The sequence below is a fragment of the Carassius gibelio genome, chromosome B24 (assembly GCF_023724105.1).
Source record: "Carassius gibelio isolate Cgi1373 ecotype wild population from Czech Republic chromosome B24, carGib1.2-hapl.c, whole genome shotgun sequence".
NCBI classification, from domain to species: Eukaryota; Metazoa; Chordata; class Actinopteri; order Cypriniformes; family Cyprinidae; genus Carassius; species Carassius gibelio.
In genome coordinates, this window is record NC_068419.1 from 11,002,896 (window position 1) to 12,072,394 (window position 1,069,499).

Below are 1,069,499 nucleotides of genomic sequence, written 5' to 3' on the forward strand. Positions count from 1 at the left end.
ATATCACAATTCTGACTTTATTTCTCAGAATCGAGGGATATAAACTCAGAATTCAGAGAAAAAAGTCAGTATTGTGAGATATAAACACGATTGTGAGGTATAAACAATTCTCACAATTCTGAGTTTATTATCTCACAATTCTGTTTTTTGTTTTCCTCAATTGCGACTTGTCTCACGAGTCACAATCCTTACTTTTTTTGTGCAAGTGCGAATTATTTATATTTCGCAGTTCAGATTTTTTTCTCTGAATTTGAAAATTTGCGTCTTACAATTCTGCTTTTTTCCCCCACCATTAAAAAAATGCAACTTATTTCCCTTTTACCACAATTGCGACTTTTTATCGGATAATCCTGACTTTTATTTTCTCGCAATTGCAAAATTTGTTCTCACAATTAAGACTTTTCTTCTCAGCATTGCAAGTTTATCTCACAATTGCAAGTTTCTATCTTACCGTTGGAAATTATAATCTTGCAATTGTGAATCTCACAATTTGGGCGTTTTTCTCAGAATTGTGAGTGTATCCCTCCCATTTCTGAGTTCATATCTTGCAAATCCAAATTGCAAGGGGAAAAGTTGAAATTGGGAGATATAAACTAATTGTGAGGAAAAAAATTCAGAATTGGGGCGTAAAAAGTTGCAGTTACCTACTTTTAAAAAAAAATACTTGTATTCTGTGGCGGAAATGGGCTTGCGAATGATTGTCCTGGTTTAAACTCTTGTTGTTCAACTCACAAAACACTAATGATAAAATAACACTGAAGCCAAATAAATGTGGTGAAATAAAATGGAATGCAGCTAATTCCAGCTCCCTTTTCCAAAGTGAAAACCGATGGGGCTGAATAGACCAGAGCGTTCATTGTGTGTTTTCGAGCTGGATCCTATCACGTACTAACACTGTCCTTAAATTACAGGCTGTGTGTGTTATTTTAAGTAATACTCTGTACGGTCTCAGTCAGACTGACTCTAAATAAACAGAACTTGGGCAGACAGTTTGGATCACAAATCATGTTCTAGGAATATTCATAGTGGCAATGAGTGAGTTATGTGGTTATGTGCTGAGACTAATGATCCAGCCTGCTTTATTTCTGGAATACTGAGTATGGAGGAGTGCGAGTATGTGTGTGCAGTGCATTCTTGCCTTACACCGATGAATCCTCTGCCATCTTAATATTTAACTATAATTTAATATATATTGTTTCTATTGAACACACAGGTGAGATCAAGGATTCCTCAGGTTGTAAATGAAAACATGGGTCAAGTACGACAAGTTGGTGGAAAGCGAAGTTAAATTTAGCCAGCACATTTCTTTCAGATTGGAGTGTTTCTGCTGTTAGGCTGTGTAAGGAATTAATATTTAATATCCATCTTCAGGATTTGTTTCTAGTTTAAAGAAGGCATGTAAAACTATCACCCATTTATGGATCAGTTATGACACTGCATAAAAAAAGAGTCTTGTAAAACACTGTAATTCTTTAAAAGATAAAAAAATATTACAATGTTTTATAAGTAATTTAAATATTATTCAATATTTTTAAAACTTTAAAAACTCTGCTAAGTCAGAGTTTAGTCTTTCATTCAGGTTTCATACAGAAATGTCTTTATTTATTGCTGTAAATATGTAATGCAGAGAGACATATATGCCAAGCCTCTTCTGGAGATGGGGCGGGAATATGCAGCTCATTTGCATTTAAAGCGATACACTCCAAAACAGCTCTTTTTTTTAGACACACCCCAAAGATTACATTTTCCAGCTGTTATAACAAATGATCTGTTGGGTAATTGGGGATGAAACTTTACAGACACATTTTTGGGACTCCCAAGAACAATATTACATCTTGTAAAAAGGGGCATTATAGGTGCCCTTTAAAATAGGTTTGAAAACTTGAAAAAATAATTTTTACTTAATACCTCACTATACGTTTATCCATAAATGTAAATCACAGAAAATTTTATTAAATATTTTTTACTATGTAAACTAGCATGATTATATTAATTAACAATTGTATCCTTTTTATCATCTTGATATGTCAAAAACTTCACTGAAAGTGTTGTGTGCTGAAGAAAATTTTTGGGATTTTTTGCCCCCACATTTGGAGTAATTGGGGAATTTTTGTCAATTTTAGTGTCCCTGGTTAGTTTCTGTTTCTGCTAGTGGATCATCTGCTGACTTTTCACCCAGAATTTGAGCTATACGTCAGTCTGAATTCAAGTTATGATGAAACTGAAAACAGTTTCACCACTCACACAAAAAATATTTCTTAAGTTGCTCAAATAAATCACAAAGGAAAAGCAGTCAGCCACTTCGAACACACTTGCTTACCTAATGCCCCAATGAGCATTTAAGTAAATGCTTTACTATTTACAACAGTTAAACTATGTCCTGCTTGTTCACTGCTTTAGGGCATTCATATAGAAATAATTTTTAGTATGTTGCAAAATATTCCGTTCTTCGTGCTCTAAGAAACCATTGACAACATCTTGTGGAGGAAGTTGAAAATATCCCGATGTGTCCCGGCCCTCAAAGAAGACATGCATGTTTCCAGATGTAAACAGCAATGTGACTTCTTGTGATTGAATCACCCTAGATGTTTACTAGGTGTAAACATGGCCTTCCAGATTTTAATCACATCTCTTTCAATTATTCCCATGTTAGCGTGTCCCTTTGCCCGTGGTATTCAAATGAATATGTTTGGGATGAGTGTAGCTGCTTGGCACAAACCACCCACACAGGCCGACAAAACTGGATCCATATTTATGATCTCAGTGTCTTTCTTTTTAATAGAGACGAGGGCAAACATGACACGAATCCTCCTCACTTCGAGCCATTGCGTTACATTTCTATGAATTAGCATTTTTATTAATCCAGAATCACTCACTTGAATGGGAATTGTCGCTCGCAGATTAGTGCTGTTTTCTCAGAGGCTTTTTTTGTGGCAATCTATCTTTGCGCCACAGAACCCATAAATTCTCACTAAAGAGGGAACACAAACACATGCAGGAGGGGAATGTGGCGAGGGAGTCAGGCGTTTAATCCTCCGTCATTATCTAGCTGCCCTGCGAACAGCCATCTGCCTGAGCGCGTAGCTTCTACGCCGACGGTTACGAGGGGCGAGGACGCACCCTGACCACATTGCCTAAATTAGCACATCTTGTATGTGCAGTGGAAAACTGCCCGTTGTTCTAATTTACCAGCCGACTCTCATATCTCATCATCTCGCGGTCAGGAAAGAGAAAGAGCGGGAGAAAGTGAGCGAGAGAGAGGTCAGCGGAAAAATAAAACTCCCCCTCTGTACAGCTGCAAGGTGCCAGTAAAAACACATAGTCAGGGTTGGGAAACGACGATTAAAATGATGAGTCATCTTTGATATCAAACATGTGGTTAAGGGAGATGGAAAATAGCAGGTTCCCGTCTCTCGTGGAATGCAGCCAACGTCGGGTTAATCAATGGGTCTAATTACTGAAATGAAAATACAGGATTGGCCTCCGCAACAGAACAGCTGCGTCTGTGGAGAACGATACCTCAAAGAAATCTATTGTCATGTGAAGTGGCTTCAGGGAATTCTGGGAAGTGTGATAGTCTCAGTTCTCTTCCAAAACAAAGGGAATACACATCTACTTTGTAAAAATAAAGGTTGCTTATTGGATGTTGTGGTTCCGTAAAGAGCCATGGAACCTTTCCATTACACAAAAAAAGGTCTTAATAGTGGAATAAAAGTTGTAATTGCAAATTTTTACTCTCGCAATTCAGATGTTTTTCTCGCAATGATAATTTTTTTTTTGAATTGTGAAGTTTTTTTCTTGCAATTCAATTTATATCTCATAATTCTGTCTTCATATAAATCCGATTCCAAAAATGTTGGGGCACTGTACAAATTGTGAATGAAAACAATGCAATGATGTGGAAGTTTAAAATTTAAATATTTTATTCAGAATACAACATAGATGACATATCAAATGTATAAACTGAGAAAATGTATAATTTTAAGGGAAAAATAAGTTGATTTTAAATTTCATGGCATCAACACATCTCTAAAAAGTTGGGACAAGGCCATGTTTACCACCGTGTGACATCCCCTCTTCTTTTTATAACAGTCTGCAAACGTCTGGGGACTGAGGAAACAACTTGCTCAAGTTTAGGAATAGGAATGTTGTCCCATTCTTGTCTAATACAGGCTTCTAGTTGCTCAACTGTTTTAAGTCTTCTTTGTCCCATCTTCCTCTTTATGATGCGCCAAATGTTTTCTATGGGTGTAAGATCTGAACTGCAAACTGGCCATTTCAGTTCCTGGATCCTTCTTTTTTTGCAGCCATGATGTTGTAATTGATGCAGTATGTGGTCTGTCATTGTCATTTTGAAAAAGGCAAGGTCTTCCCTGAAGAGACAACGTCTGGATGGGAGCATATGTTATTCTAGAACCTGGATATACCTTTCAGCATTGAAGGTGCCTTTCCAGATGTGTAAGCTGCCCATGCCACACATACTCATGTAACCCCATACCATCATAGATGCAGGCTTCTGAACTGAGCACTGTTAACAACTTGGGTTGTCCTTGTCCTCTTTAGTCCGGATGACATGGCATCCCAGTTTTCCAAAAACTTCAAATTTTGATTCGTCTGACCCAAACAGTTTTCCACTTTGCCACAGTTCATTTTAAATGAGCCTTGGCCCAGAGAAAACACCCGCGCTTCTGGATAATGTTTAGATATGGCTTCTTTTTTGACCTATAGAGTTTTAACCAGCAACGGCGAATGGCACGGTGGATTGTGTTCACCGACAATGTTTTCTGGAAGTATTCCTGAGCCCATGTTGTGATATTGGTTTTCCCATGGTTTTCAGGCCTTGACCCTTTCACACAGAGATTGTTCCAGATTCTCTCAATCTTTCGATGGCATTATGCACTGTAGATGATGATAACTTCAAACTCTGCAATTTTTCTCTGAGAAACTCCTTTCTGATTTTGCTCCACTATTTTTGGCCACAGCATTGGGGGAATTGGTGATCATCCGCCCATCTTGACTTCTGAGAGACACTGCCACTCTGAGAGGCTCTTTTATACCCAATCATGTTGCCAGTTGACCTAATAAGTTGCAAATTGGTCCTCCAGCTGTTCTTTATATGTGCATTTACCTTTTCCGGCATCTTATTGGAACCTGTCCCAACTTTTTTGGAATGTGTTAACCTTCATGAAATCCAAAATGAGCCAATATTTGGCATGACATTTTAAAATGTCTCACTTTCAATATTTGGTATGTTATCTATATTCTATTGTGAATAAAATATAAGTTCATGAGATTTGTAAATAATTCCATTCCTTTTTTATTCAAAATTTGTACAGTGTCCCAACATTTTTGGAATCGGGTTTGTATATCGTAGTTCTGACCTTTTTTTCCTCAGAATTCTCAGTTGCATTGCTGTGTATGCAGCTCTCAGATTTCATCAAAAATATCTTAATTTATATGCCAAAGATGAATTAAGTTCTTATGGGTTTGGAACAACATGAGGGTGAGAATTAATGACAGAATTTTCATTTTTGTGTTAACTATCACTATAACTTATTTTCTTTATTTTTGTAACATGGCTTTCACAAAACCTCTCTTTGGGACCTTTTTTTTTAGTGTAAGGAAACTTGAAAACATTGAGTTATGTTCCTGTAGTTTATTACAGAGGCTGGTCTGATAGACCTTGATGCAAAACAGCAAAACAGGGCCAGAAGAAAGGACTAATCGAGATAATCCACTCCGCATCTGTTGGGGATACATTAATGAAATGAAAAGAAAAAATGTTATTTGCTTACGGCTTACTTAAGAGACATCCATCAAGATTTCGAAGGAGCACAAAGCTTTCTTTTTGTCGAATTCAGCTTACATTGCATGTGTAGACATGAAGGCAATCATTTCCACAACATTTACATGCAAATTACTGTGTGAAATACATCAGGAGCGAAGTGGTTGTACTTTTCCATTATGGAATGAGTGGCTTTTTGTTATAAGTGAAGGATTCACACCTCTCAGGTGTCAGATGTTTTTTTTTTTTTTTTTTTTAACAGCATTACAATTCATCACTGATTGCTACTTCAATGGCAAATGAATACACTTTTATAACATAAATGACTCTATTTAAATCAGTTTAATTATGAATGCTTCTGATTGTATGAATACAAACTTCACTAAATTTGCTATGAATTATCTTTAAAACAAGAAAAAAATGTTTGCCAATTGCTTATAAGTATTACATTTGTCAGAAATGTTTTAGTGAAGTGTAGATATTTGGAAAACAGTGTTTGGCAGCATAAATAGTTTTTACACATTTATATAAAACTACTTTTGTGCAGGATGTATTGCAAAACAAACAAACATGCAAATAGCCAATCAAGTGTGTTTGAAGATTTATTATTGTAAAATTAAGTACAAATCACCGCCTAGTGTCTGATCTCACTCCGTGTGTATGAGCTGTTTAGGATGCATGTGTGTGTCTGTAATCTGTGTATTGTTTCCATGATTAACAGCCTCTGATGGGTTGATTAATCACCGCCGATGGATGGGAAGCTTCCAGAGGCAGTGCTTCATCAAGATGACACAGCAATACATCCTCACACCCATTAGTGACCTGGCATAGACACTCAGAATACACGCACACACACACACACACACACACACACACACACACACACACACACACACACACAACACAACCCAGGCCTGTTTACAACGTTACTCTGCCATTCACTCAGTCTCTGCCAATCAAAAGGCCCATTTGTCCTATCTGAGTGTGTTTTAATCAGACTAAATGATGGTCTCTCCACATATTTTAGCATGGCACTTTAAGAAACTGTGTGTGAAATGGTGTTTTTCTAGCATTTCTAGCATGTTTTGAGAAGATACTGTTTCTGTTCATAATGAGATTCCAGTGTGCGAATGGGAATACGGATAAATGATAATCCCAGTTCACATAATCTGGGTTCAGCGATAAACATGTTTATCATGCACAGGAACAATAGAGAGACATCAGCCTCCCCATCTTGTTTATGTCACTGATGGGTTTTGTTTGTTGTTTATCTAATGAATTTATCCCAGTGTTATGATACTTTCTTTAAAATCGGCATAATTTCTCTTTTAATTGTTATTTATACCAAATGCTGTCACTGCATTGACTGTAATGATATTAAATGATTGATCACAGCAACTGTATGAATGCTTGATGTGATAACATTTTCTTCCTTAACATTATATTTAATTCATGAATTATATATAAATTAATTCAAGATTATATATAAAAACATATTTGAAGGAATACACTATTAATTAGATGTGTGTGTGTGTATATATATATATATATATATATATATATATATATATATATATATATATATATATATAAAATATTTTATATGCTGAATATAAATTTATGCAGTATTACAGTATACACTGTATATTAAAATATAATATAATATAATAATAAATATCAAATCATAATCATAATAATACATATGCATATGTGTAAAAACAATAATACATTCAAATAATAATAGCCATCCTTTATATTTCATTAATTGATTTCAGTAATGTTTATAATATGTGTCATTATTTTATTAGAAAAAAAGTATTTTTTCTAATAAAATAATGATAAATATTATAGAAATATTATACAAATATATATATATAAATAATGTTAATATATATATAAATATAAATGTTATATATAAATATAAATGTTTAAATATTGAAAACATATTTTGTTGTTTGTTTTTAATAATGTTACAACAAATAAGAAAGTGTGATATTAACATTTCTGAATCACAACATACCATTTACAATCTTAGGAATTTATTGGCAGTCTAAAATAGGAACTTCATCATATGTTTGGCCGGAAGTCTTTCCATTCCTGGTTCCTGAGTGGTACACAGAAAGCTTGTGTGTTCAGCGTAATGAGTGCAGGAGGTGTGGTTGAAGGGGACCTGTATAGACACGTGACTCTCCACTCTAGAGACACTGTCACCTTGATGCTTCACAAATATTGCTCATTACAGGAGGCTTTATGTGCTGAAGAAGCCATTGACCCGCTGCACCATACGCTTTCCTCTTTCTCTGCTCTCCACTCCTCTATAAATTAGCATTAGAGAGCTGGAAGAGAGTGACAGGAAGTTGAGGTGAAATGTAGTTTAGTTTCCATCTGCATGGTTATGAATAATATAATATAATATAATATAATATAATATAATATAATATAATATAATATAATATAATATATGAAACAGTGAAGACAAAAAAGGTGTTTTAAAATGGAGTTTTTTTTTTAAACATACACTTTTATACTTACATATAAATTGTAACCTGTAAATTAATAGTGTTGTCTTGTAAACTATGCTCCAATAATCTGTTTTATGCAAAACAGTTCATGAGTTGCGAGTTATGTTGTTGTCTTAAAGGATATCGTAAGATTTCATGAGATGTAAAAAGGAGTTATGTTTCTATGATATAGGAGGTATGCAAATTGACAAGCATTCACTAACATTCAGAGCAGTGCTGGGAATCTGTATCCAGCTTTAGCAGTTTAGGTAAACAACCCTCATGTGAATAAGCCAACAATTCCAATGCTCTCATCAGGTTGGATTGCCAGCTATTTGCCATTCTCCACCTCAGTGCAAGAGGATTAAAAGAACATTGCAGCTTTTCCAAATAGTGGTATTTACAGTACATTTGGTCTGTAAGGCATTCATGAAATGCTTTAACATGCTGTTCACCCACATGACTTCAGTAAATAAATGATTGTGGGAATGAATGTGTATGTGTGTTTGCTTGTGTGTGAGAGAGGAGAGATTCAGAGACACTGGGGTCCAATTGGGAATGTCTCTCTGTGTGTGTGTGTGTATGTGTGAGCGGGACTGAATGAGGATCTTTTATATTTTTGTGCTTTGTGTGTTTAACTCAGAGTATGTGTGTGTGCATGAATGATAGGTGGTACTTTCTATAAATACAACAGAGTTTCATTATTATTATTATTATTTTTTTTTTTTACAATGCATGGGTAACACTTTAGTATAGGGTCCAATTCATACTAATAACTACTTGCTTATTAGCATGTCTATTATTAACAATTTGGCTGTTTATTAGTGCTTATAAAGTACGTATAATGCATGACATCCATAATCCTACCCAATACCCTAAACTTAACAACTACCTTATAAACTATTAATAAGCAGCAAATAAGGGGTTAATTAAGGCAAAAGTCATAGTTAATGGTTAGTTAATATTGAGAATTGGACCCTCAAAAAAAGTGTGACCAATGCATGTTCTTGTTTTAAGACCTATTAGATCTGTTACATAAAGTATTATCTAATATAAAACTTACTTAGCATGAAAAGTGACTAGTTTTAACCACAGGAAGTCTCTCCCCTCATTCAACAGTGATTTCGACCTGTTCCACCTCAGAAGTCTTGACCTTCTCAACTGTATGTCACAATTAAAGTTACATAATGTTGACATGATATGTTGAGCTGACATTGTTCATCGCATTGCAATCAAAAACTTTTAAATGAGTAATCAAATTGAATGATTAAATGCTATTATACATTTCATTCTATTGGTGGTATTATAAAGTAATTTGTGTTAACAAAATAAGTGTGTGTACTTTTATTAATAAAACAATATCATATAATAAATCCGTAATCTTGTTTAAGTGTGTTTTGCGGTGGTAACCCAAAACAACATTGATTTAGGCCTATATTTTGATTTAGGCCTATATTCTATACAAAATATTTCCTGCAGAAGAAAGTCATATCAACACTATCTCGGTGCAAGATTGGTATGTATTTTAAGAGGTGGCTAAATTGTACAAATTCGTATGACCTCACTTTTTTTTATGTTTTATCTAGACCCCAGTGATGGGTACAGATTTAGGGACGGGATTGGAGGTATGTCATTCATACAGATTGGGGAATTTGTAAAATATGTAAGTTTTAGAAAAACTCGTAGAACTTTGACATCATACTAATTCGCATGAATTCGCCACCTCATAAAATATATGCAAATTGCCATGAGATCGGGTTGGTCCCCAAAGTTTGGGTGAATAAATGAGAGAATTTTCATTTTCTGCCCATTTTTTTTCTAAGTTTGGAGATTATTTTCTAGCCTATTTGTGGAAAGTGCAGTCTATTCTGCATGTCTGCATGTTAGAAGGGCTAAATGTGTGTGCACATGCCTCTTCTGTGTGTGGGGTCCTAGATGTAGGTGGTGTGTTGCATAAGGGCAGAGAAAGAGAAAGAGCGAGCGAGAGTGAGAGAAACCTGCTCCAGTGATTAATGGGGGTCTTCTGTGAGACGCAGCCAGGCGCCGAACACAATCACGGCCCCAGACTGACGCTCCAACAGACTTGTCCTTCACATGGGAAAGAGAGGGGCCCGCTCCTCCCTCCCGCTCACCACCCAGCCTAGCTACTTCCTCTCCTGCACCTCCCTTCATATTGTTCACCAGGAAGGGAGAGGGAGACAGAAAAAGTAAGTGTCAGCACAACAGCCAGTGTGTATGTGTGTGTGTTGAAGCTGGCAGTAAAGCAGGCAGTGTGAGGCCTGCTGGTTCTGCTCTCAGTCAGGGTTGTGCCTCCTTTTCTGTGCTGTTAAACAGGGTTTTCAAACACACTTTAACCTGGGTGCACTTTCAATGGGGCCTTTGTGGAAGCGGATGTGTGGACACTAGCCCTCGGCAAACAGGACGACTCGGTTCCTTTCTCAAGCTCTGAGGGCAAAGCTGGTCTGAGTGTGTGTGAGCATTTTGGCTGTGAAAATGGGATTAGTTGTTTAAGTTTCTTCACTTGTGTACTTACATTTTTATGGGATCTTCCCTCTGGATATGTTTAATCTCGCTTTGGAGTTGAAAACTGTTAACCGCTAATGATAGATTCGCCCTGTTGGGGGCGATCCCTTATTTTGAAATCAGCCCCTCGAATTAAAGCACACCCTTAACCATACGATATGAATGATAGCGGGAAACGGAGAAGGGGGTGGGCATTCAAATGCCTCCCGAGTCGGCCTTTTGTTAACTTTAAACGACTGTGGATCCATTTAGTTAACCCAGCACAGCCCGGGGGCACATTTCATTATTGGGGCTCTCTCAGGGTCCCTAATTGGGAAACGCTGTTGTTGCGGCGGCACCTGCGGTTGGCCCGCACGTTGTTGTAGCCTTGGTAACAACACAGTGTTGAGGTCCTGCCAAACTCAGCCCTTCTTCTCGTTCTTACACACACAAACACTTATACACATTCCCCAAAGTCCCTGTAAAGAAAGAATATAAGGCACACCGAAACCAGCATGTAGTGTTCAGAGTTGCTGAGTTCTGTGTTTGTGGTCAAGTATGAATCTGGGGCAACTTGTCATGCTGGTACTGCATTGAATATTTCGCAATATAGGTTAATTTTTTAAGGTCAGTTCTGCATAGGCAAATGCCTTGGTTTTTAAAATGATGGTTGTTCCTGTTATCATCGAGTTGTTTTAGTCAATTAAAAACATATGCAATGATGAGTTTGCACAGCAACGTGACGTGAGCGCGCTAATAGCCTAAAGTTTGCAGCAAAAATTACCGTGACTGTGTTGGGCGAAAATAGTAAGTAGATATTTGAATTATTTACTAATAAACTAGTGTTTTATGTGTCAGTGTCGCAATGAAGTTAATGATCCTGACTCGCCATCTCATCATTGGATGTGCAAATCAAAATGAAATGAATATTTATGGATCACATAATAATGAGTATTTGTTTTGGATTTGAATTATATTGTTTTGTAGCTATTTAAAGCTTTCTATACAGGTACATGTCAATAAATTAGAATGTCATGGAAAAGTTCATTTATTTCAGTAATTCAACTCAAATTGTGAAACTTGTGTATTAAATCAATTCAATGCACACAGACTGATGTAGTGTAAGTCTTTGGTTCTTTAAAACTAAAATTTTGATATGCTTTAAGTATTTTATATATATATATATAAATATAAATGTGTGTGTGTATATATATATATATATATATATATATATATATATATATATATATATATATATATATATATATAAATATAAATAAATATAAATGTGTGTGTGTGTGTGTGTGTATATATATATATATATATATATATATATATATATATATATATATATATATATATATATACACACACACACACATATATAATTTTTTTGCCATGTCATAATTACAACATTGTATGACATAGTCTCATATGATGCTTTTAAGTTTCTTCATATTGTTAGTATCTGATAACACTAAATCAGTAAAAGAATAAAAATCGCACTATGAAAGATCTCCATGATTAGCCTGTTTTTGCACTGTTTTTCCCTGCTTGAGCCCTTTTGTCCAATGAATGGATGACCTTAGCACATGTGTGGTTTTGTTTACTGTTTCTGGTCCTCTTGCAAAAAAGGACTGTGTGAAAGAGTGAACTGCACCAAAAAAATAAAAATAAATAAATAAATTTGTATTTGGTCCAGACCGAAGCAAGTGGACTAGCAGACTTTCCTGGTGTGAATACACCCTGACTAACCAATTTGCTTAAGTGAATCAAATACATACAATGAAATTGTGTTGTCCAATTCCAAAACAAATGACCTGCTCTTGTGAACCTGTTGTAATAAATCAAAAAGAAGTTCTAGTGAATTAAAAAATAGTTGGCAACTGATGTTGTCCAAATCCCAAAATTTTAGGAACCAGTATTAGTGAATCAAAAACATCAAGTACATCCTGTGTTGTTCAATTCCCCAATGAATGACTCTTATGAACCAGTTCTAGTGAATCAAAAACATACAGCACAGCCAGTGTTGTTTAATTTCTGAACAAGTTACTCTTATGTACAAGTTTGTTTACGTGAATTGAACAGATACAGCACAAACACTTTAGCCTTATACCTAAACAAACTAATCTAATGGTGCTTTTCCACTGCATGGTATGAGCTCGGTACGGTTCACTTTTGGGGGGTTTTCCACTGGGTACAGTACATGGTACCGGTACTTTTTTTAAGTACCACCTCAGTCGAGGTTCAAAGTGAACCGTATCGTTACCAAATCATGACGTGTAAACTCTGCTGATCACAGATTGGCTGGAGAGAATCATCACAACCTGCGTCACTGAACTTTCGACACAAACACAAAAGAACCGCTAGAAGGATTGAATACAACTGCTTTGAATGAACGCTCCTTGTTTTAGGAACCAAAACTTTTTACGTAAGTACAGACGTTCCTCTGTCGATAGCAAAAGAGCGGATTCAGCGAGAGCTTGATGGGAGTCACGGCAGTAGAAGCGTCGCAACTATAACGACATGTGAATAATCCCACCCAGTCTAAAGTGATACTAAACTGCAGTGGAAACGCAAACCGAGCAGAGTCGAGCCGTGTCGTACCGGACTGAGCCTTGCCGAGCCGAGTCGTACCACGCAGTGGAAAAGCGCCAAAATAAACTGGTTCTTTCTGGTAATTCAAACATAAAGTTCACTGCTATTGCGACACATAACTGTGTAGTTACTGACAAGTTGTATATATTGCATTGTTTAACAAAACATACACATCACACCTTTTATCAATAGGTCATCAAAATAATAATTGAAATGTCTTTTACGTTTACGTTTTTTGCTTGTTATATATTGTTATTCAATATTTAGACCATAGCAGGCCTCAGGCCCTCAGTTATATTTATGCCTCTATAAACACACCATTTGCAATTATTGCTTAAAATGAATTATTATTGATATGATCTCATTAATTTGCCAGTGGAATTCGATTTCTTGCTTAAAAGTACTATAAGAATTTGTCCAGGGAACTATAAAGAATCCAGAATCATTAAGAGAACCAGAATCAGGTGTATTCATTTAATCCATTTCTGTTTAAAAGCTATTCACAGTCAGTCGTTTTACATTTAGCCTCGTTTCACGTTTTTTTCTTGGTCAGTACTTTACAGCTAAATCTGATCTACTAAGTATCTGCTCAAATATTTTTCTCATCTATCCAAGTACAAAGATGGTAAGAGAAAATGGTCATCAAAATGTTACTTACTAATATAATCACACACAAAAATTCCTGCCCTAGCAGGTTGTGCTTCATGTCATTTGTGTCATTTGTGTTAGTCATTTGTGTTTGTCACACCAGTTGTGCTAAATACTTCTCATTTCAAAAAAAAAAAAAAAAAAATCCTACTAATATTCCTGTTGAACAGCTTCTGTGTATGGATAAATCGGTGGCAGTGTTTCCCAGTTATTATGGGTAGTTCTATTTAAAGGAAGAAACATACTTTGCAAGCATGTCAGTTCAGTAATAAGGAAGTACTCTGCTTTAACGGGAAACTTTACAGTGTGTTTGGTTTCCTTTTCTCAGAGTGTGTGACGTCTTAAAGGGGTTTCCGTCACTGTCTGTTATCTCCGCCTATTTAGGTGGAAACTGATATTTAGCCATGGGAAAGTTATTTGGAAAAAACCTTCTGTGTGAAGTGAGGAACACACAGACCTGTTTATGAGAAAGAGGAAAAGAAAAACTAATATGAACTTGAACTCAAAAAGTTACAGACACTCAACAGATTTCATATGGTGTATATACGATCAGATCAGCAGATTAGAAACAATATTAAAGTCACAAAAATGCACAGACTTCACTATGTTTTTGCTAGTGATATCCGAGTGCATGCAAAACAATCTCTAATCAACAGTCTCCCCTTGTTATTGTGGGGGTTTTCATGTGCAAATATGCATGCAGAGGGATTGTCGTTCACTTATCAGCCTTGTAAAAACTTGCTGTTGAACTGACAGCTGACTTCTCCGCACTGAAGCCACAGCAGTGCTCAAGGAAAGCACGTGTGCTGCATGTAAACACTTCAATAAGGAAGTGCTGCAGTGCTGCTGACATGACCTGATGTACACTCGACGCTGTATTGACTTCTGCTGGCTTATCTGTGGTGCTCTAAAAGATATGGCCATTGCACAGGAGCTTCAGCAAGGTGTTTTGGAAATGCTGTGAAAATAAGCAATAAAGTCAATATACTGTACTATCTATTTTATGAATCATTTATTTATTTATCTGTTTTTACTTTTGTAACAATGTACAATCTTAATTGTCACATTGATCATTGATGTGTCATTGTTGACTAAAATAACATAAAATCTTATTGACCCCAGCTAGACTTTTGAACAATAGTGTACATTATTGAATGGGAATTTACATTTTGTACCAAATATTGCTTGTCCAATGTAAACTAAAGTGCATAAAGGTTTTACGTAATCATAATAATAAATAAAAAATAATAAATAAAAAAATCACTTTAAAAATTGCTAGTAAGTTTCACAAATATTTAGATATTTACTAATAAAACATTGAATGTAGTTTAACATTTTGAAATTGAAAGTCTGAAATATTATTGTTTCTTTCCCAAACATACTATAAATCTATAAAGGACCAGGAATGTAACTTAAAATTTAAATGTAGAATCAATTTAGCAATTTAATAATTCAAACACAAAAATGTATATAAATAAATAACTTTTTAAACGGACAAATTAATAGACATTTAAAGTTGTTTATTTAATTCTTTTGTTTTGAAATAGTTAAAACAATAAAAACATAATTTTTAAATGACAGATTTAATAGACAAATTTAGAACTGTTTATTTAATTCATGTTTTGAAATGTAGATTAATTAAACAATAAAAGGTACAGTAATAAATCATTTTCATTGTTGCTTTTGCAAATGCTTTTCTTTGCCGTTTTGCCAAATACTTTTCTTTATCCATTTGTCAATCGGGTTACAAAATGCAACTTTATTTACAATTTAAAATTATTTTTTTTACAGTGTGCATTTGCATATTGCTTGAATCCTCACACATTGCATTTGCATATATCAAAATAAACAAGGTTGCTAATCTGGAACATCTGATCAGATTTTAAAAAGTTTCATTTTAATTCCAAATGTGTGAGAGCAATTGCATGAGTGTTAATTAAAAAATGCATGAACGTTAATCTCGCAAACACTGTAACTATCTATAAAAGTCTGTCGGCGTGTTACAAGAACAGAGATCATCTGACCACACACTGAGAGATAGGCCTCTGTTCTGTTGTTTCTGCTGAGATGTTGAACACTGATGAATGATCAGCGAGGAGATCACACTCCGTCGTGAAACTACAAAGATCTTTAACGCTGGTGGGGGGTTGGTCAGAGTCAGCCACTGTCTGGGATCTACGGCCATTTTAATCCACCTGTCACTCATCATTAACCTTTGCAGCTTTAAATTCATGACCCTCCGTTCACTTTTTACCGTGTTCTTGTTCAGAGATGGTATGAAAGAGGTTTGTCTGAAGCATTAAGCTATGAGAAATTAACCTGTTATTTGGTCCCTAATAATTCAAATTAACTTGTTCTCTGTTATTTGTATCCCTAGATCCACAGCTTGTTACATCACATAACCTGGATCAAATTTACAAGAGTCTACAGTACACCAAATAAAAATAAAATAAAGACATTTCAAATTCAATTGTAAATTCCACAAATCAATCAGCAAGTAAAACATTAAATTAAACATGGGATTTTGAAGAAGAATGACTGAAACAGTATTTTCTTATAAAATGTGCTCCATTAATCTTTGTTAAATTTACTTTACTCTCTCTCTCTCTCTCTCTCTCTCTCTCTCTCTCTCTCTCGCTCTCTGTGTATTGATAAATACTTAGTCTATAACAAACTGTAAATCAATGTGAACAATATTGAATAAAATCCCTCCGGGACAGACTCGTGAAGGCATTCGTTTACAGCCTTGCAATGTTGCTAAGTAAACAAAACCAGTTGAGTCTTCTCTTTTTCTCTCTTTTTTTTTCACCCCTCCTCAGCTGCCAAAGACATGCACAGAGAGTCTGTGGAGAAAAACACACACACACACACACACTGAGGGCAGGGTCAGTATAATGAGTGTTTGTTGGAACTGAAAGGAACTATTGGAAACGGTGAGTGTCTAGTCATGGTGCGGATGCGACCGAGAAAATACCAGCACAAGAGCATATTTTAAAAGTATTCCATATTTATATATAAGGACCCAATTATTTAACTCTTTCATATCTGAGTTTTAAGGAAAGTTCTAACGTGAAAGAAAAAACAAACAGTTCTTTGTCTTTTTACCCCGTGACAGAGTTCCGGAGGGAACATAGGCTTCACGTTTCGGAGCTCGTCTTCAGAGAGAGAGAGGGGTGGAAAACAAGTAAACTCTCCTTTAATGGGCATCTGATGATGTCATATCACTGGCTGGATCCGTCTGTCTCTGAGTGAGGCAGAAGCTCTGGAGTAATTGGTTGGCGGTGAGTTGGGGGAAGGGTGTCTCCGCTCTCCTCCGCCTGCAGATTAACCCCTGTGTCTAACTCAGTTTTGGATTCTCTGTCTTTTAATCTCCAATTTATATGCTTAATTATTCAGAAGGGGCACAAGTTAGTGCTTCTGTACAGAATGTTTTGTGCGTTTTGTGACACTGCTGCTGTGACCCATCCAATAGTGTGCAACAGTCAGGTTCCAGAAGTTATAACTTCATACATTTTCTCCATGGGGAGATCGATTTTGACAATGACTTACAAATATTTTAAGACAGCGCTATTGCGAGTTTGTTAATCAGTTGAAAATGCTTTTGATGAAGCCATCTGTTGAAATCATTTTTTAACAGTGGAATGTTCTGTGAAAACTACATTACCCACGATGCTGTCTCCCTACCTTCTCTGAATAATTAAATATTTGACTAGGCCTATATGTGACCATGGACAACAAAAACCTTAAACCTTAACCTAAAGTCTTAAGGGTAAATCTTTTTTTAAATGAAGATTTACACATCATCTGAAAGTTGAATAAATAAGCTTTCCATTGATGTATGGGTTTGTAAGGTCAAAATTTGGCCGGGGTATAACTCTTTGAAAATCTGTAATCTGTGGGTGCAAGCAAATCAGAATACTGGGAAACCTGCCTTTAAAGTTGTCCAGATGAAGTTCATAGCAATGCATATTACTAATCGTAAATTAAGTTAAGATATATTTACATTAGGAAATTTACTAAATATCTGGAACGTGATCTTTACTTAATATACTAATGATTTTTGGCATAAAAGCAAATTTTGGTTACTGGTATATAATTTTTTTTTAAACTTCAGTTATGTCATTTACATAAAATTTAAGTTCCCTCACTAAACAGTGCCATTGAGTACAAAGTCTTGTACCTTTGTCTTTTTGTATGATCTTCAAATACTTGCTTAAAATAAAAGTTTGTAGTGTTGTGATTCACCTTGTAGCTGGTTGGCTTGGCTCAAACGATTTAACACTTTTTTTTATAATCACTGTATGAAAAATGAATGTAAAAAAGCTTGCGTAACAAGTTCTGCTGAAAAAGTGGGTGGGTAATAATGCATTCTGTTTCCGATCAGGGTTGGAATTTTCTGAAAATTCTAAAAAATGTACCTTAAAAATTCTGTGTGTATTTGCTTAGTTTTATTCTGCTGTCAGCACACATCGTTCTGTAATACTCAAAAGTTGTTGCTACTCTATAATCAGGAGCGGTAAGAATACAGGACAACTGTAAGGCAATAATTGGGTTCCCAGTGAATAGCGGATCCAGAAGTGTCAGCACTTGTCTCATCCACAGGTGACCAGCTGCCCAGCTTTGTCTGGTCTCACTCCTTAGGGACAGCTGAGGCCATCAATCTGTTCCCAAAAACCCTGTACTTCACCCTGACTCCTGTGAGCACCCCTCTCTTTCTCAATACGCACTGGAAGGCTTTGTCCTGGGGACCTATCACTGGTTTCCCCTAATTAATTTGACAACTCTTGTGAGGGTGTTTATTTCTGCTTACTTCCAAAAGCATTTTCTGAGATATTAAACAATTAAACAAACTTAAATGGATAGTACACCCAGAAAAAGTAATTGAATTTTTTTAAATTATACTTTTTTGTGTGTGTGTGTGTGTGTGTGTGTGTGTTATTTTTCTTTATTCTGTGAAACAGAAAATGTGAATTTTTATCCTGAGTATCCTCAATTAAAAACAAATGAAGCTGGGGTAGTCAAGTTTAATTTAATTTAATTTTATTTTATTTTAAGATGAAGAGTTCCCAGTATATTATTCAAAAAAATATTTAACCTTTTAAAAAACATTTTTTATTTTATTTCTATTTATTGGAAATGTAGAGCTCCCAGTATGTTATTCAAAACATATTTAACATTTTAAAGATTTGTTTTATTTATTTTAGTTTCCAGTATGTTATTCAAAATGTTAATTAAACTTTTTTTTTTTTTCATGTTTGGGATGGACACTTTTCATGAATTCAGCTTGTGAGGTTTGGAATAACATGAGAACGACTATATATTTACAGAATTGTAATTTCTGGGTGAACTTTCCCTATAAAACCTGAATGTGAATGTGCACACTCCAGTGTGCACTTGTTTTGTAATGTATGCACTGAGGTATATGAGCCCGGCTCAGTAATGTGTGAATCAGTTCATGGGAGGTGCTGCTAAGAACACGTGCAGCAATGGCTTTTTTTCTCCCTGCAGATGGTAAGCATTGAGGGCCATTATTGTTCTCGATGTGGGGCGTCCTCTGCGGTAAAGTCTCTGGCACACTTTTAAAGACATAGTGGGTAATATATGCAGGCCTGAGCCAGTGGCCCTGGCAAAACCATTCCCCTCCCCCCCCCGAGGCTTCTTTTCTTGGAAGAGCAGACAAACATTTGTGAGTATCAGTCTTCATCCCTTGAACTTTTTTTTTCCACTTTGGGAATTTGTGATTAGTTCTTTCATAACCTTTTATCAGTATTATTGCATGTAACAGTGATGCCTTTCTTTGGAAGCAAACTGTGTTTCTGTTTCTCTTTTTAACAGGTTTTGTCAACTAAAGACCACAGTGACACAGCAAGAGTCAGCCAATATCTTCAACACTAACAGATATTCGTGGTTTTGCTGGCAGGAGTTTAGTAGAGATGTGACAAAGTACCAAAAGGCTGACTATCTAGATATGCTTGAACGGTGTCTAAAAGCATGTAGGCGACAGCCAAGTTAATCAGGAAGAGACGATCTACAGGACATTCCAGCTTTGTTGTCTCAACACGTGCACTAGGTAAACCAACACTGATGAATCATGCCAAAAATCAGAAGTAAACACCTATTAGCAACATGAACACAGAAGCAATCAGCAACATTAACTATAAAGGTGCTCAAGAGTAGTGATTTGTACAGCTTAGTCGAACAGTTTAGTTTGTGTATTGCAACAACAGCATGCCATGTGATTCTCAGCATGCCATCAGACCTGCCTATTTGTTTTGGGCTGGAGAATAATAATGTGCTTTACAGGACCCCGAGGACCGAAGCCCCTTAAAATGAGGTCTGTGATCCTGTGTTCGATTAATACACTCAGTACACAAAAACTAGCTGTCTCCACCCAAACATTTTACACCTGTGTTGATACTGGCAGCACTCCCTTTTCTCTAGAAATTGAAAGTTTGCTCCTCCTAAACACGTCTGGGCTGTACACCATACTGATAAATACTGCATTAGTGGAGTTCTGTGTCATGCAGGCGTGCGCGGTTAATGATGACACAGCTGTGACACTTCGGAGATGGTTTAGATAGGAGGGGACGTGATGTTCAGTCATACCTTAAAATGACTGTGATTCACCCTGAGCTTGCCTTCGGCCCCACTCTAACCTTTTTAATAAACGTTTACAAATGTAATCAAATTACTTATTCATTATATGTTTGAAAGTTTGCGTCTATGTAGCACGTCTGCCACAACCTGACCAATGAATAAGGCAATAGTTTTACAAGTTTTACTACTGAATGATGCAAACGTGTAACAGGATTTACTACTAAATGATGCAAAGGATTTATGACTCATTAATTCAGTGGAGGCTGACTCAGGAAATTATGAATAACAACCACACAGACAACATCAAACTCCATATATTTAATTTATTAAGTCAGTCACAATATCATGTGAGAAAAGTAAAAGAAAAACCCTAAGAGTATCTAGGGTGACCATGATTTCACTAAGGTAAACATGTTCCTGGATCAACATCCCTGTTGATCCTTGAACAAAATTCCATTTAACCAATCAGAATTGAGGGATAACTTTTCAGGAAATATCTGCTTTAGGCTTACGATCAGGGTTAAGTGCTTCTACACCCTTTGATAATAAACTATCATTTCACACTGATTTTAGGAATAAATTATGGGTAGGGTTAGGTTCAGGGGTAGCTATTGGGTTAAGTCTATATTTTTGGACAGTAATGTTGATCCCGGATCAACAAAAGATGTTGATCCAGGAACATGTCTTGGCAAAATCACGGTGACCGAGTATCTAGAATAAATCATACATTCCAATTAAATTAATTATTTATATATTTTTACCATATAGCAAACGTTACTATGTGTGTGTGTATAAATGTATACACACACACACACACACATATACATTATATATATATATATATATATATATATATATATATATATATATATATATATATATATATATATGCTATTATGATTTTATTTATTTGTTTACATAACATATACATAGTATACAATATATATTTTGAAAATATTTACATAAATATATATATGCTATTATGATTTTATTTGTTTACATAACATATACATAGTATACAATATATATTTTGAAAATATTTACATATATAAATATTTTTCTTAAATATACGTGCATGTATGTGTATTTATATACACACAATAAATATACACAATACACACGTTATGTAAACGTATATTTAGATGCGAATAATCACGATTCGTATTATGTTATTTACTATGATTACTACAGTATTTAGCTACAGGAACTATGCTTACAGTAAAAAAGAAAAATAATCAGAGTAATGAAACATTTACTATTTCCCATAACCGCCGGTTATTGTTATTTTATCAATCATGTTACTATAGTGATTTTGTGTCAGGATGCGAGCGCGCCAGGAGGAGTGTCGCTCCGCGCGGAAGGCAGGAAGCGGCGCGTGGGCAGAGTCACCGCTTGCGTCACACGCCGGGAGGGAGTTTTCCACTGACGAAAAGACTGTGCTGCTCAGCCGTCTGCTTCAGACAAGAGGAACAGCTTCAGCTGCTGCTTCAGTACGTCGAGCGCACAATAGCCACACGGACAGAACGGGATCTCTATACGGATAAACGCGCTTTCGTATCACTTGGATTATTACCGCTTCTTCTTTTCCTCTATTGTGATATACTAATGCTGATCGGACACGTTATTGGTGAGTAGCGGAGGTCCGCGCTGTTTAACGCTGCACTTGTAATGTGTCTAACGTTAATAGGCAAACCTCGGGGCTGGAGTCCAGCCAGATACTTTCAATGTTCTTTTGTCGGCCAGTGTAAACAGACAAAATGTGCTGTGTAACTATTTCAAATAGCGAAAGAGAGGATATTGTTACATGCTGCCGTGACAAAAAAAACTATCTGAAGTTTACATTATTCGCCATTGTTTCGGGTTTTCAATGTATACTCACATTTTGTTTCACTACTAATAAATCCTTAAACGGTTTATTATTTGAACCCGCATTCATAAGAGTATTGTATTGTTCAGAGTAAATATAAGCGTTTTCTCTGTCAAACACTTTAAATGATTGCGGTCGCTTGGTTTGATTAAAAAATCACTCTCGTAAGCAGCTGTTTTCCAGCGTGGTGGACCGTATGTGTGTGTATCCGATAAGCCGTAATTGCTGGTTTGGATGTGTATTATGTGTCGAGTGCATTCCTCGTTCACGTTTATAGTGCTGGTGTGTCTTCTGAAGCGCGAGCGACTCCTTAAGGTGCCACACCGCATCATTTCAATAGTCTGCCTGCAGATCTGCGCTCAGCCTCACATGCACTGCCAGTCCTCAGTGACGTCACTGTGGGTGCACGCGAGGATGAATGCAGGTCTGAGGGAAACCTTACTTGATCCGAGCCCAGCTTCACTTGGTTGAGTTTAAAGATTGGCAATATAAATTCATACTCAAATATGCTTATCTGTACGTACACATGTAAAGGATTCGTTTACATCCACGTTTTCTTGCTTTAAAACCAAACATTTCTGATTCTTATGATTGTAACAGTTTAGATGATGATTGCTGTGATTGACATCAGTCAGTCACTAGTAACGTTAATATCATCACAAGAGATTATTCAACAATTACTGACACGTTGTGCGCAGCGTGATTGGCGTAACTGAAGTGAAAATGTAAGCTAATGGTCTCGATTCACACTCGATTGTTACATATTTACTGGTTTCCATTCTGAGGTAATTCACAGTCCCCGTCTGTAGCCCAAGCAGATTGAATGTTTGAGAGTGGAAGTTTTTGTATTCACTTACAAGCTTGTATGTAAACTTTAGTGTCTTGTCAAAATACCAGCTCGGCAGCACTTGTTATTGAGATGATCGTTGCGTATTTGTGGAGGTTTCGAAAGTTTGAGTGTGTTTATGTTGCGCGTGCTTCAGTGTGAGCGAGCGCAGATTCGTGTCTCTCGTGCGACCTCACTTGGATAGTTTGTGGGAATAGTTAATATTGCTTATCGAATTTTTGTTTACATACTTCGCCTTCATGCTTATGTTTAGTCATAAACCAACATAAGTATTTTATTGTTTCTTGTCTTTTCAGATGTTTATTCCTCGAGCCCTGTTTTGCAGTGAGATTTGTTTCCTACAAAACGATGTTGTTAACGATGTTTATGCAAAAATGTTGTTTTGAGCTGGAGTACACGTTAAACTTATCAAATAGGACCCATAAAAGTTTTATGTACTTGTGGGCTGACGAGGCGTGAACTTGCACGTGTACCACGGTGATTGAAATCAGTCAACTGGTTTCCTTCCCTCCCTCCTTTTTTTACGTTTTCACATGTGTTTATATAAAGCAGTCATACCTTTTATAACTGATATGATGTCAACATCATTAGTGTACATCACTTGTCATCTCTTTATTAAGCTCTCACCCACAGACTGGGTTTTCCTCTTAGAGATATTTCAGTGTGTGGCATTTGTGCAGTTGTATTGGGGGAGGTGGAGGTCCTGATGTCTCTAAAACAAGAGAAACAGAGGGGTCCCATCTGTTTTGTCACTCTCTAGAATTCCTCCCAACTTGTGAGGTACCAGTGAGCGCCCCAGACATGAGCTGCTGACCCCTGAGCTCCCCCACCCTTGACACACAGAAATACTCTCCCCTGGGAGTCTTAAGAGACTGGTAAAGATGGCTAGTATTTGTTTTGCCACCATTAAGTTATTCAGAACAAACTCATGCTGATGACTTCTCAAGGAAGCTACAATTTGTGCACTCTGTTGGACGTTTGCATTTAGGATATTGATGCAAATTGTTCCGTGTGTGATGGAACAATTTGCTTTCAGTTTAGGCAGTTTCCTGAGCGATCATATTTTCCACTCGTTGACTTAAAATAAGAGGAATGATTCACTCAAAACTGCGAAATCATTTTCCGAGGGTGTTTTAGTATCTTTTTTTATGCCACTTAAAGTTCAAATAAAAGGTTTACATTATTATTTTTAGATGCCACAGACCCCAAATATGATAGTACTGTTAGATGTGTGAAGTAACTTATTTTAACCATTTTAATCAGTTTAATTTAATCTTATTTTCATCATATATATGGACCCTCTAGCACTCCATTTTCCCCCGGCTCCAGTTGAAAACCAGTAAAGTCAGAGTTATTGTCTGTCTTCGATACTACATTTCACTTTGAATGTGGATAAAGTAAACTTGTACTCCGTAGCAGTACATGTGGTGTTTAAAGATCTTTGTCTGTGTATTTCTAATTTGAAATGGCATGATGAATAGAGTCCATACAGCTGTATGACACAAATCTTCATCTCCACCCTAATAATGTAATTTGTGATGACTCGTGACGCCTCATAAGGTGTTTTTATAGATTTTTCTGTCTGAGGTGGTTCCTCTGGGGCAATAACGGTCTGGACTACACAGACACATCTGGGATAGATAGACTATTACAGAATGTGTCGCCGTTGCCAGGGGAGAATTCCTGTGGGCTGGAGACATCGCATTATTTATTTGTTTAAAGTTCTCGCCGGCTACCCTCCTCCCACATCAGTGTGCGCTCCTATTTGGGATGAATGTGTACTCTGCATGGGTTGCGGTTCAGGAACAGAATGTCTCTGGCGTAGCTGAACATCTAGAGTGATGATCTGCACAACACACGACTCCCTCCTCCCCCTGACTACAGTTCTTAAGGGCTGACCAGCAGGGGGAGAGTGGAGCTGTGGAACCTGGATTTGATTCCACTTATCTCGCAAGGGTTTTGACACCATCTTTCGCAGCCTGTTATCATAGGTGCACTTTTTTTTAGATGAGGTACATGCTGCGGATTATCATTTGGATGGAAGCCGTGAGCTGGAGGGGCAAAGTCAACACTCTTGCACAAGATCAGGACGGGATTCCACTGTTTGCTGCTTTTTGAAAGCAGGACATCGAGAGTGGACAGTTTGCATTAAACTGCAATGAGCCTGCCGACAACGGATCCGGTTTCAGAAGTCTGCTGCTTTTGTGGCCATTCTTGCGCTTTGTGCACAAGATTTATTTCCGCCTGCCTTAGTGACTGCTTTAAGAATACCTCATCAGTGCACTGCCTTTATTGGAATGGCAGCCCTGCATAATTTATGCTCTAGTGTGAACGTTTCACCTGCTCAGAGCTTCTTGGATACCTCGCCAGTGACAGCTTCTGTCTGGATGTGAAATCCAGACCTGCTTTGTAGCAGATTTATGTGTTTTGACTGCTCACTTTTTTTTGTTTGTGAGATTCTCGCTCATATTTCTAGTAGCTGCTATTGTTGGAGTGCAACAGGACAAGCTCCAGATTGACCTCCAGCTGAGCCCCCCGCATCCCCCCTCTCTCGTTCCTGGGATTAGCTCGTCGTTATTGTTTCTGCCCGTTAGGCAAGATTAACAAATCAATGTGTCAGGTAGGCTGCAGTCAAGAGACAATGACCCACTTCTAACACCCAGGTTTCTCCCTCTCTCTCTCCCCCCTCTGTCTCTGTGCTGTCCTCCCCCTCTCTCCTCACTGTCCAGATCCTTAATTAAAACTCCTCTGCTTGCTAGGCATGCAGTCCTCAGGGATTCTTTCTTTGTTAAATGAAGGTAAACTCAATTGAGAACGAGCAGCGGAAATCATGTGCAGGTAGTTTCTTGTACAAAGCGTGAGCGGATTGTTTCTTGAAACGTGACGGTAGGAAAAGGCGCAATGCAATTTACTAGTCAAATGAGCAGATTATGATGAGTCTTCTCCTCTTGGGTGGCCAAAGTCAAGTGTCAAGTTCTCTCTCGTCACCTTGCCGTTTATATAAAAAGATTTTCCCGTGGGCTTGTCTGTGCAGAATGCTGCTTGTTTTCACGTAAGGGTTCACGCTCACCAAGCTGGCTCTGTACGCATGCAAATCAAGACAGATCTGGACACATACTGTTTGCAACAAAAATAGATAATGTCCTTCGCCTGTACTGCTGTTTTCAAGCTAGTCAGCTGTTTGCTGTGTGTTTTGTCCTGAGCATGGCAGAAACTATTGTGTAACTTTCCAACTATATTTCCTCTTGTCAGGGTTGCTTTCGACTGGTGATGCATGAGCAGATAAGTTTGACTTGTAGAAGATATTTTCAGGTTCAGACGGAGATAAAGACTCCCATTTTGCTTTTTGGCAGTGAAATTTGGCACAACACAGACGTGCCTTCAATGTCTGGCACATTTGTGACTGCAGCGCTGATGTGTGAAACACACATGCACAGGGATAGAAGTTCTGCTTGCAAACAAGGCAACTTGAGTGAAAAGGAAGTCTACACACTCTTGTCTAAAGATTAGAGATGAACAATATGAATTGCCTATTATGGGCAACAACTAAAAATCACACATGAAAATATATAAATATAATATAAATTCCAAAAAGTATAATTTTGTTAAAAAAAAAGGCTACATAAGGCATCTCAATTATGCCGGTCACGACAGTCTGTCTCTTTTTTTTTTCCCCTCAAAGTGGCTTTCTTGCTGGGAAAGCAGTGAAAACTCTCATCCCTAAATCAAACGGTTTCCTCCTTTCCCATTTACTTCCTTCCTTCCATTCTGCATGTTTCAGCAGGAACGTGTCTAAGCTGTGGAGTGCATCGAAAGGCTGAGCCTGAGGTGAACTAGCTTACTGTGGTTTAGAGAAACAAATGAGTCCGCAGCCGACAGTATCAAATGATGGCTTCATGTAAACGCCACTGTGCTGCACCGGCTCTGACCCTTAAAAGCTGGTGGGCACCAGCTAGACTCTTCCTGCCAATAGATTGATTGCTTTTATTGCCCAATAAGCAACCTCTCCAGAGGAGCAGCGACAAATGCAGTCTTACATAAACATGTTTACTGTGCCAAGCTGTACACACATTTACTACAGAGTCTCATAAATTGCATTTAGCAGCTGTGTAAAGTGTAATTGGCGCTACCAGTTTTTTTTTTTGAGTGGGGTAACCTAAATTTTCCCTCCTTGCTAATGTGGCTATGTAATCAACCCCCATCCTAATCAATGTATTTGTCTAAGCGATTGGATTTAGAAGTGGGTGAAGGGTCTGGTAATTGTTGACTTGCACCAGAGGGACGTGATTGATTGCTTCCTGTTTTCCTCACTGCTCAGAGGCAGCATAAAGCGCGGTCAGCTGCTTGTTTGGAGAGTAATGCTCGTAGCCTGCATTTGAAAACCTCACTGGACGTTTAGCTGCTATTAGGACAATAACAGCACTACATTGAACGATAACATCTAGGCACTACTTGCAATATCGGTACCATTTCCATAGCAAAACAAATTAGCTGATGGACAAAGGCAGATTGCATGAAAGTACAACATTCATTTTTGCCCTTTTAGCACTCTTGTAATGCTTTTCTGTGTTTACTTGTTACCCACAGATCACCAAACGATAGCGCCATGAGCGGGGTTCTCAAGAGGAAGTATGAGGATGTGGAGGAGGACCCGTGCTACTCTTCTTCCTCCCCTTCCTCTCTCTCCTCCTCTGCCTACTCGGAGTGGGACTCAGATGGGGAGAGCTGCTACTCCGACACCCTGGATTCAACCCCCAGCAATCCCAGCTCCCCAGCAACATCCTTAAACAGTGAGTTTTCCTGCTTAAATTACTAATTTATTCTCTGATTAAGGTTAAGAAGTGGTTCTTATTTAAAGGAAATGCAGTAGTTCACATAAAAGATGTAGAAGAGTTTATTCACCGTAACAGATTTGAAGAAATGTATCATTAAATCATTTGCTCACCAATGAGAGTCCAAATAGCTGATACAATTATCACAATCCACAAGTAATCAACTCTAGTCAATCAATTTAAGTCTTGAAGCAGAAAAGAAAAAGAAGCTGTGTTTATGTAAGAAAAAGTTTGGACTCATTCTGACGGCACCCATTCAGTGCAGAGGATCCAATGGTGAGCATTTGATGTAATGATGTAAATTCTTCAAATCTGTTTTGATGAAGAAACATACTAATTTACATTATGGATGGCCTGAGGGTGAGTAAATTTTCAGCAAATGTTCATTTTTAGGTGAGCTATTCCTTAAACATGGAATGGTCAACCTCCCATTTCCATTGTTATTTCTCATGCTTAAGGTTCTAAGGCTTATCTTAACCAGGTGTGCTACCTGATAAGGTGATATTGAGATACGGGAGGCTGCAAGAATAATTGCGTGGATGCAACTAATTACACAGGATGTTTTGATGCATGCCCCATTCACGAGGTCACCTCCTCCAGGCCCTTCATCCAGGTTGTTGGGGTGAGTCAGGGTAGGGAAAGCAAACAGTTGTGAGTTTCCCAGGATGGCAGGGCAGGGAGCCAGCAAGTGTACCATGTGACGGAGACAGAATGAACGCAGATCTTTGTCTGAGCACTGGGCATGAACCCAGCACAGGTGCTGAGAAAGGCAGAGGGGCGCGGAGCAGGAAGGCAAGGATGAAGAGGAAAGGAAACGATACGGCTGTCTGCTTGAGTTTATGAAGCAAAGTCAGAGAATGGAGCATTGTCAGGGTAGACGGCATATTTAATTTGAGGGGAATGAGAATAAAGCTAAGTTACAGACATATGGTACCATTCTAAAGCTTGTGGTCAGTAAGTGTTTTTGTGAGGTTTTGTCAGGATTCTTTGATATTAGAAAGTAAAAATAGAAAGTTCAATCATTTATTTGAAATAGAAGTCTTCATGAAGGTCTGTCTTTACCCTTTAGATCAATTTAATACATCCTTGCTGACTCAAATAATTTGACCCAAACTTTTGAACAGTAGTGTACAGTCTGCTCAGTAGCTTGCACGTCTAATATTCACAAACCATGTTTTGTGGAGTTTTTTTGGATGTATTTTCAGTGTTGCACAATGATTGGCACCAACACACTCAAAAGTACAAACTACTGAACATGTTTTTTGTCTGTCCCTCATTGACATGAAAACATGCCTCAACCCTGACTAAGAACCATATAGTTTCATTTTCTGATCATATTAGATGAAAAAAAAAAAGTCACCGGACTTTCTGCGTAACTTGTTTACTCTTACTCACCAATACCAACTTGATAATACATAAAGCTGCTTTGATCTTTAAGCAATTACATGGTGTTGTATTTCTGAGATGATCTTGTCTATATATGAGGGCATATGAGATTTTCCATCATAACCCCCTGCCCCCATTAGATGAGCAAAACATATTTGCACAAGCTTCTAGACTGGAAAACGAGCAAGGATGAGTTCCCACTATTGCAAGTCTAATATAAACCAGCTGCAGGACAGTAAGATCAATCTCCTTCATTCCTTCAGATAACAATCGGTGGGCTTGTGGCCCTGAGGGAGAAGTGCTTCTCTCTCTCTGAGGCCAACAGTTGGACATCAAGTATTCCTGCACAGAGGACAAGGAGTTTGAGTAAAAAGAAAATGGTTTTCTTGTTTCAAGAAGAGAATTTCTCCCTTTGAGATGCTTTAACCACCGACATTGACTGATTCATTTGGTGAATGCAGTTTTGGCTGTTGTTGGAATAATTTGCAAGGAATGTGCAGACAGATGGCCCGTCTTGTATAAAGTTATGAGGTTATTAAATGGCAACTGCCTTGAGTGCCCTCACCACTTCCAAAAGCCTCAAACTTCCAGATCCTCCAGTCGCTGGCTTGTGATTTTGGATGCTTTACTCTCCCGGCAGAGTTCAGCGCCAAGGGGAAATTCCTGGGTGGATTGTTTGTCAGACACGAGTGAAAAGGAATGCAGTTGTCTTTGCATATGACTGGATTAGACCGAAAACTATTAGCTGAACTATTTGCACATCTGTTCTGATGTTGAGCGGTGGAATAGTGTGCTTGTTTTACTATGACTGAATGGCACTGAGCTGATTTGCTGTGTGTAGCCTGCTATCTAGTGGCAGTTTAGTACATTTGCAACAATAACGTTAATGTGATCTTGATGTCTACACAAGAGACTCAGCCACTCCAAGTCTTCCCATTAGGCTTGGCAAACTTCCTACTCAAATACTCCCCAATGAGATACTAGGAACAGAACTTTCTTTCCCCACCTCACCTCACCCCACCTCTCTCTTTTCTCTTTCTCAGACATATGCTCTTAATTTTCCATTAAGAAATTCCAAGCATGAATTCCAGTGAATGTATTCCCCCACTGTTTTCCACTTAATGTTTTCTTTTCAAGTCCACCACAAGCCTGAACGTCTTTATATTCATCCTCTCGTTCTTTCTCTCTCTCTTTCCTCAGCCACATCTATCCTGAAGAAGGCCAAGCGCTCGCGGCGAGGCAATGTGCAGTTTGACCAGGTTACGGTCTTCTTCTTTCCTCGCTGTCAGGGCTTCACCAGCGTGCCCAGCCGGGGAGGTTGCACCCTCGGCATGGTGCAGAGGCACAGTGCCCAGCGCCGCTACTCAATAGCGGAGTTTGCCATAGCACAGCGCCACCTACGGCGAGAGAAAATCAAAAACCGATTGAAGGAGGAAAAACTGGAAGCTCTTAAGCTGAAGGTATTTTTGAGTTTCATTTTCTCAAATTGTTGTCGAACATGAGATGTTTTAAAGTCGTAATCATGTAAATATCCTTTTTCTGTGTGCAGCTTACCAAAAATGGTACCCAGGAGTGCGAAGAGGCTGACAGGTTGACTATCGATGACATCCCAGAGGATGAAATCGACCTCAGCGGAGTAAACTTGGATGACGGCTCCTTCTTGCATCCCTACCCCTCCAAGAGAAGATACGCCATCCTCAAAGCCGCTGGTGTGAAAAAGATCGATAAAGATGAGAAGCGTCAACTGCATGACTTGCGGACGTCGCGAGAAGACTGCGGATGCGACTGCCAGGGCTTCTGCGAGCCGGAGACCTGCAGCTGTAGTTTGGCTGGGATCAAATGTCAGGTGAGCGATTCAGTCCCGACAGACTTCCTTTTAGACAACATGTGTATCTATGTATATGTTACATTTTTCAGTAAGGATGCATTAAAATGATTTAAAGTGACAGTAAAGTCATTTATTTTATGCTGCTGAAAACTCACAGAACTAAAGGACACTTTAATATATAAACAGTAATAATGCACAATATTAATTACTGTATTATATTTATGTGATCAAAAAAATGCAGCCTTGGTGAGCATGATACTACATTCAAAAAAGTAAAAGTAAAAAAAAAAAATTAAAATGGTAGTGTAAATTATCAAACTTTAATGCACAAAAAAAGGTAAATTATATGCAACAAAAACCTTTTTTACACTTATTAAATATTCTTTTAAATTTTATCTTAAAATACTATTAAAATCAAGTAAAATTAGCTGAAGTTAAATACGTGTCTTTAAAAAGTATATTATAATTGTAAGTTCAAATAGTTAAAGTGCCACATGTAATTGTATTCTTATACTGAATTCTAAATGCACTTTCTTCATATATTAATGTAATGTTTCATGGCTTTGCAGATGGACCATTCATCCTTCCCATGTGGCTGCACTAAAGACGGCTGTGGGAACATGGCAGGCCGCATCGAGTTCAACTCCAGCCGAGTTCAGACCCACTACATCCACACCATCATGAAGCTAGAGCTGGAGAAGCGTTTGGAAGAGCACACCCCTGAGAGCAAAACCCCCTCTGAAGATCTCCCAGACTGCAGTTCTCCAATCCACCCAGCAGAGAGCAGCACCACACCAGACAGACCCACGTTTCACTTCAACTCAGAGCTAGTAGCCGTGGGAGAGAACAGCTGTAGCAGCGACATGACCGATTCGTCTAGTTCTTCAGGCCAGAGCGACGACTCCGAGTCCGCCGGAAACGCTCGAAGCGAGCAATCGCCGCTAGACGTCGACGAAAACGGACTTACGAGAATCCTAAGCTTTAGCGACACGGACAGTGAGGACTGTACTGTCAGGGAGCGCAACAACAACAACAACTGCGACTACCAGCAGAAAAAGAGTGAGTCCACGGGCTATGGCATCTTCAGCGCGACAGACGACAAGTTCAGCACATCACAAACGGACAACAGCCGCATGGCCATGTCTGAGCTCCTAGACGAGAACGCTAATCAAGCAAACGCTCTATTCAACAACTGCTCCGCCCCCCCCACACCCTCGCCCTCCATCGATCACTCGGCCAGCTACATGGACCTGAGCCTCTCATCCGAATCAGACCTGGAGTTCTTCGACGGCTTTCCTTGTCTTGGGCCGAGCTCGTTGTACAACTCCTTAAAGGAGTACGAACACGCGGACAACTTCTTTCAGTTCCAGTCGCCCACTTACCCCAGCCTCCCGCAGGCCGCCGACCCGGGCACATGTCTCCTGGAGTCTCTGATTGGCTTGTCGGATTCGGTCCCAGAACCTCCGGCGACCTTCACGGACAATCAGATGCTTGAAGATGCCATGAAGCTTTCAGTGATGGAGTCCGTTAAAGTCTAACGGGGGCTCTTCTGTACTAATGAACTAGGGGATTGTAAATGAATGCTATATGTTTTGTTTTTCTCTACTTTATGAATGGAGGCCCTCCATCCCAGGGTATCAATATTTGCATTATCTGCCTTTATGATGTTAGCAAAGCATTAAGTTATTATAACAATCTTTATATTCAATATTGCCATTGCTGTGGCAGCTAACATTTCAGTTCAGAAACAAGCCTGGCCGACTGATTTTTGGATATTTGTACATAAGAACTTCTCACCTGCATCGGTGGTATTATCAACATTTACCATTACTATTAATATTGCTAAGGTTATTTATATGAATCCAGAAGGGGCACCAATGGGAGTCATAATGCTGATTATGTATCTCAGGGACTTTTTCTAGCTTTCAGAAGCAATGCATTTTGACCATCGCTGTTATTTGGCATTTTTTCCCCAGAGAATTTCCACCAAAACAAACAGTACTTATTTTGCAAAGCTAGAGGAAGACTCCTGTTTCACAAAACGGGTCCTTGGGATTTTTAAACGGTACACAAACCAGCCCCCCCCCCCCCGAGGCTCCTCAGTTAGCACTTTATCTGTGAAAAAATGAACCAATCAGAGCGCAGATGGGTCAATGTCACGTCGCCCCCGTCGCCTCTGAATCTGAGATTGTTTTCATGCCATTTTTTTTGGTGTTGGATCATCAGCACAAGGTGAAGAAAAATGAACGGTTTCCTTTTAATTTATTCTACATGCCGCAGATATCGCGTAATGCAACCGTGATATCTGTTGACCATTATTTCGAATTGCTTTTATTTATTCGTACCGATCTATTTATTTTTTTGCTTTCTCCGAATGCCAGCTGACATGATCTGAGCCACACTGTGCTCTTGAGAAGTGGAAATAATGCAGCTTGTTTCCGTTTCTCACCTACATAAACCTGTGTGAAGCGCGTCTTTGTTTCAGCTGTGGAGGAAAGGGGCACCAGCTGCAAAGTATTTAATAATCTATTACTATGAAGTAACACTTTTGGTTAAGTTATTTCACGTTTAGCATTTCAGCATTAGAGCTTAATTTATTCATGGTTCGGGCAATAAAGAGAACGAACGGTGTGCTTAACAAAAGAAAAGTTGAGTCTTTGTGCCTGTTAACACGAGGAACCGCTTGAAATGATGCTGTTTAACCTACCTATTGATTCAAAATAATCCAGTGACGTTGCCTATGATATAGAGAATTAACATTTTGTAACTATGTAGATTTGAGAGAATTCTAATCTGTTTATTGACAAATTATTTTATTAAGGAATCCACGTTGTTCTTCAAATATCGAAACATTTGTAATATATTAACAGAGCTAAATCTTGAAAAATGTATTCTGGCCAGGCATAAAGTGGGGGTTTACTTGCGATGTAACTACCTAAACAAATTTACCGAGATTGGGTGAACACAACTGACAACATGAACTGTGGGGAGAAATGAAGTAGTTTCAAAAACGTTTTGTTGAAATAACCTGCATATATTATGCAAATTTGTGTTGCCCGTATTCACAGTGAAGAAGTTTGTATGCTTCTGAATGAGTTTTGAGGAAATGAATCGATGTATATATCTGACCATCCAGACTTCAGCTGTCGGTGCAGAGATATTTGACTCGATAGGAGCATTTGCATGCAACACCCGTTCATTTGTCTCAGTACTACATGTGTTTAGAGCAAAAAATGCACAATCAGAAATGTATTTGCTTCATTTTTGCCTTCATGTGCTGTTCTTGAAGCGGTCATTGAGTGCAGCTTCTTATTCCCTTGTAAAGATGCATCACCTCATCACCATGAAATGGAAATGATTGGTATTTATTAGTCATGATTGATGTATGTTTTGATCTCTGATGCTTATCAAAGTGTTTCTTACTTCTGCCTTTTGTTGTATATATTTCTGCTTCAACGAAACTAAAGACAAAACCAAGCTGTTCTTTTATATTTTCACGCTTAACAGTTTAAAGCTGTTCATTTCATTCAAGTCATTTGACAGTAGTTTGTCCCTTCAAAATAAAAGTTAAGCTTTTTCTTATATCTGCCATTGTTTGTCTTGTTCTTTTGTGTATGCGAGTGCATGTTTGTAAATCAAAAATATGACCACTGAGTCCTACTATCATACAAATATATATATTTAAAATAATTATTAGAAGTTACCTTAAAGGCCAGTCTTTGAATCAACGCCAAATTTGCTTGGAAGCCATAAACATTCTAACACTCCTGATGTTTTCTTGCCATTAGAAATGTTCTGTTTGTAGTCTTCTATTGTCTACAGCAGCACCACCTACAGTGAGACCAGTTTCTGAAAAAAAGTGATTCCTTATAAAATACAAAAAATCTAAAATTGCAAACTATACAAATACACCGCTTTGTCATAAAAAACAACCAAATGGTTTAATTCTTTAGTGAAATTCAAAACATCTTCACACATGATACATTGCCACTTCTTTTTAAACGTTTTTATTTCAATAAATACATGTATTGATGAACCAAGACCGAATTCACATGTGTCCAAGAGTACTGAAGCTAGACCAACGTAGCTGTCCTTTAAACTGCTCTGAAAACACAGACTCCAACACATCTGACATCAGATGTGAGCTGATCTTAAAAAGGAATAACTTAAGAGTTCAAGGTGCATATGAGTCAAATAAGGGCACAAAATATATATATTTTAATAATAATAATAAAAAAAGAAGTGTTAACTGAAACCTGTGTGAGTGGTCAAATGTAACACTCCATGCTGTTCTGTTGCCCTGCCAACAATTTTTTTTTATCAGCTCACATTGTAGGTCAAACTAATGGGGAGCTGCTGATTATTGTAAAAAGGTCCGACTTTCACCACGGTAGAGCTTATAGTTCACAAACATGGAAAAAAAGGGCTTGATTTTACTTCTTGCACCCTTATTTTTAAATCATTCTAATACTGCAATCAGCATCTCAAATACCTCTTCAACATCATCTTCTATGAAAAACACTGACAATAAGAGTTCTGGAAAAAGTATTTGTGGTCTCGAATTTTGTTTCGCAAATTGTGATCATAATACAGTACAGCTTACAAAATAATTTGGAAGTGGAGATATGGAATTAATACAGAATGGTCTCCATTTTTTTCATTGATTAAACTGGGTTTTATTGTTTACATGCTAAGTATCTAGTTACCAAGAAAGTCTCTCATTTATCATAACCGAACCAAATATACCTATGTAAATCACATTGCTAATAAATGTTGCGAATTCTGTACTGTACCGATCAAAAGTAACTGGACTACGTCTAATGAACTGCCAAACTGGCTTTATAAACCCATCACACAGTACTGAAAATCTGAGGTTTGCATATTATTAGGCAGAAGTTTCATTGTACATAGTTGCTGCATAAGAATAGAGCCAGTGCTTGAGGATCAGGCTGTAGCCGAAGCACATGCTCATAAACAGCTCCAAAAACCAAAGTGGAGAATGCACTCTCATTATGCTATGGCTTTACAAATGCTGGCGCTAAAGCAGCTCAGACATGCTCAGGTACTTGGACGCAGCAGCAGCAGCGGTCGACTGAATCCTGAATCTTCCTCATTCGAATCTGATTTGAATCGCTGTGTTCACACTACACACAAATCCGATTTCGTTTTTAATCAGTCTTTTAGGAATGACATTTTTGTGACCGAACCTCTGATGAAATCTGATGTGTATGATGCCATGAGACTTTCTCATCCAACAACTGAGTGTAAGGGGCTGTTCACACAAAGCATGGACACTAATATTGTTATGCAACCCTCTACACCAAAAAAGCACCACCCCCAGTCCAGTACTGTTTAGTTAAAATGACTAATATGCATTTAAACATGGTTATCAAGTTTATTTCTAATTACTGAGGCTCTATTTAATAATACTTGAGTATTATAATATTGACTGACTGATTAAGAGTGTACTTTCAGATATTTAAAAAACAGTACCATTTTACAAACATTTATATATGTGTGTGTGTGTGTATATGTATGTGTCTGTCTGTCGAGTAAACTAAAAAAATGTACTAGCCAATAGCGATTCAATTGCCAAGGTGTCCATAGAGGGTTGTATTAACTTCATAGTTATCATTCTTGGAGTGAACAAGAGGACAACAATTTTAGCCTTGGTTCATATCATTCATGACATCTCTTAAGCTTTAGATCAAATGAGACATTTAGGAAGCCATACTGTCTGAAAGCTCTGTCTTTGAAGTGATGCCATAGAAGATCTATTTTGGCTTCCCGAACGAACCTCCTGAAGGACATTTTTTAGAAACTAAAGAAACTTTTTTTCGCTTTGAAAGAACAACGGAAAGCATCCGTGGATGTTAAAGGTTCATGGAATCACAGATGCCAATAAAGAACTATTTTTAGAGTGTATACAAGGAAAGAGATAGAAATATTGACTGGTTTGTCAGATTTTACCATTTAGACTGAGAAAAAAAATCAGATTTCACACCAGATATGGATATGATTAGGATTTGTTTGTAAACAACAGATTTCATGCGTTTTCTGTTGTTCACACTTACAAAAACCAAAACCGGTTTGAATACGGATTTGCCAAAAAATCCTTCGAATTGATCGGACTTCCTCAAGACCTGATACTGGACCACTGGACAAACATCTCATCCAACAATATGCATCTGAACACATATCGCCATTTGACAGTCAATCACTGAACAGACAGAATGATTATGAAGATGAAGAACGAGAAGACAAGGCTTCAAAGTCCTTCTCCAAATGCGTTTTATCAGTCCACCCAGTGCTCAGACCTCACTGCTGATGGGGCAATCTCAGGCACTGAATTTACATACATCTGTCTGGAGGAGGCTGAATGTTCTCGTACAGCTCCTTGAATACCATCCGAATCACACTGACGCCTTCAAACTAACCAGAAGGGAGTCGTTAACACCATTTCGAAGAGAATTCTTCACAGATTTGTTCAGAAAGACCATGTGAGATGTGAATTATGATCATACAGTAGCAAGCGACTGCCTGGAGGCTTTACTGTGGTACTGCGTTGCATAGTACTGATATCCATTTGTGCTTGTGTTACGTCTTTGATATAATAATCTTGGAATCCAAGATTGGATACAGAGAAATGTCCTCTCTGTTTCTCATCTAGCACCATGAGATGTCTTCCATACGCTTCGACAGCAAACACTACACAATGAGTGTTTGCTGTGAGTTTGTACAGGTGACATTGAGATCGGTGAGCGCAGCAAGCCCCTGAAAGCCACACGGAGCACGACAGGCGCACGTCGCACGCTGTCTTGTCATGGAGGAGGACCCCTGACAGGAAGGCACGTGGAGGCAGATGTCAGGGCTCACGTTCCTCAAATGTGCATTTCCTAAAGCGAGCGGGCAGGTGGGGTTATTGCTTTGAGAGTGTTTCCGGGGCAGCTGTGGCTGCAGTGTCCGCGGTTGAGCAGGGGCTGGTCGGGGGGCTCGGGACGGGGTGTGAAAATGGGGCAGGAGCGGGTACGAGCGTGGCTCTTGTGGCCTCCTGCGTGACAGATGAGCTCGCTGACGGTGCCCAGAGGAGGCAGACGCCGCTGCCGGTGCTCCAGACGATCCTCTTTGTATTTAATTGAATACCAGGTGAGGAAAATGAACACAAAGCCCACAAACTTGAGGCTGGCGGCCAGGCCGAAGTACACGAAGCGGAAGGAAGTGACATCGTACTCCCAGCACGAGCCGTGAATGCCGCAGTCCTGCTGCCAGAGCATGCAGGTGGTGTCAATCACCGCACCAAAGTAGATTGGTGTGGGGATGTAGGCTGCAGACATGGAAAAAGAGAAGAATTGTGGTAAAAGGAAGATTGAATTGTTAACTTCCCATTTGCAGTCACTTTTTAGTTCTGTAAGCTTGAAATTTGATGCTGCATTTGTTTCTGTCATTTTATCTAACGCAAATGTATGATGATGTAGTTTACGTTTAAGAACACAAGGTGGTGCTATATGAAAAGCTCTGCTGCAGCGTTAAACAAGGCTGATGGCTTTCATAAAGTACACTTTTAAAGCTTTGCATTCTTTAAGTAAATCAAGCATTTATGACTTACCCAGAGTTCTTAGTAGCACAAACTGCATTCCTAAAGCAAACGGTCGTTCTTGCTCTTCTACTGACCTACAAAAGAAAATTACTTTATTGTATTCTTTAATACCATCTGCTACTAATTGCATGAATTGTCACATAAATAAATTATGATACACTACCATTTAAAAGATTTAAAGAATTTAATTATTTTTGAATAAATGCTGTTTAAAAAAAAATAAAAAAAGCTTCCTATGCATCAAATAAGCCTGAAAAAAGTACAGTTTGCACAAACATACAGTATTGTTCAAAATAATAGCAGTACAATGTGACTAACCAGAATAATCAAGGTTTTTCGTATATTTTTTTATTGCTACGTGGCAAACAAGTTACCAGTAGGTTCAGTAGATTCTCAGAAAACAAATGAGACCCAGCATTCATGATATGCACGCTCTTAAGGCTGTGCAATTGGGCAATTAGTTGAATTAGTTGAAAGGGGTGTGTTCAAAAAAATAGCAGTGTGGCATTCAATCACTGAGGTCATCAATTTTGTGAAGAAACAGGTGTGAATCAGGTGGCCCCTATTTAAGGATGAAGCCAACACTTGTTGAACATGCATTTGAAAGCTGAGGAAATGGGTCGTTCAAGACATTGTTCAGAAGAACAGCGTACTTTGATTAAAAAGTTGATTAGAGAGGGGAAAACCTATAAAGAGGTGCAAAAAATGATAGGCTGTTCAGCTAAAATGATCTCCAATGCCTTAAAATGGAGAGCAAAACCAGAGAGACGTGGAAGAAAACGGAAGACAACCATCAAAATGGATAGAAGAATAACCAGAATGGCAAAGGCTCAGCCAATGATCACCTCCAGGATGATCAAAGACAGTCTGGAGTTACCTGTAAGTACTGTGACAGTTAGAAGACGTCTGTGTGAAGCTAATCTATTTTCAAGAATCCCCCGCAAAGTCCCTCTGTTAAAAAAAAGGCATGTGCAGAAGAGGTTACAATTTGCCAAAGAACACATCAACTGGCCTAAAGAGAAATGGAGGAACATTTTGTGGACTGATGAGAGTAAAATTGTTCTTTTTGGGTCCAAGGGCCACAGGCAGTTTGTGAGACGACCCCCAAACTCTGAATTCAAGCCACAGTACACAGTGAAGACATGGAGGTGCAAGCATCATGATATGGGCATGTTTCTCCTACTATGGTGTTGGGCCTATTTATCGCATACCAGGGAACATGGATCAGTTTGCATATGTTAAAATACTTGAAGAGGTCATGTTGCCCTATGCTGAAGAGGACATGCCCTTGAAATGGTTGTTTCAACAAGACAATGACCCAAAACACACTAGTAAACGGGCAAAGTCTTGGTTCCAAACCAACAAAATTAATGTTATGGAGTGGCCAGCCCAATCTCCAGACCTTAATCCAATTGAGAACTTGTGGGGTGATATCAAAAATGCTGTTTCTGAAGCAAAACCAAGAAATGTGAATTAATTGTGGAATGTTGTTAAAGAATCATGGAGTGGAATAACAGCTGAGAGGTGCCACAAGTTGGTTGACTCCATGCCACACAGATGTCAAGCAGTTTTAAAAAACTGTGGTCGTACAACTAAATATTAGTTTAGTGATTCACAGGATTGCTAAATCCCAGAAAAAAAAATGTTTGTACAAAATAGTTTTGAGTTTGTACAGTCAAAGGTAGACACTGCTATTTTTTTGAACACACCCCTTTCAACTAATTGCCCAATTGCACAGCCTTAAGAGCGTGCATATCATGAATGCTGGGTCTTGTTTGTTTTCTGACAATCTACTGAACCTACTGGTAACTTGTTTGCCACGTAGCAATAAAAAATATACTAAAAACCTTGATTATTCTGGTTAGTCACATTGTACTGCTATTATTTTGAACAAAACTGTATTAAGCTGCTGTTGTCTACGATGAAAATTAGATGTTTCTTGAGCAGCAAATCATCATTTTAGACATTTAAGACTCGGGAATGGCTGCTGAAAATTCAGCTAGCAAAGGAATACATTACATTTTAAAATATATTACAATAGAAAACAGCTATTTTAATTTTTTATAATGTTTCAAAATATTCTTAACTATCAAATAAATGCAGCCTTGCTGAGCATAAGGGACTTTTTTCAAAAATGAAGTCATACTTATCCCAAACGTGCTAAACCTGCACTAATGATTAATGTTTTAAATATATAAAAAAATCACCTTTAACGTCATCATAAAAGATCAGAAACTTCAGTTACTGTTTCCTACCTGAGAGTGACGATAATGGCAGAGGGCTGTGCACAGGCTGTGATCAGCGTAACGATGAAGAGGAAGATGAGGAAGGGGATGAGCGTGTTGCAGGTGCGATCACACTTCCCTGACACAGCGAAGCCGTTCTCGTTCAGATAGGTCTTCACTATGACCAGCTGGAGCTGGTTCCCTTGGCCGCTGGCGGCCGGAGTGATGACCTGCCTGCTCTGCACACACGCACAGTCTGTGTAGTTTCTGATCTGCATTCAAAAAAATACACAGGGACATTACCACAGATATTCAAAGAGTTAAAAGACAATGTTGCAATGCAATTCTGTGATTCCGAAAAATATTCATATTAAATTACATTCATTCATTCATTCATTCAACTCGAAACTAATAATAATACTAATACATTTTTAATAATAATAGATTTTAAACAAACCTTTAAAAAATATAATAATAGTTTTGTAATAAATGTATAATTAATAATAAGAATTAGGGATGCAAAGTGTATGCTCTGACCCAAAAGTGACAAAACATGCTGACACCAATTAGCTTTCTCATCCGCTTTTTTTTTTTTTTTGAATAAAATGGACACTGTCAGTGACTCAGATCAATATGCAAAGATACTGAGATTAGATGTTTACATGTATAAATAGATGTAGCTTTAAGAATAAGATTTAAAATCAGTGTTTAGCATTGGGTAGGTCTTGATTTGAAATGATCTGTGCTGTCTGAAATATTTGGAGCATCTTCAGAATGACATGCAGTGTGACTCACCCCGGTGCTGTCATTGCCCACAGTGCTGCATCCTGCCAGGCAGGGGTTGAAATATGTGATGCCATCTGAGCCACAAACAGGAGCATACTCGTTGATCCGACAGCCACAATTCACATTACAGCCTCCCGTCAGGTTTCTGTGGGTCAGAGTGAGGGTCGGCCTGAAGAAAAAACACAGAGGGCGAACAGTTTGAGAATAAAACGCATCGCATCAGCTGCTGTAGGCAATATTTGGAATATTTCAAATGCATTAAACATGACCTGACATATAACATTTTCTGAGAAATCACACTTGTTTGTGTGACAGGCTCTGTACTTATGCATTGGCTAATGTGAGAACCCGTTAGCCAATAAGAAAATTCATGAATGCATATTATATATATATATATATATATATATATATATATATATATATATATATATATATATATATATATATATATAAAACAAAAAAAAAAACAATATTACTGGGCCATATATACTTGCAAACACACATACATATTTAATTTATTTATTTAGAATTTATTTAATTAGTATATAAATGAATTTATAGTGAATTATATTGAATTTAATTCATTAAAAATTTGTAAATATTTATTTTTAGTTCTTTAATGTTCAGCCAACAAGCAATGATCATTTAAATCTCAGATGTTTATAATTATTCTAATACATAATGCTGAATAAATGAGAGTAGCTCATAAAAATAATCTAAAATATATATTTTAAGATATAATATATTAAAAATAATATTAGGTGATTGAAGATGTTGGCTAATATACTGATCGGTTTCATTTTTGTAGAAGATTTTGGCCATTAGTTTATCAATATCTAGAATTGTTACTAGACTCTTTTATATAAAAGGTTTATTACGTTATGTATAAAAGCAGCTCCAAAATGAATATTAACTATATGATCTCAGACTTTTAGACTGCCATCTATGGACTATGTTTAAACAGCAACCACTGTAAGTAGTACAGAACAGTACACTAAGATTTATTGATTAATTGTCATTTGACTATATAAAAACTAAAATGACTTTCAAAGCCAAATCTTTTCAAATCTCCTGAAGAAGATAAAAGAGTAAGACGAAAACCGGCAGACAGTAAAATAAATGAAAAGACACTGTATAAACAGTTATTTTAATGCCGTGGGAACGGCAGGCGAATTCAAACAGAGCTCTTTCCCACATTAAACACAGAGCACTCAGCACCAGTTCTGGTTGACTTTACATTATCCTCTCAGATCTGCAGCAGAATGAGGGGATGAATCCAGCATAACAGCCAACAAGACGGACAGAAACAGCAGCGATCGCAATCCAGTCTTTAAACACTAAATGAGACAGATCCCTCTGCTCTAAAACTATACACCATAACAGTCCGTTCTCATTCTTCTAGGACATGAAGAGATAACATGGTGCATAGGTTCCATAGAAGAAAATAGGACATCCAGATTTGCAATGACATGAGTAAATAATGACAGAATTGAACCGGTGGACAAACTGTTCCTTTAAGCTTCAGTCAACAAAAGCAGTTTTCTCATCAAGGTCACCCGAGCTGAAACAGCTGTGGTTAGGAAATGAATAAATAATAAATAAGAGCTTCTAAATGTGCACGTGTCTCCTGTAGCCATAAAATAATACTGTTATAGTACATACAGGATGAGAGAGGCTAACCTTGAGAAATACAGAAACAGTTCGGATGGATGTCAGATGTAAGCGTTGACTCAATACTTCTACATCTGTGTCTGACAGGGGAGCACTGTCTGTTAAAAGGGCCTCACACTTTAGTGTCAAGTCTTCCACAAACATGCAGTCTCGCTGGTCAAGGCTGTGCAAACTCCCATACTGCAGACGTCAGCACAAGAAACTTTGTAGAGAAGCATTGTAAGGTGGACGAAAGGACATAGATAATGAACTTTAAAGCCTGATTTGTGCATTAATTGTGCATACTCAATAGGTACAGAGACATTTAAGAAGGACAAAGTTAAAGCTGCAAGCAAAAAACCACAAAATCAGACACGTCTTTTCAGACCATACGTACAGACATATGTAAGGGGGCATTGAAATGCAGCATGACGCAAGAAACAGTCCTTCCACCTGCTGTTCAACATATGCTTCTTATGTCGTTCGTAGTATTTTAGTGTTTATACAACCCCAGTATAACTGAAACCTCAAAACATAAATAGCACATCCCAAATCACATCAGCTCTTACACTGAAAGGTTTTAATGCCTGGTAATTCACTTACCCTGTGGTGTAAGGGATATTGATCCCGCCCAGGTTTATACTCTCACAGCCCACGATGAAGAGCGTGGAGAAGCACAGAAGAGACACCCCGCTGCAGATCATGGCCAGCTTGGCCGACTCACGAGCTCCAAGCTTCAGTTTCTTAATGATGTAGCCACCTAGTACAATGCCCACCCCTGCGCTGGGCACGATAATGACACCTAAAAGAAACGAAGGATCAGAGATCAGTCAGAATATTCATCCTGAAAGCCATTTATCATAATAAACATCAGACTTTAATGCAATGTGTATCCATGATGTATATATCCGAGGTTACTCTACTTAGAATATTAGATGTGAAACAGAAACTGTAGAGCCAGTATTACAAAATCTAACATTAAAAAGGATATAAATCACTCGCTTTTCTAAAGAAACACTGTCCGACACCAGCAGGTAAAGTTACAGCGATATTAGTCTCCTCTGAGCCCATTGAGTTTTAACAGACTCCCAAAGTGTGAGTTTGGTGGGGGGTAATTAAGAATGAATGGGGAAAATCATGTGAGAGGAGGCAATGCCTCCATCCTGATATGATTGGATATAAATGGCTATGATCAGCTGTGATTGGTTCATTTGTTAAATGCCGTCTATTGTGTTTGTGCAACATTCTGCGTTCGTGAATTAAAAATATAATGACATTAATGTGAAGACTAATTAAAAAAGTAAGTAAACAACTCACACACTTGGGCTGCGTTCACACTGCGAGCTCACTGGATAGCTGCTCAATTATGATTTGTTCTCAGATCTGATTTTTTAGTATACATTGTTTACACGGTTTACATTGTTGTTTTAAATGTGGATTATCATATCAGATTTCCAGTGTGAACCGATCATGGTTCTGAACTGAGCCGCATGCACAAAAGAACGATATGAAAATGTGGATTTGGCAACACTTGCACAGCGCGTCATCATACAGAAGTAAACACGGAGGATATAAAGTAAGCGATTATGAGTTTATTTATAGTCTGATCTGCTGCAGATGCCAGCGAAATTATGCACAGGCAATATGAAAAAATAAAGACAAGTGACAAAAGAAAGCAGAGTTTTGAAACTTTTATGAGCCCTCATATTTTGCTTGTAGAGTTGTCACTGTAATACACACGAGTTCTGACACATCTCACTTCCACTGAATACCTTTCGCTGCTGTCTTGATAACTTTGGGTATGTAAAATCGATGAAGTGTCTCCGGTCAGCAGGGAATTATAACGAATTTCGATCTAGAGTGACGTAAAAGCTGCATGAAATCTGTCATGACCGTTTAAGCCTCGTTCACACCAAGAACGATAACTATAAAGATAACTATAAAGATAACGTTATTAGCGTCCACACTAGCGAACGATATCGTCTGTTTATTCTGAGCGCATGTGCGTCTACCGCTTTAAATCCTCGAGCTCGTTATAGCAGGGTGGATTTTGATTTGATGTGAATGTTTGTATCGTTCATCAGCTGGAAAAAAATCTGAAAATGATTCCAACGATACCGTTTCTCTATGCCTTTATTGTTATAGTTGTAGTGTGGACTCTTTAATATTCTTTATTATTCTTTATTATTCTTTAATATTTAGAACGATTTTTAGAACTATATCTTTATCGTTATCTTTATAGTTATCGTGCTTGGTGTGAATGGGGCTTTGCATTGCAAAACATCTGACATGGATCAGATTTAGTACCACATATTGATCTGAGTCACACGTGAGCAAAAAAAAAAAAAAACCATTTCAGATTTGGCCCACATTTGCCTGTGTGTGTGTGTGTGTGTGTGTGTGTATGATAGATAGATAGTAAACAAAAATTTAATTCAAAAAAATTATAGAAGAAAAATGTGACAATGCAGCTTAAGGAAAGGAATGTCCATATATTTCTATGGGTGGAAGTTAACACAAAACCTGAAGAATTTGTGAACATCCTGAACATAGATCATAGGACCATCATGAAAAAGAAAAAACATCTGTTCATGTCACAACTGTTTGGCTGTAGATTTTAGAGTCTAAAGACTGAAGCAAAAGGAAGAATAATAGTAAAAAATGACCAAGGACAAACGTTTATGTAGTGATCAAGTGACTAAGAACCACAGATAGACATCAGAAGCTAGCAGAATAACAGTGAGCAGGGACAGAAATGTGCATGAGACAGAGCAGTGTGGCACACGTGCTGGCATCACAGCTTGGGCTTTGAAAGTCAAAGCTGACTGCTGGCAGTCCGAGGTCACTGTAAATCCATTGGGTGCGGAAGGCAAGCACATGGCTGCTTTCAGCATGGTCAAGAGTGAGTGCTTTGTAAAAACTAATTTATAACACGTAGGAAAAGCTGGGTTGGAAACAAATATCACACAATAATCTCATAACACAATCTAAACAGAAATAAAAAAATAAAAAAAACTCAGTCCCTTTTTGATTCAGTCATGGTAACCTCTCTAAAGGATTTTTTTTTTTTTTTTTTGCGAGCTAAACCAAGGAGGTCTACTGTATATCCATTAGCATTCTCATTCATCTCAATGACAGTTGTGTGGTTGGTGCAATATACTATTCTACTGCAAAATGTACCCATTTTATTGGCTGAGACAGCTCTTTTAAGTGTACTTTATTCAGCAGTCCTTGAGTAGAAATGAGAAAATAGTCAATTTATCGCTTTTAGCAATGATTTCCATGGTGAATTCTTTTTTACATCTTTTAAATGATGTAAAACCTACACCTTTTTGAACATGACATCACATGACATATAATAAAATTTAATTGAAATTGAAATTATATTCCCTTACACTTATAAGCATACACACACACACGCACACACACGCACACACACGCGCGCACACACACACACACACGCACACACACGTGCCTCATTAGTTTATTGCAATAATAAATTATAGAAATCCACTTTTTAACATAATCAGATATTAGTTATATATGTTCCTTAGCTAACAGTTAAACCAACTAGCTCAGCATTGTGTTAACTGACAAAAATAAGGCACTGGTAAAATAAAAAAAAATAAAAAAATTAGCTTCTTGGAAAAAAGCATATCAGAATACACATCTAATTTTGAATGGTCGTCAATTGAGATCTAATCTAATCTACTACCAGGGGTTATCTGGACTATAATAACCAGACAAACGTTTACTTCTTGTGCTAAACCAGCAAGGCTGTCTTAGCCAGCCTACTTCACCAGTTAGACTAGTATGGGATTAGATCTCTGCCACAATTCTGCACGCGAAAAAAAATATTGTGAGTTTTGTGGAGAAAATGTTTGTCTCACTAAAAATAGAGTATTTTCAGCACATGAAATCAATTTTGCATTTAAAAAAGGTTTTTGGATTTGCGGAGACCTTGTCTTCAGACCTTGTTCTTCAAACAGTGGTACAAAAGGATGTGATGCTAGTTCTTCAAGATTCACTACTTATGTGTCTATAAAGATCATACATATATAAAAAAATAAGTATTTTACTACACTTCATTATGTGACTCTTATTAAGTAGGGGTCATTTTAAGGATTCTACACTTAACCTTAGTCTCTGAGAACCTGACATCTTGTACTTCTGGAGACTCCAGGTAGGTTCTAGTTCTGGAAAATGGCTAAATGACTAAATGTTTCCTGGTGATTTCACACGTAATTCTTCACCTTAAAGGGGGGGTGAAATGCTATTTCATGCATAATGAGTTTTTTTACACTGTTAAAGAGTTGGATTCCCATGCTAAACATGAACAAAGTTTCAAAAATTAAGTTGTACGTTTGAAGGAGTATTTGTGTTCCAAAAATACTCCTTCCGGTTTGTCACAAGTTTCGGAAAGTTTTTTTCAGTATGGCTCTGTGTGACGTTAGATGGAGCGGAATTTCCTTATATGGGTCCTAGGGCACGTCTGCCGGAAGAGCGCGCGCTCCCGTATAGCAGAGCAGAGAGAGGATGAGCACAGACAATCAATGATCAGAGCGAGAGCGTCGCGAAATGTCACAAAAGGAGTGTGTTTTTGGTTGCCAGGGCAAGACAACCCTGCACAGATTACCAAAGAAAAAACAGCATTAAGGGACCAGTGGATGGAGTTTGTTTTTACAGAGCATCAACGGAGTTGTGCAAGTGTTTGTGTTTGTTCCCTGCATTTCGAAGATGCTTGTTTTACAAACAAGGCCCAGTTTGACGACGGATTTGCGTATCGTTTATTTCTTAAGGATGATGCAATCCCAACGAAAAAGGGTCACGATCGTGTGTTGGAACCGCAGGCAGTGAGTAAAACTGCTTAAAATATCTCTGCCTCCTTGTTAGTGTGTCCCCTTCCATGCCAGAGACCCGGGTTCGAGCCCCGCTCGGAGCGAGTTGTTGCTGCTGCTGCTCTCATTCAGTTTCAGCCTCGGGATCTGATTCTGGATCATAAATAAACGGCTGAATCTGACTGTTAGCCATGGTTTGTTTTGGATGATGTTTTTTTCCTCAAGGTAATGTCACAGCTTCCAGACGCTCTCAACGCAAAAGCCTACTGGCGCTCGTGATTCTTTAGCTCCGCCCACACGTCACGCCTCCAGTCGGTCGTGTTTTTCCGGGAAAAATCGGTACAGACTGTCTTTCTCTTATGAATATAATAAAACTAAAGACTTTTTGGAGTTATGAAGGAAGCAGTACTACTCTATAGGTACTCAAGATTAACAGGATATTGAGTGAAAACGAGCATTTCACCCCCCCTTTAATATTTCTCATAGGCATTTAATAATTTTAGACTTTCAGTAATTTTTCACTTTCAGCCTTCATGAATAATTATATATAAATTATAAATGATTAAATACAAGATTAATAGTAGTTATTAAGATTGATGTTGTTTGAGATTGGTAAAATGTTCTTGGAAAAAAATATGATCAGAATACACATTTAATTTTGAATGGTCGTCAATTGAGATCTAATCTAATCTACTACCAGGGGCTATCTGAGGGTGGGCATCAGGTGAGCAAGCTAGTGAAACATTGCACATGCAAAAGAGAAGATTTGCACGAATCCAAAAACTAGATTTTTTTGCACTCAAAATACTTTCTTCTTTGCAAGACAAACATTTTCTCCACAAAACGTGCGTGTGCTAACAGTCCCTTTCACACGCAGAATTGTGGCAGAGATCTAATCCCATAGACTAGCACCAAACTAGCATAAACTAGCCAGGAAATCCATGGCAGTAGACTTCAAGCTGATTACACCTAACTTCATTACACTTCATCAAATGCTCACACACCCACACGTGGATAAACACACATACCCTTCCAACCTGACAAGGTGGTAAGAATGCCTGTTCGTGAGACAGCCACGGCTGTGTGAAGCCAACACTGTGTTCCTCTGGGCTATATTTAGCCAGAAGTGCGTCAGGAACACCTCCCTGTCATGAAAGGAGAAGGAGAAACAAGCACTATTCACACAAACTCTCAGTGTGTCTAGAAGGAGAGTAGAGAAAGTCTCCTTGAGAGGATGTCCTGGGAGATTCGGCCCCGGCTGCATGCACAGCTGGCAGAGAGCTGCGTCTGTGTTGAGGAGGAGGGCAGCATGGGACATACAATGATTCCTGTAGGCCACAAGCTGGAGCAAAGCAGGGTGTTAATGACCACAGCCCACTGACAGATCTTTCTCGCACACCCTCTCTCTTTCTCTCTCTTTCTCGCTGTCATTAGTGCTGTCTGAAGTCACATGGACTTGAAGACACAGTGAGATGCATGGGAATAAAAATAGTCAAGAAATCCACAAAGACACACTTTGTTATTAAGCCTCTGTTTCGCTGTTAATAAACAGACAGTTCTAACTCTTGAGGGGTCATATGATGCAATTTCAAGTTTTCCTTTCTCTTTGGAGTGTTACAAGCTGTTCGTGCATAGATAAGATCCCTTAAGTTCCAAAGACTAAAGTCTCAAACCCAAAGAGATATTCTTTAAAAAAGTTCAGGCTCATCCATGCCCCCTTAAAACGCCTCGTTTAAACATGCCTGCACGTCTATGTCATTATGTGGGAAGATTTGCATAACACCGGACAAATATTCATGCAAAGAAATGAGGAGTAACTTTGATTCTCGCTGTAGTATTGTTGCTGCCGCTGCTGCCATGTCATGGAGACACTGTGTTTCATTGTGAAAGTGAAACAACTACTGTCCAAATGAGGGCAAGATTAGAAAGTGTTTGCAACGTATTTAATGGAGGACTGTTTTCTGAACCTACAATGCCTGGTGTTCTGACTCAAAGCCTGTAAGTACATTTTCATATTTAAAGTCACATGCTCTAGGCATTCTGCCAATCACAACACACTGGATAGCTGGCCAATCAGAGCACACCTCGCTATTCAGAACGATGAGCTTTGTAAAATTCTACACGTTTTAGAAAGGCGGGGCATAGAGGAGCAACAATAATGTACATTATGTGGAAAATTATGTTTTTTTTTACCTTAAAACCACATGAACACACTGCATTACACCATATAATGTTCTTTTTAGCAACGTCAAATGACCACTTTAATTATGATTAAATGAGTCTCGTTTAATGGCACAATAAAATATAGACACACACCTGTGATGCACATTCTACAATACTGCGTTACTGTGTTGCAAATGACTTACACTTAGACAAATGTTATTTGGCCAAACAGTTTTTTTTGTCTTTTTCTGATGGTTAATATTAATTAAATAAAGTAAAATAAAATGGTAATAATAATTTAAAAGTTATTCAAAGTTAATTCAAAAGATTTGGTACTCACCCTACCATAGTGTGTGTATATATATATATATAGATGTATATACAGATAGAATAGATTTATGCTTTCATTTTGAATAGAAATCTTATACAGCATTACAGTATGTCGATCCAAAACGATGATTGTGCATTAACAGCTGTCAATCATGTCAGTACACAAAAAACAGTATGAACTTATTTACACAGTGCATTTTTAATTTTGGTTGCGCATGCGCACCTGTGTACCGTTTATGTTCACCCCTGATAATAACAGTAGATTCATTAAATAACATTAATATTTTTTATTAATTTATACATTAATAATTTGACAGCACTATTTATAATATTTATAATTATTATAATAATGGTGATTAATCACATCCAAAATAAAAGTTTTTGTTTACATAATGGGAGTTTTTACTGTGTGTATTTATTATGTATATACAAATACAAACATATGCATGAATATATTTAAGGAAAATATACTGTTTATATATTAAATATATTTATATATAATATAAAATATTATAATATTAATATACAAATGTATATGCATGTAAATATTTTCTAAATATATACTGTATGTGAATATATATATATATACGTAATAAATAAACACAGTACACATACATATAGTATATAAACAAAAACTTATTTTTTGGTGCGATTAATCACAATTACTAATTTGACAGCACTTACAATAAATATAAACTATAGAATTTTTAAAACAAACAAACAAATAAACACTTAAAAAAATAAATTGTGACTATTGCTTTATTTTAGAAACTCAGCACAAATAAAAAAATTCATTTTTTAAAGCTGATACTTATAGCTCTAAATCAGACTGGATGAGCCATAGTAAAATAGTTGATATACACACTTCTGTGATCACACATTAACTTATTAACCATTAACAGTCTACACTTAGGTTAATTAAATGTATTTTGATTAACATCGTACACAGTTTTTAATGCCTCTATAGGAACAACATGGACATTCTTATAGGTGACCTAGGAACACTGTTGAAGACATTGTTGAGCTGTGATTTACAACTGAATTAATTTGTAGGAAAGCTGGGAAATAAATGTAGATCTGAGGCTTTCTGGCCTCAGTTTTCTGTTTTACGGTATACCATCTGTCTTTTGTCCATCTCTAGTTTATTGCAACTGCAGTCGTATAGGCTAAAGGAAATCTTGGCAGCCGTTACTGAAGAAACAGCACAAAAACGACAAACTGCTCGCATCTCTTGATGTGTAAAACATTCAGGCCTGTGTGAACGCTCTGACTTCAGCAAGGTTTAAATCAGAGAACATTTTACTCGTTTCTATTTGAAGGAGAGACCTTATGCATGAGGGTTATATGCTGATAGCCAAAAAGTTGTTTTCCTGTTATACTCTAAGAACACACAAGCACAGTTAAAAGAGTCCGCATAGCAACCATAGCATTAATTTGTGTCTCTCCCTGTATCCTGGCAACAAGCTTAGGGGCAACAATAATAACTCTTAACCAGAACCCTGCTAGTTCATACACAGACACTAATCACTGAGACGCCACTTTATTATTATTGCTCATATTTGGAAAAGCCATTATTATTAATGTGCATATTTAAACAAAGACTACTTAGCAAGTAAACGTAAAAATTCCCAAACCCCAAAAATTTACAAAAACATTTAATTAATTGCATTTAAATATTCTACAGAGCCCTAAAATCACCTGTACGACAAAGGTTGACATTATTAATATTAATAAGTGCATTCAAAACGATTAATCGTGATTAATCGCATCCAATGTATTTGTCTGTGTTTACAAAATGTGTGTGTACTGTATACATACAAAATACACACACACATACAGGAAATATTTACATAATTCTAATATATTTATTTTTACATATATATTTTAACATGATTTATATTATACATAAGTATGTATTACATATATAAATATATACATGCATGTGTGTGCATTTATTTATACATATAAATATACACAGTGCACACATATAAACAGATTTTTATTTATGGATGTGATTAATTGCGATTGATCGATTTGACAGTAATAATATTAATATAAAGGTTATAAAGAGATGGATTATTTTCACATTTTAAGTTTCAATTATTTTGAGGGTTGATGTAGCTGAGCAACAATTACATTTTAATGGTATCTTGAGACTCATATAAAGTTAGCATATACAGCTTTATATAGTAGCTATCAAATATGAGCGGTGAAAAAAATATCACGCATGCCTTCACACTTCACTTTTAACACATGTTCTGTAATGTGAGGAAAAGAGTGCGAACCATGTGCAATGTGTGATATGACTAAACAAGAAATCATGTGTAAAAAGGTGTTAAGGAGAAATAAATTAATGTAACATTTACTGTTATGATGTAAACATGTACCTGTGTATATGCTGGCGCTGGAGGCAGGGATTCCAAACTGAGACTCAATGAACTTGGGGATAAAAGTGATAAAAGCAGTGACAATGGCACTCTCGGCCGTGTAGGACAGACTCACGAACAGGAATGTCATGTTGCTGAGGATCCTTATGGCAGCCTTGGGGAGGTCTGTACAATAAGAGAAAAAAAAAACCTGCATCAGCAACTGCAAATACTAATAACCGTTAAAAGGCCTACATAAAAATTCAGTAATATTTTATTTAAATAAATAGAGAAAAATTAAATACTAAAAACTATGATATAAGCCATTACAACATTAAAATATGCAGTATAATAAATAGATATTCATATTGTCGTTTGCTAAAAAATTCATTTAAAAGTTCAATTATTAGTACTTTTAAATACTAATTTTAAGTGAGTGTTAGATGATCGTATGTCTTTACAAGACATTTTTTATAAAGACATTTTGTAAGAATATAAAAATATTTATTTTCTGTTTAGTCCTTGCTTAATAGAAGGGTTAAAAAATGTGATGTATTGTGCCACTATGATTGCTTAGATCAATAAAAATTCAAGATGCATTTTTAACCATACCAGTGCCATATAAAAGGGAATGCAAAAAACTAAAATCAGTTTGAATGCTACAAATAAACTTTAAAATATTCAGTAAGATAAATGGATATTAATTTTGTCTTTTGCTAAAAATTACATTAGACACAAATTAATAGTGCTTTTAAATACATTCAAGTGAGCGATGATAGAAAAGGTAATCTAAATCTCAAAATAAAGAAAATAAGCATTAATGTATAATATTAGTAGATATATATTCAATACCAAAAGAGATAAAAAAAATAAATAAAAAAAACTATAATATAGGCCAATAACCAGCATAGTACCAATAAACAGTGCATCAAAAAATAGATTTTTTAAAAATAAATAACAGAATAATAAAAATTATAAAATGAAATAAACTTAATTTCATGCTAATTTGTCTTCAAGATGTGCTTGTGGTGACAGACGCGACCCGCTTTCTTTTCCCCATTATAAGGTCTCAAACCAGTCGTAATCCATACTAACAGATGTTTGCTGTTCTAATAGGGTAAAGATAGCTAAACCTAAACATGGTGTCTCCACAGCTCTACTGGATTCATCGCTTAATCTATTTAAATCCCATAAGTTTTAGCCAATTGCTTCATGGCCAACAAAGCTGCCTCTTTTAATTAGCAGGTTAACGCTGTTGCGATGTTTCCATGGTAAATGAACTATGATCAAACTTTAATTTGCTCCTGAAGGTTGAACTCTCATACCATCTATGGGAACTATGGGACTGACAGGAGAGATATAGAAGCCAGCCAGATTAGAAGCTTTACCCACTTATGAATAAAACAGCTTGTCTCTCTCTACATCGAAGTCTCAGAAACTACTCTAGCCTACTGTAAGGCATTGTAGAACAGTTGAAATGTGGAAAGCCTAGTTATGCAAACACATGCAGGCTGGGGGGAATGGAAGTAGGTTACAGTGGGTTTATAGAACAAGGCTTGTCTTGATTGTAGTCACTTGTGTATATTTGTCAAAGCGGGACAAAAGTCTCTCCAGGCAAATAATAATTGCCACTTATCTGGATACAGTTTAGACACAGTGTGATGAGAATAGCAATGAGATTTATACCACTCAATTGACACTGTTCTATTTTGAAGTCATAATATATATTTAATTTTAGGTTTTAATATATTTAATTTAAGTAAATAATTCTTTTGATGGCAATATTCAGCAGCCATTTCTCCAGTCTTCATTGTCACATGATCATTTAGAGCTCTAGAGAGATGTTGATTTGGTGCTCACAAAATACTTCTTATTATTATCAATTTTGAAATGTTTTGTAAAAACTGTTATACTTTTTTAAATATCTTTACATGGAAGTAAAAACAAAAAAAAAACAAACAAAAAAAAACAACAACATTAATTTAAAGTGGCCCTGCTATAGGTAATGAAAGGTTCATATTTTGGTTTTGGTAGACCCCAACAACAGGCTAACATGCGTGTAAGGTGTAAGGTTACCTTATTCCTCAACGAATCCCAAAAGTTTTGCTCAACAATTTGTTTTTCCAAACCCCTCCTTTAGGTGATGCTAATCTGCGGCGATTGGTCTCGTTATCATTTCATTATGCCTAATGCCTAATAAAGCAGCGTTTATAAGCACAGTGCTGCCTTTTGTACAGCGTTACTGGGGAAACCACAATTTGTACCGCTCCAAAAGCCGCACCTAGTGGCAAAGAATGAATTTGCATTTTCATTCAGACCAACGGGAAAAGACCCAACAAGTGGGCGAGCGAACGTCAACATAAAACAACTTGGGATTCATTTAAAAAATGACTGATTTCAATGATTCAGAGTCAACTATTTCTTTTGAGAGAATAATTTTATACACAGTACACTTTCAGATTTAAAACTTTGCTGGATGTTGACTTTATATTCACTTTATATTTATTATTATTTTAAACATTCATCTTATTTAATTACTTGCTTTATTTTTTGTTGTAAAGCAGAAACTTCAACTCTCAGATAAAGTGTCAGCGGTATTTCCTCAACTTCCTAGAAGCAGAGTAACTGCAGTTTGGTAATAAACAGGACCTTATTAGTGATGATGGGGGCAGAATTGTCTTTAATGCTCTTCCCAGATGAATAATGAAAAGCAGCTTCTGCTAGTTTACGCAGTGTCCATTTATAACTTTTTAAGCTTGATCATCAATCTACAGTTTTTATAGCAGCATTTGAAAATCTCCTGACAGAAGTGGCCAGCATCGGTGTTATTAAATAAGAGCGGGACAAACCCTAATGGTCAAAGGTCTCGGCTGATAACTGAAAGACTGCAGGTTCACATCCTGTCCCGAGAAGGACACTAAACCCCACAGGACTGTCTTTATAATAACTGTACTCTAAGATGTTTAACGAAAGCATTTGCTTTAAATCACACAATCACCCCTTAAACGATCAATCTGCAGTGAAGGAGTTTTACAATAAGGTTTTCAATATTATGACTGAAATGCTGATGATTTCTCAGAATGTGTTGAGGACAGAAATAACCATGTCTTCAAGGTGTACATGCACGGTTTCTGTAGTGTGTATTATCACATGACCTTTATCAGATACACACCTTTGATGTCCTTCCCAAAGCCCATAGAGGATGCCACAGTCTGGCCTTTGCTGTTGGATTTCTCTTTCAGGACGTCATCATCATTAGAGGTGCTGTCTACCCCATGCTTTTTCTTCTTCTTTTTGTGACGAGGGGGCAGCTTTTTAGGGAAAGCGAACATGGGGAAAATGACCAACAGCATGGCGAAAGCACAGAGCAGGAAGCCACTCCACCTAAGAACAGAGAAACATGGATTAATGATAATTAGGCTTTTGTTTGATCTTTACAGAACAAACACAATGAATCAGATCAATTTTTTGCAAAGTGTGCTCAAAAAGTGGTCAAATTTAATTTACACCATTCTTTTAATGGCCGGAATTAATATATGAATTAAAACCTCCAGCTTTATTCTTAGAAAAATGTGCTCAGAAAGTAGTTCAAATAAAATGTATGTTTGCTTTTAAAGGCTGAAATGATTTATTTTATTTTATTTTTTTAATTTGGATCTCCAGTTTTACATGCAGTAAAATGTGGTAAAAACTGAATTAGTTATTCTTTCAAATTCTGGAATGAAATAAATTCACTAAAATGGGCATTTCCAGTGTTATTTTTGGTTAAATGTTTTTAGAAATTGGTAAATTCTATCAAAGGCTGGAAAGAAATGAATGAACTGATATGGAGATTTCCATTTTTTAGTAAAATGTACTCAAAAAGTGGTAAAAGTATATGTTATTCTTTCATAGACTGGAATGAAGTTACACACACTCTGATGCAGAACTGATCTTACCAGTTACCCACAAAGCGTGGATCACTTTGCTCAATGTTGATGTTGGTTTTGGGATCCACGTAGAAGCCGATCAGAACGCCTCCAAGCAGGTACCCTGCAGCTGGCCCCAGAGCCCCCATCACATACATAATAGCTGAAAGACACAAACAACCACACATTACAAACCACGCTCTGTACACCACGTCATCATTTTATTTTTTCATTTCACAGGACGTCTGATTAAAGCTGTTCCTGTTCTTTCCACTTTCAGTGCCACTCTTGACTCACATTGAGATGATGAAGAGCATGGAGAGCTAAATCATTAACAGTGCGTCATGCTTCCACTTAGTTAAAGAACATCATGTATTAGTAGCAGTTTTCTAACTGCCTTGCAGCTCTGTTTATACACCAGATATGACATTATATGGAGGACACAGAACATTAGTTAGAAAACAGATAAGAGAAATGTAGTCGATTTTTTTTAGTTAATCAACAACATGCAGCATGACCAGTGTAGTCTGATTCCCATAAAACAATGACTTTTCCAAGATTATTTTTAGCAAATCAAAAATATACTGCATGACCTGTGCAGTCTGATTGTGGAACAATGACACTTATGAGTTCTTATGAAATATAAAAAACTAAATACAGAACCACCAGTGCATTCCAGCAGAAAGTTTTCTGAAAAATTACTCATATGAGCTAGTTATTTTTTTTATGAATTTAGAGAAACGGCATGCAGTTTGAACGTTTAATAAATGACACATTATAAGCTGGTTATTTTTATTAAATAAAAAACATTCAAGATGACCAATATAATCTAACTGACTCCCAAATAAAAAAAACTGCAATTTTTGTCATCAGTGTCAATATCACAAAAAGCTAATGCTACTCAACCTCTTTGAATACAAATAAATAGTCAGTGATTAAATAAAAATAAGAAATAAATTACAAGCAATAGGACAACAACAACAAAAAACTACGGTTGAACAAATAAATAAGAAATGCTACATTGTATAATCAAATGCGATAGATGAGAAGTCCAAAAACTCCACCAGTTGACAAATTTCTACCGGTATATCACCGGTATAAGTGTGACCAACATAAACCAACTGACTCCTTGGGTTGCTTTTAGTTAGTTTATGCACATTATGTTTGTCAATAGTATTTTATAAAAATAACTTAATGGATGTTTAGTATTGTTACCAAGTATATGGTAGACCTCAAGAAACTAAAGCGTATAATATGAGTTTTGTCCGAACACATTAGTGACTTTATTTAATACTGCAACAAGATTAGCCAACAGTTTTGGAGATTTCAGCCTTTATCCATTTAAGTAGATACAAGATGTACTCGCATGACTGGAAATAGCCTGGAGGTGACACCATAAATGACTGCAGAGTGCACTGACTATAGCTTTAAAAGGGACTTTAGCGGCATTTGTTAATCCTCGACATGGACAGGTGCATATGCAAGGCTCGATTCCTTTTGTGTTGTTGCTTTTGAGGCTGGAGGGATGTGTGTACTGTTGGGAGATCATTATCCCTACAGTCATCTGTTTGCGTCTGTTCACAGAAAGCAGCATTGGACTCTTTCCGCCTCCACATGGCCCAAGCGGCTGCCAAACTGGTTCTGATCCAGCCAGAAGCTCACACAGAACCGAGGCAGGTGCAGCAACAAAACTAGGCCTAATCTCTAATCTGTCTCAGGACGGGGAAAGGTTTGGCCAAAGGCCTGCCGGGTTATATAACACAAGTACAAACATGTTGAGGGAGACAGATAAGTCACTTTTTATTTGATGTAAACAGGACTATGTTGGCTTAGACTCTTGTCTCCTGTCCTTACGTGAGACCTCTAAAGCTAGACCTGAGAGAATGAGCCAAATCTAACACACACACACACACTTGCACATTACAGGCAGAGCGGCATGACATTGGGGAAAGATATTTCACACTCTGAACCATATTTAGCAATGGGTGATGATCATACAGTGAAATAGGAGAGGCCGATTTTTGCTTGATTACATATTATGCTGCTTTTAAGTCTTCCTGGGAAATTCGTACTTATGAGTTTGGACACTATACCATTACAGTGTGAGATGATTCTGGTTGGAATAAAATAAATGTATTGGTTAATTTCTTCTCTTTTTTTGTGATGTGCTGAAACTAAAATCTGTCCAATACTGATAAAACTGGCAATGCCTGCTTTTATTAAGCTATACTACATTAAAAAAGAAAATCAAAACACACTAAAACTAAATAAATAAGGAAAATAAGTACATATAAAATCACAATTAAACTCCACTGAAGAACCTTTTTGTGTCTAAATGGTTCCATAAAAAACCTTTAACCTTTGAAGAACCTTTCTGTTTCACAAAAGTTTCTTTGTGGCAAAAGAAGGTTCTTCAAATTATGGAAAGGTAAGAAAGAGTTTGTTTTTAAAAGATCCTTTGACTGAATGGTTCTTTGTGGAACCAAAAATGGTTCTTCTTTGGCATCGCTGTATAGAACCTTTTAAGCGCTTTTATTTTTTAAGAGTGTAGGACTGCTGCACAATTTGTGAAAAGAATCTTATTGTGATTTTTCCTGATATTGTGATTTAATATAATTCCAAATTAAAGTTTTAGGTTTGCTGCACCTGTTCAGACTGCAAAATAATTTCATTTTACACTGCATCTATAAAACTGCAGTACTAACATTTATATTACAATACAATTTCTTAATTTTCAAACATTAAACCAACAATCTGCAACATACAGTGATGAAGATGCACATAAGATTTGTAAGTGATGCTTTAGTTACATATTTAACGTTTTCATGATGCCACAGATAATTATGGGAATTATTTGTCACGCAGGCCTGTCACTTCATAAATGAGAAGTATATTCATGCAAAGTTCACTGCTAATCTTCAACAACAATGCACAGTATGTTTGGGGGTCATTCGATTTATTGCTAAGGCATTTTTATTTTTAATTATTTGCATTTTCTGAAGTTTTAAGACACTACAATCCAACACCTGGTGCAGATTCTGCATCATGTCCTTGTTTCACAGTCCTGTTTGATAAAACCTCGCAAACATCTGCATTGCAAAAATGTAGACATGATACAATATGTATTTTAGAGAATTTAATGGCCGGATTTGCTGTTAGTTTAGTCAATGTATGGTGCTTGTAATATGATTGCTTTTAGTCACAAACCCTTTCATTCTGCCTTTAGCCTTCAACAAATACACAAGAAATCAGTTTAAAAAGCAAGCTGTGTCATTGTGAAGCACTTACAAGCTAATGTGTCACAGCCGAGAAATAGCATGGCAGAGAGTCTGAAACATGTCTCCCATAATTCTTTTGTGCATTTCAAAGCGTGAGCAGAGGAAAATAACGCTGCAAGCTTTTCCCGTAATGCTATTCATTTATACACATGGGTGGCTTTCTTTGCAAACTCTGGAACACTGGGGTCTCAATTAGTTTTTACTTCTCAAATATTCAATCAGCCTTATCTATGGCCTAATTAAATAACATGTTCTTCTAAAATACCCCTGGAGACTATGGGAGAAGGGAGAAATTACTCCTAAAAGCACAAAAGCTGGTGATAAATGCTCTTATCAGCCCAAAGCAGAAATGTCCAGCACACAGAACCAAACAGCAGCTGGCCAACATCTAACAAATAGAGAGAGGAAACAGCAATCAGTCTGATACAGAGGACTAAACTTCACTAGTCTGAAGCAGTCAATTTATTAATCATGAATTCATTAATAATTAAAGCCATGTTATTAGTGCTTCTGTGGTACCAGGCTTCCAATTTGACTGCACAGCACAAGCAGATAGAAATTTACTATAAAGGATGTGAAACCAGAGTGGCATGTCATTACATTAATGCTTCAATACTAATCCACTTTAACAATGAGAAATGCTCACACTGAGCACATAATAAGTATTGGGAAAGACTGGCATAAATCCTCTAAAGTCTCACTTAATGAAGTGAAATCTCTATTTCAATGTAAAGTAATTGAGAAGCAACAAATTATGTTTCATTTTATCTCCTTACTGAACAGAAGGAACAGGAAACAGCTGATGTCTCTGGATGAACAAAGGTTGAATCATTTTTTTTTTTCTGGGTAAAACGTGGTAATGAAATACCAGACATAGCCTTGATATAAAGACGAAAATGTGTGATGCATTTTTATTGCATAAAAAAAAAACAAAAAAAAAACAGGCATGCCAGTTTATCAGTAAGTGTTGGGTCGAGACTTTGAGGTGAGTCAGTTTTGAAATCTTTGGCATGGCAAACATCACTGAAAGAGATTATGCTTGCTGTGAGTGAATGAAAGCCTGTTTTAGCCTTAATGTAGAAACTGCTAAATAAAGTTTAAAATAAGGAATAAAGTTGCATTGTGAAATATAAAGTCCAATTGTGAGATATATATATATAAACATTTGTGATAAGCTATAATAAGATATAAAATGACATTGCAAAGTAAAGTTTGTGAGAAATACTGTAGCTGCACTGTGAGATATAGTTGCAATTATGTGGAAAAAGTTGCATTAAAGATATAAGACATTACAAGATATAAAATGACATGACAAAATATAAAGTCACATTGTAAAATACTCTCATTTACAAGAAATAAAGGCAAATAGTGAGATATGGTCCAACTTTGAGATATAAAGTCCCACTGTTTAGATGCAATTACATGAAAAAGTTGTGATAGTATATATATATTATTATAAGATATAAAACTGAATTGCGAAATAAACACATAGTAAAATATGACATCACATTTACAAAAAAATTAAGCAATTTTGTGATGTATAGCGTCGCTGGTAGATAAGTCACATTTTGCAATATAAAAACTGGGAATGACCCAAAAAAATGGGTCTAACTGCAATAAAGTATTGGCACGATCTTCGGCCCATGATTTAAAATGTGTTTTTTTTTTCCCAAAATTTGTAAATTTTTCATTGGTTACAGAACAACTGCATTTCTAACCCTATCCATATGCTTAAACTTCATTTGAACTTTTCCTTATCTTTAAAATCTGGTCAGTTAATGAATATTATTCATATTAAAACCAAAAAGGTTCTCACTTTCATAATGCTAGTCCACGTTGTTTATTCTTTATCCAATAATCATTATGACAGACTTTCACAAAACAGCTTTTGAGCACACAAAGCCAATCCATAATCATTAATATATGTAACGGATATGCAGATCATCGATTCATGTGTTTAATTCAGACTTTCCAAATGAAACTCTTTTTGCACCAAGTGCCTGGCGCCAGCCTGGCTGGACTTAAATTATTTACGATGCCCATGCGAGCTTCAAAGAAGAAATGAAAATCCCCAACCACATTCCAACACTGGAGACAAAGGAAACCTTTCGTATAAGTTCCTTACTTTCATTTTATTATTAATATGTATTTTAAATATGTTTATGGATTGCATAAAATGGTTAATCCTTGTTATGTGAAGAGTATAAGTGCTAAGCTTATACTTTAGGAAATGTCTTTCCTCACTTTAACCTTCTCAAAGAGAGCCATGTTTCTGCAACCCCCACTTTTGCAGGTCGTAAAAGTTTACGACCACACAGGACAGGAGAGAAGCCAAATCACTGGCTTCTTTTGAACAATGCATTCTATGGAATGTATTCATTAACTTTCTGTTTTATGTTTTATACATGTATTACGTATTCCCTTTTGGTACATTTAGATGTTTCCCAAACATCTGCAGTGTTATCATGTGTTAATCAAATCTTTAAATTGAATGTAACTTCATGTTTTGATAACATATACCTATTATGTTTAGTCTTGTTCTGATCGTCATGTTCTGACAAACCCATTTATCTAGAACAAAGTAATGAAAAATGTATTTAATCTGAATTACAAACTTGCTAGAATAATCCCTGGAATTTGGACAATCCCTAGATCACCAGGAGTGGTTGTCTTCACAGAGACAAAGGAACTTTTCCCTCCGTTTCAGGTCGCGGACTTTCATTGGCTGTTTACGCGAAAAAGGGGCGTGAACCATTTCAAGCCATAAGAACGACCGAACAAGGTCCGCCCGCTCTCTTCTTCTTCTTCCTCTTCTTCTCGTTCTTGGTTCTCGGACACGCTGCTCTCCAACGTTGCTTCCGCGCGGCCTTTAGGCCGCGCTCATAGCGCAAACCCCCTCAGCACAGGGGCTGAGAGAAAAAGCCATTTTAATGGCTCCTTTAGAAGCTTTCGTTTCGTTCGTTTCTTTTCTTTTCTTTACTAAGTTTATTCAACTATTCGCCTCTCCACGCAAGGGAGACGAATTCTGGAACATTGTTTGGTGAACCTTTCAAATACCGCGCGAGGACAGAACAAAGGACCACGTGCTCCACGCTCACGCAAAGATCCAGCGAAGCGTGCACGCGCGTCACATGGCCTCCGGCACACGCCACGCACATTTGGACATTTTTGCAAGTATCACTTTCTCTATGGAGATTTAAATGCTGCTTTAAATTGTTGCTATGATCTGATTTGTTGTTGGCTTCTAAAAGTTACTGACTATGATTTTCATACCTGAGCTCCTTATGTGATCTCATTCTCTCTCTCTCTCTCTCTCTCTCTTTTATTTGGATTCGTTATGTCTTGTATAAAGCTTACTGTTTGTATTGTCGTACGCATATTTACTCTGTGTGATTTGTAGTTTGATGTATTACTAGTTTAATTATTAAAAACCCATATACTGACGATTGGCTTGGACTCCACCCCACTCACATTACAAGTCCCTGAGATGTCTGATCTATAGCTACAAGCTCTAAATTTAGAAACTAAATTTATCATAAGGATAGGATAATGTTTTCATGGCCAGAGAATATTTTTCCTTGAATTATAATAAGTGATAACTTTATTGGAAATTGATAGTCAATTTGGTTTGCTGGTCAAACCACTGTTTGATTCGCAGTAATTTACAGTAAGGCATATCACAACAATTGATATGAAGAATGGAATATGGACATATTAATGAGCAAATTACAATGCCCTGTAATTATTTATTGATATAGGCAAATTGAGCTATTTTTCATAATCAATCAAATTTAATGTAACTGTCATCTGAGATCTAAATTAATCATATTCCTGATTAATTATTCAAATTCCCTATATATCATTTGAGTTAATTATTCTGTAAGACTCATTGTTGTTACATTATGGTGGAGGATGCTGGCAATTCAAACTTCGTTTTGTGAGCAATCAATCTATGTATATGGTTTTTAATAATTTCTGCACGTGCGCTATGAAATTATGTAATGTTACTTGTGAGATAAGTCGCAAGACGCGAACTCACTCAACTGACTGAGGCAAAAAGCTGGTCAGTCAGCACGCTAGATATTTGTAGAAACTTAACAGTATAGTCACTGTTATTTTTAATGAAAGTAAACTGCAGTATAATGTTAAAAGTATCCTCTTAAGAAAGACCAAAATCTTTTCACAGTGAGAACATTTTAATATGAATAATTAAAAGATAAAGAAATCTTTTATTAGTTGCAACATGTAAATCTGAACATGAGCGATGTTCCTCTGATTCAGTTAAAAAGGCCTTGCTTATTAAATATCGTTATTGAATTCGTGGTAAACCACAGTAATATTCAAAAATATAAACGATAAAAACTCCTGGTCTAAAATTGGCTTAGCTACCTGATTTTTAAACCTAAAACATTTAAATCATAAGTGCTATTTTGATAAATGTTTATTGGAGTCAACAGTTGGAAAAGTCCTGTTTTTATTACAGTTGTGTTTTGGAAGTGAACGGATCCTTCTTCAACCTATGTTAATATAGCACCTCAGAGATTAAAACTTTGTTTGTTACTTGTGATTTTTGATGCAGAAGATCAGCCTGACAAACGATCAGATAATTTCTAAGTCATATTGAAATTGTAATTCCTCTATCTAAACACCAGGAGGAACGCGTGGGTTAGAAATTTCAGGGTACGCCCTGCTTTCTGATTCCAGCTTGCATGAGTGCAAAGCTGCCATCCTGTGGCCATTTCAGATAATGCGCTCTGATTGCTAATTTATAATCCCTTGTGATGTATTTGAATTAGATGTCTAAATTCTCGTTAAGTATTTGCATTTACAGCTTTGCTCGTGCGAATATTATTACAGGGAAACAAAAGAAGGTTCCCTGCCTTTGACTATTTACATTTACTTTGAGTTTAGTTCAAACATGATTTGAATTAAAATGTAATTGTTTAATAGTGGAAATCTAGATGTGTCAGGTCAACCACTGATTGACCCACTTAGAAGGTAAGCCATCTAGTGGCAGTCTCCTGTTAAATCGACTAACAGACCTCTGTCTTTTCCATTCTGTTTTGAAATTGCATGTCCACTTTTACCCCTTTTGATTAATCTCACCCTGTTTGATTAATTTCATGATCATTAATGATAACTTACAAGCTATCAATGGTTATTATAGGATTTTATTCAGATGTTCCTTTTAATTCTTACATGCTTATTTTAAATTTTGATTTAAACCAGTTTTGAATTTTTAATTTGAATTAAGTTTTCTGCTCAGCAGGTTAAAGACAGAGAAGCAGTACTTCCCCCCCCCCCCCCCCCCTTGTGGTGAAAACCAGCTACTCCTTCTCCCTTGTTTCATTCCTGTCTTTTAATTTGATGTTTATTATTTTTCTTCTCTCTTTTGACTTAGGTTATTTTGATAATTACCATTATTATCAAAATTCTTTTGTTTTGTTTTATTATTATTAGGTAAAGCTGTTACCTCTCCTCTCTACATATGTAGTTACTCAATTGATGTTAAACAAACCAAACCTTAATTAACTTTAAGTCTCCTTTGTTCATCCTTTGTGTATTTGATTGTAAGAACTCCCTCGGTGATTGGTTCGTCATCTCAGGTTTCCAGTGAGCAAGGCTACCCGACCGGTGTTACCGATACTGGCTGCGAGTGAAACTCGGTTCCTCTTGTCTCAAGAGACATCAGCAATTTTGGCACTCCAAAGGTTGTGCTAAAAGCCACAAGCCATTCGAGACGGCGCCACGCCAGAGTAACGGAGGACCGGGGACACTGCGGTTCAGTGTTTGGGGAGCACCGGGGAGGTTGACCAAGCCACTGGTTCCCACCTGAATGACTTCAATCCAACCAGGTGAACCAAAAGTGATAAAACCTATCCACTTATTATAAGCCACAGAATATTAGATATTCCCCCGGATATATTTTAAGTGTTCTGACCCTTTTGCTTCTTTAAGCCACACCATATTTCTAGGTTTCCTACCCAGATAGCCCACTCACCTGTTGGCCCTATCTTAAAACCTAGCAGTAGGCTTAGGCCTCCTTATTCCCACTAACACATTGTGTTTCTATTGTTTTCATCTCATTTCAAGTGTTGTGCTTCACTTTGATCTTTTTCTACCCTCTGTTCTGTTGTGATTTGTTTCTTTCATTTCACATAGAGACAGTAACCTGGGAGCCACCAACGAAGTTAAATAGTAGAGCGACCACCAGCAGCCGGTGTCATCACACAACCCGCTAGGCTACTGCCTGTCAAATCTCCATTTCAGGTCCTTCGTTGACCCAAGTTAATTGGCTACTTAACTGTCTGACTGTTTGCATCAGTCAGCCCCAAAATTCTCATAAACGGCACAGCCCGTATGAATATAGCTCGTTAAACGTAGAACAAACTTGCATTGGTCTTTTTGTGTGTGTGTGCTGTGCTTCTCTCGCCGACAGAGAATCAGGATGTTCCAGGCATCCAGTCCAGCAGTCCACGGGGGCCACCTCTCGACATGGTTGAAAGCAGTGACGACCCCCTTCCTGCCCAAGGACGCCAGTAACCTGCAGCACCCAGAGCAACTAGACACCGAGCTAGATGAACTGATGGCACGCGATCCAAACCAAAGCGACTACTACAGAGAACTCGCCAGGATCTTCGGAAGCCTAGTTCACATTCTCGTCGCCCAGGCACGGCTCAGTGAACGGAGCAACATCGCGGAGGAGGCCTGGAAGGACCAGGCCCCAACCCAGAGTCATCTTGATCAGCTCCTCCTCGAGACCCAGAACCAGCGCGAGAAAGAGGACGACACAGATCCAGAGCTACAGAAAGGAGTTGAAAGACTTCACAATGCCCTGCAAGATCTTCGCCTCGACACAGATCAAAGAGAACAGCTGGAGAGAGAAGCCAGAAAAGACCTCAACAAAAAACTCCAGCAAGGTGACGCTCTCCTAAAAAGAGCAGAGACTGAACTGAAAGAAAGAGACTATAAAACCTGGGCCTGCAAAACACACTTGCAAGCGGCCCGAGCTAAATTCAACAAGCTTACTCTGCAGAGAGATGACCTCCAAGATGAACTTGACACTGTTCACACAGAACTGAGACAATCTCACAGATTACAGAGTGGCTGGATCGGAGAAACGCACACCACAAAATTTCTCCCGGGCCGCCACTCCAACCCTTTCAGCCAAGAACCCAGAGCTGGAAAAGGGGGTGTAATCTCCCTTCTAAGGAAATCACCAGCCAGCTTGCAAGAACATCTGTCAACAACGGAGGGAAGAGAACCCTTCCAGAGAACGCATGTCACCAAACCCTGCACTGCTCACAGAGAACTTCACAAGCTAGCCAGAAGCATCTCTACATTCATTCCAGATCCTGCAGGAGGACATGATGTTCATGCTTCTTTACAAGCCATTGACTTTCATTTGCAAACTGTCGCCAACGTGACAGATGTGAACACATTGTACCTGTTAAAAATCACGGCCAGCCGTGATGTGCATTGCTTTCTGGATCGTCAACCAGAGACTGTCAAAGCGTACTACCAGCAACTGCTACAGACTTTGATTCTTGAATTCTCTGATCCAAACTCAGACCATGGGCTCCTTATTGCTATGGACCTCAAACAGGGCCGATTTGAAAACCCACAGACTTTCTGTAGTCAGCTACGAAACACCCACTTCGGAGCATGCAACGAACCAGGTATGGAACAGGATTTCAACTTAAAAACTCTGTTCCTCCCAAACCTACATGCCAGTTGGAGTTTTCATCTCAGAGTCCCAGCGTGTCCACGTAACAGGACTACACAAGAGTTACGGAACTTAGCCCACAAAGCTTGCACCAAGCAAAAGACTATTTGTGAAAAGACTGTGAAAAATCCCAACGTCTCTGTCTCTGAGCACTGCTTGGAGCTAACCTTAGATGGCACCCTACCACACCACAGTCACAGACATTTTTACAGAGAGTCAATACCGCTCCAAGCCAGCAGAGGGCAACACAATCGTAATGGTGCTCATCCAATGCACCAGAGCGAGCGATTCCTACCAACCAGGACACAAAGCCCCAACATCCGGCAGTGGAACCACTCTCGACTCGACACTGGTAAGCTCAGTCCGTCATCTACAGACCACAGAGCTAACTGTTACAGCACAAAGTGACAACAACACCCAAGCTCCACAGTCAACAGCTGCACACCCTGAACGAGACAGCACAGGTCCTCACACCAGGTACCACAAACACAAGTTACCAGAAAATGCTGTTTTGACTACCTGCCTTCGCAGCGAGCTACACAAGACCGGTCCTCACCAACCACCGATCGTCACACCTGCCCTGATGCCAACATTCCTGGGCAGCCTTGTCAAAAAGGGGGTGGGCCGAAAAGGAGTCAACAGGGAAGACCTGATCGACACAGGATTAAACCTGACGGTGATCTCATCTTACCTTTTCAAAAGACTCCAATTTGAAGCTAAGAGACAAGATCGAACTCTTACACCTCAAACTTATGAACTGAATGTACAGGTGTACAGACAGGATGACATCCAGTTTGAACAGGTTGTTTCCATTCACCTGACATTCGTTCCGATGAGTCTAATACATCCCATGTATGTCCCACCAATGAACACTCATACATTGCTCATCGACAAAGACCTGCTAGAACACTTTGACCCTTTTCTGAACTTCAAACAGCTAAAAGACTTTGCTCAAGTGCGAGAACCTCTTTCTCTCCAGCCACACAGGTTGCTAGAGCCAGACTGTCAGGTCGCAGAGGTCACGGGAACTCCCACAGAGCCAGACGGTCAGGTCACAGAGGTCACGGGAACCCCAGCAGCCAGCCATGAGTACAATGCCCTAACGACAGGCTCAAGTTCATGCCTCTGTACCTTAGTCAACAAACAGGGTACGGTGGTACCAGCTTACACCAAAGGGGTCGCTGTTCGGCTCAACCTGCAATGTGATCAAACCTTACACCACACGCTGGGTTTCTTCCAATCCTCACCTGAATGTGTGGAACTCGGACTCACACTTGCAAACAACAAGCATGTCAAACACCAACACCTGTTCCAGCAAGGTGATAACATCACAAAAACACACAATGTGATCGTGTACTGGAAGAAGGTAAAAGGACACTCGAAGCTACCAAGTCTAGACAAGGACTTTAAAGATCACACTAACACCCTTGCCAAAACTGGCACACTAAACAACATTCTGTGGTCACTCCCAACCCACCCACCCACATTCAAGGTTGAAGTGATTACACACAGCACAAGAACTTTACTAGCTAAACTGCCTACCTCAGAATCGCTTACGCAGGCTCCGTTGTCTACACAGACCAACATAGCGGACATGCGGGCTTCTGAAACCTTGATAATGACTTTGCTTTACCACCTCTTAGACCCCTCCATCCACCCTGGCAACCAGTCTACTGTCACTGGCAACCAAAGCCCCAGACCACTACATGATACACAAACCATGCTGCGTGCACAGAACAATATTGTGGGTCGTGCACCGTCTGACATCACAATGCCAGGGCTTGTAATGCCACGGAGCAAAAGGGGGATAATGCCAATATATTTCCATGACGCAGCATGTGCTGCACCACGCAGCACCAGAGCCACTGACAAAACACTGAAGCAAGCATCATGCCAGCAGCAAGATGTGGCAAAACATGGGCGAGGGCGAGCTAAACCCAGTCGCCGCCCACGAAGCAAAGAGACTGTCCTGTCCAACCAAAGACAGCCCTCGTTTGTTTCTTTCTCCCCTTTCTCTCTCTCTCTCCCTATTATCTGTACCAGGATGCTGCTGTGGTTTGCCGTGCCGTGCTGTCAGCCAAAGAGAGGACAGCTGCCACCGAGAAAACCGCTGAGACTCCTGACTACCGATGACAGGGCACACTACCCCAGCACTGTAACCGAATACAGCTGTACAAGGTTCCGATGGAGAGAGGACTCCCTCACTCACACTGAGGCCGATGTCAAACACCTGTTCAGCCAACATGAGAAAGTGACGGTTACACAAATGGAGTTAGGTGGACACCACCACCGCTCCAAACAGTTCCCGGGAGCTTTGCTTAGAGCCGCTGCTGCCGCCAGAATGTTTAACATTGTTATGTCCAGTGTCAATGCAGCGAACCAGACTGTAAACTCCTTGAAACCACTGTTTACTGTCTTCCAGAAGGACTTTACCTAGACTCAGCTGTTTACAGCATTAACAACAGACATGCTGTGGGAGGTTAGCTCCTCCAATGACAGCCTAACCACGGGTAAAACCCCACCGTACATGATACCTTTAAGCCTTGTGTTAACTGTGCTGTCTTACGCCATCACCATGCCAGCTGACCTGCTACAAATACACCTGGCCAACTCTCTGAATAGCGCCTTCCTACGGCACGTAAACCCCAAACAGAGAGAAGTGAACGTGCTCCTGAACCAACTCATCAGCGAGTCAAACCAAGTCTACAGACCTAAAGACATTGTCAGTGTCAGGATGTGGAAGAGCAACACCCACACCAAAACACACATTCCAAATGTGGTGGCCTACCACGACAGTGACACACAGCTGTACCTGGCCCCAAACATGCACATGTGTACCTTAACCAAAGACATTCATTATCTCTGCCTTAGCAAACCCTTCCTCAGACACAACTCTGAAGGAATCTGCGAGCTACAACCCTGGGTCAGCGATACGCGCTGCCCTGCCGAAGCCAAGCCTCGTACACAAGTCACAGAAACGCAAGCAGAGATTGTGGGTAACAGATGGCTCGTCAACACTCCTGTGCGCTCAGCTACGCTGACCTACGACCAGCATGACACCGCCACCCGTGCCAACCTGCTGGACCAAGTACTGAAAGGTACCACCCAACACATTGACATTACTCCTGTCGACACAGCCCTCCAAGCACTGTCTCGACAGCCCATTCTGAACCAGTCATCTGCGGTCCTAGCCTGGACTGCTGCCGACACTGCACGGGGCATCTCCACTGTCAGTGGTCCCGCCCTGACTCTTGGCGTGACCTTCATCCTATACAGGATACTCAACGAGATGCAAACCTATACAGCCAAACTCACGACAACTGTGGCTGGAGGTCTCCGATGGAATCCCCGGAAAAGGGACGCAAAGTCAAAGACAATACCGAACCTCACCAAGCTGAATCCTCAGCTTCAGGAACCACCTGTCATCATGACCCACCTGCTGCATGACCATCACGATTCACTTGTCATCTGCCCATCCTGATGATTGCCGTCCGTTGATGTCCACACAGGGACTTCATCTGACGGAAGGGGGATGTGTAACGGATATGCAGATCATCGATTCATGTGTTTAATTCAGACTTTCCAAATGAAACTCTTTTTGCACCAAGTGCCTGGCCTGGCGCCAGCCTGGCTGGACTTAAATTATTTACGATGCCCATGCGAGCTTCAAAGAAGAAATGAAAATCCCCAACCACATTCCAACACTGGAGACAAAGGAAACCTTTCGTATAAGTTCCTTACTTTCATTTTATTATTAATATGTATTTTAAATATGTTTATGGATTGCATAAAATGGTTAATCCTTGTTATGTGAAGAGTATAAGTGCTAAGCTTATACTTTAGGAAATGTCTTTCCTCACTTTAACCTTCTCAAAGAGAGCCATGTTTCTGCAACCCCCACTTTTGCAGGTCGTAAAAGTTTACGACCACACAGGACAGGAGAGAAGCCAAATCACTGGCTTCTTTTGAACAATGCATTCTATGGAATGTATTCATTAACTTTCTGTTTTATGTTTTATACATGTATTACGTATTCCCTTTTGGTACATTTAGATGTTTCCCAAACATCTGCAGTGTTATCATGTGTTAATCAAATCTTTAAATTGAATGTAACTTCATGTTTTGATAACATATACCTATTATGTTTAGTCTTGTTCTGATCGTCATGTTCTGACAAACCCATTTATCTAGAACAAAGTAATGAAAAATGTATTTAATCTGAATTACAAACTTGCTAGAATAATCCCTGGAATTTGGACAATCCCTAGATCACCAGGAGTGGTTGTCTTCACAGAGACAAAGGAACTTTTCCCTCCGTTTCAGGTCGCGGACTTTCATTGGCTGTTTACGCGAAAAAGGGGCGTGAACCATTTCAAGCCATAAGAACGACCGAACAAGGTCCGCCCGCTCTCTTCTTCTTCTTCCTCTTCTTCTCGTTCTTGGTTCTCGGACACGCTGCTCTCCAACGTTGCTTCCGCGCGGCCTTTAGGCCGCGCTCATAGCGCAAACCCCCTCAGCACAGGGGCTGAGAGAAAAAGCCATTTTAATGGCTCCTTTAGAAGCTTTCGTTTCGTTCGTTTCTTTTCTTTTCTTTACTAAGTTTATTCAACTATTCGCCTCTCCACGCAAGGGAGACGAATTCTGGAACATTGTTTGGTGAACCTTTCAAATACCGCGCGAGGACAGAACAAAGGACCACGTGCTCCACGCTCACGCAAAGATCCAGCGAAGCGTGCACGCGCGTCACATGGCCTCCGGCACACGCCACGCACATTTGGACATTTTTGCAAGTATCACTTTCTCTATGGAGATTTAAATGCTGCTTTAAATTGTTGCTATGATCTGATTTGTTGTTGGCTTCTAAAAGTTACTGACTATGATTTTCATACCTGAGCTCCTTATGTGATCTCATTCTCTCTCTCTCTCTCTCTCTCTCTCTCTCTCTCTCTCTCTCTCTCTCTCTCTCTTTTATTTGGATTCGTTATGTCTTGTATAAAGCTTACTGTTTGTATTGTCGTACGCATATTTACTCTGTGTGATTTGTAGTTTGATGTATTACTAGTTTAATTATTAAAAACCCATATACTGACGATTGGCTTGGACTCCACCCCACTCACATTACAAGTCCCTGAGATGTCTGATCTATAGCTACAAGCTCTAAATTTAGAAACTAAATTTATCATAAGGATAGGATAATGTTTTCATGGCCAGAGAATATTTTTCCTTGAATTATAATAAGTGATAACTTTATTGGAAATTGATAGTCAATTTGGTTTGCTGGTCAAACCACTGTTTGATTCGCAGTAATTTACAGTAAGGCATATCACAACAATTGATATGAAGAATGGAATATGGACATATTAATGAGTAAATTACAATGCCCTGTAATTATTTATTGATATAGGCAAATTGAGCTATTTTTCATAATCAATCAAATTTAATGTAACTGTCATCTGAGATCTAAATTAATCATATTCCTGATTAATTATTCAAATTCCCTATATATCATTTGAGTTAATTATTCTGTAAGACTCATTGTTGTTACATATAAGTGTAACACAAATTGATCACCTCAGTAGTCAACAATCATATACCGTCAGTAAGTCAGTATATTGTTGATCATTACTCTGTAACATAACTAAAAGGGTTTACCTCAAGCTTCACACAGGTAAACATGCACATATTTCATTCCCGATTGTGTACCGGCTTTGTTCGGCTTGATTGATCATGCTAAAAGTGTTACGCTTGAACAGAGGGTGAAGGAGGGTCACTTAATTGGAGATCCTTCAAGGTTGCCTGTTGCCTGGCAGAAACCCAGGGTAGATTTTGCCTCTGCCCAATGTGTGGTTTCTCTATGCAATACCGTACTGTCGTTATCAATGTCAATAACTGATGTCACAAGAGCACGCTCCACAAATTTCAAATGAACCTTTGCGATGAAACTTTCACAACAGATCTTCTCAGCAGATATAATGCAGTTAGTCACTTAAGGCAAATGCAATGTTTAAAACACATCCCTTGCAAAAAAAGATAAAATCTCAAAGGATCAAATCAGGTTAAAAGTAAACTGAAAAAAACTCCTTAGCTGCAGGAGTGTTAGCTGAAGGACATTTATGCTGCAGCTGTGCATCAGCAGAACCACGCATACACAACCACACATCAATGTCACTCAAGGACATAGCCTTCTCCTGGGTGGCATTGGGTTTTCCTCAAAAATAATTAGTGCGGGAAATATTTAACTAAATATGAGATAAAATAATGAAATACAGGACAAAAGTCAAATGAGAGAAGACAGTGCCTCACATTAATGAAACTGGATGGCATAATTAAGAAGTAAACTTACATTTTAAAGTAAATTTAAATTTTAAATTTAAGAAGTAAAAAACTCAATTTTGATCGCATCACAATTAAAATTAACTTGAATGTGATCGGTGAGACAATTTTTTTAAATTAAAGATGCATCTTCTGTTACCATTAGCACACTTGAAGATTTTTACAAAGGATTTACATTCACTTATTTCACTTTAATGGTAATGAAAATAACCTATTAATTGCCAATGAAGTTAAATAAATGAACCTACATATAGGAGCCTTATAAAAGTTAGGGATGCACGATATTGGATTTTTGCCTATATCCGATATGCCGATACATTTCAACTCATTTTAGCCAATAGCCGATGCAGATATATATTGCTTTTTATTTGGAAACAACAAGTCTCTCCTGTGCAGAAATTATAAAAAAAAAGTTTTTAATTTTGATAAGACCAACAGCACCCCCCTATGTAAATAAAATGCCTTACCAGACAACCACCTGTTGACATGATCACACCGAACTAGGGTGACTACCTGCTAATAAGCCCAAGGGGGGGACAAGGGGTATGTTTCTGAGGGACAATGTGGGACACTGCCTTGCGCGGTGGTGCCCCCACCCCATCGGCAGACTCACTGATAGTGGTTTACCCATTTCTAGCACATACCACCTTACATGGTATATTAATAATACCCTATTCCCCTAAACATGTGTAATTGCTGATGTATGCTCATGACAGAATTGACACCCCCATAACCCCCCCCCCAGTGATTTAATGGTAAAGATACCAGTTAGGGGTGCTCCGATCACGATCGGCCGATCGTTATGCGCATCTCGTCAGTAAAGCCGGTTTTCTAATCAGCGGTTAATTCCATCAGGTGCGTGATTTCACATAGAGCAGCTGTTACTACACAAAGCCGTTGTTAACTGAGAAGATGTGCAAATCATGTTAATTTTCTGCGTTATTGGCGCATCTTCTCAGTTAACAACGGCTTTGTGTAGTAACAGCTGCTCTATGTGAAATCACGCACCTGATGGAATTAACCGCTGATTAGAGAACTGGCTTTACTGACGAGATGCGCATTAACGATCGGCCGATCGTGATCGGAGCACCCCTAATACCAGTTATTTAATGGTGATTTAGTATAACTGTATAATCTCAAAAATGCACTCTCAAAAAATGTGTAATGCTGAACAACCAAACGTTTTATTAAGATAAATTATTATGTACATTAGTATTTACACTAACAAAAAATACTCTGCCACAAGGAGTTAAGGTAACTTACAGGCCAATTGACATTCAGTTACTTGCTAACGTAGTATTCTATCATCCTGAGTAATACTATCACCAGTTAATACTATATTCCACAGTAGAATATGCATTTGAAAGCCTGGTCAGTCACTACTGCTAGTTTATTTTTGTGGCTAGCTAGTTATTTTGCCTACTTACACTCTGACTCTGCTTTATGAAAAAGCTTCTTATGTCCCCTTTCTTCTTCTTGGGTGGCATCTACAAAGTACAAAAATGGGCAAAAAAACCAAAAAACCTGAAATATTAAAATGTTTTTACTCTGGCCTTTGTATGTGGCAGAGAGACAGCCCTTGTAACTTACCGTTGGTGTCGTCAACATGCGCGCGCACAGAAACCACTCGCTGCTAGTGCAAGCACAAAAGTAGTCCCGGTCCGCGCGTGTAGCCTGTCAGATACCCCGCTGCCAGTCAAATTACGGCGTTTCTTGTACTGTCGTCGACCTGGCCGATAGAACTGATCCAAATAGCAGTGCAAAGATCCAAATAGCAGTTCAAAGGAGCTTGCTAAATATTGGTGGGGACAAATTTGTCATCTCAAAACATTGATAGGGATTAGTACCTAGCGTCCCCCCCTAAACCTACGCCCATGCTGTAAATGTCTCGTCTGTTTCGGGAGGTGCACGCACACTCAGCGGAGGCTCGCACCTGTTTTTCTCAGATTTTGACAAATCTTCGCGATCGACTTAAAATGCTTCCAAGATCGACTTGTTGACCGCGATCGACGGGTTGGTGACTCCAGATATAGATGAGCGACCAACTTTTTTTGAGCAAGCATTGATTATGCGTGACACAGTCTCAATTTGCGCATGCGCTATGCGGGACGGGTGGTCACCCTACACCGAACACAAGATCATGTAGTTGCATTCTCAAATTAAATGCAGGGATCCAAAACAGTGTATCTAATTATAATTCAGCCAAAAGTTTGCTTCAAGAATGACCACACTGCTAATGTGATATACCGTAATCGCTAGCACATCCTGAATGCGTTTGAGTTAAAGGGATAATTCACCCAAAAAAGTTTATTCTGTCATTTATTACTCACCCACACGTCGTTTTAAACCCGTAAGACCTATGTTCATCTTCGGAACACAAATTAAGATATTTCTTAATTCTGAGAGCTCTCTGACCCTCCATAGACAGCAATGTAATTACCATGATCAAAGTCCAGAAATGGAGCAAGGAGATCGGTAAAATAATCCAAGTGATATCAGCCATAATATAATGAAGCTACGAGAATACTTTTTGCATTGCATTTTGCATGTCAGTAATGCCATTTACTTTGTTTTCCCATTTATTGACTGACAAGTCTCATGTCCCCATATTGGGAGAAACCAGAAGTACAGAAGTGTTGTGTAAGCAAAATTAATTACAAAAGTGAAATGCAAACTCATAATATGATGCAAACCTGCAATAATTAAATATTTTAAATAACACAAATGTATCCAATCCCATTTTATTAACTAACGTGTTTGCTGCTGACCTTTGATGATCCAGCTCAACCATACTAATAAGCAAAAATTACTTTAGATAAACTACCAATTAAGCTTCACTGTTTTATTTTTTTTATTACTGCTGAAGAGTGTTGAACCTGAATGGCTTTTATATTCTTATATTGACTTATATTAACTTCTTACATTAAAAACAATCAAGCCCTTCTCATGTGTAAAAAGTAACGCGAAAGTAACACAAAAGTAATGTAACACATTACTTTCCATAAAAAGTAACTAAGTAACATAATTAGTTACTTTTTTATGGAGTAATATTGTATACGCAATATTGTAAGGCCTTTAAATTGAAAACAATATTTCAGAATATTAATATTTTTGAAAATAAACAGCCTATATTAATATATCTTTTATTATCTATTATTAAACAATTGCTAAATATTTTAAAATAACAAGTTACTTTAAATTGAACAAATATTTCACAATATTAATATTTTGCTTCAATTTTTGATGAATAAATGCAGCCTATATTAATACATCTATTATTTTATATTATTGAATACTGTAATAGAAGTGTGGTTCTTATGTTCCAAAATAGGAGCAAATTAGTTAAGATGCTTGAAAAACAGACTTTGTTGTTTATCCAAAAGGGATCAATTATGAAATCTTGTTTAAATATTATAAAAGGATATTAAACACATTGAATAAGCTGCTTAGTTAGTTAATTTAATCAGCACGAGAAGTAATTTTAAGAAGTAAAGCTACTAAAACATTACAAATTTACAGCAACTGGTGTTTAATTGTGCACTCCAGTAAGCTACAAACTAAACATGTATAGGCTATGATATAAAGGTCAAACTAGAACCAAAATATGCAAGCACAGAACACTTTAACATAGAATAACTATTAAATAAGTGATGTTATTTTCTGCTAAGCATTAGATAAACTTGCACTGGGAATTCTGAAAGACTGAATTGGGCTCTTTAATAAGTCCTTCATAAAAAAAAAAAAGAGTCAAAGAAAAATGAACAGGACAGGGCATCTAGCCAAAAAGGTTTCACTCACACAGAGCGACTGAGCACTTTATTTGCTGAACCGGTGGGTCTCTCCAGGGGTTCTGCTGCACATTGCTGACTCCCTTTAAGGTTTCTGCTGATACTGATGCAAACGCGTGGAACACCGACTGATGCTGACAGCAACATTCACTACAAATCTGAAACACTACTGCTGATGATCCAAGTTCCAAACTAAAGACCGCAGCAGGAATTGCCTTCATTAAAAATGCTTCCATCGTTGACAGGAGTTCCACAACTGTAACTTTTTTAAATTACATTTTTGCTATGTAAAACAAAAAGCTTTTAGGCAAATTAACAAAATGATAATATCTAGTTAATTTTTTTTGCACAGTGAAGTTTAGGTAGTTTCTATTCATAAGACGTGTTTAAAGGGTTGCACAGTGTAGCCAATCACAGACTCAGTAATTGATTTCTGGAAAGCTATGGTCAATCAGTGATTAAGTTAGAACCGTTTCACCGCAGTGCTGAAATTGCGTGCGCACAAATAGTCTCATTTTAACATACAAAGTGTAGAAACTGTGAAAAATTTACATTAGGAACACACAGTCTATGGTTATAACAGTACAGTCTATGGTTCCAACAGAGCTTTATGAGATTGCAATTAACTGAGATGTCAGCTTTTAGTAATAATAAAGGAAGCACCCTGCTCGCATTCTGCCATGCCGAACCATGCATACAGCAGCCCATGCTTGCTTTCCTGTTAAAAATAACAGTGGTTTTTGAATGTTGATTACTAAATAAGAAATATTTTATCGGGAGTGTTTATGCTGGGATGTTGTGGAGTTTAGGAGATGTTAAAGAACCATTTCATGTATATGTCTTCGACGTATTGAAAAAAAAATTATGTACTGTAGATTACTTTTGTGCAGGCTTTTGCCGGCGAGAGCGGGACACAACATGATCGTCGCGGGTGGGAGCAGGACAAGATAAGATATATTTCTGCGGGAGCAGGACAGAATCTTGCAGGACTGAAAAATCCATCCCGCACAGGTCTCTATTTGAGAGTATCTGCATGATTTTGAGCTTCAAAATATAAAAGCGTCATGAAAGTATCGTAAAAGTGGTTCATACGTTCTCAACAATAAAATGTAGGAATGGGATTTCTATTAAAGTAAAAAGAGCAAAGTTGGTCTCTTCTCTAAAAAAAACAAACTTCTGAGTATCTTCCCACTATAAAGAAAGTCTTCATGTGCTTTTCTCCAGCTGAAGATATCCCTAATTAAGCTTTCAAGAGGCTGCAATCTCACTCCTACATCCTGAGGTGGTGCTAAAACTGCTGACCTGCTCCTCATGGACCTGACCTCCTGTTCCATAGACTAATTGCCACTTTAATGGTATTTGCCCACTTTGGTTTTACTGGCTGCCAAAAAGTGCACTTGGGACAAATTTCATGTCAGGTAAGATAGAACTTCAAAGCAAGAGTAAAACTTTTTTGTGTTTTGAATGACTTGTTACCTACTAATATAACCAAATATAAACTGATTTTAAACTGATTATAAACTTTCAGTGGAAGAAAATTATTCTTTTTATAAATATGTATTTAAAATGTATTATTAGATGTATTATAAAATGTATGCATTTATTTATTATAAATATTTAGTGGTTAATTTTAAATATTTAATATTTAATTGTAATTTATTTTCCAAAATACAACAATCAATATTTAGCAGGTCAGTAGAAGCACAAACACACAAAATTATTTTCATGATATTGTTTTCGGTTGCAAAAAACAAAAACAAAAAAAGTTAAGGTGAACTATTCCTTTAATTTCCCTTAAAACAAATTACAGTAGGAATATAATTGGACCAGGTCTTTATGACAGTGATATATGGAGAAACAGCATCCATCATGACTGATATACAAACTCACACTGGGAATTTTTTTTTCCACCACAGTAACAATACTGTTTTTTTTTTTTTTTTTTTTGAGACACATTTAGGCACTTGTGTTTCTAAAATTATACAAAAAAATTAAATAAGTATACACAGGGGAAGGGGATGCACAACCTTAAATCTGTTTTTTTTTTTGAATTATGTAAGCACATACCTAAAAACTGAGCTAAACTTTCAAGAAATGTCAAATATATTGCATCAACAGATCTGATGTTTCATCACATACTCTACCAGCACCTGAGAAGGGGGATGGCTGACGGTCAACACAGTCCCAGCCCAAAACGGCTCGACACACACTCTGCAAATACCACCTCCATGTGAGCTGCTGATCAACGGCACACTCCACTCATTAAAGGGCTATTTAAAAACAAAACATGATAATGAACAGCATAAAATAAATAGCATAAAATATTAACAAACAAACAACTAACTAAACAAGCAAACTAAACTTTGTTTTTTTATTTGGTAAATTGATGCCTTAACATTGCCGCCTCCATCAGCAAGGACAGCACATGTGTGCCATACACTATGTCATCCCTATGAGAGCGTAATATGCTGACAGGCATTTCCTCACTATTTTATTAAACTCAGGGTCACAATCACAGGTACAGTAGGTGGAGTGAAGACGTGCACCGGCCATCAGACTGCAAGTCTGCGTTTTCCTCCTCGTGCTGGATTACAAACTGGCTTTGCACTGATTGCATGAGCTTTAGAAATGCCTTTGCCATGACCCAGTATTCTGGGTAAGTGACAGATGATCCCTCGGCACATTCTTTCTAAAAGAGCCATCTGGCTCGTGCGCAGTGTATTTATCTGCATAGTGGTCACAAACAAAGAGGGCCCTATGGGGGAAGGGGCAATGAGACGGGTACCCACTCTTTTGTGTGTTTCTGGTGTCAAAGAATGAACACACATACACCTGCAGCTTTTCCATCTCAAAGTCAATGAAAGGTTGGTGTTGCTGGGGTCAGTGGATATTCAGGTCTTAGCTCTGACATCTGTGAATGCATCTGGGGCTATCACTCAATGTAATAAATATACATTGTAACAATGCATGTTCATATAAGCCCTTTTATAAAATAAATTTAGTAGTAGATTAAAAATAAAATAAAATCAACTAACCCTAAACTTTGCCTTAGACTCAAACCAAGTAAAATGTGCTGTAACTGTATTGTTGTAGGGTTTGGGCAATATGACCAAAATATTATATCACGATTAATATTATTGAAGAGTAACTTTATTTCACGGTAACAATATATAAAGATATGATTATGTTCGCTTTATATAAGGTCTTCATGAGATCAAAATGTTCGGTCCCACAGAACAAATAAATCAAGCTCAGTGAAGAGAAGTAAACAGTCAGCGATTAAAAGAAAAAGAAAGAAGAAACTGATTACAAGCAATAGGGCAAAAAACTACAGTACAACAAATAAATAAAAAATGCTAGATGCATTGTATAAAGTAATCAAATGTATAAAACACTGCATATTCTTCACTTTATAAACTAAATCTATATTTCTTCTTACAAAAGGGATTTAGTCAAGAGCAGTGAGAGATTTTCTCTCTTTTGTTGTTTGATTAATATGCATGACAGACAGCAGGAATATTAGACTGCTGTCACTTTAAGAGCTGCCTGGATCCAATAAACTGTTACACGTGCATCGTCTTTCTCAGCTGTTTGCTTTCACTAAACACCTAAATTACTGTGTTTACAAGGATTAGGGGTGCATGAAATATATCGGCCGATGATTAATGTGCAATTAGTCAGTAGAGCCGGTTATCTAATAGGGTTGACACGGTGAAGAATATTTCCCACCGGTTAATCGACGTGTGACAACACCGGTAATACAGGTATCATATATTTTTTTGGGCTGCGGCTCGAAGTCGGCTTTCTCCTCCTCGTTGTTGCGGCTTAAAACCGATAACAACGTCAACACCGTCTATCGTGGCAAGCCTATTATCTAATCAGTGGTAAATACCATCAGGTGCGTGATTTCACATAGAGCAGCTGTTACTACACAGAGCCATTGTTAACTGACAAGCTGCGCAAATATACGTTCATTATTCAGCTTGGATCTGCGCAGCTTGTCAGTTAACTACGGCTAACTGACTATATGTGAAAACCAGCCATGTGAGGAACACAACCCAGAAGAATTCCTCTGTTCTTGGGCCATCGGTGTCTGGACAGTCAGATCCACAAACATTCATCCATGCATAGGATCACTAAGCAAGCCCTATAATAAATCAATCCTCCAGTCTACAGAAACACATCCATATCTACTGAGCAGCAGATGTTACATCTACATTCAGATGCTGCTCTGAACTGGGACAAGGTCTTCAAAATGAGATTAGCATAAGAATTAAGAATTTGGGCTAATTAAAATAATACAACTGTGACTAGCGAGTCAAAAGCTTGTGTTGTTACATGGGAAACTGGCACACAGAAAATATGACTCAGCACACATGGAATAGACAAATGACCTTTCATGCTGCATTTCTGACATTGTTTCTAAATACCAAATACTTGGATTTAGAATTTCAACCTATGAGTCCGAGCACAGGCATATTTTATGAATAAATAACTTGTTAAGTATCTCTGAGAAGGTCTTTTTCCATAGCTTCAGTGCTGGGACTGAGACGTGGCAAATATCCTGAGGGAAGGTCATTAGATAAGACAAAGTCACATTTAAAATCCTAGACGGGCCAAAGAGTGATTAAGGGTTATAAGCCATGGCAATTGCACTGAGAGGCTGCAAATCATCACCTTACCATGTATTTATAGCAAAACAACAGGATTTTGTGAAAAAATGGACATGGCATGAGGTTTTGCATAACCTCTTTCTCCTCTCATCGAGGTTTAATATGGGTCCAACCGCATATCGTGCCATTTCAACAAGCAGCAACAAAATATCTTTTGAGAACAGGGTCAGCGATGACAATAGGTGTCTTTCAGACCAATGTTGTTATGGATATATTTACATGTCAACAGTACACACAAAGCTAGGAGCAAATGTACTTCTTAAAGAGATCACCCAAAATATGAAACCATATGAATTTCTTTCTTCAGTGGAATGCAAACGGAAACGTTTTTTCTGTACCAAAGAACATCCCGTCAGGATCACTCAAGCATCAAGAATCAAACAATGAACACTTTTTGAAGTGTTAAGCAACTGCTTGGCTCATCTTTAGATAAGCTTAAGACAATTAGTGTACCTAGAATGCTGTAATCTCAAAATGCTTAGAGGTAAACACTCCTATTTGCAGATCAACGAAAGACTACCAGGACACTACCTATACAACCAAAGATGAAACTTAGACGACTCAACAAGCTGAAATAACTACTTGTCCTATTCTCTTGTACTTTTAACAGCCAATTTTAATTTCAAATGCAGTAACTATCTCAGGGTCCAAGCAATGAATAAAGTGATCTGTAATAAATTAGCTCAATCTGCTGTCATTTAGTGACAATCCCAGATCTGAAATTAGGATTAATTTGGAGAACAAGATTTTTGCTCAAATTGACATGCATTGTTCGCAACCCCTGTGGACAGGCACTAATTTCGATTAACGTCATAAGTGCTTTAATCCCATTTCAAACTCTATGTGACATCTGTCAGAGCCAATCTGCTGGCTCACAGTCACATAGATGTAATGGCCCCATTTGTAATGTTCAAGCCATATAAAATGGTAACGTAAAATCATTATGTCATTCAAGTCATTTGATACGAACACAAAAACATACTTTATTTACATAGCCCAGATATTTAAACTAGGATACTTGGAGTTTTTGAGCAGCAGCAATACTATAAAATGCACCCCAAAACAAGCAAGCAAGTTTCAGAACACACAAAAACTGGGTATCCAATTTTTATGTGACCTTTAACAATCCCAACACCGAACACTGCAATTCACTCGCTTGGAAACAGCCGGTATTAGAATCTACTGCTGCAGAAAATCAATTTTGTATATACTGAAACAGAAGACTTTCTAATTATACATTTCATTCCCAATGACGTGATGCATACACAAGGACGATGACGTGTTTAAATGTGGGGGGAAGTGTGGGACAGTGACAGAGGGTGGTAAAAAGCTCTATGGCTATCTGCTGAGTAAATCTAATGTGGCCGAGTTTGGAAGTGTCTGTTCTGTAAGTCAGTAGCGTGACATGGGTGCCAATGTTCTGTGAGGCCACACAACAGCAAAAGCACAGCCCTGGGAACATGATCGCACATAATGGATGGAGCATGTGGAGGAAAATATTAAACTCAAAAGCAAGAGAGCTGTGATGTATTTAGCTCAGTGTGTGTTGTTGGAAACGTTAAGCACACAAAGAGGAAAAACTGCAATGTCTAACAATTAAAACTGAAAGTTTTTCTTAAACTTTGGGCAATTTTACATACCAGGAGGATTTGTTTTTAATATTAAGAGATTTTTAATTTTAATTTCTTTCTTAAATGAATATAAGACAAGACAAGAGTCTTAGGAAATATAATTTATTTTTGCTACACTGTACAACATGATTTTCACAAACAGGTAATACAATATCAGTTTTTCTACTTAAAAAAGGTTTACATTAATATGTAATTTGTCATTTCTTAGTGGTTATTTCTGAAATTTACTAGCAATTTCTGATTTTACATTTTTCCAAGTAAATCCTACATAATTTTTTTTTCATGTAACCTTAAAAACGTTATTTTTAATGTCAGTTTATAGATTAAAGTGTTTTACTCGTCTCAGGATTTAATGATAGTCCAGTTAAATTCTTCAAAAAAATATAAATTATTGATGATAATCCAAACAAATATTGAAGTAATATATCCATTTCGATATATATTGAGTAAAAATTATTTATATTAGGGCTGCATGATAAATCGTATGTGATTGTCATGCGCATTTTGTCAGTTAAGCCGGTTCTGTGGTTAGTAATCACCATCAGGTGCTTTCAGATGGAGAGGCATTTAATACACAAAACCGTAGTTCAATGAAAAGCTACGAAATATCGCATTCATAATCACAGATGAATCGCCTTGGATTATGAACGCAATACTGCATAGCTTGTCATTAATCTACGGCTTTGAAAACACACAACATGCTTTAAAGGAGCCAATCACAGCAGTGAGCATTTACTTTGGTTCCTGCAAGAGATAATGCCCCTTGAAGAGAGAGAAAATGAGGATGGAAAATGATATATATTTTTAAATAAATATTGGACATGTTGGTGTAAAATGCTGAAAATTTGTATTGCTTTAAGGAAAACAAATGTCCAGTTATGTATATAGACCACTGGACAGTGTTGGTTAACAAATCAAAATAGAGAGAGTATGAAAAGTATGTTTAACAGCAGTTATTTCCTAAAAACCCACTGGGTCAAAAGTGTCTGTAGTTGAAGTAACACCCATTAAAGTCAAAGTCTCTCTCCTTCTCACATACGCACACACAAAAAGCAGCAGCTGTGACCCCTTTTAAATTTAACAAAAGCAGGCTGACAGGGTAGGTGTGTTTACACAGGGCATCCTGATATTGTCCACACCAATTTTGCACAGCCGCCATCCATCTCGCAGTATTCCTCAATTACTACCACAAATAAAACTCTTCATCTGACAGGGAGCCATAAATACATTATGATCAATTATCTCTGACAAAACGTGCAACAGCCAAAAAAGGAATAATGCAGGCCCTTAGTTATTACAGTGTCAGAGCTTAAAGTAACACAGCTGCTACTGAAGTATTATTACTTCATTCTGCATTTGGCAATAAACTACATTAGACACACACACACTCAAGCACACAGGAACAATCCAATAACTGACCCCCTTGGTTGACTGCAATATGCCATTCTAAGAAAATCATTGGCCTGTAAAAGAGAAACACCTGGGCACCCACTTCATTAATGTATTGCTACCTTAAAGGAAATTGCACTCTGCCAATTGGGGGCCAAAGTCCTGTCCATTAAAAGGATAGCTCAACCATAATATTTCAATTCTGTCATTTTTTATGACAGAATTGTGATATCATTCCAAACCTTTATGCATTATTTCTTATTTGGAGATTGATTAAAAAATATATATATATTATATATGAATATATTGTTATAGAGTGTCATGCTATTGTTTAGTGTCAACCACTCGATTGAATACTTTTGACGTTGGTGACAAATTGCTTATGTTCTTCTCAGTGGTTGATATATATATATATATATAACTGTGACGAGTGGGGCGGGGCCGAGGGATGTGGGAATGAGCGAGGCCGGTGGAGTCATTGGGAAATGAGCGACACCTGCGACCCACCACCGGTCTCGAGTCCCACGGAGGAGATGGAAGGATATAAAACTGGAGCGACGACAGTGAAGGACGAGAGAGGACCAGGCCTGGGCTTTAAGTTGTATTTCCTTTTTATTTGTGCGCATCAGTCGTCCGTGAGGGGCTGATACGCTGTTTTGTGTTTATTTTTGAATTATTAAATTAAATTATATTGATTGTCCGCCGGTTCCCGCCTCCTTCTTCCCGATGATTAGGAAGTTTTATTATTACAGGAACCTTATTCCTCCACTTTTTATATCACAATTCAGACTTTTTTTTCTCGCAAGTGCAAGTTCAAGTCTAGCAATTCAGATTTTTTCCCCCTCAGAACTATGAGATTTAAACTCACAACTGCAAATTTTGAATATCATGGAAAAAATTTGAATATTATGGAAAAGTGCTTTAGTTTTTGTCATTTAATAATAATAAAAAACTTTCTTATATTCTAGATTCAATGCACACAACCTGAAATATTTCAAATTTTTTATTTTTATTTTTCTTATTCTGATGGTTATGACTTACAGCTTAGTGAAAAAAAATTCATTATCTCAAAAAGATAAGAATATTTTCTCAAATATCAAATTATTTACAAAACAGAAATGTTCAAGATCTCCAAAGCAGGTTTAATTATGCACTCAATACTTGGTTGGGTCTCCTTTTCATGAATTACTGCTTCAATGTGGTGTGGCCTGGAGGCGATCAGTGTTATTGAAGCCCAGGTTGCTTTGATAGCGGCCTTCAGTTCCTCTGTATTGTTTGTCAGATGTTACTCATCTTCCTCTTCACAATACCCCATAGATTCTATGTGAGGTTCAGGTGAGGTCAATTGGATGGCCAATCAAGCACAGTAATATCATGGTCAGCAAACCACTTGGAAGTGGTTTTGGCACTGTGTGCAGGTGCGTAAGTCCTGTTGCAAAATGAAATCAGCATCTCCATAAAGCTTGTCAGCAGATGGAAGCATAAGGTGCTCCAAAATCTCTTGGTAGATGGCTGCATTGACTTTGGACTTGATAAAACACAATGGACAAATACCAGCAAAGGCCGCGGCACCCCAAATCATCACTGACTTCATAAACTTCACACTGGACTTCAAGCTGCTTGGATTCTGTGCCCTTTTCTTGAAGTCGTATAAGCATGGTGACTCTTGATGCGCTGAATCCGGTTTCAGTCCACTCCCTGTGAAGTTTTCCCAAGTTCTTGAATCTGCTTTTCCTGACAATCTTCCCAAGGCTGTGGTCATCCCTGTTGCTTGTGCACCTTCTCCTCCCATACTTTTCCTTCCAGTCAATTTTCCATGAATATATTTTGGTACAGCACTCTGTGAACAGCCAGCCCTTTTCAGCAATGACCTTCTGTGGCTTACCCTTCTTGTGGAGGGTGTTGATGATTGTCTTGTGGACAAGTCAGTAGTCTTTCCCATAATTGTGGTTGCATGTTCTAAACATGCCCAAGAGGTACCAAGTATTTATACTTGGTTAATCAAACTAAGTTAATCAAGCTCAAAATGTTTTGAGATACTGAATCCCTCCCCCAAGCTGTAAGTCATAACCAGCAGAATTAAAACCAAAAACTCTTGAAATATTTCATTTTGTGTGCAATGAATCTAGAATATAGGCAAGTTTTTTATTTTTTATTAAATTATAAAAAAAAGGGAGATTTTGGAGATGTACCTGTACCGTCAGTATTGTGGGATATAAACTCACAATTTTGAGAGGAAATTCACAACATTATAGTTGAGTTTATATACTGTAAAATCAAATTGAGAAAAGCCTTTTTTATACAAAAAAATAAAATAATAATAATACAAAGAAGCAATTAAAGAAAAAAGTTCTTTCTAATTCACAATTGTGAGTTTATATCATGCAATTCTAAGAAAAGTCAGTTGGTAGAAGTCACTCTAAAAAGTCAGTATTGTGAGATACAAACAAGCAATACTGATAAAAAAAAGTTAGAATTTAAAGTTTATATCTTTCAATTCTGACTTTATATCTTTCAATTCTGACTTTATAATTCAGAGTAACTCAAAGAGTTTGTATCAGGCAATTCTCAGAATTGTGAGATGTAAACACAATTGCGAGAAAAATGTCAGAATTGTAAGAAATACTTGCAATTACCTTTTTTATTTTTTTTATTCAGTGGTGGAAATTAGCTTTCTTATATATTGACTTGAATGTTTTTAATAGATTTTTTAGGCCATGTTTTAATTATCTGTTTCAGCTAATTATTATTTTTTGTTTGTTTTTTGTTTAAGTCTTTAAGTAGAGGTTCGAGATCCTATTCTCAGTCATTCTTCATGTAAGTGTCACTTACAACTAGGGGTGCACTTACAACTAAGAAGATGCGCAAATCCACGTTCATTTTCAGCGTTTATTAGCGCATCTTCTCAGTTAACAACGGCTCTGTGTAGTAACAGCTGCTCTATGTGAAATCAGGCACCTGAGGGAATTTACCGCTGATTAGAGAACCGACGAGATGCGCATTACAATCGGCTGATCGTGATCGGAGCATCCCTACTTAGAAACTGAACAGGGGCCAGTTTAAGTATGCAAAAGTGTGTCAGAAAGAGGAAACACTGGACAACGGACTTTGGTTTACATGAGCTCATTAAAATCAATCTGCCTGAGGGATTTGGGGGTATGTAAATGTTTTCATAATGTAGACTCCCTGTCTGTGGCCCACAACTAACTCAGACACCATAGTAAAAGAAAGCAAATGAATGGATGCAGAGAAAAGAGAATAAGCATGTTTGGCAGTGACAAACCCTGTCTGAACCACCTGTGAAGAGCACACAGGGAAGTATAACAGCCCTACATGACGCTAACAGAATGTGTGCACAGCTCAAACAAGTGCTGAGGACGAAGCAAACATTCCACTCTACTTCCTCTCAAACGTATGGGAGATTTCAATTTGTCTTTTCTTGCCCCAAGTGCTTTACACAAATTGTGATGGGGTTTGAATTAATTGGAACAGGGAGATGCCAGAAAAAAAGTAGGCAAAATTCTGACACAATAAATTGTTCGTTTTAGGATTCATATTATTTTTAGCTGCATGTTAGTTGAAGTCTGTTCAAGACTCCAGTTAATGGAATCATGGCATAAAAACCTTTAAAAACAACTGCATTATTACCATCTTAAACCATTTAATGCTTCATCCAAGATAAGGAAAGATACTACAGTACAAGAAAAAAAAAGAAGCAGCTCTGTTTATACTCCTTTTTAAGAATTCAAAATAAAAAATGTTTTCCTATCCATGAAGTTTCAAGGGAAAAGAAAAACCTCAGGCTTTCATACTGTAGAGAAGCCAGTTGTTTTGTGTCTCTAGCTCTCAGTCAGAGCTCACTGAACTGGCTTCAGGTGTAAGCGGTGATCAATACATTGACTTAAAGACTGCAGCAAATGTACTTTATAATAGGGCTCTTTATTCCAAAGCCTGTGTGTGCATGTTCACTGAAGCATTATCACCCTTCACAAAGACCCCTCCCTGTTTCTGGATCAGTGCTGTGCTTCTTTAAAAGATACTGTCTGAGAGTGTGTACAGCTGGGGGTTACAGTCAAACGGGTGTTGCCCCAGACAGAGGGTACATCACTGCCCCACTTACTCACCAAGCTGTAGATAAAGGGGTCTTCCTACAATTTAGTTCCAATCAATCATACAACTAAAGCAGCTTTGTTTTGTCAAAACCTGTCCTTGTGCACACTCCCAGCAAGCTTCATATCTTCATAGTTACCATGGTTATGACTTAACATGTTGATAATAGCATGATGCTGATTAAAACCATAACAAAAAGATTATTTAACACTGATATCACCTTTTTTTAATATGGAATGGTTTCTTCAACAAAAGTCTCTTTGAATACAAGTGAACCCAAAGAGGCTTCATACAAATTCATCAGCATGCTCAATCACAGGGCTGAAAAAAAAAAAGGATTTGGAAATATATGACAGAGGAACAAACAAGGGTCACGTGATCACGTATTATACCCCCCTCAACATGCAATGACCTCTGGTGCTGCTCCAGGATTAACATTTATAATACGATAACATTTAAATTTATAACATTTACATGATATAATATAACATACATACATACATACATAAACATACATACATACATATATATCATTATTGTACATTTATTTATATTTAAAAAGTCAAATATTCAAAAAGTTGGTGTATTTATTAAATTAAATTACAAAATAAAAAACTAGTGTTTATGTTTAATATTTATACACAAAATAAATTGTATATATTAATTTATAAATTGATATTGTACATGTAAAATGTAATAAATTATTTATATTGCTAATCATAACTAAATATTAACTTATATTTAAATAATTAAAAAATATGTTATTTCATATACATTCCTTTATATATATATTTTTTTATAAATATAAAATGTAATAGTTAACATAAAATAAATAATAGAAAAAATCTATATTTAAAAATATTAAGAATATAATTATGACACTGTTAACTGTGATTTTATGAATTAAAGGTCATCCTTTACTCAACAAATGTAAAAACAGAAGCACAAAATTAAATGGATAGTGATGAAAACTACAAAGAAGTTTCTTACCAAGGTAGAGGGAAGCGTTCTCCTTTTTCACGTTATCATCCAGGTACGTTGGTCCCAGCGTGTAGATAGGAGTGGATCCCATGCCCACCAGGACCTGGGCGCAGATGAACAGGGCCACATATATGGAGTGATCGTTGCCCTCTTGGTCCCTTGGACAGGACGACACATCCAAAGCGTCCCTTCTGCTCCCATTCCCATTCGAGCACAGGCCCTTGTTCCCCATGGAAGAATTTACCTCTTGGATTTGATAGGGTGGAGAGATGAAATGCGGAAGGGAGAACAGAGCTGCTCCCACGGCGATGAACACCCCTCCTACTGCCAACCAGCGCGGCCTTTGGCCTCGACCCCCAAAATAACTGATGAAGACCACCACCAGAAGACTTCCAATGTCAAAGCAACTAACCAGCAGTCCTGATTCTGAACTTCTAAGGCTGTACCTCTTCTCTATCGTGGTGATGACACTACTAAGGTAGCCCGAGACCATCAAAGACTGGATGAACGTCAGATAACACATACAGAACAGAAAACACCTAGAGTCTGACAGAATCACCCTCACGTACTTCCTCACAGGAAAGCGGATGAATCTTATCAATGAAAAGCCAATTTTTTTGCCACCTGCTCGGTTGGATTCAGTTCGCATAGAGCTGCTCAGACCCACCATACTGGACATGGAAGGGGAGAAATCTGTCCTGGTGGGTGAATCCAGTTCACTCGAGTCACCTTTCTGTTGCAGCTCATTGAACGGCAAGCGAAGTTCGGTATTTACTAAAGTCTGTGTCGTACTGACCAGCCTCGGTTCCAACGGCTCATTAACGGTAGGACAGTCTCCGTTAAGAACAGGCAGGCTTTTGGATTTGTAGTAACCTCCTGGATCTCCATATTGTCCCCGGTATTCACAGACTTCCAGAGATTCTGATTTATCACTCCTGGTCTCATCATTATATGATGAAGTCATTTTGGCTTCGTGGAGTCAATGCAAGTAGAACTAAGACTATAAAATTCAATTTAAAGTTAACAAGAGTTATTCTACAGCTTAAAGAGGACTAGATTTCCAAACAGGATCCTTCTGTATAGCGGTCCAAGAGATATTTTTCTTATTCCTCATCATAAGAAGTTATAATGTGTTCATATCATATGCATTTGACATATTATATAACAGTTCACCTGTTGTAGCTGCCTACAGTATAGCAGCTAAAAGTTCAATTCATGTCATTTGAATATACATAGAATGAAATGAGCTCTGGTCATGGTGCTGAAATGATTTTTGGTAGTTGAGTGATTCAGAATCCTAAAGACAATGGAAATAAAGGCAAACTAATATTAATATTTGTTTACTAAATGAGCAAGAAGCAATACAAACAGCAGATACTGTAATTTTTTAAGTTTAATCGAGCTGTTGTCTGTAGATTAGTGGTCGAGCAAGACAAAGACTAACAGTAAACGTGCGCCGCACCACTGATAAAACACTGTTAGCAAAAGTAAAAACCGTGTCAACCTGCTCGAATTATTTATTTGTCTAATACAACTAACCCCCCACCTAACGTTTACGAAGTCACGACTTTATACTTGAGTGAACATATATAACGTTACTGTCAGTCCAAGTAGTGAGCATTTCCTTTGAATTCTTTCACAAAACATCGTTTACTGTTAGACTCTAATCTCTAATTAAAATAAAGAGACGTAGAAAAAATATTAATAATGAACTGAATGAAGAGTGGTATACTTACAAGGGCAGATACGGACAGAGGTAGTGAGTTGTTGTCCTCGACACGGAGAATGAGTGAATGAGACTGCGGATTGATTAAATGGATGACGTAGCCTGTGCATGCTGGGAAATGTAGTCTTATATCCATTTGTTAAGCATATTTTACCTTTCATTTTAAAACACGTCAGAAATCCTTAATTCATGATGTTCCAATGTTCAGAAAAAGTAAACTTTAACATGCCCCAATAGCTGTGTAATGGAAGTTGCCATTATTATAATTAACTTTAAATTTTTAAAACATGTGAGAAATTGTCCACTTGTTGCAGCTAGCTAAAATATGATTAAAAACAAATTTAACAACTAAAACAAATCGAATAAGTTTGAGGATGTATTTACATTTGGAAACTGATTTCTTCAGAATTCTTTTAATAGAAACATCAAAAGAAAAGAACTCGAAATCTTCCGGTCATTTTTAATTCATGTGTTTATTAATTCAAAATGTTTGACCTTATATGCATGCAGCCAATAAATGTAGACTTTCTGTGAAAAGATAAAGGTGTTAAATGTTTGAAATTTCCAAATATACATCCTAACAATAATAACAAAATAGCTTCTTCATAATGACAACTAAGCTATCACATAAAAAAAAGACTGAATACAAAGGATAATAATAAAGACAAACCCAATCTTTACGGTCTTCCTCAGGGGTCACTCTCACCCAGGTGTCCAACCAACCTTTGACCCATGTATCACTTTTTTAGTGTCAGTCAGCACCCTACTCCATGAAAAAGTCTTAGAATGTGTGCGTGGCAGTGTTTGTCCAGCTTATGAGGTTTCCAATGAAAGTTTGAGAGAAGGATGTTGATTATCTTTAAATCAAATGGTTACAGGCACAAAAATAGCATCTCACATCACTGTTGCACAGTTCTTCCATAGATGCTGAAAGTTTTTGCTTTGAGTCATGTCTCAGTCTTACTTTCCCACATCCCTCTGGAGCTATACTCAAACCGGTGACAGCAACACCGCCTGGTGGTCACATGCGTCTATTACATCTCATTTTTTAGAAGACTGCAAATATGTTGCAACCATAGCTAAGTCAATCAACATTTCATTATATTTCTTCATTATAGTCTTCTGATCTATTTTATATAATCTCAGAATATTTTAATGTGATTTCTTTTAATCATCGGTAGGTTAATTAAATAATATTATTTGTATAACAACAAGATTATATATATATATATATATATATATATATATATATATATATATAATGTGTAGTCAATACATTTAATTGCATTATGTATTAAAACTAAGCCATCCTACACATGTAGCAAAATGGTACTTTGGTACCTGACCACAGTTCCAGTTTTCCTTAAAAGTAAATAAAAACTGGTTTCTGCTGCCTTTCTGGAGAGCAAACATTAGAAAAATGAATGGCATCGGTAGAGTCATGCCAAGACAGCCTGCTCAGGACTTCTTGGCAGAATGTTACTAATGGCATACACCTTTTACTCAATTAGCTTATTTTCATATCCTTGAAGGTAGAATCACATCTTCTACACCCAAACGAAAATAGATATGAACTTTAACTGTAAAAATATTTGATTGGCAGTAGATTATAAAAGCTCTACAACTTTTATTTGCAGTGTAACATCAGTTTCATTAAAAAAAAAAAAAAAATTGTACTTGCCAATCCATCAATGAAAGGTTATATAGGAACAAGGTAGGTGAAACAAATGTTTGGCAGATTTTTATTTAAAAACAGCTTCTTGGCTTTCCAGAAGCCACAATTGTTTCAACACCACTGGTTAAAATATAGTGTAATATTTGCAAATTTGGCAGGTCATCTCGTATTCAAACAATTTTTACTTCAAAAATTAATTTAGACATCACAATTCTAAAAGACAGGACAAAAATGGTCAGAAAACTCTATTTCTTCTTTTGTTCACAAAATAAAACAAGCTACTTTAAAGTAATTTCTTTTTGTAGGTTAGTGAAAATATTAGAGTCATCCATTATTAAAGCACTTACGGTGAATGCCCTTCTTACATAATATGGACTGAACGCAGCTGAACTATACAACATTGTGAGAGAACCATTTCACCAACAAGTCAAACCAGTGAACCCACAATCCAAGTGTATAAAAGATGTTCAAGCAGTATTTTAAAGAGTAAACAGTGAACCGTATCTAACAAGCTGAAGTAAACATTGAAGAAAACACCAACGATATTCATTAACGAAAGCGAATCCAACAAATAATGACATGTGTTGGGTGTCAACATGGAGTCGTTTACGTCTAAAGAAACTACAGAAGTCGACAAATATGAAAAAAGTGCATCAAATATCTGGGGAAACAATCTGCATGTGGTTAATCAACGTTATCTCATTACCAATTTGCACGTATTTTATGAGGTTGCGAATTCGAAAGTACCTCACTTTTATGATTTTGTACGATTTGTATAGTGATTGGGTTTAGGGTTGGGGTTAGGTGTAGGTAATTCGTACAAATTCATACGAATTGTGCAAGTCGTAAAATGCGTAGGATTTAGCAAAAATCGTATGAACTTGTATGAGTGAGGTCATACGAATTAGGGACCTCATAAAATACGCAATGTGACTGTTTCACCATTTTAACTTATTTTTTAATAAAAAATGTATTTGATGGTGTTTTATGATAGAGATTTAAAACCAAACCCAACATTTAAGATGCATCCGATACTTTACCTCTACATTTATATATATATATATATATATATATATATATATATATATATATATATATATATATATATATATATTTGTTTTTTGTTTTTTTACAAAAAACATAACACTGATTTCTAATAAATGGCACCTGTAAAAAATAAAATAATTCACTGGATTATACAGAAGAGCAGTCCATGCTCCATGGGGCTTGTGTCTCTGAGTTGGCTGGCTTCACATTGCATGGCAGTCTTTTCTCAAAGGGGATGGTCCCGAGGCGCTACCCTCCGAGTCCTGAACCTCCCTGGGCTTGTGGGTAAAAGGTCTGACACTTCCATTCCACTTCTCCTGTAGGGTGTCACTGTGGGCTGGGGGTGTTTCCCCAGCAGGCTCTGGGGGTCTTGCTGGCTGGGATGAAAGGGGAAGGTAACCCTGGGCCTGAAAAATGTCCTCCTCCTCTTCCTGCAGGTGGAGATCCAGAATTTTAGAGCTGTGCAACAGAAAGTCATGGTGGGTCTCCAGTTCAGTGACGCCGTTGCCGCTAAAGGTCATTCTTTCACTCTCCAACTCGTTTTCCAGCTGTTGAACCCAGGTGTCTCCCCTGGGAAGCACACTTTGGTTAGTTGGGCGGCCTTCTGGGAGTTCATTAAGAGATTTTAAATGACTCTTATGAAGAGTTTTTGGGGTCAGACCTCTCAAGGGACCTTCGGTGAAAGGAACTGGGGGCGGTTCCTCTCGGATTGGGAATCCAGCACCGCTGGCCTCCTCCGGGCCCCCGGAGCCCAGCTCAGCCAGGGGGTCAAGCTTATCGGTTTGATTGAGTGTCTTTAAATTTCTCAGCAGTGCAAACATACTATCTACATCCTTCCAAAAGTTCATCCAGTCATCCAGGTCGGGACTGTAGTGTTGTCTGTGTTCGTACAGACTCTCATTCACGCTGTACAAATCTGCCAGTCCATGCCAGTCGATGTCCTCTGTGAAATTGGGCAGCTTAACCTTTGTGGACGTCCCAGGTTGGCTGTGTTCTGGGAAACGGGAGAGGGGGAAGAGAGAGAAATCAGTAAGTGTTGATGATTGCCGCGCAGATAAGCATTTTCTTTGGAACGAGTCTAAAACATGCAGTTATTCCCGGCCTACTTGTGCCGAGGGGTCTTAAATTAGTGCCCCACACACCACTGCAGTGCTTTTTTAAGCCTTAGACCAATAGAAAAGCTCTATTCTGAAGCAGTAAAGCAGTATGAATGCAGATCAAGGCAACGGATGTCCTCCAAACGGACATCCAAAACCAATATATCATAAATAAAGAGTGCGCAGACAGACTGAAAATCTGTGCAATGAGGTTCAAACCAAAATGAAACATCCAACAAGACTGAAAAGATGGAAAATCCTGGAACCAAGAAATGAGCAACCCAAAAAAAAAAAATATATGAGGCTGTAAGTGTGGGCGAGAGGTAGAAAATAAAAACAATTGCAAAAACAAAAGCGTTAAAGGAGGGCGAGAGAATGAAATGTGCATTCCCAGAGCGGGTCAGGCAGTAACTGATGACCTAGGAGACACGGGCCGCACTGAACCAGAACTGCCTCTTAACTCGGGGTCGATGGAGATCTGGTGTGCAGTTTGGAGAACTACTTGAGAGTGGAATGAGAACAGAAATGGGTTTATATGGTCTCAAAGACTCACAGGAATGAAAGGCTTGGCCTCCTCAACTTTGACCATTTCCGATGCTGCTGTTGCCTGGTAAGCAGGTAAGCCAAAAAACAGATGTCAAGATAGGCGTGAACGAGAAAAATGTAAGAAAATGTCTGAAAAATTAATGTTCTGTGGACTGAGAAGTCCCCACTAAAAGATGTGTATGATTAGCCTTGGATTTTAATGCAAATTATTTGAGTTTAGGAAGACATAAAGTGCATGAAAACAACAAGCAATGCATTAAAGAAGTTAAAATTAGAGGAATGATCTTTTAATTCTAAAACCTGGGGTTTTAAATACTGATGTTCATGTGATTTTCAAATAAACTCAAATTGTTAGCTCAACCCAGCATGCAATCACACACTTAGCTCAATGAAACATGGCGTATTAGTGGAAACAAGCTGCCCATGCAGTTATTTCAAAAGCCAATGAGGGATTCAAAAAGTGTGGATACCTGTGTTGATCATAGCTTCCTCCATCTTTACTTCCTGATCAGGAAAATAAAAGCATTTCAAATGTTAAATGTCTATTGTGATTAAAAAAACAAAAAACCAATCACATTGCAGTTCTTCATGCATAACCCCCAGCTCCTGAGGAGAGGTATTGTTAGATTACAGACACAACGAAGGAACGAGGATGTGAAAGATGAAGAGGAAAATCCTCGGATGGTCCTGAAGAAAAAGATGGTAAGTGTGGTGTTAAGAATGGAATGAATGTTATATGATGACATTGTTAACAGTGTTGCATGACTTAAGATCACAAATTATATGAGAATATGCCAACATGCACACTAATATGTATTAACATGCATCTGTTTTTTCAATATTTTGTACAATACTAAGTAGCAAATCCTATTTTTATTATCTGCCGTAATTCCTCAATAATAGTCATGTATGTATATATGTGTGTGTTCACCCAAATTTTTTTTAAGTAACTTTACCAAATGTTCTTCCTGAACCTTTCTTTCTTCCACTGAAGACAAACGAAGAAGTTTAACAGAATGTACATGCTGCTCTTTTCCATTTAATGACAGTTAATCATAATTGAAGGCTGTTAACACACAAAAACTACAAGTGGTCCGTAAAATGCTACATTTCAAGTCATCTTAAAATCATATTACAAAAAATAAAAATAAAAATAAATAAAAATCAGTTTGATGATAATCTTCACAATAATGTAAAGTATGACTTCATAAGATGGCTTGGTGCTTTTGACATTGACTTTGCATGGAATTTGCATGGCTTTTTGTTTTAATGAAAGAAAGTCAGTCATACAGATCTAGAATGACATAAGTATGAGTACATGCTGAATTTATTTTGGGGCAAATTATGGCTTTAAGATGATTTTATTACAAACCAAAACCATTGTTTTTGCCTCCGAATCACAGCCACTGACCTCATTATTGATTTAGTTGTTGAAAAGCTGACAACTTGTATAAATCAATATTCAAGAATACAAAAGCCTTTATATAACTGGTTTTTATTATGTCATTATGATGAGTCAGTCTCCCCTCAAAGAAAATTATTAACGGTTTTCAGAACAGTGAAAATGTCAATGGTCCTGGCCACAACAGGTTTTAAATGGCCAAATACCCAATGTCACAGAAACCTCTTCCTTCCCAGTAATGAACAGAAAAAATCCTGCTAGAAAGTGGTTTTTAAACCACAATTCCACTGCTAAAGAAAATTTAAAAGACACTCAAGAGATGAATGTGTGTCAGTATATAAGTTTATCATTTATCAATTTTCTAAATTACACAAAGCACATACAACAGCCACAAACAAAAGAAAGCATCTATTTCACAAAGAGCCATTCATCTAGTCTGGCATTCACTAAGAATGGGGAAAAAAAGAGAGACATTTTTCAAAAAGTTTGAGTTGATGTGATTGCTAGGGTGCTGGAATGTTACAGTCCCCTGGTGAGGGAATAAATTAGAAAATGGAAATGGAAAAAATGAGATGAGCAGACAGTTTAGAGAGAAACCAAACTCAGTGACCAATCCATCATTATATACCGTGCCACATGGCATCCCATATGTGGTTCATCCCATTCATGCATCGGGCCGTGTCAAAGTAATACATGCTAGACCAAGTTTTGTTAAATATTGACTACTTTCCTCTCAACTTGGATGACGAAGTATTGGCTAAAAAAAATAAGCCAGCGTGTATCACCCTCTATTAAAACAATGCCATTTTTTTCATGTGAGCACTTACAGAACATACCTAGCCTAAGCTGGTCTGTTGGTTGGTTTTATAAGGGTTTTAGTCACTTCAGATGGACACTGGAGAACAGCTAAACACCAGCTTAGCCAAACCAGTTAGGCTGGTTTAATCTGGTTTTTCAGCAGAGATGCAACTGAATCTTTCAGATCTGGATGTTGAAAACGTCTCGGAAGCAAAAATAGAGTTCTAGCATGTTTCATCCCTCATTTCACACAGAATGTGTGCTGCCGAGAAAGGACTGGAGTGTTACCTGCATCTAAACCCTTTGGCCTCGGGTTGCACTGCTTGTGGCCCTGACAGCTCCTCATTTCCATCAGCTGTAAATGCAGTTGGCTCAAAACGTCCCTCTCCACTGTATAAACTGCGTTGGTTAACTGCAAAACATAATATGCACTTATTGAGTCAGCTATTGTAAGTGCTGTAATTAAGAATAATGACTCTTCCTGTAAGAGCATGCTATTATCTTACAATATTTTATTTATTTATTTTTTTAATTACGGGCTTCTAAGGCTTTTATTTAAAAGTATACTGGAGAGAAACAAGAAAGAAGTGAAGAGGAGGGATCAGAATTGAACCTTTGTCCCCCAAGGGATGCATTACAACACTAGTGCTATGCCACATCCCAGACTTAAAGCAAATTTCCCAATTTAAATACAACTGAGAACACATCCTCACCTGGTACGGGTCACTGTTTAGATCAAAGTACTCCAGGAAACCAGTGGCAAATTCACAGAAGAGTGTGTTGTGAGTTTCATTTATAGTTCTCAGACACCAGTATGTGTTGTTGTTCGAGCTTGTGCAGGCACAGAAGCCACCCACTATGGAAGGAGAGAATTTTGTCATGGTATTTACTTAAGAAAAAAAAGTCAATGCAACTAGCAAAATCAATGAACAATTCCTTACAGTTCCAGAAGGGGGCGGTCTGCCAGTGGTCATTATTATGCGTGAAGCAGGTGAGGCCAGGAAGACTGCAGTCATCACCCTTCTTTTGCCTCTTCCTCTCCTTCCTCTCTTTCTTCCTGCGGCGGATCTCGTTGTAGAGTTGAGTCTTGCTGTCCACTTCCTGCATGGCCTCTCTGGTGGCATAAATAAACGAGACATTAGAGCTAGAGTGAAAGGGAACTCCATCCCAGGTGAATTACACAATGATGGCGGAGGCAAACCACATAGATGGGGTCAGAGGTCACAAGAAAGTGAAAGGATTGGGTACACACCACCTCCCCTAAATTCCACAAGGCTCTTGTCCTATTTTCAGACAAGGGCATTTCATAATCTCATAAAGTGACTTTGTGGTTGTAATTATGTGTTGCTCTTCAAAATTAGTTTTTATGTTTATACTTATGAAAGAGCTCTTAATTTAATGACCCCATCCATCAGAAAATTTACTGATTAACTAATCAACAATTGTGGGCTATGCATGCATGCAACAATTCACATTAAACAGGATAAAATAAGAAACTGTTGGATTCAATGAAAATTCACCATTTCCACATTATTAAACTATTCACAAGTCCATTCATAATTTCACATACAAAAATCGTTGAATTGAGTGGCAGCATAAGTAACGTGAATCATACCACACAATCAACAAAGTGTGTTAGAGACGATCTACATGTACATAGTTTAGAAACACAAATCCAATGCACTTTATTACAGTCAACAGACAAAGTGACGAGGCACGGACACATGTACACACACGAGAAGCACTCACTTAAAGGGATGGAGATGGTCATTCCTATTCTTCAATCTTTCGGGTTTGTTTTTCTGAAGTCTCACTTTGCTAAAGTAGCTAGTTGTAATAAGGAGAGAACAGCACTAAATTCAATGAGTCCAGCTGGAATTTCTAAAAAAGGCCTTGAACAAACTTCTTGATTTGAAAAATACTGCCATTTAGACTTAAAATGATTAATTTATATAATCATGATTGAGAAATTCAGGACAATAAGACTAACCTATTGTTACACTACCATTCAAAAGTTTTAACTGGTTGGTAAGAAGATAAACATTTAAATAAGCTCTCTTATGCTCACCAAAACGCTATTTTAAATGCTATTTAAAGTAACTATTTTTTCATTTGAATATATTTTAAAATGTAATATATTCCTGAGATGACGAAGCTGCATTTTCTGCAGCCATTATTTGAGCCTTCAGTGTCACATGTTCCTTCAGAAATCATTCTAATATGCTGAGTTTGTGCTTAAACATTTCGCATGATCAGTGTTGAAAACAGTGGCGTTGCTTAATATTTTGGGGCAAACTGTGATGCATTTTATTATTATTTTTTTTGGTATAATGCAAAATCAGTACTGTTGATCAGTTTACTGCACCGATGCTTAATAAAACTTTTAAATATCTTACTGACTCCAAACTTTTGAATAGTAGTGTATATAGAGGAGTAAAATAAAACGAGAGAGATGAGCAGTGGAACGATGACCAAACATGTTTCCATAGTCCGCTCAAATTTGCCTCAAACTGATCCAGTTCACATGACTCAACAAGGAATTGCCTAACAAAGTTAGACGTCAACTGACCTCTTCTTTCCACAGTCACACTCATCCGGTCTCCTCCTCTTTAAATGGCCTCTAACCTCACGCAGTTTCTTCATTTTATCCTGGAGAAGCTCAATCTATGGCACAAGTGTCTAAAATGAGCATCATGTGGTTTAAACAGTTGTAATATTAAAGAAAATACAGGACAGTGAGCCTCACTTCTTGGTCCACAAAGTTCTTGTGGTCTTTCCACGCTCTGGAGGACTGGTAAATCTCTCTTTCACAGCGCACGGTGTCATTCATTAATATGAAACACCTGCGATTCCAAGGTAAAATGAACAGCAAATGAGCAAAACACACTTTAAATAGTCTAAACTACAATAATATTGAACTCCGTTTATGTTGAAATGGTGACCAAAGGCTTACTTGTGTGTGACTTTAAGAGAATTGGGGTATCCCACAGCATTAGTATCATCCGACTGCATCTCCTCCGATCCGTCATCGGACTCCAACCCGAAGTCTGAATCGACACCTCCCTCGGGCTCATGGTGCCGTTTGCTGATTTGTCGAGGCTCAAGGGGGGTTTTGTCGTCAGCCTGCAGGTCCACATCGTAGATTTCACCCTCAAACTCCACTGACAGGGATCTGGCCGGCCGTGTGTGAACAAAGCGAGGTCTGAAGCCTGAGGGAAGACATCAGCGTCAGCTACACATACTTAAATATTTATGTGTCATAGTTAAATATTTGTATACATATTGCTAGAGCTAATTAAATTTCCTTTAATAGGTTTCAAAAATATGCCACTGCAACTCATCACCAAAAAATATGGCTCCAAAAAATATGGCTCCAAGTTCTCTTACAATCATGGGAGTGCGAAGAACAATTAATTAGAAGAAATTAAATACCTTTTCCAGCAGTATAACAGCTAGTTTCATAGCAATAGTTTTATAAATTATAATAGTAAAATGTGATAAATGATACTTTTTTCATCCTTACATGGTACTCCATGTACAGCTTTACCCCTAAAGTATGATTCATTTGAATGAATCTGCTCATTTGGGCAGTTTTTGTAATAAATAAAGCAGAAAATTATAATTTGATTAACCCCACAAGTTTTGTTTTCATTAAAACAATCATCATGCATCATTAAACCAGTAGGTGGCGATAAGTGAGTGACTTTCAGTCCTAGTCTAAAAGGTCCCGTGTTTGTCTCTACAGTCCTGAACAGAGTGCATATACTTACGTGGATTACTGCTCTGGGCAAACTGTCTCTGTGCCCGCCGTGCTGCCTTAGCCACTTTGTAAGGCCGTTCTCCACAGTGGCAGTCTTTCTCGCGGCTGTCAAAGCTTCTAGAGCGCAGACTCCTCGCCCTCTTCTTGGATCCTTCCTTCAGAGAGCTCTTACACTTCTGCAAACGCCACTTCCCGCTGACCTCCTCCACACAGTGCCATTTCTGTAACAAAAAGGGAAGGAATTCAACTTGTGGGCAGACATTTTTGTCTGGCTAACCACTTGTTGTGTAAGAGCCGTCTCATTTGCATAACCACAGCTGTTTTTCTGAATGAAATTAATCTTCTGTCTGTGAACGGGGCGAGCTTGGCGGTCAAACATCTGCATCTGTGGAGTAATCCCATTAATTCACAATCACACGGCACAAGAGCCACCTCGCAATTCTTTCCCATAAAAAAGCAATTTAGACATGATCTTCTAAATACGCAGGACTGTTTGCTTTGCAAACTGACCACAGCTCAGACATGTGCTCACAACTATGGAAAACCATATCCAAACAATGGCCACAACCCTGTTCTGATTTCCTGTGAAGCTCTGGAGTCCCATCATTGAGTTTATGTATCTGCGGGTGATGCTGTATCTGTTCGCAGTGAGGATGTTTGTTTGAAGGGCGGTATACCAAAAAGGAGTTCGCCAAAGCTTGCTAGAGCACTTTCACTTATTTAGTCCTCCAGAGTGTGTAACCAAATGCACTAAAACACGTTGAGCATTTCTTGTGCCTCATATCCCCCCTACACACACACACACACACACACACACACACACACACACACACACACACACACACACACACACACACACACACACACACACACAGAGACTGGCTCCAAATAGCCAGAAGTCAAACAGACATAAGCAAACAGTGCCAGGGCCAACTATGCGAAGCCTCACTACTTGAATGACTGACTCAGACTCAGGAAGAAACAGGCATAAACTTTCACACAGACTCAATCAAACACACTGCCCTCACTGACCTCCCTGCAGGCAGTAGGACTGCGTTAATGCAGTATTGCAGGCCTTCTCAACACATTCCTACTAGTCAAAGTAAAAGAGAGAGTATATTAGAAAAACAGATACTGATACTCTATTCAAGCTAAGACTTGAGCTGGAAGTAGTAGACCATAAATACAAGTTTTGTCTGTGCTCAACAATTAAACCATGACAGTTTTCCAAAAGAGTGAATTTTAACAGGAAAACGAAGTCAGTGGCAAATGCAACCGTACTTATTGAAAACATCCAGTCATCGGGTCAGTAAGATCGTTTAATAGAAGTCTCTGATGCTTAACAAAGCTGCATTTATTTGATCAAAGTAAGAAAAGTTGAAAAAATATTCTCGTTGCTTCGTAACAATAAGTTTGAACCACTGTCACATGGACTATTTTAACAATGTCCTTACATCCTTTTTGTACGGTGGCCGAGAAAGCTCAACATGCTTTTGTTAAATGCATGTGTTGTGATGATTTGCAGCACGTTTCGTTATATGCATATGTTGTGATGATTTGCAGCGCATTTCGTTATATGCATGTGTTGTGAGGATTTGCAGCGCGTTTCGTTAAATGCATGTGTTGTGAGGATTTGCAGCGCGTTTCGTTATATGCATGTGTTGTGATGATTTGCAGCGCGTTTCGTTATATGCATGTGTTATGTTGATTTTCAGTGCGTTTCGTTAAATGCATAAGTTATGATGATTTGCAGCGCGTTTCGTTATATGCATGTGTTGTGAGGATTTGCAGCGCGTTTCGATATACGCATGTGTTGTGATGATTTTCAGAGCGTTTCGCTATATGCATGTGTTGTGAAGGGATTGCAGCGCGTTTCACTATATGCATGTGTTGTGAGGATTTGCAGCACTTGTGTTGTCAAAATGATGATGTTTTTTTTTTTATTTGCTGGTGTTTTTCAATTTGCATGTGTTTTCTTAAATTGCAGCGCGTTGAGCTATCTCGGCCACCATATTTCTGGGCCTTGAATGTGTCCGTTCGCTTTGCTGTCTATGTAGTGTCAGAAAGCTTTTGGATTTCTTCAAAAATATCTTAATTTGTGTTTTAAAAATGAACGAAGGTCTTACGGGTTTGGAACGACATGAGGGTGAATAATAACTGACAATTTTAGGTTGAACTATCCCTTTAATGATGCATTTAAACTATAGGACAAGGGACTTTTGTTAAGAAAGCAAATGGCATCAACTCTGATTTCATGTTGAATTTAACAAAGAATTCAGGTTTATTGCTAAAAATGTTAGGATCTTTCTCTGAAACCATTACTTCAGCTTTGTTCTGGCAGGTGACTGGACTAAAGAAGTCTGAAGCCCATGTGCTATTCCGACAAATTTTCTGCATTCAATCAAATTTCCAGACAAAGTGTTGCAGACAAACACTTAACTTGACCATAAAAAGAATCTGGTTTGCATTATTGCAGTCCTTGAAATACTGTCTGCATTAACGCTACCTGAAATTGTACCAATTTGTAATGTTCAGCTCTCTCTGATTCATTGCCACACCACAGAGGGTCTGGTGGAGCAGGCACACACTGTGCTGATGAAAGAAAACTGTGACCAATCTCCAATTATACTTAATTTGTTGTAAATATCGGTTTCAATTACAGCGGCACCGCTCATGAGACTCCGACTGTGAGCCGCACACTCCAATCTCCGGTTTCGTGTTGAAGGTGCAGATGAATGTATTCAATCATCATTTAAGGTTGGGTCAAAGAGCATTTTTAGTGCATAAACACCCTGGTTCAAGCCCATAGTATGGTAAACAAGAACCAGGTTGAGACTATTTGAATGTCTCCGAGCAAACATTGTGCATGTGTGTGCAAATTCATAATATTTATAGACAAAAAGAGTAATGTGTTTGAGTTTGTACCTGTCCTGGTTGTTCGCAGGGCGTCTGATACTCTGCCTGCTGACACACCTCTTTCAACTTCTTGTATTTGGGTAAGCTGTTAGAGTGTTGTGTGTTTAAGTTGCCTCCTGACTCTTCTTTCTTGCGCAGGATTTTGCTGGAATGACAAATGTGCTTTGGTGAGTTGCTAGGTCACTTTTTGAATTTGAAGTTGAAGCTTGGGAAGCAAAGCCGTCCCACCCAGGTCAGCATCTCTTAACTAATGCGTGGAGAGCATTACAGCTTTCACAGCCCACAAAAACAATGTGACCTAGACCCTCTGTGATACATCTGTCTTCTGAAGACATCTGTCCTAGTTATTTAGTTGAAGATAGTTCTAACAGATTGCATTAAAAAAAAAAAAAAAAAAAAAGTTTGTTAAAGGAATAGTTCACTCAAAAATAAAAATCTGCTTAATTGACCCAACCTTAGGCCATCCAAGATGTGTTTTGGTTCTTTTGTCAGAACGGATTTGGAGAAATTTAGCATTACATCACTTGCTCACCAATGGATCCTCTCTACAGTGAATGGGTGCCGTTATAATGAGAGTCCAAGCATCTTATAAAAATGTCACACCAATTAACAAGTAATCCACATGACTCCAACCTATCAATTAACATTTTAATGTGAAAAGCAATACAACGTTATATAAACCTGCATATATAAGCGGCATATATATTAAATAAACAAATCCATCTTTTAGGCATTTTAACTGTTGCTTCTGGTCAAAACACCAATCTCTACTACATTATAATGCTTCCTTCAGTGAAAAAGTCCATCAAAATCCATTTGTTTTTAACGGTTTTTGCTTGTAAACAGTGCCTGATCTGTGCATATTCCTCTCCCGATTCAGATGAGATCATCCTTTAATAGAGAAAGTAATATTATATGGAAGAGGGATACATATTTTAGCCAGAAGCAACAGCTTTAGTTAAAAACGTCCTAATGATGGTCTTTATTACAAGCATGCAGCCTGTTGATTATTGATGTTTGTTTGTTTTTAATGAGCTGTTTGGACTCACATTCTGACGGCACCCATTCACTGCAGTCGATCCACTGATGAACAAGTGATGTAATGCTAAATTTGTACAGCTATTTGTACAAGCTAAATCTTGGATAGCCTGAGGGTGAGTACATTTCCACAGATTGTCACAAGAATTATTCGTTTAAATCCAGCCAATCCATAAAAACAAATCATAAAAAGCAGAATTAGGATTCTGTCGACTGAGAGAACCCAAAAATCTAGTGATTCCGGTTGCCTAGCCAAGATATGAACACGGTCCATCAAAAAGAACAAATTAAAGTATTTTATGAAATTCAATAATACATATTTAATTGTACATGCTCATTTAGCCTATTTTTAGATTTAAAAATGAGCTCCACCATCATCTAACACATTTAAAACTTTTCATTTTTTTCTTTTTATATAAAGAGCTGGAATGCCATTACTGATCATTCTGGCCCAGATTAACCTTCGCCTGCAAGGGAAATGAAGTGTTCTGCATGATTTCACCGCAGCTGATTAATGAAGTAGTTGCTAATCTGACTTCTCACAAAATGGGAGCTGTCGTGACCGTGCAAAACAGGTTGAATTAATGGCATTTTGGTATAAACACGCCTCGAGTCCGCGGTCTGGCTTTATACACAACAGTTACTGAGTCACGGAAGCAACAGCCGGCACTGATCAACGATGTGCTTTATGATTGCGCCATTCCTGAAAAAACCTTCTTTCACTTAGCCTTAAGCAGAAATAAAGCACGGGCTGACTGTGGGAGCTGCAATATGCCATTACGCAGACTTACAGCTCCCTGCGAGTGACACGAGGAATGTTAGACAGTGGTTGTGCCCACGGCCACAGATACAATATATAGAGATCAGCGCAAGTTAAATAGGGTAACCTCAATACCAAACCCACATTCCTCACATCAGTCACAGAAATTAAGGGAAATGCAATGCACACGTATCAAGTTTGAGTCTGATACCACACGTAATATCATATATTTCCCCTGGGGAAGGAGTTTTTCTGTCGTGAGTGTCCTAGGTTACTGAAACGTATCCAATAATGAGAGTCTAAAGTTGTCATCTGAATAGCTGAACTCCTGGGAACATATCTGAACGAATAGTGTCTGATCTTTCGTGACGCTGCAGTGATTGGTAATTTGGATAAATAAGAATATTTCTGTGATATTTTCCCAAAATTTTGACCTTGAACCGAGACAAGTCAAGGAAGAAGGATATTTTGTGCAATGGTATGGAGTCAATTTAACGTCGTATATATACGCAAAAAAAAAATTACGTTTTGAAAAAGAAAAAGTTTGTGACAGGTGTACTGAGGAAAATAAATGTGCTTTTTACAAACAAAAATTAAGAATAATTGAAAAATGAAGCGCAAAGGAAAAACGGCATCGCAAGCTCAAACTAGATTGACACGCAAAATAAAAGCAGCGTTGCAGATAAATTAATAGATATGACCATGGAAAATATGTATTGCAAAATCATTGCTTTCACGCGGTTTCATTTATGTTTTGCAATTCTTTATTTTTGTTTGCAAAAAGCAAATTTATTCTCCTCAATACTTAAATTTTAGTTTACAAAACTTTATTTTCTTTTGAAAAACTTTATTTTGTTTGCGTATACATACAGCGTTAAATTGACTCCATACAATAGAATCGTAAAATTATAACACGTACTTCTGATCTTATCTTTTGGCAGTTTTACAGTGAAATAGTGGAATGGTTTGAACTGCATGCGGTGAGCCTCCCGTACAAAATAAATCAATTCAAATTTATTTAGCACATTCCGCAGTATGATTGAGAAGAGGGGGAATAGTGTTTGCCTTACCCCCGCTCCACGAGGAATGTGTCCCTCCAGACTTTGGGTTTCCGGTTGGGTTTGAATCTGCAATACGAAAACACAAATATTTTATTTCTCTCTCAGTCTTTGTGTCATTTGCATACCGTAAGCAGATGTTTAGCTTGGCCTGAAGCTGCTCAACATCTCCTGCCATCATGAGTGGCAGCGACCCCAAAGCACTTCCAGCATTCTTTACCTGCCAGAAACCCCTTATAAATGAACTCCAAATGTTCACAAACCGTTAAACTCAACTTAATTTAATTAAAAGCAATAAACAGATACCCCACAACCATTTATTACACTGGGAAGGTGTTTTAGCTCACCTATTCCCAGTCTTTTCATGCTCCAGAAGCTTCAGGATAGATTTGCCGTCCATATCAGGTGGAGTGTCTAGACCAGCTATGTCCAGGATTGTGGGTGCGAGATCAAGGTTTAGTACAAGATGGTTGTTCCTGTGGGGTAATACAAAATATTATATGTGTTATGTTACGTTGTGTGTGTCATATGGTATGTTATGTGTGTTACATGTTATATTGATAAAACTAATATGCATATCTAAAATGCATATATTAATTTATACATTGTTTAAATATTTAATAAAAGTATTTAAATAAATTGTATGAATTGTGTATTATACTGCATGATAGTGCTAATAACATTGTGCAAATATTGTGCATAAGTTAGCAAAATTATATATAAATGTACATATAAATCTATCATTTGATATATAATTTGTGTATAATTTAATACATTTTTATGTTTGTATATTGTGCTTACAGTAAATATATATATATATATATATATATATTTACTGTAAGCACAATATACAAACATAATTATATAAAATATATATGTGTGTGTGTGTGTGTGTGTAATTTAAATATATACATCAATAAATAATTTTATATAAATACATTTTCAAAAGTGTGAAAATGTATATATACACATTTAAATATGAATATATCATTTAGTGTATATTATAATTTTAAATGTGTACAGTTTAATACAGGTTTAGTTCATTAAAAATATACATCTATATAAAACAATATATAAATGTATATATTTTAATGTGCGAAAATTAGAAAATGTGCATTTTTACTATAATATAATCCTAAAAAATAAAAATGATCATTTCCAAATATATTTAAAATTTGGTTATATGTTATCTTTAAATAATTCATTTAATATATATATATATATATATATATATATATATATATATATATATATATATATATATATATGAATTTTATAAAAAAAAAAAATAACTTTTTTTATTTAATAAATAACAATTACAATTTTCAAATATATAATTTAAAATAAATAATATTTTTTAAAACAATGTATTTAATTTAATAGGTTTATTTAATAAATAATTTAATACATATTTGTATATATTATTTAGATTTTCTTCATTAATTTTTTTAAGCTATTACAGTATTCAATTTTAATATAGAAATATAAAGTGTTGAAAGAAATTATATTGAGGAAAATGTACATTTCAAACACAAGTTGATTTTACCTGGCCCCTGGTTCCACATTAGGACCTCTGACAAAAAACGGCACTCTGATGTCAAAATCATAGGGCATAGACTTCCCCTTGACCAGGCCAAACTGGCCAATGTGGTAACCATGATCAGCTGTGTAAATGATGTATGTATTCTCCAGCTCTCCGGTGTCCACCAGGACATTATAGATCTGTAAAATAAACACACATTTCCTTTGCGTTTATGTACAAAGTCTGTTAAATATCCAGTATTTGGAGAAAGAATGTCTAAACTGCTGACCTTTTCCACAGAATCATCCACAGACTGCAGCGTCTGGAGCCTCTTCCTGTGCAGGTAGTTGGTGAACTCCATGTGGATCGGCTTCATCGGGCCGGTGTACTGCATGATCCAGTGCTTATCCATGTTTGGTGCGTAGTTATAGCTGGGAGTTCTGCGTGAATAAGCACAACATACTACTGTGAGGAAAACATGCACCTGTCTGCCATTTCACAAGCACTTGCGGTTGTTGGAGTTGCCTGCTGTATAACATACTTGACAAGCATCAATAACAGCACTCGCCCTCCCCCTCCACGGAAACGTACTAATTCTCTTCGCTAGGTGTTTTTCTTGGGCTCGCTCTCCATCTCTCCTCACACCATGCTGAGAGTCTTAGGGTTTCTTGGCAGCGTTTAATCGTTTGAGGGTTGGCACATGCAGAAGAAAAATAATAGCTTCCCCAGCCTTCGGGCCCAAAATAAAGTTTGTAATAAGTCCAGCAACGACAGAGCTATAACTCATTTGCATTTGAAGTGGAGAATAAAAAGCTGGGTAAACAGGAGGCCGTGGACTTGTTTGTGGAGCTAAGGCTGCGAGATGGCCACCTGTTGACTGCAGTTGGCCTCGCTCCACAGCTGAAAGACATGGCCTTCCTTCGCTTTTCAGACCAGACTCTTGTGCCTAGTGTCATGATGAATGATGGCCACAGGAAGGCTTCTGCCCTCTCCTCCTCAGTCCGCCTTTGTCTGCTCGCTGAACTCTTCACCCAGCTAGTGAGGCACACTAATATACCACACACACACAGAAAAACGGCTTCGCATAGGTAGAGCAAATTTGAAATTTGGAGATCAAAAGATGGAACTAGTCCAGATTCAACACCCGTCACAAAGCAGGGTGGGGAACGTTTGTCTTTGAGAAGAAATACTTGGGTAGTTTTTTGCTAAAGCACAGAAAACATCATGTTTCTGAAATCTCCATAAATACTCTTTCATTCTATGTGATAAGAATAATACAAATAATTTTACCCCCCCCCCCCCTCACATACTTTTCCCCTCGAATTTATCGTATGGCAATGTAGATTTTATGCATTTGAGATTATTGGTATCAATTACCACATTAAAAAGCTCACAGGCTTACGCAATGTCTGGCAGGAAAATCATCTGTGGCTTTATTTAACTTCCACATAATGACTCTAGCAGGGCCACCTAGTATGATTTCCTATCATGCAAATTAATTATAAAGACAAAGTCTAGTCTATTAAAATATTAATTAAAAAAGTAGAACAAAAATGTATATTAATTTTATAAAAAAGAAAATAATAATAATAATAATAATTATATATATATATATATATATATATATATATATATAGAAAGTATAGATACAAATATAAAACTAATGACATTATTAATTTAAATATTTTAATTCATATTTAAATGTAGATATTTTAAATAATATTAAATTGATATATTTTAAATATTTAAATTTAGATATTTTAATTAATATTTACATTTAGATATTGTACATGAGTAAAATATAAACATAAACAAATGCTTATTTAAAAATGTATTTATTTTAAAGCTTAAGTAAAATATATGTGTAAAACAGATACACAAAGTAAACTTGTAAAATATAAATTAAATGCAGTATTAATACAAATAAACTAAATATAAGTAAAATATAAAACAATTAAATAAGTAAAATAAATAAAAGCAAATACATCCTGAAATAAATATATATTTATATTATAACTTTAGTAAATCCCAGGGATTGTGTTTTTTTTTTATATGCATGCTTTTGTTAATTTTTATCCTGATGATAAATAAACCCCCAAAACCCTGCTGCATCACTCCAGAGTGCAACCTGCGCCTGCCATCTGTTTCCCTGTTCATTTGGCACAACTTGCCAGGCAACCCTTTCGGCACCAGAGCGACTTGCCAGCCAATCTGAACCTTGGGGTTCCCAAGTGTGATCCATTCAGAGCCCATGCACTTAAAAAGATATTAATAACGCAAAAGGGTCTTCTTAGACAATGCATTCCCCAAACCTACATACTGAAAGGCATGATTGATATGAGAAGAGCCAGAATGTTGTGTAGGAAGACAGGCTGAAAGAAATGGTTAGGCCCGAGGGACAAAAGTGTGATGTCGCCCTGACCAGGATCCTGACATGCCTGGGATGTTAAGGACTTGGAGATGGATGGCCTGTTGCCACAGCGCTGTTTGTGGAATAGGAACCTAGCCACGAAACTGATGATAGTGCAGTGAACCCATCAAGGTCTTGGCTCCGGAGTGAGAACCATAAAAATCTCATCCCCCATCATCTTACTTGGCATGTGCCAGAACTTTACTTGGACGATAAATCACTTTAGTTTCATGGTGGTGGTGTCGAGTGTGAAGTGCATTTCAGTGCACTGTCATCTCTTAAGAGTCTAATTTTAATGGCATATCCAAATATATGAGGCCACAAAAATTCCTAAAGCTACAAGCTTATATTTACCTGCAAGCCAAATTATGATGGTTTCAAATTCATAGGAAAATGATTTGCTTGGAATGCTGCTGTTCTATTAAAAAATGTGTCCCTTGGAATATCCTATTATAAATACATACAGAAAAATAAAAATATCTAGACTCAACAAGTGAATGCCAGTGTCTATACCAGCTGGGCTTGGCTCTCGGACAGGATAGACTGGGTTCAGTGGAGTTCATCGTTGTGGCTCTAGCAGAGTGTAACTGAATGTTCTGGGAGTCACTCACATGTGCTGGGAAGCGTTTGGGAAGAGCTCGGAGTACTGGGGGGCTGAATCCTCCGGGCCGTGAGGTGCTGCATGACTGATCACCATCATCACCGGCCGATGCGGGTACATGCGCTTGGACATTCTGAAGTAGTTGATGCTGTCGTTGGTAATCAGATCAGTGAAGTAGTCCTGGAATGGGAAGAAACAAAAATCATGCATACATAGTGAATGCGCTCCACATGGATATGCTTTCTTTCACAGCTTGAACAAATAAAGCAAGGGTCAAGACATGATTGTTGTTGTTGTTGTTGTTGACGTCGTCCAGATCTATTTATTTACATTTAGGAATTCATTTGAATTATTATTTTAGATTAATTTATATCATAAAATATTTTAATTTGTTTATAAAAATTTTTTTAAATTACAATTTAGAATTAATTATAGATATTTAAATTGCAATTCATACATTTGAAAAATTTTTAAACCACTGAAATGTTTTTAATTATTTAGAAATATTTACATTTGTTTTAATTAAAATATATATATATATTATTTGGGGAAATATATTATTAGACCCTCAAAATTGTGCAAATCTGATAAATATAGATCATTTAAAATATTTATAAAATATATATTTATAAATTACTATTAATATTAAAATATTTCATTATAATATCATATTTATTTTATTTCTGGATGTAATGTCATTTGGTGCTACTTCCTAAAACATTCTTGAACTCATATTTTGAAAAAATATAAAATAAATAAATAAACAAATAAAAGTGTATTTTATAGTCATTGCTTAAACTTTCTTGTAAATGGTACAGCTTTTTAGTATTTATTATATATATATATATATATATATATATATATATATATATATATATATATATATATATATATATATATATATATATAATTAAATTTATGCATTTAGCAGACACATTTATCCAAAGCGACTTACAGTGCATTCAGCTATCAATTTTTACCTATCATATTTTATATAAAACTGACATCACTCTCAGCAATAGAACTAATGCCATGATGCTCACAAGTACAAGGGTGTTGATGGCTTCACTCAATGTTAACAGGGTCTTGGCCTCCATGAGTCTGGTGTTATGACAACACTGAAGTCTCAATCTTACTGCTATGAGGCAGCAGCAGGAATGTGCACAAGGGCTTGGGGGTAAAAATCACGTGATGCTGAAGCCATAAGCCCTTTGATGGCACTGCTCCTGATCTGGGCTGGTTGTGGGAAAGTCTCCGCCCCCCCTTACCCTCCCTATTGCTAAAACATGCAGCTACCAGCATCTGTGGGAGTGAAAGTCTTTTGGAAGTTATTGTTTAGAGACGTGCTCAGTGGACCTTGTTCCTCTGCATTTACAGCAAAACATATCCATGTCATGTCAGGGTCTCTGTTGTACACCTAATTAAACCAGCACGTTTGTTTACATTGGAAAACTATACAGCATCATCTTGAATGTTTCAGTGAAATAGAATCTGAATGTACCTAGCATAACTAATGCATTAAAGATCTCGTACTGAATGAAGGCACAAACTGTGCCTTTGCAACAAATTCTTATTGATTTACTTGTTGACTAAACAGGACTAAAAGGCTACAGCTAATCTGAAACGTGTGACATTCTTCACCATTGAGAATCATTTTTGTTGCAAAATTTGGGGCAGCATTTCTGGCCGAGATGTTCTTCTAAACTTTCATAGCTCTTTCTTGATTCCCTAAATCTCAAAATTTAAACAGGAACATAAGTGTCCCTAACTAAGGGTTTCCAGGTAGCACTTGAAAACATAGCCACAAAATTTCTGCAAACCTCATGGAGAAACCTTCAGCCTCTTGTGCCTTAACTTAACACCTTCATTCAATTCAACAAGCAGGTTATTGACACCCAAGTATCAGTCCAAATATTTATTTGCTCATCACCTACACTGCCTCCAAGCCAATTTATGCCCAAACCATGACACCTCAGCACAAAATCCACATTCCCCAAAAAACATGCTACCTGAGATAGACTCCAAAAGCTTGATTTGACAGGAGCTCAAAAACACTCTAGAGATGGAAGGTGGCCATGTCAAATTAAACTCTTTAAACTTTATTTTTTCACTATTTTATCACTTTGCTCATATTGAAGGTCTTGCACAAGGATGGCAAAAGTCACTATCACTTCACAACTAGCCATACTGTAAATCATGGCTATGTAGCTGTCACAGAGGGCAGGGTATAAAAAAAAAAAAAAAAAAAAAAAATTTATTTTAATCGATTTACATTTTATGAAATCCCAAGAATCAACTAGCCTAGCCTGTTTTCAGATAATGAATGGAACATTGTAGCACACATTTCCCATCCAATAAATCGCAATAAGCTTTGTGCTTTGATGCTTTTGATATGAAACCAAGTCTCAGGTTTCAAATTCTGTCCATTTAATAGCCGTATTGAAACATCAAATGCTTTTGTTTTTTTTTTTTGTTATGCGGTTTAATGTGGAGTGCAGTGTTGCCAGATTGGGCGAGTTCTCATTTTGATTTGTTGGTGCGGGTAAAAACTGGCTTGGGTGGGTGGACAATATTTGGGCTGGTTTAGGGTCAGTTTGGTGGTTTTCAAACATCTAAGTTGTATAGACTAAATGGTTAACAAACAAACCCAAGTGTGCATTTATTACATCCAATCAGTCATCAAGATATTACTAAACACACACACACACACACACACAGACACACACACACTGCATAGCCGCTGGTGCTGATGTCGTGGCCACACTTTTAGCCAATCAAAACTAAATATCTGGGTCTATGAGATCCTCTCTTTTATCTTTTAAACAGTGCAGATTGGTAAATCCTTGAAAACGACTATGCAAAGTTCTGTATTATGTTCTACAATATGAACTTCACAAAAGACTTCCTGTAGTACTGTGTAATATGAAAACTTGTCACGAAGGTAAGCCATATTCTATCACGTTATCTTGACAGTTAAAATTTTGGGTGTTTTTTTGTTTGGGTGGGTGGGTTTTTCTGAGCTTTTAGCTTGAAATCGTCTGTCCAATCTGGCAACACTGGTAGAGTGACAGATTACTGTAGCGCCTCAGTTCAAGAGAAGCCGCATAGCGAAATGCACGTAAATTATAATCTCATCTGCTAATAAATGAATAAACATCATAGGGCATGTTAAAGAAGGTGTACAGCTTACCGAAATCCGTATACTGTCTCATGTTATAGCTAAATCAGTGTTTTAACTGCAAAAAAGACGTTAACATAAGCTTGTAAACATTCAAATAAACATGTAGAAGTATACCAGTCTGAACTTAGTCCAAATGCCCAACCTGTCAAATCAGCAGAACAGAACATAGTTGTTTCAGAAAGGAACTTTGCCCCAAGGACAATGTCTCTTTTTATCAAGTTTTATTCAGTGTAACCACCTGATGATACACAAGACACCGACGTAACTCCCCATGCCTCCTTTAATCTAACCACATTCCATGTGGAGTCAACCGACCCAAATTTTATATGTAATCAGAGGCCTGAAATTAGTCGCGAACAGACCATGCAATTGAACAAACTGATTTTTTTTTAAAGCTCTTGGCATGGTGACAGTGCTGTGAATGTATGTGACCAAGCGCACATACCTTGGCATAATCCGCGCCGTGCTTCTCCTTGTTCCCATTTCGACAGACGGTGTAATTATAAAAACGGGAATTTTTGATCAGTCCCACCCATTCGCGCCAGCCAGGTGGGATGTAGCTGCCGTTGTACTCATTGAGGTACTTCCCAAAGAAAGCTGTGGGATAAAATAAAGAAAAACATCAACTTGAATCAGTGTTCAGTGAGGTAGACACAAAGGCTACAATAATTATCATTTACGACAAGCGTCTCAAAACACTGCCTTTGAACAGTACCTGTAAACGTCTCTCTCTGCATTGTATACATGTCTTCTCTACCCTTTCCCCTCTAAGCTAAGCCAAAACATCTTGCAAAAGAGCTGGGCAAACAGCCAGTCTGCCCTGGGGAGTTAATTGTAGACCAACACATCAGCTGGAAACCACAAGCAGTATAGTGAGACCTAAACCCCTGTATTCAGGGTCAAAACGCGCTGCCACTCAAGAATCACTGCACAGGGCTGCTGGCCCGTTTAGATCCATGTTTAGCTTCCACAAACCAGACAAATTGAAAATTCATGTAAAACTTTTATTCGACCTTTAGGAACAAATGTGAACGCAAAATTCCAGTCAAATTGCAGAGCACTGTCAGACGAATACATTTCCAGGGTAAAGTGGGAAACTAGCATTACAAAATATATATTTTTTTTGTATTTTTTTTTTAAATGCAGCTCTAGTGAGCATAAAAGTCTTCTTTAAAAAAAATCAAATTTAAAAAAATCGTACTGACTCCACACTTTTGAACGGTATTTGCCTTTATTGTATGGGGTAGTGAACAACACCCACGTAACAGGACATGATGGAAGCAAGATTCAACTCCGATCAAGCAGGTCAGAATGAGTTATCTGTCTCTCATTTGGTTTCTTACCTGTTCGGTATCCAGTGTTGTTGAGATAAACGGCAAAGGAGCGCGGCTCATGCTGAGCTTGCCAGGAAGGCGAGGAACAGTTCTCGTTGTTGGTGTACGTGTTGTGGTTGTGGACATACTTCCCAGTCAGCATGGACGAGCGTGATGGACAGCACATGGGCGTAGTTACAAATGCATTTGTAAAGGAGGTCCCGCCGTCCTCCATGATCTTGCGAGTTTTGTTCATCACCTGCAACGAGCCTGACACAAGCAAGCGAGACAAATGCATGTTCGGTAAATCAGTTTAAGAAGTTCAAACCTCAACATGCCTTATTACAAAACATGCTGTCAAAAGTAGCCTCTAAAAGTGTTCAATGTGGAAAAGGATCCCTGTAGTTCTGTGGCAATGCAACGACTGGCTGTGGTTCCAGGACTAAGGCCCTTAGCCTCTCAGATGTCTGAGGGAAGCCATTAAATATTAAAAGAGGAAATAAGTCAAACCTGTGATGACAGTCTGAGATTGAGACCTATTGGATGTTATGCTCTCAGAGGAAGGAACCTGATCCAGTGACAACATTTAGGGTTACGTTATGGGACAGATACCAAGAGAGACTTAAGTCGCAGATCAAGAAGACTAAACAAGGAAGCTAACTAGTGTTCCTAGGAGTGAAGTCCGAGAAGTCTCAAGGCTTTTCTTTGTTTATTTTAGTTAATAATGAACAATTAATCTACTTAACCAACTAATTAAAGTCTTCAGGATTACCAGGTAGATGTGTTGAAGCAATATTTTAACAGGACCATGACCCTCTAAGATAAAGATTTCATTTCAGACCTTCATCAGCCATTATGTTGGCCAAACAGCATTGTCAGCTAAGTTGGTTATGGTGATCCACCAGCTAGACCAGTGCTACCTTGAACCAGCATGGACCAGTATGGAAAACATGCTGGTCTAAAATGGTCTTGCCAGTTTTTGTCTTGTTTTCCAAAAAGATATGTAAACATTCTGAATTCATAAATGCATTTACTCAAGTAGCAAGATGAATTGTTTTCTGAGGGGGAAAAAATTTACAAAAACAAGTGACTTCATGCCTTAAACAAGAAATAAATATCTGCCAGAGTGGTAAGAAAAATACACACGATCCAAATAGAAAAGAACATTACCTTTCTTACCCAAGTGAAGGATAATTTTCTTGTTTTATATAAAAACTCGACTGAGTTCGATGCATTTTTCAGAAGACAAAAAAAAAAACCCTTACATCATTTTGCTTTTCAAGTAAATGTATATTGATTTAAGTATGTTAAGTAAGCCATAATGGAAATGTTCTCACAACAAAATCTCACAAACATTGAAGTGAAAAGTGCAAATTCAAACACCCAAATCATTTAGGGGAATAATAATAATAAAAAAAGTTTGGTCTACAGTTCCATTCCCATGTTTTCTCCAAGTATCATTATGGTTTTTCAGGATCTCTACAGTAACTTTCCAGACTACTTGCTGATTCATAACTAATGAATGCCGAGCACTGACAAAGCCTCAAGAGATGTCTCCACCTCATTCGTCTGCGGAACAGATGGGCCATTAATGATGAATTGCATCTGGTATACTCACCCAACTCCACATCCTGGTCATCTGTCATGATGAGTATGATGTTGGGTCTGATGTTCCGTCGGTCACCTTGAACCCGCCCACGCAGGCCTTGACCACGTGTGGTGAAACCAAAGCAGACCAGTGGGGCGGCCAGGACCATCATCCAGGCCAGGCTCACCAGCTGCATCATGGGACCGTTGGAACACGAATCAGAAGGCTGGAATCCTCACAACGTAATCTGTTTAGAAAAGAGCAAAGAGATGTTAATGCTTCGGGTTCCTATAAAGGTCAAAACTAATGTTACTATAGTTAACAGAAATTGGAGAGACTAAAAAGAACCACTTTTCCTTCCTTTGCAAAACAAATGAGAACTCCAGAACCTTGTCCACGACTTATAATAAATCATTTGCATCTGTTTTTAAGCTCAGTGTCATCTATTTTCACATCCATCCACAAGAACAGCAACAGACCATAGAAAATATCAAACCTTGCACTGAAAATAAACATAAAAAACCCTTTTAAAGGAATCAACACATGCTTTAAAATTCCAACATATTTCCAGGATGTCCTCCTACTAAAATAAACATACAAAAAGATACTTCAGCTTAAAATTTTTGCATAAAATTGCAATTTAATGAACATAAAAGCACTCCATAATCCTACCTGTAAAGTTCTTCGCTTAGTAGTGTCACGTGTGGCGTCATACACCCAATATCTTTACTTCAGTCCTGCACTCATATTTGCAGACACTTTCTTGAAGTCAGAAAGGCCTGAGTGTCTCTCTCCGTGTGTGCAGACAAGCCAGCTCTTTCTCTCTAATCAGTCACACTCCTTCTGTACCACTGAAGACTTGCTATTGGCTATTAAGAGCTGCACCGTCCCACACCCAGCCAATCACATTTTATGGCCAGGTTGTCATTCAAAAGGCCCAAAGCTTGTGACCCCTAGCGGACACCCGGTGGGAATTACGAAGCCAGTGAAGGCAGTACGGGGGAGAGGGTTCCGCTACATTAACCCTTGTACTGCGGTCGCTAGTCGCAGGTTTACACACTAACCCCTTTACAAGGCATGGCATTCGCTCTACACAAGCTTTATTTAATCTTTATTCCATAGAAATGATTCATTTCATAAAAATGAAGCTTTCTTGTAGTTGTTGTACTAATGCATAAGGTAAAGTCCTTATTCACATTTTATTTTTCCTGACATGAATGCATAAAAGGGGGTTTGATTGATATACCTGTCCATTTTTTTCACAAGTTTATTGTATAAACCTTATGGCGGACCATATTGCTTGTGGCCTCATACTGATCTTTGTCTCCGATCAATGAGCTGTTAAACAGTAAGGCCATTTATGCACCTGAGCCTCATTGCATGCCATTCATTTGGCCTGATTTTGTTTGGTAGTGTAAATGACCCGAACTCAATAGTCATTTCATACTTGTGACAAGAAATGAATGAGTAAATTAGAGTCAGCACTGGTTTTACAGTATCAACTCCAGGCCAATGTGTCCACATATTCAAACTAACAATACTCCGTTTGACAGATGGAAAATCCCTTGAGAATTAGTGACGTAAATCTAAATCATATTATGAGAAAGCAAGGATGTAACCATGTTTTGGACATTGGTGGGGACTAAACCAAATGGGTGTTGTCACAAATGTAACAGAAATTAAATAACCTAAAGGAGTCAAGAAGAAAAAAAAAACAGAGAAATAACTGCAATTCATTGCAAACTTTCTGCAGAAAGTGATTTTATATGAAAATATGCAATCAATTCTTAAAAACTCTTTTTCATGCTGAAAATGGTTTTGTTAATGTTTCTTTTCTCACCGCATTCAGTTATGAATTACTTCACATGAATCGTGCAAAAGATCAAAGTTATTTTTAACTGAAAATTTAATTTGACAATCAAAAGTTAGACAATTTGCATAACTGAATATTATCGTAGGTGGCTGAACATGAACATTGAGAAACTCAAGTGGCTTGACATTTACTTGCACTCATAACATTAACGAATATTTTTCTTGCTGTTATCTATCAATCTCCAAAAATTTGTATAAAGTTACTCCATTTGACTTGAGTGCTAAATTATTCATCTTTTGAAGCCATATGATGTAACTTACAAGTACTTCTACATTGCTTTCATAGTGCTTTTTTTGTTGCTTGACAGATGTGATCGCTATAAAATTTTTATGTAAGGACTGATACCAGTGAGAAAAAAATAACGTGATATGGATTTGGAACATTAGGATGAGTAAATAATGTAAATGTTCATTTTTAGTGGGTGGACCACGTGACGTCCTGTTGAATGGAAAACCATGTGCTTGCCCTCCTCCATCATTGTGCAGATGAGGCTGCCTGTCAAATGGGGCTCTAAGTGCTTTTTTGGACAGCGTGGATTTCAGACAGGCAGCATGAGGGATAGTTGGTCCAGTCACCCTGACAGCACTGTGCAAACACTGGCGCTGTTTAGACAAACCCCTGGTGCTGGGGATGGCAGGGTCCAGTCAGACCAGAATGTGCATGCGCACACACAGTATGACTTGCAGATCTCAACCTCTTAAGGCCCAGAAAATATATAGAGAAGTCCATCAGACGTTCATTCATACGTATGCTTCCTTTCCATAATCTGTTTAATGTCTACATGGTGGAATTTAGATTGACATTTCTGCATCAGTATTCAATTTAAAGTGCTAAATGTGTCCCTTTCACTGCCATTCTCATGTGAAACCACCAATTGAATTATTGTATGATGTGCCTCCAGCAATTTGAAACTAACATTAATAACGGCAGCCAAAAAAAAGTCCACATATAAAATAGAGCCAATACCGTGCTATTTAGCTCAATCATGTGTTCCTCAAGCAACCCTGAATTAAACTGTCTCTGCCCTCAAAGATGACACATTCACCCTCATTCTAGCACTGTAATTTTAGAAAACAGTCAACCCAAAATAGCTCTTCTATTTTCTTCCCTAGAGGGATGAAGGGTCGTGAATTATAATTTAGTTTTAATTACCCTCATTACTGTGAAAATGTGTTCCAGTTGGTGGCACTGGCAAGAACATACACCACTACTTTTCTCGGATGCGCGAGTTCTCCACTGACCTACGAGAAACAGACCTGCTATCCTCCATTTCCAGGAATAATGGGAAACAAAGCTTCCACACGTCCGTGACTCTCGACCACTGAATCAGCACTGGGCTGGTATGCAAAAATGATGTGATGTTTGTGTCTGAAGCCTTCAGCGGAAAACCTGGCGACTTCCTCTGGCTTAGTCGAACTGTTATTTGGATAACGGGCTTGTAATGTGGAGAACAAAAAGTACTTCCAATCCACTCCCTTTAAACATTATGTAACTATTTAAAAGTTGGTTTATATTGAAGTACAGTGAGATATAGTGCCCAGATCACTAAATTGAACTGAAGTTATACTCCTCAGAATGAACAAGAGGATACTTTTGCTAGACGATGTCGTTTTGAAAAATTAAGGATGCTAATTCTTGATAATATTAGGTAATAATTTTTACTTCTATTCTGGATAATAATACTAAAACTACTACTAATAGTAATAATAAATAAAAATGAAAAAGCAACAAAAAACTAAACAAAAAAACAAGATTGATAAAACAAAATGAAACATTTGAAAGAACAGTAGACGGAAACACACTGTCCGATAAAATCCTTAAAATAAGTCAAATAAAATGCATTTATAAACAAATTTATAAGAATTTTATAACACAAACCATAAAAGATTATTTTAAGTTGTGGTTCAGGGTCTGCACACATCTGCTGAGCGCCATGCCTTAGTAGACCCACATTGCTGAAGAACACAAGAAAGCTTTCTTCTGGGCAACAGACAAGCACCAGAGCAAGCATCGTCCCAGCCCTTATTGTTTTTAGGGATTAGAGGAAATGACCCAGTAAATTAGCCTCTACTGTACTAATCAGGGCTAAGATGGGGGAATAATATTTGGGACTTATTAAGAAAAAAAGGTCTCGGAGGTTCAAAGGACCAAAACAAAAAGACTACTATTGGACTTTTCAATCCTTACACACAGCTGCCAAAAAATAGCCCCATATGAAAGAGGCGCAATTTTCAGATTAATGGATGACAGGACCAGGGTCCTTCAATGTGATCCAAAATCATGATTTCACTATGCTTTCAGCCCCCTTCCATGCATACTGAAGCATCCAGCCCCCCCACCCCACCCTTTCTAACCACAAAGCGGTGTTTTCTAGCATGTAGTGCTATCAGAGACGGCGGCTCAGAGGTTCTTGGCAAGCAAAAAAGCCACCACTGCTGCCTGTGGTGAAGGCCCAGACCACATACTTTCATGCGCCCTGAACCCCCTTTGACCCACGTGGTAATGTGGGGTGGTTAACCCAAACCTCAAGCACCTGGACTCTCAAAAGACTTTCGGAAACGAGTGCCGCCGAATTCACAGGCTTCATAGGTAAGGATAGATGAGATCCTGAGGAAGAGGCGGCACGATTAAGATCAGAATGTCATGACCCGGCACATTCTTTCCAACCGAGCTGGGTTTTTATAACATCTAGACTGCATCACGAATAGTCTGGTTTCTGTCAATCCTTCGTCCAGCAAGGCCGCTTTCGTAACATGTGCGATCAGCTTCTAAAAATCACTGAAAACCCTGATCTCTGTCAGCTTGAAATAATTCATTTTAAACCAGAGCACCATGCAAGAACTCGCCCTTCACCATGGCAAAGTTGTTTGTGCATATTCATTGCAAACGAGAGTCCCTCGTGAGCAAAGAACAAGCATAAATCAAACCAGATGGCACTGCTAAACAGTGAGTCAGCCATTCATAAATGCAAGGTTTCCATAGACAAAGACTGTCTCGAGGGCTAATCCCCCTTTCCATTCCCTCACTATAGAGACATTGCTCACTCCGAGTTCTTCACAGAATGTGCCTGTACAGAAGCCAAGTCACTGGAGAACAATCAGCAGGAAGAACACTTCACTGTTTATTGGTTGTGACAGTTGCATTTTAATTATCAAAGAGTCCAAGGCAAGATTTGTTTTCTTTAACGATGCTGTTAAAGTGATTTTTAGGGGAAGAAGCTCAGAATATCCCATTACCTGACAGAAATCACTGAACAAGGTGTTCTGACATCACACCTGTCTCAGAAGCTTGTCAATTATTTTGTGCATTTGCAAAGAATCATTTACAGTAACTTTATAGGGATTGTTCATGCAGAATATGTGCCTTATATACTTATAAACAGCCAATATGTTAATTATAGGCATGATAACAAGCAACTTAATAGTGAGAACTGGTCCTTATACTAAAGTGTTACTTTTATGGGCTCTAACGTTCTAAATGCAAAGTGTAAAGCGCACTGCGCAAGCGCACTCAGGGCGTATCCAAATCCACTTTTGCTATTTTAACAACGGAAAAACAGTTGGCGCGCACGGTCTAAATGGGTTGGCCCTATTCTCTTAATGAGTAATGGGTATTTTTTATACCAATCAGAGTCTCATCTTCCATTCCCTTTAAGAGCCAGTTGCAATAGCAATGCGCCAGCAATGCGCCTGAACACAGCTCTCTTTTAGACCAGCACGCCCATGGGCGCAAAAATGAGTGCAAAGCATTTGCTAGTTAAACGACGTGGCGCTGGACAGGAAAATGCGAACGCCGCTCGACTGAAACTAGCAAACACACTTGCGCTGTGCCTTGCGTCGTATTGCGCCGGGTGTATGATAGGGCCCTATAACTTTCTTCGTTAACTCTTTACTTCATGCCTTTATGTATAATGCATTATAAAGGGTATTGAAGGGTATAATGCATTATAATTATTTATAATGTGTGTTGTAATGCATAATGCATAGTGTAACAATGAATTGATGTTATAATGTATTAACTGTAGTTACAAATATTCATGAGAATGTACAATGCATTATAAAGTGCATTGTGATTTTAAAACTACTTTTATAATGCATTATACATAAAGTACATAAACTGTTTCCCTTTTCTTCATTTGAAGAGGGGAAAAAAGACATTTTATATATAAAATAGTCTATGGGATTTAAAACAACATGAATTTCATTGGAGGACAAAAACGTCTATTAAATAATTATATATATATATATATATATATATATATATATATATATATATATATATATATATATATATATATATATATATATATATATATGTGTGTGTTATATTCTTTTTTTCCACAAAGAAAGATGATTTTGGAATTAAATGAGATTGAGTAGATGATAATATAATTTTTTTGGTGTTCTTCTCAGACAGTTCCTCTCACTTGGGTGATCTTCTGGAAAGTTTTACATCGCAAAAGACAGTCTGTTGGAATTGCATGGAGACTTCACATAGATGACAGAGGCTGCACAGGCTGTTTGCATATTTCTGTACGCTGATTATTCCCATCGGTGGAGAAATGATTACTTAGCCACAGAATTCTGAGGTTTGTGTTTTGCAACGTTTCTTTTTTTAAAATCAGCCAGGACTTTGCTGCTCCATCCACAGTGTCAAAGCCTACAAAATCGTGGAGGACTGTGGTCAGGCACACCACATGAGCCTCCACCAACAAGAGGATTCCACCCACATGTGAGCGACGAAGGCCAACAAAACTAGTGTGATGCGACCAATTTTAGAATGTGCACCCAAATGTAACATTGGACCACACTGATTTTCATTGGGGAAAAAAAATACATTGGAGACATAAAAAAAAAAAAGTTCATTTTATACAACAGAAAAAAAGAACATCATACAGGTTTTTGGAATTACAAGAGATAATTTTCGTTTTTAGGTGAACTTCCTTTAGAACCATCAGGAGAATTTTACACTGCAAAGAACAGAGAATGTATAAAAACGCATAGATGAGTTTCTGCAGAGGCTGTTTGCATAATTCTGTATGCTGATTATTCTCATCGGGAGAGAAATGATTACTTAGCCACAGAATTTTTTAATCAGTCAGGACTTTGCTGCTCCATCCACAGTGTCAAACACTACAGTGTCTTGGCAGAATGTGATCAGGCACACCGCATGAGCCTCCATCAACAAGAGCCATCCACCCACATGGGAGTGAGGAAAGCCAACAAAACTAGTGTGATGTGACCAGTTTTAAAGTGGCTACCCAAATGTAACTTCTTTGCTCAATCAACTTCGGGGCACATTGTGTTCTCACTAAATGAACAGACGACTGATTATGTGGTAAGAAAAAGAATGTGGAATCCGACTGAAGTGGCTTCAGCTTGTTCTCACATCACTGGACCATTCGGACTAATCATTACAGAGTGAATGGATACACTGCAGTCACATGAATGACAACCATGCCAACTGACTCACACTCAAACACCTTTTCTAAATGGGGAAACCATGTGCAACTTTGCTACTCTGCCTGATAGCTCACAGAACATAGAAAAAACCTTTTTGGGCTACGGTCACTGAAAGGAGATTCAGCTGATGAAGTTTAGATCATCACAAACCTATCTGTTCTAAGTATGCAAGAGTTTCTAAATCACGGTATGTTGTAAACATGCACAATTAACTACCCATTATCAACCTTTAATCATTTGAATCATAAATAAAAAGGATTTATAAAGCAGACAAAAATAAAATAAATAAATAATTACAATCATTGTATGTACAAATATAAACTTTCATAAATAAAAAATTATAAATTAATTGAAAACTTTAATATCTAACACTAATATTTGTTAATCACATTCAGATGGTTCTCTGAAGTTCCAAAGAACCTAAAATATAAATAATGAATTTGCAAATCTGAATTAAATCACAAACAGAGACTAAATAAGTTCCATGACAAAAGCCAGAGCTTTGCCCTGGTAGTCACGCTGCCCCATTGGGGGAAGTCTTTCAAAAATCCAAAAAAGTTCTTCCAAATGCAAGGCTGTGTACTTGAAACATCCCATTGATGTTCCCGAGTAGTTTTTCTCTTTGGCACTTACCATGTTTGTGTGTTTATCTAGAGACTTGACTTGTGCTGAAGGAACAGAAGCTTTTCTATCTGCTGGAACAGCTGAGCAAACCGCCAAAATCAAATCAAATCAGGAGAGGCAGCAGTTGTCAACAGTGTAATACCAGCCAGCATAAAAATGCCACTGTCCAAACAGGAGCGCATGCCATATGGACGCCTGTAGGCCAAAGTTCTTCATCCTGACAGAGTTATCTAGTGGTTTCTGAAGAAATGGACTAAAACGACCAACTTCTAGTGGTTACGTAGTATTTTGTTTAAGCCATTTGAAGATACACATGAACTACTATGAACTATTACTTCATTTGTCTTTTTTCTTAGAGGCTTTTATGAAACACATTTCAACATGCAATGGACTATATTTAGCAGAGAATTGTTAGTGTTTAACCACTGGCATAAAGGCTTTGACAATGTGGTTTCAGAGCAAACAGCAGTGACTTTCATTGAAAACAAGTTTTATGCTAATCTCCAAAGAGACCCAAAAGAGAGTGGGGGCTTAGGGGTCCTGTTACCTGACCGAGCCCATCTCATTCATTATTAATGCATGTAAATGTCATTAAAATAATCTCCCTCCCACAGACTTCAAAGCCTTGCGGGAAACAGGAATTTGGACCAATGAGAGTAGGGCCTACCCAGCACGAAACAAATAAAAACCTGGCAACTAACAAAACTGTCCAGCGACAGCTGGTTAGGACAAAAACACTGATTTAGATGGCAAAAAGAGAAAATGAGGACATTGGTAGACAAAAAAAGATTAATTAATTTGTACTTCTGTGAACTTGTGCAGACAGTCTGAACACTTTGAAAGATTGATGCCATGGCCACTTTAGTTCCCCAGGCTGCCAAGCTGCTTTGCCACGCCAGCTCACATTAACGGCCTCACACACACCCACACCCAGCTGCAGCTGATGGCAGTCGACCGTGTCGTTGCTCAAGAACCCCATCTACTGGGCCTCACTCGCACCTTAAAGCCCACCCAAAACCCCTCTGTAATCTCCAAACTAAGCTCACATCACCAACACTGTTTTCTGAATGCCAAGGCGGGGGGCTGGAGTAATTTTTATGAATTTTGCATAACCCAATATACTAGCAGCAGAGAGGTCCCCAAAGTCACTTTGCTGGAGAGTGACTGTGGAGCTATAGGTGACCCATACCACGGCATACGTGACTCTTGGTGGGTGCCGCACAGCATCTCAACGACTGTGGGAGAAAAAGAGCGAGCAGGCTTAAACATACAAGGCGCAGAATTCAGAGCTAAGCAAATTCCATTCAGCTCCTCCTCGGCTTGGCTTTGGGAGAGATTAGCTTTCTCTTATGAAGGCCCAACTCATTAGCCACCTGCAAAGTCGGCGCAGCATAACCCAGTCAAGGCTTCAGACCTCCTCGACATTCTCCGGCTGCTTACCCTGCTGTTTAAATGCAAGTACAATCAACTGCGATCGCCAGGTAAAACTGAAATCAGCTCTGACCAAATTTGGCAGTGTCCTAACAGAGATTCTTCCTGGCGTTTTTGCTCAAGTTGAAGCAGCTGAAGCAAGCCACCCTTGCCTCTCTCGGTCAGCTGGGAGGTCTCGCTGGAGAGGTTTTCAGGCCATTTCTTTAAGTATGTGGTTAATGAAAGAAGCAAAAAAGCAGATCTCCAAAGACAGCATAAAGGAGGAGGGGCAATGTCAAACATTTGGCCTTTGATCAACTCGGTATATGACAAATAACAGAGAAACAGACACAGTAAAAGCATTTTATGGGCCTTTGGTGGGAGGCGGAAAAAAAATTAATTACAGCTGCAACCAGCCATACCATAATAAATGTGCTTCTTTGTCTTGAGAAATGCTCTTCTTTCAGTGCCTTTGACATTCAGTTCATATTCTCCACAAAACATACATCCCTACAAGAAAAAAAAAAAAAAAGAAAAAGAAAAAAAAGAGACATTTTATAACTCCAGATTCCAATATTAAACTAGTAAAAGGGTACCTCCCAGAGAATACGTTTCATCTTAATTTTTTATTTTTTAAAGAAATCTTCCTCGCACCAGTGGCAAATACACCAAACACATTAAAATACCACATAAAGAAAATATTCAAATTGCTTCAGTGAGTTTCCACTGACGTAACCGTCCTGAATAAATAAATCAATGTCTTTTCCATTAAATCAGCAGCCAGCTCCCACATGAAGAACATAGGGAGCCAAGCAAATCTGTTTGAGCTGGAGTATCCTTGCCGCTTAAGTGATCCTAATATTATATGTGCCGTTTGCTGACTGAAGACGCGTGGCACCATGACAAGCCTTAAGACATAGATCCTGTGCTTTTAGAGAATAGGGTGCCACCGGGCCACATCTCTGCCAGAAGGGTTCCGTGTCTTGGAGGCCAATTTGTTGTTGACATGGGCACAGATGTATACTGATGAAAAGTCCCATCTGATAATGACTGATGAATATTCCTACTGGAACACTTGTCAAAACAAATTAGCAGTTTCTTTCACATGGTAGATGGCAAATTCAAGGTTTTGTGCACTTAAGTAGTCTAAAAGTGTGAGATTCTAATCCAATTAAATTCAGTCATACTTCCGATGTCATAGAAGGGCACAGGGGAAAAAGAGGAAGAGAAGGTCAGATCAAAACAGAATTAGAACGTGATTCCTGAAGTTAACGAGCCAAACTGAATTGTGTTCAAACAAATATAAATACTTGTTCTACCGGCAAGCACACACGGCAGGCCTCACGACTGGAACATATGGCCGGTCTGAAAGTGGAGAGACTGTGTTACTCCATTTAATGCCAGGATCAAGTTGCAACTCACACTTTTTTTTAAATCAGTTAGACCAAAGTAAGAGATTTGGTTGCTGCACCTCAAATGACAAAGCCACAGAAGTGCACAGAGCTTTACTGTTGTCAGATGTGTTGGAAAGCACATACTCAATGCTGGTGAAACCACCAGCACTGTCCAGTGGATGTTCATTTAAGACTCTATCTCTTATAGCGAAGACTGTGGCAACCTGAAAGCTGAACGTGTACAAGGGGCGCTTAGGAACAGAATTCCAGACTGTTTTTGGGAGGGGTAAGTGGGTGGATGGAGGGCTCTGTCAGCAGGCCCCAGTCAGATCATTTCTGTCCTAGTGTGAAATGGTACACTTCCAGAATGCAGGGCATGTACAGACAGAATCTCTGCAGAAAGACACAGACTATGAGAAAACCCATCCCTGACCTTATCTGTCACTCTCTGCTATAGACACCGATGGGATGTTACTCATAAAAGGAGAAAAGAAATAACCTATTTGTTATCCATCTCTTCAGCCACATGAAAAATGCAACCTGTAATTTGTACTCTGATGCTCCCTTCGCCAGTGCTTGAGGCGTGAATGCGTGTGGCTTTTTACGAAGCGTGCGATCACATCATTTGTAACGTAATTAACTTTGAGTGCACTGGCATTTTTCTGACACCTGTACTTACAGGTCACGCCCATCCACAGACTGTATGATCTTTTCAAAATCACAGGATTCGTTTTCAAAAGAAGTGCAGGCAAATATTCACATGCATTTACGAATTCGCAGCCAGCAGGCCAGACCTAAAATGCAGAGTGCCAGAGAAAAACATGCCATATGTAAATGAGCCTGAGCAGAGCTCTGGAATGAAAATTTATGAGAAAAGTTCAAAATAAGAAAGTTAGTAAGTACCATGATATAATTGCTAAGTCAAAGAAGAAATAAAAAGTTGCATTCAAAAGAAATTTCAAAATAATCACAGATGGGATTCATTTTGAGAATTCAGTAGTCGCAATTACAACAAAGCAGCAGTTTGCGAGAAAGAAATGTTTTGAGGTGGTTGCAATTTTGAGAAGTCAAAATTAAAAATAATCAATTGAAATTATTATGGGTGGAAGTGTCATGTGCAAAATAGAAAATTATAATGTGAGGTTTGCAACTAAAAAACACAATTTTTTTTTGTACATACATATAGTATATATCAATATATATTTAGTGTATATATATATATATATATTTAGTGTTTATATATATATATATATATATATATATATATATATATATATATATATATATATATATATATTTAGTGTATATATATTTAGTGTTTATATATATATATATATATATATATATATATATATATATATATATATATAGTGTTTATATATATATATACAGTATATATAGTATATATATATATATATATATATATATATAGTATATATAGTATATATATATATATATATATATATATATATATATATATATATATATACACACAACTTTTGAAGTAGCAATTAAGAGATTAAGTCAAAAAGGCTTTTATAATTGTCCTGGAACAGTCACAAAATTAAATAGAGACTGGACACTTATTTCTCTGTCAATCAACTAAAAACATCATTTTGTTAAAATTAATTAAAAGAGGAGAAAACCCAATGAAATTTCCCTACCCTTGATCTACATCTAATTTCTTCACTGCCACATTGATCACACCATGGCAACCAAACAGGAAAACCACAGAACCACTTCATTTGGATGGTAAAGCTCTCCACTGGCTTGCATGTTGGGCTCTGGCGAGACAAACCCGAAGCAATGAAAGGTTTATAGGCATTCCACTCAAGAGCAAGCCACAGCAGAGGTCAGGCTCATATCCCCATGGTAAAGATGAGAAAGACATGAAAGCAAATCAAAGTCGTTCAGCAACAGAATATGCTTGAGTCTGGATACGTTGCATGCTTAGAGCTGTCATGTTAGAAAGAGGCCATTATGGAGCCACTCAATTCATTCCTGCAGCAGCTGAAGAAGAAAAAAATTAAACAGGAAGGGTGGGAGGTTACGTTTTTGAAAGCGTTGCATGCTGTCTTTTATTAGGTGAGCTGTCGGCAGAGCTGCATGCCTATGCCTATCCCCCCCCCCCCCCCAGTTGGTTCTCTATTTCTATTCTGAATTAGTGGAGGATAAAAGCATCACCCCCTGGCCACACCAACTTTGTGAGCCTCTTTCACTCCAATGCACGTCCAATCCTGACGGCTGCTTAATTGTATGTGATATTGGCAGGCCCTTATTCTTTCAACCTCAAATAGGATTGCCTGTTCTCTACAACTTTGTACAGTGGAATAGGCATGGATAATGCCATCCATAGGCAGGTAAGAAAATGTGTAAGAATACAAGGGAAGGTTTTGGGGTGATAAAAAAGGGGGTTAGACCCTTTGACCTCCTAGGCAAAAGCTTCCGAGCTCTTTCAACTTCCCCTTACAAAACTGAAAGGCCCTAACTTTCTTTCAGACCTAGTCCATCCCAATCCTCCACAATGACTCTTCCAGAGTCACCCAGTCCTGAGTGTTCAGAAAACCCCTAATAATGTCCTTATTTTGGACAAGTCAAAAACAACTAAACATATGTGCCTCTTCTTCTGTTAACCTGCTATGATGCGAATAAAGAAGATCAATAATGACTGGCTCCATTACCTTACCAATTACCCCAAGGGGTTCAAGTCTAGAACTTAGTAGCCGAGAGCATCTTTAAAAATAAAATAAAAAATGTAAAAAAAATTATATGGAGACACCATTTGGAGCTCCTCAGATTGACCCCAGGATCTCTTTATGAAGTTGACTCAAAATACAATGTCAGTTGCCATAAACCTTTAATTTTTTATTTAATTATTGAATTCGATTGGAGGAAGAGCCTTTATCATCAAGTTCTGACCATAGGAACCAGTGGAAGCCTCAAGTTCTTGAAAGACCCATACAGAACTGTCCAAGTCTTGGGTATCTAGTCAAGCCAAATTGGATTTGCCTACCATGAACCTGATGCAATAGTGTGATGCTCAATAATCACTTGGGGGCACTATTGAGATCTCATTCAAATTGTTTTTCTCACAAGTTCCTAAAGCAGGAAGAATCATCCAAACATCAAGACTGCACTCTATAAAGGGAGATCAGTGATATTCACAGTGAAATCATGAACTATAGACCATAAAGTAGTGCTATGAGCTACAGCATAACAGCTATGATTTCACCCACTCTTCCCTTTTAAATTACAACCTCACTTCCTGCAGGAACACTATTATTAAGCTGAGATAAACAGCTACTACACAGTGTGGCTCAATTTCCTCTCTCACTGCCTATCTAAACAAGACTTTTAATGTCCATGTGGTGGGAATGGCTGTGCAACTTACACAATGGTGCTCCTCAGAGGATCCTGGGACCAGCTGTCACCGTTGACCACCTACACATGGTGCCATTTTTCCACCACTTGACAGAAAGCACTGTACATACAAGGCTGTAAAATGTCCAGCTTGATGGCAACTGTGATTTATTTGACATAACAGCACTGAATATATGCAACTAGTTAAAAGCAAAGAACCATTTTATAAACAGCACAATAGCCATGCGGCGCAGTGGCAGAAGGGTTCCCGCTGCTTTTGATTTGAGTTCATAAGTGAACACGAATGGCAGGGGGTTAAATACTTAACACATGTCCAAAGCCTTAGGGAAACTGAGAAGCCATACAGGATATTAAATCACAGCGTATGAAATGGTCATTGACAATAAGATTGGAATCCAAATTTAAAATCACAAAAATTATTCCCAGAGTTGTTTTTTCAATACAAGACCTACTCTCTCTCTCTCTCTCTCTCTCTCTCTCCCTCTCATTCTCTCTCTCTCTCTCTCTCTCTCTCTCTCTCTCTCTCTCTCTCTCACACACACACACACACACACAGAGCTTAGAGTTCATGCTCTCTCATGGACCCACTCTCACAGTACAGCTGATCCCCGCTCAAACACTCCAAAAGACCGAACAGCTACTGAAACAATATTAGTGTTGGCAGATCCAAATCTTGAACTGTAAATTATTTGCAGCAGCTGCAGCGGCTGTTTAGACTTTGACACAAAACCGCAGCAATCTCTAAAAGATGCGGGGATCAGGATCATGTATCTGTTTACGCAAATATGAAAATTCCAGCATTATTTACTCACGCTTAAGCCATGCCAAACACGTATGTCATTCGTTATATGAAAAAGATGTATAAAATATTTCTCCTTTTGTGTTCCAGAAAAGAAAGTACATAGGAATTACATAGGAAGATCCAAAATGCTGGTCTGTATATCAGACAAAGCTATCAGATGGCTCCAGGCTCGGAATGTAATTCATGAGTTGAATGTACCACTTTTAGAGTGCTGTTTCATAATTTTGGAGCTTGACAACCTGGAGTAGCCAGAAAATTGTACAATATTTCCTTTTGCAATCCATAAAAAGCCGTACGGGTTTAAAACAACATGCAGGTGAGTAATTGGCAACTTTCCTTTTTGAAGGTACCATTCATTTAAAAACAGTGCATGGAAATGAGAAGCAGACTCATATATTTAAAACTAATTGCACCTAGAGCAAGTGATTGATGAAGAGCTTTAACTGACAAGTTTATGACATGGCTCTGTTCACAAAGAATGAACAGGTCATGGGTATTGTCTGCTTTCAAACGTAGACAAGGGTTTGAGTCCATAAACAGACTTCAGTTCAGATCTCCTCCAAGACCTCAGAGCTACAACACCTAATTACATATGGCTCATGTAAAAGAAAGACCTACTGAAAAGCAGTTTTGGCGACTAATGCAACCCATCAAGATTGATTTGCCAAGGTAATTTTTAGCTTCATGTTAAATCAAACCCACTTGTGCGTTAAATTGATTCAACGAAAGGTAATGTCTGCATAAGCTTCATCTCTCAAATGAGTTTTCAAACGCTAATGGCATTAGAGCAACTAATAAGGCATAACTGTACATCCACAGAAATGAAAACACACTGAACGAGAAGAAATTAGCTCCAAATTCAGGACCCTTCATAATCCCGCAGTCGTCACTGGTAATGACTGCCTTCATTGTAAAATCTCAACACTGGTGCTGATGTATTTGTGGCTTTCTCAAATGAATTTCAGCGTGTGAGTGAGTGAGTGATGTTGACACGGCTGATTAATGTGTGTAAATAAACATCATTCACACAACTCTGTCTTTGTGGCATTCCTGGCAACATACTTGTGCCCCCATCACCCTTACAGCTGTACAGTCCCCTCAGCAAACACCTTGTGCCGTGTACATGCCCGGCAGCAAAGTATTAATATTAGACATCTAGTTCTTCATTGGCAGGTCTCCCTTTTTTTGGTTTACTGGAGTTGAGTGAAACTTGTGGCATGACTTCTTTTGAGTCGCCTCTTCGTTTGCATATGTTGCAACCTGGTCCAGGAGATGTTCGTAATGCCACATTTGTTCAGAAAGAAGAGAGTCAGTTTAATGTAAGACATGACTGATGATGTTTGAATGCATTCAATTTTTGTTTGCCGGCAACATGTGCAGGCTCAGATTTAAAAATAATTTGTGAGTTATTATAAAGGCTAGTTAAAGTTTGTAAACTGCAGTAGATCTAGCTTAGAGCAAGCACTTATCAAATTTACGAGAATGTATACCTGGCACAGTTTGAAGGTGATACTTAAAAGTCTGTAGCGAGATATTCACTACAACTTTTCAGCAAGACAGCAATTAAATCAAGGTTTGCATGTTATCTTCATGTAGTCAAAATCCAATTTAGATGGTTCATTAAAACTTGCATAACATGCAAAAGACGTCCGTCCAATCATTCAGAAACCACAATCTCTCTCAAGAAATCTCTCTCACAGAATCCCAAAGCTGACAGCACTTCAGCTTCACACAAGTGTCCCAAAATGATACAGTCCAAAACATTTAATACAGCTAAACTAAAAATCCCAGACCCTCAGAGGAAAAACAAACTAGTTGGAGAGAGGGAGAATCAGAAGTGTTACTACCTGGATGTCAGTCTTGCTCATGGAGTTGGTCTCTCTCGCCGTGGGTTGTTCGCTCTTGAGCTCCTCAAAGTGTTTGTGGGGACCACACTGCTCCTGGAAGACAACCTTCCTCCTCTAATCCGTTCTCCAATGTGATGACACACTAACCCCAACCATCTGTTGTAACACGTCCTCCAGCACTCAGCACAGTGGTGCGTCAAGACAAACTACCCAGTCCAATCAGAGAGGGTCCTGGGTGGCTCTTCCCAGGCTGGAGGCAGGGACAAGGACATAAGGGAAACACTACTCAGTGATGTCTAAAAACTCCAGCCACGGTAACCCGAGATTGAGAGAGAGGGAGGAGAGAGAGGAGAAGAGGAGGGAGGGAGGGGATTGAGAGTACGAATGAGAAAGGGAGGGAGGGCAGCACGTCTCTGAACAGTTATGTTGCCACTTGTAGCTCACAGGAACCCATCATAAGCAGAATTGGGATCCTCAAATCTCACTCATATATATATATATAGTTGTAATAAAGTTTCCTCTAAGGCCAATTACATAAAAAAAAGTGTTCAGTTCAAGAATGTCTTGCATAGACCACAATGCACTGCCGTTTGCACTACACTGTTACATCTGCCCAACTCACACCTCCCCATTATAAATCTTCAGCTGTCTCGGCAAAATTCCTGTCCTTCACAATCTACTGCCTTAAGTTAAGCGAGAAAAGAGATTTTCCAGAGATAAGAGACTGAGCCAGGAACATTAGCGTCATTTCGTTTCATTCATTTTAGCTACTTCCATTTGTTATGCTGTACTAGATTAAATAGTACTTCACTGTAATCTATCTGAAGCTAGACTAAATATTCAGTGATAGCTTATTATCTATTACATTTTAGTTTAGTTAAACATTTGCTTTAGGGACAATTGCAGATAAGAGTGTCTAAGATAAAAAAATAAAATAATATTAATAAATGCATGTGCCAAATTCTTAGACATTTTACAGGTGTTGGTTTTGAAAAATGTTGTTATAAAAAAAAAAGTTCAACAAATGTTGCTCGAAATGTGATGTTACCAAGTAAAAATAATTGCAATTTTTTTATTTGAATTTTTTGATTTTTTAACCTTGCCTAATAAAAATAGATAAAGGTTATCCTTAAAGCATTTTTCTTCATTATACAGGAAACTAACTTATGTAAACATTACTTAAAAAGGGGTAATGTAGTTATTTTTACATATATTTTCAATAAATTAATTCTTAAACGGAAAGTCAGTGTTATGTATGCACAGAAATTTCGGTGTATTTTTGAATAACTTATTGGATAAAAAGAAAAATAAGTCATGCCATTGACCTTTTGGACCCACAGGACTCTAGAAAAACAATTCTTAAACAACTGAATGTTGGTGCACTCTGACAATCAAAAGTCAATCATTTTATCCTCATGTCATCCATCAATCTGCAGCTCAATAAACATGCTAACCCTGGTTTCAGTGCTATCTTAGCAACTAAGTTCATCAGTTGAGGAAATGAAAACAAAGGCTGCTAAGTGACCTATTAGCATTCTTTAAAGCTGCTTTCACACCTGGTAAAAGTTTCAGTTAGGCCAGACCAAACTCAAACACTGATCAATCTTCACTCATGACAAGCCCCTCAAAAGTCCCAAATCAAACAAACATTTGCGAACTCGTCATCACGTACCCTTCTCAGGTAGCCACACAGAAGACTAGCACGTCTTATAGGCCTATCTTTTAATACAATGTTTTTCACCTATCCTATGCTAATGGTGTCGATAAGATCCAGCAGATGAGTTTTAGCATAGCTTAATGTTTACAGTGGAAGGAGCAGGGTGACTGAGGTCTATGACCACTTATATTTGTATTAGTTTTTTACTCATAAAGTGTGTAATCAAAGAGAGTTTGGTTTTTAGTGGGTTTCCTATGCAACCGGTCACAAAGTTCCAGTAAAAGCATTCATCACATCTTAACGCCATTAGCATGCTGTTGTGAGACTCGCTCTGATCCATTTTCCGGCCGGCGCATTCAGCGGAACTTCTGGTTGAAAACAGATACTTCCAGGATCCTCGTTTTCACTGCTGTTTAAATGCTCAGGATATTAGATTAAGAGCAACAAAGACTATTTGCAACAGGGGCACAAGAAACCCCCGGTCTTGGTTCACATGAGGATTGGGAAAAAGAGGAATGGGATGAGGGCTACAGGGGAAGAGCTCAAATTAGATTGACCGAATTCACAAAGTATGACCCACCCCATTACAACTACACACTTAGTACATGCCGCACCTAAAACTCCAAAGCAAGCCCCCAACCCCCACCCCCAGATACTTTGAAAAAGCCTTTGAGGAAAAGAAGAGGCAAAAAACCCTGTTCTCTAGTGGATTCACTGATCACTGACAAGAAATGTCTCTAAACGTAACCCAAGATAAACAAACTCCCAGCTCAGATCTCAAGGGAAATTTGAGTATCTTTCAAAAAATAAGTGACAACATCTTTGAATTTTTAATTTAATTTGTAAGTCATAGTCTTGTGAGCAAACCCATGTTTGTGTCCTCTCCTTCCCCAATGCTTCCTTTGTTCTTTGGCAGTGTCATTCATTCATTCATTCATTCATTCATTCCTTAATAAATTAATAAATAAATACAGGCAGATTCGTTTTATTGGAGTTTATTTAATTGTATTTTTTTTTTTCAGATTAAAATTTAATAAATTTTTTCTTACAAACCCTCTAAAGTTTCATTGGAAACTTCTAGGGGTTTGGAAATGGCATTTGCAAGCACATCAAGGTTTTTGCAAGGGAACTGCAGGAGGTTTGTGTGAGATGGAATAAAATCTAACACAGAAATGCATAAAAAAATTCATATTATAATTAGCCAAAATCTTTGGGTATGAAATCCATAGATTGACACACAATCTTTAAATGGCTATTTTACCCCAACATTTTAATTATTTCATTAATTATTCACCGTTATGTTGTTCCAAACCTGTAAGACCTTTGTTCATCTTTGGAACACAAATTAAGATATATTTGATGGAATCTGAGAGCTTTCTGACCCTGCATAGAAAGCAACAGAACTGACACATTCAAGACCCAGGAAGGTAGTAAAAGATATCATCAAAATAGCTTAATGTCAGATGAACAAAGGAATGACACGAGGGTGAGTAATAAAAGAAAGAATTTAAATTTTTGGGTGAGCTATACCTTTAAGGATCTTTAGGATTTCATGTTTGAGGCCTCTAGAATAGGACACTACGAACTGTCCTTGTGTCAGTTAAGCCTAAAGACCCCGCAGGAGGTCACTTAGGCTGTCCAGAGTAAAACCAAAAAAAAAAAATCCCCCTCCCAACACACAACAGAGGGACACTGAATTATCCCCTCTCCCCTGCAAGGGCCCTCTCGCATCTACAATCCTAAATGAGGCTCACAGGTGCAGCAAGAACCTTGTTTGTGTGTATCAGCTAGAGGGGGTCTTCTTGGTTCATTTATCTCATTCATTATGCTTGGATAAGATTTGGTGTCTTTGAGCCAAGGGGGGCAGAGAGAGAGAGAGAGAGAGAGAGAGAGAGAGTGCGAACAAGCTCTAAACATAAATGACATTCGTGGTGTTGTCTTCCATGGTTTCGAGTGCCAAAAGCACGTGTGCAATGCAGCCGCGCTCTGGATCAAAGACTTTATAGAGTCAGCTGCATGCTCAAGCATGCTCTGATCTCAGCAAATAACCCCACCACTATCCTGAAATACCCACATCTTTATCGCCAACATACATGAAACGGCTAAGCTTAGGTGTCAAAGACAGGACACATCCCAAAAGCAAAAGAGTTTTCACTTAGGATGTACCAAAACTCCACAGCTATTCGAAAACATAACTGATTGCTTTTCATCAAACTAGAACATCACACAGATCAAAAGGTACAGCAGTAAGCTAATTGCGGACTAATTGCACCACTCTGATTTCCCAGACAGCGCTGACCATTGTCAGGCTCGTCAGCACCGTTCTTTGAGATTCGACATCAAAGCCGGTTGCTAGTTAATGCAATTATCACTATACAGACAAGTGTCATATGGCTCTAATCAACCAATAACTATGGGGTGGGACCTCAATTATTGAAACTTAAATCAGAGTAATTTCACCCTGTTATTACAAAGTGTGTTTACACATTGTCAAAATGGCATTAAACCATTATTTGCATATCTGTCTCAATCATTTTGTGCTGAGGGCGGAGAGGGATTCATGCCTCACTGGACTGAATAATTACCAATAACAGACCTGCTAATGTAAGGAAACCATCACATGTTTTAACAGTAGGTCAGCTGCTTAGCTAATACTTTATTTCTTGACAAAACAACCCTGCGTTTCAGATCGGGAAAGCTAACTTCAAGCTAATTGCCCACACATGTCCCAGACTGACCTCTCCATGGATGGTTCCTTTTGCCAGAAAAATTAAGAGCGTTGTCAAGTACTTTCTTGGACCAAAGCATCTATAAATGCCTCCAGATCCCAAGCAATAACCATTTTCAGCTTTAAGCAGAAACAACTGTCGGAAGAGAGTGTTACTTTAGCTGCTAGGCTACATGGCTGCCATGTGCAATCAGGGAATAAGCTCACGGGCTACTTATTGACGAACACTTCAAACGGTGTATTGGTTTCATAGGCCCTCATTGCCCGTCGAGTTTGAAACCAAATATAAAAGTCATTTCCTCTGGAGTCTTTATCAGAACCATCATCTGGATCCGCAATATGGGCCCCTCAGTCATGTTAGGCCAGAAAACTTCTGCATGGTTAAGCACAATCGGATTTCTGAAACATATTACATGTAAAGCAGTTTATACAAGACTTTATATATAAACTCCTATGTCATAATGGAAAATCTGAAAACAAAAATGACCCATCAAGATTATTCTCCTGAAATTAAAAATGATTAATCCCACCTAACATTAAAGTTTTAAATAAACTTTTATATTGCAATAATTTCATATTCAATGTTAAAATTAACGTAGAAACAACAAAGACAGTACTAGGGCTACTATCACTTTAAGAGCTGCCGCTGCTGAACATGACGCTGAGCTACTCATGCTCATAGTTTTAGCCATTATCCATTTACTGTTCAATATTCTCCCTACACTTTTCAGTCAAACATTAGGTTGATTCGCCCTCCAAGCGGTCTTGACAATTCGTCTTGATGAACGACGACAGTGATGTATTGGGTGAAAGCAACAGGCTGTAGCCCAGACTGTCCTGGGGTTTGTAAGCCCCTAGCATGCATAGTGGCACTCAGGAATCCTAAGATCCATTGGTCCCCTCGGGCTCTGTCACTGCTCAGCATCTCAGCTCTTGAGAAACAGTAAAGCACAGTGTGGCATGACAGCATGTGTAAAATATTAGCCGCACATGTAAGAATAAAGTGATACTAATCTTGCATATAAAGCAGATGGGAAGCAGCTGCAGGAGAGACAGAGAAAGATTCTGCCGCATTCTTCCACTGCAGAAAAGGCAAGGGTCATTAGTATGAACCACTATCTCCAATGAAACAGGCTTTGAATCACTGCATTGTCAGAGTGAAGGGTAGAAGACAGAAAGGAATTCCTCCAGAACAAGAAATCTCCCATCCTCCAAGACTCTAGGAATGAGACAATGAGGTCAAATACATAAAAAAAACCTTTTTTCTTTCTATTTGTCATTATAAAATACTATGAACAGTCACAAAGTCAATACTATTGTTATTAAGTTGAAGGGCAAAGATTTAGATACGAAGGAATCTATTAATTTATATTATTGATAGATACAGTAAGATAAACCACATTACATGCCGCTTACAGCCCAAATCCAAAAGAACAATGGAGTCATTATGATTAAGCTCACTTGAAATTAATATGACAGTCTCGATCTGATCCCTTGCGCTGTTTGTGGGGCTCAACTAAAAACCAGAACACAAGAGCAAAAACTGAGCACTTATGACAGATGAACATTTTAAATCATACCCTCAGTGAGGCAATGAGAGAGAAGGGGGAAGATAAACACTTGTGTCTAAATTTCTACAGCTTTACTCATGTTTTTATGTGAAGCCATACAGTAGCAGGTTATCAGGCCTGACAGCAGACTGATGGTTTCAGGACTAGTGGCCCACATTTCCATTATTTTTTTTTATAACTTTCCTCTCCTACAACCTCCCTCCCCAAGAAAAGAACTTTAGCATCTTATGAAAAGCAGGGGTTACAGACCCTCATGCTGATTTTTCTGTCTCAATTCATAGAAACAGAAATATGCTATGCTATACTACAAAAGCACACTCATTTAATAAATACATCTAAAAGAATGAATAACAAAGATAATAAAACTGAAATTAAATTAATGAAATGCATCTACAACTAATAATCTAACCTTAAATCTAAAAGAAAGAAACACTAATCTAAAAGAAAAAGAATATTAAAATGATAAAAAAAAATGAAACTAAAATGATATAATTAAAGGGACACTAAGTAGGAATTACTCCCATCTAGTGGTGAAATTGTATTTTGCATTCAAACTAATTTTGCTCTCCAGCGCCTTGCTTTTTCAAATGCGCATTGCATCTACGGTAGGCGATATGTACCAAAAAGCTTTGACAGGATGTCTTCTAATAGCACTTCGTCGAGTTTTCCTTCAGGTGAACAGGTGTGTTATTTCAAACAAACTGCAACATGACAACTAACAAACGAATGTTACAGTATGAATTACTGACTGTGGAAAACATGAAATATTGTAATTAGTAGTTATGTCTAATTTATTCGTTATATTTTCTGAATTATATGCATTGTTAGATATAAAAAAAATATTATAATATAGACTGTAACACTGACTTACCTGTCGAGAAGAAAACTGGCCACTTCAGCGTCTCTTTTGAAATCTTTATCCAGCATTAGCTCTTTCCACCTAGAAAAAGCTTCCCCGACATTAACTCTTGTTTTCTGTAATCTAGGGTCACGTTTCCTTTTACGTTCTATTTTTGACTGTTTTGGCAACGATGTTTTCCTCTCCTGTGGCGCGGCATATGTATGGTCCATAATAAGAATGCAATCCAGACTTTTAAACTTGCCGGTGCAGTTTCAAGCGCCTCTCACTGCTCTGCACCTGCGTTTCTGGCTCTGACCGAAAACGCGCTGTGGAAACGCGTTGGCTTAGTACTTTTTGTCCCTCTCTGCTATTATAGTTTTGCAAGATGGCGGAACTACATGGAAGCCTCCGTCGACCTACCCGTCCCATGTATATAAAGATAATAAATTCTTCATTTACAAGGATTAGTTTAAACATTGGCATAGGTATTTGTACACCATTGAGGGCATATTTATGAATAAAAATATTGATTTTAGATAATAAAATACCTGAAAAGTTACTTATTGTCCCTTTAAAACTAGAAACAAATAATCTAACATTAAATTTAAAAGAAAGAAAAAAAATCTAAAAGGAAAGGACAATAGAAAAAGATAGAAAAAGAGAAAAACATTTAAAAGAATAAATAAACAAATAAATACACACGTTTATTTATTTGCCATTTATTTATAAATGCAAACGTGTTCTTTGACTACACATTTTGCTTTGGACAAAAGCCAAATCATATATTTATAACGTAAATACTTTTATTCCTGAATAAACATATAAATCTTCATGACCATCATCCCATCGCTAGACACACAGGTGGAGGAAAAGGTCAGAGCAGAGGTCACCAATGGTAAACGGATAATATATTCTCATCCAAGACATATAGACATATAGTGTTGATTCACATGAACAAAAGTTTTAGTTTTTTTTTTTTTAAATAAGCATTTGTGCCAGTTCTGCTGGGCAAAAATTTATGAATAGAAATGTAATGTTAATAGTGAATGAGACTCAAAGAGGGCCACATCCTCACCATCATACCTTCTGGGTCACTGGAGAAATTCATTTGAACTTTTACTTGCCCTACACAGAAACTACACTGAACTTATCGGTAAGTTTCCAAAACTGTATCAAATCTGGATATTTCTGTCTTAAGGGATCACTAGATCCAGCTTCTTCCTCTAGGTTTTTCTCATCCCAGGCAAATAATGCTCCGCATCAGGAAGCATGGTTTAATCCTCTCAGGCCCAGAGGTGAAAAGCAGGAACAAGACAGAAAAGGCAAATCCTCATGTGAGGAGGCCCTGTCCACACTTTAACATCCTGAAATGGCTGGTTGAGTATAATCCCTAAAAGCATGCCGTGAGCAGGTCATTGACAGAGAGAAGCAATGTCTTGTGTGTGTGAGGTGGATAGTTATCTTGATAACGCTCACCTAACCCCCCCCCCCCCCCCCCCCCCCCGCCCCCGCCTTAACCTTAGAGGTTGCTTAGGGCAGTGATAAGGAGAAGATTTGAAAAGGGCGGTTAAATAGATCAACGAGGTCAAAACAGCTAAAGAACATAAGGACAATTCAGGGCAGTTCAGGACTAAAGTTGAGATAAAACTTGTGATGACAACCCAAAATTAGGCAATGAAATGATAATTTAAATTTTAAATTGAAATCTATATTTACTTAAATAGTTTAAATAACTACAATAAAAATATTTAATATAGAATTTAAAAATATATAGAATACAAAATTTAAATATTTAATTGAAAAATGAATACATAGTTAATAAACAAGTAAATAAAAAAAAACAAATATTATGCAATATATAAAAAAATATTATCTAAAAGCTAAATTAATAGTAAATAAACTAATTAAACATTGGTAATAGTGAATAGAATAAAATATAGAATTAAAATAAAATATAAATGTTTAACGAATAGTTAAATTGTTAAACAAATAAAAAGTTGGTAATTGAATACAATTAATTTTATAAAATAGAGAATTAAAATGAATATAATTAAGAGTTAAATGAATAGTTAACAACGTTAAGTAAATGAAAGGTTAGTCAAAAAATTTATTTAGTCCATCAGTCAAGTCAGTTAACAAATGTTATATATAATGTATAGAAATAAAATGTAATTTAAAAGTTCAATAAATAGTTAACACACTAATTTTAAACCCACAAGTAAAATAAACTATAAAACAAACAAACAAATTAAAAAGTTATAGATTTTTTTTTTTTATTAAGTTGAATAAACTTAAAAAAATATATAAATAAAAAATCTGCAGACATACTATACCAAACCAAACTGGGAATTCAGAATATAGTCTTTATATGACCCAAAATTAATACATTGTAATACAGATAATTATTTTTGCAGATTTATAGAATAATATTGTATCTGGGCTAAAGGTATAAATTATTCTCAATGCTTTATGTTTTGACATGTAATAAATTATGCTAACAGTGTAGACCTCACACATAGAGAATGCACAAACAATATATAATAAAAGATAATTTCTCTTTGTGCAAAACCATCCATGGGTGGTGGGAAAAGACGGCAATGGCTGTGGCGTTTTAATTCTAATTTCAGCCTTCAAGGAGAGGAAACAACAAGAGTCTTTCAATTTGTGATTGGCATGAGAGTAGGGAACTCTTTAATTTAGCCTCCGGCTCCCTTCCTTTTTTTTGGAGGAAATAATTACCACACAGCATTACGCTAAACAACAACTGCTCAAGTACTGGGCTTTATCACATCACTGGGTATTTATAATGTTTATGAGTCCTCTCTTCTTACCAACATGAGGGGGCATTCGTATGAAAATAACTGTGCAGAGTGCCAGTAAACCCCTCCTGCTTTCTGCCTCCCTCCCCTCTCATCACGCTCACACCTGGCTGTTTATGAAGGGGGCAGTTGAAAGGGGACATTATGGCCCTGTACAACAATAGAGGACGTCTGCACCCAGGCCTCTCAGAGAATGGACGCAGCTGCCGCTCTGAGAATGACCACGTTTAAGGGTCCTTGTCACAGTATGAGTGTATTTGTGTGTGAGATGGTTGGTCAGCTCAAAAACTTGTGGAAAAATGTATTTCAGTTAAGAAAGTGAAATAATCTGAACTGCTGATAACTGAAAAAAAAAAGGTTTTGAACTGAAAATTGTAGAAGCGTCATGCATCATTCAAAATGAGGTGGCGTGTTGTAAAATGCAATCAAAATATACATATATATATATAAAAATAAATGAGTAAATAATGGTACCGTTGATATTTATCTTGCACGTTTTGAAGAAATGAAATTCCTAATAGATTTGTTGTTATTTAACAGGCATGTTTTAAATAAATTCTGTAAGTAGTGTACTTAAATCAAATAAAAATCTTCATACAAAAAATAAATACAATGACTAAATAGATAGGACAGACTAACAAAATCATATTTTCATGATAGAAAATAAATAAATAATCAATAAGAAAAATAAATACAATGAATAGATAAATAAGCTGAACAAACAAACATTAGGATCTTTAATATGTAACTTGAAAAAGTAAATAACTTTAATATATTTGTTGTTATATAATGGGCATGTTTTAAATAAATAATTTAAACGGTGTACTTAAAAAAAAAAAAAATTGAAACAAAAAATAAATACAATGACTAGATAGATAAACAAATACATATCTTTAACGTGACAAAAATTAAATAACTAAATAAAGCAAGCAGGAAAGAAAGAAAGCAAGAAAGAAAATAAATACAAAGTGATAAGCCGAACAAACAATGTTTAGCATCTTTGTTTAAAAAGTAAATAAATACATTTAATATGTTTGTTGTTATTTAATGTGCATTTCTTTAAATAAATAAATTCTTAAGTAGTGTACTTACACAAAAAAAAAAAAAAAAAAAAACTTTGTAAAAAATACACTGACTAAATAGATCAGGTATACGATCAAACTTTCATATCTTTACTATTTAATATAAAAATAAATAAAATAAATAAAGTTAAGAAAAAAAAATGGAGAATAAAATTAACCTGTATGAGTAAATAGATAAACAAGATAAACAAACTCTGGTACCTTTGACCTAAAATTGGATCAGTCAGTCAATAAATCCAGCCAATCATCCAAGTTGGGCCATTTTCTACTCGTCACATATTACCAAATGTGAACTGCAATGCCGTGACCAGCAGTGGTCATCTTCTAGGACACTGCAACAGATACACGTCTTGCCCTGCAACAGGTGCAAATTCCTGTAATACCTCGGTGTTTGGGAGTATTGTGCTTTTATCGGAGCCGTAGCAGTGGCATTTGGCGGATAACCAGCCTTGATTTAGGACAGGAAAAACTCAAACAAAACAGATCCATCTGTTTTACCCGTAATAATCCACAGCCTAATGCTATGACTGAGGCCAGGGCTATTTTCAGCCTTTGTGTGCATGTGCACCTACAAGCAGGAAGCCCTCTACATCTTAAAAGGCGCTGGTGGAGATCTGCTGTCACCTCAGTGCTAATTGGGTGCCCATTTATACAAAGGCAATAAACATTAACCAAAGAGGAACCTCTTGACAGCCATAAAAAGCTAGTTTGTGAGAGGAACAAGAAATCCTTTTCTAACCCCCACTGACAGCCACTTTTCCCCCCAAGCAGTATAAGTTCTTAAGTAGTGTATATTAAAGATCCTAATGTTTGTTTGTTCAGCTTCTTTATCTATTCATTGTATTTATTTTTCTTACTGATTATTTATTTATTTTCTATCATGAAAATCTGACTTTGTTAGTCTGTCCTATCTATTTAGTCATTGTATTTATTTTTTGTATGAAGATTTTTATTTGATTTAAGTACACTACTTACAGAATTTATTTAAAACATGCCTGTTACATAACAACAAATCTATTAGTAATTTCATTTCTTCAAAACATGCAAGATAAATATCAACGGTACCATTATTTATTCATTTATTTTATATATATATATATATATATATATATATATATATATATATATATATATATATATATATATGTATATTTGGATTTTTGATTGCATTTTAAATTGATGCGCCACTTCATTTTGAATGATGCTTCTAGCATTTTCAGTTTAAAACTTTTTTTTTGACGAATGTTATCAGCAGTTCAGGTTATTTCACTTTCTTAACTGAAATACATTTTTCCACAAGTTTTTGAGCTGACCAACCATCTCACACACACACATACACTTATACTTTGACAAGGACCCTTAAACGTGGTCATTCTCAGCAGCTAAGAAATGTCCTCCATTTAAGGAACGAGAGCTCGACCTGGATCAGGTTCATCTCAGCTGTTCATAGAGCTTCTTCTGAAACCAGCCATGAATTCAGATATGGAGGCTGCATTAAATGTTATGACAAGTTATGAATGTGATGTAACCCTAACCAGAAATACATTATGAATCTTTAATTGCATAACAGGACCCATTTGTGTCAAATCTTACATAGTTGTAATAAATATCTGGTATACTTGTCTGGAGTTTATTTACTCAATAGCACTCCTTCAGAGTTTTCAAAAATAATTAATTTGCATCAGTGTTATTGTTTTGTATCACTGACATACTATTATTGCATAGATAAGCCATTTAAAAAACACAACAAAACTGCCATTATCTGACTTCAAAAATGAGAAATGTAGCTAGCTGTAAAAAAATCCTAAGGAAATCCCTTTGCATGCGGGTGATCTTGCTTGCGCAACACTGGTGTGAAAGTGTCCTTTGGAACAAACCAACTAATAATCCCATTAGACCACATCATTTCCTCTGGTACACATTCTTTGACCAAATGGCAGAATGCACCTTGCAGAGTCAAATGAGAAAGAAAAGAAAGGACAGTGGAAGTGGAAGGTAAAAAAAAGGATCTATGTACTTTTCAGCTGTGCAAGTGAATGAAATGTAAACAGTGCTTTAGAGAACAGCTTTAGATCTTAGCAAACATTGTGGAGGCCCTCTGTTCCACTTTGTAACCCTCCTGGCTGGCAGGGAGCTCAGCCTCTTGTCAAGCACCAATCTTTTGTAGAGCTCGTCTGACACCCAGCCAAGCTTCTTTCTCAGGGTGTACTTGCATATGCATGAAGGAAGGACCTTCCGGCCTCACCCCTGCCACTAAGAGTCAAAACTCTGCACTCGATCCTGGACAGAAGGATGGTTTGCTGCCTTATTACCAGTTATGGAGTTACTTTACAACTTAATGGGTAGTTCTCAACTTTCTCAACCCTGAAACCAACCAAACCACGGTCTTGAAACACCTACCCACATTTCAGACCAGAAGATGAGAGAAGTAAACAAAAGAAGGTTTGTTTTATCAACCCACGTCCTCCCAAAGAGATCTTGATGGCCCATGTTTTTGGTGAAACGGTGAAAACAGATAAATCTAGTTTTTTTTCCCTCCCTTCCTGTCCTGCAGACTATCATACTTGTTTACTTTCATTCTACGTTGTAGATAGCAGCCAGCCAGAATGCTTGCTTTCCAGGTGATTTCCTCCAGCCGATGTGGAGGGCTGATTCAGATCTTGCATGTTTAGACAGTGCTGAGGACTGAATGGAGGCTGGGGATAAAGTGCAGGCCTAAATTGGCAATGGGTTTCTCCATGACAAAGGCTAAAATTCCCCTTCTCTCTATACCGGACATTGATACACCACATAATTAAAGAGATTCACTTAAAATGAAATATCAGTCATCATTTACTCACCCCCAGTTTGTTCCAAACCTGATGACTTACTTTTTTAAGTCTTGGAAAAGAAAAGAAGAGATTTTGAAACGAGTATATTTTGGCCAAACAGTTTTGGACCCCACTTGTACATACAAAAACGGTCTCCTTTACATTTCTCGAGGTCCACAGGAGAAAGTACATTGCTTTAAGCGAAAAACAAGACCACCATCAACTGTGACTCTGTCAATCCCAACACAGGCTCTAAGAGTACTGAGGTCACCAATCCAAAGAGAATTTACAGATTAAACAATTACAACAAGCTACAAGAAGTTTCTTTAACTCATATACTTTGAAAAAGACAGCACAGTAAAACTTCCTTTTCTAAACATGTCATTTGGTAAACTTTAATTGAACTTTAACTTACCGAAGTGCGTCTGTGTTGGGTAAGTTTCCAGTCAAAAAGTGCCAATTTAGGCCTGTACGGTCTCCATGCCTCCATTCAGGCCTAGGCAATGGTTTCTTCCATAACAAAATAATAAAAATCCCCTTCTGTCCACATTGGGCATTGATACACCACAGAATTAGGAAGGAAACATTTTGAAATCCATCAACTGCGGCTTGTTGTCCATGCTAGTCATGGAACCTGAGATTTGTGTTTATATTGTGTTAAAAGATGGAAAAAGGGCATTAGAGTTCATCTTCATAGAAACCAAAGGTTTGTCAATTTGAGAAGTTTGTCTATAAAATTAAGTAATGCTTCCTTCTTTTTTGTTGAGTACCTGTTGATGAGCACTTAACTCAAACAAAACAAAACCCCACAGAAATCAAAATGTTGATCTTTAATATTTATACAAGCCTTTTGACTGCTTTAGATGAACACAAATGCATCTGGCAATGTTCTGCATGACCTTGAAGGCACAGTACCACAAGTACTGATAGGCATCATCAAGTAGGTTTGCATCTTCACAACTGCTGTTTCACAGAACACACACCAAGACTCCCACAAGGGTTAATAAGTTGTTGAGGCCAAGAATAAGATTTTCTTTGCCACCCACGTGGATCAGAATTCTAAGCTAAGACAACAATATGGCTCTTAGTCCTTTCATATCTCAGTATAATGCAGCTGATACTTTTTGTACCTCACATCCTGTTTGCTGAAGACTAGAGAAAGTCATCAGTTTAAATCTCATCGTTTCTGTTATTGCAACAGATCAGTTACTGTAATTATAAGCACATGGGTTACAATGTGCAACAGAGGAAACTTTCAGTCAAGTACGTGAAGTATTAGATGTTATCCTGGGTTTAAAAACAAACAAAATATTATAACGGAATTTAAACAGAAATGAATGGAATGCAAATACACTGCTTTAATATTAAAAAGCTTATTGGAAAATACATTCAAATCATACGTTCTGCAAAACAACAAAGTATAGTTATGACAATCAAATTTCACCGAGTTTTAATACAGTAGGCTAGCCTAATTGTACCAAGCATATATATATATATATATATATATATATATATATATATATATATATATATATATATATATATTCTAATGGACTCTAATGGACTTCAGTAACTGATTTCCTAAATTAATTTAGCATTTTCAGCAAGTTTTAATCTGTAATCATTTTAGCAATGCCAGTTTATAAATTAATCATGGTTTTGAATCTTTTCATTCAATCTTTCAATTGGTTCACCAAACCATTGTGGATTTTTTTTTCGTCCATGAACCAGACTAAATTGGGATTTATGAGGGATTTATTTTTATTTTTATTAAAGTTAATTAAAAATTACTTAAAAAAAAAAAAAGTGTTTTAGGGCTTACAATCAGGGTTAGGGGTGTCTACACCCATGTTAACCATGCTATCATTTACCTCTGATTTTAGGAATAGATTATGGGTAGGGATTGGGTTAAATCTATATTTGTGTATAATAATGTTGATCCAGGACCTTCAAAAGATGTTGATCCAGGAACATGTCTTACTTGGCAAAATCACAGCAACCATACATATATATATACATACATTTACATACATATACATACATATACACACATATACACACACACACACACGCACACACACACACATACATACATATATACATATATATATATATATATACATATATATATATATATATATATATATATATATATATATATATATATATAGATTCAAATAAAGGAATCAGACTCCCTTTAACAAATGACCATTATAATATATATATATATATATATATATATATATATATATATATATATATATATATATATACACACACACACATATATATATGGTGTTATTTTACACTTCACAAAGTAAACACTGCAACTTTTGGATCTGAAGGAAAACTCATGTGAAAGCTAGGAAATATATACCCCATATGTTTATATAGTCACATAAACCTTGGATAACCCACAGATCTAAAAATGATGACAATGCAAAAATGCATGCATGTTGGGCTAGTAAATCTTTACGAAATAAGCAAAAGCTTTCCATATGAAAGTTTTCAGACAGCTGTAAATCTAGTTTGGACATTTGGAAGAATAATATTGGTCTAACATTTTAAGTATATTGAAAACATTTCAAATGTATGTATGTGTGCTTCTAAAAGCCATGTATGGTAGATAAATATTACTTTTTTTCCACAGCAAAGTTTTTTTTTTTTCCAAATACACTGCTTGTAGTAAACTTAGTGCATGTAAATGCTGTTTTGTTTATTAATTCAAGCGTGGGATTCAGGCTTTCTGAAAGGTTTAGATTCACAGGTTGTGTACACATTCGATAACACTCAGATTTATCAAGTGTTTTCCTAAGCAGCCATGTAATCCGCTCTACATCAGCTGTGCAGCTCTGCAAAGCCTTTACAGTCGAATAACTCCAAAAGCCAGTGGATCACACTAGCTCATGGAATCAGATGTGAAGTAGCCATGGCACTAGACAACCCCCCCAAAAAAACCTCAAAAGTGACGTTTAAAGAGGAATATACATCTAAAATGGTACATTAGCGACCACCCAGCTTTTAGATTGGATTACTTGTGTGTGAACGTATCCTCGAAGGACCCAAACGATCCCCTTCACTCACTGTTAAAACCAGAGCCAGCTGGCTTCACATCACCACACTGCCAAGACCGTATGGCGTTGACAGCAGGCCAAGCTCCACACTAGTGTTTCTCCTTCAACCCCTTTAGACAACACAACCTTATGGAGAAAATAATCTCCAAACACTCTGCCAGCACAGTCTCGAGCCAACGTGATCCAGACCAAATACTGGATCCAACTTCATTCTACGTCATCCATTTGCAAGCGTGGGGCCTTTCCTGCAATTTTGGATTGCCTATGAAGACTCCCATGCAGATTTATGCCAAGGCATGAACCAGTCGAACCAAGACATGCATTGCACTGCTGTTGACTGACAAGGCCAATATACTCAACCCTTCACAGGTTTTAGCGCTGGTCTGGAAAGGGGGAAAAAAGCACAAATACGTGGTGGGGCTGCATCCAAGCCAAGCTGGTGAAGTCAATTGTCATGGTCATGCAACATTAAACAAAGGGAACATCTGGAAAGGAGTATAATGATCATTAATAGAGCTATAAGTAGAACTACATGTGCCCTCGAAATGGTGTAGGGCCCAAACAAGGTGTTTTGCATAGCGCCGTGGCGTCTCTGTGCCATTTGTTTGGTTTCCAATAAAAGTCAGTTGGCTTTTATTATGGAATGACATCACTGGAGATGTGAGAAGAGCTAATGACTTTTGACCCTGCATGTGTGTAGCCACATATGCTCTTAGATAAGTCAAGTCTATGCAAACTTTCACATCCATATAGGCTATTATCTGTCAATGATCAGCTTTACATTGGAGTTAAACTTGAAAAAAGACAAATAGGCTCAGCTATGGCTCAATGAAAAGGCCTACCTAAAGAAACAGTTGACCAAAAAAAGTAATAAACCATTTACTTTTACTCAAATCTTGTCATTACAAACCAGTGTGTCTTTCCTCCTTTGAAACACAAAAGATGGCATACTGTAAAATTGTATCAATAATTAGTGGCTTTCGCACCGCAGGAACCTTTTCATAGTTCCTAGAATTACTGGTGGAAGTAATCACTTTTTGGTGTGTTCGCACCACAGAAACTAAGAACGTATTTATTCCGAAGAACTCCATTTGGAGGAACTAAATTAGCTCCTACTACAGAGTAGGGTTTAAAACAGTTTGAACTATCAGTGACGTACAGTGTTTGCAGATTGGAGAAATGCATACAAAACATGGGTTAACCGGTATTTTTAGAAAGCCATGTAAAAATATGTACTTCACGCAGGGAGTTTAATTTAGGCAATCTGAAAATTTAGTCAGATTTTCGTGCTCTTTCAATTGTATAAATATTGCTTTTAATTTACATCTCTGTCATCATGGAACCCACAACACACAACAAAAACAGCTCCAATCATGGCATTCTTCAGTCTCTGGTTATTGTTTTCCATAAATGTCACGAATAAAGACATCAGTGTCAGTGCAAATGTAATGAGCCTGAAAGGGAAATTGGTTCTCTATTAATGAACCTGCTGGCTAGCTCTTAGAACTAAGTTCCTAGAACTATGCGGTGTGAAAGCCCCAATTGTCCATACAATAAATGTTGTTTAAAATTTGGGACCATATTCCATATTGATAGCCACTGACTTCCACTGAGTGTCCATTTTCTTGAAAATCTCTATCATTTTCCACAAAATAAAAAGTAATACAGGCTTGGAATGATATGAGGGCGAGTAAATTAAAATCTTCTTTTTTATTCCTTAGGTTTAGAGAACATTGGTAATTTGATTGGCTGTAGTGGTAGTAATGAAAAGTCTCCAAGTGAGGAGATAATATCTAACATGAAGGACATCTTGAATGTTCCCAACAATATGATGGCATCCCCCATAAGAGTTTCCATCCAATACAGTCTCAGGAAAACAACTTTTCATCTTCAAAACTTGACCATACAGACGAATGCTAGTTCTTTTCTTCTCCACAGTCATAAGAGTTCACTCTTCACTTTAAACGGCCTCTGCCTTGTTTTGTGTTTGCTCCTTCTTGCTTGACGCCATGAAATGTATTAAAATGCATGAGCTTCTCTTGCCATTTCAAACAGAGCTGATTGCTCGCAAAGACCACAAATGCACACATTGCAATGTGCGGACCCCCTCAGACTGAATGTCATTGTTTATGAGTGGGAAAGCAAAATATCCTCCGGCAGTATTTGGCTAGAGACCCACAGTGCTGACCTAAATGGGGGCATTAACGAGAATTAGCACTTAGGTGACTTACAGAAACAACTCCAGATTTGGTTTGGTAAGGGTCAATGCAGGTGACAGCGATGGGGAGACTGGTGAACAGAGGCTGGTGAACTGGTTCTGAATTTAAAGAGGTAAAAAATAGGTTTGTTCTGTTCAACAGACCATAAAGGATGAATGTTTAGGCAAAGCTGAGGGTAAACATAGAAGAATCTCCTCATCAGGAATGCCAAAACAAATGAAGGACAAAGAGGCTTCTGTAAAGAGAAAAGACACACATAGCCTTCTCATCATGTTCTTTCCCCTTTGTTGGTCCAAGTACTAAAGCTGTTGGGTTAAAACGAAATGTATTTAACCTCTGGGAAGGTCAGGTGAGAGTTTCTCCTGAACATTCCCAACATGGTTTTGACAGCGTGTCACCCAAAAATCATTACCACCCTTTAGAATTGATTATTTCAATGATTTACTTGAATTCAAAAGTTATTAGTTTCAATGTCAATGTCAATAATGTTTTTGTTAATGAAGCAGGACGTTGTCTGCAAATTCTCCTGGTATTATTCCAGTAATATTCTTGGACCTCATCAAAAAATCAACACATACCAGTCATAATTGGCAAGTTTGTTCTGGCCACTCGTTGTCTGTAGGAAAGCAATGGGATCTTGAGATGACTGAATCCCACTTCAAGAAGGAAAATATCCTCAGGGACAGCAGTTTAGAAGGGAGGGGTCTTGTTTCTTAGGAGAAAAATTGGAACAAGGGTAAAGAGCAGCTACTTGCGTGCGGCGTATTGGTACATTTTACCAACAGTGACCTTCAACACCAAACCACTGGCACTTCTCATGCACGCACATACAAGTTTAATTCTCTCGCACCACGGCACGACTTCATCCATCAGTTGGTACACAGATGTGTGAATGTGTATTTTAGTAAACAGTACAATAAATAGCAGCTTCAGTTTGTCACGCAGTCTGGTTTAAATCAAGAGGTGGCCCAGCTTGTCTTCTCTAGAGATTTTAATGGTATCAAGCTAAACGTACTAGCATGGAAAACCCTCTGTGGCCTATGTCAATCCTCTCTTGGTACTCTTGCAGTCTGGGGTTCGAAGGTGTTGTGGGCTCAAGCTATGAAGTGTGAAAGGAAAAAGGATGTCAAACAGACAAGGTCTTCATTAATCAACCCCTCCTCAACGCCTGTCTTGAGGGCTTGTTGATAGTATGGTGCGTAAAGGACCACTATTTTTAACAGAACGTCACACAGAGCTCATATTTTCCAACATACCATTAGTCTGTCAAAGCCACAACTTAGCCATTGTTATTTCTAAAGGAGGCCGTCAGGAGAAGTTCTACATTGTTATGATCTCATGCATGTCTGCTTTGAGATGGTTTTCTGTGACTGCCAAGTACAGGAAAAATACAAAATAAAACTAAAAAGATTTAGTGTGAGACCATGATTACCAAGTTCAGGAAAAACTAAACGTAAACATAAACCTAAACTTAAAAAAAAGAAAAAATATGAATAAATAAAATAAGTCATTGTATTGCTTTGAGAACATATTCAGCAACTGCCAAGTACAGAACAAAAATAAATGAATAAATACAAACTTAAGAAAAAATACAAATATATTGCTGTTTACAGCTAATATAATTAATGCGATAACATTTTTAAATTGAAAAACTTTCAGAATACAACAACAATGAAACTTATTTCACTACTAGAATTTTTAAGAACGGTAAAGACAAGATGAGATTGTGCTGCGAAGTTCCAGGGCAATGAAAAACCTTTTCAGAATTCACGGCTTGCCTTTTCCCTGGAATGTTTGCTCTAGGCTTCTACAGGGAGTTCCTCAATGAATCCAACACTCACAGGACTCTCACAAGATAAGATAAGCCAGAATTTAACACAGCTCATCAGAGGCCCTACAGGGTACATGGATATACGTATCAGTGTTAAAAAAAAAAAAAAAAAAAACACTGTCTGAGCAATTTGCAGTTGGACTGATAAATCTGACATTTTAAAGCTAGCGAGCAAACATTTCCCTTCACTAGGCACTTCTCTAGCAGCCTACGACCCCTTTAGTGACCAGAGGGTCAGTTGGCTTGTCAACTTATCATGTATAGAGTTTAAGCATTGGACACCTTTTGCTTTAGCCTGTGGACATTTCCATACTCAGACAAACATGTCGTGTTTGTTGTTGATAGATAGAAGGATCTCCTGGAGCATCACAAACAATAGGCTTGTCAGTGGCTTCCTCACACAAGTGGCCTGCTGCCATTTGACAAAATATTTATCTACAGAAGTATGGAAAGTTATACTTACAGTATTTGCACAAACAAATGTCTTAAACTGAAATTTAATATTATTATTAATATTAATTATATTAACAGTATGGAAGCCATTTCTGCCACTGAATAAAAAATAAAGAAGGTAATTGCGAAAAAACATTCCTCACAATTGTGACATATTTTTAAAGTTCTGAGAAAAGAGAGAATTGTGAGTTTGTATCTAACAATTCAGGCTTTATAACTTGCAACTGGGAGTTTATATCACAATTCGGCGAAAAGTCAGAATTGTGAGATGTGAACTCGCAAATGCAAAAAAAAAAAAAAAGACATAAATAAAAAAAAATTTCACTGGTGGAAATGGGCTTCCATAACTTCTGTAGACATTAAAAAAAAATAGTTCTGCATTCAAATCATTCAAAGTTTGCACTGAAACAACAGCACTACATCATGTGCGTAGACTCGATGATGGATTCCCACCCAGTCTACATGCATGCTTCAGTTTTATAAGACAAAGCTGTGGTAGGCCCAGCATTCATGAGGAACAGAGACCAAATGTGCAATCGATTGATTGTTTGCATCCCTGAACCTCTTTGCTAGAAATTGCCCTCACCAAAGCCCCTGCTCATAATGAAGAGCAGACTTTGAGCAGCTTTATTTGCAGTATAACAGGCCCTGACATCTTTTGCGGACCATTGTAAGGGTTTTTGCACCCCTAGGCTCTGGAAAATGAAATTATGGAAAGTTTTCAATACCTTTCATGTTAGACTGAGCATGATGGGATAATTTTGGGAGTGACAGCACAATAGGAGATGCTTCTTGAAGGAATGGCGAGGTAAAAGGGGGACTGCTCACTTAGCTAAATTGAGCGTGCCTCATCCGTCAGGAGTCTGTGTTTACGGAGGAACCAATGAAAGCATCTCACAATTGGTGCTCAGGAATCCCATAAGCTCCTCCAGACGTACCATTCCTACAGTAGAGCTGGAAAATATTTCGAAAGATTAGAAAGCTGTGAAATTAAGATATTAATCTTAAATTGTAATTGAAGCACTTTTGCCAGATATGATTTGCACAGAATTCAAGCTGCAACCAAACATTTTAAAATAAAATAGCATTTTGTATTGTACAGTATTTATCTTGGCAAATGTTTCATATCAGACATCACCGGTTGATGTTTCTGCTTTTTAATTCTTGATAAAGTTTCAAAGAGCACAATGGTATATGGCAACCTTGCAGCATTTTCATGCACTGTTCAAATCATTGAATGTACACTGGTTCAGTTTTTTTTTTTTTTTTTCATTTTAGTGATGAAAATTGCAAAGCATCAAAGCACTTATGTTTCTGAATTGCCCTGATCTATCAACCAGAAAATATGTAGGGGCAACTTCAAAGGACAGGTTTGTGTGAGGGGGCCAGTCATATAATGTCACTACATTTATTCCTTGACCTAAGGCTAAAAGATCCTTTCAGTCCTGCATGAAAATTGGTTTTATGAAGAAATAATTGAAATAATTGGACAGGGAAATTATGACAAGCACCAATATCCTCACCTCTTTATACATGTAAGCAATAAAAATGTCTTGTAAATTCTAGCATTAAAACATCAGCCTTGAAGACTACTCCATGTACAATAAAGTCATAATACTGTTTATTAAGATTTAACAAGTTTGGAAAAAGTTAATCTGAATTTTAGTCAACATTCACTGTATTAGTCAAAGCAAAATTGTTGCCTACTTTTCAGCTGATATTGAAAGGGACACTTAATTACTCTTCGAAATTAAACTGTATTTGAGCTTGGTCTGCTAATACCCCTCAATTGTAAAATAAATAAAATAATTATTAACCAAAAATACTATCATATAAAGCAAAGTGAACAATAGTAGAAAGAGCAGGCCACAGTTCAAAATTTCAGTTTCAGAAAACAGAGGATCAAAGGCGCAGAGGGAGATTCAGTACCCCTCATTTCAGGTCAGGCTAATTTCAAAAGCCTTAAAGTTGGAATGTTAAATTGTGGGTCGGCAACCAATTCACACCCTTTTGGTTGGACTGCAAAAGGCTTCCAGCTGAAACCAGTTACAATAACACATCCCGCCAGAACCAGACCAACTGAGCCCTGCTGGAAATGGCAGGAATCCTCACATTTACAGACTCTGCTTTGCCAAGATAATACAATTTTGCCATGTCTACTTAATGAGGGAACTAGAGTAACTCTGTTCAGTGGCCGAAACCTGCAGAGAAAGGCCCAGAGACCAGAGGGAAGACAGAAAGAGACTGCCTTACAGGGCTAGAAATGGGAAAGTAGGAATGCATTTTAATATATGATACATCAGCAGGCTCCTATTGAGGGGATCAGTTCAGTGTAGTCTAAGAAAACCCGACAGGAAACTGTTTGGGCCAATAAGCATAAGAGTCTTGCACTTTTTAAAGGAATAGTTCACCGAAAAAAGAAAATTCTGTCATTACTTACCCTAATGTAATTTCAATGAAATCGGAGAGCTTTCTTTCCCTGCATAGACAGCAATGAAACAAGGAGCCAAACAAGGAGGGTCAAACAAATGTTAGATATACAGTCTTAGAAGGCTGGCTGCATTAAATGATAAAATGCTCAAAAAAGGCCTAATTTTAGCAGAAGTGTGATTTTTACAACAACAAGGACTCAAAAAAACATTGTCAGAACATTGTGTATGTCTCAAAGACTTGAATGATGGGTGCAGCACAAATTCAACAACAGCCTTATGTGGCGATGAACAGCTAAAACTATAAGGTTGTAGAAGTGTTTTACAATGCAACAAGGGCAAGAAAACAGTACGTTTTTTGTTTGTTTTTTATTTTAGCTTCTGCTGCCTTTTATCAAGATTGGTTGCATCTGCTCACTTTCCAAGCTCAGTAGTCCTTTTGTGTGTCCTTTAATCTTCAGAAACGATCTTTATTCATGAACGACTGTATAAAATTGGCTTAAATCTGGGATACAAGAGAAATTGTTTTCCAGAGTTTTACTCACTAAAACCACATACAAGGCCCACACAGACCACTCCAAGTACATTCAATTTAAAAGTAGTGTCTTAAGTGAAAGTCCAGTATTGCAGTAATAATGTTGAACTAACTGACTGAATAAATTGCAAGTTCTCTAAAACATACAGCGAATTAAGGGATAAAAGTCTCCCAGCACTCACTAAAAAGGTTTGGTTGCTATGTGATTAAAGCACAGACATAATCAAAATAGAGTATGTAATGTTTTTAACTTATATGAGACTTGCCAGTTTTCAGAGCAATAACCACACCAAAAGCATTACCCACGTCATGTACGTCCATATTTTCCCATAAGTGATAACAGAAAGTCTGCCAGAACAATGAAGGCGGGATTTCGAGGGGGCAGAGTTGTGTTGGCTTCAGATGTTTTCCCTTGGGACCGTCACTGCCAATTCACTCTGCTTCACATTGTTATGCATCCAAGTGGGGGGTCAGTGTCAAGAGACCCGCACCCACCCATTAGGTCTCCATACCACAACAGGCTACGAGTCAGATTGGTTCTGTCTCGAGGCAGTCAGGACATACTTAATACAAAGCCAGTCAGGGACTGTAATGACGGTTGAGATGTGATCCTTCAGAGGTTCTTTGAGCTCCGTGGTGGAGCGTGAGATCAGCATTCCAGATGCCATTTTTAGACCCTCAGGATCGTTAATGAAACACTTTCACCACAAGAGATAGTGTACGAAATCATCGAAACCACTTCAAAACACCGACAAAGAACCACACTGTTATACATATGACATCACAATATGATTCCAATTAGCCTTAATGTGTGATGTACAGTGAACAAATTTGTTGAATAAAGAGCATGCCCATAATTTGAAGATGAAGTGGTTACACGTGGCAAGGATTAAAAAATAAAACAAGGTGAGCATTTACAGAACATGTTATGTAATTCCAAGCATTCTCTTGAACAGAAGAGAGAGAGAGAGAGAGAACACGTGAGCTTCATAAAAATGGTAATGATGATTTTATTTGCAAATCTAAGGCAGGAAACACCAGATTTATTTGGTATTAATAAAGCCATGACAAGCGTAGACACAACTTAAAAGGTCCCCTTCTTCGTGATCCCATGTTTTAAACTTTAGTTAGTGTGTAATATTGTTGTTAGAGTATAAATAATATCTGTCATTCGCCTACAAAAACGACCCGTTTGGACTACAGCCCTCTAGTTCCTGCAGTAATGACGTCACTAAAACAGTTTTTTGACTAACCTCCGCCCACATGAATTCACAAACAGGGGGGCGTGGCCTTGTTGCGCTCCGACGGAGAAGGTGGAAGAGCTGCGTTTGTGTTTGTGTTTGTTGACATGTCATCGAAACGTTGTTATTTTCATCTCGGAGTCCAATCACCTTTGTTTGGGTTTCCCAGGGACGCTGTACTTGGAGATTAATGGTTACAATTTATGTTTAACTCGGTTCCCGAAAATTATAATCCACATGTAAAACTATGTGCAGCTCATTTTGCTGAAGACAGCTTCCTGAGGACAACTTCCTCAGTCTCAATCAGTTTAATGCCGGATTCGCATAAAGATTATTCTTGAAAGATGGAGCAGTTCCCTCTTTTTCTGGAGAAGGCGTTGTTTATGGACCACAACCGGTAAGTGTATTTTATTATTTAAGTTGGTGTTTAACACTTTCTGTAAGTTACTACACAAAGGGCAACGCTGTTTAGCTTTGTTAACTAGATGTTAGGGCTGTGCAAAAAAAACGACTTTAAAGAACAAGGAAGTCATCAGCCCGTTTTTTTGTGACAGTGAAAACAGCGGTATACAGATAGGTGAATTGTGTGAAAAATACTGTGTTTTTTTACACGCAAAACATGAACACATATTGCACACTGTAAACACAATCAAAGCTTCGAAAAATGGGACCTTTAATAAAACAATAATAAACACATGCTGTCCAAGTACACCCACAATGCCTTCTGCATACATGCATGGTGATCATTGGCTGTCATTGAAAAAATAAAAAATTGTGTCTGAGGTTGATTCATGCACAAGTGGCTGAAACAATTTCTGATCATGGAGCTTAATTATTTGTACTTTATTACATATTCCATACACGAATGCATTTTGCATCTCCTTTAGAACAATTCTTTTTTTTTCTTCTTCCAAAATGTGTCCATACTTGACCTCATGTGAGTCCCTGGCATAAATACACTGGTCACAACATCCAAGACATTCACAACACATCTGGTATCGTTCTCAAATGTAAAATTGGATAAAGTCATCCAATTCTAATTGGAGGTGAAAATTCCAGGAAATCCTAGATCAGTGAAAGACTTAAGACAGAGTTATTCTGAAAACACATGTATTTGAGTAAGGAAGAAGTTTTAATGATGTACAATAAACATATCTTAGGGTCATAAAAGCAAGGGAAAAGATTTCATTCCAACAGTGCAATTCCATCTGTGCTATATTATAATTACACAGGATAGGACTTTGTGCATTATGAAGTTCTAACAGACATCTTCAGTAAACTTAAACCAAATGACCTGTGGTATGTGCAATGAGCAAACCGAGCAAATGTTGAATAATAATAACACTAATAATAATAATAATAGACAATATACCTATATGCAATAAAAATTGCCAAAGAAACTTTTAACTTTTTTTGTTGTTTTTTGTTTTTGTTTACAAAGGTGATCTCCAGATCACTAAAAAAAAAAATTAACCCAGAAATTCTTTCATTGATTACTCACCCTCCTGTAGTTCCAAACTCGAATCTTTGGAACACAAATTAAGACATTTTTAGATCAATTAAGATATTGAAACGTTATTTGTGAAAAGGTAGTATGAAAAGGTAGTAACGGCATCATTAAAATAGTCTACATGAAAGTGTTTCAATTGCAATATATTTTGAAGCTATTAGCTAGTGATTTCTTGTCTCTCATGAGCAGCAGAGATAGTTATTTAGTGGCAGTTATTTTAGCTTTCTTTGCACACAAAAAGTAATCATAGCATGTCACATGGACTATTTTAAAGATGTCCTTACTACATTTCTGGGCATTCAACGTGTCAGTTGTGCTTTTGTCTAAGCAAAGATCAGAAAGCTCTCAGATTTCATAAAAAAAATATCCTCATTTGTGTTCCGAAGAGAATAAAGGTCTTACAGGTTTGGAACAAATGAGGGCGAGTAATTGATGAGAATTTTCATTTCTAGGTGAATTTTTATTTCTTAATGTCCTCTGAGCTTTTAACATGTCCAAGTTTCTTTAAAAAAAAATAAAAAAATTCTTGGTAATGTGAATGTTAAAGGAAACTTTAAGGGAACTCCCCATTTTGTAATTTTGCAAATATCATCAGAATGCTGCTTTAAAAATGTTCTCTGAAAAAAGTAGTATGACTTAAAAAAAAAAAAATAAGATGAATGATCAGCTTAAATGTTTCAGATCTTCCAGGAATGTTGTATAAATAATGTTTTCATGTTAATGTTTTAAGAAAATTAACAAAAACCAGATAACATTGCACTATATTTGAGTTTCTGTGTGGAGTGTGGAAGCTGAACAGTAGTGCTCTCTTTGCAGCCAAAGAGCTTTGCAGCTCTTTGCAGATCACTTACTCCTAAAATTCTCCATCATTTTTGCTCAAACAGATAATAGCACATATTTTGAATCTGTAAAGAATATGTTTATTTGTGTGCACTCACGATAACAAACTATTGTGCTTTTGTAAAATAATGAAAGCAAACATGTTGTGCTTCGTGCCGTCTAAATCTGTGTGAACTTGAGAGTGAACTCCGTATTTCTTTGCCATACAGACATTAAAAATATATCTATAGGGAGTGAAATGTCTACTTTCAAATGAACCAATTAAAATGGAAATCAAATTCTCAGATCATGTAATCCGAATGAAACACGCATAAAAGCGCATCCACTACTGGGATTGTGTGTCGTCAACTTCACCTGACATCACCGAAAAAAAGAAAGCACTAGTTTTACTAAATGATTAAAATGTTAATGCAGTCTCCTTACTGTTTTCCCCTCACACATTCATAATCATTACTTCTGCTTTTGAGCTGTGACAAGCTTTATGCGTGTGCTTTAGCGCTTATTAGGCTTTGTGGGCAATTACTGGCTCATTATAATGTTTTAAATGGTATATTAATAAACATGCGATTAGTCGACTAATGCACAAAATGAATGACAACTAGTCGACCAGAAAAATCCTCAGTTGAGGGCAGTCTTAAACGTTATTGAAATGTTTGTTCATAACTATGGGAAAAAAAAAACCTTGCCAGGAAATTTGCCAAAATTCTGAGAACGTTCTCTGTTATCTGGGAGGTGCATGCTTCACTGAATAACACTTACGATGCTGAGGAAAAATTAAAATGGCATAACCAGGTCTCTCCAAAACACAAAGAAAAGCCATTAATCTTGGCCATGGCACAGGTGTGAATGTTAAAATGTTCAGCACACGGAACAAGAAATCTGTTCATTCATATTAACCATTATAAAAGTAAATTACTTGCAAACAACCAACAACAACAACAAAAAAGACTTATCCACTGCCGTTCTCATCAATCCTTGGGGGCAAAAGAGTTTGCAATAAACAACTGCTGCAAATAAAATAAAAATAAGTCACAAACCCTGCAGTATGCGTGCATGGGGCCTGTATTGCTTTATGTTGGACTACACACTGTCGTTCTGTTCTCTTGACTGTTTTGCAGCTTTTCAAATGTTTCCAGACACTTTTACTGTGGCTTTCTGGCTGAGACTCTAAGCCTGGGAGGATGTGCTATTAATTCCATCAAGGGGACAGGCACGGCACACGCACAAGCTCAGACATTGAACAGAATGCCTAGGAGTTTTAAAAAAGGCCTTCTGATGATCTAAAATAGAAAAAGATGCACCATAAACACCCCTTCACCAGACATTTTCATATTTAAAAGCTGGAGAAACGAGAAGCAGAACACTACTACTAAATAGCACAGCACGAGCAGACAGAGGGGCTGAGATCCAGCGGGACGGCCCACCTGTTACTGTGGTTATGAGACAAGACTGCTTGAGGAGAACAAAGTGGTGGGCTGGAGAATGCTTTAAGAGTCTGGTTTAATGTCAAAGACACTACAAGGCATCTGAAAAGATCATTCGCTCGCTCTTCGCTCACTGGATTTACAGCCCACATGATATCCACTGTTTAATATGCATTGCTCCGAACATCTGGATTCTGTGGTGTGAGGGGAAAAAAGAAAATGCATTTAAGCTTTCGGCCAAGGAGGCTTTTATTGTAACAATTAAGAACACTGCTCTGTCATTAATGACCTTAAGTGGAGTGGGATTCATTATTTTTTTATGATTTATTAAGCCATGGTTGTTTTATAATGTCAGGAGCTGATTTTTATTAAGTGTTCTTTTTTTTTCTTTTTTTTTTTTTTAGAATGTGTGCTTTATATCACCATCTGAATAATGGACACCTTTATTTTACAATATTTGAACTCCATTGACAGAAACAAATTCAGTCAGTCTCTCTGGATGACTTGTTCATAAATCAGATCAGTTTCTAAAGTTCAACTCTCTTTAATTAATGAATGTTTTTTTTTTTTTTTTGGTTGTTGGTCACACACATTTACCGTATGATTTCAGAGAGTCATATAGACTCATTTTATGATGCTTTTATGGTACAGAGATGTCATTTTGAGGATAATGTACCAATAACAAGCTGTTGTACAACTTAAGGATCAACCTTCACACATTTGTTTTTTCTTTTCTGATTGAGTGCATATTATACATTACATTATACAATTTAAATTATACATTACAAATTTTTCTTTTAGTTTTTGAAACATCCTGGGGGGGGGGGGGTGATTATTTTATTTTATTTCATTTTATATGAATAAAATTTCAACTTGTACCAAATCTTAGCAGTAAGATATAAACAAGTGATCAATAATCATCTAAAGACACATAAACAAACAACAGCATTTTAAATGCCATACAAAGGGTTGGTCTTGCACTGCTGTACCTTGATGCAGTGAACTGATAAAATGAAAAGGAAATGCATTATAATATTTCTTCATTACTCTTTGCATGCACTGCCAAAATTAAACTGGGGAAAAAAATAGAATAATAGGGCTTGACTTCCCTTAAATAACCCTTAATTCAATTTGGCTTCCACAATTATATCCTAAAACATTAAAAGCACGCCATCAAAAACATTTAGCAGCCATCCTGTATTTACCAGCGACTGTAAGTAACAGCCGTGTGAAAATATAAACCATTTTATATGCTTCTGCCTCTCCCATAATACTCGAAAGATTCAAGCATCCCATGTGTGAGCAGTGTGTAAGCAGTAACAGACACTGGTTTGGAGACACTGAAGTGTTTGTTTTCATAGCCTTGGGATAGAGACATCTGAGCAGCTCTGTGGGGAGACAGGAGTGGATGGGAGCAAGAAACTCCAACTTTTACCACCACATCAATGTATCTCCTCTCCCCTCAAACGTATGACCTCCAGTGTTAGTTCAGTTCTGTTTAAACTGGCTGCCCCTAATTAACCAGACAGACTACAGGAGAATAACTAGAGGTCTTACTACTGGAGAAAGTTCATGATTGAGTGTGAAAACAGGAAAGAAAGAAAAAAAATACTGTGGAATTCAAGTCACAAGTCACATTTTGTCAGAAACGTGATCCATTACCTTGCAAATGGAAACTTTCGGGGTACCAATCTCAACAGCAATAGATCATTTGTTTAACATTTCAGCATCAGGTGTTAAAGTAATAGCTCGTAACTTTCAAGCCAACCACCAGAAGATTTCACAACCTAATAGGTGAGACAGGCCTCTCAGCCTTACAGCAGAAGTACTGTTGGAATCTCATAAACACAAACAAGCGTGCTACTCACTGCTGGACTCTCATGTCAAACATTTTCTCAAAAATACGCCCATTTATAAGCCACATTTTACAAACCGAAGCGGTCAGTCAAATTGGTTAGAAAAATAAAAAAAGTAAAAGCTGCCAACAGAAATTTTCACCTGTGTATACAGCATTTGACTTTGGTAGAACTCGTTAAATTTGAGAGCAGCTGCAGATTTTCCACAGATCATAAATTCATCCAGGCGTGTGCCATTTCGATGCCTTGAGGCTGCTTTACCAAGAACCACATCGGATGAAATTCAAGCAAGGGATTTTGCTGACAAACACACTCTTTCACTTTGTTTTCTCCATCCGTACATTCTTCGTCCTCCACCCATTTCTCATGGCCGCTGTTCTGTCTGTGAAAATAAGCAAAAGTTCCCGTCTCTCACCCCCGTGACCTTACCGACTGCCGCTTAAGTACGTGCTGAGCAAGATCGCGGCTGCCGGGCTCAGGTGTCCGCACTCTGCGTCACCCTCCAGATGTGAGCTTCTGTCACAAGGGCTCTATTAATCTACGCCGGGCCTGTCAGCCTTGTTTCTGCCTCCATCAGCTCATGCATTGTAAAGCCTCCCCACTCCCCTAAGTCTACTGATATGAACACTTATGCCTGAAACTCTATATTTTGTTTAGGAAATGAGTCATAAATTAGGGGAGCTCCCAGACAAGGTCTGGGAAGGAGAGTGGACAGAGAGGGGTCTGTGACTGTTGCCGGCAGGGGAACACACATCCCGGCCGTTCCAGAGGGAATCGGACCACCGCAACATCCTAGAAACGCGCTGCCATGCTTTTGAGGAATTTTCATGACATATTGTGCCTCCACCAAAATTAATTACATTTTATGTTCTGTGTAATCCACTTGCAAAATGGACACTGTGCTGGCCAATGTAATTGGATGTGATATTGCGTAGCATATTGTTACATTAACAAAAGTGAATTTAGATATTACAAGTCAACTACAGAAATGGATTTTCATGTTCAAATTGAATAAAGATTAAAGATGCTTCATGCACTTTTACAAGTTCTTTGAACTGAAATGTGTGTTGGCAGTTTGTGTACACAACCCACCCTATAGTGATAAAGATCCATAATAATTTCCCCTTTCTCAAATCGAGCCGATCTCAGATGCCTGTCTGTGTGATGTCACAAAGACCCAGGCCCCTCCCAAGATTGTTGATTGACACTAGTGTTTTAATTTAGACCTGCCCTGGAGCTGTCATTAGTCCACCATTGTTTCAGCGCTAGAGCAGGTGTAGACAAGAATGTCTCCCAAACGATTGAGGTGTTTTGTTGTTGGATGTAATAATGAACATAGCAATCATCATTTACTCCTGACATCTGAGCCACTGAAGACGCAGTGGTTTAGCTTTGATTTTGAAGGGAATGCACCCTCGATCTACTATTTACTCGTAGTATTAATATAGGACTACTTGTTTTTTATTACAGTGCGTGAAAGTTAATACAATTTAAGAAATGTCTACTATCATTGCTTGGATAACAGCATCACACGCCTTTTTGAACATTTTTCTTCTGCAATGAGGGGGAGGAGGGGTCGGAATGTTTGGCAAATTGCACTACGGCACTTATATTATTGTACTGGTTGGCTATTAACTGCGAGCAGACAGAGTGTCTATCAATGCATTGGAGAATACGGTGAACATAAATTAAGAAACTAAGTTGCTTGTCAGATTTCCCTATCAAGTAACCACAGCCAAAAAATTGCTACCCACAACACAGGATTTTTTTTCATGCAACTTTACCAAAAAAGAAGCCAAAAGTCATGTATAATATGCAGACTTGTCAACTCTGATGAGAACGGCTGGTAACCTTATGGAAGAGAGGGGTAGGGCGAGCAGAGCTCATTTGCATTTAAAGGAACACGGACTAAAACGGCTTGCTGAAAACAGAGCTGATTTAGACATTTTAAAAAGGGTGTTTTAACCAAAATTATTGAAAATATATTTTAACCAAAGTATGTTATAGACTTTCATTAAGACACTAAAGAATGGTATCAACTTGTGGGAATGGGCATCCGATGACCCCTTTCATGCATAAGCTATTAAATATCCAACACAGGATAATAAATTAATGGCTGATATGAATCCAATATTAACAGACAGAATAAATTAACTAATAAACAAATTACCAACAAATGGCAGATATATATCCATTATTGATAAACAGAATGACTAATAAATAAATGAATTTGATCGGACGGATGGATGGATGGACAGACGGATGGATATACAAAAAACAACAACAAATAAACAAATACATAAATGCTGATATATATTCAATACCAACGGACAGAACTACAAATATATATTCAATATTGATAATTAGTAGTAAAAAGTTTATACATAATACAACATCTCAAAAATGTGACTAAAATTATGTGGATGGAGCCTGAGCTAATCAAAATTCAGCATGACTTGCACACCAAATGTAATACTTGGTGTAAAATATTAAAACCCCTTCAGTGTGAGCAATAAACTTCAAGTGTAAGCAATAATAATAGTAAAGTTGGTCTTAGCAAACAGCAGTAAAATCTATTTAGTGCTTTGAATACAACAGAAACAAACATTCTGAAACTGTGCTTTTGAAAAAGGACTGCTTAAATGTGTTTGCATAAAAAATATAAAGAAAACCATTTCCTTTATCTCAGAATTTACCATTCCAGTAAATGGCCCCTGAGGGAGGTTTATAAACAAAACAGTAAAGGATGGTGGTGAGCACAGAGATTGGATACATTTCCTACATTCCTCTGTCCCTTCGGTCTATAAACATGGGGGTTTATTTTGTGAAGGTGCATGGGTGCGTGCTCAAAAGCATCCTCTGTGCGACGTCTGCGTCAGTTAGAGATCTGATTGCAGAGTCGTGTTATATCTAGCGGTCTGAAGCTGGAGGTGGTGTTGTAAAACTGGAAGGTAACGCTCCGTGTAACTGACTTGGGTTTTTTTTATATTATGGACGTTCTGGATTATAAAACAGAACTATTGCATGTTGAACGGTTACCAAAGCAAATACAAAAGAAGTCTCTTCCCATTCTTTCGGGTGCATGCCACTACGCTCAAATGGGTGTTGAAATAAACTGAATCCCCAGGAGTCGCCTCCAGGCTGTAATGTCTGCCCGCTGCCTCCAGGTCTTTCCGAGAACGCCAGACGTTTGACGGCTCCCAGCGGCCCTCCATCCTGGCTAGCGCACAGCGTTAGCAACCCTCTATTTGTTTGGAGTTTATTATGGCGCTGCTATTTAACACACAATGTGCCAGTCGACTCCTACACACAGATTCGTTCACTCTACCCACACCTCATACACGAGCGCCCAGGCCTTTCAAATGGTGCGGAGGTTGGGCCATCAAACCGTGAGAGTCTGGGAGACATAAACAAAGAGTGGCTGTTGATAGTAAGATTTGCGGTGTGTAATCTACTCAGCGACTTCAACACCGGAGCTGTTGAACTCTTAGCATAACAGCCATTTCCCAGCAATCCTCCCATTGAGAAGCTTTTATTTATTGGCCACTCTTAAAACGGGTTTTAAAGAGATTTTTTCAGACTGTAAACTACTCAACACACCTGTCAGAGAAGCTCCATTAGGACACGAGTAATTGGGGAAGGGAGTGCTAACAGGCTGGTAAACCCTACGTTAGCGTATGTTTAACAGGAGACTGTGAAAGGGAGGAAATGACCATCTGTAAGAAGAGCTTCTTATAACTTCTGGTATCTGATGGTCTTATCAGGAGGTCGTTGTCATGGGTAATGAGCTAATGCAGTGCTCTTGGCATGAGGGTGTAAGTTCTTGAACTTTTGTATCAGTTACTTGGCTCAGAGGACTGAATGGATGCCATCATAAAAACTGGATGGATTAAACAACTGAAACATTGAAGAACAATACAAAAATTATAATGAATATGTTATATGGTGCATATTTAGCTCCTCTCTAGAGTAGATACTTTTCTGATCAATGAGTTAATAGTCACGGAATATGGAAATGTGGAAAGGTAAAATGTGACGTTAGGCGACATTGTCTGAAAGCTGTTATATTGATGTCTTTTCACGGTTGAAACACTGATTGAGTGATTACATGAGACAGGATGTGGATTTCTGTAAGATGCACTCCTTTAAACATACCTTCAGATTTTAATCCATGTTTATTGCATGCTGAAACTGGTTTTACAGTGGAAGAGATGATCAGTTAATGTGCGCCTTGCTCTGCTGCTTCTCTTGAACTAAGACTACAGTGATCTGTCACTCCACATTAAACAGCACCAAGACAGCATTTATTGTTTTAATACTGTAATAAAATGGACAGAATTTGAAATCTTAGACTTTGATTCATATCAAAAGTAACAAAGCACAAGACTTATTGTGATTTATTGAATAGGATGCGAACTGTTCCATTCAATAAATGAAAAAAAGCTAGCGACTAATTCTTTGGATTTAAGATTTTATATTGTTTCCTTAAGAATCCATTAAAATCAAGAAATCAATATTTGTTTCCCATTTGTATCTGATTTCATACTATATAAACTGGAATACTTTGGAAAACAATGTTAACTGACATTAAACATGATGTGACCTTTCAGATTGAAAAACTAAGGACATTAGATGAGAGAAAAAGAAAAATTGCAGAAGGACTTCGAATCAAATCCTGATGGACTTTAAATCATGAAAAGTGAGTCACATGGCAGAATAAAATCCAGACCGAATGAAGCAATGCCAAAGCTATTTAGCTATTGGTAAATATTATTCAATAATGACACCAAGCTATAACATTTTGATTAGAGATGACAAGGACTATTCTTTTTTAGAATAACATGCACCAATGAATTGCTCACAAGGACATTCATTTTAATAAAAAAAGCATTCAGTTTTGAAATGTTGACTTTAAATCACCATTGAAAATTTATACCACTGCTAATTTATCCCATGGCAGCTAAACTAGCAAAGGTTTCATAGAGCCATTAAGAATTAGCTGACAGATGTCTAAATGTTTGGATAGATTCTGACCGTGTAAGAAATATGACCAAATGTTCGGACGACATTAAATCACGCTGCAGTTAAATAAACTCAGACAATATTCAAACAAGTGCTGGTCAGTTTCCCTTTTAAAATGCCAACTCAAATCCACTTTAAAAGAGGGGAAAGCAGTGGCAGGACACACATTGGAAACTCAATATGGACTTTACACGTGTTCTCCCTTGGTAATCCATATAAAGCCCTTTATTTTTGGAGATCCCCAAGGGATAAACTGTGACCAACTGCTTGCAGCAACACAATTTTATGACCACTTAAATACAGTAGTCGATTTAAGAGTGGGTGTGTGCACAGGATAAGCAGACAGGTAAATCACCTTCATGGTGAGTCATAAGGCTTTATTTGTTTACGCCACTCTTGAAACACTGCAAATTAACCCGCTAGACGTCAAAAGAGCATTGTTGTCTGCGGTGAAGCGGTTAAGCGCACATGGAAAGTTGTATTAATCACTACTGTAGATACTGTAACTCAGTAGCATTCAAATGCATCAAAGGAAATTCCAGGCCAGTTAGATTAACAATTTGGTAAGGAGGTTAAAAAAATAAAATAAAATATAAATAAATAAATAAATAAATAAAATTAGTAATTGTTATTTTTTAAATGAATAGATAAAATGCTAAATCATATTTGTTATAGATAAAATACGACATTCAATAAATAAAGTTTATTTTAATTTGTGTACACACACATACACACACAATGAACATAAGCAAAAGTGTCAATTTAAAAGTTTTTAATCTCCATAAAAGCAGTGTTCAAGTTTACCCACTTGTTTAAAATTATTAATTACTGAAACCTCTTTCTTCAGAACAGTTTTATATATTTTTTGTCTAGTTTAGAAATACCAAACCTGATGTGAAAAAAGCACGGACAGCACTGAGAACAAACAAACAAACAAACAGAAAAATAACCTTAACTGAGGTAACGTGTAAATAAAATATAGCTATTAGTTAAAAGTTAAACTTTAGCTTAAAAAAAAAAATGAAAAATTGCCTTGGGAGCTAACTGAACTATAACTAAACATAAAAGCTTAACAAAAATAAAAGAACTATTGCAAATACTTGCTAATAAATACTAGCATAAAAATAATACTAAAACACAGATTGACATTGAATAAGCGCCTTATGAGAAGAACAGTTAAACCTGGCTTCCTGTCAAATTAGGTTTTCTGATAACCAAAGCAGTTTCATCATTTGGGGGAAGGTTGAATGCAGTTGTAGCTCATGTAAATCTGAAATGGACAGGTCCTCTTTTATCTACTTTCTGTGAAGTTCTCACAATTAAGCTACATTAGCATTTCACTGGCAGCTACTGCAGGAGGAGTGTCAGGTAATACAACAGGTAATAGAACACAGGTTGGGAAGGAGGAGAGGAAGTGAATGGATGTATGATGCTAATATCCTTAATGGTGGTCATCATTGTTTGGGCCATGTTGGGAAGCTATACAAGACATAAAAGAAAAGTAACTTTTGCTAACATCAAGCAGACTTTAAACTAGGTTTCAAAGAAAGGAAACATTTAATGCTGGCCACCTGAGAATCTGTTTAAGGAAAAAAAATCACAGAGTCAAATGCGAAAGGTGAGATTAAAGAGTTATATTTTAAAACGATTTAAATAAAAATGTTTTTCACAATATTACAGTTTTAACTATTTTTGATCAAATAAATGCAGCCTTGTTGAAAAAAATAAATAAAAAATTGTAGGCTATTCTAAACTTATGGCCGGTAATGTATGCAAATCTAAAATGTATATTCAAATCTAAATATAATGGTTTTTAGATGTGGTGTGTAACAAGATAATGTGCCATAGCGTCTTTAATAAAAGCGCAAATAAATAACCTTCTCAATATTTGGTTAATATTCCTAAATATTTGGTTACAACGTTAAAAGGCTGCCATAAAATTCACCCACAGATGAGCTCATGGTTTATGTGGAGGTGTCCTTCCTGTTTCATCATCTGCCTCATGCTCAGAGTTTAAAAACTTACCCACCCATAATCGATCATGCCTTAATTATACCATTTGCATGCACTAAAAATTTACAAAATATGTATGAACAGTGATACTATATTAGATTACTTTGATACGTGAAGGTAAATGTACTGTATTGTGAATCTTTTGGTTTATATAGAGATGTTTAACAGACATGTATGGCCAAAACTGAACATACAAGACAAATACCATTCCTTCTCTATAGAAAAGCCTATAATGAAAATGTATGTTCATTGTCCTTCGTAGCTCAGAAGTTATTTATGGAGAGCTGGCATATATGTGGATTCTGACAGCATTCCAGAATTAATGAGTGTAGCCTGAGATGGCATGTCACTGTTTGTTTAACCTCGGATTTATAAAACTCCTTAATAAAAGGCCTTTGAAAATAAATGCTTCTTCAGCTCAGTCTGAGCTTGAGCCCCCATACACCAGCTTTGATTGAAAGGCGGTCAGAATGTAAAGGATTCTTTCATGTCAGCAATTAACACATGAGCATTATAAATGCAGCCGATTCAAGATGCAAGATGGCAAGTTAGATTTATCAGCTGTAGCATGACATCTTGGTTTAATCTTACTATCTTATGTCATTCAAACAGTAATGTGGTTAATAATGTGAAGCATAAGCCATGCAGGCTCTTGGAAGAAGCCAGATCTACTGAATGTGTGAACCATGTGTCTTATCATTGACAGTCTGAACACCATTTGAAATTAAACATTAAAAACGAAGCCAAATATTGGTATCGCTAAAGTTCCAATGATGTTGACCAGGTTAAAACTCTAAAAGATAATAAGACATGTGAAAACAGCAAAAAGAGGGAAGATGGACAGCTAAACAAGACCCGAGAATTTCCCAAAGCCCAAAAGTCCTTAGGTCAGTTTAGAAGTGTACAAGCTACGCCTACATTAGCAGCTCTTACAAAAACAACTTCTACATTCTAGGAGGGAAACACTGACCTTATTTCTACCAATAGACTTCAGGGTTTTGTTTTCTAAGCTTTACACCCCAAAAATGTGGCCTTTATCTATCTGCAAGGTTGCCACGACTCTACAAATATGGAGAGAATAGGACAAAGAAGAGTAAGGTCAATACATTCGCCCACTGTTGCCCTCATTTATTCTGCTGAGCTTGACATAAGCAAACAATCCTCGCTTACAGCTTAGCAACTATTTGGACCGCCACAAACTGAAGTTACTTTTCTATGGGCCTATGGTATCCTCAAACTCAGAAAATAAACCATTGGGGGTCCTACATTTGTACTAGATGTGCGGGACCATAGAGTGGAAAAAAAAAACTTTCCTCTCCTTAGCAATGTAACCATCCTGAAAACACTATTTAAATTGAAAAAACTATTTAAATTAAAATTTGCACATTTGAACGAACCAAGTTCTTCTTTAGTCATCAAAACATGATCATTGGCTATGAATAAACTCAATTAAAGGGTTAGTTCACCCAAAAATGAAAATTAGGCAATTTATTAGTTAACCTGAAGTCATCCTCGGTGTAGATGACTTTTTTCCTTCAGACAAATCCATTTGGAGTTATTTAAAAAAAATTGTCTTTGATCTTTCAAGCTGTTTAATGCTCCTCAGCAGATGTTGCACTGCATCAGTCCAAGAGAAGTTTTATAAAAAGCATAAGTTATGGCCGGATTTTCATTTTTGGGTGAACTAACACTTTAAGACTCACATTTGAGGCCATTGATACAGTTTTGGGTGACTTAAAAAAAATAAACGCTTGAAGCAGTAGCAGAAGAACAACAACAACAGCAACAAAGAAGAAAGTATAAGAACAAGAAAAACAACATGAACAAAGTTTAAATAAGAACAAAAACTAGGTGAAGATCAACAAAAATAGGGATGGGTGATATATCGCATGCAATTGTCACACACATTTTGTCACTAAAGCCGGTTCCCTGACTAGCGGTAAATCGCCATCACCTGCTTTCAAAAGGGGCGGCATTTAATAGACAGAACTGTAGATCACTGAAAAGCTACGCAATATCGCGTTCATTATCGAAGGCGATTCATCTGCGATAATGAAAGCATACATTTGAAAGCAGGTGATGGCAATTTACCACTAATCAGGGATCCGGCTTTACTGATGTAATGCATGTGACAATCGCACGCGATATATCGCCCATCCCTAAACAACAACAAAGAAGAGCAAAGAAGGACAAGAAGACAATGATGTAAAAAAGAACATGAAGAATGAAGAACAAAACATAGAACAAAAAAAGAACAAAGTACAAGACGACGCAGATGAAAAACAAAGAACATGAGAAATGAAGACCAAGACGAAGAACAACAAAGAAAAACAAATGGAGGATAATTACATTAGGACGAAAAACAAAGCAAAACAACAAGGACAAAAAAGGACAAGATGACAAAGAAAAACAATAACTTTTTAAATTAAGAGTCAACATTAAATATTTTGTTAAAAAAGTCCAAACACCCAACTATATGCATGGCTACTCCTCCAATTTGCTCAATACCACCAACAGAAAAAAAAAAAAAAGGATGACACCGATGGGAAAGTTCAGTTTCCACATATTGAGCAGCCTCACTTGGATAGATTGAGCAAACATTGCCTTTGTGTGCCCATCCCATTGCCTCTGATGTGGCCTGACAGCAAGAGCATTATGGGAAGGCTGGTTCCTTCAGGAGTGGTATTGCAGCTGTCTCCTGTTTATCGTCTTCCTCTGGGTCTGGGTATCAATTAGCCTGGCAATGGAGAAAGTGCAATCAACACTACTCAAACGAAACCCATAGCGTGCCAAATGTGAGAACTGAAGACTTACATCTCTTTAAAACAAATGGTTCCCACCATCATGTGTATGACGAGCAGCCAAAAGTCTTTATGGTCTTTTAAGGAATTACTTAAGGTTATGGAGGCATTTTAAGTGCTTGTTAAACTTGTTCCATTTGTTTTAACCACCAAGAGAGCATGAACTCTTCATTCATCATATAATTCCTCATCTGGCTTAACTGAAATTACATTTGTGACCCTGTAATTGCAAATGTACTTCAATCAAACAGCAAAGACTTTTATTTGCTCCAAAAGCAACACTTTATCTAAAAAGAAGTACAAAGCTTAATAAAAAGCAACATTTTAAAAAGACATTTGGAGAAGCTTGTTTTTATTAAGAAACAATTTAATAATTATCTTTTGTTTTTGCGTTTTAAGCCTTATAAATCCTCTTATTGCTATAGTACATAAAACTGCATGACTGCTGTAAGAGCGAAACAAATAAATTATTCCATATTGCTCTAGTGAGACTCACTTTGCTGTATTTCTGTGATTTCAATTATTTCTGTGTAAGTTACAAAAGTAACTTCTTAATGAAAAGCTCATTACACTTTCAATAAATTTAAAAGTTAACTGAAAGCCAATTTGATAGTGATGGTTAAAATGAAAATGATCTGCTAAAAATCCTGGTTAAAGGGGGGGGGGGGGGGGGGGCTATAGTGCTATAGTTTTTTTATACTGTTAAAGAGTTGGATTCCCATGCTAAACATGGACAAAGTTTCAAAAATTAAGTTGTACGGTTTGTCACAAGTTTCGGAAAGTTTTTTTCGAGTATGGCTCTGTGTGACGTTAGATGGAGCGGAATTTCCTTATATGGGTCCTAAGGGCACTTCTGCCGGAAGAGCACGCGCTCCCGTATAGCAGAGCAGAGACGAGACATTCACTGACCAGAGCGAGAGCGAAATGTCACAAAAGAAGTGTGTTTTTGGTTGCGAGGGCAAGACAACCCTGCACAGATTACCCCAAAAAAAAAAAAAAAAACAACATCAAGGGAGTTTATTTTTAAAGAGCATCGACGGAGTTGTGCAAGTGTTTTTGTATGTTCCCTGCATTTCGAAGATGCTTGTTTTACAAACAAGGCCCAGTTTGACGCCGGATTTGCATATTGTTTATTTCTTAAGGATAATGCAGTCCCATGAAAAAGGGTCACAATCGTGTGTTGGAACCGCAGGCGGTGAGTAAAACTGCTTCAAATATCTCTGTGTTGTTAACTTAGCTATCGGCGTGTAAGCACATCAAGTTAACCTTGTACACCTTTAAAGAAAAAAAAAAAGACGACAAAGTGGAACTTAGTCATTTTCCAAAACCGCTAAGTGTAACGGAGGCCAGCGAGCAGTAGTGGAGGTAAACCCATAGACAGTAAAATAAATGGACACAGCGCCCCATTGGAACTCAATTGAGACAAGTGAAGCATTTTTAGCATTTTTTAGCACTTCCGTTTCTGACGCGCAGACTCAAACGAAGCTTGACGACGTCAGCAACATGTCTGACAGATGTAAATCTTCTAAGTGGCTGTGCGTACAAACTGCCATCGTTAATCTTGAAGAGACTGCGAGCTTGAGCGGGGAATTCTTTGTCGTGAGTGAGCAGGAGTAAGTATTCTGATTAATTATTTTGTATAGTATTTTAAAATGTAACGCCAGTACGCCATATTAAGTTAATTGCCTGCGAGCTTCTCCTCCTGTCTGTACGGTAATGTGACAGAGAGTGGAGTGGTTATGACGCAATCGTTAGCCTATTTTTTACAAAAACTGTTTATACGGGGCAATAATGTAACGTGGAAGGTAATGGAGCCCTTTATACATTGTTGTGTATCTTTAGAAATAAATAATGGACAAACGGAGTATTTAAACGCCTCAGATGTACAGTTATTTGCTGTCAAAGTGACGCCAAAATTAATGGGAGTCAATGGGAATGCTAATGCAAGTGAAGTTCTGCTAAAAGATGGCAGCCCCCACCCGACTTCAACTTCCGGTCGAGTTCCTTGCCGCCTGGGTAAACCTCCCCGATCTCAAGAGACGCACTAGCAACAGACGCTAGTGGCTGTAGCCATTTAGCCTCCTTGTTAGAGGAGACCCGGGTTCGAGCCCCGGGGAGCGAGGAGCGAGTGCGAGGAGCGTCAGAAAAGACCCGCGAGAGAGGGTTTACATAAGCAAATATATACAATTTCAATACATACCACATAGAGACGCTGTTGTATTCGTTGCTGCTGCTGCTCTCGTTCAGTTTCAGCCTCGGGATCTGATTCTGGATCATAAATAAACAGCTGAATCTGACTGTTAGCCATGGTTTGTTTTGGATGATGTTTATTTTTTCCTCAAGGTAATGTAACAACTTCAAAACGCTCTCAACACAAAAGCCTACTCGCGCTCGTGATTCTTTAGCTCCGCCCACAAGTCACACCTCCAGCGGCTCTTGTTTTTCCGAAAAAAATCGGCACAGACTATTTTTCCTCTTATAAATATAATAAAACTAAATACTTTTTGGAGATATGAAGGATGCAGTACTACTCTATAGGTACTCAAGATTAACAGGAGATTGAGTGAAAATGAGCATTTCACCCCCCCCCTTTAAATCAAAAGTTATTTTACAGGCCTGATTTGTTCACATTAAATAATGGAAAGGGGACTTTATGCACATTTGAAGTATACATTTTCCAAATAAACACATATTGAAGAAATAATAAATAACTACATTTTATTTAAAGAAGTTCAATCTACGCAATTTAAATCTTGAGATTATATGGAAAACAAAACACAAACCTGGGTTTGTTTTTCGGTGCAATATCTGGCAACACTGCATTGCTGGCATCACTACATCAGCAGACGCTTGTTTACACCAGACGCAAGTGGCATACTTTTTTTTTTGGTTGAAATCCAAGAGCTTTCTGACCCTCCATAGGTAGAAAGGGAACTAACACATTCAAGGGCCAGAAAGGTAGTAATGACATTGTTAAAACAGTCCATGTAACATCAGTGGTTTAACCTTAGTTTTTCAAAGCCACAAGATTCCTTTGTACACAATGAAAACAAAGGATTTGGAATGTCATGAGTGTGAGTAATTAAAATGACAACACTTTCTTTTTGGGGTAAACTGTCCCTTTAATCCTTTCCGTGAGAGAAAGAAGAGTAGGAATCAGAACGTGATGCCCGAGTCAAATAAAAAGAAAAGCAAATGATTAGAAAAACTACAGAAGTCTGGTCCAACCCATTCACAGAACAAGGCAATAGGATGGCCAAGAGAAGACTATGCTATAAAAGGCATAAATTACAGCCCAGTCATGTTTCTCCTTAAACTAGTCATTAAGATTTGTGTCCACGTTAAGTGTTACACTGCTAGTCTGGCACATCAGCACCTTCTTTCTTCATACAAGCTGCGCGGCTCCCTTAAAACATCTGGATATCTACCAGTTGGGCTGAATTTCAGTCTTTGGCCTCCTTTCAGGTGGCTAATCATGAGCTCAGCAATGAGGGATCCTGCTGCACCTTGTGAATACATGAATCACATGAAACATTTGATCCATGTGTACTTTGACTCGGTCAAGCATCTCTCAGGACATTTCCTTCAAAAAGACCTCACCCAATCAAATTCGCTCAGTTCCATCCCACAAACTTGGAACTAGGTGGCCCTCGAGTCTCAGATGACCTCCTGAACACTGAGGAAGTTGACTGAGGCAAGCCCATTACGGTTACTGCGCTTCACGCTTGAATAAATCAAAGAAAAAAAGGCTAAACACGCCTCTGGCTGGCCTCAAGAGGAGAGAATCAGTTAGGACACATGTTTTTGACATTCAGTCTGATTTCATTTAGGGGAAATGAAGAGACAGGAAAACCTCAGCACACCCAAAGTACAGCCATTTTTATTATTTGGTTGAACAGTTTGCTTCATGAGAACAGCGAGTAACACGCCTAAACCCCATTGTTACGACATCTCGGAAGCAAAAAAGGCACAATAAATGAGTCAGTCTGACAGAATCGTTTGCGAATCTGTCAGTAAAGTCTTAGCCAGTTTCATCCAAGTGATATTGAATAAGCTTGAAGACGGATTTGAAAAAAGGTTTCCACATCGCTCACAAGAAACTGAGGTCATGGCTTTCTAGCCAACATTCACTAACCATGCACATTAAAGCTTTGAAACTCTGCAGGTGCTGGCCAGCTGAAAGCTCTTTTCCACCAGGAAGCTGTAAAAGTCAACTTCACCCCTGTTGTGTACTGTGCTGTTATGGTTTTGGTGAGTGGAACCACTTGTGGTTAGTAAACAAGCCTATTGATGGAGTTTGTGTTCAGCCACCTCATCGGCGTCAAGACACTGGGCCACTCCATGATCATGTCTGGAGTTACAACTCCATCAAATCTGTTGGAAAAACATATTCAGGTAACTCGATCTGATCTTACCTAAAAAAAGAATAAAAAAAAAAAAAAGTGTTTTCAAGTAATTGCAATACCAGCAATTCATACCAGTCTGTTCAATAAAAAAGTACTGTGCACTGCCACACAACTGATAAGACTAATGTTACCAAAGGATCAGCAAAAGGCATTCAGACAAATAATCAAACCCGACACATTATCCTGTCCACTATTATTTCTGGCAATTACTCAAAAGTATAACTCCCAAGCTATTATCTTAAAGGAATAGTACTGTAAAATGTTAACTAAACTAAACTTCACTTAAGTTATAACTAAAATAAATGAATACATAATTTTTAACTTATTTCATTTCAGACAGGACCACTTTGGCAAGTTACTTGAGTTTATTGAACACAATTTATCTTTGGCGGTATGGTTCCTTATGGGGGATCTTGCTCCCAAATTAATTGAACATACAAGAGCTTAAATATTAACCCCCGGAACCATCAGCTTGGAAATACAAGAGTTTTCAGTGGTTAGTTTAAAATGTTTTAGCGGTCCTCCCAGAGTGAGTATTTTTAAGGCGACCGTTATTTTAGAATATTGTTGCCTCCTTCAATACAGAAAAATAAGGGAAGCCTGGGTGGGGGGGCACCCCTCTGGGCCATGATGACCAAAGGTCAGATGACGTGCCAGTGGTGGTAAAGCACAACTTAAAACATGTTTTCATAAAAATATGAATTGCTATTGAACTTTAGTAATTGTATAAGGTGGCGTGAACACAGATTTATAAAGGATTTAATATTTGTCATTGTTTCCAGACAGTAACACCATCCAAACAGTGAAACCACAAAATAAATCACCGATCTACAAACATTTCTAAATTCATGTAAACACACAATTTATCTGGAGCAGCCTCCACCATTCTTTCAAATCGACTCCCTTCTGACTCTGATTGGGCGTGAACCTGAAACAAACCAATCAATCCAACGATGGCAGCAAGTATTACCCAATCAGGGGCAGAATAGGACGAGTCTTCACAGAATGCGGGTGGGATGATCTGCATGAGATGCTGCACTGAAGACAACTCTGAAAATACGGGACAAACCCCATCCAGTATTGATTCTGGTGACTTCTAAAATAAAAAAAATAAAAATAAAAACATTCTAAAAGAGATGGCTTTATTTCAAATGCCACGCTGTTATCACGGTTCATGCAGGTCTCCCCTGTACACAGATGATGGCAACAGTGAGTGTTTTTCCTGCTTGGGGAAATCCTACATGGAAGCCACGCTCGCAGGGACAGACTGTTCTCATTGTGAGAACATCAGTCTTGCCTCTCTGTGTTCTTGGATGGCCTTCTTATCATGGTGCACCCCGACTCCACTCGCCTCCATATTTCCCCTTCATCTGCCCTCGCTACAAAACGGCACTGAAGAAAATGGGTACGATAAGATGCCTCCCCTGAACGAGTCAGTGGTTGTGTATCTTTGCCCACCCACAGCCATCGGCTAGAAGGCAAAGGCTGCTCACCCATTACCCATTTCATTAAATCGATTGTAAAATCTATTTTCCATGTCTAAAAAAAAAAAAGACGTTTCCTTTTTCAACATCAAATAATGGACGAACGTAAAGAGAGCACTGGAAACGCACAAGTAAGCAATATTTCTTATTTATTGGCATGAAGTTTCGTGCAGAATAACAAACAGCAACAGGAGTGCAACATTCTCGAAAAAAAATGTGTGTGCAGAGGGGACGGCTTGCATAACAAAATAAAAACATCACTGCAGACTTCAACCCGGCTGCCTTTATGATTTAGGCAATTCAAAAATCTCCAAGATTATTTTAAATAATGATTCAATCCATTTCAAACAACTGTTCAAAAAAATGAAACTTATGTCCAGCTGTTGAGAAGACGTGCTCCAACAGCACTGATGTCCCAGGGACACTCACGTGCAGCTGTGCAAGGTGGGGGTATTACTGCAATTTTTCCATCACAAAAGCCGGTCGCTGTCAGCTTGCAATGGTCCTTTTCAAAGCTCAGAATCACCTGTAACTTGATGCGCGAATGAGGTGAATTCGCGTTTCCCATGCCGCGATACCTGCAGACGCGCGTAAACGCCTCTTTACATTGACTTAATCATTCGCGTTTGGTGTGAATGCATCATAAGAGGTCGCATTCGACGTCACTGGGTCTTATAGGCGTGTAAAACTGCACTTTCGGAATTCTTGATTTTCTTTTTCTGCTTGTTTGTGAGTTTTGTTGCATCTATATTTTTTAATCGTTTAATTATTTTAAAATGAATAGTGTACATATTTGGTTAAAATCAATTCCCTATTTTCATTTTCAAAACTTTTTTTGGTTGGTCCGATCGATTGTGCAATCGATTTTCGAACTAAAAGTGACAGACCTATGTTATAGTGGGAAAAATAAAACATTTAAAAAATAAAAGAGAGAGAGAAAATTTCCTCTTCCGTTTCACATGAGTGTCCTGCCCCCTTGCAGCCAGTCACTCTAATTAATCCAACCCCTTGCCACATGGGCCAAGGTCTGGAAGGCCATCCCTGGAGTGTCAGAATGGGTTATGGAGATAATAAAATAAGGTTAGGCACTCCAATTCACTCAAAGACTCCCGCGTTTCAGCAGCGTGGTCTCCTCAAACACCACCAGTGTGCAGCATCCACAATGGTGCCAGTGCGCTCACTACACACCAGCTACAGGTGGAGAGGAGAGAGACTGATAGAGCCAATCAAGTGGATGGGGATAATTAGGAGGCCATGATTGACAAGGGCCAGTGGAGGTAATTTGGCCAGGACACCGGGGTAACACCCCTACTCTTTATAAAAAGTGCCATGGGATGAATGATCATAGAGAGTCAGGACTAGAGCTGAAGATCTTTGCCCGAACCCGACGGGACCCGATGGGATATATTGTGTCCCCATCACTATTCTGGGGCATTAGGACCCACACCGACCACAGGGATAGCACCCCCTGCTGGCCTCACTAACACCTCTTCCAAAAGCAGCCTAATTTTCCCAGAGGGTCTCCCATCTAGGTACTGACCAGGCTTAACTCTGCTTAGCTTCAGTGGGCAAACAGTCTTGGGCTGCAGGGTGATATGGCTATGGAGGATGACTACACTGAAGCAAATACTCTCACAGATTCTCACAGGGGACCGGTTCTTTTCTCTGAGCCCGAAAAAGGCATACTTTCACATAGAGATAGCCCCCAGTCACAGATAATTCTGAAGAATCGCCTTCAAGGGAGTGGCTTATCAGTACACGGGCCTTCCCTTCAGTCCGTTTCTGGCTCCTCACATTTTTATGAAGTGGCTCTTTCCCCTTTCAGGCAGATGGGAATCCACATTCTCAACTACCTTGACAACTGGCTTGTTTTGGCCCAGTCAGAGGGAGAACAAAAAAAAAAAAAAAAAAAACACACACACTGGACCCTTCTCCTCTTAAAGCACACAGGGTGCCAAAAGCATGCTGTCCCCCAGCCAGTGAATCATTCCTGGGAACAGACAGATGAGAGCCATAGTCGCACCAGAATGTGCTCTGGCAATATGGAAATTTGCGGGCTCTTTCAAGACCAGTGCCACTAACGCTCTCAAAATGTTTCAGAGGATGCAGAGCCTCATGGCTGCAGCGTCACCAGCACTAGAGCAGGGCCTGCTTCATATGCAGCCCCTTCAGTGCTTGCTGAAACCGCAGGTTCCATTTCATGCATGGAGTCATGGACGCCTGCATAGGTGAGCCTGGACCACAAAACCAGTCTTAAGTCACTGGGGTATATTTTTTTGCAAAAGCCAAAAAACACTGTTTGGGTCAAAATTATAGATTTTTCTTTAATGCCAAAATCATTAGAAAATTAAGATCATGTTCCATGAAAATATTTTGAACATTTCCTACCGTAAATATATCACAACTTAATTTTCGATCTGTAATATGCACGGCTAATAATTCATTTGTACAACTTCGAAGGCGATTTTCTCAGTATTTAGAGTTTTTTTGCACCCCCAGAACCAAGATTTTTTTTAAATAATTGTATGTCGGCCAAATATTGTCTTATCATAATAAACCACACATCAATGGAAAGATTATGTAGCTTTCAGCTGATGTATAAAAAAAATTCACACTTAAAAAGGGTTTTGTGGTCCAGGGTCACATATTAGGGTGTACCAAGCCTGTGTAACAGCCCTGGCCCCTTGGAAGAACTCTAGCTGGATGGTCCAGGGCATGGCCATGGTAATGGTTAGCAGGAGAAAGGTTGTCTTGACAGATGCCTACAAAACAGGTTGGGGGGCCCTGTGCGAGGGCAAGCTGAGTTTTGGCCATTGGTTGAAAGCGGAAAAAGGGCTTCAAATCAACTGCTTGTAAATGCTAGCAGTGTATTCCTCCTGTGCTAATCCGCTTGGACAACATGTCTGTGCACATACACCAGACGAATTGAACTAAGGAGTTGACATGTTGTCTTGAAGCAATGTCCCCTCTGTGGATGCGTTTTGTTATTCGATCACCCTGAACGCGTAGGTAATCTGGCATTTAAGGGAACAGGGGCACATAGTTCTGTTGGTGGCCCCACTCTGGAAGAACCAACCTCGGTTTTCAGAGCTTACTCTGCTACTTGAAGCACCCCCATGGCTCATTCTGCTGAGATGAGATTTCATGGGTTCTGTAGCAGGCTCTGTAACTTTGGTCACTCGTCGGGAGTCTACAAGTCTCCCAGAGTGCGTATTAAACACGAAGTGGTCCGTTTTCTCCGCTTGGTGCCTAAACCGCAGTCAAGAATCATCTACCTCGGACCTCAGTGATTTTGTCCTTCCTGCAAGAGCTGCTGGATAAGCTGGATCCTCTTCCAAGCTCAAATTATACATAGCAGCTATAGCAGCCTCCCATCCCCCTATAGCGGGCCAATCGGTGGGCAGGAGCAACTCTGTTGTCTGCTTCATGAGGGCCAGGAGGCTGAATCCGCCATTGCCCCCTCACTATTCCTACATGCGATTTGCCCAATGTGCTGAGGGCTGTGAAGGCCCTCCTTTTTAGCCGCTACAGTCTACTGACCTTCGGACACTGTTGATAAAGACTGCTCTACTTCTAGCACTAGTGTCATTAAAACGAATAGGAGACCTGCAGGTGCTTTCGGTAAGCCCTGCCTGCCTGGAATTCGGGCCCAATGACTCCAAGGTCGTCCTGAAACCAAGGCATTGTTATACACCCAAGGTGCTCTCCACTCCATCCAGAGCACAGGTCATCATGCTCTTGGCGCTTCCAGGAATTATCCTTGCTCTGCACTTTTAAAGATCTGAGGATTTACATTGAGCATTCCGCCCAGTTTAGGTGGTCGGAACAACTTTTTATTACTTTTGGTGACTACGCCAAAGGGCATCTGGTCATGAAGCAGAGGCTTTCTAGGTGGATAGTAGATGCCATCACACTAGCATACTCTTCCTTGGGCCTGCAATGCCCCATCAGAGTACAAGCCCATTCCACCAGAGGCATCGCCTTTTCTTGGGCATGGTCTAGCGGTGTGTCCATTACAGAGATCTATGTGGCGGCTAGCTGGGCCACACTGTCCCTTAGCTAGGTCTTATAACCTGGATGTCCTGGCCTTGCAGGCCAGAGTCCTTACTGACAGAGAGTCCTTGACAATAACACGCTCAAGCTCTTTCAGCCCAGGGAGTGCCAAAGTTGTAGAGTCCTCTGGAAAGATTACCCAGGCTGGGCGTGACATCTGTGAGTTTAGCCCGTTTAGCCTTGGAGAATATTCACCTTCAATAAATGGCCTATTTAAGAACTGTTTTCACATATAGGGCACACCGGATTATAAGGTGCATAGAATAGAAGATACTGCAAGTCAAACGTTAGACTGGGTTTGCGTTATGCATCCACTAGATGGAGCTGTGCTAAAGGGAATGTCAACATTTTGACAGAGTGCCTTGATCCATATATGAGGCGCTCCGGATTATAAGGCGCACTGTTGTTTTTTGAGAAAATTAAAGGCTTTTAAGTGCGCCTTATAGTGCGGAAAATATGGTACTTCCCTATGTGTGTTGGATGCTTAAGGAGGTTATATTATGCAGTCGTTCCTCTACCATAGCACAGAGTGATTGTACTGGTTTCCCATAGTGTCTTTTAAGCAAGACGCAGTACAAGTGAAGTACTGACAGGGAATGTACTCAGTCACTAACGTAACCTTGGTTCCCTGAGAATCGGAAATGAGTACTGCGTTGCTGGCTGTGCTGTGTAGCGGTTGTTGCTTCAGTCGAAGAAAACCAAGGATCCTGTGGCAAAACGCTTGCTTATATAGCCAGATTGCCCCACCCATTCTGGTGGGCTTTGTCACCATTCTTTCGTTTTTTTAATACACCGGATGAGCTAATGGCAGTGCAGTTTCACCATGTGATTGAAAATAAAAAGGCTTCAGGAGAAAAAAAAAAAAAAAAAGTGTCTTTTCCCCCATAGTGTCTTTTAAGCAAGACGCAGTACTCATTCCCGTATCTCAGGGAATAGAGTTTACGTTAGTCACAGTGTATTTTTATAGCATATATTTTTAATGATACTATTCATACAGGACTCCTTTTTTGTTTTACAGATGCCAGTCATATTGGTTTGGATCAAGAGGAGGTTGCTTATGACGGTTTTAATTTTTGGTTGAACTTTCCCTTTAACAATCACTTCTCAAATATGTCCAAATCATGGGTAATTTAAAAGCCTCCGCAAGCCAGCATGACTAAAAACAAGGAGTCTTTGTTTATTCCAGTTAGCATGACAGAAAGATGCAAAGTCACAGCAATAGCATCTAGATGAAGCCAATTAAAAAATGTGTACTGGCCAGAGTTTGTCTTCAGAGAGTACATAGGCAAAGAAACCAACTCCAGCTTTCAAAGTATCGTTGCCCTTTAAAACCGCCTGTTCATCTGTGGACAGATTGACTGCGAGCGAGCGAACAAACGAACGCCATGATGAGCTGCAACACGAGGGTGAACGAGTTGAGTAAAATGTAGAGGCCTCAATCCCTAGAAGCCGACTAAAACATCTGAACCCATTTCACAAAGAACGGTTTAATAAAAATCCAGATGTGCACTTTATGTTCAAGGATATCTTTATAAAATGACCATGAAATAGAACTCAAAGGCAGATTTTCATCCAGATCTGTCAAGGCTTGCAATATAACGCCAAATTGTGGTAAAGGGAATACAACCTAGAGTATGGGTTTCAGCTTAAGCATGAAACGCTACTGCCTAGAGGGCTTTCAATGTGTGTGCGCCTGAGAAATGATGATTCCCTCATCAGTCCTCGATATTTTACAGTCAATAGAAACATCACCACATTGACCAAGTGTGCTGCGTTTTGGCATAATGTATCATTTAAAAGCCATACAAATGAGGTAAGAAAAAATAACAAAACAGCTCAGTGACATGGAGGGCTGCACAAATAATCCTTAATCTTTCTACTTGAACGAAAAGCACAATTGTTCCCCTGCCTGCTGGATGAAGTGCTGTTGGTTCTTCATTTAAGAAGACACGGTTCGAAAAAACTGTCCTGCAATGTAATGCAATGTCCTGCAAATACACACGCTACGTTGCTACCCCTTAAGTAAGGTCCCATACTGTACTCGTGCTAAACAACTGTCTGCCAGTGCTGGATTCGTGTATCTCGAACCGAACAGCTCATGTTGGTCTACTGACCACAATCTCTCACACCTGAAATATTTCTTCTGGCCTAACAACTCAGTGAGAATAGGCTGAGATGTCATTGTACTTTTTTCCTTTGCTTAACCTGCAATTATTCGTACTTATTGTGACCAAAAAACATAATTTGGATGAGCATATTCATGTATAAACTCTTTCAATGATGAAGTGATTTGGTGGCTTGGTTGAAAGCTATACATTTTCTTACTGAAAAGGTCAACAACCTGACTGCAAGTAACTTTGTTGAGAGCTACAAGTCCCATAGTAAAAGTAAGCAAGACAACAACACAACCTTGATTTAAAAATGATCAGAAGTTCAGATGAAAAACAATATTTAATTGGGCTTTGCTATGGTATTCTAAAATACTATAAATGTATACATGCAGATAGATATGTATTGTGATATAGGAGCTACTTATATTAAATAATATTAAACTAATATTAAAGGTCCGCAAAATATTTCCAATAAAGATTTGGTGAAAGAAGGAAAAAAGTAGATCAGAAGTTTGACTGTGCATAAGGCATTTAAATATTTTTACAGTAGCTATGTGAGACACTGGACCACAAAACCAGTCTTAAGGGTATATTTCTAGTAACAGTAAAAAAAAAATATATATTTTTTTATTTTGGTATGGTTCAAAATTATAGATTTTTTTTAAATGCCAAAAATCATTAGGAGTAGAGATAAGTAAAGATCATGTTCCATTAAGATATTTTGTAAAGTCCTACCCTAAATACAAACCTTAATTTTTGATTAGTAAAATTTGGACATTTGGACAACTTGATAGTTTTTTGGCACCATTTAGATTTCAGATATTCAAATAGTTGTATCTCGGCCAAATATTGCCAGATCCTAATAAACTAAACATTAATGTAAAGCTTATTTATCCAGTTTTAAGATGATGTATAAATCTTAATTTAGAAAAATTGACATTTAACGTTTTGTGGTCCAGGGTCACATATATTGCATGTTGATGAGACCAACACGTGTTATGGACATTTTGAAGTTTTACGAATTGGCGATTTTCATTTGAATTTGTATGAAAACATACAGTTTCTAGGAAAACAGCCATGATGCTTCATGCTTAACTTCACCCCTTAACTTCAGTGGAGCAAGAGCAGATTGTATGCAAAACTGTGTTAGATTTGGATGATTTTGTGAACCTCCATTGGTCAACCCACAAAAAAAAACAAAAAAAAAAAAAAAAAAAAAAAAAACACTGGAATTCAATATGCAAAAAGCTAGCAGGAACAACAGTCTTTGAACAACTTGGCAGTAAGATGACATCTAATGACTAATATACTCTGGGAATGGCTGTGGAGAATGACTGGAAGTGTCACACACACACACACACAGTCAAAGTTCCATTCTGAAGAAATCAATGAAGTAGTTGAAGAATCTTTTCATTTTCCATATTAGCAGTCAATATAAGCTACTTTTACTCAAACTAGTAGTCACTTTGGAAGATAAACTAAATACCTTGAAAGATACAGTTTATGACTTATTTAGCTCAAAAACAGCTCTCATACTCAGATAGAAAGTAATCTCCATTGTTACAGAAATATGACTCACCTTAAGACATTTAGAGCAGCACCTCAAACAATCATCTAGTCAGCCGTGTTTGGTCAGTACTTCCAGTAAATCAGTTAGCCTGAGGGTTAGTTCTCCACCATGCTTCTTCAACCAAAAGACCTTCTGTTAAAAGCTTGATAAACTTCCTCCACTTTTCCAAATAATGGCCCAATTAGAGTGGAAAACCTCAGCATTCTTTGATTATCTGTTCTGTCTGCCTTAAGGCAGGTGGACTGCATGCCCCATCTCTGCTACACAAACTGTTAATGACGCTGCTCCTCTCAGTGGATTGTTAGCTTGAAGCTAATTAAGTGAATGGCAGCCATTTTGAAAGCTCCAATATCCAAGCTATCTGGTTTGTATATCCTTCATGAACAAATGAAAACTAATTGCAGAAAGAGTTGCAAAATTATTGTTCACAAATTGTGGAGACCAGCGACATGTTAAAAAAAGACTATAGACTACCAGAATGAAGTAAACTTTTTCTACCAGAAGTTTGGATAGATAGATAGATAGATAGATAGATAGATAGATAGATAGATAGATAGATAGATAGATAGATAGATAGATAGATAGATAGATAGATAGATAGATAGATAGATAGATAGATAGATAGATAGATAGATGGTATTGTTATTGTTGGCACACATATGTTGCTTATACCATAAGATGGCAGGTTGATTTGTTGAGGTCTGAGAGTTATGAGGGTAAATGTGAAAAATGTTACCCCAGCCTCTACTCTCTCAGCGATTTTGTTGACTTAAGTTCAGAACCCTAAATTGACAGCACATGTGAAGCCAAAGCCTGTGTCCCTACCTGTTCAGCTGCTTGTTTTCGGGGTTTGTCCCAAGGAAATACCATCAGAGCAGATCCTGCCACATAATGCTTCACTCATGCTTCTCTATGGTCTGACATTCTGGGAAGAAAGAACCAAGCAATGTTTTTAATTTATCGAAAGGTCAGATGAAACCTGTTCTCTGAGAGGTCGCATGGATACAAATCAAGCATTGAAAAAAAAAAAAAAGAGAGAGAACTCATTAAAAAACAGACTGACATCCTCTTTTGACTAGCTGAATAATTTGTTTTGTATGGGGATAACAGCAAAGACTTTCAAGAAAGGCTTTCTTCAGAAGGAACAGCTGGCTCTCCAGAAAGATGCCATTCAAATGCATACATTGGATGACTTCCTAATGAACAGAAGTTCCACATTTATGAGAGCTCCTTGGCCTGGCTTTGAAAACAGTTTAACTGCATTTACACACACAATGGAAACAGAAGGAGAAGAAGCTGTCTTGCATAGTGCTTCAAAGCATGCTTGTACTGACCATAGATTTATGTGTGCTTTATGTCGGGATTAATTTGTCTTAGTTCAGTCGTAAATAAAAGGAGCGGAGGCCAATCAGCTGACCACTGGTGGTGGTCCAAAACCTTCAGGAGAGGGAGAGATGGGAAAAAGAGTGAAACTACATAATGTTCTTGGGTGGCCTGGAGACTCTGACAGTATATCTGCTCATGGGAAATTCAGCAGCAATTCATTGATGGTAGAATGATTATATATAATTTTTTGTTTAAATATTAAAATTATTTATAATATGTATTATTATTATTACTGTTGATATTATTATTACTATATTCTTAATGAACCTTTTTAGACCTGGATATATCAGGTTAATGCAACACTAATGCAATATATATATATATATATATATATATATATATATATATATATATATATATATATATATATATATATATATATATATATATATATATATATGTGTGTATATGTAAATGTATGAGTATATGTAAATATTTCATTTTATTAAAAACTAAATTCATAAAATGTAATAATAAGTAATTGAAATAATACAAATAAATAAAAACTAAATGATATAAATGTATATTTGAATTGAAAAACATGTGATTATAAAATATCACTAAAGTTGTGAAAATATTAAAAGATTACAGGTACTTTTCAGGTTATAAATTAAACTTCTTGAAAAGTATATGCTTCCCTTTAATTAAATCATATGGCAGATCAGATTACAGATAAAAAATCTTGAACCCTGAAATCAAGATTTAAATACTTGGGAATAAAAATTACCCGTTTGTACATGAATCTGTTTAAAGCAAATTGTAATCCCATACTTAAAATACTTTAATCAGATTTCCAACGGTGGAGTGTAAAATGTTTTCTTTAAATGTTAAAATCAATTGTGCTGAATGTATGAATGGTGTTGAATGAATGTGTTACCCAGATTATTATATTTGTTTCAGAGTCTTCCAATTTTATTTTTATTTTTTTCATTCAATCAATAGGTTGCTGTGTTCTTTTATATGGGAGGGCATAAAACCAAGACTACGCAGGGATTTTCTTGAAAAACCTGAAAGGGGGGGTGAAATTCTATTTCATGCATACTGATTTTTTCACACTGTTAAAGAGTTGAATTCCCATGCTAAACATGAACAAAGTTTCAAAAATTAAGTTGTACGTTTGAAGGAGTATTTTTGTTCCCAAAATACTCCTTCCGGTTTGTCACAAGTTTCGGAAAGTTTTTTTCGAATATGGCTCTGTGTGACGTTAGATGGAGCGGAATTTCCTTATATGGGTCCTGAGGGCACGTCTGCCGGAAGAGCGCGCGCTCCCGTATAGCAGAGCACTGAGAGGCTGAGCACAGACATTTCACTGATCAGAGCGATTCACTGATCAGAGCGAGAGCGTCGCGAAAAGTCACAAAAGAAGTGTGTTTTTGGTTGCAAGGGCAAGACAACCCTGCACAGATTACCAAAAAAAAAAAAAACAGCATTAAGGGACCAGTGGATGGAGTTTATTTTTACAGAGCATCAACGGAGTTGTGCAAGTGTTTGTGTTTGTTCCCTGTATTTCGAAGATGCTTGTTTTACAAACAAGGCCCAGTTTGACGATGGATTTGCGAATCGTTTATTTCTTAAGGATGATGCAATCCCAACGGAAAAGGGTCACGATTGTGTGTTGGAACCGCAGGCGGTGAGTAAAACTGCTTCAAATATCTCTGCCTCCTTGTTAGTGCGTCCCCTCCCATGCCGGAGACCCGGGTTCGAGCCCCACTCAGAGCGAGTCGTTGCTGCTGCTGCTCTCGTTCAGTTTCAGCCTCGGAATCTGATTCTGGATCATAAATAAATGGCTGAATCTGACTGTAAGCCATGGTTTGTTTTGGATGATGGTTTTTCCCTCACGGTAATGTCACAGCTTCCACATGCTCTCAACGCAAAAGCCTACTAACGCTGGTGATTCTTTAGCTCCGCCCACACGTCACGCCTCCAGCCGGTCGTGTTTTTCCGGGAAAACTCTTTCTCTTATGAATATAATAAAACTAAAGACTTTTTGAAGTTATGAAGGATGCAGTACTACTCTATAGGTACTCAAGATTAACAGGATATTGAGTGAAAACGAGCATTTCACCCCCCCTTTAAAAGGACGCAGGACTGGATCTAACAAATTTGCTAAACTATTATTGGTCAGCAAATTTACAAAAAGTAATTTATTGGTTTCAGCCCCCACATATAGAATGGTGTGAAGCGGAGGCTAAATCTCGCAGATCAACATCACTATCAGTGCTGATAACAATGAAGTCACCATTCTCACCATTGCCGTTTTCCTCAATTCCAGTTGTAATTTCCACCCTCAAAATATTTAATCAGTTTAGACAAGCATTTCAACTCACAGACTATTCCTTTGAAACCCCCATATGTACTAATAATTTTTTTCACAGCTATCATTTTTTTCTCCAAGCTAGATGCTACTTTCAAGCAATGTCAGGACTTGGGCATAGTTAAATGGAGTGACTTTTTCACTGACATATTTTTTTTGCTAATTACAATGATCTGATTAAAAAATGTAATCTTCAAAAGTCAGATTTTTTTTGTTATCTCCAGGTTCAACGCTTTATTCAGACCCATTGCTCTGTGTTTTCCTCAAATGCCCTCTGAATCATGGTTGGATTAGTTTCTTAACCCCTTACTCCTACACACCTCAAGGGCCTAATTTCCAAAATGTAAACTGTAACTTGCAGTTTTTCTCAGTTGCTTTGGTACATTTCTCGAATCATCCTTGACATTTGCTAAACAGTAAGTGCATTTCTCAAAACAACTCGTACAAAGAGCAAAACATCATGGATTACCTGCAAAAGCCAGTCTCTTGCTCAAAATTGTATCTCTCAAAAATAAATATTTGTCAATGAACATGTAAGTGCCATAAGAATGACAAATCCTTGTGTCATAGTTTACAGATAATACAGTCAAATTGCTTAGTCATGTTATCTATATAACAGTGTACTCTGGAGGAAAGTTCTGATGTAAACTGTAAACTGTATTGAACAGTATGCCATATGCTTATGTATGCCATATATCCATTTCAAAAGTATGTGGGATATTGATTGAAAGAGACTGGATAAAATTCCCAGTTACACTTTTAGTAGTGGTCTGACCAAAAAAATACAATAAATAAAAAACCTTTACAATGTCATTGTGATATAGAAAAGGAAAAAGAAATATGTGCACAAAGATAAAAATAAGTCTATTTTCAGAATTTTTAACCCTTGTGTTGTCATCTGTCTATACAGTATATGCTTTCCAACTGAAGATTCATGAGATGAACCTTTGAGCTATTTCAGAAATGGTTTATCATTGGTTGATCTACATTATCTTCATTAGTCAAGATTCACTTGCCAAGTTTATAAAAAGTCCACTAATAATGTGTAAAAAATAATAATAAAATAAAATAAAATAAAAATAAATGTGCTTGATTAAACTACATTAAAGCTGCAGTAGGTAACTTTTGTAAAAATATATTTTTTACATATTTGTTAAACCTGTCATTATGTCCTGACAGTAGAATATGAGACAGATAATCTGTGAAAAGAAATCAAGCTCCTCTGGCTCCTCCCAGTGTCCTATTGCCATTTGCAGTTACGGACCGCTCCCGGTAAGAAAACAACCAATCAGAGCTGCGCTCCGTAACTTTGTTTGTGTTGTGTTTTGTGTTGAGTCCATAAAGTAATTAAATTAAAAAAGATTATAAATTGGTATTGTACATTTTTACATTCTATTAATATTTTAACCTTTCAACCCATTAAACCAATGGCAATATAAAAATGTAATTAAAAAAAATACCACTGTTACATCTAGTCATGGCCATTGAACATTTTTATTTTATGTCAACAGAACTAGTTTCCTATCAAAAAAGGTTTCAAAGGTTTTATTGTATTACAAGTGCATGAAAATACAAATGAACCAGTTTTATTATTGTATCACACTATATTGTCCTCCAGTTAAAGCTGATATTTCAATTATTTAATGCCTCTCCCCCAAATTTGACAGAGGTAAAGTGCAGCCAATGAGGAGATCCTTAATGATGACATTATGAATTTCTTGTTGTCTTGGAGAACTTGCATCATAAAGTTGCATTGCTTGTTTGGTCAATTCTGGTCTTGCAAATCCTGCAATGCTGAGCTGTGCAGCATCTGTTGGTTGCTGCTGCTGTCTTTGGTACTCGGTTGCATCGGTTTTCGGATCACCAGTACACTGAACCGAAAACCGTTTCTTTCGGACACGTCCGATTTGAGAACCGAGGAGCTGATGATACTGCACATTCGTGTAATTTGTAATAAAGTATTTTGTTAAACATCGGATAACTATATATTGTTTTTTTTGTTTGTTTGTTTGTTTTTTTTTTTTGTTTTTTTTTTAAGATACATGTTCCTAATCTGTATATTGTAGATTATGTATGGGCCAAAGGGGTTTTCAGGGAAGTTGGACAATAATTAAGACTCTAAAGACTCCATGTTTAATATGAATAAGGGATGATTTATGAAATATCTGTACTGTATTTATAGTTAATTATGACAGATTCACAAATTGAGTTTGTAGTAAACAGAACATGAACACGAGTAGAGCAGCTGATGATACTGAACTGCAGCACGTGCCTGTTAGAGTGATTCTCGTTCTAGAGTCAAGAACCGGTTGCATCGGTTTTCAGATCATCAGTACACTGAACCGAAAACCGTTTCTTTCGGACGCGTCCGATTCGAGAACCGAGGAGCTGATGATACTGCACATTCATGATTCAGCGTGAAGCCAACTGACTCACAGCGCGTCTGAACCGAACTGATTCTTTTGGTGATTGATTCTGAACTGATTCTGTGCTAATGTTATGAGTGCGGGTAAACCGAGGGCGTGAATGAAGGGCAATCTGACGAAATGTAAGTTAATTTAATAACAAATACATCGCAATGGATTATGTATAGTAAGTGAATCATGGTTTCTGCGCTGATGACACCTAATTTACTTTGTATCTTCAAGACTTAAATCCTCGTATGCACATTATTGCTGTTACTGTATTTGGGTGTGTTGTTGCAAAACTTAATTGTAAACTTTTCATGATTATGAGGTTTTTAACTGACTGAAGTTATGATTAGTGACTTTATATATTTGAATGTTTGATAGAATTGACGCCATAATGTCATCGCAGATGAATTTATTGAATCAAACCGTCCGAAAGAACCGGTTCGCGGAAAAGAATCGTACCATCACTAATCCACATTGATATCCAGTGAGTGGTGCGTGTGTTTCGTCTGCAAGCATGAGATGATATGCCACTGCTGCCTGCCGGTGTGGTGCAGTAAAATGACAGAAGGGGAGACATTAATTCATTTATCATCTCAAATTTATGCTGGTTTTATTGTTACACATGACGCGGACTCGACTGTACTTGGAATATTTTCCAAGTCCAAAATGTTCAAGTCCGTGTCAAGTCCGAGTACAAATTCACCCGAGTGCGTGACAAGTCCGAGTTCATTCAAAATTGGACTCGAGTCCGGACTCGAGTCCGAGTCCAAGTTCGAGTACCCCAACTCTACTATACGATGAATTAAAGACTAGATATAAGACTATTGCACAGAAAACTAAATTTTAAGCAACATGACATTAGCAAATTATAATGTAGGAAACCGCAGTGCGTAAATAAATGTGTGTAATCAATTTCATGAATATAAAAAAGTTATCACAACTTGTTCAAAAGAATGAGAAACTGGTTTTATGATGTGTATAAATGACTAGATGATGTGGAGGTTGTACAAGTAGTTTTGAGAATTTCATTTCTTATTTGAGATTTGAGGGCCGGGAGGAATTGTGTCCACTGCTACGGGTGTGTGTGTGTGTTCACTGCTGTGTGTGTGCACTTTAGATGGGTTAAATGCGGAGCACAAATTCCGAGTATGGGTTATGTCACTTTCATATAGTTTAGATAGACAGACAGACAGACAAAATATCATGGCATGCATGGGAGAGTCTCTTGGGTAAATGGCACACATGCTACCATTTATTAGTTAAAAAATGTACATATGCTCTAAATCCCCTTCTTTTTTCACTCTTTTGTTATGGCAAGTTTGAGTCATTTTCCATTCAAGCACTTCCCATCTTCTTGACTCCCATTTTGAGGATATATCAGAATGGGATGGCAGACATACTGTAGTCAGTGAAATGTTTAATTGTACACAGGGAACTGATGAGGATTTGTTCATAGTGCTTTTACTGGAATCACTCATTTTGTAGCACTAGACCGAGACAAACTCCTTTGACTAACCACATCCTGTTTGAGAGTGGAGTGTGAAAAAAAGAGTTTGAGGTTTGGCAGGGGCTGAAGACCCCAAGAATCAGATTCTTGATCTGGGTGTGGCTGCTTTGACTATATCTTATAGTCCATGAAGAAATTTAAATCCAGTGTTGACATTTATATAATCCTTTGAGCCTATCATTTCCTGACCCTCATGTGTCACCCAAAAATAATTTGTAAAATGCAGAATCTTTTACCAGAAATATATATATATTTGGCAATTGCAATAATTTTTTCACAGTTCCTTTCTAGTAATTCTGTGTTTATATCTTAAAATTAATTATTTCTTTCAAATCTAAAAAAAAGGTACTTTCTCACAATTTTTAATTAATATCCCACTTTTTTTTTTCTGTCCACCCAAAATAAAAAATAAAAAGGCAATTGGAACTTTTTATCTCACAGTTAGCAGTGTTTATTCATTATAAACATTGCTAACTGTGAGATAGATGGACGGACGGACGGACGGACGGACAGACAGACAGATAGATAGATAGATCCAATGGGAACCAATGGTCCCAAACGTTTGAACATAGTTATTTTAATCATTTCAGCTATTTTGTATTTATTTATTTTCTGTCTTGTGTACTAAATGTAAACATATTTCATGAAAAATATCTTACTCAGAACAGTACTAAATAAAAAAAATAATGTATTTTGTATGATCTCTCTTATTTTGTTAAAATTATTAACATTTTCACAGATCCTCCAAGGGGTTGCCAAACTTGCGCATGTACTGTAACTGTATGGAAGTCTAAAAGGTCTGTGTCTAGTGATGGAAATTGTAATCTCATACTTAAAATACTTGATGTCATGCATTTTTGTTTATGTTCTAAAACTTTAAGATAACAAGCTGTTTTGATTTGAACATTTAAGAAATTGAACTCAAAATAAGACATTTAAACTATAACTTTTATTGTGAATTGTACAAACACTTAAGTCAGTGTCTGGAAGACATGCCCATCACTAACACCAACTTGAAACACTTGAAGCATGAACCACAAAATGAGGGCTGGCGATTTCTCAGTAGCGTCAGCTTTGAAAACAACATTTGTCACGCTGATGGGGAAAATGTGAAGTGTAATCAACCGTAAGCGGGAAAAGATTTCCAGAGATTACAGAAATTGTCAAACAAGTGCAGTTGTTTTGAAATATATCACCATCGAGTCACATCTTAAACACAGTTGGGTCTGGGTTTAAATCCAGTGAGATTTGAAGGAGATCTGGGTCTTTTCCACTGAAATTTATGGCCAGAAACAAAACAGATGGAGTCTGCCATATCTTACTGTGTAGTAGCGTAACTGCTACTTAGTGAAATGTCTTCAGTGTATTTCAGAATTCATCAGACAGAAAGACTAGAAGATGAATAGAAGATGTTCCATTTTATGTCTGAGTCAACCTGACAGGATTCATTTTGCTCTGCGTTACATTATCCATTCCTGTTACACAACAGGTTGTGACAAAAATACATGAAATAATGACCTTAGTTTTGTTTTTTATAATATGACGTATATTATTTAAAGCTCAACTAAGTAAAAAATCATCTATTACAATGTACCATACATTGAGCCTTGCGACATCATTAACTCTTCAGTAAGGTGCAAGATGTAACTCGTTGCGTTTAGGTTTGATATATTGCATTGCACTGAACAACAGCAAATATACAGAGCAACAGTATATTTTCAAGATTATAAGTAATTTTGAATGGTGAGAATTTCTTTTTTTATTTAAGATAACTTAAACATTTTTTAAAGACAAACCGGAGCTATAAGGTATTAAACCAATGCCACATGCCTTTGTTGAATCCATCAGTCCACAATATTTCAACATAGTTTATTTTTATTTTTATTTTATATTCATGTTTAACAGTGGAATTCCTGATGAAAAACACCTACAATTACTTTACCCATGACTCTTATGCATAGAAATCACCAAACTGAGAAACACCCCCACTCCTATGAAGCATATACTGAATCAGTATAAATATTTCTATATACAGTGGACAATAAAATTAGACAACATCCTATAATTTCCTAAATTTCAAGGTCACTGCTTAGTCCTATTTGAAGTTATCTTAACAGGAGCAGAAGGGCAGTTTTTTAAAGCAAATTATAAATTTATTGTATTCTGAAGCACAGTATGAAAAACTAAATTAGTCATTTGAAAAAGAACACTGATCAAAATTAGAGAACACTTACCGATAAATTCAAGTTATTGACGTTAATCTGGCATAATTTCCTTAATTATCTGGAAAACCCTAATTAACTGGCAGCTTTCATCTAATTTTGACTTGAATTGCAAGATTGCGGGCCACTGAAACCCTGCAAGAGTCCACATAAAGGCCAAAGGGATGACCCTTACAGCCACTGCACGGAAAGCTGGTCTTCCAAATGTGATTTCTCGAATATAGCAGCTTTGCAATGACACAAATTCATTCAAGTCTCCCAAAACAGCTGGTTGTCCACATGAGACACATGCACTGGAAGACAGGATAATGTGGAGACTCTCAATAGGGAATCGGTTCAACACTGCAGCTGGAATCGCTCACTAGTTCAGCAATGAACAAGGCAAGGATCTGTCTCAGTATGTTTAAGAGAAGTCAGAATGAAAACGCACTCGGCTGCGAGTCTCTCATCAGCAGAAAGAATAAAAAGACTAAGTTCATCTTTGCTGAAGAGCATGTTGTGTGGAAAGAAGAGAACTGGTCAAAAATTCGCTTTAGGGAAACATTTTGTTCGGTGACAAACTTGGGGAAGACTGAACCCAAAGTTTTTAAAGACGTCAGTGAGAGGAAAAGGAGGAAGTGCCATTGCAATTGTTAGCGATTAAGGTAAATAATATTTCCATAAAATCAAGTATTTATTGATTGTTCTCTAATTTTGATCTCATTCATATAAAATAAATTTGATTATATCTTCGTTTGATTCTTTCCCTCTCGTCAAGTACACAATCTTATATCTTTATCTTTTCGTCTGATTTACAAATACATTTTGTTTCAACTCCAAGTTTGTGATGTTGTGTTTCATGTCATAGCTTGCTGATATAGTACACGGCTTAGAACTCTTTTGGAAAATATATATGGGAAAAATGAATAAAGAAAATTCTCCGGGTACCAATGATGCAAAAAATTAAACTTTTTTTTGCAACTGATGAAAATACATGAAAACCTTTACAAATGTAGACAAATTGTATTTTATACAAAACATTTTATTTGGCATTATATAAGGATATAACAGGTGTAACAGGCTACATATATTTCTGTGGGTATAAAAGTCAAAGTAAGTTCTATAGAAATGTGTCGTCTTCAGGTGTAGACACACAATGCTGTTGGGAATGACAGAGTGTCATGCTGAGGTCAGCAGGGGCAGTGCTGTGCATGTCCAACGTTATACATACATTTCTAACATTCTTATTCTCTGCTAATGCCATAGCATGTCCATTATAGTTGATTGTTATTGAAAAGAATTATCAAAAATCCCTTTATCAACCATTGATTTTGGCACATCATGTGATAAATTGTGTTTATTAATGCAAGGCAGCGATAAATACTCTTAAGAACGAACAACTAAGCATGCTGACAGACATAAAAGTTCAAGTGCAGGCTTATCTTTTTCTGATAAACACATTACATTCTGGAATTTCAAATGGTCGTAACATTTTTATTTCTAAGAAATAGTGGCCTCTGTGGAAAAAAAGTACACAATCTTTCTTCTGGTCAAAATTAAAAAAATAGGAGTCTCTTGCTGACTCACGATATTCAAATGCCCCTTTAAATTGCATAAATGTTTGATTGGCTCGGTGTCTGCCCGTACACACCATTACAAGCCTGTAGAAAGCAAAGACAGAAACATCAGTTGCCTGGAGACGAACGTCAGTTCCATACAAACCCCTAATAATCATAACAACCTCAGTAATTACCATAAAAACAGCCTTTAATATTCGAACATGTCAAAGATCAATGTGAGAATGGAAAAATGAGCCGAACCATGTCATGCCGCACATTCACAGGCGTGTGTATGGATGAGGTCAGAGGAATCGGCACCCAGCTTTGGGTCGGTTAGTCCAGTTCCACCACAAAGCTTAACTGGCTGCATGTGACTATACTAGCTTGTCTGCCCTCTTCAACTGTAAAACCTCGGCTGGGCACGAGAAGTCAAACCACAGAGGAGACACTTTCGTCATGACTCTCAGCTGCCACATGCTCGAGTGGCACCCAGCTAAGTCAACAGAAACGAACATCGGACGGCCTCTTTCCAAAACACTGGGACCTCAAGTAGTGTCAAAGTGATCTCACAGTGCATTGTGGTTGCTACTTATTGTCATTTTGATGATCTTAATGTGAAGGAATGCTAAATTCTGTCAAAAAAAGCATCATCGTCATTTTAACTGAATGTCTCTAATTTTGTTTCTCAGGGAGAATTCATACGGCAAGGCTACACCCAAATCTTCTGTCAGACTTTTTTCAGAGGGTAAGATTTATAAGATTCATTCACAGGCAATTAGTTGGCCATCTGTGAGCGTGATGGACTGGTGTGTTGGAATGTTTACCTGAGAACACCGATCTCTTGCTGGCATCTCTCACTCCACTTGGATTACCTAAAAAGAGCCAAAATACAGAAGAAAAGCTTGTAAATGGTTTCATGCTGAGAATTTTCAAACATATAATTCAATATAATAGAACGAGACACCTAAACCGAAACCTAAAAACCACATCGAAAATCAGCAAAGGCAGGCAAGATTTTTGAATGTTTTTTTTTTTTTTTAAGATGACTTTTATGCTTACCAAAGCTGCATTTATTTAATTTAACACAGTAAAAACTTTAACATTGTGAAATATTATTACAAATTAAAACAACTGTTATGTATTATAATATATTTCAAAAAATAATTTAATCCTGTGAGGGAATACAATATTCTGTCTTCAGTGTCAGATGATGCAGATTTGGTGCTCAAGAAAGATGTGTTAATAATAATAACACTGAAAACAGTTGTGATGCTTGATATTTTTGTGGAAACTGTAACAAAACAAGGAAGCTCATAAGAACAACATTTATTTGAAGTAGACATCTTTTCTAACAATGTAAAAGTCACTTTTAAAAACTTGCTGAATAAAAGTATTAATTCTTATAAACAAAGAAATACACAAGTAAACATTCAAGCTTACTGGGCCCAAACTTTTTTATTAGAAGGATAAGCTAAGGCCAGATTTCCAAATTAGGTCTTCAATCATTTTGGCAGGAGATCTGCACCATACATTCAGAACAGATTTAAGCATAACGCTTAAAATAGTGCCATGCTTACTTGTACTCGCAGCTGTAAACATTACCAAATGTACAAAATTATATAATAAATGAATATACAAATATCGGAGGTTTTGGATAACAGGTCTTCCAGTTCTGTGGATTTCTACATGGAGATTCTGTGCGGTCCTGCCGATCAGTGATAGTAAAATACACAAACATTTTTATACTGACATTTTAAATAACTAAAATATTACACTTGAGAAATCAAACTTCCCTACTGATCATAAGCCAGAGTTATCAGTTCTCATTAGGAAAGGGAGTTATTATATTTAAGGCATGAAATTCGAAATGAATGGAGCAGTGGCTGAAATGTTTTAAGGGTTAGTGGTTACCCCATTGTGGGCGTTCCTGCAATAACAGGAAATTGTTATGGAACTTGTTCTTTGCCGTGCACTTGATGACTATTCAGAAACCTGTGTTGGCACAGGCCTAACTCCAACAGACAGCGTCAACAGTCACTGTGGCAGCCAATCAGCAAATGTCCTGAATGCCAAATGGCATTCTGTCATGTCCTGCGGCTGGCAGTGCCAGGCGTTCTCACTAACAGACTGTGCCTGTTCCTTTAAATAACTGGGCTGGCATGACAGTTCCAGCAAGCATGCCTGTAGAGGCTGTTAGCACAATATACTTATTTTACGCAAGATATGTTTTTGGCAAAATGGAGCCTGTCATGTGTAGTTACATTTCATTTGATAGCAGGGCTTGGATTGTTTGTATAATATTTTGCTCGACTAGAAATCTTTGGACGTTTCTCTGGCAGTGTGATTGTTTGCTCCAAACATATGTCGAAATCATTTGTTTACCAAATAAATATTATACCAGATCTATAGCAAATATTTGCCTAGAAGTGCTTCTGAGCTTCAGTTGAAAAGGTAGTAACATTTTCTCTGGACTTTGCATTTTGTTTTGCATCTGGCATTTTGTTATTATGACTGTAATGTATATCACAGATAATTGTCTTAATTCTGATAAAAATCACAATAATTCTTGCATAATCCATGAACTCAAAGACTCTCTCAGGTCTACAGCTTTGATATGCTACAATACTGAGGCCATTAACAGACTAATGGCTCATGAGGGACATGGAGATTCTGGCCATGTCACGTTCAAAGAGTGAAAAATGAGGCCAGCGGTATTTATTAGCGATGACGGACCGTGATTTGGACAAATAATAATCCTCTTATGACTCCAAGCATGCTTAAATCTTTCAGACATCCACTGGAATGGTGATCTAAGATATGTTCATGAGACCATATCAACATATTTAAAGTGTCCGGCGTTTTTAAACCTCAAAGCCACACACGCTGCAGTCTTGTGTATGTGGAGATTAAGGGAAGCTGTAAAAGTGCTGCTTGGAACCGGCTCCCTCAAACTGACTCATTTATTTCCAAGGGGCTAGAGCTCAGATATCATCATTAAAGGCCTTTACAGAATTTAAACCATAATGCACTGTAGAGAGATATTCACTATATTCATAAGAATTACCATTTAATTAAATCTGTGTATCATCTGTAACTGTAAAAAATATTTTAAACAGGCAAAGATAGTAATATGATACCTCCAAAGTTGATTTTTTTTCATTAATGTTGAATATGAAATGGTACACTTAGGCCTGTTCACACCAATGAAGATAACTATAAGGATAAATATATTAGTGTCCACACCAACACATGATAACACGATTCTATTTATTAGAAATGTGCACCGTTTTGTCATCTGCCACTTTAAATGTTCAGTCTCTTTAAACTGGATTCTGATTGGCTGTTAATGTCTGTATCATTCATTAGCTGCAAAAAAAAAAAAAGGAATCCAACGTTTTTAGATTCCAACAATTTAATTCTTCTGTGTCGTTATCATTATAGCTGTGGCGTGAACATTCCTATTGTCAGAATTAGAACATTTTTTAAAACTGTAACAATAATCGTTCTAACTCTATGAGAAGAGTGACGTCTGAGCCACAACTACAATGATAATGACACAACTGCATTGACAGCCAATCAGAATCTACCTGAATTTAAAGAAGCCGAGCATTTAGCTAGATGATAAAACTGCATAATAAAAATAACATTATTGTTTGCTAATGTGGACGTTCATACAGATTTCATTGTAGTTAGAGTTATGTAGCCTTTATGCAAATGAGCTAACAGCATACACTCACAAAAACTAGATTTATATAGAAAGGAGGTATGTCTGCATTGAAAAGAATGACAGTTGCTTTTTTAGATTTATCTATGGATTGATTAAACTGGATGGTGGGTGCACTAAAATGCATTTTACATCAAAGTGGTGCATTTTGATGTCATGATCTGGTCAGTGGACGGGAAGGGGTCAGAGATGTAATACTCACACTTGTCCTGCTCGGGTGGGTCCAGACAGTCACTCTCTGTGTCACTAGGGATGCGCCAGGGCTTCCTGACCGCCTGCAACTGCTGGTAAAACTCATCCTAGTAACACATATGATGGGAACAGAGAAATACTTTGGTTTGATGGTTTGATACTTTGCTATATATTGTAATTAATGTAATTCTTCTTTTTATTTTGGCCTGAATTTAATTGTCCAAAAGTGTCTAAATGCTTTCAGGGTCTCACTGAAGCCTAAGCCTATGCTTGCTTGTATCACTACTTGAACAGACTAGTCTTTTGGCTGGTTTTGAAGGGGTGAGGGTACTTTTTAGATGGTGAAGTTGGCAAATCAGCTGGCCGCCTAGCTTGACTCCAGTTTGGCCAGGCTGGGTTAGGGTAAGGAGTTTAAGAGTACAACAGCATATATATATATACATAGCCTTGTCATGTTCCAGACATGTTCCTGGATCAACTTCTTTTAATGATCCTGGATCAACATTATTGTCAAAAAATATAGACTTAACCCAATACCCTTTAACCTGAGCCTACCCATAATTTATGATAGCTGATTAACAAGGATGTAGAAGCACCTAACCCTGATTGTAAGCCTAAAACAGATATTTCCTGAGAAGTTATATCTCAATTCTGATTGGTTTATTGAAATGTTGTTCCAGGATCAACAAGGATGTTGATCCAGGAATATGTTGTACTTGGTGAAACTACACTCCCCATATAGCCTAACAGCTACTATCAACTAAATACTACAAAACTCCAATTTTGATTCCAAGAGTTCTTAGAGGACATGATTTGCTCCAATATTCAGGGAGTGTAGTGATGGATCACTGAAAACTGTGCAGAAAGGTGGTGATTTGAAAAGCAACAAAATCCCATCTGAACTGGAAACCCAAGATGTAGAGGGCCGGTGAATGTGCATGTCAGGTCCATTCGTTCTACAGATGTTTTTATATTCTTTTGAAATAAGTACACCTCTGAGTCAAATCCTCTGAGCCAACCACTAATACATAAATTGCCCCCTGTTCGCTTCTCAAGACTTTTATGTGTTCTTAATTTTCAGAGTTAAAGGTATCGCTGGTACAGGCCAGACAGGATGCGTTCATACATCTACGCTGCATTTCAGGCTAAATATGAAAACAGAAGAAAAGGACAAATCATCTGATCTCTTCCTGTAGATCCCATTCTGAACTGAATGAGATGCACAGTTGAACATTTCTTTTTCATATTCAGGAGCTGAAGTACTACAACAGCTGTGGGACCAGGTGGGTGCATTCAGGACATGATCAATGCATTTATGTTTTCATATTCTCATCAGTCATAAGAATATGAACTAACAATATGATTCCTTTTGTGGCTATAAAATACCTCAAAAGGAGCTTTGGATTTATTAACAAGCCCTAATACCAAAAAAACAAATGATAAAGAGAGTGGAAACCCCCAATACCAGAATCCTTTCTTTTTCATACCAAGAGAAGTCATGTGTAAATCTGTTTGTTAGTTTCCCGTGGATCCTTTTATATTATATTGCTTAATCTAAAATAGAGCATGAGATGAATGGGCCATAGTCAGACATGGACAATAGAACATAAGACAGCTTTTACAAACTTACCAGTACAATAACAGTGAGCGTGTGTGATTCTAAACCCACTGACCTAGAGGTTTACAGGGTTATTAAATGTGAGCTTTATTTTTTCTCAAGGCATGCATAAAATTGGACCATAGTTTCCAAGCAGTAAGAGGCTTGTTAGATTAAAGGCCTTTTATGACCAATTTTGAATATTACGCACATAAAAAAAAAAAGTCCAAAATATTGTACTGCATATTTGTGTTTGCACATGTGTGTGTCCAAAAATATTTCTGAGATTTAGACTTTGGAGGAACAGCTTTTGCAAGACAATTTATTTATATTTAAAAATAAAAAAGTTTGATGTTGAATATATAATTTATTATTTTATAAAAGTAAAGACATTTATAATGATGCTAAAAATGTCTAATTTAGATCTTGAAAAAATCTTGAAATAGGCACTGTATCATGGTTTTCACACTTAAGCTACACAGTCAGTGTCAATATTGACAAAATAAAAATAAAAACATTTTATAATATTATTTATATACAGATTTTAGATATGATCTTAAAATGTTATTTTAAGTTGTAATAACATTTTACAATATTATTTTGTTTATTACTGTATATAATAATGTTGCTGTGATTATATGTGTACAGTATGTGGGTGTGTTAATGTGTACCTCTGTCAATGTGCTCCACAGTCCTCCATATAAATCGGTCGTGCTCAGGCCTGGCGGTGTGAGAATCGGTCTGGTTATCTGTCCCGTCGGCGTGACTGGTCTGCTTCTAGAACGCCCGTACACCCGTTCTTTGTTCCCATGGCTTCCAGCAGTCAACGAGTGCATCATTAGACTATTGGGGGTCAAAGGTCTGTTGGGCGTCCGTGCTCCACTAGGGGTTTGGGCACGGCTGCTGGGGTTGCTGGGAGATGTCCGGCCCATGACTAGGCTTGTGGGTTTAGTGTTGTGAAGTGGCAGGCCTGTGGTCTTTGTGGAAAGGCTGCAGGGAGACTGTGGTCTGGACGTCTGTCCGAGCACAGGCAGAGTGTTAGTGGTGTGGAAGAGGGGGGTTAAAAGCAAACTCCTATGAGGGCTGTTTGGACTTCGGTTCAGCTTCCCTTGCTCTGCCAGCTTGGCCAAGTCCTTCTCCACCTCTGAAGAAATCAAGACAATAAAAGCAAAGAATCACCATCTAGGGGACTATAACAGTTATGGCTTGTAAACATTTCGGTCAAGGTTATGTGGGACATGACCAGTGTTGGGGTAATGCGATTTACGTAATCAGATCACTTTTTTTCAAGTAACTACTAACACGTTATTTGTAAATTTACAAGACATTTCTGAGTTACTTTTTAAAAAATTAATGTCAGTTACTTTGTTTCCAAATGTATTCATTGACATATCTCCTGTTCCTGTTGAGAGAAACTGTTCCTTCAGCCTGAGGCTTATTAATTTCACTTTTGATATGAAAATGCCTTTACAGTTGCCAAAAATACAACTTTCGGGCTTTTTACTTCTTAAAAATAAACAAGCAAGCCCAGCTCAGGTGACAAAAAGTAATGCATTATTTTCCATTAAAGGTAACTAAGTAATGCGCTTTTTTATGGAGTCAATTTATACTATGCATATGAGAAAGAGTGGACATTTAAGCCAAGTAGGTTTGACTTTTGTATGCTCAGCTATAAATCTATGTGAACAATAATTTATTAAAAAAATAGAAATATTTGTTATTCCCAGAAATTTTCGCACAATTCAATTTTTTTCTTTTCAGCACGCTTCTGATTCAACACACCTACAGCCTTAAAACTCTTCAGTGCATTGACAGAGTACTGACTCACCACTCATAGATTCCCATTAACAAACCACCAAAACAATTTCCTGAAGTTTTGCCGAGGTCTTTTAACAGTCATGGCAGCAGTATTTATCGTCATCTGTAAAGTGTAAATTGGATGGCATGTTTACTTTGTACGAGTACAAGAGCGGTTTAATACGGCCTGCTTCATGCCAATATATTTGTTTGCTTGGTAGCAAGTCAAATATTTTTGTTTATGCGAGTCTGTTGCACATTTTCAGATGGAACATCTGGACGCGTCAACCAGCGTTCAGTCTGAGAGGAACTGATGATTCAGAGGAAACAACATCTGACATATTATAAATAGTATGTACAAGTTTGATTTGTGTTTTCAGAAACCTTGACTACTTGACTTGTAAGCAAACAGTTCTTTCTCTGGAGAAACATCGTGATACTTTTCGATATGAAACACATGCACGTTGTCCAGATTACTAATGTTATACTGCAAACGCTCAGCTCTTGTAATTATTTCCCTGTACGGAAACTATTCCAGATTGTTGTGATATATGATAGAGTTAATTGTGTGAATGGATATTTAGAATGTTTTGTCTGTAGTCAATCAGAAGTAATCTCAAACACCTGTCGTCCCATTTAAAAAGCATACAGGAACTTATTCCAGCAATTTCTCTCCTAAACACATATGTGGCGGAAAGGATTTGCTGTGAAATTATTACACAGACATAAATCATCTGGGATGATGGCAACCCCTACCAAATAAAGACATGGATAAAAAATGTCTTTTTGTGTCCGTGTTTAAAATTTCCCACATGAAATTCAAAAGAGTTGCAGTTGAGCTCATGAGTCCTAATGAGTCGATGCAGGAGGCTGAGAACCCAGGAGTCAAAATTATGTTCACTGTAAACATTATACACACATAAACAATCATTAATCATGAACAGGAGATAGCAACGTGTATGCTAATAAGCAACTTGTTAAAGGGATAGTTCATCCAAAAGTGAAAATTCGTCATTGTTTACAGACCCTCATTTCGTTCCAAACCTATATGTGCTTCATTTAATGTTGAACGTGAAGATATTTTGAAGAATGCTGGGAATCAAAAAGTAGATGGTCCCCATAGTATTTCTTTCTTCCCAACTGTTTGGTTCTTCACAATATCTTTTGTGTTCACTCAACTCTTCATTCAATTTTCATTTTGGGAATAATTATTCCTTTAATAGTGAGAATTGGTCCTTAAAATAAAGTGCTTCTGAAGCTACTGTACTGATGAAGGACAACAGCATATATATAGTGACCCTAAGACTGAAAAAAGACAAGCTAACAAGTTAACAAGCAGCACATCTAATCTATTATAAATAGCTTGTGATAAAAAAAAGCAAATGCACTTCACACAAGGCTACAATCCTCAAGCACGCAAACCCATCATTTAGAAAATATGCAACCTTATTGATTCCCGACTTTCTCCCTACATATCTACACGTTCAAAATGTTCATTTTGCAGAGGAAGAGAGAGAGAGAGATCTGAGGAATTCCAGCTTGCTGAAAGTGATGTTTTATTTATCCAAAAGTGGCTTTTCTCTGCCATTAAAACAAAAGAAAAAACCCCGGCAATAACATTGTCCTTTGGGCACAAGTCAAATATCAAGCTCTTAAATTCCTAAAACAAAAACAACGCAGCCTGATCGTAAATTAAAAGGAGTCTTGAGGATTTAGTTGACCACATAATTGAGGTAATAATGAGATAAAAGAAGAAGCCTGGCTTTCAACACAGAGAACATTAACAGCTAATAAAAGCATGAAAGGGGTAAATTAGGCTGTTGAATGAGGCTAATGCCTGGTCCTATGGGGATGACTCTGTTCAGATATAATGCAACAGACAAACGGCTTTAAATCAATGCCATCTGAGAGCAGGGACGAATTTTCCCGCAAAGTGATGTCAGAATAAGCTTCTCACTGACTGAGTCACGGAATAACAAGCACAGTAGATAAACACTTCCCACATACATGTTCATGTTGCCCTTTAATGTTTATAGCGAAAATGTGAGAAAGAATTTAAGATATAAAAATATATATATATATATATATATATATATATATATATATATATATATATTAGGGGTGTAACGGTTCACAAAATTCACGGTTCGGTTCGATACGATACACTGATGTCACGGTTCGGTTCGGTTCGGTTCGATACGTTTTAGATACAGCAAAATGTAAAAACATCTCAACTTTTCAGAATGCCGCAAGCGCACCGCGGGTCATGTGACAAGAACCAACCAATCAGCTTCATCCTTTCCCGTAACAACGTTGAGAGCTCAGCCAAGATGAAGGAACAGCTGATCATAGTTGTATATGGATTGCAATTTTGAAATAAATTCAGTAGCAGAGCTACTGCAAGCGATTTTTAGAGCTGCAAATCCATTTATCCTTCGCTGAAATTTCCGCGTCTCATGGAGAGAGCACGTCATTGTTGCTTAGCAAAGACAGACGCCTCAGGAGAAAGACGCGCTTAGCGTTTTCCATGCGTTTTTAGGAGCGATATGTGAACGGCCCCTAAGGCGCTCGCTCACTCAGCACGCGCTGAAGGCTCGTTGCAAAATGTCTAATGCATTTAACAGACCAGAAATATAAGATCCTAAAATAACCAACAGGTCTGGTGTTTGGGTTGGATTCCCTGTAAGCTATAGTGTCTAAATGCTGCAGGGATAGTTTGCTGCGTGCATGTTTCTCCTTTTTTTCCGTCTTTTCCCAGATAGTACTGACGCATATATCCCAGATATTCCCGCTGGTTTTTTTTTTTTTTTTTTTTGTAATCCCGCTGGTGTACCCTGTCATGTTGCAGATGCGACATACCGTTGTTTTTTTATCCACCACTCTCTTGCCATCACCATTATAGCTTAAAGGGAATCCAAAGTGCACCCAAACACCAGACCTGTTGGTTATTGGAGGATCTTCTCATTTCTAGTCTGTTAAACGCATTGGCTATTTTGCAACGAGCCTTCAGCGCGTACTGAGTGAGCGAGCGCCTGCTGAGTAGCCTAACATAAACATATAAGATGGTGTTTTTTTCTTCTTCGGGAGTGTCAGGGGCGTTGCCTGTTACGTTGTTTGGGTTATTGGGCTACCTTGTTGAACGCATATCATTATATTTCTTTCTCTCTCTTTTTTTTTTTTTTTCAAATATAATTAATTACTCCAACGAACCGTTCGGTATACATAATGCGTACCGCGTACCGAACCGAAAGCGTCGTACCGAACGGTTCAATACGAATACGCGTATCGTTACACCCCTAATATATATATATATATATATATATATGTGTGTGTGTGTGTGTGTGTGTGTGTGTGTGTGTGTGTGTGTGTGTTAAAAAAACTTAGTTAATAAACAAAAGGTCTGGATAATTTATTAACAACCTGACATTTAGATATGTTTTTTTTTATATATAATTTTGCATTTTTATAAAATATTTAAAGGGATAGTTCAGCCAAAAATGGAAATGTGATGTTTATCTGCTTACCCCCAGGGCATTCAAGCTGTAGGTGACTTTGTTTCTTCAGTAGAACACAAACTGAGATTTTTAAAACAAACCTTTGCAGTCTGTTAGTCATTTAATGCAAGTGGATGGAAATTACAGCTAAAACACAGTTTTCAACTTTCTAAACAAGTCAGTTAACCATATGCCTTTTCATTTTAAAATGATAAAAATGATAAAATTATGTCATATAATTAATTTAATTGTGTGTGTGTGTGTGTGTGTGTGTGTGTGTGTGTATTTTATGAAACTTATTTATATATAAAGAGTTACATATAGAGAGAGAATTATATATATGTGTGTGTGTGTGTGTGTGTGTGTGTGTGTGTGCGTGTGTGTGTGTGTGTGAGACCTTGGACCACAAAACCAGTCTTAAGTCACTGGGGTATATTTTATATAAAATTATATTATATTACAAAATTATATATTTTTCTTTTATGTCAAAAATCACTAAGATATTAAGTAAAGATCCTGTTCCATGAAGATACTGTGTACATGTCCTTCCTTAAATATATCAAAACTTCATTTTTGATTAGTAATATGCATTGCTAAGAATTCCTTTTTCAAAGGCGATTTCCTTAGTATTTTGATTTTATGACACCCTCAGATTCCAGATTTTAACAAATGTGTATCTCATCCAAATATTGTCCAATCCTAATAAACCATAAATAAATGGAAAGCATACTTATTCAGCTTTTTCAAATCTCACATAACACTACACATAAGACTGGTTTTGTGGTCCATGGTTACATACACAGTATGTATATATATATATATATATATATATATATATATATATATATGTGTGTGTGTGTGTGTGTGTGTGTGTGTGTGTGTGTGTGTGTGTGTGTGTGTGTGTTTATATGAAACATCAACAACAATTATATATGTTTTCTGATTAGCTAAGTATGCATGCAAAAGCTACATATTCGAGTCTACTTTGCTAAAGCTGTTAACTTTTCTGGTTTAAATGTCAACCTCCCACATCCACACACACATAGACACAGCTGTTGCCCTGATGACTTAGTGAAAGTGCCCTTCTTAAATACTTAATGCGTTTTAAATGTATTTGGTGTGCGACAGCGAATAGAAATAAAAAGCAGTACATGTATAAACAAACAACTGTGCGACACATGTTGGAATGCTTGATGCTGTTTGAGCCTTTGGTTTTACCCAATGCTTTCAAGCGGTTACCAAACGAAATGAACGTCGCTCACACACACAACGTCTAACAAAGGTCTGCGAGATCAAACCATCATCTGAGTTTGATCATCTACAGACAGAGATTTGTCACTTCACAGCGACGCTAACAAGCTTGTGTGCTGGTGGCATTATTAAATGAATCAAAGATGGTCACCGATTTTTAACCACATTTTTGAATAGGTGGATCAGCTTTTAATTAGCCAATCAGACACCTTCATCCCTGTGTTCACAGGCAGACTTTCACATGTGTGGCCTTTGACAGTGTCAGACTGTAATGGAAAGGTGGCCTGTTTTATATGCATGTGGGTGTCTGTGTTAAAAACCTACCAGCAAGATGTTTGCCCATGTTCTCCAGTTCTTTGGAGAAAAGCGAGTCCTGGAGTTGCAGAGCACGTCTGGGCGTCTGGGGGCTCGTGCCTCTAATCGGCTTCACATCCGATGCCCAGACAGGGTGACGCTATGGCACACACACACAAAACAGAGTCGCATTAGCTTTGAATTTCACTCCTTTTTACATACGACTTATGGTTACAACACTGTGCCATATCTGTTATAATGAGGGCCAATTATTTTTTAAGAGAAATAAGAAAAACACTGAAACCACAGTTATTTGGGATGAAAGTCTGGATGGCGGCAAGGACTGAATTTTTATTTGTGAACACTGTGCTAGATGTTCAGTAGTGGTTACAGGATTTTGAAGTAACAATCAATAAACCCTAGGGATCCGAGAACGGATGACAACAGGCAGTGTAGAGATCCTGCTATTTTACGATAATAAACTTGCGGTTTGGGGATTAAGAATACAGCCTTTCAATTCAAGAGAATAAACCATAACAACAGATGAATCAAAATCATATTGGTGTGTAATGATTTTGCTTATTGCTAACATGCATACTTGCCGGGCAACGCAAGAAACACTGTTTTTATAACAAATCTAGTCTTATTACTGGATTGGCACTGGTTTGTGGGACGCAAATGCTAAATGTTGTAAAAGCAGGGCACTGAACATCACACATCAAAAAGAATTATAGACAAATATTCGGTCACGCTTTATTTTTAGGTCAAATTCTTGCTATTAACAAACCGTTAACTATGACTTTTGCATCAGTAAACTCCTAATTCGCTGATTATTCAAAATTAGGTAGTTGTTAAGTTTAGGATTGAGGATGTAGAATATGGTCATGCAGAGTATGTGCTTTATAAGTACTCATAAACAGCCAATATTTGAATAATAGCCATGCTAATAAGCAACTGGTTAATAGTGAGAATTGGTCCCTATACTAAACAGTTACCAAATATTTAATAAATTAGCACTTCCACCTTCCCCACTGGTTCTTGTTTGGTCTTGGTTGCAGTAGCATACTAAATCTAGGCAGATCTGTGGTATATTATTCAAACACATCCTTAATGCCCCAAGGAGAACAGATGGACTTGAGAAGTCACAATTAAAAGAAAGGGTAGGTAAGCATACAACATTCTGGATCAGTTTTTGGATCCATAACATTTTAAATAGCAATCTGGAGCTGTTATATGTACTGTACACATCATGCATGTAGACTTCGGAAAGAAGTAATAAATAAACACTCAATATTTCTAGTCAATGCAGTTGTAATTTAAAGTAATGTCAGTATAGAATGCAATAAGTATTGTGTATAATAGTTTTGTTTGCTAAAAAATTAAGCATTTTAATTCTGGAGGTGGAAAATAACGAATTACATTTACCCGCGTTACTGTAATTGAGTAGCTTTTTTATGTAGTTTTTAAAATCTGTAATTTTACTTTTACTTCACTATATTTAGTTTGAAGTATTGTACTTTGCTACATTTCAAAACACATCAATTACTGAGTAAAAAAAAAAAAATGCTCTCTGGAAACTACTATAAGTAAATAATGGGCAGGAGATCAAACTGGCACTTAAATCACACGAAAGATGCAGACGGACAAGACAGGTGTTAAGGTGTAGAGCTAGCTGAGGTTGAACTTGAAGGAAATGAAGTGAAGCCCTGGGCTGGCCATATTTAAGCTGTATTATGCAGCGTAAGTTGTGTTTGCCTAGAAAGACCAAACTAGCAGCTTATAAAATCTCAACATCAACCCTTTGCAAGCATGTAGAGGTAAGGAAAATACTTGCATCGCTGCATTGGTGGTTAAAATTAAGCTTTGACAGTTTAGCAAAAGGTTATGCACTAATTAGCCAAAAACACGGTGGTGCAAGGTGTGTGATATGGTCTGTGATAATATCGTAATTGCTATTTTAACGATGTGTGATTTGACATTATCAGTATTTAACCAAACAAACCTCCTACAGTGCCATGAAGTCTAGTAGGTTAGACTAGTGCACGTGCATTTAGAGTGCGTTCTTCCACTGTGTGATTCAGTCTGTTAAAATGCATTTAGAATTATCACAAAATTTAAGATATAGGGGCAGAAAATCAGCATGATTACATACAGATTTTTATTATTTTTTTTACAACAGTTCACCATACAAATAGTTAATAAAGAGACTTTAGACACCATATTGCCTTTTTTTTTTTTGGTCTATTTGGACAATAATTATTCCAAACACAGCCACCATAACACCATTTTAATCGCAATGCCTCACTTATTAACAGTGAATTTCTGAATTTTAGAAATTTAAAGTATCTACTGGTTTTATTATTATTATTTATATTTAATTGTTTTATTTCAAATGAGTATTTAACATTTTATGTATCTTATATATCAAAACATTATTTCTGCATTTGTAACTGCAGGTTAAATGCATTCATGTCCTGCATGAAACAGTAGGTAAATACATCAAAATCCCACTTCGGATGAAGCTTCTGTGTTTCCTCTGCATTGAAAAAAAAATCATTTTGTTGATGCTGATTAATTTTTTTATTCTAAATATCTGATTCCTATAACAGGTTTGAGATTTATCCCAGGGGTGTCAAACTCAGTTCCTGGAGGGCCACAGCCCTGCAGATTTTAGTTCCAACCCTGCTCCAACACACATAACATGTAGTTTTCAAATAAGCCTGATTGATTAGATCAACTGGATCAGATGTGTTTCATTATCGCTCTTGGCCTATCCCATTTTAGCCTCCCTCACACTGTTAAAATGTAATGGTACTTTTACTTGAGTATTATATTTTCTTACCTTAATGAACGCTGCCCAACAAGTGACTTTTTTTTCTGCAATACCTGTTTTTTTTTAAGCTGTTTATGCTTTGCTGACATGTTTAAACTACTGCAACTTTCCATTGCACAAGTGCTGAAAAGTATCTATAAATAATATAATCTAAATCAGGAAGAAACAGCTAAACAATGAATTGTTTGTTGGTAATTGTGGTGGACAAATCAAGATGATAAACACATGACAGCAGTATTGGCTGAACGTCTGCTTCTAAACGGTTTATTTTGAAGTTTGATGCCACAAGATATTGATCTATGAATTAAACAAATTAATAATCTAATTTTTTTTTTTTTTTTTTTTTTTTTTTTTACTTTCTCTACATCAAAGAATCATGATTTCAATAAAAATCTAAACCATTTAAAATGTGATAGCGATAAATTTATATTTCACAATATTACTGTTATTATATTATATTTTAAGATCAAATAAATGATGCCTTTGTAAACAACTTTTAAGAGATGGAGAGACACACATTTTACACCCAACACACTAACAACATAAACAATGAAGGAAGAGTATATTAGCCACATAACCCAAGATACATTCATATAAACAAAAACATATCTGTGATTCCGGCTTCCTGGCCCATAATTCACTCATAACTTAAACAGAGCAAGGTCAGATCATGTCCATACATACAGATAGAGGACGATAATACAAACAAAGACTCATTTTAACTCTGAAGAGATTCTCCGAACCTCACGAAACAACGAAAGCGCCATCCATCCAAACATGCTGGAAAGAAAACTCTTCCCTCGCAAATATTTTGACATGTCTCTATAGACATGCGTCTACATTTACAGTAACAACAAATAAATATGAATGACAGTTAACAGAAACTGTTTCATAAATGATGAGGCTGCTGTTAAGAGAAGCATGTCAGCATTAATATTCGCGGATGATTCATTTCTGATTCCGCCGTACTGGCCAATCCGTTCTCTTGAGGTTTATTGGATCCACTTAGAACCGTCATTGACTATACAAACCCATAATAGATCTTAGATACTTGCGAACTGAAGAAATATTTGGGAAGTGCACTGCCGTTCCCTTCAGCACTCCTGCGGTTTACAGCGACATTTGTCTTTATTGATGGTGATGTGTGCGTGCGACTCGGAAGGGAATGAGTCAAACTAGTTTCAACAATTCAGTTTCGTGTGAGTCCATCAGAGACCAGCTGTTTACCGGCCAAACAAAGCAGCTGTTTTACGTTTTCTTTGAGAAATTGTGGATTGAGAGCAAGCTGACTGGTCCACTAAAGCTTGCAACCACTTTTAAAGGGGCTTCCGTCCACTCACAAGCATGGTTCCAATTGCTTAAGAAATTAAATGCAGATTGAGAATAAATATGAGACCACTCAACAACTGTTTGCATTTTAAGTACTAGCGTTGTGTTTGTGTGCCCATATTTAGGTCGTGCCACTGGCGACTGATCCACCATTCCACCATTCACCTCAATCCTCACAGGAAAAGCACAACACTTCACTCTCAAAGGCTGTTAAACAGGCTAGTAAAGCTGCGGCGTTTCTCTTACGCACATCAAACGGCATTATAATTGTTCAGAAATGTCCAGCTCATTGGAAGCAGGTTCAAAAACCACAAGGAAAGTCAAGGATTTAACATTTGCCATTGCTGTTGGTCTGTGCATATTTACGGCACAGGGACAACATTGCCTTGGCTCATTGCCTGCTGTCACATCTGCAAGTGCAGGCTCTTTACGGCCATATTGGAGGCCGCAGGCTTAAGCCACAGTGATGTTTAGCATGTACACAGAGCGCTGAGGCTTGTGTTCTGCCCACACCAAGCTGCCACAAGGGAAAAGAGTCACTACAAAGAGCGGTGGCCCACCCTGGCACATGGAAGCAAACATCACTGACCGCATTGCATCAGTCCTTCTGGGCTGGGCTGCTAAAACCAGTTGAAAGCCTCTTCCACTGTTTGTTTGCTAAAAGTGAGAGATAAAAATGGCCACAAAACAGTCCAGTATATAATTTATCTTTCTTTTTTTTTGTGTTTTGTCTTTGAGTTCAAAGTCTGACAGAGGAAATTAATGATTTAATGCTTAGCAGCGACTTTCAACACATGGCAAATAGTTTAGTTTAAGATGGAGATATTTAAAAAAAAAATGTATTTTAGATGTTCAGCTGTTATTTTAATTATAGTTCAAATGTTTTAACTCTTCAATTATATTTTATATTTTTACATTCAGTATTCTGTTTATTAAAGCCAAGTATGGATCCCATAAAGTTAATTTATTTTAAGCATTTTATTCCAAAATATTAACTCAAAGCAGTAACGATTTAAACTAGGCCTATATATTTTTTTATAGTTAACTTAAATATTTTAAAATTTTTTCGGTTCATCAGTCATCAAAGCTCGGTATCGGTAACCGTATGCTTTAGGGGGTCTATTAAAACTCAATGGGCTCAGAGGAGACATGACAGACGCAGACTCCCGCTGTAACTTTACCTGCTGGTGTCATTGTTGGACAATATTTGTTTAGACAAACAAATGATTTATACTTTTAAAAGTGATATTTAATAATATCTGCATTGTTTTGTTTTTTGTTTTGTTGGTGGTGTTTTTTTGTTTTTTTTTCATTGATTTATTTCCAGTGTTTTAACATTTCATTTAGTTGACAAAGCAACATAGATATTTTTTTATCTTTATTTCTAGACAACTCTTATGTTTTTAATTGAGGTGTTTTTTCATATCTATTAAGAGCCACTTGAAACATCTGCACACATCCATTTTACCCAACGTCCATTAACAAAATCAAATATAATTTCAGTGCTAACAGATTTAAATCGTACACAAACACTCAAGCAAACCTCCCCTCTGGTGCTATAATAGAGCGCATGGTAAACGGAAATTAAGTCTAACACAAAGGTTTATTAAATCTACTTGTGCTGGCAGCATGCAAACCCACATAATGCATGTTCATGGGCGCTGTGCCAAAATCAAAAAGGAAATGGACAATAACAAATTTATTATCTGATTAAACTCTAAACCTCTAAACCACAGAGCCCTGCAGCATGACATACTGTGTGCACCTGGATTATACATGAAAAAAAAAAAAAACACAAACCCGCAGAACTCACACAAACCACACGTTACCTGTTGAAATAACTTCATTCAACCAGATCACTTCTGAATATTTAGTTTATAACAAAGTCAAACATGTGAATCACATTGAAACATCCATCAGTGAGCATCGTATATTTGCTATAACAGGCTTCAGACAGGTGTGTGACATTTAAGAGTGTGTTTCTCTGCATCTTGCCTGACAAATGTCTTGGTTCTAGAGTACCACTGAACAATTTGTTAATGCTATCGCTATATTATGTTAGCTGGACAACATTTCAGAGATTTGTAACAAGTGAAAAACATGAACCAGATGGCTCGCCGGAATATATGGGAGAGTCTGTCAGCTCCTCTGGCATATATCTTATAAACTGCCTGAATTACATTCAGTGTTTGAATTGAGGGGGAGCTGCAGGGTCCCAGACCCCCATAAGAGCTCAGGGACCCCATACAGAAGAAGAAATTGAGGCCACCCCTGCTGTTTCACTCAAGAAAGCAATAATACAATGCTATTTTCTTCAACGTGGAGTTCTGAAAAACATTTTACAGACAAATGAAACAGGATCCTCATTATCACCTGTCAATTAAAAGTTAAAATAAAAGTAACTCATGACTCTTCCTAAAGTAAGAGCAGATGGTTTACAGTAAAGACCACGACAAAAGCAGATGCCAAGAGAATGAGCATATCCATACTTACCTAATTAAAGAAACATCATCAATTTCCTGCTGAAAGCTAAAGTAAATGTTTAAGAAAAGTCTTTCCAATACTGATAGCAAGGATTGCAAAAAGTGCATTTGTGAGCAGTTAATAACCAACCAATGCACTTTTTTGTTGTTTAAGAATAAATATCTAGCTATAGTAATAGATAAGACAGGGGCCAAAAACAAAAGAGCGTACGACATGCTTCTGAAATGCTTTGTGAGAATCAGATTTGTGTGCAATTTGAGAAGTATGCTTTATTTCTCCACTGATTTCATGTTCCATGATGTCTAATCCAAAAAATACATACTTTAGTTTGGGAATTCTCACTATTAACTAACTATAACATTCGTATCTAAAAACTCCTAATTTGCTGCTTATTAATAGTTAGTAAAGTAGTTGTTACAGTATGTTTAGGTATGGGGTAGGATTAAGGATTCTAAAGTGGAAGGAAGGCTAAAATTTGTTTATTTTCAGGATTGAATTCAATGTGGATTCAGACTTTAGGACCCCACTGTGTATTAAGAGGTGTAAGAAGACATGGAGGTAAATTCAGACTGCAGTACAGGACTGAAACAACAAATCTTCGTATGTGGAATGGAGGATTTTTCTTCCTGCAATAATGTATAATGAAACAGACATCATCTGTGTCAAGAACAACTATATTTTTCCATGTTATAAATGAGCAGGCCTAATCAGAAAGATCAGGAAGGCTGATGCACAGCCGTGACCAAACTTTACCGTTTTAGCTCACGCAGTCAAAGCAAGCTCTCCTCAAGGCTGTTTTTTTAATATCACCCCAGTACTAAGACAATCAAGACCGGAAACCACATGAGAGAGAGACCCATTAATGTGTGATGGCTTATATAACAAAGCATGCCAATATTAATAGAAAAGGTTGAAGCTGAAATATTTCTGATCTGCCAAGGTGGGAGGCTGTCACAACAAAAGTGAAGCCCATAGGAAAAAAAAAAAAAAACACATATCCACATTTTCCAACCATACAAAAACAAATATTTCAGTAGTACAGACATGAACATAATTAGCATATACAGAAAAAAAAATACTTCCTTCACAGTCAGTTTAACAATGAAACTTCCAGGCCAGGCTCAAGAAGTTCAGTTAAATTATGCCATCTGATTCTCATTTAATGAAAACAAAACCGATTATTTTTTAAATGCCTGATTAGAGAATTTCAAAATGATATCCTAAATTGACATTTTTCTGACTTCCTACTTTCTGCTGGGTAACTATTTATAAGTGAAATGTACATTTGTCACATGAATTCACTGTTATTGACAATAAATCACACACACAGACAGACACACACACACACACACACAACAAGGCAAATAATTAATAAAAATGAAATCAATAAAATTGATCATTTGATTCAACTTAAGCAGAACCAACCAGCTCTATAATAATGTAATGTTTTTGAAATATTTTTATGTGGAGACATTATTTAGGTATTGCAATTATTTAAATGTCATAGCAGAATATATATACAGGGCTTGACATTAACCTTTCTGCTCACTAACCAAAGTGGTTTTCCAAAGTTACTAGCCACACAGCATTTTTACTAACCACAGTTTTGTTGTTGTGAAATTACCAGATAAAAGTTGACTATGGCGTGCTAATATTTGCTTGAACTAGATTTACAACCCTTTTAAATGTAAAACCACTGTACACACCCAAATCAAGACTACATAAATGTATAACAATACAGTTCATTATCATTAACTCTGATAAGGTTGTGTGTAAAAACAAAACCATGTATTAAGATAAAGACATAAAAAGTAGATTCTTATTGCATAATAAAAGTGATGCATGGATGTAGAAGATTAATAAAAAATATAAAAAACTAAACTGAAAAAAAAAAAAAACCCTGTAGCATTAGAAACACTGTCTGTTTAAATATCAGAATCAGACTCAGAATTACTTTATTGAACCAAACTGGGAAATCCTTTGTTACAGGCTGCAATGGAAAATAGGTCTGTCTCGAAACCTCATGAAAAATGCATGCCATGGTTCGGACAATGTTGCTTTTATTTTCATAAAAATTTTAGGGGAATATATATATATATATATATATATATATATATATATATATATATATATATATATATATATATATATATATATATATATATATTTTTTTTTTTTTTTTTTTTTTTTTTTTTAACTTGAGAGGTGGTTGTTTTTTCTGTCATTCAATGTTTCTGACAAAAAAAAAAAAAATTGGGGAAAAAAAACGAACAAAAATACTGATAGGATAATAATGATAGAATTCTAATAATAAGAACTATAAAACAGGAACGACAATAGGTGAGCGCCAGCCAATGGGATTGCCGTTTGCGCATTAACTCCACCCACTACCGGAAAACACGGCTGTTATTAAAAGCTGAAGACTTCTATAGGAACGCCGTTATTTTGACAAGAAAATACAATAAAGAATATTGTTTAAATGTAGCGAGTCAATTCTCTCTCTCTCTCTCTCTCTCTCTCTCTCTCTCTCTCTCTCGGTGTCTGCGTATGTGTGTGAGAGAAAGCGACTGCAATTTGTGCGCTTTCACACTAGAGTTTACGGTACATCAAATACAAGGTGCGCTCCGTATCCATTGAGATGAACTGAGAAATATCAAAGATTGCTTAATGGAGAAAGAAACTCTGAAGCCCTCAGAGACAGGGGCGTAGCAAGCTTTTCAAAAGTGTGGGGGATGGATGTGGTTTGTTTATAAACAATAAAAAAAAAAAAAACGCTGAATACAGTGACAGAGGGGTACAGAATGCAGAGCTTAAAGTTTGGCTGAAAAAAAAAAAAAGATCCTACATTAAAAAAAAAAAAAAAAATTAGAAAAGGGGAGAAAAAAAAACGCCCACACAGAGCTTTTTCTCTGGTGGTATAAATAATGTAACAATTTACTGTTTTTAAACATTAAAATAATATGAATTTTTCTTTCATAATTCTTCAACAGGTAGGCAAACAATGTCATAATTTCTCACTTTTTTCTCCTCAACAGGTAACGTTACAATCAAACACTCAGTAAGTATCCACAAAAGTATTCAGCTATCAAAATCAGTTGCACTGGCAATGAACCCATAAATACACTGCTTAACAATGCCAGTTTGTCCCCCCTCCTTGGCAATTCCCTGCCTTCTTCATCACAGTTATGTTATACATTGCATGCCACATAACGTTACATAACCGAATTTAGCTAGCTGCTGAACAATATCCCAATAATATAAATTAGCATTAGTCTAAAAGACGAAATATAATACCGAAAACACTCGACATGTCAACAAAAACCATAACAGAACATCTTCCCAAACTCTTCCCGCCTAGGTGCCCGCCTCCTCAGCACGAGCTGACCAATAACACCCCAAGAGAGGCGGGACTTAAGGCAGAACAGCCAATCAGCAGCCGGCCAGGCTCAAAGCAGGTGTCATGAGAGGGAGGGGGGAGGAGGCAGCCGCGGCGAGCGCAGACACAGAGCGGCCAGAGAAACGGAGGAGCGACTGTAGTAAGGCGTTTGTGCAAAACTGCGGAAAAACTGCAGAAAACGTGTGGGTGTTGAACACTCTCACCGGGAAAAGTGTGGGTGTTAAAACACCCACATCCCCCACGGGTGCGACGCCCCTGCTCAGAGAGTGCAAATATATCTGTGCTAAACTTATACTTAGCCTCCAGCTCACACACTGGCAATTATTCAACCTGCCAAAGTTACTAGTTGGAGTCACTGTGTTAACCTTATATATATATATATATATAAGCAGATCAAAATATGTAATTTAAATAAAATATAATATATACATTTTATAAAATTTTAAAAACATAAATTATAATTGTAATTATTGATATTATAATTATATTTAAATTAATTGGTCCATTACATTTTTTAATTTTGGTTTATTTTGATTAACAGCAAATAAGTATTCAGTTCTATGGTATATTTAATGCTTCTTATAAGAATAAGTATATTAAAATAAAATGATATAATGTAATTTCATTATATACAATAAAATACATCAGTTAAATAAAGTTCATAATAATAAATAAAGGTCATAATATAAACAGATTATAAAAACCAGTAAGAAACAGTAAAAAAATGAATTGAAAGGTTGTTCATAGGCCAACAAGCAAACTGAAGTCTCCCAAGATGCTCTATGCAGCCTGGAGCCCATAAGCAGCTCTGTTCATCTTATGAGGGTAAAAACACGAGTTACAGCCAGGAGGAGATCAGCACAGATACAGCGCCCATGACTATTGTTGTCCCAAGAAGTGACTCAGCTCATAAAAGTATTACGTTTGTTTTCCGTGCCATTCTGGGCGACAAGACGAGAGAACCCCTGAGGACCAGTTAGTAATAAGATATTAGGAAGACAAATCGCATTTGCCTTTCAAATAGAGCCCAAATAAGCAATTAACCAGAAAACAACCACATTAAGCTTTAAAAAGCAGCAGTAGGTGATCTGATCCTTTCACACACGCCGCTCCATGTGGGAAACATGAGCCGTCTCGCTCTTAGCTCACTGGCACGGTTTAATCTATAGACGATGGGGCCTCCTTTCACACTTTCTCTGTCTCTCTCTTTTCAGAAAGAGAGACAGGTCTTTAATATGCAAGCCAAAGTAAAGAGCATGTTTCTGTGTGAATGAGAAAGCAGACGTAAGTGTGTGTGAGGCCCTATACGGTGTCCGGACGGCATTGTTTACTCTGTGGTACGGTTTCTCAGGGTAGACACAGCTCCTTGGGTGTCCCCACTGGGCGACGAAGAAGAAGCCTCACATGTCTGATGTTGCCACTCTGTCTGGAGCTCTCAGCCCATAAGCTCCACACACGACTCCTAAAAGATTCCTAAAGAGATTTTTCCAACACTTTTAGTCTGTAATTATAGCTGCACTCTCTGTTCTGCTGCTGATAGAAAAATAACCACTTCACGATGGGTTATAGGGAGTTTGGGGCTGCTGTAGTGACAGAAACCTGTATACAGTTAAATTCCCATGAGATTTTGAGAGTCAGGCTCTGAATGCGAGGAGATTGGTTGTTGTTCACATAGGTCTGAATGATTTTTAATTGTTTTTCAATGGCAGGGTTCCTAGATGACAAGAACACAGCTATCAGTCCAGTTGTAGAGTACTTTTAAAACCCATTTCTCAACAATTTTGACACTTTTTCCAAACTCTCCACACAGTGAGCACAACAGCAGTCCATGCGGACTAAACTGCATACCATGTTTTAGTAAAATGAATGAAAATTATGACGAATTTTGGAATTTGTTATATAATTTGATTTCTCCCCCTTTTGCTTTAATGTGTTTTCACCTGAGCTGGCATCCTTGTTTCCTTGTTTTCGGACTTAAATTAGACTTTGAATCCCAGATTTTCCAAACCCAGAACCCACTTCTATAATCAGATATGGAGGTAAATTCACACTGCCGATTAGAATCTAAAATTGTCTTCTTGCAATAATACATAATGAAATAAACCTCATCTGTGTCAAGAACAAATGCATTTTTCTATCTTATAAACGTGCCAAGCTAATAGGAAAGATCAGGAAGGTCGATACACAGCCGTGACAAAACGTTACGGGTTTTAGCATCTATACAAATGGGGACAATTTAGGAATATTATTGTACAGTAATGTAAGTATGGACCATTTAACATATTTTGCAGTGAGTTCTAAACAGATGAGAATTGTCCTTGTTTTTCAAATTAACTTTTACGGAAAAAAAGTGACCTAAGTATTGAAAAGTGTCTCCTGGTGATGTAAAAACTGTAAATACCTGGGTTGTGCACCTGTCAGAACTGAATTGAGAATACCTTTTAAATTCCAATAACAATTTGAAATCTCCATTTTAAAATTGAACTCAGGCAGCAAACAGGATGCAGAATTGTGTTACAAATCTTAATGAAAGAATAGTTTTCTGCAAGAAATTAGCTCATTTTTCATCGTTGACTTATCAACAAAAAAGCCCTAGAGTTTAGACAGATGGATGGATGGATGAATGGACAGAAAGAACGACATACAGACAGATGGACAGATGACCAGACAGACTTGACCTTTGCATTCTGTTCAGCTGTCTTTGAACACGAGAACGTGTTTTGTGTGCACGGCTCCAGACTCCTGGTCTTGTGTTCTATGTTGGAAGTCTGTTCTGGTCTCTGGTGGCTGTTGCTGACAGATTTGATGGAATGGGGGATTTCTACAACACAGGTGTCCTCATTGACCTCTCTCTCGAATGTAAATGAACACCTTTCAATCAACAACACGATACTCTGCGAGAAGAGCTTGAGTGTTGTGTGCTTTCTCACCAGGTACACAGCCAAGACTGTGTTCATCCAAACCCTGCACCTTTTTAATAGATCTTTAATCTAACACAATGTACCTTTTTCACATGATAAGCTCTTATTCATGGTTTGGCTAGGTGAGCTTCCCCTCTAGCTTGACAAGCATGGAGACAAATAGTCAAGTCACGCTGGGGCCGGTCCTCCCTGGAGAACGATGTAAGTGGTTTTAACTGTCCCTCTGACAGCGTTCACAATGGAGGTGATGCTGTAGATATTAATGACTTGGGAAAAGTGATATATAGACTGTTTTGCTGGGTGAGGATCACCTACCGGCCCTGTCACCTGAGAGACCGTCTGCAGATCTTCTGCTGCTGTGAGGATTTCTGTCACCGTGGGTAATGGACCTGATCCAGAAGAAAAAAAAAAACACAATAAAGGCTTTACCACACACACACTCACAATACACTCCCACATTCACCACCAAAATGCCCCTCAAGAGACAATGGATAGATTAAATTTCCTCAGTAAGCTTGAGTGAATCTTGAACTAAAAGACTAATTTTTTAACAGGCTGCCCCTTTTAGCAGATTCCATAAGATGATACATAAATCTGCTCTTTCTTGATATGATATGTGATTTAAGGAGACAAGAGGATGGGGTGTTTATGGACCTACTTGGGAGGTAATCTCGATGTGTGTCGAGAGGGGCCCACTATAGTCTTTTACTGAGATTAATTTCAAAAAGTGAATATAAATAAATAAATGAATAATATTAAAATAAATAAATGAACGAATAAATCAATGAATAAATAAGTGAAATAAATTTTAAAAAGTATATATATATATATATATATATATATATATATATATATATATATATATATATATGTGTGTGTGTGTGTGTGTGTGTGTGTGTGTGTGTGTGTGTGTGTGTGTGCAGATATTTTTTTTTTTAATGTATAATGTATTATTTATTTATTATATTTTTTTGCATGAAAAAGTTCAGCCTTTTGCAGTTAATAAAAAATATAATAGTAATATAAAATACATTATGCATAGGGTTAATAAAACCTTAACCTAATTAAGGTTTTTGGAAGAAATCTCAGGCTAAATACAGCAATAGAGCAATACAGCAATATATACAGAAATATTATTACAAATGAAAATGACTTTTTTCCTTATGATTTCTTGTTGAAAAGAGTTGTACATTCTATTTAAATTTTTTTTTTTTTTTTTTTTGGAAACAAGATTGTGGAAAGTAAAAGTAAAAAATTATACTACTACTAATAATAATTGTATTAAGGCTGCAACACATTGATAAAAAGTAAAGTATTATGTTTCAAAATATTTACATTCAAATAAATGCTATCAAAGAATTTACAATTTGTAGGATTATATTAATGAAGCTTGGATGTAAAACTAAACAAAATTTAATATTACAACATTTGTGTATACCTGTATACACACACACACACACACACACACACACACACATACATATAGAATTGGTCTTTTGTGTGACTTTATATGCTGTACATAAATGCTGTCCCATGCTCCATGATGACTGTAGGTACTTACAAGGTATTTCTGGCACAGCTTGCTCTGGGACATGGGGTACTGGTTCCTCTTCAGACCTTGCAGTTAAACTGTCCCCTTGAAGCCTTAAAAAAAAAAAAAAAAGAGCATTACAGGTTTTAATTTCAAATAAGTGGCTTGCATTTCTCCCACAGTTATGATGGCTGTGGAAGATAACAGCGAAAATACTATCATATTCTCCTTTCAGAGTAAACTCTCTGCTGAGGCTATGAAAGAACTCTGTGTAATGGATCAGTATCAAATAAAATCTCTATTTTTACCCAGTGTCTTTGCTGGATGAGAACAAGTAGAGACAGTGAGTCTCTATTCATAAAAGGTGATGAGACCATGCCAAAGCAGTCTATTTGTCTTATCACTATCAGGGGAGGATGAGGATATGGGCAGGCTGGAATGTAGACAGAGCGTAACATAGGGGAACGCTTAAAACCTGACAGCAATCTACTAATCGCCGAACTGTGCAGCTGTCTCAAACACCCATCATTTATGATGTCCTATCTCAGAGGATGCTGGGGTTAGGAGCTTGCCTAAAGAGAGCTTGTTCTTAAAAGAACAGTTCATCCAAAAATATGCTCATCATTAACTCAATCTCAAAAGCTGACATTTTTAATGGGCCTTTTTTTGGGGGGTGGGGGGGGGTGGAGGGAGGTGATAGCATGAACATAATGTCTAACATCTTCTTTTGTGGACTAGGAAAAGAAGAAAGGCATCAAAGTAGTCATTTTCAGGTGAATTATCTTTATAGCCATCGTATATACTACAATGATCCTAAAAGAAATACTTCACACACACAAAAATAAATAAATAAATAATAATAATAATAAATAATTAAATATAGTCATTCTCAGGCCATCCAAGAATAGTTTGTTTCTTAAACAGAATATATGTAAAAAACAAAATAATAATAATGAAAAAAAAAAAATTAGCATTATATCACTTGCTCAGCAATGGATCCTCTGCATTGAATGGGTGCCATCAGAATGAGTCGAACAACTGGTTAAATCATCACAATAACCCACAAGTAATCGACATAACTCCAGTTAAAGCTTTGTTATAAAAAAAAAAAAAAATACATGATTTTAACTTCAAACCACTGCTCTATCCATAATATTGCTTTCTCCAGTGAAAAGGTAATTTTGTCTGAATCAGTAGAGAAATATGCACAGAAAAAAGCCCCATTTACAAGCACAGCAAGTCCAAAACAAAATTAAATATGGTGGATTTTATGTTAAAGGATAACAGGAAATTGTATTTTTCACTGGAGGATGTGTTTGGATTTGAACTGGTTTTTTGCCAAATGTGACTGTTTAAATTTAAAATGCCATGATGTAAGTTTTTTCCTTTTTCTTTTTTTTTTTTTTTTTTTACAAACGCAAGTTTTTTTCACAAGATGTTTACTGATGGACTGGAGTTGGGTGGATTACTTGTGGATTATTGTGATGTTTTTTATTAGCAGTGTGGTCTCTCATTCTGACGGCACCCATTCACTCCACTGGTGAGCAAGTGTAGTATAGCTAAATTTCTCCAAATCTTTTCTGATGAGGAAACAACTAATCTACATCTTGGAGTAAATGTTCAGTAAACCTTTATATTTGAGTGAACTATTCCTTTAAGTAAGGGAAAATCAGTGTGCTTAAAAATATACTGTGTATATATTTTGTGTGGCCAGGATCATACCAGGTGATTTAAGTAGGTGCATCCAATTAAAACCTTCCAGTCTCACAAATTTCCTAGAGTGGAAAATAAAGACCTACAGCAGTGTAATTGTCATACCTTATTCTTCAACAATGCCGTATTCACAAAATTTTATTTTGGAGTGGTTTCACTTCAGAACTGTAAATCACCAAATGCTGTACTTAGCAAATGATAGGCTTCGTTCATTTCACATTTTTCGGCATTGCCATTGCATGCCTTTTCCAATAAGAGAACAGGGTAGCTAATAAGCATGATCATCACAAAAGAAAACAACTCTTTTTTCCACTTTACCCGACTTGCTGTTTCACTGAAGCTCCTACAACTATTTTTCTCTCTGTCTATCCATATATCACATACACCTACGACTTTCTCCCTCATTCTTTCTCATCCATACAGAAGCCACTTGAGAAGAAAAAAACTGATCTGGTCTAGGCCACCATCTGAGGCAGTTCCTTTTCATACAGCATCATTTTTGGAATTAATAATTAAACTAATGATGGTGAATGACTCACACAGCTGTGCTTGATCGGGTCAGTCCCCCCATAATAACAGAGAGGGCTCGGATCTCGGATGCTTTTGGCAGCTGGGGCTCAGGTCTTCTTCAAAAGGCTACTCTGTGCTTTATAAATAATTATAACATATTGCCTTTTATAATACCCTCTCATGTCCTGCAATGGATCAGATGCACTTTTTCATTCATACATAATATAAAAGTGTCATATCTGTTGCCAATTTAAGGAGCAGATGAAATTGAGAGCGATTGTGCTACTGCCAGATGAGCTGTTTCCAAAGCATGTGTGGCTGTAGTCTACCACCTCATCTATCACATGAAGATGACAGACACTGGCAGATAAGGAATATATCACATGACCTTTTCCAACAGTGGTATATTATGAGTCAGTAGATCCTTGCAGAATATTCAGTAATACTGAAACACATAAGTTCACCTTTCAAAATCAATTTAAGCTTCACTTTGACTGATGTGTACTTGAATCTTGTGAGAAAACTTTTGAGTATATTTGGATGCGCTTAATTAAAGGGTTAGTTCACCCAAAAATGAAAATTAGGCTGTTTTTTACTCACCCCCCGAGGCATCCTAGGTAAAAATGACTTTATATTTTCAGGAGAATCCAGGCAGAGTTCTGTTAAAAATTGCAGTCAACGGGGGTTGCATTTCTTCAGTCCAAAACAAGTGAAATAAAAAGTGTAAAAATGGAAGCAGTTCCAGTGGAATGACGTACGAGGTCAGATTTGTGCATGCACCTCTCAGAAGATGACACAAGTGGAAACGCAGCGAAGAGATCAAAACAAAACAACAGTCACTAATTGCAAGTACAAAACTAGGATTTTTAGAGAAGAATGTCTGAGGATTTCGATCTAAGCCTGGAGACTGGTTTTCCTTTGCTAAAGTAAGGAAATGTAGCTTCTTTTGATCCTGTAAACAAATCTTGGTTTTCACGAGACTCACCGGCACATGCGCAACCTCATACATCATGCTCCCAGAACTTCTTCCGCTTTACAACAGTGAATTCAGGTGATTATAACGTTTTGAATATGGATATTTTTCTTTAAAAAATAGCATCGATTCACTACAGGAGGCCTTTGTTCACCCCCGGGAGCCATTTATTTAACTTCTGGAATGAAGCAATGCAACACACACTGACTTGCCATGACAGAGTCTATATTATTTCTAATATAACTCCGATTGGACTTGTCTGAAAGAAGAAAGTCACATACACCTAGGATGCCTCAGGAGTAAGTAAAACCCAGCCTAATTTTCATTTTTGGGTAAACTAACACTTAAATTATGTATTTCTTAGAATTTTCATTATAATCAAATTTGCTTTAAGATTATTGTCCATATAGATATTGTACCACCTACAGTATAAGTCATCAAATCCACTGAATGAACTTGACGGGTTTAAGTATAATATTACATGTTTTAACGGTGTCTAACAACCAGACTTTCCGGACTGCTGTTAAGTACTGTGTTCTTCACTCATTGACCACTTGAGATAACAAATGTCCAGATAAAAGGATTCCTAAGTCTGAGCCTGAGAAAATGTGAAGAATGCTACCTGGGTCTTCCAAGTAGCCACATGCCCAGGCAAAGAAACAGAAAAGAAAACAGAAAGAGAGAGAGATGGGCATCTGTTTCCACACATTATATAGCTGCTGCTGTTTGGCAAGACTCCTGTATATGAAGAGCTTCCAGATGTACAAACAGAACTTATAGGATCTGTTAGAGAATCACTTGTACTGATTCAATCCGATTCATGAATGAATTACTCAGATGAACTCGGATTCAAAAGAATGCTGTGTTCATGAAACAGACATCACTGACAAAAAAAGATCAATGGAAGAAACCCAAGCTCTGATCTAAATATGTAACGGGAGTGGGTTATATCCACAATCCTGTGCTTTTAACCTGTGATGTGATATATACAAATGAACGTCCAAATCAATGTGATAAACAGTGCACAAACAAACAGTGATTGTGTGATAAAAGTGCAAAGATGTGTTCAGCATCTTGTAGACTGTATAGAATGCCCTAAAGTATCTGTGGTGAATCTGATATGGGGCAGAAATGAAAAGCAAAAAAGAAAGAGACAAACAAAACAAATGTGGGTGGATGTAGGAGCGTGGCAGCCATTGAACCCAACAGATTGTTTCTTATCAGAGCCTGGCATCGGACATGAGCGCTGAGTCACCCTATCACTGCCAACAGTGTGAAATGTGATCATACTGCCCAGCCACAAACTAAACAGCAGGAAATAAAAACAGAAAACAGGTGATAATGAAGATTATCTCTTTTCTAGAATGCTTTTAAGATATGTATTCTTTCTCGTCCATTGATGAATGTTTCTTCAACTTTTGACACTTTTATGTCATGAGGTAATTTTTTTTTTATCTAAAATAACAGATTTTTTGTTGTTGTTGTTGCTATATGAAAGTCACATTTTAACAGTCTTCAACCATTTTAATGTGACAATGTGACCATTTCCTGTATTTCTGCTACTTTTAAATGCCTTCTTTATAAACAACTGTAAATAATATGAATAAATTATTATTATAATTTTATTATAATATTAATATTAATATGATATTATTATAATTATTATTATAAATGTAATTATTACATTTTTGAAATATGATTATCTAAACAAGAGAAATAAACACTTCTAAATTGTAATCGTAAAAACGTACAAAACCCCAAACATTTAAAGGTTGTGTGCATAAACAGAGTTCGGTGAAATTTCATTGAAATGTATGAATAATAAGACAGTGTGTAAATAAAAATATGCTAAATATGTTATTTAAATATAATATATTTGTATTATATTTTTAGATATTATTATATATTTATTATTTCTATTTCCAGTCAAGGTGTCAAATTATACATAAAGTGAGAAAATATTTAACTCTGTATTTAGAATGCATAAAATTGTAGCTGTGAAATTTACCTTTACGAGACAAAGGAGTCAACCGTTTTATGAAATAAATAAATAAATATATATATATATATATATATATATATATATATATATATATATATATATATATATATATATATATATATATATATATATATATATATATATATATATAATATTTTGTAAATGACGGCATGGTGGTGAAATGATCATGACTTACAGAAAATAATAAGTCACATAATTCTTCTGTCACAGTTAGTCAGTGTTCATTGACAAATTAATTTAACTAGTGAGAGCATGATAAGTGTGTTTTAAGAGAGTTAAGTTAATTTTCAAACAATTCAAAGGGCCAAAAGTTCCCATAGTTGAAGAAACAGCCAGATGCATGGATTTAAGATGACTGCACACATCATAGTCACCTCAGTAAGATGAACGCTGTGCATTACCTCAACATGTACTCATTCACCTTTAGCTCTCAGAGTTTTGACTGTAGTTTGTTGGAATGCAGCGTGTGGCCCTCATATCCGGCTGAAAGGGGTTTGACTGGGGCCTCTCAGCAAACAGAGGTCAGGAAACGTGACTCGTGACTTGACTAAGATATATGACAGTGCATTCTAGATGATGACAGTTTTCACATTGTGTTTACCCCTTGACTTATTAAACGGAGGTCACAGGTTGAGCTTTACCGGTGTGGTGAAGTCATTGAGTAGAGAGCTGTTGGTAAATATTGAGCTGTGGTAAATATTTACCTTGCACACCTTGAGCAGATGTTGAGAGTGACTTTGGCCTGGGGCTCTGAACAGTAGGAGCTGCGGCCCTGGCTGAACTTACTGCCCGACTGCAACAGGCCTGTGACCCCCTCCATTCGCAGGTCATCCAGATCCTCTGAGAGAAACAGGGACAGGAATGTTTGGAGTCACAATCATCCTGACAAAGTATGTGTAAATATATTAACAAATTATTATTAAATATTAAATAGTATTATTATTATTAAAGACAAATCATTAAATCAATCAGAGAAAACAAAATTCACTGAATTTAATCATGTTTGGTCACAGACATTTTTGGTCACAAGTCTTGGTGACAAATCTTGAAGCATTAACCTTATATTTCAATATGAAGTGTTTAAAATATATATTAAAAATGTCACAATTGAAGGCAGAGAACAGGGTTAACTTAACAGACTTTAACCAAGTTTATCTAAATAAATAAATAAATAAATAAATAAAATAGGACATCTGCTGGGTTTGATTAAAGGTCCACACAGGGAGACAGAAGGAAAAAAAAACCCTCTCTATCTAAAATCTATTCAAATTAGTTTGAATCGTGGTGATTTATGCAGTTTATATTATGCCCTTTATGGCATCCCAAATTGAATGAGATGTGGAAGTAATAGAGGAGAGACAATACATGAGAGAGATAAACAAAGCTAACAGCACTGAGATGGGCAACTCTATACTCCGAGAGGTCACTGGTGCCTATCTCACAGCATGCTCGCCTGCTAAAAAGACCTGTTGTACTTTGCTGCTTCTACTTAAAGCTTTAACATTATTCATATATTAATGTGTGTATACAAGCATGAACCAGTTTATGTACAGGATAATAATCAGGTGGTCATAATTGCTAAATCAAGGCCAGCGGGACCCTGATGTAAGGCAGATACATACCAAATAAATAATAAATGAACATGACTGATTTAAGTTAAAATGATTTCAAAGAGAGTGCCGTGAGAACACAGCTTTGCCACCACAGGAATAAATGATATCTCAAAATATATTAAAATAGAGAACATTTCATGTAAATGTACATTTTCATATGTTTTTATATTTATTTTTGAAACGGAATAACAAAACTATGCACAGTAAGCAGGCATACAGCAAGCAGACTTGTAATACTGCAAACCAATTTAATGGTTTGTAGCAATTTAATGTAGTTGTTATATTATTCAATAGATGTATGGTCAGGTGTGCGTGTAATAGCTTCGGCATGACTCACCAAATCTGATTTCAAAGCCAGAACAATCTGTTTCATAATGCCACTTTGACAAAGCATGTTTCTCACAGGGAGTTTCGTTCTCATGTCACAATCATTAACATTATGAACCAGCAAGAACTCAGAGCAGCGGGGTAAAGTGAGCCGCATTCTGTGAGGTCAGCGCCTCCCACCCGTGCCTGTGGCTGTAGGTGTTATATACCAACCGTACCACTTATGCTGGGACCGCACAGCCAGCTGACAGCGTGTGGAAGGACACACAAAAAAAAATAGCACCTTGTAAGACAAGTAACTGTAGCTAATGGCAGGGATTAGACTTCGTCTATTCATCCACGAAACTCTTACTCGACTCACTTTACATCTCTCAATTGCCTCGTCTTTTTGTTCGAGCTGCTGATGTGGGAAGGGGCCCTGTGGGAAATAACTTATCAGTCACAATTAAAAGCCTCCTAAACGCACCTTTTTGTGTGCGAACGCTCCATGGTGTCAACATGAGATTTCTCCCATGAGTCTTTGTGCAAGCACGGAAAGCATGTGTTTGAGTAAAAAGGAGGTCTGCTTGGCACGGGAATGCGGACACTGCCTTGTTCGTGAAATACCAACGAGTGTGCTGATATTACATGCCTCATTCATCATCGCAGGTCTGATCCAGCCGAGAGAGAGAGCCAGAGGCCACTTCATACACACACGCAGCATTGTACAGGAGAACACAGCTGTCCGTCGTGGGAAAGTCTCTCTTTTTGGACTGGGCTGCGGGGTGTGTGGTTGAACGCTGAGGGGGGCACTTGTGGCAATATGGCAGTGTTTTTGTTAATGCTGATGTGAGTTGGCTGAGACATAGCATCTCAGAGAAGTAAAGATAGATGCAAAAAGAGAGCGACTACACTCTAAAAAAAAATATGTTTAGGTCTAGATTTAAGATTTCTGTATTTTTATTGCATACAAATTGAATTGCATAAAACATTGAAGTTTTCGGGGTTGGAATGATTTTTTTTAAGGTTTAAAAGTTCCTTATGCTCACCAAGGCTGCATTTATGTGATCAAAAATACATTAAATATTGTGAAATATAAGGCCTAAATAAATATTTATGTATTTGATATATAAAATGTAAATTCATTTGGATTACACGGTTTTAACATGAACCAATTAATAAACCTATTCTTAAAATGGGATTAATTTTTGTCAGCCATATAGTATACTGTATGAAACAGATCTTAGAACTGATTTAGTTGAGAACATTCACAACATTCTTCTGTCGTGCCTGGAGTCCTGTGTAGGGCCTATTTGTCAAAAAGATGTTTTACTGTTCGACTGGGGCAAAACTCATCTACTATCATTCCTCTCGGTTGTGGTGTTCCACAAGGATCAATCCTGGGGCTTGTTGTTTTCTGTGTATTTGCATTGTATTTTTATTCATTGTAAAGCACATTGGTCAACTTTGGTTGTTTTTAAATGTGCTCTATAAATACACATTTATTGATTAATTGATTGATAAAACATACTCAGTTTATAAGTACTGTTATAGAAATCTTGCCCATTTCATTTATGTATGACTCCAATCAATGTATTCACTGCACTCTCGGGTTCCAAGACTTATAAATGTAGAAAGATTGGTCTCCAGTCAATGTTGTATTTACTTCCTGCTTTAACTCAAATAAAATATTTTTTGAGTGCAGACCAATATTTGTGTGTATGACTAACAAATATGCATCCCATTAAATTTAACTGTTTGTTTATGTTAAAATAGCATAATCCAAATGAATTGGAATTTTATTAGCAATTCAAATACATCTTTAATGTATGCCCTTTTTTGAGTGAACTCAATCAAAGAATATGAAAGACTATGAAAAGTCAATGGCTCATATTATCAATGCAAGTTCCCTGAGCATTTTCTATAAGAGGGTCAGTGTCCAAGAAACTGTGCTCATAAAAACCCACCCTAATTAATTGGCCTTCCATTGGAAGTCTTTCTGTAAGTGTTTTCCCACAGAGCTTTGGCTAATTTCTTCTTTTATGTGGGCTTAAAGCTGCTTGTTTCACTAATGTGCCAATGTCCGAGCCAGAAGTGGACTTTCAGACTTGGAATAGTCCTTCATCGGCCTGACAGGGATCTGAACTCCTGCCATAGTAAAGCAAGAGACTGCAGAGTGGGCTTTTCTTCTATTCCATTTGGAAAGAACTGAAGCAGAGGGAAACAAAGGTGTCTGCAGGCTCTTTAAACGGTACACTGCCATTCCTTAATAAATCTGCCAGGACTGCCGATCCAGCAAAGCTGCAAAATAAAGCATGACATGAAGACACAAATTTCATTGTGATTTGAGAATTTAGAGCCTTCCGACAACGTAAGACAAAGAGGGTGTTGAGGCTTTGAAAATAATCTTGTTAACGATGCACTCAATTTAGTCTGATGTATTTTAAATCCTTTAATCAGATGGACAGTGTGAAAAAAGTGGTCATTATCTTTGCTGGCTTAATGTGCTGTAAAAGTAAAAAACCAACAACAACAAAAAAACCCTAAGTTGGCTCCGTAGGCGGCATTGTAAGCATCACAGGGAAGCATAGGGATGCCTCCTACTTTTTGTACTTTTGCACACAAACTACATTGCAGAATCGATTATATCCATAAAACAATTCCAATAAGCAATGAAACGGGTGAGAAAATTCTATATGGCAGACAATGGTAAGAGAAATGTTTATAAATACACACTAACATAAAATAATAAAAACACAGTATTATTGTGTATGGGCCCATCCTCAGGGGTTGCAACTGGTGCGGTTGCACCAGGCCCCGTAGAGGAACATGATCGTAAATGGACCAAGGGGGACACAAATCCCCCCACGCACCACAGAACGCAATCTGTTTGAGGAATTACATTTAACAGAGCACATTTAACAGAGCAATTAGAACATTAAATTACTTATAAAAAAAAAAATCTTAATGTGAGGAGGACAAAGGTAATCTATATGTAACAATAGAGGAAATGAGCATGCACAAATATCCAATACTGACTGATACCGATAAAAAATAAAAATGAATGCAAATAAATCTAATAATCTCTGACAACCGATATGATGCCAATATATTCATTATAGTGTAATACAAGTAATACATCACAAAATCTGTCCTTCCAATTACCTCACAAAATGTATATATATATTTTTTTCATGTTTATAGAAGGTCTTAACACACATCCTTAAAGATGCAGTAAGCAGCTCACTAGGTTTAAGAACAGACCTAAATGCTCAATGCACAAAGGGCAACATCAGTCATCAGCCAAAACTATAGACGTTTACGTCTGTATGTAACCTAGGGCTCTACAGCATAAACATGCTGTCTATTGAGTCACACTACAAAAGAGTTTTCTTTAATCTCTTAGAATACCTCATCTACCTCAGACGCAGCGTACAAATGCTACCCTTTACATCACACAAAACATTTTGATAACATTGAAAAGCAAAATACCAGCGGCTGCACACATCCAGACAAAACAAGAGCACAGCATCTATGTGAGTGTGTGTTTGCAGCAGTCATCCGTTACTGTAGTGTCACAGCATACCTTCAGTGTGGAATAAATCAGCTACCAGGGATGCTAAACCCCTGGAAAGAGGTGGAAAGTGTTATCCAAACAAAGACAGGAGTGATGACAAGGAATTTCTGTCTGTTATTGTTCACACCCACCAAAGCAATGGGCTAGAGTGTGTGTGTGTGTGTGTGTGTGTGTGTGTGTGTGCTTGTTCAAGACAAAGTTTCCATGTAGTTTAAGGCATCAAAGACAGTCTAAACAAATGATTGTGGTGTATGTTGAGGTTGTTAGTCACTATTTGTAACTAATTGAATAAAGTTCTTCAGACTGTTATATGAATCCTAACCAAAAGTTACATATACATATACATATATACATGCATATACATATATATTTTTCATTTTAGAAGATTTTAAATATATGGCTCCATAATCACATAGCCATACCACAGTTAACTATAATAAACGCAGACTACGCAGACAGACATGACGTTTTCCCGATTTACTTCAAAGTTCTCCATGGGTTTATGTTCCATCTTTAGCTCATAATTATCTGAGCCGGGTAATTGACAGAATTCGCCGTCGAGAAGCTCTAGACGTCTCAGACTTTGCACACTTTCTGCATTTGTGTTTCATTAAGACTAAAATGCTACGTTCCTGTGCTGTGGTTAAGTCCTCACATGCATGCAGCCCTTTGAAGTGAGTGGGAAAAGCACTTTTGTTATGCTTTGTAATGAAAACAATATTTTAACTATACGTTTATAATTACGGCACCAGGTCGCCCCTTTCATTCTCTAAAAATACTTTTGCCTACCGCGCTGCAAAAAGTTCATGGCGGCTGATGATAAATGATCGTTCAAAGTTTATATCTTGAGTTAATGAAAGATGGGATTAAGTGGAGTTACACACGACGCCGAGGTTGATGAGGACTGGAAGACTCCGAGGCGCTGACACTTCAGAGACACACACTCTTGTCTAAGTATTAATGACTTATTCAGTTTACGTACAAATCACAATTGTTATAACTGTTTGTTATACAATGAATGAGTGATTGTTAAAATCCATAGCAGATATGTACAATATTGCCACCTGCTGGTCAGTTATAATTAATACATACAGACGGTTCTTTTGTAATGCATTGAAAAGAAGAGAGATTAATTACTCCAAAAAGATAAAGTTCACTAAAGCAGAGGTTTACAAACTTTTAGATACACTATAGTCAAAAAGTTTGGGATCATTAAAGTTAATTATTATTATTATTATTATTATTTTTTTTTTTTTTTTTTTTTTTTTTTTACTGTGCATTCAATCAAAGAATCCTTAAAAAAATACATTAAAATAAAAAAAAGCATCACGGTTTAGAAAAAGAAAAATCAACAACTGTCAACCTTAATATTAATCAGTAATGTTTTTTTGAGCACTTAATCAGCATTTTAGCATGATTTCTGAAGGATCATTTGACACTGAAGCCTGGAGTAATGAAGCTGAAAATTCAGCTTTGGCATAACAGGAATAAATTCTATATTATAAATGAATTACATTAAAATAGAAAACCGTTATCTTGTATTGCAATACTATTTTAAATATTAAATTTGACTGTATTGTGTATTGTAGTTTTACTGTCTTACTGCATCAAATACATGCAGCCTTTGTGAGCATAAACATGAATCATTTTTTTCCTGGACCCCAGTTTGAAAACCTTGGCCCTAAAACAAGTAATTCATACAACTGTCAGACATATTCAAGCATCTCCTAAAGGTAAAGGTAAAATAAAAGCCAATAACTCATTCAGCAACCCCTACATTTATTCCGCTACTCCGGCATACACACCATGCTCGACTGCAAAAATGCTTGACTGTTGATAGCAGAGCTGATGTTCCTGTTATCACGCCACGAGGACCAAGAAACCAATCCGACGAACACAAACGCACACAAACTCTCAGATAAAACTTCCAGGAGCATTGTGTGTAGAATAAGATTATCGCAAGATTACAAAACGGACCATTCACATCCACGATGCCTGGACTCAAACGTGACTCACTGTTTGTTACACATCTGATTTTTAGATATGTTTGTTGTTAGGTCTCTGGGTTCGTTCGTACAATACATCATGGTTTGAGGTTTTCGCTCTACTGTAAATCCTCTAGGGGTCTGTGGGTTACATCATACTCTCACTGGATCTTTTCAGCTGTCGTTCAGTTTTAATAAATGGCTCACTGTGGCCTACACAATCAATCACTGAGCTGTGGCTTGCATAGTCTTGGCACAACTGCACACAGTTAGGTAATGCATCTGCAAGTGTGTGGTAAAAGCCATGTAAGAGCAATGATTTTTCATGAGGGACTTTTCCCCCCTCTTATCAGTGTATCAAAGATACCATATAGCTTCCACAGCCAAGCCTTCATATAAAATACTGAAGATCACTATAATTTACACCAGCATGTTCCATCACACCAGCATCCCTGACAAACACTGTGCATATACTGGATACAGTGGTGCATCTCTGTTATTTGTTTGTGCCATCACCAGGGCAACTGTTGTGTCTCCGCATCCTGGAGAAAGTTCTTGGCGTCAGGGAAGAGCAGAGAGTGGCGACAGCTGCCAAGACGGGCTGCCATTACATCACAAACAAAAGCATTGCCCTGATCGCTTAATCCACTGCGATCACACCACATCTAGAAAATACCAAGAATCCGCATCATCTGAGTTAAAGAGAAATGGATCGAAACGATAACCCGCAGCTTTGCCATAAAAAAAAAAAAGATAATGTAAAACAGGATTTATCGCAGCATAATAAACAAGAGTTTTCTTAAAGGCAAAGTATTTACTGTAAATGCTTTCTTCTATGCTAATGTCAAAGGGTTATAAAAAGCTTTACTATAATAAACCCATTTATATAGGTTAATTTGTCAGAAATAACACACCTGTCTCAGTTGTCACAAGGCTCATGGAATAACATACAGCGCGACCAGTGTAGTTTGATTTAGTCTGAATCTTATGAACTGGTTCTTTTTTAGGGAATCCAAACGAAGCACTTTTCTGTGCAGTCCCATTCAGAAACAAATGATTTGTTTTGAGCTTTAAAGCCACATATTGTGTACGTAATAATGTGAAATATCATTACAATTTTCTATATTTTAGAATGAAATTCATTCCATTGATGGGAAAGCTGAATGTTTAGCAGCCATTACTCCAGTTTTAAGTCTCACGTGAACCTTCAGAAATCATTTTTATACAGTATGCTGATTTGCTGCTCAAGAAAAATAATTTTTATTTCAAGATTATTAGAAATTAGTTTAAAACAGTCGTTTTTTCAGGATTCTTTGATGAATAGTTCAGACAAACAGCATTTATTTAAAACAAACATATTTCATAATATTAGGTGTCAATTACATTAAAAATACTTATTGACTTTTGCATGGCCGAGAGCCTCTTAAATCTTTTTCAGACAATGGAAAAATCCAATTATTTTCACATTTCGGTTCAATAATTGCGGCGTCCCAATAAAAACACAGAAATGACAAACTACTGATAACTCTGTTTTTATATGAATCAGTCAAAAACCAATAAACCAGAGCACAATATTTCCCTCAGCACTTGGAGATTCCCAAAAATTCCCATATTTTCACATGTTTTTATTGTCAGCCAAACCAACAAACCACATTTGAGAGATTCACGGCTGCTATGTCATCTGGGTCTCCCTGAGCGAGACGAAGTGGGTGTCTCAGATACGGGTGGGCATCCAACCCCCATGAATCCCTCCATATGTGCATCACCCTCCACACAATTACAACTCGAGATCTGTGTGTAACCAGTGCACCATTCATCAACTCTGTCTCCTCACCCCACATGAACCCCCCTTCATAAACCCATTTCTAATGTTTGAAAGGTGTCAGATGTGACCTGACTCCTATTCAGAGTCTATACCAGATAAAAAGCTGCCGACACAAAGTCCGAAACCCTAAACCCTGGAAGACATAGCTTATTCATCCCACTGGCTGGCCACATCTCAGACACATAAAATAACCTGAGAATAGGTCTACACTATTCCTTTTAGTTTCACTTGCACACATCTGTCATCGCTAGGATTGACTAGCACAGCAAAAAGGCAACCAGTGTCCCGTGAGCGCTCTCTTCAGACATCATTTACTGTAAATGTGCGGCTTCATCTGTATCTTCATCAAGTTCACAAGGCCATGAAAATCATAATGGCAATCTTTAGCATTGCTCTGGCATGGGAGCGCACTGATGTCTTGGGAAAAGGGCTTTCTACCATGTTGGTTTATTAGCTAACCAAAAGACAACAAAATGCTGCCAAAAACAGGGTTTTGCTTCAAAAACCCCATTTGAAGAGTTGAAAATGTGGTTGACTGTGTGCAGACGATATATGATGAGTGGCCCCACATGTATTTATCACATATACAAAAGTTGTGAGTCATTTTCCACTGAGACTGCTTTTGTTTATTGATTTGTTTATACAAAGAACTTATTCTTTCGTGTCAGTTATCCCAGAATAAAAGGAAACTTCGGGTCGGCAACAGTTTTGTGCCCGTCGTAAATAATTTTCCAGATAAATAAAATGTCATATTTTTGAAACCCTTTACAAATAATGTTATGTCTTTGTCAGCGAATGCACTTTGGTTCATTTTGCTTCAAGTTCAAGCAGTTCAAATAAAAGGATAACATAACCATGATGTCCCTCTAGTGGTAAAAAGCTGACATTGCCAAAGTCAGACTATAATAGTAATATACTAGGTCTAATAATAATAATAATAATAATAATAATAATAATAAAAACAAAACCAAAAGAAAACTTATATAGTGTATTATAGTAATTAAATATTAAGTTTTATATAAAAAAAATATATTAACAGTTGTTTTGAGATTCCAAGGTTTTAAAAAACTTTAAAAACATTAATCTAACAAAATAATATGCATGAACAATATAACTGTTACTACAGAGTAACATATCTGACAGGTAATATATATATATATATATATATATATATATATATATATATATATATATATATATATATATATATATATATATATATATATATATATATATATATATATATATATATATATATATATATATATAATTAACTTACTAATTGCTAATGAAACAAATGCAGCTGCTCAAGCTCTGATGAACAGTCAATGGCTGGATTAATGTATAAAATATATTGCAATATCACATATGTTGTAAGGAGATACTAGGAATGATTTTGTGTATCCTGTATATGCTTTTTCGTTGCTAATGACTTAAATTTTATGAATCACAGAGGTCTACACTTTCAGCTATTTATTTTTATTTTATTTTTTATTTATTTATTTATTTTTATCTCGGATGGTCTAATGGGAAGTAAATTAACAACAAAATTGCATTCTTGAGTGAACAATTCCTTTAAATCCAGCCTCAGCTGAATTCGAGCAAAGTTCACAGGATTTAGGGGCAAAACGAATCATTACTTACAGTATACAGGATGACTGACCGTATCAGTAAACTTTACTTAACTTAACTTAACTTTAACCCAGCTCTGTTGAAAGAGAGAGAGAGAAAAAAAATGCAATTATATTCATATTGTGTCCAACATTTGAGTGATATGAAAGCATGCTATTGATAAAATAAAATAAAGATATAGGGATGAACAGAATTAAGTAGCTCTCCTCAGTTTTCCCTGAAGCTGTGTTATATTAAAAATGAATTTGATTGCAGTTTCACCAAACTGCCAGAGGAGCAAGACAATTAGAGCAGCACAACGGCTGATTCCCTCAAGTGCCCGCAATATGTTCAGTAAACAGCCTGAGCAGCACCTCCACTGAATGCATGATGAACTGAGGAAAACCAGTGGGCTGAAGACATCAGGTACAAGATTCATTCATTAGCATAATTACATTCTCTTGAACTGCGTTAATTTCTCTATAGAGCATTTTGAAAGGTGGAGTGAGGGTCTAAAACGCAAATTACACCGCATTTTCTTCGGAGACACAGGCATCAGTGATGGATGGACTCAAATTATTCTCACAGCAATGCTGCACTTACGCAAAAGCGGTTTATGGCAATCAAGAGAGGATCGATAAGAAGCTTTAGAACAAAACAGCATTGTCAAGAATACAGAAATGCGGCTCGGATCTGCACCACTAGAGGTCAGTATAAGCTCATGCAAACTTCAGATATGTCATTTGACATGGAAATGAAAGACAAACATTACAAAAACTTAATTTCTGAATTTATTTGTATTGTTTTCTTTGCATTTATGGATTATTTGGGTTTTTACTGACATCTGGTGAAAATTTCATTTTTGTTATTTTATCCGCTGTAAAAAACGAAGTTGTTTTATACAACCTATACTCCAAATACTAACTGATGTGAAGTGATGATTTTGAGTAAAGACTACTAATGTAAACTTGATTTGTCTACTGCAATACAGTTAAGGTCCATTGTTTATTCATCTTAATTTGTTAAGTTTTATTTCAAAATTTAAATGGTTTAAAGCTTCAACACAATCAACTAATTTGGCTTGAGAGTGTAACGTCTCCTTACAGATTTAAAACTGTATGACCAGAATAAAAGTACAATGTCTCCTCTGTCAGATTATCTTTTTGGATTATCTTTTAATAGGAGCACATTTATATTCAAGGGTAATATTGTTTCCAGCACGATCAAAAGGGTGAAAGTTGTTGTGACCTTTGCAGCTCTCTGTGATGATTCTCTAATGAGACTGAGGGTCACACTGTTGTCTGCTTTAGGTCGGGAGGGACCACAGGACTGACACAAGAAATGAGATCCAAAGACGCAGCGTCTCACTCCTGTCTCGATGACTCTCTCCCATCTGTTCACTGTTTGTCTGAGTTCGTCTGACAGGGTGTTCGATATGAGTGATGAACCCATGCCACTACCAGACATCAGGAACTCCATCAGCCTGCAACTACTGAGAGCAGTTCATCTGAGAGCCACATATCCTTATAGCTCTCTCTCTTATCAAATCAATAAGTCTGTAATCATTCGGAGAAAAAAAAAAAGATTTATATGGCTTTTTGTCAGCATATAGACCGTTACAAAACATCCTTGCAAACTATATCCAATATCTATTTAAAGCACCAGAGCAAGGGCTCCACAGTAAGAGGAGTGTTTCCAAGCAGAAAATAACAATGGGAAATGAGGCATAGGCCTCATTAACATTAATGTAAATAATACATTAATGTATGGTTGCTGTTGTTATTATTACTACCATAACTACTAATATTATAGCACATTTCAAAATATTATATATATATATATATATATATATATATATATATATATATATATATATATATATATATATATATATATAAAAACACACACACACACACACACACACACACACACACTGACTGCACATTTTAAAGTGGCCTTTTATTGTGGCCAGCCTAAGGAACATCTGTGCAATAATCATGCTGTCTAATCAGCATCTTGACATGCCACACCTGTGAGGTGGATGGATAATCTCGGCAAAGGAGATTTGCTCACCAACACAGATTTAGACAGATTAGTGAAAAATATTTTAGAGAAATAGGCCTTTTGTGTACATAAAAAAAGTCTTAGACCTTTGAGTTCAGCTCATGAAAAATGGGGGCGAAAACAAGTGTTGCGTTTATAATTATGTTCAGTGTGTTTTCCAAATATTATGAATATTATATCACTTCATTAATGTGATTTTAATTAATAACCTAATTAAATGTAAATACATACACTTTATTAGATAATTAAATATGCACAAAAATACATACAATTAATCTAAAAGTACGTAACATTTCTTTAGATCACTGATAATTTACTGACATATATTTCAAAGTGTGCACAGGCCAATTCAATTTGTATTCTAATAAATAAATATATATTTATATATAATTTATTTATAAATATATATATTTTAATAACACTTCATTTGTATAATACATAGCTTGCACATAACTCTTTATTCATAATATTTATATAATACGAGTTTAGTCACACATATTTTATATATTTATATATTCTCTATGTGCAAATTCATAGCTATTTAAGGAAGAGGATCATCATATTTGAAGGTCCTTGCCATTAAACATTTTGAAAACCTTGTCTATTGCACAGTATGGAAAATCTAGTTATATATATATATATATATATATATATATATATATATATATATATATATATATATATATATATATACTGTATAATGTGCACAGTGTACATAATGTATTATATACTTAAGATAAAAAGTACTAGTAGTGTAGTAGTATGGTATTCTGTACATAGCCATATACATTTTCTTTTGCACTTATTGGGTTATTGGGCTATTGGGCTGCTAAGGGGGTAAAGAGGCTTTCTAGCAGGCACTCAAGTGAACTACTTTAATGATGACATGTGCAACTGGAAACTTTCAGGGAGCTCTACAACATGCTCTCTCAGTCAAAGAAGTCAAACTAAACTTAATTAATTGGGAGTTTTAATGAGCAATCACTAACAGTCAGAGAAAAGACTCGAGGAATGATGGAGAACAGAAAAAGGTTGTTGAAATATCACTAAAGTACTCCCATCCCAACATCCCAGCTCTGCACTCCCTCTCTGCTGCTGCCTCAGAGCACAGAAAATCTCATTATCTCCCAGCATCCTCTGCAGGAGAAAGCCTCAGTGCAGCAGTTCAGCTCTCCACGTCGCTGCTAACAGACACACACAACCAAGGGCACACCGCGTCCCACAAAAAGAACAAAATGAAATCAGCCCCAGACAGCTCGCTGTGTGGAGTGTCAGAAGGCAAACTCTTTACCCTCACATACAAAACAAGAACACGACCGTCACTTGATGAAAAGCTTCTTCAGTACCACTTTCGGGAATAAACGCTGATGCGTGAAAAGGGTATTTAAAGGGATAGCTCGCTCAGAAATGAAAAGTCTGTCATCATTTCTTCATCCTCATGTCATTCCAGACCATTCTGTGGAACACTACAGAAATGCTACAGATGTTGTAGCATTTCTAAGTCACATTCATTGAGAGCGAAAAGTGACCAGAAAAAAAGGTTCTGAAAGAATCATAATATTTAAGTCATTATTTACTCCAAAATTTGTCTAGACAGTCTTGCATTAGAGTGATGGTCACCATTCACATTTGATGTGAAAAAGAGCAGCATGAACTGTGATGTCCTACATAAGACAGAATGTAGGTTTTAAATCAAAAGGTGAGCAGTTGATGACAGTTTATTTTTGGGTGAACTACCCTTTGCAAAGAATGAGGTAAATGAAAATGTATTATAGTTTACACTTATATAAAAAAATGTTGATGAACCTATATCAACTTCAGTGAACCAGAATTAATTTTATATATAAACTGAATGCTTCTTTTGTGCAGAGATATCACTGTAAATGTGTTTTAAAATTAAGTTATACATAAAAAAAAAAAAAAACATAATTAAGTTATAAGGGAAATTAAGTTCTGCTTTTTGCAAATTGAAACACTTTTAAGCTTTAATTCTATTCAAGTTTGAAACTGGCAGATTTGCCACATGCAAGCACAGGTTGTGTTTTGTGTGGGAGGCTCTGGGTTACGTCTTACACCCATGCAGGGACCAACCTGCTAACACCACAGAGCTAAACTGCTACAAAGCTCTGGTACCTGAGGGGTGGTCTGGCACCGGCACAGAAACAGGGACTTAGGATGTCACGCTCATGTAATCATTGGAGCAACGAGGATAAATCATAGTGATTCATAGGGATTCTAAACAGAACAATCTGTTGAGAATAGTATAATACAATCCCGCCCATTTGTCCTTGTTTTTCGAAGCATAATTTTATGAGCGTGCTGTTTGCTGCTCTCTGCTTATCAATCTATATACAGTGGTCTATAATCACTGATTTACAGTATATATTAGGTTACTTTATTATTCATAACTTCAGTATGTATAAATCATTAACTGGCTTTTATTTTTTATATTTTTAGTTTTCATTTGATTTGATTTTTAGTTTATTTAACAATTCAAGTTTGAGTAATTTTAAGTGCATTTTTCAATTTGATTAGTTCTATCTAGATTTATTTTATTTCAGTATTCATTTCATTACTTAATTTTTTTTTTCATTTAATATTATATTTTATTCTATCTTAGCTTTATTTCAATGACCAAAAATATATATTTTTTTATAGTTATGTGTAACTATTTAACAGTTATAATAGTTTGACTTTACAATAGCGCAACACTGAAATTTTGTAATATATGTAGAATTTATTATAGCAGAATAATCTGAATTTATCATCAAAAACAATTTGAGTTTACATAGCTAAATCTTTTGCACAAGATTATTTTTATCACAATTATTATCAGAAAGCACCCAGTTTTTTTAATAATACATATTACAAGAATTCTATAAATAATAAATGCTACTTGTGAGCGCTGTCGTGCTGTCTCACATGAAAAAAATTAAATCGTGTTAGTAACTGTGCATATATGAGGAGATAGTCTTTAGATGATGCTGAATGTGCTTCAGCAATCACAAGGCATTCAGCACTCAATTCAGATGCTTTAAAATCAGTGGTGATATAGCAACAAGTGTGATTGTGTTTTGGTATGCATGAGAATATAATTGCTGTAGATTATGAGCAGGAATATCTGTGCGTGTGTGTGTTCGCTCATTACCCAGTAGCTCCATGGCATCATCCTCATCGTCCATCTCATCTTCAGTGACTGAGGGGGCCGAGTCAGGCATGGAGTCAAATGAGTCCTGAGACAACATGGCTGCCAGAAGTTTCTTGTGATTCTGTTGCTGCTGTTTTAGGCCTTTACCCTTAGTCTCCATTTTCAGGCTGCAGACAGAGAGAGAGAGAGAGAGAGAGAGAGAGAGAGAGAGAGAGAGAGAGAGAGAGAGAGAGAGAGAGCGGAAACTGCTTTAACATCTAGAACAGTGGTTACTTTGAAGGGGTCTTAAAGCCATATGAAGTAGCTTAATTAAATATATATATTTAAATATTTCCTCCACATTTAACCTCCCTAAGAAGTCTATGTGGTAGTGTACTGTTCACTCATAAAAATACATCTTAATTGCCATTTATGGTTCCATGAAGAAACTTTATCACCCATGGGCAATGGATCTCTATATTATTAAAATATCCTGTGCAATAAGAATTCATCTTTGAGGAACCCAAAATGGTTCTTCTATGGCATTAGCTACTTTCCACTTTTGGAATGTTTGTATGTCAGGAAAGATGCAATACCGTAAAATTTTACTAAAATACACATGATATCCTAAATGTATGAATATAACAAACATGAGAAAAATGTGTTAAATGTTATTATCTATATAACAAATATTTAAATCATTAAAATAACCAGGAAATAGGGTTCACTCCAGAACCAAAAATACCAGATCAATTACTCGATGTTAAAGCTGCAGCCCGTAAGTTTTGCCTCTGTCGCCATCTATGTTTGAAAACCTGGAATTGCAGTTCCTTATGGAATTATATTACATGTGTGGGTTGTGATCCAGTGGATGTGGATGAATCTGATATGAGATGAATGTGTAGCTGTGAGTCACTGCACCGGTGTGGATATTCACTGTACTTAATAAATCACAGATTCTAGCCTATGTCTTGGAATATATGTCCCAAATAAAAATATGCCATAAATTGTCATCTGAACAAGTAACAAGTCTACCAGGTTTTGTCTGACCAACTGAGGAAAAAAACATTACAATCAAATCCCACTACCAATGACGATTTAATCTAAAGATCAATTAGCTCATCATATCACATAAAACCCTGCAAATTATAATTATAATTAATGTTATACTTGTAAAAAATTATGTTAACAACATCAGCATTGCGTGTATTAGCATTTAGATTTCAATTTCTGCACATCATTTGAATTTTATATTAAGAAATTAACCTAAGAGCAAACCATGCTCCCATCAAACTGGTTTTAACTTTAAAATGCAAATATTGTGCTAACCCAGGCTTTCTGTAAAAACATTTAAAACTGGAATATAATTTAAATGCGTTTTATTATCTTTCTTGATTAAAATCCGCCATCAAAATGATTTTTTGACATTTAATTATTCCAGCTGCTGTAAGAATAGCCTACAATTAAACGATCCTCCACCTGCAGGATCCTCACATTCGATAGCCTAGTAGCCGGGACAACTTCTTTAATGGCAAAATTATTCCCATGTCTCAGTGACAAATAGCAACAAAAATAGTCTGCAGAGGTTAAATTTGATTGTAATCCTATTGGAATGCCATTATTCACAGATAATCGAAAGGTTAAGGCCAAAGCAGAGCTGTTTTAATACCCTGAGTTGAACATTTCCATGCTAATGGCTATACGAACACTGCACATATCTCTACTATGAATATTTAGCCCTTTTCACCTTTTTTCCCTAATTGGGTGTCACTCAGCCATTTCCCACCTCTCCAGTAGTGTACTACAGTGTCAGCAATGCTGAGAGGCATGTCCCCATGCTCATAAACATTCATGAGAACATATTTCACTATATGAAACACAACAAGAAACAAGACATTTTCACTGTCGTTTTCACTTTTGCAGTCTTTCCAGAGTAGAGAATGGGAATGACCAGGATCAAGACAATACTGTACAAGCCAGATTTGAACCTGAAATTCCCACATGAGCACTATAGCTCGATAAATAGGCAACAGCACCATTGTAAATCAGTACCACTGTAACCATGTTTCCATTATGTATTTTCTAAATTTAATGTTACTGTTTTCCAATTCAAAGTATTGTTAGTGACCTAGAAATAAAGCAGAATCTTTCATATTTCTTTATCATTTAATGTCATAAAGCTCCCATAATTCCACTTCTGAACAAACTCAAAACCTACAGAGGGCTTGGAACAAATATATATATATATATATATATATATATATATATATATATATATATATATATATATATTTCAATGCTTTTGCATTCTCTTGTGAAATGCATTCACAGAGTGACATATGCACTCTCTCTCACAAGACCTCTACTGTACATTTCCCTAAGAAACTTTACATTTCCTCAAAAAAAAAAAAAAGCCAAGTCCTGTTATTAAACTCTAGATGGCACAGCTGATGGGTCCTTAATTTAAACTGATGATACTCACAGCATTAAATGACTTAGCACAAGCTGATCGGATCATATTGGATTTGCAGCCAATGAGCTTACTGTTTTACATTTAAACGACTGATTATCGAGCTCAGAAACCCTCCACCTTCCCCAGTTCCACCTGTATAGATCTGCTACGGGTTATCATACAGCATGTACTGTTGCTGCACAAATAACATGTCTTAAATACTCACAGCACTGTATCAGTGTATGTATTGCTCGTAACAAGTTCCTGTACTTGCTTGCAGCAGCAGCAGCAATAATCTACATCTACAACAATAACCAGCAGCGTAGCAGATCTATTCCAATTCCACTGAGACCAAATACATTAACACAGAAATCTATGCCGAGATTTGTCATGATGGAAATATTTGCATTCTGTCTCAAAGCATTTGTACTGTGCTCAGAAACTTTACATTAACTCACAAAACGTTTGCATTCTCCCCCAAAATGTTTGTATTCTCTCAGAAAGATTTTACTGAATACTGTACATTCCTCATTAGTAGTAAACTCTCTGCCTCCCCTCTTGTATTTGCATATATAATGGCTACTTTATTTACACGTGAAGAAACTTTATACTCACTCATAAAAAAGCTAAATAAAAGCAAAAAGATTTCTAAAATAAATTGCGTTCCACCAACTATAATCTTGTTCATGTCACTTAAGAAAACCTTTCCAGGTTCAAACTCCATTATTAATCATTCATTTTGATGATAATAATTATTAATGATTATTTCTCAATGCAGTCTTTTGGAACCCTACTGCAATATATTTAAATAAAGCTAACAGACCATCACAGTAAGAGTAGGAACTGATGAAAGCTCTGAAAACAAATATGCTATTCATTCTGGGGGCAGAGAACTGTATGAATCAATCACTCCATTATACCTCTATGGCACTACATTAATTGTTTCATGCAAAAAAAAAAAAATAATTTTCACAATAACATTCAGCCCACAATATTTTAGTCTAACAAACATCCACAGTACAGGAGCCTGGTAGAGTTTCACATACAGTATTGTTCAAAATAATAGCAGTACAATGTGACTAACCAGAATAATCAAGGTTTTTCGTATATTTTTTTATTGCTACGTGGCAAACAAGTTACCAGTAGGTTCAGTAGATTCTCAGAAAACAAATGAGACCCAGCATTCATGATATGCATGCTCTTAAGGCTGTGCAATTGGGCAATTAGTTGAATTAGTTGAAAGGGGTGTGTTCAAAAAAATAGCAGTGTGGCATTCAATCACTGAGGTCATCAATTTTGTGAAGAAACAGGTGTGAATCAGGTGGCCCCTATTTAAGGATGAAGCCAACACTTGTTGAACATGCATTTGAAAGCTGAGGAAATGGGTCGTTCAAGACATTGTTCAGAAGAACAGCGTACTTTGATTAAAAAGTTGATTAGAGAGGGGAAAACCTATAAAGAGGTGCAAAAAATGATGGGCTGTTCAGCTAAAATGATCTCCAATGCCTTAAAATGGAGAGCAAAACCAGAGAGACGTGGAAGAAAACGGAAGACAACCATCAAAATGGATAGAAGAATAACCAGAATGGCAAAGGCTCAGCCAATGATCACCTCCAGGATGATCAAAGACAGTCTGGAGTTACCTGTAAGTACTGTGACAGTTAGAAGACGTCTGTGTGAAGCTAATCTATTTTCAAGAATCCCCCGCAAAGTCCCTCTGTTAAAAAAAAGGCATGTGCAGAAGAGGTTACAATTTGCCAAAGAACACATCAACTGGCCTAAAGAGAAATGGAGGAACATTTTGTGGACTGATGAGAGTAAAATTGTTCTTTTTGGGTCCAAGGGCCACAGGCAGTTTGTGAGACGACCCCCAAACTCTGAATTCAAGCCACAGTACACAGTGAAGACAGTGAAGCATGGAGGTGCAAGCATCATGATATGGGCATGTTTCTCCTACTATGGTGTTGGGCCTATTTATCGCATACCAGGGATCATGGAACAGTTTGCATATGTTAAAATACTTGAAGAGGTCATGTTGCCCTATGCTGAAGAGGACATGCCCTTGAAATGGTTGTTTCAACAAGACAATGACCCAAAACACACTAGTAAACGGGCAAAGTCTTGGTTCCAAACCAACAAATTAATGTTATGGAGTGGCCAGCCCAATCTCCAGACCTTAATCCAATTGAGAACTTGTGGGGTGATATCAAAAATGCTGTTTCTGAAGCAAAACCAAGAAATTTGAATGAATTGTGGAATGTTGTTAAAGAATCATGGAGTGGAATAACAGAGAGGTGCCACAAGTTGGTTGACTCCATGCCACACAGATGTCAAGCAGTTTTAAAAAACTGTGGTCGTACAACTAAATATTAGTTTAGTGATTCACAGGATTGCTAAATCCCAGAAAAAAAAAAAATGTTTGTACAAAATAGTTTTGAGTTTGTACAGTCAAAGGTAGACACTGCTATTTTTTTGAACACACCCCTTTCAACTAATTGCCCAATTGCACAGCCTTAAGAGCGTGCATATCATGAATGCTGGGTCTTGTTTGTTTTCTGACAATCTACTGAACCTACTGGTAACTTGTTTGCCACGTAGCAATAAAAAATATACTAAAAACCTTGATTATTCTGGTTAGTCACATTGTACTGCTATTATTTTGAACAAAACTGTAAATACAAATGTTACAGTAGTGACAACTGGAGCTCAGTCTGGCTTAATTACACAGAGGTGGAATTAGTGACCTGAATTATCCTGTCATTTCATTTAATAAGGCACTTGTTTTAGTGGAGGGGAATGTGGTAAACAGAGCGCAGTGAAGCACAGCTGATACAAATAATAATTTAGAAACAAGCTTCATAAATGGAAACATTCAATTTCCTCATTCTGCTCCTGTCATGCAGAAGAGCTTGTCTCTCAGATGGGGCCTGACCAGGGTTCAAATCATTAGACGGTTTAAAACAATGAATCTGAGGCTGCGCTACTAAAATAAGAGGAAAGTGAGAACGTATTTCTTCAGATTAGTGCAATTCAATGAAACTATGTAAGTCCTTGCGTGGGTTGGAGAAATGAAGCCTTGTTAGACAGAACTAAAGTTGTACTGCTGCTGCGTTCCTATGGGATGAGAAACTCTCCACAACCTCCTTCTGGCAGAACAGATTGTATCCACAGAATCGAGACCACAAAACCAAAGCTGAGAATGAAGTAATATGGAATAACCATGATGTAAATAGCTTGAAATTACACACCACAAGGGCCATGAGAAGTCAACTGGCTGTAAATGTAAAAAGCAATCCAACAGGAATAAAGGAAGGGTGAAATATGACCTGAAAAGTTAACCAAACAGAACGCTGCAAATAGGTCAATATAATAAGGGTGGCGCATGTCATTCTCGATCGGTTGCTGACAGAAACCTCAAGTGCCTCAAGATGCACATGGCAAATCTGTGTTTTAGGTACGAATGATTTGGGAAGTGTTATGCAGTAAGTGGGAAGCGTGGTGAGTGCAGATTTACTGATCGCAGGTCAGCTGGTGGTTTAAAAGATGCATCTTTTACAGATGGCAGTAATACACAATACTCATTAGTAGTGAACTCTCTGCCTCCACTATTGTATTTGCATATATAATGGCTACTTTATTTACATAAGACAAGCAAAGCCTGCAAAATCTAATTTTCCTGAACTTATTTTTTTGTAGCCAGGTTTATTACCTTCCCTCCAACAAGGCTTAGAGCAGGGTTCCTCAATTAGTTTTAGCAGAGTGCCAAATTCTGCCAACAATACCAAGCCAAGGGCCACTGACATACACACACACACACACACACACACACATATATACATATACATATACATATACATATACACACACACACACACACACACACATACACACACTGTATATGCAAAAAAAAATTTCTGCAACCTCACGGCAGGAACAACACAAAATATGGCAGTGATAATCTCTGTAATGATTATGTGCTGTATTCAAATATTAAAAGTGTCTAATGTGAGTTTGAATATTATTTTGGATGATCTTTGACCTGGCTTAGCGTATAAATAAGAAAAACACTAACTGATAATTGCAATCAGTTGTAATCAATTTATAAAAGGGAATACAATTTATGTTTTTATGGTGTTTCAGTAATAAATAAAACGCTGATAATGATAACTGTAATCAGTTGTATTCAATTCCAAAAATTACCAGATGGATAAAAGGGAATACAATTAAACATTAAAAAAATATATATATATATATTAATAATAATAAAGTTTAAAATAGATTTTTTTGGAACTGACAATGATAATTATAATTGATGCTACCAGTTGATTAAAAGGGAAGAAAATGCTACTTCAGTCATGATCTACTTTTGAATTAGACTTACAAATTTTGTAAAAAAAAGACTGAGTGAGTAAAATAGACACTAGTTGCCACCTACTGGCTTAATGATGGAAGCTATATATATATATATATATATATATATATATATATATATATATATATATATATATATATTTTTTTTTTTTTTTTTTTTTTTTTTTTTGGCTGTTTTTTTTTTTTGAGCCAGTCATCTAAGCTTTAAATGCCATAAAACTTATCATTCTGTAGCTGCTGCAAATAAGGTCATTCCAACACTAAATATCTGATGTCACCACAAGAAGAGCAGGATTAACTCCCAGCCCTTAATCAAAACTAAAGTAATCACTTTAGGGGCTGCAAAAGTGTCAAACGGTCTGCGCTGAGTATACTGTACATCTGAGCATTTAGGCCTCTTGAATTTCTTTGACTGGATCCCTGCAGTGAGAGTGGGTTGATGGGAATGTTTATGAATGTAAGGAGTGAAGAGCGATGTGGAGCGTAGGAGTTAGAAACGGAAAGGGAGGAGGGTAGAAAAAAAGAGAGAGAATAAGAAGGTTACGCTTTATAATATGTTGCTTATGTGTAAAGGGAATGGAAGTCCCACACTGGAGCTTTATCATCTCTATAATCAGTCACAATAACCTGTTCCCCAGAATCCACCTCTGCCTCCACCTAAATTCCCAGCAGCTTTGTCACTCTGCAGCTCCTAAAGACTGACAGCTAACGAGAGTCTCGTTGTTCTAGGGGGAAGTTATGAAGGAAAAACTGTGTTTTGTTCCAGAAGGAAGGCGGTGGTCATTATACAGAGCAGCAGTATTTTTCTTCCTCTACTTTGTCAAATTGCAGAACAGGTGTTGAAAAGAGCCCTGCTGTGTGTCAACACATGTGCAGGGATATTGAGAAAATCTGTATCCCCTGCCCATGGGGTTTTGGACTTGCAGATTCATGCCTTGAATGACAAAGCAAGGTTTGGACTAGAGCTGTCAGACTGACCAGACATCCCCATTATCTGAGGGCAGTCCCAGTTTTTGGTGTCTTTTCTCTGGAAATGTCAGCCAGTTGAAAACAGACCGTAAATACACTTAGAAAAGCCCAACGAAAATGTACTTGTACTGTAGTGATTATTTTTACCAACAGAGGGCAAGCTGCACTGATTACGGATTACTCTAGTCGTGCACCACTGCTTTAAACATTAAGAACGTAATGTGGATGAGAACAGAGCACTATTATCATCAATTATCAAAAGAGGCACTGTTATGGTTTTTCGTGAACTGTATAAAAACACCATAATAAGGGCTATCAAGGTGAGAATACTAATATACAGACAACAAAGAAAAATATATACATTCAAAAGCTTCAGACACAATGCGTCCACCATCTTGGAAGGATCAATGGGTCATCACTTAAAATAAAAATAAATGAGTTTTCAGATCACAACAATGTGCAGTCTCTGGTTGTAAAAACTTGGATGAACTTTCAATGGTAAAAATGTATTTGAGTGTGTGTTTTTTTTAATGGTAAAAAATATATTTTTTGTTTTTTTAAATATCTTTTAACCATTACAGTTTTTTTTTTTTTAAACTGTGGTAACTTTTTATATTATGTTAGCTAATTTATTTGTCTTGTTGTATTGTCTTAGTTTAACAAAAATCATCTGCTGGAGTATATTGCAGATATACATAATAAATGCATATTGGGTAGCATATACAATATGCAGGCAACTTGTTCTTAAGTGTACACAGATTGTCTTTGACTAATCCAATATGGCAGACACTTTTCATGTAGTGCCCCATAGAAACAGCCACTAATAGGGCATCTACCTATGCATATGTATGGTGGCAATGCAACAAGTGAAACATGAATTAAATAGAGAAAAATGAACTCAGAAACAAAGGGAACAAAACTATACTTCAAAATAAGAGTCCAAAACACAAAGCCAGACAATAGCTACACTGACTTAAGCGGGGTTTATACTTTCACCTGGCTCCGCTTTATGAGCCTCCGCTGCACCTGCCCAAACAGACGAGGCTTTTATACTTGTTGCATTTGCCATTGTGCTATTCTTTGAAATAACGGGGCACTGTGGAGTTATTGTCCTCTAAATCCATAGGGAATCACAGGTGAAAAGTAGTAGTTTGTCTTGTGATGAATTAATTGATTAACTAGTAATTTCTTAAATGTACAAACTTAAAACAATCTTAAACTATTGGCTTTATTTTTTGCATCAAACTAAAGACAAATTTAATCAAATAGTGTATAATTAGTATCTAAATTAATTCAACAATAAAAATAAAATGTACATCAAAATAAAAAGCCTTGAAAAAAAAAAAAAAAAACACTATGGCGGTGTATTTTTGGTTCAATAAGAACCATCCATTCAAGGTTACAAGTGTGTCACAAATCCTAAAAAGTGAAGCAAAACCTGGCTGCAGTATAGGTCATATACATACAGTAGGTTTCTAATAAGTCAGCTTTTAATTACATATTTGATGTGCAAAAGAATTAAATTCCCACCTCACGATCACAGACACGGGTTCCAAATGACATCATATCCATAAGATGACAGCAGCCATGTTTTGGCTTCACTTTTCTATAGTGGAAGGAAGGTTTTTTTTTTTGTTTTTTTTTCAGTGTTCAGGAGTAGGAATACGCTTGTTGCATTGCATATTTTCGATTCCCTAAAAATGGTTAATAACAGCCATTTGTTCAGGAATCTGGCCACACTAGTTGCACTTTATGTCTCTGAATCACTAAAAAAAAAAAAAAAAAATTAATAACAGTCATTTGCTTTGGTATCAAAGTACACTGGGCGTTTGATTAATGTACGTTTCTGATTTACTAAAAGAAATGGTTCATAAAGTACTATTTCAAGTACTTTATCGTTCAAAAGGTTGGGGTCAGTAAGATTTATTAAAGAAACTAGTATGTTTTTAGCAAGGATGCATTAAATTGATCAAAATTGAGAGCTGAATATAAAACATAAATAAACTTAGTATTTTAGTGCAATATTACATCAGCAGAAGAATTCACATGAAAAAAAAAAAAAAAAAAAAAATCTACTAAAGTGTTTCTCAGTTGCTACACAAAATTAAATCTTCAGCATCCCCAAATCCTAAATGTGCCTTACTAAATATATTCAGTTAAAATCAATGCACTGCTCAATATTTTGTTATAAATACCACGGTCATCTAGCATCAACTTAAATGAACCGTTGTACCTTCAAAAGTCTAAACATGCATAATGAACAGCAGGAGCCCAACGGCACAATGCTAGAAGAGAATGTGTTTCCTCCTGTAATGATTCATTCATACTGACGAGGACTAAGGCTAGATATCACAGCAGCATTGCCTTCGTCCTTTGTAATGAAAGTCTCTGGCAGCACTTGTACAGCTATGTGCACTGGGGACGCCTGCGGTATTGACCCGAGGCTCCATAATTTACTGTAATCAAGAGAGAATATTTTAATGGAATGAAGTCTCTTCTGTCAGCCGGCTTCTGAATATGATTTATTATTTAATATCTGATCCTTTCTAATTAGTCGCATTCTCTGCAGCCGGCCTCTGCCCTCCACTCAAACACCAGCCAATTAAAAATCACCCTGGTAACGTATTTAAAGGGTCGAGGAGCTGCAATTGCTTTTTTAAAGATATAGCGGTGCGATGCAGACACATTCAAAGAACTTTTCCCCTCCAGGGATTTATGTGGGGTTACCAGAGGCTACGGCATTCTTTGATTAAAAAAAGAAAAAAAACTGACAAAACATCTCAACTTTACAGAGATATTGAGAGAAAGTACATTATACAGTACGACATATGCTTTATTAAAAACTGGCTCGCTTCATTACAGCACTTTTTATATGTAAATAAACTCCCTTATCTTCTAGAACAAATTAGAATGTGATGGGCTGTCATTGTCTTTCCTTTCAACAACTTAACAGGAAGCATAAATGCAGAGAAACACTCTCATACAAATACAATCTCTTAAATTTAATGAAAGTGGATGGGGATGTCAAATGTCAGAACAAAAATGCAACAAAAGATCATAATGATCCACGACACATGCATTATATTCTGAAGTCATACTGTACAAAATGTTAATATTATCACTAAAAGACTAAAAATGCTATGGTAAAAAAAAAAAAAAAAAAACATTACTTTATAGTTGAAAAATTATAGATCCTTAATGGGAGGTTTCAAGTAATTTTCATGAAGCAATCTGATCATTTACTGCATAAAACCATAAATTTACAGTTTTATATAAACATAGAATAAAATAGTTTTATATAAACTTTATGCAATTTTTTTTTTTCAGTTGTGCATTACATTATTTTAGTTCCATGTGTTAAAATGATGATGCCTTGTATAACATTATACTACTATATATTAGTATTTACCTCAGTTTGTGGAAAAGCTAAGAGCTATGAGCTAAGAGAATGCACTGAGCTGTATACACAATGAATAAAAGGGTGTCTCACCTTCCAACAGGGCTGTTATCTTTGCTCACCCAACCCTCAGTTTTGGCTCTTGGGACGGGGGGCTGAAGCATCTCAGCCGCAAGTGGGTCAGAATCTTCCTCCTCACGACCCACCCACTCACCCACCACCCGCGGCCTCAGTATGGAGCTATACGCCCGAGGGTCCTTCGAAATAAAGGCCGAGGTGTGACGAATAGAAAAGGAGAGAGGAACAGAGAGACAAACCATTTGCGATTATGCGAAGGAGTAATCAATTACAGAGGTGATAATTAAAAGCACTGATGTTGAAGTATGACTCATTATCTAAGCTACTTGTGTGGCCAGTCATTTTTACGGTGAATAGATTTTAATAATGGAGGACACGCATGGTGAGCAGTAATAAAAAATTCAGCTCTGACATTACATTTTTTGCAGTAGTTTATCAGCAACAGGCAATTATGAGAAAATGTCCTCTATAACGGTGATACAGGAAGAAATTCATTTGCATTAATAGCTAAATGTTTTAATATGCATTTGAAACACCAAATTGGGAACAGAGGGAAGCCTGGGCAAACGGCCAAAGACTATTACAGTTTAAAAACTGTACTGTATTCTGAGAAATACGACTAAGGCAGATGTTTTAGCTGGATTCTCTCTTCATCTTTTTGATTTCATTTTTTTTTTTTTTTTTGAGTCTACAACACAAGCCACAATTAAACTAGGCTTTTCTTTAACTTCTAAACAAATCCATAACAGTATTAGAGTTCTATTACTGCAAGATAGCATATGAGATAAAAAGAAATAAAAAGCATCATACCAGGTCAAAGTCATCAGAAACAGCAATGCCTGTGCAAAGGAAATAATTCACAAATCAATGTCTTCAGAAAATAGTTTATAGGACACTCTAAATAGAGGTTCTCAATTGGTTTTCAGGATTCCGAATTTATAATGGCCCGACACAGTACCTTGAATATATTTTTTGTGTATTTATAGTTAGCTGTATTTTATTATTTGCTTCTGGCATTGCTTTTTGCCTGCTGTCAGACCTCAAACTCATTTTGGGGTCATGCCCCACCAGTTGAGAACCACTGACCTAGAGAGCCTTTAGCTGCAGCACAGTGAGGTTTAAAAAACAAAAACAAAACTAAAAAAAATCAGTTACACAGTTAATTTCTTAAAGGGATAGTTCACCCAAAAATGAAATGCCTTAATTTATTGTACACCCACACGTCGTTCCAAACCCATAAGGCCTTCTGAACCCAAATTAAGATATTTTTGATGAAATTAGAGTTTTCTGCCCCTCCATAGACAACAACACAACTGACACATTCAAGGCCCAGAAAAGTAGTAAGGACAACATTAAAATAGTCCATGTGGCATCAGTGGTTCAACCATATGAAGCTACAAGAATACTTTGTGCACAAAGAAAACAAAATTAACGACTATTCAATTTCTTTTCTTCCGTGTCATTTTTCCGGGTTCTACTGCTACGGTGTCATCAACACCACATGTACTGTATGTGTCGTGGTACTCTCGTGAATAGTGGCAGAGACCGACACTGAAGAAAAGAGCCTGTTCAATAGCCATTATTTGTTTTCTTAGTGCACAAAAAGTATTCTCCCAGCTTTTGTAACTTTACAGTTGAACCACTGATGCCACATTGACTATTTTAAAGGTCCCCTGAAGTGCCTTGAAACACACAGCCTTATTATGTGTGGTGATGTATGTCATTTCAGCTGAAACAATGAAAAAACTGCCAATAGCATTTTGTTTGTATCTGCTTGGGCCAGAGACCCGTTGAACTCAGTAAAGCCGCATTTGACAGCCACAGTCTAAAAGATTACCCCATAAAATAAGTAAAACAAAATAGTGGTCATAATCATGCTGAGGCTATTTTTATATATGCTGACTCATGCATATAATCCACTCTGTGCGATCGCATCTCTGCACCGGAGCCAAAGTTGGGATCAGACTGTGTGCGCTGCTGCAATTCGCGTGAAATAATGTGAAACCAGACCTCATTTGCACCAAACGAAAGCTTATTTACGCTGTCTGAATCTTTCCCTATTAACTGCAATGTGCACTATGAGCCTTATACTGTTACAGGAAAAACTACACTGTGAACAAGTGACCGATCTCAGCCGGCACTTCAGCATCTGTTTATAGTGCAGGAGGCGGGCACTTCGGATTCTAGAGAGCATTTGATTGGTCAGAAGATTTGAAGAAAAGATAAAAAATCGTCGAGCCGTTTTGGTAGAAGTGATGAACTGCAAGCTTTAAATGCTTATAGCTTCTAAATGTGAATATTGTCACTGTTTTGGAGCACACTGCCTTATATATAACCTTAAGACTAACATATTGATACTAACACCCAAAAGAACTTTCATTTAGATTTCATGGGGACAATGTCATTACTACCTTTCTGGGTCATAAAATGTTTCAGTTGTGTTGGAGAGTCAGAAAGCTCTTGCATTTCATCAAAATACCGTTGTGTTCCAAAATGAATGAAGGTCTAACGGATTTGGAACGACATGTGGGTGAGTAATTAATGACAGATATGTCATTTTTGGGGGGGAACCCGTTCCTTTGAGATTTCCATGCATGTGTTTCGCTGGGTAGTTGTCCGTTCACTTACTGCGGGACAGGTTCTCCAGGGCTTTGCCAAGCTTCTTGCTCTCTTGCAGTATGTGATTGAGCTCATCAAAGTCTCGGCTCTCAGGTTTGGTCCTCCAGTCCCAGGTAGGGCGCAGTATTGAACGAGGCACTGCAACAGAAGACAAATAAAACACTTTCAAAAACATAATAATGAGAATAATAATAAATATTTGTATTTATCATTACAATTTGAGAAATTAAACAAATTAAATAAAAGAAATATTACTACTTTACTGTTCAAATAAATAAGTATTTAACAATGATACAATTTAGCAATCATATAACAATCATAATCGTTTCATTTTACTATAACTGTCACGTTTTGTCCAAGACGATAAAAAAGTCAGGTATAAATAAAATGGTAACTGAAACTGACTGAACTCAATCATGACAACAACAGTCACAATTACAATACTAATATGGCTGTCTAAATTTCTATGCTTTTTTTTTTTTCAGCAAATCTTCTGACCTTCAATCTTCTACCTTCATGAAGTTGGCATCCCATAAAAAGAAATAATCACCACAATTAAGCCATTCGTTTGTGCTACATTTATGCTGATTTGTGCAACAAAAGCAAACATTTAAAATAATATAACCATGACCTCTTCTTAAATACCGTATAATGAAAACTTCACTCTCCACCCCAGTGTTATTTTTTTTTTAAATTAGTGTTCCTGCTGCCTTAAAACTTTACTTTTCACAAACTTCATCGGATGCGCGTCGGCGTGTTCCCACTTCTGCGATCAGTTCACTTTGTGCCTTAGTTGTAAAAGACACAAACAGCTGTCAAAATGTCCATCGTATGGAGTATCTCAGATAAATACAGTTGGTTATTGCTTAAGTGAATGTAAACAGGGTGAAAACCGGATATGTGCCAGTTTATTGCATCTATTCAGTATTAAAGGGACAGCAGCCTAATTAAATACCTGTCTGTCTCATTAATGTTAATTGAACAATAAAATATGTTAAATAAAGTATACATGTTGAACCTACTGTATTAGAAAAACTTGTTTATTTAATATTTAATTTGTATCTATTGTATTTGTCTTATGGTGTGCAATTTGCTTCTTTTCATATAAAAAATAAGTATGTACAGTATGTATGTACAGTATGTATGTATGTACAGTATGTATGTACAGTATGTATGTATGTATGTATGTATGTATGTATGTATGTATGTTCAGTATGTGTGTATGTATGTATGTACAGTATGTATGTACAGTATGTACAGTATGTATGCACAATATGTACAGTATGTATGTACAGTATGTACAGTATGTATGTATGTATGTAGAGTATGTATGTACAGTATGTATGTATGTATGTATGTAGATAGATAGATAGATAGATAGATAGATAGATAGATAGATAGATAGATAGATAGATAGATAGATAGATAGATAGATATTTATATATAGAATCATTATATAAAATTTGTCATATCATGGTATAAAAAATAACTATTTTCATGTGTATGTAAGCTATAGATAGATAGATACAGTAGATGGATGTCAGGAAATAAACTTCCTCAAAATCCAAACGTTTGCAGATTGTCAGACATACGCAATACCTCTGTGAGTCTGACTAAGAGCACTTGCAGCAAAAAGTGTAACACTGAATAATTTAAAACACTCACAACGTCAAGCTAAATGTGTTTGCCACTGCTGTGACTCAGAGGTATTTGCTTTCAGTGTAGTGCATGTTTTGCAAATGATTTCTGTACAGGGTTCATCCCATTTTCCCATCCACATCCCCCAAGCCTCTGTAATTGCTTTAAACATGGCCTATGCGGACTATGAGCATGCAATAGGATGGCACACAGTAAGAGTTGCATTTTCACCTGTCAAATAAAAAATAAATAATAGTATGACAGCATAGGTTATCTCAGGCAAAAGAACAAAACAGCTCATTAACTTTTGTAATCAAGTGCCACAGTGCTAAAGCTGGACACTGGATACCCAAAATGACCAATTAGTGAATGTTATCATGTTCTGGGGGATAATTTGGATTGTTCTGAAATGAGTATTTTGATGCCTTACGGAATGTGCTTTTACGCATGAGCTTGATTTGCATAACATCATGACAGAATTATGACAATAAATCAGGTAGATCTATAACATATATCAGAGGACTGCGCAATTTGTTGCTTAGAAAGAACAGATTCTGTCTTCCGTCTTATGCAAGAGCTTGAAAATGAGAGCTATAGTATGCACACTGCAGTCTGTTTCCATGTCTAAATCACACTGTTTATTTTGCATGTGTTGCAGAGTAACCTCTGGACTCATTATGTGAAATATTACTGCCTGGAAACCAAGAGCCTACAGTATATTTGTGTGAACACCAGACGTAACTCACACTTCAAAGATGCTAAATGAATAATTCACGCAAAAAAAAAGAAGTAAAATTTACCGCAACTCTCAAATCTCATACACACTTGCGAACATCAAAACTTGACGTCAAGAAGTGAATTTACATGTACTAACCAAATGTTCATTATAAAAACCCAACAATGAAAATGCTTGAGACTGAATATTTTTCCAACTATTTATTTAATTTACATGCACTACAATTAACCCTGTAAAGCCCAGCATTTTAAAAATCCATTTCTTAAATAGAAAATGCAATGTTTTGAGTCCTGAAAAATATAAAAAGTGTTTGCGTATGTGTTTTTATTTTAGCTTTTATGGCTTAAATAAAGTATGATATAGTGAGATTACAGAGCTCTACATATCAGATCTGGAGCATATGCTGTTATTTATATGGCCAAAAGTAATGAAAATTATAATTACCTGTAATGTAAATCAATGAGACCTTTATAATAGACTTATATATCAGTTAAATTTATCTCCAAATGTAAATAAATATCATTCTATATATCCCAATACCATATCTTAGTAACAAATTACATTCAAAAAGACGACAACCTCAAGGAGGCTGTTTTTTAGAATTATATTAAAAGCATTTTATTTGCTAAAAACTACAAAACATCCGTCAGAGATTAATGCATGTAGTATATTGTGTACAACAGCAAAGTTTTGATCTTGTTGATAATATAGATGACTTTAAAAATGGCATATTGAATATGATAAAGTGTGCTTTATAGGGTTAAGCAACATATGACTGTGTAAGTAAATGCACTAAATGATTTCGTGGTTTTTGGGGTTCCAATATCACAGTACACAAAATTGATAAATAATAACTTAGTTCATCCAAAAATGAAAATTCTTTGAACAAATATGGAAACATAATCACAGGAGTTGTGTGATAAAACTCACTGATGTGGAAACCATCTAAATAAGTCAACTGGAAATGGGCACAGGCACACATCCACAGTTTTAAATTGGGTTAGATATATTTACAATCTCCCTTCACATTTCCCCAAAACTAGCCAACAGCTTGCACTCAGTCAGAAATAGAACCGCTGTCAGTAACAGAGCATCATATTCAATTATTAAAGACGCTGATACGAGTAACTCCCTCAGCAATACATATCACCCAGAGCTCATGCTGATAGCCTCCATAATGGCACTATCTAAAGATAGAAGTCATCATTGTTCACTAATGTACAGACGGTCTCCTCTATTTCTGATCTCTGAAAATGCTCAGCTGATCTCAGATTAACAGTCAGCCGAATCACATAAAACTGATGTAATGACACGAGCTTTTCTCTTGCAGCGGGACTCACATGATTTAGACTCAGGAGACGGAGGGGAGATGTTGGACACGGCCAGGTCGCTCTTTGATTTCTTTGGCTTCTTGGGATGGATCTGCCAAGGTTTTTCATAACCCCTGGAATCCCGTCGTGTGCCTTTGTATTCTACAGAGAGAGAGAGAGCGATAGTGATCTACATTTTCTCTATGTGTGAAACAGCTCAAAGGATTCTGAACTATACCCACCTGAGGAGCTCTCGGCCCACAGCGCCGCAGATCCCGACAGGGTCCTCTGAATCCTGCCGGGACTCTCCTGCTTGGTTTGCAGATGGCCAATGAGGAAAGGAATGGGATGGTCTGGTGTCTCAGTTATCAGTTTGGTCATCATCTCCTATCAGAGCCAAACAAAAAGCTATTAGAGGACAGACATGCAGCATGCGAGTAAACGCCAGAGAACCTGTGCTAAAGAAGCACATTGTCAAGCCAACTCATGTCGTGCCAACCTGAATCAGCAGCGTTGGCAAGCTTTCACCATCAGGAAAACTAATTAGGTAATTGGTGAGGGAAATATCTCACTCTGATATTGAGTATTATATGAGCTATAGATTGCAAGAGGATATTGCTGGAGGCTGACCGGCAGAATGGAAGGATAAAAATGAGATTTAATGCTGGAAGGCATCATCAAAATTAAATTTCAAATGTATTCAGCCTTATTCGGATATGATCCATTTTCTAAACCAAGAGTTTTCGAACTGGAGGTCTGCAAATGAACACTGTCCATACAGAACAAACCAAACAATATAAACAGAGACATTCCACTGCAAAACAGTGTAACTACAAGTTTAAAATACTCAAGACATTCAACTTTTACATTGTTATGTACAGTATATATGTATTATTGTTGTGATGTATAATGTAGTGATATATAAATACATATGAATTAGAGGTTAATCAACATTCGATTTTGCTCATATGATAATGTGTTTAAATAAAGGCGATACTGATAAAACCTATTAAAAAAATTAAAATAATGATAGAAGTTTTAACATGTTTACACAATTTAATATCATTATGGTTTCATTCATTCTGTTAAGTCATTACTCACAACTGATTTATTCTAATGACAGCCCTTTTTTAATTGTATGAAATGTGAACAAAAGCCTAATATTAAGTAGAGAAAAATAATGTTAAATTAGTTGAAGGTTAATATTTTCAAGTTAATTAAATAAAAATGTATTATATATAAAAGAATCTAAAATAATATAATAAAAAAAAATTTTTTTTAACTAAACAAATGTAAAAACAACAAATTGTCAATAATATCATGACTAACACTATTATCATTCTGTAAAAATGGGTATGCTTTATATAGTTTTGGAAGAGACCTTGTAGAAGAGCATCATATTTAGAGGTTTTTGTATCAGATTGTTTGAAACTAATAAGATATTGCAATCACAGAAAAAAAAAAAAAAAAATCATATTCGGAGTGGATCAAATTTCTGGAAATGTCTTGTAATGATGAAAAAAATGTTGCTAGGCATCATAAAAATTCCATTTACAATGTGTTAAGCCTTATTCAGACATGATTAGTTTCCCAAACCAAGAGTTTCCAAACAGGGGCTGGAAAATTGGGTTTTAGAATTTAGATTTTACAAAAAGTGTAATCAGGAGAAGTTCTAAAAGCAAATTAAGAATTTTTAATATTTTTAAATATGTTAGAAACCACTAATACTGTAATCACACACACACACACACACACACACACACACACACACACACACACACACAAATCTATTCTGGATGAAACCTGATTTACGAGAGGAAGCACTCCTCAGATGCAGTTTGCTCCATTATTAGCTAAAATTGTGTCGAAAACAAATGACCCCCTTCTCTGGAAAAACAACTTTTGTCCAATTATGACTTTTTGAGTTGTAAAAACTAAATTAGCCATTTTGTAAATAAGTCAAGAGCATGTAAAAACAACTTTTATTAGTTTCCACTTTAAGTGTAGGCAATACCCAGAAACAAAGCGTAAATTCTGTGTTACAAGCCAGACAATCACAAATCAACAAGATGCAGTAATTCCGACACATAAGCCTTGTGGGGTAATTAAACTAACCTAGCAACAGGGGGCACATAAAAGAGAGCTGTAATTTGTGGGTTTAGCAGGAAGTAAACTGAGCAGGGCTGTGTTACTGTAACTACCCCAGACTCCCCAGTGAGTAATTGCCCATGAGGTAAACAGGAAAGCACGGTGTGGATTAGCACACACTCATTTCAAGAATGTCAAGCATTTGATGCTATCTGAGAGGGGTTTTCCCTGCCTGCTTCATAGACCTCTTTAATCCAGACGTCAGGAGGGTGATGATACGGTTGGAACTTAAAGCCAATGAGAAAGGCTTACGTACAGTGATTAAGATGCTAATCTGCATGATGGAGAGCATGTACATACTGAAATTTAGGTTAAAATCCCTGCAAAGAAATAAGCTTTTCGATAGATTTTCTTGCATTATCAGGATGGAGAAACACAGGATCTCTCGATCATGCTGACAGACTAAGGAAATTGGCAGGGGGAGGCAAACTTAGCCTTTCTAGACAAACTGACTGGAAGACAAGTGCCAGTTTTAAAGAACAAGCTCTGTTGTGGACAACATTTCCAAAGCACTTCCTTCAGCCACTGACATTCTGTGTCGGACAAAGTTTGTAGTACTACTCTTACTATTTCTGCAATAGTTTCTGAAGCATGCACGTAAACACATTTTCATGCATAAAACACGAGGTGATCTAATACATCTGCCAAAATGTGCAGGGTACAGCATAGGCAAAATACTGCATCCCACAATGCATTTTGCTTGACTTTGACCTTCCTTATCCAACCTGAAGAGTGAATCGAAAGTAATATCAGTTGTGAGTACTAACTTACTCCAAAACTTACAAGGGTTAGGACTTTTTTTTACAAAAAAATATATTAAAGATTTGCCATTTTTAAACGAATTTGTTGTTTTGTTTTACATGTACATGCCATTAAGAGGTTTTTTTTAGCATATCTTAAATTAATCTGATTATTATTAATATTTTAATTTTTTGCACCTAAAATAATCCTGCAGGGGTTTGAGATATTAATAATAAATCTGATTAAAGTGTTTATTTAATGTTATACAGTATGTACTGTATTTTATAAACAGTACACTGTAAAAATGCAACTTAACATTTGTTGTGATACCTTAATATCCAAATCCAAACTAAATTAGAGTTAACTAAACTTCTAATTCTATATCAAGAAGAAGCACTTAATTTATAAATCTGAAACAACACATTATTACTTATTCTAGTGTTGAATTTCAAGTTGTGATAACTAATCGCAGCAATCATTTTTATGTAATTTCAGTCTAGAAAGCATTCTTTACATTTCTTGAATTCTAATGCAGGATGTGATTATGCTTTTTCAATTTTTTTTTATTAATAATAATAATAATAATAATAATAAAATAAAAATATGTTACCATTCAGATGAACAGTTCAGATGCTGATGATGTAAACAAATAGTCCTTCCTGACTGGTAAATAGCATCCAAATTGTTTGCATTAAACATATTATCCTTGCTCTTTGTGACACAAATTGTCTTGATATCTTCTGTTCTGTTTGCGTCCTTGAAGCCTCTTCCTTTAGCAGAGTTCATGAGTGTTTTCAGTTGAGCTATCATGAGTCATGAGGAAACTGATACTGTGTGTTTACCACAGACTGTCTCAGTCACTGCCAGAAACAATTCAGAAAATGAAGCAACGATTCCTTGTTAAGGGATTAAAGTGAATTATTTACTATAGGCTCCTGACTCACTGTCTAGACACAGTGTGGATGCAATACGTTGTTAATATGTTGCCACTTTTGATCTTATTGTATATATATGGTGACTTTTTAACCAGAGCTGACAATAAGCAGACTGCACTCTCGTTATTCCTCTGATTCCATCATTTATGCCTTACGTCACAGCAGGGAGACGCTGACTGAAGGCTGGGACAGAGATCTGGATGGGTTCCAGCCCTTGAGACAGGAGGAGGAAAGAGGAGGAAAGGCAAGGAGTGGTACAGCCGCAAAGAGCAACACAGACCACATAACAACTCATTTATATATAAAATATCAAATATGAAGTATGCTAAATATATACAGCGGCATGCATTTATTTATTTGTTGTGAAATAATATTGCAATTTAAAAGAATAGTTTCTATATGAAAATAACTGGTGATTTTAAAGTCATTTGTTTTAACAAAAATATTAAGCCGACAAAATGTTTTACGCTGATAATAATAAGAATTGACTGAGCACCAGTTAAAATAATAAATGCAGTCTTGGTGAGCATAAGAGATTATTTCAAAAACAAAAATATCATTTTGATTAAAAAAAACAAAAACAATAAAGTGCACAATTAAGATAAGACTTGGTTACATTGTTACCACATCATTTGGAGCAGTCTGTGATCAGACTTTCTTTATTGCTTTACCTTTCTTTTTACAGTACAGTATGTTGTCTAACACCTCAACTGTTTCACAAAGATAGAAAGTTGCTGAAAAAAATTTAAACCTGAGTTGAACGTGCATGAGGCCACCCAAAGAGGGATTTATCTTTAATTACAGAGTTCGAATAAAAAGGTCAATATATTTCAGAAGCATTGTGAAAAAGAAAATGTGATAATCACAGTATTTCCCATTTGAATGGTGTCAAATTTTTAATAAGGAAATGCTACATTTTCAGACATGTCAATTTGGCCATGATTTTATCATGGGATGCATTTGTTTTTGTTTTTTTTTTTACTTCTGACTATCAGGTGAGCTTGTCTCGTAACGCAGGGCATTTGCTCAAGATCAACGGAGGGGAGCTCATGCTGCGCTGACGCCTTGGGTGTCTGTGGGTCACTGAAACATTAATTAGTGCACAGACCGCCAAGAAACCTCTATAAATAAAGGCAAGAGAGGGAACTCTCTATATCCTCTCCATTATCCCAACCTGCTGTGAGTGTGTGTCTCTCCTCAGGGTACTATACAGAGCTGTGTGTGTGTGTGTGTGCATCCCCTCTGCTGTAATTAAGTCTCAACAAGACCTACACAGTTTTGCCTCATTTAAGGTTCTCTACTGAATGAAAGAAAATGGTTCCCTATCATACACCCCCCAAAATATCCCATTAAGTTATAGGCTCCCAATCCCAACTGAACATTTTTGCTGAAACTGGATAGATCTATATTACCCACTGAGATATAGCAACACAGCCTTAACAGTTCTTCAGGTTTCAATTGCCTGTGGAAGGTGTCATTTTCAATTACAAGAGGGAAATGCAATGATTCTCCAGCCAATTGGTTTTATCGATATACTGTGTGCTGATGTAGCATTCCATTTGTCACTTGTGGGACACAGAGGAGCTTCATAATGACAGTTGCAGCTCAAGAAATCTAGAGCCAGAGGACCTCAGACATAATAGTCAATACAAAACAAAGCCATGGTCAACATGTGCACAATGCAAACGGAGTTGTTATTCACTAGATCCTTGCATTTTTTATTTGGACTCAAAACAAATGCTGACAGACCAACAGCACAATTGTGTGATGTTGCTTATATATTTGTCTATTTTTAGTATCAAATGAAGTCGAACCAGTTCAAAACAGTAAAGGTGCTTCATTCTTGAATGAATCAGTGTTTATGAACGAATTGGTTGAGCGAATGATTTAATGACTCACTCACAAAAACTGTGTGCGAAATCGAATACGCTTTTGACTTGATACTTATTTTTAATAAGTCATAACTTCACAACTGTTTAAATTTACATTCTTTATAGTGTGAATGTCTGAATTCTAAATTTAATCCAGAATTGTAATTTTAACACACCGGTAGGAGTTGTGTTGCTACACTGCCATTTACAAGAAGTAGTTTAAGTTAGAGTTACAAACCTGCATAATTTTACACAGTATATAGAAGGGAAGCATGCAATGTGTTTGATCAATACGTTTGAACTAATGATTGAATAAATGATTGAAATCACACTAGGTTAGACTACTGCACCAGCGCATTTAGATTTCAAGCTTTCACTGTGTGATTTAGTGTATTAAATTACATTTAGAATGTAAAAAATGCCCCAGTATGACTTTTATATGCATTGTATATTTATATCCTCTGATACAGTTAATGTCATTTAAGGAGTACAGAGCAAATATGATACTGATTTGATGAACAGCTCAGTAAACAAGAAGCTAATATTAAGTGACTTACATTTAAGATGCAACAATTCTTCTTTTTGCTGTATGTCATACACAAACATAGTTCCAAACAAGCCACAGCAGAACTGTTTGCATCTCTGAGCAACACACAATGGTCTTTCATTACTGAATCAATCAGCTGTTTGAACAAATTGGTTGAATGAATGATTCAATGACTCACTTATGCAGTGATTTGGCAATTTAAGGTTTATTTTTAAAGTATATTTTTTCTACAAATCATTTCAAATAAAACAAATTTGACTGCCAAGAGCCTTTCTTACTATATGAATTTATCAATTAAATGTAAGAATTTGACACAAAAGATGATGCATATATTTACTTAGGTAAAAAAATTGGTCTTATATAGATTTCACAAAACAAAAAAAAAATCTACATAATGAAAAAGTATATTTCTGTTACACCTGCAAATTAATCACTGCACAGAATATGAATAATATCAGAAGCTTTGGGAGACAGCCATCCACAGCAGTCCTAAACCTTAGTACCAACACAATAACACACTCCGCAAAGTATCACCTAATTATCCTAATCGAAAATATTCCAGAAAATATCGAGATATCGTTTTTTTTCATTAGTGCACACCCCTAACGATTTAACCTGAAGAAAAACCCCGGCCACTAATGCAAAGACACAGTCAACATGCAGTGCTGTTGAACTAAATATCACTTGAAAAATGACATTATCAGTGATGGGGTAACTGACATTAAATTCCTTTAGGAAGCTGACATGCTATAATCGATATAAAACTATTTTGAACAGCTTTTTGGCATCTCTTTTACAATTATTATGCAAGCAGCTTTTGACAATATTATTTGAGATTATACTCGTTAGTCAAACTGCATAACCTTTTAAAATGAACCACTGAAGGCAAAGAGTATGAACAAGAAAAAGGGTAAATCACTTCACATAACATATTACGTTCCTTATACATCCTGTTTGCTGATGTTAAGGGTGCAGAAATCACACACTGCAGCTTTAAGACACAGGTACAGCAAGCTAAGGAGAAACTAGAAGAACAGAAATTACCCAACAACTTTCAACCCCTAGTTCCTTAACACCAAGAGTTCAGTGAACATCGGCTGACACTATTTCAGAGAGGTCTAGACTGTGATCCTTACACAGAGCCCTGGAGAAGCTGAGCCGCACAAATTGCTCTATACACTGAATGACTTTTCTAGAACAAAGCAATGCACTCTGGGCCAGTGTACCCTTGACTCTGAAATGCATTGGGATGGTCTTATGGCAAAATAAATCTTTCTCATAAATCCTGCATTTACGTCCCTCATACTAGGCTAGACCCTATCAATACACATCCATACCATAATTTCAGTCAATGTACTGTACATCAGGACTCTTAATGGAGTAGTTCACCAAAAAAAAAAAAAATAAATCAGAAAATTTACTCAACCTCAAGGACATCCAAGATGTGCGTTTGTTTCTTCATCGGAACAGATTTGGAGAAATTTAGCCAATTATTTGCAGTGAATGGGTGCCGTCAGAATGAGACTCCAAACAGCTGGTAAAAAACCTCTCTCAATTAAAATATTGTGCAGTGAAAAGCTGTGTGTTTGTAATAAACATAATATATTTGTAATGCTTCTGGCCAAAATATCAGTCCATAATTTATAAAAACACTTCCTCCATTGAAAATGTCCAACCTCTTTTCAGAAATCAGAAATCCACCAGCATACTTGCTTAGAACTGCTATTGGACTGTTTTTGCTTGTAAACTGAGCCTGATCTGTGCATATTTCTCTCCTGATTCAGGTGACTTTTCCAGTGGAGAAAGCAATATTATAGATAGAGGACATGTATTTTAGCTCACAGAAACAGTTTACAAATGAATTTGTTTATTACAAACACGCAGGTTTTTGCTTCACAAGATGGTAATTGACGGACTGGAGTCTTCTAGATTACACGTGAATTTTCGTTCTTTTTTATCAGCTGACAGCACCCATTCACTGCAGAAGACCCATTGGTGAGCAAATGATGTATAGCTATATTTCTCCACATCTGTTTCGATGATGAAACAAACTCATCTACATTTTAGGTGGCCTGATTATCAGCATTTTTTGCATTGGGTGAACTATTCCATTAAACAAAACTGCTTCCCCCCCAATTGTGAGGGAGAGAAATCGGGGGTCATTAAAACTACAAGATTTCTACAAGAGTTTTTATATGGCTCAGTAAACTGCAAGTACTGTCTTTGAAAACCACAAATCAAACCTCCAGCAATAATGATAAGATTCCAGTATACAAATAAACACATACTGTCCAATTAAAAAAATATATTAACCTATGTTCTGAATACTGAAATGACTAGTGTGTTGGTGCCTGTGGTTTTATTGCTTGGATGCATTAGTATGCTAATCAAACCTCCATTTGCTCAAGCTACAGTGTATTTTGTCTGTGAATGCACAGTTCTCACAACAGAGATAAATTATGCTACTGCTTTACAAACATTTTACTCCCTTTATTGCTCTGCCTACAACCATTACACTGCGAGACGGCCACTTTGATTGGCAATTGATAGCCTGTTTTCCTGTTCCTGCCCCAAACTTGTTCTTGTCACAGCTGAGTGGAACAAATAATCGCTGCAACTGCCTACGAGGCTATGAATTCTGCTGCCCGCTTCTCTCTGCTTCCTTACGTTTAGGCTCAGGTTTGTTTTTACCTGAAAACATTCATTATTTATAATTTTTATTACTAAAGCATATAGAACAAAATGAGATTAAAAAAAGTAGATATCTCCCAGTACAAAACTTGGGCATCATTAGAAGGCAAATCTTCTAGGAAAGTCTTAAGAATAATGTAAATTAAAATATCTCTTCACTGATTAATGCAAAAAATGCACTCAGGCAAAACAGTTGAAGCTAATCAACACTGCTACACTACATCTCAAACCCCAACCCCCACACAATATGTCACTCTACTGGAAAATTAAAATAGTTAAAGCCTTTAATTTAGTGCAGGTAGATTTAATTATATTACTTTGACAGCATGTAATGCAGTAAGTGTTGTCTGCTCTGTTACATGTATTCAATTTTCCCCCATTTTTTTTTTCTCCAGGAGAACTTCCTTACTAATTCAGAGCAGCCAGAGGGCTGATCAACAGCTAACTATGTCGATTCCCATCCAATCTGGACTTTAGTTAAGCTATAAGGTCTTAAAAATAGTAACAAATTGTTCTTCTATTCTTGCTGCTGGTGACACAGAATATGTCTGTGTGATAAGTCAGTTTAAAGAGAGAGAACTAGTTTTATAGCGTGAATATTCATATAAGTGGCTAAATTCTATGGCATAGAAATGTATTTCACATTTAAAAAAAATACTGACCTATAAAATATTTCAGTTCTGTGTTGCTGTGCTTTGGTGAGGAAGGTCTGACACTTTAAAGATGCAGCAGCTACAGCCGTCGTCTTATTCCCCAGTCACATGCATATTGCATTCATAGTGACCTCAATTTAAGTTTACTTGGTGACTTAGTTTTTTTCAAGAACTGGAAAAGAAGCTTTAGAGGGTCATTTATCTTTTTTTCGTACAGTATGTCTGTGTTCATCTGAGCACAGTTACAGTGTACAGTGGAAACACACCGGACAAACACACCTGCAAAGAGATCCTGATAATAGTTATGATGTGCAAACAAACTGAGGCTCTATATCAGCTGTTTGCAGTGACATTATAAATCAAAAGAGGCAGAGCCTGATGGTCAAAACTGGTGTCCCTGCTCAATATGTTAATATTTGTCAGTTCAGTGCAAATGAAAATCTAGGGTCACACTAGCCCCGTTCTAATCTACTTTCAATTACAGTTACATGTTACTGTATATTTGTGCACTATAATATAAAGTTTTACCACCTTTAGAAGTACTATTTGAACTGTCAGACTACCTGACCTGATATGAAATACTTCCAAACCAACAAAGAGCAAGAATGCGACAGACACTCGCCCAAGCCACTCACTCACAGCGTTCACTGCGCGGCGCCGCTGTCCATGGTACTAGGTCACACACGCGCTGCTTTTAGCTTTATTGCTGTTTAATATTCCGCGCATACACACAGTCCCGGCTACAAGACAGTTGATACATCAGCAGTTTGACTCGTATGGACTGTGCTTCTTGCTACAGATGCATCACAGAGGTAATAGCGTTGGTGGATGACAATGCTATTTTAGTTCATTATGGTGTGGAGCAGAAAATACATTTTTCTCAAGGTGACTGGCGTGTCCAGTTTCTGTTGTTTCAGACATATTTGTCGGCTACAGTATAATGCATTGCCTGATATCATTTTCTGTTGCATTTATTATAGTTTTTATTTGGTCCATCACACCATTCTCGTTATCCAATGCTGCTGACAGTGCAAAAGTAGAGGAGACCGGGGAGTGTAACATTCATTTAAACGTCTGTAACTCGGTGGATTTTTGTGCTGTGTGCCTCAAGTTTGGATATAGGTTAATATTGCCATATTGTATATGTCTATTATTGATTTAAGCAGTTTAGAAACCTACTACTAACTCCTAAACTTTTTAAATCAATGACAAATGCAAATAGAATGTAACGTTAATCTAAAAAATTGATTTATTGTAGTATTCAAATGTAAATGTTTAAACATTATTATTAGTATTAGTATTAGTATTATGCTATAAACATTTTAAAATTCAAACATATACACTGTCTTATCCTTTGTGGTTCATTTCCAATTTGTTGAAATCGTTACACCTCGTTACAACTCACCCCGTGTTACAGCATTCCCATGTCTCCATATTTACAGTAGGCTACAGCATTCATTAGATGGGCAAAAAAACACTAACCATATATTACAAATGTAGAGAAATAACACAGGAAGAGAGCTCAGATGAGCCTGACTTCCTACAAAAAAATAAATAAAAAAATATTATATATTTTAATGGGAAAATCATGAATGCAAACACAAAGGCATCAATTTGGTTTACTGAGAGAAAGCGTCCAGTCAGCAGAAACATCTTCCGTCAAAATATCTCAGATTATTTCTATAGACGAGGCTATTAGGAGAGTTGAATACTTTAGTTGCTACTGCAACAAATCAAGTCCAACATCTCTAGTTTTCCACAGTTTAACTGATTGTATGAAGGTAAGTGAATGCATGAGGCTTTATAAGCGCAAATACCCTGCTTGCATTCATACGCTTCCCAAATCAATAAAATGCTCTTAACATGCATTTAATTACAATTCAACCCTAAGTCACATCTCAATGTGCGTTCGAGCAGAGTCAAGTGGGTCCTGCCTCATTCATTTACAGTGCAGCAAAATCCCGAGGTGCCCCAGGAACAAATGTTTTTATTTTTTTGTGAAAAGTTGTAACATACCTCAAACAAGGGTCCGATCTTATTCTTCTCCAGGTATGACTGAATTCTTGACTGCTGAAGAGACGCCATGAGAATGTGTTGCGTTAAACAGCAAAAGGCTTGGATATCGTTAAATATCGCCAAGCATCTTCAGACGTGCGGGATTGCGGACGGATCTCTTGCGGGCAGAGAGCGGACATCCAGCGCTGAGAGCTCGGCTGCTGCTCCAGCACAAGCTGAAAGTAACGGGCTTTGCGTCCTCCCTCGGTTTGCTCACTATCTTATCTGATGGGACTACCCCTCCTCCGGTCTCGGCAGAGTAGCTGGCGACGGCTTCTTCTCAAAGCCAATCAAAAACATTACACCTTACATGAATGTTTATTCATTGGCTGTCCAGGTCTGAGAGACCCGCCCTCGTTGTTTACACAGAGTAAATGTCGATATAAAATTCATATTTACGCACTTAGTACTAAAGTTACATTATGAAGAATTCTAATGACTTCCTTATACTTTATAGTCTAATCTATATACCTAAATAAACCACATTTATAATGCTTACCTATGCCAGTTTCAAAAGTGTAAAGCATTAAAATACATAAGCAAAACATGTAATCCTGCAATGCATTAGGTCTATACTTAAAAAAAAAAAAAAAAAAAAAAAAACATGTAACCATTAATAATTGACCCATTCTTTTTTAGTAGAATGAAAAAAACAAATGTACATATAAAAATAACATTATTTTGTGTATTTGGTGTAATACAATGTGTTTATGTGGTTGACGGTTCAACTGTACATTATTGTTGCTCCTCTATATGCCCCGCCATTCTGAAATGTGTCGATTTTTAAAAAGCTAATGGTTCTGAAAAGCCAGTTGTACTCTGATTGGCCAGCTATCCAGTGCATTGTGATTGGCCGAATGTCTCAAGTGTGTGACTCCCTGTAACACTGTGATGCCATGTGTCCCTGCACAATGAGAGAAAACCCATTACAAATGAGGCATTTGTTGTGGAGACATAATTACAGATTATAATTTTTTTATATAATTTTAGTATTTTTATGCATTGCTTTGTGTATCGCGCCACATATACATAAAACCATGTCCGCATTTGTGATCAGAGAAAAACAAGAAACAACAAGCTCTTATGATTACTCTACACTGCTCAAAACTCACGTTTGATTTATCAGTGGCAAATCCTTTACATATGAAATCGTACTTACAGACTATGTGTCAGAATCATCAGACTGTCCTTGCAAAGTTGGAGCTGCCCAACTTTATAGAAACAGCCAGCAGCATTGTAAGCTACTCTCACAGGATACAGTCCTTGTTCTCCGTAAAATGCGCTGCACACATCTGAATATTTGGGTTAAAATGTTCTGGAACAGTGTTGTAAATACAACTTAACCACCGATTTCTAGTCGTGTCCTCTTTTGGAAGGCCAAACAAAGTAGCTTTGCTTTCACAATGAAACTAACAGCGTCTTCACAACATGGAAAGTCACGTGAGGGGAGCCAATAATAGGATATGTTATTAGTTATGCCTGGCTGTGATTGGTTTGTGCGATAAATCCCACCTCTTGTGTTTGTGCACGTTCCAAGTTCGCGAACCAGTCTGAATGGTGGAAGACTAATTTAAAAAGTAAGTAAACAGTTCACATACTTAGATATAACCACGTTGTTACGTGAAAAGAAGACTGAAATGGGCTGAAAACTTGATCTGTGGAAGTGTGCAATCAGCTTGGTTAAATTTGAGGTAAATCTCTCTGTCTATGACCTAATATTTACTGAGCTCTGATGACTGGTGATCCAAAAAAATAAAACATAGTTAAATGTTAAGAACATAAGTTCACAATAAAATATATTGCTTAAATTTTTACTGCCTTGAGTTATTATTTTGGAATAAATGTAAAATGCCTAAAACACTGAATTAATGAGATTCATACATGACTTTCATAGAATATTCATTATTGTTAATGTAAAAATATTAAATATATATATTTTTCTCCTTTTTCTGATAGTGTAAGTAATGTTTAATTAAGAAAATGTGACTGGGACATGAATTTACATTCATTCTCCTCATTTTAGAATACCACCGCACAACACTTATATATATATATATATATATATATATGTTTTGTTTTGCGTGTTTTGTGTGAAGTGTGAATGGCCCCTTTTTTTTTAAACAAATAGTTCTGGAATTTGCTTATTTACAATACAGCACTCCAGTCAAGCTAAAACGTTTGTTCACCACATGTATAAATAATGTAAAAATACAGATAAAACACTTTTTTTATATTATTATGCACAGGCTCTTTCCATGCAGAATATTTTGGGACTGGAAAGTCTATAATATTATTTATAATAATATTCATAATTATAATAATTTATATCTTCAAATATAATAGTTTTCTTTTTTTTCTTTTCTTTTCTTTCTTTTTTATTTTTTCCGATTTAAACATAGGCACCATTGTTGTTACTATAGAGTATATTGGTCTCACTAAGCTATTACAGAACATCTGGACACCATTTACAAAAACTGCAAGAGACAATGAGCCCGAGGAAATTATGATAGGTAAACAATTTTTGTCAAAGACAGTTGCCTACATACAGAGGCCATTAGTGAGATTCCTGAAGACTTTAACTGGTCTGATACCAGCTGCACATTGAATGGATGACAGCATAGCCCATAAAACAGCTGGGAGTGTGTGTGCCCTCACATTCACTGGAGAGATCTGAGACAGATTTGCAGCACAAAGTTAAATCAAAATCACTCTTAAAGTCTTTTGCATATATGTTTAGTCATACATCTAAATCAAAAATGGAAGGCTTTTTATATAAGGAATATGATTGTGTTTTCTTTTAAACATTTTTATTTGAAATGACATTATTGTAATAATGGGAAAATCAACCTGGTTTTCAGGTATATATATATATATAATGTATTTGGAAAATCTCAAAATGTGTTAGTTTTATGACAAAGTAAATAACCGTATTTATTTGTTTATTTATTTTAACTTTAATATGTCTTTTTCAATGAAAACTTTTTACAGTAATGTTTTCACATGAATTTATGCCTTTTGGCTGCTTTCATCCACAGCATATTAAATCAGACAGATGGATTGTATAAAATATCTTCATTTCTCAAAATAGTATCTGTGAAGTTAATAAACAATTCCTGTTTAGAGCGGTTTCTCAGTAATGCATAGTAATGATTGATTAATTTGTTATTTTAAGCAACATTAATATAACATATAACAACAACTCCAGAGTACTGATTTCATTTTAAATGTGGAGACAAAATGACTTATAAACCTATGTAAGTATGTCAAATATATAAATCTACAACACTGGTGACTGTGTCGTATGAACGTTCCAGTACTGTATGTTACTCCATATTCACTGAGACTGCAGCACTAAGACTGCAACATATAGCTTAATGCACTATGGTGTTAATAAACTCTAAGTTGAGAAACCTAATAATGTGAAAGCCAAACCTATACATATGTTAAAGATTTATATGAAAATAGATTAAATACAAATGCACATACAGTTGCAATGAGGCTTTTGGATGCTATGCCCAAACAGTAACTATAAACAAAATATACTGTAAGCTTTAACATACATAGACTTAAGCACTGTGCAATTTTTTTAACATGAAGAATAAAGTTATTTGAAACAGACATTGTGATTGACAATCTCTTCAGACATCCTGTTTGTTTACTCTTCAGGTCTAGAATAAGATGCGCCGTAGCAAAGCATGAAATAAAAAAATAATGGTGCCTTTAAAAAGCTATGACAAAAGTCAATAGATATTATGCTGTGAATCCTTTGAGCTGGGAGGTGACAAATCTGCCTCTGAGCAGGAGTGAGGGTGAACGTCCAGACGCTCTCATGACGTGGACAGTGTGTGTGTGTGTGTGTGTGTGTGTGTGTGTGTCATCTGGAGTTGGACCAAAGATGGGCCAGATCTGTTGAAGACGTGGGTTCAGGGGTCATCGTCAGGAGGTGGAGGCTGGCACAGTTTGTACAATCTGTTAACAGAATAAATATATTTGTAAAATAAAATAAAATAAAATACATATATAGTACCATAGATGTAATATATATATATATATATATATATATATATATATATATATATATATATATATATATATATATATATATATATATATATATATATATATATATATATATATATATATATATATATATATATATATATATATATATATATGATTAATATATATATATATTTTTTTTTTAATGATTTTTAAGATTTTTAGTTTAGTTTTTTTTTCATTCATTTATGCCTTGTAAAGTTGAATTTATTTAACCAAAAACACTGCAAAAACAGCAATATTATGAAATATTAGTGCAATGTAAATAACCGTTTCCTAATTTAATATATTCTAAAATGTTATTTAGTCCTGTGATGCAAAGCTGAATTTTCATTTGAGATTTATTCAGTCTTCAGTGTCACATGATCTTTCAGAAATCATTATAATATGCTGATTTGTCGCTAAATAAACAATTTAAAATCAGTTAAGCTGCTTAATTTTTTTGTGTAAATGTTGATATTTTTCCAGATTCTTTGATGAAAAGAAAGTTAAAAAGACATTTATTTCAAATAAACATATTTTTAAACATTAAATTTTTTTAACAATTTAGTGCATCCTTGTTCAATAAAACTATTAGTTCCATTAAAAAAATAATAGTAACAGTTAAAAATTTAAACTTTAAAACATTTAGTTTAAACCATTATTTTATAACAGCTATAAATAATTAAGTTGCAGTGGATTAATAGCAATTGTTGAATAGCCCCGCCCATGGAGTATATTTAAAATCACATGTTTTAATTAGTTATGATTACGTCACGTTGCATTTGGATAGACTGTCAAATTGTACCTGGTTGCAATGGCTGAAAAAATGTGGCCTGGTTCTGTATTTGACATTCACTGTGTTTTTTTTTACGTAAATGATGTAAGAAACTGAACAAATACACTTAAATTTATGCAATAAACAAACTAATAACATTTTTCCTGAGCTGCCGAGAATTTTTTAAATGTTAAACACAAATCCTTGGATTTAGGCAGCGTTTGTTATATGGCAAATAAACATAAGCCACACAGCAATGATCACATGCAACACGCCATGAAAAGCTATGAGTCAGTGTCTTGAGGGTCACGTTACAGTTCATCTCCCTACAGACCTCAAGTGACTGTGACAGATCAGAGTTTACGCTGGAGTTTTGTACTTGCTGAGAGAGAAGGAGTGGGTCTGTTTTTAACGTATGTCTAATTCTGTTTACCTGCAGGAAACAAAGTCGGGCTCTCGTACATGTTCTCTCTTTTATGCAAACACACACATACACACACCTGCAGTTATGTGATGCAAGAGGACATGTATTTGAAGCTAAATATTATATTTTGTGGATTTAATACCCCAGGTTTCTGTTCAATTTTACTGCATATGGATGAATACAACATAATTGCGCACATTTGCAAAAATGCTGTATCTTTTGTTTTATGCGGCTGTACTGCAGGTTTTTTTTTTTTTTTTTTTTTTTTTTTTGGAAGAATAAACTTAGAACAGCTGCTCCCGAGTTTCTTTCTCCAGTAAAACTGCGGGCCACTTTTTAATACACTAAAGGATATTTAAAAAGCAGACATACATTTACTTTACTAGATTTGCATTTGCAGAGAGAAATATCAGCCCTTATAAGACAGCAAAAAATCATGATATACAGTAGCTGTAGGTGAGCTTTATATTTTACATTTCTGCACAATTCAGAATGCAAAAAGATGCAACAAAGAAGTTAATAATAATTGTATATGCAAATATTACAGTGTTGTATTTAAATGCTGAATATTCTGGGAAGTCAGGGAGATTTTCAAATGTTAATCTTAAAGAGACAGTCCACCCAAAAAATTTTAAGCAATCAGTTTCGCGTCCTATTGACTTCCATGGTATTTTTATTATATTTTTATATATATTTTTTGTCTGTATTATGTAAGTCAGTGTGACCCAACACCATTTGGTTTCCAGCATTTTTCCAAATTCATCCACAACCATTCCAAACACTTAGAGGTTTACAGCAAACCCTTCATCAGAATGTTTGTGGCCTGTCAATATAATGCTGTAATAATTCTGGAGGCCTAAACATTTTTCTAAAATGTGTAAATCTTTGAACCGTGGCGTTTAGGTCTAAAATTATTTCATGCACATTTTATGAAAGGTTAGTGAAAACCATAGTGTGAATGTGAGGGGACTGAAATGATGTGTGTGTAGTGATGGAGGAAAGTGGTGTGTGGGCCGCTCTGGTTACCTTGGCACTGTTGATGGGGTGCGGTCTCTCACTCCCAGGTTCTTGGCTGAATTCTGCACTCTTGCTCCCTAAAAATAGCCATAATTATAAATGACTTTCAGGCCAGTCAGAACAGTTATTCTTTAAATAAGCATGAACATATTCTGTGTCCAGTCGATCAAAGGTGAGAAGTGGTGTCATTTAGGCTGTGTTGTTTATTATGGAAGTATTATGAAATATACACTAAAAAAGAAGTAAATATATAGTAAAAAAAAGTACATTTTGAAAGACAAAAGAAAGAAAGAAAAAAATATATAGTGGGAGTTAAAATGTCTTTGTTAGGGCTGAGATTAAATATTTTAGTTGAATTAATTACATAATATATATCATATAATTAACCTATTAATTTATATTTAATGATGCTCAGAAATATTTTGCAATTACGTGGTATTTTAAGTTTGAACTGTTGATGGTTAAAAAAAAAAATTCTTCACGATTTAATTTGCAAACTGGTCAGGAGGCTTGATTAACTGCATTAAAATTTCCATAATGCTACATAAAAATTTGCATAATTAACAAATTAATACATTAAAGCCTGAGTTTGTTTATGCTGTCAAATACAAATATAGGCCCAACACCATGCATGTACTGAAATGAATGATTCAATTTCTTTTAATGTACTTCTATTTCTGTACCAAGGATAATGACTTTTGAAAATATGCACTGGTTTTTCTTCTATTTTTAAATAACTAAATAATTCATATAATCATTTTTTATTCTGAACAGAAAATCTGTTTTTTCCTCTTCAGTTGCCCAAGTCAGCCTACTCTGCCATTCTTCACAGACGCTGTGGCTCATATTTCATAGAAAAAGAGCAGCAGTAGAGTCCTGCCATCCAGCTGAACCTGTGACTTACAAACCCCATTCATCGTCACAGTTCACGAACACTGGCCTTGTCAGATATGTTAAATGGACTTGTTTTTAATCATAAATTAGGATATAAAATATACATATTCAAAGAACATCCAGAGTTGTTTGCTGTAAGTTACATGCAGCCAACTAAATCAATGTCTAATGTTAAACGAAATGCAGGACTGTTTACTGGAGAGCATCTTGACTCCGGAATCCTATCACGTCAAAATGAAAAATGGCCACCTGTGCCTTGACGTAAGAAGGAAAACGTCTATCTTGCACATTTTACAAACATTAGCTTTTTCCACAAATAGCTCTTCAGATTTGTTCGACGTGAGGCATCTCGGCAGGTGTGTCTGTTGTGGGCGAGATCAGCAGTGGGGGACGTTACTGCCACATAAACACAGCTGTGATTGTGAGTGCAGAGCTTCAGAGTACAGGTACACTGCTGACGGGTGAGTGGTTCAGACATGGGCGGCACCATGGTCAGTCCCTTATCATATCATGATAACATCAGCAATTACACCACCAGAGGCACACACTTTTGCCTACTGCTTTCCTGGGACTTTAAAAGATATGGCTGGATGTTGAGGAGAAGAACTGAGATATGAAAGGGCAAGAACACAAAGAGTAGTTGTCTACAGACACCGAGAAGAATATTCATCCTCTTGATAAACCTTTTGTTTTTACAATCACTTTTAGTATATATATAGTTAACTCATTTTGTCAGTTCAGCTATTTATTGTTTATACACAGAATCTGCATGATGGAGCTATTTGTTAGTGTCCCTTTCTGTTCCTCAATGAGTTCCAGGCATTATGATGGATGAGCCTCTTTTAAGTCTCGCTGTGAGGTACGAATTACAGTGAATAATAATAAATAGTCAGCCAGGGGGAGCTCTGATGACAGTCATTCATTTTTATATTCATAAAGTCATTTAAGAGCCTGGACGGCACACATAAGGAGTCATCACCCAGAGGCGGTCCAAAACATCACATATTTTATGCCTCAACACATTATAAATTCAACAGTTTTAAAATCAGAGGTGAAATGCAAATATATATTATAAAAAGTATGCCTGTCCTCAGGTGAAAGTTAAATTTAAAGTTACTTATAAAGTCCTTTTAATACATACATTTTAATGGCCTGATCTATGAATGGTCTGTTCCCTAATGCAGTGGTTTTCAATGTACAAGCAGGTTACCAGATTGACGACACCAACAAGAACGAGGGCACTTGACAATGAATGAAATGAAATGAACTGTGCCGAATTACAATTGGGTAAACTGGCAGTGGCCGGGTTTCACAAACCAAAACAACTACAGACATTCTGGCCCGGAATGCACATTTTCAAAGGAGAATTACTGACTGTTGCATTGTTTTTCAAATAAATATGTTAACTTAGCATGTTCTTTAAATATCTGCAAACATATTATGGTATTTTTATGCTTTAGTAGAGTTGAAAACTTACATACAGAACTTTTAAAATCAAACATTACAAAATATTAATATCACAGATTACATAGTCTTAAAATTTTAATTATTAAATTACTCAGTTATTCTAATTTATTTAATAATTAATCACTATTTGTATGTATATATATATATATATATATATATATATATATATATATATATATATATATTAGTGGTGGGCCGTTATCGGCGTTAACGTGCTGCGTTAACGCGAGACTCTTATCGGGCGAAAAAAATATCGCTGTTAATCTATTCTCAAAGTTGGGTTGGGAGCTGGGTCTATACTAAGCAAGCTATGATGACTTTCACCTTGATATTTTATATAACCGACTGGCCTAAAAATATGCTCAGGACAGTTGACGGGCCACTGCTGTGCATCGTCACGGAAGCTTATCTTTTTCACATATTTTTACGCCTTACCGCTTGTCGATTTAAACATTAAAGCATCCAAAAACAAGACACGGAAAAGCTGAACGGAGTAGCTGGTTACTCGCGCGCTATGTTCGGTGCGGAGAGAGAGAGAGAGCCGCCTATCACGGACAGCGACACTGAACCGAGCTCTCTTCTGTGAAGAGAAAGGTGTCTCAAAACACTTGAACATCGAGTTTGCTTATTTTTATACATACAAAATATGTCAAAATATCCACCGTGGAAATTATGCTTGAAAAAACTGTCAGTTATCTCTTAAGTGAAAGTAAACAGTTGAGAGAAAAAATGGGATGTGTATTATATTGGATGCGTTCATCGTCTCTTAAAGTGACCGCGCCTAATTTAGCTACTGGCAGCTGTAATGTTAATCCAAGAAAATGAAAGAAAATCACTCACACTTACTTTGTAGTTTTAACAGTCAAACCAAAAATTATTCAGACACCAGATATAATTTTTTATATATATAGCAAAACTGTAATAATGTGAGAAATGTTGAAGGTGTCTGAATAAATGTAGGTTTGATTGTATATTTCATTTTTACATTGAAGACTATCCAGTGCTATTTTACATTTCATTATTTGGTTTCTGAACCTTGACACCTACAAACTTGAAAAAAACCTAAACATTGGTGTGAAACAGGCGTAAGGTTGTTTGCACTTTGAACAATGTGGAATTAGTTTACAGCTTTTTCAAGCACTTTGTGATGCATTTTGGAAACAGGAGATGAGCCCCTTTTCTAATGCAACACCTAGCTTGATAAACCCCTTCTCAAAGACTTACTGTTTGTCAATTTTATTTGGGTAACACATATTCTGAATGCCTTCGTCAGAATTCGAATGAGCCATTTTAATCTAGATTAATCTAGATGAATTTCAAAATCACAGTGAGATTAATTTAGATTAAAATTGTTTTATCTATGCCCACCTCTAATATATATATATATATACAAAACAATCATTTAAATATATCTATCAATTTATTATTAATAATTATTCTTTATTTTAATGAATTGTAATGTTATTTAAAATTACTTTAAATACATAAATTTTATTTAAATTGTATTATTAAATAATGATAGAAATTTACAGTAAATGCATAAAAACATAAGAAGTGGAATTCTTGGGATTAAAATTATGTATTTGCAAATCAATTATTTATATATGCATACATTTATTAATAATTATTATCAATACATTTTATTTAAATCAATCTTGTATTTATTTAAAATGACTTTAAATACTTAACATTTACTTTATTTACATTACAAATTTTACTATTAAATAAAAATGAAAACTAAATCTAAATGTATAAATGGCAGTAGAAGTGAAACACATTGGCCAATGGCCCTGATATGAGAAACATTGCCTTAATGTACTCTTTTGAAAGTTATGTCTCGACGTGACTGAGTTACTGTCAAGGGCTCTCTAGTCTTTGCCTCTCATGACTCAGGGCCACCTTGAAGTTTCATTTCTTCGGAGCTGACACAGCAGCCGTCCAAGCCCTCTATTATACAAGTCTCACAGTGCCTAATGATATCAAAAGAGCAGACCCTGTCAGTTTCATCTATAACTTCATGAAGGACGCTTCAAGGCTAGGGTGAAAATGGGTAGAAAAAGACTAACAATCTCTCACTTTCTAAATGAAAGGTAGGGAGACTTCATTTCATGAGCTTCTAGTCTCCTTCTTCCAGACTGGCTAACCAGAGGGAGGAAGAGCTTATGCTAATAGCCATGTAGAGAAACCGAAATGAGAGAAAGCAAACCAAGGCAGTTAAGCTTGTTATATTTCCCAAAATAATTAAACAGGCCTTTGATAAAAATAAATCCTCTTCGAAATGAACACGGTGGCCTGATGTTTAGATTTTTTTTGCAACTGTAATTCCCAATAAATTAACTGGGTCAGTACAATTCAGAAAACATTAAAAGCAGAGGTAGATATTAGCTCATCTTTTTCTCTGCTGGAAATGGCACTCCAAAACCAAACCATATTAATGAATTTCCCAGTAGAAACTTTCAATGAGAAACCATGGGTTTATAAAATCATAAAAATGGTCCATTCTGCAGAGAGCTAACAGTAATAAGATATTTCTTCAAACTTTTATTAACATTATATTAAAACTAACAGATTTCAAAACCATGGAAGATTTCAGTAAAAAAAAAAAAAACAATACAGTAAAAATGGTGTAATTACGAGATATCGCAATTACACCATTTTTACTGTATTTTTTTTTTTTTGACTTTAAGATATTGACTGAAATCTTCAACACTTTAAGCAGGCTAGCTGGCATCTTGCCTCGTTATCATACGTAAACATGCTGTATAATTTAGGGAAACGATCATTTCACTTGTATTCATTTTATTTTTTTCCAGCAACCTTGTGTGTGTCCTTAGAGGAACTCTGTCAGATGCGGCCTCTATTCAGACCACCTGAAGATCAAAGAGCTGAAATTCAAACACCTCCAAGACCTGAAGGAAGTCATCCCAGAAGACTTAAACAGATTTTACAACGATTGACTTACTTACTTACAATTCACTAGCTTAATATAGAATGCAGTATTAACACAGTCAATATGATAGCAATGTTATCTGTGTTACACTATGATATCAGTTATTGATGTATTTCAAATATCTACTTAATACTTGGTTTATTATGCATGTGCATTAAAGTTTAAAAGGTATCTAATACTTGAATTAAATTGGATGTTTTGGATACCACCATTAAATTACTGTTTTTATTATTATTTTACTGATTTTAAGTTCAACTGTTAGGTCTACTTATAGACTATGCCTCTCTTGGCATTGTGTATGTAAAACACCCCGAGGTGAAAGGTTTTTATTTATGGGAGAAAAAAAAGTCTCTCTAATGACGCCAATTAAGCCTCTTTGGATACAATCACGAGTGAAAATAGTTAGGTTAGATACATGCTTTGGTGCAGAAGGAAGCCCGTGAGCCTCGAAGGTAAATTGGCGAGCAGATTAGGCAAATTACCGCCTATTAGACATCTTAATCAGCTCATCGTTTTTTTTTTGTATTGCATCACTTATAGCTCTCAAACCTTTAAAATAGAGTTTAGGAAGTTGTATGTAACAATTTTGCCCGTACCATTCTTATCAATGAGAGCGTAAACTGGTCATAAAACTGATACAGGTATCTCCGACAAAACATGATTTTGGTGAAATGTTGTGTTAATGTTGGCACACAACAGTATATGATAGCAATATAAGGTATAATACCAACTTTAAAGGCGCAATATGTAATTTTTCTGCTTTAAAAATATATATTATATATTATATATATTTTATATATATTATATATATTTTTTAGTTGTGTACTTAAATTATCCTGACAGTTTCCACGAACTTTCAAATCCGGAGAAAATTATAGTTTAATTAGAAGACACTGCACGTTTTTTTATTTCCGTTTTGTCGCCCATCTATGGCGTCATATAAACTTTGACCCCTCTAGTTTATCTAACTTCCTGCAGAACTGCCAAATACAAAGGTGAACAGAAGCAAAGATGAGACGAAGAAGAAAAAGTAGTAGCTAGCCTTGATCGAGATTTTATATTTATATTGTTTATATTCATATTTATACCTCAATCAATAACTTAGTTATGGATCATGATTATGCTTTGCCTGCACGTTCTGTGAAGTGCAAACGTACGGGTGAAATAAATGACCCGAGAAGGTTTTGGGACAAGATAAGAAACAAGACATGGGTAAATATTGGAGTTGCATTACCAAGATAGAGTTTCGTGACAAGCTGAAACTACAGAGCTACAGAGAGATGCCGAACTCGCTTGCATTCTGATAAACAGGTATGCATCCATTCAGCTAACTGTATCTATCCGTATATTTTGTGAAACGATGATGTCTTGTGTAAAACGCAGACGGACTAGCTCTCATGTATAGTATAATGTAAATCTACATTTGTTCTATATCTAGCTGGATAAAGTAGCTTCAAATGCAGTTCACTATCTTGTTCGATATCATAGTATAAACGTAATTATAATTGTTAACGAAAGGCGACCATGTTTTTTTTACATATATTACTACTAGCTAGATGGAATATTGATTTGATAGGGGTATCATAATTCATATATCTCTCCGTTCGAAAAGACGTTATTGTCAAAATACTAAGTTAGAATGAGTGAGGAATGATAGGGAGCGACAGAGCGCGTGTTCCAATGAACAACAACTCCCATGAGCCTACGCTCTTTCCCGACGTCATCAAAGTATGTCTTGTGTTATTATTGTGATTGAGTGACCCCTGGTGGCCACAAATCCCACACTGTACGTTTAACAATACAATGTTGAATAACTCCAAAATATGCTGTTTTTTTAATTTCCTGAAAAACAATGATTTTGGAGATACGAAGATTCCACCTGACAGTGATATATTACAATTACACAATTTTTTGTGTATTTTTTTTTATAAAATGATTGCAGTCTTGCAGCATAAGAGACTGGTTTCAAAACATTAAAATAATCTTTATGACCATTCAGTGACTTTTAAATGGTACTGTACACTGTTGGTACTGTACACTGTTGGACATTGTTAGTGGACAAAATAAACAAACGAACTCGTCTAAAAGTCTGCAGGACCAAAAGGGCTAAAGAAACATCAAACACCAGAACATACCTGCTTCCTCATGACGTCAGTGGCCTGCATGATGCATCGTGGGGGCAAGCCATGATTGCGGGCCAGAAGAATGGCCTGCTCCAGCGTGACACTCAGAGTACAACTGTAAGACAGACAATAAACAACAGATCAGCAGATGTAAGACGCCAACTCTTTATCAAATATTTTTCATAAAGTACTCAGATACTGATTGCAGCAATAGCAAAAATGAGAGGGATAATTACAGTCGAGGAGAAAAACAGTGCCTTTTATCAGAGATCACGTTCCCCTAGCCATGTTCTAATGTTATTAATTATGCAGAGATGTTATTAATTAATAATTTAATAAAACAATTTGAGAAGCCTAAATTCTGATTACAGCATGGAGAAGGAGGACAGACCCAAGTCATTTAACATGTTTGTGTGGCCCAGGCTGATGTCTCATCTGTCTGTGCCAGCGCCTGGATAACAGGAAGACCTGTAAGATGTGCTGTCATTCCAGGTTGATGAAGCGTGACATGCACTTTCATTCTCTGAGAACATGTGTCTGCCACTCACATCCCATTAACATTTGAACGGACAGTCAAAGGGCAGCGTGGCCAAACAGGTGTAAGAGTCATACACTCCACTGCATACAAGGTGAATAGTCCCAAGAGACCGATAAACATCCCCCAAGGTAAACCATAAGCATGAAGTCTCTAAAAGACTGTGACCACCAGATACGAGTGGGAAAGGAGCCAATCAGGAAAAAATAAACTAGATAATTTAAATCAAATGCCAATATAAATGTATAAGTTACTACTAGACATGTTGATGTACAGTGTCTGGGTCAATAAGAGTAGATGGCACCTCTTTCCATAACCATCTGACAAACAAAACTAGAAAGCACTGAAAATACTAAAACTAAACTTACATAGACCATAAAATAGAAAAATAAATATATATTATAATTCAAAACTATGATAACCATGTTTTATCCCAAGTTAACTAAATATCCATGTGCATCAACTTTGGAAGTGTTAAAATGCTCAAATTACAATAAAACTAAAACTAGAATAAAATTGTAATAAACTGACATAAAATCGAACATAACTCTCTTTATAATTCTGCATAATAGCAGAGTTTAGTGTCAAGTTAACTAGATATCAATTAGCAAAACTGAATATTTGTATTTACTCATACACTTTGAAACAGTTTTTCAGACTGGAGAGAACCATTTTGTAAGTCCGAGTGTTTTCATAGAGCACAGAACTCCATTATTTCCAAAGATTATTAAAAATCTGATTTCTTATTTTCCAAAAGAGAGGCCAAAAGAGCTTTATGAGGTGCCACTAGACAAAGTCAATGAGCAGCGTCTGGGTCAATAAGACCTAATCCAAATGACCAATCTAAATTATGACTTATTTAGAGAGATACCAAACGCATTTTAGATTACCAGGAACACGAGCGAAGTTCTGATAAACAACGAAGCAATCATGAAAAAATCAATAACTGACTGCTAATGTTTTTACACTTTCAGGGAAACTGTTTTTAACTGGTGAGCTATAACAGAGAATTAGTCAGAAAGATATTTGGTTATTTGATTGCTTGTCCAATGCCAAACTGTCTATATCTATGATGCATCATCCTGACATTTCAATCTCATTTTTGGCGATATATATGTGTTCACAGGCAGAGGTGTCAGATGTGTTATATAGCTCTCATCTGTGAATTCAATCATTCAGTCCTTCTGAAGTGAGAACAGCACTGACCTTTGCTTTAAGAAAAAGGCTTTTTCTTACTCGATCTCCATATTCAAGAGTCTAGCTATGATAGATTATACGAAACTCACCAGGTGAAGGATTTGTTTTCTTTCTTTATAAGAAACACATTCACTCGTTGATTGTTTGCCCTTGGCAACAAATGGGTTTCTTTCTGGCAAACTGCTGACTACGTAGAAATTCACCGGACGCTAAGGTGTATTTTACCCTCAATTGCATTTCACAGATCGATCCTCTTGATTTATAATCGAGAAAAAAATTTAATACAAAGATTTCAGTCACCTATCACCAGCGCTCCTCACACGTATCGCACATTCATAGTCATTTAAAACTTCAAGGACATGTCATGACGCAGCAAAAAGAGGCGAATCTCACTAAATTGTAGGCTTGATTTATGCGTTTCCTTTTCTCTGATAGACACACATATACTGAGTGTCAAGGGCACTGTGTGACCTCTTTACGACTACAGCCCCACAAACTATAGCCCCAAATTGATCCTCAGTGTTTTATGGCTGATTGAGCTGTACCTTCTCTTCTCAGCCGTAGCTTTCTTCTGTTACTTAATTGCTTAAGGGGATGCTTGGAAGTAAGTGTAAAGGGCCTTATAATCTGACGTCATACAACACTTTGACCTCCACATGACAAGCAGTGAAGAAATTATCACAGAAGAACAATTTTTTGAGGTTATGCGGTTGGTAGCAGGAAAGCGGTAAGAGTTTATGGTAAAACTAGTAAAAGCAAACCTGTGAAATAAAGAAAAATAAATGCCCACTCATAAGCCCTATTCGGACAGGATTAGTTTTACATGGAGAGGTAGGGTAAAGTAATTTTTTTACCGAAGCTTCTCAGTGATTTTTGTCCCGTCTGAATGTGTCATCTCAGTAATCATTACGGATGATGTCAGTAAAGATTACAGTGACTTACTTTCTGTAATAAGGTCCAAAAGAATTACTTCAGGTAATACAAATCCCGTGTGAATAGACCAGCTGTAAATATGTACTTAAAAATTTTCTTATTTTTCTATTTAAATGTAGTTTTCAGCTTTTTTTCCCCATGCTTCAAGAAGCATTGAGTTGCTTTCTAGGTGGTGGGACAAGTCTGTGGCAAATCTCAAATGTATTCTGCACATGACAATGCATACCATTCAGATCAAAAATAGAGTCGAACGCACTTGTTAGAGGCACAAAACATCTAAGGTTACGTATGTAACCCTGGTTCCTCAAAAACTTCGAAAACGTTTGGGGAATGCCTCCAGCGTGACGTCTCTGAATAATGTGTGTAATCAGTCCAATGGATGGGCGAGACGTCATAGCGGGAATTCGTGGCATAGTGGTTAGAGAGTTTGACTCCTAACCCTAGGGTTGTGGGTTTGAATCTCAGGCTGGCAATACCATGCCCTTGAGCAAGGCACTGAACCCTCAACTGCTCCCTGGGTGCCACCAAAGATGCAGGAATTGTGGCACTAGTAATACTCGCATTGCCTCGGCAGCGTTCATACCATTTTTTTTTTTTTTTGCAACTCAGTCACACAAACAACATCAATCTCCTCAGAGAAAGATGAATGCTGCAGAGACCTCTGCCTCAGAGGGCAAAGAAACCGCAGCGTGGGCTTCCAAGCCTCAAGAACGAGCTCTAGATCTAGTGAACACTAGCCCGCTTCTCTTTGATTAAAGCTTCGACAATGGAGTTTATCAGTGGACAAACGACACTAAATAAGACTGCTTTTATGCTTCCTGGTCTCTGACGTCACACGCCTATGACGTCTCGCCCATCCATTGGACTGATTACACACGTTATTCAGAGAAGTACCAAATGTGCTTTTAGATAATATTTTATTTCTATATTTTGAAGAACATTGGAATCAAAACAACACTGGACTCCACTTATTTTCATTGTATGGACAAGATACACTTTTGCTCAATTCTGTCTAATAAAAATAATGACAAAATTTGAATTTAGGAGTGAATGAACCATTACATTTTCCAATGCATCTATACAAGCCATGTAAAGTAAGACACAATTACGGGAAAGATCAGAAAGTTTTGCCGTCACAGCAGAGGTGGGAGCCACAGCAGGAGCCACACACTGTTGTGTGATATCAGCCAGAGCAAATCAAAGCTGGCTTAATACTGAGCCAATTGGCCCGAGGCAAGACCTGTGTGACGGCATTTATTGGATCTTTATAAAAAAGCATTCTGAACTCTTCTGCTGACATAGAAAATGTGGAAGAGACTCATCAAATGTGTGTGGTATTCTTAAAGGAGGACTGCTACACTTCTACACATTAAGCAGCCAACAACCAGCAGATGGTAATGTCTGATTTAAACACTTTATGTAAAAGTGACCCTGGGAATGTACAGATGGACTAGACAGACTATACATGGGACAGAAAGTATTGGTCATAAAAGATCTATATAATGAAAGATCAAATATCCCACGTTGGTGATGATGGTATTTGAGCATGTTTATGAAGCTCTGTAGAGACCCATGAATGTGTCATTTAACTATTCAAGTTTCAAGATTAAGCCAGATGGTTGAAGTACACTTAAAAAATAATGTTTCTGAATTTAACCATTAGATTATTTATTTTTTCCCTATGAGGTCTCACTGTGAGGTCAGTCCGTGCTTTTTGTGTTAGATTTTTTTCCCATGATGTCTGCCTATGAGGTCAGTCCATTCTTTTTGTGCCAAAAACGTTTTTCGATCCTTTTGGGTTTTAAGTTGGGTTCAATAAAGTTTCGAGGCTTCATCCCTCAATAAAAGCCCACGCTTGCATTACAGTTTGACAATTCCACAACATAATTTTGGCTGAAATGTGCTTCACAAACTAATAAGGTTGAACTGAAATGATAGGGAACCTTATTAAAAAATAGCATTAGGGGCTACACACAGCCAGAAACTGCACAAAGACTGACATGGAAGAGAAGAAGTTGTTGAATGAATTCATTATTTTTGTTTCTTTGCGCACAAAATGTAATCTTGTAGCTTCATTACATTACTGTTGAACCACTGACGTTGCATGGACTATTTTAACGATGTCTATACTACCTTTATGGGCCTTGAATGTGGTAGTTACGTTGCTGTCTATGCAGGATCAGAAAGTTCTCAGATTTCATCAAAACTATCTTTGTTTGTATTCGGAAGATGAACTGAGGTCTTATGGGTTTGGAACGACATGAGGGTGAGCAATTACAGAATTTTCATTTTTACTTAAACTATCCCTTTAACAATATCTATACTATTTAGTTCATATCAGCTCATTGCTATTTTTCTGAACAATGCTGTTGTTTCATCAACATGTGAATGCATTCACATGTCTGACTCCAAAAAGTTAAGAAAGTTCAGGAAATCTGTCGTTCTTAAAATCTGTGTTTTCATAGTGCACTGAACTCATTTACAGTACTTCAAAATTTCAAGGAAAATGGGATTTCTCATTATGTGCCAACTTTGTAACTGTGTTCTTACTCTCCCACTTTGAAGGGACCTATAAATTTAGAACAACTTTATATTGAAATTGGACCTCTGCAACACCTTGGCAAAAGAAATTTAGCCATAAAATAAACATCAGCTCTCACTTAGCTTTAGCCAAATTTGGCAGGTGAGCACTTTTAATGCAAAACTTGCGCCTCTCTGCAAGTATTTAATTCCATTAAAAGCAGGAACTGGCACATTTTGTCTGTTGATTGAAACCGTTTGACAGACAAAAGGTATATAAATAGGAGCACATTATGAAATGCTGATGCTCTGCATACCATGCATACTTTGTGTTTTATTATAGGGATAGTTCACCCAAAAAGGAAAAATTCTGCCATCACATTGTTTCAAACCTGAAAAAGCAGATATTTTGACTTCCATAGTATGAATGTCAGTGGGATCCATCAACTGTCTGGTTACTCATATTCTTCAAAATATTGTTTACAAATGAACAAAGAAACTCATACAGGTTTGGAAAAACATGAGGGAGAAGTAAATAAAGACAGAATTTTAATTTACCCAAGTTTATGCCATCTGAAATTCTACTCTATGGAATTCATTAATTTACTCTCTTACATCTTGCAAGCAATACAACACATTCCCTACCTAAACATATTTAATACAACTTCAATTGAGCTACAAATGAGAAAAACGGGCTTGAAACAAAATGCCCAAAAACCATGTTTTACACAGAATTATCCAGAACTATCGATTGGTCATGAGCAAAAGCAGGTTAAATAAAGAGAGAGTTTGTTTGATGAAAGCATGTTTAGAGGGGTAAACGACTGAATTCACTGTTTCTGTGGCAGGTCTGAGCACCTGCGGCTTCACTAAAGCTGAGATGTGGCCTTTAATTGACATGGCGTACAAATGTGAGTTAGTCACACCCAAACCAACACACACAAAGCTGTGAACATTTCATGCTGCTTTTATCCAATACACTGCAGTGCGTCTGTTGCCACGTGTGAGGCTTTGAAATTGATGTTGAAAACCATTTCAGCAACATACAGTGCTAACAAAAAGTCAACACCCTCCTGTTCTTTTCCACATCTTGAAAACTGCTTAGGGATTCTGCTTCTGTTAAGTAGTTGTTAACAAATTGGCTCACCCTCTTCGGGAACACCCCTATTTATTTGGTCAAATGAAGGTGAAAGATCTTTCCAAGCAGATTTGTGACAAAGGTCTTGAAAATTCCCAGTCAGGGCAAGAATATAAAAAATTATGCCAATGAATATCACAACACGCTGTAAAACTCCCTATTACAAACGTGACCGAAGGTAAATCTTCTCAAAACTGGCTGTCCTCCAAAGCTTAGTATCCAGGCAAAGAGTAAGTGACGCCACTAAGAGGTCTATAAAAAATTTTAAGAGTTGCAGTCCTCCAGACAGAGATGTAAAAAAACAACAGGAAAAACTAGAAAAATAGAAAAACTGCAGCAAGAAATGTAAAATCATTTAACAGCATACAAGAAAACACACAACAAGGGTGATTTCCTGGAGTGGTCCAGTCAAAACTGAATGTAAAATCCAACTGGGCGCCTGTGGAATTGACTTTGCACTTCAAAAACGGTCCCAATCATCTTTTGCTAAGAAAAGTGGATACAAATTTCAGTGCCCAAAGAAACTGCTGGCCAAGGAGATTGTGCATTAATAGTGGGGTAAATGCTATTGTTGTGTGCCATGCAGAATTCTATTGAGAAAGTATTTCCTGAATTTCAGTTGAGCTTGAATTGACGTAGTAAACAGAAATTAGAATTGTAATTCAAATATGAATTTAAGTAAGAAAGTAGAATTATAACTGAAAACAAAACTGAAATTCCAATACATTTTTATTCCTGTAAATGTAATTTTTAACCATTTAACTAATCAAATAATGTTTAGCGAAGATTACAAATGTTTTACAGGCCTTAAAGGGTTGAAGAAAACTTGATTTCCATGAATGCCATTACCTTCACTTTCTGTTATTTCAATTCAAATTACAGTTCAACTTCCTGTGTATTGTGGCCAATTCAATTCATATCGTCTGTCTGACCAAGTCTTTATTTAATTGTTCCAAAAATTTCTGCCATATGCACACAAATTGACAGTCACCACTGATAAGCTACTACTAAATATTGTAGAAACTTAATTTTCTGTAAAGTTACTTTGCAATGATTTGTATCGTAAAAAGCGCTATACAAATAAACTTGAATTGAATATTCAGCCAATGGATTGAATAAAAAACGTATTAATTCGACATGCAGCTATTTTGATAATGTCATCATCAGTGGTAATTTTGAATGCTGAACATTTAATCAGTGTAACATACATTGGCAGGGATGCATTAAACTGATCAAAAGTGATAGCAAAAACCTTCAAATGAGTATAAAATGAATCAAATAAATGATTGATGAATCCTGTAAAAAGATATACATCACAGTCACCACAAAAGTAGCAAGCATAGGTTCAGCATTGATAATAAGAAATGTTTCTTGGGCTGCAAATCAGCATATTAGAATGATTTCTGAAGGATCAGGTAACACTTATGACTGATGTAATGGCCACTGAAAACTCGGCATCGCATCATAGGAATAAATTACATTTTAAAATATATTAAAATTGAAAAAATTATCTTAAATTGTAATAAAATTAACTGAAATATGTATTTTGATCAAATAATTGCAGCCTAAGCCAGAATTAGTGACTTTAAATAAACATAAGAAAAAAGAAATCATACCACACCCAAACTTTTGAATATTAGTGAGATGCTTTCAACAAAACCTGAAAATATGCAGAATATTAATACAGTGCTGCATTGTAAGCCCCATAATAACAAGGGCTATGAAATAAGCCACTGATACACAGAGACACTTGAAACTGAAAATGAATGAAAAAAGATCTGTTGAACTGCTGGTTTCGTGAAAGAAGTACATCCGCTCTGGGGGATACTAAAAGTGGCCTTGAATTGAATAAAATATGTGCCTTCAGTTAAGAGTCACAAAAGAACCCTTAGAGAAATAGAGCTGTCTGGACCATCTCTAAAAAAATAAAAAAAAGATGGATTAAGTGAGACCATCTAAATGTAGAACTGAGACGCTGAATATTCATAATTGCTTTGGATGAATGATTAGTGCAGAGAAAGGTGTATTTATGGAATGATAGATGAGCATGTAATGGGGATTATTACATATTTATACAAAAGAGGAAATTGAATATTAAATGGTAAAAGGAGGGGAGATTGAAGAGAGGAAGACTGCAACAGAACCATCGAGATAAACCCGAAAACCTCTCTAAAACTGAAGAAAGATTGAGGCTGCAGAGAAGAAAACAAGATAAAAGACATAAGTGACGGGAAGTAAATTGCTCCGAGCTACAGACAGAAAGGAAAAAAGACAGGGGAGGAAAAAACAGAAGCGTTCCACTTAGACAGAGTCCCTGGCGAATGCCTGATGCCTGTCGGACTGAAAAGAAAGGAGGATGAGTGTATGTGTGTGTAACCCAGGCTGACCGGTGTACTCCGCTGTTACACATGACGATGTGACAAGCTCCCAGGCGGCTGCACAGCTCCGAGGCCACGGTGAGCAGCCCGACTCCAGACGCTCCGCAGGCTGTGAACTGGCATGCGGCCGTCCGCCGACACGAGATAAAACTTTCCATCAGTCTGTACAACTCATCCAGAGAATTCAGAGGACGCATCAGCTACAAAGAGAGTGAGAGTAACAGAATAACATCACAATAACATTCCATATTAAAGGGATAGTTCACCCAAAAATGATCATTCTGTAATCACTCTGATGTTCCAAACCCATGGTCTGAAAAATAAAAGTTCCAGTTGAAGGGTTTCACATGCGATAGCATAAAAGAACCCATTTTCACTTAGCGTAAGAAACAATTTAATAATCCAAACACCTTTTGTGCAATGAAACGGTTCAGTGGATGTTCAAGTTTCTTCATAGAATCATCAATGCCGATAAAGAGCCTTTATTTTTAAGAGTACATATAATTTGCCTTCATCCTTGAAACATGAAATGAAACATTTTAAGATCTAGAACTGTCCTGCTTTTCTAAACAATGACAGTTCATATCGTGACCAAGCTCTTAAACAAATGAATTAATGAACAAATGAATAAAAGAAAAATGAAAAAAAATAATAATAATAATCGTTTTAAGTGAGCTTTGACTTGTGAACTGCTGTGGAGGCCCAAATCAGTCAAATTCGTGAATAAATCATTCAGTCCAGTTTGTGAATTAGATCAACTGCTTTACTGAAAAGTGCTGACTCAAAAGAAAAACTCATTTACAAATTAAACTGTTTCATCTCTTGTGTTCAACTGATTTTGATTCACAAGTCATTCTTGATTGAACTCTTAAGTTGCTGTTGTTTCACTTAAACAATAAAGACATTAAGGTTTAGAATGACGTGAAGGTAAGCAATTAATGACAGGACTTAGCAGGTCCCTTTTTACATTATTGAGAATCAATAAAAGCATTCAATAAATAACTAACTGTACTGCCATAAACACAGATTTCCCACAAGTCCCTGCAGATCGTATAGTGAGTGATGGCACATACCTTGTCTATGAAGGCTGCTTTGGGAGCCGAGCTCGGGGGAAGGTTTGATTTATCCAGATAAAAGCCCCTATGGATGATTAATACAGACAAGTTAGTGTAAGCAGTGAACACACAGAGACAAATGATTGCATATAAAAGCAACACAGGATGTGCTGTAAAACCTCATTTGGGATTTGATTTACATAAAAAGAAAGCTGGTTATAAGTATATATATATATATATATATATATATATATATATATATATTAGAGCCCGACCGATATATCGGCCGGCCGATATTATCGGCCGATATGAGCTAATTGCATTTAAATCGGCATCTGCGTTTATAACGGCCGATGAAACATGAAAAAACAGAGTCTCATGCTTCACTCATGTTATGAGTGTTGCATACTTTGCCCACCAGAGGGCGGTCTGCAACTCCAGAGTTGACAACAGCGCCAGAAATTCACTACAGAAGAAAGCGATCAGCCAAGCCACCCAGGTGAGTCTGTCGTTCGTCATGTGAAATGATTGTAGATTTAGTTCATACACTGTATATAAAAACGGTGTGGTAGTTCTAGCTAACGGTCCTATCATTATCACTTCTAAATATTCTGCAACATCACTTACAGCCGCTCATGCATTGCTATATTAGATTAGCCACAAAGCTAATACCATGTTTATCAGTGGAAGAGCGCGAACGTTAATAAGAGGTCAAACTATAACGTTAGCATTTAAATTATTCTTATTCTATTGCGGTGTGTTTCCCACATAATGACCGCGTAATGGTCCTTTCACACAGGACGCGGTATGCTGGGTTCAGCGTTGCCCTTCAGATACAACGCGATTTGCGCTGCGCTGCACTGCGTTGCGCTATGGCGTTGGTGGAGTTTTAAAAACTTTTAGTGGGAGCTCTTTCATAGTCTGTTGTTCCTCCTTTCGGTCAGCAGCAAACATGTATCTGTCCCGTTGTAATATCCCGTTGTAATATATGTCCCGAGCGATAGCGCTAGTCCAGCTGATGATAATTAAGAGAGAAGCAAGGAAGGAGAAAAATTTGGTGAATTCAGGGTGGTCACGTTACTCTAATGCAAATATAGCTTCCTTTTTAGCAGGCCCCTTAAATGCTTGCTATTAACTTGTTTGAAGGTGGTTCTTCTCAAAATTGACAGCGGTGTGTTCATGACACTAACGTTAACCATTCAACTTCGAATTGATTCCGTAATCTTCCGGTAACAGTAGGCTAACTTTACGTTCGCCAGTGCATGATGATGTTTTGATTCAGATTGCACAAAGAGAAGAGGAGAAGATATACGGGTCCGTTGTGAATGTGTCTGTGAGAGCAAATATAGTGTAGTTACAGTAACTACAGTAGGTGCGTCAGAAATGATTAAACCAGAGGGGACATGTAAATAAATGTGAGCTGAACACGCGCTTTTTTCTTTTTTTTTTTTTGTTTCAAAGCAGCTTTACAGACATAACAGGAAAATGTTGAAATAATATCGTTAAATATAAGTAGGTAATACCTATTGCTTGACAAATAAAAAATATATACATTTCTCATTTTTGCCTATGTAGGAGATCCCTGTTTATTATAATTCTAATTCTAAAGATGACATGAGTAATGATACATGGTGATATTATTAATACACATGCTTATTCTTTCTCTGTCTCTCTTTCTGCCTACAGATACCTGAAAAAGGTGAATGCTGTAGCAGCAAAGTGTGGGACTACTTCTGCAAATACTTTAACTTTAGTATTATAATTTATTTACAGTACACACACAGACTGTTAAAACCAGCTTCAACTGGAAGAAAGTAAAAGTGTTAAATGTTTAAAACCAGACTGTTTTTTGATCATTAAAAAATATATACTTTTGATGTGCAATTGTTTAGTCATTGAGACCGTAATCTAAGGCTTTTTTTTTTTTACATAAATCCCTTATGGAAAATGGTTTATACAGCCCACATACATAGAACAGGCAGATATTTTGCTATTGAATGTTGTGTAAGTGCAGTTTATAGGAAATGGGTCTAATATCCAGTTTATCCAGTTTAACTGTGTGTGTGTGTGTGTGTGTGTGTGTATGTATGTATATATATATATATATATATATATATATATATATATATATATATAAATATACATTTTTTTTTATTAAAGTTTCTAATTTTAAATTAAAGTATCACTGTTTTATTATAAACCCCTATAAGGACGTATGGCAAAATCCTGTCTGTTTTGTGTTTCTGGTTCCGTGGCATATTGCAGCACATGTTTATTGTCAGGAAAATTAATCTGCCATCTGCACCCAGCAAGGGACAGATTTATCACGATAATATTCTCATTTGACGCAGCATTAATATTATTGTTAATTAGTCAAAGATATTAATCCTTCACTGATTGGAGCAGATGATATGAAAATATGAAACTAGAAGTGTGGCACTATTAGATACTATTAATAAAGTCAATGATGTATTCAAAGGCAGACTCAGGTATTCTCTCTCTCTCTCTCTCAAAAAAAAAAAAAACACACACATGCAGTCTTGAGCTGCCATAATACGATCCTATTCACCCTGCATACTAATTGAGGCAGCTCACGTTAGTGTAATGAAAAGCATTAAGCAAAGTTCTTTAGAAACACCCTGGGGCCATCAGCTTAAAGCACTAAGAGCTTTAAACACTAATTCCACTGATTTACAAAATAATTTCCATCGTCATTTCATTAAGCAGCATCCAACATATCCTGCAAAGCGCAAACAAACACTGTTGGAGGTTAATTGCCTTAGAAACATCCTTTAAAGGCCTCTAAGCTCTGTTTCATCAGGTTCTTAACTTCAATAGCCATTGTAGCCATTTCAATGCAGTGTAATAAAAAGTGATGTCTATGATCATGCTATACTATCATTTTATTACCTTTCTCTTTTATGTTTACCTTTTTCGAACAACTTTGAATTCAATTTCAACTTTCAATTAAGTTTTTTGGCAGCTTTCTGGGTAAAATAATAGTCTGAAGTTTACCATTCGAATGAAAAAGAAAATTAAATTAATAAAGAGAGTTAACAAATATATATATATAAAAATAAAAAAAAAATCTCCAGGCTATATCACTGTCACTGGCCTCACTGTTTTAATGGATCCAGTTATCCAGCCGCTAAACACTTCCACAATAAACTCCACGAAGGTGCAATTTATGAAGTTTAATCATGAAAAGTGTGAAACTACAAAAAGAAAAATACACAAACATGAATTTCACAAAAATAGATAAATCATTAAATAAATGAGCCTTCACAAACACACAAGGCAAAAAACCAACAACAATACAGTTGAATCAACAGGATAGATTAATACTTTGCAAGCTTGAGTAGAAAAAGATAACAAACATGCTGAATTAAATGCTACATTGCATAGCACAAGAAAAACTCAATGCTCACTTAACAAAATCAAACAGTTCACTTCCTCCCCCTAAACCGTGCTACTGACACTTTCTGCTCCACTCTTACATCTTGTTAAGACACTATCTGTTCCCTTTCTTCCAGGCCAGGCCGTAACACCCCTTCTGCCCCTTGGCTGTCTGATGTTCTCCACAAACATCTTTTTAAGCTCAGGGCTGCTGAAAGGGTGCGGCGCAAATTAAAATATCCTACTGAACTTAATGTGTATGGTCATACCTCTCTTTCTTATCTGCTCATGTCTCTACTTGTAAAAAGACATACTATCATAATAAAATTAACAATTCTTTTAACTCTGCTCTTTAAAACATATTCCTCCCTTGTTTGTCCTCCTTCTCACCCTCCTTCATCAACTCTAACAGCTGACGACTTTACCACATTCTTAATTTATTAAAACCATCAGTGCACAATTTTCCACACCACAATCTATCAACACATCTAATCAGCAAAGATACACTTGTTCACATCCTTGTCTTCACTCTCTGAGTCAGAAGCCTCAAAACGCATCCTTTCTAATCATCTTACTACTTGTCCGCTTGATCCTATTCCATCTCATCTTCTTTAAGCCATTTCTCTTGCAGTTGCACCCACACTCACTCACATCAACACATCCTTTTACATTGGTATTTTCATTTAGATAGGCTAGTATAACCCCACTACTTACGACCCCCCCCTCCCCCAACCCATTTCTTTTATAGAACTACAGACTGGTTTCCATTCTTTGTTTCATTGCAAAAACACTTGAATGAGCTGTGTTCAACAAAGTCTCTGCCTTTCTCACGCAGAACTACCTCCTCGACAGCAACCAGTCTGGTTTCAGAAGTGGACATTCAGCTGAGACTGCCTTGCTCTCAGTTGGTGAAGCCCTAAGACTGGCAAGATCAGATTTCAAATCTTCAATACTTATCTTGCTGGATCTGTCCACTGCTTTTGACACCAGAACCTCCTGTCAACCCTATTGGCAAAGAACATCTCAGGAACCACACTCCAGTGGTTTGAGTCTTACCTCTTAGATCCTTCAAGGTATCTTGAAAAGGTGAGATGTCCAAGTCGCATTATCTAACTACTGGGGTGCCTCAGGGCTCAGTTCTTGGACCACTTATCTTCTCTGTCTACATGTCACCACTAGGTTCTGTCATTCAGAAACTTGGCTTTTCATTTCACTGCTATGCTTCATCACATATTGTGATGATGACATACATCACATCAGACATGTGTCTTCACAATTTCACCATCCAGTTAGGCACATCAACCATAACTCATTCAAAAATAGCCAGAAACCTTATGTTTAACCGGAGTTATGACTGATGATCAGCTGACTTTCTCAGACCACATTGCTAAAACTACCCTATCCTGCAGATTTTCTTTATTCACCATTACAAAGGTCAGGCCCTTACTTTCAGAACATGCCTCACAACTCCTTGTTCAAGCTGACAGACTGGACTATTGCAATGCTCTCTTGGCAGTTCTTCCATCCAGTTCTATCAAACCTTTAAAATTAATCCGGAATGTGGCAGCAAGAGACTCTGTTTATCGGTTTGCACTGGCTACTAATAGCTACTCACATAAAATTCAAGACATTAATGTTTGCCTACAAAACCACTACTGGCTCTGCTCCCCTTTACCTAAATTCATTACTTCAGATTATATGCCCTCTAGAAGCTTGAATTCTGCAAGTGAACGTCGCTTTATTGTGCCATCCCAAAGAGGCACAAAATCACTTTCACAGACTTTTAAATGAAATGTTCCATCCTGGTGGAATGACCTGCCCAACTCAATCCGAGCAATCCGAATCCTTATCTATCTCCAAGAATCGGCTAAAAACACATTCTTCCATTTTTATTTGACCCTCTAACTCTAGCACTCTCTAATCTAATTCTGTTCTTTAAAAAAACCTTGACCCTTTTAGACTTGCAATTAATTTACTGCTTGTTTTCTTAAAATAAAAAAGCTAACACTAGCTTTTCCAATCTTTTTTGTATTCTATCTATTTGTTTTCTTTTTATTTATTATACAATAAACTAAAGCAAAAACTGAAAAACTGAACAGATCTGAAGAAATTTAGCATTGTATCACTTGCTTACTTTCTCATCACAATAATCCACATAAAATCCACTCAACTCCAGTCCATAATTTAATGTCTTGTTAAGTGAAAACCTGCATGACTGTAAGAAACGAATCAATCAATAAGGCATTTTACATTTAAATTAAACACTCGTTTGAAGTTTACTTACTGAATCACAGCTTTTTGCTTCACAAGGCACTGATTGATGGACAGGAGTCTTGTGGATTTTTGTGTTTTTTATCAGCTGTTTGGACTTTCATTCTGATGGCACCAATTCCCTGCAAAGGATCCACTGATGAGCAAGTGATGTAATACTGAATTTCAAACTTGTTCTGATTAAGAAACAAACTCATCTGCATCTTGGATAGTCTGAAGGTGAGTAAACTGTCAAAAAATGTACAAGTCCTGGTTTTTCAACACCAGTGCAGTTTGATGTAGTGCGCCCCTCACTTCAGACTGTGACTAAAGAGTCTACTGATTTAAAACAAAAGCCTGCTGCGCTACTCAAAGTACCACACACCAGACGAGCAGAACGGATCTTCACGCATCACAAAACCAAACATCCAGGTCTGGCGGGCTCAAGCAGCACCAGATGGAGCTGACAATTTATGTTACTAGATCAATTGCCCATCCGCTGTTCAGTTTCACGGCAGAGACAACAACTCATGCCAACACTTCGCTGACGGGGGTGTGTATGAAGGTATATGTGGGGGTGAGAGATTTTCGCACAAAACCCCACACTATCTTTTTTTATTACATTGACTTAATATACAAAAAAATATTATATGCTATTTCATTATAACAAAATTAACACAGTTGTACTGTACATGACTTAAAAATAATATAGTACTTAATAATATAGTACAAAAAAAAACATTCTTTTGTTATTGTAGTTATCAAAGAAAGATATAAAGAAAAAAAATCAGTTTTCTATCTGATGGTAAAGTTATGGTATTTTAATTTAACATATGAATATGAAATAACGTAATTCATGTACAATCACATTTATGTGAAGACAACTTAAAATAAAATGTATATATTCATTTAGCAAGGACACATTAAATTGATCAAAAGTGACACTAAAGTACATTTATAATGTTATTTTGAATGTTTTCTTTATCAAATCAATCCTGTAAACAATGTATCATGTGCTCTATGTTTTTATCATTGATAATAATCAAAATAATTTCTGAAGGATCATCACTACAGACTGGAATGATAAGGAATAATAATAATACAACATTTTAAACTACATTAAAATGAAAAAAAAAAAACGCTTATTTATAATTGTAATAATATTGCACAATATTACTGTTTTACACTATTTCGATCAAATAAATACAGCCTTGAAAATAAAATAAAATAAAATAAAATATCCCCCAAACTGTTGAATGGTAGTGTATTAGGGAAAAGAAGAAATAGAAGTCCAATGATTTTAATATGATCAGTGATTTTTTTATTATTACTACAGTACTTTATTTTTTTTATTTTTTTATATTTTGCAATAAAGAAAGAAAGAAAGAAAGAAAGAAAGAAAGAAAGAAAGAAAGAAATACACAAGATCTCAAAGTCAAGTAGCGTAACATTTCATCAAAGATAAAGCATAACAACAAAACCCCCTGCATTGTGGTAATGTCTTCTGGTTCTGGTGGGCTTACTGCAATTATGGGCTGCTATTCATGCAGGCAAATGTAATCCATTAAAACAGAGGGTAGTGTTATCTATATTAGAATGCGCTCTGCTGTACTGGTCTGTGTGTGGTGAATGTGGGACCCTCCTGCAGGAGTCTTAACTCAGCAGTGGTCTTTCCTTTAAGGCACACTGTGCAGTAAATAATGGCCTGTGTTTTCTCTCCATGAGCTCTTATGAGCGACTTTAATGGAAATGCTGGATAGGATCCAAGGATGGGCCAATCTCTGTTCTCTGGGCCTTAAAGCAAATTGCAGCCACTGTTTCATCTTAAAAACTAAAAAAAAAAAAAAAAAAAACATTGCTTTTGGCCTACAGTATTTCACAAGCATTACCCAGTGTGCTTTGGGGTCTTCAGGCATGATTAGACACTGATGTACGAATACAGCGTGCCTCAAAGGGTCCATGATAGTATGGAGTTACATGAGAATTTGAAAGTGGAAATAAAATATATAAATGTTAATATAAAAAATAAAATAAAATCATCAACATCATAAACTCTAGAGAAGGAAAGTGTTTATTTCTGTGGGGTCAAAAGCAGTATGACGTTTACAGTGGTCTAAAAACATTATCTCCTCTATCATTTAAATCATGCAATTAAAGGGGTCATCGAATGCCCATTTTCCACAAGTTCATATGATTCTTTAGGGTCTTAATGAAAAGTCTATAACATAGTTTGGTAAAAATCTCTCAATGGTAAAGTAAAAAAAAAAAAACTTTTTATACCCTGTCAAAAAATAGCTATTTTCAGAGCAAGCAGTTTTATAGCATTTTCCTTTAAATGTTGATGAGCTCTGCTGGCCCCGCCCCTCTCTTTGGAGCTACTCTCTGAGGGACTCTATACTTTAGCTGCAATCATCATGAAATTCGCTAATTAGCACATTATAAGGAAAGGCGATAAAAAAAACAACTAAGGGTAATCCACTGCATCTTCAGCGGCTCAGATGTCAGGAGTAAATGACGACTGCTATGTTCATTATTATATCCAACAACAAAACACCTCAATCGCTTGGGAGACATTCTTGTTTTCATCTGCTCCTGAGTCGAAACAATGGGGGACTGATGACAGCTGACTCAGGGCAGGTCTAAGGTAAGGCGCCAGTCCAGTCTGTGCTGAAACACTACTGTCAATCAAACTATTGTGGGAGGGGCCTGTTTTTATGATGCCACACAGATCAGCTCGATTTGAGAAAGGCATAAAGATTTGAGCAGATCATTATTATTATTTATAGATATTTTTTATCATTTTAGGGCGGTTGTGTACACACACTGCCAACACACATTTCAGTTCAAACAACTCTACACCCCGGTCTAACATTTCATTTTAGTTTGCCAAATATTGTGACCTCTGCCAAGGTGGTTGTTTTTATTTGGTTTTTCTGAGGCACACCATTGCATCATGGTCATTATCAGGCTGCCAGGCCATCATGTCTTAAAGCAGACCAATAAATCTACAAATAGCATTGTGCCTCAACCACCATCATGACCCAAAGCAGGACCTCAACAAACCTTGACTAATTACAAACAGATTTGCAAGCATGATCTCATGCTGGTTCCTTCCAAGCTGGCACAAAATTGCTCTAACAGACACACACACAAATATATTTTAGCCCATGTTTAGGTGTATTCCCATTGGGACCAGATCACTCAAACGATTTCAGCTCTTTCAGCCACTTCTAGACATGCGATTAGCCAAGCGCTGAGTTTCTACCAGCTGTTAAGTACAGCCATTAATCCAGCTGTCTAACACACACATCCTGGAAATGCAGAAACCGAAAAAAAAAAAAAAGCAAGAGTGCTACAAGAACGAGCTATCCATCTGTATCAAACCCACCACATCCACATGACTCGCACCACAGAGACCACTACAAACAAGTCGCACTTCAGTAACTCAGTAAAAAACAAAGAACTTGTGGGTATCTGGAGTTTAGGTTTGAAATAAGCTGTGAACGCCTTGTTTAGAAGAACAATCAAAAACCAAATGTATTTTTAGTCTACAAACTTGTAGAATTAATCTTACAATCCACAGAACTTGAAATGAATGCCATACAACTGGCTGTTTTTCATCAGAAAAATCAGCCACAACATACATATCTGGAACCACATCAATGTCTCAGCTGTATTACTGACTTACTGGGTGTATTAAGAGCAGTTTCGATTCCACACTTTGAAGTCCTGCTTATGAAGGGATACTGAAGATGAACTCGACATAAACTGGACGTAAACTTGACTTAGAAAAGGCTTAAAAACTACCAGATGAGACATGGATTTGATTAAATGTGCCAACTGTAATCAAACTATTTTAATTTCCATTCCACATGAAAAGAAGTACTGTGCTGTTTCCAAATGTGCTTTCCACAAAAAAACAACTGGAGCTGACATTAACTCTGAGGGCTTCCAAAGCTGCAAATATGAGCTAGTTTTTGAATGTAGTAATACAGAAATATTTCAAGGGCACCTCAGTCATGGTATTGCCAGCCAGAGACTCAAACCCACAACCTTAAGGTTATGTTTAGGCAATAACCTTATTCCCCAAATTCACTTCCCCAAATATAGGACTTTGTTCATAAAAAGTTTTGCTTGTACTTAAAAGAAGGCCAAATAACATGCAAAATATACAAACAAACTAGTGTTGTCACGGTACTAAAATTTCAGTATTCGGTATCGATCCCAGTGAAAATCCACGGTTCTTGGTACCAATTTCGGTACCAAAAAAAAAAAAAAAAATATGCTAATTAAAAAAAATTAAAAATTTCACTAAGAATAAAACCAATGCCATTCTTTATACTTATTTACAATTGTGTTTAAAGTTTTTCTACAAGTAATATAATTATGAAAAACAGTAAACAAGTTTCACCCAAATTGAATTTGTCTTAATTAATTAAATTTAAACATTTTATTTTTTGGTAAATAAATTTGCTATTAAAATTAAAACATGGAAGAAATATTGTGTGATTTATTTCTTTAAAATAAATAAAGTTTCATGAATTTTTTCAACAGTAGTAGCAGCATCACATACATTTTACTAAATAATAGTAATATTTTTAGCACAATGCCTATATGTAAAAATGAACTTTTATTTTGACGGGCTACTTTTATTTTGACACTAGTTTTACTCAAATGAAAAGGTAAAGTGCTTGTGAAGTGACTCAGAACAGTTTCCAATGATGTTGTTTATGTATTTATGTCCTCATTGAGATGGCAGATGCTGAAACTACTTCAATTACTACTTTCTATTACTTCATAGCGCTGTATGCTTCAAGAACCGGGTACTCGGTATCACTGGTACTTGCGATGTTTGCAAGTAAAGGGGTTAAGAAACATCTCTCATTCTTGTCACCATTTAAAATGTATTAATACATACACAGTCAGCTTTTTATGATATTTGATCAATGTTTATATTTTTGAATTTGCACCGTAACGGTTTAAAGATTAAAGCCAAAAGATTATTAATTCAGCGAGAAAGATTGAGCTAATTTATTGCAACAACAAACAACAGCAAACAAAAAGCACAATAAAATAATCATCAATCACTGATACTTATATTAATAGAACTGGAAAGGCATGTACAGGGAACCCTTTCACATGAGACCTATATATATATATTATGATTGTAGTGACCTCGTCAGTCAGGATTGGTCGACTTAAAGAAGATCTGGAGATAATACATGACTTGGGGATATATATGCGAGCAACATATATCTATAGCTATTTCTAATAGCGATAAATAGGAATGATAAGTCTTTTCAGGCATTTTAGCTGATCTCAACTCAAACTCGAGTCTTCAGCTTGTCTAAATGATAAGAAACACATACTGTTATTTAGCGTTCCCTTCACGTTATGAGTGCACTATTACAACTTCCATGAGTTCACTCTGCAGTCCCCATAATAAGCAGTCTACTGACGTCCTTCTGTCCCCAGACTCCAGACATTCTGACTTTTTTTTCTAATCATTACCGACATTAGCAAGGGGCCTGCTCAGGTTTATGCAGCATTATATCAATTGTACTTGTCAGTGAGCTCAGAATGTGACACATTCGAAGATGCAAATTAGCCAATCAATACTGTCAATCATTTACAAATGCCAAAGCACAATATAGCTTGGCTTCGCAGGGGTCATTTTGTAAGATCTGACATTTGTAAATAAATTATAAATCAATAAATTCTAAACAGTGAAGGAACAAGCAAACATAACTGGTTAAACAAAACCAGTCGTGAGACAAATAAAGACTGTCAACCCTACATCTGTCCTTTGGGTTCTAAGATAGTCTCAGTTTCTCCTGCCCTCTTCCTTACTCTTATATTTCTCCCTCGGGCTCGACACTCCTCTCATTCTTCTCTGTCTATTAACTATATCTGGCAAATGACTGGATATGACTTATGATCAGTTGAGATTGGTTCATGAGATAAATCCCGCCTCTATTTTGCGTTTGCATTCCGCGTTTGCGAATAATTTCGAATGAACATTATAATGGCTTTAATAGGAAGACTAATTTTAAAAAGTTAACAACTCACACACTTAGATATTTGTTACTGTATGTCAACAAAAGACAATAAGACATAACAAATATCCTGAAAACCTTGAAATATCCTGAAAACATGATATGAGAGAGTTTATTATATATTACTAACCCTAACCCTACCTCAAGTGGATCAAAACCTTTCATCAAAGTTGCCCTAAAACCTAAAATTTAATTTGATCTGGTCTTAGAACAACTTTGATTAACTTTTTTGATCCACTTCAAATATGAATTACTGTATATACACAAATATATAATAGTCAAGCTCTTAAACAGAAGTAAAGACCTTAATATTCTGTTTTATAGAGTTGTGCTCCATATCCTTTTTTTTTTTTTTTTACACAAGAATGGAGTCGTTCAGGCAACCAACCCACTGACTGGTCTATTTTGAAATTATATTGTTTTTCATATCCCTAGGCACTGTCAAATATAAAATAAAAAAAGAAAGAAAAAGAAAATGAATATGTGTGCAGCGTGTTTAGAATTATGAAGACTAGCACAGCACATAAAACCACCGAAATATTGTCATATCCATATCGAAACAGTGACATTTTGAAGAAAGATCGTGTTATTAGTGGAATATAGAGGGATTATTTTTCAAAATGCCAATATGCCAGAGAGCACGGTGTATATAATGAGTCAGCATTACACCACAAATACTGGCAAGCCAAACCAAAACAGTGTTTGCACATAATGAGACAATATTTCTTGAGTAACCACTCATGCTTTTTCCAATGGCCTCAAATCAAGCCAAGACTGTACTTGATCTCTGGTACAATTGGCAGGCTCGCTTCCATTCAAATCCCAAAAGCAATATGCCCCTATGGCAAACGCAATACAATGAAACTTGGCTGACCTCAGCACACTGAAACCAATTACGGATGAGATCTACACCAGATGCTTACCTAGTGAGCTATAAAGCAAACATCAGCTGCTCAGAGAACATGTTATTAGGATCCTACATGATGATTATTTTCCATAAACATGTCATATTCACTCATTTTTGAGTATTAGTGCCGATGTTCAGGGTTTGAAAACAACCTACATGTTTCAACAGCCATTTTAATGTCCCAAGAGGCCTCTGGAAGACTTAAACATACAAATAAAGAACTGAAGGAGCATGGAGGCGGTGAAAAACTAGCTATCTGGAGTTAACTGGATGGGAATATCCCTGCAGCAATGTTTCTAGAAAGTCTTCCCAGGAGTGGGTTTGGTGTTTGTGTGCCCACATACTTTTGGCCATACAGTTTTATCTGAGATATCAATCATGGCCGTGAAATATAGTCAGTTTTGGCAGACTGATGAACTGAACTTATCTTGAGGTCTGCGGGCAAATTCACTTTCATCTCAACATCAAAAAATATTTTTCAAACAGACTGGCATGATAATTAAGGGCAAAGAGTATGAGATTTGTTTAACTCTATTTGACATATCATAACAATAACTGATTTCCAGACAGAATCGTCCGATTGTGAGGAAGATAATTAAACTGGAAGTACAGCAGGGATCAAGATAATAGAAAAAAATGGCTTTGAAATCAGTGTACACTTGTAATCAAGAATTGTTTCAATGTGACAAATAAACACACATATGAAGAAAATTTCAACTCTTCATATATATATATATATATATATTTGTATGTATATAAACTGTGTATGTGTGTTTTATCAGTTTATATTTTTAGTAATTAAATTTAAACACGATTATTAATTCCATCATTTTATTTTTAAAGGGCAGAGATCCTACTGAGCAACCATAACCACATCTCAAACTCCCAACTTCACCTCATCAGGAAATACAATGACAGCTTTACACTTAGGTCTGAAGGTGTAGGAAAAAAAAGTTAAGTTTCATAGCTGAAGTTTGACTGACAGGTGAAGCAAACTTACCGGAGTCTCTTGTAGTACTGCTTGACCTTCTCAAGGGATCCAGCATTGATTTGGGCCTGATACTCTTCCACTGACACATTTTCTCGGTAATAATATCCCTCCATGCTCTCAAAGGCTATTAAAGAAAGATTACGTGAAGCATTGGATTTCTTTCAGACATTTAGCTATGTATCAGTTACTATTATTATTTTTTTTTAAAGTTAAGGGTAGCTTCACATTGAAAGAACATAATTTAGCATTTTTGCCATGCTTCAGGCTAACTGTGTCCATACAAACACATCGTACCCTGGGTGAACAGGACGGGGTAGATTTTGAAGCTGCCACCGTGTCTTAGTCTCTGGGGTAACTGCTGGAAGTAGAATGCCTCCAGGTAAAAACAGACCTTCAAAGCCTGCCGTGTGCCCTCAACTTGGTATGAGATGGGCATGTCTGGAGGAAAAGAAACAAAGCCATAAGCATGATGGAGTTTATGAATAAAATATTTCATGCAAACACACTGGTTCCAAGTGACTTTTTGTATACTGAAGTTAAGAATATAAATACTGCCACTACTGTAAATATTAACAATAATAATGTAACAAATATTTTAATATATGTATTTGTAATAATTTAAAATGTATATATATAATGTATATATACAGTACATGTGTGTGTTTTTAAAGGCCTTTTGTGTACATAGAAAAAGTCTTAGATCTTTGAGTTCAGCTCATGAAAAATGGGGGCAAAAACATATGTAAATATGTAAAAGATTAAAAGCTAATATTTAGTTGCGAATGCCTTGCATGCAATCAGAGCAGTGAGTCTGCAACCCACAGACATCACCAGACTCTTGGTCTTATGCTTTAAAATGCTTTTCTCCAGCTTTTAATGCAGCCAATTCCAACTGTTGCTCATTTTGGGGAGTTTCTGTCTTTAGTCTCCTCTTTAGCTGGTGAAATTCATGTTCAGTCAGATCTAAATCTGGAAATTGATTTGGGTAATCTAAGACTTTACATTTCTTTGCCCTGATAAAGTCCTTGAGTGAACTGGCAGTGTGTTTTGAATCATTGTCCTGATCTAATATGAAGTGCTTTCTAATAAGTTTGGTGGCATTGTCTTGAATATCATTGGTAGCCAAGATGATTTTGTACCCTTCCAAATTCATTCTGCTACTGCCATCATACATTAAGTCATCATTCAAATGAAGAGTTCCTGGTCTATTGACAGCCATGCATGCCCATGCCATGACACCACCTCCACCAAGCTTTACAGATGAGGTTGTTTGCCTAGTATCATTTGCAGTTCTGTTTTTCCTCCACACTTTTGCTTTCCAATCCCTTAGATAAAGGTTAATCTTTGTCTCATCGGTCCATCAACTCTGTTCCAAACCTCTGCTGGCTCAGATTTGAGAAGAATCTTGCCGTTCTATTTTGGGTGCTGATTGGAGGTTTGCATCTTGCTGTGTAGCTTCTGTATTTCTGTATCAAATTCTCCAGTGGACTGTCGATTGACAGAGCATCACCCCAGCTTTCTGGAGGTCATTGGTAATTTTACAGACATGTATTTTAGGGTTGATTTTCACAGCTTTTATGATTTGTCTGTTATCAACTACTGTTGTTTTTCTTAGCTGATCAGGTCGTCGTTGGTTGCTGATGTCGCCGGAAGTCTCCAAACTCTTGATTTCTCCATGCCCTTTGTTTTTCCTATAGTTCTAATTGACTTCCTCTTTTCTTTTAGCATCCAAATTGCTTGCTTTTCTTTCAGAGTCGGCTTCCTCATCTTCATCCTGGTTTGTGTGTGTCATCATCGAATGCAATACTTAGAATGCAGAAGCAATGGATATAACTGATAATACACATTCCTTGCTTTTAATATCTGAAGAATTAATGCAACAGGACACAGCTGAACACTTAGAAAGACCTGTGAGGCAACTGTTCCGATACTTATGCTCACATCAGATAGGGAGATAAAACTCTAAAAGTGCTGATCTTCTTAGCTGGTAAAACATCTTTGTGTTGAATCACCCAATAATAAAAAGTGACATTCTGTATTTTGGGGACACTGGAAACATTACTAGTAAATTTTGTTTTAGAATCCTTCTAAAACAAAAAAAAAGTAATTATTTAAAGGAAGTGCTTTAAAGAGAACTTACTAGCAACAAGAGGCTCTCCTTCAAACTGCTGGAAATAGAAGGTGACCTTCTCCAGGTCTATGAGAGCGACTTGTGTGTCTTCTAGCATGGCCTGCTCATCAGTCTAAAGAAAAAAATGACATACTGTAACAAAAGTGCAAATATATATATAAACGGGTGGGGGTTTGTGTCATGCTTAGCTATATATACAAATTAAAATGATGACTTCCTGTTACAGACACACTGAGATATTCACATTTTCTTCATCCTCCTCTCTGTTCATTTTAGTTCATCTTCTGTCTGCGTTCACAAAGTATGCCCGTGGCTGTGGATGAGACCATCCACATACAAATCTGAACAGGTCTGGTGTGAGAATCGTGGGACCACTCCTCACACATCTGAAAACGACACCTCAAACGGCATCTGCCTGATACGTGGGCCGACTCTCTAACCATCCCCATGTGCCAGATGCTTCAATCCTTTCATCTGGGGGCCTACAAAGCTGCCAAGCGTTATCATTTCAAGAAATTACCCTCGGGTTGCTTGCTGCCGTCTGAGAGTGTTCGGGGGTGGAGGGGGAAGAGCATCAGTGCTGTGGAGATAAGCCTAAAGTCTCAATTGCTGGGAATCTTCATATTACATGTGGGTTTCATTTTTACGCCAACTCGGTCTGACTGCTTTGCTCTGACTACATACTGGATTTAAACATGACGTACTTCATCAAAGCATTCTTTATCTCTTTATATGCTCACCAATAGATCCTGTTGTGTGAATAGGTGCCGTCAGAATGAGAGTTCAAACTACTGATAAAAACATGACAGTCCACAAGTAATGTCTTATGAAGTAAAAAGCCGTTTCTGAGAGACAAATCCATCATTATGGCATTTAACTTTAAACCATCACTTCTAGTCCATAATCCATAATAAAGGCATAATAAATCCATATTTCCCCATCCACAGATACATCTGTCTGGAACTGCTTTGGACTGTTTTCGCTTGTAAATAGTGCTTGGTATGTACATATTTCTCTCCTGATTCAGATGAAAAACTTCTTCAGTTGAGAAAGCAATAGTACAGTATGGATAGAAGAAGTCCAGAACCAGTGGTTTGAAGTTAAAAAAAAGTTTTCTAGAAACATGGAGATTTTTGCTTCACAAGATATGAATTGATGGACTCATGGAGTTGTGTTGATTATTTCTGGATTATTGGGATACTTTTATCATCTGTTTGGACTCTCATTCTGATGGCATCCATTCACTGCAGAAGACCCATTGGTGACCAAGTGGTGTAATGCTAAATTTCTCCAAAATGTTCCAGAGAAGAAACAACCTCTAACTGATCTCGGATGGCCTGAGGGTGAGTACATTTTCAGCAAATTCTCATTTTTGGGGTGAACTATTCCTTTAAATATGAACAGCGAGAGTAATAATAGTCTTATCTATCCATTGGCTGAAAAACATTTGGATTTTGCCTTTGTCATAAAGTGACTTTGGGTGCAAATAAATCTTTTACATAAAGAACAACCCCAGGCATGCATAAAGAAATGTAATCCTCAATCACATCCAGGTGAAATCTGATCTCAAGATGAACCAAGAAACAGAAACACTTTACAAGACATGATAATCCTGCATTATCCTCTGGTCTGTCGGGATGCCTGCAGATTGTGTAAATTGCTGGTGTGTGGGAAAACACACATGGCTACAGTCATCAATTCAATAAGTCAGAAAACTCCACTGAGTCACAATCCACAGACCTGGATCTGACCTTAAGGCCGTTTGCAGTAAACAAAAAAGCAGATGTAATCTGCAGGGAGGAGGACAAACAAAGTAAGAATTTAGCTCAGGGATGATGTCGGTCTCTTCACGCTGTTTTCTGTTAAATGAAGAGTTATCTTGCTCATTAAAGGCACAGAATAATAGACTTTAGGTCAGATGTTAAGTAGCAGCTATTCTCTGTACTAGGCCTCACAGCTATTATAAGAAATCATCACCACAACCATGATGCATCATCCTGTTAAAAACAAAAACAAAAATAAAATAAAATGATTTTTTTTTTTTTTGCAAATTCACAAAAAGCAAAACAAAAAGCACAGATTAAAAAAAAAACTATTTTCAAACTAAACAAAAATCAGACAATAAAACAACAAAACTGGTTTCAAATATAACAAAAAGCAAACAATAAATCAAGAAAGCATGTTAAAACACGACAAATCAAACAAAACAAAAAACTGTTCTAAAACAAAACCAAAAATCCCACGATTTAACAAAAAACAGTTTTTAAACAAAACAAAAGGCTAACAAGAAAACAAATAAACTGTTTTAAAAAAAAAGCTTTTAAATAAAACAAAACAACAACATTTAAAACAACTGATTTAATTCTGAATTCCTAATTCTTATTATTAATTCCTTTTTAATACAATTAATTAATTAATACATTAATTCAATTTTCTTACATTATTATTTATGGATTATGTCTTATCTATTATTGGCCAACATTTTTATTTAATGTGTAATTTTTTTTTTTTACTTCACACGCTACACATTGTGCCATGCCTAAAAACACCCTTGAGCCTGACAAAATACCTATAACACTTGGCCTCTCATGGCTTATTATTGCTTTAACAACTACATCTTTACAGGCTATGCATCACAGATACAGAACAGCATTATGTTGTAACTGAAAAGGATGTGATAAATCCTAACAAGCCATTGGATGCTGACCACATCAAGCAGGATTTAAAAAACATTCTAGTCCCATACATGACCCTCTGTCTAAATATATCCGACCCAAAGGAGGATGTCAGACTAGAAAGGCTGGTAAGGCTTATTTCAAGCCCACTGACCGTGTCAGGTACTCACCAAGTTGGGGGAGAGCAGGGATTGGAAATGCAGCAGAAGACCAGCGGAGGAGATCTGCTCCAGCCAGCGGCGACTGGCTTCCTGACTTTCACTCTCAACGCTGAGAGCTTGATTTAGCACAGCCAACAACTGCTCTGAGAAAGAACAAACCGCCGCCACCAGACTCTGACTGAACACCATATCTCTCCTCAACTGAATCTCTGAGTCTGAGGGAGAGAAGAGAGTTAAATTAGCGTAAGAGAGGCAAAACTAAGCCATTCGCTTAGTTCGCTGTTTTGACTGACATGGGGAAGAGTAAATGATGGCATGGACATTTATAAGTGCACTATGGACAATAATATGCACTCTTAAAACTTCTTCAGTCTCCACATTATGTTTAGTTTAAAGACTAATTTTTAATCTAAAGACACATTCATACTTCGCAATGAACTCAAAACACATTAGACACCACAACAAAACACTACTCTTTTTCCTCAGCCAAATGAATTTAATTTAGCTGCGTTTTCTAGTCATAACCTTGAGAAACGGTGTCTTTTTAATCAATTATATTTCCTTAAGGGGATTACAGAAGTCTCTGAGGGCTCAGCTCCTGTGGGTAATGTTTCTCGGAGGATGCTGGGCCGCTGCTGTTGCAGGTGTGACAAGAGAAATGCTGTGTGGAGGAATTCTCAGCTGAGTGTAATTTATTCAGGGTGACCTCAAAAGACTGCCTACTGTTTGGTGTGACTGATTATAGCATCTGAATAAGTGCGTGGTGAAAAGACCGTACATGATGTGTTCCTTATTCGTCATGTATATTTATAGTTTTTGAATACCATGCGTAAGTGAATTTGGTTTAATCGACACTCACCTGTGTATTGCAGCAGGACCAACAATAGGCGTGTTTTCACCTCTGAGGGAATATAAAAAGTACATAAAAAAATCTGAAAAATATAAATCGGCATTTAACATCTAATTGAATGAAGTACATAAGATGCAGATTTATACAACAACAACAAAAAAATCTGATTATTATTATTATTATTAATATTAATATTATTAATGAACTAAATATTTCCTTTTCTACGGTATGAAGTGAAGTGAATATGATGCAGATTTTTGCACTAAAATAATACAGAGTGGCAAAACTTTATAGTGAATATGATGATGAATATTCTAAATCTTAATATCCTTTGCAATAAAAAATAAAATAAAATAAAAAAAATGTTTTTATATTATTCTATATTATAATATTATATAATTCTATCATTAATAAATGTAATATTTAATTTCATTGTGTTATAGTCTTGTAAACACATCAGACTGGACGATAATGTTTTTGCTTCTAATTCATCAAGTTTGGCATTTACACACACACACACACACACACACACGCACACACACACAAACACACACACACACACACACACAGACACACACAGCAGAGTAAGGAAGTTAAAATGCAGGAGAATGCTTTTTCAGCCCTTGCTGACAACTGACCTGAGGGAGTTAAAGCCAAACACTCACTCTCTGCTCTCCATAAACTCACATTTGGCCGTGTGTGCTTGAATAACGGCCGCATCCAGCCCTATCGAGAGCTGCTGGAGTGGTTGTTTTTGGCCAGGATCGCACGTATGTGGTGTGTGTGTGTCGCTTTTGAAACCACTGACCTTCTGCAAACTTGGCGATGGTGTGTGTGAGAGCCTGAACGCTGCTGGGCAGGTTCCACGGGTCCTGCTTGACGTGAAGCCGCAGTTTCTTGGTGCAGTTGAGCTTCGGCTCCATGTCCTGATGAAACTCTGTCCAAAAACAATCACAGGATCTTTGGAGTCAAACGTGCAGGATCAAACAGACAACTCCACTAAAGTGAGGAAAACACATTTAAGCACCACGCAAGACCCTGTGGTGTAGGATCAGTAGCGTTGAGTGTTGTAAAAATATATGATATATAGCTCCAATGCCCTAAGTTCAGATGACTCTGGCTATAAAAGGTGTCAATGCTTGTTACCATGGTGATGATGAAAAGGTATGGCAGTGACACACATATGCCATTTCTCACACACACACACACACCTATCTGCTTCCTGCTCCGTTCAGGGAAAAGGAGGGTGGGTGAGATGGGCTTACATCACTCGATTCGTCTCAGTGATTGTATAATAATTTCCTTTGAGCACTCTGTAGTGATGTAAAGCATGTTCAGGAATCTGCCACACACCGAGTAAGAGCAGGTCCACTACTGAGACAAACAGTTGTAATAATAATAGTAATATATTGTTTATCTAATATTAGTTTATTTACATAACTTATTAATATTATTATTAAAATATAGTATATTTGTATCCACTACTTATATGTAAACATCAAGGTATCAAATATTTACATATTGCAAATATTTCTGTATTTGCGTTTATTTATTTTTTTATATATTTATTTATCCCCGCATGTGTTAAAAGTAAAAATAAATATCATTTAAAACATGATAAAAATACAAAATAAATAAATAATACACCAAAATCTACCATATATATATATATATATATATATATATATATATATATATATAATGAATAAAAATAAAATATTTTAGGTGTTTATATGAGAGATATGTCTTTCTGATGTCTTTTTTTAATATTTACATTTTTTTTTTCACTAGCTCTAATAAGCAGTTCGGTTTCTAATTTTCAAATTTTATTTTATCACCTGCATGCATGCGGTAGCTTAAATTAACAAATCACATGCACGAGCACACAGATTATAATCACCTGTTCAAACCTTGAGGACTCCATACTAATCTGCTCATCTCCTTACAACAGCAAAGCAGTAACATTTTGTGGAGGTATAAAACTAGATTCAGACCACACACACAGCAGCAATTCGCTGACTCGTCACTTCATTTAAGATTTATTTCCCAGGCAAAGTGTTCCCTGCTTTCAAATATCACTAGAACAATGCCGACTGTGTTTATTAACCTACCAAATGACCTTGAGCCACATCCTGTGTGAAACTATGCCTTTGGGAATGAACTTTATTATCACATAAACCAGGGACTCAGGAGTTACTGCAGATTGCATTAAAGTTTGTTTCTACTGTCAACACACTGAGATCTTAGTTCCTGGAGCTGATTATCACTATTATTAAAGAAATGTAAATAATACCAGATTTTATGGATGAAATTCACTTGAAAGTAAGCATCACTATGTCCTACGAATAGAAGAGTGCAGACAAAGGCTGCAGACAGCACACCTTGTTTGTTATCTTTATTTTATAAATGCACAAAATTTTGTTGTTATTATGTCTGTATACAAAAAAGTAGACCCTTTACAGATTCGATTGATGTATTGCTCTTATCTGTACGATCAAAACTGAAAGTGTAATTTAAGTTCTTTTGCCTCATAACGCGTATATGTGTTAATCGACTCCAAAGGATTAAGGCAAGAACTCAGTGTTAAAAAAAAATAATAATCAATAAAATTACATATAATAAAATATAAAAATACAAAAAAACTATAGAATTTAAAATACAATAAAAACAGTATGACAAACAATAAAATTAAAATAAAAAATTAAATTAGCAATAAAATAAAAAACATGAAATAAACAAAATTAAATGTATACAATAAACAATTAAAGAAAAAGAATAACATAAACAAATAAAATACAATACAAAAAAACTATAAAATATAAAAAATAAAATGAAATAAACAATAAAAGAAAATGAATACAAAAAAGCAATAAAATGAAACAAAAAATATCGAATTAAATATTAAATAAACAAAGTGAAATAAAATAAACAAAAATAAAATATAATAATAATAAAATGTAATAATAAACAAATACAAACAACAATACAATTTACAATACAATATAAAAATATAAAATTCAATAAACAATAAAATTAAATAAAAGAAAAAAAACAATAAAATGTAAAATAATAATAAAGTAAAAAATTCAATACATTTTATACAAGAGATATTTCTAAGCAATCAAAGGGGACTTTTCAAATGTATTGTATTACACTACTCTGTGAGTAGTGTCCTTTTCAAGGGCGCAAAATCGCCACAAAATCTAGAATGAGAAGTGACCCAGACGATTTCTACGAGTCCAATGTCCTAGTGTCCTTAGATCAGATAGAAGAAGTGCCCTAGACTATCTCTAGTAGTCTGGTGCTCTTTATCTGTCCCGGATAAAAGGAATTGTACAGATTTGATTAAGATGATTTGTAGCAAAGGACAAATCTGAGGTTGGAGCAGTCAATCACAGAAACCTTCACACTGCTCAGAGGAAACCCCCACCTTTAGCCACACTTCCTTTTGCCAACAACCCTTTACACACAAAATACAGGCCCAGATTTATGTCACTTCCTTCTTTCTGTCTGAGACATTTCAGAGGGGCTATGCCAGAAAAAGATCACTGAAGATCATAATCTCATAAACATATATAGTTTCTGAGTTTCAGCACACAATTTAAGTTATGCAACCCATAACAAAAAGTGCACTGAACCATGAAAGTCACTTTAATGAATACTGTCTGTATGAATAAGCCTGGGCCAACACAATTTACTTCATTAACATGAGAATCTCTCGATACCTTGAAGTCCCCGTCCCGGAGTGAAACACTTGGTCTGTTCAAAGGCTCGAGTCACAGTTGCCCCTTTCAACAAACTGGTGATGGACTCCACCTAAAAAGGAGATCAGCACCAAGACATCACAGGAAATTAGTCTTTAATTAGCTAACTAAGCAAATGTGTACAAACTCATAAGTATTTCATTGTTTCAAAACTCAATCTCTTTGGTGCTTGTAAACCTAAAGTGCCCAAGGAGGCAGACTGCACAAACCAAAAGCCCCTTGAATTCCCACCCCATCAGCAGAAAACAGTCGTGCTGCGTGTGAAATGGAAGTGTTGTGCTCCCAGAAACCTGGGTACTATAAACCAAACACCAGCCAAGCTGCTTTACTGGTAATTGAGACATCCTCGTTAAAAAGTGTAAGGGAAAATGACCATGGCCGTGGTGCATTATGGGAGGGACTTCAGTCTGTTTTTAAGTGTCAAAGAAGCCAAAGGTGAAGCTAAGTCTTCTTGAGAGCAGATGGAATCAAATAAAAAGGAAGCTAAACCACTAGTGCATTATTTAATAAAACAGCTATATTTTATATAAATAGTAAATACTTATTTTTGTATTTTAAATTTATATAATCCTTAAAGTGTCATTTTTTTATTTGTAGTTATATGTATAAATAAGTATATTAGTACATACAGAAATTCAATTATTATTATTATTATTATTATTATTATTATTATTATTATTATTATTACCACCACTACTGCTAACCCTTTACTTAAAGCCTTTATGTTATTGCATTATAAAGGGTTACTAAAGGGTACTGCATAATGCATTATAATTATTCATAAAGTGCATTGTAATACATTATATCTTATCATAAATAATTATAACCGAATTCAAAATGCATAGCAAACAATGTATCGATTAGTGTAATAATGTTTTAATTGTGGTTATAACTATTCATGAGACTGTATAATGCATTATTATGTGCATTAAAAGGCATAGTTACAAATTTAAAAAATAATTTTATAGTGCATTATATATAAAGGATAAAAGTGTCACTTTTATTGTTATTATTATTTATATATCTATACACAAAAATGGATAAGACATTTAAGCTATCGTGACTGAAATGGTCCATGCTATTTGTTATGTACCAAAATACTAAAACAAAAAGTAGATTACATGAATGTGGATATAAAAAGTTTGTTGATCCTGACACACAAACACACACCTGACTGAACAGATGCTCCAGGAAGCCGTGTAACTTCTTCTGCTTGTCATGAGATATCCATACACTGGTTGGCATCTCGTCACCTGTATGTGATTGTGTGTGTGTGTGCGTATGCAAGTAGGTAGAGGGTGAAATGGTAATTATTAGAGGACACTATCATTCAACACATAGCCATTAACACATTTATTTAATTAGTGAGGTACTGCCATAACAACGCAAAAAAAATCTCTCCCTCTCTCTCTGTCTTTCCCATGCTTCTCAGTCTCCATCTTTTAAGTGGTTAGCATCAAATGGTCATCAGTTTGGCACACTCTGTATTTTGGCGGGTTCTGTTTGACTAAGTGGAAAATGCGTGCTTGATGTGCAGTGCAAAGAGATAAGAATCAATCTGAAAGGCATATCCAAGCACTTGCCAGATATGATTACAGTCATGAAGGATTTATCATGGAGGTAAACTAACAATGGTGTTGTGGTCTCAAACGTGTGCACGATTATGTCTGGTTGCATTACCTGAGTCCATCTCGTCACTGTGCACGTAAGAGCTGCAGTGACTGCTGCATATGCTGGTGAACGACGCTATGGAGTTCCTGTTGCTGTTACAATCACTGGAAAAAAGCAGAAGAAAGTGTTATGAACAAATAATATAAATACTAATACATGACAAGATGACAGTGGTGCTGAAGCAATCTGTAAAGATCACAGGAAATCCTTCATCAGAATAAAAATACAAGATAAATACAAAATATTCTTCTGAATGTATTCCTTTGTGAGCTTTGTTGTAAATAAAGCCAGAGACAAAACAAAGCAAAGCGAAACAAAACAAAGCAAAGCAAAACAAAGCAAAGCAAAGCAAAACAAAACAAAGCAAAGCAAAGCAAAACAAAGCAAAGCAAAGCAAAGCAAAGCAAAGCAAAACAAAACAAAGCAAAACAATGCAGAGCAAAGTAAAACAAAACAAAAACAAAAATAAATAAAAAGCAAAAAGCATAGCAAAGCAAAGCAAAGCAAAACATAAATAAATAAATAAACATAAAATAAAAAATAAAAGGAAAACAAAATAATATAAATATATACAATAAATATACATTTAACAATTTTTTTATTAGACTTTTGTCATGACATTACTTGACCAAAAAGGGGAAACTGGCTGTAAAAGCAGACCGTTTATATTGATGGCTGTTTATATAACACATATTTGTTTTGTGTTATGAACTGCTTTTAGAACACAATGTTGTGTGAAATCTGGCAGACGTGATGTTTTAGAGAAGACACTACATCTAACTGTAAAAGTACTTAATAAGCTACTGTAAAACACATTACCTATAGGAGTCTCTGTTGCTGATGGTGTCATGACCCGAGTCCTCCTGCTCATCTCCAGTCACATTAAAACACACTTTCTTCCCATTGCGTTCACTTTTCTCACTCTCACTCTCAGCTGAAATGTAGCTCTCAGTGGGCTTCCCTTCAGACCCTGTGGGATGTGTGATAGAGGAGAGCAAACTGTGGGAAATACAGAGAGAAAGAGAGAGACAAGGAGAACAAGAGAAAGATTAATCACTCTTTAATCACACTGCAATCTATGTGAAATAACAGAGTCAGAATCTACACCTCCAGAAACACATGTTCATGACTCACATAAACAGAGGGAAAGACACATCACTCCACGACTCTTTCACAGTGAACCAGGGTGGATAATACAATAAATACTAGCAGTTGAAAACACAATGGGAATAAGGAGCAACATGGAGTAATACAAATAAATTAAATAAAAAATTAAATAAAACAAAATCTGTCCAAGGTGTCATGGTTATGGTTTGAAGAATGGATGAAAAAAAAAGAATAGAATAAATAAAAATAAAAATGTGTGTATATTGCACAATATTGTGTAAATATTTATGGCACATTCATAAAAGGGAAAAGATTGTTCTTTTTATTGACTAGATATACTGAAGAGACTACATGAGCTGAATATTGCAACAAAGATGAACATTATAGTGGGAGACATATGTCCTACCAGTGTTGGGGAAAGTTACTTTTAAAAGTAATGCATTACAATATTGCGTTACTCCCCCCCAAAAAAAAGTAACTAATTACGCTACTTTGTTACTTTTTATGGAAAGTAATGTGTTAAATTACTTAGTGTTACTTTTGCGCTACTTTTTAAATATGAGCAGGGTTTGATTGCATTTAATATAAGACGTTTTATTAATAGCTAATGTAAAAGCTCTTTCACAGCAAAAAGTGTAATGAATAAACCTGAGCTTAACAATTGTTAGTTTATCCAATGTAATTTTTGCTTATTAGTATGGTTGAACTGGATCATCAAAGGTCAGCAGAAAAGACATTAGTTAATACAATGGTATTAGAGACATCTGTGTTATTTAACATATTTAATTATTGCAGGTTTGTGTCATATCCTGAGTTTGTACTTCACTGTTTTAATTAATTTTGCTGAATACTAAATCTGTTTTTTTTATTAATTCATGCACTTTCACATTTAGTTTAGAACTACAGTAACATCATGTTCACATAGCGCACACAACGGCACTGTACTTCCGATTTCTCCCAATATGGGGACAGGAGACTTGTCAGTCAATAAATGGGAAAACAAAGTAACTCGCGTTACTTTTTTGAAAAAGTAACTCAGATATTTTCTTTTAGATTAAAAAGTAATGTGTTACTTTACTAGTTACTTGAAAAAAGTAATCTGATTATGTAACTTGCGTTACTTGTAATGCGTTACCCCCAACACTGCCTATAACTTCCTCAAAGTCACAATACTGTATATAAAACAGTATAAAACGATGTCTAAACTATTTTGTATCTAACAACTGCTGTAAAAGTGCAGTGGTCTATTAAGTTTTTGTTTCATTTGTTTTGTCATTTATTGACTTATTCCTGTTGTTTGTAAATTATTTCCAATGTGCCGTGGCTCGATTTGGTATGTCTGTAGCTCATTTACCTTGCGCTATGGTTTATTTCCATTATGTTGTGGTCTGCTCTGTTGCGCTGTGGCATATTTCCTTTGTGCTGTGCATTTTTCTGCTACACTTTCAACTTGCTTTTGTTATGTTATGAATCCATTCGTCCATTCATTCTCAAATCTCTTTTAAGTCTAGCATGGTTTCAAGTTATATTTGAAACTTTTGGAGAGGATCAGGCACAGCGTGTCAGAGTGTTGAATGTGTGAGGATGACCAGAGCCAAACAAAATCACAACCTGTTTGTGCTTGGCTTCCAGACAATAACTTGAGGAAGTTTGAGGTCCTAAAAATATGGATAACATCAAAACACACATATCCAGCTGTGTTAACAATCATAACTCCATTAGGAGAACGGCAAAGAAAATGTAGACACTTATTCTCAAATAAGGGAATATTTAAGTCAAATTTTCAGTCTGGTTTTGAGGCCCAATCTCTCCACACATGAACATACTAACATGTCAAGCCTTGTTTGAGTTTCAGGACAAACCCCTCTAGGTTCCTTTACTGAGAGGGGACACATAGACACACTTTTGTGGAATACGTTCCCTTACGAGCGCAAACCATAACTCTAATTCCCATCTTAACAAGAAAACAAAACATCAAAAAAACCCTTCCAACACAAACCAATTTTGCAAGTGAGCACCTGAGAAAAGTTTCCAGCGATGCCTCACTTGTGAGATCGCTTGAAGGGCTCTCCAGCTGCTCTGGTTCTCCAACTTTGCAGGTTTCTAACAATGTTCCCTCCTGTCAAAGCAGACAGGTCGCCACCATAGAGTACCATTCTGTCGCCATTGAAAAGAACACCCAGCACTGCCATTGGCTGTAGCTTAATAAGAAAGATTGTGCAGCATAGGGCCTCAAGGGGCACTGAGCATCAAAGTGGGAAGAAGTGGAGGAGGGGAACAATGATGAGAGTCTGCAGGGGAGATCTTGGTTTGGGTCCATGGGTCTCTCTGCCTACAGTCCTTTATATATGAGTGCTTTCATGTGACATCTGAGGCTCTTTACATTCAGCTAATGTCGTGCAGCTGACTCTGCACTTTCAACTATAATCAGAATGTGACTTCTGGTCAAGTCACACTTGCAAATACAAAAGAGATCGCTATCTGAAACAGCTGAATAGACAGATGTGAAACATCTGCATTTAAGTTGAAGAACAGAAGCCAAAGCCAAAGGAACAGAATTTAATATGTGTTTTATGGTGTATGATATATGTGGATAAAACATTCTTTGATTATACTGAGCAATGTAAAGCTGAACGGAGAAGAAGAGCTGCTTATGTGAACACTACTTAAAACTTTCCCCCTACTATGGAAGTCAATGGGGCCCAACAACTGTTTGGTTCTTTAAATTTTTCCAAATATATTCTTTTGTGTTCAACATACTGTAAGAAAGAAACTCATATAGGTTTGGAATAACATGAGGGTGAGGAAATGATAACAAAATGTTCTGGGATAAAAAATTCCTTTAAGAAAACAAATATGATACATAGATTTTGGGAAACTTTGGTTTTTTGTTTTATAATAAATGGGTTTTTCATCCCCCCCCCCCCCCCCAAAAAAAATTGTCATTACACATACACATACACATATATTAATTACAGACCTTCATGTCATTCCAAACCAGTGAGACCTTCGTTCACCATCGGAACACAAATTAAGATAATTCTGATTCAATCAGAGAGCTCGCTGACCCTCCATAGACAAAAACACAACTGTACTGTGCCCTTGTCCAAAAACATAGTAAGGGGATCGGTAAAACACTTTCCAACATGGCAGAAGACGGTAACTCGGGGAAGAAGAATTGATGAATAAAGTCATTATTTTTGTTTTCTTTGTGCACAAAAAGGTTTCTCGAAGCTTTGCGAAAGTTGAGCCACTGATGTCACATGGACTGTTTTACCGATGTCCTTACTACATTTCTGGACCTTGGAACATTTCAGTTACATTGCTGTCTATGGAGGGCAAGAGAGCTCTCAGATTTCATCAAAAATGTAATAGTGGTCTGAAGATAAACAAAGGTCTTACAGGAAAGTCAGTGGGGTCAAAAAAACGTTGCTGGCACCTTTCATTAAATGAACATATGAATATCATAATACTTGTTTTACATATAGTAGGAATATAAATTCATACAGGTTGGAATGGCAAAATGGTGATAAAAATAAAATTACTGAAAGTTCATCTTTGGCTGAAGTGTCCCTTTAAGGCAGTTATTCAGCAAAAAACACCATTCTATAGTTTTTCTGAACCACCCGCTTCAGATCCCCTCATACTTTCCTTTTCTTAGCCTTTTCTTCAACCTAAACAACTGTAGAGATCAATGCACTTCTTAATCCACAGCAGAGTCAGAGGCTTCCGGAAGTGGCTCCAATGAGCTACTCGGCTGCTATTTGCCCCATTAATGCTGCATCATAGGGATGGCTGTCTGACAACCGCCTCCAGGCAGCCATTACAGCACTCTCTCTTGCCCAGGGCTGTGTGGAAGGTCATTATCTCCCCACCAGATCAAGGACAGCCTTGCCAATAAGCACAGTCACAGACCTTCAGCCAGCAATCTGCACTGACAAGCATATGGCAGCAGCAGTGAAAGGTGCCACCCCCACCGCAGATCAAGACTAGCTGTAATTGCCATCATGTCCACCGGGGATCTGAGCATGTGATGTCCATGTAATGATGAAAATTCAAAGGCTGATGGGATAATGGATGTTTTTATTATTTAAACTATAGTTGGTATGACTATAACTGGAAAGAACAGAGGGAAAGAGAAATAAAAGACAACGTAATGTAGTCTTGTTAGTCGCTTGTGCCACTTTGCAAATGACTCAGTGAGAGTGACATTTACAGTGTACTGCTTGTGTTCTGTGCTCTTGTGGTATTTATTTATTTATGTATTTATTTTATTTTTTCAGATTTCCATTTTGGGCTAGGGGCCTCAGGGTGTCCAATTTCCTTCAAGGTGTTAATGTACTTCCAGAAAATGAAGCCATCAACAGCTCGGCTCAGACAGGAAGAACCCACCCTCATTTTACTAAAGTGTCACACACACACTTAGTCGCTGGAGGAAAAAAAAGGTAATTAGAAACACTGCAAATTCCAGATGTTGGGTCACGTGTATTGTACAGAGAGTACACGGTTGCTGAGACAGTAACATCCCATAGAGACTCTAGAAGTAATAAGAACTGTCACATCTAGAAAAACAATTTGCATGATTTCTGAAGTCATTTGATTCCAAATGTAATTAAAAGTAAATGTCTCAAATCATTTACAGTCAAGAGAGATGCAAAAATGCTGCAAATATGTAAACCTTCAAGTGTTTAATTAGCTAATGTCAACCCAAGATTTAAAAAAAAATATCTTTGTTTCTTAACAGCATAAACATCATACATTAACACCTTATTAATGATTTAGCTAGAAAGCACAGTTAAGAGAAAGTATGTATTATTATTATTTTCTTAAAATCTCATTAATAATTTAGTTAAAGCACACTTGATAAAATAATAATATTATTAATAATAGTTTTTATATATATAAATAATTAATTAAATAATTAATTTGTTTGTGTTTATTTATTCATTTATATAAAAACAGTTAATCTATAAATAGCACATTTGTATGGTGCACCGAAAGGGATATGGTAGTGGGGAAAAAAATCAGACTGAGTGAAAAAAAAATGGGGTGGGAGGAAAAAATATTTTTTCAGATTTTTTTGCATTCTCTCGCAAAAACTTTTGCATTGCCTTGCAAAACTTTTGTGTTCTCTCGTGAAACCAATTGAGTGGACAAACACTTCCTGTTTACTTTTATAGCTTGTGGTATATACGGCTTGATACATTCACATTGGAGTGGTTCATAGAGATTTATTTTGAACGTGGATGAAATATTCAGTGCATGCTCATCAAGGCACAGTTTCGGGACATAAAACACTGGATGACTAAATTCAGTACACATTTTTTTAATAAATCATACAGTCAAGCAGCCAAGAATATTAACATAACCTGGTAAATTGCATATCCCCAACAGAAAGAAAACGCTTAATTAATGGATTAAGACACTGGTATAAAAAGGCTGAATTCAGTATACAGTTTATTAATAAATTAATTATACATGAAAGCAGGTAAGCCCAGAAGAACAGAAGTGTTTTCCACCCATAAAGAAAACGCGGCTTAATCAAGACGTTGAAAAAAAAGACCAAATATGCTATACAAATTATTAAAATTATATTCTGTGTACATGCAAGTGGATGAGCTGAATTGCACGATAAGCATTTTCTTCCCCATAGTAAGCCATATTTAACATGGCTCAATATAAGAAGACACTGATATAAAAAAAGTTTTTTGTCCCTAAACCATGCCTTAAACTATAATGCAAGCAAAGCTGACTGTATTTGTGCAAGTTTAAAATAAAACATATATAAAAAAAAATTTGAACGTATGGAGCTGTATTAACCACTAATTTACAAGCTGTAAATTAAATAGAAGGTGTTTGTCCGAGCTTAACTGGCTTTACGATAGAATCCAAAGTTTCTTGAGGGAAAGCAGAAATTTTGAAAGAGAAAAAAAAAAAAAATATTTCCTCCAACCCCAAATATTTTTCCACCGTCATGTCCCTTTAAGGGCTCCATACATTTGCACATTCATAATTCTGAATATTTTCTCTACATTTTGTATTTAACGTCTTAAAACATTTCATCTGTAAAATAGCACTTTTGCACATTCATAATTCTGTCCATTTTCTTTATATTTTCATTTCCATTTAGTTATTATTTCATTAATTTATTCCCAATTCCCTTTATTATTAGCGTCAATTTCATTTTTATTACCTCATATTATATGAATGTCTTCAGTAACTCCGGTCATCAAGAAAAATTCTTATGAGACTTGGCAATAAAGCTCTTTTTAATTCTGATTCTAAAGCTCTTTTTATTTTCCTTCTAACCTCTTGATGGAGGTATGGTTACATACCTACTATATCACTAAAATTAGCCATGGCTGTTTTTGCACATAACTTTCAAATAACAATTTTGTTTTTCTGATTTCTTTCTAACCTCTCTGTGACTTTAAAAGCATGATAACCAGGTAGGCCAGTTCATTCAGAGGGTAGGCCACAAACAAAAGAATAAAGAGAATAAAACATAAACCACATTGAAAAAATCTCATCTGATGAGTTAGAGAGTTCTCTGGCAGCAAAGGGCAGTAATACAGTTCAGTCAAAACTCTGTTTACTTTTAAAAGTTTAGATTCACTACAAAACTTGACTTTTCGTCAGTTTAAAGGGGGGGTGAAATGCTATTTCATGCATACTGAGTTGTTTACACTGTTAAAGAGTTGGATTCCCATGCTAAACATGGACAAAGTTTCAAAAATTAAGTTGTACGTTTGAAGGAGTATTTCTGTTCCAAAAATACTCCTTCCGGTTTGTCACAAGTTTCGGAAAGTTTTTTTCGAGTATGGCTCTGTGTGACGTTAGATGGAGCGGAATTTCCTTATATGGGTCCTAAGGGCGCGTCTGCCCAAGAGCGCGCGCTCCCGTATAGCAGAGCAGAGAGAAGATGCTTGTTTTACAAACAAGGCCCAGGTTGACGCTGGATTTGCACATCGTTTATTTCTTAAGGATGATACAATCCCAACGAAAAAGGATCACGATCGTGTCTTGGAACCGCAGGCGGTGAGTAAAACTGCTTCAAATATCTCTGTGTTGTTAACTTAGCTATCGCGTGTAAGCACATCAAGTAAACAACATGTGATGTTGTCATCAAACTGCACTTTCCACATGTACAGCTTAAAAAAAAAAAAAAAAAAAAAAAAAGACGACAAAGTGGAACTTAGTCATTTTCCAAAACCGCTAAGCAAATATATACAGTTTCTGTACATACCACATAGAGAAGCCTTTGCTGATGCTGCTCTTGTTAAATTTCAGCCTCTGGATCTGTGTCACAGCTTCCAGACGCGCTCAACACAAAATCCTACTGGCGCTCGTGATTCTTTAGCTCCGCCCACACGTCACGCCTCTAGGCGCTCGTGTTTTTCCGGGAAAAATCGGTACAGACTATCTTTCTCTTATGAATATAATAAAACTAAAGACTTTTTGGAGTTATGAAGGATGCAGTACTACTCTATAGGTACTCAAGATTAACAGGATATTGAGTGAAAACGAGCATTTCACCCCCCCTTTAAGTACTGAATTTTAAGACAGTTGTTGTACTAGGCTGAAAAGGCAAGCTATATATTCATGTTTTTAACAGTCACATGACCAAACAAAGATATTACCAAACAAAAATGTCATACTCATGAATCTGGGCGGCGTAGCACTCCATCTCTTTGACGACAGTGGTGAGTTTGGTCAGAAGTTTCTGGTAGGCATCCAGGATGAGCAGGTCGTCCTCTCGGAGCAGGAAGCGTAGACCATGACCTTCTGCCCTGCTCAGACTGTGTCCTGATGGGGCGGCCATGCTGGTGATGCTGTGCTGGACGTAAACCATGGGGTTCAGCTTGCCTGAAATCACAAACCAGTAGAAAAACGATTAAAACCCAATACTTTAAACTGGCCATTGCTTCATATAATGAACCGTCTCTGCTTGCACATTAAATTTAGGAATCTATCTTCACTCACCCTGCTCTGAATTGCAGCCTCCTTTCTCCAGAGTGTTCTTCCTGTTGTCAAGCTGGACTCCGAAGGCACTTCCAAGGGAAGTAGTGGTCTTGGGATAAGACACCTCAATTACGTTGATGTGACAGTTGGTGGGGCAGAAGTCACTGCTGTGTAGAGGGGAAACCTTGGTCTTCGCCTGCTTGAACGTGGGCCAGGCCCTGTTCTTCAAAACCCGTGAAAACTGAGAGGAGAGATTCATTTGTGTAAGATACAGTAAATATTTGTTTGAATATGAGCAAGAGCTTACGGTTTTTCCTATGTAAATCATCTAAACCTGTAATACTGTACCCAAAACAACAATACTGTGTTGCTTCAACCAACCTGGCTTCATTAAGAGTTAGCCATAGGATCTTCGGATGGAGTCTGGTATGCTAACATGCTAAGTTCAGCACTTTCCCATCAAGATCTGGTGTAGCTGAACTTTCAGATTAAACTGTGAACACTAAAAAGTGTTTTGACCATATAAAAGCTTGGTACAGTATATACTAAAGACACTATAAAAATGCCAGTCCATCAACATCTCCAATCACCTGATAATGTTCTTGGTGTGTTTAACAGTAAAGAAGTCTACGTTGGTTTAAGGGCTGGCAGCTTAGGCTGGTTTTCATTGGTCAGGCTGGTGTATTTTGATAGTTTTAAAGCAGTGGATCTCAACTATCAGCAGTGGAGGAGAACTAATTAATAATTGCTTTATAGGCCTTGAAAAATGCTAAATGTGTCAAAATCCCCGTCTTTGCAAGTATCCTTATAAACACAGTAATTTAGGTCTTAAGTGAAAGCAAACAGCTGAGAAAGAAGACAGTATTTTGTGTAACAGTAATTTTGGATCTTGGCAGCTCTTAAAGTGACAGCAGTCTAATATTCCCGCTGTCTGTCATTCGTTTTAATCAAACAACAAAAGAGAGAAAATCTCTCACTGCTTTTGACAAAATTTATTTTGTAACTTTAGTAAGAAGAAATATATATTTAATTCAGACAGTGAACAATACACAGTGATTTTATACATTTGAATCCTTTTTTCAGTTGATTATACAATGTATGTAGTATTTCTTTTTTATTTGTTCTACTGTAGTTTTTATATTATTGCTTGAGATTAGTCTCTTATTCTTATTAAATCGCTGACTATTTACTTGTTTTCAGTGAGCCTGAGTTTTTCTTTTTTTTAATACAGGTTAGTATCAGTTGTTTTGTTATGTTGACACTGGTGTCAAGAATTATTAAATTTCTATGGTATACATTTTTTTATATCATAAAGACCGTATTTAAAGCAAAACTAATTATATCATGATATATAGAGTCACCTTGAAATAAAATGACTCATATCGTAATTTAAAATTTTGATCATATCTCCCAGTCCTACTTTGGGGGGCTTCAAATAGTGTCTTTAACAATGGGGGGCCTTGGAGCAAAAAAGGTTGAAGACCACTGTTTTAGAGGACTGTTTTCTATTTTTTTTTTTAGCTAGTCAGGCTAAGAGATCGGGGGCTAATTAGCTAAATCAGCTGAACACAAATGTTTCCATGCTTAGAAGGACATATAGACCAATTGAAGACAAGCTTGACCAGGTTAGGAGTGTCCTTTTTCAACGTGTAGAAAATTAATCCTATAGGGGTCATTTATTTACAAAGCAAGACTGTTACTGAATAGATCCACATTGCAACTGAAATTACAACTGATTTAAACTGTTTGCATTCAAAGTCATGGTTTCAGGCACAGGAGCATGTAATTGAATCAGTAACAACAGGCTGAAAAGACCTCACTGCTCCCCTTGAGCAGGGATTTGAACCTTGTCTTTTTCCAACAATGACATAATAATTCTATGCTTGTGATCATGAATGGCTGCGGTCATGGACTACACTGGACAGGTTACAGCTGCCCTGGACACGTAGCCTCCCCTCAGACCGGACTTCCCACATTCCTGGCTAGCTTTGACAAACTGGGAGCTTCAGTGTCTGGGGCCCGGACCCTGCCAGACCTCTCATGGGGCCCTACTGAGAATGCAGCAGAAGGGAAATTATGCAATGAGACGGGATGTTCAGATCTATTTATAGCCGGTAAAGCAACAGCTAATTAATCCAGTGCTGAGTGGGATGTTGAATCAGATCACAGAGAAAAACAAGGGAAACTGTCAGATGCTTGTGGACGTATTTTCCATTTCTTGCTCCAAATAAGAGCAGCTGATAGAAATTAAAAATGACATTTTGCACAAGCCTGCTTCCCTTGGTACTGGTGGACTCACATATTTCATCAATCAAGGCCAGCTGGTGTTAAAAAGGACAGGGTGGGACGGTTTCCTGTTCGGTAACCTAAATAGAAGTGCTACAAGTCAAGCAAAGTTTTCTTAGCTGCAGCCATCTGACTCCCACCAACCAGAAAAATGTATTAAGACACTGAAATTAGTTTTTAAAGCACAGAAAAAGATCCACCCTGCTAAAAACACCAGCATATGCCATTTAGTTTTGGATATGGGTGTGCAGGTTTCTTGTGTTTTGTAACTAGGAATTCCAACCAGATTTAGTCATCAAGCTCAATCAGGTTGAAAAAAGCTAAAATGCTATTATTTAGCTACAGCAAAAAAAAAAAAAAAAAAGTTACAAAAAAGTAGAAAAGTTAAAAAACAAAACATCTACAATTAATAGTTCAAGCAAAAAAAAAAAAAAATTCTGTCAATTTTCCATAGTTGAATATGCACAGTATAAATGTTAAGGGAAGATTTCAGTGAATGATGGTTTTGGTCTATTCCTAACAAATAATTACAGTATAAATCAATAAAACAAAAAGAAAGAAAGACAGAAAGAATTTAATAAAAAATGTAAAACCATTTATACAAATATAAAATAATAATAAGAAAATTAAAATTAATAAAAAAAATAAGTTAAATATAAATAACATTTTAATAAATAAAATATAAGTAAAAGTTGTAAATTGTAAATACAATATTAAATTAATAAATATCTAAAAAAAAAAAAAAAATATATATATATATATATATATATATATATATATATATATATATATATATATTTATTTATATATATATATATATATATATATATATATATATATATATATATATATATATATATATATATATATATATACAGATAACAATAATAATGTTGACCTTTATATGTTATATTTGAATTTGTTTACTTTATGTTATTGTGATTTTTTTTTTTTTTTTTTGGAGTGATAGTTGTTTGATAGCATTTGACCACAATTACTTCTACTGTATGGAAAAGAGAAAGAAAAGAAAGTGAATTGTTACAATGTTTTCACTTTTTCACTTTTAGGTGCACAGACTTGCTTTTTAAAATTATATTTTTATCCTATTTTTCAACATGTTAAATTTGCTATTACTTTCTGCAAAAAAAATGCACAGCACAGTTGTGCTTTACAATGCCATGTAGAGACTCTAAGTTTTTCCTAGTGAACACATGGATATCCTGGTCCACCAGCTAAACCAGGACTAACCAGTCCAGACCCGTTTTTCATTCTGTAAGAAGAAGTGTTTCATACAATGCTTGCTGACCTTCCTGTAATTGGTGATTCTTCGATTGATATGCTCCAGTCTCTCGCCGCACATTGCACTGAATCTGGACTGGAGGTCCTCAGGGATGAGCTCTGTGCTGGAGCTCAGTCGACTGCAAGTCTGCACCAACTGCTCATCGTTCCTGGCCAAGGCTTCTAAAATCTGACAAATCACAAAGAAAGACACATAGCATGAGTTCTGGGAAAAAAAAGGGCTTTGTTCATATACCAGATGTTCTTTTACATCGTTCCTCTGTCAGTAATATGAATAAAGTGAGCAAAACTGACATAGGTCAAGTGAGATAGAAACGCTGCATGCATTTCCTAAAACAGATACACAGAACTTTGTTGTTCCCTTGTGGTTATTATCCAACCCTAATATCCTTAAAAGTTTAGCTCACACAAAAATTTAAATTAGCCCATGCATTACTCATCCCCAATGCATCCTAGGTGTATATGACTTTCTTCTTTCAGATGAATCCAATCGGAGTTATATATTTTAAAAAAATTCCATTAGAATAGCAGTACCATTAGGCGGTTGTTTTTTTAAACAGTCCAAAATGAGTCAAATAAAGCGCATCCATCCATAACAAAAATGTGCCTCACATGGTTCCAGGGGGTGAATAAAAGCCTCCTTTAGCGAATCGATGCGTTTTTAACGCATTATAAACACTTTTCTTCCACTAACGGTTGTAGGCAGGAGCGGTTCGGGGCGGATGATGTAGGATGTATGTTTCGATTAGTGATGAATGCAGAATCTCAATGGAGAGACAGCAAAACGAAATTTCAGTCATGAATTAGAAGCAGAAAACCAAAGGGTATTTTTGCTAAAGTAGGGACACTTTGCTTTCTTTGCTCCTATAAACAAACGAGATGATGATGCATACGCCCTACATCATCCACCGGAACAACTTGCATGTATGACAGTTAGCGGCAATGAGATACCAGTGTTTATAGTGTTTTAATGTTGATATTTTTCTTACAAAAACGCATCAATTCACTACAGGAAGCCTTTATTCAACCCCCAGAGTTGTGTGAGGCACGTTTTATTTTGGATGGATGTGCTTTATTTGACTAATTTTGGACTGTTGCAAAAAAAAACAAAAAAAAAAAAACACTTACCTACTCCCATTCTAACGCTTGGAAGAGCAAAGATCATTTTTAATATAACTCTGATTGGATTCGTCTGAAAGAAGAAAGTCATACAAATAGGGTGCCTTGAGGGTGAACAGAACATCGGCTAATTTTTATTTTTGGGTGAACTTACCCTTTAAAAGTTGTATGACTGTAAAGACTGTATTACTTTACACTAAAACAAGACTACATGTCCTGTGAGTGTTTTACACAGTTAAGGCTATTCACGTTCCAACACAGTATGCAGAAATCATGATCATTCTCAATAAGAAGCTTTTGTAACCGGTAGCAACACATGCCCTCAGTACAAGATCAATAGTTTATTTATTTATTTATTTATTTTTATTCTTGCAGTTACCATGTCATGTTGCTCAATCAGGAGTGGAACTCAAAAGATATCGAAGTTCCATGTTATATTGTATTCTACTATTTATAAAATTTTAACTAAAAATCATGGAATGTTTAAAACTAAAACTAACATACAGTACAATTATTTTAAAAAATATGTGAAATATTATTCAAATAATTAAAATTATTCTTTATTTATTACCAAATAAAATACTTTAAAAATAAGTAAACAAATTGTGTGTGTGTGTCTATAAATATATATAACAAAATTAGCAAAACTTTGTTTTTTTCTCTAAAGGATATTAATTAAATACAAAAATAAATTAAATAAATAAAAGTATTTAATGAATATATAATACTATTTTCCTAAACGTGCAAATACACTTTTGCTGCCGTCTATGCAATCAAGAATAGTAGGGCAATAAAAAATACATTTAACACACACGGTGGTAGAATTATTTTCTCATAAGAGAGAGACGCCTCTGCCTCTGAGACTGCGGAGGAGAGGAGAAATTTAAGAGCACCCTGTGACCATAACAATTGCATGTAATCTGCCTAACAGCGCTGAAATATGAAAATTTCTCTGAAGAGAGTTTTCTCAGAGGAAGTGCAGACCTACCCAAGCAGATGTTTGTAATAAGGCAGAAATTGCTTGGCAGTTAAAGGAATTTAAACAAAAGAGAGTCTTAATATGTAGAACATGTCAATACATCAGATTGCCATTAGCTTGCGTTTCTGACACGTCACTCTCAAGCTGCGATGCCCCCACTGCTTGGCAACAGAATGCTGAACAGTCTTTCCTGACAGCTGTTGGTTCATTAAACTAGATTGTAAATCACAGAAATCCATTTTTAGGAAACGAAATATGGCGTACATTTGTAAACAAGTGTGATAAACAGCTATTCAGAGCAGCTGAGATCACACACCACAGGATGCAATGCAGTGCTAAACATATTCAAGCTAAAGTTAATAATCAACAACAGATATCACACTTCACATAACCACATCTCTTTCTCTCGCGCTCCCTTGGTGACGCAAAACAAAGGGGGGGGGGGGGGGGGGGGTACGCACAAAACCTGCAACACTTGCAAAATTTGGAGAACAAAATCAAAAACAACATGTAATATGCAGGACAACACTTGATTGCTAAATGGATTAAAAAAAATGTTCAGAAGTCTGTGGGCAGTATTTTTATTTTTTTTAAAGAAATTACTGCTTTTATTAAGCAAGGATGCATTGAATCAACTAAAAATGACAGTATAGAAACATTTACAGTATAAAGTTATAAAGGTTTTCAGGTCAGATAAATGCACTAAAACAAAAATATGAAGCAGCACACTTGTTTTTAACATTGCTAAAGTTATGAAAGGTTTCCAAATCAGCATATTACAATTATTTCTGAAGGATCATGTGACACTAAAGACTGGAGTAATGATACTGAAATTCAGCTTTGCTCTCACAGGAATAAATAATATTAAAATATATAAAAATAGAAACAGTTAATTAAAATTGTAATATTATTTCACAATGTTAAATTTTTTAACCATATTTTTGACTGTATTATCGACTAAGCGTAAGAAAAAATATCTAATATTATTGTTACATTTAACTACATCTTAAAATATTAAAAACAGTTAATTTGCTATATAACAGCTATTTGCTGAGATGTAATAATGCATACCATATTGTCTTTCAGTAAATGTGTGTTTATGAACTTCTAGCTGATTTGATAAAATAGTAAATATTTTGTTTAAAAAACTATATATATATATATAGTTTTTTTAACAAAATATTTACTATTTTATCAAATTATTCTATATTTTATATATATATTATTCTATATTTTATATTCTATATTTTATAGAATTTTAGTACAACAGGGCTGAAGGCACACCTTAAGAACAAATGTGCTTTTAACTGAGCCTAAATTTGTATTATTGTAGAAAAAATATATATGTTTGTAATGAACATTAATGAACTTTAATGGCTGTACTCTATATTTTTGGAAGGGTCAAATGAAAATATTTGCAGAGTCAGTAAAAATTCACACACACACACACACACGCACACAAAAAAAAGAAAAACAGAAAAAATACTTTTGTAAGAGCAATAGTTCCACATGAGACATTTATTTCTCTTCCCATCCTTAGTCTCCACACAGCGACAAGCTCTGTGATTTAAAGTGTTTATCCTTTTATTCCACAGCAGGGGGTCGTAAAGACCACTTTCATTTGTCACACACACTTGGTTTAATATACTCTGCTGTCAGCTTCTATCAGTGGTTGTGTGTTTCGCATGAACTGTGAAGAGGCCCTTACAAATGTACAAGACAATCCCTGTCGCCTCCTCTGCTGCTGTATGAATGAATTCACTGGTGCTTTACAGCAGAGATGATGGCTGGTTTGTGTCTGTGGGATGACTCATGTGACTCTACCTTGGCTGTGAGACTGAAAAAGCCTTTTGGTTCCACCATTTTCTCCAAGACGTGACACTTCATGCCAGCCGTGCTGTCGTACTCATACATGACTCCATACTCCAGATACACGTTATCCACCGTCAGGCTGACGTGATCTTTTTTTCCATCTATTATGGCGATTGTGTTGAACTTGTCCATGACTTCTGTTGAACACACACACAAGTTTGTGTCAGTGTTACTAGTCTGAGCTGATCAAAAGAGACAAATGATCCACATACATAATCCAAAGGCAATATTTTGATGTCTAAAGCTCATCTAGATACCACCAGTCTGCTCCATGCTTAATAACAAAATATCAAATCACTTGTACAAACATTATATCCATTTATATTTCATTGTGCTTGTTAAGCTGAAGAAAAGTGTTAATCTTCATTTCTTTGTCAATGTGTATAACTAAATTGTTAAATTAAATCAGAGTAAATTAGATATATACACATTTTCAATGTCCTGTGAATATTACTGAAGCGAGACTTGTAGAGTGAATGAAGAAATTAAATTAAATTAAATTAAATTAAATTAAATTAAATTAAATTAAATTAAATTAAATTAAATTTATTTTAATTAATTTTAATTTATTTTAATTTATTTTAATTTAATTTAATTTAATATTAAAAAAATATATATATATATAATATAATTACAATTAAAATCTTGTTTCAAAATAATGACTACATATACAAAATCAAGTATAAAAATCAGTGCTGTCAATGAACCATGAGACATGAGTTGTTTCCATGTCCTGTGAATCCTGCATGAGGCTATATACAAAGAAGAAGAAGAGTAAATATCAAGGCTAGAGTGGGAGGTTGAAAAAGTGTGTACTTGTGTATACAGTACAATATGTATTTGCACTAGTGTGTATAACAGCACCTTCAACTTTACACTCAAACACATCTCCATTCTCCCCTGTGGTGGGCTTCTGATTGGCTCTCTGGTGGTCTTCCTGTGCACTCTCACTGTTGTTGTACACCCATTTAATGGAGTCTTGCTGCAACAAGAAACAACAAAACCTATTCAGACAGACTTGCTTTCAAAACATGGTTTGCGAGTTGATAACACACTCCCATCAGACACTAAAATATAAAAAAATATTTTTTTAATTAATTAAAAACCATTTTTTTTCTACTAGATAGCAATGAGGTTAAATGTAGAGCAAATGGATAGCTTTCATTTAAAGGGATAGTTTCAGAAATGAAAATTCGGTCATTAATTTCTCACCCTCATGTCGTTCCAAAACCGTAAGACCTTTGTTTATTGTAAGCACACAAATTAAGATTTAACCCAGATGCACTGTGCCTTGTTTACAAGCAGAAGAAGATGCACACTGTGCATAAATATTCAAACCAGAATATATATATATATACAATGAACTAAGAGAGATGGATGTTGAATGTGTTGTGGTACTAACACGTCAAAGACAGACACCGAAGAGAAGAATTTGATGAATAAAGTCATATTTTTAGTTTTCTTTGTGCAAAAAAAGTATTCTCATAGCCTATTAAAATTTATGTTGACTATTTTAAAGATGTCCTTACTAGTGGTCGACGGATATTTTTAACTTCCTTTTACCTCTAAGTACCGAACAATAAAGAACTTTGCTATGAGTATTTCGAGGCCTATAACATACTAAAGCACATCCCCCTTAGCTCTGTTTCTGTCAATATCTCCCCTACATTTCCCTCCTCTGTATGGTGGGCTGCAAACCCCTGCACAGCAGGAGAGTGGGCACCCCCTCATTATTTTTCCATGTCTGATGGAAACCAGAGTCCAGCCAATGTGCCAACCACATCGTCCTATTTCAGCCTGTGCCAAGCCTGTCCTTTATTACCCTCCAACACAGGCCTGCCTGGCCCATTCCTTAACCCATATCCCTCACACCCCCAGCCAGCTTCTTGGCCTTCTTCCCTGCACTGTTACGCAAAAGAAGCCATAACTGCTATTATTACTGGGTAATGACCCGGACCAGATCACAAAGGGTTCTGTTATTTGCTTTGTAGTGTTTTATATATACAGATTTATTACTTAGAAAGGTCAGGAATAGTGCATTTTCATGGAGGGGCTGAGAGATGCTCACAGTCTTACCTGTGTGGGACGCCGGTACTTCCTGCAGGCTGTGACGTGGGCGATGACACTGGCGTGGCTTTCTTTGCTCACATTGATGCCATTCACTTTAATGATGCACTGACCTGGGTGAAGGCCTGCGACTGCTGCAACGGTGCCTTTTGGGAAACAGGAAGAGAGATAAGATATATTTGGCCAAATTCTAAGATAGTATTGTATATAATAGCAGAATGCAAAATGATGGAAAATGCAAACAAAATTAAGTACCCAAAAGCATTCAGTATTGAAAGGTTTAGATAAAAAAAATTCAGTGTACAATATTTTAAAAAAGTACAATTTTACTCAATATTTTTATGTTCTATGTATTGTTATCCCTTATGAAAATAACCCATGGTTATAGTAAAAGTGTTTTAACCATAGTATTTTGGCGTATTACTTAACATTTGTGTAACTACAGTTTTAATAAAAATACAATGGTTAGACTTTGATTAAAGTGGAAAACAATAGTTAATTTGTGGTTACCATGGTTTAACTACCCTGCTGGGGGAGAAATGTTCACAGCGGGTCAGCAGACTACTTTTAGAGAGGTTTTGACCACTTTTTTAGCTGGTCAGGCTGGGAGACTGACTAAAACCGGCTAAGACCAGTCAACCAGCTTAGGTTTTTTTGCTTTATTTCAGTAGGGTTTAGCAACCATATTGTTTTTGTTTTTTATTTGTAGTAAAACCATGGTTACTTTTTGTAAAAAAATGCTAATGAGAGACTTGTGCCACCAGCTTAGCAACATGCTAACATCAAATTATTCTCTTCTAGCTAGAGGGCTATGTGTACTATTTTACTTAATATGTTGTGTGCTATGCATTGTATTCTAACTTAAGTATCATGCCATTAGCAACATGCTAATGACAAACACTTTTGATTCACCTGTGCAAAATGCTATTTTTGTACTATTTTACTCAATATTTGTATGTGCTACATATTATGCTAAAAAAGAGCATTGTACCTTTATGACATGATAACATCAAAATGATTCTCCTCTGCAGGGAGCTGTTTATGTACTATATTTTTAAGCTAACTAAAGTGTTATTCTGTTAGCTAAGCAACATTTTGGTGCCAAACTCCTCTGAAGAGTGATATTTGTGCAGGCCTACTGGTTTACACAGTAAGTTACAGCATGCAAACTTAATTGATTCTCCTGTGAGTAGTGCTATTTATGTGGAGTTTAGAGCTGTTTCCCAGTATAGAGTGTCTCATATCGGTCACTTTTAAGATTGTATGCTAGCTAGGGTGCAGCATTATAAGATATCTGCCTATGTAGTTGCTAGACAATGAGGCGGTTCACTATTGAAACAGAGCTTTGCTGAAATTATGTTTTTGTGCATACACAATGAGGTAGGGAGAAACATGAATCAACACAAATCTCCTAAACACACAAATGTTATAAGATTTTTTACAAGCAGACCCATATATAGCTACTTAGATGTATAAGCAGAAATACTAAAGTTTTACCCAATTCTTTCATAGATCATGTTTGAATGGCAGTTTACAAATTGAATGACACATAAACAGTTTGACCCTAATGTTATGATCCATCTAGGACAGACAGATCCACTTGGCATGGGCGCCTTTTTCTGCATTACAGCAGGTGATACTAAACTGTAAAAGAAGGTTTCTCAGACTAGGCCAACCTTTGAAGTTTTCACAGCAGAGACTAAATATTCATAGTTTGCTTGCATAATCCCCTAAACATAGCCTTGTACTGAATATGTTTTTCTGTATTAAAAGTGCACGCCTCTGAAAAATGTTCCTGTGTTTCTCTGATCATACTTTATGGTCTGAAGTCTTTACACTGCATTTTTTTTTTCCCCTGAGCAAACGTTCTCTCACTTCTACAGCAAGCAAAACTCAGGCCGAAGCGATTTTTAAGAACAAGCAAGCACATTAGGCAAGGTAATAATTATCATAACTCCCCACTGAGTTTATGAACAGCAATCACCTGAGGGAGCAGCTGACCTTGTATATCTGGGCAGAGAAACTCAAATCCTGCTGAAAAGACTAGTTTAGGCTAGCATAAATGTCCATACTGTACCTTTCACTATTTATTCTACTGTAGTTAGTGTTGGTTTAGGCACAAGCAAAACCTTGCTAAAAGCATGTTGACGTCACTATAGTTCTGTCAAGACAACTAACAGAAGATTTTAGCATGGTAATGGATATGGCAATGTTAATGTATTTGTTCTTGGCAGAATAGGTCTGCTACACAGCTCAATTGCTGCTGGTGATGGTTCTTGCTGTTGTTGTTGTAGATTATTGCTGCAGCTGCAAAGCAAGTACAGGAACTTGCTACTGCTAATTCATATGCTGATATGGAGCTGTGAGTATTTAAGACATACTGCTGAACAAATAGCATATAAAATAACCTGTAGCAGATCTATACAGTTGGAGCTGGGGAAGGTGGAGGGTTTCAGAGAAACTCTGAATGTGTGCTGCGAAATGCTCTAGAGAATGCTAACCAACCATTTAAATGTAAAGCAGCAAACTCATTGGCTGCATATGCAACATGAATCAATCAGCTTGTGCCGAGTAGTTAAATGCTGTGAATATCATCAGCCTGTGCCATCTAGAGTTTCATAACATATCTTGGAATTTTTAGCCATCAAAATAAAGTATGCCTTTCTAGTGAAGCTGGTTGACTAATGTATTACTGATTAAGCTAGTTAGAAGTTGTGGTCAACCCAAATGTTTTGATGTTCAATGCCAATATCTTTGAGAGCAGGTTGACAAATGGACAATATTAAATGATATATATGATACTACACTGTTTAATTTAAAATTAGTACATAACAAATGTACAATATCTGCAAGGAAATTATAAATGAATTTAAATAAATTTCACTTGATAAAAAAATTAATTGGTAAAACAGTTTCAGATTTAAGAACTTAGGAACATCTTATCATGTAATCTTATCATAGTATTTTTCACAAATACAGAAAAACACGAATAAAAAGGAAGTAAACTCTTCTACCAACAGTGTAATCAATAATCTGGTAAGTTTGTGTGCACTAGAAATCATATTTTTCAAAGGAAGACCAGGTTCTCAGCAATGTCATAAGAAAAATCCCAAAATCTGATGGTTACCGGCCAAACTGAAAAACGTAGTGGTAATTGAAAAATACCAAATATCAGCTAGTCTTGGCAACACGTTTTTGCAATCTTGTTTACTTCCACCACAATCAGCCAGACTTCAAACCCTTCAGGCAAACGGTCTCTCTCCAATAAAATGATCAAATTAATTGGATTCATACAGAATTAGAATTTGTAAATGACATATTTTGGATCCAAGTAGCTTCTGTTAGTTGTAAAGTAAGGACTGTTCTTCTTCAATCTCGTATTGTCTTCAGGGATGACAGTGCAAGCTGGATAGTTTTTCTTTTTTCATTAATCTCTCACCATGTTTGATGAGAATGCACTGCAGACACAGCAGGAAGCGAGGACTGTGCAGCTTGTTCTCTCTATATATAGATATATACAGTATGTGTGTGTGATGCTCTTCTCAATCTGGCTCAAGTCAAGTCATGTACCTACAGCTCCAGCTGTGATCCAGCTGAGGTTCAAAAACACAGTAGGATATAAAGGGCATTAGTAACTTCCTTTAGCCCAGCCTAGCTTTCCTCTCTTCCCTTCTCTCTGTTTCACTCTTACCTCTGCCAACCGCATGCACCACAGATGGCCCGAACCCCCTGATCTGAAAGCCCAATCCGTCTGCAGAGTCTGGGATCTTCACAGTCCTGTGGAGCAGATAGACACACAGACATCAATTTGGTCGCCAAACACACCACATATTCCAGCCGTTGCTCCAAGCGTGTTGTGTATTCTGAGCTGCAGTTAAATATCAAGCTGATATTCATCAATAAAAAAGGATTTTTATTAGGCAGGGTTCTTGATTTAATTGATATCAGGCTTTATTGATTTTTGTATGGTTTCGAAGTCTTTAGATCACAGGAGATGAGAAGTTTTCTGCTCACTCTCTGGGTTTGGTGCTGACCAGTACTCTGAGGGGACCTTTGCCGTGGAAGCACTGCTTTAGGAAGTTTTCCACTTCCTGGAAAGGTCTCAAGAAGACCAGGTCCCCATTAATAGCATATATCTTTTTCCCCACTTCCAGACCAGCCATCTGCACAAGAGACACACACAGGAATATCAAATAACCTCTCAACCTAGACATACAGTTGTTCCAAAATGATGTGGACACTTAAAAATGAAAGAATGGCATTAGACAGCAAAACATAAAACAGTTATTTATTTATTTATGTTTAAAAGCTATGACAAATACTTTAAAGTAAATCATTTCACAGTTTCTGCAAAAACATCAAGTAGCACATCTGTTTTCAAATCGGCATATTTGAAGGGTCATGTGACACTGCAGACTGGAGCAATTGCCACTGAAAAATCAGCTTTGTCATCACAGGAATAAAACTATATTGAAAAGTGTTGTTTTAAATTGTAAAAATATTTCACAATATCACTGATCATTTACTGTATTTTTGATCAAATAAATGCAGCCTTGGTGATCAATAAATCAACGACTCTTGCCAAACTATAGTATAAAAATAGTATATAAAAAATATAAAAAACAAAATAGTAAAGATTTTTAAAAAATACTTAAAAATCTAAATGTATTTTTTCTTCGTTTGTCAAATTAGATGAAGTTGTTCATTTTGCTGTGCATACTTGAGAGGAAATAACTATTTTGAGGTTAATGTATATATCTCATGTACAGTATGTATGTGCATGAATGGATGGCTGAAAGCATAGATAAATTTCATTTTCACAGGTGTAGGATTCAATCCTTTCATCTACATGTGCAACTTCCTGCTCTGAGCTCTCAAGTGGAAGTAATTCATCCAGTCTGTGCTTCACTGAATGGATTGGACACGTCTCTTGACAGCTATAAATATAACCATTCTTCTCTTTCAATAAAATGCATAGTCCTCCGTTTCCGGATCATGTTTTTCCTCTACATTGAGAAAAATGCTTTGGGCAGCTTTTCCTTTTTCTGTTGTTTTCTCTTTCCCTTTTTTATTCACTTTTCTCTTTTCATTATAGCTCTTTACCTTACCCCCTCTGCTTTTGTCACTGTCTTTTTTCAGTTACAAACACGAAAGTCCATTTTGCTATTTTTACAAGACAGCTCTTCATCTATGTAAGTGCACAGCTGGATTTTATTACCTTTTTTCACTCTGCTCCTCATTGGAAACAGATCCACATGCAATGCAGCGTGGAGCCTCGTACTGTGACGCACAAGTTAATTTGGGTCTGGGTAACATTACTCTCTTTACGTCAGAACCGAGCCAGTTCACTTGACCACATTTACCAGGGTTTGATCTAACAGATCGAACTTATTAAAACACTAAAAGGGAACCTCAAGCCTGCCGTGATTTGAGGTCTATTTGTGTTATAAGCCCACAACCGCATACATCAAAATGTTCATTACCACAATAGAGAGTGTTAATTGTTAATTATCAAGGTTTAGGGATTCAATTGATCTTTGTCTAATTGGTCTGATAGAGCACAAGCAAACTAAAAGATGAGCTTGACAACAGGTGTGTAAATTCTGATTAAAACCCCTCTACCTTTTTTCTTTTCTAATTTTGCCATGGTAGGAAATACCTTGGAAAAGCATAGCTATTTAAATGAACAAAATTCAAATAAACATGAATGCTAACTATACTACAAATATATTTACATATTTATGTACTTCATAAAAATACCCTGCAATTGTACTTACAGTATACTAAACTGGTATAATTAAAGGCTACTTAACTGAAACAACTAATTTTGTACTTAATGCTCTTTAATTGTGCAGAAGTAGTGCTGAAGTCCAACTAAAGATATATTGAAGCATATTTGTGACCCTGGACCACAAAACCATAAGTAGCACAGGTATATTTGTAGCAATAGCCAACAATACATTGTGTGGGTCAAAATGATTAATTTTCCTTTTAAGCCAAAATTCATCCTATTCTAATAAACCATACATCAATGGAAAGCCTATTTATTCAGCTTTCAGAAATTTAAATTTCAAAAATTTGACCCTTATGACTGGTTTTGTGGTCCAGGGTCAAAACTGATTGTGCTAAAGTGGAACTATTACAAGTATACTTCAGGTACACTTTTAATTATTTAGCATTTATTTTATTCAAAGATCACACAATCCTAATCAATAATGACATTAAAACACATTTTAGGAGTAATATTAAGAAATGTTCATTGTGCACAAGCAGTACTCCAAATAAAGTTTGAATTATAACTCTGATATCAGTAAGATCTCTGTTTTTCTAAATCACCTACACAAAGGTATCACACGCACCTCAGCATGGGAACCTTTCTCCACTGATTTGACCATGGGCACTCTGTTTCGGTCTTCTAGCGTGAAGCCATAGCCTCCTTCACTTGGCTTTATCTGAAACCAGAGTACACAATTCACAGTTATCATGACTTAGTAGCTTTGGCTTTGTCATACAGTGACATTTTATTACAATTCATGTTTTGGAGCTGCTCCTAGAATGTGAACTTCAGTCTCTCAAGAGCCCAAACTGTCAAAGCAGTTGACTTCACGTTTAAGTGTAATGAGAGGCTGGTTTAGAAACAGTCAAGCGTAATTACTGGTGAAGACCCATTGAGTCAGAGCTGGCCTGAGTTCAGACCCCCCGTACGTGCCGAAGCAGAAAAGCCCCATGTGAGTGGATGAAAACCACATGGGCTCACACCAACGTGCACAACTGTAAGTGGCATTAGCTGTAGGCGATTACAGACGACATCTCTCACCAGCAGCGACTTGGCGATGACATTCTCCACTATCTTAAGATCGTGCTTTACGGGCTTGTGTTTGGTGTTGGAACCCTCCATCTCCTCGTCGGCAAAGAAACGAAACAGAAGAGGCTCGTCCTTAAATTCGCTTTTTTCCAAAACTGCGAAAAACAAAAGCAAGGGGTTAATAAAATCTGTTGTTCATGCCCTAGTGAAATATGGAAATATTTGACATAAATCACATGCTAATTGTTTGTGTGTGTGTGTGTGTGTGTGTGTATTCATAAGTTTCACCCTGTAAAAGAGAAAACCCTCGCATGAAAAATACTGTCTTGTACTGTTCAGGATATAACATAACATATTAAAATAAACCAATATTGATTTAATTTATTATATTTTGCTTCATTCTAATGACGTTTTTTTTTTACTTTTGCAACATAAAAATGTTGGGTCACGAATTGATGAACACACACTTACAAACACACAAAACGAGTGTGTGCATGAGTTAAATTTCCAAATAATTGAAAAAAAAATTATAATAATATTAATAATACTAAAAATGTATATTATTATACCTGTAAATTATTATATTACATTATATATGACTTAAATTACCAAATAATTAAACCAATAAATAAAATACTATTAAAAACAGTGTGTGAGACTATGCACACAGTATGGGGTAGATTTTGATATAAAGTATAATCCGAAAAAGAGTAAAATTATGACTATAAGAAGTAGAGATGATAAACATTCTCATTTTCCTGATTTTTATCTATCTGGTACTGTACTTGATGTATGCACAGATATTACATATCTTGGCCATATTATTGCAAATGACCTGTCTGATGACAAGGATATTTATAGGCAGCGTCGTAAGCTGTATGTGCAAGCGAACATGTTGTGTCGTAAGTTTAGTATGTGCTCTGTCCCTGTGAAGATTTCACTCTTTAGAACATACTGTACACCGATGTATACTGCCTATCTTTGGTGCCGTTATAAGCAAGATAGCATTAGAAAGCTTACAGTGGCTTATAATGACAGCATGAGGCTGCTGCTAAGAGTCCCAAGAGACTCCAGTGCAAGCCATATGTTTGTTAGTGCTGGGGTACCTACCTGTGCTGCAGTCTTGCGTAACTTAATGTTTAGATTTATGGGTAGGGTGTCTGAGTCAAAAAATGATCTAATTGCTGTGTTGGCTAACCCTAGACGAAGTTCTGTAAGATTTTCGTCCAGACTGTGGAACCAATGGTGTACATGTCTGTATGCTAGACACTGAACACTGTGGAGGGTTAATTTTACTTCTTGTATATTTATTAATTGTGTTTTTTAATTATTTTTTTTTTTTTTTTTCTCTCTATGTATGTGTTTTTGTATTGTACTATGGATCCCTCTGGGTCTGGAAATAAAGTTTATTATTATTTACAAGTATTATAAATTTTAGGCACATTTTTCTTAAGGTGTGCCTTTAGCCCCATTGTACCCTATTATACTTACCTGATTGTTTTATGTTCAATAACATGTTATTTGACAACTATTCAACTTCATTCTATAACACACCAAAAATAAACTTTGTTGTTGTTTTGGCTGCTGCTTGTCATGCAGCAGATGAGGATCAAATTTATATACAAATTTAATTTGTGTGCCACACAGAAGAGGGAAACACATAATGTACTGGAATGACAAGAACCATACAGAGAGTTTCAGAGGGGAAGCCTTTTCTATGGAAAGTGGGTCCCGTGAAAGGAACAGGCCAGGAGTTCAACCTGTCACCCAGGCAACATGGGCTCTAAACAATCCCTTCACTTTCGTAGCAAAAATGCCCCCAACGAGAAAAAGAGGTCCAGTGTCCTCCACACTTCAATGGGCAAGATTAGAGGAAGCTGAATTAGCTTTAATGGTCACATAACCCAGTGAATCATCTTAACTGGATGAATGCCATAATCGCTTACAAAGCGAAAAAATGAAAGCTCAGCCAGTCGAGTTATTACGTTCTATAAATTTGTTGGTAGTTTGCCACGCTTGAAACTGGATTGCAGGCTGTTGGGAGCAGCCCATGTTAGACGATAAATGAGTCACACGAGCATGATGTGGACTTTGGCATCGAGTGCCCTGAAAATGAGACCCGAATCCTGCAAACAAACAGTTGCCACGACAACTAGCCAGTCAAACTTGGATTGTGGAGAAGGTCAAGGCTGTTGTCGAGAGACAGAATGTGCAGAATCCAGTTAGAGGAAAAGTTTGTGCAATGTGAATACACCCCGCACACTACAAAAATCCTTTTCTTAATTAATATTTTGTGTTGTACTTTTGTTATACTAAACTGTTATACTTAGGGCGAGATTTACTAAACAGGCCAACTTAGCGTTAAAGTGCAAGTATTTGAATACTTCTGAATATTCTGTGTGTGATTTACTGACAATGCGCACATTAAAGAACACAGACACAGCCAGACCATTTCCATAATGACCAGCGCAATCTACCAAGAGCAGCGCAAATTACTTCCATCTTTAAGACATGCTTTTTGGGGGCGTTAAATAACGGTGCAATTACCAGTAGTTTGATAAGTGCAAACGTTAGTAAATTGTGTTTTGTGATTCATTTTAATTCTATCCTCCCATAAATTTTGCGTCTGAAAGGGATACTCCTACAAATGCATATTCAATAAAGTCAGGCACAAAAATAACTTTGTCCAGGCCTTTTCAGTGCTAATTCTTCACTGCACATCTTTAGTAAATCCAGACAGTACTCATTTTATTTTTTATTTTATTTTTTGCAATACTGACAATACTATCGGTTTGTGGTGGTGCAAGCTGTTAATAAGGTTAGTAAGGGTTACACCACCCTAAAATGAATATTTTGTTATTATGTCATTCTAAACCCGTAAAAGCTTAAAGGGGGGGTGAAATGCTATTTCATGCATACTGAGTTTTTTACACTGTTAAAGAGTTGGATTCCCATGCTAAACATGAACAAAGTTTCAAAAATTAAGTTGTACGTTTGAAGGAGTATTTTTGTTCCAAAAATACTCCTTCCGGTTTGTCACAAGTTTCGGAAAGTTTTTTTCGAGTATGGCTCTGTGTGACGTTAGATGGAGCGGAATTTCCTTATATGGGTCCTAGGGCACGTCTGCCGGAAGAGCGTGCGCTCCCGTATAGCAGAGCAATGAGAGAGCACAGGCATTCACTGATCAGAGCGAGAGCGTCGCGAAATGTCACAAAAGGAGTGTGTTTTTGGTTTCCAGGACAATACAACCCTGCACATATTACCAAAAAAAAAAACAGCATTAACCCCTTTGCGTGCAAACATCGCTGACGGCCCCAGTTTATTATTGTTTCACTTTCACAGCACATTAAACATCACTGTCTTACTTCATCTGGACAAACTGTGCATCAATGGAAAGTTTAAAGACTCAAGCTTCGATATTTGACCAATATTTTGATAAAACATTGTTGCAGTGACAGATATTTAGTGATTTATGTCAGGAGTGCAAAATAATAAATCCGTATTATGCCACATTTTGAATAGAAATTCACAACTCACTCATATTCAGTCACGTCAAGAGCGGTTTATTTGTGTTCACATAGACTCACTGAACAGCATCAATAAGGATTTACAGACCAAAGATGCATATCTGCGGAGATATATGGATATATTTACTGATGTTTACTTCATATTTCTTCAGACAGAATCGTCATTTCTATTCATTTTCCACGGATTTACGCGATCAGATGATAAACAGCCTCTCCCAGCGATCTCTGTGTGCGTGCAGTAGTCACAGCTCGTGCGGTGTGTGACTCAGACTCTGATTGGGTCTTTCAAACTTCAATCTTAGAGTTTCATATCTGGACACCGCCCCATCGTGTCACATGCTTCCTGCACACTTCCTGGTAGTTATCTGGCCAAAACAACACTGAAACACCTCTGTACACACAAAATATCCGAATAATAAACCCGCGATTACGATAGTAAAGCTTGGTATGAGAATTTCTTGAGATCTGGGGCGTTTTTATAAAAAAAATCGAAAATGTACATCGGAAATGCTAACTTGTGCAGCGATGAAAAAGGCTACAAATAACATATTTTTACAACAGTAAACGACCAAATTCCACCCCTGATCGCTAAAGGAAGTTATTATAAACACTCGATCGGGGTTTAAAGTGAGTTTTGAGTAAAAGTGTACTAATAATTTCATAAATTGTCAGATGTAGCTTGATGCTAACGTTAGCACCAATGCTACTAATAGCAGGTGCTTTTCTTCTTCATAATGCATTTTTGTCTCAATAATTCACGTAAGGTCGTAAGAAAATGTTTTGTTGTATTTTTATAGTAAGACTTTTGATAAATAAGGGCTAAATGCAAAGAGAGACTGAAGTGAGATCGCTGCTTTGTTGCTTTGTAAAGCCTGAAAAACCACAATCAAGGCTAATAAAGGTGGAATAAAAACAAAAGAATAATGATAAAAGAATAATGCGGATAATGTGTCATACTTGGCGGAGGTGTGAAAGAACCGTTTGGTGAGAACAATACAATCATGATTCGGGCAGTTTTCAACAGTGAAACATACACAAAGAGCACAGGAAAGTTTACATGTGAGATCTTACAGAGATGACAAGGGCCATAAATCAATCTGATTAGCCTTCTCTAAAAACACACATGACATGGCCTTAGAAAATATTTCATAAAATTCACAGTTTTACAGATTCGATTATGAAATTTTTTATGAAGTCTTGGAAGACTTGTGGCCTTAGCTACACTGTGTTTTCAAACTCATTTCCTACATCAACATTTTTTTAAATACATTTAAAACATATGTTTTTAATATTTTTATTTTTGTTTTTATGTTTGAGCTTATATATCTCTATTATCATAACAGTCTGAGTGATTCTGATTCCTGAACAGTAAACTTTAAAGTGTCAGCTTTGTGAACAAAGGTTGATTATGTATCTAGTCAGAAAGAATCATGAGCAGAAACCTTTTTATTTTGGGTATGTAATTTCGGTCTCCATGCCAAAAAAGGGGGGTTACTAGTAAGGGGTTAAGGGACCAGTGGATGGAGTTTATTTTACAGAGCATCAACGGAGTTTTGCAAGTGTTTTTGTTTGTTCCCTGCATTCCGAAGATGCTTGTTTTACAAACAAGGCCCAATTTGACGCCGGATTTGCACATCGTTTATTTCTTAAGGATAATGCAGTCCCAATGAAAAAGGGTCACGATCGTGTGTTGGAACCGCATGCGGTGAGTAAAACTGCTTAAAATATCTCTGCCTCCTTGTTATTGCGTCCCCCTCCCGGAGACCCGGGTTCGAGCCCCGCTCGGAGCGAGTCGTTGCTGATGTTGCTCTCGTTCAGTTTCAGCCTTCACAGCTGTCACAGCTTCCAAACGCTCTCAACACAAAAGCCTACTAACGCTCGTGATTCTTTAGCTCCGCCCACACGTCACGCCTCCAGCCGGACGTGTTTTTCCGGGAAAAATCGGTACAGACTATCTTTCTCTTATGAATATAATAAAACTAAAGACTTTTTGGAGTTATGAAGGATACAGTACTACTCTATAGGTACTCAAGATTAACAGGATATTGAGTGAAAACGAGCATTTCACCCCCCCTTTAATTCGTCTTCGGAATACAATTAAAAATATTTTGGATAAAATCCAAATTTGACTGTCAAAAGCTTTGATTGTGACTGTCCCATTGACTGTCAAGTAATCAACACTGTCAAGACCCCCAAAAATATGAAAGACATCGTCAAAATAGTCCATCTGCTATCAGTGGTTCAATCTGAATTTTATGAAGTGACGAGAATTTTTTTGTGTGCAAAGAAAACAAAATATCGACTTCTTTGACCTCAAAATAACTTCTTCTCCGTGACACTTCCTGCAAGCGAGTTCATGAGTTCACGAACAGCGTACAGACGCATGCGAACAGACGAAACACTCCTCAGATCATGCACAACCCATGCTAACATAGAGGCCAGCATACAGACAGAGAACCTGCAGGCACTGTGTTCATACACAGAGGAGACGCACGCTGTTTATAGCACTTAACACTAAACCGATACCAATTGCGCAAACTGAGTAAAATCCAATTGCTTGCATACAGGAAGCGTCTCGCTCATCTGAAGTGTGTTTTGTCTGTACGCATGCACGCATGAACGTGGTCTGCTTGTGAACTCATGAATGCGCTTGCTGGAAGAGTCACGGAGAAGAAGAAATTGAACAAAGCCGATATTTTGTTTGATTAATGACAGGGGAGAACCCCTTTAAAGTCTGCTAAATTGGAACAACAAATTGTGAATTGTGAATACTTAAGTTTATTTGATTATGCTAAGGTGGAACTATTCTAAGTACACTTGCATTTAAAGACCGATATTGTTCAAGGATCATACAATCCTCATTAACAGTGAGATTTTAGGCCTAATATTAAGATGGGCATTGTGTACAAGTAGTTTTTCAAATAGGTATTACTTATTAATTATATCAGTAAGTCTCGAGCGATGTGTCAGTAAATGTCAACAGATTTGAAATATACTTAGTATGAAATTTATTTTAAACATATTCTTTTTTACTAGTGAATGAATGGATCCATGAAAAATCAGTACAAATATTAGAACAAGTATTTTGGTGAACACATTTTTCACTGAAATATTTTCTTTTGTGTGATGTTTTTTTTTTTTTTTTTTTTGGAGTAATGAACGACTGTTATTGTTTAATTAATTGTTGAGTTAATTATTCGATGACTCACTCAAAACACACACAAATAAATACTAATCAATCTTTAAAGCCATAAAAGTCAGCGACCAAATCACTTAATGAATCGAAATCAGATGAGATCAGTTAAAATCACTCATAATAAAATAAGTGAAATTTATTTCCCTTTTCCCATAGGCAAATTGTATTTTTGACATTGCTGCTGTTGATTTAAAGTACAAACCTCACCTCACAAGAGTTTCTTTGATTTATTCTTAAAACATCCCAGTTGACACTTTTGGGATGAGTTAACATGACACATACACAAAAAGACAACTTTGACAGAGATACAGCGTCAAAGAGACCAAAAGAAATCAGACAGACACACAGAAAAAAGAAGAGAGGAAATACAAAAAATCAATGAAACAATGACATAAACAGCAGCTATCATACCATGATGCATGAATCCATTGTCACACAGCTCCACCCCCAAGATCAGCGCCTCTTCTCTGCTTCGGCAGTCACCCTTCATTAGAGAAAGAGACAAGTGCCACTCTCATGGTCTGCTTACAAGCGGTCAAAATGTCACAGACCCTCCTTTGAGCTACAGGAAACCACTTTTAATTTACACAAACACCACTACGGTCCGATCACCACTGTGTGAAAACTCTGACGGGTCACTTATCTGCCTGGTAATAATTTCAAAGAGTCAAACACAATCAAACACATTATCTTGAACACTCATTGACTGTGAAAGCAGCCTCTAAATATCTGAACCACGCTTCAAATGTAATCAAAATCTGTATTCTAAAGATGACTAGTCTGTTTTAACATAGTTATAGATACCCTAACCCTAACCCTAACCCTGTGACTAGACGCTAGTTTATTGTTACAGTTCTCTTCACTCTCAGCATATTTGAGATTATCCGGCCTATTTAGGAAATAACTACCACTTTTGCTCCATTCTTTCCTCTTGTCTAACTTCCTATGGAGGTCAATGTATTTCCAATCTGTATATAATAGTCTCAAATCTTACCTGTGCTATCAGCCAGTCTATCAGCTTGTTGGCCATCACCACCGATTTATATGTTCGTAGATGATAATCCTTATCCCTGTTGGGAAAACAAGGAACATTTGACTTGAACAGTTGAAAAAATGTCTCCTCTTTACAGTAGCCTCAAGAGACACACATTTCAAGCTAAACTTTAACCTTTGCTCTGACTTGCATCTGCCTGAAAAGCTCTTGAGAGAGCTGTTCTGGGCTTTAACGTCACAACAACCCTTTCCTCTCAATTTTTGGAGGCCCAGACAAGTTTTTTACCTCGGATTTGTTTTAGGGTTGCACAAGGGTCATAATGTTTGGGACCCTCTGCACATATTTTGCTCTTGCTGACAACGCTAAATTACACAAAGTTGATCTGGAGAGCTAAAAGTCTACTTTTTTAATTAATGCTAAGTCGAGATATTCAGTGATAGAAAATGTCAAAAAAAAATGTTTTTATATTTTTAGAAGTGGTGGTTTGATTAGCATGCTGACAGTGTGCAAATTACTGTTTACAGAATAAAAGTAAACTCACTTCATTGCATTAATCGTTTACCAAAGTCTCTCTCTTTGCTTTTGCATGATTGTTTTTTTCTTTTCTTTTTTTGTTGTTGATTTTTAATAAATCATTGAGCTAAGGTCTCATTTAAAAAAGGCACTTGTCATCATAAAAAGCCACTGAATTAAAAAAAAATTGAACCCATCCACAGTGCATACACACAGCAGTGAACACACACACATCATGAACACACACCCAGAGCAGTGGGCAGCCATTTATGCTGCGGCACCCGGTTAGCAGTTTGGGGTTCATTGCCTTGCTCAAGGGCACTTAAGTCGTGGTATTTGCAACCCAAGACTCAAACCCACAACCCTAGGGTCAGGAGTCAAACCCTCTAACCACAAGGCCACGACCTCCCCATGGAAGAAGGAACGAATCTGTAAACGAATCAGAACTAACTTTTTTCAGTCGTCAATAGCTTATTTTTAATGAATTGAGTTAATGATTCATTGTTTCGCATTTTGTCGCTATCACACAAAAAGACAGTTGTTACCATATAAATCCATTGAATCAATCAGTGAATGAAGTGATAAACAAATCATACATGAACCTCAACAATTTCTTTGCTAAACAGAACATCCTGGTCGTCACTTTTGGGGTGTGTGAAGATATGACAGAATTGAAAAAATACAACTTTAACCATGGTTGGATTAGCCCTCTGACAGTGTGTAAATGACATGTTTAATTTAAGATGGCGTATCAATTTAATGTTAATAAAAAAAATAATGCGTTTCAAGACCGTATGTTCTCTTAACAAACATGATTCACCGTTCCAGCCGAGGTCAGCAGGTGTCTCAGCTCAGTTTGGTCCAGCTCCAGGGCCTGGAATGGGTCAAATGGATGCTTTGTGGCTGCTTCCAGACCACAGGAAATGAAATGGAGCAAAAATTTTCCCATGAAGCCAAGGGTCTCTTGGGGGACACTCACTGCGCTAGGTCAGAGGGCTAACCAAGGGCCCACACCCTACAACTCACACACACTCTACTCCAAACTTAGCTGTTCACAATTCAGAGAATTCTAAAGAGAAACATCCCCATTGCATTTTTACACAACCAAACACCTCCAGCTGACAGGAAATGGGCTTTTTCTCTCAAAGGAATCCACTCTCGACATGCACCTCAAGTGTTTGTGATGGTTTCTGTTCGATTTTATAAGGATTTGTTTTAATCACAGACCAGAAGTGTGATTCTGGACAGGCCTTGCCATGATTTAACCGCTACAGACATGGAGCCAGCCCTTTCCTCTGTAGCTGTACCCAGAACTGTCAGCGTGACAAATGAGGGTAAACAGCGTTACCACAGGCAGTCATATGCCTGGCACAAGAGCACTGCAGTCTGTAGGACAAGTGTGTGCAAAGTCAACCAAATCTTCCTCACTCTCCTGATTTTGGGCATTTGGTCATTTTTAAACACTTTTAGATATTTACTTTCTTTTTGTTCTACTTCTCACTGTTATACAATACAGTGTGTAAGGAATGTTACTCATTCTGGATTTTGGGGCACAGAAGAGCTGAATGTTTTTTTTATTTTTTTATGTGGCTAAGGTGGGGGTGTGAAACCCCTCCAGAGCCCCTCCAACCAGCAGGAAATACCAGATAATTAAACTAGAACTGGATTTTCCAATTATAGCTTTGTAAAGAAGGGATCCTCAGTACAGGGTACAGAAATGTGAGAATATATGCATTCTTAAGACCTACTTAAGAATACTTCCTCAAGGGGATGTCAGTAAAAATACATTTGCATGGCATTTTTGTGATAATACTCATGCATTTGGATGGCGATTTGTTCATGGAGGAGGAGGCGAGTTCCTACGAACCAGGGAAAATGGTGCTCATGTGCCAGTCACATGATTGTCAGCTGTAAACAGTCTGTTACTGATTAGAAAATAAATAAATCATACTTGATTTCATTATTTAAAAAAATAACAATAATAAATAGGAAAACTTTAAATTTCCTGTCTCAAAATCCTGAAAGTCTTTTTAAAAATATGGACATTAGCTTGTTTGACTAGTAAAATAATCAGTCAAGCAAAAACGTACTGCGCCCCATAATAATGGCCCGTGTCTTGAGAATGATTGTAAAAGTTTTCAGCACTTCAGTTACAAAAGTGTTTATATTTCAAATCTGTACATATTACCGCAAAGCACAATGCCTTATGGGATTTACAAAATATTTTTTTTTATTAATTCTTCCATGTAAACTTAGACGTCGATAAAAAAAAAAAAGTGCAACAAGGGTGATTGCATCATATAATAATTGCTATTAGTAGTGTTCTTCATCTGGTTGACTGCGTCTTGTATAACTTTTCTGAAAATTCCTGTCATAGACATAAACTGACAGTCGCCACTGATAAGCTACAACTAAATATTGTAAAAACTTAATTTTCTTTAAAGTTGCTTTGCAATGATTGGTATCGTAAAAAACAACATACAAATAAATTTGCATTGAACTGAACTGAATATAAACACACACACACACACACACACACACAGCACAACCCAACAGGCCTTCAATGGCTATTGTAGAATTTAGCGGAATGGATCCATCTGATCATCCGAACAAAAAACCGTGCCCTCAGAGTCCATTAGCTTTGTGTTTGCATGCAGAATTTAATGTCCTGTGGTCTGTCAGCTGCCAAAATCTCAGAATGCACCTGTTTCACATTTAGGGCTCCCACACTGATTACTCACATAGAAGCATGATACACATTGTGTTCAACTCTGTGAACTAAAAATAAGACAATGGCTATAAAATTAGCTTGTTATGCGCTTAAACATGCATAAAACTATAAATAACTGAACTAATTAACTAAACCTGATTTTTTTATCCCTAATCAGCCACTCGTTATTTCCTATAGGGGTTATCTTGAGAGTGGATGGTGAAGCGACAGGGGTGCGAAATCACCTGGCGGAGCTGGTGTGACTAGAGACAGCTGTAATGAGGTGGAACTAAGCTACTGGCCCCTTACCTGATCACCGGTGTGAATAAACTATGGAGTCTGCAGAACAGCCTCACACCCTGAGGGGAAGAAGGACATTTGTTATTGTATGCCAAACTTTTCCAAAGGGCAGAAAGTGACACATGGCTGCATGGCTGCTTGAGTTACCTTGGAGATGACATCCTGCATGTCACTGCGAGGGTGGTATGTGCCGTCATCATAGCGGAACCTATAGAGCACTGGCTCCGGCTTAAACTGGTGCTTGTCTGTGACTGAAATACGTTTAAGAGTGTGGATATTCAATTAAGACTAGAACAAAATGCATCCACATAAATTTCAAAATAAAATAAAATTTTCACTACTGTTTAATAGTTTGAGGTCAGTGCAATTTTTTTCAATAGAAATCAATGCTTTTATTTAGCAAGGATGCATGAAATTTCATCAAAAGAGACAATTTTTTACATTGTTAAAATTTTTGTTATTATTGTATCACGATTTCCACAAAAATGTTGTTATATATTTCATATATCTTATATGTTTTTAATATAAGAACTGTTTCTTGAGTTTTGATATAACAGGAAAAAATACATTTTAAAATATATTACAATAGAAAACAGTTATTTTAATTTGTAATACTATTCCACAATATTACTGTTTTTATTGTACTTTTGATCAGACAGATGGGAAAAAATGGGAGAGTTAAGTATTTAAATAAATGGAAATATTACCAATTATATCAGCAATAATACTAATAAACTTAATTTACAAGCACTCTTCAAAATAATTAAATAGTAGATGACAACCATTAATTTTTTCTTTTTTTTTTTTTTTTTTTTTTTTTGTACAGTGTGTCAATTTGCTTAAATATATATTCCACTATTACAATTGTTCAATTACAGGGGAGCTATGCAGATTTCTGGTCATGTGATCTCAAAACGCTTTATGACGAATAAAACAGCTTTTATAAAAAGACTGGACTCATTTTGTTATGTTAAACATATTTGCTAAAGATGAAAGTAATTCATTTGTTTAAAGTATTATTTGTTTTTAATTTTTTTACTTTTTGCATGGTTCATAAGCAGCTAAATAAATGTATAAAATAAATACAACATTAACACTGTAATGTAAAGACTTAAAATCCATGGCTCATACTCTTTTTTTATTTCATTTTGCATGTGCAAGGCAACAGAAATTCTATAAAATGAGGCTGAATGAATATCTTTGTCAGTATTAAAATCTTTTACAATGACACAAAAGGCTACAAAAACTTTTAAGGACCTTCAGAATCTTTCAATGGAATGTAGAGGCGTTCAGCTCCATGTAAGCACAAATGCAAGTAACACTAACATGCTTATGAAAAGTAATCCTGCTGTTTCTGCCAAATGAATTCATCCTCCTCAGCGAACACTCAGCAAAGGCTTAAAGATCTTTCTCACCAAAGCTGTAAATGCGAGCGAGTGGACAGAGAGCCCTAATGCTCAAATTTATTTCTCCCTGTTAGGAAGCGGTGAAGTGAGAAGTGATTTAGCATGAAGTCCTGGCTCAAAGCCAGTCAGTCTCCTTTATGGAAAAAACTAGTCCATACGGTGAGCATGCATTAAGCAGAACTGGACCCCACCGCCCAAACAAACGACAAAAGAAATAGCAGACAGAAGACCAGCCATTTCCCTCAGTATTAAACAAACAGCAGGGTGTGAAGGGATGAATATTTGTAACACTTTATATAAACAGAGGCAAAGTTATAAAAAGCCATCTGCTCTTGGACGCTCCCAGAATTCCTCAGGGCTTGAGAACAATGATGTCAGAGCACTTGAAATATTGAGAGAGCTATTTGTCTAATCAGCCATCTGCATTAAATGGATAGTTCACCCTAAAATGAAAACTCTGTCATCATTTACTTCCCCTCATATCATTCCAAACTTGTACAACTTTTTTTTTCTGTGGAATACATACAAATATATTTTGAAGATTGTCGGTCACCAAATGCTTTTGACTTCCATATGGACAAAAAAGAAATAAAACACAATAGAAGTAAAAGGGACCCTAAACTGTTTGGTTACCAAAATTCGTCTTTTGTATTGCATATATGCATACAGGTTTGAAAAGACATGAGGAAAGGTAAATAATAACAGAATTGCATTTTTGGGGGGACTATCCCTTTAATATACTGTATTAAAAATGCACAAACTGTGTTGATGAAAATTCACCTGATTATTTGAGCTAAGCACACACGAAATAAATGTCTATCTTCTGGTTTTGACTGATGGTAAAAAGCCTTTAGTTCAATACGGTGTATTGCTTTTTATTTTCATATTAATAAGATGTGCATGTTTTAATAGTTTTGTCTGTATTGTATTTTATAATTTGCTATCTGACTCTTATCTATCCCTCTAATAAATACAGTATTGTTATAACCAGTATTGTCTATAACACAGTTTTATTTTATAGTAAATGTTTTTTTATGATTACTTTAATGTTTTTATAACTTAATAATGATGAAATAATTATTAGTTCACAAACCCCAGTTATACAACATAGTTACTGTAAAACGTTAAGCCAACACTGACATACAGAAAGTCAGACTATGTTAGTAAAAGATCTATAGAGTGGAAATATTACTAACCGTGGTGTATGATGCCGTTTTCCAGGAGAGCCTGGCCCAAAAGAACCCCTTCCTCAGGGTTATTGGTCTCTCCGATCTCCATCAGCCAAGACACAAACTCACTGAGAAGAGAGAGATGGAGGACATATAAATAATGTGAGGAAAACAAAGAGGGACCCATAAATTATATGAATGACTATCAACCCAAATCAAATAAAACTGAGTTATCACACCACAGAGACGAGCTCGATGATTAACAGTCTTCTTGTGCAGTGAGGTGGAGTTTAAGTCTGGTCACTTTTCCTTTCTTTCTTTCTTTCTCTCTTTCAACTCATACTTTCCAGCATCTACCCATCTATCGATCCACCAAGGCATCTATCCATCCATCCATCCATCCGATAAAAAAAGATTTATATATTAATTTTGCTGGGTAAAGCCACTGTCTCAGTGGAGGATATCTGATTCCTCTCCCTCCCCGGCTCTCCTTCCCATCTACCTCTCCGCAAAACCAAAACGAACATGCCAAGCTCCACCAGTGTAATCCTGCGGCTCTTCCCAGAGTTTATGGAACCCAATGGTGATACAGCATGAGAAACATCTCAGACTCCAGCAGATCTCTGAGGCTTTAGGAGAAGAATTTGTCAAAAAAAGACACCAACCTCAGGTCTGTATTCAAAAGCGTTCATAAATTATAACCATTTAAGTTCAGATAATGCTTTTTCGCTGACTGAATGATATGTAGAGATAGAAACAGAAAGAGAAAATAACAATGAATAAAATGAATAAAGAAAGATGAACACAAGACATAATATACAAATGTATAGCATAACATAAGAGATTCAAAGATTGAAAGAGAAATAATGCAGGGTTTGTCAATCTGCTGTCAGTTTGGTTATTGCTTTAAAGCTGTTATCTACATTTCTGCATAATTGCATTTAACTGTACATAAAACCATGGTATTTCTGAAACTAATTTTAGAAAGCAGTTTGACACATGTATATGGCATATGTAAATATATATTAAATTAAATTAAATATATGCAATTAGCAGAAACTTTTATCCAAAGCGACTTACAGTACATTCAGGCTAACATGTGTTCCCTGGGAATCTAACCCACAACCTTGCACTGCTTAAGCAATGCTCTACCACTTGAGCCACAGGAACACTATGTGTGTGTGTGTGTGTGTGTGTGTGTGTGTGTGTGTGTGTGTGTGCTAAAAGTGAATTTAACCATAGTATTAGTATTGTGCACTGCAATAGATATTTAAAAACTAATTTTCAAATATGCTACAGCAAAAAAAAAAAATATATATATAGTATAATAAAAAGGTTCTCATAATAATAAAGGTGGGATTTCTCAGATTACTGTGAGATGACAATTTTTGGTAGATGAATGCATGAAAAAACAAGTGAATTTGTTTAGAGTGAATTTAACAATTAGTTGCTTATTAGTTGGGTAAAAAGTTTTTCTGCAGTCTCAAACTCCATACGATAAACTTGCAATTTAATACAGATATTTGTAGTTCTTACAAACAGAAAATAATTTAACATGGGTAGATATAATAAGAAAACATCTAATTTTGAGCTTAATGCACCTTCTTTGTGCCAAACTAGTGCTGAGGTCCAAGTAAAGATACTATAGAACTATATTTGCTAAAGTTGAACTATAGCAAATATAGTTCAGGTAGCCCATATATTGTAAATATCTTGAATTTAAAGACTGATATACAGAGATCATACAGTAGTGATAATCAAACACATTTAGGCATAATATTAAGAAATGTACATTGTACAATAAAGAAATACTTCAATTAAAGTGCAATTATAATTTTATATAAGTAAATCTTAAGTCATCAATAAATATATTAAAGGGAAAGCCTCCCGGTTTTCATCCCAAAAATCTTAAATTGTGTTCCAAAGACGAACAAAGTTTTACGAGTTAGGAACTACTTGGGGGTAAGTGATTAATGACACATTTTTCATTTTGGGGTGGATTATCACTTTAATGGATTTAAAGTATACTTAATATGAAATATATGTATTTTAAATTAATTATGGCACAGTTTATTTTACTAGAGGTACATATTTAAATAATAGACACCACATGATAAATATCCAATACAGTGACTAATACAGAAATCAATCCATCAATCAATCATGAATGCTTAGAACAAAATACTAATGAATGTGAATGCATTGTAATTTGCTTTGGATAAAAGCATCTGCCAAATACCATGTGCTAGTCCTGAGTGAGAACAAAAAAAACATAATTTATTTGAACAGTTTGTTGCACCTTTGCTGCAAATTCAATACTCAGAAATTAACATGTAAATTTAGGACATAAAGCAAAGAGAGAGACACTTATTGCAATAGTTGGGGCATGAAGTAACCAGAGATGAGATTGCTCAAAAATACTACTGGCTGTGAATCACATATTAAAATAGTAAAACAAACCGGTGGCCAGATCACCACAGTGTTTCAGCACTCTTACCCAGACAGAGATATATTTTCACAGGTTCTGCTGTCATATGTTTCTTAAATCCATCTGGCTTTCTGAAACAAGCACAAACCACCCACTCATGAACATTATCTGCTGTCTGTGATCTCTATCCTTAATGAATCCATTCCCGCTCCAGACCTCACTGTCTGCGTGCTGTCTGGAAATGCTGGAGAAAAAAAGCTGTTCTCCTAAATCCATTTACAATATAATCTGGCCACAACTATAAGCAGTTGTTCTTTGAGGAGGCTTTTTTATTATCATCTCCTTTGAACAGGCAAATCCCAACCCAAAATGACATTATAAAGAGTGAAAGTCTTGTTTGCGGTTGAGTGTCACAGTGTTTTGAGTGTCTTATGTTAGCGAACGGTGAGGCTGTCGTATTGACAACTCAAAGGGTTTAAATTATGAATGCCAGCTACAGAGACTTCTGGACTGCCAGTCAAGCTGAGTTAATCTAAGTCCAGCCAAAGGATTTTCCAGCACACTTAAAGCAAAAGAGATCAGAGCAGGAAAAATCCAACACATCTTGGAACAATCTCCTTTATATGTTCTGGTCTGGGTGCTTCAGCGAAATGCAGACTGCAGATGTTCACACTTACATCTTCAAAGGTAGGCGTCAATATTTCTATCAGATCAAACTTACCAATACAATGATAACTCGTACAGAAAACCATACCTTGTGGTTACTAAGTCATTGAAAGACATGTTCAATTAATTTTCCAAACCCTAGGTTAACATAATCCTGGGTTATTTTGTTTCACATTTCCCTGGTTTAGTTCTTAATCCTGAGTAGTCGCAGGTTATAAGCTTGATGTGAAATCTGTAGGTTTATATTCTCATTTGCTTATATATGATTATAAAAATGTATTTGTTTTAATACCTGCTTGTCCAAATATGTCTGAACATGTTGCCAGATAAATCTGCATTGGATTAAATTTTACCTTTGCTGTTATAGTTATTGTTAAGACAAATCATTACTATTTAATGAGGCAAGCGTTAAGGTAGTTTATGATTGGTTGGTTGGTTACAATTTAGCAATGCATTGCAGCACAACTGCAGCAAAACTGTTAACTTTACTGATAATAATGATTAATTGTTTCTTGAGCACCAGATCATTATATAAGAATGATTTCTGAAGGATCATGTGACACTGAAAACTGGAGTAATTGCTGGAGTAAATTTTACTGGAGCAATTTTTTAAGCTGCAGTCCATAACTTTTGCCGCTATAGCAGTTAATTAGTCTCGCATAGGCAGCTTTCATTGGCCAAAGCCCGTCTATGAGGTCATTTGACTGACTTGTCAAACAACCAATCACAGTTCGATTCGTTCATCATCATGTTTCGAGATGTGGAAATGTTGCCATAATTACAGTAAAACTGTGTGTAAAACTCTTGGACGTATTTTAAAGATTCTATTATGCAAACTTAAAAATATTACACATACTTTGGAAAATCCATCGTTTAGTTGACCCTGAAAAGCGCTCGTCGTCACAGTTGTAAACACAGTGGCTTTCTTCTTTTGTGTAGGGGTTTGGCCCCACGGTGTCTTTGTTTCCAGGCGGAACATTAAAGAAAGCGACACATACGTCTCGTGGAAATCCTGTAGAATTCAACCAATCCGATGACGACTTCTTACACCTGAAGTGTTTGCACATTTGTGTCCTATATGCATCAGACATTTAGCCACCATTCTGTGGGTGTGACATCTGAGGCTGAGATTAGTGGTTAATAAACAGAACTGCATGCATCTTGCAGAAGAATATTGTAGTTGGAGCTACTTCTCTCTGTTTATGTCTATGACGAATCACGCAGGTACTGGGCTACTCTGCAGCGGTACCTACCCAAAACCAGTCTAAAATAATCTGAATATAAACATTTATTATGCGTGTACCGTGGTGATTCAGGATATGCAAAAATCACTGTTTGTAAAATGGATTCATTATATACTCGCTTATTATATACATTTTGTTAATTTTGAACACAAAAAAAGTTATGGAGTGCAGCTTTAATATTAAAATATAAAAATGTTATTTTAAATTGCAATATTTGAATTGTAAGACTGTAATAATATTTGAATAGAATTTAAACTGCTGTAAATCTGTTATACTCTTAACTCCTTTAACTCCTCATATTTTCGCCCAAATCAATCCAAATAAACTGAAATAGTCTACAGATACCATCTGCTCATAACTACACTCTAAAATTGGTCATTGTTTAATCCTGCTGGGTGCTGGGTTTAGCCTGATGGGTCATTTTAATAGGTTGGGTTTTTTATATATTTTTACCCAGGTGCTGGGTAGCTTTTCTGTAAGTAGGTAGCTGGGTCATTTTTAATGCTTTTTATAAAACAAAATTAAAAAAAGGAAATCTAGTCAACTGTTGGGTTAAGCCTGTCCCCACTGCTGAGTTACATTCAGAGTGCAGGCTTTTTGCCTAATATATTTTGCACTTGGTGCACTTCTTCAGCTAAATAAAGTTTTGTATATATTTTATTGCATTTATAAACTCTTTACTGTGCTGTTAATTATATTATTTTTCAATTCAACATAAGGACGAGATATCACTCAGCTTTGTCAACAGCGGTCGTTTCGCATGATGAAAAACATATTTTTTCTTGCATAACATAAATGGTATTATTTTGTTATAATACAAAGTTGAATTTATTTCGATGTTAAAATATGTCCTCTAATCTCAGAGCTGTTTGTTTATGGGCAGGTTTTGGAGTCATTCACGGCATCTTTCAGCAACTGTACGAGTAAAATTTAACGCAAGATAACGCAAGAGGCACGCAACTAGCACTATTTCAGTGAAAACCGATTGCAGAGAATGGTTGAATACACTTAAATTAAGTTTAAATCTATGTGGTATTATAAACTTTTTTTTTTGCAATTTGTCATGTATTTTGTCCATGTGTTATTACCTATTCATACATTTTCCTATTTTGATTATTGCTGTTACCTCTAGTAATTCTGTGTGATTTTTTAATGTCCATCCCTTTTTAAGCCAGCAGTATAATATTTTTTAAACAATAGTTGACTTAAATAAAATAACCCAGCATGTTTGTGTTCTGTCCAATATTTACCCAGCCCTGGGTTGCCAAATCACTCAAGTTGGGTTGTTTTTAACCCAGTGTATAGGTTAGCATACACTTAAGTAGTGTATGCTAGTTACCTCTGTGGTGTTTTTTAACAGTTTAAAATAAACTGAGCTGTGCAGGGAACTCTGGGTACCATTTAAAACAGACCAGATTTACACTGCTAAATAGAAAGCAGGTATAAAAACATTCAACCAGTGCTCTTAAAAGAAAATTCACAACCGAAAAAGGACCTAGGAGCTATTTCTTTAACACATAAGTCAAATTCTTCAAGGAAAAGAAAAGAAAAAACAAAAGACAGATGGACTCTACAGAAAAGAACCGATTTAAAAGCACAGAAATGGATGGGTAATAAAACCATCCCGACTTAGTGTTTGAGATCTATTCATCATGTACAGTAGCCCGAGATCTGTTCACCCGAATGCTGTCCATCTCTAACTCCATTATACTGCCATGCTCTGTTATTTATGATGTTCATGAAATGGTATGTACTCCGGTCACTACAGTCACTTACTTCTACAGCTACACACTCTCATTCTCTGCCTGTAACTCACACTCCCATGATACTACAGGTCACGACCCCCAGCATAATCTCTCCTGGAGTCTCTCACAGCCATTATCTGCACAGAGAGCCAGCTCTTTCCGACCTACCTTCCAAGGAAGCACTTGGGGAAGGTGGTGAGTTTGCGCTTGCGGTCCTTAATGAGGTGGCCCTGTTTACTCATGAGGTTATAAAGCTTCTCGCCTTTCTCAGATATCATCACCCAGGTGTCCTGCTCCATGCCCAGTCTCAATGCTGGAAAAGCAAGTAAGAGAGAGTGCACTTTCACAGATTGTATGTGTGTATGTGCTGTATATTTAGCACAGTGTATGTATATGTTAACTAATGTAGTTAAATAATGTTAACAACTGGAATCTTATTGTAAATGTTATCATATATATTATTATTATTATTATTATTATTATTATTATTATTATTATTAATATTGTATTTAATAGACATATCAGTACTGGCAATACTGACCTTAAAATTACTTCGTAAAAAATGCTACTATATTGCTATTATATATAGATTATTTAATATATATTTTTTTATATTGATTCTACATTCATTTTGGGATTCAATGTGTCAATGTATTTATTGTTACAAATTTTTAATTTATATATTAATTTAATATATATTTTCTTTATATTGAATCTTCATTCATTTAAGGATTATTTATATATATTTCTTGTTACAAATTATAATTCATTTATATATTTACTTAGTTTTATCTGTGTATATAATATAATATAATATAATATAATATAATAAAAACACATTATAATAACAACAAAAATATATACAATTACATAATGTTCATACCGTACAGTAAAAACTGACCATTACATTTCAAATTAAGGTTTTGTTCCCTCGTGGTACACTTAATGAGCCGTATTGTAATTTTCTTTTTCCCCCCAGCAGGAATCATTACATCACTACTCACTTTTTCGTCTTTCTCTCTCTTTTAAAATGGCCTCCAGCCACTCCTGCTTCTCCTCCGGCGTCTTCGCCATGCAGACGAACCACTTGTTCTTCGCTGTGTTGTGGATCTTCCAGCCGTTGTTCACGATGTTCCCGCTGCTGTGGTAATCCGCTGAGGAAAAACACCGACAAGTAATCAATGTCTGACTGTCAGAGACGCCTTATATAGTCCTCACAGGGCACTTCCTTGAATTTTCCAAAACATATTTTCTTTTGTCTGTGTGGCCCGTTTGTCTACATGTGGCACGACCCGCAATGTTCTCCGTTTCGCATTCTTGCCTTCCCTCTACATTTGTATGCCAGGCTATCTATCAAAGCGGCCCAGATGACAAAATGGATGTTCTTGGCCATAAACAAAGCAGTGTGAACAGCCCAAGAGAACAGTAATGTTCAGGGCAAATTCCCACATGAAACAGGCAACAAAACAAAGCAGCCCATGAATGAAATGGATCACAGGCAGACGACGAATCGATTGCTCTAATTACAAGGCCGTGAAGAATCGACATGCTATTTGAACAGTCCTGAAGAACAGGCAGGAATTAAAAGCCATCTTGAAGCACTGATTGCATCAATGTCTCAAAGGAACAAAATCCTTTAGAACTTTTTTGCAAACTTTCAAACAGTACCGTGTGTGGTGGTTTCCTAATAGTTTTCATGCATTGTTTTGGGATAAATACTTCTCTACATTGTACAGCTCCATGCTTAGCAAGCGAACTGAGTTGTGTGTGTGTGTATATGTGTGTGTGTGTGTGTGTGTGTGTGTGCGTGTGCGTGTGTGTGTGTGTGCGTGTGTGTGTGTGTGTGTGTGTGTGTAATTAATGTGGTCTAACCTGGAATGCCCCAAATATTTGCAATTATTTATGTAACAATGCATGGTAACATCATTTTAATACATTAATAAAATAATATTATCATTAAAACTTATAATTTATTATTGTTGTATTATATATATATATATATATATATATATATATATATATATATATATATATATATATATATACATTTATGATTATGATTTATTTATGATTATCATTAATGTTATGTGATTATTATTTAATTCTATCCATAGGTCTGCAGTATTACACATGATTAAGAAAAAATAAAATAGCAATAAAATAAAATGCAATTGTGCAATTACATAAAGTTACACGTTAAACAATGCACGTTAACATTATGTAAATACATTCACATGTAGTTCACGAGTTAATCTGAAAAACACACTGCTGTTTCAAAGTAGACTGCATTTGCTTAAAACTCCCTTATTTGGATGATGATTCTACAAAAATCATGACAGCCCTACAAGCAAGATCTGACAGAGTATAACTCTGAAAACCATATGCGAACAAACACCTCAGCAAAAAAATAAATAAGATGAGATGTATTCATCAGTTTCTTTTCTCATGCATAAGAAATGGCCCGTTCGTACCATAATCAGTCAATCTGGGCGCCTGTGTTCCCTTCCCCCGTGAATGGCCCGTGTGTTGCAGTGATTACGCCTCTCAATTCAGCACAGGAATTGGATAAATTACAGACATCCATCTGTACGACCACAGGCAGCATCTTCCTTTAATTCAACCGAATCAATTTCCAAATAGCTCTTAACTTTCATACAAAAACCCATCAGTTTTAAAACCGCTTCATTAGCCCGTGCAGTTTTTTTATTCATTATAATAGAAAGCTACAAACTTTTACCTGAAAATTCATTCTTTAATTTAAACAACTGACATGCAAATCAAAGAGAAGCTCTCCATCTATGACTTAGAGTGCACTTTTACAGCCGTGCACAGGAAGTCTCCGTCAACGGCTTTCAGTACACGCAAGTAATAGTCTATGCCTGGATTTTACACGGACACATTGGGGAGAATGGGAAAACACCCACAAGCAAATGCAGCAGTGTTGGCTTTGTTTAGATTCCATGGACTGAAACCCATTCATCTTCAGAGCAGCCAGATATTAGGTCCGCCAGGGAGCAAATGATTGCTTCTACAAATATAACTGATAATCAGGGCCTCTCCATCGCCAAAACACACTCCACTCAAGAGTTCATCCAGTCACCGGGCTCCAAGCACTTGTCATCCTGCCCAGAAAATGGCATTTTTCTAACCTTTAGCTGTAAAAGTAGTTAAACGCTTACCCCACATGCTTTGAAACTATAAAGTGCTATAGAGCTAGAGTTTATTATAGTTTCCCCCTTGGGGTGCAAGGATTATTAATTTTTAAACTAATGGATGGATTTCCATTAAATACAATTAAAATATGTTTGCTGTCACATGACTTGTATCAACTACATTTATGGTGGCATTTTGTCAATTTTAGAGCTTAAGAGGCCTAGTACCCAATTACTTACATTTGGATAAAATCCTTCTTTCATGTTTTACAGAAAATAAATTGCCATATGAAGTTTAAATAATTCATATCAGGAGTATTGGTTAACTAAAACTAAGAAAAAAGGTACTTTATCTTTAAATAATAATAAAATATGAAAAGAAAAATATTTAAGACACGTAAATTAATATTATCCTCTGCAATGAAAATAAATCCATCTAAAGATGCCATTACAATATAGTTTCTTTATTTTAATTTGACATTAATTTCGGAATTCAGTGATTCAATACAGAATAGAATAGAATAGAATAGAACAGAATAGAATAGAATAGAATAGAAAAGAGTACAGCATTTATCATTTTCACTGTATTAAAATACCTAAAACTAAAACTGGGCAAAAGAAAAAAACGTTATAAAATGGTAAAACACATCTCAATTACTGAAACTTTAACTACAATTAAATGAATACAGAAAACAGAAAAATAAAACTTAATTAAAAATAATATAAGCAAACTAACTAATAGTATCTCAATGATGCTAAAAATCACACTGATATGGATTTGTAATGACATGAGGGTAGGTAAACAACACACCTGTCCCATCATCCACATTCTCCACCTCCATGACCTCTGTGTTGATTCGACCTCGGAACAGATAACGAGGAGCCTCAGTGGCCGTCTTACTGTTTTTCAAACGCCTGTAACAGAGCCCAGTACAGAACCATTTTTCTCAGCTTCTCTGTTATCTCATTAAAAACCAACACAGCTGGCAACTGCAAGGTTTGACAGGTAAAAGCGAAAGCTCACCTGTTCTTCTTCTTACAGTACACCAGCAAGTTGTCAAAGAGAAAGAAGATGCGTTCCTGGATGTTTCCTGCAGAGATCTTCAGCAGAACTCCCTGCATGAGCATCTCCGTACAGCTGTCTGTGATGTTGGAGCCCTTAGTGCGGAAAATAGAGCGCAGAATTTTTTTTTTTTTAAGTTACGTGCCACAAAATACAATTTTATTTAATACTTTTTATCGAAATTTTTTCTTCGTCCAAATAAAATTAATTAATTTCTGTTCAGCTGTCTGTGATGATGAAGCCCTGAGTAAGGACAAAAAAGAAAATATATTTCCAGAACTATAACTAGTAATTTCTAAAATGTTCTTCTGTGTCCTACAGTTGCCATATCAAGAATTATAACTTCTCCCATTCATTTGTTTATGCAAGTGGTCCATCCCTTATACTGCTCTGTCCCACACTTTGTCTTGTTTCCCAGAGTGCTTTTGGTAAATACACAGAACACTGCTACATAAGACCTGCTGTGAAGGACACACAGCTGCGCAGGAGGTCAACAACAATGAGCAGCCACCCGCTTCCAGTCGTGTGGATGTGGAAAACCCACTCTCTTATCCCATTCTCCACCCACAGCCAGTGAGAACAGACAACTTCTTCCTCTTCCCCCAAATCCAGAACACATATTAACGCAGTGCTGTGTTTCACATTTAATAGGAGCTGAAGTTCATGATTACGAAGCAAATCCAGGATTCTTTGCTTTCATTGTGCGTGTGCATCCCGTCAAAGGCCTTGTTTCCTGGACATTAAGTAACAGGAAAGAAAAATGGCAGTAATGAAGCACAGAAGGCTAAAAAAGATTTGGAAACTGCTTCCAAAAGGTCACAGTTTACTTCATGAGAGTGGTTTTGGAATGGTCACTGCACTCCGAACAGTTTGTATGACTAAATGGTGCACTGAAATTTCCCCATAATATGCACTGCTGTCCTCTGAGAAACTTAAAGTGACAGCTCTGGCCACACAGACCAAATGCAGGCCTATATAATTTCTCGCCTACCAGAAGGGTGTGACGGCTCAGATATGTGTTACAGACAGAAACAATCTTGCAGCGAAATTGTAGATCTTAAAACAAAATTCAGTCAACAACATTTTCGAAACCCATGTCTGACTGTTATAAAACATTCCACTATATTTCCCTCGTAAAATCTGACCGCCTGTTTTTCATTCTGCGGTATGTTTTTACAATGGTTGATGTGGACAGCGAAACCTGGCTAGGATCATTTCAATACGCACCCTGAATGCTAAAACAACATGGCCTTTGTTTCGCAAAATTTCTTTTTAAAACTCAAGGACACGTGCAAGGCTGCTAGGATCAAATGCAAAAGTCCACTTATTCGTTTACAAATAGTTGCGGTCATTGCTGTTTAATCCTGAACTCATTAGGACTGCTTACAAATTCATTTACTTGCATTCCTGAATAAGATGTGGCTCAGTGACTCATGAAGCAGGTGGGTAAACAGATTCGAAAGGATGTAAGCATAAATGCTGTTCTCTATCGCCATCTGCAAAATATGGTTAAAAATAGATCTCACGCCTGCTGTGAAGTGTTCATTCTGAGATTAGACAATGTTGAGTCTAATGCTGAGTGAAACAGGAAGTTGTACGTGAGACAGTTAAACTCAACACTCAGTAGAGAGACTTTCGAGCTTAACGCATTGACTACAATCGTTAACTCAGTGTCTAGCGCCACTATGCCAAAGTAAAGTGACTCACACCTACCACAGTGTCCTATCAACAACACCCACACTCAAAAAACCCAGACTTTGGACTCTGTTGAAGTCATCAATAAATAAACAAATAAATAAATAAAAATAAAAATGCAGTGTCATTATATACTCTATCTACATAATTTTCTTTCTTCTCTGGAACATAAAACTAGCCATACACTGTAATTGAATGGTGACCAGGATCTGTTAAACTACATGACAAATGTAGACCATTCGATTCCTACATCCCAGATGTTCTGACATCACATGCTAGGCTTTTGTGAGAAAAATACTAATAGCTGCACCAAGTTCGACATTTGTGCTTCAAAACATTATTGGTTTTCATGTGATCCATTTGAATATGTGCATATGCAAATGAGACTTATCCAAAGTTCTGTCATGAAACTCTAGATGGCGCAGTCTGATAGGTTCTAACTCAATCTGACATAGTGACATCATTATTCACAAGGCACAGCTGTTTTTATTTTAATTTTTTCATTAGTGGCCAATGAACTGCTGCTCAGCATTCAAACACTCTGCTATTGCTTGTTTTAGCAGTTGCAGCATGCTTCAGAAACCCTCCACCTCCCCAGCTCCACCTGTATAGATCTGCTACAAGGGTGATTTCATATATGTTGTATATGAGGGTTATTTCATGTTATATGTTCAGTAGCAATAGACCAAAAACATTAACATTGCCATGTACATAACCATGCTAAATTCTCTGAGAGTTGTTATGACAAATTATGAAGTTATGATAAATAAGGTTAAATTCCAAAGTTTGGGGTCTAAAGGTTATTTGAAAGAAGTCTCTTATGTCCACAAATTTGCATTTGTTTGATACAAATATTTCAAATAACATTTATTTAGATATATTTTTAAAATGTAATTTATTCCTGTGATATCAAAGCACAGCAGAGATTATTCCACTCTTCAGTGTTGCTAATATGCTGATTTTATGCTAAAGAAACATTTATTTTATCAGTGTTGTGGTACTTAACAATTTAGTGGGACTGGGAATCCATTTTTTGAGGATTCATTGATTAGAGAGTTCAAAAGACAAAGATTTATTTTAATTAAATTTCATGCATCCTTGATTAATAAAATTATTACAGAGATAATGGAACTCTTTGGTTACCCATATGCTTCAGAATATCTTCTTTTATGTACAGAACACAGAAACTCATAAAGGTTTGGTACAACTTGATGGTGAATAATTGTATTTTTGTTTTCTTTGAACTACCACTTAAACTATAGTCGTCACTCCATTGTCTAAACTAATACATGTCCTGGTCGACTTTTACATCCTAATGAGTTTGAGTTCACCTTGTCTGTGTCTTTCACCTCTTTCCATCTTTTCCCAAAGCCACCGATCACCCCGCTCACATAAAACCTCACTGGATGGGTCCGTTACATAACCCCAAGCACAGAACCCACACTGCCCCCATAATCACCGCCATTGTTACCCTTGGCCGGCAGCCCCATGCCCAGTCACACGTTATTAAGAGGGAAGTCTGGAGGATAAATGAGTTTCGAACTGCAGTGGACGATACCTGCCGGTTACTTCATAGGATGGCAGCAGAACACATCTGCATGTTAGATATATAGTTTGTGGTTAGTTTATAGAGCACTTGTGAAAGCCATCTGAATATGAATAATGGCCGAGTTAATCTCGTGCCATGGTCAAGCAGTACCGTTCAAAGTGGGTCTAATTAAAGGCACTGATGCAAACAGCAGACAGTGCTGCCATAGTCTAAAGAGCACTCAGCTGAGCTGGGGGGGTGGAGGGAGGGGTTCTACGGAGGCTGAAAGAATGGACGAACAAAAGCATCAAGTTCAATTAGGGCTTAAGATTTTAGGGTTTCAATGGTTTACATCAAAGACACTGGCAAAATTAAGAATGGAGTTTTGAGGGTTGGTGATGGTGCCTCTTATCTTCTGATGTCAAACTAACTCAGGTGAAGGAGATTAGTCAATATAATTGTTTTTTTATATATTTTTTTTATTTAATAAGCATTAAACTGATCAAAGGTGAAGACAAAGACAATTTTTTTTTTACTTTAAATAAATGCTGTTCTGTCATGACAACAGTGATTAGCATGGTAATATACATGTTAATGTTAATATGTTTGGATTGGCGGAATAGATCTTCTACACTGCTTCTGCCAGGCTTCCTACTGCCAATACATCCACAGACGTGCAGCTGTGAGCAGGTAAGACATACTGCTGCCACTAGAGCTGTAGTCAAGTCCGGCTTTGTCGAGTCCAAGTCAAGTCCAAGTCCAGGACTAGTCGAGACCGAGTCAAGACCGAGTCCAAAGAGGTTCGAGTCCAAGTCAAGTCCAAGTCCAAAAGTTTCGAGTCCAAGTCCAAGACCGAGTCCAAATGAAAGAAAAAAGGGTCCTCTTCAAGACCACATACTTAACTACTGATAATGTTTGTGATGCGAGAGAAAGCATATCTCCTATTCTAAGAAAATAATTGTACATTATTATTTGTAATGATCAAAAAGCATGTGCAAAGTAACAACTCTGTAGGACAGGGGTCTCCAAACTACATCCTGGATGGCCAATGTCCTGAAAAGTTTAGCTCCAACTGGCCTTAAAACACCTGGAAGATTAGTGTGTTTAGTAAGAGCTTGATTAGGTTCAAGTGTGTATAATTAGGGTTAAAGCTAACAGGGGCGTTAAACAAGATCCTGGGCCCTATGCATAGGCAGTCCTGATGGGCCCCCATGGCCCCCACCCATGAAAATATCCAGGTAAAAAATATATATTTCAGATTCATACTTTTCAAGGGCCCTCTCTTCCTTTGGGGCCTTGCTAATGAGTACTGGTTTTACCCCCAGTCCGACCCTGGGAGCTAAACTTGGATAAACAAACAAAGTTTGGGACTGTAAGGTCAAATAATTTTTATGTACTTAATTTTTTGTTGACATTATATCTGTGGTCAAAAATGTATATGACTATGCCTAATTGGCACAGTGCACAGACACGCAAAGCTCGGGATATGACAATGGATATGTTTGGCTCTACTGGACATGCGCACATAAATACAGCGAAATTTTTGTCATACTGTGCTTGTGCTTGCATAGACTAGTCGAGCTCTGTCGGAAACAATCGACTACTCCAGCATGCATTAACCATAATGCATACAAAGTGTTTGCAAGTACGACGTGAATTTTAGAATTACAATATTGCGTGGAGCTGTTACTATATGACCTTATCTATGTTGCATGTAAAAATAAAATATGTAATGTAATAATTAGGGTTGTGCCTGAAGCCGAATACCTTATTCGGAATGGCACGGATAATGGCTTAAAAAACGAATAACGCTCAAGGAATAATTCTGCCTGAATACTCGGCTAAAGCTGACAGAGTCTGGTGTTTTCTAGATAACAGGTGAGCCAGGGCATCAGCGCCAGAAGTGAATGAATGTAAACTTTATGAGTGAAAAGATCGCAAATCAAACACCGCATTGTTGTCGCCTCTCTGTTTATCTCTCAGAAACCAGAGCGTTGCAAGAGTAATTTTACCTATAATAATACATCATAGCTACACGTTATATTATTTGTATATATTTAAAAGGCAAATATTGAAAGCTTAGGCTACCATGATACGAATGAATGGAATAAGCACAGCGCGCTCGCTAATCAAACAAGCAGCGTTGCGCGTCTCAGTCTCTCAAAAACCAAATCAGTTTTCTCTCTCAAGAGTAGGCTAATAATCAGCTTCGATACGGATACATTGTCTACTTGTCCTACATGTTTGCATATTTACCTTTTGCTGGTTTGCGCGGAACACACACATCTGTTTAGTGAAGTTCATTAACATTAAGACTCGCTCAAAGTGTTCTGCGTAATGAGAATGTGTGCATTGAATGGATTCAGTCGTGTTCAAATGATCACTAAACGTTTGTCATGACATCTCTCTGCTTGCATGATAAATATTATTTTAGAAATTAATAATTATTTCAGTTTAACACGACATACTTGTTCAGTGATAACTACGAAAAAATATATAAAAAGTCATAACAGTCTTATCAAGTAACTGTACGATGTTGTATCCGAATGCAGATAGGAAAAATTTTGTGATTGTTACAGATACAAATACTGGCTGTTACATGAAAATGTAAATATGTAATGTCATATATAAAGTTTTTAAAATTTACATATGTAATTGTTGCATAAGGCTATACATTAAAACGCGTTTATTGATAAAAAAAAAAGGCTATCTAGGTGTAGACATAAATAAAACACAATCTAACAGGTAGAAAATTAAATTAGAAACATCTAAACTTTTCAGGTCGCAGTAAGTGCACCACTGGTCATGCACATCCTTTCCCGGGAACAATACTGAAAGCTAAGGCAAGATGGAGAAACAGATGATCATAGTTGTACAAAGATAGACATTTTTTAAATGAATCTATTAGCAGAGCTACTGCAAGTGATTTTAAGTGCTGGAATTCCCTTTATTCTTTGCTGAAACTTCTGCATCATCATGGAGAGCGGGTCATGGTTGCCCAGCAACAGCAGACGCCACTGGAGCGCAAGCGCAGGCTACAGTGCTTTGGAAATAAGGAGAGCGGCGCGCCTAGCGTTTTCCACACGTTTTCAGTCGCGACATCATGCAAATGTGGTTTTGTTTTGAAGGAGAAATTTTTTATTTTATTTTTTTGCTGGACTCGGTCGAGACCAACTAGAAGACTTGGCGAGTCCAATGGCCAAGTCCGAGACAAGTCCGAGTGCAAATTCAACGAGTCCGAGACAAGTCCGAGACGACAGAAAAATGTCTCGAGTCCGGACTCGAGTCCAAGACCGGACTCGAGTACTACAGCCCTAGCTGCCACACAGAAAACATGAAATGAACCTCTCATACATAACATTTATGGAATCACCCCATAGCAGATCTATACAGGTGGAGCTGGGGAAGGTGAAGGTTTCAGAAGTGCGCTGCAACTGCTACAGCAAGCATTAGCCAAGTAATTATATTTAGAGCAGCTGCTCATTGGCTGCCGATACAAAAAGAACCAATCACCTGCACCAGGCGAATGTTTCAAATTCTACTTTGAATAAGAAGAATATTTTAATTAGAATCATTCATGATCCAGCTTCATCTACAGAAGAAGTGAGTATAGTTTTTTTTTATTTGTGAATCTCTGCAAATCGCATTTCCTAATAATGTGCTAGTTAGCAAGTCTCGCAGCTAAATGCAGCAGCTAAAGTTTACAGTCTGCTTGTCACTCCACGGAAGAAAGGGGCGGGGTCAGCAGAGCTCATTAGCATTTAAAGCATCATTGTCAATTTAATGCATTCTTGCTGAATAAAAGTATTACTATTATTAAGATATCTTTCTTGTCTGTAACTCAAACTTTGCAGGATGAGTTACACACCAAACCCTAATAGCTAAGGGTTAAGGGTTTGTTCAAATCACCAAGTTTGCAATAGTAAGTACCACTAATAGTTTAGAAACAACAGAACTGTTCACGTGTATGTGTTTATGTGTGTGTTTACCTCCCAGCCCTCAATATGAGACTGCCACTCTTCCAGTACCTCCAGCTTCTCCATCTGCCTTTTGGCCTCATTAATACTGGAGCAAACGGCTTTCATCACCTGCAGTGACTCTTGCACCATCAAGTAGTCGTTGTGTTTCTTTGGGGTTCTTTTCAGCAGCTCCTTAACATCCACAGAGAACAAAAACATCAAGTGTTACATGCAAAGAAAGTGGTATAATTACAACCAGACATGATTGTGTTGTGAATATGTACTAAGTGAACTTAACTTTGAACAAAGCTTGACATTGACTGATGGAATTACCCAATGTTTTTTTTTAAGAATTATGGCTAAAACTGTGTTTGTGGTATGTTCAATGTTCTTGCTACTGCAAGATGGGGTGTGCTGAGGAAGATGCTAATCTCTAAACCAAGTCTAAACACAAGCGTTCTGCCTCATCAGTTTAATTCTGCCGCTCACATTTACGTAAGATATCTGCGCAACCACAGATGCCTATCACTGGTATTTTGCGAGAGGGACCATGCCGGCTCCGACTGTGAGAAGCTCAGTGAATATGCCAGAAATGATAGTCTTTAGTCTTATTACATGAACTATCACTTGTGGGAGTTTACAGTAAATGGTTGAAATATCAATGTTTTGGATTCAAGAACAGCCACGAAACATTAGCAGCAGGCCTGGCAATAGATGAAACTCAGAGTGTAAATAATAGCTTGTAAAATTGTTGCTGATTTTCCATGTAAATTCACAGTATAATTTGTAACACTCTGACCTTCTACCAAAAACATGTGGAGTTTAGTGTTTTACTGATTTGTATTTGAGCTGTGAGGGTGACAAACTTTCGAGGTCACTGTTTAGTCTTATTTAAAGTTATCCTAACATGAGTAAAAGCACAGTTTGTTTAAGCATATTGCATGAGTTTAATATATTCTGAAATGAGAACTTTGAAAAATAACACTGATTAAAATTAGAAAATAATTTAAGATACATCCCAGTAATTGGTGATAGTCTAGCACCTGATGCCAATTTCCTTAATTATCTGACAAACCCTATTTAATTGGGAGCCCTACTTTCCAGTTTTCACTGACTTTGCAAGATGGTGCGGTGTTCTGAAGTGACTGAAACCCTCCGACAGCAGCTGTCCAGATGAAAGCCAATAGCAGCCATTGCAAGAGAAGTTGGTCATTCCAAATCTGTGATTTCTAGAATATTGTATATTTACAATGTCATTTAGTCATTCAAGACTCCCAAAGCTGTCGGTCGTCCACGGAAGATAAAAAAAATAAGATGACAGGATAATACAGAGAATCTCAATGGGCAATCAGTTCAACACAGTAGCTGGAACTTCTTGCCAGTTCAGTGCTGAACAAGGTGTTTGCATACAGTGTCTCAACGTTTAAGAGACATCTGACTGAATGCACACTCAGCAGTGACCAAACCTCTCATCAAAAAAAAAATCTAAAGGCTAAGCTCACCTTTGCTGAGGAGCATGTTGTATGGAACGATGAGAACTGGCCTAAAGTTCAGCGATGAAAGCAAATCTAATTTGTTTGGGTCAAATGGGAAAAAAATTATATTTATCATCAAACTGGGGAAATCAGTGAAAGTTGGAAGAGGAATTGTCATGGTTTAGGGGGTGATTTTTGCAGTATTATTTGGGCATCTTCTACAGCTACAGCACATGGAAGCGTGAATGCAAATGATTCAGAACCTCCTTCAGCAGCATCTTGACTGCAAGCATCTCCCAATCAGGCTGCAGTTATTATGCAAAACAATGCCCCGTCACACAGCAAAATGGGTAAAGTAGTTCCTTGAAGCTAAAAAATGTAAATAATGAAATGGACAGGCCAGAGTTCTGATCTAAACCCGATTTAAAATCTCTGGATAATCATTTCTGACAAAGTTATGGCTAAGAAACCACTACAGTCACAGAACTGTGGGAGAGTGGACTAAGACCAAACTATTGATGCCTATTGATGTATGATATATGACTATTGATGAAGTCATTCAAAGCAATGACCTTACAATTAATTCCTACTCCTTTTTGACTCCTGTCACCTTCAGATGCTTTAGTTGCAATATCTTTCTTTGTGTTACAATCATTGCTGCTCTCTAATTTTGATAACTGTTTTTTTCCCACTAAATTACGATGAAAGTTACATTATTTCAAAAAATAAATTGTTCATAAACTTTTGTGAGCTTGTGCTCACAATATATATATATATATATATATATATATATATATATATATATATATATATATATATATATATATATATATATAATTTAAATAATAATACATTAATAAATTATTTCCAAAGATAACTGGTCATTTTATTAATAATTATTTCCAGTAATTATCACTCATGCAAAATGATGAGGTCATGTTACATGTTACATGTTAGTTGATAATGTGTTGATAATGTGTACTGTACTCACTCTCAGGATTAATGGATATTTACAGATCCTCTGGATGGGTGCAACCAAGTATCCCTCCAAAGGAACCTCTGTGTTCTTCCTGCCGCCCAGCAACATGCAGTTCTTAAGAGATAAACAAGCAAAAGAAGTCAGTAAATAACAAAATCCTCTGTGCAGTAGTTAATAAAACTCTATGAGGGATGACATGTTTCCCTCAAGGTCATGGCTATAAAATTGCCATTAAATCAAATTAAATTACAGTCATATAGCCACCACAGCGTGAGTTCAAAGACCTGGAAGCTGTAAATCTATAAGTCCTCGCAATCCTACTATATAAGTTACCAACATTATCCTTTCAAGAACACCGGTGGTTATAATTCTGTTTTTATATAAACACATTAACTTATCTTAATTTAAAAAATACAGCAAACAAAAATTAACAGCATAAAGCTCAACAAATTAAATATAAAAAATATATTACCCTAATAAAAGGAAGAAAAAAAAACATTTACACTAATGCACTTACAAGAGATGTCAATAGATCAATTAGTTGCACTGGAATAAATGTCAAAACATACACGTTTCTATATTTATATTATTATATAATTGTATATATTTATAAAGATATAGCTTCAAAAATGTGAGTGTGCAGCTTGTCTTCTAATGTATGCATTTTAGTGTTATAGAAGGGTCAGTGCTTGCTTGCATTACATTACAAAGACAGAGCGTTGAAGGACACTCCTGTCAGCTCAGCCAGAGGAAATGAATTTGTGTCGGACTCACAGGAGGTCATAAGATATAGTATTACAAACACATGCCACCAGGCCCTCAGTGTAAGACCTGACCTTCACCCGGTCCTGCCCATTAACAATGCCCATTAATGAGCTCTCCATTCAGGGAAGGAACAGGAAATGTGTCCAACCAATACATCTTTATTCATGTGTTTTAATGCAAATAAAAGAAAATAAATGGAGAGATGAAAATAAATTATTAAATAAAGTAATTATTTTTGTTTTCTTTGTGCACTAAAAGTATTCTTGCAGATTCATAGCATTAAGGTGACCACTGATGTCACATGACATCAGACTATTTTAACAATCTCCTTACTACCTTTCTTAGCCTTGAATGTGGTACTGTAGTTCCTTTGATTCAGAAACCTCACAGGTTTTATCAAAAATATCTTAATTTGTGTTACAAAGATGAAAAAAGGTCTAACGTGTTTGGAACGACATGAGGGTGAGAATTAAATGACAGAATTTTAATTTTTGGGTGAACTATCCTTTTAAGCATTTCAAATCAAGTACTGGAAAAACCTGGTGCAACATTTAGAGTAATTACAGCAGCCATGTATAACAACTTAAATTAATAAATATTTATTTTTGTTTAGTAAAATAATATAAGAAAATAAAATTAAATTAAATTTAAAATGATACAAATTATAAAAAAAAAAAAAAAAAAATGAAAAAAGCAACAAAATGGCACTGACAGATACTGAGCTGTTCATGTGTAAGAACACAGTAGCACGCCTTACTCTGAAACATGCAGAGCATTTTTTTTTTATTATTAAATGGCAGCCTTTGTGATTTGATAACATTAAAGCATAGCGCAATTTTATTTTTATATCAATTACTCGTGCAGTCCTGTAAAAATGACTGTGGTACATAGTTTACATGAATATTGCAAATTCACAAAAAAGGACATACATTCATAGCAACAAGTGTCTTACCAGCAGAAGTGTGCGTACTGTCCTGATCTTATTGAGCTCCAGCAGAAGCCTCTGGGCTTTCTCATGATTCCCACAGTACTCGTCGTAAATCTGAAACCTTCCTCTCTGAGCCACGAAAACACACAAAGACACAGCCAGTCACATACAGGAGGTCAGCTCTGGTAAGCTCTTTTGAAGCTGCATATGACTAACTATTTCTGAGATTTCACTCCTCATGCCCTTAAGCGTCTCTGAGGTTTTACCCAGAGGCGGAAGGAAGACTGCCAGATTGAATTCTAGCACAACAAAGTAGTGCCTTCATCCCAAAACCACAACACAGCATTGTCATTCAAAGCACCCCTGCAGTTTTCTAACTTCACAAATATAACACTGAAAATTATATTTAATTCAAATGTTTTAATATTTTATACTGTGTGTATTGTATCCAGCTAAAGCTAACACCTCAAACCAGTCTACTTACTAGCTACTTACTTTCCCAGCCTCAACTGTTGTCAGATTTTGGAGGGATTTTGTTCACTGGAGAGTCCAGCCGGAGAGTCCAGCTTAAACCAGCTAAAACCAGCTTAGACCGAGAAGGTTTTTTTTTTTTTCAGCAGGGATGTGGGATGTGTGTAATAGAGTAAGAATAAGAGAGAGTGGCTGACACAGACTTACAAAGTGCAGGAAGCAGCGTCCCACTTCATGATACGGGTTGGGGTCAGGCTGCAGAAGCTCTTCGACCATGGACAGGAAGTCCCTGTGCACAGACAGGATCTCTTCCAGGTTAGAAAACAGCACCTGTGGGGCAAATGCATGGAAAGATCGACTTATTGGCTGAGCAACATTGACTGGATCTGGAAAACCAACAATGCACGGCAAAAACTGAGGAGGAAAAGGACTAAAAATGTCTGGAAGTGACATAATCACTCATCACTGGTGCATGCATGACCCATATGTCCTACTTCATCCACCCGGAACGGCTCTCAGGAAAGTGAGAGAAAAGTGTTTAAATCATTTTTAAATAACATTTTAAATATGTATATTTTTCTTACAAAAACACATGAAAATTAAACATAATCCCTGTGTTTTGATCTGATGAATTGAAATGCAACTATTTGTTTCTCAATCTCATGCCAATGTTATTTTGTTATACATCACACTTTCAAGTGTCAGTTCAGATTTGTATTTCAGATTTTTGTATTTTTTAATTTTTGTATCAATTATCAGTTGAATTGCTTGTTCAATTTAAATGTTAATAAAAGTGTTGTCTCTATCATTAAATAAATTACATTTTTTAAAGTGTTTTGTCATCTTTATTTAAAAATTTAAGGCAGTGGGGTAACATTTGTTTACGATTATTGATCAAAGTATATATAAAAAAAATCCCTGTTGACACAACATGATTTAGTTGACTGGACTTGTAAATAATAGTCAAGTCAACTTAAAGAAATGTGTTACCTGGACTAACTCCACTCTAATTTGAAGTTGTTTCAACAATAAATATTTTGTCAAGATAACAAAAATATTTTAGGCAGCGGAGTAACATAATATTTTTAGTTGACTCAACAAATTCTTGTAATACAAGTGTAATACAATCACATTCAGAAATTTTACATGTCTGTTAAGTGTCCCAAAACCATTTGGGACCACTCTATATAAAGATAAGCCAGTGTGTGCTATATAATCCAAATACTCAATAACTCTGACCTCTGAATTACTTTTGCAGAGTTAGAATCCCACACAAATGTCCTCAAACATTAATGTTCAGACATACTCTAAAACATGCAAACAGCACTCTGAGCTTGTTTACATGACTGAGTGTTCAAGCGCTCACTGTTCTGTTCCAATGAGAATACACCGAGTTTACTGTCACACACCACTAACCAAGCTGAACGTTTATTGTTTACAACCATTTGGTTCACCCGTGCACCTACCCTTAGAGAAACAGTTCCCATTATGCAAATCATAAATATGTTAATTTGTTATATGTTAAGGAACTTAATGCTTGATGTCACTGATGTCAAACTTGGTGCAAGGCTGCTAAGTGAGAACTAGGGCAATATATACTGTAACAACCTAAATTATGGTCTGCTCCACAAATCTATTTATGACATTAAAAGGCTTACAATATGGTTCACAAGTCTTATGCAGTGTTATTATAATATAGTTTAATATTTGTTTTTAAATCAGCTTTTTATTTTTATAATTTAATATTATTTAATATTTTAATTATGTCATGTATGTTTATAATTTTTATTAGTTTTTGCTGTTAAAAAAAAACACATAAATATATATATATATATATATATATATATATATATATATATATATATATATATATATATATTATGTCCACCTTATACCTACAGGTGAAAGTAATTATATGGGCTAACAGTAAAACTGTTTGCATTAAAAACCAGTTTGTTCATAATTAAGATAAAACATTAAAATAATAAGGTAAGGCACACAAATCTGTAGTATCAAGCAGCAAAACAAGCGTTTTTTATACAGCTTAAAATAGTTGGAAGCAAATGAGAAAGCAAGTCCCATAGGATAAGGTATACTATATATATGCATATATGTATATGCTTTTTTAAAGTTTGTTATAGAAAAACAAGTTATGCTCAGTTTCCAGAGCCTCAATTATAACATTATAACAGGCAACTTCCTATTAGAGACCTGCACGATTACGGGACCCAACACAGCAGACTGCACTGCAGGACAACACCTGATGGGCGGGGAGAGACTCGTGTGTACGGGATGTGGGAGAATAATTAGGGTGTGCTCACACTAGGAACTGGCTCGGTTGGAAGAGGTGGGCAAGATCGAGGTTCAGTTATATATAGATCAGTTAGTGTGAGCTTGGGCTGACTCTTGGTTTGACTGGCTCAGTGGCCTATGGGGTGGATGGGGAACCTGGATTCTACATACTGTTACATACAGATGACAAATAAGCATTGTTGTTTTCTCTCCAAGATTATAATTGTTCCTATGGTGGACTGCCCTTCAAAGGACCAACCTTTCATGTACAGTCACATCTTGCAGACTAGTGTATATGTTCAAACAAAGGAAAGCATTATGTAGGAATTTCAGATTGTAAGAATGCCATAACTCTGAATCAAACTACTGTAGACAACAATCATAACTACTATTAAGTATGAAAATCAGACTTTTGAGAATTTTCATTGTCCATTTTCTTATCTTGATAGCTCCCCAGGTATGATTTGGACCTGTGGAGGAAAGGCCTATTACCTAGGGTGACCATATGAGCCATTTTCCCAGGACGCGTCCTTGCCAGGATTTCTATATTGCCTAAAACATCCAAAGTAGTTTGAACCAATATCATGCAGGTATGATACATAATCAACCAATCGTGGCGTGTGAGAAGGTGAGATCTACAGAGAACGATCAAAGCAATGCAAATACACGTACATGTTAGGTGTTTGTTAGTTGCTTTAAACTAGGTTTTGTCATCGGAAAATGATACTGCCCACACTCTAGGTTTAATTACAGAAGAATTGAAGAAGCTGAGAAAAGCAGTTGTTCAAAATATACTTGTCCTCGACCTTTTGACCTTGCAGCAGGGAGGCGTTTGTAAAATGTTAGAAGTATCTTGTTGTTTCTATATTCCAGATAATTCAGACAACATTACAAACATTGTGGACCATATGAAAGAATCCATTCCGGACCTCAAGAGGGCTGAGTGCCTGAGTGCATATCTTTCTGAGCGGCAAAAGTGATAGATCTGTAAAGCAATATATTGTGAGAGGAACATGTTAGAGAGTCCCATATGACTCAAAATAATAAAGCACAAAGTTAACAAAACTATTCACTCCACTGTGTTGAGCGAGAGCATTCTCTGCTGTCTTCACGTGCTTTTGGAAACTTCCTATTTCCAACTTTCAATGTCATGATTATGATCTTGTTGCATTATTTTATGTTAAAAATAACAGTGGACAGTGGTTTGTAAATGTTGATGCTAAGCCTAAATAATTTGATCAGGAGCATTCCCTCCTGTGACCCATGATTTGTCTGTATGTGTATTCAGAGCCAATGAGGAATGGACTTTTATAATAATAAAAAACGCATTAACGCGCAATAAAATAATTGTCGGCATTAATATATATATATATATATATATATATATATATATATATTTAGTATTTATCATTTTCACTCAGGAATTGCTAGTGCATTTCACAAATAATTGCAATAAACAGCAAGCCACATACTGAATTTAACAAAATGTTCTCCATATTTCTCACAATTTTCACAACAGCTCTATTCCTTCAAAGGGTTTCAGCAATTTCATCTTCAGCATCAGTATCGTTCATGCCTAACACACACACAGCACATGTTGCTTTGATATTGTAATGTCTTTCAAAATCTGAAATACTAATTTAGCCTAATCACTTTTAAAAAATTTACAGAAAATAATAGAAAATGTAACTCAGTTCAAACAGATAACTTGTGCTCAGGCTGTAATTAGTCTCCTGGCTGGCTCGCCACAAAAAGGTATGTAAAACTGGTTGTCAATATATAACACGATACTATATATTACACCAACCAGATGACTGTATGGGTCTAGGTTTGACTTTTTTGAAGATAGAAATGAATTTTGGGCCAATTGGTATGAAACCAGCAAACAGCCAGCACATTACACACAGAAATAAAGTGAACAAATATTGAAGAAGGAAATTAATGTATACAGTATATTGTCTCCACACAACAATGTCAATGTATTTTATTTAATTAATACATTTAATTTATTTAGAAAATGAACTCTAATAATCTTATATTTGTAACTTAATTTTTTTTTACCAAGGCAACATTTCTAAGTTTCAAGTTTAAGTTCTAATGTAATGTTTATTTTCTTTGTGCTTTATTTAAATTTCTGAAAACTATTTTCAATAATAACAACAAAAATCAAGTGTAGCATTAGTTCTGGCTTGTCACGTTAGTCAAGCTCGCATCAGCTGACTCTCAGCTGATCCCCATCTACCTATGGGAATATGACATCTATCTAAGCATTCATATATAAGGTCCCTCAATATTTTCAGCAGTTTTTGCATTGTCCAATAGCTAATTAATTATCAGCCTCCTGAATCTCCTTTTAATCAGAATAATTCTAAAATGTGTACATAAAATTATTGAACTTTAATGGTATTTGCAATAAATTTATGTTGGCTCTGTTCTGTTCACCCTTTGGGGCGGGGGGGGGGGGGGGGGATGGGGGGGGTATTTGCTGATATCCATGCTAGGCTGCATGGATGCGCAGGGAGTTCTTGCCCAGAACATAACCACACTACCAATCCAAACAAATATTCTTAAAATAAGTTTAACCTTGAATTAACCCCTGAAACCAATAGTGTATCCAAAACTCACCTTGACAGTTTCCTCTGTGATATTCTTATCAATTTTAGACACAGCATACTGATTGAGGCGATGAAGAAGTACCTGTTGGGGACACAGGAAAGAGGAGAATGTAAATAGTCAGCAAACAGACCCAACTGTCTTCCTTTTGCACACGTTCATCTGTCTGAGAAAGACTGAGTTGAATATCCAATTGCACCAAGCTGGATGAAGAGGCCCTGACCGACAGAAACTACAGCAAACCGCAGCCAACACTAACGATCCAACATGAAATCCAATTTCACCTCCGGAACACAGACAGCAGGGAATACATAACAAATGCAATTTACAACCTTCCCAAGGAGAAAGATGCCACAATGCTGGGGATCTGACAAAACAGGACTTGAGATAAAAACAACAGGAAGGAAGAGGGACTGCATTTGCCAAGAGACCAGAAATAATGAATACAGTAAATCTCAAGCACTGAGGTTGATGAATAGCTGTGTTCACAAGTCACTCTGCATGAAGGAAATTTGAGTAAACACAAATAAATCCTATCATATGGTAAGATCTCTATTTGGAACACAGAATGCTGATGGAGAGAATCATTTTGATATAACCTAAACTATTCAAATCGTATCTGTATCACTGTCTCACACTTGCTTTTTCTATTATAAAACAGCCTGAGATAATTGAACTGTCATGTCTAGATTATAAACATCTCAAAGCTAGATAAATAAGTTTGGTATCTTAGTTGTGGTTGTTCATCTTGTTGATTTGTTAATATGAGTGAGCCAAAGGTAGTCAGAAGCTCATTCAGAAATGTTTGGTTTGTGAAATATGCAAGCTAAATACATGGTATATGTTCAAACAAAGGCTGAAAGAACATCCTGCATCATGGACCCAGCACTTGTTGAACTCCTTAGAGATTCATGATCACATGCCGATTTAGTTCTCCTTGTTTTTAAACACAGTTCAGATAATAATATAGCCAAGATTTCATTGATTTTTCTAAAGAATGGGACTAAACTATTTTTGCAACATACGTTTAGACAGACATCAGTAATCTAATTATTTTACCTTATTCTAAATGGTCCAGTTCCACCATGCTGTTTTGGACATACACCATGGTACCACTGTAGTATTGCTTTGCCATGATATAATATAAAATATGATGATAGCACAGCACTGCCACAATGCTAAAGAGCAAGCAAACCCTTTCCAGTGAATTTCTTTATTTATTTATTTTTGGTAGAAAGTGACTGAAGCATTTAGCTGATGCTAATAAGTCAAAGAAAGTACAATCTAGTCTTTTTTCTTGATCTGTATTACTCTTCATAAAGATGAAGAGATTCAAAAAGTGATATCTCACTGAAAATGATACATGCAAAACAACAATTTAATGACAGTACAGAAAACGAGGCATTTCCTGTTAACATATCAGTCTTGGCTGTGCTGTAAACAGCTCGTCCTAACTGCTGAGTGAGTGGGTTTATAACACTAAGCCAAATAACCAGAGAGAAGCCCTCAACCGGCAAGATAATCACATGCAAACTGAACGTGCTGATTACAAGGCCGAACACCAACCACTTACATATTTCATCAACTAAAATTGAACAGTTCCAAAACACTCTCCAAATTAAAATCCAAATAACAGGGCGAATAAGGAAAGAGACAATGAAACCTGACTCTTGATTGCAGCTCGACTGCGCAGCTAAAGCCTCAGTGCTGATTATGTGTCTGTAGATGTTCTCAACGGCTACGCCGGCTGATTAGAAAGTCTAAAGAACATGCATGTGAAGTGTCTGCGAACGGCACCTTGCATTGGCATGACAGGGCTGTTGGTTTGCGCTAACTTTGCATACAGTTTCATGTCATCAAATCTGTAAAACAGGTCCCATTGCGATGAGGTTCTGCAGCTTTTAACCTTCCACAGCAAATTCTAGTCTCATTAGATAAAAGAATGACTGCTTTCAATAGACATTTAAGAGATAGTTGACCCAGAAATCTTTGGAAGACGGAAAAAAAAAGATATTTTGAAGATTGTTGGTGACCAAATAGTTTCAGGTCCCATTGACTTCTGTAGTCATGGGATTCAGAACTGTTTGGACACCAACAAATCCATACAAGTTTGAATCAGCATAAGGGTAAGTAAATGAAGACACTGGGTGTCTTCATTTTTGGGTCAACTATTTATTTAAAGTTTCCTGTTTTGTCTACCCTCCTTGAAAAAAATAACTGATTCCAGTACCCACTGAGCAAGAGACTTAGGTCAGTAAGGAACTCCAGGCTGGAAAGGTGGATGTGATCCAAGGAGACTGCAGGAAAAAACAGCTTGTCCCTTACAAAGAACACCTCACAAGAATTTAGTCCAAAAAACATACTCAACAAACTCGTGGATGTGAACCACATGAAGACAAACTCACATGCACCTGCTAGTCACCGTCTCGTCTTCTTCAGCTTAAGACGAATGCTTGCTGTAGTAAATCCAACCTTTATTAGACAGCCAGATGACAGAACATAAGAGCGCTCTGAACCTGCACTGAGCCATGAAGTCATACTCGGACTACTATCTTCACCAGGAGGAGAAAATGCCAGCATGGTTTCAGTTAATATTTGAAGGGGGTCTGACCACCCTAATCTAAAATTGTACTCTTAAGCAACATTATACATTTCTTTACTGTCATTTTAATAAAATAATTAACTTTCTTTCCAAAAAAATCATACTAGCGTTATAGTGTACATGTATATACGCATGTACTGTATGTGCAATTCTTGTCATTACCTCTGTTTACTGCCTTTAGGAAGCAATAAATGTATAGTGTTTGTATGTGTTTGAATATGTTTACGCATTTGTCCGGCTGAGCAGACATGCTGGCCGCCAAACTCCTACACAGTGGCTTGGGCCCAGGCTCTGTTTAAGTCTGGTGTGTATACATGCGTGTGTCGAAAATTAGACAATGCCAGTCTTCACTGTATAACATTCCAGTCACAGTTCGACTGCATTCAATGGCCCGCCTATTTCCTCATGACAGGCCATGGCTCTGTAACACCATTTACAGTTATGTAATACTAAATTGCAGTGTCTCATCCAAACCTTGAATGTTGAGTACGGGAAGAATAGCTGTCAATGAATAGCTGTCAAAAATCAATGACAGCTTTGCACACAAGATTTCTGACACAAATCATTTTCCCATTTTCAGTTTAACTTATGTATGACAGCCGACAGACAGCTGTAGACTATAGTCATGTAGAATAAATGTTATCATCACAAGACAACAACACAAGACAAGTAGAGAAATCAAAGCCCATCCAAAGTGAAAATAAAACTACACTGAATAATACAAGACTAGCGATGCAGTAATGTTACAATTATGGCCAATAAATATAATCTGGTAATTACTCCAATAAACTATATATATATATATATATATATATATATATATATATATATATATATATATATTTACGTTTACATTTATTCATTTAGCAGACGCTTTTATCCAAAGCGACTTACAGATGAAGACAGTGGAAGCAATCAAAAACAACAAAAAGAGCAATGATATATAAGTGATTAGAAAAGTCATATATATATATATATATATATATATATATATATATATTACTGGCTGATAACCAATTTACCAATTTATCATGCATTGCTATTGTATACAAGAATAATTTATGCTAAATCTTCCTTTATTCTCCCTTTGCCTTCAGTGCCCTTTTACTAATTATGAAAGTCCTAAGGAAAAAACAGAGGTAACTAAACCTGTATTACAGGGTCATAGAATGGAAATACTGCATGACATCTGCGGTCAATCACAGGTAACTTATACTTTTCATGCCAGCCGAAATGCAGACACTCTCCATTCAACACATAATTTTGTGAATGGCTTCTTTGTTCAGTGACGATCCAGTGATTCTCTGTTCTGTGGTAATTGGGCCAGGCTTTAATTCAGTCTGTGAAAGAAAACATTCAGAGCCTGCTGGATTTACCAAGACTACAGCACAGAATTTACTTTTTAACAGAGTTTTCATGAAGAAGAAAAAATGATAAAGATATTTATAATTTTTTATTATATTATTCACATTGTTAGCTGTAAAACAGATTGCAGCATAGACAAGCCAGGTTATTAATTTAGTTATCCTATCTCGTTCACCAAGTCAAAGAGTCAAGTGTTAGCAAATTAGGATGAACTAGTTAACTATAATAATAGAGGATGTTTTTAACTATATGAATGATAATAATTATTATAATTACAGTAATAATAATAATTATAGTTGTTTTTGTTATATAAAAATTTAATATTTTAATATTTTTTTTTATTTATTAATAAAAATATGTATTTATCCCATTCTGATGAACTTCTTTGTTCATCATTTAATGACATCTGCTCTCTCCCACACTCATTCAGTTTTCTTTTCTTCCAGACAGATGATGAACCAAAGTCTGGGATCAGCCTCCTCCTTCACATACCCACACCAGGGCGTCTGAGGAAATGGCCTATGCTTTTCTTCCTGTGGAGGGAACAACTCAATTTACCAGGGCCTATTTCTGCACAACATCAACAAAGCCTGCATGCCATGAGGCTTTGCAACAGTGTGAGACTTTAGACCAAATTCGGAGAAAGACAGCACGAGCATCAAAACACTTTTCAAGGAAGATGCAAAAACAAGCCTGTGTTTTATGGTGAATAATAACACCATCAGGATCTGCAGACCCCAATAGGACACATCCACAGGAAACGCTTACTATAAATACATGCCCTGAGAGCTAACATGCTGGTTTGGGACATGCTAAAAACCCACGTGTACATGGCCTTTGTTATTATTTACAAAGACAAGGTTGTATATATATATATATATATATATATATATATATATATATATATATATATATATATGTATATATATATATATATATATATGTATATATATATATATATATATATGTATATATATATATATATATATATATATATGTATATATATATATATATATGTATATATATATATATATATATATATATATACATATATATATAGCTAACATGCTGGTTTGGGACATGCTAAAAACCCACGTGTACATGGACTTTGTTATTATTAACAAAGACAAGGCTGTGTGTGTGTATATATATATATATATATATATATATATATATATATATATATATATATATACAGTACAGACCAAAAGTTTGGACACACCTTCTCAATCAAAGACTTTTCTTTATTTTCATGACTATGAAAATTGTAGATTCATACTGAAGGCATCAAAACTATGAATTAACACATGGAATTATATATGGAATTATATACATAACAAAAAAGTGTGAAACAACTGAAAATATGTCATATTCTAGGTTCTTCAAAGTAGCCACCTTTTGCTTTGATTACTGCTTTGCACACTCTTGACATTCTCTTGATGAGCTTCAAGAGGTAGTCACCTGAAAATAACTGGTTTATAAGGGAAATTTGTTTGTGAATCTAATGTGATAACAATGCCGCTAAAAAAAGTCATTGATTATGAATCAGACCACACAAATCATGCTATACATTTTTGATTACTAAAAAGAACTAGTTCATACAGTATGATCATGAATCAGATTATATTGGCCATGCTGTTTGTTTTTGAGCCATTTGTGTGTGAATCAGACTACACTGGTCATAGCATGGTTTTGATTGATTAAAAACAAGTTCATATGAGTTTTTTGTTTATAAATATGACTCAACTGGTCACACTGTATGTTTTTTAAAATAAACAGTTTAAAGGAGTCTTTTGTTCGAGAATCAGATTACACTGGTCACACTGTATGTTTATGATTTTCTAAAAAGAACTGGTTCATAAAAGCAATTTATTTGTGAATCAGACTACACTGGTCACGCTCTAGGTTTTTAATCCACTAAAAAGAACCAGTTCGTAAGAGTCATTGGTTTGAGAATTCAAATACACTGATCACGCTGCATGTTTAGATTACAAATAAAAAGAACTGGTTCATAAGAGTCATCTGTTTATGAATCAGACTACACTGGTCATGCTGTATGTATTTAAACCACTAAAAACACTACTAGCTAAACCTGAACAAAAACAGCCAGGATTTGTTCTTATAGCTGGTCTTTTCTTGTATTTGATAAAAACTGGCATATAACCTCAATATTTTTACTCCCACTACAGCTCATGAGATTGATATGACGTGCCATGGTTTTAGAGCCATGATTGTGTCATATCAGCTCCCATGACGAATTGTCCAAGTGTCTCAATGACAAGCCAATTGTTACGCATAAAGGGGTCAAAATACCATTACAGACTGGCGTTTGAATGCCCATGGTGACTAAGCTGAATTTTAAGATGTACATTTTAAGCTCAGTCAGCATGCATGGCACACGTGACTGTGCTATTGATTCGAATTCTGTCTTGGGTTATTCAATAAAGCCACTTTTTAATGGATCTGATGTGATTGGGGTTCTTGGAACCTCGGATTTGGTCGCAATTGGACGCTATCTGAGGAGGGAAAGAGAGAAAACAAGTCTTTCCTTTTGGAAATCCCTAAAGACATCTTGAATGTCAATGAAAAGGGCCGGCCAAAAGTGCCCCCTCCAAGTACTCTGGGATCAATGCCATCTTTGTGTATGAATGAACAGTGGCCCTCACTAACCCCTTCAGCATGCCAGTCACTCCGCTGGAGACCGGGACTAGTTAGCAGAGCACAAGAGACAGGGAAGATGGCACCAGCGGCCTGTCGCCGATCACAGTGGAGCCACAAAGGACAATCCTGCAAAGGTTTGAGGTGAATCAGACTTTGGAAGGCATCGTGGAGTCTGTCAATGAATACGAATTGGAGCTTAACATTAAAAGCTGTACTTGCAGTTTCCCGCTCCCAGGCGCTAGCCTTTAACTGACCCGTACGATGAAACACTGCTCGTTCAATTTGTCTCCTGGGTTGGACTGTTGATTATTTGTGGACTGAATAACAAATCAAAGATAAAGAAGCTCTGCAGCCAGGACTTGCAAAGAACTGACAAAATCCTCAAGCTGTTTTTTAAGCATCAGGTCTCAAAATGAGTCATGATCTTATACATGCATCTTTACAGAGCCCAGAAATTGTGCTCAAGAAGAGTTTCAAAGAGTGTGTAATTGATATGAACTTGGTATTTCCATTATCAGTTAAATTGGAATGCAGTAAGACATTAATATATTTTTTACTCCGCAAGGATGCATCAAAAGTGTCACTGACGACATTTACATTGTTACAAAAATGTACATGTCAAATACATGCTGTTCTTTTAAACTTTCTATTCATCAAACAAAAAAAATGCATTGATTTTCCACACATGACTTTCTTCTTTCAGATGAATACAATCAGAGTTATACAAAAAAAATCCTGGCTCTTCCAAGATATTGTAACCCAAAAGAGTGCATCCATCCATCATAAAAAGGACTCCACACAGCTCCAGAGGGTTAATGAAGGACTCATGTAGCGAATCGATGCATTTGTATAAAAATCTTATTTTTAAAAATGTATAAACCATAATCTCACTTCGCTACTATCATACACACATTCACAAGAGATGCTGTAGGACATAGGCGTAGTGTAAACTATATGCTAGTATCGTGAGAAAGTTTTGTTTACAGCAAAGGAAAACCAGTCTACTCTTGGCTTATATCAAAATCCTCCAAACTATTTTCTTTCAAATTCCTTGTTTTGTACTTCTAATTCGTGACTGGTGTTTTGTTTTACTGTCTTCCCTGTGCTTCCACGTTTGTCACTTCTCTTCGGAGCTTAATCTATGCCTAGATCATACGCTCAAACACCACTCCCTCATTTACGTATACGTAAAACAGTTAGCGGAAGCTAGAGAGCTTCTTTTCACTTCAGAAGATCTTAATAACCCCCATTGCGGCGCCCGGGGAGCAATTGAGGGTTTAGTGCCTTGCTCAAGGGCACCTCAGTTGTGGTATTGAAAGCACTGTACATTCACCCCCAATTCCTGCCGGCCCGAGACTCAAACTAGCAACCTTTGGATTACAAGTCCAAATCTCTAACCATTAGTCCACAACTTCCACAAATTAATGGAATAAATTACATTTTAAAATATTTCACAATATTGCTATATAATAAAGGTGAGCATAAGAGACTTCTTTTAAAACTTACTGACCCCAAACTTTAATGTGTGAGTGTGTGCGTGTGTGTGTGTGTACATACAGTGACAACCCTCTACATTTAGAGTTAAATCCCATAAACATATTAAACATATTCAACTAAATCTTCACTCTGGATGACTAAATGATGCCTAATAGTAGCCAGTGGCTAATAAATAAACCAAGCCGTGACTGCTGATAACGTGAACACCCCCCATCCCCCAACACCCTTTCCTTTCAACCACCCCCACCCCCTCTCCTGCATTCGGCCGCATCCCAGTTCCATGTTTGGAAAATAAATTAAGTATATTAGAGTAACCTTTAAGAAAATAAATAGCCTATGATATGGGAGAAAAAAAATTAAACACTTTTTTCCTGCAGTTATATGGTTTGGTAATTATAGGTGACTGTATATAAATTGTGGACATCAGCGAGCCGCTTTTGAAACCACTTTCGCTTGCGCACTCTCATTTTACTTTCACTTTTGAAATTCGCAATCAAAAGGACTCTATGGAGCGGCAGTACTTACCACACATTTGACAAGATTAGATGTTAGTCACTGGTACTCAGGATCTGCAAATCATTCGTTATTGTCCTACCAGACATTTCTCCTTACTCTGTGCATGTGGTAAGTGAACTGTAATGCTACAGGCTACTGCTAGCAAGTGGCTAATCTTTTAGTGGCTCCGTAGAAGGGGTTATGTGTTTCATGCTTCAGGCACACCCCTAACCCCAATGTCATCGTCCATCACAATGTTTCACTGTTGACATCGTCCGATGCCAATTTGGTAAACAGCTCCCAACCGTAATTCAAACATGGTTATCAAGTTTAATTAATTCTAATTACTAAAGTTCTATCATGAAACAATACTTGATTATCATATTATAATGCTTTACTGAATGATGTTAAGAGTGTACTTTCAGATATATAAAAAATAAACTGTGCCATTTTACAAACATTTATTATATAGTCTGGCGATATATATATTAGGGCTTGCAATGACTAGTCAATTTTTAAAATATGTCGTTTTTCTTCAAATACTGTAATCAGCAGGCCTGACATTTAGAAACGGCTGGCATTTGGAATATTTCTCTCAGCAGTGGATTACAAACTTGTGGCACAATTTTCAGTAAGCTAAACAAAACACGAGCTGTTACACCTGATGTCTTCGTCCACACACAAGATGAAGGAAAAGGAACAGATGCCCACTTAACTGCTATGTCACGATGATGGACTTGAAATTAAGGTCTCTGACTAATAAAATGATCCAGTTACCAGTAATTACTCAGAAACCAGGAGGAGAATACAAACACATAACGTGCGTCACAGAAACATGGCTCTAATTCAGTGTGGTTTAGCTGGACATTTCATACAGACAGAATCGAAAAAAAAGTAGGCGGTCTTGGCTATTTTGTAAAAAAAACAATTGTGTAGCTCTGTTAAAATTGAATGACATAGTATTTTTACTGACAGTACACCTCATTTGTGCTAATATTTTTTTTAAAGCTATGGACAGTCAGGCATCCCACCAATAAAGTCAGCAGATATGAGTAACCGGCAGTACGGCAATCTGGCGACCTTCAGCTATACAATCCCTGATCAGGGTTTAACTTATATACATCTTTCATATGATAGCATCACAGACGGATGAAACTTCATTGCTTTGCCTCCTCAACTCTCATATTAACTTGTCATTCAGCAGCTGTCTGCTTACACCAGAAGTGTGAGGAAGCACATCATGAGAAAGCTTTGCATGGCCGTTAGGAGGAAACACTTTGATATGCTATACAGGATATTGTGGAACTCAGTCACTGTACTACACACTATGCTAACTTTCACACAATGACTGTGAACTGTTGCCACAACAACAAACTAAAATAACAAAAGGACACCAAGGACAGATTTGACTGGTTGATTTACTGGTTTCTAGCCCCTCACTTAACACACTACTTTGCACTTTTATATACACCTTACATTGGATTTTCCTGTTTTGTACATGCATTTCTCTTTCGGGGTCCAGACATTTTAAGAAATAAAAAAAAAAAAAAAAGTTAATATCTTCTAATATTCTAGGCCTCAAGATCAACATGTAAAATGAACGAACATGTCTTAAAAGGATAGTTTACCCCAAAATGAAAATTTGATGTTTACCCCCAGGGCATCCAAGATGTTGGTGACGTCAGTAGAACACAAACTAATATTTTTAATTCAAACCGTTGCAGTCTGTCAGTCATATAATGAAAGTGAACGGGAAACACGGCTTTGAGAGTCAAAGAAACATATACAAATTAAACATAGGGTTTAATTTGTTTTTGTTTGTGTATGTTTTTTGGACTCTCGAAGCCGTGATTCCCATTCACTTCCATTAAATGACTGACAGACTGCAACTGTTTCAGTTAAAAATCTTTGTTCATGTTCTACTGAAAAAACAAAGTCACCTACATATTGTATGCCCTGGGGGTAAGCAGATAAACATAAAATATACATTTTTGAGTCAACATAAATAAACAAAAAATATATTGTTTTCAAATAGCAAAATTAAATGTAATCGTAAATGTAATCTTAAAAATACAAAATAAACATTACATTTTACTGTAAAAAGCTAAAAAATATATAATATAATATATTCAATAATATAATATATTCAAGAAGAGATGTTAGTTTGCTTAGTTTTTTTGTAATGATGGATGGCCAATGATTAATCATGATTAATTGCATCTAAAATAGTTTTTTTGTTTTTTTGTACTTAATGAATGTATGTGTACTGTGTATAATTATTATGTATATATAAATACACACACATGCATGTATATAAGAAAAATATGTTATGTTTATATATTAAAAATATCTTTTTAGATAATATAAATTATTTGAATATAAATATATACATACATGTAAATATTTTACAAATATTGTGTCTGTGTTTTTTACTTTTAATGTATGTTTTTTTTTCATTCTATGCAAAGAATTTTTGACATTTGATGATGCATGATGATGTATGATTTCATTAAATTAAAATATAAATAAATAAAATACATTTAAATTCCTTATCTAAAGTACAGCTTTTCTGCATCAAAAAAAGAAAAAGAAAAGAAAAGAAAATCAGGAATCTGTATTTAGAGCTACATAGGGTTCATTTTGATTTTATCTTCACTTTAAGGATATAAATGCTCTTTTCAGGTTATTCATCATGTTGCTGCAACTGCAACACCATGGGTTTCTATTTCACGTGGCCATGGATGCCCAGTGGATGCTGACACTTGCCCACACAAGCTGAACTAAAAGGCCAACTGGCCAAGCATAAATGCTTAATTCATCTCCTAACTAACAGCCCACATTAAAACCTCATAGGAGACAAAATATCGACCAAAAAGGTCATGATGACCCATGCTTTTTTCCAAATAATTGACCAAAAAACATCTGACAAAGGGTTTCTTACTCAGCTGCTTCCAGAGCCTGATCTGAGACAGATGCCCTGGCATAGACTCTAGTCAAGTGGAGCGGCCCGTGCTCCTCCGCAGTCAGCTCTATGTGCAGGGGAAGCAGAGCACAATGTAAAAGGAGAGGAGGGGCAGGAAGGAAGGAAATCCTGCTCACACTGACACAAAAGCTGAAGGAACTCACCAGCCAGAGTCCCTCATAACCCCCTGTGCACTCACAAACATGACACACAAGACTGCACACCGATGTAACGGGACACGGATGGCTGCAAGTTTAATACTCATTGTTAAACATGTATGAAGTTTACTTCATATTCATTTTGTTACCGTGTCAGTCCCGGTGGGGGTGTGGGGGGTAAAACCAATTGCTTCCCAGAAGCAAAATAATGCAATAAAACATTTTTGGATGATGAGAGTTGAAAGAAAATCCCAGAGGGCCATAAACAAAATCACCTCAGACTTTTTTTCAACCAATAGATTTAACTGCATCCAAACGATGGAGACTTTCACAGGTGATAAGACGCTTCCAGCTCCATCACGGAAACAAACAACCACAGGACCCTAACAGCAGGAAGGTCACAATTCCTCCCTTCCATCGTCAACTTCCTTGTTCTTAAGCACCATCATGTAAATTCAGACTGAATGCCGAACCTCACCTCTACATTTCCTCTGGGGCACAAAAAGACTCTGTTCTCTTCCATGAATTGGACTGTTGCTAGAATAGAAAAATGGCTGACACGTTTTGTGCTCACGCTGTGCATCTGAAATGAGGCGATCTGCCCTGAGCCTCGGGGAGCTAGTTAAGCGTACTGCTTAAAAACATCTCAGGATAAGAAAAAGGAAGTCCTACGCTGGTTATAATGTCTGTCTGCGGTGCATGAGAACTTCCATGACCTTACAGTGGAAAAAGAAAGCCAAACTGATTAGTAAGATTGGAATCTTAATGATCCTCCGTGTAGCAAGGGGAAAATGCGACTCTTTGTAAACAAAGCATTGGGACATAATGGATGGAACATATGCAGGAGGTTGTAAAGATTGGCAAGAGACAGATAGAAAGTGTGTTCAAGTGATAAAGAAAGCAATGCTAGCTTCTGATTGGCTGACAAAGGGCAAAGGTGACAGTGATGGCTGAGTCAACCATGTCTACATTCCAATTATTATTCTATTATATTTGCCGGGCTTATACTTCCAAGGCTTCAAACCCAACATTTAGGGAGTAATTTTTGTGCCTTTATTGTAGATCCAAAACATATAGTTTTGCAAACAGTTACCACTTTTCTTTTGGTTGAGTTCCAAAAGCCTACCTAATGTGTAATGTCTCAAATACTTAAACAAGGATTAAGTGTTTTATCTTCTTATATCCATTATCTTTTCGCCACCTTAATAACTTAAAGTCATTCAAGTGGAAACAGACAAATATAAAAAAGCATTGTTTAATTCATCAGATGATCTCACCCTTTGAGCTTAGTTTTTGTCTTCTTAATTTGCTTAAGTAAACCTTAATAAAACACATTGGCTACGTTCACATGCAACCAAATAATCTGTTTGTAATCGGATTGATGGCTCAATCAGACTGAAAACTTTAATATAAACACCTTAATTGGGGGGGGGGGTATTTCTCTAATACAATTGAGAGTGCATGTAAGCACTCGATCGGACTGAACCCCTGGAACTGAAAGGACTCTGCATGTGCAATGATGCAGAAATAGCGTAATGATGTATGATGCGTTGAAGGAGTGGCTCGTCTTTTTGAATAAAGTGTTGTATAAATGTGTGTCCTGTTATTATAAAACTCTCCTTTCACTCGGCAACTGTGAAGTGGAGCAAGGCAACCTCCCACTAGTCCTTGTTTTGGATACTCATCCACAGGCAACTGGTTCGGCGCAGGGAGGGGCTTTTTTTCAGTGATAAATACGAGCAGGACGGCACAGCAGTTTATATGTATATTTATCCATAAATGGATCAATATTAATTCTGCTGTTAAAAACAAATAAAGAAACCATGTAGGAGAGTGGTTATTTTGTGCAAACAGTGAGAAACTCTATATTTGTGCAGTGCTTCAAATTCAGATTTGAAGCTTGCGACATATAAACACGCACATCAACCCGATCACTTTATTTGGTCATTATTTTATTAAAGTAAAAACTACTTTCAGATTCATCAATCAGAATGAATTCAGTCCGATTGAACCAAAAATTGTGCATGTAAACTGAGCAACTGATGTGTTTGCAAAACACTTTCCAAGCAAAACACGTTTTCGAAAAACGAAACTATTGAGACTAAAAACAAAAGTAGAAAAAATGTATACAACAAAAGGTTGTGAGGCTCAAACAAAAGTGTAAAAAATAAACTAAATTTTGAGATCAAAACAAACAGTCAAACAAAGTTTTGAGAGCAAAAGTGGCTAAAACAGAGTCAAACAAAGATTCAAACAGAAAACAAACAGAGTACTGAGGGCGTAACATTTTGAGACTCAAAAGAAAAGTTCAGCTAATGGCGGTTTTGTTTGAATTTTTTGGGGATGCACAATATTGACCAAAAAAAAAGTCAAACATGAACCCACAACTCAGGTTTTAATGAGAACAATTAACCTCAATTTCCTCATCTCAACAGAAATATATCAAAGACAGTTTTTTCCCTTATCTTTAAATCAATCTTTAGGTTGGTCTTCACGCATTTGCATTCTAGTTCCACTAAATATGTTTCCAGTGAGAAATGGGTAAAGAGAGCATGATGACCTAGCCCCCCTGTTTCCAGAGCAGCAGATGGATAAACCAGGATGCCAAGAGGAAGAAGTTGAGGATGGAGAACTTTGACCCCGAGAGATGGGGTTGCAGGGTTCACTGCCTGAATGGAAAAAGATATAACCCCCCCCCCCCCCCCCCCCCCCCATCAGTGCTGGCCATGTGACACCAACAAATCAACAGGCCTCAGACTGACTGTAAATAAACAGAACAAGAGAAAAAGGACAACAAAGCAATTTAAGCATACCAATGGATTGTATAAAAAAAGAATCAAGAATCAAAAAGCATGAGAACCAAAGATTATTGGGCTATTTAGGAAAACATTTTTTAAGATAAAATAGATCATCTAAAACCACCTTCTGAGTGTTTTACAAGTCATTGGTCACATGCACTTTTAGTTCTCAGACCAGGAAAAGACTAGTTGTTCATACTCAAATAGGTATTGGTTTAATTTTTTAAGCCAGCCCTGTGTTTAATTTGAGTTTGTGGGTAAGCTGCTGCTATTTTTGTCCTAATGAGTCAAACAGTAGAAAATCCTACATTGTCAAGTAACTTTGAAAGCTGTACCACATCAACTTCAAACAAATTTCTAAATAGACCAAGAAATGTCTAAGGGGACTTTTAAAACTCGTGTTTACCCCAAAAGCAAAATAAAAGTAATTACAGTTTGTGGTGCAAAATCCCTTTCTGAAGTTTTATTATTAAGCATTAAAAAAGTACATTGGGTGGTCAATTCTTTTCGAACTCACAGGGTATTGCGAAAGAAAAACGCTGCAGAGGGACCACTTAATCCAGAGCTAAGACTCCAGAGAACACATTATGCTGTTTTTCTACTGAAGTATGACATGAAAGCTTTCCCCCTGTTTGCTCCTGTTGGATTCACTCTGCAAGCACTGATGAACACTGCTGTTGGTCAGTTGTACTTCTCATTTGCTTGAGTGACCTATAAGCTCAAGGGTATATGTATTAAAGGAGCACAGAAATTCTCTTCGGTGGGGCATTTGTTACTAAGGATCATCATTCTTAGTCTCCTGTTAATAAATAAAAAAAATGATTATCTGAAACCTCCCACTATCAGATATAATTCAAGCTGTTACGTAAGCCATTCTAGGGATATCTCAGAAAAGATCTTTTGAGAGACTTCCTCCGTCTCGTGTGAATTGCCAGACACTGTTCCTGGCTCATCTGATAGCCAGACACAACTGTGTAGAATGCCAAGTAACTGTCAGTTAGTGCAGCTGGTATTTTACACTAAATACTGTACCAACTCAACAGCAACTTTTAAGAATAATTCCTCTCCAAGAACAAACTTACCAACTGTGAGTGGGCTAAACTGATCCGATGCAGCCAACTATCCCCCATGGATTCAAACAAGGCAACTTCTCCGCCATTGTTTCCTAATTTCTGCTAACCTCTCCGGAATTCCTCCACCAGGAAATGTACTTCACAACAGAGGGCAAAGAGCCCGGGCTCTCACGTCACAGTCCCTCTCCTGGCAACACTGTACCTCCAGGCCGGTTCCACCAGGGAGCCATATTGTCTGGAAGCGACCCCCTTCATCTAATTCTCACAAACACAAAATGCCCTCTGTTCAGCATGGCACCGGTCCTCTGGGCCATGAAACACCACCCCCCAACAGCCATTGTCCTCAACCGTGGCCTGTTGTTATCATCTAAATTCAATTCTGCATAGGCTTCATTTCGCCCCCCAAACCCTGGCCATCTTTTTTTTTGGTCTAGACATTGAGGAATTCTGGTTGAGGCGCATGGGCATTTCTACACACGATGATCAGTTGAAAGTGATCAATCATAGACCTGCAGTGGCACCCATGGAGGCTTTGATCCTTGAGAGCATGTGGGTGATATTTCCCAGAGACTTGGATTGATAAAGTTGCCTCCTTGACCTCCTAATCACACTCAAGAGGTACAACTGCATGCTTTCATCATCAAAAGAAGGCCTTTTTTTAACCTCTGTTAGAATGAAGAAATCATGTTTAGCACTGGCAATAAAACAACTTAAATGTTTGGCTGGAACGGAAAAACAATTAGGAATATTCTAAGTAAAATGGCACTGTTAAATCAAGGTTGCAAATGAGCTCAAAACAAGGCCAATTAAAACAGGGCAGTGAGTCTCAGAACATTTCATTAGACTCTTTTCCAAACTCACTGAAAATACTAAATACGATGGGGGACAAAAATGTATTTTAGTGCAATAATTGATTGACAGATGAGTGACTACATCCAAATGTGGTCAGAATGATCTGGCCCGGGTTTATAAAATAGTCATCATATTCTGGAGGTCTGTCTTCCAAATATGATCTGCAGCACAGGCTAATGATTTATTTAATTGGATCGAAATGGTCTGAACAGAGTGATTTCATTTCGTTTGAATCAGTTTGGAAACCACTTGTGACACTGTCTCCAGATGGGGAATGTGAGCTTGTGCATGGAGAGTGGGAAACATGGGTCATTGTGACATATTAATAACAACACAGAAATCCATCACTAGGATGTATCATCTGGTGGTTCATTGAAACGTGAATCATTTCAGACTTTATGAAACTCAATTTCATGCTCTCTTTGCTCCCTTCAGTTTAAATCTAGCACCAAACTTAAAACATGAATAAGTGGTTAGCCACTAATTTCCATATTTAAATAATCTTTTGCTTATGTGCCTGAAAATGTCTGCATTGCACAAACAAAAAAAATAATAACTTATTTTCCTTGCAGTCTTCAATTCCCCTATCAGACCAAAGGGCTTATGGTGTTCTGTTCCTCCAGTAGAGGAAGAAATGATATTATTCGGTAGAGTCCCACAGTGTGCCAATCTGAGGTTTTCACTTTCAGTCCACCTGCTTTGCCTCAGTTCTTGGCTCAGACTCAAAAGCATTTACCTATTCTGCTCACTGAGCCTGAGCAAATCATGGACAGATGCATCCCTGCTACAGACATCCAGTAAGGAGATCATAATCATGCATAATGTTTATATAATTTTCCTGTTTAGGATCAAATCTTTCAATTTTATTGGAATTCTCATCAGCAAGTTTCTGTTCTGGATATCTCCGTTGAGAAGTTGAGACTTTAAGATGTTTCTCCTCAGAAAAAAGGACCACAATCCAATATCGTGTTTAAAAAGAGTTCTCAATAATGTCTCAGATTTGCCAAGATACCTGCAATCAAAACTCAGAGAAGTCAGTGCTGTCCACATATGTGTCGATTTTAATTTTAGGAGAAATAGCTGAGGAAAAACTGAGATGTAGAAATAAGCAACTGAGAGTTAGTCTCCTGAGCTATAAAACCTCTGAGCAATGTACTTTTCTCTGTGAATCCAAACATTGACTGCGTCCTTAGGGTCAACTGGAGAGAAAGCGATCCAACGCAGAAAAAAAAAACAATAAGCACTAATTAAATTGGGATTAATTATGCTGTTTTTTTCTTCTTAGATAGAGCTACAAACCACAGAGATCAGCGGGATTGACAGGCATGGCACGGTCTGGGGTTTGAGGTTCACCGCAAGACCTCTGATGTTGCTCATTCACTCCAAGCGCACTAAACAGTACGCGTACAGTGCAGCTCAGGACGCGAAATATTTCTAAAAAGCACATACTTTTTGCAAATTTTAATTTTAATTAATTTAAATAAAAATGTAATTGTTAAATTCTTTTAGATGCGTACAGCAAACTGTGGTAGTTGGCAAATGGTAAAAAAGTGCGACACATGTAAAAATCGCTGCATAATTCGCACATTTGCTTTCATCGATGAAAGAGGTGCACACAGTTTAACTTTCATCACAGCATTCAGCAAGACCTCACCGACTCTTCTGGACTCTCACGCGCGCAGGAACTCAAAGATGATGTGCGCGCTCACAGTTGCATGTGTCTATTTGATTGTGTCTGTGTAGCTGGGCAATGCTTCCTTATCTACATTCAAAAAAAATATTAAATTACCCAATTAAACGATTAGTCGCACTTACCGAGAGAAACTCTAGCGTCCCAACATAATCCCGTTCGGTCTTCAAAAGTTCGTTCAAAACACAAACTCGCAAACGGAGCTGTTTCTCTAAATCTTTCCCACTTTCGGCTCTGTGTTCGGCTTTGCTCTCCTCAGTCATTTCGATGGTCTTCTTAAGAGTCGCAAAAGTTGCAAGAGGAGACGTTTACACGAGCTGACGCCGGCTGGAGGCTTGAAACATGATGAAAACGCAGCGGACAAATTCACCCCAACAAATGAATGCAATTTAAAAACAATCTAAGAACCGGCTGCATTCAGAAGCAGAAGCATCAAAGTTCAGCACTACTCTACACGCCTGAGAAAAGTGTAGTAATGGCTTTTGGATATCAATCAAAAACTTTGCTCCATGCGACTCCCGAGACCTTCATCCTAAATCCAGCCTCCCTCCAGCATGAAAAGGACAGGAAATAAATGGCTGGGAATTCGTGCCAGCACAGTGGGGAAATGTTGATGACATTGGGGGTAATTAGAATGCAAGCCTTTCCCAGACTCCTGTATTAGTTACATTACTTTGAAAAGCTGAATGGCATTAAAGAGAAGAGTTATGTTAGTTATGTAACAACATGCAATGAAATGGGGGTAAAGTTAAAAAGAATTCTCCCACAGATTTAATCTTCAGATTTTTTTTATCTGAAATACATATGTGAGAAACTCTTTATAGTTCTAATCGCAGAAGCTAAAATAATTTTAAATTATGGGGGGGGGGGGGGTTCAGTACAAAAGTTAAAGAAATGGAGCTTATACAGCTGTTCAATTCTTTTTACCATAACATAAGCCATTAAAGTGTCTTACAGTACACGGCATGCCTCAGTGAATCCATCTCCCACTTTCCCTGAAACCATTAAAGCATTAGAAAAAGAAAAGAAAAAAAATATATATTTATGAGCAGCATCAGACCTTACACAATATGTTCCCATTTGGAAAGACTACAATTTAGCCTACACTGCAAAAATGGTTATTGTGGTGTGTAGAAAATACTATTTCAGTTTTCCTGCTTCAAAAAATCATTTTTAATTCAATGTTCTACTTGCTGTTTCTTTGTAATTATGAAATGAACTTTCAGCTTCTGAATGACAAATGTTTCTACACCATCTATTTCACTGTAATTAAACCTATAAGAAACAACCAATGCCATGGTTTTCTTGTTATTTAATGCAAGAAAACCTCCCCAAAATCTTTAATCGGTTATATAAAAATTGGTTATAAATAAGATTCAGTTATTATTTAATATTGCCAAACTTACTTTATACCACTCAAAACAGTATATGGGTTAAATCCGGTAGAAAGATCTATTTAAAACAACAATTGCAGGTTATCAACTTTTGCAGTGTGACTGCGCTGCCGAAATACATATACATATATTACATATATTATTCTTATGATAGCATTTTCCTGCCATACATTTTTATTTCTCATAGCTGTGCTCTTTCTGCTCAGCTCTCTCAAGCAAGGAGGTCTCTGAAATGAGGCCTGTGCTCTTGTATTCTCAGCACCAGTCAGCTTACTTCCCTCTGCGGACCGAGTGTTTGCCCTGTGCAGTGTCTGCCAAATTGAAATAGCTCAATAAAATTTGATCAGCCGAGCCAAATATTTAATAACGCCCAGTTATTGACTCGCTGAGCACTGTATCCTCTGGAGGAGCTCTGCTGTGGTCAAATCAGAGACCATCTACGAGCCTGGGTTAAAATGTTATGACGTGAACCAAGACATGTTTCGTTTATGAGGACATGAGATACAGCAGCAGCATCAGAGCTGAGAGAGTGAGAGGATGTGACAATGCTTTACTGCTATCAGATACTGCCCTCTAGTGTTAGACAGTTACATCTAAAAGACATTGTGTGTGTGTGTGTGTGTGTGTGTGTGTGTGTATAAAGCAATAACAAAATAATTTATTATTAGTAGTAGTAGTAGTAGTAGTATTAAACAGTGTTAATTACATATTCAGACCAAACTACTAATATGTCCAATTAATTCCTATTAATTAGTACCAGAGTAAAATATTATCGTTCATGCTTTTATTTATTTATTTATTAACTTTTCATTTATTAATCAAATATATTCATGCTTTTTACAGAATCTTCAGCTCCAGCAAGCCAGTGGATAGTTAATCCAATCTGAAAAAAAAAATCTAATTGGATTTTATAACAAAATAGCTACTGTATATTACAATACGTAACATTTGTTTTAAAGAAACATAATTAAGATGTAAACGAATCACTAAAATGTTTATTGTTGTTTTCAAATGGACACGTTATGGTTGTCAAATGTGTGACGTGGTTACTCTGCAAATACCTAAATACCTGCAAATAAGTCTCCCTGTTTTAATCCATTTTCCGAAGAAGAACAAAGCTTTTACGGGTTTGGAACGACATGCGGGTAAGTGATTAATGACAAACTTTTCATTTTGAGGTGGAGTGTCGCTTTAATGCGAAATTAATGTAAATAAATAAATGGAAAAACAAACAAATACATACATACCAGGGGCGTTTCCTCCGAGGAGGCAAATGAGGCAGTCACCTCAAAAAATTGGACAAGAAAAAAAATCATAATACAAAAATAAAATAATGCAAATAATACAATATATGGCATAAAAAGCGTATAAATCACAAATTTTTCTAAAGAAACACTGTCCAAACAGCTACACCAACAGGTAATGTTATAACTTTATAAATACTTTATTTAAATATATAGCTATAACAGTGGGACTCTCTTGCCTCACCTGAGCCCATTGACTTTTAATAGACCCACTAAATCCTGAGGTGGTTTTTTGGTGGGTAATTGAGAATGGATGGGGGAAAGTCACATTGCAATATGATTGGACTAGTTATAATCGCTGTGAATGGTTCATGAACAATAACTCTCTCTCTCTCTCTCTCTCTCTCTCTCTCACACACACACACACACACACATACATATATCTCCACTTTATCAAGTAAAAATCAAATTTCAAATGGTCTTAAAAAGTGTGTGATATTAGTAAGAAATCTGTTGTTGAAATTAGGCTACAGTTCATCTCTGCATCTGTGAAGAGTGTTTACTATGCGCTGATGATTGATGATCTGTAAATAAATGTATTATTAATTAACAGCTGAACATCAGTTTAAAATCAGTTCTTTGTTTAATTTGTTACTGCCTTCAGTAATTATTTTGGAATAAATGTAAAATGCTTTAAAACAAGCAAGACATGTTTCGTTTATGAGGACATGAGATACAGCAGCAGCATCAGAGCTGAGAGAGTGAGAGGATGTGACAATGCTTTACTGCTATCAGATACTGCCCTCTAGTGTTAGACAGTTACATCTAAAAGACATTGTGTGTGTGTGTGTGTGTGTGTGTGTGTATAAAGCAATAACAAAATAATTTATTATTAGTAGTAGTAGTAGTAGTAGTATTAAACAGTGTTAATTACATATTCAGACCAAACTACTAATATGTCCAATTAATTCCTATTAATTAGTACCAGAGTAAAATATTATCGTTCATGCTTTTATTTATTTATTTATTAACTTTTCATTTATTAATCAAATATATTCATGCTTTTTACAGAATCTTCAGCTCCAGCAAGCCAGTGGATAGTTAATCCAATCTGAAAAAAAAAATCTAATTGGATTTTATAACAAAATAGCTACTGTATATTACAATACGTAACATTTGTTTTAAAGAAACATAATTAAGATGTAAACGAATCACTAAAATGTTTATTGTTGTTTTCAAATGGACACGTTATGGTTGTCAAATGTGTGACGTGGTTACTCTGCAAATACCTAAATACCTGCAAATAAGTCTCCCTGTTTTAATCCATTTTCCGAAGAAGAACAAAGCTTTTACGGGTTTGGAACGACATGCGGGTAAGTGATTAATGACAAACTTTTCATTTTGAGGTGGAGTGTCGCTTTAATGCGAAATTAATGTAAATAAATAAATGGAAAAACAAACAAATACATACATACCAGGGGCGTTTCCTCCGAGGAGGCAAATGAGGCAGTCACCTCAAAAAATTGGACAAGAAAAAAAATCATAATACAAAAATAAAATAATGCAAATAATACAATATATGGCATAAAAAGCGTATAAATCACAAATTTTTCTAAAGAAACACTGTCCAAACAGCTACACCAACAGGTAATGTTATAACTTTATAAATACTTTATTTAAATATATAGCTATAACAGTGGGACTCTCTTGCCTCACCTGAGCCCATTGACTTTTAATAGACCCACTAAATCCTGAGGTGGTTTTTTGGTGGGTAATTGAGAATGGATGGGGGAAAGTCACATTGCAATATGATTGGACTAGTTATAATCGCTGTGAATGGTTCATGAACAATAACTCTCTCTCTCTCTCTCTCTCTCTCTCTCTCACACACACACACACATACATATATCTCCACTTTATCAAGTAAAAATCAAATTTCAAATGGTCTTAAAAAGTGTGTGATATTAGTAAGAAATCTGTTGTTGAAATTAGGCTACAGTTCATCTCTGCATCTGTGAAGAGTGTTTACTATGCGCTGATGATTGATGATCTGTAAATAAATGTATTATTAATTAACAGCTGAACATCAGTTTAAAATCAGTTCTTTGTTTAATTTGTTACTGCCTTCAGTAATTATTTTGGAATAAATGTAAAATGCTTTAAAACACATAAATATTTTTTTTATATAATAAAATAGCTTAAAAATTTATTTTAGTTAAGTTAGATGTACTCTAACATAATTTGTTTGAAGATGCCACTTGATTAGAGATTTTATTATAGGTGTATTTAAACCTGTAAATTCTGTAACGCTACATTCATTATCAGTCCTGACCAGTAGATGGCAGCTTCGTCTCTTCTGTAAGATGAAGAGAGGCAGGAGGAATTGAGAGAGCATTAAACCCTTATAATACAGCTCTCATTGAAAAGCACTCACTGATTGTTCAAGCCAACAGTCCCCACAATGGCATGCTACCTGCTAAATAATGTCTAAATGAAAATGCAGGGACTCACTGCGGGTGAATGGATGGAAAATGTAATTAGCTGTGTATAAAAACAACACAAGTCAATAGAGTAATAGAAAAACAAATGTGTGTTCAAGTGGCCAGAAATATGAACATATGTTTTCCACTGAATCTCAGAAAGTTATAGTTATTGTCAAAGCTTTAAACAGGTAAGTCAAGGTTTATTATCTTATGTTAGCCTTTAAAATAATAATAGTTAGTGTTGTCAAATTGATTAATCGCAATTAATCACATCCAAAATGTATGTGTGTGTGTGTGTGCTCTTGTTCTTGTGACATATCAGGACACAACTCTGTACAGTGACACAGGTATTACAAGGAGAGGGTGACTTATGAGGACATAACCCATGTCCCCATTTTTCAAAACGCTTATAAATCATACAGAATGAGTTTTTTTGAGAAAGTAAAAATGCACAAAGTTTCCTGTGAGGGTAAGGTTTAGGGGTAGGGTTGGGGCCATAGAATATACAGTTTGTACAGTATAAAATCCATTACGCCTATGGGATGTCCCCACAAAAACAAACGTGTGTGTGTGTTTTTTTGTGTGTGTAAATATTTCTTAGATATACACATGTATGTGCGTGTATTTGTATATATAAATATATACAACAAACACATAAATTATAAAAACATAAACTTTTATTTTTGGTTGTAATTAGTCGATTTGACAGCACTAATAATATATTTCGTATAGTACGATGATAAATCTATACACAAATTCTCTCCTACAAATTCTTTTTTCTTTGAATAACAGAGAATCAGATATTCCTTTTAAACAATGGCCTTATTTTACATTTAACACAACTCTATCTCCAACATCTGCAAACATCTGAAGTGGAATTTATCTGACCCTTGACTGCGAATAAAAAAACATTTACAGGCTGACAGATAAAGTGCTATATAAATATGAGCATGTTTCTTCAAATTCATATTTCTGTCTCAGTTCACTTCACCTTACATCTTATTCCAATAGTCTGAGGGCAAGTTTAACACACTAAACGTCTTCAGTCACACGAGACTGATGACACTTATTTAACACAAGCTCCGTAAATCTCCCTCCCTGCCTGAGAAAAAGAAGTGTGAACTTTTTGCTTATTTTATATACAGTTCTGTCAGCTTAATCTTTCAAGTATCTCAGGATTACACTGAGAATCCAGTACAGGTGTCCGAGATAAAATAACACACGGTTACTATAGTTCCTGCAGGTCATAACAAATATGATCACATCTACACACACATAAACATCTTTTCACACCCTGCCTCTGTGAATATTTTCATGCACTGGTATGGAATCAACTGGAGGCCAAAAACAACAGCCAGGTCTTGAACAAATATAGCCTGACTAATGCTTGTGGAACAAAACAAGGTGAATTTTTCTGGCCCAAGTCAAAAGCACCTTTAAGTCTGTATGATAGATTATAAGCAGCAAAATATTTTATTTTGATCACATTGGCTCAGACTTCTACTAACCCTGTCATAATGTGAGTACTCTATGTATGCATGTATTCATTTATGTTTATTTGTTTATTTGCTAGCAATGCATTTATATTTGCTACAAATAATTATATTTTTATATAAAGTTATTTCGCAATGGCATACTATGTTACAAGTTTTCAACACTTTTTATCAAGTCTCTTTAGTCATTTTTGCATTATCCTGATGACAAACTAACAACAGCAGAATTTCCAACAACATAACAGTCATAAGGGTAAAAAAAATTTTAATTGAGATTCATACATCATGAATGAAAAAGCTTTCCACTAATGTATGGTTTGTTAGGATAGGACGATATTTGGCTGAGATACAACTATCTGAACATCTGGAATCTGAGGGTGCAAAAAAATTTTTATATATATTGAGAAAATTGCCTTTAAAGTTGTCCAAATTATGCACTTAGCAATGCATATTTACTATTCAGACATTAAGTTTTTATAGGAAATTTACAAAATATCTACTGTACATAAATTATGTCCTATATAAAGGCTCCAAACATGTAACTTTCCTATATAGAGCCTAAAGAATTATTGTGAAATCTTGTGGTGTCTTTTCCTTAACTCAGTTTTTTAATATATCTGCTTTCATCTTCTGAGGTTCAGCAGCAGATAATGACAGAAGATCTGTCTCCACTAGAGCGGGAAGATCAGTAGGAGTGGGAGGGATGGCTCTCTAGAAAGTAAATTGCCTTTGCCCTCCACAGGTAATTTTATGCTGGTTTTGTCTTTCTGATCCATTTTCTTCTCAAACCCGCTCTCTCTCTCTCTTAATGGGACACAGATCTAGAGTGAGACATGTGCAACTCTACAGCAAAGCCCGATCTCCCATAAATCAGCAGCCTGGGATGACAACTCTGTTCCTCACGACTATGAGATCACCCTGTTGTGGCTGTTTGAAGATAATACCAGAGTTTTCATTTGATTCTCAACCGCGGCTTTCACATTTTTTTTTCAGAGACAGTGACCTTTTAGCATGTTTTAGCACAAGGGATTCACTTGCTGGTTTCTATTACATAATGACTTCACACAAGTTTCACTTTGATGGAGATATATAGTGGGCAAAAAAAAAAATGATTTCAAATCTCACCAAATAAATGTCTGTGGAACATGTGTGAGCTACAAAGTAAAGGGACCAGTAAAACATAAAACTTCAGGCTTGATCAGGCATTTACAAATAAAAGAGCAGTCGATAAATGCACTGGGTTTGTATGTACAATAGTAGCAAAAATACACTTAAAATGAATTGGTTCCCTTTTTGAAATACCCAAAATGAATGATTTACGTCCCATATCATATGAGGATGCATATATGCACTAAATGGAGGTTTTTCTAATGGAGCCACAACAGTTCTACTCAATCTATAATGTGAAACAAACATCACAATCAGTATAGTATATGATTGCTGAATGAATTACCCTTAGAAAACCTTTAATCATTTTTAAATACACAGCACAACCATTTCAGTCTGAATCCCGAAAGAATGATTCACATGAGCCAGTTTGTTTAAGTGAATCAAAATCCGCACACTTACAATCTAGTTCTTTGTATTGAATCAAAAATACAAATGACTCTTACGAGCAGGTTCATTTAACATTTGAACAGTACAGGGCAAAGAGCAAGCAAATGGTCCGACTCTGAGATCTTTTAAAATGATTCCTTCGAGCGAAACTAAAACAAACTAAGTGATAATGGTGGTCTCAAACAAATGACTAATGAATCTGTTCCTTTAAAAAAAAAAAAAAAAGATAAAGCCTGCTAATACAAAACCAGTAATAATCATGAGACTTAAGACAGATTGGTTGTTCACATAGCATCATTTAGTTAAAGAATCATTTCAACCCTGCTGAAAAAACAAAAAACAAACAAACAATAAAACCATCACATAAATTCAATAGGTTTTGACTATATATATCATTACAATCATTACAAACCATCAACTACTAAGCATTATAAAACCATTAAATATGGTTTCCTGTAGTGTGTTTTGGGACATATTTTGAGGTTTTAACAAGCCACCAATAGGCAACCAATTACCAGTAAAGACCACTACAGTTTCAATGAAAACCAATACGATATGCCAATAAACCAATATGTTAAACATATTACAAATTCTCTGTTTTCCATAGGTTTTTTTTTTTTTTCAGCATGGAATGAATCGGAACTGAATCATTGAGATATTTATTTTCGATATGTCGTCTGTTACCATTGTTTGCATAGTTTTCAATTTAATTTGCAATCCCAAACAGGCCACACAGTGCCGCACAATCTGTCTGAAAGTATAGCCTATACTATTGGTACCATGTTTAGAGAGTAGTTGTTAAAAATCAAATACTACTTCCAAATCTCCAGACTTTTTACTACCACAAAGCTATAACGGTGTTTCAAACGGTCCCTAACAGCATGTTTTCAATCAGAGGCTTCAACAAACCACCTTCAGTCTATAACCGCCAGCCCTATTTATTTATTTATTTATTTAGTTATTTATTTAAATGTCTCTGGTCCTCCACAAACCATGAACACGAACTGCTTTGTTTAGTAACCAAGTCATGAATATGCTACTGTATTTCAACCTGTCCATACTCCTCAAAAACACGTCAGAGCTGTTTTTCTTGCGTGCAAAACTTAACCACTGGTCAGAAATACGATTCTGTTGGGCAGCCCATGTGGGAAGCTGGTAAACGGCTATTTTTGTTATTGCTGAATCCAGAAGTTTCATGATTCTTTACAGTGTGGTGGCTAATTGTATTCAAGCTATATCAAGGACAAAAATGATGGTGGACATCAGCAAGAAAGAGAAAGGCAAGTGTGAAATCGCCTCCTTGAACTTAATTAGAAGATGCCATTGCTATAATAAACAAGTGTGCAGCACAAGAATAATAGAATATTAATTTAAAGTGTCATTAAATGTTTTTACAAACCACGTTCCCAAGGAATTCTCCATCAAGGTCTTCATTTTCCCTATTGGAGCAGCTTTTCCAGGATCAGCTTTCCAGTCAGTGCCTGTCTGAGGGTAATTTGTTGCACAGTAATTGGGTGTAAAACAGGTGGCAGAGTGTTGACACAGGGGGAAGCATTTGAAAAATGTGCTGCTGCCATGCAATTACAAAGCCCTGCTGGTTCAAGACCTTTAACCGCACTACAGACTGATAAATACAGAATCAAACAGAGGAATGCTGTAGCTACAATTAACGGGAGTCACCAAGAGCCAGAGGGTGCTACTCCAAACAAATGCCAGTTGCTACCTATTAAAAGCCTTCTCTGGGATGATTGGATAACTGAAGGAAGAATGAAATGAAAGAATAAACATAGTCGGTCAGAATTTGTTCTGAACTTATGACCATTCAACCAGGCTCCTTGGTTGGTAGAGAAAGTGCATGCTATTTCCGTCTATAGTACAATAAGTTGGAGAACAAATGACCAGTCCCTTATTTATTTATTTATCCTGGCAGATTATAGAGCCAGCAGGGAAAAACCCCACAGATTTACACTGAAGCACAGACCTAAGCCACATCTACTGACGTGGGCTCCATGCAAATCACCAACCCAGCCAACCAAATATGTTCTAAGAACCTTTTGCTACGTTACCATTAGCCTATATTATGAAAATGTTACTTCTGAATGTTCTCCGAATTTTCCAATTATGTTCAATTCTGTTTTTGTGCTAACATTTTGAGGACATTTTTAAAGACCAGATAACTCTAAACGAATGTTAGAGGAAGAAAGGCCAAAGTTCTGAGAACGTTCCCTCCCTGTCAGGTGGGTATAAATGCACTGAACACCACAAAGATTTGTATAACACGCTAAAACCCTTCAGAACACTTAAATGTGTGTTTTCAAAAAACACTCTACTATCAACCCTGCATAGCAATGTCTGTTTCGTAGGGGACAACACCATTTCCACCAATCAGCATTCCACCATTTCCACCCAAATGGTCTTATATGAATGGTTGTGAAGGCTGTAAATGTGTATTTGAAGGTACATTTTGCTTAGAAATTAAACTGTTGCAGATAAAATCATATAACTTTAGAATTATCAAGCAAAATATGATGCGTTTTTACCTTGCTAATTTCAAACCATAACGCTAGTACAGCTAGCTAAACACTGGATGACATGCTAGGGTGAGTTGCAATACATTTTACATTCCACTTACATACAACTGAGAACTTTCATGTTGTCTATATGGAGCCATTTGGAAGCTCAATGCCAATGAGTTTGGGTAAAATATGGTCAATGCAAGCATACATCTCTATGGTTCAAAACATTGGTTTGTCACATTTTTTTGTGTTTTTGTTTAAGTTCTTTAACTCAGTTCACTGGAGTTGGTGTGTTCATCAAGCATAAATGCTGTAAAAGAAGTTTGTTCACATTCACACGCTCCTGCATCCAACAGAAAGTGGATTTGAGTTGTGGTCAGTCACATGTATCGTTCTGTATTTTTTTCTCTTACAATTTATCCCAGTAGTGTTACAACATAGCCTACCCCGGCAGAGGGATAGATTGCGGCTCCATGTATTTGAAATCAACTTGTAAGAGCTGTGATATTCTTGCAGATGTCTGAAGTGAATTGGTGTATTTGTAGTAAACAAATGTGGGTGCTCAAATTCAGCGAGTTATACAGATGCTGAAGCAAAAAGTGTTACAATACCCGTTTTTTCCCTAACACTAACCTTTCAGAAAACACAGCAAAGGTGTTTTAAAATCCAGTTGCACAATTCATTTCATTGCTATGACAGTTTATTACATTAGCCTAAATTCTACATGTGTAGCCGGCTGTAGACACTCCATAAGTGTTAATAATACAAGTTTATGTCTATTTATTTAAATATATTTTGTAATGTGCATGTAAATATTTTGACCTGAAAAAAAGTCGATTAAAAACCACAACATCGAAGGCATCAAACTACGCTGCAGGCAGCGGTGACGAGGCAGAATTCCGCGCTTATAAACTGAGCACTTCCACTGATCTCACTCCAAAACAGGGATTCGGTTCCCAACCCCTCTCGCACCCCGCATCACGTGACCACACTTCCAGAAACACTTTAAAAGGCTCGGGATAGCACCAGAATTCCCTCATGAATGATTTCACACCTTTACCTCAATAAATTGTCCCAGGAGCGGACACCCAGAACAGAAAAGTCTCACAGTTCTTTCCACTGGGATGATTTCCATTCAGCATCCATATGCACAGCGCAGCCTCTGGTTAACTGCTCCGTTTTTATTTATATACTAATTTAATATGGCATTCACAGACTTTGCCAGTAGTGTTTTACTCGGATTTTTTATCATTTTTACCACCGTTTTCTATCCTGTCGACTCTTACCTCTACAACAACCGATACTTCGGGTAAGTGTTTCATTCATTCAAAGTTTGTAAACTAGATGTAGTAGAGCGAAGTCTGACTCGCGAACGAATCGTTCTATTGAACAGTTGAACGTTCTTGCATTTGTAGGCAGCAGGCTACTACCATAGGCTACATATATACATGATCAAATAGATAGATAGTTTTTAACTAGATATGTATATGGTTGCATAAAAAAAATATAATAATAACGTGTAAAAAGCGCACGCGGTGACTGTGAATGGATAGAGTCGGTTCCTTCAAAAAGAACTGTCTGAATGAACCGATTCGTTCAAATGATTCTCGCTTCTTATTGACCGAGAATCCAGGGCGTAGGAACAAGGGGGAGCTTGTAAAATAGTTTTGAACCATTGAAGTGCACTCTGCGCCTCCACAGATAAAGACTAGAGATCTGTCTGTCTCTTCTTATGTCAACAGCGGCTTTATAAAACAAAGCAGTTTCTGCGGGCCAAGATTTTTTCCTTTGCTAAGGATGAAAAGCACTCCTTAGGTGACATCTTAAAACATGCAGTTTGTATAGACAGATATAAGCACGAAGTTCAAAGCACTTGATCATAATGTACGCTGATTGACGCTCTGGCAAACATTATAAGTGTGATCTTTTTTTTTTTCTTCTTTTTTGACTGTCAGTTGGTTTGATGATAATGTCAATCAGAGATCAGATATTCAACCCAAATTTGCCTGGCTATAGACTCTTAAAGAATAAAGGTTTTAAAGGAACCATCTTTTTTTTCTTTTTAGAATCTGAAGAACCTTCTTTCACCAATATAGAATCTTTTGTGAAACAGAAAGGTTCTTCAGATGTTAAAGGTTCTGTATTGAACCACTTAGACAAGATGGTTCTTCTTTGCATCATGAAGCACCTTTATTTTAAAAGTGTATGCTTATGGATCTCTCATCAGCAGTGTGATTCAAAAGATGCCCATATTTACTTTATTTTGACTCTCTAGATTTCAACTGTTATATCAATTTTAGGCAGTATTCCATTCTTTTTCATAGCCTTGTTCATGAATTATTCAGGGAACAGAAGCTTAAAAGAGCAAAACAGTTTACAAAGAGTTGAAGACACTTGTTTTCTACTTGCCAGGGAGCAATATAAATGCTAACTCAGTCACAGTGAGAACTGGGGGAACGCACGCCTGTCAGAACATAAAGCGGAAAGGGTGTAATGAATCCTGCAATCTTCTGAGATATCACAGATATCACAATCTGAATGATGTTTACAACATATGATGTGATGTTTTGGGTTCACAGATATTTTTAAGGGGGGTGTTGCCTGACACTTAATTAGGCAACCAAGCCAATACCTTCAGTGATGTGAGATTAGGAATGTTGCTCCTTATCATAAGAATAGCTCAGAAACATCCAAGTTATTTATGACTCATAATAAACCTCATTCTGTCTGTAGATTTAGGAGTATGTGGTTGGATTTCCTCTCTTTCAGTCTATGCTCACCAAGGCTGCATTTATTTGATAAAAAAGCATGAATATTGTAAAATAGCATCACAATTTAAGATGTAATTTAGTCCTGTTATGGAAAAGCTGAATTTTCAGCAGTCATTACATTAGACTTTAGATGGATGCTTTTACATGGGGCTATAAAACACACCAATCAACACCTCTTCACGAATGTGAAGGTGTGAAAAAGCCCAGTTTATTTGCCCTATCAGCCATAGAGCCATAACATCATTCCTCACACATTCACACACTAACCTAAACGCCAAACGTTGTCCTTGTCTGTGACTGAATCACCAGCCGACATCAGACAGCGAAGGTCCTGGATGTTTCTCCAGTCCAGTACAATATCACATCAGGGCTGAAGTCAGGAAATAGCCATAACCGAGAAGAAACTCAATAACAGACAAAAGGGGCCACAAGAAGTCCGCTATATAGTGAGCAAAACGAATTAGAGCATGAATCAGCCTTGCACCCTGCAGCTTAGGAGGAGTTTATTATTTATTTAAAGCATAAGCAGATATTGCATGACACCACACAATAAAGATTCTGTGGGAAATACCATCCAAGACATACCGCACACAAAGATGTTACAGGTGTGGCGTCAAGCACGATTTCCTCTGCTTTATGCCATTAGTGTGAGATGACGTCCTTAATGATGAACTGAGACCAGTTTTGTGGCTTCCTTGTGTAATGATAGAGCCGGCATGGAGCTGCTCGCACAATTACACCACAAAAAAAGAAGAATGTAACCTGGAGCGTCAGCGTCACTCATGCTTAAAAATAGCAGATTGCTTTTAGTGATGTAATGAGGTCAACTTTGGTGTGTTTCAGAGAAAACAACCCTCAGAGAAGCCTTTATGTGTCAGCTAGCTCAATAAAACTGTCTGCTGGCTCCGCCGCACTTGGAAATATTAGCATTAATCACTAGTACTATTGCTCATACATAGTGTAAAAGGATTGCTTGAATCCTAGTATTAAACTTCTGCTTGACGTGTTTGTGCTGCTCACGAATTGAACCTCAAATCATGCAGCTTGATGAGAAGAGGTGTGTCAAGAGATTTTTTTTTGGTAGATAATATAACATGCACAAAATCTTATAGACTCACAATGACTGCTAATTTTCTTCAATATACATGATTTTCCATTTATAATGCATCTGAAGTATGATTTCTGCAGTGTGGTTGTTCGGATACCTGAAAATCGAAATATCAGTATTTGAAAATCACTGTGTATTTTGGTTATTATTAACACCATTGTTCAAAAAGTTTGGGTTCTGTAATATATAATATATTTTTGAAAGAAGTCTTTTATGCTCCCCATGGCTGCATTATTTGTTCAAAAAGTAAAAACAGTACAATTGTGAAATAACAGTTTTGTATTTCAATATATTTTCAATTGTAATTTATCTCTTTTATGACAAAGCTTTTGGCAGGCATTACTCATCTTCAGTGTCACATGATTCTTTGGAAGTCAGCAGATTTGCTGCTCAAGAAACATTTCTCATTATTATTAATGTTTAAATCGGCTGTACTGCTTCATTTCTTGTGGAAACTTTTTTTTAGGATTCTTTGATCAACTTTCAAAAGGAAAACATTTATTTGAAATAGAAAAAAAAGATTTTACAGTCAAGTTTGATTTATTTCATTCATCCTTGCTGAATAAATGTATTAATTTCTTTAAAAAATACTGAGCCATAGTGTATAAACAAACAAAAAAGTACCGTCAAAACTTGATCCCTGTATTTTGATTTGATTTCTATGCAATTGTATAATTTATAAAAACTTCAATGCTTTATTTCTGCAGTGATCAGGTGTTGAGAATACTCCCCAGCAGCGACACAGAGGTTCAAGCAGTCAAACAGCTTTTCCAAAACCTGACGGTGAGCACTTTTTCCCCAAACAATACTCATGTAACAATAAAAATGTGAAAGCAATCATAACAAACAAAATCAAACCACATGGAAACCAATGTCACGGCTTTGGAGAGGATTTGTGTTATTTAAACGACCAATCATTTGTATCAAATCCATTTCTCCTCAATATTCTCCTTTTATTTCTTCCAAACTGAACTACTTTTAGTTTATTGCAGTGCTAGAGCCTTTTTCTTTTTGCACCATGTCACTATGTCATTTTCTCTAGGCGAATTAAGAATTGTCAATGGACCCTTATAGCATTTTTGTGGTTCTGTTTTGTGGTGCTATATATTTACTAGATTTACAATGTTAAGAACTGTGGAAACGTGTCACAGTCTGTGAAAAAGGTTTATAGCCATTCGCTTCCTCAAGGTTTGGCTAGTTAGCAGAGTCCTGCTAGCCTCACCATTGACGGACCAATCAAATGAACTCAACTATCCTCAACATTTGTGTAAGCAACATAAACATCACATAAATTTCATTATATTACAGTAGGTTTTTTTCCAGTGTGTATGAAATGGCCTTGTTTCTCTGTCTGCTGCCTTTGATGTCACCGCTCAGAAGCGTCTGGAAGGATTGAGGAGTCTTGGGTCATTTGATTGTTTCTGCTGTATTTTCTCAAAGTGACATCATCCCTGTTCACAGGAAACAAGAAACGGAAACAGGACAGACTTGAAACATTTAAGTACAAACACATGCACCTCAGATGATCGAAAACAAGATATACTGATATGGCCGTTTGAAGAAAATAAAAACTTGAATATTTAGACAAAACAGAATATCACATTTAGTCCCACTTAATCTATGAGAACCTATAAAGGGATTTGGAGAATATCGATGAAATGTCTAGTGTGACACTGCTGTGTGTAAAATGATCTCAGAACATAATCTCAAACTAAGTCATGGTGATTTTTACAATGTTTGGTGTGGAGAACCCAAGAAACTGGGATCAGAAGTTGTTTAGGTCTGCACTCACACACAACCATCTGCAAATTATTATATCAATGTAGTCATTGATTTTCTCTTGGCTGAAATAAGGTAGGAGTTTTCAAACAGCTCTCCAGGGACCCTCAAGAGGAGTCTACAGAAAATCTAAGAGAAAATGGTTTTATTATTATTATTATTATTTTGTCATTATATTTGCTATTGTTGCTTCAGTACAATAACTATATAAATGCCAATGGGTCTCATTCACAAAGAATGTGTATGCCAAAATTTGTGCATAAAATCTGTGTACAAACATTTTCTTAAAGAATTAATTATTCACCAAAAATGTATTTTAAATGTACAGCAACAACTGAAACCACACTTACACAAACAGCACATACTCTGGATGGCCTTATAAATAGTGTTGGGTTAACGCATTACAAATAATGCAAGATTTCTGTAAAAAAAAAAGAAACTAGTAGTAATGAGTAATGCATTACAAGTAATGCATTACTTTTTAAAGGTTCTTTTTCAAAAAAGTTACACAAGTTTTCCTATTTATTCACTAACTCCTATCTTTTTCCTGTGTTGAGAGAAACTGGGAGTGAGGTTCAGAGGCACTTCCTTCGGCCTGAGGCTGATTAATTTCACTTTTGGTGTGAAAAGGCTTTTACAGTTGCCATATGTGTGTGTGTGTGTGTGTGTGTGTGTGTGTGTGTGTGTGTGTGTGTGTGTGTGTGTTTTGTTTGTTTGTTTTGTTTTATGAATAAGCAAGCCCTAAAACTAAAACAATGCATTACTTTCCATAAAAAGTAACACAATTAGTAACACAACAATGTAAAGTAAAAGTAACACAATTATTTTTTATGGAGTAACAAAATGTTGTAAAGCTTTACATTCAACACTGCTTATAAATACATTCAAATGAAGTTTATATTTCATCTTCAATGTTTCATACAGTGAAAGAGTACAAATGTTTCTCTGGATAACACAGATATACATGGATGTAGGCTACAAATCCAATGTCATCATATCATACTTTTATACAGTATATAAACATTTTCACAGTATAAATGGGTCTTTATAAATTAAAATATATATCTGCTTCTTATATCGTGTCTACACAGGTGTTCTGACATTTCATCCTACCTGTCAGATTTTGCTAAAAGGGTTTACTGCACATCCGCAGATCAATATTGCATCCTTTTTCTCATGCTACAACGATATTTAATGTATCTGCATTACTGTAAGGGTAGGTTTAGGGTTTGGGTAGGTGTAGACTTTAATAAAAACGCAATCGAATTGGTAGAAAAACAAATGTATTGTTGGTTTCCTGTAGCTGTATCCCTTCTAGCAACAACCGTGAATATAACACATAATTACTGTATTTGCATTACTTTAAGGGTAGTTTTAGGGTTGTGGTAGATGTATATGTTAATAAACCATAACTTTACAGCAGAATTTTTTGTTGTCGAATTGAACTACCCACTGTTTAAGTGGGAGGTATATCTGAAAGGGTAGGACAAATTGACAGAACACCGGACGCAACAGTTGTCATGTCGCACCGCAACAACCAAAGTCTGTCTACACTGGACGCGACAAAGCGATCGTTGGAAATCATCAGAAATTTGTGTCAGAATGTCATAAATAAAACGCAGCAGCAGTTTACTGTCATGCTTATTTGTCGGGCATAATACAGTAGGTTCTATTGTATTTTGTTGTGGCGCGCCGCTCACGTCCGGTGTAGATACAGAGTTAGATTTTAAACGGCAATCAGATACTCAAATTAATTTAATTTTTTTTTAGGGCTGTCAAAAATAGCACGTTAACGACGTTAATTAGTTGTTTGTTGTTAATTACGTCAAATTTTTTAACGCATTTCAAGCATGCGCAGTGTGACAAATTATTCAGGTCAGGAAAGTCTCATCGATCTTTCAATTCTCAAGATATTAAAAAACAGCAGCGAGCGCCGCGACGAAAACACCGAGGGAGCTTAAGGTTTTACCCCGTTTACTCTCAAATACATTCATGCCAAGCTCGATAAACAGAGACGACTTTGGTAGTTGATACGCTGGAGCTTCTTCCTGTTATAGCGTCCTGTGTTTCACACTGCGCATGCGCAGAATGCCTACATGCAATGCAGCGAAAATTACAGCTGTTTGGGAAAGCATATGCATTTTTACTTGGTTTAACTGGCACTTGAAGCCTTCAGAACGTGAAAATATCGATCCTAAAGTATTGTGGCAGAGGAAATGAACATATCCCAAAAACAAGAGTGCCCAGACAGAGTGCTGCTTATGTGATGGTGGAGCATGTTTGTGTTTCTGAGTTCATGCTTTCGAGTTTCTATGCATAATTTCATAGATATGTGGCTATATTTAACCAATGGTTCACCTAAAACTCTTACACTATCAGTAGTTAAATGGCATGGTTTGATATAGTGCTCAGGTAAATTTGATCTAAGTAAAAGTTAAACTTTTGAAATTCAGAAAAAAAGAACCACATATTGATGAATCAATACATAAAAATTATGTATCTGTGTCCTGTTATTTATCTTTTGGTATGCATTTCAGAAAACAAAAAATGGTTAGGATTCAGGTGTAATTGCAAATAGTGATTAATCATGATTAATCCACTGAAAATTCTGATTAATTTGATTAAAAATTTTAATCATTTGACAGCCCTAATTTTTTTACATATTTAAAAATTACATAACATAAACACCCTCACTAACATTCATAATAACGCTTGTATAGTCTGTGTTTTATTTTTTAATCACCTGCTTTATTTATAAGACATGTTCACCATCTCAATCTCATCATTTCTTTGTGCATGCAAAATCTGTTTCAAGAAAACAGCAGTCACGCGCCATCAAAACAAACGTGTCAAATCTGTTTCAACTGCCAGGTTTCTGAGCATCTGTTAAGAATGCAGCACAGCACTGAGGGGTTTTTCTGCATGCAGAGTGCAACTATTCTATGACAGAAATCCCTGCTTTTAAACAAGACTCGCAAATTGAAGGGTTGTACTTAACACAAGGCATATAATTTGAAATGCAAATATATATTATAAGCCAATATAATTCACAACTGTGTTCATTGCACCATTTCAGGTCAAGAAATAAGATCTATAGGAAATATAGCCTTTGATCTACTCTGTTGCTTGTGTTAAGATGGGCCGTTTGAATAGTTCTGTTCTTTGCCGTCTTATTAAATGGGCCTGTTGTTGTTGCCAAAGTCAACAGCGTAGTGACTTGGCAGGCATACAGAGGAGGCTGATGATGCAAATCTGAGGTTATGCTTCAGGGACTAGTATCTGGGCTGCCATAAAGGCTCCGGCAATCTTAAGTGGTTTTGTGGATCCACACACAGAAAGATAATTTCAGATAATTTCAGTCAAACACTGTGATCATCTCTGAAGCTCTGTTTCAAGCTCTCTGTGAATGGGCTGAGTCAGCAGGTCTCTGATCTACAGATCGTACAGCACTGGGTAAAGCTTTATCTGTAATCTCAACTCTGGTTCGATCTTACTATGTGTGATAAACTGCTTGAATTTCAAGGACCTGATTTCTTTGCAAAGATTGCTTTATCTGTTAATTTCTCATTGTTTTGGCCTTAATTTGTGTCTCTATTAGTGCTAGAGGATCTTAGTACTGCATTCGACACTATTGAACATAACATTCTTTTGCATAGACTAGAACACTTTGTTGGTATTAATGGAAGTGCATTAGCATGGTTTAAATCATAGTTATATGACCACCATTAATTCGTAGCAGTGAATGAAGAGGTATCATATCAATCACAAGTGCAGTATGGAGTACCTCAAGGCTCAGTACTAGGGCTGTTACTCTTCACAGAGATGTGAACTAATTTCTCAAACATTTCTCAAATTTGTCCCAGATCTGATTTTCTTAGCTGTACTTGCATTAATTTAACAACTATTTTGAATATATTTTTAGCAAAAACATTCAACTATGCTTGCCTTAAATTCCCTATAATCAGATTTCACTCAAATTTTTTTTTTTTTTTTTCAGATTCAGTATTTATTGTTTCATGATCAGTTATGACACACATGAAAACCAATAGCATCAAATCTGGTCTGGTGAATATAAATACTTGATATATGACTTTGTCAGTGATGTTTGAGAAATATATTTCTACACCATAAAGGGTCAACACGAGGGTGACTAAATGATGACAGAATAGGAACAACATTCCTGCTTGATTGACTTCAATTATGTTCTGCAGGTGGACATTTGGAAGCCCAACAGTGCATATCTGATTCAAGAGAAGAGCACAGTAGATGTTCACGTGGGACGGAACAAGACGCAATGGCTAAGAAGACGTCTTCGCCTAGCACATATCCACTATGAGTGAGTCAGCTCTTCCTCCCTTGGGAGATATATTAGAGTGAACTCCTCTCTCGTACTTTCTGGGGGACACACATTTTGAGTTCTTCTCAGATTTTTCAGACCTTTTGATTTGCATGTGCCGAAGGTTCCAGGAATGAAAGTTCAATTCAGAGTAGTCTTTCAGCGGCTCGCTCCATCAATCATCCAGATCAACAGCAACAATGAAGCTTATCTCACACTCTGCAGCCAGAAGCACTTTCATTGTCATCCCTTTCCCCAGGGAGGCCTTTTCTTCTATAACTCCTCTCCTTCTCATGGCTGATGTATTTGAGCATATTTACACACAGAAGTGATACCTCAGAGGATTCTGGTTAATGGGACAGGTTGAGAAAGAGAAATGTATGCATCTAGGGCTTTGTTTGCTCTAGTTTTAAAACCTCCTTCTTTGCATGCTTTGGTTTTGGCAGGTCAGATAGATTAATTGTGGCATTTTCATTCCTTCCTCCATACCCTTAGCCAATAAATAAATAAATAACAATTATGTTGGTGATATTGAGTCTACCTAACTTTAATAAGAAGGAAAACACTTTAAATTTTTCTCATTGTTGTTTGTGTAAAAATTCTAATAAAAAAATAAAAAAATTAAATGTTTAACCCAACCTTCTGATTAGTTTTATTTAACTAAACTGTTGTTTAAAAATTACAATTAATTAAAAATCAGACACATAGTTACTAGAGGCATCAGCAATAATCAAAAGGTGAACATTTATTAAATAGCAATTTAAAAATATACATTATTTCATTATTATTCATTTAACTTTTTAATAAAAATTAATTGATTGAACATATAATACATGTTACAGCCTATTTTGGGTTCATTTTATGCAATAGTTGAGTTAAATAAAATTACCCAGAAGGTTGGGTTAAATTACAATTACAGATGCTGGGTTTTCCATATTTCACCCAGCACTGGGTTGTTTTTAACCCAGCATTTTTTTAGAGTGATGCTGGGTTTAAAATGCTGGGTTAAATACAGCCTAGTGCTGTATTTTTAGAATTATACTTTCTAAATAAACTGCATTAATGAAGTGAAAATAAATAAGTGCAGTAAATATGCTAAATAATAAACTTTATTACAAATTTAATAAATAAGTATAAAACAAAATCTCTGGTGTTAAGCAGAAATTTGTTGAATGTCTAGCATCATCCAAGTAAACCTGAAAATTGCCATTAAACGTTTAGATACACAGTGCATGTGCTTTCAACATTCCTTCCTTGACTGTCTCCACAGGGTGCTCATTTCCAATCTCCAAACCGAAATTGAGAAACAGATCGGACACCAAACCTCCAGGAAGCGCAGATCAGAATTCCAGTATGACTATGAAGTGTACCATCCTTTGGAAGACGTGAGTGCATGGATGAAAATTAATATACTTGGTCATTTTTATGTAGATAGATGAAGAAGACAGAGATCAAATAGATTTTTTTTCTCTCTGTCTGCCATCTTTCTCAACAGAAGCTTGACTTTCGCAGGCTAACTAACAGCTTGTGATTGAGAAGTGCAATTGTATTCAGTTGTGGCCCGTGAGCAAGAAAAACAGAGCTCGAGAGGTTTTCTTGAGTGCCGTCCTAACCCATCATTAAACCTTAACTCACAGGTCTTCTCCCTCAGACCGTGTGCCAAGTTTAAATGAACACGCAGATACAACTTCAGCTCTGTGATTTAGTCCCATGACAAGATGATGAATGGGAAAACCTTCAGAGCAGACGAGGGCCAGATTACATTCAGTTTTGTGGATATAAATCCTGGATATAAAAACCTTTTGTAAAGAATGCAACAGTTATTATTTCAAATCTTGGGCTTAGCTTTAACATATTAATATAATCAAGTCAAGACAAGACAAACATTTCTCTACAAGAAAAAACTTCAGATGCTGCAGGTTTTTTGTGTACTGTATGTGGTTTAAAGTAGGACAGACCTGCAATATTAAATGTGTAAAAAGTTTTGAATGAATACAAGCTGCATGTTCATCTGGAGAATATGGGTCACAATCTTTTCACCCTCATCGACAGATCCAGAGTTGGATGTTTGAGACGAACCGGACACACCCACACCTGGTGGAGCTGTTTTCTATTGGTCAGTCCTATGAAGGAAGGCCCCTCTATGTTCTGCAGGTAAAGACTGAGGGGGAAATGACTACATTTATAAGCACTCTGTAAAACACACACACACACACACATACACACACAGTATATGGGCTTACCAAACAGTGTTCTCTGCCCCTTTCCTGACAGTTAGGAAAGAGATCACGTCCTTCTAAGAAGGCAGTGTGGATAGACTGTGGAGTGCATGCAAGAGAATGGATTGGTCCAGCTTTCTGCCAATGGTTTGTGAAAGAGGTGTGTACTGTTGTGTTATTCCTTCTGTTTGTCATTGCTCACTTCATGCTGATATTTAAATTATGGCAAAGCAAAAACAACAAAATGGTTATGCAGCATATGATGGAATCTGAAAGACTGAGACCACTATTCAAAATGTTTGAATATATTTGAATACATCATAATTATTGCTGTCAAACGATTAATTGCGATTAATCACATCCAAAATAAAAGTGTTTGTTGATATAATATATGTATGTGTATTATTATTTGTATATAATATAAATAATATTAATATAAATATTATTAATATATATAATGTAAATATTTTTTAAAATATATACTGTATGTGTATGTATATCGCGATTATTCGCATCCAAAATTATACTTTTTGTTTACATAATATGTGTACTGTGTATATTTATAATGTATATAAAAAGTTTGTGCAAATTTTTTTTTTTTTTTTTTTTTTTTTCAGGTTTAGATCTGATTTTGAATTTTTTTTTTGTGGTCCCAGACTTTTGAACAAGAAACTGATCCTTCTTACACCCAGGCGAAAAAAAGTGCACTTGCATAATGGACTTAAAAGTGCTCTGTTTTCACGCACTAATTTTGTACTTAATGTACAAAAAAAAAAAAAAAAAAAAAGATTCTTTAGTATTTCTTGAGATAATCTTAAGAACATCTCAGTGTACTCAACTGTGATATTTATATTTGGGACACCATGAATATGAATATTTTCTGTGTATTAAAAAAAAAAAGTGTATTTAGCACATTTTAATTCATATTCATGGTGTCCCAATAGCACATTTAAGTACACTTAAATGTACTAAAGATTCATTTTTATTATGTTAAGTACAAAAATAGTGTGTGAAAATAAAGCACTTTAAGTACATTATGGAAGTGCGCTTTGTTTTTGTTTTTTGGCCTAGCAACATTTAACATTTTTAGTGTTTTGTTTATCTGTGAGTGAGTGTATTTTGGGACTGTTTCATTCACAGTGTCTCTAAATTGCTCCAAAATGAATCTGTATAATACATCAGCTTATGAACTAATATCAAAGAGTGCCTTTAGTTAAGTGAAGTCCTTTTATGCTGTTCTGGGTGTGGTTTTCTACATAAATAAACTTTTCACGGATCAGCATAGAATGAGAGAGAGAGAGAGAGAGAGAGAGAGACTTTAGTGCCAGGTCTGTTGCAATACCATCAGTATACCACTATGAGGCAGACCTACATTGTGACACAGACCTAAAGAAGACTGACCCTGTATATTTTATATTTATTATATATATTATATAATATTAATATTCTGTAGAATACCCAGATTACCTATTGCATTGCTGTTCAAAAGTTTGGGTTATAAAGATTTCTCTTTTTTTATGTTTTCATTAGAAATCATTCTAATATGCTGATTTGCTGCTCAAAAAACATTCTTATTATTAATGTTGAAAACAGTTGTACTGCTTAATATTGTGAGGGAAACTGTGACATTTTAGTTTTAGTTTTACCTTTATAAATTTCTTTACTGCCATCACATATTCTTATACATATTTATTTTTTCCAATATATGGCAATATATTGAAAGCGGCAATCATTTGTATATTTTGCTATATATTATATATTATATGTATCATCAATATATTATTAAGTGTATTCAAAAATATAAAATATTAAAAAATAAAAAGGGAAAATAATATATTACAATATATCACAATATATTTTAAGAAATATATTGGTAAATATATTTTCCTTTCGTAAGGGTTTGCATCATGTCATGTCATCGTGTCTTTCAATTTAATGAATTCTTGATGAATAAATTGATTAATTTCTTTAAAAAAAAAATAGTGACCTCAAACTTCATTTTCAAAATATGAATTAAACAACAGAGCAAACTTGACAGAATATTGTACTCAAGATGCAAGACTGTATCTATTTCATGGAAAGTGGGCTATTTATTCCTTTTGATTAGAGAAACTGAACACACATTGCTGTGACCTTGTAGAGAGAGAATATTTTGCTCTATTGAAGTTTATCTGTGGGGAAAATGAGACACGCATTTCCTGCATCTCTCTTGAAGTCTGTCACAATTCGGTTCACTGTGAATGCAGGCGCTGAACTCCTATCAACACGACTCCAGCATGAGACGGCTGATGAATCAGCTCAATTTCTACATTATGCCTGTCTTCAACGTGGATGGTTACCATTACAGCTGGGAGACGGTATCTTCTATCTGTTTGTCATATGTCTAGATCTCGCTGCAGAGCTCGCTGAAATTAATTGTTTGCAGCTCTGCTCTGTTACACATGCAGTATGGCTTGCATTTCTGTAAGTTATATTAGGCCGCCAGGCATAATGAAGGAAAATATCTGAGGTTTCTCTCGCTCTTAGGATCGCTTTTGGCGGAAAACTCGGTCAAAGATTCCAAAGTATCATTGTCGGGGAGTGGATGCCAATCGCAATTGGAAAGTCAAATGGAGCGGTAAGTTGTTATTCAGAGAAATCAAATAGCTCCTCTTCCAAACCGAGGAGCCCTTGTGTACATATAGAAAATAAGCAACCATTCCAGAGTATTCCAACTGAAGCAGCCAATGAAGATGCATGACACACAGATTAAACATTTAGCAATAGCTAATTATTTACAAAGAATAATTAGAAGGAATTTTTTCCATATTTATCTGTTACAGATGTTTACCAGTATTTTGAATTTCACACTCCATTGCATTGTGTATTAGAGTTAACAGAAATGTCAGTAAAAATAATGGATAATTTCATGTGTTATTTTACAGATTTATTTTTACAGTGTAAATTTGGTGTTCTTTGAAGCATAATTGATTTGTATTTACTCAGTTTACAGTTTTAGTTTTGTTTAATCATATTTTTGTCTTCTGACAAAACATCCTTTGAATTAAGTCAGTATTTCATTATTATATTCATTTGTTTTACTCTAATATGGCATCACATTTTATCTAATGGCATAATGAAAATAACATTTTAATTAAAGATAGAGTAAAACCAAACAGTATACCAAATGTTCAAACATTTGCTGAATATATTTGCTGGTCTTTTAGCTAAATCAGCCTTAACCAGAGCTAACCAGCTTCTAAAGTTGTATAGGTTCAGCAGGGTTTTCTTATTATTAAAATGCCTTGAGATTCTACTAATTATTTTTTCTCAAACTTCAAGGACTTGTACAGTGACAGTGTAGTATTTATATGCTTCTGAAGGACACAGGAATGTTCACTCTTAATGCTTTGGTAGATAATACCTGACATTGAGATACATAAAATACATAAAGAATAACCATGAGTCAGCAAAATGTCATGGGAGGAAAGTATTAGCCTTGTACGATCACAGGCTCAGAGCAGAAAAGGCAAAGATGAAATGATTCCAAAGAAAGCTATATGATTTTTCATTTGTATTTTTTAACAACTGCTGTCTTTGCTGTTTCTGATAGATGAGGGGGCATCCCTGCACCCCTGCGATGACACGTACTGCGGTCCCTTTCCTGAGTCTGAGCCTGAGGTCAAAGCTGTTGCCAAGTTTCTACGCAAACACAGGAAACGTGTCAAAGCCTACATCTCTATTCATGCCTATGCTCAGATGCTCCTCTATCCATATTCCTACAAATATGCCACTATACCAAACTTCAACTGTGTGGTGAGTGATTTCTGCCTTCAGACAGCTGAGCTTCAATTTGTCCATTTAGGTGGGGATCATTTAGTAATTATTTAATGCCCAAAGAATCTAAATAATCCATTTATTATTTTGGAATAGATTCAAAACTTTTGATGTATACTGTCTGAATTAAATATAAAAAAAACTAATTTCCGCAAAATGCAGCTTTCTATTTAGATGTCCTAACTGCATACAAAAACAACAGACAGTGCAAGCATTGTAGTCCAATTTACAAGCAAATTATTCAACATTTTACCAAATCAAAAACATACGGTGTGCGCAATGTAGTCCAATTTTCAGTAAATTGTTAATCAAAAACAGAGCACAACCAAGGTAGTCTTAATAGATTAATGTATGACTCTTATGAATACTCTTATTCACCTCTAAAGTCAATACAAATATTAGAAAAATGCATTTAATCTTATTTTCAATTAACTTGCAATTAATTGGTGCCATCTGGCGGGAGAAATAAAGAAAATATGTACATGTAATAATGTGGTGTAGCCAGTAGGTGCCTTTATAACACCTATATAAAAATACATATGGCTGTGTATTCCCTAGTTGCTTATAGTATTTTCAGAAACATTTACTTTTAATAGGTTTTGCATTTGGATCTATATTATTTCGAGTTGATCAAAGACTACAACTTCATAGATGACTTGTAGACTGTACCCCAAATTATTGCGCTGTATTTTCATATTCCTACGGTGGCCATTTTGATCATTCAAAATCAAGTGTTATTCTTTTTTGCTTTCATAAAGCAAGTGCCTGTTTTTAAAAAATGTTTCAGTTTTAGACAGACAGACAGACAGACAGACAGACAGACAGACAGACAGACAGACAGACAGACAGATAGATAGATAGATAGATAGATAGATAGATAGATAGATAGATAGATAGATAGATAGATAGATAGATAGATAAAAAAATAGTGTATTTAATTTAGAACAATGTCTTCACACTTCTTTATATAGGATTCTGTAGTAAACACTGAAATAATTTGCACCCTGGAGTGATTCAGCCTTTAAAAAAGATAGAGCTCAATATAATATACCAGGGCAAAACATTAAACTCCTCATTAAAAAATATGGAATAGCTGAGATATCATTTTTTGGGCTTGCCTCAGTGCAGTTTACTCATATATCGACTGGATGGCTGTCTTTTGACTACACTTATCTCCAACCATCCTTAATGATTGACTGGACCAATACTTGAAGCACATCTGAACCTCTGCTCTTCCCCCTCAGGAATCGGCAGCTCAGAATGCAGTGAGCGCTCTATACTCCGCTTATGGAGTGAGATACAGACACGGCCCTGCCTCCACCACACTGTGTAAGTCAGGCATTCGGCCTTTTCTTCAATCAATGACATATAGCTATTGCACGTATGAGTCATCAGCTCTCTGTATGCTCTCTCAGATACATGCCAGTCTGTTTTCTGACTCATCATGACTATTTCTATATCAACAATAAGTCAGATCTCCAGATGCGATGTAATGCTTTTCTTTTAATTGCAGATATGAGTTCTGGTAGCTCAATAGATTGGGCCTACAAGAACGGGATACCTTATGCCTATGCCTTTGAGTTGCGTGATACAGGCTACTTCGGCTTCTTGCTGCCAGAAGCCCTTATTAACCCAACTTGCACAGAGACCATGAGAGCAGTAAAAACCATCGCTTCAGGCCTGCTGAAGAAATGTACCAAATGAAACGTTCTCTTTCTTCCTTTGTCTTGTCTTCACTCTATCAATTTCACACCCATAAGCCATAGCAATGTCTTTGTACAAATGTGCCTGCGTTTTATATATATTTTTAAGTTAGTAAATAAGATTTATTTCATAAGCTACTTTAAAGAAGCATGCAAGCACTTGAATTGTGAACTAAAGCTTCCTCAGAAGTGGATTTTACTAATGAGGCGAATATACACTGAGCACTTGCTGCACAGACAAGCTTCAAAAGAACAGTAATGCACAAAGAATGTAAATAAGGCATACTGTTAGCTTAAAATGGGTTCGTCTTAGTGTACATGCTGTGTGTAGTTGTGTATCACAGCAGCTAAAATACAGCTTTGTTTTTGTTTTGAAATGGATCAGAAAAGGTCACCTGGGAACTTTTTTTTTTTTTTTAAGAAAAACGTATAAACATAACTTTGACTTGTATAATTAATTGTACTTGAGAGGGCAATGTTTACATTTGTGTTATTAAGTACCATCAAGTCTTGGAGTTTAATTGTAATAAGCCAGTATTTATTTCAATAAAGAAATACAGTACTTTGTTATATATAAAGTGTCTTGCAAGTTGGCATTTAACATTTTGTTTTCATTGTACACAGCTTTTTGTATCTTCCTGTTTATTTTACCAACAGGTAGATTAATAAAAATGGTTTTATCATAACATAACATTCCTGCTCAATATATAGGACATTCGCCAACGGGCAGCATCCATCATCCAAATATGGATTCTATTATTTGTTGTAAATGCAAGAGATAAGCCCTACTACCCAAATAAATAGAAAGTACTTCACAAACATGAAAAATAAAGTTTGCAAATACAAGAATGAGCAGACTACTTATGCAAAAGAGACAACCTGGAGGGCACCTGCAAGTACTTTGGGGACTATAGGCCTCTTTAATGGGAGATACGAGGACCTTGTCCCATTGGGCCATAATCCATCCTTGAGTACTTGGAACTTATATCACACCAGAAACATACTCATCACATCATGATTGGGAGTGTGATATAGATTTAATACACAGCTGTATAACTGTTAACAAGTAGTTGATATTGAGCGGAAGAGCAACAGAGATTTTGGCATATTCACTCCACAAATAACGAATGTTCTTTCATTTTTACATATCTAAAATTTACATTAAGATTATGGCTTTTTTTTATTGAATTAATTACATGATGTGGCGATTAATAAAAATTAGTCACAAATAAAACTGTGAAAATACCCCTAAAAGATCATTTAAAGTAATTATTATGTTAAAAGAGAAAAAACATTAGGTAGACATTACAAAAAAAAGTAGCTTTGGGAAGAAATATTTTATTTGATTCTACATAAACGTTTAGGCGTTTAATAACAAACTGAAACATAAAAGAAAATAATTAGAGAAATATACATGAAAATACACTCTAAATAAGAAACTAAAGCTCCTAGTAGATGGCAGTATCTTTATGAGTAAGACATTGAGTCATTCATTCATGCATTCGATTAAGGAATTAAATGTTAGTTCACCCAAAAAGTCATTAATTACTCACCCTCATGTCGTTCCGACCCCATAAGACCTTGTTCATCTTTGGAACACAAATTAAGATATTTTTGATGAAAATATCTGAGAGCTTTCTGACCTTGCTTATAGAGGCCAATGTAACTGAAATGCTCTCAGACCCAGAAACCTATTAAGGACATTGTTAAAATAGTTTCACATGAACTCATCAATGGTTTATCTGGAATTTTACAAAGCTACAAGAATACTTTTTTTGTGTGGAAAGAAAACAAAAATAACAAGTTTATTCAACAATTCTTCTCTTCCAAGTGACCGTCTTCCATCATCAATGGCGCATGCTGCTGTTGACGAAGAATACGCATGTGCTGTGCCTTGTTTATGAGCGGAGGAATGCATGCACAAGTTGAATATAAGGGGCACATTACTTACATCAGGGAGTGAGTTATTGCCCTGAATCATGTTTGTCAGCAGACAACTGTTTGAAATGTAAGATGACGTACAGATCTGGGGGGTGGGGCCAGTGTGTTAACTGAATTAAAATATTTTAATCACGTTATTTTTCCATAGTCAATTAATTAAATCGAGGTGTTAACATTAACATCCCTAATTAAAATATTTATTTATATATAATTAATAATGGATAACAGAATAATTTACTTTATGCCTTTTTCTACCCTAAATAAGTGGTTGAGTATATTTATCAGTTGTATGATCTGAATTTTTATATACAATTGTTGGGATTATACTGTACAACTTGAAATCACATGGCCTTGGCTCATCCTCTGCTTTTGATGTCAGCTTTTTTCTTTGTGTATAGTGCAACGGCATTTCAAGCTTCTTGTGAATACAACCTGAGAATTACTCATCCTGGAGTGCCAAAAACAAACTGTGGCTTCACTTGATGGAGAGCAGAGTTTGTCATTACAGAGAGGGTTGACTCATTAATCTCCCATAAAACATAAAACCAGAGTGGAAAAGAAAATCATACATGTCTTAAGAAAAAAAGGCTTTTTATTCAAATGGCTTAAGTTTCAAAAATATATATTTGTTGTGGAAGGATATTTAGGTCAGTTATGTTTTAAATGCCCAACAAGTGCAGGATCTAACAAACTATGGTAACACAGACATACATACATACATGCATATATACACACACACACACACTGTAAAAATTATTAGGATTTTAACAGTAAATAACTGTGAAAATGCGACAGTAAAAACCTGTTAAATGGTAAACAAGAAGTTCCCCTACTGTGTATGATGAAAAATGTAATAGACATTTCATGTAGCTTTACAGTAAAATACTGTTTTTGGTGTGGAAAAAGAATATATAATTTACAGTGAAAAAATGCATTTCAAGTTTTATGTTTTTTCTTTGAAATCACCTGATTTTGATGGTTATCAGTGTTTTACAAAGATATAAAACAGATAACTGCACATTTTGCATGTCTCCTTTCTCTAACACACCAGTTTTAGGTCATCTACTAATGAACTGATGACCTGAATCAGATATATTTGAATAAGAACACATGCTAATCTTGCAGTGTTGGGGTGCCTCAAGGACCAGGGTTGGGAACCAAGGGAATACGTTTATTCCCTCTTTTGGCCATGTTTATCCCCTCTTTTGTTTTATTTTCTGTTAATAAAAACCTCTCTGAGGCCTGCCGTAATGTCCCGTTACAGTGTGTATAACACACTGAAAACCAGTAAATAAAATTTTATTAAAATACGAAGAACTGTTTTTAGTTAGAAATTCATTTTAGAAGACATTATAGTATTTTTAATAAATGCAAATGATATTTCTCCCAATGACTTACTAATAGCTGAATCATGGCAGCAACAAACTAATCTGGTCCACATGAAATTACAAAATAGCATCCTTATTAAGGAAACTTTTAAGCTATCTCAAAACAGCTTAAATAATTATTAAATTCACTCGAAAATACCCTTCATGTTTAATTCAATTATATTTAATCTATTTTAATTAGGAGTACATATGGTTGGTTACATAGCCTAAATTTTTTTTTTCTTTCCTTTCTTTTTCTTATTTCTATTTTATTTATTTATTTACTTGCAGACACTATATAACTTATGGACAACACAACCACATATATCTATGACCACAACTACCACAAGAAAGTGAGTTTACCTGTTTGTCTGGTATAGCCAGAACTGACAATCGCAGTTCTCGATTCACAAATCAGAATTTTTTTTCTCTTCTTTATTTATTAATGTATCATTATTTAATTTGTAATCTGTTTATGTTTAACATCTTTCTATAAAATTTCAATATTGTTTATACTTTATTATTATACCCTCTCTCACTTCTTACTCTGCGGCCGTTTTTACGTGCGTGACGTCATTTCCTTCCAACATGGCGCAGGCAGCAGGTCGCTGATGGAAAACTGAGGGATTTACCCCACCTTCTGGCTTTATTTATGTTGCTCTATTGAGGGCACCATCCACCGGAGAAGAGCTCAATCATACAGGAATATCTAAAAAGCACGTATCAAGACTCCACTGGGACAGGTTCTCCTCGCCCCGTCATGTATGAAGGCAAAAAGACGAAAAACATGTTTTTAACCAGAGCTTTGGAAAAGATCTTGGCCGACAAGGAGGTGAAAAAGGCTCATCACTCGCAGCTGCGCAAAGCCTGTGAGGTGGCACTAGGTCAGTATGATTTCAGTGCGTTGATCGCGGTGTTTCAGACGTAAGATCTGCATGTGTGGCTTTAATCCTAGCGTTACCAGTAATAAAACCGAGCCGCTTCAGATCGGCTGCAGGAATCCAGCAGCACTGCGGAAGTTATTCTCATTCTACCTGGAAAAAATCCCGCTTCGTTCTTTCCTTTTTAGCGTGAAATATAGATAATTATCCGCTCCTGGTTGAATAAATCATATTTAGTTAACGTCCGAATTGGGAAAGCGGTAAAGGAAAGCAGGAACTGACTGGGCGAGTTTGTCCTCTTTGACAGGAGCTCGAGAAAGCCCCTTCATCATACGGACTGTGCACATAATTAACTATTCATGTTGAATTACAGAATAATTCTATATGCTTTATAAGCATTTCGAATTCATTTGAGTGTCACTGACCATGTTTTTCTATTATTAACGTTATATGTAAAGACCCCCACCTGTCATAATACAATATCAGTGAGATTTTTGCTTTGTGTAATTTTACTGTCTGAGTTTCTTAATACGAGACTACAGCGTGCAAACTAAACTGTTATATCGTTTATAAAATCAGTTTTGTACCATCCTCAGTTCCCCCCAATAATAACAATGACTGGGCAAGATGGAGAAAAACGCAGACAGATGTTTGTATGCATTGGTGTTGTCGCAGAATTACTTAATTATCTTTAAATAAGTCGAGTTTATATGCTGACGGAGGTTCAATTTGAAAAAAATGTGTAGTAACGACGCGCAATTATTGTGCCTTGCAGTCACAGGCTCCGCCGAGTTGTTCATTCAAAACGGCTCTTTTGAATGATTCACTTGAGCCGATTGGAAAGCGTTTGGAACCCTCTGCTGTGAGCTGGAACATTGACGCAAACTCCACAACTTAATCAATGCTTAATTAATAAACAACTGCGTTTTGTGACGCACGATGCATTTCACTATACAAAAAGAGCTGTTAAAATGTTCAAGGTCGCACTTTTCAGTGATTACTCAACTCACTGTGATGACTCAAACCAGTGGGTGAAGCGATTCACTTGAACGAACTGAGCGAATTCTTTTAAATGAATCAGACTCGTTCTCGATGGGCGTAACGGAAGTGTTGTTTGCAGGATAGGGGTTGTGCTAGTCTATAATGGCTTGCTTGGGATAAGGTGAATGACTCTACCTCTGTCATGCATTTGTCCTTATCAGTGGTCAATAATGCAGGGCACAGTGGAAGTTGAATTACAGTGCATTATTAAAAGGGGGAAGAAAGCAATGGCTTTCAGGCTCTTGGCTGAAATCACATGCACCGTGCATTGTGCATGCAGAGTTGTTGGTTCAGCTTGCTATACTCCATTGCAATCTGTGATTTTTTTCAAAGTTAGTCTGTAAAGCATAAGCACAGAGATGTGATTTTATTAGGAATGGGACACTTTGATCTATTTGAAACGTATAGGAAGCATCTTACATATTCACAAGGCTGTGATTCAATCTACTTAAAAGAAGATATGAAGATGTAAAGGACAGCCACAGTCAGATGGAGAGGTAGAAAGTTGAATCTATTTCATACAGCTTGACAAACATAATAGGGTGAACTGTCTACCCTTTCTCTCTGTGCTGGTTAGTGAATTATTTAGATCATATTTAGTGAGCTGTGTTTTTACACCACTGAGACAAAGTTCCCAGTGCAGGCCTTATCCTCGCAAATCTGGTCTCTGGCTACTTAAAAGATGAGATGGGCTTACTCCGATTACAGAGGAATGATACGTTTTGTAAAACTGTAACATGGGCAATCCGGATAATAAATGTATTAATGGTTGAAGAATGTAATTAGTTACCAACTCAGTTAATTTATATATATATATATATATATATATATATATATATATATATATATAAGGGATATGTAAAGCATTTGTGGTAGACAAATATATTGCTGAACAGCAAAGGATTTATGGTCCGTTTTTGCATATGTAGGATCGCATTTGGCATTTTGCTTTGATGTCCGAGTTATGACAGCGTTTGTCAGTGGACTTTAGAGAAATCCTGTCGTAATTGTCGAGCCATAGTTCATTTTGTCACACTAGAGGAGGATGGGGATGGGGGGGGGGGCACGCACATGCCTGACTTGAAGCTGTGAACCCTGGTTTCATCTAAAAAAAAATTTCGTATTCACTCATTTCCAATTGTGAATATATATTGAGAAAGTAAGTTTGTATATCTTGGAAAATGATATTTCTGTAATAGAAGTCTACACACTGTAAGAAAAAATACACCATATCTACTCAATAAAAATGAGGCAACAGATTACAAGCAATATTATTAATTAAATTTCACAAGGTTTAGTATTGAGTAAATATTAATTAAATGAGACCCTTAATAGTTATTCATTTAATATGAGTAGATTTGAATAGAAAACAGCACAGAATTAAGTATAACCCAAATAAAAATATTGAGTTGTTTTGAAAAAGATAAACTCCCTAATGTGTAAATAGTACTAATAAATATTAATTAGATTTTACATATCATAATTGAGTAATCATCATCTACATCAATCTGCACATTGATTTGAATTTAATCAATGCAATTAATTAAATCGAAATATTTCTTTCTTATGAATAATATGGCCCAGAAAGTACAGAAGTTAAATACTCAAATAAGAATTTTATTAACAATTCACTTTTGTGCTTTAGACACATTGTAGCAAATCATTGTACACTGCAACCACAGTCTCATTTCAAGCCAGAAGTTTGAAAAGGACAGAATGCTGACTTTAAACTATTTTGTAAAAACAAAAATAAATTACATTCAGAATGATGTGATGTGTCTATAAACCTGTTTCCATGCTTTCTCATCTCACATCCCACTAAATTGGGTCAATAATGATCTTAAAGGAAAATCCTCCAGATGTGCATGTACAAAAAAAAAAGCAGAAAAGTGTAATTTGTACAGAGCAATAAACATTACGTACTTTGAACTAGAAATATCACTGACATTCGTGGGATAAGAGTCCAAATCAGTGCTAACTTACAAACATAACACTTTCAGATGTGTAATTCCCAAGCTCTGTAGAAGCTAAACATTGTGTAGCAAATCATGTACACTGCAACTACTACTGTCTCTTTTTTCAAGCCAGAAGTTTGCTCAAGCATTTCAAACTTTTTCAGAACTTTGAAAAGGACAAAATGCTGACTTCAACTTAAAAAAGCAGTAAAGATCTTAAAGAAAAATACTCCATAATGGCATGTGCCAAAACATAAATAATAAAAGTGCAAATTGTACGAAGTAAAATACATTTGTACTTTGAATTTACAACAATTGAAATGTACGAAATTGTTTGGACAAAACAGTGCCAACTTTCAAACATAGCACTTTCAAATGTGCAATTCCCAAGCTCTGTAGAAGATGAACATTGTGTAGCACAAAAGTCTGCACTGCAATACAGTCCCATTTCAAGCCTGAAGTTTGTTCTTGAGGGACTGGACTTTGTTAGAAAGCTTTGAATCATCCAGTTCCAAGAAAAAAAATTGGAACACCTCAAAGGTGTACTTCAGTAGTCTGGGATAATCAAGATTCAGCGCGTAGGTCAAGCCAAAGAGGACAATGCAAGCCCTTGCAATATCTCCAAGTCCTGTGATGACTTCCACGCCCTTAATGAGAATCCAAATGTTCTTTGGGCAGTTGCTTGTAGAAGCTCCACGCTTTGGGGTCACATTAATGGCCATTATGAGCTGTTCAAGTTCCTCCAAGTTCTCAGTGTCCTGCAACATGAAATTGTCATTGTCTTAGTATGAAACTGTCAGAAATATTTTGCAAGCATATGAAATTACTAGAAAATACATTCATTATTGTTTTCATAGCTTATGAATCTATTTTAGTAGATATTATTTTCTTGCAGGCCTTGGTGTCAAATTGTTATTTGTTGTGTTTTCTTCTCTATTTTGATGTTTTTGTACAGTGTTCATGTAGGTTACAATAAGTCAAATTTTAGACCTTAAGACCTACACGATGCATTACCAAAAAAATTTCAAATCAAAGAAATTCTGAAAAAAAAAATCATTAATTTAATTTACATGTAAAGGTCACATTTCTAGATTAATCAACAAATTGAGGAATTAAGTTAAATTTATATTAAGTTCACCTACGTTGAATTCTTTGATAAGATGTCCCCCTTGTTCTCCAAGGTATTTTTTGTAAGATACCGAGGAACAATCTCTCTGGTCCTCTCAATCGAAGAGTCCTGGGGAGGAAGTCAATCACTAAAAACAAAAAAACAAAAAACTGGATGTTTCTGTAATTTAGAAAAGTAAACACATGACACCTATCAATTCTGATCATACTTTACATGTCTGCTTTACTTAATGTATAAAGCTTCGTCAGACCATAAGGCAGAGCTTCATAATGCTTTAAAGTAGAAAATACTGTTTATGATTTCATGATAATCCATTAGCCCCTTCCACACATGCACTGCAAGCCTGAAATTACAAAGACATCACGAAGGAGAATGTTCGAATCTGATATCAAATGGATTTAACCCGGTCAGCTCTATAGTACAAAGTCTGTGTCATTTCTGAATTACCCCATGTGTGAATACAACAGGGAATTATCCGAAGGATTCACAGTGAGCAATTGAAGGTATTAAAAAGGGTTAACCCTGTAAAAAAGGGTTTTCTTGGGAGTTTTTCCTCGGTCAGTGTGAGGGTCTAAGGGCAGAGGCTGTTGTCATGATGCTATGCAAAGCCCTTTGAGACAAAATGTTTGTAAAATGGGCTATACATATAAAATAACCTTGTCTCTGATCAATTTGTAAGGCAAAAAACAGCATCTTAAAGGCATGAGCTATTATTAGTTTTTCCTTTTCTAAAATAGTACAGCATCTCTGGAGGACAATTGTCTATCATTCAGTTTGATGTCCTTATTGATATAATTTGGAAATCTTATGGAACAAAGCTACTTCTAATTTAGAAAACTACTGTACCTGCAGCATTTCCATTATGATCTCCAGTCTTCTTCCAAGTGCTCCATCTTTGGCACAAAATGGCGTCAGTAGCTTGGGAGTGTGACAGTCAAACACAGACATACATTTCGGTACCAGAAGTACAGTAGTTGTTCTTTGAAATTCTGCATTGATCTGAAACACAAAGGCGACAAAGATATCACATCAGTTCTTAGCCTTTTAAACCTCTTTCATATAAACTGTCTAACATTCAATACTTTTTGCCACTGTCAGAGTACTGAAGTCCTCCTCCACAATATTTGCCAATTTAATCATTCTGGAATTGTAAATGAGGAAGAGTTAATGTAATTTTAAAGATTTTAATGACATTATTGAAACTTTGTGGGAGAAAAAAAACGTGTTAGACTAATTATTAATCAAAGTATGAATATTTTTTTTCAATTTTTAGTGTACGGTTTAGCTGTAAAATTATAGAGTTTGTGCCAATGTAAGATTACCACATTAAAATTAACAGATTTATGCATGAAAATAAATAAAATTGTGGCTCTTAAACATAACACTGTTAATAGACTGACTTCACGTGGATTTAGCTAAGTTAACTTACAAAACAGTGAAACAAAGAGAGAAGTTAAGTTACCTGCCTCTGGAAGACGAGCTCCACACACGAGAAGTAAAGCCAACGGAACTGCGTCAAGTGCCGTCTGAAATATAAGATTCTCATCCAGCGAAAACCCCAAATATTGCGCTTTATGGAACCTTAAAATTAAACGCGATGTACTTATTTACGCAATTTCATACAAAACATACTTAGGATATGATATTAACACACAAAAGACCTAGGAACCATGATAGAGAAAAAGGTAACCCACATCCTTCAAAATAAACGTTTGACTTCGATACATAAGAATTCTTCCAAAATGTATGATGCTGTGTCAATATTATAGCGCAACAACATCACATAGCCTTCCAACAGAAGCCAACTTTGTGTTGCTGCTGAGTCTCTTTTTCTGTGATAACTCATTTTATATTGTAATATACTACTACATGCGTTTTTCTTAGTAGCCCAGTGATAACAAAATACGTTTTCTTACCTAAGTCAACCAGTCAAATTTTGCAAGATGAGCAATGTGGAAGAAAACGAACATTCACTGTCTGTAGCCTACTCTCTTCAAATGCCTTGTAGGCCTGCTGCATTTTTTAAATAAAAAGGCTCACTTCGACAGGAAGTGCTTTTCAATTAAAATTAGCCCGATTACATTAATTTGAATTAACTCAATATTCTCTCCATTTGGGATTAGATAAATATAATGCTTAAATTTTATTTAACTACAATGGGTAGATTTTATTCCAACCATTTTTATTTGAAATTTAATTAAATATTTGCCTCAAAATCAAAAACACAATTATATTGAATACATTTTAATCAAAAACATTCATTCAAATCTACATGACCACAGAATCATTTCTTACAGTGCAGATAAGTGTTGCTTGGAAGACTAAAAAAAAGGCTATGAGAGGAAAGTGTTTGAAATATCATTCTTTGCAGATACAGCAAGCATACCGTTTTCATGCTGAGCTTTTGAAGCGTTTAATAGTCTACTGTGTGAATTTTCTTTTAAAGTAAATGAGTGCTCTAAGAAAATCAGTCTTTAAAACAAATGTAATGGCTTAAAGGTATAGTTCACCAAAAAAATGAAAATTGTCATCATGTGCTCATGTTGTTCCTAATCTATGACTTTTGTTCTTCTGTGGAAACACAAAAAAAAAAGATATTTTGACCAGACAGTATTATTCGTAACAAACATAGACTTTTATTGTATGGACAAAAGACGCTGAAGTATTTCTAATGATATCTCCTTTTATATTCCACAACATTAAGTCGTCGTTTTAGGGAAGCATGCATGAGTAAATAATTGTCATGTTTGAGTGAACTTATCCCTTTAAATATCTGCTTTGTATGCCAGAGAAGTCATGAAACACGCGGATGTGAGTGTTGATATTTTCTGAATGTGATGATGGATTTCTTAATGACAGCCTAGATATAAGGAGAGTTTCTTGTCCCTTAAGCACAATAAATAGTTACAGAGCAGGTAAAACGAGTTCATCATTTTCTTTTTCAGGAAAGACTTCTTCAGTTCAGGCAGAATAGACAGGACCCCGGGGCTGAGTCTGATCCTTTTTTTTTTTCTAACCGCACACACATTGACCTTAACAAACCCTGTTGAGCAATCAGGAGCTTGTGCAAATGCTCTAGTTTGTCATATAGATTTAGGTCTTGAATATTTTGAGTGGGATTAGATTGGGCTCTTTTCTGATGGATGTGGTGTCACAAACACAATATTTTTTCATTTTTATTTTTAATTCACATTAAGGATTTTATTAAAGTGTATTGGAGATGGTACCAAAACTCAGCTCCCGACAAAGTCCAAGGTTTTTTGCCAGGAATGTTGCGTAATACTTGGTTGTTGTTGTTAAATGATTTAAATTGCTATGTGCACTGAAAAAAATGTTTTATTCATCCAATAAATATTTTTAGGGTAATGATTCACATCTATATTTCTTAACTTGAGCCAATAAAAAATAAATAACTTGCTCGTAAGGCAATTATTATATTTTTTTCCATTGGCTCAAGTTAAAAAAATATAGTTGTGAGTCATTACCCTAAATTCTTTAATTGGATGAATGAAACATTTTTTTCAGTGTTTGTTACTTTTTTTTTAAATAGAACTGTTTGGATTATTAACTAAAAAATTAACTAAAATTAAAACAATATATTTTTTTTTAAACAAAAAAACAGAACTAACATATTTCATTTTAGCTGGTTGCCAAGAAAACATTCATTTTTTCCTCTTATTTAACTTGATATTTTAAAATACCTAAAACTGCAAAAAATCAGGATATTGAAAGTACAGTCCACCCGTAAGTGAAAACTCTGTAATTTTAAACACGTTTGACTTGCTTGCTTCTGTGGAATGTTAAAGAATATATTTTGAAGAATATCGGTCCCATTGATTTCCATAGCATAGGGTGAGTAAATGATGACAGAATTTTCATTTTTACAAGTTTGTGGATAACCAAAGGTTGGTGAATTGTTTATAAAGACCTGCTGTAAAGTTTCTTTCTTCAATATTCATTTTAAATGAGATCCCTCAAGGATCTATGTCAATGGCGATGCCTTTTGTGTCTTGGCAAAATAGCCGATATTGCACAGAAACACAAGTTTAAAGCCTGTACTATCATAAAAAGAATAATTGTGTTTCATTGTACTATTAATATGAATGTACTCTCATTGTTTTCAAGACACCTTTGCAGAAACTGAGAGTAACCAGTAAGATCAGGTGTCCGCATTTATTATTTAGCTTTCAGACTGATCGTATATTACTCACGCCTTCTAACACTTCAGGCAGTTCGAGTCCTGTTAGCACCTGTGAAAACGTTTCTTAATGGCCCAAAACAAGGAAGAAGTTTAAAGCAATGTTCAAATCCCAACTAAAAAAATATATCATGGGATTCTGAGTTGTTTTTAGAAGCGTAATGTACAAGTTTAAGACTCAGGGTAGTGTATTCAAAAAGCTGTTTTATGCTTCTGTCTGTTTCTTGTCATTATAAATGTCCTCAGAGTTTTCGCTCCTTCCAAGAACATGGATGGAAAATGGTTTTCTCGGATCGTTTTTTAACTTTTTAGTGCTTTTTGGACACATGATTGCATGTGTGCATGCGTTCCCTTAATAAAGAAAGTGGAATTAAATACGTGTGCAGTGGCCGTCTGGCTTATCCTGGCTCTGCTGGTGAGGATTGTTGCTTTGGTGCACACATAGTGAATGAGGTGAATGAATTTAATTTTGTGGCCCTGGGTTTATTGTTAAGATGGAGATGGAGGTATCTGGAAAGGTTCAAAAGATGGAACATTTCTGATATTAAGATGCAATCTCACAGGTTAAAGACCTGCCAGGGTACGCCGTTCTTCTTATTCCCCAAAACCTGCACCATAATTTCCACCAAAACCCTGCACTTTAAGAAAAGCCTTGAAAAAGTAGGGCACATATTTTTTTCCTTACATTTACAGTTAGGTTTCTTTTCTGTTTTTCCACAGATTTTGTTCTCATGCAGTGCTTTAAAACAAAATTGTCCATTTAATATAAAATATATGGTTTTCGGATGAAAGTCCAGCATCAGTTAGATCTCTTACCAGACACTTTGTTTCATTACTGGCCTTTGTAAATAATGCATTATGTTTCAGTAGCGGTAACTCATTCAGCCTGTGACAGGTGCTGAATTAATCATAATTCTGCCTTGAGCAGAGACAATACCATTTGACTCCTCATTTCTGCCCTAAGTCCTTTAGTGTGTACAGCAGTTACTTTGAGATTTAGGGATGCTAGAGGAGTAGGTGGTTATGGACACTTTAGGTTGATACTAAACATGCTATATATTGCCTAGGAGTAAAGATGTGGAGTTTATTACTTGTTTTTTTTTTTTATAAAGTTGTTGACTTTCATCACTTTTATCACAGATAGACACTTTTGGACCGCAAGGTACCAACTAAAATGCCACTGTAACAAATCATGCAATGAATGCCCTGTTTTGGCATGTTTATAATATTGGTACAAGTATGATGTGTTTTGTGTGTAGGATCATGAAAATTCAGGCCAATTTTAGGATTTAGTGTTGTCAAGGTTCCAAAATTTCAGTATTCGGTACCAATACCAGTGAAAATCCACGGTTCTCAGTACCAATTTCGGTATCAAAGCAAAACACAAAAATATGCTAATTAAAAAAAAAAAAAAAACTTTTCATCACTAAAAATAAAACCAGTTGCATTCTTTATACTTATTTACAATTGTGTTTAAAGTTTTTCTACAAGTAATATAATTATGAAAAACAGTAAAAAAGTTTCACCCAAATTTAATTTGTCTTTTAATTAATGAAATTTAAACATTTTATTTTTTTGTAAATAAAGGGGATTTGCTATTAAAATTAAAACATGGAAGAAATATTGTGTGATTTATTTCTTTAAAAAGTTTTATTAATTTTTTCAACTAATTATTCTACTAAATAATAGTAGTATTTCTAGCACAATGCTATTATGTAAAAATGAACTTATTTTGACGGGTTGCTGTCAATACCTTTAAACTGACAGTGGTTTTACTCATATGAAACGATAAAATGCTTGTGAAGTGACTCAGAACAGTTCTGGTGATGTTGTTTATGTATTTATGTCCTCATTGAGATGGCAGATGTTGAAATTACTGCAAGCGTTTCACATATTTTGACAAATTCCGTGACTGCCCATATTAAAATGTAAGTTTAATTTTCATGACTGGATTTTGAGATTCCGTCCGTGTTTTCTGCTTCACGGAAATCATAGCGCTGTATGCGTCAAGAACCAGGTTGACCAGGTACTCGGTACCACCGGTACTTAAAGAAACCTGGTACCATCACATTTTAATTTTTTAAGTACTGACTTGGTACCGAAGTACCGTGTCTTTTGACAACACTGCTCAGATTCCATCAAAAATATCTTAATTAGTGCTCTGAAGATGAACAGAGTTCTTATGGGATTGGAACATCATGAGAGTGAGTAATTAATGATCAAATTTTTGGGTGAACTGTCCCTTTAATGAAAAACCAATAACAATAAAACCATACAATAAAAATCTATCTTATATAACGGTTACTGACTAACGAAGAAGATGAGGCATGGCATACATCAAACGCTGTATTATATATCAACTCAATTACAGGAAGTTTAGCAAACACTGTGGAATCAAATAAATACAAGGCTAAGGCTTTTTACAATGAAAACAGAAGGAAATTGAAAACTAAATTGGCTGTCAGTGACAGTGTTTGCATGTTTTTTTGCTATTTAATAGACAGAGCTGTAGATCACTGACAAGCTACGCAATATCGCGTTAATTATCGAAGGCGATTCATCTGCGATAATGAACGCGATATTCCGTAGCTTGTCAGTGATCTACGGCTCTGTCTATTAAATGCCGCTCCATTTGAAAGCAGGTGATGGCGATATACCGCTAATCAGGGAATCGGCTTTACTGAGGAAATGCGCGTGACAATCACCTGCGATATATCGCCCATACCTAATCTAATGCAATTGGTTTAAAAAAATGCATACAACTAGTGTCTTGTTAACTAATTTTACTGATTTTTCAACCACGTTTGCATTGTTCTTTTTGTTTCAGAAACTATGGCTGGTTAACCAGTCGAGTAAAAACATGCGGTTACACATGCATGCACTTGTTGTCGCAGTGTTGATGTGACTAGTTGGCAAGGCTACACCAGGGCCACCCTCATGCCCCACATGTTGCGTCGTCCAGACAACATCCCTCAGCATTTCCTGTGCAGAGCCTAAATTTAATTATAGCTAGGTATTTTCTTTCTTCTACACAATGTGAATGTCAGTGGTCCAATGCTCCCTCCTCAAGCACAGAGGACATGAGCCGAGTGTTTATCTCTGCGGGTGAAAAGAGCACACTGCCCCCCCCCCCTTCCACTGGGTCTCTGCTTTTTTGGAAGCATTTGTGTTTGTATGTGAGAAATGGTTTGTGTCTATTTGGTGGGTGGATGCTTGATACTTCAACTGTGGGCTAAATGGATAGATTATGCAAATTTGTCTCTGATTTTGTTTACCTTCCATAAACAGAATGCCGTCATGACAGTGTCATCAAGGAACCAAGTGCCAAATAAAACAGTGTAAGGTCTCTAAACAGCTACCTGTTTTTGTGCAAGTAGAGAAGAGAAAGATTTACAGGCATTGATTTTTTAAACTGTGGTGTATCATGTTTTGGTTTGGCCAGAATGTTCTACTCAAGTATAAATGGCAATGCATTGTAATATATTATTATGTATATAATATATATAAACTATATATATACAAATATTTCGCATGCATTCAAGTCATTTTCTGTATAGCACCTTTTATGGTTAACACTTACACCTTTTCTGACAGGTACAAGCCCAGGCTTGTAACCATGCCCAATTTAGATACCGATCATATTTTAAGGGGCAGAATCAGTAAACAAAAACAAGTTTGTCGGCATGGTTGTGATCACATAAAGCCTTATCTAATAATTGGCCAAAAATATGTTTGCAAGGATTATATACACTATCGTTCAAAGTTTTGTGCTAGGTAAGAGTTACAATACAGTAAAAACTTGTAATAATGTATTTTATGCATTTAAAATATGTATATGAAAATAAATCTACACTTTAAAATGCATATTTCATATTTTTATGAAATTTTAAATGTAATTTATTCCTGTGCTGGCAAAGCTGAATGTTCAGAAGCCATTATAATCCTTCAGAAATCATTGTAATAGGGTAATTTGGTGCTCAATAAGTTAATGATGAAAACAATAGCAGTTGTGCTCCTTAACATTTTTGTGGAAACCATAATAAGTTTTTTTTTTTCATTTCTATTCTTTGATGAATAGAAAGTTCAAAGTTCATATTTTGTAACAAAATATCATGTAGCTTTTGATCAAATGATTTTAGTAGAACAGGCAAAACGCATAAAGTTTCCCATTTTTGGCTGAAAACATTGTAGTTTAAACAGCCGCTAAATGTAAAAAAAATTCTTACTGGCTCCTCACCTTTAAGTTTGAACTGTAGTGTACACTGCCAGAAAATTGTGGGGTAGTACTCTCACATATACATATTTCTGGGAAGATAAGGTTTTCTTCTTGTCATTAAAAACTAAAAAGCCTTATGATTTTCCATGACATTAGTTCTGCAACACATCCAAGTGTTTAAACGGAAAACCCACCCATAAGAACTAGAGCCTTCAGATTCCTAAACTTGTCTGCCGGATTTATTCATTCTTGAAAATTCTAGGTTTGTAAGGCAAGAGGGGTTCATTTAAATAGTTTCTCTGGTTGTCAAGTGTGCCGGCGGTGTGAATGTGTGTTCTTTGAAATGGTAATGCATCTGTAGGAGTGAAGGAAAAATGCACCACTGCTCTCAGGTAACACTTGTCACCATTGAGAATGGGATTGAGGTTGGTTAGGAAGCTCTAATGGTTTTGGTAAACGTCACCTCTTTTAAGCAGATTTACGACTGGCTGTCTGTGCTCAAATCACAATGTGAATTCTTATGATCAAGAAAGGATCAGCCCCATTCCGCCTCTGTCCTTCAGTCCTGGATCTGGGAACGTGTGAATCCACCCTACCCTTTGAATGGAGTAGATCAAGTAGGCAGCAGATCAGAGTTTTCCAAGGGCCGGAGGGACCTATATGTAGATGTCTTGTGAAAGAAACTTTGCTTGGATGTATCCGTGTCTTGGCTCGAGAGTTGCAGAGTGATTCTACATGAGAAAGATTGGAGGAGGAGGCGAAGAATGCCCTAATAAGACCCCACCTTACACCGTCTACTTGGACTCCATTCGCACACCCTCTGGCTATGCAAACGACTTCTGTTTGGTTTGTCTTGCGGCCTGCAGTCACTGCATTAGTGTGCGTGTGTTGCCTTGGTGTTGATCACATGTGTACTGCACAACTCCCAAAGGACCCTACTGTTTATCTTTCCCCAGCGTTGGAGCTGCAGCATGTGTGTACTGCAAAACATGCCACCATCCACTTTTTGCTTAATTGATGGAACAAACTGGCACCTGGAGACCGAATTTGCTCTGAGAGTTGTTTACCTAGATGAAGGTGTCTCAGAGCCGTTGTCTCGATCCCACCATGCTGTTGTCTGGAACACCAAAGCAGGGTAACAATAAGCAAGCATAAACATATTTGACTTTTGGCAATCGAGATCCAGAGCAAAATAGCAATATGCAATTACAGAGCTCCTCTGCAATTATTGCTAGTATGAAGGAGAGAAACTGTCAACAGCCGGGGCTTTCTGCTGTCCTGCCGAGTGAAACTCCCCATGGTGTAGCTGTACCGAGTGACATGTCACGGCATGCTCTCGGCCCACCGTACGCACCATGAGTGAAAGTAAAACTATTCTGCTTCATTAGAGTTGCAACACCTCCAGAGCTGATATATTCTCAGGTAGACCAGGGACATCTTTGACAACAACATTTGGCATTTGTGAAGTCCCAGCAAGGCCCAATATTCCTGACCAAGTCTGTATCGGTTTTCAGTTTAAGCAAAGACTATCTTTAATAATGGCCCAGTTGACACACAAGTCCCCACAAGTTTAGACTTTATGTGGAAATTGGCAATGAGGGTTTGACTCCAGATGTTTTATAGTGTATTTTATATTATAATTATTTATATTTTTTATAGATCTATTGAAAGTTAACAGGAAGCAAATTGGGGGAGAGAGAGGGGGCATTAGATTGGGAATGGTCCACGAGTTGGGTCTCGTACGCTGGATGCTCGAAGTGCAACAACGCTACATGTCGGCTCGCTGCTCATGAGGCTGTTGGTGCTCACGTCTTATAGTTCTGTCACTTCCTATCTTCTTTCGATTATACGATCAATAATAATGAATGATAGAAACAGTTTTGTGACTGTATGAAAAATAGTTTCTGTAATTGAAAAAAATGCCAAGGCGACATTTATATTGAATAATTTGAAACAATAAAATTACTAGACTAGAACTTTCGAAAATAATAATTGAAATGAAGCTGAAATAAAATAAAATGCAACTTCAGTGAAAATGTAAATATAGGTTTAAAAAAACAAAAATGACAAGCAGGTCAAATTACTGAAATGTTTAATTACTAAATTTGAAATATAAACTGAATATAAAAATAAAAGCTAATTCAATATAACAATCAATGCTATCATTGTATACAATACTAAAATTACACTGATTGGTGCCATATCAGTTATCAGCTTCAATTTTTTTTTTATCTGCATATAGTAATGTCTATTACCTGGATATTTAATTGTTCATGCTCATATGTCTTACATTCTGATTATCTTTAACATCCTCTAATGTTCACTTAAAGTTAATCTCTAAAAAAAATCCAAACCTATTAATTTGATAACACTAATAAATCATCAAATATCAAAACGAACGTTCATTTTTATACTGTGGGCTTTATAACGTTCACTTTTATTTACAGTTTTAGTGTTTTATTTATCATTTATTTTGATAAAATACTTGTCATTGCTAATGTTTTTTTTTTTTCTCCCTGGAGGTTGTAATCATTCCATCAGTTACGCAATCGCTCAGTAAGATCACCCAGAGAGCGAATGAACACGGTCATCCTAGAGCCCCACTGCATCAATTATTGGGTTGCAGGTTTAGTTTCCATTAATTGCGCTAGTGTTATTGCTTTGATTGGAGTGAATCACGGCTCTGTGCATTTTAGATGATAGCGCCATCATAGTTTGGCAATTCTACATTATTTCATCTCGCTGAACTGTTGGCGCATGTCCTTAGAGCACAATTATCTCAGAGCCGCCATCAGCATCGCAGCGTATCAAGAGCTAATACATAATTCATGCTGGTTATGAGTGTTTATTTTATCCTAAAGCACAACAGCTTCTGTAACATTCTTTCACAGATGTTTTAATGTATGGCCATCGAAATAAGCTTGTTTCTATGATTTGGTAAATTTTGAAGATATACAGTTTTGCTCATCCCAATAAAATATCTACTAAAACTGTATTGTGTCTTTCATATGATCTCTTTCACTGGCAGCTGAATACAGTAGACCTGCTTGAGTCTATTTATTTTCCCATGGCTATGTGGAATGCTGTGAGTCCCAGGCTAGTCCAGGGATTCGCAGAACGTCTGGAGGCCCTGCTAAAATTGAGAGGGGACACACGGAAGCCCTTTTCTAATGTGGGTCAGTGTGGTTCCAGAGTAGACCGCCAGCTCTGTGCCCATTGTTCACAACACACGCATGCAGTATATAGATAATTTCATTTTAAACTAGCCTTGCTCTCCCATTTGAATGATTTTTAGACAGTAATTGAATTGAGATATTAAAGCCCCACACTGTAGAAATGTATTAAGGTCTATTTATCTGCCACACTTTGTGTTGGAGATTGTGAGTGCTGTGTTGCACAGTCAGATTTCCTATCAGTCCTTCGAAGCTGATGGTAACTGAAATAAATGTATTTATGCGGTGCCATAATATGTTGTCCCAACTGTCGGCTCAGAAAGTGTGGGTGCTGGCAATGTTTCATAATTATAATGGTGCACTGCCAACTGTTAGAGTGCAACCAGTATGGCATACAGGAAGACTTTGTTTTGTGATAGTCATCAGATTGTAAAGATGTAAAGGATTTGTGTAGCTCATTGAATAAGCAGGCATGCATCATAAGTTGAATTCCTGTTGAATTCCTACTTCAGCCCATTAGCAAACAGCTAATAATGTTTTAAATACAATCAATTTTATTCAGCATTACTGGTCATTTGATCAAATTGACAGTAAAAACTTTTATGATGGTACAGAAAATTTAGGTTTCAAATCTTGTTATTTTGATCTGTTTTACTATCATTTTAGATCAAATAAATGCTGTTTTTGTGAGCGTAAGAGGCTTCTTTCAAAAACGCACACAAAACAGAGCTATCAACACTTTGGTACTTATCAAGGCATATTAGAATTATTGCTTGTAGTTGACAGAATTTTTTTTTCAACGGCACAAAAAAACAGCAAATTTATTAAACAAAAATGACTAAAACCGTTTTATTAATGGATGCTGATTTAATGCATTCCTGGATGTTCAATATCACAATACTAATTAATATATTTCGAAAATACTATTAATAAAATAAATGTATTCTTTAATAACAGATAAAATTGGTGCTGGGCGATAAATCTATAACGTTTATTATCGCAATATAATTTTCCTTGATAAATCATTTACCATGGATTTACTAGTAACACTGAGTTCGATAAATGTTCGATATAATGTTTATGTGCCAAAAGCGGAACGAAAGTGCGCTATTTATTTTAACGCAATACATGGACCGTTTATCCACATACGACTGTAGGTTTAGTCATGATGAGTCTCAGTGATGCGAGCACTAAACAGCTCTGTGACATCCATTGTAAAGCACTTGAATTCAGTTAATTTTTTTTTTTTTGGAACCTCTAGATGGGGTGCTTTTCTGTAAGGATTCTCCTTTACTATTCAGCTTTGGTGTGGAGGCTGTGATTTGTTTTTCTTGATTTGTTTGCTCAAACCCAGAGTCTCTCTCAAGGTCAGTTCATTGCTTTCTCTGAAGATTAGAAAAAGAAGTGCATTGAATGGACCTAATGCAATAGATTGCAAGGATACATTTAGATCAAGGGTGTTTTCAGTATTGAAATTTCAGGTAACACAATACTCGTTGTGGCTCTCTGGAAATTATCATGTTGCTATGGTTTCTGTGTTTTAACAGGGACTGTCTACCACTAAAACTGATTAAACCGATCTTCATCCTGCACTGCTGTGAATACATGACACTGGCTTCAGCTACTTTAGTTTATCAAACCAGCCAGAGACCTAAATTACACAGTAAGCTATAAATTGTCTTGAAGGTTAGTCAGGACAACAGCATTTCTTTAGAGTTTATCACTTGTCAAAAGTAAAATATAGTAAAAACTGTAATATTGTGAAATGCATTTAAAGATCTGTTTTCTTATATTTCTTACACACACACACACACACACACTCACACACACACACATATATATAATACACACACAATGCAGGTCAAAAGTTTGGGATCAGTTTTTTTTTTTTTAAGAAGTCTTTTCAAGGCTGCATTTATTTGATTAAAAATACAGAAAAAAACATTAATCTTACAAAATGTTATTACAATATAAAATAATGATTTCTCTTTTAATATCATTTAAAATATAATTTATATTCTGATTCATTATTAGAATGATCAATGTTGGCAACAGCTGTGCTGCCAAATATATTTTCTGGAAAATGTGATACTATTGTAGCATTTGGACCAGACACATAACTATTGTAGCATTTGGATCAGACACTTAACTATTTGTTATATTTAAAAGAAAACATCTAACGCCCCCCTCATCTAATGCTGTGTTTTCACCGAAATTACCCGGAACATTTGTACCAGGAACTTTTTCCCCCCAGACCTGTTGCTTTCTGCGTTTCCAATGTGGTGTAAAGTACCGGGAAGATTAGGCAAATAGACTGGTGACCTTACGAAATATTATATAAATTTGCCTTTTTTATTTTCATTTTAATATATAGATAAATTGAATACAAACCAAAGATAACCTTTTAGATTTACCCAAAACAAATTATATTTTATGTTTAACCACTAAAGAGACATCTGAGCCAGTGTCACACATCAGAAGGTCTAGCCGAGTAGAGACTTCTCTCTGCGGATACACTGAGCTCTCGCTGATCGCGTGGAGCTCACCGTCTCCGAGATCGGTGAAACACATTTTTTAAATAGGCACTGTCTTTATAAATAAACCACAGATTTGAGTTTTAAACAACTACATTCTCGCCTGAAATACTTTTAAAATTACATTTCATGACACAATAACAGTAATATTATGAAAATGATCCGAATAAATGGTGGTTGACTCAACCAGTGCTTGCGCGTACTCGACCAATCATGATGTTTAGCGCCCCGGCCCCGAAAGTTCCGGAACATTGAAAAAGTACCAACTCGCCAGCAGGGACTTTCTGAGGGGTATTTTTTACCCGGAACTTTATTTAGTTCCTGGTTCCTGCAGTGGAAACACACAACCAGGCCAAAGTCCCTAGTTCCTGGGTAAAGTTCCTGCGGTGGAAACGCAGCATAACAAAAGGATCTTTGGACCCTTCCACCGAAATACAACTACCACCTTAAAAAGGCAGACAAGGCCTCTGGTTCTAAAGCAACCAAAGACAAACTATCTGATAACACTAGTTTTATGGCTCAAAAGAATGTGGACAAAGCAACTCTTAACTCAAGTCTCTCTAAAACGGGCACATAAGGGCCTTTCACACCGCGTTAGTTCCAGAACTAAATGTTTAGTAATAAAGTACTGGGACAATTTTGTGCGACCTATTTCTAAGTATCATTTCATATTTGAATTATTTACTAATTGTATTAATGTAAACAATTTATTTATATACTTATTTCTATGTATTTATATTAGTGCTGTCAAAATTAGTGTGTTAATCCAGGCGATACATTTTTTCAGATTGACGCGATAAAGATATTAAAGGCAGTTAACGCTGGGGTTGGCAACTCCACTCACAATTGCTGTTTCAGTCTTTTTCTTCACAAGAACAATTGTTTTTTTAAACGCACCATTGACCACACCTAACTGAAGACGCGAACTCCAACTTTGCCTCAGTTACAGGCTCAAATCAAACTACTGCGGAAACTGTACTGGGCTCATTGCGTGTGCTCTACATTTGCACGCACAAATACGCCAGCTCGTGCTATAGCATGTATCATTTTATGTCAAATCGCGGAAGAAACTACGAGCATGCAATGTCGTAGTTATGTCACCAGTTAAGCCATGAAGTCACCAAAAAGAGAAACCAGTGTGTAAATTGGGAAAAAATATTGTTCTCTGCTTCCGAAGTATAGTTAGACCTCTATTGCTAATTTAAAAAATATTTATTATAGTTGATACCAATATTGCACTATGGTCTAAGCCATATTCCTAATATTTTTGGAAACACTTGCATAGTGATTGAGAATGATGTGAGTGTAAGTAGACACCAGTGCTTGATATTCTGTCCATGTTGGAGGGCTGTCTGTCAGCAAAGCGTGTAGATGTCATTATGCTGCTATACTCATCATTGTTTACTGTCGAGAGGAGGAAGGAGAGTGCTCTTTCTACAGTATTACATTGTTCCCGTGCCGAGCACTTAGTCATTCATGACTGCAGCTGCTCGCTGAGACCAGAGGCTCTTGTTCAGAATAAACATATTCAATCCACACTTCTTTGAAAACACCAGCACAGATTGAAGTAGTCAGAAATCTTGACCTGTGAGTAACGGCATGAGCGACGTGTGGCAGCGCAAAGTGCTTGTACGCTAATGAATCCAGGTGTTAAAGCTGATTTAAAGTCTAATTTATGTGATGTAGAAGCTTTCAGAAGTTTGTAGCGAGTACCTTAGACTCTGGGCTTCTCGTTAGTAAATTTTTTCAACACTCTGAATGCATTTCTGATGCAGTTAATGACTGGTTTCAGAGGAAGAGGTGTTAAAGGGGCAATGCGTAATTAAATTCTGGAGTGTTAGCAGTGAAAATAGCTCTCGACAGAATGATGTTTTGAGCAAGCTGTCTGTGTGTTTGGTGTCACTGAGCACTTGCGTCTTGGATTATTAAATATTTTTGCTGATTTAATTTAGCTTTTAACTACCAATAATACTGTGGAATAGTAGAAGCTTACTGTGAAAAAAGGCAAATGCCTCTTTTTTCTAGAAAGTGCATGTAAATGTATATATGAGCAGTATCACACTCGTAGCAGCATAAAATGGCTGTATGTCAGCATGGCTGTGATTTGGTAATCACAGGCGTTCTTATAGACAGCCACATCCCACTGCTGCGAGTATGATATTGCGTTTATGCAACATTTTGATGGCATGAGTGTCTAAATATATAAGAAACGACAACAAATTGTCTTTTAAAACCCTCTTCTGTGCAGAACTACTTCCTTCCGCTACGGATTCAAATCTTAGGTTGACCGTTTAACAGCTGAGCCCAAGCCTCCATCACTTATTCAACATTGAGTTGCTTCTTTAAATACTTGCTTTATTGAAAAATATATTAATATTTTAAAAACTCACCGTATTATGTAGAGAGAGGGACTGAGGGACTGTGATTACCTGCATATGATACAGCATTCATTCTTCAATTCAGTTCTTCAGTTCATTACTTTGGAGTAAAGTGATATCCTTGTTGTACTATCCTTACATCTGTTACTTCCTTGAATACAAGTAGGGGTGGGAAAATATTGATACACACGAGTATTCCAATATTTTGTTTGGTGATACTGTATCGATTCTCAAAAACAGAATAACAATATATATATTTTTTTAATTAAAAATTCAAAAACGATTCATGGCAGTTGTTTCGTTTTGAGTTTAGATCCCGACTGCTAGTCAGCAGGCTTCATCTCTGAACTTAAACTGGCAGGAAATGCTTGCATCCGGGCATGCCACTAATGTTAGTGTTAATATAGTTTGCTGCTTAATAGGGCTGAAACGATTCCTCGAGTAACTCTATTACAAAAAATTATAGAGGCAAAGGCCTCGAAGCCTCTTTTAATTTATTTAAAATCTCACGACACAACGCGTTTACGTCACCCACAAAGCGGAAGGAGACACAAGCACTGCGTCTGAAATCGCATACTGCAAGGAGTCAGCAGTGTTTTGATTTGAGGGCAGGGGCAAACGTAGAGCACGTCGTGGTGTGTGTCCCCATTGCAAGATAGAGCAGGCACACCACCACTAGGGCCCTATTATTTCCTCGATGCAGAAAACGCAGAGGGAATCGCTGAATACAGTCTTAAAAATGGAATTTACAGTTTAACACAGAATGACACGGAATTTGCAAATTTTTTAATGAATTAATCAAAAATAGGTCATTGCACTTACATCAAATCATGATATGGATTAATATCTGTAAATATTAAGCCAGAACAGTGTGTTTAAATATGAATCCTGCAGGTTCTGCGTGTCTCTGTTAATAAATGGCGCAGAAGCGCGTCTTCATCTGTTTTACACACGCGTGACGCTCCAGACATCTGCTGTCTCACTAAATAAGGATGTGAACACATGAACAACATCTCCAGAACTGCTCTGACAGTCACTTCATGAGCATTTGACCATTTGATTTTTTTTTTTATTGACTTTGACTTTGAAAGTCAAAGTCCCTTGGTGTGGGATTTATTATTATTCTTTTTTTTATTAAATATAAAGCAAAATTGTCTAAACATTTATATACACAAATATATATTAAAGTAAAGAAACGTTTGTCCTAAAACAAATACATTATACAATTTTAGGAAAAATATATACAATTAGATAACGTATTCTAATATAGTTTTTTATCTAATATTCTTTTTATTATTATGCTTAAGAAAAACGATTTTAATAATGCTATATTATATCTTAAAAGCTCTCGTTCCCTGGTCATAGATGGTAAACAAGTCAACCATCTGTTTTAAGTCTGTACTTATATCTAGCGTTAACTCAACTGCATTAGTTCCTATAGGGTGGGTTATTTATTTATTTCTTTTCATCATACTCATGTGAATATTTTCTTTTTCTTTTACAGAGGAAATCAAGGCGGAATCTGAGAATTTAAGGTAAGTCGATATCTTAAGCCACACCTTAGCTGTTGAGATATTGAACATGTATTTCAAAATCCCCATTTATTGTTGTCAGCTTCAATGCTTGTAATGCAGCGCTGACATTTTCCAGAGAGTAACCACACGCAGCCCCTTTATGTTTTGGCTGCTGCCCTGCCCTCATTGTGATTTGTGAGTGTGTGTTCAGTGCCGATGAGAAACACCCCTCACAGCCTGTGTAGTTAATGTGCTTGGAGACCTTGCTGTGTGACTAGGACACAGGAATGAGATGTACTTTGCTCAGGGCTTTCGGCTGGGCCAAGGCAGCCCGTTCTGAGGCCCTTCATCTCAGACGCCTCCTAGGGACAGCGTTCATTCACCCTCTACATCCATTAATTCACAGCTCACCTGTTTCACCCCATCTGTCTTGCTTTCACATCTATGTCTTTTGGTGTCTCTTCCCTTTGTTGTTTAGTGATTTCTGTTTTGAAGTGAAGGAGTACTCCTTTCAAACAATAGTTTTATTTTTAGTACCAGTTTTTTATGAAAACACCATTTATCAAAGCAAAACTTTTTGTGATTTTGAATCTTTAACTACACATTGTCATAGAAACATAAATTGAGTAAGTGTTTCAAATGTTTGTTCAGTAAACTAATTAAGTAAACTTAAAGGTACAGGTTGTAGGACCTGCCACGAGAGGGCGCACTACCAAAACAATAACAATCGCGTGGTTTGATGATGCTAAGAAGGAGCTTGGAATGATGGGATTTGTTGTCTTCTACCCAACCGCTGACGGCCATCAATCAGACGGAAATATAAATCATGGATTTAACGGATGCAAAGACGCGATCAGACTATGGATCAGACGCGTCCTCGCGCGGGTCTAGAGATGTGATGCCCTGCGTTTGCCGTGTATGCCCCATAATACGAATCTTGTTGATCGTTATAATAACATACGTTTTCTGTAAAGATACGAATCAAAACAACTCACCTGTGGAGTAAAACGCAAGCAAGATCAGCATCTCTTTCTAGTTAAAGTTTGTCGCGAAGCTCTCTCCTTCTAGAACACCTATATTGATCCTAGCTCTTAACTCTCCTCTTGTCCCAAACTCTTCTTGGGGTCGTTTGGTTGGCCCGTACGCTTACGTTTACGGGAGATGTCCTTGTAGACGGAACCAGCGGCAGACGGTAAACAGTAATTATGTTCCATAAATAAGTAACACAATCCACCATAAACGTGCAAGAAGTAAATAAGGAACTGCTTGAAGCAAGCTAGTGGTTTGCCGGACCCTAGACACTACTTGCGCATTTGTCCATGACACTGTTCTCATGTGGTTTCTACATCAGTAAAGGCTGTAACAAAGGGTAACTAACGTCATTGACAGGCGACTGCACTGCCCGTGTCACTGTTTAGAATGGGAATTTTCTCATAATTTACAAGTAGTTGAAAACATTAGAGATATTGTTAGTAATCAGCTGGACAAAATATATAACACTAGCCTAGTGGTTTTTGGAAATTTTACTGCAAATATCTTACAAATTGTAACTTTATTAAGTATCTTAAGTATTGTGTATCAATCCATGTACACAATACATATAGCACTCCCCTAGCATCCGGGTGAGTAGGGTACGCTGGCGCGTTCTGGCTGGCGCGTTCTGGCTGCCGCTCCTCTCTCTCTCTCTCCGCTGGGATGCAGCGTGCTTTCTTCATGTTTGCCGGGAAATTGTTTTTCTTGGTGTTGGCCTGGTTACTTTCTATCGGTTCTGTGGACTCACAGATAGGCTTATTGGGAGCTGATGCAGACGAGGCTTTAATGAACATGGCCTTACAGTACACCTCTCGCCAGCTCTTATCCTTGAAGCGGAATTACTATCTGTCGGGGGACACCTACGACTGCTGTGACAGGGCTGGATTACTGCGGCCCAAGCGGTATATTCATCGGAGCACAGGACGAAGCTACATCTCTTCCTCGTCATCTTCCATCCCAGTTTTGAACTGCCGACGAAGGACTACAAGACTGTCATCCTCCAGGGTTGATCTTACTAACTTTTCTGCTCTGCCGTATGAGCGGCAGTTCTGTGATGCGCCGTCTATAAGCCCTTTAAAAGCCGCGTTAACAACAAAGCTCTGTGAACAACAAAGCTCTATTACTGGCGTATTTTATCATGGACAATAAGCTGGACTTGTTTTTCATCACAGAAACATGGCACAAACAGGACGATGGTTTTCTTTGACTCCAGCGGGCTTTGGACTCATTGACGTTTCACGAACTACAGGTAGAGGTGGTGGTATTATAGTTCTTTACAAACTGCAATACAAGATTCACCCTGTGTCCGTTCCTCCTTTTAAAACAAGACATTCAAAAGTTTTAAATGTGTCGGATACTCACTCTGCTCTCCATTCTGCCATGGTCACTATCTACCGACCTCCTAAACTGAATAAGGACTTTCTGTCTGAGTTTGCTGATCTTCTTTCTATATTGTCTGTCAGATTTAAGAGAATTTTGATTCTGGGTGATTTTAACTTGCATGTAGATCAGAAAGCCTGTCTCTTGGCCAAGGATTTTCTATCACTCTTGGACTGTTTTAATTTTTCTCAGTTTGTTAATGTCCCCACTCACTGTAAAGGACACATGTTAGATTTAATTATTGCAAATGACTCATCTCTTTCTAATCTCTCTGTTGTGGATGCTGGATTTTCTGATCATCTAGCTATCTTTTTTAATATTGAGACATTTCAGTCTAGTAGAGAGACTTCACGAACTATTTCTTTCCGTAAATGGCAATCAATTGATCATGCTACCTTTGCAAACTCGATTGTCTCTTCTTTAGTTGACATGTCCAAGTTGGCTGTAAGGACATTATTGAATGCTAAAATTTTATCCTCAAGAGGAGCAGAAGACATCTTTGCACCCGTAAAAACACGTAATGTTTCATTTGCACAGTCAGCCCCCTGGAATAATGGTGACTTGCATATACAGAAGGCTGTGTGTCGGAAATTAGAGCGAAAATGGCGTCACTCTGGTTTAAATGTGTTCCACCAGGCATGGAAAGATTGCTTGTCAAACTACAGAGTAGCCATTGAAACTGCAAGATCTGCCTATTTCTCAAACATTATTGATAATAATCAAAGCAATCCCAGGAAGCTATTTCATACAATTAACAGTCTGCTTAAAGCAGATGGTGTCAGTTCTATGACTTTATCTGACGGGCTGTGTAATGAGTTTCTCAAATCTTTCAGTGAAAAAATTTACAATATTCGCACAAATATCCATTCCTTGAGGTCTGCAGATCTACCAGTTAATACTCCTAGGTTCTCTGGCATTCCTATATCCAAATTTACTTTATTACAACCTGAAATGCTCTGCAACCAGGTTTCTGGTATGAAAGCTACCACTTGCATACTTGATCCCATGCCTGGTAGCCTGTTTAAATCCTGTTTTGGTCCTTTATGTCCCTAAGTTCTTGCTATAATAAATGACTCTTTGTCAACTGGGGAGGTGCCAGCAGCACTTAAAACTGCTGCGGTTACTCCCGTTTTAAAAAAGCAAAACTCTGATGTGAAAAATCTGTCAAATTATCGCCCAATCTCAAATCTATAATTTCTGTCTAAAATCTTGGAGGGTGTGGTTGCAGCTCAATTAAACAAACACTTAATTGAAAATAAACTATTTGAGCCACACCGACTGCATCGGTGAAAGTCGCTAATAACTTACTAATTGCCTCCGAATCCGGCTCCACGTCCATTCTCATTCTCTTGGATCTCAGTTCAGCCTACGACACTATTGACCATGCCCTACTACTTAATCGCCTCTAACATGTATTTGGCTTGTCAGAGACTGTTCTTGACTGGTTCAAGTCCTATTTCACTGACCGTAGTCAATTTGTTTTTATGGGTGGTTATAGGTCCAAGGTTGGTTCTGTTCATACCGGTGTTCCACAAGGTTCAGTCTTGGGTCCTCTACTCTTTAGTATGTACATCCTTCCACTTGTTCAATTACTACAATCCCTCAACCTTAACTATCACTTTTATGCTGATGATACACAGATTTTTATCCATACTAGACCGGGTCAGCAAGTGAACATCGGGCATCTTTCTAACTGTATTGCTGAGATAAAGATTTGGATGTCCAATAATTTTCTTTCTCTAAACGGCTCAAAAACAGAAGTCATGCTCCTTGGATCTCCACATCAACTGCGAAAGGTTGGGTCTCCTACTCTGTCTGTTGATGGCTTTGCACTGGAGTTTAAGTCCAAATTAAAGAATTTGGGTGTCATATTTGACGCCACACTGTCATTTGAGCCTTTTGTCCAGAAAACAGTTAAGACATCGTTTTATCACCTCAGAAATATAGCCCGGCTACCACCTATGTTATCCTTTTCGGTAGCTGAGAAGTTGATTAACTCTTTTGTCTTTTTGCGCATTGACTACTGCAATGGTCTTCTAGATGGGGTATCTAAATCATCACTGGATAAATTGCAATATCTTCAAAATTCAGCTGCTAGAGTACTATCTGGGGTCAAGACCAGGGAGCATATAACTCCAGTCTTGGAGTCCCTGCACTGGCTACCTGTTAGGTACCGTATTGATTTTAAAATCCTTATGTTGGCCTATAAATCTCTACACAATCTGGCACCTGAGTATTTGACTGATTTATTAATCCCCTACACACCACGTCGCAATCTGCGCTCCTCTCAGAGTGGTCTATTGGTTGTTCCGAAGACACGGCTTCATACGTGGAGTGACCGAGCATTCTCTGTCTATGCTCCTAAGCTCTGGAATTCTCTCCCGGCCGACATCAGGGAAGGAAATTCATTAGTGACTTTTAAATCTCTTCTTAAAACATTTTATTTTAGGATTGCTTTTACATGAACTTGATTTTATGCGTTTATTTTCTTGTACTTACATTGCGTTTATTCATTTGCTGTTATGCTTGCATGTAAAGTGCTTTGAGAAAGCTACTTTTAAAGGCGCTATACAAAATAAATATATTATTATTATTATTATATTATGACCACAATAACTTTATATGCTTTTTTGTTTGTATTTAGATAAACTAGGTTATTTCCAAATCATCCAAGCGCCCGACTGATTTATAATATTTGATTATTATGACTAAGAAGTATTAAATTGTAAAGAAATTACAGATCCATCTTTGAAATCTGATTGGTGGATATCTTTTGACAACGTTTAATTCAGGTTTGAAAACAATTCATATCTAGCGCATGAGCCCAGAGAGATTTGTGAGTGCACAGGAGACAGTTAGAGCGTCCGGTATTGTGTGAAAGCAAAGGAAATCCTCGTTCGAGTGGATGCACAATAATGCGCTCTCGACATTTGTCATTAAAATAATGCCATTATAACATTTATTATAATGGTTTATGTGAAGATTGTTTTAAGTTCACTTAAATTAGAAGTTGTTATTTTTTAAAAGTCTAATAAATATTAAAATTGATATCTATGGTCAAATATTGGGGGGAAAAACTATTTAATTGAGACAGATCGGTAGTATTGGTATCAGTAGCTGCGTTTACATGGACCCTTCTAATCCGATCATAATAGGACTAGAAGCACAATCAGAATAAAAATGTCACATGTAAACACGTCAATTGTATTGAATTGGCTTGATCCGACTAAAATTTCGATCGGATGGTAAGGGGTGGTTTATCCCTTTTGTAATCCGAGCGAGAGAACATGTAAACACTTGTTCGGATTGAAAACCGAAACTGGAAAGTACTGCGCATACGCAGTGACGTAGAAATAGCGTAATGATGTATGACGCATGGAACTAGGTGAACGAAGTGTCATAAATAAGTGTCCTGTCATTATAAAGTCCCACCAGTCCTCGTTTAAGACTTTTACTACATTTTTTTTTTTTTTTTTTTTGCTAAAGTAAAGTTAAGCAGCACAACAGTTCATGTGCTGGTCGTCGCCTAATTAGGACCCGAAGTAGATAAATATAACGTGTGCTTTTTAAAACAGCAGCGGGAAACCGTATATTCATGCAGTGTGCGCATGTCAAAAGAGTAAATCCAATCAGAAGCTTGTGACATGTATACGCCCACGTCAACCCGATCACTTTATTTACCGTTCATGTAAACACTACGTTCGGATTCGTCAATCAGAATGAATTCATTCCGATGGAAGCAAAAAGTGTCCATGTAAACACACCTAGTGATTCTCGCTTTCAGCACACTCACTCTGCACACATTTATAGCGGAGATGTCTATGTAACATTACAATAAACACTAATAGACTTGTACCTGTTAACATATAAGCAAAGCTACACAAATTTCAACACATAACCATGCAAAGCCACGTAAAATATAGATGATATACACAGAAGTACGAGCTGGAAAATTCAGCTTTTTCTCTTGCCTCAGTCTTCCTTTTGTAAATGCATTACGGTTTTTACAAATTTAAGAACATTTGAATATATTTTCTGGGTAGCCACAAATGCTCTCCATAGATCTTAACTTGTATTGAATCTTTTAAAACGGCACTAGATGATTCTTTTCCTCAGATGTCTCATTGTTGTACGATGCCTATGGCGCTATTTGAGCTCTGCCTGATTAGCGACTTGGTTTAACTCTACTCTGGAGGGTTTGATTTGGTGAGCGCAGAGAGAGAAACAGTGAAAGTTCAGGCTAAATGAGAGATGTGTGTGAGGTAATCTCTGAGCCCGGCGGAGCTCTAGTATTTTCCCTCGTAGCCTGGCTACAGCTCAATTTATGTCAATTAAAAATATGAGCTGGCTAATCCCTCCATAGACCGATTAATGAGATTGAATGAAAGAGAAGTGAAGAGAGGAGAGGAGGGGTAGAGATCCGAGCCAATGGGAAGAGGTGTATTAGACTGTAGAAGCCTCCCGCTGACTCAGCCAGCTAACTCAGAGCCACAGCAACACAACACGGCTGCATATCAGTTAGTAGACATCTACCAATGGGAAAAGTGTGTACTTTTGAGTAATGTAGAGATTTGGGACTGTTTTTCCTACAGTATTTTGTTTTCTGTGTTAAGATTCGGCAAATGGTTCATTTGATTAAGAGCAAGTTTGCAACTTTGTTTTTTTTTGTGCTATCTGTTTGCTTTTGCATGCAGTTAGCAGGATGGATCGTACTTACTAAAATATGAGCTGCAGTCTTTTCATAAATAGGAACTGTGAATAAATTATCCTTTTAAAAATAGTTCCTTAAAATGAGGCTTGTGTTGGCTGTTCATATTTGCATACAATTAACTTGAAGGGATGATATACATGAAAATGTGAATTCTAGTAAATATGAATTGCGAATAAATGACTATTGATATTTTCAGTCTGAAAGATTTGCAAAATAGCCTTGTTTGTGAGTTAGCAGTCAGTCAGTGAATCATTCAGTGGCTTTTGTTTTGACTTTTTGTTTGCCCAGTGACCATGATTCAGCTTGACCTTGGTTCTTCTTACTGAGTCAATCAGAAAGATTTACAAAGCAGTCTTGTTTGTTTCAAACTCATTCAGTCAGTGAATCACTCCAAACATTATTGGGCAAGCTCGCAATTTGGGACACATTACAATACTTTGACCGATTCAGTCCATATGTCAGACTGATGGCTTCAGTGGTAGATTTGCCAAATGATTCATTTGAATCATTTATAGAACTATAAAGAACAGTGGTTTCAAGAGCATGTTCCCTCGTGAAATAGACAGCATTTTTGTGCTCTCTGTTTGTTTTTGTGGACAATTAGCTGGATAGATGATAGGTGCTAAAATATAAGCTGCAAATTTAGAATAAAAATGAATTGTGAATAAATGATCATTTTTTTTAATGAATCAGAATCACAAAACAGCTTTGCGTTTGTAATTAGCAGTTTGAATCAGACTCATTGAATCAGAAACTCATTCAGAGCAGTTAACAACAGTTGTGAGTCATTTTTCCAATTCAAATTTAACACAGCCGAGATTTGTAATAAATGAATAATGGGAATCTTAACAAAAAAAGCATGTGAGCTCCTGTTCCCCAAAGCGAAACATTATTTGGGTTTTAATGACATAATAGAACCATAATCGTCCATAATATACCTCACCACAATACTATCATATCTCATAAACTGTGTGATATGAATAGCGACTGCATCTTTCTCTTCCACGGCTTTGCTCTCTGTCACTTTCTCTTTTGGCAACACGTCCATTTAGTGCTCCACTTTATTCATCATCACTTTCTCTCTCTCTCTCTCTCTCTCTCTCTCTCTCTCTCTCTCTCTCTCTCTCTCTCTCTCTCTCTCCACTCAACTTCATTCTTTTTATCTCCCCCAACCTCTTCCCCATGTCCCACTGCACTCATCAAGTCGTCTTGCTGAAGGAAATCGTAAAGCTCGTCCTTGCTAACACACAGCAGTCTTGGCTTGGCCTGGCACCACTCCAGATCCGTTGCTCATCTCGAGCTGATACAGTGGCTGGATATTAAGCGAGAGTTGGCAGTCTAGGTCACATCCACTGCAGTGTGGATATATAAAAAGATTCAAGGGCTTTCCACCCCTGGCAGAACTAAAGGGTTTTTGTGTATAAAAAAAATAAAGAAAATGCAGTGTTTCACTGTAATTTAATGTAAGGCCCTTTGAAATCCATTTCATTTTTTCCAAAATCAGTTTTTTTCTGTTTCCATCTTTTTAGACTATTTTAATGGTAAATCAATAAGCATGTCTAATTAATTAAAATCGGAAAACTTACACAACAATCACAATTGTTTAGGCTAAGATTTTTAGGCTAAGTAAGTTTGACGTTGTATTTTGTTGAATTGCATTAAAGCAGTTGACGCCGAATTGCCACTAATTTTAAAAGTAATGCACAGGGCTTTTACAAGCTATTTAAAAGTGAAAGCAGAAAAAGAGGGAAAAAACTAAAACTAGCTAAAAACGAACAGTTGTTTTACAGGGAAATGCTGCTAATTTGAAAGTGAAAGTAAAATATGCACGCCGCTTTTACAAGCGATCTAAAATCTAAGGAAGGCTAGAAAAAGAGGAATAATCCAGGATAATTTTGTTTTGCAGCCCACCGGCTGGGGACAACAAGTCAAGTTCCAGTACTTTGCCGCCTATCAAATCCAAGACCAACTTCATTGAAGCAGATAAGTACTTCCTGCCGTTTGAGTTGGCCTGTCAGTCCAAATGTCCGCGCATCGTCATCACCTCTCTAGACTGTTTACAGGTCAGTGCCCTACAACACACTTGTGTCAGGATGCTTTTTATGATGAGGATGTCTCATTTCATGCGCTGTGTTTCTGATTTTTCAGAAACTCATAGCATATGGTCACCTAACGGGCAGCGCTCCAGACAACACCACCCCTGGAAAAAAGCTCATAGACAGGATCATAGAGACTATATGTGGCTGTTTCCAAGGACCGCAGACGGATGAAGGCGTCCTATTGCAAATTATAAAGGTCAAATATTTTTATATGAGATTGCGCATAAAAATGCAGAGCAAATAATGCCATGTTTTGGTTTGATTCAATTCAGAAATGCTCAGGGTAGGTTATTTGGGTGATGTTTATACAGGATCTTCAGTATTGCAGTATTAAACTACATAAAAGAAAGTAGACCAGAAATATATCTCTAATTAAATAATGATTTTAAATAATAATAATTGCATGACAAATTTCTTTGTTTTGACATTGTTTTAATAATTTGAAAATCCCTTTCTCATCATCATTTAGAATTGAATAGCATTTATTCTATGAAATGCTATAATAATTATTATTATTAAATTCTAATTTATTGCGACATTATACTTTAAAATTATGCATCAAAATAAACAAACTTAAACAATCAGTTGTTGTTCTACTACGTTTTAAAACAAAATATTTTAGGAAAAAAAACATGAAATATTTTCTGTAATCTCTCTCTCTCTCTCTCTCTCTCTCTCTCTCTCTCTCTCTCTATATATATATATATATATATATATATATATATATATATATAATTTTTTTTTTTTTTTTTTTTTTTTTTTTTTTTTTGCAAAACTGGTTGAAATATATCTTTCAGCTGCTAAATGGAAATTCTGTTTAATTATCTTTAATTTATTTAAATGCATTGGCAATTTTTAATAGGTTCTATTAATTCAGTGCTGATTTAATTTTAGTCTTTAGTCTTTGTCTTCAACAGTTTCCAGTTGTCTACCTAGTGTCCAAAAAACAAACAAACCGAATAATAATATACAAAAATGACAGAATTAACCACGAGCAAAATAAAGCAGTCTTTTTTCAGTTTGAGTATGTAGGTTGCTCTCTCTTGTTGTTTATGTAGAACTGCTCTAACCTGTAGTGCTCCGATTTCCATCGCGTCATTTGCCTGAGCTATTGTTTTACAAATCTCCTCGTGGAATGTGGAGTAGCAGGACAAGCACGGCTCCTGAGAGATGCTGACCTCTTTCATGCGGCCGCTTGTCGAGCCTAATCTGTTTGAACTTTACCAAGATTTCCACAGCTAAAGTAATAAATAACAACTCTCCTCCATATCGTCCGAATACTTTCCTAGGATTTGTGGCTACAGTTGTGTCTTAATGTCCTCTGTGGTTACATTTGTGTTTGTTTCTTTTTTACACCGGTCCCGACAGGCCTTGCTCACAGCCGTGACCTCGCAGCACATAGAGATCCACGAAGGTACGGTTCTCCAGGCCGTGAGAACGTGCTACAACATCTATCTGGCCAGTAAGAACCTCATCAACCAGACCACGGCCAAAGCCACCCTCACACAGATGCTGAATGTGATATTCGCCCGCATGGAGAACCAAGCAGTGAGTGCATTTGACCTTTCTCCTGTGGTAATATGGAGAAACGACACCTTGATCTAACATTTCTTCTTTCTTTTTGGTTGATGACTCTCCTCCTCCTTTCCCCTCAAAACATAGCTTACAAATCACAAGATCAGTTGGTCTTTGGCATCAAGAAAGCGAGATCGTCAGGTAAAGAGTGACAGGACTGCCTTGAAATGTGCTTGATCTGAAGTTTTCTCTGGTTTGTGTGCATCAGTTTCATCAATCACTCGCGCACTCTGTCTCTCTCTCTCCGATCTCTCGCAGACGTCTCGCTCCTGTCTGCTTGCCTTGGCTTCATTGCCTTCATTTTCTGCCTGCTGTCATCGCCTCCATTACAAATGACTTCCTTTCATCTGTCTTACCATGTTTACGTGTTGTGGAAGAGTGTGATTCCAGCAGCTCTCTCTCATTTGTAAGGCCACGTTTACACCTGGTAGTAACATCTGTCTCAGGTGCTTTGGACATACATTGTCAGTGAAAACAGCTGTTGACACCTGGTAGTAACGCCATTTGATTTATGCCTCCATTTGTTGCTCTATTCGACTTGGAATTATATTTAAGATATTGTTTAGCCTTTAACAATATCAGTATGATTTAAAAATTTCATATTTTTATCAAAAATAATGACATACATAAATAAATAAAGCATTAATACATTTTAAAATGAAATAATATTAACAATTTTATTGTTATTATTGTTGTGCCACTTAATATTATAGCGAAAATCATAATTTTTTTTCAAGAATTCTTCCTGAAAAGGCTCGAGAGAACAGCATGTATTGGAAATAAAATATTAGAAAGCTGAACAGAGCAACCAACATTTGATCAAATATTTGTTGTATTTTCAGAATGTTAAATCTGTATGTAAATGCAATGTAAATATACAAATCGATTTAAAATAATCAAGGTTTCCCCCATTTTTTTCACCGTATGAATAAAATAAAATATGTAATTATTTGTATTTATATGCACAGTCATTCATCATAAAATAATACAATGTTTATTATTATTTACAAATATTTTAAAAGAAACATTTTAATACATGCATTTTAATGCTCCATGGAGAATTCCACAACTATTTTCTGAAATAATAAGCAGTCATCGGATCTGAGTTTTGATGTTCCAGATGGGTATTGTTGTTCAGGACACGTTTTGCACTGAGGGATCAGATCAAAAAACATCATGGACCTTGTTTACGATCTCATTCAGTGTTGTCATTTGGGTTCCGATCATCCGAGATGGATGTTGAAACCAGGAGCAAACACCATGTGTCTGTACCTTTGTGGTTTAGGTAGCTGCATGTGGATGAGGACCGTGAGGTGCAGTTTAGATGTTTCACAGTTGCTGCATTAATCAAAAGGATGCCATTTGCAGTTTTGGCACAAGCAAAACACACTGTCATGCAGTTTTAGAAGTCCGGGCAGAGCATGACACATTCTGACGCGGCCAGACACACCATGCATAACTAATCAGCTGTACAATAATGAAGATTTGTGTCTGTTTTGACCAGTGTTAATTTCGTTGACTAAATATTTTCGTCATTATTTTCGTCACGAATATATTTTTGCGGACGAAAACGAAACGAAAACTAAAAAAGAAGGCACTGATGGAGACTAAAACTATGACTAAATTGATTGACATTATCGTCAACGAATAAAGGACGAGACGAAAATAGACTGTGACGAAAATCAAATCAGCAGACGGAAGAGATGCAGAGGAATGAACAAAAGAACCGGCAAAACGGAACAGGCGAGACTGCATGAGAGAAGAGAACCAATCCGAGCCTGACTTATTGAGACGTGAAGCAAAGGTTTTCAGTTTTTAAATGAGCTCCCGGGAAGTCGGCATTTTAGAGGTGATGTCTAAAAGAGCGACAAAATGTCCACAGCTCACTTCACGTTTGACGACGAACAAAACAAAACGAAGTGTAAAGCACGCGGAGCGCTCATTCGTGGCAAGAACACAACCAATTTGAAAAGACATTAACAGACGAGCCACCTGGACATTTTCTCAAATGTAATTTCACAACGATGTTCTTTTGTTTATTGAGCTAAGCAAAATTGGAAGACTGCAGTGTAGATGTTGTAGCATTAAATATTTCGAACTGAAAAGTACTGTAAAATAGCCCCTTCTTCAAGTTAGATGAGAGCACAACACTAATACGTAATATTATGATACATACATTTGATTAATACTAATGTTTAGTATATTTTATAATGTTCTACTTGTTGACAATATCACAAATATTTCTATATTAGTCATGTGAAACATGAATGTTCACATCCTATCATTATACATACTAATCTAGCAATATTGTAGTATTTAAAACATACAATATTGCTAGACAAATGAATACCTTATAAAATCTTATTACTTTTTTTATCCACCCAACTTATTAAATATTTACTTTAAATGTATGCACTTATTGTTCAGCTCAGCTGTAAGCTTTAAGGTCCTGGACCTAACTTTATTTTTCTTTTATTGATGGTCAATTGGCAGCTAGTTATTGTTTACATTATCATGACAGTGTTTGTTGCTGCATAAAAGCTTTTGAATCGAAATAAAGACACAGTTGTGTTGAAATAAAGTTGAATTTGTCTTTTATATATTTTGGTTAAGTTTGTTTCCTATACCAGCTGTAAAAAAATTGTCTAGTAAATCTGTTATTGATTTTAGTCTTATTTTAGTCGACTAAAATACCAAGCAATTTTAGTCGACTAAAATAAGACTAAAATTAAAACAAATCAGATGACTAAAACTTGACTAAAACTAAAAAGAATTATAGTCAAAAGACTAAGACTAAAACTAAATTAAAATTTCGTGTCAAAATTAACACTGGTTTTGACCACACGGACCAGGCCATATTAGACCACCTGAATTCAGTCGAAAGCTCTACAGAATGGACGTCTTTGTCCATCATACTTTAATAATAAACCCGTTACATTAAATGGGTAATAGATAAAGGCAGTGTATTCACCAGTCTGATTGCTAAATAAGGTTGTTTAATGTTTCCCTATATGTTACAAATAGAATTGTTTTATTTATTTAATTTATAAATCAAATCTAGTCGGTATGTTTAACAAAAGTATCTGGGAGAATTTACTCTGTTGAGATGGATTTTTTATATTTGTTTTATTTTTGTTTTTATCTTACGGATTACAAATATAATGTATAATTCATTAAAAATATTTGTAAATGTTAAATATTTAAATTGAATGATTCAATCCATAGTTTTGAATGATTGAATCCATAGTTTCATTGTATGAGTTGGTAGGACTTAATGTTATTTACATTTAAGGTGTTGTACCAAATTTATTTATTATTTAATTTATTTATTTCATAAATTATAACTATAATTTTAAATATATAAAATGATATTATGTTAATTGCAAATTGTATATATTGAATTATTAAATCTATTAACAAACCTAGCTTAATCAGTTGTATCTCCCAAGGTATTGGTTTACTTTTATTAGTTTTGATTTACTAAGTATGAGATGCTGGTGTTGTATCAGAGCTTTTTATTTATTTGATATTTTCTCATTTACAGCCATATTTTTCTTTTATCAGTTGCCACGCCCAATTTATTTATTTTTTTTCCCGTGATGTCATATTTAGACCATTTGAACCAAGTGTGATTTTTGACATATTTGTTGTCTTGAAACAAAACATGCAGATCATAAACGATTTTGGATTGACTTTCCTTGTGTATACAGTATCTTTTCTGTTGTTCCACAGAAGAAACATGTCAAAAAGGTTGAAAACTTCATGGGAATGAGTAAATGATGACAGAATTTTTGTTTTCGAGTAAACCACCCCTTTAAGAGTCATACACTTATCCTGCTTAAAAAAACACACCAATGTAAGCATGTGTATAGACCGGAATGTCATTCTAGGTGCACGTAGTCTAACCACCATCTGTCTCTATGAGCACAGACATTGTCTTCATATACAGTAAGATGCTATAAGATCCTGGTCTTGTGTTGCTTTTTGTTTCAAAGAACGGGAACCGTCTGTATTCCTAAACATAATCATTTGCCTCCCGTTCAGAGAAATGGATGTACATCAGCTTGGCTTTGGGCTCCCGGCTGCCCCGGAGGGAACATGAGTGTGTAAACTAACCCTGATACATGTTTAAAATGAATTGACTTTGTGTGTATGTGTGTTCCAGCTGCAGGAAGCCAAGCAGATGGAGAGAGAAAGGCACAGGCAGCATTCTCCAGTCAGCCAGCAAGAACCAGAGTCTCCTGGACAGCGGCACACTGACACCCCCGGCAAAAGCCTGCCCTCGGAGGCCAACGGTGGACCGGGAAACCAGGGCAGCAAGGTCGAGCAGGGATCCCCACTGTACGAGAGTCCCGAACCAGAGAACGGCACGGACTTCTGCCCTGCGGAGAATGAGCAAACCGAGGCAGACCAGGCTACTGCTGCTGCGCAAAGTAAAGAGAAGCGCGCAAACATGCAGAGATTAATTTAGCTTTAGGGCTCCATGTTTATGTAAATGGTTATGCTAATTTCTCTAAATGACTCTAGACACCAGTGGAATATTCTAGGAGAGTGCTTTTCGTTATTGCCTCAGTTCACCAGACTGAAAATGTAAAGTATAAGGTGTATTTAGGATGTATTCACAAAGATTTGTATTTTCTGTTTAAAGATTTATTCTTTATAAAATAATAAGATCATTAAAATCATCTTTGGTGCTCACATGGCATTAAATTATACTATAAAATTAATTGTAGTGTTCCTGTAGCTCAATTGGTAGAGCATTGCAATTAATATGTTAAATGATATGTTAAAATTGATAGCCTGAATGCACTGTAAGTCGCTTTGGATAAAAGCGTTTGCTAAATGCATTAATTTAATTTAATTTAATTTTTTTTTTTTTTTTTTTACAATTTTAAAGATAACATGAAAATCATTTTTGTCATTATTTACTCACTCTCATGTCATTTTTAACCCAATAAGATATTGGTTAATCTTTGAACCACAAATTAAGATATTTATATTAAAATCTTAGAGGTTTCTGTCCCTCCGTTGAAGAATCCAGGTAAACAAAATGTAGAAGATCCAAAAAGGTCCAAATGAATCCATATAAATTGAGTGACTTAATCCAAGTTTTATACAGAGATGTAATAACTTTATACTATGATTTATACAGATTTAATGTAATGTTTTATGTGTTTATAGGTAAATAAAAGCCTAAATTAAATCAGTTCATCATATTAAGTGATCACATATTTGTACAAGATGAGAATTAAACTACTAGATTTATATGGATTTGGTTTATGATGCCTTTGCGACCTTGTTGGATTTTCTACATTTTGCTTACTTGGATTTTCAATAGAGAGACAGAAACCTTGTTACAAATATCTTACGTTGTGTTTTGAAGATTAACAAAAGTCTTATTGGTTTGAGATTACATGAGGGTGAGTTAACAATGACAGAATATTCATCTTTGGGTGAAATATCCCTTTAAGTTAATAAAATCACTAATTTTAGTTGGTTAACCTCCTCCTCCCAACACTGCTAGACACACACAAGCATTTCTGATTCCTAGTCATTATTAGTTAATCAATCGTGTATTCAGGCTTGACATCAGAACAGATGAGACATCTTTTAATGATGTGTTCTAATGTTCTGATGACATTATTGGAAAACTGTGTCAGTGTCTCTGAGTCTTACATAAGTTTAATTGCACCGCTTTCCATCAGAACATCACCCAGTTACAGGCAGTATGGAGTCCCCTCTTAATAACACTTATTAAAGTTAAATTGGGAAAATGATAACGTGGATTAAATGTGACTACAGAGCGTGCTTGGAGGGAAAATCCTCCTATCACACAATGAATGACTGACTAGACAGAATTAGATGCTTTAACATAGTTCTCTGTCTTTTTAGGTGCGGCAGAGCATGACAAAGAAGCAACCGAGGAAGAAGAAAACTACGAAGAGAAGGCGCAGGAGATTGTACAGAGCATTTTGCAAGAAGTCGTGAACACAATTGCTGGAGGTGAGTTATATTCATCAGCCCCCCCAAAAAAATTTTTTTTTTTTATTTATGTGTATGTAATAGGTATGGTAATTGCGTTTTTTGCAAGTTTACTTGCAAATGTGAGTTATAAATTAAAAATGGCAATATATAAACTTTATTACACCAATTTGCGAAATAAGAATTGTGAGATATAAACTTCCAAGTCTTTTTTTAGTTATAAATATTGAATATAAGAATAGTGGAAAAAGTCAGAATTGCAAGGAAAAAGTCAGAGCTGCAAAATATGAACTTCGCAATTGCGAGAAAAGTCAGAATTGTTAGATGTAAACTAAAAAAAGATTTTTATCTCACAATTGTGAGTTTATAGCATTCTGATTTTATATCTCACACTTGCTAGTTTGAATCATGCGGTTCTAAGGAAAATTCATTTCTAAGAATTCACATTTTGAGAAAGAAGTCAGAATTGCGAGAAAGAAGTCAGAATTGTCAGACCAAAAGTTGCAATTACCTTTTTTTATTATTTATTCAGTGACGGAAGCAGGCTTCCATAGTTTTCTATTTTAATATATTTTAAAATATTATTTATTCCTGTGATTCAGCAACCATTACCCGAGTCTTTAGTGTGACATGGTCCTTCAGAAATAATTCTGAAGTTTTTTGGTGAACTGTCCCTTTAAGGAAGCAAATCTTATGTTATTAAATGACTGCTCTAGTGGTGGTTTGATGTTGATAGTGATACACTTTAAACCAGGACCTAGCCTGAAGGCTGTTTTTCTGTGTTCAGATGTTAAGGAAAGCCGTGAGGGCGAGGCTGAGCCAGCTGAGGGCATTCCAAACTCTCTGGAAGAGGAGGGAGGGTTGGGCAGCGACAACGAAAATGTTCACGCCAACAGCATCCCTGGCACGCCCATCTCTGCGAGCTTCACTCCGTCCCTACCCGACGACAGGCTGTCTGTCTCCTCCAATGACACTCAGGTACCGGCTTCCACTTCTGCTATGAATGGGGAAAACAAGTAAAACGGCTCCTTGTTTACACGTGTAATTGTTTTGACAGGATTGTTTATCCAGAACTGACTTCATTGATTTAACAGTTGAATTCTTCAAAATTAAATTTTAGGGCTTGTTTGCGATGTCACAAACCATGATACCCTCATTTCTCTCAAGTGTTTTGCTATAATAACAAACTGCTTCTTGTGAAATGTTTTGTAAAAAAGCAGTTCTCCCTCATCTTTTTGAATGAGCAGCTAGAAGTAGTAAAGCATGGACTCTTAGAAATAAAGAGTCCCAGTTTTTTTTTTTTTTTTTTAAATGTTTAAAGCCCTACGTTATACTTTAAATCTTCTTCTTTCTTTTTTCCTGTTTCTTTGCTTACACAGTAAACTGTATCTGGCCTTTAATTCAACACAATTGTATCTTCTCTTTAGGTCACCCCAACACAAGAAGGAAAGAATAAGAAAATTATTTAACACAGTGTTTCTCAACTGGTGGGTCGCAACGAAAAAGTGGGTCGCAAGACCGTTCTGAATGGGTCGCGGAGTGTACAGTAAAAGAAACATCATCAGCAACAACAAAAACGTAATTCTAAAATGTTTTTCTGATGCGAGACTTTTATTTTGAAAGACATGACGTAACGTGAAAACTGTTGACACTTCTGTTAGACACATTTTACGTAAAGCTTGCCTGAGAAAAACGCACTGTCCTGATTCAATATCTGTGATCGGATGAGATTTTGTCAGGCTTAATGTCAGTTTCATTATTCTGCTGTATTTACTTAACTTGTTACGAAAAAGAAAAGTCTCTCACCTCAGAAAAACAAACTATCATGTCCTGTCAGACATTATACTGTGCTTGTAGCATGCACTCTTCAATTGCACGTGCAATGCGGCGGTGCAAGCTGTTTATGACTTAACTAAAGCGCAAAAGAAACTATGAGTATGCAACGTGTGAAATAAATGTAAAGTACCAATAAATCACTTAACTGGTACTGCGTGTGTTAGCTGGGAAGGATTTTACATAAATTTATGAAAAAATAGGATGCGGCTTGATGACCATCGGAAAATGTGGGTCCCATGGACAAACCAGTTGAGAACCGCTGATTTAACACATTCAGTATAATATTGTCACAATCTTGTTATTGTCTTTCTTTAAACACAATATTATCATACCAGCAAAATCCAATATCGATTGACATCTGATTAATATTGTATTGATATTTAATTGCATAAACCAATTTCAATACTTAGGTATATGTTGAATAAAACATAAGTCCCGAATATTTAAAATTTGCATTTACCCATTTTTTTTAGGTCGACCGATGCCGATATTTAGAGATCAAGGAGCCGATGGCTGATATACTGTATGATGCCAATTTTTTTGGCCGATTTTATTTCGTTTTCCATTAGGGCTGCACGATATTGGGAAAAAATGACATTGCGATATTTTATTTTTCTGCGATATATATTGCGATATTTTTCTTACAAACAAAAATGGGGTAAGCACATCGTGTCAATTGATTAATATGCGCGAGGGAGAGAGAGCAAGACAGTGCTCGTGTTGTTTGAAGACAGCGCTCGTGTTGTTTGAAGACAGCGCTTGTGTTGTTTGAAGACAGCGCTCGTGTTGTTTGAAGACAGCGCGCGCTCTCTCTCTCTCTGTCTCTCTCTCATGCGCGCTCTCTCTCTCTGTCTCTCTCACGTGCTCTCTCTCTCTGCCCTGTTAAACTTGCATGTATTTTTCAGTCCTGTCAATGAAAAACTTTCACTCTATGATGGTTAAGCTGTGCAATTAATCCGCGAATCACATTCGTCAAGGGCCGGGGAGTAGCTGGCCCGTACAGTTAATGAATAACAGATCAACTACGACAGCCTACATCGCACATCCTGCGATGTGACTTCCATGGATTCGTACATCGCGATATAGATGCTTAAAGGACACATCGTGCAGCCCTATTTCCCATTCATATTATAAAAGCGAGTTTGAGCGAATTATTATTGCAGGGTACAAAATAGTAATAGTAGTAGTAGCCCAATTTGGAATAACAATGCATGTCTCAAAACAGTTTTGAAGCATGCTTTTTGATAATATTTACTGACAGTCACCAGTGTTTCCCACAGACTGCAAATTAAGTCTCTGCCAGCAGGAGGTGCTGTTGGAGCAGACGTGTAGTGCTTGTTTTATTCAACAAAGTATAAGCCTTTTGGGAAATCTATTTGTTGCAGTCAGTTTTGATATAGTGACAAGCCGTCACAAATAACTCAATGTATAGGAAACACTGGATACTGCTAGAAGTCAAATGGCCAAAGTGATAACAAAAATAAAAAATTTCACACACAGGACAGAGCCTGCTGCTCATAACTGTTTAAGAGTGCACTGGCCACGAGCGATGAAATTTTGGAGGATATTTTCATACCTACACACATTTCATTAACATGCATGTTATAATCAGCCCAGAAGATTTGTCAGTGTGTGCCAGTTTAATAAAATAAAATAATCTGAAATACATGTTTTATTTTAAGATGGAATGGGTTTGTTCTGTATGAACATACAGGATTCATTTTATTTGTGTTGGTAGTAAAGTTCTTAAATTGGATTTTAAAAACTCTGCAGAAATCCTATTATTAAATTTTCATATATTAATTTAAGTGTCATAAGTGTCCAAATATTTTTTGGGGGCAGTTGTATATGCTTAATGGACCCTAACGCCAATTTTATGGCTTGTTCGTTTTTTTTATGGTTGATGCATGTTATGTGCTATAGATGATGATTCATATTCCTGGCAGTTAAATTTGTCTACTGTAAGATTCTAAAATGAGCATTTCTCCCACAGGAATCGGTAGCTACCACTGGTCCAGCACCAGGTGCAAAGTTTTCCCACATTCTCCAGAAGGATGCATTCTTGGTATTCCGTTCACTCTGCAAGCTCTCCATGAAGCCCCTTTCAGATGGTCCCCCTGATCCGAAGTAAGCTCATCTTTCTAAAACAAACAAACATCTGACTGTATACAATATGAATTGTTCATTTGTTGTGACAAATGTCGTGCCAAAAATAACACTAATATTCTCCAGTCTTAATCCGATTGAGTTTGATGTGGTTATATCCTAATCTGAGATCTGTGGTTGTAGATATTTTGGATCGAGAGTGTTGAAGGCATCAGTCTGCATTGCACAGAGTAGAATTGTCTGTGGTTTTATCAGCTGCTGTCTCATAACAGGTGAATAAGGCTGTCAGAGGGCAAGAGAGATGTTCCTTCCCTGTCATTTGAAGAGAAAGAGAGACATTCATTCTGGTGTGTCTTGAGAGGCAGTGAGGCAGGAAGCTTGTTTCAGTGTTATTGATCACTCTTTGTCAAATGGACTGAGACCTGTTGACCTCTCTTGATTTACAGCAGGACTGTATTTATCAGTGGTGCGTACTAAGGCACTAATCATAGATGGAGGTTAGGGACATGAATGATGCCTCAGATCATGGAGTTTGCTGAGGAGAGGTTGTTTTTTTTTGTTGAATTTTTTTAATTACTTTTTTTTAATGATTGAATTAGAAGACAATAAAATGGACTTTCATTGAAGGATCTTTAAGAAGCCACTTAGCAACTGTCTACAGCACATGAAGTGCCCTGACAACCGTCCAGAAAATTACAGTTAATACAGGTTTGGGAGCTGTTTCTGTAAAATGCCTTTGGATTCTGTTGCTGCAAAGTTTTGAGAATTATTATATTAATATTGAATTTAATACTTAATAATTGAATTAATTTAGATGAGATATTTTAATTAAAGTGTGTAGTTGTTGCATTTGTTGCATCAGCAGAAAACCATCATCCAGTGTTATTTTAATATTATGTATATGCTATTATTGAATTAGATTTTTTTTACATTTAGCTTTTATTTTTCAGTTTTCAGATTTTTTCTACATACATATATATACATACATTCTATGTACATATATATATATATATATATGTATGTCTTCTTTGGCCATGTCAGTTTTCACACCATTAAGGGAAAAGTTAACTGATTCTTCTTTACTGAGTTTAATTTGGCCTTGGCATGGGTATTTTATATGGAATGAGTATTAAATATATTGTTTTATTCACCTAAGATTCCTCAACTTCCTCCAGATCCCATGAGCTGCGGTCCAAGGTCCTCTCGCTGCAGCTTCTCCTGTCCATCCTGCAGAACGCTGGGCCCATCTTCAAAACCAACGAGATGTTCATCAACGCCATCAAGCAGTACCTGTGCGTAGCGCTGTCTAAAAACGGCGTCTCGTCTGTCCCTGAGGTGTTCGACCTGTCGCTGTCCATCTTCCTCACCCTCCTGTCTAACTTCAAGACACATCTCAAGATGCAAATCGAGGTGCCTGAACTCAGTTTCCCCCGAATCGCGATGTGTTTGCGCATCTTGCTCTGATGGCGTCAGTCTGTGGAGCATCTAGCTGACAGAGTGGATTTATTTAAGCTGTGGTTTAAGATGAAAGCTTGTCATTCTGCCTCAGCCTGTCTCTTTGTGTGTGTGTGTGTGTCTCATACCAGATGAGTGTGTTATGATTTATTGTGTAGTATTGTGTATCTTGGCAACCCCATATATTGTTGAAAAATCATTATTGTTTTGTTGGTTATGAATTTGAATGAGGTAAAAAAAAAAAAAAATTGACAATTAAAGTTTTTCTCTCCTCAGGTGTTTTTCAAAGAGATTTTTCTTTATATTCTGGAAACGTCCACAAGCTCGTATGACCACAAGTGGATGGTCATTCAAACCCTCACTAGAATATGTGCTGGTATGAAAGTTTTCCTTTACCATCTCACTTTCAAATATATATAAGAGAGTGTTTCTACAAGTTATTCTATGTTATTTCTACTCTCACAGATGCGCAGAGTGTGGTAGATATCTATGTTAATTATGATTGTGACCTGAATGCTGCTAATATTTTCGAGAGGCTGGTGAATGACCTCTCAAAGATTGCACAAGGACGAGGAGGCCATGAACTGGGTACAACCCCACTTCAGGTAAACACACTGTCCTTAAACGGATTGGTTGATGCAGATATTGTCATCACTTACACACCCTTATTCCCTTATTATGTTCATGAGCTCATAAAAAGACATTTGAAGTGCTCTTTCCCGTATAAAATCATATTGTGTGCATTGGCACTCAAACAAGGACACATTAAATTAATCAAACGTGGCAGTAAAGACATGTGGATAATATGTAATCCATAAAAACGTATATTACCTAATCCAGATTACATGTAATCAGTTACTACCCAGCACTGTCTATACTGTATATATTTGTACATTTTATTTATTTAAAAGGAACATATGGCACAGGAATCTGGTATGAACTACTTTTACGATGCTGTTGTTCTTTTTGTAGTTTAAATCTTCTTCAAGTGTCTTTTTTTTCCCTTAAAATGTTTGATTTGGAACAGGTAAATTATAAGAACTATTCTTTTAAAAGTGTGTTAGTGATCCCAGGTCATGTTGTCCCTCAGGAGCTGACTCTAAGGAAGAAAGGACTGGAGTGTCTGGTGTCCATTCTCAAGTGTATGGTGGAGTGGAGCAAAGACCAATATGTCAACCCCAATTCCCAGACAAGTCTCGGTAAGGCAAACAGTCAAAATAACAAAACATCAGTACTAGCTCCTCAACCAGTATAATACCTGCAGAAACTTATTTAGCCCCACTGTACCCTGATATGTCTTGGATCCAAGCAGTTACATTAATTATTTCCAGGTCGTGGCCCTGGCTTTTCTAAGTGAGTGTCCTCTGAGTGCATTTAAGCTGCATTCCAGAGGCTTCTGGCTAGTGCAGAACCAAATGGATGAACAGTTGCTTTTGAGGACAGCGCACTAGGAGTCCTGTGCCTCAAAGACAGGCAGGAGATGTTATTCACCATGATGGCTACGCAGGCCTTTCATCTTAATCAAACAACCCTGAGGCTGTTATTCATCACCCTGACATCAGGGAGGCAGTCTGCAGGCTTCCTGAACACTGCAAAACCAAGCTTCTCGAATGAGCTGGGAAAATGCGCCAGGCTAGAGACCCTGGCTCTTCGGAGTGGAGGGGATTTAGGTCTAATCAAACTTGGCTATGTTGGGCTGGAGGAGAAGAGGCTCTGAAGGCCCAAAGGGAAATTTCTCTGTTGCCTCAAGCCCACCCCAGATTTTCAGTTATCAGCCAATCATAAGCCAGAGATTCTAGCTTATTTTTAAATGACAAGTTGAACTATTGGAAGCACATTGCTAACATCTTAGCGAACACCTAAAATCTAAAAATGTTATGTTTTATTCTTAGATGTGGTATTTTAGTGGAAAAAAACTGTATGTTTACAATTTCAAATCAAGAAATGGATGTAGCCTTTCATCTAGACTAAATAGCTACTCTAATATATAAAAGGCTTTATGTCCTGATCGGCCAAATTTTGATTGTAGAATACTCATCTGGGTAACTATTCAGGTGCATTATGTTTGTTTTGGATAATTGATCAAAGCTTTCAGGTTCTTGAATTCTCATCATGCTGGCCAATCATTTTTTGTTCTTTTCTCTTAACGAATGCACATCAAAGGGAGAGCAGGTATGGGCAGTTTGTAGTGACATTAGAATTGATTGCATTAGCTTGTGGTGCGTAAACTAGTTTTTTGTATTATAGCCATATTAGCTTTTGTATATCAAGCAGATAAATTAATACGAACAGGTAAGTATTTTCCAGCTGCTACTGGCACCTGTGATATTTCCGAGAGAGGAAACTATGAGAGGAGGAAGTGACCTGACAGCTTGTGTTACTGCATTAGCTACCCGCTAAATCTTTTACAGTGTTTCCAGTGTGAAATAAGATCCCGAAACATGCAACCATGGCTTCCACATACCCAAACCACCTGTTTGTCTTGCTTGCACCAACTTCAGATCTGTTACATTGTGTATTCAGGTCACCTGCTCTTTCTTCAGTCCCAGTCGTGCTGTTTTTTTGATACGAGTCAGCAGAGGCCAAGGACTTTATTAGAGAACTGTTGTGTTGGGTAACTCAAATAGAGAGCTGAGACTCGATGCACCAACAGCCAACCAGGAGCCCAATGAATCATGCCGTCTCTACTTCCTAGCCTGTAGGGGCTCATGGTGTTTTACAAACTGAGCTTGTCACTACTTCAGCTTTCTCTGAAATTGCATCTGAATTTAATTCCCTTCTTTCTTAATCAGGCCAAGAAAAGCCTTCAGAACAGGAGAATAATGAGTCGAAGCATCCGGAAACAATTAACCGTTACGGCAGCATAAACTCTTTGGACTCCACCGCCTCATCGGGCATCGGGAGCTACAGCACCCAGATGTCTGGGACAGACAACCCTGAGCAGTTTGAGGTCCTCAAACAACAGAAGGAGATCATAGAGCAAGGCATTGACCTGTAAGCCATTATGTTGGAATCAAAAGCATGAAATCAGTCTGTGCACCATACCATGGTTTGACAAAATCACTATCAGAAGACATAGAGATGCACTGATCGATTGGCCTGGGATAGGAATCGGCCAATCAGTCTCACTTCTTTACGAATTCGAACCGATCGGTTTTGTTACCAGCAACACAGGCAATAATGTCAGTCACGCATTCTCGCTCTGTTCTCTCCGACGACCACTTCTCTCACACACACGTCTCATTAGCTCTGGTTAAATAGTGCTTGAACTCCACATTATTTCAGTCATTACCGCAGGTTTCGCGCTTACACCAAAAGCGCGCGCACCATCCCTGATCTTTATTAGTGGATCGCACAAGCCTCAGTCTTGACGACTATGCAGTTAAACCCTATCAGTTTTGGAACATTAAATAGTTGCAAAAGAGAATGCATATTGTGTAACAGTTAGAGTTGTTCCGATTCCGATACTAGTATCGCAAATAACACCGATACCACAACAAATTCTGGCATAGGCATCGGCGAGTACATGAACCCATATACCGATCCGATACCATTTTCTTAAACAAGACTTGAGTATATCGTTACCCGCAGCTGCGTTCAGTCGCTTCCGTGTTAGCACAGGGCTCCAGACTTTAGCCGAATATATACTAGTGTCTGTGAATATTAAACTGCAAAATACTATTTAAATATAACTCCTGCATATTCTACATCTCTGTGGGTGACGGGCGCAGATGTGCGGGAGCTTGCTGTTTTGTAGTCTCTGCCGTGTGTCACTATGTGAGGACACGAACGCATAAACCGTCACTTCATGAGAATTTACTGTTTAATTTGAGAAAACGGTCATATCATAAACACAGACACTCAAAGATCTTCATGGCAACCCATCAAAATAAATGTTCAGTTTAACGTGAGTAAATTAAGCTACTGTTGTAGCCTACAGTAGATTTAGCTATGTCTCTAATAATAATACGTCTCTATTAATAATAATAATTATGCCTAGACGGTTGCTTGTTTTTTACTTGGTTCGTTGTAAAGAGATTAACTGATTAATATATCATTTTTTATATTCCTAGACTTACTGCAGTTTTTTATAGTTATATTGTAAAACTAAAATACCTTTTTTTAGTTTGCAGTGTTAGATTTTTGGCTGCATTTGAAGTTATTTTTCGCTTAAGAAAATAAATAATATTACTGTCAAATTCATGTCAGATAATAAAAATACTGTAATAAATACAGTAGTTCACATGCATTTGTTCATGTTTTATTAAGGGATAAGTCTGAAGCACACCATAAAATAATTCTAGCAATTTACACAGGGCTAGTAGAATATACAGCTGTATTTTCAGATATACACCCAGATATCGAATCAGTACTCTGTATCGGCCGATACCCTGAGCCTCGGTATCGGGAAGAGAAAAAGGGTATCGGAACATCTCTAGTAACAGTATATTAGGTCCATGAATAAACTAATAAAGGGACCGCTGTCCAATTTTCCTGCTGTTGTCTGTCATGTTAATCAAAGAACAAAAGACAAAGAAAATCACTTTATGCTCTTGACTGACTACGTTTTCTAAAATAGACCTCTAAATAGACATTTATTTGGAAAGTTGCTTAGTTTACGCATTCCAGGGGTGTCCAGTCTTGGACCTGAGTTTAGCTTTTTACAGCAAGTTGACTCTCCAGGAAATGGTATGGATACTCTTGACCTATCTTAAATGTGAAGTGTGTAAGTTCTGCGCCCTTATTAAGTACAGTTAGAATTGTAAAACACTCCCCATCTGCCATTGGTCAAACAAACAGGTAGTCCCATCCCGAAATTATGCAATGTATTGAGCCAGTAGTTTGACTGTTTATTCAAACAAGCCAACTTTTTCCCTAGTGGAAAAAAAGTTCCCTGCAGCTTTCACGTGTTGGTTCAATGCATCTTACATTTAAAAAACAAGACTGCTCACATTTACACGTCAATGAGGCCTATTCAGTAGTCAGAATCCAAAGAGTAGAACGCATGAAGGATGTCAAGGTTTGTGCTGTTCCTTTCTATGTGTAGCACCTACAGCTCTGCTTTTCCTTCTGGGGAAACCATTTCAGTCTCATTATTATACCAGTATGTTTCATAATGCATTTCAATTTTTGAATCACTGCAGCAAAAATAGCCCATTTAAATAATTAGTTCACTTCCAGAATACCAATTTCCTGATAGTTTACTCACCAGTATATCTTCCAAGATGTTCTTCAGTTGAAAAGAGATAAAGGTTTCAGGATTTTTCTTCATATAGTGGACTTCAATGGTGGCCAACAGGTCCAAATTGCAGTTTCAATGAAGTTTCGAAGGGCTCTACATGATCCCAGCTAAGGAATAAGGGTCTGATCTAGAGAAACAATTGGCCATTTTCTAAAAAAAAAAAAAATGTATATACTGTTTAACCACAAATGCTTGTCTTGCATTAGTTCTGCAATGTGCATGCGCGTCTTCACACATTACGTAATCATGTTAGAAAGGTCACGCATGGTTATTTCTTCGTGTGTGTTCTTCAGTTCAAAAAGTTGGTAGGGTGAAAAATTCCATCTCATTATTTCTTCCAGCTTCAAAATTGTCCAACATCATTGTTTTACATTTTTTTGTAAAAGGTGTTTGACTTTCTTTGCACATTTGCTTTGTAAACACTGGGATCGTGTAGAGTACTTTGAAGCCGCATTGAAACTAGACTAGGGCTTCTCTGATCACGATCGGCCCATCGTTATGCGCATCTCGTCAGTAAAGCCGGTTCTCTAATCAGCTGTAAATTCACCTGAGGGTGATGCGCATTAACGATCGGCCGATCGTGATCGGAGCAGCCCTAAACTAGACCTTCAATCGGTTGATCCCCATTGAATTCTACTTTTTGGAGAAAAATCATGGAATACTTTCCTTTTAAAAACCTTAATTTATTTTTGACTGAAGGAAAAAACATGAAAATCTTTGATGAGAAAAAAAAAAAAAGGCTGATTCTAAAAATGTTGCTGTTTATTTACCATTATGCACAGGTTCAACAAAAAACCAAAGAGGGGCATTCAGTACCTGCAGGAGCAAGGCATGCTGGGAACCACGCCCGAAGATATCGCCCAGTTCTTACATCAAGAGGAGAGGCTTGACTCTGTAAGACATACAACTATTGTTTGCCTAAAAGATACAATATTTTTACTTTGTTTCTTCCATGAACAATACGGAATATTTAATTTGAACAATACGGCAGTGCACTATAATAAAACTCTGCATATGCAGCTTTTCTGAAACCTTTCTGAAAAACAAAGCAAAACAAAAATATCAAGACACTCAAGCAAAATGTTGCCAAACTTCCACTTAAAAATTATTCAATCATTCAGTGTAAAGAATCGGCAACTCAGTCGCTCATTCATCAGGCCTCAAAGCTCGAAACACAAAACAGGACTCCAGCAGCAATGGGTAAAGAGAGCTCCTCATAGCTGCCCTAAAATTAGGGCTCTTCAACAGAACAGCCCTCAGCCTTCTGAATGACTTGAGAAGTGTGTGGAATACTTCAATAGACATTGAATTTCAATGATGCTCAAGGATTTCTTCAATCTGCAGTGTCTGTAGCATTGAGCATGCATTGACTTATGAAACATGTTTTTCTGCTTTATATTTTCCTACCTACACAATCGATATCTGACTCATTGGTTCTTCTGTTTCCACCCTTGCAGATCCAGGTAGGAGAGTTTCTCGGAGACAACGATCGCATCAATAAAGAGGTTATGTATGCCTACGTCGACCAAATGGACTTCCAGGGCAAAGACTTTGTGCCAGCGCTGCGCATGTTCCTCGAGGGTTTCCGTCTGCCTGGAGAGGCCCAGAAAATCGATCGACTGATGGAGAAATTTGCTGCTAGATATTTAGAATGCAACCAAGGGTGAGCGCAGCGGTCGCCTGCTGTTGCAACCGATTAACCAACGTCGCTAATTATGCCGCAAACACTGAACTCGTCGCTGTTTGACTCTTTTATCTTTCTCTCCTTAGGCAAACACTGTTCGCCAGCGCTGACACCGCGTACGTCCTGGCGTATTCAATCATCATGTTGACTACAGATCTACACAGTCCGCAGGTTAGTTCCCCGAGCACTGATTGTTCACTGAAATCTACAGCGAATGTAGAATGTATTTTCTTTTCATTCCCTAGTCTATGAATGTTAATGTGAACGTCGGAGATAGAAACGGCTGTTTGGCATGCAGTCTTGATATGTGAGCAGAATAGCTAAATCTAGAGTGATGGATGTTGCTGAAACATGACAGGAAACAAGAGGAAGAATGCTACTGATCTGTGGTTTCCTTTATCGTGGTGCAGGTGAAGAATAAAATGACGAAGGAGCAATACATCAAGATGAACCGTGGTATCAATGACAGTAAAGATTTACCGGAGGAGTATCTCTCAGCCATTTATGATGAAATCGCAGGGAAAAAAATATCCATGAAGGAGACAAAGGAGTTAACTCTAAAGTCAAATAAGCAAAGTGAGTATTTGACGAACAAACAGTCATGGTGACAAAATCAAATGGACTCTTTTGAATTTTGTTCTTTTTTTTCTTTTTGCTATTTGGGGTCAAGGCAATCCTTAATTTTGCATTTATGATTGAACAAGACTGTGTATTTTCCCACTAATTATCGATTTAAGTATAAATTATTTTATTCTGAAGTATTTTACAATAGAATGCCGTGGTTAACCGAACAAAGTAGTCCAGTATTTTGTAATTGTTAATAAATAACATTTGTTAATAATAAATATTTTTAGTCATTAATGATTTTTGTTAACAGTGATGATAATATCAGATTACATCTTTTATTTTTTATTTTATTAGAAAAACAATGCATTTAATGAATAATAATAAGAATTGTTATTAAAGATTATATTAAATACAAAATATTTTTTATATATACACTTAATAATAATAATAGTACAAATTTAATAAAATACTAAAAATTACTTTATTATTGTTTGAAAGTGTTAATAATGATGATTATATTAAATGAAAAATAATAGTGTATATATACACGTAGTAATAATAATAATAGTATTTATTAAAATACTAAAAATATTACTTTATTGTTATTTTAAAGTGGTATTAATGAGGATATTAAAATAAAAATATTTTATATTTACATATAATAATAATAATAATAATAATAATAATAATAATAATAATAATAACAGTGGTACTAATAATTTATATTAAAAAAAATCATATTTTTTGATTATCTTTATTATTATTATTATTAAATGGCTAGCCATTGGACTTCCAAGTGGACGAATGAACATGTATGTTCTGGAAGTATTCTGATATTTTGAGGTGTGATTTGTGGTAACTGATGGCGTGTTTTGCTACTGTCTTTGGATCAGGTGTGGCCAGTGAAAAGCAGAGGAGGCTTCTGTATAATGTTGAGATGGAGCAGATGGCAAAGACGGCCAAGGCTCTGATGGAGGCTGTAAGCCACGTTCAGGCCCCCTTCACCAGTGCCACCCACCTTGAGCACGTCAGACCAATGTTTAAGGTATTTTGTGCATGTGCATTCACATACATTCTGTGTGGACACAAATATTCATCCCATCTTGATTTCTCCTAGCTGGCATGGACACCCTTCCTGGCTGCGTTCAGCGTGGGTCTGCAGGACTGTGATGACACTGAGGTGGCCTCTCTGTGCCTGGAGGGAATCCGCTGTGCTATCAGGATAGCATGCATCTTCAGCATTCAGGTAATTTCACACATTGCATTAACCGTGAAGAGGTCATTTGCTGAAGCTGAGAAAAGCCTACTATTTGTTTGCATTAATCAAATAGTCTAAATAAGCACCTTTAAAAATGTCTGTTATCTTTGCCCTGAATGATCAACTGCTTAACCCTCTGGAGTCGATTAAAGCGTATACGCTTTAAGAGGCATTTTCTCCTGATAACCCCGAAAAGAACTTAAATTACACTTTCAGTTTTGATCGTACAGATAAGAGCAATACATCAATTGAATCTGTAAAGGGTCTACTTTTTTTGTATACAGACATAATAATAACAAAACTTTGTGCATTTATAAAATAAAGATAACAAACAAGGTGTGCTGTCTGCAGCCTGTGTGTGTGTGTGTGTGTGTGTGTGTGCGTGCGTGCGCGTGCGTGCTTGCGTGTGTGTGTGTGTGTGTGTATATATACATATATATATATCTATATCTATATATATATATATATATATATATATATACATATATATATATATATATATATATATATACAAACAAAATATATATATACGAACAAAATATATAAATATATATGTATTTATATAAACATAATTCATACATATATTGTATGCAAACAAACTTTTATCTTGAATGTGATTAATCACAATTAATTGGTTTGCAGTCCTGGCTTAAAGTTGTAGTACACGCAAAAATGACACTTTGTCATTCCAAACCTTCTGTGGAAAACTGAAGTAGATATTCTGAAGAATGTGCATGCTCCTCTTTTCCATAGAGTAAAAGTGAATGGGGATGTAAAGCTTCAAAAAGGACCCAAAACTTCAAAAGGTCATGATAGCTTTCCATGAGAAACAGACCAAAATTTCAGTTTTTTGTTCTGTGTTGGTTTGTTCCAGCTGGAGCGGGACGCATACGTACAGGCTCTGGCCCGCTTCACATTGCTGACGGCCAGCTCGGGCATCACCGAGATGAAGCAGAAGAACATCGACACCATCAAGACTCTCATCACAGTGGCTCACACTGATGGAAATTATTTAGGAAACTCTTGGCATGAGGTGAGCTCTGCCAAACCCAGCTCTTTGAGAGGCCTGCATGTTTCCAATGCAATGTGATTGGCAGATAGATCTTGTTATGGTGTTATTATTCTGTCTATGTGTGCTGCAGATCCTGAAGTGCATTAGTCAGCTGGAGTTGGCCCAGCTCATTGGGACAGGAGTGAAGGCTCGGTACATATCCGGAACCGTACGGGGGAAGGAAGGCTTCATCACCAGCACCAAGGAACAGACGTCTGACGAGTACCTGGGCTTGGGTCAGTCAGTCACACTTCACATGGGCAGCAGTTTGGTCTGTTACAGGGAAAATGTTTGTTGTTATTGACCTATAAGTGATAACACATTGAGATGCAAAAAGGATGCAGCATTGCAATAGTTAAATGATTTTAAGATTAGATTTATTTTAAAAGTCCAAATTTAAAAAACAAAGAAGGCTTTTTATTTTATTTTTTTTACACTACTTCAGTGCCTACAAAAGAATCCCGCATCTAAAGAGCACTGAATTGTGGATTTTTCCTCACCAGCATTTCTTTTGCATAATTTTGAATGTAAGTTCATTATGTTTAATGTTATTACATTTTAAAAATGTAGTTTATGTTTGTTTTTTAAAATAAGATTTAAAAAAAAAGTAATTAAAGCCAAAATAAAAAAAATATTGAATATATAAAAAGTAGGGCTGTCAGTCAATTAAACATTGTAATCTAATTAATTACATGATGTGTAAATTAATTGATCTATTTAATTGCAAAATAAATTTGCTATTGTTGTGTTAAATGAGAAAGTATCAAGTAGACATTACAAATTGAAGCTTTAGAAAGAAATATTTAGTTTGATTCAACTTCAACATAAAATGTATTACACGTATACATTTAGGCTACAATGGCCTATGGAACATAAAAGAAGATAATTTAAGAAACATCTCAGTATTTTTTTTTTTTGTTCATACAATGAACAATCATTTGTATCAAACCAAAACAGCTTTGTTACCAGCAGTCTTCAAAATATATTTTATATTCCACAAAAGAAAGGTTTGAAATGAAATGAGGGTGAGTAAATCTTGACAGAATGACATTTTTTGAGGGTGAAATATCCCTTTAAATGTTTTTATTTTTTTATTGTTATTAATTATTTTAATGAAATGATACACTAAATAAGAAACTAAATCTTCCATCAGGTGGCGGTTAATGTTTTTGAGACATTACGAGACATTTGATTCGTTCAAAAAGCTGATTCATTCAGGAATTAAGTAAATTGCTCTCTTGATGAATGAGTTTAGGAGTCATTGGTTCACATGATTCGTTCAAAACGCAGATTCATTCAGAATTTAAATGCCGCTGTTTTGCTCGGAGACGTGCAAAAATTCTGCTGTGGCTTTAAAGGTAATATTTTCTCTGCAAAATTGAGCAAAAACATAATACTGTGTTTTAAAATATTACACAATATCAACTTCTTATTTACTGAACCGTTATAAAATCACATTTAAACTTGTGATATTCAGGACAAAATCAGCACTCGTGTAATACTGCTCGTGTGACATTGTATTATATAACCAGAGACAAAAACTCATATAAAGGCATTTTTTGCACCAATATCTCGAATTTTAGGGCATAACTGCATTTATTGAGTTGTTGCTCTGCAGCATATCTGTCAAGTGTATGACACGTAAGATGATGTACGGGTCTGGGGGCGGGGCCAGTGCGTTAACTGCGTTAAGATATTTTAATCACGTTGTTTTTCATAACTAATTAAGTTAACACATTAAACAGACAGCCCTAATAAAAAGTTAAATAGTTTATTCAACATTTCCATATATGACAATATATTGACTCAGTTTACAAACAAAAGGCATTATATTTCTCACAAGCACAATCATCATTGCAGCTTTTCCATTTGCCATTGCATCATCAAAAACATCTTAACTCAAGCTAAATTATGATTAAGATTGCTTTATGATAATCCAGTATAATTACCCAGCAGCAATGTGTGAAATGAAGTTTGTGCTTGCATAAACAATGTGATTTTTCTCACTGTAGGAGGGAACGTCGATCGCAAACAGATCGCAAGCATTCAGGAGTCTATTGGAGAGACCAGCTCTCAAAGTGTTGTGGTTGCTGTAGACCGGTATGATGGTTGTCATTAATTCTAATGAACCTCATAATGTTGCAAACACTAATATGTCTCTGGACTGATACAAACTCTTGTATTCTTCTCTGCAGGATATTTACAGGCTCTATCAGGCTTGATGGAAATGCCATTGGTAAGTACAAGATTTCATGTTGTGTGCATTTTTGCATTTGGCAGGCATGTGCAGTATATTTACACTTACACAACTGTCACTGAGATTTTAAACGAACATCTATTTTATCAATAATACAGGAATATTATTATAATTATTCATTTAATTTAACTTCTTACAAAGATTTTTTACTGACCTTTAACCTTTGAACATTAGTGTATATTGCATTTATACTATGCATTTTATCAGTTTTTTTTTTGTAATTTGTAGTAATTTAGTTTTTCTTTTGTCATTTTTGAAAAATAAAGAATACATTTCTTTAGTTTTAGTAATTCAGTTTAGTTTTAGTAATTTTTATACTTCCACTTAAACTTGTTTTATTTTAGTGATTTGCTAATGCAACATTTCCTAACTTTCTAAATGATTATAGTTTTAGGTAACAATAACAGCACTGGCTGTTAGAGCAGTTAATTTCAATGAATCTGCTTAAAGATTAATTTTGGCATCACTGCAGTGTAGTTTTCAAATTTGTAGTGAAATGCACACTGAAGTATTTTCTAATATAATTTAATTTAGCTTCTTACAAAAAATTTTACTGGCCCTAAACCTTTGAACGGTATTGTATATCAGAGCTGTCACTTTTTATTCAATATTCGAATATGCATTCGAACATGACGTGAAATATCCGTAATCTGGAAAATATGCTATATTGCATTCAGAATATGCATTTTATCAGTTCTTTGTCCTGTGATTGGAATCCATGACCTGCTCTATCACATCAGAGACGTTTTAAGTGACGTCTTGTTTACCGATTTTGTGTCACGCAGTGGATTTTGTACGATGGCTGTGTGCTGTATCGATGGACGAATTGGCCTCTCCTACACACCCTCGAATGTTCAGTCTACAGAAGATCGTGGAGATATCGTACTACAACATGGGTCGTATCAGGCTGCAGTGGTCCAGGATATGGGAGGTTATAGGGGATCATTTCAATAAGGTGAGTTCAAAGCGGCCACCAAATCAGCGCCGAAAGGTTATCAGTCCATGAAGAGTGTGTGTGTTAAGGTGGCTTTGTATAATCTCAGAGAAATCAAATGATGCTGTTAAATTTCACTCTGCCTGCGGGAGGGCATAGCTAATAGATTGAAGAAGAGCTGAGAATGCTTTAACATTCCCTGACGCTTTCGTTTTCTGTTTGGGCTCAGGTCGGCTGTAATCCCAATGAGGATGTTGCTATTTTCGCTGTGGATTCTCTAAGGCAGTTGTCCATGAAATTTTTGGAGAAGGGCGAGTTAGCCAATTTCAGATTCCAGAAGGATTTCCTCAGGCCGTTTGAGCACATAATGAAAAAGAACAGGTGAGCGTTTTAATTTACACTGTGGTGAAAGTGAAATATCACTGAATAACACAGACCTCTTTCAAATATAGAAAGTGTCTGTTGAATAGCAAAACAAATTGTGGTAACTACATGCTTTGACGTACAAATCTGTAAGTCTTGCCTTAGGACGGTTTAGAGACTAGGTTTGTGCTGGATGTAGTTGTTGTTGCTCTCAGGCAGATGTATGGCTTCTAAATGTCATCTTCTGAAGGGCTCTGCTCTGGATTCAGGAGACAAATATTTTTATATCTTCTTTACGTCATGTTCACTGCTTAATTTAAATATACTAAATGTTCTCCTTTTTAAGTGTCGGTAAACATTTTCGACTTTCAGGACATGTCATGCAGACTTAAGCAGAAATTCTTGTTTATTAGTTCTGCTACATTATGTAGTTCTTCAGTACCATTTGTAGCCTGGTAATACCAAACGGCGGCTCAGCTGCCCCAAACGTCCGCTGTAAACACAGATGTTGCGAAAAAAACAAACAAACAATCGAGCGAGTTTTGCTGCCTCTTTAACCTGATCCTCTGTGAGAGCAACCAAGGTGGACACAATCACAATTATCACCTTGCTGGACTTTGGCCTCTCCAGTTTCTCACTGACGATCGGTAAAAGTTGATAAATTAAACTTTTGCCAAAACCTGTCAGGAGTAGGGCATCACCTCCATTCAAAATGTGAAACAAACACTCTTCCTGTTCGGGCTTCATTTGGCAAATGCCGGGAATATTCTCCACAACAGAGCAAATAGCATCCCGTGTCTCCATGTCCGCTGTCGTTTTTTTGCGATTTCCCTAACCTAAACTACGATCTTAAATTCGGCGCTTAGCGTCTATGTCACGGCTCTCAGCCCGCCCTCTGTTTGTTGATTGGCCGGCTGTTTTGGAGCCGGAGGAAAACTGGGAGATGGTTCGCCATCTCAGACTGAGTACAGAAGCGAACTGAAATTGAGCGGTTGTACGAAGTCTGACGTAGTCGGTCATTAGTGGTGTATTGATCCATAGAGAAAAAATTAAAATAACTACATTTTTAAATCAAGTGACAGTAGCTATGTAGTGCAGCTTTTCCAATATTAAAACATTTAAATTCTGTAAAGTTGTCACAGCTTTAAAAGTCATGAAAAAAAGTTGTATTATTATTTTCAGTAAAATTAAAATAAATGTCTAGAGTAAAAATTTGTGTAACTAAAACTTCTATTTATCTATCTTCAAAATACTTTAAGTTTAAGAAATTGCAATGTCTATAATTATATATATACACTCACTGGCCACTTTATTAGGTACACTTTTCTAGTACAGGGTTGGACCCCCCCTTTTGCCTTCAGAACTGCCTTAATTCTTCACGGCATAGATTCAACAAGGTGTTGGAAACATTTCTCAGATATTTTGATCCATATTGACATGATAGCATCATGCAGTTGCTGCAGATTTGTCGGCTGCACATCAATGATGCGAATCTCCCAATGCACATCAATGATGCGAATTAGTTTTATTTTGTGTAAATTTATTCTTTCAAATATGATGTCGCCATCATCACTGAATTCCTCATTGCCAAAGTAGAGAAGCAAACTTCTATTGATGTTTTTTTTTTTTTTTTATTTAGCTCAACTGTAGTCTAGCAACTTTACATTAGAAGCAGCCTGGCAATCTTCACTTTTAAAGCAGCTTCTCCATCAGTGGAAGGAAGTGAAGAAAAGAAAGTTATATTAGCTCATGTGGACCCTGCAGTACTCATTAGGCTTAGTGATTGAACACAGTGTCAGAAGACTTCATGACTAAACTCCATGACTGATGGAGAAAAATGAACTTGTCTACATGTGTTTGCCCTTGCAGAATGAGATGATGTGTGTGTGTGTGTGTGTGTTTCAGCTTTATTCACATTCTTCTTCTCTATCTACAGATCTCCCACCATTAGGGACATGGTGGTCCGCTGTATAGCCCAGATGGTCAACTCTCAGGCTGGGAATATTAGATCGGGGTGGAAGAACATTTTTTCTGTGTTCCATCTGGCTGCCTCTGATCAGGATGAGAGTATTGTAGAGCTGGCCTTCCAGACAACTGGACACATTGTCAGTAAGTGCCTGATGGAGATCAAGGATTCTCTGGTTGAGGATATGAAAAAATATAAAAGATAAAATCTCTATTTTAGGAATTACTCATGTTTTTAATAAAATATTATTTAATTAATTTATTTATTCATTTTTTAATTAAACCTTATTTAAATTAAACCTCATTTCAATTTAACACAAAAAACTTTCATGAAATAAATAAACCCTAATAAAAACAAATCATAGTATTTTTATACTGATCATAAAACAGTTTTTCCAGTAATATAACTTATTATGAAAATGTTTACATTTAATTGTTAAATGCTAAAATCAAAAAATTAAATGTTAAAATGCTAAATAGAAAGTTTTCACTGGTGGACCTCCATCGATTAGACTTGTATGCTGTATATTTCAAGCATTTTATTTAAAAAATATATATATATATTTTTCTTATTTCATTTATTTTTTCATTTCCTTTTTTATCCTTCCACTTTTTTGTTTATTTTTTTTTTTGGACCAAAAATGTATTTTGTTTTATATGAATAGTTTATTAATTTAATTATAAAAAAGTTAAAAAATAAAGTATTGTTATCTTTTTTATTATTACAGCTATTACATTTTTAAATTAAGACAGCTTTATTTTAGAAATTTATTTCATCGTTATTATCATTTATACATTTTAGTTTTAGTTAAATTTTTTATCTGGGTGGAGTGGAAAGGAAGATTTGCATTGTGAACATTTATTCACTTTTAATTCAGTTTTGTAAAAGACCTCTAATTGTCTCTTCTCTCCTCACAGCGAATGTATTCGAGAAGCATTTTCCAGCTACCATCGATTCCTTCCAGGATGCTGTCAAATGTCTGTCTGAGTTCGCCTGCAACGCTTCTTTCCCCGACACCAGCATGGAGGCAATCCGTCTCATCCGCCACTGCGCCAAATACGTCTCCGACCGACCTCAGGTCAGTGCTAACGAGTGCGCTCTCCATAACAGCTGAATTATGATCTGACCCCGGGTCAGGCTTTAGATAGACATTCACTAAATAGATTACTCTTGAGGAGACCACAGGGCATTTTTAACGAGGAAACTCACAATACCAGATGCCCTAATGAGCAAAAACTAAACGCCTTTATTAAATAAATGGAAAATGTTAATGATCTGTTTTCGGCTCTCCATGAAGGGGGATTGTGTCATGAGCTGTGTTTGTGCTTGTTAAGTGCTTTAGTCCTCTGCTGTTTCTAAAGTGGAGATTAGTGAAGGCAACCCACATGGAGACTTCCACTGCTTCCCACCGAGGGTTGCCAGATTGGATCAGAAACATTTTGATCTGTGAATACAGCTTATAGTGGAGCAGCATGTGCTTAAGTATGTGCTGTGTGTTGTGTCGGCAGGCATTTAAAGACTATACCAGTGATGATATGAATGTTGCGCCGGAGGACCGCGTCTGGGTGAGAGGCTGGTTCCCCATCCTCTTTGAGTTGTCATGCATCATCAACAGGTGTAAGCTGGACGTCCGGACCAGGTTAGCGGCAAACCTATAACAGACAAATCTGAAATGTTTTTTGATAGTAGTTAATAGGTTTTGATAAATGTTTAAAACTACAGAATGAGTTAACTTGGTCCTGTTTTTTTTTACCCCAGTAAAGTTTGTAAAGACCACACACAAATTATGAAGAATGAGAAAAAGTATTTTTAGTAAAAAATGAATTAATCTAAATGAATACATTTAGATTTACACTAAATATTTACACCATTTGAAAGTTTGAGGTGAAGTTTTTTTTTTCCTTTTGAAGCAAAAGAAGAAATTTTAATTCGCAAGCATGCATTCACTGATTGATTCACAGTTTACATCTCACAATTCCGATTTTTTTTCTCAGAATTGCATGATATAAACGTGCAGCTATAAAGTCAGAAATGCACATTTCTGTTTAAATCTTTTTTAATTATTAAATGCTTAGATTATTAAATGTTCTACTTGTAGAAATATCTGCAATAAATTACCTTTCTAGTAAACATATTGTAGCTAAATTAACTGTATCAACCCTGTTACTATGATTTTGTATAGTAAACAACAGACTATTAAGCACTGAATATTTGTGGAAATTTTTGCATTAAATTCTCTATCTAATAAACAATATGTAGCTAAGTTAACTACTAAAGTTTCAGCCGTTACTATGTTTTTTTAAATATTTTTATATTTATATTTTTATATTTAGAAATATCTGCAATAAATTTAGATTTTTTTTAAACAACTTTCTCAGAGTTTATATCACGTAATAGTGACTTAATATTCCCAACTGCCTGACTTTTTTTCTCAGAATTGCAAGTGTATATCTCACAATTGTAACTTTATAACTCGCAATTACCTTTTTTATTTAATAATTTATTTATTTTTTTAAATCCCCCTTTTTTTTATATATATATATATATATATATATATATATATATATATATATATATATATATATATATATATATATATATATATATATATATATATATATAAATGCAGACTTCTTAAAAAAAAAAAATCTTACCAACCCCAAACTTTGGAACGATCATTTATATTAATTATATTTTCTAGCAAAAACCTTTAAAGTGTGATTTTTAAGTGTCAGTTTTGAGGCTACAGTTATTGCCAACAGTTAAATACTGAAATCTTCTTATAATCATGCGTATAGCATCGTTAATCTTTTTCACCTTATCCCAACAATCTATTTTCGGTTTGTTTGTCAGGGGTCTGACGGTGATGTTTGAGGTGATGAAGACGTACGGTCACACTTACGAGAAACACTGGTGGCAGGATCTGTTCCGCATCGTGTTCAGGATCTTCGATAACATGAAGCTTCCAGAGCAACAGACTGAGGCAAGTCAACATCAGCACTGAAACCTGTCCTAGAAGATAATGAGACAACCATTTCAGAAAGTGTCACCAGCACAGATACTGTTTGGAAGGGGACTCTCTGGCGTTCACATAATCATATGGTAGCACTCCAGTATCTCCATGCCAAAGATGGAAATATGGCTGATGTTCTATTTTGTATCTTCCCACAGAAAGCGGAGTGGATGACCACCACCTGCAATCATGCACTTTATGCTATCTGTGACGTTTTCACACAGTACTTTGAGTCTCTCAGCGATGTTCTGTTAGATGATATCCTCTCTCAGCTCTACTGGTGTGTGCAGCAAGGTGAGTGTTCGATAGACACGGTACAATTGCAGTACATTTACAGTGACCCTGTTGAGAAAACAACATTGTTCATGCTGAAGACTAGAAGGTTTTGTGTGTAGGCAGTTCATTGAAATGCATATGTGAATTATGACTTCAGTTCATGAGCTCTCTTGCTCCTCTCTCCTCACAGATAATGAGCAATTAGCAAGATCAGGCACTAATTGCCTTGAAAACGTCGTCATCCTCAATGGTGAGAAGTTTAACGCTGAGACCTGGGACAAGACCTGCAACTGTATGCTAGACATCTTCAAAACCACCATCCCACACATGTGAGTGTTCCCATAAAGCTCGCTCTTTTCAGAATTGATGGTTTACTCTTTTCGGATCGTTTTATGAAATAAATGTTAATAGTTTCCCTTTTATATAAATGTGTAAAAAAGTAATCAGATACTCCATTAAAAAAAAAAGTGGCTTTATTAGAATGTGAACTCTTTAAGGACAAGCCGTGTCTTTGTCATGTTTTTACCAGTAATTATCATAATCTGAAAATATCAACCCTGTTATCATGATTTTGTGTAGTAAACTGACTATTAAATACTCAATATTTGTAGAAATGTCTGCTATAAATAGTTTCTAATAAACATCTTGTAGCTAAATAAACTGTAAAACTATCAACCCTGTTACTATGAGCTTGTGAAGTAAACAACGGGTTATAAATGCTATATTTGTAGAAATATTTGCAATAAGTTATCTTCCTTATAAATATATTGTAGCCAAATTACCTGTTTTTTTTCTCCAAAGTTAAACAACCAATTTTTAAATGCACTATTTGTAAACATTTACATTAAATTATGATTTTTTTTGATAAACATCTTGCAGCTAAATTAATTATAGATGTGTCAACCCTATTACTATGTTTTTTTTAAAGCACACAATCGATTATTAAATGCTCTAATTGTAATTCAATTTTCTTTTGAATGAACATCTTGTAGCTAAATATTAACTGTTGAAGTCTCAACCCTGTTATATTGATTTTGCCTTGCAATGTTTGATATTTGTAGAAATATCTATATTAAATTTAGATAAAAAAAATAAAAAAACACCTACATGGAAAATATGTCAAATTAAGCTGTAAAACTGTCAGCCCTGTTACCAAACCCTTTTTCCCTTTTTGGCACAATAATTTATTGAAGGCATAATTATATATATATATATATATATATATATATATATATATATATATATATAATACATTTCTTAATTTAGCTTGATATGGCAGCCCATATCATTAAACTGGAAAAGACACCTGCACCATCTAACCCAGCTCTGTGTTGTTTTCAGGCTGTTGACATGGAGACCGGCACATGATCATGTGACTCAGCTCGACTCTGATAAACAGCTGGTATGCAAAGAAGATGGAGGGTCATCTCAACCAGATGATCTTCTAGTGCTATAGGAGTTCATTAATGTAATAATAAGTACTGATTTGGTGCTTACAGGACTCCATTTCCCAGAAGTCAGTGGATATTCAGACTCGGTCAGATGACCAGCAGTCGGTGAACAGTATGGAGAAGGCTTTGGCTGAAAACCGCAGACAGAGTCAGTTCAGTGTGGCTTTAGGCATGTATCAGGGTGGCCAACCATCCAGATTATTGTTCTTTATTGATCTTTTTTTTTTTTTTTTGCTCCACAGTATGTCATAAATGAAAGATTTGAAACCCAGCTATGAAACAAAAAAAATTTAGAAACAGTCACTCATTTATTGTAACTTTTACATATACAACAGTATTTGATTGCAGAATGTCACCGATGACCATTTAGAATCAAGAAAATCCAGAGAATCATGTAATAATCCTTAATGATTTTCATGAATTAAATTTAACTACATTATTTGTAGTCCAGATTTCAGCCTGCTTTCATAAAGCACCCAGAACACACTGACTATCAGCTGGTCAGCTGTTCATTTTGTGTTTCCATATGCGATTTCCCCAGAAGCCCAGGAACAGCGGCTGTTTGCAGCTCTGCTCATAAAGTGTGTCGTCCAGCTGGAGCTCATTCAGACCATAGACAACATTGTGTTCTTTCCTGCAACTAGTAAGAAGGAGGATGCTGAAAACTTTGCAGCAGCACAGGTACCATCCTTTACAATCTCTTATTATAACCAATCATTTTTTGTGTTTTTGTTAATATACTAGGGATTACAATCTGGAAATGTCATAAGCAAGATTGTGTTGGCCACATCAGTGTAATAAAATTTAGTTTTAGTAATTTTAGTTTGAGCTTTCTATTATTATTATTTTTCTATGGAGCTTCAATGTCATTTATTTTCGTTTCAATTAACTTAAACATATTTATTTGAGTTAGTGGCCAAGTAACATTTATAATCTTTTTTTTTTTCTCTCTCTAAGTTTAAGTTTTTCATATAATATTTCAATTACGGTATTTTCCGGACTATAAGTCGCACTTTTTTTCATAGTTTGGCTGGTCCTGCGACTTATATTCAGGTGCGACTTATTTATCAAAATTAATTTGACATGAACCGAGAGAAATGAACCCTCTCGCGGCTGTAGACGGTAATGTTTTCTCTTGGTTCTTGGTTCTAAATAAATGCGACTTATAGTCCAGTGCGACTTATGTATGTTTTGTTTTTTTCCTCATCATGACATTTTTGGACTGATGCGACTTATACTCAGGTGCGACTTATAGTCCGAAAAATACGGTAAAAAAAAAAAAAAGTTAATAGTTATAGTTTTAAAGCAGAATAAACTACAATGATGTGTGATTGATTGATTGTTATTTTCATTCTATTTTCATTTTATTTTATTTTTATTCCTAATTATTTATCATCAGAACATTTTGAGAAAAAAAGTGTTGATATAATAACATATAAAATGGAATATATTAAAAAGAATAAAAAAAAGAAAAGCTTAAAACCCCTTATTGCTAGGTCACATTATTTAAATGGTTATTGAGTAAAACTAGTTATATTAAAGGATTGAAGAAGATTTGTCTCTAAGTTATAGTCAGGTATACAGTCTAAATGAAGTGTGTTTTTCTGCAGAGAGATGCTTTGGTCACTGACGTACATGTGGATACTCAGGACCAGGGAATGTATCGCTACCTGACCTCAGAACAGCTGTTTAAACTGCTTGACTGTCTTCTGGAGTCCCATCGCTTTGCTAAGGCCTTTAACTCCAATAATGAACAGAGAACCGCGCTGTGGAAGGCTGGTCAGTACTCGTGATCAGGGGCGAAAATTTAATCTAAATGTTGGGGGGGGGGGGCAATTAACATAACATTTCTCAAGAGCAGGTTTTGAAGGGGACACTAATAATTCAGGCAAAATTGTACTTAAGGATATGTGTACAGAGAGGAAAGCCTTACTATTGCAAGCCTTACTTAGACATACACCCTCACACAACCGTATAGTGAGATTAGTATAGACATGAAAGAGAGGGGGAAAAAAACTAAATAAAAATAAGTTAAGTCAATGACTGATTTGTTAAAAAATTGGATTCATTCAGTTAGGAAATAGCTCCTCATTGTGTTTCTCAAAGACGCAATTACAGTGCTGTTACTGTTGTAGCTTAGTTTTCATCTTTTTTCGTTGGTGAAATAGAGCTAAAACAGGCAATATGGTGCCTAAAATGCACTTAATATTAACTTTGTTTATTAAACGTTTATAAAAATCAAAATCACATTTGTTATGCTAATACCTGAAGAACAACTGCACTCTTAGTATGATGTTATATTAGATTAACTATATTAAATGAAATAAACCGACCAGTGGTGGCTCGTGGGTTAAAAAAAAAAAAAAAAGAGGCACACTAATTGTATTGGTCTGGGGATCCCTGCCGATTGTTGTTATTATTATTTGCTTAACCACTTTAAAATGGCTTTTTGGTGGCTTTTAGTCAGAAATCGTAAAGAAAATATATTCAATACCGCTTCTCATTATGAATACTTGGTAAATTATCAGCCCAGCCGCTCCGGGAGACGTTTAAACTAATAGCACGTAATTTACGTCTCTATGAGTTGGTTGATATTCCAGAAGGGAGGCTATAGCCTTCTCTATGATGTTACTTTTCTCAACACTCCTCAGCGCTGAAAGTGAACACTCGATGCTGATTGGTTCCCCTGGCCTCCCCCTCCCCTTCTCTTTCACTTAGTGGTTGTAATTACATCAGCAGATTCGGCACATTCGCGATAGAAAAGCGGAGCTTTCAAGTAATGGTATTTTAACTGTGAAATTACAAACAAAAATATATACATTCTGAGACATGAACTAAAATTAAAAGTTAATTTTATAAAAATTAAATCGTCCTCCTTTTCACCTAAAAATTTGGGGGAAACTGTGCCTCCCCCCTGAGCTGCCACTGAAACCGACTAAATCACAGTGAAAAAATCTAAATGCGCACCTGCACTAGTCTAAGCTAACGTACAAGACTTGTATATGCGTACACTATGGGTGTGTGTAAGACGTTATTAAACAAGCTAGGTAAACTCGTGTATAAAATATGAGTAAACGTTATAATCACTAACATGGCAAACTACATCCGTGACAAAAGTACATTGGTCCACAATAGGGCAGCACGATAAATTGATTGGGAAAAAATGACATTGCGATATTTTATTTTTCTGCGATATATATTACGATATGAAATCTAATCAAATTTTTCTTACAAACAAAAATGGGGTGAGCACACTTACATTCTCATTTTAAATGATTTAAAACATTGACACCATCGTGTCAATTGATTAATATGCGCGAGGGAGAGAGAGCAAGAAAGCACTCGTGTTGTTTGAAGACGGTGAGCATGCGGCCCGGGCTCGCTCGCTCGCGCACTCACTCTCTCTCTCTCTCTCTCTCCCTCCCTCCGTCTCTCTTGTGCTTTCTCTCTCGCGCACACGCGTTCTCTCTCTCTCGCGCTCTCTCTCGCATGCACTCTTTCTCTCTGCCCTGTTAAACTGACAGGACTTAAAAACACTCTATTATGATTAAGCTGTGCAATTAATCCGCGAATCACATTCGTCAAGGGCCGGGGAGCAGCTGGCCCGTACAGTTAATGAATAACGGATAAACTATAACAGCCTACATCCCACATCCTGCGATGTGACTATCGTGGATTCGTACATTGCGATATCGATGCTTATTAAATGACACATCGTGCAGCCCTAGTCCACAATAATATTTTTTGGACACGATTTATTAATGACTTATCATCATCTATATTAAAGAGAAAATAATCACTTCATCTGATTAATTTGAATAAAATTGCCTTGACTTATGGAGTTCAACAACTACTGAAACACGTTTTCTCTGTGTGTGTGTGTGTCAGTGGTGGTAAGGTTAAGGGGATGTTTAAAACTCATTTGCCTTCGTATTGTTTTACTACTTGCACAATTAGTTTAACTATATATCATTATCATTATCATTATCAATACATATCAATACACGTATTTTAATTATATTTTAGGGGGGGAGGGCACGATTTCCGCCTATGCTCACGATCATTTCTTTGTTGTTAGAAACATGAGATGCAATAAGTATATCCATTGCTAGGAGTTTATTTCTCCACATCTACAAAAGCCACCTCATAGCTTGCAGTTCACGTCGTATCAAGTCCTCCGTTATCAGATAGAGCCACATGTGTGGCCTAATGGAAAGTCTTTGTCACGTCTGGCTTGATTTCTTCTCCCGTCCCACATTAAAAGAGCTCTTTGTGTCTCCATGTGTGTGATCAGGTTTCAAAGGGAAGTCGAAGCCCAATCTGCTGAAACAGGAGACCAGCAGCCTGGCGTGTGGCCTGCGCATCCTCTTCCGCATGTACATGGACCAGAGCAGGCAGGACGCCTGGGAGGAGGTGCAGAGGAGACTGCTCAAGTAAGACATCACTGTCACGTTCCTGACGGGAACCGCTGTGCTGTCAGACCCTGCGGCCATGTAAACATTATTCAGCTAATTACATACTCATAGCTGTTGCTGTCTTCATTACACCTCATATCTTTTACATTTCACTTAGAGACATCTTTTATAATACGCTGCCACTATTACAGAATTCAGATATTATCTTAAAGATCCTGGGACATGGGAGTTTGTGGCTTTTATTAACTTAGTTTAGGGTAAATCCTTTAAAAAATAATATATATATATATATAAATGTAATACTTTTATTCAGCAAGGGTGCATTCAATTGACAGGTAAACATATAACAGTGACAGTAAAGTTGTTTATAATTTATACAAAAATATTTCTGTTTCAATTTAATTATTTCTTTTGAACGTTCTATTCATCAAATAATCCTGAGCTGTAAACTGGCAATTCTGTGGAAAAAGTCAAAATGGACTTTTTTTTCTCGGAACTGCGAGTTTATATCTCGCAATTCTGACTGTATAACATTCAGTTGCGAGTGAAGTCGGAAATGTGACATTTAAACTCTCAGTTCTTAGAAAATATCAGTCTTTTTTCCCCCTTAGAATTGGAACTTATAACATGCAATTGTGAGTTTATATCTCACAATTCTTAGAAAAAAAGTCAGAATTGCGAGATACAAGCTTTGAGTTTATATCTCACAGTTCTGACTTAATAACTTGCAATTAGGAGTTTTATATTACGCAATTCTGAGAAGAAAAGTCGCAATTGTGGGGAAAAAAGTCATAATTGTGAGAGAAAATTTTTTTTTTTCTTTTTTTTGTTTTACCATTTTTTATTCTTTATTCAGTGGCAGAAACAGGATTCAATATTTTTATTTCTATAATATACATTTGAAATTATTAAAATAGAAAAGTTACACTTATTTTAAATAGCAATAATATATATATATATATATATATATATATATATATATATATATATATATATATATATATATTTAAATACAGCTTTCAAAAAAATATATATTTAAATGAAATGCACACGCACAATAAAAAAAAAAAATATCCAAAATATACAACATCCAAAATATATCCAAACACATGCCACCAACTAGTAATGGCAAGTAGAGAAGCGTCATGACTGTAGCATAAATTAAAGTATTTTGGAACTTTTATAAAAAGAGAGGGATATTATATGTTCTATCTTATTTTCTGTCTTTAAGCATCTTGGTACGTGTTTGTTTTCACACACACACACACACACACTTGAACTACATGAAATGGCATTCGCTATTTTACTATCATCATGTGACAAGACCGTTTCAGTATAATAATTAGGATTCTGTTCAAAATAATGCCCAGTTGGATCCTAACAGATCAACACACAGGATGTTCTGCAGTTAAGAGTCAAATAAAGACTTCAGCTGTAGTAATGTTTAGAATATAAAAACACTTAAACTTCAGAAGAATCGTGCATTAAAAGCAATGTTGGTTCCTCATTCCAATTTATTCATTTTTATGATGAAAAAGGTCACTTCCTGAAGTGAGAGTGTGGCTTTGCTTTATTGAATTGCGATTGGTGCCTGGCGTGGATCCAACAGATAAAGAGTTTCATGCACCATTAGGGCATTGTTTTGTTAGATTAGTGCTAGCTCTAACAAATTAAGCTTTAAAACGAGACACGAACTACACTGAGCACTAATTTCACTCCATCCCAGAGTCCCAGACTTGTGTGCTTTCATTTAGCATCCCTGACTCACAGACTTCACTGCTAATGCGGTGCAATCATGAGAAAGAGGCCAGGTCAGACTGCAGGAAGACTATCAGAGACACTCTTAACCAGGCCAAAGGGGATTTAGGTGAGATTAGGTCATGATGAGTGAAGGAGGTTGCAGGGCAGATGGGGGTTATATAAGACATACGAGGGGAGGAGCCATGGCAGAGGAGGTCATGGCAGAGGTCACTAAGGCTGTATTCAAGATGTTTGTGGAATATTTCAATCGTCTGTGTTAAAGCGCAGTCTCTTTTTCTGTTTGTTAGCGTGTGCAGTGACGCTGTGGCTTACTTCCTGACCCTGACGTCTGAGAGCCACCGCGAGACCTGGACTAACCTACTGCTGCTCTTCCTTACCAAAGTGCTCAAGATCAGTGATGACAGGGTGAGTATCTGATACATTAGTGAAGCTGCACAGGCTTGTTCAGTCCAGCACTTCCCAACTGAGGCTCTGCAATCCCCTAGTGGTTAATGATGGAAACGCAATGGGTTTCTATGAAACTTTTTTTTTTTTTAAACAAATGTAAATGCTTAAAAACGAACCAAATAGTTATTTAATCTTATTTAATATTGTATTGTATAGTTCATGTCCTGCATCTGATAATGATGACCAATTGAGCATTCAAGTATTGTAACTGTACTGAATAGCGCTTAAAGGCATAGTTCACCCAAAAATGCTAATTCTCTCATTTTGGTTGAACTATCCCTTTAAGTGAAAATTGGTTAAGTTTTTGTAAAATATTTGATAATTTCTACATTTACTTATTTTTATTATTCAGTAAATATTAGTGCTGTCAAACAAACACACACACAAGTGTATATATATATATTTTTTTTAAATTGTTTATATGAAATATTTATCTGTAATATAAATAAATACAATGTAAAAGTTTTAAAAAAATACTGTATGTGTGAGCATTAATATAGACATAATAAACCGTACACACACATTATTATTATTTTGGAGGCAATTCATTGTTTGACAGCACTAGTGAATATGTTAAAATATTTTACACTTTTAATTGATATTAATACATTTAATTTTATATATTATTTAGACTATTGTTCAAAAGTTTGGGGTTGGTCTTTTTTTTTTTTTTTTTTTTTATAAGAAAAACACATTCAGCTATATCAAGAGACAGTAATGACTTGTAAAATTAAAAAAAGGTTTTCTTTTGAAATATGTAATCATCAGTTTATTCCAGAAAATATTAAGCAGCACAACCATTTTCAGTGCATAAATGATAATAATAATAATAGTAATAATAATATGAAATTATTTAGAATATTAGAATTTATAAAGGATCATGTGACACTGAAAAATCCATCTTTTCAAGAAGACATAGAAAACATTTAAAATGAAATATTTTATATAATATATAATATAATATATTTTAATCAAATGCAGCCTTAACAAGCATAATATAAATATCATTATTTTTTTTATTTTTTTTTATTACCAATAATGCTGGTAAATATCGGTAAATACATATACTTTATTTTTTATTAATGTGATGTATTCCATATCACAGCAGCTTGATCTGAAAGTGTTTTAATTGATATGCTAATTGATATGAATGATCAGTGCTCAGTCGTTTTTAGTCTTTTGTCAATTAGAGTCCTAATGCATTACAGAATCACACATAGACAACACAGGTTTAATATGATTCCACCACGGTGTGCAATGAGAAAATCCAAAGGAATTAAAACACACGTGTTTGCTTTGCAGTTCAAGGCCCATGCGTCCCGATACTACCCTCTGCTTTGTGAGATCATGCAGTTTGACCTGATCCCGGAGCTGAGGGCCATCCTGCGCAAGTTCTTCCTGCGCATCGGACTGGTGTTCCAGATCTCCCAGACTTTGGAAGCAGATCAGCCTACAGGCGTCCAATCTCCCAGTGATGCCTAGAAGAAGCTACAGCAGTGCCTGTTCCTACAACGCTCTCCTCCTTTCATCTGCAGAACGTGAGCATCTGATCTCCTGCAACCAATGAGGAATGAGAAGATGGACCGTGTCAGATATGATGGTACTAATATCAACCCCCCGCCTGTCCTCTGAGGGTCTGCTCTGGACAAACAGCCAATCCCAGATCAGGAACTACATCCCACCCAAAGGACAAATGACCAGGCCTTGTACAATAGAATCAAATTATCTAGAACATCATGAGGATATCACTACTACTATACAAACGCTTGACCTTTGAGATCTTCAAAAGGTCCAGATATATTTCAAAACAGTGTCTTGGCATTATATTAAAAGCTGTTTGCAGAATGACAGAAGGATTGCATATCAAGCAATGTGATGTGATCTTTGTTTTATTTTGTTGCGTTTGCACCGCTAATGGCTAACATTAGCATGAGTAACTCCGAGGAAACTAGTTGTACAGAATTCCAGCTTTGTAATATAATCTCACAACACTAGATTTCGTTTTCTGTATCTTTTTTGTTTGATTCTCGGAAATTTGCTGCACTTTGTTTTCTTGATCAAAATGCACTGGAGATTTTTACTTTTGTGATAAATTATTGATCTATGCCATCTTTCCCTCCATAACCGTCCAGCTAGAGATTTCTAATACGATATAAAGTGATTTGTTTGATTTACTCCATTTTATATATGCTGACACTTTTTTAATTAAACACTGAGGGCAACTAAGATCCTTCAAAAGGAAAAAAACTGGAATGTGAACATTGAGGGCGAGTTAAATGTGAGCTGCATCTGAATCACTGGTTTGTATCCCTGTTTGGAGTTAGGCTTCACTCTACATGTACAAATAAAAAAAGGTTAATATATTTAAAATCTTCTCTTTGGTTTTTGGGGGTGGGTTGTATAGAAATTAATGATAGCTGCGCTTTAAAACTGTTGTGAAAGGATGTGAAGCATTCCTGGCTGGTGAGGGTTACTAATGGTACAGCCCTGTAAAGTTTTCTATATGGAATAAAATGATCTGTACAACTCTATATGACACTGGTTATTATCACCACACATTCTAATCAGGTCAATAAAGTTTTGGAACTTGGTGCATTTGCTCTGATGAATTTTTAATTATGAAGGGGGTTGGGGTGGGGTGTTAAGCGGTTTTAAACGTTGAAAAAAAAAACGAAGACTTAAATTCATCTTTGGCATTACAGGAATAAATTACATTTTAAAATATATTACAACAGATGAGTTATTTTAAATTGCAAAAAATACTGCATTTTAATCAAATAAATGCAGCCTTGGGGAGACTACTATTGTAAAAAAAAATATATATATATATATTTAACGGTAGTGTCAAAACTATATTTAAAATGTAATAAAAATTATTGAAACCATTTGATCAGTTTCATTTATGTTTTGGAATTCATAATAAATTCTGTTTATATGGTCAATTTGTGACTTTTTCCTTCTAATCCCATTTCTCTCCAAACTGAGCCATTAAAAGACCATGGAATGCGAATGCACACATCACAAATAGATAAAATGCAAAGTGTTCAAAAATTCATAAAATATTTATTAAAGAGTCAATACACATTACATTTCTGACTGTAAGCTTATGCTTGCATAAGCTCAAATTCCTATTACAATTCATGTGTTGTAAAACCATCATTAAAAATGAAAAGGAATCACATATTACAAGACTGGAAGTCTATATCTCTCACCTGAGAAATAGAATTCATGAGTTTACACAATCATACAAAGTCACAGTATGAAGCATCAAAGTGAATTTCCCAGACTGCACTCTGACTGGGGGGAACAGACACTTAATGCTACAGAAAGTGTTCCAGAATTTTTTAAGTGCAATATTTCATTCACAACAATCAATGGTCAGACAGAAACAAAAGAAACCTTGACTAATGAACTGTTAATTTTCATCTTTGGCCTCAAGTATACAACTCGTTCCTTACAAAATACCTAAATAGTGAAACTGGCATAAGAATTCACAATCATGCGTCTTGAATTAGATTTAGCCATGGTAAGTGGACGGCCCTTCCCAATCGTGGTTTTGGCTAGATGGCCTGCGACCGCCCATGAATCTCTTCAGTGTTTCAATGGAACTAGGACGTAACCAGGGTTCTGTCGCAATGGTGTCAATGGAAACGCGCCGATTGGTTGAAGGAGGAGCCTGTGGCCATAGCTCCTCCCCTTCCTCTGCGGACACTTCCCCTAGATAGCACAAGGTACATATCTCAGTGCTTCTAATAACATATATGGCTTCGTGTTCAGCACGGTAACAGCTTAGCATAGCGTTACCTGATTAAGAAGCTTTTGAGTACTGGATTTTCCGGACTATAAGTCGCACTTTTTTTCATAGTTTGGCTGGTCATGCGACTTATAGTCAGGTGCGACTTATTTATCAAAAATTAATTTGACATGAACCAGGAGAAATGAACCAAGAGAAAACATTACTGTCTACAGCCGCGAGAGGGCGCTCTATGCTGCTCAGTGCTCCTGTAGTCTACACTGATCAGCATAGAGCGCCCTCTCTCGGCTGTAGACGGTAATGTTTCTCTTGGTTCTAAATAAATGCGACTTATAGTCCAGTGCGACTTATATATGTTTTTTTTCCTCGTCATGACGTATTTTTGGACTGATGCGAATTATACTCAGGTGCGATTTATAGTAAAAAAAAATACGGTAGCTAAAACCAGATTCTAGATTGATCCAGCCCTAAAAGTCACGAAAACTGGTCGGTCGCATTAAGCCCAAAGTATTCTTCTTTTTGCATGCAGTGTGCATACCGTAAATATCATCAAGACATGATGCCAACCCCTCACAGGACCTCAGATGATGGCAACCCTCAAACAACATACTAAACTACCAAATTTTACTACTTTTTACTATAAGTTTAATCGGAACATATAATCATTGCAGTTAATAGTTTTCACCGTCTGTTTGATTACATCGTTAACTAACTGCATGAATTGTACTGTACATTTCTGCTATATGGACATTAACTTGACAGTCACCTCTGATAAGCTAGTACTAAATATAATGTAGAAACATTAAAATAGAAACTTTAATTTTCTGTGAAGCTGCTTTGCAACGATTTGTCAAAAGTGCTATATTTTTTTTGACGCAGAAAAAACCCCTGTGTGTATTTGGTCACTCAATCAAATGGAGTAAACTTTGAAAAGCTGTGCGTTTTTCTGTATGCATATGCTTAATGTCCCCAATATACTTCAACAAAATTGAAGAATGAAATGGTGTGACCTCATTTTGTACAAACATTTCAATCAGCCTACTAAGTTTGTTTGACTGGTAAACACATTCATCAACTGTGTTACTGTATTCATTAGATGTATGATATAGACTTTGGATATGGCTGATAACCATAAGTTTATCTCAAACAACAATCTAGTTATTTTTTTACATTGTTTTCCCAATTTGCATTCTTTGTAATCTAAAAAATCTGCACCTATTGTTATGTTTTAATATTGCATTTTTTTTTCTTTCTTGTATCTTTAAATGCTTATATTTAATATTTAAATGCCTAACTCTCCCCGTATAGTGTATTTTAAGGGGATTTTTTTTTTATTGTCACACGTTGCAAACAACAGGAGTATATCAAGGCCTTAAGTGTCCCAGTCAAAACTAAAGAACACTTAAGCTCTTACATGTTGGCTTCTTCCTGTCAAAGTGCGCAAGATTAAGCTCCAGTGTTGACCAGACTTCATTCCAGTAGTCAAATGTAGTCTAGCTGGGCAAAACTAACAACCCAAGGAGATTTTTCTTTCAGATTCAGAGCTCCTGACCTGTTCTCCAATCATGTTCTCTCATGTTGTTCAGCGATGTCATCTTGTTCTTTGTGCGCTCTCTCAGCCGCTCTATTTCTGTGCTGGTAATCGAGTGCAGAGACTGGCTGTCAGTACTGCTGTCGGGACGAGCGTACCGGTTTACCACATCCTACCAACATAAAAAAAGTACAGTTATTAATTCTCTATGTTATTCAGTCGATGCATTCAATAATGGAGGGTCGTAGGCAGCCTACACTCTTCTGTGTCAGCCGCACAACAAGGTGTGGATTTAATCTTTGATGTGAATGAAAACAGCGCATCCTTGTGTCGCGGCTGACACAGAAGACATGTGATGTAGAGAGACATAGAGGAGACAATGTGTTGATTAAAGTCGTTATTTTTCTACTATTCTGGACTATTCTGACGATGATTTTCATACTTTTCTGGACCTCGGTTTTCATCCAAAATATATTAAATTCTGGCCCAAAGACGAACAAAGTTTTAAATGGTTTGGAAAGACATGGGTTAAGTGATTAATGACACAATTTGCATTTTGGGGTGGAGTATTCCTTTAAGGTGACGTTTATTTTTTCGGAACATTCATTTAAATTTTTGCGCTAATCCAGCGACAAAACCTTCTAGAGAAGTGTGATGTGTGACAAACACATCTGTAAGTAAATACAATTCAAATTCCCCTCTTGTACACTTTAATGACCTTTTAATGGAACATATACGCTCCCTTCGAACTGGAATCATAGCGGAATATCCTGTGATGTCCACTTAGCAGGGCACTTAGAATAGAACAAGCATCTGATGTGATAAGAGATACACACAAAATGTGCAGAGCGTTGGGGGGGGGGGGGTGCATTAGGACTGGAATTGAGAACCGCTGCCATAATGCATTCCAACAATAGGAGTTGCTGCCTATGTAGAGCATTTCAAATCAGTCAATTATGAGGTTTCACTGTGCTGCTATATGGACATGTCTGACAGTTGCATTCACATCTTGCAGACGCTGCATTCTAAAAATGTGGCGCTCAAGTTTAAAAGTTCAACTTTTTGAAAACATGATTCTATGTGTTGCATATTTTTTCCATTCGACGGAAGTCAGCTGCCCATGTAGGAAGAAAGGCAGCTAGGTTTTTGAACAGATCAAAAGACTTTGCCTTTGTCAAGTGAGGTTGTAGTTGTGTATAACAGGGAGCTCTTACTTCAGATATGTCTGCCTTCCTGACTACCGGTCTCGCTCTTTGGTCACGCCGGGATTGTAGAAAGAATGAATCGTCACTGGGGTCTGTGTAGAAATAACTTATTGGTTATTTACAACAGACAAATGTTCAGCAACAGCAGGCTCTGTAGTCCTTTCTCTTTCTCTCTCTCTTTCTCTCTCTCTCTCTCTCGATTCTCTATAGCTCCAACATGTGCGAGTTAAGCAATCAAAGCTTGGTAATTGAAACTGAGCAAATGAAATGGCATTTAATGGATGAGACTGAGACTGTTTTGGGAACTCATTTACAAGGTGACTGTCGATCTCTCTGGGGTGCCGGTGAAGACAGGCATTATCCTAACCCCAGAGTCAATCTCTCTTCTGTCTGGTATTCATAGCTGTCACACTAGCTGTAACTCGTCCCTGGTGGCAGTGACAGCATCTGCCTGACGGCAGTGTCACACATTGTCTGCTGCTCAAACTGACACATACCACTATACTTGTAAACCTCCCATAGACATCTATTGTTTCTAAATGATGTTAATCGATATGCTCCAAACTCTAATGCTACACCTTAAAGTGTCTTTTAACTTAAATATCACATTAATGAAAATGGTCAATTAATGTCATTAATGGTAAAGGCGTGCCGTGGAGGAAGAATAGGTTTTTGCAGGGGATCTTGCATTGATCTTTAATGATACAAGGACAGTGTTGTGGACAAGCACTGTAACTTGTGTGTGGCAAGATTCCACATAATTTTTGAAAGGTTTTTATGTTTTTTCTTTTCTTTTTGGTGATATTTCTGATGAAATCCAAGAGCTTTCTGACCCTTTGAACTGCATGTTCAAAGCACAGAAATGTAGTATGGACATCATTAAAATAGTCCATGTGACATCAGTGTTATTTTTGTTTTCTTTGCACGCAAAAGTTATTATTGTAGCTTCATAACATTATGTCACACTGATGTCACATAGACTATTTTAATAATGTCCTTACTACCTTTCTGGGCCTTGAATGTAGAATTTCCAGTGCAGTCTTTCATAAACAATATTTTTATTTAATAACTTATTTGTGTTTCAAAGATGAATACAGGTTTGAAATGACATGAGGGTGAGTAGATGCTGACAGAATTACATTTTGTGTGAGTTATCTTATCCTATATATAAGTATGTCTACTGGTGGGTGTAATCTAAATGTCATCTAAACTTTGTACATGAAAGAGTATTTTGTGATACATTTGTGAGTAAAACACTTTTCATTTTAGGGCGAACTTACTAATAAAGGCACTCTCTGAGTCTAACAGAAAGTGTCTGCCCGGATCCTCTGCAGAATTCAGCCTCTGGGGGGATAAACACATCAATAAAGACGTCAAGTCAATAACCCAACCAGCACTAACAGAGTGCAGATACCCTTTAAGGGCTCAGAAAAATGGGTCACGGAAAAACAGTCAAGATTTTTTAGGTGGTGCACACGCAACTCACTTGCTTATGATGCCGCTGCTCTGAAGACACCATGTCAAAGTAATCTGCCCAGGAAATACAGGTACTGTATGAGTTTTTAAATGTCATTTGCAGCAATTCTATATTTTATTTATATAGTAACATTTAAAAGGTTTCTTTAATGATTTTGAAAGTCTCTTGAGGCCCATTCAGCCAAAGAACCACAAATATAAGGATAACTATAACGTTAACTATATTAGCATCCAAATAAAAATAAATAAATTATATTGCTCTGTTTATAACACATGGCACACGGCATGTGCATGGCAGATACATTTTCTGCCACTTTAAAGAGGTCATTCATGTTTTCCTTTGTCTTTGGAGTGTTGTTTTGTATATATAAGAATTGTGAAGTGCGCAATGCGTACGTCCTTCATCATCCGCCCCGGAACAGTCATTATAGTTCTTTTTATTACAAAATGCATCGATTTCCTACATGAGGTAGGGCTGGGCGATATATCTAATGATATGCTCACGTGCACCTAATCAGTAAATCTACCCAAAAAGCTACGCAATGTCGCGTTCATTACCTAAGATGTATCTCCTTCGATAATGAACAATATTACGTAGCTTGTCAGTGATCTACGGTTCTGTCTATTAAATGCCTCTCCATTTAAAAGCAGGTGATGGTGATTTGGCAGTAATCACGGAACCGGATTTACTGACTAGATGCGCATGATCATATCGTTAGATATATCGCCCAGCCCTAACCGTAGGCCTTTATTCTATACTTTTATAGGGTTTATTCACCCCCTAGGGCCATGTGAGGCATGATTTATTATGGATGCACAAGCTTTATTTGATTACTTTTGGACTGTTGAGCAAAAATACCCGCCTACTCCCATTCTAAAGCTTGGAAGAGCAAGGATTTTTTTTTTTTTTTAATGTAACTACAATTGGATTTGTCTGAAGTCATGTACACCTAGGATACTTTGAGGGTAAGTAAAACATTGGATCATTTTATTTTTTGGGGGTGAACTAACCCTTTAAGACTAATCCACACCTTCCTAAAACGCCCCATTAAAACACGACCCCACAAATCTACATCACTGTGTGGGAAAATTTGCATAACGCCTCTCAAATATATACGCAAAGAAAGAAGGTGTAACTTTTATTCTCACTGTATTTTTGTCTTCCTCCAAAAATGGTTAAGGCATTTACCATTTCTCTCACATGCTTGAGGTATTCGGCCAATCACAATGCACTGGACAGCTGGCCAATTAGAGCACACTGTGGTTTTCTGAATGATGTGCTTTGTAAAAATCAATGCGTTTCAGAAAAGCAGGGCAGAAATGTATGGTATGTGGAAAATAATGTGTTCACATAAACTAATTGCATTACACCAAATAATGTGCTTTTTACCAATGTCACATGACCCCTTTAAAATGCTCAAGCTTTTCAGCTGGGAAAAACAACAGCAACATTATTGTTTCTTTTTGACATTATCATTATAGTTGTGGTGTATATAACTATTTTTTTATCATTATAATTATCACTCTTTCTGTGAATCGACTTTTATGCTCCTGAAGGTGTCATTTATTTGATCATAAAATATAGTAACAGCAATACTGTGAACTATTATTACAATTTAAAATATATGTTTTCCATTTAATTATTTTTTTAAATGTGATGGCAAAGCTGAATTTTTTATTTTTATTAAAGACTTTACTCTAGTCTTCAGAGTCACATGATCTTTCAGAAATCTTTCTAATATGCTGATTTGTGGCTCAAGATACATTTCTTCTTTTTAATATCGATGTTGAAAGTAGTTGTGCTGCTTAATATTTTTGTGTAACTGACTGACCAGCAGCTCTGCCCCTCCTCAGGCTGTTGATGGTTCGTTGCTGTTGTCGTAAAAGAGCCTGTTGCTGGATATCTAGACTGTGATCATCACTGGGGGAGTCAGGGTACGCCTGCCGCACCTCTTCACGAGATGTACCATCTGATAACACACACACACACACACACACACAGATAAGAGTCATCCTCTCTTCCAGGACTACAGTTTTACTGACAGATAATGCAGGGACGCTGAACACAGACATTAAGCAGCACACTGACAAACATTATCCATTCACAGAAAACACTGACTCATATACCAAATAAGTGTTGTGCATCACGCATGACAGGAGAACAGCAGCTCTGCTACGGCCAAAGCAGTTGGCACAGTGATGTAGAGAGAAAATCAGAGCTAAAATAAAGAGCATGACAAAACAAGGGCATGGAGCCAAGTGCTGAGTCACGGTTCACAGAGATGCTACTCATTTCTCTCCTGCAGGGAGGTTTGATGACTGATTCGACCGATTTACCCCATGAGGTGGGCAGATGGAGAGGAAGAGCTCTTGAATCCATCTTTTGAGCAGAGAATAAGGTTAAAAGTCTTCATGAGTGACATGAAACTGATATTCCTCTAAGAAAGCACATTAACATTTGATACTATATTAGCATCAGGACAGTGGACATAAAATAATCCTAGTTTCATTCAACCATAACCAGGTTTTTGCTCTATGGACGCAAGCATAATTAAAACAGACTGTTTTTAGTATTATTTATATACTATTACAGTATTTATTCCCATTTTGAATCCGCTTTTATTTCTGAACTAGCTTTTATATTTTCAGTTTTCATTTTAGTAATTTTACTATGCGTTTATCATTTTTTCAGATTCCTATGTATCTTTATTTTATGTATTTTTATATTTTATTTCAGCTTCTTTTCATTTAATGTAATCAATTATTTGTAGTTAACAGTAATAACCTCGATTACAAATAGCTGCTTTTTCTTTTATTAACTTCACACTCTATCCACCCATCCATCCAGTCAGCACATGTGTTAGAGTTGACTCAAAAACTAGAAATCCTTCAGTGGAAGTCAGTCCACCCATAGGCCATCTTGGCATGCAGTATTTCGCTGAACTCATCTAGCCAGTGTGGGAATGTGTGACTTTAACAGGCATTTAAAGAGCATATGGTAATATTTTGATGTTATACTGAAGCTAACAAAGGATCAGAGTGAGTAACAGGAAATGAATGTGGCTATTGGTGGATATGTGAAGGTAATGAAGGTGAATGGGATTCTGGGAGCCATCATGGTTGGCGGAAATTACAGACCTGTAAAGACAGGTGTCACATTTACCTCTGTACTTCAGATGGTTAAACTCCTGCAGGTTCTGCATGTTGACCGCTGCGGTGGTGTGGGAAGCAGGCCTCCTGATGGGGACTTGTTTGCGTAGCCTCGCCACTTCAAAAACATCCTCCGGGAGGTGCTCTCTTGGCCTGTCCAATATGTAAAGCATAAGGGTCAGAGGGACAACATAAAACTTGCCAAGATGATCGTGCATGGTTTATCTTGTGATATTGACCTGTTGACCGTACTACATTATCCCATATTACATGGCTAATTACCAAATAAATAGGGACATTGGTCAGATATGCAGTTATGCAGTCATTATTCCAGAAAGTACTGGGGAAATAACTTTAGTTTAGGTTCTAACAGACCACACATGTTCTGAATGTATCTGTGTAGGATGTTTGCTACCTGCTGTGAACAGGAGGGGTGTGATCATTTCTGTTAGGCTGCATCAATTCTCCCTCCAGACGTCTCTGTTCGCTCCGCAGTTGCCTACGCAAGGCCGATAACTCCCTGATCACCGTACGCTTATCTTCTGAAACCCAAAGTCAGTATACAATTCAGGGATTCGGCTCTTTACAGCTCTGGTGGCTAAAGGATGTGATATAAGTTACCTGTGGCCCTGATCTCGTTCCTGCGTGCAGGCACTGGAGGAGAATGTGGTGCTGACATTGATCGCATCTGTTTGAAACAAACATAAAAAAACTGTAATTAGTCACTTCAGATGGCATTCAGAGAAGTAGTTGTGCGCATGTGTTTCACTCACAGACAGAGTTGCAGAAGAGCGGTGGCTCTCCACCGATGGAGGTCTGGGCGTCTGCTGATGTAGTTTCTTCTGCAGGGCTGGTAGGGGTGGTGACGGTGCCCTGTGGACCTTTTGGTATTTGAGAATAATGTGTCAGTACATTGTGTGCACAACTGAACAAATGTAACAGACTTGATAATGTGCACTCCTCACCTCCTCCTGATGTGTCTGTTTCTCTCTCTCCTGTTTCTTCCTCAGGGCTTCGTTCTCCTTCTCCTCTGCTGCTTTCCTTATTTTCTCAGCCTCTTTACGACGCTCTTCGGCTTGCCTGACCAACTCCTCATTTTTGCTCATTTGCTGTGAAATAGGTGACAGAAAAGTAGTACAAATCCTGTGGTTCTGTACCTTTCTTTTCATTTGGATTGTGTCTTGTTCATCTAATTTTCACAGATAAAATCCTATCATTTTTTCCATTCATTTTACATATTAAATCTACATAATTTCACTAGGAATCTGGAATTTAATGTGATTTTACACAGATTTTACATTGGATTTAAGTTGGTCAAGTTAATTCACCATGTTGACTAACAGAAAACTGGACAATTACTTGGTTTGAACATGACAATGGATATAAATCTATTCTGGCTGTGAAATTTCACCATAATGTTGGCATTCTGCCTGCTGGTACAGTAGATGTTGTAACTACACCATTACGAGGGGAAAAAACATCTTTTCTCCGTTGCAAGGCATTCAAAAGTTGCTGTTTGTGAGGGATTATGAGGGAAAGTTTTTATAATTTGCTGTTTTTTGTCACGCTTGGTTAGGACACTGGGTTAAAGCCTTTAGAGGATAGACTATTTCAAGCTTAACACACTCAAATACTCAATCTGGGTCAAGACCAGTGCTCCAAAGTGAATACATCTTCCTCTCTGCGGGCCATTTTTGGGATTCGCATGATATAACTGCAAAACAAGAACCTCTTTTTCTTTCTGACGCTTCCTCTCCTGCTCTTCCTCGTACTCCCTTTGGATCCGAGCTCGCTGTTCGGCCAGCCGCCTCTCTTCTTTCTCTTCCTCGAGCCTGGATCGCTCTCTCTCTTCTGCCTCCTTTCTTCTCTTTTCCTCGATCTGTTCATCCCAAAGATAAAGACAACTGAGATGGCAGGCCAAAAGCACAGACAGCAGAATCCAAAGTTGACTGAATGTCCATACCTGCTGTTTCAAACAATCCTTGTACTTTTCCTGATCATGGAGCTGCTGCAGAGTGGGCAGTTCATTGAAAAGGTTACCCCGGGCTTGCACAGACGGCTGAGAAGAGCAAAACACTGCAGGCTCTACAGGGACAGAAAAGATTTGGATGGATTGCATGCAAAGGTCTTTTATTTTTAGCTTCTAAAAGGTTTGATGTTAGTATACACAATCGGTTTTATATATATATATATATATATATATATATTTGTATATCAGTAAATATGAATAATTTGTAATTGTTTTAAATACATTTCATTAAATTTATATTACTTTTAAATATACTGTACCTATTAATAGCCTCCACAAAGTGCATGTCATTGCAGATGCAAAATTTAATTTCATTCAAATTCAATTCAAGCTTTTTATAATTGGGAGTCAAATTGTAATTCTGTTGCCACAGTATTTGATGCATGAGGTAAAGTTTCTGTCACCTGTTCTAGAAGCCACTGGAATCTGGGCTACTCTGCCTCCAGAATCATACGCTTCCACGTTTGTTTTATGCATTCGTTTCAAATCACCTGGAAACACAAAAATGTGACATTACTATAATTTATACCAGAAATTTTCAGTATCAGTTTGATGATCAAAAAATATAGCATGGACAGAATATTTATATACAAACTGTATATGAAAATTAACTGTGATTTATAGCAGAGTTCAAAAGTTTGGGTCAGTAAGATTTTTGTTTTTTGTTTTGCTTTGTTTAGTTTTTTTTTTTTTTTGCAAGGAAAAGCACATTACATTGTTCAAATGGGACTGTAAAAAGACATTAAAAAATAAATCCCTTCTGTAGGATTGTGTAAATGTTATACTTTATATTGGATAAAATGTAATCAATGCAGCCTTGTTAAGCATGAGAACCATTTCAAAAAAAAAAAGAAAAGAAAAAACAGCAGTATATAGCTGTTACATATCATAGTTTTACACACCCATCTACACACACACACACACACACACACACACACACACACACACACACACATATATATATATACAGCATTGTACAGTACCATATTGCCATTACTACTGTTTAATATTTAAACTGAACAAAATTATAAACACTTTTGCTTTTGGCCCATTTTTCATGAGCTGAACTCAAAGATCTAAGACTTTTTCTTTGTACACAAAAGGCCTATTTCTCTCAAATATTGTTCACAAATCTGTCTAAATCTGTGTTAGTGAGCACTTCTCCTTTGCCGAGATAATCCACCTCACAGGATCCTACAGCATGTTTATTGCACAGGCGTGCCTTAGGCTGGCCACAATAAAAGGCCACTCTTACTGAAGTTAATTTGATAACGGCATTTCCCTAGTTTATCACTTTAAGTGTAGATTTAATATTTAGTATATTAAACTCCAATGTGCATTTAGAGATTTTTTCAAGTTATTCATGATTACTGGGTAAACACTCACAAAGAGTGCTTCTAGTTGCTAAATAATTTCTCTAGTAAAACTAGAAAAAGAAAATCTCACATTCACTGTCAGAATTTCCACAGTTAATACTTTTTTTCTCTCTTAATTGTCTTGGAACACTGATACATATAAATACTGTGTCAACTCTAAATTAAAAACTTAAATGTAAAAATGCATAATGCTGCATTATTTTTAATTTATTATCTTGCTGATTCCGCAAAGGGTATGTAAACTTTTTTTTTTTTTTTTTTATCTTGCAGTACTTCCACTAACAGCCCACCATTTGTGGGTTGCACTAATTAAATCCTTATTAAACTGCAGTGATAGCAGCTGACTATGGACAGGGAGCTGACTGAGTGAAGTGTGAACTCCGTACTGATGAGGTTTCCATGATCGTCCCTAAGAGGGGCTCCTCCTCCTGCTCTTCCCCAGGGCTCGTAGGCCTTCATCTCAGCCTTTATTTTAGCATCAGACAGCTCTTTTTCCACCTTCTCGCGATACCGTCTCTGCTGTTGTTCTTGAATCTGTGCACCACAATTTAGACAATTAGGCTTTGTTCACACTGTACATCATCTGATTTGTTTTTCAAATCCCAACTGAATTACAAGTGTAAATCCTATCTTTAGGACACATTTCCAAAAATCAGATTTGAATTATTCATGTTTTTTTGTTGTTGTTTTTTTTTTTGCTGTTCATACTACAAACAACTTAATAGATTTCTGCTGCCTGCCTGAAAAAAAAAAAAAAAACTCAAATATCAGACATTGCAAGAATGTAACATTAAAATCACAGAGGAGGAAAGTTCAAACTTTCAGTTCACCACATTAAACCAACCCTGATCTGCCTCTAGATTCACTTCACCTTGATCTCTTCCTGTCAGACTGCTGAAGTTCTTGGTAAACTCTACACGGATTAGCATTTAAGGCCATCCATCTTCAAACCCTTCACTGCACTATTTCATACTCGATGATCTTGCAACCAGGCAGTTAAACAAACAGCTTTCTAGCTATATATATCTTTCAGGATCAAAGTTCCCCTGAGGAAATAGAGGAGGATAATGCAATTTGTCCTCCCTAATTCCTTCATCTGTGTCTCAGTCATTATGATATAAAGATATCATCTGACATCCCACTGAGGTAAACCTGAATCTACAGCCAAATCAAGCAAATTACTTCATAATATTAATGCTTTGTTACAGTATATCACCACTTTCCATTAATAGTGTAGGTTTTGATGTACCGCTACATTTTTAAAAGCATTAGAGGCACAACATTTATTATTTATGCTATTAGATAGCATTCAAAGTACCATTCAAAAGTTTGGGTTATGAACGATTTTTCTATTTCAAATAAACGCTGTTCTTTTTAACTTTCTATTCAAAGACTTTAGAAAAATGTTCCTGTGGCTTAGAGGTAGAGTATTGTATTAGCATCGCAAAAGGTTGTGGGTTCAATTCCCAGGGAACTCATATACTGGTAAAAAATGTATAGTCTGAATGCACTGTAAGTAGCTTTGGATAAAAGCGTCTGCTAAATGCATACATCTATTTATTACATTTAAAAAAAGGTATCAACAAAATATTAAGAAATATTAACTTCAAAATGTTTTCAAAATTGAAAATAATAAGAAATGTTTCAGAGTGATCATGTGACACTAAAAACTGAAAACTCAGCTTTGCCGTCACAGCACATTTTTTTATTAAATTAAAAAAATATATATTACAAAAGAAAACTTGTTTTTTATTTGTTCTTTAAGATAAATTGCAATAATAATAATAATAATTTCACAATATTAGAGTTTCTACTGTATTTTTTATCAAATAAATGCGCCATTGGTAAGCACAAAAGACTTCTGTCAACAACATCTTTCCGAAGATTTGAATAGTAGTGTACATGCAAATATTTTTTATCCAACATAATTTAATAAAGTATTTAATTTGAAATGCTATTATCTTGAAAAGTAGCAAGCTTTAATAAACGTGTCCGTATCATCACTCCTTAAATGACTTGATCTTGACATGATTTTAATCCAATGTCTGAGGTCTTGACCTCAAAATTCTGACATAATCTGTTATTAATATTCAAGTCATTGTTGTAATATGACTGTTAATTAAAGAATGTTAATTAATACATTTTTGCTGATTAAAATGTAAAGCTGTGTAACCCTGTTAGTGCACCTTTCACATAAATTAAATTAAAATCATCTGCACCCTTTCTACGGCATGATAATTCATCTCATAACATTAATTATTGCGAGGTTACCTGCTGCTTAAGGGCTTCCTGATAGCTAACAGCACTTTCTTTAGGCTGCTGCAGCCTCTTCGGAGCAAAGAACGCTGGTCCTGATGGAACAACTCCAGCATTGCTGATCGCTCTGTGGAAAGACAGAGATAAGCATTGTGTTATTCTGTTTTATTCTATTATATCTGAATAAATGTGCCCCCTACTGGTACCTCAGCATAACTTGCCATAAAAAAAAATGATTACCAAGTGACTCAAACATTATGACTTCAAATCTATTCAGAAATTCATATTTCAAAGTACTTTGGACTTTTTTTTTGTCTTGTATTGTTTTAAATGAGGTGCAATTAAATGACAGTTAAATAAGCCACTTGCAAAAGCATTGTAAAATCCCTGTCATGTGACCAACTAAACTCTGTAGCTACATAACTGACATTTTGTATGAAAACCCATGCTTACTGTGTGAGGCCTCCAGACGGAGGCTGCAGAACAGGCCACTGTGCTTCTGGAGGGATGAGGGCCTGCTGACCCACAGCTGCTCCATCTTACACAAATAAAACAAACATGCAATCAACTGCTACATTCATCAAAAAATTGACTTTTGTATTACAATGCTGACCAACACAAATATCAATGAATGACTGATAATAATGACATAAATTATCACAGATGTATTTAGTTTAACCAAATTTGATATATGTGGTTATGCTACTTACAGTAGGCCAGATTGGGGTCTAGAGGATTTCTTGCTCCATAATAGTAATATGCATTATCATAAGGAGTTTGATAGGAGTCAGGGAGGGAGGGCCCCAATGGAGGACGCGCACCTGTAATTCTGACATTTAAAAAAACAGACGTATTTCATAAAATCCTGTCTATAGTATTATTAAGGTATATTATTAAAAAGCTTATCCTTTGTGTTCAGTACAATTACATTACATTTCAGTGCAAAATCTAAGAACATAACTCCAAATCGAAGACAAACCTTGGGGCAACTATCTCCCCCAGGGTTCTTGAGAGGCTTCTGTGATTGTCTTCAGTAACAGAGGTGGTATCATTGGCCCCAAACCCTGCTCCAGGCTCCAGACCAAGGCCTGGTGTGTTAGCCAGCTGGCTTAAGACAGTTCTGCGGTCTAGAGATGGAGACTGGAAAGCAACACGGGGTCTCTCAGGGGGTGCTGTCTCCTTTGGTGGCTGTGGAAGTCTCTCTTCTTTGAGCCGCCTGCCAGAGTCTGCCCTGAACTCCGTTAGACCCAGCCCTGGGTGGTAGGATGCATCCCTTCCCCTGCCCTCGTGTTCCTGGGTCACGGCACCAAATTGTTTGATTCTGTCTGGCTGTGGGAAACAAGGTGAGACGGCTGTAAATAGTAGCACAGAAGGTGTTGCACAACTATGGCTGCAGTGAAAATGTGTTTTAAAGTCTAGTAAATCGATTCTGTTTCAATATGAGAGAGGAACAAAAACATCTTCTTGCATGTTATATTATAAATCTTCTAAAGCCATACAATTATTTTGTGTGAGAAACAGGCCAAAATTCAAGTTATTCACTGATAATCACCTATTAAAAATGTATTACATGATTTTTGTGAGAATTTTTTTTTTTTTCTATTTCATTATGGCCACAAGAAAATAAAGCACATTTTAGAACCATTGAGAGTTTTTGCATACTGAATGTTTCATAATAATTTCAAGAGCTTAAAGAAAAAATAAGAGAAATATTTTGCATAAAATAGGCTTCATTTTCATTTCATTATTACATCATAATTATATTATATTATATGATAATTTTACTTTGTTTAAATTTAAAAAAATAATGATCTTAAAATTGCAAAAAAAAAAAAAATTACATTATACTATATTATATTATATGATCATTTTACTTCGTTTAAATTAAAAAATTATAATCTTAAAATTGAACCAAAAAAAAAGCAGCACATCCCCTAGTTATTTCCAATTTTTCAATCTTACATTTTAATATTAACAAATATAATATGATATAATTAAACATCTAGAAATGATATGCTTATTAATTAATTTAAAATAAAACCTATTCTGTACATTTAATAAAGAAACCATATAAAATCTAAATAGAAAGCAATGAATATTCAAAAGCCTGAGGATCTTCACCTTTTTTTCAGGATCAACAGCACCTGTTGCAGCCACTCTCAACTCTAGCTCCTTCTCCCTGTAAAATTGAGTTTAGATGGTGAATATTTGAGCGTTTAAAGGTTTTAATTCAACTACCTACAAACAGTGATGTTTCTCACTTCCTTTTGTTCTTCTGTTGTTCTGCTATTTGCTGAAGCAGCTCCAGTCTGTACCGTTCCTTCCTCCTCTTAGAGGCCTCACCACCTTCAGTAGCTCCTAAATAACCCAGTCACTGGTCAGAAATTACATACATTTTTTATATATTAATTCTACATACAGTTTGATTTGACCCAACACTCACGGTCTTACCAATCATGAGTCCTGTTGCAAACTCAGTCATGTTCTGCTCGTTGACAGATCTGCTTTGCGCTGGAGTCGGTGCTTGTAGACTTAATCAAAAAAAAAAATTATAATAATAATTCACACAAAGGAACAAAAACCTCTATCTAGTGTCTTACACTAAACACACCCTGATCTCTACTAAACTAAAACTGTTACATCACATCTATCACATATACAGTGAACAACAGTGAGCCCGACTGCAGAGCCATCAGAGCCTTTAAGCCTCCCCATCAACAACAATCGATACAATTCCACTGACAGAATGGACAATAAATCCAGCCGATCCATCGAAATCAGCGTTTCCTGTCTTTGTATTGTTAGAAACCCTCGAGTAGAAAAATCCTACAAAAGACATGAAATCTTAAAGTTAAAATGAAGGCTGAAAACCATCATGTCTTTCATTTTTTTCCCACCACAGACGGACTGGAAAGACAGCAAAAAAATAGTAGGGTTTATAAATACAGACTTCTGCTAGAGTAATTGCCACTTCAGCTAATTGATTCACTGCAGTTTTATTTTCAATGAAAGATTGGCTTTAAACCCCAATTACTCTAATTGCAGATCAGTGCTTGAGTAGAAGTGCAGATAGGGTCTGACTATTCTCCTGACAGCTGTCTGCATTGATTGTGTCTAGTAGGAAAGACGTCAAATTTAACAGAGATTACAGCCTGTACAACCCTTCTACTCTCTTCATTTGCTTATATTTGGCTCTTCAACTGTTCAAGTTATTTTTATTTGAATGTTGCTATGGTGATAAGTTCTCTTTCACAGATATTGTTGGTTTGGTTGAGGCTGTTAATTTGATGTCCTCTACAATATTACTGTAAAAACACATTTATGCCTTCTTCTCTGCTTAAACCATTAAACCATCTTCTTTCCATTTAAACATACATATATATATATATATATATATATTAAATAAATGTATGCAATTAGCAGACGATTTTATCCAAAGCGACTTACAGTGCATTCAGGCTAACATTTGACCTAACATGTGTTCCCTGGATATCGAACCAACAACCTTTTCTGCTGCTAATGCAATGCTTTACCACTGAGCCACAGGAACACATAACACTAAAAACATTTGGGCTTGACATCAAAAGATGAATATGAGACAAGAGATCAACATTTCAGCTTTATTTCAGGTATTTTCATCTGGATCTGATACACAACTTGGAGGATAACACCTTTTGTTTGAACCCACCCATTGCTGATGTTACCAAAGTATTGGAACATGTGACTGACAGGTGTGTTTTGTTGCCCTGGTGTGTCCTATCATATTGATTATTTATATGATAAATGGCACTGAATGTCTGTGCTCAGTTTTAGATTTGGATTTTGCCTGTACAGACTGCATTTATAAACCAACATGAAAACCAGATAGCTGTCTGGTGAAAAACAAGGAAGGGTGAAGCTAAGAGAAGATGGAAAATCACTGCACAAACACTGGCCATAGCCAGTACAACCATTTGGAATGTCCTGAGGAAGAAAAAAACACTGGTGTACTAAGTAACAGACCTCGAACAGGTAGACCAAAACATCAGCAGTTGACGACAGAAACATTGTGACAGCTGTAAAGTAAGACCCTAAAACAACTGTTAATAGTGACATCAGCAACAACCTCCAGAGGGCAGGAATTAAGACTTCATGAACAAAAGTACAGAGGGTACATCAGAAGATGCGAACCAAACAATAGGAGACAAGCCTCAAAAAACATTTTGCCTGCCAATTTATAAAAAGATGCAACCAAACTGAATGGGAGATCCTTCATCAATCAGCAAGATAATGACCCAAAACAGTGCCAAAGCAACAAAAGTGTTCATCAGGGGCAAAAAGTGGAAGGTTTTAGACTGGCCAAGTCAATGTCCAGACTTAAGCACTATCGAGTATGCATTTTACCTGCTAAAGAAGAGACTGAAGGGAGTAAACCCCCAAACTGAAAGAGGCTGCAGTGAAGGCCTGGAAAAGCATCACAAAAGAAGACTGCAAAAGCTTGGTGATGTCAATGGGTCACAGGCTTGATGCAGTTATTGCAAGCAAAGGAGTTGCAACTAAATATTAAGTCTTATTCACTTTAATCTAGTTTAAGTTTATCTATTCCGATACTTTTGGTCACATGAGCAATGGTGGGTACAAACAAAAGGTGCTATCTTCTAAGTTGTGCTTATCAGATATTGATGAAAATACCTAGAAATGAAAGCTGAAATGTTGATCTCTTGTCCCGTATTCATCTTTTGATGTCAAACCCAATTTTCTTCAGCCTACAGCAAAAATAATGGAATCAGCTTACATATATATATTTCATGTATATTTATTTAATTATAAAGGATCATGTGAGACTGGAGTAATGGCTGCTGATAATTTGACTATTTATATATAATATTTTACAATACTGGCGTTTTTTAATGTGTACTGAATTACTAATTTGATAATGTGCGAGTTATCTATCATGTTTATTAGTCATTGTTTAAAAATATCTGACCACACAAGGACACTAGCGATTAATCAGAATTACGTTTTGCAGACTGATTCGTGATAAATCTGTACTTTTTCCCCACATTCCAATGTGGAAAAATCTTCAGCTTGTACTTATTTGCGTTAAAATGTGTTGGTAATTTACAAAATGTCATTAAATCAACTAAAAATATTTAACTTTTATGTGCGCAAGATTAAAACCCTTTCAAAATGCAATTACATTCCAGAAAGTCTAATCAATGAACGTGTGGGTCAGAATAGATATATCATTTTGTAAATGACCTGTGCTCAAAATCCGTGGAGTTTTCATCAGTTCCATATGGTCCTAATTATAATCCATCAAGACAGAATTCCCTCAAGAGAATATTATTCTTATTATGTTTCCTCAAATATAACCATATCAGCTTCTGAGTGCCACCAAAATAAACAGGAAGCAATAGAGAGAACACATATGATGCACCTGTGAGAGCTGTTGTCGTATTTTCCTCCTCTTCTGGTTTTGTCCGTGTCTTCCTGTACAGTTGTGTGCCTCTCTTTCTCTAGGAGCTCTATCTCCTCATCAGAACTGGTGTGATCTCGGTGAGGGCCTCCCCAGCGATCTGGCGTCTCTCCCCAGCGTCTCCGTGGTCTTGATACCTTAGGCACTCCGGAAATGGGCTCAGTCAGAGTGGCAACATCCCTTTTTGAGAACACTGTGTCCTCCGGGCTCTGACTGGCCTTTTGCGCTTTTACCTCTAGAGAACCAGCAGGGTACTTCGGAGTAATAGAGCCAAACCGATCCCTCTCCAGGTCCTGACAGAAACATGATCAAGATATGCTGAGGATTCAAGGTGAGGTTCAAGTCTACCGAATTTTAAAAGAGTAGTTGAATTGAATGATAATTTGCTGAAAATTCCACTGGAGGAAACAATTTTATGGGTAGAGTATTTTAGCTAGTGCCAGTTACTTAATTCCACTTCTTACTCCACAAGATGTTAATTGATGGACTGGAGCTGTGTGGATTACTTGCAATGTTTTTATCAGCTGTTTAGACTCTCATTCTGACGGCACCCATTCACTGCAGAGGATCCATTAGTGTGCAAATGAAGTAATGCTACATTTCTCCAAATCTTTCCCGGTGAAGAAACAAACTCATCTACATGTTGAATGGGCTGAGGGTGAGTAAACCATCAGCAAATTTTCATTTTAGGGTGAACTATTCCTTTAAAAATGTTTAAACTGTACTTCAACAAGGACATTTGTGAAGTTTATTTATTAATGTAGATGTATAGGTCATATATCAACAAAATAATGCTTTATTTCTTTTAAAACCTGTGGGGTAGTTGAAGTTTTCCCTATTTTCTGTGCTCCCTCTCGCCCTCGGAGAAACATATTATATTCCTTGTTCCTCTCATCCTGCAGCTTTTCCTGGGTAGAATCACAAAACTGTTAAATTAATAAAGCAATAAACAATTATTCATAGTATAAGACCTCTTTTACGACTGTACAAATCTCAAATGTGTATGCAAAACAAATCTGCAGCTCAGCAATAGACTGGTTGCCACTAGACACCTTATCCAGTCAGAGTAAGCAAATTATTTATCATGTCACTGAGGGCTTGCCAAACAGTACGGGAGGGTCTTTGTGCAACGGTTTGGACCAGGTCTTGGCACCAAATGTGGAATTTGCTCTAGTGATGCCTAAGTTTACAAATGGACAGCAAACACATATTTTACCTTTGCTGATCTATGTTCTTTTATGGGGAGAGACATCATGTGGGACTGTGGAAGTGGATCAGCAATAATTAGATTTTTTTTCTAAGGAAGAAAAATAAGAAACTAATTAAAACATTATTAAATTAAATTATTTATTTAAAAAAAAAATAATAATAATAATAATAATAATATATATATATATATATATATATATATATGATTAACAACCATCAACACAAACTATTTAAATACATAGTTCAAAAAACATCAAAAGAGAAACAGGTGTGCAAGTAATTTATTTTTATCATATAGGCCTATTCCATATTGTTTTTGAAATATTATAATATATCAGAGGAGCACAGTGTACCTCAGCCATAAAGTTTCGGTAATCAAGCCGTAGTTCTTGCTTTAACTTCTGCTTTTTTCTTTCATATTCCTCTCCAAGAGGTAAACTGAGGCCAAAACTCTCTTCTGGAAATAAGACGACGGCATGAAACATCTTAAATGGCATTTTTCAATAAGTGAGAAAGAACAGGCGATGATTTTAAAATGTAACCTCCAATAGCAAGCACTTAATATATGAATTTGACTGAAATTATATTGAAATAAATCCTGCCTTTGGTCTGTTTGGGGTGAGAAGGTTGTTTTTTGTGAGCAGGCTTGATGTTCTCCTTGTTACCAAAACTTGTCTATGAAGGAAAAACAAGTAATAAAACAAGAACTTGAAATATAAATACATAGACATACAATTTTCGTGTTTTAACACTATTACTATTAGAGATTAAGCTTACCTTCATTTCCATGTAAGGCGCTTCTTCTGTGTTCGCCTTTCTCTCCTCTCTAAAGTTGCTGATGTTGACATTCATATTCTCCCGAACCAGACTCAGCAGTTGATAAAAATAAAAGAACAAAAACTCTGGACAAGACAGAAGCCGTTATCAGATGAAGCTCTTATCAATAACACAAGAGTGAATATGCTGCTCGCTGGGCATAGAAATGAAGAAAGACTTTGTTTGGAAGAGAAGGAGATGGAGCGGATGGGGAGACGCTGCAGACGCAGAGGTTGTTAGGCAACAACTCAACACAACACACGTCACAACCTCCCACACTTCAGTTCAGACAATGGCTGTGTCCCAAAACCTAGTGATCATCCAATTTGAGACAACATTTCTGAGCGCCATTCAGAATCTTTCGCCTTGTGTGGAACTACTGCTACTAACTAACATAAACCGCTCAAAAGTTGTTCTCACAGCTGACTATGATATATATTTCAAAATAAAAGTCCTATTTTTACCGACTGCCCTTTCAAAAAATGACCACAGCTTCCGTTACATAAACACTAATTTAAAAAAATCATGGAGTTCAAATATTAAACGCTACCCATCTGAAGCATCAAGAGCAAAACAAACCTTTGATGAATATATGATCCATGCAAGTGAACTGCTCATACACTTGCCACAGAACAGCAAAACATGTTTATTTGTGTGTTTATTGAATTAAGTAGTATATTTGCATCACTGCATAGACGTCATATACATGCAAATGACTAATTAAAGTACCATTTGTGACCAGAGAGCCAGAACTGAAAACATGCTATGCTTGGTTCAGTCCAGCAGATGGCATAAACAAATGTCTGATTGTGTACAATCACTAATGAGGTTGCAAGCAGCCACGTGAACATCTACTGATGGCCAAACAGATGCAAGGCAAACATGCTGGAAATCTGACTTTTATCAGCTGTTTCAGTTGAGATGAGACTGTCATGAGATGAAATAGCATATGTCTGTTTCAATGCTGATGCGTTGATTTGTTTTTATCTTGAATTGAGACATTAAAGTGCTATTGGGACATTTCCTAATTCCTCAAATGAAATGAGGAAAAGTGTTCCAGGAAAGCTTTTCTAAAACAGAAGCAATTGCAAAAAAATAAAAAAATAGACTACAAAAAAAGGTTAGATAGATAGATAGATAGATAGATAGATATACATTTTAATGACATTTTATTATAATATTTGCACTATAATTGTATTGCATATAATTAAATGTTATATTTAATTATGTAAAATGTGTATTTATTTAGCTTAGAATTATAGATTAAATACAACAGTGAAGAGATGGATTGAATCCAGTTTAAGTTAAATTTAATTTAAATTGTTAAATATAATTAATATATATATAATTAATATATTCCGTTTTTTTTTGTTTGAAGATTTGAGACATACTAACAGAGACAGACATAGATATATTTTAATATTTTACTATAAAAAATCAATTGTATACAGTTTTATGTAAGATATATATTTAATCATGTAAAGCTAGAATGACAGAGAGACTGGCAGAGACAGATTTAAGTAAATTTTTACTATTATTTTTAAAAATAATATTGTATATAATTTAATATGTTCAATATCTTTAATGTACTTTAATGATATAAAATACATTTATATGTATTCAGTTATTTGTTTTCTTTGGACATTAGAACGACAGACAGATAGATAGAGAGATAGATAGACAGACAGCACACAGATAAATAGATTTTTTTTTTATTATTAAAAATTGTATTTATTTTATTTTATTAAACAATGTGTCCTGAGTTTGCAGGATAAATTAATTTGCATCGCCAGAGATGCCTACTGCATTTTTAATTTTAATTAAATTTTTTACTGCCTGGGGTGCGTGCTGCATGTACTGGTTTGCATTTGTTAAATAAAACCTTGGCTTCTTATGTTTTCTCATTGGATCTTCTCACATCCGCTTGACGGATCCAGGCTAGTCGAAGTGCGTTATGTCATTTCCGCTCGTGTCTTAACAGGGAGGAGGTGGGGTGCTGAAATGACATTTGGCCCCACCAACCAAAGCATAATTCTCGGAGCCCCGTTGATAAGGAGCAATAAAGCGCTCTTGACATCTGTCCAGGAAGTCGGAGACACATATCAGCCAGACAGCTGGCTAAACACCTTACGGTAAAATGGCGGCGGGTAATGTCAACCCGTTTAACGTGAGTGATTCGGAGGAGGAAGCGGAGCAGAGGCAGGATGGCGCGGACACCGAGCGCAGCCCGAGTGATGAAGTGCAAGGCCACAGCCTGGGTCCCTTCTCCCCGCCGGCGTACTCCGAGCCAGCCGCTCTGCTGTCCAGCAGCCGAACCAGCCCGAGTGTGGACGGTATCCCCGCTTCGGCCGCGGCGGTGGCTGGGATCGGAGGAGGAGGCGCTGCTGAGAGTCGGGTGTCGCTGGATGCGATCGCCGCGCAGCTGCTCCGGGATCAGTACATCCTCACGGCCCTGGAGCTGCACACCGAGCTCCTGGAAGCCGGACGCGAGCTTCCTCGCCTGCGGGATTATTTCTCCAATCCAGGCAACTTCGAGCGGCAGAGCGGAACTCCACCCGCTTCCAAAGAGCAAGGTGTCGGTCCTGGAGGTCCGCTTAGTAAGTCATGAGATAATGGCCCGGTTTCACAAACGAGGCTTAGTTTAAGCCATGTCTAGGCTTTAGTTAAATTAAGTTGTTTAAGCAACTTTTAGAAAAGTGTCTTAGGAGAAAACATTACAGGTGTGCATCTTGACACAGAACAGTGACACTGACATATGTCAGAGCAAGATATTTTCAGTTGGGACAGCTCAAACATGCATTTTAGTCTGGGACTAACTTAAGCCTTGTCTGTGAAACCGGGAGAACATGTTTATAATGTAGGTCCAACTGCAATAAAGTCTACTGTTCCTGTATGAAGTAAATGGACATGTTTCAAAACCTACGAGACCGCATTTGCTAATCAAACAACATTTAAAACCAGTCTAAAATGGTTCACAGGTCTCATAACCTGGTTAGGCTGGCGGGGTTTAAGGTTTTAGACACCTGTCAGCTGGTCAACAAGCGTAAACTAGTTGAACTCCACTTACCTGACCAGTCTGGAAAACCAGCTAGACAAGGTAAACCAGGCTGGGAGACCATCTGATTTAAGATGTTTTTATTTTTTTTTAGAACAGGACGCCTATTTCGCATCTAAATTAATGCCCAAAATGCTTTCTAGGTAGGCAGCTCACTAGGTTTTGGAGCTGGATACTTAGTTAGCACATAAACTATAATATACAGTATACAATTGCTATCTAATTAGGCTGCTCACTAGGATTTGTAACAGAATAACTAGTTAGGTTAATGCACTAAAATGCTGTCTAGGTATGTAACTCACTAGGTTTTGGAACGAAGCCACTTTGTTCTTTAAACAGCCATAAAATACACCAAATCTGCAGTTGTTCGAACTAGTACTTTAGCTAGACTACCTGTTCATTTTATATTGCAGTTTACTGTTTCAGTCTAATGCATTCAAGTACAGAGGCTTGTTGGGGAGGCATTTTTAGGGCTGGATTGTGTGTTTGTTGTGTGATGTGATGTGAAGTCTTCCCACTGACTCCAGCTGTGCAGATGCAGGATAGAAAGAGGAGAAAAAAAGATGCTCACATGAGGGGTATGTAAAACCTGACTGTGTGCAGTGATACACGAGATTGATGTCATTTGTGTGGTGTAATCAGGAATTCCTTTCGTGTTCTGTTTCTCTTATACCTTTGCTCCTAAATTAAGTCTTTTATGTGATAGCCTGCACTCGTCTGCCTCTTACTATTTGCCTTTCAAAGCATGAGGTGGGGATTTGTTTTTCTTGATTACTAGGTTGCATGTAGTTGCAGTGTGGATTGAAAATGGCAAAATTGTATAGTGTTGATCAATTATAAAAGAATTTCATTGATTAAAGCCAATCAAGGAGCCATTTCATATCACGGAAACCAATCATTTAAAGTGAAAGCAAACCATTCAAATTCTGTCCTAATTTACTTACACTCATGGTGTTCCAAAGGTGTCTGGTGTCTGTCTTATATTATATATATGATATTATGAAGAATACTGGCAACCTAAATGTTTTGATTACCATTGACTTCTATTATTTGGACAAGAAACACATGTCTCGGAATAGCTTCTTTTTATGTTCTATAGAAGAAAGAATCTCATACAGTTTTGCAACATCAAGGTGAGTAAATGATGTCAGAATCATCTTTTTTTTCAGTAAAGATGATTCCAGTCATTCCATAGAAGAACCATCTTGTGTTCCACAATGATCCTCTTTCAGTGAACCGTTCTTAAAAGAACCCTTTTTTTTCTTCGTGTGAAGAATATTTTAATCATCTAAAAAAGGAAATGGATAATTAGTTTGATGTTAAAACGCTTTCTCATATTCGAGTTTAACATGTAAAAACTATAAGTCAACCATTCATAGGTGGATTTCAACAAATGTTAACATCGAAACATTGATCTAAGAGATTTATGTAAAGGAAACATAAATCCACTAAAGGCCATCGAAGTGTTTCGTGGATGTTAAAGGTTCAAGATTCTACATGGAACCATTGATAGCAAAGGACCTTTATTTTTAAGAGGACCAAAAGACAGAATGTGACCTCATCAGCTGAGTGCAGTGTCTTAAGTGACACCGTTCTCCAGGGAGAGGGGGATGCTATTGAAACTAGAAGACTAGACCTGGGTTGCCTGTTTGTGTCAGCCAGTGTTTTATTTGTATTTTTTCAGTTGGGTTACTTAATCTGCATTGGAGACTGAACCACACTTAACTGACTCTTAAATACATGCCTAATTGCTGCTGACAGCTGTGTATTGACCTGGTTCTTGAACAGAGGTTTCTGGAACCACAGGGTTTTATTAGCATTATGGAACTAACCCCCTCTCTGAAAGAGGATCTGGCAACCAGCTGAAGGGAGCAGATGCTTCTGTTCTGTCACGTCATTGCAGGAAGAGACATTATCAACACCTCACACAGTCTCGCCGATATTTTATCCTTTGCTAGAGAGACGCAGTATCCGCTTGAGAAGCGTTTCAGGGCTGAAAGGGCTTCTGTGTGTTTAGGATGTGAGAGGATTTGAAGCAGCGCTGAATGAATATTGTAAACTGTATGATGGAGACTTGACTGGATCAGTTTTTTTTTTAAGCAGCTGTCTGGCTGTCATCAAAATCTAGTTTACTGCACAATTGACTGTTCCCCCTCCACCCCCAGCCTATTCATTTAGCTCCGAATGACACACAGCAAACAGATCAGAAGACACCATTAGGCCTTATGCAGCTTTCTACTGATCCTTACAATACAATATTCTGCAAATCTGCGTTGACATACTGCCTAAATACGCACTTACATTATGAAGACCTAAAATTATTGACAACATTGTCATTGTAAGTGAGAAATCTCACTGAATGATTTTTTATATTATTATTATGTAAATTAATTATTTTATTGAGCAAGGATGCATTGAATGTGATGAAAGGTGACGGTAAAGACATTTATAATGTTACTAACAAAGGATTTTAATTTTAAATACTTGCTGTTCATATGGACTTTTTTTTAATTCAGATTCAAAGAATAGATCACGGCTTTAACAAAAATATAATAAAGGAAATGTTATTTGAGCAGCATGATTTATGAAAGCTCATATTAAAAAGTTTTACTGTGTTTATTGGTCAAATGATTTTTTTAAATTGTTGTTATTGATTGATTTATTTTATTTAATGCTTAGTTTATTTAATTGCATGGTAAAAATGCTGCTTTCATTGAGAAGATCGCTTGTTGCACTTCTATGGTGCATATATATAGTGTAGCTGAAATGTAAAAGAGGGAGCATTTATGTGGCCCGGAGGATATGGCTTTGATTTTTAATTATTGTGGCCATTTACTTAGTAGTTAATGCTTAATTTATGGATTTTGGTAACCTGTGTCTAAAAAGAAATGGCTCCTTTTTGTATAAACTGTGTCTTCCTAGCCTAGCGTGAGTGTTTATCACTCTCTCAGATTCCTGAGCTACTAAAATAACTTTGTATTGCTAATACAAAACACTTAGTAGCCAAATTCTGATAGGATATGTGAAGTTCTGTATGCTCAAAAAAGATGACACAAAAACTCCCTTTGGTTGGCATGTATATCATATAAATAACATGAAGTAGAATAGCTATTACATAAATCTCTTAGATCAATGTTTTGATGTTACCTTTTTCGTGGAAATCAACCTACGAATGGTTGACTTGAAAGTGAGAAAGTGTTTTAACATCAAACAGATGATCTTTTCTAATTTTGTGTCGATCATGTGAACTTTATCACACAGAAGCAAGTATGTGTGCACATTTATCGCTTACTCATGAGTCACATGACTCGCCTGACATACTGAACAAGAGCCTTTCGATATCTTCCCTTGTAGAAAGCCTCTTAAGTATGGGTCAAGCTCACATATTGCCTTCGCAGAACCAGTTTGACAAGATGTTTATTCAGCTCAGCTCTGTGGCACTCTCACATGTTGGATCTCAGGATTGTCATGCACGTCACGCCCACAGAGAGTCCCAAAACTGTTCCTTCATCAATACTTCTCTGTCCAAGGCTGTGATAGGCAGATCCACTAATTTATCTACATTTGACATTCAACCAACTTCATTTATACAGAATGCAAGTTTACGTTGGCGTGCAAAAAAAAAAAAAAAAAATCACCTATTTGAAGGCAAGTAAAATCTCTCATTTTTATTGGTGGATTGAGATTGTCCCTCCTCTACATGGACAGCTTTGCTGTCAAGGGACTGAGCGCATGAGTTTTAATGCCATCATGTGATATGCTTGAGTGAAAGAGCACAAGCATTTAAAGAGGCCATATAATTTATTATATTTTATTTGATTTTACTTATGTAATTTATTTTCCCCAGACCTACAATTGCCATGCCTGTCTAATGCCAACAATCATTAAATTAATTCACTTTTCATAACCATTTTCTGAAAGAAGAGATGGATTATTTAATTTAATTTTATTTTATTTTAAGGAGTCTTTTTAAAGACTTCTAAAGATTTCCATGCAGAGGTGCTACATACAGAACCGTAGGAATGGATCAAGATTTTTTGTACATTTCAGTGTAAATATTTCTTCTGGTGTAATAGTAGAACTATGCCTCAGTTTGACTGAACAAGACCTTTTTATGAATACAGAATAGATATCGTTAGTGTGTAACTGGATGGTTAAATCTCCATGAGTTATTGAATTAAAGCGTATTTCCATAAGTTGTGTTTTTGTATCGGGAGGATGTTTCGAGTTCTGAAAGTTAAAATGTGTTTTCATTGGTGAGTATCCACCAATCTCCTTTCAGAAGATCAGGAAACATTTAATTTTTTTTATTTTTGACCTTGTCCCTTTAAAAATATGCAAATGATGTGGAATCACTAAGTTCCTGAACACTATTATTATATGGTCATTCATTTAAAATCACAAAAATAAATAAATGTGGTTTGTTGCTGAATATGTGTTACCATGCCAGTGTACACAAAACAGACTACAATCGCTGGTGTGCAGAAATAGAGGAGTCCATGTGGGGGTTTGCCTCCAGCAGTGCAGACAGACGGAGAGATCTGTGCTTCTGGAAAATTTTGGCCTACGTTGAGCCTATTCTCTATAACTGCTGACTGCTTTAGTTTGCCGAAACAAATCAAAATGTCACCATTTTACTTTCTGTAAATGCTAGTTTAGTGTTCTGTCTAATAAGAGTGTGTGTAGATGTAGAATATGAAACCCTTTAATATGAGTGGGAACCACTGAAGTTCATCCATTTTTGGTTTGGTTGTTTGTTTCCAGATCGAGCTGGCAGCATCAGTACATTGGACTCCTTGGATTTCGCACGTTATTCAGATGATGGCAACAGGGAGTCGGACGAAAGAGTGGCAGGTAAGGAAAATCCTGTTATCATATTCATATATAGAATTAATGACTACAACGTGAACACTTAGTCCTAATGATCATATTTGAAAATCATATCAGAGTTGTTTGCGGTGTGCTTCACATACTACAATGGGACAGTTGGCTGCTAGTTAAATACATTTTCCTCAGCCACAGTGACTGGTCATGTGTTTGGTTTTAAACACGTAAGTGTTCTTGAATTCCAACGTTGTGTCATACGATACTTTTAATAGTGGAAATCTTTGGTTTAATTTTAAACATTTTGCATGCACTTATCATCATATTAGAGCACAATTGACAATAGCCAAATTTTCAGTTTGCTAATGCCCTGAATTTCCAAGAACACAGTTCAGCAGTGACGGTACAAGGCCATTTTTAGGCAAAATTAGAAGGAATTGGCTTTACTGGACATTTTTCTGGAAACTATTAGTGGTTCAGTGGCTTGTGTTAAACTCTTTTACGAGAGGTGATTTGGTCAGTGTTACCGTATATGACACAAGATTCTTGGCATTCATGATTGAAGTGAATTCACATGGGTCAAACTGTATGGTTCACTGAGTGCTTTCATCGGCGGTCTCGTAGATGAGTGGTCTCTATAGATGAGTAGGAGGGTTAACTAATAGCTGAATGCTGAACGCTAAACTAATTTGGCTGTACTGACAATAACTATTTTGCTTTCCCATTTCTTACCAAGCAAAAGGTTTTCTGGCTCTCAAGTGTCCTCTCTTTGTCATTTCTTTGTTTTGATACTTGCTTGGCTAGGTTGCCAATACTGTTCCCTGAGCTTTTTCTGTTTCATTAGCTTGAGTCCCTCCCAAGCTTCAGATTCTTACATTATCCTGGCAGAAATTTTTCAGATCGGAAAGTGTTGCTACTAATAATTCCTGTGAAAATTCACAGGAATTTTCCTGAAAAATCCCCTACCCACTGCCAACACAAATCCTCAGAGCTTAGCTGTACACCTATATTTGTTGGCTACTGGTTTAACAGTGAAGTCAATGAATTATTTACAGAGTATCAGGTTCTTCTATCCAGGGATATATCTTGCATGCAATATTTTAAAATTAACTTTATGTGATAGTAGTATTAAGGTCTGTTCACATCAATGCTGCATTTTATAGCTTTGAATAAAACGAAGCAATTTTAATTTATGAGTTTATTTTATTATTTTTATTCCAAAAAGTTTTTTTTTTTCTTTTTTTCTAGTGCTGGGCAACGATTACATTTTTTCAATCATGATTAATCGCATGATTGTCTGCGATTTAATCGAATTTTTATGCACAGAACTAAAAATACGTAAAAAAGTAGTGTATTGCTCAGAGTCCAGAGCCTTGATCACAACATTATAACAGGCACCCTCCTATTAGAGACCTGCACGATCGGGGGACCCAACACAGCAGAGTGCGGGACAGGGCGACACTTGATGGACAGGTACTAGATACTTGTGTGTGGGGGATGTGGGAGAATAATTAGGGTTTGCTCACACTAGACAGTCTTAACACCCAAAGACTGGTTTGTTTGACTAGGGCGATCGCTGTTTAGCAGTCCCCGGCTCGGTTGGAAAAGGTGGGCCAGAGCGTGGTTCAGTTATGAATAGATCAGTGAGTGTGACCGATAACCACAAAGATTTTCTGATACGTGGTGCATGATTGCATGAATATTTCTGAGCAGCAAAAACGATAGATGTGTAAAGCAATATATTGTGAGATGGACATTTTACCATGTCCCATACGGTTCAAAATAATAAACCACTAAGTTAACAAAACAATGCACTCCAATCTGCTGAACAAGTGCTTCTCTGCTGTCCTCAGTTGCTATCAGAAACTATCTATTTCCCATTTATGAAGTCGTGATTACAAGCTCGTTGCATTCTTTTCTGTTAAAAATAACTGGACAATGGTTTGTAAATGCTGATGCTTAGCCTAAATAATATGATCGGAAGAATCCCCTCCTGTGACCCATGATTTGTCTGAATGTGTATTCAGAGCCAGTGAGCAACATACTTTCGTAATAATTTTTTTTAAAAAAAAACCACGATAACACGCAATAAAATAATTTTCTGCATTAATCAATTAATGCGTTAACGCGATAATAAAGCTTTAACTTGCACCGCCTTCATTTTTTCTAATTTAATTACATTTTATTTTTATTCTCATAATTGATCTTTATTCATTTTTATTTTATATTTTATTTATTCATTACATTTTCAGAAACTGTAGTTTGTAGTTGTCAAATATTACATACAGTTGTTTGTAAATATGTGATTTTCACTTTAAACTTGGTGTGAACAGGCCTGTCGTGTAATAAATAATAAAGCAAATTATTATTATATATAAATAAAAATTATTTATTTTAGGTAATGGGTATTTTTCATACGGTTTAGTTCACTTTCAAATAAAAAATTCCTGATAATTTCCTCACCCCTATGTCATCCAAGATATCTACATCTGTCTTTCTGCATTTGAAAATAAATTAATGAGCTCTGAATCTGTATTTTGACGATCAACCGTTTGAAGTCCATTATAAGGAGAATAATCCTGGAATGTTTCCGTCAAAGACCTTAATTTCTTTTCGACTGAAGAAAGAAAGACGTTAACATCTTAGATGACATGGGGGTGAGTAAAATATCAGGAAATTTCTGAAGTGAACTAATCCTTTGAGGTTTTCTGCATTTATTATAAGTGTGATTTTGTTAAAAACGAATTATGGGTAAGTAGAAAGCTGAAGGAACCGTGCAGCAGAATAAGATTGCTTTGTGCAAAATGTCACTTTTGCACCCCAAATTGGGCATCTGCTCCCAAATCATGACCCCTTCAATTATGAGCACAGCCCTGGCTGTCTGACCTGGGGTTTACTTGCTGTCTGATGGATCTCTATTCCAGTGTTTCTCTTTCCAATACTGGACCACAAACCATCCAGGCAAGCTCACCTTTGCCACTTTTTTTTTCTTCTTTTTGCTTGTTCTTACATTTTTGCATTTGTTAAACTTGCATCCTGTGCTGAATTAATCAGCAGTATAAGTGTCTTTGTCCTATTCGAGCTCTGTTTTCTCTTAGAACCCCCCACCCCACCCCCATTTATTTTTATTTTTTTCTCTTGTGTTTGAATTCATCTTTCTTTTTTTCCTTCCTCCTTTATCTGGCCCTGTTCGGTTAAATGGTGTACCAGAAAACATATTAAGGAAGCAGAGCTTGTGGGAGACCCACCTGCTGATCATCAGTGCACAGTCATGCAGAGTGTCCTGTGCTCTCCATGCTTCTGTTTCCCATCATCTCTGGGTGTGTAATCCGTTCCCTAGTTCAAACACTGCCTAAGGATTTCTAGGGCTGTGCTATGATCGCAATTGTTCCAGTACACTGAAATGTTTGCTTCCTAGAAATTGTCAGAATGCATCCTAAAGATTGGTGAGAATTAGATTTTTAAAATGTTATACCAGAAGAATATTGTTTTTTGTTGTATTTTAATGCAAAATCATCAGTGTCCCAACTGTTAGTGGATCAAAGTGCTTCTGATCCCAAATTTGGTCTTCACAGTATGCTAATTCCCGTTTTAGAAATGAGACACAGCCTGTTTTAGAACTCGTCTAGCAGTCCACAGTAGCAGGATTGCTGCGGGGTTTTTCATACACCATTAAATCCTTTTCCAATTGAACAACTCTTTTACAGAGAAGATCAAATGCAAACACCAGGTAGATTTAGATTTTGGTGTATTTAGGATTTGCGTTTGTATATATTTGGTATTGTAAAACTGAAAAGTATTATTTATTTTTGAAAGACTTCATTTTGTAGGCAACTTAGTTTTATTTAATCTAAAGTGTGTAGTCCCCCCCCCCCATTTCAAATTACTTTATCATATTCCAGGTTAGTATTCAGAGACACTTGAATGAATGATCTGACATGTCAACATTGGTCTAGCCAGTGATGTGAATTAGTGGTGGGATAAACTGTTTATAGTGTTGTCAAAAGTAGCGACTTTGGTAAAAGTCGGTAGTGAAATTAAAAATATAAGCGGTCAAATCAGCTGTGTTAAGAAATCGCTCATATAATAGCGGGAAATAGACTTTTATATTAAAAAAAATAAAATAAATGTAAAAAATTCAGTACCGAAGTTGACGATAATTAGGCCCATCCCAAAAGGCATGGTTAACATATTGTTGTCTGCTAATGTAGACTTGAAGTTGGCGCACAATTTTGCAACCTAAAATGACAAACCAAACTCCCGATGGTCATGTGAATTTTATGGACACTTGTTAGCGATTGCAGCTAGATGGCAAATGAACGTAAATTGCACTATTTAGGACAAGCCATATAATTTGCAACTCTGTTTGATGACGTTAGAGGCACAGAAATTACACACTTCAGCTTTAAAGTCAAAAGGAATTGGAAGATCTAAAGGAACTTCAAAAAGAAATTGTGAAAGTTTTTTTTTTTTTTTTTAACTGTGCATCCAAACAAGCAAACAGACTTTGAATTTTCTCTAAATCCCTGGTCAGACAGCAGCTAGTGAATTTGCGAGAAAATAAAACCCGAAGGAAAATAATTGTGTAAATATTTTCATGATCTGGCAGCTTCTCCAGCAACCTCTGCTGCATGTGTTCATAAGTTCCATAGTGTGCATGTCCCTGTTTTGGTTCTGCCTCAGCTTCTTACAAAAGTTGTTTTTCTTTCTTTGCTTTCTTTTTTTGATTTTGTTTTTTCATGGCCATCCTTTGTTCTTTTTCCCCCCTTTTGTTTTGTTCCTTTGTTCCCTTCTCTTGGTTGGATGCCTGTTTGTGTGTGACCCACTTCCCCCCGGTCCAGTTCTGGAGTTTGAACTGCGGAAAGCCAGGGAGACCATTCAGGCTCTGCGTGCCAACTTGACTCAGGCTGCAGGTGGCGTACTTTCAACTTTTACACACTTCAGTTCCTTCTGCTATAGGAGCTGCTCTCATTCCTAAAGGCAGTTTGTAATGTCCACCATAAATCAAATTCCAGCTCAACCGCTTTCTTTCTCACAGTTTCTTTCTTTCTTTCTCTTGGTGTAGAATGTGAGATTCCTTCTCAAGAGAGAAAAAACTACAAATCCAGTCCTGAAAATCAGGTTTTTTCTCATTATGCTCATTATGAAAAAATTAGTTTGAATAAATCTGCATGAACTTAATTTTTTCCAATTATCTTTTTCAGGAACCTATTCGCCCTCTTGAAAAGAGAGCCTTAAATTTTTTAGTTAATGAGTATTTATTGAAAAATGAATGTAAGTTGACGTCCATCACATTCTCTGATGAAAATGATGATCAGGTAATATTTTATGAATCCCTTTTATACATTGATTATTTAATTTAGTATTTTATTTCTCCCTGGTACTCATGATATTTTATATCTGCAGGATTTTGAGTTGTGGGATGACGTGGGTCTAAACATTCCCAAACCTCCAGACCTATTGCAGCTCTACAGGAACTGCGGGAACAGCCTGCCGTTGCATCGGGATACCGTGGATGTGGCGGTCAGTGTGGACCCAAATGACTTGCCTGGAGACTATTTTACCCAGGAACCTGTGCAGCAAACTGAGGCTATACAGGTATTTACATACGTTTTAAATTATCTCATTGTAAATTTTCTAATGGTTTTAAAGAATGTTACAATGTTATATTATAATGTTGTTGTTTTACTTCGCCCTTTCATCTCTGTTTACAAACAAACATTTTACAATTACATTCAGTTCAAAATCAGTCCCTTTGCGTGACCTGGCGGTAGTTTCGCAAATAATCTTAACATACGACTGACTTGTAGTTAACTCCGCGGCGGTATTATCCATTCTGGTTGTCCACCTTCTGTTTCTCTTGTCAAAAATATGCCAACTTTTAAGTAATTTCAATGTTATCCACAGCAGCAGCAGCAAGAGGAAGTGGTCCAGGAGCTGGAATATCAGATCAGCCTGCTAAACAGTGAGAAAAAGAGTCTGGCTGAACAGATTAAAAAGCTCCAAAGGTAAGAGTCAATGCCTGCTGCCTTTGTGAAAAATTCAGTCAGAAACCTGCTGCATGAGGCTGTGTAATCAGAGCTCAGAACAGCGACCTGTGATTACTGTCATAATTAATATCTGCAGGGTCTGATCTTGTCAGCTGATTTTTCCTAAAAAATATTTATCCGTAGTTTATTAGTCACGATTCCCTATGAATTTGATGCTGATCAGTTAACCTGCTAAATTAATATATCAATAAACCATATTTTGTTATAAATATTTGTAAGTAACGTACTGGATATTATGCCATATAATAACAATAACATATTTAGTTATTTAAAACTAATATAGTTTTTTAATTGTCAAGGCGTATATATATGTGTGTGTGTGTGTGTGTGTGATTATTAAAATGTATAAGATTATTTTATGTTGTGTATATTTTTATTTATACATATATTATTATTATTATTTAAATTTAGCCATTTAACAGACACTTTTCTCCAAAGCGACTTACAAATGAGGACAATGGAAGCAATCAAAGCAAGCTAGTGTTAGAGGTCTTTTTTGTTAATTGTATAATAAATAAAATGAAAACAAATAGAATACAAAGAGATTAGAGAAGCATTATAGAGAAGATTATAAATCTTTTTTTTTTTTTTTTTGAGAATGTAATTAGATTAAAGAGTGATAGAGTAAGAGGGTCAAACAAAGATGGAAGAGATGTGTTTTTAGTAGTGGTGGGCCGTTATCACCGTTAACGTGCTGCGTTAACATGAGACTCTTATCAATATTGCCGTTAATCTATTCTCAAAGTTGGGTTGGGAGCTCGGTCTATACTAAGCAAGCTATGATGACTTTCATCTTGATATTTTATATAACCGACTGGCTGAGGCCAGCCTAAAAAGATGCTCAGGACAGTTGACGGGCCACTGCTGCGCATCGTCATGAAAGCTTATCTTTCTCACGTGTTGTTAAGCCGTACCGCTTGTCGATTTAAACATTAAAGCATCCAAAAACTAGATGCAGAAAAGCTGCGCACGAGAGAGAGAGCCGCGTATCACGGACAGCGACACTGAACGGAGCTCTCTTCTGCGAAATTCACCTCGAAGTCCCTCCTGCACCTGAACAAACAAATATAAATCGCAGTTTGAACAAACAAAAAGATGTGAAAGAGCCCAATTCAACACCACTGTGTTCTGGTGTTCAGGGCTCACGCAGAGAAAGTCTCAAAACACTTGAACATCGAATTTGCTTATTTTTGCTCTTGTGCCGACAAATACATACAAAATATGTAAAAAAAACTGTCAGTTATTTCTTAAGTGAAAGTAAACCGTTGAGGAAAAAAATGGGATGTGTATTATATTGGATGCGTTCATCGTCTCTTAAAGTGACCGCGCCTAATTTAGCGACTGGCTGCTGTAATGTTAATCCAAGAAAATGAAAATGAAAATCACTCACTGCTCTTGACTGAATTTCTTTGTAGTTTTAACAGTCAAACCAAAAATGATTCAGAAACCAGATATAATTTTTGATATATATAGCAAAACTGTAATAATGTGAGAAATGTTGAAGGTGTATGAATAAATGTAGGTTTGATTGTATATTTCATTTTTACATTGAAGACTATCCAGTGCTATTATTTGGTTTCTGTACCTTGACACCAACAAACTTGAAAAAAAACTTAAACATTGGTGTGAAACAGGAGTAATGTTGTTTGCACCTTGTGCAATGTGGAATTAGTTTACAGCTTTTTGAAGCACTTTTTGATGTATTTTGGAAACAGGAGATGAGCCCCTTTTCTAATGCACCACCTAGCTTGATAAACCCCTTCTCAAAGACTTACTGTTTGTCAATTTTATTTGGGTAACAATTCGAATGAGCCATTTTAATCTAGATTAATCTAGATTAATTTCAAGATCACAGTGAGATTAATCTAGATTAAAAAAATTATTCTATACCCACCTCTAGTTTTTAGCCGATTCATCAGATCATCAGGTCATTCCACCAGGAGGGAACATTAAATGTAAAAGTCTGTGAAAGTAATTTTTGTATCATTGGGATGGCACAATGAAGCAACGTTCACTAGCGGAACAAGCTTCTAGAGAGTACATTAGTCTAAAGTTATGAATTTATGTTTTAAGGCGTGCAGAGCCAGTAATGGTTTTGTAGGCAAACATCAATGTCTTGAATTTTATGTGAGCAGCTATTAGTAGCCAGTGCAAACTGATAAACAGAGGTGTGACATGCATTTTTTTCAGCTCATTAAAAATTAATCTTGGTGCCGTGTTCTGGATTAATTGTAATTATTATTGAATGCGTCAGCCACACAAACCACACTACTGTTCAGAAATTTGGGCATGGTCATCACCAATGCTGATTTTATTTGATTAAAAATACAGTAAAATCATAAAATTGAAAAGTCATTATAATTTAAAATTGTGTATTTTAATATATTTTTTTAATGTAATCATTTTATGTGATGGCCAAACTAAATTTTTAACACCTATTACTTCAGTGTCACATGATCTATCAGAAATCATACGTATATGCTGATTTGGTGCTAAAAAATACTACATATATATATATATATATATATATATATATATATATATATATATATATATATATATATATACATATATATATATATATATATATATATATATATATATATATATATATATATTTATATAGATAGATAGATAGATAGATATAGATTCTATATAGCTATCTATCTCGTATTTTCCAGACTATAAGTCGCACTTTTTTTCATAGTTTGGATGGTCCTGCGACTTATAGTCGGGTGCAAAATGAATTTGACATGAACCAAGAGAAAACATTACTGTCTACAGCCGCAAGAGGGCGCTCTATGCTACTCAGTGCTCCTGTAGCCTTGGTTCTACATAAATGCGACTTATACTCAGGTGCGACTTATTTTTAAAATATATAGTTTTGCTTTAATTCATGCTTCATCTTCTCTGCCTATTTCTTCACTGTTCCGTCTGTTTGCTACAACATTACTGTATATTCACTTCTATACTTACATTTCAGCATTTAAGTGCATTTTGCATGGATTTTGCATATCACTAAATGTAATATATGTACCTTTGTGTGTGTGTGTGTAGTGATATCCAGGTGCTTCAGAGGAATGTTTCATCAGAACCCACATCTGCAGTGAAGTTGACTCCGTCTAAAGAAGACACTCCATGTGGTAAACCCCCCCTAGACAATGGACAGTACTTGGACATACGAGGGGTCACCGAAACTGACAGCTCCTCGGATGCCAACACTACAAAGACCTCAACTACTACTGCTACTACTGACTGCACTGAAAGCACCACTACTGCTACACAACCTCACAGCAAACTAAAGTCTCAGAGTCAGCAGGGTAAAACCTCTGTGCAATTTGACCAGCCCAACAGGTGAGAACCCACACTTCCGTGTTGAAGTAGACACTCTTATGATGTAAAAAGTAGTTGATGAGATGCACAGATGCATAAAAAACTTCTATTAGAAGTGAAATCTTTGTGGGCTTTGTATCTAGGCCACATTTTCAGCATAATAGTCACTCCTAATGTGAAAGCTTTCCAAACATTAAGCTGCAAACTGGTCGTCAAAGGGCATTGATTATTTGAATGGTTGCTGTAGGGTTGCTTTATGGTTTCTGATGTGTTTTAATTGGTTGCTAGGACATTGGTAGGTGGTTCCAAGTGTGGTTACTAGGTGGTTGTATACCGTTCCAACGCAAAGTAGTCAAACTCCATGTCTATGATATTCTGGTCCCTAGATATTGCCAAAGTCCTTTCTTTAATATACACTGCCGTTTAGATGGTTGGCGTTAGTAAGATTTTTGAAAATATTTTTAAAGCTTTTTTTAATTCGTTAATATATTTGGTTACACTTTATTTTAAGGTGTCCTTGTTACAGTGTAATTATACATTTAAGTTCTGAGTAATATTAGTTGTGACCCTGGACCACAAAAGCAGTCTTAAGTCACTGGGGTATATTTTTAGCATTAGCCCAAAAAAACATTGTATGGGTCAAAATTATCTATTTTTCTTTTATGCCCAAAATCAGTAGGATATTAAAGTAAAGATCATGTTCCATTAGAAATTTTATAAATTTCCTACCGTAAATTTATCAAAACATATTTTTTGATTAGTAATATGCATTGCTAAGAATTCATTTGGACAACTTTAAAGGCATCATCGGAAAGCTTATTTATTCAGCTTTCAGATGATGTATACATCTCAATTTAAAAAAATTGACACTTAAGACTAGTTTTGTGGTCCAGGGTCACAATTAACTACACGTACTTACTATATGGTTAAGGTTTGGTTTAGGGTTACTTGTAGGTAATCATGCATAATTTATTGTTATTATAGAAGTAAGTAGATGCAATGTGTAACAGGGAGACCTTGAAATAAGGTGTTATCTTATATTCTATTAATCAAAGAATCCTAAAAAACAAATAATGGTTTCCTCAAAACCGTTAAGCAGCACAGCTGTTTTCAACCGGTTATTGTAGTTAACTAAAATTAAAACTGTTAAAATAAATGTTAACTAAAATTAAATATTTCTTCTTCTTCTTCTTCTTCTTGTTATTATTAATTGTTACTAAAAAAAAAATAAGTTATTTTTATTTCAGTTGCTAAGACAAAGTTTTTTTCTTTTAAGTTTAATTTTATGAACTAAAAATAATATATGAAATAATGAGTTTATCTCAGTGATACTAAAATTAAATTTTTTAATAATACAAAGAAATGTTTTTTGTGCACCAATCATTAAAATTATTTTTTAAGGCTCATGTGACACTGAGGACTGGAGTAATAGCTGCTGCAAATAAAACTTTGTCAGGAATAAATTACTTGTTTAAAATGAAGTAAAATAGAAAGCGACTTTTGTTTTATTTCAGTAATATTTTAAAATATTATAGTTCTTACCTAAAAATTAAATTTCTGTCATTAATTACTCACCCTGTAAGACCTTCATTAATCTTCAGAACACAAATAAAGATATTTTTGATGCATTCCGAGAGCTCTCTGACCCTCCCATAGACAGCAAGGATTTTTACATGATCAAGGCTCAGAAACATACCAAGGAGATCGTTAAAATAATCCATGTGACATCAGTGGTTAAAATTTAATTTTACGAAGCTAAGACCAAAACAAAAATAACGACTTTATTCAACAATTAATCTCCTCCGTGTCACACTATAGCGCTTTTTTGAAGAGTATCACGTATGTAAACAATGTATGCTGTTCTGTGTCAGCACCACTGTACGCAGATACACTGTTTATGTTGTTTAGGCTTTGATCTGAAGGTAAACAACGTATCCGCGTACATGCGTTGCTTACTTATGTGATACTCTCCAAAATGGCACTATAGTGTGATGCGGAGGAGGCAAGTTGTTGAATAACGTCGTTATTTGTATTTTCACAAAAAGTATTCTCGCGATGCGTAAAATTGCGGTTGAACCACTGATGTCACATGGATTTTTATCTCCTTGCTACGTTTCTGAGCCTTGATTGTGTTAGGATTCTTGCTGTCTATGGGGGGGTCAGAGAGCGCTCAGAATGCATCAAAAATATCTTAATTTGTGTTCCAACGATGAACCAAAGTATTACAGGTTTGGAACAACATGAGGATGAGTAATTAATGACCTAATTTTTATTTTTGGGGGAACTACTCCTTTAAGAGTCAGTAACTATTCTACTTTAGACTGTAAACAATGAGGCAGCCCTCCCCCTGTTTGTTGTTGTTGTTGTTGTTTTACATAGCTATAATGGCACTAGATGGCAGCACTGCATTAAGCACCATTGCAGTCCCCCCAAGTCCTCCTGCAGTGCTGACTGGTACCTTATATTCCATTCATCATCATTTTGCACATCTGCTCCGGATGGACTTTTACCCCACGAGGCTGATTCAGACAAATTACCCTCTCCTTGTTTTGACTGTTCCTATATCAGCTTTTTGCTCGGTGCTGTGGAAAACTGGGCTAATATGTAGAGTTATTGGTAACCGGAGGTGGAGGTGGCTTGTTAAATCATGTTTTGTTTGCTTGTGCAGAAAGCTGTCTCCGGCCTTCCACCAAGCACTTTTGTCCTTCTGTCGAATGTCTACTGACAGTAGGCTGGGCTCAGAGGTGAGTGGTATCGGATCACATACAGGTACAAAAGCTCAAGCACATGTGGAGTCTACTGGTTGTGACACTCAGAGAGATAGTTCATCTAAAAATGAAAAGTCAGTCATTATTTATTCACCCTCACGTGCTTTAAAACCAGAATAACTGACTTTCTTTCTTATATGGAGCTCAAAAGATATATATTTTATTAAATTTTGAATTGGGTGTGCAGTTACTGTGAATGGCCTGCAGCTTCCTTTAAATCTTCTGAAGCCAGACAATAGCTTTGTGTGACAAACAGATCAAAAAATTTGTTATTCGATGAAAATCTTGAGGTCTGTCCAAGAACTCTTATGTAATTTTAGCCATTTTTGTTCCTTGAACAAATCTTTCAAAATGTCATGATTTTTTCAAAAGTTTCGAAAATTACATCTTTCGCAGTTTTCAATTGATCCGGCTCACGAAACCAAGTCTGAAACATTTCTTCATGGATCAAAACGATTTAGGGTTTATAAACCTAAAATAATTAAAAATCAGTTTCAGACATTGACATAAAGCAGTAATGAAATTAAATTAGTGCTGTCAAACGATTAATCGTGATTAATAACATCCAAAATAAGTTTTTGTGTACATAATAGGTGTGTGTACTGCATATATTTATTATGTGTATATATTACACACACATACAGTATATTCTGAAAATATTTATATGTATATTTTTATATTATATATTAATAGATTTAATATATAAACAACATGTTTTTCTTAAATCTATTCATGCATGTGTGTTTATTTATATACAAATAATAAATATACACTGTACAAATTTATTTTGGATGCGATTAATCATTTGATAGCACTAAAATAAATATAACTAAAAACTAAACTAAAATGTTGCTTTGGCAATTAAGTGGAAAAATTGGGTTTGTTGAAATTGAAGCACTAAAATTACTAAATCTAAAACTGGAAAAAATGAAGGAAAAAAAACTACATTGAAAAAATTAATTCAAATTCAAATATATATATATAAAAAAATCCTAATACAAAGTATTAATAATAAGATATGTAATAAAGTGAACAATCACCGCTGGCAGCTGTGAATTTTCAGCTAAAATAATAACTTAACATAATCAAATGGCTTTAAACTTAGAATAAGTAATGTCTATTTATTAGACATCTTTTATTTTTATTAAGAAAGTCACTCAGATTTGGAACACAATTTTTGAGTGAACTCTTCCTTTAACAATTATGACTAGTCATTACGATAGAAAGAAGTGCACTGGAAGCGGTTCAGTTGCTTTCAGAATCTCCAGGAATGCATTAATAAGCACGTTTGAGAGGTCTCAGAGTTCATAGTGTCTTCTATGTCCAGAACACAAAAGCAGAAAAGGTTCTCGGGTTGCAGTACTTTTTGGGCACGTGTGATTAAATGAAATCTCTGACATGTTGGCCTTTGCATGCTATTATGTGGCGACATTTTTGTGCCTAATTCCCATGTCCTCGTTTCTCAGGTGTCTCGAATAGCTGACAGCGAGCAGAGCGTCATGCTCATGCTGGGCCGCTGTCTGCCACACATCGTACCCAACGTCCTGCTGGCCAAGCGAGAGGTAACCCATGACCTTTTGACCCAGCAGTCCCACCTCATCTTCCATGTCCACTGCGGCTGGCCTCTCCTTCTCATTCTATTCTTAATTCAACGTTGACTCTACTTATTTTTTCCATTGTAGTTGTGTGTGTCTCTCTGTCTCTCTCTCTCTAAACTAGTCCACCTCTCTCTTTTGTTCTGTTCACTCATTTCTTCTCTTGCTTTTGTGCATGCATCTCACTGCTCCGATAGAGAATGGTTGTGCACCTCTGTCAGGTGAGTGGAACACATCGGCACGTCCTCACATCAGCCCTGCTTCCTTTACCATGCGTGTGACCTTTGACCTTTCAGTTGGCTTGGCTTTTCATCAGCTTCCTTAGTTGTCTGACTCAAATGCATTTCTTTTTTTATTGATTGATTATTTTCAGCTTTGAACTTTTACTGTATACTAAACTTCTAAACTGATAAAGCTCGAAATGTAATTTTTTTTGGACTAGATAGATATTTTGAAACTAATTCACTAATTAATTAATTAATTAATTAATTGTATTATTATTTGTAATATTAGTATTACTAGTAGTTAATGATATATAAACAATAATGTTCTAAGTTGTATATTTGTATACATTCACTTTATTTAAATCATTTGAACTTTTTTTGTCATATTTATAAAGTAAATACTGCAAAACAAGCATTACATACAAAACTGAACATTTTCAGAATTTTGTTTTTTTCACATTTGATGCAAAAACTCACTTAATTTTGATGCACTTTTCAGAAAACGGAACTTAATATCTTGTGTCATTATGCTTTTAAAGTAAATGTGTCTTGATTTTAAGAATGTTTCAATATTTGTAATTACAAAAATACTAAGAAATAATTTTTTGCAGTGTTGCGTTCATAAAATGGTGGCAATGAAAACATAAATTGTTCAGTTAATATATGATGTTTAATTTTTAGTTAACTAAAAAATTTTGTTAGCTTAATAAAATTGTTAATAATAGTCAAAATATAACTTTTTCTACAGATAAATATAGTTAATTATTTCAACTGTTAGCTGTTTAAAATTGCTGTCACAGGTATGAAGATATATATTTTACAACAACTTCAAACATTGCTTGTCTTAAAGTGTATTCTGAACTTTGTTTTATAAATAGTGAGTAGCTGAATTTTTTAAAACTAAATAGCAATTTCAGACGAATAACTCCAAGTTAAACTTTTGACCGCCAAACCAATGGAACATTTGTATGTTGTGATTTTTCTGTGCTTCAGGCTGCAGCTATTCAGTGCCTGCCTTTCAGCTGATGCTGAAACCTTGTTCAGTTGTTTTCTTTGCCTCCCTATTACAGAGCTGATTTGGTTTAAATGACTAAACATTTAGAAAAAAACACAAGGTACATGCACACATTGCTCATCTGTTGAGAGCAGACCCAAAGGTGTGTACTGTTCCAAGCCAGTTCCACAGCATTTCCCTTGTCGGGCACCTCTGATTTGCATAGGGCAGTTCTGTTTTACGGGAGACAGGTGACAGTTTAAGATGGATTGGATGCTTTCCAGGCTGAAGTCGCGTGAAAGCAAACACCACACGAGGAGATCGTCTCGCTATACTGGACTTTGAGCTTTGCCTGTTAATTCTGTTGGCTTCGTAATTCTTCCTTGATTTCAGACACACACCCATCTGGTGCAGAACAATTACTAATCAGGCGCTGCTGGAGCACCTGCCTTGCAATATAATTCCTGTCATCTGTACACCTACCAGAACTTTATTGTAAAGATAAAGCCTTTCGGAATTAAAGGCCATTTAAAGTTATTGATTACCATGTCAAACTGATAAGACATCAGGTACATCAGCCATTGCACTGTGTGTTTGCAACAGTCCAAAACTCCCGTTCTTCTTGCAGAATTATGTCGGGAGTGTTTGCATATGTGGGTGTGTTTCTGATTGGGCCTCTTTGCTTTCTGCTGGTAGTCATCTTGATATGTAGCTGTTGATTTCCTGTGTGTTTAAAAAATGAGTCCGTGCAGGCTGATGGTATAACAGAAAATTTGCATATAAATACAAGTTTTCATGGGAAACAACTTGGAGTGACAAGGAATCCAAACGTGCAAGTTCTTGTTTAGGTTTTTTTTTTTTTTTTTTCGCTTTTTGTTTAGATATTGAGAACATATTGAACTTTTTGTATTTTTGCCAACAAAAATGTTTGGACACTTCAGCCACAAACCAATGTTATTGCGTTTGATTAAAAAATATCAAACAAATGGCCCATTTATTATAAATAATTGTAGTTTGTCAAGCAAAATGCATAACAAAGCCATTTTGTTTTAAAATTATATAAAATGAATATGAATAAAAAAAAAATATTTATTAATAATTAAATGATAGTCATTGTTAGAACAAAAATATATAAACAAAATATTTTCAAAATGACAAAATAATGGAAAGTTATAATAAATTCATGGAAAATCATTGACCAAAGTGTAAGAACCCTTTGATGTTTTGTTATTTAATCAAATAAGATTTTATTTATTTATTTGTGTAGTTTAATTTAAGTTTTATTTACAGTTTAAACAGGGACTAAATACAATTATAAGTAGTGTTTTTTTTTTTTGTTTTTTTTTTAGCAAAATGCACCACAGACAGACATTCATAAATTGTAAAATAATAAATGTTATTTATTAATAAAAGAAAATAGTGTTATAACAAAAATATTTGTGGAAATGTTTTGGTCAATTTATGGAAACTCTTTAGTCAAAGTGTAAAAACAGTCCAGAATCCTTTGATTTGTTTGATGCAATGAAAATTTTATTTTATTATTTTATTTTCCTTGTAAAAAGCATCTGTTTGGGCAAGCTTTATGGTAATTCTTTGGTCAAAGAAACGTCTAGAATAATCTGTTTTATTCTTCTTATCTGATGCATTGAGATTTTACTTTTTACTTTTACATAAGATTAATCTGTTTAAATGTGGCCCAAATACGATTAGTGTGTGCATTCATTTATTAGTCAAGTCTCAAAGCTCTTCCCATTCTTAATGCCTGCTTCTAATAGTTTTTGTTTTTTTTCCCCAGTAGCTCTTCCGCGAAAGTTTCACTTACACATTTCCACACTTTCACTTTGGACCAGAGCCAAATAAAATCTTTCAGAACTATGCCTCTTTTGAAAGCTCTGCTCCTGGTGCAGGAGACGCTGCCTCATAATGCCACACTCTTACACAAAGTCACTACTGATGAAACGGCTCATTGCCGTCTCCAACAGACCAACCCTTACTTTCATAACATCCCTGACATCCGATTAAAATTCTGGTTTTAACTTCTGGCAGGTGACTTTCCCCCAAGAAGCGGGTGTATTGAAAGAGCCGTCCAAACAAACAAGCACGGCGTCAAACAGCCTGCAGTCTTGCCGCATGTTTGCTTAACTATCTTTCACTTTAAAGTGCCTATTTGAGGCTGAGCTCTACCCACAGTCACGTCTCAAGATGAGATAAATCAAGAGAAAATCAACACTTCTGTGTCAAATCTTCATGTGAATCCTGTTGTTTCTATTCTGGATCTTCATGGAAAACAGGGCTAGAAACCGCTGTTTGGCCATGAGACGTGTACCAAGGGCACACTGCCTGTTTTGTAATGTGATATCTGTCGTGCTGGTGAGGTTTTCTTTCATAACTGTCTCACTGTTACGGTAACAACCACTGATTTACATGGCTAAATGGCTTTGTATGTACTTCAGAGAATGTCACGTTTATACATATCCGCATACAGACAGGCGCTTCAGTACATCTTTTTGCTAGGACTGGGCAATATATATCAATAATTTTGAGCCTTTTGACAAAATTATGTATATTTTTATATATATATTTTTTTTCTTGTGGTGTTTTTTTTTTTTTTAAACCAAACCTTCCTATACAGCCATAAAATCTAGTTTTTTTTTTTTCTCCACAAATAGCTTTGCATTAAGTGAACAGGGAATAATCCCATATAAAATTATATATATATATATATATATATATATATATATATATATATATATATATATATATATATATATATATATATATAAGCCATATATTTAAAAATATATATTTAAATTCCAACAGTAAATGGGAAAGTCATAAAGAAAAAATCTAGTTCTGTCAAACGATTAATCGCGATTAATCTCATCCAAAATAAAAGTTTTTGTTTACATATTAGATGAGTGTTTACTGTATATATTTATGTATATATAAATACAAATACATGCATGTATATTTTTAAGAAAAATATGTAATGTTCATATATGAAATATATTTATATGTAATATGTGTGTGTATTTATACATACAAGCACAGTAAACGCACATATATTATGTAAACAAAAGTTTTTATTTTGGATGCGATTAATCGCGATTAATCATTTGACAGCACTACTAAAAAAGTATATGTATGAAAATATATATGTGTGTGTGTGTGACCCTGGAGCGCAAAACCAGTCATATAAGGGTAATTTTTCTTAAATTGAGGTTTATACCTCATCTGAAAGCTGAATAAATAAGCTTTCCATTATATGGAATAGGATATTGTTAGGATAGGAAAATATTTGGCCGCGATACAAACATTTGAAAATCTGGAATCTGATGGTACATAAAAAATTGTCCAAATGAAGTTCTTAGCAATGCATATTACTAATCAGAAAATTAAGTTTTGATATATTAATGGTAGGACAATTGTATATTGCCAAAATGTCTTCATGGAACATGATCTTTACTTATAATATCCTAATGGTTTTTGGCATAAAAGAAAAATTACAATGTGTTGTTAATTATTGCTAAAAATATACCCTTGCTACTTTTTGTTTTGTGGTCCAGGGTCACATATATCAGTTTATTGATTTTGATGCTTCATTTAGTTCAGTCTGTGGTGTAAAAAGGTCATATAAGCAAAAACACTTAAGCAAAACATGCTCAGGTCAAACTGTCTGAATATTTTTTTTTTTGTCCCAAATTTATAGATTTTACTGGTAGTCCACAGTATGAAGAATATCTGGGTGTATTATCCTTTTGGCTAATTCTGGTGCATTTACAGTAATGTTAATGTACACTGTCCCTGTCAAATAAATAAATAAATATTACAGTATGTCACAGTGCTGTCGTCTCTTACATAAATGAACTATAATGTCCTGCACCCATTAGTAAAAAAAAAGTATTAAAAATTATATCTGGTGTCAGAGTAAAAATCACTTCACTATACAGTGTTTCTAAATATTATAGCGCCAAGAACATAGTTGCAAACGTGTCGTGAATATCCGATACAACATGCAGCCATAGTTAGTGCTATGGATGAGTGGCTTGTAGACTCTCTCCTTTGTGGTGAAGGTGTTTCTTCAATACAGTAGTTTTTTTTCTTCCTATATCCTCAAATACCTGCTTGCGGAAGTTCCCTGTCCGACCCCTTTGGGAAAAGTTTTAGTGGATGTATGTGTGTTTATTTCCCTCTGCATTCCATATTATTTGACCTGTGTTCCTGTATGTGTCCACAGGAGTTGATCCCTCTCATTCTGTGTACGGCCTGCCTGCATCCCGATCCCAAAGAAAGAGACCAGCTACTGCACATCCTCTTTAATCTTATCAAGAGACCTGACGATGAGCAGAGGTGTGTGTGCGCATTTGGGCATCTGCGCATGTGTAAACTGACCAAAAAAAAAAACTTTTTGTTATGAGTTTGATAACACTCTGCTGTAATCTTTCTTTCCAGGCAGATGATTCTGACCGGGTGTGTGGCATTCGCCCAACATGTGGGTCCCACTCGGGTGGAAGCCGAACTCTTGCCACAGTGCTGGGAACAGGTTAGTTCTGTACTCGTACACACACTCACCACATAAAAAAGCAGGAATTCCTTTGTAGGCACACTCTATTCACACAAACCAAATGGTCAAAACAACTATTTTGTAACATCCTATGGACTTTTTTATCAATAGTTCATTTGTAATAGTTTTCATATGTGAAAAGGTTAGCCAATCAAAGCATGGCTGATTTACATATAGACGTAGCCGTGGCACAATAAACTACTGTATATTAGGGTAAGAGGAAGAGTAATGATGTCAAAAAAAACCTAACATAACTAATGTTAATATGTAACATAACTTTTGGACTTTTAAGTTAAGTTCGCACTTACATATTTTTTAGCTTTTACTTGACAAGTTTAATTTTTTTTTTTTATCTTTTTGGAGTAGGTTATTAGAATATTTTCTGAATGGAATATTGGAATCTATTTAGAATGGAGTCTTAATAACAGAATATTTTAATCTTTTTACAGTGGAATCTTTAGAGTGGAATATTTTTACCTTTTCAAAAAAAAGTTTCAACTTTAAAATCAAATATTTAGAAAAAAAAATTAAAAATCTTTATATTTGAATCTCTCGAAATAGAATTAAAGACGTTAGTTATTAGATTTCTGTTGAAATAGTGAGCATAATTGAATACTGAATAGGGATGTTCATTTTAACCGGTTAACCGACCTTAAGAATTAGACTGATTAATACAATCAGTTAAATGGTTTAAAAGTCATTGATTTATTAAAAATAAAATTCAGTAATTTATCAAAATATTTTAAAAGGTTTGCCGCATGGTTAAAATTCTCTACGCGTAAAAACAATTGTTTTTTAGAAAACTAAAGTCACGTATAAGTTGCATTTTATTATTTCATTGAGAAATAGGCCAAAAAAGTTTATAAACATTATAATAAACAATGTAAACATAGATAGACTATTTTAGTTCCTCTCGCTTCACAACAAATCCTATCAATTAACAGTATTTAGAAAAGAACAAGAACTAAAAATATAAGAAGCTAAGGCAATATAAACGACAAGCCAAAACTAATTGATTTACGATAAAATTAAACCAAAACCAACCTTGGGTCTCTCATTCGACACAAAATCAAATTTTTCCGTCTTTGCCATGTATTTGAATGCTAAAATATTATTTATTATGTACTTCATCCACGTTCCAATATCCAGGTAAAACAAATGTTTTAGACGATGGTGATACGGTGATAATGCTTAATATTTAAACTGAGCAGTGTGGTTTTTTTCCATATGTTCGACTGACTTTATTTTATTATGATCGTGAAGAGGCATCATTGTCAAGGTGTGTGTCACTTGAATTTTTTCCTTCTAACAGTGAACGGAATTACTCATTTTAGTCATAAAGATAATCGGAATTGTAAAAGATTTGCTTTTATTTGTGTAAATTCACAATAAAAACAAATCTTTGTGCTTTTGTAAAATAAACCTGGTTTCCTTTGGTGCACCACAAAAATGAACCAAAACTCTGCAGGCTACTTGTTGCACAGTTTTTTTCTTTTGTTTTCTTGATTTATTGTTCAAGTAAAAATATATTTCTCATATAGTTTATCATTTTTATTTATTGTTTGCTGCTTTTTGCACATGTAAAACGAATCCCCGGAAAACAAATGTTAGTGTTTTTAACGGGTCACTTATGCTTTCTAATTTATTTCAATTCTAATTTAAAGTAATCTTGTCTTAACAGTTAATAATTGGTTAACGAGCATCGGTTAGGAGAAATAACCGAAGTCTTTTAAGATTGTTTTTGTTATTAAATAAATACAGAATAAATGCATAATAATTTAATTATAAATTATTTATTTATTTTTCTTTAGATCCTTTTAGATTCTAATAATATAACAAAAAGTACCCTTAAAGTTGGTTAAAAGGATAGTTCACTCAAAAATGAAAATTCTGTCATTATTTGCTCACCTTTGTCATTCCAAATCCATAAGACCTTTGTTCGCATGTGTCATGGTACTCTCGTATGTGCATTGAAGACTGAAACGCAAGATAAGATTTTGTTTTATTTCTTAGCACACAAAAAGTATTCTCACAGCTTAATAAAATTATGGTTGAACTACTGATTTCTCATGGACTACTTAAAAGATGTTCTTAGTACCTTCTGGGCCTTGAACATGTCCGTTACATTGTTGTATATGCAGGGTCAGAAAGCTCTCGGATTTCATTAAAAATATCTTACTTTGTGTTCTGAAAATGAACAAAGGTCTTAGAGCTTTGGAACGACACAAAGGTGAGTAAATTTTTGGGGAACTATCCCTTTAAAAGTAACTTAAAAATGTAAAAGTAATTACAAAATGGTTTAGAAATGTTTTATCCATTATGTATTTATGAATAACCTGTCATTTCTATAATGACTCTCAAGCATAAAGTCTGATTTAAATTGTCTAAAAAAAAATATGAAGCCATTGTAGATCATGCTCAGTCCATGGCTTGTTACACATCCCTATGTTTACTATTAGTTTTTAAGTAAACTTTCAGAAGTACAGTACATAAACCTATTTCCGCTGAGGAAATAACCTAAACAATTTCAGTGTTTAACACTGAAAAATGTGAGCTAATGTGGTTTATAGAGGGTACGGGTGGGTATGAAGTCCTGCGGTCAGAGCTGGAACTGACGCTGCCGTGTTGTGTTGTGTCTTCGCTGTCTGTGTACGTCTGTGTCACATGTGTGTTTCTCTCGCTCAGATCAACCACAAGTATCCAGAGAGAAGACTTCTGGTGGCGGAAGCATGTGGAGCTCTGGCCCCTTATTTACCCGTAAGAGACTACGTTCCTCTAAATACAAAAGCAGTCTAACTGGTACACATTAATCATGTTCACCTTTCAACAAAGTCACAGTTAGTGATCGCTGAAACACTAGACGTCCAAGAACACTCTAGCAAAACTGCGGTGAGTGGTAGTCAAGCAAGAGCATGCTGAAATAATCAAATAAAAATTATCAAATAATCAAACCAACGAATGTCAACATAGTGCAGAATCTGTTCACATTTGTGTGTGTGTGTGTGTGTGTGTGTGTTGCTATGGAGGAATGCTGTTTGTTTGCAGTGGCTGAACATCATAGAGTTATGGTCGGATCTCACAGCAGGCAGTTCATCTAGTGCCATGAAAGAGCCTTGGGACCATTTTAGAACTGAGTCAATAGATTGGAATCTTTGAAACCTTTTTTATATCTTAATATTTACAATTTAATCTTTTTTTTTAATACATTTTTGGACTCAAATGATTAGATCTTTTATATTTTGACTCTTTCAAAGATCAATTATTAGCATTTAATATTTAGAATGGAATCTCTGAATTCATTTAGAATAGAAACAAATGAACATTTTGTAAATTAATATTTAGAATCTTTTTCAAATGTTATATTTGAATATTGAGACTCTGAGTTGCATATTTATTTAGGATAAAAATGTGTCAGTCTTTAAAATTATGGTTTTGAGGTCAGTAAGATTTCCTTTTTATTATTATCATTTTAAAGAAATTAATACCTTTTTTATTCAGCAAGAACATGTTAAATTGATCTAGAAGAGACTTGGGTTTACTTTTACTTTTTTAAAGAAATTAATACTTTTATTTAGCAATGGCACATTCAATTAATAAAAATAAAGTGACCGTAGAAGATGTTTGCATTCTTACAAATAGTTTCTATCTCAAATAAATGCTGTTCTTTTAAACTTTCTATAAAAAAAGATTATTTAAATTAAAAAAAATTGCACGTTTCAACTAAAATATTAACAATTTTCAACACTAATAACAATAAGAAGTGTTTGTTGAGCACCGCATTTGCATATTAGAATTACCTGACTTATTAGTGCCACTAAGACTCGAGTAACTGGAGTTTACATTGGCTGTATTTCATAGAGTTACAGTCATAAGGTTTAGCAGGCTGCTAATTTATTAATTCTATAAAAAACTGTCTTTTACATCTGAACTGATTTGACTCAAACGGGGCTCTGATTGTTGGTATTATGCCTTTTTTTTTTTTTTTTTGCCTTTGTATGCTCCGGTCTATAATGAAGTGTCAGATGTTTACTCACTTCCTCGTGAGTATGAACACTTAATCATTTAACCAAACACAGCAGAATACAAAAACAGATGTTGTGTAGGCAATTCAATGCTGGCATGGGAATACAAGTATATACTGTATGTGTGCGTCTACAGAAGGAGATCCGAAGCTCTCTGGTTCTGTCCATGCTCCAGCAAATGTTGGCGGAAGATAAAGCCGATATGGTCCGAGAGGCTGTGGTGAAAAGTTTGGGCATCATAATGGGCTACATTGACGACCCAGACAAATACTCCCAGGTGTGCGCATGTTTTGGCACTCAAGTGCAATCTAGTGTTTTTACACTTACGTTATAAGTGTTTTCTTATGTATTTATGCTTTATTTTGTATATGGCTATGTAATAGGGCTTTGAGCTGATGCTGTTGTCTCTGGGCGACCCATCAGAGAGGGTGGTCAGTGCCACCCACCAAGTGTTCATTCCTGCTTTCGCTGCCTGGTGCACAGAACTGGGCAACTTACAGTCCCAGCTCATCCCCTCGCTCCTCACACGCATCGAGAAGCTGCTCAAGGTGAAAACCAGCACATACTTGTACACACACACTAACTTTTTAGATTTCACCTGACCTGTTTTGAATCTCTATAAAATAAATTCAGTCTTTTCAGAATTGAATATTTAGAATGGATTTTAATGGAACTGTATTATTTGGAGTGGTTCTTAAGAATCGTTTTAGAATGGAACCATGAAGACTTTTTGAATTGAATCTTTACAACAGAATCTTCCAGATCCTTTTTCGGATCTTATAAAGACTCGGAAAAATCTATTTTTGTGTTATCGTTCAGATGGAATCTTTCGAGTTTAACATTTAGAATGGAATCTTTGAATCTGTTTAGAATAGAATTATTTGAACATTTTATGTTTGAATATTTGGAATCAAATTTTCAAAGCTGGTATATTTTTATCTTGAGAATGAAGTCTTTAATGTTCTGAATTGCATATTTATTCGCAATAAAACATTTCATTACATTACAAAAGTATGGGGTTTATGTGATATATATATATATATATATATATATATATATATATATATATATATATAATTTTTTTTATATTTTTTTTAAAGAAATTTTAACTTTTGTTTAGCAAGGACCTTAAAATAGTCAAAGTGACAGTAAAGGCAAAGTTTATATTTCAAATTAAAAAATAATATATATTTATTACTTTATAAAAGAGCATCACAAATGTTTTCAAAATTTGACAATAGAGATAATAAATATTTACATTTACATTCCACCAAATCAACATATTAAGATGATTTCTGATGGATCGTGTGACACTGAAGACTGCATGTTAAAATGTATTGTGCAGCCTCTGCGAACATACTATAAGAGACTTCTTTCAAAAACATTCAAAACTTTTAAATGTCATACATTTGAATCTATAGAAAGGAATCTTGAATCCATTGAATGGAATAAATTGTTAGAAATTAAATATTCTTTCTATAATTGACTCTTAAGACTGAAATATTTAAGTATTTCCAACTTTCTTAATTATTTTGTCAGTGATGCTTTTGAGAAACGCACCCAGGCTTTCCAGGTCATGTTGTCAGTACATTTAGAGACATTGTGCCCACAAAGTAAATAAGCACAATATATCAAGCGCTCCACACACACTCTTTCAGCGTCCTTCAGTTATCTGTTTCCTAAATTCCTCTCTCTTTCTCCAGCAGGGTGAATATGGTCTAGATGAGCACAAGCTGCACATGTATCTGTCAGCGCTTCAGTCCCTCATCCCGTCTCTGTTTGCGGTGCTGCTTCAGAACGCCCCCTTCACCAGCCGAGCCAAACTACAGGGAGACGTGCCTCCAATCGAGGGTGAGGGTTGGCCAACATCAACATGTGCACGCAGGCACACGCACGCGTTTTCTGCTACCATTCTCAGTCAGGCCACGTTTAGCGACGCAGACCTGGCGCCTGACTCAGTGTAACTGTAGGGTTCCTGCCATGTTGAGGTTGCTCTCTGGTTTTGGGCTCACTATCAAAGTGCTCTTTCATTTACGCACGGCGGCAGCGTCAGATGATTTGCGCAGTTATGCTTTTTTTGGTGTATTTTTGGTTTTAAAATCTGCTCCTGTGTGTGTGTGTGACCTCGCAGTGACCCGGTTCCCTCGGCCTGCCTCCCCGTTGCAGGACGTGGCCACCATCGTGGGCAGCCGAGAGCAGTTGGCAGTTCTGCTGCAGTTATATGATCATCAGCTCCAGCATGAAGGAACTACAGGATGGGACAGTTTGCTCTGGGTCGTCAACCAGTTGTAAGTTAATGTCTCACACACCCTCCTCCCCCTTTTGACCTCTGGGTTTTGCCATTTTTATTGAGGGTGGAGACAGGAACTTGGGTCACCCACTCAGAGCATTAAATGGCATGCATATGTGGCAATTAAAAAGAAACGGCTCATTAAAAAAACACTACTTGATCTTCTGATATACTGCTAGAATTCATAATCCAAAGATTTATCTTCGTCCCACCCAGATTATTTAGAAAAAGGAAAACAAAGGGTCAGAAAGTGTCAGATGACATCATAACAAAGAACATGTTAACATTTGGAATAAGCCACTCCACACAAACTCAGAAGCTTGTGTAAATGGCTGAAAACGTTAGCGTCAGTTAATTCTTGGTAAAAATTAAAATAAATAGGAATGAAAATAAAACATATTTTGATAAATAAAATCATAAAAAAAAATGTAATCAAGTAAGTGTGTGTGTATTTATGTAAACACATACACTTATTTAAAAAATATATATTTTATTTATCTAAATATATATATATATATATATATATATATATATATAAATATATATATATATATTTTTTTTTTATTTATCTAAATATATATATATATATATATATATATATATATATATATATATATATATATATATATATATATATATATATATATATCCATAAATATACACAACATAAATCATTTTTATATGGTATTTATTTTTATTTATTTTTATTTAGTGTTTTAATTTAATTTAATTACAATAAAAAAAAATTATCTAAATCTACCTCATACAATATTAAAACAAAATCTGTAAAAATCTTCCTCAGCTTCTGCTCTAAACTATAGAGCCCTTTTACATTGCTATGAGGTTACAATTAACAACAGAACCCAAACTTAAATTTAATTACTATTTATTTTTAACTATAATAATTATTATATATTATTATATATTTAAATAAAATTTCTATATATACACCCCCCCCCCCCCCCCCCCACACACACACACACACATACTTTCCCTTTTTTGTATTAGTTTGCCAATCAGAACAGAGGTCATTTACATATCAAAGTCCTAAAGGTCTGAGCAGCACATTTAAGTGAGAAGTAGAGTAAGACTGTAAAAATAAATATACGATTGTGCAGTTAGGTACAATGCATTTGAAATCCTTTTAGTGACTATATATGTAGACATCTCACCATATGTTGCATCTAAATGGCTATGTTTACCTACATTTGCAATGGACCTGATTCTGTCTTTTTGTCCAGTTTACCACAGCTTATAGAGATTGTAGGACGCATCAACGTCACCTCATCCACCTGTGTGCACGAGTTCTCCAAGTTCTTCTGGAGATTATGTCGAACCTTTGGGAAAATCTTTACCAACACTAAGGTAGGACAGGTCAAAGACATTCGCCGTACAGTAATCTCTTTCTCTCTAGCACCTTTTTTTCATGTACTTTTTTAATATTTGGCCAAGTAAATTAGCTAAATAAAGCTTATGCTGCAAATAGTCCAGCTCAGATTCACCCTTCACCAGTTTCAGTTTAATTTAGGTGTTGCTTTCCCCTCATTTTTAAAGGTAAAACCTCAATTCCAAGAAATCCTGCGGCTATCTGAGGAGAATGTGGGTGAGTAACTGTTCACTTAACCAAAAATAATACTCCTGCTGTCAGAGGAGGGGCTGGGAAGTGAACACACACACACACACACACACACACTCTCTCTCTCTTCGTTTCCCATGCTGGAGGCTTGTGTGTCAAATATGTGTTTTCACTCTTCATGGGATTTGGAAATGGAGCTTTTTCTTTCATTCTTTGAATGTTTGTTAAGTAAAAAAAAAAGTCTATGGTTAAAGTATCTGCCAACAAAACTGGGCATGTTGTATCATTGTAATGGTTTGAACTGCACTCAATTATTACCAGATGGGTTCAACTAATTCTCAACCGAGTGTTCAGTTGTATGTTTAGAGATTGTAACACCGAGTGTGTCCTGCAGACGCCTCTGCAGGAAATGGCATCCTTACAAAGGCTACGGTGCCGATCTATGCAACCGGAGTCCTGACGTGCTACAATCAGGTAGGAGCTTCACCGTACGCCTGGTGTGTGATGTCTTCATTCAGAAAAAGCCTCTCTCTGATGAAGTTGTCTGTTTCAGGAGGAGGACCGCAAACTCTTGATCGGCTTTCTTGAGGATGTCATGACCACGCTGTCTCTCTCCCATGCTCCCCTTGACAGTCTAAAGGCTTCATTTGTAGAGCTGGGGTGAGTGTCCTTCAGCACTGTTACATCTGCAGCCAGGATGCATTTCTGCATGAGCTCATCTAGGGCTGCAATTCCTTTAAGCTGATGTAAAATGACTTGCTCTCGAGTGTCATGACCCCGCCGTTGAGAGTATCTGTCAGTTTCTATGCACTAAAGCTTTATTAATTCATGCATTTGAAGGGAGTAGTTCACACAAAAGTTCAAACTGGCATCATTTATTCACCCTCATGCTATTCCAAACCCATATGATTTGATTGGATTGGAACACTGAAGCACTGAAACTGTAACCAGAGGCTGCAATTAAAAATGCGATCTCATGTATAAGATAACATACTTTGCAGGGTGAGATTTATTTATTACTGTAAATATATAACTTTATATTTATCTTATTAGTTTTACATGTATCATTTGTAATATATAATGCAATAAAATAATATTAATGACATAATATAATTATTTTTAAATGATTAAATATATTTTTGCATTATAACATGCTTCTGACATCCCGAGGGTTAACCATGCTAAATTGCTATGAAAATTTCTATGAAAATAGTTTCATAATACTCTAATGGGGGGAGGAGCAGATTTATTTATTACTGCAAATATACAATTTTATATTTATAATTTTACAAATGTAACATTTTATCATTTCAGAATTATATTAAGAACTTTATTAAAGGATTTTTATTTTTTGAAGTGTTTTAGTTATATATTTATAGTTTTAAAATTATTTGAAAAATACAATTACACAAAATGTGTTTTACACAATTTGACATTTATAATTGTATTTTATGATTTCATTGTGTACAAATTTACAAAATATTGTTTATTACACAATTTTACTCAGATTTCTTTGATGTTTGTAATTTTATTCTATTAAAAAAGATTGCAAAAACAAAATTGCCATAATAGCTGGAAATTGTACAGTTATTTAAGAAACTTCCAAGAGCAGGAAATTAAACTTTTTACTGCAAAACATTACAATTTTCTTTTCTTTTTTTCTTTTTTATTGATCCTAACTAATTCTTGAAAAGTTTAATTTACAGTGGTGGCTATAATTATTAGAGCACTAGTATTTTAACCAGCTAAAAAGTAAGGTTTTAAGTAAGGTTTTTCTATATTTGCTGTTGTGTGTTTCACATTTTACAGAATTTTAACACAAGTGCCTAAAAGTTTCACAGTACTGTATCTTTGCAGGTAGGATTCTTGAAGCATCTTGCAAACGTTGCCACAGTTCATTTTTAGCTAGTAAAAATATTAGTGTTCTAATGATTTTGGCCACCACTGTATATAATCCAGTAAGCTAATATTAGCTAATATTAAAGGAATAGTTCACCCAAAAATTCAAATTCTGTTTTTAATTACTAATGTTTAAAAGGTAGACAAGCAGAACTCTAAACCAAATGTTTACGTTTGCTAGACATAAACACTTACATACCGGCCCGAGGTCAGTAGGTCATCCCTGAAGTTGAGCCCTGCATAAACCCGACAATAATGGTTTAATCTACATGTCCCAATTTGTTCAACTCCCGTATCCTGATGATCTAATGCAGCAGACGTTTCATGCTAATGGCTCTCTAACTGACTAGAAGATCAGGTTTAGTGGGATCATCAACTGTCACATTGTGAGTCCCCACTAAAACCGTTACTTCCTGTCTCCAGGGCAAACCCAGCATTTCATGAGCTTCTACTGACGGTGCTTTGGTATGGAGTGGTCCATACATCTGCACTGGTACGCTGCACTGCAGCACGCATGTTTGAGGTAAGCCCTCGCTCCAATTCCCGCTTCAAACACTGACACGTATAGTTTACTTAGCCATAAAATTAATAAATACTTCCAATGTCCTTAAGTTTATGTTTAAAGACATTAAGCATCCTCCAGGCCAGTCTAATGATTACTTTTATTACCTAATGTTTTGTTTTTCATGCACATTTGTTGTAATATAATGTTAATGGTTGGTGTGAGATGTAAACATGTATTTTCAGAGCTCTCCACACTCCCTCTAGGGCCTCCTTGTGCCTTGTCATCCATGTTACCTGTCAAATCACTGAATGTTTACTTGTATTGAAGTCGTTGCAGCTTTAAAGCATCCGTACGTCTTTTGCACCACAGCACGCTTGCTATTGCCATTCAGATATGAAGTAACGGCCCCCACATTTCATCCCCCCACCCTGTTTTAAGTCGTAAATGAAGGTTGGACGAGTGTTTAGAAACTCTTCCCCTTCTCCTCATCTGTGGTCGTAGCTTTAGTTCAATTTGCCTGGCCTCTTTAGTCATTAATTTTTATTTAATTTATCTGTGTAGTGCCTCCTTGGGCTTCTGTCATATTTTTGTTGTTGTTGTTGTATGTCTGCGCTGTTTTTTTAGTTTGTTACCGTTGTTTCTTTTTTGTGTTCTTTTGTTTCTCTCTCTCTCGCTGCGGTGTTCCATGACACTGTGCTCGCTCTTTCCATGCATCCTGTGTGACATCACCCCTGCTCTGACCAATCAGCTGTTGGTGAAGGGGGTGAATGAAACTCTAGTAGCTCAGAGAGTTGTTCCAGCACTTATCACTCTCTCCAGTGATCCTGAAATGTAAGTCTCCTCCTGCCTCCTTCATCCATGCACCTCCCTCCGCCTTGGTTTTCTCAGGGGGCCACAACTTTATTAGCCCCTCCTCCAGCGAGCACCGCCTACCTGAGCCCAGATTTAAGGGTTTCACATTATTTAATATTTTTTCCATTATGATTTTTACATTTTCATCACATTGAACCAGGTTCTCATTACCATAATGTGGGGGGAATTTTTTGTTTTTAAACAACAAAAATATAATATATAACTAATACTACCATGATCTATACATAAAATTGTAGATGAAGAATTTAATGTTTTATTTATTTATTTTGCATTTAGACATCCAGAGGGTTAACTGATTAATTGCTATGAAAATAATGCCAAAACAATTCATTTTCTTTATTTTGATTTTATTTTGAGTCTGGATTATGGCCCTGGCATTATTTAAACATTATTTATATATAATGTTTGTATGCATTTTTATCTGCATTATAATACGCTTCTAACCAGCAGAGGGTTAAATGTGCTTAATTGATACAAAATTAGTGTCATAATGCAAAATAAATAAAAAATAGACTTTTTTTTAATAAAAAAAATTCTAAAATTAATATTTTATATAGTTTGTTATTATTTTATTTTGAGATTGAAATATTATATATTATATATATATATATAAAAAAAAATATATATATATATATATATATATATATATTTTTTTTTTTTTTTTTTTTTTTATATAACATTGTTAACCATCATTTCGGTTGATAGAATCATTTGTAATTCGTGCTAAGGTCTGTCAGTGTGGAAGTGTATTTCTGGCTCTCCTGATGAAACCAAGGCTTGAGAGACAGTGCTTATTTTGTTGATGTCTCACGTGCTCAGTGTACTAACATCCTTCGTTCAGTCTACACTAATCGCCGCATGCTTGGAGAAGCTGCCTGCTTTCCACAATCCATTCATCCCTTCATTCAGCTCATTTGTCCATCCATGTGGCCCGTGGCATGTTTGGCTGCCAGTCACTCTTTCTCAAGGCCCCCCCCCCCCTCCAGCACAACAGTCTCTTCTACCAACCCACTTCCCTGCTAGGTTCTTGGCCATTTGTGTTTGACCCCCCCGTCTCTCTTTTGCATCTGACTGGTTTGCAGCTGGTTCTTCGAGGCATGAGCGAAGCCTTAATTGACAAGCGAGTAGCCCCGGCCCTTATTACCTTGTGCAGTGGTCCTGAATTGTGAGTTAACCGCAGCTATGAGACACTTTAAAAACCAAATATCCTGTCTCCTCTCCGCACTCTCTTGGTTGGATATTTTGTATTTTTTTATTTTCTGGGAGGGGGTGGGGGGTGGGGGGTGGTTGGATATTTGTTTGTTTCTGTTTTCATACTGACATGGGAATGATCATGTGTTAATCACATTAATCATCTTGCTTGCCACATATTCCATCAAGTGATTGGCATCTCATGGTTCTGTTCCATTCGTGCATCTTTTATCTTTTTAGTGGGTGATGGAATGGTTGCTTTTGGATGTGTAGTGACGGATTTTCTGCTTTCAGCTCAGTGAGGATCTCAACAATACCTGCTTTTGGAACTATCATGGAAACTGTAACGCAAAAAGAGGTATGAGCCCATATTACAGACACCCACACAACCCACATGTATTTATTTATATTTAGTTCAGTGAAAAATTGACATGTTTGATTATTGTTACCGTATTTTCCGGACTTTTTTTCATAGTCGCACTTTTTTTCATAGTTTGGCTGGTATTTATATGATATTTATCATGCACACCTACGGACTAATGTTTACAAACTATATAGAGGAGGTTTTATTTATTTTTGTGTCATATGTGTGTTTGTCAGCTGCTAGAGAGGGTGAAAATGCAGCTGGCCTCTTTTCTGGAAGACCCCCAGTATCAGGACCAGCATTCTTTGCACATGGAAATCATCAAAACCTTTGGAAGAGTCGGACCCAACGCAGAGCCACGCTTCAGAGATGAATGTGAGTGTCATCACTATGTATTTACTTGCATATGCAAAGTTTTTCACTGTTTGCACAGAGGAAAAAACCATAGCGTGTTATAATGTGATGATAACAGTACAGTCTTGCTTCTGTGGCTGTTTGCCCTTTAGTGCACTTGCATTATACTGGGGCAGAAGTGTTTTCTGTGTCTTTTATGTTCTGTTCTTTGTCTGTTTTTTTCCACAGTTGTTCTTCCTCATTTGCACAAACTGGCACTGTGCAACAACCAGCAGACAGTGGAGAGTAAAAGGATTGACATTGCCACTCAACTGTTTGAGGCATACAGCGCCTTGTCCTGCTGTTGTATCCTTTATATATTTCAAAATGTGACTTTTTTTGTGTGTGTGTGTGTGTGTGTGTGTGTTTAGAACCACCTTTCAACTCGTCTTACGTAGCAAGGTTTTGACTATTAGCATGAAAGGCATACTTCACCCGAAAATGAAAATCTATGAAAAATGTAATCAAACCATCAAAAATGAAGATTTAGTTAAAGTTAGTTTTTTTTCCATCTGAACAGATTTGGAAACATTTAGCATTACATCACTTGAATGAATGGGTGCCGTCAGAATAAGAGTCGGAACAGCTGATAAAAACATTACAGTAATCCACGTCTCCCGTCTATCAGTAAATGTCTTGTGAAGAAAATGTTTTTACTTGAAAAACCTTCGCCTCTGCTGAAAATACGAGTCCTCTATACTTAGTATATGTAACACAGAACATATTTTTTTAACTTTGTGTTTATTCGTATCATTTCATACAATTCATTTGATTGAAAAGCTGTGTCTAAATCAGCATCTGTTTCTCATTGGGATAGCTATTTAAAAACCTGACATTTGCGTAAACCAATCAGCCAATCAGATTGTAACTTGTCATTTTGTCAAGCCTTTGCTATTTTGGGGATATATCAGAAAATCCATGAACAGTCAGGGCAATCATTTGGCTGAACATTTGAGGCTTTTTTCAACGAATCAGTCAAGCGGTTTTATTGTTTTTGTAAGCCTCTGTAATGCCCAGCGGTTTGCATTTCCAACATTTCCAGAAGTAGATTTTTCTCTAAGAGGGAACATTTTGATTTCAAATTGAAAACAGATAGACAGCGGAATTGGACTGTACACCTCGACTGCTGATGTTTGGAAGCAGAAGCCATCTTTCACTGGTTCCTCCACTGATTTTGTGGCGTATGGCAGCTTGCACAGTATAACCACAGTCTGACCTCCAGTTTCAACTTAAAACAGATCCTCCACACACAGTCTGTGTGGCCACTTTCTCTCTGGGCTTTTGGAGTTTTTGAGCGATGGTCAACTATTTAAGCTGGACATGAGTCTCCATAGCTGGATTTGCATTCTCACTCTCTTTTTTCCCTCCTTTTCTTCTGAGCGCTTCATCGTTGTGAAAATGTTTGCATATCCCGCTGGCAGGGAAAAAAAGAAAATAAACCTCAGCCATTTTTGTACACTAAATTGCAGGGTGGATGGCTGAATTTGTCGTTAAATGCTCTGTGATGTTGTCCGTTTGAGCGAAGAGAGTCTAGCCCAGCCCTTTGGTCAGGATTCCCAGCATTCATGCCTTTGCAGATGCTCTTTTGTCTTGTTAACAGCATCCCATCTTTCTCGGTTTAATTTTATTTTTGCCTGCTGTGTCACCGTTGAGACCCCCCTGTAGCAGTGGGTTGCCCCCCAGGCAGTTTTGTAAAACCTCGTCCTGTCTGTGTTTTGAGGTTTTGCAACATGATCAATATGAGGTCGAGTCTGGATTGTGGACCGAATACTGGTGTGTATTTAATGTAAAAGTGCAAGTCATTATAGGGTTTAACAGTGCAAATTTCTCACGGCTGGGTTTATATCAAGTTTTGTGGTGATCATGGTTTCGGTTTGGTCGCTTTTAGGGGTGCAACAGATCATCAGGCTGATACCGGTAACTCAAATTAACATGGAGTTTGTTGTTTCATTCATTCAGCTTAATTAAAATTATGTATAATAAAAATTCATTTAATATTTGGAATCAATATTTATATTTTCAGTGGCATTGTAAGCAGTGGCATGTTCATTTAGTAAAAATGAAATTTTTTTTTTTTCCACAGCAAATATTGGTATATGCGGATTTATCATTTATTTAAAATAATTCATTGGTATATCATGAAACATCATGGTCTAACAATTAATTGGTAAATCATTTAAATAATTTCATAAAAGATAAACAGCCATAATTGTAGGTCTAATATGGTTTTAAATTTTAAATTCCTTTTTTTTCTGTCTTTTGTTTTGCTTTCACACAGTTACTATCAGTTTTATAGTAGATTTATTTTTCTTTAGTGTTTTAATTCGTAATTTATTTCATGAAACATTTATAGATCAACAGCCTAATTAGAGGTGTATTATAGCATTCAATTTTGAATTAGTTTTTATTTTATTTTCAGTCGTCTTAGTTGTTTCCGCTCTATTTTCATGTAGTTTTAGTTCTTTTTAGTGTTTTATAATTTCAATTTAATAAATTTATTAACAAACTTGATCATAGTTTTACATTTTAAGCTGGTTTTTACTTTAAATTTTTAGTTGTTGAATTTTTCCGTTTTATAGTTATAAAACAATTTGAAATAATAAAGTATTGAGTGTAAACAAGATATTAAATGGATACCACCTTATTAGGACAATAAAACCCTCCCTACACCTACCCTAACCCTACCTGATACTATTTCAACTTTTGGATTTTTTCCTTTAGCTTCATTGAAAATAAACGCCTTTCCGATGTGATATAAGATCTGAAAAGGGAGGGGAAAAAAGTTTGGCAAAAGGCGGATTCTAACCCGGGTCGATCGTGTCAAAAAGACTATGGCACGGTTTTAACATTTACACTGCTGGTGTTTTCTAGTGTTGACTGCCCCAGTCACGCATTCGTTGGTGGACTCGTGTAAATAGCCTCTGCCAAGAAGGTGGACTGTTTACACTTAGTGTAAATTGACACTCCATATTTTTAATTATTTTTCAGTGTCTATTTACACTGCGCAAATAGCCAGCCTTGTTTAATTTTGACGCGATCGACCAGGGTTGGGATCCGCCATATGGCGAAAAATTTTTCTCCCTTTTCGAATTTCAAATAAAATTAGAAAAGCATTTAGCATTCCAACGAAAATGAAGGAAATAATCAAAAAATTGAAAGTAAATTTTCGCAAAGGGTTATGGTAAGTGAAGGTTTTATAATGTACTACAATACTGAGATGCAGATAATTGCCACTATTTGCAATAAGTAGTATAAACAGCAGAAAATCCTGCTATTTTAACTAAATGTAAATAGAATCTATAGATATTTGCTCTTAGTGTAAATGGCATCTATCCCTAAGAAAATATGCTATTTTGACTTAGTGTAAATAGCATCTATTGCTATTTGCTCCTAGAGTAAATAGCCTCTGTCGCTATTTACACTTAGTGCAAATAGCCAATGCCTTGTTTTTTTTTTTTCTCCCCATGTATGCATGCTGAACTGTGGATGGGTAGACTTGTATATTTCACAGGTATCTTTGACAGTCTTTTCTTAACTCCGGGGCTTTAGTTATTTCTGAAGAACTCATGGTGAATCATTTCCTCCCTGGACTGAGATGTTTGAAGACCGATATGGAGCAGCTCTCTCCAGAGCATGAGGTATTAAATCAACATTTCAAAAAACATTTTCATAATTGGTTCTTTGTCATGTCTGTATGACAAAACAACAACAACCACCCATAATTCTTCATTAAATACAGTCCCATAACAGTCCCTTTTCCAAAGCCTGGTCTAGTCTTGTCGCCCTAACGTTTTATCACGCTGTATGTCATGTAACCCAATTTCTATTTATTTAATTTCCTTTGCCTAGTAATGTCCAGCTGATGTGCGTGTGTCTGCGTGTATGTCAGACTTCCCAGCAGTGCTCTAAGAATACTCCCTCTTTTCCCGTTTGCCCTTTAGGTTATTCTCAGTTCCATGATAAAGGAGTGTGAAATAAAGGTGGAGAACAAAGCCATTGGAGAGGCACAAGGGTGAGAAGACAAACGCATTCATTTTATTCATACAGTCACCATGTTTAGTGTTCTTATTTGAGGATCTTATTTGAGGAAAATCTAATGAATACAGTCTCTGCTTCTCCTGTTTTCGTTTAAATAACTCCCTGGCCACAAAACTAAACAAGCGAACAAGTGCTTATTCAGTAGAGGAGTGAAAATAAATAATTTGACACGATTCTCAAGAACACCTACTTAATCTTACAGTAATCAGGAATGCTTTGCGTATGTTAATTTCCTCAACGATGTATCTGTTTGAGTTCAGGTTGGGTTTGACTCAATGTCTCCACTGCTTCATAGTTCCCATCAGGCATTGCAGGCCACTGGTTAAGCCACATGATCACTGCAGACCCGCTCCATTTGGGCTGTGCCTGTAGGCCAATGGTACTTCTGCTTCATATTACACTTAAAGCAGCTGTGTAAAGCTACATGGACACATACACTGTTATTTATTTAATATTTCCACTCCAAATTTGGTGCTGACTGTTTTTTTGTTATATAAAACGTGGTAGAGTATGCACTAAATGGATTTTTATTTGCTGAAATTTGCAATTTTCAAGAGTTCAATGACTTGTGAGGTCAAGATTTTTGCTTGTTAAGGACTCTCTCTAACTGAGGTTTCCAAAAACGAAGCATACCCAGCTTGCGAACATGTGTGGCACTCTTTAAAACCTTGAACCTAAAGATGTGGCTTGATTATAAACAGCACTTGCCTTTAGAATGTCACAGTTGGTATCGTAGCAACGCTTCCAGTGGTTTTGTTGAGATATTTATAAATGTTCGGACTTTATAACTGCATTGAAGTCTGTCATTGTGACTGTCACTGCAAGTCGGGATACATCGGTTTACTCTGTCTCTCACAAATGGTGTGGGTTGTTCTGCCGTGGGTTATCCGGGATCATTCTATTTAATTAGTTGGGCGGGTGACATTTAAAGCGTGAATGTTTAGGGGAAACAAGTTTAAGAGCAAGGTCTAAAAAAAGATACAATAGACAAAGTGATTTACTGAGTTTCTGGTGTTTTTAACCATAAAACATAGATGGTGGTAAAATCTTCACTCAAAAATGATTCTGTTCATCACCTAACTATGTGTTATTTCTTTTGCATGACCTTTCAAAGTTTTATTCACGCCCAATCTGCCGAAATGTGACAATGGACATATCGTATATACAATTAATATATTGCAAAAAAAAAAAAAAAAAAAAGCTAAACGTGTCACATACAGTTTTCACATAAACATTGAGCAGCACAACAGTTTTCAGCTTCGATAATAAGAAAATTTAGCTTTGCCTAAACAGGAAGAAATTAAATGTAAACATTTTTAAGTTTGTAATTTCACAGTAATTAAGGTCTTAATTGAAACCAAATGCGAGAGAAAGAAAACACATGTTTCACAGTATATTGGACCCAGGCAGCTCTTAAAGTGACAGCAGTCTAATATTCCTGCCATTCATGTTCATCATTTAAATAACAAAACAGAGAAAATCTTTCACTGCTCTTGATCAAATTACTTTTGTAAGATTAAGAAGAAATGCATTTTAATAACACAATGAAGAATATGCAATGTTTTGATATTTGATTACTTTATACAGTGTATGAATCATTTCTTATTTATTTGTTCTACTGTAGTATTTTTTTGTGTCCTATTGCTTCTACTTCAAAACTTTATTCAAATTCTAAATGTATTATGGAAGTCTACAAAGTCAGCAAATAAGCACTTGCATCTAATGACAGAAAAAATTCATTTTGTCGCGATCTCACTATGTTTCACTATAATCAGTGTAGCTCTCATTTACATTGTTACACTTAGTTACAATGAGAGGATTTACAAGCATCCAGGCCAAAAGCATTTAGAGATTTGTGAATTCTGAGTAACTTGACCGCAGTGACCAATCACAGGTGTTCAAATACAGCTGTGACTTACTACACTGCTCAATGCAACAAAAAAGCGTTGTAAATAGAAACGTTTGATGCTTTCAACAGCGCAAATTTGTTTTGCCAATATCCTATTATTACAGTTTAAGTAGGGCTGCTTTTGATAGATAGATTATGTATTCATTTTATTGGCAAATTAGTCGAGTATTTTTAAAATTACATATTTCTACAGAAATATGAGTATGTTGCTTTCTAGTGATTATGTTAGTGATTTGTTAAATTAAGGCCCGTTCACAAGAAGGACAATAACGATAAAGATAAAGATAGTTCTTAAAATCAGGTTCTTGTAATAACTTCTGATTGTGAAGCATACAAAACGCATATCGAAAATATATCATCATAATCATGTCTGTTTGCTTTAATATTTCATGTGCAGAAAAATGTTTAACTCACTTTTTTTTTATCACTTTTTAATACAGAAGATCTAGAGACTGAACGTACTCCGACTCGCGCATGTGGAAGAAAACAGACAGTGCTCTCCTGGTCACATAATTCTGTGGAGAATTAATAGAAATTATATTAAGAACATGTGAGAATAAGTCTGTTTTCAGATACCAATGATAACATGAACTCAGCATCATCTTCTCTCTTAGAATACTCTTCTTCGTTGTTTGTTTACACTAGTTTTCGAAACAGCGCCACCATTCTCTTTCAAATCTAATTGGACGGCCCGTTTCGTTGCGGAGCGTCGGGGAACAAAATCGACACAGGACGAAAAATAAATAAATCCTTGCTTTTTCACTCCACAAATGATCACGCCTAGTGTGAACAGCCCGATAAGGATCTATTGTTTCGGCGCAAAAGAGTCATTGCACAAAATTTTCGTGTTCAGTGTGAAAAGGCCTTTACTTTCTAACGAAGTACTAAGTTGCTTTGAACTAATTTCCAGAAATGAATCAAACTTACAAACTCTACCATAAGGTATTGTCTTTGCCATTTTGGCCCTATCAGCAGCCGGTGCTTATACGACCCTTGATTGGTGAGTGGATTCTGATCTATGAATGCGGTGATTTCTCTTTTCAGGTCCATCTCTATTGCAGCGAGTCTGGTGGGTGAGGACGCAAAGACCAAGTTTCTAAGTAAGATGGGCCAGCTGACCACCTCAGGTGCCATGCTGGCAAATGTTTTCCAGAGAAAGAAATGAGAGCTGCTTTGGGTGTTTCCCATGAACCCTCCACTTTCTGGGATCTCCTACTTGAAGTCAATTGTCTGCCTTTTTGTTCATTGATTTAATAGGCTATATTTTTAACATATTTATGTCTTAAATTTGTTCCAGCCTCCAAAGAAATTTGCACTCATGTTTCAATGTTTCCTTTTTTTTTTCTCTCTCTCTCTCTCGATTTTATTTCTAAGGCTTATTTGCATCACTACACTGTTTTTGGTTTGTTTTTTGGACAATGTGAACTTTATGTAATCAAAACAATGATTGCTTCCTCGTCTTGTTGTCTTTTATGTGTTGCTGTGTCTCTGGAGAATATTTTCTATGAGTGTGTAAAATTGTCTGGGGTTTTGTTTCTCTTATTTTGGATATGCTCCAACAGTAAATAACTGTAAAATACAGTGAATCGAGAGAACAGGACCCATCATCATGTATATTTGAAAATCCGTGTCATAAGATAATAAAAAGTGAAGACCACTTACTCACTTCTGATTCGGTGTGTTGTCTTTTGAACTCTCATTCAGATGTTTTTTGGTTTCTTAGACATCTGGCTTGACAGCGGTAATAATAAATCTGCACTTAAGTAAGTCTGATACAGCAAATCAGTAGCACATTGTTTGCATGAGGTTCATATCAGTTTATTTACAGCATATCTCTAATGCAACTGAATTTGTGCTGTATATTTTACACTTCGACAAGTGTAACTACAATAAACGCTTGGCCTTGAAAACCAACGAAAAAAACATGGCTTGTTTTCCTCTGCATTTGGAGAAAAGGTTTCAAAGTTCAAGAGCCCCTGGATCACATGGTCAGCAGTTGGTGGGAGGAAATACTGCCGTGATTCTACAGAATTTTGCGTGTTAGATCATTTATTGACTGAAGGAGAACCAAATTTGCATGTTAATTTTAATTTTTAACTTTTGTGTTTACCCTCAGCGCTAGTGTAACTTTTATTATTTCATGCAATTCATTATAAACGACAGAACTTGTATTTGCATAAAATATTTTCTTTAGCACAAGGTGACCTGCGCATGATTTGGAGCTGGTCTACGGTAGTATGTGGAAATTTAACCAGCAGGGATAAGTTACTCATGAGTGCGGGGCAAGAGTTGAAGAGGACTGTGAGTCAGATGCCAGGAACATTTCCAAACCCGGAGAGAGGAGAGAGCGGCTGCATAAAACCACGGGAACATTCAGCCTCTCTGTGTTTTTATTCCTGTTGCGCTGTTGACTGAGTGCATATAAAAGACAGCAAACAGGAACTAAAAACTCGGAGTTCCTGCCAAAAATTTGACCACTTTGATGGCAAGTTATGAAGGAGTTTTGGTGAGTGCCAGGTTCAGCCTGGGTTCCTCACTCCTAAATAAATTGCAATAACTCACACCATGAAAGCCAAAACTATGATTCTTAATGACAACCTAAGTCATAAATGTGAGATAAAAAGTCAAACGTATAAAGGTGAAATTATGATCATTAAACTTGTCATAATTAACTATTTATTGTGAAAGTATCAATAAAAGTAATAATTATTGTGACTATTATCTCGATCTTGACTTTTTATCTAATTATTCTGTCTAAATACTAATCTTATTTTGACTGTTTTAACTAAATATTTCATATTTTAAAGTCATGGTTTTGTCTCCTAATTTTGATCATTTTATTTATTTATTTGTGGTTTTTTTTTAAGATTTATTTTTGGCAAAAGTTTCAAAAGTTTTGGCAGTGACAATTATATATATATATATATATATATATATATATATATATATATATATATATAATGAGTCAATATATATAAAGTGTTGACCCTTGACTCTTTCATTGTGACATGGTGCTCCATCACGCTGGAAAATGCACAGATTATCACCAAATTGCTCATGGATCATTGGAAGAAGTTGCTCTTGCAGGACGTTTTGATACCATTATTTATGGCAGTGTTTTTGGGCAGAATTATGAATGAGCCTAATCCCTTGATTAAAAAAGCAACCCCACACATGGATGATCTCAGGATGCTGCTTCACTGTTGGCACGTCACAGGACTCATGGTAGCATTCACCTTTTCTTCTCCGAAGAATAAATTTTTTTCAGATGTCTCAAACAGTTAGAAGGGAGCTTCATCAGAGAAAATAACTTTGCACCAGTCTTCTGCTGTCCAATATTTGTACCTCCTGTAAAATTTCAGTCTATCCTTGTTGTTTTTCTTGGAGAGAAGTGGCTTCTTTGCTGCCCTTCTTGACACCAGGCCGTTGTGCAAAATTCTTGGCCTCACTGTGTGTGCTGATGCTCTCACACCAACCTGCTGTCATTCCTGAGCAAGCTCTGTACTGCTGGAGACACGACTCCTCAGGAGGACACGGCCCTGGCTTACTGGACACTCTGGGACTTCCTGAAGATGAACCTCTCCTCTTTAAGTTCTTGATGATCTGGTAAACGGTTCTTTCAGTTACAATATTCTTTGAAGCAATTTCCTTGCATGTGAAGCCATTTTGATGCAAAGCGGTGATAGCTGCACGTGTTTCTTTGGACGTAACCATTGCTAACAAGAACATAATGATTGGAAGCACTTCTTCCCTCTTTTTATAGCAATCAGTCTGCTCTTCCAATCTAATCAGTATGATAGTGATTTCACCTGACCAGTACTCATTCACACTTTCACATGTGCTGCTGATATGATAAGTCTATTAATGATAGCTGGTCATTTAAAAAAATAATTATTATTATTATATATTTATTTATTGTGAAAAGTAAATTTTTTATGCCAATTAAGCAAACAATGTGAACTTTGCAACTTTTCAAAACATATATATATATATATATATATATATATATATATATATATATATATATATATATATATATACAGTATTGTTCAAAATAATAGCAGTACAATGTGACTAACCAGAATAATCAAGGTTTTTAGTATATTTTTTATTGCTACGTGGCAAACAAGTTACCAGTAGGTTCAGTAGATTGTCAGAAAACAAACAAGACCCAGCATTCATGATATGCACGCTCTTAAGGCTGTGCAATTGGGCAATTAGTTGAAAGGGGTGTGTTCAAAAAAATAGCAGTGTCTACCTTTGACTGTACAAACTCAAAACTATTTTGTACAAACATTTTTTTTTTTCTGGGATTTAGCAATCCTGTGAATCACTAAACTAATATTTAGTTGTATGACCACAGTTTTTTAAAACTGCTTGACATCTGGGTGGCATGGAGTCAACCAACTTGTGGCACCTCTCAGCTGTTATTCCACTCCATGATTCTTTAACAACATTCCACAATTCATTCACATTTCTTGGTTTTGCTTCAGAAACAGCATTTTTGATATCACCCCACAAGTTCTCAATTGGATTAAGGTCTGGAGATTGGGCTGGCCACTCCATAACATTAATTTTGTTGGTTTGGAACCAAGACTTTGCCCGTTTACTAGTGTGTTTTGGGTCATTGTCTTGTTGAAACAACCATTTCACGGGCATGTCCTCTTCAGCATAGGGCAACATGACCTCTTCAAGTATTTAAACATATGCAAACTGATCCATGATCCCTGGTATGCGATAAATAGGCCCAACACCATAGTAGGAGAAACATGCCCATATCATGATGCTTGCACCTCCATGCTTCACTGTCTTCACTGTGTACTGTGGCTTGAATTCAGAGTTTGGGGGTCGTCTCACAAACTGCCTGTGGCCCTTGGACCCAAAAAGAACAATTTTACTCTCATCAGTCCACAAAATGTTCCTCCATTTCTCTTTAGGCCAGTTGATGTGTTCTTTGGCAAATTGTAACCTCTTCTGCACATGCCTTTTTTTTAACAGAGGGACTTTGCGGGGGATTCTTGAAAATAGATTAGCTTCACACAGACGTCTTCTAACTGTCACAGTACTTACAGGTAACTCCAGACTGTCTTTGATCATCCTGGAGGTGATCATTGGCTGAGCCTTTGCCATTCTGGTTATTCTTCTATCCATTTTGATGGTTGTCTTCCGTTTTCTTCCACGTCTCTCTGGTTTTGCTCTCCATTTTAAGGCATTGGAGATCATTTTAGCTGAACAGCCTATCATTTTTTGCACCTCTTTATAGGTTTTCCCCTCTCTAATCAACTTTTTAATCAAAGTACGCTGTTCTTCTGAACAATGTCTTGAACGACCCATTTTCCTCAGCTTTCAAATGCATGTTCAACAAGTGTTGGCTTCATCCTTAAATAGGGGCCACCTGATTCACACCTGTTTCTTCACAAAATTGATGACCTCAGTGATTGAATGCCACACTGCTATTTTTTTGAACACATCCCTTTCAACTAATTCAACTAATTGCCCAATTGCACAGCCTTAAGAGCGTGCATATCATGAATGCTGGGTCTCATTTGTTTTCTGAGAATCTACTGAACCTACTGGTAACTTGTTTGCCACGTAGCAGTAAAAAAATATACGAAAAACCTTGATTATTCTGGTTAGTCACATTGTACTGCTATTATTTTGAACAATACTGTATATATATAGTGTCTTGTTCATCATAACTATTTTCATATAAAAGCAGCAGAACTGAAGTCATATCATTTTTATCAGCAGCACAGCACATGATTGAGAATAATGCGATATCCGTCTTTGATCTCATTGGTATCTGTTCCACTTGGAGAGGTCAGAACTGTCCGTCTTGACTGCGCTTATTTCATGCCTCCCCTCACTGCAGCCGCCCACTCTCGCCTATATTTCAGACGAGGCGCATCTCAAACAAGCCTATAATTTAAAATTGGAATTTTTGGCATAACATAAATACACAGCTGCATGAAATATATATCACTGTGCAAGTAGTTTTAGGATATTAACATCAAAATCTTACATACCCTATATTGTGCCTTTAACCACAGTGGCAGCAGGTATGTGATAAAATTTCAAATAGGAGCCTGTATTATGTCGATTCTGTCACCCATTTATATACTTTTATATAAAAAAAATTCTCATGTTGTTGCAACACCCTGACTTTTTTTGTTTTTATTATTTATGCCCCCCAAAACATACAATGTTTTTAATCATGAAAGCATAACATATTCACATGGGTTGGTTCAATGTTGTTGTTTTTTTTGAGCTGGAACAATCAGTCTATTGTGACATATATCTACCTGACATAGCAGCTTTGGAAGGCCTCCAGGAATTAAGGACACTATGTTCACCTGATTTGCATGTGGGGTGGTGTGGTAGCTGCATGGAGGAGAGCGCATGGATGCCAAAACATGCCCTTCAGCTTTACTGATGACTGTTATTCAAAGCAGCCAGCGGTGGCTTAAAGGAACAGACACGGCAGCTTTGTTCTTGAAAGCGAGAGGGATGGTAAATTAGTGAAACTTCTGGCAATGCTTTAAAACACCCCCACATACGTCCTTGATTCCGAAAGCATCGCTATCTGCCCCCAATCACCCACTAAGACAGATGCCAAGTGAGCAATTATGAGCTGACAGTTAAACAAGATAAGAATTACGGGCAAACAACTCATTTTATCATGAGGCCACAAACTAGTGGACCATTGCTTTCCAAATCTCATTAAAAACATTATTCATCATTTAACTACATGTTATTCTTCTGAAAACTGTGCAAGTTCCTGGACCACAAAACCAATTTGAAAGAAAAGGTGCATTGTTTTTTTTATCATTTGAGGTTTGGAGGAGAAATTAAGGTTTATCTGCTGAAATCAACGGGAAAATGGGATGATGTTAAGAATAGGCTTGCAAAATATTTAATGCTCAAAATATGGGGTTTGTCATAGTAAACAGTAAACTACTGTATTTGCCCTACAAACGTATTAATGATTAACTGTTATACATACCAGTTTGCAATGTTTTAGTACAGCTAAAATCACTGGAAATGGCTGACAATAGAAGTCTTCACATTCAAGTTCAAAAATGTGTGCACCTGTTCTTATGTTAAAAAAGGGTGGGCAGGTACAATTAAATATTTACTCACAACAACTAGTTGTTGAACTAGTCTTTGATACAAGACTCATCCATTTTTATAACAGATTTTATATCTATTTTATTAATAAGTTGTTGACTTTGCTTGTCTAAAGCATTGCAGATTAGTCACACTCCAGGTGGCATAGCAATAAACAACCTAGCTATCTGATTGGACGAAAATTTGTGTAGTGCAGGATGAGTCATCTTGTAATAGAGTTTACATAAACTAAGTTTTTACATCTTGCATTCTAAGTTTATATCTAGCAATTCTGAGTTTACTTCTCACAACTTTATCGCAATATAAAAAACTTGGCCATAGGCTAAAAGCAACTTTTTATTTCACAATTCTGCAATACTGTCTTTGTACTTACAGTTACGAGTTTCTATCTCACAATTCCGATTTTTCTTCTCAGAATAGGCTATACCTTAGCAGTTGTATTTTTTTTTTTATCTGATGGCAGAAACAACCTTCCATAAGTGAGCCTATGTTCAAAAAATGTTTTTCAATTATTTTAAACATTAGTATACTTTTTGTTGGTTTTAATCATATTTTGCATTAAAAGTTTTAACTTGACAGTCTAATCAAAATATGACTCGAGAAAGATACGTTCAAGGGATACAGTATTCCAGCACTGTTTCGTGTACACTAGCAAAATAGAGTTTCTATTTTTGATTTTGGGGGATTTATAGGAATCTCACAAATGTGTCTTCACCACACTTGGCTCTAAGCGTTAATGCTCGACGTGGCGCAGTGGCGGTGCAACTAAACTGCTTCAGTGATTGTCTGGTTATATGAACGTCACCCCGTTTATATGTGGACTACTTTGATTACGAGAAATGGGAGGAGCGTGTGAGAAACTGAGCAGCTTCCACATGACTGTAGAGCAGTGGAAACACAGGGAGAGTAGCAGTCGAGGTGTGGGTGAGTGGATCATGGGACATGCTCTCAGCGAATGAACTACAGCAGTCTGGAGCTTCATCCTAAAGCGCGCAGACGTCTGCTGCTGAACCTCACTGGACAATACAACAGTACCCAAACTGAGATTACAGAGTCCTGTTTTAAAGTTTAGAAAAATGAGAGTGAATTTTTCAGCTAGTTGGATATTTCAAGGATGGATCACACACTTCGTTCTTGCTCTGTGCACGCAGGTAAGTTTGTTTACTATGTTTTGACAAACGATGACAACACACCAAACCTTTGTCTTTGAATTTAATAGGTAAACCGGGAACTGAATATTATTGGGAATTATAATTGTGTGCACTGTTTAATTTTTGGCCACCACAATTCCAAACTGCCTCATTCCCCTCTGTTTATTTCAGCGCATTGTTGCGAAAACGGGTTGTGTACATTAGCGATGTATATGAATCGAGAATGACTCGTTCTTTTGAGTCGGATCTTTCCAATGAATCCCCAAAACCGATTGCTTGGTTCGATCTGACTGAATCGCCCCAAACGGCTGTAGTGTCAACAACTTAATATATAAGTAGTGAACTGAGTAAGTTATAACCGAATGGGGGAATGTTCAAAAGTAAAACGCATTACAAGTATGTTTGTGAATTTGTTGACTGTTTTGTCATCACGCGCACGTAACGAGCTGGTTTTTAATAAGTCAAGTGACGTAAATTAATTTTAACATTGTTTGACATTATTAAATCTAAAATTAATTATGGCTGAAAGCCTCTAACAAACTAAACTCGGACGCATTAATTACAGTGAGGTCCAAATAATGACTCGATGACAGGAGAATTGATTAATCTTTTTTTGAACCGGTTCATTAAAATGAACTGTTCAAAAGAACCGCTAGTACTTGGATGTCAAGTCACTAATTTAGTCTGTGGCTCAACATTGAAAAGACATACCTTGGCATTTTTGACCGAACGTGCTCTGTAGGTTGGCAGCTCACAAAGTTTTGAGACACTTCCCCACTCTTTCCTTCCCTGCCAGATTCTGAACTTTTCCCTGAAATCTGAATTGTTGCACACTTTGAGGGGAACTCCATGTGGATGTGGCTGTTTCTGGGATTGTGCTTTGCACACTTAAGGTTAAAACAATCATGAACAGTTTTTATTTTTCTTTTTATAAGAAATCATAAGATCTTTCCGCCAATTGTAAATTTGATACTGATCAAATGTAAATGATCATTACATTCCCAGGAATGGTGTAAATCTCCAGATCAAAAACTCCAAAACTCTCAAAAACATGTATTGTTCCATGCAAACATTTCGGGAAAACCCCTAATATTGACATTTGACAACTTCTGTTATTAATCTTAACAAATTTTACCCCCTCCCCTTTTTTTTTCTTTCTCTAAGCCCATTTTAATTCATATTTCCATTCATTTAGTTGTTCTCTGACTCTAATTTTGTATCAGATCAAAATTTTAAACATGTTTTCTGTTGCTTTAACATGTTAGGTCTGAACATGTGTTTGCCAGGTTCTACAATTATAAAAGAAAACGTCAGTATATCTGGAAACTCTTTCGACCTTTGACACTGAGGGGCATTTTCTTCAGATGATGGACAAGTGTTTTGTTAACTAATGATTCTGTTGAGCTATAATTAATTATAAATGACTTTTATTCATATATACAGTTCTAGTATACAGTAACACAGCAATACAGTTTTGTTTTGCATTCATAAACAATAAATGCAAGGCAATGCACGTGACTGATCTGAGTCATTAGGACTGATATCTGAGTGCCTCTGCTATATGCAGCGAGATCCTGCGAGAAAAGATCTCTCTGTGCCCGGTGCATATTTTCTAACATGTAATTTTTCAGGGCGTCTCTGACCATGATCTTATATATTTAGACAATGAAAATATGTTGTGTTGCCTGAGTATAGCCTTACATTAAAATGCAGAGGATCAGAAATGAACTCTGGACATTCCTTTGGGTTTCCTGTGTTTTTTGTCTTTCATGTGTCCATTAGAAGGTCTTTAGGTTCTTCAGAAGTGGTAGAAAAACCCTTAGAATTGTGTCTTCAGCTAATGAAACAAAGAGATTATTTTCAATGTAATTTATTGTTTAAACATTTTTTATTAGTTTTTTTTTCACATTTAGACACACTGTAGTAGGACTAAATATATATCCTCAAAAGTTTGGGATCAGTAAGACTTGTAATGTTTTTTAAAGAAGTCTCTTTTCCTCATCAAGGCTGCATTTATTTGAGCAAAAATACAGAAAAAAAAAAAAAAGTTTGGGGTCAGTACATTTTTATACTTTCTTTTTTTGAAAGAAATTAAAACTTTTATTCAGCAAGGTTGTATTCAATTGATAAGAAGTGATAGCAAATATTTATATTGTTATAAAAAAAATTATATTTGGAATAAATGCTCTTCTTTTTTCAACTTTTTATTCATCAAAGAATCCAGAAGTATTGCAGTTTCTGAAAGAAAAAAATATATAAATATTTGGCAGCATAACTATTGCCATCATTGATACTTCTGATAATAAATCAGCATATAAGTATGATTTCTGAAAGATCATGTAACACTTTACTGGAGTAAAGGCGTATGGAAATTGTGCTTTGCATCACAGAAATAAATTATATTTTAAAGTATATTAAAATAAAAAACATTATAAAATAAGTTTTATTACTGTTTTTTTCAGTATTTTCTGATCAAATAAATGCAGCCTTGATGAGCATAAGAGTCACATAAGATAGTGTATGTGTATATATATATATATATATATATATATATATATATATATATATATATATATATATATATATATATATATATATATATATATAAATATATATATATGTTTGTGTATATACACACACACACACACAACTTGTTTCATTTGAATAAATTGAGTTTTCTTCCTGATGAATATGTGTTTTTTGTTTTAGTGAAGTGAAATAGTCCCTTGTTTAGACCAAACTTGTTGTCATTTGACAAATCTGATAAGGAAATGATATTTCCTCATGAATTTCCATGATACCCATGGATTTTCCTGAGATGATGGATATATCTATCCATAGATCCGTGATCAATTCCAGGAAACCTACATAGAAAAATGTTTGTTTCTGCTTTTTTTGGTTTTTGGATTTGCTCGAGAGAGATAAAGAGAGCTCCAATATTTGATCAGTTGCCTTCTGTAGTCCCTAAACAATATTTCTCTTCCATTTCTATAATTTTAAGTTGGCTGGAATCCAAAAAAAAAAAACGAATGATTTGGCCATGTTGCTCATTTAAAAAGCGATATTTTTTTTTTCTCTGTGCTATGCAAAAAAAGTTGAATCTGAGAATTATTTCTAGAATTATTTCTCTATTTTAACAGTCTACAAAAAACTTTTCACCTCCATGAGAGCCCAGCATGCTGATCTTGGCACTATTTTCTTTTTTATTGTCTTCTCACATGAGTGACGGCTTGATTTTCTCAGATTCGCACTGAATTAAAGGATTGCGTTTAATTCTGCCCTGCTGTTAAACCGTGGAATGCTTTTGTGGTATCTGGAGGGATGTGGGTGATGTTTTTTTTCTGCTTTTCTTCTTGTTCTTTTTTCTTCTTCCGAGTTGGGCAATATCCCTCCACCATACACACACTCCCCCACTCTTTCATTCCCCGATGCTTTAACCACTCAAATGATCCTAATTCCATGAAGATTCTCATCCGACCAGAGCAAATGTTCAATCAGGCCAAACGCTGTGTAGTTTTTGTGTTACAATAGAAATCACCAAGAGGACTGGAGATACAGTGACCCCGAAAAAATATTTGAACGCTTTAGCCAAACTCAAAATGCCATTGTATCAGATTGCGAAATAAGCAACTGGCATTCATTTTTCAAGCAAAATAAATGTAGTGTTTCAGAACTGACTGGTCAAACTTTACTCCAGTCTTCAGAGATGAAACAAACATTTGTTATTATGAGTTAAAAAAGAAACTGTGCTTCTCCCATGGTAAACATCTGTAACTAAAATCCTCCCATGGTTGAACTGTGAATCTCTCGAATCGATCTATCTTTCGGTCTCATCTGTTGAAGTGATGTGTTGCGGTAGTTTGATCACAAGCATTTTATCATATAAGAGCCACTACGTTTGTTGAACTAATGTTGTAACTCTTAATTTCAGGCAGGACTGGCCAAAAGCTGCCAACAAAATGAATATAAGCACAACGGGGGATGCTGCAGAAAATGTGAACCAGGTGAGCAGCAATACAGTCTACTATGTAGGAGACACTATAAAGCAATCCATTCATTCATTTTATGGTGTGTGAGTGAAGCCTGTCTGGGAAAACTAAGATCAGGTCTAAATATACTCGTTTTTTCCTGTTAAAAAAGCAGAAGGATAAGAAAAGAGGAAGAGGCCTACACACACACACACACACACAAACCATAACCTATGATGACTTCCACTATCCACTATACAGTTCAAAGAATATCATCTTTTGCAACATGGACTCACTGACCTTTTCCAATGAGCAAAACAGCAAGCATGTGTACGTCTTTGATGAGCAAACTTATTACACAATGTTTATTTCAATGCAGGAAAATACCTTTTCGCTCATTGTGATGGCAGTTCGAGCACAAAGTGCCTTGATTGTGGCCGTGAAGAATACCAGCCGGACTGGAACAGTGACTCTAAATGTATTCCTCAGAAGTTCTGCGATGAAGGTCAGTGTCACTTAGGGTTTTTCTCAGTAGCTTTGGTGTATTTCTGTTCATTGACATAAATAATTATTTGCAAATATTAAGGATGATTCGAGAAATGCACCAAAGCGACTGAGAAAACTGTAATATGTGTAAAGAAAGAATATTGATTAAATGCGTGTTATATTTTGACACCACGCATTTATCATTCTCTGCAGGTAAAGGGTTTAACCGCACTCGTCCTCACAACCCTAAATCGCCTGAACCGTGTCGGTGCAAGCAGGGTTTCCACTGCTCTCTGATCAACTGCGAATACTGTGAGGCCATTAAAAAATGTCCTGCAGGAGAAGGAGTCGTAATGGGCGGTAAGACATGCACAGATTTGACAATAAAAAAGATTTTATCATTTTAAATCTTATTCTGGGGCAAAATATTAATAAAGGGATAGATCATGACATAAATAACATGAAGGTGAGTATATGATGACAGAATTTTCCTTTTAGGGTGAACTATCCCTTTTATGCGTTTATTCAGAAGTTTAAATTGGGAGACATTAATCATATGCCTTGTAGATAGATGAAGTGCACCCGTGATTGAGAGTGCAGTAAATCAGATGTTCCAGCTCTGTGGTTTTGAGCTCAAGATTTAGTGCCAAATGGAAAGGAACATTATAATACAGTTCACAGAAATATATCTGGACACGCTGTAGTTTACAATTTATCTTTAGCATCTTGACATTTACAGAACACTGTAATTAACATTTAAAAGCATCACAAGGCTTTCTATAACTTTCTTTTATACTTTCTATGAATCTATCTATCTATCTATTTATCTAGGTGGATGGATGGATGGATGGATGGATGGAAGGATTGAGAAATAATGGATGGATGGATGGATGGATGGATAGATAGATTGCTTGATAAAACAATAGATGGATTGAGAAAACGATGGATGGATGGATAGATGGATTGAGAAAACGATAGATAGATAGATAGATAGATAGATAGATAGATAGATAGATAGATAGATAGATAGATAGATAGATAGATAGATAGATAGATAGATAGATAGATAGAGAAAACAATAGATGGATGGATGGATGGATGGATGGATGGATGGATGGATGGATGGATGGATGGATAGATAGATAGATAGATGGATGGATGGATTGAGAAAATGATAGATAGATAGATGGATAGATAGATAGATAGATAGATAGATAGATAGATAGATAGATAGATAGATAGATAGATAGATAGATAGATGGATGGATGGATGGATGGATGGATAGATAGATAGATAGATAGATAGATAGATAGATAGATAGATAGATAGATAGATAGATAGATAGATAGATAGATAGATAGATAGATAGATAGATAGAGAAAACGATAGATAGATAGATAGATAGATAGATAGATAGATAGATAGATAGATAGATAGATAGATAGATAGATAGGTAGATAGATAGATAGATAGATAGATAGATAGATAGATAGATAGATAGATAGATAGATAGATAGATAGATAGATAGATAGGTAGATAGAAAGTTGATGATGGATGAATGGATGACTGAGGTATAGAACGATGCATGGATGGATAGTAACTGTGACGCTTAAAACAGAAACACAAATGAGAAGGAAAATAAATGCAATTCAAGTTTTTTTGAGGGATAAATACTTGTACAAATGTGTTCATTCATCCATTGATAGTATAATTCTTTATCGCTCTCTTTTTTGTAGAGATGGACAGAGCTTCCTGTGTGCATTGTCAGTATGGATATTTCTCAGATTCCCTTTCAACAGAAGCCTGCAAGAAATGGACCGAGTGAGTATGCCTCTTATATAAGCTTAAAAAGTCAATACAATAACAACTCCATAGGTTTAACAACAACTGGGAGTGTGTGCCACAAACTGAGTCACACACACACACACACACACACACACACAACTGTTCTTTAACTGGACTCATATGCAAAGTCACAGCTCTCATTCTTACAGGCGTTGTTTGTCTGGGGAAGGTCTCAGGCCATTTTTAAAAGCCCCCGCAGTCTTACCGCATTGTGGTATTATGATTAATTTCGCCACCACTTCCCCTAGAAAGAGCCCCTTTTCTTTTTGCTCTTTGTATTTGCGGTTCCTCTTACAAGAGAAAATTGGGACCAATCAAACCAGAAGTGACCAGACTGTTGGGCTGCCCTTTGTTTATACGTCTAATTCTCTTCCAGTTGTAAAGCTTACAGTATTTCCTAAGCATATTCATTGAGTTGATATATCTAATTCTCTTCCAGTTGTAAAGCTATCGGCAAGACGGAGAAACAGCCAGGAAGCTCTAAATCAGATGTGATGTGTGGAGTCCATTCTCCTGGTAAGTTATTTCAAATGTTTTGTATTTGTTGAATTGAATTCCCCTTCACAGAGTGGTGTGATGAATAAACCTCCTCATCTTCTCAGTGATGACCCCCTGGGTGGTGGTGGCCATCCTCTTGGTCATCATCATGGTATCGCTGGTTGTTCTATTCTTGTTTTGCTGCAAGGACAAGCTGAACTTCCTCTCAGGTAAATTTAGTTCTGGGTCATGTTTGTTTGCTACAGTTTGCGGTAGATTCTTGTCTATGTTGTTGATTAAAGTGTATTTCCTAACTCCACAGTAAATTTACGCACCTGCGTCCAAAACCTGAAAGGAAGTAGGAATCAACAGGTAAGGAAGTATATCTTAAAACTCTAACGATAACTATATTAGCGTCCACAATAACAGACTTTAACATTCTGTTTATTTTAAGAACACATAGAAGAAACATTATTTTAAATGCACTTTTTTTTGATTGGCTGTCACTGTTTTTATCAGTTATCAGCTGAAAATAATTATTCTGAAAGTGACTCAAACAATATTGTGTTATTGTTATAACTGTGGTGTGGACTGCCCTATTATCATAAAATGATGATTACCAACCATCATACTGCCTTCAAACGCTGTCCTATTTATTTTATTTTAAATCATTGTCTTATAAAACAGTTAATTTATACATGTTTTTTTTATTTATTGTTTTTATAAAACGGTCATACATTTTTATATTTTTCAACCAAAAGCATATTTGATCAGAAACTAATGACTGAATGTTAAAACTAATTTAGTTTTGATTGTAACAAATACTAATTACAATTACTTAATTTATAATTTTTTTTTTAAAATAAAGAAATAATTAAGAAAAAACTATGCAATTTTTTTTTTATCTTGATGAGGAATTTTATTTTAGTTAATCATTGTATGAAATTTATGGAAATATATAATCTTTTATTATAATCTTTATATACAGCGGGGAAAATAAGTATTTTACACATCAGCATTACTATCAGTAAGGGTATTTCTAAGTGGGCTATTGACACAAAATTTCCACCAGATGTAGCCATCAAGCCAAATATTGAATTCATATAAAGAAATCAGAACATTTAAGTGTACAAGTTGAGTCATAATAAATAAAGTGAAATGACACCGGGAATAAGTATTGAATAAACTTTAATACTTTGTAGAAAAGCCTTTGTTGGTGATTACAGCTTATAGACGCCTCTTGTATGGAGAGACCAGTCGTCTGCATTGCTCAGGATTGATTCTGGCCCATTCTTCCACACAAATGGTCTTTAAATCTTGAAGGTTCCTTGGGCCTCTTTTATGAACTTTGATCTTCAGTTCTCTCCATAGATTTTCTTGATTTTTCTTGACAACTTGATTTTCATTTTCAGCTTTCTGGTAGATGGCAGCAGATTTTTATCCAGAATGTCCCGGTACATTTCTCCATTCATCCTGCCTTCAATAATATGAAGTCTGCCAGTACCCCTTGCTGAAAAGCAGTCCCAAACCATGATGCTTCCACCCCCAAACTTAACTGTTGGTATGGTGTTCTTGGGGTGGTGGGCAGTGCCATTTCTTCTCCAAACATGGCTTGTAGAATGACTGCCAAAAAGTTCAATTTTGCTTTCATCTGACCATACTATAGTCTCCGAATAATCCACAGGCTTCTCCAAATGCTCTTTCGCAAACTTTAACTGAGCCTCAACATGCTTCTTGTTCAGCAATGGAGTCTTGCATGGTGAGCGTGCATGGATGCCATGGCGGTTCAGTGCATTGCTTATAGTTTTCTTTGAAACAACAGTACTTGCTGATGCAAGGTCTTCCTGAAGTTCTGCCCGAGTGGTTCTTGGCTCTTGGAGAACTCTCCTGGTTATTCTTTGAACTCCTTGGACAGGGATCTTACGTGGAGCACCTGATCGTGGCCGGTTTATGGTGATGATTTACGGATAATGGTCCCCACAGTGCTCACAGGAACATTCTGGAAATGCGCCTATAACCATTCCCATCAAAAAACAATAAGATAACGAAGATCTTGAGAGAGTTCTTTGCTTTTACCCATCATGAAGTCTTTCCTGTGTGCCTCCTGGGTAATGAGTAGCCTTCATAGGCCATCAATTAGGACTAAAGCAGCTGATATCAATTAGTACTGATAGGGGGCAGGAGGTGTTTCTCAATGTCAAGGAAGGATCATCGGAAGCCAGTATTTCGAGGATGCTACGTCATCTACATCCGTTGAAGGACTGTTCCAATGTCGAGGATCCTCGGAATTTCAATCAAGGACCGAGTCCTTCGTTCGAAGAATATCCCATACACAGGAAAGGATGCATATGTGTATCCTTCGCGCTTTTCGCGCTCTCAAGTCACCCACAATCCTATGCGCACAGCTTTGCTATCTAGTTCAAAAATTCAAAAATGTCGAACGTTAGCGTAATCGGAGCGTTTTTATTTACGTTACCAAACATTTGTTATAACTGTAGTAAATATAAGTAAAGTTTGACGTTTAAATGCCAGTACAAATTACTACTGTATTGATATTGTAAATTATACAAATACAAATGGTTAACTGAACCGGATCTGTCATTTAACAATTGGTTGCGTCAACGGCATTTCTTTTATAAATAACTAGTTAAGCTGTCCAAAGTAATTTAATGATACCATTCACAGCGTTATTCAAACGGACCTTTTCACTGACGTAATGACGCAATTACGTGCACTTGCTAGCCCGTTCCATTTACGTGTTCTCCGAATGCGAAAGAGCAGTCTTGCCTAGCCTCTGAAGGAAGTGACTTGGAAGGATCAGTCCTGCCAAGGAGGTATCCTTGACATTGAGAAACGCCTAGGGTTTCTCTCTCAATACTGACAGATTTCATGTGATCACCTGGCTTTCTATGCCATTTTGCACTTTGTTATCTTCATGTGTTCAATAATTCAATACCCGGTGTCAATTTTGTGTCAATAGCCCACTTAGAAATCCCCTTACTGATAAAAATGCTGATGTGTCAAATACTTTTTTTCCCCGCTGTATGTGTGTATACACACACACACACACACACACACATATAAACATTTGTTTTTTACTTTTATTTTTTAAATGTATTATTTCTATACTTTTTACTTGCATAAACATTCACTATTACGTAGAGAAAGATATTAAATATTAAACATGAAATAAAAGGGTTCATCAATAGTGTATATGTTTATTTAAAAACTTCAGCACAAAATTTATACTATTTATAGTATAAAGAGTATTTATACTCTTCATATATAATTTTACAAAACGCATTTTTTCCAAAATAACCTGACCGACCCAATAAATGTGCATTTCAAGGGTTGTATTAGTTTTCATTACTAAAATTACTCAAATCTGTGTATTTTTAGAAATGTTTATGTATCTCTTCTGGGTCAGAATGGACCTAATGCATTATATGGGCTAAAACTTTAGAGTTATTGATGTAGTTTTCGTACTTCAGGCCCACACTGATCTGACTTTCTTTTAGGAACCTATGACTTCATACCACAGTGGAAACGGTCCACAAACCCTCCCTTTGATTTGCCAAGAACGAACCCCGCCAGAGTCCCTGATCACGTGTCCCAGCACCCAATTAACCATTCTTGATGAAACATCGACTTGCACGGACCAAGAACAAGACCAAGACCGAGCTGAAACCTCGTCAGGCAGCTCCAGCGAGGAATCCGGAGGTGGGTCTGCGTCTCCTCTGTCGGGCAGCTCCTGCAGCTGTGTAATTTCAATGAAGGAGCCCATAGAGGTCGGAGAGAACGAGGACTGCAGTCAGCTGGTGGCCACGGGTTTGGCGACATGCTGCTCTTGCAGGCCAGGAGACGCCATCGGAGAAAACGTGCAGGTGGTCAGCCTGAAAGAGCCTCTGCTGTGTGAGAGCTGCTCGTCGGACGTCCTGCTGGATCTGCAGTACTCCCATGAGCTGTATCTGGACTACAGCAGCCCTTCTGGCAAAGAAGCCATGTCAGAGATGAGAGGCGTCCAAGGGGACCAAGATCCAGTCGCGGGGCTGTATAGACAGAACGAACCTTGTTGCTGCAGCATAGACTCCACCACCGTACCTCCTCTGCCGTCTGTCAGCGCTAATGACCAGGGCCTCTCGCTGATCCACAGCGATGACCACAAACTGTCCGACCCCGACTTCCAGAACCAGTGCTCAGAATCAGCTCTCACATCAGGTAAGACATTAACACATGTGGAAATAGTGTCAAAACAAATGAAAAGCTGTCTGTGCATCTGAGCTATTTGAAGCTGTTGCTTCATAGTGCAGTACCCATGAATCTGTTCAAATCTTTAGCACATGTGTTTGTGTCAGATTTACAGGCACAGCCGTGCGTTCTATTCCAGTTGGACAGATACAGTATGATATTATGAAAGATGGGAAATGATCAGCAGCCTCAGTAATAGCAGGTCAAAAATGCACAGAGAGATCATGTAACAGATGGCCAAGCTAATAAACTGGTAGCACACTGTTGTATCGGCTGATGTGTTGCACTGGTTTTCTGGCCATATATCATGGTTCTGCAATGATGGATCCCTGTGTAAACTTTCAATTAAAGGTGCTAAAATGCAACCCTTATAAAATATGATTCTTTCTTTACTAATGGTTATAGCAAACATTAATAAATTCCTCAATATATATATATATATATATATATATATATATATATATATATATATATATATTAGCTCTGTCAAATTATTAATCGATATTAATCGCATCCAAAATAAAAGTTCTGTATACTGTGTATATTTATCATGTTTCTATGAATACAAACACATGCATGTATATATTTAAGAAAAATATCTTATGTTTATATATTAAACATATTTAAATAGAATAAAGAATATTAACATATAAATCTGTAAACGTAAATATTTTCAAAATATACACTCTATGTGTGTGTATAATTTCTACATAATAAATGTACACTGTACATATACATATATAATGTAAACACAGTGTAAACTTTTATTTCGGATGTGATTAATTGCGATTAATTTGACAGTTTGACAGCATATATTTGTATATATGTGTATATATATATATGTGTGTGTGTGTGTGTGTGTGTGTCTGTATAAATAATGTATAAATGTATTACAAATATATTTAATCTAATGTAACCTATATATAATCTTCATATTAATAAATTATAAATATCATTGTATTTATATTGGGGAAAGAATGAAAGGACAAATTGAATTGTTTGAAAATGACAGGAAAGACATTAAAATGTTATAAAAGATTTTATTTTAAATACATGTTGTTCTTTTGAACTTTCTGTTAATCAAAGAATCATGTATCCACAAACATATTAAGCAGTATAATTGTTTTCAATATTGATTATGATAATATATGTTTCTTGAGCACCAAGTCAGCATATTAGAATGTTTTCTGAAGACTGAACGTGACGCTGAAGACTGTGATGCTGAAAAGTCAGCTTTGCATCACAGGAATAAACTGCATTTGAAAATATATTTAAATAGAAAACAGTTATTTTAATTTGCTATAATAATATAAACACTCAAAGTTTTGAACTGTAGTGTATATATTTTAAATAATCTCAAACATTCACAAAATAAATCCTTACACTTCAATAACACATTACTTAACAGCGTCTGTGTAACTCGTATTCCATCCCCTTGATATTAATTCAATCTCCACCGAGGGGTTACACAATATTTACACATGTCTTTCATTAGTGTTCTTCAGTAATATCTTATAAATGTAAATACACAGTAACCTGAACACTAAAATAAAGTGTCATGTCTTGTAGTAATAATTAGAACAAGCACTTTCAGGTCATGTGCGTTCCAGTAAGTCGTTTTCGTGAAAATATGGCAAACAGCCACCGCAAAGAGGGGGTGTAGGGTCCTTTATGGACCAGCGGTAAAATGACTAAAAGATGTGTGAAACATGAGTCATTTACAGTCTATGTGTATATTCAGAGGAAAAATAGGAACCATACATCTTCTCATGTAGAATTTTTAAGTGGAAGGAAGCAGATTTGTTGCTCAAGAGGAGTCGACACAAAAACTGCTGTTCAGTGCTGACATGGCATTATTAGCTTCCAGTTTGTAATGTAGACTATTTATGTGAACCACTAACGTCTAAAGTAGTAGTGTAGTGTGTTCACGTTCAGCAAGACTACAAAGAAGTTTGCTTTGTATGAGTGGAAAATACAAATCTGGTTGCAATATATACACACACACACACACACACACACACACAAACACACACATATATTAGGGGTGGCACAGTTCAACTTTTTCATGGTTTGGTTTGTTTCACGGTTTTAGAGCCACGGTTTCGGTACAGTTCGGTATGTGCTATGTTTATTTAAAAAAAATGATACTTTCAAAAAAAAAAAAAAAAAGAATATTCTATCCAATTACAAGCAATAGCACAAAAACATACAATAGAGTAAAGATATAAAAAAATACATTTTCTGTTTTTTTTTTGTTGTTTTTTTTAGTTAGGTCTAGCAAGTTTTTAGGTACAGAAATTGAATAATGTGATCAAATGTAAAACAGCATTGCATATTTGACTATAAATTAAAGATTATTCTTTATTTCTTAAGTTATAAAAGCTTTTTAATCAAGAGCAGTGAGTGATTTCTTTTTGTTGCTGTATAAAGACTGTCACTTTAAGAGAATACACTGATACAGCAGTATCAGTTCAGCTGGCTATGTCTGACGGGCATTTTGACATAAATTTTGTCTGAATTTGTCCATTTAAACACAATACTTAAGAGAGAGCTTAATATTTGCGCGCGTTCTGAGGCATGGGTTTGCCCGCTTTGGATGAGCGCACGCACAAATCTTTTCATTTTGCGCGCGAGCTCGCGTACTTTGGATCTTAAATGTTTAAACTGGCAAAGCTTAAATGAGTTTAGTTTAAACATATTAACGTGTGCTATTCGGGTCTCTGAACAGAACCCGGATGATGACGGAATAAATTACTGTTCATGTTCCAGCACAGGGCATTCGCTTTTGAACAAGAGTAAATGATTTGTCCAGGGTTATTTATATATATATATATATATATATATATATATATATATATATATATATATATATATATATATATATATATATATATATATATATATATATATATATATATATATATATATATATATATTAATACTGTCAAACGATTAATCGCATCCAAAATAAAAGTTTTTGTTTAAGTAATATGTGTGTGTACTGTGTATATTTATTTTATATAAATACACACACATAAAGCATTTATATAATGTATATTTGTATAAAATACTAAAGTAATGACATTATAACATGTATATATTTATTTTTATGTAAATTATATGTATATTTAATATATAAATGTAAGATGTCTTTCTTAAATATATACATGCATGCGTATGTATTTATATATGCATAATAAATATACACAGTACACACACATATATAATGTAAACAAAAACTTTTATTTTGGATGTGATTAATCGCGATTCATCATTTGACATCATTAATATTGACAACATTAATATATATATTATAGACACACACACACACACACACACATACATTTATTTCTTTATATTTTATTTTCTTTCTGCTAGTATCAAAATGTTGCTCCTATTTGTTAAGTTACAGTTGAAGTACTAAAATACTAAACAAAATATAAAAGATCTATAATAAAAAGTAAAACCTAATAGAAGCTAATACAAAAATGTCAACAACAAAACAAAATTACTATAGCTAAAATGAAAACAAAAAAAAATTACTAAAATAACGAAAAAGTTAAACATAATGGTAACTACATAACTACACAACAAAATCTAATAAAAATGACAAAAACAAAACAAAATTGCTAAAACTTTCAAATTAAAACTGATACAGATAATATAAAACAATACTAAAATAATGACATACAAAGAAAATAAAAGCTAATAAAAATGACAAAAACACAATAAAATTGCCAAAACATAACATAAATTAAAAATTAAGACAGAAAATATATAAATTACTAAAATAACTTAAAAAATAAAACTTAAAAAAAAGAGCTAAGATAAAACACAAAACAAAATCTAAAGCAAAATACAAATAATAATAAAACAAATATAATTTAATTAATAATACAAACTGTATAGACCTTTAAATAAAACAAAAACCAATAAAAATGTAAAAAAAAAACTGAATGGAATAAATGAAAACAGAAAATATAAAAATTACTGAAATAACTAAAAACTTAAACTTGATCAAACTAAATGGGCATATTAAAGAATACGAACTAATAAAAATGACAACAACAAAAATATTAAATATATAAATAAATGATACTAAAATAACAGTGGTGTTAATTTGTCTCCAGGAAAGGAATGAATATTTAGTTCATGGAAATATAGTGTACTGTTTCTGCCAGCTTCCGCTAACACTGGTTCTGATGCGTTGTCTATTTTTGGCAGGTCAGGTGACAGGAAACAACAACACTACTTTTATCTCCAGCGGGCAGGTGATGAACTTCAGCGGTGAGGTCATCGTGGTATACGTCAGTCAAACGTCACTGGGGAGCAGCGGAGGAACAGACGAACCCTTCAGCTGCCCGGTTCAGGAACAATCCAACGATGACAGTTTTCAAAGCGAGCCCAAATCTAACCTAACCACAACACCGCAGGCCAAGAGCAGGAACGGACACCTGGAAAAACACCTGCCCGTGCAGGAAATGACCAACGACTGGTCCTGGCAGAAATAAAAAGCTGCAAACATCTCCTACTAGACTGGAATTGACTTTGCTTTCTTTTTAAATGATAACTATTGATTAATAATGGGCCTACGACAGCCTGTATAGCAACTAGAGTGCTATTTCATGAAAAAATGCTATGCATTTGTTGACCTATGTATTTATATCATATAAATAAGGTACTTCTTGTCAGTCAGCTTTGAGAGGAGCTCACTCTAATAGATCGGGTGACAGTAAAAGTCAAGAACATTGACCCTAGAATGTCTCATTTTCAGAGAACCTCTATGTTGAGGAGCCAAATATAGAGCGGCTTGGTGCGACAAGAAGCCAAACTCAGGCCAAAGACGATGAAAACGCAGCCAGATGAAGCACAAACACATCCACCACAACAAAAGTGCCATGTTTTTTTGTCGTCCCTTTCTCTCGGCCTTCTGAAACCGAGCAAGCACATCGTGCCTTAAGTCCTGAACCATTTTTGGATGTTAGTAACATGGAAATGAGAAATGGGGGTTTTGCTGTGTTTATATATTTTAAAAAAACTTAATTTGTAAATGTTCATTTTTGTTTTTTGGTTATTTATCGTGCCTTTTTTGTTCCGCTAACCTGACAAGTCAATCTGACTGGAGCAGAGCTTAATCACGAACATTATTATATATAACGTTAGTGATTGAAAATCGACGATTCTCCACCCATTACTGTAAATAAAGTTTGTTTGTATGAAACAATTTCTTTCCCTTAAATGAGTGATGGTATGAGAAAGGTATTTGATTTAGTGATAAGCAGTGTTTACTGCTTGTGTCTCACTAACCACATGTGCAGTAAAACCTCTGTATTTGAGAAAAACCAATGTTGATATAAAGCCTTTCTAAATAGCGGGGAATGGCTAGCAGCTGTCGCGAGCTCAATGCAAACATATAGTCAGGAGCCGCGTGAGGTGAGAGTTCCGCCGAAGGCTGCTGGATGTTTAGCTGTGATTGGAATAATCATGAGTCTGGGATGGCAACAGAAACAAACACTGAGAAGTGTTGTTGAGTGCTGTCTGCCAAAAACAGGAAGTTCTGACTGGTTTAATGTGGTTCTGCTGAAAGAGCCTCAGGCACATTTGATAACTCGTGACTAGTAATGACTGTTGGATTTTAGCGCCATCTAGTGGAGCGCTACTGTAAGGAAAGTACGGGTTATTCAACTTTGGCCAAAATGATGATTAGATTCATTATAAAAGCATAGCTATTTACCGAAAAATAATAAGCATGACATTTTAAAGACTAAATGTTGCTTTCAAAATTGATTTATATGCCATTGCAATGTTATGAATTTTTATTTGAAAAATATTTGTCTACCCACTGTTCTAATTCAAATTAGTTTGTTCGTCTGTACAGTTTGCAGGTTTTGTAATTAATTTGTCATTTATACCGTTCATAATAAATATATCTAGAAGGATACATATGTAAATACATGTGAATTAAAGAACTAATTTAGGCATCAGTATATGGACTGGTGGTTAGACACGTATGTTTATTTATTAATATACTTATTTTTGATATTATTCTTTATATAGAACAATTCAAAGTCTTTCAGAACTATTATTTCAGCACTGTTTAATGATTTTTTTTAAATCAGAAATTATGCAATTAAATATAGTATAGCAGAAGTAGTATAACTATACATGATATATAACATTAAAATGTACTCTTTCTTTTTGATATATGATTTGACTATTTGTTAGAAATTAATCTATTAGCAATGTCAACAAAACAAACAAACTCTTTTCAGAGTCTTTCACCAAAAATACATATCATTGATCATTTATATTGACAATTTATTATAATTTTATTATTACATATTTTTACACACACACATATTTATTTATTTACGTCAGACATTATAATATAAAAGATGTTTAATAAATAAATAATAACTTCATTAAAATTACAACTTTAAAATAAGCTTTAAAAAATTTTACTTTAAAAACTAAAAGTTTGGGGTAAGATTTCTTTCTATATTATTATTATTTTTATTTTTATTTTTTACCGTGATACATTATTTTAGGTATCTTACAAAGGTCATAAGAGCAGCATTTATTTAATAATATTTAAATAAATACCAGGCAGCTGAAATCTATTGTAACATTCTAAATGTCTTTATTGTCACTTTCAATAATGCATCCTTAAACATAAGAATTACTCCAAACTTATTGACCTAAAATTATAAAGATCAATATATTTTTACTAATTAAGCATCCACTGATTCCACATCGGCTAATTGAAAATGTCAGATCTCATCTGTAGAGAACTGGGAATCTGGGGGAAGACCGCTGAAAATGGATCATTCCATATTCCCTTGGTCACTGTTGAGGTATCAGTGATCCTAACATGTCACAGACTCAGTCCTGTCCAAACAGATCATGTGCTATCAGGTAACGGGACACCCCCAGGTTTGGACACAGGTGCTCCTCGGGCTTGGCTGGAAATTACCTGATTTTTGAAGGTGAAAAACTGAACCGAGTTTCTCACCATTTAAGATCGAACAGCTCTCTCTGGCAACGGTGTGTCGTTTTTGGCCATTTTAAGGCTCACTCAAGTCAACTGTGGTTGTTTAAGGATGTTTATGTGAAATAAAACAGCAGTGTCTTTGAGAAAATATGGCTATTGATTTAGTGTAATAGGAAGGAAAGTCCTTCAAAATCAAGTGAATCATTTCGCCGGTGGGAATCATTTAGTGCAAGAGTTTCCTGGAATATCTTCAGTGAGTGTAACCAGCAGGTCACATACACAGCTTTATTTAGCAGCATGGCCTTTCAGATCTATGAAGAATTGAAAGAAAATAAATTCATTTTGCATGCAAAATGTGATCAATTTGTTCTGCCCTGAGGAAAGCAAAGGGGATTTTCTGTCCTCCTTATTTAAGTACAAATGACATCTGAACATTTATTAGGACACTCAGTATCATGAGGAGCTTTGAAAAAGACTCTTCTTGCTGGTTGACATGTAATAAGACTGTTGGAAAAATGAATGTCTTAAGGTAAGGTGCTTGTCATTTAATCAGTTACTTGTTATTGACTATGTCATTTATTGGTATTATTAAAATTACTCAAATTACTGTTAACATGTACCGTATTAAAATCTTTTTCAATATGCATAGTGTATATGATGATAATCAGAAATGAGTCTTTAAAATGTATTATTTCAACACTGTTTGAATCTTTTTTGACAGAAATTATGCTATACAAATTTAAATGTTAAATACATACATACAAACTTTTTGGAGATCTTTCCACCATGATTTATTATATAATTTATCATGTATTATTATTATTAGTAGTAGAAGTATTTGTAGTATTAAAGACATTAAACTATACATGTAACCACATGTTCTATTTTAATATGCATACATAGTGAATTCAGTTAAATTAAAACTTATAGATGTTTTCTTTTTTGTCACACATCATTTGTAATAAATCTACTCTTTCCAGAGGGCTTTTCACCAAAAGCTGGTCATCTGATACTCGTTTCGATGGAAAAACAGCTATAGTGACTGGAGCAAACACCGGGATTGGGAAAGAAACAGCTAAGGATCTGGCAAGACGGGGTGGGTACTGCGGCCAAATCGACACTGACTGGAAATAACACAACGAGCCTCCTTTTCATAGAGCCACAGATGAAAACAGATGAAATATGTTAGATCTGATAGACCTATCCAAACCAGAATATGTTTTTTCCCGAAATTGCTCATGATGAATGTACCAGGTTTTCAACTAATGGTACAAAACTTGTCATTATTCCCAAGGTGCACGGGTGATCCTGGCCTGCAGAGACCTGCTGAAGGCCGAACAGGCGGCTGGTGACATCAGCAGAGACGTGGAGAACGCAGACGTGGTGGTTCGGAAACTAGACCTGGCCGACATCAAATCCATCTGTGATTTTGCTGAACTGATTTACAACAGTGAGTTACGGATGAACAACATTCTTCTATATACCTCACACATTCAATTCTGATCTGATCTTAAAATTATTTATTCTATTTTAGCTGAAAAGTCTCTTCATTTGCTGGTTAACAACGCTGGCGTAGCAATCTGTCCATATTCAACAACAGCTGACGGTTTTGAGACACAGTTCGGAGTCAATCATTTAGGTTTGATGAAGTGCACGAGTCATTCTCATTCTTTCAAAGCATATGAAAGAGTGATTATTTGTTGTTTAGAAGCAATGGAGATTGTTCACACTTGACGTGATGAATGACTCCTTTTCTTCTTCAGGACATTTCTTTCTTACATTCCTCCTTATGGATCTGTTGAAGCATTCAGCTCCTTCTAGAGTGATTAATGTCTCCTCATTGGCCCACCACATGGGAAAGATCCACTTTGAGGACCTGAACAGTGAGAAAAACTATCATCCCGTGAAGGCCTACGTACAGAGCAAACTGGCCAACATACTTTTCACGCGAGAGCTCGCCACGAGAGCGGAAGGTATGGCATAAAACATACAAAATGTGATCCCAAGATCCGATTCTGGGATTTCTGTATGATGATTTAGCAACCTTCGATGTCTAATCTGTGAAAAACAACTAGCGTCTCAATGGCTCTCACTCATTTTCTCACTCAAGTGTGAATAAATAGCTAAATGGTGACTACATTTTAAGTTTTTGGGTGAACTGTCTCTTTAAGGATATCAAAATATGTTTCAAACCTTCCATATAATGCATTGCTAATTCATCGGTTTGATATCCTATTTGAATGCCTCATGTTTTAGCCACAAACATTCTTCATTAAGGCAATAAGAGCATTCTTTTGAAAATAAAGCAAGGTTAGCATTTGATTTCTCTAAATGTCTTTCTGTGGCAGAGATGGGAGTGAGTGTTTATGCTGTGGATCCAGGCCTAGTAAAGACAGACATCATCAGGCATTTGAATAAGCCTCTCCAGTTCTTTGTGAAGACATTTGGTTTTCTGATAAAAACCCCTGCGGAGGGTGCATATACCACCCTGTACTGTGCCCTCACCCCTGACCTGCCAACTGGAACCTACTACAGGTTTGTTACAACTATGGCTTATGCTAGTAATTCACCAACGGGGTTTTTTTTTTGTTTTGCACTAGTGATACTAGATTCGACAGCAAGCTAATTAATTGCTTGGATGCTTAATAAATATTTCCTCTCATGATTTCTCACAGTAACTGTGCCATGGCTCCATGCTCCAGGGCGGCTAATGACGACAACACTGCTAGCAGACTCTGGGCTGTCAGCTGCCACCTGCTGGGAATTCGCTGGAAATGAGATTTTATGACTTCAACCACAGAATTATATCATAATAATGGCTATTTTTTATGATTTATTATGACTCAGTTTTGACAGTGGCCCAGCTAAGCCCTCACCGTCTTCCTGTGTTTTACAAATGTAGTTCTATTCTTGCTGTTTGCATTGACTCAGAAATACTTTGAAAGTTACTGTGATTTCTGGAAAATGCTGCGTAACTTCTGCGTAACCTGTTTTCTTGGAAAAAAGAAGAAAGTCAAAATGAGTTGTCATTTGAAAACGAAATAAAATCAGCAGAGCTCAAAGCATTTAACAAGACTAGCCTATACTAAACACTGACAGACACAGTAGAAATAAATATGAAAGCTTAATAATACAGTAAAATACAGTTGTGTTAATTAGGCAGAAACGTCTTGGAATGGAGTAAAGGGTATTATACTATTGTACTATTCCTTTACGAAAATTCAACATGTTTTTATGGTAGAAAAAGTGTAGTAACCAACGCTAACCTTGCTTTATTTTCAAAAGAATGCACTTATTGCCTTAATAAAGAATAGTTGTGCCTAAAACATGAGGCATTCAAGTTAGAATATAAACTAACATTATAACAATTAAGCAACCATTGTTAATTTGGGGTTACCATGGTTTAGCTCTTATTTGTAGTTAATTTTCCTAAGGGTTAGTAAGGAAATGGTGTAGGTAGACAGTGTAAGGTGCACAAAAGTAGACAGGTAGAAAAAAGTGGTTAAAATGTGATCGTTCACGGAACGATTTACAGTCACTTAATAAAGTATCTAAATTTAAACGATATTACATCTCTAAGACTATTAGTGTTAATTGTGTTTGTAGAGAAATATCAGACTGGCGCAACGAGGACATCTAGCGGACACGCGCGGTCACTGCTTTAGCACAATTTGGCTTGTTTTTAAGTGAGGTGAACTGATTGTATTCGGTGTTCTGGTGACGTGTAACGGAATGCCCAACCTTGCAAAAGAGATTCAACTGAACAAATCTTCCTTCCTTGGAGTTCAAGGCCATCACAGCGATCACATTCATGCGCTGTTCATACTGAAGTCAGACGCGTTTCATTGGCCGAGGACAGAGCTCTGGACGGGAGGGGCTTGGATCCGGATCGCATAGTAATATCTCATTCATAAATTACTCAAGACACTGGAGTAGAGCACTATTGGAACAATGCACTCAATAAGGTAAGCAATGCTGTTGTCATGAATGAGTCTACTGCCATTAACACAACCTTTTCTTTTCTTTTCTTTTCTTTTCTTCAGTCTTCATATTTTTTTTTAATCCAACATTTCTCAACATATTGTTTTGAAAATATGCTAAAAATATCACTCTCTACCATACTATCAAGTTTCTGATAATACAAGCTTATCTAATAATTAAATATGGAATAAATGGGCTAATTGTCACATGGGGAAGTAGTCATGAGGGCTGTATCTCAGGTTTTGATTCATTACATAAATGTGTCTTGACAGTAAGTTTGTATGCTGCTTATACAACTTCCAAAACCCTCTTAAACTGAATTAAACTTTAGATGTATACAGTTTATTAAGTAGAATGCATTACTTATTGGTCATAAAAATGTGGTGTGTTTGAATTGTACTTTTTATATTTATGCTGTTTCGTGAATTAACAATAAAAGCTTTGAGAAACTAACAATAAAATAGTGTTACATAGTGTTAAATAGTGTTGGATTTACTTAATTGCATCTTCATTCCTGAGCAATAACAATGAAAATGTACAGTACTGCTTGTAGACTTTATGTAAATCAACTGTAGTTTTGTGCATCTTTAAAAAAATTAACTGACATAATTAGAATGTATAGCTGTTCACATGCATTTGTAGCTGCAGTAAAGCAAAAAACTTCTTTTACCGCTCACTAAACTTACATATTCAGAACACGTTTGGGGGGAGAGTGTGGGAAAGAGAAGCCATTCACCTTATTAGAAGACAAAACAGAATGATTTTGAAACTGATCGGCCTATTTCAAGATAAAAAAAGCACATACTGTTGCTTTGAAGCTTGAGGATGCTCATGGACAGTGAGGGAGATTTATGTGATGGAAACATTAATATTCAGTTTAAGAGTCTAAATGAGTCAGTTTACTGAAAAATTGAAACTTTTAATGAAGGGTTTGGGTATATTTAAATATATATATATATATATATATATATATTTAAAAAGACTGGTTGGTTAATACTTTGTCTTCCCCGTCTAATAAGATCCCGTCCAAAGCTGTTGTTATTTTTACAGGCTATTGCTTCCGTTGTTGTTTTTATGTCATGTTATGTTTTTATGTATCCATAAACCATGCACATTCTTTGTAAGAAAAAGAGTTGGATAAAAAGAAGTAAAAAAAAAACAACAACAATGAAACTGAGTTAACTCACAAATCTGAGAAGAAAAGAAAAAAGCTGTAAATTCTGAAATGCGAGAAAAAAGCTGGTGTCAGAAACGAGCTTCCACATGTGACAACTAGCCCCACTCTGCGCTCCTACTTCACAATCCACCAAAAATGGGTCCATTACATTGTATAAGCATTTGCTCTGTAATCAATTCCAGAAGTTTCTTCTGTGGTCAGTGGAGCTCTTCTGTACGTCTTGATGACAAAACAGTCATAATCACAGGAGCTAACACAGGCATTGGCAAAGAGACAGCGAGAGACCTTGCAAAAAGAGGTAAGTTCTCAACACGGTCTTGACCTTAAAAGGAAAACGCTCTGAATGATCTGATTTGTTCTGTTTATGGCACATGCTGTGAACAGCATCAACTGCCAACCTGTTACGGGAAAGAACATGCCATGTGTGATGCCACTCTAATCAGAAGAGGGCATAGAGAGGTTAGCTGGAATAATTGCAGTCTATCACATCATATTGGCACTATTGTTGCAGTTGATAGCTTTATTGTGGATGCATAATCATTGTAGTTTGTTCTTTTTAATACTGCATAGAATCATCATAATCTGGGATGAAAATAACAAATGCAAGGGTAAATCATACCCATTGTCCTTGTCAAATGTTATGCAATCAAAACAACAAATAATTCATCTTATAAGACCGACAGGGTCTTGGAAGCTTTGAATGCATGCTGATAAATAAACGACAGGATCACAATACTATCTGCCAAAGAGATGTAAAACTGTACACTTTCCCACATGGACCTGTTGAATTCCAACAAAGAAACTCTGACGCTTGCCAGGCAAATTGCTCTGACTAGTAATTACCAGGAAAACAGCTATTGTGTTAGCTCGTCAGCCTTCCATCCTAGTTTAGCACCAAATGAAATATTATGCAAGGACATTTCAGTATGTAAACACAGTTATTTCAGATCCATGATGGATATCTGCTCTGTTTCGTGTGAAATCTTCCATGACACATTAATATCAGCTTCTCTGTGTGATGATGTCCTCAGGGGCTCGAGTCATCATGGCCTGCCGAGATCTGGAAAGAGCAGAGGCAGCCAGAAAAGAATTAATAGAGGATTCTGGAAACCAAAAGATTGTGGTGAACAAACTCGATTTATCAGATACCAAATCCATCAGAGCTTTTGCAGAACTCATAAACAAGGGTATGTAAGACATCTGATTATTTGATTTAAATGCAGAATATATCTATACAATTACTAGTATTTGTCTTAGAAATACTAGTATTAATAGAATATAGTATAATATCAATTTATTAATGGGTCTTTATAAAAAAAAAAAAAATTTTGTGTGTTTTAGAGGAAAAGCAAGTCAACATCCTGATCAACAATGCTGGAATCATGATGTGCCCATATTCAAAAACTGCAGATGGCTTTGAGATGCAGTTTGGTGTAAACCATTTAGGTAATGCTGCTTTAGATTTTACAATATGAAAGAATGTGTTTACATGCATACATTATGATGATGAATATGATTTAGTGTATTTCACCAGTGTATTTTTTTTTTTCATGAGTTTGACCATGGCCATGAACCATAGTTGCATTGGTAATATTTCTTTTGATGTTTTTGAAAGAAGTCTTACTGAGGCTGCATTTATTTGTATTATAATGAATGTTGAATTACAGTTGCAAAATATTTAATGTGATTCTGGACCACAAAACCAGTCTTAATGCTGCGGTAGGTAACTTTTGATGCTCTAGCGGGTAATAAACAGAACTGCTTGCATCTTGCGGAAGAACATCATAGCCGGAACTACTTCTCTCTGTTTATGTCAATGAAGAATCACAAAGGTACTGGGTTACTCCGCCGCGGTACCCCCGAAGCAATCTAAAATAGTCTGAATATAAACACTTATTATAGGTGCACCCTAGTGATTCAGGACAAGCTAAAAACACGGTTTGGAAAATGGATTCATGGTGTACTCGCTTATTATATAAATTTTTCTACATTTTTAACACAAACAAAGTTATGGACCGCAGCTCTGATTGGTTGTTTTTTACCAGGAGCGATGGAGTTTCTGCAAATGGCAATAGGACCACTGGGAGGAGCCAGAGGAGCTTGATTTTTTTCACAGATTATCTGTCTCATATTCTACTGTCAGGACATAATGACAGGTTTAATAAATATGTAAAAAATATATTTTTACAAAAGTTACCTACTGCAGCTTTAATATCCTATTGAATTTTGGCATAAAAGAAAAATCAATAATTTTGACCTATACAATGTTTTTTTGGCTATTGCTAAAAATACACCCCAGCAACTTAATACTGCTTTTGTGGTCTAGGGTCACAAATATATATATATATATATATATATATATATATATATATATATATATATATGTACATATTAAATTTTTTTTTAAGGTCTTAACTATCAATTTTGTTCAATTTAATGAATCCACGCTGAATAAAAGTATTAATTTATTTAATAAAAATTAGGTAGTGTAAGTGTACATATCTGCACATACTGCATCAAAATGTCTATTTCTATTTTAACATTAAAAAACGGCGGTAATTTTACAAATATATATATAAGTTATTATTAACTAGTTAATCAGCATTTTGTTTTAAATATGTATTATGACCCAAGAAGAATTAAGAATCTGAGAAAAATGAGGTTTCCTGCATCTAACCAGTAAACCAGTAAAGTAATTTGATCCAAAAAAGTGACCTCTTTCAAATTTTGTTTATAAACTAATCCTATGAATAAGGTAACCTTGTTTCACACAGGAAGTCTCGGATATCCTACCAACATAAAATAGTGACCCTCTAAATAGACAGTGCATGCTGTTTAATCATTTTATCAGCAGGATTTGACTTCCTGTTGGAACCTAAACACTAACATATTGTATACATCCTTTCCACATACAGTACATCCACTTCCATGCATTTATTGAGTAACAGACAAATAAGTCTCAGGGGCATCAACAGGACATAGACAATGAAAGGACACACAACCCCTGACTATTTTTATCTCCTCCAATCCACCAACAGGTCATTTTCTGCTCACCTACCTTCTACTTGACCTCTTAAAGAAATCAGCCCCCTCCAGGATCATCACCGTGGCTTCTGTGGCCCATACATGGGGCAGCATCCATCTGGATGACATAAACAGTGAGAAGGGTTACTCTCCACGGAGGGCTTACGGCCAGAGCAAACTAGCTAACATCCTCTGCACACACTCCTTGGCTAAAAGACTGCAGGGTATGTGACCTTCAAAGCAAGGTTATATCCATGTCAGACTTAACCTGATCCTTAAGAAGACAAACTAATATCTTCTCTCTCCTGAACTCTAAATGCAATCAAAGCCAGGACACAGGGCAGAGGTGGTCACAGCTGATCTGTTTTTTCTCTAGGATGCAGGACACATGTGGAGAATATCCATGTTCATGTGACAATTCAAACTCAAAAATCATCAGTTCAGTGCAGAAGCAGACATTGTGCATGAAATTCATATCTACACCAGTAATTCTAGTAATATATATATATATATATATATATATATATATATATATATATATAGTAAAGAATATATTGAAATAATACTACTTGAATATATTTGAATCTACTACATTCCTTCTGTAGTATCATACAATATGAGTCATAAAAGCCTGATGCATCAAATATGATACAAAACAACAACTTAAATAACTGAAGCTACTTAGGTTTACTTGAATATACAGTACATATATTTTTCCTTCTTTTTTTAATATCTTTTTAAAATGTGAGACACATCAGACTTTTTTTATTTCTCAAGTATCATTATATTGCATTGAATTAATATGCTTTGCTACAAGTGATATTTATATGCTTTTTATGTAACTAGTCTGCTATTCTGTTATTAAGAGCTTACTGATTTACATACATGATTTACATTTGATTTGCATATTGCTCAGTTTGGGCCTCTGAATGACATTTAAAGTGTATTTTCCTCACAGATTATGAGCTCTGTATTCTCCTAGATCATACAATATGTATATATAATAAAATAAATTATACTTAAAAACACATGCACTCTTAAGTTGGATTCCTAAAGGAATGAATCTATTGTTTCTATTTAGGGAAACAAAAACAGCTTGTTATACAAAAAAATAATTAATATGCCCATGATTTTTTTCTTTGAAAAGGTATGTCTTTCTGGATTATACACCGTGGCAATATCATGTTTTTGAACATGTATTATTTAATGCAGTTTAGCTTTTTAAAACCACGGTCCATTAATTGTTATAATATTTGTCACCATCACTTACCATCGTACCACTACAACACTTTTTATAAGGGAAATTAAAACAATTCTATTCTTAATCATGGCAGTACAAAAAAAGAAAATATTCTGTTCCAATCTGTTTAAATCATTGTTCGCTTGTGTCATCTGCTAGCTCTTATAGTGAAAAATGGTGATGGTTGTGTTTGTAGGCAGCGGTGTGACTGTGTACTCCCTCCATCCCGGTGTGGTGCAGTCAGAGCTGTTCAGGAACCTCAGCAAGCCTGTGCAGATAGCAGTCAAGGTCTTCAGCCCTTTCACCAAGACCACTGTTCAGGGGGCCCAGACCACCATCTACTGCGCTGTGGAGCCCAAACTGGACAAAGAGAGTGGAGGATATTACAGGTACAGAACAATCAATTCAATAGAATTCTTATTACATTTCACTCTCCCAATATGCACACAAGATGTCCAACATTAAAAAAATTTAAGATTATAAAATGTTTTAAACATGCGATATAGAAATGATTCTAGTCATATTAATGCTCATTAAGACAGCGTCATCCATAAGCCTGAGAATCTGCTTTGTTTCCAGCGACTGTGCTCCAGCACAGTGTTCAAGAGAAGCTTTAGATGATGAAATGGCTCAGAAACTCTGGGAGCTCAGCTGTCAGATGCTTGGCATAACTTGGGACTGATGGAGCAATCCTCTCAGTGACACTGTTATAAAAGCCGAATAAAAGCTTTTGGACTAATGTCATAGGTAATGGAAACTGTAGTGTTCATACAATGCATGAATGAATGCACTATGTTTTATATTGTACATTGAATACTCTTTTTAATACCCTGTTATAATTTCAATAGACATAATGAACTGCTATGAATTCAAATGTATTTTGGTCTATTAAATATTGAATCTTTTATTTGCAGTTTCTTTTTGCTGATGAGGTGCTGTGATATCCACAGTTAATGAACTAAGCAGAACTGCTCATCTAAAGCTTATATTCACAGGATGTTTGCCTTCATGCTAGAATATAAAAGTATGGAGCCCCCAAGGAGACATGGTGACGAAAAATAAAAATAAAGCAAACAGATGTAGGGGAAAATGTATTTAAATGCGTTTTCACATTCTCTCGCAAAAGTATTGCGTTCCCCTGAGAAAGGTGATGGTTAATAAAATTAAATTTGGATGAAAATGTATATGCTTTTGGGCTATCTCAAAATTATGTTGTGTTTCCCCAGGAAACTAGCGTTCACTCAGAAACATTTGGAATGACGTGGGAGAAAAACTATAGTAGGCTGCTTTGCGAACTACATAACTTGATTTCACGAGAGAACGCAAAAATATTTTAATGATTTTGTGTTGTCACAAAACAATTGTGTGTTCTTCTAGAAACTTTGGGTTCACTCGTAAAACTTTAAGTTCATTCACAAAACTTATGTGTTCACGAGGGAAACCTTTGCGAGTGAACGTAAAACTATTTACGAGTTTGCCTGCCCATCTCTTCTTGATGGTTAATGGTAGACTAGTCTCATCCTCAGATGTCACGTCCACAGAGCGTTGGCTAAACGTCCGATGCATATGGGACACAAAAGTGAAAACACTTCAGGAGTGTCGAAGTCGTCATCGGATCGGTTGAATTCATCAGGATTTCTGTGAGATGTATATGTGTTGCATCCTTTAACGTTCTGTCTGGAAACAAATATACCGTGGCTCCAAACCCCCTCATAAAAGAAGAAAGCCATCTTGTTTATAACTGTGACAACGAGCACTTTTCAGGGTCAACTAAATGCTGGATTTTCATAAGTATGTGAAATATTTCAAATTCATGGCATAGAATCTTTAAAATGTTTCCAAGGGTTTTACACACTGGTCGCGGTTATTGTGGCAACATTTCCAGTCTGAAGGTATGGCTACACGAGACTAATGATAAATGAACTTGGTGTCACAGGTCAGGGGGGCCAAGCTGGACTGCGCCCTCCCCTAAACCAGGACCACCTCGAGGAGCGTATCAGAGGGAAGAGTCGGAGACAGAGAATAAATTTAACAAGTTTTATTTTGAAGTAAAAACAAATTGGGAATCCTAAACTAAAATCTTCTTTGTTACCCTCAGGGCTTGAAGGTAAACAATGCAGCGACCGGGGACTCTCCCGCCCTCTTCCTCTGTGCGGGCCCCGCAATAGATGGACAGATGGGTGGTCAAGTAGGTATTTCACAGGTGGGAATACAATCGGCAAGCCCGCAGTCTGGTCAGTCTCCTCTGGTAATTAAATACTTCCAAACTCCCTTCCCTTCTTCACAGATGCAGAATTTGGGACGGATGGATATCGGTCAGGTCCGTACACGGCAGATACACAGCCTTGAGGTGGGGATGTGTTTGGCAAGTGAGGGGTCCGGTAAGTCTCCTCCGGTAAGTATGTAATTCCAGCCTTCCTTCCTTCTTCCACAGGTATGGAATTTGAGGCGAATGATATCAGTCAAGTACGTATACGGCAGGTGCACGGTCTTCAGTAAGGTGGCTTCTCCTGACACCGTCAGAGTGGATATTCCAGACAAAGCGTGCCCCTCTCACGTTCGTGACAAAGGACAGTCACCTCTCTCAGCACAGGTGGGCCACAAGGATGCAACAAACTCTAAGTCAACAGGCTGTGCAGGGTTTCTACTGAAACAGACAGAATGGATGCTTCAGACAAAGTATACAGTTCACATGCGTTGGAAGGAACGAACACTTCTCACAATACGGATGAATAGCAGGGATACAGCAGACTCGAAGTCAACAGGCTGAATGGGGCTTCCTCATACAGATGAGTAGCAGGGATACAGCAGGCTCGAAGTCAACAGGCTGAATGGGGCTTCTTCTGAGACAGACAGAATGGATGTTTCAGGCAAGTATACAGTTCACATGCATTGGAAGGAGCGAACACTTCTCACCATACAGTTGAATGGCAGGGATGCAGCAGACTCGAAGTCAACAGGCTGAATGGGGCTTCTTCTGAGACAGACAGAATGGATGTTTCAGGCAAGTATACAGTTCACATGCATTGGAAGGAACGAATACTTCTCACAATACAGGCGAATAGCAGGGATACAGCAGACTCGAAGTCAACAGGCTGAATATGGGCTTCTTCATACAGTTGAATGGCAGGGATACAGCAGACTCGAAGTCAACAGGCTGAATGGGGCTTCTTCTGAGACAGACAGAATGGATGTTTCAGGCAAGTATACAATTCACATGTATTGGAAGGAGCGAACACCTCTCACCATACAGTTGAATGGCAGGGATACAGCAGACTCGAAGTCAACAGGCTGCACAGAGCTTTTCTGAGGCAGATAGTAAATATTTCAACAGGGCATCTCTTCTCCTATTAGCACAACAGAGGGGTTAATTCACATCCCAGATGATAAATCCTCAACATCCAGACAGTTGGAACAAATCAGTGTCGCAGGACTCTTACTATTGACAGTCAGCCCTCATGACACATAGAGAGTGCATGGCAAACAGGAATGTAGCTTACACACACACACGACAATTCCACTTCAAACATATATTGTGGGGGGAAACATCAATTTTAGCCACTGCAAACTCACTTCACGACGTGCAATTTAAAGCCAGCACTCACATTCGGGTTTCTGTCCGAAGGGAAGGGGGAGGGCGCAATCCTCACTGCCACGGAGGATGTTCTGAGATGTTTTTCTTCACAGTCACAGGCAGAGTTCACATCACCATTTATAGAGGAGGGAGAGGTAAGAGATCGGTAATGAATCAATACAATCCACTCAGTGATATTTATGATCGTGATCCAAACACTCCAAACCACATCCAATTCAGTGTCAAACGTGTGCAATTACAAGACTCAGTTCTCAGTTACTTAGCTCCTCTCCAATGCAAACAGGGTATTTCACTCTCCTTCTGTTGTCCTCGAATCCCTCAGCAAAGCAACACTTTCCACTTCATTCACCCGTTCTCCAGCCACTATTACCACCCAATAAAACGACTTTTCACAAGGGAGAAAAACCACCCACACCACCTCTCTCTCTTGCTTTTTATCCTCTCCACTGTTGATGAGGCCTCACGCAAACTCTGAGTAAATCCCCCACACCTGTTGCCAATCCATCATTTGGGGTTGTCACAGCAACAAACGCACACACAGGCCTGGGAACAGGGTTACACTCAAAGCGTTCCCCCGGGAACACTGCTTCAGCGGGAATAAGTTCCACATGCCATTTGTCACACTGTGACATTGGCTTGCTGTCCTTTTAATGGAGGCTCTAACCCGAGGCTCGAGTTCAACTCCCCATTGCGGTACTACCTAGAGGGAGAAAAACAAATAGAGGAGGTGCTGGGGAGGTGGAGGTGTGCAGGAAGAATAGACTCTGTGTGCAATGAAAGCTGCTTATAAATAGGCTCTAATGATGATTGACAGGACTGAATGATTAGGCTCCTCCTGAACCTATGTTCGGAACTTCATTTTATTTTTCTCCATCACCACATCTTCTTAGGTGCTTTGTAAAATTTAATACAAAAAAATAATAATAAAAAAAGCATAAGTGAGAGCACATGAAATGCCTCTTTGTATGTTTGGATAAACTGTTTGGAGATGCTTATGCTAGAATCCATGTAACAATCCTCACAGACCGATAGACAGCTTACACACAACTAATGATGAAGTCGTTTTGCGCGCTAAACTCCAGTCGCTAGATGGCAGCGAGCACGTCAACTGTGCGCAGGAGTTGGGCGCGAGCGCGCATGCGTCACTCTTAACGCTGCGTCAGTCTTTCCGCACTTATATCTACGTGGCTTTACACACTGCAGAGTCAGTTTGTTACTTGCTTCTGAACCACTGTTTTGTCCTTTGATTTGTCAACACAGGTAAGCTTCTTTTCGTCGACTTTGTGCGTTTAGTAGTCTATATTGGTATAACGTAAATAATGTAGTTTTAAGACAAGGTTAAAATACGGTTCTGTCTTACTAAGGACGTGTCTGTAGTGATCGGAGTATCAACGTTGTTTCTAACTGACCACATATGACTTCTTTCTTAGTCTGAGTTAAAGATACTTAACATTTAGAGACTTATGTTTAATAATCAATTTAGAAATGATTATCAAAGTCCTTGGCAAATGTTATTTAGTGTTAAATACGAAGGGTGTAACGTTTACCTAGGCTAACAGTGCTAGTTAGCCAATCTGTAGATAAGTCACTGGTTACTAAAGGTTTGTAGTTACCACAATTATGGGTTTAACAACTTACACCTTTTGAGAATATATTTTAAAAAAAAAACTAGCTTTTTAACGTTAGATGGGATTAGATTCCAGATGTTTGAGTGTGTGTGATAAATCTGGGTCTAATAAGATCATACGTAGTGAAACCCATTTAAAGCATCTTAACTGGTTTCTATGAGATGATGCTGCGATGCACAGGTCTGTTTGTGTTTCGTGTTCTGTTCTCTGATGAGGGTGTTTAGTGTTTGTAGTTCACATTTGGGAGACTCAATGTCCCGTTCTCTCTGTCCAGCCTCGCATCAGGATGGATCAGGTCATGCAGTTCGTGGAGCCCAGCAGGCAGTTCGTCAAGGACTCCATCAGGCTCGTGAAAAGATGCACGAAGCCAGATAGAAAAGGTAAGTTAATTCTGGTCGCATGTCGTTTTAATTTGAATAACTAATACGCGTCGTCATAAACTTCAGGAGTGCTGATGCTAGAATTATGTATGGAAGTCAAAATGTTAAGTTCTTTTGAGCATAATTGTTTGTGATCGATATTGGCTGTGGAAAATAGAAGTGGAAAATCGAATAAACCCACAGGAAAAATGGTGTGAAACAAGTGATGTTTTGAAGAGAATATACAAAATTAATATATCTAAGCTATTGTTTTATTTAACCGTATTTTAGAAAAAAAATAAAGAATATTTAACATTGCATGCACTTGAGTCGGTTTCACATTTTTGATAAAATAGCTTTTATTTTATTTCCTGCTCTCTAGAATTCCAAAAGATTGCCATGGCAACAGCAATTGGATTTGCCATTATGGGCTTTATTGGATTCTTTGTCAAACTCATCCACATCCCCATCAACAACATCATTGTGTAAGTAATTCACAAAAACACACAATTAACAGTGCATTTCAGCCTTTTATTGCAAGTAATGTGATAACTAAACCTTGAGTACATAAACATGATACAATCTAATACCACAGTGCAGTCTTTGATTTGATTTAGTCTTTGATTAAAGCATGATTGTTTGTCTTTTGTTAACAGCGGTGGTTGAATCAGCTGCATTGGGAGTCCAAACAGACCTTCGGCTGCCTGAAACAGTGTTGGATGATGGACTGAATGCAGAAATTTTGTAAAAATCATGTTTTTGTGTGCGTGTTAACATTTATATTTGGCTGTGTTAATAAATCAAAGGTTACACCATTCATTGTCTTCATTAATAATAGGCTGTTGGTGACGAGGAAAAGGCACATTTTAAAGGCTTAGTGCTTTGTTCACAGTGGTTTAATTCCCATGCTCCATAAAAGTGGCTTGTCTGTGGTGACCGTTACAGGTTTTCTGTCTCCTTTGGGGTCGTGGTCCTCGTAAGTGTTGGATGTGCTTACAAGCTGTCCAAAAGCCAAAACTTGATTGTCTATAAAAGGGACAAAAGTAGTTTTTAGGGACATTAAAAAGGAATCGTTTAGCATTACATCCCTTGCTGACCAATGGATCCTCTGTAGTGAATGGGTGCCATCAGAATGAGGGTGCAAACAGCTAATGTAAACATCACAATGCACAAATTTATTATTTTAGTAAATTAATGCATTAAGTCAAAAGCTAGATGTAAGAAACCAATCTATTAAGAAACATTGCTTCCAGACTAAATCGGAGACTTTTATCCATAATATTACTTCCTCTAGCAAAAAGAGTTATCTGAATCCCGAGAGAACTGCGCACTAATCAAATACCATTTATGAGTGAAAAAAGTCCAAAAATGGTTCAAAACAAGCAAAATAAATAAATGGTCTAAGCGCAAAGTTAGTTGATTTTGATGTGAAAGAACATGGATTTGTTTATTTTAACTAGAATTGATGGTTTAAAGTTAAAACACCTTGATGGATTTGATTCTTATAAATGCTTTTGACTTCACAAGACTTTAACTGATCAACCGGAGTCATGTGAATTACTTCCGGTGTGTTGTGATCTGCTTGGACTCTAATTCTGATGGCACCCATTCACTGCAGAGGATCCATTGGTGAGCAAGTGATTTAATCCTAAATATCTCCAAATATGTTCAGATGAAGAAATAAACTTAATTTTCAGTCACCTGAGGGTGAATACATAAAAATTTTTGGGTAAACTTTTTCTTTAAGGCGCTTGAGATGCAAAGGTCTAAAGAAGGGTGAGAAAGGAAGGGGATAAGAAAAAAAAAGCCACCAAAGTGTCCAAGTAACCACCAAAAGCTGTGAATACACAGACTCCGCCTGTTGCAGTTTTAATTAAACTGGCCGCTCGAGGCTTCACATCAAACCCACCAGGGGTGCTTGTGGAAACGTTCTAATGTGTGAAGCAGGACAGAACATGCCCTCGCGTAACCTGGTGGGAACCACACTGTTTTCTCTGTCTCTAGCTCTCTCATTCAGTTTAACTGCTCGCTGGAAACCCCGAGCAGCTGCGGTGCTGTAATCTGGGTGCCAGACAGAGTTCAATGGCTCTCACTTCAATGGCCCCAGCCATCCAGCAACAAAAGCGTACATTTCTCTTGATCACGGAGCATGCTATTCCCTTCAGAGAGACCCAGGTGCCACTGAGAAAGTTACACCTGTTAGCTGGAATGTGACCAAATTAAAAATATTGCCGGTCCCTCATAACATCAAACACATTTGACCAAAGTCATTTATGTAAGGCCACTGAAGTGGAGAAGAGAGTTTATTATTTGGAGCACAAAATTTAAAGTCACACTTTAAAACTTTTTTTTTTTATTTTTAGTAAGATACTTTTCAAGTTCTTCTCTGCTGAGCCCATACTGACCCCCAGTGGCGATTTTTCTTTTATCCCAAAATCATTAGGATATCAAGTAAAGATCATTTTCCTTGAAGATATTTAGTAAATTTCCTACCGTAAATATATCAAAACTTAATTTGGGATTAGTAATATGCATAGCTAAGAACATCAAAATTATAACTTGGACAACTTTAAAGGCGATTTTCCTCGATATTTAGATTTATTTATTTTTTTATTTATTTAAATTGATCCTTTTTGACAGCATGGTTTTGTGGTCCAGACTCTCTCTCTCTCTCTCTCTCTCTCTCACACACACACAAAAATAGAGTGAGAGTACACTAAACTTAAGCCAAAACTGACTGTAAATGACATTTAATAAAATCTAGGTTGTCATTCACAATGTTTCCTAAACACAAATGTATTTAAGCAAACTCTCCCTATCACAATTCATACCCAGAATCCTCTAATTGCCTATGATGAGGAAGACCTAATTTCACCGAACAGAAGGCTAAATAACGTAGGGCATTAAAATTAAACATGAAAATATATTTCCCCTAAAACATTATCCAGTCGAAGCAAGAGAAAACGAAGTAAACAGGGCAATAGCTGACGGCAGATGAGCTGTTTTACTCTGAGGCTACTGAACACACTTCAAAGTCTGAAGAAATATCGCCGGACTTCAAAGGCAGCATGACAAGAGGAAAAACAAGCGGAGACGACTGACTTTAGTCTGTCACTAGCTGAACTGCTTACAATGGCCTCCTCCAGTTAATCACGCATGTCACACTGACAATTAAGTCAATTTCAAGCAAATAATAGATATAGAGATCGAAACATTGATAACCTTGACTAAAATTTAAATTTATCTTACCGCCCCCCGGTTGCTGCTCATTAACAGACGCATATTTAGTAAGTTAAGAAGAAATACGTTTCATCAAACAGCAGTCTGTTCACGTCTTGCAGTTCACGATTTGACCAGTGGTGGCGACAAAGCACTGTGAGATGCGGTGCGTGTCTAGTCTGCGTTGAAATACATTCAAGGTGGCTTCCTTCAAAATGCCTCAGATAATAGCCCTTAAATTCAAGTATTATACACCTTTTCTTATGTTGCACCATAAATGTAAGCATTTTCAAGCAGCAGTATCAGAAAGGCATATGAGATGCATTATTGTGTAAATAACCTGTCAAGAACACATTTTCTTTAAAAGATCATAAAGCCTATTATGGCCAGTCCTTTTTTTTGTGTTATGACAACTTGCTTTCAAATTTATATATACAATACACACACACACACACACACATTAGGGCTGTCAAACAGTATAATATAGATATTTTATGTAAACGAAAAAACTACAGTATCTATTTTCAAAGTGGAAGGTCAATAATAGTATACTCTATATAATTCACTGATATACTTTAATGCATTGTAAGCCTATTGAGGAAGCCTACAAGATATCTGAAATGAACTGTGTGAAATTCAGCAGCAAGAGGGACGTCGTCAGATCAGCATTCTTTATCAAAGAAGCGGTTTAATGAGATCCTTGACCTCTCAATGTTTTCTTCATCAAAAGTATGCTGACGAGCCACAGTGTGAAGGTGATTACTCTGATAGTGGACACTAAGATGAAGAATGTGCTGTGGAGAAATGTGTGGCAGCAGATGTGAGGACAGATGGGCCTTGAAGCAGAGCACACAGACACGAGCAGAAACTCTCAGCCTCCACTTCAACACATTACAGCAGATTCATGAGAACCTCTTCATGCAGACAGGGATACAAACAGATATGCATGCAAGTGGTGGAGAGGCTGATGTGTAAATTAATATCGATCTGCTTTCCTACAGTGTACCGTAAAGGATTCCTGTAGATTTAACATAAATCTATAATCTATTTTGCTGAAATGTATGCTCCCAAATAAGTGATTACTCTGCAATAGTCTTGATAATTCAGTTGTTCTTCTTTATATTTTTGTGGGAATCATTGTATTTGTACATTGTACACAGTGGCAGGTCAAGTTAGGTTTCAAATCATTAACCCCAAGAATGAGCAATAGTAGTGATAATAATCTTAGCAAACACCGATAATACATTTTTGAAGGAATAGTTCACCCAAAAATATATATACTTAACCATTTACTCACACTCAGGCCATCCAAGATGTACATGAGTTACATCAAAACAGGTTTGGAGAAATTTAGCATTACATCACTTTTTCATCAGTGGATCCTGAATGGGTGCCGTCAGAATGAGAGTCCATACTGCTGATAAAAACATACACATAAAAAAAAACAAATCCATCAAGATGTTTTTAACTTAAAACCATTGCTGTCTTGTCTGAATCAGGAGAAAAATATGGACAGATCAACTGTTGCACATATTTGTTGTTGGATTTTAATATGAGAGGACAAAAAATGATGGATTTAATCCAGAAGCAATGGTTTAGGTAAAAATGTCTTTGTATTTTTCTTACAAACACACAGGCCTTTTCCTTCATAAGATGTTAATAGATGAACTGGAGTTGTGTGGATTACTGTTATGTTTTTTAGCTGTTTGGAGTCTCATTCTGACGGCACCCATTCACCAATGAGGATCCCTTTCTGAGCAAGTGATATACTACTAAACTTTGAGTAAACTATTCCTTTAATATTAAGTTTGCTATTTGTAAGCTTGTCAATGCAACCAAAAGGGAGAACAAATGTTTGCATCCACCTGAATCTTAACCATCCGGCATAATATTAGCATGATAGATATCAAGGTTTGGACAGTTAAGCATGAATAATAAATCTGGCTTTAACACAAAGCTGATTCTCAGAGCATCTAGGAAGCTTCATTAGCAATCTCCTCAGCCCGATTCCGATCGATATCTGACACTGCGGCAAGAGCAGAAATTAATGCGTTGCTGTTATTGATAACAATGAAGATGTTTGCATGCAGTAATTGCATTTCCAGCACCAATGTACTTTACTTAAGTACCCAATATTTACAGAGCAAATTACACGGAGCCCCAGAGAGGAACCAAGTCGAAAACACACTATAGCCATGGGGCTAAGTCACGGGTGATAATGTTGAAGCAAAAACGGTACTTTTATGCCCCCAAAACTCGTCTTGCTCTGTGCTTATCATGTGAGGTGAGGTGTGCTGCTGTATAGCCATCTGGTGGGCATTGATAGCGCTTCTATTAAAGGTTTATGGCTTCATTGGAGGAAGGTTACAAGGCTGAGGCGACGACACAATGCTAATTCGACCTTCAGATGAGTGAAGCTCTGCTTTCTACCCTTCCCATAGGAATATGACAGTTCGGTTCCTGCAGTTACATCATTTCCTCCAAAAATGAGGTGCTGAAGTGGCATCTCAGCAAGAATCATAAAGAACCCCAATTTAAAATAATAAAAGCTAGAAACTGCAACGCAGACCGACTGCATGCAGAGAAATGAAAACATTTCAGTCTTTCCTTCTGACGTAAACATCTGTCTGAAGTGTGCAGGCTGAGCCAAGGTTATACATTCATGCTGTTTCAAAGTGAAGACGCCTAGCAGACAAGTCGGAATGAATTAGAGTCTAAGTCATCCATTAGTAAATGCAGATACTACTATTTGAAGGCTATCATACTGCATGTAGCTGTTCTTTCAAATAAGTCATGAAAACATTTTAATGATGAGGATAATAAATATGACAAAAAAGTTTGTCTTTTGCATTTTGGTGGAGGACTCAAGAACACAAGAGATGATGTGACAAATTTGGCACATAAAATTGGAACAGACTTGCTTTTATATTAATTACTGTAAAAGCAAGTGAAATGATATGAAAATTTGACATCAAGGTGAAAAAAACTTTTATCTACTTAATGATTACAAATACTGAACTAGAACTTTCTACATTTTCTTTAGAAAATGTGAGTGTGCTTGTCCATCTAGACAATATTATGGTGTTGTAGATGGTTTGCCGTTCAAAATTTTGAGGCCAGTACATTTAAGTATTTGAAAGGTTTCAAATGCTCAAAACAGCACAAAGCACAAACAAGCAAAAAACAAACAAATAAAAACTAATCTAAAAACAATACAAAACAAACAAAAAACTGAATCAAAACAAAAACAAAACAGAACAAAACAAACAAACAAACAACAAAACAAATAAAAAAACTATACAAAAAAAAAAAAAAACTTAACCAAAACAAAATAGAACAGAACAAAAAAATGAAAACAAACAAACAGAACAAAACAAAAAACAATACATAACAAACAAAAAACTGAACCAAAACAAAACAAAATAGAACAGAACAAAAACAAACAATAAAACAGAACAAAACAAAAACAATACAAACAAAAAAACCGAACCAAAACAAATCAAAACAGAACAGAACAAAAACAAACAAAACAAAAAACAATACAGAACAAACAAAAAACTGAACCAAAACAGAACAGAACAAAAACAAACAACAAAACAAAACAAAACAACAAAAAAACTGGACCAAAACAAAACAAAATAGAACAGAACAAAAAACAAAAACAAACAAATAGAACATAACAAAAAAAAAATCCTTTCCGAACCCATAAGAGTTAAAGCACTTTGATTATTTACTTTATTTTTTTTCAGTAATTTTATTAACTTGTGCATTACTGAAACATTTCAGAAAAATATTTACTGCACAACACAATATTTGGTCTTCAAAATTGTTTCATGCAATCATGCTTCATTCATTAACTTCATCACTTGTGGCAGAAATGATTTTGTTTTCTTGACACCGTTTTTTTTTTTTTTTTTTTTTTTTGGTTCAGTAAATTTGTTCTAGGCCAGTATAGAATTAGGCAAACAATCTGCTAGTTATGTCACTTTTTACTAAAAACAGTCTATTTATCAAAGGGTTTAAATCAACCCCTAGATATTTATATTCAGTAGCCCTCTGAATTGACCCTTTACAAAAACCCGCCCCCCTTAGTTACTGTTGCTCTGTCCGACAAACCATGTTCTCGTGTCTCACAACACATCCCATGTTCTCACACACTGAAAATACATTGTGGAGGAAAGAGGAAACTGACAATGTGATGACAACAAAGGCAGAGCAGGTTTCTTTAGGTATGAAAGTCTAATTTCAATTTTGTGAATTTTTAAATAAATTCAAACAATAAATACCATTTTGAAGTGAAGTGACGTGACATACAGCCAAGTATGGAGATCCATACTCAGAATTCATGCTCTGCATTCAATCCATCCAAAGTGCACACAGCAGTGAACACACAGACACACACCGTGAACACACACCCGGAGCAGTGGGCAGCCATTTATGCTGCGGCGGCCGGGGAGCAGTTTGGGGTTCGGTGCCTTGCTCAAGGGCACCTCAGTAGTGGTATTGCCGGCCCGAGACTCAAACCCACACCTCAGTACTTCCAAGTGACGAAGTCACAGTCATATTAGAAGACATCATGATTAAAAGATAAAATCTTAAGCTCATAGAGTTGAGTATTTACTCTAGAAAGTGCTGCCAATGTCATTCAAAGCGCATTTATGAAAGCAGGACTCAGGTGATTGTTTTAAGTGTCTTGAATGGGATAAAAGAAGCTCTGTTCCGTCTCTTTTAAACTCACAAAACCACTAACACCTCCAAAGCTTATGCACACAGAAGGGAAAACCAACCTGTATTTGTAATTTCAAAGGATTTTCTTCAGCCCCAGGCTCAGATTTCTCTACCAACTTTTGACATCCATTGTTTTTTTTGATCCCGTCTCGCATCATCTCAGATGCCGCATTTTTTTGTTTTTGTCTTTTTACACATTTCTCAACCCCTAAAAGCATCATTAAAATTCACATCAACGAAGTTGTGTCTCACAGGGCTAAGGAGCACATTAGCGAAATGGGAAAAGACACTTCTGGGACTCCTACAAGCACTAGTCTCTCTGAAGTCATTCTTGCTGAGAATTCGCCCTGCTATCCGTTTGACAGCTTAATATTAAAAAGCTCTGCCCGCTTCCCAGACGCTCTACAATCAGAGTTATGGTGCGCTTTAAAACCTGCTGAGTCATGCTCACTTTACCTTAACAGTGAGCATAATGCGGGACTGCATTTAGCCCAGTTTGAATTACTGTCATCGCCCTGCAAGCATGAGAGAGAGAGAGTCTGCTCTTTCCTGATCTGAACAAAACCTGTCAGCCAATTTTTGATGGAATTGAAGCTCTTTCACCACTCACAGTCATTCTGATATGCAAATGAGAAATCAGAGCAGGACGCTTTGTCAGGCATTGTTCCATTAAGAGACCTGACATCTTTCAAGACCTCAAAAAAGCTTTTTTTTTGCAGTGCAAAGACCATTTGTGGGGAAGTAATTGCATCTACGACACCTTCCCTGAAATTGATGTGTCACAAAATAATGACATGCAATTTCGGTTAGTTTATTTTGTCAGTTATAACTAGTATTTGTCCTGTTTTGACCAATGCCCATGCAAGCTAATAGCATTGATAAATATCTCTGAATTATGGCCTTACCTAGGCATAGAGTATTGATTTACCAGCACAGGTGTGCTTTGTTATCTTTGATCGTTTCCCATGTGATCTTGCAACCTGAGTGGGCAGCTCATTTGTTTTTATTATTGCCATGGGCGGAGAGGTTATGATTTCAGATAAAATGATTTAAAATGGTTTTCTCCCTGGCTGAACAAGTACTTTTCCCTACTTATTCCCTGATTCATAAAAAAACCTAAGATTTTAACATGAACACCACAGTGTTATTAAGGTTTACGAAAAGTCAAATGAAAAGTAAAACAAAAACATTTTCATATGTAGTAAACTGAAATAAAAACTTAGGAAAAACGGAAACTACTGCAAAAAACATAACAGGGATAACAATAAATAAATATTTTTTACAAGGTTAAATGTAGTTTATTAGTGACTCAAACCCCTTTATGTAGACCTCTCTACCTAACCGTTGATCGCACGCATCCGCCACGTTTGTAGTTTTTCTAATGCGTTTTATTCTTGATCATAGTTCTGGACCGAATCATTCACCAAAGCGCAATGGATTGTGGGCAATTTTAGCCAGGGTGCATGGAGGGTGCATATACAGTACAGACCAAAAGTTTGGACACACCTTCTCATTCAAAGAGTTTTCTTTATTTTCATGACTATGTAGAGTAACACTGAAGGCATCAAGGGCTATTTGACCAAGAAGGAGAGTGATGGGGTGCTGCGCCAGATGACCTGGCCTCCACAGTCACCGGACCTGAACCCAATCGAGATGGTTTAGGGGTGAGCTGGACCACAGACAGAAGGCAAAAGGGCTAAGCATCTCTCGGGGAACTCCTTCAAGACTGTTGGAAGACCATTTCAGGTGACTACCTCTTGAAGCTCATCAAGAGAATGCCAAGAGTGAGCAAAGCAGTAATCAAAGCAAAAGGTGGCTACTTTGAAGAACCTAGAATAGTTTTTTTTCAGGTAAATTTCTATTTATTTTATACTTTACACATATTTTATTCCACATCAAGTTAAACTTAACTAAAATTAGAAATGCAAACTTTAATATTTAATAATATTTAGTTAACCTTGATAAATAGCATAACTAAAAAACGGAGTAAACTGAAATGAGAAAACTAAATGAAGCCTAACAGTGAAAGAGTGAAAACTACATGGAAATGGCATGGAAATAATTACAAATAAACAGAAGCTTTAATAAACAGAATTCAAAACAACATTCAAAACAAAAATAGTAATATCCCGGAAAACATGTGTGAGTGAGTGTGCATTTTAAAATGCATTATGCAGATTACTGTGATTTCCCAAAGAGTTTGGCATTGAGCTGTTTTTAATTAAAATGAAAAGGAAGGAGACTAATTACAAAAACAATCCCCATTCCTGAGTTTGACTTTGATCTGCACTCCATAAATTTTCATATATATTATGACAGTTAGATTAGCATCTACATGAGCAGCCCGGAGTGAAGTATACGCAGCAGTTTGATCATTTATTAGAAAATATTGGATTTCATTCTCACTTTTTAACAAATGACCTGGAAAGTCAACCAGCTATAGGGTGATTACGGCAAACCTAATTTACCTCTAAAATCCTATAAACCCATCAACATAATTTGATCCACGAAAACATCTTTAATCGGCTTCTCATTTCCCAAAGTGTGGGATCTGTGGGGCACAGACTATACAAAAAAGAGCCATTGACAGAGAAAGGGTCACCGCCATCATGCCAGAAACAGAGATTACTACCAGCTTATTAGAACCACGAATATAAAAAACCCTTCAAATGACCCTTTTAAAAACACTCCACTGCCTGTACACGTTCGCTCGGCCTTAGTGGGACCTGTTGGGTCAGATCGCACTATAAAGTATCAAAGGCCAACCTTTTCGTTATCTCCTCCCTCAGCTTTTCTCAGCAGACTAAACACCAAAATCAATGAAGTTGGGTAGTTTTGGCCTGTATTGACAAGAAAGGACTATTTTTAGAGGATGCATCAAAGAATGAAAGCCAGAGAGCATAACAACTGGATTTTCTTGTCCATCACGAGAGCAATAGAGAATAAATTCTAGTGACGACCTTGTAAACAGGTCTTTTATGCTTTCCAAATAAATTTTGAAAGGTGTTTGCAATGCCAAAGTTGATTACGGGCTCAAAAATGTTTCCAAATCGCTGTATTTGGGTTCCCAGATGTGTCTCAGAAAGCTAAACGTTTGGATCTATAATTTTCATAACACTTTCTTTTAGGTCTAACATGTTAACGTTGATGTAATGCTTTGATCAGCCTTAAATGAGGCTGCATGGTCAGTTGGTTTTAGAGAGTTTTTGAGCAACAATCACCACAAAAAAAAAGAAAGAATTTAAGAATCAGGGCAAAATGCAAAACAAAACTAAACACTTTTAAAAATATATGTTTATAAAAATGAATGTGATTAAGGTTATTTAAATTCTTGCTTTCACTCCCATTTTTACTATAAACAGTAAGTGGCATTAGCTTTCAAAATGTCATGTATTGCTCGTCCTATAAGCTCACGCTGAGGCGTTCTGAGAAGAACAGCATGACGTCTTTTAAAGATTCACATGAACAGAGGGTAGTCTGTCAGTGTCCCTTCATTTTCTGCTTCCACTTTAATCCTCCCTCCACCAAGAAACACAAATACAACCTAGCAATGTCAAGGGATGAGTTCGAGGTAAAGGCTAACAGTAAAAGTAACCAACTTTACTGAATTTCTTGAGTAGCGTTTTCAAAACATTGTGCTTGTAGTCCAATTATATGTTCTAGAAATTAGAGTGTATTCTGTTTTTTTTAGTTAAGTATACGAGATCAGTTGCATATCCTATGTTTTCCTGACACCTTTCATTTATTCATTCAAAGAGCTTAACCGTTTTTGTAAAACCACATGGCTTTTATTTAATTATATAAATGGTGTAATTCAAAAGTTATAGTCCGTATTTGAAAAACTGATCATCCCCTTAAATATTTTAAAAGTATTAAGTAAAAGTACAGGCTGTACTTATGCTCATCAAGGCTGCATTTATTTTATTCAAAATATAGAATTTATTTTTAATTTTGTGAAATATTATATACTTTATAATATCATTTATTCCTGTGAAGAAAAGCTTAATTTTCAGCATTATTACACCAGTCTTCAGAGTCACATGATCCTTCAGAAATCATTCTAATATGCTGATTCATAATTAATGTTGGAAACACTTTTGCTGCTTAATATTTTAGGGGACCTGTGGTAGTTTTTCAGGATTCATTGATAAACAGAAGGACAGTGTTTATTCAAATTAGATTTTTTTTTGTGTTGCAATACACTACTATTAAAAAATTTGGGGTCAGTATACTTTCTTCTTTCTTTTTTATATTAAGGAAAATTATTTTTTTCCCAAACAGTGTTTTCATCATATTAGAATTAGAATTCTAATACATATTAGAATTTCATGTGACACTGAAGGCTGGAGTCATGGCTGAAGAAAATTCAGTGCTGTGTCACAGAAATAAATTATATTTTAAAGTATATTAAAATAGGAAACCAATATTAGAAATTGCAATAACACTTCACAACATTACTGTATTTTTGTAAATAAATTACAGCCTTGATGAACATAAGAGAATCCATTAAAAACATAAAAAAACGTTATGATCCAAAACGTTTTTTTCAAAAGTTGCTTCTCCAACATTTTTCTTCAGCATGACATTTCAACAGAACACTGAACAACAAAACAGAGCAGAAATCCTATTTAAATAGTCACTTTGCATAAATAGCTAAAAGAAAGATTCTTTCTTTCCCTTTAAAAAATAAGCCTTGTGCTCAAAATATACCAAACTTTGGCAATTCATGGAGCAATTAACTCATATGATCATTAGTGAAAGCAGTCTGACAATGTTAAATTGGACAATATTCAGGTTTGAGAATGCTGTTGAACTAAACCGTCAAGACTTTGCTTGCATATAAGGTTCCTGTGGATAAACCTACAGTATATAACCTCTTAACAGATGAGACACAATGAAGCAGGCATAAACGGAGTACAACACTTCAAGCAATAAAAGCATATTTTCGTGCATTCTTTAAAGCTGCAGTAAGTAACTTTTGTAAAAATATATTTTTTACATATTTGTTAAACCTGTCATGTGTCCTGACAGTGGAATATGAGACAGATAATCTGTGAAAAAAATCAAGCTCCTCTGGCTCCTCCCAGTGCTCCTATTGCCATTTGCAGAAATGCACCGCTCCCGTTAAGAAACAACCAATCAGAGCTGCGGTCCATAACTTTGTTTGTGTTCAAAATGTATATAATAAGCGAGTACACCATGAATCCATTTTCCAAACCGTGTTTTTAGCTTGTCCTGAATCACTAGGGTACATCTATAATAAGTGTTTATATTCGGACTATTTTAGATTGCTTCGGGGGTACCGCGGCGGAGTAACCCAGTACCTTTGTGATTCTTCATAGACATAAACAGAGAGAAGTAGTTCCGGCTACAATGTTCTTCCGCAAGACGCAAGCAGTTCTGTTTATGAACCGCTAGAGCGTCAAAAGTTACCGACTGCAGCTTTAAAGTTTGAGATTTCATCATGTTTTTGAAGTTATCTTTTTTCTGCATAAAAAACTTAATTCATTCCTACATTTAATTGATTTTGCATAAATAAATCTGATTGGATAAGACATGGTCAGATATATGCACTTAAATGAGCTATAATTTGCTAATTGAGACTATTTAGGCTCTACATGACGCATCATTTATTTGTCACACAGTTTAACAAATCTCACACTTTCAACACGGAGATACAGAAAATTTTTAGTGCCACCTACAAAAGCAGAGCTTTTATGTCTTGGTAAAATATCACCGCAGCATGCCGTGAGAATAGCTGTCCCTGTGTCCATCTCTGCAGGGAATATAAATCCTCTTTCGTAAATGGCCTTCGCTTCTATTTCCTCCCCAACACTTTCTCATTTTATATGTGTGAGAGACGGCTCCCTATGTGTCTCAATTTCCCTCTTACATCTATACTAATGTTTTCAGCCATGCACCCCCTGTCTGCGGTCAGTCCCTGATGCTGGTCGATCTGACGGAGCTGGAGTAGAGGTATCTGAGAGCCATTATTCCACACGAATGAGCTTCACGACTTCCAACCTACAATCTCCATGTTTTTTGCTTTAGAAGGGAAGACAGATGAACTGCTGTACATAGCGACTTAAGAAGTGAGAGAATGGGCTTCCTGTCATGTACACAAATCCTGTATATGTGTAAATTAATGTTTGAGGCAGGGCTCCACAATAAGTGCTTTTTTTTTTTAGCCTGGGTAGTCAGGAGAATACATATAAAATAATTTTGTTTCATTGATTACATGATAGAGAAGTCTTGTATTGCCTGAAGTAGTTATTAAACAGCTGACTTTATTACACTGTATACTTATTTACGAAATAAATAAATAGTTAATTGAATTAAATGTTGCGTTATCATATTATTTATAAAAAAAGATAATGTTTTATTGACATAAGATAATTGATTATTTTATTATTAATTCATTATTTAATGCTGTTACAAAAAATATTTTAAAATAACACTGACTGTTTTTAAAAAAAAAAAATATTATTAGGTCATTATTTTACACAGTCAAGAAAAATAGTCCATTACAATGCATAAAATAATCAGTTATATAATTAATAAATAATACCACAACAAAAAATAATTATTTAAATAATTTGATGAAATAATTTGAAAATAATTGTGTAATGATTTATAATTTTATTTTCAGATCAGCAATACTAACTGAACTTCCCCTCGGACAATCTTTATTCCCTCCTTTGAGACATTGGGAGGCTGAGGGAAAAACTAAAGAACAAAACAAAATGAGAGAGAGTAGGTGACGAGAGACAGAGAGAGAGAGAGAGAGAGAGAGAGAGAGGGAGAGAGCGAGTAAGGGAGGCAGAGCGAGTAAAAGAGAGAGAACGAATAAAGGCAAAAAGGAGACAAGCTGTCCTTTCATTTACCTGCAATGAAAAAAACACACACACTAAATAGATTCTGTCCTTCAGAGGTCTTTATGGTAATAACTGAAATCTGACAGCAAAGCTATAAATGCCCCGCTTTAACCACAGTAATCACAATAAATATTCACATTGACCGATCTCCTGTAAAAACACCCCACCGACAACTATTCTACATCACCCCGCTGATATGTTTATGGTAATTTATCTTATGGGATCGTAACGGTTTCAGCCCGGAAGACAGTCCAGATCTATCATACGGTAAACACAGAGCAAAATATGTTATAAAACATTCTGAAGTGTCCTGAAAAGAAGTGTGTCCCTTAACTTTCTGCTTTCCCTACTTGCAAATTTATCCTCCCTCAACCAAGAAACACAAATACAACTTGAAAGTTTCAAGGAGAAAGTTAGCGGGAAAGGCTAACAATGTGATTAGCATATCAATACATTGAGATGAAATATATTTAAAGTAGCAAAACTTTACTACATTTTTAAGTAGTGTTTCCAAAAGTCTAATTCATTCTGATGAATTGGTTCATTCAAACAGCTCATGTATATGAACTGAATCAAAACAAACAACTGATGGATTCAAGCTTAAGATATTTTCTTAAGCAAAAAATTTAGCTACATTTTAGCTACATGCTACTTTGTTTTACATTTTACGGGGTTTGGATGAGTCTTAACTTTTATAAAGAATACCTCTTTGGGTTAAAGACAATCTTATCTATTAACAAACAGCTTGTAACACCCAAAAGAGAAAGGAAAACTTGAAATCACATCATATGACCCCTTTAAAAGAGGTTAAAGGGGTAGATTCCTTTAACTGTTTTTGTAAAAATTGGCACCAGTATCACCAAAGACTTGTACTTCATCTTACATTTCATTCGGTTTACTGTTGTCATTCATGATGCAGGGTAACAACTCACTGTATGATGTAGCCTATAAAATGCAATTAAGTGCCCTTATAATTAAGACACTGGGGCAAAAATGCCCCTGTATGAATTTTGTCTAATATTTATATTAAATGATAGGCCATATCACACAAGCAGGGAGAGCAATGTCACAAAAGTGCTGTTTTGTCCCATTTCTGATTCACAAGACATTTACTGACACCTACTGGCAGTTTTAGTTTCATATTTTGCAAACCTTTCACAAAAAAAAAAAAAAAAAAAAAAAAAAGTTAATTGTTATCATTTACTCAGCCTTATGTCATTTCAAACCTCCATCACTTGCATTCTTTTAAGAAACAGAACAGACAATAATGAAGAATGTTTGTCACCAGAAGAAAAAGAAGACTTTTGGTAACCAAGCTGTTTTGGTCAACAGTGACTTTCTTGTATGAACAAAAAATTATGACATGCTTCTCAAATTATCTTATTTTGTGCTCTATAGCTTATATTAGGCTAGCCTAAACATTCATGTATAATAGATTTTATGTTGAATAATAATAATAAAAAAAATCTTTCTAAAGCTATTTTTGGTAATATTTGGTAATATACAGTACTTACTCACTTAGCACTAGCTAAATAACGGCTTTAAGTTATCTTTTGGGGGATTTTTCAGAACCAAATTTAATTTTTGATTAATAAGATCAACTAATGAATCACCACTTCACTTCAAAAATTTGAATCGTCTGACATCCTTAACATATGTAATAAGTATGTTTAATAAGTATATTAAAACAGTTTTGGGTCAGTAAGATTTCAGTAAACATTTTTTTAAAAAGGTTAAAGGTTTTTACTTTATTTTGTGCATCTTTGCAAGCTATAGTAGCTACAAAACTTATTGTTATTATTTTTTTCAGTATGAAAAGCAATTAAAAAGCACACTAAAAAACAAAACAGTTACAAAATGTCAAGCAAACTCTTCATCTGCCATGGGACTGTAAAAACACAAAATGCAGTCGCTTAATTTTAATCTGAAGTGCATCAGTGTCAGCTATTTTCAAAGACTCAAAGTAAATTTGAAGAGTACATGCAGCATTACATGACTGAGCTGTTTACATTTTTATAGGTCTCTTCAGGTGCTAGCGAGACTCCCTTTAAGTGCTCTACAAAGTTCTTGTCAAAAATCAAAATGCTGTCGTGATTACCCTCTCGAAATGCAGCTCCTTCCCTGGCCTGATGACTAACTTTAATATTTGGCCTTGATATCTACCCCTACAGCAATATCAAGAGAGCAGAATAGTAATGGGCCGTAAAGTCATCCCGTCCTGCTGCTATTACCAAGAATGAGAGTCTGAGGTCCTAAATCACTCAGGGCCACAGCGGGCGTCCATTAAACAGCCTTTAATGAATTACCCATAACCTCTGGGAAGACATTGCCTTCAATGACATCTCTCACACAAAGCATGCTTTTGAACGGATACAAAAGTCGTATCCAGGAAAGCAGCAGGAGCCTTGACCATCTGAGCTGAAGGGCTCTACAGCATCACTTTGCACTGGATGTGTCGTAATCTGAGGTTAGCAGGGCTTCTGTTGCAAGTGCCATCATCTGCAGAGGTGCTTCTGAAGAGGAAGGAAGCAATATCCCGGCTTGTGCTACAAAAGCTGAATCGAAAAGTTTGAATGAGCACCACTATGAGGTTCTAACCCTGAAGTCCACTAGAGAACAACACTAAAGCTAAAAGCTCTGAATGAATCACTCAGCCATGGCAGAAACTGCCCCGTTGTGCAGAAATGCTTCTGTGCTCTTGTCAAACGAAATCGCAGTTTTTTATTTTATTTTAATCTTGCTTTCAAAACAATTCTTCATATGAGGATCTTGCAATTAGTTAAGGATGTCATTAAACTGATCAGTTTTTTGTAACTAGTTGTAACTTTTTGAATTAATACAGGCTCCTTCACATTAAGAAAGGTAACTACAATAATAACTATATAACAGTATCTATATTAGCATTCACACCAACAAACAATAACATTCGGTTTGTATACATATAGGGTTGTGATTTGACATAATTTTAATTTGTCACGCTTAAAAGATTCAGCTCATCAAACAATATAATCCAAATAAAACATTTTTTTTTAAATGATGATTTCAATTATGAATGGAAAACAGCTCTGCTGGCCCTACGTGAAAAATTAATTGCCCACTCCTGTTAAATCATGAAAGAACTGTGATTAACCACATTATTTTAGAAATCTGAGTTCAACTTCACTAGCTGCACCCAGGCCTGATTACTGCCAGACATGTTGATTCAAGAACTCACTTAAATTGAACCTTCATTATAGTTGCTTTGCAGACTTGCCTATACTCATAGAATTACAACGGTTATTAAAACTGTATAGATAGAGGTATCGTTGTACTTACGGTCCTTTGTGTGAATGGTCCTTTAGTTGTGGAACACTTAGTTACCACAAGTTCTATTAAGTTTCTAAGAGATGTATATCAGTCATGTGCAGCGTTGGGGAAAGTTACTTTGAAAGAAATGCACAATATTGCGTTAAACCATTACTTTTTATGGATGGTAGTACATTTCTTTTACTTTTTTTCCTATACATTTTTAGTAACAAAAACCAAAGTTTTATTTTTATTTTTTATTAACACCTTAAGGGCCCTTTTATGGTGGCCCAGTAGTACACACAACACAATGAAATCGCCACAACACAACAATGAAATTAGTGCAACACAACAAAAACTAGCTATAATACAATGAAATTAGCACAATACAATGGAAACAAGCTGCAACACAACGGAAACTAGCCACAGCACAACAGAAACAAGCTGCAAAACACAACAGAAACAACCCACAGCACAATGGAAATAAGCCTCAATACAGTGGAAACAAGCCACAACACAGCAGAAACAAGCCACAAACCCAATGGAAACAAGCTTCAACAAAATGAAAATAAGCCACAACACAATAAAAAACAAGTGACAACACAATGAAACCATCTGCAAAACACAACATAAACAACCCACAACACAATGGAAATAAGCCCCAACACAGTGGAAACAAGCCCCAACACAACAGAAACAAGCCACGAACTTAGACTAAGAAATTAGCCCTATGTGTGGAGTTATGAAGATTCCATTGTGTTGTGCACTACTGGGCATCCATACCCTTTCACAGCAAAAGTGAAATTAATAAATCTCTGCAACTTATTCTAAATTTCTCACAACATGGGGACAGAAGAGCTGTCATTGAATAAATGGGAAACCAAAGTAACTTATTTACTTATTTGAAAAAGTCAGTCGGATATTTTCTTGAAAATTTTCAAGTAATGTGTTACTTTACTAGTTACTTGAAAAAGTAATCTGATTACGTAACTCTTTTAACTTGTAATGCGTAACCTCCAACACTGGTCATGTGTGTCCTATTTGTAGACAACTCAAAAATAATTTTTTTTTTTAGGGTGTTGATGTTTTTCTCCCCAAAATTGCACAAATTCAACAAATCAGTTTTTCCAACAACAACTTTCAACAGTTACTACAAGTTACTTTTTTCATCAAGTAGCAGTTTTGCCTAAAGCTACATTAGAACAGTACAAGTGAATGTTAATCACTAAACACAACTCGGAAGAAACTTTATTAAAAGCACTAAATACTTCATTAAAATAACTAATGCAGTTACGAATTCTTATTAGTAATTATTTACACATCTCCATACGTCACCACACTTTGAGCTAAAACACAAATTAAATTATTTAAATCCCTAGCCACAAAGCTCGAGACGATTCAACATGAAATTCATAGTACTTAGTTTTTGGAAACTAGTTTGCTGTCTATTAAGACTAAGTTTGCAAAATCTTTTCAGATAATCCACTAAATGGAGAATCTTATTCAATTATTTTGCGAGAACAAAAGCACAATTAGGTAAATATTACTATTTAATAATTACACATCATAAATGCATTAATTATTAAAGAAGAAAATGTGGCTAATGGCTAAATTAATTAACTTGTCTTTCTCATGGACTGAGCAGTGAGGTCAACAGCCTTTTAATTTTACATTCAACACCAAATGTAACACTGTGAGGTCTCAGTTTTTCAGTTTGAGTAGTAGCAAGTCAACACTTTCAGAGAAAACAGCAGACATGCCCTTAGTGTAGCTGAACATTTCGTGGCTTGTTATCTCAAATAACTGTAATACATGAACACAAGCCAGGAGTTGTGGTGCTTTCCTTGGCAGCCCATCATGATTACCTCACCCTGGCATTTTTTTCCTGTTATGCATTCATTAATATATTCCCAAAGGTTTTATAAACATACTCTGGAACTCTACTCAGTGTACACACATCTGCCATTGCCTATGTGTGTGTGTGTGTGTTTGTGTGCACGCTCTTGTTTGTGTGTGTGTATATTAGCACTGTTTATGAGGGTTATAAGTGTCACCTAGCTGCTGTGGTAAGTTGCTTAGGGTTAAGTGTCTTGGCAGGTCTTTTTCCCAGGAGAAGGCACAGAATGGAGTAACTCCAACCTAAACGTGGAATTCTCTTACGCAGAACTTAACTGTACATCAGCCTTAGGCTATTGTGAGAAGATAAACTCATACTTCTGCACTTGTTATCTGGAAACATTCAGTAATGTGTAAACACTTCTGTGATTATGAATAATCCATAAAATATTGAGAATAATTAAGACTGATTGAGAGAAGAAAGGGGAGAGAAGGGTCAAATGTTTTAAGTGAACTGAGTTTTTACAAAATAGTTTTATATATTTTGAAATAAATTAATACTTTTTATTTAGCAAGGACACATTCAGTTTATCAAAAGAAAACAAAAGATTTATATTTCAAATGTTGTCCAAACTATCTATTAATCTATTAATCCTGAAAAAATTATCTTTGTTTTAACAAAAATGTTAAGCAAGCAGAACAACCGTTAAAAAAAAAAAAAAATGATGGGCCTATATATACATCGATGATACTTAGAAATTATTATTTTAATGACAAATGTTTCTTGCCATAAAAAAGAAAGAAAACCATTTCAATTTATAAAAGGCATATGTTGCATCATAATCATCATCATCATCATCGCAATATTTCTTAGAAAGAGTGACATGTTTGATAAAGCTGTTCAATAAAGCGCATTCCTGTGGGTTATAAATTCATTATCCAGAGTGAGTGACTAAAACTCGATTTTCAAAAACTAATAATCAGCTATAATTAAAAGAAATAGTCTGCTGTGATACAGTTCTATTATATTTACTATTAAAAATAAATAAAAAATAATAATAATAAATAGGACCTACCCAAAATATTGTCTCCATTATACTAGATATTTCTAAACCCCCAAAGGCAGCATTATTCAAACTCATACAGGAAATTACAAAAGTGATTACTGGTAGTTTATCTCTCAGAAAATGTTTCTCTCGTTATCACACTCAAAACTCAAGGGAGTCTGGGCAAAGCTGAGTGTAATGAGACAAAACAAGACTAATAAACACAGCACCAATAGATGCGACAAATATGCATGTTATATAATTTGTGTTCATTACTTGTTCTTTTTCATAGTGCATATGGGGCTCTCATGCAGCTTCTAGAAATTTCCCTTTGAAAATGTTACCTATTTGTAGAAAAGTATTTATAATTTAATAATAATAATATAATATGAAATAATATAGATAATCTAATTGTTCACACTATTGATATTAATATTATTTATATATAATTGTAATTCTTATCATATAATTATGTATTATTTATGTATAGTTTAAAATATAGCCATATAATAATATAATTAAACTTAAATGCACAGTTAAAAATATCCTATGTTCCATTACATTTGAATCAATTGAATATGAATCTGGCAATTTTGAATAATGAATTTTGAATTGTATTATGTTAGTTGCAGAAACATTACACGTTCAGTGAGTGGTGCTAAAAGGTTAATACTTTATTGCGTTTGAAAATATTGTTTCATCTAGACTAAACCTTGCCATAAAAAGCAAACATAAATTTAAAAGAAAAAAAAGCATTTGTTGAAGGAACTATATCATTTTAGTTTGCTTCCACTAAAATGGATTTGAAAGTATTTGAGGAGTTTTATTATATCTTTTGTTTCACAGGGCTTGTCACAAGTGCAATTCTGTACCGGGTGAGCCACTGAGCAAATTTACCAAGTCAGAAAAGCAACACATATGGAGCTGTGATGCAAATCTCTAAATCTATTGGTGTACAAATTATGTACCACAGTAAAAGTGTTTTGAGATCATAAAATATTGTGCAATGAAATGCAATTAAAACAAAGTACAACTGCAGTGAATTGTGTAGGTATGTTTGCAGAGTTTAGCAAAAATGGAGATATAGACATATATTTCAGTAAGCCTATGGTGGTTATATCACATGAACACAATCTGAATCTAAACTTAAGCCAACTTCTTCAAAACCTGTACACCTCTGAGCTTATTAAAGCTGTTTGTTTTAAAGTCAAGGTCAAAGGTCATAGTACAGAGCCATCACAATCGTGCAGAAAATCTGACACAATAAAGCTTTTCAGTCATGTATCTGTCACTTCAGTCCCACCACAACAATACCCCCGGTGCCCTCTGCAGGATTAAACAGGAGGAGGGGCACTTGCTTTTTCACAACGAGTCCCGGCCTCCGCAGAAAAACTTGCTGGAGATTATTCTCGTTGACAGCTCGCATTAGCAGATCAAAGGCAAACAGTTGGGCTACATTACTATTCCCTCTAATGTCTTCAGTCAGAGCAGTCATTTGGCACACCTTTAACATTTGATGCACGTAGGAGGTGGCCCACTTTTCACCCACTCAGAGCTACAACCCTTCATAACCACTAAAGACAAGCTTTTAGATCGCCAAAGTTTGATACAGTTTCAAAGGAAAGGTAAAGTTGATCCTTAAAGGTGAAGTGTGTAGTTTCTTCAAACCATTTGTTTGTCTGACAATGGAAGATTTTGGTGATCTTGGTCATGCAGCAATTACAAACTTCACATTTAATATCAGAAAATTGTAAAATCCTCCATGTTCCTTTATATAATTTATAAAAGGAAACAAAAAACGTCTAGCATTGAAGTGAAGATGGATTGCACAATGCAGTATATCTGGTCCACAGTACAAAACCAATGTCCTCAAAACAGTTTGTTTCTTTTCTTTTGTTTAAACTGAGGACCTTCCTCTCAATGGGCCATTCCTAGAGGAAATTGTGTTTTTATTTTATGAAACAAAATGAACAATTCGAAAAGCAAATGCTGTTGAGAGGCTAAAACCCAACAATGTAAATGTGAGCCCTTTCTAAATCTAGGCCTGACAAACTGCATCAACTGTAACATCAGTGAGAGTTTGCTGGAGATTTGTGCTGTCAGGGGTAATGAATGTCTCCGAACTAGGACAGGCCATGTAAATAGAGCACAGAGTATGGAGCAGACTGGGAGACGGTCCTCTGGGATGTCCATGTGTGTGTGTGTGTTTTGGTGTTTGAGTGGGTGGACAGACCTGTGGCCTACAGGTGCTCGACTTACCCAAGTTCCATTTAAGCCCAGAAGTGGTGGTTAGACAAGTGCTGCCCACAGGAACCAGACTACACCATTTTCCTTCCAAGCCAGTATTCACGTTCAGATGGTGCTGTCTGCCCTGTAAGTGTGAGCAAAAGAGCAGGAGATGTTAATGGAATGGAATGAGACTCAAATCTAGTAGAGGTGGGAAAATAATGAACACAGATTAAGATATTTCTGATGAAATCCGGGAGCTTTTTGACCTTGCATAGACAGCAACGTAATTATCACATTCAAGGACCAGAAAGTTAGTAAGGACACTGTTAAAATGTGTCGTGGTACTCTCTTGAACGCTCACCGAAGACTGAGAGGGAAGAGAAGAAGTTTGTATAAAGTTGTTATTTTTGTTTTCTTTGCAAAAGTATTTTCGTAGCTCCATAAAATTTCGGTTGAATCACTGATGTCACATTGGCTATTTTAACGATGTCCTTACTACCTTTTTGGGCCTTGAACATGGTAGTTCTGTTGCTTTCTATGCAAGGTGAAAAAGCTCTCAGATTTCATCAAAAATGTCTTAACTTGTGTTTCGGAGATGAAGAAGATCTTATGGGTTTGGAACAACATGAAGGTGAGGAAGTAATTACAGAATTTTTGTTGAACTATCCTTTTAAATCTTGGTCTAAATTTATTGTTTGACGACAGAATATTTGAAATATAGTATTGCCAGCTCACTTAAAAGCAAATTAACACTATCTTAAATAGGTCTGGGGTCGCTTGTAGTTTTAGAACTGATTATGAATGTAATATTTGTGTAATATAATGCCGAGATTTATATTTCTAAATTCAAATAAAAGTCCACTGCAGACTTGCAAGAATTGAGAAGTAAACAAAAAAAAAGAAAAGATGAATTTTAAAACTTTCTCACCCGCAGAGGACCTCAGTTCTCATCACAGACAACAGTCTAGTTCAATATTGTGATCACTTCAATTATCACATTTTTAAAGTGGTGTACTGCTGGCGACATGCACACACACTTATTTAAAAGATGAATGACGAAGATTACAGATATTCTTGCAAGTTGGCTGGATGTTTCAATAACTATTTTTTAATTAATAATTACTACCTATTACATTTGGCAAGCTAGATGCTATTTATAAATGTTTTATTTTAATTTAAACATGCGCTGTGCAAACATCAAAGCTTGATTATTCAAAACTTCTACTGATCTGTCTCTGAAAAGCCAGGAATAGTAGTAAATGAGTGCTGCACAGACAGAGACCCAAACTGAATACAGGTTTTATAAGTCTGCTTTATGAGGGACTGAAGCAGTCAAGGACATCTTTATATAGACGGAGATGCATTGAATTAAAATTTTTGGCCCATTACAAGATAGATAGATTAAGATTTTCACAATCATCTCAATGTCCTATATTCTCTATTATCCTCAGCGGTTTATTAAATATTCTCATGCAGAATGCAAAGTAATGCAGCCAGAGCAATTCTTTAAGGTTTCTTATTAGTTGGACAAGATTACAATGTCTTACTATTTTCTATACACGTCTGCAAAATTCAGAACAAGGGCTTTTCATGTACTATATAGTGTTACTGTGCAAATATGAGTTGGTCTGATCTCTAGCATCATAAAATACACACAAGCATCTGTCACAAGCCTTTATTTGCTTTAGTGTCGAATTCAAATGTTGACAAAGCATTCAGAATTTTTGGGATCATGTGCTGTGACCTTTCAAAACTGCAGACAGAAAACAATGCAGAAGAGGCAATAAAGTGTCCATGCAGTTGTTAATCACGTAATATCATCATTGATCATTAAGTGTCGCAATCAGGATGTCAAAAGCACACAAGTGCAAACACTGTGTTAGTACATGCTAATGAGAGGGAGAGAAGTGTTTACCTCTTGGAGGAGGACAGCAAGAGAACGTTCTTGTAGAACCACCACAGGCAGGTCGGTCATCTTCTGGGCATGAAACAAGGTCTCCAACGTGGCCATGGTCTGGTCAAAGCGGCCTCCAAGACCACCCAGGGTTACAATGGTATCTATCTGCAAAAGATGGTATATGAGTAAATAAATAAAATAAAATAACCACAGAATGAACAAATTAACAAATGAATGAGAGTTATGTTGCACAAACAAATGGATGTACAAACAACTATCCAAATGAATGAATTAACAGATGAACGTGTAAACAAATTAGTGATAGTATGAGCAAATGGCAGAAAATCTGCAGGACAGATGTTCTTAGTGCCACAGAAATGAACAAACAAGTGAGCAAACGAACAAACAAATTGACAAATGAATGAACAATCAAATTATTTTTTATGTAACTCCAGAATAAATGGTCCATATTTTGCATAAAGTGCTACTGCCCCAACCAATGAACGAATTAACAAACAAACAAAATAAATCAACAAACAAATTAATTAGTGTGTTTGTTTGATCAAAGCATTGTACATATATTTTTCATGCAGTTCCAGTGTTTTAAAAGTGCTAATGCATCAACAAATGAACAAACGAACAAATGAATCAACAATCAAATAAACAAATAAATTAATATGCATGTGCTTAAACTGATCCTCACATTGTAAAAATAAATGTGTTAAATGTGATATTGCATACAAACAAAAAGACAAATAAATGGATGAACAAACAAAAAAACGAATTAAATCAACAAACAAACAAATTTCTTAGTACATGTGTAAGCTGTGGACACATTCTTTACACAACGGCAGAATAAATGTTTTAAATGTGATATCGCACCAATAAATGAATGAACAAATAAACATACAAATAAATGAATTAACAAACAAATCAGCAATTGTGGGAGAAAAGCAGTGGATTACGATTCCTTATGCAACCCAAGGGTAAATGTTCTCAAAGTCTTGAATGGACAAAGAAATGAATGAATCAACAGATGAATGAGCAAACAAGCAAAAAAAAGAGTGATTGTGGAAGCCAAACAAGTAGACTTTTTTATGCAACTGCTGGATAAATGTTTTAAAATAAACAAACAAACAAACAAATGAACGAATGAACGAACAAACGATCAAACAAATCAGTGATTGCGGCTGCAAAGTAGTGGATGAAGTTTATTTATGTAATTCCAGAATAAATATTTTAAAAGTGCTTCAACAAACGAATACACAAATAAACAAATGAATGACTGAATGAACGGACAAACAAATGAGTGATCGTCGTACGTAGATTCTGCAAGCTGATGATAAATCATCTGAAAGTGCTTTTGCAAAGTTGCACCGTAGCCTTTTCCTTCCCACTGCGGCCAAAAATTATGTCCTTCTCCACTAAACAACAGAATCATTCATTATGGAAAGTATTCAGAGGGAACAGTGCGGACTGGAAAATGTTGACTTGGCAGAAAGTCTTTGATATTTGCTCCCAGGACTATTTATCTGAATACTGCAATGTACCCATCACCCGGTGAGATCCAACAACTCTATGAGACAAAAAAACTCTTTAAAATGCACAGAGGGTAATCAACACTTCACTGCCAGCCCCCACTGGCTCATTTAAATAGTGAGACTTTTGAGACATCTGACACATAAAATGTTCATGTTACAGTGCCTCTGTAATTATGTGAACTGATTGCAAAACCTTTTTAAAAAGCAAAGAAGAAATGATCATATGTTCGCAACATGTACTTGGAGTATGAGTGTCAAAGTACATCTTCACCTTACCTGCAAGTCTAATACGTCGTCAGTTCAAACTTTTTCAGCAAAACACACACACACACACACACACACACACACATACACACACAAACAACACCAACGTTTCACAGAGCCATTTCGGTAATTATTGGCATAACGTCTAGCACACTTTTCAACTTATTCCATCCAATAACCATGCAATTAGACAACAAAAACTATGGTTCAGACTTGCTGCTTTTGGTTTGCAACGTGCATCAAATAATCCATAAATGTTGACTGGCATTCTGTTGGTGTGTCTTCTCAGGCTAAAGCCAATAAACTGGAGTCAATGGTTTAAAACAAGCAGACAAATAAACATTTTAATACTTGTATTCGTGTTTTAGAAATCCAAAGACAGACAGAGAGTCAAATTACCTTTACTCGTTAACTCAGTGACCTTCAGCACAAATCTTATTCACTTTTAGAAGTGTTACTTGTCTTTTGTGAGTGCTTAAAGACACAGAAGGTAGCACTGAGATACAGAGGTGAATATAAACACAATGGGAAGAAGCAAGAAGGCCATAGTATGCATATAGATTGAGCTCGATGCCCGTATATTGGTAAAACTCTGGAGTGTCTGTGATGGTGATGGGCATCTCTGTGAGGACCAACAGACAGTCTGACAAGCCTGGAGCTCAGGCTGGGGTTTAGAGGAGGAGCAGACAGACACACACACACAGACACACACAAACACACACAGTATCCATACAAAACCACTCTGACAGCTCCTGGAGGATGTGAATTCACACTGAAGCTGAGGTGTGAGCTCACCTTTTGTGTCTGACAGGTATAAAAAAAAAAAACGAGTGAGAATGAAACCACTATCCTTCCGACTGAGTTTTCACAGTGAACTTGAGGTCTACTTTTCTTACTATTGTAATGTACTCATCTCAATAGTTAGATTTTGTGTAAACATGTTCCTGCATTCCAGCGTGACAGAGTAACCCACTTTGATTATGGAGTAAGATTGATTTGGAGTTACATGCTAGTAACTTGCAAATATGTTTTCTGTAACCACTTGAGATTGGACTAAGTAAAATATGTAAATTGAAAAAAAGTATTGAAACCATATTTTTAAAACTCTGTACTTACAGATAATATAAAATGAATGTGATAAAAGTTCACTTAACTAAAAGACAGCACAGTTTCATGGCTTATGCACTTTTTAAAAATAATTTTGTTTTAAATATATATATATTTTTACTAACCTTATGAGATTAGATGTACATTGATGTGTTGACTAACATCTTTCAATCATCTGCAATTAACATGCAATTAAGTGTATTCCTTAAGTATGTATATATTAAGTATAAACGTTAAAGTATATTCTTTAAAATTATATATATATATATATATATATATATATATATATATATATATATATATATAATTGTTGTTTTAGCACAACATTTGTCAGGACTTTCATGCAACAAATGCAAAGGGGTCACATATGTTCCTTACTGACTCTGAATGTGGGTTTAATAATCCAGTCACAAAACGTTGACCACCTGTGGTCTGATCACCTGACATGGATATTAATACCAGGTGCAAATGAGGTCAAAAAGTTAGTGATCTGTTCTGAAATGTAAGAGAGAACCTACAGACAGACAGATTTACAGAGAGGCAGCTGAAGAGAGATGGAGTCCAACCTGCAATTTCTGTGCTTTGATCTCCTCCACCATTATGGCCAAGCACTTAGTGAAGTCTGTCAGATCCTGGTCTGGAGTTTCCATTAGCTTGCACTTCTGGAGAAAAATGAGTAAAAGGGTTCAAGTTTTTATGGATGCACACTGACATTCAAATGTTTGGGGTCAGTAAGATTTTCTTTCAGAAAAAAAAAACTAAACAAAAAAAAAACTTTTATTCATCAAAGACCAATGAATTTGATCAAAGGTGGCCGTAAAGATCTTTATAATCATGGTACAAATACAGTATGACAAATAAATACCGTTTATTATTATTACTTTTTATTTCAAAGAATCCTGGCTTCCACAAAAATATTAAGAATTGTTATACAGGGTGAATTCAGGTTAATTGGGACATTTTATTCCCAGTCATCTCAATGACAAAAAGGATCAGAAAGTATGAACAGACTCTTATTAATATATAGACATTAAGAATGGTATTAAGACAGGAATAAATTACAAATATAAATATAGCTGCAAGCAGCGATGGTGGGCCCAAGCCATCAGCACAAACGCCACCCTGATGGCATGAGGAAAAATGTGCCCAGCGGTAACCCTTAAGCAGGTTGGTTTTAATGGATACAGCAATTAAAGGGTTAATCCAATCCATCAAGACTGAAACTCTCACACACAGAACAATATAGAAAACTTCAGTAATATTTTACAATAAGGTTTCAGTTATTAACATTAACTATATTAAAATTAACAATAATTATGCAAAACATGAAGTTTTTGAAGAGTTTGGATAATGCAGATATAAGAAAATTCAGATGAATGTCATGCCACAGGATGTCATAGGGCAGTATCAAATGAGTGTCAAATTATTATTTGCAGCACAAAAATGTATAAGTCAACACATTTGTGTCTTTAGATCTTTTTTAAGTTGTAATTAACATAATATTAATCTAATTATATAAAATTAACTGGTTTCTAACTACTAGAAAAGTATAACTGTAAATGGTCCTAAACTTTAAAGCAAAAAAATCTAAATCTTGGCTGAAAGTGGCACAATTTAAGCAAAATTACTCCTATGAAATATTTTTTGTTAATTTCCACAACAAAATATTTAAATATTTAAGAGTTTGATGGGACTGACAAAATCAGATCAAGCATTTGTATAAAATTGGGGTTAAAGGGGAAAACAGCAGCCTCTTTAAATTAAAGTTTAGAAACTTTAAAGATGATAAGAGACTGCCTTCTCCAAACAAGCACCTCATTTCGCTTTTTGTGTGTTTTGTAAATGGGATCTCTTGTTGTGTGAATTCTTTGAGTATCAGGACGGGCAGAGGTGAACCTGCTGCAATTAGGTTTTTAAATGATTTATTATAAATATATATGTTTTATATGTGTGCTGTGTTGCTACTGTAAGTGAATGTGCACTGCTGTCTACACAAAGAAATGCCATCGCTTGAATCTAGTCTCAGTTTCCTCCAATGGCTGCATATACAGTACATGGCCGTCGCAGGTGATTTCTCAATCGCAGCAGGTATCACAAAAATCCCACAACCAAACGTCAGCCGAGAAGCTTGTTTCTGTTGCGGCTTGATTGTTCCTTTATCCTCCACAGAGCATCACTCTGGTTTTATTCCTTTTCAAACCCATTTAAATTCAGCCGTCATGCTTTGTCAAACTTCGGTTCCCCCAAAAGCCGCATACACCGGCTTAGGAATGACATAAAAATGCATGTATGCAGGATTATAACAATGCAAATAACCTCTGGTACTCATTACTTAGCAGATGGTTTTCATTCAAACTGATGTACAGTACACTAATTTCAGAGACGGTCCCGCTGGAGAAGAGTGCAGTTCAGTGCTTTACTCTAGGGCACAGTGGAGGCCTCTCTGTAACACTTCACAGGTTCACCAGCTTTGTTAAGAGCTCTAGCCACATGTGGTGATATTTATGATTATGAAAGCTGTGAGGTTTTGTTCACACCACACTGCACCTTTCCAGAATGACAGGAAATCTACATGACTCGAGGAAGTGAGTGGCTGGGGGTATGACTGGAAAGGACAAAATATGAATCTCAATCAGAAAGTGTGTCAGCCCAAGTTTGTTTGCAAAGAACTTGCATTAATATTTAACTTATTTTTATATCAGGACCAAAAAGTGCTTAAAATCAAACAATGACATTCATTAATATTAAAATGAACTTCATAGACCAAATATTATGCAAAGATATTAACATAAAACAAGCTAAATAGGAAAAAAACTGACAATTCTGGTTTCTAAATGATGATTCAGTTTTAGTAGTTTTGTGCTCTAGGCCAGTGGTTTTCAAGCTTTTTAATGTCAAGGACCCCTAAATGTGAAGCTTAAAAATATAACCCTCATATGTTTAAATATTATGCTAAAATCCTAAATTACAAAGCAGATACATATTTAATTTACAAATACCCAATTATATTGTAAAAAGAGTGTGAAATTAAAATACAACATGCTTCCAAAATGAAACAATCATCTTATTTGGTCTCATTATTAGCAAATTATCATAATCTCTGGAAATGTTTGGATAAATTAAAAAAACAAGATAGAATAAAATAATAGTATAATTCTTTAGTGTTAAAAATGAAGAATGTTCATAATTATTTTTTATATTTTTATTTAATATATTAATTTAATCCATTCACTTGGATAGGCCTGCTGTGCTGCTTAATATTTTTTGGAACCTGTGACACTTTTCAGGATTCTTAATAGAAAAAACTGAAAAAAAAAAAAAAATTAATAACAGCATTTGTGCATAATAGACATCTTTAACGAAATATTTAACGATTAACACATTGCTGTTCTTAAAAAAAAAAAAAAATTATATATATATATATATATATATATATATATATATATATATATATATATATATATATATATATATATATATATATATATATATATATAGAAGTATTAAGCAGCACAAATGTTTCCATTTCACAGGCCCCCAAACCACCTCCCTGGAACAAACTTTAATGCAAAAAATATAAATATGCAATTTTTACAGTATTATTTTTATTATTGCATTGAGCACTACGTATAATGTATTAGAATATACATGCAAAGCATTTTTGGATGGCCCTGTGACCTTTAACTACAACAATTTTAGTAGAGGAATACACCACAAAACGATTCCAACACTCTTGCAATACAATTACCTTGGTTAAAAATAGGGACAATTTAAGATATGGACATTAAAGAAAGTTAGAGACATCACAAGAGAGTCCCAGAGAGAGTAAGCTTACCTTTTGTGTGTAAAATGCCTTGACCTCTGGCAGGATTGAATCAAAGTCTCCATTTATGTAGTCTGGGAGAAAACTTAATGGGAAGAGAGAAAGAAACCGATGTGAGAGAGAGCGGGAGGAGAGGGTGATGGGTAAAAAGAGCACAATTTGTGCAGCCATCAGATCCTTTATTCATGTGAAATGAAGGTGCATCTTTGACACGGGCCATGGAAAGCTTCAGTGACAGGACCCCACCAGCGCCATTCAACGCCTGCCAGTCACAGCACTATCTGTCCCCAGTCATGACAAAAGCGACACAGACAGCCTCTTGACACAGTGAGGGGTTGAGAGAATTGATGCAGGCTGCGCCGTCGCTGTATACCTCACACCAAACTCCTGCAACAGAGATTTACGATATATATGGAGGCGATGACAAGATTTTCTTCGCTTAGATGGGCAGAGTATTCATTTTGAGAAAGGCAGATCATGTCGCAGCTTCTTTCGTTTTATTCCCTGAGAGCAGAAAGGCAGTTGGGTATCATTAAAAGGTAGGCATTAAAGCATAAAGACTTGATGTTATGATTTCACGCTCTGCTAGGCGGTGCATGTAGCCGCTGAATGAGCAAAGATGCGCTGCCAAGCTGGTTCAAGAGTAACACTGCAGCGGATTACAGGAACGCTATCTTCATCTCACAGCTGAACCTGAGGCCCAATGAGGAGGAGAACACTGTACAGATATAACTTTGTTACAAACAGGTTGTGTGGGGAATAGGGCTGGGATAAACGATTATTTTTTAAACAATTAATCTAGCGATTATTTTCTCGATGCATCGATTAATCTAACGATTAATTTTTCCAGACCAATTCGATTTCGATTATCTCCCCATTAATTGACTACTAACAATTTATACATGTTGATTTACATATCTGAATGAAAAAAACATGAATTCCTTAACATTGCAATATATGTTTATTGCTCTTAAAATTACAAAATAAAAGACTGACTAAGAATGCATTACTTTGCACTTGTATAGAGATAGCATTCAATAAAACCTTGAAGCCTTGAAATCACATAGCTTACTGAAACAAGCTTACTGAACACATACGGCCTAGCTTACTGAAAAAAAGTTCTTCTTTCAGATGAAAATAACAACAACTTTATGTCTAGCATTCAATAAAAAAGGTCACCCAAAATACTTGTTTAGAGCAATTGAAAGAATAAGGTAACCAATGTAAACTTGAGGGCTTTAAGCTAATACAGAGAGTGCTTTTCAAAAAAAAAAAAAAAATGAACAGTGGGAGCCAGCAGACTGTCATGGAGAAAAAAAAATCTCTGAATGCTCCACGTGAAACTTTGGCGTTCTGCCCTTTTTCTATCGTGTCTAATGATTTTGGTTAATATGCGAGAGAGAGAGAGAGAGAGAGAGAGAGAGAGAGAGAGAGAGAGAGAGAGAGCAAGACAGCGCTCGTGTAGTTTGAAGACTGTGAGTGCGCGAGCGTTCGTGAAACTTTGTTGTTTCGCCCTTTTTCTATTGTGTTTAATGATTTTGTTTAATATGCACAAGGGAGAGAGAGAGCAATAAGCGATCGTGTTGTCTGAAGACTGTGAGTGCGACCGCAGCCGGGGCTTTTTCGCGTACGCGCCCTTTCAGGCGCAGCAGTCATTCTATTCTACATCACTCACCGATGAAATAAGGCTTTGACAGCCACCAAAAAGAAATATCAATGCAGAAAAACCCTGGATTGGTTATATAACGTTGGACAGAATGTTGATCCGGCCAAGGCATATATTCAGCGCACATAAGGTAAACGTTTTGCAAATGTTTTTTAGAGAAATAAAAACAGGTCGACGAATCGATGTGCATATTTAGCGTCGACGTATTTTTTGCGTCGACGTCATCGATGACCTCGATGCGTTGTCCCAGCCCTAGTGGGGAATAAAAGCCAATTCAATGGCACTAAAGTAACATTAAGTTTGCCAAGACAGTTATCAGTATTAGTAGCATTTGCATTTAAAAAAAATCATTGTTCTTTTAGTGCTTTTAAGCCACAGTTATTTCAGAAAAAATATATATATATTTCTGCTGCCAAGTGATGAAATCATTTCAATAACAAATTTGAGACAAACTTCTAAACAATTCAACAAAAATGGAATCAAATTCATGGACTAAATTATATAAACAACAATACTAAGTAAAACATTTTTGATTCACTAAAAAGAAATGACAATTGAACAATTTATATTCAGGATCAGATTAGACTGGTTGCCCTATTTTTTTGATCCACTAAAAAGATTCAAGAGTCATTCGTTTGGGAATCAGGGTACACTGATAATGCCATATGTGTTTGTGTTTGACTAAGAAGAACTGATTTGTAGAGTCATTCGTTCGGGAATTAGAGTACATTGGGTGAGCTGTATGTTTTTTTTTTATTAATTTAAGAGAAAAGACTCAAAATAACCATTCTTTAAAAAATCAGACTACTGTTGAATGTGTCCGATTTACTAAAAAGAAGATTTGTTTGTGGAGTCATTCATTCTGAAATACGACTAGACTAGACAAGACAAGACAAGAACTGACTCACAAGAGTCATTCATCTGGGTATTGAACTACATTGGTTGTACTGTTTTTTTTTTGATTAACCAAAAAGAACACTCACAAGAGTGATTTGTTCAGGAAATATACTAGACTGGTTGGGCTTGTTGTTTAATTCATTAAAAAGATCTGACTCGCAAGAGTTATTTGTTTAGGAATTGAACTGTAATGGTTGTAATGTAATGGTTTGATTGATTAAAAACTGACGTGACATGTGGCCAAGTATTGTGACCCAAACTCGGAATTAGTGCTCTGCATTTAACCCATCCAAAGTGCACACACACAGCAGTGAACACACAAATCGTGAACACACACCCGGAGCAGTGGGCAGCCATTTATGCTGCAGCGCCCGGGGAGCAGTTGGGGGTTCGGTGGCTTGCTCAAGGGCACCTAAGTCATGGTATTGAAGGCGGGAGAGAGCGCTGTACATTCACTCCCCCCACCCACAATCCCTGCTGGTACAAGACTCGAACCTGCAACCTTTGGGTTATGAGTCCAACTCTCTAAGAGTCATTCATTTGGGAATCACACTACACTGGTCACATCATATGTTTTTTTTATTCATTTAAAATAGGCAGAAAAGAACTATTCATTTAGAAATCAGATAAGTAATGCTCGGTGCTTCTGCTTTACTAAAATGAAGACTCACTTTGTGGAGTCAATCATTTTAGTACCTCTGTCCATAACAGTGAAAAACGAACATGGGAAAACCATTAATAGAACTGTGAAATGTAGATCCACAAGTGATTAAGCTTATTATGTAATGTTAAGATTAAACATGGTTATATAATTTGTGACCCTATAGATAACCCAGAACACTTTTGGCTTTGATCCAGGGTTCAATGTGTGAGAAAAAGCAATTCAAAGCAACCAAATTTCCTGTTGTGTTTTCTGTAACAGACTCCAAGTTAAACAGGTAACCATAAATAACCCTCAGCAGTGACAGTTCTGCGGCCACATTAAGGTGAAGCTAAATGAAACCTTTCCTTTTTACATTTTATCAGTAAAAAAGCTTATTTCCACCACAAAGCTCAAATTGGAGGCAAAATACACCTCTTTTACATTCAAATTAAAGTGTCACTTAAAGTTAATCAAAATTCAGGGACTATACCTCATTGGAAAAGTACTCGATTTGGACCGGCACAGAGAAAATTAGGATTAAGAATTGAAGTAATTCCAGAAGGTCAAGACCAAAGCCAATGGGAGAACCTGAGACCAGACACCCTGTCGCATCAGATGCTTCATTCATTTTGTCACAGCCCAAAGAGGCAAGACAGACAGACGAGATCACAGTTATCGCTCCGGCTTTCTTGTTTTTTCCTTGTTACACACTCTAAAATAACATCAATGAGAATGTGGGGAGGTGAAAATTGAGCTCCCAAGTGACATTCAAGAACAAAACTACATGCCAATCCTTAAACGTCTTGTATTTTGATGCAGCCTTTCTTTGCTAATAAACGTGACCGTTCATCAACAGGAGAACTTCATATTGCGCAGAACAAATTTTGCTCTATTTTGTACGTCAATAAGCCCACTAAGGACTTAAATAACAGATCGCCTGCTTAATGCCTGGCAGTTCCACACACCCCTCAGAATATCAAGAGACCTCTTCAGCTGTTGCTTCATTACAGACAGTCTAGTGAAATCATCAAGCTGGCCCTCATGAGTGGATCATCTGAACAGACGATCAGCTTTTGATTATGCCTCTGAGTTCATTTTCGACTCCTTTATAATCAACAATGGTCACACAAGTACTTCAGAATAACTACACCCGCACAGCACGTACCGAGCTGGAGTACAGTACATTCATGTGCAACCAGAAATGATGTCACCTAAGTACATCCGAATATACTTCACTTCGCTGCTACATATGCATAGTTGTGGTGATGATGTCACAAGTCCCTGATTATACAACCTCAACAACTGGACATTTCTTTAAACGTTATTACTTATTTCATAATGTATGTGGACAGTGTGTATGTGTCATTTACACAAAGAATTCTTAAAGGAATATGATAATAATGGTTGAATAATGGTTTTAAAAATGGTGATTTAACTGTAAAAGACTTCTGTAGAGGTAAATTACAGCTGCAAAAACCCTAAATTACTAACATTACAAGTGAACTATAAGAGGATAATAAAATGTTATAAAAGTGCAGACTATGGCTGCTTTTAGATATGGAGTGATTGTGAAATAATAAATTACTGTCTGAAAAGACTTTACATCTTTAACATTCATTGTAAAAAATTATATTTTATGATGCCAATGCATCATTTGAAACCTGCTACTGTGCTTTCATTAGGGTTCATTGTCAGTATAATAATAATATATAATAATGTCGGTCTCTTAATAATATAGAAGTTTCTTATGCTCACCTAGACTGCACTTATTTGTTAAATTAATTTAAAATGTAACTTTTTTCTATTCGAAAATAATTTGAAATGTAATTTATTCCTGCTATTTTCGTCAGGCATTACTCCAGTGTCAAACAATCTTACAATATCAATATAATATGCTAATTTCTTATGAATGATAAAAAAAAACAAAAAAAAAACTAAAACTAAAACAGTTGTGCTGCTTACTATTCTCTGATCACTGCAATACATTTTTAAAGATTCTTTAATGAACCCCCCCCCCCAAAAAACAGTATAATATAATATAATATAATATAATATAATATAATATAATATAATATAAAATAATATAATATAATATAATATAATATAATATAATATAATATAATATAATATAATATAATATAATATATAAAAAGTTATGAAGTCCAAAGCAAGAAGCTCTCACTTGTTTCTCGCTGACTTCAACATTAACTGTTTCAAAATAAATATATTTATATACGAATCAAACAGTTAATAAAAATCTGAACATTGGCAGATTACCCAGAGAGCAATTGGTGTTGATAATCCAGGCAGTCTGGGACTAGAAAACTGTTTCATAATAATGGCCGTTACCATCTGCAAATGGCAGAATAAAGCATAGTATGTTTTATGAGCTCCAAGCAATAGCGTGTTCACTGCTTCAGTTCAAATAAAGCTGAGCTTTCTAAACTAATCAAAGTACTGGGAAAGGTCAATGCGGTAATTACATTTAAGGCACTGTGAGATAATACAGGATATGTCTTGATCTGGGAACCAGCTCCTCTGAAGATTTCTCTCCCTGTCAGCTTCTGTTTGCACAGGAAGATTAAAAATGAATAATTACTGTGGATGCATGTAATTAGGCAAGGCCAGAGGTCTGCCAGACATATGAAATATGTTCCGGTCCTGCATCAGAAAGACTTCGGGGAATGTGCAGTCGCTGGTCTAAACGAATCAGCTGTTGCTCACAAATGAGTATAAAACAACAATCAGATGCCACAACGTGCAACCTGATTAGATACATGTAGTAGGTTTTGGAAAACTCCGTTTTCAATTAAAGGGACAGTTCACACACACACACACAAAAAATCTGTCATTGCTTATGCATGCTCATGGCAAGATTATGAAAGCAAATGAGGAGTGGAATGGTTTAGCTCTCAAATGACAAAGACGAATCATAGAAGTACCACATTTGTGTTTCAAATGACTTACGTATGTGCCACATTTCCAAGTCTTCTGGTCATATGACATCTCTTGTGTGAGAAGCAGATCACATTTAAAGTCCATTGATATTCCTGTCTTCCAGTGAGTTGGTAACACTGGCAAATGATCACTGTGTCAGTGAGTCTGATATGAATCAGTTCTATTAATGAACAAATCACAGACCATGTTTTGAGAACCGGATCAACCGATTCATTAAAAATATCTGAATCATTCAAACCAGTTTTATGGATTGGATCAAGTGATTTACTTAAAGATTTGAATCATTCAGTTTTTTTGAACTAAAACAATAAATCTAAATCACTCAGAGCATTCTTTTGAACTGAATAAAAAAATGCTCTGAATGATTTCGAAAAAAAAAAATCGAATTATTCAGATCAGCTTTGAGAGATCAAATAATTCACTAATTAATAAGTAATTTATTAATTAGATCAACTAATTCACTTAAGGATCTTAATCGTTCGGATTCGTTTGAGAACTGAATAAAACAATTAATTAAAAATATATGAATAATTCAGACCTTTTTTTTTTTTCAAATGAAGCTGAAAATGAAATGAAATCGAATCATTTGACAAATCTGAATTAAGACCAGTTTTGTGAATCGAATCAGCAAATTCATTGAAAAGATTTGAATTATTCAGATTGGTTTTGTGAACTTGATAAATCGATTTATTAATTATATATTTATGGAATACCATGAGGATAAGTAGATGACAGAAATGTCATTTTGGCCTGAACAATCCCTTTCAATTCCTTCAAAAAAATATGAATTCCTTAATTTCATCTAAGGAGAACCAAAAAAGCACCGCAACTGTTGATAATATATTCATTTCCAAATAAGGAATATTTTGCTTGATGCTCAGACCCAATTAATTTCCAGCGAGTAGATACTCCCCAGTGACACTGCATATGGCTAGCTGTCTGTAGAAGGCTTCCATACTCTCTTCTGGCAGCTCTGAATAAAATCTACAGATGACAACAAAAGCATATGGAGTAAAGCAATGACAGGTACAAGAGAATTGATGGATGTGACATGGAACAGGGCCTGCTGTATGTGTGCATTCAAAAGATATTGTTTATTTTTTGGAACGTCCTTTGAGGTGTCTTTTGCAGTGCTGCTGCAAGCTGATAAGCTCAAAACAACAAGCTTCTGACGACTGCAGTCGAAACATACATACAGTGCGCTGAATGGATCATTAGCTCCTCACGAAGGCATTCGCACTCTCTTAAATATGCCTGCCGTCACAATAAACCCGCTGTTTTGAAGCAGCAGCTCAGTCTATTGTACGTAGCTTAATATATATCTATTTTATCTCATTTGCTGTGATTTCAATCCTATTTCTATCCTTTAAAACGCTATTTTACTGGCTCAAGCTTCTTAACAACAATATCATACTTATTCATTTCAGATTTAAAGAGTTTTCAGTAATTAAAGGATATTAACAATCATTGTGATGCCATAAAAAGACAAACAAAAATTTACATAAAATCTGAATCAATGCAATTATGAAGTTCACCCAAAATGAAGATATTTTAAAGAATGCTAGTAAAAAACTGTGGAAGCCAATGGCTACCAGCAACTGTTTGGTTACCAACATTCTTTAAAATATTTTCATTTATGTTCTAGTAAAGAAAGAAACTCTTAAAGGTTCAGAATAAGTTAATGGTGAGTAATATATGATGACAGAATTTTCATTTGGAAATTTACAATGCAAGTGAATGAGGCCAATCTGTAAACAAAAAAATGCTTAATTTTTCACAATATCCATATTAACATGGTTTTATTGTAAAAAAAAGGGAAAAACACTAAACTTTTTCTCTTTGTAGTCTGTACAACCTGTGCTTTTGGTCTCTGTACAAACAACTTTGTTGCCAGGGAAACATAATGGCAAAACTTAAAAAAAAACGATAATTCTAAGTCTCAAATTTTTGTTTACAAATTCCCAAAACTGGTTCCATTCGCAACAATGAATGCACAATGTAATCTCAATTTCTGCTATTTGCAAATTAATCAAGGGATACAAGTATAAAAGTAACAATAATTATTATTATTCGCCTACGTTACACCACATGCTGTCACTTGAGCTTAAGTTGTATTAAACCTGGAATATTTATTTAACAAAAACAAACATTGTCTCACAATTCATGAGCTTTCCAAATGCAAAGGCACTAATGGTATCAACATACTATATTAGTATATTAGTCTATAAAACAAATATGCTATATTCCTTTTTTCATTCTTTTTGGAGCTTAACTACTAAAAGTATTTTAGGTGTCAAAATAACAACACTGGAATGCCATGAGGCTGAGTAAACAATGGCAGAATTTTCATTTCAAAATAAACAAACGCACCAGTATGTGTTAAGTCCCATCACATAGTTGTGAGTTCGGTGCTTGGAGAGTCTGAGACTCTGCGTTATTTTTAGGTTGTAGAACAAAAAGGAACCCAAACAAAAGAAAACAATTGTAAACTGCTCTGGAGGGGAGAGAAGTACCCAATTTAGAGGCCTGGAGATGAATCTGGCCTGTCAGGCACTGACAAAAGGTGATGGATTAGGAGTTAAGTCCTCTGAAAGCACTCTGGCAAGCGGGATACTCCTGAGGCCTCCTACAAGTCCAGCCGTTCTGAGAATGAACATGTGCAATGACACCAGAACCTTGACATCTCCAGATCCATCTCTGCCCTCCGAGTCAATCGTGATGGGAGCCAAAATAGGGTTCTCACCTCTCGCGACGACCCTCCGTGAGCCGGTACAGATGATTGGCACCTCCATCTGCACATGCTCGGATCTTGGCTGAAATGGCAGAAAAGAAACAGGAGGTGCTTAGATGAATCCTTGATCCATTACAACTCAAATGTAGACGTAAAGATGAGTGAAGAGATAAATATCATTGAAATCACATTATACTGCTATACGTTTGAAGCCATTTTTGAGCCCATCTCGGTAACTGCTGACATGCTGAAATGAAAACAAATAGATTATTCTAGATCATGGCCTGGCTGACAGTAATGGCTCCCTTGTGCCTTTCGCGAAAGCACTAATCATTTCAGGATGAAGGTCACTCGGTCCTGTCAGGATCATCATTGATTCTGATAAGCATGGTGAGCCTTGTCATTTTCAAGGTAAGGCAAATGGGAAGCTAAATCCAGTTAAACAGGCTACTGGTCAAATCTACATAATGATTCTTGATCGGCATTGTATGTAAAACTACATGTACTGTATCATATAATGATGTCTTTAGTAATGCCTCTTATATGAGTATTTTTTATATAAAAATATATACAATTATATACAATAAACATTACATTTATAATGAATCTGTTATCTATAATTAAATAAATAAATATCTAACTAGTTTTTGTATGATTATAATATATAATTATATAAGAAAAAATATTTCATGCATATATATATATATATATATATATATATATACACACACAATGCATGAAAATGTGCATAAGGCATTATGGAAACATTTATAAAGGGCTAAACAGACTTCAAGTAAAGTGTTACCAGAGGTTTGGTTTAATTTTTTTTTTATTCAGCGCAGGCTGACAAATCTGGGAAAGGTGTAGCGGCGTATGATCAGTTATAAATGTACAAAAAATAACATCTAAAAGTGACATTAAAATGAGAATCCCGCTGACTTTGAAGTCTGACATGAGCAGAAGTTCAGAGAAAGTGCTCTTGACTTTTTGTAGCTGATGAACTAAAGCACACAGATGTGGGATTCAGTCTCTAGAAACTAGCAAGAAGTAACAAACAGGAATTTAATACACAGAACATCTTCACTGAATAAATTAGTTATTTTAAACCAGGTGCTGTGAGAGTGATGTTTTTTTTTTTCCTTTGAAGGCTTTTTTTCTTCCATTTATCAAGTAGCTTGGTTATAAGCCTGAAAATATTATTTAAAACCACAAAACCCCAATGGTATAACATTTATAAACAAACAGAGGTGACTTTTATGTTTTTTCCAATTTATTCTGTGAAAAAGGGAGGGAACATTTTCACGGCTGCATGAAACAAAAATGATTTTCTGTTACGCTCATAAGAGTGAGGAATCGTCACAAAGATCATGTTAAGATGAACGTTATCTTGCCAGCAAAACTGGTTTATAGCCAAAGCATCAAGGGAAGAGAACTGCATCATATGCCTCATGAATAATGGAATTTGTTTGCAACCCACTGCTGCGATCCTATTGGACATGATGGCTTTAGGCTTACTGTTAAAAAAAAAGGTGAAAGTCAAGGAGGTTTAAGGGAAACATTTTAAACAGTTAAACACGTACAAATCAATTGTCACTACTTTTTATCCGCTTGGTGACACAGGAGGGGGTGGAAGCGCTTGTGAATAACACAAGAACATTCACTTTCAATTCACATAGTACCTTTAATGACTGAATTAAAGTCTGCACTCTTGAAAACGTGATAATAAACTTTGTGACTGCTTGCAAAGGGTCATCTTGCTCTGGATTGCCTTCGCTGTCTGTTCTCCCACTTGTCTAGACTTCTAAACAATGTCTTAGACTCTACACTAACTTAACATCTACCTATATAGTGTTATTTATCTGCAGTCTAAAAGCTCTTTTGTGGTCAATGACTGATTGACATAAACCGAAGATCAAAGAATTACATGATAAAAGCCAAATGAATGCTTCTATGAAATCTTTAAACATTTTCAAGCACATCCATCCGCCTGTCTATTGAACCAGAAAAAGGCCCCTAAATGAATTTAAGGCAAATTCCCTGCATGCACTTATGGTTACACTTTAGTATAGGGACTAGGGATGCACAATATTGGATTTTGGCCGATATTCGATATGTCGATATTTTCAAAATAATTTTGGCCGATGCCGATACCGATATATATACAAATTTTTCGCCTGATATATTTAAACTTTAATTTTACTGAAGAGAAATCCATGTATCTCTTTTGTACTGATTCTACCATAAATGTATTATTTTACAAATGTAGACAGACATTCACATCTGGAAAACAGGTCAATTATTTCACTTGGAGAATATCGGTTTGGCTCATCGGCATGTCTATTATAAGCATATTGGCTGTTTCTTAGTGAAAGTGACGTGACACACAGTCAAGTATGGTGACCCATACTTTGAATTCGTGTTCTGCATTTAACCCATCCACAGTGCAAACACACAGCAGTGAATACACACACACACACAGTGAACACACACCTGGAGCAGTGGGCAGCCGTTTATGCTGCGTTTCCAGAGGAGCAGTTGAGGGGTCGGTGCCTTGCTCAAGGGCCCCTCAGTCATGGTATTAAGGGTGTACATTCACTTCCCCCAACTACAATTACTGTTTATGTCTGCTTTTGGATTGGGAGTCAGACTCTCTAACCATTAGGCCACGACTTCCCCGTACTTATAAAAAACATTCTGCATGACCATATTCTATATTCCTAATCCTACCAATACCCAAACTTACCAACTACCACTATTAATTAATTAGTTAGAAACAGCAAATTTAGGAGTTTATTGAGGCAAAATTTGTAATTAATTGTTGGTTAATAATAAGAACTGGACCTTAAAGTGTTAGTTCACCCAAAAATGAATATTTTACTCACCCTCAAGCTATCCTACGTGTATATGACTTTCTGCTTTCAGACTTCAATCAGAGTTACAGTGCCGTGAAAAGGTTTTTGCCCACTTCCTGTTTTTATATATATATATATTCTCTGACCATGGTTCGCTGGAGTCCCAAAGCCTTAGAAATGTTTTTATACCCTTTCTAGGCTGATACATGTCAACTATTTTGTTTTTTCATCTGTTCTTGAATTTCTTTAGATCGTGGCATGATGTGTTATTCTTTAAACATGCTTCACTTTGTCAGAGAGGTTCAATTTAAGTGATTTCTTGATTCAACATGTCTGGCAGTAATCCGGCCTGGGTGTGGCTAGTGAAGTTTAACTCAGATTTCTAAAATAATGTGGTTAATCACTGTTCACAGCCCAAAAAGTAGTCAAATAAAACACATCAATCCATGATAAAACATGCCTCCAGAGGGTGAACAAAGGCCTTCTGTAGCGAATCAATGTGTTTTTAAAAAAAAAAATTATATAAACAGTTTTGTGTAACTTCTGCTAATTGTTGTGTGCATGTTCACGAGAGACTGCCTTTCTAGTGGATGCCGCCGGATACATGCGTAGGGCAAAAAAACCCAATGTTTGTTTACACAAAAGAAGCAAAGTTTGCTTGCTCCTCTTGGCTTATATCAAAATCCTCTGACCTTATAGTTTACAAATCCTCGTTTTGTACTTACAATTCGTGAACAGTGTTTTGCTTTGTTCTCTCTCAGCTGCACTTCTGTGTCCATCACTAATCACCGCCGTGTTCACTTCACATACATTCAATGTTATCCACTGTCTACGACAGTTAGTAGAAATGAAAGAAAAGTGTTTATAAAATTTGTAATATGATATTTTTCATATAAAAGTTCATCGTTTCACAAAAGGAGGCGTTAATTCACCCATTGGAGCCGTGTGAGGCATGTTTTAATATGGATGGATGCACTTTATTTGACTACTTTTCAACCATAGCTTGGATGAGTCAGGACAGGATTGGATTGGATTTCGTCTGAAAGAAGAAAGCCATATACACCTAAGAAATGCCTTGAGGGTGAGCAAAATGGACTTGGGTGAACTAACCATTTAAAATAAAATGTGACCAAATATAATTATTTATTTGTTTGCAATAAGTATAAAATAAAACACACACACACACACACACCCTACATATTGGCTACAGCATTACTAATCAAACCACACAAAGACTCATACAGAGGAGAAATAACTGAAAAAAGTAGTTTTTGTTTTCTTTGCACACAAAAAGTATTCTTGTTGCTTCTTAAAATTCAAGTTTAACCAAATATGTCACATGGACCATTGTAACAATGTCCTTTCTACATTTCTGGGCCTTAAACAATGTAGTAGTTCCCTTGCTGCAGAATCAAAAAGCTCTCAGATTTCATAAAAAATATCTTAATTTGTGTTTCTGAAGATGAACAAAAGTCTAACGGGTTTGGAACAACTTAAAGAGTAACTAAACCCTAAACTAACTTTTTTTAGTTAATGATCTGTAAGAATGCGGCTTTATTAGTGCTGTTCATTGAGTAACTTTTTGACATTTGAGTATTAAGTGTTTTAAATCTACAATATATGGTGTAAAAACATCTGAGTGATGCCCTCTTCAGTTTGAACGGTGGCTACTGATGTTGATTTTTCCTATTGGATGTTTGCTGTGGTCCGTGACATAAGCGGTGGCAGGTGACGTAAGCAGTTTCCATCTCACAAAGCCCTTGGTATGAGCTACCATGCCCTTGGCAGTATAAAACCATCTTGTTCCATCAAAATCACTTTAGTGAGTCAGGAGTTGGAATTGTGAGTATTGAAAACGATTACGATAGAGTATTTAAGCATCGATTTAGCATATCATTGATATAGTTATTTAGATTATTTTGTGTAGCCTATGTAGTTAATTAGCATAGTTGTTAGTGTAACGCTAGTATTGTTAAGCATAGTTAGTTAGTAGCATAGTATTGCATCAGTTAGGATAGCATAAGTTAGCGTAGATTTATCTGTATTTAGTACAGTGGTCAGGATGGTACGTAGGTGTAGTGTTGCTGGTTGCAACAGCACTGCTGGACTGCATAGTTTTCCAGCAGACTTGAAAATTAGGCACCAGTGGTTGCATGCACTTGGCCTGGAAGACCGTGAGTTCCCACCTAGAGCTGGAGTGTGCAAACTGCATTTTACGCGGGATTGCTTCTCTAACACAATAGAGGTGAAAATGGGCTTCTACACACAGCTCGCGTTGAAAAGCTCGGAAACTGGCCCCATTCTCTCTTGCACGGCTGCTTCGCTAGCATCGTTGGATGCCGATCGCGATACGGGAGTTAAGGGCGCAGTTTGAGCAAGTGGCTCGAACAGATATGGCTCAGACCCTGGCTCTATGTTCACAGACACCTTGACATCTTCCACTTCTGGTGAAGGTGGGGGAGAAAAGTCCTCTACTTCAAATGATCACTCCGTTGCAAAGCTACTTGCGTCACTACAGTCACTCTCCATTTTAGTGACTCTGACGGCAGCTGTCAATTAATCCGTCACTGCGGGTGTCAGGTTCACGCCCCACCCGCTCCGCCCCGCCCTCGGTTCATCCCCTCTATCTCCGCTGTGCTCTGCCCACTTTTCAGCATTTTTCAAATATCGCCAGTGGGTGGAGTCGGGCTCTGACCAGGGGTTTAGTTACCCTTTAAGGATGAAAAACTAATGACAGAATTCTCATTTATGGGTGAACTATGTCTTTATGATATTGTGATATGGTTTATTTATTAAAATAATCATTCCAAATTACTGTGTTAAATCAGTGCCCCGGACCACAAGCTTAGTGTTTTAAGATTATTTAAGGCTTGTTTGTTGTTGTATAATTATCACTTTTTAAAATATTTATTCAAAAAGCAATAAAACACATTTTATAAGGTTCTTTACAATGGTGCAGTTGACTTCTGTCTGTAATGACCCAGATATACTAACAAAGACACAAGTAAAGCGTAAAATCATTTACTCTTCAGTTCTGAAATAATGTCTCATGATGATGCATCCAGGCCAGTCATTCATTAGTTCCCAGACAGCTCAGTTGGTCTGGCAAAGACATCATCATTTGTTCATAGGGTGATTACACTGGTGCTTTCAATGCTGTCTCGAGAGGTGAATCAAAGAAGCTTTTCTGTAAATATTCTCTCAAAGTAAACAGCATGCTACATCTCTAACCAGAAAACAAGGCATAATTCAGTGCAGCCGAGAACTTACAAGCTAGACTTAAAAGCACCGCGCTGAATGCAAATGACTCATTATTTCGACACCAGGCAACTATATTAATATGAAGACTTCAATAAAATGAAGACTTCAAATAAAATGAAGACTTAACCACATGCAGAGCAAAATAGGTAATAGTATAATATCCATAGCCATGGATCTTGAGAATTGACAGCACTTAAGCTGCTTTCAGTTCTAAATGTGCTATGAATATCTAAACAGCCGCAAGATCATGTGATCTGCTTTTCAAGACTTTGAATTTCAGGAGTATCACTGCTGGCTTTTGTTTATACTGTTAATGAACAACAAATTAGTGAGTTCAAAATCAAAATGAGCACAATCAAAATGAACAGAATCTATAATGCTATAAAAGTTTTAACTACTGAAAAGCTTTACAAAAGAGTTTGTGGTGGGTCCTGTGATAGTAAACAACCAAACATTTTCACTTGTGGTGAGGCAGTGTTACGACGTCCGGAGATGCTGGAAGGGGTAAATCATTTGTGAATGCTCTTTCACTGAAGCCCTGGTGCGGGACAGATAACCTTGTAAATAAACACTTCATAATCCACCAGTGGTGCTTCCTCTTCCTGTCATGAACTTTTGCTACTCGGCTGGTGTTTTATGGGGGACAAATATTAATGAGGCAGACTTTGCTGTCGCTGATTTAATGTCTTTTGGCAGTGGAAGTGAAGTGAAGCCTGTGGCCTTTGTAAATCAAAGAGGGACGAGTGGTCAACGAGCAAAATGGAAGGTTAGTTCGTCTTTTAAGATGGCTTCTTTATCGTAAAAAGAGTTGAGAGTGAGAATGGGTGAAAAACGTTTAATTTAGGTCTACAAGAGGAAGCAGGAACTGTGGGTGGGATACATATTTTAAAAATTGGTGGTAAGACGTATTATTTGCTAAAACGTCAAGGAATGTGAAACAAATAAAAAGAGCCCAAACACCAAAACACTACTACTGCTGTATTGTAAAACAAACTGTCAAACAAAAATGCCACTCTCAAACTCTTCAATAACAGAGGGAGGGATAATTACTTCACACAACACAACTTTTGGGAGAGAGATTTCTGGACAGAACAAAGAAATGGTATACTATAGACTATCTGATTTCTGTGACAACGTCAATTTTTCAGAACACCAAGCTTTTATCAAAGCAGGACGTTTGAAGCGTTTCCATCAATAAACACCAAATGTTAGCGAAAGGTGGAGAAAGACAGCTTACAGGAGATGATTATGGCTTTCACAAATATGATTTGGTTTTTAAATTCCATCTGACTGTCCACTCTGTCATTTTGCAAGTAAAGAAATCGGTTTCTGACAGTGCAGTCATTGTCAGATGTGATGAAAATCACTGATGATGTCAGCAGAATGCCAAGAGACATTCTCACACAACAACTAAGAGTCTAAGTGTGGACGTTTTGCCTCAGCTCATGTCTTTTTTCCACAGTGCTGAACTAGTAAGGTGCATACGGTGCACAAGACAACATAATTGACATTTTACACACATCACATCCAAAGTCACATCCAAAACTGCTGATGTGAATGCCACATAGTTCACTATATGATGAAGAAAAAAATGCTGAAAATGAGTGTATCTAGAAGTTAGCTCAATGAAAATATAAATTTAAAAAAATCAGTCAGACGCAGTGAAATTATTTAGGATTTAAATAAGATTCATGTGGTTTGTACCTGATTTGCAAACTTTGCAACACTGTTCATAGTTAAAACAAAGAAAAAATAAATTAGAGTTAGACACCTAAATTAACGTTAACCTTAAGGCAAAACATTTTGTTTTACATACATCATTGTTCAAAAATTGTTTGGTCAGTAAAATTTTATTTTTGTATAATACATTAATACTGTTATTAAGCAAGGATGCACTAAATTGATCCTTTAACATGACAGCAAATATATTTATAATGTTACAAAAGATTTCTATTTCAAATAAATGGTGTTTTTTTTTCTATTCATCAAAAATATCCTTAAAAAAAATGTCAGTTTCCACAAAAATATTATGCAATAAATTCAGCCTTGCTATGACAGGAATAATATATATATATATATATATATATATATATATATATATATATATATATATATATATATATATATATATACACACATACATACATACATACATACATATATATAATACATATAAAAAGTATAATAATGAAAAGTGTGAGCATGTACAGAGCTCAATACTTAGTTGGGGCTCCTTTTGCCTGAATTACTGCAGCAATGCAGCGTGGCATGGAGTTGATCAGTCTGTGGCACTGCTCAGGTGTTATGAGAGCCCAAGTTGCTCTGATAGTGGCCTTCAGCTCTTCTGGATTGTTGGGTCTGGCATGTTGCATTTTCCTCTTCACAATACCCCATAGATTTTCTATGGGGTTAAGGTCAGGCGAGTTTGCTGGCCAATTAAGAACAGGGTCCTTAAACCAGGTACTGGAAGCTTTGGCACTGTGCGCAGGTGCCAAGTCCTGTTGGAAAATGAAATCTGCATCTCCATAAAGTTGGTCAGCAGCAGGAAGCATGAAGTGCTCTAAAACATCCTGGTATACGGTTGCGTTGACCTAATACCTCAGGAAACACAGTGGACCAACACCAGCAGATGACATGGCACCCCAAACCATCAATAACTGTGGAAACTTTACACTGGACCTCAAGCAACGTGGATTGTGTGCCTTTCCTCTCCTCCTCCAGACTCTGGGACCCTGATTTCCAAAGAGAATGCTAAATTTACTTTCATCAGAGAACATTACTTTGGACCACTCAGCAGCAGTCCAGTCCTTTTTGAAGTGAGATGCTTCTGACGATGTCTGTTGTTCAAGAGTGGCTTGACACAAGGAATGTGACAGCTGAAACCCATGTCTTGCATACGTCTGTGCGTAGTGGTTCTTGAAGCACTGACTCCAGCTGCAGTACACTCTTTGTGAATCTCCCACGCATTTTTGGATGGGTTTTGTTTCACAATCCTCACCAGGGTGTGGTTATCCCTATTGCTTGTACACTTTTTTTCAACCACATCTTTTCCTTCCCTTTGCCTCTCTATTAAGGTGCTTGGACACTCTCTGTGAACAGCCAGCCTCTGCAATGTCCTTTTGTGTCTTGTCCTCCTTGTGCAAGGTGTCAATAGTCGTAGTCTTACCCTTGATTGTGTAGCCTACAGAACTAGACTGAGAGACCATTTAAAGGCCTTTGCAGGTGTTTTGAGTTAATTAGCTGATTAGAGTGTGGCATCAGGTGTATTCAATATTGAACCTTTTCACAATATTCTAATTTTCTGAGATACCGAATTTTGGATTTTCCTTAGTTGTCAGTTATAATCATCAAAATTAAAAGAAATAAACATTTGAAATATATCAATCTGTGTGTAATGAATGAATATAACATACAAGTTTCACTTTTTGAATGTAATAGGTTAAATAAATCAACTTTTTTTCTAATTATATGACCAGCAGAAAACAGTTACTTTTATTACTGTTTTTACAGTATTTTTTTCTAAAACAAATGTAGCTATTTTTTAAGCTCCCCAAACTTTTGAACAGTAGTGTAAAAAACAGAAATAGACCCATTGAAAGTAGCTGCCATGTTTAATTTGACACAGAAATATGACAGGTACTAAATCACAACATAATGAATAAACTGCATTTCCATTTATTTCAGCCTTGTGTTTGTTAGTTTCAAATCAAGCTTGGCAGCTATTGTTTAAGGCCCATAGCATGCATTTTCTAATCCACTAGTACGTCACTTCCTCAGTGGTTAAGACACAGAAAGTGTTTGCGGTTTAAAGTCAGTACTAATAATGCAACTGGAATAAGAAAGACGTGAACTTTTGAAGGGACTTTTGAAAAGCATCCAAAAATGTGATGGTATCTGCAAAGAGCCGTCTTTGATCATCCAGTCCTACAGAGCACTGGTGGTGCCACGGGCCCATAGGACTGCACTTCTGAGGCACACTGGAGGAGGGGTGGAGCACCCTGCCCCAGTCCCTCAAGGAAAACCATCTGGATATGTTCACCCTGCTACCAGCAACACACTCGTCGCCCACCTGCTCTGCCTCCAGAGCAAAGCCGCATGAAAAATGCACAGTATCTCTGATGCAAAGGGCAGAGGAATTACATGATCAAGAGTTTTTAAACGAGTTCAACTTCTGAAACCAACAAAAGCTAGAGCAATATAGTTGACAAACTCTCGCCATGCATAAAACAAAGTGGCAACCATTTGAAGGGAAGAGTCTATATTAAACACCAAAATGCATGTGATGAATAAAAAATAGCATTTTCTTGACTGAAAGCACTTTGATAGTCCTAAAAATCCTTTAAAGAAACAAACTAGGTCAATCAAATTAACGGACGAATTTAGTCCAATTAATTATGAAAACATAATGCAATAGGAAAATTAATTCAATTACTCATGTCCCCAAACCTTTGCTAGAAGAAAAAAAAATTATGTTTTTAAATTATTTATTCATCCGCCTCACTGATGTAATATCTAATGTAATTAATTATCTTGAGATGTTTTACAGTAAAATAAATCACTGAATTAATTTGATTACATTTTTAATCAGGAATGGAAATTAACTTTTTTTGTAAACCGGCTACTGTGGCTGGTGGATTTCAAAATCTACCAGCCACTCAATGTTTTTACCAGCCACTTTCTTGTTTTTAACAGACAATATGTAACTGAATGTGAAAATTAATACTACAAGATCTATGTGTATACAATGTTGTTTCTACAAACAAAAATGAACAGCTTAATAACTTACTATCCACAGAGCTAACTTCTGAAATAGTATTTGAGGACTGGAAATAAAATGCATCCCCCAGACAGCAGTTATTAGACACGCGACCGATAATACTGTTTGTTAGTTTTCCTATTATGCCATTAAAAACAATAAGATAAACACGAACTGTCCATTTAATCTAAAATGTTGCAGAATGCTGGAGGACAATGAACTTACAGGGGTTTGACAGAGATGTGACATTATGCGAAAATTTGTGCGCTATAACAAATTCAACTCTTCACGCGACCAACAAATATATCACTCCGCTAGTGGCTCTAACTTCAGCTGCAAACACTGTACTGGGAAAAACGTTGCCGTTTCGAGCCCGGTTTACACTGCCTTTCTCCACGGAGCTGCTTCGGATGATATTACACTTTATTGCGTGTTGAACACACACTAGGGATGGAAATTAACTTTTTTTGGCCACCGGCCAGGTGAAACTATATGCTATTTTTATTTACATCACAATACAAAATCACCCGCATTTGGCTGGTGCTAATTTCCATCCCTGATATCTTAAACTATATATATATATATATATATATATATATATTTATTAGTGCTGTCAAAGTGCTGTTAGTGCTGATTAATCACATACAATTTTTTTGTTCTTTTAAGATTGAATAGTTTTATTTCACTTCAGTTTAATTTCAATTAACAAAAAATATTTTTTTATATTTTTCATTTTAGTTAAAGTTCCATATGACATTGCTAAAAAGAACATTGTTTTATTTATTTGGTGTCATGCGTTAGTTTTCCAAATTGTCTTTCTAATAGACCTACTTGGCACTCTGTAAGGCTAATGTTGCTAAAGCTACCATTGTCTGTTTTAACTGATGCTGCCTTCACGTGCTACCAAAATGATTGTGAACAGGAAAGTGGGAGTTAAAAGTTCATATAAAAGCAAAGTGAAGCTGACCACTGGAATTAGTTGGGCTCATAATCACAAGTGGGGCTTATAAAGTTTGTAATAGCATGCGATGGCAAAATGAGTTATTTTTTATCGTGCCGTGCTTCTTCTGTGTAATTCATAAAGTGCATTTTTTAGGCACAGTCGATGACCGAGTGCGTTTTCTGTAAAGATAAAAGGCTTGTACAAATAGTGGAGTTTTTATTCGCAAAGATAGCACCGGTATTGCTGGATGCTTGAGCTCTTGAAGCTCCGCTCTCAACCCTGGAGCACCAGCTCATTTGCATTTAAAGGGGAAGAAACAAAAATACCCATACCCAAAAAATGGCAAATTTAATGAGCTATAAAAAATGATCTGTAAAGTATTTTGAGTTAAAACTTTACATACACACTCTGGGAACATCAGAGACTTTTTTACATCTTGTGAAAAGGGGCATAATAGGTCCCCTTTAAAATTAAAACATACATACAGTTTGTGAGTCAGAAAAACTCGCATTATAGGTTCAAGAAACGGTTCAATGCATTGCACTCACATGGATATTTGTTTGGAACTGTTCTGGAACAGTGTTGTAAATACAACTTAACCACTGATTTATAGATGTGTCCTCTTTTGGAACGTCAAACATAGTAGTGGCTCCTACAACAATAACAATACTGGTGCACACTGACAATCATGGTCCTGACTGCGTAGTGTGTACTACATTGCATCATTTAAGACACACCCTTTAACTAATCATGATCTACAATTCTACAAGTGCTGTTATTCAGGCTGCAATTGAAAACTGGTTGAGATCAACAAGTAAAGGTACCTGAAAGCACACAGCACTATGAAAACAAACAGAAAACCGAAGAGTTATGTAATCATTGCTCACCCAGTGGGGATGACTAATGCATTATGGGTTATAGGGGCTTTATAGCATACAGTGGCCCTATATATCATCAATTAGGCCTGTCTGACCTTTTCCAGAGAGTTCTGTGCCAGGTATGTAGCCATTTTCCACTGCACAAGCAATCCATACAAGTACAGACAAGCATCAAATCATAGGCAGATGTGTGATATTCATCATAAAATCAATACCTTTACTCCACAACACATGAAAGTACCGCTCATCTATCGGCTGATTTAGGATAACCAAGCAAATCTTCTGTTTTCCTGGTGAAAGAACAGAGAAACACACAGAAAGCGAACATTAATGGGCAGCTATATTTCAACAGCATCCTGTGGTTATGAAGTAGTCTCAGTCCTCCCATTTACAGAGTGAAACTGAGAAAAACATTGTCATATTTGGTTTGATCTGGTGAGATACAGCTCTAAATAGAAGCAGCTAATGAAAACGCCAAGAGTAATAACGTATAATGGAGCCTAATGCTTTTGATAATTGCCTAAACAAATTCTGATGGTTTTTCTACAACAGCTAGGTGTACTTTATGTACAGCAATGTAAAGTAAACTGTGTAATATTAACAAAGCAATTTCAGCTTTACAGATATTATTTAACATATAAAATGTAGAAGATCACTTTTATTCTTGGTTACTCTACAGAAAACCAATTCATAATCAAAAAAATTCAGCAAAACCCTTCACCACTATGTATAAGCTCCCATAATATGAGAACAGAAATGTTACATTTTGATTTTAATTACATATTTATTTATTACTTGGATAAATGAATAAATGAATAAATGAATAAATGAGTGAATGAATGAATGAATGAATGAATGAATGAATGAATGAATGAATTAATTAATTAATTAATTAATTAATTAATTAATTAATTAATTAATTAATTAATACATAAAAAAGTAATGAAACATGAAAAAAGGGGTGCTTAAAAAATATTTCTTAATTAAATTAATGAATGAATCAATCAATTAATAAATTAATCAAATACATGAATAAAAGACAGTAATGAGAAATTAGGTGCTCAAATGTAATGAAAAAATTCATTAAAATCTTTCACTTCATTTCTTTTAGAGCAAAACATTATTTCTTATTCTTTCTTTTTTTCTTTTTTTTTGTGGAAACTAACCCTAATATTATTATATTTTTATATATATATATAAAAAAAGAATTTTGGAGGCAGTAGAATAAAAAATGTGGGAAACGTTAATCCACAGTTCCAAAAAAACAAAAACAAAACAAAATTGGAACATATAAGTCACGTTCTGTCACATACTGATCCAACTATACAATCTGAAAAACTATGGTAGAAAATCAAATGCGATTACTCCATAACTTAGTGTTTTTAATATTTCAAGATAATGTTCTGTAAGGCATCTCAGAGCTCCAAACAGTCCCATATGCATGCGTTCACACATTTAATTGCGATACATTTCAGAGCCAAGCTGCTCACACATTTAATTATAGTTATTTGAACATGAAGCTAATCAGACGCTTCTCTGTTCAGCACAGTGCTACAATTGAATAACATCCCAAAATCTCTACATGGCTAATAAATACTGGCAGTATTGAGGACATAGAGCTGCATTAATGCATTGATTTTTTTTTGTGCACATAGTTAAAAAAAAAAGAGTAACCAACATCACAGGTTGAGCAAATATAATGAGTACAAAGTGTACGTGTCAAAACTCTCTCGGAATAAGTCACAGGTATCCTGATGCAGCTGTGAACAGAAGACATCTGGCAGAACAGACTGAGAAAATATCAAGGTCCTGAAGTGCAAACACAATGTATAAATAAATGAGAGCTATCGCTACACCATTGGCAGTGGCGAAAGGTAGACGACTCCAAGAAGAAACAACATTTGTGTTTTGCAACAGTTATACCACACTGGTTTTTCACATTTCAGATCTCCTCTTCCGGTAAATTACATTTTTGACAGAACAAACTTTAAGTAGAGCACCAAGGACATTTTCCTCATTTGAATATTTTCTTTGGGAATTATCAATTGAAATACACAGAAATTATCATATGCCAAATTAGCTGAGAGCTTTCTGTTCATTAGGATACAACAAATTTGCAATTCAACACATACACAAGCTGGGTTTGATTAGTTTACAAATTGGAATGAGTAGGACATGAAACGCAATTTCTTATTCTGAAAAGCCTTCTATTAAACATACATTTATTGAATATGTATGAATTAAAGGATTGAAAGCACATGTGGAGACATGAGAATCGAGAATGGCGTATTTTTGGACCAGGTCGAAAATCTGGGTCATGTCTTCAGTCTTCATTTTACTGAAGGGTTATACAGAACATTTCAGAGAAGCGTATGTTCACGAGTCCATCTATTCCAGGGAATAGAGTCTTTTGTCTTGAATTCTCATGAGTATGTAGACCTTACGGGACAATTTTATAAAAAATTAGGTACAGCAAGCACTCTAACACTAGTTCTACAGTAAAGCTCTACAGTAAATGCAAGAACAAAATGTTTAAGTTGAAACTGTGATTAAAAAAAAACTGATTTTGCAATCATGGCAAAATAATTACTACATGTAATTATTTCATTACATTACACTACATCAGTGGTTCCCAACCTTTTTCAACTCGCGGCCCACACAACCAAACACATATGTTTGCGCGGCCCACTTCAAAAAAATTAACTGACCCCGCTATTGTTGGGTTAATAACTTAGTACTCAGAAGCTAGATTTTAAACTATATTTATTGAATAAACTAGGGCTGTGCGATATGGACAAAAAAAAAAAAAAAACTATCGCGATTTTTTTGATCAATTTTGCAATTGTGCTTTTACAGTCATAAATGCATTCAGGATTAATTTGAAACATATTTCCAAAAGAAAACCAATCAGAGCTTTATCAAAAAGTTGTAACATCTCTAGAACAGACATAAGTCAAAATTATCACTATAGTGAAGATGTAAAAAAATGTATAGACTTGTGGCAAAAAAAAAATAATAATAATAAAAAAATCCTGTATATAGGGACTTTTTTTCTTTTTTGCCATGCATTGTTCATAGAGCTCATTAATTGTAGCGGTGCCTCAGGTGTTTGCAGTGTGTATACAGTATGTGTATGCGGTCAGCAGTGAGAGCGCATAAATATAACGCGAAAGCACATTAAAATAATGCACGAGTGCGAATCTCTCTGTTCGCAGCAGATTTCCTTTGCTCTGTCACAAAACCGGTCGTGCTTGCTCAGATACACGCTGCTTTGCGAGGAGAGAGTGTGCACACTTAAAACGTGTCTCCTCTCACTTAAACTGCATCCTGTTCACTAACAAATTCACTCTATGCTCATGTGTTAGACATTAATTATTTTCGCACGTTTTTATTTCTAGCCTTTTACCGCAGTGAGAACGCTCTGATCCGTCAACATTGGCTCAGAAAAAAGGCGCATCACAGACAGTGTGTGAACCTGGAGTTAGGCATATGCGCACGCTCAAATCGTGATTTTAGGACGTTTTCTTTTAATCGCACAGCCCTAGAATGGACTGGAAATGAACAGAAAATAATTGGCGGCCCACCTGCAATACCACAGGTTGAAAACCACTGCACTACATATTACATATAATAATGCATGCAATCTTAGGGCTTTTTTACTCCACTACTGGATTGTTGTCGTTTCATCTAATAATTATAATATTACAAAAACAAACTTAAACTTAAAATATTAAAATGGAAGCTAATTCAAAATACCAATCAGAATAAAAATCAGAAATATGCCAAATATGTTTACACACACAAAATATTTATCTTTGTGACAGAAGAAACTTCATATAATTTAATATAGACACAGATACTATATTAGAAAATAAATAATGCTAAAATAATACTGCTCTTTATGTTTCCAAAAGTTCTTCTAATTACGAGGATCTATTAGGCTATGAAAAAAAGTTTGTTTTAAGAATTCCTAAAGAGCAGCCTTTGTCTGTCTGGTTAAACAGTATGGTTTGTGGTTTGTGAAGACACAGGTTTTGGAAATACAGAGCAAAAGTGGTATACAGCCATTTAGTGGTCGGGTTGTGAACCTTCTTTACCACCTTACCGGTGCAAATTTGCAGGGAAGCTAACAGCAAGACAAAAGTTGATATGTCAGTCGTTGAGAATGCATTCATTACTGTAATGACCACAGGCAATCTCAGACACATTGAAAGCATGGCTGCAATTCTTGGCCAATCATTAGAGCCTGATTACTTACTTTCTGGTCATGTATTTATGGGGCACCATTCCCAGACACGGATATAATTTGGAGCAAAAAAATTAAAACACATCTGTTATTTTGCTGTAGACTTCAGTCCGATTTTTATAAATGGGTCTTTTTTTCCAGTTATTGCATGGGGGGCCGTTATCCATTTTTGCAGAAAGTAAACTTGACTTTGCTCATTAGCTGATTACCAAATTGCTTCTACCATCCTGTTACAAAACAAAATACTAAACTACCAGACCCAGCATTGCCTGAGTTTTGAAATAAAGTAGCATGCTAATCTGGCTGGTTTTAATAGTTCCTGTTTCTTTTTATTTTTTTGCTTAAGTAAACAGCAAAGTTTTAAGGAAATATATTAAAAGAGCCTAAACTATATATAGAGATCTAATAAAAATTTGTAAAATATGCAAAACATGCATTTGATATCATCAATTTTCCAGAGTTTGTGTAGTCTCATCTGTGCAAACTGAGTAAATTATTAAAAAAATAATTACACCTGAATGTGGAGGTGTGGAGGGGCATAAGAAACACAGAAATGATGGAAATAATAAACCATTTTAAATCTTATGCTTAGCTGTTGTGGATTAAAAACACTGAAAATAAAAGATTTTCAGTTAAATGAGGTTGGAATGCGTAGGACATATAGCACCTTATAATAACTGTGAACATGCAAAGTGGCCAATTTAAAGGATTTGAAGTGTAACTGTGTTGCACTGTGATACATTTATTAACTATGTTTATGTTCTTCGGGACAAAGTGTAAATGCATGCATGGGGCGAGAATAAATGCATTCAGACTTTTAAATGAGTTTACAATGAATAAATACCTGAAGGCAAAAGGCAATCTAATGGAGCGAATTCATCCATGGTCGTGTTTATAATAAGCTGGATTCACCAACTGTAGAGGAAAATAAAGAAAAACATACAATAATAAAAGACTTTGTTTCTGTAAAGTGAATATCTGACTAATTAGATTTACTAATCAAAACAAGAGGTTTCTATTATGACAGATAAAGAGATGCACTGAAAACTAAAACACTTAAACCATTTAAAGAATTTTAAACACAATACAAAAATCATAGAAATGCTCAGCTATTAACAAGATCAGATCACTCACCACCACCTTGTCTATGTGAACTCTTTGTCCTATGAACTCACTTTTCCTATATGACTTTTCTATGCTCTGCCCCTGTAATACGTAACTACAGTAGTTTACTTTCGGGTCTCCAGTCCTACTTTTACTCAGTTTATTCATTCGAAGAACCTTATAGGTTCCCACTTAAATAAAGAAAAGACAACAGCACACATTTGAGAATGTATTTTTTCAATGTACATTTTTTATCAATTATATTTTACATTTACTAGCAATTTCTAAATGAACTACACCATTTTTTTCCATCTACTTGCAGATAATACAATATAATATTACTGCAATAAAAGACCAGTTAAGTGCACTTAAAGATAATACACTTCAGAACGGTTTTTAAAACACTTAAGTGCACATTTTTAAAAAGTGCATATAGAAATAATGTTAAATTAAAAGCTTTACTATTCAGTAACAGTACTTTGCATAATGTTAAAAAATATTTTGTCATTCTTCAAAGAAGAAACTGTTTTTATGAGTTAACTAACATACTCATCACATGTAAAGCACGATTATAATTTTAACTATAATGTGTTGTTTGATATTAAAGTTTACATATTTTAAATGGGTAACACTTTATTTTAAGGTGTCCTGTGTAATGTGTATGTGTTTCTGTGACTCAGTGATAGAGCATTGCATTAGCATCGGAAAAAGGTTGTGGGTTCAATTCCCAGGGAACACACATACTGGTAAAAAAAATAAAAAAATGTATAGCCTGAATGCACTGTAAGTCGCTTTGGATAAAAGCGTCTGCTAAATGCATAAATGTTAATGTTTAGTGTGTCCTTGTTACACATTACAATAAAATATATATTAAATTATAATAATAACGATAACTAAATAATTATGCATAATTACATGCAAGTAGCCTTAAGCCAAACGCTACTCTTAACCCGAAACATATAGTAAGCACATGTAGTTAATTAATATTACTCAGTACTTAAATGTATAATCACACTGTAACATGGACACCTTAAAATAAAGTGTAACCATTAAATGTAACTTTAAACAACTTAATTATTATAAACGTGTAATTAGAAATATATTTAAATATATGACTTACAAGTTTCAATAGAAATTAAAGTAGATTTTAGTTACATTTGTTTAATTTGTCAGGATTCTTTAACCATATTTCAAATACAATAGCAACATGTAAAGGTATTTAAGTCCCACTTAATTCGGTCAAACAAGCACTCGAAATTCAACTAATTTTACATTTTCATCTAATTGCAATTAATATGAGTGTCCGAAGACATTACGTTCAATTCTTTCTGTAATAATTATTTTGACATTTTCACTTCACTTTCACTTACTCTTTTTGAAAATATGCTGAAGGGTACTTCTTTTCCACAAGAGAACAGCTGAAGTTTTGACAAATTTATACCATAAGCTAAAAAGCTTCAAGCTTCAAGACCAGACAAAGAATTTCATTGATTGTTGATTTCGTTTTGAATCAGGTTATCTTATCCTGGTTGTTTATGACAGCAATGGTTGAGCCGAAACCAATTTGAGAATTATATGCAAGATAAATATATAATTATTAACTCAACAGACAGTGCAAAATGTCATTACTTGGATCAATCCTGCTGAGAGCAACAGATCAATGAAGGTAGAGAGGTGTATCCCTAACACTCTGCCAAAATGGATCAACATAGCAACTAAAAGGCTCTAATCCAACCTGACACCCACAACAATATTGATGGAAGTAGAGTGCTGTCAAAAACAGACTGCACCAGGTGGGCCTAGGTATAGTTCACTCAAAAATAAACAATTACTCATCCTCAGGCCATCCAAGATATAGATGAGTTTGTTTCTTCCTCAGAAACAGATTTGTTGAAATGTACCATTACATCACTTGCTCCACGAAAGGATATTATGTATTGATGGACTGGAGTTGTGCTGATTATTTTTTTGTTTGTTGTGATGTTTTTATCAGTTATTTGAACTGTCATTTTGACGGCACCCATTCACTGCAGAGGATCCATTGGTGAGCAAGTAATGTAAAGCTAAATTTCTCCAAAATTTTTTCCGATAAAGAAACAAATTCATTTACATATTTTCAACAAATTTTCCTTTAAAGGAGAAATGCACCATTATTATTTATTATATTATTTTATCATTATTTATTCACCCTCATGCTTTCTAGGAAGAATTATAGTTTTATTTTGTTGTTGTTGTTGTTATATTTATTTTATTTGGCTTGCTTCAAATAAAATTCTATGGTATTGAAAAGGGTGATACGCTCTGAGTCTGATCAAAAGAAGGGGGAAAAAATGCATGTACCTATAAATGCTCGAATCATTCTATTTTCTCAATTTGATTCATTTATACATTGCACAGATGGGCTGTGCTGTAATTTGTACATTTACATATGTTTCACATCTTATGAATGTGTGTATGTTTATTTGAAAAAAATTGACAATATTGACAAATATATATTGACAAATTAACACTGCATCATTCTGCTTTTGAGAATGTAAAAATTATGTAAAAAAAATGGTATGCATGAAATACATGCAGTCATTATAATTACCATCATAAAGTTGCAAATGCATAAAGCACAACTGAAAGGTGATTCTGAAGGTAAACACCTCACAGCTACTTTCTTCACAACTGAGTAAATGAACGGGATTGAGCGAGTAAGTTTTGGACTTTAAAAGGCCTGCGAGACTGTCACAACAGTTAAAAATAATCAGCCTTGTCAATGGCTAAAGTAAGTTCTTTCTTTCCTTCATTGTGTCTTTAATTAATTTTGTCCTTGTTGTGTAGTTCGTTCCCTCTGGGTGTTTTTGTAATTAGTTCTATTGACTGAAATTTCTAGGCTCTCTGACTTAGTCTGGGGAAGTTCTCTTTTTGACATCAGCTCTGGTTGTACTTTAAAGAAGAACCATAGTTCATTCTCAGGTTGAGTGCCCAAATTACAGTTTACACACTTTAGGAACTCCCTCATAACGTGCACAAGTTAACCACACAGCGAGTGATTCTTCAGAGACGGACCGTGTTTTTAATGAAAGTCAAACATCCTTATCTACAGCTTTCAGCTCTGGCACGATTTCACTCAAATGTTTAGCAGCTTCATATTATTTTGCAGGCCGAATTTCACACTCTAGTTAGTATTTCAAAGTAAACTTCTAAGTGAGAGATATTATTCCATCACAAAGACTTCAGAAATGACCAATGACAAATTATAAGTTCATAAAAGTTATGTTAAGCTAAAACATGCCATCAAAATACAGCTACTGTACGGCGAACCCACCTCGACCACTTACTGAACACTTGACATTTGGCTGTATTACAAAACCTACATAGCGACTACCTAGACAGCATTTTAGGCAGCGTACAGTATGCGCGCTCGGCGTTAGTGTTGACAATATTTTGGGCACCGAATGCAGATAATATTTCACCAAAACGCTGTCCAGGTAGTCAGCTGGCTAGGTTAAGAGACACAGCCTGTATTTCCAGTGTACTCACTCTGTGAATGGATATCCAGCAGCATGGGTCCAGTCCATATTTGTGTAGAGTCAACGAGTGCCGAAGACAAGCAAGCGCTTCAGTGCCAGAAAATCGTGTGACGTTTGTCACAGCGGCATCTAGAGGTGCACTGTACACCTGCACTGATTCCATTCAGGTCGACATCCAAATACAGAGCGAGAATGATCCGCCTCAAGCAGACAGACAGACAGACAGACAGACAGACAGACAGACAGACAGACAGACAGACAGATAGATAGATAGATAGATAGATAGATAGATAGATAGATAGATAGATAGATAGATAGATAGATAGATAGATAGATAGACAAACAGACAAATAGATAATACAATATACAAATTAAAGGTTAAATTTATAGTGTGATGAAGTTGTTTTGCACAGCTCTCTGGAATACTCAACTCAGACTTGGCAATCACAGCATTTAAATGTTATACACACACACACACACACACACACACACACACACACACACATATATATATATATATATATATATATATATATATATATATATATATGAATAATAATAATCCAATGTCCAATGCAACTCATACAAGACTACACATCAGATCAGAATGATCTGTTGACCTGACAGCGATAAAAAAAATCACCATCATCATAGTTAGATTTCAAATTTATAACATGACCTCCACACAGCACTCATACCTTTAGTACAGCATACTTTATTTATCAAACATATGCTCATGGTCTCTAGAGCCTGGTTTCATGTCAGCACTGTACAAATAGCGGCGCGTTTACCCACATATACATAAATCATAAATTATCCATCAGCGTCTCGGCTGCCACTTGGCCTCACCCGGAGAAAAGACCTATCACAAATATAGCTTTCTGTCAGCTGGTGGTAAACAAAAGGCAGTTCTAATTTGATAAGGGACACCAAGGTTAAATTTTGCCTGCACAGCACACAATCCAGGGTCGCCAAGGCTTATTCAGTCAGCTGTAAAATTATTCTGCTGTATAGCAGCTTGGGCAAGACTGATAAGGCCGATTTCCTGAGACAAGCCAGTGAGAAAAGCACAAGCTTGTATCCTCGGAGTCGCCTGCCATTTCGTACACATTGATACGTCCTGCCTGGCAAGAAACAGATAAACATAACCAGATTATTGGAGTTGAAGAAATCCAATAGGAGGAGTTTTGTGTGTGTGTGTGTGTGTGTGTGTGTGTGTGTGTCTAATACTTGATTGAGAAAGCAGAATGTTCAAGTTCATTTCTCACTTTTGGAACAATTGTAAAAGTGCAGTATCATTGACAAACCCCTTCTAACTTTTTTAACGGTAGCCTCTGGAAACTTTATGACAACCACACTGGCCACTGGGAAATATAATGTGGCCATTTTTGACTATTTACTTATTTGAACACTGTGCATGAATTTTCCATGTCATTCTGTGTTGCATGTTTTTGATAACCGATAACATAAAATCCTTTATCTTCAACACCTGGCCTTAATTTGCCACTGGTTCTCTGGGCAGCGCCTTCCAGATAAAGCTAATTACAATGAAGATAAAAGCATGACTTTGTTCAACAAGCATCAGTTTCAGATAAAAGGCTAATAACAAAGCCATAAACTTTTCTTGCAGCTTTCACAATTTTTGCATGAGGTTCATTTAATAAATACATTTTTATATTTTAATACAACTTAACACATGCAATTGATTTGTGCATTTAAAACACAGAACATTGTTTGTTTAATCTTTGTTTAATCATTAGTCTTGTGTCTTGTGAAAAAAAGTTTAAAGTTGATGTGAGGTGAATTCCTACGTTTCTTTTCTCTAACATTAAATCAAGAAATAACCAGATTTTAATTTACTAGAATATTAGAGTAAATAAACTATATGAAGGTATGGTGTTAAAATCACTCAAATATATTTATGGATCCTTTCTGGTTCTGTGTTTCTTTACTATGCAATAAAAATGATAGTTCCAACTTAAGTAAATGTTTATTTTGCAAATGTCAGCTTTAAATAAAATACATTTTTCAAGATATTTAGGAATTGTGCATTAGATAATTAAGAACGTGGTGGTTGAAAAGTTGTAAATAAAACAATGATGACTGGACTATATGTTACACAAAAATACAGTTTCAGTATTTCAACCTTTTCAGTCTTTTTACTTTTTTATTTAATTAAATTATAAAAGAATTGTTCACATTTTAGTTTAGGTTCTAGTTAAGTTCTCACCATTAACTAGAATGTTTGCCTCAATAAACTCCTAATTTGCTGCTTATAAATAGTTGGTAAAGTATTTTTTTAATTTAGGTATAGGGTTGGGTTAAGGTATCTAAAGTATTAGATTTTTTTTTTAAACAATTTAATATTAAATATAAATTGTCAAGAAATTGTTATTTATTTATTTATCACACACACACACACACACACACACACACACGGTTGTTTTTGTGAAAAGAGGGGACATCCCATAGGCGTAATTGTTTTTATACTGTAGAAACTGTATATTCTATCGCCCTACACCAACTTACACCTAACCTTCACAGGAACTTTGTGCATTTTTACTTTCTCAAAGAAACTCATTCTGTATGATTTATAAGAGTTTTGAAAAATAAGGACATGGATTATGTCCTCGTAAGTCACCCTCTCTTTGTAATACCTGTGTCATATCCATGTCATTATACAGAGTTGTGTCCTTATATGTCACAAAAACAAGAGTACAAACACACACACACACACACACACACACACACACAGACACCAGCACCTCTGAACATTCACTGCTTACACTCTGAGACAAACCAAAGCCTTTTCGTTTGTTATGATGCTCAAAAACTTGTACAAGTCAAGTCAAACGTTAGAAATAGAGAGTTCAAAGAATGTTCTGAGCTTGTTACTTCAGTGACCTGAAGCACAATGCATGTAAACAAAACACACAGTGAGGACAAGGCCACCAATTTCACATCACATATTGTGAAAAGCCTCAGCCATAAAGTCATGTCAGCCAATTTGTAGACTGGCAACAGACTCTCAGAGAAAAACAAACAATAATTCATCTCAGTTTTCCCCATTTAATGATTTATTAAAAGCTCTCATTTTTCACTTGAAATTTCATCTGTATTTTTTTTCTCAGAGTATTTATCCCTGAGCTGATTCAGAAAAAAGATATTTGTATGTTTTTCTCAGATGTATACATGCAAAGTCTATGCAATGGTGTTCTGTAAAAATGAAATATTAATGATACAGGATATGATTAAAGTTCTTTTGGGTTTAGAATGACGTGTTTGTTTAGCATTACTATCTAATTTATTAAAAAGTCATAATGAATGATTGTGCATATCAGCCATATATGACCAGCAAATAAACTAAGAGCACGTGAGTCAAGCTCTTATGCGTTTGATTAATGTATTCATAACAGTGCTTAAGGCTCTGTTAGCTGAGGTCAACCTCTGCCTCCTGAAACTGTTTTGAGATAAAAGTTTTGCCAGACAAACAATATTAAACTTTTAAAGCAATGCAAAATGAGAGGGAATATTCATGGGGTAAATCAAATGTACAAGGAACATTTGTGTTAAGAGGAACAACTCTGTGGCAAAGTAAGTTTAAAGTGCAGACAAAGAGATGTGGAATTATTTAAATTATGAATAACAAATGTGAGAATGACATGTTTTAGAAAAAATATTTCATTTAGAGCATTGCTTTTCTTTCACCTTCTGTCACTTAAAGACATACATGTTCGATATCTGCTGTCTTGTGCTTTAAAGCAGGGCAAACCTCATAAAATGATATTTGTTGTTTTAATATTTTGCTCTTATAATGTATTCATATGTAATTTTCAGTTACAATTAATATCAGGACATGCAGCGTCTACCATATCGTTGTGCCAGCAAATGACTTTTTTAATTTTTATTAGTGAATCATTCAGTCAATCAATTCATTCAAAACACTTATTCATAATAATTTAGTAAGCTCTTTAGTTTAAAATAATTGCTGCATCTGAAATTGCATACTTCCCTATTGGTGAACACTGGCCCACTGCAAAAAAATTTACTGACCCCGCTATTGTTGGGTTAATAACTTAGTAATCAGAAGCTAGATTGTTAACTATTTATTGAATGAACTGGCATTGAACAGAAAATAAATCAGGCTGGCACCACTTAGCACAACTGCTGTTGTTCCGTAGCATATGCAGCAAAAATATCTAAGAAAAATTGGCGGTTTATTCTTAAACCAATCAGCGAGCTCGAATAGTGGAAGCATAGTTACAGTTTAATATTTAAAACAATTTAATATTTTTTTTCTTAAAGTTTGGACACCCCTTGCAGAATCTGTGAAAATATGAGTAATTTTCAAAAAATAAGAGAGATCATACTAAATGCATGTTATTTTTTATTTAGTACTGTCCTGAGTAAGATATTGTACATAAAAGATATTAAGATTTAGTCCACAAGACAAAAGAATTGCTGAAATTATTAAAATAACCCCACTCAAAAGTTTGGGAACCCTTGGTTCTTAATACTGTGTGCTGTTACCTGATGATCCTCGACTGTCTTTCTGTTTTGTGATGGTTGTGCATGAGTCCCTTGTTTGTTCTGAACAGTTAAACTGAGCAGCGTTCTTCAGAAAAATCTTTAAGGTTCTGTAGATTATTCAGTTTTCCAGCATCTTTGCATATTTGAACCCTTTCCAGCAGTGACTGTATGATTTTTAGATACATCTTTCAATGATATGATAGAAGTAAAAAACAAAACAAAAAAGCACCTACTATAGGGGTCAAAATAGAACTTTAATAAAATATAAAAGTAAATAACTAAATTGTAATTACTTTTTATTGTTTACAAATTACAGTTGTAACTAGACAGTTGCCTATGGCTATGATTTTACTAATACGGTTGTCTGATTGATTTTATAGTCTCAAGCATTTAGAAATGACACACAAAGAAAATTTAACTTCAATTAAACCAATGGTTAGTTTTGTAATTGTTGTGATGTTCACGTTTTTGTTGAAGAAATTATAAAGGCTAGCATTTCTTTCACAAAAAACGTGGCTGATCATCTTTGAGAAATACCATTTTTATTTATATTTAGCAAATCGTAAAAAAAGAAAAACTCATAAACATTAATATAAATGTGAGGAAGTCTGAGAACCTCGCAGTGCAGTTTTCATAAGCGCGAACTCTCAGCAGGTCAATACATCTTATAGTGTCTCTTAGGCTGCCACAGTGATTCTGCATCAGACATGTTTTAATGGATCCCGCCTGCGAGTAACTGATATTACTGAATCGGAACACACACAGATTGAAGTATCTGAGGAGACTGAAAGTATGTGTAGATGAAACACTGAACTCTCAGAATGTTGCTGTTGCAATAAGTAGACCTGAAAATCGTTTTAAAATTGCATTTTATGGTAAATTTGTGATCATCTTCACAGTAATTTAAATTCTCTCTATTTTTGTATCAAAATCGATTTTGTGTCACAGCAGAGACAGTCTCATACTGTAATGGCAATGCTTCAAACATCTTCTGTGAAGACTATAAAATGCTTATTTAACATGCTGGGCATGGTGCTACAGTGTAGATATATTCAACAAAATGGGAACCTTAACAATTAACCAAATCTTAAAAAAAAAAAAAAAAAAAAAAAAAAATCAAAATATCATCATCATCATCATCATCATCCTTCTCAGCAGTAGTACTTGAAATAGTTCACACTATCTCCACCTAAGGTTTCTGACCCTTGAGATTGACTAGGGTTTTTATGTTTGAAGTCCACCAGGCGAGTTCATGCATGCATTCTATCTGGGGTCCCTAAGACCCTGAACACAAATCATTTAATATTTATGGAGGACAGTTGAAGCGTGTTATTAAGTTGACATTTGGTTTATAATCAGTTCTATGAGACTGAGAAAAGTCATGAAATTTGAAATGTTACCTTAAAGCTAAAATGACCTCTAAATTCCCAAACAGAACACAAAAGTTAAAAATATAAAAAAAATGCATTCAGAGCATTTATCTATTGTAAATGAATTAAAGGTTTGAAGATACCTACAAATACATGTCTTCACTTCACAAGAAATTCATTGATGGAGCCATGTACAGTAGACTACTTGTGATGTTTTTAACCATATAATCTGTTTAGATGAAGAAACAAAATCATGTTTTAGATGTCCTGAGTGTGAGTACATTTTCAGCAAAATGTCATTTTCCTTTAAGAATAATATGCAATAACAAGTCGGACAGACCAATGGAATGACCAATTTGTTAAGAAAGTACACACAGTAAATACATGATTTGATGTTATTTATAAATTATATCTGTCTTTTCTTGAAGACTGCTTGTTAACATTTCTGACTTATTTGTGCATTAAAAACATGAAATAACATTTGGGTGTCAGGCTTTATGGCTTGAGTGCCTTCATGAGATTTGCCATTTTAAAAAGGAACAACATGTACATGAAGAAGAAAAGAAACTGAAGGATAGTTAAGACATTTATACATAATACATGAAGCTCCATTACTTTCTATTAAAATATTTTCACTCTGACAATGAGCAACGAAGGGTCACCGGATAATGTTAACTCAGATTATATGAAGGTCATACAGTCTGCTGTCAAATAAGGCTCAGCTTATGCAGCATTTATGAGTCTAATACAACTGATAGCAAAGACATGAATTTAAATATATTGAAAAATAAGGGGCTATACTGTACTTCACTTTTAATTTCCTTTGCATTCTTTCTCAGAGATGAAGTATTATGATGAAACAAAAGAGACACCTATTTAAATACTTGTAATATTTCAAACTTCTATGGTTTGTCTACTGTATCAGAATGCTAAGAGGATCCTAAAAATAATTTTGTCTAGTAGCAGGTCCTGTGCTCTCTCAACCATAGAATCTGTGTTGGCAGGTCAAGTTAAGCTACATATGCTCAGCTCAGTTTGAGAACAGAATACTAAACAGGACGACTGGCTGAGTTCAATATGCTGAAATCTCCATGTTTTTAAAGCGTAAAGATGACTGGGTTCGTTGTTAGAGAATGCCGGAGCAAAGAACAGTAACATTCTCTGATGTCACTGTGTCACGCTGTGATATTTTATATATTTAATAAGTAACTGAAGTCTGTCCTCCTTCGTATTTTGTCACTTTTTGTTTCTATGAATTTTTTTCTTCTTCATAAAAGTTCTAAGGCACAAAACTTAAGGATCCTCAATGCATTAGAGCAAAGTAAACAGCATTACGACTGGATGCTCATGGAGTATTCGAGATAAAAATATGAAAAAACAACCCCCTATGCATTTGCAAACAGGATGTGTTTTATAAAACCCATTTTTTGGGGCATCTTTAGTAGTTGGCTGTATCCAGTACACAGGGAATGTGTAAACTGAAATGACTTTCTCATCTTCAGAACCCCAGTGGCACACGAAATGCATTTTTCATCTTGTATTTTGCACAACATGATGAATTACCACATAAAATGTCTTCAATAGCCCAATAGAATTTTTCTCATTTTGAGTCATGAATAAGAATACAGCTGAATGTTGAGCTTACGTTTAACAACAGCGAGGTAAAAGATATTCAGCATATTATCCATGTATTTTTACACTTCTTTTATTTCATAAATGCTTGTCCAGACACTTGGGTGATTAAAATCTGAAAGTAATAGGAGAATAATAGTAAGGAAATAATATGATATAAAACAAAAAAATGAATATTTAAGATCAAATACTATTTCAAATAAGCAAATGAAAGAAACAGTGTGAGAAACCAAATACTAAGAAATTTTGAAGTAGTAGAAGAAAAAAGTGTATATCAATACATATATATATATATATATATATATATATATATATATATATATATATATATATATATATATATATATATATATATATATATATATATATATGTATTGATATACACTTTTTTCTTCTACTACTTCAAAATTTCTTAGTATTTGGTTTCTCACACTGTATATATATATATATACAGTGTGTGTATATATATATATATATATATATATATATATATATATATATATATATACAGTATACTGTATTTATATATATATATATATATATATATATACAGAATACTGTATTTATATATATATATATATATAGCATACTGTATTTATATATATATATATATATATATATATATATATATATATATACAGTACACTGTTTATATATATATATATATATATATATATATATATATATATATATATATATATATATATATATATATATATATATATATATATATATATATATATATTCATATACACTTATATATGTGTATATATATAATTACACATACACACACAGACTACAGTTCAAAGGTTTGGGGTTGGCAAGAGTTTTAATATATTAAATATATATATATATATATATATATATATATATATATATATATATATATATATATATATATATATATATATATTAGAAAGTTTACCTAATTGATAATAAGTGACAGTAATGACATTTTATGTTACAACATATTTAAAATATATCAAATGTTATTATTTCAAACTTTCAGTTAATCAAATATTTTTTGTTTAAATGTAACACTGATAATAATCAGTTTTTAAAATAAAAGTAAAAGTTTTTTTTCAGCAAATCGGCGTTATTATATATTAAAATAGATCATTTTAAACTGTAATAATATTTCACAGTATTACTCTACTGTTTTTTTTCTCAAATAAGATGTTCTAACAAAAAAAAAAAAAAAAAAAAAAAAAAAAAAAAAACTTTTGAATAGTACTGCAACTTTTCCAATTTAACTTTCTCAAATTGTTATGCTGATATATTTAATTTTTACTGCAGAAGAGATTAAGCTAAAGATAATATCCTGGCTCCGAGTTCATTTCGAGACAACTGCGATTGGCTGTTTGGCAGGTCTTTTCCTAACTGATCTCTGATGGAAAGGGAACAGGCAATCAGTCTGCCTGCAGTTCCACTAAGAGTTGTCTGACTCAATCATTATGGGTCTGTCACAACGCAGACTGAGCTACCTTATAATTACCCACACATGTCGACAGAGCCGTATGACACAGGGCTGCCCATAGTGTTCCCACGGTGAGCTGCAGACATACAAGCAATTACCCAAAACAATGTGTATTGCGCGTTTAACTTGCATTTAAATCGCTCTTAATGTTTAACTCTCTCTCATTCATGAGTAACATTCAGTACATTATAAGAACTCACTTAAATTAAGCAGTCACATTTGCCTGCCATCTATTTACTGCAATAAACTTGCCATTAGAAGCCGGAGTACCGCTAGCTCCTAGAAATGAAATGTCTTTCTCTTTTGAATTAATAAGTAGGCCTCTTGGCAAACTGTTTTATAGTGAAATGACATTTGGTTTAAAAACTGTGAGCACCGCAGTCTGTCAAAGCTCTTTGAAAGCTCATCATAAATAGATTGTACACAGACCGTTATTGAGAACAGCAACATTTGATTAAACTGCAGTAACACTGAGAAACAGTCATAAAATGTACCCTTATCAAACAGACTGTCACCTTTATTTATATAAGAGGTACTGACTTTAGTTTTAAGATGTTTATTAGATAACAAATCAAGAGAGACACTTGATGTTTTTCCATGGATATTTCACAATCTCAAAGTGTAATGTTTGGTTTCAGTTTATTGGACTGTTTAGTTTGTATTTCCTTGTTTTGCCTTTGGCAGGGCCCGTGCAACTAACCACACTTTTGGTTGTTGCACTTAAACTTTTGTATATACATACATAATGTATTCTCTGTATTTGGCACAAGTGTTCAAGTTGGTTTTCATACACCTCAAATGTGTGTAAAACTTTTGATTACATGATGGGACACACTTATAGTGTTGTAGAAATGCAACTGCTTACAGAGATTTAATACTTAGCATATATATATATATATATATATATATATATATATATATATATATATATATATATATATATATAAAATCTGTTCAGTAATCCCAATGTAACATTTAGTAATTGTGATGCTTCTAATTAAGTTATAAAGAGCAATCAAAAATGCAATACAAGATACATACACAAAAAAGTGCCATACTTTATGTTGTACTTCCAAATTGTATGTAATATCTAATTCATTTAACTTACAGTGGGATGTTTTCCTCAACAACTTGTAATTTTGGGGCACTTGAGGTCCTGAACATGATGCATGATGGGTTATGCTTAGTGGCAGTGTTACCAACAGCTTGCACCAGCGCAAACTCTTTTACTATTTTTGTTAAAATAGTACTTTCAGGATTTACTAAAGATGCACATTGAAGAATTATTGCTGAAAAGGCTTGGACCAGGTCTACCCTAATTTGCGCTGCACTTGGTGTATTGTGTTGGTCGATATGAAAATGAGATGTAATGTATAACTAGTACTACCAAACGATTAATCGCATCCAAGTTTGTTTACATAATATATGTATGCATACTATGTATATTTATTATGTATATCACTTTTATTTTTATTTTATAAATGTTTATTTTGGATGTGATTAATCGTGATTAATTATCATTTGACAGCACTAATAACGTTTTGGTTACATACTGTATGGTAACCCTCGTTTCCTGAATGGAAGGAACAGAGACGTCGCGTCAGTGACCGATGAATTGGGATATTGCTTCGATAGACCAATCTACTTCGAGTGTAAACTAAATGTGCCAATGCACACTTTTATGCAATTATTACATCCAGTTGCAGCTGATCACAGCGTGAGCCGAGCCGGTGACCCAGCAGCAGCCGTGGTGACGGGACATGATGTCTCCATTCCCTCCTTCAGAAAACGAGGGTTATTTTATATGACCGAGATGTTCCCTTTCAGTCGGTCACTCTTGACCGAGCGGCAACCTCCAGCTCTCTCTAGTGAAGCCAATAAGGAAGTGACTAAAACTGCAATTCATCGACTGGCCGCTTGAGGCTGGCTGCAGAAGAGAGCCAGTCCCATAGACTCCCCATGTTTAAATGCCTTACTTTACAGCAGAAAAAAACATGTTTTCAGCCTGGTGCAAAAAATGATTTTGGTCTATATTGCTAATTTTGCCCTTCATGACAACTGTGAGGGGGGTGAATATTTTTTTATAACTCATCTGTTTAAATTATATTAAGCCTTAAAGTTCTGCATAATTAAGGGCGTGGTCACTTGAGTGACAGGTGAATTGCCACTGCTGTCACAGCCATCGCGCTAGGTGGGTGTGGCTTCAGCAACAAGCTCCCGCCCTTTTGCCCATTTTCGATTGTCCGAGAGAGTCGCATGGTGACGTGCTGCCAAGATGGTGACGGCTCGCTCTGCACACTTTAGGCTTCAAAAACTCTCTTCAGGAGTCTACGGGTGACGTCACGGATACTACGTCCATGTTTTTATACAGTCTATGCTCTTGATGAATTGGGATTTCCTACCAAAGTGCCATGGATCCTGCCCCTTCCAATGCCCTGTGCGCAGTGGTGGACAGTACCAGAGTAGCTTTACTTCGTTAATGTACTTAAGTACATTTTTCAAGTATCTGTTCTTTACTAGAGTGGTTTTATTTTTAGTAACTTTTACGTTTACCTTACTACATAAGATTGTACTTTTTACTTCACTGTATTTCATAAAACATATCGTTACTCCTTATAATATATCACAAGCTCTGACATGCTTAAGCGGTGTCTGATTCAAGAATGAACTGATTCTTTTCAATTAATCTTTAAATCGGTTCGGAAATCGCACCTAATGATTCATTCAGGAATTAGAATGATCCAACTGCAGCTGTTCTTGACAACTCACTGATTCAAATGAACCAGTGAACTGAATTCACAAGTAAGAACCGGGAGATCTTGTGAGTGCGCATTTGACTGATGCTGCTAAATGTGAGTTGTCAAATTTTAGGATTAATTATTGTAACTGAAAATCATATTTAGGTCAAAACTGTCATTTGTTTGTGAACTAAATCTGTAAAAGCTGTAAAGGTGATCTATTTAAGCCCACTAAAATGCTTGAATGCAGACAAATCAGCATCAGTGCAAAAACAAAACATTAAAATAATTTTCAGTATACAGTAAATAGCATTTTATGCTTATTAAAAATAAGATCAATTTGAATGAAGATTATAAAAAAAGTAATGTTTGTTCATAACTTGGAGACATCCTTGCTGAACGCTCTAAAAGCGTTCCCTGTCTAAAGAAAGGCAGAATGATATTTTTTTATGTGAACTATCAGTTTAAAGTAGATGTACTTTGTCAGGTTCCCTTGGCAAGATATCCACAATAATTTCACTTCCTAAAGGAAATATTTCTATAATGTCAGTGCGTGATTTCATCTGGAATACATTAAGTTAAACTTTCCTTGCATTATTGTAGATACCTTCCCCTCCAGGGCTCTGTAAATAACACAGTCATATATACAGTATAAAAAACATACAGATGTGGCCATTCATCTCCATTTCTCTTCCTACTCCTTATACAATAGAGGGTCATCAAAAAGGCATGATTACAACCCAGGCTGCTTCTCTGCTGCTTCCCAGAGATTTATAGTGCTTGTATGATCAAATTCACTGCAAATCAAAGGAAATTACAGTAATGCATCAGCTCTTGCTGATTGCCACAGATCAGCCAGTAGCTCATGGCCTGTGGCTAAGAAAATCTCATTATGAAGCTCTTTTTAAACACTTTTCTCTTTCAAATGGACGCTGGGCATCTTCCGTGGAATAACAAGGAAGGTTGTCCAATGAAAGTAAAAACGCATTGCTCCTCTCTTCAATTTTAAGGGGACCAAAAACCAACGTGTTTATGAATGTCGACATGTCCAGATTATTTATAATGATGGGATGCATGCCAGCAGCTAGTAATCTGCATAAAATGCAGACAAACCATATAGAAAAGGCTTTCTAATAGTTCTGTAAGGCCAGGAACATTCAGCAACATTAATATTTGTTTTATTTTAAGTAACAAACATGTTTTATAGTTTCGTTTTTAGACTATAATAAACCTGCTGCAACCAGCTCTTGTTTGATGTGTGAGATAAATGGTACATTTGTAACCCCACAATAATTATGAAGCCTTTTATCTATTTTGCTCCCAAGCAACTTACTCTACAATGCAAACAGTACCTCTAAAACAACCTGGGGTTAAGTGCTTTACTCAGGGGCACAATTTAGGGATTTCATGCATCATCCTTACCAGAAAAGATATTTAACCTCAATATTAAATATATTAACCACAATATATAATTTCCCAGAGAATGTTAACTGTTAGCACTCTGAACCATGCCTATGGCAGTTGTTCAGCTGTTATGGGACCCACTGGAAGTAAAGAAAAGTTCTGCCGCCAGGTGTTTTTGAGCCTGTTACCTCAGCGATATGACTGAAAATGATATCAAGACAATGCTCATTGTCTGATGATCCAGTGAAATATACTGTATGTGTTTAATCTTGCTTGCAAACATATTTGTTTCAGTAAAACATAAAGCTATAAAATACCATCCAATCGCTGTCATTGATGATTTTTTGTACTTTTTTTTTTTTTGCAGCCAAATAAGTTTTTACATCTATCAGCATGGGCTAACTATAGGCTATGCTAACCACCCAAACCTGGACCCCTTAGTTTACATCATATCAAATGAGCAACTTTATCTGGTATTAAGTGTGCTTGTCACACACAATAAATAGATCACAAGATGTATGTATTTTGGCACATTTGGCATGTGTTAGAGAACAGACGCATCATCCTGTCAGCTGCATCTGCTGATAGAAGTTGCTATATGACAAGTTTTCAAGATCATAACAAGCCAAAGCTGAATAAATAGATTTGCTTGTGTTTGATGTAATTCTCACTCTCATAGTCAATGAATGTTGTTAATGAAAGTGGTAACTTTTATAACAGTGCACAATAGATGTTAACAACACCTCATTATGAATTAAAATAAGTGTTGTTTAAGGTGCGAGTGTCAGGATATGCTAACAAGCTGCTAATCGAAATGTCTTTTCATCAGAACATGTGATTCAAACACCTGGACAGGAGCTCAATATGGAGTCAAGTTTGTTTTGCTGTGTTTATCATTTGTTAAGCGAAATGTGAGATTTGGGCAGGTGGCTGGGGAGGACATTCATCTTCATGTCACCTCCCTCAATTTCTCGTCAGCATTTGCCGGAGGAGATGTTTTGGGCAGAATGACAAATTGGTTGGACAATTGCTTTTAACAAGCTAGAGGGAAAATGGGGCAAACTACTAATGCTACACATCTCCCATTCCATCCACCCAACATATATTTTTCTTTCTCAATAATTCATAAGCTGTACTGAGCAAGCTACAGAGGAAAGCTACCTACAGTACTCTCTTTTTGCCCTAAAAGCTCAAGTCCCTTTCCTAGAATGGCCTCTCTTACCTCCTCAGGGGGAGTGAAGCTGCTGGATGGTTGTCAGATTCCTGTATAAACAGACACTCTGCTTTTATGAATGGGGCTGGCGTACATGTCTTGATCCTGTCTGGGTCCCTCCATTGCCCATCTGGAAGAGTTGGAACCATTAAATATTGAATTATTCTGTAATAATATCCCACCATCCTTATATATATATATACAATTATATAAAAAACTAATAAAGCTAATAGAAATGAGTGAATTTTGACATAATTTTTATTTTAAAGTTCAGTGACTTTCTTCCACAAAGAAAATATATTACATCAAAATAGTGTTTTTATACTTTTTGGAGCTTGAAAGCACCTAGTTAACATCCTCTCTCATTGCATGTAAAAGAGCAGCTGAAATATTCTGCTAAACTTTGGTGTTCAATGGAAGAATAATTTGCATTTCTGAGTAAAAATGACCCCCCCCCCCCCTGCACAATATCTCATACATTTATGTAAGTAAAACTATATGTGAAGGTCAGTGTTATTAATCACACTTATTTCGGAAACAGATGTTCTTTCATATTCGCCTTAGGCTCCTTGGGTTGCCCTTGTGATATGCTTACATTTTAGATTTCGGTGTACAGTACACCATGACTAATGCAATAACAGAATAAGAGAGAAGCTCCCACACATACTGGGGTGCATCAAAATTAATGAACTGCTGTCAATTTTAATCCAGAATACACGGTGCCTCACTGCCATGGCAATACACTGCTAAGGCTCTCAAATAAATCACACATTTGCATAGGACAAATGGTGCCAGCAAGCCTCAATAAAAATTGCATGCAGGAAGCCGAGTAGATCTCTTCTGTTCTACCTGGTGAAACAAGAAAATTGGATATTGACTGAAAAATAATGCTTTTCATTTTAGACCAAATTGTGTCACGGAACAAAGGACCATCTGTGGGATTATCCAAGGTTATCAGAGCCCTTGACCGTGCTAAGCGATAGTTTATAAATAAACCATTTTATGACACTTCCAATAATGCAGTGGAATTGACAGTTTGCTGAAGAAGGAACTCTAAGAAGCTCTACAGACGCATGCAAGTGTTCCGTTTCATCTCAGATATTGAGCCGTGCTTTTCATTTGAGCTGTTTTGAAGGATAGGAAACGTATAATCAATAACACCTGTCACTGAAGCAGCAAACTTCAGAATAATCTGAAAAGATGTTATGTGCTAGACTTCGGCCCAAACTTAACTATTTTTTTTTGCATATTTTACATAAGATGTACACAGTTTAAAGGGAATGACCCTGAGAAATCAAAATACTGTAGGTACTATAATGACATCCTGTAAGTTTAAGAACTCAAAACTTTACATTTTTTAAAATAAAAAAATTAGTCTAAAACAGCTTATATTGAAGCCAATCTGCCAAAAGGGTTGTGGAATGTATTACTCTGTGATGTAATAGTGTGGCTAAACCGCCTACGCAGAAGAAGATCAATGCCTGCGTCTACATTGCTCCCTGTTTAGCCCTTCATCACATGTATGTATATAACACAAGAGGCAAATGCAGATCTACACAATAACCAAACAATAAAGATGCTCTGAAGACAACAAGATGGTATGCATTGCCAAGTTGTGGGAAAATACTTCTGATCCCAGCGTTAGAAACAAGTGCATGAACTTTATTTTTAATGAAGTCCTAGATGCAATTCGATGTAGGGTTTTCAGAAAGATTGGACTAAAACATGATGATGTGCAGACTATATTGTACTATTTGAGTAATAATGCATTTTTGACATAAAACACAGCAGTGTACATTTGTGATAGATGTTGGATGTCAAACATACAGAACTGTTAGCCAATCATAGGAGTGGGTGTTAAATAGTAAAAAGGCTATTTTTTATCTGGATGGCATTATAAATGGACCTCAGAGAGTGGACCTGTTAAAATCTTGATTAAAGACACATCTCTTTAGCCAAGCATTCACATAATGTGTCTCACAATTTTGTACTTCAGTTATATCTGATCAAATGCACATTATCATGCTTTTGCTTGGAATGAACATCATTTTTGCTTGATTGGAACAGCAGCTATGCTAATTTTGTCTCTATTTGCTTCTTTGGTTCAGCCATGGGATTGGCATCCAAGGGTAACTATAGGAATTGTACAAGCTTCAGTCTGGATCCATCCCTTACAAAGATCTGAGATGACCGAACACCTTAGAAGAGATGATGCCAACCCCTCAGAGGTCCTCAAATGATGCCAGCCCTGAAACAACAGATGAAACTACTAGGTCACACATTATTTTAGGGTCCAATTCTCACTATTAACTAACCATTAACTATGAACTCAATTAACTCCTTATTTGCTGCTTATTAATAGTTCATAAGGTAGTTTTTAAGTTTAGGGTATTGGGTAAGATTATGGATGTCATGCATTATATGTACTTTATAAGCACTAATAAACAGCCAATATGTTAATAATAGACATGCTAATAAGCAACTAGTTATTATTGGAATTGGACTCTATGCTAAAGTGTTACCAACTACCAATTTTTGCTATGAGTTTGATCCCAATCAATAGATGTTAATAGTTTTCACAGTGCATGATTTTTACTGTACATTTCTGCCATATGGATATCAACTTAGTCAATGGAATATGGAATGGACATACTGTAGTCACCACTGATAAAAATAAAAATTAGAAACTTTAATTTTCTGTAAAGCTGATTTGCAACGATTTGCATTGTGAAAAGCACAATACAAATAAATTTGAATTGAATATTTACTGCAATCCCTCCCAGAGTTGTATTCAGCAAACAAAATAATTTTAAAAATATCTTTTACAAAAGATATTTTCATATCAAGGGCAGTTGTGCTGAAACTGAGCAAAAGAAAATGAGCATGAATTTATAAAGAACATGTAAGGTAATAAAAAAATAATCCAATAGTACAATGTTCACAGTCATTTGACATGAATTTCAAAATATATTGCTTAAATATCCGTGTTTTCTTTTATTCCTTTCAGGTTTATTCAGAATGTGAGACTCAACATTGGTTTGGTACAACAAGCTTTTTTGCGTTATTATTGATCGTCACGTCATTGATATAAACACAGATAGCTCAGTCCTCACTATCTGCTGAGAAGATCGACACCGGATAGTTCTGAACATAAATCAAAATATGAGACACCATTGAGGTAAAACTAAAAGGAAACTGGGACACGACACATAGCCAGACAGATAAATCCTTCCTGTCGTCTCCATTTAGGAATTTAAACAGAAAGGAACTATCCACTGAATTATGACAGAAAAATGACCAGAATACAACAGTAATGAATGAATACAATGGATAGTTTTCAAAGTTTTCCTAAAACAGGAATGCATTTTGGTTATAGGTTTTTGTTGACCAGTGTAGGGATTTGACATTACACAAACCATTTATCATATATTTTAAAACCTTATAATATCCATAAGAGCTCCCATGTATCTCACATTCTTGTTATTGTATATAAATACATTTTTTAATTAGATTGAAATGCTGTTAACATTCACAAGCACTTATAAGCACAAGCTCCTCATCTTTTAGATTGTAGTTGCTGCTTTTATTGCGCATCATTTTCCTTTTAATCTTCAAGAGTGTTTTTAACACGTCTGACTAATGGCATTTTCTTATATTTTGCACATTTGCTCACTGGATGCTGGCTGTAAAATTAGACTATTCTAGACAGATCTCTGAAACATTACTCATAAAAAAAAACACACAGTCTTGAGTTTATCATGTACCTCTGTCACTTGGCTCATCCTCAAGGGCACTGAATGCTTCATGGTTTAGAACAGAACAGGACAGTTCTGTAAATACAAACACCCTGATTCACCTGCTTTTCAGTATGAGACACTTAAACAAAATGTAGACTAGGAGGAGGTTGGATATAAGGACGTTGGGTTGCTGAAAGTCTTGGTTTTCTTTTTTTTTTCTTTTTTAACACACTTAACCTGTCAAGTGGGGAAAAATAACCTTATTGAAAAAGTAAACATCTAAAGTAAGGTTGTAGGAGAGATCTGAGGCATGAAAGGATGACATGACTGTAAAACTTATTAGCCTGGCTTATGAATATTAAATACACAGCACTGTGTGATTAATATTCAAGAGGCTCATAAGTCCAGTAAGAGACAGACATTTAAAATAGGTTGTATTATTAAAAGAATATAAATAGTACTGTATATAGAATCAAGAAGTCTGCATCCTGTCATAGTTGCACTTTATTTGTAATAATACTGTAACATACTGTAAGCAAAGCACACAAAACACGAATCCAGGATTTAAGTTTTTGCTAACTTAAAGCATGTATTTGAGCAGACGCTTCTTTAAATGTGAAAGTAAGGCACTTTCTGTTGAAATCTTACAAGCGCTCATGATGAGCAGATCATTGAACTGATTTATACTTTGATCTTCTATTGGCACAAATCATATCTCATTTAAAATTAAAGAGATTCTGCTTCCCCAATGCACATTTTGGCCCACAGCAGCAGATAGTAAAATATGATATAGTCTACAAGATTGTTTGGCTTTCAGATTAAATTTGAGAAGCCTTTTAAACTGCAATTCAGTTCATGAATTTTAATAATTGAGCCATACATAAACTACATTTTATGTCAAAGAATTGTAACATTAATACAAATAACTAAATGTGAAAGTAAGCTTTTTTAACAAAATCTGTAATTTTCTGTCACCTTTTGAATGTAAAACACCCACAGATGTACCAGAAAAAAAAACTAAAAACATCTGGGTCATGTTTGCATTTTCTTTTGTCACTGTCCAGAATTTTAACTTTGAAATCAGGATTAGGCATAAAATAATGTCTTCAGAATATGAAAATCATCCGAGAATTGAACAAATAGTTGCAACTTTGCCTGGAGGAAGATATGAATCATGCCTTTTTGTGGCAGGTTTACTGGTGATTAAGAAATAATACAAGACTTCTTTACCATACAAATGGTTGTCAAAAGCAAAAAATGCTATGAAATGCACATCATATTTTGTGTGGAAAAACAGCATATTTTTGGAATCAGTGCCCCAAAAATTCCCCCAACCCCCACAACCAAAAAACAAACAAACAAAAAACAATGCAGGCCTGTGCAGACAATTTGATTATTGATAAATTATCAATATTTTCAAAACATTATAACCAATCACATACTATTCTGTTTAGTTTATGAATGAAATGAAATTTTTTGCTAAAAAAAATAAATCCTTATGGAATATGTCCCAAAACACACTACAGAAAACCATTTTTTAAATAGTTTTAATGGTTAAAAGTTGATTGTTTGTAATGTTTGCAATGGTCATTTGGAGTGGAAACCATTAAAACTGTCTGTGATGGTTTTATTGTTTTTTTCAGTAGGGACATAAGCCTATATCAGGTATACTGTGGTATTGTGGCTTCTGTTTGTCACCAGACAAGCATGAGATCCCCCTCTACCCTAATTTGTGTCCCCTCAAAATGAGTGCATGATGCCCCTGACACTGCAATACAAAATGACATGGTGAACAATGACTGATTGAATAATACTTAAAGTATGTTAAGAATAATTTTAAAATTGTTCCCCCTAAAAGCACAAGTTACGCCCCTGAATCCGCCACTGATACAAATATGTTTAGATATGGACAAATGGTTGAAAGAACTCTTGTGTTATTCTCTTTCAAACATGCAGTCTTTGAACATAATACATGCTTGGATCATTCAGTATAGCCTAGAGCTTGACATGCTCATGAATTCACTATTCCTCTATGTAGCTGCATGCGTGCTTCTTCATATGGATGGAAATTTAGAATCTGGTATCCATGGTTACAGTGCTGTCTTTGGGGAGACTATCATCAGTGAAGCACAGTCTCTAATTGATAATTAATAATTTTTTTGGGGGAAAAAAAGAATTTGCCATTTTTGCAGTTTTGTCCTATTAAAACTGATATATACACACACTTTTGACAGATAGTGTATGTTTAAAATATTTAATTTTATTTATTTATTTTTGGTCATCATACATTTTGGAACCTCAAAACAGCATATTGATAAGCAAGCAATAAAGAAATCCTCAGGTGTAGTTCTCAGATCAGTTCAGGAGTGGTATACTGTCACTCAGCACCTTGGGACAGAATCATTCCTCATCCCCTCTTTATAAACAGAGTCGTCTCTTTGATCCGGCTCAACTTATCGCTCCAGCAGCGTGCAGCATCCTGCAACAGACCAGCACTCACGCTTGAATTAAATAGGCTCAAAGGGCCAGCTATCTTCTGATGTAGACGCTCTGCCTACATATTTATCAAAGTTGGATTATTAGAGTTTGTTTTAGCTTCTACTTTAAGGTGTTTTATGGAATCTCGTAATCCAATTATCACACTATTTGGGGTTAGAGAAGAAAGATAAATATTATTTTTTTCCCCTTTCCTTTCATGCCTAGTTAATAAAGCTCTGGACTGTTTTACGGCATCTCAAGAGCTGTGTTCTGTTTAAGTGTAAGAAATCGATGAAATAGCAAAAAAAGGAATAAATAAATAAATAAATAAAGCTGGCTTATGAAAGTTATGTAAATTCGGAAGCAAATCAAGCAGTGTGCTGAAATGCCACCGTTCTTTGGATTCAGACAAATGCATCCAATTTTCAGGTTATTGTGTTTAAGCGAAAAGCTTACAAAGTGCTTTTCTTTTCTTATAAAGCTTTTTAAAGTTTATGCACAGTGTGCAGCTCTTAGCATTCAAACGGAACTTTTTATTCTGACACTGTTTTATATTTAATGCAGTGCATTCCACTGAATATTTTACCTGCTGAAGTCTTAATGCAGTGTTTTTACTGATTTTACAAAGATCACACCTGGTTTGCAGCACAGCAGAACGGGCTCACTGTTGTTTCTGTCACTTGCTGTGTACTGCATTACATCTTTTATGACCAACTTTATAGTGTGGGTTTATCAACTCTGCCCTCTCTTCCGACAAACTGGAAAAGTGCCAGTGTAATGTGACTCTGCACCATTCCCACGCCAGCTGCTCTTCCCTGAGATCCAGGACAGCTCAAGAGTGCTGCAGGCCCTGTCGTGTGGAGATTACTGGATGTGGCCTTTGAACCGCGTTAGTTCAGCAGATTAAACTGTCTACCCATCCCCACAGAGCTATGTCCCATCAGCCGCGAGGGAAAAAGAGCCTCCCGTATGGCTGCTGTTATCAGATTTGTGGTGTTGTGCCCTTTTAGACCCTATAGTATAAGTTCAGCCCAATGTAATTCCTCAGTGTCAGAGTTTCTGCACCGTTGATCGCCCTTCCCTCCACTCTCTCAGAACTCTTTAGAAGGGTAATAGCAAGTACGTTTTTGGACTAGAATGGCCACCATAGACCTAACCTCGACATTTAGCAAATGCATTCTGATTTACAAGGTCCAAACACACTTGAATATTTGCAGTGGATATCTGTAGAAGTTTTTAGTACTAATAAATAGTGCTAATAATAGCACTAATACTAATAAATAACCAATATGTTATTCATTTTATATGCCATTAAGCAACTAGTTGTGAATATGATGGTTGTCAACAACAAATAGTGAACAGCAGGGGCATCGCTAGTGGGGTGATGAATGTGATTTTGTGATCATGCCACATACTGAATATAATTTTGAGATTGTGATCTCCAACACCCACCCCTCCCCTTCCCGAATGTGATTTTGCGATTGCGACACTGAATGAGAATTTGAGGGGGTCAAAATCTACCGAATTATTTTGTTATTGGTTATTATATGTCCAGTTGATTATATTATACCTTTCTCCATTTTTTCATAAAGACACTTTATAGACACTTTTATAGACATTAATTAGCAGAAAAAGAAAAACATCAGTGCTTCAACTTCTTGTCCTTTCAAGTCTCATATGGTGTGCAATGACTGTTGCTGTTGGGTAAGGTTCCTTCTCCACTTTCTCTGAAATTATACATCAGTGCCAGTTTCTAGACTTTCATCTGCCATAGCCGAAAGTCTGTGAAGTCCAGTTCACAACACACTATCAGGTGTTTGGAATGTTCACAGGCCATGTGTTAATTGACCTAAAAAAAAAGCTCTCCTCGCCTGTCTAGAGCATCAGATGATTCCAAATATTCAGGTCTCCTAAATATAAGCTTTTAGTAATTACAGAGTTCTCTAATTAGGACATTCTAGTGATTGCTTTAGCAGTGACAGGAATAAAGAAACAACAACAACAACAAAAAAGAGTTGCTCTGACAGATATGCTAAGCAGCCTTATAGGCTGCCAACTTCCATTTACCTCCACTTCCATGTGATTGTAAAGCTCTGTCAAAGTAGACAGTTATTAAATACCTAGATGACTGATGCCTTTAATGAGGACCTCTGGGTGATGGCCAGCTTGCCAGGTTACCATGGAGTGATTAAAAATGGATTCCTCTTCTGCCTCCACTCCTCGGCCTCCCTCTCTCTCATTCTACATCCTTAATCAACTAATATAAATACTGACATTTTCGTTAAAACGATTGTTCACCCCAAAAAGAAAATTTAGACATCAAGTTATTCATCCTCATGCTGTTACAAACCCATACAACCTTTTTTTGTCCATGGAACTCTTTTCCATAAAACACTCTTAAAACACTCTTAACACTCTTAAAAATCAAAGTTCTTATTGGAATATACGGTTCCATTAAAAATCTTTAAAGGAATAGAAAAATTGCTTAGAATTTACTCACTCTTAGGCCATCTCGGATGAAGATGAGCTTGTTTCTTCATTGGAATATATTTGGAGAAATTTCACAGATGGATCCACTGCAGTGAATGGGTGCCGTCAGAATGAGAGTCAATACAGCGGATAAAAACGGCAGAATAATCCACATGTATCCAGTCCATCAATTAATGAAATTTTCAGCAAATTTTACATTTTGCTGAACTACTCTTTTTACATACGTGGAACATTTTCAATGCACAGAAGGTTTAGATAAGAAAATGCTAACACTTTAGTTCCATAATAGTTCCTCTGGCGTGACTAGAACTTTTATTTTTAAATGTCGCCTATTGTCAATATCTAGAAAAGGACAAAAAGCACCATAGAAATATACATTTTTAAGTTGTGTACTATATTCAGAATGGGAACACACTTTCCTGTTCACCACCCATCATGTCTCAAAGCATTGCAACTAATATCAATGAGTAAACTATTGATATTGGTCATCAAAGTGAAATGTCAACACAAATTCTGTACTTTTGAAACTACATCAAAATGCACAAGGGATGAAATCTCACAACAGGAGGTAAGCTGGGGAACTGCTGTGTGCGTGTGGGCAGTCTATGTACCAGCACACATCACATGGGGCAGCCATGCTGTCTCGACTGCTTAAATAAATCTCTCTTGTGGTAAAGGATGATTGGAGCATGCTGGGCTCAATACTCATTGAAGTATATTTAACAGGACTTAATTGCTCCCACAAGCTCAGTTAATGTTTAAGTGCTGGATGATGCTGTCTCTGGCTCTCCTTATTAAGGTTTGGATCAGGTCCTTAATGACGGTACAATTGTTTGGTCAAGATTTAAAATGTTCCTCATTATCACAGCAGGCGTTCACAAGATCCAGCCACTATTGAATTCTAATTGAAATAAATTCTGATTTACTTTCATATAGTAGACATGGAATATGCTGTGAGATGAAATCCCAAGCTTACAGGTCTAGGTGAAATTATTTGTATTTATTTATTTTTAAATGTCATGATATGCTATGTATACAAAAATGCTAAATACATTTGTTGTAAAGCAACATATACAAAGCTAGATTCTGTAATGCTATTAAAACTACATGATTCTACTCTTTACACATTTAAATTGCACCACCTGCTGTTACACAAATCACACAGTAGTGTTGTTACAATTGCACTGCAACATGATTAAAGTCATTTAAGCAATATCAAATAATAAGCAGGTACTCATAGCTGCATTGATATGCAGACCAACAACTTTCTGTATGATCTATTTTTATTTCAAGAAGTTAATGATGAGTAAATACAATTTTAGATGAAATATTTTGTAATTTCTTGGTTTATTTTTGCTCCACCAATGAAAATAGTTCCAAACAAAGCCACAGTACAATTATTCACTGGGCATTTGGAAGCAGCACATGTCATTTCCGAATAAATCAATTTTTGAATGAATTGGTTTAGTTAATTTTATGATATATATCTTTTGCAGAAATAGTAAGAATAGTATGCTAGTATGCAATTCAGAATTCAGCAAGTAACTTCATTCATTCCTGAATTAATAAATTGCTGAATTCAGAACCGCATACTATTTTTGGAGACACTAATTTTATAATTTCCTTCTATGGCAGGAATAGTGAGAGCAGTATGCTAGAATGTTATTCCAAATGTTTTTAATCAATTGGATGACTGAATGATTTAAGGATTCTCTCCTAAAGCCAGAGGTTGCATACTTCCTCACTTTATAGTAGGTTGATAAACGATATGTGAAAAGTAGCATGTCTGAATTCACAGTATTTTTTTAAACTGTAGACATAAAGACATACAGTACTACTTCTGGCGAAATTCTTAAGTGTGCATTCATTTTCCAAAATATAAGGTTAAAACTAATACATTATATATTAGAGGGTCATGGGAACTATCCAAGTTCTCAGTTCAGGACATTATGTCTTATCTGCTTAAAGAACTTGATGTTGATATCTGATTCTGTTGCATACATGTCCCATTTGCGATACTGTCAATTATGGTATGATTTAGTTTTGTTTTAATGTATATGTAAGTCTGTACACCACTTATCTGAAAATATACATAAAAGTCCACAAATCTGGGAGGGAGCTACTACATTGTAATGAAATGTGTAGCCTGATATATCAGAGCTCCTCAGGGTGTTGGATTTCTTAGTGAAAGATTCCGGCTCAAAACAAATTGAGGGAGTGTTCACCCACTGAGCTGTCACACACAATTATTGGGAATATCCTACAACACTATCATTCATGCATGAAACAATGCATTTGAATGTGTTTGAACAGGATTAAATAGGGTCAAATTATGTACATCCTGTATAATCAGAGGGATCAGTTTCAGACAGTAAATCCCACAAGAATTCACGTGCACAGAAAGCAGATGGTGATGATACAGGTTTTAATGTTGTCCGCTACAAGTGGATAGAATTATTTGATCCCTAAAACAACAGCTGGATTAGACTGACAAAATTAATTGCTTTGATCTCATACATGACCCATCATGGAAGGAATAGAGAGCAGTTACAACCATATCACCAGGGTGGACAATATTTAAAGTCTGCATGAAATGAACGTTCAGACAACAGGTGCAAAACTGTCATTGGTTTGCTACCCTTTCAAAAGGTATGAGTACACTTTAGGTACTAATAAGTGTTTTTAAGGTGCTAATATGCATTTTAAAGTACTAAGTAAAAAGATAGCACATTTTATTGCACAGACTTCATCTATCCCTCACAGCCTTGTTTTAATTGGCGAAAAAAAAAAAAAAAGGCCTCCAACCTGAGGTCTATTGATCAGTGTTGCCATTTCCATATTTCAGACCTTATATTAAAGGGTTAATTCACCCAAAAATGAAAATTAGCCTGTGTTTTACTCACCCTCAAAGCATCCTAGGTGTATTTGGACTTACTTCTTTCAGACCAATCAAATCGGAGTTATATAAAAAACTGTCCTGGCCCCTTCCAAGCCTTTCAAAGTGGTTGTTGGTTGTCAACAGTCCAGAAGGCGTGAAATAAAATGTGCAAATAAAATAAAAGGAAAACCTTGTCTCGTCTTGGCTTATATCGAAATGCTGCAACATTTTTCTTTACAAATCCTTGTTTTGTGCTTCTAATTTGTGCACTCTGTTTTGTTCTGTTTGGTCTCCACGTTCTTCACTAATCACACAACGTCGACGTCATTCGTCATTCGCCGGAATGCCTTCTGTGTACAACAGTCAGCAGAAGTGAGAGAAAAGTGTTTATTACATCTGAAATATGGATATTTATCTTACAAAAATGTATGGATTCACTACAGGAGTACATTGATGCACACACTTTATTTCACGTCTTCTGAACTGTTGAGAACCAACACCTGCTTAACACCATTGAGAGGCTTGGAGGGGCCAGGACAATTTTTAATATAACTCTGACTGGATTCGTCTGAAAAGAAGAAAGTCACAAACTGTACACCTAGGATGCTTTGAGGGTGAGTAAAACACAGGCAAATTTTCATTTTTGGGTGAACTAACCATTTAAGGAGTTTAAACTCATAGAGGGACTGTTATGTACATGGCTCCCTGTCTAATTTCATATTTCTATTGTCTTGGTTATCAAGTTTATTCATTGACGTAATAAAATTGGAAGCATCTGTCGCTGGTCAATCTGTCCACTGTTCAGACAGGCGAAAAATGTATGTGTGAAGCATCAGGCTCTTCATTATTACTATATTTATGACCATAGATTTGGAGATACTATATGAGCAGCGCTTCATGTTTACAAATAAGATTAAACAGAATTTTTGCTAAGTGCTGCCAGATAAGAATTTTCCTCCCATATTGAGTGAAAACAGGCTATAAGATGCTCGTATTAAAACAAACAAACACAAAGCACAAGTTATTTTTTCCAATACAAGTCTTCCATTACATTTCTCAATTTTTATTTATAGTGGAGTGCCACAAAACTCCACATCAATCTGAGATTTTGTCACCGGAAACAAATAGCACTCGTGTTGAGAGACAGTGCATTATGGTTCTCAGTCGACTGAAACTGCTAAAATTATGTTTCATGTTGGTGCCATTTTCAAGACCAGCTGAGGTGGAATTTATTTGTGAACAATGGAATGTTTGATATACGATCAATATTAAAGCAATGTGAGCTGGGAGATATCACAAATTTAACTCCCTTTTCAAGAACAATATACCAACAAATCAATATATGGCTACAAATGAGCACAACAACAGTCACACAAAGCCCCTTATTGGTTTTGAATGTACAGTAAATCAACAATGCTCCTTTAATTGCAAAAGGGATGAATATATTTCAGGGTGTCTAGCTGTTTAGCTGACAGTGAAGGGCAGTGAAGATGCTGGATGAAAATGATGGTAAGGTGTGAGATCAAGTATAGCTTTTAGTATTAAATGGACCAAACCAGATGCTTGAGAGGGGATTTGAATTATTGAACATAGACCAAGAATCGGCCCTTTTGGCTCGAAATGAATTGCAAGCTTCAAGTCAGAGGAAAATTCTAGTAAATACTGTGGCTTACACACAGATAAACTCTCTCACACACAAAAACACAGAGAATTATTGAATGTGAGCACATTTCCCCTATAAATCCAGATTAATGACAAAAGCTATCAGTAAACAGTGAAAGTGCTCTGACAGCAAAAAGAACCATAAAGCTTGCAGGACAATAGCCAACAGTTAAGCTTTGCTCCATAGAGAGCATGTGTTTGGACCACATTCGTGTGTTCTGAATTGCCATTCATTCTTATAACTGTGTTGCTTTGGGCAGCAGAAGATAAAAAAATAGCTTTAAAAATATGAAATACTAAAGTGTTTCAATCCCTTTTACACCTAAATATATAACAATAATAATTATATATATATATATATATATATATATATATATATATATATATATATATATATATATATATATATATATATAATTAAAGAACAGTTAAATATGTTCTTTAATACACTAATCACATACCTAAAAACCTTTTTTGATGTAATGACAGTGTATATTCTATAACAGGATATGTTGATGTTATCCACATGACGCCAATCCATCAGGTAACTTCTTGTGAAGCGAAAAGCTGTTTTTATGAAAAGCTTGTTTATGTAAGTGCAGCTTTTGTGACATATATGCCACCTCGGATGCAGCTTATGTGCTGCTTTTGCAGTATAAAAACAACATAAGCATACACAACAACTTTAAGCGTGCAAATAATTTGCCAAAAAATGGCACAAAATGGATAAAAACCAAATGAATTAGAATAAATGGAGGCAGTATTTCTCTCGCTGACCCTGAAAAGGTTTACAAAGAAAGAATGGTTAAACTAAGAGGTTGGTCTAATGAGCTGGATCTGTGTGCTTTGTCGTGCGTATCAAGGCACAAGGAGAAACCATGAAAAGCTTGGTAGTGTCGGAAAGCATGGAAATAACAAGCGTGGCACTTGCCGGTGTGGTATTTAAAGGCCAGGAATCAAGCTTGCACACACAATGCTCCGATCAGACTGCTGCTTTTTTGGGAAATGCCGTTCCACTCAAATGCCTTTTGAAACCTCTCATTTCAAAGACAAATATGCTTGCCCTCTCATCTGAACTCAGTGTTATAAGATGTAAACAACTGAAACAAGAGTAGAACAGCTCAGCAGATAAAACTTCTGGGAGACTGCCGGAGACGAGAGATGACACATTATCCTGGCAAGAACCTTAAGATAATTACGAGGGAATATGAGGATTCCATAACAATAGTAAAGCATGATTCATATTTAGTTAGTCATAATTAAAAGGAAAATATGTTTTCTTTAAAGTGTTCTTTGTTTTAGATAATATATAGTTCAAGGTAAAGTGGTGCTCTAAAATTAATGATAAGTAGTCTACAAAATCACTGTTTGATACAGGAGAAATACAAGTGACTGCATTTATTAGTTGGTAATTGAACCATTCACTCAACCAATTTCCAAAATTAAGCTTTCAAAATTAAGAACGATGGCATTCTTGTTCACATGACATGATTTTAAATGAAGCCATGTAATCCAAAACACCTGCTGCCCCTGTGCAGGAAATGAGAAAAATAGAAGGAAATAATCTATACTTACAGTTAACCAAAAAATGACTTCTGTCATCTGACAAAAATACTGAATCAACTGAAGTTTGTCAGGTTTGGGAAAATACATGCAGTTCAGAAGGAACTCTCAAAAGTTTTAGTTTGACTGGACTACTAAAGTCTCTAAAGGAGAGAAAAAAATGTGTAAGCAGTCAAAACTTGAAAAAGAAGTTCTTTCATGTCAGCCCTGTTGGCCTTCCCATATTTCTGAGATTACACGAACAGCAGAGGGGAAAATCTTGACCTGATATCAAAGGGAGGGTTGTCCATAACCTCACAAGTTCCCAATGTCATTCAAAGCTTTTGAAGTATGAAAGAAGAATGTACAGTATGTTCATTGTTGTCTGAGGTCTACTGGTACATCCAAGCATGTCAGGGCTGTTGTTGAGCTATAGCCCTAAATGATTTTCCACATGAACCTGGATCTTATTTTGTGCCTTTTTTCAGTTTGGGGATTTTTTTTTGTTCTTGCTCCATAGCATTTCGAAGTATGGAATAAAATCGACTCCTGTTTGGCAAGGGAAACCTACGTAAATGACATAATAAAATGGTTGCTACTCATAAGTCATTCTGAATAGACACATGACCAAAATATATATAGAAAGCCAACACTTGAGAGTTAAGGTGAGTTGTACGGTTGATTTTGTGTACATTTTTAATCAGCATTTTTTATTAAGACCAAAACTCTTGTAGTGTGTCAGGATTTTGGACTGGTCTATGTCATGTTATGCCCCAGTTTCTGTTCCTGTTTATCCTTATTTGGTCTGTCTGTCTTTGTCTGAGAATAAACATCAACCCATGTGTTTCCTGTGTTCCTGTCTGCCAAGTGTCAGCTCCTAACAGAATATCAGACCGAAACAATTACCTCCATTTGCCCCCCTTCCATTTGTTTTCCATTTTTTCGCTCAGTCCTTTTTTCCCCGACGTGCTTTCTATGATATGAGCGAAGCACATACGATGCGAAACATCGCATGCAGAGAGCCATTGTCCAAGGAAGGTCCTCGAAATTCAACCGCCTTTGTGGAGTGGACTAAAGAGCCACTTCTGATCCAGAGCCCAGCCCACCATCTCCCTCCCCAGTATGGAGCATGAGCCTGAGCACACCGATGATGAAGAGCCATTTCCAGCTGCAATCCATGAGCCAGAGCAAGGCCAACCGACTGAGCAGAGGATCAACCCGGAAGTTGAGCCCAACCTGTCAGACCAGGTGAAAGAGCTGGAGACAGTGCCCACCACGAGGGAGCAAGCCGTGGATGGTGTGAGCGCGGAGTGGAGCTCTGCCCCCTGCAGAGGGACATCACTAGGAATGGAAGACAGGGGGTCTTAGCCCCCAGGGTATTTGTAACTTGCGTTTGCTAAATCTTTGCACTCATGTACAAGCATATGTGTGTATTTATATGTATATAAAATAATTATACACGGTGAGAGTACACACACATTTATTATGTAAATACAAACTTTTACTTTGGATGTGATTAATCAGGATTATAATAGTCTCAGCCCTAGTTAGAACATAGCTAGCATATATAATAAATATAATGAAATAATTTAGTTTATGCTATGCATAGTGCTTAGACCTGCCAACAAATGCTTATTGTTAGAAGAAAACAAAACAATACTTAGACCTATAGACCATTAGTGACCTCAATCACACCAGCTCCCTCAGAATCAACTGGCCTGCTTCTCTTTCTCTCTGCTAAAATATCTTAGAATATCCATCTCATCTGCTCAGTGAAGTTAAGGATACAACGGTAATAGCATTAACAGAGACCCTATGACATTTAGTTTTCAGTGACAACAACATTCTGTGGGGATTGATATTGTTTTAGAATATGCCTATTATAGAGATAGATGTTATATTATAGGCATAGAATAAAGAGTTGTGATTAGCTTGTTAAGTTAACCATTTTTTGTATTTTGCTTGTTCACTCTAGCTAGACTACAGTTTTCCTTTACCCATTCCTTTACCTCAAGAAAACGTAGCTAAAGGTAAGTAGGTAATGAAAAACAACGTACAATTTCACTCTGTATCACAACATTTACCAATTTTCCTTTCACCATTAGCGTGTGTATCGGTGTTGCCAACTTCTTTCAATGAAAAGAAGCTAAACCCCGCCTGAAAAGTCACTAGATGACACCATACGCTCATTAGCATATTCATGACATATGTGCATCGTATTGTCTTGCCTCCTGTGCTCACGTACTGCATTTTAATGCAGTCAAATTCTCAATAAAATTGTTTTTATTACTATATTTTAATACTTCTGTTGTCAGACAATGGAATGAATATTGTAAAGACTGAAATGTGGTCTTCAATGCTCTGAAAGCTGCCAGTTCACACCAATGCAACAAGACATCGACTCTTTGTACTTCCGTCTAACTTCCGACTTTTCGCCTATTTTTTGCAGCTGGATATATATCATTTGTTGCATCTAAATATGAATGAGGATACGGTTGTTGATAAGTCAAATTGTTATTGACTTGTTGAACTGTTGTTCTTATTATCATTTAGGGGGGCTTAGGAACATTTTGGGGTGGCTTCAGCCCCCCTAAAATAGGCCTAACGACCCCCCCTCCTCTCTCTATCATCTCTGTTGGTCCCACCCAGCCCTCGTTTGTCATTGGTTCCCTCGTCCAAACCCTGAGGGTGCTTCTAATCCTCCCGTGCCTACTCCTCGAAAATGCCCTCCAGTGTCCGCTCCTCGAAAATGCCCGTCCTCCCACTCATCATTATGCACTGCCATCCTCCAGCGTCGCTCATCATCTCCACTGTCAACCATCGATCCATCAGCTCCACTGGGCTCCCTCATCCCTCCGGCTCCGCCTTGGTCGGCATCGACCCGTCTTCGCTTCTGGACTCCTTCCTCCCGCCAGCTCCAACTTGGTCCTCAGTTACTCCACCCTGGCCTCCCGATCCTGGGCATCCCCCAGCTCGTTGGCTCTCCGTCTCTGCCTCGGGCTCCTCCTTCACCTTCTTCGCCACCGTTGGTCGGCCCCCTGGAGTCAGCAGCTGTCCCTCCTCAATGGCTCCTCACACCGTGGTCTCCACCGTGGGCCGCTATTATGGCAGTGGCCTGGGTCCTGCTGTGCTCCTCCTACTCCGGGTCCCTCCTGTCTCCTCCCTGGTTCCTCCCTCCTTCATCGCACCCCAGGCTCTGTCTGCCGGCCTCCTCATGGATATCCATTCTCCTCCTGAACCTCCTCCCAAGTGCCCACCCATGCCTTCCTCTGATGTTGCTATGGTACGAGGATGCACCTTCCAGGAGGGGGCATATTGTCAGGATTCTGGACTGGTCTGTGTAATGTTTTGCCCTAGTTTCTGTTCCTGTTTATCCATATTTGGTCGTGTTCCTGTCCTAGTTTAGTTAATAAGTTATTCTGTACACCTGTGTTTGTCCAATTTCCCCTTGCATTTAAGTTCCACAGCCACAGAAGATGAGTATGGAGCAATACAAAAGGCGAGTGAAGTTTGCCATTTTGTGTCAGTATAATGTAGTAATATTAAAATTTTAAGAGTTTGAAACTCTAAATATAAAATGGAGATAAAACTCAGAAAATATGAACTCAGAAATGCAAGATATAAACTATGAATTATGAGATATAAACAAAATGTGGTATATAAACATGCAATTCTAAAAAAAAATTAATTCCTTTTTTAATTGTATTTTTTGGTGGTAAAAAACAAAACAAACAAGCAAAATTACAAGATGTAAACTTGGAATTGTGAGAAAAATTCAGAAAAGTTTATATCTCACAACTTTTTTTTGTCTTGCAATTTCAGATTTGTGAGGTAATTTAATTGGTTGTTTGAATTGTATGTATTTTTGAACTAACATATCAGTCCACTGTGGACAAAATAAGAACCAGCATGTATTTGTAAAGGGGGTTATGTATATATAATATAACCCACAATATATTTTCCATGGGTTTAGCTCCTGATGTTGGAAACTAGTCATGCAAGTTTATTTTACCATTTTGCCAGTTGCTGTATTTTAAATTATAGAGAAAAAGCTTTAAAAAATATCTCTGTATCATTGGATCATGAGATCAATGTTGATTTTATTATGTAAAGTCTGTTCTTCAGTAGAAAATATGCAATTAATTAATTGAGAGACTATTGAGCTCTTAGATGAGGTATTAGGATGCCTATCATCTAACATTTTTTCTTGGACTCCCTTCCGCTGGTTCCTTTGGTTAATTATTTCTATGCAATATTTCAGGAACCAATTATTCTCTCAAACAGCTAAATGAATATGCTCACCACAGCAATTCAGGTAATTCCATTTTTCAGAGACATCTGCAAAGCTCATAGGTCACAAAGAGTCAGTCTTTTCAGGATTTATAATTCCATGACATTAGCGTTTCTACCCTCGAAATCTGATTTCATTCTCAGGTCCACTGATTTATATGAGAGACATCTCATTTGAATATAATGAACTGTTGACCTCTAAAGATGAGGTAATCCATTATGAATAAAGGAGAAATAATGCTAGAATTTGATTATTGGAATGAAAGGATGACAGATGTTGGTACTTTGTCTAGTGGAATACCAGAAAAGACCATTAAATATACCATGTATTTGTGAGCTAAAGGTGATAATTAAAAGTAATTTTATATGAGAATTTTTAAGTCTTTGAAAATTAGTTCTTAATGATATTACTATCAATATAGCATTAGTTTGAAGTTTCAAAGAGTTCGTATTGTATTCCTTGATCTAACATTTATTAACTATAAGTTGTTTTGTTATGCTCTTTGATGTGGGTTTCCTAGTCTTACCCAACAGATGTATTATTGATTTTCATAAACATAACTTTCATATACAGTAATATAGTTTCAAGATGGGTGCATTAGGTTTTTATTGCATGATTAATTATAGTCTGATATGTAACTAAACATTCTTGCAACACAAGATAGTCCAAAATGTAGCGCATGGATGTTTACTCATAAAATTAAAATAAATAATTGACCTAAAAATGAAAATTTGCTGAGAATTTACTCATCATCAGGTCATCGAAGATGTATGAGTTTTAATTAAACATTGCATCACTTGTTCACTTAGGGATCCTCTGTAGTGAATGGGTGCCGTCCAAACAGCTTATAAAACATCATAATAATTCATAAGTAATCTATATGACTCCAGTACATCAATCAATGCCTTGTGAAGAAAAAAAAGTGTGTTAGTAAGAATCAAATCCTTCTATAAGATGATATGAACTTTTAAAGACTTTTTCTCTGGAGGACACGTTATTATGATTATGGACTTATTTGGTGACCAAGATGTTTAGTATATAACTACACAAAACTATCACGTCTATTCCTTGCATAAAGCTAGATTTCTACTATATGGACTACTGTGATGCTTTTTTATAGCTTGAAATCCCTTGTTTGCCAATCCACTTTCATTGTGTGGAAGAGAGCAGCTCAGATATTCTGATAAACATTCCATTTCATGTTCCACACAAGAAAGAAAGTTCTGGGTTTGGAATGACATGGGTTTGATGACAGTATTGTTTTTTTGCGTGAACCTTTTATTTATGTTTTTATTTTTTACCTAATGTGCTTGTTGATGCACTGCAAAGCAAATGTTTATCTCCATCCTGAAGTGATTACGCCAAGCACCTGCTCAGCCATAGAGGAAAAATCACAGGATGAGATGTGTTGCATTTTCAGCAGCACAGATTTTGATAGACGAGAACCTGGAGAAAAGTGAACATATCTGCTGTCCTTCTCTGCCTTTGCACAGATGGTGTTTCTTTCACACTCTTCTGAGAGTTTGCTTTTCAAACAGGTGGGTAAATATCACACAAAAATCCAAGAATACGCAGGTGAGGATTGCTGGGCACTTTTGTTCCAGACAGGAAGAAAAAACCAGTGAAGAGACAATATTCTCAGGAGGCTGTGAATCCAATTCATATGTCTTCCAAAAAAAAAAAAAAAAGATACCCTGGAAAGTACAAGAGGATTAACGTGATTCTGACTTTTTAAAAGTGTTTTGTAACTTAAAATAATTGTTTGTAATACTGTCTAAATAAAATTTTATTCATGTTAAAATAATAATTTATATTATTAACTATTAATATCACAAGTCTTTAAGTCTGCAAAGAAAATACTTTCTATGAATATAACAGCTATGTTAAGATTAAAATTAGTCTTTCATGCACTTTCTTTAATAAAAACCAATACAGATTCCTTTATTTTTTTCTTTATATTTTCACCAATTAAATGATTTGCCCTGCAACATTATTTACAAATTGCAGGACTTATTATACAAAATTGTTAATAAAAGGTGAGAAAGAAATGTGAGTGCTTACATAATATATGTATATATATATATATATATATATATATATATATATATATATATATATATATATATATATATATATATATATATATATATATATATATATATATATATATATATATATATATATATATATATATATATATATATATATATATATATATATATATATGTATATATATGAAAGAATTAGCTGCTTAATATAATACTGTTAATTATTTCCCTTTTCATAATAAACATTGATTCAGAGCCATAGAGGAGAAAGGAGAGAACTATTTCGAATTACAAATATTTTTTCTCATAAAAATGCAGTTTTTGTTTATTTATTTATTTTATTTTTATTTTACTGTTAAAAACTAAGAATCATGTATTTCCATCCTTCTTAAATACAGAATGAAACCAGATTGGTATGTGTTAAAAATATACACTTTACAGTAGTTTCTATTTGTTAACATGAACTAAAATACTTCTATTTAATTTCAATTTCAGCATTTATTATTACATTATTAAAATAAAACGTTTTAATTTTTTAATCTTTGTCTAACATTAACTTTCAAGAAATAGCTGCAATAAATAGTTATTTGACCAAAGATTAACAATTACTATAACGCATTGCTCGTTGTTAGTCAATACGTTAACAATGAGACTTCATTATAATTTCAAGGTAACGTCATCTTAACTTTGACAGCCATAAACCTTTTCTTTCTCTCAATCGATTTTCCACAGACCCCTCTAACGGACACGTTTGTACAACAAGTCTATATTTCTGTGCATACTTCTGCAGTAATAATTCTTTACAATTACATCTCGTACGACTCGTTGTAATTTGAGCGAACTCCACGGCCAAGATCTGGCCCATTATCATCAGTCCTGCAGAAACAGCTTTAGTTACAAACACAAAAGCGTCTCTCATTCAAATGCTATCTATTCTCCGCTGCCCATGAGAAGGCGCTCAAAGCAATGGCCCCTGTCCCGCGAGGGCTGCTCCACTGTTTCGTGGAACGTACCAACTCTGAGGAGAGAGGGGTTCTGTGTTTATATGGACGAGCGCGCGCTGCGTGGAGTAACTTCAGCACCTGGACAGCGACCTCCGCGAGACAGGCGTCACATTGCTACAGAAGCGCGCGGCGCCACGCGCTTCGAAATGGCTTGAAATACCGCATTAAAGTGCTCCGCTGTAGTCTTTTGCTGTTGAAAAGCCGGTCTCTTAGGCTGAATTTCATCGACACTGAGTACCAAAACTGAGAAGCGTCGGTTAGTGCGGGTCTCGCTCATCTAGAGGCTTCGCTCTGTGGAGCTGCTCTTCCGGACAGCGCGCGCGACAAGGAAAAGTAACTGCGTCTCCGCTCATCACACTGTAGTCGAATATGGAGCCACACGCCGGGACCGGACTGAAGCTCATGCTGTGGATTTTAAGCCACATCAGCATCTCTCGGGCAGCTTCTCCATCATCCCGTAAGTTGCAGTTGATTCCGTGGCATTTTTTGTTTTTGCATTGGTGGACACCGGGAGGCATCTGGCACGCTGGGGTGCTTTAGTCTATAAGTCCGGTGGCATGTACTCTACAGATGGAACTGGTGTATAGTTATGGATTCTTCTGAAGAACTTGCATTATTTGCAGTCGCATGTTAGTCGTGTGGTCATTGTGCTACATTGCAGTTCATCACGGTCGGCAAAGACCAACAATAAATCGAGCCTTTGACGGAAAGATGGTTCATATATTTAGATGGTGGAGATGATTTTAACCTAAAAACGTTAACCTAAAGCATCCCGGTGGCACTGCATGCGACAGCGTTTCTGTTTTGTCGAACCAGACCAGTGAAATTCCATGGAAATCGGGAAGTGTTGCAACACATTTTGTTTAAACGTCGAGACCTTAAACTTTATTCTCATATTAAGGTTGTTTATAAATATATTGCTAAATTATGTCATCTTTTTACAAGTACAACAGCTGCGGTTACAGCCTAACCCACTATCACTACTGTAACACTCATAGAAAACATTAAGTTTTATGAATGGATTTATTGTGGTCGAACTTGCATAACGTTTTATATTAAAATATATATTTATTAAAATGAATACAAATATTTTATTGCCATCCCCTATCATTTTAATTTATTTTGAATTCCTTTGATTTTTTTTTCCAAAACGGTAAACATATTGGAATAATTTAATTCCATTAAAATAAGTCAATTAAAAATATGCACCATAGACAATAATATATATATATATATATATATATATATATATATATATATATATATATATATATATATATATATATATATATATATATATATTTTTTTTTTTTAACAAAATTAATTTCAAATGTACCATTCTGTGTATTTTGAGCCAGTAGATTGGAAAGTGTGACAACCTTCCCTGTCTGGTCAGCCACAATATTGCTAGATGTAGATGAAAAGCTTGTGGATGTTATACATCAGATTAAATGAGACAACCTGCTGATTCAGATGCTATCAGTTCTGCCATATACTGTCAGTTAACATGATCACAAATCATAAACCAGATGTGTAATTTTACTTTCTTAGCTCAGTGTTTCTCCTGGTGGTGCTCGTTAAATCTGACAGTGTTACAACTCACTCAGCATTACAATACAACACGTCATGCTCTCCCTATTACAAATAAGTTAAGGAACTCTGATGTTCAAATTCTTCACATGCCACATTTGAACACATTGGCAGATTATTTTTAAAATGTAGTTTTATGAGTCATAAGCTGGAAATAAGCTGCTGGATTCCCTGCTGAGCTGCCCTTAACACTGACGCTTTACCTTGACTGTCAACTCTGCTTCTGTTCAGCTCTTAAACAGTTGGCTGTTGGATGAACAAAGTAGCATGGTAGTGTTCTGTTAGCTGGGAGAGAGTTGTTTTCGTAGCAGTGAAATTGTATCCTTTTCTACTTTATTTTTCTACTTGTTTATTGATGAATAAATATAATTTGCTTTTATTGTCATAATATAACAGTTAGAGTCTCTCATATATATATATATATATATATATATATATATATATATATATATATATATATATATATATATATATATATATATATATATATATATATATATATATATATATATATATATATATGTATAAGGAACATACTTATCTAAAAGAAATAAAAAATAGTTTTTGTAAGCACACCGTGTTGTAGAATTAGGCATTGGTTTTAATATAGCCTGAAGCGCCCACCATTTTAATATTACTACATAATTTAATTACTTGGCTAATTGCCTTGCAGAGAGTTAGCACTGCAAAATCAATAGAGTCAAGGAGAAATTGGTTCTTAGAAATAATTGGAATAGTAGGTCTCATAATATAAAATCCATGTTTGTTCTGCATCAACACCGAAACCAGCTCATAGTCAACCATTTTTCAATCCGTGAAAATTATGAATGACTGATTTCGCCAGTATTGATTTATTACACACATTTATTGCTGCAAGCATGCAAGTAAGTGAAAAGGTTTATCGCCGGACAGACTACAGGTAGCCAGGAATAATAAGATTAACAGCCTGGAATAGCCAGTCACTTAATGGCCCAAATTTAGAAGCAGCCGAGACTCAAATAAAAGCTTGCCAAAACAATGATTAATCAACAAGATCATTCACTTACGGACATTTTTAATTAATCTTTCCAGCTCTGTGGCTACATGTGGGAGAGAAACTGAGTAGCTGAGATAGTTGATTCTCCCTCTGACAGATGGATTGAGGTTTGAGATAAAGTTTGCAAATGTTAATTGAGTTGCAGAGGTTTTGAAATCTCTTTCTCTCTTTGTTAGCCAAGGCTACCAGAGCATTTGATATAAACATCCATCTCCCTATGAGCGCTCAAAGGTCTGATTAAAAAGAAAAGGTAACTGGATTGATTTGGCTCATATGGGGGCTGCTGCCTGCAGTGAAAGTTAGATGGAGCTTTTTTTATTCACTTTAGTTTCACCACATCACATAAGCAGAATCATTTGTAATTACTCCGGACAATGGACGGCATTAGTGTTATTTCCTTAATCACATCATGCACACGATCAGTGTGGCTGGCTGTCAGGTTTTGTGCTTTCTAAAGCAGCCAAAGATAGTCAAAGTGGCAGCTCAATGACCCGGTCAGAAGCAAAGTTATTTTAGTGGAATGTGAACGTGTCACTGTGGATGTTGCTCAATGATGACTCCTCTTAGAGACCAAGGTTTCATAAGAAATTCATCTCAAGGTGGCAATTACCTTTGTGTTATTATGCCTATTACAGAAGTGTTATTCAGTTATGAGAAAAAAATCTGAGAACAAAGTTACAGTTGTGAGAAATAAATTGCAGTTTTTAGAAATAAAGTTGCAATTCTGAGATACATAGCAACATATATGCTCATTGGAAATACGTGCCTCTACATACATTTCTGCAAAAATTAAAAGACTATGTACGATTCACTGCAGTTTCCAGTTAAAATGAACACTAGAGGCAGTAAACATGCATGAGTTTTCTAATTCAGTAGGTTTGCTTAGTAGCTCACGTGATACGCATTGGACAGAACTCTGAGAGTCCAAACAACTCAAATCTGCATATAGAAGTTAAAATAGCATGGTTGCATCAGTGTATACATTTTTATATTACTTTTGCATGTGTTAACACTATTAGGTAGGTTTAGGGTTTGGTTTGGTGTAGGGGATATTTCCAACACCAATATCCCCTACCTTTAACAACACTCCCTTTATCAACACTCCCTGAATATTTGATTTCTGAACAGCTAAATATGTACCTCAAGCAGCATTATAAAACACTGCAATATGTGCCTGTGACAATGCAATAAAAAACATGCCATTGTCACACATTAAAAGTGTGTTTTAGCGCCACTCTCTGGACATTTCACTTTGAAACTGCCGCGAGGTGCATGATTACGGTGTTGCAGAAAGGTATGTAAAGGCACATATTTCCAATGAGCCTGGGTTGCTTCTTTGCATAGATGATGTCATGCCAAAGTATTTAAATCAACACTTCTGTCTGTTCTAGAAGCAGCAATTGAGCAGAACAAACGTTGTTACCCATAATCAACAAAATGGGTTTTTTATTTGACAGATAGAAACAAAGGACTTTGCTAAAGCATAGCAATTAAGACTTAGACTATTACTGCGCAACACAATGCTAGGAAAACACTGAAATTAAACCCACTCGTCTGGTTCAGTTCTTTAGTTGCACACCCTATGGGAAAACAAGACTGCTGCCTCAGGATGTAACGCTTGGTCACCTGAGTTCAAGCCAATTTGCTTGTCCTTACAAAACATGTAGGCTAGATGCAGTGAGTCTGTCTAAGGCCACTTGGTAAGGTAAACTGAATACATAAGCTGCTACATTCATTTATTTCTTTGCTTGTCTCTGTATTTGTCTGTCATTTCTATACCAGCACTTTCCCCATTTAAAAGCAAATGGCAGGCATCTGTGCAGGCAGTCCCTGAAAGATTAATTCACTTAATTTCTGTTAGTAAATTGGGTATTAAGGGACCTTAAACAACAACTTGAATGTAGTGGCAAGCTGAAATAACAACATTTGTCTTTGGCGGAGGTGCGTAGATTCTACAATGTTCCTAATGAGCTGCCTTTTTAGTTTTGTATGACTGATTTGAAATTGATTTGAATGGAAACACTCTTTAGCAAAGCGGCTTGTCTTGTATTCATCAAGATAAGTTTGTACACAAGGCCAGAAAGTCAAACTGACCTTTTAAAATTCTCTGTAAGAAATGGTTTGTTTCCTTTTGACAGTAAGCAAATGCAGTTTCTGTTGTGATCAAGACCTTTGGATGTTTGCCAGCACATCACAAGAGAATGATCAGAGAACATATTAGGATGTAGGTTAAACCAGTTTACTGAAGGGTCAGTGCAATGCTTGAACTACTCTTTGAATAACTGCAGTAAATCTTAGTGTCCAACACCTGATAAATGGCCTTGTTTGTAGGGACCATTCACAACATGGCGATGGCTGAAATTATGCATAGGAATTTGATCTCGCTCATTGCATTTTGACTGCCTTTGTTCCCAAACAGCATCTTATGGATGTCTGTACTGTTTCAGAGAAAAACATAAATCAGGTTATTGTAAGAATAACATAATTATGTTTGAAATGAGAAATAGTCACACTGTGAGATATAACAATGTAACTGTGAGAAATAAAGTTGAATTCGTTAGGTATAAATTGCAGTTGTGAGACACAAAGTCGCAGTTACAAAGAAATAAAGTCACAAATATGAGAAATACAGTAACAAGTGTGAAATATGAACATGAAATTCTGAGAAAATGTGTTGCAATTGTGACATTGTGAGATATAGAGTCACAGTTGCAGCAAATAATGTGGTATGTAGTTATGATTATGATGAGAAAGTTATGAAAAAATTAGAAAAATAGTCAGTTCTGAAATGTTTTATGTTTGAAATGCAACAATTTAATATATATATATATATATATATATATATATATATATATATATATATATATATATATATATATATATATATATATATATATATATATATATATATATATATATATATATATATATATATACATACCCCCAAACATTTGTGATAAGCATTTTACAGATGAAAACTATTTCCTTTGCCAGACCCTAACTGTGTCTGATCTACTTAAAGCGAAGACAGAAGCGACTTTTCCCCAGCCTATGTTACCTCGAATGACAGACAAACACAAACCCAAAACTTGTTATTCTGTCTTTCCCTCTTGCTGGCTGTCTGTCTCCTATATACACACATACTATTTTGCTCCCTATTTCACCTACACACTTCTATAATGCACACATATACAAGTATTCAATCGCGCGCACACACGATTTCTCTCCCTTTTTCTCCAGGCGGTGGAGATGCTGTTATGACTATAGGCTCTAGACACAGGAGTGAGCTTTTCATCTAATAGCACAGTGGTTGCTGTACTCTGAGTGCACTTGTTCTTGTCTCTTAAAGCAGACTAGTAATAAAGCGTAAGCACTCTCAACTCATGGGCATACCGCTGTGAATAAAAGTGTATATTCAGTACGGAAATTAAAAACAATCCAATGTATTCAAAATCTGTTTGATACAAATAAATTAATCCTGTGTCAATGTTTGTGTTAGATAATACAGCTTATTATGTGCTATTATTTTAAGTGCAATGACTTATCCAACACTAATTTCACATGAACGTATTTTGAACACACCAAGCTGTATTGACTGGATTCATTGTAGGTACATAATTAATTCTACTTTAACGAAGTCTCTCCTGGTTTGTTGTGGGGAGTTGTGACTGTAGAAGATGTAACTGCACCATTCTATTCTGAGAGGCAAAAACACATCTTTCTCTATTGACAACCATTTATTCATGTATTCTGACATGAATAAACACATTTTTTAGACATTGGTGGCCTCACACAACAATATTTACAATGGACATTTAAAAAGGTGCTTTTGGATCATGGACCACATGATGTATTAATAATCTGATGTTACCTTCTTACAGTGCCTCGTTTCTATCTCAACACACAAATATTAGTCAGACCAGCCTATATATATATATATATATATATATATATATATACAGTAGGTCAGGTGGCATTGCCCCTCAAATTAATTGATGAGAAAATAATTAACAGAATATAAAACAATGATAATATAATAAAATATGCCATTAAAGTGACACTGTCCACCAGCGACAGCATCTCTTATTTCTCTCCTGAGCCCACTGAGTTTTAATAGACCCCCTAAATTAAATAAATAATAGTGTTGATGGGAAGACTAATTAAAAAGTAAACAAACAACTCACCAATTAATTACCGCTGACAACGTAAGTTCAGCCAAAAATAAAAATTCTGTCATTAATTACACACCCTCATGTCATTCCAAACCTATAATACATTTGTTCACCTTTGGAACACAAATTAAGATATTTTTATGAAATCCAAGAGCTTTCTAACACTGCATAGACAGCAACACAACTGAAAAGTTTAAAGAGCCACACAGATGGGAAATCAAAAATGACCTGTATTACAGTGTATGATGTAGCTGTCCATCAGTGTAAACAATGTGCAAAGTAATTAAACCAAAGAGTACACGATTTATAAAGTTATTGGCTTCTAAAGTAAGGAGTCGACTCTGAATCGCTGAAACGAGTCGTTATAGATTTCAAATATTTTGCCCATCTCTATGTACGCCACTAGGAACACTTTGCATAATAATCTCCGCCTACCGTCTTGGGAGAAACAACTCTGACCTGCCCCACCCCCAGACACAGACGCTCTGGTTGGTGTGAGAGCATCATGTCGAGTGTGTTTTTAATTGTAAAGGCAAGTTTGTTTTATTTTCACTGCCAAAGAATGAAGATCAGAAGAACCAATGGCTAAAACTCATTTTTACCACAATACCAGAGCAGTACAACAAATCCTTGTTGTGTTCACAACATTTCACTGATGACTGCTTTTCTAATCTCGGTGAGTACAAGGCGGGATTTTCAAAGCGTTTGGCCATAAAAGATGGTTCATTACCAACTTTATTTAGACCAACGAGCATCTCCGAATCACAACGCGAAGTATGATTATGAAGTTATGTGTTTGTTTTCTCCCGAGCATCTTATCAGTTTGAGTGCTGTCTGCAGCCTTTCTCTGCGCTGATCTTCATTTACAAAAACGTCATTAAAATGAAGTGTAACTCCGTGAATACTCAACAAAGAGACATGAGAGAGATATCTATGGAAAGCTTGACATGTCTACTTTAAAACTAAACAAGTGCTGCCGAAAACAGATATTCTGTGATAAAGTAATCCATATGAAAACAACGCGATGTCTGTTTTTTATGTCTCCCTTCGTTATATCTAATGTGACCACGCCCCCGCGTTGAACGCGCTATTCCGATTCAAACTGAAGCGCGCGGCTTGAATACACCCACACAGAAGAAAAAGCAGCGAGACTGTTCAAGTTTTTTATTTTACTGTTTGCTTCGCGGTAAGAGGAATAAGACATAATTCACCCCAAACAGATGCTAACGCATAGTTTACCGTGAAGTTGTGTGCGGAACAACCAATCAAAACTGACTATGTCAGTTGACCAATCAGAACACAGTATGCTACCGAAAGGTGTGGTTTAAGGAAACTGAATCTTTTGAACAGCTTCGCGCGAGCCGTTTGGGGATCTCTGAGAATTGAGGTAATTTTAAAATTATATTTTGACAAAATGACAATATTTTTTAACCTAGGATGGATTTAAACCTAATGTACAGGACTTATAAACAGTGATAGGAAGCTTAGAATTTTCATCTTACTGGCTCTTTAAGGCCCAGAAATGTAGTACAGAGATTTTTTTAAATAGTCCATGTGACATGAATGGTTCAACCTTAATTTTATGAAGCTACGAGAATACTTTTTATGTGCAAAGAAAACAAAAAAACGAAACAACTTTATTCAACATTTTCTTCTCTTCCGTGTCAGTCTTCGACTCATGTACATGAGAGTAATACAATGCATGTGTGTGATTCTGCTTACCTCAGCATCGGTCCATCTATTGCTGTTTTCATCACTTATGAAGTAAGTACATGTAAACTGTGTGTTTACGCTGCATTGGCCAATAAACATACACTTACACTCCTATTGTGATGGGTTTGACCCTACTCTAAAATAGTAGCTCATTTAGTCCCCCCAACAGGTGTCTCTATAAATAAAATCATTTCTAGGTCCTGAGGTGCAAACACAGAAAAAAGCGGGTACTTCCAGCAGTAGTTATAGGAACTATGAAAATGTTCCTCTGGTGTGAAAGCCCCTATAGAGACCTATTAGAGACGGTATTTGGGAGCCCTGAGGCCACAAACAAACAAGCTTATTCCTGCGAAAGCCAAATATCAACTAATTGAGATGTGGAAAATATTTTTTGGGGCTGTTCTGAGATTTGTACAGCTTTATTAGCTTGTGCTGAAAGACAAATATGGCCAAATATCCAGCTCACACCATAGAAATGAGCTGTCCATTCAAGCCATATTCACAATAAATGTCCACTACACTACAAGAAACATTCACTTCACATTTCAGCCAGGGTTTAAACATTCTGCTGTCTAATAATGACCTTGGAATACTGTGGTCAGAGGTGTTGATGATGGAAATTAGAGCAAATCTCAGGATGTAAGAGGGATGAGTGAATGTTATGTGTAGCAAAAGTAAGCAAGCTTAAAGACTTAGAAACTGAAGCCTCATAGAAGGGAATTTGTCATGCTGTAGCTGTGTTCACTAAACAAACACACTCCTATACCTCTGGGAAATATGCAGCTTAATTTCTGCAATCATAATCGGAATGTTCAGGGGGAGATTATCCATATCATTGTGCCAAAGTGTGCAGTCTGTATAACGTTGAAATCAGCAATATTTTAAATCTCGTCAAGATAAAGACACCTAAAGCCTAAATTAAACCATCTTACTGTGGTTGTTTTCATCATGAGCTTATGATTACACAATATTTGCAATTTTAGTTTTTTATACCCATTGTGGTTAGCAATAAGTCAAAGTGAAGAAGAGAAGTGCTGTGTTGCTACAGTGATTTGTTCACAGCAAGAATTTGAACATAATTCTTCTCCTAGCGGCCGCGTCTCTCTCGTTGGCCGCGGCGCTGGTAGGGGATGGACGGCCCGGCATCCTGGCCCGTCGGCCGTGTAAACGGGTGCGGTTCTCCTCCGGATCGCGGGTCCGGCAGCTCACGTCTTGGTGGCGCGGGAGTCCCTCAACGCACCCTTCCTGGACCCACGAGGACACCAGTGTGCATGCACGGGGAAGAGACCGGTCTCCTGAGGAGAGGCGCGTTGGGCTTTTAAACAGCGGCGGTAATGAGGCTCCACTTCCTTCAGGTGTGCCCCATCACACGCCGCCAGCCCTGACTCATCCAGCGCCCCTCCTCTCACACACCCACTCCAGTCGGGAGCCTGGTGAAGGGCGGCGATTTAGGACGGGGTGCCGGTGATAATCAGGGAGGAGGCAGCTGACTCGTCACAATATATATATATATATTTCACAGTTTTAATGTTTTTACTGAATTTTTTATAATTTGCTGCCTTGTTGAGCATATGAGACAAAAAAATAAAATAAAAAAATAATTCGTACCAACCCCAAACATTTGAAGGGTATATTTAAATTTCATGTTGACTTTATGGAAAATAAAACTCTATATGAGAAAAATACTAAGCAGACTTAACTTGTCTAACACGGACCAATTTTACCCACTTTTATATTAGCATATTCAAAAGGCACGTCTAATTGCAGCTAGAGGAATGCCTCCACTAAGCTTTGACATTGTGCACTATTAAAAAAACACAAATAAAATAATGGTCTGCTAATCCCCTGAATATCTCAGTCAGAGAAATGAGAGGATTTTAGAAAAGCTGCAATGTTTAGTGATGCTAGTATGCTAGGCATCTGTTAAGAAGATGTGTTTTGTATCTAACACGGTCATGCGTGGGTGACAAATCTTTCAAACTTTTACATTTAAAGTTTTACAAAATGCTCTTCAAGAGCAAGACGAGAGATCTAATTGGATCAGAAACTAAATCAAGTTTCTCATCACATATTATTTGTAATTGAATTTTTCATCAAAGGCATTATCTACACATTCTTCGAGGGCACAACCGCTTGTCATTTTTAAAATGAAGTGGATGTATAAAGTAGGCTACCAGAGCAAATGACAGGATACATTCAACAGCACATACTTTCATTTGTCATTTTTGCTCTTTTAAATATTTTATCGGAATTAATTTTTATTGATTGCCCTGCAGAAGTGCTTATAATCCTGTAAATCGGAGTCCCTCCATTCTTCCTCTCTGATCTTTATGTACCCTTTCATGCTCTGCATCTGCTCTTTATTACACTCAGTCATACATGTCAAACATCTGACGAATGGCACCAAAGTTCATCTCTCAGTCTACTGCTTTGTGATTTATCCTCAGGCTCATGAATTAATCTATGGGACAATTACTAATGCACTATTCCGTGCTGAGTGCTGTGACCCATGGGGTAATGCCAGTGCCGGGATATAGAGCAGCTCTTCCAAGTTCTTGCCCTCCACAAATCAAAGAGAGCAGTGCATAATAAAACAAAAGTGCTGCCTGTATGTTTCGAGGCTGTACTGTCACTTTGTGTGATTGGCTATGACAGTCCCTCTCCCATTGCATCCATTGCAGTCTCATTAATAAACCTGAAGTGCAGTGGACTGGCTTAGGTGGGCAGGCGGGCGGGCAGTATGCTCCTGCAGATTGCATCTCCATGTAGAGGCGCAGGTTCTTTTCTTCTAAAGTGACTTTTATGACTGGTTTTGTGGTCCAGTGTCACATTTGTGTGTGTGTGTGTGTGTGTGTGTGTGTACATACAGATGTACCTCTTATATTGTACTGTGTCCGAAACTCTGGTTCTCCTCTGGTTTTGCTTCAGGCAAAAGATTTTACATTGGAAATCAAGTGGTGACCCAATGCAGTACACAAATTGTTTATTATACACAACTGTTCAACTTTTAGGGTCAGTAGGACATTTTTTCTACAAAATTAATAATTTTATTTGGCAAGAGGGCATTACATTGACCAAAAGTGACAGTAAAGAATTTTACAATGTTGCAACCAACTAACCAAACAAACAATCACAATTCATATAGATGCCATTCTTTTGCTGTTTATTAAGAAAAATGTCCTGAAACAAAAAAGCCAGACATCAAAACGTAAACGCAAAATTAAATTTTATGTAATCTATTTAATAATGAACAACCTGTTTATGTTGGCATAAGCATAAATGAGCTGCTTCTACTAAGTGACAGAGGAATTTGCAACAAAATACAGGGTTTTATTGTGATGCAAAGCATTGGATATCAACCAAAATTAATAATATAATATAATATAATATAATATAATATAATATAATATAATATAATATAATATAATATAATATAATATAATATAATATAATATAATATCATATAATATAATATAATTCCAAAAATAAATAAATAAATTAAGGGAGTGTTTTTATACACATTTTGTAAATTTTATTAAAATCTTGATGTTTGCATCAAGAAATTTTTATGTAATGTCTCCAGAATTACATCCAAATATGTGAATTGAAACCCAGCTGCTACCTACTGCTGAGTGACATGTGAATTTTCACCAAAACACAGGATCGACCAGCCTTGAACAACAAAAAGGATGCTTTTCCCCCTCTCTTTTATTTTGCAACCCAAACTATATATAATTATGAGTTACACATTTTATTACGTTTAGTTTGGCTCTGGTATTTCTCTGACAAATCAGCCTGTAACTCACTAAGGTACTATAGCTGGGGGCATTATCATACTGTACCTCTGCATGCAATTAAATGACTGTGTAGACTTTGCTAAACAAAGTAGCTTTCAAACTACTTATCTGAATCATGCTATTTAAAACCTTTTCCATTAGCTCTCTCGGTCATCATGTATATTTTTCTCTGCTACATAAAGAGACAAACATGGAGGATTTCTAAGGGCTCTACTATCTCTCACTCGAAAGCTCATAGAGCCATTAATGGCTTTATATCATGTACTAGGGTGACTAGTGGGGTAGCTAGCCATTAGCTTGCAAACTAATTTGCTAAGTAAGCAGCACTCACTTGCTTGTCTCTCTCATTGGGGGCATCATTTAAAAAAGGCTTTTTGACTTTTTTAATACTTGTTCATGTATCCCTAGTGAATTCCCTGCTTGGTCAGTGCGGGGTATTTTTAGAGAAGCGTGAGTTGGCGAATAACATGTGCCAGCTAGAGCCATAATGGGAGATGGAGAGGCTCTTAGCACACCACTAAAGGGCCATGTGTTACATACAACCTTACAGAGAGAGTGTCTATGTTTTGTGCAGGGTTATGTAATCAACTGTGGACCACTATCTCATGGAGTAACTGACAGAAGCTCTACTAACCTGCCCAGATGACCAGCAGCTCTTAGTGAGCAGTCGATGAAGGCACGCAAGCATACTGTTTACAAGTGCAAGCCCTGTCAGACCTAGATAATTAACACCACATTTTAAGATTAGAATAAAGATGTGTAATTTGCATTCAGCAAGCTGTTTGGTGTCCACAGAGCACTTTGATGATTATTAGCATATTACTCTTAAGTGTTGTGAGGTGCTGGCCTCACGGCTTGGTGTTTGGGAGTAATGCAGAATTTGAATTTTTCTCTTTTTAGATGTAAAAAACAACACAAAATCACTGGAAAAACCAACCTTTTCTCCAATCCCTGAAATACGACCCATCAGAGCATATACTACAATTGCGCCCCTATCGGCCCCTATTTTGTATAGCTCAGTTGGTAGAGCATTGCGTTGTATGACGGTACATAATCATACGATCATGGGTTTGATCCCAGAGAACGCATGTGCTCATAAAATGTATATGCTCTATGAATCCACATTTTGCATGATTTCTGTGAGGGGCAGGTTTAGGGGTTGGGTTAGGTGTGGTCATTCGAACGAATAAGCCACCTTGTAAAATATGTATGAATTACTGTGAGATCGGTGTAAAAAGTCCACACATCGCATTTAAATAAATGCGCATTTTGATTAGTAATTACAGTTTTACGTCATTTCATGACGACAGACGCAACACGATACTGTCATTATTTTTATGCCGACTAGAAGGTGCTTAACTTTAAATCATAAATATAGGTGGTATTAAGATGCTTGAACAGACGACCTACATGTATATGGTTGTTTTTTGTTGGAGGACAGGCTCGGAAAACAATGCCTCTACCTACATTTTTGCAAAACTCCAAAAACATGCCTTTACAGGTAATTCACTGCAGTTTACAGATTAAATGAACACTAGAGGCAGTAAAACACCAGCAAATTGTATTTAAATGAACACAAATTTTGATTAAAAGATTACAGGAGAAAATTGATTAATAAAGCTTTTTTTTACACAATAATATGTTTTGACCTCAAAACACTTTTACCATAGTTAATTATGTGTAAACTAATACATTTTGACATTTGCATCACGTAACCAGCTTCGTATGTGTGTTTTTTCTGTTGAAGTAAACTTGACGACCCCCCCTCCCCCCAAATCACGTCTCCTCAAAAATAATGACAGCATGATGCCCCTGGTTGAGGTGTTCTACAACTGTTCTTGCCGGCTTGTTCAACACTCATTTAGTCTTTTTAGGTCCTCTTTAAACCTCTGCCAAGTTTCTAAGCTCAATGCACATGCAGCTTTAACCACACAAAGGAGAAGTTTAAGCAGTTCTGCATTAATATTCAAATATATCACAACCTCCTGTAGCAGGAGTATCAAGGGAATATCTGCCCCCTCTTTAGCAAACAGCCATAAATTAACACACTTAACTTAGGTACATATGTGGACCCCTCCGTGGATCTGTCTCACATGTGGCTTGTTAGGAGTTATGTATCACTGCTCCTTTTCGCAACAAGCCTCCTATGAATATGTAATCACTTTTGATTTATGAATGTCCAGATATTCCACACCTTGATATATATGTGACTTTCATACATTGATACATTTCAGTATGATTCTGAGTTTGTAGTACTATTTTATACCATTTAAAAGGGGACGGGGGAAGATTAAAAACACACCTTTCAATATCTGATCCTTTCTGCCGGCAGGGGTTGGGGGATAAAGAAACTTTTCTAGGCATCCAAAGTCACATTAATTGAAAATGTGTATCCACTGGGTGCAGCTGCCAAAGTAGATTATATAAAGTTGCATATAACTATATATGGATAATTACAAGCAAAAATATAACTACATGTAGCATAAGACGGGGTCATGATTTTCTTAATTTCGTCATTTAATCTAAATTTCAAAATGTGTGATATTTGGTTAGTTTTAATTTTAATTGATCTAATTTTGTGAAGTTTTCTAGTTTTGTGAAAACTGGTCTGCAGTGTTGTATTATGTGAACTATCAAGTTTTTTTTTGTCTACTCACTTTTTTTTAATGAGGGACTGGCGTACACATGAATGTTTTTAGATTTGAGTAAATTTTTATTTATATTTTGATGTGAAAATATAATGACATAAAAATGCACGCACATGTCATCTGTTGCTGTAGTACCTATGTGGCACATGTGACATGTGAAATGTGTTAACTAACTTCTACAGTTTTTCTAAATAGTTTTTACATTTTTCTCCAATGCAGTGTTCTTGTTCTCAAAAAAAAAAAAAACTATTAGCACAGCCATCCTAACACTGAAATACCTTAACAGTTCAACTTTTTTCCAATTTTTTTTTTCTTTTCTGATGATCTCTGTCTACATGTTACAGTTTTCATCTTCTCTTCCTTTACTCCCCTTTCTCTAGCAAAATTCCATCTTCTAGACTCACACCACTTTCTTTACCCCCCTCCCCCATTTTGTTTGTATCTATTTTTATTTTATTTTATTTATTATTATTGGCATATTCATTCTTGCTTTTTGTATACTTTTCCTTTTATTATTACTCTAAAGCAATTCTGATAAATGTGTAAATGATTAGGAAAACATCATTTCCTGTGTTGAGTGTATGATTAACAGCAAAAACTATAGAATGCCCAAGATATGTTACTGGTATAGTTTAGAAAAATGCAATGCTCAATATGGCCACTCAATCGCAGGAAGCCCCGCCTTCTGAATGACAGCGCCAATAGCTAATCGGTAAAGGCAACTCGTCACAGTTGTTGTCAGATTTCTTTGGTGATTTCAAATATGAAATTTAATCCTAAACTTAATGAACTGTCTGGAAAATTTGATGTTTCCCTATTCAAAGAGATAGGAGCTGCACTGGATGTCATAGAGGCGATTCAAAGATTGCCACCGAGTGACATGATCTGCCTTAAAGACACTTTGTTAACATTTAATAGTTATCAGTTTAGGGCCAATCGAAAATATACCAATTACAGAGTTTTTTGTACAAATTGTCTATAAATGAGTGTAATTTGTGTAAAACCTTTTTTCAGATATTTTAAAGTATTGGTTGTATTTTTTTTATTTTTTGGAAAATTAATCCTGGTAGTGGGCGACAAAGAGGAATAGGAGGGGAAAATAAAAATGAAGGGGATGATGTCTAAGGTCATTTGTCAGTTGCAGCTCATGTCTGAAGAGAGATGCTTGTTTGCACTGGACAGGTAATACAAAAAGCTTTAGTTTAAACAGCGAGGTCAACTCTGTAATAAATCAACTTGCAATGGAAGGTAATACGATTAAAATGCCCTCTTTGAAATATGGATTTGGTAAGTATTAATGAATTCTTGTAGAAGAAAATTAATCAAGCCCCTTATCCAATTATATACCAAGCTCTGTCGTTTCAATCTACTTTATGCCTTTGGGCTTCCCCCTTAATTATGTTTGGTTATATTACCTACAGGTAAATCTTAAAAGAATTAATCTGAGCTGCCAGAAGTGCACATATATATTTTTGAAGGTTGTCATCGCCTACTTGGAGGACTGCTAAGATTTTCAAATTCATTCAAAGTTAATTTGCTTAATTAACATAACTCTAGAAAGGGATTTAAAAATTCATTCCACAACTAGTTATATAGTTGAATATGTTAAATATGTTTAGTCTATGCTTTGTTCTGCAGGTTTTTCCTGTCTTAACATTTCAGGGTTAGTGTCACATTGTGAAAAAGGAGCACATGCAATTATTTCTAAGGAGATGGAAACCATGGTTAAGTGTGTGTACATCTGGATATGTTAATTTAACATGCCTCTTTGCTTTTTAATTGCTGTAACATAACAGTGTTGCTTATTCAGAAAAGCACTAATACAGATTAGCTTACTAATTGTGGGTGCTGTCAGTTTAGTCTGCAAATAATTATTAAGAAAAGTAATGAAATTACTTGAATAACAATTTGTAACTATCTAAATATTTACAAGTGAGACAGGTGTGATTCATTTTAAAGCACTACCCATTCATTTCAACATTATCTTCAAATTTGACAGAACGACTGACCATCATAAAACTTATTATATGACGTCATGAAGACTCATCATTATCCAAATATTCAGATATTACGGTATACTAAGTGAAACCCTCAGCAATCATTTCATGCATACTTCTTTATTTCTGTTTGGGAATTAAACTAGCGATGTCCAATTACGCAAATGAATCACTCTTATGATTTGGTCAAGCAGGTTAACACAATGGTATGAAGTGGTTCAGAATTAATTCAGACAGTTCACTCACGGACTGAATCACTTGAGGCCATTTCTCACTGAATGGAAATGGAATATATTATAACAGAAAGCAAAAATTGGTTATTTCTGGGAAAAAGTGCAATATTTACCTACCATCTGATCTAAGCCTGTTTCCTGTTGTTTGCCAGCGAGGATGGTGTTCACAAAGTTTTACGCCGTGACTCTGCACTTGCAGCTTTTAAACGACTAACGTTACTGCAGGTAAAATCAATGGTAACAAAACAATGCGAGATAGCACGTGACATTGCCAAGTGTCTAAAATACCATTTAAGATCGTCCTAGAAAATAAAAGTATATTCTTTTCAGTAATGACTCTTAGAAATGCCTCAGATACATGTATTGTAAGCAAACAAATCTTTAGAATTTGTGAATTTAGTTTTTTTTGCGTACACTATGTAAATATTGATTTGTTAGGAAAATTTGTTTGTGTTTTTGACGAGAATGTCATGCAGTTTTTTGTGTAAATTGTCAAGAGAACTGTCTCAGACAGCTATCACCAGTTTGCATGGCCTCTGTTGTGGCTTTAGTCAGTGCTGGTTTATGTAGAAAGGTTAGAAAGTGTGTGAGTCAGGTACCCTTGGCCAGCAATACCCCGTCGCTTTCCTACCCGTGAGGGACTCTTGTGTGGATCAGGCCTAGAGCATCTCTTCAGTCCTATCCATTATTCATCAGGAAGTCTCAACAGATGCTGCTTTCCATTTGATACAGATAGACTGGCATATTAAACTCTGTGGAATTTTGACACCCTGTGACATAAGCATGTAAGAGTCTGTTGCTTTATTCAAGAGAATAGGCAGCCTTGTTTCGATATGTTTTAGTTTTGATAACAGTGAATCTATCTTCTATCTATCTATCTATCTATCTATCTATCTATCTATCTATCTATCTATCTATCTATCTATCTATCTGTCTGTCTGTCTGTCTGTCTGTCTGTCTGTCTGTCTGTCTGTCTGTCTGTCTGTCTGTCTGCACACTATGAACATGTTAATTTAAATTACTAAATTATAGCCCAGTTAAGACTTATAATTAGACTAGTCATCCTGGCAATTGAAAATATGTATTTTTCATATCCCAACCTGAGATTTTATCTGTTTTTAGACTAGAGTATGAAGTCTGAATATATAATAATGTTATTTAAAGTGATACCTTGTACATAGCCTTGTTTATGTATTGTGTCTATGAGAATGCAGTTTTCTAATTTCCATTTTTGTATTCTTCATGTTATGAAAGATGACTGCAGTATGATTATATTGAACATGGTTTTGTGTGTGAATCAACAAAATCCCAAAAGACATCCCATTTTTCATAAGCATTTCTTTGTTTTTCTTTTCCCACTAAGCAGTACCCTTGTGTATTGTACCTCAGACAAATCAGCAAGTTATAGAATTTTAACTTCAACTAGGTCAGCTTATGACTGCCTTCCACTCACGCACATATAAAATATTAATATTTACAGATGATGGTATTTCTTTAGTTTTATTTCCCTCTTGAGGTGTGAGCCAACTACAGTTTTGCATTGTATTACTTGTATTATTATGTGGGTGTATGACTGTTGAGGTGTTTACTAAAGTCATTGGAATTCAGTGAGGAAGTTTAATGTGATATTATAGCCATTGCTTGTTTATTCAAGCAGTATGCAGATATTTTAACTTGGTTGTCTTCACTGTCAAAAGAACACTTTTCTTAGACCTTATTCCATACAAAAGCAAAAGGAGATATTGCATTAATGCTTTTGGCAAGACTCTTTGTGCTCCTTTTTTATACAACACTCCAAAAACGGCAAAATAAAATGACCTCAAAACAGTCCATAAAGTTAGTTTGCAATGTTTAAATCGTTACTCACTAAAAACCTTGCTCTTGACCATAAAAATAAAACACAATGTGCTAGATTTGACATCAGATACAAAACACTGTTGATTCTTGCTTGTTTTGTAACCGATCACTACATGCTGATTTTGGAAGTGTGAACAATATTGGTGATGAACTGAAATTGTGGAAACCAAACATATTTGTCTGAAACAAACACAATTGATTCTTGCTTGTTTTGTAGGGGAGAACCGGGGCGAAAGTAACACGGGACGAAAGTAACAAAGCGATTTTCTCCAAGCCTCTTTCTGCATTTGCATTCCCAGCTATGACAGCATGTTCAGATTTCGAGTTTTCGAGTACAAAAAGTAAATTATTGAAGCGGTAATTTTTTTTATTAGTCGTTAGTTGTTTTTCTTGTTTCATGTGTCAAAGTAATGATCAATCTACAGGTTATTTAGTGCTTTAACACATCCTAAAGTTTGCATTTTCAATTTTTTTTTATGTAAAATTAAATAAAGTTTAAATGTTAGGAGTTCCTGTCGGGACGAAAGTAACAGTTGTTACTTTTGTCCCGCTAAAATCACAGAAAGTATTTATTTTGTTTCAGTGCAAGCTATATTGTGAATTTCTGTGTCTTGCATCATTTCTTAATGACATATTATACCAAAAGAATATGTCCGAGTGAGGGTCAGAAAGACAGACAGAGGTCTGGTTTTATCCAGATGTTTTTGAGAGGGTGTTTCTGGACATAGAGGAACATCTCTCTCTGGGCAGCTGCTACGTCACATTTATATTTAGGTTTTAGCCATTTCTTAGCCTTTACACCTCCACCTGTGAATTTGCAGTGTTTCCAGATGTTTTAATGCACATTTTTAATTCATGCATAAAAACAACTGGATGGAAACATATATAGGCCTACTGTTACATTATGTTTAGAGTTTTTTTTATGCTAATGTGATTACATTTTTATATTGTGCATTCTGTAGAATTTTTTTATTATTATATAAAAATACATTGAAATTTCCATTAAAAAATACAGTCAGGTTTTAAGACATCTCATGAAACTTAAACTTAAATTTAAAACGAAAATATGAAAATGTAATTTAATAATTTTTTTGAAAAGATAAAGGACAAAATATGTTTGCAGTTATTTATTAACAAGGTCACAATCAGGTATACTTAAGAAAAATAAGACTAACAGAAAAAAAATCTAGCTTATATTGTTGTGTTACTTTTGACCCACCTGTGTGTTACTTTAGTCCCAACCGATGGGGTCGAAAGTAACAATGTGCAATTTATGTTCAAAGTGAAATTATACTTGCAATGAAATTATAACTGCAAGTCTTTCTACATTTCTACAAAATACCACCTGGTATCTGAGTTACTGGCCACAGCTGAAATATATCTCTGTATACAACATTATCTTTTAAAATGAAGTTTTTCTGAAAAATGGTTCTTTCGCCCCTGCTCTCCCCTAATTAATCACTTTATGCTAAATTAGGAAGTACAAATAAAAATAATAATAATTGGAAGCCAAAAATATTTGTCTGAAACAAATATGGTTGATTCTCACATGTTCTGTAACCAATCAATACATAGTAAATTTGGAAGTGCAAACAATATTAATTATGCATAAAAATATTGGAAACCAAAATAATTCTGCCAAAAAGTATTCTTTGGTCTTGCACAAAAATAATGGGGCTTGAACACTGAAACAGCCATATCTAATTAATGCACTTCTCAGATTGCATGATATGACAGATTATTTCAAGCAGTTTGAGCGATTTTGAGCCAGTTAGACAAAATACTTTGACTAAATTAAAACTTTTTTTTCAGTGCATCTCTAAACGAAATGTAACTATAGCAAGATTTTCAGTTGAAGGACCAGTTCAATTCAAACACGAGTTTCAAACATCTCTCCTGTAATGTAATGGATCCTGTTATGATATTATTACTATAGTAAGTGCTTAGTTTCTAAGGATTACTAGCCAGCAAATAACCTCGTGGCTCCTTGTAAATACTAGAAGTGTATGTTTGTGAATCTCTGAAGTGCTGGCAGTGTCCTGACTTCCCTCTCCAGCTCTTCAAAGGCACACGACCCACTGTGATGTTCTCGGCTGCATTACTCACAGTCCCACCGAGCACCTTTGTGAACAGTTGCTATGGCAGTCGCTCGCACAAGACCCGAGCACAAATATTTTCAGGTATGATGTATTGAAGAGCTGCAAGTCATTAAAAACCCCTCACCTCTCCTTCAGAGCAAACAGACACATAAGTCGCGAAAACAACCTCAGGGGTTAGGATAGCTACAGAACAGACCACATCAATTAAATAGCACACATAATAGGGGAGGACTGGGGCTGGCTGTCACAATTTACTCCAGGGAATATTTCTTAAGGTAGGTTAGTTGTATAATTGAGATTCTGTTTCTGTATATTTACAAAATTCAGCCTATGCCATTAAGCAAACTTGTATGACTTGTTTCCATAGTTTTTAACATTGTAAACCTTTTTAAATTAAAAGTTAAGAAAATGTAACTTTTACACCAAAAATCGGTTTTTAATAAATAAAATTAATACAGTTATAACCCTTATCCTGAGAAGACATATATGGTCTTTAGACATTTATAACTTGTTTTATGAAGGTTAACTATTTCAACTTGATTATATAGTTATAAAAAGATTATTTTCTGAATTTCTAAAAATATATTTTAGCATTTTGTGGTTTATCCCCACCATATAGCAAAAAAACATGGATTTGAGGATGCAATTCACAAAAATGACAATTTAGGATCATTTTAAAGTGAGTGTTTCTCTGTGGTGGAGAAAACATATTTGCGGTAGTGGATTTTGAATCAAAACCTTGCAGTTCCTGACATTTTTTGACAGCTTCTCCCAGTAAGAAATTGTGAGAGACAGGACAGCAGCAGCTGCACATGTGTGTTCTTGACAAAAAAAGAAAGCATTAAGCTTCTATGAGGGAGAGCAACTTGAAACCAGATCGCTGCAAGGTACAGCAGGCAGGTGAAGCCGGGATTCGGTGGGCTTACTTTGATGAATAACAGCGTCCAAAAGTACCCCTCCCCTACTTGTTGCTTAGCAGCTGGGTGCTATATTCAACAGTCATTTACTACACACTCTGCTTTTTCATACAGCCCAAATAATAAAGCCATCTATCGTTCGGTAACCAGAGGTTTTTTATGTTAATAAGTCTTGTTAAGGCTGCCACTGTGGTGGCAAGTGGCATTATTTTCAACGCTTCATCTAATATACTGAAATATCACTGAACAGATTTGCAAAAGCTTTTTGATAGATTGCTTTTTTAATGTCATCCTTGTTAAACATTTTATATCTTTGTTTCAGTTCTGTGTTTATGGATAATTGTCCAGCTTGGGGAGGCGGTAAATGGGAACAGTTTTTAAACAGTGTTACAGGCCAGTGTTTTATTACTATGTGGTTTGCCTATCAGGATGGTGTTATTATTAACTGTGTTTGGCTCAAAAATCTGTTCATTTGAGGTAAATTACTTTTCTCAGCTCATAAATGAAATTCTGATTCAATGAAACCACGAGACCTTCATTTGTGCACTAATCCGTTTGAACAAGATATGATTTCATTATTTATAGGATGATTGTAGCAAATACACAATATCTGCATGCTTAGTGACCATGCTGTCTGCATGTTTCCACAACAACACTGAAATCCCTAAAATAAGGAAATATAGTGAATGGATAAAAAAAGGCTACACAATACTCTACCAGTTTAAAAGTATAGCGTGAGTAAGATTATTATTATTATTTTTCCGAAAGAAAAATAGTACTTTAATTGCATTAAATTCATGAAAGAATCCTGAAAAACCATATAATGGTTTCAACAAAAATATTAAGCAGCAAAACAGTTCTTAACTGTTTTTAAGATAACAAATGTTTATAGAGAACTAAATCAGTATAATTAAGGATCATGTGACACTGAATACTGAAATAATAGTTACTGAAAATTCAGCTTTTCCGTTACAGAAATAAATTAGATTTTAAAATGTATCAATATAGAAGACAGATATTTTAAATCGCAATAATTGTTCATAATATCACAACAAATTTATCAAACAAATGCATTGGAGAGCATAAAAGACTTTTTCAAAAGCACATCAACATCTAAAAACCCAAACATTCTACTGTAGTGTACAAAGGAGCTACATTTTTATAGCCACATTTATCCATGCACCACTTAAACATCTGGTTGTCTGGTTATTTTAAGAGGATTCAGTAAGCATCTGGTATATTAAGATGATTTTACATGGTTAATGGATGCAGAATACTGAAGTAACTAACTATAGTGAGATTTTTATTAATAGTATCATCTATATAATTTTTTTTAGTTCTTTTAATTTAATGATAAAATATACAATAAAACAAATATGTTACCCATTAACAAACAAACAAAAAAAATGTGTGACATTATGACATAATTAATGTATTGGCATTAATGTATAGGTTTTCACATTTAAATTTCTCAGTATTTTGTCTCTGTGTGACTTTAACAAGTCTTGACAAGTCAAATTTGATAGAGCATGAGGTCAAAAGGATGCAATATGTTTTTGTAGAGTTGCTTGTGTGTTGTGCACATTCGCCTTATGATCGCCACCAGAGTGTACAAGCACTTAAGAGTCCTTCAATACTCCAGTGTTCTCTCACTCTCTCACAGCTGTGTAAGTTTAGGCTGGAGGAAAGATGTTGGGAGACAAACGGCCCAGTACAGCTGGTCTGAAGAGCTTCACAGGGGACGGTGCATCAGCAGATCCCATTGTTGATCTGCCACAGATACACAAAGCTAAATGGACTCTTGTTGTTAACACATTTAGCTCAGTGTGTTCACTCTTTTGGACAAGATCATGCCGAGGTCATGGACAACAGAAAAGGAAAGCACTGGTCTCTGGCAGGAATGCCGCGGAGGTCTTTAAACCAAACTCTGAAGCATTCACAATCATGCACACAGCTCTGAAACTCCAGTTTAGCTGTGTCTAGATTTTATCTGTTCAGATTTGGAGGTATTAGTTTCCACATGATAGAAGGAGCTTGTTGCCCCTGGTGCGTTCGGGTGAGTGGGGGGCTGAGAGGATGAATCTGTGCCACGGGTTGCCAGAAAGTACCAGCAGAGAAGAGAGATGAGGGGGGCCAGAGAAAGCAATCAGCCGCATTAATCCTACACTCACTCGAGTATAATGACAGAAAAAGATAATCATGTATCACCAGCCACAGACGGATAATCACTTTACTGTGACGTGCCTCACCTAAACAGCTGTGCTCAGCGCTGCAGCTTTGCTACTGGCCTTTTACCTCAAGTCCACCCGGAGGCACCCCATCGATTTCTCGCAAGCTCAACTCAACATGCAGGAAGGAAGAAGCCCAAATGTTCAACTGCATTTCTCTTGTGTCAGTCCAAATGGTCAGGAAGACAGGAAACATGCTTCTTTATTCTGTGCTTCCAGACTTTGATTGATCCATTCCTTCATCCATTTTTTATTCTTTATTTATTATTATTATTTATATTTTCTTTATTATTTCATTAATTATTATTGTTCATTAATTAATAATTTTATCCTTAATTATTCTTCATTTATTAATTAATATTTTTATTCTTTTAATTATTCTTTATTTTTTCTTTATTATTTTTTATGAATTATAATTTTTTATTTTAATAATTTCCATTGATTTATGAGGTAATCTCACTTTAAGAAGTGATTTTGCTCTATTTATTCATTTATTAATAGTTTATTTGTTTGTTTGTAGTTCCTCTCATGGATTTCTGAGGAATAGTGTTCTCAATGTAAAAAGTGATTCTGCTTTTACTCACTGTCTGCCATTTTAATGGCTTTGTTGTTTTATTTTCAAGCATCTTCTTGCAAGATAATGAGATACTTAAATGTTGCAGGGGAATTAATCGTTATAATCTACAACAGTATCTTTACTAAAACAATATAGTAAAAAAAAGTTGTTTCTTGAAATACCTGTATTTTATTCTATGTATTTTACATTTAATATAAACAATTTTGGGCTATTTAAATAAATATACTTTATACTTTTTTTTTTTTAATTTAAGAATAAAATCATGCATTTGCACTTTGCTTGATCCCCATATCATACAGTCAGCACCATCAACAATTCAACCCGTGCACACAAACACAATCACTGATTATTTGTTCTGTTACTCCAGCCAGATGTTAGACCCTGGCTGTGCCCACCTCACCCCTGCTGTGCTCTTTGGTTTTACTCTATCTTCTCTGATGAATGGTATCCATGCAGTGGTAGATTAAGCTCAGTCTAATCGAGAGAACTATAATCCCTTTACTTATGGGTCACATGAAAGGGTCTGAATCTTCACTTTTTTATATCCCCCTGTCTCGCTCTCTTCTGTCATTGCAGCTTAGAAATCTCTGACACAGAAACACACAAACCCAGTAAAAGTATAGCTTCTCTTCGCTTGGTTTTCCCCCAGAGATTGAGAGAAATGTATCCTCCAAGGTGAGCAAAGGAAGAGAAGAGGCCATTTTTTAGCATGACAAATCTTTCTGATCCAGTGTCTTTGGTAGGGTTTGATGTTGTGATCAGATGAAACTGGAGCACTGGTGGCAGAATTTGGAAAGAAACTGCATAGGGCAGCATGAAGGCCAGCTTCTTCTCTAAAATTAAAGATCCCTCTGGGGCATTATCTTTGACCCCTGAGGTCACATGGGCATACTGGCAGCTGTAGTACACTTTTCTCTATGTATTTTCGTAATCTTTGTGCAGCTCAAGCTCTCCTCTGTTGAATTGCAGGGCGGTTTCACTTTCACCCGCTGAGCTCGGTGCCATAAATCATCCCTACACAATGCATCATTTTTGATGGTGTTGTTGCATAGCAGTTTCAGTTTTGGGCAAGTGACCTAAAAGGATGATTCATAAACTGGTGAGTTACTGGGATCCACAATCACCTCTGTGCCCTTGAACCAGTCACTTAACCCCAGGTTTCTCCATGGGTTTTATTCATACAGCATTTTGCAATTTTCTTTGGACAGGACACTGATCATAAACAGAATTGCAGTAGTGTGCTTTGGAGGCCAAAATGGGCATGTGTGGATATTTGACAGAAGCAGTATTATTAAAAAATGCATAAGAAGTGACTTTGCCTGCAGCATATTCTTGAGCAGCAAACTTTATTGGTTATTAATACTTAAATTGAAAATAGCTTTTGCCTTATATGTTTATAAAATATATATATATATATATATATATATATATATATATATATATATATATATATATATATATATATATATATATATATATATATATATATATATATATATATATATATATATATATATATGTGTCGCTTTGACAGTGGATTTGCTTATTTAAAATTCATTGTAATTTTTACATTGTCGTTGTTGCTATTATTATTCTTGTTATGTTTCATATCAGATATTAGCCAGAACCATAAGGAATATTATTTAAAAATGTACAAAAATTTACTTTGACCTGTAACTTTTACCTTAGTTAATACTTCTAAATCATTTAGTTGTTGTAAGAGCCAAAAAATTACTTTTGCATTATTTTTTTTTATTAAAAATCAATATTTTTGTTTCTCTGAAAGTAGTATTTGTTGTGATCAATATATATATATATATATATATATATATATATATATATATATATAGTGCAGACCAAAAGTTTGGAAACATAACTATTTTTTATGTTTTTGAAAGAAGTTTCTTCTGCTCATCAAGCCTGCATTTATTTGATCAAAAATACAGAAAAAATGTAATATTGTGATATAATATTACAATTTAAAAGAATTGTTTTTAAATGTATTATACTTTAAATTATCATTTATGTCTGTGATGCAAAGCCGAATTTTTAGGTTCATTATCACATGATCCTTTAGAAATCATTATAATATGATGATTCATTATCAAAGTTTTGTTTAGAATTGTTATTTTTATTTTGAATAAATAACCCTTTTATTCATCAAATATATTAGACAGCAGAACTGTTTCCAACTTGAGAGATATGTTAGCATAAAGTGAGAAAAAATCATGTTTCTACACCTTCTGGCAAGCCTATGTTTAGATCACAGACATGTCAGGTCATTTTCTTCATCTTCCACACACTGCCAAAGTCTATGTTAACAAGTTTTTCTTTTAGATTATGGTTTTATTATGCTCCTTCAGAAACATTTCCTCCTACACCTTTTGTCTGGAGAACAAAATAAATGCAAAGGAATGTTCTATTCCTACACTGGGACCTCTGCCATTTTGTCTTATCAAAACACTATTATAGCCTTTTACTCTCTCATGTCTCAGGTATTGATGCCAGTCATTAACTCTATGACAGCACTCGTGGAGTTTTAGCAGAAACCCAGCTGTAGCTCTCTTGGACTCGCTTTAATGCACCATACGAAAGAATCACGTCACATGCAGACAGTCTAATTGCATTGCTGGGTGCCCTCAGGTCAGCCCTGAGGCCTAAACCCAAAATGTCCTACAATAATCAGTGTGATACCTCTCTGTTCATGCCTCAGTTTGGGCAGGCATTTCATGTACCACAAAGTGCAAATACTGCTGTTACAAAAACTGAACACTGAAGAGTTGGAAGTGACATGATGAAAGTGACTGCAAACTCAGCCTGTCTTTTGAACAACCTAAAATATAGTCCTAGAATAAATCTGGGTTCCTAGAGTGCAGGACATCAATTTTCTATTGTTATACACAGAGAGCATCAGTGCAGGATGTAGTTTTGTATAAAATGTCACCAATTTCACCGCCCTGCTAAACAGATTAGAGGATGAAACTCAAAGCTTAATGAACATGACAGTATGCATTTTCTTTATATGCATATTCTAGATAAGCAATAAATGTATTTATTGGAGCAGAAAGACTCAAAAGGACACTTTAGTACTGTGTTTTTTTTTTTTTTCTTTTTTTTTTTTTTTGTCAACCACACTGCTTTGAGTTAAAATATTTTCAGTCAAGGAAGTGACAGTTCAAGGATTCAGGTGATCAGCCGTACAGTTGAGCAGACCCGAAATGTGAATGGCTCAAAAAGGTGACCTCAGAACCTTCCGACTCCAAAGGAGGAGGTGGCAGGTGAATTGTGACATGCGACGGGAGTGCAGACCACATTGCTGGTCGATGTATGCAATGGTTGTCATGTTGTCCATTCGGACCAGCATGTTTTTGACTCGCAAGTGCCCTTTGAGATGGACCAAGGCATCACTGCTATCAACTCTAGGCAATTGATATGCCAGTGCAGTGTTTGGCCCATCCTTACCCCTAGACTGCGTGTCCGTTGCACGTGGCCCCCCCAGCCGGTGGTGGAGGCATCAGAGTAAACAACAGCATGCCTGGAGACCTGTTCTAGGGGCACCACTGCCTGGAGAAATACAAGGTCTGACCACCAGGTGAAGGTTTGGTGATAGGCAGGTGTAACTCGGACCCGTTGAGTGCAGTGTTGCCACGTATGCATCCTTCAGGTCAATTGCTGCAAACCAGTCTCAGGGACGGATGCACCCACAGAAGCCAGCAAGATGGGTTGGGTAGCACTAACCAGGCAACCAGATATTATGCCTTAACGTTTGCATAACTGTCACCTCCGTCGAGTTAGGTGGGCGTGGTTTCAGCAACCAGTTCCTGCCTTTTTGCGCATTTTCAGCAGAGGGTAAATGAGTAGGGCCTTTGTTGTTGCTTTCGAACTGCTGCTGCTGCCTACTGGTGATGGAGGAGAATGAATGCCATGCCCTCCTTGAACCCAGGGACAGAGAAAACCGCTCTCTCATTAAAATTTTCAAGATCCTCCACCTGGCCCTCTTCTGGGAGAAGGAGAGGTGTATTCACCATCCCCCAAAGAGCAGCTTCCTTCCTCTTTGGGTCACCCGTCCTGAGGCCTCTTACTCTCCCTGCTCACCTCCAGGGGCCTGGACGGCAGGACGGTTATGCCTAGCTCCATATACTAGAGCTGTAATCAGGCCTTAAAAGTTAGGCCAGACAGGACCCGAGCCTGACAGGTTTCGGCCCGAACCCGACAAGTACATTTTAATTGACAGCTTTTTAAAATCCCGAACCCGTTTACAGCCCGACATGATTCAAATGTCCGCGCACACACATCTGTTTTCCTTGTGTTTTATGTTTTAACATAATTTATTAATAACTAACGTAGACTAGGCCACTTGGAAGTTGGAATAAAGAAATAAAAAAAGTCCTATGTAACATCGTAACATCTCAGCCATCTAAATAGGCATAGGCTCATTTAGCCTATAGACCAACACACCAATAAAAACGAGTTTTTATAAACAAATTAAATTAAGATACATTTTAAATTAAGATGGGTATTTGGCAATAACGAAATTAAGATAAAGGCTCGGCCGGATTTGCTTTGCCACTAGCAGCTGACATTTAATAAAAGAATAATGCCAACATTAGCCTATATACTCTGTCCACATTATGCATTTAAGACTCAATGAACATTTAGTTATCATTTGAAAAACTTTTACTCACAACGATTAGGCTAAGCGGAAGGAAAATGATTGAATCCACTGTAGATGTCTTCAGTGCGTTCCTGAGCTCACTGATGGTGCGTCATTATTCATTCATTATTCTCATTATAAACATGGTCAAAACTTTCCCACACCTCAGACCTCGCTTTAGTTGCTGGTACAACCAAAACGTAATCGCCAGAGGCAAGCTTCCGTTACACCTACTCAGCATCCATTTTCGCATCTTTCTCGCACTAATCGAAACACATCACATGACCGCTGGTTTACCTCGCAAACCCAGAGCGCGAGCCAGAGTGGAGCCCGAGCCCGGCCCAAGCCCGTGCAAGGTGATACAAATTAAACCCGAACCCGAAGAGAAAGATCTTCAGCTCTAGTCTATGCAGAGTCAGAAAGCTCTTGGATTTCATCGCACATATCTTAATTTGTGTTTCGAAGGCGAACAAAGGTCTTACTGGTTTAGATTGACATGGGTGAGTAATTAATGACAACATTTTGGGGTGAACTATCCCTCTAACAGGGAGCTGCTCATGTAGTAGCCAGCATGGCAGATCATTCAGCTTTGGAACAGAGCTGATATGTTTAGGGCACCATCTTTAAATGCAGTCTTGTGTTGACAGTCGTTTATTTCTTAAGACTTTTAGTCTTAATGGCAGGGACTTTTCCTGTCTCCAGGGATAAATGTTACAGCCTTGCATGCTGACTTAGATCCACTGTGAATGGATGCAAATGAAGAAAAGCATCCTGTCTTCTTGTCCAAATGTGTTGGGTAAACAGCCTTAAAGCTTCTGTTTTATTTTCTGGTTTTGGCTGATAACATCCAGGTTCTGACCCAGATTTCAGGCTATATGGTAACCGGGTTAACATCCAGCACAATTAACAAGTCTGGCTTAGTAACAGTGATCCTTGATGCTTAAGGCCCCCTCTGGCTGTGATACTGGATGAACTGTTGCATTTTCATCCAGCAAAATAAACTGAAGGCTCTGATCTTGGTATCCATATAAACGTATTGCTTGCAGGGGGAATGTGATGTGAAGAAGTTGAGCTTAAGTGTAGTGGACAGCTGTTGCAACAGCTAAAGCGTGACAGTAATAGTTGATGTGAATGATGGGCTCTGAGGGACGAGACCCCTCTCCTCTTTATTGCAGGGAGTGCTGGGGCCAAACATTGGGTAATTAAAGTAATATAAGCACACTGTGCCACTAATAATGTTATAAATCAAATTTTTTTTTTTTTTGGATTGTCCTTCAATTATGTGTCATATGCAGTATGAATGCTGAGATTAGTAGAACAGGAAACCAATAAATCATTGATCCGTTCAGATTGAGGGATGTGACTTACTGCAGACCCTGGAGGTATTTTTGTCATAATTACATTATTACAAAACATAAAGGATTGCTAGGTGTGCATTTTATCAATTTATTGTTTCTGAATGTAGCACTCATGTCATATGGACCATTTTATGATATGTTAATTGTGCTTTTTGTGCTTGAATGTCCCAGTTCCCTTTCTAATTATATATTATGTGGGAAAGAGCAGCCATAATTTTTCTTCAGAATGTTTTCTTTTGTTTTACATAGAAGACAAAATAATTGGCTTCAATGATGACATGGGTGTGAAACTGTTCCTCTCTATCTTTCTCACTGTCCATTTTGGAAGTAATACACTTGATCAAATAGTAATTAGGCTTGTCACTTCATCAAACTGTTAAAAATGTAAGCAAAACTTTACAGTTTTCAAATATCGTTACAGAAGAAATTAATGAACCCAACCTACAACTACTATACTGTACGTAAGTATAACCAACTTTAGCCACATACATCTAGTGCACTCATACAGTACACATAAAATGATGTACTGTATAGGCCTACTGTCATTCATGTAAATTATTTCAAATAATTTATTTATAATTATTTGATTAAATCTTCTGTAAAATAAATACAGATTTTATTGCAGAAATAATTGATTTATTATTTATAATAATTCAACTTTCGTTTTTTTTTTTATAAGAACACAAACTTTCAAATGTCTCTGTATTGTCATTTTTTTGTGTTAGTGTCAGAATCTCAAGTAGATGCATGAACACCACGAGTTTGTGTAAAACATGAAGAACAAGTTCATGTTTCATGATGATCCTAAGAGCATTTTGAGTTTCTATAGACCGCCTGATCAATGCCACAAATGTACTTATTTGATTAGTGACCTAGAAATAGTTTTACATCTCGCAGTAACTTTCTCTTTGTTTTAGTGTCAAAATTCTGAAGCTTTTGCTTATGCCTCAAATGAATGTGGTCTCAAGACTTTTTTGACACCACTGCTTGCACACAACCTATGCAGCTTTGAAACTTGTAAAACCGATGCCGTTCCGAATCCTGAAATCTGTCCTGCTCATTTAAAAATGTCTCCATCTGTGACAGACTCAAGGTTTCTCCCTAAGTATCTTTCAATCAACTTTTTAATCCAATGCTAACCTAGATGAGATCCAAAATGTAGAAACTCTTGGGGTATGTAAGCTCTGGAGAGAGAAAGAGAGAGAGAGAGAGAGAGAGAGAGAGAGAGAGAGAGAGAGAGAGAGAGAGAGAGAGAGAGAGAGAGAGAGAGATGTCAGTAATAGAGAGTCTGGAGGGCAGCTCTGAAAGATGAATGATTCATGAGTATGGTGATGAGCAAACTCTTCTGCTGTTCTATGAGGTCGCACAGTTCAGCCTGTTGGTGGTTGTCACTGCGCCTCTGACCTCACTTCCACATCCTCAAGAGATTTATTTCTCCTGCAAAGATGCCTGGAGGTTCTCATCTACTTCCAACCAAATCAAACTAATTAGTAGTCACAACTCAAGTTAATAATGTTTATTTTGGAACAACAGGTTATTAAAGACCAATGAATGAGAAGCAAAGATGATGATCTCACGTCCTGTGGCTGATCCGGGTGATTCTTTGGTTCCACCAGCAAAGATTTATATGCTTCAGGAAACAATTGAGATGTATGCTAATGCATTTACTTTTTACAGGTGTTGTAGTCCTTGGGTACCAGCATTTGGCTTGGCAATATGTTTGATTAAACTGGAAGAAGGATGCTTAGTAGGACTCTAATGAAAGCTGATAGAGATGCTAGTTAAATTAAGTGAGACTATAATTACAAATTGATTTTAATGTTGGGGGTTACAGCCTGTTGCGGGATGTGTTTGTGGACTGTGTCAAAATGTTGATAGTTACAGGCAAAGGCTATTTAAATTGGTCCTACTTTTCTCAGTCCATTATTTTTACTGATCAATTTGAAGGGTAACTCATTTTCAATCTCTGCTATCTCTTCTAGCACATGTTTTTTCACTCTAATAGGTGAATAATTTCTACTAAAAAGTTTGTCCAAGTGTAAACACCAATTGTAACCGGCTTCATTTCCTTCAGGACCACCTGGACAATTGCTTAATGAAACTCTGTTTCTGACACCTGCATAGTGTGAAATAAATAATGAGCTATTAGCAGGGTTTAGCACTGCTAGTGTTTTTCCTCCTGCTGGCCCTCCAAAGCATCCCTGGCAGGATTCATTCTCTTCACATCCCTCCAGTGCTGCACTTTTTTTGGCCCAGTACTTTGTGATACAGTGGCCCCAACAAGTGAATATAAATAACACAATATCAAACCAATTTGCTTAACCACTTTTGACTTTTAACTAACCGACATCTACCGTAGCTCATTTTAGGGAATGTTTGAAGTTTAAAGTCTGTCACTTTAAGTCTATGAAGAAATGTGTAATAAATTACTAATTTACTTGGGTTTGGAGTAAAAGTGGCTGTTGGTGAACTACAGATAATCTTTCTGTGCTTAAGCCCAGCTGATGCTCCAATAAAGTTTAAAGGCCAGGATATGTTCTGCTGAAGCACAGCTAAATGCTAATTAGAGCAAATATTTGACCTTTTTTTTTCAGTCTTAACCTCTGATATTTTCACTAAATGTGACACATGGGCTAAAAATGTATTTGTGTTTTTCTTATATATATATTTAAAGAGGATTTAAGATAATTCCCAGAGTTTGTGGACCATGCTAAAAGGGGTCTCAAGAGGGTGCATGTAAATTACAACAGTCCCCCTGTGTTTGACTGCTGAACGCTAGCATTTTATGAATGAAAATGATTGAATTTCCATTTGTGCGCTTGGAGCAAAACCCAACAATCATAATGCACAAACAAAATAGGCCAAAATGGACTGCAGATGGCAATTTTATCGTCTGATCTAAAAGGTCTGAAAGGCTTCCCCGTTCCATTACTGTTGCCTGGCCTGTGAGCACAAATGTGTTTATAAACATCACCACTTAGTTTTTTTGTAAGAATTGTGTTCTTTGAAACCGAATGGACATAGTGAGAAAGTCCAGCTAAGGCTTGTGTGCTTTTATGCCATCCTAATTTGTTTCCATGAGTCACATCCTGTATGATGCACTCTTTATGAACTTTTTAGCGAAGGTTACATACATCATTCATCTTGTTTTATTTTGGGATTTGTTTTGATCTTCTGATCACGTTAATGGGAGAGTAGAAAGTCAGCAACAACCCACACAATCCATATCCATCTATACCTGTCAACATGCATAAAGCAAATTAGATTTTCACTGTCATTCCATCATTTGTAAGGCTCAATGTAAATGCACTCTTCATTAAATCCATTTTTTATGTGATTAGACTGTCTGACCAGCGGTGTTGAGAGACTGTGAGAGCAGTACCGTGCTGTTTGGACATTTTAATATACTTGTATTTGTGATTGGACACGTCACTTTCAAGGCCATTTTGTATGGAAAACCATACTAACTGTTTCTTTAGCACCCATATCAATTTTGTTTTTTTGCGTACATTCATAAATAACATTTTAGTGAGGTTGTCTTTGCAATTTTGAAGTCATGAAATTCATCTGATATGGAACTTCTTTAAGCATTAGATTCGGTGAACACTCCGAAGTGGAACCGATTTCACATTTTCCAGAAGAGATTTGAATCACAGTTCACCAAAAAATGAAAATTATTTTATCATTCATGTCATTCAAAACCTCTATGACTTTTCAATCAATCCAAAAGAAAATATTTTGAAGACTGTTGGTAACCAAACCATTTTGGTATCCATACTTACATTGAATGAAAAAAAAAATATTATTTTGGAATTGTCTTCGTTCATCTGCCACAGAAAAAAGAAAGTCATACAGGTTTGTAATGATGTGAGTGTCTATCCATTTAATCATCTCTTAGTTTTTAAGTTACTATTAACAACTTTTCAAGATGAGAGTTTTTCTTATTGCATAGGCCTTATACCATCATAAATGTTTGAATTATAATTTGAATTATTTTTATTCTATATTTTTAATTGTTAATAACAGTTATTTATTGTTAATACCATACAGTACAATACATATAAAACAAAAGGTTTCAAGGAGCATTTTAATTTTGGCTCCAGTAATAGCAAAAAAACCTCTCCTTGCTGCTGTAACATTTAAAGTTTATTTTGAAGTGTTTCTGTGTGGGTGCACATAAGTTGAAAAGCAATGTATTATTTAGTATCACACTGAGTTACATGAATTAATTTTTTGTGTGTTTCTCATTTTAATGGTTTTTCATACTGAACATTATTTTCAGCGTTCAAAGGCCAAGTTAATTGCATCGGGTTGGTATTGCAAACTCCTTAACTCATGCCCCTTACTGCTTGCCATCTAAAACAGTGCCAGAAAGGGTATTGTTGTTTGCTTTTGGGTTCTGTATAACTAAATCATATTTTTTTGTCCATTGGGTTGAATAATAAATGAATTAAACTATTGTCTCCTTGTTACAGAACACACACTTTCTTTCGTTCTTTCTTTCTTTCTTTCTTTCTTTCTTTCTTTCTTTCTTTCTTTCTTTCTTTCAGGGTTGTTAGTGAGAGGGCTTGATGGCAGTGTGGGTTTAGACTCTATGAGTATTAATTATCATTCAGATCCGTCTTTCATCTCTGGGTTTGGGTTCACTGACAGAAGGGCAAATTGAGTGTTTGCTTTTGTTTTAATTAAGCGGTCAGGTTAAAAGTGAAACCATGAACTTTTATCCCGGTATGACACCAACCTGCCTGCAGACAGAGCTATGTAGGACATCAGAGTGGAGTAATATCTCCCATAAGCACTAGGTCTATTATTTTTTTTTCTTTTCTTGGTGGAATGTAACAAATATTGTGTGTCTGTTTGTTATTTAAAAATGGGGTCAAAACGTACAATAATTTGTTTTGGGAGGGCAAGTTTATTTTTGAAAGAAATTAATGCTTTTTTTCAGCAGTGATGCATGAAATAGTTCAAAAGTTACCATAAAATGTATAATGTAACATAAGATTGCTATTGAAAATAAATGGTCTTCTGTTATAAATTCTACTCATCATGAAATGCTGAAAAACCATGTGTGCAGCAAAACTGTTAATAATAATGTTTCTGATAATAAATGTTTCTTGAGCACCAAATCAAAATGAATGATTTCTAAAGGATCATTTGACACTGAAGAAGGAGTAATTACAAGAATAAATTACACTTCTTAAAAAATAGAATAATATTTTACTATTTTTACTTTGTTCAAATTAAATTTTTTAATTGTAACTAAATTCGTTGTGCAATAATATTATCTTATTTGCTAAGCACACTAAACACACAAGACGCTCTGGCAGTATCATTGTGTGTATTCCTGGACTCAGTATTTTTATTGCCTGCACTGCTGCTGCTACTGCTGTCCTTTCACTGAACTGAGGTGAAATGTTTGTTTGGTTTCATGTGTTTGAGTTATGATCACACGCTGAAGTATTGCCTTTCCACTGTCAGTCAGTGTCTGGCACCCGGCACCCATTGCCCAGGATAATAAGTCCACATTGACTCTTCCCTTTCTCTCTCAGACACCACAGTGACATGCATTACTGGATGCCATATCTGCATAACTTCTTGACAGGCTTACAGCAGGCCCCATTCATCCACTGGCTGACAGAGAGAGAGAGACAGTTATAGGAAGTTGTATCTGTCCTAATAAGTGACATTATGGGCAAGTGTTTCTGTGGCAGCAACCATTTCGAGATTCAGTTTTGATGTTTTCAAGGTGTCTGAAGAATAAGTTCGCACTTTTTGCCTTCTAGTCATTGAATTAAAGACCAATTATTTAGATGTTGAACATCACACAATTAGTTTTGCTATTAGGTTTCACCTCTTTTCTTGTTCTCTTGATAAATCGTAATAGAGCCTGAGGGTTTGCTCTAGTTTGGATGCTTTTATTGTCACATTTTTGGTTGAAGGGGTTTTGAGAGAAACGGCTTTGACGGTACAATGAGTCCAGTGATGTCAGTAGATTACATTAGCGTTTATAATGAGCTCACTGGCTCATGTTCAAGATAACATTTGGCTCTCTTCACAAATTAGACCCTTACATCTTTGTTAAATATCTGGCCTTTTTGAAATGCAAGCTCATAAGAAATGCTCTAAGAGATATATCATTTTGTGTTTTTAGAGGATTTCGGGTTCTTTAGTTTCCCGTTTTACTTTGAGGTGTTATCACAAAATGTTATCACAGAATGTGTGTTCTTAAAATCGATGGGAAATTATTTTCACAACCAATTTTAACTCCTTAAAGGGATAGTTTACCCCAAAATGAAAATGTGATGTTCATCTGCTTACCCCCAGGGCATCCAAGATGTAAGTGACTTTGTTTCTTCAGTAGGACACAAACCAAGATTTTTAACAGAAACCTTTGGAGTCTATCACTCTTATAATGTAAGTGGATGGGAATAACAGCTAAAACATAAAATACCCCCCCCCCCCCACCCAAATAATAAAAATACACAAACAACCCAATTAAACCCTGCGGCTCATGATGATGCATTGATATGTAAAGACACAAAACGATCCATCTGTGCAAGTAACTGTACAGTATTTATATTGTTTTTACCCCTGATTTACGCAATGTCCGAACTGTTAGAACTCTCTTGATCGTGTCCTCCTGAGTGCATTCTAAAGCTGGCCCTTGACACATCTTCTTCTTCACGTCATATGTAATCAGTAACAGACTACAATTTGTAAGTAATCTACCCAGCTCTGGTTGCAGGTGAATTTAGACTTTGGGAAATTTCCACTGGATGGTGTTCACATACCATTGTCTGCTGCTGGTGTAAATGGAGTAGATGCACGTTTGAATGAGTTCTGTGATTTGGTAATCGGTTTACTCTTCTCGCTGTCTTCAAGAGAAACAGTTGTGAAAGCCATTCAAGAAAAACACTTAAAATTTTCACTTTCATGTGAGTACAGTGGTATGGCATCTCAATCATGAAGTAATTTAGCATGACATTGGTATTCCTCACTTTCTTTATTTTTCATTTTGCCAGTGAGAAAAAGTGCCTTGGAGCCTGACACGCTCATAAATATAGTATGGAACATTTTAATATGAAAGAACGAAGGGACAATTGAAACAAAAGTATTTATCCTGAAGTGGTGTCCTACTGTAAATATTTGTCTTTAAAATATAAAAAATCAACGCCCCATAGGTGTAATAAACTTAATTTTTCCATGTAAATCTCCCAAAATTCTAGCTTATTAAGTCTCTCTGGAAATGGATCTCTGTGGTGGTATCATTTGCAGAAGTGCTCTAATAGGAATATTGATCACAGACACAGACGTCTCTCTCTCTCTCACACACTTTTGTATCTTTTGTTTTTGTGCTTGTACAGTGATCAATAGAGGAAGAAAGTGAGAAACTGGTTTCACATCAATGACATGAACCTGACAAACCTTGGCAAATCCAATGATTAGCACTTCCTCAGAAGTGCTCATTATATCAACCAGAGATTTTAGAATTCACAAGTTTGTTTCCCAAAGTCACTATCTGGTACTTACTTTGTCTTTTGCACTTCTACCAATACAGTGGATAGTTTCAGAGAAATGCTTGTGTATTTTTAATGCACAGTGTATTAAACAAGCCAGCGATGTAATTTTCAGCTTGTATAGAAGAGAGATGTCTTTGCGCTTCAAGCATTGCTGAACATAAATCTGAAAAACATTTTTGGAAGTGGCATTCAAAACCAGAAGCCACAAAAATGAAATGTAACAAAGAGTTAGGAATAAGTAAGTAAAATGATATATTTGCCAAACGGCAGAATCTAGTTGCGGTTGCTTCCGGGCAAGCGGATTCTCCGCAGCTTTCTCATCTCCACTCTATTGCTATGACTCTTCAGGATTGTAGCATGTTGTCAGTGATTTGCTGGTCTGTGGGTGATTTCATGTGCAAGGTAAACTCTGTGTATTTGTGTTTTCTCAAGCAAACCAAATTTTAAAAGTCCACTGAAAACATATCTTACTAAATTGTTGGTCATGGACATTTCCAAAGTGGTAAAAAAATATATATATTTATAAAAATGTGGGCTAATATAAAATTTTAATAATAACAAATGTCATATTGTTCCCTTTGTTCTGCGTATGCTTGTGTTGCTTGATATTAAAGTCTGATTTTATAATTGTTTGCAAGGTTTTTTTTTGCAAGGTTTAAGCTTTTTGGGGTATTTTAACTTCTGTTCACTAAGAATAAAAAAAAGTTATGGTAGCTGATGCAAAGAGATATAGATATCTCCCACCCTCTAATAACGTGTCATCACGTAACTACGTGTAAACATTATTTTGTGGTTTTTACTTTGAAAACCAGGTAAATTATTTCTAGCATTCGAATAACAATGGATAAACCTGAAATGATAGAAGTTTACATTTACAGATAAGGTAGGAAATGTGCATACTTTTAAATCGACACCCGCCACAGTGTTTCTTATTTGCCATCTGTGATCTCTTTTGAGTGTCCTAAAAACCATTGGGGTGGGAGTTTTATCACTCAGCATACTCGGTTAAAAAAGTCACCACTCGCCACTGCTTTCTGGTAGAAGTTGTGCTTTTGTAAGCATGTACACACTCAACAGAAGATGTTGCTAGTTTTCCTGTACATGTCAGAAAGGTCAATGCTGCATTTTTTGTTGTTGTTGTTGTTGCGGATAGCATTTATTTGCTGCACCATTTCTCTCAGTCACTTGCTGGAGCCCAGCGGTGCTGCCAATAGAGCTCTAATACTATTACCCACACACACCTAAACGCATACACAAATGATTCCCAACCACACAGCTCCCAAACAAACAGCCCTAATGAAATTTCAAGAGATGCCAAAAGCCTCCTCTGAGGCTTAGTAATTTCTTTCAATACGGCTTAAAATACAAATCGATATCAAAACGAGTGGAAAACCCATTCCTATACTTTCACATCACACAGACACACTGCCATAATTACATGTAAATGAAAATAACACGTATAATTAGATTAAATCTTTCCGGAGGGAGCACTATTCACACCCCTAAAACCCATTGTACCCATAAATGCCCTTTGAAAAACGTCTGACTATACAGCTCTTTGAATAAACCACGAGCCGGGTATTGAATCAAATGTGGGTAGACTAATTATTCATAATGGAACCAGATGAAAAGGCTAATCAATATGTTGAAAGGGCCCCCTGTTATTGAATTTACTTCCTGCTGTGGCACAGCCGTGAATGACATGCGGTGTTTGCGCAGAGACCAGCGGGCATATCCATGCTGGATTTAGGAGCATTAGGGTAAATGAGTTTTTGGAAAGGGGGGCGTATGGGCCACCTAGACTCCAGTTTCACAGATGGTTGCAAAGAATCAAATAAGGCAGAATAATAACTAGCTTTTTTATTCTCTGGCTGTGTCAGCGTGTGGTCAGCGGTCACCTGGCGGTGTTGGCTATGGTCCAGTCCTACTGTAATCTATCTGGCCAGAGAGGAGATATACTTAGCTTAGCATACGTGTGATCCTGTCATGTTTAATATACATATCGTGGCAGTACATCTGTCACTCTGCAGCCGTAATCTTTTTGAATCCATTCCGAGCCAAAGGGTTAATTACGCATAACCCTTTGTCATCGTAAACTTTCACTACTGTATGTTTAACCTCTGTGATGCACATTTGACACACTGACACACTTCATTTCAAACAAATCTGATTTTCAGCAATAGTTATGTATTAGGTCTAATGCTGTTAACGTATTGAGCTGGATCTGGCATTGCTATCTGATTCATTTATCATGAGTATCTTGAATAACTCTGCACTGATTGCATGTTAGTTGCTGTTTCCTGGACAACAGGGAGCAAGGAAGGCCACACTTTCCTCGGCTGTTAGCCAAATCACAAGAAGTAATAAGCAGCTAAACTGAGGGGATCTCATCCATGACAGATCTAAAACGCCACGGCCATGCCACACATACAGTTGCAGGATGAAATATGTGCATTTATATGGATTTCTGTATTGGTTGACAGCAGTGTTTGCTACCATTACTCTTTACAAAAAGAGAAAATGAAAAATTAATGAAAACGTGTTATTTGTTTATGCAAATTTTGTTTTTCTATAGTTAAATATATATTGTTAAATGTATATATTGTAAATAAATAAATAAATAAAATAAATAAATAAATAAGAATGATTATTATCATTATTCTCTATACATGCAAATTAATAGCTGCTTTAGCTAAATTATATATATATTTTTTTATTTAATTTATTATTTGAATTATTATTTTATTATTATAATGACTAATAATACCGATATATATATATATATATATATATATATATATATATATATATATATATATATTTTTTTTTTTTTTTCAATATAAACATGGTTTATACATGAAAATATATAGCTGCTTTAATATTTTAATAACATTTTTATTGTAATGTGAATATAATATGGCGCATGGTCATATACATATATATATACATATATACATACATATATATATATATATATATATATATATATATATATATATATATATATACATATATATATATATATATATATATATATATATATATATATATATATATATATACATATATATATATATATATATATATATATATATATATATATATATATATATATTTTTTTTTTTTTTTTTTTTTTTTTTTTTTAAATAAAATTATTGTTATATTTTTCTACAACATACAGTAGACATGTCTTTACACATGCAAATGTATCGCTTTTATAATAATAATAATAATAATAATAGTGAACTGTACTAGTCTTTCTCCTTATTGTTCATTTAAATGGTTTTGTGTTATTATTCACAGATTGTAAAGGCCAAATTGGTCTCAATTTGCGTTTGCTGTGATTACTGTCATATTTTTCCGTCTCACACTTAAAATAACAAACTAATAGAACCATTCAATCTCCATAAGTCTGCAGAAATGGGTTAAATTGGCAATTAAAACACCTGTTACTTCTAAACACTGGAAGATCATCTTTTGTAATGACTCATGCTGCTGTGACTCTCTTTAATTGTCATCTAACAAACCAAGCTGTCATTGCTTCAGACTGGATTTTCCATCTCAGTAGAACTGGCTGTCTTTTCCCTTCTTCCATGTTCTCATTCATTTTTTCTTCTTTAATGGCTCCTATCTCTTTGTGTAGAGAAATGTGGTGTTTTGTTCCAGCAGGCAGTTGAGCTGAGGGATGGTGCGTCGTCCGTTAAAGGCACTTGTGAAATACATCTGAGATTAATTCTCATACTTCTGTGCTTTACACAGCAGGAGCTGATAAGGTAGCTATTGTTTGACCCTTTAGTGCAGGGAATTTCAGTTTTATTACCCGTGAGCTGTTGCATTACAAAGTTCCACGACTTGAATTCTCCATCTCTCACTTATTATTAATGGCACAATAAAAGTTCCAAATAGCCCTTCTATGGGCACATAAATGAATCTCGTATGGCCTGTCAGAGACATTCGCACATTGGCAGTGACCGGATTGTGTCGCAGTGACTCCGTGTGCGTGTGCACAAAAATCAATGCAGTGAATAAAAGCAAAATCTAAATGGACAGCGGATGACAGAACAGCAAATAAACCCGGCTGAAAAAAATGACAGATAATTGTGTCTCCTGGCCTCCCGAATGAATTCTTGACCGGAATTACAGGGGCTGTGACAGATGCTCATGGGAAATTGCAAATCAGCTATCACTATTTACAAAGAGAAATTGGCACATTATGCAAATAGCTGTATTATATTGCTTTGGCATCTTTTAATTTTACAAAGTCGTTCGGCGATTAACTTGAAGAGATATTCATTGAGATTCTACAAGGACAGTGATTTGCAGGCTTTGTGCTGAATTCAGGAGAAGTTCAGTCATGTGATGTGTTACAAACCCTCTCATCAGTTGGTATAGATCAAGTTATATTTTGGCTTGTGTCTTAACATCTTATCAACTGTAAACAGAGCAGAAAATAACTTTTCCGTCCATTGTACGGTCTCCTAATCCCTGGAGAATTGTGTTCAGCAGCATTACACGACATACTACAGTAATTTAACAAATAATAGTAGTTTATGTGGTTATGTTTGGCTTTTAATAATTTTTATGTTATTCCATTGCATTGCATTAATATAAAAAAGAAAATAAATAAACAAAAAAGTGTGACATTAACAGTTGATTTCAAGGGCATAATTAATAAAACATTTTAAGCATGTTTTCTTTATCAAATTTTCATCCATGGTCATTTTTGTCCCTAAAAGATAATTTAGAGCTTCAACTCATTTCATGTGTAGTTTGGCAAGCCAGGCATTTTAATATTGGCATAAAATACAATAAATATTTCAGTTTATTTTTATGCATAAACTCATTTAAATCATGGCAGAGCAATTCGTTCTGCAGATATTAGCAGAAGCTGTTTTTCTGTGCTTTGTAGTAAGAGTTTCTCTCCATTCAGATGTAATAATCACTGAAAATTTCAGACGTAACTCTGAGAACAAAGCTGTGCTAGTGGAATTTGCAGACTTTAAGACAAAGTCTAGACTGTTCCGTTTCTGTTCTTGTTTTTGTAGCTTTTGATGTCATGAACCTTGCAAACTTTGCAACAACAGTTTTTCTCAGCAGTGATTATTCTCTCATTTTGTTAGCTTCTAAACAGAATGTTTTAGTGTGTAATCAGTAAACCAAAGAGTATGGGGCTATGTATGTATGTATACATAAAGAATAAATAAAGAATAATATATATTATTTATCACTATTATTATAATAATTATGTATTATATATATATATATATATATATATATATATATATATATAATTAAATCAACAACAATTGTAATTTTATTTACAACAATTTATGTATATATGTATATATTTTAATGTATTTATAGTTTATTTATTTATTTATTTATTTGTAATTAATTACATACTTTTGCCTTTTGAGTGAGTCTAAAATCATCAGGACCTTTTCAGTTTTAATGACACACTAATAACATATTTATAATAATATAAAAAAAACTCTTAATAGATGTAATTTTACACCAACATACACTTTTTTCTTCAAGGGTTACTTTGTCAGGTGGACAGGAAAGTAGGGCCAGTTTGGTCTGTATGTGCAGTAGAGAGAGAGAGAGAGAGAGAGAGAGAGAGAGAGATAGAGAGAGAGAACAAATGGGAATGACTCCTAACAGTGTGCTTCCACATTCTAAGTTTTAACAAAATTAAGAAAAGTTTGCTAGAAAATATAAACTTTAAAAGTTCACTTAGGATGAGTGCTAGCATAGAACCTCCTAATGACCCCCATTGATATACCTATTATTTATCATGCCGGCCTGCGGCCCACATCGTGTGTCTGGTTTCTAAGTTGAAAGTTTTATATCTTTAATAAAAGCAGCATAACAGCACCTATTGTCATTAGAGGTGAAATTAGGCAGAGCGGGCATTGTTTTGGAAAGGGAACATAATTTATGCAGCTTGCCAAAGGGAGGTGAATTTAATTCCTCCGGGCTAATGAGTTATAAATCAGTCTCTGCGGGCTGTCTGAGTGTTATCAGTACACCATCTCTCGCCACACCTTCCTCTGATCGGCTCTCTGCCTCTCCACGCTCTGAAATCTCAGCCGGTCAATGGAACGAATGGTATCATATGTCCGTTGTATGCATTTTTGTGTCTATACAATAAAATTCACCTATTTTTTGCATGCAGATCCAAGCAAGTTCAATTAGTGGGCCAACCTGCGCCAGATGCTCAACTCCCTGTCAAGGCTTTGGGAAAAAGCCAATTGATTGCATGTTAAACTGACGAATACGAGTGATTTATCTTCCTTTTGCAATCACCTCAGGAAGCGCCGGTAGGTTTGCTTGGTCACATGGCCCACTTTTGGTGGGCAAATTAATTCACCTCCCCTGCAAAAGCACAATAAATTGTGGTCCAAGTTGTCAGTTTGTTTTGTTCAACTAATTGGCTGAGTCAACACTTGATTAAAAGAACTCTTCTCCTCTCTTTCAATCTTTCCACTTTACACAGAAGCGAATATGTCCGGGTGGTCACTGACCCCACTGGAGTGTATTGTTGTTGGAAAGATTAGTGTGCCCTAGATTCAGTGTCTTACTAAATTGTAGCTCTGATGAATCAGTCATGAAATGGCAAGCAGGTTTCTTTATACAGATGGAGAGATTATGCATCATTTGTTAGGTATAATTCGATCATTTGTTAAATTCCAAAGTGCATATTGTTAGCTGTTGAATTACAGATGCATCAATCATAACACTGCAAATTTGTTTTATGTGTCATGGAGAACAGGCCAATTTTCCTCTTGAGAAGTTTGCTTCCTCAGGACATCAAGATGCTTGAAGAGACTGTTTAGTTTTGTTAAAGAGTTTATTTATTTGCCATGTCATTCTAGACTTTTAGGACTTTTTTGTCTTCTGTGGAATATGAAGGTGATTCAGTATAATGAGTGAATAAGTTTTTGTAACACTTTATGGCTTGATTCTTGTTAAGGCTGGGTATAGATTTAGATTTTATTTCCAATCACTAGTTTTTGATTCAAATCTGATTTTAGTTTGATTAATTTGATTGATTTGGTATTTTATGTATGTATCTAAAATATCTGGCTCAGAAGATTTGTTTGTTCTTGAATCAAACTACTTTGGTTGCACCTTTATATTTTATATTCACTAAAACTAAACAGCTTATGATAGTCATGTATGTCTGAATCACAAAAAAAAAAAAAAAAAAAAAAACATATATATATATATATATATATATATATATATATATATATATATATATATATATATATATATATATATATGTGTGTGTGTGTGTGTGTTTGTGTGTGTGTGTGTGTGTGTGTGTGTGTGTGTTTCAAAATCAAGCTAATTTGGTTGTGCCATATATTTGATTTACTAAAAAGATTAGGCTCATAATAGGAAATATTATTATTTTCTTTTTTTTATAGTTTATCATGCAAACCCAGGTAAAAACAGGAATGCAAACCCAGGAATAAAGCAATATAATGAAGAAGTGCAGTTAGAAAATACTTTTATTTTATTGTATTTATATGGTACATGCATTGCTTTTGATGACAAAACAAATCTCTGCCTTAGACTTGATTGTTGGTAAACTGCATTGGTAAAGAGTTGCAATTTCTGTCATCTTATGTTCTCTCATTATTCTGGAAGATAATTCCCACCTACACAGTGCTAAACAAATTAAAGAGTTGCTGGATGGATTCCCAGATGAAGTTAAATGTCTTGTTTTCCCAGTCACCAGTTTCAAACATCAGTGGACCTTTCATGGAAACACAATTAAGGAAGATATTCTGAAGATGGGGGTTGTCCTACTCCTTGATTTTAATGTATAGCTTGCTGTTTCCATTATTTTTTTCCACTCCCTGTGTAGGTAAGCCTATCTCTTGGGGAAAAAAACAAGTATTGTTGAGAATGTGTTTATAAACTGCAGAGGCTTCATAAATATATCCGTCATGATAGACAGCTGGAAGTGAAGAGTGCAGATTTAATTTGATGGTTGACTGCCCCCCTTTAAACTCTCAAGGAATTATTCCTATAGAACCCTTCAGTTTAACACCACCTAACTGAAAAAAAAAATCCATTATATATATATATATATACTAAATAAAATAACAATTTACAAATAATTGCCTTTCAAAAAAAAATTATATTAAAGAAAAAAGAAAATGTTTAATCAAAAACATTTCTGTGATAATTTACGTCTCATTCCACTACAAACCTGTATGATTTCATTTACTCTGTGGAACACAAATTGAGATGTTTATATCATAACTGAAAATAGTGCTTGAAAGTCCTTACAATAGAGAAATATTCACTCAACTTTAAATAATGCAGTTTTCATTTTGCTTGACCACTTGATTGAAAATATCTCATTTCAGCACCATGGACAGGTCTTCCTAATTCTATTAATGCTGCTTCAACAACATTACAAGACTATCATCTGTAACCTTTCACTTGTGTGGGAATCCTTCTTAATATAATATTCTGCTGTCCCTCTGGCTAGTAATGTTCAAACTTTATTTTAAATTGTCTTTGTTGTAGCCCCCAACATTTCACTCCACTTCACACGTTTTATTTTTTATTTATTTTTTATCCTGAGCTTGAGCACTTTCATCTTCTTTGAGCTGTATATTATAATTTTTCCACAAAAATCTGCTGTGAGCTTGATTTTGACAGATCATAGGACGTCATTACCATGAAGGGTGGAGAAATCCCTACACTCTTCATGTAAAAGAACGTTGCGTAAAATTGAGCTTGACACGAAAGCGGCACGGTCACCCTCCTGCTGTACCCAGACCAAAAATATCAAGGGAAATGTGAGAAAACTAGGTTTAATTTGATTAATGTTTAATTGCTCGTGGTAATTAAACTGAAGGTAGATGTTTGATGGAGTTCAATCATTTAACCACGAGGGCAATATTCTCATAATTCAGTAAACTGTATGGAATTGAGGTCTAAATATAAACATGTGCCTCCAAATTATCAGATATTCAGATGCATATGTGTTTTCCCAAGAGTCGTCCAGCTCTGCAATTTCATGTAGGTCATGTTTAGCGCCACCGGCGAGGCAGGTGTAGAGAGTTCACGTCCTTCTGTACATTATTTCTGAGTGGAGTTAGACAGAGGCCAGCTCCCTGATCTCTCCGTGCCCGGTGCTGTGGAGTGCTCTGGGATTGTGTTTATGGAGCAGGGCAGGAGGAGGTGAGGTCCCCTGCTTGGCAGCTCGTCCGTTCTCAAACCTGGTGACGAGGCTTTGATTTGACCTGGCAGCTGTGGCAGATTTGCCAAGCAGGTGAAGGAGAGACTTGAATTCGGCTGCAAACTGCTTCTGGCAGTAGGTTGGCAGGGCATGTCAGCCAAGTACTCTCGGGCTCTTTCATGCCCATATGTGTGTCTCTGTGTATATACATGTGATGAAAATATCGCCGTCCCTGTCAAGGTATCCTGAAAATAATGAGCATATGCTTCTGCATTTTTTCCATGTAACTCCAGAACTAACATGAAATTCGATATTGCCTGCATTTGTTTTCTCGCATCCTCATTCAGCACATCTACACGTCTTGCGAGAACAGAACTCACTGTTGGGAGGACTTAACGATGCAGAATGTCTTTAAAGACTTTGGAGCTTTATTAGCGGGCCTGCTGTCAAGGGGTAGGGGCTTATGGAGTTGGATCAGGCTGTACACATTACCATTTGCAAAGATATTGCATCATTCTTATCACTCGGAATGAGAATGGGATTGCACGTATGTCATGCCAGATCCTAGTTTAAGCAAAAATAATTTGTGCTGCAACATGTTGCATTATATTGGCTGAATTAGGCTTGTCTGTTGTGCTAATATACAGTATTGTAGATCAAGTTTTAATTGCTTGCAGAGGATAAGCAGATACAGAGTCCATCCGAGATTTTTTTTTTTTTTTTTTCAGAACAGATTTGGAGTTGATCATTTGCTCACAGATCCTCTATACAGTAAATGGGTGCCATCAGAATGAGAGCCCAAACAGCTGATAAAAACACAATAATCCACAACATGACTCAAGTCCATTAGCTAACATCTTGTGAAGCAGTAAGCTGTTTGTAGTAATTCCATCGATGCATTTTTTACTTTAAACTGTTGTTTCCAGTCCAAAATCCATAATAATGCTTCCTTTCATATCACAATCCACATAGTCTAGAATTATTATTTAGGTTTGTTTTCACTTGTAAATGGTGCTTGATCTGTACAAAATATTCTCTCCTGGTTCAGATAAGACAAATATTTCCCAGAAGAAAGCAACATCATAGTGTAAACCGATTGTGGATTACTGTAATGTTTTTTATCAGCTGTTTGGACTCTCATTCTGACGGCACCCATTCACTGCAGAATTCATTTGGTGAGCAAATGATAAAATGCAAAATTTCTCCAAATCTGTTCGAATGAAGAAACAAACATCTACATCTTGGATGGCCTGAGGGTGAGTACATTTTCAGTAACTATTCATGTTTGGGTGAACTATTCCTTTAATGAGAATGTATTTTTGAATTTGCATAGTTAAGACTTTGTTTAACCCTTCCAAAGTCAACTTCTGAAACCAAAGGTCAGGGAGAAGTCTTGAGAAGGGGCAAAAAAAGTGCAATTGACTCTTGTGAATGTGAGAAATAAAGCGCTCAATGGGATTATGAGGCTGATATTAAGGACAAAAGGGAAATGTCTGTCAGTGTAAAATCTGCACAGACCAATGCAGGAAAAGGTCTTTGAAGTCTTGAAAGAAGGCCGTAATTTGCTGGTAATTTCCACTACAATCACAACCACATAAGTATAGGTTTAAAATTCTTCACCTTTACCTTTACTTGACATCAAGTTCTTCCTAATCAATCTATTTTAGCACCTTCTAATTACACTACTTCAATAAATCCCCCATCAGTTGGATTTCCGGGAGAGGATAAGGGTACGCACCCTTATGGAATTCTGAAATGAAATATAGGGAAGCTGGAATAACAAGCCAAATTTGATCTGTGGCTCAGCACACAATTTTCATTTTAGAGATCACCACTGCGCTTCTTCGGGGCAGCAAAATGGGTTTCCAGTGCTGAGGGACTTGTCTAAGCCGAATTAGAATTCCTAGACTCAAACTCATCTTATCTTATCTGTTTTTGCCAGGGAGCTGATTGCGTTAAACGTCTTAATGATTCACAGATGGCCACTTTCATTTCACTGTTGAACAGTCCTGCCAAAGTTATGGCTGTCCTCCTGGTTTTGTGCATTTTGACTGATTTAAGCTGTGGTTGATTTGGTCAGCGTGCATGTTTAGCATGTATATTCTACCTTATGTTATGATACATGTCTGATATATTTGACAGCAAATGATACATTGTCATATTTTATGATTTCACAGAGTATCATATTCACATCATATTCCATCTCTATTCTTAAAAGTCCAGAGTTCATATGTAATTTTACTTTTATAATTGTATTTAATGAAATTGCAATTGAAAATCCTTAAGGCAAAGTAATAAATTAAATACATAAGTTTAATATTAAATTGTATTTCTTTCTTATTTAACTTCAAATTAGCTGTTTATCTGTTAGAAAAGAGGTAATAAAATGTTCAGGGTTTTTATGTTGGTTTTTTTTAAATTATGTATGTAATATCTTAAGTAATATACTGCAATATAATTGTTTAATATAATGTTATATGTAATATAAATTAATAATGATGTAATATAAATTAGTAACTTTTTTAAAACTAGAGCTGTTGATAAAGGAAAAAAAAACTGCAGGTAATCTAATGATTTTCGACTGGTTATTAAAAATCATAATAAATCGATAAAATAATAAACTTTACATTTGTGAATTTAAAATGTTAATGTGAATATATACAGTATATGATTTGGCTTGTACAGCCCTAATTTGTTTTTATTAATCTTTCAATTATCATTGTAGACTAGTATCATGATTGATAAACCTTTGCATCTATGTTAGGCCTAGATACACTATGAGTTGCGTTCAAAGCAATGTGATGATGGATGGGCTTAGCTAAAGGTGACTATTTACAGCTTCTATTTTCAGTTCTAAAGAGAGAAGGAGATGAGAAAATCCTATGTTATTTCCCACGAGGTTCAATATTTAAGGAAAAGACACCATAAAAGTTCTTCTGAGAGATGATTCTACCTCATAAATAACCTTGTCTCCATATCTGGCAGTCAAAACTTATGGTAAGTGAGAGAGATGATTTGAGAAAGAAGCTCCTCTGAAATCGATTGCTTTCACTGATTTTTGGGGTAACTGGCTGGTGACACTGCTGTCTCCACAGCATCTGCAGTTAAGCATCACAGTCCAGTGAATATGACAGCCCATCTGCCAGACTAGAGCTCTAGTGAGGCCCTTAAGGGGGACAGTCGGCACAGGTGAGATGGGCGATCTTCTCACTTGTCCTCTCATCACTCTGAAATGACATTGTCTCTTCTCTCATTTGAGTCCCACTCAGGAGAAACATTTCAGCAAAACTCTTTGAAAAACTGAACCTGGTCTTCTGAGGTCAGTGTAATGCAATTGCATGAGCTGACCTTCCCTACATTAGGAAATTGGACATTGTAATCATGACATACCGGGACTCAGTCTGACATAAATGGATTTAAGATGAATGCTTGAGTTTCTTAAGTAAACATCAGAGGATCTGTGTTATGCAGTGTGTGTTCGGAGGTTTATTTCTTAGACCTCACAGTCTGGACACCAAACAGCAGCGATTCTTGATGTTTTAAATCAACAACCAATAACCCCAGGTCGTACCAAACTTGCAACTCATGCCTGATCCTGATGCACGTATTTTGCTTTATATGTTTAAATATATTTTATATGGAGACCTTTAAATTACTGTTAATTTTTTAAATACAATATTTATTGATTTTAGAAATGTCATTATTAAAGAATAGCAAAGAAAAGTGACCAAAGGCAAATAAGGACGAATAAACCTTAATATGTACACAAAAATACTATAACTGTACTTTTAAAAGTAATAACCTGTGTCAGTGCTGATAGCCTCTGATTATTGGCTTCATCACTCTGTCTCCTCTCCACCAGTAAGCTGGTGTGTGGTGGGCGTTCTGATGCAATATGGCTGCTGTCCCATCATTCATGTGGATGGTGCACACTGGTGGTGGATGAGGAGAGTACCCACTTCTATGTAAATCTCTTTGAATGCCCAGAAAAGTGCTATATAAATGTAAGGAATTATTATTATTATTATTATTAATATAAGTATTTTAAATTCACTACCATTTAAAAGTCATGCTTACCAAGGCTGAATTTATTTGATCCAAAATACAATAGAAACGGTAAGATTATGTACTACTATTAAAATTTTTATAACTGTTTTAATCTGTTTTAAAATGTAATTTGTTCCTGCAATAACAAAGCTGAATTTTCAGCTTCATAACTCAAGTTTTCAGTGTCACATGATCTTTCAGAAATCATTCTAAATATGCTGATTTGCTTCCCAAGAAAGATTTCTTATTATTACTAGAGATGAAAACAGTTGTGCTTCTTAACATTTTGGTTGAAAATGTCAGACTTTCCCCCCACTCTTGCTTTACTAAATGCAAAAATTCTTAAGAACTGAATTTCAAAACTATAACTACAATCACAGAGGATAAGGTTCTTGTAATTGCTGCACCTAGTCTTTAAATGTGACCCATGCAGTCAGTGTCCTTGTGTCTTTTAGTGTGCTCTTGGTACGCCCACACTTGCTAGTGTGCTAACACCCGGTTCGCAGCCCAGTGAGGGGGATTTTTAATGTGCTGAGACAGGACGTTGTGTCCCTGTCAGAAGAACAGGGCATGAGAGTGATGTGTGATGAGATGCCGCAGTCATGCTCCACTCCGCCTGAGCTGATGGATGGTGATAGATGCTTACGAGAGATGATAAATGAGTAAGGATGGTGGTTATAGTTTGTAACTGCGAACAATACAGCACAGCGTAGGCTGAGGTGACCCTCCAATGTACTGTCACAAAAAAACGTCCAGACACATGGAGACAAATTACTGTCCCTCTCTGTTAGTAAACACATAACATAGGTTCGGTTCTGTGTCTGATTTGCTCAGTGATGTAACGGTGTTCAATTGCCATGGCATGCTGGGATTGCTAATGCAAAACTCTTCCAAAGGTACAATCAGCACCGCAGGGCTTGGATAATGACTGTTGGCTATATCCTCTAGAATTTTTTTTTTTTTTTTGAGATGTTCAAGTTGGCCCTGAGTAGGGCTGCATAATATATCAAAGTAAAATCAATATGGTTACACTGTAAAAAGTTTAACTATTATTTACTCAATTTTTTTGGTGAAACATTTTTACACTCAAAAAAATTGAGTAAATTTTAAAGCTGTGAAATCAATGAAATATACTGCTTAAATTGAGTAATTGTCAGTAAAAAAATTAAGTAAATCTGAGTAACTGAATTACTTTATATGAGAAATAAAATTAATTGGATATAATCAAAATTATAAAACACCACAACTGTAATTCTATGTAAAATAAACAAAAAATATTGAGTAGATATAATTGAAATATTGGATGAAATTTTACCAAAAAAAAATGTGCTACGTTTACTACATGTAAAAGTGAATTTAACTTAATATTGGACTATAAATTATCAAAATGCTGCATTCACTTTTTTTTTTTTTTACACCATTTACCCTTTATAATTAATATAATAAAACCAAATAAAGAAAGAAACACATTTTTTATTGAAAATTTATTTGTCAATTAAACATAAAACAAAGTCTAAAATCAACCTTTGAAACATTGTATCCATTTTAATATTCCAGTAGATTGCAAAAATTAAAAACTGTAAAGTAGCCATAAGGGAAATGATTAAACCTTATGAAACATTTCATCCATCTTAGTATTCAAGTAGATTACATGTAAAATACGATAGCCATAAGAGAAATGACATCTTTGTTCCTGGTGCATACCAGCCATTTGCAGTCACACTCAACATTAAACCATAAAAAAATATAAAAGCAACACTTACATCAATATTAAAGGGATAGTTTACCCAAAAAGATGATGTTGTCATAATGTACTCACCCCCCCGGGTTGTCCCAAATCTGTACGAATTTCTTTCTTCTGTTGAACACAAAATATATTTTAATGAATGTTGGTTAACAGATAGTTGAAAGTTGCCATTGACTTCCATAATAGGAAAAAAAAAAAAAAAAAAAAGTATACTATGCAAAGTCAATTGCAACCTTTAACTGCGTTAACCAACACTCTTTAATACTTGGCTGAATGTCACGTCACTTCACTTAAAATATCTTTTGTGTTCAACAGAAGAAAGAAACTCGTACAGGTTTGGGACAAATTGAGGGAGAGTAAATTATGACAACATCATCTTTTGGGGTGAACTATGTCTTCAACAGAATTAATCAGATAACAGAAACACTTCCATCAGGAATACCCATTCTGTGGGATGACCATGAACCACTACTATGCAAGAAGATAATTTTTTAACCTCTGAACATTAACAGAGTTTTGGAGGATCCAGCTCAAGAAACAGTTTTTGGAACAACTCAAGTGAGTACAGGGTCCTTCTCAAAATATTAGCATATTGTGATGAAGTTCATTATTTTCTGTAATGTAATGATAAAAATTTAACTTTCATATATTCTAGATTCATTGCACACCAACTGAAATATTTCAGGTTTTTATTGTTTTAATACTGATGATTTTGGCATACAGCTCATGAAAACCCAAAATTCCTATCTCAAAAAATTAGCATATCATGAAAAGGTTCTCTAAACGAGCTATTAACCTAATCATCTGAATCAACTAATTAACTCTAAACACCTGCAAAAGATTCCTGAGGCTTTTAAAAACTCCCAGCCTGGTTCATTACTCAAAACCGCAATCATTGGTAAGACTGACCTGACTGCTGTCCAGAAGGCCATCATTGACACCCTCAAGCGAGAGGGTAAGACACAGAAAGAAATTTCTGAACGAATAGGCTGTTCCCAGAGTGCTGTATCAAGGCACCTCAGTGGGAAGTCTGTGGGAAGGAAAAAGTGTGGCAAAAAACGCTTCACAACGAGAAGAGGTGACCGGACCCCGAGGAAGATTGTGGACTGAGTCTGGAGTAGAAACATCCAGAGCCACCGTGCACAGGCATGTGCAGGAAATGGGCTACAGAGAAGCAGCACTGGACTGTTGATCAGTGGTCCAAAGTACTTTTTTCGGATGAAAGCTAATTTTGCATGTCATTTGGAAATCAAGGTGCCAGAGTCTGGAGGAAGACTGGGGAGAAGGAAATGCCAAAATGCCTGAAGTCCAGTATCAAGTACCCACAGTCAGTGATGCTGGTGTTGGTCCACTGTGTTTTATCAAGGGCAGGGGTCAATGCAGCTAGTTATCAGGAGATTTGGGAGCACTTCATGTTTCCATCTGTTGAAAAGCTTTATGGAGATGAAGATTTCCCTTTTCAGCACGACCTGGCACCTGCTCACACTGGTAAATGGTTTACTGACCATGGTATTACTGTGCTCAATTGGCCTACCAACTCTCCTGACCTGAACTCTATAGAGAATCTGTGGGATATTGTGAAGAGAAAGTTAAGAGACGCAAGACAAAACACTCTGGATGAGCTTAAGGCCGCTATCGAAGCATCGTGGGCCTCCACAGGCTGATTGCCTCCATGCCACGCCGCATTGAAGCAGTCATTTCTGCAAAAGGATTCCCCACCAAGTATTGAGTGCATAACTGAACAATTATTTGAAGGTTGACTTTTTTGTATTAAAAACACTTTTATTGGTCAGATGAAATAAGCTATTTTTTTGAGATAGGAATTTATGGTTTTCATGAGCTGTATGCCAAAAGCATCAGTATTTAAACAATAAAAGACCTGAAATATTTCAGTTGGTGTGCAATGAATCTAAAATATATGAAAGTTTAATTTTTATCATTACATTATGGAAAATAATGAACTTTATCACAATATGCTAATTTTTGGAGAAGGACCTGTATTTGTGGGTCTTGGGATATCTCAAATCCAATGTGACTCCTGAAAGATGGCAGCAGGCTCTGCTGAGATTCCCAAGATTACGTCGCTGACTGCCCCATTATTGTTCCGAAGGATGTAGATTTTTATGACCTCCTCTGCCAACTCTGCGTGTACGAAGACGGGTAGATCAGCTGAACCCTACAGGCAAATTTTAAAGATAACTGGTTAGAGCTAACATTCAAAACTGAATGTTACAAGAAAGTGACAAATACACAAAACAAATAGCACCTGAAGAAGCAAACATTCTGTTGGACCGTATGATAGGTAAAATCTCAAACAAAGTTTACTAGGGGGAGGAGTTGCAAAAATTAACAGCATTCTTCTTAACAAGAGGACAGGTTAATTTTCTACATAGGGACATTTATTTTTAACAATAAACCTAAAAGAAAAACGAAAAGAGACCAACTGCGAGCTTCTATGCTGTAAATCAATGCTATAGGCTTTTATTGAGGTCTGCATTATTTCAACCAATTTCTTTATAAACATGTTTAATATTTAAGTAAAATGACTAATGGTTTTGAAACAAAAAAGCTTGTTTAATTGCACTACTTGAAAAAAATATGCATTGCATTAATCCTCACACTCAACCCTTAACCCTCTAAATAATTCTGTGGCTTAGTAAATATTACAGTAATATTTAACTTTATTAACTTAATAAAATCTCTGAATATAGTTCACTTGATTATACAAAAGATGGCTTTCCTGTAGCTCAAACAGTAGAGCGTCGGCGCTAGCAGAAATTTATTAAATTGTAAATGTGTACCTTGAAATGCAATGTAAGTTACTTTGGCTAAAAGTGTCTGCCAAATGCATAAATGTAAACATATTAACGGACTAAAAATACAACAGTTTATTTTATCTAAAATGTACAGTTATATTTTATTTTTTCCACTAAAACAATTTAGTATTAGACTAACAAATTGTTTATTTATAATACACATAATATATTTGTGAAATTTCTATCAATTTATTTAAGGATGGAAAATTAAACTGATCTGTTTCAGGGAACAAAAATATTACAAATAATTTCAAATCAAAATGAATATATTTAAACACACTCTTAAGAAATTTAGTAAGTTTACTCAATTAAAACAATGTACCCCTCCCCCAGCCTCCGCTGTCCTTCAATACCCACCAGGTCTGGATTTGTTACATTAAAAAGCTTACGGTTTTCAAACTTTTGACCGATATTGTATGTGATCTAGGTTTCAGTGCACTAGAATGATTTTACAATGGAGCAGGTCTTAAACTGTCCGACTCCCTATAGTGGGAGCTGATTAAAACGCACCAGTCTATGTTATGTCCACGCCATTTTAAATACTTTTGCATGGCGTATTTGTAGTGGTGATTTAAGAGCTCATACTTGAGTTCGTGTAGTAATTATGATGTTTTACAACAACGTGACAGCTTTTGTCATTTGAAAGTTCATAAATGAAGTGTTCCCTTTTGACAAGCCACTGACCCCAAAGGGGAACCTGTACAAAATCGTTTTCCATTGGGCATGTATAGTTATAGTTGCTTGACCACAGTACACTTATCGTTATACTTTCAAATGGCGGTTGAAATAAACGGTGATCCAAATAGTACGAAAGTTAATCCACTCCAAAAAAACCCTAACATACATATGGCTGCCCCACTAACTAACTTCGAAAACTACACTGTTATGTACACGTACACACGGTCAATGTTTAATCAACTTTTGAAAACATTTTTGCAAATATACATAGTTATAAAAGGACTACGTTACTTACAGGAAATTCGAGTAATGCTGTTCACGTCGTTGCTGAGAAAAGCAGTCCTTCAGTGACAGGTGCCTCTTGTTTGAGCCGCGAAACTTGTTAAACTTCTTAAGATAACGCAAAATACAAACACAATTGTTAGGAAATCCTTAATAATTAACTTCTGAATTAAACATTACAAACATAATTAGTATTAGCTGGCTAAATTACATAACGTACCACAAAATGAGAGGAGTGCGGGTCTTGCCGTTGCTGAGGAAAGCCGTCCTTCAGGTGACTTCGATTAAGCTACGAAACTTGTTGAATATGACGTAAAATACAAAGACAATTGTTAGAAAATGCTTAATAATTATTAACTTTTTAATAAAGTGTTACAAACGTAAGTAGAATTAGCTGACTAACCTTACTTACCAGGAGCTGTGAGGTGTATGGCTAGTCGACGTCGCTGCTGAGGAAAGCAGATTTTTTTTCCTGCGGAGCTGCACACGTGATCACTTTAGCCGCGAAATTTACTCAATTTATTTAAACTGTCATTTATTAAGCTGGAACTTTATTTAGGAAAATTGGTTGGAAATACTTAATAATTTTAGTTTCTAAAACAGATCAGTACAAGTAAATAATTATCAAATATTTCTATTAGAATTCACCAGAAATATTGAAGGTATATTAAAAATATAATTAGTTAGTTAAATACTTATTTATTTTCATTACATAAACTTAAATAATATATGTAAATTTTATAGAAATTATTTGTTGGATTTTTAATTATTCTTTTTAATCTGACCCACTCAAAATATCACTTAAATGATTTCAAAAGATTTTATTAAGTTAATATAGCTCTTTATTTTTGTGAAATTTACTAAGCCACTGAATTATTTTTTACAGTGTAGTGTTATTTACAGAGGTGGGTAGAGTACCCAAAAACTGTACTCAAGTAAACGAAAAGTACTTATTAAAATATTTACTCAAGTAAAAGTGAAAGTACTAGTCTGAATAGTTACTTGAGTAAGAGTAAAAAAGTACTGGATAAAAAAAAAAAACTACTCAAGTAAACTAGTTACTAGTTACTTTGGGTCATATACTGAATATCTATAGCCTATATAAAATATATGTTATGTGTGTGTGTGTGTGTGTGTGTGTATCAGTGTCACATAATCCTTCAGAAATCATTCCAATATGTTGATCTACTATAAATTATGCTTTCTATTCATGTTTCCAGCACTGGTAATAAATCAATGTATTAGAATAATTTTTTTGAAGAATCATGACTCTGAAAACTGGAGTAACAGCTGATGAAAATTCTGACTTGCATTTAAATTTTAATTATGTATTATATATGTATAAATAACCTCTGAAACAGAGAAGAGTGAAAACTCCTCACATGACCTCTAAGTTACCGAACATCTGAACATAACGAACCAGATGCACACTGACAATTCTTCTTCCGTCTGTTCTGCAAAATGTAAACAAATATATATTTCTGCTAATGTAAATATTGTGGAAATATCAATATTAATTGTGTCTAGGCAAAGGCATTCCTCCTGGAACAGAGCTAACATTGGTTTGGAGGGTATTTATTTCATACTCTGTGACAGCTTTTTTGATGTTGATGTAAAAATAATATTTTATTAAAAGTATAAGCAGAGTCATGTGACACACAGCAGCAAAAAAACATCTTGGCAAATAATTATTAAGCATTCCCAGACGCATGAACCATTTCATGAAATATTTTGATTCTCACCTTCATAGATTATAACAAACAAAACATATTTCAGCATTTTAAATTATTTTAAATACATTTTTTGAGCATATGCAATGGTTCATACTTTCCAAACTAATTCCTAGCAGCTCTAGTCTTCTGGGGAACATTTCTTGATACATATCAAAGCGAAATATCACTTTTTTTTTTGCAATATCGTACAGCTCTAGCTCTGAGGCAATGAGGAAAGAGCAGACAGATGCCCACTCACACTTATTGTAAATGCGGTCAGTCCCTGAAATCTGAAGGACCAGCACTGAACTGCATGACTAAACTTTGCCAGTGATTAAAGAACAGCAACTGAGTCCTTCCCTGTCTCACTGACACACTCACATACTCTCAAACACACTCTGCCTTGAAGAAGAAGACTACTTCAACAATTTCCCAAAGGACAGGCCTTATTAACTGAGGCGGTGGACCCCTTGCCTGTTTGTTTCTGTGTCTGTGTGTGCAGCTGGAGACTCCCAACTCTCTCTGCTACTTAGTAATGACTTTTTTGTCTCCTCTTCGAAATCCTCCAGTGGCAGTTTGTGTTTTGTGAGGTCTTGTCATCTGCTTGTGAGAAATGTCATTGATGGCTTTCTGTGGAAATGTCACTCATGAAATTAGGTTTCATGCATGCGTGGTCTGTTGATAGACGATTCCAATTTAGCATACTTTGCAGAATAATATCTGATGTTACATCCTTCGTAGCAGTTTACTGTTCGGTATGTGGAAGTGTGTCTTCATGGGGTTATTTTAATAATGAAATGAATATATTTTCATTTAATATCACATGTGCTTTAAGTTAGTGCTTGCAAATAAGCGCTCAGCAGTGACACTTTTAGGTTTTGTAGGGACCAGAGAAAATCTTTTTAACAGGGTAAATGAGCTAAAAATGGCTAAAAGTGCTGTAGTGGGTTGAAATGCCATAGATTTCCAAAATAACATGATAGGTTTGTATTTTATTTCCATCAGGATTGGCGGATCAAGGGAAAAAAAAGAATGATGATTCATAGACCCCATTATGCTTTAATTTGCATTTCAGTAAACTATCAGACACAATCTATATTTGTATATGGCTGATTTTTACTTTTTAAAATAGTCTGATATAACGCTTTACCTTAAGGTGTCCTTGTTACACGTTACATGTACTTAAATGCAAGTAACCTAACCCTAGACCTAGTCAAGTCTAACCCTAATCCTAACCCTAACCATATAGTTAAATGCATGTAGTTCATAAATTTTTATCAGTACCTAAATATATAATTACCCTGTAACAAGGAAACCTTAAACTATAGTGTAACAGATTTAATATGTTGATCTAATGCAGTGGTTCTCAACCTTTCTGTCCAATACAAAATTCAAAGACCAACCACCCCAATAACTGCAAGAATGTATCTCCTCTGGTAATTCTGCTGTAATTACTAACTTTCTTATTAATAGAAACTGGTAGTAATGATATATTAAACTAATTAAACATGATTTATTTTGTGATTCTCTATAAGATACAAGATTCTGGTTTGTTTTTCAGTTACAATAATTGTTACGGGGGGAGTTTTTTTCCCCTTTATTATTTTTAACTATGTTTTACATTTTTTACTGGTCAGCTCATTTTTTTTTTTTTTTTTTACAAAATACTAACTTCATTCAAACAGCTACCTGTTATCAGGAGAAGATGCCACAAAACGCATATCCATGTTTGTTGACTCCAGAGGGTTAAGTATGATCAGTGTTTAACATTGTTTATATGGAGGAAAATATTTTTTTTGGTTATTTTGCTTGTGTTTTTCCTGTATTTGCATTTTTAGGTTTAAAAATGTGCGCTTTTTCTCTTATCCTAAAATGTATATTTACATATTTCTTTGGTATGAACCATAGATATAATTTTTGAGTAATTAATAGTTGTCATTAGTACAGCTGAGCTGTTCTTGTCTTTAGTAAAGGCTGCTTGTCTGAAGAACCCAGAACTATTGTTGCTTGTTGTGTAATGCCACATTAATTCAATCTGTCTCAGAATCTGCAATGTTTTACCAGTTAAATTAAATACTTTTTTTTGGTCACCATTGTACAATAGATGTTTGTGACTGAGCCAAATTCTTCAGCAAAGGCATGCAAATGAGCTTTTGCATCTCAGTAATGTTAGCAGAACTACACACTAATGCCATTTTCATATGAATCTATGGCACAAACATTATCCAGCAACTGGCCTCTAAATGCCAATGATGTACTATCTGTGTGAAGTCAGCTGAAGCTAACTAAAAATCGCTATAGTTGGCTTTAAATGATCCATACTTCAAATGATACTTAAGATAATGAAAAAAAAGGGTTGAATTAGAGGACAAAACTCTTTGAGTCATCTTCAGCCACTGAACTGTATGCTTTGAGTACATTGGAGAATCTTTTAACACCTGACATTATTTCCTCAGTGTTATTGAATAACACTTGTGTGCTGATGGTCTTAGCAGATAAGAATCTCTGTGACTGGAGTTAACATCCTGCCATTTTGGCTGCAGGACATTTCTTATGCAAGTGAGTCGGAAAACCACAGACTTTGGGCCACAGACCTGCTGTCTTTTCTCAGACTCTACATTTCTAAGACTCTACATTTATGGGGTTTCTGACTTGAGTTTAGGGAAAGTGTTGAAACATCTAAAGTAAAACATGACCCCTTACAGTCTTAATGTTGGCATTAATGTACAGAAAATGTGATTTACTCACCCTCATGTCGTTCCAAACCTATGAGATTGGTTAATCTTTAAAACACAAATTAAGATATTTTTAATGAAACTTGACAGGTTTCAGACCCTCCATTGAAAGTAGAGGTAACCAAAAATGTCAGAAAGGCATTGTAAAAAAAATATCTAAGTTTTATGAAGAGATACGATTGCTTTATTTGATGAACAGATTAAGTTTTATTGACCTATAAACACACATACATCACATATGGTATCACATCCATAACAACAAACCTCTTTGGTTCTCTCATCACACACTTAAAGCTTCTGTTTTTACCTCGTGATTTGCTGTATGTCTATGTGTGCCAATCATTGTTTAGATGTAAATAAAAGAATAGACTAAATCTGTTCATTATCTTTTCGTAAGACCTGGATTAAACCTCTCAGTTCATATGGATTGCTTTTAGGATGCCTTTAAGACCTTTTTGAAACATGTAAGGTTTGGTTACATTGACTTCCAGTGGAAGGACAATCTACAGGTTACAGTACTTTTACTGCAATATTTTGCTGGAATATATATAAAAAAAATAAAAAAAAAATCACATCACCTGCTCACCAATGGATCTTCTGCAGTGAATGGGTGCCATCAGAATGAGAGTCCAAAAAACTGATAAAAACATCACAATAATTCATAAGTAATCCGCTAGACTTCACTCCATCATTAAATGTCTTTTGAAGTGAACAACTGCTTGATGCTTCCTCTTGAGAAACAAACCCATCTTTATCTTGGATGACCTGAGAGTAAGTTTGTTTTTAGCAAATGTAAATTTTTGGGTGAACTATTTCTTTAAGTATTGCAGGGAGCTGTAATCTAATCCAATTTTGCATGAATGCAGTTTCTATCTGAGGCTGATTTACACCATACATCAGAACAGGAGAATTAACAGATTTTTACACACTCCTCTCACTTGAGACTAAATGTCCAGCTATTCAATTTTAAAGAAGTCTCGACTGAAGTTCGACAGACATTGAAAGTATTTAAACGGACAAACATTTTTGCTTCACAAAGGAACTGTTAAATAAGCAAAGACGCTTTGTGCACAATGCAGAGAATAGGGCTATTGTTCATCTCCAACAAAAATACAGGAAAGCAGTGACAGAAAAGGCCTTGGTTTCATTGTTTTATCCTGTTCTTCTCTCCAGGCAAACATGTGCATCAAAATAAATCCTTTGCTGTTTGCGCCAAGGCTGGCAGCTCAAGCCGTGGCATTTTGTTGGCATTTGCTATCAGGTTTTTACAATCCATCACAAGGCCTGTATCTGCACCCTTGCCATCTCGCCGTAATACATTCACTGACCTTGTCGCACTGACCCCAGCAGAGAAGTCAACAAATGGATTCCCCATTATGCAAGTTCCATTTATTAACAGTTTATTCACTGGTTACTTCCCCACAGCCAAGAATACATGAATACAGAAATACATTTGACAGAGGAGTCGCTGGGTCTTAATGAAGTGCTTTGAAAAGCCACCTCAAAGAGAATGGATTGAATTTTTATTATGAGAGCTTTGAAAGGGCACAGCATTATGAGAAAAGTTCATAGCAATGTCACACCTTATGCAAATACTGTTACATACAGTAATATGACACTTGATAGACCTTGATAGAGCATTTATAACTGTATGTGTTTATGAATCAGTTAGAGTGACTCCCTATATTTTTTTTACCCTTACTTTCATGAAGGCTATTTGTGCGCTCAGTGAGAACACAAATTATTTGAAAAATCTGCTTGATAGTTTGGATTAATAGACTATGGCGATCTGGTCGCTTATGACAGTGGAAGAAGTCCTTCACTGTAGTCTAGTTAGCAATAAGGATCATTGCATTCATGAAGTGACAGCTAAAGTGGGGATAACATGGAGTTTGGCCAGAGGGGAAGCATAATCTCATGCTGTGGGGTTTAATATAGATTAAAACGAGCAACTGAAATGACGGAAGATCCGGACTAGCTCTTGCTTAAGTCTTTTGCTTGGATGTCAGAGCACAAACCCTCGCCTCAAAGATTAAAAGTTGTGTGTGCAAGATGAAAGACTTGCTTTAGCTACTTGAAATCTGTTAATTACTTTCTGACAAGACAGTTAATGAACAGAAGGTAGTTAAAAAAAAAATTGCTGTTGTATATCTCTAACCAAGGCATGTGATGCTTAACTGCAGGTGACATTAAATCTAATTTAATCTGGTTTGTTTGCAACATTATTGTCAGTGAAGTCAAAAGCTAGGCTTTAAAATACATGATTTAATACATATTGAATTTTTTATAAAGTTTTATTGTACAAGCTATGAAAGTTAGAAAGTTGTGTTGCATCTCAATAAAATAGAATTTCGTGGGAAAAGTTCATTTATTTCAGTAATTCAACTCAAATTCTGAAACTTGTGGATTAAATAAATTCAGTGCACACAGACTGAAGTAGTTTAAGTCTTTGGTTCTTTTAATTGTGATGATTTTGGTTTCCATTCAACAAAAACTAAACAAATTAGAATATGGTGACATGCCAATCAGCTAATCAACTCAAAACACCTGCAAAGGTTTCCTGAGTCTTCAAAATGGTCTCTCAGTTTGGTTCACTAGGCTACACAATCATGGGGAAAACTGCTGATCTGACAGTTGTCCAGAAGACAATCAGTAACACCCTTCACAAGGAGGGTAAGCGACAAATATTCATTGCCAAAGAAGCTGGCTGTTCACAGAGTGCTGTATCCAAGCATTTTAACAGAAAGTTGAGTGGAAGGAAAAGGTTGGGAGGGAATAAAAAGATGCACAACCAACCAAGAGAACTGCAGCATTATGAGGACTGTCAAGCAAAATTGATTCAATAATTTGAGTGAACTTCACAAGGAATGCACTGAGGCTGGGGTCAAGACATCAAGAGGAATCATGTCAAGGAATTTGCTCAACCACAGACAATTTCAGAGGCATCTTACCTGGGCTAAGGAGAAGAACAATTGGACTGTTGCCCAGTGGTCCAAACTCCTCTTTTGAGAAGAGAGCAAGTTTTGTATTTCATTTGGAAACCAAGGTCCTAGAGTCTGGAGGAAGGGTGGAGAAACTCATAGCCCAATTTGGTTGAAGTCCAGTGTTAAGTTTCCACAGTCTGTGATGATTTGGTGTGCAATGTCATCTGCTGGTATTGGTCCATTGTGTTTTTTGAAAACCAAAGTCACTGCACCCGTTTACCAAGAAATTTTGGAGCACTTCATGTTTCCTTCTGCTGACCAGCTTTTTGAAGATGCTGATTTCATTTTCCAGCAGGATTTGGCACCTGTCCACACTGTCAAAATCACCAAAAGTTGGTCAAATGAGCATGGTGTTGGTGTGCTTGACTGGCCAGCAAACTCACCAGACCTGAACCCCATAGAGAATCTATATGGTATTGTGAAAGAAACCCATGCTTCCTTACCACCTCAGCAGTGCCACAAACTGATCACCTCCATGCCAAGCTGAATTGAGGCAATAATTAAAGAAAAAGGAGCCCCTACCAAGAATTGAGTACATGTGCAGTAAATGAACATATTTTCCAGAAGGCCAACAATTCACAAAAAAAATGTATTTATTTTTTATTTATTGATCTTATGAAGTATTCTAATTAGTTGAGAATTGGTTGTTTTTTGTTTAATGTGAGCCAAAATCATCACAATTAAAAGAACCTAAGACTTAAACTACTTCAGTCTGTGTGCTGAAAAAGTTTCACTATTTGAGTTGAATTACTGAAATTAACTTGTCCAAGACATTCTAATTTATTGAGATGCAGCTGTATATAAAATTTACTCTTTATACAGTGTGTGTGTATTTATGTATAATATAACATAACATAACATAACATAACATAACATAACATAACATAACATATATAATATAATATAAATACAATATAATATAATATACAATTTGTGTGTGTATATTCCTATAAATATATACATATAATAATAATGTTCTGCATCTTATTCTCTCTCTCAATGCTGTAATTTCTTTCTTTCTTTCTCTATCTTTCTTAGATCATTTGTTAGAATTAAAAAATATGTTTGGATGGTATTCATGTATGTAAAGGTGGGCAATATGACTAAAATATTATATCACAATATGAGTAATTTTTATTTCATAGTAACAATACATTTCACAATATAGTTGTTTGTTTGTTTTTTTTGCTTTTAATAAAGTCTTTATGATGTCAAAATTTTGATACCATAGAAATTTCATAATTCTTGTCAACAGCATCAGTATCACAAAAAAATGCTAACCTAAGTAAAAACAAACAAACAAACTAAATAATTCAAGCTCACTGAAGTAAACATTGTGATTGAATAAGAATAAGAAACTAATTACAAGCAAAAGGACAATGCACATTCTCCACTGTGTAAATTATAGTTTACTTATTAAAGTTACAAAAGTGATTTTGTCAAAAGCAATGATAGATTTTCTTGTTGTTTGATTAACATGAAAGGCAGGAATATTAGACTGCTGTCACATTAAGAGCTGCCCGGATACAACTAATTGATTAATTATTATTATAATTTTTTTTTTGTTTATTGATTTAACTTCTTCAGATGTACATTTATGAGTATACTTGCAAAGACGGACGTTAACTCTAGCATTCAGTACTCCCACGCTTTATGAGCACCATCTTCATGTGCATGCCTCTCCAACGGTGCTTTGAAACAGTGCCAGACGGGCAGCATATATAGCAAAATTAATTCTCTTTTGCTGCTGATTGCTTTTCAATGGCTTAAAATCACTTGTTTTTAATACGCAATGTTTAAAATTGCTTGCAAATGTTATGTTTCTGTGTCCACATATCACAGCAGCGTCACGTGAGCGTGTGACCGCGACAGAAACGATAGTTCAGAATCTCATTGGGCTGACAAATATCTACTGGTTAATTGTCTACCGGTATATCCCCCATCCCTATTTTGTATGTATGTGAAGTAGTGCAGAAGTATTTCATTACCAGCAAGTATGACTTTGTGTCTAAGAGGCTTGAACACACCCTGCATTCTGAATAATCTCATTACAACCATATTCAAATCAACCTGTCAGATGTGTGGTGACTACCATGCAATATTGGTACGTGTCTCCAGGCTGCTTCTACCTTTCGAGGCTCTTGTCTTTTTGGTATGTGAACAGGACAAAATATCATGCAGCCTCCAGATGCTGAGTTAATGATGAGTTTGAGGGCAAAAGCCAGAGAATTTTATTGAAATCATTGCATCCACTTGCCTCTGGTACATTTTGGCAGGAACTTCAGAGATTAATTTCTCTGAATGTATTTTGATATTCCCTTTTGACTGGCCTGTTAAATTGTATTTAACTTCAGGAGATGAAGATGCATTGTAGTTTGAGGGTATTTTTTGTTAGTTATCTGTTGTCCACCTTAGAATAATGTTTTATTTTTATTTGACATAACAGTATAGTCCACCCTACTTATTCATTCATAATATAAGCTCATGAAATTTTTAGCTTTGTAAAGAACGCTGTTTATGACAACACTGTTCTGCAAGTGTGAAGCAGCCTGTGTGATCTTATTACAATGTTGCCTACAGTAAATTTATGTAAATTTGAGCTTTATCATGAGTGGGGACTTTTTATGAGGTATTGCCAGCAACAGCAACTGATTCACAAGAGATTATGTCTTCTGTACTGGAGACAGTTGCCATTTCTTCATTTTAGCTAACGGCTGCTGTAACTGTATAAATATATCGTACAGTTTCCAAACATGGCCTTTTTTCCTCATCCAGGAAAAAAACTCTTTAAAATGAGAAATTATGCATTTATTACCTTAAAGGTGCCATATGCAAAAATTGAGGTAAAAATATCCATAACATGACCTACACGCATCAAAAGAAATAAGGGCGATGATGTCATTAAAAAAATGGCAAGTTATAGTGCTGCAGAGATATCAACCTCAATTAGCATTAGCATTACTAGCCCCGGCCCGACAGGTGTCGTAATACCAGTATACACCAGTAATACCACAATACACGAATAACTCGCACGGCTTGTGGGCGTGTACTTGAACCTGATGTCAATCATGTGGAAAGTACAGCCCACTAGTTCATTTCAGTTCATGGAAGAGAGCGTCATCCGCTACAGGGAAACAACCGCGCTCGGAAACACAAATCAAATCCGATAAGAAAAGGAGCCGAACCAGAGTAAACATCAGCACTGCTTTCAGTCGCTGGAGAAAACTGATGGACCTGAAAGAAATGAGGTTCCACTCCAAACTTGCAACATTTCTTTTGGATTGGTAAGCTAACGTTAGATGCTGTTAGTATTTCGCTAGAAGTTTGTTTTATATGTTTGTGTATTTGTTTTCGGGAAGTTATAACATAGAAATGTATCGAAGGCTGTTCGATAAACGTGCTAATGTTAGCGATGGCTAATCGTAGCTGCATTTGATAATTAGCTAGCTATAACTTACCCGTTGTTTTATTTCATAACTAACCTGCTCTGTCTAGTCTGTTGGTCTCCGTGTCCTCTTTGCTTCGTGGTTTTTCTGTGCGTGGAAAAATTGATGTTTGCACGTGCGTGTGAAAAGAGTCAATTGCGTGTGTCTCACAGTGAATGTTTGAGAGTTGGCAGCTCTGGTTACGTTGGTTGGCGCTAGCTTTGATCAGCTGTCTGATGTTTACCAATGTTGTTGACAGAATGCTGTCTGTCAAATTAATTTAATTCAAATAATGTGTATATACAACTCAAAATGTAATATGAACAAAACGAATAGGAACATATTGACTGGTAAAGGTGAAGGGGAGTAGCTTGAAGATGTCATGTTTCAAAATCACTTGACATCACCCAACGTTCCTCTGAAGGCAAAACGTCCTCTTAGGCTTCGGCTATGGCTGTAGTGTTGTTGTGAAGGTAGGGGCGAAGCATAGAGACTATGCCGTTTCTCGTTTGTTACTCTAGAGTAGACCAATTCACTTTATTGAGGCATACTGCCCCCATCTGGTATGGAATGTGGAGTATGACTTGATTTTTTTTGCCAGACATGACAGATGGCACCTTTAAGGCACTTAAAGCACACTCTCTCTCTCTCTCACACACACACACACACACAGATGTTTTTACCTCGTCTGACCCTTAAAATGAACTTTAATTTGTGGCATCAAATGTACAAATCCATTGATATGAAATAATATTGAGCATTGTGCTCTTCCCATTTAGCAAACACTGGAGCAATGGTGGACCATTATTTATTTTGCCTAAGTATTCTAATTACCATATGTATATGGTATAGGAGATACAGCCAATTGAGCAAAGGTTTATTTTGTCTTGCACCAAGGATATATATATATACACACACACACACACACACACACACACATACACACACACACAAAATAAATATAGGAGATACAGCCAATTGAGCAAAGGTTTATTTTGTCTCGCACCAAGGATACACACACACACATACAGTATGTATGGATTTTTTTCATTTTTGTATATTTCTGTTTAATTTTGTATAGCTTTATTTTATGTTATATATATATATATATATATATATATATATATATATATATATATATATATATATATATATATTTCATTAGTTTATCTAGATAAATTTTAAGCCTTCTAAGATATTTCTCTATTTATTTTATTTTTTTTCTCTTAAACTCTGTGGTTATCTTGTGGTATTGTAGTCATATTTTGGTATTGTCTCTAGTAAGGAGTGCACATGCTGGAACTTACCTTTAAGGATCAGTCTCCCTCACCCGAGTATGATTATTCTGTCTGTTTCCATTTTTATCACAAGCAAAGGTTTGATTGAAAGTGAACCAACAGCCGGGAGGGCAGTGATGTCATGCATTCAAGAGCATAAAAGACACAGGAAGTGGCTGAAAAATAGATAGTAGAGAAAAAAGATCCTAGCAGTGCAGAAAAGATGCTTTGAGCTATGAAGTGGGATGTCAGTGGAAGACAGTTGAATTAGTGTTTGGGTTTACTGTACCGGATATTTGCCATGCTTTTAAAAGCAGCAAGGTGCTATTTTTGCACTTAGTGAATCCATTTCTATCAAAAGCTTGTGACACTTCAGTGAGTCAAAAGAAAAACACATACCATTGAGATATTGCGCAATTATTTATTTGTGGGAAGAATTCATTTAATTAAAAACATGAATTTTAAAAGCTGCTCTCATTGGTCCAAAAGTAATTTCTGTTAGATTTAATATTGTTTTTTTTTTTATCATAGGAGACAATTTAATTTATTTTAAATAACAGTTGTTGGCCTGTAAAGTCATTATTTGGCACTCAAATGTATTTCCTCAAGCTTCACCATTGCCTTTTGAGACCATTGTTTTATCTATATGTCAATAGGCCATTTTTCATCCACACTTAGAAGTGTATATATTCTTTTATTGTCAGAACTGATTGATAAAATCAAGTTTAAAGCTTGGTCTATATGAAAAAAAAAATGGCATACGGTGAGAATTTGAACACATTTTCACCACATCAAAATGCAAGTGAGCTTTTAACATCTTAACCTGCATGAGAGGTTGAGATCGATTTCTACTGAAGTCAGCAGAAACTCACTAGAACATACAACAGTGATAGAAGCCATTACGTTTAATAGCATAGTCTGAAGTGTGGCAGTTTAATGGACATATCTACACCGACTTCTACCATCCATGCAACCCAGAACATTAGCCTTATGTCAGTTTCTTCCAGAGTAGTCCTCCAACAAATGCTTTGTTCACCCTCACAGCGGTGAATTTCATTTCAAACCTACATCTGAGATAAAAGGGCATATTTTAGTCACAGTCTAGGAAGAATGCCAAGCACATCACAGATTGGCAAGTGTTTACATTATCATTCTGTTATTCTTTGATATTGCCCCATCCTTTTGAAAAGCATTCGGCAGAATTGTGCTTATGAAAACATGCTGCTTCAGTGATTTAGATGTAGTTCATGGTTTAAGATTTGCATTCATTTCTTTAAAAGTCACATTTTTCGTGTTTTTTTGAAGCTTTGATTGTGTTTACAGTGTGCAATATAACATATGTTGGTGTTTCGCGTGTAAAAAACCACAGTATTTTTCACACAATTAACTTATCTCTTATCTGTTTTTCACGGTCATAAAAACGGGCTGATGACTTCCTTGTTCTTAATTCCTCTGGCCTCCTTGAAACGTTATTGGGCTAGTTTTGAGAAGCAAGTGGGCAGGATTTGTTTTGAAAACCTGGTAATCCTGATCTGAATGCACGTGCTGGAGATGTACTTCTAATCACAGAAAGCCTTTTCTGACGAGATGCGCATGAAAATCGCATTTGATTTTTTGCACAGACTTACCATCTAGTCAACAAAGCTAAACAGCGTTGCCCTTTGTGTAATAAATTACAGAAACTGTTAAACGCACCAGCTTAAATAATAAAATACCGGTTGTGGTCCATAAACAATGCCTTCTCCAGACAAAGAGGGAACTGCTCCATCTTTCAAGAATAATCTTTGTGCGAATCTGGCATTAAACTGATTAAGACTGAGGAAGCTGTCCTCAGCAAAATGTGCTGCACATAGTTTTACATGTGGATTTTAATTTTCGGGAAACAAGTTAAACATAAATTGTAACCATTGATCTTGAAGTACAGCATCCCTGGGAAGGCCAAACAAAGATGATTGGACTCCGAGATGAAAATAACAGTGTTTCGATGACATGGTGACAAACACACTACGAACGCAACTCTTCCTTCTCCATCAGAGCGCAACAAGACCACGCTCCTTTTTTGTGTATTCCTGTGGGTGGAGGTTAGTCAAAAAATGGTTCTAGTGACGTCATTACTGCAAGATGTAGAGGGATGTAGTCCAAACTGATCGTTTGATGTAGGCGAATTCTGTTAAATAAAATATCTCGCTTGGCATTGAACCATTTTGAACCAATTCAAAGCATTGAAGTTTGAAACATGGGATCACGAAGAATGGGACCTATAATGATTTTTCCATTTACTCAATGTGTTGTTGCCTTACATTCTTAAAAATAAAGGTTCTTGACATTCAGAACCTTTTTTTTATTGGAACAGATTTGGAGAAATTTAGCATTACATCACTTGTTCACCAATGGATCCTCTGCATTGAATTGGTGCCGTCAGAATGAGAGCAGATAAAAGCATCACAATAATCCCCAAATAATCCATGACTGCAGTCCATCAATTAGCCTCTGTAACAATAGATCACAGGAGACGAGAGATCCAAAAGCACTGTGTTTAATTGGTAATCCAAAAATCAGTATCCAATCAGGCAAGAGGTCATAACCATGAAATCAGTCCAGAAACAAAACAAACAAGAAACTAGAAATTAGAGAACACAAAGGAACGCGAGAAAACCAGGTGACGGAAAATAAGGACTCCATTAAACAGAATGAAAACAGACCGGTATATATGGACAGGTGATGACGATGAAAGTGAAGACAGCTGAGTGCAATTAACAGGTGTGCAATTACCGTGATGAAGGGACAAGGTTTTGTGGGAAATGTAGTGCCTGCAGTGGGGTGCCTATGGGGAAGTGAGACCACTAGTGGACACCCAGGGAAACACAGACCAGACACCGTGACAGCCTCTTGTAAGCAAAAATCTGTGTGTTTGTAATATACAAATCCATTATTAATTTTCTTCCAGCTAAATATGACTCCTCTATCCATCATATTACTTTCTTCAGTGAAAAAGTAATGTAGTCTGGATCAGGAGAGAAATTATTACACACATGCAGCCTTTTGCTTCATAAGACATTCATTGATGGACCTGATTTGTATTATGTATTGTGGATCATTTTTATGTTTTTATCAGCTGTTTGGACTCTCATTCTGACAGCACCAATTAACTACAGAGGTGATGTAATGCTAAATTTCTCCAAACCTGTTTCAATGAGGAAAGAAGCTCACTTCCATCTTGGTTCCTTATGAAAACATTTGAAAACTGAATGAATACATTTTAACAATACATTTTTTGGGGGTGAACTATTCTTTAAATAACCAATGAACCTTTCCATTCCACAAAAGGTTCTTTAAAGTGGGAAAACTTTCTTCAGATTATTTAAATATTCTTTATTCTTTAATTAGAAAAGAAAAAGAGTTTACTTTAATAACTTTTCACCAAAAGGTTATTTGGGGAAGCCTCTGTTATTATTATTATTATTATTATTATTATTATTATTACACATTTTAGGTATAGATTGTCCATCTCATTAGTTACTATATCTTTCTATTATATTATATTTAATTGTGATTACACTCATTTATAATAAGAAAAAATAAAAAGTTTCTCAAACAGATCTAAAGGTCCACATCTGACTGCTTTGAGGGGAAATATCTGTAAGGCATCATCCAAAACACAAGTTTAGTCAGGCTTATTACGAGATCAAAGCTTCAAATGTGTTTCCTTCATTTATTATACATTACAATTCAGACTACACAGAGAAAAGGAGGGACCCAGAGGAACAAGCATTCACATTTGATTTACTCTCCAGCCCCAGATTAAGGCTTTGTCTGCCTGAAACTGAGAGCACACAACACCCTTAATTGTGCCACGTGGTGATCACTCAGCAATACTGACTGCACAAGAACAACCTTTACAAAATTGCTTTGCATTAAATGTTTTTTGTTTTTGTTTTTAATGTACACTCATGCTTTGAGAAAATCACATAATTTTGTAGTCTAAAATGTATTAAAAATGCCCTTTCAATTATTATTTTTTTTTTTTTTGTGAAAACATTTTGCATAATTATTTTGTTGATTGTAAACTTTAAACACATTTTAGTAAAGACTGTTGTTGTTGTTTCCATTAGTGGTTTGCTTAATATTTGTTTGTGGAAGCCTTGATATTTTTTTCAGGATACTTTGATGAATAGAAAGTTCAAAGGAACAACATTTATTTGAAATAGAAATTTGTTGTGACAATGTGGAAGTCTGTACTCTTACTTTTAGACAACATAATGCATCCTTGATTAATTAAAGGAATAAAAGTAATAATTTGATAATAAGAAAAAAAATAAACCTCAAATATCCATATTTTATTGTGGGCATTATCATGGTGTGATGCATGAATAAAATGTGAAGAATTAGCATTTGGACATTAACTGTCGCTTATTATTTATTATTTTGAATATTAAATAGTATAACATTCTAATATTAGCTAGTTATAGACCATGACAGCAAAATAATTATAATCTTCTCAGAATTGGATAGAATTTTAGGTAACACTTTAGAATAGGTAACACTTGTTAACCATTAACTGTGAAATTTCTCTCAATAAATTCTTAATTTGCTGCTTATTAATAATTAGTAAGGTAGTTGTTAAGTTTACGTATTGGGTAGGATTAGTTGCTAATAAGAAACTAATAGGTGTTACCTATCCTAAAGGGTTACTGAATTTGAATATCCATGCAACCTAATATTGACTAAAATTGGTTGCCCACACAATATATATACAAATACCCATGCCATTATAATATTTGTGTAACACCATTAAATATTTTACCCATAACATGACTTCAGTGGCTTCCAATTTCTTGTTCTGTTAGAATTTGTAAGACACATTAAATGTATTGCAAACAGGACACCTAGTCTAGTTAATTGAAGAGGGATCAAAGAGATTTCTGTAAGTCTGAAAGTATATCAGAATTTGGATCTATTGTAATGTTTGCCACCAGAATATAGGATCCAAACTTTCTTGTGTTCTAATTATAAAGTTGTATTGTAGGCTTCAAAAGGCTCCTCGAGGCTGTGAACTACTCATCCTGACATTCTAATACCACAGTAAGTGACTTGAATGAGTCGTCCTGTGTGAGAGAGGAACTTTACATAATTTAGTGTAATTAGTTTGTCCATGCAGATTGCTTCAGTGCTTTTATTCTTTCCCAAGAAGAGCAGACATGTCATCTCTGAGCTCCCCTCACCACGAGACACAGCGCAGCTCTAATTAATCTCTTGTTTTCTATGTAAGTGATGCAAGAGATAACGAAGCCTCCTACTTTTTGATTCTTTATTTAATGGACTTTAGAAAATAAGCCTCATTTGAATTTATTAAAAGGTCTGTCTTTGATCAGATAGGTTTGATATGGTGCTCCTCTTACAGCCAGGTGTCCCTTAGGACATTCGTTTACATTGTTCAGTGTCTTTTTCCACCTTCCTTCACTAGTCCCTCCAGTCAAGGTTTTTGTTTTTGTGAAACACATTAACATTGCAGAAGAATTTGTTTTTGTGTAAGGAATGTCAGATACTCATTATGCCATGTTTGGTGTCTTTTGTTGGGATTTGAAGGCTATGAAATGCAAGATTGGGTCAAGGTTTGCATGTTGAAACTCAGAATGCCTGAGGCATTAATAAAACCAGTGCACCACATTGCCATTGTATTGTAAATCAGGATGTCATTGTACTTCAGAAACAGAGTAAATTGTCATTTTGAGCACTTTATCGCAGTGTCAATCAAGTAAGTGCCAATCAAGCACAAACAGCTGCTAGACATTTTGCAGTTGTGGATTTTGAATCATTTTAAATGCAAATTTGGCAGTATCACTACAGAAATTAACTGAATTAGTAAATGATTTAGGTTTATCATGAAAAGTAACTATTGAACAACTGGGTTAAATAGATAGATAGATAGATAGATAGATAGATAGATAGATAGATAGATAGATAGATAGATAGATAGATAGAAACATCAGTTTAATCCAAGTTTAGCGCTTTTCACAATACAAATCGTGGCAAAGCAAATTTTTTGAAAATTACATTTCTACAATATTCAGTAGTAGCTTATCATTTGTTGCCTTTATCACAGAACTTCTCGACTCATTGAATTCATTTAAAACAGCAACTCTGCTGCATGTACAACAGATATCAGCTGGCATATTAAACCAGGCGTGACATTTCCATCTAGCCTGGATAAAGACCAGACCAGCACTTTGTCACACCTGACTGGTTGCCATCTTCCTCTCTCTGACGCCTGTATATGCACCCGAGGTTATCATCTCTCTGCTTTCCACCCCCACCCTCTTTTATTTAGTGCCGAGCTTGACAGGCGTCTTGACAAAGGTGAGCGAGGGCATATCTGAAATGTCAAAGAACTTACAAAGGTCATATGGAAAGTAGCCTATTCTGTTTTCCCTGACTGCTAAACTGATTCGGCTGTTTTTCAGTGGTTGTACCCCAACATTGGATGTAACCGCAGGAAAACAGAAAAAAGAGAAAGGAGCCTAGAGTCCTTTAGAAGCCTTGTAATTGTGACATTTTCCCAGTCTATGCTGATTAGCTCTTGTCGCGGCTGTACATGCCCTGACTGCCACCGCTACTGGTTTACTGGTGAGTCTGTGACTACCATCACCTCCTGCCCCTGCACATGTGCAAAATCGATGGCATTTTGCTACAAACATCCTCGTTTTTAACGCAGTGTGGAAATCTTTTATCACCTTGTGTGGAAAGTGCACCCAGCGGTTGTTCTCGGTGGTCCACCACTCAAACAAATTGGCTCATTTAAGTAATTTACAGAAACACCTGACTGCCTAAACATAATATTCCTGTAATGCTAATGCAGTTACTATCAGGCCTGATTCAGGAGCGGTGAAGAGGAAGATTGCAGCGTGGGTAAAGGCTTACCTACCGCTCAATGTGCAAATCAGAATTTGCAAGGTTTAAGAGAGGACAGACAATGTTTAAAGGCATAGTTCACCCAAAAGAAACAATGTTATTCAATTATAATATACTACCCCACTGGGGTATTACATATTACATATATACAGTGTATTACTATTTAGGATAATTTCTCTCTCTCTCTCTCTCTCTCTCTCTCTCTCTCTCTCTCTCTATATATATATATATATATATATATATAAAGTTTAAATGGCTGATTAATTCAGAAATGAAGCAAGTGAATCTCTTTATGAATGGGATCTTTGGCTCACTCAATTTATTCATAACTGTGGACTCATTTGGTGTACTATAATTACATTTACTATTTCAAACTTAAACAAAATGAAATTTGTTCATTCTTACAAAATTATTCACACCAATTTAACATGTTAAATCAACAGCCTTACTTATTTCAGATGTTTGAAAAAAGAACATTTCCGGTTTGCATTTTAAGTTTCATTTAAATTAACTAATGTGTTTCAATAGCTTAGTTTTAGTTAACGGGGTCACACAATGCTATTTAAAAATATCATTATTTTGGGTTTTTTGTGCAATAGAATAAGTTAGGATGATTTATTGATCCAAAACAACATTATTTTTCACATATTGCACATTATAGTATTTCCTCTATCCCCAGACTTTTCAAAACCTGTTGAGTGTGCTCTGATTGGCCAGCTGACCCAGTGTGTTGTGACTGGCCAAACATCTCAAACATGTGTGGGAAATGTAACGGCCCTTAATAAAAGGGCAAGCTTTAGCTTCCAAAGCAATTATAAAGATGGTAAATAATGCCGTTTTACCATACCAGTTCGAGCCCGACACAATGGATGATACTCATATGTATTTACAGTACATTTAATTTGCATGTGACAATAAATCCATCTCTGTATTTGTGATCATAAGAACGACAAACCACATGCATTTTTCTGCACTTCACAGAACCCTGCATTTAAACAGTCAATAGCAAATAATAAAACATACTTACAGGCTCAGATTCAGAAGCGACAGATTCCACAAGAAAAAATAGAATTGAATGATAGCTTTGAATACTGAACCCTCTGATACTGAAATGTATCATATGACTTCAGAAGATGATTAATGTCTGTGTGTAATAATGTACTTTATACATGTATGTGAACCACTTTTATGATCTATTTAGTTCAAAATCCAAAGAAAATAACCTTATATCTAGTTCATTTGTTTTAAGAAACTAAACTTGATACTATCTGTTCAATTTTCTTATTTGTATAAAAACCTGACTGGATTATTGTTTGTAATTTGAAGAAAAGACAAGAAGGCCTTTGTATAGACAACAGCTCCATTCAGCCCTGTTTCATTTGTACTGTTGTTAAGTCAGTGAACAAATGAGTATTTCTCCTGAATAATGCATTATATTGTTTTCATACTGTAGGTGGTCTTCAGCAAACAAGATTCCCTCTGAATTGCTGAAAGTTTTATTTAGTTACTCTTTTGGGCTTTTGATTCCTGTTTTAAAAATTCCTACCAACACTGAGTGAAACACTCTTAATTTTTTATTTTTATTTTTTCAAATACCTTTAGAATCAGATACTGGACTGGTAACTAAAAGTGCCCTTTTAAAGTTTCAGTTTTATAAAAGAGAAATAAATAAATGTAAAAAGGTATATTATAGTTTATATAAATTATTTATTATTATTATTATTATTAATAAGTTGCCTTGAGTGAATTCGAGTTGGGAATCATTTATTTTGTTAATTTTGAAGGCATAATTGCAGTGGGGTATGGTGATTGGACTGAAAGGAGGTGCTATCTAAGCCGTCACTCATCAAAGAGTTAGCCTGAAAACATCAGTGCTGAATCTGAAGGGGATAAACTTTTCACAAGAGGCCAACAACAGAATGCATTTTAATTCTGCTTAAAACCCAAGGTTAAACTGATTTTGCATTGGAGTTTTGTTTGGAGTTCCCATTTTACCTGGGAATTGTTGTTCTCATTTCTCAGATGGTTGCTTCACAAAGGTATCTTTCCAGCCCAATAGGTGCATGTGTTTTTCATTGTTCAGTTACTAATTATGTCAGCAAGTAAACAAATGCGGAAACAAAATACAGTAGCTTTACGTAATGGGAGTGTGAAGTTTTTTGGGAGAAGTGCTTGTGGGGAGAAAATAAATTAATAAATACACTTGCCCAAATAAAGGTTTTATTGTGGTAGGGCTACACAGTCTATTTAATTTCTATTCATTGTATGCTTATTAATAAGGCCTTGGTGGTAATTGCTGAAGTATTTAGCTTAAAATGCTCATGTCAACCAATGCTTGCAAGTAAAAAATAAGCTTCTTCATCTCCCTGCATTTTTTGCAATGTGGAATAAAAAAATAAAAAAATGTATATTTTTATAGGAATAAAAGCATTGTAAATTTGATATATATATATATATATATATATATATATATATATATATATATATATATATATATATATATATATATATATATGTGTGTGTGTGTGTGTGTGTGCGTGTGTGTGTGTGTGTGTGTGTGTGCTTATTAGATACATATTTTGAAAGTTTATACACTGTTTCAGATTAAAATATTTCAAAGATTTATAAAAACATCTAAATCTTCTAAAAAGTTTAAAAATGATCACGGCCAAGAGAGAGAGTAATTTAATTACAGAGATCACTGTGTGAGCGCCATTATACTGCAAAATGTATCATCATGAAAATGGGCAGCAAGAAAGGTTTTTCAATTCATGAATTTCTGAAGTTTTTATTCATTTATTTATTTTTCATTTTTTTACACTAATATTGCTTCAAAACTGTATGTTTTCTTCTTTGGAACTCAAAAGGTGTAATTTTGAACAACTGTGAATGAAATGAATGTGGCCGAGGCTTTCAGGCTTCAAACAGAATACTAAAGCACTATAAAAGTCAATACAACTCGTTCACTATATTGAATTCAAACAGCAGCTTTGTGAGATAAAGAGACTGAAAAAAAAAGTTGTTGTATTGACAATCTTCAGCTATTAACTTGAAACCCACTGTAAACTGAACCTGAGAACTGATTAATAAATGAATAATTGAGAAAAGTTTTGTGAACTGATTCATAATATATATATATATATATATATATATATATATATATATATATATATATATATATATATATATATATATATATATATGGAGTGTTCAGATGCAAAAGCCTCTAAATGCCATCTGAAATTTTCATCTAAAATTAAGCTCCTTGAGTCATTTTACTTTAAAGAGCCACACAGATGAAAAATCAAAAATTACCTGTATTACAGTGTATGATGTAGCTGTCCATCAGTGTAAACAATGTGCAAAGTAATTATACCAAAAAGTACACGATTTATAAAGTTGTGGGCTTCTAAAGTTAGGAGTCGACTCTGAATCGCTGAAACGAGTCGTTATAGATTTCAAATCTTTTGCCCATCTCTATGTACGTCACTAGGAACACTTTGCATAATAAACTCCGCCTACCATCTTGGGTGAAACGGAACTATGACCTGCACCCCCCCCCTCCCACACACACACAGACGCTCTGGTTGGTGTGATAGCATCATGTGAATGAAAATCATAAGAACCAATGGCTAAAAATCATTTTTCACATTTCACTGATGACTTGGTGAGTACAGCGGGATTTTCAAAGCATTTGGCCATAAAAGAGGGTTCATTACCAACTTTATTTAGAACAACGAGCATCTCCGAATCACAACGCGAAGTATGATTATGAAGTTATGTGTTTGTTTTCTCCCGAGCGTCTTATCGGTATGTGTGCTGTCTCCAGCCTGTCTGCGCTGATCTTCATTTACAAACACGTCATTAAAATGAAGTGTTACTCCGTGAATACTCAACAAAGAGACATGAGAGAGATATCTATGGAAAGCTTGACATGTCTTCTTTAAAACTAAACAAGTGCTGCCGAAAATATTCTGTGATAAAGTAATCCATATGAAAACAACGTGATGTCCGTTTTTCACGTCTCCCTTCATTAAATCTAATGTGACCACGCCCCCGCGCAGATTCAAACTGAAGCGTGCGGCTTGAATACACCCACACAGAAGAAAAAGCAACGAGACTGTTCAAGTTTTTTATTTTACTGTTTGCTTCGCGGTGAGAGGAATAAGACATAATTCACCCCATTGTTTACCGTGGAGGTGTGTGCGGAACAACCAATCAAACCTGACTATGTCAGTTGACCAATCAGAACACAGTATGCTACCGAAAGGTGGGGTTTAAGGAAACTTTGCGCCAACCGTTTGGGGATCTCTGAGAATTGAGGTAATTTTAAAATGATATTTTGAAAAAATTACAATGTTTTTTAACCTTGGATGGATTTAAACCTAATGTACAGGACTTATAAACATCTTACTGGCTCTTTAATAGCAATGTGCAAGTCCTTTTCCAGGCTATTAAAGTGAAATAACTGAACATAATTATAGGAACCTGATAAAAATCCTAATTTTAGATTAAAATTTCAGATGGCATTTAGAGGCTTTTGCATCTGAACTCTTCATATATATATATATATATATATTAATGGGATAAATTAACATGTTTTAATAAATGTGTTGCCTTAAAGCAGTTAACTACAATAACAGTAGAACTAAAACAAAAATTTGTTGCCATTTGAGCTTTGTTCATTTTTAACCCACTCCTAGTGGGTGCTTGATTCTGGGCTCTTTGTTTCTTTGTTTTTCTCTTTCGTTCTCTGTCTTACTCTCTTGAATCGCCTGGCTACCGGTTCAGACCAAATCTACCATCTGAATTCCAGCTGTGTAAATGTCAGACAGAATGCGCAAGTGAAATAGGTCATGTAATCCGTCTCTGGAGAGTTGCTGGATCCATATTAAAAGATTTGATAAGATAAAGCCAAGAGCGTAGCCGTATGGGGTTGAGTATGGCGGTGTCTGTGCGGAGTTGGTTTCAGTGATGCCGCCTTTTCTGTGTAGAACACAATGATAGCCTTCACATGAGAGGCCTACAATAGAGCTTTACACGACCCGACTGTGGATAGAGGAGTCTGAGCTTAGCTTGAGCTGGAGTGCTGTGGATTGGAAACTCTCTGTGCTAGGACAGGTGACGTCCTAATCATTTCCTTTTAAAGAGGGAAAGTCACAGCTGCTTTATTTCTCATATTTGGTTTTGCTTTTTTATCTTATAAAGACCCCTGCATTATTCAGCAGAAAAAGAGGCATTTCTACGGAGTAGATGTGAAACAGAAATCTTCCATTTTTGAAGGTCAGTGGAAAAACCTATAAAAGATCTGGCTGGCCTGCAAGACTATAACAAAATGCTCAGGTAGCCATGGTGCACAGTGCACAGTGTTTCTTTTAATTCTGGCAATTTATGTTCCAGGCCTTGATATATATAATATATATATTTTTTAATTATATGACATTTTTTCATTCTTTAATTTATTTTTGCTAATAATAGTTACTTAAACATAATGTATTTACTGAATTTGTGTGGGGGGGTTAATTGATGGCTTTTCCACGGTTGTACAGTAATGCCCACAATACTGAACAAAATTTTTTTTATGAAGTTTGTGTAAACAGTACCAGTGAAGAACTTGAGATGGATTGTGTGAATAAAAGACAGAAAAATCACAGTCAATTTCACTTGTGAACAGCATTTTGTGTGTCATTTCCCAATCAGGCATTAAAAAAAAAAAAAAAAAAAAAAAAAAAAAAACACAACTCATAATATATAGGTGTGGCAGAGTTTTTTTGGTCCCACTTTATATTAGGTGGCCTTAACTACTATGTACTTACATAAAAAAAAAAGTACAATGTACTTATTGTGTTAATAATGTATTGTAAAACACTTTTGCTGCTATTGAGGTGGGATAGGGGTAAGGTTAGGGAGAGGGTTGGAGGTATGGGTAAGTTTAAGGGTGGGTTAAGGTGTAAAGTATGGGTCAACAGTGTAATTATAAATGTAATTACAGACATTAAATACAGATGTGATTACATGTATTTTTTTTTTAATAAGTACAATGTAAAAACATGTATGTACACTAAGTACATTGTACTAAATTATTAATTAAAATGTAAGTACGTAGTAGTTAAGGCCACCTAATATAAAGTGGGTCCGTTTTTTCCACTGGGGCAGAAGTACCTGTAGCCAAAGAAACATCATACCAAAAATATATGAACAAAATGTGCTTGTTAAGCAATAGAAGGCGGTGACCACATACAGTACATTAGGCCCTGTATATTTTTTCTTAGACGTTGGTCCACTTTTAGTCATAAATTGTCCTATTGTAGCCACAGGGGTAAAAGTGGGAGGATTGTGACAGTGCCAGCTGATCTAATTGACCTTTGGGGTTGTTTGAAGCATCTGATCGGTCAGCTCAGGCTGCTGACACAGCTACAGCTGGCAGATACTGCAGTCCCTCACTTTCTCTCACACTCACTCATTCTCTGCATCAGCTCAAAAATGGCAAAGACAAAGACCCATGGGTTTGCAGCAGGCTGAGGTTTGGCTCATGGCAAATGAAAACCCTAGTTAGACAGCTTACTGAAAGAAAACCGAATCGTGTTTATTGACACACTCATGGGTGTCCTGCAAATCCACTTTTTGGTCCCTTGATAGCATTACAACACAAATTCTGTAAGCTTCCTTCCAAACCTTTAAAGAAAAGGGCTCAAACTACACAATGACCTTTGTCAACTCTCTGTAGCGAAATTATATTTGATTTCTATCACCACAGGCTTCTTGATTTAGTTCTAACCACCAGATCTGATCTCTTCGACACTGTGTCCTAAATGGATGTGACATGATATGTTTGCAGCCACAAGCAATTTGCCTGTCCACATTGAAAGTGAAAATGTTGTGTGATGAGACACAATAATGAGAGTGGCACAGCAAATAAGAGCCATGAGGAGGAAAATATTGGGCCAATGAGTTTTTGGGGTGGGCGGGGCTACATGACATTACAACATAGAAGTCGAATATATAATAGTAATCATATAATTCATCATAATTAAATGAACCAAAATTAATTACAATAATAATAATAATTTGAATGAACGTGACACTCAATACTGAAGTAATAGCTGATGAAAATTCAGCTTTGCCATCATAGAAATACATTTTCAAAAAAAAAAAAAAAAAAAGATAGTACAATAGAACATAGAACATTAAATTGTAATAATATTTTACAATATATATTTTTTAATTTAATTTGATTAAAAAAAAATACTTATAATACTAAAATACTTATTTCAAAGATATCTAAAACAATCTTAAAGGGGTCATTTGACATTGATAAAAATAACATTATGTTTATGTATTTGGTGTAATGCAATGTGTTTATGTGGTTTAAGGTTAAAAAGGTTATTTTCTACATAATGTAGATTATTGTTGCTTCTCTATGCCCCGCCTTTCTGAAACACATTGATTTTTACAAAGCTCATCATTCTGAAAAGCGAGGTGTATGCTGATTGGCAAGCTATCCAGTCCGTTGTGATTGGCCAAATGCCTCAGGCGTGTGATGGAAATTTTACGCCCCTCACCATACTGTGATGCCGTGTCCTAGTCAGAACACAGGCGTGACAATAAAAAAACAATAAAAAAACATTATATATGAGGCATTAGTTGTGTCCTGTGGGAACATAATTACTGATTCTAATGACTTATAATGTCTTTTTACATGTTGTGTTGTATATTGTGCCGCTTAACCATAAAACCATGTCTGCATTTATGATCAGTGAAACAACAAATAACAAGTGCTACTGGACACTACTCAAAACTCAAATTTGAATCATCAATGGCAAATTATTTAAATATGAAAATGTGCTTACAGGCTGTGAGATCTGAAGGGCCAGACTGCCCTGCAAAGTTGGAATTGCCCCACTCCACTTTATAGAAACAGACACCTGCATTGTAGGCTACTATCCCAGAAACCAGTCCTCGTCCTCCGTAAAACTTTAAATGGTAGTGTGTGTGTGTGTGTTTCACATAAAAAGAAAGGAAACACTAACATAAAATCAATTATTACATTAAAAAAAATTGTTGTGCCTTGTTGGATACAACTCCTGCCCTTTAATTAATAAACTAATCACAAAATTGACTTTATTGTGAGGTTTCTTTGAGATTTACAGTGTTTTTAAGGGATTTCCATCACACTGGGTATCAATCAGTTTGTGCCAGATGAGAGAAGGTGCCAGAGGATCTGCCAGATGGCTGTGGGAACATAAGAAGTAATTAAGCCCTCCAACTGAAAAGTTCTGTAATTGATCGTCTGATGTACGTGCGCTATAAGAAATAAATCTAGTAGGATGGATGGATGGACAGATATAAAGATAGATACATAATTCAGACAAAATGAAGTAATATGTCAGTTGCAAATGATGTGTAGAATTATGTGAACCCACTGCAACGCGTGTGTGTGTGTGTGTGTGTGTGTTGAATCTCTTTGGGATTTGTTGAGGCTGTGCATGTGTGTGCATGATGGACGATCTCATTGGCAGCAGCCCAGAGCCTAATGAAGCAGAACAGGCATTAATGAGAAGAATGTTCGTGAAGGCATTATTTAGCCCCTGTCGCTTTCTCTGATACTGGGACATGCATTGATTAGAGTCAGACTCTTGAAGCTGCCCTTGACTACCAGATTATCATGAGTTAACGCACACATTTTTGAAATCTTTTCATAATAAGGAAATATGATGAAGAATGAGACACTGATATGCAAAGTGAAATTTTTCATTAATAGACTTGCATAATAACATGAGGCAATTTTTTCTCTCTTTCATAAAACTGTCCACCCAGAGCTCTTTTATTATCCTTAGTTCCAGGAGATAAAGAGAGGGAATAAGGATATGATTCTGTAGAAAGATTAACGGGGTGCAAACTCGCTTTCATGCATCTGTTTGACAGATTTGACCTCTTTGAGGTCTTCTCTTTGAGGCTGTGCTATCTTATCGCCTCTGTCTGAATGTCATAGCTCCTGCTTCCAGCAGAGTCATTATTTAGCTTTTTCATGCAGGTAAACATCAAGAAGTTGTTGGAAGAAATGTTGCTCTGCATACTGCAAAGACTAGCAAGTTTCAAAATTATGATTCAGATCAATTTTCAATTGCAGTTTTTAAAACAAACATCAATTCTTTCAATACCACCTGCAACCACCTAGTTGCAAATCAGGGTTCAAATCAAGTTTTAAGTTGCAGCTGACTAGAAAGGTACAGATCATGATTTGATGATCTTTATAACTCTGACCTCGTACGTCATTCCCCCAGAACTGCTTCGTTTACAACTGTGAGCACAAGCAAGATTCTTTGATTAAGTGACTATTATGATTTGAATATGGATATTTTTCTTACAAAAACACACTGATTCACTACAGACGGCCTTTGTTCACCCCCTGGAGCTGTCCACAGTCCAGATGTAACGCATGGAAGCAAACGTTTAGAGTAGAAAATTAAAATGTCTTTCTTATTGAGTCCACATTTGCATTTTACAATACATTAATATTATTTTCTTTCTCTTCTGTTTTTGCCTGCCTGCTGTGTCTATTTTGAAAACAAACAGGTAAGCCCATTTTACTGTCTTATTAAGTGTGTGCAAATATTGTAGCGTGCAGTTCCTTACATAATTGTGATATATCAGCCATCCAGTCTGGCTTTGTTATGCATGAGCAGTGCTAGTGCAGTGTGTTTGTCTCTTTGTTCTTGTGTTTTCCTGTGTCTTATCTGGAGGGTGAAATGAATAATTTGTCCCCTTGCCAAAGGGTTATTACATAACATATTTTATTAAGCTCTCTCGCATCTTGCATGATCTTTCTCTCCCGTTCTTTTTCCCAATTTTGCTTAATTTACATTAATAACATCCCAATATCCGACTGAGATCATAATAAATATGGATTAATATTAAGCATTTCTTATAGCTCTACTCCTTGAAGCTTCTCCCTAAAATATTGGACTAGCTTTTAATCACCACACGCAGTGGCAAAGGAGTTTAATGATAATGTTATTTGCTTCTCTAAGGCTAGGCTCTATAACCAGCTCAGCATTTCTTATAGTTCTCACAGTGGATAAATCCAAGGCCACAGCATTCAGAGCACCATAATCCTCTGCTCTGCTGTGCCTGATGGATATATTGGAAGGGTAGAGTTTTTTTTTTTTTTTTTTAACACCTACAGTGTGAAGGTATACAGATTGTTAATGTGTGAGACTGTTCATATGTGTACTCAAGAGCCTTGATTTGTGTCTATATGTAATATATTAAAATTATGTAATTTACTCACCATCATGTTTCAAATGAATATCAATTTATTCTGTGGAAAGCTAAAGGAGAGATTTTGAATAATGTACTTATTATTATTTTTTTTCTCCATACAATTACAATGAGTGGTGATTAAGTGATTCAACTGAATGAGTAATGAATGGATCAGGAAGTGAATGAATTAGCCTATTCTTTTGAACAGGATTTTGTCAATGAAGTGGCAAAGAGTAATTTTACTGGTGAGAATGATTAATTTACAAATCAGAATACATTTTTGAAATCATCTTATTGAAAAGTCTTATATTTTAGTTCATTCTCATCAAGGTTCATTCTCATCAAGGGGCGATAAGTCTAAAAAATAATAGCACATTAAATGCTTGATTTACTAAACAGGGCATATTAGAGAGCAATCACATAAAAGTGCCGATGGGAGCAGAAAATTCTATGGGTGATTTACTAGAAATGCGCACATTAAAGAACACAGACAGAACAGCCAGATATTTTCCATAATGACCAGCATAATCTAAGAGCAGCTGCTATCACCTGCTTAAAACATGCTTTTTGGGGGGCATTAAATAATGCCACAATTACCAGTAATTTGACGAGTGCAAATGTTTTTAATTCAAGTTCCGTGATTCATTTTTATACTCTTCTTAAATACATACTGTCAATGCTTTTTTAGTGCTAATTCTTCACTATGCGTCTTTAGTAAATCCTGAGAGTACTATTTTAACACCAAAATATGGTTTGTGCTAGTGCAAACTGTTAGTAAATCTAGCCCATAAAGTTTTAATAATCATTATTATTTTGTGAAAATTGGGAATTCCATACCACAGCTACATATATACTATGATATTGCTGAAATCATTTTCAGAATATTTTTTCTCAGCTGATGAATGATAAAAACATCAACCACTCAAATCAATAATAAGTCAACACGTTTAAATCAACAGGCAACAAAACAACAACACATGGTATTAATAAATAGAACATTATCATCTTTTGGTGTTGACATTAATAAACACTGAACAAAATTATAAATGCAACACTTTTGTTTTTTCTCCCATTTTATATTAGCTGAACTCAAAGATCTAGAACTTTTTCTTTGTACACAAAAGGCCTGTTTCTCTCAAATATTGTTCACAAATCTGTCTAAATCTGTGTTAGTGAGCATTTCTACTTTGCCAAGGTAATCCATCCACCTCACAGGTGTGGCATATCAAGATGCATGATTATTGCACATGTGTGCCTTAGGCTGGCCAAAATAAAAGGCCACTCTAAAATGTGTAGTTTTATCACACAGCACAATGCCACAGGTGTCCCAAGTTTTGAGGGAAGGTGCAATTGGCATGCTGACTGCAGGAATGTCCACAAGAGTTGTTGCCTGTGGATTGAATGTTAATTTCTCTACCATGAGCCATCTCCAAAGGCATTTCAGAGAATTTGGCAGTACATACAATTGGCCTCACAACTGCAGACCGCATGTAACCACACCAGCCCAGGACCTCCACATCTGGTATCTTCACCTCCAAGATTGTCTGAGACCAGCCACCCGGACAGCTGTTGCAACAGTCAGCTTGCATAACCAAAGAGGTTCTGCACAAACTGTCAGAAATCGTCCCAGGGAAGATCATCTGCATGCTTGGGGTCTCGACCTGACTGCGTTACGTCATCGTTACTGACTTGAGTGGGCAAATGCTCACATTCGATGGCATCTGGCACTGGAGAGTTGTTTTCTTTCATGGATGAATCCAAGTTTTCACTGTACAGGGCAGATGGCAGACAGTATGTATGGCGTCATGTGGGTGAACGGTTTGCTGATGTCAACATTGTGGATCGAGTGGCCTATGTCTGCGGGTGGGTATGGGCAACGAACACAGGCGCATTTTATTGATGGCATTTTGAATGCACAGAGGTACTGTGACGAGATCCTGAGGCCCATTGTTGTGCCTTTCATCCACGACCATCACCTCATGTTGCAGCATGATAATGCATGGCCCCATGTTGCAAGGATCTGTAAACAATTCCTGGAATATAAAAACATCCCAGTTCTTGCATGGACTGCATACTTACCGGGCATGTCACCCATTGAGCATGTTTGGGATGTTCTGGATCAGCTTATATGATTGCGTGTTCCAGTTCCTGCCAATATCCAGCAACTTCGCACAGCCATTGAAGAGGAGTGGACCAACATTCCACATATCACAATCAACAACCTGATCAACTTTATGCGAAGGAGATGTGTTGCAATTCGCAAGGCAAATGGTGGTAACACCAGATACTGACTGGGTTTTGGACCCCATTTAATTGTTAAAAGTGATGTTTCTTTGCAAGTATCCAAAGTAAACTTGTGTCCTTACTTAAGGGTGAACATATTTCACAACTGAAATAAAAAAGTATGCTTACGATGTCATTCATTAAGAAATAAAGCATGTGCTTCACAACATGAAGTCACCATATGAAATGTTAAACTTTCATTCGGAGCAACCCTCTGATTCTACGCTTAGTTAACAAATGAGGCAAATCACTTTCCATATTTTCAGAGTTTTCATTTGTTTTTCTTCACCAGGGTGATGGGAAAACTAAGCAGGCATCAACATGTAGCATCAGCGAAACAGATGCACTGCTGTGTGTAACATATGCGTCCCTGGGGGATCCTGCAACTGTCAAGAAACACAACGTTAATGCTGAGACGTGAGATGTTGCATGTGGATCCACCATTTCTTAAGGTCATGGTGAAACACAAAGGAGTGTTTTGATTATGCATTTTTTTCCATATCAGAGTAATGTTGATCATAGCCTGCGGAAAGATCAAGGCTGGTGATTTCAGGTTGACCCTGATTTGGATACATGGTAGGACTAGTGATCAAAGACTTGTTGGTTGTTTTTCGTAATGTTTAACAAAAATCTGAGAGAAAAGAGAAGTGTGTATGGTTGATTTTGGTATCGATGTATGTACAAATGTCAGTACAAAAGCATAGATGGCACTGAGCCAGTGGAAGGGGCAGTGGCTTGTTAAAACGAGGAAAAGTTTCCAGTTGCATAAACATGCACATTAAACTTCAATATGGAAACCATAGATAGGTTGACATCTGTACATGCACAGGTTCCCAGCACATTCTGCCCAACCAACTTTGCTCACACACCTATTATACTTGCTTAGCATGCTTCCCTCTGCCGGACATGTGACCTTTTCCAACTGGCACATTTTGAAAGGTTTGGGAGGGGTTAAGGTGGTGTGACATTACCACGCTTCACCAGCATCACAGATGTGAACTCATTAGCAATGACAGTCTGAAAACATTGTGAGCTGACAGCAGCCTGTAATCATTAGCAAATGAGCAAATTACAAACCTCATCATGAGCTGGTCTCCATTTCAGAGTCTAGGAGGGTTCTTTCACTCCCGGAGGGAAGTGAAGAGCACCATAAATTATTTACTTTGCTTTGTTTTGCTGTTGTGAAAGTCAAAAAGTGATTTTAAGAGAGCTTATGTAAGTTGAAGTTGTGTTGGAAACTTTTATCTAGCCTATTTACAGTATCTCAGCACCAGTTAGACAACTTATTATGGCACTTTCTAGTCCTTGTGGTCCAAATAGACCCATCTAAATAGGATTTTAAAGGAAGATATATCAACTATGGAGAATTCTGAGTTATATTTGTGCATATTTTTAAATTGAAAATGTTAGTCCCAGGAGCAATTAAATTTTATCAGTAATTTAACACTGGATCTTAATGAAGTTTTAGGGCAGCTATTTTTTTTTTTATGATAACTAGCCAAATGATTTAAAATATTAAAACATTGCCTTCCAAATAAAATGTTGGTAACCAAAAAGCGTTTAAAATTTTTGGGTAACCTTGCCATAAATTTAATGTTTAACATGAAAATTTACTCAAATTTTAGGATAATACTGGTTCCCTTTCAGTCGGTCAGTCTCAACGCCATGTCTCTGACCGACGCAAAATGGTATATCGCTTAGACCAATCTACTTGGCATGCAATTATTGCATCAGGCTGCCGCTGAGCACTGCGTGAGAATAAGAAGGCAGCAGGTGCAATGCATGCCAGCTTTTCGCTAAGGAGCCGAGCGTTAGTATCATTCTACTCAACTGTGTCTGCTGTGAACTACGAGTTCAGCACACTCTCGGAAGCTTTGTGTGTTGGCGAGACGGCACTTCAGTGGCGGTCATTCCTGTGTCGAGTAGATTGCACACTTCAGGCTGCACAACCCCTGTGCGCCTCAGCACTAAAAAAAGCATTCCCTAAAGAGCAAATTTCTCTAAAAGAGCTTCATGGGTGCATCTTTGTCATAAGGATGCCGTTTTACCCTTGCGTTTCTGGGTGCGGTCGTTTCCTGTCAATGGGTGATGGTCACGATCGCTGCCTTACGTGTCTGGGCGCCGAGCACGCTGAGGTGGCTTTTGTGGATGAGTCATATTCTCACTGCGGGAACATGACCATCTCTGTGCTGCGGACCAGGCTCTGCTACCTTCAAGGGGGCAGAGTCCCATTGCAGTTTCCGTGATCTGGGGCTCGTTGATCTGGGGAAGCTGCTTCCGCCTTTCACGCCATGGCGCTATTGCAGGTGCACCAGGCTCAGGTACTGAAGGACCTGCATGAGGATAGTCATGATCCAGGAGTTCCAGAAGAACTCCTAACCCCCAATGACCTTGGTCTTCGAGTGACGAAGGTCACCGTGAGTCCTTTAAGTCGTGCGATGTCCACATTAGTGGTCCAGGAGCGCCATCTCTGGCTGGGGAAGCCACGTACAATGGGTATGAAGTCTCAGGGGTTTGGATGGGCCTGCAGCTGCAGTGGCACATCAATTGCCTAGAGTTGTTAGCAGTGCACCTTGCCTTGAACCGTCTCAAAGGTCTCTTACGAGACAAGCATGTTCTGGTCTGAATAGACAACACAGTGACTGTTGCATACATCAACCGAAAAGGTGGTCTGCGCTTCCGTTGCATGTCACAACTCGCCCGCCACCTCCTCCTTTGGAGTCAGAAGGTTCTGAGGTCACTTTGTGCCATTCACATTCCAGGCCTGCTCAACCGCACAGCCGACGAGCTGTCTCGAGCAATGCTCCCGAAGAATGGCATCTCCATCCCCTGACGGTCCAGCTGATTTGGAGATGGTTCGGAGCCGCTGAGGTAGACCTGTTTGCTTCTCCAGAGACCTCTCACTGCAAGAATGCTTTTTTTTTTACCTTCTCGCACAGGCACTGTGCAAAGTCTGGGAGGATGAGGAGCCAGTCTTGCTAGTGGCACCATATTGCCCCACTCTGACCTGGTTCCCTGAGCTAGTACTCCTCACGACAGCCCCTCCTTGGCAAATTCCTCTGAGGAAGGATCTTCTGACTTAGAGACAGGGCACCATTTGGTACCCATATCCAGACCTTTGGAAATTCCATGTCTGGTCCCTGGACGGGACATGGAGGTTCTAGGTGACCTATCCCAAGAGGTAGTGACACCATCACTTCGGAACCTGTGAAGTGGAACCTGTTCGTCGAGTGGCGTTTTTCAGACTGGACTGGACACAAAGCTTCAGGACATCAGACCAGCTCTTTGTCTGTTATGGAGGCCGGCAGAAGGGGAATGCCATCTCTAAGCAGTGGATGGCCCACTGGATTGTGGATGCAATAAGCCTGGCTTATCAGGCTCAAGGTGTGCCCTGCCCATTCAGGTTGTGAGCTCACTCAACTAGAAGTGATCCTCCTGGACGCTGGCTCATGGTGTCTCGCTGACAGATATTTGTAGACCTGCAGGCTGGGTGGCCCCTAACACGTTCGCTAGGTTCTATAGCCTTCATGTAGAGCCGGGATCCTCCTGTGTTCTCACCTCAAACGGGTAGTGGCTTTGAGAGTACCCTGTCACAGCTTGCACAGGGTACTGGAAGGGGCAGCACCCATGACGCTTTGGTAGGGATTCCATTTTGCGTCGGTCACCGACGTGGCGTCGAGAGTGACCGACTAAAAGGGAGCGTCTCTGTTACATATGGTAACCCTCGTTCCCTGAAGGAGGGAACTGAGACACCATGTCCCATCGCCATGGTTGCTGTACTGCCGCTGAGCTGCCGGGTCTCTGGCTCGGCTCCTCAGTGAAAACCTGGTATGCATTGCACCTGCTGCCTTCTTATACTCAAGCAGTAATCAGCAGCAGCTGGATGCAATAATTACATGCCAGTGTGCATTGGCTCATTTAGTTTGCACTCAAAGTAGTTTGGTCTATCAAAGTAATATCCATTTCCTCCTTCAGGGAACGAGGGTTACCATACATAAACGATACATAACCAACGTTATTTTTCTTTCTAAATTGTAATTTCTTTTTTCTTTTTCTTTTTTTTTGTTGGAGATCCAATATTTTGACAGTAAGAAATTAACACCATTTATTTTTATGTGTATACATCCAACATTAAAGGATAGAAAAATTACAGAAATAATGTCACACCTCATGAACCTGTTTTGTTGTTCTCCCTCATGTGCTCTGTTTGACCTACTTTCTGTCTCCGTCTGATTATTGTCATTGGTTTCAGGTGTGTCATTAATTACTCTCATCAGCCCTCCTATATTAGTTGTGTTCTGTTCTCTGTTTGTTGTCCGGTCTACTCCCTGTGTATGCGGCTCCTGCCTGTTCTGTCCTGGATTAACCACTGCGTTGATTTAACATCTATTTGTATTAATCTTCATCTTCATGTGTTTATCTCACCATACCGTCACAAATTACATTTTCAACAGAAACATTATGTTTTTTATAATATGGCAGTGTTTGTACAGTATATATACAGTATCTGTATACGTTTAGAAAATGATCTATGTATAAATCAAGAAATTGTCAGCATTCGAAGTCTTAATAGTCTAAACTTTCAGTTTTTTTAATAGCTGTTGGCACATCATGCAGAATAATGAAGTCACTCAGAGTGATATTAGATTATTTCCTAAAAAGGATAGTTCACCCATAAATAGTGATTCTGTTATTAGTAACTAACCCTTATATTGTTCTGAAGCAATATGATTTTCTATTTGCATAATTTCAAGTTTTTCTCAAACTTAAATCGAACTCTCTTAAAAATGAATGACTATAGTCTCTTTATCTCTAAGAGTCAGTGTGAACTCCTTTTTAGTTCACATTGTGAAAAACATGATGCAATACAGATAGTTCACATGCTGGTTTGGGAAACAGCCACAGCTGTATCAATAATGCTGCAAGCTGTAAATGTATAAGGAATGTATCAGGCTTTGTTTGGATCATCTGAGAACTTTATGTGGATTTTCTTGTTGGCAGTTGTTAGTTTTCAAAGCCTGATATCTCTTTTAAGAATACAAAAAGTTAAGAGCTTTTGTACTGTATCACCAATGCAAAATAACTACTGAAAAAAGACTAAAAGACTCTGGACTGGACATTTTCATCTGCAGGGTACTAATCCCTCTTTAACGCATGCAAGAGAAAGAGAGACAGGAAGAGTGATTGTGGGGGAGGCGGGAAAAGAGATACTGCTAAATCAATAACAAGCCTCCCATTGTTGTCTGTGGCATAACTCTGCCCACTGCTGTGAGAAGACTCGATAGATTCACTCATTAGATGCTGTTACTCATCCAGCTCTCACTTCAACGCCAGGGAACATGTCCTTCATTGCTCAGTGTATCACAGATGAGTACGCACTTGAATAAGTGATACACTGTGATGGATGTGGTTTGTTTGTGGCCATGTACACGATATTCAGACGTATATATGATATCACACAACATTATTTATATATTTATTAAAAGGGCACCAGTTTCCAAAATAGGACCACAAAGAAAATTAAAATCTTATTATTATTTGCATTTTTTTTCCTCAACATCAAAGCTGCATTTATTTGATCGAATAAATAAATAAATATATATATATATATATATATATATATATATATATATATATCATATTGTGAAATAGTGAGTGTATTTACATTTTTAACTGCCATTATTCAGTCTTCAGTTGCACATGATCCTTCAGAAATCATTCTAAAATGCTCGTTTGGTGCTCAAATTTTTATTATTACTATTATTACTGTTGTGATACTTTACTCTTTGGAAAATAACAGCAATTCTTTTTAAATATAACTTTTTCACAAAATGTCAAATACTTGTCAGTAAATATCACTTCAGTTTCCAACAAAATGAAAACTAGAGGTTGTAAAACAGTGAGCACTTGTAATTGTTTTCATACACAGTTATGATTCCGAGTTGTAATAAGCATGCTCAGTAGCTCAGCCGGCATGGAATTTGGACTTAGAATGCGGAATCCTTGTGTATTCCATGAAAACATCTCTGTTTTCCATGCTTGATGAAATCACAGCTCTGGTTGTGTAAATACACTACATGTTTCCATTTGTAATAGTCTTTCAGTGTGGCTTTCAGCTTTAGATTCCTCATAAACCTGATGCCCACTCATTTAAGTGTGTTATTTGCATCTCTGGGGAGAATTGCACGAGTATTACACTAGTGGGACTTACAGTAATGCACTAATGACTTCACCTGCTGATTTAATGGTAAATAGAATAAGTTCATTCTTTTATTTGTTTTTGTTTATTTGGAACAAGAAAAGCTTTGTTTAATTTTTTTAATTTATGCCTTACTGACGACATGAGGGTCAGTAAATGGTGACTGAATTTTAATTATAGAGTGAGCAATCTCTTTAAAACTAAGTATACTGAACATATACAAACTACTTTCATGGATTTTGGAGGTAAAATCTTGTTCTTTGTGTAATACTTTGCCATGTGGGAAATACTTTAATTTAGCTAAAATGTATGGCTGAAGGTCTAGAAATTCTTCTGGTAACTTTTACACAGCTCTTCTTCACTGGAAGCTTTAAACAAATCCACAATCTATAAATCACATTCCCCTCACCGACACATTCCTGTCACTATCAGCAGAGAAAAGCTGAGATCTGGCTTATCCCCGTGGTTACAATTAGGAAGTCTGTGATATATAGCTTGGCGCTCAGAGTAGTGAGCAATTAGCATGCTGGTTTATCCTCAGATTAAAAATCATTTCAATTCCATGACTGGGGTGACTTTGGCAGAAAATCATAATGTCCTTCATGTATTATCCATTGGTTTTGACGGCCAAACCGAGTCAGTGGGGCTGCTTAAATCCCAATGTGATTATTAGAGTTTACTTTCTAGTCATGCAAGGTCAATTGGTATATCTAAATTCAAATGGAAAAATAAGAGGGGAAAAACACGTCAGAGCCATGGCTTAGCATGTGTTGCAGACACATTGAGGTTTGGTGCTCATATGAGAGATACTGGTTTGAGTCCAACCTGCATTGTGTTTTCATTTTCTGTCTTTTCTAACTAGTCATCTCTTCTTTGTCAATCAATAAAATGACAAAAAGATTAATCCATGTATGCTGAGAATGTGCATGAGCTATGCAATTAAATTTCTGCACTGCATTTGTTTATTCTGTTAAGCAATAATATATATATATATATATATATATATATATATATATATATATATATATATATATATATATATATATATATATATATATATATATATATATATATATATATATATATATTGTTTTTTCCCACCTCTTGTAGTTTGGTCTATTAGCACAGCTGTATTAAATACTTTGTGGCTTGATAAACATGTGCTGACACTTCAGCTCCATTATTACATTTACTCAGGTCACTAAAGTTTATTAAAGTGACTCTATAATTAAATGAGGGCCAGAAACGGATGATTGCTATTCTTCTGAAATGCCAGGAGATATGCATATACATTATGGATGAAGGAAATTAAATTAATTTGTTTCTGGGAGCATGTAATTGTATCAGCACTTCTATATTGTGTGATAGAAGGTTCCTTTTTGAACTCTCTAAGTTTCAAATTTGAAGAACTGGTTTTTCATTATTGAGGTTAGATTTGCTGTGGGGCTGTGAAATTTCCATTGTGTATGGCATTGGAGCCTGTTTTATACCTTTTATACCTTTTTATATCTTAAAGAATATTTAGGGATGCACTGGTCCAGTATTCAATAATCATACTATTCTGATCATGAAAAAATAAATAAATACTGGTATATGTTTGCCATCGGCATCAACATCGGTATTAGCAAATAGGCTGCAATATCATTATCATTAGATTCAGTTTCATTAATAAAATATCATTCTGTTTGCCTTTAACTGTCTAAATTTCACCAATCCATAGAGTAGAAAAGTACTTTACAGACAAATTTACTTCGAAATGTAAAATATGAATAATAATTAGAATAAAAATATAAATGATAAGAACAGCACAATGTATAAAAATGTGTAGTTTAAATGTATACTTCCCCAGAATTTATTTGGATTTGATCTTTTCTCATGATTACTTCAAATTTTTATGAACCTTTTTTTTTTAGTCCATACAAGTTGAATGTAATCACAAATAGACACTTGTTTTATGTGTTTAAAATAGTTCTACGAGTCAAACGTTCAAACTTGATTTTGTTTGATTGGTGGTTCTGTATTTTACAATTTATATTTATATTATAGAATTTACCACTGAAATTATGATATACAACAAAATATACATTATATTCACATTAATATACATTTTTAAATGTCCTTCAATTATGACATTGTTTTGTTGTTTTTAAGTGTGCTTAAGCGTATAATGAATTACCTCATGTTTTTACACAATTTTGTAGAGAATTGTGTGCTTAATAGCTCTAGTGCTTGTAACAAGCCACTTAACATATCAGTAATATACATTTTTTTGTTTGAACAAGAAAGGCAGAAATTTCTGTCCTTGTCCTCAGAAGACAGTCCAGGGCAGGTTTTAGTCACAAGAGAAAAAATGTCAGAGCGAGGGTGACCTACCTCCTCCCTGACAGTGGTCACGTCTCACGCTGACACCAGGTCCAAGTCTGACCTATCTCTTTCATTGTTTCCTTTTATTCCTTACAATTTCTAATGCTTACTGATTTTAAACCCAAGTCATATCATAACTTCCATGTAGATAGCTCATATGTTGGTCGTCACGTTACATTACATATACACAGTAGTGTTGTCATGGTACCAAAATTGTAGTATTCGGTACCAATACCAGTGAAAATCCACGGTTCTCGTTACCAATTTCAGTACCAAAGCAAAACACAAAAATATGCTAATAAAAAAAAAAAAAATAAAAAAAAAAAAACAATGACATTCTTTATGCTTATTTACAATTGTGTTTAAAGTTTTTCTACAAGTAATATAATTATGAAAAACAGTAAACAAGTTTCACCAAAGTTTAATTTGTCTTTTAATTAATGAAATTGAAACACATTTTATTTTTTGGTAAATAAAGGGGTTTTGCTATTAAAATAAAACAAATGGAAGAAATATTTCTTAAAAAAATAAATTTGTATAAATTTTTTCAACAGTAGCAGCGGAATCACATGCATTCTATTTAATTTAATAGTAATACTTCTAGCACACATGATTCCAATCATGGCACAGCTTCTTAAATCGTAGCTTCTTAATCAGTCAGTCAAGCATTATATTATGGTATTAAGCACTATTTAATGATAGAAATTTAGCGATTTGAATTAAAACTTGATAACCATGTATAACTGCATATTTGTCATTTTAACTGAACTTAAGACTGGTGGTGATGCTTAAGATATTTTTAGTCACTGAGGGTTTCTGTAAAAAAAAAAAAAACAACAACTAATAGATCATATAATTATTATTAAAAGAAAATACTACTACTAGTTGTACTACCATACTAACAATATACAATGCACTATGGATTGATGAGTTGCTGGGTTCATGAATATTAATCACGTTGTCTGCATTCGGTCACACTGATTTACTGAAATCAAAACAGGTACGCTAATAGATCAGCACGAGCCAATGAAATTGCCATTTGCCCATTAGTGAAAATGGGCTAATCTTATAATAGCCTTGAACACACACACACTGGTGAGTAAAATCTAAGAATTGATTAGCCAATGGCTAACAATAGACATAATTTAGTCGCCTAAAGTCAAATTTAGTTGCATATGTGAGTGATTTATTCGCAATGTAGAGGGTTGTTTTGACAGGTTACAATGAATACCTTTAAATTGACACTGGTTTTACATTCATTCATTCACACAGAGACACGCAGAACATGCAGGATTCATATTTCAACCAACTTTTGTGGCTTAACATTTACAGATACTGGTCCATATGGAGATTTGATTTTATTAATATATGCTAACTTTGAAAAATTCTGTGACGGTCCATATTAAAATGTAAGTTTAATTTTCATGAGTGGATTTTGAGATTCCGTCCGCATTGACCGTGAGATTCCGTCCGTCCGGGTTGACCGGGTACTCGGTACCACCAGTACTTAAAGAAACCTGGTACCGTGACTTTTTTTTTTTTTTTTGTACTGACTTAGTACTGAAGTACCGGGTCTTTTTTCGGAAGCTGTCTTCATATGTGCTGTCTGCTCCACATGCCCTCTAGCACATGCAGAGCTGTCTTGCTGCTATTCAACATTTATGTGTATGCATTTGTTTGGTTTGGGAGAGTCTGATGTTGTTTAATATAGTGGCATAACAGAAGCTTTAATGCCATGTTATTTTTTTGTCAAATGTGACTAGGCTAGGCTACTGTGAATGAATATCACTTTAAAATGTGGTGGGTTTTTTTGTAAACATGTAAACATTGTACTGGTTGAGATATCACGATGATGTGATGAAGACTTAGCTTATGAATATTAATGAGGTTAAGTTATTTAATATGGTCTTTGAGCATCCTTGAGATCAGGTCAGTGTAGAGTTACAAATTTTACAATAAGTTTTATTAAGTTAACGTCAAAAATAAACACTGTGATTTTGTAATTTTTTAATAACTGTTTTCAGTAGGGGTCAGCGCCAGAGTGCACAAAGTGAGGGGCAGGCACAATTAGTTTAGTTTGTTTTTCTTGTTTTTGGGTTGGGGGGGGGGGTGTCTACTAAAAAAAGAAGTAATTTAAATTAAAAATAATAATAATATTTTTTTTAACCTCCCGTATAAGTCACATTTTCAGAAATAATAACGGGAGGCCTAATAATGTTATAATGTACTAACATAATGAACACTATAAGATATTTTAATTCCCCTCACTTTACAACAAATCATTTCAATTTAACCATATCAGAACAGAACAAGAATTACAAAATGTATAATTGTAATGGATAAATAAATGTGCACTATATAATAAAATAGGCTTAACAAAAAACAAGCCAAAACAAAATAATTTAAAAAGAAACATAAGTTAAAATTGGGCTTAACTCACAAATGAGTTATTGGGCTTAACTCACAAATTGGGCTTAACTGACACAAATCCAAATGTGTCCATATTCATAATGTAGCCTATTTGAAGCTAAACTATTAGCATATTTATAAGGTACAATAGAATTTGTAGTTCACACGCCCTCCAGTTTCAGTGGAAAAATATCATAATGAGCAAAAATATTCCACAGTGGACAGGTGCTCAAGCTGAACTCCAAGTTATAATATTTTTTTATAATATATTTTTATTTATAATATACGAGTGTTTTTTTGAGTGTTGCTTTTCTATCATCTCTAACCAGTCTGCCCATTCTCCTCTGACACCAACAAGGCATTTTCATCCACACAACTGCCACTCACTGGATATTTTCTCTTTTTCGGACCATTCTCTCTAAACCCTAGAGATGGTTGTGTGTGAAAATTCCAGTAGATCAGCAGTTTTTGAAATACTCAGACCAGCCCGTCTGGCACCAACAATCATTCCATGTTCAAAGTCACTTGAATCCCCTTTCTTCCCCATTCTGATGCTCGGTTTTAACTTCAGGAAGTCGTCTTCACCACATCTAGATGCCTAAATGCATTAAGTTGCTATGCCATGTGATTGGCTGATTAGCAATGTGTGTTACCAAGCAATTGAACAGGTGTTCGTAATAAAGTGGTGAGAGTGTATAGAGACCGAGGTGGCCGGGCCGGGCCCCCTCAATTTGAGTTTTTTTCCATTTTCATCAGGCTCATATGTGTATTTTCAGTTATTTCACTTTAATGGCAATGAAAAGAACCTGTTCATTGCCATTTAAGTGAAATTGCTGAATCTACACATAGGAGCCTGAGAAAAATCCTATTTTTAGATGAAAATATCAAATGGCACTTTTGCATTTGGAACTCTTCCAAAAATGTTAATTGTAAGCTCACAATACTTGTGTCTAATGATATTTAAGTATTTCAAAAATTTCACAAGAACAGTTTCTATGGCAAATTAAGATTACTAATATATATATATATATATATATATATTGTATGAATGTATGAAGTTTTCAGATAAAGCAATGGTCAGTGGTCCTGACGTGTTCTCAGTATGATCACAGTATGGTCACATGATCACATTCTTCCACAGCAGGTTTTCTCAGAAACTTCACTTCCTATTCTTTTGTGACCTGTCACTCAGGCAAAACAAACTTCACTCTCTCTTCATTTATTGAACTCTGGAACTGAAAAAGATGATGCCTTTCCAACTTCAACTATATTATATTTTTTTATTTTTTTTATCCCAAACTGTGTTCGGTCTAAAGAATCCTGGGTGTAGATTCCTCCTCTGTCTTTTTCTTTGATAGCCTCAGTTGTCTGGTTTCTCCCTTTTTCTATATTCTTCCATTCGGCTGTCAGAATGACAGATTGAGAGAGAGATGCTAGACTTCTCCTCCTTGCTGTTGCGAGAAAACAATTGACACACTGTTGTCAGGCCCAGGGCACATTGGGTGATGAGAGCAATTTCACTCAGAAGTTTGTAGGAGACAAAAGATGATCGAAAAAACACAAGGCTTCACAAAACCAGGCAGATGAACCAGTGTGGTCAGGAATTTCTAGGAATGCAACTCTAAAAATCCTAAAGTTGTATATTCTCATTGATCAGCGCTTGGGACGGTGCTCAGTAGCTCAACATACACTACTGGGTTTGGGTTCAAAACTGATTTTTATTTTATTTTTTAAGAAATGAAAAGTTTTATTTAGCAAGGATGTATTAAATTCTTCAAAATTCAATTCATTTTATTTATTTATTCTCTTTTCATGGTAATGCAACATAAAATGCCACATCAACAATCCAACAAACACAACAAAAATACATTCCATGACAAGAAGAACAGGAGTAAGATGAAGAAAAAAAAAATCTTATAAACTCCTACCCCATTCTTATATTAAGAAAGTTACAAATTAGATGGCCTCACCGACATAATTATTAATTCTGCTTAAACAACACTAAACAAACAAAAACAACAATGATGTAATAATAACAACTCTGACAACAAAATCAATGACGAGACCATCATTGTTGTTATAGTTTTAAAAATTTTCACATTCATCTTTATACAAGTTAAATATCTTCTGTTTATACTTGTATTTCAATTGAAAAATATTTGAACAACATTTAAGATCATTTTCTAGCAAATTCCATCTTTTCACACCAGAAACTGAAACATACATTTGTTTGAGGGTATTTCCAGCAAAAGGTTGTTTGAAATCATTATTTCTTCTGCTTGTCTCACTATTTACAATAAAAAGGGTTTGCAGTCCATGCAGTAACAGGCAAAGTTTTGCTATATGAAAAGCTAATAAAGTTTGTAAAGAAACCATGTCCTTAAAATTGAGGAGTCCTGACCTCAGAAACAGTCCAGTAGTATGTTCTCTTGGAGCAACTCAATTAATTATTTGTATAACCCTTTTTTGCTAAATAAATAAGGGCATTAAATTAGTGAAATAAGAATTTCCCCATTCCTCCAAACAATAAATCAAATATGGCAACATAAAGGAACAATATAGGATTATCATTGCCTTATAATTTAACATAAACATTTACAGTAATGAATTTTACAGTAATAAAAAGGGCATTTATAAATGATTTCCGAAGGATCATATGATACTAAAGACTGAGGTAATGGCTGCAGAAAATTTGGCTTTGAAATCACAGCAATAAATTACATTTTAAAATGTATTAAAGCAGTTTATTTATTATTAAAGGGGGGGTGAAATGCTCGTTTTCACTCAATATCCTGTTAATCTTGAGTACATATAGAGTAGTACTGCATCCTTCATAAATCCAAAAAGTCTTTAGTTTTATTATATTCATAAGAGAAAGATAGTCTGAACCGATTTTTCCCGGAAAAACACGACCGGCTGGAGGCGTGACGTGTGGGCGGAGCTAAAGAATCACGAGCCCGAATAGGCTTTTGCGTTGAGAGCATGTGGAAGCTGTGACATTACCGTGAGGGAAAACCCATCATCCAAAACAAACCATGGCTTACAGTCAGATTCAGCCGTTTATTTATGATCCAGAATCAGATCCAGAGGCTGAAACTGAACAAGCAGCAGCAGCAACGACTCGCTCCGAGCGGGGCTCGAACTCGGGTCTCTGGCATGGGAGGCGGACGCACTAACAAGGAGGCAGAGATATTTTAAGCAGTTTTATTCACCGCCTGCGGTTCCAACACACGATCGTGACCCTTTTTCCTTGGGATTGCATCATCCTTAAGAAATAAACGATACTCAAATCCGTCGTCAAACTGGGCGTCAAACTTTTCGCGACGCTCTCGCTCTGATCAGTGAATCGCTCTGATCAGTGAAATGTCTGTGCTCTCAGTGCTCTGCTATACGGGAGCGCGCGCTCTTCCGGCAGAAGTGCCTCAGGACCCATATAAGGAAATTCCGCTCCATCTAACGTCACACAGAGCCATACTCGAAAAAACCTTTCCGAAACTTGTGACAAACCGGAAGGAGTATTTTGGGAACAAAAATACTCCTTCAAACGTACAACTTAATTTTTGAAACTTTGTCCATGTTTAGCATGGGAATCCAACTCTTTAACAGTGTAAAAAACTCTGCATGAAATGCATGAAATAGCATTTCACCCCCCCCCCCCCCCTTTAATATTATCACGTTTTTTATTAAATAACTGCAGCATTTGTGACCATAAGAAACTTTTAAAATCATGTTCATCCCAAACTTTTGAGCATGTGTTGAAAATATTAATTTTAATGCATGCCTTCATTTTACAAAATAAACATTTGCTTATATCGAAATTATAATTTGCATTGCACAGTAAAGAAATACAGAATCAGAATGGATCCAGAAATATATTTGAGTGATTTTAACACTATACCTTGATGTTGTTTATTCAATGTAATACTCTAGTAAATAAAAATCTGGTTATTTCTTGATTTAATTATGTATGACATAGAAAAGAAACCTAAGAATTCACCTAACATTCACTTAACTTTTGTGTGTGTGTGTGTGTGTGTGTGTGTGTGTGTGTGTGTGTTTTTTAAGTTCATAATTCAGTTGCATGTTTTAAGCTAATTTAAAATGTAATTAAAATGTAACATGAACCTGCATCAAGAAATATGTTATGTTTATAACTTTGTTATTAGTCTTTGATCTGATGCTGATGCTTGTTGGACAAAGTCATGCTTTTATCTTCATTGTACAGTAATTAGCTTTATCTTGAAGGCATTGCCCAGAAGAACTAATGGCAAATTGAGGCCAGGTGTTGAAGATAAAGGATTTGATGTTATCCTCCATCAAAACACATTTCAAACACGTTTCAAAATCATTTAATCATTCAGTCAACCAATTCATTCAAAACACTGATTCATAATAATTGATGTTGATGGACGATAACATTCATTATATTATATTTTATTATATTATATTCTCTTTTATATAGCATTTTGGATGCTTACATGTTAGCACAATACATTTAAGAAGTAGTCTCTCTTGTAGTCAGTGTAGTCAGTAGTTTGGGGAAGTCGTGGCCTAATGGTTAGAGGGTTGGACTCCCAATCGAAGGGTTGTGGGTTCTAGTCTCGGGCCGGACGGAATTGTGGGTGGGGGGAGTGCATGAACAGCTCTCTCTCCACCTTCAATACCACGACTTAGGTGCCCTTGAGCAAGGCATCGAACCCCCAACTGCTCCCCGGGCGCCGCAGCATAAATGGCTGCCCACTGCTCCGGGTGTGTGCTCACAGTGTGTGTGTGTGTGTTCACTGCTCTGTGTGTGTGCATTTCGGATGGGTTAAATGCAGAGCACAAATTCTGAGTATGGGTCACCATACTTGGCTGAATGTCACTTCACTTGTCACTTGTCACTTGTCACTTGTCACAATATCTGTATTCTTTTTCTGTATGAATGGCCCAAAAAAGCTGAAAGTTAATTTCTATTTGCTGTTTGATTTTCTTTTTCTTCTTTTTCTTTTTTTTTTTGCCAATCAATACAAACCCAGAAGTCTGGTTGTCCTGTATGTTTTGAGTTTAGAAAAACACATTTAGGAGCAGTTTAAAGGGCATTTTCCTATGCAGCGGTTTTGTTAAAAAATGTTAAGCTTTTTTGCAAGTATATATAATATTCCTGGGGGGTATCTGTTTTTTATTATAAAAGTGAATTTACTTATTTTCATTGCCTGTGAGTTAATAGATAAATATACATCTGTGAAATTCCACAGCTATGGCTGACCTCCTTGGCAGATGAGAAAAGTTCAAGCACGGTAATTGCTGAAAATGATTTTTTTCTGCCCACAATGGAAATATCAATATTTTTAGTAAAGTCTAATTTTCATGGTACTCTTTCTTACTCAAACAAACTTACATGGCAGAGGCTGTGCTTAACACAGTAAAGCGATTCCAGCCCGAATTCCATGACAATCACATGAGTAGATTTAGTGCTTATTTGAACTGAAGTGTTAATCCCAATATCAACAGTCTTTGTGTTATCAGTACTACAAGGTTACATGAACCTAAAACATATATGGATTTATGCAGTTCTCTTGTATTCTCATATTGGCCTTTCAATATTTAATCTAGCAGTTAATGACATTGATATTTTGCTTAATGCAGCAGTAAATACTACACAGGAACCTACAACATTAAAGAAGTGTTTTATGTAGTATGCATAGGCGAGGCAGTAAAACAGCTGCTTTAATACGGCTGAGATTTGGGCCATTCCTCTTGGCATAGCTTTGAGACCAGCATGCAACATCTGTTTTCTAGAGACTGTGGGACAAGCCGAAATGCCGCCTGACTGTGATGGTGGTGTCGGCACACATGCAAAGTGACAGCCGGAGCTCTTCGTGCTGGGTGATCTACACTATCCAGCGGCAAAATAATGTGTCTTCTGGCACTGATATATCATCGGCTCTCACGGATGGTTCAGGGACAGCCGGCTCATGTGGGCCTTGTGCTGGGAGTGATTTATCCAGGCAGAAATATCTCCTGATTGTGTTCAGATTCAAAAGCAAGGGCGTTCTTTTCTCTTTCTGCTCTTTATAGACAAAATGCAGAAGCCTAGTTAGAAGTTCTGCTCTTTGAAACCCGAATGACTTTCTACATTCAAATGCTTTCACAGACCTAATTGTGGTTTTATTGTCTGGTTGCATTTAGAAATACCTTATGAAAGATACGCATGCTATTCTTCTCACTTTATTATCTGGAAGGTGAACTCTTGAAACCGGTGTCTGTTTCTATAAAGTGCGACAGTTCCATATTTTCAAGGACAGTCTGGGGCTTTTGACTCACAGTATGTATGTTTACATATGTAAGGGATTTGCCACTGATGATTCAAACGCGAGTTTTGAGCAGATCACAAACGCAGACATGGTATTATGTTTACACAGTGAGATACGACACGATACACAATGCGTAATAAGACAGTGTAAGTCAATTATATTTATCATTTATGTCTCCACTGGATGCAACAAATGCCTCGTTTGTAATGGATTTGATTGTTTTTGTCTTGTCGTGCCAGGACAAACGTCATCACAGTATGGTAAAGGGCATAACATTTCCATCACATGCTTGAGGCATAAAGTCTGTCACAATGCACTGGATAGCTTGCCAGTCTGCTTCTGTGTTCTATTCATGACAAAAAATTTCAGTTGATTTTCAATGGCCGCTTTGTCATGTCCAGTGTACTAGACAGATCTTACCTGTTGCAGCTCAGACACAGTGTTACTCATCTATCGAGAAGAAACAAAGCAAACTCAGTGTCTGATCACAGGCCTTCCGCTCCTTGCGGCACTCAGCGCTGCTGATCTGATATTAACACAAGTCCTACTTCTTTCTTTAAGCCTTCTTTTGTTCCACAGACATTTTCCTCTTTTGTTTTTTTTATCCACCATCTCTATCCTTCTGTTGCTCTGCTCAGCTCATGTCCATCATGTGCGCTGAACACTCTCTCCTCCCCATCATGAGTAGACATGGCCCTTACTGCTGATTGACTACAAGTTTGTTTTGCTACTCTGCCCGTATCAGTTTTCGAAAGCGTTTTTGAAAAATCACTTACCACTCTTCTAAGGGGTTAATTTTTCCAAAAAACAAAACAGTTATTATTATTATTATTAAGTATCAAAGCCGTTCTTTTGATTTTGAGCATTTTTTAATTATAGGCCATAACCTGAAACATTTTTTAGATGTTCAGTATCACCCAGAATTTTTAAATCTTTGCATCCCTATAATTTTTAAATATCTATGTAATATCTCTATTTTCCGTCCCTCAGGTTTCATGAAATGTCAGTATTTAGGAATAGATAAAGGGGATATTTTTTTATTAATGCCTCAAAATTATACTTTAACTCTTAAAACTTCTACCATGACCTTAATAGTTCCTGTTCATGTATTTGAGTTGATATCTATTGCTCTCTGTATTGTAAAGCATAAACACTATTGGCAATATTAAGCATATTTTTTAGGTGTTAAGCCTTATAGACTGTATGCCTATACTTTAAATCAAACAATTCTTCAGAATTTGAAGATCTATTCTTTCTACAAATAATTATTGTGTTGTTAAAGGAGCAGTTTTTAGAGTTTTGATGTATCTTAATACGGAAATAATTATCATTTCAGAGTTTGCATTGAATATAATGACTGCATGTTTCTCATGAAACTCTTGCTTTTCAGTTTCAATAATTAATCGCCAGCTACAATGTGCAAAAGTGATGTAAATAAACATATTAATTAAAGTGTCAGCTTCCAGTTTTTCAAACATTCAGAACACTCAATTAGCTGCTTGAGTCACTATAAAATACTGTTTCAATGTACCATCAGATGATTTCTTCCTTTTTTATGAGGGAAATCAAAACTCAACAATAGTGTGGTTTCCAGAGTGTGCGATATCATGGCTTGGGGAGCCTGCAAGACAATTAAAACATGCTGGCCTGATCTATTACTCTGTCGATTAACCTCAAACATGCCTGCTGTCTAGAGAGTGTTTCCGCCGTAATAGCTCTCCTTCATTAGACTGAGGGAACGTGTCACTCCAGCAGAGATTTTGAGGAGAATTTGCATACCATTGTTAAGAATTTGGCCAGCCAATACCAAAACTTTTTGCAGATAACAGATATGGGTTATTTTTATATGCAGAGAATGCGATCTCGAGGTAACAGCTTTTCCAAGCGTTCAATTCTGCAGCAAATGTTATCTTGATAACAAGGGAGTACAAGCTAAAATGAACCCCTTTAGAGAATATTTCAGATCTGCTGCTGCTGGATATTAGCATTTTACTACTGCGGTTTGTACTTTACTGTGCATTTTTGTGGCCCATTGTAGAGGTAAAAGGGGTGTTTAATTATGGCATTCGCCAAAATGCTTATTCAAGTTTCCCAGAAGCCCCCCAATATCTATTCTTTCACATCTAAATGGGAAAACCACCAAAGAAGCCTCTGTTTTGTAAAAGATGATCGAATCTTTCTATCACCATCTGCGTAAAGTGGCGTGATTATTCAGTTGTTAAATAACTCGCGGCGCTGCGAAAACAACAGGGAAAACAAATACTCACTTTTCTCAGATTTTACAGGAGAAACAATGCAGAACTGGAGAAATAATTATCTCTCAGACTAGTGTTTGTTCGGGGAAATAGCCTGAAGCTTAAAAAGGCAAGACAGTCTATCAATCTAGCTTTGGCAAAGGAAACCATTTAAGGCGTTTTAAATGGTGCGGCCTCTGGGCAAACGAAACATTGCACTGTTATCCTGCAGCTTGTGTGCCATAGATAATAGTGTGGGACATTTATAAACAAAAACTAAGCCATTACCTTGGAACAGGTATTTTCTTATAGTCGATGTCTATGTGTAGCTGACAGTACCATTCATAACTTTTAAGATGATTTGCCATTCATTTGTGTCTTGTTCTCTGAATCCTATATACGTTTGTCCAGTAATTGGCCAATGCCACTGATTTATTAAGGTTGCTAAAACTCAGTAATCTGATGGTGATGTGTCACTCTGCATTTAAACATAATAATATTAAATCTGTTTTCCCACATTAGTCCATTTAAGCCTAATTGACGTCTAATGACCAGGTGAATTAAATGGTTAGCTGATCATAACAACAGACATATTTCATAGCATCATCACGATCTTCACTGTAAAGGATCTTGTTGAATGACTCATTCAATATAATGTACCCACAACACGCATCATAAATCTGTTCTAATAGGGTTGTCTGATGTGATGTCCCCTTTGGCTTGCAACATTGAATTTAGGCTAATAAAGAAATCATTATCATATCTGGTGGTTCTTGACTTCTAGTATCTGAATAATATGCTGTGTGTAACACATGTTCAACAACATAGTGACTGGAAACTAGTTCTGATATATTTTTTTTCAGTACAATGACATTCAATGTTATTCTTACCTTTTTCCATGAGCACTTAGATTAGAGTATCTGCTATCAGGGTGGAGAAACATTATCTGCAAACTTCAAACTACTTGTTCAGTGGGCTATTGAATACATATATTGATTGATGCAGAAAGATTCGATTCAGTATTCTAGAAGAGCTTTATAATTAGTTCTTCAGCATTTTTCACCATCTCTTCTGTGCTTAAATCTCCACTAATATATATCCGATGGATTCTTCCATTTTGTGTTCTTTTTGCACAAATGATTTTCGCCCCCACTTCAGCCTACGTCTACAAGAATCTCGTCCACTTTCCCACATTGAGTCATCTTAGACTTCAGAGCTGGACAGAACTGTTATTTTAATTGATATGTTGGTGTTGTTTCCCTCGTTTTTTTTCTTTTATGTTTCCCATCAAACCTGTCAACCAGACTTTTTTTTTTTAATGTGTAATAAATCACCACTTATTTTGTCTATGACTGTTTAAGCTTTGCGAGTTATGGATAGGCCACTGGTGAGCGTTTGTCCATGTCCAGAGGGATGAACTTTTCAAGTGTGTGCCTCTGACTAAGCTGACCTCTCTCTTTTTAATGAATGAACCACATCTGTTAGACCAGAAGCTGAATTTTCATAGGCTTAAAGCACCGTGATGTCAGGCTTCAGCAGACATTCAGTCAAGTTGATGATTATGTAATTATGAATGTCTAGGGACTGATAGTCATGTGATTTCTGAATGTCACTGGACACGTCTTGAGCTCTAGTGCACCACATTATGCATGGAAAGGATGATCCAGTTAAATACTCTATACTGATATTTATATGCCATCCTGGGGGCCAATGCATGTGTGGGTCTGAACGAGATCAGAAGTGTGTTTCCATATCCTATGACTGATTCTAATTGCCTAGAAAAATTGTTTGCATACAGATGGTAACGTTGTCAAAACAATCCCCATTCACACAAATCCCCCAAAACATCTTAAATGTTCTGATATTCATGCCAAGCCAGTAGTTCACTGTGTTAATTTGCAAAGAAACACTATGCATCTGTGAAAACTTACTGTATAGACTGAATACATAAAATATATGCTAATGACAAATTAGCATTTTGTAGTTTACTTGAAAACGAAAACGTATGGTTTTCAAAAACTTCACTTTGAAATCCATTTCCAAAAGTTTTAGGCCATCAAAACGCTGTTGTCTTGTAAATAAATGGACAAAAATGCATACAAAAATTCAGATTTTAGTTGAAAACTGTATACAGTACTAGTATGTAAATATACTAGCCTTATTTTTGCTGTAGTTTGTAGTGTGTACTCTATAGTGCACACAGTATGTTAATATGCTAGGTTTGCTAAAATAAGCAGTACACAACAGCAGCATACTTTGTAGAATACTGTATCCCAGAATACAATGCACTCAGTTTAACCTTCCTTTTCCAATTTAGTGCATGAACCTGCAAGAATATAAGCTGTGATTTATTTATCTTTTAATGTGTTATTTTATGAGAATGCCAAAAGTTCTGACATTTTAACACAAGCAATTTTTGGCTTCCTATTCCTGATTCATTTATATTAAACTGGAAAATGTTAAGAAATTTCGCACGAAATTGAATGAAAAGTACTTATTTTGATTTCCAACATGTAAATTGGTTAGACACAAAATGGTGATGTCATGTAATGACAGTGTCACATACTATTGTTTGAATTTGAATATTCAAATATTCAGATAAAATAGTGCACAGCTTGGTATTCTAGCCATACTGTCAATGTGTAGGGTGTATAGAGCGTTCTGTTCAGTATTTACTGTAGTAAGCAACAAGTTTTCTATTTGGATCAAAGCCCATGTTTCCAAAGGCTAATGCATTGGCCACACATACAGTATCTGTCTACTTTTTGCCGTTTAGCCTACACACTTGCTGTTTCTGTACCTCTAATTGTTTGAATAATAGGCTACCACTGCTCTTTAGTCTTTTGTCACTAAAATGCAATTTCACACTTTTTTAATCAAGTGTATTTAATCTCAGTCACAGACAGCTTATGTTGGGCCACTTGCTGCAGATGGATGTTTTTAGATTACGGGTTTATTTATTCATTCGACTAAGTCAAGAGAAATGACATTTAATGTTTGACCTACAAGACCACTAGATTTGTTAACAGTTATTACAGGCTTTTCAACTTCAGAGTAGCTTTTCTCCAAATCATTATCATGTTAATCTCCTTCTCATTCTCTCGCTTACATTTGACCAGGCCGCTGGAAATGTGATTTGCAGGAGAAAAGGAACTCTGTTGAACTCCATTGTTCAGTCTGGTGAAGTGAATTTTGCAAATTAAGCTATTTGAATAACTCTTAGTGCTTTTGAGTCTTTGATGGCTATGAAATGGTTTTTTAAGTTTTTTTTTTTTTTTTTTTTTTTAATGTCTGAAGTACATTTTATTGCTCAAAGGCCTCAAAAAGTATCTTGAAACTTAAATCATGCTTTAGAAAGTGTCTGAATGTCATTGTGTTAAATAACAAAACATCAAACCATGTAATCTGCAAATAAACAACACTAGAAATAGTTTTTAGGTTAAACTTACTGTATTAATTATGTGTAACTTAAATGGCATCAAATGGATTTTAAAGATTTATATAATTACATAATTGGTTCAATCATTTGTGATACAGAGCAAAGAGATTCATATTTTTTTTTTTTTTTACATTACTCTTAAGTATCCAAATACTTCATTATAAATCTCTAAAGGTTAAACCAATTAAGGTTTCGGAGTTGTGTGAACCGGTCAATTTAGTTTAAAGAGTTTGATCAAGCACCTTCTCTAAGAGGCATAAATAAGAAATATTTATGAGAGAGTTTATCTGCTCAATGCGGCTTGTTGAGGATTTGAAACAGGCAAGCATCTATTTGATGTGTCATTCTAAAACCTCACAGTTCGGATCAAAATCAATCAGTGTCAAATGCATTTTTTATTTTTTATATATTTTCAGACATTCAGCTTTTAAATTATTATTATTTTTTATTCCATAACATTTAGCAGATGCTCCCATCCACAGTGACAAAAGTGTTTTAGCATCGCATATGAGACCGTTGTGATCAACAGATGGCCAGCATGTAATTTGGAATGATATCTGCTTTGGAAGAAAGTTCTTCCTGTACAACAACAAACAAGTGTCATAATAAATCTGAAACAGATAGAATGCAATCAAGCAAGCATAAGCCAAACAAAACTTTTTATTATTATTATTTTGAGTTAAATTCTAAGTTATATTTAAATAGATAAGCATAAACAACAACAACAACAACAAAATTCCATGAACCACTTTTTTATTCTGAATAAGTTTTAAAAACTATTCAAATCGTATACCGTTAGAAATTATTGTGAGCATTTATTATAAGCCCTGGTCATTTTTTATGCAAGACTCTTGTTAGCTGTAAGCAGGATGTTGTCCAGTCTTGGGGAACAGACTTCTGCATTGTTGATCTTCGGCCCCATCAATCACTGGACAGCTGCAGAGGGAGCGGAAAAGGCCAGACAATCAGGGCAAAGAGTTGTTGGGACGACTCCAGTGGAAATCTCTGGAGAGTCCCGATTTCCAGGAGAGCTGATTCACTGTCACTTTTATCTGACAGACACTTAAACACACACACACACACACACTCACCAACTTAGTTTACATGAGATCTGGGGCCGTATTACATAGTTTCTTATTTGAGGTCTTAACTTAAGATTATTTATTTATTTATTTTTTTTTTTGAACTTCTTATTACAGAAGCTAGTTGGGAGATCCCAAAATTGCATTATCAAGCTCGACAATCCACTCTCAGGTCTGTTACCAAGCAACCAACACTGGGCGAGTTGCTGATGAGGTAAACAAAATAATAGAGGCTACTAGCTTTTTGCAAAATAATACAAATAAATAATAAATAAATAAATAAAATCCTTAAGGCAGTAGTCACTTGGACTATAAACGGTAATGCTCTGTGACACTTTGTTAGTCTATGTAACGCTGGTTGCAGTTCCTGTGCTAACTGTAATATCATGTTGTGCGACAGTTATAAGTGTTTGTCATCAAAATGTAACACATCTTCGTCCTCAAATAATCTATCTACCATTAAACATCTCTGTTCTTTATTTTCAATTATTAATAAATGTAATACCGTTGTGGGACAGTGCAATTGTAAGCATTTTTTTCCATTAGCTTTAGAAATAATTTTGAAATTAGGATAGCTGTGGGGTTGATAAGAAAACAAGTTAAGAAAACACCCTAAGGAAACGCTGTTTGGTCATAAATGAAATTACCACGGTTTTAAAGTTAGGATCTTTTTGTAATAAGCCATTGTGTAAAGACACACATAATACACCCACTGAATCAAAATGTATTAATATTAGTAAATGTTTTGAATGATATCACCTCCTGTGTGTGCAGTTCAAGTATATTTGCTTAATTGAGCAGTTAAATAAATTCATTCTGTTTGTGCAGATTAGTAGTTTTGAAGGTCAAAGTTCTAAACTTTCATTCTGAACACAACAAAAGATGCATGTTCTTGCATTTTTATGTTTTTCATGAATTTAGGTGAATGGATCACGCAGTTTCTTGTAATCACAAAGTTTACTCCAGTAGACCTCATTACATTGAATTACTTTCCTTATTAAAAACACACAACTCAAAGACCCTTGACTGAACAACCCAGAAAACACTAGGGAATTCATTATTTTCAGATATGTTTACCTAATTTTAATCCCATTATGCCACTTGGGATTTTAGCTTTTCAGTGGAAGGCAACATTAAGCCAATAAAGAACAAACCACAGCTAATAACTAATACCGGAAGCTGCTGGGTGACAGCAAGTTAGATTTCTTCAGCAGTGAGAAACACTAAACAGAAAACTCTCTGCATTTATCATGAGTCAGCATGAAAGAGTGAGCAAAACTCACTCTGTATATTTTTTTGTAAATGTTATAGGTCTTATTACGAGCACTTCATGCATGTATGTGTTTCTTTCTTCTTCTTCTTCTTCTTTTTTTTTTTTTTGATGTCATAATGTTTAATACAAATGTTGTAAATTGATTGTTCATCTCAGCAAGGCAACATTGTTTGACATTAGTTTAATAGGGAAAAGAAGCCCTAGGCTGGATGGTGAAAAAAGGCATCTTTATTAGCACTGGGGATCAATACAGATTTCAAGATTTGATTCAATTTATATTTTAGTTTCATTTGATTCTCTTCCAGTTTTTCATATTTAAATTCTTGCTTATATCTCAGCTGATGCTGTAAAGTATACAGTATACAGTATGCAGTATTGTCACGGTTTTACGCTGCCGGAAGGAACACGGAGTCGAGGATAAACGGAATAAGGTTTTTAATATATCCAACACAGGGGATATCCAACATGGAGCACAGAGGTAGACACACGTAAGTAGCAAATGGTCACAAGTGAGCACAAGTGAGCTGCAAGTGAGAAGACCCGACAAAACAGAACTGAAGGGACACGGCTTATGAACAGATAATTGGGGAAACACAGGTGGATGGAATCATTAACTAAACAGGGACATGGAACACATGAGGAAGATAATGGACACACCTGGGAACTAATCAAACACGGAAAGACAGAAACTGGGTCACGGGCAAAAACACATTAAATGAGTCCAGGTGTGTGACAGTACTCCCCCCTCCCGGTAGGTGCGTCCTCGCACCGTAGAAACAACAGGGGGAGGCGTAGGTGGGAACTTGGGAGGAGGTTCCGGTGGAGGACGGACTTCCAGGAGGGGGCCAGCAGACAGGGACCACAGAAGGAGGAGCCAGGGAGGAGACGGAGGAAGGAGCCAGGGAGGAGACAGGAGCAGGAAGAGCCAGATGGTCCACCAGAGACCAGCCAGGACGGAGATCCAAGGTGGAGTCGACGGCGGGAGGAGCCATGGTGAAGGAAGGGTCGACGACACCAGGGGGCCGACAGGCGGAGACTGCACCGGTGGGTGAGGAGCCCAAGATGGAGCAGCACAGCCGCAGAGCCAGGGTGACGACGAGGTTCCGGAGGGCCTAGGTGGAGCAGAAGGCTCAGGCGACCAAGGCGGAGGCGGGGTCCTGGCAGACCGCTGTGGAGCCGGAGTGACCGAGGATGGAGGTGGAACCGGAGGGAAGGAGGAGCCTGACAGAGCCGGAGGGATGGAGTGACGAGGTGGAACCAGAGGAGTGGAGTCCCGAGGCGGCGGATGGTCGACGACTGACCAAGGTGGAGCCGGAGGGACGAGGGAGCCCGGTGGAGCAGGTGGGATGACAGGCCACGGTGGAGACGAGGGAGCTAAGAGCCAAGGCGGAGCCGCTGGGTCGAAGGACCGAGGAGGAGTCCAGGGCTCGGAGGCTGGAGGCGGAGACAGGGCCTTAACGCGCCAAGGCGGAGCTGGAGACTGGCAGTCCAGCGGCGAACCACCGCGCCCCGATGGCGCGGACTGAGGGTGAGCTGCGGGACTGACTGGCACCAGCAGGGATGGCGAGGAACTGGCTGGTCTAGGAGGAGGAGAGAGGAGAAGGATGGGAGGAAGGACAGGAGGATCAGGACTGGACGGAACCAGCGAAAGAGGAGTAGAGGGACCAGCAGGTTTGGGAGGAGGCGGGAGAGGGAGGCTGGGAGGGAATACAGGAGACACAGAAGATTCAGGGCTGGGCGGAACCAGCGGAGACACAGAAGATTCAGAGCTGGGCGGAACCAGCGGAGACACAGAAGATTCAGAGCTGGGTGGAACCAGCGGAGACACAGAAGATTCAGAGCTGGGCGGAACCAGCGGAGACACAGAAGATTCAGAGCTGGGCGGAACCAGCGGAGACACAGAAGATTCAGAGCTGGGCGGAACCAGCGGAGAAACAGAAGATTCAGAGCTGGGCGGAGCCAGCGGAGATACAGGAAACTCAGGGCTGGGCGTAACCAGCGGAGATACAGGAAACTCAGGGCTGGGCGTAACCAGCGGAGAAACAGAAAATTCAGGGCTGGGCGTAACCAGCGGAGAAACAGAAAACTCAGGGCTGGGCGTAACCAGCGGAGAAACAGAAGATTCAGGGCTGGGCGTAACCAGCGGAGAAACAGAAAACTCAGGGCTGGGCGGAACCAGCGGAGAAACAGAAAACTCAGGGCTGGGCGGAACCAGCAGAAATGGAGCAGAGGAAATGACTGGAGGAGGTAGGAGTGGGAGACTGAGAGGGTATACAGGGGAATCAGGGCTGGACGGAACCAGCGGGGAAACAGGAATATTAGGGATTACCTCCGTAGACCAGTCCATCAGATCCAGAACTTGCTCCATATGATCTTCAGAGACTGCATACAGCTCACCCTCGGTCGCAGGAGTGTGGGCAGGGCTTTCCTCCATGCCCTCGATCTCCACGAGGACTCCCACGATGCACGGTGTTGCCGGCTCACACACCTGGTCAGTCGTGCTCTCGAGATCCTGTTCCCTGACAGTGGATGGCTCGGGCTCTGCGGCTGCGGTGGGCTCTGGCTCCGTGCGGCGTGATGGTGGCTGGCTGGTCTCTGGGTCAGGAGTGGGGCTGGCGAGGTCCTCTATGGGGCAGACGGTGAGAGGTGACCCATTTCTCGCCAGAGTCCACTCCACGTATGCGGCGAAATCCTCTCGAGGACCATCTTCGGACGACAACGCTCTGCATTTGGAGTTCAGGCTGGTGTTGTAGAAGGTGCAGAGCACGCCGTCCGGGTAGCTGGTGGCATTAGCTAATAGGAAAAACTGTTTGGTATGGTCCTCGAGAGAACGTCCTTCCTGCTTCAGCAGGAGGATGAGGAATTCGGGACGATAGAGGGGATCCATAGACACTAAGAAAAGAAAAGACTGTGAAAAAACAAAAGCAAAACGGAGGGAAGAACACGCAGTTTTCTATTTTCTCTTTTGAGGTCGGGTCTTCTGTCACGGTTTTACGCTGCCGGAAGGAACACGGAGTCGAGGATAAACGGAATAAGGTTTTTAATATATCCAACACAGGGGATATCCAACATGGAGCACAGAGGTAGACACACGTAAGTAGCAAATGGTCACAAGTGAGCACAAGTGAGCTGCAAGTGAGAAGACCCGACAAAACAGAACTGAAGGGACACGGCTTATGAACAGATAATTGGGGAAACACAGGTGGATGGAATCATTAACTAAACAGGGACATGGAACACATGAGGAAGATAATGGACACACCTGGGAACTAATCAAACACGGAAAGACAGAAACTGGGTCACGGGCAAAAACACATTAAATGAGTCCAGGTGTGTGACAAGTATAAAGGGACTCACTGTATTTTAATGCATTAAAAAACTATGCATTTTTTAAATTAACAGCACAGTTTGCTATGGCAATTTATTTAACAGATACAATATTCAACACCAGAACTGCTCTGTGGACAATTTCCCTTTCAAGACTGGTTCATTCAATGAAGCATCCATTAAATTAACAAAAGTAACTCCTAAATCCATGACCGTTTTTTTTTTTTTTTTTTAAGGAATGGCTTTAGAGTCATCTGTTCATAAAGACAACATTTACAGATCACATCATTACTAACTATGTTCTAACTATAGGATTAAGGATGTATAATATGGTCATACAGAATACTGAATGTACTAATAAAAAGCCAATATGTTAAAAATAGGCCTGCTAATTAGTAATTTTCTTTTTTTTTTTTGCCATCATTAAGAAAAACCTTGTTTTGAACCATTTTTTAAGACTGACAAATACAAATATCTAAATTGGATATGGATATATTTTTTTTTTATAATCAAGTCATGGAAAGGTGGATGAATGATGAATGAATGGGTCCAGAGCCAAATTATGAATTATGCATCCTCAAACCCTTAACTTTAAATTTTTGCAGTTAAAAAGAGCAAGAGAAAATGTTAAATAAGCCTGTCATGTGTTGTCTTTCAAGGCTAATGTACTCACTATCCTTGAGTGTTTTTAAAAGGTGATCAGACTTCAGTATTTCTGCAATTCTTCTGGTCATGCGAAGTTACAGCATGAACATGTGATGTAGGATACAGCAATGAGGATTTGAGAAGAAGCTTTGAGTAATGAGTTTGAGCAACATTACTTTTATAATGAAATGAATTGTTTCTTTGTTGGCTGATACTCAAGCAATGTCAAGGATTTTAATTATAATTTGGTTTTATTATTAGTCGGCTACTCATCATATTTCACATTTTCTCTCTCCTTGAAGTGTAATCATGGCTATTATGTACACAGCAATTATTTTCATGAAATTTTGAAGATGTGAATTTTGAAGAGGAAAATGGGTCTCCGGTTCAATTAATCCATTGCTAATAGCCATCAGAATGAGTAAGAAAGAGCTAATATGCCACAAACCCATTAGCAAAACCCCGGCCAATGGCGTTGTGTTCCTGCCCTAATGAAACATTAGGTACGCGTATGATCATGCACTCGTGTGTGCATGTGCACATTATGCTGGTGAACTTTCATGATAGTGTTTGTTTAATGTTGTTGCTGTAATTAGAGTCCAATGGCTGACACTCGAACAACGCTGCAACCTTTTAGCGCTCTACATGTTAGTGAGTTAGCTTCACCAGCCTCAGGCTCCCATTAACCCGAGCGAGCCCTGCTCCTTGGGAACACCATCCCATAATACACCATCTCATGCCTGGGTCAGAATGAAGAGGCTTGCTGGAAAATAGACTTTGGCCTTAATTACTCTCAACCTGAGGTGTGTATGAATGGATGTGGGAATTTAATATGTTGTGGTGATGTGGTGCAGCTGTGTTTACAGGTCCACCTGTTTATTGCTTTTGTTGAAACTTAAATTTTCCAGAGGATTAAATTAATTCTGTGGGAGTCTGTTGTCTGTGTTGGATTTCATTAAAAATATATATATATATATTAGGGCCGGGACTCGATTAAAAAAATTAATCTAATTAATTAGAGGCTTTGTAATTAATTAATCGAAATTAATCGCATTTTAATCGCATATAAATATTTGACCTGAGAACAGTGAGAAATAATATTTTTTCACATGGATTTATAGTATACCATTGAATAATGACTTAATACATAAGCTTAAGCAACAAAATAGTTTATTTTTGTTCAACCAAGTCTAGCAGACCAGTGCAATTTTTGCCATTAAGTGTAGCAATAGCATATTTAGAAACAATTTAGAAATAGTACATTTCAGAAATTCAGGTAGCTTATAGGGTGCTGGAACCTTCTGTAAAGTGTTTTTTAAGTAAAACACAATACTGTCAATTACATTCAGAACATTGGAAACCCTGACTATTAGAAAACATCTCTCTGTTGCTTCAGAGGCCATAACATACTAAGTCCAACTCTCAATAACCTTGGCCAAAACAATAAAGAGTTCAACATAAACTGCCAGATGCACCAACAAAATAATATATAGTTCAACATAAAGTGTAAAGTCCACGCTAGCTGCTATATGTTTTTGCGTTGAGGTGATACCATAGACAGTAAAAGAAATGGACACAGCGACCCCATTGGAACTCAATTGAGACAAATGAAGCCCAGTTTTAGCGTTTTTTAGCACTTCCGTTTCTGACGCGCAGACTCAAACGAAGCTTGACGACGTCAGCAACCTGTCTGACAGATGTAAATCTTCTAAGTGGCTGTGCGTGAAAACTGCCATCATTAATCAACTCAACGGCGAGCTTGAGCGGGGAGTTCTTTGTCGTGAGTGAGCAGGAGTAAGTATTCTGATTAATTATTTTGTATATTATTTTAAAATGTAACGCCAGTACGCCATATTAAGTTAATTGCCTGCGAGCTTCTCCTCCTGTCTGTACGGTAATGTGACAGAGAGCCGAGTGGTTATGACGCAATCGTTAGCCTATTTTTTACAAAAACTGTTTATACGGGGCCATAATGTAACATAGAAGGTAATGGAGCCCTTTATACATTTTCGTGTATCTTTAGAAATAAATAATGGACAAACAGAGTCTTTAAACGCCTCAGATGTAAAGTTATTCGCTGTCAAAGTGACGCCAAAATGAATGGGAGTCAATGGGAATGCTAACGCAAGTGAAGTTCTGCTAAAAGATGGCAGCCCCCACCCGACTTCAACTTCCGGTCGAGTTCCTTGCCCCTTGGGTGATACTTGAGGCTCGATGTGCTGCTGCGGCGAAATGCGAACGCTAGTTGGTGCTTCAGTATAATCGGTCCGCCGAAACGCGTCCAGTGAGAAACGTTCCGCGGTGCAAAAATAAGTTTTTAAAAATGCGGGATTTTTTTATCTGTAATTAATTAATCTTAATTAACGCGTTATTTTTTGTGTAATTAATTAATCTCAATTAACGCGTTAAAGTCCCGGCCCTAATATATATGTATATATATATATATATATATATATATACATATATATATATATATATTGTATCTATGTATGTATAGTTCAAAGACAGTTGGCAATGCTTAAACATTGCAAGCACTGTTAGAGAATACTGGTGGTATTAGGATGTTGTGATGTAATCGAAAGCAGCACTTGCCCTGAGAAGTTTGAGAAGCCATGCTCTAATTCATTTAATCCATTAAGCCAGTGGGCATCTAACTATCAGTACCATATTAGATACACTATCCACTCTGATTCAGGTAAGACAGATGGACTGAACCTCATTTATCACATCTTTCATCAGATTCCTTCTGCATACTTGCAGTAAATGCTATAAATTACTAAAGTAAAAATCAGCAATTGATATATAAAAGAAGTGTTTATTACTTATAGTTAACCTTACAGTCCTGTTCATTTATATCATCAGTATCTCTTCTTACAGCTTCACACACATTATAGGATATGGCTCACGGCTGCACATTTTAGTCAGCATTGTGAGTCTCTCTCTGTGTGTGTGTGTGTGTGTGTGAGTGATGGAGAGCTTGAAGCAGAGAGAGAGAGAGAAAGAGAGAGAAAGCAAGAGAGTGTCGGAACGGTGTAGCAAAGTGATTAGTAGACTTTGTGAAGCACTATGGCACACCAGTCCCCAGGCCTGCCTCCATTCCCCTCAGATTAATTTAATAATTTCCACCCATACCTGGTTAGACCACAACAGTGGGGCTGGTGTTGATCTGATACTCCCAATATAACTTAGCCACGCTTTCTTATTTTAACCAGGAACGAGATTCGTCACCCAGAGCTTAGCGGAAGCATCATTGCTGCCCACAGCATCCAGGCGACCAATGAGATCATCCGGCATGCTTGTCATCTCGAGTACGGCTGCTGGAAAACTGTGACTCTGGTTGTGGCTTGCATGTGTAGCTGTCATTTGTTGATAAGCCGCTCTCTCCCTCTCTCTATCTTTTGATTGAATAGAGCCGCTAATAGTGGATGGCATGGATCCCTTTAAAGAGAAACAGGGTCGTAGTGCTTCATCGCTCCTCCTCCACCCTTCCACTGCCTCTCCGATGCTTTTAATTCCATCTCCACGGAACGTTTTCACAGTGACCATAGAACAATTTCACACATGGGATCTCTTGCCAAACTGCACGGCACCATTGCTTGTTTGCTAGATGGGAAATGCAGAATTTGGGATGAACAAAATAGGACACACATTTAATATTCATTGGAAGATTTAAGGTCTGAAAGATTCAGATTTGCGAAATACCGCATGGTTATTCGAATGAGATATTAAACACAAGGGCGCACCCAAATTCATTTATCTAACCCACAGAAATTGAGCTATCTGTTACACAAAAATGGATCTACTTGACAGGTCCCATATTTTTCTCTATCACTTGGGGAAAAAAAGATAAATTGTGAAGGTACAATAAAAACAGCTTGTTCAATGAAGATCTGAAATATGATTGCTGCAACAAACATATCTACACAAATTCATAGGATTTAGATATCAGTGCGTAAATCTGTAATTTATTGATTTGGCATTGAATATGGCATTCACTGATTTTAGTATATATACTGATATCCTACCAATTACTGGCCAATAATATTTAAATCTCTAAGTACTTGATATGTCCCACCTTAGCTATCTTAAATATGTATTATTCATTTTACATCATATTTCGATCATTTTTCAAGTTTTTTTTTTACTTTCTTTTATTCCCAAACCCAAATTAGCCTTTGAATGTCAAATCTGATTTATATTTCACTATGGATTGTCTATGAATCTCTTGTAATCAGGTTAAGGAATAAGTTACTCTCTTTTCATATCGCCATTCTCTTTTCATATTATCATATTTCTCTGTTATAAATCCTCAAGAGTGGAATGTAACCTTCCATTATTGTACTGTAGTGATATGAATTATGAACTGATAAGATGATAATCTATTGTTAAACCAAAAAGGAGCCATTACTTATAGGTACAAATTTTGTAATTATTCTCATTAAGCTGATTCTACCGCACCGTGTGACTTCTCTTGACAACGTCATTTTTCAAAATGCTTTTAATTCTCCAAGAGTGTATCCATCAACTTCACCCGAGATACCGGCAACACACACACACATACACACACACACACACACACATGATCAAATGTACCTGGAGGCTGTGGCAAATCAGAGTTGTCAGATGCTCACTGAATCGAATGGGGAAAAAACTGAATTTGATCTTGCTCTCAGTTTTACTTGAGCAGAGCAGTCAGTCGAGACCTGACTATGATTAAAATGCCCCCTTCAGCTTTCAGGAAACACCCAGTTGACAGCTAGTAGCCAGCGGGACAAGATGTGATCATCAAGCACAGGTGCACGTTAGGAGGAGGTGCAGTTGTCTGTTAATATATTTTTTGATGCAATATGATTATATTTTTCAAACTGCTAGTATTGAATCTGTCTAACAGTCCTGGAGACATCATTTTTTAGTTTGTCTTCATACTGCAGTGAATGCACATGGAACTGTATACATACTGTAGAACTGAAAACTTTAATGCAATTGCAAGAATAAATACATTAAATATGCAGATGTAAATTTACTGAAACCTAATGAATGGCTATGGCTATAACTTCCCAACGGTTGTGCTGTGTCAATGGCATTTGGTATTCGGTTTCCCACAAAAAGGGAAACAATGGAAGAAAATCACAGGCATATATATATATTAGGGGTGTAACGATACGCGTATTCGTATTGAACCGTTCGGTACGACGCTTTCGGTTCGGTACGCGGTACGCATTATGTATACCGAACGGTTCGTTGGAGTAATTAATTATATTTGAAAAAAAAAAAAAAAGAGAGAGAAAGAAATATAATGATATCCGTTCAACAAGGTAGCCCAATAACCCAAACAACGTAACAGGCAACGCCCCTGACACTCCCGAAGAAGAAAAAAACACCATCTTATATGTTTATGTTAGGCTACTCAGCAGGCGCTCGCTCACTCAGTACACGCTGAAGGCTCGTTGCAAAATAGCCAATGCGTTTAACAGACTAGAAATGAGAAGATCCTCCAATAACCAACAGGTCTGGTGTTTGGGTGCACTTTGGATTCCCTTTAAGCTATAATGGTGATGGCAAGAGAGTGGTGGATAAAAAAACAACGGTATGTCGCATCTGCAACATGACAGGGTACACCAGCGGGATTACAAAAAAAAAAAAAAAAAAAAAACAGCGGGAATATCTGGGATATATGCGTCAGTACTATCTGGGAAAAGACGAAAAAAAGGAGAAACATGCACGCAGCAAACTATCCCTGCAGCATTTAGACACTATAGCTTACAGGGAATCCAACCCAAACACCAGACCTGTTGGTTATTTTAGGATCTTATATTTCTGGTCTGTTAAATGCATTAGACATTTTGCAACGAGCCTTCAGCGCGTGCTGAGTGAGCGAGCGCCTTAGGGGCCGTTCACATATCGTGCCTAAAAACGCATGGAAAACGCTAAGCGCGTCTTTCTCCTGAGGCGTCTGTCTTTGCTAAGCAACAATGACGTGCTCTCTCCATGAGACGCGGAAATTTCAGCGAAGGATAAATGGATTTGCAGCTCTAAAAATCGCTTGCAGTAGCTCTGCTACTGAATTTATTTCAAAATTGCAATCCATATACAACTATGATCAGCTGTTCCTTCATCTTGGCTGAGCTCTCAACGTTGTTACGGGAAAGGATGAAGCTGATTGGTTGGTTCTTGTCACATGACCCGCGGTGCGCTTGCGGCATTCTGAAAAGTTGAGATGTTTTTACATTTTGCTGTATCTAAAACGTATCGAACCGAACCGAACCGAACCGTGACATCAGTGTATCGTATCGAACCGAACCGTGAATTTTGTGAACCGTTACACCCCTAATATATATATATATATATATATATATATATATATATATATATATATATATATATATAAAGTAGCTCAAATTACTGAACGAAAGATGTAAGAACAGTTTCACCAGACTCTGTCTACCACTGAAAGCACCTACAATGGAAGAAGTTTGCCTGGACTGATGAATTGCATTCTCTTTTAGATCAGGAAAGTGCCAGGGAGAGTGTGTCATCTGTCTGAGGAAGACATGGCAACAGGATGCACTGTGGGAAGAAAGCAGGTCTTGAAGCCAGTGTTATGCTCTGAGCAATGATCTGCTGGGAAACCTTGGGTCCTCGCATTCACATAGATGTTGCTTTGACATGTACCACCTACCTAAACATTGTTGCAGACCACGTACACCATTTCATGGCAGTGATGTTCCCAGAAGGCAGTGCCCTCTTTCAGAAGAATGCACCTGCCACACTGCAAAAACTTGGAGTTCTATGCTTTGGCCTCCAAATTCCACAGAATATGACTGAGTGTGCTGGACCAACAAATCCAATCCATAGAGGTCCCTCTTCACAACTTGTGGGACTTAAAGGGACAGCTCATGCAAGAACGTGATAGATAGAACAAAGATGAACAAAGTTCTTACGGGTTTGAAATGAAGTGAGGGTGAGTAATTACAGAATTTTCATTTTTGGGTGAACTATGCCTTTTAAATATCCGCTTCCAACAAAACCACAGGTCACCTACACAAGTCCTCACTGCATCAGAGCTGTTTTGGCAGCACATGTAGGAACTACAATATTAGGCAAGTAGTTTTAATTATGAATACACAATATTATCTGACCAGCATTGGAATCGGCTGATAATGGCTTTAAATGTAAATATCGGCCCAATATGAAAAATCATGCCGATATGTCTTGCCGATAAGAGGAATATATTAACTCATGTGCTCAGGATATGCTAGAAATTAGATGACCTCAACAGTACGATTAAGGAGTTTTAATTCTGTAGGGGGTGCTGTTGGCCTACTACTAATAATACACAAATTATATTTAGACAGTGTTTCTGATTTAAAAATGAAAGCAGTTATTGATGCCATAATATCTTAAGTATGTTTTGATTTAAAGGTCAGAAGATATAGCTTACAAGAACATTTTTTTTTTTAATCACAAACATGACACTTAAATGAAATAATCTTATATATACCGATTTATCCATTCATGATTAATAGGTTGCTTTTTTTAAAAAACAAATAATTTCCATTATTTAATTTAAAAAAGAAATCTGTAACTCTTTTGCTTTAGACCATTTACAAATGCTAAATTATAAAATGTTTATTTAATTCTAACAAATAAGTTCTTGTTAAAAACTAACCAAGATTTAAAAGAATTACATATATCGGCATTGGCTATAGGGCAAAATTAGTTGCAGTAATTATCGGCATGTCGGATATCAGCAAAATCCAATATTGTGCATCCCTAGTTTTAATGTTGTGTCTGTTCAGTCTACTTATACAGTACAGGAAAAGTTCATTTATTTCAGTAATTCAACTCAAATTGTGAAACTCATGTATTAAATAAATTCAGTGCACACAGACTGAAGTAGTCTAAGTCTTTGGTTCTTTTAATTGTGATGACTTGGCTCACATTTAACTGAAACCCACCAATTTACGATCTCAACAAATTAGAGTATGATGAGATTCCAATCAGATAATCAACTCAAAACACCTGCAAAGGTTTCCTGAGCCTTCAAAATGAGAATCATTTACACCCTTCACAAGGAGTGTACAGTAAGGCACAAAAAATGATTGCCAATAAGCTGACTATTCACAGAGTGCTGTATCCAAGCATGTTAACAGAAAGTTGAGTGGAACGAAACAATGTGGAAGACAAAGATGCACAACCAACCAAGAGAACCTCAGGCTTATGAGGATTGTCAAGCAAACTGGATTCAAGAAGTTTAGAGAACTTCACAAGTAATGCATTGAGGCTGGGGTGAAGGCATCATGAGCCACCACACACAGAAGTGTTAAGGAATTTGGCTACAGTTGTTGTATTCCTCTTGTTAAGCCACTCCTGAACCACATACAGCATCAGAGGCATCTTACCTGGGCTAAGGAGAAGAAGAAATGGACTGTTGCCAGTGGTCCAAAGTTTTTCAGATGATAGCAAGTTTTGTATTTCATTTGGAAACCACGGTCCTAAAGTCTGGAGGCAGGGCGGAGAAGCTCATAGCCCAAGTTGCTTGAAGTCCAATGTAATGATTTGGGGTGCAATGTCATCTGCCAATGTTGGCCCATTCTGTTTTTTGAAAACCAAAGTCACTGCAACCATTTACCAAGAAATTTTAGAGCACTTCATGCTTCCTTCTGCTGACCAGCTTTTTGAAGATGCTGATTTCATTTTCCAGCAGGATTTGGCACCTGCCCACACTGCTAAAAGCACCAGACCTGACCACATAGACAATCTATGGGCTAATGTCAAGAGGAAAATGAGAAACAAGAGACCAAAAGTTGCAGATGAGCTGAAGGCCACTTTCAAAGAAACCTGGGCTTCCATACCAAGTCACCAGTGCCACAAACTGATCATCTCCATGACATGCTGAATTGAGACAGTAGTTAAAGCAAAAGGAGCCCCTACCAAGTATTGAGGACATGTACAGTAAATTAACATAACTTTCCAGAAGGCCAACTAATCACTAAATGTTTTTTTTATTGGTTTTATGAAGTATACTAATTTTTTAATATTGTGAATTGGTGGGTTTTTCTTAAATGTGAGCCAAAATGATCACAATTAAAAGTACCAACGACTTAAACTACTTCAGTCTGTGTGCACTAAATGTAATTAATACATGAGTTCCATAATTTGAGTTGAATTACTGAAATAAATTAACTTTTCTCGACATTCTAATTTATTGAGAAGCACCTGTATGTTTTTGCTGATGTGAGTCAGCCTGTAGATGTTTATATAGAATGTATCAATCTTTTCAGCTTGTAAATTGATTAGGGAGATGCATAAAGATCCCTGTATATTATAGCATTTTTTGGATTTAATCTAATCACCAGAACATTGCACAGGTGCCTTTCACTGGTATTGTGGCACGCATACAGTGAGAAAACTAATTTTACATAAAATAAGCTTTAACTGCTTTGGGAAAAAGACAGCAGTCTTGGCAGGATGGGGGAGCGGTGTGAATGAGAGAATCGTGAGATAATGACCGTGCTGGCTATTAAAGTGATGTGCCTTCCTCAGGCAAGGTGAATCGGACTCATAACCCGCCAATAACAACCAGCAGTGTTTCCAATGGAAAGTCTGTTGTTAATATTCATGTACAGTACTTTATGTAAAGTTTTGGTTAAGGAACAACGGATATGGAAAATGATTTAAAAACTGCATATCTTGAATTCTCCACAATGGCCAATACAACGCTATATATAAACAAGGATAATGAGCATAGTAGATACAGACTTACATACATCTTAACAATGTAGTTCCTTTTTGTTTGGTTTGTAATATTAGCTGACACACTGTGAATGAATAATTATATGAATGAATATATACCTTATGATTTTGGTCATTCTGCGGTTGAGCATCAGAGACAGTTGTGCTATTTGCTCAGGGCAGAGGTATTTGCATGGAGGAAAATGTCACATGGACAAGTAAATCTATTTTGTGACATGCTTCCCTTTCGTCTTCCTGCCTGGAATATGGTGAAATTTGTTTTAGGATTGAACAACGATTTGCAGGTCTCTCAGTAATGTGTCTTTGCCACGATCCTGATATACGATCCATCTGATTTCTGCTGTTTCAGCTCCCCAGATTTACCTCAGAGAATCAGAGCCTGTTTTCCTTGGTGTAAGCCGATCCTGGATGCTCCTTTGTGGTGATTGCAAGTCAAACAGTCCTTTGTGTTTTCCGTGTCAAAATTATGACCATCATAGTTTCAAAACTAATAATGCCACATAAATTTCCAACACGAGCTTCTACAAAGAGAATTATAGTGCTGTGACAGCAGTGATGCTCGACAAGTTATGGATATGGATGCTCATAAAGGCATAGTCATAAATGTTCGGAATAGCTTTGGAAAATCTTTAGGTCTTTGGCTGGTTCCACATTGATTTAACCGGAAAGTGTAACTATAATGGCACACCAGTAAATCCTTCTTTGGCTTTTCACTTTCAGTGAATTAAAGACTTGATCAGTTAATTTTAAACTGTGTTATCGGCTAGTACAGGCCTGATTTTTAAGCCTTGGCATATTTCTGGTTTTGCATTGCCCACCTTGTCATTTAGCGGCTACTTTTATCCAAACACCTAGTCCATTTATTAGGTGGCCAATCCCCCTGATGTCCTGAGGTTAATAGCTTTGTTCAAGGACATAATGATGATGGCTCTTGGCATGGCTCTGAACCTACAACCGTTTGATTGTTAGCCAAGACTTTAACCACTAAGCTACACATCCCCTGTGCATAGTCTTTTTCAACTGAATTTTGGGGGGCAGACATTTAGTACAATATAATATTATACCCCATTTGAGTTTTTTATGAACCAGACAAAATTGTTAAGATTTATTTATTTATTTATTTATTTCATTAAATTGATCAAAAGTGAAAGTAGTAACTTTTATACTGTTAGAAAATTATTTACACTCATTTTAAATGTTAATAATATTTCACAATTTTGCTCTACTGTACTTTTTCATTAAAAAAAACACAGCCTTGATGCATAATTTCACCACTTGCAAACTTTTAAATGGTACTGATCATAATTAATTAACTTAACACAGTCATTGAACTGAAAAAATTCAAAACTGAACTGACTTGTGCTGAAAAATTACATTATTGTATTTATTTATTCATTTATTTTTACAGCAGAACTATAATTTGCCTCATATTTGATGAAGTTTGGATCATGATAGTCATTTTCCTTAATACTGTGAAGCTGCTTTAAAATAATCTGTATTGTCTAAAGTGACATATAAATAAAATTGACTTGACTGGAACAGAGTAACCATTATGGACTTCATATGTCTCTGTATCTTAAACTCAACTGACATAGTTGATTGGATGTTTATTTTCAATCCCTGAAGCAAGTCTACATGTTTGAGCACTGGGTTCTCAAGAGAAACTATAATGCTTTATTGTCTTAAATTATTAATTGTTTGTTTTCTATCTGTCCCTGTAATGCGATGCAGATGATAGTAATTATGCCGGGTTGACACTGAATTGTCAACAGTAATTGTGTACTTCAGCTATCCGCCAACAGGTAGAGAAGGAACACATGACAGGGTGTACTATTTTCATGTGTCCTCTGGGTAATGGGTACTGTCTGGTACGAATGAAAAACATAGAAGACGTAGATCTCAGTTTGGACAGCCATCTGTGTGAGATGCATTTCTGTTTGATAGTCCTGGTCAAAGGACTGATTTGACTGGGGATTTGGAGACAAAAAGCTAAATATTGCTTGAACATGACAGATGCTCATTAGAATCAGCTGTCTCTACCCTCCTCACATATGAACACGTCCTCTCTCCGTCAAGGGTTAGTGTCTGAGTGAATGGCTGAAAGCAAATATAGTGGATGAGTTTTCATATTGAATACACCAAACTGCCGCTATCAGTCACGAAAGCCGGGGCTCTTCTGGGACAGTTTGTGTCTGGGAGCTGTCTTTGCATATGCTGTATCATTTTTTTGCCATTCATCACTGAGATATTTGTCCAGTTTGGCATACCCTGTTGTCTCCAGTTGTCTGAGACAGAACAATAGCATGAAGCAGATTTTAGTTCACAGTTTGGAACTTGCAGTAACTTTTTGAATTGCTTCACTGCTCATTTGCTTACAGTTGAACTTTGCCTTGTAATATCTGAACTGTCGCTAATTGCCTCATTATGATTTCCATTCGCTTATATGCTAAGACAGTGTGAACACCAGTTTACACATAAAGAAAGAAGTATACCACACATTAGGAATGTACTATTTTAGGAATTTCCATGGTTGATTTTTATTTATTGATTTTTATTTTTTTCTAAATTGCTGAACATGTACCAGATACCATATGTATATTAACCATATGCATATTTTTATGGGCATGTAGGTATTACAATTTGAATTCATTATGTTAATACATTTTCAAATTATGTGTATGTGTGTATATACAGTGTGTGTATGTGTATACACATATACAGTACATTTTGTTACAGTGTATAATAGTATTATTATTATGTGATTAATCGCGATTAATTACAGAAAATGTGTGATTAATTTGTACATTTTTAACTGATTGACAGCACTAATTATTATATCTAATATAATATAATGAATTATAAATCGATTTATTTATATATATCCACATTTAATATAAAATATAGGAAAAAACACAAAATACAGTATGCTACATAAAATAGAAATGATATATTGTGTATAACAATTTCACTTTTTTTTTTCTATTTCAAATTTCATTTTCTTTCATTCCCTGTTTATAAATAACTGCTTTTAAGCAAACATAAAATACAGGCCTAGCTTTTGTCTTTTCTGATTTTATAATAACACAGTGCCACGCTGGGTTTGTTGACACTTACCTCTTGTTCAGTTTTTGCAGTGCACATAATCATTATTTTAGAGATGCACTGATAAATATGCCTAGACTGTTTCATTTTTATCATTTTAGGGTGTTAGGCATTGCATACCCATTGTATTACTTAACCCCTTTCTGTTGTTTCTGCTGAAATTGATCAACAATCGATAATCTGTTTGTGCCTTAATAATTGTCATCATTACATCTTCACAACAGTCCACACATCTTGAAAGTAATAACTAGTTCATTTCAGTGCTAATTTTCTCCATGTGTAATGGAAAAGATCACTTGCTCTGGCATTTTAGCCCTGTAACCGTGAAGCCCTCAGACCTGAGTAATGACCAGCGGGAGCACAGCATCCATCCTCCTAATGCTTTGACTCTTTAATATGCCGCTGTTAATAGAGCCTGCAGTCAGAAAAGGTCTTCCATGATGGGCATCTCAGCTCAGTAAACACTGGCTTCTCTCATTTCTTCCCTCGTCTTGTGGGTACTTTTACTCTCCTAAAACAGATAGATTTGAAATTGAAGTGCTGCTTCACTGCTTTATGTTGTTATTTCGTGTGATTGTAATGTCTTTTCTCTTTTTCTTCTGTAGAAAAATGTGATGAAGCTCTGGTCACTCCACTTCCCCATAATGCCTTCACCAGCTCCTCTGTCTTCACTAGTGGCTATGCACCTGGATATGCCAAGCTAAACAAAAGAGGAGGTAAATTTTCATTATTCTTGCTCATATGCATATATTAACACCCAGTGATGTGACCTGCAGAATGAACAAACCCTTTTTCTTTCATCACAATACCTCAATGAACACTCTCTGGCCTTTGTTTTTTATGCAAACAATATATTCCAAACTTCAATTTCACAGGTGCTCAGACTTGATATAGTTGTGTGTCATTCCAATAAACATCTATACACTATATTATGGCACCGCAGAGTTATTACTTCAATAACTCCAGCTGGGAATTATTGCGTGAATTACTGGGCTACAACGACTCATCCCATTACGGCAAACTGTGCTTTGGAAAACACTATGTGCTTAAGACTAATTGAGCGAAAATCTACAACAGATGTGACAACGCTGTGATTTATTTGTGCACAATTCACATGTTTATAATTTTCAGTTGGTTCCTCATCATTCACTGAAAATGTTATTTAATTCAAATGGAAGTTTCCGTGTCCTCGTAGGACATCTTTGAAGTTTAGTTTGGCATCTTTGACGGAACGAGATCATGTTTTTAGTTATTTGATTATTTTATGAGGGAGAAAAGCAGAAAGAAATAAACCACTGCTAATTGTGCGTCAAAAGCATTTTTTGCTTGTTTTTTTGTTGCTGTGATAGGCTCTCATGGGAGAGAAAATTCAGATCCAAATGGATGTTTTATGAGCCTCGCTGTGGGAGTTTGTGGGTCTGATTTTAAAGGCTTTAAATTGCATGTTATTTCCAAGCTCAATGAGTCACTGGGCTCTATTATGTACACAAAATATTGTAATATTAATTGGTACTGTAACTGTGCCTCGTATTACTAATTCTTCTAAGAGGCACAGTGTAAGCTCCATACAAATCTTTCTTCCTTGAGGAGATATAGTATTGCCTATGCATGAATAAATTGGTGTCCTTGGCATGTCTACATGGATCACTTTTATTGTTTATTCTGTCAAGTGGAGCTCATGTATACAGTAGATATGTGGCAGTTTACCTCAAAGGCATAGATGAACGAAAATTGACCGAACAATTATGTCATAGCTTGGCTTGGTTCAGTACTCTGTGATAACTTTTTGCATATTTTATGTAAGGGTGATAATATATCACTATAATACTGATTGTTGATCATCTAGTCATTTATACACATCACAAAACCAGTTTCTCATTCTTTTGAACAAGTTGCGATTACTTTTGTACATTCATGCAATTAATTATGCACATTTATCTGCGGTTTCCTACATTATCAGTTGCTAATGTCCTGTCGCTCAAAAAGTATTATTCCGTTTTCTGTGCAATAGTCTTACCCCTCAAAACATCTAGTCTTTTCATCTTGGTGCCCATATTTCTTTTGCCTTTTCAATATCACAATGGCATTGTAAAGGTTTTATTTTATTTTTATTTTTATTTTTTTGGGGTCAGACCACTAGTAAAAGTGTAACAGGGAATTCTATCCAGTCTCTTTCAATCAATATCCCACATACAGAAATGTGTAAATTTGTACTTTTGAAATGGATATATGGCATACGAGTTGTTTTGAGAAATGCACTTACTGCTTTGCAAATCTCAAGGATGATTAGAGAAATGTACCAAAGCGACTGAGAAAAACGGTGCCCATCTTTGTGCCCATATTTCCTTTTCCTTTTGTATATCACAATGACAAGTTTATTTATTTATTTATTTATTTTTTCACCCAGACCACTAGTAAAAGTATCATTGGGAATTCTATCCAGTCTCTTTCAATCAATATCCCACATACAGTAATGTGTAAATATCTACTTTTGAAATGGATATATGGCATACTGTTCAATGCAGTAACTGTCATCCAAATATTACTACCGTAATTCCTCAAATAAAAGCCGGGGCCTTTATTTACCTGAACTGCAAGTAACAGGCTTTTATTTGAAGCAGGCTTTTATTTCTAATACCATCTGTTTGATAAGTAATTGTTTTAAATAACCCGTTTTAAATTAAAAGCAATAGTGTTGCAGTGGACAGAGATCATAACATTAGCACAGAATCAGTTCAGAATCAATCACCAAAAGAATCAGTTCGGTTCAGACACGCTCTGTTTCAGTCTGCCTTGCACTGAATCACGCATGCGCAGTATCATCAGCTCAGACGCTTCCGACAGAAACGGTTCTCGGTTCAGTGTACTGGTGGTCCGAAAAAGGATGCAACCGGTTCTTGCCTCGAGAACGAGAAACGCTCAGGCGGTGGGCATGTAAGTTCATTATCTGGCTCTTCTGCACAAATTTTCCCCCGGCCTTTATTTGTCCGTGTTGACCACGCCCCCAGCCACTATAAGAGTCCCGGCGTTTATTTGAATACCAGTTTTTATTTGAGGAATTATGGTATATTATTATTATCCAAATATTACTAAATATTACTATATTTCTATATTACTATATTATTAATTGTTATTATTATATTTAATGGTTTTGTTAACCATATCATAGAACACAAACCTGCAGCCCACACATTCCTCAAAATATCTATGTCTAAAGTCAAACATTTTGTAAATGATGACAAAATTATTATTTTTGGGTGAACTATCCCTTTACAGTTTTTCTCAACTGCTTTGGCTCAGTTCTCAAATTATTTTTTTATTTCCCAAAACATTAAGTTCAGATCTCTGAACAATTCACTTCTTTTTCACATCAGATTGGAATTTCTTATTGATTTGAGCAAATTGCAAATGCTTTGGCACATGTGTGCAAAGAGTACATACAACTGTCTGCAGTTTGGACAACAAATAATTAGATATGGCTTGTCGATCAAAACTGATGACTCGATTCTCACTTACACTGTCAAACACTTCAGAACTTCTCAGACATTTTTTATTGTGTAAGCCATCACATTCAAAACGATCTATTCAGTTATCATAATTAGTATACATGAATGTATATTCTAAAATATATCTGACATTATTTGTAATGTCTGCTAAATTGGCACATGACCTCTAATTGCATTCACAATCTAATTGCAAATTACCTCTAATATGAATCAACCATTTAACCATTTACGTAACCAATCAACTTTGGGGGTATATATATATATATATATATATATATATGTAGATTGCCCACAGCACAATCACTGCTGTAGAAGTTTTTAGAATGGAGGACGTTCACAACCCTGCACTGCAGCAACATGCTCGTGGAAGAGCAATTGGAAGGCGTGTAAGAATACGCGGTGGTGGTAGAGGAATAAATAATCGAGGAAGAGGTGGAAATAGAAGAGTTTTTTTTCCCATGAATGTTATTTGTTGTTTGTGTATTTGTGGTAATACACAAATATGAAATGTAAAGTGAAATCTTGTTACTCTTGTCAGTTACTTTACATGTACAGTAAAAACACTTGTATTGATATACACATGAAGCACAAAAATAAACACTGTAAAAATACAAATGTTCATAGACTTCTTTTTTTTTTTCTTTAAATGCTATTGAATTTTCTCAACAAATATGAGATTTTTGTTTAAACCCTTAATTTTCATGGTTGTCTGTGGTGGTGAAAAAACAACTAAACATTTTGACCAGTGTGGGTCACACAATGACAAAAACACTTTAGATTTTGGTGGCCTTGGCCAAATTATTGACACAATAACTAGGTTTTGAAGCATGAATTAAATGTTTTGGGTGAGTAACTACATTTTGCAGACATGCTATAAAGTTTTGAAGTTCCTGCAAACAGTTGTGACATTTGCACTCACAGTTTAGAGAATGTTAAGACTGTTTCGAAAAATGTGCCAAAGCAATTGAGAAAAACTGTAATACCCTCTCCCCGTATAACATGCAGTATTTAGCAGAATAGTATGTTCAACAGCTACAAATAGTTGTGTTTTGCTTGGTTTTCTGCAATATACCCAGATTGATTACTTTGTGAGGGACTTAAAAGTTCAGACATCATAAAGCGACACAAGATTGGCAGGTGGCTATGCCCAGCAGCTTACAGGTGTGTATAAAGCCAGCATTTCCATTCAGCCACCTTTCTCACTGAAGGCCGGTGGGGTTTGTGGGAATAAGCAATGGGATATGCCCTCTGGCACTGCCTCCATCAGCGACACAGGGCTCCCTGTCACTCTGAAGCCACACAGCGGTGTCCAGTGAACATGTTTTCCAGCCTGCTAGTCTGCACACATAAGGCTTCATATCAATCACATGACAGCTTTGTGCACCTCTGAGGTTCTTCTCTTTCAACCCTCATGTACTTTAGAGACACCTAGGTGAGTAATGTTTGAAAAAACTCACAGGCTTATTTTTATTTTATTATTTTTTATCTGAAGTCATAGTCATTTTTTTTCTAAAGTTTCATCAGAGATTGGATTCTTGTTACTGTAGGAAAGGCAAAGGCCATGTTGCATGTTAATGATGCCTTATCAGTGTTGAAGAGAGGTTATTTTTGTCACTTCTGTCATTCTTGCCCAGAATTCCCATGCAGATATGCAGCTGCCATCGATCTTGCACAATCTTATTTAGTCATTAAAATTGTGAATAATAGGGTGAAGTCTGGACTTCATCCTGTCGATGGAGTATGACATTTTTATATATGATAGACTGGGTATTTTTTTCCCCTTTTTTACTCAATATTATGAATAGCAATGACACTGGGGAACCTTTAATGAAATCCACATCCATACAGCACATGTTTCACTGAAATCACATTGTCAGTGTTTCCTCTCAAATATAATTAACTTTAGGACATTGCTGTGACCAGTTCCAATGTCACTGGACTAGAGAGCTGAGAAAAGTTGGATTTGACAGCATGTTGGCATCAGAAGTGGCCGGTTGTGCCAGGGTGCGGGTTTGCTGCGGGACCCTGGGAGATGATGTCACAGAGGAAGGCTCATTAGTTCTAGTTAGATGAGCAGTGTCATGAAGGACTATTATAGGTAATGTCCATATGCCAGCATCCAACATTCTGACTCTATCAATGATGAATTATTTAGCCTTACTAATGCATTTTAAAGATTTCCAGGCTGAATATAGAAGAGGAAAGAGAGAGAGTGAGCACATAATCAATAGAAAGCAGGATTGATATTTATCTGCTTTGATGGGTGACAGTTATAGTGATATCATCCTTTATTCTTAATGCATGCATTGTATCCTAAAAGGGGACAATCCATGTATAGTATTATTATTTTCTATCTCTCTCTCTCTCTCTCTCTCTCTCTCTCTCTATTTATCGATCCAGCCATTTGTCCATTCCTCCATCTGTCTATCTATCTGTGTGCTTCTATGTCATTCTGTTTGTCATTCTATGTATTTTTCTGTCAAAGCTGTCTATTGTTCTATCAGGCTTTCCATTTATGCATTAATTGTTTCACCTATAATTCTGTCTTTATTACTGTCTGTCTTGAAAATGGGAAATAATAGCATATAAATGTCCAATAGCTGTTAGGTATTCCAGTGGATTATTTAAAGTACAAATAAAATATTCATCACTATACAAAGCAAAAAGTGACGCAGAACTATAAAAAATTTAGTGAATAAGATGTTTGCAGAAATTCAACACCTAATGATAAATAATTATAAATATGAGTAATAGTTACACAGAGATGACGCACATTTGGGTTTGTACAAGTGAAGTAGACTGTTTCTGCTGCTTTGAATTCCTTATAGTCTATACAGTGTCTTGTGCAGTCTAGCAGTGGGCCTGTATGACCCCATTTCCAGAGCAAAGGTTAAAACGCTGGCTATGTCCTAGTAGTTTGATATGCATTTCTTTCACTCAGACTTGACACTATATGAAACACATCCATCACTTCACATTTTTCATATGGATTTACATCAGCAAATGGCCTGTTGAAGGTCAGCTATAATCACACCACTCTGGTGTGTGAGATGCACACAGTCATTTTGCGGTCTGCCCTCGGCATCACCTCAAATCCAGACATCAGATTTGAAACTAGCTTAGGCTTCCTCCACTCTCATCCGGCAGGATGGGCATCTATTTAACAGCAGTTCATCTGTGAGATGAATCTGAGGGAAAGGTCAAATCCCGCTTCAACAGAAACCTGTTTGACCCTCACAGCTGGAGATGGGAAGGGACAGACAGCTGTTCTGGCTTCTATGAGGGAAACAAAATAGCCTGTTGGAAACTAATGAGAGGGAGAGGTGGGAAAACTGAGGTGAATGACAGAGGGGAAGGAAGGTTCAGTCCCCCAGCATTCAGTCATGTACCCCAAGCTCAGCTGAATACCAATGTATTCATGCATGAGATTAAAGGACTAATATAAGGAATGTGAGCAGCGATCCATATCCTTTCTCCTTTTGCATTCTTATAAAGTTGAAATTAGTTTCCTGAGTGAATTAAATATTTTTTCTTCATTTTAGACATTATATATACACTGTAAAAAAAAAAAAAATCATATAACCTATAGTAACATATACTGTTGGGTAATATCCAACATTGGAGTGTTTTATATATAAGCTACTAATTTTTTTTATTATTATTGAAAAAGGACACACTGATGAAAGGTAACTGCAAAGCCATTTCATTATTATTATTATTATTATTATTATTATTATATTTATTTCAGAATTGCATGTTTATATCTCGCAGTTCTGAAAATAGTTAGTAAAATATTAAACTCAAGAATTGTGAGGGAAAAGTCTGAATTGAGATCATTTTTTTAATACTTGTTTTTATACAATATTTCACAATATTGCTGTTTTAATTTTAGTTTTGGTAGAAATAAATGTGGCATTGATGAGCATAATAAACAACTTTCAAAATCATGAAATTGTGCTGACTATATAAATATGACTTTTAATTATATCTTTTTTCTGTTTCATGGAGTAAAGAAATTAATTCATGTTTAGAATCTGCAGATCTTTTATACACTTTTTCTTTAACTCTAACTGGTGGCTGAAGTTCGATAATGTACATTCTTCCCTGACTGAAAATGTATTACTGAGACAAAACTTCAAGCATGAAAATGATAAAACCATAATGACAGAATTTTAATTATGAGGTCAAACAGATTCCACTGTGATTAATGTGCAGCAAACCCCCATTGATACTGTAGCAGCCTGCCTGTAGCACTTTGCCTACAGCTGTCTGTATCTCCTTCATCTTGTATTAGAAACCAATACGGAAAACATAATGCCTGCATTTGAACATCTATATTTGAATCCAGAAATCATCAAATAGATTAACTCTGTCAAGTGACTGAACACAATACAAAAACAAATTACCAAATCGTGCAGAATAAATCACATTGCGAGTCTCTCTCTTTTAGTGTCAGCGTACTAGCAAATGGTAAACTATTCAAAAATTATGCCATATGATTTATCATCGCCTAGGTGCATTATCATCACAAAGTCCTACATGCTACATCTATAAGGCTACACAGGTATCCCATCAGGCAGGGTTTAGACCAACATAATGCAATTTATTTTTCATCTCTTCAGCTCTATCTTCTCCTGTTTTATCAGAGTCATCAAGTGTTTTTTATTTATTTAGTCTGGGCCGTAATAACTCTAGGAGCTGTTGTCTTCTGCTGTCTGTTTTATTCTCCTCTTTCTGGGCTGTTGGTGTCCTTCCAGTGCCCTACTTTTGCTCTCTTTATCTCCTCAGAACATCTGCCTCGGTGGCAGGTGGCGGTGGAGTGGATGTCCCCTGGCTCTCTTACACTTTCTTAAGCTTCTGTCTTGTACTGATCCCTGGACACCCTTAACTGCTGACCCTCACTTTATGTCCTCACTCTGACTTTCCCTTTGGCAGTCTGCAGTGTGTCGCCGATCAGCGCAATCGTGCTCTATGTTTAGTGTGAAGCTAGGAACTAAATAAACGGAATGTACTTCTAAAAGTTTAAGCTTCATGCAGTACAGTATGTCTATTTCATACCAATATAGATACAGACAGAAACCCTGACTTCACTATTGAATCACATGGTGATTATATCTGGGTTCCTCTTAAACTATGGGCATTTTTGTCCCTGTAGATTCACTAGTTTAATTTGTCTGCTAACAATGTCTAGCAGTATATATAGCAGTCATTAAATTTCCAACACATTCTGTGGTGAAGATGTCAATTTACCACTTTTGGAATAAAATGTCTTACTCTTTTGTCCATCTATAAGGCTAATATTGCAACTAGCAGTTTACCCATTTTAAAATCCATGGTTAAATAATATTTCAAACATTTAGCCTACTTGCGGCTAGTTTGAAAATGATGCACAATAAGAATATTCTTCTCATAATTCATAAGGTTTAAAAAAAAATTATTTCTCTTCACACTTTGCATCTCTAATTTTAGTTATTTGACTCTGTTGCCCTCTTGGTATCTTGATAATGAATAAAATAAAACGTTATTAGGGGAATTATATATTATGTATTTTGAGAGAAACAAGATATATTTAAAGATAAAAAATGTTGCAGTGGATTGTGAGAAGTAGGCATTACGTGCTAAAATGGAACCATGTGCTTGAAAAGGGGTCGTTTCTTTAATATTAATGGTTGGATTTATGACATTTAATGATCCTTCAAATATCCCTTTAACAAATGTCCAAAAGCCTCCAGCTAAAAGCACAGATAAAACATCTGTAAGACAATCTGTTCTTAGACTTCCTAGAGAAGCGAGAACAGAAAAATACAGATGCTCCTCTGGAACAACACCATTTCAGCTGATCTTTGTTAAATTACAACAGTCTGGTAGATTATCCTGTAGAGAACACCCATTTAATTTAAAAAAAAAAACAAAAACAAAAAAACATTTAAAAGCAAACATAACATTTACACAAAAAAACACAACAGCACTTGTTCCTGTTCTGTTTTTCTCTAGCCCCTTCGTGACACAGCCACAAAGACTTTAGATCAATACAACAAGGTAGTGAGTATTGTGCACTTTCTCTAGGTGCTGGGGGCTGGTCTCCGCTGGACAGTGATCATTACCAGTGGCTGCAGGTCGACCTGGGAAGCAGGAAACAGGTCACAGCCATCGCCACGCAGGGTCGATATAGCAGCTCTGATTGGACGACGCGTTACCGGCTGCTCTATAGTGACACAGGCAGGAACTGGAAACCTTACCATCAAGATGGCAACATCTGGGTGAGTAGCACAATTCATAAGCTGAAATAATTACTGTTGGAGTTTATTCATTATTATTAAAAGTTTTAGGGTTGGTAGGATGTTTTCATTGTTTACTTACTACCTTAGCTTACCCAGGCTGTTTTTAATTTATACAAAAATGTTATATTGAGAAATATTATTACAGTTTTAAATAACGTAATGTAATGTGATGACAAATCTGGATTTTCAGAATTGTTACTCGAGTCTTCAGTGTCACATGATCCTTTGGAAATCATTCTAATGTGCTAATTTGCTCTTGAAGAAACATTTTGAATTGTTGTGTACTGTATGTGAAAAATATCTTCATTCTAGTGTTCTTATACTTTATACTGACATCAAGTGGTGTGTCTTTAATGCAAGAAATGTTATAAAATGAATTATAAAAGAAAATTTAGATTCCAGATTGGTTCTTGACATATTCATAGGACATGGTGGTTATTGTAGCAGGATGTTAGCATACCTCTTTTAAACACTGAGCTCACCAAGGACAGCTGAAGATCAATGAGTCAAGAGGATGCCTTGATTTCTTCCTGGTTGGTTTAATCAACAGTAAGCAATCAAAGAAGCACTTAGATCCAGAGAAAGACAGTTTTACAGACTGATTTCAGGCTGATGTACCACTGTGCTCAGTACCCACAGCAGAGGGGAGTGGAATTATTACTGGACCCACCAGCGATCCACACAGTGAGGTCTCAAAGGAGAAACATCATTGTATTTTATCCTGCACAACCAAAATGTTGCTCCTAGACATTCTCAACTCACATCACAAGATGAATCATTTGATCTGTCCAAGTTAGACTCTAGTTTAAGGGAATAGACTTCAGACTAGCCTAAAAGAGCTTTAAACTTTAAAATCGAGGCCTAAGGTCTCCCTTCAGGTTCTTTGTTGGTTAGAAAATAAGGTACAGTGGAATGGACATTCTTTTTAATGTTACCTTTTATTGTTATTTTTTATAATAAATTACATTAAATGAATGTGTTGTTGATTTTTTTTTTTTTTTTTTAGTGGCTGCATATGAATAACAGTTAATCAAAATCATAATAATAAAGTCAATTTATTATTTTTATTATCATTATTATTGAGTACAAGTTGTAGAATGTGTTAATCATAAACATTTTTGTGTACATAATTTATAGCCTTCCTGATCTCATGATGAAAACATAGGTGGGAACTTTTTTTATTTTCGCAAAATGCTAAGTATTTTGGTACTGTACATATCATTGCAGTTTCCAGCAGAAATTTATAATAGAGGCGGGAAAACCTTAAGCACTTGTAATCGATTTTATACACAAGTTATTATTATAGCTCTGCATGATTTGCTTTCCAGACATAACAAGTTTGCTCGTTAGCTCCGCCGGCACGTAATTGGACTTAGGATGCGGAATTCTTGGGTGTGAATCCCATGAAAAACATGGACCCACTTTATATTAGGTGGCCTTAACTACTATGCACTTACATTTTAATTAATAATTTAGTACAATGTACTTATTGTGTACATACATGTTTTTACATTGTACTTATATTTAAAAAAACAACAGAACTGCAGTGAAACGTACAAAACCAATAAGTACCATATGTACGTTCATCTGTTAACGAACACTTTTTAAGTGCCACTCAGTGGATATTTCTCATTGAATATGTAACGTAATGTAAGTGGCTATACGCATTTCGTGTCTTGGAAAAAGTTCCCACATGTACGATTTCATCATGAGATCAGGTTGTGTATTGCATAGTTAACATAGAAAAAAAAAAAAAGTGTAATTTTATATCTCACTATTTGAAGATGAAGTTTGCAGGGAATGGCCTGAATCTCAGTCTGTTCCTCACAAAACACTATGACTTCAGAAGACTGTAAAGCAATGTGCTTGTGTTGTTTTTCCAAACTGACAAATGTGTTTGGAAAAGACCTGCTCAGACTTCCTTTGTGTCCCACAGAAAACAAAATATTACAGGATTCGGACCACATGATGAGACGTTTTTCATTTTTACCCTAAAAGTTTAGCCTTGGGTAATTTAATCCTCTTGAACAAGATGAATATGACGGTAGAATGACATCTTTAAGTCCTTTGAAAAGTCGTATGATTTAAGAGTGACATTTTGGTGGTGCAGGATAAAAGTCTCTTGAGGGGACGTTTCCTTAAGAGAGTGTGTTGGATCCACTCGCTATATTCCCAACAACCTCTGATTTGCCACTTGAAGAGTGTTCTTCTAGCTGCTTTTGTCTTTCAATGAGAAGCCTTCACATGGGGAGCTGTTAACAAGGGCTTTAATGCAAATATGTAAATGTAGTGTCACATAATTATTACGTGTCGCTATGTTTATCTGTTTCTCGGTGATATTCGAAATTTATGTGGAAAGTGTTACAACTGTCATGACATCACAGTTACCACTATTAACCATCCTTACATTGCTCTGCAGACACTTTTGAGTACTTTTGGAACTCAGTTGGAAAAGAGAGTGAATTTATTTCCTTCCGGCTTTGTGAAGTGAGGTGCCCTTGGATTTCAGTTTGTCTCTAAATCATTTACAGGTCGCTGTGCATTACTGTTTAATGCAGGCTAGATCGATAGTATTCGAACATTAAGAAGACTGAAGTGGGAATTACGGATCATTCCTGTTGCTATAGAAGTATAACACTAGCCATTCAGCATTGGTTAACTGTTGCCTGGAAGACTGACAAAAGTAATGCCAAGCAAAGGCAAACAAACAGCCCTGCTAAATTAGCTTGTTTGAGGGGCATATGTTTTTACATTCAGTTTGAAATCTGATTGCATGTCCCCTCTTGAAGAAATTCACCACTCAAGGATAACCAGTCTACCAATCATGGTTTCAGTATTAAAGCAGCAATCAAAAGTAGACTTTCAAAGCATCCGGCTTCGGACTGATTTATATGCAGTTCCGTTTTTTGGACTGTATCATTTTTTTTTTTTTTACTCCTGAATAATTATCATCACATTTCGTGCACTGGATTTAATTATTTTTCTTTGACAGGCTTATATGCTTGAATATTAATTAAGGCCTTTTGTGTTGCTAATGAATAATGGTTAGTTGTTGTGCTTTTGTATGCCATGTACAGCATTTTTTGCACTGGTTTTAGTTTGTGGATTGAATTTATTTTGAAACGTTTTTCAATCATACTGTCACTATTTTTCCTCCAAAAAGTTTCAGGTTAAATGGCAGTTTGGATTACCGGTAAGTATATTACAATAAGAAGAGATAGGAGGAATATATACTAGCACTCAAAGTAAAAGTCATATGCCATTTATCAGAAAAATGACAGACCACTGTGTATTGTGGTGACATGTGATGTCCTTAGACTTTAACGCTAAGCTGTATTCACATCATCAGTGGAGGTGCTCTTTGACCCTCCAATTCATCTAAAATAGTGACTTTACTTTATCCCTGATGTAAGATAAATGAGACAACAGTCATTTCCTTTTACCTCCAATTCTTAAATGTGACGTTGGCAGTGGAGCCAGTTTGGGATTTATGACATGTCAGATTTGCAGTATTGCTCAGAATAAAATGTTTGCTTTGTGTCCAGGTAATTCATTTCTACTGCCATGTTGTTGTGTTCATCAGGGAAAGGAGAAGACATTCCTGACATGGTTGTTTATCTAGGTCAGACTTAGTTAGGGAATAATCATTTACTTCAGATTGTACAAAAGAAGAGCAAATGTATTTCTTTATGAAAACCCATTATGTCAGGACTGGCATAGAATGGTAATTTGTCTTTGCTTCAGTTGTGTTTTGAAATGTGTTTGTGCTGGTCGAGCACATCTGTGCCCATATCAGACAATGACTTAATACTTGTCTGATGTTAGATTTAATATGTAGGTCTCTGACAAATGACTTGAGTGGCTTGTAAATAGATATGGGTAATGCTTTTCAGTTATTTAACTAGTCATCACGCAACTCACTTGTTAATCAAGTTATTTATTTATAAAGAAGAACTACACATTTATATATTAATGACATTTTTTTCAGTTGTTCTGTAATTAGTAGGCTGACACTTTTTTGTCTGTTTTCACTGATAAAATCCTCTTGGAGATGTTCTGTCTTTAAATGTAGCTTGTTTGACACGTTCAGATGTTTTGGCTCAGTAAGATTATTTAATTGAAGGAATGGATACGTTCATTCAGCAAGGATGTATTAATTTGATCAAAAGTGACAATGAAGACATTTATAATGTTAAACAAGATCTCTGTTTAAACTTTCCACTCAAAGAAACCTAAAAAAAAATGTTTCAACAAAAGTTTTAAATCGCAGAATAAATAAGAACATTTCTTGAAGGATCATGTGACACCGAAGACTGCTGAAAATTCTGCGTTGGCATCACAGGAATAAATTACATAATGAATATATTAAAATAGTTATTCTAAATTGCATTCTAAAATCCCGAAACTCATTCAGGTTTAAAACAACTTTTGAGTTAGTAAATGATGGTATAAAAATAAAACTCTATGACAGAATTGACAGACAGCTGACAGAATTTTCCTTTTTGGGTGAAATATTAGCCGAAAATATCCGCCATTCTTTTTATATTTTGTTGCCTTTATTATAGGCTTTGTCTCTATAATAGGGAAATAAGTTTGGCTGTGATGCTCATATAACTTGCAATATTGTAAAACCAACGTCACAAAGAATTGCGATAAAATCGTGAATCGTGATATTTCTGAAAAAAAAAAAAAAAAAGAAAAATTGTGAAATGATATTTTGCCATATAGTCCACCCCAACCACATTTTTTATATATAGAATACAGTGTCTTTTTTTTTTAACAAGAGTTTAATATTTGTCAACAATTGCATGTTGTCATATGAACAACCAGTCAGTAATTAGAGTAATAATTATTCTATTGAACTATTCTCATTAGGAATTGATGTGCTTATTTTTACTTGGTGATGCCTAGGCTTATGTATCTTCAAGACTGAAGTCTAGTTCAGTCAGTTTAGTCTAAACACCTCCACACCAATTATGTCGCACCTTTTCAATCTCTTTCTCAAGTATGAATTTATTCTTGACAAAGATTGGCAGACTGTGAAATAATTATTGTGGTCTTTTCAAATATGGAAAGATGCATTTAGTCCCAAATAAACTTACTAACTGAAGCATACTTCAGCTTTAAAGACAACCAAAGAATAAAACCGATTCAGTGAATTTTCCTTTGTTGACTTGTTTGATGATGCCTGCAAAGACCTTTGTGCATAACGTTTCAACTTTATGTCAATCAAATATGTGTGAAAGCAAATGCTGCTGAAATCCTTTTTATCCAGACGTCTTTGAAATTGATCCATAAGAGATTATGTATTCCATTTCAAAGCTGATTGACTAACAGAAAGCAACACAATCCCAGCTATGACTTTTGTGTAGTGTGCTGAATTTTTAATGAAACCATGCTTTTATACAACAAATGTAAATTTGTTTGCATGTTAAACCCTGAGCTAATTCAACCTGATCTCACACCCACTTACCTGAAGACAATTAAACACTCTATTTAACTGCACCTGTCCTGGTTTATTTTTACAATGACTTCAATTACTGCATGATTTCATGTGAGCAGACAGATGTAATCTTCAAACCTTTATGCCACAATTCACCATACTGAACCTGTCTTCTTTATTTTATAAGTACGGCTCATAGTGTTCTTTTTAACTTCATAGCCTAGGGTTCAGTGTTGTACATACACTATTAATCTTCAATGTTGCTCAGATGGAATTTACAGTTCTGACTTAATGCTCTTGCTTGTCAGAAAACAATTTGATTTATGGATTTATATGGAGAGTATTTGCATAATCTGTGGTTGATAATATACTTTAGCCTTAAGTCTCTTTCTGTAAATAGTCAACTTTGACCATGCAACACTAATGTCAACATGCAATTTCCCAAATAATGACTCCGATTTGCTTTGTTTAGTAGTCTTGTCTTATACATACACTGAAGAAAAATTATGAACGCAACACTTTTGTTTTTGCCCCCATTTTTCATGAGTTGAACTCAAAGATCTAAGACTTTTTCTATATACTGTACACAAAATGCCTTTTTCTTTCAAATATTGTTCACAAATCTGTCTAAATATGTGTTAGTGAGCACTTCTCCTTTGCCGAGATAATCCATCTACCTCAAAGGTGTGGCATATCAAGATGCTGATTAGACAGCATGATTATTGCACAGGTGTGCCTTAGGCTGGCCACAATAAAAGGGCACTCTAAAATGTGCAGTTTTATCAAACAGCACAGTGCCACAGATTGCATTATAAATAATTGGAAAATAATTCTGGCTGCAACTATGGGCTCAGTGCTAAAAATGTTTACTACAGATAAGTTGCAAGCAACAGCAGAAAATAAATAACATACAAAGAGATACAAATTCAATAAACAGTGCTTTTCAGGTTTTTTTCAGCTCAATCTATGAGCTAAGGTATGATGAATGCTACAGAAATGTAATAATCAAATGTAAAATAACTGCATAGTCTTCACTGTATAAATTAAATATAGATTAATAATTTTTGATGTTACAAAGGTTTGGTCAGAAGCAGTGAGCACTTATATTTTTTTCTTTGACAGCATTAGATTTATAATTAGTTTGCTTTCACTTTAAGAATGAAGCACATATTTAATATACTGATACCCATGCCTTTTCTTTCTGAACTGTTTACATTAAGACATATGCCTAAATGACTGTATTTAGTAGGATATTCACCAAAATGCGTATCTTGGTGTAATTTTGTTTGAATTTATTCATTCATTTACAAAAAAGGGAAAAAACATAAATTTAGTATTCACGTAGTTCTGCTGTATGTGTGCGTGCACTTCAGATGTGTGTGCTGAAAACTTCTCACACATCGCTTGACTGTTCTGCAAACAAGCGTCTTTTATGCTCACCTTGTGCCTTCAAACTGTCCTTATACCGAGTATATGTGAGTTTGAACAAGAATGCACCTGTTGGCAGTAATGCATAGACGGACATTGTGTGAAAATGTGGCCAGTGTCAAATAAGGTACCTATTTATACTACAGATATCAATATTTTATGTGTGGAATCGATGCATTGTATTGTCAGACATTGTATCGATCCATATCAATGAATCGTTACACCCCTAGTTTCCACTATCCTATCAGTGGAAAAGGGAGCACTATATAATTTTAAGATCATAAAATGCTATTGTACACTGTCAGTGTTTAAAGGGGAAAATAAAGTTGTGTCTACAATGGCTTGGTTCATTGAAGAGGAGACAGAACCACAGTCTGGTGGAAGGTGCTCAGCATGCAAGTCTCATTCAAACACTGTATGATTTATTCCTGTTGATTGACCATGATGCGAAAGCAGTGGATCATTTTCCCATTCGGCTGTGAGCTGGAACACTCAGGTGACATGACAGATGTCACATACAGTGTATCCTTAGTGAAAGCTACAAGTTACCCTCCCAAGAGGCTTGACATTTCTCTTTGTTTTAGCCTCTAGCACCCTAGCAGCTACCCCAGTGTTTCACGACTAGACTCTCTTAAAGGAGCTCCATAATACCAAGAGAAAGCTACCGGTTAGCATTCCCAGCTTCATCTGATGATGTTGTAGATAAAAATAAATAAATTATAAAGACATTTTCTTGTCACACCTCTGTAAATTTTTATTTTCTTTTATTCCCAACCATTTCCTGGCCACCAACTTGTAGTGCGACTTGTTTTATTTTAATTCTTTTTTCTTTTTTCTAGTACCTTTCTGTGAATTGAATTTTGATGGATCCTTTTGGAGGCTGATACATTACTGCTTTCCCCTTTCAGTCAATACTGAATGAGCTCTGAAACGCTGTCTCTTGTACTGAATAAACAGAAGCTGAATTCTTATATGAATTCTTCCTCCCATGTGGTCCGAGAGCCCTCTATGTGGCATAATGATGGCGAAACCTCTCCATCAATTAATCTGCTGAAACATACATTTAGAAAGCCTATGAAATGAGGCATACCCCTCGCTGTGGTGTGAAAATACCCATAGTTGTTTTATTCACTGTGAGTTTGTGCCCATTACGCACATCTCATATTGACTGCTGCAAAAACGTTATTTTTTCTCATTTGACATTCAAAGAATTTACAGACTATATTTTTCTGCTTACTTCCAAAAAGGGGGCTTGTGTTTCAGGGTTCATGGAAGGAATTTGTCCATATTACATCCTATAATTATACTCATCAAGGCTGTATTTATTTGATCAGAGGGACAGTAAAAACAGTAATATTGTGAAATATTATTACAATTTTAAAGAACAGTAAAAAGAACTGAATAAAAACAGCATTTATTTATTTATTTTTGGAACACTAATATTGACAGTCTTCAATCAATTTAATTCATGATAGCTAAATGAATGCATTAATTACTTTCGAATAATTTTTTTTTTTTTTTCTAAATTTTATGTTAACTTAATATATACTAGTCAGTATTTGAAGTGGTTCAAAACCTTTCATCAAAGTTATCTTTAAACCTAAAACCAAAAATGTGTTCTTGGCTTAGGACAACTCTGATGAACTTTTGTGATTCACTTCAAATGTTGACTACTGTATACTTAATAAAGAAAGTAACATGAAACATTTAGGTGAACTTCCTTCTTTTCTCCACTCTATGTTAACTTAGTGTTGTATTTTAAACACTTTATTCACTAATAATAATAATAATAATAATAACAAATTACAATAATAAATACATAAACAAATAAATATTGTAAATAATAATAAATGACTAAAGTTTTGCACACCCCCTTTTGAAATCATGTGATCAAACTTTCCAAGAAAATATAATTTTTACACTTTTTATTAAGTTTTACGAGCAACTGATTTGCATTTCATTAGAATTTTAATTATAATGATATATTTAATTATTTGTTATAGTTTCTCCCAGACACATTATGCAAAACTCTAGTACTCTTCAACTTCATAAACTTTTGTTTTGTGTGTAGCAGATTCATTCAACTTCTGATAAGGCCCATTTCCCCTTAATTTCTTTTTCTTGCAATGCTGAGACCTTCAAGGTCTTTCCAATAATGACATACTATGCAGCCCAATTCACCATCATATCCTTTCAAGATATTAGAGGCATTCAAAAAACTCATACATTGAGGTACTTTTGATCTTAATAAGTGGAGTGGAATAGTTTTAACAGGCCACTGCTCAGAATCTGATGTAAGCAGTTGTGACAGACCGGATCACACTCAGCTGAACTACGGCTATTGTGCAGATTAATCAGAGTCAGACACCTGATATATTTGCATACATTTTAAGATTACATATTCTTTCAGGGTTTCTTTAACTTTTTTGTAAAGGACTTCTTTCATAGATTTTGTGTTTGACTGTTGGCAGACAACCACTTTGAAAATTCAAGTATTCCTGTCTCCCTATGTTCAGCTTCACCAGTTTTATATTTTAATCTGTCTATGTCAATAATCTATATCACATTTATACTTAGTCAATAGAAAAAAAAAATGCCTTAACATCACAATTTTTGCTAAATCGTATGTATTTTACGAGTTGGCAATTCATATGAAATTGTATTCAAATTCAAATGACAATTCAAATGACCTACACCTAACCCCGCCCCTAAACCTACCCGTCACTAGGGTTTAGACAAACTGTACAAAATCATATGAGTGAGGTCATGCCTGGATACCAGTTTCAGGGGCACTTCTCCCCAAAGAACCGAGGGATCTGACCAGGTTCTGCATCAGGCAGGTAGTGCTGAAGCGGTCTTATACGGTCTCCATGTTGGCACGTGTTTGCTCTTTTCCCAGTTGACCCGAAGATCCAATGGGCTGTAGACGCAGGGCGACAGGGACAGCCCAAAGGGCCTGACCCTCAGACACGAACCACAGGAACGACCTGTGCCACAGGAGGAGTGAGACATGAAAGTATGTGTCCTTCAGATTGATCACTGCAAACCAATCTTGGGGGCGGATGCACTTGAAAATGCGTTTCTGCGTCAACATCTGGAACGGCAGCATGTGAAGTGCAAGGTTCAAAACTTGCAGATCCAAGATTGGTCGTAACCCACCGCTTTTCTTGGGGACAATGAAGTAAGAGCTGTAGAACCCCAACAACATATTGGCTGGAGGGACCATATCTATCGTGCCCTTTGCCTGTAGGACTGCTATTTCCTCATACAAGAAAAGGTGCATCAGCAGCCTTGACTGACGTGATCCGAATGCCTCTGAATTCTGAAATACCTTTGAAAACACAGGGTGTGTGTGTGTGTGTGTGTTTGTGTGTGTGTGTGTGTGTTTGTGTGTGTGTGTGTGTGTGTGTGTGTGCGTGTGTGTGTGTGTGTGTGTGTGTGTGTGTGTGTGTGTGTGTGTGTGTGTGTGTGTGTGTAAATTAGGGGTTGAATGACTTCTGAGTTTTTTAAGTCGATTTTTATGTGATGACTAGTCGCTGATGATGTCATTAATAAACAAATAAGGCTGAACCTTGAGCTGAGACTCAAACACCTTGTGTACCATACAACACAATGCTGGCCACATGACTATTGCTAATATAACAGCTCATTTTGGGGTCATTATATTTCTTACAAATTTCTGCTTGTTCTAAATCAGATACAGATAAAATAGCACAGTAAAGATTACATTTATACGAATACATTAGTGAAAGCGATTGCATGCATGGATTAACTCTACCTGGCAGCATCTCTCTACTAGTAGTGAAGCTGTGGGATTTGGTTATTAATAAATAAATATATGCTAGAACTTTTCAGTTTCTAAGCTATTTTATTGAGAAATCACAGAACATCGTTGACAATATATTTCTACGCTGTTTGATTCTGTGTCTGTAAATGCTGCGATCTGCGTGTGATAAGTTACTGTCTGTAGCCTGTGTGTGCGTTAGAGTGCAACAGCGCTCTATAGGACCAGCGACTAGTTGACCTCAAGTTTAAACTATCATGGCAGAGCATTAAAGTCGACTAGTCGATTAGTCCCCCTAATATATATATTCTATTTTATAGAATATATATATATACATCCTGGCTGGTCTCTGGAGCATCTGGATCTTCCTGCTCCGGGCTCCTCCATGGCTCATCCCTCCTACTCCACCCTGGGTCCTCTCCATTGCCTGGCCCTTGCCTGCCTCCAGAACCCCTACTCTCCCTCCGCAGGAATTCCTCTTTCGGGCGAGGAGGCACCGTTCCGGGAGGGGGGAAAACTGTTACATTCATGGACTTTCTGTTTCCTTATTTCATCATCTTCCTTTTCCTGTTTGGTTGATTTGATTATTCCCGCCTGTCTCCATTCCCCTGATTATTTTCCTTGTGTTTAAATACCCTGTCTTTTTAGTTCCTCCTTGTCTGTGATTAATAATATTGTTATGTAATGTAATGCAATGTATTGTTTCTTAATGTATAATTACTGTATGTTGGATGTGGCCTTACTCTCCCGCGATCATTAAAAGTACCCTTTTATATATCGTCTTCCTCGTGCGCCTTCATTCACACACCAGCAGCTTGTAACACCAATATGCCATCCAATAATGCCGGAACAATTGTCACCATATTTTATATGGTGAATTTCTGCAGCTGCAATTTTAGTTTACTGTAAATTTATCCAAATAAATTATGATTTGATATAATGTTTTTTAGTCATTAATTCCATTCTAATACTTTTTAATATAAAATGTTTTCAATATTTTCTCTTTTTTCTTTTCTTTTCTTTTTTTCTAAAGTGTCTATAAAAGCAATTGCTTGTTTAATATCTGTGAGATTTTTTCCCAATTCTGATTTCTTTTTCCCCATGGTCTTCTACAGTAAATGTTATATGCATAACCTACAAAACAAGCCAAACCTTTCCAGTTTCTTTTTTTATAATGGCACAATGTATAAACTGTTAGCAGAATGTAACCATTGTTGGACTTTCAGCGCCATTTTTTTTCTACTCTGTCCATTGTTAGCTCACTCTTGAGTTAGAGTTTATTTTTCTTACACAGTGAAATGAGGAGACTTACGTATATCCACATTCCAGTTTCTTCCTTCAGCTCTACTCCTGAGTGAGTCTCTCATTGCTAAAGTGCCCTGATTCAGAGTGTCATTGAGTTGGCTGCCCCTGTCAGTCTCTCACACATATGTATACGGCTGGCATTTTGACTGATTCGGCTGTGCTCTTGGTCTCCGAGAGAAAAGCTGTCTTCACCTCATCTGTCAAGACAACCCCAAGTGGCCAGAAAAATATGAGGGTGCCAAATGCACTCAGTTGGAGGATAATGGTTCCTTAAATACTGGATCACATTTTGCTTTCACTCTGCTGGCAGTGAGACATCGCCGGGTGTCCTGCTGATTCCACTGTAAAATGTGATTGCAAGTCCACATAAAAGCATTTGAATGTCCATAAATCATTAAAGCAAGGCTGCAATTATGTAGTTAGTTCTAAATGCGTGTCTCCACAGTGAATCGTGAATACTCACTTTCAGATGCTCATCACCTAGTTGCATTGACACTGAAGTACAAAAAAAAGCAATCATCAGCATCATACTAACTTAGCATATTATCTTAAGTATTATTCAAGTTAAATGACAGAATCTACAGCAACCAAACATTTAATGAAATGCAAAAAGATGAAAGCATATGTATATTTCCATGCATAGACCCATTTATACTGTACAGAGAAAATATTATACATTTTAAAGAATTATAAAAACCATTGTTGGCTGTTATTTCTATTTTTATTTTTATAATTTTTTAAAATTAAAATGTAAAGAAATAATAATAATTATTTCATTAGCAGTAGTAGTAAGTGTATTTTTGATTAGAATAAAAAAGAAATATATAAGAAATCAAATACACATATATAGTGCCCTCTATAAGTATTTGAACAGTAAAGACAAAATTGCTTTGCTGTGGAGTCAAGACAAAAATTATAAAAAAAATAATGAATATGCAACAAAACGTCTCGGTTACGTACGTAACCCTCGTTCCCTGATGGAGGGAACGGAGACGTTATGTCGACCGACAAATGGGGTCTCACTTGGGAGGCCAATCATCTCTGATTTTAAGAGAAAACGCCAATGAAATTGGCAAGTGGATTAACACACCTGAGCCACTCCCCGTGCTAGCGGGTATAAATAGGGCGACAGGTGCATCCACTCATTAGGTTTTACGCTGAGGAGCCGAGAACATGTCCCGGCAACAACGAATGGTTCAAGGTTGTGGCATGGGGACATAACGTCTCCGTTCCCTCCATCAGGGAACAAGGGTTACGTACGTAACCGAGACGTCCCCTATCTGTCGGTCACTACGAGTTATGTCGACCGACAAATGGGGTCCTATGGAAAACGCCATAACCTGAACCTCGTCACAACCCTGAGGCGCTGCAATTGTTGACAAGCCTTGGCGTGCCAAAAAAGCTACGCTTAAGGTCGTAACCTTCTCAAAGCCCCAGCGCAAATTCACTGACCTTGGTACCGAAGGGGCCAAAGGGTGAGTACATCGCTGCTGGAGAAGGCCATGCTGCTGTTGCGCCCACATAAGTAAATGGAAGGGATTTCAACCTTCGGAGAAAGATTGCTTCAAATCTTCCCTATTTGTTCTTTCAGCTGGCAAGACAATGGGGAAGCAAGCCTTTAGGAAAGGCCACTACGGAGACCACATCCTACCCGTAGGGAGGTGACATGTGGATATACCGATATGGACTGACCCAGGGGGCAGTACTACATATGGAAAGGGTCTCTGAGGCAGGTCCTACCTTGGAGTAGGGATGGAACGGCTGCCAGAAGAGACTGACAGAGCGATCTGTCAAGGGAAGACACGGGTTTGCCAAGAGGGAAACCTTACCGTGGAAGAATACACATATGGGATTACCCGTAGGGAACCCAGCCATATGGACACCTAGCCCAGTACAGGGGCTGACCGGCTCCGGGCATGCTAACGCCAGTACTGGGCCTGGCGACAGACTGCTCCGCCAAGTCTGATGCCGAGGGTGCTGGAGGATGCTCGACCAGGGTACGCCAACCGGGGAACTCTACTGGGAGAAGAAAGCGCTCACATCCCCGTATTAGGGGGAATGGCGCAGCAAGCGAGACACCCAGCCAGCCCTTCCCGCCAATTACCTGTTACCCAACACACGGGAGGAAACTGGCTCTACACGGAGGTTGTAAAACCTCGCAAAGGTGTTAGGTGTCGCCCAGCCTGCAGCTCGACAAATATCTGCCAGAGAGGCGCCGTGCGCCAACGCATAGGAGGAGGCCACACTCCGTGTGGAGTGGGCCCTCACCCCCAGGGGGCACGGCTCGCCTTGGGAATGGTAAGCCAAGGCGATGGCGTCCACTATCCAGTGGGCCAACCTCTGCTTAGAGACAGCCTTCCCCTTCTGCTGACCTCCAAAGCAGACCAGGAGTTGCTCAGAGCTTCTGAAGCTCTGGGTGCGGTCCACGTATATGCGAAGCGCTCTTACGGGACACAGCAACGACAAGGCTGGATCTGCCTCCTCCAGGGGCAGCGCTTGCAGGTTCACCACCTGGTCTCGGAAGGGAGTGGTGGGAACCTTGGGCACGTATCCAGGCCGGGGTCTCAGGACAACGTGAGAGTAGGCCGGCCCGAACACAAGGCACTCTTCACTTACCGAAAATGCTTGGAGGTCCCCGACCCTCTTGATGGAAGTGAGCGCGATCAGGAGCGCTGTCTTGAGAGACAGGAACTTCAGCTCAACCGAATCCAGCGGCTCAAAGGGACCCCTCTGAAGTCCCGCCAGGACAATAGAGAGGTCCCAGGAGGGAATCAGGGGTGTCCTAGGAGGATGTAACCTTCTGGCACCCCTCAGGAACCTAGCGATCAGGTCATGCTTCCCCAGGGACCGGCCGTCCACTGCATCGTGATGTGCTGCAATGGCAGCCACATACACCTTCAGGGTGGAGGGTGACAGCCCACTCTCCAGCCTACCTTGCAGGAAAGAAAGCACGACTCTGACCGGGTATCTCCGGGGGTCTTCTCGGTGAGAAGAACGCCAAATTCGTGAACAGACTCCACTTCAGAGCATAGGCCTGCCTCGTAGAAGGGGCTCTAGCCTGAGTGATAGTGTCTACCACCGCTGGGGGCAGATCACTTAGGTCTGCCGCGTCCCGTCTAGAAGCCACACGTGGAGGTTCCAGAGATCTGGACGCGGGTGCCAAATGGTGCCAAGCCCCTGAGAGAGAAGGTCTCTCCTCAGGGGGATGCGCCAGGGAGGGGCTGTCACGAGGAGCATGAGTTCCGAAAACCAGGTCCGGGTGGGCCAGTAAGGCGCAACCAACAGGACCTGTTCCTCGTCCTCCCTGACCTTGCACAGTGTCTGTGCGAGCAGGCTCACTGGGGGAAACGCATACTTGCGTAAAGCCCGAGGCCAGCTGTGTGCCAGTGCATCTGTGCCCAGGGGGGCCTGGGACAGGGAATAGTACAGCTGGCAGTGGGAGGACTCGTGGGAAGCAAACAGGTCTACCTGGGCTTCCCCGAATCGACTCCAGATCAGCTGGACCGTCTGGGGATGGAGTCGCCATTCCCCGGGGAAAGTGAGCTGTCGTGAGAGCGCGTCGTCTGCACGATTGAGCTCCCCCAGGATGTGGACAGCGCGCAGCGACTTGAGCCACGTCTGACTCCAGAGGAGGAGATGACAGGCGAGTTGAGACATGCGACGTGATCGTAAACCGCCTTGTCGGTTGATGTACGAAACAGCGTCCGTGCGGACCAACACGTGCTTGTCCAGCACTAGCGGACGAAACCGTCGCAAAGCTAGATGCACTGGCAGCAACTCCAGGCAGTTGATGTGCCAAAGCAGTCGAGGTCCTGTCCAGGACCCTGAAGCCGACTGCCCGTTGCATGTCGCGCCCCAGCCCGAGTTGGAGGCATCTGTTGTGACAACAACGTGCCGGGACACTTGTTCTAAGGGCACGCCGGCCCGTAGAAAAGCAAGGTCCGACCAAGGACTGAATAGGCGGCGACACATCAGTGTGATGGTGACACGATGTGTACCGCGGCACCATGCCCATCTCGGGACTCGGGAGTGTAACCAGTGCTGAAGTGGTCTCATATGAAGCAACCCGAGCGGCGTGACTGCGGCTGCGGATGCCATATGCCCCAGGAGCCTCTGAAAGTGTTTCAGCGGTACCACTGTCCTGCCTCTGAAGGAACTCAGGCAGTTCAGCACTGAGTGGGCACGCTCGCTGGTGAGACGTGCCGTCATACAGCAGAACGAGGTTGTGAGCCGCGTCCCGCGCCGAGAAACCAATCATCCAGCCGTGAGGGCTCGGGACTGGGCGGTGTAGTCACCTCCAGTGCGATACTCACGGCTGCCCGGGCAAGCATGGCCGACAACTCCAAGTCCGATTCGGCAGCAGCGACAACACCCGAGGGGGGCAGCCCCGCCGAACCTTCATCCTCAGAGGTCGATAACCCATCCCCCGATGCAGCAATCGACATCTGGTCTTCGGGCGGCGCACCGAAAGACACGCTGGGACCGCTATGAGACGGCCCAGCAGAATCAATCGGCAGCTGCACGGGACAGTCGCTGCGTGAGGAGTGAGAGGTCCGTGGGGCGTGGCCCGGCGGAGAAGCTCTCACTGTGATCCTCAGATCTCCCAGAGCGCCAGCCGGCGGCCCTCTGCTCGAGCCAGAGAGACCGGGACGGGTGGCGACAGAGGGGTCTGCTGCACTCCCCTTGAGGAGTGAGAGACGCGATCGCAGCGCTGCCATGTTCATACGCCCACAGTAGACACATAAATCATCCACGAGCGCAGCCTCAGCGTGTTGGACGCCCAGACACTGCAGACAACGCTCGTGACCGTCAACCGAAGACAGGAAACGACCGCATCCAGAAGGACACGGACGAAACGGCATCTTGAAAAAGACGTGAATCGTCCGTGATTTGCTCTTTTAGAACTGTCTCTTTTAGCCGAAGCGCCCAGGGGAATCGCCGTCTCGCAGGGACACCGCTGTAACGCGCCGTCACACCGACCAGGAACAGTTTAAGCAAAAACAAAGATGATGGCTTTGTAGTGATTTTCTTCATCAACTACTCGGCTCCGAAGCAAAAATCTAATGAGTGGATGCACCTGTCGCCCTATTTATACCCGCTAGCACGGGGAGTGGCTCAGGTGTGTTAATCCACTTGCCAATTTCATTGGCGTTTTCTCTTAAAATCAGAGATGATTGGCCTCCCAAGTGAGACCCCATTTGTCGGTCGACATAACTCGTAGTGACCGACAGATAGGGAACTACATACATACACATACATACATGTTTTACCAAATAAAAAGGACAGCACTTTTACAGTTCATTCCACTATTTGATGTGAGCATAAGTATTGTAACATTTGAGTTTAAGGCAGCCGATGTAAAAGATTAAAAGCTAATATTTAGTTGCAGATGCCTTGCATTCAATCAGAGCAGTGAGTCTGCAACCCACAGACTTATGCTTTAAAATGCTTTTCTCCAGCCTTTAATGCAGCCAATTCCAACTGTTGCTTGTTTTGGGGAGTTTCTGTCTTTAGTCTTCTCTTCAGTTGGTGAAATTATTGTCCAGTCAGATTTAAATCTGCAAATTGATTTGGGCAATCTAAGACTTTAAATGTATTTGCCCTGATTAAGTCCTTGACTGAACTGGCAGTGTGTTTGGGGTCATTGTCCTGATCTAATATGCTTTCGAATGTGTTTGGTGGCATTTTCTTAAATATTGGTAGCCAAGATGATTTTGGACCGTTCCGAATTCATTCTGCTACTTCCATCATACATTAAGTCATCATTCAAATTATGAGGTCCTGTTCTAGAGACAGCCATGCATGCCCATGCCATGACACCACCTCCACCAAGCTTTACAGATGAGGTTGTTTGCTTAGGATCATTTGCAGTTCTGTTTTTCCTCCAAACTTTTGCTTTCCAATCACTTAGATAAAAGTTCATCTTTGTCTCATTGGTCCATCAACTCAGTTCTAAAACTCTACTGGCTCACATTTGTGAAGAATCTTGCTTTTCTATTTTTGGTGCTGATCAGAGGTTTGCATCTTGCTATGTAGCTTCTGTAATTCTGTGTCAAATGATGTTGATGTTGCCGGTAGTATCCAAACTCTTGATTTATCAATGCCCTTTGTTTTTCCTATAGTTCTAACTGACTTCCTCTTTTCTTTTATTATCCAAATTGCTTGCTTTTCTTTTAGAGTCGGCTTCCTCATCTTCATCCTGGTTTGTGTGTGTCATCATCGAATGCAAGACTTAGAATGCAGAAGCAATGAATATAACTGATAAGACACATTCCCTGATTTTAATATCTGAAGAATTACTGTAACAGAACACAGCTGAACACTTAGAAAGACCTGTGAGGCAACTGTTCCAATACTTATACTCACATCAGATAGGGAGATGAAACTCTAATAGTGCCGATCTTATTTGCTGGTAAAACATCTTTTTGTTGAATCACCCAATGATAAAATGGGACATTCTGTAGTTCAGACAGGACCACCTGCAAAAGAGAAAAGACAATGTTATGAGATATTCTTAATTCAGCCTACTGGCTAGCAGAGGTATTCTCCCCTTTAAAAGGAGGGAGAGAATAGCAGGCCCCTCTTTAATTTAAGTAGCGAGGGGTATTCATCCTCTTCTGGGGATGAACAGCTGGCCCCTGTAGTTATAGCAGCAAAGGTGTTCTCTCCAGCGGGAGAAAACGGCAGGCCCTTTTTCTTTTTGAGGGGTGTTTGTCCCTTGCTGAGGGTAGAACATCAGGCCCCTGTAGTTATAGCAGCAAGGGTGTTCTCTCCAGTGGGAGAAAACGGCAGGCCCTTTTTATTTTTGAGGGGTGTTTGTCCCTCGCTGAGGGATGGAACAGCTGGCCCCTGTAGTTATAGCAGCAAGGGTGTTCTCTCCAGCGGGAGAAAACAGCAGGCCCTTTTTATTTTTGAGGGGTGTTTGTCCCTTGCTGAGGGATAGAACAGCAGGCCCCTGTTGTTATAGCAGCAAGGGTGTTCTCTTCAGTGGGAGAAAACGGCAGGCCCTTTTTATTTTTGAGGGGTGTTTGTCCCTCGCTGAGGGAAGGAACAGCTGGCCCCTGTAGTTATAGCAGCAAGGGTGTTCTCTCCAGCGGGAGAAAACGGCAGGCCCTTTTTCTTTTTGAGGGGTGTTTGTCCCTTGCTGAGGGATAGAACAGCAGGCCTCTGTAGTTATGGCAGCAAATAGAGCTCTCTCCGGCGGGCGAAAATAGCAGGCCCTCATTTTTTTCCCCTTCTCCTTCTTCTTCTCATTCTCCATCTTCTCCTTCTTCTCCATCTTCTCCTTCTCCATCTCCTTCTTCTCATTCTCCATCTCCTTCTCATTCTCCATCTCCTCCTTATTCACCTTCTCCATCTTCATCTTCTCCTTCTCCATCTTCTCCTTCTCCATCTTCAGTGTGCAGCAGTGGTTTTCTCTCCAGCGGGACAACCACGTAGAAATCTGCTCAAACTTTTGCACTTATATAACATCCTGAGTTGTAGGCCTAATGCGTCGTTGATATGCTGATGATGACCATCAACCCATTGGTTTGAGCATGGGTATGGAGACTGTTGAAGCTGCGGTGGTTGCTGCGCCTATGCGGAATGAATGGCTGGTATATAGTATGGGGTCCATACCACATGTCGTGAATTGAAGCGGTCTAAGGGCAGAGAGATGCGGTGTGGGGAAAACAATGGCTGCATCTGAACTGAAAAAAAGCTGCCTTCAGGGGATGCATCCCAAGGTTGGAAGGCATCAAGGCACATCCGAATTCATTGTTAGCTTCAGATCCTGTCTCCTAAAATGCCTTCATCTTTTTTTAAAAAAGCAGCATAGATGTATCCTTGCTGCTTTTGATATCCCACAATCCTGTGCATTCAATTCTGTGACAGTTAAGCCAAAAATAAAAATCATTGTCATCAGTGTCATTTTTTTTTTTTCTTATGTACATTTTTTTTAATGTACGTTTTCTACGAAATATCCACTTAGTTATCACCAACTTTGTATATTTAGCGGTAGATCATGCTGTAGTGTGGTAAACTAGCGGTTTAAATTCTAAAATTCTGAGAATTTTCAAGCACCTGTATGACCCTGTACTACAGCAAACGCGACAAGTATAAGGCCTTGACCATTTGGGAAGGTGCACACGCAGTCCCTTTAAAGCAGTACGGCATATGGTCAGTAATTACACGAAATTAGTGTTACCTTTGTATCTTCTTGAATATCTTACTTCTTCCAGCGGGGAAGCAGATCTCGTGTACGTTAAAGTTGTTGGGTCAGTCGTAGCAGTACAACTTTGGCGATGAATCGCAGGCAAGGTGTCTATATCAGTTGAGAGGAGTGTGCTCGCTCAGATCACTTCCAATCAATCGCTTAACAAACAACCCGGCGAATTCGTTTAAGTTCACAACTTGATATCTGCTGGGATACTCTGTGGGAATCCTGTCAAAAATCCTATGGAGATGGATTCGCCGTCTTATTAGTTCCTGAGCAAGCAATAGCTCTTGCGAGCAGTTAGAGCCTTGCGAGCCATTTGAGCATACTTGCCGAGCAATAGTGCCATGCATAAATTTCCCGTGTCTAATAGGAGAATGGTAGTGATTGGAGCTATTTGACAGCTGACAGCATCAGCTGGTCACAGCCTATTCCTCCGTGGCCTGACTGAACTAATGCTGCACTCGATTTTTGTCTTATATTCAAGGGGGGGGCGTGGTTCAGTGAGGTCTGCAGGGAGAGCCAGTGTAATGCAGTTCGTAAGTCAGGAAGAAGGATGCAGGAACCAGCGGACATTTAAACAAAAACTTAAAGTAATAAATTAAACACCAAACAGCGCGACAGCCCCCGCGGATGACTGCCGCGCACAAACAAAATCAAAACACTAAATAAAACCCAGGCCTTGTCCTATCTTTTCCTTCACTGTTGTAACTCCTCCCTTTATCCTTCTGGAGCTCCCTCGTGGGACTTGAGACCAGTGAGTGGCGCAAGTGTCGCTCATTTCCAGTTGCTCCACTGGCCTCACTCCGTTCCCATGGCTCTCTGCCCTACCCCACTCATCACATTCGTCTTTGAAACATATTTACAGATTTCTTGACTCCACCACAAACAGTGTCTTTACTGTTTTAATAGTTATGGTGTGCACTATATATATATATAATCATTTTACTGAAGCCTATAACTGATATTATTATTAATCTATATGCACACTTATTATTATTATTTTAAATATATGGCTGCAAAAAAACGTATTATTATTATATTTTATGTATGTATGTAAGTAAAATTTGGAATTTAACATTATTTAATTTGTCAGTTAAGACCCCAACAACGTCTACACCTGTATTTTTATAATAATTAGCCATTCAAATTGTGATATGAACTTCAAACAGATTAATGTGCTAGATCACAAAGTGTGACAGCTGCGTGATTCACTATAATTTTGATTTAGGACCTTTTCAGATTGCTTTGGTCATGTACTTAGCTTTAATGGATTGTTCTGATGATTTTCATTTGGAAAGGTTACTAGAAAAGATTTCTTGGTTGCCCATACTCTTAAAGTAAAATATAAAAAAATCAATAGATTTCTTGATATAACAAAATAATGGCGTCATAAAACAACAGTGACAATAACTGCAAGACCTTAATGTTGTATTTGGCAGCTGTCCACAAAATCCACCATTATTCAACAGCTATATATTAAACTGTCATGGAAGAAGGATGCAAAACTGGTATATAAAGACTCCCAACCCATGCCTGAAGAAAGAGAAAATCATTGATCTTGAACAACCAACATGTTATGATGGTTAGAGCGCTTGCCTGTCTGATGAATTGTTTTGATGTCAACCTGTTTTATTCTTCCACGCTTCACTTAATTTGCTGTTGTTATGATCCCAGCAGCTTTTATTTCTGCTAAAGAAAAGTTCAGAACAGTCACTTTCTACTATTCTCAGAGTGAGAAATGTGTGAAGAGAGGATGGCTGTTCAAAGCTGTTAAAGAAAGGAGAGACCCAGGAGCTTTGACACAAAATAAGTAAAAGCAACTTTAATTATACCATGGGAAACCAGTGAATGTGCAGCTTATGATAGTTACAGCTGGCTTCCTGCCTAAACCTGGACTTTCCACTAATGAAAGACAGCCTCTATCTCCGTCAGGCCTTTGTGAAGGTGCTTGATTAAACAACATGCCAGGCAGCAAAGCTCTCAGGGTGACTTCACATTTGAGTAACTAATTGCACATTCGCTGACTGTTTAAGGTCTGGATCTGGATTTAACTGCGACAGAATTGAGTCATGCTGGTCATGAAGGCAGACCTTTTAGCCTGTACTCTGGGTGAAGTAATGCAGATTTATGCGGATTAATCAGCTTTTCTAAACACAATGGAAGTAAAAATAGGTCAGTGGATATTTAAGATGTTATTTATTTATTTATTTATTTATTGCCTTTAAGGGCAATGAAATGTAGTGAAAGCTAAAACAGTTGATACACAGTGACATTGCTGGTGCTAGACTATTATCATTTATGTATTAGAAAAACATTTTCAGTTGAATCCAAATGTCTGCTGCCAGTCAAAATTTTGGAAAAAATTAAGATGTTTTATGTTTTTGAAAGATGTCTCTAATGTTCACCAGTGCTGTTTATTGGATTGATTGATCGATCATTAAATCAATAAAAACGGTAATATTGATGTACTATAACAATTTAAAACACCTGTTCTCTAATTTAATAAATTGTAAAATGTAATTTAAAAAAACAAAAATTATCAATAGTTTCAATAGAGACATTAATATGTTACAACAGATTTTAATTTAAAATAGATTCTGTTCTTTTGTACTTTCTATTCATCAAATAATTCTGAAAAAAGTGGTGCAGTTTGAATGAAAATATTAAGTAACAAAAAATGTTCTTTTAAAATGTTCAAGTTTAATAAAATTTCACAATATTACTTAAATATATTTAGCTTTGGTGAACATCTTCCTTCAAAAATATTTTTAAAAAAATACATTTTGTAATTTTTAAACAGTTTTAAAGGCTGTTGTAAAATGCTTTACAGTATATTCTCACAATTATAGATTGCTGAAATGGAGCAGAGTATGAAAAACACAATCAATTCATACGTTTTTTACAAGCTGGCTGATTCGTGGAAATTTATACGATCTCACTCCTACGATTTTATTAGATGTAAGATTTTTCTAGACTTCAGTGACTGGTAAGTTTAGGGCAAGGGTTAGGGTTAGGACATTCGTACAAATTTATATGAATTGGGGAACTCGTAAAATACGTATGATTTAGCAAAAATTAGCCACCTTGTCAAATATGTACAAATTGCAGTGAGATCGGGTTGGAATAGCCTTCTCAATGTGCCCAGGAGGTCCAACTATAAAACACTGAAACCTCACAAAACACCTAAATTTTCTTTCTTCGCAATGAAAAATGACGTGAACGCTCCCCAGTCGGCCACTACAGAGCACAGTAATCAGCACTTCAAACATTAAAGTCAGACCACCGTATGGAGCCTCCAATACTGACATGTTCAGCATGTTCCTGACAAGAAATCCCCAGTTGTACAATAAAGTCCATATAATAGTGGTTTCCTTAGAGGGGAAGTGCAAGTTTTGTAATCCGCATCACTCCAATTTGGTGGCCTTGAGCTCCTTATCGCCAATCCCACATGGTTTGTCTGGCGACTGAAGTTGCCCACCACTCAATGGCCGACTGCATCAATTTCTTGCTCTGCGTGACACAAGAAGCTGCGTAGGGTCAACGTGAACCACATAGCCATACAACCTGATTCCAATTACATGTCGCTTCAGTTTGTTTTTTTTGACACAGGACAGTAGAGAGTTTCATGAAATCACTCAAAACCACACTTGGAAGTGTGTTTATGGTTGTAGATATTGAAGTATTTGCAAAAGAGTTTTATTTATGCAAGGGGTATTTTTTGTTTTGTTTTATGTGTTTCTGCCACTGAATAAAAAATAAAAAAAGGTAATTGTGACTTTCAATTTCATTTGTATCTGACTTTATTTTCTCAGAATTTCTAGCAATTCTGACTTTACTGAATCTGACTTTCTCAGAATTCAGAGAAAATAAAGTCGGAAAAGCCAGATATGAACGATATAGTGATTGGTTTTTATTTTTAATTAAGTGGGTTAAACTGGCTTCCATAGTCTCAAGTCAAAACAAGTCAAGTAACATATTTCACATCTGTCTTGCAGGCATTTGCCGGTAACTCCAACACAGAGAGTGTGGTTCGGCATGACCTGCAAAACCCGACTGTGGCACGTTTTTTGCGCATCATTCCTTTAGACTGGAGTGAAGAGGGACGGATTGGCCTCAGGTTCGAGATCTATGGGTGCCCGTATTGTAAGTTGACTCTGCTCTGTCACATTTCACATCAGTATCATCCAATAGAGTAAATATCAGAAAAGATGGCATCATATGGAAATTATTTACATGATACTGAAGGCTGATGGTATTTTCTTCCTAATAACTGTGCACTATTATTATCATTTTTTTTATGTAGCCTAATATGTATTATAGCTGTAACATTTGCTAAGCTCAGTGTGAAACTGACTGTTTTATCTATTCAGAGTTTCTTTTCATGCTGAGGATGTATTCAGGAAGATCCCGGTTCAATTAAGGGAAATTTTAAATGTTAAAAATAAAGGGAACTTTTTTTGAAAGTCAAGGTCGGCTATCCATCCCATACAAATCCTTCAAAATCCTACAAAAGTTTTCACGAGTTACACAGATGTCTACTACTATGACACCCTGCTGTTTACTAAAACTGAGGAGAGAACTGATACTGTTCAATTTAAAATTCAACAGAATATTTTTCAGTGTGATATTTTGAGGTAAATATAAAGTTGAGACAAACAAAAACGTCTAGGTCTTTACAATATTTAGAGAGTATTAATATTTAGAGAATTTCATTGCATTTTATCTACATTACATATTTGCTGTGATTGCATATAGGAGAAAAATGTAAGAAGGTTGAATACATGCTTGACAAGCTCCTGTCTCAACATCTACACAGGCCTCTTCCTTTGTAGCTGGTTGTGTTGTTCTGGACCACCATGTCAACAATGCTCATGTTCCTTTCAAAATAATCTTCATTGTCCACCTGAATGACCTCAAACTTAAATTCTGAAAAAAAAAAGAAAAAGAAAAAAAGGTTTGGATACTTACAGTAAAGAACAGAAGTTGTCCTAGGAGGACTAAAAATATGTACTATCAACAATCATAGTAGAACACCTTATAAGTGTTTTGACATAGTAAGTTATAGAAAAATTGAGAGTTTTGTGCACATTGTTTTGAGAAAATTATATTCATGATTTTTAATTTGTATAAAATGAATGAAAACTGAATCTGTTTTGGACAATTATTAACTGTTTTGAGAACAGAGTTTGAGTCTAAATTGTAACTTTTTAAACTTTATAAATTATTTTTTCACCATTAATGAAATTAAATTTTACATATTTTTATATTTCATACAGTATAAATTATTTCATATTATTAATTTAAAATAGAATAATAACATTAATAACATAGTATATAATAATTAATATAATAATTGTATATATTATTATAATAATGCCCCTTTGCTGTTATTTAATAAATGAAACACAAAAAATAGCTATTTCTTAAGTTATTATAATTATATTAATATTATATTGTTTTAATTTTATAAATATGGTAATGTTAATTTAATGAAATGTGTAGAATGTATTATAATTTGTTTAATAACTTAATTTATAATATTTTATTTCCCTTTGGCAATATAGTTTGTCAAATAGAATAACAGAATACAAGGCTTTCTTTTTTTTTTAAATTGAACTCAGAGTGTTCATTTTGGGCCCTGCATGGCTACATTTGCGTGGTATTGTAGAGCTGCAACTTCACATAACTAACAAGGTGCATGGAAAAAAACAAACAAAGTACTTACTGAACACCAAATTTACATATATTTGATCATCTTTCTTAGCATGTTGTGGTTAAAGGATAAGCTATTTTATTTAATCATTTTACAGAGACAGCTTGCTGGATTTTCATTTGTCTGAAAGGTATCAGTCAATGCAAATCATGGATTTAAACAAAAATGCTTTCCAGATGAGTGGATTTTGGAGCAGCTGTCTCCAGCGAGGTCAAAACATCCTGAAATCTGATTGTGGCACACAGAGTGAGCGCCACCTGAAGGTCATGTCTGTAAATTAATTGCATTGTTATTATTCCACTTCAGTCCATTGGGATCCTTTTTTTTCTTCTTCTTTTTCTTCTTTTTTTTATTTCAGTCTAACCTTTTATTATATTTAAATTTAATTAGCATGGCGAACAAATTAAATCTATGGACCACCATCATGGTTCATGTTGGTTGTCATGGTAGCCAAATTTATCTTGATAAAAATTTTCAATTAATGCCACATCAATTGGTTTGAGAAGAATTACATTTTTTTTACAGACCATCTTTGCTAATTATTATTATTATTTTTTTTTTACCATAATTCTCAAACTTCTTACTTCTTTACATTTGTTCATTTATTGACTGAGGAAAAATAAAATTCTTGAGATGGAAAAAAAATGCAACTTGGAATACATTTTTTTCTTTTCTTTCTGTTTTTAATACTTCCTTTGAAATAATGATAGTGTACATAAATCTGACGCCTGGCTCTTCTGAATGTTTGTGTTTATGACAAGTATGAATGAAGCCTGGTAGCTTTAGATATGTATCATTCCTCAAGCTGTTTCCCTACTTGTGAGGAGCAGAGGGGGGTTTGGCTGCACTGATTTTCCTGTCAGAAAGTGTTTCATCCACATTTGCTCCTTGCTGTTGAAACCGCTCATATTCCTTCAAAACCTTGTGCAGGTGATCACAGATGCCGATAAGGATGTGCCGCCATATCCAGATGTATTTTTTAAAAGGGAATAGGGTGAAATATGAAAACATATTCTCAAAATCCAGATTAAATGTGGTTAGTTGTGTTTTGGTAGAGGATAGCTTGCCTTTTCCTGTTCTAAACCGATCATTAGCTGGACAAGGCTGACCTGCTGAACATGCATTTTTTCTAAAAAAAAAACTGTTGAAATCTCTTGTTAAAGAATTCACATTTTGGTCAGGTGGGCATGATTAATTTTTATTGTGTTATTATTTAATATTCAGTATTAATATAATAAAACTTCTACTGCTAATGATATTAATTATCATTCCAAATTAACATGTTAAATTGATAAACACCAGTTGGTGACCAGCTTGAACCTGATAATCACTACTGTAGCTTACACCAGCTACCGACCAGCATGCACTAGTTAATGAACAGGTTGAACCAGCTGAAAACCATCTTAAACCAGTTTACATTTGGTCATAATAAGCCAAACCATTTTATGACCTTGAACCAAGTTACACAAGATGATGACCAGTTTGAACCAGCTAATGACTTTCTTAAACCATCTTAGACTAAGTGTTGACTAACTTGAACCAGCTGATGACTCTCTTAAACCAGCCAATGAACATTTTAAAGCAATTAATAACCACCTTACCCCAGCTAATGACTACTCAGCTATTTTAAACAAGCTAATGATGATCTTCCTAATCCAACTAATGACCATCTAAAACCAGTTAATGGCCATCCTAAACCAACTAATGACCATAGTAAAACAAATAATAACCAGTTTGATACAGCTAATGACCACCTAGAACCAGGTAATGGTCATATTAAATCCTTTTATGCTAGGTAATAACTATTTTAAACCAGTTTAATCCAACTAATGATCATCTTAACCAACCAATAACCATACCAAAGCAAATAATAACTTACACCAGCTAATGACTATTTAAAACCAGATAATGACCATTTTAGACATGCTAATGATCATCCTAAACCAACTAATTGCCATCTTAAACGAGTTTAATTCAACTAATATTATATTACATATTACCATATTAAACCAATTTATTACCAGCTAATTACCATCTTAAACCAGCGTACAATAGATAATAACCATCTTAAACCAGTTTAATCAAATTAATGACAAGCTTAAACCAACCAATGACTGTCTTAAACCATTTTACACGAGCTAATGACCAGCAAGAAGCTGCTAATATCCAGTTCACATGTTCCTACAGAACAGGAATATATTAATAAGTACAAAAACACTTTTTAAGGACCATTTCCACCACTCAGTTTCTCTTCAGACAGGAAAATGTTGAGTGTTGAGTGAAAATAAATAAGATGTACAGTAAAGGAATAGAGATAGCCCTTCTCAGGAAGCACAGAGGGAAAGAATGGGCGTTAGATAAGCAAGACCTGCAGTGGAGATGAAGCACAGAATGAGAATGAATGCAGTGCTCTGACCTTGTTGGTCGGGGAGAATGGATGAATGCATTTGTGATGGAGGTGAAGGGGATTGGCAATTGAGAGAGAGAGAGACAAGAGGAGTGGAAGAGCAACTGGCCAGACACAGCACACATACTCATGCATTAGTATAGTAATCAGTCCCCAGCAGGGAGCATGGAGAGAATTGAATTAATTCCACATGCAGACTGTACTCTACAGACGCACACACAAAATTGTAGAAGACGCTTCATACTACAGGCATCCCGTGGTGATTGTATACATGACAGAATACACTGAATGCATATTCTCACCTGCTTTGTGCATGTAGAACAATTACAGTTGTTGCGTCATTTTACAATTTACACTGCTAATGGAAGCTGATAAATGCAAATTGATTTTACATACTTCAGGAATTCATACAATGCATGAACGATCCATTCAAATAATGGAAGTATCTTACGCATTGTCTGACTTGAAAATAACACTTACTGTATACCCAAAACATACTCCTCATGTGTTATTTTTGTGTATTTTTCAAATACGCCAATCGTTATATTCAATTAACATAATCATTACATTATGTATTGGTTAGAATTTGTTGTTCTCTTATGACATCCTGTGTGTTTCCTGCCTGGGAAGAAACCACCCACTTTCCAAAGGTGGCTGCCCGGAATGCGATGCCATGGCTATGTCAACCCTTCGGGCTCGTCTAGCCTCCTTGGACGTGGACCCCAGCCCTCCTTTTCTCTTTTCTGGGCCATGTCATAAAAAGAGCCGTTCAGAGTTCTTCTCCGGAGGATATCCCTGAGAGCGCTCGCATGCAGGCTAACTCCCCGTGTGCATCGCTTTCTGAGTCCCCCTCTTCGATCGCGGCCGGCCAGCCCCCCGCCGTGCATCTCGAGTTTGACGTGGACAACGCAGAAGAGGACAGTTGCTCTCTTCTAGCCTCTGAGAGCTAAGGATGGTCAGGCTCCAACCCGGACCCCGCCCCTTCCACACAAGAGTCGAGCAGTGTGCAGTCTAGCTTCGACGTGAAGCTTCTCCGCCTTCTCACCCAGGCATTCGAGGACCTCGGCCTCGATTGATCTCTGCCTGAGGAACCCGTGCCCAGCAGGCTGGATGGCTGTTTCCTGCCCGGGCTATACTCGACGCCTCACAAGAGGCCTGCTCCCTTCCTGCAGGAACTCCACGAGGAGTTAACTAAAATCTGGAAGGCGCCATTTTCTGCTAGGCTGTGGCATGAAAGACAAAGGCTACCTCTCCATTCCTGCCATCGAGGAACCGGTAGCAACACATCTGTGTCCGCCTTCTGGTGGATGGCGGTCAAAGCCCTCGCTGCCCTCGAAAGCCTGCAGGACAACTTCGGCTCTGATCGGTCGCGCTTACAACCTCCCAAAGCTTACAAACCTGTACCCAAAGGCCAGTTTCACGGCCACCCAGATAAAACTCAAAAAGAGCATTATGTCTGTCTTTCCGGCTCATGCCGAAGGTGTTAATGACAGATGTAAATGTAGGAAATGTGCCCACGTCCCAGTGCTCACCCCTACACATAAGCACTGCCCGTTCAGTGTCACACACTCATTCACAGCCAATATCAATGAAACCGGCTCATGCCGTGTGTGTTTTATATGTAGGAGATGTGCCTGCTGTACAGTGCTCACCCCAACTCACAAACACGGGTTGCTCTGTGACACTCACTCACTTAGAGCCCCCATTAATAAACGCAAAACGCGTTTTGTGTGCAGAAAACCCATCAGTATACACAAAATTTGTTCTGTGTGCAGAGAGCGTGTGCGCCTCCCTGAGTGCACACCCACGAGCAAACACTGTATGCTATGCGCCGCACACACACAGCGACCAGAGCCCAGATACCATTCCCCCCCTAGCGTTAAGCATGTAAGCATGGGAAATGATCCTGGGCGTGTCAGATTGGGTAATGAACGGGTTGATTGGATGTTATTCGCTGCAGTTCACTTGCAGACCCCGCACTTTCAAGCCAGGGTTGAAACCACAGTGAAAGAAGAAGTAGCACATCTACTTCATGCCGAGATTGCGAAAACTGCTGAGAAAAGGTGCTACAGAAACCGTCCCGCTGATCCAGAGCGATGCAGGTTTCTACAGCAGAAATTTCCTCGTTCCGAAGAAGGATGGCAGTCTCAGACCCATCTTAGATCTCAGGCATTTGAACAAAGCCCTCATTCAGGGGTCATTCAAAAATCTTTCTTGCAAATCGCCTTCGAGGGTCAGAGCTATCAGTACACCGTCCTGCCGCTTGGTCTATCTTTGGCACCTTCTACATTCATGAGGTGCATGGACGCTGCGCTCGCTCCCCTGAGACAACGGGGGATACAAAGTTTGAACCATTTGGACTACTTGCTAATTCTAGCGCAGTCAGAAGCAGAGCTGATAGCGCACAAAGCTTTATTACTAAGCCAATTTAAGGACTTGGGTCTCCAAATCAACTGGACCAAGATCTCACTGTCTCTTTGCCAGAAAATGTATTTTCTGGGGACAGATTTGGACTCTGTATCAATGACAGCGCGACTGACGTCAGAGTGTGCACTGCGAATACAACACTCAGCAGTGGTTTTCAGGGTCGGCAGCATTTTTCCTCTCAAGAATTTTGAGAGGATGCTGGGTCTTATGGCTTTGGCCTCAGCACTGCTCCAACTGGGCTTTAAGGTTTAAGGTTATCTAGGTGTAGACGTAAATAAAACACAATCTAACAGGAAGAAAATTTTATTTAAACTTTTCAGAACGCAGCAAGTGCACCGCTGGTCATGCACATCCTTTCCCAGAACAATACTGAAAGCTAAGCAAAAATGGAGAAACAGATGATCATAGCTGTACAAGGATAGCCATTTTTAAATGAATCTATTAGCAGAGCTACTGCAAGGGAAGTTTAGTGCTGGAAATCCATTTATTTTTTGCTGAAACTTTTGCGTCTTCACGGAGAGCGGGTCATGATTTCCTAGCAACAGCAGAAGCCACCGGAGCGAGAGCGCAGGCTAAAGTGTGCTTCGGAAAAAAGGAGAAAGTGGCGCGCCTAGTGTTTTCCAACACTGGACTCGACTACAGCCCTAATATATGTAAACTACTGTGACCAGTGCAGTAAGAGAGCAGGTGCAGGTTAGATTGGTAATGTGGCGTTCAGAAGTGTCACAGCCTCGGGGAAGAAGCTGTTCCTGAGCCTACTAGTGCGAGAGCGTAGGCTCCTGTAACGCCTGCTGGATGGAAGGAGGGTGAAAAGTCCATGGTTAGGGTGAGAGGCATCCCTGATGATGTTTCTTGCCCTGCCCAGACAGCGCTTGTGATAAATGTTCTCGATGGAAGTTAACTGGGTGCCGGTGATCCGTTGAGCAGTTTTCACCTCCCGCTGGAGTGCTTTGTGGTCAGATGCAGAGCAATTGCTGAACCATACTGAGATGCAGTTCGTGAGTATGCTCTCAATGGTACAGCGGTAGAATTCAGCAAGGATCCTGTGACTCAGGTGAACTTTCTTAAGGCTCCGTAAGAAGTAAAGGCGCTGCTGTGCCTTTTTGACCAGGGTGGAGGTGTTTAGGGACCAGGTGAGGTCATCAAAGATGTGGATGCCAAGGAACTTGAAACTCGACACATGCTCCACTACAGCTCCGTTGATGTAGATGGGTGTGTGTGCATGATTCCTAGTCCGCCTGAAGTCCTCAATGATCTCCTTTGTCTTCTGGGTGTTTGTTCTTCCCGTGTCTGATCTTGGATTGTTTAAACCGACTCTGATTCTCTGCTGCCTGCCCTGATCTCTGCTTGTTGCCGTTAATAATTCTGGATATCCCTGACATACCTGATGCCGTTCCTGATTTCTGCCTGTATGACCATTCTCTTAATAAAGTTCTGCACATGGATCCGAACACTTCTGACTCCTCGTTACACACATACTGCATATATTATATTTATTATATATTTTTGTAACTTTGTGTATACTGCTGCAGATTGCATTTCCCATCAAGACATGCATTTATATACTGTACATATAAGTATTTACCCTTTTATGAATCTTTTAGTCCAAAGTTATTGCAGTTACAAGCCTATAGCAAAATCAGCACCGTCATTTACATTTTAATTAAGCTCAAATCAAACCTAATCAATCTCTCAATAATGCAAGCAAATAAACATGCCACTTCAATCTTATTGGTGGAAGGGAACACGATGACGTCTGTATTTTTCTGTTCTCAGATTGCCGTAGCTCTCTTTATAATTACCTTCCCATGCTGCTCACAGATTTTGCATGACTTCTGAATGATATAAAGATAGTCTGCAAAGCAATCAAGTGCCATCAGCCGCTGTGAGCTTGTGTAATATATCCAAAGGTTATGCGGTGTCAGTGCAGGAGATGAAACCAAGAGAGCGAGCGAGAGATGCCGCGAAAGGAATTTACATTCATAACTTCCGGTATGCATCATTCCGAGCCTTGACAGGGATCAAAAATCCTCCTCCACTGCGCAATAAGCAGAAAGGCTTTGTCAGCATCTAATAGCCCACTGCAATTTTCTGCTTCCTCACTGTAGTTTATCACCTGATCCCAGCCGCAGTTTATCCGTGAACTTCACCATGCTTTCGTCCAAGCAATCTATAGAACAGTCACTCAACCGATTATTTAGCCAAAAATGGGCATGACACCTAGTCACCTCAGAGGTGCTAATCTCTTTTCCTCCTCCTGTCTTTCATTCTCCTGTCAACAGGGGCAGATGTGATTAATTTTGACGGGCAGGGGGTGATCTCTTACCGCTTCAAAATGAAGAAGATGAAGATTTTGAAGGACGTAATAGCCCTGAAGTTTAAAACATCAGAGAGCGAAGGGGTGATTCTGCACGGAGAGGGCCAACAGGGTGACTACATTACCTTGGAGTTGAGGAGAGGCCGGCTACTGCTTCAGATAAACCTCGGTAAATCTGATGTAGAGGCCTATAATAGATATCTGTTGTGTTTATGGTGCGCTTGTGTGTATCTTGGGGATAATTTTATCATTGATGTGCTGCATTAAGTATTTCTTCACGTTATTTATTGGCTTTATACCTGCTGTCTTCTAAAATATAATTGATTGTTTGATGCTCATTGACTCTTTGGTAAAAATTAGTTACATTTAAAGAATAGTTCATGCAAAAAATAAAATGGGTCTATTAAGACTTTTTATTTATTTATTTATTTATTTATTTATTTATTTATTTATTTATTTATTTATTTATTTATTTATTATTTATTTATATAAATGATGTACTGTATTTAAATTATAATATGTTTGTTCAGCAATGATGCCTTTATTTGATTGATCAAATATCAAAAAGTGAAGACATTTATGTTTCTTGTTTGTGTTGCAAATTAGTTTTATTTCAACTAAAAGCTGTTGTTTTAAACTTTATATTCATTGGAGAATCCTGAAAAAAAAGAAAAAAAAACTGAGCAGCTTAATGGATTTCAACATTGATAATATTAGTTATTTTGAGCAGCAAATTTGCATATTAGAATGATTTCTGAAGGATCGTGTGACATTGCTAACTCCAAACTCGAGGACACAAAATATTTCTATATTTCAATAGTTTTTTGTTTTTTTGTTTTTTCTGTCCATATAAGTCAATGGGGTCCAAAAACACACAGGTTTTCATTGAATTTTCCAAAGAATAAGAAGTTTGGAACAACATGAGAGTGAATTTTCATCTGTGTGAACTATCCCTTTAATATCTCATGGACCCGCATTGCAGAAAAACCTAGCCAGAGGGAAAAGAAATACTCATAGACTGTAAAACACAAGAACCCATTATCTTGTATATCATAAGGACATAAACATCTCATATGCCATGTGAAGACGGCTTCAGAACTTCCTCCCATCAATTATTCTGCAGTGAAGGTGAAGATATTGTGTGTTTGATATTAACAATGGTCTCCCATGTCTAATAAACTGTAGGAAGTAATCAGTACGGCTCCATCCTGGGCCATACATCTGTGACTAGCGGCAGTCTGCTGGACGATCATCATTGGCATTCTGTAGTAATTGAGCGCTACAGGAGAAATGTCAATTTCACCCTTGATCAGCATACTCAGCACTTCCGCACCAACGGGGAGTTTGACCACCTTGACCTGGACTATGAGGTACAACTGAGAATGTGAATGATTTATTGCTCTGAACTTCATTTAACAAGTAGGTGCATTATGGGAATGCTGAAGCTCCAAATTTTACTCACTATAACAGGTCATTTAAAAAAAGTATTAAGGTAACACTTTTGTAGAGACTAGTTCCCACTATTAACTGCTGTTGTTGCTTGTTGACATGCCTGCTATTCACATTTTGGCTGTTTATTAGTGCTTATAATGCACATTTTCTGCATGACCATATTCTACATCCATAATCCTACCCAATACCTAAACTTAACCACTACCTTATTATGAATAAGCAGCAAATTAGGAGTTTGTTGGGGAAAAAGTCATAGTTAATGATTTGTTGATGGCAACAATTGGACCTTAAAATAAAGTGTGACCATATTTAATTGTCCTTGAGAAAGATTTATCTCACAAATATGACAATAAACAGGAAATACTGTGAGAATTCTCACTTTAAATAAGCACAAATGTAATTCTCACCAAAGCTGATTCATGCTTTTAATGATGGTTTGGTGCTATTCTGTTATTTAAACCAACATGTGAAAATCTGTAATTTTTCTGACATCATATTTTATTTGACTTGGCAGAGAGGAAGTAATTTTGTTTTTTTCTTCAAATAAAGTGCTAGTCTGTTACTATTGTGTGGCTTCAGAAGACTTGTGATATAAAGCATGGACTTCTTAATGGTATGTGGTTTTGATCATTGTAGAACTTGGCATCTCCAGTCCCCATTTACTTCCATTTTATGGGAAAGAAAATAAGGTACTGTATAGGTTTGGGAAGATAGAGTGAGTAGGTCTAAATGATGACAGAATTTTTATTTATGTCATTAGAAACTCTCTCTAACCTTGTTAAAATGCCTGGTTTTTGGACACCAGCTCCCTAAATACAGCATATGTTGTGTAGGTCAAGTTTCACATCAGTTGGATTTTATCTCATTTCCACACAGGCTGTTAAGATACTCAAAAATAGAAGTTCTGTAATTATCTCCGAAATCTCAAGGATTTCTGTAGGATTCTGGTCACACTGCAGTTGTCACCCTATCCAAAGATCTCAAGCTCAGGCTTGATAAAAAGCTGTGAAGTCACACCAAGAAATTTTGTCTCAGGAAGGTTCGCACTGTGATAAACTTTGTTTGCAGAGGGATTTTTTATCACTTGTCATTCTTTTCAGCATGGGACGTTTCAAATCCGCTTCTCTGCACAGGATTAATCCTCACCAATAAAATGTAGCAGGATATTAATGTTATCAAACAGAAATAAAAGCATATTAACAAGTGCTGTAGAGGAATGTATAGGAAATAGATTTTTTTTTTTTTTCGACGTAAAAAATATGGTCCGAGAGCAAATGCTTATCTATTCACTTAGCACTGATGCTCCTGGCACTTTTGGATGCTACAGGACTGGTTACAGCTCAGTTGGTCTAAGACAAATTGACCCCAATTAAAGTGAAAGTGTCTGATTAATTGAGCCGAGAACAGATCCAAACTGGTGAGTCGTTTTCTGCTGGAGCGCAGTCTGCATTTACAAACAACTGCATTTATCGACTATTTTGTTGAAGCACTAGTGCTTCTTTCTGGGCTCTGTTTGAAATTGTTTTAATTATAGTACTTAATAAGCATATTTCAATAGCTGGATATGATCTGATTTTAAAAAAATATTTATAATTTTACCCTGCTGTTGCGAGCTGAGATTTTTTGCTTGTGGCTAAGAAGTAATAGTAATATTGTTTATTGTATTTCATAGTTTCAATTTCAGTTAAATTTACAAGCGTACTATCAGTTGAATTTGAAAACAGGACAATAGAAATGTATAGGGAAAATATATAGAAGAAAGTTGTGATTATGTTTAATCATTGGTGAATATGGGAACCATTCATTCACATTTAAAAATTAAAATATGAACATAAACGAGAATGAGAATGAGAAAAAAAAAATATGCAGAAATTAAAACCTTATTTTACTGCACAATATTTGCATTTTCATATACCAGCAAGCAAAATATTTATTAAAACAAATTATTTATTTATTGAATAATGTATATATATATTTACATATAAAAAATACACATTAACCATTTAAAAAAAAAAAACCCCTGCCTAATCTTTTGCTGAATAATTTGCATTATATTTTACACTGTCAATTTACCAACATTCATGGCATATATTTATAGACCTGTGTTAAATTGCTTTAACCAAAATTTAACCAAAAGGTTGTAAATCTACTTTTACATATAAAAAATGAACAGCTCTTATATGCATTTGTAATGTAATAAAATATTGCACACAGTTTACTAGATGAAGGAGGCCATTTAGTGTACAAACCATCTTACTTAACACTCTGTACATATTTTTGTGTTAGACTTGGCGGATTGCAATACTTTGATACTGTTTTCTGATTTACATCTGATTTTTTCCATGTAGCTGACTTTTGGAGGAATGCCTTATTCTGGGAAGCCAGTCTCAGGAGGAAGAAGAAACTTCAAAGGCTGCATGGAAAGCATAAACTACAATGGAGAGAACATCACTGACCTGGCCAGACGAAAAAAACTGGATTCTTCTAGTTTCGTAAGCCTCTTCCCTTTTCAATCAACTCCACAAACCATATCTGACTAATCAGAGTTTGAGCGCATAACGTGGCAGTTCTGTGCATATTTAACACTTTGGGTGGGTTGTTTTTGCCTGGAAGGTTTTGTGGAGGTGTATGACCATGAAGAACTGTGCAAGGTTGACTCTTCAGAATGTAGAGCCGTTCAGACGTGATATTGATGGAGCTCGCATTTTAAACCTCATATCTATGCTGTATGGATCCGTTTCATTTGTTTCAACAAGCTGAGGGGAATGTTAATCATCCACACAGATTTGATGACTGGTGTCAGCACTGATAATAATCTAATTTTCACTGCCTGTGATAATATGGAGAATGCAATAATTGCACATTATATCCGATAAGCATATCCGTGTTCTGTGGTTCATTAATGGAACCACAAACATGAAGACACAATGTTTTTTTCTGATGAAAATTTCAATCTTATCTCTACCGTACACTTACACAAGCACATCATGTCACAGAACATCTGACAAGCATTATGTTAAATGGAAATATGGTTGAATTAGATTCATGTCTCTTTTGTTCCAGAGATTTAGTTTTTGACAAATAAACCAATCAAGGTTGTACTGCACAAAATGAAAACTAAAATTAAAATTATATCATTGTTTACTCCATGACTTTATTTCTTTCTGACAAAAGTCAGTGAACATCATTGAGTTCCAAAACAACTGGCTTTCATTGTACAAAAACCTTCTTTTCTTATAAATATGTTCCACAGAAGAAAGAAAGTCATACAGGTTCGGAACCAGATGAGCAAATGATTGTCAGAATTGAAATTTCTTGGCTGAACTATCTTTTTAATAGTAAGAAAATAGCACAATTCTCCTCATTTCCAAATTTGACGTGTCCACCATAGACAGGCTCTGAATTATTATTCATGTCTGAAGGATTATGTTCAAGGTTGATAAAACACATCACATGGGCGGAGGTTCTGTTATGAAGTGCTGAGGAAGGCTGAGTGCACTTTTCTATTTCATTGTGATGGGAGTCTGAAGTGCATTTGGTGACTCAAAATTACCATTTAGAAGGACGTAAAGCTAGAGAGTTCTGAATAAAACTCTTGTCGTTGCTTCCATGTGTCCCCTTTTCCAGCTTAAGGTTCTGAAATCGACGGCATGGTTGGGAACATGCTGTAGCAGCACTTTGAGAGATCTTTCTTTAAGACCATGTTCCACATGAAAGGTCCTCCACCATTTCAGACGCAGATTTATTTTCTAGTTACTTTAGTTCACAGCTTTGTACGTTTATTAAAGCTGTTGCATCTGAGAAACAAACACAATATGCAGTGTGCTACATCAAATTTGGTACTGTAAAGGGACATCCGTTTTGCAAAATAGAAACTGGTCTTAGATGGTTTTAGCTGGGCTAAGTTCAGCCGTGAAATTATTTGATTCATAAACAATTATTTAACCATCTCAGAAGGACTAAATTTCGAACAGCTGTACGTAAAGTGTTTCCTGCCTTCATTTTCAGCGGAACCTGACATTCTCCTGTGTGGACACGCACACGTTCCCCGTCTTCTTCAACGGCACCAGCTTTCTGCAGCTGCCAGGGAGGAGGGACCACAATATGGTGTCTGTGGGATTCCAGTTCCGTACCTGGAACCCCAGCGGCCTGCTCCTGTTCAGCTCCTTTGCAGATGGAATGCTGGAATTGGCTCTAAACGACGGAAAAGTCACAGCGCACATTAACGTCACTCAGCAGAAAAACATGCGCGTGGACATTGCATCAGGTGAGCTGACATTCTTCCCCCACACAGACTCGATGGCTGTTACATGGAGATCTCATAAGGTTTCATCAGCCACACTTTTTTTTTTTTTTTTTTTTTTTTTTTTACATGTGTTGTTTTTCTAGCATAACAGCTACTTGGTAATTTACTTAACTTTCGGTTTTATATGTTTAAATACTGTATGATCAATCAACACCAGCTTTAGCAATGTGGAATGAAAATGAACGGAAAATTGAAACAAATTCTTCAAAGTGACCCAAAAACATGAAGTAATGACAAAATGCGACGCTATATAACATAATTTGACGACACGGTGTAACCAAAATAAAATTAGCAGAGGGCAAACGTGGAGCAACGATGAGGTAAAGTGCCTTTTATGAGCTCCTTGTGAGTTTGCAGGTGGTGAAAATAAAACAACATGTACACGCAAGAATGAGCGTGCTTAATCCAGCAGACGACATTAGGTGTGTTCTTTTGCTTGGGGTGTTCCATCACAATATATATGTAATTCAATCCGCAATTCAGGTTGTGAACAGTGTTGTAGTCGAGACCAGCTCATTCGAGTCCGAGTCCAGATAGAGTCCAGAGAGGGTCGAGTCCGAGTCAAGACCGAGTTCAGAAAGGGTCGAGTCCGAGTCAAGACCGAGTTCAGAAAGGGTCGAGTCCGAGTCAAGACCGAGACCAGAGAGATTGGGTCTGAGACAAGACCTAAAGAAATCTTCAAGAGTATGTCAAATGTTTGGTGGAAACAATAAAGGTTAAAAGGGCCACATAGTATGTGGTGTAAAGGTAATTTTATTAGTATTATGAAGTGTTACTTGTCAATATTAAGTGCTCATTTTCACATAACATCGTTGTACCACTATACACATCCATATAACCTTTCTAGTACACATAATATTACTGTACGACTCTATATTGTAATTCTACATAACACTTCTAGTACAAGTAACATTACTGTACCACTATACCTGTAAATGTTCAACTGTAACAGCTTTTACATAACTTTTAACATTGAAGCTTAACTAATGACTGCTAATATCCTTACAATGTATTGGATTATGTGCACTTTAGATGTTGTGAAGATTACAGATGGGCATAATTACTTTTAAAAAAAATAAGTGAGGAGACCATCCAGCTACCCAACCAAGCACGATGTGGTCTCATGATCAATCCACCCCGACTAAAAACACTCTCTATTGGTGCAGAGGAAGCGGGGACTGACAACAGTCACCATTTTATCACTTTCTGTAACAGCAACGGATAATCTAATGCTAATTTCCCTGGATGGTGCGTTTTAATGCAGGGTAAAATACACACTATTTTTTTTAGTTACGGAGGGCATACACACAAGAGCCGAGTGACTGTCCAGGAAAATTTCATCCAAAAGTGTGTATGTGCCAGGGGAAGAAAGCTGGATCAAATGCCATATAAGTTCAATGCATTCTGTCAGACATTGTTTTTGAGGGGGAGATGTTTAGTGTTGAGACAGTCAGTCTGTGTCTGTATTCATTATAGAATTTAATTAAACAATATTTGTTTTTTTTTCTGTGACCATTTTGTCCTACTTTGTAAAAATAACACAGTTGAGAGAAATAATGTAGCAATGTGGCTTCCTGGAAAGCGGGATCACTACAGGCGGATGGTAGGAGGGTAACTTAAGGCCGGTGACACACTGGCTGCGTACGTGGCGTCTCTACTGCGTGCCAGAAACGTGGTGTCTGCTTCGCGTTTTCTGTGTCTTTACACACCAGAAGCGTGCCTGCACGCGGCGCTTGGCGCGCTGCTGCGGCTGTAGGTGACATAGAGGGAGGCCGCCAAAAAACCAGGCTCTTGTCTTCATGACAACAATATCAAATTTATTTTTTTATTTTTTTACACACCTACTGATAAGACACCATCAACAGTATTGACGGCAAAATAGAGTATGTTTGACAGGTGCAATATTTGAAAATCGATCATTATTAATTTATTTTTAAAATTACATTTATATCTGAATTTATGTCAACCTATAGACTTTCAATTATCAAAATGTCATGAATTAATATGTATTTGTGTACAAAACGACATATAAACATATTTTCCTAGTATATTTTGCCTGGAAACGCTTCCAACATGCACGCGTGTCGCGTGAAAAATAGGCGTCGGTTCTATTTCTAGCATGCACGGGTTTTCCGCGCGTCTCACGCAGGCAGTCTGCAAGATCTAACCTGTTAACATGGGAGCCGAATTAAAAACAGACACGCCACGCAGCTGAGACTCTTGCGCCACACATCCAGTGTGTCGCTGGCCTAACGTCTCACGTCAAAAGAAAATCACCAGTCATTGGATGTGTCAATCATAGCCTACATCAATTTAAATAAACATTAACATACAGTAATAATCATGAAATATTTTGATTGGGACTCGAGTGGACTCGGGCATAAGTCCGATTCCTAATATGTTCGAGTCCGAGTCAATACCGAGTCAAAATGCACACGAGTCCATGACAAGACCGAGACCATTAAAATACGGTCTCGAGACCGAGTCCAAGACCGAGTCCGAGTCTCGAGTACTCAACACTGGTTGTGAATGTATCACTATGCCTTTAGGTGTGGTGTCTTTAGGTTCGCTGTCAAAAATGCCAGTGTGAATGCTAAGCGGACCAGGACCAATTGTATAATTTTGCTTTTTGGTTCGGACCTAATAAATCAAACGAACTGACCTACAAGTGTGATCACACCTTTAGCAGTCTCGGTCCGCTTGTTTGGTGAGCACCAGATTTCCGATGGCAGCGTTCACACTTAACAAAGTGAAATACCTTTGAAATTGTCCCTTGTTGATGTTAGAAGTGTCTTTGTCAGTCTGAAGAAGACCATTAGCATTAAGACATCTATAGACATTCTGGACACACTTGCCAAACACATGTGCTAATAGGCCATTAGGAGAAAGGGTAGTTACTCTTACATTGTTAACCTCAAGGCTAATTGGGCTCCACCTCTATGGAATCTTTTATCTCTTAAGAAAAGCAAATTTACTCCACATTGAACTCCAGCATGGAAGAGTCAGGTAATAAAGTGATGATGTTCCGTGCATAGTATGTCCTCAGTGACAGCTATTAGATTCATATTGTGGTCAGACCCAATAGATCTTCAGGATCTGAAATTTCGATCCAGTTTCAGACTTTATTTATAGATTTACTGGATCAATCCAGTAAGACTGTATCAATAGAAGTATTGATATGGGGTGTGACTTGTTCTTCTGTACCACAGAGTAAAACATAGTTCTATAATAATCAGGTTGACTGAATTTTATCCATTTGTTGGCTGATTATATGATTTCCTCCCTCTTGGAATTATTTGATTTCCCTTTTTTTTCCACATCAAATATCAATGAAACACATGCACATGTACTTCATTTTCTATGAAAGCCTCTCAAATCCTTTAAAACTCCATCTTTGAAACCTAATATATTTGTCGATAGAACATTAGCAGGTTTATACGTGCGGTTGCGTGGCAGTGGTTTTCTTGTTAATCTGACATGGGGTATTAGAATGCAAATAGAGTCTAGTTTTAAGAGAATCGTTAGCTGAAGAAGTATTACCATGACAAATTAATAAATGATTGCCTTAGTCATGCTTCTTGAATACTTTAGTTCCAGGGTATAGATGCTGAATTGAGAGCATTCATGATCAATCTGCCTTTATAAATTGATGATAATGTTTATGGGAATGCTGCAATGAATTGCTCCTCAGTTGTAAGACAGCCAGTAATTCTGGTTCCTTAATGATTCTGTTAACAGTTCTTTTAAGGAATAAATATTGGGAAGTGCAATTTTTTCATAACATTTTTTTTTTTTTTAATTCTTGCAAAAGGTATGTTTACACATTTTTTTTTTAAATAACTGCTTGTTTTTGGAGGCAGAATATTCACAATCCAGTATTTGCCATTCATTTTAAAATAATATAAAATATGTGGTAACATTTTATATATTTATTGTTATAAAATATGACACAAATAAGAATATGTGTATTTAACATGAATTACCAGTAAGTAACTATACTGAAATAGGTGCAGTTTGTTGTAGGATATATGTTTGATTCACCCAGAATAACTTACTCATTACAGCCATTCATACAGGTATTAGGCTGGATTCACAAAACAAAAAAATATATATATATATATATATATATATATATATATATAAATAAATTGGCTCATAAGTTTCAGGAATAGCACTACACTGATCCATGTTTATGATGCATGTTTTTGATTCATGAAGAATAACTGTTCATAAGAGTCATTCATTCAGAAAACAGAATACACTGTTTGTGGTCAATGTTTTTGATTTAGAAAAGAAATTTTTTATAAGAGTGATCTATTTACAAAAAAAAAAAAACCTTAATACGAATACTTTGTTTGATTGTACTCTATGTTTATGATTTACTAAAAATAGTGATTTGTTTTATTAGTATTGCAGGTCACTGAGAATTTTAGAGTGTTATTCTGCCCCTGACTATTACATCTTTCCATTTAATTATTGATTTATTTATTTTTTACTGAGTTGAAATCTCAAGTTCTGAACGTAAAGCTATCCTTCCTGTAATGATTTAGGATAGGAGACTGATCCAGAAATCATACAGGTTAGTACAGTGATACAGAAAACTTTCATCTGTACTGTGTGAATTATTATTATTATTATTATTATTATTATTATTATTGTTGTTGTTATTATCATTCTTATCATCATTTTGCAGCTCAGCTTGCATTCTGACTCCATCTCTTTCTTGACATTCTGCTTATCTTGAGCTGCAAAGTGGCCTTGGAAATGTGGACAAGGTGTCTGATAGTGCCGTAAATTAGTGTAGTCTTGCTAATAGGCCATAGTTAAGTCAAAATCCAGAGGGGACACTTGAGTAATTGCCATCTTCTTACTTCTACTTATTATTTCAGCAATTTAGTGCATTTTCGGCTTACTGATTTAAATACATTGAAATTAGTTTTCATCATCTTTTTCTGTAAGCGCTGAAGATTAATGGCCATCACATTAAGTAAATTGACATGTCATGTATGACTCAGTGTGGCGAATCCATTTGTAATGGGAGGCTATGGTACCATGTTAGGGATTTGAACTTCTTCACGGAATCCAAGTGATTCAAGATGATTCATAACATTTCTGACAGAGTGTTTTCTTACAATCAAATCTCTCATTAATGGCCAATAATCTGAAAATCCCACTTTTTGGTTAAATCGAGAACTATCATGATCGTATCAACATCTTGTGCTGGTTGCTCTGTGTTTTTTCAGCATTTAATCATCATCTCTCGGGAGCCAATGGCAAATGCTGATTACTTTCCTCAGTAACAGATAATTAGTCATAATTAGGTGGTGATATAGCAAGGTTGTTGCCATGGTAATCAAGTGCGCAGTTGTCAAGAGAATGATCCAACTTTTGAGATGTTTTCTAATTAAGCAAGAGGAGTTGAGCGAAAATATGTTTGCTTTTGTTTGTTTCCTGCCTATTTACTAATGGACCCAGTTAGAGCTAGTCAAATGCTGCTGTTTGCAGTAAAATTGTTAATCATTATGATGATACTGTCTGGAAATGGATGTTAAATCTTTAGCATTACGTGTCAGTGGCATGGTTTAAAATAGGGTTCCTTTACACACCTGTTTTCCTTTTAATCATTTGTGCCGTTATACCCTCTAAGCAAAACCTAATAGGTATTCGGAGCATTGCTGCATGTTCAATTACTACAGAAATTGACAGGGCGACTGAAAATTGCCAGTGATTTTCCACTCATGAAATGTAAGCCTGTAAGAACAACACTGACAAGTCATGTAGCTGACAGTTTGATGAATCGTGCCGATCACAGACCTGTTCCATTGTGTTAATAGAATAATGTTTTGGGGGGAAAAAGCGTCAAATTGTCATGCTCGGTGGTGTTTGTTTTGCTGCTTATATGCATTCAGCTGTGGCTCTTCCCGTGTCTCCAGCCAAGGTCTGATACCTTCAAGGCATGTGAACTCGGAAGACTGAAAGAACTGCCAATTGCCTCTCTCCTCTCGTCTCTCTCTAGTATTCTATAATATATTGATCCTGCTTTTTTAAATGAATCTGTTTTCTTTGAAATTTATGAAACCCTCTAGCGCTTATATGAATTTGAGTTGACTCTGTGCTTCGGTCTTAAATATTTGCCCCACTGAGGTAATTTGAGAGGCTTTTCAATCCAGGCGGAAGGCAATTTAGCAAGATCATAAACTGGGACTATATAACATTATAATCATAGTAAGGTATAGTGTTTGCCCTATGATTCCCTTGGGGGAATCTCTATTATTGCAGTGTATTCCTATTCAATATTGAACTTTAAGGTTCTCCAAGAAAGTTAAGGTGAATGGAAATTTGGGTTTATTGCTTGCTATGTATTACCACAGTGGGATGACGGAGAGTTGTGCAGATATTTGCAGACTTGTACCACACATGCCCTGTATATGTTCTTTATTAAATGACTAGTCTATTATGAATTCTGCTTTGTAAGTATTATCAAATGTATTTTCAAAAGTTTTAGATCAGGTGTTTTTTTTTTTCTTGTTTTTTTTTTTCAATAATTTTATTGAGCAAAAATACATAAAATTAATGAAAGATTACAGCAGTCTTTTACATTATTAGAAAAACATAGTTTCAAATAACTGCTGTTCTTTTGAACTTTCTTTTCATCAAAGAATTCTGAAAATCGTATCACTGTTTCCAGAAAAATATATATTAATCAGAGAAACTGTTTTCAGCACTGATGATGATAATAAGAAATGTTTCTTAAGCACCAAATCAACATATTTAGAATGATTTCTGAAGGATCATCTGACACTGAAGACTGGAGTGATGGCTGCTTAAAATTCAGCTTTGCATCACAGGAATAAATAAAATTATAATATATATCCAAATAAAAAATAAAAAGTCATTTTTTTTTTTTTTTTCTGTATCTTCAATTAAATCAAAATAGCCTTGACGAGCATGAGAGACTTATTTAAAAAATATTAAGAAAAAAAGTCATGAACTTCTGAATGTTAGTGTACTTTTTTGATGTTTTTTTTTTTTTTTAAGGTAACACTCAAATGTCAGTTGTTGACAATAAATCTATTTTAACTCAGTAGCCAGAAAACATTTTTTGCATCGTAACTGTTTTCCAACCTTGAAAACAAGATCATGGTTTGTTGTTATGACACCTTTTATGATAATTTTTTTTTCTTTTTTTTTTCTTTATCTTTATAAAGGTATGGTTGTTTATAACGTTCTGTTTGGGCAGTCTGATTGTCAATTCTTTCAGTTTATCTGATGACTTAACGTTTTTCTTTACTGAATTCTAAGTATCAGAGCATAATGGAGGCTGATATTCATCAGACTTACTTCATAGCAGAGGGGAAAAAATGGCTAAAATAAATAAATAAAATATAAAAAAACATTGTGGATCAATAGAAAACTGTGTGTATTATCCCTGTATGCTCACAGTATAGCAGATGTAATCACACAGTTTAAGTTCAAGTTCAAGTCTGCTTTATTGTCAATTTCCACATGTACAGTACATACATACAGAGAATCGTAATTGCGTTACTCTCAGACCCCGGTGCATACAGATAACATTAACATTAAAGCCTAAAAAATAACTGGATCAAATATAATATGTAGATACAACTATACAATAAGGGAATGATAAAAAAAGACATATAATAAAATTAAAAATAAAGTTTAAAATAAAGGTAAATAAAGCAGCGCAAGGTAAATGACAGATATAGTGCAAATCAATGAAGTGAACAACAGTGCAGTTAAAAGATTTTTTTAGTGCAAAAAAATCACTTATTAAGAATATCTTATTAAGTCTGATTAAAGTGACAAGTGACCAAGTGCATTTATTTAACTGACTGATTAGGTAGTGGAATGTTTTTTCTGGATACTTTTTAACAAAAAAAAATCTTTCAGGGATGTTTGTTCACAGTGGGTCTCAAAAGCTGCTCTAAACCATTCTTTAACAGCTTCTTTGCTTTCAGATTATTTCTTCCTGTTTTGCCTTCTTTCCTCTTCAGCCAAAAAGAACAGATGTCTCACATAGCTTTTTTCAACAAAGAAAGTCATTTTCTCTGTTCCAAAATCTCAGTGAGCTGCCTACAAAGGTTGCATTTTTAGGAATCATCAACACGTTTTGGAAGTGAAGGCTTTTCTGGGCAGAAACATGTGTCTATTAAATGGATGGGGGGATTAATTATTAATAGTAATAATAATAATAATTTTCTACCATGAAAAGTTTCAATAATTAATATTCAATTGAGTAAAATATTAGCATACATACTGTAATTTTTTTGTTCTTGTTATTTATTGTGTTCATATATATTTTGTAATTATAATAATTATAATTACATTTTTGAGACAATTATAAATATATATACATATATATATATATATATATATACCGTATTTTTCAGACTATAAGTCGCACCTGAGTATAAGTCACATCAGTCGAAAAATACGTCATGACGAGGAAAAAAACATATATAAGTCGCACTGGATTATATGTCGCATTTATTTAGAACCAAGAACCAAGAGAAAACATTATCGTCTACAGTGCCCTCTCACGGCTGTGGACGGTAATGTTTTCTCTTGGTTCATTTCTCTTGGTTCATGTCAAATTAAATTTGATAAATAAGTCGCACCTGACTATAAGTCGCAGGACCATGGACCATTTTTTTTTTTAAATAGCCTTTTTGTCGGCTGCTCTCCTAGGTTAACAAAACTGTTGTGCATAAAATGCATTGCACAAATTCGATCTGGGTTATGCTGTTCTTTTTAACGAAATATTAAAAGATTTCTCATTGCATCTACTTTCGGAAGACCAAATAAAGTGCTTTTGCTTTTGTACAGAAACACACAGCATGTCTCCCTGACATGGCTGCATCAACACTACTGTGGTCCCTGAAACCATGCCTTCTTTCTTTACATGAACATTTGAGCAGCATTACACAAATATTTACACATCGTGACGTAGACATGTGGGGCCGTGTTTGAATGAGGAATTTTAGTCCCATCTTAATCAGCTTCTCTTTTAGATAGAATAAATCCTTTTGGTATTGGAACAGTGCTATTATGTCTAGCTCATCCATAATTTACAGTAAAATCAGACAAAGGATATCTTATGTCCATGACTTTGCCTATTTCCAATAATGTCTGTGTGAGATCCCTGTTATCTTAGCCACTCTTACTCTGATAGTGTCAGTTACATTGTCCTCTGTTTTATAGCTCTGTGTCTAGTTAAACACTGCAGGCCATTCAAAAATCAATGTGATATGTGGAGGTGACTGGGAGCAAAGAATATCAGGTTTATCCCACAGGCTTCTGCTGAAATATCCAATGTTGTTGGCACAACATCTACACGTTTGTTTATCACCCATTGATATGAAGAGGAGATGTCTCTTCTTCAGTTACTTAACATCAACTTTTTTATTTTTCCTTTTCATGTTAAGAAAAGAAAAATGCCAGTATGGTGTGTTATTATAATGTGTGAAGAAAATATGAAATATCTGTATGCAGCAATTGAAATAATTTAATAGTAATGGCTGGAAATTTTTCTGTTTCCTCAAGGATTAATGTGTGAAGGTCATCGGGTGGTCATGTGTGTTTTACATCACTCACAAAAGCCTCTGCTAACAATAATGGCTAGTCTGAGCTCTGTCCCCTGGAGCCCACAGGCTGTGCCTCAAGAAATGGACTATACAACAGGTCAAAGCCAAGACACAAAGCAAACTGTAGCTTTGTGCCAGGTCAGTCTAGAGGTGTGAATTAAACAGGATGTGGTCTTAAACACTGCTTGGACAAATATCAGCGGGTTTTCACTCAAAATAGCCAGTGCATTGTCAAAATAGACAATTTGTATGCCAACTTAGTGGTAGGGTTTCGCCAAAGACTTTTATTGTGTCAATAAAAGGCTTTTTCTGGATTCATACTAATAACAGTCCAGTTATGGAACTTACAGGCAACTATTCTATTCAGTTTTACTTTTTCAGTGCTGTTTGAAATAAATTAATACTTTTATTCAGCAATTGTGCATTAAATTGTTTGAAAGTGACAGTTAATATTATATTTAAAATACTGTTATTCTTTTGATCTCTCTATCCATCAAAGAATCCTGAAAAAAAAAACTTCTGTAAAAACTTTAGGCAGCACAACTGCTTTTAACTTTGATAATAATAAGAAATGTTTCTTGCGCACCAATTCCGTACATTAGAATGATTTTTGAAGGATCCTGTGACTCTGAATGGTGTGTAATGGATTAATGGAAACTCAAAAATTAGTTATATATATACACACCCTTGGTGAACATAAGCAAAAACATTTAAAGTACTTACCAACCCAAAACCAAAACTTTTGAACAGTTGTGTATTTGATCACCTGATTTCTATAACACATCGAATGAAAAGAAGTTCATTAAACAGCTGTATTACTTTTACATGCAAAAAAATTAATAATAATAATAATAATAATAATAATAATAATAATGTCTTATTTATTAAGCATCCACAAAGTAGCTTAACCAGATACTAAATGTGATACAATTTGCATGTGTGTGTAGTGAAGTTTAGTTCACACATTAGTGAAGTTAAGTAATTGTCTTTATTTTGCCACAAACAAGCCTCCATAATTTTGACTCAATGTATTGTACTTTATTCATAAGACACACTGAAAGTGCAGATTGTGTGCACTTTCTATTGCAATTTTACCAGTACATCATCAATAAGTCCATCAGTGAATTAGACACTATGCAAAATCGGTGCATCACTCATTCTTACTGAATTTCCTCCAACGATTTTGCCTGTGAAATCCATAGAAAATCTGAATTGGTCACATAACCAAGCCCTCCTTCAGATAAGTCATTAATATTCTTCTGTGGGGTGGACAGAGGAGGCATGATATATATTTTAGCACCCCTCTCTCTATGTTTAAAAAAAGAGCTTCTAAGACAATTTCAGACACTCCACTATCAAAAAACATATTCATGGAAAAGCTGAAGCTTGAAGTTCCTGCTCTCCCAAGAGTTCTATTTGCTGGCAAAGCCTTACATTAATCATGGTTTGGTGTCTGTGAACCTCTGAGTAGTGAGGAAGAGGAAACTTTTCCAGCAATCCTTTTTGATGACATTATTGCATCTAGGGCTTCTTGGCTTGAGTTGCAAAGAGCCTTTCGCAGGCCGTACTCAAATATCACACTTACCATGATGACTAACAGAGCTGGAGGCTGTGCATCCCTGTAATTGCATCTCTACCTTTGAACCCCATATGAACCTGCTTTTTAAAGGGCACCAAGTCCTTCAGATGTCATTCACACTTTAATGGTCTTGTGCGGCTGGAATCCACCAGACATTTATCAAAATCTGTTTGGGCGGTGTTGTCTATGAGCATCTCTTATTCTTTCAGTGGAGTTGGAAGAGAGAGACCAGTTGTGGGATCCTGAGGAGCTGAAGGTTATCACGAGAAAGCTGATTAAGCAGGTGGAAAGTAATGACTGTAGGTTGATCTGTCAGAGTTCAAGGGGCCCACATTGTGTTAATTAATCCGTGACGGTGGGTAACGACTGCAGGGTCTCTCATCGGGACATAGGGGTGCTGCCCTCTCACATTGATGAAGTGTAATTAGGAAAGATGCAAAAAAGACTGAACGTAGTGCTGTGGAGATGTACATCAAGACCCATGATCCACCTTTCTGACCTAATTAGCATTTTGAGTGTATTATGTGTGCACGGAGAAATTTTTTATAAAACTTGGTGTGTGTTTGTGTCTATGTATGCCGGCAGCCATATCACCCTTGAGCCCAAGACCGGTTTCCCACTGAAGCTAAGCAGGGCTGAGCCTGGTCAGTACCTGGATGGGAGACCTCCTGTGATAACTAGGTTGCTGCTGGAAGAGGTGCTAGTGAGGCCAGCAGGGGATGCTCACCCTGTGGTCTGTGTGGGTCCCATTGTAGTGATGGGGACACTATACTGTCAACAAGCACCGTTTTTCGAATAAGATGTTTAACTGAGGTTTAACCATTATCTGACTCTCTGTGGTCATTAAAATCCCAGGATGTCTTTCAAAAAGAGTAGAGGAGTGACCTCGGCATGCTGGCTAAATTTGCCCATTAGCCTCTGACCATCATGTCCTCCTAACAATCCCCATATCTGTTGATTGGCTTCATCACTCTGTCTCCTCTCCACCAGTAAGCTGGTTTGTGGTGGGCGTTCTGGCGCAATATGGCTGCCATCGCATCATCCAGGTGGATGGTGCACACTGGTGTTGGATGAGGAAACTTTTGTCTTTTGAGATAAGTAACAAAGAATCTGATCAAATTAGCTTATGTTTTAATTAATTTACACACCAATGGGCAAATCTCATGCATAATATATATATATATAGTAGTAAATCTCAACTTATAGTATTTTTTTTATTAATATTTCTTTCATATTTCTTTCAGTTCTCTCATTATTATATAATAATTTAAAATGTAATGTATTATATAATAATATAATATTATATATATATATATATATATATATATATATATATATATATACACATACACACACACACACACACACACACACTCACTGGTACACCTTGTTGTGTGTAAATGCATTGAGTTGCTGCCATGTGATTGGCTGATTAACAATTTGTGTTACCAAGCAATTGAACAGGTGTTCCTAATAAAGTGGCTGGTGAGTGTGTGTGTGTGTGTATATACACGCACACATTTTATGTAACAATATACAATTGTTAGAATTTATGAATATGTTATGAATATAATTTGCTTCTTTCCAAAATGTTTCCTAAAAATGTAGGACATAAAAGGTAAAAATGCTTCCATTTATTATTTTTTGGTCAGATATCTGTATATATTAATCTGCTAGCTGATTTTGTTATAAATAAATGCATTTATTTAAGATTTGTCACTCGTCAGACTGATTCAGACCAGTAACTTCTGAGTTGGTTAATCTCTTGTATGATTCAAAAGAACCGGTTCAAATCAGGCATTTGTTTGTGTGTCAGACTACATGGGTCGTGCTTATTTGTTTTTTCTATGTATTGCAATATATTGTTAAATCTCCAGTTTTAATTGACCAATTCTAGTCTGTTACTGGCACAAGTTGGTTATTGCTGAAGATAGATGTGTTTGACGATAATGAAAACGCTTATGCTTGTAACCAACCTGTTTTACTGGTTATATAAGAACTAAACCTGCTTGAAAAGGCAGCTTTTTGTGTTGTTGTTGTTGTTGTTTTATATGGCATCCTGAAATAATCAGACATAACTCACACTTTAATCTCATCAGCTTTGTACACCCAATTCTCACACATTACTGACACTCCTTTTATCTTGTGTTGTCATATCAGGGCACTTAACGTAATTTATCTTGTACACAAAAGCCATCTGTTTGTCCAACTGTCCCACAGAACAGCTCGTGACAGGCATGTCTGGTGCACCGTTCGCCTCATACACCTACACAAGCACAAAATGTACAGGGTTTGAGGGAAACTGATGGATGACATACTAGTAAATGGCAGAAATCGCTGTACCTTCATATCACCAGCAACTTCTGAGAGACAAATTTATCAGAGGTAATGGCGTGTAAGGTACTTTGGCCTTGTTCGTGCCAAGTGGACTGTGCCTGAGACTGAGAGCAGTCAGGACGGAGAGAACAGTTGTTCAGTGTTTTGTGGTGTGTGACAGATAGAGGTAAACTGGCCACTGGGGACCTCCAATGAGCTCATGTCTTTCCACCAGTGCATGATTAATGGTGGAAAGGAATCCATTGCTCTAAGCTACCATCAACCTGGTTATTATGTTCTGATGACTTTTGCCCTTCACGATGGCATCAGAGTAAATAATAACTCTCTGATTTATCAATCAGAGATGTCAAATCAACAGCTGCTGTGGGTTTGTTAACCTGAACCCTTGTCATCCTGAAACCGCCCTCTGTGTAGACTTTCAGACTTGTCATTTTATCATGAGCAGCAGATTGCATTTGAATTCCAGATGTAAAATCCTGTTCAGAATATGTTTGTACGTGGGTCAATGACTTTTTTTTTATTATTATTAATTGAAAATGCAATTCATGCATACATTGACTTGAATACATCTCTTTAATTATATTTTTAATTTAGGAATTTTTCATTGATTGACTGATTGATTGAAGGTAGAAAGTGAAGTCAAGAAAACTGTCCTGATATAATGTTAAAGTAGAAAGCTTTATTCAAAGATTTGAGCATAGACAACCTTATTAAGACAGAAATATTTATTGTTATTTCTTAAAATATAAAGTTTGAGTTTGCTTTTGTTTGAAAGTCTCTGCTCACCAGTGCTGCATTTATTTGATCAAATCTACAGTTAAAAAAACATTTCTGTCAGGACCACGATCGTCAAAGATGACGGACAATTAGCATACTGTTTGGACTGGCAGTATGGTTCTGTTCTGTCAAGAAGTCTCTGCGCATCCATGCAGCCTACCATAGATAAGAGCAGGGAGAGCAGCGATAACACCTCAGGGTAAACAGAACAGAACCAACATGAATGTATGCAGATATCTTTAAAGTTCAATGATTTTATGTACACATTTATAATTAATCTGATTCAACTGAGAATCAGAAGGCTGAATCCTGACTGACAGAGGAGGAGTTGAGAGTATTTAGCTATTGAGCAATGCAAAAACTGCTGATACTACTGAGGGGTCTTACATATGAATACTTAGATAGTTGTCGTATTCCTATAGGTACCTGTAGATTGGGATCAGCTGAGAGTCAGCTGATGCGAGTTTGACTAATGTGACCTGCCAGAACAAATGCTCACGCTTGATAATCTGAAATATTATTACAGTTTAAAATAAAAATTAAAAGTCTTTAGTCTTAAAGGGTTAATATGATGCAATTAAATTGTTTTCTTTCTCTTTGGAGTTTTACAATCTCTTGCATAAAGAAGATCTGTAAAGTTGCAAATACTAAAGTCTCAAATCCAAAGAGATATTCTTTATAAAAGTTAAGAGTCAACCAAGCCTACCTAGAACGGCTCGTTCTAACACGTCCCCATGTCTAAGTCACAATGTGGGAAGATTAGCATAACGCAGCCAAAATGTTCACACAGAGAAAGAAGGTGCAACTTTTATTCTTGCTGTTGCTGCCACTGACAATGTTGTGGAGACGCTGTGTGTTTCGTTGTGAAAGCTAAACTACTTTGTTTGGCCGTCCAAAAGAGGACGCAACTAGAAATCAGTGGTTAAGCTGTATTTACAACACTGTTCCAGAACATCTCACCCAAACATTCAGATGTGTGCAGCACATTTTATAGAGGACAGGACTGTTTCCTGGAAGAGTAGCTTATAATGCCAGTGCCTGTTTGTTGGGCAATTCAGTCTTTGCAAGGACTGTGTGGCATTTCTGACTTACAATCTGTAAGTAAGTTTACGTTAAAGAATTTGCCACTGATGATTCAAACGCATGTTTGAGCAGTGTATAGTAGCGCTTGTTGTTTGTTGTTCCTCCGACCATAAATCCAGACATGGTTTTATGTTTACACAGTGTGATGCACAACATGTAAAAAGGCCAAATAAGTAATTATAATAAGTAATTATGTGTCCAATGGATGCAACAAATGCCTCGTTTGTAATGTTTTTTTTTTTGTTTTGTTTTTTTGGCTTTGTGCCAGGACACAGGGCATCACAGGATGGTAAGGGGCATAAAATTTCTGTCACACACTTGAGGTATTTGGCCAATCACAGTGCACTGGATAGCTAGCCAATCAGCATAAACTTTGCTTTTCAGAACGATGAGCTTTGTAAAAAATTAACGTGTTTCAGAAAGATGAGGCATAGAGGAGAAACAATAATGTACATTATATGGAAAATAAATTGTTTTTTTTTTTTAACCTTAAACTGCATGAACAAATTTCATTACACCAGATAAAAAAAAAAAGAATGTTATTTTTAGCAACATCATATGACCCCTTTAAGTCTCCAGTCTCACATGATCCTTTAGAAATCATTTTGCTATATTAATTTGGTGCTCAATAATTTTTTTTATTTTTCATAACATTTTTTTTTTTTTTTATATTTTCTTGTGGAATATTTCATCGTTGATCAATAGAAAGGAAAAAGTAGAAAGGAAAAGAAAAATATGTAAATGCAAATGAAATACAAATATTTTGTATCATTATACAGTAAATATCTTTACTGTCATTTATGATTAATGCATCCTTGGTAAATAATGTATATACTATAAATTCAGCATTTGATTAACAGCTTATTAATTTTTTAAAGAATTTTGTGCAGATAGAAGTAATTTGTCATGACTACTGTGTTAGAAACAAGAGAAGAAGAAGAAAACAACAACAAAAACAAATGATAACAAAGAACACATAATTATTTATCAAGAATATTAAGTCTTAAAATATAAGATAATTTAACCTTTTAAGGACAAGTTTAAGTTGCAGAATATCAAGTAGCGTGACTATCCCCAAAAATGTTGGTATGATATGGTTAAATAATTCATGATATTTGTTGAAATGTTTGTTTTAACTTGAGAAATATATCTATTCTATGATTTTTTTAATAATAATTAAGATCACATGTATTCAAAGTGTAATGTAAGTACACATTTTTACTTGACAATGCAGCATTGTTTTATATGTTACTCAATAGTTTTCCATATTTTTTATAGGTTCTGGTCTGAATGATGGAGAATGGCATGATGTCCGTTTCCTGGCCAAAGAGAATTTTGCCATGTTGACCACTGATGGGGATGAAGCATCAGCAGTGAGAACCACCTCGCCTGTCCAGATCACAACAGGAAGCACGTACCACTTTGGAGGCAAGTTCAGAAATTTACAGAGCCCAAAACTGAGTACCATGAGAACAGATCCTCAGATCTTCTCACTCTCCCTGGTGCATTAGCCACTGACTTACAAAGGCCTTTGAATTTTGTCTACTGAGAGACCAGCACTAGAAAGGATTTTTGAACTTTATTCACTATGCATGCATAAAGACACCCCTTTAAAGAAATCAGGATTGGCATTAATGCTGATATGCTTTTATGTTTTATCTCGTTTAATTGGAAAACCAAAGAAAATTAACAAAGGGATGGTCTGCTTAAAAGAAAAAATAATTGGCTACCCAGATTAGTGTGAACGTCCTCCATTGTCTTTTAACTCTCATGAGGACCAGAGTGTCAAGGCAAAATGTCAGTAGAGTTTTGATGTAAAAATGAATAAAACATTTATCACAGATATTACTTATTTAAAATTTGCTTAAAACCATAACAACATTTTCTAGGAAAAACATTGGGCCTCACAATGTGAATGAGATGAAAGTAAAATGTGAGTCAGAGCGTCTAAGCCTGCTAGCAAAGCCTTCAAAAAGTTTGTGTTCTTGAGTTGGAAGATAGTGAGAAAATAAAGATATTGTATTTGTAGTTTATTGCAATTTAAAATAGCTGTTTTGTATTTTAATGTATTTATTTATTTAATGACAAAGCTGCATTTTTACTCCAGTTTCCCAACAAATCCAAGTCATGGTATGCAACCAACCTGCCGAAAGAAGTTGGTCAAAACATCTTGTATAGTTGTTGAAAGCTATCAGTTGTCGTGAATTTCCCCAGTCCAAAGACATCAACTTGATGTATTTGGATCAGAGGATCTGAAAAGTGCCAAAAACATGTCAGAAGTAAATTTGCCTTCATCAAATTATCTGAAGAGACAAACAGAACTTGTTCTCCTTCTGAAAGTGTGGGAGGGCGCTGTGACCTTCCGTCCTTGCATTTTGACATTGTTTTTTTTAAGTTTTCGATCCAAAGTTGCATGTGCCACCCCACATGCATTCACCCCCTCTTGATGGAAATGACCCCTCCCCGATGCCCTCTTCAGCCAGCCATCTGTCCGATCGGACCACTGGCAGGATTTCAGAGATAAGAGCAGGTTTAGCGGCTCAGAAAGGCAAGTATGCAAAGGAAAAGCGGCAGCTGAGATAGACAGCAGTGTCTGGCGCTATCAACCTGCCTGTCTATTGAGGCTGAGGGATAGCATGGCTGATAGCTTTATCAGACTCGCATATCTTCAAAAACAGCTAAATGAGGTAGGAACTGCAGTCCCTTCGCTCTGGGTCTGGCACAGCCTGGCAGCACATTTACACTTGACAGCCTCTAAAATGAGATCAAAAGCTTCAGTTCTCCTCACTGCGCTGCTGTTGGTTCACCTGCACACTAACCATAATTATCAATCATACTTCTCAATCCGTCACTGTTATTTTCTAAGGAGATGTGTCTGCACTGTCTGATTTGTTTACTGCTGATTGTTTGTTTTGTTGTTGTTGTTGTTTTGTTTTTTTAGCATAGAATGATCTCCATAATGCAGAATATGAGTATGCCAAAGACCGTTAACATTGGGAATGACTGTAAAACTCAGATTGAAACATATAAGTAACAAATCGTTTTCTGTCAATCTGTCCAATCATGATCTAAGAACTAAAACTTTTTTGAAGTCAAGAACCTTAAATGTGATTATTTTCTATTCTAAAATAAAATAATTTAAGAGTATTTACTTATTGATTAAAATTGATAAATAAAAATGATTTTCAAATGACTTCATTTAAATAATGAAGTTTATATTTATAGCTATTTGTATATTCTTTCTTCATTTGTTTGTTTCCAAATGAAAATAATAGGCTTTTATATTGTCAATGTACTAAATCCCAAGAAAATTCTTTAAATATTTTTTGCTTTACTTCATATTAAATTTCATTACATTCTGGCCACTATTAGAGTAATATTAGATGCGTAAATATTTTTGACTATTGCAGTTTAAAGAATTTAGTTTTTAGAAATTAACTGTAATCAAATTTGGTAAATGTATTTAAATATTGTATTAAACATATTTAATGAATGCCTTAGATTAAATTTTTTTTTATTTCTAATGCCTAAAACGTACATTTTGTGTAGTCTCTCTCTCTCTCTCTCTCTCTCTCTCTCTCTCTCTCTCTCTCTCTCTCTCTCTCTCGCTCTCTCTCTCTCTCAAATTCTTTATGGATCTTCAAACACCCTGTGGTCCATGAGGGGTTCATGGCCCCATGTTTGAAAATCTTTGGTCTAAGAGATCTGATTTCATATTTAACTACTTATCATATTTTCATTTTTTTCTTCTATTTTTTTTTTCATTGCTTTTCAGTGGTTTGCTCAAGTAAACAAACAAAATCTGTGCTATCCATTTGTGTGTGCATATGGTCTGCACTAATATTAAGCAATATGTTTTGTTAAACAAAATATTAAATTATTAAACTAACCTATCCGTGGCTTAAATGGACTTTGCTTCAAATGATTTGCATAGCAGTATAGTTTTGGCAGCTTTGTTGGCTCTCAGAAAAGCCTTGTTGCTCCCTAGCCAGTTCATAAATGGTTATTATAAAGTTTATTCTTTATTTAGATGATTATTATAAAATAAGGTCATTTTTCAGTTAGAGGACACTTTTATATCTAAGCATTAAATGAACAAATTACAGTGCAGTTTTACTGCAGTGACTGAACTATTTATCTTGATCTTGGGCACTATGGTGTTAGTTTAAAGGCCCTGATATACTCACAGCAAAGTTCTTTTTATTTCTTTGACTAAGTTTTAAGAAATTTTTGAAATACTTGAGCAGTGGAATACTAACATCCAACGAATGTGTTAATATGCACACGTTCCTCTCAGTAATGAAATAAACACACAATTGGAAATGACAGCGGTGAAAAAACAACATTTAAGAAAGCATCATAGCGATGTGGATATGTTATAACCAATGCTGCAAATTCGTGAGAAGATTTCCATGTCAAAGAAGGCAGAGCCACAGAGCAACATCTATCTTTTATGTAGTCACCACAGACCAATGGAAGTTTAAATGGGTTTACCAACCAGAGTGAACTCTTCAGAAAGTTCACTCTGGCAAGACATTTTAAATGCCCAAAACTATTATCTCTTTTTTGCCTTAATTTGGTTCAAAATGGCATCGCATCAGTTTATTCTTTGATGCTGTTTGACAAACAGTATACATCGGGGCCTTACGATTCTTGCAAAATGCATATAAATACAAATCTTTAAAACAATGGTTCACCCCCAAAGATTTAATTTGCTAAAAAGGCACTTACCCTCATGCCATCCAAGATGTAAATAAGTTTGTCGCTTCTTTAAAAAAGATTTGGAGAAATTTAGCATCACATCACTTGATCACCAATGGATCCTCTGCAGTGAATGGGTGCCATCAGAATGAGAGTCCAAACAGCTATTAAAACATTACAATAATCCACAAATCTCCAGTTTGTCAGTTAACATCTTGTTAAGTGAAAAGCTGGTTGTTTGTAGTAAACCGACATTTTTTAAACTAAAAATCATTGCTTAAAATTCAAGTCCAACAAAAGTCCTCTTGTCTTGTTTAAAGCAGAAGATAAACATATAAATATTAGATAAATATGTACCGATCAAGTATTGTTAAAACAGTCCAAAACTGTTTTAAACAAAACTGACTGACTGGCGCCATGTGGATTATTGTGACAATTTTATCAATTTGTTTGGAATCGGTTGGCTTGGCATCTATTTACTGCAGAGAATCTATTAGTGAGCAAGTGATGTAATCCAAAATTTCTCCAGATCTGCTCTGATGATCTTGGATGGCCTGCGGGTGAGTAGCTACATTCTCAGCAAATATTCTATTTTTATATGAACCACAACTCCCCACTAGATTGCTTGTTTATCTATAAACCACCAGCATGAACACTGGTAATTTAGGCTGCTTATGCATGGAAGCTAATTGTAGAGCATGGAACTGGGCACATTAATTTTAATGTGGTAAAATCATCAAAGACTTGCCTCTGATCAGACTGTGCTAGAGATGGCAAGGTCATCTTTAAAAAATATGCAGGACCAGATTAGGTTACTGGAGGCAGCTAATACTGTATGTTCCCATTGACTTAACGCAGACAGCTGTAGTGCATTTCATTAACGTGAACACACATGCACGTGTTGGCATACTGCAAGAGCATAACAATCTTTTTTATTTATATGCATGGACTGATGCCTGTTTATCTTGTTAATTGTATGACTGTTCATCAGTTTTTTAGATGTCAGCTTAGTACAAAGACTATCATAGCTTTTCAGCTTAAAATCAGTGCAAATGTATACATTAAATCTCAGAAGTGGCTTTATCTCTGTTTAGGAGAGAGTTTAAATAGATCAAAAGGGGTAGCAGGATATTTTTCATGCAGCTGGTAATGCTATTTATACTATTGTTTGGCATCCAGTCTGATGTAGGTAATATTTTATCACTGCTTTCTCTAACACAATACTAGTTTAGCTTGAAATAAATAGATAAATACAATACAATTTTTGAATTATGGAATGTGCAGATTGGAAAGTGAACCCTATGTGCCTCTGCTGGTGGGTTATTGTTGTTATCAGCCTTGAGATAATGTCTCTAAAGAGCAAAGACAGACGTGTGTTTGTTCAAGATAAGCCTCTGGTAACAGTTATACACCTGATTCAGATCCTCCTTACAGGGAAAGACAGACTGGGCTCATGCACTTTGTGTTTCCACAACTCCTGCCATTTTCCTGCCTTCCTGAGGTTAGGCATGCTTTTGAAAAAAAATGAAAAAAAAAAAAAAAATGAAAAAAAAATAATAATAGTTATAAAAACAGCGTTGCGAGAGCAATGATATGTGTGCTCAGAACATCAGGCCCAAATTTAATATGTGAGATACATAGATATAATATTATATAGGTTTCAGATTTTGTCTGCAACATTTAATTTTTTTTTTTTTTTTTTTTAAGTTCTATGTTAAAATAAGTCTGGTGCAACAAAAATGAAAATACTTCAATCACTCCAATGTTTTGATTTATTTGATATCATTGGGATCTGTTTTAATTGTTTAATTGAGTTTGGACCACATTAATTGTATGGACAAAGATTTTCAAAAGTAGATTCATTTGTATTTACATCAGAAAGAGAAAATAATTTTCTGCCTATATTTACATTCTTTTAAATTACATTTAAACAAAACCTTTTTGCACATATTATGTTTCATCATACATTATTAATGAAAATAAATATATTTTTGTAAAAATAAAAATAAAAAGTCTCTAAAGAAACCTGTTCAGTGAATACTGCAGTTTCTCCCATTCATAATTTAAAAAAGTTTTACCTCTTCCTTATGTGACAAAGAGCCCAAGATGCTCATTTGGACTTTTGCAAACAAAACATAATTAGCTTTAGCACATGTTTGATTGCTTAAGCCCTAATGGAATACCCTAGCAAACAAAAAAAGTCTCTGATGTCTCCAAAAGACCTCTCATATGCATTTAGCTGTCTACAGTGGAACAGCGAGAATAGCTCTTTGTTTTTCCAAGAAAGGGACTGCTTGTCTCCCGACATTCTCTCTAGTTAGATGTAGTCTCCCAAACCCATTTTACAGAGGATGGTTCTGTGCATTTGTGGCAGACCTCACTGAATTAATGACTGTCAGATGGGAGATGGCAGTAGATTGGATTTTGTAATAAAGAAGTCAGCATTAAACAGAGAAGGGCCGTAGAGTTCTTGTGCTGCTGATTAGGACTTTAAAATACCCATCAACCTGTACGAGGTCAGCTTTTGTTTTGATGACTTTCTAATAGAGAGGAATAAAGAAAAGGGACTCTCAAATTATTTTCTGAAACAGTATAAGGCATATAGGGGAGTTTTACAGTACTGCTGACTTTTTTAGCTACTATTTTTAATACACTAAAAACAGTCTGTTTTTTTCTCTCCTTTCTAAGATTTATGCGTTTTAGAATTATTAAAAATCTGTTAAACTGAATCGAATCCGAACTTTTGTTTGTTTGCCTTTTTTATATAATTGTGTCTTCTTTTACACCAAAGGTAACATGCAACTAAACACTAGGGGTGGTTTAAAAAATATTCGATTAGTCTAGCCTGTTTTCATTTAATGAACGGAACATTGTTTCGCACCTCCCATCCAATTATTCGCAGTAAGCTTTGTGCTTTGTTATACTTTTGATATGAAACAAAGTCTGAGATTACAAATTCTGTACATTTTATTATAATATTCAAACAATAAAAGCCATTTTGGGGCTGTTTATTGTAGAGTGACAGATCATAAGCTTGTGAATGAGAATCGAAATCCGATTATGAAATTTGGGTCAAAACCCAGCCCTGCTAAACACTGGCACTCTCACTGGCTCGTTTCAAGTCATTTAATGTTTATTTAGATTTGAACTTAACCAAAAACAGTGTTGACCGAATGGCGTGTTGAGAAGAGAGAGAAGTTATCAGAAAACAAATAAGAAATAAGTTACTAGAACCACCGCGATCAAAAAAGAAAAAAAACAAAGACGATAAAAGCGGCCGTTTGTTTGCATGCTTTGTTAAATATTTAAATCCAAAGGTATCAATGTTTCACTATAATAAGTGATACATTGATCATAATAAATTAATTTATCAGGATAGAAAATTAGTCACACAAAAATAAAGTGTTATGCACAAAGCCTGCTTATTCAGTCAAATCTGCTCTGTTTATTTATTATTATTTATAGTCACAGTGGCCTATAAACATCACATTTAGAAAGAATGATCATTTCTATATTTGTATTACTTTTATTATGTTTTTGTGACATACAGTAGGCTACGCAGAGCTAAACTCTCGACATGAGACTTATGACAGATAAAATATGTTACTAAATAAATACACATTTGTGATCGAGAATAAGAAGATGACATCCGAGTTCTTCAAGTGGTCGCATTTACCATGTTTACTATGGTAACTTTAATGCCTAGCGTGCATAGTCTTTGGCATCGCTTATAAATATTTCTGCTTTGTATGGTGATTATAATCCACATCGGATCAGTTATTTCAAACACTTGCTGCTGACTGAAAGTGAGTTTTTAAAGTGAGACCACCACCGATCAAACACCGGAAGTGACACTGGAAACGCGACTGGCCCTGGCACGTATCAGCATGCCCACTTTTGGCAAATGCTGCTATTGAGCTCAAAGGAGCCTTCTTAAACTTAATCTGTGTCACTTTAGGAAAAAAGGTTGTTTTACTCACAATTCGATGGCACCTTTTCATAATATCTCTTGTCAGTTATTGTAAGATACACTGTTGTATCATTATGAACTTGCCAATGCAGAATAAACAAAAACAGTTAACATCTGCACCAGGTTTATTGATGAGAATACAATTTTACAACAAGGGCTTCCCACGGGAATCTTCCATATTCCATTTGCCTTTCATGAATAATACATGAAGCCCATAGAAACTCATTAATCTTACAGTAGTTATTCTCCAATCCCTGCAAAATCATCAGCAGCACATAAACACAGTCATGCGGAAGCTACTCAGAAACCCAGTCAGGAGTGTGCGTTGTGGGCCTCAGCCGTAATTTAGAGTGTTATCTTGTCAGAAAAGTGACTCTCCTCGATTAATTACGACAGCAAAATGGGACAAAAGCAGTCACCGGGAAGTCGCATCCGAGTGTGGGTGACGAAGACCTGCCTTTTCCCACGTCCCTTGTTGATCACGGATCCTGGCGGCTTTCCAGATCCCCACAAATCCTGGCGATCATTGAGATGCCACTACAGCCCTGCCTTAATTTGTCAGCAGATGCTTGCTTTTTTTCTCTGTAGCGAGACTCTTTTCCCACTGTGTGTCTTCTAATAGCCCACCTTCCTCATCCTCCTCTGTTGACTGCTCAGGCATATAGACTCCTAGACAGGTGCAGGAAGCAGACAAGACAGATGGTCCAGCAAACTTAAAGAACTACCCCCCCCCCCCCTCTCTCTCTCCCTCTCTCTCTGTCTCTCTTTCTCTCCCTCTATTTTATTTTATTTTTTAAACGAGCTCCTTGCAAACACTGATGCTTCCAGATGCTCTCATTTGTAGAATAATGTCAGGGGGCTGCAAGGTGAATCTCAATAGACCTTCCTGTGATCGGCATCATAGAAAGCTTTGTTTACCTCTAATGCATGTGTAACCAACTCTGAGGATCCTCCAGATCTTTGGGGTCTAAATTTCGCATGCTATCCCACGAATATTAGCGGTCCGTATGAAGAAATCTGTGTAATCTGGGTTTGTTCGGTATTTTTAGGTGTTTTTATCTCATTAGTAGCATCAAAGTTAGCTGATTGTTTGCGATGTGCTTGACCTTTTTTGGTGTCAAAACTATCACTTGGTTAATGAGGTTAGGTTGACAGGTTTTTCTCCAGTTAATGGTCCTTATGTTCAGCTTTTAACGTGACATTAGATCACACACAGTGACTTTATTTTTGTTTAATTTAGTTTGACCATTTTTATAAAGAGTGATGCAGTACACAATCCTACAGTATGACCTCATGTGTCTAACCCGAAGGCATAGTGATTATTTAAAGAGCTCTCCATCACAGGTCAGGATTATTTTTAGAATATATGTTGAATTACGGTTAATATCACAGGTCATTATATAACATATGTTGATTACTGGCCACAATTAGAGATCTTTTAGCATCATAATCGGCCAGTATTGAATGCCAATATAATGAATGCTTAATTTTACCTAATTTTACTTTTAGATTGTCTTTGCTCTCATTATAAGCTCATATTTTTGTTTTAGTACTTTAATTTTAATTTAATCAAACAAATTGGTAAGCCTTGGCAAGCATAAGAGACTGCTTTCAAAAACATTTAAATATCTTAGATGCCAAATCTTACAGATGCTTTTTCTTAAAAGGATATTTAACACAAAAATTAAAATTATGTCATTAAGTACGCACCCTCATGTCATTCCAAATCCGTAAGACCCGTTCATCTTCTGAATACAAATTAAGATATTTTTGATGAAAAACCAGAGCTTTCTGACCCTGCATAGACAGCAATGCAACTGACACATTCAAGGCTCAAAACGTTAGTAAGGACATCATTAAAATTGTTTTTTTGTACAAAAAAAATAACTGAATTTTCTATTTTAGGGGAGCTATCCCTGTGAGACACATAACACTTAAAATCTTTGCTTTGTGTTTTGTTTGTTTAGGTTATTTTTTAAGAACCAGAGCATCTCCCATCCAGCGCTCTTTCCAGGGCTGCATGCAGCTCATTCAGGTGGACGATCAGCTGGCTGACCTCACCGCAGTGGAGCAGGGAAGGATGGGAGCCTTCGAGAACGTCAGCTTGGACATGTGTGCCATCATTGACAGGTCAGAGCCAACCCTTCTTTCCTTGGCCTGTCTTTCAAAAAACACTGGCTGAGACAGTGATTATCAGTTGCAGCAGACTGAGACTGTGGCTTTATCCCCACCGGCAGCATCTGCCCTGGGGGCAGGATCCGTCGCGCTCTGCCTGCTCTCCCTGGAGTTGACCTTCTTCATTCCTCGACTTCAATGGCAGTTGAGGAGTTTAATCAGAGAGCAGATGCTGTGCGAGAACAGGAGGCCGGCTCTTGGTTGTTATCTTTAGATTGATTTTGCATACTTTCACTCTCCAAGGCTTAGCGTTTTTGTTTGTTGCCACACTGCAGATTCAAATCCCATTAATAGAGATTTATTAATGATATGAAACAAAACAAGTGGAACAAGAAACCATCATAGCTGGTCATCCGGGTCTCATTTTTACTGCTTTTATGTAGTAGGGATGTAGGCATATTCGGATACTTGGCTAATAACAAAAAGCTTGAACAGATCTTCAAAACAAAATCTGTATAAAGACTTCAAAATAGAATGCATATGAACATAAAACCAACCAAATCCCATTACTATGTGCACAACACAACCAAATGGGCAAAGTAAATTAATCGTGAAAAGCAATGTTTTTGAAAACACTGCATTTCAAGATAGACATATTGCCTGCCACATTTATATCTTTAATGTTTTCATGAAATAGTGTCTCATCGCCAAGGCAGGAGGATTCCCAAACAGATGTGAGGGCTAATGTATTCATCCATTGTGCAAGAAAACAGTAATTTGCCTCCAAATTACAGACAATTAAGGGTCAAGCAGCCTGTTTTTAATCACAACTAATCAGATTTGTCTTTATGGTATTTAAAATCAACCTGGCCCTTCAAATAGTTAAACTAAATGATCTGTTTGTTGATGATATAATTTATTTTTCATTTGTTTTGTTTTTTTTCTTTTTCATAAGCATCATTGCTCAGTTGGGGGCAGATATGATGTTGGATTGGTAATTTTTCATGTATTTTGTTTGATGGTAATTCAGTTCTATTGAGATGAAGGAAGCATATCTGGAGACTTTCCTAGGAAAAACATCCATTACTGCAATACATTCTCATAGTGGGACGTATTCAGTACACAGTTTTGCAACTGTTATATGCGTAAGTTTTAAAGGGATTCTCCAACCCAAAATTAAATTTGTATCATTAATCACTTACCCCCATGTCATTCCAAACCCATAAAAGCTTCGTTCATCTTCGGAAAACAATTTAAGATATTTTAGATGAAAACTGTGGGGCTTGTGACTTTCCCATAGAATGCCAAGTAAGAGACATAATTTTTGTTTTTCTGATGATGTGGTTGCATTAGGACCTTGACAGTGTATTTACTTGACAGTTAATGAGATAGTCACAAGCCTCCCGGTTTTTAACTAAAATATCTTAAATTGTGTTCCGAAGATGAATGAAGCTTTTACATGTTTGGAAAGACATGGGGGTAAGTGATTAATGAAAAAAATTTAATTTTGGGGTGGAGTAACAACATCACACAACATCTAGAGTCATATTTACACTGGTCAAGATAGATCAGGTGCACTGCAACTTAAGAAAACACGTGCAAATAGAAAAAGCACCAGCAAATTATCAAAACATCGCCGCTTTTCTGTGTGTGTGTGCACTTGGATGGGTTAAATGCAGAGCACAAATTCAGAGAATGGGTCTCCATACTTGGCCACGTCACTTCACTTGAAAAATACTCACAACACAACCCAAAAAAAGAAAGAAATGCACTGTAAAATAAAAAAATTAATTAAAAAGAAAGAAAGAAAGAAAGAAAGAAAGAAAGAAAGAAAGAAAGAAAGAAAGAAAAGCAAGAAAGAAAAGCGCTGCAAGTAACTCAAACAACAACGGATCAATTACGAAAATTAACCATGATTTTACTCCAAATAAAAAAACACCACAGCTTTACTAAAGATAACATAGTTAAATGATGGTAAGTGTAGCAAAACCATGGTTGATTTGTGTTAGGTAAGTTGTAAAAGTTAGTCAGCTTACATAACATTTCACAGTAATTGTTTATTTCGTCAACTTATTTAGGCTAATAATATTCAGAAAAAGCCAAGGAATCATATGATCAGGGTGTTAAATAAACAAAAATCTCAACTTTCAGAGTAGTCATTGATAAGCATGTCCATTTGTTACTTGTTGAGTGACAAATATATATATATATATATATATATATATATATATATATATATATACATACATACATACATTTTTGTATGAATCTAGTTCACACAAAATTGCTAGCTCAAAATATCAGCGTTTTCTCATGAGTTTTCTCATGAAATTGTGCTTAGAAAATCCTCAGGTTAACCAGCACTTGACTTGACATTAATGGCCTCCTACATCAAGTGTAAGGAATAGCTAATTAATAAATAACTATTTGCTTTCTTTGTGTTCTTTTGCTCATTCATACATTTATGTTTGCAGCTAATTTACGTCGCTCCTCACTGATAAAGACCCGCATATGGAGGCACTGTTTATATTCCATTAGATTTCTTACAGCTCAGTTAGAAGCTTAAGCTCCACTTTAATTGTGTGTAAAGATGCATTGTTCTTTAATGCGTCTCATTAGCCTTATACCTTTGGGCTGAATGCATACTCAAAATGATTTAAAGACAAGCTCAGTTCATTCTGCATGTCTGTCTGCCGTTTTAAATACATATCCATCCTCAATGACAATATTTTGTGGATGTTTCAGATGAACCTCCTGTCTTTACTGTGCTGTTTATTTATGTTTTTGAGGTTATGGTTTATACTGCAATACAGTTAGTTGTAAGTCCCCAGAGAAAAATCTTTTCCTTTATTAGATCAGGCAAGATAGAGAATCACTCTCTCTCCCTCCCTCCAAATGGAGTGAACTGTAATAATAGAGGAGGCAAGAGACTGTTGAACGCTCTCCCTGTGTGTTTTTCCGTCAGCGTAATGATGCTTCTCTGGCAAAGCTCCATAGTGCCAGCGCAGTGAGGAGCAAACTCATTATATGGGATCGGAAGGGGGGCTACCGCTTGCCACACCATTGATTTTATGTTCACTTTCATCAGGCCAGGTGATGCGCTATCAATCTCCTTTACCAAACGTGTCCCTGTGTTTGACATGTAAAAGAATATTCCATGTCCTCCCACCAGGAAGATACTAAAACACACGACCTTGCAGTTAGATACAGCTCAAATCACGTCCTCTCCTTCAACAGGAGATTTTTTTCCTCTTTTTCTCACCCCTACAGTATTTCATACACATCAATTTCCCTCACATCAAGCTATTTCACGCATAAGCTGTTCTGCCGAACTTCTGGAGGCCTTCTTAGAATGTGACTCATCCTAAATAGCTGTGCAAAATGTTTGCCGTAATGGCGTGTCGAGTGGGGGGTGAGATGGGACGAGAGGGGCTACCGGCTAATCTGCGCCCATCTCTGAGGAGATGCAGATTGGTGTCTCACCCCAACAAGTCTAATCTGACAGAGGCATTTAAAGTCATGTGCTTTCTCTGTTTATAATGGTTGCATTAGAAAACTGTCACTTTCCATTACAAAAGCACAGCTAGGGATGTAAACAGCCAGAGCGGGGAAAAACGATGCTCCGGTCTCCAGGGTTGGGGAAGCTGCTTTGAAACTGTAATTTGTTAAGGTAGTTGAACAGTAGTCAAGATACTCTTTTGCAAAAGACAAGAAATTCTTTTGAAAAAAAGTAGCTAAATTTAAGCTACTTAAGAGTACACTATTTTTAAATAAGTAACTGCTAATGTCATTTTGAATTTAATCAGAGCTGTTTTCTTCTGGGTTTTTCAAAGAGAGTTTTTTTTAAAGAATCTAAAGTAGGGTGACTGCATTCAAGGTGAATAGGTACGTTTATACAAAAATCTACTTTAAAAGTAGTGTGTATTACAAACAGTGTTTATACAAACTTTACAAATGAAACTGATTCACTAGAATGGATCATACTTTCCACACTGGAATATAAGAGAACATTTTTCAATGGATGAGTTGAATGAATGAATCAAATTTACCTCTTGTGTATGAGAGAGAATGTTTATGAAATGATTCACTCAAATGAATCATGTTTTCCAATATTCCATGTGAGAGCAGAATGTTTGATGAATCACTTTACTATAATGAATCAGACTTTACACCCTTGCGTATCTGAGAGAATGTTTATGAAGTGGTTTGCTCAGTTCAAAATGTGAGAGAGAATTGTTTGAGATGAGTCATTTTAAAAGAATGAATCAGACTTTTCACTTTTGCATTTGAGAATTTTTTTATAAGCAATTCTCTCAAATAAATCAAATTCTCAATTTGTACATATAAGTTAAGAATGTTTGGGAAGGATCCCTTTATTAGAATGAATCAGACTTGCCACTTGTGTATTAGAGACAATTCACTCAAATAAATACTAATAATTGTCCAATATTACTTAGGAGAGCAGAATGTTTGATGAAACACTTCACTAGAATGAATCAGACTTTACACTCTTGCAAATTTGAGAGAATATCTGTGTAGTGATTTGCTCAAATGAATCAAATTTTCCAGTGAGTAGAGGTCTTCACAGTGCACCCGAGACCCGTCAACCTGGGACCTGACCAGGGACCCGTACGGGTTCGGGGCTATATTTTAAATGATCAGCCGGGTCCGGGTCGGTCCGAATCTATTACCTCGGGCCCAGTGTCTGTTTAACATTGTGTGTAATACCCGTGCGATCGGAGTCATCGGACTCGGAGAACACCCGGCCGTGATCAAACACTGCTTGTGTTTTTTGTAACTTGCAACTTTTAAAATTAGGAAAAGAAAAGAGTGAGCCAAAAAAAAAGTGATCCCTCTCTCTCTCTCTCTCTCTCTCTGCCTTTAGAAGCAGAGCGCGCAGACTCAGAATTAATGCAAGTGCACGCATGGTGATAATGTTTGCAGACTTGACACACTAATATTTAATATATTTCAAATCAGCAACTCAATCTGAGGTGAACTGTCACATGAATCCGGGTAGGCATTTCTCGGATCTACACGGGTCCGAGTCCAGCTTTTGAAATATTAGACGTGTCCGGGTTGGTTCGGCATAGTACATTACGAGTCTCTTTCGGGTTCTGGCACAAATTTTTGGACCCGTGAAGACATCTACTACAGAGCATGTGAAAGAAAAATTGTTTGAGATGTGTCAATTTAATGTATTGAATCAGACTTTTCGCTTTTGTAAATGAGAGAAAATGTTTATGGAAGCAATTCACTCAAATCAAATTCTTAATTTTTACGTCTAAGAGGAATGTTTGAGAAGAATCACTTCATTAGAATGAATCAGACTGAATTCCACTGTGGCATATGAGAGAGCATTTATGAATCGATTCACTCACGTGAATCTAAATTTCCAATGCTACAAATGAGAGAGGAATATTTGAGATGAATCAGTTTGCTAGAATGAATGAGAGTCTCCAACATCACATATAAGATAAATGATTTGGGTATACTGGTTCGGTAGAATAGTTTTCATACCATCAATAAGACTTTGCCTAGACACAAATATCCACACATTTTCTTTAGTGCTCTTTATCTGTCTTTGGAAAATTGTGATGGAAATCTCTTTGAAGCTAAGTGACCATGAAACAGGAAATGCTTGTTCAGGCTCACTGCTCTGCAATCTCCGGCTCTCTGCTTGGCCAGGAACAATAGTGGCTCGTGAGAGCTGAGCTATTACCAAGGTTCTTTTCGAATCTATTACTGAGAAGCTATTACCAAGGTCTTATCTCCCAGTGACATGTTGCTGTTGACTCTGACTTAATTTTTAGTCATCAGTGGCCTCAAATTTCCAGGGACAGTTGTGTTGCTGGAGTTTGATTAATGAACAGTCTAAGCTCTATCTGTACCTTTCTCCTCCAGGCACAGATGGCCAACCCAATTAATCGAGACATGCCATCCTATACAAAATCTACAGTTTGACAGCACTGAAGCACTGAAAAAGTACGACAATAGCAGTAGCGAAGAACTTGTCAGACTCTAGGTTCGTTGTCAATGGCATTGTCACAGCTCCTCCTATGAGACATCGGCCTAATCAGTATTAGCTCCAAGGGGATTGTTCCCTAATTTTATTTCATACCGCATTTCGCCGTGTTAAAGGATTTGACGTGCAGTTGGCAGGAACTGTGGAAGCTGTGGAAGTGGACGGCTCATGTTCAGCTCAGTTTTTGCACAGAAAAAGCGCCACATCACCAGATTTCAGAATTGATAGTTGGCCAATTGAAAGCAACTTTGAAGATGACTGTTTCTTATTTAAATTCAGGAAAATGTCAGTGAAGCTGTGAATTGCTTTAATTTTAAGTTTACTTGTGATTTCAGTTGAGACTTCGGATAAAAGATGCTGGCAAATCTGCACGGCTTGAAAACACATCTTTGTGTTTGTGCGATTGCCTTGTGAATACAACATGATTTTTGTTACTATTGAGATGCTAAGAATGTATGTAGGTTTTTTATTTTTATTTTTTTTGAGAAGGAGTTGGAGATGTTGTCAATCATCTCAAAGTACAGAACAATATTTTTGGCACTTTTTCTGAATATGCAAACTTTATATATTATGATTAATGCACTCGCAATGTACAGTAACTACTGTATAATTGTGTCTGATATTTGTATTTGTTTATTTAATGTATTTATTTATTTTTACTTTAATATTCAAATTGCTCTCAAATTGATCTGTATGTGTTGATCTATGAATTAAAGCTGAAATAAAATGCTACATAAAATAGAGAAAAGTAAACAAGCACATTAAAAAATTAAATTATAAAAATCTACAAATAAAATCTAAATAAATGCTATAATGCTGTATAAATATTACTCAACACTGCTTGACTGTAGATGCTAACTTTACCTCTGGAGTGTTCATTTCATTGTTTTTCTTTTTTACATTTGTCATTTTTTTATTCTTCTGTGTATTGAAAATCTAGATGAATGTTTAATAATATAGCATAATATATAAAGGGGAACATAAAAGTGTTTCAGCTCTTTAAGTTAATTAGTGTGCATTTTTCAGTTTAAAGCTTTTTTTACAGTGTGACGGTAAAATCTTGATGAAGTAAATGACTCATTGTCATCTTCTTCAACATATTGTCAGTGTTTTTAACTGAGCTGACACTCAGTAATGTGTTTCACTAAGTGCCTGTATCAACCGTGTTATAAAAGCTGTTGCTACTGAGAAAAAGAAGTGCTCAAAATTACTTGAATTATTCTTCTATTTAAGGCAGCACAGAAGATGGGAACATAGAGGTCTTCATATATACGTTTTTTAAAACTATGGCCGTAAAATCAAAGCAAGAAGTATTGAAATAATCAGAGATATTAGGCACTTTTTTCTGACACCTTTTTTATTTACCACACATGTATTTAAATGTGTAATTCTGCTTTTTTTTTTTTCAGATGTATGCCAAACCACTGTGAACATGGAGGCCGATGCAGCCAGACCTGGGATGGTTTCACATGCACTTGTGATGGGACGGGATACACCGGAGCCACCTGTCACACATGTAAGAATATGTGTTTGGGTTTTTATTTTTTTATTATTTTTTTACATTTTATTAATGGCTGTGTGTGCATACTGTATATACATGTGGCTTATTGCTGTTTTTTTATTCTGATTAAATGTTGGTGCTTTCCTAGAAATGAAGGATCATCAACTTCTGACAAATGCATTGCCACAGAAATTGTGGAGAACAAAGAAAAGCTTTATGTTTAATGTGTAATGAGGGGAAATGTGGAAATACGAGAATGGAAAACTCAGAAGAGAAATACAATTCTGTTTAACTAATACATAGAAGATCTTTCTAGAGAGATGTCTAGGTTCTGCGTAACAGTATTTGCTTTCCCCATATTTGCTTTTATCCACAAATTGGGTGTTAATGATGTAGAAGGATTCTTGTTTCGACTGTTTTCGGAGCATTTTAAACATGAAATTCTTAAATGATTTAAGCAGTTTGATGCATTTTAATTTCTCTGAAATGTTTTTATTAATAATTTTCCATGAAACTGCAGATTTGTCCAATTCTCTTCTCACATCCATCATATCTGATAGCATTTTCATTTCAACAATTCATTACAAATGCATTCTGCAATTTCCTTCTCTGAATGATGTGATAGTGCTCTCAATTTTAGCCTAAACAAGATATTCTATAAAGCAGAAAACTGAAGTCTACTATCTTTCGAAATGACCTTCACATCTAGAGTGACACCTACGACTCCTTCAGACAATTGCTAGGTTCTGAAACAGAGCTATTGATTGATATGAAAACATCTGTTGTATTCTCTATGAAGTCTGTTCGCAGAGAAATAGTTCAGAATCACTACTGAGTGAAACTTTTTAAGACCCCAGGGGTTAGATGGAGAGGAGAAGAGACTGGAAGTTACACAGCGGCTCAATAGAAAAGATCTTGAACTCTGTTGAGTTACTTCCCTCAAACCTCTTCATAGACAAAAACAAGGTTGCTATTGACCAGTGCAACCTTGTTTTCGCATTTGGACAGGCACAACACACACACACACATACATTATAATGTATATATATATATATATATATAAAGATGCTGTTTTTGTTATTCAACATCTATACTAAATACTATATGTTTAAATTAACATCTTTTCTTTCTTACTTACAGCTGTCTATGAGCAGTCATGTGAAGCTTACAAGCATTTGGGAAGATCATCTGATTCCTTCTGGATTGACCCAGATGGAAGTGGACCGTTAAGTCCTTTTAAAGTCATATGCAACATGACAGGTAAAATGTGAATTTTTATTTATTTGTGGCATACCATAGCACTAAATCCAAAAAGCCCGCCGATTGTGCCTTTTACTGAGTATGAAATGCTTTTCGAGAACCCCTGTATCCCAGGGTTTTTTAAATCCCTCCTATCCCCTCCAGAGACATTCTTTCATTTAAGCATCTCAGCCCATTTGTTTCCAAGCCTCATGAGCATTCTTTTATCATTCTAAGTCCACATCATCCCACTAATCCAAAAATATATAAATCAAATTAAATGGAAGTCTTACATGTAGGGACATTGTTAAAATGTTATCATTTCAGGGCAGGAACTGTAGGCATCTCAGAGCATAGGAAATCCCTGAGAGGACACAATAGTAGAGAGCAAAAATCATTCAGAAAAGAAAGTGTCTGTCAATTTCAGAAATATGTAGTGTTCATTTAACATTTTTTTTTAAGGTAAATCTTGTGATTCCTTGAGGTGGGAAGGAACGATCATGGCTCCAGGATCAGGTGGATTTGAATAATATAAACAAAACAGAAACAAATAATATGTTTTTAGAATGCCAGTACTCATTAGATCCCATTAAATAAAACTTGAATAAGTGGAAGGAAATATTGCCATAAACAAAAGTTGTTGTTTTTTCACTCACACACATGGGTCCAGGATGTGTTAAAATAGTTTGTAATTACTTATTTGTTTTGTTTGTTTTTTAATGAGATTAAAAAGCTTAGAAATTATTAAAAACTTTTCTTTCCTACTTAATGTGGTTTGTCCTTTTTTAATTGGGTATAATTCTGGGGTGATTATTCATTATGAATAAATTCAATTATATAATTATTAAATATTAGGTATACACAACTGTTCATATGTTAGGGGTCAGGTGTTTTTTAAGACATGAATACTTATTTTTAACGTTGATAATAATAAGAAATGTTTATTAAGCACCAAACCAGCATATTAGAATAATTTCTGAATTATCATGTGACACCGGAGTAATGATGCTCAAAATTCAGCTTTGGTCGCAGGAATAAATTACATTTGAACATATATTATTATTTTCAATTGTTCTTTTCAAATGTATATTTTTGAACAGTAGCGTAAATCCTCTTTATACATCTGTAAACATGAAGAGGGTATGCTTATGTTACAGTTTTAACATATATTATAAAGAATCTGTCAGCTTTTTTTGCTTTTACCTTTTTATGACCATTCTTGTATCTGTTTCAGAGGACAAGGTTTGGACGACTGTGGTGAATAACCTGCCGGCGCAGACAGCAGTGACCGGCTCCAGCCGGGAGAGACGGACAGTACTGCAGCTGAACTACAGCGCCTCTATGGAGCAGGTCACAGCTATTACCAACAGCGCTGAACACTGCGAGCAGCACGTAGCCTACACCTGCAGAATGTCACGCCTACTCAACACACCAGGTACAGATAGATCGTCTGAGTGTGTGTGCGTGTGTGCGGGCTTGCGTTGCAGAGTATGGAGGCTTATAATGACTTGTGGGGTGATAGAAGGTTATCTAAAACCTTGAATAAAAAAAAATAATTTTATCCAACTGTACTGATACTTCTTACTTGAACAAATGAGGGTCAAGTGTCTTGATAACCAGGTAAACTGATGGTAGAATAGGATTGCGACCTTAATAGCCCTTCTGTGGCTGATGCACTCCCGCTCTCCACTGCTCTCGGTTTGAACCTGCTTTTGGCGGTTTGCCCAGTTTCTTGACTGCAATACTACTGTAGAACATGGTTTATGTTGTAATGGCTTGGTTTCAGGAGAATTAGTGCAACATTTGTTCAAATTCTGTGTGTATGTGTGGGCTAACAGCTGGACTTAATAACTAATTAGCACTAAATAAAATCGTAACAATGCAGAAGTATTCTATAAAAAAAAAAAAAAGGAAATAGTTGAATCACAGTTCTTAGAGAAACAAGTTAACGAAGTGTGAGCACATTCATGCACAGTTTTCTTGGTTAACGGGGTGGGCGGTTTGAGATTATCTTGTTAATTGTTCCATGTGCGCTCTTCTAATTAGCGGGTTAAGAGATTTAAATTGACAAACTGTTTATGGAGTTGGCAGAGGAATCGGTTAAAGGTTAAAATGTAGGAAGTAAAGTAAATGTTATGGAAATAGAAGGGTTTCTCAAATCTGTCCTCAAGTAAAGATCTCTGAATTGGTTAATTATTTATCCGGGGGGAAAAAACAGAGCTTTCAAATTATGTTAAGCATATTTATCTAGCATATATGGTAATGGAGTATATAATAGGAAACATACATGCTTGTTAAAAAATTTGTGGTCAGTATACAATTATTATTATTATTATTATTATTATTATTATTATTATTATTATTATTAAATCGATACTTTTCTGCAGCAATTTTCAGTCAACCAAAATCGACATTTTATAATGTCTCAAAAAACTCACTTAAAGAGTTATTTAGTATAATTTTAGTTTTTAAGTTTGTATCATATGTTAATGTTAAAAAAAATATTGTGTAATATAACTTGTGTTTGTTTCTTTGCTGGCTTTTATTTCATTTATTTATTTATTGTTCTGGACATGAAAATAGCCTAAGATGCGGACATGTCATTAAATAAAAATATAATACTACTAATGTCCAAAGAACTATTTTTAACATTGATAATAAGACGACCAAATCAGCGAATTAGAATGATTTCATAAGGATCACGTGACACTAAGTTATGGCTGCTGAAAAGTCAACTTTATCATCACAGGAATAAATTACATTTTAAATATATACAGTATAATTAAATATGTAACAGCTATTTTAAAAATGTATTTTTTTTAACGTTTTTTTCCATATTTTTGATTGAATAAATGCAGCCTGTGTCGCATAAGAGACTTCCAGAAGTTACCAACCTCAAACCTTTAAACAGTATTTTTTATAATGTCATAATGCTGACCGAAGGATTTTCCTGCTCTTTCTCTCTAACACAGCACTTCAAGCCTCTTCATCTTCATCCCTTCAGCTCACGATCTTTTACCTTCTCTCTCATTCATTTGCTCTCATATGCTCTGCCAGTCTTTGGCACTATCCTCTGGCACTCCTGCGACCCATTTTCTGATTACAGTCAGCAATAACAATTTGCAGTGTAGCTGTGGCGCTGGGCGCTGATGCTAATCTATTAATGAGCATGCAGCACAGTGAAGGCTCCCGTGCATGTTCTTACTGCTAATCTGACTTTGGATAAAGCCTCTGCTCTTATTGTGGACTCGTCCTCTGGGCTTCTCTCCCACTACATGTTTGACTCTATGCCATCTATGTGAAATTAGGCATGAACTGAAACTCACTCTCAGCCCACTCTTTCTGCACATATCAGTGCAGGTGAGAGCAGAAGGAGGCATGTTCAGCCTCAATGGATGTATAAAGACTAAAATTAATTTCCTAGAATCAACAAGAAAAATGCCATATCTTGAACATTTTATTTTATTAATATCAGTATCAAACAAAATGAATAAATAAATAAAAGAACAAAACTTTATGTCATGTTTTTTTTTTATTTTACTTACATTTTAAGTGACAATATAAAATAATTACAGTACAGTCATTTAATTTAATACTTTTTAAATTAGTGTTGTGCAATTAATCACTTGCGTGCATATCGTAAATCTCCATCACGTGCTTTCAGATGGAGTGGCATTTAATACAAAGGGCCATAGTTTACATTACAAGCTACACAAAATTGTGTTCATAAATGTCCTTTAAAAAAAAATGTTTTACTGATGACATGCACATGAAAATCGCATGCAATGAATTGTACGACCCTATTTTAAATTAATTTGTATTATAATATTTTCTGTGTAAAGCATTTAAATGAAATGTAATTATTAATTTTAAATTGTAATTACTATTAATAGGACTTTCAGTAGTATTATTGTAGAATATTTTTCTGTAAAGCATTTAATTTTAAATTAATAAATTATTTAGTATATATTTAATAATAATTCTTATTATCATCATCATCATAATATTCATTAATAATATTTGCTTTGATTTTTTTGTACATAAAGCATTTTATTTTAATTAGTAGTAAATTAAATAATATTTTATATATTATTATTATTATTATTTATTTATTTATTTATTTTATTTTTTGATGAAAAGAATTTAACTGAACTGTATTTAGTATTTCTTTCTTTTTTTTTTTTTTTTTTGCAGTTACTATAAGCAGGAGTTGTAGAAGTATTGTTTTATAATATTTTTGTTTAACACATTTAATTTTGCAGTTGAAATGATGATAATTTAATATGCAGTGAATTCAATACATTTTAAATACTTTTATTATTATTACATTTTATAATTATATTTGTTTTCTGTGTAAAGCATCTTTATTAATGCACTTTTAAAAGCAATGTTTGTTTGTTTAGCACGATGAGAAAAGAATACAATACAAGACTGCCCACCTGAGTCTTGTGGTCTAAACACCACTTTTCTGAATAGCTTTGCTTGATAACAACATATCATTTAGTCAGACTGTGTGTGAGGTGGGAGTGACATTACATGAGGAGATTCACAGAGTAGTTTTGTTTCACCATGTTATGTAGTAAATGATAGCTGGCGATGTGCACTGGACTGATAGCTTGTCTATCACACCTCTGCTGACTGTGTTGTCAAATGTGTAGGATGGACAGTGTCTCTCTGAGTGTTAGTGTGCCTTCTTATATTAATACAGTTTTACATGACTTATCTGTTTCCAGATGACTTTGCTCATTTTATAATAGACAGACAAGATCACATTTTGGGGAATCAGTGTTGGTAATGGAAGGGAAAGCAGTCAGCCAGTCAGCATATTGACAGAGCATATGCTCAGCTGATGAGCATTAGTGCAGAGTTGTGTAGCGTCCATGTCACCAGAAGCGCTATGGCCAATCTAAGATTTTGAATGGGATTTTTAAAAAGTACTTTCTCTTTCGCTGAGTCAAGTTAGAACTACTTCGTCAATTCTGAAAGATTATTTCATGCCTAATCCTTAAAATTAAAGGTTAAAATTATTGCCAGTGATTTTTGAGCAGCTTTTTTTCTTTTTTCTTTTTTTTTTATGATGGAATAAACTGATGGAAAGTAATTTATTAGTGTAAAAGGCATAAGGCATTTTTTGGAGGTCAGCTGAATGTTGTCAAGATGCAGGGTTGTGCAGTTGTTAAGTATTAATATTTATTTTTAATTTGTTAATAAAATTATCATTTAAATAAGTCAAATACAATTTTTCTTTAGCTATATTTTGCCTGAGGCACAATGTGAACCAGGATTGCTATTTGCACCCCCTGAAAAACAATAGGTGCATGTTGACCCTGCTTGTCAGAGATTGGGAATTGTCTCTTTAGGCAGTTTGTGCTCAGACGCATATAAAGAGAGTGGAAGAGAAAACTATTTCCCAAAATATGTTTTCTAAATTGACTGTCAGGTTTCATCAAATTATGGAGGGCTGGCATTCTGCAACCAAATGAAGCGTTAAATCAGAATTGCATCCAGGGTGCATTAAGTTTGGTAATTGGGAAGTTAAACTGTAATTGTCCTAATTTCTTGATGCCTTCAACCCACTCATGGATGAGCCGTCAGATTGTTATATTCCATTGTCTGTGCCATCCTCCAGCCTCTTGACCTCCATTAGCTTAACATTGAGAACGGAGTTGAGAGATGTCTGCTGTACATGTCCGTATGTCATCCCTTCCCATTACGGCACGATCAGCAGTGACATTTTGTTTATTCCTGGTCCCCTATAGAGGGACCAGGGGTCCATTTGTATTTAAATTATTTTCCTTACAGCTAAATTAACCACCTTCCACTGTAATTAGGCCTCGGCTGTCATGCAAAGGAAATTGGATGTGACGATGATGAATTTGAGAAAAGTGTTTTTGTTTTGTCTCCTCCTCCTAGTCATGATAAGCAGACATTGTCAACTGGAGGCTGTGGCTGATTGTATGAGCAGAGCACATAAATAAGAGCAGACAGCGAGCCGTGAACCATCAGGATGCTTTGTGTCTGTGATGTCCACACAATTAAAAGAGTTCCTATTCTTGATCAGCGAGCAAATCTGAAAGACATGAGCTGACTGCTCAACTTCAAAAACTTTTTTTAAATTATAATTGAATTATTTATTCAGCCTGGTCTTCAGAAAACATCTCCCTTTCAGCACCGTCTCTGTGCTGTGACAATAAAGACATAAACAATGTGAGAATGTTCTGTTTGAAAATAATTATGATTTACACAACCGAACACTACTTTTATTATTTTCTTCTGATAGTCAGGACACTTTTGGCATTTGGCTATTCATTGCTAAAAAGTGTGTTACTGTCTAACCTCTTAAAGGGGGGGTGAAATGCTCATTTTCACTCAATATCCTGTTAATCTTGAGTACCTAAAGAGTAGTACTGCATCATTCATAACTCCAAAAAGTCTTTAGTTTTATCATATTCATAAGAGAAAGATAGTCTGTACCGTTTTTTCCCGGAAAAACACGAGCGCCTAGAGGCGTGACGTGTGGGCGGAGCTAAAGAATCACGAGCGCCAGTAGGCTTTTGCGAGAACGTTTGGAAGCTGTGACATTACCCAGAGACGTTGAAAAACATATTTAACGGCTCTGACATTGCCTTGAGGAAAAAACCATCATCCAAAATAAACCATGGCTTACAGTCAGATTCAGCCATTTATTTATGATCCAGAATCAGATCCCGAGGCTGAAACTGAACGAGAGCAGCAGCAGCAACGACTCGCTCCGAGCGGGGCTCGAACCCGGGTCTCCAATGGGAGGCGGACGCACTAACAAGGAGGCAGAGATATTTGAAGCAGTTTTACTCACTTGGGATTGGGGATTGCATCATCCTTAAGAAATAAACGATACACAAATCCGTCGTCAAACTGGGCATTGTTTGTAAAACAAGCATCTTCGAAATGCAGGGAACAAACACTTGCACAACTCCGTTGATGCTCTGTAAAAATAAACTCCGTCCACTGGTCCCTTAATGCTGTTTTTTCTTTGGTAATCTGTGCAGGGTTGTCTTGCCCTGGCAACCAAAAACACTCCTCCTTTTGTGACATTTCGCGACGCTCTCGCTCTGATCAGTGAAGTCTGTTGTGCTCTCAGTGCTCTGCTATACGGGAGCGTGCGCTCTTCCGGCAGAAGTGCCTCAGGACCCATATAAGGAAATTCCGCTCCATCTAACGTCACACAGAGACATACTCGAAAAAAACTTTCCAAAACTTGTGACAAACCGGAAGGAGTATTTTGGGAACAAAAATACTCCTTCAAACGTACAACTTAATTTTTGAAACTTTGTCCATGTTTAGCATGGGAATCCAACTCTTTAACAGTTTAAAAAACTCAGTATGCATGAAATACCATTTCACCCCCCCCCCCCCCCTTTAACTACCCTGTTACCTTGATTCATAAGCTACATATACAGTGGGGTTCAAAAGTATGAAATCACAAGCAGAAATGTTTTCATTTGCTTTTTCATGTTTAATACAATACAAACTGAAATCAAACTGGATAAAATATAAATTTGTGTTTTTACGATTAAATACAAACAACTGATTGTGTAGAAACTAGAAATATGTATACAGTGTATATACCTACTAAAAGTGTAGACTCATAAATATCTAATCATGTTTTTGAAAGAAGTCTCTTATGCTCACCAAAGTTGCATTTATTTGATTAAAATCACAGTAAAAACAGGAATAATTTGAAATTGTAATTCAATTTAAACAACTAATTCAAATTCAAATTCAACTTTTGAATTTTAATGTATATTAAAATCTAATTTTATAGTGATGTTAAAACTGAATTATAGTGTCATATTTCCTTCAGAAATCATTCTAATATTCTGATAGAAAATTCCAAAGAAAGCAGCATTTATTTGAAATATAAATTGTTTAGAAATTGCTGTCACCTTTGAAACTTTTGATCAATTTAATGTATCCTTTCTAAAAAATAATAATAATAATAATAATAATAATAATTAAAAGGTATTAGTTTCCTGCATAATGTGAGCAAAATATGCAGTATTGCTATAAAATATACAAATTGCTATTTTTTTTCTTCATTTCCAATACTTATAAGGCATAGGTGAACATAACTGTTCTGTGCAAACCATGATCTGCTGTGATGTTCTTTCTGTATTCTGGTCTTACCGGTAAGAGAGTTGTAGATCTTCTCGAGACATAAAGATTTTATAGCAGTATGTAATGTAGGAAACCGCAAAGGGCAGCCCTGAGAATGATTAACAAGACCCTCTATGGTACAGAGGGGGAGACATGCAGAGAGAGAGATAGGTTGACTAGTGTTATTGCCTAAGGAGTCCTGCTCTCTTTCTCTGTCTTTTCTCAAATTCAAATCACTCCTGCAATCTTCCCATCTACAAATCTTCCAGAAATCCCAAGTGCAAAGTATATTTTGTTCTTTGCTGATTATTTTTTTTTTTCAGTTCCAGCAAATATGGTCATGTAGATTTATAGCTCAATCAAACTGTTTTCTGAATCTGAATCAAAAATAAAAAAAATAAAAATAAAAACAATGTCAATGCATCAAAATGTCCCACTTTTCTATGCAAAGAGCAATTTAAGGAATAATTTGCCAATGTCAGCATTTATTCATGTTTATCCAAGCCTGTGTGTTGCTATTATTTTAAGCTGACCACAAAAGAAGATTTTTTTATAGAATCTTCACACTGCTCTTTTCAATACAACAGCTGTTCATAATCCGTTATCTGACCTAAAAAGTTAATATTATTTATGCTATGATTTAGGTGTTCTAGATACATACGATGAGCTATATTAGCAAATAGAATAAATTGTTGACAAAAAGTCATTATTTTTGTTTTCTTTGCACACAAAAAGTACTCTTGTATCTTCATAACATTATGCTTGAACCACTGATGTCACATGGACTATTTTAATGATGTCCTTATTACCTTTTTGGGCCATGAACATGTCAGTTGCATTGCTGTTTATGTAGAGTCAGAAAGCTCTCGGATTTCATCAAAAATATATAGAATAATCAATGACAGAATTTTCATTTTTGGGTGAACTATCCCTTTAAGAACCGCTGTGAATGGATAAATGATTCAGTCAGGTTCTTTGTGTGTTTTTCAACACTGATGGTCCACGAATGGAACTGAATAATTAATTTATGAATTAGACTGGTTCGTTCACAAATAAAAATTCAGCTCACTGATTCGGTGATCTATTTAAGGCAGTACTTGAGTAAAAGACTCATATATACTATAAAGGTCACATGGATTATTATATTCATCTTGTTTAGAGGTTTTTCCAATTTTCTACTCTTCCTGTTGATGCAGACCATAGACCTTGCTTGAAATTTCTAATTAAAAATGCTTCTGACAATCTAGGAACTTAAAAGCTTTACTAGGAACTTAAAAGCAGACCTACATTGTTTATTAATAGTAATTGCCTTTGTTGCTGCTATCAGAATAAACACATTCTTATATTAGTTAATTAATCATATTTACTTTCTGTGTTGACCTTAAAGGTTTGCTTGCTGGTCGATTAAGGAAAAAGCTTCAGCCTAAAATGTTATTTTTAAGTTACTCCTAGTCTTTGAATGGTGGATATGAAGATAAATTATGTTGCATAAACGTAGAGTAACCAGAGCATGTCCACACCACACAATGTAAAACCAAATTAAAATGCAGACTGTCTTTTATGTTCTGGAAAATATTAGAGGTGCTCAGACGGTTCATTGCCATGACACTCTTAAACTGCAATTGACATCATTTTGGTTTCCTCGACATGAACCCAACCGTTTGCCCTTTGACCGCCAAACTATTCATATTGAGAAAGATATGCAGAAAAATGGCTCAAATGCATAATGAGATGCAAAGTAAGCAGACGCTCTGTCAGTGTGTAAACAGGCAAAGCTCTTTAGCTGAAAATGTATTTAGTGTGTCACAGCAGTCCAAAATGTTTCTGTTGGTCAGTAATGTTTCGGTTATGGGTGTATTATAGTTTTACTCACAGTGAAAGGTGAAATGCCAAAAAATTGCCAAAGTGTCAAAGAGAATACTGTATATAAATGCACTCACTTGTTAACCTCACATGAAAACACAAATTATTTTGCAGTAGTTCTTTCTTGATTTCTTTTTTTTTTTTTTATAGTCCATTAAAGTGTCAATGGAATCATTTAGTTTTTCACCATCAGCCTGAAAGCACAAAGGTCATATGCAGCTGCCCTAAAAACGATTTGTTTTCAAATGCAGTGATATTCAGATATTTTAAAGTGTCCAAACACATTTTGGGACCACTGATTAAGTGGGCCAATATCACTATTTCACACAAGATTTCCTCTTACAATTCTGAAGAACAGAAGTTCTTTAAATCCTAATTTGCATATGACACCAATAATATGATATTAGCATCTGATATTAGCATTTACCGTGACAGAAAGAGCGTGATTAGATTTCATTCCCCAAAAGATTCAAATATTGCTCTCCAGATCGCATTGTTCTTGTGCAACCTTTAGCAAATGTTAACTAGATCTGAGCGATGTTTGTTTTGTCGTGGAGCGATCCTATTTAGAGACGAGTCAACAGTACGTGTGCTAGGGGGCTGAGCCTTTGCTTCAGTGCCATGTAAATACATTTAGCATTTCTAAAGTGTCCTTGTCCCACATGGGAGGGACATGGTGACAGGAGAGGAAGTTTAATTAGGGGGTGGATCCTCTGGGATGGGAAAAAGGCACTTTTTGTGTCAAAAATTACTCTGCAATGTTAAGATGGGGGAATTTCAGACCCAAAACTACTGTAACTAAAGTAAAGCACAAATATACGGTTTGGTTAAATAAAAATATATATTGATATTAAATTAATAAATATATAAATATATAATATCAATAAAATAAAACATTTGTTGATATTAAAATTGTGTGTGGGTGTGTGTGTGCTCTTGTTTTTGTGACATATCAGGGCTCAACTCTGTATAATGACATGGGTATGACACAGGTATTACAAGGAGAGGATGACTTACGAGGACATAACCCATGTGCCCATTTTTCAAAATGAGTTTTTTTTTTTTTTGAGAAAGTAAAAATTCACAAAGTTTCCTATGAGGGTTAGGGTTAGGTGTAGGGTTGGTGTAGGGCCATAGAATATACAGTATAAAAACCATTACGCTTATGGGATGTCCCCACTTTTCACAAAAACAAACTGGAGGAAGTTTAATGATCCTCTGGGATGGGAAAAAAAAAAAATATATATATATATATATATTAAAATATATACCCTATTTGTATATAAATGATACTAAAATAACACTGACATGGTTCATGTCAAAAACTTTGTGGAATTTATTGTTCAGTGGAAATAGATTGAATATTTTAATGCTTTACCATCTAAACATTTGACAGGGTCCGTGGGCATATTCTATGTGATGTCAAACCACACGAGAAACATCCCATTTACTTCCGTTAACTTGATAAGAGCTGCCTTGATGTTATAATTGAGGGCATTATGTTTGATGGCTTATTAGCATGCGTGCTGTATATATCAGATATAATAGAAATTGATTGAATTCCTGGCTGATAGGAGAGTATTAGAAGCCTGGAGCTTTTTGTGGATCTTTGAATGGATAACTGTGTGTCCTACTCAGACTTAATGCTCAGGCAACAAACCAGTACACGTCTTGTGCACCCAATCATTCACACCGTGAAATATGGCCTATTACCATTTGCATACATTAATGCATCATTAAATTCAATAATGTTGTCATATGTTTTATTGACACCTTCATATGTCATTTCTCAGCCCGCTTCGGTGCATGACTGGAATACCTCAAATCTTCATGCCAGGTTTTTCAGATTTGAAGTTAATGGACAATTAGTTAAGTCGAGTTATCTTTTTTTCTTCAAAACGTACAATTTGCAGGGAGTCGTCGGAAAGTATGCTTTCGGGGTGAGACGTCCATTTATCAATGCCACGCTTGCAGCGAGGAAAGATCCTGAGTCTAGTGCACTGCCTGTGGTTATGTGACAGCCTTCTGCAGCGTTATGTCTGTGAGCAGAAATTAAAATCTAGTCGTGACAATGGGATGGACTTTACCCAGGATGCAGTCTGTCTCCCATGGCAGCAATAGCAGGAAAACAGTGTCCAAGAGGAAGGCGCAGTTAATTGCGCTGGGCAGCAATGCTACAGTTTGCCTCATGTGCTCCAGATGGTTCAGGACAACACAAGCTGTTTCATTATCAACATGGTCAGCCCTGTTTGTGCCTGCTGGCACGAGGGGTTCATGGATTGCTTATGGTTTAAATTAGGAATGAATTCCAGGAAAATGGCCTGTTCTCTACCTTTCCTATTGCTGTCACTGGTGTATCATTTGCTTTGTAGTCATTTGTTTTCATATTGACATAAATAGAGTAACATTACAATAAAACACTTTCTTAACATCAGTTAAATGCATTTAGTCTAAGTTTGTTAGTTAAGATAAATTAGCATTAGTTAATGGGTTGTGAACAAACGTTAATTTAAAATTAACAATATTATATCCGTAAATTAATATTAAGCTTAAAATAAAAAGTTTGTTAATGATTCTTAATGTGAATTTGAGTGAATTTAACTTCACTGTAAAGAAATACAATAAATACTTGAAATAATTGTAATACTCATAACAATAATATATACTTATTTTAAATTTAGTTTGATTGATTGCATATGTACAATGACTTTTATTTGAATCCAAATAACCTCCACTTGCGGTCTTTGCACTTAACTACTTGACTACTTCTATGACGTATTTCCTCTATTTGGCCCAAGTGTTCAACTGAGGATGAAGACCACAAGTATGTTTCAAACTTTTCAACTTTTTTTAAGAATTAAGTATGTTAAATACGTTGCATTTTAAAATCAACTTCTAAATATCTGTTCAGTAGTCCCCATAACATGACCATTTTCATTTGTGGTACTTCTAATAAAGTGATAGAAAGCCGTTGTTGTACAAAATAAATATACTAATCTATGCAGCAATAGTTTTACTACCAAACTATATGTAATATCTAATTATTATTAATATTTCACTTACATTGGAAAGGTTTCCGTGACCTCTCGTGATTTATTTCCACAACATGATGCATGATGGGATACACTAAGCCTTTGATAGTGCTCTGGAGCAGTATTTGAGATAGTGTGGAGTTAGTGTTCGATAAGGGTACTGCACTTTTTAAGATCTGGAGAGTCTTAGATATATAAATATAGAAAACATATTTTATCATAATAAAATAATAGTATATCGTTTCAGCGGTCAGTGATATTGACCCAGCCACTAAACCAACAGCTGAATTACACAAAAACTACCCAACACTGAAAGAAACAACCCGATATATGACCCAACAGGCTCAACCCAGCAGTTGGGTAGAAAAAATGAACAGCGTTTTTCAGAGTGTAGAAATATCACGAAATTTCATCAGCAAGATATGTGTAATCCAGTGATCCAATAATCATGAATGACAGAAAAAGCCTTGGGGAAGTCTTAGAAAAACATTCCTCAAGTACATGAAGACACTGCGTACCTCATAGCCCTCCTTTCCCATGTAGTTGTATTTACGTCCTGGCAGCGATGTGCAGAAACTGCTGTGGTTTCTTTACAGGACTCTTGGAACAGCTTGTAAAGACTCGTCATTCTCCGCTTAAAAGTAGGAAATTTCCATTCCGTACAGTGAGGAGATAAAAACAGATTTTTTTTTTTCTCAGTGATTTTCACAGTCTCAGAAAATGCAGGTTGACATGGTTGCATATTTGTGCATATCTTCACACCCTTCTGATATTACATCCTGATCCTGCCTTCCTGAGAGATACAAACTGCTGAACAAATGTGCGATCTGAGAAAACCACATCTGGTTTTAGGCATAACATGTGTGAGTCCATGAAATATTTAACACAAAGTAATGCATTTACATTATTTTAGACAGAGCTGTCTAGTCCATTGCAACAAAGATTTTTTTTCCGTTAGATAACATTCAGATTTTGCAATAGATTCTTCTGTGATGCCTTAAAGGTCTTATTACATTGCTGTGCAGCATCAGATGTGATAAGATGAATGATGAAAGTTATAATGAGAGGATTTAAATGGATGAAAAGATTAAAACATTACAATGGGAGATTTAACAACTGGGAGGCGGTGAACATGTAATGTTTCCTAATGAACTGCCTGGTCTCTTTTTACTTTGTGACCTTCAAGCTCATCACAAGTTTTTTCTGACATGACTGAATGATTCGTAATTTGCTGGCAATTAAGTTAAATTTAAGTCTGAACAATTAAGGAAACTCACAAGCAGATGTGTGAATATGAGCTGTTACTTTAGCACATTTGGTAAACACTTAGCCTTTGACTCAGTGAAATGCTTTTACAGCTTTGAAAAATCATTCATTTACGCATCACACATCTCTCAGTCTCATTGAAGGCAATGTCAGAGTGGAGTTAGCTCTCTTTGTGTGGGTTAACAGACAGACGGTCTTGTATATCTGTGATTAATCTGACTGTAATGCTGTGTGTCTGTGAAGAGTACTAGACAGTACAGAGAGGGAGAAATGATAAACGATAACCCTAACCCTACACAATTCAGCCTATTTGAGAAGGTAATAGATGTACTTTTGGCTGTCCTGTAAAAAGAAATCAAACCGCTTCCTCTAGAGAAAAACCTCTTACATGCAAAGCACAAGGTTTTTAGAGTCTGTAGACTTGAGATGATTTTCAGCACTAGGAAAATGTGATGACAGATAAAATGGTGCAAGGTTGTTATTTTTTTATTTGTTTTCTTTTTGCATATGTGTATAGCTGAGCTCCTAAAACTGTAAGAAATGCTTCATGTCATATCATCGCAAAATGTATAGTTATTGCCTAGTAGCCTTTAGAGATGTCATATTTTTATTTAGATTATTATTAAAATAAATGTTAATTATTGTTAAATTAATTAAATGTACATTATAATTATTCTAAACTATATAATAATAGATATTTGAAATATGAATGTAATATATGTTATATATATATATATATATATATATATATATATATATATATATATATGTATATATGTATATGTATGTATGTATGTATATATATATATATATATATATGTATATATATATATATATATATATATATGTATATGTATGTATGTATGTATATGTGTGTGTGTGTGTGTGTGTGTGTGTGTATATATATATATATATATATATATATATATATATATATATATATATATATATGTATATATATATATATATATATATATATATATATATATATATATGTATATATGTATATATATATATAAATAATTTATATTATAACACATACATTCAAATATAAATTATCAGATATATATATATTTGAATGTATGTGTTATAATATAAATTACTGTTATAATATCAATTATTACATATACTTGTTTAAAACCAGAACTGTTAAAAAATGTTTAAACAAAACATCATAATGTATCATAGTCTCTTAACCATTAGAGATGTAATAATAATTCAATTATTATTTAAATTAATTATTTATTACTATTACATTAGTTTAATCTATTATATACATTTTATTTTTATTTTATACTAAAATATAAAATGTATGTATAAATATTAATAAATAAATTATGAAATATGTATTCTAATTATTCAAATATAAATATGAATTAATACATATTTGAAATATTAAAATAATAAATTTGCATTGTTTGTGTGTTATAAAATAATGAAATTAATAAATAATATGAAATTATTAGATCTTTGGTTAAACTTGAAACTGTTAGATAATTTAGAACACAACGTCTTAAGATGTATCATGGTTATAACCATTAGAGACGTAATGTTTTTTTTAATGATTACTTATTTATTCTTACTTATTTATTCTATTAATTTATTCTTATTATTTCAATATATTAATCTATATTATTTTTATATATTTAAATATGAAAAAAAAACATATATCTATATATATATATATAATTTGTAATTAATAAATGTACTTAATTACTTATTACATATTTATTTATTCATTTATTTATTTTCTACATTTGGTGTCATGGGTTTATTGAAAATCTGAGTGGTGAGGTTTCTGGGTCTCTGAAAGTTGAATACTCCTGTCCTAAGACAAAATATTATTTGGAAGGTAGGAAAGGGGCATATACAGTATAAACTGAATGCACTCTCAGAGCATTACGGTTAATGCTAATCCGTGGGAAACAGTAGGCGATGCTAATGATGATGTGATAACAGCAGCCCTGTGTGCCTGATGCATTCGTTACAGATGAACTGCCGCTTTAATGTCCCGTGAACATTCATGACGTGCGACGCAAGTCTGAACGAGTCTGACCAGCCATAATCTCCACAGGTAACAAATGACTAGCCTGACTCTCTGCTCCTCCAGACATAAGCCACCACCATAATCAGTCCCGAAAGAAGACTAATGTATGGTTTGGTTGGGAAAAATAACTCTCTTAGCAGTTCTGCTTGCACTGTAGTTTGAATGAAATCACAGGAGCTTGGCTAACAGTCAGCTTTTAGTGTGCAGCCATGCATCCATAATGTTTTCACAGACTTCCTCCTGTCATGAAAAATCTTCAAATTGTGATTTTCAGGCCAGGAAAGCCATGGAAATATAAAAGCTCACGGGACATTTTATAGTGACTGGAGTTTTTTATTTATTTATTTATTTTATGGTACTTATAAAACCAGAAGCCAGCATGAAACATCAGTTTGTCCTTCAACTATTTTATTGTAGGCATTTGTACACTGAAAAGTCTGAAGATTGCTATCTTGAATGCAAATCTCAACAATTGTTGTAAAATAATTTCAAATATATATATCTCCTTATCTGGAAATCATGAAAGACCGTAAAGATCAGTCAAATTTACTGAACAAAAAAACTTTTTTTGAGCTAATTGATTTAATATATATCCACTACAGATAACTTGACATGGCGTGAAGGCTATATTGTCATAATCCCCCCCCCCCCCCCACCCCACCCCTCAAAAAAAAGAAATTAAGCCTATTTTAAATGCATTCCTTTTTTGTGACCAAGTCGGAGCCAGAGTTTTGTCCTGGGTGGCCACCCCGGTAATTACTACTATTTAATTTTCTTTGTTTAATCAGTAACTTGAGGAAAGTCAATTTAAATTAAAATGTCCTTGTTAAATAAAAGTATTAATTTATTTAATCCCCCCCACCCCCACCAAAAAATTAATCAAATAAAAAATACTGACTCCAAAGTTTTAAATGCTATGGTGTTTAATGTTAAAAAAGCTTTTTTATTTCAGATAAATGCTGATCTTTTGATCTTTCTATTCATTAAAAGAATCCTGGAAATTTTTTTACTCAACTATTTTAAATAATAATAATAATAAAATGTTTCTTGAGAATTGTGTGACTGGAGCAATGATGCCAAAAATTCAGCTTTGAAATAAATTACATTTTAAAATATATTCAAATAGAAAGCAAAGCAATTGCAGGCTTGGTGAGCAGACGAGTATTCTTTAAAAAAAAAAAAAACATTTTAAAAATCTACTGTTCAAAATGGTTGATTGATAGTGTACTTAATTATTAATTATTAATTTATTATTAGATAGCTGGTTAATTAATCCTGAATAATTCTCACTCCAGCCTGAACTCAAAAGCTGGCAGCTCTGTTTGAAGTCATTTAAAGTTTTAGGCTCCCTGAACAACATTTACAGAAAACAAGTTAATTATAGATATTTTGCATCTATAAGAACCTAAAAACTTAAAGTCAATTAAAATTAAAAGTAAAGTATAAATACAATACAATACAAATAAAAAAATATAAGTTTCTATTATTTATTTTAATTTGGGACGAGGGGAGACTATATATTGTGTGATTGCATGCTGTGATTTGTGTGAGTGTGTGTGTGTGTGTGTGCACCTGTGCATGCATCTGTGTGTGTGTGTGTGTGTGTGTGTGTGTGTGTGTGTGTGTGTGTTTATGCATGCATATATACATAATAACGTGCTTGGAAAGTAAAGTCACTTTCTCAGACTATGTCCACAACAGCCTGTTTTTATTTCACTTGAACACACACACTTTCTCTCAGACACATGTGCAGATACACACACTTTCTCCTGCCAGGGTGCTCATTTGTCATATCCATCTGCCACCTGTAATGCACATTGTGCAACTGGAAAGCAAAAGTGTTCTTGCCAAATACCTCTCAGCTGGTACTCATAGTGGTAACGAAATAGGACGAGAACAACAACAAAAATCTAATCTAAAGCCCACAATGCAGCTATGGAGCTTCTATCCAAGAGCTGGTAAAAATAAAATGGCGTGCCATTTGGCCAGTGTTATCTGAGTAGATTTGTGATAATGGCACATAATAGATTTAGTTTGTGTGATGTTGTCTTGTTAAAAGCTTGGCAGTCATAATATCTGTCAAAAATATGATAGAATTTAAGGCTATATTTATAATATGATGCACATTTCATAGCCAAATACAGACACATTTAAAGGTATAGTTGACCCAAAAATTTGAATACATTTACTTACCCTCAGGACATCGGAAATGTAGATGAGTTTGTTTTTTAATCAGAACAGATTTGGCGTAATTTAGCATTACATCACTTTATCCCCAGTGGATCCTCTGCTGTGAATGGGTGCCGTCAGAATGATAAAAATGTAATGTATTACTTTATTACAGAGAGTCCTCTGTCCATCATATGGACTTCCTCCAGGAAAAAGTCATCTCTGAATCATGAGAGAAATATACACGGATCAAGCACCATATGGTTAACAAGTGAAAACAGTCTAAAACAGTTCTAAACAAATATATTGGTGGATTTTGATATAAGATGGGGACGGAGATGGACTTTTTCATTATTTTTATCCATAGTAATAGATTTGTTTCTTACAAACACACCGATTTTTACTCCCCAAGGCATTAAGAGTTGTGTGGATTTTTGTGATGTTTTATCATCTGTTTGGACTCTCATTCTGATGGCACCCATCCACTGCAGTGGATCCACTGGTGAGTAAGTGAGCTAAATTACTCCAAGTCTGTTCTGATGAAGAAACAAACTCTTCTACATCTTGGATGACCCGAGGGTTTGCAAAGATTTCTACTGAAATCGCTGAACAGCTGTAAATATGACTTTACCTTTAGTCTCTTTAGATAAAGCTAAGCACACTAAATGACAAGAAAGAGACACTGCAGGATGGCAGGGAGCAGCTGTGTACTGGGTCCGTTTACCCTCATATTTTACCTGAGTGATCTTCACTGAAGCCGCTGGCGCACATCACAGATTTATATACATTAGGCCGAGCTGTCGTTGTCCTGGTGTAATCATTCTTCTAGCCTGATGTTACCACAGCAGCAGCTGCTTGGACATGACAGTCACAGGTCAGTGGGGTCCTGTGAGGTGGGAAATGCTGGACAGTTCATATATCTCCCTTGAGAGGGACAGTGAGAGACCAGGGAGCTCAGGAGAGAGAGGAGTGAGTCGTGATTGTGAGTGGGTGATGGGATGAGAGGCAGATGGTGTTTGCTGGTCGGGGTCGCTGGCCGAGCTGCTCGGGTCTCCTCGTATCACTGAGCAGGCACTGCGGCTCTCTAACCTGCTCAGCCTCTCAGAATGGCTTGCTGCCATTTTTTTAGGAAGACACCAACAGACGCTGCCACACACTGAGCCATTAAGCCTTTAACACTATTAGGTTTACACATGATGTGGGTCAATGAAATATGATGCTCATATTTCCTGAATTAAACAAGTAAAAATATCCAGGTGAAAAAATATCCAGGTGACTGTTCAGATTAAAAAATGTAAATGTTTTTTTTTTTTTTTTTTTTTTTTTTTTTTTTATTTATTTATTTATATTACAAATAGAAATATATTTTACGGTAACAATTCCATTTCACTGTTCACCGTTTTTTTGTTGTCGTTTTTTATATGTATGAATTAATGATTGATCATTTAATTTTTTTTTTTTTTTCAATATGTGATTGAATTGACATCAAAGTTAAAATCTAAAACTCTAGAGGACATATGAGGTTTTTAGTTTCTACTTGGAAGAAAAAAGAACTGTATATAATTGCCGTCTGAGGAACAACATTTTAAAACATTTTAAAGTGATGCCATTTACGATTTTTGCTTCCTAAAGCATTTTATACTCATATCTACATCTGTTGGTCCCAATAAAAATTGAAAGTCCTGATGCTGCATAATAGTAGGATTCAAAACTGAAACTAATAAAGCACAAAATCCGTGTATTCTCAAGCTGTTTGAACAGAACCACTTGCTCCATCAGCCATTGAGCGTTTCAGCATGCCTAAACTCAAGTAGATTTGCATTGTTATGTCCCTTGGCTCAGTCATCAGAGAATTTGATGAGGCCTGTGTAATATGTTTCTTGAATATATTGCTCACGCAGATGGGAGAAGCATTTGGGGTGTGATTTCAAACCTCATGCAGATGCACTTGGAAGTGAGGAAATCACAGCGGTTTGGGCATGCTGGGGTGTTCAAGTGTGCGTGTGTGTGAGCGACTGAGGAGAAGAAAAGAAAAAAACCTTTTCTCAAGAGCTCTCTGTCTTCTAATTACGCAAAAAGGTTGTCATTCAGAGCAGATTGCGGTCCTCGTTTGATTGATGGTTGCAGTTATGCTGTTGATTTCATTCATTCAGAAAATAATTCCTGTAAAAGAAAAACCTGTAGATTTGAATTGCCTCTCATTCTGTTTTCAGCTTCAAAGATCAATGACCCATCGCAAGGTTATTCCATGTTCCCCAGATGAGGTGTGCTGATCTGGAATTTAAAATAAATGGCATTGCTTTGTTCTCTCCTGTAGGTCTGTCTCTGCTGAGTGTTCACATTATCGTTCACAGACCATTGTCTTAGCTCCAGTGCAGGGAAACAAATGCAAGCACAAAAGTCCCTCTAATACATCTCCCCAACTGCACATTATACTTTGATGTCATGACCACATTTTCTGAAGTGCCTATTTGAACCTCTACATTGCATTTTTTTTTGTGAAAGTAGGCTACTATAATCAGTGTCTTTTAATCAATCAGTCAATCAGTTTTTTATATTATTTTATTTTTAATTTAATTTAATTTAATTTATATAAAAAATAAAATTAAATAGAATAAAAATTAAATTAAATAAAAATGTCATTTTATTTTATTTTTGTTTTATAAAATTTTTATTTTATTTTATATCATTTTATTTTACTTTGTTTTATTTTTTGCATTTTTTATTATATTTATTTTTTATTTTAGTTTTCATTTTATTTCATTTCATTTTACTTTTATTATATTTTATGTTTTATTTTTTTATTTAAATAAAAAATAGAATAAAATAAATAAATAAAATGAAAAAATGAATAAAATAAAAATGTAATTAATATTTTAAATTGTATTTAACTTTTATTTTCTTATTTTATGTTATTTCATTTTTATTTTATTTTATGTACCAAAGTCCCTGATATCACTTTTAAGAATAAATCCAGTGTGTCAAAAAAAATCGGAGACTACTATCTGAAGACTTCTATTTTATTTTCTTATCCTTTATCTTTTTTTTCAATTACAAAATAAGGTTTATTATTCACATAACAGTTGAATGAAACATTTTCTTTAAAATAATAATAATAATAATAATAATAATAATGTAATAATAAAAGTTCCAGGTTCATATAAAATTTTGAATACCAGATTTTTTTATTGTAGTCTCTGACTTCTGGATCCTACTATATTTAATTTTTAATAGTTACAAATACTAGTCCATGTCGTGATTTGATTGCAACACTTTTGATTAAATCATCCAAGCTTTGTCAAATTTATTTACATTTCACGTTTAACTGTAAATTCTGTTTTTATAAGTGGTTGATTCCATCTGTGTTTTCCGCATCGCTGAAATCATAGGGCCCTACTTGATATATCTGAATCAGTTTAGTTTTCCTGCTTTAGTCCCAGAATCACTATGTGTTTCATACAAGAGAAATATTGCAGTGTTGTTGGCCCAGGAGATGACTGTAAAAGCAGTCTCACAGAGCTGGCCCCAGGCATGGCTGCTGGAAAATGGGACGGTGGAAACTTTGCCCCTTTGTGCGGTCCTCAGAGGAGGCGGAGAGTGCAGTGCCTCGTATGAGGTGATCGCTAGAGTGCTTCCTGAGACATGCCTCCGAGTCATACCACAGTTCACTTGTATACAAGACTTCAGATCATGCTTAAAAGCTTTACACAGAGCTGCATCACTTGAAGGAAACTGTTTGTGTTCTGAATTTGTAAAATGTTTGATACTTTGTTTGAGCTTTTGTGTGATGTTAGACTGTGAACAAGGACTTTTTGTTGGTCATCTGTGAGATGGTCCATGGATCATGTGACTGGGGTAATGATGATGAAAATTCAGTTTGAAATCACAGATATAAATTACATTTTGAAATATATTCAAATAGAAAAATTATCACAATTAAAATTATTAATATTAAAATTACAAATATTTCACAATATTACGGCTTTTGCTGTAATTTGGATTAAATAAATGCGCGCTTGGTGAGTAGAAAGAATTCCTTAAACAAAAAAATTGTACTTTTTTTTACAAAATTGTATTGTTCAAAAACCTTTGGCAGTTTAGATATCAAATGTATATTTATTTATTAGTGCTATCAAACGATTCATCTTGATTAATCACTTGCAATATTATATATATATATATATATATATATATATATATACTGTATATACTGTGTTTATTTATTATGTTTATATAAATACACACAAATACAGTATATATTTGTAAAAAAGAAAAAACTTCTATATAGTTCCATGTATATATTTATATTGATATAATTTATATTATATATAAACATTTAAAATATTTACATACATACAGTATGTATTATTTATATAATATGTAAAAACAATCATGTGTATTTATATATACACAATAAATACACACAGTACATAGATATATTATGTAAACAAAACTTTTATTTTGGATCATTTAACAGCACTATTATTTATTTTTAACATGTGTTATTTATATATATTTTTATATATTTTACTATATACAGTATATAGTACAAATTTCCTTCATTTACTGGAAGGTAGACAAATTTTGCCTGCCATTTTTACCGTGGGTGTGATTCCCAGGGAATGTGCATGCAAATAAACGTATACTTTAAAATAAATGAATGCTTTGAAGATGCTTTGGGTAATGTGAGGAAACAAAATGCTCTCATTTGAGATTCTAGGAGCATTTTTTTACTGATCTCGACAGGCAAAAGCAGTTGAGACTGAAGACATGAGAATATTTAACATGTTTTCTCCTACTCACCTTTGATAAAGCCTTCTCTATACATGCATTCGTGGAGTATTATGGTTTTGTTCGTTTTTTGTGGTTCTGTTTGAGAGTTGTGTTATAATTTGACAGAATGCCACAGGGTGCTCCCCTCATCTCCTGCAGTGTGTATATTTCCTGTGGTAACAGATCAGAATCACTGGTGTATATTTAAGATGGCTGAAACTACAATTTCATTAGCCACATTACTGTTGCAGAAAAAGAACTGAATCTTGGGGAAAAAACTAATTAGAGAGAACCCATTCTAAGTTTATGGTGTTTGGGAACAGCATGACGCCCGCGTATTATGACAAGCCTGCTGCCAAAGTACATTTTTGGGAGAAAAATTACACGTGTATACATTCACCTCATGGCAACAACAGCTGTCAGGATGCAGAATTCATTCAGTTCAGTGTGATTCAGTTAACTTTGACTCTAGACAACATTTCATCTACTTCTCAAGAGGCTCTGTGAAAGCAGCACATGCTCTTCGCAGCCATGTTGTGTACTGTATGCTGTCAGAGTAGGTGATGGGATGTAACATGTTGAAATGAGTATGGAGTGGTGAAAGGAAACTCATTTTCACTGTGGCTTTAGACGGACAGCTATGTTCTCAGCGGCCAGTGTGGTGTGACGCTGCATTCATTGTGCATAATCTCTGTTATGAAATCTAGATACATGCCCTGCTGCCTGCTGCCTAGAAGGATTTGGGATGCTCTACGGGCAGCAAATAACAAAGAAACATGGGAGACTCACAATTGGTACTTTGGAAATGTTACCCCTAATAGTAGTGTAACTTTTTCAATTACTTTATTAAAGTTATGTAACTCATTACTTTTAATGACTTCTTGATTACTTCTCTAAATTTCTAATGAATGTTTATTTTCAACTGTTAATCATTTTCAAACATTTACGCAGGGTTAACCTTACAGTAGTGTTCAACACTGTCAGATTTTCAGATTAATTAAGATGAACAAATGTGAACACATCCACCACAAAATCAGATCTTAGTACTGCCTTTTACTTTGAGACTGATTTGAAATTCAAATCTTTGCATAACTACAGGAAACACTGCATCTAACAAATGGTTTAAAAAAAATGTCAATTAAAAATAAAATAAAAAATGAAAAGCATATACATCAGCTCAAATTATGGTTATCTAATAAGCATACATGTCCAATTCTGTGTACTAAACTCCTGAAACATTGATGTTTTTCTTAAACATTGATGTCAGATTTTCTATTAATCACAGAACTGGCTTTACTGACGAGATGCGCATGACAATCGTATTTTTAATTTTTTCCCCACAACACACTGCTGGAATGTGATGACTTAAAATTCCTACAATGGCAGCAATCACATTGTTTACTGCCTTTACAGTGTACAAAAGAAGCAGTACAGTTTAGGTGCTATTGCATTATTCACGTTTGTCTATATTTGTGTTTGTTTGCCATTTGTGAGAAAATAGTACATTGACAGTTTATTTTTTTATTGTTGGACTGCATTTTCTGTTATCACTGTGATCTTCAAAGGGAGGTCACAGCTGTCTTTCTTTTTCCAGCGGAAAACAGATTTAATCAAACCCTGTCACTCGAAAATACGAGTGAACTCCTTGCGTTAAGACAGAAACTACAGATCTGAACTCTGCATGAACCGAGAAATTCAATGGAGCCAATGGTGAATTATACTAGCAAAAAGAACATCAATTATATTCAGCGACTCAGAAGCCCTCGATCATTCTTTTAATGTCCTTATGAAAAAATAAAATCTAGTCGTGGGAGACCGTTCCACGCCGTGAAGAAGAAAAGAAGGAAATCATACTTTTTGATGAGAGAAGGACTGATATTCAAAGTCCAGTTCAGTCAAGAGGTCGGATAAAATGCATTTTCTGGCTGCAAGCTGGCAGACACAATCTTCCCAACGCTGTCACCCACAAGGCCCTACACTTCATCACAATAAGCTTGGTCTCTTCATTTCCTTCTTCTCGGGAGCGGAGGGAAATAGCAGAGAAGATGTGATGTCAGTGCAGAAGAGAAGGTCATGCTTCATGTCTGTCTCTCCAGTTCAACTCTCATGACCATTTTCCTCTTAGAAATCCACTGGCTTTTCCTTCACCTCTGATTCGGTCGTAGTGGTTCTTTCATGACACAACGAGACAATAATCCTCACATTTTCTCTCCTTTCACTCCAATGTCACCTTCAGCTCCTCTCGAGGAGGTTTCTGTTTACTGACGTGAACGTGAAGGACAATGTATTCTCCTCAGGGAATATTTCGCTTAGGGATAAAAAGTCCATCAGTCCAAATCCTGCTTCTTATTACCCAGAAATACAGCTAATGTTTATGCATGACCTTGTACTGGGTGGTTCTTTGTCTCCCACTCAGGATGACTGAATATACACACGAAAAGTCACTCAGTGCGCTTTGACAAGGTTATTCCCGGTAACAAGCTCCAAGGAGTGGCTTTGAGCGTCCAGGAACATTGGAATGTGATTCCTAATCTTTAGAAGTAAGGAAATGCCGCACCCTTGCGGTAAGAGCATATGATCTATAAAGACAATACTTCGGTCACTGAGCGATTGTGTTTTAGATGCTACTGCAGGATAATATTTACAGTCGGTTCCATTCTTTATCTGCTTGAAGCTGCCACTGCTCGCTGTGAGTGAATTACATGGTAAAAACCGAAGAATGGTGACTGAATGGAATAATGAGAGAGAATTTAGAATTCTCTGAGGAAAAGCTTGGGGAAATTAGGTTTAGTTTTAATGTTTGTTTGTTTTTGTTTTGTTTTGTTTTTCTAGCTGAGATGCTATTTATAGATACACAGCTTCTACTGTTTTTGTTATTTTTCGATTCTTAACTTGAAGAAGAGAGACATTCAGAATGTTCAATTTAATGTTATTCTCTTTCTGACAGACATAAACAACGTGTACAGTGACAATCTGTCTGCTTGTTTATAATGCTTGTTTGTTTGGATTTTGTTGGATCTGATTCTTTATATATAGATATATATATAGTAGCTGGCTTTTATAATTTTATGTTGGAAAGCTGCCAGTGACAAGCCTTCCACATCTAAATAAAGGTTTGCGTGTTGGAACAGGTAGATTTCTTCAAGCTGCGGCTGTGATCAAGTCAGATGAGATCGGTGTATCTGTTGTGCTCCCTCCCTCTGTGTTGACTGACAGGAGTCTAAAGGCTATTTCCATCTAAAGGCTGTGAAGTTGAGAGATTGACGTTGAACTATAAACAAATGTAATATTGTCTTTGTGAATGTTTACTGTGAAACATTGGAGCTGGAGAATGTTGTTAAAGGTTAGGAGATGCTACCACAAAACTGTGAGGTTTGACTACGTTTAAAGGAATAAATGTGATTATGTTTTTCTTTTCATATTTTTATATGTTTGAGAAATAACAACTAAATTCTTATTTTGTGTGAGGAAGGGATGTCAGAACATTATTAAGTATAATATATTTAAGGTCCAATATCCCTTTAATCAGTGCAAGAAGTTATGAATTTTAACAAAAAATGGTTGCCTTAACAAATTAATTGATTCTTTTTGATTATGCATTTTGTTTTCTGTCATGTGTGAAAGCGTTGTCATGTAATCTCTGGAGTTCTTCTCTGAAAACTCGATTGCACTCTCTCTCTGGGGTTCAGAGACGGTTCAAGATTTCATAAAGGGTTATTTCAGCACCCCTGTGAGACCAGTAATGAAGAGGCTTTGCATGATTCACTGCATGCGGTGATAGTGCCTGTGGAGAATGACTTTAGGTCATAAAAGTATTCTTTGACCTTGTGGCTTCACTAAAAGAGTCTCTCTAAAAAGCTCTAGGTAACTGATACAGAAATCTTTACATGAATTTTCTGTTGAAGTTGTTGTGGTAAAGTTGTTGGTGCAATGTTCTCAATGTCTCAGAAAAGCTCTTATCACCTGTATAATTGTGAAAATAAATCTTTGTTTCATATTTTCTATTGGTGACACCACATTTCACAAAGAAAGGGTATTTTTTTAAGAAATTATTTAGAAAAAAATGACATTAAAGACATTTACTGTATGCTACAAAATATTTCTGTTCCAAATAAAATCTATCTTTTTAACTTTGTATTCAACAAAGAACACTGAAAATAATATTACACAGAACAACTGTTTTCAGCAATGATGAGAATAATAAATGTTTCTTGAGCAGCAAATCAGTATATTACATTGTTCATTTTGACAGCAAATTTTGATTTAGTTTTAGTCATAGACATTTGACTAAAATACCATTTACAGTAGTTTTAGTCATAATCTGAATTAGTTTTTTTTTAGTTTTATTCTAGTTTTAATCGGCTAAAATCTAAATAATTTAGTTACATTGTAATGCATTTATTAAGCATTTCTCAAAATTTTATATTTAAGGATTAGTTCGCCTTCAAATTAAAACTTCCTCATAATTTACTCACCCCATGTTATCCAAGATGTTTACAACTTTCTTATATGCTTTATAAACAGAAATGCTCACCTTTGCACTGCTCTGAGATGCGCATCCACGATGGTGGAAGTACCGTCTCAGTCTTTACAAGATGAACATGCAAAGTCAAACAGCGTTTACCAAAAAATTGCATGTTTATTCATGTTTATTTGTATAGCGCTTTTTACAATACAAATCATTGCAAAGCAACTTTACAGAAAATTAAGTTTCTACAATATTTAGTAGTAGAAGGGCTGTAGTACTCTATTTTTCTATCGTCTCGGACTCGTACTCATTGGTGTTTGCACTCAGACTTGTCTCGGACTTGGTCATTGGACTCACCAAATGTCCTTGTTGGTCTCGACCGAGTACATCAATATGCTTTTTTTCTCCTTCAAAACAAAACCACATTTGCATGTCGCACCTGAAAACGCTAGGCATGCCATTTTCTCCTTTTTTTCCATAGCACTCTGTAGCCTGCACTCTATGCTTGTGCTCCAATGGCGTCTGCCGTTGCTAAGCAACCATGACCTGCTCTCCATGAAGTCGCAGAAATTTCAGCAATGAAAATGGATTTCCAGCAATAAAAATACCTTTGAAAAAATTCATTTGAAAAAAGGCTATCCTTGTAAAGTGACAAATTAGGCTGTATTTTTTTGTGCATGCCCAGTAGCGCCAAATTTATCCCTTCTTTAACCGCGTACATGCGTCATATCCCAAGATTTACATGTGTGTGCGCTGCACCAAGGCATCAGTAATTTAACTTTTTGACCACAGACATGATTTTAGCAAACAGCAGGATTATAAAGTAAATTAAGTAAATTAAATGAAGTAAATTAAATGTAAATAAAGTACATAAAAAATTATTTTATCCTACAGCGCCAAACTCAGTCCTAGAGGGCCAGTGCCATGCAGAGTTTAGCTCCAACCCAAATTAAACACACTTGAACCTGCTAATCAAGCTCTTGCTAGACACACTAGAAACTTCAAAATAGGTGTGTTAACCCCTCTGAAGTCTAGGGGGTTTTGGGGGGCTGGAAAAATTTTGACATTCCTTGACGTTTGTGCTTTTTTCAGTTGCTTATAAATATATACATGGCTAAAGTCAGAAAACACGGTTTTCAGTTCAAACTGGTCTACAATAATATAAACATAGCATGTATGTTTTTTATAGCATCTTCTGAGGTCCTCTGAGGGGGTGACATCATCTTTTCTCAGGTGTTCTGGATCCAGACTGGAGCTTGTGTAAATCCTACCACGGGATGTAGATCCTGTGGCAAAACAGAGAAACAAATAGAGACAAAATTAGCATAGCTGCTGATCCAGCAAAGTAAAATGAATTAGTTTAACCCAAACTAAAGAATAATAATGCACATTTGGTCAGATATAACTGTAGTCTAAAATTATGAGATGCATTATTTGAATGCTTGGCGAAAGATATGTGTTTTTAATCTAGAATAAAACAGAGAGAGTGTGTCTGAACCCTGAACATTATCAGGAAAGCTATTCCAGAGTTTGGGAGCCAAATGCAAAAAAGCTCTACCTCCTTTAGTGGACCTTGCTATCCTAGGTACTAGGACTTTTGTGACCTTAGGGAGCATGATGGATTGTAGCATGAACTGAACTTTCTGTGTCCTCGTCGATATGTGAGAAGTACAAAAGTTCTGTTTTCTAAATTCCGTGAAACAAAATAGATATATTATTCACTTTTATTTCATTTTTTTTCTCTAATCTTTTTTTAATTTCATTTTAGTTTATATGTTTGTACGCAGTTTAGTTAATGAATGTGTTGTTTTGTAATTATTTATTTTGATTTGATTTTATTTCATTTAGGTGTCAGAGCAACATTTGTACTTTCCATTTAAGTTTATTTTTTAATAATTATTATTATTTATTTATTTGTAATCTATTTGGTTATTATAATTTGGCTATCAAATTGCCATGCTATTTCCCTTCAGCACAGCATTTCACACACATGCACGCGAAGGACGATAGGAAGGTGTAGACGGTGAAGGAGTCTCCAACCACAACAGACATACATTGTCTGCAGATATAAGGTATTTCAATGCACTTTAACAAGTAATCTGAACGGCCTATATTTGTTCAATATTTTAACCAAGCCCTAACTAACTGAGTTTAATGCCACAGTTATGTAGAACGCATCTCATTCTTGTCTCTGTGGCAGTGCGTCAGGGCTCAGGTTTGAGAGAGGCGGGGCATAGAGGACCTACAATAATGTACAGTATTTGAAATATTCTGTTACACCAAACACAAAATGATGATCTTTAAAAAAGCATCATATGACCCCTTCACCTACAGTATTTTTATATTAGTATTTTTTAACATTTTAGATTATCAGTATGTTTAAAGTTATATTTTTTGATTAATGGTGCTTTCATAGGCTCACTCCCACGCACCTGTGTGATTTTAAACACCAAAGAGTTATGCTGTGACATACAGAGAGTCTCCCTCTTGCCCCACCCATGCAAGATAATATTGTGTATCGTCAATCTCGCAGGCTAATGATATGACGATTTGAAAAGAGATTTGAAAAAATCTTTCAAGTGATGTTTTCAGAAGACTCTATCTGACCTGCTTCTATGCAATTATTTGTTGTACTGTGTTCATGAAAAAATGTGAAGGAAAAGGAGCTGAATTTCGATCTTACCTCTCACTGTTTTCTGGATGATTCTGCTTGAATTATTGATTTGTAGAGAAAGCCACCAGAGTTCACTGAAGTCTACGCCAATCCCAAACCATAGTCCACCATCGTTCTACTTTCTCCTTCAGGCTGGCTTCTTTTTGAGCAAGGGCAAACTACATTTCAGAGTCCAGGAGGGAGAGGAGTTGTGGTCAGGAGAGGACAATGTGCTGTCAGGCTTTGCCTGGTTCACTCAACCTTTATCCTCAAGGCATCTGCTTTCTGGTGATTGGTTTGCTTGCACACGGAGGTCTGGCCTACAGAAGGCACACTTGAGAGGATTTTTAATTTCTGATGGCTCAGAGATGGTGGGTTACTTGCACGGTTGTCATCTGACTAGAGTATTTGACAGCCAGAGAGCGATTTATGGATGCTACATCCAATCTGACTGATTCCCATTGATGCTGCATCCCACATCCATATGAAATGCTTTAATGTCTTAAAGCTTTATGGAATCCAATCTGTCAAACCTTGGTTCATGAGAGAGGATGATCTGAGCATAGTGTTTTTATGAGAAAGGGCTTTTTTGCATGGCAAATCTACTCTAGTTTGAGCTGTACTGCATTTTCGGTTGCCTTTTAGTGTCTTTGTCTGGTTGGTGGTGTTTTTTACTTTCCGTTTTTCAGGTTTAACGTTCTTATGAATAAAAGTTAAAGTGATACAATAGAAGAACCGTTATTGGTTGCCACAGTTCTTCTGGATTTAGTCTGTCTCAGTTTGTTCTGTTTCTTCAGGTCATTCCAGACAGAATAGATGATGGTGAGATCAGATCTCTGAAAAAAAATCTCACTGGATTATTATAAATTAAAGGCAAAATAAATGTTCCTACTTACACACCATTGCAAAATATCAAAATATTCGACTTAAAACCATTTTTCAGCTGGTGAAAATACTAGTATTCTAATCATTTTGACCTACTGTATTTTAAGTCATACAGGTTTGGAATTAGATTTCCAGTTTTTGTTTATGAGTGAACTGTCCCTTTAAAGCTTTACTACCAAAACATTCACTCAAAACTGGGGCGACTTCACACCATGTAATCTTCCCAGCAATTTCTCTCTCTTCATGTTACCCTTTCATTAGCATTCAACACAGAAGAGCTGATTGAGATGACCTGCAATAACAATCCGTCCAATCAGTGATTTTGATGCACTTAGCGTCAAGAGAGGCAGCCTGTCCAAAGAATGATGATTCCGTCGTGACGTGCTCGCACTCAGCTGCAAATTATAATGAAGCCTGAGAGAAAATTTGTTGTGTCCTTTTCAGGTGAAAAAGGCAATTACCAAGGCACAATTAATTTTAATTTTATAAATGTTCATTGTTTTCGTTTACGACAACATTCCAGCACAACATTTTATTTTGCCAGCCAACGGAGGGGACAATGTAATTATTCAGATATGCATGAAGGCTCGGCTATTGAGCTGAAACAGAACTGGATCACTGGACTCGGAATACTTATCAGGGAATATAAATCGGTGTGACATACCTGTCTCGAGGCCAGAAAGACTGTAAGATGAATTTCTATGGTGATTCATTAAGTGAAATAATGACTCTGAAAAATATATGTGAAAGGAAGAAGTAATTCAAAGAGAAAATTAAACAATAAGATGGGCTTGGGAGAGTAAATGCCAGAGCTTTTTCAAACTTTTGAAGGCACAAAAAAACGAAATTATTTAAATGTGGCATTTAAGAAAAGAATCTTTTATTTTAATCTGTTGTTATTTTTGGTGACCTTTGATCTCCTGTGATCATGTTCCTTTTCAGTGCCGTGTAATTCAGCTATATTATGCTTCACACCTGTGGTGGCAAATTTCTAACAGTGGAGAGTCTAGACAGAAACTTATTTTCTTGGCTAAAGGGTGTAAAGCACTAATGGAATTCTAAGCCCTTCGATGCAGTGTTGGAGATATTTATATCAGCTTGATATCGCTGCTAAAAAAAACCTGCCTGCAAAGAAGCTTTCACCTTAAATCCTCTGAATCTTCAGTAATTCATGAGAAAAATTTACATTTTATGATATCTTTGGAAAGAAGACTATTAATTTCAAACAAGATGAGCTTTGCTGTTTTCTCATTTACAAATATTAGTAGGCATTTCTGTGATGTCATGTCTATAGTGGGCCGAGGGGCCAGTGGCGGAGCCAAGATGTTTTCATGGGGGTGGCCTGGGAGGGGGCACAGAAATTTTCATTATTGCAATATAAAAATGTGTTTGACTATAATGTACAGGGCTGTTTTAGTGCCTAAAACACAACCGAGTACAATTAATTTCTACGTATAGTAAGTGTAATTGAGATATTTGTGAAGTAGATCAAGTAATACTGAGTGAATTTGACAATTTTTGTATTATTCCTCACCTCCAAGAATTTTTATAAAATGGCTCACTATAGCTTTATTGCTCTTTCAACTTCAACTCAAAAACTCCCAAATGCTTGCTCTCCAACATTGCATACTCATGGATGAGACATGCATATAGTGATAAAAAATGTGAACTGAGGAAGTCAACAGTAGATAGAAACGCCAGAATATAAAATGAGTTATTTAATGCATTTAAATGGTTTCATTTTCTCATATTTTTTAGGATAAGTGCACTGTGCTCACATTTATTTGTGCATTAAATTACAAATTAAAAAAATAGGCTACATATCTGTTTGTGGCTAATATTGTGATCTCTATATTTTAGTAAATGCATTTGAGAGACGTTCTCGTGTGCTGCGTATACGTGCATAGTTTGCAGCTTTAATCACCTTTTTGGTAAACTTTATGACATAGCTGACCACAGAACTAAGTAGGCCCCTATGTATGCTCATAGTTTCTTGTGTGGGTTATTTATGACGACATGATATAGAGCATGCGTATATACCAAATATTTGCGTACTGTTGAAAAGTGCATCTTGAACACAGTAAAACGGCTGATTAGACTGGAAAGTGTGTTTTACTGACATATAGTCTGAACAATATCTCATCAGAACGCAATTCACAGTTATTCTACTGAAGCTCGTTTGGCTGCTGTAGCTTTTCAGCTCGTTTGACTCTCGCTTGACGCTGAGGTCAAACTGAAGTGCGTGTCTGAAAATTATCCCGCTGTGATCATAAAGAGATATGTCGGTTCCGCATCATAATAGATGCATTTCTTGTCAATAAAAAAGGGACAAAAACTGCAGTTCACAGTTTTGAGTGGGGTGGCCAAGCTTCGTCAGTGGTACTTTTTTTTTAACTCTTGTCCCAAACCAAAAAGAAAGTTGATTAAAAGTGACAGGAAAGACTTTTACATTGTTAGAAATTATTTATATTTCAAATAAATACACAGCTGTTTTCAACACTGATAATATTTTTTACACACTCTTTCAAAACTTTGTCTCTTTTTTAGCAAAAATATACACACAAATACTCAAATTGCACACACAAAAAAGGAAATCAAGATGCTTCCTGATAGATTTTTGTGTCACATAGAGAACTGTATGATGCTTTTTCCAAAAAAGGGTTTTATGATATATGTATGGTTTTGCAGATTTGGTGCGTGGTTCTTGTGTTTGAGTGTCAGGTTTCAGAAATTGTGTGACAAGTAAATATTTTGTGTCTAAGCAGTTGAAACTATAATAAGAAATGTTTCTTTTGAAACAAATCAGCATTCAGTATTAGTATGATTTCTGAAGGATTATGTAACACTGAAGCTTGTAGTAAAGATGTTGAATATTCCGCTTTGCATCACAGAATTTTTTTTATATAATATAATAAATGTATAATAAAATAGGTTACAGTTATTGTAGTTTTCACTCATATTTCACAATATTTGTTTTCACTGTGTATTTTATCAAATAAATGCAGATTTGATTGTTTTTATGTTCAAGAGACATGTTTTAAAAAGCTTGAACAAAACTGTACTGACCCAAATCTTTTGAACAGTAGTTTATATCTTCCAACATTACTCAATTATGGTAGCATTTTCATCTTACTGAGACATTTTGCCCCGATAAATTCTCACTAATAACTGGTTGCCTATTAGCATGCCTATTATTAACATATTGGCTGTTTATTAGTTCTTATTAAACACATATTCTGCATGACAATATTCTACATCCCTAATCCTACACAAAACCTAAATTTAACAACTACCTTACTATATTAATAAGCAGCAAAATAGGAGTTTATTGAGGTGAAAGTCATAGTTAAAGTTTTTTTTAATAGTGAGAATAAGATCTTGAAATAAAGTGTGACCAAAGTAGCCTTAGCAAGCCAAAAGAGAATTGTTCATCGTTAAAAAAAAAAAAAAAAAAGAAAATGTTTAAAATGCCATTGTGCTTAAATGTCTAAATGTTGTTAAATACAACACATAATTTGAGATATTTTTCCATCATTGGACATAGTTAGCAGACGGATGAACTAATTTGAAGTGTTCTAAAAAGTTTTTATATTTTAAAAAGCATGCATTAATCCATGATGAGCACAGTATCTTCACCTCTCTAAACTCTGGCAGATGTTCACATCACATGATTTTAGAGTTTGGACGAGTGACCCTTCTGACCTCTGAAAAATGTTTTGGCCTTTTATCTCTTGCCTGCCCTATCAGCCCAGTGTTTTTTTTTTTTTTTAATGACTGCTGGAGATAGCTGGATATTTTGTGTTATCTGGAGGAAAACAAAGAAGCTAATGATGCCAAATCTTCTTCATTACCTGTCTCCAGATGTCCAGTTACCTCCTTTAGACTGAGAAGTGAGAGAGGCTTGGCTAGTGCAAACTGCTAGAGTGGAAATCACTCTCTGGTCTCATTTTAAGCCGGACAAAGTCAAATAGAAACGGCGTCAAATTGCCAGGTGGATCAATATAGATATTGTTAAGGGTATGTCAGGGTTTTGGTAAGGGAGGAACTCAGGTGCAGACAGGAATCGGGTACACACAGGATTTATTTGACAAAAAGGGAAAAACAAAACCCACGAGGGGGAAAACAGGACTAGGGCAGATACAACAAATACTAAACAGGACTGATCAGACAAGATAAACAAAGACTCAAAACTAGAGAACACTAACTACAAATAACACTCACGGTTATACAGGGACTTCAGAGGTACAATCACAAGTGTAGAACACATAAGTAGTACACATCTGAGAAACACAATGAACCGACGCAGGACAGAGCACACAAGGAGATCTAAATAGGGGGAACAATTAAGACACGACAGGTGTTACAGATAGGACAATCACGACACGACTAGGATAACAAGGGGGGCGGGGCAAGGGAACGAGACAACACAAGCACATGGCCCAAAGACAAGGCCATGCGCTTGTACACAAAACAAGGGTCTGTCATGATCCTGCCTCAAGACTAGGAAAAATCAAGGACACGAGGGCAGGATCATGACAGAACCCCTCCCTTAAGGAGCGGCTTCCAGACGCTCCTCAAGGGAACATCAAACACGGGACATGACTGACATGACAGACTGGGACACAGACACAAACCAACAAGACATGACTAATAATAACAAAGGCAAACATGAAAACACAATGGCAGGGTTAGGGTGACATAACAAAAAAAACAAACAGGGAAGGGGAGGGGGCGGGACCACAAAGTTCATGGGGGACAGACCAGGGCGGGGGGGTGGGGTAGGAATCTTAGGAGGACAGGACGAAGGCTGACGACGGGGGGTACGGGCAGGTCTGGGTGGTGAGGGGCGGGGAGGGGTCTCGGGACAACTGACAGGGGACATGACAGGAGCAGACAAGGGACGCGGGGCAACACTTACGGGACGCGGGGAGACGACATCTACTGGACACGGGGGGACAACATCTACTGGACACGGGGGGACCACGGGACACGGGGCCACATCAACGGGACACGGGGCCACATCAACGGGACACGGGGCCACATCAACGGGACACGGGGCCACATCAACAGGACACGGGGAGACAACAGCTGGACACTTGGGACTTCTGGGGACAGGGTCAGGGGACAAGACAGGACTGACGGGGATTTCTAAAATTTGCACAAGACGGGACAAATAATCAGAAAAGGCTTTAGCAGCAAGGATAATAGGCATCTCCTTATGAGATGAGACCGACTGTACAAGAGTCTTTGCTGCAGAGTCGGCCGCGGCTCTCTCCTCCGCTCTCACGACTGCAGACTTGAATACAGCACTCCTTGCCGGCTCGGGCACGCCAGCACTCACCGCTGCTGGCTCGGGCACGCTCACCGCTGCTGGCTCGGGCACGCTCACCGCTGCTGGCTCGGGCACGCTCACCGCTGCTGGCTCGGGCACGCTCACCGCTGCTGGCTCGGGCACGCCAGCTCTCACCGCTGCTGGCACGGGAGGAGACAGGGTCACAGGACCGGCAGGCCCCTTCTTCCTCCTCTTCCTCCTCGGGCGCGGTGCAGAGGCTACAGCTGGGTCAGAGGCGGGTTGGGGGAGTTTGGTCTCGGGCAGGACAACCTCGGACGCCGAAGACTCTGAAGCCGACTCCCATGAAAACCGTCTCCCTCGCTTGTTGGGGAGACTGAAGGTAGTGGGAGGTGCCTCAGGACTCTGGGGGGGACTTGCATGATCCCCCAGGGTTGCCACGGCCAGGACACGACCCTCTGGGACCGTGGGCAGCTGGGTAGGTGGGGACCTCTGGGGCTCCTCCTCTCGCCCGCTCGCTCCGGAACGACCTCCCCTGGTCCCCCGGAACACCACAAGGCGAGAGCCCTCAAAACAATCTCGCCGGCTGGCTGAAGCCATCCAGCATTGCCTCCTGTCTGCTGAGTTCCTTTGTGGTCGGTTCATTCTGTCAGGGTTTTGGTAAGGGAGGAACTCAGGTGCAGACAGGAATCGGGTACACACAGGATTTATTTGACAAAAAGGGAAAAACAAAACCCACGAGGGGGAAAACAGGACTAGGGCAGATACAACAAATACTAAACAGGACTGATCAGACAAGATAAACAAAGACTCAAAACTAGAGAACACTAACTACAAATAACACTCACGGTTATACAGGGACTTCAGAGGTACAATCACAAGTGTAGAACACATAAGTAGTACACATCTGAGAAACACAATGAACCGACGCAGGACAGAGCACACAAGGAGATCTAAATAGGGGGAACAATTAAGACACGACAGGTGTTACAGATAGGACAATCACGACCCGACTAGGATAACAAGGGGGGCGGGGCAAGGGAACGAGACAACACAAGCACATGGCCCAAAGACAAGGCCATGCGCTTGTACACAAAACAAGGGTCTGTCATGATCCTGCCTCAAGACTAGGAAAAATCAAGGACACGAGGGCAGGATCATGACAGGGTAAGTTTTGTGTGACAGATCAGCATCTCACTCCTGTGATAAAAGAAAGAAGGGAGAGAAATACCTGTTAAAAATGTTCCTGTATTTTTACAGCAAGTTACTGGCAGCACGGTTGCCAGTTAATTACTGTATTTTGGTTTTACAACAATGTAATGTAACTTTACAGTATGAAGAACAATGTACTCTATAACTACAACACAATATTATACTGTTTTTACAGTACTTTGTAATGTTGTTTCTACTGTATTTTGATATTGTGTGTGTGTGTGTGTGTGTGTGTGTGTTGTGTGGTTGAAATAGTACAGTGCATATATATAATTAGTAAAATGTTAATAATATACTTCAGAATAACATCACAAATCAAAAAGCAATCCAAACATATTACAAAATATTTTTTTATTAGTACTGTGTTTGAGTTCAGTGCATCAACAATTTACAGCCATGAAAGTATATAAATGAAACAAACATGCATCTTGAGGGCTGGATTGGGAATCACTGTCCTATAAGAGAGAACCTGATTTATCTTAAGACTATATTTAAAAATGAGCAAAAACAACAAGAAGTGTCTCACGGCTGTGGCACCTAAATGTAGGGCATGTGGGTGGTGGCAAACAGGCCACTGACCCTCCTCTCTGTGAAGTCCTCCATTTCAACACAATTTTGGAATGAATGAAGCTGTTGACATAAAGGGTTGTACATAAAAGATTTAGAGCATTTATCAAGCTGAATTTTTCAAGTTTGTTGGAACATAAATATAAACTTAAATATACATTAAAATAAAATAAATACAATTTTATAAATAAAAATCAATTAAACTGAAAAATATAAAAATGTCAAACTTACATCACAGTCTTTTCATTATTAAAATAAAGTACAGTCAACCAAACATATAAGAGGTTACACTGGTCAGTTTAAATAGACCGTAGTATACCGGTCCACTCAGCTGTTATGCCAAGGACGTTTTTGCTCATGTGGAGAGGATGATCTTTTCCGTCTAGTTTACATTTAAAAAAAGATTAAAAAAATATTATAGTTTAACATTCAGATACATTGCGAATATGGAAACATTTGGATATGTGCAGAACGAGACATGAGCAATAACCTCCAAATACATCTAGTCAAACCCACGCTCGCTCGTCCTCCTATGCACGCACGCATGCACTGTCACAATCTAATGCACTTGTAAATGCCGGATTTATAAAAAAAAAATCGAACATTTTGCAGAACAGGATCAAATAAAGTACTGGTCATAAAACTTGCATAAAATCTTTCAAAAAAGTGGTTCACTGACTGCGCAGCACAGCCAATTTTATTTTTAATACTATAGTGTCTTTGAAAACATTGCAATTGCATTTTTAAATACAACAACGAGCACAACGAACACATTTAAAGAGGCGCATTCAGTGGCCTCCTTGGCGGAAAACAAAGTAAAATGATCACAAACGTATGGTGCGCTCTCTTCAATTTACCAAATGATAATAATCTCATCTATTGATTTTACAGTCCTGCTACTAGCATTTTATTCAGACTAAACCCCCTTTAATTTGGGTGAGAAAGCTTTTTTCAAGTGGCTCTTGCACATAATAACAATAATACCGCTGCAGACGCATTACTGTTATTAAATGATCGTTAATTTAAACGACAATCGATCATGGAAATTATCGAATATTGACATCCCTAAATACAAATGAGTTGGATGGAAACCTGGCTATTGTCTGCATCAAACAAAATGGTTCCGAACAAATGTCATTCACCATTCTGGGCAGCTCCAGGACAGCTGTCTCTCCGAGGGCAGTGCTGTCTGTGAGCGGGGCGGAGTAACGTAGCCCTCAATCACGCTGCAGTGTTTGTGAGAGCTGCCAACTTCTCCACACCATTTACAGAGTGAAATTCTCTGACTACCTTTATCTCCCAGGACTGCTGTTGAATCTTCCAAAAGTTATGGCTTGGGGTCCTTCACATGAGGCAGCAGCACTTTCCACTGCACCAATAACACGGGGCTGCCCGCCAACGTGCCTGACTTTAAATCGGCGCTTCTAAACACGGATATCTGCCGATATATTAAAAAATGACAAATATCGGCCCGATATATCGGTTGACCTCTAACTCTGCACCATCATCTTGATCTTCTGCTCAATTGCTGTCTGCCAGTACATTTCATTTCATCAGTGGTGAAACTGAAACATAGTCAGTTTCACAGCTGTGGATCATTCAGTTAACAACACACCATTAAGAATCAACTTTTGAACAGGGTCATATTTATAAATTCAGCTATTATTTTCTCTTGTGGTCTATATGCAAACATATTTTATGTGAAATATCAGGTCAGTACTAAATAAACAATAACATCCATTTTATATGATACCTCTTATTTTGGTAAAATAATGAATATTTTGCAGATTCTGCAAGGTGTATGTACATTGACTTCATAAAATTAAAATTAAATTGCCTGTAATTTAGAAAATACTTACAAAAACTGCTTTGTGACAGCAGTGCCCTTCTCAGAATGCAAACACAAGTGGACAACACTGTAGAGCTGCAAGAAATCAAGTAAATTTGATTGAATAATGTGTTAGCCTACTTATTGATGGTGTTTGGGCTAAAATCACATCTCTTTTGCCTATAACATTGTTTTTGATCGAATTGGACCACATTATAAAAGGGATTCATATAGAGATAGATAATTGTTTCATAGTAATATCTCTTCATTCAAACCCAACAGATTTAAAATAAAACTCAGCAAAAGGGTCTGGTTTTGTCTTTCCGCAGTTCCAACAATAATTGACACTAGTATTAGTTGAAATAAACCCTAAGCTAATTCACTAGATGTGAAAATGTTGGGAAAACAGCGTTGAAACTGCACATAAATTAACTTATGGAGTTTCGACTAGAGCTTTGAAAGAGGAGATTGTAACGTTCGCTGATTAAACTTGCAGCTTCATAACACACTAAAAATAATTTACGCTAGAATAAAAACATATAATAATCAAATTAACTTACCGAACTTGCATAAATCCTCCATTCTGCTTCTCTCTCTGGTCAACAGCAGCTGTGTTGTCTGTGATGTGACATCAGGTGGCGCACTATTTACAGCAATCCTATATTATTGCCCGGTGTATTACAGTCTGGCTACAGCAAGGTTACATCAATACTAAAACATACTGTAGAATGTCCCATGCAAGTCAAAATTAACCAGAATGCAATATAAATTACAGTATTTTACTGTTATTGATAAATGTGGTATCATACTGTAGGTTTTTATAGTAGTGTGGTGCTGAATCTACAGTTTATAACAGTGCAGACTGGGAAAAAACAGGGGAGACTGAGAAATATCTGGCAGTAATATGCTTTACAAATATTTAAGTCTTACAAATGATAGAAAATCACATGCTAACTGACACCTTAATGACTTTCTGAAAATGGAAGGTTATTGTTATTCGTAATTCTATCATTTACTCACCCTCATGTTATTCCAAGCCTGTATTATTTATCTTTTCTATGGAAATTAGATATTTTGAAGAATCTTTTCAATGTCCATACAATGAAAGCCAATGGGGTCCGTGGACTGTGATGACACATTTCCAATTATTAACATCATGAATCTGTCAAAAAAAAAAATATTTTATTTTATTTTTTTATTTTTTTTATTGAATTAAATGAAAGAAAACTAGTTAACACTGCAGCTCTTTGATCTTTTTCCTTTTTCCCATCATAATCAATCTAATGATTTCTTTCATTCTCTTGACGGATTACTGTGGAGACCTTTATCAGAAGAAATGGTAAAATGCTCATGAAGTGACAAGCAGTTCTAGAGATTGTGTGATCTAGTCATATATTGAGGCGGCAGAGGCTGAAATCACAGCAAGCATTGCATGCGTTTTAGTATGTATGTAGTAAACGATACAGTGTGTCTGCGCCATTTATTCGAACAGAGAAACACAAAACATGCAGGATTTATGCTTAAATAGTATTTATGTGGTGTAATATTCACAGACAATAACCAACACCCTGTTTTGATTTAAGTTTACTGACCTACTTTTGATGTATTCATCCAAAATTTGGCGAATTCTGTGACATTTCGTGTTATACTCTAAATTCCATATTTATGACAGGATTCTGTGATTTCGTCTGCATTTTCCATATCACAGAAAACATAGGGCCCTTCTTTTCACAAAAGAAAGAAAATCAAACAGGTTTGGAACGACATGAGGGTGAGTCAAATGATGACAGAATATTCTTTTTTGGGTGAACTATATCTGTAATTATGGATATTGTGTTTTTACCTGTTCACTTTGTCATTTTTATTGCTTTTTCCATCGTATTAAAGACAGAAGATGAATCTACATGTTGAAGAGTAAGGGACTGAATCAAGATTAAAATGTGCTACAGATCTTTCACATTGGAACTTTGCGACTCACCAGGCCACAGCTCCCTCCATCTCAAGATTTTTGTCTGTATCACCCTGTACACATAATGATGGTTGTTTCGTGCACATTTAGTCACCAGAGACATCAGCATGTAACTCTGTGCTCTACTAATTCCTCTATATTTCATTGAAAAGCATCCATCAGCATGTGTCTCCTCGCACCTACCGTAACAGATAAGCTCGATAAGGCCCATTTATCAAGCCGTTCTCTATTTAAGGAAGGAGAGAGTGCCGATCAATACCAGGCTCCCACTGGGGTTCATTCTACACAGTGGGTTGTACTGTCAGCGAATCATTATGCAACAGTAATCTCCCCAACTTGTGAAAAGAGCCATCCATGTCCTCCAGAGAGAAGCTCCTCAGCCAGACTGATGATGAAATGAATTTTCGATCAGTGCCAGGTTTCGATGTGGGGGCTATCTTTTTTTTTCTCCAGGAGGAAAGCAGTGCTCTCCCAATTTAGGCTGGTCTGATGAGCTCTTCTTCCTGGCTATCGTGTCAGACTTTCCCCCAGGAGAGGCAGACAGGCGTTTCGCAATGGACAGAGACATGAACATTCGTTCTGGCTCTGAAGAGCTGGCTCTCGCCGCTGACAGGAAAATGAAACTGTCATTCAAGGTCCTGATGTGCCGAGCCAAGATCCCAGCATTTACATGTGGCGGCAGGGCTTTCCTTCTCACATGAAAGTGTGGAAAAAAGACGTCATTCTTATTTCACATCACTTAGATAAAATGGGACGAGGCACGAGGGGACCTTAGAGGAGACAGGGCTGATAAAGATGGAGGGACGTGTCCTTTGAAGTGACAGAGAGCTGCAAATTCGAAAGGGATGGCGTAATGTGGATCCCAAGCAAGAAGAACTAGATACGATGGAAATTAGATTTGTGTCTCGGCGATCGATTTTTCTGAGAGGGATTTAAATATTTGTGCCAGGATTCTGTTGTTTGGGGGAAGAAAGTAAGGGAGAGAGAGAAAGTGTTGGAAATGTTGGCGCTGAAATAGAATTTGAAGTTTCATTTATAAAATGGCTCTCAAGGCACATTAGGCTCATTGGGGAGCCATGCACATGCAAATACAGTACGAATCTCACAAAAGAGACCAATTATGTTAGTGTTTTCCCCAAACAGCTGTTGTTGATGGGTGAGTTTCTTTTTCCTTGCTTTCTTTTGTTACAAAAATTAAATTAACCTCCAGTTTATTGTTATGGAGAAAGTGATATGGGATATTCTCACTGGGGTTTGATCAAGTTGAATAACAAACATAGACTGTAAACCCATACTCTATATAGGGGGCACATTTACATGCCACGGCTGCAGTTACTTAAGCCCCTTTCTCACTGCCATTCTGGCAAATACACAGGTAAAGTGTTCCTGCAATTGTTCCCGGGTCGCTAGATTTTGCACTTTCACACTGCCAGTGATGACCTGGTATATGTGCGTGCTTTCACACACAACCCTTGAAGATCCCGTAACGACACGTGACATCAGCGCGTGACGTGTAATGTACGAGTCGAAAACGCTAGGCACGTTATACTTTCACTGAACCAAGCAAACGATCTCTGCATCAGTGCGGAAAGTGAGGAACTAACTGATCTCTGCTTCATTACAGTTTGCTCATATGTTTTCGTCGTGAACGTTGATCTTCCTTCAAAACAGCATAACGCGCATCATCACTTCGACACAGAATTAGATCTGGCTTTTGTTCACACACCGCTCGTCCTGGGTTGAACCCGGCAATGTTACTAGGTCCCCGACCCGGGTTCAATGTGGTAATCAATCCCGGGACGTGGTTGCTTTCACACAGAAGGCGACCCGGCAATGTTCTGGAAATATTGCGGGTCCGACGTGCAGTGTGAAAGGGGCTTCAGTGACATCACAGTAACGCCACTCACATCATTCACAGTCGAGGAATTGGTCAGAGACAGCAAAATATGAAATTCGTTGTGGGATTGCGGGTATTGTGCAAAATTCTATTCATTCCTGCACCATCCGCATTTATAACACGATGACAGATGAAGGGATGTATAATTTGCACATACCTTTATGTCCTTAGGTTTTAAGTCTTTGCCAATTTAAACATTAAAGTGATTTAAGCCATTTAAAAGCAAAAATACGTGTAAAAGAACCCAATACAGCACTCTCTTATAAGCCAGTTTCTGAGACACACTATGTGGAGTAAATTTTCACAACTTATCAAAATAAATTGGGATCAGTAAGATAAAGAATATATTTTCTAATAAATGAATACATTTATTCAGCACAAAATAATACTGTTCTTTTTACTTTATATTAATCAAAGAATCAATACAATTTTGAAATATTTGCAAAACAGAAAATTTTAAATTGTAAAAACATTTCACACTACAGTATTATTTAATTCCTACCGACCTCCAATCGATTTATTAATTTATCAATATTTCATGATTCTTCTGAATTTTGGATTCTGACTGGCATTTTATATATATTTATATATATATATATATATATATATATATATATATATATATATATATATATATATATATATATGTAGATAGATAGATAGATAGATAGATAGATAGATAGATAGATAGATAGATAGATAGATTTTCTTATATTATTTTTTTGTGACATTAATGTAATTGGACTTTGAAGTATATAACTGAACCGAAATCTTTATAGCTTGCAGCCTCTTCAGAGAGCCTGGAGTTGCCATTCTTGTTTACACCTGTTTAACGATCATTGAGTTTGGGTTACAAATGGATGATCAACTCAGTTTCAGAACCCAGCAGGAGCGCAAAAAGAGCTCCATCTTCCTGTTAAATTAGCCTGGCCCAGCGGTTGTGTTTCCAGCCAAGAGTGAATGGAGTGATTGATTGAGCCTGGTGTGAGCTGAGGTGAGGGAAACAGGAAGCAGTCCATGCAGATAACACTGGTGGAGCAAACTCTATAGGCCCTAGAGTTTAATGAGGCATAAACTTCACACTGCAAGTCACCACAGACCCCCGGAAGGCCAGGTGAGGCTTACACACGTGTGTCTTTTGGCAATGTTTCTTATGCACCTGAATCAATCCCAGCATTCCCCGGTTCAACTGCATTTCATGAGTACCAGCTGTACGGTGTGTGTCAGAGACCAGTCACCATCTGTCATAATGTCTGTCCATCACGGCAGTGAAGGGTTTTTTTTCTGTTGTTTGTTCATTTTTCTTGTCGCTCATACTTGTTCCCTCTGTCTGGCTGCTGCTTGGCATCTCTTCAGTCACTCGGGGTGGTTGGCTTCCTGCCTGTAGTCTCCATGTGCGGGTCCCTCCTGTATCTGTCAGCCCTGTCGGCTGAGGCTAAAATGTGCGGGTCTTTATTCTCTGCTCCATAGTGGAATAGCAGGAGTCTTTGCTACTAATTAAGTGTGGTGGAGATGAAAGTCTTTGAGCTGATGGGACTGTCTGCTCAAACTGTGGATATGTTTTATCCTGTGCTGGTTTTGGGATTTTTTTCATTGAAATCTGTGGAGACGAGGGGTAAATCAGTATCATAGATTTATCCCACACTGAAGGTTTTTTCATTTCACCATTTGTTTTTGTTATACAAAAAGTTTAGCCAGTATTTCATCATGCAATAGATATAAATTTTGAGTGAAATTACATAATTTTAGTCAACGAATGTAACAGTTTTGAGGGCTTTTTAAACACACTTTTTTGTCTTATTGTTTTGCTATTTATTTTAAAACATTCTGAATCTATTGTGTGTACTTGTTTGTATTAATATCTTGTTTTTGTACTTTTTGATTGGTATAATCTGTAGTTTTTTGCTTTACAAAAACCAAAAACAAATATTTTTGTCAACAAATATTTTTGTCTTACAATAAATGTCCTTTACATTCCTATTTCTATATATATATATATATATATATATATATATATATATATATATATATATATATATGTATGTGTGTGTGTGTGTGTGTGTGTGTGTGTGTGTATTTCCTTTGTCATGTACATTCACTTATTTTTGAGATGTTCTGAACATAGTATTAAAAATGTAATAGCATAAACAAGATACAGCATGAGTAAAGCTACAAGATACATCTAAAGTAACAGCATATATTGTTTATTATTATTATGTCATTTTCTCTTGGTCTTTTTATCAACCGTATCTTTTAGATGGAAAAGATTAAATCTTTCCATTTCGTGAAATCCAGAACCCCTTTTCAACAAAGATTTTCATCAGTTTTGTTAAAGAGAATTACTTTTCCCACAGCACATTTTCTATTTTAATGTAAAGCTAGAGATGTAGTCACACATTAAGCATTTACAGAGAGCTCTATCACACAGCACATTGTACACGTATTTCCCCTGGAGCTGCCTTCAGGAATCAAGCTTGTTTTAAGTAATAAGGCTCTTGCATATATGACGACAGAAGCCAACAGTATGTCATCTGCTGAAATAGTGTTTCAACTGTGAGTGATTGTGAAGTTCCAATGATTTTCAAGCAGTTGCAGCATCCATCTGCAATCCATCTCTCTGCAGGTTAATGAAGTAAATTGAGGAAACCATTGTTCTGCCATGAAAGACAGTGTGTGTTTGTGTGGTTTGGTTTCTGTCTACGTGTGTGTACACATGTATGCGTGTGTGTATGCATGCATGCGTGTGTGTGAGCTGTAGTCACAAGCTTGTGTTTATGTATGCCCCTAGTGCACTTGCAAGCTCTACACTGTGTTTGGATTGTCTTGCTTCCCTCTCTGCATGCAGATGTGGGCATTTGCACGCACATCAGTGCTTGAGAATTGCAGTCCAGCAGCCCCAGAGCTCCATGCATGCTCTCAAAGAGCCAAGTGTTAATCGTTTTGAGCGTGTTTTGTCTTTACACATGGAGGGAATTAGTACTCCGATCTGTGGGCTAGACCATAAACTACTATTCAAATCTCAAGCACTGTAATTACTGTTGTCTGCATGTTATAAGCAGCCATCAGCTGTTCAGAGATTCAGTTCTGTGTTGGATTCCATAGCTATGCTGGTGTTCAAACAGTAGAGAGAATGGCACTAGCAATGATAAATATATATATTTTCCAGATAACATTTTAAAATTCACTTAAGATACAGTAAAAGGATTTGCCGAACGCGTACATGTAAATGTAATGTAAATGTGATAGATTTGGGAAAAGGATGGATGCCTTTTTTGTGTGTGTGCTATTTATGTTTAGGGCAGCCTTTTAAGAACAAAATATATGTTTAAACAAAAATGTCCTTTACTCAAAAGTTTTACTTGACCATGTTTACATCCTTTTTACTCAACTTTGAAACTGCAAGCCTTTTATACTTAAACTTATTTAAATATGTGATGGTTATGCTGGATCTATAAATGTTTGTGGTATTATTTATTTATTTAATTTGTAGTCTCTCTTACATGCAATTATTGGCTAATGTTTAGAGTCATCCATGGACAAAGATTTTTTGGAATTTGGAATTTATGGATGGATGGTTGGATGGGGAACAGCGGATGGATGGATGATATGGAATGGTGGAAGAATGGATGTATGAAACATTAAAATGACTGATAGATGGATGAAAGGATGGGTGACACATTAAAACAATGGTGAATGGATGACATATTAAATCGATGGATGGATGGATGGATGATGATGGATGGCACATTTGCATGATGGAGCGTTTTAATGAATGGATGGAATGGTAGAACGATGGACGGATGGAAACTATGGAATGATGGAACGATTGATAGATGGATGAATGGATGGATAAAAATGTTGGATTGATGGATGCAATAGTAGAACAATGAATGGATGAATACAATGCCAGAACGATGGATGGATGGATGGACGGACGGACGGATTGATTGTTCTTGTTAATACAATGTTTCATTTATTATTGTTAATATGTTCAAATGAAGAATAATGAATGTAAATGGTGTGTTTTCCCTGTCTTTTATGTTTTTGCAGATGGGACGCCTTACACATGGTGGGTCGGCCGTGGTAATGAGAAGCACTTTTACTGGGGTGGCTCTGTGCCGGGCATTCAGAAATGTGCATGTGGCATTGAGCGCAATTGCACCGACTCCAAATACTACTGCAACTGTGATGCTGACCAGAAGCAGTGGTAAGCCACTCATTATCTGATAAGAAGTATGCCATTTCCATGGCAATCATCAAACCCAGTAGCTAATTATGAGCTTCAAACTAAGTTGCTATTTGCAAGTTACTGACCTTCTCAGCCCACCTATCAAACTTATGAGAGACAAGCGTGTCATGTTCCCATCTGCCTTATTGTCTCAGTGTATTCATTAAACACCGGTGTCTACTGCGTGACGCAGTTGTCTCGACCTCAGCACTTGTGCAAATGGCAAACAGATTGTGCTGGTAAAGAAGTTAAAGTAGAGCCAACCCTGATATTTCTATCAACAAAAGCTCAGGCTGGTGTGTTCAGTGGCTTTATTACTACAAAAAGCTGTGGGCGATATTACAGAGGAAGAGAATGAGGTCATTCGTCAGACTCTCTGATAGAATTGTCTGTAATGCATGTGTGTGTGTGTATTGCCTTGAGACACATTCATTTACATCCTTTATAATGGGTCTTTATATAGTAGTTGGTAATGCCAGTCAGCTGTTAATGAGCAGAGAGATAAACAATCCACCTTAACACCACAAACTCCATCTTAGATTTGCAAAGAGAAGAAGAGAGAAAGTCTGCTAGTATTACCATTATCACAGAATTTTCATCCGGGCACAGCTGTTTTTTGAATCAATCAGCTGAGCAGTATATTATCAGATACAAGTAAACAGTGCATTTGCAACACCAAAACATCACAACAAAACTGATTGGCGAATGGCACCACAAGAATGCCCAAACACTAAAGTTGTAACCATTGTTGTAAACTGAAGCTTAAACTATTAAAAATTATTATATAAAAAATATTTTTAAGTGATGTGACATTCAGCCAAGTATGGTGACCCATACTCAGAATTCGTGCTCTGCATTTAACCCATCCAAAGTGCACACACACACAGCCGTGAACACACACCCGGAGCAGTGGGCAGCCATTTATGATGCGGCGCCCGGGGAGCAGTTGGGGGTTCGGTGCCTTGCTCAAGGGCACCTAAGTCATGGTATTGCCAGCCTGAGACTCAAACCCACAACCCTAGGGTTAAGAGTCAAACTGTCTAACTAGGCCAAGACTTCCTTAAGTCATAAAAAGACAAATCTAGAATAAAACTGTTTAAATGTAAATAAAGCACACTAAAGGCACTAGTGAAACATCTACTATACTATAATGAAAAATTAGCAATGTGTAAAATGAGTTAAACAGAATAGAAGTTTTTGCCTACTATGTGTCTAATCAGATTAAGAAGCATCTTTTACTGCAAAGTAACAACAATGACAGTAAAAATACAATAAATAAATAATTAAAAAAGAAACATTAGCTGAATTTCCATTAACCTTCGAACTGCACAAATTGAAAGTGTGAAGTGAAAATACGCTTAATGGGAGCATGTAAATTGTGCAAAAAAGAAGTCCCATATATCACAAAAAAAAAAAAAAAATTCATGAGGTGGTTTTTCTGGCAATTTGAAAAAGAAGAATATTAAGCTAAACTGCAATGGAAACAGTTTTTCTTATTTACAGGTCACTTATTTACAGATGGCGAGGTATGTTTGAACAGAAGACGAGTTCTTTATTAAATTCATAAAGTATAAAAGTTTTATGAATACTGGATTCTAAAGAACAACAAAAAAAATCCACATTTAATCAAGACCTTGAAGCAGATATGAGGGAGAAGGGCTTCTAGAAGCCGTGGCAAATATTATGCTCCAAATGGAAAGCTCTCTAAAGTCCTGTTCACACCAAGAACTGTAACTATAAAGATAATTATAAAGATATTGCTGTCCACACCAGCGAATGATATCATCTGTATATTCTGGATGCTCTCTCATCTGCTGCTTTAAATTCTCTAGCTTGATATAGCAGGCTTGATTCTGATTGGCTATCAATGTTTTTATCATTCATCAGCTGGAAAATATTGTTATGAAAGTGATCCCAACTATATTGTTTCTCTGTGCCTTTATCCTTATAGCTGTGAAGTGGACTCTGCTATTCTACAATCCTGAAAACAGTTTTGAGAAATATATCTTTATCATTACCTTTATAGTTATCATCCTTGGTGTGAACAGGCCTTAACAGAAGTATCTTTTGGAGAAGAGAAACCTCTGCAAAAGGGGTGCTGGTGGAAAAGGGAAAATAATATTAATGTTTTTCAACCTACTTGACCAGATACTTTCAAACAGTCGCATAACATTGGTTAACAGAAATGTCATCATTTCGCAACATTTAGAAAATATTTGTGCAAATCTGTGATGGATACCAGGCTATTGTAATATAAGATACTGTAGTATTCAATCATTCATACTGAAAAGTATTGATAAAAATAGTTTAGCGTAATTAAAAAGTTGATTGTTCGGCCCAATTTTTGCTTGTCCTGTACATTTTTATACATATCAGAGTATTGCACTATTAGCTTAGCAACATGCTAATGTCAGATTGTACTGAAATCAGTTAAGTTGTGTTCTCTCTTGCAAGCACTATTTCTATGGCAGGGTCTGTGAGAGTTAGATTGCAGCCTTCTTTTGTTTCTTTGTAAACATGCTCTAGAAAAAATTTGTTTGACCAGTGTGACCAAAAACATGACACAGTGGTTCGACAGCCCTGCAAAAAAACACAATCTGTGTGAATGGCCACTTAGAAGGCAGCTCACTTGGTTTTTAAACAGCTATAGACTATTAGATATTTGCATTGGTGCTCCACGGAAAGTGTATTGGATGGATTGGTGGAAAGTAATAACCAAACAGACTTTATGTTCCCCTGGGTAACTCTGTGTTTGTATAATGTACATTGTGTTTGTCTGCACAAGTTTCATTATGTTAAGAGCTTGGAAATTATCTTTTAATACTATATTCTTAAGGTAAACATAGCCTCAGTCAGTGAGTTGTTTCTTATTAGCATATTAGCTTTTTTATTTTCCTGATGGATTTCCTCAGCATACATTTTGTATGTATTATGTATTGTACAGCTAGACCATTGGAATGAGAGAATTTTGCTGCTTCTGTTGCTGGTTTAGCTGAACACACAGTAATATGTGTTAATGGCCCATGCACAGATGGACAGCGGGTTAGTGCGATGCACTCGCCACTTGTCATAAACCCCAAGCAAACTGAACCACCATGCATAATGGATACAAATTATGACATTGGATTTCATTCAACCACATTGTTAATGGTGTGTTTTTTTATGGCTTTTGCAGTTGCATTGGCACCGTAAAAGATGGTGGCGTTAAAATAACACATAGTGCATGTACCTGTGAGGTTTATGTATTTGTGCGTTCACTAATGTTTACTAATTTTGCAATAAACATGGAGTAAGTGTTTCCATTGATTAAACAAATTGTATTGCTGTAATTAAACAGTCATCAGTGTCAAAGGGCTGCTTTGGAGAGAAAACAAACATTTTTTATATTAAAGCTTTAATGACTTCATTAGATCTTGTCAACAGGGAGAGTTAAGATTCTTAAGGTTTACTACTACGATACAGAAAAAAAAAAAAATCCTCACAATGTATTCTGAATTATATTGTTTGGTAGGAGGGATGATTCTGGGCTTCTGGTTTATAAAGACCACTTACCGGTCAGCCAAGTGGCTGTTGGGGACACAAATCGACCCGGCTCGGAAGGCAAGCTGACTGTGGGACCTCTCCGTTGCTATGGAGACCGTGAGTCTATTTCTTTCTCCTTAAATAATATGTAGCTCACAAAAAATACAGCTTTTGGATTAATAAACAAATGACTGCACATAGACAACTTATTATGTGGTTTCAATGCTTTATTCAATTAAGTTAACAGTTAAATGTTTGCATATTATTCTTAGCGAGCATTGTTGTTGTTGTTTTGGGGCTTTTTTGTTTTGTTTTTGTTTAGCTTTTTTGCTTTTTTCTTTGCAATATGTGAAAGCAGCTTTTTTCTTTGCCTGGAAGTTGCTGTGTACAAGGCTATGAATCTTTGATGTCTTCACATGGTAGCCTTGCAATTAAAAATCCACTCTTGAGATATGTTCATATAATCTGCCAAAAGAATGCCAAATAATTTGTTTTAATGGCATCTTCTTTAAATAGACATTTGGCATTTTTCAAGGTCAGCCCATTGTCTGCAGCACTGTGAAAGAGGACAGCCGAAGCTGTGATCGCCAATCAAAGCTTTTCAATCATCATTACATCCCACAGAGGCCCCCCGACACTCATTTTTAAAAATTGGTGTCAACAGTCAGCTTTCCATATCTTTATAAAAACGAAGCAATTGTGAGGTAGGCGAATGAGAAAACTGTTGTTGGTGTTTTTTTGTTTTTTTTTTATGAATCAGATGCAATTATAAATGCCCAAGTTTCACCAGAGCGAAACAGAGAACCCAAGGGTAAAATACAGAGCCATCCCCCACCATCATCACCATGTGAAATGATGCATTTTTATGCCTCATTATTCCTGTTAATTGCATCTGGCTTACTACTTAGATCAGGTGCATTCGATTACACTCACCTGTTAGACAAGAACGTCAACTGCTGTTTTTTTTTTTCTACTTTTTTTTCTATTGTTCACATACCTGTGAATGGAAGCTATTTGTCATATTATTAAGTTTTCTTGCGAATTAGGGCATGTAATACTGTGTTTTCATCATGTAATACTGTGTTTTCAACTACTGGACATATAGACATAGTTGTATATATAAACCAGGAAAGTACATGATCAGAGATTGTCAGTACATTTCAAATTTGTCTGCTTAGCCTGAACGAACTGGAATTACTGAGATCACTTTTGTGCCCTTGATTTCAGGCATTTATGCCTTAAATGACATCTGGAGAGCAGTGCCAGCAATAAGGGTACTGCAAATAATCAGATGAAATTCTCTGCTAAATAGCAATTTTCCCTGTGACTTTTATTTTAATTGCACAGTTATCTGTGCCAATCAGCAGCCGCAAACTGCATGGAGCCACTTAGAAAATACTGCACCTCCTGGTCTGGAAACATAATCATTGCTCATCAGGGGGTCCCACGAATCAGACTGGGTCTGCTATTATTTATTCATTTCTTCATATATTCAGGGCTTTAGTAGGAAGGGAGCAGAGCAGTAGTGCATTAATGCAGAAAGCCAGCCTCACTATGGTAATGCTGCATATAAATGTTGCTCTTAGCCACCTGCATGTGCACAAGAAGAAAGTTATAGGCCTCTGGACAGTCTGCACCTCACCCATGAGACCCCTCTGGTCTTGCATTTATGCTGCACAGCATAATGGTTGTCTCACCGCTGTTGGGTTTCTGCTCCAGTCTGCAAATGCCTTCTAGCATGGGTCCAGCAATCTCCTAAAAACGTGTTTATTTTTGCACTCATTATTTATTTACTCCGAAGTCTCAAAATTAGTTAATTGGATGCACAGACTGAATGCCTATGTGGTTAGGAGCCTTAATGTGAGAATAATATGAGCAACCACTGCTGCTTTATATGAGTCACATTATAACACATAATACATATAGTCACATAATAACATTATGCTATTTCTGTCAGGACCATTATCGTCAAAAATGACTGACTATTAGCAAACAGTTTGGATTGACAGTATGGTTCTGTTCTGGACAAGAACTCCTTGTTCATCCATGCAGCCTAACATGGATAAGAGCAGGAATGGCAGCGATACCCCCCAGGGTAAACAGAACAGAACCAATATAAATGTATTACAGATATTGTTAAAGTTCAGTCATTTTATGTACACATTTTAGAATTATTCTGATTCAAAGGAGAATCAGAATGCTGAATCCTGACTGACCGAGGAGGAGCTGGGGATGGAGAAGGGTAATTAGCTATTGAGCAATTCGAAAACTGCTGATAATATTGAGGGACCTTATACTATATATAAGAATGCTTAGATAGTTGTCATGGTGACCAGCTGAGAGTCAGCTGATGGGAGCTTGACTAACGTGACCTGCCAGAACTAATGCTATGCTTGATGTTTATAATATACAGCATTTTACTAGAAAATTCAGATCATAATGGCTGACATAGGAAAACCCGGCATTGTTTGATTCGGTATGGCTCTAACAAGTTCAGTCTTATGGTCAAACTGTTCAGAAATTATATACAAAAAATATATATATTTTATATCCTTTGACCAGGTGGCACTGTGCCTAACCTACTCATGTGCCCTAAGGTCAAGCTTGGTATAACACGCTCCAAGTTTGGTCAGACTCTACTAGAGAGTTGTGCAAAAAACGTATTTTTTTGTGTGAATTTTATCAAATTCATTAACGCACATTTTATGCGAACAGTTTGGTAATCTGATCTCTTTATAACTTTTTGCCAACATTCTTTGGTGAAAATAAGAGAAACCATCTAATACATTTTGCCTTCAGACCTTACGCTTCAAGTTATTTGCAGAAATATGAGTGCAGATTTTGCCTATTGGTGGCACTATAGAGTAAACAACTCCAAATTTGCTATGGTTAATATTGAGACTGTCTTCTACCTGTGTGCCAAATTTCATAACTTTCTATGGGCTGCTGTAGACTTCCAGAGCAGATGAAGAAGAAGAAAATGTTACTGTTTTTACTGTATTTTTGGAGCACATAAATGCAGTGTTGATGAACATAAAAAAGGCTTTTTTCTAATAGTGAAGAGTTTAATAATCTGAATGACTTGTTATTTGCTAGTTTTATTGCTCTATTATCAGTATCTGGTATGTCCTTTTAGGTGTGCATTTATTATATTATGCTTTCTTTGCAGTGTTGGCATAGTTGGTTAATTTGTAGTGGGAGTTATTTGTATTCTCGCAGACAGATGCACTTCAGTAGAGGCAGCTGGCATTTAATGGCAAAGTGTTAAATTTTCTGCACAACCAGTGACAACAAACAGAATTGGCCACAAACTGACACCACCGAACTATGCTGGAAATTGGCATATCAGACTGTGCGCATGAAAATATAATGTTAGTTTGGAAAATGTTATGTTTTGAAGAAGAAATCATAACTTTTTCCATTTGTAAATAATCTAATCAAGATTAATTAAAGGGTTCTCCTTTTATAATTAGAAATGTCCAGTCGTTTTTGTAGTTGTTTAGATGCTGTTTTCTCAAGAGGGGCCTTGGATCCAGTGAGTAGTTGTAGTAATTTGCGCCCTCAAAACTTCATAAAAAAAGGAAGATGGGTTTCTCATTTACTCAAATCAATTAATATCCGTTGCTGTGCCACAGCGTAGGACATACTCCATCATCTTCAGGCAGGTTGCATAATTAATACTCATTAATATCCGAGAGAAGGAATAAAGATAACAAACAAAATGATGATTTAATGACGCATCTTGCCTGGATATGATGTGCTCTGACTTCAGACCACTGGCTGCTTTGCAAATTAATTGAGATAGATAACCTGTCAGTAATAAAGGAATATGATACCCTCGCCTAACGAAGCAGTTGCTAGAAATTATAAATTAGTGTGGCACGTGCAATTCCGTGATATGTGAAAAATAATGCATATGTCTCATTACATCTGAGGAGTTTTCCTGTCTGATTGATAAGACTTATGTTCAGAATAGAATTATGCAACTCATGAATACCTACAGTACAAGACATTTCATGTTGAGCGACATTGCTGATAGGAAGTTTCATCTTCATTGCAAAAGTCTTGTATTAGCTGCAGTTAAAACCTAAATTTGGGGTTAGACTGGAGTGCTGTACATTGATCACACTCCAACTGTGGCCAAATTGGATGATATTTGCATGGTCACAGTTTAAAATGAGAGTTTAACACCCTGCAGCTGGGGCTGTAGTCTATGGGAGGTTTTAATGATAAAGTCATTAATTTAAAAAATGATCAAAATTACAAAATGATGCTCTGAATAACTTGAGTTTGACTCAGTTTATCTTTCCAAAATGTCCTGTAATATCCTGCAAGCATACAGTTAAGATCCCTGACATTTTTCCGACATATTTTCTGGTTGCAGTTATAGAAAATGGCTTAATTTGGGGATAGTGATACTTACAGAGGGAAAACAAAATCATTTGAACTGTTTTGTCCCCTCAATTCCCAGCTTCCTGAGCCCAAAATACCATAAAATAAGCTGAAGTCACAAACTCTCACATTGCTAGCTTAGTATTTAACCAGAGATGATGCAAACAGGAGAGCTGCAGGTATACAGCTCATCAAAAATAGCATTGATTCCAACTAGATTGACCAGTAAATTATCATCAGCGTTGAGGATGTTCAGTGTTGCTTGGTTACTGAATAACTGGGCCATGGTGATGCTCTCTGTGCTGTTTCTCATGCATTTGTGATTGGTTTGCACCTGGAGACTAATGAAGGTGTAATTCTGGATGTGATGTGTGTTGTATTCCCAAATTGCCAGAGAGTATCCTCAACTGATTGCATTAGATCAGTTGAAGTCAGGAAGTAGCATTTCACCTCTGTATGCAGTTTTTTCTGAGGTGATGTCACATTTACAATGTTTATGAAATCTATTTATATCATACTGAGCTTCAGGTCTATTAGACACTAAATGTGAATTACATGTATAATAAAATGTCCTTTTATCTCCAGCTGAAAGGAAACCTGCTGTTTGTGTCATTATTAGGAAGTATACGCAAATGAAATCTGCTCGTAGCAGGTGAGCATGCCTTTATTGTGCATCAGCCTGGATTACCTTTACTTAATATCACAATGAAGGCTGTTGTTTGCAGGTTTTGTACAGTAGGCAAGAGGAACAGGGGTCACCTGTCACATTTTACTCCAGTGAATATTCCTCAGATAGGTTTATTTTCAAAAGCCAGGTCGTTTTTAGCTTCTCTTTCATATTTCCACTAATATATACAGAATATAATATTTCATTTTATTAAAAATAATAATAATAATAATTCCTGAATAATTCCTGAACGATCTGAAATGTCCTGTAAATAGTAACATGGAAAAATATTGAATTATTTTCTTGCCAACTGTTATTCCAGTAATAAACTGTACTAAATTTGAAAGAAAAAAAAAAAAAAATATATATATATATATATATATATATGTGTGTGTGTGTGTGTGTGTGTGTGTGTGTGTGTGTGTGTGTGTGACCCAGACCCAGTCTTTTCTTCAGTACGTGTATGATATTTATCTATAAAATAATAAATTACTGAGACGCACTGCTTCTGACAACCGATTCCATCTCCTCTATTTATTTTGTTACCATTAGACTAATTATGACACAGATCAGCAGTCCTGCTTTTTAAATTAATGTGATATTTACTTTCCTAAATCATTCCATTTTTTTTTTTTAAATCATCCTATTTATTTTGCATTTAGAATGACAAATGATTTCCATTATAGGCCTGGTTTGTAGACTGTGAATGTTCCCTGCTCGATGAAAAGAACTCATCTGTGCCATACAATTTTGAAGGATCTCTTCAGAGCTGTTGACATAGAAAAGTTTCAGTAGGTGCTTGCTAACAACTCAGAAGTACACCTGACATTTGACAGCTTCGCAATTTATGAGAAAAAAGTTCATCCCATTCATAAGTTGAATCAGCAGGGGTTCATTTCCTCTTTAGAAAATAGAAAATAAAAGAAAAAAACTTCTTTTCTGTGGGCTTGTTTTTCTTCACTGCCAAAGTTTGCCAATCAAGTTTTTTGCAGTTGTGTGCAAACAATTTTTATTCACATTAATGAGCTCATGGGTAATTTGAAGTACAACTGTTGCTGTCCGCCTGCTGTAGACCCAGACAAAGGTTAACTATCATAGTTAATGAGACGAGTGGAAAAATCTGACAATGTTCTGCTCAATTCATCCCTGTGCCACGACTAAACACTTTTTAATGACCTCTGATCCAGCCATCTATTGTAAAAGTGCCATCTGGTGGACTGGAAACACAACATATCTTGTCAATAATAGATGAGCACCCAAATGAATTCTGGGGCTTAGCTAGATTTGAACGTTGTAAATTCTACTTCTGAGATTATGCCTCACTGAGTCTTATAAGGGCTTGAAATCTAGTGTTTCAAATCTTGATTTTCATGCAGCTCAGTCCGACATGATTAATTTATAATCAAAATATGACATTTATGATTTCACAAACTCTCCAGACCTGTCCAGCTATGTTCTGTGGTTAGTTTTAGGTCAATTTAGTTTGTCAAAAGTGTCAGGAACAGACATGTTTTAACTTGGACAAATCTTCACATTCTAGCCTTCTGTCTGTGTGAGAACTTTCTCTAGCACCTCACCAGCTGGGCTGAAAATAAAGGAAAGAGTAGAATTATTCTAGACCAAAATGACCTCACACTTCCCAGGATCCTGTCAAAAGGGCATCATTGGATGCTGTTGAAAACCTCTTCACAGGAACACATGGCACCATTCACACCTGCAAAACACATTCTTCCCTTCGCTCACTTCACTGCTGGGTCAGTCCTCAGGGTGAAGCTGTGATTTGGGCTTGCTTTGATGGGAAAGACTTCAGACTTTGCTGCATTTACAGTGCAGTAGTACCAGCTGACAGACCAGAGCCTTGAGCCACTGACTTTCTTGTTGGTGGCATTATCCACCAGACACTATATAGCCTGCGGTTGTTGTACCATATTTTGGTAGCTGTTAAAGATGGTACATCTTTTCTTTCCCATCTTCCCCTGGTTGTTAAATTATAACAAGCAGACATAGTAGATTGCAGAGTCTAAAATAAAACTTTAGCCATATAATTTTTTTACCTGTCATAAATATTTATTTCTGGCCCCAAAATTCTTTCTCTCTGTGTGTGTCTGTGTGTGTGTGTGTGTGTTTTAGAAGTCTTTTAAGCTCACTAAAGCTGAATTTTTTTATTAAAATTGCAAAAGTTAAATAGCAAAGTAAAATATCAAATATTATTCACATCCTTTTATATCTGAATATTTTTTAAATGTTATGCAAAGCTGAATTTTCAGCATCATTGCACCAGTCTTTAGTGCCACATGATCCTTCAGAAATCATTTTAAAATGCTCATTTTCTGTCTTTTATCTGAGATTCCTGTCCTCTGTACACAAGTTTAAATCAAAGTTAAAGTCTTATCTTGTGGTCCGAGCATTTAGCGACTCTTAATTATGTTTTATTTTCATTATGTCTGATTGCTTTCTTTCCTTTTTATCGTATGGCTTGGTTTTATACTCTGTAAAGCACAGTGGTCAACTCCTGTTGTGTTTATTTGTGCTTATTAAAAAAATGTTTTACATTTAAATGATAAATTTGAACTTATGGAAATTATTGAAACATTATTTTGATTAACTATTAATTATTTGTTATTATAATTGTTATTTTAAAATCAAATTTATACAGTATTGTGGATATAATTTTGTATAGCTATATTGATAGATAAACAGATCAAAGCATAGTTGAATAAAATATTGAATTGCTTAGAAATTGCTCTTTGTGAGTGTGTTCTTAAGAAAAAAAAATGTTGATTAATAATTATTATATCAAAAATATCAATATACATGTCAAATATCAATAACATTTACAATATTCAATAACAGTATTTCCACTGTCACGGCATTAAGGTTTTTATAGAAAATATTTTATCATTTGTTGCACAAAAACAAGTTATGCTTAGAGACAGAGCCTCAATCTTAACATTATTACAGGCATCTTCTGAATAGAGACCTGCATGATCGCAGGACCCAGTGCAACAGAGTGCGGGACAACACTCGAGTGGGTAGAGGTGGGTAGAGACTCGTGAGATGCAGGAGAATAAGGGTGTATTCACACTAGGCAATTTTAAACGTGCCTGAGCGCATTTGACCCCCAAGGTAGGAAGATGTGGGCCAGAGCACGGTTCAGTTTGGCTCAGGCGCAACACGTATGTAGTGTGAGCACTAATCGCGCCGGAGCGCAGAACTTCTGATACGTGCAGCATGATTGTGTGAACATTTCTGAGTGGCAGGAGTGATGACTCAAAATAATAAACCACGAAGTTAACAAAACGATGCAGTTCTGTGGACGTATTTGTCCAGCGCTCGAGCTGGATACAAACAATTAACTTCTTCTGGTCGGACTCCCAGAAGGGAGGAGGAGGGCAGAAGGCCTGCAGTACTGTTGGTTGTGGTGTGACAGAGGGAACTTTTGTAACATAACCTGCTCGAGGGTATAATAGCGCTTTGGCCATGCCGAGTGCAAAGTCTAGGTAGGTAGGGGCCACCGAAGGCGCCTACAGTTTAAAGGGTCAAATGTCAATCTGAAATATCTTGAATTGGCTCGAATGGAGCTTACACTGAGCCTCTAAAACCACAACCAAGTCCCATGGGGGAACACGGGACTGTACTGGAGGCCTCAGCCTCAGTGCACCACGGAGGAAACGTGTCACTATGTGGTGTCTACCCACTGATTGATCACCGGAAGGGACATGGTAAGCTGGAATGGCCGCTAAGTAAGCCTTCAAGATGGAGTGTGTTAACCCTGCAGAGAGCCTGGCTCGTAGAAACTCCAGAACTGTACCAACTGGGCAGTTAACAGGGTCAAGCTGGCGGTCTCTGCACCTGCAACTGCACTCACAGTTTCCACAACTCTGGGCGAGGGTGAATTATCGTGCCCTTCCAATGGACAGATTCCACACGATATTCTGAGTCGTCTCGCCAAAGGCATTCCTAAAAGTGTTCGACGCAACTCAAGGTCTTGAAGAGGAACTTCCTATTTCCCACTAATAAAGTCGTGAACACTTCATGTGAGTGCTGGTGCAGTCTTAGCCCCACCCCCAATGCTCTCATTGGTTGAGAGGTGTGATGACACCCATCTCAAACCAGTACTGATTAACATTCCACATTCCTGTGACCCATGCTTTGTCTGTGTGTATTAAGAGGCATTGAGCAACAGACTTTCATAATAATAAAAAACTGTGTTAAAGGGATAGTTCACCCAAAAATTTAAATTATGTCATTAATGACAAACCCGTAAGTCCTCTGTTCATATTCAGAACACAATTTAAGATATTTTAGATTTAGTCCGAGAGTATACTGTCCATGTCCAGAAAAGTAAAAAAAAAAACATCTTCATCCTCAAAGTAGTTCATGTGATATCAGAGGCTCAGTTCAAATTTTTTTAAGCATTGAAAATACATTTTGGTCCAAAAATAGCAAAAACTACGACTTTTTTCAGCATTATCTTCTCTTCTGGGTTTGTTGTAAGCGAGTTCAAAACACTGCAGTGTAGTGATATCCGGTTCACGAACGAATCACTCGATGTAACAGGATTTTCTTGAACCAGTTCACCAAATCAAACTGAATCTTTTGAAACGGTTCGCATCAATGACAAATTGACAAATTGACATTGTCAAAGACAATGCTGAATAAAGTCATAGTTTTTGCCTTTTTTTGGACCAAAATGTATTTTCGATGCTTAAAAAATTCGGACCAAATCTAAAATATCTTAAACTGTGTTCCAAAGATGAATGGCGGTCTAATGGGTTTGGAACGACATGAGAGTGAGTCATTAATGACATAATTTAGATTTATGTGTGAACTAACCCTTTGATGCATGATAAAATAATTGTCAGCATTAATTGATTAATGTGTTAACGCGATAATAACGCATTACCTTGCCTAGCCCTTCATTATTATTATTATTTAAAATATTTTACATTTTTATGATACTCATCATCAGGGATGGAGGGTTATGCTTCTTACTACTGTAAGATTGCCTTTTTATATATGCCATAGTAAAAAAAATTAAAAAGTCTGGATGCATCACTGCTTTGCTGTTGTTTATCAGTATGGCTCATGCGGCTGGTATACTATATTAGGGCTGTCTACTCCATTTAACTGTTAAGACAAGGAGACAGAAAGTGAGGAAGCTGGCTTTAAAGAAAGAGCAAGTTCTCAGTAAATGTCAGATATAAAGTGTGTGTGACGAAGACTGGCCTTTGTGTTGGTCTCAATGGAGCCTACTGTTTAATACAGGCCTGAGAGAGCTTGTGATCATCCAGCCGGCACAGGAGTGGTCTAATATGCGCCCACTCACCACTGTGGCATCAACACGGCTGCAATTATGAAAGCGGGTTGAATCAAACACTGGTGTGTGTTTTGCTTTACCTCATGCTGAGCGTTTGGCTTTACTGTCACGAGTGCTCATGCTCAGATGCAGAAGCGAAAATGGAAACACTGAGTCAAGTGAATGCTCATCACAGCTGCAGTTCAAATGTCTTGTTTCAATAAGATGGAAATGTAATTGTGTTGCAGATGCATGAATGCCACTGATGATGATGTGGTGCAATAACCTTAACACCTAGATAGAGATTCAGACAACACTGAAAGTATCAGATACAAAATCTAATTTAAAAAGATTATTTCTTTCTTCTGCAGAATGCAAAATAAGATTTTTTTTTAAATGTCCATGCAATGAAAGTCAATGGTGTTCCAGTGCATTAACTTGCTTTATACTGATGACAAGTAAATTAACTAATTAATTAGTTAGTTAAAAAAAATAAATCGAACTATCTTCTTTTATGTTCCACAGATTAAAAAAAATAAACTTAAAACCATTAACATTAATGCTTTTCAGAGTACAAAAAAAATATTAATGTGAAACACACTTTTTTTTTTAATCTGAAAAAAAAACATTATTACTTCTCATGCATTACAAAGATGTAAACATGATAACTTATGATTATAAACACTAGTTTTTTATATATTTGTCATTCACAAAATATGAATATTATAAAAAGTATTTTAAATATATTTTTGTTTTCATATAGAAATTTCACAGGTCAAATTGATTAAAGAAAATATAAAACAATCTATTGTTTGGCCATCTGACTTTCCTGTGACTTTAGTTGGGCTGTACATATTTGGACCCCCTTATTTCCCCTATTTGGCGGCTGTTAACACAATTCAGAGTCGTCACACTCCTGGGGTCTGTATAAGGTAAACAGCATCTGTGCTGCTGATAAATGAGCTGTCTGTCACATGTTTGCTTTTATCACCCCAACTGAACAACTCTTAGGTCTTCAGAGACCTCTTGCTTCATACCTTCGTTACTTAGAATGAAAACCAAGAAGAATCCTGAAAATCCAGAAAAAGTGGGAGATACACTTCTTAATATTTCAGAATATTTCTCCTTAAAAGAATAGCTCACCCAAAGATGAAAATTTGCTTGAAAACTGAATCACCCTCAAGCCATCCAAGATGTAGATGAGTTTGTTTCATCATCCATTTGTTTCAAATCCTCTGCAGTGAATGGGTGCCATCAGAATCCGAACAGCTGATAAAAACATCACAATAATCCATCATTGAATGTGTTGTGAATCGGAAAGCAGTATGTTTGTAATAAGCATTCATCCTTAATATGTTTTTAACTTTCCTCTGTCCATAATATTGCTTAGTGAAAAAGTTTGAATCAGGAGAGAAATATGCACAGATACAATTGAAAACAGTTCTAAACAAATGATACTGGATTTTGATGTGAGATGACAACAAAAATTATATATTTCCCAACAGAACAACTTGTGTATATCTTGGGTGGCCTGAGGGTGAGCAGTTTTTCAGCTAATTACATTTTTGGGTGAATTATTAATTTAAGTTTAAAGGTGCTAAATCTGAGATACAAACTGCTGAACCTCTGGCATATTAAACATTGAATTTAAGGTAAAAGTTTCAAATCAAAACACTGACATAGTATTTTCTTGCGAAACGTACTTTGATAATCTTAGAAAAATAATTGTACTGTGCAATTTATAAGCCCTATAACCATAAAGGTGCTTTGTATATGAGTTGTCAACTAAAAGAAGAATAGTAAAACTTGAATCAAAGTGGTGAAAACTTTATTTCTAGCTCTGTCACGGCCATTCACCCTCCTGCGGTCCTTCAGCTGTTCTTCAGCATGGGTCACGGTCATGTTGCAGGGTGAACAATTTTGCAACTTCCACCTTCCTGGCTGAAGGCTGCAGGTTGTTTACTGTATGTTGTATCATCCATCTTCCCCTCAGTCCTGACAAACACTCCCTGTTCCTGCTGAAGAGAAAAACAAGATGCTGTTATCCCTACGCTTCACTGTAAAAATGCTGCTTTTTGGAGTGTAAGATATTTTGGGCCTTTGCCTGATGTACGCTTTTGCAAAACACTCCAGTTGCAGAATTTTGCAGTACTTTAGCACAGCATAAATAACACTCTGTGTGGTAAATAACACTCAACACCATTGTGATATTTCTTACACAAAGACCTGTGCTAAAGGATGCAGCTGCTTCAGAACTACTATCAGTCTGTTTGTAGGAGACCTTATAACGCTGCATTATGCTCCACCACTTTAAGCCATTGAAGTGATTTTATTCTCTCATTTTATATTTTAAGTTGTTGCATCTATCCAGGTGTTGCAGATAGTTTGCTTCAAAACACACTTCATTGCTTTTTTGCATGTTTCACAAAATTATACACTATTGTTCAAAAGTTTGTCTATTATGCTCACCCAGCTACATTTATTAGATACAGTAAAAAAAAAAAAAAATTGGATATTGTTATTTTGGAATACATTTCTTTTAGGGATATCATATAGGTATATTGATATATAAATAGATAATCTTTTTTAATGAAATATTTATTTAGTTAAAAAATTGCTTTTCGCTCTTTGCTTTCTCAATAAGATAATTTTTAATAATTCTTATATCAACATACATGTCAAGTATCAATAAACATATGACATGTTATTTTATTTGTTTTAGTTTATTATTGAAGTATTACATCCCTATTTAAAGGCAAATCTACTCTAAAGGGATGACTCATGTTGGTTCCTCAAAGGAACAGTTTTCTTCTGTTATGTCCAGCTTTACAAGTTTTGCTCTTTGGCGTAGGGAACATGCTACTGTAGCTGAATGAAGCATTGGCAAACAGTAATGCTCAGTCAGAGAATTAATAATCAGCATGCATTTGTCATCCGTAATATACTTTGCATGTCTACACGATCCCTTACCAGTGGCTCTCGTTGAAAGTAGTAGAATCTAAAACAGAGTCAAGAGGCTGTTTCCTTAAAATCCAGTTCTCATTTATTCGACATTATGCATCAATGTAAATCTTCACTGCCGAACACCTCTACTGTTGTTGTCCTTGACTCAGTTAAAGCTAAATGATCAAGAAACATCCAAACATTCATTCACTTTTTTCACAGCTCAAGAACACTCCAAATCTTGTTGAATTGGTTAAAACAAATCACATCTGGACACTCAAAACTCTATACCAGAGGAAAAAAAAACAATCCTGACCAGAAGTGACACGCGTGAAATTGAGATGGTTTGAAACAATCCGTGTAACATTGCATTTAAAAACACAAAATTGTAATTCTTCACTGAGGAAGGACAGCGAGGCTCATCTAAGGGTGAACAGTGACTCTTTCACTGCCTGGCAGGAGCAATATTCAATCTGCCACACCTACCGCCTTATTAGCCTGATTTAAAAGCACCCCACGTCGTTCCAAAAAACACCAGCTCCCATTGAAAATTCTGCAAATTGGCGAATAATTAAATGAGTATGCGCTGGAACATTGTGTGTAAATGGATGGAGCTTTAAGGACACACTGTGAGAGTCTTGCATTCAGCAAGCTTGAATAAAAGAGCTGTTCCTGTGCTGCTGTGATAAGCCCAGACCTCCCTTATGGCCACGTGAACGTCTCAGCTTCTACTCCTACTCCAGTCTGAAACACATAGGTGAATTATTCGCAGAACAAGTGAGAACAGGGACAAATAAGCATTGGGTGAAGGTTAGGAAGTTTTTTTTTTTATAGAAAGAGAACTATGGGATTTAGGTGGCTGTGAGAAAGAAAAGGAACAGGACCTTGACTTCCCTGGCATTCAGTGCTGATGGAGTGAACATTTTTTGCAGGTACACACCAGTAGCTTTATACTGCAGTGATGCTGAATCTGCAAAAATGTAACTACTTGCATTCTGAATTTGTGTCATATGGATATAAACCATTTTTATTGTGTTTTCTTTACTGGATGCATGCAAGGACTAACTTGTGGCTTGAGCAGTGCAGTACTATTCACAATAAATCATTATGAGTCAGTTCTTTTAATAAATCAGTCGGAGACATGCTGAAACGGTCCAAATTCATCACTCACTATATCTGACAGTGGTTCCTAGTTTTTTATATAAAGAGATATTTCCCCCCAAAATTATAATTTTGTAATTTTTTTATGTGGTTTGAAACCAGTAAGAGCTTTGTTCAAAACAAATTAAGACATTTTTATGAAATTTGAGAGCTTTGTGACCCTACATAGACATCAAGAGAACTACCACATTCAATGCTAGTAAAGGTTTAAAGGAGATCTTTAAAATAGTCCATGTTACATCAGGTTTTAGTTTTTTTTTTTTTTTTTTTTTTTTTTTTTTTTTTTTTGTGCACAGAGAAAACTAAAGTAATGACGTTATTCAACATTTTTTTTTCTCTTCAGACAAACTGGGATATGTCACGACACATATATTGTTGCTATTAATTTTATTACCCTTATCGGTAATTTGCTTTGGAAAAAGTATCTGGTAAATGATTAAATATACATTTATTTAAGCATATGTACAGTAATAAAGTTAAAAACTTCTGATTTATAGGAATGCAAGGTTACTGTTGCATGGCTGTCAATGGAATAATATGCTTTTTGCATGCAAAATGTTATAGCCCATTGAAATGGCACGCAATACCTCGAATTAAAAGTAATTCTGAAATAATATTTCAACTTCAAAAAAATATTTTTTTTACAGTGTAGTCTCTTTTTCTGTTTCTCTTTGTTTCCGTCTGTCTTGAGATGACATCATCCTCTAATATCTCTCCAGTCTATTGTCGCAGTGTTTCTCTCCATCACATTCTGTTTTTTCCCTCCATCTTCAGCTCTCCTCCTTTCTATACAGTTGTGTTTTATGCATGACATTAGAGCAGACAGCGCTGACGTTATTTAGCTTTCTGATTTAAAGCACACGCGTCACAGTAAATGTCTAGGGATAAATCTGATCTCAGTCATTATTAATGACAATGTGTTTGTGTCTGTCACTCTGTGTTTGTGGTTCACCATTTAGCCAGTAGATGAGCACAAAAATATTTCAGTCAGACATTCTGCTGTCTATTTATAATGACATTGTTGAATATGGGATAAAAGTGACAAACAGTCCCTACTGAACTTCCAAGCTAGTTTGAAGCTGGTTTAGATAATGGACCCTCATGGTCTTTTTGCTTTTTGCTGGTTATGGTTACCTATTGTCTTCAGTAATATTTTTACTATATTTTATTTGGGTAGTTTTTTGGAATTCATTTTTTTTTTAATTGGCATCTTTTTTTTCTAAAGAAACAGTTGAAAGCATTTTCTTATGCAAAATCCAGCAAAAGCCAACATCCAAAACAGCATACTTGTCAACAGGAATTGTACGCCAGTATGTGATGTAGCAAATGTTAGTTTTTAATTGTACAAGGAGATATTTCATCAGGATTACGAACGGGAGCTGGCATGTTATCACCCACACATTAAAACCAGCCACAGATTGTCTAATCACTGTCCACTGCAAAGCTCTGGAGATATTCGAGCTAAACATAAGCTTGCCTCAAACTTGAGTTGGATTTTGAGTGATCACTCACTTTATCCCTCAGCTCAGCTATCACCTGAAATGTCCCCCTTTACCTCAAAATGCACTTCTCATCATCTTAGAGAGAAATGACACTTTATTTTTGTCACTTCCACTCAGATAAGTGGCTGTGTTACAGTACACAATGGGTGGGTGTCAAACCACAAGAGCACCAGAAAGGGAAGATGTTGGCAAGCTGGCTTTGAATTAACTCTTAGGCACCACACACTCTCCATTCACCTTCAGACAGTGCACTTTCACTCAGATTTGTGGCAAGAGTTGACTTGTATGATTGAATTGTTGTTTTCCTCATGTTTGGTTTGTTTCCTCCTAAGTGTTTTTTGATAATACAGGTCACTTCTCAAATGGTTTTTTGAGTACACGAGACCTCTGAAGACTGGACACAGTACAGAATGCAGAATCAGGCAATGCAATAAGTCATTTTGTGTCAGCGAAAGCTTTGCTTTTGTGAATTCCATGGCGGTTTAATGCGGTTCAGTTTCAGATATTGGATAAAAAGGACCTTGACTGCAGAACTGTTGAAACTTACATTCGGCCTGTTCTCTGGTCTGTTTTACAGGAAGCTACTGGAACGCAGCATCATTCAACACGCCATCCTCATACCTGCACTTCTCCACTTTCCAAGGAGAAACGAGTGCTGATATCGCATTTTACTTCAAGACCTCTGCTCCCTATGGCGTGTTCCTGGAAAACCTTGGAAACACAGATTTCATCCGTCTGGAGTTGAAATGTAAGATCCTGGCTCATGTTATCTTTGTTTCCTCCTGTCTTTTTTATCCCTTTCTCTATGTCTGTCTGTCTTGCTGCTCGCTGAATCCTTTGGTTGTTCACTTACTGCTGTGAAGCGTGATATTTGAAAAGAGAAAGTGCTGAGCAACCACTTTAGAAATTTTGCCTTGAATCATTTGATCACCGGTAGGTCCTCTGCAGTGAATGGGTGCCATCAGATTGAGAGTCCAAACAGCTGATAAAAATATCACAGTAATCCACAAGAAATCCACACAACTCCTGTCCATCAGTGAATGTCTTGGAAAGTCAAAAGTTGTGCATTTGTAAGAAACAACACATAGAAAAAATGAAATTAAAGGGTTCACCAAAAATTACAAATTAGCCTTAGTTTTACTCACCCTCGAGCTATCCTAGGTGTTTACGACTTATTTCTTTCAGACGAATCCAGTTGGGAGTTATATAAAAAATTGTTTCATTCACCCCCCAGAGACGTGTGAGGCATGTTTTATTATGGATGCACGCACTTTATTGAAAGTGTTTTGGACTGTTGAACAGAAACACCCGTCCACTACAGTGATAGAGCTTAGATGACCCTGGACAATTTTTAATATAACTCCAATTGGATTCATCTGAAAGAAGAAAGTCATATACACCTAGGATGGATAAAGGGTGAGTAAATAACAAGCTAATATTCATTTTTGGGTGAACTAAACCTTTAAGTTTAAACTGCCACTTGTTCAGAGTACAATAAATGATGGAATGACATATAAAAGTCTATTTGCAGCACTGATTACAATACATGCGCAGCATATGTTTGGCTGATTGTTCTCTATTGAATACAAATGGAAGCTTAAGAAAAAGAAAACACTGCCGAATTAAAACACTCTGCGTAATTGCTCATAAATGTCTATTTACTGACAATTTACAGCCTTTTTCTGCAAAAAAGCCTATATTATACATGAAGCAGCATAACTGAGGATTTGAATGGTTCGCTGTCTATAAAAATAAGCAAGAGGCGAATCTCTTTCTTGCAGATTGAATTTTCACCCCATAAGCCAAGCTGGCTGCTCCTTCACACTGTTTACTGCACAATAGTCAATACAGAGAGCAAAAATACACCATTACGGATAAATCTTGTGTTGCATGTGGTGTTTCATGTTTCCTGAAGTGGCTCATTGTTGCAGAACGATTTTTCGCACCGTAATGTATTACTCAAACGTCTGTGTAAATCTTTAAATGCTGTTGTTATGTGCTTTGTCTCTCATTTCTGCACCAGTCGATTGTTACAGTCTTACCTAGACTGAAAGCCAGAGGAGAAAAGAACATATTCAGCTTTTACATAGTCAATAGCTAATGGTTTTAATGTAAACACAAACATTCAGTAAATGTGTTATATATTTGTATGCATGTTATATATTGTTTGTTCATATATCCTCTCAGAGGTGGTCATCAGATAAAAAAAAATAACCGCAATAATGTCTTTGTGTCGCTCTGATTGGCTGATTGCTCTGTCAGTGTCATAATACACATTTATTGTTTTCACAGCCAGTCTGCAAATAGGCCTGAATGAATCAACCTGGTGAAAATGGATGGACTGATTACAAAATAAGTCGCCACTTTTGATCTCAGGCAAATCAAATTAAAACTATTTGGAAAAATATTCTGTGAGCACAAATTTAGTAACTATTAAAGATATAGCCAAACCACTTACTGACAAATAAAAACATTCTAATGTAGATTATTTAAACTATGAAATATTCTGGTATTTACTTATTTGTTTGTTTCTGTTTTGTCTTGTGTGGTCAGATTTATTTATTTTTATATATTTTATTTGATTATTTAATATTATTTAAACTATTATTATATAACTGGATACTTTATACTGGCATTAATTCAATTGTTATTATATTATATTATGTTATATTATATTATATTATATTATATTATATTATATTATATTATATTATATTATATTATGATTTAAACTTGAGGTTTTGAAATACTGTGGTATTCACAAATAGAAAATAAATATAAACATAACCAAAATATAATAGGTTATTGTCTGTCTGGTGATAGTGTAGTGCCTCATAGCTGTGTACTATGTGTGTCACTTATTAAAAGTTATATTAAAAATGTATTTATGTGATGAGTGTTTATGAATACTGTGCTCTGGTTGCAGGATATCATTCCTTCAGTTTTTACACACACACAATACTGAGCCAGGAGTGTGTTCTCCAGCTGTCTCCCCAGGCACTGGTGTATCTCTCAAGGGCTCTGAAGACGCACACGGAGGGAAGGAAAGCTGCTTAGTGGCTCCGCTTGTCAAATTCACACGTCCTGCAGTCTCCCTGTCCTCATCTCAGGGGCACGAGGGAATGCGAGGGTTACGCTGAGGCAGAGGATGTCACATTCCCTGCTCTCTCATTTACACACATTCCTGAATCCATACATAACCCATTATTTTTACACCCTTCTGCTTTACCATTCCTTTGGACTGGGAGAAGCAAATCTCGTTCTGTTTCCTTCATTCTTAAATAAAAACAGAAAAAAAAACTTCAGGTGAGACCGAGAGAGCGAACAGCGACTCGCTTAGTGCTTTCTCAGAGGCTGGTGACAGCAAAACATCAATCACTTGATGAAGGAGTGCAGGGAGAGAGACGGCTAGCCGGGCATTATGCATACACCACATGTAAAAGTCTGCAGGCCTGTCCGTGGCGAAGACGGCACTGAGTGTTTGTGCTGCTCTCAGGGCACGGATGCATACAAAGTGGCCCTGAATCAGCCTGGCATGATTTGAATATGGAGGAAACGGGAAGGCATTAGCTTTTATTGCTGCTAGTTTTGCCCCAGCAGTGCCACGGCCCTCCAGAGAGCAGAAGGTTATTGGCATCAGAGATCACTGAGGGTCTCCAGTCTCCGCATAACAGATGTGCTGCCTTCCTATATTCAGCTCTCAATCAGGGGCTTTACTCAGCTAGAGACTCTGTGTATAAGTGAAGGCTGCTGTGTAGGAAAGAAAAATTACAAAATAAGAACACATAAATATTTAATCATTTTTCCTAGAAAGCAGTGAGATTCAGTGGAGACTTGTTCCTGCTTCTCAGATTGACAACCAGGGCAGTCTGCTATCAAAAGCCAGAATATTACTTATTAAAAATGTTTTCATGTGATTTAAATATATGTGATTTATATATCAAATTTCTGAGACCAAATTATCTGACTAAGGCTACAGTACCTATTATAGATTAATGCTTGTTAAAATCTTAAAGTCTTAATTGCATAGTTTTATTTATTTAATAAATATTATATTATATTATATTATATTATATTATATTATATTATATTATATTATATTATATTTAAAGGAAAAAAACGATTTTGCTCACATGCGTTTACTTGAATAAAAAATGCAGTTAAAAAAATTACATTACGGAATATTATTCCAATTTAAAATGTCAATTTTTTCTATTTGAATATCTTTTAAATATGTAAATTAAATATCATTTATTCCTGTGATGACAAAGCTTTTTTTTTTAAGTATCAATTTATTTTTTACGAAAAAAAAATATCTCGCTGACCAAGAAAGAAGTCAATATTGGTATTCCAAAATAAAAGAAATTTAAAAATGCATTACTCATTGGTCCCAATAGTGGCACAGAAATTACACACTTTACCATTTTCTGATGTTTTATAAAGAATAGAGAGAGCAGAAGTGATCAAAAAAATTGGGAAAGGCACATTAAAAATCTAATCAGCATGTCTCATGAATTTTAATTAGGTGTAACATTCACCCAGTAGTTCTAAATAATTGAAGCCAAGTGGGTTCTAGCTGTATTGGGGGATGAGATCTCACATTAAAGAACAGCTATGCTAAGCACAATGATCAAAGACGTCAATCTAGCATGTTTACTTTGCAAAACAATTAAAAAGAGCACAGACGGATTTACTACTCAACCTTTGCATGTTCATTCAGGCTACCGTCACTCGGTCATGAACCCATTTTATACAATTATCTCCCAAAAAGTTGAGAGTGGTCAAACTTAGAAAGTTACAATGATTCCTATGCCCCTGAGAGAGGACGGTGAAGTAAAAAGAGCAAAAACAAAGTTCAAGAGTGCATGTGTGCTGTTGTGTTGTGTGTATCAGTGTCTGAGTCTAAGCCTCTGTGTCTAAGCTTGTCGACCGCACTGGTAGGTCATCTACAGCGGCACCCACCGTAAACACTCCAGAGCTTTTCTCTAAAGCTGGATATTCACCTTCTGCATGAATCCTTCCTGAAAAGAAGAGTAATCAGTCCTGGCTGCAGGCTTCTGTGTGAGATTAAGAGTGTGTTGGGGCCAGTTGTGTGTGCGTGTGTGTAGGCAGAGGAGCAGATTGTGAAACTGAAGCTCTCTGCCTTTTTTCAAGCCTTCCATTATGTCTCATCGATTTATGCCCTGACTCCGAATCCTACTTCCTTATTTTGGCCTGCCTGGTTTTCTTCAGTTACGGCTCAAAACTGAGGCCCAGTGAAATCCACTCAAAGCATGAAATGAGTGGAGGGCACCGTGCTGGGTTACTGTCGAGTGGGAGTTTGATTTCAGTTATACATCTAGATCAGCTGCCCTCTCCGTTCTGACTTAAAGGGGTCATATGATGATTTTCTTTCTCTTTGGAGTGTTACAAGCTCTTGGTGAATAGAGAAGATCTGTGAAGTTGCAAAGACTCAAATCCAAAGAGATATTCTTCATAAAAAAATAACACTCGTCCTCGCCCCCTGATACGGCTCGTTCTAACACGCCCCCACATATCTACGTCAGTATGTGGGAATATTTGCATGACGCCGCCCAGATGTTCACGTAAAGAAAGAAGGCATACTTTTTATTCTTGTTGTAGTATTGTTGTTGCCGCCATTTCGCGTAGATGTCACTGTGAAAGCAAAACTACTTTTTGTGACTAGCTAATCTGTGCTGGTCGCTGATGAAATGCATCAACTTTGCACTGTGGATCGCTGAATTAGCTTTCACCATGGACGAAGCAGCGTCCAGCCCGGGTTGTCACATGTGGTTGCTGCAAGACAAGATGCTCCTTCGTAGAATCCACCTGCTGCACCGTTCTCAAGCCGACCGCCTCTGCTCATTCAAGCCGGCTGCGGCTCACTCTAGACCATGGCTCACTCAAGGCCACGGTGTGTGACGCTGTTTTGTTGAGAAAGTGAAGCTACTTTGTTTTTGCCTTCCAAAAGAAAACACGACAAGAAATCATGTTTATATCACGTTTATAATGTTTTTTTGTGTTGTTGTTTTTTTTTTTTTTGTCTCGATACTCCGGCCGGACAAGGCTTTACAATATGTTAAGAGGCATAACCAGTTCTTAATTTGTAAATTGCGAGGTCCCGGAACAAAGTGGGGTAATGGATCCGGCATGTGATTACAGAAGGGAGAGGTAACGGAGCATTCGCGCAATCACACTGGTGACCAGTTGAAGTGATTAAGAGCGTGCATCAGTCGCTTTTGAGTTCTGTAAGGCCATGAGTAACCTGAAAATGCCATGCAGTTTCCAGGCCTAATTTTTTTGAGTTATATTTAAAAAAGTCCTAAATTTCGATGGGGGACTGTGTGTAGCTATATTGCATGCTTTAATAATTCTGGCAGCTTTCAAGTTCATAATGAGGGAATTCCTGCATTTATTCAACATAGCATGTAGGTTTGTATAATAAAATAAATCCACACAAATTATAAGATTAAATCAGTCATTCAAAACCAGCTTTCGAATTCAAAAACTCTCTCAGAGCAGACAAATCTATGGTAGTTACTTTTGCTGGTGCTTTATGGCAAGCTTAAACTTATTATGTGTATTTGAACATGGAACTGTTCAGCTGCTGACGGCACGCACCAAACATGTTGCTGCTCTGGGACACCGTCGAGTCACTCTTGACAGTCGTGGTAGCACGGTCTCCTGCTGTTTCCACCAGCCTGGCAATTATTATTATTTTTCATCACTTCTTCAAATGTGGTGTCAAATTAAGCCCTGGGCATAACATTTCTGTCTCAGGCTTGAGGCATTCGGCCAATCACAATGTGCTGGATAGCTGGCCAATCACAGCACACCTCGCTTTTCAGAGAGATGAGCCTTGTGAAATTGATGCGTTTCAGAAGGCGGGGCATAGAGGAGAAACAATAATGTACAGTATGTGGAATTTTTTTTTTTTTTTTTTACCTTAAACGTCATAAACACATTTCAATACACCAAATACACAAAATGATGTTCTTTTTAGCAACATCATATGACCCCTTTAAAGTTAAAATTATTTTTAAAGATCTGTTTTATGCATTATTTAGAATATTAAGAGTTAAGAATATTGTCTTTTTATCTCAAATATTTTAGTGATTGCTCTAAAATTATGTAATTATGTTGCATTATGTTATTATTTAATTATTTAACAAAACAAATGTTTTTCATGCTGTGTGAATGTAGTTGTGTAAAACACATCCTGGTGCCCTTGAAATTGTTCTAATGGTCTTGAACAGAAAGAGAACAGAATGAAGCTGTTAATGTCAAATTAAGTACATAAATTGTGTTAGTTGTTGAATAAATTAAACATACATAATTATGAAAGCCTGTTCCCATCACGGAAAAAAAAATTATATAATGTAATTGTACTAACTTTTTAACTTTTTTAAACTATTTTTATCTTTCACAATTTATTATTATTATTTTATTTTTTTACAATTGTGTTTACAACTCTCAATTTTTTGTTGTTGTTACCACCGCAGAATGAAAATGAAAAATGTAATTCACAGTCATTCACAGTTTTTTCTCGCAGTTGCGAATTTATGTCTGACAATACAGCTCGTTTCTTCTCAGAACTGCAAGCGTCTGAATTTATATAAATTCTGAGATTGTCTTGCAAATCTAAGAAAATAAATCACAGAATTGCAAGGAAGAAATTTCCGAATTGGGAGATTAAAAGTGATAACTCTCAATTTTGTTGTTGTTGTTACAACCACAGAATTAAAATAAATAAATAAATAAGCATATAAGCGTTAGTTCTGGCAGGTCACATGAGTCAAGCTGACATCTATCACAGAAAGCTCTATTCAGTATTATTCAACAGAATTTTTGCTTGCTCAGGAGCAAATTACCCTCCTCCTTCTCCAACTCCTCCTTTTGCCACAGTCAGGACTTTGCTTTCTGATATTCCTCATTAAATCAGACACCTTTTATCTTGAATAATGCGTTACACTTAAATATCATCAACTACATTAATGATATCTGCTTTGTTCTGTTCTGTTTACCCTTGGGGGTTATTACTGCTGCTCTCCCTGCTCATTCATGACAGGCTGCATAGATTGGCAGGGAGTTTTCGCCAAGAACAAAACCATGCCACCAAACCAAACTGTATGCTGAGTGTCAGCCATTTTGACGATAGTGGTCTTGACAGAAATTTACTTGAGACTTTTATGTCATAGTTCTTACTTTGTTCTCGCAATTACCAGTTTACGTCTCACAATACAGACTTTTCTGCTCAGAAGTACAAGTTTGAGTTTGTATGGATTCTGAGTTTGTCTTGCAAATATAAGGGGAAAAAATCGTAGAGCTGCAAGGAAAAATGTCATTATTGTGAGATAAAATGTCCCAACTCTCAATTTTGTTGTTGTTGGTGGTGGTGCCACCACAGAATAGCATTTTCAAATGTGATTGCAATGTTTATGTCACAATTCTTCCTTTTTTCTCACAATTGCAAGTAGGGATGCACGATAATATCGGCACAACATCGGTATCGGCCGATAAAAGCTTAAAATGACCATTATCGGTATCGGCCGATATGAATATTTCTGCCGATGAGCCAAACCGATATTCTCCAAGTGAAATAATTGACCTGTTTTTCAGATGTGAATGTCTGTCTACATTTGTAAAATAATAAATTTATGGTAGAATCAGTACAAAAGAGATACATGGATTTCTCTTCAGTAAAATTAAAGTTTAAATTTATCAGTATATATTTGTATATATATCGATATCGGTATCGGCATCGGCCAAAATTATTTAGAAAATATCGGCATATCGAATATCGGCCAAAATCCAATATCGTGCATCCCTAATTGCAAGTTTACATCTCACAATACAGAGTTATTTTCAGTTCGAAGTTTGTCTTGCAAATCTAAGACAATAAATGTTTTAGAGATGTAAACAATGCAAGGAAAAATTTCATAATTGCTTTTTGTTTTTAATCCTCTGGCAAAAACACAGATCAGTATTTACTTCATCTTAGTCATTTTATGCGCTGTGTTAATTGTTCTTAAACACCAAAACATTATTTTACTGTAAATGGATGTTTATTTAAAGAAGGTTGGTGTATTATTTTAATTGAGGAAAATTTATTCTTATTGTTGAAAACAGTTGTTTTCATCCCTAATCTTAAAGTAATGTTTTTTTTTTAGCAGCCATGATACTTTTTTCTTTCTTTGATGAACATGAAGTTCAAAAGAATAGCATTTGTTTGAAAATATAAATCATTTGTAGCATTATAAAATGCTTTAAATGACAATACATTCTCACTGAAATTAGAATAAGAGAATATTGTGATATTCTAACACGTTCATGTGTGGTACACCCTCAAAAAGTGTTTCAAAATGCCACCACTGTAGTTCTGACTGTCAATGAGCTCTGAGCCAAATCCTTTGATTCACAATTGATCAAATCTCTCCCTCTCTCTCTCTCTCTCTCTCTCTCTCTCTCTTTGTCTTTCTTTCTGCTGGTGCCCTCTGTTGGCATTATCTAGTACAGGCTCCCTACTGTAGCTCTGGCACTAGCCCAGGGGAAAAGAGCCTCTCGATGGTTGATTGAATGATGGGTGGACAGCCGCATCTGCTGCTTCAGCTTCATTTCATCTCAAACGCTCTCTGCCACTCCCTCTTATCTCTGCTGAGGAAATCTTGGCATCAACCACCATTGAATATTCATGCCTGATTCCAAGGCATAACAGAGCTTATTACTCTCCCTATTCCTTTTCCATTTTTCTAAGCTTCACCAATCTATGTTTTATACTTTGTGCTTTCAAGCTTTTCGGTTGGATTCGCTCATATGCTCTAACTAACTGTCTTTTCTTTGTGTTTGGAGTTTCTCCAACGCTAACTGCTGTTTAATTGCAAAAGTTAATATTTTTATGTTCAGATTCAAATTGTGCTGTTTCTTTCTTTAAAGGTTATATATTTGTGGATTAACACACTGGATTGGTAATATATCAGTTGGGCCCCAAAATCTGATTTTTTTTTTTTTTTTGGCTTCACTGCATAAAAATTTTACAGCAAGCTGGTGCCTTCTCTCTTTTTCTCTATTGCTTATTATAAGTCATGGCAGCCTTTACTGCATTTCTACACTTCACAGTTTTTTGACATGGAAATAGCTGTTGGGCTTGTCAGATCTTCCCAAAAGTATCATTATTATTTTTTTGTCCACAGCAAAGCTCTTTGCCTGGGTTGTTGGCTGAATGTGGATATAGCTTGGATCCTCTGTGGGCTCAGATGGTGCGAAGATCCTTAGTCTCTCTTTGATGCATCTTTAATGAAGTGAAGGCTCTCTTGAGGCCCGGGGGAGAAATGGCAATGTGACTCTGCAGAACACCTGACCACTTGCATGAGAGTCAAGTAGCTAAATGCATTGATATATGCTTAAGAAAAGCTTTAGCCTTTGATTGGGTCTGTACCCTTAAAATAAAATCCTTTGCAGTACATTGAAAAATAAGCAAGAGAAGCAAAAGTGTCAGATATAAGATTGCTTTACATGAATAACAGGGAGTTCACTCAAATTGAAAAATACTCACCCTCAAGTCCTTTCAAATGTTTATGACTTTCTATAGAAGATATTTTGATAAATGTCTGTTTTTTAACTGTGCAGTGAACTTCAATGGGGTCCAGTGTTGTTTTGGACCCAATTGACTTCCATTGTACACTTCAAAAAAATTGGTGTAAAAAAATCCACTCAGAAATTGGTAGTAAAGCTGACAAATAGCAGATAAAGCAATAAAAAAGTGACTGAATTAAACATTAATTCTGAAGTAGAAAGACTGAAAAAGTATGAAACTGATTTTTCTGATGAAATCTGAGGGCTCTCTGACCCTCCCATAGACAGCAGGAGAACAATCCTGTTCAAGGTCCAGAAAAGTACCAAGATGTTCGACAAAGTTGTTCATGTGAATTTTTTTTTTTTTTTAAGCAAAGAAAACATAATAATGACTCTATTCCACATTTTTCCTCTCCACTGTGTCGCTTGTAGACACACGTTCACATCATTACTGGGTGTAGACAATAATAATTTATATTTAAAACTGTGGATAGTTCACCCGAAAATAAAAATTCTGTCACTAATTACTAACCCAGATGTCGTTCAAAACCCATAAAACCTTCTGAAATCCATCTATGGAGGCTTAGAAAGCTCTCGCATTTCATCAGAAATATCATAATTTGTGTTACAAAGATGAACTAAGGTCTTATGGGTTTGGAACAACATGAGGGTGAGTAATTAATGAGAGGGTTTTCATTTTTGAGTGAACTATCCCTTTAAATAAAATCCTAGTTTATTCCATTATCATTTAATTTTGACATGCAGATACCAGAATACAATGCAATTTAGCATTCACCATCTGTATAAAAGTCATTTATGTGGTATCATGAAATGCACTGGGCCGTAACTGCTCTGTTGGTTTGGTAGATCTACTCTCAGCCGGTTTGGCGGGTGATCTAATATACCCATATAAACACAAACCCACTTTTTCACTGCCATGCTGTTTGGTTTGTTGATTTTGTTTAGTTTTCCTTGTGAATGCAAGAGCAACGGTCCACTGAATGCCCTCAGTTGTGGACAGCAGAGCGGTCCACACATAAACGAGCGCACACACAAGTGAAAACACTCCCCAAGTACAGTGGGGCACTCTTGATGCTCAGTGCTGGCTGGCCAAGTGCAGAAAATCCAATAGGGATCAGAGGGGTGAGAATGGTGGAGCAGCCCTAGTCCAAACTACACACCTGCCAGACCTGTCCTCTTCTTCTCTTTCTCTGTCTTTTGCTGTGTCTCGCTCACAAACGGTCTGTAACAGGATTGGGTCTGTGTTTATTAAGTCACTGGCTAGTTCTTTTAGTTAACATTTCTGTTAAAGCATGTAGCATCTAGTGTTGTCAAGTTTTTGTTTTCTGAGAGCTAAATCACCAAATGTTTTTCTAGTTGTGCCCTAGTGGTTAGAGCATTTGACTCCTAATCTTAAGGTTGTGGGTTCGAGTCTCGGGCCGGCAATATCACGATGCTCTTGAGCAAGGCACCAAACCCCTTATACACTTTATAATCGCTTTTGTTTTCTTTCTTTTTTTCATTACATCACTATGTTTATGTTTAGTAATGTTGTAGCGATACACATTTCTTCAGCTTCAAACTCAACCTTAAACAGTTTTATTTGCCAGGGGTTGATTTTTTTAAAATGAAAACATTTTTTTTTTTTTTTTTTTACTTTTTATTTTATGAAGGTCATATTAAAGCTTTTTACAATGGAATCATCATTTTTGTAGGTTTTCAATTTCAATCTTAGACTATGACTAAGAATAAGCCCATCATAAAAAAATAATAATGTGAATACTAACATAATCTAAACAAAGAGTTAGTTTTTTTTATAAACTTTTTTAATATATATATATATATATATATATATATATTAATATATATATATATATATATATATATATATATATATATATATATATATATGTATGTATATATATATATATATATATATATATATATATATATATATATATATATATATATATATATATATATGTATGTATGTATATATATATGTATATATATGTATGTATGTATATATATATGTATATATATGTATATATGTATATATATATATATATATATATATGTATGTATATATATATGTATATATATATATGTGTATATATATATATATGTATATATATGTATATATGTATATATATATATATATGTGTGTATATATATATTGACAACATAAATTAAAAAAATACTATTTTCCCTCTTAATTTATTTTCATTATGCTAAACAACTCTGCCCGAATTTGTCAAATTATATATATATATATATATATATATATATATATATATATATATATATATATATATATATATATATATATATATACCTCAAAATATAATTACAACAAAGGAGTTAATATAGTTATTAGTTTTATTTTAAAATAAAATAAAAACATTTGTTTCCAATGTAACAAATAGTTTTTTGTTGTTGTTGTTGTTGGGTTTTTTTTTTTTTTACGTTTAGTTTTATTTCATTAATTTCGATCATTTTCACATGGCTACAGGACAAAAAATGCCCGTAGTTGAAGATACTCCCTTATAACTGAGCTTCAATATATAGCGTACAGTATGCCTACTTGTGTTAGCATGTGTGCACATAACTGAGCTTAAAATGGGCCACAGCTGCTGTTTTGATGGCAGTGGGCCTTTGCTCACAGACAGAGTTCAGAGTGCTGGCTGACCGTGTTGTAGATCTCCTCCTCCAGTTCAGACTCTGAGATGAACAGGTGGCTCTGTGGATGCCAGTCGAACACTTCCCCAATTCCTGACACGTCTGCATCAGGATGGAGCACAGTAAAACAGCACCCCCTACTGAGAGCAGGAGAAAACAGCTGCCACTCCAGGCATAAAAAACCAGAAAGCAGCCCTACTATTATATTTAGGCATAAATAATAACAAATAAAACTAACTGCAGGCAGCTCACAGTAGCAGATATTTGTAGGAAAAAGCTGACCGTAATGGCACAAATGATTTGTGTTTAGACAGTCCACTATGTGTGTGTGTCTCTGCAGCTGCCAGGTACTTGGTGTCATATCACAGCACTTCTCTTAGCTTCCTAAGATGATGACAATAGCAGTGGCTGTCTATCACTGCAGGCTCACTGTGCCGCCAACACAAAGCAGATCCAATTTAGTTCTTGCCTTCAGCATCTGTGCAGCCATAGTAACCCCTGCCGAATGGAGCCGGTCGGTCCAGTGAATTTAGAAACATGCTTGACTAGAAGCCAGGTTTGTCCTTTTAAATTATTTCACATCAGTGTCTAAAGGGCAGGCTTTTGTTTTTTCTTGGCTTTGTGCAGCACATTTATCAGTGTGTATGTGTCATATTGTTCATTGTAAATTCATATTTAACCCTCTGGTGATATAGTATTCATAAAAGCCCTCATTTTAATGTTGAATTCTACAGTTGTCAGTAAACTGAGCTAAATCTTAAAACACTCTGACCAATGATGAGACAGTTTGCGTTTGACTCGTGTTAACAAATTATTATCTGTTTAGAAACCTTGGCTTCTGAAAATGAACCGAACCAATAAGAAATTCCAAACATTTAGTCCATGTTTTGAAACAAACAAAAATAAATCCTTAAAAGGACTTCAAATGTGTTAAGGTGTTCTGCATCGATTTTTATGTCATTTTTGTATAAATCAAAAGATTTGGTTCAGTGTTTTTGAAAGAATCTCTTATGCTTACCAAGTAAAATACAGTAATATTGTGAAATTTAAAACATTTCTAATTTAATATATTTTAAAAGATAATTTATTCCTGTGATTCAGCAGCCATTAGTCAAGTCTTGAGTGTCATGTGATCATTCTAAAATACTGATTTGCAGTAAAAAAAATTAATTAATAAATTAAAAAAAATTAATACATAAATAAAAAATACAGGTATTATCAATGTTGAAAAGTGCAGTTTAATATTTTAGTGGAAACCGTTATGCATTTTTATCATTCTTTGATAAATAAAAGTGTCAAAGGAACCAACAATGTGAAAGTTTAACTATCCCTTTTGATTTATTAAATTAAAAAGTATTGTGGTATATGTAAAGGAGCTGTTTATATGTGTGTTCTGCACTGAAAATTTATTTGAATGCACTTTTGTAGTTTTAATAACTTTAATAACTGAGACTGTTTTCCTTTGATGTTGATTCACAAATTTAGGTGATTTAAATAGTTAAAATACTCCGTAAGGATGGATGGTGTTTGCGCCAACTATCAGACTGTCAAATGAGCTCCAGTCTTCCTCTCCATAAATCTAGAAGCTCCTCCGTAATCAATGCAATGCTTGTTGTACATAAACATTTCAAAGGTGTCTTGAAGTGTGACACCAGCTCGCTGTCTGAGCATCTGAAGCACTTGTTTTAGGGAATGATCATGTGGCCTCATGAATAACTATGAGATAGTGGCTTATCACTGGATACACTATGCAGTCTTTAGACACAATGGCACGACAGCGTTGGGTTGAGCGTGGGTGATGGCACTGTTGCGGTGTCTCGGGTGATTCTAAATCAGGATTTATCAAGGGTTAAACCCCAAGAGGCCTGGCCCTCTGGGGCTGTGCATGACACACCACAGCAGTCATGGCTCAAACACACCTTTCCTCTCTTCACCGTTCTCCTGTCATAAATACCATCTCCTCCCACAGGAGTACAGCTGTCAATCTTCACTGTTTATGGAGGAGAATATGCAACACTGACTCATTAAACGTTGTTGTGGCCTAAAATGAATTCAGCATGGCGAATAAACACTCTCCAACTCAGTTTAGAGCTGTTAAGAGGAATTTTAATGATGTGCTTGAGTGAAGCAGTCTGATGAGTTTGGTAATTCTGCATTTTAAGTCTCAACTTTGGATTGTTGTTCTGCGAAACAATTATTGAGTAAAACAATAATATATGAAAATGAATTACATTTATGCTGGATGACCTGTGGGTGACATTTCAAGTAATTTTGCAGTCACGTAATCTACAGTAACACATGGACAAAAAAAAAAAAGAATGAATTACTTACTAATTAAAATAACTGTTAAAGGTAAGTATAGAAGATGTTTCACCATCAACTAGAGTTTTAATATATTGCATAATAAAGGAATAGTTCACTCAAAAATGTAAATTTGCTATAAAAGAAATGTACTCACTCTCAGACCATCCGAGATGTGTTTGTTTCTAAACTGGAACAGATTTGGAGAAATTGAGCATTACCAGTGGATCCTCTGCAGTGAATGGGTGCCATCAAAATGAGAGCTGATAAAAACATCACATTAATCCACACGACTCCAGTGCATCAGTTGATTTCTTGTGAAGTGAAAGGCTGTGTTTGCAAGAAACAAATCTGTCATCAAGGCATTTTAACTTTTAACTATAGCTTCAGGCCAAAATCCATAAATTCATAATCCATTATGACGCTTCCTCCAGTGAAAAGTTCATCCCCTCTTGGTCTTTTCACATCAAAATCCACCAACATACAGTACTGGTTAGAACTTCTAAACAGTACTTGATCTGTGCACATTTCACCTCAGAGAAGATTACTTTTTTAACTGGAGAAAGCAGACTCGAAATATTTTAGCCAGAAGCAAAAGTTTGAAGTTAAAAACGTCTTGATGAATGTGATTATTGCGAACACACTAATAAAATGATGGAGTCATATGAAGTACTTTTTGTGATTTCTGATGCTTTTATCAGCTCTTTGGACTCTCATTCACTGCAGAGGAGTTATTAGTGATTAAGTGATGTTTCTCCAAATCTTTTGAGAAAAAAAAAAACAACAGATTTGGATTTGGCCTGAAGGTGAGTAAATGTTCAGCAAATTAAAAAAATTGGCTAAATCATTCTTTAACACACACCCCGAGCACACACTTTGATCTTCTTCGGTTATATAAAGAAAGCTTAATTTCATTTATTTCATATTTGTTTTTTATATTCATATTTTTCATGCCAAGTTATTCAATTTGTTTGTTTGTTATACACGTTCTTATTCAGAAAAACAAGCGGCGAAAGTTTGACATAATAGTTTTTGAGTGGTCTCTCTTTCTGTTTGCTTTCCTCCACAGCCCCCACGGTGGTGTCGTTTTCGTTCGATGTTGGAAACGGGCCGGTGGAACTGAACGTGCACTCTCCTACCCCCCTGAACGATGACCAGTGGCACCGGGTCAGTGCGGAGAGAAACACGAAAGAGGCCATTCTGCAACTAGACCAAAAATACAAGGAGGTCAGACCTGCACCTACACAAGGACACACACGCCTGGAGCTCTACAGCCAGCTTTATGTGGGTAAGGACCGCATGTGCATCCACGTATAGCATATATATGGACTCATGTGGGTGAGGACTTCGGACAAACACATTTGTCCAAACGCCCACCCCTAGAGTTCTGAAGCCTGTAAATACTTAGTTATATTCTTTGAGTACTGTTGTTTTATGTATGCATTCATAATGTTATTGATGGGCTGCACAACTCTTGAAAACCTGATCAAATGAGATCAATTACTGATTAAAATGAATGTAAAAATATATTTCTTCATTATCGTTCTCATAAAATTCCTCCTGAATATCTCCTTTCTGAGCTGTTCTTGTGTCTGAATTATTCTCTCTCTATCTTTTTCTCTAGCTGTTACTGCTGAGAACTCAGCAGTTCTTGCGCAAAGCGCTCTGTGTGCTTGTGTCTGAAAGTGAAAATGTATTTATAGTCAGCAGCCTAAATGCAGGTGTAGCTATTAAAACTTGCACTTAATGGCGTGGAACCCTGGGGAACCTGTTCGCCTCCATAGTAAGAAAAAGTCCACTGTAAAGAAAAGGAAGTTGAAAATGGGTTTGACTGAATATGGTCGAAAAATGTCTCAGACGCAGCAGGGAATGTGACTAATAATGGTGCCATGTGTGCTATGCTAACATTAGCAGGGAATCTTTTTACTGGCTTTAAAAGTGCGAACAAGCCATGTCACTCATGAGGCAATTATCTGTTGAACAGAATGGCTTTGGGCTTTCATTGTGCTATTTTGTGCTTTGACTCATTCTTTTCAACAAATGACTTTGACGCTCATTAAGAAAGGGGAAGATAATGCACCCCTGTGGCTCTCTTGAGAGAGCTTTTGGAAAGCTTGTCTAGCTTGTGTATTTAAAGATTGACGTCAAGAAAAATGTCCAGGTTTCCAAGAAGTTTTTATTGATATCAAAGTTCTTAATTGGTTTTATAAAGCAGAATTCTCCAGAACAGGAAAAACTTGTATATTATTATTATTATTATTATTATTATTATTATTATTATTATTATTATTATTATTATTATTAAGGTTTGGTAATTACATTAAATTACAAAATTAAATAGATTATTTATTTATTTAATATATTATACTGCTTTTTTATTATTTATTTAAAATACCAAACATAAAATTTACAACTTTTAATACATTTTATTATCACTTTTTTATTTGTATACATTTTGCTATGAAATATAATCTGAAAAATTCATCTATATTTAGTTTTTCTCTGTATTAGCTAAATGAAAAATTGTAAATTTTTATTCTTATTCTTCAGCATAACAAAGCAGTACTCATCGATATTCACCTACCTATAATTTTAATGATTTTTTTTTAATATAAATTATGATTTGAGTTTTTGGGATAATTTTGATCTTGAAACTAATCCAAAGAAATTTCACATGATCAAAGTCTAGTGTAAATATCCCTTTAAAATAATAGTACTTTCAGAAATGAAGATTTATTCACCCTCAGGCCATCCAAGATGTAGATCACTTTATTTCTTAATCGGAACAAATTAAGCTTTCTATAACTTTTCTATCCTCTGAAAGTGATTGGGTGCCAGCAGAATGAGCAGCTTTTATCAAACAGCTGATAAAAACATCTCAATGATCCACAAGTGACCCACGGGACTTCAGTCTATCAGTTAATGTCTTGTGAAGTGAAAAGCTGCGTGTTTGTAAAAAAAACATGCAGTACATTTTCCGCAAATTTTCATTTTGTGGTGAACACTAGTGACAGTATGTTGTATACTGCAACAAGCAAAATTATATATTAAAATTCAATATATTGCAAGCCATAACCCTCTCTAGGTCTCATTTGCATGTTGTCCATGCAGCTGATGAGAATTTCATTCTTATTCTCGACTTAGATCTGAAGAATGTTGGACTGGCATATCAATTTCATTATCATGCACACTAGGGTTAGGTGTAATGAGCACTGCAGCCCAAATGAATGTTAAAGGTTGTCTAATCCTTGTCCGTTGTTTCAGTAGAAATGTAAAATGTTGACATGACTGTTCGTGGAGAGCAACTCTCAGTCTTTAGACCCTGACCCTCAGTTGGAAAACTAATTGGTTTATATCCGCTGAGTGGGCTGGGGTGGACCTGTCAAGCCTCTGTCTGGCCTCCTCTCTTCTGTTTATGAATGCTCAGTTTTTAGACCATTTAGACCCATGCCATAATTTATTGATAAAGCAGATTGCCTTCTACTTCTGTTCACCCATGGATGCTTGTGTCTATTTGAATTTGTTTTGCATTTATAGTGGCCTCTTTATATTTAATGGAGGATTAAATGCTTGCTCGTTTTTTATTGTCATTCGCTTCATCTCAAATAACAAGCAGACCTTTGGTTTAACAACCACTTACACGTTTGCATTCGTTCGTGGTATTAATATGCATATGCCTGTTTGCATGAATCTTTAAAGCTTCTTTACTATCCACCATCATGTTGCTTTCTTTTGAAGCATAGCCTTGATTAAGCATCAAGTTTTCTAATCATTGCATGTTTTTCATTCATATTGAATTGTTTTTCTTTTTGTTCTTTTTTGTTGTTGTTGTTGTTGTTTTCTTTCTTTAATTGCATGCATTTCTGGGCGATATTGGTTCTCCAAAGGGAAGCCAGCTTCATGGGCCTGTCAGGACAGTAGGTAACTTTTTTGTAAAACGTATGACAACAAGCAATCTAGTTTAACCTGGAACTTCTTGTCTTTCTGTGATATTTTAGCCAGGTGACCTTTTAATTCAATATAAGGCTATAAACATTTAGTGCACTGCAATGGTAAAAGCAGAAAAAAAAATATTCCACTGGGCAGGATGGTCTAATAAATGTAATATGCTAATTCATTAAAGTTTCATTAGAGAGTAATTTCCGATTCAGGGCTCATCAGAGATGGAGGCAGTGAACTTCAGAAGGGTTTTAACAGCTCTTTCCTCTCTCAAGCTTATTCATGCTGCTTCACTTTCAAAAGTTAAAACACATCCTTGTGTTTCTGAAAAAGTTTTGTGAAGTTGGTTCTTCAGTGACAAACAAGGGCATAAAAGGTGCCTGCTAAGTGGAATGAATCAAATTGGAACAATATTGCGAGGAGGACTAAGTAGAAATGTTAATTAAAATAATCTTGTGTTTATCTCATATTCATCCTTAAAACATGAGATATTGTGTCTTTCATATAAGTATTATAAATAGCACAACATATTTATTGTACATTTGATGATAAGAATTCAGTGAGTTGTTTTGTATTATACCCAAGCAGGTCACCAGTGCAATTAACACTCCACTGTTGATGAGAGTTAAGTTGAGTTATAAAACTTAGAAAATTGGTTTTCCGGTCCTTTTTTTTTTTAAAGCATAGCCATACTGCCATTATTACTTTATATATCTACTGTATATATACTCCGATCCATATAATGTCTTTAGAGGAATTGATAAAGCTTTCCTCATTTGGCACCTTGATACAGTTTAGCAGGAATGTACTTGTGGGTCTGTTTACTGTTAGTAAATAATTAATGCATCCCGCCAGTACATTTACTATTAATCTACTATTAATCTAGCAAATGATTGTACGATTTCTGTTTAACTGGGCAGTTTTGTCTAATGAAAAGATGTCCAGACAAGACACTGAGCAATTGAAGATGTTTATTTTCTTCTGGTAGTGGAGCTCTAATGATGTCTAATTTCTCTAAGGTCTGTTGTATTGAATGGTACATGCCATAATGAATGAAACAGACCAGAAGGTTCAACTATTGGCTGAGAATTAATGTTTCTAATTTAACCTTTTGTTTTCAAGCTAGTCTGCAATAGAAATGAAGGATTGAGTCATTTTGTTTATGCCATTTATGCGTTTATTTAGCTTAATATTGACTAGTCTTGGTTTCCGTTTCTCGTCCAGGTTCAGCAGGAGGTCAGAGAGGATTTCTCGGATGCATCCGCTCTCTGAAGATGAACGGTGTGACCCTTGATTTAGAAGAGAGGGCAAAAGTCACTCCTGGTGTAAAACCTGGCTGTTCGGGTCACTGCACCAGTTTTGGGATGTATTGCCGTAACGGCGGCAAGTGTGTGGAGAAATACAACGGCTATTCTTGTGACTGCTCCACCACTGCTTACGATGGGCCTTTCTGTTCAAAAGGTCAGTATGCATATGCAAATCAGAAATTCATACTTTTAAAAGTTTTCTGTGAAGTTTATACACCTCAACCAGAGATATGACTCTGAACAATTAGTTTTATAAACCTGTGACTGGCGGGAATCTCTGAGGGCAACTCTTGTACTTAAGCTCCGCCTCCCTCATTTGAATATAGTAATAGCATCACTGACATGAGTAGGTCCCTTCTGTAGTTTGTGCTTTATGTCAAGACCTCCATCAAGCATCTCATGCTCTCTGTTTAAAAACGTCGACTCGCCGAGAGTCAGGGCCCCTGATTGTTGCCCCTCAGCTTTCAAAATCTCCTTCTGCTTGAAATATGCATGAACAACCTCGTAATTGCAGGGTTTTAACTCACATTTCCATTTTACACATATTTACTTGTGCCGTCTAGGGTATTGCAGTCAGGATCGAATTCTCTCTGATTCGTTGCCTCTGGTTCAGTGCAGTTGCTCCCACAGACTGCCTTACGTCTGTGGCTCAATACTACACATCACCTTCACTCCAGGAAGAGGAATCTCTTTGCCCTTTCATTTAGATTCAGAGCTATGGATGTGGATTCTCACATCTATATGTTATTTAGTGCTAATTTTTCTCGATTTAAAGGGTTAGCTCACCGAAAAATTTGAATTTACTCACCCTCATTTCGCTCTAAACCATGCGTGACTTTTCATTTTTGCAAAACGTAAAAGAAGATGTGAAGAAGAAGATGTCTCAGTTTTTTGTTGTTGTTGTTTGCAATAAGAAGGCAGTCATACAGGTTTAGAATGGCCTGAGGAGGAGTAAATAATTACAGACTCTTTCTGGGGTGAACCTAAATCCAAAGCCATTAAGAAAATTACAACATAACCTTTTTACTGAAAATGTGTTTTTTAAAAGATCTGGGTTGAATTAAGACCAAAAGAACACGTTTTACAAAAAGACGCCATATTTCAAATGTCTTAATGCAAAAAGAAACAACAGATTTGGCAACAAAAGGATCCCTTGCTTTAATGTAAAGTCTTAAACGTTTAAAGGGATAGTTCACCCAAAAATGACATTTCTGTCATCATTTACTCCCCCTCCACTTGTTCCAAACCTGTATGAGTTTCTTTCTTCCGTTGAACACTAAATTTGCCTCTGAATGGCATGTTGGAAAAGTAAAGATTGCTCAAGGGCCTTGCAGCAAATAATTAAACCAATCTATAGTCTCTGCACTGATTTCCTTCCTGCTCCCGATACAGCATTTGTACAAAACTCATTTGTACTTAGCGCTCTGCTCCCGGGGGTAAAACGGCTGAATGAGAGAATGCCATGAATAACAGATAAACCTGCCTCGTCCTCTGCGTACATGAGATATTCGGTGCGGGTGCACATTGTCATGTTTGTTCACTCTCTTTTACCCTTGTGTGTATTTACTTCATTACCCATGTTGATTTCCCATGGTTTTTCCTGTTCCACCCCATATGCAACAAATCCTGTGTTGTTTATACTGCTTCTGTGTAAGACAGAGATGCACAATTGCACACGTCCTAGCAGTCGGGTTAAACGATTTGTGTAAGAACCTTTGTTCTCCCCCTCAAGTAAAAAGGTAATAGGAAAGTGTCCTTTTAGTTTAATAGCTGTAGAAGAAGCCCCTCATGAATACAAAACATGCCGGTAATGTCGGTTTTCTTGCCCTTCTACCTCAGATGGCCAAGACAGACATCACTTACAGATTCCCAGTGCGCATTTATTGAATGGTGACCCTAATTTGCCAGAAGTATAATGTGTTCCTTGCTCAGCTTTTTTTTTGGGTCCTCAAACAGCATTCCTGTCAAAAAGTCACAGTTATGACAAGTAGTTATAATTAATCTCATTACTTTTTTAGCCTAAGGAACACTGGTTTCAGAGTTGAGTCTTTTTTTTAATTGAACACATACACTCTTATTGGGTGTTTAAATCTTTTCCAGATGTTGGTGGTTTCTTTGAGGCAGGAACACTGGTCAAGTATAATCTGGTACCAGAAGTGGTGGCTGCAGCTTCCAGCCTAGATGAGAAGAGCGTTATCCACAACCTTCCTGTCGAGACCAACCTGACACGTGAAGACCTGACCTTCAGCTTCAGCACCTCCACTTCTCCCAGCCTTCTAGTCTATGTCAGCTCGAAAACCCAGGATTACATGGCAGTGGTGCTCCGTCACAATGGTAGGATATTGGTCACTCTGCAAAAGAGGGTTGTAAAACAATTCCACAGAACATCCATTTTGGATTCCCTTAATTAGCTTTCAGTGAACAGATCTTTTCTGTCCACTCGACTAACTCTAAGGAACTTTGCAACTTATGTCAACTAACTCTCATTAATTTGCAACTTTATGTCAACTAACTTTTATTAATTTGCAACTGCGTGTTTACTAACTATGGTTAGGGTTAGTAGAATAATGTGACGTACTAAAGTCAAAATGCATGTAAGTGTGAACCAAACTCTATATTTAATATCAAATATGTTCTGATTAGCTTTTATTGTGCCGCCTCGCACATTATTGTTGCTTTCGGTATGAACAGACAAATTGCGAACCTATTGCATCACACCTGGTTAGTCTTTGTTCATCATTAATGCCGGATGCTGATGCAATATACACATCTGTGTGTGTCTGTAAGATCGTTTCTGCAGCAGTTTTGAAACTGCACTGTAATAATAAAGGAAATTTATTGCAGCGGGCTGAATTGCTTTTTTAAGTGGAAGCGCAACTGTAAGAGCTAATTATATGACAAATGGCAGAGCGCAGGCAATTACATCCCTGTTTGTTTGGCATTAGCACAGCACTGTGATCCAATTCTTTTCGAGTTTAGAAGTAAAACACATCTGGTGTTTAAAGAAAAAGACCCTCATTCCCCTCGGGGACAGGATTTCACATTAAACACAGTGACTCAGATGTACCGTTGTTTAATTTGTAGAGCGGCGTTTTCGCTAAACACCATTCCATAAAACCCAAAGTGGGCACACAAGACTGGTGTTACTTATTCTTTGTGTTACGCTGCCTAAACCCACATCGAATTTTACCCTGTAGTCCCTGAGCAAATTTATCTTGCTGACCTGAGCGGTAACCCAAGTGAGGAAATGTTCTTCATGCAGCCTGTGCACTGTTGCACAGGAGAGTGTTGTCAGGGTGCAGAACTGATGCACAACTCTCACTCACACAGGCATTCTGCATCCAGAAAGACTGCAGTGCAGGTAAGATCTGGATAAATGTAATCTTTCTGTCTCATCCTGTTTCACTCAGGTACGCTGCAGCTGCGGTACAACTTGGGTGGTCTCAGAGAACCCTTCAGTATTGATATTGACCAGAGAAACTTGGCCAACGGGCAGTCCCACACCGTCAACATCTCTCGGGTGGAGAGAGACATAGAAGTCCAGGTGGGAAACACATGAAACTGACCACTCTTAATATAACAATCAATATCATTGGTCAAATCATGTATCGTACTCATCCAATAATATGGAAGTTAGCATTTTTACTTCTAAAACAGCATCTTGACTGAAACGAAACCTCATAAGGGACTGATTTGAAACACTCTACATGGTCAGTTACTTTGGTAGCGGGTTGTTATCTGTGCCATACAAATACATTATTATATGGAACAAAAAAATCTCAGTTAATTTCACAGTTAATGTGGTCAGTACCAAGTTGATAAAAGTGCTGATTTTGTAATTAAATCAAATTATTTGTAATATTATTATGTTTGTTAATATTAAATTCATCATAAAATTAAATTATTTATAAGAAAATAAACGTTTTCATATAGTCTTAGTTTTATGTAGTACTTTAATAATCATCAAACAAATGTCTATCTTATAAAAGTACAGTGTACAGCTATTTGGTAAAAATGCTGATTTTGAATTAGGAATTGTATTATGGAAAATATTCTGTTGATATTTTATTAATCTTTTAATTTAATTTAAATCTATTATTTCTTTGTTTGATTTTTTTAGTTTGATTTGATTGTTAAGAAATAATAATAGTAATAAATATTCATAATAACAATAATGTTTTATTATTAGTTATTACAAATATTGTATAAAAGTGCCCATTTCAAATTAGAAACTAGATTATGGAAGAGTATTTAATTTTTTTGTAATCAACTTTTTATATATATTTTTTTTTTTACATAACAAATAACAATAACAACATCCATTCAGGATAAAATGCAAAAATAACAACAACAGACATATAATCAATTTACATATTCCAATAAGTATATTACATTTACAATAAAGTACCATATATGTTTAATTAAAATAAAATGTATTTAAATTAAAAAAATTTGAAGCTGCATACCGCCATTGATGCATTTTGATCTATGAAAGATATATGTAATGCTGCCATCAATTTTAGTCAAAATTAAGTATTTTTTTAAGATTTAGTAATGAAGCCTAAAATAAATGCCTTGATAGGCAGCTTTCTTGATTTCGTAACTGAATGTATATCTCAAATATGCGGGTATGTGAGTGGATGTGTGCTGTTACCCAGGATGCACTGCATTAGTCTCACAGGCCCAACTGGATAATTGAAAGCCCGTATTGATCTCTGAACTGAGACTCACGGTGAACTGTAGATTTTATTATGTTCGAAATGGCGGGACACGCAGCACCTCGAACCTGAAATGATAAAGCAGTGATCAATATCACAGAAGAAAGTGTGGTCATATCAAGTTGCATTTGAGGACAGATGAAAACGAACTACAGAAGGGTCAGGGACTTTCAATACTATGTCAAAGGCATGTATGTGCTGGCCGGGACCCTCCTCGCCCCTCACCTTCGCTGTAAGACATGTCCCAAGGGAATAATATTGAATGACAGAGGTGCAAAGATCATGTCAGATATACTGTGACCTTGTCAGCAGAAAAGTGGGCTTTGTTGTCTTGTTACTTTTCCCTCTCTTTCTCTCTCTCTCTTTCTCTCTCTCTCTCTCTCTCTCTCTCTCTCTCTTTCTTTCTGGTCAGTCTATGTCTTTGGCTCCTGCTTTGTTCCATGGTCCTAAATCAAATAATCAAATTCCCGCTGTCTGGACGGATGAGGCACAGCACAGATAAGCCTGTGGGCATGAGGCTTAAAGAAGGGCTATATCTCTTTTTAATTCTGCCATATTTCATTTCTTGCTACACAGCTCTGCCAAGCCCGAGATCCTACAGACCAGAGTTGGAAATCTGGCATGGGGTGAAATATATAGAGAGAGAAAGAGAAAACCATAGCCCTTTTACCCTGTCTTTATAGCCCCTGGGAACCCCACTGACATTGCAGCAAATAGAAACCCAGAGCCATCCTTCAGACAATGACCTATGTGTATAAGGGGTTTAGTGTGTGCGTGTGTGTGTGTCTTGAGTCTGAGTGTGAGTTTATGACAGTAGGGCAACTCTCCTTTATTTTCTTGTCTGTATAGCTGTGTTGAGTACCCTTCAGCACTACTCAGGCACACACTCACACACACACACACACACACACTGCATGGCAATCAAGGAGGTACTCCTAAGGTAGATCACGTAGATGTGTAAATTAAAGGCAGGTTGCCTACAGATATCTGTTATATTTGTCCAAGCTGATAAGTTCTATTTAATTAGACCAGCAGGTTTATTAGTGCTGTTAAATTAGCTTTTCTTTTCAAATTACAGATTATTAAATAAATGACAAATAACATTAACTTGCTTGACATTTAATACATGTCCACTTGTCCACTAAGCTTTTATGACAATAATAACAAAAGATCAAAAGATTTTTTCAACTTTTTATCAGTTTTATTCATTAGTTTAAAAGATTTAGGGCCGTATCATCCACCCTGTGCAATGCGACGCAAAGTGTGTTTGCTAGTTTCAGTCCGGTGCCGTTCGCATTTTCCCGTCCAGCGCCACATTGTTTAATTAGTAAATGCATTTGCGCCCTTCTGTGTGCCCATGGGTGTGCTAGTCTAAAAAAGAGGTGTGTTCAGGCGCATTGCTTGTGCATTTTTATTTTAAGGAGCTGAAAATAGATTGCACCATAGACCAACTCAAACCTGGTCTAAAGTCTTAAGTCAATGGCGCAATATTTTTTGTTATTTAAAGAGCGCGTTGGTAGAAAATGCACCTCTGGCTGGGTCAACAGTGCGCGTTGACTTTGCTTATTACACACAGGGATGCGCATCACACAAATATGCCAAATATTAAAAACAAAAGGATTACAGTGTAAAAGAATATTATTGTGTAGGCTACATAAACATAAAAATGTAATGATGAATAGCCATTGTGTGTAGGCCTATTAGAATTAGGCTACCTATTTGCAATTCAGCCTTTTATAATCATGAATGAAACTGGCTAATTAATTGAAAAATTATGTCAATAACCCAAATATTTAAACCAGGGTGAATATAGTAAATTAATGTATAAATTTAACCTAGCTAGAAAGGCAACATTTCTTAGTACGAAAAAACGAAAACTGAAAAATCCATATATATATATATATATATATATATATATATATATATATATATATATATATATATATATATATATATATATATATATATAAATGAAATTACTAAGGTTTTAAAATTTAAATTAAAACAGAATATATAAATAAAATATTGATAAAATTTTATTTCAATGACACTAAAATAAAATGCAGAATACCTCTGTGGACATCATTTAAAGCAGGGACATCTCATTAACATCTCATTAACATTTGTTATAATGAATGACGCTGGAATTTGTAATTTCTTTATGTTGATTGGTCATTGTGGTTTTTATCAGTCATGGAAAGTGGTCGTGGCAGTGTTCTCTCAGGCATGACGCATTCTAATCTATCAGTTCTCCACGGCTCTCTATTCATTCTAGTGAAATTACAAAACAAAATCCAATTGCATCCCCACTTCTGATATACATCTACTTATGCAGAGGTATAACAGATAGCATTTTAGTTCGTTGAAATCAAAAATTATATTAGAGGTTAGAACATGGAACCTCCATAATATAAATGAATCGTCACAGGTTGGTTAGCAACACTGATATTATTGCATATTATTGCTCACTTACAGTCCTAATTGTAATGATTTTGTTTTTATTTCAGTTTAGAATTATTGCAGTTTTGCATTTTAGATTTCTGTGATGCAGGTTTTGCCCACCTGTGCATCTTCCAGAAAAGGAAAGAGCTTGCCTCGAAAGGAATATGAGAAGAGAGACAGTAACATCAGTCCAGCTGACCTTTCCAGACACCCACGCATGTGATATTTCTTTTGAATGAAACATCACACCCCTGAATCAGACAGTAAAAGGTCAAAGCTTAACTAAGAGAACAACCATGTGGGAAAAGCAAAGAGATGTACTTGGATCTTATTGAAGTTTTTGAAGACTTTTTTTAAACCCTAAGGCAAACAGAGTGCACTTTCATTTTGGGATGTACTGTTTTATTGATTTAGATTAATGAAAACTTTTGGGGTTCCCACTATCAGGTCAGCTTTCTATCAAAGTAATGTGGTGGACCTTGCACTGTGTTTTTATTATTGCAATAAGCCCCTTTTTCACCATATCTGACCAGCAACAGTCCAGAAATCATCCATTTCCACTGGAGAACACTAGGAGCTGTGTGGACTTCTAATTGTATGCAATATTTGGATCCCATTTGAGCTCTAGATGTGTGAAAATACATCAGATCTGATAACTTGATGTGATGTATTCTAACCTATGAGATTTGTGAACAAAGTGAGAATTACCAATATTTTTCCATTCAAAGATTCAACATAAAACATAGTTATTTTTTAAACGCCATTTCTGTAAAATTGGTGGTTATGAAAAATTTTCAATAACTTTTTTATTTTAATTTCACACCTGTATTTAGTAATTATCCCTTTTAATTAAGTTCCTGTTTGTTCATTCTTCCTTTATTGGTTCTACATGTTGGATGTTGTGAAATTCCCCTGCCTTTCCCAGGATTAAAGACTTATGTACTTGGCTTATGTACTCCAAGTCTTGTTCCTGGTTCCTCGCTCCTCCCAGCACAGATCATGACAGAATATCTTCAGCTGGTTGATTTTCCCCTGAGCGAGCTGATTAATCTTGTGCTTTTCTTAAACGGTTCCGACTTCGAAGTTGAAGTAGTAAAGGAAGGTTCATCCTCATCATCCAGCTCCCGCTGAAATGCGGCATGTCTCCTCAGCTCACTCCATGCCGAGAACCAGCACATACCTCTCTTACAGCTCCTACCACCACCCCAACCCCAAATTCCTTGCTGTCCTCCGAAGCTCCCCTGCGGTCCTCGGAAGCTTGGAAGTCAAGATGCCTCTCAACAGATAAGCTCTCCGGCCACGCCAATGTAAAAACCGGCGGTTCCACAGTCAAAGAAGAAACCTGAGTAGGAAAAGGGGGTCAGCTCCAGCCCCAGAGCACACTCCAATGCCAGCTCTTCAAACGCGCAGTTCTGTGCCTGGTCCTCCAGAGCGCCCTTTCAGTTCCTGCTCCTCCAGAGCGCCCTTTCAGTGCCTGCTCCTTGTGAATGTTTCCCAGTCCCCAAGTTAAGCCCAGTGAGGGCTCCTGATCCCCAGTTAAGCCCAGGGAGGGCTCTTGATTCCCTGTTGAGCCCAGAGAGGGCTCCTAATTCCCCGTTAAGACCAGGGAGGGCTCCTGATCACCAGTTAAGCCCATGGAGGTCTTTGGAGGCTGTTATTTTCCCCAAGTATTTGGGGGGGGGGGGTGTAGATAGCTCCAGCCATAGAGGCTGGGGTGGGGGCTGGGGCTGCCTCAGATGCTGCACTGCCATGGCCTCCTGAGTTCCCCAATCCACCATGGCTACCCGAGCTGCCTGCTCCGCCATGGCATCTAAACAGGTACCGCCTATCGTCTGTCCAAAGGGACCTCCAGAGTACCCATCCCCTCTCTTCCAGGAGAGAGAGTAATGTCAGACTCTGTCAGGTGTTTTGTGTGTGTTCTGCTCCCTATGTGCCTTCCTGTGTTTCCTTATTTGGTCATGTTCCTTTTCTGGTTTCAGTTGATTATAATTCCTTGCACCTGTTTAGTAATTACCCCATGTTATTAAGATCCTGTTTGTTCAGTCTTCCTTTGTCCGTTCTACTTGTTGGATGGGATGGAATTCCCGTCTTTCCCAGGATAAAGAACTGTTTATGTACTCCAAGTCTCCCTGTTCTTCATTCCGTGCTCTTCCCAGCACAGATCGAGACAGCTACGGTTTGATTTTTCTTATTTATTAATCTTCCTAGTTGTTTTTGTTGTTAATTTGGTTGAATGGTGAGCAATAGGATGCCATAACCTATCAGCAACAATTTTGATTCGGAATGTTTCAATATAAAAAAAAAAAAATCCTAAAAATGCACATTTCTAAAACTGATTTCTTAGAACGACTCATATCTCCCACTCTCTTTTCTATCAATCCTGTTTGTTTTTTCATTTATCTCCTGTGTTTATTTGCTGTAACTCTAAGTTATTCCCTCAGTGGGGTTGCGGCTATAACTCAGCTTGTGCTGTCAGAGCAGCGGACGCCCCAGGGGGATCTGGCTGTCGCCTCCCAGGACGAGTGCCCCTTCTCTGGGTGGCCGCAGTGCAGGCAGGGCCCTGTCAGATAGGAGGCTCATTGGATGGAGATTAATTATAGGCCCACAGCAGGGCTCATTAGCACTAGCCGAGTCAGAATGGGGCCGCAGCACCACAAGGGACAGTCCCTCTCTCCGTCTCATCCCGCCATCACTGCTGCCCATTAGTTTCAGAGGTAAACAGGTTGAAAGCAATTTAATTTGGTCACATTATCCCATCGACGAATGGCAACACACCCTCCTCCATTAGCAGCGGCAGAAACACAAGCCCACGAGGTCTTCTGAGATTGGACAATGTAATTGGATGAGGTCTGGAGACTGCCGGCAGCGTTGAGGGAGGGCTTCCCCTGCTTGATTTACCCAGCACAAATGCACCTGGGAGGCGTCTGAATAAACATGCTTGCATTTATCAGTCCGTCACATCAGTGGAACAAATTAGAGCTGAAATATGTCAGACAAACGCTATTGTGTTGGAGTCTCTGTTTCTTTCTTTGAGGCTAATTTGTATTCACGGCAGTGCACCGCGATGAGAGCACCACTTTCACAACACAGAGGAGTCTGAGAGAGCAGCCGTATCTTCAAGCACAAAAAAGTAATTTAGCGGAAATAATTCTTTTTAATACCGAGGCTGAGATGCCTCATGCTAATTAGGAGTGCCAGTGAATCAGCAGAAACAGGGTAATTAAAGCTGTCACCGAATGTGTGTGAGCATGTGCGTGTGGTTGCATTCAACTGATGCCGTCTTACCCCATATCAGCATGATCTTTGGACTGAAAAATAAGAAGAATATTTTTTAAATTAGGCCTATATCAAGCCAGGGTTATCATTAACTAAAACTAATACTGTTATAATTATTTGAAATTCAATTATGTTAATTGAAATAAAGCTGAAATAAAATATAAATATTCCCCAAGAACTTGAAGCACTAAAATTATTAACTGAAAATAAGTAACTAAAAATTAATTAAAACTGAAACAGAAGTAACATTAAGCATAAAAAATTGACATTAAAAAGTTAGTAATTCAAATGAAAACCGACAATATAAATATTTTAAATAATGACTAATTAATTCAGAATATTCATAAAAACTATAATGGTATGTAAATAATACTAATTATTATACTACAAATTAAGCTACTTTGTTTGACTAGTGTAAATGCATAAATGAAAGTGACTATATATAAAAACACACAAATATGAATCTAATGTTGGTCGAGCCCTGAACTTTTTAAACTCTACATGTACCTGGAAGCAAAGGTTTCAAATATATATTAATAATAATAAAATTACCTATATTGTGCATTTTATTGTTCTATATATTTAAAATACTGCTGTGCAATAAGTAAAAGTAAATTATCTTTCTGAATATAGTTCTATTAATTTAAATTATTATTATTATTATTATTTGTTAAATAAAATTATTATTATTATTATTAAATACTTTGAAATAAGGTTTGATGTATTTCAATTATGTTTTATATCAGTTATATATATAGTACATTATATAAAATGTATACGTTTTATTAAATATGTAAAAAAAAAAAAAAAAAAAAATGAGTGACTTGGAAATGGTTTGGCGCTTGTTGTATGGTCAGTGATGTAATATTTAGCCAGTAGATGGAACCATTGCTCACTATAGAGAAATATTAATTGCATGGGCATTTTGTACTTGACCACCAGCAACAGACATTTGTATATAATTTAGCTTCTGTGTCTTTCTGTTTTCTTTCCTTACTACCTGTCTTTTAGCTGGATCATTATCCTCCCGTCAGCTACACCCTCCCAGAAGCATCAGACACACAGTTCACCCTGGTCAAGTTACTCTTCCTGGGTAAAGTCTTTGGTAAGCGCTTTCTGTTCCTTTGCAAACTCCCCCAGGCTTGGATTAACCTGTAACCTCAAATGATTTTTGTTCCACTTTATTAACAACAAATTGCATTTGTGAGTTTGATTGTAAAACCTGAGCATAGGTTGACGATTAGTATCCACATAATATTTTGGTAACACTTTACTTAAAGCCTTTAGGTATAATACAGTATAAAAGTAGTTTTAATGCATTAATTATGCCTTGTACTGCACCTTATAATGCATTGTACAATCTCATGAATAATTGTGACCACAGTTAATACATTATAACATCAATGTATTGTAACACTATATATGCATGTGAAATTTGGTTATAATTATTTACGACAAAATATAATGCATTACAACACATATTATGAATAATTATAATGCATTATACCCTTTAATAACCCTTTATAATGCTTTAGGCACATAAGCTGCAGTCCATAACTTTTGTTGTTTTCAAAATGTATATAAAAATCGAGTACAGCATCAATCCATTTTCCAAAATGTGTTTTTGGCTTATTCTCAATCGTCACGGTAGACCTATAATAAATGTTTATATTCGCACTATTTTAGACTGGTTCGGGTAGGTACCGCTGCGGAGTAGCCCAGTACCTACGTGATTCGTCATAGACATATACAGAGACAAGTAGCTCCGGCTACAATGTTCTTCCGCAAGACGCATTCAGTTCTGTTTTAGTAACCGCTACAGCGTCAAAAGTTACGGACTGCAGCTTTAAGTAAAGCGTTACCAATATTTTTTCTCTTTTCTGTCTATTTCTGATCTTTTATCCTTTAAGAGCTGAAAACTAAAACCCTTAGAAAGTCAAAAAGAAATGTGTCATTTGTGAGTTGGTGCAGAGTGCAGACAGAAATTAGTATTAGAAAACTGTATTGCCTCAGTTGAGCCACTAGGTGGTACTAATAGATAACTCTGTGGGACTATGATTTTAGCGCATATACTGTATGGCATAATATTAATAATTTATAATTTAGTATTAAATCTGTAGATACTGTGGTATGCTGAATGCTTGTTCAAATTACAACAATTTTTGCATATACAAATTACAACTTATTGCACAGAATTAGTAGGAATTAGTAGAATTACTAATGCAATTCACATTGGAAGTACAGTATGTGAAGGAGATTATATACATTGCTTTGTGAACTCTGGGGGCACAGAAAGTCATGAATATAGTTTCTTTCTGCCAGTCCACAGTGTCCTTGAATGGCCTCTAAAGATGTCAGTGTCTTAAAGGTCTCTCACCTGGAGGCATGTAACAGACATACACATTCTTCAATGAATAAAGATGAGGCACCAACCAGAGCCCATTATACTCGATTCAGCGCTGCCTGCTGACACGCCAAAAACACCTGCCACACAAACACTCAAAGCCTGGTGGCATGGTTAATTTTTAGCAAAAATCATGGATGGTTTCATCTCTCAGACGAATCTGATGTACTGGTCCATCAGAAAACTTCTAATCTTCTTTCCTGTCCACATAATCTCAGTCGTGTCTATCAGAATGTGCTGTCTTCCTGTTCAGTCTCTGGAGCCTCTGCATCAATTCATGCTGAAACGGTCCACTGCCCTACCTGCCTCATCAATCATTTATGGCTGGAGACCCCTTTCACATCAATAAGACACACTCTTTCAGCATGTCCTGCTTGAGGCAATGTCCATGCTTGACCTGCAAGCTGTTTGTCATGGAATATTTACCTTAACATATTTTGGTGGAACAGCTGTGGTTCCATAATGCCGTTGACATGTGGCTAAGAGCTCTGTGATAGCAACATCCTACTTTAAGTATCCGTTGATGCTTTTTGTGCAGTGGAAAGCAAGAGTTTGTGATGCTCCTGTTTTGACTGACCTGATTTTCAACAAAAGTTTCCGACATTGTTTTCAACTTCTTGCCGTTAGACAAAAAACTGTCATGATTCTGCCCTCGTGTCCTTGATTTTTCCTAGTCTTGAGGCAGGATCATGACAGACCCGTGTTTTGTGTACAAGCGCATGGCCTTGTCTTTGGGCCATGTGCTTGTGTTGTCTCGTTCCCTTGCCCCGCCCCCCTTGTTATCCTAGTCGTGTCGTGATTGTCCTATCTGTAACACCTGTCGTGTCTTAATTGTTCCCCCTATTTAGATCTCCTAGTGTGCTCTGTCCTGCGTCGGTTCATTGTGTTTCTCAGATGTGTTCTACTTATGTGATCGTGTGTGAGATTGTGCTGTACCCTCTGAAGTCCTTGTATTACCGTGAGTGTTTGTAGTTAGTGTCAAGAGTTTGTTTGTCTTATCAATCCTGCCCTGTTAAGTTGTTTAGTTCCTGCCCTAGCTGTTGTTTTCCCCCTCGTGGGTTTTGTTTTCCCCTTTTTGTAATAAACCCTTTGTTTGAGAATCCCTGTCTGCACCTGAGTTCCTCCCTTACCAATACCTGACAGAATGAACCGACCACCAAGGAACTCAGCAGACAGGAGGCAATGCTGGATGGCATCAGCCAGCCAGCGAGATTGTTTTGAGGGCTCTCGCCTTGTGGTGTTCCGGGGGACCAGGGGAGGTCGTTCCGGAGTGAGCGGGCGAGAGGAGGAGCCCCAGAGGTCCCCACCTACCCAGCTGCCGGCGATCCCGGAGGGTCGTGTCCTGGCCGTGGCAACCCTGGGGGGTCAGGCAAGCCCCTCCCAGAGTCCTGAGGTGCCCTCCTCAGCCAGCAGTCTCCCCATGAAACGAGGGAGACGGTTTTCATGGGAGTCGGCTTCAGAGTCTTCGGCGTCCGAGTCTGCCCTGTCCGAGACCAAACTCCCCCAACCCGCCTCTGACCCAGCTGTAGCCTCTGCACCACGCCCGAGGAGGAAGAGGAAGAAGAAGGGGCCTGCCGGTCCTGTGACCCTGTCTCCTCCCGAGTCAACAGCGGTGAGCGTGCCCGTGCCAGCAGCGGAGCGAGCTGGCGTGCCCGTGCCAGCAGCGGAGCGAGCTGGCGTGCCCGTGCCAGCAGCGGAGCGAGCTGGCGTGCCCGTGCCAGCAGCGGAGCGAGCTGGCGTGCCCGTGCCAGCAGCGGAGCGAGCTGGCGTGCCCGTGCCAGCAGCGGAGCGAGCTGGCGTGCCCGTGCCAGCAGCGGAGCGAGCTGGCGTGCCCGTGCCAGCAGCGGAGCGAGCTGGCGTGCCCGTGCCAGCAGCGGAGCGAGCTGGCGTGCCCGTGCCAGCAGCGGAGCGAGCTGGCGTGCCCGTGCCAGCAGCGGAGCGAGCTGGCGTGCCCGAGCCAGCAGCGGAGCGAGCTGGCGTGCCCGAGCCAGCAGCGGTGAGCGTGCCCGAGCCGGCAGCGGTGAGCGTGCCCGAGCCGGCAGAGAAGAGAGTTGCAGTCGTGAGAGCGGAGGAGAGAGCCGCGGCCGACTCTGCAGCAAAGACTCTTGTACAGTCGGTCTCATCCCATAAGGAGCTGCCTATTATCCTAGCTGCTAAAGCTTTTTCTGATTATTTGTCCCGTCTTGTCCAAATTTTAGAAGTCCCCGTCAGTCCTGTTTTGTCCCCTGACCCTGTCCCCAGAAGTCCTAAGTGTCCAGCCGTTGTCTCCCCGTGTCCTGTTGATGTGGCCCCGTGTCCTGTTGATGTGGCCCCGTGTCCTGTTGATGTGGCCCCGTGTCCCGTTGATGTGCCCCCGTGTCCAGTAGATGTTGTATCCCCGTGTCCTGTCGTCTCCCCGTGCCCTGTAGATGTTGTCTCCCCGTGCCCTGTAGATGTAGTCGCCCCTCGTCCTGTAGATGTAGTCGCCCCTCGTCCTGTTGATGTTGCCCCGCGTCCCGTAAGTGTTGCCCCGCGTCCTGTGTCTGCTCCTGTCAGTTATCCCGAGAACCCTCCCCGCCCCTCACCACCCAGACCTGCCCGTACCCCCCGTCGTCAGCCTTCGTCCTGTCCTCCTAGGATTCCTACCCCACCCACCCGCCCTGGTCTGTCCCCCATGAACTTTGTGGTCCCGCCCCCTCCCCTTCCCTGTTTGTTTTTTTTGATTTGTCACCCCAACCCTGCCGTTGTGTACTCATGTTTGCCTTTGTTGTTATTTGTCATGTCCTGTTGGTTTGTGTCTGTGTCCCAGTCTGTCATGTCAGTCGTGTCCCGTGTTTGATGTTCCCTTGAGGAGCGTCTGGAAGCCGCTCCTTAAGGGAGGGGTTCTGTCATGATTCTGCCCTCGTGTCCTTGATTTTTCCTAGTCTTGAGGCAGGATCATGACAGACCCGTGTTTTGTGTACAAGCGCATGGCCTTGTCTTTGGGCCATGTGCTTGTGTTGTCTCGTTCCCTTGCCCCGCCCCCCTTGTTATCCTAGTCGTGTCGTGATTGTCCTATCTGTAACACCTGTCGTGTCTTAATTGTTCCCCCTATTTAGATCTCCTAGTGTGCTCTGTCCTGCGTCGGTTCATTGTGTTTCTCAGATGTGTTCTACTTATGTGATCGTGTGTGAGATTGTGCTGTACCCTCTGAAGTCCTTGTATTACCGTGAGTGTTTGTAGTTAGTGTCAAGAGTTTGTTTGTCTTATCAATCCTGCCCTGTTAAGTTGTTTAGTTCCTGCCCTAGCTGTTGTTTTCCCCCTCGTGGGTTTTGTTTTCCCCTTTTTGTAATAAACCCTTTGTTTGAGAATCCCTGTCTGCACCTGAGTTCCTCCCTTACCAATACCTGACAAAAACATACAAGCAGGGCTCAACAGTAAGGATTTTTTATTTCCTTGTATTTGTTATTACTTTTTTATTGAAATTGTAATTACTTTTTTTATTTTATTTGTTAATTATTATTTACAAAAGGGGAACATGCAAAATAGAAAACAGACATACAGTAGGTTTCAAAACATTGCAGTATGATTTGTTGTTTTTACAACACATTCTTGCTAATGCTTTCTCGACTGAACATGAACATCCTTCATGGTGTGAAAACCTACAGTGCTTTAAAATGCTGCAAATGATTTCAAGTTACATTTCATATCCAACCCTAAGATGAATTTAGATTATGTCAAACACTGTGAATTAAATGTTCATTCTAAAGAGAGCACGTGGGAGTTTCTGGGCAATGAGTAAGTTGATGATCTGGCAACCTCAATCTGTCATGCCTACATGCTCAGAATGAATCAAGACAGCTTGTTATAGAAAACAAGAACCCCTGACATTGAGACCTGAAAAGAAGTGAAAGTTAGTCTGTGAACTCCATGAGCGCTGTGACAGGAAACACTGACTGCTGACATCCTCCATTTGTTCAGGAGATTGTTTTCTGTGTTGGCTGATGCAGGATAGAACTGCAGGGATTCGTGAGTGGAGCAGAAGCTCATTTAAGCATCCAGATATAAGTTCCTCTCAGAGCCTGTACAGTGTTCATGAATCAGGCTAATTGGACATTGAGCTGAGTTTGCTATCTGTGTCTCCGGACCATAATTGCATTTTAGGGAATCGGAGCAATAAGACTAGAAGAGGAGAAAATGGCTGAAAGCATACAGTATTTGTGATTATGTTGTTGTCTTTAGGTACTTTATATGTGTCAGGGTGATGCAGTGCATAGTAGTGTTTTTCTCATTCAAATTTGTAATAATTAGGGTGTATAGACGCACATACACAGAGACACACACATAACAGCTGAAAGATTTTTAGAATGCCTAAAATGACTAATATGTTTGACAGTTATCGCTGAAATTACACCACATCATTTATTTTGCACAGTCATATTCAATCAGTTCAGCATATTTAATTAATTATATGCTTAAATGCGTAGATTTTTAACAAACCCAATAATAAAATAAGTTTGTTTGGGTCAGGAGGAAAGGGCAGTATGTAGTACTTTGTTCATTTGATATTCTGCTGGCAGAGATGTTGATGATACAGCAGTCTGAGCTCTTGAGAAACCACATGAGGTCTGGATCTCTCTTGTCTCTCCTCTCCATCTCTCCTCTGGTGCCAGACTTTAGTCTTTTCAATGGCACTAGGAGACTGATTTGATCAATACTGAATCTTGCTATATCAAGGTCATCTGCAAGAGGATGATTTTGAGAAAGAAAGAAAAAATCAGTTTGCTTTTTATATGAAATATTTTTTTTATTTTTATTGTGTCTTGTTAAAGCAAACACATGTTTTGTTTTTGTTTTATTTCAGTGGTTTATTCTGAACATCTTAAAACCAGTTTTTGACCTCACAGTTAGGAATGATACCTTGAAGGAAATGTTTTCTTTATTGGAACACATTAAATTTATTAAATCACTTGCTCACAAAACTGTTCCTCTGCAGGAAATGGGTGCCGTCAGAATAATAATCTGAACAAATGATAAAAACATTGTGAAGTCTGAATCTGTATTTTTGTAAGAAACGAGGTGTTTAAATTTTAAACCGTCTTTTCTGGACAAAATAAGGCTAAATCCATAATCCATAAATCCATAATCCATAATAATGCTTCCTCCAGTGAAAAGCCATTCTCTGTTGTGCACTCACATCAGAATCCACAGACGTATTTGTTTGTAAGTGTTCTAGCTGTTTTTGTTAATAAGCAAAATAATCAATAATCACAATAATAATCATTTATATCTTGAATGGCCTGAGGGTGAATAAATCTTCAGCAAACTTACATTTTTGGATGAACTATTCCTTTAAATCATGTTCTTTGCTGAGAAGATGTGTGCTAACTTTCTAAACAGTTAGACTTATAGTATTTAACTTAGCAGATAATAAAAACAGCCAACGGAATCCCATCGATTTACATTAAAAGATGTTTGGTCTAGTGTCTACACATAATTTCATTTATTTTGTCCTTCAGAGAATCGAGCATCACTTTGTATCACCAGATATCTCAAAGCATCACGCACTGTTACCGACAGCCATCACATTATCACCCACTCAGCACACACTAAACTATGTGAATTTACAGTAATTGGCGATGAGATAAAGCTAATTAAATGACCATGTGCTTTATGGCCCCTGGAGGCTGCATCAGACATTAGTATTCAGCATTCCATCACAGGCTCCGCCTCCAGCTGAGCCGCATGGCTGTGAGGATCTTAACTCTGTACTGACGAAGCAGTGCAGTTCACCAACCCCACCCCGCTATCAGAATTCAGCCTCCGTCCCGGTGTGCTCTCACAGGCGGCTTTGTCCTGGATGAGTGGAGAGGCCTTTCATCAGAGGTTTCTGAGTGGGCAGAAGGGCTGATGTGGCTGCTCTTTGTTCTCTGTGGGTGGTGCTGCACCAGTGCTGTCTTATGACACTCAGATCCTCTGGAGTAGTGCTTCTCAAGCAGGAGACCTTTGCAAGAGGGCTTAAAATAATTTAAAATAAAACAAAACAAGGTTTAAAACAAGCTATAGCAACAGAATCAAGATTGAAGCTGCAATCATATTACTTATTTCAATTTTTCTGTTAATGATTGCCTTTTTAAATTATTTATTTTATGTATATGTTCATATTTTATGTCATTTATTTTTTACACACACACACACACACACAGTGCAAGATCAAAATTAGAGAACAACTTATAAATACTAGGGATGCACGATATTGGATTTTGGCCGATATTCAATATTTTCAAAATAATTTTGGCCGATACCGATATATATACAAATTTTTCGTCTGATATATTTAAACTTTAATTTTACTGAAGAGAAATCCATGTACCTCTTCTTTACTGATTCTACCATAATTGATTATTTTACAAATGTAGACAGACATTCACACCTGAAAAACAGGTCTTGGTGCTGCTCAGGATGACGGCTCTTAAGATGTGTAATCATATTTGTAGTGTTGAAAGACTGTTGTTTTACGCCTCTTCGCATCACTTGTGCTTTACAAATATTGCAAATAGCAACTTTGTTATCTGTTTGACAGATCTCGAAATGCCTCCACACAGCTGACATGTTGTAAATTTAAGTTTTTGGAGCTCAAGCTACTTTCATGGTCGTCGCGCACGCACACGCCCCCCTATCGGTTTGGCTCATTGGCAGAAATATTCATATCGGCCGATGCCGATGATGGTTATTTTAAGCTTATATCGGCCGATACCGATGTTGTGCCGATATTATCGTGCATCCCTAATAAATACTTAATTTTTTTCTGAAATATTGTTAATCTTCAATGCTCAAAATTTGAAGGAATATTAGGTGTAGGTATACCACTGGTATACTAACATGTTTGACAAAATAACCAAGGCATTTCAGCAAAAAAACGTAAATTTTGTTAAGAACAAAGTGATCAAAATTAGAGAACATTAAGCACTGTTGCACGAAAGAAGATTCCAACCAAAATTTTGTAGGGTTACTGCCGTCAGAAATTAGTAGGAAGTATGTGGATGGCCCTGCTTTCAATGACTTAAGCACAACTTCGGCCGCATTATTGAGCTTAATAATTGTTTAATTTATCAGGGTGTAAAATGCCTATTTCCAAGTTTTAAAAAATTAATTACAAACTATAAAAGTCATATAAATTCATTGTTATTATAAAGTGAAGAATACTTCTTTATTCCTTCCATTAATTATAAAAAAAAAAAAAAGAATACTTCAATTATGTTGATAGTCTCAATAATTGTTTGAGACATGTGAGTTTGGATGCGTCAAAAAATTTATTCCTTTACAGATATGTCCAAAGTTAGATTCAACACAGAATATTCAGAGCAAAAGAAAGAATACTTTTTTAGAGGAAATGTAGGACGCCTTTGAAGTCTGTTCCACAGTTTTGACAGGCTCCCACTGCAGGATAATGAAGGGAAAGGGTTGAAGGAGAAAGGGGAAACTCTACAGGGAGAAAATGACTCAGATATGATACATTCAATTTGGCAAGTTTGCATGTTTTGAATCTCACTCATTCCATCTCATCTTACTCCCCATGAAGGAGATAAATTACTTATTTACTAATATTAGCTGTTGTATGAGTTTAAATCCCTGATAATCCCAGTTGTTTTTGAAGAGGTTGCCTTGTGTTAAATGAGTTTGCAGTGATTCCGCAGGTTTGTGCAGGTTGTTTTCAAAGTGAGCATAGCAGGTGGGAGGTAAATGCCTGCTTATCCTTCTCAAATATCTTTGAAATCCTTTTGTCAAGCATCACTGAAGGTTATGTGCTTCCGTGCCTGGCTGTTTCCTTAATGCAACAAAATGAGATTCTCCCATTTTTATGTTGTTTTTCTCCTGGCAGTTTTTCAGTGCTTTCTGTGCAAATCTGCAGACACCAAATTTAACTTAACTGTTTTTTCTCAGATTCTATTCATATACTTCAGACCTCCGGGAAACCTATTGCTTTAAGAATATTTGTCATTGTGATGTTTTTTTATTTGTTTGTATGTTTTACAGTTCATATCCATTTATCTTTGCATTCAAATTAAAATCTAATATAAAATAAATTTTATGTTAGAAGTGTGCTTGCATATTATATGTCTGTGTGCTGTGTATATTTATATGTATAAATAAATACATGTATATATTTAAGAAATATCTATATGATTTATATGGTTTATAAATTTAAATATAATATATATTACATATATTTCTTAAATGTATACCTGTATGTGTGTGTATTTATACAGTATCTACATACAAAAATACACAGTACAACACAAATTATATATATATATATATATATATATATATATATATATATATATATATATATATATATATATATATATATATATATATATTAGGGCAGGTAATTTGACATGTCAATTAGCTTAATTAATTATGGAGAAAAATAAAATTGTTTCGAGTAAAAAACTCCATTCAATAAGAGCTTTCCTTTTATTTTCAATTTTCAATTTTTTTCTTCTCATCTCTTGATGTTTCTTCAGTTGATTAAAACCACCAAACCAGGAATCACTGCTGCAGTGTTCTGCCCTAAAGCCTTCATACCATTAAACAGGCTCAGTCAGGAGATTTCATTCCTAATTAAATTACTCCAACGGATGTCCTATTCATCAGTCCAGGTGTGTGTGAAGAGATTTATGCCATCCTAGCATCAGTCTGAACGGCCTCATCACCCATGATTCCTATAGTGAGATGATTCATCATCCTGCACTTATGTGCTTCGGTTGGGGTGTAACTGGATGTAACTGTGGCTTTTGAATTCAAGCACTCCCACCTCAAGATAAAGATTCAGACTACAAATATAGCATACAAAGCAGCTTGAATTGCATTTTTAACATAAGAATTCATTTGTTGCATTAACAAAAAAACAAAAGCTTCACATGTCTGCTTTTAAAGTGTGAACCAGCTTATAAATCTAATATCACTGCAATGAAAAAATGATTCCATTGAGTCTGTTTTGACACAGTCATTAAGTACCAATTATGAGAATATCCCTCAAACCCTGACGATTTAAGACAAGAATAATGTACAGATTTATAGCCGACTACACCCCCAGGGGGCGATTTACATTAGAAAGGAGCACAAAAGATTTCATTTAGATGAGTGATAGCCTCTTAATGTTCCCTGAGGACTAAACACTATTCACTCAGTCTCTCTCATGTGTTTACTGTCGTACCACATACAGCTGAGTGTGTAGTTTGCAGACACAAGTGATATTTAGTGTAGTTTTCTACTATTTGTCTATGGAGCAAATCTGTCGCAAACTGTCAATTACCACAGACAATGAAGTTTTAACTTGTTCTTTAATTAAAAACAATGGAAATTTACCAGCCCAGTTTTAGTGAAAGGTATAGTAAAATGTATTTTATTCAAATGTATGTTATGCTTACATTTACATAATACATTAAATATAGTGCTGTCAAATGATTAATCACAATTAATCGCATCCAAAATAAACGTTTTTGTTTACATAATGTACAGTGCCATGAAGTTTTTTTTTTTTATATAAAATAAAGTTTCTTTATTTTCTTTATTTGAATGTGGCAATTACATTTTTTTATTTTAAAACCTTTATTTAAATATGCCAACATAATATTGTGCTACAATATTTCAACTACAATATTGTGCTACAGAGACTATCAGCCAATCACTGTGTGCATAGTTATTAAGTATGCTGACATCATCCATAGCAACAAGGTCAACCACGCCCTTACCTTACTCTTAGCTTAAGGCTTCTGTCTATGCCTTAGAAAAGTTTGTCTCAGCAGCTCTGTGAATAAGTTTTAAGAAAGGAAAACTCTTAACTAAAAACTTTTACTGCTGTTTAGGAGAACTCTTAGTAAGATCAAATGTTTTGTGAAGGGGCCCAGATTCTCCAAAACTAAGTTTATAATTAAATTTCATATTTGAAATCACCAAAGTAATCTGACAACAACTGTGTAATAAATGTTATTCATTTTGCTTAAATAGTGTTATAAAAAGCTTATTTTTCAGTCTAGATCAGCCAGTGCATATGTGCACCTCTCAGGGTGCTCACTGTTTCTATAGCAACTGGGACTTCTAACAGCAGCTGCAGTGACACTGACTTTACCGATTGGCTCTTTCATTCAGAAGGCGGGGCTTCCTGTGATTGAGCGGCCACATTGAGCATTGCGTTTTTGTCCAATTAAAAATTATACAAGTGACATGTCTTGGGTATTCAATAGTCTTTGATCTTATTCTAGACTTTGACTTGGCCACTCCATAACCTTGAGCCGTTTAGAGGTGGACTTGCTGTGTTTGGGATCTTTGTCCTGCTACATAACCCCAGTGCACTTGAGCTTTAGGTCACAAGCTGACGGCTGGACATTCTCCTTCAGGATTTTCTGATAGAGTTCATGGTTCCACCAATTATAGCAAGTCCTCCAATTCCTGAATCTACACAGCAGCCTCAGACCATCACACTGCCACCACCGTGTTTAACTGTTGGTATGATGATCTATTTATTAAATGCTGTGTTGGTTTTACGCCAGAAGTAACGGGACACACACCTTCCAAAAAGTTATACTTTTGTCTCATCGGTCCACAGAATATGGAAAAGTCTTGGGGATAATCAAGATATTTTGTTGGCAAATGTGAGACGAGCCTTTGTGTTCTTTTTGGTTAACAATGGCTTTTGCCTCTAAACTCCTTCATGGATGTCGTCTCTTTCTTATTGTTATATCATGAACATTGGCCTTTACTGAGGCAAGTGAGGCCTGGAGTTATTTAGATGTTGTTCTGGGACCTTTTATGACCTCCTGGATGAGTCATCGTTGCACTCTTGGCAGTAATCAGGCCTGGGTGCGGCTTGTGAAATTTAACTCCGCTTTAGGTTAATCATATAATAATCTGGTTAATCACAGTTCTTTCATGATTTAACTGGAGGGGGCAATTACTTTTTCACGTAGGGCCAGGAAGGTTTGGACAGCTTTTTTGCCTTAAATGAAATCATCATTTAAAACGTAAAAACAAAAACTTTTTTTACACATTTTGTATTTACTTGCAATATCTTTGTGTAATAATAAAATTAGTTTGATGATCTGATTCTTTTGTGTGTGATTTATGCAAAAAAATAAAATAAAAATAAAAAACAGGAATGGGGGCAAAAATCTTCTCACGTTACTGTATGTGTGTGTATTATGTATATTTATTATGTATGTGTGTGTGTGTGTATATATATATATATATATATATATATATATATATATATATATATATATATATATATATATATAAACACACATACAATATATATTTTTAAAATGTTAGTATATATAGTATATTTATATTTACATAATATAAACAGTACACACATATGTAAACAAAAACTTATTTCGGATATGATTAATTGTGATTAAGCGTTTGACAGCACTAATGAAACATTAATATAATATCTTGAAAATATTATTTAGATAATATAGATTACAAACAAACAATAATTTTATTATTTAAAAAAAAATACATTTTATTAAATAAATAAACACTTTCCCTGTTTTAAAATAAAATTACTAGAGTGACTCTTCAAGTGGAAATATACCAGCCACTGGAGAGAATTACATTACACTTAAAAAATGTATATAATGTTTAAAATATTATTTAAATATTTTTTTAAGGAAAATTAATTCTTAAAATGTAAATATTATATAATGTTGAACATTATATAACGCTTTTTTTATAATAAAAAAAACTGTCAAAGTAATTTTGAGAGCCAGAGGCGACAGAGCAAGTTTTTACCACTGACTTACCACTGTTTCCCACACAAATTCTATAGCAGAATAGAACAGACATGAACGCATGATGTCAAGAAAACAGAATTATATTCTATGACACTAAAAAAACTTGCTTAGATTCTCTGAAAGTCATCCCGATGCAGTCCACCTGGTCTCCATCAAAGCCTCGTTGAACAGATGGATGATGTCACTGGCTATTCTGTGCTCATTGCACAGCTCTGGGTGCAGTCATCATCCAGCATGGAGGGGGCTCCAGATCCAAACGACAGTGGAATCCAGTTTCCAGGTGTTGCTGCAGCAGGATATCAATGAGTGCAGAACAGGAGAGGGGCTGCAGTCTATGATCACCCAGCCCCAGCTGCAGATATACACACACACACACAGGCATCCGCAGCGTGGAGAGGAGCATACACTGACAGAAAAGAAGGCTGGCATTTTGGAAGAAAGTGAGAAACAGCTGATATCAAACGCTTGTCTGACAGGTAATGTTTGCTTTCTGCAGCATTGAATGAGCATGTGAGACTGTGTTTCCATACATGTGTTTAGTGTGTCTGGATCACCCACAGTGGTCATTTATGTATTCCTCTTCCTAATATTGAATTAGAATCAGAATGTATTGTAGCATTGTTTGGTTATTGATCTGTTAAGCAGATTGTCTGCATTGCTGGAATACGTGTGTGGTGCAGGTAGTATTAGGTGGTGTTTGCACCTTCCAAGGGTGGCTGATTGAAGAATAAGTAGAAATACAGGTCTGGATTCACAAAATGTATTTATTTTTTTTGTATTTTTTGTGCAATATATTTCATTACAAAAACCTGCATTTTATGTGTATGTGTGTGTATATAAACATACACATTTTTATTTCTCTTTCAGACTATATAAATACATTCAACATTTCCATTACAGGAATATTGTTTAATGTTTTTTTTTTTTTTTTTTTTTTTTTTTTTTTATAAATGTAGCATATATAAATATATATATGCTGCATTTATTAGTTTCTGGAGTTCTGGAGAACTCACACTTGAACACAAGGCCACCTTTACTATTTCAATTATGGATTGCACTTTATTCACCTAATGCAGATAACATTATTCCACATCATTATTGGCTGAAATTTGTTCAGGTATCTGATCTAAAGTGGAATGGTGCTGTACTGTCCCAGTGAAGTCGACAGATTGTAATAGTCTGCTCCACAAAGAGGGAATTTCTTTGTGCAAATTGAGTTCAGCACTAATTGCTGTGGGCATGTTTGCAGTATTACTTGATTTGCATAAGTCATTTAGTGAATGTAGCTGTGTGTTTCCTGAGCAACGTTCCTGTGCTGCGGGTATTTCTGAGGTTGCTCTCTGATCCTGTTGTCACGTGATGTTGGACAGGTGTTGTTCTGTCTCAGTCTGTTAGCACATGGTGCATCATGCAGCAAGATCTGAAGATTGGCCTCTAAGCAGTATAGCAAGATGACATATAATGAGGTGAAATGAAATATAAAGCCATCATGATATGTGTTGACAGTGTCATTGTGATTCACATTATCATTTTTCTTTTGGTCCAGCATCTCCCACGTCCTCTCACACTCCTGCTACACCGGCTTTCATTTGTTACCATGGCAACCCTTTCATCCCACCCCTTCTCTCCATCTCCCAACCCATCCATCAAAAGTCATTTGCCCCCTCTTTCCCTGCCTCTCCCCTGCAATAATAGCCCTTACCAGGATAGCAGTGTTTACTTTAATGTCTCTGAATAATTCAGTGTTTCTCAGCGGCTTTTAGACAAAAGAGCTGTTAAAATAATTGTATGGGTATTCAAATAGCAGTTTAACTTGCACTGCAAAATTCTACATATCTCTTCTCAGCGTGACATGTTTTTGAAGTGATATACTGTACTGTGGTGACTGCAGTAAGGAACATCTATCTATCTATCTATCTATCTATACATGTATGCAGAGGCATCGCAACGGAAGTGTGAAGCCCTGTTGGAAGTTGACATATGAGGCCTTAAGCATTTGTGTGTGTGTATGGAGGGGGGGGGTTGTGGTAGGTGCTATAATAACGAACGCAACTTTTACACTCTTACATAATCAATTGTGATGCCGTGCTCACTGACATGCTTGCACACAAATCACGGTCATCTACTGCATAATAATAATAATAATAATAATAAAGCAATTAAATAGTAAATAAGAATAGTAAATAAGAATGTAAAAATAAGTTCTAGGTTTGTAGTTATTTATGAAGAGTTAAGATGCAAAAGCCTCTAAGTAAGCCTCTAATCTAAAATTTCCTTCTAAAATGTTTTTTTTCTCAGGATCCTATGTTTATGTTCGGCTATTTTAGTTTAATGGGAAAGAAAAGAAACTATTCATTGCCATTAAAGTGAAATTACTGAACCTACACATAGTAGCATGAGAAAAATGCTCATTTTAGAACATTTCTAATGGCATTAAAGGCTATTGAATCTGCATGATGATTTTTTGCAACTCATCAAAACTCATAATTTTTTGCAACTCATATGAAGTAGTAATTAATTTACACTATTTGAATATAATATTTTTTTTTTTTTCACATTCGCTTTTATTGGTATGTCTACTCGAAAACGCAAATGTCTCGTCACGTTCATTTACGATTTACATGAATCATGATTGCATTATTTTCAATTCAAAATGGTGAAATTTAATAAAAAGTTGAGTAGTTTGCATCACTACATAGTCATGAGGCAGACCAGCCTAAAAGTTTAACTTTTAAAACTTTTTGTCATTCTAACAACAAACAGCTTTACTCATTATTATACAGAGTCTTATACTGTCTATCAGCTATGACTATTTTTGTCTTTCAAAGGACAAAATGGATGGAAAAATAGTAATACATTTTTTATATAAACAAAATAAAATCCAGGCCAGGAGCGAGGTGTGAGCCCCTGTGCGGTCGCACCCTTGTCACAGCCCTTGTGACGGTACTGCATGTATGTGTGTGTGTGTGTGTGTGTGTGTGTGTGTATTGACCGATATATTGTTTTGAAATTTCTATGAAATAAAATAAATATGAAATTAATTATATATAATTATATATATTTCAATATATACACAAAATATATGTCACTTTTGAAGAAAAATTAAGGTTGAAACTAAATAAATGTTCTATGTCAAAATTATTATTCTTTTTTTCCACTGAGCTTCAGTTTCTATATATTTTTAAAACATATATTTAGCATATATTTACAATGTATTTTCACCACAAATATATAACTAAAATTGCAGCTGTGGATGCCTTAGTTTACCAGTCTTATTTTATCATACGCTGCACACAAGCATGCTGAAATAATGCGGTGTGGGGATGCTGGGTGGGGGAGACGCCACCTCCACTTTCAGGTCACACCATCCACCGGTTCTTCATATCAGCCAGATCTTGACCTTGAATCTAATTAACCTGAATCTTATTGCTCTGCACCACACTAAAAGCACCATACGCCCTCCAAGATCAACAGGACACAGAGCACCACCTCTAATCGTCTACTTTAATTCATCAGTCAGTCACAGGGAGAGAAACAACAGGACGTGTGTGTTTAGAGAAGCATGAACTTGTAGAGGGAATTGTGAAAATCGATGTTTGTTTGTTCCCATAACTATGACTCGAGCTAAAGTTTGCACCGTTGAGGAACAAAGAAACTGCACTGATCCCTCCTCCCTCTTAATGTCGGTGGAAAGCAGAACTGTGGCTGCTTGCAGTATAAAACATGTCATCAAGGGGGTAAAAACCATGTAATGAAAGTCCAGTTTGCACAAAACAAGGGGTAATGTAAGTGCAAATACTGCAGCGTGTCTCTAATAATCAGAGCATCATGAAGAGCGAGAGGGAAATCTCCAGAGCTTTCCAACTGAATTTGCAGCAGCAACAATCAGTCAATTCTCATAAATATTCCAGCCACGTTTCACGCCTCTGAGGAACCAATACACAGCAGAACATGTTATATTTCATACAACAAACATGAACTGAAGCTTTAATGTGTTTTCCAGTCAGGTGTTCTGCAGTAGATATGTTCTTTTAAATCACTGATAATATTTGCATTTTAAATTCATTTTGGATGTGAATGTGACAAGAATGATAATGATTTGATTTGCTGTGCTTTGGTGTCATCTTTCACACACGTGACAAGATGCACTCACATTACTCTCTGTAATTTCATATTCTAGTCATTTAAAGCAATGGCAATAATAGAATTTAATGAGATCATTCACATCAGATATGTAACGTCTCTACAGCTCTTTTGTTTCTTATTACCCCCAGTCGTTTCACATTGTGAAACAGATCACTGAAACTGATATTCAAGCAGATCAGATTTTGATAGGGTTAATGAATAAAAAATCGTCATCCTTATATGAAGACCGCTTAGGGTTTGTATCTATTGTTCTCACGGTGGGTTTTTCATGTGGGTTTTTTTTACTGTAGAGATAGTGTGTATTTTACCCCTGGCTGTGATGAGAGAATGCTGAATTTAGCTGCGCACCGCAGCTGCTTTGAAGAGGCTTCACAAACACAGGTTTGAAGTGGTTTCGTCTGTAATGTGCAGACTCTTTTGTCTGTGTTTGGTGGAGGGGGTTCAGGAGGCAAAATCTCTGCTGCACTTTGAAGGTACGAGAAGACAAGAAAGAGAAAAGAGTAGAAGTGTAATAGAAAGTGTTTTATGAAAATGCCGGAGGACTGGGTTTTATTCTTATGACAGGATCACTCGGCTGTTTAGATTTAAATATCATAGAATATAAAGATCGGACTGTTGAGAAGCAATCGAGGTTTAAAGGGATACTTCTCCCAAAAATGTAAATTCTGTTGTTATTTACACTCCTTCATGTCATTCCAAACCTGTATGACTTACTTTCTTCTGTGGAGCATAAAAGAAGATGTTTTGAAGAATGTTCTGGTCGCTCTTGTCAGAAAGAGCACAAATACTATGAAAGTGGCACATAAGTGAGACTTATGTGGGAAACAATCAGTGTTATTTTAGTATTATTTGTATGCTATTATAAAAAAAGATTAACAATTATTGAATTAGCCTGTATTTTTTTTAATTTTCAGTTTTAAATTTAATTTAGTTCACATAGTAGTAATTTATGTGCATTTAAGGTTAGATTTAATTTATATTCAGATTTTTTTATTATTATTTCAGTACTTATATTAATAAATTATTTTATTTAAAACAACAGCATTTACATACTTACAGTATAATACTTACAGTATTTCAGGTAGTTGCCAATGCAACAACATTTCTAATTTTCATTTAAGCTTTTCATCAACTTTTTTTTTTTTTTTCAGATTTATTTTAGTTAAGCAAACTAGTTTTAATAGTTTTACTTTTAGTTAACAAACAAACCACTGGATCAAAACAAAATAAAATCATTAATCACTTATAAACTAATAACAACATGTTTGTAATTTAAGTGAAAATGATTCTTTGTTCATATACAATTGTTCCCTCAAGGTTGTATTTTAGGATGCCACTGTAATGCATATTTGATGTATGTACATTATACATGAACATGCATTGATCTTATCCTTTTATTTCAGTGAAATGGAACACATTTCCTGGAACAAGGCTTGGATCAGTTTTCTGCAGTTATCTTGTATTTCAGGCTGTCTGACATTACAAACATCTAGATGCTGATTATTCTCTTGCTCTTAGTCTAACTTTAGATACGTATCTGTATCTCTTTTTCTTGCAGAAACCGGGTACATTGATCCAGTGATTATTGAAAAATACAACACCCCTGGGTTTGTGGGTTGCCTGTCCAGAGTGCAGTTCAACAGCATTGCTCCTCTGAAAGCCGCTCTCAGGTCCCGTGGTTCTGTTCCTGTCTCTCACCAGGGTAAACTGGTGGAATCCAACTGCGGAGCTTCACCCCTCACGATCCCACCCATGTCTGCTGCAACCGACCCGTGGCACCTAGACGCAGGTCAGCACATTTAAACAACTTCAAAAGGTCTTAAAGTCCCCGAAATGAACTGACATTTCCCAGGATGTGGTGTAAAAGACATTTAATTTTCAATGCTAGTTTATTGATTCCATCGTTGCATTGCATTGACCTGACCAATGAGATCTAGCAGCTGTAACCACTTTATAGAAACCCCTTCTAAATGTGCATCTTAACTGTTTTGATTTCAGTCTGATTTAAATGTGAAAAACAGACACAGAACCAAAATTCAAAAAAGGCCAATGGCCAGTTAGTGGACAAAAATGACTTCTGTAAAGGCCAATATGCTTTATTCAGCTATAAGTCCATTAGTGCATTAAATGAAATTTAAATAAAATTATTATGTTTACTTATCTGACCAACATAATCTACTAAAAATAATCTACTTGTAATTTATTTGGCATAGAGAAAAGTATTAATTATCTTCTCAGTGTTTTCACATCTCTATCAGAGTTATTGAAATACAATTCAAATATTATAATTATTATGATCTCCTACAGGTGCTGATTTCCCCTTCAATGAAGAAAGAGTGATACCAGATGGAGTAAACAGGAATTCAGCTATAATAGGAGGTGAGATGGATACATATTCTTATCTTATTCTGAGTTATCTATTCTATATTAAGTTATCTATTCTTTATACGTTAAAGGAGTATTTCTTCCAAAAATGAAAATTTGCTGAAAATTTACTCACTCTTAAGCCATTCAAGATGTAGTTTGTTTCTTCATCAGAACAGATTTTTGGAAATTTAGCATTACAGCAGTTGATCCTCTGCAGTGAATGGGTGCCGTCAGAATTAGACTCCAAACAGATGATAAAAATATCACAATAATCCACATGGCTCCAGTCCATCTATTAACATTTTATGAAAAATGTATTTCTTTATTAAAAACTCTTCATGTGATTATGGGACTGGATTCATATGGATTACTTGTGTATAATTGTGATGTTTCTATCAGCTGTTTAAACTGATTCTGGCGGCACCCATTCACTGCAAAGGATCCACTGGTGAGCAAGTGATATGATGCTTAATTTGCCCAAATCTGTTCCAATAAAGAAACAAACTCTTTGCATACTTTTTCTGCGACTTTTTCCTTTCAAACTGTTCCTTTAACTGTGGCGAATGTATTTTCCTTGCAGGGATCATTGCAGTGGTGATCTTCACTATTCTGTGCACGCTGGTGTTTCTGATCCGGTACATGTTCCGCCATAAAGGCACCTACCACACCAACGAGGCCAAGGGGGGAGAGTCATCAGAGTCAGCCGACGCGGCCATTATCGGCACCGAGGCCAATTTCACAGAGACCATCGACGAAAGCAAGAAAGAATGGTTTATCTAATGGGGGCATACAGACCCTTTCAGAATCTTTTTTTGAGTATCAGAACTAATGTTTTGGGATCAAGCTCATCACCAGTTTGAGAAACTGTCCTGTACATAGTGGCTGGCTTGTCTCTTTCTATTGTGTTTTGGCAAAAGTCTTTTAAGTGTGTAAACTCTGGATCACATTAATAAATCATTTCACCATGTGTTCTTTTTTTTTTTTTTTTTTTTTTTGTTACAGAAACCTAATTATTTGCCCAAATCCTCTTTTATGGAATTTTTTTATGTAAGTTTTCTTCACGTGTTTAATCTTATAAGAGTCCTTGTGTGGATAATGTTTTAGACAGACTGTAAATGTTAAATCCTCTATATGAATATTTGTATTTAATTCATTGCACAAACGACAGAGATATACGTTTTAGATGACATCAGATTGTACATCATCAGCGAGGGGAAGAAAAACAAGGCATGCACCAAGAATTATGTCAAATCAGCGCTGTCTGTTTGTAGCCTTCTGCACAGCTATGCTCATTTATTTCTCGTGGAAGCCTTCAGATTATTGTTCCTTGCCAAACACCTCTCAGTCTTAAGCATTTGTTTTGCTGAAGGCATGTTTCATGGCATAAAGATGTTATTTTGAGAGTTCATTTTGTCTGTGATTCATTTATGCAGGCTGTGGTAAAGCATTGGCATAGTGGCATCTATTTGGCAGATGAAAACCCAAACATGTATCATTTGTGTTCGTCATTGAAGATGAAGAAGGTGGGACCACTGACACCCAGTTTAATGACTTAATTCAAGGTGCCTTTAGGATTCAGCCAGCCGTCTGTGGAGAATTACTTTGGTTAAAAAGATAAAAGGAGAATCCCAACCAATCAAATGGCTGTTTGTATTTATTTGACTGAGAAGAAAGCAAACCCAATGGTTATGAGTTTAGAAGTTTTTGGAAGAGCAATGTCATATCATTTTTTTGCACACTGTATTTTGTCAAATTACTTTCAACATTAAGTATTATTTACGTTTTTGAATAAAATGTCAAATAAAACATAATTTACATACAGATTATCCATTCTCTCAGAGGCTGGTTCACGGAATGATTTTAGACAACCAATGTCCGTCAATGTAATGTATTTGTTATTAATATCAAGGTTTAGAATTATGACCCATCCGCCATGTATTGGAGTAATTCTGAGTCTCTGATCTGAATAGTTTATCATTCTCTCATAGAGATATCAAGCTAAATTTGATCGTTGTTTCATCAGCTTTCTTATTTATGTGGTTTTGCAAAATAGTCGATATGTATCTTAATATTCTTTTTGAAAGGTATATGGGTTATGATATATGTTTGGAAATGGTTTGTGTTCGCAATCACAATCTAAGACTATAAATAAATCATAAATCATTTAATTAAATATTTCACAAATTTACATTTTGGAGCATATAATGAGGGATTTGTGAGAATGTATAAGATTCTTGATGAGTTACACTTTTATATTCTAATATCAATTTCTTCACCCCTCATTTACATTGAAAATATGAGCATTGATTTGTATTATTGTACGGTTGGACAGTTAGGATTCACAATAAATGAAATATATGAATATATTTTTATGAGGATATTTTGTAGATGACCTAGCCTTCCATTGTGTCTCATCTATCTGTATTAGAGGAAGGATTGTCAAAGTGTTCTCAAGATCCTTGGAGAAAAAAAATATGTATTTGAACGTTCCTTGTATGGAGACGGAAAGCTTTGATAATTTAAAATGTCATAATATGACCCCTTTTTATTTACCTTTAACAGTATTATTCTTTAGACATGTTGAATTTATGTTTTGTGAAGGTGATTTTTGTTTCTTTTTATGACAAGAGGTTACAAAATAATACGACGTTTTCTATTATTTATGGAACAGCTCAGTTCTGCTGCCTCTCATATGGCACATGTATAGGCCTTTTTATTAATTGTAAATATAGATTTTTTTTGGTCACAGCACTTCAAGGCTTTGACCTTTTATTGTTTTTGAGTAAAAATACAAGTGAAAGTGTAAACAAAATAACATTTACTCATCCGTATCTCATATTATGATTGCATCGTGTATTCGACTTGTTTTAACGGCAGCATGACCACTGTATGTGAAATTGTACATATTGTACTTTAAACTATTGTGCAATATCACAATTGTATTTACTCCTGGGGGCATATTTTTTACCTTTTGTTATGATGTTGACAAGTCAGGAATGAATAGTACAATACTTTTTATATTTAGAGCAACTCAGTTCTCGGCTGGCTGTTTAACGTAAAATATTTGTACTGACCTCTTTTCGTCCATCTCATTACTGTGTGAGGCCTGATTGCAAAATAAGAGAATTACTCATTAATGTGGCTATTCTTATGGGAAGGGAATAAAAAGAAGTAGCCTACCTAACAAATGTGTGTTGTGTAGTTTTTTTTTTTGTTTTTTGTTTTTTGTTGTTGTTGTTGTTGTTGTTGTTGTTTAATATTTTTCAATGTCAACTACAGTCACATTAGATGGAACTTCAGAATATGAATATATTCTTGAGTTAAATATATATGAATACTGAGTTTGTCTATCAGTCCCTATGAAGTTACATTATTAGACATCGCTATATTTGAAGAAAACTAAAACTGTTTTATTAAATGTATACTGCGTGAAACACAAAGTTACTCATGTGCTATAATAAAGACGATGTACGATGTGGATACTGCATGGTATACTGCATGGTATGCATATAAAACTGAAGTCACAGTTATAGTTACAGTAGCCATATTGTGAATGTAACTGAATGATTTCAGGATCCAAGGAGGATGGTTGAAATTGTGGCTAATGATTTTAATGATATTGGGCAAAGAGTAGAGCATAGAGAAATTTGGTGTGGAGATTTTAATGCCAACTCTATGGGGTGGTGAGTATGCACATAGCAATAAAACAGTGATAGAAGAATTGATGGACTAACAAAGACATGTGTCTGAGTGATGGAAAGGGTGCAAGAGTTGATTTGGTAACAAAATGTCTAACATTGCTCTCACACAGGTTTCTTCTCACCTTGCCTGTGTAAGTGAATGGAAAGTAAGTAAAGAAAATCTTGGCAGTGACCATTTTCAAATTTTTTGTAAAGTTAATGTTGATGTATAGACAATTATTTTTACACATGGTGTTTTGTCAAAGCAAATTGGGAAGATTTTAAAGAACAGTGTAAGAGAGAAACTCGATATGCAGTCCTGAGGAAAAAAAAAATATATACAATATATACAAATATAACCCGAGTAAATACAAAATGCAAAATGTTTTGAAATAATTATTTATTTTATAAAGGGAAAAAATATGTGCAAACCTTCCTGGCACTGCATGAAAAAGTAATTTCCCCCTAAAATAAAAAAAAACTGGTTGTGCCACCCTTTGCAGCAACAGCAACAATCAAGTGTTAGAGACTGGCATTGAGTCTTTCACATCGCTGTGGAGGAATTTCGGTCCACTAATCTTTGCACAGTTGTTTTAATTCAGATTTATTGGACAGTTTTTTTTAGCATGAATGGACTGCTCATGTCACAGCATCTGATTCTAGACTTTGACTCAAAAACCTTTTTTTTTTCTTTTTTTTTTCTTGAGCCATTCAAAGGTGGAATTGCTGGTGTGTTTGGGATCATTGTCCTGCTGCATAACTAGGGCTGTTAAATTCCACAATTTTTGGATTCAATTCCTGGTCCTATTCCAATTCTTCACTGGGGTGGCAGTGGCTCAGTGGTTCATGTAGGTTGTCTACAAACCGGAAGGTGTCCTTGAGCAAGACACCTAACCCCAGCTGCTCCCGATGAGCTGGATGGCGCCTTGAATGGCTGACACCGCAGTTGGTGTGTGAATGGGTGAATGTGAGGCAAGTTGTAAGCGCTTTGGATGGCCATGTGGTCTGTTGAAAGCGCTATATAAATGCAGTCCATTTACCATTTTCGATTCTTGTGGGGGGGTTTTTTTAGATTAAAGGAACCTAATCTCACCATGAGACTGCAGGATAGGTCGTATAATGTATCATTCCTATAATATGAAGCTGAAAAAAAATGACGATACGAAAATTTTAGTTTTTTCAACTTTGCCCATGAAATTAGTCATAGTCAGCTCAGCAGGGACATGCATTTATCGCATTAATCTTTTTAAGCTGCCCTCGTGTGTAGTCTGGTGTCCGACCGTTGTGGTGTAATGAGCTACACTTTGTGACCTATAGTTAGTCTTGTCGTGTCTTGCTGTGTCTTCATAGGCTCCAAGTTCAGTCTAGTGATTTCAGTTCACCTTCTCTGCTGCTTGCTCTCAGCCTCCTGTTTCCACAGTCTTCTGTTCCTGCCCTGATATCGCCAGAATACTCAGTGCCCTACAAGAGACTCTCAGCTCCGACGTTGTCTCAGTACCGACGCTTGGCCCCTCTGTGCTGTACTCCGTCTGACGTTGCGTCGGCTGACGCTGGGACTGTGTGCCCTGGTCCTCAATTATCTTACCTGGTGGAGGGGCTGGAGGCTCATATGACTGTACCCCTTATCCTTCCCCTAATCTCGGCCTCAGCTGAGGGGTGCTTGAGACTTTAAATAAATTTGAGTTGTACCTGCAAATTGAATCCATGTGTTTCCCTGACATGAAGTGTCTAAAAAAAATGTGCACAGTTCAAAATCGCTCAAAATTGTGGACAAGCCAGTTCCACCATAAAATAATCTCTGAATTGTTTTTTTTTTTTTTTTTTTTTTTATTGAAAAATGAAAATGTAGAATTCATGGTTCCATCAATTATAGCAAGTCCTCCAGGTCCTGAATCCAAAGCAGCCTCAGACCATCACACTGCCACCACCATATTTAACTGTTGGTCTGATGATCTTTTGAATGCTGTGTTGGTTTTATGCCAGATGTAACGGGACACACACCTTCCAAACAGTAAACTTTTTGTTTCATCAGTCCACAGAATATTTGCCCAAAAGTCTTGGGGATAATAAAGATATTTTTGGACAAATGTGGGACAAGCCTTTGTGTTGTTGTTGTTTTTTTGTTTTGTTTTTTGGTCAACTATGGCTTTTGCCTTGGAACTCATGGATGCCATTTTTGCCTAATCTCTTATTGTTGAAACGTGAACACTGACCTTAAGTGAGGCCTGGATCCGTTTTCTTAAAAATTCCAAGAATCCTCTCTGAGAGCTCCTAATTTAGCTTCAAAAATGTCTAACTAGGAGTCTTCGCTTAAAAGTGCCCTTACAGGTAAGTAACTTACGCGTGTCCAAGAGACCGCAGGGTGTCCCGTTCGGAATTTTAGCATTCAGAAGGGTGCTTAATAAAATAACAATAAAGTAAAATTAAATAAGAGTACTAGAGACTATCATTCCTGTATAAATGAAAACAGCAGGTGGCGGTATGTGCCTATGGTGCAGAATACGCCAAAGTCCCAAAGAAGAAGTATATAGCTACTTGTTAACATATGCGGTGTTGTCAACTAATGGGACACAAACCTGCCTGGTAGTATTAGTCTGAATGTTTTTGTGTAGTTTTTGAAAGGACAGGTCAATTAGAACATGTACTTACAGAAAGAAAGGACTCTTATAATTTTTTTTCCTTTAAACTGCATTGACGAATATGTCAGTTATTGTTTAGCTTTTTTTTTTTTTCGCTCGTTGTGTTTTATTAGGTCACAGTCGTTCCGCTTGGTGTCAGTTACACAGTGAAGATCGAAGTTAACCAGCCTCTTGGTTAAATTGCTAAAAAAAAAAAGTATAGAGGGTTTTCACGGCGCGTCATCAGACCGGAAGTCGGCCATGTTGGAGGCACTCCGCATCACAACAAAGCACTGGCACTGAAGAATATCCCGAACGTCGTCAAGGAAAATGGTTAATTATTGCCGTGTTTCAGGTTGTACTAATAAGACAGCTCGAGAATAATAGTGTGTGTTTTTTTGGGGGGTGTCAGATTGTACATATGCATTTATATGATAGTATAAAATACTATGAAACTAATTCAGATAGTGTACAGTGTAGATAGCAAACTGGGAGTCTGATGAAATGAAAAAAAAAAACATGATTGAGAGTCACTTGGCTACACCTTGAGTATCGCAATGATATTATACAGTTAAGTATAGGTTGATTAAAGACGTTATTGCATTACTTACTTTGGCCTTTACAATACAGCGGTCGTTGATAACTTGGTACTCCGTCTCCCTCACCCATCCACACACCATCTGGTTATAAGCCTCCAAACCCATGTAGGATTTAAGGTCTTCCGCTGTGTATGGACTCGGCGAGAAAACCAGGTAGTTGACTATATCGGTATAAGCAAGGAAGAATATGAATATGAAGGAAGAATCACTGGGTCGTCACGGATCCAAGAAGAGGGAGCTAACTCGTAGGGATCTGCACCGCCAATAAATCGTAATTTCTCAAAATATCGCGCCTTTTCTTGTGGTCCAAGTCCTTCCCTACATGCCTTTGCATCTTGGGCACGTTTTGTTGAATTTTTCGGTTGTTTAGACATGGCTACATTCACTTAAAGTATCCAAAGCGCACTATACTCCATTGTACTCCGTTCAGTTTTTTACACCGAGTACCTCCACAATGGCCGCGCATCCGGGTTACCGCCCAGAATGTGACGTCGGTGAAAACCCTCTATAGACGTGTTCATATTTCATATTCGATACTCCGTTGATTGAGGTCAAATTTTTAAAGAAGATTTGTTAGTGTTTTACAGAACCGTTCAAAAGGTTGTATTCAGTAGGTTCAAACTGATTAGAAGTGCCATTTATAATGTTACAAAAATGTATTTCAAATAAATAAAATTCTTTTAAACAACTTCTTTATCAAAGAATCCTGTAAAAAAAATATATATATATATAAGGAGCAACTTTTCCATACTGATAATAAGAAATATTTTATAAATATATATTTTTTCTAAGGGATGTATCACGGAAGACTGTAGTTATGACTGCTTTGCCATCACATAAATATATTGAGCTAAAATTTACTTAAATAGAAAACAAATGACATTTTTTCAAACTGAAATAGCTTTTTTAACTTTTCTCACAATCAAATAAACAGCCATGGTGAACATAAGAAATGTTTCAAAAACATGAACTCCTAATGATCTCGATCAAACTTTTGGTAGTTTAAATGTTTTATTATTACTTATTTAAGAATTGTTTAAATATGTATATTGAATAAATTAGTATAACTGTTTGTCTGTCTAAATAGTTCACACTAAATATTTTTAATGTCACTGAATGGGTCTTTTTCTTTTTTTTAACACTTGCAGATTCCTTGCTGAAGTGGCTGGGCACTTCTACATTTACTTCTACAGCACTTCTCAAAATCGACCTGAAGATTCAACCAAAGATTCATTCAGCAAGTGCATAATACCACGATCAAAAGAAATTCCAGAAGATGTAAAAGAAAAGAAAATTTTTTACCATAAGTCTGGTAATGGTTACAAAGCTATTTCTAAAATTATGGTACTGCATCGATCCACTGTCCGAGCTATAATTTCCAAATGGAAAACACTTGGGACAGTGATGAATCTTCCCAGAAGCGGTCGACCCAGAAAGATTACACCATGGACACAGCGGATAATCATCAAGGAAGTCACGAAGAAACCCGAAATAACTTCCAAAGAACTGCAGGCTTCTCTTGCTTTATCTAAAATCAAGGTTCATGACTCTACAATCAGACGGAGACTGGGACAAATTAGGAAACACGAGATAGTGTCCAAACAAAAAACACTGCAGAAAAAGAAAAGAAATGCTTGTGCCTTGTTTGAAAATAATCTACAGGAAGATTCCCAAGTTTATGAGAAAAAACTTTTTAAAAAAGAAGTGGCAGAAGTGGACGTTTTTATTTCATAGAGGTCCCCTCCTGTCCAGTGTGAAACAAACAGGTCTGCAACAATCCACAGTAAAAAAGAAAA

The 1,069,499-nt window shown here is 36.3% G+C and overlaps 15 protein-coding genes and 4 long non-coding RNA genes across 62 annotated transcripts; 10 read left to right on the top strand and 9 right to left on the bottom strand.

Annotated features, from left to right (window-relative positions):
- The first annotated feature begins 15,550 nt into the window (after positions 1-15,550).
- LOC128013378 (uncharacterized) lies at positions 15,551-20,736 on the top strand. Its single transcript, XR_008183303.1, has 3 exons — positions 15,551-18,731; positions 19,543-19,720; positions 19,870-20,736. It is a non-coding gene; the product is annotated as an uncharacterized LOC128013378 (long non-coding RNA).
- A 1,169-nt stretch (positions 20,737-21,905) lies between these two features.
- Positions 21,906-34,975, top strand: csrnp1b (cysteine-serine-rich nuclear protein 1b). Its single transcript, XM_052596328.1, has 5 exons — positions 21,906-22,258; positions 27,933-28,135; positions 30,764-31,023; positions 31,113-31,409; positions 31,961-34,975. Exons 2-5 carry the CDS (start codon positions 27,952-27,954, stop codon positions 32,927-32,929), a joined length of 1,710 nt encoding a protein of 569 aa, XP_052452288.1. The 5' UTR covers positions 21,906-22,258; positions 27,933-27,951; the 3' UTR covers positions 32,930-34,975.
- A 77-nt stretch (positions 34,976-35,052) lies between these two features.
- Positions 35,053-93,837, bottom strand: LOC128013375 (solute carrier organic anion transporter family member 5A1). Of its 3 annotated transcripts, none has more exons than XM_052596322.1 (10): positions 92,900-93,837; positions 91,173-92,460; positions 57,285-57,417; positions 56,519-56,730; positions 53,368-53,532; positions 44,253-44,451; positions 42,009-42,168; positions 41,244-41,485; positions 38,998-39,062; positions 35,053-35,240 (listed from the first exon to the last, which is right to left on the bottom strand). In XM_052596322.1, exons 2-10 carry the CDS (start codon positions 92,125-92,127, stop codon positions 35,176-35,178), a joined length of 2,196 nt encoding a protein of 731 aa, XP_052452282.1. In that variant the 5' UTR covers positions 92,128-92,460; positions 92,900-93,837; the 3' UTR covers positions 35,053-35,175. The 3 variants fall into 3 exon arrangements, with proteins under 3 accessions (XP_052452282.1, XP_052452281.1, XP_052452284.1); XM_052596321.1 differs by lacking the exon at positions 35,053-35,240 and adding an exon at positions 37,298-38,715 and having other exon boundaries at positions 92,900-93,834; XM_052596324.1 differs by lacking the exons at positions 35,053-35,240; positions 92,900-93,837 and adding exons at positions 37,298-38,715; positions 90,403-90,503 and having other exon boundaries at positions 91,173-91,317.
- A 780-nt stretch (positions 93,838-94,617) lies between these two features.
- On the bottom strand, positions 94,618-191,071 carry sulf1 (sulfatase 1). 9 transcript variants are annotated; one of them, XM_052596316.1, is made up of 21 exons: positions 190,784-191,071; positions 119,632-119,848; positions 118,044-118,283; positions 117,146-117,297; positions 113,530-113,699; positions 110,798-110,948; positions 110,533-110,708; positions 109,334-109,462; positions 108,999-109,055; positions 106,140-106,275; positions 103,225-103,435; positions 102,408-102,663; positions 102,201-102,297; positions 102,024-102,118; positions 101,204-101,281; positions 100,396-100,568; positions 100,168-100,310; positions 99,743-99,866; positions 97,725-97,758; positions 97,262-97,315; positions 94,618-96,605 (listed from the first exon to the last, which is right to left on the bottom strand). In XM_052596316.1, the coding sequence occupies exons 2-21, from the start codon at positions 119,798-119,800 to the stop codon at positions 96,572-96,574; spliced, it is 2,679 nt and encodes an 892-aa protein (XP_052452276.1). In that variant the 5' UTR covers positions 119,801-119,848; positions 190,784-191,071; the 3' UTR covers positions 94,618-96,571. The 9 variants fall into 9 exon arrangements, with proteins under 9 accessions (XP_052452276.1, XP_052452275.1, XP_052452278.1 ...); XM_052596315.1 differs by lacking the exon at positions 190,784-191,071 and adding an exon at positions 136,395-136,708; XM_052596318.1 differs by lacking the exons at positions 101,204-101,281; positions 190,784-191,071 and adding an exon at positions 136,395-136,714.
- A 10,546-nt stretch (positions 191,072-201,617) lies between these two features.
- Positions 201,618-281,038, bottom strand: cb24h8orf34 (chromosome B24 C8orf34 homolog). Of its 3 annotated transcripts, none has more exons than XM_052596327.1 (15): positions 280,697-281,038; positions 268,139-268,283; positions 267,927-268,058; positions 264,222-264,350; positions 262,404-262,432; positions 261,609-261,772; positions 250,348-250,514; positions 234,923-235,058; positions 229,030-229,112; positions 227,784-227,857; positions 214,535-214,664; positions 208,340-208,812; positions 206,082-206,178; positions 202,980-203,027; positions 201,618-202,257 (listed from the first exon to the last, which is right to left on the bottom strand). In XM_052596327.1, exons 2-15 carry the CDS (start codon positions 268,278-268,280, stop codon positions 202,250-202,252), a joined length of 1,812 nt encoding a protein of 603 aa, XP_052452287.1. In that variant the 5' UTR covers positions 268,281-268,283; positions 280,697-281,038; the 3' UTR covers positions 201,618-202,249. The 3 variants fall into 3 exon arrangements, with proteins under 3 accessions (XP_052452287.1, XP_052452285.1, XP_052452286.1); XM_052596325.1 differs by lacking the exon at positions 280,697-281,038 and adding an exon at positions 279,499-279,798; XM_052596326.1 differs by lacking the exon at positions 280,697-281,038 and adding an exon at positions 271,396-271,636.
- A 1,429-nt stretch (positions 281,039-282,467) lies between these two features.
- Positions 282,468-412,871, bottom strand: prex2 (phosphatidylinositol-3,4,5-trisphosphate-dependent Rac exchange factor 2). The gene is made up of 40 exons (XM_052596298.1): positions 412,430-412,871; positions 394,163-394,234; positions 389,453-389,575; positions 388,799-388,903; positions 387,094-387,195; positions 384,658-384,819; positions 377,407-377,540; positions 377,194-377,297; positions 374,235-374,384; positions 373,399-373,543; positions 367,175-367,275; positions 364,720-364,823; positions 364,582-364,631; positions 361,050-361,125; positions 360,467-360,539; positions 353,345-353,487; positions 352,887-352,979; positions 350,542-350,690; positions 350,219-350,304; positions 346,537-346,673; positions 345,325-345,442; positions 344,413-344,597; positions 340,498-340,659; positions 336,927-337,146; positions 336,602-336,809; positions 328,656-328,835; positions 327,846-327,940; positions 327,336-327,418; positions 326,127-326,217; positions 323,210-323,338; positions 322,411-322,452; positions 321,561-321,766; positions 318,725-318,827; positions 316,879-317,022; positions 316,594-316,708; positions 303,003-303,069; positions 301,939-302,129; positions 293,241-293,343; positions 285,804-285,871; positions 282,468-283,506 (listed from the first exon to the last, which is right to left on the bottom strand). Exons 1-40 carry the CDS (start codon positions 412,565-412,567, stop codon positions 283,461-283,463), a joined length of 4,803 nt encoding a protein of 1,600 aa, XP_052452258.1. The 5' UTR covers positions 412,568-412,871; the 3' UTR covers positions 282,468-283,460.
- Positions 412,872-424,013: 11,142 nt separating this feature from the next.
- Positions 424,014-441,305, top strand: LOC128013412 (carboxypeptidase A6). The gene is made up of 11 exons (XM_052596375.1): positions 424,014-424,300; positions 427,578-427,653; positions 432,861-432,985; positions 434,256-434,370; positions 435,038-435,139; positions 435,260-435,364; positions 437,451-437,561; positions 437,731-437,821; positions 438,797-438,999; positions 440,265-440,349; positions 440,534-441,305. The coding sequence occupies exons 1-11, from the start codon at positions 424,194-424,196 to the stop codon at positions 440,722-440,724; spliced, it is 1,311 nt and encodes a 436-aa protein (XP_052452335.1). The 5' UTR covers positions 424,014-424,193; the 3' UTR covers positions 440,725-441,305.
- Positions 441,306-444,609: 3,304 nt separating this feature from the next.
- On the top strand, positions 444,610-518,502 carry arfgef1 (ADP-ribosylation factor guanine nucleotide-exchange factor 1 (brefeldin A-inhibited)). 4 transcript variants are annotated; one of them, XM_052595953.1, is made up of 40 exons: positions 444,610-444,915; positions 467,041-467,071; positions 476,080-476,236; positions 476,322-476,468; positions 477,641-477,820; positions 477,935-477,988; positions 482,013-482,280; positions 483,740-483,850; positions 484,617-484,807; positions 487,659-487,792; positions 488,947-489,181; positions 489,503-489,602; positions 489,692-489,831; positions 490,317-490,425; positions 492,019-492,220; positions 495,251-495,362; positions 495,926-496,131; positions 496,239-496,323; positions 496,563-496,728; positions 497,613-497,764; positions 497,837-497,965; positions 498,852-499,010; positions 499,120-499,264; positions 501,041-501,128; positions 501,224-501,264; positions 502,071-502,240; positions 502,449-502,600; positions 504,519-504,691; positions 505,466-505,626; positions 506,057-506,187; positions 507,402-507,535; positions 507,724-507,855; positions 508,028-508,166; positions 509,179-509,239; positions 509,337-509,457; positions 509,830-509,969; positions 510,899-511,067; positions 513,583-513,721; positions 515,752-515,869; positions 517,214-518,502. In XM_052595953.1, the coding sequence occupies exons 1-40, from the start codon at positions 444,792-444,794 to the stop codon at positions 517,391-517,393; spliced, it is 5,586 nt and encodes a 1,861-aa protein (XP_052451913.1). In that variant the 5' UTR covers positions 444,610-444,791; the 3' UTR covers positions 517,394-518,502. The 4 variants fall into 4 exon arrangements, with proteins under 4 accessions (XP_052451913.1, XP_052451914.1, XP_052451916.1 ...); XM_052595954.1 differs by having other exon boundaries at positions 509,833-509,969; XM_052595956.1 differs by having other exon boundaries at positions 509,337-509,436.
- Positions 517,322-540,687, bottom strand: LOC128013187 (centrosome and spindle pole-associated protein 1). 7 transcript variants are annotated; one of them, XM_052595962.1, is made up of 28 exons: positions 540,133-540,686; positions 539,958-540,030; positions 539,709-539,812; positions 539,363-539,443; positions 538,959-539,054; positions 538,108-538,439; positions 535,140-535,219; positions 534,950-535,046; positions 534,810-534,867; positions 533,668-534,017; positions 533,399-533,517; positions 533,142-533,226; positions 532,704-532,815; positions 530,819-530,966; positions 529,461-529,547; positions 528,991-529,112; positions 528,757-528,906; positions 527,993-528,136; positions 527,801-527,908; positions 527,649-527,715; positions 527,443-527,569; positions 527,041-527,180; positions 525,710-525,847; positions 523,888-523,931; positions 523,682-523,745; positions 522,411-522,493; positions 521,218-521,368; positions 517,322-517,465 (listed from the first exon to the last, which is right to left on the bottom strand). In XM_052595962.1, exons 1-28 carry the CDS (start codon positions 540,205-540,207, stop codon positions 517,437-517,439), a joined length of 3,264 nt encoding a protein of 1,087 aa, XP_052451922.1. In that variant the 5' UTR covers positions 540,208-540,686; the 3' UTR covers positions 517,322-517,436. The 7 variants fall into 7 exon arrangements, 5 of the variants coding, with proteins under 5 accessions (XP_052451922.1, XP_052451919.1, XP_052451918.1 ...); XM_052595959.1 differs by lacking the exon at positions 517,322-517,465 and adding an exon at positions 518,955-519,628 and having other exon boundaries at positions 539,363-539,407; positions 540,133-540,685; XM_052595958.1 differs by lacking the exon at positions 517,322-517,465 and adding an exon at positions 518,955-519,628 and having other exon boundaries at positions 540,133-540,685.
- A 1,131-nt stretch (positions 540,688-541,818) lies between these two features.
- Positions 541,819-588,303, top strand: relch (RAB11 binding and LisH domain, coiled-coil and HEAT repeat containing). 19 transcript variants are annotated; one of them, XM_052595899.1, is made up of 33 exons: positions 541,819-542,768; positions 543,754-543,804; positions 547,991-548,080; positions 552,892-552,963; positions 553,116-553,171; positions 553,255-553,368; positions 553,457-553,648; positions 553,958-554,058; positions 557,158-557,454; positions 560,102-560,177; positions 561,668-561,763; positions 561,994-562,017; positions 567,252-567,364; positions 567,467-567,557; positions 570,264-570,335; positions 570,411-570,467; positions 571,595-571,618; positions 571,737-571,877; positions 571,984-572,148; positions 573,304-573,451; positions 573,732-573,888; positions 575,132-575,255; positions 575,445-575,493; positions 575,861-575,940; positions 576,020-576,126; positions 577,789-577,888; positions 578,619-578,701; positions 580,229-580,292; positions 580,535-580,673; positions 580,881-580,997; positions 584,241-584,329; positions 584,633-584,703; positions 587,683-588,303. In XM_052595899.1, exons 1-33 carry the CDS (start codon positions 542,309-542,311, stop codon positions 587,801-587,803), a joined length of 3,741 nt encoding a protein of 1,246 aa, XP_052451859.1. In that variant the 5' UTR covers positions 541,819-542,308; the 3' UTR covers positions 587,804-588,303. The 19 variants fall into 19 exon arrangements, 18 of the variants coding, with proteins under 18 accessions (XP_052451859.1, XP_052451860.1, XP_052451862.1 ...); XM_052595900.1 differs by lacking the exon at positions 578,619-578,701 and adding an exon at positions 579,826-579,908; XM_052595902.1 differs by having other exon boundaries at positions 573,307-573,451.
- A 6,160-nt stretch (positions 588,304-594,463) lies between these two features.
- On the top strand, positions 594,464-610,477 carry tnfrsf11a (tumor necrosis factor receptor superfamily, member 11a, NFKB activator). The gene is made up of 10 exons (XM_052595878.1): positions 594,464-594,917; positions 598,849-598,921; positions 599,265-599,390; positions 599,585-599,731; positions 601,110-601,194; positions 601,658-601,734; positions 601,821-601,925; positions 602,018-602,067; positions 605,214-605,913; positions 610,168-610,477. The coding sequence occupies exons 1-10, from the start codon at positions 594,843-594,845 to the stop codon at positions 610,452-610,454; spliced, it is 1,725 nt and encodes a 574-aa protein (XP_052451838.1). The 5' UTR covers positions 594,464-594,842; the 3' UTR covers positions 610,455-610,477.
- Positions 610,478-613,389: 2,912 nt separating this feature from the next.
- si:dkey-73n8.3 (uncharacterized protein LOC100150965 homolog) lies at positions 613,390-615,996 on the top strand. Its single transcript, XM_052595879.1, has 7 exons — positions 613,390-613,463; positions 613,915-614,030; positions 614,229-614,384; positions 614,469-614,573; positions 614,698-614,907; positions 615,283-615,469; positions 615,610-615,996. The coding sequence occupies exons 1-7, from the start codon at positions 613,390-613,392 to the stop codon at positions 615,710-615,712; spliced, it is 951 nt and encodes a 316-aa protein (XP_052451839.1). The 3' UTR covers positions 615,713-615,996.
- Positions 615,997-616,094: 98 nt separating this feature from the next.
- zgc:112332 (uncharacterized protein LOC553712 homolog) lies at positions 616,095-623,536 on the top strand. 2 transcript variants are annotated; one of them, XM_052595880.1, is made up of 7 exons: positions 616,095-616,899; positions 618,275-618,390; positions 619,124-619,279; positions 619,434-619,538; positions 621,131-621,340; positions 622,553-622,745; positions 622,936-623,536. In XM_052595880.1, exons 1-7 carry the CDS (start codon positions 616,886-616,888, stop codon positions 623,036-623,038), a joined length of 897 nt encoding a protein of 298 aa, XP_052451840.1. In that variant the 5' UTR covers positions 616,095-616,885; the 3' UTR covers positions 623,039-623,536. The 2 variants fall into 2 exon arrangements, with proteins under 2 accessions (XP_052451840.1, XP_052451841.1); XM_052595881.1 differs by lacking the exon at positions 619,124-619,279.
- Positions 618,590-621,300, bottom strand: LOC128013149 (uncharacterized). Its single transcript, XR_008183248.1, has 2 exons — positions 621,151-621,300; positions 618,590-619,152 (listed from the first exon to the last, which is right to left on the bottom strand). It is a non-coding gene; the product is annotated as an uncharacterized LOC128013149 (long non-coding RNA).
- Positions 623,537-624,379: 843 nt separating the features above from the next.
- LOC128013148 (uncharacterized) lies at positions 624,380-626,690 on the bottom strand. Of its 2 annotated transcripts, XR_008183247.1 has the most exons (3): positions 625,962-626,605; positions 625,608-625,703; positions 624,380-625,529 (listed from the first exon to the last, which is right to left on the bottom strand). It is a non-coding gene; the product is annotated as an uncharacterized LOC128013148 (long non-coding RNA). The 2 variants fall into 2 exon arrangements; XR_008183246.1 differs by having other exon boundaries at positions 625,608-626,690.
- Positions 626,691-627,046: 356 nt separating this feature from the next.
- sec61g (SEC61 translocon subunit gamma) lies at positions 627,047-628,753 on the top strand. The gene is made up of 4 exons (XM_052595886.1): positions 627,047-627,211; positions 627,854-627,959; positions 628,321-628,423; positions 628,595-628,753. Exons 2-4 carry the CDS (start codon positions 627,866-627,868, stop codon positions 628,602-628,604), a joined length of 207 nt encoding a protein of 68 aa, XP_052451846.1. The 5' UTR covers positions 627,047-627,211; positions 627,854-627,865; the 3' UTR covers positions 628,605-628,753.
- tpk1 (thiamin pyrophosphokinase 1) lies at positions 628,449-690,346 on the bottom strand. Of its 3 annotated transcripts, none has more exons than XM_052595882.1 (9): positions 690,252-690,346; positions 686,464-686,534; positions 681,589-681,663; positions 668,696-668,765; positions 659,801-659,873; positions 656,532-656,627; positions 653,072-653,218; positions 651,187-651,298; positions 628,449-628,964 (listed from the first exon to the last, which is right to left on the bottom strand). In XM_052595882.1, exons 2-9 carry the CDS (start codon positions 686,501-686,503, stop codon positions 628,825-628,827), a joined length of 753 nt encoding a protein of 250 aa, XP_052451842.1. In that variant the 5' UTR covers positions 686,504-686,534; positions 690,252-690,346; the 3' UTR covers positions 628,449-628,824. The 3 variants fall into 3 exon arrangements, with proteins under 3 accessions (XP_052451842.1, XP_052451844.1, XP_052451845.1); XM_052595884.1 differs by lacking the exon at positions 690,252-690,346 and adding an exon at positions 690,037-690,094; XM_052595885.1 differs by lacking the exon at positions 686,464-686,534 and having other exon boundaries at positions 690,252-690,327.
- A 36,450-nt stretch (positions 690,347-726,796) lies between these two features.
- cntnap2a (contactin associated protein 2a) lies at positions 726,797-1,063,994 on the top strand. The gene is made up of 24 exons (XM_052596190.1): positions 726,797-727,192; positions 858,229-858,339; positions 867,196-867,389; positions 891,566-891,713; positions 900,400-900,603; positions 901,620-901,804; positions 904,235-904,378; positions 905,895-906,153; positions 922,852-923,001; positions 932,212-932,374; positions 939,794-939,900; positions 941,026-941,145; positions 942,359-942,559; positions 989,230-989,386; positions 992,919-993,046; positions 1,009,471-1,009,641; positions 1,025,515-1,025,733; positions 1,029,609-1,029,845; positions 1,031,792-1,032,025; positions 1,033,102-1,033,235; positions 1,041,139-1,041,232; positions 1,059,998-1,060,228; positions 1,060,747-1,060,818; positions 1,061,387-1,063,994. The coding sequence occupies exons 1-24, from the start codon at positions 727,105-727,107 to the stop codon at positions 1,061,584-1,061,586; spliced, it is 3,951 nt and encodes a 1,316-aa protein (XP_052452150.1). The 5' UTR covers positions 726,797-727,104; the 3' UTR covers positions 1,061,587-1,063,994.
- On the bottom strand, positions 779,908-784,794 carry LOC128013299 (uncharacterized). Its single transcript, XR_008183289.1, has 4 exons — positions 784,322-784,794; positions 784,130-784,206; positions 783,923-784,017; positions 779,908-782,309 (listed from the first exon to the last, which is right to left on the bottom strand). It is a non-coding gene; the product is annotated as an uncharacterized LOC128013299 (long non-coding RNA).
- Positions 1,063,995-1,069,499: the final 5,505 nt, after the last annotated feature.

Bases quoted from the DNA above. Each gene is read 5' to 3' on its own strand.
- csrnp1b (XM_052596328.1), top strand. From the start codon at position 27,952: ATGAGCGGGGTTCTCAAGAGGAAGTATGAGGATGTGGAGGAGGACCCG. The intron at 28,136-30,763 runs GTGAGTTTTCCT...CTCTTTCCTCAG, and splicing joins CCCAGCAACATCCTTAAACA to CCACATCTATCCTGAAGAAG. The intron at 31,024-31,112 runs GTATTTTTGAGT...TTCTGTGTGCAG, and splicing joins TGGAAGCTCTTAAGCTGAAG to CTTACCAAAAATGGTACCCA.
- LOC128013375 (XM_052596321.1), bottom strand. From the start codon at position 92,127: ATGACTTCATCATATAATGATGAGACCAGGAGTGATAAATCAGAATCT. The intron at 44,452-53,367 runs GTACATGTTTAC...CGTTTCTTTTAG, and splicing joins CAGCGCCAGCATATACACAG to GTGTCATTATCGTGCCCAGC. The intron at 38,716-38,997 runs GTAAGTCATAAA...CCATGTCTGCAG, and splicing joins TGTGCTACTAAGAACTCTGG to CCTACATCCCCACACCAATC.
- sulf1 (XM_052596313.1), bottom strand. From the start codon at position 119,800: ATGATGCAGCTGGTGAGCCTGGCCTGGATGATGGTCCTGGCCGCCCCA. The intron at 102,664-103,224 runs GTAAGTATATGC...GTCTTCCCTCAG, and splicing joins TGCCCAGAGCAGTAATCCAC to GCTTCAGACCTCGCTTTGTT. The intron at 96,606-99,742 runs GTAACACTCCAG...CCCGTTTCCCAG, and splicing joins GCCAAAGGGTTTAGATGCAG to AACACAGCCAACCTGGGACG.
- cb24h8orf34 (XM_052596325.1), bottom strand. From the start codon at position 279,567: ATGGCGTCTCTTCAGCAGTCAAGAATTCAGTCATACCTGGAGAAGAAT. The intron at 268,059-268,138 runs GTGGGTATAGTT...CTCTCTCTGTAG, and splicing joins GTGGGCCGAGAGCTCCTCAG to AATACAAAGGCACACGACGG. The intron at 206,179-208,339 runs GTACACATTAAC...ATGTGTTACTAG, and splicing joins TGTGGAGCACATTGACAGAG to GATGAGTTTTACCAGCAGTT.
- prex2 (XM_052596298.1), bottom strand. From the start codon at position 412,567: ATGACTGAGGAGAGCAAAGCCGAACACAGAGCCGAAAGTGGGAAAGAT. The intron at 364,632-364,719 runs GTAACTCAAGCA...TCTTCCCCTCAG, and splicing joins TGCAGGATGTCATCTCCAAG to GGTGTGAGGCTGTTCTGCAG. The intron at 316,709-316,878 runs GTACGATGTGTT...TTTCTTTAATAG, and splicing joins CCCCGTCCTGTTCACCCAGG to CCTTTGAGAGCATGGAGGGA.
- LOC128013412 (XM_052596375.1), top strand. From the start codon at position 424,194: ATGGCATTCACAGACTTTGCCAGTAGTGTTTTACTCGGATTTTTTATC. The intron at 424,301-427,577 runs GTAAGTGTTTCA...TTATTTCTGCAG, and splicing joins TACAACAACCGATACTTCGG to TGATCAGGTGTTGAGAATAC. The intron at 427,654-432,860 runs GTGAGCACTTTT...TATGTTCTGCAG, and splicing joins AGCTTTTCCAAAACCTGACG to GTGGACATTTGGAAGCCCAA.
- arfgef1 (XM_052595953.1), top strand. From the start codon at position 444,792: ATGTATGAAGGCAAAAAGACGAAAAACATGTTTTTAACCAGAGCTTTG. The intron at 497,765-497,836 runs GTATTTTGTGCA...GATTTCTCCTAG, and splicing joins ACGTCAGACCAATGTTTAAG to CTGGCATGGACACCCTTCCT. The intron at 507,856-508,027 runs GTGAGTGTTCGA...CTCTCCTCACAG, and splicing joins CTACTGGTGTGTGCAGCAAG to ATAATGAGCAATTAGCAAGA.
- LOC128013187 (XM_052595958.1), bottom strand. From the start codon at position 540,207: ATGAATGTCAACATCAGCAACTTTAGAGAGGAGAGAAAGGCGAACACA. The intron at 539,813-539,957 runs GCAGGATTTATT...TCTTATTTCCAG, and splicing joins TCACCCCAAACAGACCAAAG to AAGAGAGTTTTGGCCTCAGT. The intron at 522,494-523,681 runs GTAAGTTCGCCC...ATTTCTACACAG, and splicing joins CTCAGAGAGTGCCTTTATTA to ACCCCAGTGACGATTCATTC.
- relch (XM_052595899.1), top strand. From the start codon at position 542,309: ATGGCGGCGGGTAATGTCAACCCGTTTAACGTGAGTGATTCGGAGGAG. The intron at 561,764-561,993 runs GTAACCCATGAC...CTGCTCCGATAG, and splicing joins TCCTGCTGGCCAAGCGAGAG to AGAATGGTTGTGCACCTCTG. The intron at 573,889-575,131 runs GTAAGTTAATGT...CTTTTTGTCCAG, and splicing joins CTCTGGGTCGTCAACCAGTT to TTTACCACAGCTTATAGAGA.
- tnfrsf11a (XM_052595878.1), top strand. From the start codon at position 594,843: ATGAGAGTGAATTTTTCAGCTAGTTGGATATTTCAAGGATGGATCACA. The intron at 599,732-601,109 runs GTAAGACATGCA...TCTTTTTTGTAG, and splicing joins AGAAGGAGTCGTAATGGGCG to AGATGGACAGAGCTTCCTGT. The intron at 605,914-610,167 runs GTAAGACATTAA...TATTTTTGGCAG, and splicing joins AGAATCAGCTCTCACATCAG to GTCAGGTGACAGGAAACAAC.
- si:dkey-73n8.3 (XM_052595879.1), top strand. From the start codon at position 613,390: ATGAGGAGCTTTGAAAAAGACTCTTCTTGCTGGTTGACATGTAATAAG. The intron at 614,031-614,228 runs GTGGGTACTGCG...ATTATTCCCAAG, and splicing joins TAAGGATCTGGCAAGACGGG to GTGCACGGGTGATCCTGGCC. The intron at 615,470-615,609 runs GTTTGTTACAAC...GATTTCTCACAG, and splicing joins CCAACTGGAACCTACTACAG to TAACTGTGCCATGGCTCCAT.
- zgc:112332 (XM_052595880.1), top strand. The intron at 619,539-621,130 runs GTAATGCTGCTT...ATCCACCAACAG, and splicing joins GTTTGGTGTAAACCATTTAG to GTCATTTTCTGCTCACCTAC. The intron at 622,746-622,935 runs GTACAGAACAAT...CTTTGTTTCCAG, and splicing joins GAGAGTGGAGGATATTACAG to CGACTGTGCTCCAGCACAGT.
- sec61g (XM_052595886.1), top strand. From the start codon at position 627,866: ATGGATCAGGTCATGCAGTTCGTGGAGCCCAGCAGGCAGTTCGTCAAG. The intron at 627,960-628,320 runs GTAAGTTAATTC...CCTGCTCTCTAG, and splicing joins CACGAAGCCAGATAGAAAAG to AATTCCAAAAGATTGCCATG.
- tpk1 (XM_052595882.1), bottom strand. From the start codon at position 686,503: ATGGATGAATTCGCTCCATTAGATTGCCTTTTGCCTTCAG. The intron at 668,766-681,588 runs GTATTGATTTTA...CTGCCATTTCAG, and splicing joins TCATGTGTTGTGGAGTAAAG to CCAAGATCCGAGCATGTGCA. The intron at 653,219-656,531 runs GTTGGACTCCAT...CATCTTTTGCAG, and splicing joins TCAAAGCACAGAAATTGCAG to ATAGATACCATTGTAACCCT.
- cntnap2a (XM_052596190.1), top strand. From the start codon at position 727,105: ATGGAGCCACACGCCGGGACCGGACTGAAGCTCATGCTGTGGATTTTA. The intron at 993,047-1,009,470 runs GTGAGTCTATTT...TCTGTTTTACAG, and splicing joins TCTCCGTTGCTATGGAGACC to GAAGCTACTGGAACGCAGCA. The intron at 1,025,734-1,029,608 runs GTAAGGACCGCA...TTTCTCGTCCAG, and splicing joins CTACAGCCAGCTTTATGTGG to GTTCAGCAGGAGGTCAGAGA.